Here is a 1058422-nt window from a genome sequence, read left to right on the forward strand (position 1 = left end):
GGGAAACAGTGGCCGACTTTATTTTTTGGGCTCCAAAATCACTGCAGATGGTGATTGCAGCCATGAAATTAAAAGATGTTTACTCCTTGGAAGGAAAGTTATGACCAACCTAGATAGCATATTCAAAAGCAGAGACATTCCTTTGCCAACAAAGGTCCGTCTAGTCAAGGCTATGGTTTTTCCAGTGGTCATGTATGGATGTGAGAGTTGGACTATAAAGAAAGCTGAGGACTGAAGAATTGATGATTTTCAACTGTGGTGGTGGAGAAGACTCTTGAGAATTCCTTGGACTGCAAGGAGATCCAACCAGTCCACCCTAAAGGAAATCAGCCCTGGATGTTCACTGGAAGGACTGATGTTGAAGCTGATACTCCAATATTTTGCCCACCTGATGCGAAGAATTGATTCATTTGAAAAGACCCTGATGTTGGGAAAGATTGAAGGCAGGAGGAGAAGGGGACGACAGAGGATGAGATGGTTGGATGGCATCACGGACTCAATGGACATGAGTTTGGGTAAACTCCAGGAGTTGGTGATGGACAGGGAGGCCTGGTGCGCTGTGGTTCATGGGGTCACAAGGAGTCAGACACAACTGTGTGACTGAACTGAATTGGGCAAAGGGTGAAAGTGAAAGTCTCTCAGTCGTGTCCAACTCTTTGTGACCTATATAGTCCATGGAATTCTCCAGGCCAGAATACTGGGTAGCCTTTCCCTTCTCCAGGGGATCTTCCCAACCCAGGGATCAAACCCAGGTCTCCTGCATTGTAAGTGGATTCTTTACCAGCTGAGCCACAAGGGAAGCCCAAGAATACTGGAGTGCGTAGCCTATCCCTTCTCCAGGAGATCTTTCCTACACAGGAATTGAACCGGGATCTCCTGCACTGCAGGTAGATTCTTTACCAACTGAGCTATGAGGGAATCTGGCAAAGGAAAAATAGAGAAAATAAGACATCAAATGTCTGCTGGAAAAGGAAATGGCAACCCACTTCAGTATTCTTGCCTGGGAAATCCCTTGGACAGAGGAGCCTGGTGGGCTACAGTGTATAGAGTCATAGAAGAGTTGGACACAACTGAGCAACTAAACAACAATAATATCTGCATGTGCCTCTGTCTCTCTCTTGCTCAAACCTGTCACTTTTGAAGAAGGAAGCGAAAACAGGTAACAAGGAGCCTTTGAAGGGGAGCAATGCTGTATTCTATGGTGCACCTGACGCCTGGGCTCCCCTCCTAGAAGGATGCAGCCTTCTGCAACCCTGGGATAGCCATTTCCATGCTCCTGAGAGCAACTCTATTTTATAACCAGCAAATACACCTGAGGGCTCTAGGCTTTAAGCAGCCCCCCACTACTTTGGTGAAATTGTCTTTAATCTTCTCATATCCCATATATATAATCAGAGCTGTTTAGAGATTATGGATCCAAATCCTAAGCCCCTGGGACTCTGTTGACCAGAGTGGGATTTCTGGATGCTAAGATATTTAAACAGTTATCTCCACAAAGCATGTCTCGTGGCTAGGGGACAGAAGTCTTTCCAGGTTTACTGAAGACCCCTCTGCACTAAACTCTTTCACATTCGCCATCTCATTTAATCCTTCCAACAAGCCTGCAAGGCAGACAGCTTTATTATTATCACTACTTTATCAAGGAGGAAACTGCCTTGCCTAAATTCACAGAGCTGAAGGGGTCGGCTGCTGCTGCTGCGTTGCTTCAGTCGTGTCCAACTCTGTGTGACCCCATAGACGGCAGCCAACCAGGCTTCCCGTCCCTGGGATTCACCAGGCAAGAACACTGGAGTGGGTTGCCATTTCCTTCTCCAATGCGTGAAAGTGAAAAGTGAAAGTGAAGTCGCTCAGTCGTGTCCAACTCTAGCAACCCCATGAACTGCAGCCCACCAGGCTCCTCCATCCACGGAACTTTCCAGGCAAAAGTACTGGAGTGGGGTGCCATTCACCCCAGACTTTGCATCACATCACGGTGTGCTGGAGATGAGAACACTGATCTTGGACACAGACAGCACACGAAGCGGGGCATGTGCGTTGGAAAGCACGTTGGGAAAGAGATGTGCAGAAAGTGCAGGCGTGATGAGTCAAGCACCCTGCAGAGGGTGAGTTATGGCATAAAAGCAAAGCTGGCTCTGCAGCTGAGGGTGTGGGGAAGAACAGCCCTGCTGGGCTCCTGGATGTCCATCTGGTCTAAGACCTAGCTCCTTTGACCTTCAGCAGAAGAGCAGAGCAGGAAAGCTTGACCTTGGTGTGCCCTTCTGTCCACCTCAATAACCCCTCTTACACAGACACAGAGAAGAGACTCGTGGACTCAGCTAGGGGAGGATGTAGGGGCACAAATTGAGAGAGTAGCATTGAAATGTACATCACCATGTGTAAAATAGATAGCCAGTGGGAAGTTGCTGTTTAACACAGGGAGTTCAACCCAGTGCTCTGGGACAACCTAGAGGGGTCAGATGAGATAAGGAGTTGGAGGGGGTGGGTGGTGGTTCAAGAGGGAAGGGACAAATGTATACTTACGACTGATTCATGTTGTATGGCAGAAACCAGCACCACATTGTACAGCAATTCTCCTCCAATTAAAAAGTTAAATTAAAAAAAATAATAATAATACCCCCTCTTTCTCTGCAGTCTTCCCTCCCCACTGCCAGTTTAGAGATACATTCCCCCTTCACAGGTCCTCCTTTCACTGCCGTTTCATTCAGTTAGATGTGCATGGCGTTTGTGCTCTTCTCCTAACCTTGGGTATTTTCTTCATCCTCACAATTCTCCCTTTTCCTTTCTGTAATATTCCCTTCCTTCCTGCTCTAATTTCTCATCTATTTTTTTCCTCTCCTGAGATAGCAAAGAGAACAAAAGAATGAGAATGGGAGAGATCCTTTGCATCTCCCTGAATGATTCATTATTTGATTCTTTTTTCACTACATTCTTTGAATGAGCTTCATAAGATCTATGGTAACTAGATACCCCATTTGTGTCAAATGCTCTTTTGATATGTTGGCACTGACTAAATAAGCATTTCAGAGCGTCTTCATTTCCCTTTCTCTGTTTCACAAGTTTGATGGTTGGGTTTCCAGTTAAAGAGAAAGGAAGAAAGAAAAGAGAGAAGATTTGCAAAAAGGCCAGGCATGCAGGGCACAAGACCTCATCCATTACCTGGGCTATGCAGGCCTTTGTATTCCTTTGAGAGAGAGGGAAGTGGTCAGGGAAAAAGTTTGAAGCATGCCGCCCCAAAATATGCCACTTTAACATGCTGTTTTTGTTTTTTATTTGGCTGTGCCTGGTTTCAGTAGCAGCATGTGAGATCTTTGATCTTCCTTGAAGCATGTGGAATCTTGTTCTCTGACCAGGGATTGAACTCAGGCTCCCTGCATTGGAGCAAAGAATCTTAGCCTCTGAGCTACAAGTGATATCCCTTACATGTGGATTATATTGAGTTGAAGGTACTTGAGAAACAGCAGGTACTGGAAAGGCCTTCTTCCCTCCCCTTTTCTACTGTTAAATAACAAAACAGTAATTTAAAATTTTTAAGATCTAATTTGTTTTATTGAATGATTCATGAATAGGGCTGCATACCAGTTAACAGGCAGAGAGGTGCTCCTAGGAGCTGTACGAAATGGGGAGTCTTTTATAGACAGAAAGGGGAAGAGAGTGGCTGGTTTCAGGCTTAGGTAGCCTACCTAAGGGAAATAGAAGGGGCTAAGTTTCAGATTTTCTCATTGGTGTTGATGAGAAAATTCCAGACTGCCTTGCTAAGACTATACTGCTGGGGAGTTTGTAATTGCAATTGCATTAGGGATTAAGTCTTGGTTTGCTGATGTGGGACTTAACACTAATGACTCCATATTAAACCTGTCATTTCCTTTTCGAAACTATCTAAAAGCAGGTTATAAAATTTCCCGTGAGAAATGTTCTGTCTCTGGACTAGGAAGAAAAGAACATTCTTATCACCAGAGACTGGGAATCAGTATCGAAATGAACCCATACAAGCAGATCTACCAAAATAACTCTGATCTTCCCTTGGTGGTGGTAGTGGTTTAGTCACTAAATTGTATTCAACTCTTTTGCAACCCCATGAACTGTAGCTTACCAGGCTCCTTTGCCCATGGAGTTTCCCAAGGCAAGAACACTGGTCTAGGTTGCCATTCCCTTCTCCAGGGGATCTTCCCTACCCAGGAATCAAACTCCCATCTCCTGCATTGCAGGCAGCCTCCTGCACAGCAGGTGGATTCTTTACCACTGAGCACCAGGGACCTTCCCTTTGTTTCCTCCTGATATTTCCTAGTCACTTTCTTACAACCTACCACCCCTAGAAGCTTAACCCCCTTTTCCTTTCTCTTGTCACTTCCTCACAAATTTATCTTTCTTTGTTAAAAAGTTATATAAACTCTTAGTCCTAACCTCTATTTTGGATCTTCATGTTTCCTAGGAAGATTCCCATGTGCATGAAAAAAAAAATTAAATAGAATGTCTATGCTTTTCTTCTGTTAATCTGTCTTTTGTCAGTTCAATCCTTAAGCCCCAGCCACAGAACTAAGAGAGTAGAGGAAAATTCTTTGTTCTCCCTGACAGAATCAATTCAGTGTTTTGTATACACACACACACACACACACACGCGCGCGCGCGCGCTTCATTTTCTCTGGGAACGTCAGTACTGGAAACATACAAAATCTCCATTCATTTTGGAGGTGCAGAAACTAAGACCCAGAGAGGCAAAGTGGCTTAATAAGATCATCAAATCTGTCCCCGTTTAAACTGAGGCTGGAATACAAGGATCCTGGCTCCCATTTTGCAGTGTTCTTTCCAGTGGTAGTCCATGGGGTTGCAAAGAGTTGGACATGACTGAGAGACTAAACTGAACTGAACTTCCACAGACCCATCTCGTGTACTCAGTCACTCAGTCATGTCCAACCCTTTTGAGACCTCATGGACTTTAGCCCACATAAGCTCTTCTGTCCATGGGATCCTCCAGGCAAGAATACTGGAGTGAGTAGCCCATGTCCTTCTCCAGGGGATCTTCCCGACCCAGGGATTGAACCTTCATCTCCCGCATTGCAGGCAGATTCTTTACCACTTGAACTAAAACCTTTCTTCCTTTCCGGATAGTATTCATTTCTAGCTCTATTTTCCATGAACCTGTCTGCTGCTGCTGCTAAGTCGCTTCAGTCGTGTCCAACTCTGCGACCCCATAGACGGCAGCCCACCAGGCTCCCCCATCCCTGGGATTCTCCAGGCAAGAATACTGGAGTGGGTTGCCATTGCCTGTCTAAAGCTTTCTTAAAGGTATTTCTGGTTTCAGCGTCATACTCCCAAGGAAGGGCCTGAAGCCACAGGGACAGAGGAAGATGAGCGGAAAGGGTTTTATTTTTGTCCCATCTCACATTCATGGCCTCTTTCCTTCTGAGAAAGTCGGAGGCCTAGCAACTTAGGAAAGAGAGGCAGAGGTGAAGGACTTTGTTTTGGGAGGAACCTCATGACAAGCTGTTAAATTTCCCCAGAAATGAGCTATTCTTCCTCCCCCCGATAGTGGTTGGCAGCTGACAGAGAGAGGAAGGGTAATCAAGTCTGACTCTGCTCTCGGATACCTGTCCAGTTCTTTCACTGAGGCCATCAGTGGAGTTGGAGTCAGAGTAGCTGGTTAGCTGGGCTTCCCAGGTGGCTCAGCCATGAAGAATCTTCCTTTAATGCAAGAGACATGGTTTGGATCCCAGAGTCAGGAAGATCTCCTAGAGAAGGAAATGGCAACCCACTCCAGTATTCTTGCCTGGGAAATTCCATGGATAGCAGAGCCTGGTGGGCTATAGTCCATGGGGTTGCAAAGTCTCACACGTCTTAGCCAGTCAATAAGAACAACAAAGTTTGTCAGGGGATGTCTCAGCCAGGGCCCCCACCTGCATCAAAACCTTCGCTAACCACTGGCTGACGGGCATGGGGCCACACTACCCAACCAGCTCCTAAAGATCGTGAGAATAGCCAGTGGAAAGCAGCCTGTTATCTCAAGCACAAAATAATGGGGGAGTCAGAAACAGAACCCCAGGCTCCAGATTTCCTGGCAACAGAGCAAGCTCAGCTTTGTTCTGGGATACATTTTCTTTGCTTTGGCCAGCTGTTCAGAACTGAGAAATTTTTCAAATGTCTCTTGAAAATAAAAAGTTGAGAAAGGTCTTCTTTTTAATGATCTTGGCCCCCTCCAGTTAATTTCCCAGCAACGTGGACTTTCATTTTACCTGAGGTTCAATACAAAAGGACTTGGCTGAGGTGGAGAAGAAGATAGGAGAAAGAAGATAATGCAGGGCTTGGGGCTGAATTCTTTCCCTTCAGAATCCAAAGATACCAGTGGCTGGGGGATTTGCATAATTAGAGGAGCCTAGGGGTGCAGAGAAACTGGGGTGACTGGGGCTGAGAAAAGCTGAGGGGTTGGGGAAGAGTAGGATGGGGAGTGCTCCAGTGAAGAGAAATGGCTTCCTTTCTTCTTAAGGAAATGACCAACTTTGCTCTGCCTTCTCTGTGACCACATAGAGGCAGGAAGGCACCCAATCTGCATTTAAATGGGATGATTTACAGAAGCGCTGAAGAGTGTGCAGACTTCTTACCCTCCCCTCCAGGAGAAGGCCTAGGAGGCACTGAAATTGACTGCTGCTTTTTGAAAAAGCAAAGGGCAGTTCCCACCCATTCCCAGTGGCCTGGACAGGCCCCAGGCTTGTGTGATTTGGTTTTGTTTCCCAGCTGGAGAAACTCCTTTCCTCAAAGGAAGGATGGGACGTTGTCTGAAATTCTACCACTGAATCGAACTGAACCTCCTCCCCTGTTGCTTTGATCTGCTTTTAAACTGTAGATGTCCCAGAAGAGGTAAAGCTCTAAGTGGTTATCAGTCGTTTATATCCAAGTATGATTGGGGGCTTTAAGAAGAGGTTTCTATTCCATTCCTTTAACAAATATCTGAAAAGCGACTGTTGCCAGGCTGGCGCAGTGCTGGTTCCAGGCAACCAGATGGGGCCTGGCCCAAGAAAAATTCCCTGTCAGTGGGTGGGTTTGGCCGGGTAGGGCGAGGGAAGAGGCTGCCATGTGGCCAGAGAATCTGAGCTCCATGAAGGGGAAGGTTGTTGTTGTTCAGTCGCTCAGTCATGTGCTGTGTGACTCTTTGCAACCGACCCCTTGGGCTGCAGCACGTCAGGCTTCCCTGTCCATCACCAACTCTCAGAGCTTGCTCAAACTCATGTGCATTGAGTCGGTGATGCCATCCAACCATCTCATCCTCTATTGTCCCCTTCTCCTGTCTTCGATCTTCCCCAGCATCAGGGTCTTTCCCAATGAGTCAGTTCTTCGCATCAGGTGGCCAAAGTATTGGAGTTTCAGCTTCAGGAAAGGGAAGGTGGAGCAAGACAAAGGGAACTGGGGAGCCCTGATGATGCACATTTATGACATTTTTATGATTTTCCCTTTTTATCCCAGCTGGTCCTGTCTCTGATAAATGGCTCCCTACTTGACTTCCAGGGATGGGAGGACCTGTCTTTATTCTGCCATCACTGAGAAGAGAGCCAGGGGCTGAGAAGGAACTGTTCCCATAAACCATGATGTCATTTCTAAGTCCCCTCCACCCCCGCCCCCTAGGGTGGCTGTGCTGCTGCTGGAGAGTCCCATCCTCTTATTAAAAGCTCCCCTCTGGTCTGCTTGGTCAGCACGGGAAGGACCGAGGAATGCGCCTTCTCATTAAGATTATTTCTATTTCTGACAGGCCCCCCCGGGTGGGTCACGGGACCAACGCCTCAGTCCATGCTGATGCAAGTGCTCCACTGCGATCCCTCACAGTAATTACTTTTGGAGCTGACACTCCACACACCTGCATCTCCTGGGGGCCAGGAGGTCCCACAAACCCTGCCAGTCACAGTTGGAGACAGTACGGGGCGGGAGCAGGGTGGGGGGGGTGTGGGTGAAGCTGCAGCAGGTGATTGACTTGGATGTGAGGGGGGCAGTTTAGGTGGGAGACCCTGGTAAGCACCCCATCCTTGGCTTTGCAGGCAAAGTCACTTCAGTTGTGTCTAGCTCTTTGCGATCCCATGGACTACAGCCTGCCAGGCTCCTCTGTCCATGGGATTCTCCAGGCAAGAATACTGGAGTGTGTTGTCATGCCCTCCGCAGGGGATCTTCCCAACCCAGGGATCGAACCCACACCTCTTATGTCTCCTGCACTGGCAGGCAGGTTCTTTCCAATAGTGCCACCTGGGAAGCCCCATTCTTGGCTTTGCTACTGCTGCTGCTGCTAAGTCGCTTCAGTCATGTCCGACTCTGTGCAACCCCATAGACTGCAGCCCACCAGGCTTCGCCTTCCCTGGGACTCTCCAAGCAAGAACACTGGAGTGGGGTGCCATTGCCTTCTCCGATTCTTGGCTTTAAGAAGAGATGAATCAAGGACTTCCCTGCTGGTCCAGTGGTTAAGACTGTGTGCGTCCAACGCAGGAGGCACAAGTTCAATCCCTGTTTGGAGAACTAAGATCCTGCATGCCTAGTGGCCCAAAGAGACAAGAAGAGGAAGAGACAACCAGGGCTGGGGAGGCGCGAGTGGGAGAGGACATCTCTAACTGCCTATAACATCTCTAATACAAAAGGGTTACTTTCTCAAAGGGACAGGCTTCTCCTGTCACTGCATTTGCCCCAGAGAAAAGATCTTCACTCCATTCCTTTCTTCTGAGAAATGACTTCTGGATTTGCTACAGGGAACTTTGAAACTTCTACAGGTTTTCCAGGGTCATGCATGGGAAAAGGCTCAGAGAATGGTGGAGTGTTTGAAATGTGCCAGCATGCACCTCCTGACCCTCAACTGCAAGGGGCACTGCAAGAATTTAGGATTTACCAAAAAAAAAAAAAAGAATTTAGGATTTACCAGCTAGATTAGTATGCTTTCTGGGGTGGGGGTTGACAGTCACATGGATCAACAGCCAGGCTAAAGCACCTCTCCCAGCCAGAGAGCATTGATTGGACCTGCCTCCAGGCAGGAAAGGTCCTTGTTGCTATGATTTTTGTTTTATAGCTGAAGTAAGTAACAAGAACTTCCCTTGTTACTGTCCCTACCTAACTGCAGGAGATGCAGTTTCAATCCCTGGATCAGGAAGATTCCCTGGAGAAGAAGATGGCAACCCACTCCAGTATTCTTGCCTGGGAAATCCCATGGACAGAGGAGACTGGCAGGCTATAGTCCATGGGGTCTCAAAGAGTTGGACAACTGAACAACAAGTAAGATCCCAAGCACCTTCAGGATTATCCCAAGGTCCCTCACAGGTGGAAGAGGCCACCAGAGGCCTGGTCATCCCCAGGGTACAGGGGTTCTGCTGAGCCAAGATCCTGTCTCTTTAGAGCTAGGATGATCAAGAGGATTCAGGATCAACGCTACACCTGCCGGGAAGCCGTGCTCTGATTCTGGGGAGAGGCCGGCTGAGGTCTGTTTGCCAGGGCTCCAGCCTCCTGCTCACCTTGCTGGACACTGGCCATCCAGGCTCTGTGGGGAGCACAGTGCTGGGCAGTGGGGAGAGCCCCACTGGAGACACGTGATGGAGCTTCTGCAGCAGCTTTTCTTGGGGCGAAAAAAGATACTTTACACAGTTACTTCTCCTACAAAACATCTCTGTCTTGAGACAGGTGTTGGAAACTTGTGGTCACCAAGTCAGCTGTGTTTGTCCATCTATATGTTCTCTTGTTCTTTGGTGCTGAGCGCAGATGGGGTGGCTACATGGGACCCCAGTGCGGGGGATGCCGAAAGGGACAGGACCAGACCCTGTTTGCGGGGAGCTTTCTGTCCCACGCAGGCTCTGGCATCCCTCACTCTCTCCATCTTTATGGAGCAGCCCAGCAGGGTTCTTTGTGCTTCACAGATGTTGTGTCCTAACTCAGGGTCAGTCCAGGTGGTAGATGCTGAGTGGCTCAAAGTCACACAGATGACTGGAGCCCTGATTTGAAACTGGTTCTCTGCCAACAGAGCTCCACCCTCAGCCAACATGCTGAATTTAGACACTCAGTCCAGGGTAGGCCAGTGTGTCCAGGGAGTGCTGCGGCAGCTCAGAGAAAGAAGCCGCCTCTTCGACTGCCACTGTCTCTGCCCAGTGGCTTTGAGAACCACTTCCTGATGCTCCACCAAAAATTCTGGCAGCTTTCCTAGGCCAGCTTACAGAAAGGGACGAAAGGATGCTCCGTTCAGATCATCTCCTACAGCCCAGAAAGAGGAAATATTTCCCACTCCCTGGCTTCTGGATACCAGGCTTTCTGCCTTGAGAAGTGAGATAAACAAGAGGCTGGGAGGGGCCTTAGAGGTAATCCAGTGGACTGGTCACCCCATCCCCTGTTTACTGGGAAGGAAAGAGGCTCACGTCAACTTACCAAAGTTCACGTCAGAGACAAGGAAGGATCCCAGCCCTGGTCCCCATGTTCCAACTCTCAGCTACTTCCTGGGTTAGAGATCAGTAGGGAAACACCATCTTTTTAAGGAGAGGGACTGGCTTTAGCATGTAGTATGCAAAAGTGAAAGTGTTATTTGCTCAGTTGTGTCCGACTCTCTGGGACCCCATGCACTACAGACCCCCAGGTTCCTCTGTCCCTGAATTCTCCAGGATCAAACCCGGGTTTCTTGCATTGCAGGCAGAGTCTTTACCATATGAGCCACCAGGTAATAGTATCTATTAGGTCAAATTGGGGATAAACAGAGAAGCACTGATTTGAACATCTTAACTTCTGTTAATCGCACCTCTTTCCCGAACCTGGCATTCTCTGAGCACTGGATTTCAATAACTCCCATTTAAAGGAAATCTCTCTCTGCTGATTAATACTGAGCTTTATCCCTGCTAACAGCCTTTATTGAACACACCTCTCTAATTGATTGTACAATCCTTGCTCTCCTGGTCCAGGGACCAATTCTTTGGGAACACCAAGGCTGGAGTTCTCTCTGCACTCTGATTTCCGCCTTCTGTCTTCTCAGCTCCATCAGTGAAAGTGTAGCCATGGGCCACTCGGGAATGTTGAGACTGACCCCCATCTGGCAATCTGGGGAGTAAGGTGTAAACTTAACTCCTGCTGCCCCAAGTTTTACGAATGAAGATCCAGAGTCATGCTGGATTTTGAGTTTGGGGAAAGATGTATTTCTGAGGGTCATCTCTGAGCAGGAGAGGTTGTGGAACTAGCAGGGGACCTGAAGGGAGGGCTCGGGTGGAGATAACATCTCCAACCTGAAAAGCAGGGGGATGATTTACAGGCCTGGGCGTCTCGGCCTGATTCAGCAGAAGCCCGTTGTTTTATTGCACCAGGTGAAATTCAATCATTCCCAGGGAGCGCCTTTGCCCTGGAAGGGGGAGATATAGGCTCTTGTTAAGTTAGGATTAAGTTGCTGATTTCAGCAAGTGAAAACTAATGACACCGCTGGCCACATGTTCACAGGGGCGCCTGCAGAGGAAACTCAGCCCTCTTCCCCCATCCCCAGTGAGCGGGGCTTGAGCAGGGTGAGCGTTTCGATGAATCTCTGGGCATGGCCGTGCTCTAGGGCAACTCTTGAGTCTGACATTTCAAAGGACACGTTTCTCGCTGGGGCTTATTTGCTTTCTGAGTTGGCACAGAGCGGGGACAAGGGGTGGAGACAGGAGCCCATGGTTCCCAGGCGCTGTTACCCTGAGTTGTCTTGCAAGCTCATGTACAGGCGATAAACCAGTTCACCTCCGCCCTGTGCACTGGTGTCTCCTTCCTGAGTTTTCTTTTTGGAAAGCCTAGAGGCACCTCCACCCTCCTTTCCCGATCCCACTGCAAAGGTGTGCCTGGTCCTTGTGGTCAGTGGGTGTTTCCTCCCAGGGAAGGAGGAGGGTGGCTGCCCCCACTTAGGGGCAGTACACATTCTGCTCTGCAACTATCTCCATCTCAAATGCAAATGCAACTTACGCAGATGCCTCATCAGACAGCACATTAGCTTGGCTTAGTAACAATCAGCTGAGACTAAAAATGAGGCTTAGCATCCACAATAGTGATAGTATCTATCATCTATTGAATAATTACTATGTACCAAGAGCTATGCTAAGCCCTCTACAAACAATATCTTTCTTTCTTCCTTCCTTTTTTTTTTTTTTAATCCTCACCACAGTTCTGAGGCAGGTATTATATTTCACATTCAGAAAGGTTCAGTTACGTATCCAGGGTTACACACTAAATAGTCAGAGACAGGAGCCAGGTCGTCAGACCGTCTGCACTTGGCTACAGGTGCTGGGGGCCATAGCAGAAACCGGGGAAGGGGCCACCCAGGTGGGGTGTTTTGCCTCAGAGGGAGCCAGAGAGGAACAAAAGAGAGCATCAGGTGGTGGAACCATGGGGGTCCTTAGAGTGGCACAGGCCTCAACTCCAGTCTCAATTCTGACAAGTCTCTGCTCTGTGTTATCTTAGGCAACTGGCTTGTCTCTAATGGTCAGTTTCTTTATTTGGTAAATAGCAATAACAATGCCCTCTCTGACCCATCCGTTCTCAAGTCTCTGCTTAGGGTTTATTTGAAAGCCTCCCTGACCATTCACCCATGCCTACTTTACCCTTTAGAGCTGCAGTCCCCAACCTTATTGGCACTAGGGACCGGTTTCATGGAAGACAATTTTTTCACAGACAGGGGTGGGGGAGATGCTTTCAGGATGATTCATTACATTTATTGTGCACTTCTATTACTATCACATAGTGATATATAATGAGACAATTATACAGCTCACCATAATGCAGAAACAGTGGGAGCCCTGAGCTTATTTTCCTGCAATTAGATGGTCCCATCTGGGGGTGATGGGACTGAGTGACACCCGAAGTGTGTTGCTTATGTCCAGTCTACTCCGGAATCTCATTTTGATCGCTGTCACTGCAGAAAACCCTGCTTAACAAAGATAGGATATTGGAAATGGAAGCAGGCTTTTCAGTGCTTTTATGGCAATCTCAGGATATTCTGCCTTGACTTTAATCCAGAACACAGAGATCTGAAGTTGTCTCAAACATATGATAACCCTAAACTCCTGTTGTTCAGCCCAGTTCCTAATACATCATGGATCCACATAGGTCTATGGCCTAGGGGTTGAGGACCCCTGCTTTAAAGCAGGGATGTGTCCAGTTACATCTGCAGCACCTCATAAAGCCTGAATGAATGAGTGAGCTAACAACATGGAGTAAAATAAGCCGGAACAAGAAGACATTCAAGAGATTGGCTGTACTTGCCATTTTGGTAATTTTGCCTGGGGTCAGCTTCAGTGTTGAGACTCGGAATCACTGTATATACTCCAGGAGGGAAGATAACAGTGCCCCAGGATAGAGACACTCTTATTATTAACAATCCCAGTGTTGGTCACCCTGGCTTTTGGTCTGAGACAGCAGTGTCCAATGAGGAGCCAACACGGCACTTGGAGACTTGAGCTCCTCCCAGGCAGCCCCTGTCTTCCTCGGCCTTCATTTACCAGGCTTTCAGGGAGTATTGAACGGACTGGAGGAGGTGGCCTTCCTTCTTTGGCACGTGCGTCCACCAGGGCACTCACCTCACTCTCTGAGCCAATGCAGAGTCCGCAGGGGGAACGTCGAGGTAGCGTGGCTCTTCTGAGAAGGAACCACCACAGCCCTGCCAGGGTGTCCAGTGCAGCCAGTGAGAAAGTGGAGGCAGAGGAGCTTGTGGGAAGGAGCCGGGGCGTGGAGCCATCCGGCTAAAGCCCAGACATTTAGTCCCACCTACAGCATCTCCTTTTCATCCTGTTCATGGGGTTCTCAAGACAAGAATACTGAAGTGGTTTGCCATTCCCTTCTCCAGTGGACCACATTCTGTCAGACCTCTCCACCATGACCCACCAGTCTTGGGTGGCCCCACGGGCATGGCTTAGTTTCACTGAGTTAGATAAGGCTGTGGACCTAGTGTGATTAGACTGACAAGTTTTCTGTGATTATGGTTTCAGTGTGTCTGCCCTCTGATGCCCTCTTGCAACACCCACCATTTTACTTGGGTTTCTCTTACCTTGGACGTGGGGTATCTCTTCACGGCTGCTCCAGCAAAGCACAGCCACTGCTCCTTACCTTGGACGAGGGGTATCTCCTCACTGCCGCCCCTCCTGACCTTGGACATGGAATAGCTCCTCTACACCTTCCTGCGCCCATGCAGCCACAGCTTCTTGGACACTGGGTAGCTCCTCCAGGCCGCCGCCCCTGACCTCGGACATGGGGTAGCTCCTCTCGACTGCTCCTGTGCTGTCACAGCCTGGCACTCTTGGCCACCAACCCTGACCTCATACGCGGGCTAGCTCCTCTCGGCTGCCGCCCCTGACCTCAGACATGGGGTAGCTCCTCTTGGCCATTCCTGCACCATCGCAGCCACCCGCACTATACTCATTAGTCTTACCCACCCCTATAAGTCTTACCCTCCCCTATAAAAAGTGACAACCCGGTAGCCCCCGAACCCTGAGGCTGCTCTTGCTTTCTAGGAATCAGCAAACTAAAATGGACTGGAATGGGTGAATTTAACTCAGATGACCATTATATCTACTACTGCAGGCAGGAATCCCTTAGAAGAAATGGAGTAGCCATCATGGTCAACAAAAGAGTCTGAAATGCAGTACTTGGATGCAACCTCGAAAATGACAGAATGATCTCTGTTCATTTCCAAGACAAACCATTCAATATCACAGTAATCCAAGTCTATGCCCCAACCAGTAATGCTGAAGAAGCTGAAGTTGAACAGTTCTATGAAGACCTACAAGACCTTTTAGAACTAACACCCTAAAAAGATGTCCTTTTCATTATAGGGGACTGGAATGCAAAAGTAGAAAGTCAAGAAACACCTGGAGTAACAGGCAAATTTGGCCTTGGAATATGGAATGAAGCAGGGCAAAGACTAATAGAGTTTTGCCAAGAAAATGCACTGGTCATAGCAAACACCCTCTTCCAACAACACAAGAGAAGACTCTACACATGGACATCACCAGATGGTCAACACCGAAATCAGATTGATTACATTCTTTGCAGCCAAAGATGGAGAAGCTCTATACAGTCAACAAAAACAAGACCAGGAGCTGACTGTGGCTCAGATCATGAACTCCTTATTGCCAAATTCAGATGGAAATTGAAGAAAGTAGGGAAAACCACTAGACCATTTGGATATGACCTAAATCAAATCCCTTATGATTATACAGTGGAAGTGAGAAATAGATTTAAGGGACTAGACCTGATAAATAGAGTGCCTGATGAACTATGGATGGAGGTTTGTGACATTGTACAGGAGACAGGGATCAAGACCATCCCCATGGAGAAGAAACGCAAAAAAGCAAAATGGCTGTCTGAAGAGGCCTTACAAATGCTGTGAAAAGAAGAGAAGTGAAAAGCAAAGGAAAAAAGGAAAGATATAAGCATCTGAATGCAGAATTCCAAAGAATAACAAGAAGAGATAAGAAAGCCTTCCTCAGTGATCAATGCAAAGAAATAGAGGAAAACAACAGAATGGGAAAGACACAGAGATCTCTTCAAGAAAATTAGAGATACCAAGTGAACATTTCATGCAAAGATGGGCTCAATAATAGACCTAACAGAAGCAGAAGATATTAAGAAGAAGTGGCAGGAATACACAGAAGAACTGTACAAAAAAGATCTTCACTACCCAGATAATCATGATGGTGTGATCACTGACCTAGAGCCAGACATCCTGGAATGTGAAGTCAAGTGGGCCTTAGAAAGCATCACTACGAACAAAGCTAGTGGAGGTGATGGAATTCCAGTTGAGCTATTTCAAATCCTGAAAGATGATGCTGTGAAAGTGCTGCACTCAGTATGCCAGCAAATTTGGAAAACTCAGCAGTGGCCACAGGACTGGAAAAGGTCAATTTTCATTCCAGTCCCAAAGAAAGGCAATGCCAAAGAATGCTCAACCTACCGCACAATTGCACTCATCTCACATGCTAGTAAAATAATGCTCCAAATTCTCCAAGCCAGACTTCAGCAATACGTGAACTGTGAACTTCCAGATGTTCAAGCTGGTTTTAGAAAAGGCAGAGGAACCAGAGATCAAATTGCCAAAATCCTCTGGATCATCAAAAAAGCAAGAGAGTTCCAGAAAAATGCCTATTTCTGCTTTATTGAGTATGCCAAAGCCTTTGACTGTGTGGATGACAATAAACTGTGGAAAATTCTGAAAGAGATGGGAATACCAGACCACCTGATCTGCCTCTTGAGAAACCTATATGCAGGTCAGGAAGCAACAGTTAGAACTGGACATGGAACAACAGACTGGTTCCAAATAGGAAAAGGAGTACGTCAAGGCTGTATATTGTCACCCTGCTTATTTAAGTTCTATGTAGAGTACATCATGAGAAACGCTGGGCTGGAAGAAGCACAAGCTGGAATCAATATTGCCAGGAGAAATATCAATAACCTCAGATATGCAGATGACACCACCCTTATGGCAGAAAGTGAAGAGGAACTAAAAAGCCTCTTGAGGAAAGTGAAAGAGGAGAGTGAAAAAGTTGGCTTAAAGCTCAACATTCAGAAAACGAAGATCATGGCATCCGGTCCCATCACTTCATGGGAAATAGATGGGGGAACAGTGGAAACAGTGTCAGACTTTATTTTGGGGGCTCCAAAATCACTACAGATGGTGACTGCAGCCATGAAATTAAAAGACGCTTACTCTTGGAAGGAAAGTTATGACCAACCTAGATAGCATATTGAAAAGCAGAGACATTACTTTGCCGACAAAGGTTCGTCTAGTCAAGGCTATGGTTTTTCCTGTGGTCATGTATGGATGTGAGAGTTGGACTGTGAAGAAAGCTGAGCGCCAAAGAATTGATGCTTTTGAACTGTGGTGTTGGAGAAGACTGTTGAGAGCCCTTTGGCCTGCAAGGAGATCCAACCAGTCCATTCTGAAGGAGATCAGTCCTGGGATTTCTTCAGAAGGACTGATGCTAAAGCTGAAACTCCAATACTTTGGCCACCTCACGTGAAGAGTTGACTCATTGGAAAAGACTCTGATGCTGGGAGGGATTGGGGGCAGGAGGAGAAGGGGACGACAGAGGATGAGATGGCTGGATGGCATCACCGACTCAATGGACATGAGTTTGGGTGAACTCCGGGAGTTGGTGATAGACAGGGAGGCCTGGCGTGCTGTGATTCATGGGGTGGCAAAGAGTCGGACACGACTGAGTGACTGAACTGAACTGACAGCATCTCAGGGACGTGGGGGAGGGTGGAGGGTCAGGGCAGAACTGGCTTCATGCCCACTGCAGGCCCTATGAGGGTCCCTGCTGCTTCCACACAGGCTGAGCAACCACTCCAGAGCCATCCCATCCTCCCCACCTTCCTTTCCCTCGCAAACCATTCCTCCAACCCAGCTCCTTCACCTCCACATCGTATGCTTCCCATCGGGCTCTCTGCCCCACTAAGTACTACGTGACAGCAGTAATAACAGAAGCTACTGTGGACAGAGATCACTGCAGCAGGTCCTGATCTGAGCTCCCATGTTAACCCTCTGAGGAGGTACTATTATCACCCCCTTTTACAGATGAGGAAACTGAGGCTTAGGTTATACACGTAGACCAAGGTCACACACATGGAGAAGCCTCAAATCAAGCCCAAGCAGTCTGGCCTGGGGGTCTGTGATCCCAAGAGACAGAGGAAGAGAAGACAGGGAGGGGAGAAAGGTGTTGTGCAAACAGGAAAACGGGAATGACCTGGGTGGCCAGCACCAGCCCCCTTGGAAGTATTCCCTTCACACTATCTCTGGATTTTGCACATCTGTTCCTCCCCGTCACTACCCAGCGCTACGTTCATTAGGGAGCAGGACCTCAGAGATTAGCCATCCACCTGGACGGCAGCTGGCAGTGCCTTCTGTCTTCCAGGTGATGGTCAGACCTGTTCCCTCACCTGGGGAGTCCAGTGTATGGAGATACCACTCTTCCAGCTGGGCCAGGGTTCTTGAGAGCAGGATGGAAGTGAGTTTGGAAAATTGAGCCTCCCATACCCACCTTTCTCCCCAAGTACACACTCACATATTCACAGGCATGTGCACACACTCATGGACATTCATACACACACTCATACACACATGCAATGCACTTATACAGTACACACACGCACACACTTACACACACATGACTCATGTGTATACATGTATGAATATATGGTAATACATGTGTGTTCTGGCATGCAACATGGATATATGCATGTGTGCACGTATAACTTGTCTGTACATGTGGGTGCACAGTCATACACATATGCATACGCAATCATACACACACATACACGCGCTCATACATACATGTAATGCGCTTATGCAGTACACACATGCACACACGTATACATACACATGTGCACGCTCAGCATGCACATATAACTCATGCATGCACACGTGCACACACACGTGTGCACATAAACTCATACACATCCATGTGCACACCCATGCAGTACACACATGAAAACACGTATAATACAATGCACATGCATACAACTCATGTGTGCACACATAAGCACACAGTCATACACATGCACACACACATGCACATTCACGCACATGCTTATACAGTACACACATGTACACGCTTATATACACACAGGCATACTCATGCACACATACACACACCCACATACCCACGCACACACCTCCACCTTAGGCCCCACCATAGACACCAGCACCCATTCCGGGAAACAGTGGGGTCACCCTATGTCACAGTAACAGCCTCCGTCCCCAGCTCCTTCCTCTCCTGCTTCGGCTTTTGACAACTGGGCTGATGTTTTTCAAACCACTTTTGTTTTTTACTGAACCAAGAAAAAAAAATGTTCCTGTCATTGTTCAGTATGCTGTTCCTCCCCCCCATTAGCTCTGCTAAGATGCACTCAAAGAAAAGAAAATACAATTGCATACAATTAGCCATGGAAATTATTAATAGGAGCAAGAGATTCAATCCATTCTACAAGTAATTCTGTAGTGATTTTAGTAATTGATAGTAATTAAACACTAATTAATTCATTTCCTAACTAATGTATTTACTTTATTTATGGGTATTCACTTTAATTACACTTGTTTGCATTCCTTGGGTTAAGTAATACAAATTTGCTCTGTTTTCTGAAAATATTTATTTGGGCTTCTTTGAGTCACTCTTTGAGAACAGAAGGGAACACAGACTGATTGCTCTGGATTGACGCTGGGCTCTCAGCTGTCTCACCTTGGCAGGCGGAACTGGGAGAAGGTAATGCTTTGTTGCCTACTGGATTGAATCTTACCTCCATTCCCTGAATTTTTGGTTCAGATACCTGACACTTTCTGTGAGTTCTTCTTAGAAAAGATCAGAATCTTGACTATGTTAATATGTTCCCCATCAACATGAAACATCAAGGAATGAGAATTCCCTCTCTGGGCCTCATTGTGGAATGAGTGTGATGACCCTGATGTGACATGGCAGGCCTGTGCATTTCCTCTGGATGTAATGGTCGTTAGCTATGATACATGCTGGCTGCAGTCGTTGTTGGCCATGTTAGACTCTCAGGTCAGAAGTGCAGGGTGAAGCCCCGTTGTCTAGCTGCTCAGCAGATGCTCACGCGCCTCTATCAACTGTATGTGTCCCTATCAACCTAGTAATCAGACGCTTCCCTTGAAAGGACACTCTCCTCAATATTCCATCTTTGGGCAGTTCCAACGATTAGAAATTCTTCCTCACACTGAACCTAACACTATGTTTTTTAAAAGTATCTTCCTCCCTGACTACTCACCATCCCCAAGTGCTCTACCCACAGAGCCATAGAGAGTGAGTCCACTTTTTTCCATCAGCCCATCTCTTAATAATTAACGTGGTGACTCTAGACACTCCAATCCATTCACCATTCTCCTGTAGAATGCATCTGTATCCCTTCAGCCACCTGCTGGCTGAAGGAAATCTAGTCTCTTTTCATCACTTCCAAGATAGGTGAGTGGCTATGGTCTGACGATCACAGCGAAAAATGGAAACCATCTCTCCCAGTCAAAACTCTACTTCTGTTAATGAGCAAGTGCATTAGCTCATGTTGGCCACAAAACCATAATGAGTCACCGAGTTCTTGGCCCTTCAAGGAGCAACAGGTGGTGTGCTGAGTGTTTCTGAGGACTGTTATGAATAGTGGGTAGCGCACAAGTATGAAAGAGAATCTCAGTCATTAAAAAAAAAGAAAAAAAATGGAAATCCCAGCCTTGGCATCAACTACGCAGAAGGAGAGGTTTGCCTCATCATGTCCACTTGTATGCAAACCATGTTTTACCTCCGACCAGCTGGGAGCCCGTGGGTGAGCAGTCAGCAGGGAAAACAGAATATATAGAATGAGGATGGCAAGCAGGGTCACATTCATGATGGATTCTTCTGGCAGCAAAGTTGCCCTTTAAGGCCCCATCATTCTGGACTGTGAACCTCTCCTCTATTTTAAAAGGAGGGAAGGAGGATGGTTGAAGTTGGAAGGGTCAGGAGTGATGGTGGACCCTGAGCAGAATGTCTGTGAGAAGCATGCGACCCTGATAAAAGGTGAAATCCATATATATTTAATTCCTCTACTCAGGACCCCTCCCCCTAAGACCACGATTGGATGTGTCATTTTTTTTCACTGATGGGTCTGGACAAAGACAGAATGAGAAGCTGAAGCTGCACAGGTGGCTCATTGCCCCTCACTGACCTGTGGGAGGGAGCTGTGTGTGTGTTCGGCTGTATCTGATTGTTTTTGACCCCATGGGCTGTAGCCTGCCAGGCTCCTCTGTCCATGGGATTTCCCAGGAAAGAATACTAGAGTGGGTTGCCATGCCCTCATTCAGGGGATCTTCCCCATCCTGGGATCAGACCTGCATCTCCTGTGTCTCTTGCATTGGCAGTCAGGTTCTTTACCACTGAGCCACCTGGGCAGGGAGCCAAGGCCTAGGGAAAGACCTCAGCTGTCAGGTAAGAAAAGTGTTGCATCAGCCCTCACCCCGAGCACAGAGGGTCTGTGGAAGCTGCTGCCAAGGCCTGACTCCTGGTGATCCACCTATCCAAGGAAGCCAGGGGGCGATGGAAAACAGCCACACAAATTGTTACAGGACCCTACTGGGGGTTTGAACTGCTAGAAGAACTGTGTTGGAGAAGGGGTTGGGGGATGGTCCTGGAAGAAAGCCCCATTTCCGCCTAGAGGAACACGGGTACTGCATTGCACAGCTAACACCAGGGTGTACACAGGAGACTGCAGGAATGACCATGCTCTCTCCCCTGAATGAAGGAGCCTCTTCTCCATTGGGAAGAGAACCCTCAACTTCCAAGTCCCGTGTTACTCTTTCTTCCTTAGAAACTCATGCTTCACTCTTTTTTCGAAACTGCAAAAAGAAGGATTTCCAATTGTGTAGAAGTGAATGTATCAGTTATACGGACATAGGTGGATTTGTATGGGGGGCGGTGTGTATGTGTGCACATGTGCACACATGTCTACCATCTAGAGATACACAGAGGTGTGTGGTTTTGTTTCATCAACCTGCAGGGCAGGATTTGCATCTACTAATCAGTTCAGTCCAGAAAAGTTGCTCCCAATAGAAGAATTCCATTGCCAGTCAGTCAGCTGTGAAATACTATACCTGTTCCCTACCTTCTAGAGAAAGGCCTGTTTTCATCTCTTGCACACAGGCACGCTCACACTCACACACACACACACACACATGCACACACCCCACATGACCCTGGCATGCCACAAGGGAAATCAGGTAAGAATTCATGAAGAAGTCCCTGAAAGGAAAAAAAAAAAATCCAGGTTCTTTGAATTTAGTTTTCCTATGGACTGGAATGAGATTTCAGGACCAGAATCTTTAACATGCTGTTTTCTAATTAAGGAAGGATGGCAGAAAAGAAAGAAGGGAACCTGGCAGACACAGAGGAGGGCACGCTCTATAAAAAGCTGTTAAATGAAGAATAATAACTATGGGGATAAAATGCATACAACCAATATATAGGCCAAACTGTCGCACCCTCTCTCCTCCTCTTGTCATCTTTGGAAGGGTGACATTTAGGCATTGACTGGAACTACCTCTCCTAAGCTGTTGATCACTGGGATTTGCCTCTATAATGTTATAACGTTTAGTATAATGCTAACTAAACTTTAAGAAAATGAGAGAATGAATGAGAAAAGAAATCAGATTGGACACAAGGGAAGAAAAATATGGGACATTACTAAGAATGTAAGTCTATTATTCTATTTGTTGCTAATAGTGATCCTTTGGTTTCTTGTTCCAAAAGCAGACCCTCCTTATCTTCAATGAGAATTGTGTATTTGACTAAATTTAGATAAGGGGATTCCTAACCCCCAAAAATTAATGGGACATAGCCACCCCTTTTTGAGGAGAAGAATTCAGACTGGCACTTGAACAACACCCCCAGCATTCAGCGGATAGTCTAGAGCAAGCACAGTGTTCTGACCAGCTTTCTATTTAAAGTGAGTTTCATAATCAAGAGTCTAATTACTGAAAGACTCTCATTGACATGAGATGGAAACTGGAGCAAAGCAAGTGACCTGACAATTCCACACCTAATAAAAGCCTAGGAGCCTAGAAGGAAGCAATATTAGCTAAGGATGCCAGACAGAATCTAATCAAGGTTCAGAACCAAGTTAAGGGTTTGAGAGAGCAACATAACAACCAAGAAAATATTCAGTCGGATGTATATCTGTTCTGGTACGTGCTGACTCCACTTCCTGCGTGTTCTCGCCTCATTAATAATTTCACTTAATTTCTAGTCCCTGCTTATGTAATCATTTCCCCTCCAAACTCTCGGAGGTGCATCCCTAGGCACACACATACTTGTATACCAGGGAGCATACCACTTCACCTACAAAGACAACTGTGTACCCATCCTCAAGCATTGCTCTTCTCCTATATTTCATTTTGACCATTCCTCTCCCCTTGATTACCAAGACACTACCTCTCAAGTTGACCTTCAGCTGTGTGAAATTGAATGTGCCAGTGATCTCAATGAGTCTGTATTTTAACCGCAACACTGTATGTACTTATGCTAGCTAGGAATACACCTTGTTCTTCTTCTCTTCTTTCTGCCTGAAAAACAGAGATTTACCTCCACCAGCCCTTTAATCCTTTCTCTTCATGTTCTCTCATAGCAGTTGCTTTCATTCATAACCTTCAATTATCCCCTCTGTGCATATGACTATCGAATTTAAATTCCATCCTGAAATCAGTCCCCAGGACCACTTCTAAATGTCCAATGGCTTGTGACCTTCTCCATCTGAATGTTCGCTCCAGAACTTTAAACTCAGTACATCCCTATCTAAGCTCACCATTTCTCCTATATTTCCTCAAGAAAGAAATGACATTGCTGTATTTAAAATGGATAACCACCAAGGACCTATTGTATAACACACGGAACTCTGCTCAGTGTTATGTGGCAGCCTGGATGGCAGGGGAGTTTGGGGGAGAATGGATAGATGTATATATACATGACTGAGTCGCTTTACCGTCAGGGGAGTTTGGGGGAGAATGGATAGACGTATATATACATGACTGAGTCGCTTTACCGTCCACCTGAAACTATCACAACATTATACAATGTTTTCTGAAAAAAGAAATGAGCTTCTCCATCATCTCAAGCCCCAGAACCTCATCACCCCGCTTCCTCTTCATCTGCAGCTGATTCATTTTGCAGCTGTCAATATCAGCTCCATTTTGTTTCCTTTATCTGCCTCTGCCACACCCCTCACCACCACTTGCCTTCAGGGTTACTGTAATCGCCTCTGGTCTCTCACATCTCTAATTCAACTTAAAAAGCCTTGCCAGAGTGATCTTCTAAAGCACTGCTCTGATCATCTTACTTCCCTGTCTAAAAACTTCCACGTCTCCTGACTCGCTCAGTCCACACACAAAAACAACTTCCTAATCCGCAATCACAGTCCCCTTCCAATCGAACATAAACTGACCACATCACCTACTGATCCCTTCACCCACCTTGAGCTTTCCAGCCGGACTGAACCAGCTGCTGCTCTCTACACACGGCCGCTTTCATCTCTGTGCCTTTCTTCTTGCGCTCACTTAGCTTGAGACACAGTCTCTCTGTGTTGTTGTTTAATCGCTAAGTCATGTCCAACTCTTACGCAACCCCTTGGACCGTGGCCTCCCAGGCTCCCCTGTCCATGGGATCTGAAGTGGGTTGCCATTTCCCTCTCCAGGGGATCTTCCCAACCCAGGAATGGAACCTGCATCTCCTGCATTGCAGATTCTTTACTGCTGAGCCACCTGGGAATCCCATTGCCCCTTTCCACAGACACAGCTCTCTGACTCAAATGCCATCTCATCCTAGAAGTCAGCCCTGGTCTCCTGTTGAAAGCAAAGTTATATTCAGCTGATCCCATTTATCTGGTTTTTTCCATGACCCCATCACTTTGAACTTTATGTTAAAGTTGCATAATAGCACCTCATTTCTTTTACAAAGCAGAAAGTCCTTGAAATCGAAGCCAATATCTTCATATACACAACAGTTGTTTATCACACAAGCACTTACCTTGAGCCTTCTGCAGGGTCAGTGCTTAACATTCACTGGATTACTGATCATATATGAATGAATACAGGTGTCTGAATGCTCACACCTGCTCCCTAAACATGCAGACATTCATGGTGACAAAAATGTGAATCAATCACTCATCAATCAATCTCTTAACCATAAGTTTACAGTGTTCCCATGGTGAGAGTCGTGTGTAAATAATTGCCTGCCCACATGCACTCATGCTTATAAAGACAGAAAAACGAACTCTTTGAATAAATAAATGAGCAATGACTCTTTCTCCCAACACTGCGAGTCACCGTAGCATGGGCACTTACATAAAAGAAAGTGAAAAGACTGATGTTGCTCTGAGAATACCAGACCAGATGAAACAGCTGCGGGGACTGGAAGAAATCCACAAGCATTGGATAGATATGAGAGCAAGGACTCAGGCCAGCCCAAGCTGCCGCTGACAAGGGGAAGAAACCCAGCCTAAGAAGGCGCTTTAGAGGGAAGAAAACCAAACTGCAGGCAATCCCAAAATGGCTCGATGTGAAAATATACAGCAAACAACACTGATGTAGCTGGCATGGAGCTGTGTGTGGGTGGGTGGGTGGATGTGGGTGTTTGGGAGTGGGTGTGTGGGAGTACGTGTGTGGATGGGGTGGGGAGGAATGTGGACATGAATGAATGAATGAATTCATGGCACCCTGATAAATTCCCCCTGGGAGAAAATCCAAGCGTCTGCTTCTAAGAGATAAACAGAAAGCTCTGCTCCTCAGAGGCATGGCCAGTGGCTGAACACCATGCTAATCTTCTCTGCACCAGGTCTCAGGCACCGCAGCAAATGTGTGTTCAAAAAAAAAAAAAAATAGAGGCAAATAAGGGAATCTCACTAAAGGCAATAATGTGAATTCAAATACTCTTTGCAGTTTGGATGAAAGGAACCCAAATTGATGTTGTTTCAAAGAAGGTATAGGAGCGAGAGCAGAGAAATAGATTAATTTGGCTGGAGAGATGGGGAGGACTCCCTGGCTAAAGGGGTGGGGACCGGCCAGCTGCCAGTGAGCGAGCGATGCCTTCTGGTTGCCATGCACTCTGTCCTCCGCTGAGCACTTTTCATTTATTGTGTCGTTTGATCTTCTAAGCACGAGAGGAAAAGCAGCACAGGTGCTATTACTCCCCCCCAGGGAAGGAGCTAAGTAAAGCCCAAGGGAGCCACGCACTGGTCTGCCTCTCCTTTAGGTTTAATCCAGGGCTTCAGGCTGACACTTCTAGGGCACCAGGAGGATGTGCTGAAACCCAGATGCAAGTGGAAGGTGACACCTGTGAGTCTGCATTTTTCACACTCACAGGCGGGGCTGCTGCTGCTGCCCACTGAGGGTCACACCTGGGTAGCACAGTGACTTTGGACGCCATTTCTGTGGGTGTTGAATTTGAAAAGCTTGAATCAATAAAACCAGACCCCTGGCTCTGCATTTGAAGGATGTTATTCCATTTACATTTACTGAAATTCCAGAACAGGTGTCACCAGGAGTTCCTGGGGAGCACTAGGTGGTCTTTGGTGCCACTAGGCTTGACCAACGGTAGGGATGGCTTCTCCCATCTACGTAGTGACCCTGAACACATCACAGATACTCTTGCTGTTCAGTAACTCAGTCGTGTCCAACTCTTTGCGACCCCATGGACTGCAGTACCCCAGGCTTCCCTGTCCTTCACTATCTCTCGGAGTTTGCTCTAACTCATATCCATTGAGTCAGTGATGCCATCTGACCATCTCATCCTCTGTCACCCCCTTCTCCTGCCTTCAATCTTTCCCAGCATCAGGGTCTTTTCCAATGAGATGACTCTTCCCATTGGGTGATCAAACTATTGGAGCTTCAACTTCAGCATCAGTCCTTCTAATGGATATTCAGGGTTGATTTCCTTTAAGATTGACTGGTTTGATCTCCTTGCAGTCCAAGGGACTCTCAAGAGTCTTCTTCAGCACCACAGTAGATCTGTTTTCCAAGTGATCAGAATCAGAGGTCATCCTCTCTGGAACGTTATCATCCTGCTGCTGGAGCTGGAGAAGACTCCTTGTTTTGACTGGTTTGGCTCTCAAAGACCCCCAGAGTCTAGGAACATGGAAACTCCAAAGGAAGCTGGTGACACAGACTAACTTGACTTCTTGCGTTTCTTCAAGAATCTAACGCAATTCAAAACAGGACTCTGATGCCCCATTGCTAACCCTGTACTCTGGTTCAGAGTTTAGAGAAAAGGTCAGCTCCTCACAGACCAAGCACAATGCCTACATCCCACCATTTAAAACACGTTCCTTTGGGATTGTGAGTCCTTTTAGTTTCCAAATGTGGTACATGCACACCATAGAATGTTATGCAGACTTAAAAAGGAGAGAAATTCTGACATGTCTACAGCATGGATGAACCTTGAGGACTCCATGCTAAATGAAATAAGTCACACACAAAAAGACACGTGATGTATGATTCCACCTAGATGAGGTACCTAGAGTTGTCAGATTCATAGAGAGAGAAAGCAGAAGGGTGGTTGCCAGGGGCTTGGAGGATGGAGGAATCAGGTTTTTGTTTAATGGGTACAGGATTTTAAGATGAAAAGAGTTCTGTGGATGGATGATGGTGATGGTAGTATAGCACTCTGAATATGCTTAATGCCCCTGAATTCAACACTTAAAACTGGTTAAGATGGTAAATTTTATATTATGCGTATTTTATCACAATATAAAACAGAGGGAAAATGTTGTTCTAAAACTATAATCATTCCTGGGAGAACTGTTTAACACTTTAAAATTCTAATCATTTAGCAACATCAGGGGAATTTATGGATTAGATTTCTTGTGACAACCAGCTGATAAAAAAGACAGCACTAGGATAAGGTAAGGGGAGTGCAGGAGGGGTGAAGGAAGACCCCCAAAGGCAATGGTGTGTGTGCATCAGTCTCTCATTTGTGTCGACTCTTTGCCATCCCATGGAATGTAGCCTGCCAGGCTCCTCTGTCCATGGCATTTCAGGCAAGAATACTGGAGTGGGTTGCCATGTCCTTCTCCAAGGATCTTCCCGAACCAAAGACTGAACCTAGGCCTCCTGCATTGCAGGCAGATTCTTTACCGTCCGAGCCACCCGGGAAGCCCAGATCACCAAAGGCTACCGTTGCCGGCTTCCACGCTTTGCTGAAAGCCAGGGCTGTTTGTGTGTTTCCACCTGTAGCCCCTGGGCACTGCTCTGCGTATCTGGACTGAACTCAGAACTCTCAGGGCCTCCGAAGCCTCTGGGCTAGATATGGTCCTCTTCTCTCTGCCCCCGTCCCTGCCCCCAAGCTCAAGCTGAGCTGTGATTTGTTTGTGGAGTAGAATCCCGGAGGTTCTGTTACACTGTCTCACTAGACATGACTTAGGGTCACTGCCGCAGCTGGGCGCTGAGCAGCCCTCTTTTCCCATCTTCAATGGGCTCACAGAGACCATCACAAAGAAAGATTCCAATATCCTGCTACCCTACCCCAGGGCCTTCCACTACATGGCCTCACTGCCAGCCCCGAACGCCCTTCAGAGACAGCAAACCTCCAGGAAGAATTAAATCCTCACCAAATACCCTTTAATTTTATCTATTCGGCTTAATGAAGGTTCCGGTCTTAATGACTTCGGAGGCTTTTCGTCTGATGGGTCCGCTGGTAACTAAACCCTGTGCTGTGTTTCCCAGCCCCCCCGCAGCCTGCAATCTCAAGCATCGCCTCTAATCTTATTTTCTATTTCTGGGCTCAATTGCATTAACACCTTTTTATTTCTCCTGGCATGTTTGACAGTGAGTTCAGGCTAGTGAGAACCATCTCTCTGCGCAGGCAAATGGGGATTGCACTACCTGTTTTAGAATAATGACTTATGGTTAAAATTACCCCCAGGATGTCATAATTACATGGGCACTGCTGTCTTCTTTGACAAGGTGGACAGGCAGACTCAGGTAGCCTGTAGGCAGTTCCTTGGGGTAGATGAGAAAGAAAGAGAAACAGATGTGAACCCAGACACCTGCCCCCGCCCCTGCCCCACAGAAAGCACGAGGACAGGGAACAGAGGCTTGAGATGGGGAAGAAAGATGTTCACTCCCCATCACCCCCACCACGTGCCTTCTCCTTATCCAGGATGAACAGGAAAGTTTGTAGAATTCCCCCCAAATGCCCCACAACCATGAACATCACACCCTACGGAGTCACCACAGTATCTGAAATTCACAAATGAAACTTCCCTTGGACATAACTCCTTAAAGAGAAGAAGGAAAATGTTCTTGCCTGGGGGTGGGGGGTCTCATTAATAATACAAGCTAGGTTAATTCATAGGTGCTCTATCTACTGCAATTATTTTTTTACCTTTGCTTTTAGTAGTGAAATAAACATGATCGATCTCATGTGAAGTGTCTAGTAAAAAGTAGTGGTATATGGTGCTGTGAATTAGCTTTTGCCCAACCAGCCCTCTGCCGCTGCCCATCTCCACCCCAGCCGCTGCTTCCAAGAAGGAATGGGGTAGGGACCCCTGCTTGACAGCCACTGCTCTGCTCTGTTAACTTCTAGCAGGAGCCGAGGGGGTAATAGCAGAGACCAGAAGGGACAAGTTTTAAAAGCTTGCTTCCTGCCGAGGTAGGAGCTCAAAGGGGAAGGGCAGGATGGTGAGGTTATAGGGCCCTGGGGGGGATTCCCTGTAGGGCCAGGAGCAGAAATGGGATAAAGGCTAAGGTAAGTGCACCCTAAAAGCAGGGCAAGTTACACCAAGGGGTCAATACAACTGACAGTATGTGAACCGGGACTTTAGAGCCAGCCCTGGGTCTGATCCCAGCCCCACCAGGAGGACGTGTGTGTCTTTGGGAAGGCTCCTTTGATACTGACCCGGGGTGTTTGACCTTCCCCAACCAATAGAAGTTGACTAGAGGCCAGACAAGAAATTCAGCCAAGGCTTTATCCGTGTTCCTGCACCAGCTGCAGGGAAGAGAGAAAACAAGTAACAGTTTCCCTAGATCACCCGAGGAGTGTGGGATGAGGGTTGGGGTATGTCCAGGGATCAGGCTGGAGGGTACGCCTTCTGCCCACCTCTCTAGTGGTGGCGTATGCAAGGGACACAGAGTACCTTGCTTTTGCTCCTCGCTCTTTAGGAAGTGGCAGTAGGGGTTTGTTGGTCTCTTTATATCTTTGGGTCCAGAATTTGCCCCAGCTGCACATGCACAGTTATTTTCAGTCCCATACAGTTTCTTTGTATTTTGTTGCTGGAAGAGAGGTGTGTCCAGATGCAAGCACTGCAGCAAAGGGTTCCAGGCCCAGCTTGTCTCACCTTAACTTCTCTGGGATTCTGTTTTCTCCTTTCTAAAATGAGAACAATAACAGATCCTAATTTCTGAGGACTCTTGTAAGACCTGCTCCCCCAGACCCCAAATTGCTATCTTGCTCCTTTGTTGGGAATTTCCCCAAAGGCTGCACTCAGCCCCAGGGAAGGGTCAGGACAAGATTCCAAGGGTGGCTTGGAGGCTGAATTGAGTCTGGAGGGGATGGCACAGTGAGGGGTGAACCGGGAGAGCCGGACGGGGTCCCAGCCTGCATTTGTTTGTCAGCAGGGAGAAAGGGAGCCCTGAGAGGCTTATGGAAGTGAGGTGCCCTACGCCGAGAAAGCTGATTTTTTTTTTTAATCCAACTTCTAATCTTTGTAATTACTGCCGCGGGCCGAGGCACCAGGGAGGAGGAACCTTGTACACCATCTTCTCCTTTTGTTTTCCTCTCCATCAGAGAGACCTTGAGACCTCCCCAAGGTCTTGAAACAAAATTACATTTTTTTCCTAGAGCAGGCCAGGCTCAGCCTGCAAGAGTGAGCCTGAATCCCAGCCTCCCAGGTCGCCCACTGAGGTCCCGCAGAAGCAAAGAGGCAACAGGCCATTTTTCAAATGACACTAATTAATATGGGGATTATTGGAAAAGCAAATCTACTTCGGCTGCTTGATTAAAACCCTCTGTGCTCCCCAGTGACACCGTCTGTCCAGTGGGCTTTTTGGCAGGTGCTCGTGCGGGGGCAGCGGAAAAAGGCTCGAGCTTGGTCCTCGTCCCCAGCCCGGTCTGGTGCTCAGGCTAGTCTGTCACTTGAGAGCCTGACTCAGGTTTCACCTGATCTCATGACACGGAAGGTGTGATTAGCACAGAGAACGAGAACAAAGCAGGAATATGATCTCATGCAAGGACCCAGAAGACGTGAGTTTAAGGCCGGCTTCATCTTTCACTGGTCAGGCTGTGTGTGTATGGTGGGGGGAGCGTGGTGTTAAGTTACTTCAGTAGTGTCTGACTGTGCAACCGTATGGACCATAGCCCACCAGACTCCTCTGTCGATGGGATTCTCCAGGCATGAACACTGGAGTGGGTTGCCACGGCCTTCTCCTGGGGATCTTCCTCAGCCAGGGATCGAACCCACGTTTCTTATGTCTCCTGCATTGGCAGGCAGGTTCTTTTCCACTAGCAGCACCTGAGAAGCCCCACTGGTCAGGCTTACCTGACCCTAACTTCTTTGACAGTTGCAATAATAATACTGATATAAGCTTGTGCATCCTATTGTAATGGAAACTAAAGAATCTTCCAAATCCCAAAGCCTTGCTCAGCTGTGGTCCTTGGGATGGTACTCAGAGACAGACAGGAGTGGAAACTTCAGCAACATCGTGGCATGCAGTGCAAGCCTTGCTACAGTGACGGGGGACAGTCCCGGTCTAAGGGGATCGGAATCACACTGAACATCTCTAACTGAGGAATGTGGTGTCAGAGAGTGCCAGGTCCAGCCCCCTCCACCTCACTTGCTGACCCTGAGGATGCTGTTCCCATGGAGACCTTCCTAAGCCCCACCCACTCATGATGCTGCCCTGGAGACCCCAGTCCCCAGGGAGCTCCTGGGAGACCCCCTCCCCTTTTACCACGTACTCTCCACCAGCGTGCTGTCTGTTTCTTTCTGATGTATAGATTCATGTATGCATAGGAACGTCTTTGAGATGCTCTGCAGTGCATGTCTTTGCGTCTGACTGGCCTGGTGGCAGAGTGCCCATGGTCTGGTGCAGCTAATGGGCTCAATAACAGGTTTTGACCAGTAGAACCAGGTTCTCCCCCATTCTCTCAGTGCCTGGCTTTGTGGGGAGCCCCTGACTTCTTCATTTCCTGAGACCTGTTTCCCTAAGGCTCTCCCTGCCTTCAGGACCCTTGCTGAGGCCCCAGCCCCATCCTCTGCCAGGATGCTTATGCTCCATCACACTCCCAAGGCCAGGCTGGGAGAGCTTTTCTCTTGCAGTGACACCTTCCCCCAGCCATCCACATCCATCAGAGAAAGACCAGGGGCAAAGTTTTGCAGGGTAGACGTTTGAGGAGGCGGTCCTAAAAGATACATCCTCAAGTCAGCAGAGCTGGATTGTCATTCTCTTTATCTCTCTAGGCCTTTGCTTCCTCACCTGTGAAATAAAGGGCCTGGACCAGGCGACCCTGCAGTGCCTCCCAACTCGAAGAGTCTGCAGTCCACCAAGGAAGACAGGAGGGCAGTCAGGAATTACAGGAGAGAGAATTAAGTGCAGAGTCTATCCCCAGACCCTGGGGCTTTAGTTCTACAGGTCTGCCCAGTCTAGTCCGTTTCATCAAGGACAGCGCAGGCAACCATGAAAGTGTGACGATAGCTGAGAAGCTGGGTCTGAACCCACTTCGTGGTGGTGAGCTCACTGAAGGACAACCAGACCCTCCCGCCATGTTTTACACATTGCTTTCCATGGTCTCCCTTTATTATTTGTTAGTCATATCTGTACCAAACTGTTAAAATTGGAAAAATCTGGTTATAAGAGAAAGTCTACTTCCCCCCATCATTTTTGCAGTATCTTTTTGCTGTTTATATACAGGAAAGAAAAAGTAGGAGATTATGCAGGAAGATTTATCTATGCCCTGTTTTCTTGCTTTCTCGAGGCTCTGAAATACATTCCATGTTATTCTTAAAAATAATAATAATAATAGAGTTAAGCCCTTTGATAGGAGAGTTGGCAGCTTGTGTTCAAATCCTGACTTTGGCTCTTAGAAACTGTCTGGTTTGAACCAGGTGATAACCATCTGGATGCTTACTCTGTTCATGCCCAAGATGGCATGTCTACTATCAAATGTGACTGCAGTGGGGATTGAGCTATGCCCTCCACACCTGGCATATTATAGGTATCAACAAGTGGTAGTTCAGGGTTATAGCATAGACAGTTCAGGGGATCCTGATACTAAGTAGGGGTCTGAATTGCATGGGGAAGTCACACCCAGGACCACTTGGAGTTTTGCCCTGCATCTGAGTTCCAGTCTGGCTTTGTGAAATTATTCAATTCTTTCTGTAAATGGAAGAAATCTCCAAAATGACTCTCCTGGATCCAACGTCATGAGCAGTGACACATTGCAGTCTGATGTTGGTTAAGTGGCTCTGAGTCTGATGTCCCAGGGCTTCTTTATGTTCTATCTTTTTGCCCCCAGTACAAATTTTCACCCCATTTTTCTACAGGAGAATCTTACCCCCTGGCCTTCCCAGCCACGCTGCCTCCAAGGCACCAGCTCCAGGCTGCAACTCCCGATTGCAGGAGAATACAAACAGTCTGATTTCTTGGCCTCTTAAAGCTGTGTCGTGCCACTCGCCTGAGATGGCAATTTCTTTTCTGTTGTTCTGCTGAATATATTTTTAAAGAAGAGTCCCTCGGCCGCTGCTGCCTCGCTTTTCTTTGTGGTTAGACGCAATGACTAGACGCCCGCATGTACTACAAGTCAATTTTCTCTTAATGATGATTTTACCTGCTCTGAAGCTTATCAGAAGGAGGGTTCATGCACCCAGGGTCTCAGCTTGGAGCTTTCAGTGGGTCTCGGCAGCTGTTCTATAGGCAGATGCACCTGTTTTGAATTTCATCAATGTAATGCTAATATGCAAAGCGATTTGTGACGCAGGAGACCAGAACCAACAGTGAAAGAAACAGTGAGTGGGACTATAAATCACTTTCCATCAGCCGCTGAGCTTTCGTGGGGATTCAGCTGAGGTTCTGCTGGCAGTGGGACCCCACACCATCCCTTAACTGACTTCTGTTCTCTAAGAGAGGGTCTGGAGGGACACTGTTAAATCTGGCAAGAAGGAATTAGAGGGGGTTCAGGTGGAGGAGAGACCTTGGGCAAAAGGAGGGAGCAGGGGAGGGAGGGCATTTATTAGGCAAAATGTACCAAGAAACGTGTTTAGATCTGCTTCTAGCACTCTGGCTGGCAACTTTCTAGAGATTTGAATGGAACATTCTGGAAGGGTTGCTCTACTTCTTACCAAGAACAAGGGCTCCATTAGGGCCCATTAGAAACTCCAGTCTATAATCTCCACTTCAGACAACCCTCCACTTCAAAGAATTGCTCTTATGACTTTGAATTAACCTCTGTCCATTAGCAAAACAGGATGGGCAAAAGCTCAGAGTCCAGCAAGTACTATGATGGCTGAGTGAATTGCAAAGCCAAGTTTCTTGCCTTCTGTAGCCTCAGGGATGTCTCCTGAGACGCCATCAGCTCATGGCTGCACACCTGTGTAACGGAGCCAAGCCATCTACTAAGGTGCTAGCCTGGAGCGTCTCTCTAACGAGAGCTACATGGTCTTCACTGCTCCTTGCTTTATTTCTCAGAGGAGTGTGGATGGACACAGCATAAAACAATGCGCAGCTGTGGGACAGAAGATGTCACCCCTGTTCTCTGTCTGACTTGCTTCACTCAGTATGATCATCTCGAAGCCCTTCCATGCTGCTGCAAATGGCGTTATTTCATTCTTTTTTTTTAATTTTATTTTTTAACTTTACACTATTGTATTGGTTTTGCCATATATCGAAATGAATCCGCCACAGGTATACATGTGTTCCCCATCCTGAACCCTCCTCCCTCCTCCCTCCCCATACCATCCCTCTGGGTCGTCCCAGCGCACCAGCCCCAAGCATCTAGTATGGGTGAATTATATTCCTTTGCTTTGTTGTGGCTGTTTAGACACTTAAGTCGTGTCCAATTCTTTGCGACCCCATGGACTGCACCATGCCAGGCTCCCCTGTCCTTCACTGTCTCCCGGAGTGGGCTCAAACTCGTGGCCATCGAGTCAGTGATGCCATCCAATCATCTCATCCTCTGTCATCCCTTTCTCCTCCCGCCTTCAATCTTTGCCAGCATCCGGATCTTTTCCAATGAGTCAGTCTTTGCACTGGGTGTCCAAAGTATTGGAGCTTCAGCTTCAGCATCAGTCCTTCCAATGAATATTCAGGGTTGCTTTCCTTTAGGATTAACTGGTTTGATCTTCTTGCTGTCCAGGGGACTCTCAGGAGTCTTCTCCAGCACCACAATTCTAAAGCATCAATTCTTCAGTGCTCAGCCTTCTTTATGGTCCAATTCTCACATCCATACATGACTACTGGAAAAAACATTTATTTGGCTATATATATATATATATATATATATATTTGACCATATATTCCATTGTGTATATATGTATATATATGTGTGTATACATACCACATATCACACATGTATGTGTGTGTGTGTGTGTGTATACCACATCTTCTTTATCCATTCCTCTATCTCTCATATGTGGAATCTAACTTTTTAAAAATGATACAAATGAATTTATTTACAAAACAGGAATAGACTTATAGATATCAAAACTAATGGTTAATATAGATACAGACATAATATAATATATACAGATATAATATAATACAGATATCAAACTAATGGTTATCAAAGGGGAAACGCTGGGGAATGGGGGGAAAATAGGAGCCTGGGATGAACACATACTACTGTATATAAGATAACCAAAAAAAAAAAAAAAAAAAACTTCATTTGATGTACAGCTTTCTGTTTCAAAAAACTAATATGACTGTGCCTTCACTTCTAATGGGCAAAACAGTTCTCAGAGCTTCCTGAGACATTCTTCCCAGGTTATATCCTCAAATTTGGCTCAAATAAAATTTTCCATTTCTTTCAAAAAAAAGATAATCAACAAAAATCTACTGTAGAGCACAGAGAGCTCTACTCAACATTCTGTGATAACCTTTATAAGAAAAGAATCTAAAAACAGAATGAATGCATTTATTATTTTGTATGTAACTGAATCACTTTGCTATATACCTGAAACTAACACATTATAAATAACTATACTCCAATACGATTTAAAAATAAATAAATTTTTAAAAAGGACAGTCACCACCCTTTTACTGTCACTGGAGCTGCCTGCTTCTCATGATTTGCAGAAGGAAACAACAACCCATTCCAGTGTTCTTGCCTGGAAAATACCATGGACAGAAAAGCCTGGCAGGCTACGGTTGTTGGAGTTGCAAAGATTCAGACACAACTGAGCGACTGAGCACAAACGCTCCTCACAACTGAAAACAGGTTTGGGACCCGGCTGGAATTCTTTAGGTCAAGCCATAGTGTTTACTCTGAGTTTGGTAGTGCTGGTAACTCAGAATTTTCTGGAAAGTTGCAGAGAAGGTTTGGGTTTGGGGTGACAGGGGACACCAATCTGGGGGGGCAGGTGTGGTAAGAGAACCCACTTTCTATCTGAAATGCTTCTGTTCAAGGGTTTAAGCAAAGGTTAAGGCAGGCTGTCAGGTCTTCAGGGTAAACAAGCATCTGGTGCGGCAGGACAGCAACCGACACCATCCTCAAAGAGTTCAAGCAGCCGTAAGCATGGGTGCACGTGTATGCATGACTGAGCACCTCCGCTGTCCGCCTGACACTGACACAGCACTGTTGATGGGCTCTAATATAACATAAAAAGATTTTTAAAAAAAGCTAAATAAAAGCAAAAGGTGGTGGATCCCAAATGTAAGATGTCAGTGAGTTGAATGCTGTAGGATTTCAAGGGAAGAACTTATAGTAGTAGGCAAAGAGGAAGTGGAATTCAATCTGGAACTCAGGAGCCAGAGCCGAAGTGGGGAGGGCCTTCTGGACAGAAAGAGTGATGCAGATAAAATGCGGTGATAGGAATGAACACAACAGGAAAGGCGAGAGGAGACCGAGGTGCAGGGAGCATCAGGGGCAGCTTAGCAAGAGCATAGCTGAGTCCTCACAGAACACAAAAGGAAGACACCCCAAACTTCGGGTCTTTTTTTAAAATTAATTTATTTGTTTTAACTGGAGGCTAATTACTTTACAATATTGTAGTGGTTTTTGCCATACACTGACATGAATCAGCCACGGGTGTACATGTGTTCCCCATCCTGAAGCCCCCTCCCACCTCTCTCCCCATCCCATCCCTCAGGGTCATCCCAGTGCACCAGCCCTGAGCACTCTGTCTCATGCACCAAACCTTGACTGGAGATCTGTTTCACATATGATAATATACATGTTTCAATGCTATTCTCTCAAATCATCCCACCCTCGCCTTCTCCCACAGAGGGTCTTACTCTTGTGACTGGAGATGCAGGGGATGAAGTATTGGCGGGGGGACCCACTGAGAGTCTTACCACTCAAGCCTGCAGGGTCTCCTCACAGCTGCAAATAATCCATTTCCATCAACACTAGAGGGGGTTAGCTGCCAGCGTGTGAGCCCACAGGTGTCTGGGAAAGCATGTCCCCCACATACTCTGTGAGTCTACAGGTGTCTGGGGAAGGTGTCCCTCACATAGCTCACTCCAAGCTGATGCATGCAAGATTGGGACACCTAAGACTTCACCACGGACCTGAGATCAAGGATGAGAATCACCCACAGAGTCAGCGTCTGACTGTCTCCTGGTTTCACTCCTGACATCATCGCTTTCTAAGCCACAATAGAACTCTAATCCCTCTGGATTTCCTGGGGAGAAAGCACCGTTATTTACTTATTGGGTTGATTAAAAATGCACCCATTATCTGCATGCCTCCAGGCAACAGTAGAAAAATATATTTTTTAAAAGGATGAGAGTTCAATTAGCAGAGATGCAGATGTATCTCCCACAAATAGGCCAGTGGACTGTTCCCTGTCGGATGGATGAGGGCTCAGATAGGAGAGCTCCTCACTTAGGGCTTCCCTGGTGGCTCAGAGGGTAAAGCGCCTGCCTGCATTACAGGAAACCCGGGTTCTATTCCTGGGTCTGGAATATCCCCTGGAGAAGGAAATAGCAACTCACTCCAGTACCCTTGCCTGGAAAATCCCATGGACGGAGAAGCCTGGTAGGCTACAATCCATGGGGTCACAAAGAGTCAGACATGACTGAGCGACTTCACTTTCTTTCACTAGTGAATCATTGCATCTGGGCTCCCTAAGCCAGCAGTGGGGAGAGCCGTAGAGATGTGAAGGTCCACCGCGTGTTTCCCAGCTCCTTGCTCTTTTCCATTCCAACCTGAGGCTCCTAGAGCAGTTCTCAGACTGGGCTTCGTGTCTGTGATGAGGTCAGGAAGGGAGGGCAGGTTTCAGGTAACTCAGGTGGAAATGTACAGGAAGGAGATTTGGAGACTGCAGTTAATCTGCTGCTTTTGTGTTATTTTGGCTTCGTGCTCAGTCATAACCTGGTTGGTGGTTAGGTTGTGTGTGACTAAACTGCAGAAATCTTTTTGAAACTCAAATTTGTATATCTGGAAAACATGAGAGTTTAACAGAATGAGCAAACAAGGGAGTCGGCTACTATTTAGTAAAACGTCATCATATCAGCTCCTCCCTTGCCCTTCCTTTCTCCATTACAAAATAAGGATTTGGGAATAATAAATTATCTCTAAGTTCCCATTTATCTCTAAATTTCTGTGCTATACATGTGAAATAAAACAGCAAATGCAACCCAAAGTCAACATTCATCTTGAGTTGCAAGATGGAAAACACACACCTCTGCTTCCCTCCTTGGGTTTGGGTAATCAAAAGCTGTCCATACATTTCTGCTCTCCTCTAACATAAGGTCAGGGTAGTGAGGTCAGCCACTGGGAGAAAATATTTGTGCCAATTAATGATGGTTCAAGCCTCCCTGAGCTCCCTGGGTCTTCTGGGGAGAAGGAAGCAGGTGCAGGACCCAGAGCTTACATTTTCTCCCAAACCCCTGCCCAGAGGGCAGGCCTTCTCTGCCCCGCCCCCTCCAGGTCCCGTGAAGAGCTGATCCTGGAGGAGGAGACACTTTGGAGAACTGACACCCTCCCATCAGCTACAGTGCAAGAGACTGATTGGCTGCTGGCCCAGCAATTGCTACTAAGAGACCACTCTCCGCTGAGGATCGCAGCTGTGTTTGCATTGACTGTCTAGGGTGACTTACCCTCCCCAGAGGCTCCTGCACGCACGCAGCCCCATGGCTCAGGACACAGAAGGCTTTGCTTTCAAGGAAAGGAGGGTGTTTACTATCGATGTGATCATGCCACTGGGAGCCTGAGACTCATCTGGCTTCTGCTGCAGCTGTGTAAATGGCTGTCATAAACTTTTCTCTGCCTGGCCCAGATCACCTAGAGCTTTTATAAAACCCCCTCTACTTACCAAGTGGTTACAGTCGGGGAGCAACCATAGAGATGTCACCTCCACCACAGGCTGCCCTTTATTCACCCCAAGAGAAAGCCCCAGATCGCAGGCACCTATGCTCAGGCGATGCTCTGATGCTTCATCTACCATCACTTTGTTGACTTTTACAGCACCCACCTCATAAGTTTGTTGTGAAGATGAAATGAATTAATACTTTCACAGCCCTGAAAAGTGCCCAATACAGTGTAAGTTCACTACAAGGGTTCATTGTTTTTATCCATTCAATCCAGTGAATACTTAGGAAGCACCTACCTGTACCAGGTACTGAGCCTGGACTAGAGATATAACAGTGGGTGATGAAGACCTAATTCCTCTCTGCCCTCCAGATGCTTAGACTGTATGGGCAGAATCCACAGGCATTCTTGGGCACCTTCTGCAGAGCATAAAAATCTTCCCTATGAAGTGGGAAGAGCAGCCTCTGAAATTCCCACTTTCCAAGGCAGGATGTTTGAAAGGTTGCCCAAGCTGATCTCTGCCTGAGAAGCAGAGCAGGGGACTCACTCTCTGCATCCCCTTGGGCTCTGCAAGGTGCCAGTTGTCAAAGCTGATCCCTAAGACTGAAAGTCTGTCCCATTTGGTTTCAATCCCACATTCACCTATTGAAAAAGTACCTTTCATCTGGGACTTCAGATCCATTTTCTAGGAGAGCTATTCCAGTTAAAATTAATCTCCAGTTCAATCCTTTCAGTAAAATTTTCCTTCATCTATAAGAAAGAAGAACAAAAACAACACTGAGGAAATGATCCCACCTCCACCTTCAATCAACTCATTTTGGTATCCCAAAAACCTTATTAAGTGATGACCTGATATTAAATAGACAGTCTCTCCAGCACAGCCAAAGTATCTCAGCCCGGTTTCCTTCTCTTCAGGTGTAGAGAACAGCCACTCAACAACCTCAGTGAATAACCCTGGGAGGGACATCCAACTCCTGATATGCCAAGCAGATATGTAGGGAAACAAATTAATTTTATTAATCCATCATTTAAAAATATTGAGTACATGGTATATGCTAGACCATAGAGGTAAAAAAGAATAATAAGAAACATCTCTTCATTCAGGCAGCTTACAATCCTCTAGGGGCACAAACGCGGAAAACATACAATGCAGATGGATAAGCTGATAACAGAAATATGCGTTCAGTGGCTCCCGACTGCTGAGTAATTTGTTTAAAATGGTATTTCATTGCTGACAGTCTTTCTATTCTCAGAAACTATTCTCAACCATTCTCTGGAAATTCCTAGGATATACTAGGTTAATTAATTCCTTTTCCTGCCATGCCCATCCCTCCTACTTCTTGTCCATATGGTCAACTCCTATGCATCCTTTGAAATCCTTTTCAGGCTACCCCAGTTATTTTAAGCATTCCCTTTTCTACATTACTTCTCTAATTTTTTCATCTTTCTCTTTTTGCACATATTATTCTATAGTCTGATAAATTACCTGTGTGTCCAAATTCTTTGCTAGACGACATGTTTCTTTAGGGATTAACACAGTACCTAGCCCATACTCGATGTTCTTAAATGTTTATTGAATCAAACTGTATAAGAAATAATGCTATTACTACTATGACCACTATATAACTACTATTTTTGAGAAGTTTTATGAGCCAGGCATTTTGACAAATATTTTACATACATTTTCTCAGTTTTTCTTCAAAACAACTATGAAAGCAGGTAGTATTGCAGATGGTTTCTCCAGCAAGTGATACTTCACAAAAAGAACATATTGTATGAATTACTACTTTTCCTCCATTCTTTTTTTCCTCTCTCACACACACATGTACACACACTCTAATAATCCATTTTACTATTGCTTGGAATTCATAATCTGACTCAGATGTGTCATTTCTGTATTCCCATACTACTCCACAGATGAACATACCCATCTAGTATAACTATTAGTTTGGTTGCTTGCTTTCTTCATTAGTCTAAAAGTTCCTTGAAGGCAGACATGCCTCATTCATTTTTTTTTTCTGAAATAAACATCATGGTGCCTAGAACACAATAAGTGTTCAATGAGTTCTTACAGTAAAAGGTAGAGGGGAAAGGAGGAAGGAAGGAGGGAAGGAAGGAGGGGAGGGAGAAGGGAAAGGACGGGAGGGAGAAGGGAAAGTGAGGGAGGGAGAAGGGAAAGTGAGGGAGGGCGAGTATCTGCCATGAGCCAGGAGAGTTATTTATTCAATAGATAGAAAATATTATTCCTCATAAAACCCAAATACTCTTCAGCCAAGCAACAGGAAATCAAGATCAGTTAGCACACTGAAGTCTGGAATAACTGAGTTAACCAATTACTTGAAATCTATCTCTTGATATAGCAAACCCATTTTATAAAGAGAAGACTAAGGAATCTTGGTGAAATAAATGACCTTGGCATCTTCAGTTAAATTTTGGTAACGTGACCTTTCACTTCCAGCCCACTGCTGTGACTTATTAGACCCAACTCTTCCTGAGAACAACCCCTTGGATTTTTGTATGCTCTATTTCCCCAACAAAACTGAGCAGTACCAATAGAATTTGAGTATCCATGCATTTAATAACACCTTTACTACCTACTCTGTGCCAGGGCACTGGGTTCACAGAGGCCTGTGCTCTGAAAGCTCCTGTTTTTAGAACGGGTGGTCACACCACCGTCTTCATGAATCCTACTTCTCAAACCACCCACGGTCAGCACAGCAAAGGTGGTAACATTGGTGTACTCAACTCGCCAATAAAGCTTTCAAATCGACTGTAAAAGCAAGGAGAGGGAAATAATAAACACCTGAGATTGAACTGGGCTCTGATTTTAACCTAAGAATTGGAGTGACTTTGGGGGAAAATGTTATGCATAGAAAATGTAAAATGTGCCCACTTCGTTTTTTTCCTGTATCATATTTAACTATTCAGTTCAGTTCAGTTCAGTTACTCAGTCGTGTCCGACTCTTTGAGACCCCATGGACTGCAGCACACCAGGCCTCCCTGTCCATCACCAATTCCCGGAGTTTACTCAAACTGACGTCCATTGAGTCAGAGATGCCATCCAACCACCTCATCCTCTGTTGTCCCCTCTCCTCTTGCCTTCTATCTTTCCCAGCAGCAGGGTCTTTTCAAATGAGTCAGTTCTTCGCATCAGGTGGCCAAAGTATCGTAGTTTCAGCTTCAGCACCAGTTCTTCCAATGAATATTCAGGAATGATTTCCTTTAGGATGGACAGGCTGGATCTCTTGCTATTACCTGTGATAAATGCCTTTCCAGAGAGAGAGATAAATGTCTCTCTCTCTCTGGAAGCTACCTTTTGACTTGAGTCACACAACCTCTACTCCCTTCCTCCCATATTCTGTTATCTGACCTGCAGTCAGCCTCTGGCACATCCCGGGTTGTTTTTTTTAGTTGTCCAGTTATGTCTGACTCTTTTGAGACCCCATGAACCGCAGCCTAGCAGGCTCCTCTGTCCATGAGATTTCTCAGGCAAGAATACTAGAGTGGGTTGCCATTTCCTCCAGGGGATCTTCCTGACCCAGGGATTGAACCCAGGTCTCCTGTGTCTCCTGCACTGGCAGGTGATTCTTTACCACTGAGCCACCTGGGAAGCCTCAGATCCTAGGACTCCATGACAAAACTCATCTTTCTCCCAAATCACAGAGGGAGGAGTTGTCTGTGCTCAGAGCTCCCCACAGAGGAGGCTGCTCAGAGTGGTCCACAGACCTCCTGAATCTCTTTCCCCATCTTCTCCCCTGATGGAGACATGGCGCTCCTCCCACTTCCCAGCTTCCAGGGGAGACAATTGCTCAAGGTCGGTCTCACTGCCAAAGAGCCACCCATTGACTCTCAGTGGTAATAGTTCTACAGGCTAAGCCAGAGTCCCACAAGCACAGAAGGAGAAAATTAAGCTCTTTTGGGGGTAGAGTAAGCACTTTTCCCCATGCAGAGATCACCACTTCCCTCCCCCTTCACCTTGCAACTTCCCAGACACCTGTGGCTTCAAAGCCCCAGGCAAGTGTTAGGTTGTCACATCAAACCTTGATGCCCCAAGCGCTCCCCACCCACCAGGGCTGCTCAGGCAGCGGGAAGTCGATTATAACCTGTAATTTCTCATCTCGGTTAGCAGGTGACAGGCTCCCATAACATGGCATCCATATGGCATCACCCCTTCTGTCGAGCACAATTTTAGGGCAAGATTCATACCGCTTCTCTCTGTGCTCAAAATAGACGCCCAAAATTGGGATAGAATTTACATAAGTTGGCTGAAGAGACTGTGTTCAATTAAAAAGCTTTTGTTGCCAAGGAATTTTTTTAGTTGATACATATGCTCCTTTATTGCAGTCCCATAGGGGAAAGATGTTAGTTATCTCTCCTCTCTCTGTCTCGCTCTCTTTTCTTCTTCCCTTTCTCCATCCATCCTGTAATTAATAAGGCGAGGGAGGGGCAAGTATCTGTCTTTAAGGCTGAATGAACAGGAAAAAAAAAAAAACTCACCCATATGGAAATAACAGGGATCCTGGCCCAGGAGAAACAGAAGCAAGTGGTGCCCTCTTGCCTAGCCTGGGGCAGGGCAAGCTGCAGAGCTCTTCTCTGCTTGGATTCTGGGCTCTGTCCCAGGGTGAACGGGCTGCCCTACTTTGCAATCACCGCAAATTCGAGGGGATGTGTTTTCAATTGCACTGACATCGAGGCATGAAAAACATGTTTTTTTCAGTCATGAAATAATACTGTTCTTGGGCCCAAACTGGGCAACAGAAAGTATAATGGAGGGGAAATTTCATCGGCAATTTGAAAGTCAATGATGAACTCCGTGAATGCCTTTCCTTCCAGCCTGTACTGCAATTGTGTATATTCACACAAATTTGGGATCGTAATATACACATACTTTTGTAACTTGGCATTTTTGTTTAATACTATAATATAATTTCCTGAGCCTCTTTCTATAGCATATGTTTTAGGAACATCGCTTTTAATGGCTATACTGTAATGTACTGATCCTTTTCTCTGTTTTGGATATTTATGGTATTTCCAATTGTGTTGCTCTCCTTATATAAATATTGCTGCAATTAACAGTCTTGACTTGGTATACACCTCTGATTACTTCTGCATGGCTTGAGGTTTAAGGTTTATGTTTAATAGTGAAAAAAGTTGCACGAGCTTTTCACATGCTTCGGGACTGGTTCATCGTGTGATTAATGCACGCATTTTTCTTTACAAAGCCTGTTTAGCATCAGAAATGAAATAAGCATTTAAGGAAATAATTTGTGGGACTTCCCCAGCAATCCAGTGGTTAAGACTTCTTCTTCTAATGCACGGAGTGTGAATTCGATACCTGATCAGGAAGCTAAGATAGCACATGCCTCGAGGCCAAAAAATCAAAAAACAGAAGACAGAATCAATGTTGGAACAAATTCAATAAAGACTTTAAAAATGGTCCACGTGAAAAAAAAATCTTAAAAAAAATAATTTATTTGTTGAATGTTTTCCTATGGAAAGCTAAATAACCCTGGATTGAACATCTGTGGTTTGGCCCGTTTTTCTACAAAGCAAATACACAGTCATCCCCACTCTGGGGCTCCAGTATAACTAAAGACCACTCACAATTAGATTCAGGAGTGGCCAATCAGAATCACAATGAGAGGCAGGCCTTGGATTTACACTCAGACTCTTTCCTCTGAGATTACCAAGTGGGTGGAGCATAAGCCCAGAGATTCTAAGACTCCTCTGCCCCAGCATAGGAAGAGTCCACCAGAGAATCAGGCTATCGTAGAAAGAAGCAGAGAGAAGAGAGGGAGATGAGTAGATTCCTGACAGTATTTATCAGCTCTGACCTATCTGTGCCTAAAGCTAACAAAACCACCCCCACAAATTTTTCAGTTACATGAGCCATGCAATCCCTCTGTGACTTAAAATGATTTAATTTTTTGTTGGGTACAACCTAAAATGTCCAGCTAACACAGACCACCTTCAAGAGTCAAACTCAGAGTCTTGAACTTATATTGAAGTCCTCTGCAAAGAGAACTAATAAACTATTAGATTATCTATCACCTGCTATGAATATCTACAGGAATATTTCAGTGAGACCAGCTCCAGGCTTCTGAAAGTCTGTTTTTGTTTGTTGCTGTTTAGTTGTTAAGACACATCTGACTCTTTGCAACCCCATGGACTGTAGCCCACCCGGCTCCTCTGTCCATGGGATTTCCCAGGCAAGAATATTAGAGTGGGTTGTCATTTCCTACTCCAGGGGATCTTCTCGACTCAGGGATTGAATCTATGTCTCTTGCATTGCAGGTAGCTTCTTTACCACTGAACCACTAGGGAAGCCTAGAAGTTTAGAGCGCAGAAAACAAGCCAGAGGGCAGGACATAAAACCACGGGAGAGGAACCACCGGGTGTTTCAGAGGATGGGCAGGTCCTGCCTTGCCAAAATGAAAAAAATTGAAATAATTTTGTTTTGGAGGGGTTGAACTTGAACCTTGAAACATTGGTAGACTCTTCATAAATGGAGCCAGAGAAGGAGGGAATAGTTACCAGAAATATCAATAACCTCAGATATGCAGATGACACCACCCTTATGGCAGAAAGTGAAGAGGAACTAAAAAGCCTCCTGATGAAAGTGAAAGTGGAGAGTGAAAAAGTTGGCTTAAAGCTCAACATTCAGAAAACGAAGATCATGGCATCTGGTCCCATCACTTCATGGGAAATAGATGGGGAAACACTGGAAACAGTCAGACTTTATTTTTCTGGGCTCCAAAATCACTGCAGATGGTGACTGCAGCCATGAAATTAAAAGACGCTTACTCCTTGGAAGGAAAGTTATGACCAACCTAGATAGCATATTCAAAAGCAGAGACATTAATTACTTTGCCAACAAAGGTCCATCTAGTCAAGGCTATGGTTTTTTCCAGTAGTCATGTATGGATGTGAGAGTTGGACTGTGAAGAAAGCTGAGAACCGAAGAATTGATGCTTTTGAACTGTGGTGTTGGAGAAGACTCTTGAGAGTTCCTTGGGCTGCAATGAGATCCAACCAGTCCATTCTAAAGGAGATCAGCCCTGGGTGTTCCTTGGAAGGAATGATGCTAAAGCTGAAACTCCAGTACTTTGGCCACCTCATGCGAAGAGTTGACTCATTGGAAAAGACTCTGATGCTGGGAGGGATTGGGGGCAGGAGGAGAAGGGGACGACAGAGGATGAGATGGCTGGATGGCATCACCGACTCGATGGATGTGAGTTTGGGTGAACTCCGGGAGTTGGTAATGGACAGGGAGGCCTGGCGTGCTGCAGTTCATGGGGTCACAAAGAGTTGGACACAACTGAGCGACTGAACTGAACTGAACTGAAAAACAGTGTGAAGAAAAGAGAAAAGGGAGGAAAGCAGGATTGGCTGACTAATGATGAGCGTGGAGACTTTAGATCAGATCAGTCGCTCAGTTGTGTCTGACTCTTTGTGACCCCATGAATCGCAGCATGCCAGACCTCCCTGTCCATCACCAACTCCCGGAGTTCACTGAGACTCACGTCCATCGAGTCAGTGATGCCATCCAGCCATCTCATCCTCTGTCGCCCCCTTCTCCTCCTGCCCCCAATCCCTCCCAGCATCAGAGTCTTTTCCAATGAGTCAACTCTTCGCATGAGGTGGCCAAAGTACTGAAGTTTCAGCTTTAGCATCATTCCTTCCAAAGAAATCCCAGGGCTGATCTCCTTTAGAATGGACTGGTTGGATCTCATTGCAGCCCAAGGGACTCTCAAGAGTCTTCTCCAACACCACAGTTCAAAAGCATCCATTCTTCGGCGCTCAGCCTTCTTCACAGTCCAACTCTCACATCCATACATGACCACTGGAAAAACCATAGCCTTGACTAGACGAACCTTTGTTGGCAAAGTAATATCTCTGCTTTTGAATATGCTATCTAGGTTGGTCATAACTTTCCTTCCAAGGAGTAAGCGTCTTTTAATTTCATGGCTGCAGTCACCATCTGTAGTAATTTTGGAGCCCAAAAAAATAAAGTCTGACACTGTTTCCACTGTTTCCCCATCTATTTCCCATGAAGTGATGGGACCAGATGCCATGATCTTCGTTTTCTGAATGTTGAGCTTTAAGTCAACTTTTTCACTCTCCACCTTCACTTTCATCAAGAGGTTTTTTAGTTCCTCTTCACTTTCTGCCATAAGGGTGGTATCATCTGCATGTCTGAGGTGCCACCCAAATGTCAATACACCATTAACTGAAAAGGACTAGCCATTACCTGTAGTGCTGTAATGATGGAACTATAATTGTCCTGCCTGAATTACAGGTTGCAATGACATATTCCAATTGTTTGCTCACCTGGTGAACTGAAGGCTCCTTGAGGCTGGGCACAGACCTCGCTCTGCACACCATGTTCTTGCCACATCACCCTGTATTCTGTGTATACCCTGGAAGACTCATTGACCACAAAAATAGCTTAAAGCTAATTTCAATGTTTGATTGGATATAATCTAAGAGGCACTGAGAGAGGACATCCTCACCTGGGTCAGTACCTTCTCTCAAAAACAGGTGAGGCAAGAGAGTGCACCCCTTGTTTTAGATCACTAAATGTGGGCTTCCCTGGTGGTCCAGTGGTTAAGAATCCACGTGCCCATGCAGGGGACACAGGTTCCAGCCCTTGTCCGGGAAGATTCCACATGCTTCGAGGCAACAAAGCCCATGCACCAGAGCTACTGAAGCCTGTGTGCCCTAGAGCCTGCGGTCTGCAACGAGCAAAGCCACAGCGATGAGAGGCTTGCACACTGCAACTACAGAGTAGCCCCTACTCGCTGCACCTAGAGAAAGCCCACCCACAGCATCGACGACCCAGTGTAGCCAAAAACCAAATTTTAAACACTCACTAGATGCTCTGCAGCTCTGATAACCAGCCCGTTCATCTTCCTAAAGGACATTCTTGACCCAACATGTAAGGCCTACCAAGGCACCTTGCTCATAAATAAGAACTCAATACCTATTCGGCGAACTGAAACAATCAATAAGCCCTGGACTTTCCTTTGTTTCTCCTTCTGGTCCTTCGAGCTAGACACACCCTTCTGTCTACTGCCCACGACCTTGATACTTACTCCCAATCAGCTAATCCAAATATCCCAGCAAAGCTGACTCCTGGGATCTCTTAGCAGAATCCTCTGGCCCAAGATTTGTTTCTCAAACTATCTTAACTCTGAGAATCAACAGGGTTGCTAGTTGAATAGACAGATCATTGGGTCTCTTCTCTGAGAATCCTGATTTATAGGCTTGGGTTGGGATACAGAAATCAGGATGGTGAGCAAGCACCTGAAATCATGCTCGGGGCAAGTGTGAGAAACTCGTGCGAATCAACAGCACTCTCCTAGTTACAACCAGAATATAACAGATAATGTTAATTAACCATAACCATACACAGCTAATAAGCATATAGAAAAGCATTCCTGCAAAGTGAAGAGACCACTGTCCAGGGAATTTCGTATTCTGGACTCTGATCCTGGTGTAACACTCACCGACTGGGTGGCTTGGCACAAATTATGTAACCTCTTTGAACTTGTGCTTTGCCTTTGTAAAATAAGGAAGGCGTGATTTGCCTCACCCCCTTCAAGACGTCTAATTAGATGATGCATGTAAAAGTGTCTCATACATGGGAGGAATTCAGTTTGATATCTTGACTGGAGGCAAAAGCAGTAAATGATCTGTTTGCTGGAGGAGCTGAGCCTCATCACAGTCACCAGCTGTTGGTAAATATTGGATCCACAAACCAATCCCTGCATGCTTGTCCCATTTAGTGCGAAAACAACGCCGGAAGGTCATCTCAATAAATTACAATCAGCATTTATTGAGCGCTTACTCTACGTCAGGCATAACTGCAGGTGAATTACTCAGAGGGATAAATTTTATTCTCACGTAGCTCCACGTACAGGTGCTTTTTTTTTTTTTTTTCCCAATAGTAGGAGCAATTTTAATCAGCCATACTCTGTTTATTTATTTATTTTTGGCTGTGCTGAGTCTTCATTGCTGCACATGGCTTTCCCTAGTTGTAGCGGGAAGGGGCTACTCTCCGTTGGGGTGCACAGGCTTCTCTTTGTGGTGGCTTCTCTTGTTTCGGAGCACAGTATCCAGAGCACAGGCTTTCGTAGTTGCAGTATGTGGGCTCTGGAGTTGTAGCGCACTGGCTTAGTTGCTCTGCAGCATGTGGGATCTTCCCAGATCTGGGATTAAACCGGGGTCTCCTGCCCTGGCAGGTGGACCCTTAACCACTGGGCCACCAAGGAAGTCCTAATAGGTGCTGCTTCGATTGTCATTTTTTAGTTGAGAAAACTGAGACATGCAGTATCTTTAAATAACCTCCTGAAGGTATAGGGCTTCCCAGGCGGTGCTAGTGGTAAAGAATCTGCCTGCCAATGCAAGAGACGCAAGAGAGGCAGGTTCGATCCCTGGGTTGCGAAGAGTCCCTGGAGGAGGAAATGGCAACCCATTCCAGTATTCTCACTTGGAAAATCTCCATGGGCAGAGGAGTCTGGTAGGCTACACTCCATGAAGTCGTAAAGAGTCAGACATGACTGAGCGACTGAGCACACTGAAGGTATAATGGAAGTAGAGCTGGACAACCTGTCAGAGGTCACACAGCTATTGAGAAGCACAGCCGGGCTTTGAATCCAGACAGCTTCGTGGTCCCTGTTTCTAACCCACTAAGCCACATGATTCTTCAAGAAGACGGGTGTTCCCCACAGTGATGGAGAGAAGAACCAGGGTCTCCAGTCACTTACTCCACATTCCCTTTTAAAAATGCAAAAAGGATGAACAGAAGAGATGAACAAGCAGGGCCGTATAGATTTTTAGGGCAGCAAAACTCTTCTGTATAATACTATAATGGTGGATACTTGTCATCATCCATTTGTTCAAACCCAGAGAACACCCGACACCAAGAGTGAACCTAGTGTAAACTCTGACCTCTGGGTGATAATGATGAGTCAGTGGAGGGGCATCGATTGTAACAAAGGTACCATCTGGTGGGGATGCTGACGGTGGAGGAAGCAGTGCTTGTGTCCAGGCAGCGGGTATATGGCAGCTCCCTGCACCTTCCTCTCACTTCTTCTGTGAATCTAAAACTACTCTAAGAAACAGAAGTCCATTCAAATAAAAATGCAAAAGGTAGCAATTTTCTTTTAGATCATAGTATCATCTGGTGCCATCACTTCATGGGAAATAGATGGGGAAACAGTGGAAACAGTGTCAGACTTTATTTTTTTGGGCTCCAAAATCACTGCAGATGGTGACTGCAGCCATGAAATTAAAAGACGCTTACTCCTTGGAAGGAAAGTTATGACCAACCTAGATAGCATATTCAAAAGCAGAGACATTACTTTGCCAAAAAAGGTCTGTCTAGTCAAGGCTATGGTTTTTCCAGTGGTCATGTATGGATGTGAGAGTTGGACTGTGAAGAAAGCTGAGCACCGAAGAACTGATGCTTTTGAACTGTGGTGTTGGAGAAGACTCTTGAGAGTCCTTTGGACTGCAAGGAGATCCAACCAGTTCATTCTAAAGGAGATCAGTCCTGGGTGTTCTTTGGAAGAACTGATGCTAAAGCTGAAACTCCAATACTTTGGCCACCTGATGTGAAGAGTTGACTCATTGGAAAAGACTCTGATGCTGGGAGGGATTGGGGGCAGGAGGAGAAGGGGGCGACAGAGGATGAGATGGCTGGATGGCATCACCGACACAATGGACATGAGTATGAGTGAACTCCGGGAGTCGGTGATGGACAGGGAGGCCTGGCGTGCTGCAATTCAAGGGGTCACAAAGAGTCGGACACGACTGAGCGACTGAACTGAACTGAACTGATAGTCTATTTGCCCTCTGTGGCATTCAGCTTTATCCTACCCATTATTCTGTAACAGTCATTATAGAATATTAGGGCTTGGCCTGTTGACAAACACTGAGTCTAGGGGGATCTCAAACCAGAGGCCCTGTGCCAAATGCACCCCACAACCACCCTGAAGCGCTTTTGTGTTGGGGAATGTCTTTCAGAAAGGCAGACTCTAGGCACCTTGGAACTATCTCCACCTGGTCATTTCACACCTGGGTGACCTGCCTTGTCGCTAAAGGTATTTGAGTTTGCTCCTTGAATCCCATCCCACCCCTTCAAGAGGAAACAAAGCGCCTAGACAAATGAAATGGATTGCCCACGTTCAAAGCAAATAATTAATGGCAGCCTGGAAGACATTCTGGTTCTTCCAAATCCCAGACTAGTGCCCTTCCAAACCACTATGGCGGAGAGGGGGCAGAGCTGTGTCCTGGGCATCAGAAAAACAAACAACACCCCCCCCCCTCCACCCCACGAAGCACAGTGAGAAAGACCGTGAGGGTGGCTGCAGGCATGGAACCCAACGGCCAGCGCCCAGCACGAGCAGCCCTCCCAGGACAGAAAGGCGCCAAGAGCTGCCACCCTGCCCAGGGGCTGGCACGATCGCCAAGTTACCAGAGTCCTTGAAGGTGGGAATGCCTCGGAAGCGCCCACCCCACCCGGAGAGGCGGGAGAGGCCAGGCTGCCTTGGCGACCGTGGCGCCTTAATTGAAGCCGGCGAAGAAGAATAGGGGCCTGAGGCCCCGGGTCCCCTCCGCCCCGCAGAGCCGCACAAAGCGCGCCAGGGCCGCCTTTCGATTGCCGCCTCCCAGCGCCTTGTAGCTCTGGAGAACTTTTAATAGAAATCTGCGGAATGAAATGGGCTACAGCTGTTTGCCTTGATAAATATATTTTATGCTACATGCCTCAGCCGCCATCTGTTTGCTGATACGAGCACTTCTTCGTGGCAACTAAGGAGAAGTCATCAAAAGGAAGCGCAGGAGATGGGTTTCCGAGCAGGTAGAGAAGCAGCAGGCGGGGGCGGGGCGAAGGGATTGTTTTCAGGCCGAAAGGGACCGGCCTGGAGATAAAGGCGGGGATTGCAAGCGCAGAATTGGGGGCGCCCTGGCCAAACCAGAGAAACCACCCACCCACCCCCTCTTCAGCGTTCTCCAGGATACTCTCACTGCATCTCAGAGCCCCGGTCTCTCCTCACTCCGCCGACCTTTGGCCTTTAACACGAAAAGCAAGATGATGACCGGAGTTTCAAGGGTGCCTGCCTGTAAGCAGTGGTGAGCTTGCCCAGTGGGCCCTGGCTGCAGGCTTCTGGCCTGTCAGTCCCGCAGGAGGAGCCTGGACTCCCTGCACCTGATTCCCTGTCCCCTGGGCCCACCTCCCACCTCCTCTCATCCCGGCTGAGTGCAGAACAGACCGGGAGAGAGAGGCAGAGGCCAGTGCCCTGAAAGAAGCAACCTATTCCAGGACCAGACCGAACCAGGGAGCAGTTTCAAGGCACCTGTGCTGAGCCGCGTGGTCACACAGCTGCCCAGTCCTGTAAGGACTGGGGAAATGGTCCAGGGACGCTTAGAACACATATGAAGGAGGAGGGACTTGCACATTCTGGAGCTCTGAAATATTTTCTTGGAGGGCAATAGATTTGCTCAGTCTTGAACCCTTAAAGCCAAAGAACAGTGGAGTCACCTTAAGAGATCACCAGCATCCAGAAGGAAAGACTCAAACACTTGGAGGGTTTTCTGATTTCGGAGTGCAGATGCCTCTGTGCATGCGCCTTCCTTCCTCCACTCCTTCCCTGCTCCCTCGCTTCCTTCTTTCCTCCCTTCCTCCCTTCCCTTCCCTCCTTCCTTCTCTCCTCCACCCCTCCTCCCTTCCTTCCCTCCTCACTTCCTTCCTCCCTCCCCTCCTTCCCTCTTTCCTATCTTCCTCCAGCCCTCCGTCCTTCCCTCTTTCCCCCTCCTTCCTCAGGGGAAACAGGAGAGGCTGCTATGACTCATCGCTACCCTGAGTGGCACCTAGTTTTACATCCCCACAGCATCACTCACTCCCGTGTCCGCCCCCCGCCAGAGCTCCCGCTGCCCCAACCGAGAAATGCATCCCAGCTGGAAAGGGGTGTCGGCATGCGTGGACCCCACGAAGCCCCACACAAGAGCAAACTGGCACCCAGTGCGTCCCCTGGCCCCATCTCCTCCCTCCACCCCCACCCAGGTGCTGGCAGGGAAGAGAGGGTGCTGACCCCTCCAGCTGGCAAGATGAGGGCCGCTGACACCACCAGCAGCCTCCAGTGCCTCCTTCCCCATCCTGTGGGGCCGTGAACCTCCGAAACGACTGACCGGGTGGGGAATCAGCGCACCGAGCTAGTAGGCTGAAGTGAAAGCAAAACTGGATCCCTGAGAGCCGAAAAAGGAGGGACAGGCTTCCAAAATCGTATTAGTCAAAAACAAACAGGATGCAGCGCCTGCTGCTCCGCGCCACCTCCTCGCAAGGACGTGGGCAGGGTGGCTGTTGGTGACAGGCTTTGAGGCGCTCTGACAGAAGGCATGAAATCATTGTGTACTGAAGATTGTGGTTTCGGGTCCAAGAAACCAAGTGCTCTGGACACGCTTCAGAACTCCTGGCTGTTCAATGAAGCCAGAGCAAGCCTCGGGCTCCGATGGAGCACCAGCCCCCAGTATTAATAAGTGTTTCCATGGCACTTGATATTTTGCAATTATCTTCTCTAACACGTCTGCCTTAGCAGCAGAAGAAGGCCAAATAGAAATCCGTCTGCCCTCCTGTTTGCCTGCCAGCGCTGAGGATGAGGTCCTGGCCCCATCACCCACTTTGTGGGGCCTGAGGGGTCTCTGAGTTTGCAGTCTCTTCTGTCCACTCTCAGTTGCTGGCTCCATGTTCACTTCTACTGCTTCACTGTCCATCTCTCAGTTCAGTTCAGTTCAGTCGCTCAGTCGTGTCCGACTCTTTGTGACCCCATCAATCGCAGCACTCCAGGCCTCCCTGTCCATCACCAACTCCTGGAGTTCACTGAGACTCACGTCCATCGAGTCAGTGATGCCATCCAGCCATCTCATCCTCTGTCGTCCCCTTCTCCTCCTGCCCCCAATCCCTCCCAGCATCAGAGTCTTTTCCAATGAGTCAAGTCTTCGCATGAGGTGCCCAAAGTACTGGAGTTTCAGTCTCAAGGCCAGCTCAAAACAGACAGCATCCACTTACTCATCCCTCCAGCATTTGTGGAGTACTTACTGTGTGCCAGGCTCTGTTGCAGGCACTGACGATACAGCAGTAAGTAAAACAAACAAAAATCCCTGTCCTCGTGTAACTTACATTCGATGAGGAGGTGGATAAATAAGAACCAGATAAATATTTAGCACCATAAATAAAAATAATTCTGGGTGAGAGAGAGAGAGTACCCAGAAAGGATATCATTTATTATAGACCTAATAGTCCGATGGTCTGACATCTGAACAGAAATCAAAAGGAAATGAGGGAGTCAGTTAGGCATGCAGGGAAAAACACCCCAGGCAGTGGGAGCAGCGGGTGCAAAGGCCCTGGGGTGGAAACACGCTGAGTGTTGAGAAACAGCAAGGAGGCCAGTTTGGTTGGACTGGAGCCTGTGCAGGGCATGTGTTGTCATGTCACAGATGGGGTCTGTGAAGTAAAGAGTCAGTTACTCAGTCGTGTCCAACTCTTTGTGACCTCTGCAGGCTGTAGCCCTCCAGGCTCCTTGGTCCATGGAATTCTCCAGGCAAGAATACTGCAGTGGGTTGCCATTCCTTTCTCCAAGGAATCTTCCCAACCCAGGGGTCAAACCCATGCCTCCTACATTGCAGGGGGATTCTTTACTGTCTAAGCCAGCAAGGAAGCCTGGTTTAAGATGTAGCTGGGCCTCTAATAAGCAACTCTTTCTTCTTCAGCTGGTCCAGCCCCACAGAACCACCCATCTTCAAACTCCTGTGCGTGCATGCTAAGTCGCTTCAGTCGTGTCCAGTTCTTTGAAACCCCATGGACTCACCAGAGAGGAGCTCACCAGGCTCCTCTCTTCATGAGATTTCCCAAGCGAGAACACTGCAGTAGGCTGCCATTTCCTCCTCCAGGGGATCTTCCAGATCCAGGGATGGAACCCACATCTCTTATGTCTCCTGCATTGGCAGGCAAGTTCTTTACCACTAGCACCACCTAGGAAACCCAGTGACTCAGTTGGACTTTACTGGCATTTGCCTTGTGGCTTCACCGATTCACACACTTTTATTTTCTATACCCAAAGCAGATGAAGTTTCCCCATATTTACTCCTCATTTCTGTGTCTTTCCAGAGCCCCATAGTCCTCCCACCCACCCCTCCTGTCTAACATCCTGAACATCTTTCCAACATGCCCCTGAAAGGAAATGTGGAAAAAACCACACCTCATCAGTCACAGGTCCCTGTGAACCCACCTGGGTACTCAGAAACCTCTTCATTTTCAGTTCTAACGTCAGTCAGACAATGGTTCCACTGTTCAAATTAACCCTAAACACGAATCCATTGAGAGGTCATTTTTTTCACTTAAGAGTCATTGATTAATTCATTAACTTAAAAAAAAAATCTATTCTGCTGGGGAACAAAAGGTGAATGAGACGGGTCCCCTCAACAAGCACCAAGTCTAGTAGACAGGTAATAAGAAAAGAAGTAAATGTTAACACAAGAATACAAAAAGCGATATGAGAGACCAGAGGACGAAGCAATTAATTTTCCATTAATTTCTTCCCAGAGAAGACAGGGAAGGCTTTCCAAGGAGAGTGACTTTGTCGGTAGGTAAGTAGGATGCATAGGAGTTTTACCAGAGAGAGGGGAGTGAAGGACATCAGAACCGAGCTTCTCAACTGGGGTTGATTTCTCTTCCCAGGGTGACTGATAATGTCTGGAGAGGTTTTGGCTGTTGTGGCTGAGTCAGTGATGTTCCTGGCCTCCACTGGGTCAAGGTCAGGGAGGTTGGTAAGCATCCTACATACAGTGTACGGAATGTGTATGTGTGTGTGTGTGTGTGTTAGTTGCTCAGTTATATCTGACTCTTTGTAATCCCATGACTGTAACCCACCAGGCTCCTCTGTCTGTGGACTTCTCCAGGCAAGAATACTGGAGTGGGTAGCCATTCTCTTCTCCACAGGATCTTCTCCACCCAGGGATTGAACCTGGGTCTCCTGCATTGCAGTTGGATCCTTTACCATCTGAGCCACCAGGGAAGCCTACAGCGTACAGAATAGTCCCCAGCAAATAACTATCCAGCCCAAATGCCAGCAGTGCTAGGTTGAGAGACTCCGCATTAGAAGTAAAGAGAACAACGTGTAAAAGGGCATCAAGTCATACAAAGGTTGGGAAAATCTAGAGAACAGTAGAAGAAGTTCAAGTATGAAACAGAAATCTGGAGTCAGTGGAGGCCATGGCCAGAGATGGTGCCGGGAAGGTAGGTTTGAGCCGGAGAGAAAAGACTCAACAGCCCAGACTATGAAGTTTGGCTCTTAGATAACATGGACCAATTAAGAGAGGCTGAAATAGGTGAGAACAGCAGCTGCCAGTTTTGGAGCCTCTACTTGGCTGGATGCTTTGCCACATTACCTCTCATTCTTAAGAAAGAGACGGAGAAACCCAGAGGTCAGGTATTGTTATTTCTACTTTACAGATGAGGAGACAGAGAAGTCACTGCTCAGAAAACAGAAGCCGCTTGCTCAAGGCCAGCTACAGGAACAGTTACAATAAAGGATTTCGATCAAAGTGAGATCTACCCACCTCCTGTGCCAGTAACCCCACAGGCAAATCAGCCTCTCCCAGTCTGACCTCCTCTGCTTACCTAGAGCCTTCCAGCCCCTGGGGTGTAACCACAGGGCTCTGAACTCCGGGAGCTGAACAAAAGCCTTCTGAAGGAAGGGAAGCCTGGCTAACACGGGCACGCATTTGGGATGCCAGTGACATCATTCCATTCTTTCTACACGTTGGCATATTTTGCATCACAGGAAATATGCATGAATAATCTGTAGAGAACAACTGAGCGTCTGAGAATCTTCCCTTCTTTTCCTCTTTCTTTCTGCCTCCTGCCCTCCCTTCTTTTCTTTTCTTCCTTCCTCTCTTTCTTTTTCTTACTTTCTTTCCTTCTTTTCTTTCTTCCTTTTTCTTTCTTTCTCTCTGTCTTTGCCCTCTCTCCCTCCCTCCTTTCCTTTCCTGAAACAGTGTTTTTGGCACCCTAGGACTATTCACCAAAAACCATCTGCTTTCCTCCTGAGCATGTAACCTGCTGCTATTTCCTGGCCCTCTTGTGGCCAGAGGACAGAATTTCGGCCAATGAGATCTCGGTACAGTGGGCTGTACCTCACCTTGGTATGACCCTTAGAAGTGACCCGTCTGCTATTCTTGCCCCCTCACCCCATCTGCTGCGCACAGAGGATGCAGAGGGTACAGAGCTCAGTGCAGACCAGGAGAGAAGGAGCACAGGCCCTGGGATCCAAGATAACTTGCCAACCGGCTACCTCCTCATTGGCCTTGATGTGAATGGCAGGCTTTTATTGCATCAACCAACTGAGATTTGGAAGTTTGTTTCAGTAGCTAGATTTGTTTGCCTGACCTAATGCAGGGAACATGGATGGTGTGGTAACATGTAGGACTGAGTTCAAAATGCAAACAAGTGGCTTCTGGGGCAGAGTCCAGAAATAGGCAGGCACGAGGGTCAGCTGGGAATCAGAAACCTCGTAAGTATCTGCCTCCTCATCTCTAGCATGCGGCTCTGATATCACATTACCCGTTAGAGCTGAGCAGAACCAGGTGGCTCAGCGGTAAAGAATCCACCTGCCAATGCAGGAGAGGCAGGTTCAATCCCTGGGTTGGGAAGATCCCCTGGAGAAGGGAATGGCAACCCACTCCAGTATTTTTGCCTGGAGAATCCCATGGATGGAGCAGCCTGGAGGGCTACAGTCTGTGGGGTCACAAAGAGTCATACATGACTGAGCAGACACACACACACACACACACACACAGAAGGACACATTTTAGGCAGAAAGATGGAGAAACTGCAAAAGACAAATGCCCCCTTGGTGAATCCACATGGTCAAGGGGCTTGCCTGGAAGCTCCACTGAACGACTTCTGCTCACTTCTGGGGGCCTTGCGTCCTTACAAGGGAGGCTGGGAAACATCGCTCTTTTACGTGGCATCCTGCGTCCCAGGATAAAATCAGGGTTCTGTTAGTAAGGAAGAAGGGAGGATGGATACCGGGTGGGAAACTAGGAATCTTTTAAAAGAAGGGAGGGGATGGTGGTTTGTGAATCAGAACACACTGCCTGGACTGGTTATATGACGCTGGCTTCCCCTTTATGTGCTGGACTGTTTCTGGCTTCGTCAGCCTGGGGGCGGGGGGGAGGTGGGGGCAGATCAAGGTGTGGGTGTCTGAAATGGCTCTGCCCTAGAGGGGACCCACCCCACCTCCCTTTGTCAATTGCCTCTAAAATGGTTCTGTCTCTGTCTCCTCAGCCTCCCTCAGCCCAAACCCTCTGCACGCTCACTCCCCCCTCCCGCAGAAGATGCTGCCGCCTCTGCCTTAGTGCTCCTTTCAGCAGCATCTCCCGGGGCGGGAAGCAGCACCACGTGCCAGGGCTCCCGAGCGCCCACTACTTCTCCCCCTCTGCAGTTAACACCAGAAAAACATACATTCTCCTGCCATCAGGCGAAGCCTGTTTCCAAGTCCTGTGTGGAGTCAACGCCCCGCCCTCTGTCTCTCCTGCTTGGTGTTACTAAACGCAGTTCCCCTGGGGCACTGGGCAGAGACCTGTGGCGAGACAACAACACAAATTAACCTGGAACATAGGTGTGGGGGTGAAAAGCAGCTTTACCAAAATGAGAATAATAAAGGGCCGGTAATCACCCCCTTGATGTTCTCACTTTGGGGTGCCGCACGGAAAAAAAAAAACTGTGCTGTATTTTCCAACTTGCTTACAGGACTCACTGAGGTTGATTAAACCCTCTTCTCCTGCCTCCATGCCTGGCAGCAACAGGAAAGAGGCAAGCTGAAGAAATGGAAATCAGTCTGCCCTGGCGTTGGTGCCCGGGAAAGCAGGCAGGGGAAGGGCCTCTTAAGTCAGCAACGCAATGACCTTGAGCCAAAGCTGGCTTCTGGTGCCCTGGCACTGGGCACCCAAGTGCTGGGACTTTAGAAACAGGCTTTGCATAGTTCAGTATGTAATTCAATGTCTTCACAGCAGTGCAAACTGTCTCTTTCTGTTTTCCTCTACTTCTATCTCATTGAGACTATTTTCTCCCTCTCCCTCTTTATTTTATTATTATTATTTTGCCTGCCAGGACTCTAGATCGCATGGGCTCAGTAGTTACAGCCCACAGGCTTAGTTACCCCCAGGCATGTGGGATCTTAGTTCCCCACCCAGGGACTGAACCCACATCCCCTGCATTCGAAGGCAGATTCTTAACCCCTGGACTGCCAGGGAAGTCCCTCTTCATCTCCCTCTTATATAAGGAATATTTTGTTCAAGATCCATCAAGGGCGTACTTCCCTCATGGCTCAGGAGTAAAGAATCTGCCTGTGCAGGGGACATGGGTTCCATCCCTGGCCCAGGAAGATCCCACATGCTGCAGAGCAGCTAAATCCATGCACCGCAACTACTGAGCCAGTGCTCTAGAGCCCTCAGGCCACAACTACTGAGCCGAATTGCCTAGACCCTGTGCTCTGCAACAAGAGACACCAGTCAATGGAAGTCCGTGCACTGCAACTGGAAAGTAACCTCCCACTCACTGCAACTAGAGAAAGCACACATACAGCAATGAAAACCCAGTGCAGGGTTAAATAGATAAATGTAATTTAAAAAATAAAATATAGCAAAAAAAAAAGACCCATCAAGGGCACTTTGGTCATCTAGGGCCCTGCTTCCTGAATGTTAATGTGTGCACACACCCCTGGGGGATCTTGTTAGAATGGAGATTCCAAATCAGTAGACCTGGGGCACTTCTGAGATGTGAACTCTAAAGAGCTTCCAAGGAAATGCCAGTGCTGCTGGTCCTGGAATAAGCTCTTCACCTTGGCATTGTTGGCAAACATGCTTTGATTGGTTAAGCATTGAAACTTGAAGGTATGTTTGTCAGAGCATATCTAGAGCACAATCAGGATCTTGGATGGAAGACTCTGGGGCTTTTAGAACTACTGATCCTGCACTTAAAAGCCCATGCGTCTAAGACTTAGAGGCGGGTTCAAAGGCAGAGAACTCTGCCAGATGAACCAACCCCCAGGCACATGCAAAACCGAGGTGTATGTGAGATGGACCCATTGTTTCCAAGAGGAACCATTGACTTTACACAGGCTACGGGCAGGTGACTCTTCATCGTGCAGCACATCTGTGGAATGTTCTGCTCACAAGTGGCCTCCTGAGCAGAGAGGGCCAGAGAAGCTTGTGCTTACTTCTTTCTTTAATATCAACAAACGACTGTGTCCACAGCATCCCAAAGACTGATGTTGTTCAGTCACTAAGCTGTGTCTGACTCTGTGCAACCCCATGGACTGAATGACCTCCATCCATAGGATTCTCCAGGCAAGAATACTGGAGCGCATTGCCATGCCCTCCTCCAGGGGATCTTCCCAACCCAGGGATCGAACCCATGTCTCTTATATCTCTTGTGTTGGCAGGCAAGTTCTTAACACTCGTGCCACCTGGGAAGCATCACCAGCTGTTGCTAAATGAGGGCCACGAGGAAGTGGCCCATGGGCGCCTGAGTTAGGAAGCTCCTGATAAGTTGGGAGTTTTACCCAAACGCAGAGCTAGATTGCCGTCAGCCTTCATGTCATTAAGGCAACACTGTTGAGGACACTGGTAAGTTGGGAGTTTTACCCATACGCAGAGCTAGATTGCCGTCAGCCTTCATGTCATTAAGGCAACACTGTTGAGGACACGAACATTTCCCCAGGAGAATGATTCCCAGTTATTCCAAGCAAGAAGACCTACCACCATGACTCAGCAGAGAACAGCAAACTCTATCCACTCGTGATGTCTTTTCTCCCCAGAGGTCCTGTCCCTGCGGGTGAAAGTTTACCACACTCGTTCCCCTCTGACTGATTTCTGGTCACCAGGGAGATGGGAGAGATGAGAGATTGTTTGAAAGAGGTTAATGAGCCCACAGGCTGTTTTTCCAGGGACAGGGTTCTCTCCCTTTCTCTTTGCCTCTCCTTCCGCCTAGAAATGCTTCTTATGCAAGCGTCCTTCTCGACTAGTCTGTGAAATGCAACTCAGATTTTGACATTTCATCTTTTTACTACTTACCCCTCCTCCCCAAATGCTTTAGAGGAGCTGATAAACTATGCAAACAGGTTGCACAATTGTGTGTGAACTAGAATATACCAACTTGAATTTCAAGTGCTGGGTCACTTGGCTGTGACATAAAGATGGACAAATTACTTAAATCTCCAGCCCTCAGTGTCTGCATTTGTACAATGGCTCCCTGTCCACCTTAGTGTCTATGCTAATTATTGGAAGTAAGTGGTAGTCACTCAGCCATGTCCAGCTGTTTGTGATGCTATGGACTGTAGCCCGCCAGGCTCTCCTGTCCATGGAATTTTCCATGCAAGAATACTGGAGCAGGTTGTCATTCTCTTCTCCAGGGGATCTTCCTGACCCAGGGATCAAACCTGGGTCTCCTTCATTACAGGAGGATTCTTTACCATCTTAGCCACCAGGGAAGCCCAATTATTGGAAGTAATATCAGTATTTTATAATATCTAAACCAGATGACAGAAATAAAGATTATATGTGTCAATCTCAATCTCCCCATTCCTCCCACCCAATGGATAACTAATGAGAACCTACTGCATAGCACAGGGAACTCTACTTAATGTTCTGTGGTAATCTGAATGGGAAGGAAATGCAAAAGGAGGGGATATATGTAAACGTATGAATGATTCATTTTGCTGCACAGTGGAAACTAACACGACATTGTAAAGCAAGTATGTTGTTGTTTCATCACTAAGTCACATCTGACTCTGTACAGAATGCATGAACTGCAGCCCATCAGGCTTCTCTGTCTATGAGATTTTTCCAGGCAAGAAGATTGGAGTGGGTTGCCAGTTCCTTCTGCAGTGAATTTTCCTGACCCAAGGATCGAACGAACCCATGTCTCCTGCGTTGGCAAGAGGGATTCTTTACCACTGAGCTACTTTGGAAGCTTACTCCAATAAAAATTAATTCTAAACAATTTTGAAAAATGAAGATTATCCCAAGAATATTGGAGTGGGTAGCCTATCCCTTCTCCAGCATATCTTCCCGACCCAGGAATTGAACCAGGGACACCTGCATTGCAGGAAGATTTTTTTACCAGCTGAGCTAGGAGGGAAGCACCAATAATGATTAAGGAGCTATAAACAAGGTTTTTATTTGTTTTGTTTTTTTAAGGGAGGGAGCTGGTTACAAATAGCTCCAAAATTATAAAACATTATAATGAGGCAACAATATAAGAAGACAATGAAGCAGAGGAAAGGTGACATGAGTCATAAGATGAAGACGACAAAGTTTCCATGACAGGAGAGCTTGGTGGTGAGAGGGGGGTGGCACTCAGATTCTGGGGGTGACAAGCCACATCCCTCCATGCACACCTTTGGAGGCCACATTAGGGAGTTTGCATGTTTTTCTGAAAGACCATGAAAATGATCAATGTGTTTCAAGCAGAGAAGTGCTTGATAACATTTGCATTGAAGAAAGTCATTTATGTAGAAGTGTGGACATTGGACTTGAGTAGGTCGAGACTGGAAGTAAGGAAACCAACCTAGAACTCTGTGTCAATGACCCAAGTAAGAAAGGGCAGTGCTCAGGGCTTGGGGACTAGCCATGCGAATGGACAACAGTGGATGGAGTCAATAACTACATGAGCAGCAGGGTCCAAATGCCACAGTCTCACCTCTGAAACCTCAGGTCATCAATGGCAAAGGATCCCCTCTAGGAAAGCAGACTGGATCAGCAGGAAGGTGCCACACTTCTCATCAAAAGAGTTGCATTTAATTCCTAGCCTTGCCATTAATTAGTTAATAATTAAACTTAGCTTCATGGATTTGGGTAAGTCACTTAACCTCACCAAGCCTCAGTTTCCTCATCTATAAAATGGGAATAATAGTCCTGTCCCATCCTGCTTACTGGGCAGTTGTGAAGCTCAGATCACACATAATACAGGAGAGGTGCCTTGTGAATTGTGGAGCACTGCATAACTGTAAAACAGCTGTATTCTCTAGAGACGCAGTCAAACCAAACAAAAAGAATAGACAAATGAGAAAAGAACATCAGACTGCTCGTCGGAGCCCCCTGCCTGCTGCCTCCTTGGCCTGCTTGACTTATATGAGGCCAGGGCTTATTGCCATGGTTCCTTAAATTTTAGAAAGCCTTCCACAGTGAGAACACTTTGTGAGAATCTTATTAGACACAGCAAAGACCGAAATCAGCACTAAGTTCACATATAAAAGCTTTAGGAAAAAAATAAGGATTTCTCGAGAGGCTCTATATGTGCTTAAATGGCGCAGAGAGCTAAATTGTGAAATTACAAATGAGATGTGGAATGGCATATTTGATTATACAGAGTTATCTGCAATGCCTCATAACACGTAAGAAATTTGAGAGACTGTTTATCTGGCATGAGCTCAGGAAGAGCTGCAGAAGAACTAATTGAGCTCTAACAGGGTGTTCCCAAGACAGAGGTGTGCCTCTGTAGGGACTGTAGAAACTCGGGGTCTCATCATGGTGCCTGGGACCCCAGTTCCTCTTTATCCCCCAAATTCCCAAGGCTCATGTGTACTTAATTTCCCTTGACTTACTTGAGAAGAATGAAAAGATCATCCCTATTTCACAGGTATTGAGACTATGTCCTTAAAACCGTAAGGTATGGTCTCTACTCCCCACCAGCTGACAATCTAAGAGGGTCCATGAGATAGTGTGTGACACTAACCCAGGGTCCCTCATGCTGGGGGAGGCAGGAGAGCACAGGCTTTGGAGCCAGTCAAACCCTGACTCTGCTGTTTACCAGAGGCCATGGATAAGGTCCCTTTACCCACCTGAGCCTTGATCAGTTCAGTTGCTCGGTCTTGTCCCACTTTGAAACCCCATGGACTGCAGCACACCAGGCCTCCCTGTCCATCACCAGCTTCTGGAGTTTACTCAAACTCATGTCCAATTGCACCGGTAATGCCATCCAACCATCTTATCCTCTGTCATCCCCTTCTCTTCCCGCCTTCAATCTTTCCCAGCTTCAGGGTCTTTTCAAATAAGTCAGGTCTTCACATCAGGTGACCAAAGTATTGGAGTTTCAGCTTCAGCATCAGTCCTTCCCATGAATATTCAGGACTGATTTCCTTTAGGATTGACTGGTTGGATCTCCTTGCAGTCCAAGGGACTCTCAAGAGTCTTCTCCAACACCACAGTTCAAAAGCATCCATTCTTTGGTGCTCAGCTTTCTTTATAGTCCAACTCTCACATCTATACACGACTACAGGAAAAACCACAGCTTTGACTAGACGGACCTTTGTTGGCAAAGTAATGTCTCTGCTTTTTAATATGCTGTCAAGGTTGGTCATAACTTGTCTTCCAAGGAGCAAGTGTCTTTTAATTTCATGGCTGCAGTCACAATCTGCTGTGATCTGGGAGCCAAAAAAAATAAAGTCTGTCACTGTTTCCACTGTTTCCCCATCTATTTGCCATGAAGTGATGGGACCAGATGCCATGATCTTAGTTTTCTGAATGTGGAGTTTTAAACAAACTTTTTTACTCTCCTCTTTCACTTTCATCAAGAGGCTCTTTAGTTCTTCTTCCTTTTTGCCATAAGTGTGATGTCAACTGCATATCTGAGGTTATTGATATTTCTCCCGGAAATCTTGATTCCAGCTTGTGCTTCATCTAGTCCAGCATTTCTCATGATGTACTCTGCATAGAAGTTAAATAAACAGGGTGACCATGTATAGCTTTGAAATATCCCTTTCCCAATTTGGGACCAGTCTGTTGTTCCATGTCCAGTTCCAACTGTTGCTTCTTGATCTGCATACAGATTTCTCAGGTGGTCTGGTATCCCCATCTCTTTAAGAATTCTCCACAGTTTGTTGTGATGCACACAGTCAAAGGTTTTGATGTAGTCAATAAAGCAGAAGTAGATGTTTTTCTGGAACTCTTTTGCTTTTTCGATGATCAAACAGATGTTGGTAATTTGATCTCTGGTTCCTCTGCCTTTTCTAAAACCAGCTTGAACATCTCAAGTTCACGGTTCACGTACTGTTGAAGAAGCCTGGCTTGGAGAATTTTGAGCGTTACTTTACTAGCGTGTGAGATGAGTGCAATTGTGCAGTAGTTTGAGTGTTCTTTGGCATTGCCTTTCTTTGGGATTGGAATGAAAACTGACCTTTTCCAGTCCCGTGGCCACTGCTGAGTTTTCCAAACTTGCTGGCATATTGAGTGCATCACTTTCACAGCATCCTCTTTCAGGATTTGAAATAGCTCAACTGGAATTCCATCACCTCCACTATCTTTGTTCATAGTGATGCTTTCTAAGGCCCACTTGACTTCATATTCCAGGATGTCTGGCTCTAGGTGAGTGATCACACCATTGTGATTATCTTGGTCGTGAAGATCTTTTTCATACAGTTCTTCTGTATATTCTTGCCACCTCTTCTTAAGATCTTCTGCTTCTGTTAGGTCCATACCATTTCTGTCCTTTATCGAGCCCATCTTTGCCTGAAATGTTCCCTAGGTATCTCTAATTTTCTTGAGGAGATCTCCAGTCTTTCCCATTCTATTGTTTTCCTCTATTTCTTTGCATTGATCACTGAGAAAGGCTTTCTTATCTCTCCTTGCTATTCTTTGGAACTCTGCATTCAAATGGGTATATCTTCCCTTGTCTCCTTTGCCTTTAGCTTCTCTTCTTTAAGGTCACCTCAGACAACCATTTTGCCTTTTTGCATTTCTTTCTCTTGTGGATGGTCTTGATCACTGCCTTCTGTACAATGTCATGAACCTCTGTCCGTAGTTCTTCTATGGAGCCCTGGTCTCCTCCATGCTAAAGCAAGGATACAGTGCCTGGAGTGCTGGTGGAATTAAATGAAATGTTCACGCAGGGCACAGAGCCCCGACCTCGACACTGGACGTGCTCTGTAGCTGCTAGTACTCCATTCGTGTTGTGGGTGGTGCTTACGATTAAGGGTGGAAGGGAGGCTACCCTGGTGGCTCAGTGATGATGAGTCTGCCTGCCAATGCAGAAGACACAGGTTCAATCCCTGGTCAAGGAAGATGCCACATGAAGTCCATATGTCACAATTATTGAGCCTGTGCTCTGGAGTCCAGGAGCCAAAACTACCGAGCCCACAGGTCACAACTACTGAAGCCTGTACACCCTAGAGGCTGTGCTCTACAACTAAAGAATCCACTGCAGTGAGAAGCCCGTGCATTGCAAGTGGACAGTAGCCCCCACTCTCCACAACTAGAGAAAAGCTCACACAGCAGTGAAGACCCAGCACAGCCCAAAATAAATGAAGTTATTGTGGATGGAAAGTCATTGAAGGAGTTAGGGGTTGCACAGAAGGAGCACCCAGCCTCCTCTGACCCTAGGTTAGCTCCACCCCCTTCATCAAAGTCCCAGGCATCATCCAGGTGCACCCGAGTACCAGCCACGGTATCCCAGGATGCAGACATCACAGCAGCAACCAAAGACGTCTGTTTTCCTCAGAGTAGAAAATAAGAGGATCAGAAAAAAGCAGGTGCCCTCCCCTGACCCAAATCCTGCTGAAGAACCCAGAGCTGGTCTTCTATCCCCACCCCAGCCAGGGTGGCTTTGCCAGGACCCCTTGGAAGGAAGCCTAGCCCCCAGGTTGCTGACATGGCAGCAGCGACCAGCAGGCAGGTGTGCAGGCAGGACGTGCTCACAGGAGAGAACAGATTGAGAGGGGCTTCGGAGAGTCTCCGGCACAGATGCTGACGCAGAAGGGAGACTCTTCCCTGTGTTCCATCTTCCCACCCCTCCCAGCAAGCCGAGGAGTGGGGCAAGGAATCTGAGATGGATCAGACCTGTTCATTTGAGTCCAACAAGGTCTAACACCTCCTCTTCTAACCTGCGCAATTGAGGCTGGGACCCTGGAGGTCAACGTGGAGACATAGTTAATAAAGCCTACATGTGGAGGTCTGCACCACCCCCAACTATGAGCATTTGTTATCTGACTGTGGAAAGCGCAGATGAGTTTTGCACAGATGACAAAACAAATGCATAATAAATCTGTGTTTGTGTGTATCCAGGCTTGTGTGTTTGTGTGTGTGTCCATGCATGTGTGTGTGTGGGCATGTGTGTTTTGGGATAAAGAGGGTGAAGCGATAGGAAATGTACAGATTTTCATTTAATTTCACTTGCTAATCAATATTAAAAGAATGAGGATGGGACCTAGAGAAATAGGACAAAGGCGTAACACGGAGGCTTTTTCCTGTTGGTTGTTGTTGTTGTTCAGTCACCGAGTCATGTCTGACTCCTGTGACCCCATGGACTGTAGCCCACCAGGCTCCTCTGTCCATGGGATTCCCCAGGCAAGAATACTGGAGTAGCTTGCCATTTCCTTCGCCAGGGGATCTTCCCCACCCAGGGATCAAACCCGCGTCTCTTATGTCTCCTGCATTGGCAGGCAGATTCTTTACCACTAGCTCACCTGAAAAGCCCATTAAAACATTGTCCTTTCAGATCAGCCTCTGACACGAAACTAATTGTAACCTCTAATGGGGCTCTCAGAGAAGGCAATGGCACCCCACTCCAGTACTCTTGCTTGGAAAATCCCATGGATGGAGGAGCCTGTTAGGCTGCAATCCATGGGGTCGCTAAGAGTCGGACACTACTGAGCGACTTCGCTTTCACTTTTCACTTTCATGCATTGGAGAAGGAAATGGCAACCCACTCCAGTGTTCTTGCCTGGAGAATCCCAGGGAAGAGGGAGCCTGGTGAGCTGCCATCTATGGGGTCGCACAGAGTTGGACATGACTGAAGTGACTTAGCATAGCATAGCATAGCAATAGGGCTTTATAACCCTTTAGCGTAGGACACACAGCCTGCCACTGAGAAGATGCTCCAAGGCATTTGCTTCCCAGAGCTTAGACTCCTTCACATCAAGCTTCATCTGTGGTACACTTACCTGTGTATCTGGCCATCTCACCTAGCAGATAGTGGGCCCTTTAAGGACAAGACCTGGATTCATCTTGAAATCCCCAGTGCTGAGTACAGTGGTTGGTACCTAGTGATGAGCAAATGAAAGAGTGAATTACACGTGAATGAATACATCTCTAAATTCCTTCTGATTTCTCTGAGGCTGTTTCTAATTCTAAAATAAGAGTCGATGTGTACCACATGAGCGCACAGACAATAAACGCTATTACATCTCTCAGGAGGGGAAGATCGCTTTCAGCTAGAATGGTTGGGAAAGGTTTTAAAGAGAAAATGTGATTTCAACTGAGACTGGAGAAGGCACAGTATCTGAATATGTTGATGGAGTGGGAGGACCTTGTAGGAGGAAGGAAGGGGGCAGAGCTAAGAAAGAGCAACCCCTCTCACCACTGGGCTCCTTGTCCGTATCTGATCTATATGGGAAAAGGAGAAGTGAAGTTGGCTTTTTTCCTCTCTCCCTCTGCATCCACTTCAGAATTCTCAGAGCAAGCATGTCATCGGATTCACTCTTCACACGTGATGCTTCATAGTGAAAGATTTGGGGGTAGAAGTGGCAGAGTCATAAGGTGACCAAATGTCCCAATTTGTCAGGGAACAGTGATTTCCTCAGACTCTTGAGAGTCCCTTGGACTGCAAGGAGCTCAAACCAGTCAATCCTAAAGGAAATCAACGCTGAATATTCATTGGAAGGACTGATGCTAAAGCTGAAGCTCCAGTCCTTTGGCCACCGATAGGAAGAGTCGACTCATTGGAAAAGACCCTGATGCTGGTAAAGATTGAAAGCAGCAGGGGAAGGGGGTGACAGAGGATGAGATGGTTGGATGGCATCACAGAATCAGTGGACATGAGTTTGAGCAAACTCCAGAAAACGGTGAAGGACAGGGGAGCCTGGTGTGCTGCAGTCCGTGGGGTTGCAAAGAGCCAGACATGACTCAGTGACTAGCACTTCCGCGTCATCAGCTCTCTCAGGCTACAGGGCTCAGCACACCTTAGACTACTGAGGCCCCGTGACTCCCCACACATGCTATCAGATTCAGTGAGCAGCCAGTCAGCATTCATAAGGGTCCCTGCTTGGGCGGGGCCAGAGCCCAGGGGTGGCAGGGGGTGGCCAGCTGGTTTCACAGACTCTTTGGAATCCTTGGCCCCAGTGGGCTAGTAGGCCCCAAGCCACTCTCGCTACATCAGACTGAGATTTGGGGGAAGGGATGAGGTGAAATGGGAAGAATTCCAATTCATGTCCAGGAAAAAAGAGGATTTATGGATAAAACAAAGTCAGCTAACTGTACTTTTCCCATTTTTATTTTTTAATTTTCAAGCCTACTGAAGGTTGAAAGTATAATACGAATGAAAACGCATATACCTTTCCTTGAACTTGCTTTTCCAATTGCTTACATTTTGCTCTATTTGCTCGAGATTGCTCTCAGTGTTTTTGCTAAACTGTTTGAAAATTAGTTATAGGTATCTTGAAATTCAACATCTGAAATACTTCAGCATGCATCGCCTAAGAACGACGTATTATCCTACATAAGCACAATGCTTTTTTCACTCCAAGACACTTACCTCCCAAGACACTGATACAGTATTATCTAGTGTGTGCGGCTGTGTGCTCAGTTGCTCAGTCTGACTCTTTGTGACCCCGTGGACTGTAGCCCACCAGGCTCCTTTGTCCATGGGCTTTCCCAGGCAAGAATATTGGAGTGCGTTGCCATTCCCTTATCCAGGGGATCTTTCCCACCCAGGGATTGAGCCCACATCTCCTGCATTGGCAGGTGGGTTTTTTACCACTGTGTCCCCTGGGAAGCCCTTTATTATCTAATTGATTCCCCATATAAAATTTTTCCCAATTGTCTTAGTAATGTTTTGATTCAAGACCCAATTAAAAATCCTCTACTCCTTTCTCTTGTTTTGGTCTTTTAAGACAGATAGTTTTGGAGTACAGGCTAATGTGGCATATCTCATAATCTAAATTTGAATGTTTGTTCCTTCACTGTCAAGTTCAGATTAGACAGTTTTGGAAGAAGTACTACAGAGGTGACATATCCTTCAAAGCCCAGCATGTCAGGAAGCTCAGTGTCATTGTGTTTCAGCCTTGATAATGATGCCAGAATTTGCCACCATAAAATCTCCTTTGTAGATAATAAATAATCCATGGGGTAAGTCCATGTGAATATCTAATGGAATTTTAGATGAAATTTTCTAATGGAACTTATGTAATGAATTTACCATCCAGTGATGCCCTTTGTCCAAATAAATCATTGTACTAATACTTATCAGAGGTGAGTTTTCTATCATTTTTTCTCCATATATAGGTTAGCATTCTTCTGTAAAGAACGGTACATCATCACACATGCATATACACGCTTATTTGTTAACCTTTTATCTTGAAATAATTAAAGACTCATAAGAAATTGCACACACAAAAATATGACAAACAGGCTCAGGGTACCCAAGCCGAACCTTCACTCAAAGATAAGATCCTACATAGTACATTATCAAATCCAGGAAATTGACATTGGTGGAATGTGTTAGCAAGACTATAGACTTGATATTTTTATAGTCATGTTAATTTTTTTTTTTGAGTGAGAGTGATATATTTTCCTGCTTTGGTGCCAGGAATAAATAAGTTAGAAGTGTTTACTACTCTTTTTTGAAAAAGATTGCATAATATTGACACTATTTCAATAAATGATTGAAATAAAGTATATAGATTTTTTATGAATTTCACTTTAAAATTTTTTTCAATTGTATTCTAATTGTTTAATGTCTCTTTGAACTCATTTTTTCCCCATTGTATTACTATCTACTGCCAACATTATTCTTTTTGATGCTCAAAATGTCTCACATTTAGCTAGTGAACACCCCTTCAAGCCAGCTCATGTATCTTGTTGATAAGTTACCATCAGTTTCTGAGCTATACTTTGATTTCTGTTACAAGGTGTCGGAGGTTCCAGATCTATATTAGCCATTTCTCCAAGGGACTTGATTCTTTCTTTTTTTTTTCCCTTTGAAACTTTGATCCTGATTCCAAGCCCTGGTTTCTTTTGGTGGGGAAGCTGATTTAAGTATAAGATCTGGGCACTAGGTATGCTAATTGCTACTGGATTTTAAGATCCTTCCAATTCTTATTGATTCCCCTTATTTAAATCCAATGTCCCACAACTCTTCCTCATAGCTCAGATGGTAAACAATCTGCCTGCATTGCAGGAGACCTGGGTTTGATCCCTGGATCAGGAAGATTCCCTGGAGAAGGAAATGGCAACCCACTGCAGCATTCTTCCATGGACAGGGGAGCCTGGTGGGCTACAATTCATGGAGTCACAAAGAATGGGACACAATTGAAGCAACTAACACACACACATGTCCTTATCCCTAGCTCCTATCATCATTGATGTATTTAACTCACCTGCTGAGTCATTCAACAGTTTTAGAATTACTATACCAATACTGGGAGGGATTGGGGGCAGGAGGAGAAGGGGACGACAGAGGATGAGATGGCTGGATGGCATCACTGACTCGATGGACGGGAGTCTGAGTGAACTCCAGGAGTTGGTGATGGACAGGGAGGCCTGGCGTGCTGCGATTCATGGGGTCGCAAAGAGTCGGACACGACTGAGCGACTGATCTGATCTGATCTGATACCAATACTACCCACTACCAACATCAAACATACGATGTAAGTTCAAGGTGTCTTTACAGTTCTTTTTTTAAAAACTAACCTATCAGGGCCTTCCCACTGGCTCACTAGGTAAAGACACTGCCTGCAATACAGGAGACACAGGACATGTGGGTTCAACCCCTTGGGAAGATTCCCCGGAGGAAGAAATGGCACCCCACTCCAGTGTTCTTGCCTGGAGAATCCCAGGGATGGGGGAGCCTAGCAGGCTACAGTCCATGGGGTCACAAAGAGTTGGACACAACTAACCAACTGGGGAGAAGGCAGTGGCAACCCCACTCCAGTACTCTTGCCTGGAAAATCCCATGGACAGAGGAGCCTGGTAGGCTGAGTCCATGGGGCCGCTGAGAGTTGGACACGACTGAGCAACTTCACTTTCACTTTTCACTTTCATGCATTGGAGAAGGAAATGGCAACCCACTCCAGTGCTCTTGCCTGGAGAATCCCAGGGACGGGGGAGCCTAGTGGGCTGCTATCTATGGGGTCGCACAGAGTCTGACACGACTGAAGCGACTTAGCAGCAGCAGCAGCAAGCAACTGAGCTCATCAGGATTTACACTGGAACACTGGGCTCAAGAGTTCGTGAATTATTTATTTATTTTCTGCTTGGTTGTATTCTCAATTTGATATGTGGTTGGCTTCCAGTTTTAAGATTTGCTTTGGAAGTTACTGACTTAATTTTATTTTAAACTGTATGAAACACTTATACAATTTATAAGACAAAACTATATAAAAAAGATATATTCACAGAAATCTCATTTTTGTCCATAATGATTCCTTCCCCCATCCCATGCCTTGTAGTAACCACTTTCCTTAGTTTGTGGTTCATGCTTCTTGCATTTCTTTTTGCAAAAGTGAGGAAATAAGTTTGTTTTCTTCTCTTTTTTTTATATAAAAGGTAACATACTATGTACTCTTTCACACCTTACATTTTGCTCTTAACAATATATCCTGAACATCATTGCATATCAGTTCCTAGAGAGCATCTTCATTATTTTTTACATTGTGTATACTGTCCTGTGTGGTGTGCTATTCCATGTATCTACTATAGCAGGCACTTCAGTTGATTCCAATGTTTTCTTACAATAAATAGCACCACAGTGAATAACCTTATCACAAGGGTTTATATTTGTGGAAGTGTATTGCAGGATAAATCCCAACAAGAATAATTGCTGGCTCAAAAGGTAAATGCCTAGTTTTGTTCAATATGAAGGAATCTTCTCTGTGGAGACTCATCACCTTACTCTTATATCAGCAATTTATGAGAGTATCTATTTCCTTGCCCAAAGTGTGTATCGTCAACTTTTTCAATTCTGCTGCTCTGATAAGTAAAAAAATAAAAATAAAAAAATAGCAGCAGAATGTAGTTTTATTTTTCATTTTTCCAATTGAGTAAGTTTCAGCAGTTTTATACATATTTGAAGACTATTTGTGTCTATTTTCCTCTGAAGTGTCTGTTTCTCCTGCTCATGTTTCTTGCAGGTTTTGAACTTTCATTTCTTGATTTTTGAATGTTCTTTATATACGAAGAAGCTATCAGCTCTTTATCTATGATGTATATTAAATATACTTTTTCCAAGTTTGTTGCTTATCTTTGGACTTTTTCATCTTTCTGCCATGAAAGAATTTTGTTTTGTTTTAATATTTTGGCCATTTTTCTTCTTTTAAATCTGGATTTTGAATTATGATTAGCAAAGCTTTCTCCATAACCAGATTATAAAGAAATTCATCCATATTTTTTTAAGTACCTTATTTTATATAAGGAAATACTCATGTGGTTTCCTTTTTTTTAACATTTAAATCTCTGATATATTTAGAGTATATTTTGGAAGATGGTGTGAGATATGAATGCATTTTTATATTTTCCCAATGGCTATCTACTTTTCCAACCCTTTATTAAAAGGTCCACCTACTTCCCAGAACTTCTTAAATTTGGAGTTCTTCCACACTAAATAAGTCCTACAATCAATATTAGTCATGTGGGTTTTTCTTTTTGTACTTTTTTGGTGTGATACTTCCAAGCCTAGAAAGAAAGAGAAAATCCAGGGGGGCGGGGGCAGGGGGAAGGACTAAGGGTTAGAAATGCAGAGTTTCTAAATATACATATTTTGCTTATTTTTAAGAAATACATGCTAATGACAAATATATTTTCAAAGAAATACACACTAATGGCAAAAATTCACATAGTACTTAAAGTTGAACAGTGAAAGGTGAAAAACATCCTCTTAGATAGCAGCTGGTCTTCCCTGATAGCTCAGTTGGTAAGGAATCCGCCTGCGATGCAGGAGACCCTAGTTCGATTCCTGGGTCAGGAAGATCTGCTGGAGAAGGGATAGGCTACCCACTCCAGTATTCTTGGGCTTCCCTTGTGGCTCAGCTGGTAAAGAATCTGCCTACAATGTGGGAGACCTGAGTTTGATCCCTGGGTTGGGAAGATCCCCTGGAGAAGGGAAAGGCTACCCACTGCAGTATTCTGGCCTGGAGAATTCCGTGGACTGTGTAGCCCATGGGGTCCCAAAGAGTTGGACACGACTGAGTGACTTTCACTTCACTTTGAGATAGCAGCCACTGTTGCCAGTTTCTTATGTATCAGTCCACATGTGTCTGTGCAGAGAGGAAAAATGAGAGAGAGAAAGAGAGATGGAGAAATGCTTTAAACTAAAGAGGTGGAAAGTGAGCTTGTACCTATAAAAGGCCCGTTAAGTGTCAAGAAAGTAAAGGTTATCACTCTATCTGCCAATGATCAGTATTTTCCAACGGTTCTGTATTGTCATTCCATTTTACAGATGAGAAATCAAAGTTCAGAGAGGTGAAGTGACTTGTTGAAAGACCTCAACTAGCAACGGGAGGTTCCAGATTTGAATCAACACAGTCCCCTCTGTACCAGGATGTGAACAGGGAAGGAGTGGGTGGTCTCCACCTATGAGTGGCTGCTTGGGGCTCCTGAAGGCACACTGTCACCACCCCCAGAATGACTTGGCAGTGGGGAGCAAAGGGATGTCCAGGTTGTGCCAAGAATGAACATGTCATGGCATAGTCATGTGGTCCTTGATGGGAAGTTCCCCATGATGGAAAGGGAGGTTCATGCAACAGGGCAAAATCTCCCATCCTCAAACACTTTGGAGTTTTTTCTAAACCCTGATACTAGGAGAGAAAAAATTCAAAAGATATACTGGATTATGTCAAGAAACATTAGCAGCTGTGACTCAAAGATACATGGGAGGGCGCATATCTCTTGACTCAGAGGGGTCCTTTTCTTAGTCACTTTGCAGCTTTTACCACACTTCAATCTTTTAGAGAAAGAAAGTGATTTACAAAGTGGGGGGGGGGTAAAAATAAAAGATTGCAACAGAAGGATTTGCTTCACAACAGCAGTTCGTGGCAGCATGCAAGGAAAATATAGAGAAGAAAGCATTGTTATTCTATTCCAGAGAGAGGGTTTTTGAATACCCAAGTAGATGGGTGTCAATTTCTGTGTATTAAAACATTCAAAACACAGCTCTTTCTCACAGAAGTTCTTTCTATTGTAGTGGAGACATATTTTTTTCTCATCTTTAGGGATTACAACTCTGCAGAAGAGCACTGGCTAAAATGGGATGCAGGAGTGTGGGAGGCAGCTCCCCTGGAAAATTCTCACGTTGTCTGTCTTTGGTTCCCTGGAGATTTTTACTGCTTCTGGAATAGGGTCCTTGAACTGTTCCAATTCTTGAGATCCTGGATATTGGATTAGGGTGGCCCTTTGCAGGAGCCACTTCATCAGTATATGGCAGAGTTTCAGCTGATGATCAAGTCTATGTTTTCCCATTCCACTTTCTTTCCTGTATCCCCAATTACGACCACCACAAAAGGAGGGGGGAGCACTAGAATTCTGGATTCTGTGTATATGTACAGTCTATGTGCTTTTTGATCACCAACTGCAAACCTGAACTTCTCTCACAAGGATGTTGCGGGCCTTGCATGGGTGTCCATCTCTGCAAGGATGCTGCAGGCCTTATGTGGATGCTCAACTTTGCAAGGATGCCCAGTTTTCATGGTTACCCATGTTTACATGGACAGCCATCTTCACATATATGCTCACACAATCAGCTATTTGCTCAGACATAAGCCCCACCACAGCACCTAGCCTCTGACCTCCCAGCCTTCCATTAATTCGCCTTTTCCTCATTCTTTACTTAATGCCCTTCAACTCCTACTCTACTCAGATTCTAGCCAAGGGAATATGCTATTCCCGCTCAGATTTTTTCATTTGTACAGTCAGGAATATTCCCTTGCTCTTCCTAGCAGATCTCCACACCCTTTCCCATTTAAAAATTCTATTAAAAACCCATGATTTATAGCAAGTCTCCCTTTAGTTTTTCAAATGTTTCAAATAACTCCATTCTCACCCTTTAGCATCTGTCTTCCCATCCATCAACTAGCGTATTTATTAGGCACTTGCTATGTGCTAGACATTGTGCTAATATGAGGGAAAATGACATTTGTGTTACACAGTTTGCAAGGCATCTTCACATCTGCTTTCCTATATAATCTCCACAATAGCTCAAAGTAGGAAGGGCAGAAATAATTACTAATCCCATATTGCAGATTAGAAAACTAAGGCCCAGAGGCTCAGGTGGCTGCCAGGAAGTGACAAACCCCCAAATTCAAACAGAGCTCCTTTCGATAGCCCAGGCGCTTTGTATCAAGCCTCAGGCGGCATGTGTGTGTGCCCCTGCGTGTGCCCCTCCCCCCAGTCCATACTCAAACCCACACAGTCTGTCTTTATATTTGTAATTATTCGTAAGCATGTTTTTCTCTGTTTTTCTAATGTGTTTGTTCTGTCTTCTCTGTAATCAATAAGGTCCCCTTAGACCACAGCCCAGAGTGGCTCTCCAAGCTCGGTGTCAAAAGGGGTAGAGAAAGTCAGATAAATCCACAGCTCTTCAGAGCAAAGCGGGATAAAGGTTTCGATCTGTACAGATGCTGTCCCATCTAAAATGGCAGTGAGAGGTACTGAGAGCCCATGCAGGTGGGCTCCCTGGAACTTTACCCGTTTAATAAGTATTAGTGATTTTTGGAGCCATTTCCATTCCTTCAACACAACCCCGAACAAATCAGCTCTGAGTCTCCTTTCCAGTAGTTCTCCCTTCCCTCCACACAAAAGCCGGTGAGGATGAAAAGCCCCCATGGTGGGCATCTAATTATCATCAAACTGCAAACCCATTTCTCAAGGATCCTTCCCCATTGCTAGAGAACTGGATTAATCAGCACGGCGCACAGTGGTTTTGCATCTCTTAATTTACTAGCAAACACTCCTTCTCTCCTGAGAGGAGCTGTTTTGTTACATGTAATTAGACCATGTATGCAACCCTACGTGGGACTTGTTATTTTTGCACAGGAGGATTACAGAGCCGTCTCCAGGTGGGGAATGGTGACATGCTACAGGGACAAAGGTATGCCGGCTGCATGTTCATTTGCAAACCTCCTCTGGCCCAGCGCGGGAGGCTCGTTGGGGAGATGGGAAGGCTGGAGGCCCACGTGGGCTCAGCTCATCTGACTAATTGTCTGGGGCAGGAGGTTTGGAAGATAATGGCTGAAGCATATGGTTTCTACTGCTTCTGAGATTTTTCTGCCTCCCAAGAGCAAGGCCAGCAACAGCCGTCCTGGGTCTGAAGGGTGTGGTGGTAACTTCAGAACCCCTCCTTCTCAGGACACGTGCAGGGGACTGGGACATTTAGGCAGAGCTGCATCTGATTCCAGGGAACAGAGAGGTGGCGGGGCTTCAGAGACTCAGAGACCCAGATCTCTCTGGACCTTAATCTCCAATCTTGGGGCTTTTCCTTGTGAATGCTGATCCTTCGCAAGACCTCAAGGAAACATCACCCTCTGGGAAAAGCTCTTGAAGCTCTCAATCCCACCAGAAGCAAAAGGAAAAGAGAGCACTGGAGTTCCAATCCAGTCTGTTTTAAAACCTCTCCACCCACTTGCTTAGAACCTCTGCTCATCACTCAGATGGTAGTAGGAAAAGCTGTTTAGAATTCGAATCGGTCACTAAAAAAAATCCTACATTTGCATTTGTCCTTGGCTGTCTTTATTAATGATGAGGATACAGGGGTCTGTCCAGAATACTTAGGGTCGAGTACTTCACAGCAGCAAGAGGTGCCCTGGTCAGACAGGAAGAGGAAGAGACTTGACAGGAACCCTCCTGACCCATCCTAGGTCCCGGTTCCTGCTGCATCACTTACTGGCTGTGCGACCTTGGGCAAGTCATCAGCTCTCTGAGCCTCCATCTCTGCAGACATCTGAGGCGGATAATAGCAGGAACGTCTGACCTACTTCTCAGCGCCTTGGTGAGGATCAAATGAGATAATGGACATGCAAGAGCTTTGTAAACCATATCCCGCTTTACAAAGGAAAGTCATTATTAATAATAATGACTCTTCCCGCTGGTAATGGCTGTCCGCTGGGAGTTGGGGGGTATGTTCCGCCAGCTCTGCCTGGCTCTGTTCAGGTCCTCTTTGAAGGCCTGGCGTGGGCCCTGTCACTCACCAGGAGACACCTCGGGGGACTTTGTCAGAGGTGCTGGAGGAGAGTGGCCAGGGCACCCTGTCCCTCAGGTTTGAGGCAGCATAATTGTTTTGACATATGATGGAATTTGTCCTCGCACGGGTCAGAAAAAAAGCCCAATACTGATGCTTTTCATCTAATTTCAATTACAGTCATTAAAACCCTTACTCCTGAGTCAAGCCTTTCCAAAAAGCCATCAATGACAGCCCATTACAGAAGAGTTATTTATAGTGGCGCATGTTAATTTTACAGTACCACAGACCAATGATTCATGGCTTGGCATTAGTGAGAGACATCATTCACAGGGCTGAGTGATCCCTGACATAACAAGTGCTGCTCTGAGTCTCTGCAGGGACGATTCAAGGCCTCAGACTTGGAGCCCAGGCCCTGTGCTGAGCAGAACATGCGGAGCCTCTTGGCTTGGCCCATTCCACCCAAGGACACCTTCTCTCCTAAATGGAGGAGAATAGGACGATCGGCTTTGGGATGGGAGTGTGACATCTACAGGATTTCTAACTGAGATGCTATCTGACCTGGGCCAGAATTGCAGCTTTCCTTCTCATACTGACAGCTATTGGGATGAGCACTTAGTAGATCTCATACCATTTGCTGCTATACAATAACTCTAAGGGGACATCTGACGCCCACCTGAACTGGATGGAAGCAGATGGCTCTAGGGCCATTGAAAGCCCAGCTTCCTTTTATCCGAACTACTGCAACCTCAGGTTCGTAAGTGCCACTTTGCCGGATCAATATCGGGCCTCTTGAATCTTGGTCTATTTGTGGCTGAAATTCTCCCCCTTGATTAAAAATTCACCAGGAGGCAGCCTGATGTGACATTTATGAGTTCCTGGAAGTCCATAAATGTTGAATGTTAGAAATTAGCGCAAGTTGTTTAGATGATAAAAAGCAATAAGCAACCAGGAGGACTAATATTCAGCACTCTTATATTTTTATTGTCTATCCATGAAGCCTCACAGCAAACTGGAATGAAAACCTCATACAAAGTGCTTCCAAGTTTGAAGTAACCTTCCTACCAGTCCCGCCTCTAAATAGTACTCTCTTCCAGATGAAGGTGAGTGGGGTTCAATGCAACCGACTGCCCTCTTTCCTTCCAGCTTGGGACCACTTTGACCATGAGTAACTGGCCCAAGTTCCCTGCTCTGTTTCAACACAGACCATGATAACAAGTATTGAAACTATGTCGGCTCTATCTTCATATAATGGTAGCTCTGCAATCATTGGGAGGAAAGACGGGCAAAAATAAATGTGTGACTTCATCATTTTGGAGTTTTCAACCACAGGGTTTTTATACTCCACCCATGATTATTTCTTTCACATTATTTCCTGCCCACATCCCAGCACTTTTCTGAGCCTCCATTCCCCCCAGACATTTCTATAATGTTCCCTCTGTACACCCTTCCGGGCCATCGATCACAGTTCTGGGAGCTTTAGCATGCTTCCTGGGAGGCCTTGTCTAGTCTAGGCTGAAGTCAATGAAAAGACAGAGAAGGTTCAATGACTAAGGCTCTAATGAACCAGCTGAGTGCTGTTCTACTTCTTTTACTGCACGGCCGTCCAGAGAGCAGTTTGTACGGAGAATTCCAATTCTGTCCGGTGACTGGAACGTTTCAGAAAGTACCATGAGGCACTCTTCTTGACTCTCAAATGGAGAAACCAGAAATGTGCTATATTATGGGTGGATGAAAGAGAGAGAATGGTGCAAAGAGGACAGGGTCTGGAGCCATGTGGTTTGGATTGATTCCAAGCTCTACCATTTACCAGGTTTGTGACTTTGCTCTTTAACCTCCCTATGCATCTATGCTGTCTTCTGTAGAGCAGAAGTGATGAGGTTCCTGTCGTTAGGAGAGAGCAAATGAGTTTACATTTGAGGGCATTACCTATTAATAGCACATAGTCTATGCTGTACACGTGTTAGCTAAATGACAGACTTTTTTTGGAGTATTATTGCTTTACAATGTTGCATTAGTTTCTGTTGTACAACTAAGTGAATCAGCTCTGCAGGTCAGGAAGCAACAGTTAGAACTGGACATGGAACAACAGACTGGTTCCAAAGAGGAAAAGAAGTACACCAAGGCTGTATATTGTCACCCTGCTTATTTAACTTCTATGCAGAGTACATCATGAGAAACACTGGGCTGGAAGAAGCACAAGCTGGAATCAAGATTTCCGGGAGAAATATCAATAACCTCAGATATGCAGATGACATCACACTTATGGCAGAAAGTGAAGAAGAACTAAAAAGCCTCTTGATGAAAGTGAAAGAGGAGAGTGGAAAAGTTGGCTTAAAGCTCAACATTCAGAAAACTAAGATCGTGGCATCCAGTCCCATCACTTCATGGCAAATAGATGGGGAAACAGTGGTAACAGTGTCAGACTTTATTTTGGGGGGCTCCAAAATCACTGCAGATGGTGACTGCAGCCATGAAATTAAAAGACGCTTACTCCTTGGAAGGAAAGGTATGACCAACCTAGATAGCATATTCAAAAGCACAGACATTACTTTGCCAACAAATGTCCATCTGGTCAAGGCTATGGTTTTTCCAGTGGTCATGTATGGATGTGAGAGTTGGACTGTGAAGAAAGCTGAGCCCTGAAGAATTGCTGCTTTTGAACTGTGGTGTTGGAGAAGACTTTTGAGAGTCCCTTGGACTGCAAGGAGATCCAACCAGTCCATCCTAAAGGAGACCAGTCCTTGGTGTTCATTGGAAGGACTGAGGCTGAAACTCCAACACTTTGGCCACCTCATGCAAAAAGTTGATTCATTGGAGAAGACTCTGATGCTGGGAGGGATTGGGGGCAGGAGGAGAAGGGGACAACAGAGGATAAGATGGCTGGATGGCATCACCGACTCGATGCACATGAGTTTGGGTGAACTCCGAGAGTTGGTGATGGACAGGGAGGCCTGGCGTGCTGCCATTCTTGGCATCGCAAAGAGTCGGACATGACTGAGCGACTGAACTGAACTGAACTGATACACAGATCCAAGAGAAAGAGACGTTTTGTAACTGGAGTATGCTGCTGCTCCTGCTGCTAAGTCGCTTCAGTCCGACTCTGGAGTATAGTTGATATATAATGTTGTATTAGTTTGGGGTGTACTGCAAAGTGATTCATTCTTTTTTAGATTCTTTTCTCATATAGGTTATCACAGAATACAGATTAGAGTTCCCTGTGCTATGCAGTAGGTCCTCGTTGGGTATCTCTCTTATATATAGCAGTGTGTGAATATTCATCCCAAGCTCCTGATTTATCCCTCCCACCACAAGCATGTTTTCCCTTTGATAACCAGAAGTTTGTTTTCAATATTTGTAAGTCTGTTTCTGTTTTGTGAATAAGTTCATTCATATCACATTTTAAATTAGATTCCATATATGAGTCATATCATATAGTATTTGTCTTTGACTTCCTTCACTCAGTATGATAATTTCTAGGTGCATTCATGTTGCTGCAAATGGCATTATTTCCTTCTTTTATGCTTAATAATATTCCATTGTATATTTGTACCACATCTTTATCCTTTCCTCTGTCGATGGACATTTATGTGGCTTCCATTTCTTGGTTATTGTAAATAGTGCTGCAATGAACACTGGGGTGCATGTATATTTGGGGATTATTGTTTTCTCTGGATATATGCCCATGAGTGGGATTGCTGGACCATATGGTAGGTCTATTTTTAGTTTTTTAAGGAACTTCCATAGTGTTCTCCATAGTGATTGTACCAATTTACACTGAGAGACATTTGTAATTTAAGAAATATTTATGGACTATCCACTGCCCAAAGACACAATGTGAAGCAACACGGGAATGGAGAAAATGGACAAAATATGCCTGCTTTTAAGGACAGTGTTTGGAGAAGCATGGACATAGCCTCAAAAAACCAAGAGGAGGGCTGGTACATGATCTATGCAGGGGTATTTGCACCAGTGATGGATAGGCCACTTCACACAAATGATGGAAGGCCACTCTAGCTGGGAGGGGTCTAAGAAGGTTAGCCAAGAGATGATATTTGAATTGCTCCTTAAAGGATGAGCAGTATTTCCAAGGGCACATAATGTGGGACAGGTGGCAGAAGGCTGCCCCATGGGTGCCTAGCACAAACACAAGGTCGAATTGCCACCCTGCATGTCCATCAACCCCGTATCTGTCTTCTCCCCAGGGCTCTTTTCCCAGGCTTGCCTGCCTTTCTTCCTCTTTTTCCATCCCTCCCTTCACTTGAAAATTTCTACCACAGGCCTTCCTTTTCTTCCAATTACTTTCTTTTTATTTTTATCTTTCTTTTAATTTCAAAAATTAATGTAAGCAATTTAAATCAAATAATATAGAAAGGTACAAAATGAGAATCAATTTTTCTTCCTCCACCCCCTGCTCCTTAGAGGTAACAACAGTGTGGTCATTTTGAAACATGACCACAAATTTTTAGTGCTTCTCCCTCTGATGGGAGTGTTATGTCTGGCCCCTTGAAACTGAGCAGGTTTATAGCTACTTCTGCCCATAGAGGAGGACAGAAGGGACAGTGCATGCCTTCCAAGCCTGAGACATTAAAAGACCATGCAGCATCATCCGTGTTCACCCAGCACCCTCTCTAGTAACCCTGAGCTTCCATATAAGAAACTCAGCCTCCTGACCTCCTGGATAGTGAGGCGGCTGCTGCTGCTGCTAAGTCGCTTCAGTCATGTCTGATTCTGTGCGACCCCATAGACAGCAGCCCACCAGGCTCCTCTGTCCATGGGACTTTCCAGGCAAGAACACTGGAGTGGGGTGCCATTGCCTTCTCCAGGATAGCGAGGCTAGGTGCCCACATTCTGGGCAGTAGTCCCAGTTGGGTCCAGCCTTCCAGCCTTCTCCAGCACTTACAGAGTTAACAGACACCACTGCACAACTAATTTAACCAGCCTTTTAATGAAAACTCCTCCAAGTTTTTGGCATTACAAAAATCCAGCCATGAACATTCTTATCTATACATCTTTGCTAAATGTATGGGTGTGTCTGTAAGACAAACTCTCAGAAATAACATTGCTGAACCAAAGAGTACATGTGTATTTCCAGGCAAGAATACTGGAGCAGTTTGCCATTTCCTGCTCCGGGGATGGAACCCACATCTCCTGCATTTGCAGGTGGATTCTTTATCATTGCTCTACCTGGGAAGCCCTTTAAACAGGTTATGTCAATTTAGACTTCCTGATGGTGCATGAGAATGCCTATTTCCCCACAATCTCACCAACACTGAGTGTTATTGCTTTTTCATCTTTACCATTCTGACATCATCTCTGCCTCCTTTATGATGTGCCCCAGCTGTGTGCCGTGTCAGCAAGCCACCCAAGCGTGACCTGTCTCCACAGGCAAACCCAGGGGAGGGGGCCTGTAGAAGTGGGGAGGAGGGGTGTATAGCAAGTTCAATATTAAAGAGAACTAAATTAACACAAAGATGAGACATAGAACATAGCAGCCTTGCATAGCAGATGTGTCAGAATATAATGGAACTCAGCTCAGTGACATCCTGCTAATGGCAGGTATTATCTGAAGTCCAGAAAGACCCTGTTGGAAGAAGAGATTTTGGGGCTCAGGGAATGAGGAGGGAGGTTTGAGAAATGAAAGGAAGTTCTTTCAGTTAATCAAAGTGCTCACTGAACAGCTGGCTAAAAATAGAATATTTTATAATGATTGATTTCAACCTGGATGATTCCAGGGTACAGTCAAGAATCATGGGCTCCAAACCTCACTGCCTAGCAATATTACCTGGAGTGTTTTTTAGAAAAACATAGATATTTCATCTTCCTAACCATTGCTTTTAAACACATATATTGTTACCATGATTCTGATTCAGTCGATCCACACTTCTAACCAACCCATCAGGAAATTCTGAAGCAGAATAAGGTTAAGGAGCAGAGTTTCTCAAACTTGCATGGGCATCAGAAACACCCAAGATTTAATAGTAAAACACAGATTGCTGGGTTCCACCATAATAGCTTCCAATTTGGTAAACCTGGGGTGGGCCTGGGAATTTGCATTCCTAGCAGGCTGCCAGCAGATGCTGGTCCGGAGTCGGAGCCTGGGGACCAGTGCTACAATAGGAGCAACATTAAGAGCTTGCTGGCTGGAAATGCAGAAACCTAAGCCCTACCTCAGACCTGAGGAATCAGAATCTGCATTTAATAAGAGACCCAGCCATCTGTGTGCTTATTAAGCGCCTCACTAAAGGTCTTACCTTTGTTGTCTGGGAAAAGATTCAAAGGGAAGAGGCCTGAAGGAGTAGAAACCTGCCAGGAAGACCTGCATTCCGGTCCCAGTACTAATGACATTCATGATAAAATAAATTGCTTCATCTCCAATGGCTTCTGTTTCCTTATAAATAAAAGGGCGATACTGAGGTAAGTAATCCTGTAGATTTCTTGTTTCCTGTGCTTTAAATTTGGTAATTGAAACACCATAAGAGCTGAATTGTATTCACCCCAAATTATAAATGTTGATGTCCTAACCCCCAGTACCTCAGAATGTGACGGTATTTAGAGAGCATGTCTTTAAAGAGGTTGCTTGTGGTTCAGCTGCTCAGTCAAGTCTGACTCCTTGCGATCTCATAGACTGTTGTCTGCCAAGTTCCTCTGTCCATGGGGTTTCCCAGGCAAGAATACTGGAGTAGATTGCCATTTCCTTCACCAGGGAATCTTCCCAACCTAGGGATCAAACCCGTGTCTCTTGCATTGGCAGGCGTATTTGTTTTTTTAATATTTATTTATTATTTTTGGCTGTTCTGGATCTTCAATGGTGCTTGAGTTTTTCTCCAGTTGCAGGAAGTGGGGGGCTACTCTCTATTTGCCGTGTGTGGGGCTTCTCATTGCAGTGGCTCCTCTTGTTGGGGAGCACAGCTCTAGGGCACACAGGCTTCAGGAGCTGAGTCCGGCAGGCTCAGCAGCTGCAGCCCCTGGGCTCTAGAGCATAGGCTCAGTAGTTGTGGCCCAGGGCCTTAAGTTGCTCTGACGCACGTGGGATCTTCCCGGACCAGGGATAGAACCTGTTACTCCTGCATTGGCAGGCAGATTCTTTACCCATTGACCCACCAGGGAAGCTGGCAGGCTGATTCTTTATGGATGAGCCACCTGGGAAGCCCCTTTAAAGAGGAAATTGAAGTTAAATTGGGTCTCCAGGGTGCATGCTCAAATTCAATGGACATGAACTTGGACAAGCTCTGGGTGATGGTGAAGGACAGGGAGGCCTGGCGTGCAGCAGTCCATGGGGTCTCTAGGGTGGATCTACTCTGACTCGTGTCCGTACAAGAAGAGAACAGGACACAGACAAGCATAGAGAGACAGTGAGAAGACAGAGTGAGAACGTGGCCATGTACAAGCCAAGGAGAGGCCTCCGAAGAAACCAGCCCTACTGACACCTTGATCTCGGGCTCAGAGCCTCCAGAACTCTGAGGAGATAAATGTCTGTTGTTTAAGCCACCCAGTCTGTGCTTCTATGTTATGGCAGCCCTAACAGATGAATACACATGTGTATTTTAGAACTTTGCAACTAAATCTAGATTAGAGTCTAAATGCAGAAATCTGATTTCTTATTACCACTCATTTCACATCAGACCCATTAGCTCCTGCAGGAAGAATGCCAGGGCTTTCCACTGGGGCCTCAGGTTTTCTAGGTAATCACAACACGGGTGCAAATTCATTTCCCTGGATTCCATACCAAAACTATGGAACCCTCATTTACCATCAAACATCCCATTTTCCCCAACCTGATTGCCACATGTACCCCTACTTCCACCAGCTCTACCCATTCTGCCTAGATTTAGCTTTAAATTTTGATCTCTAGGGGACTTCCCCAGTAGTCCAGTGGCTAAGACTCCAGGCTTCCAGTGCAGGGGGTCCAGGTTTCATCCCTGGCCAGGGAACTAGATCCCACATGCTGCAACTAAGAAAGACCCTGCATGCGACAACTAAAGATCCCACAACTTAGACCTGGTTTAGCCAAATAAGTAAATATTTTTTAAAAAATTCTGATCTCTGACCTTTGATCTCAGTAAACCCCTCTTTTCACAAATCAAGTAAATCACATTTCTGCAGTGGTTCCTGGTTGTTTCATAATCCCTTTGCACAAGAACAGGTTTACATTGATTGAATTTTCATTCAGATCATTTTTTTCCCAGCTAAACCAAGACACTCGCAAACATAAAGGATAAAGATGATGAGGATAGGAGCTGTCCAGTCCAGAGTAGGTACATTCAGACTATTTCCTTGCTTCACTGTAGTTGCTAGAGTAATATAGCTTAGAATTAAGAAGTCTAGAATTCCTCTAGTTAAATGCAAAGACTCAGGCCTCCAAACGCTAATATAAGAATCTCCGAACACTGTTTTGAGAGCCCAAAAGGTAAGCCTATTTTTCACAAGTCAAAGAGGTAGGCATCTTGGGCATTTTCCAGTAGAGATACAAGTAGTCAAAGTCCTACAAAAGAAGAAAAAATATTTAAGACATTTTCTGAGCAACAGAAGGAATGTCAAAACTTATTTTTTTTTTCTTTTTTCCCATGAAGGTAGTATAAAAATGTGTTTCTTAGCCATAAATGTGCATGCACATCACCTGGGGTCTTGTTAAAGTGTTCGTTCTGATTCAGAAGGTCTGGCATCTGAGAACCTACATTTTTAAAAAGCTCCTAGTGGGGTACTTCCCTGGTGGTCCAGTGGTTAAGACTCCGCCCTGTCACTGCAGGGGGTGTGAGTTCAATCCCTGGTCAGAGAACTAAGATCCCACAGGCCTCACAAAGTGGCCAAAGAAAGTCCTAATGGAAGCCCACTCTGCTGGTCCATTGACTGCACTCTGAATAGCAAGGATCTAATGGAAGGCTGATGCTAAAGCTGAGACTCCAGTACTTTGGCCACCTCATGCAAAGAGTTGACTCATTGGAAAAGACTCTGATGCTGGGAGGGATTGAGGGCAGGAGGAGAAGGGGACGACAGAGGATGAGATGGTTGGATGGCATCACCGACTTGATGGACGTGGGTTTGAGTGAACTCCGGGAGTTGGTGATGGACAGGGAGGCCTGGCGTGCTGCAGTTCATGGGGTCGCAAGGAGTCGGAACTGAACTGAACTGAACTGAAAGAGAGGTCTATGGTTTCTGCAGTTTCAATGATACTAAAGTTTAAATTCTAAGATTTGCTTTGGATGGGTTAGTCCCCTTTACCTTGTCCAAGGTGGGTGTTTGAGAGACACAAAACCTGGACATCGTTCCTGTGGGCTCTTAACATCTTTTGAAGAGGCCAGCAAGACCAGGAGAAGACATCCAATTTGTTGGCTATTATTACAAGTGGTGTGTTCCAGCTCACTCTTCTGCACTGACACAAAGAAAGCAAGCATTAATAAATGATTGCCACAACCATGAGTTTAAATTGTAGAGTCTGATAAACATCCCTGCTCTATCTTCCCAGGTCCCTAGAGACATTCCCTAGGCCTAGTTATACAAGCTCAGCAGTTTTCTCACCTCCTAGTCCCAGAGGGTACAGTGTCATTAACCAAGGTGCCCACCAGAAAAGCCAACCGCAGGTGTCCCCCACGGTCCACCAAGTTTCTGAATAAAACTTGTCTGTCTGTTGGGGTCACCTGAGGAGCTTCAGATATTGCTGATGGCCTAGTGTAATCCTCAAATACTGAGACTTAATTGGTCTGGAGTGCATCCTGGGCTTTAGAATATTTTGAAGACCTCGCCCCTACCCCAAGATAGTTCAAATGTGCAAACAAGTATGGAAATCACTGCTAAACTGTAATTTTCTGAAGGACTTAAAAGAGCTGCCTCTCAAGCGATTGTTCATTCATTCATGCATGCATGCACAGTTGCTCAGTTGCTAAATCATGTCTGACTCTTTGCAAGTCCATGGTCTGCAGCGTGCCAGACTTCCCTGTCCTTCACTATCTCCCAGAGTTTGCTCAAACTCATGTCCATTGAGTAGGTGACGCCATCCAACCATCTCATCCTCTGCTGCCTCCTTCTCCTCCTGCCCTCAATCCTTCTCAGCAACAAGGTCCTTTCCAGTAAGTCAACTCTTCGCATCAGGTGGCCAAAGCATTGGAGCTTCAGCTTCAGCACCAGTCTTCCCAGTCAATATTCAAGGTTGACTTCCTGTAGGATTTACTGGATTGATCTCCTTGCTGTACAAGGGACTCTCAAGAGTCTTCATGCATATATACAGCAAATAATTGTGCCAGTGCTATGCCGGGTCCTTTATGCCAAAGAGGAAGGACATAGCCCCTGCCCTCAGGGGTTGGTAGTCCAGGAGAGGAGATGTAGATGAGTGAACAGACAACTCAAGTATAGGATGATGGTTTCAGGGTGGTGGGACGATGGCATGAGGGATGACAGTAATGACAGAACCACATGTCTCCTGTGCAATTGCCTCTCTCAGAATCAAGACACCGGACGGCAGTTCTGACAAGAAGAGTGTACAGTATTCACTCATTCAACAAATATTTAGTGAGCACGAATCACACACCTATCGTTGGGTGAGTTGCTGAGTAGATGGCAAATGAAGCAGTTGACTCCATAAACACAAAGTCTCATTCAACTCCCTAAATTTTTGGATTTCCTAGTAGAGTAGATATTTGTTGTCTTTGTGCTGTGCTGTGCTGTGCTAAGTCGCTTTAGTCATGTACAACATCATGGACTGTAGTCTGCCAGGCCCCTCTGTCCATGGGATTCTCCAGGCAAGAATACTGGATCAGGCTGTCATGCCCTCTTCCAGGGGATCTTCCCAACCTGGGGATCAAACCCACATCTCTTATGTCTCCTGCATGAGCTGGCAGGTTCTTTACCATTATTGCCAACTGGGAAGCCCTTCCTTGTCTTTGCTGCTGCTAAGTCGCTTCAGTGGTGTCCGACTCTGTGCGACCCCATAGATGGCAGCCCACCAGGCTCTGCTGTCCCTGGGATTCTCCAGGCAAGAACACTGGAGTGGGTTGCCATTTCCTTCTCCAATGCATGAAAGTGAAAAGTGAAAGTGAAGTCGCTCAGTCGTGTCTGACTCTTAGCGACCTCATGGACTGCAGCCCACCAGGCTCCTCCATCCATGGGATTTTCCAGGCAAGAGTACTGGAGTGGGGTGCCATTGCCTTCTCCTTCCTTGTCTTTAGTTGTTTGTAATTCTGTCTCTCTTCTGGTACCAGAACTCAGAACTTTCTCTGAGAAACAGCCACATTTCTGGGGATTTTTCTGGGGAATTTCCTCTAAGTAGAGCATCAAGTTTTTCTGGCTTTGATTTTATCTGTGGACTTAAAACTTGGTGTGTACATGGACATGGATCTGTTGGCTTCCATTTTGCAACCTATGGATAGATGTAAAGGATGCGGCCAACTTGAAGAAGTGAGCCAGGAAGTAGAGACTGCTGTCTGGACGGCCCTGGATAAGGTCATGTCTGTATCCCCTGCTATAGGGGCTCCCCTGTTGGCCCAGAAGGTAAAGAGTCCACCCACAATGCAGGAGACTCGGGTTTGATACCTGGGTCTGGAAGATCCCCTGAAGAAGGGAATAGAAGGGCTCTCCCCTGCTGGGTATGCTCATAATTTTCCTTTGGAGCCTAATCCAACTTGACTTAGCTTTTCTGGTATTTGCAACCCAGAGTGTCTGAACTGCTGCACCTAAAATGGATTTTTTTCAGGACTATTTTTTGTGTGATTGAAAACAAGAATAGACCCATTAATATCTGTTCATGAATTGCTCAGTTTCCTGTTTTGTAAAAATGTGTTTTTTAGAGATTCTATTCTAATACATCTTTAGGTGTATAAATAGAATTCTCTAAAGTCAGATCATGAGCTTAAGATGTTCTTTAGAAAAGTATTTAAATAATGCTATACCTAGTGAGCAGCTGCCAACTAAAGCTCAAAGAGCAGATGGAGAGAAGTATTCCAGGTTGTTCTCTTTGCCTTCTAACAAGTACCTGAGAAAACCTTCTAGGTTTGAGAAGCCTGGGTTTGGGCTTTGCATTCTCTGGACAGTATTGCTACGTGATTAGGAATTATGGTGAGGAGAAGCTGGTGAGGTTTGGAAGGTCTTGAGCCTCAAAACCAATCAGCTTGGAGTCCCAGCAGAGAGGTGTGCTCAGCTCCTGAGGGGTCAAGATATCCATGGTTCCAAGATCCTGGGCTGGAGATCACCGTGAAGGTAGCAATGGTTATCAAGTGAGGTGGAGGAGAGTTTGTTAAACTAAGTGCATCTCTTCACCAAGTACTGCTTGTCCTTCTAAATATCTCTCAAATTGTCTTCTTGATTCCAACTGTCTTGACATTTTTGTCCAAATTCTCATCATCACTGCTGCTGCTGCTGCTGCTAAGTCGCTTCAGTCGTGTCTGGCTCTGTGCAACCCCATAGACGGCAGCCCACCAGGCTCCGCCGTCCCTGGGATTCTCCAGGCAAGAATACTGGAGTGGGTTGCCATTTCCTTCTCCAATGCATGAAGGTTAAAAGTGAAAGTGAAGTCGCTCAGTCCTGTCCGACTCTGAGCGACCCCATGGACTGCAGCCTACCGGGCTCTTCTGTCCATGGGATTTTCCAGGCAAGAGTACTGGAGTGGGGCGCCATCGCCTTCTCATCATCACTAACCTAAACTAATGCAACAATCTCTTAATTATTCTTCCTGCTTTTGTTTAATTGGAGGATAATTGCTTTATAATGTTGTGTTACTTTCTGCCGTACAACAATGTGAAGAAGCCATAACTATGCATACGTTCCCTCCCTCTAGAGAATCCCTCCTACTTGTCCTATCCCTCTAGGTTATCACAGAGCACAGAGCTGAGCTCCCTCTATTATACAGCAACTTCCCACTAGCTATCTATTTTACCTATGGTAATATATGTATTTCAATGTTACTCTTCTTCCCCTACTATGTCCACAAGTCTGTTTTCTGTGACTGTATCTCTATTCCTGCCCTGCAAATAGGATCATCAGTCCTCCTAGTTTTAATACCATTCCCACCTCCAGGCACCGAGTCAGTCCATCCTCCAAGCTGCACCCAAGTGGGCCAATCATGCTACCTATTTAGAATCCTTCTCACTTGTCCCATCACTTACAGAAGGTCCAAGATTAACGTCAAGGTACCATTTGCCTCTATCTACCTATAAAAACTTTACCTCTAGTTCCCAGCACAGGCTAGGTTGCTTCAAGTATTTATGCCTGTGCTCACTGCATTCTTTCTCTTTCAAAGTCTTTTGGGAAAAACCCTCTTCATCCTTCGAAACTAAGTCCAGATATTCCCTTCTTCAGGAGGCCTTTCCAAGAATCCCCTAATCTTCAAAGCCAATTCCTTCCTTCTCTGTTCTTTATTTATAATTTCTACTTACCTTTATCCTCTAATATCCTGCCATTATATGTTTGCCCTTCTAAGTTTGAGTTCCTTTAAGACAGGAACAGTTTTGGGGCTACCCTGGTGGCCCAGTGGTTAAGACTTTCCTTCCAATGCAGGGGGCGTGGGTTCAATCTTTGGACAGAGAGTTAAGATCCCACATGCCTTGCAGCCAAAAAATCAAAGCATAAAAAAAGAAGCAGTGTCATAACAAATTTAATAGAGACTTTTAAAAATGGTTCATATCAAAAATTCTTAAAAAAAAAAAGATAGGACTAGTTTCTTATTCATTTTCTGTCTCTAATATCAAGTACAGGGCCTGACATATCATAACTGTTGAAAGTTAGTCACTCAGTTTTGTCTGACTCTTTGTGACCCTATGGACTGTAGCCCCCCAGGTTCCTCTGTCCATGGAATTGAACCCAGGTCTCCTACACTGCAGGTGGGTTCTTTACCATCTGAGCCACCAGGGAAGCCCTCAGTGAATGTTCAGTGAATTGAACTGATTGCATATGTCTCCAAGTCAGTGCTGAGGGTGATTTGGAAACTGTCAGCCTGATGATCAGAAAGTGAAAGTTGCTCAGTCCTGTCCAACTCTTTGCAACCCCATGGACTATATTCTCCAGGCCAGAATACTGGAGTGGGTAGCCTTTCCCTTCTCCAGGGGATGTTCCCAACCCAGGGACTGAATCCAGGTCTCCTGCACTGCAGGAGGATTCTTAACCAGCTGAGCCACAAGGGAAGCCCAAGAATACTGGAATGGGTAGCCTATCCCTTCTTTGATGGATCTTCCTGACCCAGGAATCAAACCAGGGTCTCCTGCATTGCAGGCGGATTCTTTACCAACTGAGCTATCAGGGAAGCCCCCTGATGATCAGGGGTGAGATCAAAATTAGATTAAGATGAGACAGGAAATGGGCTTCCCTATGGCTCAGTGGTAAAGAATCTGCCTGCAATGCAAGAGATAAAGGAGACATAGGTTCAATCCCTGAGTCAGAAAGATCCCCTGGAGGAGGAAATGGCAACCCACTCCAATATTTTTGCCTGCAAAATTCCATGGACAGAGGAGCCCGTGGGCTACAGCCCATGGGGTTGCAAAGAGGCTGACATGACTGAAGCAACATAGCATGCACCCACAAGATGCTGCTGCTGCTGCTGCTAAGTCGCTTCAGTCGTGTCCGACTCTGTGCGACCCCATAGACAGCAGCCCACCAGGCTGGGATTCTCCAGGCAAGAACACTGGAGTGGGTTGCCATTTCCTTCTCCAATGCATGAAAGTGAAAAGTGAAAGTGAAGTCTCTCAGTCGTGTCTGACTCTTAGCGACTGCATGGACTGCAGCCTACCAGGCTCCTCTGTCCATGGGATTTTCCAGGCAAGAGTACTGGAGTGGGTTGCCATTGCCTTCTCCGACCCACAAGATGGGAAATAGCTAAAAAATAGTGATAAAACTTTACCTATATGCTGATATCGCCTCTTAGAAGTTATCTAATTAAATATGTCAGGCTTACCATGTTTAGCTTTTGCATCAGAAGTAATATATTGAGACTAATTCTGAAGAAAATATATTTATAAAGTGTGTAGATTTGAGTTGAAATCTCCATAGAACTCTCACACACTAATTTTGACTTATACCCAAACACCTTCTATCTAGTTTACTCTGGGAGAAAACGGGATTCCAATTACCTACCCTAAATTAAGTTAAAATGTCTGAGAGGAAAAGAAATTCTTTAAAAAAATTTTTTTTAAGACATTCTTTAATCCTAATTATGCAAAACTAAAATTAACTAGTGGAGACTAGATTGTCTGAATCCCAAAGGGTCAGAGTACAAAAAGGGAGAGAGCAAAGCTCCATTACCAGCCTGCCTTACCAATCCAGATGACTGGGTCCCAGCAATGATTTCCAGACAGTCTATAGCCCAGAGCCAGGGGCGTGAACCAAAGGGCCCCTCAATTTTTTTCTGAGTCTACAGTCACCCTTTTCAGATAAGCCCTGCTGGAGCTGGGTTGTGTTTATTCCTAGTAACCATTAAAGTTACAGCATAACTCTAAACTAGCAGCAGTAAAAGAAGAAGAAAAAAAAAAAAAAAGCCAGTGAGAGGGAGCCTGAGATTGCCTTGTAAAATTGGCAAGGACTTTCTGTTGCTTTTTGCTACTGCTCTTAAATTCAAGGCTGGTTTCCACGTTCCAGAAGCCCTGTTTTGTGACTGACTGATACTGGGAAGCAATGGGGCAATTCTCCCATGTTTTGCCCCTTCGTTTAGCAATTTCACTGTTAATATAATAAGATTAACCTTTCTGCTGCAGTGAGTGTGGCTTCTTCATGCCAAGGACACCATCCTGTTCATAAGTATAATAAATCCTTTAAAAAAAAAATCCAACAATCAAGAGACAAATGTAACAACCTAGAATTTCTGGATCCTCCACCAATTTAATTAGAATGGCAATGAGAGAACATGTGCCTAATTAAACTGTCAATCAAACCAAAATGACATGCATCCTATTTATACAATGTTTACTCCTGTTTCTGTGGCTTGAATCAGCCCTTCTAGCCCAGGAGGCAGCAAGTGGTGATTAAAAAACAAGTGAGATGAGAAATCTCCCCAGACTAAGTAATTTAGCTTTACTTGGCTGCTTACAATGCTTTTGATTATTTTATTTTTCATTAATACACTTTTATCTTTTTAATGTTGTGTTTGTGAGTGTGTTTAGTCGCTCAGTTGTGTCTGACTCTCTGCGGCCCCATGGGCTATATAACCCGCCAGGCTCCTCTGTCTGTGGAATTTTCCAGGCAAGGACACTGAAGTGGGTTACCATTTGCTACTCCAGAGAAGCTTCCAGACCCAGGGATCAAACCCACGTCTCTTATGTCTCCTACATTGGCAGGCAGGTTCTTTACCACTACTGCCACCTGGAAAGCTTCATTCCTAATGAAAATGCACATATTATACATGCATGACTTGATCAGTTTCCCCAGACTGACTACATCCATTTACTAAGACCAATCACCGAGCATGGTCGGCAACCCTGAAGTCCACGACTTACGCCTTCCAGTAATGTTCCCTCTCCTCCTAAGGGTAGCCACTGTCCTAACTTCACACAGCTTAGTTTTGCCATAGTTTTTGTGTATTACATAAATGGAATCATTGGGAATGTACTCTTCAAATGTCTGTCTTGCTAACATGATGCTCTGAGATTCACCCACAGTGCCTTCTTACTGCTGGGTCATGTGATTGTGTGGCTACACCACACTCCACACACCTATGATCCATTCCGCTGCTGGATCACGTTGTTTGAGTTGTTTCCTGTTTGGGATATTATGGGGCTTCCCTGGTGGCTCAGATGGTAAAGAATCCGCCTGGAATGTGGGAGACCTGCATTTGATCCCTGGGTCAGAAAAATCCCCTGGAGAAGGGAATGGAAACCCACTCCAGTATTCTTGCCTGGAGAATTCCATGGACAGAGGAGCCTGGTGGACTACAATCCAAGGGGTCACAAAGAGTTAGACACGGCTGAGCGACTAACACTTTCACTTTCACTTCACTAGAGTATTATGAGAAGTGTGGCCATTAACATTCTAGTACATGCCTCTTGGTGATATATGTTCATGGGCTTATTGGGTTGTAATTTGCCATAAAAAAAAAAAAAAAAGAATGAAATAATGCCATTTGCATCAACATGGATGGACTTAGAGATTATAATGCTAAGTGAAGTAAATCAGTGAAAGACAAATGCTTATATGCAGAATCTAAAAGCAAATAAACTTATTTACACAACAGAAATAAACTCACAGACATTGAAACAAACTTCTAGTTACCAAAGCAGGGGTGAGAAAGTGAAGTGAAAGTGTTAGTAGCTCAGTCATGTCTGATTCTTTGTGACCCCATACGGACTGTAGCCCACCAGGCTCCTCAGTCCATGGGATTTTCCAGGCAAGAATACTGGAGTAGGTAGCCTTTTCCTTCTCCAGGGGATCTTCCCAACCCAGGGATCAAATCTGGGTCTCCCATATTGCAGGCAGATTCTTTACCATCTGAAGTGGGGGTGAGAGTAGGGATAAATTAGGAGTTTAGGACTAACAGATACACACTACTCTGCAGATGATAGATAACAAGGACCTGTTATATAGCCCAGGGAATTATATTCAGTATTTTGTAATAACCTATAATGGAAAAGAATCTAAAAAAGAATATAAATACATATATATGTATAAGTGAATCACTTTGCTGTATAACCGAAACACTACAAACCAAATATATGTCAATTAAAAAGTAAAAATTAAAATACATATACATGCATATACTCAGAATCTGACCTTTCTTTGGTTATTCTAATTTTAGATACCATGGCTCTTTCAAAAATTTATTCTATATTTTAGCATTTTTACTACCCTTTCTTTGAAATTTTCTCATAACACCCCTCCCTCTCACCATGCTGCCCCTCAACCTATTTGTCATGACATTATAGGTACTTGTTTTTTTTTCCTTTACTGATATCTTTCTTTGTAATTTCCTGGCCATTTTCTCTCCCTCACTTTAGCTTCCTGATCTTGCTATTCTATTTCCATGAGAAAAATCAATGTTTTTATGTTTTTTCATTTTTATCCATGTTTCACAAATGTGTATATAACAATGATGATATTGGGGACGATTTTAGGAAGAATGTGGATGAATATTTCTTTTATAATAGTTATTTTATTTTACTGTATATTAGACAAAATATAACTGGCACATAAAGCCTGAGATTTCACAGACATTATTGCCTAGATGAAGTGAAAAAAATAAGTTTAAGTTAAATTACAGTAAAATATTAAACAAACAATACTATAAGAGTATGAAATAGAGGGGAAAAATGTAAGTAGTACAAAATTGAAGCTAAGGAAATGTATGTGGGTCTTCAAATAAAAAATGTTCAATGTTCTCTTTGAACACTTGTGATAGCCACCTGGAGAGGTCCATTTGGATGATGGTCCGTCATAATTTTAACATTAATAAATAACCTCAAAACGATTTCCCCCCAAACAAGTTCCTCTATTGATTCAATGATTCCACTATTCTAGAAGGCCAAGTCCAACAACTGGACATCATATTTTATTCATCTCTCCCTTTTGTCCTTTTTATTCACTAAATTTTTAAATTCTGAAATGACTGCCACATTTACCTTTTCCCTTTTATTCTCATTAACATCATCCCAAGCCATGACCCAATTACCTCATACCCAGATCACTGTAATGACCTCCAAACTACCCTCTTTCTCTATCTAAATTCAATAGCTTTCTGCCAATGCCCTAAAATCATCATTCCCATGCTAAAAATCTCCAGTAACTTGCCCTGAAAGCAATGTCTAAGATCCCTAACCCCATGCTAATAATAACTAAAAAGGATTGAGTTTTCTGTGCTGAAAGCCTTACAGGAATTTTCTCATTTAATCCTCATGACAACCCTATAAGGTAGATACTACAGATGAGGAAACTAAAGTTTAGAAGTTAAATGGCTTGCAAGAGCTAGTAAGTGGCAGACCCAGAATTCCATCTCAGATGTTGTTCTGTCACTCAGTCGTGTCCAACTCTATGATCCCATGGACTGCAGCTTGCCAGGCTTTCCTGTCCTTCACTGTCTCCCGGAGTTTGCTCAAACTCAGGTCCATTGAGTCAGGGATGCTATCCAACCATCTCATCCTCTGCCAGCCCTTTCTCCTTTTGCCTTCAGTTTTTCCCAGCATCAGGGTCTTTTCCAATGAATTGGCTCTTTGCATCAGGTGGCCAAAGGATTGGAACTTCAGCTTCAGCATCAGTCCTTCCAATGAATATTCAAGGTTGATTCCTTTTAGGATTGACTGGTTTGATCTCCTTGCAGTCCAAGGGACTCTCAAAAGTCTTCTCCAGCACCACAATTCAAAAGCATCAATTCTTTGGCACTCAGCCTTCTTTTTGGTCCAACTCTCACATCTGTACATGACTACTGGAAAAACCATAGCTTTGACTATAGGGACTTTTGACAGCAAAGTGCTGCCTGTGCCTTTTAATAGGCTGTCTAGGTTTATCATAGCTTTCCTTCAAAGGTGCAAGCTTCTTTTAATTTCATGGCTGCAGTCACCGGTTGCGGTGATTTTGGAGTCCAAGAAAATAAAATCTGTCACTGCTTCCGTTTTTTCCCCTTCTATTTGCCGTGAAGTGATGGAACTGGATGCCATGATCTTAGTTTTTTAAAAGTTAAATTAAGCCAGTTTTTTCGCTCTCCTCTTTCACCCTCCTCAAGAGACTCTTTAGCACCTCTTCAACAGCCTAATGCTATCTTTCATCTAGACTGCCTATTGACAAATCCAACATTCTTTCTAGTTATGTGTCATCTTTGTGCCCTCTACTCCATTTCCTTTTCTCCCCTAATTTAGGTGAGTCTCATTCTTTAAATATTGGGCCTCTATGAAGCTCCACCCAGGTTCTGATACTTCCCCGCCACATATACACATTGCAAAACCACCTTCTGCTATAATAATATCCAAATTGTACCTCTCCTTTAGGACCTGACTCAAGTTTAGCCCCTTATTTTGATGCTAACGCCAGAATTACAAAATTACCCCTGGAAGAAATAGATGGCTGTACTTCCAGATTGAAAACTTACACACGTGGGCCCTAAATTGCTTAGCTTCAGTCCTAATGTGAACCTGGCTCTAGGGACAAATTACTAGAAGGGAAGAAGCCAACACCCCCACCCCATCCTATGAACAGAATGTCCTTTCAAAGAAAGGCAAGTGGACTCAGTTCAAGGCATTTCTTCTCAACTTTTTATGGGCACAGGGCCTTTTCAGCTCATTCTTTGTCATCTCTGAAATGAAGGGGTGGGTATAGATTATGTCTAACTTTCCATCTAATTCTAACGTTCCCCTCACTGCCCGTGGCCTTTTATTACACAAAATGAACAGAAGAGACAGCTCATTTTTGCCAGCTCTATTTCTCTTCTAGCTTGTCTGTGGACAACAGCTCAAGGGATGAATTGACCAATTGAAAAAAGATCAGTAAGCACAACAAATCCTGCTGGACCAACTGTGTTCCATAGACATTCTATAATCATAATAACAGTGTGTGTATGTGTTAGTCACTTAGTCATGTCTGACTCTGTGTGACTCCATTGACTGTAGCCCTCCAGGCTCTTCTGTCCATGAGAGTCTCCAGGCAAGAATACTGGCGTGGGTAGCCTTTTCCTTCTCCAGGGGATCTTTCCAACCCAGGAATTTAGCCCAGGTCTCCCACATTACAGGCAGATTCTTTACCATCTGAGCTACCAGGGAAGCCCCAAACACAGGCTGGGTTCCAAATGTGCCAGTATTTCAGAGACAGAGAGACAAGCATGAGTTCTGCCCACAGAAATCATAGCCTCGGTAAGCAGTTGGTCCAGCAGGATTTGTTGTGCTTACTGATCTTTTTTCAATTGGTCAATTCATTCCTTGAGCTGTTGTCCACAGACAAGCTAGAAGAGAAATAGAGCTGGCAAAAATGAGCTGTCTCTTCTGTTCATTTTATGTAATAAAAGGCCACCGGGGGGAAAAAAATAAAAAAAAAAACCTTAGAATTAGATGAAAAGTTAGGCATAATCTATACCCACCCCTTCATTTCAGAGATGACAAAACTAAGGCTCTAATAGATACAAAGTCACACGCCCAGTTGTGTCTAACTCTTTAGGACTGCATGGGCTATATAGCCCTCCAGGGTCCTCTGTCAATGGGATTTTCGAGGCAAGAATACTGGAGCAGGTTGCCATTTCCTTCTCCTCTTGGGAATCTTCCTGACTCAGGGTTTGAACCCAAGACTCCTGCATTTCCTGCACAGCAGGTGGATTCTTTACTACTGAGCCACCAGGAAAAAGTAACATAATGGTGATAATTAATGGCATACGTAGGATTGGAATCCAGGACTTTGAGCCATAGTGCAGTTCTTAAATCCTTAAAGCCACAGTGCAGTTCTTAAAACCACAAGGCTTTTAAATCCTAGCTCTCTTAATAGGGCTATAACTTTGCAAACATGGACACACTCTTCCCTTTCTGGGATTTAGTTCTCAATTCTGTAATGAGGCTAATACTGATGATTACACTAATTTTGAAGGATTATTATAAGAATCAAATAAAGTCAACTGCAAACATCTAAATGTCTATCAATAATGTAACAGATAAAGTGCAGTCCATTCATACAATGAAGTATTGCCTATTAAAATAAAACAAACTAGATTTAAATGTAGCAACATATATACAACTCAAAAATATGATGCTGAGTGAAAAACAGCAAGTTACAAAAATACATGTGCAGGTGATATGATTTATATAAAACATTCAAGAACAAATTAATATTATATATTATTTGTGAATACATACATAGTAAAACTATGAACAGTACAGATATAAAGATAAAACTCAATCTCAAACGTGTCCCCCTTGTTTGTTTTTTAAAGGAAAAGGTGTGACTGGGTGACTCATGAAACACTAATTAATTTTTTTTTATTCTTTTCATCCTTGTAACACAAACAAACCAGTTTTAGCAATGCTGAGCTTTCTGTAGACCCAGGAAAATAATTGTCTGAGTGCAACATTAATTGCTTTAAAATTTAATTTTATGTTTTAGATTTGTTTTTAAGATGTTAAAAGTGAGTGTTAGAGCTAAGTCTTAAGTTAGGTGACCCCTAACCCAGTAGAAAGAGGCAGAGCTGAGGAGAGTTGCTTGCCAACCATCCACACTGCAGAGTTCAGAACTTGGCCTCATTCTGGGTCTCTGCTTACAGTGATGGAGCTGCCTGACCCCGGGCAATGACGTTACATCCCAAGGTGGTCCTTGGAAGAGAGTTTCAAAAAGTGAGAAGTGAAAGTGTTAGTCACTCAGTCCTGTCTGACTCTTTGCGACCCCGTGGACTATAACCCACCAGGCTCCTCTGTCCATGGGATTCTCCAGGCAAGAATACTGGAGTGGGTTGCTATTCTCTTCTCCAGGGAATCTTCCCAACCAAGAGAGAGAACCCGGTCTCCTCCATTTCAGGCAGATTTTTCACCATCTAAGCCACGTTTGTGAGTGTTCAATTATATCTGTAAATTTTTGCTTTAAAATTTTTTCTAGAGCATATAGGAAAAAAGTTAACATACAGAAAATCTGAATGGTCCATAGGTAATTGTTAAGTGATTTTCTGTACTTTTATGCATATACATTTTTCATAATTTAAAAACTCAAAAATCATTCTGCAAGATCAGAATTTTCCTGATCATTTGATATCAGCCCTCACAGACCCCATCTAAGTGAGTAATATTCACACACACACACACACACACATACATAGCACATCTTTATCCACTCATCTGTTGATGGGCACTTAGGGTGTTTCCATATCTTGGCAATTTAAAAAAATGATGCAGTGAACATTGGGCTGAATGTATCTTTTCAAATTATTTTATTTTTTTAATTGTTCACATATATATCCAGGAGTGGAATTGCTGGGTCATACTCTAGTTTTATTTTTAGATTTTTGAGAAATCTCCATACTGTTTTCTACAGTGGCCATACCAATTTACTTTCCCACCAACTGTGTGCCCGTGGACAAGGGTTCCCTTTTCCCTTCATCCTCTCCAGCATTTACTTGTATTCTTTTTGATGGTGGCCCTTCTGACAGCTGGGATGTGGTATCTTACTGTGGTTTTGACTTGCATTTCCCTAAGGATTAGTGATATTGAGCATCTTTCACATGCCTGTTGGCCATCTGCATTTCCTCCTGGAAAAGCGTCTACTCAGTTCTTCTGCCCATTTTTAAATTGGGGCTGTTTGTTTTTTTGATGTTGAGTTGCAGGAGCCATTTACATATGTTGGATATAAATCCCATATCAGTCATATCATTTGCAAGTATTTTTCTCCCACTCAGTAGATTGTCTTTTTATCTTGTCAGTGGTTTCCTTTGCTGTGCAAATGCTTTTAAGTTTAATTAGGTCCCATTTGTTTATGTTTACTTTACTTTAGGAGATGAATCCAAAAAAAAGAAAAAATCTCGCTGCGATTTATGTCAAGGAGTGTTCTGCCTATATTTTCCTCTAGGAGTTTGATAGTATCTGGTCTTATATTTAGATCTTTAATCCATTTTGAGTTTATTTTTGTATATGGTGTGAGACAACAAGTGGTGCTGGGAAAACTGACAACTATATATAAAAGAATGAAATTAGAATATTCTCTGACACCATATACAAAACTAAACTTCTGTGTTTTTTTGTTCATGTCCTTTGCCAATTTATCTCTTGCTTTTTTTTTAACATGTTTGTAGAAAAATATTTTTAATATTCTGGAAATGAATCCCTTGTTGACTATGCAATATTGATTTCCTCATTCCTGAGCTCTTCATTATTTTTATGGTGCAGACTTGAATGTGCAAGCAGCCATGGACAAGCACTGTCGTTCAGGGTTTCCCAGGCACAGGATGTGTTGGGCTGTCACACTGGATCCGTAAAGCAATATGGTGGAGTGGCTGGAATTCAGCAAGCCTGGTTTCTAGCTTCATCTTGACCCTTGATTAACCCAAGCATTCTCAGGGCTCTTTTGCTTCATCTGTGAGATCATAATATGAAGGTCAACCTCTATGAAAAGCAAATAAGATACATAAAATCACCTTTGAAAATGTTGTGCAAATGCTAGCCATTATTACTAGCAGCAACTCAAACATGAGACTATCATATTAGTCTGCTTGAGGTGCCATAACAGAATATGATAGACTGGGTGGCTTAAACAATAGAAATGTATTTCCCCACAGTTCTGGAGGCTAGAAGTTCAAGGTCAGGTGCCAGAGTGGTTGGTTTCTGGTGAGTAGTTTCTTCCTGGATGCTGACTTCTTGATGTGTCTTTCCATGGTGGAGAGTGAGCTCTGGGTCTCACCCTCTTCTCATAAAGGGACCAGCCTTATCAGATTAGGGCACTACCCTTGACTCCTTTTCATCTTTATCACCTCCTCAAATCTCCAGATATGATCACATCTGAGGTTAAGTCTTCAACATAAGGATTTGGGGGAGACACAATTCAGTCTATAGTAGTCATGGTACATTGATGTCCACACATTTATTTCCAAAAGGACCTAAATTTCTTAATCTTTCTGTAGGGCTTGGAGACCTAGAGAGGAACACCACGAATTCTGTAGTTATCTCTGACTTGCTCTATTCAAAAGTATTATTGTTATCAAACCAAAGGTTGATCATTTCTGAGACTCTCATTCAGAAGGAACAAATTCTGATGGTTGGTATTTTCCCCATAACGTAAACTTCACACTGATAAGGTGAAGAGACTAGAGCAGTGCCATCCAATAGAGCTTTCCATGATATTATAAGCAGTCTATAAAATCTACACTGTAGATTTCTAATACAGTAGCCACTAGACCCATACATGATGGGAGAAGTGTTTTTGTTTTTGTTTATTGGAGTTTGGTTGATTTACAAAGTTGTGATAGTTTCAGGCGTACAGCAAAGTCAGTCAGTTATACACATACATATATCCACTCTTTTTAAGACTTGCTTCCCATATAGGCCATTACAGAGTATTGAGTAGAGTTCCCTGTGCTATACAGTAGGTCCTTGTTAGTTGTCTGTTTTGTGTATAGTAGTGTGTGTATGTCAATGCCAGTCTTCCAATTTATCCCTTCCTCTCATCCCCCTGGTAACCATAAATTTGCTTTCTACATTGGCACCTCTATTTCCATTTTGTAGATAAACCATTTGCAGCAAATGGGGGGGGGGGAGGACTAGAGATTGTCATACTGAGTGAAGTAAGAGAAAGTAAAAACCAGAGCTGTGACTAGATGGACCTTTGTTGGAAAAATAATGTCTCTGCTTTTTAATATGCTTTTTAATATGTTGGTCCTTCTATGACCAACCTAGACAGCATATTAAAAAGCAGAGACAGTACTTTGCAAACAAAGGTCCATCTAGTCAAAGCTCTGGTTTTTCCAATAGTCATTTATGGATGTGAGAGTTGGACTATAAAGAGAGCTGAGTGCCGAAGAATTGATGCTTTTGAACTGTGGCGTTGGAGAAGACTCTTGAGAGTCCCTTGGACTTCAAGGAGATTCAACCAGTCCATCCTAAAGGAAATCAGTCCTGAATATTCATTGGAAGAACTGGTGCTGAAACTCTAATATTTTGGCCACCTGATGTGAAGAACTGCCTCATTGGAAAAGACCCTGATGCTGGGAAAGATTGAGGGCAGGAGAAGGGGCCAACAGAGGATGAGATGGTTGGATGGCATCACTGACTCGATGGACAGGAGTTTGAGCAAGCTCCAGGAGTTGGTGATGGACAGGGAAGCCTGATGTGCTGCAGTCAATGGGGTCATAAAGAGTCGGACACGATGAGTGACTGAACTGAACTGAAAAAGACAAGAGAAGCTTGAAGCTCACATGAAAATTCCAAACGGGGGGATGCATGTGTCAGAGAATGGCATAAATCAAGAAGGATGGGCAGTAAGGAAGGAAAAAAACTCTTAGGGGAACAGGCCTATACAAAGTACAGCACTGGCACATGCTTCAGAGGTCACGCATGTGGAAAAAATCAAGTTTTTACCTTTCCCATTTTTCTTCTACTTTTAGGAAATCTGAGAAATAATCCTTAACGATAGAGGGTTTCCAGATTTATGATGGAGAGGCCCCCTTGGCAACCAGGCTGAACTAAAATTCAGCACGCCTGAAATGAGAAGAGAAAAAAGCATCTACTTGTTCCTTCAAAAGGTTTCAGCTTATAAAATGATTTTCCCAGGGTCCCAAATAGAAGTAGTTCACAGAAGGAGATTGGGGAGCACAGACAATTCAATTACACAGCCAGGCTGTGAGATCTGCCATGTCAGTCCCATCTCTTATTAGGGAACGTCAACAAATTCAAGATCCCAGAGCATCTGAAACTAAGAGCAATCGTCAAATAAGGAAGGTCCCCTAGGCTGGTCAATAAGTGAGAGAACAGTAACACAGATTTATGAAGGCCATGATTCTGAATTATTTATCAAAACAGAAGATTAGACAGCTCCAAATCTGATCTGGAAACACAGGTTTGAAAATTCCAGCTTACTCACACAGTTCAGAATCTCAAACACTGGGACTTTTCTGGTGATTCAGTGGTTAAGAGACCAACCTTCTAGTGCACAGGAGATGGTTTCCCTGGTCGAGAAAGTAAGATCCCACACGCCGCGGGTAACTAAGCACCCTAGCTACTGAGCCCACAACTACTGAGACAAATCCAAGCGACGTAATGAAGACCTAAAAAAAGAAAGAGAAAAAAATCTCAAAAGCTACTTCTTTAAACTCAGAACCAAACTCTCAGCCATCATCTCATGTCTTTGGCTCCCCCACTGCCATTCACACACTCTCAGACTGTATTTACGATGTTTGTGATTTAGCCAATGCCTTTGTGTGCCTGACAACCTAGGCGTTCAAATGATTAGAACCATCTATTGTGCTCAAATCAATAGGCTGAACCCACACTTACTTTTTAGCTCAGAAAAGGTTTTCCATTTTTCCCCGTTAATGGCCTTTAACATCTGCGCCAGTAACCATCAAGCCAGGATAAAATGTCCCTGAGTTGGAGCAGAGGGGTGAGACAGGAGCCATGGGGCCCAGACACCTTCATACACCTCGCCAGAATCTTAAAAGTGTGGAGTCTCCTGAGGAAACCACATCCCCCAAGTCCCCACTCCTTAGTGAAGTCACTCCCTCCCTCCCTCCTTCACCATGCCCTCTCTGCCCTTGACCCAAATCTCATGTGTCCTTGTGGCCCTCCAAGGTGATGTCCGGATCCAGGTTTCCATGGTGATACAATCTGGACTCCCATAAGAGAGCCACAAAGCCAGGAGGAGTCCCAGTGCCTTTGCAAAAGTTGTAACATTATTATTCACTCCATGGACTCAGTTGCTCTTATTATTCTTTACAATGGGCTTCCCTGGTGGCTCAATGGTAAAGCATCTGCCTGCCAATGCCTGCTAACGTAGGAGACACAGGTTCAATCCCCAGGTTGGGAAGATCCCCTGGAGAAGGAAATGGCAACCCACATCAGTGTTCTTGCCTGAGAAATCCCATGGACAGAGGAGCCTGGTGGGCTACAGTCCATGGGGTTGCAAAGAGTCAGACATGACTGAGCGACTAAACAACAACATTCTTTACAATACATGCTGATTCTCCTGCCTAAGAATCAGAGTAACAGGTTAAGTCTGGAGAGTGATCTACAATGAATTTCACATTTAGCTGGAAATGGGTTCTAGGGCCACCCCGCACAGCCCCCTCTTGGTCTTGGGAACATCCCTGAACCTCCCCCAGCCTCTCCTTTTCACCCATACTGTAGGGGATCACAATCATAACAGACCTACGGTTACCAGGGTACCTGAAAGAGAATTCTCCTGAAAGGACCACCACAGGCCCAGGTGGTCCTGACTCTGATTCTCTGGCTCTGTTAAAACTTACAGCAAAGAGTGAAGTAAGGTCCTGTTTTTCTCACCCGCTCATCTCTCACCTAGTCTCAGGAACAACAGATCATAATAAGTTTAACACTATCCATGGTGGCATTGGGGCATGTCTTGCACGTACAAATTTGAAAAAAGAAAATGAAAAAAAAAAAAAAAAAAGCAAGTCTCACTTGGGTTGTTACACTGAACAGGCAGAGAGGAGCTTGGGGGTCTGCAGCCTCTTCACCCAGCCCAGTCTGGGTGTCTCTGCATCGCTCCAGATGCCTTCAACTAACTGGCTTTTCCAATGACAACGTGGGCCCCTCAGAAGGTCCAGCTTCAGCTTTGTGAGGCCCAAGCCTCTTCCTGGGTCACACCGATGCCTCAGCTCATCTCTGAAATCCAATGTGCCCCCATCTGACCCACAAAGCTGCACACCATGCACCTCCTGTTTTGCCCTCTTCACCGTGTTGATCTCCGGGCACCGGGTGAGGTGGGTGGGTGGGGGAGGTGGGAGGTAGGAGTGTCCCAGTGAAGCAGAACTCTTTTTCGGAAGACTTGGCCCCTGTAGTCCCCACCTCCTATTGATGCCGAATCCAGCCTCTGTACCCTGACACAGAATTAAATCTCAGAGACAGAGTTCTGGGTGAAGCAGAAAAGAATAGCTATATTGCTTTGCCAGGCAAAGGGGGGCACAGTGGGCTAATGCCCTCAAAACTGTGTCCCAGGGACTTCCCTGGTGGTGTAGGGGCTAAGACCACACTCCCAGGGCAAGGGTGCCTAGCTTCCATACCTGGTCAGGGAACTAGATCCCACATGTCACAATTAAGAGTTTGCATGCCACAACTAGGGCTTCCCTGGTGGCTCAGACGGTAAACCGTCTGTCTACAATGCGGGGGACAAGGGTTCAATCCCTGGGTCGGGAAGATCTCCTGGTGAAGGAAATGGCAACCCACTCCAGTATCTCCTGGAGAAGGAAATGGCAACCCACTCCAGTATTCTTGCCTGGAAAATCCCATGGATGGAGGATCCTGGCAGGCTACAGTCAATGGGGTCGCAAAGAGTCGGACATAACTGAGTGACTTCACTTTCACTTTCATTTTCATGCCACAACCAAAGATCCTGCATGTTGCAAATAAGACCTGGCGTAGCCAAATAAAATAAACATTAAAAAAACAAAACAAACAAAAACCCCAAACTGTGTGTCCTGACCTGGAAAGAGTAGTGAGAAGTTTTATAGTAAGGGTTCAAAGAGGAGGGTGTGATCAGTTCATGGACATTCTTCTGATTGGTTGGTGGTGAGGTCAATGGGCGTGGTCATCATCAACCCTCTGGTTCCAACCGGTCTGGGCTCTACCTGCTTGTGGGCAGCATACTCTTAACTTATCGCACCTGGAGGGAGTTTCCCGATATACTTGAGGTGCAGGACCCTTCCCCAAGACTGTACTATTGTTTCTCTCCACTCTTCTCCCTTGTCTCTGCATCCCCTCCTTTCCCCTAATTAGCATCCGTTTGAACCTGTCCATTGGAATTCAGGGAGGCTCCTGGGGACTGAAGGAAGCCTATTTCCTGTAATCAAGACCTGGGGGACGCTGGAAGTCTTCCAAGCAGGACGGCGTCCCCCCCGACCCCCCGCACCCCAACAGGGTCCTGCTTGGTTTCACTATCACAAGCTTGGGCGTTTTAACCAATTGATGGTCGATGGCTTGCTTGGTGACTTTTCCTGGAGGTTCCTGAGACCCTGCAGGAGCTTCCCCAATGGCTCAGCAGTAAAGAATTCACCTGCAAAGTAATGGGCAGGAGACAAGGGTTTGATCCCTGGGTCTGGAAGATTCCCTAGAGAAGAAAATGGCAACCCACTCTAGTATCCCTGCCTGGGAAATCCCAGTCCATGGAGGTCTCAAAAGAATTGGACTTGGCTGGGCAACTAAACCACCACCTGAGACCCTGCAGGGCTTGAACAGGCTAGAAATTCTGTCTGTGCTGAGCAGGGCTGTGTCCACCTACTGGTGAGAAACAGGAAGAGGCCCTCTGAAGAAGCCCTGCAAGGCAGGGCTAACACCCAGCGGCAGAAGGAAAGAGTCGTGAAAACTCGCCTTGGGGTGAGCAGAAGAAAGAGAAAACCAGACAAAGACAGGGGCTTTTAAAACAAAAGATGGTGCGTTTGAGGTAGAATTTGCTTCAGAGTACTTGGGAGAGTTAGAAGAAATTCCACAAAGGCCTGAATGTTAAAGTATCAGAATGAAATGTTAAAAAAAAAAAAGATACGGGAAAATCAAGTAACAAAATAATCATGGGTTTTAGAAAAATTGAGTTGAATGTCTCCTTAGATTTTCTTCTTAATTGGCTAAAAAATGGATGTATTACATAACTTTTATGTATTAATAACTTCGCTTTTACGGAAGTCTGGCCACCAGCCGTGATTCATGAGCCCATCCAAAGGGCCAGTACACAGTCGCCCATGAACACTCACCCCAGTCCTACGTACCTACAGCCTGCAGGAAGGCTGCTCCCAATGGCAGACCTGCAAGTAGGAGTCAGAGCTATTTTTCCCCACGCATATGTTGATATGCAGCAAAGCGGACAGCCTCGCTCTGTGCAAGCTGTCCTATTGAAGGCTCATTTCCTGTCAATCTTCCTTTTTTTTTCCACAAAGCTTTAATTTTTTGCCACAGCACTTTCTACATTTTAGTTTCCTGCAAACCTCAGGAAATAGACTGAAATTAATATCGTCAGATGCTTCTAAAAGTGCTGGCTTGGCGGCACTGCAGAACGCTTTCAGATGCCATTTTGGGATTAAAATATACCAGTTATGCCCACCCCCCATCCCATTGTTTGGAGGAGAGATCTGGGAGAGGGATTGTGTCTGAGATTGGACCGACTTGAAATGCAGATTTAACGAAAACTGGGAACGGAGACCGGCAGGTAAGCCACCTGGAGGAGGAGATGAAGAAACAAACCCGGCAGCAGATCACAGCGCCCCCTCAGCCTGGACAGCGGAGGACAAGACCCCTCAGTCTTGTTTTCCTTGCAGATCTTTTAAGCTTCGAGTAAGACATCCCTGCTCTAGGGCCTCCAGATCTGACTCCAGCAAGAAGCGTAAACTGTCATAAGAAAAAAGAAGAGGTGGAGAGATGTATTATTAGCTCTGCCTTCCCAACCAGCAATGATTGGGCAGAGGAAGCAACCTATGCCTAGCTTTTCTCATGTCCCTGAGAAGCTCAGGCCGGGGGTCAGACGGACTTAATATTGAGACCCCGTTGTGCCCTGACTTTCAGCAGATCCCTCCTTTCCAGATCACAGCTTCTCTGTCAGTCCAACATGGAGAGATGAGTCTCCCCTCCCTCCCTGTACAAGGATGTCACAATGATAAACTCCTAACAACTATGCAAACATACTTTGGGTTCTTGAGGGGGAGAGCATGACACGAAGCGAAGTTATTTTTATTATCGTTGGCTTCTTCATCTATGACTTCCTAAGAGTGTTACATGAGGCCACGCTATTACAGCATCTCCAGAAATCTATGTGAAATCTTTGTGATGTTGCAGAATGCTCAGTCCTTTTACGCTCTTTGGATTTATTCACCTTTGGGATGCGTCAGCAGCAACTTCTCCATTGTCTACACCACACAGCCTCTGTCCAGTCCATCCGGGAGATGTATGGATTGAACAGACAACTCCTTTTCCTGTCTGTCCACACCTGGGATTCAAGTCCTCAGCATCTTCTCTGTCTCCAAAACCAACAACTACGTCTCTGATGTTTCTGCTTCCGGCTCTCACTATTCAGCCATCCTCCACATCACCTCCAGCTATCTTCCTAATATGTCTCTCTAGCTAGGAAACCTCAGTGATCCTCCAGAGATCTTCCAGGAAAACCTGTATTTTATAAATGAGAACATTGGAAAGGCTAAGGGAATCACCTGGAGTCACCTTACCAGCCAGGGGCAGAGCTGGACCGAAAGCCGGATTAGACCCCAAATCCTAGGTGCAGACTATTGCTCACCGTGTTCTGAGTAAAGCTAGACCAGAAGCACAGCCCCTGATCCCAGGCCTACACTATTGCTTGTCAGCTTTCAGGGGTGCCTCCTACCCTGCAGAATAAACTCAAGCTCTGGACCACTCCATGCAGCTTCACAGAAGAGAAATATGACTATAGAGGCTTAAAAATTGGGGCTTGTTTTTTTTTCCACAGAATGAGAAGGCAGGGGGAGTTACAAAGTGGATGCTGCTGCCCCAGGAAGTCATCATGGATCCAAGTTCCTTCTCATGCTCTCCTACCCCTGGATCATTGCTTCATGGTCACAGGATGCCTGCTCCACCTCCAGGCCTCAAGTTCATGTTCTAAACAGGAAGAAGGAGAGAGGTGCAAGGGCAAAAGGCATAGACCAGGTGAGTCCTTTTTCTTTTTTTTAAAGTTAAAAAAAATTTTGACCACCGCACATGGCGTATGGGATTGTAGTTCCCCAACCAGAGATTGAACCCGCACCCTGTGCATTGGAAGAGCAGAGTCTTAATCACCAGACTGCCAGGGAGGTCCCAAGGTGAGTCCTTTTGGTCACTCATCCAACGGTTTTCCCAGAAGCCTCATCTGGGAGCCATCGGTGTACATGATGAAGGTGAGAGTTAAGTCATGTGATGTCCCTCTAGCTGCAAGGGAGCTGAAGAGGTTCACAGTTTTAAATGCATATAATGTCACACTGAAAAAAATAGAGGTTCTGTCAGTAAGGAGAAAGAGAAGCAGGAATATGGAGCATGCAACTGGCAATCTCGGCCACATATAGGTTAGTGTTGACCTTCACACACCCTACAGGCCCACGCCAGCTGACTTTCCTATTCTCACTTCCTCTCACCTCGGCCACTCACTCCATGACCCAGCCAACCCAGGGCACCCTGTGCCCTTCCCAAGCATGATGGGGTGTGGGGGGCTTTCCTGCCTTGCTGCTTTTACACACCTGGTTGCCCACCACTTCTTTAAAACCCAGTTGGCATATCACTTCATTTTTCCTAATGCTTGCAGTCAAAATTAACCTCCGATTCTTCTATTCACCAATAACATATTGTACTTATCTCTATTAAAGCACTAATCACATCCCACTCTGAAATATAATTTGCCAGGCACGTATCTGCCTCATTCAGCAGAATGTAAGCTTCGGAAGACCGAGGACCCTATCTTGTTTATCTCCATATCCAGTATGACGTTTAAAACGCTGTTATGTTCTACGCTAAATGCCTAAGTGTTTAAAACTGGAATTTTTTTTTTCTCCTTTTGCATGCATGGCTAAGGATGGGTGAAAAGGAGCACCTCATAAAGCTGTGTAAGTAAAGTTGTTGTGACCTCCCATCTCCCTAGCATAGTCTGGTACTACTCTCTTTGGAGGCAGAAGGATGAATTCTGGAACTTTTTTCCAGCCAGTGGACTCTATGATGGTGTTAACGCCCAAAGGATCAGTGACTGGTGGTTTGCACTGTGTCTTTTAAGCTCTAAACACTCTAGGGTGACTCAGACAACTGTTTTTTCGCCCTTTTGGTTTGAACCTGAGCCTCACGAAACTCTGCCCTGTGTTGATCTCCAGGCTGAAGCTCCATCAGGCTGAAGTGATGGCTGTTCTCTGCACCCTCCTGACCTCCATCACCACCACCAGGGTTTACTCTCCAGCGTTCCCCACTTGGCTCTGTGCCCTGATGAACTGACTCTGTGGGATTCAGACTCCTCTTCCTTCTGTTTTTCAGTTGCATTCGGCCACCAAGAATCACCAGAGATGAGTGCACAGGAGGAGAGAGAGGGGTGGAAATAATTCTTTCGCTGTCCCCTTTCTGCTGCAGGGCTCAGCTGTGACATTGGTAGCATCCTGCCCCTCCAGGATTCAGCTCCTGCCATGGGGCCCCGGCACCCTGCCTTCAGTTCACAAGCTTCCACTTACCCGGGTCCCTCATCTCTGCTTCAGGGCTGTGTTGGGGGTGGTAATGATCTTAACCACTGTTCCACCTCCCTGCATGTCTCAAGATCACCTCTGATGGTGTCCCAGAACCCAGCCCAACCCTCTGTACACAGTCTATGAAATTTCCTTCCTCAACCTATCTGAGTGTATTTTATTTTATGCCAGGATACAGACTGGCATGGCTGCCAAGGCCCTTGCTCCGTGACCTGCATTAAAGTCTTCAACGTGATAAGGACTATTCAGAATTTTGAACTGGCTCCACGAACACGCCATCTACAACAGTCTCCAGAGAAGCCCAGCTAGTGTTTCCCTTGTTCTCTGAGGACGGAGTGAACCTTCACTGAAGACCCGATGCCTATCTGTATCCACAACTGCATTACATTTGAATGTTTCAGAATGAATCTCTTTCTCGGATACAAAAACGTTTGTCCTATCTGATAGGATGGCCTATGTTTGGGGAGATGAGGGGAGGGGTGGGGATAAGAGTCCGGTGGATATTCAAGTCTCTGATTAATTATGTGTAGAACCAAATAAGTTAAACAATGCTTCCCCCAAGACCTTCCTGTCTAGAATTGAAGGGTGTGAATGTCAAGAAAGCTATCAGACAGTGACACTCTGAACTCAGAATTAACCCTTTTCTGCTTTGTGTGCACTGGACGTCTGATAAGATGGTAGCTTCCAAACTCTCCCCAACACGGGTCTCCAAGAAACTCAAGCCTGCAGAGACCGAGCAGAGGCATTTAATTAGTCTCTTTCTTTCTCTGTTTCCTTTTTTCCTTATTTTCCTTGTCCACCCCTCCCTCTCTCCTTCCCCCTCTTCCTTCCCACTTCTTCCTTCCTTTCTTTCACTCTTTCTTTCCTCTTCCTTCTGAAAAGGGGCAGCGGTACCCTAAAAGAATACCATGAAACCACTGGTACACTTTTGCACATAGAAAATGATGAATACATGTAGACATGAGAGTAGTCAGTTCGAGGTCACTGCCATCTTCCTCCCTGAGGCCAGCCAAACATCCTTTACCTAAAAGTGTCGAGGGTTCCTCTTTCCCCTCCCTGTGTTTGGACCAGATTTAAAAACACCGGGAGACTCAGTGTAGCTCCTGTTTTCTCCTGCTCCCTCACCTTTTCCCTTCTGCTCTTTTCCCCTGACCACGACAGCAATTACCGCTTCCCTGGGAGGCTGGATCAGATAGGGATGAAAAAGCAAGTCTTGTCTTGGAAAGCCGAAGACAAAAGGAAATGAATGCTTCAATTTCTGCTTCCTTCAGGCATATTAAAGCAGACTATCGCTGGGAAAAATCTCTGAGATATATTGTTAAATTCAAAGAAGATATAATTGCAGAATAATGTACATCATGTGTGATTCCATTTATGCATTTGTGCTCAGACTGCTTGCTCGTTTATATGTATATAAACTCACAGCACAAGACTCCAACTGCTAATAGCAGTTACCTCTGGGAGTAGATTTGGGACGAGGGTTGGTAAAGGAGGGTGTTCACACTTTTAGACGTTTCTAGAATATTTGGTTCTGTAAAATGAGATTAACTTCTTTAGTTTTTGCTTAGATAAATAATATATGGATTCCATCACAAATAGTGACTTCTTTAACAATCTTTTTTAGGTCTTTTCTTTTCCTTCTGTGCTACCAGGAAGAACCAAATTAATTTTCTCTATATTTTAAAAATTGAGATTTCTTCACTTGAAATACATCCTCTGTCATTTCGGGGTGTCATTGTGCTTCCTGATCATGATTTAAAATAGGTTGTAATGAATCATCTTCCACAGTAAGTTTGACTAAGTCAAGTGAAAATGGTTCAAAGGAAATAAAAATTATGAATTAATCTCCTCTATCACCACGATGATGCCTCTCCTACTGAGTTTTATTGCTTATGTTCTGGAAGGTGGAACATGGGAAGAGAATAAGGAACCGCTGAACTCAGGGTCTCTGATTTAACTAGGACTCCATGGGGTCGCTAAGAGTCAGACACGACTGAGTGACTTCACTTTCACTTTTCACTTTAATACATTGGAGAAGGAAATGCCAACCCGCTCCAGTGTTCTTGCCTGGAATCTCAGGGACGGGGAAGCCTGGTGGGCTTCCGTCCATGGGGTCGCACAGAGTCGGACACGACTGAAGTGACTTAGCAGCAGCAGCAGCAGCATGTCAGGTTTGAGTCCTAGCTCTTCCTGCTCCATTGGGCCCATTGTAAGACTCCCCTGCCTATTCAGCTGACAGCGAAAGCTCCCTTCTCAGAGTATCTGTATCTTCCAGCTGCTTTCAGCTTCTCTCAAGGGCTTATACTGTTGTCCTATATGTCTCATGAAGCGTGACAGGCTCCTTGAGGACACAATGTAAATCTTTTTCATCTCTGCATTGCCAGAGCCTGCGCCTAGTGCCTGACATAAAGTAGATGCTCAATAAATATATGTCACATGCACATCTGAATGAATGGATGAATGAATGGTTGGCTGAGTCAAACCATGAGTCTTGTTTTGTGTCTCCAAATGCACTGGAAGGTACTTGAGGACAGGAGCCTACATCTTAAATCTTCTGCATCCAACCAGTATTTCTTGATTGACTTCTCCTATTTTATTTTTATTTATTTATTTTTATTTGGCTGAGCTGGGTCTCCATTGCATCATCCAGGGGCTTCTCTGGTTGCAGTGCACTGCCTCTAGGCTCACCAGCTCAGTTGCAGCGCACGGGCTTAGTTGCCCCCCAGCATGTGTGATATTAATTCCCTGACCAGGGATCAAACCCGAGTCCTCCTGCACTGGAAGGCAGATTCTTAACCAGTGGACTACCAGAGAAGTACCCCCATGTCTTCTATTTTAAAGGATAATACCAAAAATACTTAAAGATTTATATCTTGATTTTTTTTTTGCCAGCCTATTGACAAGCTGGCAAAAAGAGAAGAAGAGATGTGTTTTCCCCTCATCTTGAAGATAATTCCAATGAGGCACAGAAAGGTGAGACAGCTTGACAAATGAGGAGAATGGAAATGCACCTCCTGACCTTTCCAAGCTCCTCTCCGGGACCCACCCTTCTGGCCCCCTCAAGAGCCCAGTGTTTTCTGACTGTGGACTTCCCTTCCCGCCAGGGAGTATGCCACAGCTCGGTAGACAGCCTATTGCCGGGTGCTCTCTGAATTTCAGGTAGTTAAAGTAGAAAGTTGCACTTCATAATTAGATGGTAATAGCATAATTATTTGAAGGCACCTTATAATTACATGCCTCCTCCCCAAGCTCCTTTAGCTTCTTCAACTGGGATCTTGGTTCCTGTCCCCTTCCTGTCCTACATCAGTGCCGTGCCACTGGGCCACCAACGTTTACCAGGGATGGCTGTACCGTGATAAGGGGGGAACCTCCAGTGGATTCTCTCCAAAACTCAGAACTCATGGGCTCTCACTGTTACCACGTGGCAAACCCTACTTCAAATCACTTTGTACATGGTGCCAGATAAAAGAGATGGGAGGTTAAGAGAGTACTGGGAAGCCACTAAATTTAGATGCCTCTTCAATATTTATCTCAAAGAAAAAGTCCATGACCTCAGTACACCCCGCTGAGGTTCTCACCTCACTAAGCAATTCTCTCCTTATTTTGTAACCCCCAGTCCCATGATAAACAGATTCCCTATTGGTTAGCCTTGAAAGAAAAGAAAAATCACCATCATCTCCTCCACCAATGGAAGAGATGGGTGCTTTTCCTTTCTCTCGAGGTGGAATATAGCTCCAAACCGATAGTCTCTGAGCAGGGAACGCAGATATAAGGGCAGAGAGTACAAAGGACAGCTCAGGTGGGACAGCAAGGCGACTCGAAGTCAATAGCACACATCACCCCCTTCGAAAAATGGCTGACTCAATGAACACCCTGTCTCAAGCAAGAAAGGGCCCAAGGGAGTCATTAATGAAACCAAGAAGCTCAGTTTTACGTCTCATTCCAAAGATGGATTCACTGTACTCCTTTCCATCCAGGTGGGTGAGTTCCTGTTGTGTGGAATTTGTCTGCCCTCACTGGAAACTCCAGTCAGGCAATGAATTATTCCAAGTAAATTAAGCGTATCGATCCCCTCCCCTTTCTGACACTTTGCAGATATTGCTATCAAATCATGTCCCCTGCAAGTGTCAGTTTTTGCCAGACATCTGAAGAGGGGAACAAATATTCTCTTGAGTTTCTCAGAGTCTAACAAGTCCTCTTGGGGGTCTAATAAGACTTGAAGGAACCAGGTGATGACATAACCCTCGGATGAGATGGGCTGTTTACAGTGGAGAGCTAGCATGCTTGGCTGAGGAGAACAAGGTCATGGCTGTATACTTCTCTGTATTTCTCAGGTAATATCAGATCACAGTCATGGGTTGTATCTTAACTCTGGCCAATTTTCATACAAATGCCAAGTGGACCAGAGAGAAGATCAGACCACAGAGCATGAGCACAAATTGTGAATCTATGACAATTCCGGGAAAAAAATCAGGCTACATACCCAATGAATAGGATGTAGCATAAAACTTTATAAACTGTAAGGCAGCAGCCTCTTCCAAGGTGAAGTCAGGCATCATTTTGTTAAGGACGTGCTTCTTTGTTGTTAATTCTTCTTCCCAGATGACCAGACTCATCCTTTTCTAAATAATAAATTCCTAATAAAAAAAAAAAAAGCTTTCTCAGTCTTATCTAATTGAGCGTTGTTTTTTTAATTTTTATTGTTTTGGCTGAAAACTACCCTATTAAGGCTGTTGAATATATTCAAAGGATGAATTGTCTAAGATGAATAGTCTGAATAGTCTGGCCCAGATAGCTAACAAAAGTGTTACTTTCATCCACATTGAAGTCCATTATCACACACTGAAATTCTTATGGATGAAAGGATATAATGTCTGAATTTGCTTCAAAATAATCCAGTGAGGTGGGAGGAGGATGCAGGATTAATGAAGCAGACCGGGCCCTGGCTCGATCATTGCTGAATCTGAGTGTTGGTACAGGGGAGTTCTGATAGCAACGCTTCTCAAACCTCAACACAGGTCAGAATAATCAGGAAGGCTTGTTAAAACACCCAAACTGGGCCCCACCTCAGAAATTCTAATTCAGGAGATCTGGGTGGAGCCAACAATCTGCAATTCTAAAAAGTCCTCAGGGGGATTTCCCTTGTGGTCCTGTGGTTAAGACTCTACCTGCCCATGCAGGGGACACAGGTTGGATCTCTGGTCTGGGAAGATCCCACATGCAGTGGGATAACTAAGCCCATATGCCACAACTATTGAGCCCTTGTGCCACAGCTGTAAAGCCTGCATGCCTAGAACCAGTGCTCCACAAGAGAAGCCACCACGATGAGAAGCCCACGCCCCGCAATGAAGAGTAGTCCCTGCTCTCTGCAACTAGCGAAAAGCCCGTGCACAGCAATAAAGACCCAGCACAGCCAAAACTAAAGCAAAAAAATAAAGTTCTCAGGAGAGGTTGATGATGCTGGCCTGGGAACCCCATGTTGAGAATCATTATATTAATCTATTCTCTCTGTTTTTTGTATATTTCTTTAAAAACCAAATGGGACTCAACTGGACTGGCGCAACAAAACAAGGTGGAGGAAAGGAGTTCCTACTTTTCTGCTTGTTCAGAATCTCAGACAGGAGCAAAAAAGTTAAAAAAAGCAGAAAAGAAACACAGACAACAGGAAAAGTGCTGAACCATCAACACAATTTAAGCCGGGCTGAATCTGGGAAATATTAATGCTGGTTTTCCTCCTTTACTCTGAACCTGTATCTATATAACAGTTATGGAGCATGCTAGCTTCTCAGCTGCTTGGGACTGTGCCTTTAAGCAAAATAAATAACCAGAATTTCTAACTGCTTTTTTTTAATACAAGAGCTGGAGCTAGGCTGGGGTTTATATAGATTGATGACATCACTTTGCATCTTTGCCTGAGACTCAGTTTGGTTTTAAAAGGTACAGTCAAGAAATCTTTTCTTTAGGTCTTTCCAACGTACCTAGTTCCAGAAAGTGGATGTGGGGCTTTCTGCAACTAGTTGAGTCTAGACACATCAGATGATACAGAAAGAAAGTTTCACACTTGAGACTGAAGAGTCACAAAGAGGCGAGCTGGACCTCTGATCTAATTTTATCTTATTTTAAAACCCTCATTTAGCCAACAATGACTGCATGCCAAGCATTGAGCAATAGACTCTGGGATATGCAAAAAAAAAAATTCCAACAAATGGTCCTTGACCTTGAAGAGCTCACACATAGTTTAGAAGGTAGACGTGTAAATAAATATACTATAATAGTAATCGTTATAGAGTAACCGTGGCTGTTGTGAATACGCTGCTCATTTTCAACTAAGGGGAGAAAGAGGTGACACAAACAACTCATGGATGACAGTTCAACTGGTTCTGAAGTGGTGAGCACCTATCAGCAAAGAGATGCATCAGCGAGAGGCATGCCAGAGAGGAAGCCGTGGAAGAGAGATGCGGGAGAGTCAGAGTGGCTGTTGACTCTAATCAATAAAGAGTAATTTGACGGGATTAAAGTGTGGGCTGTGAAGGAGGGGGCTGTCGATGGGACAGAAAAGGTACGTTTGCTTGGTGTGCCCTACACACGGTGATAGAAAGTTTATACTCTCTCTTGGGGACCATGCACCCCAAGGTGGTGTAGGCGGAAGATTGCACAGGGCTGAATTTTGAACAGACAAATGCGGTAGGTCAGACAGTGGAGACGGCACTGTGGACCAGGCAATGAGTGGAGGGAGCCATGAGTTCAGGGAGACATGATGACAACCTGGTCGAGGGCTCCTTAGTTCAGAATATTTGCACAGGAAGCCACTTGGTAGCATGTTGGTAGGCTTCCCTCATAGCTCAGTCGGTAAAGAATCTGCCTGCAATGCAGGAGACCCGGATTCGATTCCTGGGTCGGGAAGATCCCCTGGAGAAGGAAATGGCAACCCACTCCAGTATTCTTGACTGGAAAATCCCACAGATAGAGGAGCCTGGTGGGCTATAGTCCATAGCGTCGCAAGATTCAGACACAACTTAGCAACTAAACCACCACCAGCATGTCAGTAGAAAAGTGGATGTGTGTGTTTGTGTGTAGAGGTTTTTCCTTTTTTTAAGTCTTTATTGAATTTGTTACAATATAGCTTCTGTTTTATGTTTTGGTTCTTTGGCCCCAAGGCATGTGTGATCTTGGCTTCCTGACTAGGGATGGAACCCACACCCCCTACATTGCAAGGCAAAGGCTTAACCACTGGACCATCAGGGAAGTCCCTAGAAGTTTGAATATATGTAAACTTACGTAATTTCATAAAGCTAGATAAATCTAAAAGTTGCATATATGACTTTGATATTACCTATCTATCCATAATATGAAGAGAAGAAAAGAAGGAAGAAAGGAAGGGAGGAAGGGAAAATGCTGTCTATACATAATAAACAGAAAAGAGGAAGTCAAGTTTGCCATCCAGGAAAAGAGCTTAAAGGCTTCAAGTGAGAAACAGCTGCTCCTTGGGATTCTCTAAAGGTTTACTAATTTATAACATGGGCCTAGGGTGTGTGTGTGGGGGAGAAGGCAATGGCACCCCACTCCAGTACTCTTGCCTGGAAAATCCTATGGATGGAGGAGCCTGGTGGGCTGCAGTCCATGGGGTTGCTAAGAGTTGGACACGACTGAGTGACTTCACTTTCACTTTTCACTTTCATGCATTGGAGTAGGAAATGGCAACCCACTCCAGTGTTCTTGCCTGGAGAATCTCAGGGATGGGGGAGCCTGGTGGGCTGCCGTCTATGGGGTCGCACAGAGTTGGGCACGACTGAAGCAACGCAGCAGCAGCAGCAGCAGCAGCAGGGTGTGTGTGTCGGGGGGCGGAGGGGAGAGGGTTATGAAAAAGAATAATAGAGAAAAAGAATAAATGTGGTAAAATTTTTAAGACTTTGAATACCACAAATGAGTCATAAATTGGAATTTCACTTTGTCTTCCAATATTTTCCACATAATTAGCCCATTCATATACACAAAAAGAGCACATGACATATTCCAAAATGACACAAGACTTGTTCCAAGCACTGAAGCAGGATGCTGAGGCTTGCCACCCGTGCCATCCCTGGAGCAGGGATGAAAGTCCTGGCCTGTGTGTTCAGCTGGCAATGAGACAAGGCACCGGGGCATGGCCACCACCTTTCATACCGTTTCCCGTATCTTTTCTTCCCTGTAAATTATACACTCCAGGCCTTTGCCGAGGGAGATAATGCTGCTCCCCTGAGAACTGACTACCCAGTGCCCTGCATGCATGAGTGTGTCAAGCCTAAACAGGTCTATTGTTCTTAAACAGAACTGCCAGAGAAATTGTCTCCTTGTGTAGAATGATGCTGAAGAGATAAAAATATCTTTCATTTCTATAGTGCATTGCATCTTAAAGTGTGTTCCACATTTTGCAAACTATATATAGGCTCAATTCATTACCCAGCCCCATAAAATACAGCCAGAGCAGTGGCAGGCGCATGCCAGATGTTTGACAATGGTTTAATAACAGAGTGAAGAATAAGTTAAATTGGATCCAGAAAACAGGAAGCGGGATGTGGGGCACTAGGTAAGACTGTGCCAGTCACCCTAACTTTATGTATTAAGTGCCTACTGCCTACCAGGGCAAAAGCTGGGTGCCATGGTACCTGAAAGGTACTGCCCCTACCCTCATGGGGCCTCCAGGATATTCTGGAGAATGCACAATCAGATAGATTCTACGGTCCATTCTGATTCATGTTAAGAATGAGTTAAAATACAAGGCGCAATGGTCCTTTCAAGGGAGGCATTTACCATGAGCCACGCTGGCATCAGCATTCCCTCTCTTGGCTAAAGGGTTTGCATCCAGTAGAATTATAGAATGTACGTTGAAGAGAAGCTATGAAGGAGGGATATGGTTCTGGGGAAAGTAAGGAAAAGAAGAGAAATCACAAGATGAGCAAGTTGGGGAAGGAAAGAGGGTACTCAGAGTAGGATGAAGATGAAACAGTTTGGGGATAAGTTGTGACCAATGAGAGCAGAGGGCCCCACGCAGATTCCAGGGTCAGCACTATTTTCTTGGGGGTGGGGATGTCACTGACAATAAACTGCCCGAATGCTGAATTCCCTAAGTCACTGGGGAAGCACATTCAAATCTCTCCAGGCTGAAAGGTGTGGGTTCTGGAAAACAGACAACAGGATTTTAGGATTGGGAGGGATCCCAGAGAGCCATTGTTTTATTTCATAGATAAAGCAGGATATGCCCAGGTTTATTCAGTTCGGTTCAGTTCAGTCGCTCAGTCGTGTCCGACTCTTTGCGACCCCATGAATCGCAGCACGCCAGGCCTCCCTGTCCATCACCAACTCCCGGAGTTCACCCAAACTCATGTCCATTGAGTCGGTGATGCCATCCAGCTATCTCATCCTCTGTCGTCCCCTTCTCCTCCTGCCCTCAATCCCTCCCAGCATCAGAGTCTTTTTCAATGAGTCAACTCTCTGCATGAGGTGGCCAAAGTACTGGAGTTTCAGCTTTAGCATCATTCCTTCCAAAGAACACCCAGGGCTGATCTCCTTTAGAAGGGACTGGTTGGATCTCCTTGCAGTCCAAGGGACTCTCAAGAGTCTTCTCCAACATCACATTTCAAAAACATCAATTCTTTGGCGCCCAGCTTTCTTCACAGTCCAACTTTCACATCCATACATGACCACTGGAAAAACCATAGCCTTGACTAGACAAATCTTTGTTGGCAAAATAATGTCCCTGCTTTTGAATATGCTATCTAGGTTGGTCATAACTTTCCTTCCAAGGAGTGTCTTTTAATTCCATGGCTGCATTCACCATCTGCAGTGATTTTGGAGCCCCCAAAAATAAAGTCTGACACTGTTTCCACTGTTTCCACTGTTTCCCCATCTATTTGCCATGAAGTGATGGGACCAGATGCCATGATCTTCGTTTTCTGAATGTTGAGCTTTAAGCCAACTTTTCCACTCTCCACTTTCACCTTCATCAAGGTTTATTAAATGGTTGCAAAACATAGCAGTGCCCAGGCCAGAGCCCGGGTCCAAAAGCTTGCCCCTGACCTCTCTCTCAGGCGTGGCCTTGGGTGAATCAGTGCCACAGACAGGTCCTGCCCTTTGGGGATGCTTCTGAAAGCTGAAAAACAAGTTCTTGGGGGCCTTTCCAGAGCAGTGCAGAGAGACTAACCACAGTGCACAGGGGTTAAAGTCTTATAATCCACCTACACAGATGTAAGCCAGAAATTTCGTTCAGATAAATGAAAGAGAAATAGGCTGAAAGATTGTGACCGCCCAGGTCAGACAGGCTGCCACCCAGGGAGAACCTTGGAAGCCCATTTGGTCTCTGCAAGTATATGTAGCTTCCAGCCCTTATTAACTCACCCAAGAAGGGAGAGTCAGGTTACTGGGAACTCCCAGGAGGAGCCTGTTCAAAATGAGTTTAAATCCCTGGACAAGGAGGTTTGAACCAGCACTGGCAGGATCTAAGAAAAACAAAAGGAAATGTGGTTTATAATGTATCTGTGCAACAAATAACACGGAGGCATTAAACAGGAAATTCTCCACCCTTGATGATGGCCCCTCTCATAAAACTGCCTCTCCTTCTCCTTCGTGGTAAGGGCCCCTGGTAAACACAGGAAGGTAATTACATGCACTGCACAAGAATTGCAGGAGATTGGGGCTGGGGGGGGGGGGGGGCGGGCAGCCGTTTGAAACTCAGGCCGAAGATACTGGCCCTGTATTGCATCTCAGCCCTCCAGCTTCCTGTAGGGCCTCAGGCAAGTGAACCCAGAATGACCCCACAAGAAGGGATTGCACCTGACAGATGACCTCCAGGGCAAAACCTGTCTTGTTAAAAAGCCAATGTTGTTGTTGTTTAGTTGCTAAGTCCTGCCCAAGTCTTTGCAACCCCATAGACTGTAGCCCACCAGGTTCCTCTGTTCATGGGATTGTCCAGGCAAGAATATTGGAGTGGGTTGCCATTTCCTCCTCCAGGGGATCTTCCCTACCCAGGAATCTCTTGTCTCCTGCATTGGCAGGTGGGTTCTTTACCACTGAGCCACTAGGGAAGCCTAAAAAGTCAATGAGATGGTTCATAATTTCGTTCCCTGGATGCACCTGTGCATATGCTTCTCCCCAACTAGAGGGCAAACTTTCCAAGAACAGAAATTCATGTATTCATTCCACCCATCTTTATTAAGTAGCGCAAACAGGCCTTTGCACAAATGGAGGGAATAATAAACATTAGAGACACTGGACGAAGAGCCAGGAGGAAAGTCACGGAAAGTGGTGATGAGGCAGTGTCTGGATTCTCAAGGGTTTGGGGTACTAATCAGCGGTGCTGGGACACTCCTGCCTCACTCTCTGGCCCAGAACTCAGAAAGCAGACGAGCAGGATTTGGAAGCTGTCCAGAGATCTACCCTTCCGAAACATACTGGCCGGAGAGCAGCTCCGGAGCCAGCCCTCATTCTCCGAAGGGAGATCCCGCTCGACTGGGGTGGGGGTTCAAAAGAGACTGCACTTGGCCTTGAAGGCCCGAAGGAGGGGCTGGAGACCGACCACGACAGCCTCGGGTTCTGCGCCAGGTGAAGAAACACTGGAGATGATGCCACCTGCTGGCGAGGGGCCCGGGTTCGCGCGGTGGGCGCAACCGAGACCCGGAGCCCAGATGGGCAAAGAACAAGAATTCGAGCAGTTGTTCAAGTGCTGGTTTTCTGCTGCCTCTTTAGGGTCTCCACCTCCTAGGGCCAAGCCCGGAGACTCCGGACGCCGAGGTTTCCAGCGGGGGCGGCGGGCGTCCTCCCCCGGCCCCCTCCCCTCGCGGCGCTCGGAGGTCTAAGACTCCGCGCTTCTCCATCAGGTGGAGCAGTGCTCCTCGCTGCCGGTCTCCCCCGCTCCCTCCTAGCCGGCGAACTGCACGCAGGCACCTAACAGCGCCAGGAGGTTAACCGAGCCCCCGGAGGAGGTGAGGCCGAGGACCAGCCCGGGCGGAGGTGGCGGGGCCGCCGTCGGGGCTGGCGCCAGAGCCCGGCCGGCTGTGAGTCCTGCAGGTACCGCTGTGGTTCTCGCTGCCCCACGTGGTGGCTGCTGAAGACTGCCCGTGGTTTTTCCGGCACGCAGGCTTGAAACGCCTTCTGGCCCTTTTAGAGGCAGGCAGCTCACCACTTAATCCAAGCGTTTTTCCCTTTCTGCCGGAGACCGGAGGCTGAGGGGCGGCGGGGGCAGAGGGGCTGGAGGAGGGAACAGGCCCAGCTGGCTGGGGTGGGCGTGGGGGACCGAAGCCAGACCGAGAGTCAGGAGGCCAACCACAGGGACCAGGGGGTGAGGGAAACCAGGCACTCCCTACCTCGGAATCTCCCTCAACCCTCTTTTCCTGATCCAGAGTTAGTGTGTGTGGGTTGCAGGTGCCTGTATGTGAGCCTGATTTCCGTGGATTGCACAGGTCATGACCCAGGGCTCCTGACCTTGGTTCCTAGTATTTATTTCCTTCTGGGTCCGAATTAAGCAAGTCTGGGCCCCAGGCCACTTAGGAATTAGCAAGCAGAATTAACAACAGCTTAAAGGATGAATGTCAGTTAAAACATCAAATGTTGCTTTGTAAGGTGCAACCTATATTCTGTAATTATTTGTCTTACTCACAGCAAGGTTGGCCTAAAGAATGATGCCCAGACCTGAAATTTCTTCCTGCCTGCATAGATTCAATGAAAAGCTCCCAGTAAAAGCACGTTTCTATTCGTGCTGTGTTTTCACCTTTGATATGTTATTTGACATGTTATTTAGAATTATTGTTCATCTTTTGCTTGTGTTTCCTGATTGACTCTTCTGTTTTGTTGCATTGTCTGTTATAGCAAGTCCCTGGACTAAGGCAGTGCTGACACTTTATTTAGATACCTTGTTTGCAGTTTACCTGATGGGGTGCCTCTTTTGGGTCCTCTTAGTTTCCTTTGCTAAGCACTTCCCCCCCACCAAAGCTTGCTTACAAATTTCCCTTTGATATGTTTAACAGCCTCTAAGGGATGCAGTTAAATAAACTATTAAGTGAAGAATAGAAGAGTCAACAGAGCAGACACCTACTAATTTGTAGACCTTTGATGTCAACAACCAGATGTCAGCTCCTACTAGCACACACTTTCACGGGTGCCCCTTCTCTCTTTCTTGTTCATAAATACTAAGGGATGCATTTTTTAAAAAGTTAAGATCCACATGGAAATTTGGAGTTAGAATGTATCTTGCAATCAGCAAAGTCCCCCAAATACGTAATACTTATAAGCTAAGAGTTTCCCCAAAGACCTCCCCAGGTTCCAGTGACAGATGAAAGTAATGACTGATTTTATAACTGTGCGGCACTAATCAAGGAAGCATCTTCCATTTCCCTCTCATTATTCATTACCCCCCTTCTTCTGCATGCTGCTGCACATTTTTATATGTTGCTTTGTAACTATCCTTATAGTTAGGTGTGTTCTCTGATTTGTAACTGTCCTCATAGTTATAGGTGTTCCACACTAAATTACGAGCTCCTGAAGGCATGGACTCTGCCTGCAATTTTATTTCCCCCAATGCCCTGCTTATACCAGGCATAGCTAAATGTCTATCAAGTAAATAGACCTAGATAAATTTGCTTTGATATCCGGGAGGAAATAGAGTTTGATTTGAATGTGAGTTTGGTGACAGGTAAAAAAAAAGACCTGAAGGTTCTTAGGAGGCACTGCCTATGACCTTGGCCTCTCCTTCGCAGTAGGATTCATAGCACCTCTTGGAAAAAAGACACAGAGGGATGGAGCGCTCCTTACAGGAGAGCTTCCAAATGTAAAACCAGGCAGCTCCCCATCCTTGGTAGGAAATGCACAAACCAGGATAATAATAATCAAGGGGCATGTGTCACCCATTTACCTGTTTTCCCTCTAGTTCCTTCATTTTGTTTTCTAGCAGTATCGCAAAGCAAAACCAAGGTGCAAACATCCCCATTTTATTACTGAGCCCCCCTCCTAGGAAAGTCTCAAAAATGCAAACCACGCTTATCTCTTCCCCAACTCGGAGACTCCCGCTGCACATACTGGCCGAATCCTTCTTGGAGAAAGGTGGACACCCCCGAGCCCCCCACCCCACCCCGTGCAAAGTCAAGGCAGGCATATTGTTATACTGAGGCTAGGTACATCCAGCCATCCTTCACTTCACTCCTTTAAACAACATTATGTCCTGTGGACAAAAAGTCACAGCTCCGCTCCCTGTTCAAAATGCCTTTTGGTCAGTGATGGTGACAAAAGCTGAATTTCCCCCCATGGAGGGGGAGAAAGAGAAGGAAAGAAAGAAAGGAGCCTCCCCCCGCCACCACCAGCACACCCTCCTTTTTGCAAAGATCGCCTTTCTCCGAGTGTTTCCTCTTTAATTATGCCCCGTTTCCCCTCCCTCTCCCCCCGCCCCAGCTTCAGTGAAAGGAGCCCTTCTGTCACTCGTCACTCGCTCCCTGGCTCGCTCGCGCGCTGGCTGTGGGAGGAGCCGCCGGAGGAAGCTGGGTGCCTCGGATGCCGAGCGCCAGAGGATGGAGCTGCTCCGAGAGGGGACGTCGCTGACGAGCCCGGCTTCCCGAGGAGGCTAGAAAACAGGCAACTTGCCTCGTCTGGGCTGCGGATCCCCCGAGGCACGGAGCCCCAGGCCACCCGGAGGGACCGACGGACAGACAGACAGATGGTCGGCGCGAACCCGGGAGGACCGCGGCGGAGGCTGAGCAGCACCGCGAGCCGCCCAGCAGGAGAAACTCACCGCGAACCCAAGTTGCCCCACCGGCTTCCCCTCGGCGCGCGGAGGAATGAGACCTTTCCAGCTCGACCTGCTCTTCGTCTGCTTCTTCCTCTTCAGCCAAGGTAGGACCCGTGCGCCGCCCGGAGTTGCAAAGAAAGTCGGCTGGGTTGTCAGGGCTGCGGGCAGAAATTGTGGGCAGGCTTTGGGAACTCGGACTGATGGATGCGTCTCCCGGTGCCCGGCCGAGAGGCACTGGCATCGCCTCTTTGCCTTTGAAAATGCAACAAAATGGTACTGTTTATTTTCCTTCGGAAGGCAGGGCTGCGGGTGGGGAGGGAGGGTGACTTTCTCCCCTCACTTGTCGACATCCAGCTCAAACTCTCCAATGCAAATGAGTTCTTTATGCTCCCTGTATGTTAATTAGGCGGCATCTCTGTGGCCGTGCGGTGCGGTTCTGAACTTCTGGGCGCCTCCTCTCCTCCAGACGCCGGTTGGAGAAGGAGAGGGTCGAGAAGGAGAGCTCTGTTGAGGTGGCTATTTCAGCTCGAGGAAGGTCTGCCTTGCACGGATGTATTCGGAAGGGAAGGCGTGCGGAGGGGGCTGCGATGACCGAATGGAGCGTGGGGGTGATGTGCAGTTTTGGGGGAAAGCTTCTAAAGAGTTTCATTGCGTGTCATCCGCTTCTCTGAATAAGAGTGCATTCTGAGTCCTACACGGCGTTAGATTTCAGGGCAGAAAATGAAATCCGCCCCCCTCCCCCTGGTGCAGACGCTTCCTCTCTGCAGCTTAGTAGTGGCAGAGAAGTCGATGGACTTTTCCAAAAGAACTTGGCCCCCTTGGGCTCCCTGCCCCTGAAAGCAGCCAGGGCCAGTAGCCCTGGAGGGAGGGGAGGACTGTTCCAGAAAAGAATGGCGAGAGTGCCCTCATAGCCAGCAGCATCCGGAGTCACCTGTGGAATTGAGTTTGAGGGACTAGTCAGCCTGCTTCCTTTCCCCTCTCCTGGAATGCCGGCCGCTGTCTCAGCCATCTGAGGCGGCGTTTGTGCCAGCCAGCACAGCTCTGGGAGGAACAGGACTCTCTCAGAAAAATCCACAACAGAGCACATCCATCTGTTGATTAAATGAAGGGTAAAAGTTTTCCAGAAAGCACAGCACCGCTATGGGTGGCTGGCTTTGCAAGCAAACAGCATGTCTCCATGCCTCCCCCTGATGAAAGCTGAAACCCATGCCTCCTTCCCGGCTCCTCCGCTGGTGCTTGTGGTCACTGCAGATTTCCCCCTTGTCAAACTTTGCTTCTGACCCTCCTGATTTAACCTGGGGGCCCTTCCCCCACCTGGGTGTGCATGTGTCCCTGATTGCATATAATCCTGATGTACACACTCACACACATGCACACACACACACTCATGTATTCATGTGGTTGTGTTGCCTCTCACCAGGGCTCTCTACAACAGCAGGAAGATAAATTGCCTTCCCCAGAGTTTTCAGGCTGAATGAATAAGGACTATCTCAGAACACTGATATAGAAACAATTTGGGTTCTATTACCACTTGGGGAGATGACCCTCCTTCTTGAATGTGTTTGTGCTCACTTATGGAGACACATACACAGCAGCACACATGCTCTCTCTCCTCGTTTACCTCTTACCATTCACTCACTCAGGAAGTTGCATGTAGAATCCCCAAATAGAGGATCTAACTGGCCGTCCCACACCCAGGCTCCCCGGACCATTGCACGTTTTACTGTGCCCACTGATTGTGCTAGAAGGTTGAGCTGAGACTCTCCTCTAGGTTGACACAAGAAGCCTGTAGCTGTCTAAGTGGTTCTCTGACTATTGGAATCATCGCAGCGTCCATCTTCTATTTTGCTTATTTCTTTCTGGGTATGGAGCTATTTTTTGAGCTGCTCATATAAATCTTTAAATATATGGAGATTAAATGCTCTGTTTCTTCTACTCTTAGCCCCGAGGGCAGTGGGAAGGAACCACAGCATCGTGCAGTTCAGAGTTTCTTGCTCTTCCTGACTATTCTGAGCTTGGCCAGCTTTGCCCACCCTACCAGATGGTAGGTGCATAGTCCACAGGACTCCAGAACAGGGAATTCTGGAGAATTCCTGGACTCCAGAGCAGGTCTAAAGAAAGACAAGGAGACCTAAGTGGACCTGGCCAATGAGAACCCTCTACACTACTGAACATTGTACGGTAGGGTCCTTGAGTTGACCGTGTCTGACTGCAGGAATGAAGGATCAAGTGGGACAGCATTTAATGGACTTCACTGGGATAGAAGATCTTTTGACTTGATCGGGGGCATTGATGTGAATGTGGATGTTGTTTGTAGTCTTGTGAATTCCCCAGAGAGTTCTATTTGACCCTCTACCCATGTATGCTTAAGGCATATACTATGCCAACCCCTGCCTGGTGCCATATATTTATCAAGGTATCAGATAGAGCATATCCACTTTCAACAGGCCACTAGGGGACTAGCCCCCCTCCCCAGGCTCTGAGTGATGCCCTCTCTCATCCCCCTGACTGTGGTTGCACCCCACCCGACGCACACACTGAGCCACGCCATCAGATGCCACTTCCTGCGTGCCTTCCTCCCGGGATGCTTTCCAAGGAAATGTGCTGAGACTCAGGGATGGCCCTCGACTTGGAGAAAACAAATGCCCAGGGCTCTTTTAAGGGCTTTCTGTGGCCCTCTACTGACACATCCGTCTGCTGTCCCACGCCTCTCACAATGGGAACCTGCATGTCATTCTGGAGTCACTGGAAACAACTCTCATGTGTCCCATACAGAGGGGATGCTCCAAACAGCACTCCGAAGACTTTAAAAGCAAAACACTTAAGTCAACTCTTAGAGTCATTTCAATCCTCCTTTCTCTTTTAGTTTGTCGAATGTCTATTCAATGTTACTTTTTTTTCATACCCCCTCTTTAGAGAGTGAAATTTGGGTATCATTTATGTTAGTGATATACTATACCCCTAATCTTGTAAACTTTGGGCTTTTCAGATAGATTGAGATTAAGTATGTGTTGGCCACTCTTGAGGTGGCCGTAGAAAAGCCAAATGGCATGCCTCCGTTCCCGCCCAGCTGGTGTCCCCGGGCCCAGCTCCCCACAAGGCAGTGGAGAGGTGTCAGCGACTGCTGTTTGTGGGTTTCTCCCTTGCTGGGGCTGCCTCTTCCTCCGCTGTCAGGACGGCATGCTCCATACAGAGAGGGATAATGTCACAGCACAATTTGCCTCCCGCAGAGAAGAAGCATGTTCTGCCCCTGGGTGAAAAGGAATTGATTCTCTTGTCATCCACACGCTTGGAACTCGTTCTGTCTTTCCCTTTATCATTTTGGTTTGCCCACCACGATTTCCTTCTCTGCCCTCCTTCATCTTCAAGACCTGGCCCATCCAGCCTGCACGTCCACATTGTAAATGTCTTTAGAGGGACGATGTCCCAGCAGGACTGGGGACACCCTGCTTCCTGTCAGATCTCAGGTTCTGAGACTGTTCAGGGAACATGTGGTGGTACAGACTCAGCGCCTCCTACTTCGGCCGCTCCTAGGAAACACGCCCTTTTGCCTGCTCTGTGACGCTTCGCTCTAGCATCCCAGAGTGTCCTGTCCTGCCTGGTGACTTGATGGGTCTGAAAGTTCTAATTCTCGGGAGTCCGCTCTCTTATTGGCTTTGTGTGTGCGCCGTGCTGCTCTGGATGTTTTGGGGCAAAAGCGAAAACTTGCACTTGCCCATCAGTGGCATCTCTAAGTTGAGGATTAATCCGGGGTGCCATCTTCCTGTTGGGAAGATTCTCAACCACTTGCTGTCCTGACTTGCTGGCAGAAATCACCAGAAGGGCTGTCAGATGGCCATCAGAGGGGCAGAGGTTCTTGGTGATGTGAATCTCCAGGGAAATAGAAGAGCGACATGCAGAGAGAGGGTAAAATAGGGTGTGAGAAGAGAGAGGGGCCAGGATGAAGGGGGCCAGGCTGGGGCTGACAGGAAGCATGAGAACAGAGGAGCAAGGGCCAGAGGCTTCAACTGGCAAGAAACTCCCTTGGTGGGGAGGCTTAGAAAACAGCATGAGCACGTCTGAGGCAGCCAGGAGTATGGAGGAGACGCTGGGGGTACAGGCTGAGAAGGCGTTAGAAAAAGAAACTGGGAGTGAGCAGCAACTTTGGAAGCATTTATCATTACCCAGAAATGTCATAGAACAAAGGATGGGGCAAGGAATAAGTGTGAGGCTTCCCCCACGGGCACCCCAAGTGGTCTGATGGCTTGTCTAGAGGGGTAGAGTCAATGCACAGATGCCAAGGGTGTGGGACCACTTCTTCTTTCAGAGACATCCTGGGTGACGGGGACTTGGGCATGTCTGTTGGGTCTGGGGGTGGTCACGGTGTCTGCTGCCTGGTGGGGAGTTCTCAGCTGCCAGCCAGACCTATAGAGAAGGGAGGAGAAGTGTCCCAGGGGGAGAGGGGCGTGGGCTGGGGTCAGGGCCTTCACACTGCACTTAGGATCCCACAGGGGCCTCCCTCTGGGGTTACAGAGACAGATCTTGCCTGGAACATGGCAGCAGTGAGCCAGGCTTGCCACCAAGGAGCCCTCTGCCTGGTGTGCCTGTGTTGGTAGGAGCCAGGGCCAGCAGGGGACCGGGTGGAACAGGGCAGTGTGCCTGAAGATGCAATTTTTCTTTTTTGTTCAGCCCAGTGGGGGTGACTTAGGCGGCATTATGTTTGCAGCCCCAAAAAAGCACATGAATAATCCCTAGTGAATTCAAGAGATTTCAATAGCAAAATAATAACAATACTAATGATTCCTTTGATTTGCAGAGTACTTTTCTTCCAAGGAGATAAAAAGATAAACTGTTTTGGAAACATGAACGAGGAAAGAAAATTGCCTGTGATGGAGGATTGGGGAGGAGGGTCAGGAGCATTCATTTTAGGGTCTCTGGGTAATTGGTGGGGGGAGGGGTTTACATGGACTTAAGCATCATTTCTCAGCTGTTGTCCGTATCCGTCTAAGATGCTGAGATGTCTTTTGGGTGAAAAATCAGTGCAGGCCTTTTAAATCAAGGTCAGTCTAGAAATAATGGGACCCTGAATTCCACTGCCGCCCCCCTCCCCACCAGGAATAGGCCTGTTCTAATTGGAGGAGATCAGCAAGACCAGAAACTTGCTGAAATGCATACAGGGACTCTCACCACTGTGCCAATCTTGACCATATTGGTGGTTCTCCAAGCAGAATAATTGGGGCCTCAGTGATCCCTCAAAGTCAGTGGGCTCCCCAGCATCCATGGAGCTGCTGCCCTGGGGACATCTGCACCGGCAAGTTTCATATCACATCACCACTGTCCACAAGGGAGCAAGGAGCTAAGCCTGCCAGCATCCTGTGCCAGGCTGTGATGACTTCGCCCGGTATTCCAAATGGAGTGGGATTTTGTTTCCAGTTAGGGGAATGATGCCGCGTCTACTGCATTGAGATGGTATACAGCTCTGTATGTCATCGTGTGTCATCTCCTTTTCCCTGGGGGAAGCCTGTTTGGTGAGCCCATCAAATCAGAATATAGATGCCTTATGGATCACTGGAATACTTCTGTCACATGCGGGCAAAGGACGCTAGGTCCCACTTTCTGCTCAGCTTGAGGAGTAAACAAAACACACACAGTTGCCATAGACTGGGGATCTCCACCACCATATTTAACATTAGCTTTTTACTTCTAACCCACTGAAAGAGCTAAGGATCAAATATGATGCTTTTTCCCCCTTTTCTTCCTCTGTCAATGGTAAAAGTGCATATTCTGGCTGTATACTTTTAGAAGTCAGTAAATGTCAATATTAGTTAAGTGTTTCCTTTATATCACTGCAATTTAGCATAAGCTGCTTGGAAACAAATGTGTTCCGTAAGCATACAGTGTTTCCGTGAGTACACAGTCAATACCACTATGAGGATTAAATAAATGTCAGCTTTCCCTGGGCACACTGGTAACGAGTTAAAACCATGGAAATAGTGGCCAGCATGAGTGACTGCTGCTCCTTACAGAAGTCTTGTGTTGCAGCTTGGCTGGGACATGGAGTCTGGGAGATGGACATTCATCCATCTCTTGGCTGGATATTAAGGCAAGGGAGGAGCCAAATGTAGACACCTCCTGACATTCCACAGAGAGATTTTTCCTAGGAGTCCAGAAGCCTTACCATGCCCACTTCAAGCCTACTCCCATCCAGGAACTCCCGGTCCACACACACACACATACAACACTTACTGCTAAAATGTAGTGATGTCCAGGGCTTAACAACACATCAGCCATTTTCCTGAAATGGGAGATGAGCTTTCCCTCTAATCTTCCACCTGGTGTTACTGTCCTCATGGGCAAAGTGAAGGAGATTTCGCCTGAGGTTGTTTATTTGATGACTGAAACAAATGCTGCCATGGCATGCATTTGTCACTATTGAAAGGAGGTGTGCGCATCAGGCCGGATTATCTCGATGGTCTGCTTACTTGGCCTGTGTTCACTGGACAGATGTTGCAAGTTCACATTCTTTCTAACGAATGTCTAGAAGACAAGAATTTGAAATCTGGTGCTGACAGTTACAGCAATGACTACCAAACATCATTTTCGCCTTTCCACACTCTTCCCCGGGGGCTCCATGCAGTCTGGGTCTCAGAGGGCCTCGTTTCTTTCTCCTTCCTTTGTGATGAAGCACCTTTGTATGACACCAAAGCTCCATCCTGTCCACTCAGCCAGCCCTCGTTGGGGGCCTACTGTGTGGTGGGCACTGTGCCAGGGGCTTTTGATGGGAAGATGACTAAGGGTGTGTTTCTGCCCCAGGGGAGCTCTCAGACTAGTCGGGGAGCAGACAGTTGGACTTGTCATTACAGTTCAACAGCTCAGAGCAGTCAGAGTGTTCTGAGAACAGCGGGGTTGGCTGAAGGTGTTAACAAAGGCTTCGCAGAGGAGGTGAATTGATCGTAAAAGATGTCTAGGGTTCTTCCGATGCTGCAAAGAAAGAGGGTCCCAGGTGGTACCTCAGAGAGTGTGCACAAGTCAGAAGGTAGAACAGGCATGTCAGGGTTCAGAAGTAGTGGTTTACTTGGGGGCTGGGATGCTGTGTGATGAGGAAGCTTGTGAATGGTCGTGAATACCGCGCTAAATATTTTGAGGATGGCTTGTCAGCATTAAGTCTATTCTTTAGAAAAATCATTAGTGGCTGTAATCCTCTCTATACTATGGGTTCAATGGACAAAAAAAAAAGAAAAAAAGAGAGGGATCAACATGTTATCTTTCTTGGTACTCCCTGTGTTTCACAAGGGGCTTAAAAAGGAGAATTGAATGGAAATATGCTCACTCATCTTCCTACATAGTAATGTGTAAAAGGATGGACAAGTGAGCAAGAGAATAAGTGGGAAGTTATGACTTTCACTGTTAGTCTAGATTCTAGAGGGAAGGCAGAGAAGGGTAGTAGGTAGATGCATAGTAAAGGACTGGATAAAGAATGTGGACGGGACCATGGAGAAGGCAGAAGCAGGGATGGTCAACTACACACTGGACTGTCAGTCAGACGGACTGTGCCAGGAATGAGGGTTTCCAGTTTCTGGGGCCCCTGGCAGGCTAGGTTGAGGTGGAGGCAGCCTGAGGATGAATGGTAAATAAAAAAGGGAGACTGAGACAGGATGAGACAAGCAAGAGGTGCCTGGGGACAGTCTGCCAGGGATTTCTTTCCTCTTCTTAAGAGGCAGCTAAGCTTCCCTGGCTTTGCGGGCAGCAAGGTTACAAGCTAAATGATTGTACTCAGAGGTTAGAAATGCTTACCGATCTCTAGCAGCAAGTAACCTTTCATTCAAGAGTAAAGAACGTCATCAGGTCCACCCGCGTGTTTTACACTCTGGTCTGTTCTCTTCAGGAAACGACAGGGCGGGGGGAGGTGGTGCTGGCAGGACAAGCTCAGGGGTGAAGCCAAACCCTGCATCATTGTGCAGGAAGGAGACCGTGACACCTCCAAGAGTGTCCACAGCTAACCCTAGTGTCTCCTGAAAGGCTCAGACTGGAATTCGGGCCATCAGAAATGGAGGAGTCAGCAGGGACAGCAGGATCTACTGTATAGCACAGAGAACTATATTCAATGTCCAGAGTCCCTAATAGAAAAGAATACTAAAAAGAATGCATATGTGCGTACAACTGAATCACTTTGCTCTACAGCAGAAATTAATGCAACATTGTAATTCAACCATACTTCAGTAAAAATAATAATAAAGTGAATCTCCTGCTGGCAAATAATAATAATGATAATGGAAGAGTTGGTTCCTATGAAGGAGATTGAAGAATAGACTCAGTTCAGTTCAGTTGCTCAGTCATGTCCAACTCTTTGCAACCCCATGAATTGCAGCACGCCAGGCCTCCCTGTCCATCACCAACTCCCAGAGTCCACCAAAACCCATGTCCATCAAGTCAGTGATGCCATCCAACCATCTCATCCTCTGTCGTTCCCTTCTTCTCCTGCCCTCAATCTTTCCCAGCATCAGGGTCTTTTCAAATGAGTCAGCTCCTTGCATCAGGTGGCCAAAGTATTGGAGTTTCAGCTTTAACATCAGTCCTTCCAATGAACACCCAGGACTGATCTCCTTTAGGATGGACTGGTTGGATCTCCTTGCAGTCCAAGGGACTCTCAAGAGTCTTTTCCAACAGTTCAAAAGCATCAATTCTTCAGTGCTCAGCTTTCTTTATAGTCCAACTCTTACATCCATACATGACCACTGGAAAAACCATAGCCTTGACTAGATGGACCTTTGTTGGTAAAATAATGTCTCTACTTTTCAATATGCTGTCTAGGTTGGTCAAAAGTTTCCTTCCAAGGAGTAAGCGTCTTTTAATTTCATGTCTGCAGTCACCATCTGCAGTGATTTTGGAGCCCAGAAAAATAAAGTCAGCCACTGTTTCCCCATCTATTTGCCATGAAGTAACTCCGGGAGTTGGTGATCGACAAGGAAGCCTGGCATGCTGCAATTCATGGGGTTGCAAAGAGTTGGACATGACTGAGTGACTGAACTGAATTCAACTGAACTGATGGGACTGGATGCCATGATCTTAGTTTTCTGAATATTGAGTTTTAAGCCAACATTTTCAGTCTCCTCTTTCACTTTCATCAAGAGGATCTTTAGTTCTTCTTCACTTTCTGCCATAAGGGTGGTGTCATCTGCATATCTGAGGTTATTGATATTTCTTCTGGCAATCTTGGTTCCAGCTTGTGCTTCCTCCAGCCCTAGATGACATCAGAATTCCAAGAGTTCCTAAATATTATCTATTAACAGCAAGCTATTTAGACAATACATTCTTCTACCATCTTCTACCATCTAGGAGGTCTGTGATGGGTTACAGATCTCTTCGTCCAGCTCATTTTCTTGTAGGTACTAGACAGATTCCTTGGGTTGTGGTTGGTGGCAGCAGCAGCGGCCATAATTACAGTGGTCAGGATGACAATGATGATAATTTAGTGTTTTCACATGACCTTCCACAAGCGGTACTTCATTCGTCACCATGATAGCAGTGAGAATCATCTATTGTCATAAACCTCAGAGAGGTTCAGCTGCTTGACCGCACTGGCTCCCCATCCAGCTGACTGTGTGGTCCAGAAGCCTTCGTGCATCTCAAGACGCTGGTGGATCCGCATCAGCAACATGGACAGATGCAGGAGAGGCTGCTAAGCTGGGGCCTGAGATGAGCCATGTTCTTAGAACCTGTGTGAGTCCTCAGTGCCCAGGCACAGAGGAAGGCATTGGGGGTGCCCTATGGAAATTGGGAAGCTGACCTTTGAACCGTGACCCCAAGTTGCAGCTCTCTCTCTTGTTTTAACTCCAGACTCTTCCTGAGTTGATCCCTTCCTTTGTCTGACTTTCAGCGTTATCTTGAGGGTTCAAGATTTCCAGGCCTCTCTTGCCAGGGAGAAATGACAGGTTGGCCTTTTGGGTTGAATAGCAACCAAGGAGATGCTACCTGGGAAACTCCTTTTGTGGCTGTTCTGACAAAAACGAAAGCAAACACAAGGCTGGTTGATTAAAACCTCCATTTCTTTTATACCCTGTGTGTCACATACTACTCAGCACATAGGAGATGAATGAATATTGAAATACTGAAACATGGACTTCCCTTGCAGTCCAGCAGTTAAGACTCCATGCTTCCACTGCAGCGAAGCGCAGGTTCGATCCCTGGTCAGGGAAGTTCTGCATGCCACGAGTGTGGCCAAAAAAATGAAATGTGGGGAAAAGTGAAAGAAAGAAAAAGCAGTCCGTCTGACACCCCCACCTCACCACGCACCACAGCAGAAGCTGAGACGCCCCCACAGAGGACAGAGGAAAGACCCCTAGAGTTTAAAGTATGGTCTTGCCCTATAGGAAGCTCTTCCTCTCCCAGCAAGGCCTTGAATGGCCATCGGGTCACCAGGAACACTGCCAAGAGAAATACCCTCTGGCAGCCACTGACCCCTCCCAAGAAACAGTCGGGCCTTCTGTTCTCTCCCGCATGCCAGTGCCCATCTCTGTCAGCCACCTGCACCTGTCACGGGGGTCGCAGCTCCGGCACAGTGTGACAGGCCACCTGTCACCTTTGGCGATGCTGGGAGCTATGGCAGCTTCAGAGTGACATGGGGCCGGGATGGCTCATCATGCAGGCGTGCAGGGGACAGGAACTTGAGTTGTGTCCTGGGGGCCCGTCCCAGTGCTGCACAGGGAGCGACCGTCTTCCTTCCCTGCCCCACTGTCCTGGTCACAGAAGGAGAACAACTGCCAGTTAACCTCCCCGTGGCTTTGTTCTCCACATCCGAGGGCCCGCACTTTTCTGTGCCTCGCTTAAGGATGCTGGAGTCTACCCCACGATCACAGGAAGTGCCATTTCTTTGGGGAGCTGGACTCTGAAGCCTTTGTCTTGCATAAGACACTGGGTCCGTGTGTCTGGTGGGGAGAGGGCCTGTGTTTGTCTTAGGACCACATTGGTCAAGAGCTGGTGGAACATTAAATAGAAAGTTTTGAGATCTTAAAAACCAGGTGAGCTCTGCAGTTCCTACATCTGCCTGATGGTGGCAGCAGCAGCGCTTGCAAAGCCCAAGAGTGAGCTGAGAGCAGGCGGCCCAGGGCTGTCCCTTAGTACCAGGAAGAGAGAGAGGCTCCCAGGCCAGGGTACCAGGGCCCCTCTCTGTCCCGGGCCACCGGGCTGGGGCAGCTGAGTGTGGGCAGAGGGCATGGGAGGGAGGCGCAGGCTTTCCTGGGGGCAGAGGCTCCCCAAGGAGGCTCCCTTCCTTTCTCCTCTTTCTGATGGATAAGAGGGCAGAGCGCTAAGGGGAATACATGCCTGCGTGGAATGGCAGGAGGTAGGTGGGCACAGTTAAAAGTGCTCAAGAGGCTTGGAAGAGCTACAGAGAGAGGGGGTGAGAGAGCTCTCAGCTAACGAGGTCTGTCCTGGGGGTGATGGGGGGGGGCTAGTCCTCCCAGGCGGGCGGCTGGCAGCCAGGAATCCTGCTTCTCCCCAGGAGAGCCCATGCCCCTCTCAAGTGTTTGCCCCTTTAATGATCCAGGAGCCAGTATTTCTGCTGCTGCTCCCCTCCGCTGCTGAAAAAGCCAAACAAACATGCTAAAATTAGTCCTCATTATCCCTGATCTCCTGGGCAGGCTCAAGAGGAGTCACTCTGTTTTTTTACCTCTGGACTGAAACAGTCACCATTAAAAAATTGCTGTGAGCCGTGGCTGCTTGTTTGAAAGTGTGTCTTTCTGGGCAGGGTAACCAAATCCTGAAGTGGGCACTGGTAACTGATGCCCTGTGCTCTGTCTGAGGGAAGTGGAGGAGTCCTCTCGGCCCCAAGAACTCCTAGTCTCTTCCTTTATCTTCCAGGGGGAGGCAGCTGCCTTGTTTACCTTTTGAGAATTACAAGCAGGATGGACCGAAGGCTCAGGGTCAAACCACAAGCATCATAAACTAAGATAGTGGGCTGTGAGATAAAGGAAGGACGAGGTATCTTTTGAGCATCCCTCACCAGTCTCCTCTGTGTAGCCTGAGGGGCTGGTGGAACTGGCCGTTTATGTTGCCTGAAATGGTCAGACGTCGTGTGGCCGACCATTAGGTCTCAGTTGCCAGTGGGATTAGATGAGGTTTGCTCAAGCCCGAGCAGCCTCCCACACCTGAGTCACCACCAGCGTCCCTCACTACTTTCTCAGGAGCCAGGAGAGCTGCCATCTGCCCAGTCCTCACTGCCTGTCTTCCTGAGGGCGGGAGAGGTTGCAGTAGGGTTGGGAGGAGGTAGGATGCTCTGTCCATTCTGCTAACAGCTCCACTGGCACATAGGGGTGAGCATCTCATGTCAGAGAAGAAAACCATTGGCATCAGGTTTGCAAAACCTCATTTGAAACTGCAGATCGGATGCTAACACAGGTCAGAGAGGCAAGCAGAGCTGTGTAATTTGAGAATTTGCCAAAAAATAATAGAGGTGTCTCTCTTCCCCATAGGAAAAGGTGTTGCAGCAAGGTGATATTGTGCCTTTGGTCTTCTGCTTTGCCGTCCCTCAGTTTGGCCACTTGATGCCCTTTCTCCTTTTACAAACATAGTCTTCCTTCTGGGCCCCTTCCATAGAGAGCTTTTCTGTTCTTGATGAGAATGGAAAAGAAGCAAAACTTCTCATAGTCTCCTTGTGTTTCTCTAATATTGATGCCCTAAGCAGTCCATTCTGAAGGAGATCAGCCCTGGAATTTCTTTGGAAGGATTGATGCTAAAGCTGAAACTCCAGTACTTTGGCCACCTTATGTAAAGAGTTGACTCACTGGAAAAGACTCTGATGCTGGGAGGGATTGGGGGCAGGAGGAAAAGGGGACGACAGAGGATGAGATGGCTGGATGGCATCACTGACTCGATGGACGTGAGTTTGAGTGAACTCCCGGAGATGGTGATGGACCGGGAGGACTGGCGTGCTGTGATTCATGGGGTTGCAAAGAGTCGGACACGACTGAGCGACTGATCTGATCTGATCTGATCTAAAGCTGGAACCAGCCATGGGAAAGCGCTGTTGAGGCCTGTGGCCAGGTCCTTTGCTGAGTTTGCCTGCATTCACCTACTTAATCCTCTCAGCCACGTGATAAAAAGCCAGGCCTGTCATAGCCTTTTGCAGATGAGAACTACTAAGGCTTAGATTCCATAACTTGCCCATAGGTCATACCACCACGGACTGTAGCCCACCAGGCTCCTCTGTCCATGGAATTCTCCAGGCAAGAATACTGGAGTGGGTTGCCATTTCCTTCTCCAGGGGATCTTCCCAACCCAGCGATCAAGCCCAGGTGTCATGCATTGCAAATGGACATTTTACCATCTGAGCCACTAGGGAAGTCCAGTAAGCATAGGACCATCACTTCAGAAATTTGGATGAAGACCCAAATCCTTTGCTGCCCATCCCTTGAGGAGGAATTCTGGTCCCACGGGTCTTTTGTAAGCCACAGAAACCTCTGGCATCACCTCTGGTCCTTCTCCTTCCTAACGTGTAGGACTTGGGAAAAAGCACTGATAAAAATGAAAGAAGTCATCTCCCCTTATGCAAAAGCACGAGTAAGAATTTGAGAAGCTCTCCTCCATGGCTGGCGCTGCTCTTTACCTCCACCGCTCTCCAGTTCAGCTTAACGTTTTAAAAGCTAAGTGCTAATTTCTTCATGAGAAGCTACCACCTAACTTTCCCTCTGTGGATTGATTAAAAAAAAAAAAAAAAAGTGAAACCCCATTCTGCTTAGGGAGAAGTTAGCCTGGTATGAGCCGTGCCCTGTGAGAACGGAGCTACTCCACAGGAAAAGAAACTCAGGACATCAAAACCCTCCTTTGTGTCAAGTCTAGAAGAATGAAAATGTCAGAAGACCACATGCTTCTGAAATGATTAATACTGGTCGTTAGGAAGAAATAGAAAGGACTCTTGGAAAGCAGAAGAGTATGCATGCTGTTCAGCTTTCGACTCTCCTCGCTTTGGATCCAGCTGCAGGTACATCTTATCTTGTGTCAGAAGTTATTTCTGAAGATGGCTTGTATCTACCTAGGCCATGCGTGAAATCATAATATTGATTTAAAATAGACACTTATGATAAACTAGCAAAACATGAAAGTTCTTCGAAGTTTTCAGAGCTCCTTTAGATCGAATCAGAAGAATATAGAGGAAGAATGCCAGGCTGGAAGATCCCCACGTGAAAGATGAAACCCTCCTTCTTATTCTGCCAACTAAGTCCTTTAGTGGAACACACGGATCACATCAGCAGTGTGCTGTCAGCCGTTGCCGGGGCTCCAAATCCACCTGGATGCCCGCTTCTCTGGACATGAGCTTTGCCTTGGGTTTTCCTCTTCATCAAATCAGGGCAGGGGTATTTACAGATAGAAATCCATACTTTATAACTGAAAGCAACTGAATGCTGAGCTGATCAGAATCAAGAAATATCATCCAGAGAAACCGATTCCTGTCCTTGCCTGTTCTCCTGTGAATAATAATACAAAATCTGCATTCCATCTCATTATTAGCAGATATTTATTTTCTAAAAACTCCACACCACCGAATTCTTGTCAAGGAAAATAAAAATATATACACTGCTGTATTTTTAAGTGCAAGGAGATCAACTGCAAGAAGGAGATCATACCAGTAAATCCTAACAGAAATCAACCCTGAATATACATTGGAAGGACTGATGTTGAAACTCCAGTACTTTGGCCACCTGATGGAAGGGGATGACAGAGGATGAGATGGTTGGATGGCATCACCAAATCAATGGATGTAAATGTGAGCAAACCCTGGGAGGTAGTGGAGGAGAGGGGATCCTGGTGTGCTGCCGTCCATGGGGTCACAAATAGACACAACTTAGCGACTGAACAATGAAATTTTTAAGTGCAATTGTCTTAGTCTTCTCACACTGTCAACATCTTAGTCTGAGTCTGATATCGTCTGCCTTAAATGTTTACACAGGCAGGGCAGGGCTGTTTACATCTTTAGGAGCTGTTGCAACCCAGGTAGAGCTAGTGATGAAGAACTCTCCGGCCACGGCAGGAGATGCAAGAGAGGCGCGTTTGATCCCCGGGTCCAGAAGATCCCCGGAGGAGGGCATGACAATCCACTCCAGTATTCTTGCCTGGAGAATCCCACAGACAGAGGAGGCTGGGCTACAGTCCATATGAACTGGAAATGTATTTTCAAATCCCAATATGAATAACCTTTATAGCAAACAGTTTTGCTGCTTTTGTTGAGTAGGTTTCAGTGAATGTGAATGTCTACCAGACACCAGTGTGGAGGTCACGACTTTCCCTCAGTAAACACTGAGATACTTTAAAATAACAGCTTCACAGATGCTTGTCCATAAAAGGAAAACAGGTTTCTGGTGGTGCATTTTCTGGCACCGGACTGCCCTGGATCCACTCTACCCCTCACACCCAACCTTGCTTCATGTAAATCCTGATATATTAACTTATTCTGTACAAGGAGTCTTGTTCTTTTAAACAGTTCATGAGGTTCCCATGGCAAGTACACGGAGATGGTGAAGTACAGGGAAGTCTGGTGTGCTGCATTCAATGGGGTCGCAAGGAGTCGGACGTGACTGGGTGACTGAACAACAACAGCGAGGGGCCTTGAGAGCAGTTTTCAACCAGTGGAAGCAAGATGACTCGTGAAAGCTGCCTCTCAGAGTTTTTATTCAATATATCGTGTTATCTTAGAATGACTTTGATGGTGAGAATAGACCTGGGAGTTTCCATGGATCCTGAACTAAGAAGGACTTCCATGGTGGCTCAGATGGTAAAAAATTCACCTGCCAGTGCAGGAGACCTGGGTTCGATCTGTGGGTCGAGAAGATTCCCTGGAGAAGGAAGTGACAACCCACTCCAGTATTCTTGCCTGGAGAATCCCATGGACAGAGGAGCCCGACGGGCTACATTCCATGGGGTCACAAAAGAGCTGGGCACAGCTTAGCGACTCAACAACAACAACAGCCTGAGCTAGGAAACCAGACAAGCGCTAGGGCCAAGAACATGCAGTTTAGAACATAGCAGCTTTACCCAGCCATCACCGAGACACACTCTGAGAATCGTCCCTTTCCGTGTGACTCTCAGCCCTGACGCCCTCAGGGATGCCAGGAGAGCTGTGATGATCTGTGCTGACAGGATAGACCTTAGCTCAGGACAGTGGGGTGTTTTTTTTCCACCTGTGCTTCAGGGATGTGTATTTTAAGCCAAGGCTGTACACCAGAGTTGCTCATGACCATAAAAGATGGATTTTCTGTTTGGTCCAGATTCCACATGTATATAATAATGTACCCTGAGAGTCCTTGTTATGTTGTTGTTGCTTAAAAAAAAAAAAAAAAAAAAAAAAAACTCTTCAAGGTCAATACAACCTCAGACATCGATATTTGCTTCATTGTGAACTGGGATCTACTAGTTGCTCACTGTCATTTTAGCTTTCAGTTCATAAAAAAGGATGTTTTCATCACTAGGCCTCTGGGCCTCTTTCTTCAACCTGGATCACCGATAGGAAACTGGATGCAAGAGCTGATGAATATGACGACGGGAGGAGAGAGACGTGGGGCCAGTGCCTGATTTGAAGACACCCTCAGCCCCTCCAGGGGCCACTGAGTGTGCACTGTGCGTGTTCCCAGATGTCTCAGTGACGACGTGATAGGAGAGTGGAAGGGGGAGAAAGACACAGGTGCAACCCTCAGGTTCGTGAGGAGAGACAGACGGACAGACAGAAAGACTGAGGAGCTGAGACTCATGTGGGAGACAGATAGTCTGGTCTCCCAGAGATCAGAAGACTGTAGGGTTCAAAGAACAGCTTTAACTCTCCCGACCCAGGTGGGGACCATGAAGGCACACACTTGAACAGAAGAAGGTTTAAAAATTTTATTATGAAGTTCTTGAGTAGCTTAGCCATAAAGATGGGCAAGTGTCCCAGATTGGGGTCACAGAGGTCTCTGTCTTTTAAACGGTTGTCGTTCCTTTGATGGCATCCCAACACCTTCAGGATGAAAGATCTTCAGGACAGAAATCAGGCCTCCCTCTTCTCTCATGCACCCTTCACTCCAGCCCAGCTGAGCTGGGGGCATCTCTGAGTGCCCTCTGCTCCCTCACATGTCTTGGTTTCCTCACCTAATTTCCTTCCCCCTTGGAAATGTTACTGACCAGGGTGCTTGGCCTCCTTAATCAATAGAAATTGACCAGAGGCCAGGCAAGAAATTCAGACCAGACTTGATTGGGGCCCCTACCAGTTTCTCTTGCTCTCTCACTTGATCAGGGAAGCCGAGCTGGTTCCTTATATGGAGTGACGGTAGGGGTGTGTCCAGGGCTCAGGCTCGACGGGTGCCTTAAGTGGTCTGCCCACCCCTTTGGGGGTGGTGTGTGTATGAAGCATGCGCAGTACCCTGCTTTTTTCCTAGTTCTTCAGAAGTGGCGTTGGGCTTTTTGATTTCCTTGTATCTTGTTGTTGATAATTGGCCCCAACTGGCATGCATGCAGTAATTTTTAGTCCCTTATAGTTTCTTTGTATTTTGTTACTTGAGGATACATTTGTCCAGGTGCAGGCACTAGGGCAAAGTGTCCCACGTCCCAGCCTGCCTCACTAGGACCTCCCCTTTCCCCCATGTTGGTCTGGCTAACTTCCACCCTAAGGGTCAGCTCACCTTGCCTCCTGGAGGGCTTCCCTGACCTCCCTCCTCACAAGGAAATAGAGCTGCCCTTCCTGCCTCCTTCCAAGCTCTCTTGTCACCCCGTATTGAAGTGGCTTTTTCCTGTCTGCCTTCCGTTCAGAACTGTGAGCTCCTGGAAGGCGAGGGCTTGCCCTGTGATCTCGGTTTGTGCAGAGACCCTGCTAGTCCAGTCATCACGCATCTCGTGCTCCGCACGTGGGGAGAGGATGGAGTGTGTCAGTCTGCATAGCTTCTGCCTTTCATTTGCCACCCTCTGTGTCGTGGCCCTCTTCTGTGAAAGGGACCCAGGCATCCTCTCCCACCTGCCTCCAGAGGTGTTCCTGAGGGAGGCGTGTTTTCAATCACTGTGAAGGTCACTAAGCACAGAGGATGTATTCGCCACCCTCAGGTGCAGCATGTCCAGATGTGGTGAGCTGGTGCCCAAGGCCAGGACAGGTCTGCTCGGATCCTCGGTCTCTTTTCAGGGCAAGACACCACATGGCTTTCTCGGGAAGCAGGTGAGGCCAGGAGACCTTTCTCAACAGGACTCATCAAGAGAATGAAACTCAAATGCCCGGAAAGACAGCCATTGTATTAATGTTAGTGTGTTCCCTCTGCAGCTAAAATGGTGCTGCGTGCATGTGTGCATGAGAGGTCGCTTCAGTCACGTGCAACTCTTTAAACCCCATGGACTGTAGCCCACCAGGCTCCTCTGTCCATGGAATTCTCCAGGCAAGAATACTGGAGTGGGTAGCCACTCTGTTCTCCAGGTGATCTTCTCAACCCAGGGATTGAACCCTCATCTCTTTCAGCTCCTGCATTGGCAGTTAGATTCCCACCTGGGAAGCCCCTAAAGTGGTGGTGGTGGTGCTGCTGCTGCTAAATCGCTTCAGTCGTGTCTGACTCTGTGTGACCCCATGGACGGCAGCCCACCAGGCTCCCTCTTCCCTGGGATTCTCCAGGCAAAAACAATGGAGTGGGTTGCCATTTCCTTCTCCAGTGCATGAAAGTGAAAAGTGAAAGTGAAGTCGCTCAGTCATGTCCGACTCTTTTCGACTTCATGGACTGCAGCCTACCAGGCTCCTCCATCCATGGGATTTTCCAGGCAAGAGTACTGGAATGGGGTGCCATTGCCTTCTCCGAAAGTGGTGCTAGATATGTGTTATACTTGGGAGAAGAGAAGAAACAGTTACTTGTATTGTTTTCTGCATGCCCTGGTTCAGTTGAGAAGGGCTGTATTAATTTCCTATGGCTGCTGTGCAAATCACTACAAACTTTAGTGACTTAGAACAACACAGATGTGTTACAGCTTTGGAGGCCAGAAGTCTAAACTGAGTCTTGCTGGGCTCAGAAGTCAAGGTGTGGGCAATGCTGGCTCTTTCTGGATGCTCTCAGAGAGATCTGTTTCCTGACTTTTCCAGCTTCCAGAGGCAGGCTGCCTGCATCCCTTGGCTTGTGGCTCCTCCTCTGCATCACTCGACCTCTTGCTTCTGTCATCACATCCACTACAACTTAATCTGCTCCTCCCACCACTCTTATCAGGTTACATAAGTTTCCCTGATGGCTCAGTGGTTAAAGAACTCGCCTGCAATGCAGGAGACACAGGAGATGCAGGTTTGATCCCTGGGTCAGGAAGATCTCCTAGAGGAGGGCATGGCAATCCATTCCAGTATTCTTGCCTGGAGAATCCCATGGACAGAGGAGCCTGGCCGGCCACAGTCCATAGGCTTTCCAAGATTTAGACACAACTGAATGGGCACTTGTACACATATATGTGATTACATCGTGATCGTGAAAGTTGCTCAGTCCTGTCCAACTCTTCGCAACACCATGGACTATACAGTCCATGGAATTCTCCAGGCCAGAACATTGGAGTGAGTAGCCATTCCCTTCTCCAGAAGATCTTCCAAACCCAGGGATCAAACCCAGGTCTCCCACATTGCAGGTGGATTCTTTACCAGCTGAGCCACCAGGGAAGCCCAATTGGTTACATCAGGCCCACCCACATAATTCACGGTAATCTCCCATCTCAGCATCTTTTAATTTAATCGTATCTGCAAGGCCCCTTTCACCATGTAAGGTGACGTATTCCAGGAGATGGACATCTTTCAGTTCAGTTCAGTCGCTCAGTCATGTCCGACTCTTTGTGACCCCATGAACCACAGCAGGCCAGGCCTCTTTGTCCATCACCAACTCCTGGAGTCCACCCAAACCCATGTCTAGTGAGTCGATGATGCCATCCAACCATCTCTTTCTCTGTCGTCCCCTTCTTCTCCTGCCCTCAATCTTTCCCAGAATTAGGGTCTTTTCAAATGAGTCAATTCTTCGCATCAGGTGGCCAAAGTATTGGAGTTTCAGCTTCAGCATCAGTCCTTCCAATGTATATTCAGGACTGATTTCCTTTAGGATGGACTGGTTGGATATCCTCACAGTCCAAGGAACTCTCAAGAGTCTTCTCCAACACCACAGTTCAAAAGCATTAATTCTTTGGCACTCAGCTTTCTTTATAGTCCAACTCTCACATCCATACATGACCACTGGAAAAACCATAGCCTTGACTAGACGGACCTTTGTTGATAAATTAATGTCTCTGCTTTTCAATATGCTATCTAGGTTGGTCATAACTTTCCTTCCAAGGAGTAAGTGTCTTTTAATTTCATGGCTGCACTCACCATCTGCAGTGATTTTAGAGCCCCCCCAAAATAAAGTCAGCCACTGTTTCCAAATGTTTCCCCATCTATTTGCCATGAAGTGATGGGACCAGATGCCATGATCTTAGTTTTCTGAATGTTGAGCTTTAAGCCAACTTTTTCACTCTCCTCCTTCAGTTTCATCAAGAGGCTCTTTAGTTCTTCTTCACTTTCTGCCATAAGTGTGATGTCATCTGCATATCTGAGGTTATTGATATTTCTCCCAGCAATCTTAATTCCAGCTTGTGCTTCATCCAGACCAGTGTTTCTCATGATGTACTCTGCATATAAGTTAAATAAGCAGGGTGACAATATACAGCCTCGATGTACTCCTTTTCTATTTGGAAACAGTCTGGTGTTCCATGTCCAGTTCTAACTGTTGCTTCCTGACCTGCATGTAGGTTTCTCAAGAGGCAGGTCAGGTGGTCTGGTATACCCATCTCTTTCAGAATTTTCCACAGTTTGTTGTGATCCACACAGTCAAAGGCTTTGGCATAGTCAATAAAGCAGAAATAGATGTGTTTCTGAAACTCTCTTGCTTTTTCGATGATCCAGCGGGTTTTGGCAGTTTGATCTCTCATTCCTCTGCCTTTTCTAAAACCAGCTTGAACATTTGGAAGTTCACAGTTCACATATTGCTGTAGCCTGGCTTGGAGAATTTTAAGCATTACTTTACTAGCGTGTACATCTTTGGGGGCTCGTTATTTGGCCAACAGTTGAGGCCGTCTGAGTGTGGATTGGAAAATAATTTCCAAACACAGAACATTTCAAAAGGGAGGGGGTTTATTAAGGACAAAGAGCAAAGATGAAGTGGGCACTATGAATGCAGCGGGCCGACCTCCTGACAGACCACGGAAAGCCGACAGTTTTCGAGGTTAATAACCAGTTTGTATGGCCTTAAGACAAAGAAAATTCCTGCTGGAAGGTTGGTGCTAGGTGATTGGTTGGGGTGCTAGAGGGTGTTTACTGGACTGGGCATCTTTGCCTAATTGGGAGTCAAGAACTGGTTAGTGAGGACCAGGGAGCTTTTGGCCAGGTTACAAAGGGGCTCAGTCAGCTTCAGAGGTGACCTTAATCCTGGGCGCTGCTTCTGTGGCCTTGGTGCAAAGCATCATACCTGTGGCCTTGGGAGCAGGACTCAACACCAACCACAGGGACAATAGTCAAAATTGGAGCTGAGAGGTCCTCTTTTTCAGGAAAAGGTCAACATTCCTGTCCTAACTCTCTGTGGGAGAAATCTGTGCCTCGGTCTCACTCTCCATAAATTAGAACCGTCTTTCATCCTGTTTATGTTTATAAAGTGCTTTGGTATTATCAAGTAAAAGGTGCTTAGTACAGAATGGCTATTACAATATCCTACCATGACTTCGTATAAATTATGCTTACGTTAATCAATGGAGCTGCTCCGAGATGCAACATTTCTTAGGTCCCGTGGGGAAGAGATTAGGGGGCGTCTATTAAAGTCTGAAGTTAAACCTCACTAAATGATTCTTAATAGTGATGTACTTTGACTTCATTCGCGTGGAGTAAGTGGATGCTCCTTGAGAATACTGTATAGCCCGTACTCCTCCTGTCTTCAGAGTCACTGAAATGGAACGGGAGGTAAACAGCAACAATAGTGTAAGACAAAGGACTCACGGGTACAGGGTTTTCCTCCTTGGATTTGCTATAGATTTTTCTCTCTTGGGCCCCATGTCTGGTTGAGTCTCTGGCTGGGCAGGGGGTACAGGGAGTGGGTATAAAGTGTGTGGCAGTGAACCTGGGGTTGTGGGCTCAAAGATGAGTTTGTGTGTCCAAGCAAAGCAGAGTGTGTACTGTGATTGTATGGACACGACTTCGGCTCATGTAAGTCAGGTGTCCCCAACCTCCCAGCCACAGACCTGCTAGGAACTGGACTCACAGCAGGAGGTGAGCAGTGGGTGAGCGAGCAAAGCTTCAGCTGTATTGACAGCCACTCCCCATCACTGAGCACCACCTCCTGTCAGTCAGTGGTGGCATTAGATTCTCACGGGAGCGGGAACCCTACTGTGAACTGTACATGTAAAGGATCTAGGTTTCATGCTTCTTATGAGAATCATCCCCGAACCATCCCCCTATGCCCTGGGTCCGTGGAAAAGTTTTCTGCCACGAAACTGGCCCCGGGTGCCAAAAAGGATGGGGACCACAGATGTAGGCCTTAAGGTTCCATTAGTGTGCTAAAAAGGCTTTATGAAGTCTCCCTCCATTGGAGATGGAAGAGGCCCCTCTCGCTCCCCTCACCACCAGATGCCTTAAGACTCCAGAGAAGGAGAGCTGAAATTTCAGCTCTCAGAGAATCCCCAGATGGGGCTCTGAGTCTGTGTCCACCTCCCGGTCACCCTAAAAATGCCCCGCAGCTCTGCCCTGGGAGCCCAGGGAGAGACACCATCCACAGACAATGATAGCATCTTCAAATAGGTTTACACAGCATTCATCCCTGGGAGGGCCTGTGTCCAGGAAAGGTTATGCTGCTGTTAAACTGTCCCAGGGGGAGCATCACAACCCGCCCTGAGCCCAGGACTCTGGGGAATTAAAGGAGAGACAAGCCCTGAGAATGATTATAATCCTATTATGCAGAGCTCCCCCTATTTATTTCTTCATATGGATGAATTTGTATATATTTGCATTTTGTTCTATCTGATAATATGCATAGAATTCAAATTGAAATGACATGAATAGATTTGAATATTAATGAGGCGTTGAAAGGCTGCCATCACTGGCAGAGTCGCCTGGCAAGGGAGCCTGTGTTGCAGAACTCAGCCATCTCCTTGGGCACGGGCCCCACCACGCACCAGCCCTGGAGCCAAGGGCAGGGGAGGGCTGAGGGCAGGGGTGGAGGGAAAAGCCCCCCACAGCTGCCAGCACCAAGCCAGGAGCCCATTCCACAGAGGGGAGGGCCATTGTAAACAGCCCCTGACTCTCACTGGGTTATCCTCAGACATCCAGACACATGGTTTTAGCAAGGCCGTGAAGGTCAGAAGGCTTTCCCACATGAAGGGAAAAAGCGGAATTGCCTTTGCCCCCTAGAACTGGGAGGTGAGGGGCAGAGTTGTGTTGCAAACAAATAGGTCCAAGTGAGGGTAGCTCTTCCTTAGGACCTACCCAGGGCCTGGGCTTTCTTCTGCCCTAGATCCTGGAGCTCTAGCACATATAACAATTCAGTTCAAGTTGCTTAGTCATGTCCGACTCTTTGAGACCCCATGGACTGCAGCATACCAGGCCTCCCTGTCCATCACCAACTCCCAGAGTTTACTCAAACTCATGTCCATTGAAGTGGTGATGCCATCCAACCATTTCATCCTCTGTCATCGCCTTTTCCTCCCGCCTTCAATCTTTCCCAGCATCAGGGTCTTTTCCAATGAGTCAGTTCTTTGCATCAGGTGGCCAAAGTATTGGAGTTTCAGCTTCAACATCAGTCCTTCCAATGAATATTCAGGACTGATTTCCTTTAGGATGGACTGGTTGGATCTCCTTGCAGTCCAAGAGACTCTCCAGAGTCTTCTTCAACACCACGGTTCAAAAGCAGCAATTCTTTGGCACTCAGCTTTCTTTACAGTCCAACTCTCACATCCATACATGACCACTGGAAAAACCATAGCCTTGACTAGATGGACCTTTGTTGGCAAAGTAATGTCTCTGCTTTTTAATATGCTATCTAGGTTGGTCATAACTTTCCTTCCAAGTAGTAAGCATCTTGTAATTTCATGTCTGCAGTCACCATCTGCAGGGATTTTGGAGCCCCCCAAAATAAAGTCTGACGCTGTTTCCAGTGTTTCCCCATCTATTTGCCATGAAGTGATGGAACCAGACTCCATGAACTTAATTTTCTGAATGTTGAGCTTTAAGCCAACTTTTTCACTCTCCTCTTTCACTTTCATCAAGAGGCTCTTTAGTTCTTCTTTGCTTTCTGCCATAAGGTATCATCTGCATATCTGAGGTTATTGATATTTCTTCCAGCAATCTTAATTCCAGCTTGGGCTTCATCCAGACCAGCGTCTCTCATGATGTACTCTGCATATAAGTTAAATAATCAGGGTGACAATGTACAGCCTTGCTGTACTCCTTTTCCTATTTGGAACCAGTCTATTGTTCCATGTCCAGTTCTAACTGTTGCTTTCTGACCTGCATACAGATTTCTTAAAAGGCAGGTCAGGTAGCACGTATAACACCCCCTGGTTATTTTCTATGGGGTGATGACATTCTGTCCACGTGTTCTCAGTGGATCTGAGGGCCCTCAGTTCTTCTTGAGGCTCTGGTAGGAAATAACAGCTGGTCATGCTGGTCAGTGTAGCCTGCCTGGGCCCTGAGCTAACACCCTAGAAGAAACAGAATAGAAAAGCTTGTGAACATAAGAACACCTACTCTGGTGCTCACTCACCATCATTCTTGTCTTTGTCTAGACATTTGGGTAACAGTTTATCCTACAAGGTGTCCTGTGGTTCCAGGCTTCAAATATTTAAAACTCAGCATCAAAATTTGTGGGCCCATTATTTAAGAGGAGCTTCCTTGGTGGCTCAGTGATAAAGAAACCACCTGCCAATGGATGAGATGCGAGTTCGATCCCTGATCCAGGAAGATCCCCTGGAGAAGGAAGTGCCAACCCATTCCAGTATTCTTTCTGGAAAATCCCAGGGACAGAGGAGCCTAGTGGGCTACAGTCCATGGAGTCCAAAGAGTCGGATATGACTTAGCAACTGAACAACAACAACAAAATCATGTGAGAACAGCGTTTTTGGCAATTTCAATTGGGTTAATGGTTGACTATTGTATGGAGTGCTAAGGATTAATGTTTCTAAGTGATCTGCAAAATATTTGATTTTGTTCTAACTCAGTCTTGCCTGGTTCCAAGTTTAAACCCCTAGCACCTGTTCTAGGGGCTAATTGTGAGAGCAGATAACAATGAAAATATACTTGTGAGTTGTTTTGTTTCCTAGTCCATGAGATCTCATATATACCCTATTGTCTCTTCTAATTCAACACCTGAACACTAAAATCATTTAACCCCCTGTTATGGTCCTCATCTCAGTGAAGGATCCCCCCGTATTCCCAGTACCTTGTCCTGAAACCAACATCATCTCCAGCCTCCTCTTTCTAATCTGCCACAGCCAATCATTTGTCTTTTTATGACAATTTTAATCTCAACTGTTTCTATCACCCTGCTTATCCTCATCATTTTCTCTCAAAATATTAGAATATCTTAAGTTCCTTACTTTCTTTCCCAGAGTCATCCTTCAGCATCATCATTCTTCACTACTTGTAGCTTCCTAAGATACAAGTCAGATTTACTCTTTCCCATCTCAGCCAAGTCCTCTGGTTACCTTCTGTCTGTAAACTGAACCCTGACACCTCCACCTGGTATCTGAGTCTGCGCCATCACCCCACACTGAAAGTGCTCTTCAGTCTGGAACCAGCTGTCTTTCTAGCATCAATTTCTCTCCATTCCTCCTTGCTCTTCAAGCTTTGGCCAAGAAAGAAAGAAAAAAATAATATTCCCTGGATATAAACATGCCCTCATGTCCTTGCATATGCAATTCCCTCAGCCTAAATATTCTTTCATCATTTTTTGAAATACGCTTCCTATTTCAAGGCTCAGCTCAAAGCTCACCTCTGCCATGAGGTCATTTCCTGTTTGCAGCTCAGAGACACGCCTTTCTCTGTCCTCCCAGACATGATGTAAATACCCTGTTATATCAAGTGATGTATCCTGCCCTATTTGTTGCTTACTGGATACCTTACCAACTCAATCATGAGTCCCACAAGGAGAGAAACTCTAATGCTTTAAAATTTTTTATATCATCTGATCAACTGTGACTATCAACAAATGTTGAGTGAGTGAGTAAATGAAATAAATGAGTGGAAAGGGTACACTGTGTCTAGAGCTGGTCCAGTCCTCCGCAGCTTCCTGTTCAGCCCTGGCCCCTATTCAGCACCTGACGTTTGTCGTTAGCTGTTCGGTCCTGTCCAACTCTGTGACCCCATGGACTGTAGCCCGCCAAGCTCCTCTGTCCATGGATTCTTCAGGCAAGAATACTAGAATGGGTTGCCATTTCCTTCTCCAGGGGATCTTCCTGACGCAGGGATTAAACCTGGGTCTCCTGCATTGCAGGCTACCACACTAATGTTTATTAAGCATCTACAACACACTCCAGGTACTTCTTGTGATCTCTTTGATTCCCAACAAAACACTAAAACAAAGAGATCCTGGGGACTTCCCTGGGGGTCCAGTGGTTAAGACTTCACCTTTCAATGCAAGGGGTATGAGTTCAATCCCTAGTTGGGGAACTGGGATCCCACATGGCTCATGGCCATAAAAGGAAAACATAAAACAGAAGCAATATTGTAACAAATTCAATAAAGACTGTAAAAATGGTCCATGTTAAAGCTCAACATTCAGAAAACTAAGATCATGGCATCCGGTCCCATCACTTCATGGGAAATAGATGGGGAAACAGTGGAAACAGTGGCTGACTTTAGTTTTTTGGGCTCCAAAGTCACTGCAGTTGGTGATTGCAGCCATGACATTAAAAGACGCTTACTACTTGGAAGGAAAGTTATGACCAACCTAGACAGCATATTAAAAAGCAGAGATATTACTTTGTCAACAAAGGTCCGTCTAGTCAAGGCTATGGTTTTTCCAGTGGTTATGTAAGGATGTGAGAGTTGGACTATAAAGAAAGCTGAGTGCCAAAGAATTAATGCTTTTGAACTGTGGTGTTGGAGAAGACTCTGGAGAGTCCCTTGGACTGCAAGGATATCCAACCAGTCCATCCTAAAGAACAGTCCTGGGTGTTCATTGGAAGGACTGATGTTGAAGCTGAAACTCCAGTACTTTGGCCACCTGATGCGAAGAGCTGACTCATTTGAAAATACCCTGATGCTGGGAAAGATTGAGGGCAGGAGGAGAAGGGGACGACAGAGGATGAGATGGTTGGATGGCACCATTGACTCAATGGACATGGGTCTGGGTGGACTCCGGGAGTTGGTGATGGACAGGGAGGCCTGGCATGCTGTGGTTCATGGAGTTGCAAAGAGTTGGACAGGACTGAGCAACTGAACTGAATTGAACTGGGAAAAAAAAAAAAATCTTTCATTCCATTTTTCAGGTAAGGAAACTGAGTCTTAATGAGCTTAAGAAATTTATCCCAGGTCATAGCTCCAATGGGTGGTAGTGGTAGTTACTCAGTTGTGTCTTTGCAACTCCACAGACTGTAGCCACACCAGGCTCCTCAGTCCATGGAATTCTCCAGTCAAGAATACAGGAGTGGGTGGCCATTCCCTTCACCAGGGTGTCTTCTTGACCCAGGGATCAAACCCGGATCTCCCACTTTGCAGGCACATTCTGTACCATCTGAGCCATCAGGGAGGCTGGTGGGTAATAAAGCTGAAACAAAAGCTTCAACGCTCTGCCTCCCCAACCAGTGTTCCTGCCGCTACCCCAACTCCGCCTCTCGAGGCAGCAGCCAGAGCAGCCCGACTCTGGCTTCCCCAGTCTCTGGGTCAGGCTTCAGTGCTCCGGGAGAATGAATTTCCTCAAATCAGTCCTGGATGCAGTTATTATTTTATAGGGATGTTGTAAGTTGATAAGGTAGCTGTTATATGTTAATAGCCATTGTAATGTTGTTCTTAAGGCCTATTACTGGGACCGGTTTGTATTTTAATGTGTGCAAAGGTGATTACAACTTTAATATGAATGTTAAACAGATTAGCTGATTTATGTGTAAAATAAATAAATAAATGAAACCCATACTCTCATTTCTATTCATTTCTCTCTCCCTCTCTGTCTTCCTCCCTCTGTCCAAAAGCAGATGTGGTCTGTAGAACACTGACAATGGAACAAAATGAGAGTGTTTTCTGGGTGATAAATAGTGGTTGTAGACGGGCCTTTTGTTCCCAGTGAATTTCGACTGTGTGTCCTTAATAGCTACTCGTCAGAGACTTTATGCTTTTGACAGTGTTTCGGGAGTTTGGTTTTGTTTGTGAATTGTGCGTTCGCCCTTCTCTCCCTCGAAACTGTGTTCCCCACCTCTGGGAAGCCCCTGATGTTTTCTCAGTACACACTGGAAAGTGTGCAAAACCTTTAGAAAGGCAGATATATCCCTATGATGCTGATGTATCCAGGGGCAGAGAGCATAGAGGAGAAGACAGATTTGAAAACACGCAACTAAGGTGCAGGTGGATGGGGCCCAGAGTGGTCTGCATGGAGCTCTTTCTGTGGAAGCAGTCAGGAAGTATGCTAACCCACTGGGTGGGGCAAGCTCTCAGAGGAAACTTCCTCCACAAAGCAGAGCTCCAAGGATGAGTTGAAGTTTGCCTAAGAAAATAACCCGGGGATTGGAGGGGGCTTGGAGGAAGGAAAGGGTATTCCATTGTTGTTTTTCAGTCGCTCAGTTGTGTCTGACTCTGCAGCCCCATGAACTGCAGCACGCCAGGCTTCCCTGTCCTCCACTGTCTCCTGGAGTTTGCTCAAACTCATGTCCATTGAGTTGGTGATGCCATCCAACCATCTCATCCTCTATGGCCCCCTTCTCCTCCTGCCCTCAATCTTTCCCAGCATCAGGGTCTTTTCCAAAGAGTCAGCTTCTCGAATCCAGTGACCAAAGTATTGGAGCTCCAGCATCAGTCCTTCCAGTGAACATTCAGGTATTTCATGGCATATGCTAAATCCTCAATGCATGAAGCCAGTTCCGGGAACTGCAGGGTGCTTGGTGTGGCCAGAGCCAAGGGCTTTGAGGCCATTGGTAACACCAGTGTTTCCACGTATTGTGCCCTGAACCAGAAGTCAGAGAGCTTCCTGGCCCCGAAGTGTTAATTTCCATTGGATGGGGGAGGTAATCACCAGTGTATGGTTATCAGATACTTTGCATTAGGATGTAATTGCAGCAGAGGACAGGCACAAGGAAGAAAGTGTGCAGGTTGGTTATGCAGATTCCACACACAAAGTGGAGGAAACCTCACTGACAGTCACTGAAAGTGAAGTTGGAGGGGAAGATGAAGAACACGCCCATCTGAACTGGAATAGTTCAGTTCAGTTCTCAAATCTGTCTTCTCCTCTATTCTCTGTGCCCCTACTGTTGTGTGAAAATTGTATAAATCTTAATTGTGTTGAACTGGTTCATAGTGCTTTTCAGGTCTACTGTATCCTTTGACTTCTCTGTATTATTGGCATTCTATTAATTTTTGAGAGTTTGACATTGAAACTCCAACTAAAAACCTTAATTTATCCACTTAAATAATTGTCATCGATAGTGGAACTATAGGTAGCCTTCTTCTGTATTTTCCAAGTCTCTTATAAATGTATTATCATACTTTCATAATTTAAAAAAATGAGAAAGAGTAAAAAGAAAAGAACACACTTATCTGAGAGGATACTAGGTATGACGCAGGAAGAAGTGGGGAGTGGACAGCAAGCCTTCAAAGGAGATATCAGAGAGAGGGACAGGAACAACAGGAAGAACCATGTGATTGCCTCCACACGGCACATAATGATAGATTAAGGAAGCCTTCAAATCTAACACCCCACCATGTTGACAGTTATCCTCTGGGCTTGACATCATAGGCTTGGTAGGGGGCACCTTGGAGGGGACCATGGTGAGGTGAAGATGGCGGTACTGGGCATCAAGGAATCATCGCCGTGTGAGAATGCATGCTCCGGGAGGTGGGAAGCGTGGTGGGCAGAGTCTGAACGAGGGTACAGACAAAAGAAGCAGAGGTGATTGCTCTATGTAGCATACAGGATACGCATGCTCTTTCCTGGTACCAAGTACAAATTGGCACAGAAGTAAGTTACTGCCATGATGGGGACCTTCAACTCTCTGGACATTGGCTGGAAGGCCAGTCAGGCAAAAGCAGAATTTGTCACATCTTTTTTTTTTTTTTTTTGACTGACATATAGTTGATTTACAATGTTGTGCTGATTTCTTCTGTACAGCAAAGTGACTCAGTTATGTTCATATATACACTCTTTTTTAATATTCTTTTCCATTATTCTTTATCCCACTAGGTTGGATATAGTTCTCTGTGCTGTACGATAGGACCCTGTTGTTTATCCATTTTGAATGTAATAATTTGCATCTACTAACCCCAAACTCCCAATCTGGCCCTCTCCTTCCCCTACCCTTTGCATCTGCAAGTCTGTTCTGTGGGTCTGTGAATCTGCTTTGGTTTTTTTTTTTTTTTTAGATATGTTCATTTTGTCATATTTTAGATTCCACATATAAGTGATATCATATGGTATTTGTCTTTCTCTTTCTGACTTCACTTAGTATGATAATCTCTAGTTGCATCCATCTTAACATCTTTTTAATTGCCTTATAGGCAGCTTGATTTTGTAGAATGTTGAGGGAAAAAAAAAATCAATGAGGGACTGTGCCACTTGGGGCTCAAGTCTAAATAATTTTCTCTTTTTCAACAAGTATTTATTGAAAACCCAATACGTGCCAGGTGTTGTGCCAATAAGATGTACACTTCTTGATGACTTAGGCGTGTGCTAGGCACTCACTAAAGGCATGTTGAAAGAATGCAGGGATGAATGAATGAATGAATGGGTGGATGTATTGGAAATCTTGAAGGAAAATGAATGCTAGTCTTCAGAATTAAAATAAAAACAGGACACTGGGCATGATCAGACACCTATCCTAGGCTGTAGGCCTATCGCTGAAATCCACAGGAAAAAAAAAATAAGGGCAAGCAAAAGGAGAGGTGGTTCCAGAAAGATGGGAGCTTCAGGAAACAAAACGTACTTTGACAATCCCATATAAATCATACTGATAAATCACCGGGCGGCTTCTAAAGAAGCCAACGTGGCCACCCAGACAGCTCTCTAGGGACCTCAGGTTGTAACAAGATGCACAGAAAGGATGGAAGGTGGGTACCCAGCACAGGGTGAGTTCAAAGAGGAGGAGGGGCCAGGAAACATTAAGACCAGGATTGAGCTAAATTTGCAGAAATAGAAAAAGGGAAATCATGAGAAAAGACAACATGGAGATTTCCAGTGCTGCTTGAGAAAGGAACACAGTGTTCATTAGTTACGGAGAACTTCTTGGCTTTTCTTTGGCTCTATCTTTTCACATTTGAGGAGGAATGCACTTGGCTGAGAAGAAGCTGAAACCTGAGCGAGGTGCTGAGATGGTAAGAGTCTGTATAAGGCTGAGAGTCCCAGAGTTCAAAGGTTCAGTGCCAGCCCTGTCACTTCATAAACTCATGCCAATACTAACCTCTCCTGGTTCAGCTTGCTGCTGCTGCTAAGTTGCTTCAGTCGTGTCTGACTCTGTGCGACCCCATAGACAGCAGCCCACTGGGCTCCTCCGCCCATGGGATTTTCTAGGCAAGAGTACTGGAGTTGGGTGCCATTGCCTCCTGGTTCAGCTTACCCTTCTGTAATCAGCTTGAGATAGCCAGAGTACAGATGTCATAGATCTGTTGTATAGATTAAAGATGTGATGCAAATAACACACTCAGTGTCTGAGTCTGACATGTTAAAAGAGTCAATAAATGTTAGCTATAGTGATGACGGTGATAATGATGATGACTAGACAATTAAACAAATATGACCTAAAAGTGAAAGTCACTCAGTCGTGTCCGACTCTTTTTGCGATTCCATGGGCTGTATATTCTGCAGGCCAGAATACTGGAGTGGGTAGCCTTTCCCTTCTCCAGGGACTCTTCCCAACCCAGGGATTGAACTCAGGTCTCTCGCATTGCAGGCAGATTCTTTACCAGCTGAGCCACGAGGGAGGCAACAAAATTAACTTCCCAGGATATTGAAACAATTTGAGGGTAAGATCCTGCAACCATTCTGGGTGAACAATAGTTAAGAAATAATGGAAAATATGAGAGTCTGGGAAAGGATCGTTCTTTTAGAGTGGAGGAGTAGATGACAGTAGATTCTAGAAACAGCAAGCACGTGGGTTTCAAAGAGATGTCTTATGGAGGGAGAAATCTGCAGGAGGTAAATCTGATGGTTCATAAACACTTAGGAGGGCTTCCCAGTGCGCTAGTGGTAAAGAACCCATCTGCCAGTGCAAGAGATGTAAGAGACATGAGTTTGATCCTTGGGTTGGGAAGATCCCCTGGAGAAGGGAACGGCTACCCCTACCAGTATTCTTGCCTGGAGAATCTCGTGGACAGAAGAGCCTGGCTGGCTACAGTCTATGGTGTCACAAGAGTCGGACATGACTGAAGCGACTTAGCATGCATGCAAACACCAGGAAATTCATCTGTGGTCACTAGCAGCTACCTTGGGTTTGCTCGGAGCAATTCATGCTAACGTCTCCTTGAAGAAAAAAATAATTGACATTTTAATTTCATGATCTGTCTCTCCTTTGTGATGCTGCATTATTCACAAATTTGATAAACAGATCTTCCTCTGTCTTAATTCCAGAGTCTCTTAATTGAAAAGGTTTGTTTATTGAAATCTCAGTATGAGGTAACAGTGTGACATGATTACAAAGAACGGACTTTTCCGCTTCCTCGGGAGAAGGGGCTGTGGTTGTATCGGGGACACTAGCACTGGGGATCGTGGCAGCCCCACCGCCCCACTCTCTGCTGATGTGACCTCACCTGGGAGGAGTGTGCTCTGCCCTCAGAGTCACATCTTAGCCCCTTACAAACCAGGGCATCCGCAGAAGGCTGAGGGCCAGGGTGGGCATGAGCCTGGAGACGGTGTCATCCAAGGGTGGAGGACTCTGCATTATTGAGGCGAGACAGGCAAGACTGCCAGGCTTTCTCCAGCTTTCTCATGCATCAAAATCACCTGGGGTGCTTGTTTAAATTGCGGATTCCAGTGAATCCAATCCCTAGATTCGTAGAGATTCCGATTCATTAATCCCAGGAGGAGCCCGGGAAATTACAATCAAACAGACATTCCAGGTGGTTCTCATTGCAGCGGCCATATTTTAAGCAACACTGACTTAGAAGAACAAAATAATTGTCCCCAGAAATAAAAGTTCGCCTCTCCCACATGGCCGAGAGGACATAACCCGAAGGGCCGAGTCCTCGGCAGTCTTGCCAGCCCTTGGAGGGTGGGGACCCTGGCTACTTGTTCCTATGTCTTTCCTTTCAAATACGGTGTCCAGCACACAGTAGGAGGTCAGCAAATATTCCTTTAATGAAATTACAGAAGATCGGAGAAAGAACTTGGCAAGAAAGAAGGCTTCTGCAAAAAGAAGCAGGTGGCCTTGTTAGGCAGCCAGCCTGCTGTCAACAGCATCTCTATGGGGAAACTAGAGGATAACGTGTAAGAAGTGGTGTCATAAAAAAGATTGTCACGGGACAGAGGTTCAACTAAGGTGACCTCCAGCATATTTCACATTCTTAAAATCCAGTTAAAGAAATAAATATTTTTAAGTTTTTTTGGCCACGCCGTGTAGCATGGGGGATCTTAGTTCCCCTACCAGGGATCGAACCCATGCCCCCTGTGTTGGAAGTGTGGCGTCTTAACCACTGGATCACTGAAATTATTTGCCAACAGTCCAGAGATGACAGAGTCAGAAAGATAGATGATGATGAGCAAACACTGGAAATGTGAAGAGGTGAGCGAGTCTCAGGAAGTCCTCGGCATAAAGCACTGAATGTCTTAGCTGTGAAATGGTCACCTGCAGCATTTTACGTGGGGTCTGACTTAACTGTACCCCAAACGTTCACTGAGCACTGACTGTACGCAGACTGGAAGCAGAGTCAGAGCCGGTCTCTGCCCTCCAGGAGCTCACAGGGCAATGGAAGGGATTGTGAATCCTGCTTCTGTACCCTGAATCACAGAACATGAACCTGCCTCTCCTCATAAGCAGAGAAAACATTATGAGTCAGAACATTACCTGACTCATAAATCACTGGGTCCCTAGCACTTAGCATGTACCTGGCATGTGTGCAGAGTCGATAAATATTTGTTGAATGAATCAATGAGCAATAGACACTAATATTTATTGAATCCCTTTTTGCCGGACGGTATGTTATCAATACATACCTTATATAAGTCATTACTCTTAATTCTTCCAAACTCCATAAAAGGCATTGACCTTGTTTTAAAAATGTCAAAATGGAAGCACTGTTGAGTTGCTTGCCAAGGTCATAAAGCCTGTGTTTATGTGGCTTCCTAAACTCAGGCCATTTCTACTACACCGTATGAGTCTAGATAACTCGGTTTTGGTAAGTGGATTGAGATTCTGAGAGGTACAAGGTCTTGGTCAGGGTCACCCTAATGAATTGTAGCAGAGCTGGGTCCAGACCTAAGGCTGGAACACGGGTTTCAGCTGCCACCAGGGCTCTTTGTCTCACAGCAGCAGCTGACCTTGCTCCATCACAGCCTTGCTTCTGTTGATTACTACGGGCTCCTGGCCTTCACACCAGGAGTGTGTGCCATAGCCAGTTCTGCCACTGACTGAGGGGGGCCCTCGAGGTGGTCTCAACATTGGGTGGGTCAGTTTGAACTTGGCATTGTGGGTGGGGCAGGCAATTGTGAGATGCAGAGGTCCTAAGAAGACTCCCCCACCATAAAATGAACAGGTTTTCATGCCAGCGGCCCTCTGGCCTGGGATTCAGAAGCCTGTGACTAACATACACATGCAGATTGGCCTCAGAACTCAATTTCTGCCTCTTCTTTTTTCAAAACTTAGAGTTGGCATGAAATAAGTTATGTGCTAAATTGTCCTCCAGTCTCTATGGGTTCAGCTCTGCCCTTCGTTATACAAATCTAATTCCCATTGACTTTGGCCAGCGTCCCACTTGAGTGAAAGAGAGGGTAGATTTAAGGCTATCGACTCAATCAGAGCAGAATATTGCTCCTTCTTCTGTGTCACTTTTCTTGTGGAGGATGGGGGAAATGAACACAGGGCTTTTTCCCCCACTCCCGTGTGGTTGTTTCAGCTAGCTGTACCTAACATTTTCCAAGGCAAGAGAAGACGACTAGGGAAGAAAAAGAAGGTGTGTATGGTGTGTGTGTGTGTACATGTGGCACCTCTGCATGCACATGGGGCCTTAGTGGAAATCCACACCAGCCTTCTGGCTGGTATAAATGGAAGAGAATATTGGGCAGGTCACAAACTGCAGGAGAGCTAATGACCAGGCTCTGAGGTGGTCTATATGCACGTGGACAAAGTTGCTTCGGTCGTGATTGACTCTTTGCAACCCCATCAACTGTAGCCCACCAGGCTCCACTGTCTGTGGGATGTTCCAGGCAAGAATACTGGAGTGACTTGTCATGCTCTCCTCCAGGGGATCTTCCTGGCTCAGGGATGGAACTTGTGTCTCTTGGGTCTCCTGCATTGGCAGGCAGATTCTTCACCACTAGCGCCACCTGGGTGAGGTAGTCTACATGATAGCCCAAACCATCGTCAGAACTCCAGCTGATGACAGCAAATATGTAGACCCCCACATCCATCTGGCCACAGCTACCAGTCCTGTTGGAAGAGATGCTCCGCTTAACATCCTCTCAGCATCACTAACTCTCAGGCTGAGTCTGGGAAGTGGGTCATGTTAGCAGGTGCTGGGCCTGCACTCTAGCTGCAAGGGAAGCTGGGAAAACCAGGATCTGGATTTTTGCAACTTCTACCTGGGGGTGGAAGGAGACTCTTTCCTACTAAGCCTCATGGATACTGAATTTCTCCCAATGTAGGAAGGGTTACTCCTGCTGAGCAGCCAAGAGGAAGAACACATCCACCCCAGGCAGATCTAGTGTGATTTTCCCTTTTCATTCAGGAGACACAGCATGTGAAGGAATGTAGGTGTTCAGTCGCTAAGTCATGTCTGACTCTTTAAGACTCCATGGACTATAGCCCACAAGGCTCCTCTGTCCATGGAATTTCCCAGACAAGAATACTGGAGTGGGTTGCCATTCCCATCTCCAGGGGATGTTCCTGACCCACGGAAGGAAGCCTCATCTCCTGCAATGCAGGTGGATTCTTTAGCCCTGAGCCACCAGGGAAGCCTGTGTGAAGGAATATATCTGCATAACCCTGCACTCTCTCTCCCAGGCCTTTCCTGTGCAATCACCAGGTCTAGGAAATGTCTACATGGTGATTATACCCTGTGATATTTTCCAGTAAAACAGGCGCTGAGGTGTCATCCCCTCTAACTCATCCGGTATTCTCAACTTTCCAAATAAGAGAGACCAGATGAGCTTTAGTGTCACTTTGCAGCAGTGGGTTTATCATCATAAATCAGAGAAGGGGCTGTATAAATTCTCTGCCATGAAACTGTCTCTCTTAGACTGATTGAATTTTCAGATACTGCTCTTACCTCGTCAGATTCCATTGCTGGTCATCTTGTCTGTACAGTGGACTGGGCCCAAGGCCCACAGAACCTGTGTGTTAGGAAAATCACTGCAAATGAATCATTGCAGTGATTTGAAATGAATAACAAGATTCCCCTGCCTCTTTATCTGTAGGCCTTACAGGATGGACCACAGGAAAGATACAGAAGCCCTGCCTCAGTGCTCTTTGCTAATTTAGATTAGACATTGATTTATGATGAGTGGTTTCCATTCCAACACTTTAGGTTTATCTCCAAGCAAAGAATCACAGTGATTTTTTTTTTCACCTCCATGGTTCCTTTCGGAGCTCTTTCTACAGTAACTCCCCCTCCTAGGCTTGCTGAGTTAAGGTAATGTGGTCCTGTTTTTATGGGTGCAAAAGAGAAAGAATCTCAATGACATGCTGAAGGTCAGATGACAGGATATGGAGGCAGCACCCAGGACAGAACATTAAAAGCCTGTCCGGCTTCCAGTGGCTTTCGATCTCATGTTCACATCCAGCTGTTATCTCTTGAAAATTTTTAAACAGTCGGTAATGATTGCAGTCTTTTCAGTAGAGATCATTATTCTCAGGTCAGAGCTGGGAAAACTGGGCACTCGGAATTGCCTCTGCATCCCCTAGTCATTCAAGAATCAGAGATGGACCTTGATGGGTTTTTACTAATGATTTGACCTCCAGATCATTGCACTTTTCATGGTGTTTATTCAGTTCTGTTTCTTTAGTTAATGTCGCCAGGACTGTGGGTAATACATTCTGCTCATAAATAATCAAAACCCACCTAAATAAGAATCTGCTTCTTTGAGGAAGATGACAATAAAGAGATACCTAGGAAGGTGAAAACTGTTATGTTGAGGGGATAAACAATAGATTAAAGGAAAACGGAAAAGCACTATTTGTTTAATATTTTAGCTCTTAAAACTACCTGAGCCCTTTTACAGCCACTGCAAGTGAGGGAGGTGCTGGAGGCTGGAATCCAAGCTAGAGGTCACAGCCGCATCTCAGTGTCTGTCTGTCCCTCCACTGCTGTGTGGACAGATGTCTGGTAGATACTCATCAGATACTAATGTGAGTGTTTCTTCACTTCCTTGCATGCATGCTAAGTCGCTTCAGTCGTGTCTGATTCTTGGTAACTCCATGGACTGTAAGTCTCCAGGCTCCTCTGTCCATGGGATTGCCCTTCTCCAGGGGATCTTCCTAACCCAGAGATTGAACCCATGTCTCATGTCTCCTGCATTGGCAGGCAGGTTTTTTACCACTAGCGTCACCTGGGAAGCCCCTCGACTTCCTTAATAGCAATACTTTATCATAACAGCAATAGCTAGCCTTTGTGATCCGTCATGTGTGTGCTCGGTCATGTCTGACTCTTTGTGACCCCGTGGACTGTAGCCCACTAGGCTCCTCTGTCCAAGGGATCCTCCAGGCAAGAATACTAGAGTGGGTTGCCGTGCCCTTCTCACTTCCTTAGGTGTGAGCCTATTTGGAGCTCAACAAACACCCTCTTCAGAGAAACAATGTTCTAAATTAGAACACTGGCCCAGCGGTCCCCACACTTTTTGCCTCCAAGGACTGGTTTCATGGAAGGCAATTTTTCCACAGACTGGGGTGAGGCAGGGATGGTTCGGGGATGATTAAATCTCATTACATTTATCGTGCTCTTTATTTCTACTGTTATTACATCAGCTCCACCACACATTATCAGGCATTAAATCCTGGAAGTTGGGGACCCCTGCCTTAGCCCATCCACAGAATTTTGTTTAACTTGAAACGTGGTTGAAATACTATGTGGTGGTGGTGGTTTAGTCCTTAAGTCGTGTCCAACTCTTTGTGACCCCATGGACTGTAGCCCAAAGGCTCCTCTGTCCACAGAATTTCCTAGGCGGGTTGCCATTTCCTCCACTGAAATACTACATGTTTACAATTTTACATATAATAGAAAACACCCATGTCATTGTATCAATAAACTCGTTAACAATTCAATAATTAAAATTTTTAAAAGGTAAAATCAAAACTGTTCTGTAATTTGATATTTTAAAAAATCAGATTTCTTTAGAGGACAATATATTGATGCAAATCATGGCTCTTCTGGACCCTGGAAGTTTGTCACGGTTTGAAAGTTTGATGGTACAGGTTTCTTTTGGTCTACTTTAGCTCTAAAGTTATGGATTTCTATTTAGTTGATACAGATGCATTACTTAGATTTATACTCATCTATGGATAATACCAGTGACCCTGGAGCAGTGCCAGGGCTAGGAGCACCAATCCCTATGCAGTCAAAAATGCACCTGTCCCTCTGCAGGTGGCCTTCTGACTCCCTTCTGCATCCCAGGTTCTGCATCTGTGGGCTCAGCCAGCCGTGATAATGCAGTACTGTAGTACTATTTAATGAAAAAAATCCATGTATAAGTGGACCTGCGCAGTTCAAACCCATGTTGTTCCAGGATCGCCTGTAATTAGAATGATGTTTAATAAGGAGATTGTGAAAGACTAGAAGAAAGGAAAGAAAAGAAAAGGATGGGATTTCCTAGAAAACTCAAATTAAAAAAAAATTTAAAGGAGCCAAAGAGAAATGTGTACAAACATGGAAAGCAGTGTGCATAAAGTAGAATGAACTGAGTTTTGAAGAGTAAAAAACAGAAAGGAGAATTTTTCAAATGTGTAATATCCCTAAGGGGAAAAGGCCGATTGTAGGGAAGGTCGCAGTTCCCTAGGTCACCTCTAGGTGGCAGTGTGAGCCCTGAGCCGTTTGGCTGTTCTGAGACTTGGGGAAAAGAAGGCTAGTTTCAGCCAGATTTTCTTTTGTATGGTGTTGTCTGAACTCAGGTAGAGTCTTACATTAATTAAGCACATTAACATATTAGCAAAACTGATTCCCCTTATTGGTTTTGCTGGAATGAAATACAACCCTTCAAAACCATTTTCTTGGGACTTGCCCAGTGGCTAAGACTCTGAGCTCCCAAGGCCAGGGACCTGGTTTCAGTAGTCAGGCAACTAGACGCCACGTGCTGCAGCTAGTCATTCTCATGCTGCAACTAAAGATCCTGCATGCCACAACTAAGACCAGGCACAGGAGACCTAAAACAGTAGACCTAAAAAAAATTGTGTTTGTGTACTAGGATCCCAGCACTTGGCTGTTCCCAGGGAGTCAATAGTAGGGAGAAGGTAGAAGATTAAAAAAATATGGATAAGCTCTCCTGGTGCCTCTTTCCTCCACTCAACAAGAGAATCCTGGAAAGAACCTATCTCCAGCTTAGACAAGACCCACAAAAGCCATATTCCAGGTTGGCACATCATCTCTGAGTTACTCAAAGCGGCCTTGTGCCATCAGTGGTGTGAAGAGTGTCAAGGCTACCACCAGGGTTCACTGGAGGCTCCTTCATGGCTACTTGCTCTTCCCTCAGTTCACTTGGGTAGAATCTACATGCTTGTGCTTAGTTGCCAGTCATGTCCAACTCTTTGCGACCCCATGGACTGCAGCCCGCTAGGCTCCCCTGTCCATGGGATTCTCCAGGCAAGAATACTGGAGTGGGTAGCCATTCCCTTCTCCAGGGGATCTGCCCAACCCAGGGATCGAACCCGGGTCTCCTGCATTGCAGGTAGATTCTTTACCATCTGAGCCACCAGGGAAACCCAGAATCTGTCTATGGGGAGGACATTTCCTATATCCTAATGTGGGGTTGCATGCATGTGACCTTGGACACACCAAGCTCCGTTATCACCCTGCCCACAGCTCCACAACCCTAACAGGACGCTCTGACCGCCTCTGCCCGGGTTCACACCCACCCCTTCTTACAGGCTCTGCATGGATATCACCTCCTCAGGAGCTTTCTTTCCCTCTTTTCTGTGAATTACCCTCATCTTAGGACTTGCCACACCACACTGAATGGCCAGTATGTTTTCCCCTGTAGTAATAACCCCCTCTCCCTGGAAGACTGGTGGTTCTAAAGCTAGAAAATCTATCTTCTCTCTCCTTCCCCTGTGCCCATGGCAAGCATTCAGCAACTGTTTGTTGACTAAGTGCATAAAGCGAGTCCCCCTTGACCACACTAATGTCCACGGGCACTTCTACCCCCAACGTGGTTTTCACAGTTAAGTGGCTTCCTTGGCACCTGAGCGCCCTCTTCTGTCCGAGCAGAAGTGTGCTGTGTTCAGAGCCTGGTGTTGCAGTGAATGGTCGCAGAGCCGATTCTCAGACACCTCTGCTCCAAGTGTCTCCCTCCCATCAGAGGTCTGTTCCAAGGATGTGGCAGGGTGTTTCTGTGTCTGGTATGATGCTCAAAAAATGCATCTCGTCACATCCTGTTAGAGCTGAAGGAACCTTAGAAATCATCAAGCCACGCCCACTGTTTTTTACAAATGAGAACTGCATCCCAGAGAGGTTCATTCAGTCCCTTTCCTAAAGTCACACAGCAAGCCTGCTGGCAGACTACAGCTGAAAACTCCATCTCGTATCCCTGCCATTTTCCTGTTGCAAAGTGCTGTTGTGTACAATTCCTGATCCATGGGCTCCTGAGCGCCTTCTCCTGGAATCATGTGAGCAAAAGTGGTGCAGTCTTATAAATGGGATAAACAAATATATACGACAGCTTACTCATCTCAGAGCAGCTTTCTTGAGGAGGAGCTTAGTGTATTTAATAAGGTGCTTTTAAACAGGAGCAATTTGGATAGTTTCTCCAGCTCACTGTTAGCATTTATAAGTGCCCCATTTCATCTGTAATCCGCTTTTACAAGGCACTGGTGAGCCTTTGATGGCAGCAATGAATGACCCAGACGGCTTCATCCCAAATGTTCAAACCGAGCTGAAAATTTGGGCGAATCTAAGGTATTCATCTCCATAAAAAAAAAAAATCCAAACACATTGACTCAAATTGCTCTTCTCCATCCAGATACATTAACTTTTTCTTCCTTCTCCCTTTCTTTCTTTTGCATTTCGCCATTTCCGTGTTCTGGTTATGGCCCACATCTGGAGCACGGCAGCTGTCCTGTAATGTGCAAGCTGCGGTGTGTAATTTGGAAAACTTGAATACAAATATCTGTTAATTAAAAAAAATACAGAAGCATGTTTGTCAGCTTGTAATTATGTAAAGAAGAACACCAACTCCCAAACTAATTTAAAAAGCAAAATGAAAATAACTTTACCAGTGGCTTTGCAGACTCCAACAACTCCACATTTAGCCATTATGTTTCTTCCAAGTATCCCAGCTTCCTTTGCCAACATCCACGAAGTTGTCTCTGGGGAAAGCAGGTGGGCCCAGTAGCATACTCAGGAAAGGGGGCCTGAACTGACGGGTTACTCGATTCTGTTACTTGCTCCTTATGGTAAGTGGAGGGTGGGGTTTCTCAACCTCAGAGCTGTTGATACGTGGGGCTGGAGTCTCTGTGGTGTTGGGTTGCCCCATGTATTATAGGATGTTCAGCAGCATCTCCACCTCTGCTCCCTAGAGGCCAATAACACCCACCCATTCCCCAGTGGTGACAGGCAAAATGGCCCCAGACTTTGCCAAGTACCCCTGGAGAAGGACTGGTGAAGAAATCGCCCTTAGCTGAAAAGCAGTCGTTTTTCATTTGCTGTTTAATATGAACAGCACAGGACTTGGCCTCAGAAGACTTGTGTTGCCGTGGACACTTCATTCCAATTATATGACCCTGGCTGAATCTCTGGGCTTTTCTCGACACCAGCTTCCCCATCTCTATGATGATGGGTTTCTGTGAAGGGCAAGTGGGATGTGGAAGGTTTTCGGATGTAGAAAAGGGCATAGTGAAGGCAGTTTTTAAATCATTGTTGTTATTATTGTCACGAGATGGCTCCTGAGGTGAAACTTTGGAGGAGGCCAAGGAGCAGCTTTGCGCAGTGGGGAGAGACTCCCTGTGAGGACTTTGGCCGGTTAACACAGAGCACAGTCCTGACCTTGACCTGTTAGCAGAGAGCTCTCACGCTCTCTGAGGCTGGGGGAGCAGGTTGGGCTTGTGGTGGTCTTTGGTGTTTCTGTGAGTATCATTGTAAGAGCACTGGGCAAAGAAAATTGCTGAGGAGCAGCTGATGAAGCTGGAATAATTTTACAGACACCAGAGGAAGAGCTGAAAGAGGGGCTCCAGGCCCCTCCCCATGCCCTCCCTCCTCCCTGTAATAGGTTGTTGTTGCTCAGTCACTCAGTTGGGTCCAACTCTTTGCGAGCCCATGGACTGCAGCACGCCAGGCTTCCCTGTCCTTCACCATCTCCCGGCGTTTGCTCAAACTCATGTCTGATGCATCGATCATGCCATCGAACTATCTCATCCTCAGTCGCCTCCTCCTTCTCTGGAACAGGTTAAGAGGTAGGTGTTTGAACTACTCAGACTGCTGTGAGGTTGTGTAAACACCAGGCTTCAGGTCAGAGAATGTCTCAGAACCTTTTCTAATGGTCTTTTAACAGTAGAGAGATTGTCAGCTGTCTGGGTGGATAAGACAGGCAGGTGGATGGATGAGATAACCACACAAGGGCCTTTCCAGCTCAAGAATTCTAGGATTCTGGGTTCAAGGCTAGGCATTCTGGAACCCAAACCCTCCCTTAATTCATGCACAGATTTCTCGGGGAGACAGTGATCTAGCAGCAGCTGCCACTCACGAAGGACAGCTCTGTGCAGGAAGAAGTGTACTGAGCCTTTGAGGTTTATCATCTCATTTAACTTTCCAGACAGGCATTATTCCCATTTCCAAATGGGAAAGCTGAGATGTTTACAGATGAAGTAACATTAAAGGAAGGGCTCCCCTGGTGGTGCAGTGGTAAAGAATCCGCCTGCCAATGCAGGAGACGTGGGTTCGAGCCTAAGATCGGGAAGATCCCCTGAAGGAGGGCATGGAAACCCACTCCAGTCTTCTTGCCTGCAAAATCCTATGGACAGAGGAACCTACTGGCCTTCAGTCTATGGGTTTGCAAAGAGTAGGACACGACTGAGCAACTAAACAACAGCAACCTAATGCAAAGCAGGGATGCGTTGTTTGTGATAGCAAACCCATCAGCATCTCATCCAGGTCGATGAGGGGAAGGGTCTGTGGCAGGCAGCTGGACTCCAAGTTCACAGGCACCTGGGCTAGGAAGGCCAAAGGGCTGCCACTCACAGGTGGGATGGGTGGGTCCCAGCCTAGCCGGGCTCCTCTGCTGAGCACTTGACCCTGTGGCTAAGCTTTGAAGGCCAAGCATTACAGGGGGGTTTAGGAGGATACCGTAATGTTGAAAATAAAAAATAAAATAAAGACAGGAGAGAGAAGCTGACAGCTTGACTAGAGCACACACAATCGATACACCCGAGATAACAATTTCTGCACAACAGTGACTTGCTTACCCAGACCCCCAGGAGACGTGGCTGCTCTGACAATCGGCAGGAATTCTGACTCGCTACAGATCTTTTCATCTCCTGCCTGCTTTTTCATTTTACCTTATTAAATATTAAACCCTGTAAACACTTTCATTTGTCTGCGCCATATTGTCAGTCAAATTACCTTTCTGTAACAGGGAGTGCATGCTAAGTCGTTTCAGATGTGTCCAGCTCTTTGTGACCCCATGAACTATAGCCTGCCAGGCTCCTCTGTCCTGGGAGAGGGATTCCCCAGGCAAGAATACTGGAATGAGTTGCCATGCCCTCCTCCAGGGGATCTTCCCGACCCAGGGATCAATCCCATGTCTCTCATGTCTCCCGAATTGGCATGCAGGTTTCTTACCACTAGCGCCACCTGGGAAGCCCTTTCAAATCGTATTAGTATCTCTTCCCCAGGCCATTCCAAAACCCCATGGCAGAATCAAACAAGGATGGACCTGAACTGCTGATAAGACTCCTGAATTTTTTTTTTCAGACCCTGACATCAGCTAACTATGTATATCTATTCAAGTCAAATCACTTTCTTTCCAAGCAAACAGCATGGATGTGCTGTGAAGACCCCCACCTTCCTTCCAACAGATTTAAAGTCAATTGGAATAACTTGGAAACTTCAGAATTCTAGAAGTGGAGCCCCATCAACTCAAGGACCTGTCTGTGGATTAGACAGAGCAAGTCATGATCTGTCACTTCTCTGGCTGTCATTTCTTGGTGCTCTGGAGTTGTTCATTATTTCCCAATGTTAAATATCCAAAAAACCCCAAAACAAACAAAAAACAGCAAGGCCAACGTGATACATTAGGGCAATAGCATATTCCAAAGTCAGAAATAAATAAGATTGTGGAATTAGCTAATATTTTGGATTATCCATGTCTCCCTTCTCGCCTTTAGCAAAGACAATCAAAACTTTGTAATATTTAAAATTCAAATTTGAGACAATGCAAAAGAAAATTGATTCTATGAATTCAAATGCCCGTTACTTGTGTGTTATTATTTTGTGATATTTCTTAGCACAAGCATCCCAGGCCCCCACTGGGAAAGCCAAGGCATTGCTGAGTATTGGAATCTGATGCTAACTGTTGTGCAAACAGAAAAACGACTCTCCCTTCCCAGTCACCAGTGTAGGCTCCTTGTCCTACAAAAGATAGAAATGATAGAACTTACGATGTGTAAACACCCAAATGCCTCCCTGTAAATAAGCAGTACAGTTGACCAGCCCAAGTGGATTTGTCAACAGTGGGAAAGAAATGAACTGAATTGAAGGAATTTAATCAGATGGACTTAAGATTCTACCAGGAATTTGAAATTAAGACACCATCCTTTACGTCTTTGCTAGCCTCCCCAGAGTTCCCAACCCACCCTCTTCTCCAATCCGTCTTCTCATTCATGTGCTGCTCTCTCCGTGCCCTAGGTAAAGTGATTTAACCTTTTCCTGGCTCTAATGACCCATCTGTTGGGTTTGGAGAGCAACATTTGGGTGCATCTGGTAGAATGTGGTCCCCTTTAATGAGTGTTTGGAAAGTGCTTTGAACATGAGTGGCTTCCCTGGTGGCTCAGATGGTGAAAAACCTACCTGCTCTGCAGGAGACCTGGGTTCGATTCCTGGGTCAGGAAGATCCCCTGGTGAAGAGAAAGGCAGCCCACTCCCATATTCTTGCCTGGAGAATTCCATGGACAGAGGAGCCTGGTGGGCTATTATAGTCCATGGAATCACAAAGCGTTGGACACGACTGAGCAACTAACACTTTGAACATGAACTGTTCAGTTTTAATATTGCTTTCCAATGTCCTTGACTAATGAAATGACATCTTCATGTCACAGCGAGTTCATTTTGGAATGGAGTCTGCTGAATCCAGATTTCAGTTTGGGGGTCACCGAGAAGATTTATTTTTCCTTGGGGCAAATATTGACCTTCTGAGCCTCCATCAATATTTACCTTTTGGGTCAATAAATCTCAGTGTTGACCTTGATAAAAGTCAACAGTCTCCACAGAAGCTCAGGCCTGCGTCTGTGCTGCCTTAGTTCCAAAGGCTGTCACTTGATTCTGTTTTAATAAATCCCTATTTGCAGGAGTTTATAACACAAGCTGTTGGCGTGCCCTCAGGGGCAGAGTTGCTGGGTGTCTCCCCGCCGGGCACTGGTGTAGAAATGCTGAAGTGGAATTATTCAAGTGCTGCTTAGAAAACTCCTGATCTTATGTTCATACTTCTCTTCTTGCTGGGAGGGGCTTTCTAGGAGAGCCTACCCAACTTGCAATAAAGTACAGACGAGACTGATTCCTAACAGAGTCTATCAAACTGGATGATTCCATTCACTGAGGCTTGAAGGCTATCTATTTGGGAGAAGGGGATACATGCACCCCAGTCTTGTGTTTGTAGATACTGGAGGTTAATCTGAACATGCTGACTGTCATCAGTAACGCTGTTCATCACCAAAGAGACCACATAGCTTTCATTCTCTACCATGAACATGCCTGGAATAGTCTATCAGCCGAACTGAGATCAACTGTGAACGTGAAGTCACCCAGTCATGTCCGACTCTTTGTGACCCCATGGTCTGTAGCCTACCAGGCTCCTCTGCCCATGGGATTTTCAAGGCAAGAATACTGGAGTGGGTTGCCATTTCTTTCTCTAGGAATGTACATATTTAGTCACATTCAAAAGTTGTATTCATTGAATATTTTTTCAGAAACTACTGGGCCAATCTCTTTGCTAAGGTGAGGTTCTCTTCTCTCTCTTTTTAATTGTCTTTTTTGGAGTATAATGTGTTGGTTTCTGCTGTACAATGAAGTGAATCAGCTACGTGTGCGTACTTAAGTTGCTACAGTCGTGTCCAACTCTTTGCGACGCTATGGACGGTATCCTTCCAGGCTCCTCTGTCTGTGGGATTTCCAAGGCAAGAGTGCTGGAGTAGGTTGCCACGCCCTCCCCAAAGAATCTTCCTGACCCAGGGATTGAACCCGAGTCTCCCAGAGTGCAGGCAGATTCCTTACCATCTGAGCTGCTGTCCCCTCCCTTTTGGACCTCCCTCCAACCTTCCCCATCCCACCCCTCTAGGTCATCACAGAGCATCAAGTTGAACTCCTTGCTGAGCCCTACAGTTGCCTACCACCTGGGGCTGAGAATAAAAAAAAAAAAATATGTGAGGCACGGGGCTGGCATGGAGGGAACTTTGACTATAGTATAGACAGAGTTGAATGCATTCCTCATTTTTCCTACATCTCACCCTCGTCAAACAGTTATATCCACACCTCTCCCACCATGAACAGGTTCAGAGCAAGAGCTGGTACTCATGTAAATCAATTGGAGTCACATGCCAGCAGGACTAGGATCATTCATTCTTTCCAAGGACAGCATTTCCCACCACCTTCAGGCACCTTGCCAGCATCACATCACCTGTAGTCTTTGGGGAACAGTTGGAGAGTTCAGCTTGGTTAAAGACATGAGCAACACGTTTTGTAAGAGCCTTTGAGCCTGTGGAGAAGATGTTATCCAAGAGGAAGGGTGGGCAGTGATGAAATGACAGATCAATAGTGTAGCTGCTGTGTTCATCATGTTTTGTCTTTGGGGTTTGAATTTAATTGCTTTCCATATAGATTCGAGGAAAGAGAATGGTTCATCACAAAATATTTTGTTCAGAAATGTTGCACAGATAAACAGATTTCTAGAATAAATGTGCGTAAAACTCAAAACCTTGTCCAGCACGTCTTATGATAAATGAGGCTTTTTTATGTGTTTCCCATTGATTTATCTGCTTTTAATGGGCCCATTTGCAAGCAGCAGTGCTTCCAAGCTCTCAAGGATCATGTGTATGTGTGTGTGTGTGTGTGTGTGTGTGGTGAAGGATGGCAAAGGGAGAAAACTAGCCATTCATTTATTTCAGAAAACGAAGTGTTGGGAGACTAGATTTCTCCTACAGACTTCCTCCCTTCTCCATTATTTGCAGTCCTATCAGTTTATCAGGCTATAATAGCCTATTTTTTTGTTTACCTAGATTTTTCTAGGTAGTTGGGGAAAATACATTGATGAGAAGGTGACAGGAAAGGGGCCTTCAGAGTTACTCACCAGTAGGGTCGATGTTGTCTGAGTTTTTAGCTCGAATGTCAGCTTCCCATCTGCATTTTTCTGGGTATCCCAGGCTGATGGACTGTTAGCAGCTGCCTGGAACCACAGTTCAAATCCAGTCAATCTTGATGAACTTGATTAATTGAGCTCCAGGAGCTTTGCCTGGCGCTGGTCCTTTGGATCAAAGCCTTAAGATCCCAGGCACTGTGTCTTGGGCGAGCTCTGTATGTGCCCCAGGGCCTCTTTAGAAAGATTGGGTTTGTCTCAGTGTCCTATTCTCCGTTTCTGGAAAAGGGAAACAAAAGCAATAACAAATAGACAAAACGAAACCTCTCATAGGAGAGCTTGTCCTGTCCCACAGAGGGTAGCTAGGATATTAGCGGCCCTGCTCTTAAAATGACTGCTTGTGTTTGTTTTCCTCATTTCACATTTATTCACGGAAGATTTGCCTTTTATTTATTTATGGCAAATGAGTTAACTTCTTTTACTCCTTTTGTGTCTCCTGGGTCCTGCTGAGGTCTTATCTGATACTCCGCTTTCTTCCCGACTCCCAGTGGACTTGCAAGGGAGGTCATTCATTCATTCAGACAACAGCCCGTTTATTAAGTATCTGATATTTGCCGAGTACTTTGCTGGGAACTGCAGGATTTTCAAAAATGGATCAATCAGCATTCCTGTCCAGAGGGACAGAATGTATCATTGAAAGGCAGACTTATATAAACATGTACAGTAAACATTAGAAGGAATGAGGAAGAATGAGTTGAAACAGGGCTGATGTGTACCAGGGGTGGGTGGGCAGGCCTAGATATGAGAGGAATCACGAGGTCAAGTCTGCTGTTCTTGAGCACCACTTGCATTTAGGGAGTGTCAGATGAGTGTCCCCAAGGTTGGCTAACAGAATGGAAGGTGGGGCATCATCTGAAATAGGAACCAATGGAAAGGAAGCAGGTCTATGTAGCAAGTACCATCATCTCATTTGGACTCACTGAATGTGAGTGAACTTGGAGGTGTCTGGGGAGGGGTTTCAAGTTGGCAGTTGAATATGTGATATTGGAGCTTGAAGCTTGGAGGGAGCGATCTGGACTAAAGAGAATGCTTTGGGATATTTATACATAAAAGTGGAAGTTGAAACAATGGGAGTGGGTGAAACTTTCCAAGCACAGCTTGTGGAGCAAGGAGAAAAAAGGCTAAGAAGATCCAGTAAAAACCAACCTTAGGTGTGTATTGGTCAGAATTATCCAGGAAAAAAAACATAACCAATAGGGTATATAGAAATAAAAAGAGATTAGTTAAGAAAAAGTAGGTTCCTGTGCTTATGGAGGCTAGGAAGTCCCACAGCCTGCTATCTATAAGCTAGAGAACCAGGCAGAACTGCTAATGTATTAAGTTCTAATCCAAATTCCAGCAGAATGAAACCTAGGATGAGCCAGTGGTTTAGTTTGAGTCCAAAGGCACAAGAAAAACGGATCTTCCATTCAAGCAGTCAGGCAACAGGAGTTCACTCTTACTCACGGGAGGATCAGCCTTGTTGCTGACCTAGTCATCCCTCAACTGATTGGGTGAACCCCACCCATATTGGGAAGAACAATCTGCTTTCCTCAGTCTACTGATCTCATCTAGCAACAGCCTCACAGCCATGCCAGAATACTGTTTGACCAGGTATCTGGGCACCCTCTGAACCAAGGGGCATACAGAAGAGAAAGAAGGGGCAGCAGAGACAGAGAAGATAAAGAGAGTTGGGCTCAAATGGAAGAGCTTGTGCCGTGTCAGAAGGACATGGAACACCAGCCCATGTCAACTTCACTTAAGATCTGGGCTTCTCTGGGGACATCACACATTCCAACATTCTGTCTTTGTGCTTGATGAATGGTTGTGCATATGTACTAAGTCACCTCAGTCGTGTCTGACTCTTTGCAACCCTATGGACTGTAGCCCATCAGGCTCCTCTGTCCATGGGATTCTCCAGGGAAGAATGCTGGCATGCATTGCCATACCCTCCTCCAGGGGATCTTCCCAACCCAGGGACTGAACCTGTGTCTCTTATGTTTCCTGCATTGGCAGACAGATTCTTTACGTCTGGTGCCACTTGCGAAGCCCCTGATAAATGGTCATGATCAGACAACTTTCATATTCACACTCTGGGCTGTCCTCTTATTTTTTTTCCTTAAAAACTCTAAAGTACCACTACTAGAAGAGGTGAATTCACATTTCGATGCCAGGCACTGTGTTCTACATACATCCTCTCATTTACCTCTGCCAGCAGGCCTTAGAGATTGTCCAACAAACCTAAAACTTCAACTTAAGATTATAAGATGCTGTAAGGCTTAAGAGATAGTAGCGGACCCCTGTTCTCCATTGTGCTTTGTAAACAGAAGCAGCATACAATTAAACAGTCTTAGTACTGAATGACATGACAGTCCTCAAGATAGATGACACCCTGCCCATTTTACAGAGGAGGAAACAAAAGTTCCTTGTGATTGATTTGCTGCTGCTGCTGCTGCTGCTAAGTCACTTCAGTCGTGTCCAACTCTGTGCAACCCCATAGACGGCAGCCCACCAGGCTCCCCCGTCCCTGAGATTCTCCAGGCAAGAACACTGGAGTGGGTTGCCATTTCCTTCTCCAATGCATGAAAGTGAAAAGTGAAAGTGAAGTCGCTTAGTCGTGTCCGACTCTTCGCGACCCCATGGACTGCAGCCCACCAGGCTCCTCCATCCATGGGATTTTCCAGGCAAGAGTACTGGAGTGGGGTGCCATTGCCTTCTCCAGATTGATTTGCTAGTGGATAGTAAAGCTGATTCCTCAGGTGGCGCTAGTGGTAAAGAACCCACCTGCCAATGCAGGAGACCTGAGAGATGCAGGTTTGACCCCTGGACTGGAAAGATCCCCTAGAGAAAGAAATGGCAACCCACTGCAGTATTCTTGCCTGGGAAATTCCATGGACAGAGGAGCCTGGCGGGATACAGTCCATGGGGTTGCAAAGAGTCACACGACTGAGCTTGAGCACAAAGAAGTAAAGCTGGCAGCAAACCCAGGTCTTCTGGTGTCTAGGTTTGTTGATTGCAACCTGGTGCTCCAGGTTAGCCCCAGCTACCTGTGTAGGAAGACATCAAGGCTGAGCCTCAGATTTTGTCCTGTCCAGGCAGAAGTCAGCCGTGACTCAGGTCCACAGCAGAGCCAATCTGCTCCCTGCTCCTCAGAAACTTCTGTCATCTAAAAGCTCACCAGACTGCCACGGTCCATCCAGCCTTTCTTTGCTGCCTGTGCTCTTTCTCAGACTCAGAAAGTGCTGAGCTGTCAGTGCCAGCGGCCCTATTCTTGGATGCGCTGAACATCAGGTGAGATAGCTTTGAGCTCGCACCTTCCCCTGGCAACATTTGACAAGCTTTTGCAATAAAGAAATTCAGAATTAATACCTGACAATTAATCTCCAACTTGAAAAAGCCATATATCCCGTATGTGTAACCCCTGGACATTTCCGTTTCCAATCTGCGCAAGTAAGATAACATTCTGAAAATGAAATGTAATCGTTAATGAGCGATGTTCTTTAGGATAGATTGATCTACAGCAGTGAACAGGCTCCATGATCTGAGCAGTGGCTAATGATAAGGAAGAAGCAGGAGAGTCGGAAGAAGGACAGAGATGAGCATCGAAGCCGTGAGATCAGTCCAAGAGGCTGGAAGGTGGAAGGCCAGCTTCCATGGAACACCGGGCAGCTCTTCCTGGGGCTTGTTGTTGTTTAGTTGTTCAGTCATGTCCCACTCTTTGTGACCGCATGGACTGCAGCACACCAGGCTTCCCTGTCCTTCATCATCTCCTGGAGTTTGCTCAGACTCATGTCCATCAAGTCGGTGATGCCATCCAACCATCTCATCCTTGTCATCCCTTTCTCCTCCTGCCTTCAATCTTTCCCAGCATCAGGGGCTTTTCCAATGAGTCAGCTCTTCACATCAGGTGGCCAGAGTATTAGAACTTCAGCTTTAGCATCAGTCTTTGTAGTGAATATTCAGTGTTGATTTCCTTTAGGATTGACTGGTTTGATCTCCTTGCTGTCCAGGGGTCTCTCAAGAGTCTTCTTTAGCACAACAGTTTGAAAGCATCAGTCCTTCAGGGGCTTACCTCTGTGAATTCATCAGTTGGCAGCAGCCGTTGTCTGGACCAGGATAGGGTTAACTAAGGCACAGTGGGGAGACACCAAAGAAGCAGAGAAGGTGGCCTCTGCTATGAAGACTTCATAATTGCATTGCAGAATCAGACCATATACACCTGAAGTTGATTAAATGCACCACCCAAGAGACACCCACATAAGTACAAGTTGATATGGAGCCTGGTGGTTGTGGGCCTATTTCCATGCCTCTTTGTCACCCAGTATGACGACTAGAATTGCCTGGCAGCAATTGTCAAAAAGTACTTGTAGATCCTTGGCGAGAAGTCATCAGGCCAAAACAGGGCATTGTGATTTCTTATTATATTTAATGGAAAATTGAAGCACTCGGATATTTCCGAAGTGTAATTTGTTCTGATGGGTAGGCCGACAGTGAATTGGACTGCTTCACTAGGGAAGAGGCAAAAAATAAATTAAACAAATTAATGACTGTGACGCATTCCAGGGGAGAGAATGCAGTTGATAACCCACCCACCCCCACCCTACCCCCTAACAAAAAATCATCATTTTATGGCAGTCACATCTCCTTGGGCTGCTGCTTCTTGTGGGTATTTTTAAAAGAAAACTTCCCCTCTAGTCGTTTTCTTTAGCCCAGTAAGCACAGTTGCTAATTTTCTCTCATTTGGAGATTTCCCCCCTGGAACCATATGCCATTAAAATGCTTAGACATGTGGAAATGGGCTGATGAAGATATGAGGAGACAGGGAGTTTCAGACGAGGAGAGATTTTGTCAGATGGAATGGCTCTGACACGGGATTTACTAACCAGAAGAGAAAGATCCTGCCACGGGACAAGGAGGACGAGAGCTGGGCCCCGTCCCCGGAAGCATCCAGGAGGCATGTGCCCAGTTCAGGCTCAGTGCCCAGCCTCTGGCAACTGCTCATTGGCAGACCAAGTGAATGAGTGAATGAACAAATGAATGAATGAGTGAGTGAGTGAGTGAATGAATGAGTGAATGAATGAACTCACAAACAAACAGGCGAATGAGTGAGACAGATGAGCCACTGATGCAGAGAGGCAGACCAGAATCTAGGAAGGGGGGTGAGGGGTTGCAGGACTTGAGAGCACCTGATCATCAGTGGGAACCATCAACAGAGGGCATGGCAGAGCACAGTATAGCGTGGGGTGGGGTGAGGCGGGCTTGGCGTGTGGACCCATAGTTGAAGTCCCTTTTTCCTAAGAACTGTTTTACATCTCGCATTTACTTATGTGATCATTCAATTCACATTTTCAGGATAATATTCCAACTATTTTAAGAACTGGGCTATCAGTGGCACCGACCGGCCAGAATAGACCCAATTCCCAGGGGCACTGGCCAAAGACCCAGAATGGCCATCCAGGACTGCACCTCAAGACCTGAGTTTTCTGAGGATGAGTATCATGTTTGTTTTAATGTCTTCTTAAATCCTCAGCACCTTGCTCAAGCCTTTGATATAAATATAGTTCCTCTGTATGTAGTAGCTACTCAGTAAATGCCTGTGGAATGAGTGAATGCATTATATAAGGAAGACGTGCTTAGTTGGATGGAGAAGGAGGCAGGCCTTACCCAAATGGCAGGACTGCCTGCCTTCCCTCTGGGGCCCCACAGGGCCTTGACGCACACACGCAAGGGCAGAGGCATACTCAGCCCCCAAAACCCCCACCCAGGGCAACCTGTGTATTTCTACCAAAGCGCTGTCCTCGGCTTGGGTAAATAGATCTGTTAATACTCTCCAGCCTCTCTCCTTTGTTAGGGAGCCCAGTGTATTAATTAAAAACCCAGGGCAGCTGTAAGTATTTTCAGAACAAGGATTAAGCCAGCTTTCTGTCAATTGCTTTCAAAGTGATTGCTTTTGCTCAAGGTATGCTTTCTTGAGGGGTTAAAGCAACATGCTTTCCTGTCTTCCATCTCCTCCGTTTTACCTCATTACCCTGTCGGCCCCTTCCCCTAGTTCATGCTCAAAACCAACTTCAGTGGGAAGACCACCATGAAATGTCACGTGCTTGCAGCTGTGCCCCCTGGGGACAGACATGACTCGCTGGGCACTAATACAATCAGACCAAGGCCAGTGTGGTGAGCGGGTCAGCCCCTACTCCTGCCCACCTCCCAGCTTTGCTGAGTTAAGGCATAGATATTAATAACATATTCCTATCAAACATGCATGTCCTACATAACGGGTCTCAGTTAGCTCTTCTTTTTTGTGTCCATTACACGAGTGGCTTACACGATGACTGTGCACCAGGGGACCCATTTCTGCCTGTTATGGGAAGGGACATTCTGATAGAGCTCTTCAGGGGTGAGCCAGGCTGTCTACAGGGGTGCAGCTCACCAGTGTAGGCTCTTGGTGTTGTTGTTTAGTCACTAAGTCGTGTCCAAGCCTGTGAGACCCCATAGACTATAGCCTGCCAGGCTCCTCTGTCCATGGGATTCTCCAAGCAAGAATACTGAAGTGGGTTGCCATTTCCTTTTCCAGGGGTTCTGCCCTACCCAGGGTTCAGACTTGTGTCTCCAGCATTGGCAGGTGGATTCTTTACCACTAGGGCCACTTGGAAGTCCAGACTCTCAATATGACTGTTGAAATGAACTGCTCAGGAGGTTCAACTAGATGGTCTTTGAGGGCGCTTCCTAGGATGAAATGTAGTGTTGTGAATCAATTGTCTAGCAGGGTTTGAGTTGAGTTGAGAAGACTGTCTCCCCTTCTTCATGGACAGGCTAGGTTGTGCCCTTTCTGGACGATCCACTCTACCCAACCTGTATAGTTGTTGTTCGATTACTAAGTCATGTCCGACTCTTTGTGACCCCATGGACTGCAGCACACCAGGCTTCCCTGTCCTTCACCATCTCCTGGAGTTTTCTCAAACTCATGTCCATTGAGTCAGTGATACCATCCAACCATCTCATCCTCTGTCGCCTCTTTCTTCTCCTACCCTCAGTATTTCCCAGCATCAGGGTCTTTTCCAAAGAGTCAGCTCTTCACATCAGGTGGCCAAAGTATTGGAGCTTCAACTTCAGCATCAGTCCTTCCAATGAATATTCAGGGTTGATTTCCTTTAGGATTGACTGGTTTGATCTCCTTGAAGTCCAAGGGAGTCTCAAGAATCTTCTCTAGCACCACAGTTTGAAAGCATCAATTGTTGGGTGCTCAGCCTTCTTTATGGTCCAACTCTCACATCCATGCATGACCACTGGAAAAACCGTAGCTTTGACTAGTAGTTCCCTCTTATCTGCAGTTTCACTTTCTTTGGTTTCAGTTACTCACGGTCAGCTGCCGTCTGAAATGTTAAATGGAACATTTCCAGAAATAAACAGTTCATAAATGTTAAGTTGCATGCTGATCTGAGTGGCCTGATGAGATCTCATCCCATCATTCTCCATCTCACCCTGGATGTGAATCATCCCTTTGTCCAGGGCATCCATCCGTCAGCCACTTGGTAGTGGTCTCAGTTATCAGATGGACTATCACAGTGTCAGCTGGAGTTCAGGCCACATTCATTTACTTAATCAAGGCCCTGAAGTGCCAGAGGAGTGATGCTGGCAATTTGAATACATCAAAGCTATAAAGTACCTTCTTTAAGTGAAAAGGTAAAAGTTCTCAGTATAATCAGGAAAGGGAAAAAAAAAAAAAAACTGGAATGCCGAGATTACTAAGATCTATGGTAAGAATGCGATTCATGGGGTCGCAAAGAGCCAGACACGACTGAGAGACTGAACTGAACTGATGGTAAGAATGAATCTTCTGTTCGTGAAATTGTGACTAGGGAAAAGGCATTCATGCTCATTTTATTGTCACACTTAGAATGACAGAAGTTAGGGCTGCAGCGCATGATACATGCTCAGTTCAGATAGAAAAGTCATTGAATTTGTACAGGGTATTTGAGAGAGTAAGACCACATTCAGATAACTTTCATTGTAGTATATTGCTATCATTATTCTGTTTTATTATTAACTGTTGTTAATTGCTTACTGTGGCTAATTTATAAATTAAACTGTATCATATGTTTGTAAATATAGGAAAAATATAGTCTGAATAGAGTTTGGTACCATTTGCAGCTCCAGGTGTCCATGGGGGATCTTGGAATGCATCCCCCAGGATAAGGGGAGATGATATAAAGGGCTGGAGGGGGACATGGGGATGGGGCTGGGACATAGATAGGAGAGCATGAGAAAAGCAAGGTAGAAAGGAACATTCCTGAGCCCCCAGACAACTTGTAATTTGCAAATCTTTACATTATAAGCAATGACTATTAAGTAAATCAGCATGTTCTCCATTGAAATGATAAATAATCAGCTATAATAGCACAAAATACATCTGAACTCTAATGTGGCCAAAAATAAAATGTCGAATCTGAGGCATATTTGTTGTTTTGAGAGACCTGATATGAACTTCCTGAATTCTTTTCTGATTCTCACTTGGGTTCAGGCAATGACTGACTCCATCCTCTGGTACCTACGGGGATGACTTCAACACCTCTGCCCCGCTCATTTGGAAACCTTGAGGAGTGACATAAGATACAGGAGATGTTCACAGCCCCTGATGAGAATTTAGACTCTGCGCATGTGTGCACACACACACACACACACACGCACGCACACATGCACGCACGCACACACGCACGCACACACACACACACGCACACACACACACACGCACGCACGCACACACAGGCCTGGCAGACCTACATCTTTTCTGTATACCATTCAGCAGACTGTGCGGTGAAACCCAGCCTCAGCAAAGAAAGAAAGGGGGAAAGAAAGATCTAAATCAGGATAACATAAATAAGCCTGTGGCAGGCAGAGAAAAACCCAAACAAGTAATAACACCAGGGAAAAGTCACTGCAGAATTTATATAAAAACAGTATATCACAAAAGCTCTTTGAAAGACCTCTGAGAGGTAGAAATCACAGAAATCCTTTCCTGCCGACCTGTGGTTTAAAAGCATAGGAATTATTCTTTTGTGAAACACTGGTGACCAATTTGATTATTTTCTGTCAGCAATCAGCCTTTTGGTCTTGTCATTATATTTAGCAGGTTGGTAGATCTCTTTCTCTAAAATGTGTGTGTGTGTGTGTGTGTGTCTTTAACTTACATTTGCATCTTAGATTTTTCTGCAGGGTCACCTCTTTGAACTATCTACATTTTCAAATCATAAACAGATAAACAAAACAGTATGTTCTTAAACCCTCATTGTTTCTCTACCCCTATATTTTCCCAAACTTTTCCTGTGCTATGAGCTAGTATACTCAGTAGCTCAGTCGTGTCTGACTCATTGTGACCCCATGGACTGTAGCCCGCCAGCTGTCTCTGTCCATGGGATTTTCCAGGAAAGAATACTGGAGTGGGTTGCCCTGACCTCCTCCAGGGGATCTTCCCAACCCAGGAATCAAACTTGTGTCTCTTGCGTCTTCTGCATTGCAGACGAATTCTCTACCCACTGAGTAAAGAAGTCAGGGGAAGTCTCATGCATATCTCATGCTTCTGTGCTCTGCTCAGTCGCTCAGTCGTACTGGACTCTGTGAACTCATGGACTGTATAGCTCGCCGGACTCCTCTGGTGTCTCCTGTGCCTCTTGCACTGGCAGGCAGATTCTTTATTACTAGCGCCATTTGGGAAGCCTTATATATATGATAAATGCATATGTATTGGCCCAAGCTCATTTTTGTGCCTTGGGCTCATGATTGATCTTTTTAAAGCATATTTTCTTAATCCAGGAAGGGGTGATGGGTTGGTGGGGATATAGACGAAACACAGTGGGGCATGAGCTGATTCATTGTTGGAGCTCAGTGAGGGCTACTTGGGTGTTCCATTATAACTATACTCTCTACTTTTATATGTATTTGGAAGTTTCCCTAATAACCAGTTTTTTTAATAAAAAAATTATAATAAAAAAAGAGCACATTTTCGGTTCATCTTTCCTTTTTCCTTTGGCCAATGGCTTCTTTCCTCCAGGTGAGTTCACTGCTACAGATTTCAGTAGAGCAGGAAGGATGGCTGGCAAGCCTTCAGCCGATCCTGCCTCTCTGCCGGATTGCTGGGACCAGTCTCTCTGTGCTCCGTCCATCACTCAGGGGCTTGGTTTGTCCTCTGGTTGCTTTGTCTCCCGTGTCTTGTATGCCAGCCTAATGATGGGCACAGCTGTCTTCACACCTCAAATACAGTCAGCCCTTCCATGATGAGGAGGAGGCAAGACGTGTTCCTTATTGAGACATTCACCTCCGATCCATTGAGACATTCACCTCCGATCGGGATTGTCTGCTTCTCTCTGAGTCATTTCTGAGTAGAAGACACCCATCCACCAGTAGCAGACACCCCTTACCCTCCTCCTTATACCAAACTCTCGCTGGTCAGTAAGGCATTACTGAGCGTTTACTGTGTGTTCCGCAGTGAGCCAGATGCTACGGGCAATAAACTGGAAATTGTAAGACATGGTTTCTGCCCCTCTGAACCTTATGTTCTAATTAGAGAAAAATCCAAAAATATGAGAGTCCATTATGAAATGCTCAGAGCATTTGTATTGATGCACCCGCCTCTCTTTTTAAACTCAGGTCTCTGGATTATTAGGCTTCTTTCTGTTACTTTTCCTTTGTCTTAAGGCTGAAGGTACATGTGGTTCCTCTCTCCCAAGGCTACCCTCAGCACATGCCCTTTATTTACCTCTTATGGTAGACAGATGATGGTCCCCAAAGATATTCTCATGCCTAATCCTAGAGCTTGTGAATGTGTTACCTTTCTTATTAAAAGTGACTCTGGGGACTTCCCTGGTGGTCCAGCAGCCGAGACTCCAGGCTCCCACTGCAGGGGGTCTGGGTTTGATCCCTGGTCAGGGAACTAGATCCTACATGCCATAACTTTAAGACCCAGTGCAGCCAAACAAATACATATTTTAAAAGTGACTCTTATGAGATTAAATGACTTCCCTGGTGGCTCACACAGTAAAGCATCTGTCTACAATGCAGGAGTCCTGGGTTCGATCCCTGGGTTGGGAAGACCCCCTGGAGAAGGAAATGGCAATCCACTCCAGTACTATTGCCTGGAAAATCCCATGGACAGAGAAGCCTGGTAGGCTACAGTTCATGGGGTCGCAAAGAGTCAGACATGACTGAGCGAATTCACTTTGACTTATGAGATTTGGTTAAGGATTTTAAGGTGGGGAGATTATCCTGTATGATGTGGTCAAACCCAGTGCAATCACAAGAGTCATCGTATAGGGAGGCAAGAGGGACAGAATTGGAGAAGGGGATGTGACAACGGAAGCAGAGGTGGGTGTGATGCAGGACTGGGAGCCAAGGATGCAGGCAGCCTTCTGAGGCTGGAAAAGTCAAGGAAATAACTTCTCCCCCAGAACTTCCAGAAGGAACCCAGCCCTGCTGAGCCACCATCCACTCTGACCTCCAGAACTGTGAGACAATAAATTGGTGGTGTTCTGAGCTACTGAATTTGTGGTCATTTGTCACAGCACTGATAGGAAAGTAATACACACTCATGCCACCCCTGGTTGCCTGTCTCACCTTTGCCTCTTCGATCTCCCTTTCTGCAGGTTATGGAATGGCAACACGTTTACGTCATAAATAAACAAAATTCCATTTGTTTTTAAACCCTCATTGTTCCTTTATTTTCTGTATATTTTCAACCTTTGATAACCAGATTACTTTAAACATAGGCTAAGGTGGTGATTCTCAAGTTTATCACCAAAATTGCCCATGGAGTCTTTAAGGGGTTCCCCACAGACCCCCCATCAGTGGCCCCTGTCCACTCACTGGTCTTTGGCACTTACCACCTGAATGAAAATATTTTAATGAAGTTGTGGTAGATATACATAATGGAATATTACTAATTTCTACAAAGGAATGCATCTGAGTCAGTTCTAATGAGGTGGATGAACCTAGAGCCTATTATACAGAGTGAAGTAAGTCAGAAAGAGAAAGACAAATATTGTATATTAATGCATATATATGGAATCTAGAAAGATAGTATGTGCAGGGCAGCAAAGAGACACAGACATAGAGAACAGACTTTTGGACACAGTGGGAGAAGGAGAGGTGGGATGATTTCATTCAAACATATACATTACCATATGTAAAATAGATAGCCAGTGGGAGTTTGATGTATGATGCAGGGAACTGTATTTGTGAGGGTTGATCTTTATTCCTCAAGTAGTCTTTCAACCAGATCCACTCCATCACTCTTCTACCAAGGAGTTTATGTGCTCTGTGCAAATGTAACCAGTCCTTGCTTCCTGGGATCCCTAAAATACATATGCAGGTGGATGGTCCCTCACCTCTACCCTCAACTGTGTGATGGGAGACGAGAGAAGAGAGGGACCAGTCCAGATCAACACCAGGCAAAGGCACTGGTTACCGGCTTGACCTTAGAGAAGGCTGTATCTTTCTACATGGAGGAGGAAAGTGTGAGCCTCTTCTTAATGCATGAAGCCTGAGCAGAGACCTGAAGGCAGAAATAAGAATGAATGATAGAGAAAGGTGACCATAGTGACGAAACTAGCCTGGTTGAGCCATGGCATTTATGAGACATGAAATTAGTTGTGTATATAGGGTCAGATTCTGAAGGCTTTTAACCACCAGCCATTAGCCATGGTGCTCGGGCACTGTGTATCATTGTATATTTTAAAGCTGGAGAGTGATCTAATGCTTAGGTTTCCATAACTAACAAACCAAAAGGAAGAAGAAAACAGTGGCCAAATATCTTAAATTCCTCTTGGGCCTATTGCCTGATTTATCTTGGACCCCAAACACACAGACATGTGCAGATTTTCTCAGATTATTTATTTTGGTTTGAATGTACACAGTGGAGAACTCGATGTGAGCTTGGCTGGATGCTTCAGAGAAAAGAGCTGTTGTGTATGCATCTGTTGATGCAACTGGTACCCAGACCATCTGTGGGTGGTTCCTGCCATTCTTAGCAGCCCTCTTCTCCTGCAGAAAGAAGGTTCCCACACTGAGTCATTTGGTGGCCATTGAATTTTATTTTAGGGATGTGTCCTAAATGCCGCGAGCTTCCCACTCACTATGCAGAACAGAACACTCTCTGCGAAGAGGATTCCTGTGTGTCTAACAACCGCACAGTACCCAGGCACTCGCTCTCTTTTGTCACCGGCTGAATGAGGACATGTTCAGCCTTCAGGCTCCGAGGGTGAGAGCTTCCAGGGAGGATGCTTAGCAGCCTGTGAGGGTTTGAATCTGAACTACACCTTGATGTCGCTCCACACGAAGGTGTGTGTGCATCACTGTTGCAGTGTTCCAGAAGAATCAGAATCATAAACTCTAAGAACCCGAAGGGACCTGGGAGTCCGACTGCCTACAAATCACTAACCTCCAATCGAGAGTCCTTCTGGGTCAAAGTAATGCTGGTTGCAGGAACGTGGATGGACCTAGAGGTGATCCTACTGAGTGAAGGAATCAGAAAGAGACAAGCACCATATGATGTCACTTCTGTGTGGCATCTCAAATATGACACGAGTGGAACTATCTATGAAACAGAAGCAGACTCACAGACATAAGAGAACAGACTGTGGCTGCCAAGAGGGTCGGGTGGGGGTGGGAAGGACTGGGAGTTTGGGATTAGCAGATGCAAACTGTTATATATAGAATGTGAAAGCAACAAGGTCCTACTGTATACACAGGGAACTGTACTTAGTATCCTATTATAAACCAGAATGGAAAAGGATGTGAAAATAAGACTTGTTACATATATAACAACCACTTTGCTGTATATCAGAAATTAATAACATTATAAATCAACTGTACTTCAGTTTTTAAAAAAGAGTCGTTCTTCCTTGTGCTGTATTCTTCTGACCAAAGGCAAAGATATCTGATACCTTACAAAGATATCTAATTCATGGTAACCAGTAAGCTGAGGTACTGCTTCCATATAGCACTTCTAGAGAGATTGAATTCTATGTCTTAAGCTCACCGAAAATCATACCCGCAGACCCAGCAAAATCATATCTAGGAATTTGTCTAAAGGAAGAAATGAATCAATTCATCAAAGTATAATATTCCTTCTCAATAGTGCTAAGGAAATTAAGCAAATGAACAAAAACAACAACTTCTGTTGTAGGATAATAAATACTAACAGACAAAAATATAGAATAGTAAATATTAATAGAGAAAATGATGTTGTTGTCCAGTTGGTAAGTCATGCCTGACTCTCTGCAACCCCATGGACTGCAACACACCAGATTCCCTGTCCTCTCGGAATTTGTTCAAACTCATATCCATTAAGACTGTGATGCCATTCAACCATCTCATCCTCTGTTGTCCCCTTCTCCTCCTGCCCTCAACCTTTCCCACCGTCAGGGTCTTTTTCAATGAGTCAGCTGTTTGCATCAGGTGGCCAAAGTATTGGAGCTTCAGCTTCAGCGTCAGTCCTTCCAATGAATATTCAGGGTTGATGATAGTTTATGTTTTTAGCACTTGCTCTGTGCCTTTGCTGAGAGCTTTGTATGTATTATTTCATTCATCATTCACCCAGCTCTGCCATGTTTAGGGAATGTGCATATGTCTGGGTGGGTGTTGGAGGTGAGAGTCTTGGGCGTTCTGTGCCTCTGTTAGGCTTCGTGAGGACCAGCCAGCCGTGTCTGCTCCCTCACGGCCCCTACTCTGACCTCTGAGTTGCTGTCCCGCCCCCAGGTTTCTGCCTCACTGGAGTTGAACGATGCATTTCCCCAGTCTGGTTAAGCCATGGATGGGGTCAGTTACCTATTCCTCCCATCCTGTCTAGGTGGGCACCACCAGAAGGTGGAGTTTCTAGGAGTACTTTGAATAAAGAGGGAAATAGCACTGGGCAAAGTTCTGAAGAAGGAAAGTTTATTTCTATGGGTCTTTTAAGTTCATGGTTCGTGGTTCATGTTAGTTGCTTCAGTTGTGTCTGACTCTTTGTGACCCCCACGGACTGGAGCCCACCAGGCTCGTCTGTCCATGGGTTTCCCAGGCAAAAATGCTGGAGTGGGTTGCCGTTTCCTTCTCCAGGGGATCCCGTGTCTCTTACATCTCCTGTGTTGGCAGGCAGGTTCTCTACCACTACTAGCACCACTGGGAAGCCCTATAAATGCATATTAATGCTTAATTTAGCATCTCCTAGCTTTCTGGACCTTACAACCACAGGGAAGAGCTGCACTTTCTGTCAGACTGGACCGTGACCCTGGGTTCCTGCTTGTTCCCGCTTGCTGTTTCTACTGCGATTCTGATGACTTTCTGGCTGTGAGCATAGCCTTTGACTGCCATGCACCTTAGCTAATATCACAGTGACTAGAACCATATCCTGGTCCCCTGAGCTCTTGGCTACCCTGAAATCCTTCTATGAAGGGGGACAGGTTCATGCCAGGGAGCCTTTCTTATGCTGTTCTTAAAACCTTGACTTTTTTCTTTTTTATGATCAAGTACGATGTCAATAATACAGAATTGGTTTCTTATTAAATCAAAGGAGAAAGATATCAAGCGTGATAGGTATTATACTTTAAGTTGATTACAAAAAAGCATTTATTGAGGGTTAACCACTTGGCAATGGATAGGAAATCAATTACACGGTAGTTAAACATCCAATAATATGTATTTTAATGAACAATTCATATTTAACACCTCTTATGAAATAATGGGCTGTACTGGAGTTTGGGGTAACTTAGCTGCAGTTGGGATGTTTGAGTTAACTCTTGAAGAGCCTGACACCATTTTAAAAAAATTGACATGTCATTGATTTATATTAATTTCAGAAGTATCACTCATATGTGGAATCTGATGCTGTGTTTTGTCACATAGCATTCTGTAGCTTCATGGTAAGTGAGGGCTGGTTCACTTCTGTTCTGGCATTGTGCTTCCTGACCCACAACAGCTTCTAAGAGCCACCTTCTAGACTAGGATCAAAGACGAGACTGATATCACGGTGGTCTGAAAGAGCAAGTCGTATTTTGAAGAACTCACTAGGATGGTGCTGTGCATTATGAAATGACATTTCCAGATTTCTTTAAGAGACCCAGCATCCCCATCCATAAGAGACCCATTTCTCCATCATCTGTCACATCATCTCCCACGTGATATGTGAGAACCTGACCCAGACATCTTTATCTTGAAAAGGTGTTTGTATGTCTTGTGTGCGTGTTTAACTCAACTCAGTGGCTGTTCATGTTTTTCTGTTTCACTGCACCCGTCCAATCAAATGTGGTTTCGAGATAGAAAGAGGCCGTCCAGTTTCGAGACATGCCAAGACACCCACACCCCCAGCTTCATTGAAAGTCATTTCGGAATTCCCTGACTCCATTGCTGCTCTGGGTTCTGTAAGGCGCAGCCACTCTTTTCAAAGGAGTTCATAGTCTGTGCCTCTAGAATCAGACCATGGGAGAGTCCTTCTGTTTAGCCAATTCACAGCTATTTTACAGAGTTAGAGGAGAGGTGAAGGAGAGAGCAAAGAGTGGAAGACAAGAAGAAAATAGCAGTGTGCAATTGAAAATGAGAAGCAGTGAAGCAGGGAGAATACAAAGTGGGTATTTCATAGGTGGAGGATGGCTGTGGGGAAGGTCAGTTCCCATGTGGGAGAAGCCGAGTGGGCAGAGGACCATGGAACTGAGTAAGCTATTGATTCAGTAAACACTGGCTTTGGCTGACTTTATGGAGATTACCAAACCAAGCTGAAGAAGGTAGGATGGTTAGCAGTTAGGAGCTTGGGCCCTGAAGCCCGGTGAGCTAGATTCTTTCTGCCACTTGCTAGCTAGGTAACTGGGAAGTCATTTAACCCCTCTATGCCTGGACCGTACAGAGTACCTAATACAAGGCCTGCCACATCCGAAATACACAATAGACATTGATCAAACAATGTGTGCACAAGGATGATCTACCTTATATGGTGGTTTTGTCCAGATAAATTTAAAAACCCACGTGGAACAAGCATTTAGTGCATTGCTTGATACATAATAATGGTAACTTAATAACAATTATTATTATTGCACCTATTAGTAGGTGTTTGATTCTCTGTAGTGATTTAATCTTGTTATTTAAGTGATGCCCTTCCTGTTATGGTTATTGGGACATATTTTGTGAGCTCTTATGATTATGACTGACATAAAGTATGTTCTCAAGATAAATTAAATAAATGAATCAATTAATTTGTGAGACTTAAAGAGTAGAAAGTCACCTTACTAAACATCTAATGTAGCCTGTATATTTTATAGCCTTATTATAAATCCTTTTCTAGAAATAAATAAATAAAGCAGAGTAGTGTTTTATTAATGAGGACACAGAGACCCAGTGCTTGGTTTGGCCTGGGTGACCCAGTACGTGAGGACCAAGGCAGAACTACAGCCCAGATCTTGGAGCTCCCAGCGTGGTAGCATGTCTTGTCAACCAGATCCTCCCCTTCAGAGGACAAGGGTGGCTGGTCAACTGTGAAGCCTGGAAGCCACTGCCTGAGACATGAGTTTATTTTGCAGTTTGAGGGGCTTCGGGAGATGGGGAGGGACAGGGAGGCCTGGCATGCCACAGTCCACGAGGTTGCAAAGAGTCGGTCACGACTGGGCGACTGAACAACTATCATTTCAGGGGAAGAAATGCAATTTGAGTCTAAGCTCTGGGTTCTTATCCTCACGAGGGGGATTTGAGCCCCAGTTTAAGGACTCTGGGTTCTTGTGTCCAGTTCAGTATTCTTGGCAGCTCTGATTAAGCTTCCTGACTTGATCTGAATTTCTAAAGGCCCAGCTCAGGATCTGAGATTTGGAGAGGCCTCATTCTAGCCGCTGTCATCATAGGCTGGAGGAAGGGCCCACGACGAGGCCAGGAGTCAGATGAAAGAGGTCAGTGCTGCTTGGGGGATGGAAGTGGAAATTCTCCTTGGAGGGCATATCCCTACCTTTTATGGCTGATGTGCTGGATGGATCAAAGAGAATTTGCATATAAAAAGGGACCGAAGAGGAGAAGCTATGGTGATTATGGGGGACAAGAAGTGGGAAGAGTGTGTGGGCACCTGTATTAGGTGTGTAGTCTCATTTCGCTTCCAGCCTGGTGGACTCCAGCCCATTCCCTCGGAACTTCAATCCGGGGAATCCTTAGCCAAAGGCCAAACACGTGACAAGTACTCAATACGTGTTTGATGAATGGATGAATGAGCCCATGAATGAATCTAACTTTAGAGCTGAAAGGGACCTTACTGGACCTCAAGTGATGGATATAACCAACATGATTGCAGTGATTAATTCGAATAAAGTCACTCTAAAAGAAAGCACTAACAGAAGCTTTGAAAATGCAGAATTTATAGTCATCAGCATGCTTGTTATTGTCACCGTCTTGATGGTGACCTGCCTGGAATTCCCCCCCTCCCCTTTTCGGGCTATCCTAAGGAGGTGGGAAAGCTTCAGTCTAGGAGCCCCGTGGAGGAGGGGCAGGTCTGTTGTGAGTCTAATGAGGTTCTTAGGATGGAGGACAGAGAGCAGCTTCCCTGCAAGGCACTGGAGGAATCCTGAGATGTGTCTCCCCACAGCCTGGGGGAACATTTCGAAAGATTTGCTCAATCGCAAGTATAGATTAAAATGGTATCAAAAGGCCCCAGGCCACTTTCTTCTAGGGACCTCCTTCTAGGAAGACTCAGGGAAGAATGACTTCTTTCAACAGGATGGCTGTGCTGGCTGGAAGGAAGGGGAAGAAAGAAGGTGTAGGGTTCCTCCCTCGGTCCCTCCAGGAATTAAGCGGAGGTGTCCTCACACCCCAGACACAGCCAGGCGTGGGATCCACACTTTTGGCTGAAGGTTGATGACACTTCTCTGAAGAGCTGTAGACACTGCAACACCCAAGAAGGATGGCTTTGTGGTGACAAGAATCACACTGGACAGCGGCCGGGCAGGGGCGGGGGCTGCAGAGAGCGGGGGCCCTGAGAGTCTGCAAACGTGTCAAAGCAGCTTTGTCATTGCAAAAGCAAACCGAAGGCAAAGCATCACGGAGAACTCGGTGCGAGGCAGGCAGAGTGTGTCAGGGAGATTTAATTTGTTTCAGAGCAGAGGGAGTCGAGCGGGCCCCCGTCCCTCCTTGGAGCAGGTAGTGATGGTGGGGTAGACGTGGATGAAGGGCGGCGGAAGCTCTCCACCCCGGATGGGATGTGTGTCCACCAGCCCCATCTACCTCTCCGTTAGCATCTTGAATAAAAGGCAAGTGGAGAGAGGGCAGAGCTCAGCCTGCAGATTAAATCTGGTCAGAGCCAATATCTGAGAATCCCCCATGCTGTTAGCCAAATGAAAGCTAATGCAGCTATGAATTGGCAGCTCCGGGAGCCGGAGGAGGGAGCTGGGTTCTCCTCTGTCTCATCCCTAGCCTAGACAGAGCCAGGAGCCCCGGGGAGGCCAGTGTGCATCCCTCAAGCAGACAGGTGTTAGAAGGGGTGGCAAGTGCAGGCGCGCCCCTTGGGCTGCCCTGTTCAGGTTGCAGAGTCCAGCCTTGTCTCCGACGGAGCCCAAGTCAAAGCTCTGCCTCTTCTGGAAGGTTTCACTGGAGCCCTGTCCCCTTGGAGAAAATTTGGTTCATGCTCTCACCTTCCTCTTGCCCACCTGGATCATCTGTGAGCCCTGGAAGAGGTTTCCTGGCCTGGCCCTCAATTTCCAAATGAAGAAGCCCCCACTCAGTCTGCCTTCAATGACGGCATAGCCCCCAAACCTTGAGACTTCATTTTCACTCATCCCAACAAGATGTTAATCAAACCAAGAGGACAAAAGGGACGATGACGCCTTCCTTTCACTTACGGAGATTGCTCTCTAATGCTTCCCTTAGAGGAAACGCCCGCCCTTGACCCCTCACATCAGTCATTCTGATCCCCCCGGACCCTGCGGTCATGCCTGCCTCCTAACCTTCCACCCCATATGGCACTCACGCTGAGAAATATATTCACTACTAATGCCTGACACTCATTTAGCTTTCGGTCCATGATTTAATCTCATCCTGGGCTTGTCCTCACCCGTTCTCCATTGCCCCGTGTAAATGTGCTTGCCAGCTGCAAAGAGGCAAAGTCGGCCATGCCTAGGCAACTCTGTATGTACAGTATGATCTGGAAAGGGGCTTCTGTTGATGATGCTGGTGATATTGATAGCAGACTGTGCTGAGAAGGACAGAGAAAAGCTGTGATTAGTTCCAGGACTGAGGCATTCTGTGGCAGAGATGGAATCTCCCTCCATGCCTCTCCGGGATGCAGCTTTCCCTGGAAGGGAGAGGAGGGGAAGGATGACGATGAATGTCTCACCTCAGGGGGCTGCTCAAGGCCCAACGCCATCTCAAGAGCCAACCCCCGAGATCCTCAAGGGAAAGACCCAGTGGAGCAGCACCAGGGCCTGAGACGCTGATGGGAGTATTTATCAGAAATCTGCAAACAACTGTGCCAGAGTAGAGGCTTGTCCCATGAGACTTTGTCTGCAGTAGGTGGGAGGTTGGAGGGGATATCTTAGAGTGAAATCTTTTAATGTTCCTCTCCACCGCAGTAGAGCCTCCTTAATACAACAAATCGGAGCAGCTGCCTACTTCACTGCCTGCATGTTAATGCGTGGAGCTGGGGTAACAATGCCCTGGCAGGATGACCTTACAGACCGCTTGGCTTTGAGATGTTCAGAGACAGGGAAGGAAGAGGAGGTCACAGGAGAGCAACAAGCCTGGAGGAGGGGGCTGCTTCCCTGCCAGCCCTGGAGTCTCAAGGACAGCCTGCTCAAGAGAGTCCCTGCTTTTGGAGTGGCCACACAGAGTGAGCCAGGGGACATCTGAGACTCCTTTCCGCTGAAGGGCCTCATTCATTAAAACAAGATACAAAGCACCCTCCAGCACGGGCCACCCAACTCCCAGGATGAATGCAGGTCACTGTCCCCGAGCGGCTGCCACTTTATGGCACTTGAGTGACCCTCTTCAGCCGGGAGAGGAAAGGAGAGAGTAGGACCTGGGCGTTTACAGAATGAGTAAGTCCCTGTTTTCTGAATCCAAGGTTGAGGTTATGCCCTGATTCTTTGTTCCTAAGTCCTTCTTACTAGTTAACGAGATTCTTTGTTACTACCTTGACAGGGTGATACAGTAGCTGGCGTGAAGCAGGCCCTTTGGAACACTGGAGGTGATGTGGTGATAAGCGTGAGGGTGATGATGATGATGGTGATGATCTGATGCTAACACGATGTAACAGGTCTAGCGCTTACCATGGGCCAGGCATGCAGGAGGGTTTCTCAGTGCCTGTATCATTTAATCCTCATTCAGCTATTTGCTTGATAATGCTATTACTCCATTTTTATTAACGAGTAAACTAAGTCTCAAAGAGATTAATAACTTGAGATCTTAAGAGATGAAGAGTGTAAAAGTATTCATCCTTGGAAGAACATATATGAAGCTCTCTTGGAGTGTGTCTTATTTCAGAGTGTTTGAGCCAGAAAGGGAATTTAGGTATCATCTGCTGCTGCTCCTAAGTCGCATCAGTCGTGTCCGACTGTGCGACCCCATAGATGGCAGCCCACCAGGCTCCCCCGTCCCTGGGATTCTCCAGGCAAGAACACTGGAGTGGGTTGCCATTTCCTTCTCCAATGCATGAAAGTGAAAAAATAAAGTTAAGTCGCTCAGTCGTGTCTGACTCCTAGCAACCCCATGGACTGCAGCCCACCAGGCCCCTCCGTCCATGGGATTTTCCAGGCAAGAGTACTGGAGTGGGGTGCCATCGCCTTTTCTGAGGTATCATCTAGCCCAACACTTTTTATTACTCAGATTAAAAAAAAAAAAAACTGAAGCCTGGAAAGATGGAGAGACTTCTGTAAGGCTAAAGTCCTGGAAATTGGCAAAGCTGGGGTGAAAGGCTAGTTCGGCTGAATTCCAGCCCTGTGTTCTTTTCATTTTGGCAAATTCCTTGTCTCATTGTCTTCCTGTTTGGAGTGTTGCAGGATTTTAATTTTTAAGTAACTCGTTGATGGCTTCTGGTGAATTAAATGCATGCTGGAACTAGAGCATTAAAAAATTGGAAAATATTCAAGGGGGAAGCTTGGGTCCATTGAGCAGTTACAGGTGTACTGAGACAGACACTTGGAAAGTCCACCATCTTCCCCAGGGAAGGGGAGGGTGCACCACCCTGACCCGGCCTGCTTGGGGAAGGCTGCAGAGTTGGAGGTGTTTGGTTCAGGTCCTGGGACTCTTGTTCATCCTGGCTGGTGCCCAAAGACTGAGAAAGGATGAAGAGGAAAGAGTGGGGAACAAGCAGAGATGAGGCTTTCCACTTATCCTCCTGAGTGTGCCCAACCCATGCTCCAGGCTGTAGTGATGTAAATGCCAGTTTATGTACCATGCTGGGCTGGCTTCCAGGAAGCACCTGCAGAGTAAATTAAAGGCTGATTCCTCAGTCCTTCTCTCAGAACTTCTGATTCAGTAAGTCTGGGTTATGATTCATCTGTATTTTTAAAAATTGCCTCCTGGATGATTCTGATTATCGGCCATATTTGGAGCCACTACTGAAGGCTCTTGTGTCATTGGGCAAAAGACTGGAAGCTGGAGACAGAAGGGACAGTGATGTCCAGTTACATAAAGGAAGGTGGTATAGGGTTTGAAGGGATGTTTCTAGGTGTTTTAACTATAGTTCTGGGGCTATTGCTAAGAATGACATTGAGGGTGATTCCAACATTAAGGAATAAGGGGAAAAAAAGGTTTTATGGGTATGATCTATTATTTGACTGGAAATGAAATTTTCTGTAATTACAATTTCTTGTCTGACATGAAGGCTCAATTGAAATAAAATCATGACTAGTGTCCGAATTATCTAGATCAGTTCTCCTGTATGCATTGTCCCTGGGAGTCAACACATAAAGTTTCCATCATGCTACATAATTATCTGGATAAGTGAGGCAACTAATAACTCCATGGTAACCTGGCCATAAATCAGTTTGCTCGGAAAACTCAGGCTGATGGATCTGGAGGAGAGGAGGGAAACTGATCATGGTCCAAAGGGCTGCATGGCAATCCTGATCTCATCCGGTACTTAGGATGAGGTGCCGTCAGCATCTAAGGGCTAAATTGATGCCTATAGGAACAAAGATGGGGGACAAGGATAAATTAAAAGTCTAAGGTCATCCCTCAGTTTTCCAGCTGGCAGACTCCCAAAGTGAAGTATTATGAGCCATATGACTGGAAGAACATGGCAACTTCAATATGGAGAACATGGACTTAGCACATAAGATAAATGTCTGGACACTCTGTTGTAGCAGATGGAGGGGTGAACACACACACACACAGCATGGAGATGGGGAAAAGTTCCTTCTCTCCGTTGTAAATTTAAATGAAGTCCAGAGTAGAGAAGGCCATTTGTAAGGTCTGCTGAGCTAATGGATTCATAATGACTTTTAAAGCTTCACTCGGATAAGAAATACTGTTCATTTTTTAATTGTATATAATTATACTTTTTCATAATCTAGGGCAGCATAGCAAAAGTAAATCTACTGGCTTAATTATAAATCTTTTTATTATCTGGAACCCTGCTGAAATAAAAAGAAAGAGAAACAACTGTCGTTTTTCTAATCTAGGAGAAAGGATTTAAAAAATATTCTCAACGTTCAATGAGTTATGATGCTTTTGATGAGAGAACACAGGTTAGTTTCATGGTTGATACTGCTTTGTGGGGAGACTGTAGAAGTGCCGAGGTGTTGTGACCTGCCTGTGGTCCACATTGCTTCTCGTCCTGGAGGAGTGGCTTTGGATGACCTGCTCAATAAGCTAAAAGAGTCCTTTTTATCCCTAGAGGTGGACTCTGTGAAAAGCTTTAAGCTTGAAGGGGCAGGAGGTTGGGAGGATGGGACTGTGAAGAGGGTAGTGAGAAGCCGAGGAAGTGAAACGTGAAACCCCCAGGAGTCAGATTTTTCTTTCTACTGGGTTTCTCCTAATGATTTTCCCAAGGTCCTCAAATGACCCTGCGGCTCACTCAGAGTGAGCCTGGGGAAGACCACACGTCTCTGAAGGACACAGGATGATAAGTTGGCCAGGAAGATTCATTGCTTCCATGGAGATAAGATTCGCTGTATTTTCAGTTTCTTGCAAAGTGGAAATGCCAAGTCAATTGCATATAGGAAAGTAGCCCCTTCTGGAAGGAGTGAGGGCAGATTCCAGGCTACAGGACTGTGCCAAGGTACAGTGAGCATGGTTCTCCATGTCCAGCTCGCCTTATGTCTCATCTCACAAATCTGAGAGATGCCCACAGCCCATGGGAGGCACCATTGCTAGGAGACAGCTGTTGGGTGGTCCATGCGTGCAGGCTAAGTCACTTCAGTCATGTCCGAGTCTGTACAGCCCTATGGACTATAGCCCCACCAGGCTCCTCTGTCCATGGAATTCTCCAGTCAAGAATACTGGAATGGGTTGCCATTCCTTCTCCAGGGGCTCTTCCCGACTCAGGTATCAAACCCTTGTCTCTTATGTCTCCTGCGTTGGCAGGAGTGTTCTTTACCACTAGCACCACCTGGGTGGCCAGTGGAAGCCAGTTAAGTGAGGTAGCCTTTCAGTAGCACCGTCCCAGCCCCCAAACTGTTGCATTGACCTGTCTTCTCCCTGGCCCAGGCTTCTGAGATCCCTTGAAAAATCATCAATTCTGGCTGTCCCTTGTTTGAGTGAATCAATTATTCAGTCATTGCTGGGGAGGCAGGAGCCCAGAAAGAAAAGTTAATTAAGCTCCTAAAGGGTGATCTACCCATTTAGGTCTGATGGAGATGGATGATATTGCAGCCCATCTCAGAAGCGGGAGATTACTTCTTGGGAAGAGGCAGCAGTTAGCAATTAAACCTCTCTGAATCCTTTCAAAGTACTTTTCACCATCCTCCCTCAATTCCAAGCCAACATGCACATCAGGCCCCACGACAGCTCGAGGATGCTACGGATTACCTGTCATCACCTGGAAGAGCACTGATGGCCGTCACGGTGATGTTGTGGTGTGTGCCTGGTGCTGGCGGAGGGCTCTCACTGAAGCCAGGCAGGCACTAGGGCTGGGCTTCACCCTCCAAGGGGATTCTTTCTCCTCTGGCTCATTCTAGGCTCCAAGAGCTGTCCTTACACCTGGTGGTGCTGAAAAGTGATGTTTTAATCTTTACCCCTGGGGGCTTCCCTGATGGCTCAGATGGTAAGGAAAAAAAAAAAAAAAAAAATGCCTGCATTGCAGAAGACTCCAGTTCAATCCCTGGGTCAAGAAGATACCCTGGAGAAGGGAATGGAAACCCACTCCAGTTTTCTTGCCTGGAGAATTCCATGGACAGAAGAGGCTGGACGGCTATAATCCACGGTATCACAAAGAGTCAGACACGGCTGAGCGACTAACACACTAGGAAGAAGCAGAACCTCACATCTCCCATAGAAAACTCCTGTACTGTCCCCTACATCCTGTAATCAGTGTGAGTTTCCTGAAAAAGTTGGAGGGTAAGATACAAAAGTGGTTGTAAACAACATAAAAACACTAGGGTCTTTATTTTACTGTTTAAAATGTGAGCATTTCCAGCACACACTCAAGCACTGTGAGTTTTGCTAGCTAACCTGAAGCCCACTAGGGATCATCCAGACCCATTTCCAAGTCGATGATGTTTTTAATCCGTGGAAACATTGAGCAGCTTGTTCCTTTATCCTAGGGCGTGTGCTTTATGCCTTTCAGTTTCCCTCATAGTGGGTAAGACACATGCCAGTTGAGGATCCCAGCACTGCCACTTAGTAGCTCTGTGACCGTGAGCAGTTTACTTAACTTTTCTTAGCCTCAGTGTGCTCATCTGTAAAGTGGATCTAATGATACCTGGTTTGCAGAATCATAAGAATTACAGAAAAAGGCTCTCTGGTGGCTTAGTGGTAAAGAATCCACCTGTCAATGCAGGGGACATGGGTTTGATCCCTGGGTTGGGAGGATCCCCTGGAGAAGGAAAGGACAACCCACTCCAGTATTCTTGCCTGGGAAATCCCACGGACAGAGGAGCCTGGCGGGCTACAGTTTATGGGGTTGCAGAAGAGTCTGATACGACTTAGCAGCTAAATGATGACAACAACCTGGAGTCAGGCCCGGTGCCTAATCAGTGCTCAGGAGGTGGGTTTTGTCTTTGTCGCTGTGATTACTCTTAGACCAGTAGATTCAGAAACCTGGGTACAAGTCCCTCTTCTTCCACTTGCTACCAGTTTGACCTTGAATGAACTGCATAGTTCTGCAAAACTGTAGTTTTGGCATCTGTGAAATACGACTAGTAATTTCTACTTTAACAGATAGCAGTAGGTTTGGTGACAGCAAACAGGAAAGCCAGCCACAATGGTTTAAACAAGTAGAGATTCACTGATCTCACTTAACAGGCCTGCCAAGGACATGATGTTAGAGTTGGTCCAGCAGTTTGACCTCATTAGGAGCAGCATCTTGGCAATGCTCAGGGGTTCTCTTGACCTTTTTTATTGATTCTGCCCTTCATGATCCCAATACAACGTGGAGAAGGGGGAAGCGGAAGGCATGGAAGATCTGCTTCTTGGTGTCAGAAGAGCAAAAGCTTTCCCTTCAGCACACCCAGCAAACTGATGTTCACATGTCGCTGACCACAACAGGGATGAGGGTCAGACCAGCCAGCTGACAATGTTGGCCACATCTCATAGTAGGGTTCCTGAGATAGTAGATGAGATGGTGTGTGTTAAAGCATTTTGTAGGTGCTTTACCAAAGAAAATTATTATCCTCACCCCAGCCCTTGCACAAAGCAGAGGCCAGTCAACTGGTCAGTGGGAACTCTATTGTTCAGGCCTTTTAACCCACACAGAGATATATGAAAGGCATCCGGGAGGCAATGGTTGTTTTAGGACTAGCCGATAGGTCATACCCTCTTTCTGACCAAGCTGGGGGATATCCTATTTCATTCTGCCAGCAAGATGACATTTGAATTGAACTTTGAACTTGGTGGCTTCAGTTGTCTCTGCTTGATCTAACTATGAGGCTATATCTTAGATAAATACAGTGAATTTCTGGTGCCAGCAGGAGGTATTCCTGAAAGACTCATTCATCAGTAATGAGGTGATGTGAAATTAATCACAGGTAGTCTCCTTAATGTGTGCCCTCCCATTCATGGGCCCCCATGACATCCTTAATAAGCATCTGCTGTTTTTAACAGCTTTATTGAGGTTTAATTTACATACTGTAAATTCACTAACTGTACAATTCAATGATTTTTAGTAAATTTCCACAGTCGTGGGGCCATTGCTACCATCCATTTTAGAATAAGTCCATCTCTCTAGGAAAGGTCCCTCGTGCCCAGTTTCAGGCAGTTCCCAGAACTGCTGTCACCCACAATCTCCCCTGCCCTGCTCTGGGCAATTATTGAGCTATTTTCTATCTCTGGATTTGCCTTTTCTGGGCATTTCATGTCAGTAGAATTTAATAATATGTGGTCATTTGGATCTTCTTTCACTGAGCATGTTGTTGAAGTTCATCCATGCTGTAGCAAGCATCAGAAGTTAGTTCATTTTTTTTTATGGTTGCCAAGGGGGAAGGATGGGGGGAAGGGATAGTTCAGGAGTTTGGGATGGACACGTACACTCTGCTGTGTTTAAAACGGATGACTAACAAGGACCTACTGTAGAGCACATGGAACGCTGATCAATGCTATGTAGCAGCCTGAATGGGAGGGGGTTTGGGGGAGAATGGATTCATGTGCATGTATGGCTGAGCCTCTTTGCTGTCCTCCTGAAACTATCATAACGCTGTAAATTGGCTATACTCCAATATAAAATAAAAAGTTCAAAACAGAAGTTAGTTCATTTTATTTTTAAATTGTATTTCATTGTGCAGCTATAGAGTTAATGAACATTTAAATGCCTTCCACTTTCTGCAGTTATGAATATACTACTATGAACATTTACATGCATGTCTTTTGTGGTCATATATATTTCTCTTCAATAGCTATCTATGGGTGGATTTGCTGAGTCACGCAATAAATTTATGTTTAACATCCTAAGAAGCTGCCAAACTGTTTTCCACATTTTACCAGAATGAAACATTTGTTACAATCCATGAACTTCCATGGATCCATCATCACCCAAAGTCTATGGGTTACATCAGGGCTCACTCTTGATGTTGTTCATTTCTGGGGTTTTCACAAACATGCTTGTTCTTTATGTATGTATCTGCTTAGGTGGAGTGTCTGATCTGGTTTTTTGCCCACTTTTTTTATTTAACCAGGTTATTCATTTTCTTATTGTTGAGTTTTAAAAATTATTTATATATTTTATATATTGCTAAGTTGCTTCAGTCGTGTCCGACTCTGTGCGACCCCATAGATGGCAGCCCACCAGGCTCCCCTGTCCCTGGGATTCTCCAGGCAAGAACACTGGAGTGGGTTGCTATGTCCTTCTCCAGTGCATGAAAGTGAAAAGTGAAAGTGAAGTCGCTTAGTCGTGTCTGACCCTCAGTGACCCCATTGCAGCCTACCAGGCTTCTCCATCCATGGGATTTTCCAGGCAAGAGTACTGGAGTGGGGTGCCATTGCCTTCTCCAATATATTTTATATATTAGTCCTTTATCAAATATGTCTTTTGCAGATATCATCTCCTAGTTTCTGACTTGTCTGATTTTGCCTATGTTTAAACTGTGTTGTCTGGTTTCTCATCATTGAGCTTTCAAAAGAGTTCTTAATATGTTCTGGATATAAGTTTTTTATTATGCATCTGATTCACAAAATTTTCTCCTAGTATGTGACTTATATTTTAAATTTCTTAATGGTGTCTTTTAAAGTACAAAAGTTTTAAATATTTATGAAGTCCAATTCTTAATGTCTTTCTTTATGGATCATTCTTTTGTTGTGTATTGAAAAACTCTGCCTAAACAAAGGTCTCAATGGTTTTCAACTGTTTCCTTGTAAAAATTTGTACAGGTGTAGCTTTTACAGTTATCTATATGAATTTGGGGTAAATTTGTTTATGTGGTATTAGGCATGGGTGTCATTTTCACATTTTTGCATGTGACTATCCAACTGTCCCGGCACCTTTTGTTGGAAAGGCCATTGAATTGCTTTGGCATATTTTTAAAAAATCAATTGACCATAAATGTAAGGGTTTAGTTTCAGACTCTCAGTTCTATTCCACTGATCAACAAGTCTATCTTTATGTCAACATCAGATTGTGGGGGTTAGTGCAGCTTTGTGAAAGTGGAAGTGTTAGTTGCTTAGTTGTTTCTGACTCTTAGTGACCCCATGGACTGTAGCCCACCAGACTCCTCTGTCCCTGTAATTGTCCAGGCAAGAATACTGAAGTGGGTAGCCATTTTCTTCTCAGGTAATCTTCCTGATCTGGGAATCAAACCTGCTTCTCTGTGTTGCAGGCAGATTCTTTACCATCTTAGCCACCAGGGAAGCCCCTACTGTAGCTTAATAGCATGTTTTCAAATCAGAAAATGTAAGTAATTCAATTTTATTCTTCTTCAAAATTATTTGGGCTATTCTGGGTTCTTTCCATTTCTATATAAATCTTGGTATTGGGTCAATCAAAAAATACTGTTGTGATTGTGATAGAAATTGTGTGAAATAGATATTTTGTGAAGAATTACCATCTAACATATTTTAGTCTTTATATCCATGAACATGGAATATTTCTTCATCTACTTGAAATTTCTTTAACTTTTCTCAACAATGTTTTTTAGTTGGCAGTGTATGAATTTTCACTTTTGTTAAATTTATTCTTAAATGTTTAGTGTTTTATGTTACTGTAAATGGATTGTTTTCTTAGTGTTGAATGTATATCCTGTGACCTTGCTGAATTCATTTATTAGCTCTAGTCATTTTTGTTGTAGATCCCTTAGGATTTTTAATATGTAAGATTTTCCTCAAATAAAGACAGCTTTCCTTCCATCTGCCTTCTATTCTGATTGCCTAGTGTCTGTTACTGATTTTGAAATTTTACGGAACACTCAAAGAGTAGAGAGGAGGTCCCCAGGGAAGATAGCATGATGACTCTGGGGAGGCAAGGCCTGCCAATTGGAGCAGGGGTGGCAGAAAGAAACAAGGAGTCGTACATTAGAGGGTAATGATTTTGGACTCACTTATTCACTTTGCAAAATACTGGGATGAAGGAACTGTCATGAGAAAGCCATGTCCAATTTGATGGTAGGGACTTAGCTTTTTGTTTAAAATTTTTTTTATTGATGTTCAATTGTTTTGCAATGTTGTGTTCATTTCTGCTGTGCAGAAAGCTGAGTCAGATACACACACACACACACACACACACACACACACATCCCCTCCCTCATAAACCTCCCTCCCACCTCCTGGTGATTGAGACTATGATAGCGAGTCAGAAGATGCATTATTATTGAGCTTCTTTCAAAGAAATTGAACAACACACTCCAGTATTTTTTACTTTGTTCCCTGAGGAAATGGCTTATTCCCTTCCCATTAATTTGGATGTCCTTTTCTGCTGGGCAATGGGTGGTACCCCACCCCTTCCAAATGAAGGTAGGGAAACAGTGACTTGAGGGTAGCCAGATGAACAATCAAGAAATGAATTGGCAGTCAGGTTTGATGCAGGATACAGGATGCTTGGGGCTGGTGCACTGGGATGACCCGGAGGGATGGGGAACACGTGTACACCCATGGCAGATTCATGTTGATGTACGGCAAAACCAATACAATATTGTAAAGTAAAAAAAAAAAAAAAATACATGTCAAAAATTATAAAAAAAAAAAAAAAGAAGGGCTTGAGTCCATGAGTTTATCTGCCATTACAGCAGTAATTCCAAACCATAGCAACCAGGCTTCCTCCTCTCCAGTGAAAGAGCCTTTTAAATAATTGCTCATTATTTAACACGCAATGGCTATATGGCTATGTGAGCTGTTATCTGTTTATGTTGACTATTAATAAATGATTAGACCATATTGTGTGGATTTTAATAACTCCATAGGAAGGCGAGTGTGGCCAGGAGGTGAAATCTCAAGCAATTACACATGCATAAGTTGAGTTATGTTTTTTTTTTTTCCCTAACACACAGAAGCTGTTCACTTACAAGTGAATTAAACACACAGGCCTGCTGCCCTTGCTTGGGATTCTGGCCCTGCAAAGAGAAGGCACGCACAGCAGATGCTAGGTTCCTGGTGGGAAGAACCTGTGGGAAGCAGACATGGCAGGATCTGCCCAAGGCAAGAGCTGCTGTTGGCTAGGCTGGATGCATTGCATTACGCCTTGGCTGAAAACCCCCGTCGGGACAGGAATGTTGACAGTCATGGTCATATCTGTGTGAGGCCAACCAGCACTTTTAAAATGTATTCTTCTAAATCAGCCTTGAAATAGGACTGGCCTGCTTGACTGCCCCGCGCGCTCCCCTAAACTGGACTGCTTTCCAGATGAGACCCAGAAAGCCACACTGCACCCCTTATAGACCTGCCCTTCCCCATTCTAGACAAACAGGTGAGAGGCTATTGGAAAATCAGGATTAGAGTATCAGCCAGGGAGCTTCTTGATGAACTCTGCTCTGGGAGGTCAGACAGAAGCAGAGCAAGCACCACAGGCTTCGGCCACAAAATGGAAATGGACTCAAATCATTTTCTTGTCAGTAAGGATTTTCAAATCAATATCAAGCCTCTTTGCTACATTCTTATTCTTTTTCTTCTTTTCTTTCTGTCTGCTGAGGGCGATGATGAATTTCCTTCTCCAGGTAGCCGTAGAGATGAAGTTTTTATACTTTCATTAGGTACCAGCGTGCCCTGGCCACACCCATCCAGGTAAGAACGCAGCACTCTGGGGGGCTCAGCCTGACCCGGGGCTCTGCAGCACTGGTCATTGTCTTTTCTGTTTGCTATGAGGGGGTCCACTTCACATTTCCTGCCTCTTGCTCCAATCTGGAAACTGCCGACCTTTCCTAGGATGCTGTAAGGAAGAATGAGGGCAGGTATATTTTGAATTGTTTAGACAACCAGGGCTACTCAGGATCCTCTCTTACAATGCTACTAGAAAGCAGATTTGGACATAAAACAAAGTCACCCTCTAGGATGGCCATCCTAGAGGGTTCACTATAGACTCCCTCCAAAAGAAATGTATCATAAGACTGTCCCAAGCATAGATCTCACGGCACCTGGGCTCCAGGAAGACAGGGAGGTTCGCCTCTGTATCCCCTTCTCTTTTCATAACCAACAGGGAATGCTTGTGGAGTGATTGATAGCTAAAGATGGAGGAAAGGGTGGAGATGGGGGCAGGAGGGAGGAGATGGGTAATAGATTCCAGTGTGTCCATTCATTTATCTGGTCTTGATTGCAGCGCATAGCATGCACCAGGCACTGCAGTAGGTGCTAGGCATAGAACAGCGCCCAAGAAACAGGATCACCCCTCAAAGAGCTTACTGATGAGCTGGGGGGGCAGGCAATGAGAGAAAACAGACACACGCAAATGGTGCACTTGAGTCCTGTGCTGGCCTGAGCACAGAGGGCTGTGCGAGCTCAGATGAAGGGTGTTCAACTCCCCAGAAGTTTCTGCGCAGGTGAGATCTACGCTTGCTCTATGTGAGATGAAAGCTGGGGAGGGAAGGGATGTTGGGGTCAAGCGAACAGAATGTAAAAGCCTGGAGAGAAATGACTGTGTAGGCTGGGAGTTCCAAGTGTTCAGTGCAGTTGGGAAGAGTGTGGGGAAGAGGGTGATCAACCTTGAGGCTAGTGTGATACCCAGTCTGTAGATGATGAAGGGCCTAAGAAGAAGCTGCATGAAGGATTTGGGGCACAATCCTGGGAGCAACTAGTGCAAGTGTGAAAGTGAAAGTGTTAGTCACTCAGTCCCATCTGACTCTTTGTGATCCCATGGACTGTAGCCTGCCAGGCTCCTCTGTCCATGACAAGAATACTCCAGACAAGAATACTGGAATGAGTTGCCATTCCCTTTACCAGTGGATCTTCCAGACCCAGGGATTGAACCTGGGTCTCCTGCATTGCAGGCAGATTCTTTACCATCTGAGCCACCAGGGAAGCCCCAAGAGCAAGGGAGTGGGGGTGGGGTGGGGTTTGAAGCATGGAAGTGGCAGGATAGTACAGGCAGTTCAGTAAGTCACCCTAAACTGCACTGGGCGTGAGTTGGGTTGGGAGAACTGAGCTGAATGCAGGGAGATGGTGAAGGAAGATGGCAGACCCCGGAACCCGCCCCTCATCCCTAGCATCCTCCTTCAGCTTCCGGTCCAGGCAGTCATGGCAGGAAGAGCAGAAGACATCAACCAAGAAAGTGGATGCATCACAGAGACAGCTTTTAAGCTTGGAGGAACTTTGAAGGAGAGAGAGAAAACGCCTGCCACAGACCTCTGGAGAGCTTAGGAAAAGTAGGGAGAGACCTGCCCCGCTGAACCCTAGGGGAGGGCAGAAAGGCAATGGGCATGCAGCATGGGTGTGGGGACATTTGGGAGAAACGCAGTTCCAGTGCATCGCACACAGGGCTCAGGAGGCATGGGTGAGATACAAGCTTTGTGAAGAATGGGGAAGAGATGGCTTTGGAGAGCACAGTGGGTTCATTCATGAACTTACTGAGATGCTCCTGTTACCACAGTAACATGTCAAGGGTTTTGCAGATCTGGGAGGAGAAAAAAAAAAAAAACCCTGAGTTACAGTACTCAAAGCAAATTAGGTCACTGTTACGAGTTATTAATTTTAATGCATTAAGAAAAGTGTGCAAGGGGGGAGTGAAGGGTTTGTGTATGTGTTTTTTTTTAAACACAGCAAATGAGAAACAGCAAAAAGTACAATAATTATGCTGAAAGCAAAAGTGAAGTGTTCCATAAAATGTAAGAAATGAACAAATTACACGCCCCTCCTCCCCCTCTCCCCACCTCCTCCTCCTCCCCTTCCCTCTCCTCCTCCTTCCTCTCCTTCCCCTCTCCTCCTCCACCCTCCCTCCCGTGTAGTTAGGGGTGGGTGAGGTGGGGGTGGGGGCCCCCCACAGCCTCTCACGCAATAATGAGCTCTCCGTTCCCATCTCTGTGCACACTGTGGGACATTGCTTAAGCCAAGCTGAAATTCAGGGCTGGAGAGAGGGCACAGAGGGGCATTTTTCTGGGCTGAGTTATGTTTAGTGCAGAATCGCTCTCAGGCAAATGTGCAGTCTGATGAGGGGAAATTGGAAGCCATGAATAGATTCTCCAGGAACTTTCATACCCAAGGGGACTCCGGGCAGGCTGCTTTTTTGGTTTCTGGGCCTGGCTGACTCACTCTGCAGCCTACTTCCCTGATGGGGCTCCGGGTCCCCCCGGGTGCGAATCTGGGTCATGTGTCTCTCCAGCTTGGACCGGCCTGGTGCGCCTTTGTTCTGTCTCATTTGGCTTCCCTTTTGTTGTTGCATTTGTTTGTTTTTTATCATAGTCAGTTCTGCTCTGCATTTTTGGGGGCAAGTCAGAAAATGTCGTGTTCCGGATGATGCCGCACGTGGAACTGACCTCCGTTTTTCTACACATAAAGTCTCCCTCTCCCCCTGCTCCTCTGACCTCTTCCTGAACACGCCCTCTCCACCCAGCCACACGTTCCCCTGTTGCTCCCTGTCCTGGTGGTGTTCACCAGTCAGACCGTGTCCTCTGGAGGATCTTCTCTCTCCAGGGTCACTCATTCCATGAATTATACTCTGAGATTTGAGGACACGTGAAAGGACCAGGGGGATGACAAAGGCAGCTCCTGTGCTTGGCTCTCATATGAATATTGCTGGAGATTCAGGCGACAGAGGGCCAGGCCGGGGCGGGGATTGTGGAAACCTTGACATCGTGGTTTCTGTTCTACCTGTTGTTAGGTGGCTGGAGTAAAAGTCATGTCCACATTTTCCTGTAAAAGTAGTCCAAATGGAGAGTGGTCAAAGAAGAGCTTTCATTTTTCACTGTTTAAAATAGCGTTTGTATTTATGATAAAGAGAGAAAGAAAAATGTGAGCCTGGTGGGTTCTCACAGATATGATCGAGCTCATACCTAGCATTGCTAAGTAGGTACAGATCCAGAATAGTGGGTATAGTTGAATAGTACCTATCAAATATAAGTGTGTGTGCATGCTTGGTATGCTAAGTCGATTCAGTTATGTCCGACTCTTTGTGACTCTATGGACTGTAGCCCACCAGGGTCCTCTGTCCATGGGATTCTCCAGGCAAGTGTACTGGAGTGGATTGCCATTCCCTCCTCTAAGGAATCTTCCTGACCCAGGGGTCAAACCTCTGTCTTTTATGTCTTCTGCATGGGCGGGCGGGTTATTTACCACTAGTGCCACCTGGGAGGATTGTGTGTACGGGCGGGCATAAATCCAGCCAATATTTGTTGAGTAGTCACTGTGTCCCAAGTATGCAGTGTGTGTGTGTGTGTGTGTATGTGTGTGTGTGCACGCGTGCGCAGCTGCATGCATGTTCCACGTGCTGCATTAGGGAGCTTTCCTTTCAGTAATTTGTATGACCCACTTCTCATGTCTTTAGTACTTTCTGGACACTGGTAGAGAAATCAGATTTTTTTTTCCCAGAAGCTAATTTACCTTGTGAGTGGAAAGTTCCATTTTAATTGATTCCATCTTTCATGATCCAAGTAAACTATAATCTCAGCTGAGTGGTCAATATTTTGGCTACTCGGTCCCTCAGCCTTGAGCACACGGCTGGGGCAGGCAGAGAGCCACCGTCATGATGCAGGAGGAAAGGGGAAAACAGCTCAGGGTAATAATCTGCTTTTGATTTTTTTTTCCTTCCTTTTCCGACACCCTCTCTCAAATCCACTAAAACAGGGGGAAATCCATAACGATTAGAAAAACTTCCGACTGAGACCTCTTTCTCCACTGGCTTTCATTTTTTCTCCCACCCTCTTTAGTATTCAGAAGCCACCCAAACATCAGAGGTTTCCACGAGGCTCGGCTGTGCTCAGCATCCCAACCACAGAAAGGGAAGGGAAATTTTCACTGGAGATTTTGCCGTTCCTTTCAGGGCAGTGCCAGGTGGCTTCTGTCACATCCCAGACCTAATTCTTGCAGCAAGTCACTAGAGCAGTGATGCCAAGAGTCGAGCGCCTTCTGCTGAGGCAAAGAGGGCATGCAGAGATGTGAATTAAGTGGGGAGCAGCCCCTGACTGGACACGGTACCCAGGGAGCCTCTCAGCTGTTCCTACAGAGCCATGGATCTCCCTGGACAGAACCTGGGGAGATGGACTTCAGGGCAGCCCTACAGGAGCTGCTGCTGCTGCTGCTGTTGTTAAGTCGCTAAGCCGTGTCTGACTCTTTTGCAACTCCACGGACTGTGGTCGGCCAGGCTCCTCTGCCCATGGGATTCTCCAGGCAAGAATACTGGAGTGGGTTGCCTTTTCCTCCTCTAGGGGATCTTCCCCACCTAGAGACTGAACCCGTTTCTCTTGCATCTCCTGCAGTGGCAGGCAGGTTCTTTACCATTGATCCATCAGGGAAGCCCACAGGGAGCCGATGGGCCACCAAATGACAAGAAAATACTCAAATCAGCCCAACTAGGTTCAGTGATGAGCCTGGGCTCTATGTACGACTATCACTGTACAGCCTCCTAGTTATTTGTCTCCCCGTCTTTCAGAAGACAACTGAATTGCTTAGCTGAGGTGGCACTGACTAGTGGGCGGTTGATCCAGATTTCAAACCCAGGTTGGCCAGGCTCCTCCTCTTCACAGCAGACGGGCAGGCTGGGCCTTCAGTGCTGTCTCCCAGGGTCTCCTCTGCTCCGTTCCCAGGGCCTGATGTGAGTGTGCATGAGGAGTGGGAGGACGGGGGACGGGTATGCAAGGTTGGGGTCGAAGAAAGGACATGGGTAGGAGAAACAGCATCCTCAGCCCCCTGTGACCACGTGCAGGACAGATGATGCCTCTGGACACGGATGTCTGAGATCCGGGTGACCTCAGCCTGGCAGAGAGCCCTGTTCTGTGACCACTGCAGGTACAAGGAGGAGGGAGCATTTGGGCAGGTACAGGGCCAAAGGGGAGGAGAAGGCGGGTGCAGTGCCCACCTGGTGGGGAGGCGCCAAGGCATCACCACCTAGAGCCAAAGAGCAGGGGGGCAGATGGGCCGGTGAGAGGGGCAACCGGCGGTTTTAATGCTGATTCCCCGGTGGTGACTCCGACTCCGGGAGGTCCGTGGTCTGGGGCCCTGCGGAGGGTGGAGCTGGGGAACCGGAGGTCATTAACAGCAGGAGGACATGATGCCAAGGAGGAGAGGGCAGGTAGGTGGGCTCCCAGGCAGTGGCATCTGCTTTCTAGCTCAACCCTCCCGCTGCACTCAGCTCGGGCCTGACCGCCTCCTCCATCTAATCTCTAAATCCCCACTCTGCCTCAGGCGACTCTGTGACTCTGGGCCCGTGTTGTGGGGCAGCTGCGGACTTTTTCCGCTCTCTTCTCTATCCCTCCCCACTCCCAGGCTCCTGTCACTGCCTGGCCTGCGTCTGGCTGGCAGCTTCCTCACACGTGTGGGAGGGGGGCCTCTCACCTGTCAGGACACGTGGTCATGCGCATTAAATCCAGGGCACTGACAGCCCAGGAAAAGGGCAGAAGAGCCTTCCAGTCCCCAGTGGATTATGATGGTGTGTGGCAGGAGGAGAGATGGCAGAGGGGCACCAGCCAGACCTTTCCAAGAGCTTCCAGGACGCTGTAAACCCTCGCCCTTTCCTCTCGTGGAAGGAGAGAGCTGGGAAGAGGAGCAGAGATCCCTCTAGAATAGTCTCTTTCAAGAACACAGACATCCTTTCCCTTTGCCCTAAGGGCACAGCACCCAGGTGTATTTGCTATTTCTTCCCTGGCTCCTCTGCACACACACACACACCAGACACACACACACACCAGACACACACACACACACACACACACCAGACACACACAGTCACACTGAATATCCATGCTATTGGAAAGTGAATCAGGCTGATAACAACTCCCTCTACCTGCAGGAAAACTAACCAGGAGGAGTGGGGAGACAGGGGTGAGTGTCAGAGGGGTGGGGCATGGGCATCTGGCATCACCACCATCATTGGCGGAGATGCAAGTGAGCAGCCACATTTGCTTGAAGAGACAGGGATTCTAATGGAGGCAAGCTACCCCTTTATCTTTCCGTTCTCCCAAATCCCCCAGTGGCCCTGCCTTAAAATAAATGTCACTCTGGGGCCAGATTCTGAGAGGAAGTAAACAGAGGCTGAAGAACAGTCGTAGGGCTGGTGTACGAAGCCACATGTGTTCCTTATTGCAAATGAGCAAATATAAGAATGACATAAAATTAATGGGCGTTAGACTTCCCACATGCCTGGAGATCTTTTCTATTTTAGATCCCAATCTTTTTTTTTTTTTCCACTGAGCAAATATTTTTGGAGGGCTTGTTAAGTGCCTGGTGCTCCAGTAGGTGCTGGAAGAGAGCTCTCTGAAGGTTGTAAACAGGACAGTGAGCCTAACCTGTGCTGCGGAAGATCACTCTGCAGTGAGGAGAAGGGCTGAGCCGAAAGAGGGTCAGGAAAGCCAGCTGGGGGGATTCATCCAGGTGAGGAAGGAACGGGTGTAAGAAATAGGTCCAGTGAATGCACGCACCCCTTGCAAGAAGTTTGGAAACAGAGTGGAGAAAGTGGGTAGGTAGCTGCAGAGGAATCCAGGGTAAGGAGAGGGGCGCTGTTGCCACTGCTTTTTGTTTTTAGGATGGAGAAGACTTGCACATGTCTTAATCCTGTTTGTAGAAGGGGAGAGGGTAAAACTGACAGGGCACGGTCCCTAGAAGCGGGAGGAAGGGACCCACGGCACAGATGGAAGGATAAGCCATGTATGGGTCGTGGCCATTTGTCCTGTGTCCTAAGTGGAAATGTGGAGAGGGTGAACACAAAGTCCAGATGAATGGGGCATTAAGAAAACACTTCTCTGTTGACTTCTATTTTGTCTGCGGAGTAAGGAGAGCTCCTCTGCTACACGAGGGAGCCAGGGAGGCAGTAGTAAATTTTGGGAAGCACGGAGGAGACAGGATTCAGCCTTTGTGGAGGCTGGGAGACAGACCTGATCAAGAGGCTTGCAGATGGTGGGACAGTCAGTGGAGGCTGGAGGTCATGCATTCAGATGGGGTCAGTTGAGAAATATAGCTCCATTTGACTGCAAATGGAACCAGTGCGGTGTTGTGGTGATTTGGTCTAGAAACTCTCTTTTAAAAATCATTTTTAAAAGATTTGTTTTATTTGGCTGTGCTGGGTCTTAGTTTCAGCATACAGGATCAATTCCCTGACCAGGGATCGAACCTGGGCATTCTGAGCACAGAGTCTTAGCCACTGGATCACCAGGGAAGTCCCTAGACTAGCAACTCTCAGCATCCCAGAATTGGGCACAGGGGTAAGTGCAGTGGGTGACATGATGGGGTCTCATGCACTGGGTGAGCTGGTTAGGGAAGAGAGTGGAGATGAGGGGTCTGTAGGATAAGGAGAAAGAAAAAGGCCAAAGAGGGGAGGTTTCAATAATATCCAAGAACATATCTGTCTTAGAGCACATTCTAAGCTATAGCCAAGAAAGATCAGGAAAATTAGGAAACTATGGATAGGAAATAAAGTATCTAAATTTATTCTTTCAGGAAAAAAAAAAAAACAGGCCATGGCACTGCCTCACAGGAACAAAGCAAGTCTTCACGGGAAGACTTCTTTAACTGGAATCCCAAATCCAGATCCAGTGGCTTAAGTCCCATGGTGAAGTGAGGGTCTTTGCAATTTAGAGAGATTTCACTCAATCTTTTGTTCCTTGAAGCAGTGATTTGAGAGCTTTATTATAATGCTGTGCACTTATGGCTGTCTAATCAACAGGTCTCTTGGGTTTGCTTCTTACAGTGACCAAAAAAAGTCATCTCATAGGTATAGTCAGCAGTGAGAGAGCCTGTGTAAGGCAATAAAGCGTGAGTGTTAGGAGCAGGAGTTTCGGGGGTCATATTTCTAACCTCACCACTTATTGTCTGTTTGACTTCAAGGAAGGGGTTTACCCTTTCAGAGCTTTCATCTGTATGATAGAGAGAATGACGAGTGCTTTATGGGACTGATATGAAGACTGCATGGTAGAATTAAATGATGAAATAAACGACAGTTATGGACACAGCACCCTGTCCGGCATGTAGTAATGGTTCCGTGAGTGACAGTTGGTGGTAGTAGTAATATTCTTCCTGATTAAGGCAGAAGGACGAGCTAGTCTCTGTGGCACATGCCTAGGTAGCAACAACTGTGACCTGCATTTGCTGTTGCCATGCCAACTGAGCTGGTCCCATGTGGCTGACACTCCACCTGCTCCAGCAGCTCCTGCCAGTGCTCCCTGGAGCCTTACCCCCCAAAACTTCTCTACATCTACTCCAAAAGCCACGCATTCTGATTCAGCCCCTCTCAGGAAGGGTGCTTCTTTTCCGGCTGGCTGTGGGAATTTAAAAAGCTTCTGCACATTAGGCCTCGATGAACTGAAGCATGTCCCAGCCACAGCAGCTTGAGCACCCAGAACAGCCGGACCGCAGCTCTGTTATCTCCCTCAGCCAGAGGAGTAGGCTCGCCGCCCACGTGTCGAGGCCTTGGGCGGTGGCCTAACATCAAGGACCTGGTTATCAATTATTCTAATTGTTATTCCTCACCGTGGCTAGAACTGCCGGTGTTTAAAGGAGTTTCCATCCTCCAGATCCATAAACTTGCCCTTGGCTTATTGAGCCAACCACACTAGTTTAACAGAAGTGATTTTAATTACTCAACTGGAACCACAAAAGGAAGTGAGGAGGGCATGGGGGGCTGTGATCAGTGTTTAAGCAGAGGGCCGGCGTTCTCTTATCTTAGGGGCAAAACCGCTCCTGATGGCTACACCTCCCACGAGCTCTCTCCCACCCACATCACAAGAGCATCCACACTGAGGAATCAGATGTATTGAAACCCACAGAGCTTCCATGCCTCAGTTCTAAAAATTACACGCTTGTTAAGTACTCAAAGGTGTCGAAACCTAAGTTGATGTTAAAAAATTGTGTTTCCTTGGGTCTGTATACACTCCCATCTAGTGTCACAGGAATGTCTTGCTGGTCCAGCTGCCCATTCTTCACTAATGTACATCAATCAAGATTGCACACATGTACTGCACTCCATTGGTAGTGGCTGCCTGGCATTCAGTGTAGGAAAAGATGCTGGTAAAGAACACTATGCTTGACTAGTAATGTCTGCCATGGGCACAGGATGAAGAATGGAAGTACCCTTTCTATGTATCTGCAAACCCGATCTTAGTTTACAAACCTCTGGGAGGCGGGAATATACTGTTTTAGCTCTTCGTGTAAATGTACCTAACATATATCATGAGTTATTAGTGATGATGGTGATGAATATTTATGCCAAACTGCAGTAATTTAACCAGTTTTGGTGTAGTTGTTTAGTAGCTAAATTGTGTCCAACTCTTTGCAACACCATGTACTTTTGAGCATGCCAGAGTTTGCTCAAACTCATGTCCATTGAATTGGTGATGCCATCCAACCATCTACTCCTCTGTCATCCCCTTCATCTTTTGCCCTCAATCTTTCCCAGCTTCAGGGTGTTTTCCAATGAGTCAACTCTTCCCATCAGGTAACCAAAGTATTGGAGCTTCAGCTTCAGCATCAGTCCTTCCAATGAATATTCAGGGTTAATTTCCTGATTGACTGGTCTGATCTCCTTGCAGTCCAAAGGACTCTCCCTTGACTAGTTTTAGCAGCTAAAAATCTCATGATTGCCCTCTAACCTGTAAGCTTGTTCATCACCCTGTCAGAGAATAAGCAATACAGTTTACAAAATCTTCACTCCTTACACTAAAACTACTTGGATAGTCTAAAGCACTGTCATAAATATGAGACACCAAATTGTCAAAATAAATAAAGAGGGAAGTTTTGTGGTGTGGCAAATTCTCCTCTTCTCCTCCTAAATCATGTTTATTTGCTTACTTGAAATTCACTACATGCCCTCAGCATCCAGCAATGATTCTGAGGCTCAGCTGGACACACACTGGGGAGAGGGAACAGCCTTATAAGCAAATGAATGACAAACACCTCTTTGGCTTCAGCATCATCCATCTCACTCAAGTCGCGTGTCCTTCAGCTGCTCTGCCTCAGGTCCCTGTCGTCCCCCTGAGAAGCACATATATCATCACATGTAACCTTGTATTTCTGAGATGTGTAATGCACGTGCCAGAGATCAGCGTGGAGTCGTATGAAGACCAACTTGAAGAGAGGAGTCACAGGTCCAGATTCTGCCCCCTGACCCCACAGGCTGTGTAATCACAGACCCAGTGAAAGAGTTTGGCAACTACCGGAGACACAGCTGGATGGCAGGGAGAAGCAGATTCTGCCCCGACCCCCACCACCCCTGCCACTGCCCGGGGCTTCCATCATATCATTCCAGAAACTTCACCCCAACTCTGACATCCATCTCTATGCTTAGGAGATTAGTGGAGGGCAGAAAAATGATTATCTGTTGCCACCCGAAATCATGGCAGCCTTCAAAAATCTCATGCTGAAAATTGGATTGCCCCAGTTCATCATCACTCATTACCCACAAAATGTACATATATGAAGTGAAAACTGTTGTAAGGTGGCTGACTATCCCTGCAGGAGAAGCAGGCTGGGGGAAGCCAAGCTTCTCTTTGAATTGGCTTGAAGCTTAAGCATCAGATATAAGGAGAAGCCAGGATGTTGGGCCAGGCCTAGTCACCTGTCTAAACCTTCACTTTCTATTATTTCAGTTGTGAAAATGAGTAGATGGGACCAGGTGATTACGAATGTTTTTTCCAGTTCCAAAATTTCTATTCAAGACCTAGACTCTTCCTTGGCAAAATTCCACCCAACATTCTTTCTAGGTGGACTATTCCTAAGTTGGGGTGCCCCATTCCATGGTCTGTATCAATAACTTTGTTGTTTAACTTTTTAATGAAGAGGGATAAAGTCTTCACTGAAACTTCACAGGCTGGCTTTCTATTAATACCCTGGTCAGTTGAACGTGATAAACTAATCATACAGCCAGAGGACGTTCAGAATAGTCTATATCATGCACATTTGCTTTCCTCTTCTTTAGATGTGATTGATCCTAATGAGTGGTTCTCAAAGTGTGGTCCCAGAACCAGCAGGATCAGCATCACTTGGGAACCAATTAGAAATGCAGATTCTGGTGGTCCCCCTAGACCTACTGAATTGACACTGTGGGAGTGGACCTCAGAACTGTGTATTTTGATAAATTCTCCATGTGATCTCCAGGCATGCTAAGCCTTGGGAAACACTGATCTACGTGAGAAAAATAGCCCCTGCTGAGGGTCAGGTGATTTGAAATCTACTCCATTTTCCCATTGACCAGCTGTAAGATCTTAAAGTACTCACACCCCATTTGGAATTCAGCTACTTTATAAGTAAACTAAGGAGAGTGACTACAGCCATGAAATGAAAGGGCACTTGCTCCTTGGAAGGAAAGCTGTGACAAACCTAGGCAGCATATTATGGAGCAGAGACATCACTTTGCCAACAAAGGTCCGTCTAGTCAAAGCTACGGTTTTTCCAGTAGTCACGTATGGATGTAAGAGTTGGATCATAAAGAAGGCTGAGGGCCAAAGAACTGATGCTTTTAAATTGTGGTTCTGGAGAAGACTCTTGAGAGTCCCTTGGACATCAAGGAGATCAAACCAGTCAATCCTAAAGGAAACCAACCCTGAGTATCCTTTGAAAAGACTGATGCTGAAGCTGAATCTCCAATACTTTGGCCACCTGATGTGAAGAGCTGACTCATTGGGAAAAAACTGATGCTGGAGGCAGGAGGAGAAAGGGGCGGCAGAGGATGAGATGGTTGGATGGCATCGCCGACATAATGGACATGAGTTTGAGCAAACTCCAGGAGATGGTGAAGGACAGGGAAGCCTGACATGCTGCAGTTCACGGGCTCACAAAGAGTCAGACACGACAGAGCGACTGAACCACAGGAGCAAAGGATGGCTTTATTTATGTTACTCATTTGGAATAGAAGTAGGTTACAATTCATCAGTAGGTGTAGAAGGGCTGTGAACAAGTTGAATGCATTTTTCACATGACTAGAGTTTTATTCATTCATTCAACAAGTATTTTTCCTCATCTATATGCTCAGGGTCTGGAGGATACGACAGGAAGAAGGTAGATAAAGTCTTTGCTGTCATGGAGGCTACACTCCACACTGGATTCTTGGTGATACTGTTTGATATTTACAAGCAGTTGTATGATTCATTTCAAGATTAGGTTCAGATCTCTCAAGGGATTGGGAAAATGGGAAATGCTTTTACCTAAGATGAAGATCAGGTTATGTCAAGCATAACAAAGAATAAGTTGACTACAATGCAGCTAAAGCAATATTAGCTACCAGGACAGAACATAGGAAGAGATTTAGAAACTGTCAAGCTGGGTCTTCCCTCAGCACAGCAGAGACTTGGCTGAATGGTACTCAGGCCTCATCCAGATTATGATATTTCAATTCTGTTCTCTCCATCCGAGCCAGCCCTCCTGGCTTTTCTTGAACAAAACTGGATACTACAAAGAGTAAAGCAAAGCCTGTATTCCCTGAGCTCTTTTCCAGAATCATAACTGGTAGCTCAGTTGGTAAAGAAGCCACCTGCAATGCAAGAGACCCTGGTTCCATTCCTGGGTTGGAAAGATCCCCTGGAGAAGGGATAGACTACTCACTCCAGTATTCTTGTGCTTCCCTGGTGGCGCAGCTGGTAAAGAAACCACCTGCAATGCAGAAGACCCGGGTTCAATCCCTGGGTTGGAAAGATCTCCTGGAGAAGGGAAAGGCTACCCATTCCAGTATTCTGGCCTGGAGAATTCCATGGACTATATAGTCCATGAGGTGGCAAAGAGTCGGACACAACAGAGATTTTCACTTTTACTACCATCCGAGGGACTTGCCATGTGGCACTAGTGGTAAAGAGCCTGGCTGCCAATGCAAGAGACATAAGAGATATGGGTCTAATTCCTGGGTCAGGAAGATCTCCTGGAGAAGGAAATGGCTACCCACTCCAGCATTCTTGCCTAGAAAATTCCATGGACAGAGGAGCCTGGTGGGCTACAGTTCGTGGGGTTGTAAAGAGTCGAACACAACTGAAGTGACTGAGCATGCGTGCACTACCATTTGAGATACGAGCCCAGTGAGAATAAATAAATGATCATCAGATAGTTGGACCCCAGGACCAATTTTCAGGAGGATTTTAATCCTTAGCCACTATCATTGACAAGCAGCTGCTTTTTTCTTTTCTCTTCAATCCAAAGCTAAAATTCAATTTCCTAAATTTTATGAAAAGAAATGAAAAATGTGCTGGGGGGAAAAGAGTAGCTCGGGAGAGTTTTTGGACTTCAAAACCCTCAAAAATCTTTTAATGATTTAAGTGTAAAGGAATCAGAAACATACTGATGAAATTCCCCTTGATATCCACATGGTGCTTACAAATTCTGGAGGGAAGATTTCAGCAATGAAATCTGCTTTTTTTTTTTTTCTATCAAACCCAAACCATTTGAGATGCCTGGTGAACTCCAATATGGTGCGATCATATCTTTTCTCATAACAGTCCCTTCTCCCCAAAGGCAGAAGGGGAGGAAAAAGCCTAATTAAAGAGCATTGGTTTTTAAGGTCAGAGTCCTGCGGGAAGCGGGGAGGGGGTGGGGGTGGAGGTGGGGTGAGATGTCAGGTTGTCATATGCTGAGTTGTTTGTGGTGTTTACACTGACGCACAAGTGTGCCATGGACAGACAAGATCAAAAGGTAATCGTCTAATCTTCTGCTACTTTTCAACCTACAGTTGGCAAGAAGTGTTGCATCCTAAGTTCAAAAACAGTAAATTTCCAAGCTGTCATAATATTGAGGTCTCAGGTGTATTGCTTGCTCTGCATAATTAATTGTAAAGTGATCATTTGTACACTGAGATATTTTCTTCAGACGTGAAAGTGGAAGTCTCCGCATCTTTGCCTCCGGCGGGCAGAAGAAAAAGTGAAGAGGTATGTGCTCTCCAGGCACTGACAGTGTCTCTCCTTTAACTGAGGCTAGCTGATAAGGGGCTTGGAGGGTCTTCAGCTGCCTGGGCCCTGACACCTACCCACTGTGAACCCCACCCACTGCTCTCCAGATCTCCCCCATTCTTGAAGATTGTCCCAGCAAGTGTATTCATCTCTGGTCTCCTTCCCTCTGGATTCTGGCAGCCCCCACAGTCTCTGTGTATAATGTATGCCTGAATGTGTACTCTCAGTAATTCTTCTGGAGTTTATTGTGTGTGTAAACTCTCTGAGAACAGAAACCAGGCCTCATAATTCTGTGTCTTCCAAATCACCCTGCAGAGTCCTAAGAATATAGTGGCACTTGATATATACTTGCATTAGCTTGAGTGCTGTAACAAACAAGTCCTGAGTCTCAGCACCCTACAGCAAGAAATACTGACCTCTTAGTATCATTGCAAGGGCTTCCCAAGTGGCTCAGATGGTAAAGAAACTGCCTGAAGTGAGGAGACCTGGGTTCAATCCCTGGCTCAGGAAAACACCCTGGAAAAGGGAGTGGCTACTCATGCCGGTATTCTTGCCTGGACAATCCCACGGACAGAGGAGCCTGGCGGGCTACATTCCATGGGGTCACAAAGAGGCAGATACAACTGATCGACTAACAGCAGCACCACCAGTATCATCACAGGGGACTATGGGTTGGATGTGTCTGTGCTCCATGCAACTGCATTTTAGGGCCTTGGGCAAAAGAGTAGCATCTCTCTGAGACATTCCTTTCTCGTGACAGAGGGCAGAAATTGGCCAAGCCAGATGAGACACCTAGGGTCAAAGCATCTGCCCACACGTGGCGTACCTCACGTTCTTTCATATTCCATCAGCTAAAACAGGTTGTAAAGCAAAGGCCGGTGCAAGCCTGATGAAGGGATGAAGAAGGAAACTCTGCCTTGAGGAAGCACTATATGTCACATGGCAAAGGGAGGAGGGCACCAAACCATGGGGAACAGAATGCAGCCTGCCACAATGCTGCTGATGGATTGTACGTGGGGTGGGGGGACCTGACCTCCTCTTCATGAGTGTGGATGGATGTGTTGCCTGGTAACGAGCCCCCTCTAATGCACGCATGTAGACATCAATCACAGGGACCCCTCCTCAGCTTTGCAGCCCTGAGGACCCATGCACCCTCTGCTCTGCCCGGCCACTTCCTGTGTTCCTCCATCAGTGCTTAGGTGGTGGTCTCTTCCCAGGCAGACTTGGAAGGAGGTACTTTTTCTTACAGAAGTATTCTTTGGGCTTCATTAACAGAAACTGACTCCAGTCGTCTAAAGTCATAAAAAATTTTGCTCACATAACCAAAAATGCAGTGTTGGGCACTATCGAATAAAGCCTCTGGATCTACTTTTCCATCTTTGTCTTAGTCCCTTTTTTCATGGATTGGCTTTTTCCCCAAGCAGGCCTCCTTCCCAACCATAAGATAGCTGCCAGCATCAACCTTGGAACATGATTCAGGCTTTACATCCTGGGAGAGAGAGTGTGTGGGCTTTCCATCACTCTCATAAGAGTGAGATGAGTTTCCAAACACCTCTCAGCAGTCCTTCCTTGCATCTTCTTGGTCCAAAGAGGGCCACTAGTCCAGTTCTGAACTGGTGACTTGTCAGGGAATTGGACAGCTCTCAGACCCACTGGAGAAGGCAATGGCACCCTACTCCACTACTCTTGCCTGGAAAATCCCATGGATGGAGGAGCCTGGTGGGCTACAGTCCATGGGGTCGCGAAGAGTCAGACACGACTGAGCGACTTCACTTTCACTTTTCACTTTCATGCATTGGAGAAGGAAAGGGCAACCCACTCCAGTGTTCTTGCCTGGAGCATCCCAGGGACGGGGGAGCCTGGTGGGCTGCCGTCTATGGGGTGGCACAGAGTCGGACACGACTGAAGTGACTTAGCAGTAGCAGTCAGACCCACCAGGCTCACCCAGGGAACTGATTGTTTCCCTATTGAGCATTGCCATTATTCAGTGAAGGAGAAATGGAATAGATCTTAGAGAGTGTCCTGTGTTTCCCAGCCATAATTGGACAGTCTGGTGTCAATTGCAGTCATTATTGATCCAGATAGCTCATGGAGAAAGGACATTGGAAGATGGGTGAGATGAGCTCAGTCTTCCCAGCTCCTGTGCCGCGTGTTGTATCCACATATGAATCTCACTGAATGGTTATGGCCAGAGGTGCATTCTAAATTTCACCTGCCTGCCAGCCACTCCTGTTAACTATGTCTGCTTGGCTGAGAGTCTTTTCCAGCCAGCTGGTGGTCCCCTAAGGGTTGCTTCTCGTGCCTGCTTTGACTGATTGGCGCACCCCATGTGTCACGACTCAGCACCCCGTAGCATGTCATCATGATGAAACGGCCCTGGTAGTCATGACAATGAGAGAAGTTCATCACTGGGTTCCGTTGTCACATCAAGTCTCTCTTGGCTATGCTTCACCTGCCACACCCGTGGGAATGAAGAGAGATGACTGGTAATTAGGCTGCTATAGCGGGGATGCTCCATGGTGCCTCAGAGTCGAAACAAAGACCCTGGAAGCATAATGAATGGCAGGGGAAGAAACCTCACAGCTACACAGTGTGAGCTCCAGGAGGAAGGTGAAGTGCCTGGCCCTTCTGCTCATCAGGCTCTTATTCCAGACTAACAGACAGGCTGGGTTATTTCTATCTTGCAGCTCGTGGCGGGTTGCCTATGGTGTATGTGTGTGTGTGAGACAGAGAGAAAGAGAGAGAGATGTCCTCCTGGTTGACACCTGTGTGAGAGATGCTCAGCACTGGGGCCAGTGAAAGTGCCCCAATCTTCACACATACTCGCTGGAGGAATGTGAGATGGGAGGGGGTGATCAGTGTGAGAGAAGTGAAGAAATAGCTCAGACAGTGACAGACAGGGTCCAGAGAGGTGAAGAGAGGGAGAGGTGGGGAAGGAAGACTGGCTGTAGATACCTGTGGGCCTCACCTTTACATCCTGAGAGTCATGCTGGGCTGCGCTAATTGCTTGAGACGCGGGTTGCTAGCACATCTCCGGGGAAAGTAGCCATGCTACTGATGGCTGTGCTTTCGTCCGATCTTGTCTTTCTGAAAGGAGAGCTGGTCTCCAGACATCTCCTGGAGTTCAGACTCACTTCCTCTAGGCTTCTGGACCCCACCCTGCTCCCACCAGGGCTCTGAATGATTGGGACTACTCTCTGGGTGCCTGGGGCTGGAAGCAGCTCTCCAGGGCTTCTTTTCTGGTCTCCACTGAGTCATCTCACCATCCCCTGAGGCCAGTACGTAGTGTCCAAGTGTCTGTATGCTGCTGGGGAAGAGTGGAGAGATAGTTCCAGAAAGAATGATGTGTCTGGTGGTGAAAGTAAAGCTCGATGCTGTAAAGAGCAACACTGCACAGGAACCTGGGTTGTTCGGTCCATGAATCAAGGTAAATTGGACGTGGTCAAGCAGGAGATGGCAAGAGTTAGCATCAACATTTTAAGAATCAGTGAATTAAAATGGATGGGAACGGGTGAATTTAATTCAGGTGACCATTTTATCTTCTACCGTGAGCAGGAGTCCCTTAGAAGAAATGGAGTAGCCCTCAGAGTCAACAACGTAGTCCAAAATGCAGTACTTGTATGCGATCTCAAAAATGACAGAATGATCTCGGTTCATTTCCACTGGTGCAGAAGAGGACATTCCTTCATAATAATCTGTCTGCCCCGCCACCCACACCTCCCACCCCCACCACTTCTGGGGGGCTTGTGCACATGTCAAATCCTTCCTCTTGGGGCAGGGAGGAGTGGGGCCAACAGAAATCTGGCCCGAGCCTTCCCTTCTCTGGCTGTTGATGGCCAGCAGGGCGCAGAGGTAATTTAATGGCTGGGCAGCCTTAGTGCTAGAATGCCCCGCTGGTCCCTGCACCAGAACCCTCATCGGATTGGGCCATATGGAAGCTTCAGCAGATGCACTGGCTGCGTCCCTCTGTCTGCAAAATCTCCGTTAGGTTTTTTAATTAGACAAATGTCAGTGTTTTATCCGGGATGAGAAACTGTTTTCTGAGGGTGGCAGCAGTGCCGCTTTCAAAACAGCCGCTCAGCACAAGGACTGCCTTTCCTCTGGGGGCCTCCTTCCCCCTTTGGGGCTCCTACTTGGAGAGGAAGGGTGGGTCATGGTTGTCATCGCCTGTACCCCGAGCTCTGTCATCCCTTGGAACTTCCTGCTCTCATTGCTTCCCCTCCCCTCCCCTTCACCCCACCTCCTTCTGATCACAGTAGCCCCCACCCCCTGCCTCCGAAGAGGATAAAATACAGGAAGAGGGATGTTGGCGGCCCAGGACAGTTGTAGAGGGAATTGTAAAGCCCAGCCTTCCTTCTTCCTGGCTGTTGGAACACATATCTTTCTGTCTTGCTCACTGCCAAACCCAAGGGTCCAGTGCAAGCCCCTCCTGGGCTCCTTTTGCTAATGACACCATCTGATAGCAAGGACGCGCCATCAGAGGAGCCACCGCTACCAGCTGAGTGGGACTGGAAGTGTTGAACTTCCTGCATTCCATCACCAGTGTACAAACACTGTTTGCTGGGAAGAGGGGTGTGTTGTGGCCAATGTGGATTGGCTCGTTGGGGCTTAAGCCAAGCCCAGTTGCCTTTTTAGGTGCGTGGTGTTGACTCTTGGAGAGGCTGGAAAACTTGCCCAATTTCATCATCCACAAAATGGAGACATTATATTTATCACATGGGCTTGTTCTAAGACTTGAGTGGGTTTTGTTGTTGTTGTTCAGTCACTAAGTCATGTCGGCCACTTTGCAACCCCAGGGACTGCAGCACGCCAGGTTCCTCTGTCCTCCACTATCTCCCTGAGTTTGCTCAAATTCATGTCCAGGTTCCTATGCCATATTGCTCCTCATAGCATTGGACTTAACTTCAGTTGCCCTCTGCTCTTCCCCAGTAGCACACTGGACACCTTCTAACCAGAGGGGGCTCATCTTCCAGTGTCATATCTTTTTGCCTCTTCATACTGTTCATGGGGTCTTCAAGGCAAGAATACTGAAGTGGGTTGCCATTCCCTCCTCCAGTGGAGCACGTTCTGTCAGAACTCTTACTATGACCTGTCGTCTTGGGTGGCCCTGCCCCGCATGGATCATAGCTTCACTGAGTTACACAAGCCCCTTTGCCACCACAAGCCTGTGATCTATGAAGGAGTATGGCTTAATTTATGGAAATTCTTCAACAGGGACCTAGGTTTTCGTAAGTCCTTAGTAAGGAGTGGGTAGCAAGATTTATCATGAAAATGACCACAAGTCTGTGTAGGCGTCTCAGCTCCTGGTTATGTTCCTTGTCATCCAGACCTGATCAAGGATTTGAAGACTTCTCTCCTTGCCAGCCAGCAACTCCAAAAAGGCCTTACGATCCCCCAGTCACCCCTTCTCTCCAAAGTACTCCTTGGTTGACCCCTTCTTCTTTTAAGTGAGGGCCTTTATACCTGGGGCTGTGTGTCCATCAAACAGCTGCCCCCTTTCCTTTCCTGAGCAGGAAAATCCCACATCCACAGAGGATGTTTCAAAGCCTGACTGCTTCTGGGAGTGCAAGATTGAACCATCTGTCGGTTCCAAGATGCACACACACCATAAAGAAAAGGATATCTGGTGATAGACTCGGGGCTGAGTTAGGTTTGTTGCTTTGAGCTCAGGTAGACAATTTAGGGTGATTTTAATGACTCTGAAATGTTTTATCTTTTACAACCCCTGGAACTGCCGCTCCACAACCTTAACAAATTGCCGGCTTTCCATCCCTCTCTCCCTGTCATCTTCAGTTAATGCAAGGTCCATTAGGACTTGAGAAACTTATTATTGCAATAAAAAAATATACCCTACCCATATCACAGACCATATATCTGAATCTCGCCTAACGCCCGCCCAGGGATTAATACATATTTTAAGCAAGTGTTTTACAGTGGCGATGCTGCAGATCCCTGCACAGCCATTCCCACCGATGCTGAGACAATAGGAGCAAAAGGTCATCTATGGGGTCAGGGTGCTGCCTCTCCTGGGCTTTTGGAGACCAAAGCTCATCCCCCCACTCCTCTGGGAGACGGGGACCATCATAACCTCAGTCAGGAGAGCCCATTTGAGTTGTACATTATCCCAAGGGTTGGTGTCTGTGCTCGAGGTGTGCGTCTGAACTTACATCACCATCTTGTCAATGGAATCACACCCTGGGAGCTAGCGCTTAGCAGGCACTGAAGATGCAGTTTCCACCTTCACCCTGCGGACAGCCCGGGTGCTCTACAACCTGGAGCTGGTGTTTTCTGTACCTACAAAGAGTCCTTCAGGACTACAAAGAGTTCTTGCTTGGAGGAAATATCAGGCTAGAGAAGAGGTCTACCCTCAATCCCACATCTGTATACCTGTGATGGAAAAAGCCCACAGGTGGGACCTGGGCTTTAGTACACAACCCCTACTAACTCCTCCCTCTCCATCCTGACCTCCTCCCTGCCCTACCAGTGCTCATTTCTACTGCAGAAATGAGCACCTACTTCAGTTCAGTTCAGTCGCTCAGTCGTGTCCGACTCTTTGCAACCTCATGAATCGCAGCCCGCCAGGCCTCCCTGTCCATCACCAACTCCCGAAGTTCACTCAGACTCACGTCCATCGAGTCAGTGATGCCATCCAGCCATCTCATCCTCTGTCATCCCCTTCTCCTCCTGCCCCCAATATCCCTCCCAGCATCAGAGTCTTTTCCAATGAGTCAACTCTTCGCATGACATGGCCAAAGTACTGGAGTTTCAGCTTTAGCATCATTCCTTCCAAAGAAATCCCAGGGCTGATCTCCTTCAAAATGGACTGGTTGGATCTCCTTGTCCAAGGGACTCTCAAGAGTCTTCTCCAACACCACAGTTTAAAAGCATCAATTCTTCAGCGCTCAGCCTTCTTCACAGTCCAACTCTCACATCCATACGTGACCACTGGAAAAACCATAGCCTTGACTAGATGAACCTTTGTTGGCAAACTAATGTCTCTGCTTTTGAATATGCTATCTAGGTTGGTCATAACTTTCCTTCCAAGGAGTAAGCATCTTTTAATTTCATGGCTGCAGTCACCATCTGCAGTGATTTTGGAGCCCAGAAAAATAAAGTCTGACACTATTTCCACTGTTTCCTCATCTATTTCCCATGAAGTGGTGGGACCGGTTGCCATGATCTTCATTTTCTGAATGTTGAGCTTTAAGCCAGCTTTTTCACTCTCCACTTTCACTTTCATCAAGAGGTTTTTTAGTTCCTCTTCACTTTCTGCCATAAGGGTGGTGTCATCTGCATATCTGATATTTCTCCTGGCAATCTTGATTCCAGTTTGTGTTTCCTCCAGCCCAGCATTTCTCATGATGTACTCTGCATATAAGTTAAATAAGCAGGGTGACAATATACAGCCTTGACGGACTCCTTTTCCTATTTGGAACCAGTCTGTTGTTCCATGTCTTACTATCTACCTACTGCCTACTTACTACCCACCTATCTATTCCACCTGCCTGCCATTTTTCTAAGGACACCCTCCTGCCATTTCCCTGCCACCCAGAAGATACAGATTAGGGCTTCCATCCTTCAGGGTCATAGTTCCCTGCATCTTCATTGTTCTTGTTGTTTGGTAGCTAAATTGTATCTGACTCTTTGTGACCCCGTGGACTGTAGCCCACCAGGCTCCTCTGTCCATAGGATATCCAGGCAAGGATACTGGAGTAGGTTGCCTTTTCCTTATCCAGGGGAGAAGTGCTACAAAGGAAGAGAAAGCAGGGGAGAGGTTTGGGGGTCTTGTGGATGGTAGGGTAATTTCACGTCAAGTCGTCAAGGGAGGTTCTTTTGAAAAGGCGACACATGAATTAAGATCTGAAGACAGTGAGGGGATGAGCCGTGCAGGTACCCAGAGGACGAGGACCCCAGGCAAGAGAACCTTCACAAGGGAAGGGTCTGGACCAGATGGAGAAAGTGCAGAAAATGAGTGGGAAGGAAAGCAGGAAGAGGAGAGGCTGGAGGAGAGCAGAGGCCAGACCCTGCTAGCTTTGTCTTCATCTCTGTCACTTTACACTAATTTTCTGTTTACAACTTCAGCCCATCGTTCCATTAGACTGAAGGAAAGAAGCATTCATCTTTGCAGCTCTGGGGGTCAACTCTGAGCCTTGCCACAGCTAGTATTCAGAAGACTTTTTGAACAAGTGCTAGAAGCCCTCAAAGAGCTCCAATCCTAGACTTATTTTCCTCGCTTAATTTTGTTATTGAAGTTCTCTTAGCTTTACAACCTGTCGTTCCACCAAAAAGTTTCTTTCCTGGCCTTGAATCTGCAGGCTGTCTTTTTCTTGTTTCATGTGTTATGTGCCATTGGCAATGACCTTCCATTTCTACTTCCTTTCTATCGCAGCTGTCCCAAAGTGTGGAGGAGTCTGTGGTAGTCTTTGGTGAATATAATCATAACTATATTTGATCAGATGCAGATCCACCTCCCTCAGGAGATGGCCCAGTCTTCAAAGCCTGATGTGTAAGCATACAGATCAGTCACTGTGTCTGGGTAATGGGGCATCTGGGGAAAGAGTGCAAGGGTGTTTCCAACTGGAAAAGTCACTGCTCTGTGCTCTGACCAAATCGCCAGTAGAAATTCAAGTCCAACAGCAACCATAATAGTGACATCCTGTACTGATGGGTTTGTTGACCGTGTGCTGGGCCCCATGTGGGTGACCCAAATCAGAGAGGTGCCCTCGTTTGAAAAAATAAGGGCACTATGGCTTCCTTCACAGACTGGCTTCCTTCTTTGCTTTGAATGTCCAAGCGATGAACCTTTCATTGTGCCTTTCTTCCATGGAATGGAATAACTCAGAAGCAGAAAATTGGGGTTCAGCCAAACCACTCTGACTTCTCTTTATGGCCCCCCAAAAGACAAGACAACTCACGACAAGACAGACATCCCAGAAAGAAGCCAGATGCAGCCTCATACGTGGGGCCACATAGGAGAGCTCTAGGGTCTAAAAGGGCTTCCCTGGTGGCTCAGATGGTAAAGAATCTGCCTGCAATACGGAAGACCTGAATTCAATCCCTAAAAAGATCCCCTAGAGAAGGGAATGGCAACCCACTTCAGTATTCTTGCCTAGAGAATCCTGTGGACAGAGAGGCTATAGTCCATGGGGTCACAAAGAGTTGGACATGACTGAGCAAGTAACACTTTCAGGGTCTAAAAGGATTGTAAACTTTCAGGAGAATCTACCTTGTTTTATAATGTGTGCAGTTCACATTGCCTGCTTTTAGAATTATTCCTGATTATCAGTAAATATAATGTTCCAATACATGCTAAAAAACAGTGAAAGGAAATGAGATTTGAAGCAAAAACACTGTTTCATTCACTTATCTGCTGGAAGGAAAACAAGTTGTTGGGCCGAGGCAGCAAGGAAATCATTTGTAAGGTCCTCGCCATCTGGGAGGCTGTGTGACCTGTCTCTTTTGGAGTCATCTTGCTGTTCACACATCCCTTTTCTGAGCCTCAGTTTTCCTCTGTTGATAAGAGACTAAGAATTCCAGTTCTTTCCCAGCCTCCCTACTTTTGAAGGCTTCCCTTTAACAAAATCCATGCCACCAACAAAAAGGCTTCTGCAGTCTCGCCAGGCAGGATAACTTCGATTTCAGAGATGAGGAGCTGCATCTTTGAACTGCTTGCCTCTTGAGTGGTCAGCGGGCAGAAGGAAGCCCGTCAAAAATCTTCAAAGGAATCAGAGGGTTTGGGGAGAAAGAGGACCAGTGTCTGTAGTGAGAGGACCCAGAGAGGAGGCAGGATGGGGCTGGCAGTGTGATCGCAGCCTGGGGCTCTGCACAGCCCCCAGCCTTGAAGCCCACCTGGCATTTGGTTCTACAAAGCTCCTGGTTTAGCAGATGAAATGGAAATCTGAACTGACAACTTTGTATACAAACCCCAAACAGGATCGCCCTGCCTGTCAGCTGTTTCATCTCCACCAGACTTCCCCACTCTGCTGCACTGGGATTTTTGTACTGCTGGGTATGGACAGGGGAACCCTGGAGCCCTTTGGGGAGTCACATCCCCTTGAAACTGTTCCCCAGCCACCCAGTATGGAGTGACTGTGGCAGATAGGGCTCTGTGTTGTCAGGCTGTGGAGGTGAGCATAGCTCCGTTTTATGCACTGCTCCAGTGTTTTGTTAAAGGTTCACAGCCGGACAGGTTAGACAATGGTGGTACCTTTCAGCAATGGAATCTCACACCCATCCAGTACGCAGGCTGAGACTGGTAATGTGTTTGCTGGTCACAAGTGGGACAGGTTCAGCAAGGCCTAAAAGAAGGCATTCCCTCCTCATTCTCTGACCGCTGGGCAGGGAACTGGGGCTTCCCTGGTGGCTCAGACGGCAAAGAATCTGCCTGCAATGCAGGAGACCTGAGTTTGATCCGTGGGTCAGGAAGATTCCCCTGGAGAAGGACATGTCAACCCACTCCAGTATTCTTGCCTGGAAAATGCCTTGGACAAAGGAACCTGGCAGGCTACAGTCCATGGGGTCACAAAGAGTCAGACATGACTGGGCAACTAATACTTTCTTCCTTCCTATGGGCTCCTCGGCTTGGAATCCCAAGAAGAATGGGCATGATGTAAGTGCCTACCTAGTGAACTGATGAATTGAAATTCTATAAGGCTCTTTACCCCCACGATGCCATTTTGCAAATGAGAGAGGTGGGTAAAAGTTAAGAGGATTTCCATCCATCTCAAAGGAAGCCTGTGTATCTGGTTCATACCAGCAGCTCACACACCCCTCTGTGAGCCTCTCCTTCATTGTGAAATATTAACCAGCCCTGCCCCACACCCCACCTGGGCATGGCAAGTCCTGCCCTCAAGGATGGAACCCTCTATATGTGGCCACCTGGGTGGGAGGGGAGTTTGGGGGAGAATGGATACATGTATATGTATGGCTGAGTCCCTTTGCTGTCCACCTGAAGTATCACCACATTGTTAGTCAGCTCTACTCCAAAGTAAAATAGACTTTTAAAAAAAGAGATAGACTCCTCTGAATCATGCTTAGCTCACCCTCTACAGATTGAACAGTATGGTCCTAGAGCCATCCATCCAGGAATGAGATAGAGTGGACAGTTGGCAAGACACTGCCCTTTGTGCCAAACCAGGGAATGACCCAGACTCCCTCAGGTTCTCCTCTGAAGCATTGCCACAAATATGTATCTGAAGATGAGTTTTCATGTTACTTCCTATTTCTGCATCGTCACCATCATCATCTCGAGTTAATTATTTTTTAGCTACTTGATGATTCTTGGTACCCTCTTCGATACCTTCAAAGAAAATTTCCACAGTTTTTATTCTCTGGGGTCTTAATGTCTCAGAGGAATGGCTTCCATGCCGACAAGCATAAAGAGAACATTACAAACACTAGGTGAATGTGGAATAAAAATAGATAGAGCAAGATTAAATATGGAATTATGCAAACTTCCCCCACCTTGACCATCTTCCCCCTCAAAGCTATGGGTGTGCTCAGCGGTAGCAGGGGACAGGTTTTCTTGGCCCAAGTAGGAATAGTCTTATGAAACAGATGACTTCTTTCCCTGCTGTCAAAAACATATATTTGGAGTCATCAGTGGGAAGCCATCAAGCAGCTATGCTAAGAAGCGTGGCTAAGAAGTTTTAAGGAGATGTTATTAGGAATGACCTCTTATTCATAAAAGATTTTGTGACCAAAAGCCTGTTCTGTTGATGTTGCTTCAGATGGAGTCTCTTGTATCAACTGTAATATCCCTAGAGTAATCAGTGTGATTGGCGTCAGAAATGCAGTAAATATCAGGGCACAATTTAACCAGCAACAGGAAAAGAGCAAGTAATCATAAGTGTGGGGGCCTTTGACCATAAAAATGCAGATGTTTACCTTGAATGTTGATTTAAACCATCTAGATTTTGCACCAAATGAAGCTTGAAATGTATCAACTGAAGTACAGCATCCAACTGATAAAAAATAGTCCTAAAAGCTTTGACTTTCTATGAAAAAGAGATTTCCAAGGGGATGGTCCTCTTAGAGCCAGGCAATTTGCTCCATGACGCTTTCATAAAATCATAGCATTTTCAAGTTGCAAAGGACCTTTAGGGTCTCATAATCCAGCCACCTTTTCAATGCGGAAAATCTCCGCTAAAGAATTACCTCCAGGCCAGGCTTGAAATATGCTGCCTACCTGAGAAGGTCTATTGGAGGGTCACCTTGGGGAGTGTTGATTCTGTTCTGGGGTGAACCAAGGGACTGTGTTCTTTGTTGGGCACCTGAAACTGACATGAGCTTCCCAAGCAAGGTCCCCGAATGAGCCAGGCTCCCTGGAAACAGTGGCAGGAGGACTTGTGATACTTGGAAATTTCTTTGATTTAAGACCATCTTCTTATTTCTCCATCTGACAGCATCCATTGTTATACTGGCCTATTAAGGTGGTTACAGAAAGTGTTGGTGGCCCAGTAGATCTCATTTTCATCACTGCCAGCCTCCTGCAATCACAGCTGCTGAACAGGCCATAAATCCAATAGACTGAATGGCTCTGGGACCTCCGCAAAGAGGCTGCAGCTTTTTCTGTTTCCACTTAGGCCAGGGTTATGAGTAGTAATAAACTCAGCAGTCAGGCCAGAAATGTGATGATGGGGGAAATGAAAAAGGGTTCAAGACAGGATAGGGGAACACATGTGTACCCGGGACTGATTCATGTCAATGTATGGCAAAAACCACCACAATCTTGTAAAGTAATTATCCTCTGATTAAAATAAATTGATTAATTTTTTTTAAAAGAAAAGAAACAAAAAGAGAAGGGGTTCAAGAAAGAAAAGCAAAGCCAGAAGAATGCTCAGCTCCCCTTGAGTCGCTGTGTTTTCAAATTCATTAGCAACCCCAATTATTCAGTTCCTCAATTTTAATCTCTAATTAAACACTACCACAGACACTGTATCTTCAGAGGGTGGGATTTAAGTGGCCTCTTCTTAATAATTGTGCCACTATGATCCCTGCATGTTTAACCCAGAAAATAAAGGGAAAAAAAGTGTATTAAATAAAAAGAAAGAAGAGAAAAACCGTGAATGCCTAAAGCTCATGCCAAATGGTAATTGCAGAGAGACATTATTTTCTCTAAATATAGCAAAGATGACTACAAGGCTTCCAGCATTCTTCTATAATAATTTCTTAAATCAAAAGCGTATTTGCTGATATGAGGATGCTCACTGTAGCTATTCTTTCTGGACTAATTAGACAAGCTAGAAAACACCAGGCAGAGGTACAATATGTTGCTGGCTGAGAGTATTTTTTGCTTATTTCACAAGGTCGAAAAATCCTGAGCTTCCTGTTTAAAAAAAAAATTATTCAGATGAAGTAATGAAATAAATATAGGCAGAGATGTGGGGCGGTAACATTTTGGTAACCAGATTTCTGTTTATTTAAAGAAAAGCTCCCTGAGAGAGGGAAGGCACATGTACATCGCCCAAGAAGGAAATGTGATTAAGACGCAGGTAGGAGGAAGATCGAACACGAAATTGCACCTCTTCCATGATGATAGCCGCATCAGAACTAGCTTATCCTGTACCGAGTATTGGAAGAGCCCTGCCCTGGGTTTGCCTGGCACCTGTCCACTTCCTAACACACTGCACTGTAGTTGTCGATTTTCTCACTTATCCGCTCGTAGACTGTGGACTCCAGGGAAAGGAGTGTGCCTTTCACTTCTGTACCCACAGGAATTAGCACCTTGCCTGATACATAGCAAGTACCAAATAAATGTGTTTTAAACAAATCTGCTGCATTAAGGCAGTATAGTTATGAGTACATTCTTTCCAATTCCCTTTTGTAAAGCCTTAAACTAATTGCATATGAAATATACACTTCAGAGTCAGGAGCAAATGTGTATTACATACATACACGATAGGTATGTGCATACTGCTGCTGCTAAGTCACTTCAGTCGTGTCCGACTCTGTGGGATCCCCAGAGACAGCAGCCCACCAGGCTCCCCCATCCCTGGGATGCTCCAGGCAAGAACACTGGAGTAGGTTGCCATTGCCTTCTCCAGTGCATGAAAGTGAAAAGTGAAAGTGAAGTCGCTCAGTCGTGTCCGACTCTTGGCGACCCCATGGATTGCAGCCTACCAGGCTCCTCTGCCCATGGGATTTTCCAGGCAAGAGTACTGGAGTTGGGTGTCATTGCATACACATATTACAAATGATTAATTTGACCCAAGGAATCAAACTGAGAGTAAGCCAGAAATTTTAAGCAATGGGAAGGAAACTCTTACTCTATAATAAAGATACAAAAGTACATTCCTTCTGGCCGGAACTGATTCTCTTTTGTCAGTTATGTAGAACCCTCCATCCAGTGGGTGTTTCCTTGCCAGGGTCAACTGTGGCAACTTTGGTCGTGAAGTTGCTCAGTCATGTCCGACTCTTTGCAAACCCATGGACTGTAGCCTGCCAGGCTCCTCCGTCCATGGGATTTTCCAGGCAAGAATACTGGAGTGGGTTGCCATTTCCTTCTCCAGAGGATCTTCCCGACCCAGGGATCGAACCTGGGTCTCCCGCTTTGTAGGCAGACGTTTTTACCATCTGAGCCACCAGGGAAGTGGCAACTTTAGGTGGCCCCAAATAGCTCAGATGGTATAGAAACTGCCTGCAATGCAGGAGACCTGGGTTCGATCCCTGGGTTGGGAAGATCCTCTGGAGAAAGGAATGGCTATTCACTCCAGTATTCTTGCCTGGAGAATTTCATAGACACAGGAGCCTGGTGGGCTATAATCCATGGGGTTGCAAAGAGTCAGTCATGACAGAGCTACTAACACAATCACCACAAAGCCCTCTGCACACTCCATGCTCCACAGTGGCAATACCATCAGACCGAGGCTTAGTGTCTCTCACTGAAGGCTGATACCCAAGAGCCAGGATGTGCTTGGCAGACCCAAGAGTGCTGGGCACACAAAGCCCTGTGCACACTCCATGCTCCACAGTGGCAATACCATCAGACCAAGGCTTAGTGAGTCTCTCACTGAAGGCTGATACCCAAGAGCCAGGATGTGCTCGGCAGACCCCAGAGTGCTGGACACTGGGGATGTTTTTTTTCACTGTCCTGTAGAAGAAAAGAATGGGGCTTCATATGCTCTGCTCTTGAAAGATTTCACATTGCAGTGGGGGGTGTCTTGAGAGCCACTTGGCAACCAGCTGAGGTCTCTGCAGCTGTGAACTCCGTGATGGCCTCAGTGCCAGGCAAATTCATTGGTTGTTTCTTTGCTTCAAGGAGGACAACCAATTATTGAAAGAGTTTGCACTGGACACCCTCAAGATGCATATATTTTATTGAGACCATCAGGTGAGAAAAGAACTTTTTCAGTCTTCACCCTCAACAAGTTTATAGAAGAAATTAACACAACACTGTAAAGCAATTATACTCCAATTAAAAAAAAATAGAAGTTTATAGTCATGTAGGGGAGATAAGTTAGAATGACAAATCTATGCTTGGGGCTAGTTATCAATTTGTTAGCATTGTATATGATGACTTTGGACATCCAAGTTGTAACCTAAATAGGGCCATGATTCAGATGATCATTTAGGGTATCAAAGGCCTTTAACCCTAGTAGAGATTCCCTACGGGCTTCCCTCATGGCTTAGTTGGTACAAAATCCACCTGCAATGCAGGAGACCTGGGTTCAATCCCTGAGTTAGGAACATCCCCTGGAGAAGGAGATGGCAACCCATTCCAGTATTCTTGCCTGGGAAATCCCATGGACAGAGGATTCTGGTGGGCTACCGTCCATGCAGTTGCAAGAGTCGGACACAGCTGAGGTTCCCCACAGGTTCATAACTGTTCCAAGCAGTCACCCATTCTCTCTCTAGCCAGTGTCCTATTTCACTGCTGATGGACTTGGCTCTGAGTGCCCTGTGGCTCTCCGCAACTCCTTCCCAAGAGAATGCGGCTGGATTTGCTGAGACTGTGCAGATTTTTCAGACTTGCACCTAGCTGTCTCCTCTTCAAAAAGCCCCCTGCTCCCCAAGTGAGAGTGGACAGCTTCTTGCCGCAAGGATGAAGATGACTTCTTTGTCATTTTTTCCCACAGAAAAGAAAAATGATGAGAACTGAACATTAAAAAGCATCTGTAACTTGAAGCAGGTACCATGTATTGGTTTGAGCTGATGTCCCAGGACCTAGCTGTTGGTTCCATGTTTTGGTCTTTGCATTGATTTCTACCGGAGTCTCCTCCAGGTCCCTTTCTTCTCTCTCCTTCAGTCCTAACTGGCCCTCTTTCTTTTTTTTTTTTTTTTTTTCTAATTTTATTTTATTTTTAAACTTTACATAATTGTATTAGTTTTGCCAAATATCAAAATGAATCCGCCACAGGTATACATGTGTTCCCCATCCCGAACCCTCCTCCCTCCTCCCTCCCCATACCATCCCTCTGGGCCGTCCCAGTGCACCAGCCCCAAGCATCCAGCATCGTGCATCGAACCTGGACTGGCCCTCTTTCTTTTATAGTTTCCAAGAAAAAGCAGCTACTTGACTTCACTTGCAACTATTTTGAAAATGTCTTTAAATAAGTGCAATGCATTCCTTCCAACAGAATACTCTAGAAGAGCTCAACAGCCCTGAAGATATACAATCAATACTTTGCCTGAACCATTGATACCCTTGCCCATCACTTAAATATCATTACAGGAAAGATTTCAACAAGATCACGGCACATTATACTTTAAAGTTTGACTTTAAAGGATGCCTGGGCTTTGCTGAAAGGCGTTAGTAATGGAATTCTTTATCTCTGAGCTTAATTTATTCTGGGGAGAATAGGACCATTATCTTAAATCTATTTTTTTTTTCCAACAGAGAAAACAGGCTTCAGAAGTCCAGCACTTATAAGGAAATCATTGTTTAATTACTTTTTTGCTTAACCCTTTACAGAGGAAAGGGAGTGGGTGTGTGTTATTGGCAAATGAATATGCTTTCCTATTGGGTTGCCATCAATAGACTTGCAGTATTTCTTTTTTTGTCATTTCTATTCCTATGCTTCTCTGCGATTCTTGCATACAAGAACTCTAGAGTCAAGGAAACCTCTAACTGGTTCTGAACCCCAATGGAATCCACTTTCTCCTTGATCATGGATGATGAAGGGGTCAATGGTTTGAAGAATGTAAGTGGCCGGTGACTGAGAGATTAATGTTCTGGTGTTAAACTATATACTTGGTATAAATTAGATACAACAGAGCTGTGTGTTTTCACACCTGGGAATGGACACAGTTGTGTGCAGCTCCTTGACTCCTCAGTGTGTCTCCACTGCGTAAAACACTTGTTTGAAGAGCAGAGAAAATGATCTATCAACTGACTCCTTTTACAAAACACCAACCACCAAGCAATTAATAGACTCGTTGCTGCTTCCCTCCCTCCCAGCAAATTTGCTTAATTGAAGGGCAGTTTGGGATTTGTAGAAGGAGATGTGAGCTCCAGGAAAGAGCGTAAGAAGATGCTACATGTCTAGGATTTCTTCCGGGGCCCCTAATGTTGTTGTTGTTGTTGTTTTCCTATTCTAATATGTAAAGCTCAACCAAGCCCCCATGACACATTTTGGGGATCACTTGTGAACTAAATGATGTCTTCAAATGTTACAGAACTTCAGGAATAGCTCTTTTGCCAGCCTTAGGCGTCATCAGCCTCCCTAGTCAGTCCTTTTGTTTGATGGCACGTTTCAGTATGGAGCTACCCTGGTGATTCAGTGGTAAAGAACCTGCCTGCAAGTACAGGAGCCCTGGGTTTGATCCCTGGGTCGGGAAGATCCCTGAAGAAGGAAATGGCAACCCACTCCAGTATTCTTGCCTGGGAAATCCCATGGACAGAGGAGCCCAGTGGGGTCACAAAGAGGTGGACATGACTTAGCGACTAAACAACAACAACCGCCTTTCACTACAACTGCTTCCAAAACTTGATCCCTAGGATTCAACTGGGCAGACATGCCAGTTGGTGAGCATGGCATGGCTTTCCAGAGGTCGAGAGGTTGTCCAGCTTTAAAGAAGGTTTATCTTCCACTACATACTTACAGATTGCTTGGGTGGAAGGAGAAAAGTAGGCACCGTTATAATTCCAGCAGCAGCGAGCTTATCAGAGTTCACATTCAACTTTCAGCTCCTTCCTTTCCTCTCCTTTGTCAGTTAGGGTACATGGCACTTTTTTTTTTAACTGCTATTATCAGAGATTTTGTGTTTAATGGTTTGCCGGGTCACATTTTATAAGTGCAAATGACTTTGATGACCTCCATTACTTCTTCTTAGCTATCTTCACATCTCTACAGAATGAAAGGCTATAAAGAATTCAGACCAGATCTTGTTTTGATCAACCTCTCCAAATGACCATTATACCCAAGTCAAAAAGTCAGTGCACTTCCCAAATCGGAGTCTTATACATAGAACATCTCCATTTTACAAGAGAGGAGAACATTCCATCCTTATGGGTCAGTTACTTTGCAACTGAGTCTAATTGACCTTCTGCTTTCTGTTAGCCTTAACTACCTCTAGTCACAGGAAACCCAGAATATCCACCTGCTTTTGAATCCCCTTGTCTAACAGCATCCTTACTGATTGTACAAGATAAGCAGGTTCAGTGGGCCATTGGAAAAGGGAGCCTGGGTTGTCATCAGAATCAGTGTCTATGTTGGAATTTACATTCTCTACCCATGCTCTAAGTTAGCAAGCTAATTTTAAATTGAATATAAGCTGAAGAAATGTTGGCTGGTTATATTTCTCACCTAACGGTCATTGTCACCCATCTAAGAAGAACACTCTTTTCTAAATTATTTTACCATTATCCCTGGTCCTCACTCCTGTTTCCCTTCTCTACCCTGGGTAACTATTCTATGTTTGATACATGTCTTTTAATATGTATGTAAATAAGCAACATTTTCTATGTGAATGCTGTTAATTTACCTAAATGACATTGTACCACACATATAAATCTGTTTCTTCTTCCATCCAACTCTACATTTAAGAACTGTTCATATTGTTAATATTTACCCAGTTTTTGTCTCTAACTGATGCATTTGCAAAGTTTCACTTATCCATTCCCTTTTGATGGATCTTTGAAAAATGCAAGTGTGAGCCTCTCTGTCATGTCCGACTATTTGTGACCCTATGGACTGTAGCCTATAAGGCTCCTCTGTCCTTGGGATTCTCCAGGCAAGAATACTGGAGTGGGTTGCCATGCCCTTGTTCAAGGGATTTTCCCAACCCAGGGATCAAACCCAGGTCTCCTACATTGCAGACAGAGTCTTTACCATCTGAGCCACCAGGGAAGCCCTTGATGGATCTTTGGGTTGCTTCTAATCCCATTCCCCACTCCCATGAACCTGCTTGAGAATTCTGGCATTCATACCCCCAGACCAAATGTCTGGGCCTTTAGGGTGTATGCTGCTGCTAAGTCGCTTCAGTCATGTCCAACTCTGTGCAACCCCATGGACGGCAGCCCACCAGGCCCCCTTGTCCCTGGGATTCCCCAGGCAAGAACACTGGAGTGGGTTGCCATTTCCTTCTCCAATGCGTGAAAGTGAAAAGTGAAAAGTGAAGACGCTCAGTCCTTTCTGACTCTTAGCGACCCCATGGACTGCAGCCTACCATGCTCCTCCGTCCATGGCATTTTCCAGGCAAGAGTACTGGAGTGGGTTGCCATTGCCTTCTCCATAATTTTATTGAATACTGGCAGATGTATTCTAAAATAATTGACCAGTTTATATTCTTACCACTAGTTCTGGAGGTTCCATTCCCCACCCCCATGTCCACTAACCTTGGTATTCTCCACTTTTCTAATTCTTGCTTACCTAATTGATACAAAGCAGTATTTCATTGTTACTTTCACTCATTCTCCTTACTGATGACTTTGATGCTAAATCTTTACTTTCAAATTTCCACAAGATAGGAGGGAATAGCATCTGAGAACAGAACCAGGGCAAACAACCGGAGATCACCAGAAACGGAATGCTTGAGTCCGCAGGGCAGCTCTTCAAACTCCCCAGCCTGTACGAGCTGTGGTCCTTGTGATGACCACCCTGATGCTGCAGGAATTCAGGGACTCGATGGTGTTTCATGGGCTTGGACAACCCAGGCATCTACTCCCCCTTCCCCAGCAGAGACAAAGTGACATGCCCTCCCTAATCCCAGCTGCAACTCGAGCTGCCATACATCAGTGGATATGTACAGACTCACTTAGTTTAATGTTTCTATCAAAGTAGCCCAAAGTGCCATCTTATCAGAGGATCAATTTTATATCAGAGGGTCATTAAATTCTTTTTCATGAGAATAAAATGGGCTTTTGCTGCTGCATGTTGTACTGCTGCTCATCTGAAACTGGAGATGAAATCAAAGTGGAAGAGATTTAACCAAATTATCCATCTTCAGAAAATAAGCTTCACTGCAAATGTATTTTTGATGTGGCATTGTGCAACACAGAGAGAGGAGAAATAAAAATATCCTGATGGTCCTGTTATACACTGACGGGGGGGAGGCTGTGAATTTAACTCTCCGTGGAGGCAGGGGTTCACTCGCCCTCCCATTGGCAGTGAGGTGGGGTTAGTTAGGAGTTTGACAGGTGAATGACAAGAGATCTGATCCTCGTGATAGATCATGCTGGCATCCAGTTGAACTGCACGTTCGTTTGTTTTGTTTTCTAAAATATGATTTGACTTTCCCTGAGGGCTTGAACACCTTCAAGGGAGGTCTCGCTGAGTTGTGTGATCCAGAGCTCAGCACAAGAAAGGCACCCAGGGCCGATTACCCACTGCAGCCCCTTCCCTGACCTCTTCCTGGGATCTCGTGACTGCGAAATCCTAGAGGAGCAAAACAACAGAGCCAGAAGCAAACAGAAGCCATGGCAATGTTTATGAAAGTACCCCTGGGCAGCTGTTGTTTAGTCCCGCAGGCATGTCCAGCTCTTTGCAACCCCATGGACTGTAGCCCACCAGGCTCCTCTGTCCATGGGATTCTCCAGATAAGAATTCTGTAGCGGGTTACTATTTCCTCCTCCAGGGGATCTTCCCAACCCAGGGGTTGAACCCAGGTTTCCTGCATTGGCAAGCAGATTCTTTACCACTGAGCCACCAGGGAAGCCCACCCCTGGGCAGAGAACTGGACTAAATGTGGGAAGTACTAAATATGGGAAATACTAAATGTGGGAAGGAAATGGGAGCACAGGATAGTGTGCTTGGGTAACAACAAAGAAGGCAAAGAGTCACAGAGATGAACCCTATGGTGAGAGTGAATTCTCAAGTGCTAGAGATAACAGATCACATCGCCGCTCCCCCGGGGGTCGGAGCAGAGTCAGAACTCTGGACGGCGTTACGGTCCTGGCCAGTCCACACAGTCCCCACACCCTGGATGGTGGGGCACTGAAGACACCAGTGGGCCCCACACTCCATGCACATTCCACACAGTTTTCTGGGACATCAGTGCTGTTGTTCCATCCACTGGGAATGCCCCTTACTCTGCCTGCTTCATAGGTTTTGAGGTTTACTCCATTCCAAGTAAAGAGCAGAAGTCTTTAAAAAACACGCCTGTCCCAAGACTTCCCTGGCGGTCCAGTGGTTAACACTTCACACTTCCAATGCAGCGGGCATGGGTTCCATCTCTGGTCTGGGAACTAGGATCCCACATGCTGCACAGAGAGACAAAAAAAAAAAGGATGCCAGTCAGTGGTTCTTCAAGAGCCATGGGTACCTGGAGGGTGTTCAGAGGAGAGCCACGAAGCCGACCTCAGGGGCTCAAAGCCCAGTGTTGGAAGAACTCAGAGAGGCTGTCTGACCGGCTCAGCTTTTCTCTGAGATGCTGCCCTCTCTCAAGGCTCCTTTTTCCCCTTGCAGATGAGCAAAGAGACAGCGATGCCTGGGATGCTGTGGGTTCATTGCTGAGCCATCCAGCCACTGGCAGTGCATTAGAGCTTCCATGGTGTCCCGGAGAATGATGTCTCTGTGATGAATGGAGGCCTTGCCTTTAAAAGACCCAGCTGCATTTTATATATGCCATAAGCCATGCATGTGCTCTTCAGAGAAAACAAGAATGAGGAAAAAAGAAAAAAAAAAAAAAAAAACAACATTTGCAAGATAAGTAAAGAGAAATGTAATCCCTCAGTGGAATGAAGGGTGCTTTGAAATGAATGGGGGATAATCCTTTTGTTGTCTATTACAAACGCACTTTATTTCTGCATTATCTGGCTATGAGAATGTGCCGTTTGCTCTGGTGACACAACCCACTGCAGTTTCTTCTCTCGATGTCATTTTTAAGTGTGTGACAAAGTAGTGTTTATCGCCAGGGGTCTGAGGCGTCTGCTGGTGAGGGCGGCTGGGTCATGTGGTCACTGAGGCTCCTGACAGAATGAGTTCTGTCTCCTGCTCAGGACAGTCGTGAAAGGGAGGTTCAGGGCAGGGATGGGATGAAGGTCCGACCCCCACCTGCTCCAGAGGCGAAGGTCCGGGGCTGTATTCACATGGGCTTTCAATAGCCAGGAGAGGCATGACTCAGACCCTCACTCCATCTGAGACCCGGGACTCATCTTGCTCTTGCAGGATCTGACGTTCAGGTCTCTTAAAGGGAGAGCAGGAAGATTCTGAGCGCTTCTCAGAAGCCTTTTGGATGGTGTTTCCTTCCTCCCACCTGTTCTCTCAAGCCTGCTCTGCTTGTCTTTTTCTTCTTCCCACCAGAAAGATGCTCCTTGTTAGTGTTATGGTCGCTCAGTCATGTCTGACTCTTTGACTGTAGCCCACCAGGCTCCTCTATCCATGGGATTCTCCAGGCAAGAATACTGGAATGGGTAGCCATTCCCTTCTCCAGGGGACCTTCCCTACCCAGGGATTGAACCTGGGTCTCCTGCACTGCAGGCAGATTCTTTACCATAAGAGCCACCGTGGAAGCTTTTCTTTTTCTTCTTCCCACAGAAGGATGCTCCTTGTTGGGAGGCAGCTATCATGGAAATACCAGGACTGATCACAAGCTGCAGTAGCTGGGAATCTCTGTTTCTGGGAGTTACTTCCTTTGAAGCTCAGATATTGCCATGCTGATCTGTTGATTTTCATTCAAAGCTCTTTGTGTGTGTGTGTGTGTGTGTGTGTGTGTGCGCGCGTGCATGCTAATCTCTTGATCCTGACAGACAGCTTTGGAGTCCTACACTCTGTAGATTCCCAGAGAAGATGGAGCATGTTATGCAGGATTCTGTAACTCCCACTCTTAGTGCCTAGATAGCTCAAGAGCTCATCTGATTGCTGCTCAAGAAAATACTGGAGGACAGGGCTGGTGAGTGATCATGTCACTTTCTGCTTTAAAGGTGCCAAGGATAAAATGGCCCAGTGTATTTTATCCTTGGCCAAGGATAAACATGAAGTTCTGCAGAGAGCTCCCCACTGCAAACCCAGCCTGACCAGACAGCCTCAGCTGGCTCTTTGCCACTTTCTGCCCTGGGACCATCATGCATGCTGCTCTCTGTCCCTGCCCCATTTATCCAATAACTTTTACTCATCTGCCAGAGTCCAGCTGAAATATCCTCTCCTCAAAGAACTCCCTACACCCAGTGAGTAGATCGGGCCATCTTTGATGATACCTCATAACTCTGGGAGCCTGGTGGGCTGCCATCTATGGGGTCACACAGAGTCGGACATGACTGAAGCGACTTAGCAACAGCAGCAGCAGCATAACTCTTTATTTTACTTAACGTGATTAAAAATGAAGGACGCACTGGGGAATTAGCAGCTCACTATACGAGCTTCCCTGATGGCTCAGATGGTAAAGAATCCACCTGCAATGCAGGAGACCTGGGTTTGGTCCCTGGGTTGGCAAGATCCCCTCGAGAAGGCAATGGCAACCCACTCCAGTATTCTTGCCTGGAGAATCCCATGGACAGAGGAGCCTGATAGGCTACAGTCTAAGGGGTTGCAAAGAGTCGAACACGACTGAGCGACTCCCACTAACATGGTCTCCTCACACTGAAAGATAGACTCGAGAGGCACAAAACACACCTGGCCTATTTTGTTCCCCACTACATCCCTACAGCAGGATAAATACTGACCAAACAAAGAAATAAATTAAGATAACTCTAGCTTTCTCTGGTTTGCCTATGTAAACCTCCATTCATCACTTCCTTTCACTCTGTTAGAAGGAAGACAGGAAGGCTGATTCCCATCAGTGTCTCTCACAATCACATCATCCTCTGAGGTCGCCCTCGACGTGATGATGTGGGCATGTCGGCCCTGGAAATAGGTTTTGTCATGTCTTCCTGCAGCTGCACTGGGGAGAATTCTGCTGAGGCTGCTGGAAGCTCAGCATCGACATGCCCACCACCTCATTCTCTGCAGCAGCACCCAGAGCCCACACAGAGCACTGAGTCATGCGTGACTCTGGGCTCAAACTACCCAGAGACTATCTCATGGGTTTGCATTCCGCCTCCTGAGAGCTTCCAGTCTAAGAAATAGAAACTGATTCTAGAAACGGTACCTGCACCCAGAGTTTCCTGGCAACAGGATCAAAACCTGAAACTCTGAATGTTAAGGCATTTATAACATACATAGTTTAGTAGTATAACATTTGTCTTGGCAGGAAGGGACAAGTTGAAGTACATTTGCAGGTGGGAGATGGTTGGCTGGCTGAGACGACTGGACATAGAGGGATGTGAAGCTTGGAAATCAGGTGGGGAAACAAGTTGACTTTCTCACAGTAACCCAGATAGCCAGGCTATAGAGAGGGTCTATTTCTCTAGAGTCTAAAATTTTAGCCTTTCAGTTCACTGGTTCACTGGTTCTGTTTAGGGCATGAGTTCAGCAACAAATTAAGAAAAGTGTCCCCAATAAATGCTAATAAGCCCCAAGAGAAAACAAGGGCATCCCCATGCATACCAAATGCACTTATTAGCATCCTTGCTATTATGAAGAAAAGAAGAGTGACCTTGCAATCATTAGGAGCTTAAAATGCTATGACTTTAGTTTAGGGGGACACATGTTACATTGTAAAACCTAATTAGTGTTCCCTTTGCTAATTGCTGCCTAGCACTGAGCTGGATAAAATAAATGCATGATAGACGTTTCAGAAAGCAGACATAACCCCATCACCGTTTTTAAAGGAAGTGAAATTACAGGAGAAGTGCCATTTGAAAAGGTGTTTATCTGAATTGTTGTGAGTGTTGTAAGGGAAGTGGGGAAGCCTGGGCTGTGAGTGGATTTATTTGTCCCCTAAATGCTGAAATCTGCTTGGGAGAATACTGTTCTCCTCATATAGTTCTCTGATGTGAAAACAGGGGTACCAGACAATAGAGGGAAATTACTGCAGCGCCAAAACTCCTCCCCTGCATGGAAACAGCTGTGCGGGGAGGGAGGTGGTGAAAGTGTGTCTGGACAGGTGGTTAGAACACTCAGCAGTGGTCCAGCCCAGACCCAGGGCTGGGGTGTCGGGCTGCACACGTGTGCCCAGAGGTGGGTTTGTCCCCCAGACAAGCTTGACTTGAGTTTCTCCAGTTCACATGGAAGACCTGATGGGTTCCCTCCACTCTCATGGGATATGAAGGGATTCACAGCCCCTTGGCCATCCTGGGGTCAACATACCCGCAGTGCCAAGGGCACAAAGCTGGGATCTGGCTGCAGTCTCTACCCTGTTACATAACCATAAGAGCAGAAAGGGTTGAATCATCAACTATACCTGCCCACCCACACCACACACACATCCATACCATGTATACACACACACATACGCACACACTTCAGTTCCGTTCAGTCACTCAGTCATGTCTGACTCTTTGCGACCCCATGGACTGCAGCACATCAGGCTTCCCTGTCCATCACCAACTCCCAGAGCTTGCTCAAACTCATGTCCATTGGGTCGGTGATGCCATCCAATCATCTCATCCTCTGTCGTCCCCTTCTCCTCCTGCCTTCAATCTTTCCCAGCATCAGGGTCTTTTCAAATGAGTCAGTTCTTCACATCAGGTGGCCAAAGTATTGCAGTTTCAGCTTCAGTATCAGTCCTTCCAATGAATATTCAGGACTGATTTCCTTTAGATTGACTGGTTTGATCTTGTAGTCCAAAGGACTCTCAAGAGTCTTCTCCAACACCACAGTTCAAAAGCATCAATTCTTCGGTGCTCAGCATTCTTTATAGTCCAACTCTCACATCCATACATGACTACTGGAAAAACCGTAGCTTTAACTAGACAGACCTTTGTCGGCAAAGTAATGTCTCTGCTTTTTAATATGCTGTCTAGGTTGGTGATAGCTTTTCTTCCAAGGAGCAGGCGTCTTTTAATTTCATGGCTGCAATCACCATCTGCAGTGATTTTGAAGCCCAAAACGTAAAGTCTGTCACTGTTTCCATTGTTTCCTCATCTATTTGCCATGAAGTGATGGGATCGGATGCCATGATCTTAGTTTTCTAAATGTTGAGCTTTAAGCCAACTTTTTCACTCTCCTCTTTGATTTTCATCAAGAGGGTCTTTAGTTTCTCTTCACATTCTGCCATAAGGATGGTACCATTCTGCATATCTGAGGTTACTGATATTTCTCCCAGCAATCTTGATTCTGGCTTGTGCTTCATCCAGCCTGGCATTTTGCATGATGTATGCTGCATAGAATTTAAATAAGCAAGGTGACAATATACAGCCTTGGTGTACTCCTTTTCCTATTTGGAACCAGTCTGTTGTTCCATGTCCAGTTCTAACTGTTGCTTCTTGACCTGCATACAGATTTCTCAGGAGGTAGGTAAGGTGGTCTAGTATTCCCATCTCTTGAAGAATTTTCCACAGTTTGTTGTGATCCACACACACTTATACATACACTTATACACATGCTTATACACACACATACAGACACACACACACTTATACACACATACATGTAATTATACACACACTTATGCATACTTTTACAATTATACACACACATATACACACACACACTTATACAGACACATTTATGCACTCATATACACACTTACATGCACATACTTATACATACACTCACATGCACTTATACACTCACACACACACAGCCTTGCCTTGCCTCCAGCTATGCTCAGCATTCATAATAAGGTTGTGAAAAGGGAAATCATTTTCTCAGCATTGGCATATTTTTTCCTCCTTAAGGATAAGTGATGGCTGATTTTCCAAGGGAAAAAGTCTGCCATGTGCCTCTCTCAGGGCCCCTCCTGAGTGCATCCTAAATGGTACAGATTAAAATCAAGTCATAAATGTTACAGCCAGAAGCACTTGTGAAGATAGTTTAGTGCTTTGTTTTCCTGGTAGGTTCTGAGGAGCGCTGGGGTGCCCTGAGGTCCCTCAGCCTCTGCTGGGGCGGCTGGTAGGAGGGGGCCCACGAGAAACAGAGCCAGCAGGGGCCTCATACCACCAGGGAAGCCCCTCTCAGCTATTGTAAATAGTGAGCTGCATGTCAGATTTCATTTGAAGAAGAAAACGCTTCCACTGCTTAAAAAAAAATAAAATAAAAATGGTTGGAAATTGCCAAGGCCATTGAAGACAAGGGAGGCTCTGGGATTTCCCTCGGGCTGTGTCTGATGCTGATAGGGTCAGGACCAGCATCCAGGCCTCTGGGTCAGAGATCTGTCTCCGGGTCGGTGTGGGAGGACAGTGAAGAGCGTCAGCCGCTCCCAAGGGTGGTGAGGACTTTGGATATAACAGGGGACTCCCTAAAGAACGTCAAACCCAGCCTCACTTTCGCAGACACTCTTAGGTGGTCTTAAATAAGATTCCTTTCCCTGAGCCATATTTCCCAAGGATCATGCTCCTCTTTCAAGGATAACGGGGACCTCACTGAAGTGGGGGAGAGGGTTGGCTTCTGCCCACCACTGCAGCTGCCCCAGCATCACCTCCACCCCTGCCATGGCTCTAGCGTCAGCAGGTTATAACCCAGATGGTCAAGGCTGGATTTGGAAACTCAATTGCTTCCGTGTGGTTTCCGACGTCTGCACATTTGCCTTGATTGTTAGCCCGCGTGGCTTCTCAGGGATCAACTCCTGCCATTTGCCGCCTGCCAGCATTAATGCCAGCAAGACAGACTAGCAGCAGAGAAGCGCCTACATCTGCAGCCCAGGAACCCCTCCATCCAGGGGTGGTGGGACCTGTGGAAGGCAGCAGGGTTTCATAGCTATTTCACCTGCCTCCTTCTCCTCCTCATCATCCTTCTTCCCAGCCTCCCTGTCCTTTCCAGGCACTGAAGATTTAAAAAAAAAAAAAAAAAAAAACAGAGCTGCTGATAATTAAAATTAAATCTCTGTTCCACCAATGTCTGAAACTCTGGGAAGTCATTATCAGAGTCAGACAGTGATATTTTGATATCCTGGAATCTTTTTGATATAAGGAATCAAGTTCTAAGGCAGGAGAAGATAGAGAGCCATGCTATTTCCTAATCAGCCTTTATAATTTGTGGTATCTTGGGACGCTTCTCAGATGTTTCCACTGTGGCTTATGTACACTTCAAACCCGCATGCCATTAAATGCAGAAGCTGGATACTGAATTAATGAAGGGAGCTTCAAAAGCCCACCTCTTTGGCAAGCTGAAGATCTGAGGGTGAACTCAAAGACGGTGATGGGGCTTTGAAAACTGCTAAGCACAAACAATAAACCTCATTACATAAAGTCAGTAGAGTGGGCTCAGGAGTGGGATAAGGGGAGTGGGGCGCAGAAGGGGTGAGACTCAGCCTGACAACTGGCTCAGTCGGGGGGCTGGGGTTGGAGTGAAAAGGACTGCGTTTGGGAAAATCATGTGATATATATAGAAGCCATGCTGAGGAAAGTAGACAGGAGGATGATGGGAGAATCCAGGGCACAGGCAGGCCACTGTGGGGACAGTGATGGGGCAGCCTTCCAGCTTGAGGATGCTGTGGGCGAGAGGTGGTCCGAGTTTAAGAGTGGGATTGCTGGCTCCTGTCTTGCTCACTCTAGCAGCTTCAGAAACATCTAGAGAGGGCAGAGCTTTTGCAAAGGGTGTGTAAAGCAAGAGAGGAGCTGATGGAGTCCACTCAGATGTCTAAATGTAGTCTCCGAAGGTTTTTGAGGTTATGAGTCATCCTGTCAAACTGAAGCTTAGCTGGATATCTAAAATGGATAGTCAACAAGGACCTACTGTACAGCACAGGGGACTCTGCTCGATGTCATGTGGCAGCCTGGATGGGAGGGGAGTTTCAGGGAGAATGTGTATGTATGGCTGGGCTTCCCAAGCAGGTCAAGAACCTGTCTGCTAGCGCAGGAGATGCAGTTTCGGTCCCTGGGTCAAGAAGATCCTCTGGAGGAAAGCATGGCAACCCACTCCAGTATTTTTGCCTGGAGAATCCCATGACAGAGGAGCCTGGCAGACTACAGTCCATGGGGTCACAAAGTGACTTAGCACGCATATGTATGTGGCTAAGTCCCTTCACTGTCCACCTGAAGCTATCACAACATTGTTAATCAGCTGTACCCCAATACAAAATAAAAAGTCTGGAAAAAAAGAAGCTGAGCGGGGACTTCCGAAATTCTCAAAACACCTTTATGCACAGTCAGGGAGTAAGAAGCTTAAGGAGTTGATTGCTATTCAATGGGAGAGTTCTTCAAGAGATTCCCTTGAAAACTGGCCAGCATTTTGGATGATCAGAGCGCCAGACCAGTGGGGGTAGTTTTCAGAAGTAGCTGGGGGCCACAAGGTAATATGTGGAGACAGTTCATTAGGACACAGCAAGAGAGTGAAGAACCGCTCAGCCTTGGGTCCCAAACCTCTCCCTCTAGACCCTCCTATAGGAAAGCTGAGGCCACTGGGGCAGTGCAAACCTTTCTGGGCCATCACTGCTAGCCAAGGCAGGCCAGCATAGGTACCAGGCTCCCCGAGGGGCCAGGCGGGAGGCCAGATCTCTCGTGAAGCTGCTGAGCATCACAGAGCGTCCCCTCCATTGCCAGCCCTCTCCCTCTAATAATTATATCTTCATTTTAATTTGAGAATTTAACTACAGAGATTACACTGACCCTTTCCCCTAGAATGAAAGGACAGAGGATCCTCTACCAGATAGTTATTTGTGATTGCGGCTGGGGGTTTATTTAAACTAATTTTATTATTCATGACACTGACAATTTATGCAGTGAATGCAATTATAGGCTATGATTGGCTGCCACCGCTAAGGGCGAAAAGTACCACTTCCCTGAATGTGCAAGAAAGAGAGGCAGAGAATATTAGAAAAATAATCAGTCACAGAAATATTTTTTATGAAGTGTTCCCCCCAAACCTTCATTGAAAAAAAAAAGCTAATTTAATTTCCCAAACACCCTGCAAAAGATATCTAATTATCCACTGCTAAATTGCTCTCATAATTTTTTCCAAAGTTCTCCATTGTTTATGCCTCTGTGAGTTCTCCTTGTCTGCAAGCAAAGAAACTGTCGTCTTGATGCACAGGTCTCAAAAAGACCTCCTCTCAGTGATGCTTCCTGATGCTGTGGTCTGTGCATCTCTGATACGTTTGCCCATTTAATCAGGAGATATCTGAGGAACAGACGTGAATTGTTATCATCTACAGTTGGAGCAGAAGTAGAGGGAATTGCCCTTATTTTCCCTTTTTTATCCCTTTTCCTGAGAGAAACCATTAACACATTTGTTTGGACATCAAATCAAGACCAACTGTGGTGCGTCCACACAGTGGAATACACCTTGGCAGTGGAAAGAAGTGAGCTAGTGATACATGCAGCAGTGTTAGGTGAATCTCAGAATAGCTATGCTAAGTGAAAGGAGCCCAGCAAAAAAGAGTTCTTAGTATGTGATTCCATTTATATAAAGTACTAGAGAAAGCCAACTCATTTTTAGATACAGAGAACAGATCACGTAATTCCTTGAAGGGTGGAGGCAGGCAAAAAGGAGCGATTACAAGGGCACATGAGAAAACTCTGGAGGGAGGGATGGCAGTGTTCTTTCTCTTGATTGTAGTGGTGCCTTCACAGGTAAATACATATCAGCACTGATCAAATGGACAGTTTGAATATGTACAGTTTATTGTATGCTGACGTTACCTCAATAAACCTGTTACCATAGACACACACCCCTTAGTGTGTGTGGAACAGTCTTGACTCCAGCATTTACTAAGTATGTGACTTTAACCTCTGCAGATGGTGGTTTCAGATCAGATCAGATCAGATCAATCGCTCAGTCATGTCCGACTCTTTTACTCATCTGTAAAAGGGGATGCTAAGGTCTTCTCTGCCTACCCCATAGGGCATTATGAACATCAGCATGAGAACACAACCCAGGTGTATTTGTACTGATAACCTCACAAATTGGACTTCCTCAACCTCAATCCCTGGAGAGGTAAAGGGAGTCAATGCTGCTGTCCCAGAACCTAGCATGTAGTCAGCACCCAGTCTTTTTTAATTGAAATGATGGACCTCCAGTGTTTAACGCTTAGTAAACCTCCACTGGGACCTTCCCTGGTGACTCCCTGGTAAAGAATCCACCTGCCAGTGCAGGAGATGTGGGTTCAATCCCTGGGTTGGGAAGATCCCCTGGAGAAGGAAATGGCTACCCACTCCAGCGTTCTTGTTTGGAGAATCCCATGGAGAGAGGAGCCTGACAGGCTATAGCCCATGGGGTCAAAAAGAGTCGGACACGACTTAACAACTGAACAACAGACCTCCATTGGCATCACAGAGTCTAATTATTATCTATTCACTGAATTTCTGATAGGGGCTTATAGAATTCTGAAATAGCACATCTTAGCCTGGAAGGGCATCAGGAAAGCCTTTGACCACATCCTAGCTTCAGATAGATAGGATGTAAAGACATCTAGTACCTGCTTCATGGCTTGGCCTTTATAAAGGATGCTTGATGGAGGGGAAAGTGGTGACCAAGATGAAATTCCTAGAACCTTTGATGAGCTCTCCTACGCTGTTCCCTAGTATAGGAACTGATCCATAGAGAGCCTGGTGAGAATCTGGCAAGAGCTTTTTACGTTCACAGCACAGCAAAGTGGAACTGAGGTGGGGAGGCGCCCTCACTTCAAAGGCTCTTGCAAGCCCAGGAGAGCTCTGAATTGTAAATTGTCTGATGTCAGGCCTCTGCGGCTGTTGTGTAGATGAGCGTCGCAAACTCTCAGAATTTTCTCCCTAGCTTCCTGGCAATCAGTGCAGCCCACTTGATCACTCATCCACCTCACTCCAGCCTGCACTAAACATTTGTTTATGTCACCCTTTGCAGCTCTCACAGTATTTTCACGTAATTATCACATTTAGTCTTCACCTTGGTTCTGTGGGATGTTTTGGATGGATCCTGCTATGTTTCCTGTTTGTGGCTAGAGGAATTGACGCCCATATCAGTGAAGACTCACCTAAGGATCCTCACTGAACAGAGTGGAGAGAAGAACCAGTTCTCTGCCTTCTAACATCATTTCCTATACTGTCTCTACTCACGCCCTTCCCAGGGAGATGGTTGATAACATCACCTCTGCTTAACTGATTCTGAAGGCCACGTTATGCCAATTTCCACTTTTCAGATATGTTGGAGAGAAGTCATGTGACCTAGATAATAAGCTCACGCAGTGGCTGAGTGGAGATCAGATCCTGGCGAATGCAGCTTCCTTCCCACTGTACCCATTTCGTCTCCAGCGTAGGCAGACCTTGTTTTGTTGCATTTTGCAGATACTGCATTTTTTTACAGGTTGAAGGTTTGTTGTGGCAACCCTGCATCAAGCCACTCTGTCAGCACCATTTTCCCCCCAGCATTTGCTCACTTCATGCCTCTGTGTCACATTTTGCTAATTCTCGAGATATGTCAAACCATCTACCAAGAAAAGCATGATGAATCACTGAAGACTCAGATGATGGTTAGCATTTTAAGCAATAAAGCATTTTTTAATTGGGCTTCCCTGATGGCTCAGTGGTAGAGAATCTGCCTGCCAATCCCTGGATTGGGAAAATCCCCTGGAGAGGGAAATGGCAACCCACTCCAGTATTCTTGCCTGGGAAATCCCATGGACAGGGCCTGGCAGGCTACAGTCCATGGGGTCACAAAAGAATTAGACATGACTTAGCGACTAAATGACAGCAAACTTTTTAATTAAAGTTTGTAAGTTTTTTAAACAAAAGGCTATTGCACACTTAATATACTGTGATATATTTTGAACTGGAAAACCAAAAAATTGTGTGACTGGCTCTATTTTGATGTTCACTTCATTGCAGGGCTCTGGAGCCAGACCCCCAGTTCCTCCGAGGTATGAAGTTCATTTCAAACTTTTGAGATGTGTGTGTCTTTCCATTGCCTTTACATTCCTGACCAGGTTGGGAGAACCTTGGGAGTGGTGGGGGGTGTTGGGGAAGAGAGGTGGAGAGATGAATACCGACTCAGTGGACCAGCCCAGATCCTGCCTCTCCCATTCCATCCCTGCAGTGATGGTTGGGTTGCAGAATAACACACCTCACTGCTTGCCAAGGAAAGAGTGGTGACCCTTTTGACTTCACGAATTTGGAAGAAGAACAGCATGGAAGCTAAATTTGAACAGAGAGGAGAATCCTCCCTGGAAAGCACACTGACCGTGACCACAATCAGTAATGCTCTGTCCGCCATAGCCTCCAATCCCCCGAGCACCTCCCGCCTTTCCATCGGTGAAGACATGCTTGTCTTTTTGTCTTAGAGTGATGAGGGCATGCTTGCTCTAATGTTCATGGGCTGCATTCAGAACAGAACCCGGGCAATTAGGAGTTTTGGAAAGTCAGATTCAGATGTTTCAGATGACACGATACCTCCGTTATTCAGAGGCCACCGTTTCCAAATCACATTCTGTAATTTTGTGCTCTATTCACCTTGCCTGGGTCCCTACATGCTCCTGGCCACTGTCTCTCCCTGCCCCTTCCAAGGTCTTCTGGGAGCCTAGTCACCGCGAAGCAGCAAAAGAGGTGCAGGGAGAATGATCTCTAATTCATGTGTTCACCTTAGGTTTTGACTTTCCAGAGCCCACCTGGAACCGTTATCCTCTTTTTTGAATGTTGAAGGCATCTTTTTGTCCCCCGAGGAGACATTTTTGAAACAGATCACCATTCGAATGTGAATTTTCCTGTCAAGGGTGGGACAGAATAAAGAATGTGGCCATTATTCTCCACTCATAAAAGAAGCCTCCCTCCAGCTGTTACTCAAAAGACAGTAAAAACCCTCCTAGCACCGGGTCACCCTGCAGACTGGCGCTTCCCCAGTCGAGGCCCTGCCCCAGCATTCAGTGCTTGGGACCAGGCTGGAGGCTGATGGCAGAGCTCAGCTTTCGAGCCCAACCATTCAATAATGCTCTAATTAACTACCACAAACTTCAGAGGACCCACTAACTATAATTGAGAGATCAACGGAGGCTGCATGGAGTTAGATGTGCATACTAATTACTGAATTAGCCAACACCTGTTTTGGAACTTTGTGCTGAAACGTGGCTGTGTTTCAGGCTGCTGCTGCTGCTGCTGCTAAGTCGCTTCAGTCATGTCCGACTCTGTGTGACCCCATAGACGGCAGCCCACCAGGCTCCCTTGTCCCTGGGATTCTCCAGGCAAGAATATTGGAGTGGGTTGCCATTTCCTTCTCCAATGCATGAAAGTGAAGTCGCTCAGTCATGTCCAACTCAGCGACCCCATGGACTGCAGCCCACCAGGCTCCTCCGCCCATGGGATTTTCCAGGCAAGAGTACTGGACTGGGGTGCCATTGCCTTCTCCAGTGTTTTCAGGCAGAAGACCTTTAAGTGTAAGAAAAAAGTTTGTCTTTAGAGAGAAAAATGAGGCCCACTTCTTGTCTGGTGAATAAGACCATTTCGTTGGCAATATGTAGTTGATAAAGCCAGGGGTGAGGCAATGCAGATGAAGCGGTACATGGAGTACTCTGAAGGGAAGACAGGGATGTTTAGAATGGATATCAATGAGGATATTGATGTCAGGGAGAGAGGCATGCTGGGATCTGGGTGTTTCATGGCTGCGCCTGGACCACATTTCTGCATCTTCTGCATCTAGGGGCACCACCTATTCTGTGCTAGGAATAGGTCAGAACCACTTAACATCTTCATTAGGACAAGGAAGAGCAGGACAGGGACAAAATATGTCAAAGGACAGTGTAGAGGAAAAGGTGTAAGAGTCGGGCCCCAACCTAGAGGAGAGCGCAGGCTGAGAGAGGACAGAACACAGAACTCAGGTGCCAGGCAGACCATACATGAGAAGGAAAGGAACTATTTCTTAATTCTATTCCTCATTTTTACTGATTAGCTTCAATAACCTGTAATCAGTGGATTCAAACGGGAGAAATCATACTTACCCTGTGAGCCTTGTAATTTTTAAGATAAAATATTTGTTGCCAAATGGAAAAGTGGAACCTATTTTTTAAAGTCCCAGATACTCTAGGATGAGCACAATGGGGCACTCATTGTGAGATAAGCCAGCTCGGTGCCCTCTGCTCTGCGCTCCAGCTAATTGATACAGTCTTAATTCATCAACGAAGGGACTCTCCATTACTATGAAAGAATTACCTGCAAGAAAATAATAAGGCAGATTTACTATTTCTGGCTTGTTCCTCCATCGGGAGAAGAACGTGTGATGATGCTAAGAAAATTGGTGTTGGTGATGATGGTGATGATGAATGCGATCATTGACATTCACACAAACAAAACAAGATTGAAGGGCTTCTGAGATTCTAGCATGATCTGTCCTTACACCATCTTTTCTCTTTTTAAAAATATACATTTATTTATAATCTATTTGGCTGTGTCAGGTCTCGGTTGTGGCACATGGGATCTTCATTGCATCACACGATGTCTTTCATTGTGGTGCCTGGACTCTCTGGTTATGGTGCATGAGGGATCTTAGTTCCCCGACTAGGGATTGAACCCACAGCCCCTGAATTGCAAGGTGGATTCTCAACCACTGGACCACCATGGAAGTCCCATTATGCTCTCCTTTCTAGGAAATTCAATACATTTGATAAGAACCTTTCTGAAAATTTCTAAGAATATCTGTTTGGGAAACACACTATTTTTTTCATGCTTCCATCCTTTCTCTGGGAGGCTATTCTGAGAATGAGAGTTGCGTGGGTACTGCAGAAGATGCCACCACACAGAGACTCCTTATGTTTCCCACCGTCTTCAGGGATCCAGGTAACCTTGAATGTGGATCTTCTCAGACTTGACACACCTCTGCATTTGGCATCTTTCTCACTGATAAAGTGTCAAAATGAAGGGGTGCTTGTCCAAGATGGAAGGATACAGTACCCATGGTCATCTCTTAACATCAGATTCCTCTCCCAACTTCCTGTTTCTACTATCACCCTATCTGAATGGAGGATTTCTCTATTGACACTAAGTCCAGAGAAGGGTTTCTATGTGAAAAGAATATACTAGCCTCTTAACCTTTTGCCCCCTTCACCCGACATTTATTCACAGAGGGTTGGGTTAAATGATCAACGCTGGGTGCTGTTAAACCACACAGACTGTGGGTTGTCTGATATGGAGAAATCTCACTGCCGAGCAGCCACTGGCTGTGCGTCTCCTGTTGACTGCCCGCCCCGTGTGTGTTAAAATCTGCCTTTTGTGCTTTTGTAGCTGAGCTTTTCCACTTCATTAGCCTCTGAGGAGAGGTGACATCATTGCTTTTGAGCTCCCCCACAACCTTGACAAACCTCCTTGTCCCACTTCTCTAAGGGTAGGCCTCAAAATCTGTCATCTAGCTAATCAGTCAGTGAGTTTCCTGGGTCACGATCCTTGCGTGCTGGATCTTTTGTTACTTTCCCTCCTGGAGCACTGAGCTGTCCTTGGGTTGGGAGAGCGGTAGCGGTCTTGTGCACGTGTCCATCTCCCACCTGCCCAGCCTTCCCCAGCACCCTCTGAACACATCCTCCCTGCATCCTGACAGCCTGGCTTTGGAGACTTTCCTGTGCCTCTGTGCTTGGACTTGGAGCCCACATTGTAAACTTCTCACACTCATGTGCTAGGAGATCCCTGAAGCTTGGGTTGTCTTCATGGTGATATAAAGAGAGATTTGTTGGGACTTCCCTGGTAAGTCAGACTCCATACTCCTAATGCAGGGGGATCGGATTTGATCCCTGGCCAGGGAACTAGATCCCACATGCTCCAACTGAGGGTTCACATGATGCAACTAAGATCTGGTGTAGCCAAATAAATATTCTAAAAGAAAAGAAAAAGAGAGATTTGTCCAGTAATGTGGTCTCTGGTCTATTGATTGACACTTTCTAAAACAGTATTTCTCCAATAATAGTCAGAGCTGTGTGCATGTGTGCGTGCGTGCTAAGTCTCTTCAGTCATATCTGACTCTTTGTGACCCCATGGACTGTAGCCTGCCAGGCTCCTCTGTCCATGGGATTCACCAGACAAGGTTCACCAGTGGGTGGGATGCCCTCCTCCAGAGGATCTTCCCGATCCAGGGATAGACCCCTGTCTCTTATATCTCCTGCATTGGCAGGCTGATTCTTTACCACTGGCGCCACCTGGAAAGCCCAGTCCAGAACTACTTCCAACAAAATCATCCACAGAGATTGTTTAAAATGCAAATTCCCAGTGACCGCCTCCACATTACTGAACAGGATTTCTGGGAGTGGAGCCCAGGATTTTAACAAGCTTTACAAGGGAGTCTTATATATGCTGAGAACCAAGCACTACTAGAGAACTTTTGAAATAAAATTATTGGAGTGTAGTTGCTTTACAATATTGTACTGGTTTCTACTGTACAGCAAAGTGAATCAGCCATATGTATTCCTATCTCCCCCTTTTTTGGATTTCATCCCTGTTTAGGTCACCACAGAGCATTGAGTAGAATTCCCTGTGCTATACAGTAGGTTCTTCAGTTGTTTAGTTGCTCAGTCGTGTCCGACTCTCTGAGACCCCATGGGCTGTAGCCCACCTGGCTCCTCTGTCCATGGTATTTTCCAGGCAAGAATACTGAAGTGGGTTGCCATTTCCTTCTCCAAGGGATCTTCTCCACCCAGGGATCGAACCCAAGTCTCCTGGGTTGGCAGGTGGATTCTTTACCATTGAGCCGCCAGAGAAGTCCAGGTTGTCAATAGTTATCTTTTTAATACATAATATCAATAGAGTATATATGTCAATCCCAGTATCCCCATTCATCCCATCCCTGCCTTTCACCCTTGGAATCCATATGTTTGTTCTCAATGTCTGTGTCTCTATTTCTGCTTTGTAAATAAGATCATTTATGCTAATTTTTTCAGATTCCATATATATGCGTTAATATACAGTATTTGTTTTTTGAGAATTTTTTAAATTAATTATTTTAATTAGAGGCTAATTACTTTACAGTATTGTAGTGGTTTTTGCCATACATTGACATGAATCAGCCACGGGTGTACATGTGTCCCCCATCCCGAACCCCCTCCCTCCTTCTTCCCCATCCCATCCCTCAGGGTTGTCCCAGTGCACTGGCTTTGAGTGCCCTGTTTCATGCATCAAACTTGGACTGGTCATCTGTTTCACATATGATAATATACATGTTTCAATGATTTGAGAGATAATGTTTTTAAACTAGTAGACCTGAAAATTGTTTGTTCATCTAAACACACCTGATGCTTCACAGGATCTTAAGGTCAACATATGTCATGAGGATCACTGAGGTCATGTGTGCCATCTCCCCAGGAGATTACATGTCCTCCTCTTTAATGTTTACAGAGGGAGGGAGCTCACAGCTTCAAGAGACTTCCAAACTGAAGCTGCTCTAGTGATCAGAAAGTTCTTTGTACTGCTTCAAAGCCTCCATCTTCTCTGCTCAGTTCCAGTTTTGACTCTGAATAAATATATAATGGCCCTTCTTTTACACAGCATGCTTTCTAATATGTGTGCTCAGCTGCTTCAGTTGTGTCCAGCTCTTTGCTCCCCTATGGACTGTAGCCTGCCAGGTTCTTCTGTCCATGGGATTCTCCAGGCAAGGATACTGGAGTGGGTTGCCATTGTCCTCCTGCCAGGCAATGGCAATGGGTTGCCATTGCCTTCTTCCCTACCCGGGAGTTGAGCCCACATTTCCTGCGTCTCCTGCATTGCAGGAGGGTTCTGTACCACTGAGCCACTCAGGAAGCCCATCTACTTTCTAATATTGGATCATAAATTCAATAAGTAAGCATTTCAAGGCACTCTTTACAAATCCATAAGCTGACTTGGGTTCGGCTCTGAAATTCCAAACCTGAGTTTGGGTCCTCATGCTTACCCATGAGATTTCCATAGTGTGATATGGTATTAAGAAAACTTTGTAGGGATGTGAATGCTCAAAGAGGTGTATGTGTGTGCTAAGGAGACAGCAATGAATTCTTTGCCACAAAAATACCCTTCATGAAGCTTGAAGAGTGTTAGATTTTTTTCCAGGGGCGGAGATGAGTAAAGGCCATGCCAAGGTGCCAGCATAAGTAGCATCATGGAGATCGTGATGGTGACCATGCACTTAGGAACCAGTGCAGAGTCATGTGTGCATAGAAAACGGGGAAGCGGAGCTGCAGGGGCAGGAGGTGGCAGGAAGCGACAGGAGAAGCACTTGATGGGAACAGATCTCCAAGGGCTTTAAATGCTGTGCTGTTTGGAGAGACCTCTCACCAGCCTGGTGACCTGGGTTGCCTTTCCACATTGCCTCCTTTTCCCCTTAACTACTGCAGGCTTCTCCGTGGCCCTTTCCAACACTTGCTGTTTCTCTTGTCTCCTCCTCAACTGCCGAGAAGTAAGGCCCCAGACTCAGTATCTGACTCAGTCCCTGTTTGGAAGAAAAGAACAAAGTAAAGTAACAAACCTTAAGGACTTTGGCTTAAACAAGAGGAGATGTATTACTTTTAACAAAAAGGACACTTGCTCTAATGGGGAGCCATATATGCTGAGTTGGCGTGTTAGTAGATGGGGCTCAGTGGACAGACCTTCCAGGTCTCTCTAAATTCTCACTTCCTGTCTCTCCTGCATAATCATCCAAATCCCAGCAGATCATATGCAGAGGGGTGAGGGGCTCTGCAGCCATGGTCTCTGAACCTAGGGTCTCCATAGGTTTCTTTGTTTGAGTGACTTTTAAAGTTTCTGTAACACTGGAAACCTGCCACTCAAAATGCATCCATTAGTCCAGGCATGTGATAGGAAATTTTCCGTCACTCAGGGAGTCACGGAAGGGGGTACAGAATCAGCTATTCACTGCACTGGAGGCAGCCAGGAATGTCCAGGATGGCTCTTGGCATTGCAACATTTGTTGGCATCACCAAAAAGCATGAAGAATAATGGAACTAAGAACAAATATCATTTATCAACACATATATATGCAATCTAGAAAGATGGTACAGGCGAGCCTATTTGCAGGGCAACAGTGGAGACACAGAATAAAGAGGTTTGTGGACATAGTGAGGGAAGGAACAGGTGAGATGAATTGAGAGAGTAGCCTGGAAACCTACATAATACCATCTGTAAAATAGATAGCCAGTAGCAATTCGCTGTATGATGCAGGGAGCTCAAACCTGGGCTCTGTGACAACCTAGAGGGGTGGGATGGGGTGCGAGGGGGGAGGGAAGTTCAAGAGGGAGGGGACATATGTATACCTATAGCTGATTATTGTTGAGGTACAGCAGAAACCAACACCATATTGTAAAGCAATTATCCTCCAATTAAAAAAAATAAACAAAGAAATGTAAGCAGTAAAAAAGAGATTGCTGGCAGGCAGAGAGTTTAGGACCTTCGTTTCGTCTGCATCCTTCAGTGTCTCTTTCCCCTGGTTACAATCACACACACACAAAGGGCAGGGTGGACAAGCCGGCCCAGCATTTTGTAACAGCAAGATGCAACTACACAGGTATGATTTGTGTGCTGAGTTCAGCTGACCAGGGAAGTGAGCGATGCTGTAACTGTGGGGTTAGATTTACGCCCACCAGACCGCCCCACATTGCTTTAGCAGGATGAAATTCAAAAATGCCCCCTACTGAGCCAGAGGCCTGCAGTTCCTGATCTCAAGGAGACAAAGGTAATGCATGCACCTGCTCCTACTTTAACAAGTGGCTGGCAATTTTTAGATACATTTGAAAGGATCCTTCAGTAAATAGTGTTCTCAGAGAATGTCAAGAGGACATGCGTCAGGGCGAGCACGAAGTTTCCAGGACTAGAGTGCTCATTTCCCAGATGTTCCAGAGTACAAAGAAAAGTTACGGAATATGACCTTATCAGGGGCCGATTTAGCACCTGCCCCCGCCCACCCTCGCACCCTAGAAAAGTTCCTGAGGGGATCTTCCATGCTCCAAGCACTGCTTACTTAGCTCACCCTACTTTTAGTTCATCCATGCCTTCCCAGACATTTTGACACTTGTTTTTTCAAAACCAGGCACTTTTTTTTTTTAAGTTGCATTTTAACGGAGAAGGCAATGGCACCCCACTCCAGTACTCTTGCCTGGAAAATCCCATGGATGGAGGAGCCTAGTGGGCTGCAGTCCATGGGGTCGATAAGAGTCGGACACGACTGACCGACTTCACTTTTCACTTCCATGCATTGGAGAAGGAAATGGCAACCCACTCCAGTGTTCTTGCCTGGAGAATCCCAGGGACGGGGGAGCCTGATGGGCTGCCATCTATGGGGTCGCACAGAGTCGGACACAACTGAAGTGACTTAGCAGCAGCAGCAGCAGCTTTAAGGAAAACCAACTCAGCCAATTGCTGAGACAGGTCCTAGCCTAGGACCTTCTGTCTCAGGGACCATGACCGAGGAAAGCACAGTAGGGTTGGTTCAGAACCAGCCTCCTTGGCCAGGAAGCCAGGTCTAAATTGGGGGTGCATCATGCCAGCCTGTTCATGGGCTCTGCAGCTCTTTGACAAGGGCACTGATCTGGAAGAGCTTGGAGAAAAGTAATGGGATCGGCTGGTACCTGAGTGCGGCCCCTTTAGCAGAACATGAGAAGCGAGAGGCAGCTGCACACGGAGTTCAGCCATTTATGCCACTTGGACCCATTCCGGCTAATCAAAGATACACTCCCATTAGGTACATTACACTGACACTGTGATTGGTGGAGGAGCAAAGGACTTGTCAGCGGAGTGAGTATTGGCTGTCACTCCTGCTCTCAAGCTGCCTGCCTATTTGCGATTTTATTTTCAGATGTGATTGACAGCTGGATGGCTCTGACATTCTCGGCGCAAACATACAGCCTGTTATTATGCTTGCATTAACATTTTGATAAACACACGGTGCGGCGTTGGAAAAGTAATTACATGTCATCACTTCAGTGCTTCATCAAAGAAAAGTTTACTGTGTAATTGCTCTGTGATTTACCTAGGTAGAATGTGTTACATTCCACAAAGGCTCTCTCTATTTAATAGTTTACATTTACTCTTTAAAATACACAAGATCCCTTCCCAGGGGCTTCCTTGGTCTAAAATAAACTTGGCAATATAATTTAGCTTTCCATAAATACACTTAGATATTACTGTGGAGTACTTTTGCATAATAGTTATTTAATGCCGAGTGTAAATATGCAACACATTATATTGGCTGAGCTATCAAAAGAAAGAACTTTTTGACAACGAGGAAAAAAGAGGATATTGTTACCTTGGTTTCTGCATTAAGAAAAGGGCCTTTTGCTCTTATATTTATATCCATGCTTTTCACAATGACATCTAATTTTACAATAAAGTGACTTGAGCTGAAGCACCGAGCAGTAGAATCTAAAATATTGGTTCTTGTTAGCGTTTAAAGAGCTCTTGTGATGTGGCGCTGAAAGAGGTATGTTCTGGAGGAAAGCACACATGATTGCAGGGTACTTGGAAACTGGAGACGAAGGGACAGTTTGACTGATGTTCACTCAGTGGGATCTGTCTGAGCCGCTGGAAATTCAGGAAGCAAAAGGTGGGAGGGGGAAGGGATGGGTTGAACCACATAGTTGTCGAAAGCCTCCAACAGAATCTCAGAAGGTAAATTGCATTTATGGCTGATACAGGTAGGGCACTTTGATTGGCGTGTGCTTTGTGATTATTGAGAGGCAAATCCTTACAGCTGCAGCCAAGATCAAATAGGTAAAACTTTTCTAGGATGCTCAGTGATCATGTGGACGTCTAGATTAGCCTGCATTCAAGAAAGGATAGGTGCAGAGAAGGGACAGAGAGGAGAGGGTGGGCTGGATGACCTCTAGCTTCCTATTTGAGGGGTCTCCTTGGGCACGATGCCCCCTGATAAATACTGCAGCTTCCTCCTTGAACAACTGAGATGGGGAGTAGGGGCAGTGCTCTTTTCTGAGACGGGTCAGCCGCTCAGTAAGGGACGTGGAGGTGTAGGTCTCTGGAGAGAGATACTTCTGGGTCATGAGATCAGTTGAGTCCTTGACATGACCTTTATCATGAATCTATGTGGTCTCTTTGCCAAAGGGTTATTCTCTCGGATGACCCACCTGGTCCTGTGCTGTGCTGTGCTTAGCTGCACAATCGTGTCCGACTTTTTGCAACCCCATGGACTGTAGCTGCCAGCCTCCTCTATCCATGGGATTCTCCAGGCAAGAATATTGGAGTGGGATGCCCTCCTCCAGAAGATCTTCCAAACCCAGATATGAAACCCAGGTATCCTGCATTGCAGGCAGAGATTCTTTATCATCTCAGCCACCAAGGAAACCCAAGAATACTGCAGTGGGTAGCCTATCCCTTCTCCAGGAGAACTTCCTGACCCAGGAATTTAACCGGGGTCTCCTGCTGTACCGACGTTAAATGAATGAACCACAAAATTCTAGGTGAAATCCAAAGGCTTTTGATTCTCTGGCTGTTATCCTTTTTGGGATCACTCACGGCTGCATGGTAAGAGGTTTAACAGTGAGCAAGCCGGGAAGAAATGGAAAAGATTGCAGCCTGATCTTGAAAAGGAAGGTGGGAAACTGGCATTCAGACAAAGATGAAGAGGAGCAGTGAAAGGATCAGAAGCGGGTGAGGGCCATGGTCTTGATCAGAAGGGCCTGTAGTCATCCCTACAGCGTGACATCTATTCAGCTGGGTCTTAAAAGCAACCGCAACTGTATCAGCTGCTTCTTCAGTGCAGCTGGCAGCCACAAAAAAGAAACAGTTAAAAACACGCATTTCCAGATGTGTATAACGGTTCAATAATTCCACATTAGTGTATATTAATCCTCTCTGGAAATTGGCATTAACTCGGCTTTAGCACCAGTCTAAATAAACACGTCAGCTCTTTGAGCGGGGGCTTCTTTGCATAACAGCTGCATGGAGCATCTGCATCCTGGTTATAGGTTCCCTCTACATTACCTCTGAAATGAGCTCCACTTTCCCACTTTACATTTAGCCGGACTCAGAATACTCTCTCCTTTGGCTGTCACTGATGAGAAGAAAGATGCCATTGTAATTGCCAGTTGGCCTGCAGAGTAATGCCCTGTAATTGACAAAGATTGCTTAGCTGCAAGAAAGAAAGATACGCTGATTAAGAGACATCATCTTCAATATTGCATTTAACCCTCAGTCTTTTTCCCCTTCACTTTTCACCTGAGCCCTGAAAAGGATGTCTTGCCTTCTTTGCTGTGCTGTTTTACTCTTTATGGGAGAAAAAAAAGAAGTGCAGTGAGGTCCACAGGGGAACACTTGGTCCCTGGAGAGTAATTTCACTGAGTTGGGAGACTTAAAAGCTTTAATATGGTTATATGCTGAACTATCCAAAAACAGAATTTGTTCCCCATCACATTTAACGCACCCTTTGACCTGCCAATCCCACGGTGGCCAAGGCTTATTCCATTTTTCATCCTTGCCTCAAACTACTAGGTCAGATCTTTAGATCTTCATTATTCTTGGAGGGCTGTTTGTGCGTGTGTGTGCGAGTGTGTGTGTGCCTTTGTTCCTGAATTCAGGGTTGTGTGTGTTGCATTTTTCCTTGAGAATCACATTGACTTTTTTTTTTCAGAGAGCTTTAAAAAATTGCACTGTTAGAAAGAAAATATATGGGTTAAAATGCATTTTTCATGTCCTTTCATGCTTTATTGATTTTTTCACTCGTTTTTCTTACAAAAGAAAGTTTTAATGCAGTTTTTGGGGAAAAAAACAGTTAGCAATTGCTCCCTCCCCAGGAATAAAAATACTGGACACCTTGCTTAAGAGATCAGCAGCATATATATCTATATCAACATCTGTATATAATGGGGGTGGGAGGTGGTGAAACTCCATTAGTCACCCGTAACACAGCTCTTCCCGAGACACACTATTTTAATAGCTACAGGGGACTTTTAATTCTCTACAGTTTCTAACTCTGCAGTAAAGTTTAAATGTCCTTCGGGGAGTTTTTGATGTACCTATGGGATATTGAATCTGAAGATAGAATAATTGTGTCTAAAAACGAACACTACCGAGAGAATATGTATCTATCCATTTATCTCTCATCCACATACATGCCTCTCTCTCTCCCTATGAATGGTAGGTCACGTGTGGGAGTGCCAAAGCCCTGAGTTAGGAGTCAAGGGTATCCAGGATTTCATCTCAACTCTAAGACTCTGAATAAGTTATCTTGCCTCTTTGAGTCATCTGTGAAATAAGCAACTTGGGTTATATCTCTAAGGAGAAATCTAGCCCTGACACTGCAACTGTTTAGCACCTGTTATATTAATATTCTGCCTTTTCATGCATAAAAAATGAGAATGGTGAGTGCACAATGGCTGTTATCACATCCTGCTGTATGTCACAGCCTTTATGTTTCTGTGGGCCATCTTGAGCCCAGAGATATTGTTACAACAGTGCGACCACTCACTCCCTGTTCAAACTTGTTGTTCCGTTGCTAAGTCACGTCTGACTCTTTGCAACCTCATGAACTGCAGCACGCCAGGCTTCTCTGTCCATCCCTCTCACCCGGAGTTTGCTCAAACTTATGTCCACTGAGTCGGTGATGCCATCCAACCATCTCATCCTCTGTCGCCCCCATCTCCTCTTGCCCTCAATCTTTCCCAGCATCACTGGCACATTCATGAGTTCTTCTAGCCAAATCAAGTTGATAAGTAGAGATGCCTTTCCAAATAAATCAAGTCAGAAGTGCTTTCCTCTAAATCAGTTGATGCTGGAATTCTTTTAGCTCCCAGTATAATTTACTTTGTTTTCCTGGGGTAGACCCTGTGTGCATTAGGTATGTCTAGGGAGTCTATGCTTCACCCACCACTTCACTCACCAGTGAAGCAGAGCAATGCTTTCCACTGTAGGCTCACAGATCCTAACTATAAACTGGTTGGGTTTTTACAGATCAAATAATTTACTTTCCCGGCCTGTTGACAGACCAAAGCCTTTCCATCCAGACTCACATTGGACTTGAATGTACAGAAGCCCACAGGAAGATTTAGAAATTACATTCAGCCTTGGTGTCAACAGAGGATTGGCTCCAGAACCCTCTGCAGATACCAAACTCCATGGATGCTCAAATCCCTTATATACAACGGTGAAGGTATTTGCATATGGGCTTCCCTGGTGGCTCAGTGGTGAAGAATCCACCTGCACTTCAGGAGACACAGATTCTATCCCTGGGTTGGAAAGATCCTCTGGAGAAGGAAATGGCAACCCACTCCAGTATTCTTGCCTGCGAAATCCCAGGGACAGAGGAGCCTAGTGGGCTGTAGTCCATGGAGTCACAAAGAGTTAGACGTGACTTGGCAACTAAACAGCAGCGGAATATGCATGTAATTTGCACACATCCTCCCATATACTTTAGAATCATCTTCAGATTACTTATAATACCAAATTCAAGTTTTGCTTTATTGGGACTTTCTAGAATTTTTTTTTTTTTAGCATTTTCAGTCTGTGGTTGGTTGACTCCATGGATGCAGAATCTGCAGATATGGAGTGCTGTGTATGTATATATGAAATCCAGCTTTCATATTCGAGCCCAGTTCCAGGTGTCATTCAGCTCTTGGCTGGCCATTCCAGAAAAAAACAAAACTCTTGCCCCCAGTGGGTCCACACTGCTTCCTATCAGCTAAGAAGCATACAGTGCTTTTTCTCAATCTGTGGTCTCTTAAAGCGCTGGACAGCTGCTTGGCCTCCCCCTTCCTGTTCAAACATCTGCCAAGCCTCCTATCCGCCTGGCAAGGGGTCCCCAGCCTTGCCTTGGCCAAGCGCCACAACCAATTTTTATATTTATGCAAACTCAAGGAGCCTCCCACCCCTTTCTTGTCTGTTCTTCCTTCTCCTTCATCCTCATTAATACAACTCTTTTCATCATTTCAAGGATAGTCTGTCTTAAAGTGTTCTGTCATCTCTTGTAAGGGTTATCAATTATGAAATATTTTGGCTTAATGATAAAGTCATTCTTTTTTCCCATTCATTAAAAACTACTTACTGAGTATGTACTGCGACCAAGCCCTATGATAGATGGCATAGGTGCAGTAATAAACAGCATGATGGAGTCTGTGCAAACTGATCAGCTATGTGCTTATTTTTCCCTGAGTGTGATAGGCAATCCAACTATCCAGATGATCCCAAGCTTCTCTGTACCACCCAGACACCCCTTCTCCACGTCTTTCTCTGGACTAGGGCTCCCAAACCTCCGGCAGACTCTAATGCCTGATGATCTGAGGTGGAGCTGATGTAATAATAATAGAAATAAAGTGCACAATAAATGTGATGAGCTTGAATCATCCTGAAACTATCGCCACCCCCACCCCCCGACCTCAGTCCATGGAAAAATTATCTTCCATGAAACCAGTCCTGGTGCCAAAAAGATGTGGGACTTCCATCTCTAGACAATGCCTTTGACCTAAGAAATTGATTCTAGTAAGCCTGTACACAGCAGGTGCCTTTCTGCAGGCAAGCAGCAGCAACTCTTGGTCAGGAGAGAGAACTCCTAATGCTGATTCTGGACAGAAAAGACCCCAGCCTGGTCTCCGTGGTCTGTTTAGCCAATGATATTCATGCCAGAAAGTCCTGAAGGATAGAGGGATAGACTTTGAAGTGACTATTTACAACACGAGGTCATGTGGTGCACCCGTCTCATCACCGAAGTCAAGCCTGGCCAGGCTGTGCTTGCTCTCTCCAGGGAAGCAGGGGTTTAATCTCACTTTCACCTCCAAGCCTTTGCCTGCTTTCTAACATCTTATAATATAGGGACGTGTCCTCCCGTGAGACGCCAGGTTTTCTCTCAAAGTCTTCATCTCATTAATGATCACGCTGTTACTCTGTTTTCCCTGTACTATTCCATAGATCATTTTTATTATGTAGATACAAACCCTTTGATATTATAATTGTGAAGTACATTCGATGAAGACAAATGCGGAGAGCGTAATGAGAATGGATTGCCAATAAAAGTTGAAAAACAATGAACCAGTTTTAAAAGCAAACCCTTATCCAGAGCACTGTCACTCTGAATGCTCTGTAGAAACGCCTTGGATGGAAAAAGCTTATTTTTAGTCTAATGTTGATAAAGGTTTGACTTTGGTAGCATCTTAATTATCTGATAAAAGCCAGAGCCCTGGGCCTTGCTCACCTCTAATGTCTAATGCCTTCTACTGGCATTAAAATTATTGCCATGGCTCCAGAGAGAGAAACAAGAGATAGCAGCATTGGATTTCTGAGATGTGAATTAGAGTTTAAAGAGTCACTTGGTTTTGTTTAAACAAATTACAAAAATAATGGGTTGCCCTTAAAAGGTCTGTTGCGGGTATTGTTATCCTTCACTTGTGACACCGCTGGCACTGCCATTCCGAGTATTATGTTTTCCGATAGTCCCGAGGGGAGAATCGTGGTTTCTGGGGATCTCATCTGTACTTTTGTTACTTTGCCTCTGATTCTGAAGGGCAGAGAGAAAAAAGGTTCAGGGTCATAGCTGGAGGTGTGCAGAAGAATGTATCAGTTGATTGGTTGAGGCCAGATTGATTGACAGGTTGATGTAAAATCAAAAACTCTGAATTCACAGAGGGCTGGGAAAGTATAGAATAGGGCCACACATTGCAGTGGTGTCCCTTAGATCACGGGTGCCCACCCTCCAGGATCTAGTGCCTGGTGATCTGAGGCGGAGCTGATGCAATAATAATAGAAATAATGTACACAGTACATGTAACGCACTTGAATCATCTCAAAACCATCCCCTCCACCATTCTTGCAAAAAATTGTCTTCCGTGAAACCGGTCACTAGTGCCAAGAAGGTTGGGGACCACTGCCCTAGAGGCCAGTGTGAGTAGTGTTCCTAGTATGCAGGAAACGAGAAGGGCAGACACAGACCTCCGCCAGGTGAGGGTCAGTCATATCACAGGAGAGTGGGATGCAGACTGACCTTTCCAGGTCACTTGAGGTCTCTGGACCTCCCTGTCTCTGCTACAACACGAGGAGGCTGAGCTGTGCGTTCTCTGAGGTTGCTATGCATTTAATATTTCATGAGCCTCTGGAGGGTGGAAGTACCAGCTATGAGTCCACGCAGAGCCAAATGGGAAGCTGAATACCAAAAATGCCCCCTCTCAAAGAGGGAACGTGCCCGTGGAAGTATTTAAGCAAACATTTTGTAGGGTTGACCCAATTCTCACATTAAGAAAATAATGCCCAGGCCCATATGGCTAATTCCTTCCCAAACTGTTTGTCTGCCATCATGCAAACTTACCCTGAAAATAAAGCGTCTAGGCGAATTTCAGAACCCAAATGGAGCAGAATGCAAATGAGCAAGATAATGGCAAAAAGTACATTTACTTTGAAAATTCTTTCGGGTGCAGTCATCAGCGGCAGAGACACTGGGATGTTGGTTTTTAAACGACGCTGCTTTGTGATTCCAGCATGTAATTTTTACCTTGGATAAAAGATGACGCTGTTTATTGAGTGCCTTCCCTGACTGCTTTTTTTTTTTTTGCTCTGGCAAGCACCTAGCCCTCCTCACAAGCACAGCTGGAGATGTGAGATACAGGATATCCTGTTGTGTTGCAAAGGAAAGACCCATTGACCCCACTGTAAATCATGACCTAGACCCTCGGAGTTAGGAGGGTTCTTGAAGACTGTGTAGTTACTTCATCCCCAAGTTCTATCTGTCTGATGCCACCTGGGAATAAGAAAATGATAATGACACCAAGGCCAGAATGTTGCGTTTGAGCCATGGTTGGGGCAGGTACTTTGTGTTACCTTGACACCTGAAGAATAACCAGCACAGTGAGATGCGAAACTGTGGACATTATTGGGTTAATTCTGAAGGTGCAGACCACCAGGCTGCAGAGATAGGATTCCTTAGGAGAATTTTTTGGGGAGGAGAGAGTGTGAGAGATGACCTGGGTGTCCTAATCTGTGGCCTCGCTAATTGGATTAACCTTCTAATTTCCTATCGTGGCATCCTTACTGTGGTCCCTAACCTTTTTGGCACCTGGGATTGGTTTTGCGGAAGACAATTTTTCCACAGACTGGGGGTGATGGTTTCCGGATGATTCAAACACATTACATGTATTGTGCACGCTCAGTTGCTAAGTCCTGTCTGACTCTTTGCAACCCCATGGACTGTAGCCTGCCAGGTTCCTCTGTCCAGAGGATTTCTCAGGCAAAAATACTGGAGTGGGTTGCCATTGCCTCCTCCAGGGGATCTTCCTGACCCAGGGATCGAACCCATGTCTTGTGCATTGGCAGGCGGGTTCTTTACCACTGAGCCACCAGGGAAGCCTATTTATTGTGCACTTTATTTTTAATCTGATGCTGCCGCTGCTCTGACAGGAGGTACCTGTCCACAGCCTAGAGGTCAGGTATCTCTGCTTTAATACTGGGTAAACAGTTACTGCTTCTTTGCTCGCAAAAGCATCCATCTAGCACACAAATAGCAGAGTTGGGCCAGACAGCGCTGGGAGATTCCTCCTGTCCGGGAGGTGCCTGGTGCCTGAGTCCGTGGACATGTCCCAAAGGCCTTTATGCTGGGTGTGAGTCACTCCTCTCCTTAGCTTTTAGAGTGATGAAAAATAATTTTCCAGCGGCCAGTAATTATATAAAAATTGCTTTTGCTTTAAACAAGAATTATGCCTGAACCTTTGGAGCCAGAAGAAAAATGTACAGAGGGAATCATTAATTTTTGAATAAAAACACTTACTTTCCGGTAGCCAACAAGGGAGGGAAATGTGAAATTGGTGTTTTCTCCAAACAGCCCAGCACCGCTCCCTGATCTGTTTGCTCGATCTATTACCCAGTCACCTGCAAAGTTGAATGTCTTGTTTGGCCTGCATCTGACTTTTATTCTTTTCCTTCTACCTATTTTGTAAGGGCTGTGTTATATGCATACTTCAGACTTCATTTGCATCACATTAAAGTAAAACATTTTAAATTTCTTCACAGCAGAAGTAAATCTGACAGACTTTATGAAGCTATTACACCTGCAGGTATTTTATACTTTTAAAATACATTCTTGTCAAGCTACCTTAATTATATTATTATATGTACTTTTGAACTTGTATCCGCTATTCCATGATATATTACACTTTTGACAGAGCCGTCCAAAAAAGCTACTATTTCTATCAAAGTTCTGGGGCTGAACAAAGATGTGCTGTTGTGGATTCTGCAGGAATGTGTTCCTTTACATGCTGGAATGTGTAACCACTGATGGAGTGGTTGCTTTAATTTTCCATCCAGGTGATGACGCGCGGCCAGTGCCCTTCAGGATTGGTGGCCAGAGATACAGCTCATCTAATAACTCAGCTTCAGGGGTGAACACTGCCCATGCCCTGGGTGCCCTCCAGGCCTGCTCTGGGAGTTAGGCTGCCTTTCAAAGGACCACAGCTGTCACTGGGTTCCACAGGGCACACCAGGAATGCAGAGGGCTGCTCAGTATCTTGTTTCTCGTTTCTATTCAGCGTAGTGTGGCTGCACAGAGCAGGAAAGTGCCCCTACTCGCAGAGAATGTGAACGCAAGGCTAGGCTGGGTTAGGCTGGAAGCAGAAAGAAGGCTAGAGGCTTTATGTACCTGTTCCAAAGGTAACACAAGCTGAGGTCCCTTCCAGGGGCCGCTGCGCCTTTGCTGTAGCTGCTGTCTGCATCAGCGCAAGGTGGGCGCACTGTGGTCTGTTCGGGTAGCCCAGTCAGATTGGGGGATATCCTGAACTGGTTGGACAATGGTCCCTCCTCTGCTCCTGATGGCAGGGCATCCTTGGGGCTCAAGCTCTGTGAAGGCAGGCACGGGGTGAGCATTCTGTTCACCCGTGTCCCCAGCATCATGCGTGGGCCCTGGATGACGTGTGCTGAATGAGGGCTGAGCTGACTTTAGTTGCAGGTGTACCAGACTCTCTGTCTTCTCTGGGCTCGGATCTCCCTTCTCTTTTTTCAAAGAACTTTTGTGTCCTCCGAGAGCTCCCCCTATACACTATTGAACTGAGGGAGATAAGCTCTTTATCATGGATGCACTCAAGTAAACCCTGAAGCAGAGATTTCTACTTCCAGGGAGAGGCTGGGACAAGCGATCAGAAGACCCCTTTCCCCTCTGATTATCTAGATTCTCTCATGGCGGGTCTACAAGGTAACAGCTCTTCTGACGAGAGGCTAGGAGAATGACAGCAGCTTTATTCAGAAGCCTCATTCTTCCCTTGGGAAAAAAGGTTTCACCATAAGCCTTCTGTTTCATAGTTTCCCAAGCCCTGTAAGGTGTATCTGTATCTGGCATTGTTGAAGGTGTGGAGTGGGTAGGTGACTTACCCAAAGTCGCACAGCATAATGCAGCACGGAATGCGCTATCCAGCCCAGCTTTACTACCACTCGCACCATGGACCTCTCCCTTGATTTCCTTTGAGCTCACAGGTGACCCTGAGTGTTCCCATCCCACTCGGACCTAGAGGTCCTTCATCACCTCTTTGTGTTTCCTCTTCCTTCACAAGGACACGCGACCCTAATTTGGGCATCAGAACAGAAGACCATGTGTTCAGCAGACCCTGACTGGAGGGCACAGCTGTTTGAGGGATGGAGATTGCTTCTGAAGAGTCTATTTGGACCGCTTTAGGCATCATCTGTTGGCTTTATTGAAGGAGGCTCCACGGATGCTCTTGATGCCTGCTCCCAGCTCCAGACCCCAAGCCAGGCCAGATTCCAGGTCATCAGCAGAGCTGATTGTCTGGAGAAATGTGCCCCATGCCCCTGTGGTCAAATAGAGCTGTTTGGGTCCAGTCTTTCTCTGAGGCTGGAAAAAATTCCCACTGCCGAGTGCAGAAAACACCCATTCCATTTGTCACCGTGCGTGTCCATGACCCATGCAGCACCCTGCTCCAAGCCATCCTTTGCTCTCTGTATGGTGAGCAGAGCCCCAAGGCCTCCACTAAGCACAGACATGCAGGGCACACCCTGGGTCCCCTGCTCTCTGCTCTCTTGTCTGGCAGGTGCAGAGGGTGGATGTGCCCCAGGGCTCCTGGACTTCATGGCTGCAGCCTTTGCAATGAGTGGACTTGGAAGAGAGGCTGAGTAAGCATCTGTTTGTCCTGTCTGGGACCTGCCAAGCCTAGCATGATGAGGGTGTGTGTGGTGGAGCCAGGAGGGCCCACAGTGGGCGAGGGCTCCTGGACTTCATGGCTGCAGCCTTTGCAATGAGTGGACTTGGAAGAGAGGCTGAGTAAGCATCTGTTTGTCCTGTCCGGGACCTGCCAAGCCTAGCATGATGAGGGTGTGTGTGGTGGAGCCAGGAGGGCCCACAGTGGGCGAGGGGAATTGGCATGGGCCAGCCAGGAAGTTGCGTTCTACTGAGATGTTTGCCTCTCACCAGGTCTGTCGGATATGATGTGAAGGATCTGCCTTCTAGGAGACTTGCATTTCAGGTGCAGGGACAGAAGCCTCAGCGAGAAAAGTCCAGCTCTGGTTTAGCACTTTGGCTCTGACCCAGTGGTGGTTGGTGAGCCATCTCTGAGTGATGATTCACTTGGCTGGATGGGACTTCCAACCGGCCTCGGCCCCCAGAAGCCAGGCTGGTTCCATTGCCACCTTTGATAATTATGTCCAGTAACCAACCGTCTAATGGATTCACTGTTGAGTGCATGGCATAGGTAGCCGTGGCATCTCCAGGAGGGCATGCAGAGTGGACCATGCTGCCAGGAAAGGGCAGAGAGGACACGGCCTTGGCCTTGGACTCTGGACAGGAGCCCTGCCCCAGGACAGAGATCTCCTGGACTGCACACTCACCAGCGCTCACTCCTCCTCATTAATCACGGTGTTCTCAGGCACCAGTTACAAAGGTAGTGTTCATGTACATGTGGATCAGATGAGCTTCACTGAAGAGAAGACTGTTTAGGGGCATCTGAAGCTGATGAAGAAAAGGGTGCCCATGTTTGAAAGGCCACTCAGGGTGGGTACAACAGGATAAATAAAATGATGGACCCATTACAAGAAACTTGTAAACACTATTGCTTCGGGAACTGAACTTTTATCACTTTAGAAGCCAGAGAAAGGCATAGGGATTAGCTTGCTTTTGAACAGAGGGGTATTTTTTTCTGTGAACACAATCCAATTTAAAGACCATTCATCGAACACCCACTCTGTAAGAGGGATTTACTGTAAAGACTCAATGTGGCATAGCCTCTGCTGTAAGGACTTCCAATCCTAGTTTGGAGTGGGGCGAGGTAGGGAGCTGATAAACCAAACCCCCGGATGAGCATACCATGAGAAGGATGCTGCCAGCCTCCTGTGAACGTGTGTGACACCAGAGCCCAGGGCTGAGACGTTGTGAATGGCCGACCTGGTTTATTACCCTTGAGCAGAACCCATGTGGACAATTGGAATTGATTTATTAGCAACTATGCATGCCTCTACAATTAATAAAGACCCCAAAGCCCCTACTTTGGGTTCTCCCAGAAATAGATGCGATTCGAATGCAAGCAGTTCATTTGGGATGTGATCCCTGAAAACACTGTAGGAGGCGGGGAGGAAGCCAGGGGAAGGGAAGGCAGCCAACAAGCAGCTCATTATGTCGAAGTCACTGTGGGGCAGCCAGAACTCAGGCTGCACAGAACAGACCTCAGAAACAGCCGAGCCAAGGGGCAAGGAAGCAGGCGGGGCCCTTGTCCCCCTGCCCCCATCTGTCACCGGCTGAGAACTGCTTCTGCCTTGTTCTGCTAGACAGACTCCCTCAAGTCCAGGGTCCCTCCACAAACAGCCTCTGCATGTAGAGTTGGGTGCTGCTGAGACGGTAGGGCAGAGCACCAGCCACGTCAAAGACAGTGACGAATACTGACCAGACACCATGTATATAGGACCTCCACTTCTGCACCACACTCGTAGACTTGGTCATACTTTATCCCATGACTAGCCCATAAGCCAGACTGAGCAAGTGCCTTAGCTTAGCAGACATCATGAATAGTGATGAAGTCTAAGCAAACCACAACCATCCTTCAGTCACTAAAGAGTGGTGGTAAAGGATCAGAATGAATCTTTCTCATGACGGTGCCTCATCCCTGCTCACTCCACCTAGGGCCCCATTCCCCATCCTCAAACCCTACTGGCCCCCCTTTCCTGAAGCTCTCTCCAGCCACACTGAGGACTCATGCTGATCTGCAGAGTTTTTTAATCCACCTTTCCCATGCCCTGTACCACACAGCCAAGCAGGAACAAAGCCCCTGGCGAAGGCTGCCTTGCCTGGCTGTCTAGTTGCATCTTTTCAGGCTCAGCTTTGCCTCTTTCATGACAAGAAGAAGATTTCAGATTGCCTCCTGTCCCCCACATGCCCGGCCTGCCATTGTATGTGTTTAATAGACGTCTGCTTGATTATCTTGAACTGGGTCCATACCAGACTTCTCTAAAGAAAACTGGCTGTGCCCTTCTCCTGCACCCCTCAGTCTGCATTGAGCACTTTCCCAAAATGAGAAAAGGAGACGTTTCCAGATCTGGAAGCTCTCTGGCCAGTCAATGATCAAGTTTATACTGAATGTGCCTTGCTTATCTGGCTGTGAGGTTAGGAGCTGTAGGGGATACAGGTATATCAGGCATGAGCCACCTCCTTAGGGAGTACACAGTTTTATTACAGAACTAAACTAAAACCTAAAAATCAATTACCTCAGAAGTAATACTGGGCTGAGAGGCTGTCAAAGGAGTGGTTAAAGACTCATAAAAGAAAAAAGAAGGCAGAAAATCTGGATTCAGATTCTGGCCAACTTACCTCCTAACTGAATGTTATTGTTTTAGAGTTGCTAAGCCTTGTCCGACTTTTTGAGACCCCATAGATGGTAGCCCGCCAGGCTCCTCTGTCCATGGAATTTCCCAGACAAGGATACTCGAGTGGGTTGCCTTTTCCTTCTCCAGGGGATCTTCCTTACCCAGGGATCAAACCCATGTCTCTTGCATCTCCTTCATTGACAGGCGGATTCTTAACCCCTGAGCCACATAGCTTTAAATAATTACTTCGCAGAAGCTAAGCCTTCATTTTTGTCACCTGGAAATATTTACAGCATCTCCTGATGGGGTTTGTGAGAGTGGAAAGAGGTAGTGTGTGTAAACCACATGGTGCCCAATAATCGCCCCATGAAGTGTATTGTCATTGTCTAATATCGGTATTATCTGTGTTCTGATTTGAGTCATTGCTGACTCAAAGGGCTATGAAAGTTTGGAGAAGTGACTAAGCAGACAGGCTTAGTCATGGAAAGAGAGGTGGATGAAGTGGGTATTAGATTGGTCCTGGAGAGAGTTTTAGAAATGGGAGGAAAGAGAGTCTTCCAGGAGGGGAGAACGGATGAAAGTTGACTGCAAAGGTGTTCAGCATGCAGGCATCTTGGGGCACCTGGCCCCACGGAACCCCACGGGAGTGCAGGGTAAATGGGAAGAGAGTCAGGCATGCAGGTCCTGAAAGCTGGCATGCCTGGTGAGGAGAGATCCGATTTGCTTGGAGAACGGTTTTAATTCCCTAAGCAGGATAATGGCATGATAGTGGTGGAGTTTCAAGACAGTGATTCTTACGGAGGTGGAGGATGGTTCTAAGTGCAAGAACTTGGGAACAATGAGAATACAGGCTGTGGGAAGGGAGCCCCATCCTGCCTGGCCAGGTCAGTGGAAAGGGAAGCACAGTTTCTCTGCAGGACAAAAGCCGCCTTCCTCTCCATTTTTGCCTAAATGCTGGGCAGTCTTCGGCTTCTCTGTACTGTTTAGACAAGGGAGAAATCCCAGCACCTATCCCTGATAGCTCTCCTGGAATCCCAGTCTAGACACACAATGGGAGCATGCATATTTCTCTTTCTTCTTTTTGTGCTCCAAAGATGGTCTGACATTGGTAAATCACTGCAGCAGACTTTAAATGATGTATGAAATGAAAAATCCCTTCCCTGTGTATTGGGAGCCTCCTACCCACCAATGGGTTGTCTCTGCTGGGCTGGCTACTCTATTATTCAGCTCAGAAGCTCAGTGGAGGTAAGAAACTTGTGATCACAAAGGGAAAACAAAGTTAAATTTTTTTTAAAGGTAAGAAAAATATCTACTGAAACATTTATATCTTTCTCCCTGGCTCTCACTTTTTGTTGTTGTCTTTCTTTTTAATTTCTGCTAAAGCTTTTTGGGTAGGAAAGCTTTTTTCTCTGCTTCCTTATGCATTTTTCTCCCACCCAAATGTCTAGTCTCATTCCTTAACTTCCCCAAAAGACAGAAACAACAACTTTGTTTCAGAGTCTTGCACAGTTGATGGTATTTCTTTTCCTTTCGCAAGAACCATTTTTAGTTTAACCTTGCTTCTGTGAGTAGTTCAGGATGGCCAAGGTGGGAGGGGCTTCCTGATGGATTAGCTCAGGTGAGCTCCACACCCAATGGAATCCTGCAGTGTGGCCCCGCGGAGAGTATAGGATGGTCATTGCTGCAGCAGCCTGGGTCTGCTTTAAGAAGTGGAGACAGAAACTGTCCCTTTGACCTCTACCCCAGGATCTCCTAAGCCCAGGCTAAACACATCCATGACCCACTGTGTGAACTCCATCAGCGCCGAGAGCATCAGGCAGTCTTGACTCAGAGAAGCCGCTGCTTGCCTTTCAGACGGAGCTACAAATAGACTGAGAGCCTCTTTAGTCTGCAGGGAGAGTGGGACTTGATCAATTTGCTTTTAGCCGATGAAATAATCATTGACGTGGACTTCTAATCTTGGCGCAGAACAGTCAAGAGGCATTTTAGCTATAGATGGTAAATGGGATCATCCCGGGATATATTTAGCAACGTGGCCTGGGGGCAGAAGAGAAGGAGGCTTTGGGATCCAGGAGACACGTGGGTGCTAGAGCCTCTCTGTGTCTGGAGGCAAACCGCTGATTCCCTCTGGCTTCTTGGAGTCATGCACCAGTGCATGCAGGGAGGGGCCAAGAGGTGCTCTGTGCTGGGCACTGGGTGTGGAATCACCCACGTGACGCACACTGCCTGTACCTACAGGTTGGCAGGAAAACATGTAAGGAAGTGGAAGACTGTGGGAGAGCAGGGAGCGTACGCGTGCATGGGACAGAAGCGGGGTCCGCAGGGTTCTGAGCATGTGCGCTGCAGCCTGGATGGGCATCCTGATTCTACCAGCTTTAGGGGTGTGTGACTGGGGCAGCTCGTTTCACCTCTGTCCCTCAGTCTCCTTACCCATAAAATGAGGATAAATCTGCACCAACTCAAGGCTTGTAGTGAGGGACAAATGCTTGTAAAGGCACCTACTTCACTGAAGTGTAGGTCACTGTTCCTTATGGGGAGAAGAGCGAGCCAGGTGCACCCAATCTGGAGAGCACATGGAGTCCAGACCAGTTCACACATCATCGGTTGCAGTCTTATATTTGTTTCCAAAAGGAGACGGGCCATGGACAGTTATCCCCCAGCATCCACAAGGGACTGGTCCCAGGAGCCCCATGGCTATCAAAATCCAAAGATGCTCAAGTCCTGTTATATAAAATGGATGCTGCATCTCTGGATTCAGAGGGACCATTGTGCTTCCCTAAGTAATAAGAATTTCAGAACTCGGCCACTGCTCTTACCTCCGCCATTGGCTATCACATGTCACCATGGCAACGCGGATGTCACAGGGGCACGTGACCCTCCCAGCCCCACTCCCGCTTTTCTCCAAAAGTCACAGGGGGAAGGGGAGATCCTAAGGATGCTCCGTTATCAGCATCCTTAGGGTCATTCTGGAAGCTGGTGTCCCCTCGTGCAGGAGGCAGTTTCTAGGATGGAGTGGAAGAGAGTTTGAACCAGGTACTATGTAGTTCCTTAGTTCCTTAAAATGAGAATAATAACTCCATTTTCTTGACTTCACAATTGAAATAGACAAGGAAAAGGCCTTTATAAACGTGAGTGTGCGTAATACACATCTGGTCAGATCCTCTGTTTATCCAAGTGTTCAGCTTCAGGAAGGTTGCACAGGGTGGGGGGAAGGCGGGCAGGGGGAGTTAATACCCACTTCACCACTTATATCATCCGAACCAATCCGGCCGCCAGTGGGTTTAGCACATGATGCAGCTGGATCACAGCAGTCCCCGCAGAACTCGTGCCTGGCTGCCTGGCTCCAGGAGAGCTTTGGTCACCAGGTGCAACCTGCACCTGCCCTTGGTTGTGTGACCTTTGGCACAGGAGGGAGGCAGGGTGGAGGAATAGCACCTCTGGGGGTTTCTGAAAAGCCCGCAAAGCCTCCCCTAAAAATCAAGCTTCGCATGATTGCAAGGATCTCAACTTCACTGACTCAGGTCTTCTCCCTCTAACTGTGCATGTGGGCACGCGTGGGCACGCATGTGCACTCAAATTCCCCCTCCATTCAAATACCCAGAACCCTGATTGGACAGCTGAGAAGAGAAGGCTGGGCCTCGGGGCAGAACAGTAGCTGAGCAGTCCCCGATCTTTTCCCATAGGTAGCACATTCCAAACCCGCAGCCCAGGTGCTGCAGAAACACCTCCGTACTTTCTTCCACACCTCCATGCAGGGGAAGAAGGCATCCAGGCCGTGACAGCCAGGGATCCACAGGAGTTGCTGACAGCCTTTCAGACAGAAGGGAGCCGACAGGAAAGGAGGAGGCCAGTCTCTAACCATCACACTTCTTACGCCTGGAATTAGCGCCTTGTCACTCACAGCTCTGGTCTCCCAGTGCTGGCTGTCACAGCCATGGAGCAGGTGTGATGCCCAGGATCTCCGTGATCAGGGAGCCACAGCGAGAAACTGCCAGCCACACTCCCACTCTGTCTGCTTTGTGAGTGCCTGGCAGTGTAGACTCGGCCTCCAGGGTCTACACTGTCAGATGCATCCATCTCTGGCAGGTTGATTTCTCCGTGCCTTCTCATCTCTCAGAATCACAGGATGCAGAACTGGAAAGGACCCTGTTGTTACTGATGAAATAATGAGGTCCAGTGGGATTAGAGTAGATGGTGGGAGTAGAGGATAGTAAATGGAGATTGGAAGTCAGTGCCTGCCTCCTTTCTATTGCCTCAGCATGGGGCGATCAAGCCTCTTCCTTCATCGGGGCTACTCCCTGCCAGGAAGGGACAGAGGCTTGAGACCCCCTTCCAAGCCCACTGCCCATGTGCACATGCCCATTAAACTAGCACACCTGGTGTCTGCTCAGATGGGGTTCAGATTTTCCCAGATCCCAGGAGGAATGGAGATTTTTATCAATACCCACAGCGGAGATGCTGGCTTGGTTTCCAGTAAGAGTCAGTGAAGCTGGGAAAATTACTCATTACAGTTTTATTGATATTCACTTCACTCTGCAAATGACCTGGGATGGTTCTGACAGGATGTCTTAATGGGACTGGCTGAGAATCCATTTGGGTGGATGCGGGTTAATGGGGCTGCAGAGACTAAAGGGTTCAGTTGCATCGGCCCTGTTCCCCAGGCATCTCCTCCACCATCAGGAGCAAAACGACGTGGGACGGTGCCAGGTGTGATGCTCGGGGGAGTCGTGCTGCTCGGGAAAGTCTCAGGTCTCTTTTCCTCTCTCTCTTCCATCACCTGAATAGCATCAGACCTCTTCACTTTGATGTGGCTTTGTTCATCAGGGCTGCTTGCTGCCAAGAAGAGGGGCTGGGGAGGCCCCTCTCCAAGCCTGATGCCCACCTTCCCACGCACATTAAACTGGTTCTGAGAATAGTGGTTTAGATGCAGGTGACTAGAGTCTCATTGTCTGCAGAAAGATCTCATCACCTGGTACCGTCCAGTGCTCCCAGATATCTGTGGCAGCCCATTGGGTGAACAGGTCCCAGGGACTAGCCCCAGGGAAACACCATCAGCCCATCTCTACTCCAGATCCAGGTGGGGAGAGAATTAATGACCCAACAGTTAAATATGAATAATCTTTGACTGCCAGCCAAAACTCTTAATACACAAACATAATTAAATCCAGAGCTGTATTTCGGTAGCATTCTGTAATGTCTGTGTGTATAATTTCCATGTATCATTCCATTTGATTCTCACCAATATCCTTTGGAATAAGTAGGGCTAGAAACATCTTGTGAATGTCCTGAATTGGTCATTTGCCCATTTGCAGGCTCAGAGCCATTCCTCATCCTTCTCCTGCAAAATACATCTCCTAGGAGAAGGCAATGGCAACCCACTCCAGTACTCTTGCCTGGAAAATCCTATGGATGGAGGAGCCTGGTGGGCTGCAGTCCATGGGGTCGCCAGGAGTCGGACACGACTGAGTGACTTCACTTTCACTTTTCACTTTCATGCATTGGAGAAGGAAATGGCAACCCACTCCAGTGTTCTTGCCTGGAGAATCCCGGGGACAGAGGAGCCTAGTGGGCTGCCGTCTATGGGGTCACACAGAGTCGGACACGACTGAAGCGACAGCAGCAGACTTCCTTCCAACTGGCTTCTGTATAGGTTTAAATGGAACCTCTGTCAGGGGCTTAGCAGCTAGAGAGAGAAGCAGGTATATTTCACCCCTTCCATCCTGGTTGGGGTGGCCTTTAAGACTGTAGTTGTGTCTCATTGGAATCCAGTTCCCATGGGGTGGCCTGTGTCTCCCTCCCTGGCCTGGCTACCCTATGTTACTAGCCTTTGGGTGTCCTCACACTCCCCTTTTAGACTACCTGACATGGGCTCTGTCCACCTGGCTGCAGCTTGACCAATACATTCCGAGAAATGGTGAAACCAAGCCCAGGGCAACACAGCTACCACATACCATGGCTTTGTTGTTGTTCAGTCAATCAATCACATCTGACTCTTTGTGACCCCGTGGACCATAGCCCGCCTGGCTTCCCTGTTCTTCACTATCTCCTGGAATTTTCTCAAACGCATGTCCATTGAGTTGGTGATGACATCCAACCATCTTGTCCTATGCCAAGAGGACGAGATGCCTTGTGCTTCTGCCACCAGTCTTTCCCAGCATTAGGATCTTTTCCAATGAGTTGAGTCTTTGCATCAGGTGGCCAAAGTATTGGAACTTCAGCTTCAGCATCATCCTTCCAGTGAATATTCTGGGGGGTTCAGTTCAATTCAGTCACTCAGTCGTGTCCAACTCTTTGCGACCCCATGAACCACAGCACCCCAGGCCTCCCTGTCCATCACCAACTCCTGGAGTCCCCCCAAACCCATGTCCATTGAGTCAATGATGCCATCCAACCATCTCATCCTCTGTCGTCCCCTTCTTCTCCTGCCCTCAGTCTTTCCCAGCATCAGGGTCTTTTCTAATGAGTCAGCTCTCTGCATCAGGTGGCCAAAGTATTGGAGTTTCAGCTTCAACATCAGTCCTTCCAATGAACACCAGGACTGATCTCCTTTAGGTTGGACTGGTTGGATCTCCTTGCAGTCCAAGGGACTCTCAGGAGTCTTCTCCGGGGAGTAGCTGAGCAGAAATCAACTCTTGTCCTTGCAAAACTTCCTTAAATGGATGTGTGCACCCCAGCAGCTCATCACTTAATTTTGTGGGAAACCAGAATCCTTGTCCATAGCTTGAGTCCTTCAGCAACTAAGACCACTGTCCTAAGAGATGGTGGCCATCCAGCTGACCCCAGGATCCCCAGCCAAGAGCAGCTCCGCAGCCTTGTTTAAACCATGCTTCCCTCCAAAACTCTTCTCCTGGGGAAAAACCACAGTCCCTCCCATCAACCCGGCAGCCTGCCTCTCCAGCCATAAATAGAACTGTGACTGAGCTGGTTTTGAAGACTGTCATTCTCTCAGCATCCCTTTTGCGGGAGACTCTTGTGTATCAGCTGTCTGTACACGGGCTAGTGCGTGAGTGCTCAAGCCTGCCCCTCCTCCTTCTCAGAGTCCCGAACTGAAAGCGACAGACAGACAGACAGACACACACAACACACCCACTTTCACAGAGCTGACCAATTTCCTAAGCGATCAGAGCCAAAATATGAGCCTGCCTGTGGATGATAGATAAAGATTCACATTGGCTGTGTATGTGAGTGAGAGAGAGAGAGAGAACATGCTAACATGCTCTTAGGAGGTCAGAACCGAGAGATTAATCCCCTTTGCTGATGACGAGCCACACCCAGTGGCAAGCAGCTTGTCCCTGGCCCTCCGTCGCAGTCTCTCCGCCCCCTGCTCACCCCGTCTCAGCATTTACGGTGGGTCTCTAGTGTACTGAGAGGGAACTGCATCTGACAGTCTGATGTCTGCTGTTTAAGTCGTCTTGCTTCATGAAATTGGGCCCAGCAGCCCCTCATAGTGGCCGACTCCAGAGCAGCCTTAGACGGGATGTCCTTCAAGGTTAAGAGAGAAAAACTCCTTCGGACGAGCTGGGTCTATATTTGTGTATTTCGCTGCCATGATGTGAGAGCTGAAATGGACCAAACTGCTTCCCAGCAGGAGCCCACAGTAATATTTCTCGAGCTTTCGTACACAAGCCTCTTGGCCTGGTTGGCTGGGGCGGTTTGTGGGTAAGTGGGGCCCTGGCCAGGTGCCAGCATGTTAGAGCTGTGAGTCTGTTGCTTAGTTCATCTTCAGCACCAGCTCCGTGCCCCCTGGCTGTCTGGAGCAGGGCTGGGGCAGCCATGCTCGTTAATTTCCCTTACGTATGTTGGAGCAGGGGTTTCTCTGCCCCTTCTCAGAACCTTCCACTGCCTCCAGCCCCTGCCATCCTTCTGGGCACATCCTGACAGTGCTGGAGGAGCCAGGCTCACCCTCACCCCCCCAGTGAACAGGTCTGCCAGGAGACCCTCCTCCCAAAACGTCGGCTGCCTCTTTGGGAATTAGGCAAGGAGTTATGATAAGAAACATGTCCATCTGGGGTCTGGATATGCTGGTTACGAAAGGTGTGACCGTGGAGGAAATGCCTGTGTCAGATCAGAGTCCCAGATGCAGTCCCGAAGTAAAGACCCCTGAGCTGGTGCTCCCAGGGGAAACAGGAGGAGAAAGGGCAGCAGATGGCAATGGAGAAGAAGCCAAGCAGGGGTGTGACTTCAGGTGGAGCCCAGTCTCAATGACCCTGCAGAGAAGCTCCAGAATGTAAATGACACCTTAGGGCGTATCTGAGTCTGCAAACATTCATCCTCCCACACCCATCATTGGCTGGGAGCCCCAAGGCGCATCCATACTCTCAGGCATCTCCCATTCTCTGAAAGTTTGGTGAACAGTGGGGCCAAGCGTCTCCATGCCCCAATGGCAGCGGTGCCTGGAGACTGGCAGGTGTGGAGCAGTAGAAGCAAAGCATGCGGGTGGGCAGAGGCTGCCCGAGGGACCAGCAGAAGGATGCAGGGGGTCGGGGTGGGCCACCAGTTGAGCCCCCTGCGTCCCAAGTGCACTGAGCTTCATGGCCCTGGTTGTAAATGGAAGATGCCACTACGTAGTCCATAAAGTTGTTGTGAGACTGAAAGCTGGCCACATACACAAGTAATCCCACACCTAAGCGTGCTATCTCAGTCGTGCCCAACTCTTTGGGACCCTTTGGACTGTAGCCCGTTAGCCTCCTCTGTCCATAGAATTTTCCAGGCAAGAATACTGGCGGGATTTGCCATTTCCTACTCTAGGAGATCTTCCTAAACCAGGACTCAAACCCACAGCTCCTACATAAAATGTTAAGTGGGAAAAAATTCAGGATATAGATTTGTGTCCCTGGCATACTCACCATTGTATAAGATTCTTAAAATATTATTATTGGGCTTGCCAGGTAGTAACTCAGTGGTAAAGAACTCACCTGCCAATGCAGGAGACATAAGAGACATAGGTTCAATCTCTAGGTCAGGAAGATGCCCTGGAGAAAGAAATGGCGATCAACTACAGTGTTCTTGCCTGGGAAATCACAGGGATAGAGGAGCCTGGTGGGCTACAGCCCATGGGGTCGCAAAGAGCCAGACACGACTTAGCAACTAAACCACCTCCAGGCTTAAGGCAAGAGAAGGAGAGCTCTCTGGGGCAGATGTTTGGGGCCCAGCATGTCTCCCCAAATTTCCTGCTGGGTCCACAGCTCCTGCTTCCACCCACAGCCTGGATCAGGTCCAGGAGACCCCAGAGCCTGAAATCTGATGAGTGAGCCAGGAGTGCCAGCAAAGGTGGTGAGAGGGAAGGAAACATGGGCCATGGGGCATCACCCACAGGTGTAGGTGATAGCATCATGTCTGCCTAGACCTTACCCAAAGGTGTCCAGAGGACCCCTGGGGGAAGAGCCCTCCAGCCAGGAAAGGTGATGACAGGACCAGTGGGAGAACATTACCCACAGGGTGACCAGTTCCTCGGCTATCACAAACTATGGACATAATGCTGCTTCTTACAAAGCAGTTCCGAGTGGCGCGGTAGCAAATGTGTAAGGTAAGATGGCAGGAGGGGCCGCCCTAAGATCAGTATCTCTGAGACCCAATGTAGGATGATGATGATGTCCCCAAGCTCCTGAGCCAAACCTCCCTGCTATGAGTCCTGCCTCTGCTGTGCTCTGAACCCTCAGGCTGAAGCTGAACTTCTCTGCCTCCGAGTCCTCATCTGTGATGCAGGCATTACTTAAAGACAAGGACGCATCTACATCTGTGAGGATTATTTTAATGAGGACCGTGGCTAGGTATTCCATGTAGAGAGAAAGAGAGGTTGAAATGACTGCAGGGAATGAATTGGAACCTTGCAAGTTGCTGGTGGGAATAAACAATGGTCCAGCAGCTGCAGAGAACAGTATGGTGCTTCCTCAGAAAATAAAATACAGAATTACCACATGACCCAACAACCCCGATTCCGGGCGTACACCCAAGAAAATGGAGAGCAGGGATTCGAACGGCTGTTCGTTCATCATTTACAAGAACCAAGAGGTGGAGGTACCCAAGCGTTCATCAGTGGATGAATGGAGAAATAAACTGTAATATATCCATACCACAGAATGTTATTCAGTCCTAAAGAGAGAGAAGATTCAGATACATGCTGAAACATGGATGAACCCCAAAGAGATTATGCTAAGCAAAGTAAGCCAGATACAAAAGGACAAATACTGTAGACGAATTTATAGAGACAGGAAGATCAGTGGTTGTCAGTAGGTAGAAGTAGGGAGTACAGATAACGGGGAGTTAGTATTTAATGGGGACATTTCAGTTTGGGATGATGAGGAAGTTCTGGATGTAGATGGTGATGGTCTTTGCGTAACAATGTGAATGTACTTAATACCACTCAACTACACGCTTAGAAATGGTCAAAACAGTATAACCTTGTTATTTATAGTTACCATAATTTTAAAAAAAGTATTAACACTAAAGAGAAAAATAGAATCTGGAAAAAGCAAACATCCACATAGGGAGTCAGGGCTGTAGGTCAGAGGCTGGAGGCCCCCTCTTCTTTTGTGTTTTCCGAGCAGACTTGAGTGAGACAGTCCCTGTGCCCTGGTTGTTGATCCGAGTGTTGAACTGACCTTGGACATCAGTCTCCATGTATTTATTTTCCATCCCACCATGAATACCCCTAAGACTGAGAAAAGTGAAAGTTGCTCAGTTGTGTCCGACTCTTTGCGACCCCATGGACTATACAGTCCATGGAATTCTCCAGGCCAGAATATTGGAGTGGGTAGCCTTTCCCTTCTCCAGGGGGATCTTCCCAAGCCAGGGATCAAACCGAGGTCTTCCACATGGCAGGCAGATTCTTTACCAGCTGAGCCACAAGGGAAGCCCAAGAATACTGGAGTGGGTAGCCTTTCCCTTCTCCCAGGGATCTTCCCAAACCAGGGATCAAACCCAGGTCTCCCACATTGCAGGTGGATTCTTTACCAGCTGAGCTACAAGGGAAGCCCTGAGACTGAGAAAGATATTGTTAAATCGCTGACATTTGAAGTCCCTATCCTATATCTAGAATGAAACAGAGAACCGAGCGTTCTGCAGAATAGGTTCAGAGATCTTGAAAGGAGGTCAAGAGAGTGTTTTTTTTAAGTTTGTATAAAAATAATTTTGACAGTTTTCACAGGATTGGTACAACGCCATAAGAAGCATATGCCTGGTGACAAAAGCTTGGAGAGAGCCTGCTTAAATGTGAAACACTCTGAAGTGGGCAGAAATAGGGGGTGAATGTTTTCCAGTTTTAATTTCTTTCATGGTGTCAAAGGTTGTTTTAATAATAAACAAAATGGACAAAAGGATAAAAGGAACAGTTGTAAAGAGCCAACTCACTGGAAGAAAATCCCTGATGCTGGGAAAGATTGAAGGCAGGAGGAGAAGGGGACGACAGAGGATGAGATGGTTGGATGATATCACCGCTCAATGGACGTGAATCTGAGCAAACTTGGGGAGATGCTGATGGACAGGGAAGCCTGGCATGCTGCAGTCCATGGGGTCGCAAAGAGTCAGACACCACTGAGCGACTAAACAACAACAACTGCTGGGAAACTAAACGCGTGAAAAGCCCATGAAGACTAACAGCCCGCCCTTTTTTAAATCATTTAAAACCCAGACATAAGAAGTGGGATGAGATAAAAGCAGAATATCCTGCTTAATAAAAGTGAAAACAGCCCCTTGTATTAAAGACTCAAATTACGGTCACAGGATAACTCCATAAGATGGCAGTTCACTAAGAATCAATAAAATTCCAGTTTGTTTGGAAAGCCAAGTTGCCTATCTGCCAACAAACATATTTTGCAAATTGCCCAATTTACATTTAAAAAGATCCAACCTTAATTCTTCAAGAAACTGAGTGGAAGGATTAAGAGAAAGGAAAGGAAAAAAAACCCCAACAACACAGCCATTTAATCATCTTTTTTTTTTTTTGGTTCTGCAATATATATATAATTTGATGGAAATTGATAGCATTTGGAAAAAGGAAATATTTTTTCCATTAAAAGCAAAAACAGCAACAACACAAACAACTTGCCGAGTGACATGAAGTCTTTGTTGTCAGTGAGCTTTGACTGACTCTAAAACAGAGGGGTTGCTTTCTGACCTGGGCACATAGCCCACCATTGCTTTGTCGTGGTGGGATCTTTTGCTTGGGGCTTCCCAGGAGGCTCAACAGTAAAATATCCACCTGCAGTGCAAAGGATTCAGGTTCAATCCCTAGGCTGGGAAGATCCCCTGGAAGAGGGCACGGCAACCCACTCCAGTATTCTTGTCTGGAGAATCCCATGGTCAGAGAAGCCTGGCGGGCTACAGTCCATGGGGTCACAAAGAGTCGGACTCGACTGAGCAACTGAGCATGTATGCAAGTGACCTTTAGCTCAGTGCCTGAATCCTCATGCTTTCATTTCTTTGAAAATTAATATAATAAAAAGCACAGCAGATATTTTAAGCTCAGATATAGTACCTTGAATTTGAGTTCATAAGGTTCTTTCTCTGCTCTCTCCACCTCATTGCATCAGTGATGCTCGGAACTCATCACTTTAATGTAAAGACTTGACAGGTTTTGGAGTCCTGGTGCGGGGTGACCTTGCACAAATGACTTCTCTCAAGCACAGGTTCCCTGGTTATGGTGAGAAGTGAGGAAAAGTGTATAGATGGTGTCTGGCATGGAGTGGGTGCTGAGGAGTTCACTCCTTTCCTGTCATGCACATTGAAGACCATTTTAGTTTCCAGATGGGCTTCAGAGAGATTCAATGACTGGTCTGGGGCTAGACAGCTACTAAACAGCAGAGCTGAGCCTAGAACCACGGTCTTCTCTTTAAAAAAAAATATATTATTTATTTATTTGGCTGTGTCGAGTCTTCATTGGATCATGCTGGATCTTTCATTGTGGCACATGAGCTCTCTAGTTGCAGAGCATGGGCTTAGTTGCCCCGACACATCGTGGAATCCCGTGGGATCCCAACCAGGGATCAAACTAGCACCCCTTGCATTGCAAGGCAGATTCCCAACCACTGGACCACCAGGGAAGTCCCTGGAACCATGATCTTCTGAATCATATCAAGCCCAGTGGCTGTTCCACTCACTTCCTTCCCTCCCTCTTCTCTAGAATTCCTGAAAAGTTGTGCTTTATAAAAGAATGGTAGATGGAAAGTAGTGGGATCAGATAAAGAGAATGGGCTGCCAAGACCTTTGCCAGCCCACCTTCCAGGTGGAGGAGAGGCCCTGGGCCGCTCTATAGCTGCTGGTGTGTCCCTGGCCTGTTTGCTGGAGCCACCTGCCCACGTGGCTCTCATGGCCCCAAGGGAGCTCAGAGGAATGATCCAGTTTTATGCTGTCCCATCAAAAATCAGCAAATAAGGAGCTCACCTCCCTGCCAGGATGTCTTAATCGCTCTCCCTGGGTGCCTGAGTCCAATATGCGCAGCCTACAGGCTAGAAAAGAGAGAGGACCACACGGCGGAGATAGGGTGGGTGACCTGAACAAAGACAGCTTGGGCTTGGGGGTGAGTCTGTGGCTCTGTAGTTGGCGGGAAAGGATGGTGAGCACAGTTTCTCCAGCTGAAATACAGGGGGATGAGAGTAGGTATTACCCAGGTTGACCCCAGAGCATCCCCCTTGTTAGTCCCAACCCTTCATCACTGTCTCTAATTTATCCACAGATATGTATTTGTGTAGCACCGAAACCGTGTCACTGGGGAAGCTCCCAAGCAGGCATGTAGAGAGGTGCCCCTCCGCATGGACACATCGCGTGGGGACCCCCAGTGCCTGCAGCAGCACACTTGTGTCCAATAGTTTATAAGCGATGCCCTGCCCCCGGCCCAGGACCTCCACCACTGTATCATCAGCGTGCTGTCTAGGGCAGCACAGCCCGACGACCCACACACTAAGGTTTCCAGACCATAGCCCTTTCATTCAGTGCACACCCACTGGCAATCTGGGCCCCGTGTAATTGGACACGGACAAAAAGATTTGAGATCAAAGCCTTCTCTGTACAGAATCCTTCTCCTTCCCAACCCTGGGAGTTCCTACCAGAGAGTCAAAAGCCCTGGCACCTTCCCAGGGACCCTACGGGGGCTGGTTGCAGGTCATCTGAACCTCCACAGGCTAGCACCGCTCTGCATCTGCATCGGTGTGCAGTGCTGACACAGCTTCAGGGTCCCTCCCACCCCCTTGTCTCCTGGTCTGACTGCCTCTGCAGCCGGCTTTGAGTGTGGGGTCTCCTGCGGACCAGAGGCAGGTTTCTCTGAATCACAGCCTGCCAGGGACCTGGTCTCTTAGCCTCTCACCCCTGCATGGCTGGAGCCCCTTGCAGGCTAGATTCCCAGATCCAGCATTTCAACCACTTGAGTCCATCTTTTGAATTTAGTAATAAACCTCTGGTGTCCTGGTGAAAATTTTCCTCTGTTGGCAGCAGAGATGGTGACCAGGCTCCCTCCACTCGCCCCCACCCCCTGACCTCTGTTCGTTGGCGTGGTTAGCTCATGGTCACCACGGAAGGGGTACAAGGAGCCTGGGCCCAGGGCAATGAGGTCCAAGAGGAGGAGGGGTCGGGAGGCCCCATGGGGACGGGCCTGGGTTAGCTTTGCCTGCATCGTCAGTCCTGTGAAGGCTGCTCTGTGGTCCTTTCCTGTCCAGAGTGGGGTGCGAGCTGCAGAGCCCTGGTAGACTCTTCTATCCACTGCCACTTCCTCCTCCGAAGAGTGGAGGTGATAACAGCCACCTGCCAGGCTGCCCGTGCTGCTCAGTAAGATACGCGAGGAAACCTCTCCACAAAGTGCAAATGGCCTGCAGGTGGTGGCTGTTGTCACTGGGTCTTTGCTGTTTACCTCTGTCTCCTCTGCCCCAGGGCCCAGCCAGACAGACCACAGGGGCCTCGCCGTCCATTAGTGGCCGAGGAAAAGAGGCCCTGCTGCGACCGGACAAAAACAGATGTTTGTGATTACTGTTCCCCTCTTCTTTTAGAAAGTGAAATGAATAAAACGTCTGCAGTTCATGGACACTAAAGAACCTTTTCGTATCAATTTAGGACGAGTTGTCAGCTTTGATTTACTAAGTAAAGTTCTGAGACGGGTTACCGGGGGACTGTCAGCCTCCTGGTAACGGATGGGCCTCAGCTGGCTGTGTGGGAACGAGTCTGCATCCCAGCCTCGCCACCTTCCAGAGAGGCATGGAAGGTGCAATGCACACACCAAGGCAGCCTCGTGCACTCTCGGTGGATCTTCCCACTTGCCATCACCCCCACCTAAGTCTTTTTCTATCTCTGCGGCGGCCCCCACCCCATACCAGTCCTCTTTTCTCAAATGCACCCCCATCTGTCACCAAGTGGAAAAGATTGCTGGGTGTTCCAAGCCTGTCCACACCTGCTCAAGGTAACCCACTGGTCAGGAGGGCTAGAATGTCTAGGAAGACCCTCTCAGAAGAGGGTCCCCTGGAGACCCCCATTTCTTTGCCAGGCCCCATGGTCTCATTTACAGCAGTCAGCTCTCTGGTCACTTGTTTATAGTATGAGCAAGTAGGCTGTGTAAGTTCCCGGGGGGTGAGGCTGGGCAGACCCACGTCAAATGCAGGAACTGGGGTCACTCCTTCTTGTAACCAGTGGTTGAGTGAATGACTCACTCACTCCAGCATTCACCATGAAATCTTTAAAAAAAATTTTTTTTAATTTAATGTTGGACTAGAAAACTCTGCTCAATATTCTGTAATAACTTAAATGGGGTAGGAATTTGAAAAAGAATAGATATATGTATAATTGAATCATTTGTGCTACACCTGAAACTAACACGAAATTTCTCTCTGTAAGCATTTCACTGACACCTTTGTACTTGGCGATCTTCCGAATTCCCTCGACTTCCAGGCAAGAGCAAACCCCATCTCTTGGCCTGTACACCTGCCTTTCATAAGGTGGGGACACAGGTTAGGCTGTTTTGGTGGGTTTCCTGATGGTGTTCTTTCTTGGTTTTTGCCTTACTCAGAGACGTCTCTCGATAGCAGAGAACTGTTCCATGTCTCCTGTCGATGCTCGATCGTGCAGGATATTGTCCTAAAGGGCAGGAGAGAATGGGGATGCCGTGCTACAGAAAGAGGGACCAGCCTCTCAGTTAGGCTTCAGATTGTGTACACTGAGGTAGGGAGTCTGTGGAACTGTTCTTCAGAGGCCAAATAAAGGCACTGCTTTCGCAAAAAGAGAAAAATCTGTGATGCTTGGTCCTTCTGAACCTGACCCATATTCTCTGCTGATTGGGAGGTCAGCTCTCAGGCTAACTGGAGGTGTCATACTGAGTCAAGCTCACGATCAGCCCAATGTCTGCCTGTGACAGAGGCCGATAGGACACTGGGTCTCTGGCAGCTGGCAGTTCACTTTCTGAGAATACATGTGGATCCTCATCATCCACACCTTGCCCTTCACAGCCCCTTGACTGTGGCTCTGTCTTCTCTGTACCACCTCTTGGAATGTGTTCTTTAGCCTCATTGTATAAACCATCACAGACTTCCCAGGTGGGTCAGTGGTTAAGAACACTTCTGCCCATGCAGGAGATGCAGATTCCATCCCTGGTTCGAGAAGATCTACTGGAGGAAGAAATGGCAACCCACTCCAGTGTTCTTGCTTGGGAAATCCCATGGACAGAGGAGCCTGGAGGGCTACAGTCCATGGGGTTGCAAAGAGTTGGACACAACTTAGCAAATGAACGACAACAATAAATAAACCATCCCATGTGGGCCAGAGTCAGGTCTGACCATGAAGTTCTGCAGATTCCAGGGACAGGACCATCAGTCCCACAGTAGCACTTTAAGGGCATTTAGATCCAAAAGGAAGGCTGTCCATGGAGGACATGAGTGGACTTGGTCTGAAAAAGGAGAGGGTGTTGTTGTTCAGTCACTAAGTCGTGTCTGACTCTTTACAACCCCATGGACTACAGCACACCAGGTTCCTCTGTCATTCTTTATCTCCCAGAGTTTGCTCAGATTCATGCCCATTGAGTCAGTGATGCTATCCAACCATCTCATCCTCTGCTATCCTCTTCTTCTGCTTTCAATCTTTCCCAGCATCAGGGTCTTTTCCAATGAGTCAGCCCTTCACATCAAGTGGCCAGAGTATTGGAGCTTCGGCTTCAGCATTAGTCTTTCCAATGGATATTCAGGGTTGATTTCCTTTAGGATTGACTGATTTAATCTATTCCTGGTTTACAGTAATATCTATCTGTTTATGTACTGTTTCTACATATCCTCACTAAAGGATGGGAAAACTTTATAGCCATGAGTTAGAAAGGGAAGCTTTGTTTTTCAAATGTTGGATTTTATAATTGTTACCTGCTATACACTCCAGTATTCTTGGGCTTCCCTGGTGGCTCAGCTGGTAAAGAATCTGCCTGCAATGCGGGAGACCTGGATTGAATCCCTGGGCTGGAAAGATCCCCTGGAGAAGGGAAAGGCTACCCACTCCAATATTCTGGCCTGGAGAATTCCATGGATACAGTCCATGGGGTCTCAAAGAGTCAGACATGACTGAGCAACTTTCACTTTCACATACTATCTATTTACTTTTGCACTGTATACTTTTTTTAAATTAAGACCATTTTTTAGAGCCAGTTCTGAAAAAGGAGAGGGTGAACCCTAACATAATCTTCCCATGGATTAGTGCTTATCACAGGAAGGAAGGGGCAAGATGTTGGCCTCTCCACCTGGAACAGAGTAGATGGAAGAACATTTGTATCACGGAATCCTGAGAAATTTAAACTCAATACAGCAGCCGTTTTCCCATGACTAAGAGAGTTAGGTCCTAAGTCAAGGTCATAGAATTAGCAATTCAGACATAGAGGATTAGGTAGAAGCAATCAGATGGCATGAGGCAGACCCAACCTCCCGGGTTAGAAGTGCCATCTCAGGCCGTGGCCGTGGGTGCAGAGTCTGATAGAGACACACAGCAGCCCCATGAAGGCAGATGGGCGATTCCTCTCCCCACCACCTCCTCCCGAAGTCTCTGTCTGTCCTCTGTCCCACCTCTTCACTGCTGCAGAGCTCAGCAGACCGTGAATCACCCCCAACTACTCATTACCTGGCCCATCCTTCCCGGCCCAGAGCCTGACTGGGGATACAGGCTGAGGGGGAAAAGGGGTTGGAGGCTTACTCAGTAGGATTGCTTCTTCCTCCTCCTTGTTTCAACCCAAAGCCTCATCTTGACCATACATGTAGCCTTTGTCTTTTCCCGCAGGACCTAGGCAGAAAAATGATCATTGGATAGGAGCATTTAAGTATAAGACCTTTCTAGCCAGTTGAGAGAGAACTGGCAAGACACTGTCAACAATAACTAAAAAGGGTTATTTAGAGGACTTCCCTAGAAGCCCACTGGTTAAGAGTCCATGATTCCAACTCAGGGGGTGCAGGTTTGATCCCTGGTCAGGAAATGAAGATCCCACATGCCATGGAGCATGGCCAAAATATAAAAGGGTGCCTAGACGCTAAGCGTGACTCTGAAGGACAAAGATGATGTTGTCGGGCACAGAGGAGGAGGAAATAAAGTTTTGGGTTTATTGCTGTAATTAATTGAACTATAATGGATATAACTCTCTTTCAATAAGCACACATTTATCAGATACTCATGGTGGTTAGCCCTGGGAATACAGATCAATAAGATGATCTGGAATCTGGCCTTTGAGGGCTCAGCCGTCTAGTGGGCCAGAGGAACGGGTAAGCAAATTATGAAACAAAGAAATCTAATAAGTGCTAGAGAAAGATCTGCACAGTATGCTGTAGACAGCAGAGGTGGAATCCCCTCTCTTTTTTTGCCACATCATGTGGCTTGTGGGATCTTAGTTCCCTGACCACGAATTGAACCCACGCCCTCAACAGTGAAAGTACCTAGTCCTAACCGCTGGACTGCAGGGGAATTCCCAGGGATTCCCTTTTGAATGCTTCCTCCATGTGTGGCAGCTGAATACAGCCTAGTCTGCCCAGGGAGATTAGACAGGGCTCCAGGGTACAAGGACTTCCTAAACAGAAGGAGCAGAAAGTACAAGAATACAGAGATGGGAAAGCATGGCCGGCTTGGGAAAGTATGAAAAAATTATCTGTTTCTTCTTCTGTAACCCCAGCCTCATCTGCTGTTTCAACTCAGATCCTCAGATGCTATGAGTCATGGGAAATAGGACAGTGTCACTGAGATACAGTCTGGAAACATCAACTGAGATCCTTAGACTTGACCCTGGGCACTGGAATGTTCGTGAAAATTCCAATTAGGATAAGTTTGTCCTCTTGTCCAGGCTTCCCTGGTGGCTCAGATGGTGAAGAATCTGCCTGCAATGCAGGAGATCTGTGTTCAATCCTTGCGTCAGGAAGATCCCCTGGAGAAGGTTATGGCCTCTTATCCTTGAGATTCCTACAGAAATCATATGTAAACCAAAAGAAACTAGTCTGGATGTCAGTAAGTTCTAGAGCAGTGATTTGCATGAATTGCCCCTTTCTGTTAATAGAAAGGATCAAAATAATTATGGTCTTCTAGAACTCAGGTCTCCAGAATGGCATGAAAAGGCAGTGATTACCAGTGTCAATAGAAACCCACATAATTTAATCGTGGTAGTGGCTTTTATTTTTTAATGGATCAATCTCCCAGAGATTTCTCAATGCTCCTGTCCCCAGTGAGAAGTTGATTTTATTGCTTTAGCTGTGTGTACTTTCCTTCCTGAAATCAAGAATACAGAGGGTATTCGGTAAGACACACGGCAGGAAGCGGATTCATCCTTGTCCACTTAAATATTCATGACAGCTTGCATTTTGGTTCAAAAAGACACTTGTTTATTTAGATAAGATTTAATTTATTCATAATTTAGCTAAATTTGCAGGCGCGTGCATGTACATTTTAGCGTATAAGTAGTATAATACATAAAACATCACCGAAGCATGCATATTGTACACTGACAGCAGTGGAGCTCCCTGGATGTTTTAGGAAGATAACACACTTCTACCAGAGCAAAGACCCGAGCACAACGGCCGGGGATTGTGTGCCTGTAATGCGCTGACTCATCACTATGGTTTTACCCAAGGCAGACGTCTCATTAAAAACTAAAATGTATCTAATATAAAGTGATGCTGAAGGACAGCTTTCTGAAGCCAGTTATGTGCTTCCTCCTCTTCCCCCCGGTCCTTTTTTGTTGTACGGTCGACCCCTTCTCCCGTCTCTAACGACAAACAAAATAACACAGCTTGATGCCCTCCGTGTTTATGGCTAATTAGTGACAGCCTTACATTAGCATTCATTTGCTCATTTATTCAACTAATATCTGTTGTCCACTTGTTGCATAGAAGGACTATTCTGGAAATTCCAGCCGCCTCTCAGAGCACCTGATCTATGTCTTCCACAAGAGAATGAGCTTTCTGAAGGCAGATGCAGTGGCTTGTCCTGAGACAGGCTGGGACCTGGGACCCTTTGCAGTGGTGCTTGCACCTGGACAAACATCTCCTTGAGCAACAAAATACAAAGAAGATATAAAGGACTGAAAATAACCACATGCATGCACAGCCGGGGCAAATTATGGACAAGGAAATGTAAAAAGACCAAAAACCCAACTGCCACTTCTGAAGATTTGGGAGAAAAGCAAGGTATTGGGAGCAAAAGCAGGGTACTACCCATGCCCTCTGCACACAACATCACCAAAGGGGTGGGCAGACCACCTAAGCCACCCGACCCCTGGACCTGCCCCTGCCCTCACCCCATATAAGGAGCCAGTTCATCCCACCTTCGGGAGGGAGCAAGGAAACTTGTTCCTGTTCTTTCTCCCTCCCCCTCTCCCCCCACCTGCCCCCACTGCAGCGGGAGCTCCAGTAAAGCCTTTCCTGAATTTTTTGTCTGGCCTCTAATCAACTGTTATTGATTGGGGATGGCCACAAACCCTGGTCGGTATCAGGCTGCCCTGGTATTCTAGCCCTGGTATACGAGAGCTGGTGGATAAATATTGTTAATGGTCTAGATCATTATTTTCAGCAGCATATAGGAATTTTTAGAAATAGAGACAAAAGGTAACTTTCCATGCAAGTTTTTGCCATGAGAACTTTCTTATGACTTGTCGCTGACCATGAATCTGACAAGCCCTTTATCCTGACTCAAAAAAGAAGAAAACTCCAGTTTTTGTCCAGAGCTGGCAACAGTGAGCCTTTCCTCCTTAGTATGCAAGGCCTTTCTAGCCAGAGCACCGTTTATAGGCTTTGGGAAAGGAATTGGAGAGACACAATCTGAAGAGAGTGTAAGAGGATTTAAAGGGAGGCGACTTCTTTGGAGTCTTTGCTACCTAAAGGCATTAAAACTTTATAATGCCAAACAATCCCGTTTTTCTTTATTTATGGATCATATATCCCCCCTATTATTACTGCCATATATTTTTCCAACCTGACAGCTGATAACACCGAAAATTCACTGCGAGCAAAAAAATCCCATTTACCACTCTCTCCAAGATAATAATTTTAGAATTAAAGGAAAAAATACATATACATGTCTATGCAAAAATATACATATTTATTTTTAGCCCCTGAACATGTACTCCACACTGAATATGGATTGGGTGCCTAAAATCACGTTTTGATCAGTCGAGGGGGATTCTTTGAAAAATATCACCCTCAAATATCCTCTCTTACCTGTTAGCTATTAACTTGGGGAAGAAATATCAGAACCGGGCATCCTGGTTTCCCCAGAGTTGGCGCAATTTAATTTCAATTTGTCAAACATGACATGATGGCAGAGATTTATTTTTCTTCTTGATTTATTAGAAATGTTCTAAAAGGGGCAGTCTGTCACTCAGGTTATTTCAGCCAGACCTTTTGTTGAAGTTTCTTTTCCTTTGGCTTCCAATCCAAATCCACAGGAAGCGGGGAAAACAACCTAAGAGATAAAAACCACAAGGGGGAAAAAGAAAAGAAATCCATGTGTTTGAAACCTGATGACAAGATGGGTTGTTTAAATTGCTTCTGCACATTGATTTAAAGCCTGCCCAGTGGAAACCTCGATTCTATTAGCAATCTTTCCCTTCATTTCAATCACGGTAGTTGCTGTATCTTATTACCTTTCCGACAGATGATGTCCAAATATAATGTTGAAGACGATTTTTGTATTATTATTATTTTGTTAGAAGAATGATGGGCAATGACTTAGAGGTCTGGGGACAGAATTAGGAACATAAATAATGTGAATTCCAAATAACCCAAGATAATGATAAATCAACTGCACATTTAACTATAGATTATGTCCTAGATGTATTTCTGAAAATGGCAGTTATTTCAGGCTCCAGGGGTGCAGAGAGATAAGATATAATCTTGGCCATAGACTGGAAGTGGTGGAAAATGTTTTCCTCCCGTGTGAAATGAACAAGGCTTGCAGTGTGAAAGGTTGTGTTGTATTTTTTTTTTTAACAAAATCACCTTTAATCTCAAGAGTTTGTCATTGAGATACCGTTGTCAAGATCACCAATATCTTTTGTAAAAATACTTCTAATTAGCCTACCTATACTTCAGCTCAGAGGCAATTCCCTGTGTTGTTTTGATATTTTTACCAGTGTGACTCCTTAATGATCATTAGGGTTGGAAATGGTGGGAAGGGGTCTTTCTGGACCCGTGTCTTAGACAAGATCTGGTACCCAATTAATTGTTATGGAAATAATCCAATGATAAAAAAATGCAATCCACCCATCCACTAGGTTTTCTATTTTTACTCTGAGTCTAGCACCATCCTTATATATGAGGATCATAGGTTTCACTCAGGATTGTGAAATGTTATCTGACCTATATGTGGGAGTTTGCTTTTGCATGCTGAGCACGTGTTTTTACATACGCAGTCTCCTTCAATCTCACGAGGCTGGTTCGAGTCAACCCATTTCACAGTTGAAGAGACAGTTTTAGACAAAAATGTCATTCACTCAAGGTCACACACTTGTTAAACAGAGATTAGATTTGAACCAAGTGGGTTTTTTACTCCAAAACTTCTCTTTCCTACACCATGTTATGCTGAAGCTGTTGTTGTATTCACTTAACCAAAAAATACCTACTTAATAGCTTCTTTTTTTAACTTTTTATTTTATATTCGGGTATAGCCAGTTATGGAGAAAGAAATGGCAACCCACTCCATTATTCTTGCCTGGGAATTCCCATGGACAGAAGAGCCTGGCGGGCTACAGTCCATAGGGTGGTAAAGAATCGGACACGACTTAGTGGGAAAAAAAAAGAGAGAGAGAGAGAGAGCTGATTATAATGTTGTGATAGTTTCAGGTAAACACCAAAGGAACTCAGCCGTACATATATATGAATCCATTCTCCCCCAAACTCCCCTACCCCATCCAGGCTGTACATATATATGAATCCATTCTCCCCCAAACTCCCCTACCCCATCCAGGCTGCCACACAACATTGAGCATATCAGCAGCTTCTATTTGTCAAACCATCCGTGTTTTCAAGGTACTGAGGATCAAAGTAATGACTGACTCTGCTCCAAGGAGTGCAGTACCCAGATTGGTTTGCTGTGTGTTGGAAGAGCTGTGCACGGAGTGCCATGAGAGCATTTCTGAGGTCTCCAGTCCCACTAGGCTAACGGAGAGCATCCTGAAGGAGTAGACCCTGGGTCATATCTGATCAAGAAACACTTGCATGCTTCCTCCCTTGGCACTGTCCACCTTGTGCACATAACTAGATCTGTTGATCCGTTCTGCAATGAAGAGCTCAAGGAAAAAAATCCCTGAACATTTTGTCTTCCCTACACAAGTCAGAGGAAGCTGACCTTCTTGCTAGCCTGTTCTTCATGAGATTAAAGAAGAAAAAAGAAACAACTCTATCCTCTAGGCGTCTCAGACAGGCATCTTTAACCAGGTTGTCAATACAATAAAGACTTTTTGAACTGTTGGGTTTAACTTAAGTTTAAGCACTCTGTTCATCTTCCTTCTAGCTCTTGGCTCAGATCCTTATCATCTACCTTAGGATCCTGGTAGGGAAAACAAAGGCTATTTATCAGGGCTTTGTTGGAGTCAGGATTTATGCCAGGCAAGAATCTTAAAGGTATCAGACTTGAAAGTTAGTCTGTGTCACCTTTATCTTCCGCCTCACAAACTCTCATTCATCCTTGTGTGAGTTAGAATCATCCCATTGTATATAGTTAGAGGGCACAGCGCTTGCAAGAGACCACCTTACTTCTGACATCAACTGAAACTTCAGGAGGGTCCCCCGAACCAACCCTGAGGTTTGATCATTTTCTAAAATGACTTACTGAACACACCAAAAGCCGTTAAAATCATAATTAAGGTTTTCTGCATAAAAAAAGGATTAAAATCAGCCAAGGAGGAAGACTTCAGGGCAAATGCCAAATGCAAAGCTTAGATTAGTCCTGTGTTGTGGAGGCAGGATGCTCACCTTCCTGGTATCCACATTTAACAACACACAAGGGACTTCCCTGGTGGTACAGTGAATAATAATCCACCTGCCAGTGTGGGGAACACAGGTTCGATCCCCAGTCCGGGAAGATCCCACATGCCTTGGAGCAGCTAAGCCCCTGTGCCACAACTACTGAGCCCGAGCCCTAGAGCCCATGAACTGCAATTCCTGAAGCCCCTGCAACTCTAGCGCCTGTGCTCTACAAGAGAAGCCACTATAATGAGAAACCCACACACCACAATGAATAGTAGCCCCCACTTGCCGTAACTAGAGAAAACCCACGCAAAGAAACCAAGACCCAGTACAGTCAAAAAATAGATAAAATAAATTTTAAAAATTAAAACACACACACACACAAAGGAAATATTGCTCACCAGGAAACTCACCTGAGCCTCAGTGTTCAGAGCTTTTATTGCGGCTGCATTGTGTAGGCGTGACTGGTTCGTAGATTGATTGATTGCTCTCATGTTTAATCTCAGTCTCCACGTCCAGTGATGCCAGGCAACCCAAAGTCCCCAACCTAAATCACATGGTTAGACTGTGTGCTGCAAACCAAAGCCCCCATCCAAATGAAGGCACTAAAGACACTGACAATAGCCTGATCTCTTTGGGGGCAAAGTTCCGTAATTTACAATATCATTCAAAGTGCCAGCTCTAAGACGCACCCCACATGCAGAGCCTGCTTTCCCCCTCGGAGCCCCAAGGACTGTCCAGGTCTCTATTTGCATTGATTACATTGGAATTGAAGACCACAGCTGAGTAATCATTCTGCTCCAACCACTCAGCATCTATATGGTCAAGTGCATGCCCCTATAGGGTTACCATGCCCTCCTCCAGGGGATCTTCCCAACCCAGGGATCGAACTCGAGTTTCTCATGTCTCCTGGACTGGCAGGCAGGTTCTTTACCACTATCACCACCTGGCAAGCCTGAGCACATAGTATGCGCTTAATAAATTTTAATTGGGTTGAGTTTTTCTATTTGATGCGGAGACCCATCTTTAGATTTGCAAAGAGTTTAGATCTTACTAGGTGCTTTTTTATTTCCTGGTGGATATTTACTTTTTTTAGGTGTAATTCTTCTCTTACATCCAAGTGGAAGACATCAAAAAAATGTTTTAGCCTTCTACCAGCCAGTAAAACCCTCAGCTGTTATCTTAGCTTCCACTGGTGGTTACAGAAGCTTGTTAAGTCTGAGCAAATACCATACACCTTCAGCATGTCGATGATGTTTATAGGAGAAAATGATTTCCAAACCCTGGGAAGTATAGAGTCAAGAGGAGCTATCCCATGCTTTGTGTTATTTCTCTAATGTGGTGACATTACTCAAGATAAGTCTGCAGGAGAACTCAGCTCACTGAGAATCAATTGCAGGACTTTGAGTAGAAAAACTCTGCTATGGTAGGAATAGGAGATTTCAAATAGAACATAAACAGGAGAGGTGGCAGGGAAGCCACTGAAAAATGCACAACTGGATGCCCCTGGGTCTTTCCCCCCAAGATCTGTTTCTTGTTGCATGTTTGTTGTTTTGTGGGTGGAGCAGCTATGCTCTGAGTGTGATCAGTAGGCGGAACGCTTGCAAAAAAAAGCAATGATTTGCTTGCACTGAGCTTCTAATTATGTGCCAGCTGTGGAGTGTTGCTAATGAGTCTGGAATGGTGGCACAGACTAGGAGCCACACTGCCAGCTGTGCATGTGAGAGTGTGTTCTCTGTGCAGCTCTGTGCAACCTGCGGTGCTCTGCACTAGGGGAGACGGGCTGCAGGTCAGAGGCTGCCGAGACTCCTGTCATGAGAATCTTCTTCTTTACAAATTGGGAGAGAGCAAGACTCTTAGATGGCAGAATTTCAAACCAACAGCATCTCAAAGTAATATTCAGTAATGGCATTCGGAGTGCCCCTGAGTGATCTAATTTCCAATTTTTTCTCAATAGTGAGCTGCTGAGATGATGAACAGTGTTATCGGCTCTTCTCTCTCCTGCCAAGAGTCAGGGTCTAACAGAGAGTTCGGGCTTCTGAAAGGATGGGAAAGCCCATGTTTGTATCTATGACTCAGGCTTTTCTCTTAGCCTCCGATTGGATTATGTGTTAACCGTTATGCTAATGAGTAGTTTCATCCTAGCCTAGACCTGTTCTGGTGGCTAAGTCATCTGGAAGGTAAACTCTTGAAAGAAATCCATCTTCCCCATCCCCCAGCTCCAAATTCCAGGTCATGTGAGCTATAGCAGCCTCAGCAACCAGCCTACAATAGGAGGTCATGTGATGGGGTCATAAGGCCTTACAGAATGGTTCCAGGGAATATAGATGATCCAGCCTCAAACCACAATTAGTGGTTCAGATGGTAAAGAATTTGCCTGCAATGTGAGAGACCTGGGTTCAATCCCTGGGTGGAGAAGATCCCCTGGAGAGGGAAATGGCTACCTACTCCAGTACTCTTGCCTGGGAAATCCCATGAACAGAGGAGCCTGATGGGCTACAGTCCATGGTATCGCAAAGAGTCGGGCCTAACAGAGTGACTAACACTTTCACTTTCATACATCACTGGGGGCTTCCCTGGTGGCTTAGCAGTAAAAAATCTGCCTGTAATGCAGGAGACCCAGCTTCAGTCCCTGGGTCAGGAAGATCCCCTGGAGAACGAAATGACAACCCATCCAGTATTCTTGCCTGGAGAATCCCATGGACAGAGGAGCCTGGTGGGGTGCAGTCCACGGGGTGGCAAAGAGTAAGACACAACTCAGCAACTAAACAACAGCCATATATATCACTATAGATGTAATGGTTGCATTTCAGCTATCCGTTATACAAAATTATAGTGTAGAAAAAATTTTCAGAAAACAGACTTCCTCCCAAACGTTCTACATTTGGATGGGTGCCTTGGGTGGGTGTGGGGAGAGCAGATACTCAGAGCAAAAGAAGTTGAGAAGAAAAAAAAATTGAGGTGAACCCTGAGGGCTAAAACACAATGTAGACTTCCAGGAGAATAAAACGTCAGAGAGTGACAGGGTGTTAATTTTTCCTCACAAGTCTGGAGTCAGATGTAGGCCGAACATGATTTTCAAGAGCCTAAGACCTAATCAGACCTGTAAAAACAACGCACGTGGAGAAATGTGAAACTCAGGAAGATGGGGGCGATCTGTGTGTGATTTCAAATCAGTCTTTGTTGAACACGGCCGAGAGCTCCGGATGTCAGCAGCCTGCTCGTCTGCCTGGAGCCACGCCATGCTCAGGGGGCTAAAGGTGTGAGGACGTTCATTCTTCATACGCGGCACTGTGTCACCAACTGTCTTTACAAAGGAATTCCAATTTGCATGTTTCGGTGTAAAGGGAACACTTTATTTTTTATTTTTTTTAGAGACTCTGTCCATTGCTGTCTTAACGGAATACTGCTGAGATTCAAAAGGATGCTGGTTACGTGAGAACCATAGAGGAGTGGACAGCAAGACAAAATACAGCTAATATAGCAGATGGGCAGATAGGGGTGATAAAGCGTTTGTCTGTCAACAGGGAGCTGGCCGTGTGGACCTGCAGTGGCCAACTGGTTTGGGGACCATGAGTGCATCCCATTTGCCACAGATGATTTGAGCTTACACTTGTGTGTGCCTGTTTGTGATATGTGAGTGTGTCTATTTTATACTTTTAAGGGCTTGTTGCCCCTGTGAGCAAGATACTTAACCAAGAAAAGCGAAGAAGATTGGGCCACACATAAAAGCAAGCTTTCATCATCATTGTGCTGTTTGCAGGAGGAAGGGTGGACCTACGTGACAAATCACTTCTGTTTGAAATAGTTGGAACCGCGCATCTAGGAGACTAAGCAAACTTGAATGATCCTGTTAGGAGGATTAACAGCAGTGACAAGAGGGCAGGGACAGCTGTATGCGAGGACATTCTGCTGGTATGGCAGCCTGAAACTCAGGAGGCTCTGCTCTGGATTGCTTCAATGCAGACCTTTAATATTATTTTATGATTTATTCTTTTTCTGTTTTTAATTAATTAATTTTTTCTGTCAAACCTCAACATGAGTCAGTTATAGATACATACTTTATTTTTCTTTTTTTAAATTGGAGTATAGGTGCTTTACAATGTAGTGTTAATTTCTTGTACAGCAAAGTGAATCAGCTGTATGCATACATGTATCCCCTGATGTTTGGATTTCCCTTCCCTTTAGTCCGCCGCAGAGATGAAGTAGAGCTCCCTGTGCCGTGGTGCAGGCTCTCATGGTTGTGTTCTTGCTTACTCGCTAAGTCATACTTGACTCTTTTGCAACCCCATGGACTGTAGCCCACCAGGCTCCTCTGTCCATGGAATTCTCCAGGCAGGAATACTGGAGTGGGTTTCCACTTCCTTCTCCAGGGGATCTTCCTGACCCATCAAATCCGCATGGCCTTCTTGGCAGGTGGATGCTTTACCACCGAGCCACTGGGGAAGCCCTAGATTCTCGTTAGTTATCTATTTTATACATAGTGTTGTATATATGTCGATCTCAGTTTCCCAATCCATCCTTAACATTATTTTAACATAGCTTGATCCGGGCACCAGGATAGAGTCCCTTTCAACAAACCTTTGCTCAAAGGAACATGCCATCTGGGCATCAGACAGAAATACAAGAACAAGCACTGCTGGGTCCTTGAGGAGTGGGCGTGCTGGAGTCCAGGCACAGGTTTTTCTAGGTCCCAGGAGCTGCATCGTGGGCTGTGCTGATCCTTTCTGCTCATTATGACATAACCAGAGCCTAACCCCTGTGTCACCTCTGAGAGCAGGGCCCTTCGAAAAGAAGACCCTTCAGCAGCATAAATTTGCAAGAGTGGTCTTGTGGCCCCATGAGTTTATCTTCCATCTGGTTCTACCCTAACGAGACGCGCAGCTCTGGCTCTGAGTGGTTTAGAATGTGCGAGGAATATGCTGTCCTGAAATACACTCCCGCCTCTAGCTTTCCTGAGGATGATTTCAGCGCCTGGGAGAGGGAGGAGGCTTGCCTTTCTGTGCAGCCTCTTCCAAGGATGATCTTACAGGAATAGTTTTATCTTAAAGCAATTATAAATTTTCACATGCTCATTTATTTATTTTCTCCATCATATTTATCTCCCAAGCGTATAATCATTGTGTGAGCTTTACTTTAAAAACAAACATACATTGACTCCTAGGCCTTGCATTAATAGATGCTGTTTATTCTCATTTAATGCAGCCCTGAGTTGAGGGGAAAACAGCTACTCACAGTGCACGTTACCGACATTGGTTTCAAACATAGTCAGTGCAGCAATGGCTTGACCCTGTTGTTCCATTCAGACCCCCCCCTTGCTGTAGAATCTGGGACATGTGTTCATTTTCCTTATTTTAAAAGAAAATGGAGAAATATTTGATGGAGAAATAACATTTAATTTTTGAGAGTTTCCAAGGTTTACATAGTATAAGATGTAAAAGACCAATTAAACATAAAGATTTAAGTAGTATTTTATTTTTACAGTTGTAGAAATAGAGAGATAGATACGGTAATGTTTGCTTGTCAACCAGTTACATGCCATGGAGGCAATTGCTAAATGATGTTTTGCAAATAATAAGACATTTCAAATGCTCAGCCAGTAGTATGAACTTGTCATTAGTTCTTTGACCACCTACTGTGTCTAACTATCACCCCAAATTATTTCTCAAAACTTGCTTTAATAGGACATTAGGATCCCTCAGGAAATATTCTAGGCTTGCTATTCCTTCAAACAAGCAAATAGAAAATACAGATTTTCAGTTATATGTAGCCCCAACTTATAAGTTGGGGAAAAATTATCTAAGGGCACATTCTGCAATTGCTGAGCCAATTAACACAGGTTGCAGTTGTTGCTTCTAAAGACGTTCAAAATGATGTATCTATTTGGGGGGGGGGGGGATGGTTCAAAAGAATGCTTTCAAGCTGTGTAGCAGTTACCCAATTGTCTAGATTGCTATTTAGAATAGAAGAGGATGAAATGGATGGATGGATGGTCAGATGGATGGATGGGTGGTTGGATGAATGGATGAGGCATGGAAAGAAAGAGATTGATTTAACAAATGATGAGCATATCCTCCAAGAAAGCTGTGCCCTGACTTTATTGGGCCCACTGTTTCTCTGGCCATCATTCACCTCCTAGAATATCATCTTGGTGAAGGCGAATTTCCATCAGTGAATAGATGGGGTAACAGTGATCCCAGAGTTGAACTTAAGCCAGGAGCTATAACCTCAAAGTAAACATCAGTGTCCCTGATTTACAGATGCAGACAGTGAGGCCTATATAGAATAAAGGATGTGCATAAGACCAGAAAGCTGGTACGGGGCAGTGCCAGTTTTCAACCCCAATTTGTGTGATCTGCGATCCATGCTCTTTCTTAATCCCTGTGCTGAGGTTTAGCATCTGTAAAGTCTAGCTGGTAATAATACCCAGAACGGTATTATTCGCAGACGTGAGCCATATGTGGACATACTCTTGGGCCACAAAGCACCATTCCAGTAATTATGATGTGATCTTGCTTCTAACTGCTGTAATGAAGAATCAGGGGTGACAAAATGCATGGAGACTCCAAGCTCCAGTCATCAGTGACATAAGCAATAATGCCACCCCTTGGCATAGGGAGGTGCACTGTTAGGAAGAAACCTCTTCAAAAGCTCTCACGCTTCAGCTGCTGTGCTAAGTGAGTTTTGCATCCAGGCAGTTAGACAAGGAATGCATCTGGCACCACTGACACCTTTCTAAATGCCTGCTGCCTGTCCAATTCCTGCGTAGCTGGCTCTTAACAGCCTCACTGAAATGGAAACACTAGGAGATGACTGTCACCAAGCCACCTGTAGAATCCAGGGTTGCAAGAGGATCAGCCCCTCGTTTAATTGTAAATAAACGAGGAGCTCCTCGCCATTCGATTCAGAAGGCGATCACTTAGAAATGTTAATGTTATTTACTGTAGCATGCCTGGGATGGTGGCGTTTCTCAACATCTGTTTTCATTTAAAATTTCTGAGTTGCCTTTGTGTTCCATTCTGCGGGCCCCACTCAGTAATGATGCTGTTCATACTTACGAAGCAGGAGGATGGAGAGTGGCAAGTGGGAACCCAAACAAAATATTATTAATGAATATTTGCAGCTGCCGGTGGGACTTGGTGAGTAGCTGCCAGCATCACTGATGGAACTCATCTTGTAAAAGGTACTATGATAAATATCAGCCAGGAGTGATTAGCAAGGGTTGTTAATTCATGAATGACTTACAAGCAAACCAGCAACTCGATCACCACCAGAAACAGAATGCATTTTTTTTCTCTCTCTCTCTTGCAAGGCAACCAGAAGCTTAAGATTATAACATAGTCATCGTTGCCACACTCTTGGCTTTCTTTTTGTACCTTGAGAGGTTTAGTCTTGAAGAAAAATAAAAGAAGCAGAAGTGTCTGTGTGTTTAGGGAAATGAAGTGTGTAAGACCATGCACATCTTTCAAGGCTCAGATCAAAATTCACTTCTTCCCAACAGGCTTTTTGGCAACGTCCACCCTCTGGGCTTCCCTGGTGGTTCAGTTGGTGAAAAATCTGCTTGCAATGCTGGAGACAACTAAGTGACTAACAGGTTTACCTTTTATATACAAACACACATATATATGATAAGTAGTACTGTCCTCATTGTACAGATGAGAAACTAAATTGAAGAAGATAAGGAACTCCACCCCTAGTATCACATGTCAGCTAAGATTGAACACAAGCCAGTACAATTTAGTTTAACATTGTGTAATTCATTGGAACATTATCCAGTGGAGACCATATGACAAGGGTCAGGCAAAGACAGGAGGAAAACTCCTCCCCCTATCTGTGACTCAAGGGTCTCCTTCCGACCCCTAGCACCCCTTTAGCTTACTCAAGTGCAAATCAGAGAAAACGACACCCACCAAAACTCACACATTCACTGATTTAAGGCGGTCATTTTGGGATCTGCCCTCCTATTTATTTATGCAACGATAGCGTTACACAATTTTGGAAATCCTTTAGCATTATGTCCAAAACTGGTTCAAAAGAATATCCTCTAATATACATGACTAGTTACTTCACCCCCAGAAGAGGCAGTGCTATCACCCTTTAAAGTAATACTGATCCCAGTTCATCCAAAGCAAGGAATTTAACAAAGCCTCTGAAGATAGAAAGACCTTCAGCCAGCTGTTTCCCCAACTTTCCTTAATGTCTGGGGTCACAGAAGAGGAATTTGGTTCTTCTCTGTTATTTAACTAAATACCAAGTAGTAAAAACAGAAAAATCCAGATGAACCTAAAGATAGCCTGGGTAGAGAGCATCCCAAAAATGGACAAAGAAAAGTCCTCATCCCCAGCACCATAGGAGGGAAGATGAAAATGCTGTTTCCCACCTCACTTCCAACATGGTGGCCTGAGGCTGCCCCACTGCGTGTCTCCCCGCCAGAGACGCTGACTCTGGGCTCAGGCACTTGGTGCCTTCATGAAAACATTTCCTTTGGGGGAAGCCATTTAGGCATCCAGAAAGATGTCCATTTGTTCCCTTCCTGTCCTCAGCTATGGTCCTGGGGGAGACTAGAATTGGCAGCATCAGGGTGGAGCCCCAACAGGTGCTTGCCTTTCTGGGGGTAGACCAGAGCACAGACTCCGGAGGAGCGCCAGCATCCCCGTTGAGTGATGATACCTCCCAACACCTCACAGGTGTACTTCCCAGAACATCCAAGTCCCAGATGTTCAGAGCAGAAACAACATTGGAAAAAACTGGAGGAGACTCAAAGGAAAGAATGATGGTCTAAAAGCCAGGGGGGACAAAGGGACGCCATTAAGAAACAGCCGCAGAAAGATGTAGCTGATGGTTGGTTACCTGGTAACGTGGGGGGAGGGGTCAAGTACATCAGTAATCACAGGGAGCCAATAGGTGATGTCCCCAGGATTCATCATCCTCTGTTCAGTCATTTTGTACACACTTACAGAGCATCTACCGGCTCCAGGCACGTCGGTCAGGGGTTGGGGAAATAAAGGTGATCAAACCAGGCCGAGTCTCGCCTCATGGCACTCACTATCTAGGAAGAGAAACAGATGTTAACTTGACAATCACAGAAATAGATGCTCACTTGCCAGGGCTTCCCTGCTGGCACATAAAGAATCTGCCTGCAGTGCCAGAGACCTGAGTTTGATCCCTGGGTCGGGAAGATCCCCTGGAGAAGGAAGTGGCAACCCACTCCAGTATTCTTGCCTGGGAAACCCATGGACAGAGGGGCCTGGTGGGCTACAGTCCATGGGGTTGCAGAGTCAGACATGACTGAGTGACTGACACTTTCACTTTCACTTTTGCCGTAATGACCAGTACTGGGAGGAAGAGGCAATCAAAGTTACAGATGAATGTCATGGGTAGGTGACTATTCAGAGCAGCTTCTCTGAAGAAGCGGAGGTGCAGGAGGGCTAAGAGTTAACCGGACCCAGCAGAGGGAACAGTGCTCCAGAACTCTAAATGACAGTTGTTATTAGACTTTTGCTCAATTCTATTGTTCATTGTGTCGGTAATGAAGCACGTGCTGTAATGTCCCACACATGTGCTTTTCTTTTAACACTTTTGTAACTATATTTCCATGTAATTGCTTCCTTTTGTGATCCTATATATTTTGTTTTATATTTGAAAACATTACTCTGAGAAGAGGTCCATAACGTCTGCAGATTGCCAAAATTTATGAATTCCTGCTCTGCATCAGATGTTCAGATGCTAAGCATAATTCTGAGGGTGTTTCCCACTTAAAAACCCCCACCAGATGGTGGTGGAAAGTATGCTGGAGTTAAGAGTCAGAAGGCCCATATCTGGATACTGCCTATGGCCAGCTGTGTGACTTTGGGCAAGGTGTCACCCTCTCTGAACCTAAATGTCCTCATAGCAAATCTTAGGTAATATAATTCCTGCCTCGCTGATTGTCGTGAGTAGAAATGAGACCATTTGTGTAAAAGCATGAGGGTTTGATCCCTGGGTCAGGAAGATGCCCTGGAGGAAGGCATGGCAACTCACTCCAGTATTCTTGCCTGGAAAAATCCCATGAACAAAGGTGCCTGATGGGCTACAGTCCATGGGGTCACAAAGGGGTCAGACATGGCTGAGTGACTAAACAACAACTAACCTGCACAGATACGCCTTCCATAAACGTTTTCTGAATCTGACTGAAGGCCATGGGCTCTTCAGCCCATTTGCATATGCAGGCATGGGCTTGTGGGAAAAGATGCTTTTCTGTCTGCCTCCTGCTGGGACTTGGGGAGCCTGCCAGGATGCTTGGGGATGGCTCTGACAGCGAGATGCCAAGAGGAAACCTGCCTCCACTTCCAACCCTGTCCCCTCGGGTGAACCACGCTGAGCCAAAGGGTTCACAGGGATCGGCAGGAAAAGGGAAAACAATTTGTTCAGGGGCCCTAGAGTCAGACACTCGGCATGCTGGGCTGGTGGGGTTTTTCAGCTCTAATCAGCATCAAGTTGATCTCCTTTTGAGAGATACTAAGAAATCCAGACTATCTACAGGTAGCAGCCACCGGACACACCCAGCCCTCCACCTGGCCCCTGCCCCTTCACTTGCCATCCTGAAGCCCATGTGGTACCAGGGTGCCTGGACCGCTGTTCCGGACCCAGCTGTCAGCCTTCGCCTCCATGCTTCAGCTAGGGGCAGCAGGCAGCAGAAATTTTGTTCTCCATTTCAGTCTTGACAGATTGGTTGTTTTTCTTCCCCCTCCTTGATTTTCTTTTGTTGAATTCCATTTTTCTGAAAATTAATTTATTGTGGCTGAAAGGATGGCAGACAGAGAACCCTGGAGACTGGCTTCCTGTATTTATCCAAGGCAGTCGCCTGGTGCTAGCAGGTTCCTCATTGCGGGGACCCACTGAGGAGACCAGCCAGGCTCTGGAGTTAAATAGCTTCTGTTCTCTGAGGAGCTCAAAGCACTTTAGAAACATGAGCTCATTTGGGGTCCGTACTGACCTGGATTCAAAGTGCCCCCCCGGTCCTCCCGGGATACAGATGTCTAAGACAGCCCGCGCTCCTGCGGAGGCCATTCTGTCCGCCTAGAGTCAGAAAAATGGAAACATAAAGCCCAAGTTAGATGAGCCTGTAATGAAAAGCAAATACCTTGGAGGTTAGATGAGGGGCTTTCAATTGTCTCCCCTCCCATGTTCTCCAGGCTTTGGTTTGTGCCTTAGCTGAGGCAGAACACTGTCCTTTCAAAGGATCAGAGGAAATCAGAATATGAAAGTGCCTAGCCTGATGCGACTTAGCAGCAGCAGCAGCAGCAGCAGCAGCAGCCTGATGTGTGGAGAAGGAAATGACAACCCACTCCAGGATTCTTGCCTAGAGAATCCTGTGGACAGAGGAGCCTGGTGGGCTGCCATCTATGGGGTCTCACAGAGTCGGACACGACTGAAGCAACTTAGCAGCAGCAGCAGCCTGATGTGTTACAAGTGTTGTTGTTTAGTCACTAAGTCTTTGTCTGACTCTTTCGAGACCCCATGGACTGTAGCCCCGCCAGGCTTCTCTGTCGATGGAGTATTCCAGACAGGAATACTGGAGCAGATTGCCATTTCTTCTCCAGGGAATCTTCCTGACCCAGGGATTGAACTTGTGTCTCCTGCATTGGCAGGTGGATTCTTTACCACTGAGCCGCCAGGGAATCTGGTGTTACAAATAATGGATTCTCACTGTGTTAGTTGAATCCAAAATGTCCAGAGTGATGCAGGCCAGTGGGTTCGATTCTTCTTGTATCGCCAAAGATGGACAGTTTAATCCCTTACATCAACTCCCATTTCTCCTTCTCTGGGTTATCTCTAGGGAATACCAGACATACATAGTAGATTACAGAGGGTCACAAAATCCTTGGGGCTTCGTAGGTGATGCAGTGGTTAAAAACAAAAAAATCCACCTGAGAAATGAGACCATTTGTGTGAGAGCACTGTTGATGCAGGAGACACGGGTTTGATTGGGAAGATCTCTTGAAGGAGGAAATGGCAACCCATTCTAGTATTCTTGCCTGAAAAATTCCATGAATAAAGGAGCCTGGTGGTCTACAGTTCTTAGGGTTGCAAAGGGTAGGACATAACTTAGCGACTGAGCAAGCTTGCATGGCTACACTGGGCCACCTGGATAATACATCTCAAAGTCAGCTGATGATCTTACTTTCATGTACAGCCTTAATGCCTTCCCCTTGCCATGTTCACATGCTCCAGGAATAAAGATACGGGCATCTCTTTGGGGAAAGGGAGGAGAGGGGTCATTATTCTGCCTACCACACTCTGGTGGTGGTGGTTTAGTTGCTAAGTCATGTCCGACTCTTGCGACCCCACAAACTGTACCCTGCCAAGCTCCTCTGTCCGTGGAATTCTCCAAGCAAGAATACTGGAGTGGGTTGCCATTTCCTTCTCCAGGGGATCTTCGCAACCCAAAAATCGAACCCAGGTCTCCTGCATTGCAGGCAAATTCTTTTCCACACTCTATCAGATGGGAATGGCTATATCTCCCTTTTATAAGTGTGGGAGCTGAGAATCATGGCAGTTCAGTAACTTTTCCAAGGTCACCCAATCCAAATGTCACTTCACCTGAAAACTGTAGTGTCTCAGCTAAAAAGCAGAAGTATTCTGGTGAATGGCCAGAGAAGCCCTTCCAAAGGGAGGGACGTCATTTGGAAGTGGACTAAACAAATCACCATGCCTTTCCACAAGCCCGTAGAAATATAATTTTCTGTCAGCTTTATGGTGATGAGAAGCACTACTGGGGGTTTTCCCCCTGCCAGCTTCTCCAACCCGAACAAAAGAGAGAAAGAGAGACCTTGTCTAGGAAAACCCCTCCGAGATTGCTCGCTTATCTGTCCCTGAGAACTGAAGAAACACCATTTCTCATCTCCAGTAAAACCTTCCAATAATGAACTCTGCGATAAGGGGACTCCATTCATCGTGAAGCCACAAATCGTCCCAGTGCATCAACCCTTTCAGTCCCCAGGGAGATAAAGAGGGGATGTTTTGGAGCTCTTTAAAAACATTTTGTGTGCCTTGGACCTGGAAACCTCCACACGTGTGCCACACAGCACTTTCCTAGCCCCGCCCCAAATGCAAGGCTTGCTCTCCTGCACACGTGTGACACGGCAGTCATCCAGATACCTGTGATAGTGACCTTTAATCTCTACCAAAACCGCTCCAGGTAGCTGTTAATCTCTATGACCCTCAGTTTCCACACCTGCAGAATGGATATACGTACGCTATTAAATACCCAGTATATGGCAATAGGCTTAGAACTCAGGTCTGGCCCCAACCACATGCCCTGGCCACTTTGCCTCCAACCCGCTTTTCCACCTGCTGAGCCTCTGCTCAGTACTTCTCCTCCCAAGGACATCATCTGTCTGCCACTTCTCCCCTTTGTCAGAACTTCCGATCTGCCCTTCTATCCCACCTCACCCACCAGGGAGCCTGCTCTACCTACTTGACTCCCTCCCTTGGTCAGAATCCTCTTCGTCTTCCAGTGCAGCAGCTCATAATTATATGTCCTTAGCCCGTAACTTTGTGTCTTTATTCATGTTTCTCCCTACATCTGAGTCATTCACCCAGAAGAGGCTGTGAGCTCGTCTGGGACAGAATCCATTCCTTACACACACTTTCCCTGGAGTTCATCATGGACCCACCATAGGATGAGGGGCACAGGTGTCTGATAAGGATGACTTGATCTGAATATTGACCTACTTTATAAAATGTCTAGGTTATTATTTACAGAAGCTTACTATAAAGTTTCAGAAAGTTAAAGAGCTTCCTGTACACCTGAAACGAACACAAGCTTGTAAGTCAACTATGCTTCAATAAAAAAGAAAGACAAAGGACACCTGTAGTAACCAATAGCCAGTTCGTTGCTGGGTTAACCTGAGCCCCAGGAGTCCTGACTCCTCCTGCAGCGTCCCCTCTACCCTACGGGCCAACTATCATCTTTTTCTTGGAAAAAACTGCCACAGGAATAAGATGGGACAGGGAATTCTGTATGTTTTGTTCATGAATGAACCACCAGCCCCTGAAACAATGCCTGGCACGTGGTAGGAGCTCTAAAACTATTGCATAAATGAATGAAAATTGTTGAAAAATATTTTGAATACAAATTTCAGATGAGTACCTTAATTAGCTATTAATTAGATGACACTTCATTAGCCCTCATCAAATAGAATCCAGATGTTCTGGACCCCAAACAAGTGCAGAGTCCAATGCTGAATGTTTGGAGTGAGGTCTGGATGATGATATTCTTGTTTTTCTTTTCTTTTTTTTTAAAAATATTTCTTTATTTTTGGCTGTGCTGGGTCCTCGCTGCTGCACAGGCTTTTCTGTAGTTGCGGAGAGCAGGGGCTACTGTTTAGCTGTGGTTCGCAGGCTTCTCATTGCGGTGACTTCTCTTGTTGCGGAGCACGGACTCTGGGGCATGTGAGCTTCGGTAGCTGTGGTGCATAGGCTCAGTAGTTGTGGTGAGTGGACTTAGTCGCTCTGCAGCATGTGGGATCTTCTCAGACCAGGGACTCAACTGGTGTCTCCTGCACTGGCAGGTGGATTCTTCACCGATGAGCCACCAGGGAAGCCTGAATGATGACATCCCTGAGACCTCTCCTGGATAATTCTGATACCTTTGAGAAATGCAAATCAAAACTACATTGAGGCATCACCTCACACCAGTCAAAATGGCCACCATCAAAAATCTACAAACAATAAATTCTAGAGAGGGTGTGGAGAAAAAGGAACCTCCAGACACTGTTGGCAGGAATGTAAATTGGTACAACCATTATGGACAGCAGTATGAAGGTTCCTTAAAAAACTAAAAAGAAAGCTAGATGGAATTCCAGTTGAGCTATTTCAAATTCTGAAAGATGATGCTGTGAAAGTGCTGCACTCAATATGCCAGCAAATTTGGAAAACTCAGCAGTGGCCACAGGACTGGAAAAGGTCAGTTTTCATTCCAATCCCAAAGAAAAGGAATGCCAAAGGAATGCCATATGATCTAGCAATTCCACTCCTGGGCACATACCCTGAGAAAAGGTATAATTCAAAAAGACACATGTACCCCAGTGTTCATTGCAGCACTATTTACAATAGCCAGGACATGGAAGCAACCTAAATGTCCACCCACAGAGGAATGGATAAAGAAGATATGGTGTGTGTGTATATATACACACACACACACAATGGAATATTACTCATCCATAAAAAAGAGTGAAATCATGCCATTTGCAGCAACATGGATGGACTTAGAGATTGTCATACTAAATGAAGTCAGAGAGAGAAAGACAAATATCATATAATATTGCTTATATGCAGAATCTAAAAAATGGTACAAATGAACTTAATACAAAACAGAAAGAGAATTACAGGTGTAGACAAAAATTATGATTACCAAAAGTGGGGGTAGGGGATAAATTAGGAGATTGGGATTAACATATGCACTACTATATGTAAAATAGATAACTAATAGGATTTACTGTACAGGACAGGGAACTCAACTCAATACTCTATAATAACCTGTATGGGAAGAGAATCTAAAAAAAGTGGATATATGTATATATATATGCATAACCACTATACTCCACTATGCTCCAATAAGTCAATTATACTCCAATAAAAAATAAAGTACTCCATCAGAAAAGAGCCACTGCTTTATAGCAGAACTGTTAGTTGTCGGTTGTGAACTTGGCAAAACTCTAAGTTACACTGATACATTGCCTGCAGGTAAAATCCGTCTGACAGGCAGAGAAGTTGGCCTCACTGACCCTTTCCCCGTTACTCAGAGAGGTGTATGGAGACCATATCCTCTGTCAGTTTTCCAAAGTCTAGCCTGAGCCCCACCCAAGGGACCCTGCACATCGTAACTGCGGGAGGAGACCCGCTGAGGTTCTCCTAACTGGGAGGCTGCCCGGAAGAACCATCCATCCATCTTGCCAGTGACAACAGCTGGAAGGAGCAGCCTCCACCATGGACCTGCCCACTCCTGCTCGACTACACCTCATTACACCTGAGAAATTGATATACGTGTTGTTTTTGCCTTGACAGGCAGGGTGGACTTGCTTCCTGTATCTTCGTGCTGTGTCTGCATGTTGCTGTTAGTGGCACAGGGGACTGGATGTGCCCCTCAGCCTGGGAGAGGGCACTGCACACTGAGAGACACCCCTGGGGGCAGGCAGGAGCCTGGCAGACCACCCCATCATCCCAGGCTGCCCAGAAAACTAGGGACCCCAGGTTTCCAGCCATCTTTCTGTTAACGTCATCTCCTTGGGACCCCGCGTGTCTCCCCCTTCTTCCACTGGGCTGATGGGTGTCTAGATGTCTAAAGCTGCCCACATGTCCTCACCAGCCACATTATTCTGAGTGTTCACTTGGACCAGGCTCTGGGCCAGGGCAGGAAGGTGGGGATATATTCCCTGCCATTCAGGGTTCACTGTCTAATGAAGTTTCACATCACAGGAAGTTGAATGACTGTGAAATATCCCTGAAGAATTTGGGGACCAGAGACCAAGTGATGGACTCGAGTGAAGGCAGACCTGGAGTCAACATTTATAGTCATTTTATAGAGTCCATGTAATGGGGGAGTCCTGATAATCAAAGAAGATTTATTTCTCTGTAGTATTTCCTAAGTCTCCAGATGGGTCTTAAGGTTCTGTCTCTCTCTGTCATACACACACACACACCAAATTCCTACTTTAAACAGAATATATAGAAAAGTGGAGTGATTAACATTTTATTGAAACCCTATAACATTCTGGGTGCTTAGTGTGTGCTTATTTGTGCTTAATGACTCAGTCGTGTCCAACTCTTTGCAACCCCATAGACTGTAGCCCGCCAGGCTCCTCTGTCTATGCGATTTCCCAGGCAAGAATACTAGAGTGAATTGCCGTTTCCTTCCCCAGGGGATCTTCCCAACCCAGGGATCAAACTTGAGTTTCCTGCATTGCAGCGGGTTCTTTACTGCTGAGCCACAGGGGAAGTCCTCATATTTATTTAATATATGCAACAACTTTGTGAGAGAGATGGCATCATAATTAGGTGAGGAAACTGAGGCTCAGAGAGGTTAGGGAACTTACCCGAGCCCACACAGCCATACATGGCAGAGGCGGGATTCAAGTGTCTACCTTACTCCAAGCTGGTTGAGCACCTCACACTCTGCCACCTGGCCTCCCTCTAGACACATATTTGCTTCACTGTTCAGCCTTCCTAAGTAACTGTTGGCCTTTTCAGTGAACCAGAAGCAATTAATTACAAAGGGCCAGTCTATCATCTATGCCTCTCCCTCCCACTGGAGCCCCCGGCCACTACCCCAAGTGTGAGAAGGATGAGAAAGCAAGCACTTCCTGGTCAGGCTGGGGAAGGGGAGGTAACAGACAGGGTTCCTGTGATTGGCCAGCAGAGACTTGGTCATGTGGATGCATGATTGGTCAGTGGCAGATTCTGGCCCCTCCCTCCATCTCTCCGTTCCCACAGAGCAGAGAAGAGAGCTGCATGGCTACCTTACCCCATGCTCTCTGCCTCTGGAGACCAGATGGCAGATGCCCTTGGTCATCTGCAGCCTTTGGCCAGCAATGGCATCTAAGTCACCATCAGCTTTTGCTAACTGGCTCTGCCACGGCCACTGCCCTCAGCACACTGCCCTCTTCCTCCTTGGAAACTGATTCTGACTCAGGAAATCTGCATTCCTTTTCACTTGCCAGTTGCTAAAGACATCATCTTCAACACAGCGCATGCTGTTCATCCTCTGGTCTTAGATGGGCTGTTGACGCACTTGGCTTTTTTTGCTGTGTATTGATGCCACAGTCCTTTAATTTTTTTCCCCTTTGCTGTTAATTTCAGTAGAGTTGGCTTTTTCCTGTTTAATCTTTTTCTCCCTGCACTCCTACAATTACGTGCTCCTTTCCTTGGCCCTGTTTTTAATGCAGCAGGTTCTCGCTTCTTTCATCAGGTACCATGTTCCCTGTAACTGCTTTTGATTGTGCCCAGTATATCCACATTTGTTTAACGAGGCTCTGCTCAGCGGCTCCTCTAGGAGCCAAGTCTCTGATTAGAAGGAACGCCGTGCCTGTGCCATTTCTGCGTGTCTTTTCTATAAATCACTTTTTTCTCTCTGAGTTTGTTTCCTGGACAATTACTGATTGTGGTAAGGCTCCCATTGCATCCTGAGCGGCTTTGGGCTAGAACAACATGGTGAGCAGACCTTGGAGCAGACGCGAGCCTGGGGTTTTGCTTCCACGTGACTTCTGAGCTCCCAGCTGGGGAAGAGGAGGGCTGGGTGGGAAGGAGAGGATTGACAAGCATCCCTAAAACTCTGGGAGCACTTGGGAAATCTCTGGTTTGGAGATTTGTGCTTGGATCTGACCTTCAATTTTAGCATGAGGGATTATAAATGAAAACATAGCCAGAACTTTCTTTTGTCCCCTGTGGGGCTCCAACTTTACAATTCTAAGCAGTTCTAACACATTTAATTCAGAACCGAGGCAATGAATCCAGAGCACAGACGGATGAAACCTGCCTTCAGCCCACTTCTAAATCCTGGGGCCATTATAATCCTGTCGGCTTGTCAAACAATGGATTTCTCACTCTACCTCAGGAAGCGTAAACTCAAAAAGAAGTCTTGCAACCAGAGTGATCACTCTAAGTGAAGGAAGTCAGAGAGACAAAGACAAATGCCATATGATATCACTTATATGTGGAATGTAAAATATGGCCCCAATGAACCTATCTATGAAAGAGAAATAGACTCACAGACATAGAGAACAGATATGGTTGCCAAGGGGGAGGGGGAGGAGGGGAGAAATGGACTAGGAGTTTGGAGTTAATACAAGCTCTTACATTTAGAATAAACAACAAGGTCCTACTGTATAGCACAGGGGACTTTATTCAATATTCTACGATAAACCATAGTGGAAAAGCATATAAAAGAGGATGCATTTATGTATATAACTGAGTCACTTTGCTATATAGTAGAATTTACCTTGACATTGTAAATCAACTATACTTCAATACTAAATAAATTAAAATTCAATTTTTTAAAATAGTCTTCCCCTCAAAAGGAGAAAAACAATTTGTCCGTGAAATTTTAGGAAATTCAACTGACATACGTTTGAGTGATAATGAATAAATATTGTTCTTATTTGTTATTTACCTGCTTTCTAATTTTAACACATAGCACTAGTGATAATTACCAAATCCTACATTTATAGAAGACTGACTCTTTCTTAAGGCTTTGATGGGGCAATTATCTCTTTTCTTTCTGTGCTGTTTCCCTATAAATGTTGAAAATTTAGTCATTACCACTAGAACTAGCTGTGGCATTTTGAATACAGATACATAATAAGGAAGGAGGTCATTTGTTTATTAATATTCAAAACACCCAGTAATTCCTGCTCTTCTCTGGTGGATGAGCTCAGCTTTGGGTTTTGTAAGAACTTTACATAAACCAGTTAAAAACTCTGTTTCTGTGCAGCTTTTACTTACTAAGAGTTGATAAGCACTGTAACCAATGGAAAAGAGAACAAAAAGTATATCTTGTAAAAATAATAGCTGCCATTTATTGAATATGATTGTGTATTGGGCAAAATGTGGCTTCAGGTTTGTCTTCTTCGTTATCTCAGTATCTTTACAATAGAAGGCATTATCCTTCCCCCTTGTTACAGAGAAGTCTATAGAAGGCTCAGAGAGGTTCAGCATGTTCCTGAGGTCACACAGTAAGAGGTGTGAGAGCTAAGACAGAAGCAGGACCATCCGGTTCCTCAGCCTCATCCCTTCCACCCGGTCATCACAGGGGCCATGCTGGACTCTTGATATCCCCAGGCTTTTGAGTGGGGGGATAAAGTGTGCCAAGAGTTGTTATGGAAATGAGCTCATAAGCACTACTTGCTGTGGTTCTAGAGAAGAAAGATGAATGTTTAAACTAGAGACTTCAATTCCTTTTCTAAGTAAGTCAACACCATAAGAGCAGACTTTCGGAGCCAAAAGAAGGGACCAACGGGTTTAGGTGCTTCCGTGTCCACAATTAATCTTCTCAATTTAGGGTGCAATTTCAGGAAGGTGGCCTAAAGGGCCTGGTGGGAAGCCTGGTGGCTGCAGTCCATCATGTCGCAAAGAGTCGGACATGGCTGAACAACAACCCAAAAGAACCTGTTTATGTTTTGGTTTGTTTGGGCTGTGTTTTATCGCTTTTATCAGTTTTTAGATTTTGAGTAAGAAACTTTGAGAGAAGAATCCCATTCTCTGCCTCATAATTGTGACCTACTTGCATGAAAGTCATCACAGATACAACCCTCACTCTGTGTGTGTGTGTGTGTGTGTGCGTGTGTGTGTGTGTGTGTGCGTGCGTGCACGTTGGTCGCTCAGTCATGTCCGACTCTTTGCAACCCCATGGACTGTAGCCCGCCAGGCTCCTCTGGCCATGGGATTCTCCAGGTAAGAATACTGGAGTGGGTTACATTTCCTCTGCCAACAAACCTCAATACAAATGATCTAAGCTCATAAGTTCTGATGGCAACAGGGTTAATGCCAGTCAAGGTGTTTGTGAAGATCATCAAAGCTAATAGCAGGACTTCCCTGGTGTCCAGTGGTTAGGACTTTGCCTTCCAACACATGGGGTAAGAGTTCGATCCCTGGTCAGGGTGCTAAGATCCCACCTGCCTCGTGGGCCAAAAATTCAAAACATAAAACAAGAACAACATTGTAACAAATTCAATAAAGACTTTAAAAATGGTCCACATCAAAAAACAAAATCTTTTATAAGCCAGGGAGTCAGTTCTTCAGTCACTCTTTGGGCAGCATTCCCCACTCACTGCAGTGAAAGTCAAGTAAGCCAAATCTCAAGGTAATATTTGGGTCCAAAATACTTCCAACTTTTTAAACAGTAACAACAAAAAAAAGATATCATCTTGGCAGGGTGAACGTGTGGGAAGGAGATAAATGAGGGACTGCCCAAGGAGAAGCAAGCAACGGGGATCAGGGATGGATCAGAGATTCCACCAATTTATTTGCTTCATACACAGGTGGTGAGAGGTGCTTTGGACTAATGAACATGTTTTTAATGATTTTGAAGTGAATCCCAAAGCCTTGTTAATGCTCCAGTCACAAAGGGAAGCAAGGCTGAAAATGCCTTCATCTCCCCTAGTCCTGGGTATCTGAAGGCACAGTCCTTGAATCAAGTTATTTTCAGCTCAGATCTGTGGCTGAATTGTTTTCACTAGAGATCTACCGCCTCCATAAAACCTTGCAGTGATTACAAGGAAAGGCAAGTCTTACTTCAACGATGGGAGCCAGTTCATGGGTCTGAGCTGGGGAAAACCGGGCCTGATACATAGTGGGCTGTGACTAACGAAATGGAGACACAGGTGTCCTTACTGCTTTGATCTGTCTGTTATGTCCTGCTGGGGTGTCCCACCTGGCTGCAGACTCCAGTGAGCGCCCCTACTTGGGAGAGAGGTGAGCGGGCTCAGGACAGTGGTGTGCTCTGGGCACAGTGAATGGGGACGGTTCACACAGGGTCTAAGAGACAGTGCCCAGCCCAGAACCTGGCTCGCAGTGGAACTTGATGGAAATGCAGTGGCTCATTGTTTGAGCCTGGTTCTTATGAAATAGTGGCTGCTCATTTCAACAAAAGGAACCTGAATTTCCAAAACTGAGGCTCAAAGTTCAAGCAAACTAAAGAAGCCTAATACTTCATTTCATTTCATTTCAGTTCAGTTCAATCATTCAGTCGTGTCCATCTCTGTGACCCCATGGACTGAAGCACGCCAGGCTTCCCTGTCCTTCACCAACTCCTGGAGCTTGCTCAACCTCATGTCCATGGAGTCAGTGATGCTATCCAACCATTGCATCCTCTGTCGTGCCCTTCTCCTCTTGCCTTCAATGTTTCCTGGCATCAGGGTCTTTTCCAATGAGTCCGCTCTTCGCATCAGGTGGCCAAAAAGTATTGGAGCTTCAGCATCAGCTCGTCCAATGAATATTCAGGACTTATTTCCTTTAGGAAATCTCCTTGCAGTCCAAGGGACTCTCAAGAGTCTTCAACACCACAGTTCAAAAGCATCAATTCTTCGGTGCTCAGCTTTCTTTATGGTCCAACTCTCACATACATACATGACTATTGGGAAAACCATAGCTTTGACTAGATGGACTTTTGTCAGCAAAGTAATGTCTCTGCTTTTTAATATGCTATCTAGGTTGGTCATAGCTTTTCTTCCAAGGAGCAAGTGTCTTTTAATTTCATGGCTGCAGTCACCATCTGCAGTGATTTTGGAGCCCAAGAAAATGAAGTCTCTCACTGTTTCCATTGTTTCCCCATCTATTTGCCATGAAGTGATGGGACTGGATGCCATGATCTTAGTTTTTTGAATGTTGAGCTTTAAGCCAACTTTTTCACTCTCCTCTTTCACTTTCATCAAGAGGCTCTTTAGTTCCTCTTTGCTTTCTGCCATTAGGGTGGTGTCATCTGAATATCTGAGGTGATTGATATTTCTCCCAGCAATCTTGATTCTAGCTTGTGCTTCCTCCAGCCCAGCGTTTCTCATGATGTATTCTGCATATAAGTTAAATAAGCAGTGTGACAATATACAGCCTTGACATACTCCTTTCCCAATTTGGAACCAGTCCATTGTTCTATGTCTGGTTCTAACTGTTGCTTCTTGACCTGCATACAGATTTCTCAGGAGGCAGGTAAGGTGGTCTGGTATTCCCATCTCTTTCAGAATTTTCTACAGTTTGCTGTGATCTACCCAGTCAAAGGCTTTAGCATAGTCAATGAAGCAGAAGTAGATGTTTTTCTGGAATTCTCTTGCTTTTTCGATGATCCAACAGAAGTTGGCAAGTTGATCTCTGATTCCTCTGCCTCTTCTAAATCCAGCTTGAACATCTGGAAGTTCTCAGTTCACATACTATTGAAGCCTAGCTTGGAGAATTTTGAGCATTATTTTGCTAGTGTGTGAGATCAATGTGATTGTCTGGTAGTTTGAGCATTTTTTGGCATTGCCTTTCTTTGGGATTGGAATGAAAACTGACCTTTTTCAGTCCTGTGACCATTGCTGAGTTTTCCAAATTTGCTGGCATATTGAGTGCAGCACTTTCACAGCATCATCTTTCAGGATTTGAAATAGCTCATCTGGAATTCCATCACCTCCACTAGCTTTGTTCATAGTGACTAACCATTTCCTTTCATGTAAGAACCCACAGGTTGGAATCTAGTCACCAAATAGTCACTATAGAAAAAAAAATACATATGTATATATATATCTCCATACATGGATGATGAGCATTTCCTGGAGTCCATTTTATATATATATAACGGACTTCCCTGGTGGCTCTGGTGATAAAGAATCTGCCCGCAATCGAGAGACCTGGGTTTGGTCTCTGGATCAGGAGATCCTCTGGAAAAGGGAAAGGCTACCCACTCCAGTTTTCTTGCCTGGGGAATTCCGTGGACAGAAGAACCTGTCGGGCCATAGTCCATGGGGTCGCAATGAGTCAGACATGATTGAGTGACTCACAAACACACACATTTATATACTGGGTTGGCTAAAATGTTCATTTGGATTTTTCCATGGAAATAGATAAACAACAAGGACCTATTATATAGCACAGGGATATTTGATATCTCCTAATAATCTATTGTAATCTATAATGGAAAAGAATCTGAAAAAGAGTATTGTGTATATGCATATATATGTATGTATAACTGAATCACTTTGCTGTATGCCTGACATGAACAGCATCATAAATTAGTAATGCTTCAGTTTAAAAACAGTTATAAAAAGTAGTTGCTAGCATCTGTGACATGTGTACCACGTGCTGAGTACTAGACATGTGTAACTGACTCATGGACGTGGAGCCTGACCTTTCTGGAACACTGTGTTCTGTCTACTAGACCCCAATCAATGTGGATGCTGTCATAGTTCATCAAGAAGTGCTGTCATAAAGTGTGGGCAGATTCTGGGGTGGGGGAGGGGCTCTGCTGTCTAAACCACAAGTACGTGGCCTGGGGAGCCCACCCATCCCCCACACTCCTTGCCACTGTCAACAGCGGCTGCATCTTCAAAACAACGTGAATGAGAGCCTACTGTATACGCTGCTGCTGCTGCTGCTAAGTCGCTTCAGTTGTGTCCGATTCTGTGCAACCCCAGAGACAGCAGCCCACCAGGCTCACCTGTCCCTGGGATTCTCCAGGCCAGAACACTGGATTGGGTTGCCATTTCCTTCTCCAATGCATGAAAGTGAAAAGTGAAAATGAAGTCGCCCAGTCGTGTCCGACTCTTTGCGACCCCATGGACTGCAGCCTACCAGGCTCCTCCGTCCATGGGATTTCCCAGGCAAGAGTACTGGAGTGGGTTGCTATTGCCTTCTCTGACTGTATACGCAGCTCCATCATAAATGCCCTGAAGTTCTCAAGTAGGAGAGTAAAGGTCTCTGGCGTTCTGTTTTGTATGATGATAATAGTAAGAGTAAGTAAAATGGCACAGGTGTGCTAAGTCGTGCCCGAGTCTTTGTGACCCCATGGACTGTAGCCCGCCAGGCTCCTCTGTCCATGGGATTTCCCAGGCAAGGGTACTGGAGTGGGTTGCCATTTCCTTCTCTAGGGGATCTTCCTAACTGAGGGATCGAACTACAGTCTTCTGCCTCTCCTGCATTGGCAGGTGGATTCTTTATCACTGCGCCACCTGCCACACCCTGTTAAATGGTAGACAATAGTAAACTGTTTGCTTACTACATAGAATCTATTATATCTTGTCATCAAGGTAAATGGTTCAAATGTAAATTGAGTCTAAAAATTCTCCAATCCTAAAAGTGCCTTAACATTCTCAGTGACAATAGGCAGTCTGGGATGTGTCAGTATCAGTGCTTAAGGAGTGGGAGAGCAGGATTTAGAAATAGTCCTTTGAGAATGTGGTCTGATACATTTTAGGCTTAAAGAAGCTCTGCTAATGTGGAGTCCTATAAAAGAAGGCATAGCTGTCACATCACCATTCCTGCCCAATACACCCTGGTTCTCATTCATTCACTCATTCATTTGTCCATCTGTCCATCCAAACAGTCAACAGCTATTTATTGAGAATTTTCCACGTGTCAGGCACTTTGCAAGGTTCCAGGGACCTAGCAAGAAACAGCCCAGACACCGTCTCCCCCAACCCTTTTGGTGTTTACAAGACAGCAACCACATGGAAAATTCAGACAAGGACCACATGTTCCATATCAAAGTCATTTGGTTTCTGGGTCAAAAGGTCTCCTGGGAGAAGGACGGTGCTGGGGGTGGGGGGAGGAGAGAGCTGAGGAGGACCTCCTTGGGAAGAGCAGCCTTCTCAGAACAGGAGGGAAGAGGCAACTGTGAACTCGAACAGGCCCTGGTGATGTACCAGGGGTGGAGTTGCTTGCTGGCTCCTTAGAGCCTGGCCACAGCAGGAGCTTAGAATCGGGGATCTCACACTCCTGTTGGGCCCACAGTGGGGACCTGCATGTGCCCGGGGGTGCTGGCTGAGCAAGCACAGAGCCTGGGTGGCTGATGGAAGGGAGCAGATGGGATTTGTCAAACGGGCTGCACGGCTCATTAGCAAGCTCCCTCCTTCCTGTGCATGCTCTGATGTGCAAGCAAACACCTGCAGCTGTCCTGGAGTGAGCTCAGGGTTGAGGCGGTGCTTCAGACAACCTCCAGAAGAGCATCACACTCTCGGGGTCACAGCCAGGACTGCAACAAAGGGTGGAAACTGCTCTCTCCTACTCAGCCTCCCTGATTAATTTGGTGTTTCAGACTCAGTAGCCCATGAGGTCTTCATCTCTTTCAGTTACTCCTCCAAACAGATGTCCGTTTTATGAGCCATTCCTTAGCCTTGCCTGGGGTGCCAATTCCCCTCCTTCACATGAACGCCTCCGGCTTCCCCCAGCCTCCAGCACGTTGGCAGTGCCCAAGTATAGGGCTGAGTGCAGAAATGATCGCTGGTGGCTGATCGTTTTTGCCTTGTGGTTCCATCCAACCCCGTATGGGATGTGTGTGTGTGTGTGTGTGTGTGTGTGTGTGTGTGTGTGTGTGCGCATGTTAGTCACTCAGTCATGTCTGGCTCCTTACGACCCATGGACTATAGCCCGCCAGGCTCCTCTGTCCATGGAATTCTCCAGGCAAGAAATACTGGAGTGGGTTCCCATCTCCTTCTCCAGGTGATCTTCTTGACCCAGGGATTGAACCTGGGTCTTCTGCACTGTAGGCAAATTCTTCACCATATGAGCCACCTGAGAAGCTCTATGGGATGTTTGCAAGACACTCAACATAAAGAGGGAAAACACGTTATAGCTTGGAAACGTGTGGAAACCAGAGATTCTGGAGGGAAAAACCTATGGGACTTGAGGGTTTATGCGAAATGTTTGTAAAGTGCTGTCCAGAACGAAAGCTTCCCAGAAAGTCTTCATGTGTCTGTAGGAAGCTAATGTATGGTAATCAGGGCCACGTGGAACGGCTGTAATTTTTGACAACATAACAAGGAACTTATCGCTGTTTTCCGCTGTTGCTGCATATTCCTAGCACCCTTGCCCGCTGGAGAGGCGTGAATAGAAGATTTATTTGTATTGTTAGACTGTCAAGGCACTCTGGAACAACAACTTTTAAATGATAACTTCCCCAAGCTTATAGAAGTTTTGAATTACACGCTTTTAGTCCAGCATGCGTGAAGGTCTGACAGCACTCTGCTCCCCGTCATCCTTCACTCAGCGCCCTGTATGGTCAGTGGCTAAACACTCTGCCCTTCCCAAACCCAGTGGGACCATTATGAAGAATGACAGAAAGCTATTTCTAGACAGGAAGCGAGCTGAGGCCACTGACGTGTCATCGCTGAAAGAGAACTTCTTCACACCTTGGTCCTTTGGGGGCCCCAGGAGACCTTTCTCTGCCAAAACAGAGACCATCTCGAGTTAACTGAATGTGAGAAAGGATTCCGAGGTTGGGAGGGGGAGAGAGGGAGGGATGTGCAATGAGATGGGACACGGTTTCAGAAAAGTTTGGTCCAATCTTCCACCTTAGCATTCCCTAGAAGTGGGCATGACAGCAAAGCTTTGCATAAGGCAGGACCTGATGTGCTTTGACTTTGATCGCTGAGCAGCTGATGACCTCTGTCATCCCTCCAACCTCTCCAGTTGGCATAGAGGGATTTGGTGCCGATACTTTGGCCACCTGTTGTGAAGAGAAGACTCATTGGAAAAGACCCTGATGCTGTGAAAATTTGAGGGCAGGAGGAAAAGGGAGCTACAGAGGATGAGATGGTTGGATGGCATCACCGACTCAATGGACGTGAGTTTGAGAAAACTCTGGGAAATAGTGAAAGACAAGGAAGCCTGGCGTGCTGCAGTCCATGAGGTCGAAAAGATTTGGACATGACTTAGCGACCGAACCACAAGTTAATTAATTAGTTAATGAGCAGATCTCTTGAATGGGGTTACTATCTGACAATCAGTCTAAAGACACAGGATGCGGCAATTTCATTTTTCACTCCTGTCTCGCCCCATTTTTGCATCCACTTGGCACTTAGAACTCTTCTTATTCCGCAGGTGCTGAGGTTACTGAAGTGTCTCTCTCCCCTGCCTGCCTGCTGGATCATACAGTGCTTTGGGCAGGGTCCCCAACCTTTTTGGCACCAGGGGCTGGTTTCGTGGAAGACAGTGTTTCCGTGGACTGGGGTGAGGGGGATGGTTTGGGGATGATTCAAGAACATTACATTTATTGTGTACTTTATTTCTATTGTCATTACATCAGCTTCACCTCAGATCATCAGGGATTATATCCTGGAGGTTGGGGATCCCTGCTTAGAGGGCACGGTCTGTGCCTTATGTGTTGTCTTCTGTGTCACCCAACACATGTGGCATTTAGTATGCATGTAAATAAACAGTCATGGGAATGAATCAGAGTCTTAGGCGATCATATAAGCCGTGGTCCTCCTGATCAGGCTCCTTCCTGAGCCCAGAGAAGGTGATGTTTTCCTCTCAGCCTCCTGCCTAATTTCATTTGCTCCCAGGGCATATGAGTCAGGGCTTGTTTTCCAGACTGGGTGAGCCTCTTTTCTCCACGACCCCTTAATGAAGGTTCTGCTGAAGCCAAGGGCTCGTGTAGTGAGATTGTTATTGTGGTTTTGCTCGTGCCTGCCGAGTTCGGGTTTATTATTAGAGGGCTGTACACAAGGGCTGGCTCCTTGCCTGTTGTTGTGTTTTTCTTTTTCCTAAGGCAGCCGAAAACAGAATAGTTGCATTTGTTTTGAGGGGGGCAAAAAAGAACAAGAGATTTTGCAAACAGTTATAAAAAAAAATAAAAGCTGAATTGGTCCATTTTGGAATCTCCCGACCTTGACAGTGTCCTTCTGATGCTCTATAAACATTTGTTTGTGGGTATTTAATAAGCTGCCAGCTGACAAATTGCGGAACTTTTTGCAAGAGCCCCTTATCTTTTCTAGAACCACTGAGATGGCAAAATATATTCTCCGTCTCCACAATTCGCTCTATATTTGCATGTGGAAATTGGAAAGCAAGTTGTTTTTCTTCGTTTGCATGACAAAACTCAGACCCCAAAATACAATTCAGCATTTAATTTGAGCTAGTTAGAGAGTGCAGAAAAGGGCCTCAGCCCCCAGTTGGCTCCATTTTGCTGCTGCTGTTTCTGTTGTTACAATTAAAATTGATGTATTACGCTGAGGATATAAAGTACCTCCTTGGGCAGCGCTGCAGTGAACCTGGGGAGCAGGCTGCCTCAGGAAGTCATGAGGAAAAAACAAACCCCATGAAAAGCTGCTTTTGTTTTTAGGTTTTAATAACTCCGTTACAATTTGGCAGAGGCCTCCCCTCAGCGTGAGAGGGGGGCTGTCAGCCCTGGGGCAAGGACGGAGTTGCTGGAATGACCCCTTGGTAGCAGCCCCTGATCACAGCTTGCCGAAAGCAGATCAGGAGAAGGAACTTAGAACAGTTCATGTTTAAACAAGCGCTCCTCTTAGCCAGGGACTCCCCACAGAGTTCTCCATCCAGACAGGGATGCTCCGTTCCTTCCCCTCCCAGCCTCCAGGGGGCGCCCCATCCTTCACACTGCAGGCAATCTTTCCTGCCCCAGGGCAGTAGGTGCTCCTGCTGCTTGCAGGGAGTGGAGGACGCTTCCTTCTTCCTGATCCACACCAGGTGGGACTCCCACCCAGTCCATCTGCGTCCAGTGCCGACTGTGGACAGGCACTGTGCCAGGTGCTGAGGGATGCAGATAACCTATAATGGAAAAGAATCTGAAAAAGGAGAAAATACATGTGTGTGTGAGTGTGTGTACACATATACATACACACACATGAGCTTAGCAGGTGGCTCAGTGGTAAAGAATTTGCCTGCCAATGCAAGAGACATGGATTTGATCCCTGAGTTGGGAAGATCCCCTGGAGAAGGAAATGGCCGCTTACTCCAGTATTCTTGCCTGGGAAATCTCATGGACGGAGGAGCCTGGCAGGCTACAGTCCATAGGGTCGCAAAGAGTTGGACATGACTGACTAACAACACACACACACACACATGTTTAACTGAATCGCTTTTCTATACACTTGGAACTAACACAATATTGTAAATACCTCAATATAAAAAAAAATCAGAAAAAAAAAAAAAAACCAGAGGATCTGCTCCATACCTTGGAAGTCCAACGAAGGAGGCAGGCAAATGAACAGGCACTTTAACACCAAACTAGTCCATGCAGTGAAACTTTCGAACCAGATACTGGATCAGATTCAGACTCTGGCATCCAGAGGTTCTGTGTCCTTGGGCAGGTTGCTCACATTCCTAATCTGGGTTTCCTTTCAGCATCTTCCTCTAAGAGCATAATGAGCACTATGCAAGACAATATATGTGAACTGCTGAGTAGCATGCCCAGCCCCGAGTAAGTGGTAAATAGTAGTCGTGCCTGTCCCAATAGAGAACAGCCAGACCTCCAAAGAGGAGTCCTGACCTATATTGCAGAGCAGACTGTGGAATAACCTCAAAAGCCTTCTAGAAATGCTCAAAAGACTATTTTACAAAGTTCAGGGAATTGATGAGAGGAAAAGACATTCAGGCATAAGAAGTGCAGAGTTCAAAGACCTGAAGATAAGATGGAGCAAAGCATCATCGGGTAGCTGCGAGTGGTTTCACGTGAGGACCCATGAAGCAGAGCTGGTGTTCTCTGTCATGGTAGGTGCATGTCCCGGAGTGGGAGGATTCAAGGTGACCTTTTTAAAGTTTTCAATTGAAACACGTTTTAAAATTTTCCAACATTATGTATGTATGAGTGGTGAAACATATAGCTAACGAGAAGGTCTCAAACACTAGAGTCTGAGGGCAAGTCTGAGGGCTGCCTGCCATTTAGAACATCTGTTCCCTGCAGAGAAGGGGCAGGCAGGGCTGGACACTCTCATTTACCAGAACTATCCTTGCTTCTAACATCTTTCCCACCACGTGGAAATGCAACCATAATTCACCTTGGTGATCTGACAGCTCCCTGTGCCAAGTTCCAGAATTTCAGTGTGAAAAATTCCCTCACTAAGAAGCATAGGGTGTCATCCATGGCGTCTGATAGAAGAACTACAAACCTAGCAGGGACTAGAGTCTGACTCCTTCACCTTTCCATCTTCTTATACTGCATCCCACTCACAAACATGACGGTGTACTGGAAAGTCCTTACTCTCAGGGTCTCGGTGACACCCCCTCTGCAGGAAGCATCGTGGTTAATACCTGATCTTCACCTAATAATACTACAGGCAGACCTTGGAGATGGTTTGGGCTCAGTTCCAGACCACCCTTGTAAAGCAAATATCGCAATAAAGCAAGTCACACAGATTTTTCAGTTTCCCAGTGTATAGAAGTTATGTTAACACTATAAGGTAGTCTGTGAAAGCCGCTCAGTTGTGTCCGACTCTTTGTAACCCCATGGACTATAGAGTCCATGGAATTCTCCAGGCCAGAACACTGGAGTGGGTAGCCTTTCCCTTCTCCAGAGGATCTTCCCAACCCAAGGACTGAACCCAGATCTCCCGCATTGCAGGCGATTCTTTACCAGCTGAGTCACAAGGGAAGCCCAAGAATACTGGAGTGGGTAGCTAGCCCTTCTCCAGCACATCCTCCTGACCCAGGGATCGAACCAGGGTCTCCTGCATTGCAGGCAGATTCTTTACCGACTGAACTATCAGGGAAGCTCTGATAAGCCCTATTTAGTATGAAATAGCAGTATGTCTAAAAAAACACAGTACATGTCTTAATTGAAAAGTACTTTATTGCTAAGAAATGCTAGTCATCATCTGAGTCTTTGGCAAGCTGTGGAAGCACCATCAAAGATGACTGGTCACAAATAGACAACTAATGATAACTGACCGCACAGCACGGGTTACTGTACTCAGTGCTCTGTGCTCGCCTAAATGGGAAGGAAGTCCAAATTAGAGGGGATATATGTATAGCGTAGCTGATTCACTTTGCCGTATAGTAGGAAGTAACACAGCATTGTAAAGCAACTATATCCAATAAAACTTAATTTTTTAAAAAATCACTGATCACGGTACTAAATATATTAACAATGAGAAGGTTTTGAGTTATTGTGAGAATGACCAAAAGCTGACACAGAGACACAAAGTGAGCAAATGCTGCTGGAAAAATGGTGCCGTTAGACTTGTTCGATGTAGAGCTGCCACGGACCTTTCATTTGTAGCACAATAAAGTAAAGCACAATGAAATGAGCTATTCCTGCATTACTGTTCCTCACTTATAGGCGAGGAGTCAGAGGCATTGTTATTATTTAGTCACTAAGTCGTGTCCGACTCTTTTGCAACCTCGTGGACTGTAACCCACCAATATCCTCTTTTCCTGGGATTTCCCAGGCAGGAATACTGGAGTGAGTTGCCATTCCTACTCCATGGGAATCTTCCCAACCCAGGGATCAAACCTGCATCTTCTGCATTGCAGGCGGATTCTTTACCTCAGTGGTAAAGACACCTGGGAAGACCATTCATAGATTTCAGAGGTGTGGCCAAGAGTCATATAACTTGTCTGATGTTATCCACAGCAAGTATACCGTGGAACCTGGGGGCGGCAGTCCAAAGCCCATGAAAGTGGCTGAATAAAGGACTTTTGTGATTACTATTTGCGCTTCTGGTAATGGAATAATATAATCTTAGGACCAGAAAAGTTCTAAGGTCCTCCCCCCAGATTATAGCTGGAGGTGGGCAAGAATTAGGGACTGCCAGCCCAGGGCCCCAAGGCTACTCTGGGAGTCAGGCTAGGCAGAGGATTGCATTTGAAGGCAATCTCTTCTCTTTTATTACCATCACTATTAGTACTCAAATTGTTGTTGTGCGTATATGAGGGAGAATATTATTCATGTTTTTATTATCTCCATGAGGCTCATCAAGGCTGAAGAATCAAGACAATAGCTCTCCCTGAAGATCTGAGCTGGGTTTTCATCTCATCCATTCCCCAGCCTCTCTTTTTGTCTCTTTGCAGTTTGAACTCAAATTGGGATTCAAGGTCTGGATGTTTGTACAATGGCTGGGCTGGTAACTGTTTGGGCATTTAATTTGGCACATGATGGACTCCATGTGGATTTTTTAAATTTGTTGAAATAGTTGAAGGGAGGAATCTGGGACACAGGAATATTAAGAAGACAGCCAAGGAGCAGATAACACTAGGACACGCAGGCTGTGGGTTGGGTTGGAGCCTCTGGTCCCATGGAGGTGGGGAGGGGGCTTGGATGGAGAGGCTGAGCTGGAAGCTGTGGAAGGTCCAGGGTACCAATAACGCCTCTTTCCCTCCATGTTTCCTCCCCTCCTTTCCTTCTTTGGTTGTCCTTCCTTGCTTCCCTCTCTCTGTCTCTCTCTCCCTTCTCTCTGCTTTTTTTACTTAACATAATAAGTAAATACTGAAAGTCTGTTGCATACTTTGTTCTGTGGAAATTAGCTATCACCCTGAAAATAAATGTTCTTCAGTTGACAAGATGAAAGGTTTGGGAAGCATATTTTAATGCATTCCTAAATGAACAAATGGCAACTTAGAGACCACAGTCTGCAATCAGATCAAGGTTTCTTTTCCTTTTTGCAGGGGGGACACCACACCAGACTAAATACTAAAGTTCAGAGCAAAAGCAGGTGAGATAGGGTAAGGCTGGTGGGAGAAATGGCCTGATAGTGCACTGGGACCTCCGAGAAAGATGAGCAGAGCCTTTCAGTAATTACAGCCCCTCCATCCAGAATAGCTTCTAGTAGGTTAATCTTGCTTCCCCCTCCAGGTCTATTTATTACTGAGATGTAGCCCTGCTCCCAACCTTCAGGATGAGACCTAAATTTATAAAGAAATCTTTCATGGTTTCTATAGAACTTGTCATCACTGCCTTGTTTTATGTATTCACCTATGAATGAATTAATCTGAATACAAAGATCCTGCTTTAGTATATAAAATATATAAATATATGCATACATACCTATGTAATTCTTTCACCATAGGTTAAGACCTATCTACAAAAACTCCTCAGATCTTATGACTGTGCTCCTCAAATGAAAAGCCAATCGTTTTTAATCTCAATCTCTTTGCAACCCCTCCCACAACCAGACACCCATCCAACTTCATCCATCCTCTGAGCTCAACTATTAGCCAAGAAATCTCCAACCAGTCACTGGAATGTGAGTCTTGACCTTTATCGCATCCCCTTTGAAAACCTAATTAAATCTTGGATTCTGCTTCCTAGAAAGACGTGCCCAACTCTTGAAGATGGTTTCACATACTTGATTCACTCTTAGGGATCTGAGCCTCCCCAGGATGGGAACCCCTGCTTGGAGGAGAGGTTGTTATATACCAATGACTTTCCAATTTCTGTTAGTAACTGTTGTAAATGTGATCTATGACTTTTAGTTCCATGCATCTGACAAACGTCCATAGATTTTTTTAAACAAAAAGAAGTCACAAATGAAAACAGGGAGGCATATTTCATAGTTTCTTTCTCTGTAACTAAAATGCTTTTGTCAAAAGATATTTACCCACGGGAAGCCTGGCCTGCTGCAGTCCATCAGGTTGCAAAGAGCTGGACACAACTAAGCGACTGAACAGCAATAACAACATTTACCCACAAATCTCCTGCTCCTCCTCCCCACCCAAACACCAGTTTCAGACCTGTTTCTCAAGGTGAAGTTCACCAGGGGACTCCGATCCACTTCCTGTGGCATCTTCTCATAAGCCTCTAAATGGACCATCATCCCCTCCTTTCCTGAAACAAGAGGGGATTTGTCATTGGAGAGCATCTTTCAGGTTGTAGGCATTTCCCTTCCACCGTTATGTATTTAAAGAAGAAAATTGCCACTTATTTGTACAGAGTAAATTGGCTTATGGGCCATAATAGGCTTCTCTACTCTTGTCTCGGCCAGGAAAAGGTCATCTTCAGACTGCTGCAATCCGCAGAACTCAGGGATTCTTGACAGCAAGTAGAGAAATCACATACTCCTAAACTGCAATTTCCTTTGCGGATTAAGACCTCACTGGTCACAGGTGTTTGATTTCAGCAGGTTTATTTTCTAGCATTGCTGGCTATTGACTGGGATGTAAATTGTACCTCATGTGCCCTCTTCAAAATACAACCAGAGTGTCTGAGACACACATATGCACAAACCTACATGCATACTCCCAAGCAAACATAGGTGGGTACATACACACAAACACGCAAAAACACAGGCCACTGTCGTTGCTGTTTTCAGTTTGGATAGCTCAGCCGTGTCCTACTGCAGAGGGCCCTGTTCCAATTGATGTTATTAGCCATTGCCGTGGCAACAGATATAGATGGCTGTGATTGTGGCAGTAAGATGCCAGGTCCCTATGGAGCTCTTACCCTTGAGTGTATCTAGTTTACAGCTGAGACAAAATGAACATAAAACAAGCAGGCTAGAAAAGAAGTAAAAACCCATGTATTGTCCAGGGGATAGTACAGTTGACAGCCAGTGGTTGCCCAGGGGGTGCATGTGGAAAGTTAGCTCTGATCATCCTGGGATGGAAGGTCTCCTTTGATGAAGCAGTCATCTGCTCCAGCTTGTCTTCACAAGGAGCCTTAGTAAGTTATAGGAGAATGTCATAGTAGCCAAATGTTATTGTTGCTCTGTATTATAAATCTCACTAAGAATAGGATTTGTAAATGTGATCTATGACTTTTTGTTTCAATCCTTCGAGAGAAGAGCTTCCTAACCTCAATCCTCTGATGACACTCATGGGACTAGAGACGATGCTTACCTCCCCTAGAGAGAATCAGGAGCCTTCATCCTTCTGTGCTTTCGCAGAAGCTGTTCCCTCTGTTGATAAAGCTGTTCTTCATTTCTGTGCGTGACCATCTCTTTTTCTCACTTTTCGGACCCAGCTCAGTTGTGTTCATCCCCATGAAGCCTTTACATATTCCTCTAAAGAGACCGGAGGATGTAGCAGACATCCTCCTGTGTCCCACTGCACTCGTGGGACCATGTGTGCACATGCCCTGTGGGGCCATACGTGACATTCAAGCAGTTAAGCCCAGGCTCCTCGGCCTGGGCGTTGCAAAGGCCAGGTGTGCCTCTCCGACTCTGGTCTGCTCCTCCCATCACCTGGCATTCTGTTGGGGCTGGCACTTCATTCTCACCTACTCAGTGTTTCTGAATTGATGAATGAAGGAATCAATTAGGTAACTCTGTAATACTCATTTAGGAAGCTCCCTGGGAAAACAGCTCCCTTATATATAGAAACCATTTCTCATGCCGTGTGAATGATGAGTCTGGTACTAGCGCCGTCTCCCTGGGCTGAGCTTCCTTTGTTTCTGCTCCCACCTGCCTTCACCGTGCTCACATGTAGGAAGTTTAACTCCGCCGTGGTTAGCTTCTCTTGAGGTAGGGCTGAGGCAAAGAAAGGAAGAGAACTGCAAGACAAAAAATCAAGGCAGCAGGTAAAGGGATTAGAAACTGTGACTTTGGAACTGAATTTCTGCGTGTCCACTGTCTTTCCTCTTCTCTGTCACAGCTACAGACAGCTGATGGACATCATTCCCCTGTGGAATAGCAGCAGTGAATCAGGTTGTAAGCAAGTGATGGGGGGGTCGGGGTGCGTGGAGGCAGGGGAGTAGAATCTTGCTTTAGTTTTGCTTCTCTTAGCTTTCAGGAAGGTTCAACTTAAAAAAATTTTTTTATTGGAGTATAGTTTGGGGCTTCCCTGAAAGCTCAGTTGGTAAAGAATCTGCCTGCAATGCATGAGACCCCAGTTTAATTCCTGGGTTGGGAAGATCTGCTGGAGAAGGGACTGGCTACCCACTCCAGTATTCCGGCCTGGAGAATTCTATGGATTGTATAGTCCATGGGGTTGCAAAGAGTCAGACACAACTGAGCGACTTTCACAATATTGTGTTAGTTTCTGCGGTACAGCAGTTAATCCGCTATACATACATCCTCTCTTTCTGAGATGTCCTTCCCATTTAGGTCACCACAGACCACTGAGTGGCTCAGTGGTAAAGAATCCACCTGCCAATGCAAGAGATTCAGGAGACAAGGAAATGGCAACCTGCTCCGATATCCTTGCCTGGGAGATCCTATGGACAGAGGAGCCTGGTGGGCTACAGTCCATGGGATCACAACGAGTTTGACACGACTGACCACACGAGCACAAGACCCCTAAGTAGAGATCTACCACTGAGTAGAGACCCCAGGGATCTCTACTCATGAGTTATCTATTTTATGCATAGTATCAATAGTGTATGTATATCAATCTGAATTTTTTATTTTGAACACATTAAGAATGTTTCCTATGACAGGCACTGTGCTAGGCACGTATGCGTTTCTCACTTATGCCTGGCCCACGTTGCTGAGTGGTCTCATGATTCCATCTTACAGATGAGGACCAGGTCAGGGAGGTAAAGTGTCTGGCCAAGGTCCCGCAGCTGGTGAGCAGCAGAGGAAGCATTTGAACCCAGGGAAGCCGTACACTGAAACCTTGTAAATCAACTATGTTGTTGTTTGGGCACTAAGTCACTTCCAACTCTTTTGCAACCCCATGGACTATAACCTGCCAGTCTCCTCTGTCCATGGGATTTCTACACTTCAAAAAAGAAAAAAAAAAAAAATTAAGCCAAAGTACACAACCAAGGAAAGAATCGAGTATAAAGTACTACTCCAAAGGAGATAATCACATTTTCAACTCCTTATCTAATTCAGTCTAAACATGTTATGTTTCATATAAAAATTTTGAGGGAAAAATCCATAATTGCTATGATGACGATGTTGACAAAGAATTAAGAATAATAAACTACCAGAATATTTCAGTGTCTGAGACACATGTAAGTAATATGGACTTACCTTAGACATAAGGGTTCCCCAGAAATCACTCTCAAAAAAAAAGTTTTTAGAGGTAAAAAAATATTTTCTATAAAAATGGAGACTTAAAAGCTGTGGAATTTCTGATACATCCTCAGTTATGCAGAATAACTTAGTTATCCATAAATCTGGGCTTCCCTGGTGGGTTCAGTGGTGAAGAATCTGCCTGCGATACAGGAGATGCAGGAGACACAAGTTTGATCCCTGGGTAGGGAAGATCCTCTGGAGGAGGGCATGGCAACCCACTCCAGTATTCTTGCCTGGAGAATCCCATGGATACAGGAACCTGGTGGGCTACAATCTGAAGGATCGCAAAGGGTGGGACACGACTGAAGTGACTGAGCACACATGCATGCAAGCAACCATAAATACACATCTTTTTAAAACACTCAGGTTAACCCAAGTTTCACTAAAACACAGAATTCCCAAGGAGATTGCAGCTTTGACCTTGGCAGGTCTGAGAGTGGGGATGCATCTGAGATGTGAGGTCCTCAGTGGCCTCACTCCTCATGTCTCTGTCCCTCACCAACCCCAGCAGCCTGCAGATATCCTATTAGCTGGAGCTTCCTGAATCTGCAGCTCAAAGCCCTGCCAGTCCACTTTGCCGCCCCATCATTCCCATCACACCTGCATAACCTGTATAATGACCCCTGGCTTCCCGTTTGCTTCCTGATTGCCCAGGGCTTGAAGATTCTGCTCAGCCAGAAGACCTGGAGGTCATGCTAGGCCCTTGGAGGCAGCCTGTTTGTATGCTGAGGACAGCGCACTGCATCTCAGCCACTAATGGAGCTGAGAAAAGGCGCCCAGGGCTCATTATTCTTGAGGGAATCCTCAAGGTCATAGTCCCATAGACTTGCTGTTTGCAGGCAGAAAAGGCAGGAGAGAAGCGGATTTAAGAATCCTAGCGCTTGGTGTGGGGTTTTTTTTGACACATATAAGAGGTATAAAATTTCTGGTCTCCCACTGCAATTAAATCTTAATTAAGGGAGGGAGCTTCCTTGGTGCTCCAGGGGTTAAGAATCTGCCTCGCAATGCGGGGGACACTGGTTCGATTCCTGGAGAATCCCACATGCTGAGGGACAACTAAAACTGTGCTCCATAGCAGCTGAAGCCCGCGCTCCTTAGTGCCCATGCTCCGGAACAAGAGAAGCCACTGCAGTGAGAAGACTGCACGCCACAAGTGGAGAGTAGCTCCTGCGTTGCAACTAGAGAAAGCCCACGTGCAGCCCAGCACAACCTCCCCGCCAAAATAAAAAATCTCAATCAAGGGAGAAATCCCTGCCCGGAGACCTCCATACCTGCTGTTTACACTAACGCCCTAGTGAGGTTGTCTTTCTCTAAGTGCCCACCTCCCCCGACCCGGGTTATCATAGTGCAGCCCACACTTTATCATGACAGCCTGTCTTTCCCCAGACCAGAAGGTGGAGTAGGTGCTCAGGCCATGCTGAGAGCTCAAATGAGGACAAGGGGATGAGCCAGGTTTCTGATAGACAGGGAGGGAAACCCTCAGTCCCACTTGGGTCACGTTCTAAATGGCCCAACTTAATTAGCTTTCCAGCAGTCTAGACCACTTCCCTGAGATCCCCCAGGGCATTCCTAATGATGCCGAACCCATGGACACAAGGGATGTTCCCTGGAGGCAGTGGGGCCTTTGAGATCCTTTGAGATCTGGTTACAGGTGACCTGGAGCCACGTTAAAAATGGTCCTCGCTATAGCATAGGGAACTCAACTCAGTGCTCTGTGGTGACCTAAATGGGAAAGAAATCCAAAAAAGAGAGGATATATGGGCTTCCCAGATGGTTCAGTGGTGAAGAATGTGCCTGCAATGCAGGAGACTCGGGTTCCACCTCTGCATGGGGAAGGTCCCCTGGCGAAGGAAATGGCAACCCACTCCAGTACTCTTGCCTGGGAAATCCCACGGACCAAGGAGCTTGGCGGGCTACAGTCCATGAGATCGCAAAGAGTTGGACACAACTTAGTGACAACAACATGTATACTTACAGCTGATTCACTTTGCTTTACAGCAGAAACTAACATAACATTGTAAAGCAACTATACTCCAATCAAAATAAAATTCCTTGAATATATTTCAAAACCGGGGGCAGAGGGGGTTCCAGGGACCAGGAAAGATCTCTGCCATCTCTCTGGCTCTCCCTCTCCCCCTTCCTCCCTCCCAGCTCCCCTCTCTCTGCAGAACAATACCAGATATGCCCCTGCATGCGTGCCTGCTCAGTCTCTTCAGTTGTGTCCAATTCTTTGCAACCCCAGGGACTGTAGCCAGCCAGGCTCCTCTGGCCATGGGAATTCTCCAGGCAAGAATACTGGAGTGAATAACCATGCCCTTCTTCAGGGGATCTTCCTGACCTAGGAATCAAACCCAGGTCTCCTGCCTTACAGGCAGATTCTTTACTACTGAGCCACCAGGGAAGCCCAGATACCCCCTCTACTCTTCTGCTCAACTGTCATTTCCACCTGGGCTCACGTTCCCAGGAATCTTTTCTTCCCTTAAGTCTTCATCATCGTATTTTTCCGACAAAAAAAAAAAATTTATACCCAAGAGCAATCTGGGAGGAGCTGTTCATGTAATAGTGTTTCCTCCTCTTCATCACTCACACACACACAACCCCTCCTTCTTTGCAGTTCACAGAGCAGCTGTGCATAGGTCCTTACTGGTGCTCCACTGTGATGGGCCTTATTGTAATCTTCATCTGGAGAGACTACGGCACAGCAGGACTGAGATCACAGAGCCAGTGAGGACTGGAACCCTCCTTTAGACCCCAGACCATGCTCTCTCCTCTTTGCGCACTTTGTCTCCTCAATCGAAAAGCATTTCTTAGGCTATTACTACTCCACACCGTTTCTTTAAAGAGATCCCTGAAGACATGCCCGTCATCAAGTTAGAAACCCAGAAAAGGACGAGGAGACCCTGAAGGGCAGACTCGGAGTGAGCTGTTTAGAGGCTCTACGTGTTAAAACAATGGTCTGTGGGCCCCATGTGCCCCTCTGTGCCCCAAGTCAACATGGACTTGAGACCAGTGGAGGTGTGTGTATGCTCAGTCATGTCCTACTCTTTGTCCCCATGGACTGTAGCCCGCCAGGCTCCTCTGCCCATGGGATTTCCCAAGCAAGGATACTGAAGTGGGTTGCCATTTCCTTCAGGGGATCTTCCCAATACTAAGCCACAAACTCAGGAAAGGAATGTGCTCTGAGACCCTCTGTTTTTGTTAATGAGGGGCCCCTCCCTTCTTTTAACCAAATAGCAAATGGCAAGTTCCTTCCCCAAAGAAATGTTTTCCTAATTCTTCAGCAACCCCAGTTTTTCTGGAACCCAGCACACCTGTTTCTGCTGCCACTGGCTGTGGAGCCAGCCTGGGCAGGCGTTCTAGGAGGATCCCGGGACATTAGTCATCAGGCTAGGAACCTCAGCAAGCGATCTGCTAAAGGTTCTAGCCAAGGAGCAGGCTTGGACAGACAAGGAATATTCAGATGTTTTAAAAGGGAAAGAGGCTGTATGCCTAGGATCCCAGAGTGGGGAGCAGTGGGGGCCACCCTTGGGGGTCTCTGGATTAGAGAAGAAGAAGGGGGCTGCAAAGACATCCACCCGGAGGCCCCAAACATAGGGAGATCTTTGCTTTCTACCTGGCTGGGGTGGGTGTAATGAGTCATCACTTCCACAAGCATCAGCTTTGCACAGTGGGGAGTAGAAATCCACCTGCTCCAAGATACTCCCTTTCCCGTTCCTGCCAGGCACGCAGGGAGGCAGAAACCACAGAACAAACCCACGTGTTACTTTGCAGTGTCCACGGGCCCTCAGGATCTTCGTGGACACACAGATGAATTGTTTCAAGCCAGTCCGAATGCAATTATTTCATTTTCCTTCCCATTCCGAATTGTTGATGTTTAGAAATAAATTGCTCCCGGTGCTTCTGATTTACAAGGACAAAATACGCATGCAGAAAACAGGGTCAGTGGAGTGATTTGAATTTCCATTACAATTACAGTTCATTTCAACCATATGATTCTGTGCTTTCCTCATCTACATCAGCCCGGTGCTGGCGGAGATTGGAGGCTGAGGCTCACACTGCCACCGTCCCCTCGGCAGCCGCGTCAGTCACTCGGCCCCTACTGTAGCAGGCCACACAGTGGATCAGGACTCAGCCACTAAGTCAGCCACTCACGAAACTGGAGTGCCCATCAGGGCATGCTTTGAGGGATTGGCAGGGAGGAGGGTGTGGCTGAGCCTTCCAGGTAAGGGATGAAGCTGGAGAGCATCAGACACTGACCAGCAGATTCTTCCTGCCAACTACAGCCATGCCATCAGAACTATCCATATCAAGTACTTTTGTGAGCCAGACATAGTGCTGAGAACTTGACATGTTTTATACTCACAGCAGCTCTGTGAAGTAAGGTTATTATTAGTCGACTTTATGGATGAAAAATTGAGTCTTAAGTAAGTGGCAGAAATGAAAATGCACAAATGGCAGAAAGTGTTAGTTGCTCAGTCGTGTCTGATCCTTTGTGACCCCATGGACCATAGCTCGCCAGGCTCCTCTGTCCATGGGCTTCTCCAGGCAAGAATCCTGGAGTGGACTGCCATTCCCTTCTCCAGGGGATTTCCTGACCCAGGGATTGAACCTGGGTCTCCTGCCTTGCAGGCAGATTCTTTACTGTCTGAGCCACCAAGGAAGCCCATCCAAATCATTTAGATATTCAGAGCCCAGACTCATATTTCCCGCACAATGCTGCATCCTCCAAGTTCAGTGACAGGAGATTCAGAAAGCTGAAGGGACACCCCAGAGTCCTGCTTTGCTAATTACAGGTGGTCCTGAATGTAGGTTTCAGGGAGTCTGAAGGGTACTTTTCCCTTCCCCTCTCCTGCAGACACCTAACAGTGTGCAGAGACCTGCACAGTATCAGCCTTTCTGGGCCCACCTCTGATATGACCCCACACCCCAGAAATGCTGCCTTTGGGATATCCCCTACTCCCCGCTCTGCGCTGTTCTCTGCCGCTCGCAGCCAGGCCTTTTCTGCGTCCCAGTGCTGTGACACTCATGCTCTTTGAGCTAAGCATCAGCATTTTAAAGAACAGGGGAAAAGGTGATAGTTAACACAAGAGGAAACTCACACCAACATCGCAGATACCCTATTACCCAGTGGGCACCTGCTCCGTATTTCACGCCAGAAGGAGGAGAATTTCGGTCTCAGTGACAGAGACACTGGAGAGTTTCAAAACACATCACTTGGGCAGCCTGATCTGTTGAAGGGGAAGGCCAACTCTGCCACCACAGTTGTGATGTCTCTTTCTCCAGCTGAGCAGACTGACCCTCCAAGGCTCTCCTTCCCTCTGGATTCAGCAATGCGCTTACCCAGTACAGCTGGACAGGACTGCAGAATGGAATCCCTCTGTCCAGAGAAGGTCAAGGCCATGCCCTGGACCAGTAAACTATCACCGACTGAGCCTCTTTCTTTTTATCCCATTAGCCAGATTTCTTTGATCCCCCATTTTAATATATAATCAGTCAGATCTTGTGCATCTCACCTTTTTTTCCTTTTCCCCATTGCTCTCTGGGTCACCTCTAGAGACTTAAGAGTATGTTCAGGATTCCAAACTTATTGAATTAGCAAAAACAAAGTCAAGCCTATGTCTCCCCATGGGTACAAAAGTGTCCCCTTGAAAGGTGAGTCTAAATCACAAACTAAATGAAGACATGATAGCAAAGTGGCTTATTATTGGCTATATGAATAGCAAAATAACCAGACAAGGTAATAGTTCAGCATGAAAAATGTGCTGTCATTTTTGATTCATGCTTTTCCCAAAGCCTGAATGAGTGTGGGAATGAGCTTGGCATTGCTGAGACTGGGCTGGTATGGGAGAGCTGTTTCTCTGCAGGGACCGGGTGAAGAAGAAGAGTCAGGGTTCAAACAGCTCTGTAATTATTTTTTTTAATTAATACGCTTTATTTCTTAGAGTGGGCTTCTCAGATGGCTTAGCGATAAAGAATCTACCTGCAATGCAGGAGACACAGAAGATGCAGGTTTGATCCCTGGGTCAGGAAAATCCCGTGGAGAAGGAAATGGCAACTCACTCCAGTATTCTTGTCTGGGAAATCCCATGGACAGAGGAGCCTGGCGGGCTACAGCCCTTGAGATTACAAGAGTCAGACATGACTTAGCAACTAAACCACCGCCGCCACCGCAGCCATTTCTTAGAGCAGCTTTAGGTCTATAGGAAGATTGAACAGAAAATACAAAAATTCCATATACATTCCACACCCCTATTAACATCCTGCATTAGTGCCGTATATTTGTTACTGTTGATGATCCAGGATTGATATATCTTTGCTAAATAAAATCCCTAGTGTACACATGGGCTTCCCCGATAGCTCAGTTGGTAAAGAATCTGCCTGCAATGCAGGAGACCCCGGTTCAATTCCTGGGTCTGAAAGAGCCACTGGAGAAGGGAAAGGTATGTACACTGGGGTTCACTGTCTGTATTGTGTGGGCTATAGGTTTTGTCAAATGCATGATGACGTGTATCCTCCCCTGTGGCATCACACAGAGTATTTCACGGCCCTAAAACTTCCCTGGGCCCCACCAATTCATCCCTTCCTCTAACCCCCCAACCTCTGGCCATCTTTGTACTGTCTCCACAGTCTTGTTTATTCCAGAATGTCAGTAGTTGGAATCATGCAATGTGCAACCTTTGCAGATTGGTTTCTCTCACTTAGCAGTGGACGTTTAAACGTCCTCCATGTCTTTTCCTGATGTGATAGCTCGTGTCTTTTTACTGCTGAATACCACTGCCCTGTCTGGATGTACCGCCGTTTGTTCATTCATTCATCTATGGAAAGACATCTTGGTTGACTCCAGTATTGGGGAATTACAGGGAAAACGCTTCACTAAACTTTTGTATGCAGGTTTTGTGTGAACATAATGTTGTAACTCATTTGAGTAAATACCTAGGCCAACAATTGCCAGATCGTATGATCAGAGTATGTTTAGCTTTGTAAGAAATCACCACACTGTCTGGCAAAGTGGCTGCACCATTCTGCCTTCCCACCAGCAGTGAATGAGAGTTCCTGTTGGTCCACATTCTCTTTAGAATCTGGTTGTAATTTGTTTTCAGAAATATCCAGGTTAGGCAACTGCCCTGGTAGTCGGGTAGTTAAGTCTTTGCCTTCCAATGCAGGGGGTGCAGGTTCCATTCCTCCTAGGGGAGCTAAGATTCCACATGCCTCTCAGCCAAAAACACCAAAACATAAACAATAGAAGCAATATTGTATCAAATTCAATAGACTTTTAAAATGGTCCACATCAAAAAAAAATCTTAAAAAAAGTATTCAGGTTAGAATATTTTTGTAATCATAAACCAACATTCTGTGACATTTTCACACACATTCTCTCATTTGATCTTTGTTACCATCCTGTGAGGAAGCTTTTATTATCCCCATTATATAGATGAGGAAACTGAGACTCAAAAAGATTATATGAAAAGCCCAAGGTCACATAATAAGTGACAAGAGCAGGGGCTGGAATCCAGTCTTCTGAGGACAAAATCCATGTTCTATCCCACTGAACCAGCCAAAGAGAGGGAACCCAGGAGGGAACTATGGACCCAGGCGGGCAGACTCTGCAAGGTTCCTCCAGGGTTAACTTACCCAGGAAATAGACTGAACAAGCCCTACCTGAAACATCTTTTGGATAAAATTTTATAATAAGTGTTTAAAAAAATTAACTTCAACCATCATGAGAAATATCAGAACATTGTTGGACTCCCTTACCGTTATTTTGTGTCCAGCTCTTTGCAATCCCGTGGACTGTATCCCACCAGTCTCCTCTGTCCATGGGATTCTCCAGGCAAGAATACTGAAGTGGGTTGCCATTCCCCTCTCCAGGGTCTTTTCCGGACCCAGGAATTGAACTGGCATATCTTATGTCTCCTCCATTGAGCAAGCAGATTCTTTACCAACTTCACCACCCTGGAAGCCCCATTTTCTGGTCTTAGAATTGTTTTTATTTTTAAATAACAGAGGAAAACATACTGTAATATTTTCAGCATTTAGTACCCTTTAATAAGGTTTCAGTTCGGCCCTAGTCTCTCTCTCTACAGATATTTCTCATGGCCTCATTGGACACTTAGCTGTTAGAAATGCATTCATTTATGCCTTTATATAACTTTCCAGATTTTCAATAGGCACCTATTAAAATCCAGGTACTGGCTGAGAGTGAAGAGAGGCAACATGTGTATTTGGATTGCAAATTTATTCACAGTAGAGCTCAGATATGCAGAGGAACTAGAGTTACTCCTATCTGCTTATTCCTTATCTGGACTTCTCATGAGTGGGCTACTGGCTCACTCCAGCACACTTGATCCAGTATAATAATTTACAAACTTGCCCTAGTTAATTCTCAGTCTCTTTGGTTGAAATTGTTCAGTCTCTCAAATTGCACCCTCTTCCTTCAGCTGCTCCCTATCACATCCTCTTAGGAAAGACTCACACTGGCCATGCACCAATTCTTCTCTGAGGGTTGCTATTGATGAACAGTGCTGTATCTACTTGATGCCTCCATGAGCCTTTTGCTGAGCCCCTGGTGACATCTGGTCTACCTCACTGTTACTTGTCTCTTTGTCTTTCCTTTTCACCTTCTGGCTGACTCATCAAACCCTTGACTCAGTGTTCGTGTCCAAGAGAATTGAGGAAGGTTTGAAAGGGCAAAGTCTCCCCTCCCTCAGCCTGACCTGGGGTCTGGGGGCGAGACTGAGAAAGGGTGGGGCTCGCTGAGCCAGGACCCCAGCCCTGTCCACTGGCTCAGAAACTGCTCTCAGATCCCGTTTGCCTACAAATGGTTGACTGCAGCCTCCACCCGTTTTTCATTTTCATACAGGTGCCCTAGAAATTCATTTAAAAAGAAAGTTAAGAAAAAGAAATAGATCTGAATGGTACGTTCAATTTTCTGCAAACCCCATAGCCATCGAGAGTGGCCAGACTTTCATTTCCCCTGTGCTGAGGTCCAGCTGAAACTACCATGAGCCAAAGTCTGGTGAGATGGTAGCTGACTGCATTAGGCCCTGGCCAGGGACAATGAATTGGTTTTTTTAATTAAAACACTCTCTGCCTGTCCTTGAGGATTTAATACCTCAACTCTTTCCCTTCTCATCAGGTCAAAAAATAACAACCAAATTGTCAGTGCAGGCCTCAAAACACACTCTTTCCACAGGAAAAGATTTCCTAAACACGGAGCTTTCTTCAGAAGCAGACAGCCAGTGCACAGGAGGCAATTTCTGATCTTTTGTTCACAAAGATGCTTTTCCTCTCACCTTCCTAGCAGTCAAATCAGACCATTCCAGGGACCACTTATTTTTTTTCCTCCCAACCTTAACAAGTGACCTCACTGTCATTTGCAAGAATGCAAATGGATTTGCAAATCCCCCACACCGCCCGGTTTAGTCAGTATATTATTTTATTCATAATTTTTAAAAGGACACAGGCCATTTTAAGCCAAGCACAATAGGCATTGTTCTTGTTTCTGATGTCCCCATCCATCATTGACTCTTCTGGGAGCAGGAGTCGGGGGACACGAGACAGTGGTAAAGCCCCGACCAGCAGGGGAGACGGGGACGGGGACAATCAAAGGGCACGCTGACCCGCGTCCGAGCCAGTGGTGTTCTCACCACATCTGGGCTAGGGGCTGAAATCACTCTTTCCTCTGACTCATTGGTGGTGATGTGTGCACATTATTTATTCATCCGTTCATATGCTGTTTAGGTTTACCTCAGGCTGGGTGGAACACCTGCCAAAACAATCAGAAAAAAAAAATTGATCAAATGGTGGTATTGTTTGTATTAGAGTGTGTGCTTGTTTGATGAAGTATTGAGCACTGATGCGCTAGGCATTATGCATATTGAAAACTTGCAATAGCGCTGTGTGATAGGTGTCACTAGTTTCATTTGCTAGATCAGGAAACTGAATCTTACCAAGATTGAGTTCCCCGACCAGTGGCACCAAACTAATCAGGGACAAGCCTCTTTCAGTGAAAACTGTAAGGCTGTGACTTTTGATTGAGAATCTAAGACTGCCTTTCCTTTGACTAGTCACCCATCCTTGTATTCATTCATCATCCGACATGTATTTCCCAAGCATGTGGACCAAGTCTCTTTAATTTATTAGCATCTGTCCAGTGCCATGCCTGGTCATCTCAGATTGAGAGATGAGAGACGAGTGAACCAGAAACAAGGGAACTCACCCGTGGGGTCAGTGAGAAGACCACAGAGTGGGCTAGGGGAGTTACAGATGGAGCTCAGAATTTCAGCCTGGGCAGCTAGAGGGACAAGAGATTTCAGTTACTAAGACAGAGAAAACTAGAAAAGGATATGGTCTCTGCGAAGGAATGTGATTAAAGAGGTTGGGGTTTGAAACGGGGTCAGTCTGAAATGGCTAAGAGATATTCAAGGGAAGGGTATCAAGTAGGCAGCTGAATACAGTGGGAAGGTTTGGGCTGGAGATGTCGATATGGGGATTGTCTACCATGTATGATTGGAACTGGTGAGATTATTAAAGAAAGGATAGCACAGAAAGGAAGGGTCAAGGTCAGGGTCTGTGTTTATGAAACAGGACCTGCCAGGGAGGCCAAGAAGAAGCTAAAAGAGAGGGATGAGCAGGAACAGCCGAGAGCCTATCACCTGGACTGAGGGGAATCATATTCAGAGAAGTCGGGAGGAGGCAGCGTGTGCAATGTTTCCTGCAGCTCCAGGAGGAGGGAGACAGAAGGCAGATGGACCCCAAATCTGGAACTCATCTTGACAGGAATGAGCTTTTGTAACTGTAGGGTAGAAACCAGAAGAGGATGGCTTGAGAGTGAATGGGAGGAGAGGAAGTGGAGCCGATGTGTGTAGGTGACTTTTTTCAGTTGTCCTAAGAAGGATACAGAGAGCAAGGGAATGACAGCCAGAATAAGGTGTGGGGTCTAAGGGAGATTTCAAGAGCAGGTGGTACTTGGGTAGGAATTTGTTTGCCTTTTTGCCTAATGAGAATGGTCCTGAGAAGACCATTCAGGGTGCAAAAGGGCTTTAGGACACAAAAAATTAGAAGCAGTAGCTGAGGAGCCCTGGCCAAGGCAGGAGGAGATGGACACAGAGCCCATGGTGAAGGACCAGCTTCTGTCATGAGAGACACCAAATGAGAGAGGAGGGAAGAAGGAAAAGACGAATGCACATGTGGTAGGTTTGCAGATTTGGCTGTGGAAATGTCTCATTTCTCCATAAACTACATCCGTCATCAACATTTGACAAACCTACATTAAGTGCCTACTGTATGCCCTGGCTACTAGGCACTAGAGATGCAAAGGTGATGAAGAGTAGTCTTTGCCCCAAAAGGGTTCATGGTCATGTTGGAGAGACAGACACCTGTACCACAGACTCATCACTTGCCGGAGGTATGCACAGGACATGGAATGGGGCAGGGGGGTGGGGGTGACATCCCAAACATCAGATCAAAGAAAGTGATTTAAATTTCTGGGCAGGGTGCCTAAGCTCACATAACTATTCAGGGTGCTAAATAGATATCACCCTTTAAAAAAAAATATTTTTGACTATTTATTTATTTGGCTTCCTCGGGTGTTAGTTGCGGATGTGTGGGTTCCTCGTTGCAGCACACAGGCTTCTCTCTAGTTGTGCTGAGCGGGCTTAAGAGCACACTGGCTCAGTAATTGCGGGGCACAGGCTTAGTTGCCCTGGAGGCATGTGGTATCTCCATTCCCCGACCAGGGATCAAACCCACATACCCTGCATTAGAAGGTGGATTCTTAACCACTGGACCACCAGGGGAGCCCCCCAGATGTCACTCTTTGATGATGCCAATTATTTAGAATTCTGATTTTCTACCAATGGAGGTCATGATGTGGGAACTAAAATCTTCAAAACAGTCCCGCACTTCCCCCATCCTCTTCCTGTGATACTGCCGGTACAATGTACGGCTACCTGAACGACTGCAGATTGAACTCTGACCATCTACAGATCAAAACAGGCAGTTTCTTTGATCATGAGTGTAAGGCCTTTGTGGTTGATCACGTGGAGAAGTGGTGATGATGTGTCTGATAAGGCTAAAGCTGGCTTTTAACCCAAGCACCGTGCAAACTCGCACAGTTCGGTTCAGCCTACATCCTTAAAGCAGGCATCTCCAGGGGGAGCTTCACACCGCAGGTTTCGCTCCATCCTGATACCCCAAGAGATGGCTATGCTGCTCTCTTGACCTCTCTGAGAGGTGTGTTTGCACTCTGCAGAGCTGCTGGTAGGAAGCAGATGGAGGAAGCAAGGATAGGAGATTGACTCAATCTCAAAGCCAGTGACTGCAGACAGTACAGAGGCAGGATGCAGTCTCTCCCCTCTGAGTCAGCACAGTGAGAAGAATCATGTCTCAGCCGGGAGACGTGGAAGCCCAATGAGACCAAGATGAACTTAAAAGAACTTGGACCTGCAGATAAGCCCTGGGAGGCAGTGTCCATGGGAATAGAAAAGAAATGGTTAGAAATTATTTTTCTAGCTGAGAAATCAGCAACTGACCCATCCTCACCTTTTTCCCACCCCAACTCCATTCCCCATTCTCTACACCCTCAGTGACTGGCAGGTGTCAGGGGAGGTAGAGTATTGTTTGGGCTAAGAGTATGTGTTCTGGCAGGCAATGGCAGCCCACTCCAGTGTTCTTGCCTGGAAGATCCCAGGGACGGGGGAGCCTGGTGGGCTGCCGTCTATGGGGTCGCACAGAGTCGGACACGACTGAAGCGACTTAGCAGCAGCAGCAGCAGCAGCAGCAGCATGGCTTTGGGGCCAGGCTGCCAGGTTTGTCACACACCAGCTGTGGCAAGTCTTGATCTCTCAGTGCTTCTGTTTCTCCATCTGTAAAATGGGGATGCTGATGGTGATGATACTTGTAGCTATATTCTAGGGTTGTTAGGAGAATGAAGTGGAACAGTTCCTGGCACAGAGTAGATAGTTAATCAATAAGGAAAACTGGATAAATGCCAAGAGGAAGCAGGGTGAAGAGTGGATGTGTCAGAATAGACGTGCTTCCATTGTCAGCAGGCAATCCGGAGAGGCTAATTCATCAGGAGTGCTCCCTTCGAAGGCAAGCTGTCTCCACCAGCTGATGGGATGGCAGGCCTGGAAACAAAGGCCCAGGCGGAGAGTGTCTATGCTTCACTGGGTGGTGAAAAGAAAAAGAAATAACAAGAAGCAAGTATTGTGCTCCTGAAACTGGCTGTCCAAACTGTACCATTTCTGCCGCCCAACTAAGGAGCTGAAAGAACATTTACATTCATTAAAAATTTATCTTTCCAGGGGAAAAAAAAAAACAGTCTTTTTTTCCTCTAGTGAGAAACATGAAAAGAAGATGCTAGAAATTGGCATGAAAATTTAGGTCTCCCTTCCTTAGCTGCAGGAAGGAAAACAATGTGATGAAAAGTTCTGCTGTGTGTTTGGGTGTGTTTATGTTGACTTGGGTGGGTTTGGTTGGAGCTTATTTTTCTTAGCGTTTGGCAAGGATTTGAATTATATGAATAACAGACACTCGGGGCCATGGTGTGATATGATTAATTGTGCCAGCTCCACACACAGAAAGCGGGCTGTTTCCTGTGGCCCTCACATTGCAAATCAAAGAGAATCCTGAGAACATGTACAATGGGGAGGACAAAACCCATCAGCATGAGGGTGGGCTGGCTTCATCATTTCATCGTTCTATCATTCATTCCGTCACCTTTTCCCTCCAGTGAGTGGCCCCTGGCTCAGCTAAAATCACATCTGGTCCATCTTTTCAGTGATAATGTAACTGGCCCCCTGTGCTGGCTTTCCTCACTATGATGCAGGCAGATGCCCCAACCCACCCTGCTCCATTGACCAAGATTTCCTCTAACTGCAGATAAGGGGCTGCAGAGAGACACTGCCTCTCTCCCAGAAACCCCCCCACGGCCATGCTGCTCCTGATTGCTCATTTGGAAAGACCAGCCCCATTTCTGGTCCTCCTTCATACTGGTCTTCACTGCTGGCTTCACTAAGGGCTTCGGCCCAGGTAAGGAATCAAGTGAGGAGGCACAGTGGTGGCCCAGTGGTAAAGAATCTGCCTGCCAATGCAGGAAACATAGGTTCGATCCCTAGTCCAGGAAGATCCCACATGCCATGGGGCAGCTAAGCCTGTGTGCCACAACTACTGAGCCCATGTTCCAGAGCCTGGGGGCCACAACAAGAGACGCAGCCACAGTGAGAAGCCCACGTACTACAGCTAGAGAGTAGCCCCCACGTGGCAACTACACACAGCCCGGGCAGCAGTGAAGACCCAGCCCAGCCAAAAATAGATAAATAAATTACCAAAAGAAGAGAGAGGGAGAGAATCAGGCAGAGCCCTGCATGAGTGCCTGTTCAGTCGCTTCTGTCGTGTCTGACTCTGTGGACTGTAGCCCACCAAGCTCCTCTGTCCACGGGATTCTCCAGGCAAGAATACTGGAATGGTTGCCATGCCCTCCTCCAGGGGATCTTCCTGACCCAGGGATTGAACCTGCATCTCCTGCATTACAGGCAGATTCTTTACCGCTGAGCCACCAGGGAAGCCTGCAGAACCCTGTTGACATCTCGAAAAAGAAAAAAAGAAATCAAGTGAAGGCTTCATCCAAGGTGCCCTGCAAGCAGAACCAGCCTATCCAGGGCTCCATCGCCTCAGCCCAGGGAGCCCTGGGGAGGGGAGCCATGGCTCAGGTGTGGGAAGGGCATTTGCTCTGTAGATGCCCAACTGTGAACAGCATACAAACTTAGAGTTGGCCAACTTCCCAAGTAGCCTAGATTGATAAGATGCCAATCACTTTGATAAAAAAGGGCCCCCCAAACTGGTCCTGGAGGAAGTCAGTATGTTGATGTTAGGAAATCACCATATCATTCTTTCCCAGGCAGTGTGTTCCCTTTTATGTTATTAATTTTTATTAAGGTTCTTTTATTATCGATGACAATTATTATATGTTTCTATACATACTATGAACCCCACTATTCATATGCATTGGGGGACAGGACTTGACATATTTTTAAAATAATCACTTCCATTAGGATGTAATATTACCACATCATAGAAAGTCTAGAAACTAGAGAAAAGAAAAAAAAATCAACTCAAATCCCACCCATCTAATACAAACTCTGTTAGCATTTTGGTGAATTTCCTTTGAGTTGTTTTCCTATGCATATTTTAACATAGTAGTGATTATCTTCACTTATATTTTGCATATTTTCTTTTTTCACTTACCATAGTTATCATATGCAATTTGCACATTATGTAATTCTCATAAATGATTGTTTCAAGGGTTTCATAACATTCTATCAATTCTATGAACCATAATTTATTTAACCCTATCTCAATGGTTAAATATTTAGGCTGTTTTTGCTATTATACTTTTAAATTTTTTTGGTATCTAGGATTATTTTCTGAGAACAGATTGACAAAAGTGGGATTACTAAATCAGAGGGTATGAATATTATTTTGACTGCTGACTATTGTTGTTTAGTGGCTAAGTCGTGTCTGACTTTTCAACCTTATGGATTTAATCCACCAGGCTCCTCTGTCCATGGGATTTCCCAGGCAAGAATACTAGAGTGGGTTGCCATTTCCTTCTTCAGGGGATCTTCCTGACCCAGGAATCGAACTCAAGTCTCCTGCTTGACAAGTGGATTCTTTACCACTAAGCCACTTGGGATGCCCACATTGATGCCAGATTGCTTTCTAATGCATGTTTCAGTCTAACCATATTCTGTAGGCGTTTTGGTCAGCAGTGTTGTCTTTATGTTATGGCCCATGCCTGGCATCCATATGGTGACAGTCTGGGCTGTCTTGCTCTTTAGAAAGAAGGCCCTCAAGAAGGTCCTTCTCACACCCCCGAGCACGTCACACCACGGGGCACTTGGTGGATTAGGAGGAACTAACAGGATCTCTGACCAGGGTGGAGGCAGCCTTGAAAGAAACGTCTCAATGTGTTACTTTGTTAGGATGAAAAGCAGAAAATTAATGTCAGACTTATCGTGCATAACTCGAAATGCTTGTTTCTGCTTTATAAAGACATTCTCTTACAGACAACCACCTGTCTAGCTGTCACCAGATCACATGTAAATAACAGGAAACAAGTCTCCGAGGGGAGTGCTCCGGCTGGATTGCCCACTGTTCATCTCCCCTGCCCCCATGCTTTCCATACCTTTTTATCCCCATGGGGGTTCAGGAGGCTTCAGTGTAAGACTCTCCCTCTACTCTATCTCTGTGAGCAAAATGTAATTAAGAACACCTCCCTTGACACTCCTGGATTTTCTACCGTCAAACAGGTAGGAAACTGGAGCTGTTGTTGTCCATTGAAAGACCGTGCTTCTTTAAGAGGAATACACAGGCCACTGGTGGTTCGTGAGATTTCTCCCAGAAACTCATAGGTAATGCCCTGTAGTATTTCCATTTATGATGAAACTGACTCCTCTTATTTCTAGTACAAATTAGTACTCTGTGCAGATGCAAGACAAGCTCTAAGAAAACCGGCAATAGAGTGCAATTCTGACTTTAGTACTACCACTCAAGCTGTTTATTGTGCAAGAACACCTAGCTTGGAGGGATAGTGAGTGGGCATGTAGCAAGTCAGTTAAGACTGATACCCAGCCTAGTGGCCCCTCTTCAGTTTGTGTACCCTAGCATGAAGCTATATCCAGTTAATGTTATTATCCTAGGAGTACCATTTGAAAAAATATATTTCTTTCTTCATTTGGCTTGCTCTGGGTCTTAGTTGCGGCTTGCAGAATCTTCAATCTTTGTTTCGACATGTAAGCTCTTAGTTGAGGCATATAGGATCTAGTTCCCTGATCAGGGATCAAACCCAGGTGCCCTGGGAGCACAGAGTCTTAGCCACTGGACTACCAGGGAAGTCCCAGAGTAGCATTTTTAAATGAACTTTTTATTTAAGAACAGTTTTAAATTTACAGAAAGATTATAAAGTAGTACAGAGTTCCCACATATACCACACCCAGTTTCCTCCACTGTAAATGTCTTCCATTAGTATGTACACTTGTTGTAATTAAGGAATCAATCAGTTCAGTCGCTCAGTCGTGTCCAACTCTTTGCGACCCCATGAATCACAGCACGCCAAGCCTCACTGTCCATCACCAACTCCCGGAGTTCACTCAGACTCACGTCCATTGAGTCAGTGATGCCATCCAGCCATCTCATCCTCTGTCGTCCCCTTCTCCTCCTGCCCCCAATCCCTCCCAGCATCAGAGTCTTTTCCAATGAGTCAACTCTTCACATGAGGTGGCCAAAGTACTGGAGTTTCAGCTTTAGCATCATTCCTTCCAATGAACACCCAGGGCTGATCTCCTTTAGGATGGACTGGTTGGATCTCCTTGCAGTCCATGGGACTCTCAAGAGTCTTCTCCAACACCACAGTTCAAAAGCATTAATTCTTCAGCGCTCAGCTTTCTTCACAGTCCAACTCTCACATCCATATGTGACCACTGGAAAAAATATTGATACATTATTATTAAGTGCATATTTTATTTAGATTTCCTTAGTTTCTCCTCAGTACTCTTTTCTGTCTCAGCATCCCATCCAGGATACCACATTCCATTTACCAGTTTTGTCTTCCTTGGTCTGCTCTTAACTGTGACACTTTATCAGATTTCGTTTGTTTTCAAGGATCTTGCCAATTTGAAGAGTCCTGGTCAGGGATCTTGTAAGATGTTCTTTGGTTGGAATTTGTCTGATGTTTTCTCATGATTTAGACAGGGATCATTGGTTTGGGGGACAACCTTAAAGGTAGAGGGCCACTTTCGTCACATCATATTAAGGGTACAATCTATCAACATGACTTGTCACTCTAGAGCAAAACTTTGATCACCTGCCTGAGGTCGTGTTTGTCAGGGTTCTCCAGGTAAAGTTACTCTTTTTTCCCCCGCTTTGCATCTTGCTTTAGAAGGACATCACTACGTGCAGCCCACAGTTAAGAAGTGGGCAGTTATTCTCCATCATCTCAAGGGCAGTGTACCTACACACATTTTTTGGAATTCCATAGCATTGGAGATTTACCATCCTCTCTGTTTATTTGCTCTACTTATTTATTCAATCACTGATTTATGAGTCTATACTGTATCCTCATTATTGGTATGGATATTTATTTTATACTTTGGGTTATAATCCAATGCTATTTTATTGCTCACCTTCCTCCATCTTTAAGTGTTAAGTGTTAGTCACTCAGTCATGTCGGACTCTTGCATCCCCATGGACTGTAGCCTGCCAGGCTCCTGTGTCCATGGGATTCTCCAGGTAAGAATACTGGAGTGGGCTGCCATTTCCTTCTCCAGGTGATCTTCCCTACCCAGGGATCAAACCCCGGTCTCCTGCATTGCAGGCCGATTCTTTACTGTCTGAGCCACCAGGGAAGCCCCATCTTTAGACGCTGGGAATTCTTTTATTTGGTTTGTATCCCGTTGGTGTAACCCATCACAACTGGCTTTTTTTGGACTGTGTTTAGTTGTTTCTCCCAAAACAAAATATGCTGAAGTCCTAACCCCCAGTATCTCAAGATGTGACCTCTTAGTCTGAAATAGGGTTGTTACAGACATAACTAGCTCAGAGGAAGCCAAACTGCAGTAGAATAGCCTATTAATCTAATGTGACCAGTGTGTTTATAGGAAAAACAGAGAGACGTGGGGAGAAGATGGCCATGTGACAACAGAGGCAGAGATTGGAGCGATGTGTCTACAAGCTAAGAAATGCCAAGGATCACCCATAAATACTAGAAACCAGGGAGAATCAGGGGAGGATTCTCCCTTACAAGTTGCAGAGGACGCATGGCCTTGCTGACACCTTGATTTTAGACTTCTGTGTGTGTGTGTGTGTGTGAGTGTGTGTTGCTCATTCGTGTCCGACTCTTTGCAACCCCATAGACTGTAGCCCACCAGGCCCCTCTGTCCATGGGATTCTCCAGGCAAGAATACTGGAGTGGTTTGCCATTTCCTTCTCCATCTACTAACCCTCTACAACGGCAAATTCAAGATGATATTCTTTTTTTTTTAAGCTTCATCATTTGTTGGTGGCTCATCAAAAGAGCTCCACAATTTCCTTTTCTTCTCCAGAGCTGAGTTTGTAAATGAAAGCGGGTGGGCCAGGTGGTCCATGGAGCCCTCTGGTGCCCTTGCATGATGCACAGGCCAAAGGGAATAGAGGCCCCTTCAAGGTCACCTTCCTACATGTGATTCCTGCTGCTGTGGAAGAACAAATGTTTTTATTAGGAAAGGAGATGAGCCCCATTCTTCATAGAATTTTAGTGTCAGAAGAAACCTTGAAAATGAGGTCCAAATAATTTTTTAATGACACAGGGAGAATGCTTATGATAATTTAACATTAAGGGGAAGGAAAAGCATGTTACAAAATTGTTTGATTTCACTCTGCAATACACTATATAATAAGGAAGCAGACTCCACCAAAATATTAACAATTGTTTTCTCTGAGTGGTGGAATAATAGGTGTTTTTAATTATCTTGTTTATACTTTGATGTATTCTCCACGCTTTCTACAATAAGTACACATGACTTTATCATCTGAAAAGGAATGCTGAGAAAGAACTTAAAAGATGTCTAGTCCAAGTCACCTCTCCACTGCAGAGATGAAGAAACCAGTGCCCAGAGAGATTAGATGGTTTGTCCAACATCATGCGCACATTCAACTGAAAAGTCAGGAACCCATGTGCTGGCGTAGAGCGCGCGTCTCTTCCACAGCTCCTGGTCAGTGAGTGGAGCACATCTAGAGTAAGCCCTGGGGAAATACCACCCCCACTTCCGCCCACACCACGCATGCGTCCACAACCCCCTTTCACCCGGTCCAAAACACCCAGAGTTAAAAATGGTTCCCAAACCCTCCCCCTATTTCACCCAGGGGCATGGGAGCCCTTGCCATCTCTAGAGAGGGGAAAGGAATTTTGATTTAGTCTCTGAGATAGGCAGGCCTTCAGTGAGATCTTTATCTCACTGAAACCCAGCAGTGAGAATAGGGGAGAAAAGGACTGACATTGTTGAGGCTAACTCAACAAACTAAGCCTTAAGGCCACTTTGTCCCCATTTTACAGATGAAGAGACTGAGGCACACTCATGGCCACCAGGAGCAGAACTGGGATCCAGACTCATCTGACTTTCTGGCCCAAGCCCTCCCATGACCAACATTACCACCCAGCCTCCCTGCTGTAACACGTTTTGGGTGCATATTGAAAGCTCCATATGTATTTGTTGAATTTATATAATGACCTCAATTGTGTCCCATGCCTGAGAGTTCAGCAGGCTTTCAGCAGACTCTCAAATAGCATCCTGGAAACACCTGCCAGCCTAGCACAGGTGGCCTGGTCTGCGTCCAAGGTGATGGATATGATGCCAGATGTGGGAGTCTGGGCACTTCTGGGTACCCGCTTACCTTTGTGCAGGACATCCCCCAAGCTTGATGCCCTGTCGAGAGGCTGCTCCAGGAAGATATATACTGATGAGAAATCTCAGCCCCCAAATTCATTTTTCAAAGAAGCCAAGCAAATCTGGTGATTTATCCTCTGTCATTCTGATCCCAGCATATGTTCCACATCAGGTAAGTGAGATAGAAGGGATGGTTCAGCAAACATTAAGTTAAAAGAAACCCTGTCAGGCTTCCCCACGAATAGCAGGTTTTTATTTAAAGCCACAGAGTAATTAATTACATTGGGTAAAAAGCTGAGGCTCTCTCCCGCACTGCACTTCTCAAGTATGTTCCGCAGAAGACATTGTTCTTACACAATCACGGTGCACACACCCACGCTAGCTTTGTGTTTGTGCTGCTTCCTCATTTTTTTTTCCTTCTCGTCTGCTGTCCTTTCCTGTTTTTCTTTGAATATGAAATCCTCCCTGTCTCTCTCTCTGTGCTTCCTGCCTATCTTCCCTCTCCTAATCCCTCACCATCTCTTCCCTCCGCCGGGACTCCTGTTTCTAGTCTTATTAGACATTCTGTCCTCCCTTCCACTCACAGCTTGGGGCTTCCCATTACCAATGGGTGAAGCCAGGCTCAGCCCAGCTCCCCCTCCAACCCTGCCTCTGGTGACAGAATTAGAGCTTGTTCTCTTCATCCCTTCTAGCATCTCCTCCTGAAGGTACAGATGCTGGCAGAGCACTTGGTCCTGTCATTTCTGCTTGGTCCTAAGAAGGGAGTCATACCATGTATCATTAGTTCATGAAATGAATCTGAATAGTAGAGAGTGTCATGACTCTAGTTGGCGACTATAGTAGACTATTTTGGATGGAGCCATGTAGATGGACAGATTGGAGGAAGGAAATAAAATAGTATGGAGAGAGATTATCGTTTTATTCGTACGTTCATTCAGTAAGTATTTATTGGGACTTCCCTTGTGGTATGGTGGCTAAGACTCCAGGCTCCCAATGCAGGGGGCCTGGATTCACCTCTGGTCAGGGAACTAGACCCCACACGTTGCAACTGAAGATTCCACATACTTCAACCAAGACCTGGCGCAGCCAAATACATAAACAAATATTTTTCTAAAAAAGAAGCATTTATTAAGCATCTGCTACTGCTAGGTCACTTCAGTCGTGTCCGACTCTGTGCGACCCCATAGATGGCAACCCGCCAGGCTCCCCAGTCCCTGGGATTCTCCAGGCAAGAGTACTGGAGTGGGGTTGTCATTTCCTTCTCCAATGCATGAAGGTGAAAAGTGAAAGTGAAATCGCTCAGTCGTATCCGACTCTTAGCGACCCCATGGACTGCAGCCTACCAGGCTCCTGCATCCATGGGGTTTTCCAGGCAAGAGTACTGGAGTGGGGTGCCATTGCCTTCTCTGTATTAAGCATCTACTGTGTGCTAAGTTTGATATCAAATGTTGAGAATATTAACCTAAAGTAAAATAAGATTCTGATTCTTAACAGTCCAGTTGGTAAGATACACAGTTCAGTTCAGTTCAGTCACTTAGTCATGTCTGACTCTCTGTGACCCTGTGGACTGCAGCACACCAGGCTTCCCTGTCCATCACGAACTCCCAGAGCTTGCTCAAACTCATGTCCATTGAGTCGGTGATGCCATCCAACCGTCTCATCTTCTGTCGTCCCCTTCTCCTCCTGCCTTCAATCTTTCCCAGCATCAGGGTCTTTTCCAATGAATCAGTGCTTCACATCAGGTGGCCAAAGTATTGGAGAGACACATGAAAGCAACAATTATAAATACAAAACAAGATCTTATAAGTAGTGATTGGGCAAGATTTTTTTGGACTACAGGAGAGGATATTATCATCTAGGTGGGATAGAGAGAAAAAGAGTTAACCTTTAGGTTTCCCAGGAAACAGTTCTGCAAACAGTGTCATAAAGGAAATAAATGTATTTTAGGAAGATAGAATAGCCCTGTTCCCAGTTGCAGAGGAATAAAAGGTCAAATCCTGTTGAGAGACCCACTAGTGGAGCACGTCTGGAACATGAGCAAGGGTAGGAGACCCATGGGATATGAAGCTGCAGGGCTTCAGGGGCAGGTCAAGGAACTTTTAAAGCCCTACCATGGAGTCCAGACTTCAGTATGTGGACCATAGGGAGCAACTGAAGACATTTAAGCAAGAGAATCACATGGTCTGTCTTGTATTTTTATGAATCACTGTGGCAGATGTGTGGATTGGCTTATAGGTTTCCAGGACAGGTGGCTGGAGACAACCTTTCAGATAAGAGATGATAAAGCCTATACCCATAGCCGTGGTGATGGACAGAGGTGGCAGGAGCATTTGTCAAGTTTCTGTTGTGTTCTAGGTATTGGGCTGGATGCTTTCTTTCGTGTTACCGTAGACGTGTGTTCAGAAGCGTGTACACAACTGCATAGCTCATCACACCAAAACTGAGCACACAACTGGTAGACGATAAAATAATAAGAATGGCAGCTCCTCTGCACCAAAATGCTATAGATGGGATTGAAATAGCTTGTCTTGGTGTTTACATGGATGACGTGATAGTTTTTGTTCAAGAAGAGCTAACGTGGCATTTTCCATACACCACTTGTAGGAATGAATGTCGGCACAACCTTTCTGGAAAGCAGCATGGTCCTACTTTTCAAAAGCTGTAAAACAGGCAATTTTTGTTCCAGCGATTTCTATTCTAGAAATTCAAACTAAGGGAAAAAATGAGGGATGCGTGCGAAGATTTAGCTAACAGGATATTTATTGCAGCATTGTTGTCATAGCAGAAATATAAAAGCCATTCAAATTGCAATGATTGAGGCCTGGTTTAATATGTTACAGTGCAACTGTACGGCCACATAGTTTGCAGTCTTCGGTGCCGTGGAAGTATATTATTGGACATGGAAAGATGTTCACACAGATTTACCCCTCTTCAAAGATGCAGTCTAAATAAAAACGGTTGATTGCTATGCAAACACAACTTTAAGACAGATTCCCTGGCATGCTCCTGCACTAGTTTTCAATATATTTTTAAGTGAAGAAGCAAGCTACAGAGCAACATATATAGTGTGATTCCATTTTAATTAAAAAAATATGTGCATGTGAATCTCATGAATAAATAACCCTAAGAAAGGATGCCATGATATCTACTGAAATGTTAATGTATTTATCACTGGATAGGGAACCATAGGGGTTGGATCATTATTATTTTATTCTTTTGGGTTGTCTATAGATTTTTTCATTTATTTGTACAATGGACATGTATTTCTTTTTTAAATTTATTTAGTTTTAATTGAAGGATAATTGTTTTACATATTGTATTGGTTTCTGCCATGAAAGTGAAGTCGCTCAGTCATGTCCAACTCTTTGTGACCCCATGGACTGTAGCCTACCAGGCTCCTCCCTCCATGGGATTCTCCAGGCAAGAGTACTGGAGTGGGTTGCCATTTCCTTCTATGGTTTCTGCCATACATCAACCCTAATCAGCCATAGGTAATACATACGTCCCCTCCGTTATGAGCCTCCCTTCCACCTCCCACCCCATCCCACCCCTCTAGGTTGTCACAGAGCACCCGTTTGAGCTCCCTTGAGTCATACAGCAGATTCCCTGGCCATGTATTTTACATATTGTAGTGTATATGTTTCCACGCTAGAGTAGCATGTGCATGTTTCCATGTATTTCTTATATTTAAGAAAAGAGGGACTTCCCTGGTGGTCCAGTGGTTAAGAATCTGCCTTCCAACGTAGGAGACGCAGGTTCAATCCCTGGTCGGGGAACTAAGATCTCACATGCCACAGGCAACTAGAGAGAAGCCCATGCACTGCAACAAAGACCCAGTGTAGCCGGAAAAAAAGAAAAGAGGAATAAGGAAGCCTATCACAGTCCTAACAAGCAGGCAGAAAGTCAACTTACCCTCTCCTGTTGCTTCATTTATGTGGCTATCCTGCTTTATGTACCTATTGTTTCTAGGCATCATGGAAGGTACCAAAGATACAGGAATAGTTAAGCATGATTCCTGTCCTCAAGGAGCTTATGGTCTAGCCGGGAAATTGATTAATAAACAAATAGTTATAACATGGTACGGTAGGGAAAACAATAATGAAAGTGTGTACAGCGTTTGGTGGGCTCACAAATGAGTCCTGTAGGTGATTAAAAAGTGACTTGCATGGTGTGACTGCTGTTCAGCCCTCCGTGCCTCTCCTCTTGTCTTGGTTAGGAAAGAGGCAGCATGGGAAACCAGCTCTAGTCTGGCCATTTAGCAAATGCGGTTTTCTTGTCTATGAGGCAAAACTTTGTCATTTGCTAAGACCTTTTTCTGCCTCCATCCTATCTTTCCAGTCTCACCTTCTGCTGTCACCTTCGTTAACCTCACATCCTGCCTCTCACCTGAATGATTACCGTCCTCTCCACCTTGCAGACCCTTTAAGCACTTGGTGACTTGAAACACACCATTCTCTTTACCTCTAACCCAGGCTTCTCGACCTCAGGACTGTTGACCTCTGGGGCTGGAGAATTTTGGATGGTGGAGGGGGGCGCATTGTGCCGTGCCTGCGTTTTGGAGGATGTTTACAGCATCTCTGGCTTCCACTCTTTAGAAGCAGTAGCCTCTCTCCAGTCATGATAATCAAAACTGTCTCCAGATACTTTCCCTGTGGTCCAGTGGCTACAACTCTGCACTCCCAATGCAGGGGGCCCAGGTTCAATCCCTGGTCAGGGAACTATATCCCACATGCCACAAGTAAGACCCAGGGCAGCCTAATTACTTAACTAATCAATTTTAAAATTAATTAGTTGGTTAACTAATGTCTCCAGATGTTGCCAAATACCCTCTGGGAGAAATAAATCTCCCCAGTGTAAGAACCACTGGGATCCCCAATCATGGAACCTCAGAAAGGTCACTTCATTGTTGGGCCTGAGCCTTCATCTAGAGAGTAGAAGTAGAAGCAAGCAAATGCCTGTGGCTATGGCAGTCATGGTTCATTCAGGTTTACTGGGCTCCCCCTCACCACCATGCTCTACACTGTGCTGTGAGATCAGGGGACATGGGGAGAAGCCCTGTTCCTGCCTCTCAGGTTGTAGGGGAAGCCTGTACATGTCCAACAATTATCCAGCAACAGGCTGCAGCATGCGAGCCGAATCCTAAGCATTCCTGTCCTGCGGTCCAGCTGGCAATGCCACGCCAGGTTTCTGGACAGCTTATCTCTTGACATTTGGGGTTTGGTACTGCTCACAGGGGCTTCCCAGGTGGCACTTGTGGTAAAGCGATGCAGGAGACATAAGAGGTGGGTTTGATCCCTGGGTGGGGAAGATCCCCTGGAGGAGGGCATGACAACACACTTCAGTATTCTTGCCTGGAGAGTCCCAGGGACAGAGGAGCCTGGTGGGCTACAGTTGCAAGGAGTTGGACACAACTGAAGCAACTTAGCACACACGCACGCACCACCCACAGGTGGCCGTGCTGGCATCTTGCAAGACATCTATGCAGCATCTATGGTGCCAAATCCAAGTTTCTAGGACCTCAAAAGTCCTCACAAGGTCATCACTCTCCTGGGCTTCTGGGAACTGCTCGGGACATTGCCGTGAAATCTGGCCACTGCATCACCCAGGGCTGCTCTGAAAAATGCTCTCTGTGGTGAAGAAGGCAGGCAGGGGACTCGGTGGAGGAAAAAGGACCTCCACTAAACCATCTCCTCCGTTCTCTTTGGATGACTGTGAAGTTTAAAATAGTCGACTTCTCTGATGCCAAAATCCCCACGCTTTGGAAACATGTCCTGCAGTGTTTCAAGCTAGAGCTGTTTCTAGAGAAGGTCTCTCAAGAGACCGGGATTCACCCTCGTGTTCACCCACTTGGTGTGGGAGGCAAGGTCCACCTGGTCCTGCAGCCCTGTGTCCCTGATGAGAGGCATTGCTCTTGTTTTTCAGTCACTCAGTTGTGTCCAGCTCTTTCACAACCCCATGGACTGTAGCCTGCCAGGCTCCTCTGTCCCTGGGATTTCTCAGGCAAGAATACTGGAGTGGGTTGCCATATTTCCTTCTTTAGGGGATCTTCCCAACCCAGGGATCAAACCCCCGTCTCCTGGGTTGGCTGGTGAATTCTTTACCACTGAGCCACCAGAGAAGCCCAAGAGGCACTTTTCTGGCACTTGTTCATCATCTTGTTTGACTCGCCAACCACCCCAGGAAGTAGGTGGCTGTGTCTTTATTCTACTATTGGGAAACTGAGGTTTTGAGAGGTTTCATCACTGGCTAAAGACGGTCAGAACAAGGACCTGAAACCCAGATCTCTGCCTCCCTCCATGCTCACTGCCCAGCCCCTCAGGAAGCTCTGTCTGAAACACCCCTTTCCTGACCCATGCTCTTCACTCCTGCCTATGCGGGTGTGCAGAGGGCAGAGGACGTGGGAGGGAATCCCCTGCAGACGAGGCTGAGCTGGTTTCCTGAGGCCAGGCCCCAGCAGAGCAGGCAGAGACTCAGGAAGCCCCCAAGGTGAAGGGCACCCCACAAGGACTGAGCCAGACCTGACTGGGGAAGATGCCCAGACCATCCTGCCTCCAGAGCCTGGACCCGCCCCCTCGGAGCCTGGTCCCTCCCCCTTGGAGCCTGGCGCCGCCCCTTTCGGAGCCTGGCCCCTCCCTGTCGGGAAAGGGCCGTGGCCCCCGGGGCTCAGCACCCCTCCACCACTCCCCAGCCACAGGAGTCAGGAGCCTTCAGGCAGCCTCTTTCTTCAAATTCTTTAGGTAAAAGAGCAGAAACATGGCCAGTGTGATGTGAGGAGCCCCAGACTTGGCTTGAGAAGAAGCGAATTCAAATCCCAGCTTACTCCCTCATCTACAAAATGCAAATAATATCATTTCTCCCTCTAAGATCTGTGTTAGATTTAAAAATAAAATTTAACTCTTGATATATTCAATATCTTATAATAGCCTACAATGGAAAAGAATCTTTAAAAAGATATACACATACACACACATATGGGTATATGTGTGTATATATATATATGTATGTATATAGATAGATAGACTGTATGTGTGTGTGTGTATGTGTGTGTTTGCTCAGTCGGGTCTGACTCTTCAAAACCCCATGGATTGAGGCCCACCAGGCTACTCTGTCCTTGGGATTTCCTAGGCAAGAATACTGGAGCAGGTTGCCATTTCCTTCTCCAAGGGATCCTCCTGACCCAGGGATCAAACCTGTGTCTCCTGCATTGAAGGCAGATTCTTGACCATGATGCCACCTGGGAAGCCGTGTGTGTGTGTGTGTGTGTGTGTGTGTGTGTGTGTGTGTGTGTACACAACTAAGTCATATTGCTCTATGCCAGAAATGAACGCAACAATGTAAATCAACTGTATTTCAACTTTTAAAAACATAAAAGAGAGGGGGAACCATTGCCAAGACCAATACCAAAAAGGAAAAAATCACATACATAAGGTATTTTCCAGCACCTGGTCCACGAAAGGCAGTTTTTACTGGGAAGTGTTTCCTGAGCACTTACTATGCACCAGGCATAAGAGCAGACAGGCCCTGAGGTCCTGAGGAAAGAGACAGGCTCTGGCATCCTCAATGGTCTGGAGAGCCAGGCAGGCAGGGCATGACCGGGCTGCGCAGACTCGCTTAGCTGATTGGGAAGCCAGGGAGGAGGAGCTTGGTGGTCTCAGGCGCTGGCCCAGGACTCATATTTATTTCCCAGGGAGTCGAGATGGCCCCCTTGGTCATGGAGCCCCCACTACCTACATTGCCCACACAAAGCTGGCTTTATCGGAAGTGTCCACGCTGCTGGGGAAGATCTGTAACTTGACGCTTAACACAGTGGGACCAGGGAGAATTCCATTTTGCTGTCGGGAACCCACTTACAATGCATCCATCTGAATTTTTAAATCGATGGACTCCTTAAGTGAGCGCATCTGGCAAACAGCTCCTTCTGCCTGCCTCCCACGGCTTGCATATTCATTGACAGAACAACAGGGAGGTGAACGCAGTGATTTCTAAGAATGAGGAGCTGCTCTTCTACCTAGGGAGTTGGGTATCCATTTTTTACCCCAACTTCTTAGAGACAATCAAGCCTAGTGGACAACTGGTTATCAATAGCATAATGGGGAAACTCTGTCATGATTTTATTAAGATAAACCACATCTGGGAGTCCTGGGGTGCAGCGGGGGTCCATTCTGGGCTGCTGTCGGGTGGGGCAGCTCACAGGCAGCATCCAGGACTTGTTCAGAACAGCCAGGAGCAGGAGGCCACCTTGATACATTGTTGTTCAGTCACTCAGTCGTGTCCAACTCTGCGACTCCAAGGACTGCAGCGCGCCAGGCTTCCCTGTCCATCACTCTATCCCGGAGTTTGCTCAAACTCATGTCCACTGAGTCGATGATGCCATCTAGCCATCTCGTCCTCTGTCGTCCGCTTCTCCTCCTGCTCTCAATCTTTCCCAGCATCAGGGTCTTTTCCAGTGAGTCAGTTCTTCACATCAGGTGGCCAAGGTATTGGAGCTTCAGGGTCAGTCCTTCCAGTGAATATTCGGGAGCTTTAGAAAGAGGAGTGGGAGGCTGGGCTACAGCAGGAGCCCGCTGTCAGCTTGGTTTCCACCAAGAGTGCAGATCCAATTGGCTCGGAAGATGGGTCAGCATCTCCAAGACAGCCCTGCCCTGCAGGAACCCACCCAGCCCAAGGGCTAGGCTGTCCGAAGGAGAATTTTTCCAACTGGAGCTGAAAGCACTTGACAGGAGCCCCATTCCATCTCCACCCTGAGGGGTGGGGGGTCACGGTCATGCAGATGCAGGGTGGGGGTGAAGGGTGCAGCCCACACTGCTGTCTGCCCCTCTGTTTACATGCTGCACACACACATGCCGCATTAGGCTTGGGTGAGGGCACAGGTGGTGTCTCAGGTACTGGTAGCCCAGAGACCTCATGACCAAAGCAAAATTCCATAACTGAAGCCAAACCAGGCCACTTCCCCGTCCACCTGCGTGTCTGAGGGCACAGCCCATCTCAAGACCATGGATGCCCCAGCCTGCTGCCCAGCACCCAGTGCCCATCCTCTGGGTTCCAGCGGGAGGTGATGGAGGTGGCCACTGGCGTGGATTCCAACTTCTGTCTCCCTCCTCCTGCACACAAACTGGCTCTTCCTGGGGCCTGTTTCCCTGCTGGGTTAGGGCCCTTGTCCCTAACCTCCATCTCTACTCCCTACCCCTTCTTCATTAATTTAATGACCTGAAGATTCCATGCCAGAGCCAGTACACGAGTCCCTAGCAGAGTGTGGGCCACAGAAAAGCCATTTGGTACAAGGGGCTTCCTTCCCGTTTGCCTCCCTCTTTCCTTCCAGGCTTCAGTGTTCACTCTGTTACCCCTGGGACCCCCATCATTTCTTCCAGCCTGTCACAGGACCTACACCCTCGCCCCAACCTTGTACCTATCTGCCAAAGTATCTGGGGACAGTGCGTATGTATGTGTGCATGTTTGCTCAGTCACTCAGTTATGTCTGACTCTTTTGTGAGTCCACATGACCGCATGGACTGTAGCCCACCAGGCTCCTCTTCCATGGGATTCTCCAGGCAAGAATACTGGAGTGGGTTGCCATGCTCTTCTCCAAGGGATCCTCCCGACCCAGGGATCAAACCTGCATCTCTTGCATCTCCTGCATGGGCAGGTGGGTTCTTTAGCACTCGTGCTACCTGGGAAGCCCTATCTCTGCAGCAGTCGAGAGGAAACAGGGGACCACTCTGTGCCCTGCCTCCCAGGGATCTGGAAAGTCTCCATAAGTATCCAAACAACTGAGACTCAGAGAAGGTCTTTTTGCTTTCCTTCAATCACTCGTTCAGTACTTACTGTCTTCCAGGTTCAGTGTTGGGGACGGCGACATGAGAGATAAATAAGGCATATGGGTCCCAGGCTCCAAGGAGCTCACAGGAAACACACATACAGCTTGACGCTCTTCCTAGGGCAGAAGCTAGTGCTCTCAGGGCAAGAAGGACCATGGATTGTCTCCATTACTCATATCTCTGCAATGACCTAGGTTCTAGACCCAGGGTTAGTTCTCACACCTCACTGGGTCTTGAATTAGAGTTCCCCAGAGAAACAGAACCAACAGAATGTTTGTGTGTGTGTGTATATACACACACACACACACATGTGTGTGTGTTATACGTTTATTTATGTGTGTGTGTGTGTGTGTATATATATATATATATAGAGAGAGATTGATCTTAGGGAATTGCTCACTCAATTGTGGGGCTGACAAGTCTAAAGCCTGCAGGGTAGGCCAGCAGGCCAGACACCCAGAGCAGAGCTGCAGTCCGAGTCTGAAGGCCATCTGCCACCAGGATGCCCTCTCACTCAGGAGAGATCAGTGTTCGCTCTGTTCAGGCCTTCAGGGGATTAAATGAAGCCCATGCACAAGTGGAGCCCGTTGAAGGACAATGGACTTTACTCCAAGTCCACTGACTTCAATGCAAAATCCAAAAAGCACCTTCAGAGAAACAACCAGAATATGTTTAACTGCATATGTGGGCACGGGCATCAGTTGACACATGAAATTAACCATCACTGTCCTTTAAAATCAAGCAACTGAACTGCAGTGAGTTGGAAGATTCCTTCATATCCAGCATTTTAGGAGACTAGCAGTTCTGGTAAACGAGACACAGACTGTCCTTTCCCTGTTGGAAGTTTTTTGAGAACCAAAGCTATTCTTAGCAGTTTGCACAAGATCAATGATGCTGTCAAATGATGCCACAGTGTGCCCCCCTCCCCAGCTTACTGCCAATCATGAAACCTCAGGACCTGACTTAGCTCAATGGCCTGGTTCTAATGTTCATGGGAACCACCTGGGGACCTTTCAAGAGAGCAGTTTCCCAGCCCATCTGTGAAGACTTGGATTTGTTAGATGTGGCCTGGACGCTGGGGGCCTGGGTCCTAAAGCCTACACAGTGAGAAAGGAGCTACTTGGGACCTGGGAAGAAACACCCCAAGACTGAAAACAGCATGACCTCATCTCCAGGGGGCCGCGTGATTAAGGAGCCCCAGGTGACTTCATCGGGGGTGATCTGTGGACACTGGAAAATGCGGGCCTGGCCTCTCCAGAGGATCTTAGGCTAAAGCAGTGAAGACGCGGTGGGGCAGGGTGTGCAAAGGGCGAGGTGGGTGCCCTTGGAGACATCAGCTAGCATCTTGCCATCCCTTTGCTTCTTCCTGCTGTCCTACTGCTCACCCGGCCCTCCCACCCTGTGGCTGAAGCTTCCTCCTCCTAAACCTCTTCCTCAAATTCTTCCTTACTCTTCCTGAAATTCCAAATTCCAAACCATCCCTGATGGCTGTGGTGCCTAGGTTGGTGTCTAACCTGTACACGCACTCTCTGTTACTCTCTATTCCAAAAACCATCTTAGCAGCCTTGAGTTTGAGGGTCTGCTCCTCAAAAAAATGATATGAGGAAGGAATTCAGCATCCTTCCTGAACCCTGTACCCCAAATCCTACTGCTGTGTTTCGTTTCTAATTTGTAGCACCTCTTTCCTCCCAAATAACAGTTGGAGACTTCATCAGAACTCCCCCGGGTGGTTGGGAGTCTAGATTAGATACGACTTTCCATCAGTGAGAGATGCACTGGGTCCGTCTGCCCACGGAACCTGCCAGCTAGATCCACCCTGCTCTCCAGGCAGGTGGGGGGATCGTGGATCCCTGAGTTTGTCCCCCAGTCACCACCCTAAGACAGGAAGCAGTGGAGAAGAAGGGGTTTACGGAGGCAGGACTATGTCTAAGGATATTAGGATCTAATTAGCAAGAGGGTGCTGTTTTCTCTTGATGGATGCTAAGACTGGAATTGTGGGGTGTTGGAGAAGACTCTTGAAAGTCCCTTGGACTGCAAGGAGATCAAACCAGTCAATCCTAAAGGAAATCAACCCTGAAGATTTATTGGGGGACTGATGCTGAAGCTGAAGCTCCAATACTTTGGCCACCTGATGGGAAGAGTCAACTCATTTGAAAAGACCCTGATGCTGGGAAAGATTGAAGGCAAAGGAGAAGGGGGTGGCAGAGAATGAGAAGGTTATATAGCATCACTGACTCAGTGGACATGAATCTGATCAAACTCCAGGAGCTAGTGAAGGGCAGAGGAGCCTGGCATGTCTGCAGTCCATGGGATCATAAAGAGTCAGACAGGATTTAATGACTGAACAACAATCCAGCAGGCTGAATTAGCTTACACCAAGGTTAAGAAGGGACTGAGCTAAGGGAGGAGTGAGGTAACAGGAGTGAGAGCAGAGCAGCTCCCATAAGACTTGGTCTGTATCGCTTGGTAGCAGATGTTGGTTCGCTGGTCCATCTTCCAGCCACTTGTCAACTCCTGTGCTTGCCTGGGGGGAGACATGGAGCCCAGGCAAGGGCTTTAGGAAGAAGCCAAAGTGAGTCTTCCTCAAAGGCTGTCTTGAGGAAGAGTCCTGGGGAAGGGGCATGAAATTAGGGGTAGCCTCTCTTGTTGGGCATGACTGGGTGGAAATCATCTCCTTCAAAGTCTGTGCATCACCAGCCGCCCCCAAAATCACTTGCAACAGGAAGCATAATACGTTTTGCCTTCTGTTTTAGAACCATCAAGGCACTTTTTAAAAGATTTTGTTAATTTCCATTTGCAGATGATTATTATCTATTCAGAATCCCCTGGTGCAAATAAATCACGCACCAAACATCACGTCTGAGCTCTCGCAACCCACTCGCTGACCCCAACACTGCTGGGACTGGAGGGACAGGAAGAGAAAGGGGCTGAGTGGCAGGGAAGGGTCAGAAGTCTTGGGAGAAAACCAGAAGGCTCCGTTGGGTGTCTGTAGGTCGGAGGCGGGTGAATCAATTTATGATCTCTCTGGGATATGTTTAAGGCAACAGAGGAGAAAGAAGACAGATGGGTGGGTTCTGCTCACAACCAGAGCAAGAGAGGAGGGCGGACCCTGACCAGCATGCATCAGACAGGCTCCACCCAACTCCCAGGTGCTGGCTCCATCATTGTTCCAGGGAGTGTGTGTGTTAGTTGCTTCAGTCGTGTACGACTCCTAGCCACCCCATAGACTGTAGGCCACCAGGCTCCTCTGTCCAAGGAATTCCTCAGGCAAGAATAGTGGAGTGGGTTGCCATGCCCTCCTGCAGGGGATCGACCCAGGGATCGAACCCACATCACTTTACGTTTCCTGCACTGGCAGGCAGATTCTTTACCACTAGTGCCGCTTGGGAAACCCAGGGTAAGCTGCAGCCATCCCACCTCTGAGGCTTGAAATGTGGGAATGTATACCTGTGGCAGATTCATTTTGATATTTGGCAAAACTAATACAATTATGTAAAGTTTAAAAATAAAATAAAATTAAAGTGAAAAAAAAAAAGTTGGACCTATCTGCAGAGTCTAACCAGGAGGTTTTATTTAATTAAGTTTTATCTGTGTTATTTTTGACTGTGCAGGGTCTTCATTGCTGCTCGGGCTTTCTCTGGTTGCAGTGAGTGGGGGCTAGTCTCCGTTGTGGTGCGCAGGCTCAGTAGCTGTGACACGTGGGCTTAGATGCCCCGTCACATGTGATATCTAGAAAGATATCTTTCCAGACCAGAGATCAAACCCAGTCCTCTGCATTGGCAGGTGGATTCTTAACCACTAGCCCACTAGGGAAGTCCTACCCAGGGGTTTTTAATGGTATCTGCAAATTCCCCCATAGAGGGATGTGAGAAAACCAGTAAACAACTGTTACCCACAGGAGTAGACACTTAGGGAGTTTGGGATGAACACTGCTATATTTAAAATGGATAAGCAACAAGGACCTACTGCATAGCACAGGGAACTGCTCAATGTTCTGTGGCAGCCTGGATGAGAGGGGAGTTTGGAGAAGAATGGATACGTGTGTATGTATGGCTGAGTGCCTTTGCTGTTCACCTGAACCTATCACAACACTGTTAATTGACTATGTTGTTGAGTTGCTAAGTTGTGTCCAACTCTTTGTGACCCCATGAACTGCAGCACACCAGGCTTCCCTGTCCTTCACCATCTACCAGAGTTTGCTCAAATTCATGTCCCTTGAGTCAGTGATGCCATCCAACCATCTGATCCTCTATTTCCCCTTTCCCCTCCTGCCTCAGTCTTTCCCAGCATCAGGGTCTTTTGCAGTGAGTTGGCTTTTCACATCAGATGGCCAAAGTATTGGAGCATCAGCTTCAGCCTCAGTCCTTCCACTGAATACTCATAGTTGATTTCCTTTAGGATTAACTGGTTTGATCTCCTTGCAGTTCCAGGGTCTCTCAAGAGTCTTCTCCAGCACCATAATTTGAAAGCATCAATTCTTAAGTGGATCAAACAACAACAAAAAAGCAAAAACAAGACATCTGATACCCACAGAGTCCTAGCTATATGCCCCACATTCTGTCAAGTCAACCTGACTCATTCTGAATTGTTAGTTGCAACCTCACTTTATAAATGAGGAACCAAGGCTGAAGGAAGTTAAGCCAGTAGCCCAAGATCACACAGGTCATCAGTTTTGAAACCCACATCTTCTGATTCCAGAACCCCAGCTGGGAACTCGTATTCTTCTGCCTCTTCCCTGTGAGCCATCCATCCTGTGTGAGCTCACCAGAGACAAATTTCTAGTTCCTTGTCCTTCACAGGACAAGGATCAAACAGGATATTCAGGAAACATTTAATTAAGAGTTGCTAAATGAAAGAAGGAAGGAACTGGGGGACTGAGGAGTCCGTCCTTGCATTTCAATGTGAATGGAAATATGCAAAGTACTTGGATATCATATGCAAGTCAACATCTATCATTTTCATCAGCTGCCTGAACTGGCATCACATTGGAGAGAGGAGAAGGTCACATGGGTTTCACTGGGGTGGGCTCTCCATCTTTCTTTTTTTTACTGGGGTATAGTTGCAACTCATGGGGTCACAAAGAGTCAGACGTGACTGAGCGGCTGAACTGAACTGAACTGAACTGATAGTTGCTTTGGGCTCCCCTCTTGATGTCAGTATCTTTCAGGCATGACTCATGTTGACTTGAGCAGATATTGTAGGATTTGTGTGACTCTGGCCTCTCTTGATCATCTATCAAAATTCTATCCATCCTTCAAAAGTTCCTTCCATGGAGCCTACCCTGACTGCTGGCCCTTGTCAAATCTATTAAGCCCCCTGCCTTGTTCTGGGTCCTTTGCTAGGGGAGACGCATGTAAGCAGGTAATGGCAATGTATTAGATTTTGTGCAATATTAGAGGTGTATATGAAGCATAGGAGTAAGAAAAGGGAGTGATTGGCAGAAGATAGGGCCAGCCAGAAGGTCAAAGAAGGCTTCACAAAGGAAGCAATACCTGAATGAGATCTTAAAGTCTCAACTGACAGATAAACGAGACAAAAGGCAATCCCAGAAGATAGACTGTACAGAGCAATGGCCATGTCCCACAGAAGTGTGTGTTTTGGAAGCTATGAGTACTAATTATTTTTAAAGATTTTGAACCATGAATCAGATTTTGTTATTTCCTTGCTTAAAATGCCTCGCTGGTTCCCATACACAGAGAAAGCATGCCATGACCTGCTCAAATTATGGTCTGTACCTTCTGCTCAGACTCATGCTGGGTCCCCTTGCCTCTGGCTTCATCAAGCTCTAGCCACAGCAGCCTTCCTTCTGTTTCTGGTGGATAACCAGCTCATTCGTGCCTCAGGACTTTTGCACTTGCTGTTCTATGGTCTGGGATTCTCTTTTCTTAGCACCACACCCCTCCCCCATTTCAGAGAAAGAATGTTCATATTCAAGTCTCAGCTCAAATGTCACACCAGTCCGAGAGTCCCATTCTGCCCACCCCATTCATCGTACTCTTCCAACCAACCTCCAGTCATTCATTACCCTATTTTACTTCCTCCTGTGTACTTCTCACTGTTTGAATCTATCTTGTTTATTTATTTGTTTGTGCCAAGTCTTGTGGCATGCAGGACCTCTTAATTATAGCAGGCAGGATCAAGTTTTCTGACAAGGGGTCAAACCTGGGCCCCTTGCATTGGGAGCCTGGAGTCTTAACCACTGGACCACCAGGAAAGTTCCCTGAACCTATCTTATTTCTTTACTTTCTATTGTTGTTCTCTTCTACACACACCAAACCATAAGTTCGTAAGATCCCCAGTGTGCTGACCAACTCACATGCATTCCAGACATGCGGACACACAGTGCTTGTACCTAATAGGCTCTCAGTACTTGTGGAATAAGTGATGGATGTATGGATTAATAGATGGGTGGATAGATGAACAGATGGATAGATGAATGAATAGATTGCTGGATGGATGGATGAATAGATGACTGGAATGGATGGATGGATAGATGGATGGATGGATGAATAGATAGATGGATGGATGAATAGATGGATGGATGGATGGATGAATAGATGGATGGATGGATAGATGAATAGATAGATGGATGGATGAATAGATGGCCAGAATGGATGGATATGTAGATGGATACATGGATGGATAGATTGATGGATGGATGGATGACTAGATGGATATGTGGATGGATGAATGGATGGATGGATGGATGAATAGCTGGATGGATGGATGGATGAGTAGATGACTGGATGGAATAAATAAATGAATGAATGATAGTTGCCAGACAAGGCTAATATGAGGAACCGTAAGGAGGAGAGACTTAGGGAGCTGACCCCACTGGGCGTTGGATGTCATGCAGATCATCTATCCTGTATCTGATGAGGACACTAGGAGATGAACATTCTCACCAGGCAACTCAGCATTTGATTATCCCTTGCTCTACATTGCCTTTTGAGAGTTTCTCATGCCTGAACCTTATCTCACCAAAATGCCAATCACGTTTCATGAACCAGTGTTTTCAGAGAACTCAACATAGTCCTTCTTTTACTGAGTTTTCATGGGCAAGTTTCTCCTCATAAATTCCTCTAGCACTGGGTTGAACATAGAGCAGGTTCTCAGTAAGTATCTGTTGACTGACTGAATGTCTGAGGTGGTAAAAAGAAGGGAAGGGTAAAAAGAAGGGAATTGACATATCCAGCACAATGATGTCTGGGCACCCGGCTAGGGCTTTATGTATTCAGTCCCCACAGTTACCTTACACAGTGTGTTATTAGCCCCCTTCATGGTCAAACTTGGGCCTAAAGAGGATGGACAGAGGGTCTTACAGCTGACAGGCAGCGGAGCCAGGACTCAGGACTCCTGCTGATCCATGCTGCCCTGCACTCTGTCCACAGTCCTGGCCTGCTCGCTGGGTCTGTCCCAGAAGCAGACTCAGTGGCTACAACTAAGCCAAGAGTTCAGCGCCCCAGCCCCTGGGTCTCTGGAGCCTAATCACTAAGGATGTGAGCCTCTTGCCTTGAGGGTGCCACCAGCCCCCTCCCAGCATTTTCAGATTTGGCAGGAAATGCCCTCAGCCTTTCTATGAGGCCCTTTGCCCTTGGGGCTGGGTGCCTGGTATAAAACACACAGAGAGTGAGACTGATCCCTGGGCTTGCTGTCTCTTCCGGTGTCCTAGTATTACTGCAATTCCCTTCATCACCCCATTTGAGCCTGTGTGCGTATCTGCTCAGTCATGTCCAACTCTTTGCAACCCCATGAACGGTAGCCCACCAGGCTCCTATGTCCATGGAATTCTCCGGACAAGAATACTGGAGTGGCTAGCCATTCCTTTCTGCAGGGATCTCCCCGACCCAGGGACTGAACCCCAGTCTCCTGCACCGCAGGCAAATTCTTTACCCTCTGAGCCACAGGGAAGCCTCTCTGGAAAACCCGGCACTTGCACCTCTAGCTCGCTCCTGAACATCCATGCTCAGCAGAGCTCTTGGTGTCTTGCAGGTCTCCGTTGTGCTAACCCAGCCTGTACATCTCATGTTGAGAGTTCCCCTTCCCCACAGAGCAGCCACCCCCTCAACCCCCTCCTCTGTGCCTGGACCAGTCCCTAACGGCCAGACAGAATTAGTGATTTGACTCAGCTCTCCGTGCCTCAGTTTGCCCATAGGTCAGATGGAGCCATCTCCTTCTCTCACCTCCACAGGGGAGTCCTAGGGACCATTTACTGTAAGCAGATCATTGTAAGCATCATAATTATCAACAGCACTTTATGATCTCCCATCAGAAAGATGATCATTTTCTGCAACACCCCTTCTCCTCTGCCCAAGGCGGAAAGTTAATTCTGTAAGTGCCGGTTGAGATTACAAAAGCCCCAGCAAAGAGCATCCTTGAATAGGCCCCATTTGGGGAAATGATCCTGAGATGACGCTGCTGGCTCCTCCGTGAGACCCACTGATTCCCTAAAACCCAAGTGATGCCATCTTCTTCCCAGAAAATGTGTCATTAGGCAGGGATATATGGTTTCATGCTTATTTTTCTTTTTGTTTTCTTTTTTTTTGGCCACTCCATGAGACATGTGGGATCTTAGTTCCCTGACCAGGGATTGAACCTGCGCCCCTTGCAGTGGAATCACAGAGTCTTAACCACTGGACTGCCAGGGAAGTCCCTTGTTTATCTTTTTAATAGAATAAAAGAAAATAAAAGAAAAATAATGCCGCATGTTAAAAGGAGGAAAGAGAAAGAAAGCAAAATAGCACAAGATTTCAACCCTGCCCCCTGTCTCCCGTTTTTTTTTTTCTTTTCCCCTCTCTATGTAGGAGTGAGTGTTCTAATTCTGCAATGCTGTCATTACTGTAATGGGTTTGGCAGGCCCATATTACAGCACCGAGGCTGTCAGGAGCCGATGACATGCTGTCTGTTATGGGCTCCTACTGTTCTCAGCCAACCGAGGGCCAGGAAGACAGGAGAGGAGGTGGGGAGGGAGGAGGCTCCACTTGGGTTAGGCATCCTTGGAGATGATCATTTTAACCCACTCACAACATTACGAATGAAATGACACTAGAGAACACCCCTGGAGGGCTGGTGAACGCAAAGGGTTATGGGGATTGGAAATAAACAGCAGAACGAGGAGGTGAGTTTACTCCACCCAGAGCATCTTTCCAGTGTGACCAAGCTCACATTGCTGGAAATGGCTTCTATAGCACTGAGTGGATACTACAGAGCGCTAGATTACGGGGCTTGGCCAGAAGGGGAAGCGGGGTGCTTCCTTATCCAGGTAGCAATTTTTTTTTAAAGTTTTCACTGGGAAAAAAATTGGTGAGCTCAAACCTAGTAGGAATCTAGCACTAATCATTCCTCACCTCTCAGCCTGGTGGCAGAACTGGGAACAATTAATCACCCTGAGGACTGTGGTCCGACTCTCCCTGCTGAGGTCAACTGCGTTGCTATGCCGCTGCTTCTAATCTGCCTGGGTCCCTTTGCCTGATCTTTGACCTCACTAAAGGGAAACAGTGAAGAGAATGATAGCAGCGCCCTCCTCCCCTAAGGAAAAGGGCTTTCTTTGATTAAAAAAAAAAAGAACTTCCCCTAAAAAAAAGGCTTTCCCCTAGGTCCTATGGAAAAGGGCTTTCTTTGATAAAAATAATAATAATAACTGTAGAAGTAAATAATGGTGAGCTGGCAATTGTCAGTAAGAACATTGTTTATTCCATGGCCAAATTCTGGAGCCACAATCCTGCCTGAAGATAGCCTGAGGACACCTTAGATGAGGGAACCCACCTGCCATGTGCCCCTTGGGGGCCACAGAACAGGTGCAGTGGATTGCCAGCTGTGAGATGCTCCTGGTCCTCGGGAGGATGTAGGCATGATGGTCCAGGCTATTCCTTTGCTCTGAGCTCTCTGCCACTGGGACCTGGACTGGAAAGGAGAAATACTGGGATGAGACTAGAAAAGGAACACAGGGGCTTAACTCTGTGGGGTTTCAGTAAGTAGATGACTCCGTAGAAGAACTTGACCATTGGATGAAGACTCTCCGTGTTTCAGCCCTAGAAGTTTGTTCCATTATCGTGGCCTCCAGGTGGGGAAACTGATACCTCAGCGGGAACTAGAGTCTGCAGAACCATGGATTGCAGTTGGCCCAGGGTGTTTGATGACCGTCAGGGGTTTCTGAGTTACCAGTCTGTGGTCACCAAAGCTCGGGAGACTCTAAGTACTTTTTGTCACCCTCTGATCTTTCGTGAAAGGCTTCCTTCTTCCATCTCCAGGCTGTCATGATTGCCCCTTTGTGCTGCCTCTAAGCTGATACCTCTTACTTTTCCACCTGTATACTATTGATGACACCTCAAGAATTCTTCAAACTGTAGCAAGGAACCCTTGCACTTGACAAACAGAGCTGAGGTATTGGTAGAAGTGACACTTTGATGGTTCAGTGAAGATGATCCAGCGTGTGGGGCTCTTGGCTAAGACCCAGTCTTAAGGGGTCCTGCTCCTTTGGGTCCTGAAGTCAGACCTTGGAATAGCCACATTTAAGATCCCCTGGAGGAGGGCATGGCAACCCAGTCCAGTATTCTTGCTTGCAGAATCCCATGGACAGAGGAGCCTAGTGGGCTACAGTCCATGGGGTTGCAAAGAGTCGGACATGACTGAAACGACTTAGTGCACACACACACAAACACACACACGCACGCACGCACCTATACACGGGGCCCCAGAAACTGACAGCTCAAGCCCCAAGCAGCTGGATATGATGTTCCACTTGTGTGTTAAATAACATAAACCCAGTATTCAGGGCCTCCAGGTCCAGAGTGAAGGAGAGGGTGGTGACCAAGATCACATAAACTGAGACCCATGGAATGAGGGGGGAATTGTTTTGGGGGTGGAGGTCCAGTCATCATTGGCTCACAGAGGGTTGACCGGAGCCTCCTGAGGCAGCAGGGTGCTACGGAGAAGGAGACGGGCATCAGAGATGGATGTGAGGAGGGAAGGTCCTCTGCACCCTTGGAAAATGTGCCTCTACTGAGAGCAAAGCGGGAGCATCACAGTTCTGAAGCCACAGTGCCGCCTGTTTGAACGACAGATATCCGTAGCTTGCACAGTGCAGTCATCTTCTCCATCAGCACCTAGCTAAGGAAGGTGGTGAGAAGCAGGATGCAGGCAGAACGAATACTTGCTGAGGTTGTCGCGCTGCTGCTGTCAGCCTGGTGACCATGATGACCTCCTGTCGGATGCCTTTCCTGGAGAAACTGAGTTATGTTTCATTTTGCCCCAGGGTATGCGGGTGAGTGGGTTAGATAGGGGGTGGGGGGGCGAGTTAGCATTTTATTCATCCTGATCTGAATCCTTTTTCAAACTCAAATGGCATGCATAATCTTCGCCTTAATTAAAGCTTCTGAAATATCACTGGGCATCCATGTAACCCCACCTTTCCTTGCCCTCTACAAAGAAGGAGGATGGGGGAGCTTTGCTGGGGAAGGAGGTGGGGGAGGACGGTGCAGAGTTGTAGGGGAAAAGAAAAAGATACCGAAAAAGAGAGGAAAGATTCCGGGGGCAGAAGCCAGAAGAGTTGGAAAGGTCGGCTGGAAACTAAGTGGGATCGTTAATCAGAGTCTGATGTTTTCAGAGAAGAAAAGGGGGGAGGTGGAGACACGGAATTCACTGGGCACCTACTGGGGTCCACGGCCCCTCGTGTACAGGGGCTGCTTCCATCATCCTGACCTGACAGGTAAGGAAACTGAGGCTCCAAAGCCTGGGAACTTGTTCAAGGTCATACAGCAAGTACGGGGGCAGGCAGGCTTCAGTCCTGTGCTGGGGGCACCCTGCTCACCTCCCCCCAAGCCCCGCCTGTGCCCCAGCCCCTCCTCAGGGGCACACTTCTTGAGTCACTTATTAGGCTGTTCTCACAGATTCCATGTCTGTGCCCTGCGGCTCTAGAGGGACTAGACCCCTCAAGAGAGGGTCCCCCGTCGGCTGTTGCCTTTGCAATGCTTCTTGCCCTCTGCACTCCCATGCCCTCTCCTTCCCCTCACCCCACCAAGAGCACCATTCAGGGCTCAGCAAATGGTGAGAAATGAGCAGAGCCATTCTGCCCCACCCTCAGCACAGACGTGGACCTTCCAGAGGTCATTTGCTTCCAGCACCCCAGCCACAAGGCTGGTTATGGAGTTGTCACATCACAGAATGCCAAGCTGCAAGGAATTCCAGCCAGCATCCAGCCTAACTCCGCTATTTGGCTCCAGAAGGAGGCGAGTGGTTCAAAATCACACAGCTGGTTAGTGACAGAGCCAGAATGGGCTCTCGACCCCAGCCCGGCATTCATTCCTCTCTGCCAGACAATGAGAGGAAGGTGTCTGGGAGTCAGGACGGGGCTTCTGGGTCCCTGTCCCCCTCCTCCTACCTTGCCATCCTCTCCAACATCAATGCCAAGAGCCCTGAGTATGACTGACGTCTGAGAATGTATCACCAGAACTGTCAGCCACAAACCAAAGAAGCAAAGGAGGAACTGGGGGGCCAAGAGTGGGTTGGAAGGGCCTGGTGGAAAAAAGGGCCCCAAATTCTACAGAGTTGGTCCTCAGCTCTGACTTAGCTTTTACCTGTAGAGAGTCTGCCTGGCAGGTTGACAGGAGAAGAAGACAGGAGCCCCCACCCCCGGGTTCCCCATGGAAAGTCTCCATAGCAAAGGTTTCTGTTGAGGGTCACATAACAAGGACCCAACTTAACAACCACAAGAGCGTTCATTTCCCTGTCATCTGGAGGAGCATGACTCTATCTGTGGTTTCCAGGGGCTGCTCCAGCTCCCATTGTATGTCCCGATTCCAGTCGATGGGAAGGGGAGAGACAAAAGAGAAGCACTTATCTCTTTCTTTTAATCCAGAACTTGTACTCATTCCTTCTGCTTATGTCCAGTTGGCCAGGAATTGATCACAGAGTTGCAAGGAAGGATGGGGAATGTGGGTTTATTCTGGGCAGCCTTACTTTCTACTGATATTTAGGGTGTTCTTTAGTAGTAGCTAAAAAAGCAGAGCAGAATATATATTAAAGGACATATAATTTGGAAAAAGAAAAAAGGCTCAGTGGTAAGGAATCTGCCTACCAATGCAGGAGATGCAAGAGATGAAGGTTCAATCCCTGGGTCGGGAGGATCCCCTGGAGGAAGAAATGGCAACTCTCTCCAGTATCCTTGCTTGGAAAATCCCATGGACAGAGGAGCCTGGTGGGCTACAGTTCACGGGGTCTCGAAGAGTCGGACATGACTGAGTGACTGAACGTGCATGTAGCACAGTGGAAAATAAACAAATGAAAAAAGGACCTCTAGTAATGTGTGTGTGAGATTATTTCTAACGAAACTTATGCATCTGCTTTGGCCACCCGATGCAACCCAGTTCCCCCAGCTGAGGGAGGGGGTCCTACTGTGAGGCAGCCCCAAATGAATGGCAAGTAAGCCAAGAGGAACAACCAGGAGACCCAGACTAAATTCAATTATGGGAGATTCAGAGCTAGATATCAGAAAATGAGATTGAAAGCAGGGGGCAACCTCCTGGGGAGGCTCCCTAAGAGATTTTATAGGAAAGAAGATAAAACCAAGAACAACAGCAGAGATCATAACTCAGCTCCAACCCCCAGGGGCTGAGTGGGGTGCCCACCGCTCTACCTCGAATACATGGAGACTACACGGTAATTACATTTTCACAAAATTAGTTAGCGTTAAGGGTAACTACGTCCCAAAGTAATAACAGCATAACCATATAATCTGCTTTGTGAGTTAGGCTTGCATTTGCTTCCTAAATCCTCTTCCCAGTTGCTGATCTTGACACTTCAGGGCATATACAATGCACTGTCAACTGATAACCTCACCTTGAAGGAAGAGGGTGGGACGGAGGTTGTCCTCATCTGCAGGAGGCAGGAGCAAGAGACTCTGGACACTGCCCTCTGCCGGTGACCAGAAGCAAATCGCCATCCCTGCAAGTCTGGATGGGTAAGAAACTCTCCCCAGAGGCCAGTCCACCACAGTCCCCCCGCAGCCAGCCGCAGGCAGAGCTGCCAGTAGCCTTGGCCTGGGTAGAGAGCCTGGGATCTGATAAGCTGACTGGTATCCCTCTTCCTTTATTTAGGCCGTGCATGACCCCGAGCCCCTGTCAACTCCGTTTCCACCCAGAGTTCCCATTCTTCTCAGACTGGTCAGGACAGGGATTCCAAGTCCTAGCAGATTCTTCAAAAGAAGGGAGGAAGTTGGAGGAAGTGGACCACCTCCATGCCCATCCCATATGACCCCTATGGTTCAGCATCAAGGAATATGTAGACGAACTGACCTTCAGCTTCTTACTGCATGTATGGTGAGCAGTATTTGTTGTCCCAGAAGGTGAACATGGACAAGAGAATAGCCACCTTCCTAAGCACCCTAATCCAGAGTGACCACCCTCCTTTAATATGTGTATGTGTGTGCAGTCAGTCATGTCCGAGTCTTTGCAGCCCCGTGGACTATAGCCTGCCAGGCTTCTCTGTTCATAGAATGCTCCAGGCAAGAATACTGCAGTGGGTTGCCATTTCCTCCTCCAGGGGATCTTCCCAACCCGAGGGTCAAACCCACGTCTCTTGTGTCTCCTGCACTGGCAGGCAGATTCTTCACCAACTGCGCCACCTGGGAAGCCCACCCTCCTTTAAGTCCTAAAACGTACATGGTACGTTCCAGCTTATAAAACATTTCCACAGCCACAATTTCATTTAATTCTCAAGACAATTCTATCAGTTGGTCGTATCATTTATATTCTATTGCTGAGACGCAGAGGTAGTTTGCCAAAGGCCATGCAGCTGATAAGTAAAGGAGCTTAGACTAGAATCATGATCAATGACGTCAAGTCCTAGACTTGTTCCAGAACATCACAAAGGCCTTGGGACTTGCCTGGTGGTCCAGTGCTTAAGAATCTGCCTTCCAAAGCAGGGGACATGGATTCAACACCTGGTCAGGGAACTAAGATCCCTGACCACAGGGCAACTATGCCACAGGGCAACTAAGCCTGTGTGCTGCAACTAGAGAAGCCCCCGCATGCCACAATGAAGACCTAATGCAACGCCCCCCCCAAAAAAAATATCCAGTGGCTTCCCAGCTCCTAGCAGACCCTGAATGGAGCACTAGCACAGGTGGGTGTGGTGCTGCGTCATAGTGGGTGTGTCTTGCCCTGTGATTATCCTGTGTGGTCTTGGGTTTGTGGTTGCTCCCTCCAACTGTGTTGCAAGTCAGTGAGACCAGGGACAGACTCTTGTGCCTCCTTTGGATCCCTCCAGCATCAAGCTCAAGATGGAACATAAAGGAGGACCTCAAACATGAATGATATAGATGTAGATGGTCCGCAGAAATGCAAGCTGTAAGAACACACTAGAGGGACTTCCCTGGGAGTCCAGTGATTGAGACTTCCCAATGCAGGGGACATGGATTTGATTCCTGGTTAGGGAACTAAGATCCCACATGCCTCCTGGCCAAAAAAACCAAAACATAAAACAGAAGCAATATTGTAACAAATTCAATAGACTTCCAAATTATTTACATCAAGGAAAAAAGAACACCCTAGAATGAAACTCTCTGAAGGAGCAGCTACGAGGCACGAGCAAGGGTGGTGCAGACAGGCTGGGCGTGGAAGGCTCCCACCCTCTCTGAGAGCTTCCCCTTTCCTCCTGTTGAAATAAACGTATTTAATGGTCTGGAGTTCTCAGCATGGAAGCAGTGAACAGTAAATAGGAGCCATGAGTTGGCAGCCTCCCAAAATTCCAGAGTAGAGACCTACGGGTGACTCCCAGCCAAAGAGGAGAGAGGAAAGGAGAATCTCAGATGGGGCAGAAACATGCCTGACATGTCTTAAACACCCAGTAAATATTTGTCATCCAGTGAAGCGGCAACCAGAGTAGAAGGTTCTTGGGAGTAAGGCAAACTGTGCTAGATAAAAACCAGTTCCATGGGCAATGTCAGAGGCCCTTCTGTCTGTGTAGAGAGTCCAAGCTGGATAGGGTGCCTTTGGACTCTAGGCTTATGTTTGGGCTTGCTTAGCTGGCATTGTGTATTTCCCTCTTGTCCTCCATGTTGACCATTTTTCTCTGAAAACACCCCAGCCCATCTTATTCTAGCTGGCATCAGTGACTCAATGGACATGAATTTGAGCAAATTCCGGGAGGGAGTGAAGGACAGGGAAGCCTGGCGTGCTGCAGTCCATAACGTTGCAAAGAGTTGGACATGACTGAGCAACTAAACAACAACAACAAATTTCCTTACCCCAAAGAAAATAGGATCTCTTTTAGAGATATTGATAGCTGTATTTCAGAAAAGCTTATTTTGTTATTGTCTGAACAGAAAGGGATAAAATATGTTAGATATATTTAAGTCCAATTGTCACAGTCAGGTTTCTTTATGTCATAGACATGACTTCTCTAACAGTATATTTGTACATAGAGCTAGTGAGCTCTTCCTTCTAGAAAATTCTCTTTAAAAGCAATCCATCCTCCCAGCTAGCACCATAGATGATGTGTTGTCTACTAGCGATTGCCAAAGATTTTTCTTTTATCACTGGCCCCTATCAGTAAAATTTTAGCATATACCTAAAATATATGCATTTCTACATAAATTATACACAGGTATTCCAGCTTCAACGTATTATATGCATTCAACAATATATCTGTAAAATAGGTGATATAGAATTAAGAAATGAAACACTCTTTTCCTGTGCTCCAAAGTATTGGATGATTTACTGGGGTGCCCCCAACCCCCTGTGGAGGCCACTGGCTTACACAAGACCACACCCAATGCCCCCAAAGTTACCATAATCAAGGAAGCATTTTACATTGTTTTCTTGGGTAGCTTGTTTTCCAAATCAGTGCTGAAACATGCCGTTCCAAAAGGTCCCGTTCCATCATGTAAGGGTTAAAAAAATACCAACATGCCACATTTCATATCGGTCAAAGCGTTTTCTGCCACAGAAGCAGTTTTGAGGGAGAAATTGTCATCTAGCACCACAGTTATGCAAATGTGATAGTTATTTTTGACACTGGTAAATAATAGTTCTGTATGCACAGGCGCTGTTTTCTTACCTTATCATGCAGTCTCAAGTCATAATTTAGATGTTCGTAAGTGATTAGCATTTGGGGGCTATGGTAAGCAATTTGTGCAGTGTTCCCGATCTACCTTCTAACTTGAAAAGGTGATTAGCACTTTGAGGTGGGGAGGAGGGAATACCTAACAAAACACTTCTCTTATCAAGGTGAATCAAGCCCTCTGATGGATGATTGGTTGATGTACGGACATGAGCCATACCCTGTGTTCACATTAGAACTAACAAACTGCCTTTATTACAAATTTGCCTTTATTACAAAATTGACTTCTCTTCAAATAGTATGAAAATCACTACCCCTCAGAATAGTATTACTACAACTTATTTGGTGGCAGAACAAAAATAGAATGAAAATATGCATGTGACACTGGTAATACAACAAGCACTGTACTATTATAAAAATCTGAGGAAGACTACAAGACAGCATTGCCAGCCCAAAATAGCTGAGAAAGATTCCTTTATGATGCTCTTAATTGCCTGGGCAGCTTTATAGAAAAGTCAGTTCCTGGCTAGGACTTTGAGAATCTTAATAGCCAAAACCAGGAGCCCAGTAAAAATAGTGTCACAGCAGGAACCCTGGTTCCTTCCTGCATTCTCTGTACTGGATGTCTTTCTGGCTAATTAGTGAATCACAGCCATTATGCAAATGAGCACTTCCTGATTGGCAACAGCTTGTATCTCTCCCCACCACCCATGCAAATGAGGCCAACTGAATGGTTGTTTGTAGTCCAGCGCAGAAGGAGAGAATGAGAAAATGTCACAGCCAGTCTCCTTTGGAGATCACATGGTCTGACTTCTCAATTTATAGAGGAGGAGACTGAGCCTTCAGAGATTAGGACCCTTGCCTAAAGTTAGTAGTAAAGCCAAGCTTATTTTCAGGTTTTTAAACTTCTAATAGACTGTTTCTTGCCTTTAATTTTTATTTCATCTTGGAAACCTTGGGATTCTACACACAGAAACTCGTGAAAACCCTATTATGGCAATGGGAAAACTAAGGTTGATAAAATGAAGTGTCATCAGATCAGGGATTCAAGAGACTTGTCATTTGAGGGACCCTAAAACCAGGGACTCTCTGCCCATCACATGGGAATTGAGCTCTATCCCCTGGCAAAATTCTTGGGTCATCTAAAACCGTCATGAAAGAACATTGATGTGACTTTCATGAGTCCCTGAAACACTTTTCTACAGTGCTTAGGAAATACTCAAGGTTTCCTATCCCTCTACCCCTGGAGTTCTAAGCTGAGGCCAGTGACTTCAGTCGTAGCAAATTTGTATTAGGAAAGCTCTACACTTCTGAATTGTTGAGACTGGCTTTATCTTTTCTTTCCTTTTCTTTTCTTTTTCCAGTTCCTTTGTAATCATCTCAAAGCCAAGTGCTCATTTCCACCAGAACTTTAAACATTGTGCCTTTATGTAGCACAGCTTTTAATTTTCCTCCCTAACAGAAGTGATTGTTTATGTTGTAAATGCCACATTAGTCTCCATGAAATGGAGATGGAATTGATTTTCATTTCAGAGATTTCACAGCTTGCCCCAGAACTTTATGCTTGATTGCCAGTGCTCAGAAATGCATGGGCTTCTGAGAGGTTCAGAAATGATGTGTGTAACATGGCATATAAAAATGTGAGAATTGGAGCTGCATTTGTTGGGAGGACAGACCCCTCGTGTCTCAGTAGCTTTGTCTGTCCAGGTACTCAAAGAAACCAATGCCTTGAGAAGAGGTGACACCTTCAAGAAACAGACTTTAGTGTCAAGTTAGAGTACCCAGAGTACCACCTTCTTTCCCCTCCAGAAAGCTCTGGAAGATTTATTTATAGGTCCCTTAATTCAACTAGCATTTCCTGAGCACCTGCCCGGAGCTGCTTGGGCATCATTGGAGTGAAAGGAGTGGCATGCACCTTTGGAAGTTTATAACCTAATGGGGAGGGAAAACACAGGATGCCACCAGCGTATTTGGGAGGGACGAGTGGATGTGCTCCAAACCAAATACAACGCATACACCACTCAAAGCAACGGATGGGAAAGCTGCACGGGCACGTGAAGAATGGAGACCAAATGGAGGGCAGATGTCAGGTTGATCCAAAGGAAATGTTTTATTTTTGCTTGTCTCCCCTGCTGCCTACAGAGCTGCAGCCCCCTCCTCCTTGGGGAACCCTTTGTATTTAACTGCTGAAGCCAAGATGCCAGATGGCTCCACTCTCTTTCAGAGATGTGAGATAATGCCACTGGCATTTCAGGGGCTTGGACCGATCCTACATCTGTTTTGATCTTGGTCATCTGTTGGTCCGGTCATCCAGAAGGTATGCTTTCCAAGGGACCTGCCTAACTTTCCTGGAAGCCTTTTCCTCTTTAAGAACTCTGTTGAAACTGGAGTTGTGAGAACACAGTTAGCATTCAACACAGTTGAGATATTCCCTGTCATTCTGTTGACTGTTATATTGGACAGACCACTTTAAAGGTCAACATCTTCATATGGAGTGAACAGAATGATGTCTGCATAGTGCTCTATATTTTTTCTGTGCAAGGTTTTTGGGGTTTTTTTAACAAGAAGTTCAAATATTTTCATTGACGTATAATTCACTTCCAATATGATACTAGCTTCAGGTGTGTGGCATAGTGATTCAATGTTCTATATATTATAAAATGATCGCTACTGTAAGTCTAGTTACCATCAATCATGATACAAGTCATTACTATGTTTTTGACATATGTATATGTATGGAATATACCTTCAAGCAACTTAGGTTGCTCCTACATCTTGGCTATTGTAGTTAATGCTGCAGTGAACACTGGGATGCATAAACCTGTTCAAATGAGTGTTTTCATTGCTTCAGGTAAATACCTAGAAGTGGAATTCCTGCATTATATGGTAGTTCTCATTTTTATATTTTGAGGAACCTACATACCTTTTTTCACACTGGCTGCGTCGATTTGCACTTCTGTGCAAGTGTTCCCTTTTCTCCACATCCTTTCCAAAATTTATTTCTTGTCTTTTTGGTAATAGGCATTCTGACAGATGTGAGATGATATCTCATAGTGGTTTGTATTTGCATTTCCCTCATGATTAGTGACGCTGAACGTCTTTTCATGTGCCTTTTGTAGTGCCACACAAATATTAGTATTGCCTGTTCCAGCTCTGTGAAAAATGTCCTCAGTACTTTGACAGGGTTCCATTGAATCTATAGTTTTCTTTGAGTATTAATAGTATGGACATTTTAATAATGCTAATTTTTCCAGTCTATGATTATGGTATGTCTTTCCATTCATCTGTGTCATCTTCAGTTTTTTCAATTTCTTGTCATTTTCAGATATGTCTTTCACGTCCTTGATTAAATTTATTCCTAGATATTTTATTCTTTTTGATGCAGTCTTAAAGGGGATTGCTTTCCTAATTTCACCTTCTGATAGTTTGTTGCCTGCTAAGTTGCATCAGTCATGTCTGACTCTTTGCTACCCTGTGGACTGTTGCCCGCCAGGCTCCTCTGTCCATGGGATTCTCCAAGCAAGAATACTGGAGTGGGTTTCCATACCCTCCTCCATAGGATCTTCCCCACCCAGGGATCGAACCTGTGTCTTCTGCACTGCAGGCGGATTCTTTACCACTGAGCCACTGGAGAAGCCCCTGATAGTTTGTTACTAGTATATAAAAATGTAAAAAGATTCTCTATATTGATTTTATGCCCTGCCACTTTACTGAATTCACTCATCAGTTCTAATGCTTTCTTGGTGGAGTCTTTAGGGTTTTCTATACATAACATCATGTCACCTGTAAATAGTCTTACTTCTTCCCTTCCAACTTGGATGTCTTTTATTTACTTATTTTTCTTGTTTGATTGCTGTGGCTGGGACTTCCGATACTGTGTTGAATAAAAGTGGCAGTTGTGGGCATCCTTGCCTCATTCTTGATCTTAGAAGGAATACTTTCAGCTTTTCACCATTGAATATGTGTTAGCTGTGTGTTTGTCATATATGGCCTTTATATATGACTTTTGTGTCATATATGGCTATATTAGCATATAGGGTAAGGTATGCTTTCTCTGTACATATTTTGTTGAGATTTTTATCATAAATGGACACTGGATTTTGTCATAAGCTTTTTATGCATCTGTTGGGATGATCATATGACTTTTATCCTTTGTTTTGTTAATGTGATATATCACATTGACTGACTTTTCAGATATTGAACCATCCTTCATCCCTAGGATAAATCTCATGTGTTCATAAGTGCATGATTTTTTAATACATTATTGAATTTGATTTGCTAATGTTTTGATGAAATTTTTTTATTTTCTATTCATCAAAGATGTGTTGTGTGTTAATTGCTTAGTTGTCTCCAACCGTTTGTGACCCCATGGACTTTAGCCCACCAGGCTCCTCTGTCCATAGGATTCTCCAGGCTACTGGAATGGATTGCCATTTCCTTCTCCAGGGGATCTTCCAGACCCAGGGACTGAACCCAGGTCTCTTGCGTTCCATGCAGATTCATCAAAGATACTGGCTTGCAGTTATTATTTTTTTTTTAATTCTGGTTTGGAATCACAGAATGCTGACCTCATAGAATGAATTTGAAAGTGTTCCTCCTGGCTCAGTTTTTTGGACTAGTGGGGAAGGACAGGCATTAACTCTTAAATGTTTTGTAGAATTTACCTGTGAAGTCATTTGGTCCTGAACTTCTGTTTGTTGGAAGTTTTGCTTACTGATTCAATTTCATTACTAGTAATCAGTGTTTTTAGTTTTTCTATTTGTTCCTGACTCATCTTTTTCGGGGAGAAAGAAACTTACCCATTTCTTCTAGGTTGTCCAAATAATTGACATCTAAATGTTTATAGCAGTCTCTCATAATTATATTTCTGTGGTATAGTTGTAACTTCTCCCCGTTTTATCTCTGATTTTATTTATTTGGGCCTTCTCTCTTTTTATCTTAATGAGTGTGGCTAAATGTTTATCAGCTTTGTTTATCTTTTCAAAGAACCAGCTGTTCATTTCATTAATCTTTTGTATTGGTTTTTATTCTCTGTTTCGTTTTTTCATCCTGTTCTTTACTATTTTCTCCCTTTTACTAACTTTGAGCTTTGTTCTTCCTTATCTAATTCCTTTAGGTGTAAAGTCTAATTGTTTACTAGAGGTTTTTCTTGTTTTTGCTGTAAGCATCCATCTTAGAACTGCTTTTGCTGCATCCCACACACTTTGGAAATTGCATTTCCATTTTCATTTGTCTCAAGATATATTTTCATTTCCTCTTTTATTTCTGCATTGACCTATTTGGTTGGGTTAGTCTCCATGTGTTTATATTTCTTCCAGTTTTCTTCTTGTAATTGATTTATAATTTCTTGCTGTCGTGGTCAAAAAAAGATGCTTGGTACCATCTCAGTCTTCTTAAATTTATTGAGACTTGTTCTGTGGCCAAACATGTGATCTATGCTGGAGATTGTTCTGTGTGCACTTGAAAAGAATATGTATCCTGTAGTTCTGGGATGGAATTTTTTATATATCTATTAAATCTATTAAGTTTAACATGTCTTTTAAGGCAAATGTTTCCTTATTGATTTTCTGTCTAGATGATCTATCCATTAGTGCAAGTGGGACATTAAAGTCTTCTACTATTATGGCATTACTGTCTGTTTCTCCCTTTATGTTTGTTAATATTTGCTGTGTGTGTTTAGGTGCTCCTATGTTGGGTGCCTAAATATTAACAAATGGTATGCCCTCTTTTTGAATTTATCTTTTTATCATCATGTAATATCCTACTTTGTCTTTGTTATAGTCTGTATTTTGAAGTCTGTTTTTTTTTTTTTTTTCTTCTGATACTAGTATTGCTACCCCAGCTTTCTTTTTGTTTGCATTTTCAGGGAATATCTTTTTCCATCCTTTCACTTTCAGTCTGTGTGTGTCTTTAGATCTGAAGTGAGTCACTTGTAGGCAGCATATGGATAGACCTTAATGTTTTCTTTCATTTTCTCAATCCATTCAGCCACCCTATGTCTTATGATTGGCACATTTAGTCCATTTACATTTAAAGGGATTATTGATAGTTATGTATTATTTCCAGTTTGCTGATTGTTTTCTGGTTGTTTTCATAGTTCTTCTCTGTTCCTTTCTTCTTGTCCTGGTTTCTTCTCTTGTGATTTGATGATTTTCTTTAGTGTTATATGTGGGTGCCTTTCTCTTAATTTTTTGTGTATAATTTGTAGGTTTTGGTTTGTGATCACAATAAGGTTTATATATATGAGTCTATATATCGTAGTTTATTTTAAACTGACAGTTGCTTAGGTTTGACTTCATTCTAAAAGCACTATATTTTTACTATTCCCTTCATCTTTTATTTTTCTGTCATATTTTCCATCTTTATATTTTGTGTATCCCTTAAGTACTTGTTGTGGTTATATTTGGTTTTACTACTTTTGTCTTTAGCCTTCGTACTTCATAGCTTTTTAAGTGGCTGCTCCACTGCCTTCCCTATATATTTGCCTTTACCAGTGAGATTTTTTTTTTCATAAATTTTCTTATTACTCGTTATGGCCTTTTCTTTTCTGCTTAAAAAAGATCCTTTAACATTTCTTGTAAGGCCACTTTAGTGATGATGAACTCTTTCACTTTTTGCTTGCCTGGAAACTCTTTATCTCTCCTTCAATTCTGAATGATAACCTTGCCAGGTAGAGAACTCTTGGTTCTAAGTTATTTTTTTTTCTTTTGGCACTTTAAATATATCATGCCACTTTCTCCTAGCCTGTAAAGTTTCTGCTTAAAAATTAGCTTATAGTTTTGTGGAAGTTCCTTTGTACATGACTAGTTGTTTTCTCTTACTGTCTTTAAAATTATCTCTTTAACTTTTACCATGTTAATTTTGGCTTGTCAGTGTGGTTCTCTTTAGATCCATCTTTTTCAAGACTTTCTGGGCTTCCTGAGCCTGATTATCTGTTTCCTGCCCTATCTTAGGGAGGTTTTCAGCCATTATTTCTTCAAATAAGTTTTCTGCCTCTTTATCCCTCTCTTGTTTCTACAAAACAGTTCTCTCTCCTGGTCTTGAAGGTATGATCTTGCACTGGATGGCTTTTGCAGGCTGGATGGAGTAGGAATGGTTGTGAGCCAAGGTGAGGGGTATCCCAGGGTGTGCCATTCAGCATATAATTTACATGGCAGTGTTGGGAGATGCAGTCACTTTGCTGAGGGATATCAGGGGATCTTATTTTGAATGATTGTCATCATTGTTGTTATAAACATTTCCACTTAATTATAACTAGCTCCATTGAGTTATAAATATGTACATTTTAATGTTAATAATATGAGCTTTATTGGCTAAAGATACAATCAGTGATTAAAACAGAAATCTCTTGATGTCTAAAACCACCACCCTAAATTAATGATAAGAGTATAAAGAGCCCTGGTTGACTGCCAATAGATGAACAAAACTTCTTTACATTAAGATAACAACTGAGTGAGATTTAATATTCCTGAGTGAGGGTACTGGGTCATCTAAGCCAAGTTGAGAGTCTCTCTCCCTGTCTGTCCATCTGTCTCTTTCTGTCTCTCTCCTCCTCAATGGCAGATGACAAACACACGCGCAAGGTAGGGAAGAGGGGGTGGAAAAAGTGCAAATAAGTGACATGGAGAAGAGTTACTTGGAGCTGTCAGGGGGACACATTTTGACAAGGGGAGATGGAATTAGTTGGCTGCTGGGGAAAGCTTGGATCTATAGGAATGGTGGTGGAGAGGGCCGCTTAGGTACTCAGGGAAGCTTCGGTCAGTATGCCGATGGTTTCCCATTGTAAGCCTTTTTCTTCTTTTATGGTGTTTTTTCTCTCTCTCCCTCTTTCTCTCTCTCACTTGCTGGTGTTTCTTCTTTAAATGGAGTAGGGGGAAGAGGTGGCTTGATCAACGCCAGTTCTCATTTTGCATCGAAGGGTAGTATTGATTTTCCACCCATGACTGCTGAAAATTAAAATTTCTTCATGAAGCGGGGTTCTATTCTTGTCGTATTCCTTATCTTTTTAAATATGATTACCTGCACTTCAGGGCTTCATGGCTAAAATCGTAATGGACTTCCCTGCCCACCACAGTGCACAGGATCAAGAGAGATTTGCCTGCAGGCCCATGCTTGTGGCTGTAGGAGGACTGGCAAGGGCCTTGGGCTGGAATAAATGTTTTTCCTCTGGTGAGTTAATGCCCTGTCTTTGGGCCACCGGCTTATTGACTTACTACTAATTTTCCTGTCAGGATAATTCTTCCAATCAAGATTTAAAACAAACTAGGGGGTTACTAAAGCGCTGAGATTAAAGCCTAATGCTTTTTTTTTTTATTTGATTAAGATACTCTTATCTGGTTTCTTTGGGCCCAATTTAAACTCGGCACAAACCTGCCTTAAAGGGCCAGACTTGTTTGTTTCAAGCAAACACTTTTTCTCCTCTCCCGCTGCGTATTTGCTCACTGGGAAGAAGGAATAGATTACCCCACTGCATCAACTTTCAGGCAGCTGTTCAGAACAATTTTCTTCAATGTCTTGCCATGGAAAAAGAGACCAGTCATTTCCTAAGTGGTGATTTGGGGTGACCTATATTTTAGGAAACTATTGGATTCACCATCAGCTCCTGTCTTTCCAACATGTAGACCTAAAGCCTTAACAGAGAACTGCACTTGGGGGAGAGATTATTGAAAGAGGAGAGAGGATCTGGAAAGAACACAGCATGGTCACCTGATACCGCTCAGTGCACAGACTCGCCGTGGCTTTAAAGGCCGTCTTTTAAATTTATCTCTTATCCCCATTCTTTGCTTCTTAAATGATGTTGAGCCCCTTCACCAGTATCTGAGGAAGATATTATCCTGTTTATAGCCCTTAAGCTGTGACAAACCTAGACAGCATATTTAAAAGCAGAGACATCACTTTGCCGACAAAGGTCCACATAGTCAAAGCTACGGTTTTCCAATAGTCATGTAGACACGTGAGAGTTGGTTCATAAAGAAGGGTGAGCGCCGAAGAATTCATGCTTTTGAACTGTGGTGTTGGAGAAGACCCTTGGGAGTCCCTAGGACTGTAAACAGATCAAACCAGTCAATCCTAAAGGAAATCAACCCTGAATATTCATTGGAAGGACCAGTGCTGAAGCTGAAGCTCCAATACTTTGGCCACCTGATTCCAACTCATTGGAAAAGACCCTGCTTCTGGGAAAGATTGAGGGCAGGAGGAGAAGGGGGCAATGGAAGCTGAGATGTTTGGGTGTCATCATCGAGTCAATGGATGTGAGTTTGAGCAGACTCCAGGAGATGGTGAAGGACAGGGAAGCCAGGCATGCTGCAGTCCTTGAGGTCATAGAGAGTCAGACATGACTGAGCAACCGAACAAAATCCCTTAAACCAAGTACACTTGGTTTACGAAGACTTGGATCATCCCCTTCTGTTCTTATCTGTACATGTCCATTTGTACTCCCAAGAGAAAGCTCCCCAAGCAAACATCCAGCCCAGCTACATAGTCTGGGTTGCAGCCCAGAAACAGACATACAGGGAGCATGAAGTCAGTGAGGTGGGTTCTGGGGATGCTCTTCTCAGCCCTGAACATCTCTATTTTTCACCAAGTTTTCTTTTCATCTCTCTTTCTATTAAAAGTCTTCTCAATGCTAATGCAATAAATTTAGATCTGTAGCCAGATGCAAAGCAAAACTTTTGGCAGGGAACACTCCATCAAAAGACATTGCAAATGAAATATGCTCTCCCTTGGGGATTATTCTACAGTTTAATTTAATTTGATATTTCAAATTAAATTAATTCAAATGGTGATGCAGTTTCCAGGGAAAACAGACTTCATTTATGATGTTCTGCCACCAAATTGTTTAGCAGCCATCATACATCTCACATTGTTAATGAAGAAAGATAAATAGTGACAAGGTAGGCTCTTCCCCTCATTTTCCAGTCCCGGCCATAAATAGAACACAAGGAAACCCTTCCAGCATCATACGCTCCCTTACTGAGCAGCATAAATATTTATTAAGACCATTATAGTTAAGACTAATACTATCTGTGGACCCTTCTAGCTGATCATTTCCAGGCATGTAATGAAGATGTATGGGACCTCAGGAGAAGAACAGATGTGACGATTTCCGTTTTATAGACCAGGAGACAGGTGGTGACAGGATTTACCCAGCCTCATATGGGGAACCAGGATGACAGGCAGGAGCTCAGATCCAGTGCCCAGGTTCTCAACCCTCCACTTTATCAGGTTATGCTCCCAGCTTGTAGCCCTTCACTCAGTCTTAATATAATCTGAACTATGTCTGCAGTGTCCAAGCAAACAGAAAAGGGAGTCATTATGGAGTAAATGAATCAACATAGACATTCCATCTGGGAAGCCAAGAAGACTTGCGTGCCACAGTTGTGTTTTATGTAATTATAGTGTTCAGGTTATCAGACAGCGAAAGCACCTCTTTTCTTCGGTTGCCATTTTTGTTTGTTGTTTTTCTTAAGTAATCTAGGCTATTACTCTCTTTTGCAAGTATGGCTAGCTGAGAAAGGAACCCTATATCCCCGTGGTTCAGGATGGAGCTTGTGACTCCTCAGGGTCATTGCAGGGTCCTCCTGCCTGGTTCTGGAAGGCCTGGCTGGCTATGAGTTGGAGAGAAAGATGCAACTCCCCTCTGAGGCTTGGGAAGAGGTACTTGGTGCTCTCATGGGCGGTCACTTTGTTTGGAAAGGCTTCCTCCAGTATAGAGAGTGGGCAAGCAGACATTTACCATTGTGTTATGTCCTGGGGGTCGGGAAGATCCCTTGGAGAAGTAAATGACAACCTACTTCGGTATGCTTGCCTAGGAAATCCCATGGACAGAGGAGCCTGCTGGACTACAATTCATGGGATCACAAAAAGTCAGACACGTCTGAGCAGACACATGCACGCACACACACACATATGTCCTGGGGGCTTTTTTTTTTTGCCTATTTTTCTTCTTTCTTTTATAGCACAGGTTTATTGAATGCATGCTGTCCCTTGAGTCTACTAACCTCGTGTCCCAAAATGTTGACTGGAGGAAGGCAGACCACTGTGGAAGGCTTGCTTCTCTGCTACTTTCTCTATGCCCACTGGCCACACGAAAACTCCAAGGCTTTTCTGCTAAACAGAATTTAATATTATGACGAGAGACTGTGGAGGAGCACAGAAAGCTAGATTTATAGCGGTTCATGGCTGCTTCCTTCAACAAAGGACACAACTTTTAGCGAACAAAGGGGAGTTTATCTACACCAACATCTCATGCCCCCAGCTCTGCCCAGTTCAGCCCCATTTCCTCTTAAAGTCCACAGAGAAACAAGCAGACTCCTTTATTCTTTTTTTAGGCCTTCATTTGGGGAGAGTTCTTTTTTCTGGGTACAGCTAGGAGAATCCATGGGTTTAGATTTTTTTTGTCTGGAGAAATGAAATTTGCATTCCTCTGACATGTGAACCTTTAGGGAAAAAATAGTAATTATTAGAACAATGATACTTTATACAATAGATGCTTGTAAATTATACACAAACTTGAAAGCCTTCAGTGTTCTATAGTTCCGCATTTGTTTTCAGGTACAACACCCAGTGGGCTCATTCTGTTGTAAGGATAATGCTATTATGCAATCATTATTATTAGCACAGTAATGATCATGTAAATACTACAGCACATAATTAACTCACCAGCCAGTTAGCACCTAGGATCTCTTGAACTCATAAATGCCTAACTGATCCTGACATTTTTTTTAAAGTCATCTTTTTAGTTCTCAAGAGAGGAATCCACAAAATCCAAAAGTGAGGAGGTTCCTAAAGACAGTTTTGAAAGCCAAGACCCATAGTCAGCTACCTAGCCGAAGAGACTGTTAAGGGCTACAGTGTTTTGAACATCTCCCAAGAGCTCAGGAAATGTTTCAGCGCAGTGTCTTATTTCCTCTTCACAACTCAGGGAGAGGGGTTCCTTTCCGGCTTTTGTAAAAGAAGAAACTGCACCACGAGGAGGTAAAGTAACTTGATCAAGGTCACACCCTCAGGCAGAGTTGGATTTGAAACCAGTTCTTTTCTCTCTCAAGCCAAGATTTTGGCAAGCTGTATGTCTATAATACAGTTTGGCCGCCACAGTTACAGATAAACACAAGTTAAGGAGCCTGGACTTGTCTCTCTTTTTCTATGCATCTCCTTTCACTTTGCATTTTTTTCCTCCCTCTCTAGTTTTCTTCTTATAATGAGATAGACACTGAACTTTTACACTAGTACTCACTCTTTATTTTTTCTTTTTCTACTCAACAAATACATTTGCTAAGAATCCATTTGCAGCAGTTATTGTAACAATTACTTTGCACAGTTTTTTAACCGATGGTTCATCTGGCCCTTAAGACCTCACGCCCCAAAGTTATTATAACTCCCTTATCAAGGAGCTCAGTGTGTAGAGAATGATCTCTGTGACAAATGCTAAGTGAATTGAGTTTATTTAGCCAGCGGAATAGAAACTTGAACAGTGTTTTTCAAACAGCGTTCAAGTTTATAACAGAAATACTGAAACCTTCCCAGCTGTTCTCCACTGCTGGCAAAAACAGAACAGAAGGAAAGTGGTTCACTCAAAGCAGCAGACATTCTGATTATGTATAAGAACTTTCTGGCTGTGAAGAATTGTTAGACAAGGACATGGTTTACTGAGGTGGGCTGTCCTTGGAGACCTTTCAGAATAGGATGGTTTGCTTCCTGGGGCATCTCAAATGTAGAGAGACTGGATTGAATGAGCTGAGTAGCGGGGTCATTCAGGCTAAGTCCTCTCGTTGCACAGAATGGATTTAGACAGTTTGCACTGTCTCTACAAAGTGGAAGTTGCATTCATTTTCTGGGAAATTCTGCAGCACAGATAGAAGATAAACTATCTCTGATCTAAAGGATCCAAATCGATTTCTCTGTCCAAATCACATGTGTACACATCCGGATAGAGAAACTAGACAAGATCATCTTAAGATAACAAACTTAATTGGATTTATAAAAATCTATAGCTGTTGTTAGCCTTAGAGGTAGGGGCTATGTAAATGTAAGCCATCTCTACACTGATAGTCGATGCGCACTTTATTAGCACAGTCATGGAAATGGAGACAGATGAGCGTCAGTCACTACGGACCTGGGTTCAGATCCTCGTACATTTCATGTGATCGATCTGAGAGTCTGCTTCCCCTGCTATAAAATGAAAAGCGTTATAATACTTCCTGGTATGGCGAGAGGGAGGTTAAGTCAGCATTTGTACATCACCCCACAGAGTACCTGTCGATATGGGGTGGTTCTTTCCCAATAACATGTTCCACAGAACCTCTTCCATTCCAGCATGGACTGGTGGTCCAGCCCAGGAGCACTGTAATTCCTCATTGCTACATTCACTGGCAAGTTCATACCACATCCCTCAGCCAAACCCCTCCAGCCTGGGCTCTCATTTGCAAAGATGATAGGAGAGGAGGGCTCTCTCTGGCTTTGAGCTCGTACATATCTGGGCATTGAGTATTTTTACAGCTGGTGTGTCATTTTCACGGCACCTCCAAGGAACAGGAGATGTTCAGTGGGGTGGGCGTTGAGGAGGTAGCACCACAGCAGAAGCACTGAACTGGGGATTCAAGGACTCGAGACTGGCTTCAGAGTTGCCAAGGTGACTCGGGGCAGGTCAGTTTACTGCCCTGCACCTCAGTAGCGGTTAGCATGCCTTCTGCGCCGACTGTGTGCTGAGGACCTGCTTATTACCTTCATTATCGTCAATATCCCCAGTAAGCCCCAAAGCAGATAGATAACACAGCCTTCATTTTACAGAAGGGGAAACTGAGGTTCAGTGCAGTTGGGGGTCTTCACAGAGGACCCCTGATAACCAGTGAACAGATGAGCAAACATTAGCACCCGTGACACAGGGCATCACAGTGGGCACCCGCCCCACTCCTCGGCTCTGACTCAGTTTCCTTGTGGAAAAAATGAGGCTAGACGGAGTTCTCTGGGGTTTTCTAGGGCCCAGATAGCTGATGAACCTAATTCTGGACTTCTCCCAGCCTCAGGGCCAGTCTGGATGCATGATGGTGGAGACATGGAAATGATGCCAACCATCAATTTCCATCTCTCACTCCCACCCCATTCTTTTGTCTCCCTCTGTAAAGACTATTTGGGAGTTCTCTTGTATTTCCTTCCCTGAAAAATAATCATTGGCATCTTTTTTTAAAGGAAGACTTTTTGGTAAATGGGCAGAGTCCAGAAAGTACTTTGGTAAAGGAGCCACTTGCAACATGATCCTATTTCTTTCGGCCATACTCTTGTAGCATCATTATGGGCCATCAGTTAGCCTCCTCTACCCTTGCGTGATCTTCTGGTGCTCAGTCTCCAAGAGAAAACGGGCAGGAAGAGAGGACGAGGCTTCCTCGTTGGATGCGGAGGAACAGGGCAGCGGCAGTCAGTTGTGTGTAGCACAGGTGTAGACCATCCAAGCCTACCATAAATACCAGCGAATGTTCAGATAAGTCATATCAGGAGAGGGCCAGGGGACCAAATTTATGTAGTTGAGCAAGGATCAAGCTCCAAGGGAACACAATCATGGTCTATAAATACCTCTACAAAAACAGTATCAATGAAGTGAGAGAGTTAATCACCATCTCCAAAGCCAGGAGGACAAAGTGCACTAGCCCTCAGCGTGCAGAGGGAGCTGGAAAGCACAGGAGTGAAAATTTCAGAGCTGAGAGAGGCACCGGGACAAAGGGCCCAGCTACCCAGGGAAAGTGGCCTTGCTCCCCCGCTGCTTGGAGACCTGGCGGGAGGAGAAATGCTAATTGAGCCAGAGTCCAGGGAGGCCCGGGAAGGCTAGATGGGGGTCAAATGGGATGACCCAAGGGGTTCCTCCACCTATGATTCAGCAAACTGAGGAGTAATTACTTGCTCTTGCAAATTGCTTGGTAAATACACTGAGTAAATCAAAGTAGCCATTTCAGCAGAGGAGTAGCTGGGGATGGGCAGATCGGAACCTGCAGATTCTAGAGAGAGCCTGTGCAGAGTTGGGTTTGTTTGTGAGACTTGCTTTCATAACACTGGATGGCCACTTGTCTCGGTTATTTTTTTGTGTGTTCACTTTTAGCTGCGTGGCATGCGGGACCTTAGTTCCCCAACCAGGAATCGAACCCACACCCTCTTCATTGGCATCGTGGAGTTCTAACCACTGGACCACCAGGGAAGTCCCTGACCTGATTTAATCCACATTTATTAGCACGAAAAGCAGCTTCTCTTGTCAGACTGCGGATCCCCTACCAAGGGCCTTATCGAGCCCCAGCCTCCCTGTTCCTGCCCCTTCCAGAAGAATCCTGCTCCTCTTCCGTCTCCACCACCTATCACATCCCGCCTGTCCCGCCCCGCCCTTCAACAATATTAATGACTCCAGCCTAAGTACCTGAGTGGAACCAGGCCTCTCCTCCACAAAGCATGTTTAGAGATGGCCCGAGTGCCTGCTGGGAATAATTCTAGCCGTAGGCAAGCTCAAGAATTATTGATGAAATAACCTTTTGGGGCCTGAGTCTGGGGTTTTGCAGACGCAACGGCAAGATTGTTGTTTAAGTGGGGACTTGATCAGGCAGTGACCTAGAAAACATTTAGTTCTTTTATTGCTTTCACAGCTTCCCGGGGCTAACGCTGTCTACTGCCACGGAAGCCTGGGCAGCTCACTGGGAAAGGGAATGAGGGGAAGTGGACAGTGAGGTTGTCCGCAGATCCAGAAGGCCAGAAAGAAACGAGACAGTGCCTGCACCCCCAGACAAGAGCACCCTGGGTCTCCCACAGCACTGGAATGGTGTAAAACAATTCAGCTTTGCAGCAACTTGCTGTTTTCACCTGAAATGCTCAACCTCACTGGATTCGAAGAGCAGATAAATCCATCAGGAGGGAGGCGGTTATTAATGCAGGAGGCCTTTCCAGGAGCCATAGCGCTAGGCTGGTTCAGATGGATACTGAGACCTAGATGAGAGGAAAGTCATCTGGGAAGGTCACGTTCAGCGCCAGAGGGGTGGGGACTTGAGGCTGACCACAGTTCTCCAAGGGGCAAAGACCACCACAGGCACCCTCTGCAAATAGAAGCATAGGGGGCTTGTCTCTACTCCCTGCATGTCCCCTCACCCGTTCAATGATTCTCTCGATTTGAACAATCTGTGGAAGGGAAGACCTTTGGTACCACAGTAAGAAGTCCAGGGAGTTTCTCGGTGGGCCAGCGGCCAGGACTCCATGCTTTCACTGCTGAGGGCACAGGTTCCATTTCTGGTTGGGGAACTAAGATCAAAAAATTTTTTTGAAGTTCAAAATCTCTGAAGGTAGGACATGAGCATACCTGTTTCAGAATACATTCTAGAGGCAGCGAGGGCTAATTAGAACCAGGCAGAGACTGAGGGCAGAGAAACCCCACATATACACAGTGTGGGCCACAGATCACCCACCAGGGAACCATAGGGCCCTTCCCCCAAATCTATCTAACTGGACATTCTAGGCGAGGGGCTGGAGAACATATGCTTGTAATAAGCCCCCTGCGTGATTCATGAGTACCATGGAGTTTGAGACCAATGAGTTAGGGACACGTGTGTATGTGTGCATGCTCAAGTCATGTCCGACTCTTTGCAACCCCATGGTCTGTAGCCCACCAGGCTCCTCTGTCCAGTAAATTTTCCAGGTGGGAATACTGGAGTGGGTTGCCTCCAGGGGATCTTCCCAACCCAGGAATTGAACACATGTCTCTTGCGTCTCCTGCATTGGCCGCCAGGTTCTTTACCACTGTACCGCCTGGGAAATGAGTTGGGAAGTGATTGCCGTATTTGCAGTTCTCCAGGTGAGAGAGAGCACGGGCCTGGATTCGGAAGTGATCATGACAATGTAGAAGACAGCAGGCCTTCTTCTGTAGAGAACTTCTGTAGCGATGTTGTTATCAGGATGTGATTGGATGAGGCAGAAAGAGAGATCTCCAGGATCGTGCTGAGGTTCCCAACTTGGGTGCCTGGGTGGCTGGTAATGGTGATGCATGAAAGTTGGAGTTTTCGTTTTGAAATTTTTGAGTTTCTGATGTTATGCGCAGGGTATGCTGGTGGAGATGTCTGTCAAGTCATCTGAAACGCCCATGTGGAGCTCAGAAGACAGGAGGCAGATCACAGGGAGAGCTAGGAATTTGCGACCCTTGACTGATCCTGCATAAAGTTGATCCTAGTTCGAGAGGCAGAATTGACCACTTTCTCTGCCACATATCCATAACACCTGTACAGCACGCATCACACCATGTAGAGTCTATTTGCTTTATGTACCTGCTCTTCTACTCAGTCACAGGCTGATTAAGAATAAGAACCCATCATTCATGTCCATATGCCCAAATGCCCAGCACAGTGTCTGACATACGTGAAGTTCTTTAAAATATCACTGAATATGTGCAAGAAAATAGAGAATTAGATGAAATCAAGAAAGGTTCTGTGGACCTGACCTCAGGAACCATCAACATTTACAGGGTGGATGGAAGAGGACAGGACTGCAAGGAAACCTGGCAAAGGGTGGTTAGAGTGGGATGAGGAGAAGCAAAAGAAAACAATGACAAGGAGGAAAGAGAGAGGAAGCCCTTGGCTTCCCGGGTAGCGCAGATGGTAAAGAACCTGCCTGCAATGAAGGAGACCTGGGTTCGATCCCTAGGTTGGGAAGATCCCTGGAGAAGAGAATGGCAACCCACTCCAGTATTCTTGCCTGGATAATCCCATGAACAGAGGAGCCTGGTGGGTACAGTCCAGGGAGTTGCAAAGAGTCAGACACGACTGAGCAACTGAACTGAACTGATGAACTGAGACATGACTGGGCGACTAATACTTTACAAAGAGAAAGGAAGACCCTTCAGTTACTGCAAAGAGACCAAACAGGGATCTGACTGGTGGTGGTGACCACTAATGGTGTCCTGTTCAGGAGTGAGGCTAGTGTGGTACAGAGATAAGCTCCAGACACCAAGTCTGGCCTCTGGAACTTTCATCTGGTTCTTTCTTTGCAAGTCCAAGTAGCTCTGGCATCATGAGGGTGAGTTGTGAAGCCAAGAAAACCCAGATTGTGTTAAGCAATGAGATGGCCAGAAAAATCCAGATGGTTGCTACAGCTCAAGCTCTCACGTGGTCCTCCCAAGGAAGTGAACCCAGTGGTTAGATCATCTGGATACTTTTTTTCCCTTCTCTCCTTGATCTTTGGCCTTATAGGCATCTTTTCATGCAGATGTTTGGGAATTTAGTGGGAAAACAAAGAACCATCAGAAATGGCCATACCGAGAATACCCAATATTTACTGTAACACAACCAGTTATCTGGGGGCTTTGTTTGGTTTGGTTTTCTTTCCTTTCTTTCTTTTCTTTTCTCTTTTTCCTATCTTGGTCTTATTTCACTGGCCTCAGCTCACATGACCACATTGTAAATTTCCATTTTGTCTGTTGTTTTTTTTTTTTTCCCAGACGTTGAAATATGAACCAAATGCTGTTTTTAATGAGTTAGGAAACTGTTCCGGCTTCTCTGTCTCTCTCTTTTGCCTTTTGAATTGCTGTAGGGTGTACCTCAAAGCTTCTGTTGGAAGCCTGCAATTTCAGAGTCGTTTTCTTTAGGCAAGAGAAGCTGTGCTGTATCTCAGAGATATCACCACGGCTCAAGTTCAAAGAGTCTCTGGTGGAAGAACCAGGATATGGGGCTTGGAAGGTGGGAGGGTGGGAGGTGCTGGAAGAGGTGTCTTTGGATCCTCTGGAGTAGCTGGCTGGAGGCAGGGTGACTGCCTGGATGGCGGGGGTGCCCACTAGTGGCCAGGGTCTCACTCTTTAAGCTAGACCTCCAGCCCATAATATTCAGCTACCCCATGCACATTTCCACCAGGATGGCTCCCCTCACCTCAAACCTAAAATGTCTTGAGCAGAGTCTGTTGCTTTTCTTATCAGTTCTATTACTGTTTCAGTCTTTATTTAGTATCTGGGACTGTGAAGAAGGCTGAGCGCCAAAGAATTGATGCTTTTGAACTGTGATGTTGGAGAAGACTCTTGAGAGTCCCTTGGACTGCAAGCAGATCCAACCAGTCCATTCTAAAGGAGATCAGCCCTGGGATTTCTTTGGAAGGAATGATGCTAAAGCTGAAACTCCAGTACTTTAGGCACCTCGTGTGAAGAGTTGACTTATTGGAAAAGACTCTGATGCTGGGAGGGATTGGGGGCAGGAGGAGAAGGGGACGACAGAGGATGAGATGGCTGGATGGCATCACTGACTCGATGGACGTGAGTCTGAGTGAACTCCGGGAGCTGGTGATGGACAGGGAGGCCTGGCGTGCTGTGATTCATGGGGTCGCAAAGAGTCGGACACGACTGAGCGACTGATCTGATCTGATCTGATGTGGCAGATGGAATTTTAAGTGTTGGGGTCATGATGATGGGCAACAAAGACACGGTTCCTGGCTGAGGAAGCCTATGTTCTAGCGAGGAAAGCAGTCTTGAAATATGGTTGACATTGTCCTGAGTGCCATAAATAACAGTAATAACACTAAGGTTCATTGAGTCTTTACTGTCTACCAGACGCCATGGACACCACCATCAGACACGGAGATTGGACTTAGTCTGGAGGGTCAGGACAGGCTGTAGTGTCCCTAACTGGTCCCCACTGGCCTCCAGACATGCACTTTGGAAACTGAGGTCTCTGTCTCTTCTTCCCACACCTTCCTCTGTAACATCGCCAAGCACGGCGCCACCTCCATCACCTGCCCCTCCTCTCCATTCTTCGCCTCCCTCCCTGGTCCAGTAGCCTGCCTCCCACAACTGGACATCACAATAGCCTTGGCCTCTCTGGTCCAGAAAGGCTGCTTTCTGCTCAAAGTCTCAGTCACTAATTCAAAAAAATGTTTATCAAAGGGCCTTTCCTCACGCCTCACAATTAGGTTGTATGTTTCAATAGAGAAACTGATGCTAACTATGGTCCCTTTACTACAGATAGTCCAGCCTCCTTCCTCTGGTATGCTTGCCCTCCCCCCACAAGCCAGCGTTCCAGACTCATCCCCACAAATGGCCTGTTCACATGTCCCCTGGCATGACTTCTGTCTTCTTGGGCTCCCTGACCCTCTCCACTTCTACTTATTATTCAGTAATAAGGCCCTAATCAGATGTCACCTCTCTGTGAGGATTTCCCTGGTGAAGCCAAGAAGTGAAGTACTTTCTCCCGTCACTGCATTTATTCTGAGAGGCATTCATACTGCAAATACAAGCCTGTGTGTCTCACACACTCATATACATGGCACACACGTGGCTGATAACCCCTAGGAATCCTTGTGTGCATCTACTGTTGGTAAGCCTTGGCTTTGCTCCAGGGCCTGTGCTAAGCAACCAGCCAGGTTCTCTCTTGTTCTCATCATGGCCCTCTAACAAAGTAGCTCTAGCAAAGTATCAAATATGGGGATATGATAACAAATCACATCCCTGTATTACAGATGAGATCAAAGAGGTTAGGTGAGTTGCATAAATAAGGTCACACAACCAGTAAGTGCCAGAGCAAAGGTTCAAAGCCAATTTTGACCTAATCCCATGTATGTAACACTGCATGGCCATTCACCAGGCAAGAATTCCTCTTCAAACAGTCATGTACCTCAGCTTCCTTGTACAGTGCTTTGCATGCAGTATGCATTCACCGTTATATCCCAGTACCTCACACAGAGTCCAGAACATCTGCTGCATGCACAGTAGATACCTGGGACTGAGTGAATGGAGCTCTTGCCGGGCACTCCAACGAACCTTCTAAAGGAAAACAGCCACCACCGGGGCCTGAGAGTGTTAACAAAAGCTCCAGTGATTCCTATGCAGCCAGGCAGCACCTGTCCGCAGACTGCTGTCCAGCCAAAGGGACACTGAGGCAGACAGTTGTTGACTGACTATCCCGAGGTTAGCAGCCTACCTCCCACCCCGAGCCAACTTTTGTAGTCAGTTCCTCTTGGTGTCCGCCTGGCTGTAAGATAAGAAACTAACACTGGGCAGAAAGCAAGCCCTTGTCTCCATCTGTCCTGTCTAAGGAGATCTTAAATTGGTTTTCCTGACTCTTTCCTCTGAGGAGGTCCTTACCAGGGCCTCATCTCAGATAAGCTAAGTAGGGGACAGCCTCCAAGCAGCTGACCTAGAAACTCCAAACCACAGCAAACCAAGTCTTTGACCTGGAAGGGCCTTGTTGTTGGGTTTTGCTTAATGCAGATCCATCATCTTCAGAACCTTCTTGCCTCTTTAGAGAGGAGCCATGTTGCCTGGCAACCAATGTGTCAGTGAGGTGACAAAGTTGTTGATCAATAAAGATTGGGTCTCATAACCTCTCTCTGAAATTATGTTTGGTCTCTCTGGGTCTCTAAGCCACTGTCTGCTGATGTCTTAGCAGCTGGGGTGATGCATTCAAAAGAAAATAAGATTCAGAGTTAGACATAGCTAAATCAATGTCCCAATCCAGCCACATACTGGCTGTGTGACCTTGACAAATCACTTGCCCTCTCTGATTCTCAGTTTCCTCAAACCAGTGGTGAGGAGACTTTAGTGGGAAATCTCAGGTCCTTCCAGTTCTGACATCTATGATCTGTGTTTCATGACCTGGGGCATGAGCTCCTCCCATGATCCAAGTCTAGTGTGATGAAGGGACTCAGTTCTGCTTCATGTTGGTCATCCTGAGTTATCATTCTAGACAACTGAGGCATGAAAATAAGTCAGAAGCAATGAGAGGGTAGGATACATTGTCCTTCCATGAAAACCTTCCTCTTCCCAATCCCCAGTCTTGCCTTGATAATAAAACCCCCTTTCCTACAGACAGACAGCACGACTCTCTGGGAAATCTTCAAGAAATGTCGTCCATATGTTTTTGAGTCATTTACACTGAACCCATCATAATATTGTTCTTTGAAGATCCATTTACATTTGTTCTAAAGGCTTATTTTAAAGCTTATGCAAATGAAATAGATTAAGGTTGCATTCTGGAAGCTGAGGCTGGAAAATGGGAAGTTCATTTTAAAGCTCGGTGTAAATAGAGTTTCACATGTGTTCTAAATAGTTCTTCCTTCTTAGCCCAAGTGGCCTCCGTTCAACCCTCCGGTAACCTCAGACCGAGAGAGAAGTTCTCTGGGTGGGAAATGCTAATTGGTGGCAGTTAGGAATAATGGAAAGAGCCAGGGAATGGGAGCCTAATTCTCCCCCTCTTAACTAGCCTTATGGCATTGCATGAGTTCCCCAGTCTTCCTAGGTTTCAATTTCTTCATTTGGGTCCCACACAAGATTTCTGTGGCTCCCTCATGTCAGCATCATAAGAACAGATTTCGAGGAGCAGCTTTTGGACTCGTCACCCTGATCTACTGATTTATAGTCTCCAAGAGTGAAGCCCAAGAATCTGGATTTTTTTTTCCCGCGCCCCCCAAGTAATTCTGATGTGTGCCCCGGTGTGAGAACCACTGGTCTAGGTAATCCGTAAAGATCTTCCGTCTCCACCTACAAGATTCTATGATTTGTTTCTGAAGTCTCTCTTTTCCACGTGTATGTCCCTACCTGTCTCCTACACTCTTGTATGTGCTAAAAATTTTCGTTCTTCATATGGCCCACATTGTGGACACTAGGGAATTTTCTTGGAAGAACCCTGATGCTCTTGTTGAAGGCTGATTGGATGTAAGAAACTATCATTTGTCATCCCAACACACTCTGATGGAGAGGCTGAGGTGTGGAGCTCAATATCCGGTGGCATTACAGAGCCCCTAAGAGTCATTGTGTCTGCCCTACAGAATCGAGCAGACCCCCTGGTGAACAAATACATCAGTCAAATGACCTGCATATTGATACCCATCTACCTTTGTAGGTGGTGAGTAAGTGGCATCATGGGAATCTGCCTTAGGATGTGGACCTGTGCTCCAAGACACTGGTGAAAGTGGAGATGGGGGAGAAGAGTCCTGGGCTTGGCGAAGGACACCTTGTCTCTGACCTGAGTTGCCTCCTCCGACCGTTGAGAACGGAGGGTTGACTTGTGTTACATCATGCCTGGGATGGCTTTCTGCTCAGTGCCTGCAGAAAACAGCTCCTCATGATGAAAGCTTCCCCCTGGCCTGCCACTGTCCCTCCTCTCATGCAGCCCCAAAGTCAGCGCTGTCTGATGTCATGTCTGAGGGCCTTGTCACTTGTTATACCATGGAGGACTCTCGGGGAGCGAGGTGTATCTTCTGCTCAATGAGTCTGGTTTCTCCACGCAGCGTGGCCTCGTTGTGATGTCAGTCTGGCAAGGGTTACCTTCTCTGCTCCCAACGAGGAAAGGATATACCTGAGCTCAGAGAGGCAGAATTAAGGATCTAACTTTGTGGCTTCCCTGGTGGTCCAGTGATTCCGAATCCACCTGCCAGTGCAGGAGACACGGGTTCAATCTCTGGTTGGGGAAGATCCTACATGCCGCAGATCAACTAAACCCACATGTACCGCAGCTACGCAGCCTGTGCTCTAGAGCCCGTGAGCCACGACTCCTGAGCCCACGTGCTGCAACTGCTGAAGCCCGCTCACCTACAGCCTGTGCTCCACAAATGAGAGAAGCCGCGGCAGTGAGAAGCCCACGCACCGAAAGTAGAGAGTAGCCCCCACTCGCCAAAACTAGAGAAAAGGCTGCACACAGCAACACCCAGCACAGCCAAAAATAAATAAATAAGTAAAATTAAAGAGAACTGGTCCCCATGGCCATCTCAAAAAAAAAAATTTTGTCTAACTTTGTCCTTCAGTCCGTTTTTGTGCGCCCACCCCTCCCCACCTCTCCATCAAAGCACCCAGTACCCCCTAGCTGGTAGCTGGCCGCTACCATCTTAAAGTCTTGAGCTACAGGATTATTGTTTTATTAGTCTTCTCTCCCAAGATAAAAGACGGTGCTGGGAGAGAGCCGTGCTTTACCCATAGGGATAAACTGCAAATATAAGCAGCGTGATTCCAGGCAGGAGAGATCTGTGAGTGAGGGGCTTTAACGTGACCATCCCTCAAGTCAGGGCATGTTTGTGACTGCTAAAGGCCTGAAGTATCCAGACAGACTTTTCTCCAGACGACTTCCAGACGACGGCGGCACCTACCATCTCCATTGACTTTAGCAATAGAACAGTTTCGTTTCTTTCAATCCTATTTATAAAAGCATTTTTTACACCGCTGCTTCAATTCAGCCCCATCTGCAGTTCCTTCCATTAATCACAGTAGAACTCCCCACTGTAGCTTTCATTACCTGCTCGAAATGAATGTGGAGAGAAAACATAATTAGATGCCACTTTTAAAAAATAATATCTCGAAAATAGAGCAATGACTTAAATAAAAAAGAAAGAAGGGGGGAAAAAAAACACCATTTGAACTAATGGGCCAAATTACCTTAGGTTAAGCTGGATTTTAAATCAGGTTTTTCTTTCTTTCTTTCTCTTTCTGCCCCCCTGCCACCCCTCCAGTGAATCATGACAGATCTAGAGTTCAGCTGGATGGGTGATTAGATTTGCTCGTCCCAGCTGAAACAATGAAATATTTCTGTAATATTAAACGCGTCAAACTGATCAAAGTGCAGTGTCAAAATTCTAAGTGCTCCTTCTCGTCCAATCCCCTCCGCTCTGGCAAAATGCAGCACATTTTATTTGCTGCCCCTAAATTCCCTGAGGTTCTTGAAACCTGACCCATGCTGCCTGATTGGCAGGGGTTAGCGCCTCTCTGCTGGAGGTGTTTGCCCCCACCCACGCCGAAGGCCATCTCACCTACCAAGCCCGCCCCCTCTCCCCCGCCCCGCCCCCCCCCCATGCCTTAACTGTGGTTTGCGCCTCTTTCCGCCTGAAATACAGACTTTGTATTTGAAATAACAGACTTTTTTTTTTCTTTCTTTCCGGAAAAGGATATTTTTTTAATTCAAGTAACCAGAGGGGGAGCCCCAGGCCAGGACAAATAATGACTACCTCCTCCCCGACAGAACAGGTGGAGAAGGTGGCCCCCGCACACAACAGTCAACACAGCCCCCCCTCACTCTGCTGCAGCATCCCAGGGGCACGGCCCCACCTTCCCTGGGACTGGGGTAGTCGGTACCCGCTTTGCTCCAGGCTCCTTCCTCCAAGAGCTTCCTGGAGGAGGGGACCGTGGCAGAACACGAGGCAATGAGGATGAACATTTGGCGCTGGTAGCCACAACAGTGACAGATGTCCAAGAATGAAACATTTAACAAACAGCAACACAACTGTCCCGAGGTAGTTTGCAACAGAGGAAAGAGGGAACCAGAACCTCGGGGGTTGGGGAGGAGCAGAAGGCTGGGAGTGAGCAAGACTAGCTCCTTGTTATTAGTGCCCCAAGGGAAGGAAGGAGGGGAAACTGAGGCCTAGAGTGGAAGCAGACAGGGAAGGGGAGTGGCTCCAGCTCGCCTGAAGTGAGGGGAGCCCAGGCCTCCTGGGTCTCACCTGGATAAAGGAGACTGCATTTTCCATCATTGCAACTGGATTCCAGGATGAGGGCAAGGCGAGCTGGAGACTGCCTAGATTCCTACCTTCCTTCCTGTGCCCCCAAGAGGGTGGCCCAACCTAGTGTAGGGACTAGGCAAGGTGGGAAGAAGAGGGGGTGTGAGCCACCCCTGGAGAGACACAGGTCGGTCGGGGGGAGGGGGGCATCTCGGGGCAGTCACCCCGCTCCAGTGGCCGCATCGGCTGCCGCTAGTACAATGGCGTGGGGCTGGTCCAAATGTGAGGATGAGATGGGGCTGGGGCCACTTTCAAGGCCGGGGAGCCCTCCCAGGCCCCTTAATGGGAAGCCAGAGGGGAGAGTCAGAGGAGATCCCCAAACCAAGAGCCCAGCCAGCAAGGTCCCCCCACGGAGGGAGGAGGGTACAGCAGTGCAGGAGCAGCTAAGTGGAAGTCAGCTTGGTGCAGGAGGGCAGGCGTGGTGTGTGGGTCAGGGGTCGCTGGGACCTGAAGTCAAAGGGAGCTGCTCCCCACTCGGGCCCAGGGACCCTGCAGCGGCTGGTGTGCCGTGTAGTGTGGTGGTGAGGGTGCAGGTGGGTGGCGATGATGTGAGGGCCTGGGAGAAGGGGCTACCCAACCGAGTGGCTGAGCCTGGCAAGAAACCCTCAGAAAGAGCGTATCAGGTGGTGTAAAACCCAGGCAAGGTTCAGGGTGCTCTGGACCCCCACCCCTTGATCAAGGGTCCAAGCGCTCCTCGGGCTGCTCAACTTGACCCAAATTCCTCGGTTTCTTCCCCTGTAAATGAGAGTAATTCAGTACTGCCCACTCAGCCTACAGCAAGCACAGAGAACTCTGATCATTGTTATGTGGCAGGCTGGGTGGGAGGGGAGTTTGGGGGAGAGTAGATACATGTATATGACTGGCTGAGTCCCTTCTCTGTTCGCCTGAACGATCACAACATTGTTAATTGGCTATACCCCAATACGAAAGGGAAAAAAGATTAAGAGATTTATGGAGGAGCCTGTAACCAGGCCAGGAGGAGGTCACTTGAACACCATTGTGAGTGTCATCTGGTGCTCAGTGGGCGAGTTGTCTGCAGAAGCTGGGCAGTTCGCATTGGTGAAGGCACGTTTTAGACACGAACATGGAACCATGGGGAGAGTTCAGCTTCAGAGCCAGACCAGTCTGGATCTGGGTTTCTGTTCTGGTACTTTCTAGCTGTGTGGCCATGAGCAAGTTCCTTGGTCTTTCAGGAACACGGTCTCTTGTTTGTACAGTGGAGATGATGTTACATACCTGCCTTTTAAGATCGCTGAGGTGTTATAATTAAATGAAACATATATTTAAGCACCTGGGACAGAGTAGGCTCTCAATAAATGATGGCTTTATCACTGAGGTGCTCTGTTTACTGGACATCGTCTGGAAGAATAAGGAAACGAGATGTCGCTCTGTCTTTAAGGAATTTCTTTACTGACACCAGGTCAGCCCTGAGGCACTGGGGGGCTCAGGGTGGAGTTCATTTCTTTTCTTTTTCCATAAACTTTTTTTCAGGTAACTACCTCATTCATGCAGCAATAATCTCTTTCTGGGTTTGTGTGTGTGTGTGTGTGTGTGTGTGTGTGTGTGTGTTTAATGTTGTTTTGTTTGGTTTGGGCCTTCTGTTCTCAAGACCTGCTAGGGCTAAAATAGGAAAGGCCATTTCTGGAAAGAGAAAGGACGGAGGAAGCCAGAAAATGGGATGTCTGCAGTGACTTCATTTCTTAACAAATGAGAAACAAGCTCAAGATGTACAGACTAAGTGCTATTAATTACCACCCAGAAAACATGGAACCACAATGCGGTGCTACTGGAAAAGAACCAGGAGCCTCAGCCTGGTTACTGAAGGGCCCCGCTCGTCTCCGTGAACCCTGCACCCCATTCGTGTGGCTCTGAGACGCTCTGAGAACCCCACGGGAGGCACAGGCAGGGCACGCCAGGTGGAGTCTGGACAGGTTCCTGCATGAAGCCCACTTCCACCTGTGGCCCGTGTCAGGGATGGGGGGAAGGAGGGAGCTGTCTGCTGGGAGGAAGGCAGAGGACCAGAGGAGGCGGGTAGGTGAGGCGGCCAGCAGCGCTGCTGGGGGTCTTCTCACCTTGGAATAAAGACAGGTCAGGTTTTGTTCCTGGGCTTAGCTGTGGGCCTTGCACACTTAGCACCCAGCACACAGGAAGCCTTAGATGTACTTGTGCATTTAAGATGTCCTGCCCTGGGACCTCCTTGTTGGTCCAGTGGTTAAGACTCCGAGCTTCCACTCCTGAGGGCACAGGTTCAGCCCCTGGTTGGGAAAGTTCCATGTACCCCACAGTGTGGCCAGAAAGGAAAAAAAAGAAGAAGTAAAATGTTTTTATAAAGAGCCACTGTATCGCACAGGGAACTCTGCTCAGTGTCACGTGCAGCCTGGATAGGAGGGGAGTTTGGGGGAGAATGGATACATGTATATGTCTGGCTGAGTCCCTTCTCTGTTCACCTGAAACCATCACAACAATGTTAATTGGCTTTACCCCAAAACAAAATAAAAAGTAAAAATAATAATAAATAAATAAAATGTCCTGCCCTGACCACCCTAGTGCACACACAAGTCTCCGCTAGTTCACCACGTCCCCAGACCCCCTCATCCACTGGAGGATGCTGAGATGGAGAAGAAGCTAACACACATTGACATGTCCTGCGTGTCATCCTGGTGCTAAGTGTTCACGTAAGCGATCTCATTCCGTCTACCCCTGGGATGACCATCATCGCTGTATCGTTAGGGAAACCAAAACTTGGAGATGCTTAGCCCTTGCCTGAATCCTTCGCCAGGATCCACATGTGACCCGAAGCCCCTGTTCTCTCTCCACCACATGCTGTCCCACCCCAGACCCCAGAGTCGTGGGGACTGCTTGGGTGGTAACGCATGGCGACTGGTGATAGGGAGGTGAGCGGCGTCACCTTCTCCCTGCCTCGGTGGCCACTGCCCTCGGCACTCTGGAACTGCAATGGCCAACACACTCTCTGCCTTGAATGTGTCCTGCTTCCCTCCCCGGGCCCCAGCCCAATGCATTGACAGCCACCTTTGTGCCCAAAGTCAGCTCCCAATCAGGAGGACACATTAATTCTCCCCTTGACAAACATGACCCAGCTCAGCACACTCACCCAGATTCTGATGTCGAATCTGCATCAGAAAATTGCCAAATGGAGCAAAAGTGGGAAACTTACTACTTGAGAAAACTTTAGCCCTTTTTTTCCCCTGCAATCTAAACAAGATGCTGCTCCTGAAGATAATGTGTTCTGATGTAACAAATTGCTGGCTCCCTGAATAGCACCTCTCCCTCCCGCTCTCCATGACAGCCAGAGTAGGGTGCAGCCTTTGAATTCTTCTTCCTGGGTACCACAGGGACAAGCCTGGCAGCCCCCATCAGCCGCTCTCTCTGTGACCTTTCACCCTTCCCCTACGCAATTTTCTCAGCTGTAAAATCAGGAGACGGTCTAGACAAGGATTGCTCAGCCTCAGCACTGTTGACCTGTGGGGTAGGGTGACCCATTGTGGCAGGGGCGTGGAAGGATGTGTAGGAGCAACCTTGGCCCCAGGATGCCAGGAGCGCATGTGCGCCCCCGTCCCCACCAGCTGTGACAACCCAGGGGACCTTCGGACATCTTCTGCAGAACAGAAGAGAATCACTTGCCTATAGAGTTGCTGAGGATCCTTCCAACCTTCGAGCTCTCTGTTTAGAAGGCAGTAGGAACACACAAAGAGCTTGGATGGGGTGGTTGACCAGAGGTGGACCCCTCTATTCAAATCTCAGCTCTGGCGTTTACATTTCAGCTTTTTATGTAACTGGTCAAATGACTTTACTTCTCTGAGCCTCAGTTTGCTTATCTGCAAAATGGACGTGAACATACCTATTTCATAGTGTAGATTGAAGGATTCAATGAGAAAATGTATGTAAAATGTCTGGCACATAGTATATAGCCCCCGAAACGAGGCTGTTTTTGCTGTGATGGCAACTGAAAGTAAACCAGATCATCTGTTTTCCCTGGACAGTCCCTCTGGTGACCCAGTTCATGCAGACTCACACAAAACTGGCCAGCCAGCCGCAATACCTATGCAAAGAAAGACGCTAATACATGGATTAAACACTGCTCTGTCCTTGCTCTATGTTAGCTGTGGGAATTCTCAGGCTACATCAGAACTGTAAACAGCAGTGAGAATTAGCATAGTTATGGCGATGGACATGAGTCTCAGTGAACTCCGGGAGTTGGTGATGGACAAGGTGGCCTGGCGTGCTGCGATTCATGGGGTCGCAAAGAGTTGGACACGACTGAGCCACTGATCTGATCTGATCTGATCTGATGGCTGTGGGCATAGCCAGACCCCAGTCAAAGTGCAGATGCCGAGAAGCTCAGGGTCTGGAAATATCAGGGTATTTCTTTTGTACCTTCAGTATTAGGAGTCAGTTCTCTGACTTTTCCATTAAATTTATATCATCCATCCCCTGTTACCCGGGATGAATGCGGTATAGGAGACCGGAAGGGGTGAAAAGTAATTTTTAGCTGGATTTGTTCACTCTCAGTTTCATGTCTCCTCTTTGGCTTGGTTCTGGCCCCCAAGCACCATTTATTTCAGTTCATATAGAAAGAGACAAGGAAATAATATTAACACCTGTCCTGAAACCAGAGTTACAGGATCCAACTCCTTCTTTTCTCATTTCCCATCTTCAGAGGCCTGGCAGCCGTCCGTTCCCTCCAAAGCCACCTTCTCCAGTAAGCCCCAATTCCCTGGGGCACCTTACCAAGTTCATACCCTGGTCTGGCCTGCCCCATGAGCGGTTTTGCTTTTCAACAGAAGTGTTGAGCTGGCAGGTCCCAGGCCTGGTTTCTGTATTAACTGTCTGCAAAGAATGGATGGGGAACACTGGCATGGGGCCGATGGAGACGCCCCTTCCTCTCTTCCTGGTGGGTCCTGCTTGAGTCTCTGACACTCCAGGGTCCCACGGTGCTCACCTGTCCTTGTCAGTTTCCTTTGCTATTACTCACTTCCTGTTCCACTCCTTGGCCTCTGATTCATGTGCAGATCCAGTCGTGTTTTGGCATGACTGCAAAGTGCCGGTCTCTTTCATGTATTTCAATCTCACCTAGCCTTCCTGCTGCTGCTGCTGCTAAGTCACTTCAGTCGTGTCCAACTCTGTGCAATCCCATAGACGGCAGCCTACCAGGCTCCCCCGTCCCTGGGATTCTCCAGGCAAGAACACTGGAGTGGGCCTAGCCTTCCTAGGAACTTGTTTTACAGATTTACAGAGAGATCGAGGGTATCATCAAAGGCCACCACTAACCATTGGTAGAACTGAGTTGACATGTCCCCAAAACTCTGAGTCCCGGTGCTTGATCCTCTCCCCAGCAGCTGCCAACCATGGTCCCAATAGGAAAATTCTTTCTTCCCTAAGATGGGAAACATCCCCTATGAGCCTCCATGCTACAGATGCTGTGACTGGTCCAGGCCATGCCAGTCAGCCCTGCCCTTGAGCAGAGCCAGAAACAGGGCTGAACTAAAAGACAGTGTCGTTCTCTAAACATTTATGTCCGAGTCTTTCCATCATCATTCCCTCGGCCTCAGTTAACACCCAACCACCCCTTTACTTTCACTTGAAAACTCCTATACATTCTTCTAGAATCGGCTCAAGAATCACCTTTTCAGAGAAAGTTTCTCTGACCTCTCCATGAATCCCCCTCTCACTGTGAATATATCTCTACTATAGCAGTGGCATTTTGTGTCTTATTTATCATTTTCCACAATTCCTAGGATATAACAGTACTCAATCAAGGGTTCATAAATGAACAAACAGATGAAAGGAAAAATGGAGGAGGTTGGGTGGTGTACATGAAATCTTGGGCCAAATAACTAATACAGTATTTGAACTACTTTCAAAATTGTCCAAGAAAAATCTATCATGGATTTTGAAAGTAGAGCTTTTTTTAAAATTTTTTTCATGAAAGCCTGGAAATTTTGAGAGAGCAGCAGAGAAAAGCCTATTTCTTCCCACCCACTGCTTGATTTCCTCTAGAGCAGTGTGTCTCAAGCTTTAATGGGCACACGAGTCACCTGGAGATCTTGTTAAGATGCAGATTCTGACTCAGTGGTTCTGGGGTGGGGCTCCCAGGTGACCCCCAAACTGTCAGACCACACACTGAGAAGCAGACTCTGATTCCTTCCGAGCTGCTTCCTGCCTCGTCTGAAGTCCCTGGCCTGTCCCTTTGAACCCCTGGCAGGGGCAGAACGCCCTGGCATCCCTGTGCCAGCTTGGCAAGGCAGCTGTCTGCTAGTTTATTTATTCCCTCCCATTATCACCAGAGGAAGAGAATCTGTAGACATGCCACATCTTGTTTACAGCGAGCTTCAGAAAAGTTAAAAGTGCAAGTTAAAAAAAAAAAAATTGCCTCAACAGCCCCTTAGAATCACACGTATCAGGGAAAAAATGGGCTAAAGGAAATTCATAAAATATTAAATGACACTGTGTCAAGACACAGATAGGGGCAGAACAGTAATTAAAGTAAACAGCGCATCAAAACCCTGGCTGAAGCCGTTATTTAAATTGAAAGGAAGTGTAGGAATGGATCATGTAGCCTCGTATAAATGTGTTTCCAAGAGCCTTTTAAGAATATTAATGATTATGGAAGTATAATGGCGGCATATCAAGGATCATCTTTACTACAAATGACAGCTCAGAGGGAGAAGAGAAGAGCCGAGATCCTTCCAAAGATGCCGCCCCTTTGATCGTCCCAGCACACTGTGTCCCTCCCAGGGACAGAGAAGGACTGGGAGGATGGTGGAGGTGTCCCGAGTTTAGGGCGCCGCTTTCCTGCGGTGAGAGGGACAGAGGGCTGTCCAGACAGGGCGCCTTGACGGTGACTGTGGTCCTCCTCCTCTGGTCCAGGATACCAGCTGAGCTCCTGCTGGGCGTGTGGCCTGTGACACCTTGCCATTGCTAAAAATACTTTCCCGCCTTGCTTGAAAGTTGCTGAAAACTGCAACAGCCCCAGACCAAAAGGGAGACTGCAGAGAACCATAACTGATGTTTCAACAAAGGGGCTAGAAATTACCGGTCTGAATTGAAAGGTTGTACTCTTATTAAAGGAGCCTCCCAGGTGGCACAGTGGTAAAGAATCTACCTGCTAATGCAGGAAATGCAGGTTCAATCCTTGGGTCAGGAAGATCACCTGAAGAAGGAATGCAACCCTCTCCAGTGTTCTTGCCTGGAAAATCCCATGGACAGAGGAGCCTGGAGGGCTACAGTCCATGGAGTGGCAGAGTCAGACACAGCTGAGCACCCACGTACTCTTATCAGAGGTGAAAGTGAAAGGGTTTATTAGTCGCTCAGTCGTGTCCGATTCTTTGCAACCCTACGGACTGCACCTCACCAGGCTCCTCTGCCCGTGGGATTCTCCAGGCAAGAATACTGGAGTGGGTTGCTATCCCCTTCTCCAGGGGATCTTCCTGACCCAGGGATCAAATCCAGATCTCCTGCATTGCAGGCAGATTCTTTACCATCTGAGCCACCAGGGAAGCCTCGAAATATCTCAAGACGCCTCTGAGCCCAGCGTTCGTGTCTTCAGTGTCACGATAAGGGTGGTCTCCCTCCTCTGATGTTGGATTTCACCAAAACTATCCAAGAATCCAATGGGTAGGCAAGCTGTTCAGGGTCCAAAACGGAGCTCTTAAGCCCTGTTTTCCCCTAGGGCTCAGCGTCTTGCTAACCTCTGGTTTGCTCTGTTTTCTGGTAAGAGAAAGGTCTCCCACTGGGTCTTTGTTGTCTATGGCCCTCTGGGGTCAGAGCCTAAGTTTCTCCTTAGGCTGCTTCTTCTTCAGCAAAGTCTCTCAACGAGCAGCATCCCAGCACCAGAAGGTCACCTTCCTAAGAGTGTCTCCTCTCTTCTCTGAGGTGGCAGCCAAGCCACAGCCAGTTTCCTGGTTCTGGGCCAGACTTCCCAGGCCAAAGTTGAGAGCAGGAGCTGGAAGAAAAGACTCGGTCTTCATTGTCTCTCCATCCCTCGATCTGGCCTTCCTGGGACTGAGATGGATTGGATTGGCCGTTGTCATGAGGCTGTTTAGGCCTGACTTACTTGGTAAGAAGCATCGTCTTATCCAGCTGACCAGACAGCTCCAGAGTTTTGAGCCCAAGCTCAGCTGACAACGAAAGCACTGCTTCCCTTTCTGTGCTTGTATTTTCTCAAGGTGGCCTCATGAGGAGTGGACAGGATTGGGGATGTTCCTGCAACCCTGGGCTCAATATAGTAACTTACCAAGTTATTGCATTATAAACTATAAAGTCATTTTATTGTTAATAATAGCTTCGTGTTGTTGTTCGGTTGCTAAGTCGTGTCTGACTCTTTGCGACCCCGTGGACTGTATGTAGCCTGCCAAGCTGCTCTGCCCATGAGATTTCCCAGGCAAGAATACTGGACTGGGTTGCCATTTCCTTCTCCAAGGGATCTTCCTGACCCAGGGATCAAACCTGTGTCTCCTACATTGGTAGACAGATTCTTTACCACTGTACCGTCAGGGAAGCCAGTAGCTTCCTATTAACTACTATATTATTCTAGCCATTACTTACAATCCTCCATTTCAAATCTCTGGCTTCGATTGCCGTTGCTGCAGGAACCCTGGGTCTCCTGATGGATGCATTGGTGAGGCCCCGAGGCAAGGTGGCGAAGAGGTGCCATTAACGAGATCCCCACTCCTGGTGCCCCCGGAAACCCGCTGAGCTCCCAGTACCCACCCCACTTGGTGATTTTCTGGCAGCCACTTCTGCCTCTCCTCCCTGCTGGGGGCTCAGTCCTCAGTTGCTGTCTCAAAGAGCTGCCTGCATCAGAGTGGCCACTGTTTCCAGCATCTTCCTTTCACAGTCCCTTTGGTTTTTTTGATCTTCCTTTCACAGTCCCTTTTGATCTGGCATATGCTGGGGGTGGGGAGGAGGGTAGGCTTTTGTCTTGCAGCTTGTGAACAAATGGAAGCACTTAGGCAGCGGCAGCAGCCGGCCGATTCATTTCTTGTTCTTCTCTAACCGGGAGCAGGAGGGATCCAGCAGCTCGGGACCTACCAGTGGTCTCCTTGAGGCCATGAGGTCTGGTGAGCAGAGCAGAGCTTGGGAGCCCTGAGACCTAAGTGCTAAGCCCCGTCCTTGCTGCAACAAGGGGTGTGCACTTCAGCCAAGCCTGCTTCCTTCCCCCAGTGGTTCACCATGCAAGGTGGGTGTCACTGGGTCTGCAGCGATCAATAAAACCACATCTCAAGGAGATGGCAGCAAGGTGAGAGGTTAATGAGAGAATACACACGAGCCGTGTAGGAGCAGCCGCTGTGGTGGAGTCTCCTGGTGGCCCAAACGGTAAAGACTTGACCTGCAATGCAGGAGACCTGGGTTCGATCCCTGGGTCAGGTAGATCCCCTGGAGGAGGAAATGACAACCCACTCCAGTATTCTTGCCTGGAAAATTCCATGGACAGAGGAGCCTGGCGGACTACAGTCCATGTGATTGCAAAGAGTCAGACATGACTGGGCGACTACACTTTCACTTTACTTTATATTAAGTATTTATAAGTCATCTAGAGATGATTTAAAGTGTATGGGAGAGTGTTTGTAGGTTATATGCAAATATTAGAGCATTTTGTATAAGAGACTGGAGCATCTGGGGATTTAGGTATGTGTGTGTGTGGGGTGGCGGGGGGGGCATTCCTGAAACAATTCCCGTGGATCCTGAGGAAGAACTGTATGCTAAGAAGTTGGGAAGTGGAGAAACGCAGATGGATTCGCTCGTGGTTAAGAATTCTCTCAGGAAGCAATGAAGAAAGTGGCTTAAAGAGGAGCCTGAGGTCAGAGAGACCAGTTAGGAAAACATGGTTTTATCAGCTCTGCACCATCCACATTTGGACAGGACTAAAAATTCTTGGGAGGTTGGGGCTGTCTTGTGTGTTTTATGATGTTCAGCCACATCCCTGACCTCCACCCACCTGCCACTCAGTCATGATCATCAATAATGTCCCCAATGATCATCAAGTCATCACCAATGATCCCCACAGAGGCAAAGTTTCCTCTGGGTGAGAACTGTTCCTCTAAGCAAAGGGTGATGCTATCCTAGGTGTGGGGCTTCCCTGGTGGCTCAGACAGTAAAGAATCTGTCTGCAATGCAGGAGACCAGGGTTCGATCCCTGGGTTGGGAAGATCCCCTGGAGAAGGAAATGGCAACTCACTCCAGTGTTCTTGCCTGCAGAATCCCATGGACAAAGGAGCCTAGTGGGCTACAGTCCATAGGGTCACAAAGAGTCAGACACCACTGAGCGACTAACATTTTCACTTTCACCCTGGGTATGGTGTGAAGCCGGTGATACATGGAAGACACATTTAGCAGTCAAACTGAGAAGGACTCGGGACTTGCAGATGTGTGGGGTGGGGAGAAGGGCTGAGGCCAGGATGACCCTGAGATTTTCAGTGGACAACAAGGAGATGTCAAAGATACACTGAGATGGGGAGAAGAGGGCACAGACCAGACTTGGCAACAGTGATCAGGCTGATTAGACATGCTACACCCAAGGGCCTGTGCGTCCCCGGCTGCAGGGGTCAGAAGAAAGTTGGCTCCAGGGGCTGAGGATCAGAGCCCAGATCTGGGTGGAAGACACAGATTCAGGCTCAGGGAGTGATGAGGCTGTTCTCAGGAGGGGCATCCTGGAGAGAAGGGGGTGAGGATAGATCCTAAAGACACCAGCATGTAAGCAGCTGGGGGAAAGGACAGGTCACCGAGAGGAAACAGATGTCAGTGAAGGATCAGGAGGATGATATCCTAGAAAAATGACTGGGAAGGAGAGTTTGCAAAGGAAATGTCACAGAAATGTCAAGGAAGGGAAGTGGGAAGCGTCGGCTGATACCTCAAAGGCTTGCTTTTGGAGCAAACATGAAAGATCTGTTAAAGGTTCTCAGCGCAGGACAGACATGCAGGCTCTTAGTGGCGAAAAGGGTCCCCCCTTGACCCAGGATTCCCTGGGCTTCCGATTGCCTCCCAGCTTGTAAAATACAAGTGCGAGCCCAGAGGGCTGCACCGCTGGCTCTTTCCTGTCCTGGGAGTGCTGCCCTGGGCGCCCCCAGTGGCTGCAGCAGGACCCAGGCCGCCTACCTGGGAGCACCGACCAGCCTGTCCCCTGTGGCCCCCACTATCTCCAGCAAATGGAGGCCAGGAACAGGTCCTGTCTTCCTGTCTGCCCTCTGTTTACAAGGAAAACCCTGGGTATGTTAAGATAACTCGCTTCCTGAAGCAGCGAGGAGAAGCCCTGTTGACCCACTGATTCCCTCCTGGGCTCTGTGAGTTCTACTGCAGTGACCTGGTGAAATGACCCAAACTCCTACTTTCTGTCTGTCCAGCATCGTCCCTAAGATGACCCTCCCCAAGCTGTACTCCATCCATTCCTGTTCTTGCTCTCTCTTTCCGTTCTTTACCCATGCACTACCCTCTTCCCTGAAAGAATTGTTGTAGTTCAGTCTTTAAGTCGTGTCCAACTCTTTGCGACCCCATGGACTTCAGCACACCAGGCTTCCCTGTCCTTCACTATCTCTCAGACTTTGCTCAAACTCATGTCCATCAAGTCGGTGATGCCATCCAACCACCTCATCCTCTGTTGCCCCCTTCTTCTCCTGCCTTCACTCTTTGCCAGCATCAGGTTCTTTTCCAGTGAGTCAGCTCTTCGCATCAGGTGGCCAAAGTATTGGAGCTTCATCTTCAGCATCAGTCCTTCCAGTGAATATTCAGGGTTGATTTCCTTTACGGTTGACTTGTTTTATCTCCTTGTTGCCCAAGGGACTCTGGAAGAATTAGGGTTTGCGTTAAACTAGAAGTCTTGTGTTTCTCAGATGTCTGTTTCCCTGGCTTGACCTCTGTCCAGCAGCTCTTCTGCTCCACCTACGATTTCAGCAGGACTCAGGTGAGAGGAGAGGAGACAGCCAGCTTGTGTTTACCTGGCCTGGGATGGGCACCCATCACTCTGGCCTGATGTAAGCCCACAAACATGCACACCTGCTCTCAAACAACCCCAGCAAAGGGACAGCCCACTGCTCGACCCAGCCCCCACCCCTCCTCCCATCTTTCAAGCTTTGGAGCCTAGGCTCAGCTCCCTGAATACAGACAGTACCCTGGGAATGGGGGCCACGAGAGATCAGGGCAGGAGCTGTGGGAGAGGGACCATGGAGTCAGCACAAGGCATGGGGCAGGGAGGGACCAGGTACAACATTCTTCATCCGGAAGACTAGGTTACTTACTAGACAGACCAGCCCCTAAATCCTTAAGAGCCCTTCCTCCACGGATGAGTACTCAGCTTTTCCTCTGTCTCGCTCCTCTGCTGTACACAAAGTCCAGGTTGTCCAGGGTGTATTGGGTCCCATGTTGGACTCACTCAGCCTGAAAAACTAATAACTGTGTTTGGCAGGTGGCCAGCAGTCAAACCTGTATCATGTCAGCTCCCATGAACCGACACCCCCAAACTGCATATGGGCCAGGCAGGGTGCTTAGCGCTAGAACAGAGTAGGAAGTGAGACACACCCTGCCCCTCCAGGGCCAACACTGCAGTGGGGAGAATGCATCCGTGGACACCTCACTTTATTATGGTGGGTGTGACATTGGTGCTACACAAGGACATCCATCCATGTGACACCTCCATACCCACTCTGCAGAGGGAAAAACTGAGGCTCAGGGGCTTTGAGTGACTCACCCCAGGGCACATAGCTATTCACAGGTCCTCTGTGGTTTTTATTTCACTGGGCTGGCTTCCCTGCGGTGGTGGCCACCTCATCTACTGGTGGCCTTGTTCTGAGCATCACTGCCCTGTCAGGTCCAGCCCCTCTGATTCTGCCCCTGCCCCTGTGACTCTGATGTGTAGGGACCACCTTTGCCCCACTGTCCTGGGTGATCTGCTGGAGGCTCCCAGGTAGCGCTGATCCACTTCTCTCAGAGTTGTGGGGCGTGGGGACTGCAGGAGAAGTGCTCACACCTGGGGCAGCCCCACTCCATGCTCATGCTATCCCTCTGGGCCTCCTCACCCCTGGATGTGGGGGACCCAGGGGTCCAGGTTAGCCTTCTGTGGCCCGAAGCTGTCTCCATCTGCATCCATGCAGGGTGAGTCATCCAGACACAGCCGTGCCCCACGCCCCCACTCTCCACCCGCCTCGGAAGTTACCAGTTCAGCCCTTTGGTCCTCACAGAGACCATGTTTCAGCAGCAATTGTGGAAATGGCTCGAGCTAAGTCAAATCTGATTATCTTTGGGGAGAAAATTGAATTCTCCACTTTGTGAGGCAGACAGAGAGATTAGAAGGAGGACCAGAAGAGCACAGCTCACCCAGTGTGGGACGGCCAGACACTCGGAGGGGCGGAAGGAGGGGGCGTGCAGAGCGGGAAGGCTGGCCGCAGGGGGCGTGCAGCTCTCGGGCTTTGAGCCTCACAGAAGCCAAGTCCTCCAGACTGAGATTCAGCACTGAGCCAGGGCATGGCTGTCTGCTTACGTCCTCGTTTTAGTTTTAAGATCTGTGAGCTCAGAGGCCTGTCTTCTTGGGCCGAGGCCATCAGAGGCAAAGGTCTGTACCTGTGGTGGAGAACGTGTTGCAAGCGAGCATGGAAGGGAGGAAGGAGAGGCAGCCTGAGCTCTTGTGAATCCAGTGGGGAGAGAGTGTTAGGGGACGGCCAGCCTGCTGGATGCAGGGAGTGTCCGCATGGGGGCCCCCAGCGGCTGTGTCCTCTAGGAAACCCCTGCTGGCCACAGGCCTTGGCTGTTTTCTTGGTCATTTCATACACATGTATTGAGTTTCTCCCCAGGAGGCTCCGTGCCTGGGCACTGGGAATTCAGAACAAAGGCCCTGCTGTCAGGGAGCTCTTAGTCAGGTGGGGAAGATGGGCTTGTCTACATTGGCCATGACATTCCCTGCGAAGACTGAAGAAGCAGCGGACTGCCCTATGGAAGTGGGTAAGAAAGAGGAAACTTTTCAAAAGAGGGGGCATCTGAGCCGGGCCTTGAAGGATGTGTAGGAGTTTTCCAGGAAGAAGGTAGAAAGGGGGACATTCCTAGCACAGGGAACAGCACAAGCAGCGGCATGGAGGCTCAGATACACGGTGTGTCCAGAAACGGCGTGCAGTCCAATAGAGAGCGAAGGGAAGTGACAGGGTGGAGAGAAGAGGCCGGAAAAGTAGGCTGGAGCCACTCAAAAAGAGGCATCTTGAGAAGTCCGGGCTCTTCCCCAGAGCCGAAAGTTTGTCCCAGAGAAGTTTCAAAAGAAATGATGGGCAATTTATGAGAGAAAATTCTAGAAAACATGTCAGAGCTCTTCCATGGATCTGTAAGGGATTTATAATGGCTCCCTTAGGATCACTAGAATCGCTGGATGTCAGAGCTTTAAAAAACTGATGAGAGGATCTCTGTGGTTATCAAAATGGGTTCAATGGAGCCCCAGGGTTCCAGAGAAGGGCTTTCGAGACCCACTCTTGGGCAGCGGGTTTAGAATGGGAAGGAGGGTGCTCAGTGGGGTGGTCTGCAGAGCCCCAGGGACAGAGACCACCAGCCCTGAACATGCACTCCCGGGGTCCTTCAGCGAGGTCGGTGCCCTGACAGTCCATCCTGCCGCAGCCTCCAAGCCAGGCAACCTCTTAGGTAGACAGGGGAGCTATGGAGTGCACATCCACACTCGAAGAAATTGGGAGGGCCAGGCAGCTTGCAGACAAACTGGGGCAAACTGACAGGCATGATAATGCTTTTGTTTATGAACCGGCAACAATGAGATGCAAGGAAATGTCCAAAAAAAAAAAAAAAAAAAAGTCCAAGTAGGTGTTAGCACCATTCCTATATTGTATGGTTTGCTTTGTGCTGGAGTCAGTGAGTCAAGGCCACTCATGCACAGGGCAGCAGAATGCAGCCTTCTGTTTTGCTTTGATCTCTCCTGATAGCACGCTCCACCAGAGATATCATAGCTTTGATCTCTTGACACTGATGTTAAGTTTCTGGAGCTCAGTAGAATCTCCTTGAGATTAATCCTTCATGGCACAGCCAGCACCATGATGTTCTCTCCCATATACATCACACCCAGCCACGTGTCCCTGTGGCCTGAGCCTCTGTGGTTACACGCAGGCTTAGGAGAGAACCCCGCTGTGTCCTCCCCTCCGAACTCCCCTCTTTGGTTAAAGCCTTGATAAAATGGAAAGCTAGTTAGGCAGACACCAGAAGACATGCCTTTGATTCCTGAGTCAGCCACTCTTTAGGCAAATTCCTCACCTCTTTGAACCTCAGTCTCTTCATCTGTAAAACAGGAATGAAAGCTCCCGCTTCCACTCTAACTGCACACTGCTTAGCACAGTCACAGTTCCATAAATATTCATCAAAGGAATAGTGAATTGACTGGTTGATCTAGGATAAAGGGGAATGCAGGAGAGTTGTTACTATTAAGGTTAGTTTAGGGAGAACTCTCTGCACATAAGCAAGGCTTGGTCTTGCCTCTCACACTCAGCATTTAAAAGATGTCTCATTGGAATTCGAAATGGGAAGAAAGGCCTCGAGAAGAGAGGCAGAGAAAGCATACACCTGGACTCAATCTTGGCATGACGTATCCACTGAGCAGCAGGAGAGACTTCGCCAGCCCTCAGGGAGAGGAAGGTTTCACTCCAGCTGGAAATTCACAGAACCCACCCATCTCATCAGCAGCCCCTCCCATATCCTGTCTGGGTCTTTGAAGAAGGCTAATGGGGAGTGACATGGCTCAGAACCTCCAGGGCATCCATCTGCTTGCTCACTCACTCTGCATCTTATCCAAAAGAGGAATGAACAATGACAACAAGTCTGCTTGTGTGTGTGTGTGTGCGCGCGCGAGCTGAACCAGGAGCCTGTCTTATGATGATGTTCATGTACCACAGCACAGGTGTTTAAGGTATAGAGAAAATGGACCAACCTCAAGGAGATGGAAACATGAAATCTTGTTGTTCAGCCACTAAGTCATGTCCGACTCTTTGCGATCCCATGGACTGCAGCACGCCTGGTTCCTCTGTCCTCCACTATCTCCTGGAGTTTGCTCAAATTCATGTCCATTGAGTTGGTAATGCCACCCAACCATCTCATCCTCTGCTGCCCCCTTCTCCTTCTGCCCTAAATCTTTCTCAGCATCAGGATCTTTTTCAATGAATCGGCTTTTCGCATCAGGTGGCCAAAGTATTGACGTTTCAACTTCAGCCATCAGTCCTTCCAGTGAATATTCAGGGTTGATTTCCTTTAGGATTGACTGGTCTGATCTCTGTGCTGTCCGAAGGATTCTTAAGAGTCTTCTCCAACACCACAATTCGAAAGCATCAATTCTTCAGTGCTCAGCCTTCTTTATGGTCCAACTCTCACATTCATACCTGACCACTGGAAAAACTATAGCTTTGACTGTGCAGACCTTTGTCAGCAAAGTGATGTCTCTGCTTTTTAATATGAGAAATCTTACACGGGAACTTATTTTCCCCTGGCCAGGGCAGATGAAACCTACCTTTGCGGTGTGAGACGGGGGTCAGGTTCTTCTCCCCACCTGTCTCTCCGGTCACCCACGCGGTCAGTGGCAGGAGGGTGTGGGCTCCTCTCTGTCCTCTGCAGGAGGTTTGGGTCTGAGAAACAGTCAGGCAGGACACAGAGGCTCAAAACGGGCAGCCCTAGCAATTCATTTTCCCATGGAGCCTGCCCACACCTCTCCATGCCTCCTTTTATAATCAGAAAGCCTTGTGAAACAAATCAGATCAGAGTCTAGTTTCCTGCAACTGTGTTCATGCATAAAAGAAAATTCCCAGGAACCCCGGGCGGGGAGATAACTGTGCCGGTGTTCACCTTCTCTCAAAGTATCTCAGTGCTTTGTTGGTTTGGGAGGTTGTTTCCTGAGTTCCGAGTCCAGCAGGTATTTGTGCTCATCCCTTTCTTCCTTCTTTCTCTCCTCCCTTCCTTTTTCATATCATATCAGGTCATTTATGTAATTCAACAAAAATTAATTGAACATCTCTGTAATCAGGCACTGGCCTAAATGCTAAGAGTATAAACACATAATAGTCACTGTTCTCAAAAAGCTCACAGTTTAAAACAGTAGAAAATACTGTTTATTTTCGTTGCTCTACTAGGGCCTTTATTTTGTTTTTGTTTTTGTTTTTAACGTTCTTTTTTTTAAAATTTTATTTTATTTTTAAACTTTACAATATTGTATTAGTTTTGCCAAATATCAAAATGAATCCGCCACAGGTATACCCGCGTTTCCCATCCTGAACCCTCCTCCCTCCTCCCTCCCCATACCCTCCCTCTGGGTCGTCCCAGTGCACCAGCCCCAAGCATCCAGTACCGTCATCGAACCTGGACTGGCGACTCGTTTCATACATGATATTATACATGTTTCAATGCTATTCTCCCAAATCTCCCCACCCTCTCCCTCTCCCACAGAGTCCATAAGACTGATCTATACATCGGTGTCTCTTTTGCTGTCTCATACACAGGGTTATTGTTACCATCTTTCTAAATTCCATATATATGCGTTAGTATACTGTATTGGTGTTTTTCTTTCTGGCTTACTTCACTCTGTATAATAGGTTCCAGTTTCATCCATCTCATTAGAACTGATTCAAATGTATTCTTTTTAATGGCTGAGTAATACTCCATTGTGTATATGTACCACAGCTTTTTTATCCATTCATCTGCTGATGGGCATCTAGGTTGCTTCCATGTCCTGGCTATTATAAACAGTGCTGCAATGAACATTGTTTTTAAGGTTTTTTGTTTTTTTTTTACCTTTTTTGTTTTGTTTTATATTTGTTTTATTTATTTATTTGGCTGCACCGGGTCTGAGTTGCAGCACATGGGATCTAGTTCTCTGACCATGGATCAAACCCAGAGCCCCTGCATTGGGAGCACGGAGTCTTAGCCACTGGACGACCAGGGAAGTCTCTGTTGGTTTTTTGTTTGTTTGTTTGCCACACCTGCAGCTTGCAACATCTTAGTTCCCTGACCAGGGATTGAACCCAGGCTCCAGGCATTAGAAGCATAGAGTCCTAACCACTGGGCCACCAGTGAAGTCCCAAGGGTGTTTATTTTTAAAGCATGGAGAAGGGTCCTTGCTTAAGGACTAGCAAAAGGTGCTAGGCACTCTCAGCCCCAATTATTTATTGATCCCACAGAGCATGGGAGTCAGGAATCCAAGGGAGAATTGGTTTGAAAAAATTGATGCTTCTTTATCGCAGAGTGTGCTGGACACAGCGGGGCCCCTCGCTTCCTGGCCTGACTGCTTCTGGCTCCCTCTGCATGGCCCCACCCCCATGAATTCGGTGTTCTCTGGTTCTGCCCTGTTCCCTTTTCTTCCCGTTTCATTCCGCAGACACAGAGCCCTGATGAGTAGGAAGGCTACCAGGGTTTCAGTGGGGAAGCCCAGCTGTGTTCGCTGACTGCCTCCACACAGGCCAGGTGTTAGATGCCGGGGCAGAGATGACAAGCCCCCAGTCCCTGCCCACGGGGGTCTTAGTCTTGAGACAGGAGTGCAGGAGCCTTGTCTGTGCCAGACACTGCAATGCCATTTCCATGGGCAGCCATAGATGTTTTAAGAGGAACAGAGAGGCAGATGGTGGATTCTGTCTTGGGAGACAAAGGATGGTTTCGCCATGGAGGTGACCCCTGGAGCTTACCACCTCGTGAGAGAAATGAAATTTGTGCAGAAATCACTATGCTTCAAGGTAAAACTAAAGCACCATGAAGCAAACAAGAAGGAACATATTTCTGGCTAGAAAATAAGAAATGCTTCATGAAGAGGGGGTCTTGGAGCTGGACCTTGCCAAGGGGCAGAATTTTCAACAGCGTTCACTAAGTCAGTATTTACTGGATAATTATCATGCTATTCTAGGTCAAGAGGAATGTGATAATTTAGAAGATAGACAAAATTTCTTGCCCTTATAGAGCTCAACCTCTAGTCATGAAGACAGAAAATGAATAATATAAATTAACTAGAGCAGGAGTTCAGCAAACTTCCTGGGAAGGGTTAGTTAATCAAGAGTTTAGTCTTCGGACCATATGGTCTCTGTCACAAGTACTCAAGTCCACTGTTACAGCACAAAAGCAGCACATAAATGAAGAGGTTCAACTGTGCTCCAATAAAACTGTATTTATGGAAACAGGAGTGGACCGGATGTGGTCCATGGGCCATCATTTGCCAAGCCCTGATGCAGTATGTTAGTCAGACGTGCTCGAAAGAAGATATAAGTCAGGAAGGTTAAAGTAAGTGAAAGAAATGTTGGAGGAAGGGGGTGAAGTTTTAGTAGGTGGGGAGTCAGAGAATATAGCCTGTAAGAAAGTGGATGAGACTTCCTGGCAGAAAGTCAGAAAGAACCCCTAACCAGAGATCAGAAGAGCCTTTCAACAGATGGGCCAGCAAATCCAGACCTCCAGGTTCAAGTGGCAGTGAGGAGGTGATGCCTGGGACGTTTGCAGGCAAACAGATTTGATAGATTGGAGAGAGATGCCGTATGAGGGAGTCCTAATTTTCTTTCTAGGGAAGGATTTTTCTGCAAATCCCTCTCTTCTGATCTGAGCAGACAAAAATGGTTCAGAAGCACAAACAAGCTTTTTAACTGGGAGGCCTTTTTAACTGAGGCCAGGACAGGGCTGGGGGCCCCGATGGCCCTGCCCAGTCGTGAAGCTGCTCTCATTCCCCCAAAGCACCCTACCACTGTCCTGATTCAGCTCATGGGCCGCCCTGCCAGGCCCTTCAGCCCGTCCCCCAGCTCCTCGCTGCAAGCCCAGCAGGGCGAGCCTCAGTGATTGGTCCCCTCTTCTCCTTCTTGAGGAGCAGGCTCCCTAGAGAAGATGCTGGGGAGGCCCCTGTTCTGAGCCACGCTGGATGCCTCACTGCCTTGCTTACTCCTCAGAACCATTTAAGGGAGGTTCTAGGAGGACAGGGGGGCAGGGCCAGTCCGTGACACCCCCAGTCCAGTTCATGAGGGCCAGTGGGTGAGATTAAGTCAGGACCTGACTTTCTTTCTGAGTCTCTGTGAGGCTCCTCACTCAGTTGCAACTAAAGGGAGTCAGTTGACTCCAAGGCAAAATTGTTCTCATTTCACGGTCCCCTCCCTGACCAGCTCAGCTGATGCCCAGTTAGCTCCTTCCATAGGAATCCTAGTTTCTTTCTTCTCTTGGGCATGTGAGATAGACCTTCCTCCCAGACTCTTCCAGCCCCTGCCCTCTTAACATGTCAGACCGGATGCCCACATTTCTCTGCCTCTCCTGGCTCCTCTTCCCCTTCTGGTCCCTCTGTCTCCTCCCATTTTTCCCCAGGCATCTTCTTCTCCCCTATCCCTCATGCCACAGGCCAGCCCCTCCCTCCCCAATTAGGGTGGTCTCACCTGGTTTGCCCCAGACGGTCCTGACATAATTATGAACAACTCCCCAGTCCCTCCCCAAAGCATCTCTGTTCATGATACACGTCTTCACCTAGACGGAACATGGGCATGAACTCTAATTGAAACCCTGTGGATCTAAATGGAAAATAATTTTCAGTTTGTCACACTTTTCTCCCCATCTAATGTTTTTATTTCCTTACATCATCCAGCAATCTAGCGTATTTCCTTGGGGTCTCATTTTTAACTACTATGGCAACACCTTCTTGGAGGGATTTGGGGTCAAGGCAAGCATTTCTTTTTTCTTTAAAAAAATATTTGGGGAGTATAGTTGCTTTACAATGTGTGTTAGTTTCTGCTGTACAGCAGAGTGAGTCAGCTCTGCATATACACATATCCCCTGTTTCTTGGATTTCCTTCCCATTTAGGTCACCAGACAGCATTGAATAGAGTTCCCTAAGCTATACAGTAGGTACTCATTAGTTGTCTATTTTCCACACAGTAGTGTATATATGTCGATCGCAGTCTCCCAATTCATCCCACCACCGCCCCTTCCCCTACTTGGTGTCAATTTTCTCTCTGTCATGGAAGTGAGCAAATATAAAAATGAAAAAGGTAGAGTGTTTACACTGAGAAGGCTGGAAGTAATGACATACTCGTAGCATTCCCACCTTGGCTTCTAAACAGCATGTTCCTTTAAAAGGAGCAAGCACTCCTTGGGGGAAAAAAGACTATTTCCAAAGATGGTACAGGGCCGAGGCATTTAGAACTCAGTATCACCAGGGTGCCAGGCAGATATAGCCCTCGAGCAAAGCCCACCCCCTGCCAACTGTGCTACACGCCCCTGTCTGCTTGCGAGCAGCCATGTGGAACAGGGCAGGAGTACTGGAGGCAGACCCCAGGGTCACCCTGGGTCTAAATCCATCCCCTCAGCAAATAGTTATTGGGCGCCTACTGAATGTCTGGGCACGCCCTATTCTGAGCACTGGGGACACAGGAGTGGAAAAAATAGACTCCCTGCCCCCAAGACTTCGCATTCTACTGAGAAGAGAATAAATATATATATATCCGGTGATGAGAAATTCAATGAAGAAAAATAAGACCGAGTAAAAGAGATAATGGCACCCCACTCCAGTACTCTTGCCTGGAAAATCCCATGGACGGAGGAGCCTGGTAGGCTGCAGCCCATGGGGTCGCTAAGAGTTGGACACGACTGAGCGACTTCGCTTTCACTTTTCACTTCCATGCATTGGAGAAGGAAATGGCAACCCACTCCAGTGTTCTTGCCTGGAGAATCCCAGGGACAGGGGAGCCTGGTGGGCTGCCATCTATGGGGTCACACAGAGTCGGGCACGACTAAAGCAACTTAACAGCAGCAGCAGCAAAAGAGATAGCAGGCAGAAAAAAAAAAAAAAGTAAGGTCTGAGATCTGGAGAAGGGAGCCTGCTTAGCATGTCTGAGAAATAGCAAATAGTCAGTGCTGCTGAAGCAGAGGGAGGAAGGAGATGAGTAGGAGCTGAGATGGGAAGGGTGAAGGGCCAGATCCCGACCCTGAGCCACTGAGGAGTTTGGACAGAGGAGCACCAGGATCTGAGTCACACTGTGTGAGGATCATGTTTCCACCCTGTGCTGGGAGAACACCTGAGGGGCAAGGAGAGAAGGAGCCACCTCCTAGGAGCTGGCCCAGGACGATGCTGCCTGGGACCAAGGAAGCAGCTGCAGAGATGGTGAGAAGTGGTCAATTTTCTAGATAAAAGATTGATTTGAATATGGAGTGTCGGAGAAAGAGGGGGACGACTTCTGATGCCGTAGCCTGAGCAAGAGGAAGACTAAGTTTGCCGTTTTCTGAGCAGGGGATGATATTGAGGGGATTAGGTTGGGGACTGTGGACAGGATGTGGATCAGGGCTTCCCTGGTGGCTCAGATGGTAAAGAATCCTCCTGTCATGCAGGAGACCCAGGTTTGATTCCTGGGTTAGGAAGATCCCCTGGAGAAGGAAATGGCTACCCCACTCCAGTATTCTTGCCTTGAGAATTCCATGGACAGAGGAGCCTGGCAGGCTACATCCCATGGGTTTGCAAAGAGTCAGACGTGATTGAGCGACTAACACTTTGGATGGATTACCTTTTTTAATATATTTATTTATGTGGCTGCATCGGGCCTTAGTTGTGGCAGGCACGCAGGATCTTTCATTGCATCTCAAGCTTCTCTAGTTGTGACTCTCGAGCTCAGTAATTGCCCCACAGCATGTGGGATCTTAGTTCCCTGACCAGGGATCAAACCTGTGTCCCCTGCCTTGGAAGGCAGATTCTTAACCACTGGACCATGAGGGAAGTCCCGAATTACATTTGAGACGTTCATAAGACATGCAAAGAGAGATGTCAGGCAAGGAGATAATCTTCAACATGTAGGTAGTATTGGAAACCACAGGACTAAATAAGTTAACTTAGGAGTGATGATGGTAAAGAACCCACCTGCCAATGCACGAGACGTAAGAGATGGGGGTTCGATCCCTGGGTCAGGAAGATCTGCTGGAGGAGGGCATGGCAACCCACTCCAGTATTCTTGCCTGGAGAATCCCATGGACAGAGGAGCCTGGTGGGCTATAGTTCATAGGGTCACAAAGAGTCGGTCAGGACTAAAGTGACTTAGTAGCAATAGCAGGGGCGAGTATAGACAGCCAGAAAAGCCCTAAGGTCCTTCAACATCTGGAATAATGTGGAAGGACCAACGAAGAGATGGAGAAGGAACAGTTGTGACCTAAGAGCTTGTTCTCCCAAAGATGAAGAATGGAAAGTGTTCAAACAGGAAGAGCTGATCAACCATAGGAGTTGACTGAGGGATTTGGCAGTGACTTTGGGGCAGGGGGTGGGGGGAGGGGGCGCGGTACAGAGAGCTAGGGGCAAAATCTGAGTGGGTTCAAGAGAGATTGGGTGAAGGGGAATTGGAGATGGTGGATCCGGCTCTTCTGTTATGTAAGAGAGAACACAGAGGAGGATCTGTGGCTGGAGGGGACCAGAGTCAAAGGAGGTTTGTCCATTTTTTAAACCTCAGAGATACCACAGCATCTTTGTAAGGAGATGATTACAGAGAACGGGGAAATGATGGCCCCGGAGAGAAAGGGTACAGATGTTTGGATCAGTTTCCTTGAGTAGGAGGGAGGGGCTGGGGTTTGGCCTCAGGGGGATAGGGACTCAGTGAAGCCCCTGTAGTATGGCACCACTGGGGTGCCTGGCCAACGGGGGGCTACCCAGAACCCAGGAAGCTCTGTGGGGGCCCCGGTGAACTTGGCAAATCACTTACTGTCTAACTCTCGGTTTCCATGTCTTAAATATTAGCTGACCATGCCCACTCAAATGACTGCTGTGAAAGGTAAATAGATTTTAAAAATATGTACAGAAACAGAAAAAGATTTACAGACTTAGAGAATGAACTTATGGTTGCCAGGAGTAAGGATGGAGGGAAGGGATAGTTAGGGAGTTTGGGATGGACAGGTACGCTCTGCAATATTTAAAATGGATAACCAACAAGGACTTACTACAGAGCCCAGGGAACTCTGCTCAATGTTATGTGGCAGCCTGGATGGGAGGGGAGTTTAGAGGAGAATGTATACATGCATATACAAGACATATACATGTATACATGACATATACAAGTCATACATGTATATGTATGACTTGAGTCCCTTCACTGTTCACCTGAGATTATCACAACATTGCTCACGTTAGCCGGCTAAACCCCAACACACACACAAAAAAGAATAAGTGCAGAGGGCGGCGCATGCCCCATAGTAAGGGCTGGGCAAAGGCTGGTTCCTTCTCCCCTCCCTCCCCCAGCTTGTCCTTCAGGGTTTCCCTGGGACCTCTGACTCCTCATGAGACACGGGGATGGTCCTTCTGCTTCCACTGCTGCTTTGAGGTCGGCAGGGCTGAAAGCAGGAACAGCCAGGGGCTGTCATTCTCTCAAACACCCGCTTTGTGTATCTGTCTCAGCAGATTTCTGCCTGTGTGTTTGGTGAGTCATTCTCCTATGACGGTTTTTCATTTCTGTGCAGTCTCGTGGAGCTGGGCTCTGTAACCTGCACCTGCTGTAGCCAGAATCTTCAAAGAGCTACTTCCCACTGAGTGGAGCCCAGCCAGGGGGCTCCTACCCTCCCCAGGAGCCACATGGCAGGGGAGGGAGACGCCTGGCTGCTTCTCCAGGACGGCCCCAGCCTGCCTGAGCCTGAGACAGAAGCTGGAGGTACAGTTTCAGGAGACAGAAGTCCCCCTCCTGACAGCCTGGGTGGGAAAGAGAGAGAGATCCAGGCCTAGGGTGCAAGCCCTCCTCTTAGCCAAAGCTCTGAGATGCTCCTTTGCCTGACTAGGAGGTCCATGAATCCCTGACCCAGAAAGACTGGGCTCTTGTCATGAGGAAAGGGACATTTTAACTTCCATCCCCAAACCTCCCGAGGAAAAAATTTAAAGTTCTGTCAAAACAGGTTAGCATATTAGCAATCAGGGCTCCCAACCATCTGTATTTGTTCCATTTGTGGCGTTTATGACGGTTATCCACATTAATTATTTCACTGCTGAAGTCCCTTCTAATTTCTGAACACTGTTATTTCTAAGAAAGATGGATATTAAATACGCCACACATCAGCACAGGGTGGCATTACAGCATGCTATTAAGTTTGGATGCTGAGGCCCGGCAGAAAATAGCTTTGCTATTTGTAATTGCAATAAAGTGTCTTATTTTGTGGTTCAAAATGAAGAACAGCACTGATGGAAAGGGATTTCTTAGTTTGGCAATGACTCTGAAGTCACCAGGAAAGACAGAGACTGCGAGGCTGGGGTGGGTAGGGAACCTGGGGACAGAGATGGGGAGAGGGGGTTGTAGAGGAAAAGACGTGGGGTACAGTGATTTGTCCCAACACCTGCCTGTCGTTCAGTCACTCAGTCGTGTCCGACTCTATACAACCTCAAGGATGGCAGCACATCAGGCTTCCCTGTGCTTCACCATCTCCCAGGGTTTTCTCAAACTCATGTCCAGTGAATTGATGATGCCATCCAACTATCTCCTCCTCTGTCACCCCTTCTCCTCCTGTCCTCAATCTTTCCAAGCATCAGGGTCTTCCTGCCTGAGGGGAGTTGAAAGGATCACTTTCAAGAACCATCAGAGGTTTGGTTGAGGGGTAGCCAAGGAGCCTGGTAGGCTCCAGTCCATGGGGTCGCTAAGAGTCGGACACGACTGAGCGACTTCACTTTCACTTCTCACTTTCATGCATTGGAGAAGGAAATGGCAACCCGCTCCAGTGTTCTTCCCTGGAGAATCCCAGGGACGGTGGAGCCTGATGGGCTGCCATCTATGGGGTCGCACAGAGTCGGACACGACTGAAGCAATTTAGCAGCAGCAGCAGCAGCCAATGCTAGAACATTCTCTTACTGCTGGTTTGCAGTCTCTGGAGCCCCCATTAGAGAATTTGCAGATGGTCAAGGGGAGTGGAACCCCGCAGACAGTAGCCACTTTCAGAGAGCGTTAGCTTATAAACTGTTCTTAAACGTCATCAAACATCATGGCAGACGTGGAAAGGAGTCTTTATTATTATCATTACCAGGACAAACAAGATAAATAACTCTTCTCTTAGCTCCCAACACCACTCCCCAAAGAAGACAGCAGTGGATTAAACAGCTAAACCCCAAGAAGGCATCTCTTATTTTCTATTAAACTTTTTTTTTAATGGGGACCATTTTTTTTAAGTCTTTATTGAATTTGTTATAATACTACTTCAGTTTTATATCTGGTTTTTTGGTCGTGAGGCATGTGGGATCTTAGTTCCCCAACCAGGGATCGAACCTGCACCCCCTGCATTGGAAAGCAAAGTTTTAACCACTGGACCACTGGGGAAGTCCCAAGAAGGCAGTCTTGAAAGTAAAGCCCAACAAGAAGGTTGTTGGAAAGCGCAAATAGCTCCCTCTCTGGGGCTCTTTGCTTAAAAGTGACCTCTGAGATTCCCATCTGTAGGGGGCTTGTAGAATTAAATGCTTCATTGAGATCCTCTCCTGCTCAAGCGTGTCTGCATCCTCTCATTGGCTCACTCATTTATCAAAAATTACCACGCAGCTACATGCATCAGGGTCTCTGCCCGGCCACAAGCCAACAGGAGGCAAGAGACTCGAGTCATCTTTCAAGGGACAGACAGCTAACCAGAGCAACAAGGAAGTCCATGGACACAATCTGAGAAGGGGGAACAAACAGATACCAATTGAGAATAACAGGTAGATGCCATTTAGATGGGATCCAGGATAGAGTGAAAATCAACTGATAACAAATCCCCCACAAATTCAAGCTAGAATATAACGCCTTTGCCTGGCATAGCTAGTTCTTAGATGAGTGTGGTAACTCTTTCTGCTGTGGAGATAGCGCCCCCTGGTGGTTGGAGGCCTAAGTTTTTACATCTATAGGACAGTCCTTTACATAGGAACCTTCAAATTGCAAATTTTCAAAGTTAGGAACAGGTGTTCCATCAACATCAGGTGTGAGTGAAATTGCAGCTTGCCCTCCGTCTCCTATTGCTGACGATCCTTCAGCTCTACCATCTCCCATCTTCTCTCGTCCTCCAGTCAGTAACTCTTTTTGCCTGTTCACTGGATGCCAGCCCCTGTATGCCAGCTGTTGTACAATACAACTGTACTTTTCAAGGTCCTGTACTGTAAAATTAAAAATGTTTTCTTTATTTTTTGTTTTTGTTTTTTGTGTATAATTTGTGTGAAAGCTATTATAAACCTACTACAGTATGGTACTGTATAACTGTGTTAGTAGGGTACCTAAACTAAGTTTACTGTATAACTGTGTTAGTAGGGTACCTAGGCTAAGTTTGTTGGACTATTGATCAAATTGAACTTACAAATGAGCTCTCGGAGCAGAACTCATTTGTATGTTGGGGTCCTACTGTATAGGAATTTTCTGTGATAAATTGGTACCTTTGATGGGAGCCCAGTAGTCCATAAAGGCAGGCGTGTGCCTGTTCCCCTGAAGTGGGGCCGATCTTGGAGCATCTTGAACTTCCTTCATCCTTGAGTTAAGATCGCAGCCTCCCCTCTTCCTCAGTGTTGTGATTTGGGAAAAAGTTACTTAAATTCTCAGAGCCCTCCTTTTCCTCAACTTATATTAAAATGAGTGTGACAGCTCCCTGGTAGCCTAAAGGTTAGGATCCTGGGCTTTCACTGCCGTGGCCTAGGTTCAGTCCCTGGTGGGGAAACTGGCATGCCACAAGCCACATGGGGCAGCCAAAAAAAAAAAAAAAAAATAGGTGTGACAGCACCAATGTGGTGTTGGTGTAAGGATTAAGCAAGATAACGACATGACAGCCAGCCCAGTATGTGGCTGCTAGCAGGCCCTTCACTGATGTTAGCTGCTTTACTCTTAGCTTAAGATTTCCAAACGCTCTGCATCTCCCTCCACTCTGCCCTCCTCTCTCAAACGCCCATCCTGTCCTCTTTGGTCTTTTCCCTGGCTCCCTCCGCTCAGTTCCCCTCCCCTCTCCTTTCTTCCTCTCTCTCTCTCCACCTCCTTTCTTCCTTCCCATCACCTCCCACATTTCCCCTCACCTCCCTGGGCTTTCCTTTTTTCTGCATCTCATCCTCCGCCCTTTTCATGCCCAAACCTCTTGCCACAGCATCTAAGAAGTGACACCGGGGCACACCGAGGGTGCTCTCCAAAGATAAATGGCATCCTGTGTTAAGTCCAAGAGGAGCCATCTTCTGCTATTCAATAGCACCATGGATGTCTTGTATTCTTCAGAAGGGCACCGGGCGCCTTGCCGCACTCTTCACTCGGGAACCCGGGTCCCTCTGCCGCCTTCATCCTTGGTGACGTCTGCGCATGCTCCGTCTTCCGGTCGCTCTTTTGAATGCTTTCTGATGCTGGCAGCCTCCGTGCTCCCCTTTCCCTCCTCCTTTGCTGGCCTGCCCTCTCCTCCCTTATCTCGCCTTGCTTCTGTCTTCTGTATCATCACACGTGTTAGCTGTCCTTTGCCTCTTGTTTTTGATTTGCAAAATGGCCCATGTTCCCCTTTATATTCCCCAGCTGCGTTTGCTCCAGCAGCCTGCGATAGCTCTTGCCTGTCACGGCAAAGGCTTTTTCATCTCCATTTGGAGCCATTTGCCCTGATCATTTCTCTCTTCAGTATCACACTGATGAGCCCATGGGGTCTCTAGCTGTCAACAATCCCCAGGAAAGGAGAGCTTGTTCTTAAAACTTGCTTTTTAATTTGGGGGCCCCTGGGAAATGGGGCTGGTGGATGCTGAGTAGAAGCCACCAACTGGCTCAAACAGGCCAAGTGGGCACGAAAATCTTTGGGAAGGAAGCTGGAAGGCCCAGAATGGTTGTGTTTCCTTCCCACGCTAGACAGATGGAAGGGGTAAGTAGGCCAAGACTGCTTTCCTCAAGTGATTCTGTCTCTTAACAGTTTTCTTTAAGGAGGAAGGAAACAAAATGATCAGATGGCAAAACAGAGATATCAGTTGTCCAGGCATTGTTCCTGGGGTGGAGAGACAGGCGACTTGCACAGAAGACCCAGTGATAGCATCCCCAGCCATGCCGTCATATAGAAAGGTCGTGTGTGAGTTGAGAATTTAAAATACATGTGTTGAGTCTTATCCTGCACCCTGTGGCTCAAGGCCTCCAGAGGAAAAAAAAGTCCTGCAAAGGAAACCGCTAGCTCTCCAGAAGTAGACCTCCTTCTCCATAGTGGGATGTAGTAAATATGCCCCGCTCCCTCTTGGGGCAACTAGGGGAGATCCACTGTCTTATTTGGATCACCCTCGAAGCAGATTCTGAGACAAAGATTCACATGCACGTGGTTCATTTGGGGTTGGGGGGTGATCCCAGGAAACACGGGTGGAAGGCAGGGAGCCAAGGAAGAGTGCGCTCACTGCACCCAGGCCCACGGGCGGCTCTGGGTGTGGCCTTCTCCCACTGAGAAGCGAGGCCACTAGGATATTTGTCCTTACGAAACCCACCCATCGTTTGTTGAGGGTTACCTCTGGGGCGATAACTCCCTGCCCCCTGCCAATCACCTCACCTGGGTGTTTCCTCCTCAGCCTATAAGACGTCAACATCACTTCCTCAAGGAAGCCTTCTCCACGCCCCCAGCCAGAGCAGATCCTCTCTTTATTAGGCCCTCACACCCTCTGCGCTCCTTCAGAATTTCTTATCACAGTAGAAATTGCATAATTAATTGTGTAATTAGTTGTTTAATGTCCGTAAGTTGCCATCAGTTACCAAGGCCTGTTAAGTCTGCCTCCTAACACATCTGAAATCTTCCATCCTCGTTTCTTCCACCAGCACAGCCCTGAGCCAGGCCTCACCTAGGCCCTGCAACAGCCTCCTGGCTGACCCTTCTGGGCATGTCCCTCCTCCGCTTAAAAGCATCCATGGCTCCCTTGTGCCTTTGTGAGAACCAGCCAGCCCTCACTCAGCTACCAGCCTCAGCCAGGAAGTCCCTGACTTCCTGAGAAAGAAGAGCTCCAGGCCCTCGCAGGGGCTGGCTCCCCTGCATGGATGCCCTCTCTCCCCTCTGCCCTTCCCATCAGTCCAGGCACTTCCCTGAGAGGCCCTCACAGGACATTTGTCCTCACGCCCCACGGCAGCCCCCATCTCATGTAGGTTCCAGCACCATGGGCCTCCTCAGCCCCCATGCTTACCCGATTTCATGTTTCTTACACTGTGTTACAGCTGACCATTTACCTCATGTCACCCTTATCAGACTATGAGCATTCTGAGATCAGGAACTAAGCACAGCACTCAGCACCTAGCACCCAGCACCTAATACCTACTACCTAGCACCCAGCACTCACCACCTAGCACACAGCATCTAGCACCCACCACCTAGCACCTAGCACCACACCAGAGCTTAGGAGGCTCTAAGGAAGTGTCTGGTGAATGACCCAAACCCTTGGAATACATAAACTATAGCTTCTTTGTAGGCAACTGGAAGGGGGCTTGAGTGATCTCTGAACTTCCTGTTACTTTGTAGGAGAAGCAAGGATGGATAAAAGGGGGTTGTGGTGTCAAAGTCGCACTATCTCCACCTGCTTCTTTTCTCTACTGGCAGCTTTTTGGTTGTCACCAACCTCTGTGAGTCCCAAACTCACAGACCTCCTGTCCTCTCCCGCCTACCACAGGCCCCACCCAGTGACTGGCAGAAGTCCTTGATCCTGAGGTCCAGGGCACAGGGCATCATGCTGGAGACCTCACCTGCATCCCGACTCCTACGGGAGAGGTGCTATCACCAGGAGAATAAGGGAGTAACCACAGGCCTCCAGTTTACCTTTTCCTTCCACGTCCCTAGGAGGCAGAGGGGACTGCCGAGTGGACCGAAATCCAGGCGCTGCAGCGATGAGGCAGGTGGCAGACTGGCCCTCTGGCATGAAGAGGTCCTGGCCCTCATCCCTTCAGAGTGGCCTCTGAGTGTCCTCCCACCCCCTGCCTCACTCAGAAAGACCCCTTAGGAATCTCTTTGATAAGTGAGGACAGCCCCACCCTCTGTGTGCACACACGCACACACACACTCCCCCCTGCTTCACAGCACACATTTCCTCCTCCTCCTCGGGGCTCCCGGCAGCCAGCTGTACCGTCACTTTTATGATAGCAGATGATTCACATTCAAACAAACTCTGACTCACCAGGGACTCAGAAAGAAACTGTGGGCGACTGGGAACACCGCAGCTCGCCGCTTTGCCTTCCCTTTCCTGGCATCATTTGTGTCCAAAGAGGACCAGTGGGAGAGGGGCCTGGCTGGCGATGACTGAAGCCCAGGTACCACTGTACTGAGGAACAGTCAGCCGTGCCCCTGGAGAGTGGGCTTCCGGGACTCCTAAGGGGGCACTTTCAGTGGAGTGCTAGCTTGTTCGTGCGTCTGGGATATCATGTTCTTAGGGATGTTACTGCTTTTGATAATGAAGTGCTTCTGCCCGTGCGGGTCGGCGGGTGGCTCTGTGACTCAGCTGAGCCCTGGCCTTTGCCTGCAAAGCATCATCAGGCAGTGAGGACTGTGCTAGAAATCCCCACCTGACTAAAGCAGATCTCTGAGCCCATGCCTGCTCAGTCACATTTCTATGAGACCAAAGCTTTGCATTTTGTTTTCCCTCAACTAACAGGATACCAGTTCCACTGTGAGGGAACCGTTGGTTTAATTAGCCGTATCAAGACTTCTCCTGAAGACACATATGTAAAGAACTGACTTTTGGACTCAGTGGGAGAAGGAGAGGGTGGGATGGTTTGAGATAATAGCATTGAAACATATGCATTGCGTGTGTGTGTGTGTGCACGCGTGCATATGCTAAGCCGTTTCAGTCGTGTCTAACTCTGCAACCTCTTGGACTGTAGCCCAGCAGGCTCCTCTGCCCATGGGATTCTCCAGGCAAGAACACTGGAGTGGGTTGCCATTCCCTTTTCCAGGGGTTCTTCCTGACCCAGAGATCAAGCCCGTGTCTCTTGCATGTCCTGTATTGCCAAGCTGGTTCTTTACCACTAGTGCCAATTATCATATGTAAGATAGATGACCAGTGCAAGTTCCGTGCTTGAAGCAGGGCACCCAAAGCTGGTGCTCTGGGACAACCTAGAGGGATGAGGTGGGGAGGGAGATGGGTGGGGGTTCAGCATGGGGCGGGGTGGGGGGACATATGTATACCTGTGGCCAATTCATGTTGATATATGGCAAAAAAAAACTCAATATTGTAAAGTACTTATCCTCCAATTTAAATAAATAAATGTTTTTTAAAAATAATTCTCCTGAAACTCAGGTGGTTACTTGCTCACGCACCAGGCAGGATGGAGTTCCTTGTTTTGCACTAACTTGGTCCATGAAAGGATGGAGCCGAGTCTTTTCTCTAAGAATCTAAAAACGTGTCACGGTCTCCCGAGGTTAGCGTTCGAAACCTGAATGCCAAGAATGTTCGACGATCGGGTGAATTAATTTGATTAGCGGAGACCACAGATTTTTCCTGAGGGAAGGTGAACTTGGCCAGTTTCTCCCCATGATGAGCTGAGTAGAGGCAGCTGCGACTCCCTTTGCCCGGGGGGGGGCACCTGGCACCCTGGGCTCCCTTTGCCGCTTCTCTGAGATGCGCCTTCCCCTCAGCCCCCAGCCCCATGACACCCCTCTCCCTATGAAGACATTGATCAGGTTGAGACTGTTGCCATGCATTAATTAATGTTTCATTCATTATTAAAATGGCCTTTATTGAGCTTTGGCAGCTCCGAAATCAGCTTTCATGGTGGTGGCTGTGGTTGCCCTTTAGTAATTCTATTTGTAATAATCAACTGTGATCTGTTTGACTTGGAATCACTTTTCTTGTTAAACTAAACCAAACCTTGATTTGAGACACTTAATTATAAGTGAGACTAATTTGCTTCCCCTCAGGGCACCAGGGACTCCAGGTCCACAGAGGGATGGGGGAGGCCTGCGTCTGAGGGTAGAGGAGGGGCACCTCCCTGGGAGACTTGGAGAGTGATGGTCATTCATGCAGAGCGACACTTAGAGAAATATCCCCCCAGGCTCTCGTCTGCACACACGTTTGCTGGAGCTCTAAGGACCGCCTTCTTGGCTTATTAGGAATGCCGGAGGCCCTGGAGGGTTACTTGAATGAGATTGAGCCATCTTGGGAGCTGAAGCTGGCTTCCCATTCGAGTACTTCCGGGACCAGGCTGAGAGTAAATAGGAAGGGCTGGTGGGTCAATGGAAGGGACACGGGGCTGATCCTCATCCCCTCGGCTCTGAAGTCTTCTGTTTCTGGCTCTGTGAGCTCGGTAAACAGGCCCCTCTAGACAACGCACCTAAAAGCCACTCCTAAAACCCATCTGGTGGTCAGGTAGACAGTCCGGGGCAGACTGATGCCAGCCCCTGCGCTGATTGACATGCATGACCCAGAAGTGTGAGCACGAGCTTCACAGAGAGGAGACTGGGGCTCAGACCCAAAAGCTGAGGCTCATCTTCCGTGTCTCGTGGGACCCTTACTCTTATTCTCAGCTCTGGATCCCATATCTCTGCAATGACTGTGACAGGAACTACCTCGCAGGGGTTTCTGCGGATTAGAGATAAGGAAGGTGAGATGCTCGCATGGCGGTGTGATGCTCGGTGCATAGAAGACGCTCAGTAGAGGGAGCTCTTGTTATCAGTATGTGCCCTGGTGCCCCGTAGCCCGACCTTGTCCCCCACTTCTCCAGCCAGTACCTGCTTTGTTGTTTAATCACTAAGTCGTGTCTGATTCTTTGTGACCCCACGGACTATAGCCCTCCAGGCTCCTCTGTCCATGGAATTTCCCAGGCAAGAATATTGGAGTGTGTTGCCATTTCCTTCTCCAGGGGATCTTCCCGATCGATCCAGGAATCAAACCTGAGTCTCCTGCATTGGCAGGCGGGTTCTTGACTGCTGAGCCACCTAGGAAGCCCAATACCTGCTTAGTCTCCTGTATTAGTCTGCTAGGGTTGCCATAACAAAGCTCCACAAACTGGGTGACTTAAACGAGAGAAGTTTATATTCTCAGAGTTCTAGAGGATACAAGTTCAAGATCAGAGTGTCAGCAGATTTGGTTTCTTCTAAGCCTTTCTCTTTGACTTGAAGATGGCCATCTTCTCCCTGTGTCCTCACATGGCCGTCCCTTAAGTGTATCTGTGTCCTCTTCTTCTCAGGACCCCAGTCATGCTGGATCAGAGCCCTCCCTAATGAGCTTGTCTTAACTTAATTACCTCTTTAAGACCCTATCCCCGGTCACATTCCTGAGGGTTGGGACTTCAGCACATTTACTTGGGGGCACACAGTTCAGCCAAGAACAGCTCCCCACCACCATCACAACCACACATTAGCAGCTGCTTGTCTGGACTTTAGCCAGATAGGTGTGAGTTCTGTCTTTCCTATTTGACTGCTGCTGCTGCTGCTGCTAAGTCACATCAGTCGTGTCCGACTCTGTGCGACTCCTTGGACGGCAGCCCACCAGGCTCCCCCATCCCTGGGATTCTCCAGGCAAGAACACTGGAGTGGGGTGCCATTGCCTTCTCCATATTTGACTGCACTTTCCACCAAAGGGCCTGCCATTCCCCACTCCTCCAAGAGACCTTGACTGGAACATTTTTCTCCTTAGGATAGACTTTGTGATAAGGCCAAGTAGTCAAATAAGAGCCATATTATGGGGGGCGGGTGGTTTGAATGCCAGGAAAAAACTTTGAATTGCTCTAAGAATTTCTTGATCCTTTTCCTTAGGGATATCTGCCTGCCATGCAGGAGACACAGGTTTGATCCCTGAGTCAGGAAAATCCCCTGGAGAAGGAAATGGCTACTCACACCAGTATTCTTGCCTGGATAATTCCATGGACGGGAGTCTGGTGGGCTACAATCCATGGGGTCACCAAGAGTCAGACACAACTGAGCTAGGAACACAACAACAACGTATAGTGAAACACACTACATAAGGTTATTGACAGTCTTAAATGAAGTGTCCCGGGCTGGAGCAGTGCCCAATGCAGTGCAGACACTCACATACCATCGCCCTCCCTCTTGACTGGGAGGAGCACACTGCAGACAGTACTGTGGCACATGCATCTGCCCCAGTGGCACAGGCTGTCCTGGGGTGGGGCAGAAACTGTGGGGTTCGATGGATGGGGGCAGGAGCAATGGGTTAGAGAAGAAGAGACCGTCACAAGACACCTGGAGAAGGAAGCACTGAATTTAGGGACAGTGTGGATATGAGGTGGGAACAATGAAATAGAAAGGGAGAGATGAAAGTTGATCCCATGGTCTTAGACCTGGCTAACAACGGTGCATTCGACAGAAAGGGGAGCTGGAGAATGGAGGAGTGGGGTGTGAGCTCCGTGGAGGTCATGCAGAAGCGGAGATGAGGACTCTACTGGAGAAACTGGGGAGAATGTGCCAAGGAATGTGAGCTCAGATTGCTTTGACCCTTCATTCGCCGGGAGCCTCTTCTGGACATTGAACTGCCCACCTTCCCAATCGCAGGAAGCCCAAGTGGGAACCTCAGCTCGTGAATTAAGTCGAAGGATGATGATGACTCCTGGTTCTGAGCACCCCGGGGTCAGGATTTGAGACCTGAGATAAAGGACTCTAGTTCCTGTCCTCCCCTCCAGTCATCCCCTTTAAAAAGAAAATAGGGTACTCACCACTGGATTACAGATCTTCTTTCCCATTTTCCAAGAGGAGAGCAAATAAAATTTCTGAGCAGAAGTGCTTCTCTGGCTAACTGTCCTGGGTGAGGAGGACATTGCTATTCCAATATTTTTATTTCAGACTTTCAGGCCTTCTCAGATGCTTGACTTCACAGAGTCATTTTGCCTACTTTCGTGGCGATACAACATTGTAAACTGCCAGGGAGAAAAAAAAGCAGCAGCACAGGCTGATAAGGTTTCAGGCGGCATGAATATGTTCTTACTCCTTCATCAGGGATTTCTTTCACATGTGAAAAGCAGATGGAAGGGGGACACGGTTTATTTCTTGATCATCAAATGGTACATGGGCGCCCCTAGGACCTGTGGGAATGATCACCTTAGTCAGGGACACCTATGAGAAGTCCATCAATCTCGTGGTCTGCTGGCCACTTACTCAGCCAGGCTGCCCCATTTAACACGGCAGGTGAGTGAACAGGCAAGGGAATGAATGAGCCTGAACATCCACAAGAAGAACTATTTTCCTAGGGGAGGCAGGAAGAAGGGTATAAGGGTTCCCAAGAAAGCAAGAAAAGATAATCAAGGTGGCCAAGAAAAAGAGCTTCAGAGCAATTACTAAAAGCAGTTTTTCTACTAGGGAGGAATGATCCATGGAGGGAGACTTCCTAAGGAAGTGCAGCAGAGTCTATGGAAGAAGAGAATGGGTTAGACTGGGATGAAATGGAGGTATTATCCCTGGGGCTGGTAACAAGGCTCAGAGCCCCAGACCCTGGCTCTAAGAGCTAAATACCATCCCTGCCATCCACAGGAAGTACCCACTGGCACAGCTGAGATGCAGACTTCAGGTGCTGGTGATGAATAGAGCAAGGGAACAAAATAGTACAGAAATAGGACTTACCTGGCAGTCTAGTAGTTAAATCTCCATGCTCGCACTGCAGGAGACATGGGTCTGATCCCTGCTCGGGGAACTAAGATCCCACATGCTACGTGGCGTGACCAAACAAACAAACGAAAAAGCAACAGCAAAAAAAAAATAGTACAGAGATAGAGCCAAGCACATTGTGTGGGATAGTTTGTGATAAAGGGGTGTTCCAGAGCAATGGGAGCAGGATTCACTTCAATAAATACTGTTGGGCAATTGACTAGACATTTGGGAAGAAAATATGTAAACAGAATGCCTTCCACATTCCTTATACCAAAACAAATTCCACCTGGATTGAAAAAAAAAAGAAATGAAAAAGAAAAACCAGAACAAGAAAACAAGAGAGAAAGAAAATGTGTCTTGTATATATTGGTATACACGAAGTGGGAGGCTAAAAAGAAATCTATGAAAAAGGATTTGTAACACAAACGACAAAGGGCTAATTTCTTTCGTTTGTCAACTGAGAGTTCTTGCAATTCAGCGAGGAAAAGAGTTGTTAGAATTCAATAAAGTGAAAAGCTCTTATGAGCCAGTAGAAAAATGAATAAAGGACATTAGGTGCAAAAGAAAAAATAGCTAATAAGCATATCAAAAGGCAAACCACTTCAATCATCGCTGAAGAAAAGCAAACTAAAACATGGTTGATATTTTTTTAATCTATCAGACAAGAAGAGATGAAAAGTTTGATTACATCGCCATGCCCTTGTGGGCAAGGATATAGGGAATCAGGCACAATCGTATACTTTTGGTGGGAGGGAAAAATGTGGTGGGGCACCTTTGGAGGATAACTTGACAATATCTGTCAAAATTTTAAATTCACATGTCGTTAAATAAGAATTTTATTTCTAAGAATTTAACCTAGAGATATTTATCTATACATGTGCACAAATATACATGTCTATTGCGCTACCCCTGCAAGGAATCAGACATAACATGCGTGCATGCGTGCTCAGTCACTTCAGTCATGTCTGATTCCTTGCAACCCCATGGACTTTAGCTCCCGCAGGCTCCTCTGTCCATGGGATTCTCCAGGCCAGAATACTGGAGTGGGTTGCCCTGCCCTCCTCCAGGGGATCTTCCTGACCCAGGGATCAAACCTTTGTCTCCAATATCTCCTTCATTGAAGGAGGATCCTTTACTCACTAAGCTACCAGGGAGGTCCAGATATAACATAAATGTCTTTTAATAAGATACTAGTTTTGTAAAATTATAGCAAATCAATGCATGACTACTTGGTTATTAAAATGAATAAATCAATCCATTTAGTACTCTCTTTCTGTGTACCAGGCCACTTCACAACCAGGTAGCTTAAAACAAAAGCCACCAAGTCTTTCATGGTTCTGTGGCTTGGCTGGTTTCAATCCAGTGGTTCATCTGCTCTGTCTGTTATCACCCGGGGCTGCTACCATCCTCCGAAGGCTCAACCGGGCTGGAAAGCACAGTGACTCACTCATGTGGCTGGCAGTGGATGCTGGCTGTTGACTGGGAGCTCGGCGCATGCTCTCGGAGTCGGGTCTCAGTCCTCCAGGGGTCTCTCCCTGGGATACGGGCTTCCCACAGCATGGCAGCTGCATCCCAAGGGGAATCTTTCCAAGGACCTGCAGGCACAGACAACGGATTTTAAGCCTGTGTCACAGAAGGTACACAACACCCCTTCTTCCGCATTTTACGGAAGAAGCAGCAAGGTCTTTGTGGCCGTCTGACCCTCCATGGTGTGTTTTCCATTTATATGCATATACGTATACACTGGCAACCCACTCCAGTACTCTTGCCTGGAAAATCCCATGGACGGAGGAGCCTGGTAGGCTGCAGTCCATGGGGTCGCTAAGAGTCAGACACGACTGAAGCAACTTAGCAGCAGCAGCATACCTCCATATACATATGGCTTCCCTGGTGGCTCAGCAGTGAAAAAAAAAAAACAAAAAAAAACCCGCCTGCCAATGCAGGAGACACGGGTTCGATCCCTGAGTCACAAATATCTCCTGGAGTAGGAAATGGCACCCCACTTCAGTATTCTTACCTGTGAAATTCCATGGACAGAGGAGCCTGGAGATTCTACAGTCCATGGGATCCCAAAGAGTCAGACAGGACTTAGCGACTAAACAACCACCACCTCCATATACATATACATCTATACATACATACCTGCAGATACATATATATATATATAATATATATATATATAATTTCTGGAGTGCTGCACAGAAACTGTTTCTAATTCTGGCATCAATGGAAAAGGTCTGACATCTTTGTACTGTTTGCATTCTCACTATAAACATAACTTTTTTTAGTTAAAAAAAAATTTTTTTAAGAAAACCAAACTCATGTCTTAAGCCAAAGCAAGCTATATTCAGTAGACAAACTCTCAGTTTGCCGCTCACATATAAAGTTTGGCCCCAAGCTCCCTCCCACTCTAATCGTGCATCTCTGTCCCCTGAGGAGCTGACTGATCATTTATAGAGGCAGAAAACTGGGCAAAAAGTAAAAAGTAGTGGCTTTGGACCAACGACTTGGTTCAAGGAGGAAACTATTGCTGCTTCTTGTGGGTGATGGTCTGTTGAGAACCCTGCCTTCGTCTTGGACAACCCTTGGTTTGTTTTGTCATCCACTTTAATGAGAAGCCTTGGGGTTGGTGTCACGATGCAGCAAGAAATACCTTGCTGATGCAGACATGAAGAGGGCATGGAAACCCAAGTGTCAGGAAGGACTTGGACTCCCCTATCAGCCAGGACTTACGAAAACCAAGTCATTGGAAAAGAAAGTGTCCTCTACATATGGAGAGTAAACCTGGGCCACTCGCACACGTGTGTACAAGCACACTCACATCGATGAGATGGTGTTCCCGAGGAAGACTCTTCAGGGTTATGGTTGCCAAGCTGAGTCAAGCTCTGCCAAGATCTCTCGGCCAGAACTTCTAAGTGAGGAGACTGTGAGCCTCTCGCCACCTGAGTCCCTTCACGCCCCAACCAAAAGACCTCAGACAGCTTGCCTAGCCTCTCTGGCCTCAGTTTTCTGTGTAGCATGGGGGTAAGATGATAATGGTACTGACCCTGCAGGGTGCGGTGGGGATAAAGATAAAGTGCTTAGCACCGAGCCTGACACTTGACCGGTGATCAGTAACTGCCCAGGTGATACTAGTCATGAAATGACTTCACCGGCTTCTCACAAGAGCCCCCTGAGCAGGGCTGCTGCTCTGTATAGCTCTCAGGGCACGTCATACGTGCAGCAGGCAACCCTTGGCCACATGCAGTACACAGCCTGTGCAACTGCCCATGGTAGCCCAGGCCGAGAGACAGGCCAGACACTGTGAACAGGAATCCAGGTCTCCTGGATCCTCCTGGCCCTCCCACCCCATTGAGCTGCCCACACTGGCCAGAGCAGTTTCCCAGCTCAGAGAAAGTGCTGTCCCATCACTTCCTCTTTGGGATGCACAGTCACCATAGACTGCCCGGAAAATAAAGATGCTCCTCCAGAGAATGAACTATGATTGTCTTCAGGGCTTCTGGCCAGAATAAGCCATAACAGAGCACATGACCCCAAGTGAGCAAGCCAGACCTGTCCCCCTGCCCCCTCCTGGGGACAAACTGGGCATGGGCCTCCATGCTCCCAAGGGGGAACTGGGCAGAGAGGAAGGCATGGGTGCCAAGGCAGGAAAGCAGAGCAAGGAGTGGCCAGCCCTGAAGCCACCGCTCATGGCTTTGCTCAGGTGTGCTCAGAAGATGATACGCAGTCTGTGGGGCACCGCATGAGAGGAGTCCATCAAAGCACAGGCTGACGAGCATCTTCCCCTCCAGCCTGACACCAGCCCCCAGACCAAGTGGCACAGCCGGCCCGAGTGACATGCACCCCCCGCTGCACTTGGACTTGGAGTGAGGGTGTGACACCGACAGAGATGATAGTAATAATCATCATGTCATGTATTTCTGAATCCCTGCACATGCTTCAAGGAGATTGTACTTTCTTTAATTTGTTGTTCAGCACAAGCTTGCATAAATACCTGTGCTGCCATCGGCGGGGGGCTGTTCTGCCTGACAGGCTCCACGCTGAGCGCCGTACCTGCATCATCACTTACTCTCACAACAAATCTGCGAGGCTGGTATTATTCTTCCCCATTTTACAGATGAGGAAGGCAGCAGGAAACAGAAACCTTAGGACGCTTTCCTAAAATAAAGTAGCTAGTTATTGGCAGAGGCCAGATTCAAAGTCAGGTATCACTGGCCACACACCCATAATCAGAGCCATCATGCTTTATGTGTAAATCAAACAGCAATTTAATTAACAAGTACGTTAGGACCCTGTTCTAAAGAAGGAACCTGATTTTAAGTGGATAACCAACAAGATCCTACTGTACAGCACAGGAGACTCTGCTTAATGTCATGTGGCAGCCTGGATGGGAGGGGAGTTTGGGGGGAGAATGGACACATATATGGGGCTTCCCTGGTGGCTCAGATGGTAACGAATCTGCCTCCAATGCAGGAGACCCCGGTTCCATCCGTGAGTCAGGAAGATCCCCTCGAGAAGGGAATTGCTACCCACTCCAGTATTCTTGCCTGGAGAATTCCATGAACAGAAGAGCCTGGCGGGCTATGTGTATCTCACATGTGTGTGTATATGTATATGTGCGGCTGAGCCCTTCAGTGTTCACGTGAAACTGTCATAACATTGTTAATTGGCTCTGCTGCTGCTGCTGCTGCTAAGTCACTTCATTCTTGTCCAACTTTGTGTGACCCCATAGACGGCAGCCCACCAGGCTCCCCTGTCCCTGGGATTCTCCAGGCAAGAACACTGGAGTGGGCTGCCATTTCCTTCTCCAGTGCATGAAAGTGAAAAGTGAAAGTGAAGTCACTCAGTCGTGTCCGACTCTTCGTTCTAGTTCAATATAAAGTAAAAAGTTAAAAAAAAAAAGAAGAAGAAGGAAATTGAGGCCTAACGTAGGTTAAGGAACCAGTGCAGGGCCATGCAGCAAGTTCACAGCAGATCCTGGTGCCAGGGCCTGGCCACCATTGACTAGTCTGAGAATCTTAACAAAATGAAAAATTTAAAACCCTAAGAATATTTTATGGCACCTTCACAGGATATTTGTCTTCCCTGTTTATAGATGGGAAATCTGAGAACAGGCCAGAAAAGAATTTGTCCAAACTCTCCCCAAGATGTTGGGGGGATTGTTCCCCACTAGGCTGGGACCAGGCTCCAGGGCTCCTCCCAGGAGCTGCTGGCCCAGCCCAGCTCCTCTTTCTTCCTGCCCTTCTCTCTCCTCCTCTAGCGAAGAGGGTCCTATGGTCTCTGCCCTCCTCACCTCATTCACATGCTATATGAGTGTCCCTTGTGGCTCAGATGGTAAAGAATCTGCCTGCAATGCAGGAGACCCAGGTTCGATCCCTGGGTTGGGAAGACCTCCCTGGAGAAGGGAATTGCAACCCACTCCAGTATTCTTGCGTGGAGAATCCCACGGACGGAAGGAGCCTGGCGGGCTACAGTCCATAGGGTCACAAAGAGTCCAACACGACTGATTGACTACACAGGGACTTTCCAAGCACGGCAGGAGAGAAGCTGCTTTAAAAAGCACCCACCTAGTGACTTTCGGAGGAATCTTCCGTTTCCAGATAAGGGGCCGCGGGGTGACAGGTTGCACGCTCATAGCCGCCAAGGAGAAAGGGCATTGCCTCGGGGTGTCTCTGCCCTGCTGCTCCCCGCTGCTTCTCTCAAATGTCCTTTCATGCCAGCATGGGCACAAGGCCACCGCCCTCCCATCGAGACAGAGAATCCGGGGCTCACGGCTTCTCCATGGGTCATGAGGATGTTGGGATTAATGTTGAAAGATGAGTGCGTGGACCGTTCGCCTGTGAGGTCAGCTCATCTAGAAATTCATCATGAAGGGGGCGGGGGTGGGGGGGGGTCTCTCTCTATCACACACACATGACTCTACCCCATCATATAATTCATTTATTGAAAAAGGGACTGTGTCATTGAGGAATGAACCTTGATGTTGGAAAGCGGTTGAAATGCATTGAGATCATTTCTCTGGCACTACCTGGTTCAAATGGCCCTTTTCTAACAATGCAGTATGGTTTCCGCAGAGAGACACTGACGTATGCTGACTTTCAGAGGCTATTTTGGGATGAATGGACTGCCGGGCTGGCTTTTGTGGGTTCTCGTTAAATGAAATGAAGCTGGAGGTCTTGATTCGGGGCTTTGTCTACATGACCAGACACAAAGCAAAGAGTTGCTGGGAAGGATCGAGGCAGGGGCTGGGTTTAAAAGGACTGAGCTCATTAGTGGAACCACGCTGGGGAAGGTTGGGGATGACCACTCTGCCTGTGAAGACCTCAAGGAGATGTTAGCCCATCACCCGCTGAGGCCTGTTTGGACACTGTGGGGCTGGGAGGAGGTTGCAGGAGAAGAGATTTTTATGTAGTGAACAGTGATGTGAACCTCGCAGACAGATGAGACCTGGCCTCTCGGAGCTCCTGGGCACTTCTTGAGGCCCAGACCCCAGCCCTCCAAAAATGACACCCTGCAGGTCCACTCAGGGGAGGGTCCCAGCAGGGGAGGGCCTTGGCCAAGCAAAAGGGCCAGCACACCCCAGCTTGGTCCAGGGACAGAGGAAGAAGTTAATAAAGTAGCATGACGCCAGAACCTCTCACTGTTTGCCGTCCCTACTGCTTGGAGAAACTTTCTGGGTTCTTAAGAAGAAAGGAGCAAGACTCCCTGGTGGTCCAGTGGTTAAGTCTCTGGTTAAGGCAATGCAGGGGGTCTGGGTTCAATCCCTGGTCAGGGAACTAGATCCCACATCCTGCAACTAAGAGTTTGCATGTCAGAAGGTGTAAGAACTAAGATCTGGTGCCAGCAAATAAATAAAGATTGAAAGAGAGGGAGAAGACGAAGAAAGAAAGAGACTGTGAGGAAGAGGAAGTAAGTCTGAATGGGAGAGTCCCAGGAGCTAAGGGTAGAAGGCCCCTCTGAAGGTGACCTCATTGCAGCCTGAGTGGTGGGAGGGTGTCCTTCACTCACTGACCTGCCCTCTCTGGAATCTGAACATGTTCAGGTTCCTGTGGGATACTCTGCTGACCCTTGGAGCTGGAATAGGGGGAGGCAAAGGGATCTTGACTATAACCATGTTCCTTCATGATGACCATGTAAGGGTGGTTTGAGGACCTTGGGTGGGTAACTGATGGCACCTTGGATTCAAGATGTCTACTTTCAGCTCCATCCTCTTGGAACAGTGCCTTTAACATATGTCGTTGACTCTCCTCTTTCATTTATTTTGCATTTCCTGAGCAGCTAAAGTGTGCCATCACCGTGTTAGGTCTGGACAGTGCGATGCTAAGCAAAGTAAGATAAACAAATAAGATATGTTTTCCTGCTCTTGAGTTCACAGCCTAGGGACGAATATGGACACATAAGTTGTTAGAATCCCATAACATAACAAATTGTAATAAATGAAAAAACACGATGCTCTGACAGTAACTATTAAATAAGGGAGGATCTAGAAAGTTTTAACAGAAGGGATTTGAGCTGATTTTTGAGGAAAAATGAGAGATAGCAAGCAACGAAAAGGGTCGGGGAAGATATTGCTGAGAAAGGGAATGGCATGGGGACTTCCCTGGTGCTCCAGTGGCTGAGGCTTCGTGCTGCCAATGCAGGGGGCCCAGGTTCAATGCCTGGTCAGGAAACTGGATCCCGCATGCCGCAACTAAGAGTCTGCATGCTGCAACTAAGACTTCGTACAGCCAAATAAATAAATATTTTTTTAAAGGAAGAACATGGATAAAATCTCCGAGGCAAGAAAGAGCAGGATACTGGCAAGAAATCAGAGGTGTAGGAAGTGGTGGCGTTCTGACCAGGCACCATTCATCCTCCAAGATGGAAAGACTGCAGCCAGCCAGCAGCTCCCAAGTCTGCACAGCCTCTCACATGCAGGGTTCTCCTTTGATTCTCAAATCAGTCCTACGACTATTAGCCCTATTCTATGGATGCATTATGAGCTTGGGGTTTTACATGCTCAGTAGCTGCAATGCCAGCGAGAAAGGTGGAGGGGAGGGAGCTGCCAAGAGTCCATATACAGTCATTACTCCATATCCTTAGGGCATTGCCTCTAGGAACCATAAGGATACCAAAATTCAAGACGCTCAAGCCCCTTGTGTTAAATGATGTTGTGTTGGTATGTAACTTGTTCACATTCTCCCATATGCTTTAAATCATCTCTAGATTACTGATGATACATAATGCACTGTAACTGCTGTATAAATAGTTGCCAGCACACAGAAAATACAGGTTTTGCTTCTTGAAACTTTCTGGAATTTTTTTTCCAAATATTTTCAATCCATAGTTGATTCACTCCACAGATGCCATGGATATGGAGGGCCGGGGGCAGTCTTCTCCTGCAGGAGTCGGCAGGTGCATTAGAGCAAGGGAAGGAGGGAGGAGGAGGGGGTGAGCCAAGGTATCCTTTTCACTGGTTCCAACAGGAAATGAACGCCACCTCATTCCAGATACACGGCTCTAAATTATTGTCAAGTAAGATTTCCAAATGATCTATCTTAGACTCTAGAAACTGTAGGCAGAAAGGGAGTTGTAACCTGTTTCTGGTCCCATCCTCCTGCTTCTGGCCCCCTGGAGAGTCTGGGCAGTGATTGTACCTATTAGGGCCACCCTGCTTCTGTTCATGGGAGTATGATTCTTCCTGTCATTCGAGCTCAAAATCTGGAAAGTCAAGTCCGACAGCTTCTGCTTCCTGCGTCCTCTAATTCACCGCAGTGAACTCCATCCGTTTGCACCCTGCACGGCTTCAGACCTAACGCTCATCCATAGGCTTCTCTGCTTCTCCTTCTGCCCCTTTTCTCCCAGAGCCATGCACCCATGTGACCCCAGGAGACCACAACATGACCTGAGGCAAAGTTTCAGCCCGTCCTTTCCCCCCATTCAAAGCCATTCTAGCATCTTAATGTGCGTGTGTGCTCAGTCATATCTGACTCTTTGTGACCTCATGGACTGTAGCCCACCAGGCTCCTCTGTCCATGGAATTTTCCAGGCACAAATACTGGAGTGGGTTGCCATTTCTCCTCCAGGGGATTTTCCCAATCCAGGGACCAAACCCCTGTCTCCCACATGTCTCCTGCATTGCAGGCAGATTCTTTACCACTGAGCCACCAAGGAAGTCTTCTAGCATCATACGTGCTCAGCAAATGTTTGCTGAATGAGGGCGTCCACACCACTTTTTCAGGAAAGTGCAGAGCCCTCTGCATCCAGAGCCTTCTAGCCCCAGGTCCAAGTGGCCGTTGCAGCCATGTCTTCTACTACTCACTCACCCTTGGCCGGGTCTTCAAGGAACGGGGCCATCACCCGACTCCACGTGGAGCTTGTACTTTCCTGCTCTACTTTGATCCTGGCTTCTCCTCCAGTGAGAAACCTCCCCCCTCCACCCCCAACCACCCTCACCCATCTCTCCTGGCAAAGTGGCTCCCCTATGGCGAGACCTGGTGACATGCCACTCCTCCTCCAATGAGCCGTACCGGGTCATTCCTAAAACGTGCCTGTTTAAGAAAGAAGAGGAGAAGCTTGCTAACTTATTGCTCTCAGGCCGCATGTTGCTTTGGCTCTCTGATTCTCATTTTCACTCATCTGTTTTAAAAAAATAGTAATGTTGATTGTCTCAGTCATAAAATTGCCAAGAATATCAAATACAATCATGTATGTGAAAGTTTTTAGCAGATGATTGTTGGAGATTAAATACCAATAATTATTACGTACATATTATATTATTCTTATGCATACATTTTCCTCTCCTTGGTGAGCTCTACATCTGCTCTAACACAGTCACCACCAGCCACCCATGGCCGGTAAGATGTGGCCAGTCCACATGGAGATGGTGCTATAGGTGCAGAGATACTTACCAGATTCTAAGATAAGTAAAATATCTATTTAATAATTTTCACCATAATCACACGTTGGATATATTAGTTGAAATAATACATAATACTAAAATAAACTTCATATTTTTGTTTAACATGGCTACTGCTAAGTTGCTTCAGGCATGTCCAACTCTTTGCAACCCTATGGATTGTAGCCCACCAGGCTTCTCTGTCCATGGGATTCTCCAGGCAAGAATACTGGAGTGGATTGCCATGCCCTCCTCCAGGGGATCTTCCTGACCCAGGGATCAAACCCACGTCTCTTACGTTTCCTGGGCAGGTTCTTTACTAGTGCTACCTGTATTAGGACATTTAAAAATGTCCTGAGAGATGTTATATTTCTGTGGGTCACCACTGCCCTGGAGAACGGAAAGCGTGTCTTATTCCTCTTTTGTAGCACCTTGTGGGCACAGTCTCAGTGTTTGTAAGTAAAGTATTTTCTTCATTCACTCAGCCATCCTGGGGAAGGTTTGGTTGTGATACTGGATGTGTGAGGATGAGTTGGGGGAGGGGCTCTGGCTGTGCCATCATCACCTCCCCAGGAGGTTTCCCTGGCCCCGTCTGCATGTGGCTGTCACACCCCAGTGGCTCCCTGCACCACTTCCCAGGCTTCAGGAGTCACTCAGGCTGCTGGCCTCACTCCGCCTTCCACCCATCCTGCCTCTCCTGACAACCAGAAATGGAACTGTTTATTGGAAGGAAGGTGAATTAGAGTGTGATTTTTTTTTTTTTACATGGAGGTAAAATCACTGGGAAATCTGGGAAAGACTGAAGGCAGGAGAAGAGGGTGACAGAGGATGAGATGGTTGAATGGCATCACCAATTCAATGGACATGAACTTGGGCAAACTCCGGGAGATGGTGAAGGACAGGGAATGCAGCCCATGGGGTCGCAGTGAGTCAGACATTAACCGACTGAACAACAACAAAAGCTTCCTGATGAACAGGCACCTTCCCACACAGCATCCTAGGGCCGCAGCCCTCTCATTCTCCTGTCTATGGAGCAAGGGCTTGGGAAGTGCTCTGCTTCCTGGCCATGAAGAGGCAGCGATGGGCGGGAATGCTGGAGCCTTTCCTGCTGGATTCCATGCTGGAGGCCACCTGTCTTCTCTGGGGCTCCCTGCCAGAGAGTGGAGAGGAGCCAGTGGCAGTTGAAGTTGCTCAGAGGCCAGGACATTGGGTGAAATTCCCAACAGGCAGAACTGTGGCTTCCAGGCCAATGCCTTAGGCCACTGACACTCCCAGCCCCTCCGGCTCAGCTTTCCCCCTTCCATTTGGATTCCTCTTCCTCTTCACGCTGCAGATCCCTTGTCTAGTTCTCAAGACACGCCAAAGGGATTGTTGTTGTTCAGTTGCTCAGTCATGTCTGACTCTTTGCAACCCCATGGACTGTAGCACACCAGGCTTCCCTGTCCTTCAGCATCACCTGGAGTTTGTTCAAACTCATGTCCATCAAGTCAGTGATACCATCCAGCCATCTCATCCTCTGTCGTCCCCTTCTCCTCCTGCCCACAGTCTTTCCCAGCATCAGGGAATAGACAAATAGATTCAATGGGTTAGATCTGATAGAGTGCCTGAAGAACTATGAAAGGAGGCTCATAACACTGTACAGAAGCCAGTGACCAAAGCCATCCCACTGGAGGGATAGCCCTGAGCAGATGATCTCATGGCCTGTCACCTTCATTCAGGGCACGGGGGCCCCAGGTCTCTACCAGCCCCTTCTCATCTGCCCAGGGCTCACCCACCAAGACAAGCCCGCAGAGGAGGACACCCAAAGTGGGGATACAGTGTGGTCTCTCCTTCTTTTGACTCCATCATGGCGTTTGGAGAGATTACAGGATCTTTAAAAGCAGAGTCTTAGCAGGCCTAGGAGACGGATTTGTCTCTCCTGAGTGTCTTTTCTTGGGGATATGTGTCAGAAGGATTCTTAAATCTTCAAACAACCCTCATCTTTCTGTGAGCCTGAGACTGTGGTAGCAGTAAGGCACAGTAAAAAACCTGCTGATAGACAGATGGAATGCTGTAATTATACGCAGGAGGGAGAGAGGGAGCGTTTGCCGAAATTATTAGTGTGGGCAGACAATTAGAGGCTTTTCCAGAAGATTACACTTTTCCCTCCCATCTGCGCTCCATTTAGGAGTTTTTACATTCACAATGCTATTTCCTCCTCAGCTGTGCCATTTGCCATTTTGCCCAAATTATTATTGTGCTTGACTTTGCGTTTGCTCCGACTTCGCCAGCATTCCCCATCTTCTCCTCCCGGCTCCCACTCTTTCCCTCCCCGTCACTTCCAATCTCCTCCTCCTTCACTCTCGCTTCCTCCTGCTTCCCTCATCCCCCAGCAGAGAGCCAAACACGTCCATCAAGAGTGAGGTTGCTTCTTGGTAGGCTGAGTGGGACACTATCAAATAGGAAACACCAAGAAGGTGATCAGAGTGACCTGGAGCATGCTTGCTGCCCTGGGACCTATGCCAAAGCCCAGGGAGAAGGCGGGATCCCAGGGCAGTAGAGCTGAATGAATCTGCGGTTGAATCCCTGTCTTGGAGGGGGAGGAAAGCACATGTGTTCTCTTCCATCTGGTTACACCTGAGCTCAGGTTGTTGGGATGGGTCCAAATCTGACTCCTTATGAGCCCAAGGCTTTAGATCCCAGAGCCTCATTCACATTCACTCTCCATTCATCGATTCATTCATTCATTCAACACAGAGTACTCGAGCAGCTACTGTATTACAGCAGAGTCCTCAAGCAGGACTTACCACCGGAAAGGTGGAAGAGAACCAGCTTCACTCAATGTCTGCTCAGAGTCAGGGCCTGCAGAAGCTGTTTGGCAGGTGGGAATTATTGTCTTCACATTTTAGATGAGAAACTAGGTTCCAGGAGGTTGAAGGACTTGCCCAAATCAGAGATGTAGTGCCCGATTCTGGCTCCAAGGCCAGTGGTCTCCATGGCATTCCCTTGTGCCTGGGGAAGCAGAGTGGTTTGCAAGCAGTCCTCTAGCAGTCCTGCCGTCTTCTAGATAAACAAGCGTGTGAACAGTTACAGCAGTAAATGAGGAGGGCCGTGAGCCAGGCGGAAGGGGCGGCTGAGCCTTCACAAGGAGCCAGGGAGGCGTGGGCTGGAGCAGCGGCCAATGATGAACAGAAGCCAGCAGGCGAGGGAGAGAGGTGAGGGTGGGCACCTGGACACAGGGGCAGCAGGCCTGTCTGGCAGGGCTGAAAGGGATCAGGTGGCACTTCTTCAGTGCAACTTTTTATTCAGCACTTTCACATATATTATACCACTTAATCCTTGGGGCGGCCCTTAGGTAGACATCACAGTCTCCATTATACAGATGAAGAAACTGAGGCTCTGGGAGGGTGAGTGACTGGTCCAGAGAGGAAGTGGCACAGTGGAGCCCCGACAGGCTGTGTTGGGCCCCGAGGCTGGCAGTGTGTGGAGGAGGGCCAGAGGGAGACCCAGTCTGGAGTCAGGGAGATCTGTCAGAAGGCAGGTCCAGAGGCCAAATGGTGCCTGGTCTAAGGCTGTGGAGGTGGAGGCAGGATCCGGAACTGATTGAAAGTTGGGAATGATGGAGTGGAAAGAAGGCGAGGAGGATAACTCGAAAGTTATGGTAGAAGATACTGGATGGATTATGTTGCCATTAACTGAGCTAGGAGCTCAAAAGAAGAAGATCAAGTTCTAGGGGGAGGGTGGGAGGTGGGGAGAAAGACAAGGACAAATTAATCGAGAAGGAAGCTTTATGCCATTGAGACTTTCTTAGGCAAGGTAGCTGAGGAGGCAATTGTGCCAAGGAATTGGGGGTGTTACCATGAATTAGAGATAACCTCACTCCTTTCCCACCAAAATTCAATTAAAAAATGACATCTCCCAGTGTGAGTAGACCTAGAGACCATCATACAGAGTGACGATAAGTCCAGAAAGAGAAAAACAAATAGTGTGTATTAACACATGGATGTGGAATCTAGAAAAAATGATATAGATGGCCTTATTTACAAAACAGAAATAGAGATACAGATACAGAGAACAAAGACACAGACACTAAGCCGGGGCGGAGGAGCAGGTGGGGGGATGAATTAGGAGATTGAAATTGATGTATATACTCTATTGGTACTATGTATAAAATACATAACTAATGAGAACAGACTGTATGGCACAGGGACCTCTACTCAATGCTCTTTGATGACCTTAATGGGAAGGAAATCCCAAAGAGAGGAGGTATAGGTGTACATGTGGCTGATTCAGTTTTCTGTACAGCAGAAACTACAGTAACATTGTAAAGCAACTATGCTCTAGTAAAAATTAATTTAAAAAATAAATAGAATGTTTATACTGATACCAAAATGAAGTCTCCCAGGAGTGTGATACTCCATAGGAAAAGCGGGATTCTCTAGGAGTCAGGCTTCCTGTCCCTGCTCCCTTCACCTCTTGGTCTCTATCCCAGCCTCTTCTTGTAGAGCCACGGAGCCTCAGGGACACGGAAGCCCCAGACAGGCAGTGGCACACAGACACATGGACAGAGACACCCGACACCAAGGAGCCGGCTGGGCCCTGTCAGAGTTCTCTGAGAACCACCTGGAGGGTGAGCAGAGGCCAGCACAGCTGGAGGGTCGTGTTCTCAGGGGCCTCAGGGGCATCTGAGCCTGCAGAGATGGGGGCACCTTGAGGGTTAGTCTAGAGGGTGGAGTCTTGGGGAAGGAGGCACCAGTGCCAGGGTTACCAGCCAAATAGAATTCAAGTCGCCACATGACTTGGAAACTCACAGAGCGAATCCCGACGGCTTTGGGGTCTCTGTGCAATGAGACCGTCAGTTAATGAAACCACTGGGCCGAATCAGGAAAGCTGATTGCGGTTCTAAGGCAGACACTAACTCTGCGATCCTGGATGGATCACTTCCTCTCTCTGAGCCTCACACCCCTCCCAATTCCATGAGTCCTCTGACCACGCAGATAGGAGAAACCCCAAAAGTAAGGATGAATAAGAGCAGGGGGTGGCAAACTTCCCCTGTAAAGGGCCAGATTGTTAATATTTTCAGCTCCATGGGCTCTATTGTCTCTCTCAGAAATACCCAACTCTGCCTTTGCAGCAGGAAAGAACCGCAGATAGAACCCAAACAGACAGGCATGACGGTATCCCGATACAGATTTATTTATAAAAACTGACCGTGACCAGATCTGGCTATTGGTTGCTGATCTCCGACCCAGAGCATTCTGGGCATGGGGAACCTCGAACCTGATCTTCCAATCAAAGCAATCCCATCCTTCTGGGAGTCTGCGGCAGGAGATGAGGTGAAGTCAAAAGCTGAGCTCTCTTCCAGCCATCCTTCTTGTTGTTGCTGCTGTTCAGTTGCTCAGTCATGTCCAGCTCTTTGATCTCATGGACTGTAGCCCACAAGATCCTCTGTCCATGGAATTTCCCAGGCAAGAATGCTAGAGTGGATTTCCATTTCCTTCTCCAGGGAATTTTCCCAACCCAGGGATCAAACCCACATCTCCTACATTGGCAGGTGGATTCTTCACCGCTAAGCCATGGGATTCCCCGCCAGCCATCCTTAGAAGGGAATTTTACATTTAGTAAGCCTCTGCCCTGTACCAGCTAAGATTTCACATATACAATAAGCCTCCATCACCAGGATTACTAACAACAGCTCTGTGTTTAAAAAAAAAAAAAACTCTCAAAGTTTAAAAAAAGGTGGCTGGGGGACTTCCCTGGCGGTTCAGTGGTTAAGACTTCGCCTTCCAATGCAGGGGGTGCGGGTTCAATCCCAGATCAAAAAAATAATAATAATTGGTCCATATCCCCCCAAAAAAATCTTAACAAAAAAAAGAGAGAAAAGGTAATAGTCCTAGTGTCCTGTTGCTTAGACTAAAACCAGGATAAAACTTCAAAGACTTCAAATGGCATCCCAGAGTTCATTAATCCCCCCAAGCAGATCCATTTCTGTTGGAAGGCTACTCACTGCCCCCAAACCTGTCCTCAAAGCAGCCTTCCCTGCGCCCACCCTGAGCTGACGGAGATCTGAACAATCACACTTCACACTCCCCTTGCTTTCTCTGCAGTATTTCCCTTCCCCACTTTTAAATGTCATGGAGCATGATGCTGACACAATGAGACAGAATCCCCAGTCCAGACAGCCCCGCAGCCAGGGGAGACACAACCCCACACATGCTCGCTGGGATACAATGGGAAAGTGCCATTCGCTTTAAATAGATTCCCATAAATAAGCAATAAAACAGGCGCAGCCATTTGCAGCGCGCATTTCCAAGGTTTGATGAGCTAGGAGTTCGGACGAAGGGGAAAAACAAAGAGTCTTTCTCATTATTTCCCCATCCCTGCAATTTTCTTTTACTGCCTGCCGACTCTGAAAGGGAAGAAACGAATGTGGCTCCCTTAGGAATGGAGCCCGCGCTCCCATCTCCCGCTACAACCTGCCAACTTCCACGTCGCACTTGTGCGAATGTCACTTTGAGAGCTATGCCTCTGCCCTTCTCTCTCCGACCCTGGCCGCCTCCACCTGCTGCCTCCCTCCACCGGCCTGCCCTGGGCCTTTGTCATCAGGCTCGGACGTCTGGAGAGATGAGGCGGACAGATGGGGTGAGATCTGGGGAAGGGGCAAGGAGGAGGCCACTGGGGACCAGAGAATCTGAGTTTTGTAAAAATGTGTCTAGACGTGGAGGGGATGCAGCCTGGGCCGGGCACCATCAGAAATGTCTTCGTTTCCTTTCTCTTTTTCTCTGATGTCAAAAGTAACTTCCTCCCTGGGGAGTGACCTCAGTTTACACCAACATGGAAAGTGACGGAGGCCGTCATGTGGACTGATGAGGTTTTCCCTTGATAAATTCACCCCGATTTGAAACGCCGCTACTTAGGCTACAGGTGTGTATGTGTGTGTGCACATGTGTGGGCTCATGCGTGAGGTAGCACACACCTTCGTGTTCACTCTCTTTGGAACCATGTCCCATGCCGTGAGTCATGCACTCCTATGGCCTCCCTGCATAGGAGAGCACGCACACCTCTCTTTGTCTCCATGTTGACTATGACTCATTCTTCACCTTCTGATTGGAAGGTGTCAGACAAGGCAATGGCACCCCACTCCAGTACTCTTGCCTGGAAAATCCCATGGGTGGAGGAGCCTGGTAGGCTGCAGTCCATGGGGTCACTAAGAGTCGGACACGACTGAGCGACTTCACTTTCCCTTTTCACTTTCATGCATTGGAGAAGGAAATGGCAACCCACTCCAGTGTTCTTGCCTGGAGAATCCCAGGGACCGGGGAGCCTGGTGGGCTGCCATCTCTGGGGTCGCACAGAGTCAGACACGACTGATGTGACACAGCAGCAGCAGCATGACTTCCCACAATCCACCTGGCCTTTTTGGCAGTTTCCTCTGACTTTGCTCCCTCTCTTGAATCCCAGCCTTTGCTTAAAACCAAAGGATCAGCTGTAACCAAGAGCTGGTTTTTCTACTAATATCGAGCTGCTCTTTCCCCTTGCCCAAACTTACTGCCCTTCCTAGGATTGCTTAGTGAGCGTAAAATCCCAGGAGAGTGCCTGTTCACTGAAGCCATCCTACACAGACATGAACAGGCCCATGTTATAGATGATTCACACAACTTAACATCTGATTTTATATTATCATATCATATATTATTCCCAATATATGGAGTATATTTCTCTAATACTTTGGCCACATGATGCAAAGAACTGACTCACTGGAAAAGACCCTGATGCTGAGAAAGATTGAAGGCAGGAGGAGAAGGGGATGACAGAGGATAAGACAGTTGAATGGCATCACCGACTCAATGGACGTGAGTTTGAGGAAGCTCTGGGAGTTGGTGATGGACAGGGAAGCCTGGCGTGCTGCAGTCCATGGGGTCCCAAAGAGTCGGACACGACTGAGCGACTGAACTGATTATTATTCTCAAGTTATTTCATACATGTTAGACTGTTAAGCTCTCTGAAGACAAAAAACTGCACACATACACATGGACATTTCTTATGGACTAGCCCTGTTAGTAACAGCTAGCTATTGCTATATAAAAAAAAATAACGCCAAACTCAGTGGTTGGAAAAACTGTAAGCATTTCTTTTCACTCACCTAGCTATATGTCTGCTGGGCAATTCTGCCCATCTGGGCCAGGCTTGGCTGAACTTGGCTGGACTCAGTCACTTGTCTGTAGTTACCCGGAGGTGACTGGGGAATGGCTGGTTTTAGATGGTATCACTCACGTATCTGATGGTTGCCTGACTTCTGGCAGTCACTGCAGCCATGCCTGGAACCAGCGTGTTGTCTGTCCCAGGCCTGCTGACACAACAGCATAAGGGTTCCCAGGGACCATGCAAAGGCTCTCAAGGCCTCAGCTCAGAACCTGCATACCCTCACTGCCACCACATTGTACTGGCCAAAGTAAGTCCCAAGGCCCGCTCAGATTCAAGGGATAGAAAACAGACTCCACCCATCAAAGGGAAGAGCTTCACAATCACAATGCAAAGGATGTGGATGCAGGGAAAAATGGAGAATTGGAGCATCTTTGCTGACAGCCTACCATACACACTAATGGATGGATACATAACATGTTGTTGTTGCTGTCCAGTTGCCAAATCATGTCTGACTCTTTGCGACCCCATAGAATGCAGCACTTCAGGTCCTCTGTCCTTCACTGTCTCCCGAATTTGCTCAGACTCATGTCCATTGAGTTGGTAATGCTATCTAACCATCTCATCCTCTGCCACCTGCTTCCTCCTTTGTCACCAATATATAACGTAACCCAGCACAAAATCCAAAACTCAGTTCTGTTGTGATTATACTCATATATACGTTCTCATCCTTCTTGGTACCTAGCTTTGATCTTTTTCAAGTCTGGCCATGGTCTGGTCATCCCAGGACCCACCTGCAGGTCAGGAGGAGGTCTTTGTTGCTGCAAAATAGATCATCCAGTTGAGTGAGATCAAGGCATGAGTTTCATCTGTTAGATCGGTCAACCTGTGAATCCATTGTTGTTGTTTAGTCGCTAAATTGTATCTGACTCTTTGCAATCCCATGGACTGTAGCCTGCCAGGCTCCTCTGTCCATGGGATTTCCCAGGCAAGAATACTGGAATGGGTTGCCATTTCCTTTTCCAGGGGATCTTCCTGATCCAGGGATCAAACCCGAGTCTCCTGCATTGGCAGGTGGATTCTCTAGCACTGTGCCACCTGGGAAGCCTTGCGAATCCATCAGATGGTAGTAAATCAAATATGAATTCAGTAAGTTTCATTACCTCCTTTAAGAAGCAAGCAGCAAGCTTTCAAATCTGTGATCAAAACTGCCAGCCTGATCATTGCCCAGAGAAGAGCCTAGGGATCAAGGGGAAGGGATTTAGGAAGGACTGTAGCTTCCACCTTCCAGCCAGTCTTTGTCCCCCATACTGACAGCAGTCACGTGACCTCAAAGTTTTCTTCAGTCTAGATCAAAATCATCTGAGAGGTTTCTATTGACATTTGTGGCCTTACTCCATTTCTTGAGTGCCAGTGCGCCAAGCTGAGACATAACTGAACTAAATACAACCATTCATCATGCACTCTCCTCTTTAGTCAATAAGTGGCTCCTTTTATTTATTTTCTAATTTTTGTGTTTCTTCACTTAACATATTTCCTTTGTGAGGGGAGCAGGGGGGTGAGGGGTGAGGCTAGGTTATTATATTGGAGTTTCAGGAGTTGAGTGTGATTTTGTTTAATGCTGATTGAACCCGAGATTCTTTTCTTGAACATTTGGCAGTAATTTAGTGAGTGCTTATACAGTGTGGCTCCTGCCTTTTTAAAATGTTTTTTATTGTTGTAAAAAAAAATGACATGAAATTTACCATCTTAACCATTTTTAAGTGTACATCTCAGTTATGTTGAGTATATTCAGATTATTGTGAAACAAACCTCCAGAATTCTTTCATCTTGCAAATGTGAAACTCTATACCCACTAAATAACAACCTCCCTTCTCCCCACTCCGCTCCCACCAGCCCTGGTAATCAACATGCGACTTTCTGTTCTGTGAATAGTCTGCTGTATGTATATGCCACATGTTTCTGCATTCATCTATGGAGGGACATTTGTGTTGCTTCCATCTCTTGGCTTTTGTGAGCAATGCTGCTATGAGCACAGATGTGCAAATATCTTTGCGAGCTCTTGCTTTCACGTCTTTCTGATGTAGACCCAGGAGTGGGCTTGTTGGACCAGAAGATGGTTCTGTGTTTGTTTGTTTGTTTTTAATTTTCTGAGTATCCTTCATACTATTCTCCATCACAATTACACCATTTGACATTCCCACCAACAGTGAACAGGGTTCTGATTTCTGCACATCCAAGACAACACTTGGTATTTTCTGGGTGTTTTGAGAGTCGCCACCCTCAGGAGTATGAGGTGACATCTCACTGTGACTTGGATTTGCATTTCTCTAATAACTAGTGATCTTGAACAATTTTTCATAAGTTTGTTGGCCACTTGTAGATCTTCTTTAGAGAACTGTTCAGGTTCCTCAGCCATTTTCAAATTGGGTAGTTTGATATTTTGTTTTTGTTGTTGCATTTATGTATGTTAGTACTATAATTTAAAAAAAAAAAAATCATGACTTTTTCAACAAACAAGAAAACTAGACTATTGATGACAGCTGTGTTATATCCTCATCTTCCTCTGTCCAAAGTAACTAAATACTATCTTGAATCTTATGTTTGTTATTTCCTTGCCTTTTTTTTTTCAAATAGAGTTTTATTAACAGCTACATGCTTTCTTTAAAAAATAACATTTGGGATGTGGTTTGACTTTAATTTTATTTTGTGTATTTTCTTTATACTATATTATTTATTTTAACTTACAAATGTATCTATTATGATACAAAGGGGATCAGGCAATATTAATTATCTGGGGGCTTGCTTTTTTAACAAGGCCTTCCCTTGTGGTTCAACTGGTAAAGAATCCGCCTGCAATGCAGGAGACCTAGCTTCGATCCCCGGGTTGGGAAGATCCCCTGGAGAAGGGAAAGGCTACCGACTCCAGTATTCTGGACTGGAGAATTCCATGGACTGTATAGTCCATGGGGTTTTTAAAGAATTGGACATGACTGAGTGACTTTCACTTTTTTTTACTCAAATTTGGCCACTAAGACGTATCCATGGTGTTATATGTAGCTACTGTTCATTCACTTTAGCTGAGGTTTATTATTGCATTGTATGCTCACAGTGCAATGTAATTCTCCATTCTCCTGTTGGAGTTCATTTGTATGGTTTCCAGATGTGTGCTGTTTATGGATCATGCTGGCGTGAGCATCCTCATACTCATCTCCAGAAGAATCTGTATACGAGTTGCCGTTGAGTGTATTCCTGAGAGTGGGATTGCTGGATTGTGGGGCATTTGAATGTCCAACTTCACAAGAGAATGCTAACTGTTTCTGAAGTGGCTGTACAATTTCACACTCTCCCCCACCCCAGCAAGGTACAGAAGGTTCTGTCAATCCACGTTCTACCCAACACTTGATATTGTCAAACTTCTCCATTCTTGACAGTGAAATGGGGGAGGGTGGTGTCTTGTGTGCCCTTGGTGTGCATTTCCCTGATCATTAGTGAGGTTGAACATCCCTGCCTGTGTTTATTGGCCATATGTGTTTTTTAATCAACTTCAGAGCTTCTGTTCATGGAGACACTGCAAAGAAAGGGAAAAGCAAGTTACCCACCAAGGCGAGTTATTTGCCTCACACATAGCCGACAGAGACTTAGTGCGAAATATATCTGCAAGAAAAGGACAACTCACCTAATAGAAAACAGAAGAAGAAACGGCCGGCATTTCACAGAAAACCCCCCAGTCGTTACTGTTAGCCGTAAAGATGTGTTTCTATTCATGACACCAGCTGGTCGTATCGTGGGGTTTTCTAACATCAGATGGGGACTTCTCCTAGTGTAGACACAATTTTTTAAAGACTTGTCCTCCGCTAGTTGAGAGATTAGTCAGACAAGCCTGCTGCTTTCTCACTTGGCAACTGGAGGATTCATCTGAGTCCAGAAAAAGGTGTTCACAGGGACAAAGACTTAAAGCCAAGGGATGCTCAGGTGGTTACCTGGAGACACTCGAGCCTTAGAAAACCCTACAGCTGAAGGTGTGAATAACCATCCTTTTCAAGGAGAGCGAGGTTACATTTTCTCATCAAGGCCTTTCCAGAGTATTCCCAGTGGAGGTGGGGAATCTTCTCGTCAGTGTCCATGCCTTGAGGAGAGGGCGACCATTTCTCTTGCCCTAAAAGTGCTCTCAGATTGATGACCAGAAAAAAAAAAAAAAAAAAAAAAGCAACTATGTGGAACTAATTTCTCTCGAGCATTCCCTGGAGCCAAGGAAACGGTTAAGTGTTTAGGCTTTGAAGGATTTCCCTGCTGGAGTGAGGTTTCTGGTGAAGAGAAGAAGGGTAAGAGAATACATTGATTAAGTAAATGAGTTGAAGGGAAGGGACATGAGCTGTCAATCATTTTCCGCATAGTCTGCCCCGAAGAGGATACCAAAATGAGGCCACTCTTGGAGGTCAGCCTGGCTCCCTTCTCCCACTTCCTCCAGTGGCTTCTGAGGGACTTGTAGAGGGAAGGGCCGAGCGAGAGAAGAGCAGTGAGACAGAGAGGTAAGTGGAGACTGAGACAGGAGTCGGCACTCACGCCTCTATTCCTCTCTGTCGCTAACTAGCTTTCTAAGGTGGTGCCTGCCACTTGCAGTTAATAGCAAGTGTCTTCCCATATTTATTCACTTACCTGTCAAGGCTACCCATTCCCTGTGCAGCAGCGGGGAATCTGACTGGCAGATTATGCCTTTGGTGCTCACCTGTCAGTCCCAGGCTCTCCTCTGCTGGATCGGAGACCCAGGCCGACACCGGAAAGTGACAGGCAGACAGGTAGCTAGTTGCAGTGACTTGAAGCAAAACTAACTAGAAGCTGGACCCTTGCAGTGGACATTACGAGGGGAAACGGCGAACAAGATATCTTTTCCAATCTCCAGGTGGGGCTGGGATGGAATGATTAGACCTGTCAACACTGGGGCGTGTCAAGGTGAGACAGAGCCAGGTGACAAGACCTTCAGCTGGAAAGTCTGAAGGCTTCTCCTCCTTCTGAACCCTGGAAACATCCTCTTGGGAGCTTGAAGGACGGGAAGGCCCAGCCTGTGATCACACACACATACACACACACAGGAAAGAATGTTAAGTGAGAGGCTGGAAAACACAAGCCTGGGTTCCAGAAGTCCTGTGGCCTATTGGGGCTCATCCTCCAGGTGCCTCATTGTCCCCAGGTCTGGATGAGCAAATTCCTACACCATATAGTCATCTCAGAGGCTGCTGGCAGAGCATACTGGATCATTTGAAAATCATCTTTCTTAACTATTTCCCGGATTCGTTCTAGTTGCTAAAACAGCACACCACAGATTGTTGACACTGTCAGCAGGACCACAGAGGCTCAGCTTATCACTGGTGAAGGTGGGGTAGCTCATGCCAATACATCATTATACCTCTCTCCCTTTCTCCCTTGCCCTCTCCCTCTCTGTCTCTGTCTCTCCACCCCCCGTCATTGACACACACACAAACACACACACCTCTACATCATGTCTTTACAGCCCAGCAAAAACAACATTGCGGGCAGAAAGAAAGCATCTCTCAGTCCCACCACTTTCTGGCTTTTATCTCCCCCTTCCTCATCATCTCTGGGTAGTTAGCATTCCATGTTATTAAGCAAAAATGTCTTGTGACAGCAACCATGTCATCTCTGAGTCTTTTAGCGTTGACGCAGACAAGAACAGAGCGTATGAAATACACACATTTTCCTTCCGTGCAGGAAACTGGGACAGCAACAGAGCTTTAGAAACACACACTGTCCTCCCTACAGAAAACTGACATCCTATACTCAAAGCCAGTAACAACAATTCCTTCCTTTATTGTTTAATTATGAGCTGACGCAGCCAAGATAAAGACCCAACCAATCCAGGGCTCAAAAATGCCAATCACTCTCTGAAGAAATCAGAGGCTGCCTCTCTCCTTTTTATTATATTTGTTACGATTGGAGTTTGTTCAGCAGTAAGTGCAATATTGACATTTAGAACCCCTAGCAAAGAAAGAGAGAAAGATAGGAAGGAAGAAGGAAAAAGGCAACCAAAACATCATTTGCTTCACATCCTTGAGCAGTTTCCGACTGGAGGCCATGAGGGTTTCCTTGCTCTTTTTAATTTATTTCCCCTCCCCCCTTGCATACATTCCCACAGAGACATGTCTTCCAGTCAACAAGGTATCTGAGATCAATATCTCTTATGTACAGCACGCATACAACTGTGTTCTAAATGGGAAAGGAAGGTTATTGAATGCACTTGTCGAGATCGTCTGGCTGTGGCCGGAGCCGGGTGAGGAGGTAGCTGAAGGCAGAAGCAGGCCAGGTGGGGAAGGATGCTCCCAGGATTACTGAGTCAAGTGCGGGCAGCGATGCTGAGCCCTTCCACTGCATCTGTCTTCAAGCCCCAATTATTTCGGGCTTCTCGGTATTGACATGTTAGCAAAGGCAGGAGTTGTCCTTAAAAAAGTTGTGCATCTTCTTCCCCTCACGTGCGTGTGTGCTAAGTGGCTTCAGTCGTGTCCGTCTCTTTGTGACCCTATAGACTGCAGCCCGAAAGGCTCCTCTGTCCATGGGATTCTCCAGGAAAGAATACTGGAGTGGGTTGCCATTTCCTCCTCCAAAGGATCTTCCCAACCCAAGGATCAAACCATCGTCTCTTGTGTCTCCTGTGTTGGCAGGCAGGTTCTTTACCCCTAGCGCCGCCTGGGAAGCCCCTCTTCCCTCTCGACATTTTCATAAATAAAAGTGTTTATCCCTCAAATGTAACCAGTGCCCAAAATCTATTTTATAGGCATTAAACCTTTTGTTTTAGTTTCCTAGATTTTGGGGGTCTTGTTTGGTAGCAGAGACGGGCTTCTCCCCTGCCAACAGTGTGGTCCAACTTCGGTCTTCCCCTCTCTAAGGCCACACTCATGCCACCATGACCCTGCTTCTCCCTTCACCAGCCATTACTCATGGGCTTTTTGAGCTTCCTCTAGACTGCAAGCACTTGGATATTGAGATTGTAGCATCCATCTTTGCATCCTCAGTATCCAAAACAGTGCCTGGCATGTAGGAACAACGGAAGTTTGTTGAATTCAGAAATTAAAAAGCAGAAGACTTCCCCAGCCGTCCAGTGCTTGAGACTTCACCTGGCAATGCAGGGGGTGCAGGTTCGATCCCTGGTCAGGGAGCAGAGATCCCACAGGCCTGGGGCCAAAAAACCCAAAACATAAAATAGAAGCAATATTGCAACAAGTTCAATAAAGACACTAAAAATGGCCCATATCAAAAAAAAAAAAAACTTTAAAAAAAGAAATTAACAAACAATGTACTAACGAGTTAATCAGTCAACTGATCAATGAATGAATGGAGCATGTAAGAGATGTTCACAGAAAAATATTCCACTAAATTGTAAAACCTTTCTGGGAGTTAATAGAAAACTGTAATTTCTCCCTCAACCAGAACCCATAGCTCCAAAGGGCTAGGGGAATTTTTAGAAGCTTTGGTCTACATTCTTGTGGTTTCTCTACATGAAAGCTTCCAACTGGGTGAGACTGTCTTGCTTCCAAGGTTTGTTGGTTCAAAAATAAAAAGATTTTAAAATAACTCTGAGCTAGGTAAATTTGGGGCTGTTATATCAGGGTGTGTGTGTGTGTGTATGAATTCTTCCCTCTCTGTACCAATCAGAAAGAGATTTTTTTGAAGCAAATGGCCCTTTAGTCAGGGCAAGTCTGAATTAGCTTTGGCAAGAAAGCCAAGAGAGAAAATAACAACCAGCTCATTTCCTGGCACAAAGCAGAGCCCAGCGCATGTTTGAAATACATTGTGTAAATTAATCAGTTCCTTTCTGTGGCATGGTCTTTCCCGAACCCATTCATGAACTTGAGCTCCCCTAGGATTGTAGCCCGCCAGGCTCCTCTGTCCATGGGATTTCCCAGGCAAGAATATTGGATTATGTTGCCATGCCATCCTCCAAGGGATCTGCCCCACCCAGGTATCTAACTCAAGTCTCCTGTGTCTCCTGCGTTGGCAGGCAGATTCTTTACCACTGAGTCACCTGGAAAGCCAGTACCTAGACTGATTCCTAAATGTTTACTGATGAGAAAATATCTGGATGAATTAATGAAAGACTGCTCAATACTGTCGAAAGTCTGGAGATGGGGAAACTACACAATACATGGAAACCCACCTATAGACTTGAGCCATGCACTGGAATGCATGGGCAGATGGATGGTCTGTGGTGAAGTTCAAAGTGGGACAGAGGGCAGAGTTCCCTGCCAACAAGCAGAATCGAAGAGAAAGGAGAAGCTGATGTGGTCAGGGCTGCCCAAGGCTTTGCTCAGACCCCAGGGTTGGGGAGCAAGAGCAGAAAGGATCTTTGCTAGTCTAGAAAGGACAGGAAAAAGCCAGCACGTGGACCAAGAGTAGTGAAGATTTTACACGGGGACTAGATCCAGCACTGAGCCCCGTGTGAAGAGGAAAAAGCTTGAGGGGCCCCTGACTCGGTGTGTTTGCCCCCTGATCCCAAGGGCTGTGAAGTGGCTTTAGGAAGCACCACAGAAGTACGTGCTGGCCACCACTCTGCATGCCAAGATGCTGCCCACGGCCTGGAAACATCCACGGTCATGAGCAAGGGATCAAAATGAGATGGAAATGACCTGTCACAGCATTTTAATTCAGCCACTATATTTTGGAATTTATATTTTAATTAAGGTTTATTTGTTACCATTGTGACTGTAATTCTGAGAAGCACCAAGCCTGCCCTGGCAGAGGGAAAAGAGGAGGAAGGCATATCATAATTCAAATAATTATTAATCTAATCTCATTAAGTATAGATTGTCCATATCGCTGCTGGTATTAGGTGCTGGGGCAGACCCCTTCCTGAACCAGTGCCGTCAGCTTGCATGAAAAGTGCCCGGGGACTCCTTCTCCCTCATATAAGGCAGAGACCCCATCTCCTTCTGGTAGACTTTCTACCTCCAGCTGTCCTTCAGAAGTTCTCCTGCACAAAATCTGTGCCGTGCTGGGTTTGAGACAGGCTCTGGGTTTAGCTGTGTGCCCGCCACCTGCCCCTCACTCCCGGGTGTGGAGCTGGGAGCTCCTTGCTCTGCTCTCAGCCCCAGAGGACACCTCCCCAGTCCTGCCTGCAGGGGGTGTGTTTGCAGGTCCTGCTCCCCTAAGAGGCCATGAGCTCCTCGAAAAGATTTACTGTGTCCTCCACCTTTGCATTGGAGAAGGCAATGGCACCCCACTCCAGTACTCCTGCCTGGAAAATCCCATAGACAGAGGAGCCTGGTAGGCTGCAGTCCATGGGGTCGCTAAGTGTCAGGCACGACTGAGCAACTTCACTTTCACTTTTTACTTTCATGCATTGGAGAAGGAAATGGCAACCCACTCCAGTGTTCTTGCCTGGAGAATCCCAGGGACGGAGGAGCCTGGTGGGCTGCCGTCTGTGGGGTGGCACAGAGTCGGACACGACTGAAGCAACTTAGCAGCAGCAGCAGCAGCCACCTTTGCATTTCCTCCAACATCTCTTTCCATCCCAATATCTACAGGAATGTGTGTGTAATATTGCTTCAGTATTGGAGCAAGAAGGGAGGAAGGAGGCGGGGGGTGGGGATGCAGGGAAGGAGAGAGAGAAGAAAGAAGAGGAAGTGTTCAGGGAGTGAGACAAAGACAAAGAGCCCCATTCTGCTGAGAGTCACTAGGGGCTAACCAGTGCCTCCTCCACCTTCCCGAGTACCCACTCCTACCCCTACTCCCACAACCAACCTGCTCTCTCTTCATTCCTCATGGGTGCAGATGACTAATGAATTTCAAAGCAAAGTGATTAGGTGGCCTTTACAAGCTTCAGTACCTACCAGAATAACTATAAGTCACTCTGACATCATAAACGCCTTCTCAGAAAATGTAAACAAGAGAGGAGACATAGCCAAAGAAATGAATTTAATTCTAAAGCATTTTCTTCTTTATTTTTGATCTTCAGTGAGTCAAATTAGACTTGCCTGGTAGGGGTGTGGGAGGGGAGGTTCCCACACCACCAACCATTCTCTGAGACCCCATCTGGGGGTCCTACACTTCAACTCAATCCTGACACTCTCTGCACAGAGCCAGCATCAGATGCGACTGGTTAAAGGCTCAGTTCCACAAGACTACCCCCTACTTCAGATACCAACAGGAACAGTAGGTCCCCAGGTTACCCACAACTTTTTTTTTTTTAATTTTCCTCCAGAAAAGCGGGAAAACAGTTGTCCCTCAACCTGGAATAAAACAGGGCACGGGGAAAAGCCTCTCCTGGCACCTCTGCCTACCCACAACTTTTGTCTGGCTTGGCTTACAAATCGGAGGTTCCCACCACCCCCTCCTCAGGTTTGATTAATTAGACTCGCAGCACTTAGGGAAGCACTGCCTTATATCTATTAGTTTCTTAAAGGACATTATAAAGGATACAGAAGAATAGCCAGATGGAGAGATGCAAAGAGTGTGGTCTGGGAGGGTCTGAGGCCAGGAGCTTCTGGCACCATGAACTTGAGATGTGTCAGCCTCCTGGACGCGGATGTGCTCACCCACCAGGGAGCATTCCAAACCTCATGCTATTAGGATTTTTATGGAGGCTTCATCATGTAGGCTGATCCATCATTAACTCCACATTTGCCAGTTCTCTCTTCTCAAAAGAGTGGGGGTTGGGGGCAGAAAACCCCAAGCTTCTAATCCTTCTAAATCCTGTCTTTCCAGTGGCCAGCCCTCATTCAGAGTCTTGTCCAGAGTCACCTCATTAGAACAAAGGACTCTCCTCTCACCGAGGAAGTGACGAGGGTTTCAGAAGCCCTGTGTCAGGAACAGGGGTAATAACTAAATGTTAGAACAGAAGGCGTTCATATCACTTAGAAAATTATAAAGGTTTTAGGGGTCCAGGAACAGAGGCCAATATGTATATTTCCTGTTATCTCACGGGGATGGAATGAAGGGACACAAGTGGTCAGATGCAATCACGCAGTAATGTGCACAGTTCTCGCTGATGGTTTCCCCAACGTTCCCCAGAGCCCCTGAGGTTTCGTGGAGGTGACTTAGGTCCACCTTGGGTTTTGGGGAAAAGCAGGTTTAAGCACCTAAGTTTTACCTCCACGTGCCTTTATGTAACAGTTCTTTGTTTAGATCTGATTTGTGAAAAGAATCCTGCTGTTTAAAACAACAGCAACTTGGAAACCCCAGATCTTGTCCAACTCCCTCTTTTAGAGCAGAGGAAATAATCCCCATGGTCAGGGGAGTCCCACCACCAGCAGGTGACAGAGCTGGGCACAGATGCTGCGCCTGCTGACTCCAGCGTCACGCAGGTCCTAGTCCAGGGCTCCGAGCAGCCTCTCCCCAGAAGGCGTCCCAGCGCCCGGGCATCAGCTTCAGGCTGGCTCAGGTGTCAGCATGCCAGCTGCTCCATGCAGAGCCGAACCCTGGGCTCAGGATCTCATCACCCTGGGAGGGACCTCTGAGACCCGGAAAGGACCCAAACAGGAAGCACTTGGGACCTGGTAGGCCCGACTGGAAGACCCGCACAAGTCTGGGGCCCAGCCAGAGTTTCAACAATACATTTTGTTTCTTCTCTGTAAGCAAGTTTACCTCCTGAGAGAGAGGAGCTGCCGGTCCTGCTGAATGGAGCCTAATTGGAGATTTCACTGCTCATAGACAAAACGGAAAAGGGGCTGATATCAGCACACTTATTTTCAGCTCCTGTGCTTCAGGCCCACCCTCTCGAGTCTGCGTGGTCCCTGTGCTGCGCAGCTAGTGTCCTAGCTCGTCAATAACGTTGCTTAAGCACTGCGGTGTCAGGCCAGGTGCTGGGAGAGTTGCCTGCCAAACCTCCCGTTACCCTCCCCATGCCTCCTGGATGGAGCTACCATCGTGCTTCCCATGTTGCAGAGAAGAGACAGAGGTTTCACAAGGTCTGATGACTTGTTCGAAGTCACTTGAAGACCCTGTCTACAAAAATCACTAGATGCCACAGACTCGCACCTCTGGGTCAGATCCGGAAGGGTTTCCCCGTGGGGATGGCAGCTACTTGGAGAACTGTCCCGATGTCACATAGTCTGTCCCACTGATTCACAGACCACCCAACTGTCCAACGTTTCCAATACTTTAGCATCCAAATTCTTTTTTTTTTAGTTCTAAGCTTTTTAATCAGAAAACATTTTTATCTGAAGAGATTGCATTTGAAGTAGTAAGTAGTAGAAAATTATTTTATGGTCCCCAAATGTCTTTTTTTAGACCTTTTATTTTGTATTGCGCTATAGCCGATTAACAAACAATGCTGTGATAGTCTCAGGTGAACAGTGAAGGGACTCAGCCATACACTCCCATTCTCCCCCAAACTCCCCTCCCGTCCAGGCTGCCACCTGACACTGAGCAGAGTTCCCTGTGCTCTAAATTAGGTCCTTGTTGGTTATCCATTTTAAATATAGCAGTGTGTACATGTCCATCCCAAACTCCCTAATTATCCTTTCCCCAGTCTTACCCCCTGACAGCCATACATTCGTGCATGAAATCTGTGGGTCTGTTTCTGTTTTTTAAGTTCATTTGTATCATTTCTTTTCAGATTCCATATATAAGGAAGGGACTTTAGCATCCCATTTCTAACCCTCAAATTCAGTTCAGCTACCTTGAAAGTAGCTCCAAGAACACTTGTCACACATTCTGTCCCAATTTGAGGGTCAGAAAATTTGGGTCACGGTATCCATATGATATAGATCAAAGGGCTTGACATGGATTCTCACCTCTAAAAATATCTCATGGAAAAATACCTGAAATTCTATGAGTTCTATTCTCTTTATCTTAAACATTAACTGGCCCTGCATTATTTTCCTAAAATACCGATACCCCTGCAGAGTAAATGGTAACTTCAGAACATTTTAAGGTAACTCACTTTGCCAGATTTCCCATACTGTCTAAGAAGATTGAGGAAAGAAGTCACCATTCAGAGACCACTGCTCGCTTGTAGAAGAGGACCTGAAAGAGGACTAGGGGATAAAGCGGGGACTGACTAGCTCTGTCTCCCCAAAGAGCTGGGCCAGATGCTTTGTACTTGTCTCACTGACTCCTTGAGGAAACCCTAGGGTTGTGGGGAGTGGTATTACCCCCATTTTATAGATGAGGACAGTATGATTCCAAGAGGTTGCTATGTCACCCATTCCAAGCCAGAAAGAAGAGAAAGTAACCTGTTGGGCTGGAAGGGATGTTTCATAACCACCAGCACGTGAATCTGTGTCTCACAGACCCCGTGGGTCTAGTGCATGGAATGGGGGCATGCCCTCTACACTGGTTCTGTGCCACCCACTCTTTATTCTCCCAGGTCCTGGTGACCTTTGCAGTGGTTAGGGGAGAGGAGTTTTTTTATTGCTTTGCATCAAATAATAGATAACAGAGAACTTCAAATCTGGAAATGACAGAAGATTTAGTCCAATTTTGACATCTGGTCTCCTGATTCCCAAACTAATATTTTCTTTCTTCCTACGGGAGGGTAGGATGTTTGAAATCTAATGGGTAAAAGAATTCTGAGCAATCGTTTCTGTTGCATGATTTCATTTTTTTAAAGGTACATTAGATTTGCTTGCGGTGTGTATCTGGTCTCTCAGGACCCAGGATGCTGAAAGGCAGAGTCCTCAGGAATACTGATCCAATACTATTAGCCATGCAGGTCCCTGAAGCAGAAAGGGACAGGCGTGGGATTAACATTAAAAGAAATTCAATTAAACAAATAGTGACCGGCCACCAGCCAGCGACTATGTGGGAGGCAGTGGGCCAACTCCAGCAACACTTTGCAAAGCTGAATCTTCTACCTCCAGGTCACACCACTGATTGTGTGTGTGTGCATGCGTGTGTGTGAGTGTGTGTGTGTGTGTTTGTGCACACATTCCCACAGGCACACACTGTTCTCTACTCTTCCCACGGTGAACTGAAATGAATAAATCCCCCTAAACTGCCCCCCTCATGAGCAACCTTGGAAATAAGTCCTATTTACAAATATTTCATCACCCCCGCTACCTCCAGCCCCATGTTCCCCTGATAACTCTAGGCAATAACATGAATAAAACTCAGAATGATTTCCTTCTATGGGGCATCAATCATCACTTTTCCTGGGCAGATCAGTAAGTGATTCAGTGCAAGGCAACGCTGGAGATATTAGGGAGTGTCTGCAAACTCCATGTCTCTGGGGTTTGGACCCTAGCTAGGGAAAGAGTAAGTTGGATCCAAGCAGGGCACCAGGGCCTCCTTTGGATGCTTCTGACATTATTTCTCACATTTTACCACCTAAGAGGGAGCTACAAGTCCCTTTAGTCATTGCTGCAGAAAAACGTTTTGACATGAACTCTCATACATCACAACGGAGGTTAGTTACCAAAATGCACACATTTGCCTTAGCCGGTTTCATTTACTACCCTTTAAATTATTTCTCAGCCTTGCAAATCTTGCTGTGACAGACAGAGCAGGGGGGTGGAAACCACTAAGTGTTCATTTTTCATATAATATATTCCAATCCTGTTAGGTCGTGCTGCTGAAGGTAATATTTCTGGCATTCATTTAATGAAATTGACATTGATGAATGGTTAATTATACAAATTACATTCTTATTAAATCCCCTAGAATCGGTGCCTTAAAATTTCCTAGCTATGGGCTTCTTATGGCTGATACCCTTTTTTTTTTTTTTTTGCTCTGAGTAGCTCCTCTGTTGGCTGCTGTTAAGACTGCATATTTTTCCTCCTCCAAGAAACTCTGAAAAGCATTTAAAAATCCCCTAGTTAAGGAAATTACTGCAGATAAGTTAATCTTCATGGGATGTTTAAAGCCCAGTTCTTGCATATGTTTATCCTGATTTTTTTTTTCCCCTCTCTAGACAATATCTGCCCTGGAGGTGGAAGCAAAGAGGGGAAAACTCTACCTCCTGCTGAATAAGGGTCTGAGGGGCAGGGAGGGGAATTAGCTACATAGCCAACTGCCTCCAGGCTGCTGGCTGTGTGTATAGATCTAATAGAGAAGTCGACACACATTGGGCTGATGGGAAAGAATCAATAAGTGGTCCCTTGCATGCTAAGTATCCCCGGCTGAGACGCTGTTACCCTGAGAGCAGCCGGCTTCTCCCCCCTTCACTGGGGAATAGAAGGATGAATCGTATTCATTAAGAGAACATTTCTTTCTGTTACCCTGACTGCTCACAAGACAACTGATCAACTGCTAGGCAGTCGGCACTGAGTAGGCACCTCGGAGAATTGGAAGCAGTCTTAGGGAGTTCACACATCCGAAGGAAATTCTTGTCAAAGAACAAATGCAAAGTTGGATTGTTTCCTCCAACCGGAAGAGGCAACAGAAAGACGTGTGATTCTGGGAGGACCAGACTCTGTTTTCAAAGCCATCGTTATCTTTCTGTTTTCAAATGCCTTGGACTCACAGCCAGGAGGGGGCGCTGCTGGGCTCCACCGGCTCAGCTGATGGGGGGCTCCTCACTCCAGGGCTCTCTCTGGGGACACTTCTTGTCCGTAAACCCATGTCACTCAGACCATTTGGTTGGCTGGGGCAGGTTAGGTTCCTTTGCCTAACTTCAACTGGTATGTGTCTTGTGTTGATTTTTTGTGGTAGGTTGGGGCAGCCTCAGGGAGTTGTTGCTGTTCAGTTGCTAAAGCCCTGCCTCTTGGCGAGCCCATGGACTGCAGCACACCAGGCTTCCCTGTCCTCCACCATCTCCTGGAGTTTGCTCAAATTCACGTCCATTGAGTCGATGATGCCATCCAACCATCTCATCCTCTGTCATCCCCTTCTTCCCCCACCCTCCATCTTTCCCAGCATCAGGGTCTTTTCCAATGAGTTGGCTCTTCGCATCAGGTGGCCAAAGTATTGGAGTTTCAGCTTCAACATCAGTCCTTCCAATGGATATTCAAGGTTGATGTCCTTTAGGACTGACTGGTTTGATCTCTTTGCTGTCCAAGGGACTCTCAAGAGTCTTCTCCAGCACCACAGTTCAAAAACATCAGTTCTTCAGTGCTCAGCCTCCTTTATGGTCCAGCTCTCACATCCGTACATGACTACTGGAAAAACCAGAGCTTTGACGTGGGCAGCAGGATGTATCAAATCAGCAGTTAGACTGAAGTTCCTTTTGTTTCAGTGAATCATGTGGGCAAATCCCTTGATTTATTCTGAGTACCATTAAGTCAGCCAGACTCTAAGCAACAATCATTCCCATGCATCCGTGCTCAAGTGACGCATTTACAAAGTCACGGATTATCATGGTTAGTGGTACTAACTCTCTAGAGTCAGAAAGACGGGTTCAAATCGAGACTCTGCTTCTGCCTGACTGTATGACCTTAATGTCCTTGCTTACAAAACGGAGGTAATAATAGCACCTGCTTCAGAGGGATGTTGTGAAACTTCACAGCACACATAAAGCACTTATGTGCATAAAGGCCTGTGCAGGGGTTCCATGAGTGAGAGTTTTTTGTATTATATAGGAATGCTTTTCAACTACAAGTAACATGACACCCTTCTGACTGTGACTTAAACCATAAGGATGTATATTGGTGGCTTTACAAAAAGTCCATGGTAGATTGTCTCAGAGCTGGTCTGACCTCTGAGCGTTGTAATCAAGAACACAGGCTCCCTCTATTTGACTATTCTACAATCTGTAACATGTTACTCTTCTTTATTTTTTTTGAAAGATACTATATTTTTAAATTTACTGTTTAGTTCATTTTTAATTGTAGTTGATTTACAATATTACGTTAATTTCTGCTGTACAGCCAAGTGACTCAGTTACACGCACACACATATATATATATGTTCTTTTTCATATTCTTTTCCATTATTGTTTATCCCAGGATATTGAATATAGCTGTGCTATACAGGAGGACCTTGTTGTTTAACCATTCTATATGTAATAGTTTCCAAGAAAGATACTGTATTTTCAATAGACTTTATTTTTTTAGAACAGCTTTAAGCTCACAGAAAAAGTGAGTTGAGGGTACAGAGGTTTCCCATATGCCTCTTCCCTCACACATGCACGTGTTATCTTTTCATCCTCATGCTCACAACACGGCTGCCAGCATTTCAAGCACATCTACATCCAAAGCAAGAGGAAGGTAGAAGGGGCAGCACCAGCAAAGCTCAAAGCCTGGCTTCCCATTTGTTTCAGAAAGCAAAGTATCTTTCCTAAAAACCTCGCAACAGATTTCTCCTGCCATCCTTTTGGTCAGAACCTGACCATCTGTCCAGCTCTTTACTACCAAGTTGAGTAAGGAGCAGGCAGTTGGAGTACCTTCTGAGTAGCTCCATTGTCAGTATCATCTAATTCTGCCTCGCACCTTCCTGTCCTAGGATGTGAGATTAGGCCCAGCCATCTTCTTCCGTTGAGGTCCTCTCTCTGTACAGGTGTCGCCAGTCTCTGGCTGGGAGATATGGGGATGGATAAGACCAGGCACAGCACAGGAGAAGGGTCCTTACTCCAAGAGTCCATTTACTTCTGAAAGAAAGCAGAACAACTCTACCACCCTGACCCAGGGAAAAGAGATCTTTTCCCCTTGTTCTCCTGTCCACCCCCATCTGTGCTGAAGTCAGCTCGTGCAATCACACATTACGAGTTTTAATTGTACAGCAAGAGGAAAGATGGGAGATATTAATCAGGTGCTGAGAGCTTGGAGAGTGAAGGTAATAAATAGACTATTAAGTTAACCAAGTTTTCGGCTTCACTCGTGAAAGCCGCCATCTATCTTGTGTGGTTTTCTGCATGCTTCATTACCACATATAACCATACTGAAAAAATATGCCTTCTCCTTTATAATGAGATGATAAGTTCCCTGCAGTGGAAGTAGGTAGCAGAGCCTTGATTGGAAAGGTTCGTGAGGCTGGAGCATGAGAAGGGGGTGTCTGTGTGGATCCTGGGATCTGGCACTGATGCCAATGACAGGGCACAGCTTTGGGGGTGATGTAGCCTGAATCACCCAGCCCTGAACATTCCCAGGGCCCCAGGGTGTCTGGGGGCTCAGGCTCCTGCCATTCCTCCCCGTCATGGACACGCAGTAGAACAGGGATATTCGGCCCAGCCCAGGGCAAACATCGAGATGTCACTGGAATCAGCTTCACCTGGATCTGGTCCATCAGGCCCCCCAGGAATCACTCGGGGAGCCCCACTCACGCAACTGCTGGTGGACTATTCATCTTCTCTTCCCCATCCACCCCACCTGCAGCACTTAGCAACTCAGTGGGTGTCCAGCCCGGCACTTTTGCTTATGGGCTCGGAGGCCTTGGACAATTCATTTAATCTCGCTCACCTCGGCTGTCTCATCTGTAAAATGGGGTTAATAAGACTACCTTTCTGGAGAAGTGGAGAGATTTAGATGGGACAGTGGAAAAGCGCACAACCCTGTGCTTGACGCCAATATCCTTCCTCCAGAGTGAAGATGAAGTTATCAGATGAGATAATTGAAGCTTTCATAGCTGCAGTAAGCCCTGTATTATTTGGTTCCATTCACATGCAATCTCTGGAACAGGGAAGTCTAAAGTGACGGCAAGTAGGCTAGGGTTGCCTGGGGCTGAGGAGAGGAGAATGCAGCCAAGTCTAAATGGTTAGGAAGGTGACAGCAAGCGAGTGCAGGGCTTCTTGGGGGTGATGAACATATTCTGAAACTGACTGTGGTGGGCGTCGTACCTATCTGTGAATATACTAAAATAACCATTATACACTTTATACGGGTGAGCAGTGTGGTATGAGAACTATTTCTCAACACAGCTATTAGAAAAGGACCATTCATTCTAATAAAAATAAAACATTACAGCAGCAAATATGGCACCGCATGGTGGCCTGTGGCTGCCGGTGGGCCCGAGACACATCTCTGGCCCAGGCACACGGAGCCCTGGGCCACATCACACGGTCTTGAACGGAGAACTCCAAGGCCTGTCTGCGTCTCTATCCCCAGACTACCAGAGGCAGCTCTTTAGAGAATTCCTAGGATCTTTCCCTACCTGCCAAAACTACAACCACAAACAAGAAAAAGTACATCTGCAGACGCTAGTTTGAGAAACACGGGTCTAAGAGCAGTGTGTCAAGGAAAGGAGCATTTTCCAGAGCCAGCCCCCCAATCCAATGGGCAGGAGAGGCCCCAGGATGGGGGGAATTCCCCAGGCCTGAGACAGGATGGATAAGGAGGGACAGGACAGACTTCCCTCTAGGATATGAATGGCATTTTCTCGGACTCCTCTCTCCTGGAACTTCTCAGCTCTGTCTGTCCCTTAGGTGTCATGCCCCTGACATTGTGTGTTTCTTTTTTTTAAAAAAAAATTTCTTTTTAAAAATTTTGGCTGCACCGGATGGCATATGGGATCTTAGTCCCCAAACCAGGGATCAATCAGCACCCCCTGCAGTGGAATCAGTCTTAACCACCAAACCACCAGTGAGACCACCAGGTCTCACTGTGTGTTGTTTTTCTGAGGTGAATTCACCTTTGCCCATGAGATCCACTCTCACCCTGATGCTAATGACACCCCATCTGTAGCTCCAGCCAGGTCTCCTCCAAAGCCCCACACCTAGACCTGACTCACGTGCCACATCCAATCCAGGCAGCCCCAAACCATACCTGTCACCCCACCTTCCTCAAGCTTCCCTCTCCTACTGAATTTCTTATCCTGATTTAATCATCATCCGGTTTCTCAAACCAAGAGCATGCGGTTGTCCTCAACACCTTCCTCTCCTTCTGTCTCTTGGTCACATGCATTCCGTTCTGCCTACAAAATAGCTTTCTCTTTGCTTGGGTTACTTCTGTGACCTCTGAGTAGTCTCCGAGCCTCCAGTGTCTCCTCTTTAAACCATTATCCATGCAGCTGGTCATTTCCCTGCCTCCAGTGGCTTCTGCTGCCTACAGACTAGAGTTCAGTCCCGTCTGTATGGCTGACAAAGCCTTTCATGAACCAAGCCCATGGGTGCCTCCTTTCACTCCCCACCTCTGCCATGACCAGCACCTTGTCAGCCAGGAAGCGGATTCTTTGTTCCTGGGAGTGACAGAGAGATGGTAGGCACTGGGATGCCCCCACAGTACAGGCTGGTGACCGACCCCTTTGTCCCCACTACCCCCAGGCCCCTAACCAGAGAAACCTAGTCTAACACTGCTGCCTGCAGCTTCAATCCCATGATATCCAATGCCTCCCCCACTCACCCCCTCCATCCGTAACCCCCACATGAAAGCAAGTGGAGGCCAGAGCTCAATGGTTGGCACTGCAGCCTCTATCCCAAATTGTGGGCTTTTAACATGCAGAATTGAGCCGTAATTAATAATGCGCTGAGGGTATAATCGCACAGCAGAGCAAAGGCGGCCCAGCCCATTAGGTCAAACGTGCTGAGTGCCACGGAAGAGCAGAAATCCACTTCTAAAGGCGTGAACAGTAGCTGGAAACATAAAAGGTCAGATCACGGGCTCAGTTGGACTTGATTATATGAGACGAGTGTGGAGATAAAGGCCCCAAAGCTGGGATGATGTGCTGAGGAGATAAATGGAACCAGCAGGAACGGGGTGGTGCTGATGTCATCCTCAGAGGATCTGAGAGGCCAGCTGAGTGGGCAGACAGCGAGCCGGAGGTGAGGCCCTTCTGCAGACACTCCACTTGGATGTGACTCTGTCGAGCGAGGTGTAGCTTCCTACTCTTGACCAGGCCCGACCTCTTCATGTGCGTGCTGGTTAACGTCATCCGCACCACTTCGTCCAGTCCTGTCCTGTTTTTCAGATGGAAATAAAGCTCACGTCACCCAATACTGCAGACAAGAGTGACATGTTTTCATGGCTGTCCCACTTGAGGGATGGAAAGAGCATTTAGAGAAAGCACATCAGTGTCTCAAGTCTTAGAATCCATTGATTATGACTATCTCTTTTTCTTTTTTTTTTTTTTTTTGGCCATGCCATGGGTCTGTGGGATCTTACTTCTCCGACCAGAGATCAAACTCATGCTCCCTGTATTAGAGGTGCTAAGTCTTAACCACTGGACTGCCAGGGAGGTCCTCTGTTTTTTTTTCTTTTTTTTTTAATAACCATCCCTTAAGTAGAAGTTAAAATTCTTAGCCCCCACGCAAAGCCCTGTCCGTCTTTTCCCACTAACCACTTCAAATATTCTTGCTGTGAAATTTGGAAGTGAAAGGCTGTTTTCCTTTTGTGGGTCCCCAAGCCGTATGTGGGCTTGGGTGGCTGTCAGTATTAGGGAATGGCTTCTTGTGTGGGCTCAGGAAAGAGGACGGGGAAGGGCCTGGGAACCTGCGAGGCACCCTCCTCATAGCAGTCAGGCCGCTGAGCCTCTCCAAGCCCTTCCTTGGCACCACTGCTTTGTCCAGATGTCTCACTGTGGAGTCAGGACTTGTAAGCATGGGGCCTGACGTGTGGTAGGTGCTCAAGAGGAACTTGCAAAGGCCGTGAAATCTTGGACAGAGGTGACCTGGTATACCCAGGACAGCCCATCCCCTTGAGATGGAGCCTGGGGATCAATCTCACAAAAAAGGTAGAAAGTATAGTATCTGAAATCCTCTCCAAGCTGCAGAATTCCCCACACATTGCTCAGAAAAAAAGTGCCCTTCCTTCTTTCTGTGACTCTCGAGCAGAGCCAGATGGTTGAAGATTAGAGTTTGAAAGGATCCTCGAAGTCCTGTCGATTTGAGCCTCTCCATTAAAGAGTGAGGATGCGGGGGCCCAGAAAGGATTAAGGGGTTCACCCAAGATCACACAGAGCCATGACCAGAAGTAGCTTCATGCCCTGAGAAGGCTCCAAATGGATGACCCTCACTGGTATATGCTCCATTATCCCTCCATCCTTTCATAGTTAACTCACAAGCGACCTAAGTGTGGAGGGAGGGAATCACACCCTGGCGTTTAGAGCGTCTTTAAATCCTTCTATGAGCTGAGTAAGGATGAACACATTTCCCAGTGGAGGAAGATCTTACAGACCCCAACCCAGAACTATTTCCTGATTGGGATAAAATTCCAAAATCTCCTCGCCATCCCACTCCAGGAATCTCACAGAAGGCACATGCGTAGTGAGTAAGCCCCTGAACCTCCATTTGCTTTTCCATGCCCAGTCCCTGTGCCAGCCCCAACCGTGGTGATGAGTGAAAACACAGATGAATTTTGGAAACATATTAAGACGCAATTATGGATTCCTTGCCTTTAGACACTTCCTCCTTCCCCCTGGGTCCCTAGAATTAACATAAATGCCTTGGTCAGGAGAAGCTATGAAAATACTATCCATCTGGATCTAATCTTCAGAGCTGCTGGGCTACAAAGTGACCAGAGCTAAAGGTCTATTCATAAATTTTCTTCTCGGTGCCGCCTGCCTGAGCCCAAACTCTGCCGGCAGTCCGCCTGTCCTGACCAGATAACAGATGGGACCGCTCAGATTCTGCACACGCGGCACAGTGCTCTGGCTGACCAAGCTCCCTCTCTCTGCCCCTCCAAGCCAAATGTGGCCTTGTTTCCTTGAACTTCATTTGTCTGGGTCACCCGCCCTCCTGAACATCTCTGCGGGTGTGGCTGTCCAAGTAAGCTGAATACAGCCAAGTGCCGTTGTCTGCACCTGGTTCTCCTTTGGCTATTCAAACCCTTGACTGCATCGCCCCATCTCGGCCCCAGAAGCACACCTGGGGACCATTTCCTTTTAAAAAAATGTATTTGACTGTGTCAGGTCTTAGTTGCGGCACTCGGGATCTTTCGTTGCAGGGCACAGCCTCTCTAGTTGTGGCACACGGGCACAGTTGCCCTGTGGCATGTGGGATCTTAGTTCCCCAACCAGGGATTGAACCTGAATCCCCTGCGTTGCAAGGCAGATTCTTAACCACTAGACCACCAGGGAAGTCCTAACCATTTCTGTCTTTAATACTTTCCCCGGAGAGCAAGGAGGGCTAGAAGAGAAGGAAACTCAAGCCTGTTTACTATATACCTTTCTATAATTTGTTGAAGCACAGGTTACTGAAAATGGACTAAAATACCAAGTTTGAGACTTCAGGGTTAACTCAAAGCAGTTGGGACACAAGACAGTGATTCAAATAGGAGTGAGTTCACGACTTAACTAGTTAGTCGGCTGCTTTGTTAGTTTAGTTAGGTGATAAATAAGGGAGGGACGCATTGCTATAGGTACAAGAAAAGAAATACTCCACCAGTTATCTGGCAAGATAACAGATTCCCTTAGTACCCTTAGGGCTGTGTTTATTATCTGTGTATCCTCCTAGCTCTGTGCCTTAGACTTCCCTATGCTTCATCCAGTCAACCCTCTCCTCTCCCCAGACCTGTAGTAATAATCTGTTTACCCTCTCCATAATGCTGCCTTTTCCACTGTCACATAAATGAAATCATACTGTATGTAGTTTTTTCAGACTCGCTTCTTTCCCTTAACAATTTATATCTAAGATGCACCCGTATGATGGACTGATACCTCATTTCTTTATTTTTTTTTGAGATTTTTTTTTATGTGGACCATTTTTAAAGTCTTTACTGAATTTGTTACATACAATATTTCTTCTGTTTTATGTTTTTTGTCCCCAAAGCATGTGGGATCTTAACTCCCGGAGGAGGGATTGAACTCTGAACCACAGCACTGGGAAGCAAAGTCTTTACTAATGGAATGCTAGAGAAGTCTCCCTCATTTCTTTATATCGACGAATCTTACTTATTTCATTACACAGATGTACCCAAATTTGTTTATCTATTCATCTCTTGGCCGACACCTTGGCTGCTTCCAGTTTTGATGGCTATGAGTAAACCTGCTATAATAAGCATTCACATGTTTTTGTGTGCAAATACATTTTCAAATCAGTTGGGTAAATCCTAGAACTGCAATTGCTTGATCACATGGTAAGAGTATGTTTAGCTTTGTAAGAAAGTCCCAAATCGCCCTCCAAAGTACCATTTGCCTTTCCACCAGTGATGAATGGGCATTCCCGTGACTCCACATCTTTGCATTGTCTTGTCAGCTTTTCCAATTTCAGCCATTCTATTAAGCATGCAGAAGTATCTCATTGTAGTTTTAATCTGTGTTTCCCTAATGGCAGATGATATTGAGTTATCTATTCATACGCTTACTTGCCATCTGCATATATTCTTTGGTGGAGTGTCTATTGGAATCCTTTGCCCAGTTTTTAACGGGGCTGTTTGTTTTCTTATTGTTGAGTTTTAAAGAGTTCTTTGTATGCCTTGGATTCAAATTCTTTATCTGATGTGTGATTTGCAAATCTGTTCTCCCAGTCAGTGCCGATTTGTTTTAAAAAGATCACTGTTGCCTGTTACAAGGGGCCTTTTCATTGTTGTTTAGTTGCTAAGTCGTGTCCAGCTCTTTTACGACCCCCGTGGACTGTAGTGCTCAAGAAGGAAAAAGATTATGTGAGCATTTAAAACCACTGAGGGAAGCTTGCCTCCAGCCTAGGCAGAGGCTTCTTTTTCTTTCATCCGTAAAACGGGTCTAGCGGCTTCTCGGAATAGTCAAAACTGGGCAATCCTGCAAAAGCAAATAAAAGAAAGATATGCATGCCGGTACAGGGGAAGCCAAAGAACCAAGAGCAGGTGAGTTTGGGTGAGGCATTTTTCTAGTTAGCTCTTCACTGCAGAACTTCATGCAAGGAGTAGGGATGGAAAATCCTAACAGATGGAGAAAGCTTCAGGGTATCACTGGAAACCCCTCCTTCATCCAGAATATTCTTATTCTTGGTACACACACCCTCATCCGTGGGAAAGAAGGGCAGGGCTGGCATCTTTGTTAACGCTACAATAACCAAACACCCACAGGAATAGACTCTCCTCTGAACACTCTGGGGTGGGGCTTTTAAATCAACCTGAAAGTTATTAAAAGCCCAGGTGAACCACTCGAGGGATTAAATTTTTTAAAAAAAGAATGGCCTGCCAACAGCTCTTTATAGATTTGAGACAGCAAATGGCGCATTATCGGCCGACTCTCAGCCATAATGAAAACCAAGAAGGGGCTCTTTTGTTAAGTGGGGGAGTCAGGAGGGAACTGATGAAGGAGGGCGGGAGGGAAGGCCACCATGCTGCCTGGGATCCAGTGAATGGAGCTCTTCTTCCCGTGGGAAGCCCCCCCAGCTTGGACAGCCCATCAGACTTCAGGGAAATGGAGGCAGTCTGGGGAGAGGAAAGTCCAGCATCTTCCTGTTGCCCCCAGTGTGCATCAGCCCTTCATGAGATGCTGAGGTTGCTCTGAGACATGATTTCCCAAAATCCATGACCACAAACAAGTGTGACCAAACAGTCCTATCCCACACCCTGCAGAAAAGAAACTGCAGAGTTTCACTCCAGGATGCCAGAGTCCAGGGTTTTAACTGCCTCATCCCAAGATCAAGAAACACCAGCCTTCCCAGACCGGCCAGATTCAGAACCTTAGGTCTTCTGTGACGTGCTCCCAGGGTCACTGCTGTGCCATGCCAAATTGCTTCAGTTGTGTCCAACTCTTGGCAAAGTCCAGATGTGTGGGGGGCAGGGGGCACTATTTTCAGGAACAAACAGGATCAATGATTTTTAGCAAAACCTCCTCTAGGCAGGAGTGCAGTGACCCTGGGACTTCCCATGTGGAGCGAGTGGTAAGGAACCCACCTGCCAATGCAGGAGATGTAAAAGACACGTTCCCTCCCTAGGTCAGGAAGATCCCCTGGAGGAAGCCATGGCAACCCACTCCATTCTTGCCTGGAGAATCCCATGGACAGAGGAGCCTGGTGGGCTACAGTCCATGGGACTGCAAAGAGTCAGACACGACTGAAGTGACTTGGCACACATGCATGCACACACACAGAGACTCATACACACACACACACACACACACACACTCCTCAGAAATGTCAGTTGTGACTATCCCAAATGAGGCCCCAGGAGAGGTCTTAGAATCCAGGCAGGATGACGGTCCTACTGGGCCACTTGAGTTAAGATTCTCTCCAGGAGCAGAAGCGTGGGCTCAATTGTTTGTTGACTCCATCATAGCAAAGTCGAAGTCATTATAGCCATGGCCCTCCAGGGAAAACCAGTTACAAAGAGGCTGCGTTTCTCTCTCTTGTCTCCCCGCATCTTTCCTCCACCTCACATCCTGCTTTCCAGGCAATTCCCTTCTGCAAGAGTCCATTAAACACGTCAGCAACACCTATGTGCAAACAGCCCAGCTCTCTCCAAAGCCACATTACTGTTGTTCCAGAAGCACTTCTAGGCAAGCAGTTCTGAACCAAAATATTTGTCAAGCAACTTAATATCCAATCCTGTGCATACGGTACTTCTGAATGATATTTGAAACTGGAAATTGTTTGTCTAGAATTCAAGAGAAAAGAAATGGACTTTTGCTGTTATTGAATTTGTTAGAGGCACATTCTTTAATTTTTTTTTTTCTCTCTTAACTCTCAGCTTTCAAAATTATTTCCTTGTCCTACATTATGGAGTCATCTGAAGTTCCCCCCACCCCCCGACCTTTTTTTTTTTAACCCAGAATGATAGCTTTTCCTGAAATAAATTGGACAAAAAGATGCAGAGCTACTGACAAATAAAAATGCCATGTTGAACAAGGTTCCTAGTCACTCCAGCATTTCCTAGGATCGATGTTTGGTATCTAAACCTTGTAAGACTCAGGAAACCCTGACCCTGAGGCTGTCGGTCAGGATCTCTTCCTCCCCTGTATCTTTCAACGTTTGTTTTCCCACTGCAGACCCAAAATGCACATGCCCACAGCAGCATTGCTCATGGATCAACATATCCACTTAGCAGCTGGCTTCTCAAGAACATGGTCTTGTTTATTTTTCTGATGGAAGACCTCTCAGTCAATCCAAATAAAAGCGGGAAAAGCAAAAGCCCCACCAGAGAGAACAAGGGAGCTGCGTTCAGCCCTAAGCATTAATATCACAGGGCAAGAAAATAAACCCTGTTGGGCGAGAGACTGGATAACCAGGCAGCACAAATCACTGATATGGTTTTCCTTGTGCCATGAAAGTGAGAAAAATGTTTCCCTGTTGTTCCTAAGTGAAGGGAATGGGTTATTGTTCAATAAGCTTGTCTATAACTTTCTTCTCATTAGATTTGTTCCATCTTGGTAAACCCTTGGAAGGCTTGGCAACCCCAAAGAGCTCTCAGGGCACGTAGCTCTCTATTCCTCAGGAGCTGGCTATGCCGTGTGTGGGTTCCACACACACATTCCTTCTTCCCTCCCCTGCTCTCCAGCTCTTCCTTGCTTGCTCATCACTGCAGGAAGAAGAGCTGGTACCCGGGCAGGAGCTGGAACACAAGGCCGCCATCCATTGTAGATGCAGGGAGATGCAAGATGGTAAGATGACTTGAAATTATTTGCCAGACAGAATGGGATTCTTGCAATCCACGCTCTTCCTAATTAACCAAGATCCTACTGAACTTCTCTACTGTTGAGTAATGTTTCTTCAACTTCTATAGTAAAGAAGACAAATGGTTCTGAGCCAAGGGTGCGAATCAGCATCTTTTGAGCATCCCTTTCCAAATAAAAGTGCCTAGGTCGTCCCACTCCAGGGACTTGTGTACAGTGACAAGATCAAAAACAATAGCATATGTATGCTGATACTTATATAGCATAAATAGAAAATATTCTATACTCTTTATTTTAAGGCGTCATGTAACCCTCATGGCAGCCCTACCCCAGGTTTCATTATGAGCCCCATTTTACAAATGGAAAGAAATGGAGGCAGATAGCATTTAAGAAAATTTCCCAAGGTCACAGAGGTGATAAGAGCTGGAGGCCGGCATGTTTGGAAACGTAGCATGTTTCCAAGTTCTACATGCTTTGCCATTAGAGTCTGCTTGTATTTCTATTAAAATATCTCCTGAAATGTACACCTGGCTAAGAGCCGCTGTGTTCTTGTTTAGTCACTGAGCTGTATCCAGCTCCTTTGCAACTCATTGGACTGTAGCCCACCAGGCTCCTCTGTCCATGGGATTCTCCAGGCAAGAATACTGGACTGGGTTGCCGTTTCCTTCTCCAGGGGATCTTCCTGACACAGGGGTCAAACCCAGGTCTCCTGCATTGCAGGCAGATTTTTTACCACTGAGCCACCAGGGAAGCCCACAGAGGGTATACCCTGAGCAAAATATGGTCTCTGCTCCCAGTGTGAAGGGGAAAGGAGACACACACTCAAGTAATCAAAATATCATAAATAACATATTGAAGGCTGTGGAAACCTACCGTATGATCATTATTCATTCTGCCTGGAGGGGACAGGGTAGGGACCCTCAAGCTGGACACCGAGGGATGAGCTCCAGTACCTGAGGGTGAATGTTCTCCCCAGGGCATTCCTGTCAAGAACAGTGTGCATGGACCAGAAGCAGTTTCTTGTGGCTACAGCCAAGGATGGAAAGGGATGAGGTTCAGCCAAGCATCACCGAACCAGCCTTTGAGACACTGAAACAAGGGAACTAATTTCCCTGATGTCTTGCAGGATGTTTGGTCCTGTCCAAAATACCCAAATGTCTGCTAACCAGATGCTCTACAGGACATTTGGTCCTGTCCAAAACGTCCATAAGATAGGTGGTCCATGCCAAAGGGTCCTTGAGATTTGGTCGTATCCAAAATATACATGAACATATGTGTTCAGCGCCAAATGGTTTTGCACAGAATCCAGAGATCAAGGGCCTTTTGGAGTGAACCAAATGGTCCTCCAAATATCAAGAGCCTTTTCAGTTCAGTTCAGTTCAGTTGCCCAGTCATGTCCGACTCTTTGTGACCCCATGAATCGCAGCACGCCAGGCCTCCCTGTCCATCACCATCTCTTTGGCTTGGGCCAAATGCCTTATGGACCAAATGTCGTATGGATGTTTTGGACAGGACCAAATGTCTGCCAGCCCAAGATAGCTCACAACCTAGGGAACAACAGTGGGCATCTCCAAGAACTAACTGGCCTTGAGGGCTTAGAAAGGGCACAGTACATCTAGTAGAGATGGAGATACTCTGGTGTAGAGATGACCCCCAAGAGGGCGAAGCCTAAATTCCTTCATCCCTTTCGGCATCCCCAGCCCCAACAGAAGACCTGCTGCCTTCCCTCCATCTGAGGCTACTCCAGTCAGTCTTGTCTCCTGTATTCCAGGCGGTGGGGTGGGGGTGGGAATTTTCAATGCTGAAAGGCAAAGTCCATCACGTGAGGTTTCACGGTATTTCCCTCTCCACCTTTGCATGCTTCCTCTTTTGTTCATTCCCTGTCTGTCACATCAGACAAGGGTAGGTTCTGTGTGATCCTCTTTGTACTTCGCCTGGTATGTTTAAGGGTTACTGGGGATGATGATAATAATGTTGGGAAAAATGCCCATGGCCCCAGCAAAAGTACACATTCTCCTTCTGATCCTCAGCTTGGTAATAGAGGGTGCATTAAGGATATATCCACTCAACTTTCTCTAAACAGCTCTAGTATTAATGGAAATTTTAATGAAAAACTAAGCCTTGATTAGGTTGCCAAGCAGAATTCCCACACTAGGCAGAGTCTGGTTAATTTCCCTTGTGCCAGGGGCACAGGATCTCACACACACACACACACACACACACACACACACACACACACACACATTCATCAAGTTCCCACTGGGCTCCAGACCAGTGACCCTCATGCTTTCTTCTGCCAGCTCAACCCTCGAATCTAATACAGGATTGCAGTGGCTCTGCCATGCTTATCATCAGAGCGGGCTCAGAGATTAGGACTTGCCAGGGAACTCCAAAAGGATCATCCAGGTTCTCTCAACCTCCTTCACCTGCTCAGATAGAATCTGGAATTGGCCAGAGAGATCTATAGGTTCAGAAGTAGAAATTCAAAGGGCTAGGTGCCTCTCTTTCTGGGCAGCCGTGGAGTAGCAGTCCTCACTTCCCTGGGTACCAGCTATTTGTACAGCTTCCCAAGAAACACAGAAGCATACACTCGTGGGAGATGTTTTAATTATGACAGGCAGCTCCATCTATCCCTGTGCAGTAGAAAGCGGCACCTCCTTAGGGAGATCCAGGAGTTGTAGGAGAGAAGCAGTCAATGGCTTTGTCTTGTTAAAGCCAGACACGATGTGGAAACTTCCTCCGCGGCCCCCTCCCGCCTCTGCTCACAGGCCACATTCGGATCCTCATCCATTCCAGGCATGGGCAGCCAGGTGTGGGGGGTGGTGTGGACTCACACGTACTCTTCCCGGGGCTTCTTCCTGGTCCAAGCCTGAGCAGCACCCTGATACCTGATCAAGAGCATCTCTGCCAAGGAGAAGCCAGTGAATAGGGACAGTGGATCCCTGACTCCTGTTCTGGGTAGAAATGCATGAATAAGAAGAGAGAGGAAACAAAGGGAAAAAAAAATGACCTAAGTAAAAGTAAAATGGTACACTGCAAATAGGCGAAGAGAGCCTGGCTGTTGAGGAGCCATTCGAAGCAGAGGAGATAGACCGGACCTTTTCTTTTTTCTCTCCCCGTAAGTTCCTTCCTTGATAAGTTCTTTGCTCTGCTCTGCCATTTCCAGCATCACCACGATCTGCATGGGGCCTGCCGCCTTTTCTGGTGTCTCTGATGCTCAGTGGGCAGATTCCCCAAAGTGTCTGGAAGTTGTTATGGTTATGGGCTCTTGGTCATAGGGTTGCATTTTCCCTGTTATTAGTCCCTAATGCTGCTATTCACCAGTTGTGTGATTCCTCTGTGATCGCTGATGGAAATACTGAATTTTCCTCAATGATTGCACTTTGGTGGAGGCGGGGTGGTGGTAAGAATAAACACAGCTTTCCCCTTTCAGATCCTGGATGCAAAAAAAAAAAAAAACGCTACTTGGCCGGGGTTGCGGGTGGCGGTGGGGGGGGGGGGTGGGGGCGGGTGAGGGGGGGTAGTTGCGGGGAAGCAGTCTTATTTCTCTCCTCTCAATAGGCTTTTGGCTCTCTCTTTGTTTCTCTCTTTCTTCTACCTGTCTGCACCTCCCTCCCCCCAGTTGCCATTTATTTCCTGGCATCCTAAAGATGGAAAATCCTCTTTCAAAAGCTGGATTTGGTCCTCAGCTTTGTGAACTGAACCAGGGCCTCCTGTTTTCTTGCATATCACAGAAGAGACTTTTGCTCAGGTTTTCTTTCTCAATCCTAGATGCACACAGAATCTCCAAGGTACTTTTAAAAATCATTCCCACTAGGGACCCACATTGGATGGATTAAATCAGAGTCTTTGGATGTGGAGCCTGGGTGTCTGTCTGTTTATGCTCCCCCAGATGATCTTAATGTGCCGCCAACAGAGAAAACCACTCTCTGGCCACATCCCCAAAGCCACAGACAGCTGCCCTCAGAACCCTGTAATCGTCACAGCTCATGTCCTTTGGTTCTCTTAAGGGTTGAGGTCGGGGCTGACCTGGTAGAAATAGAATCAGCAGACCCTCTGGCTGACAGGGGACTCATTGAAAAGACCCCATGAATACAGACTAACCCCAGACATTGGCTCTCTGACCCACTTGAGTAATGTACCTCCTCCTTCAATGACCTTTCAGCCCAGGTAATTCATTCTTTGTTATTATTTGGGACAGAATACAGACTTGTAGAAGTTGTGGGGAACCCCTCTCATATGCTCGTGTGACAATTGTATCTGTTCTCTTTGTGATAAACAGCATACAACTTAACAATGCTTATCAGAAACCCACATGAGGCATGACCCACTGCTAGTCACTATTTATTCTAAGAGACAGTGTATGTGCCATTTGGGAGCTTATGTCATAAGAAAAATGACACCATCCAAACACAGTTAGTTACCCAGAAGGCAGTGACAACTCTGTGCCATCTTTTTTTTTTTTTTTCATTTCATTTTTTCTTAGGATGTTTTGGTTTTGAGATCTATTGGGGGTGTTTCACCAAGATGTTAAATGATGGAAGAGTTGTGGCTGTGACACATAAACATTGGTGGTTTCTATAGAGTCTGATTCCTTCCAAGTCTTTCATCTGGTCTCAAGTGATTTTCCCACTGGCCTCTGTCTCAACCTTGCTACCCAAAACCCAGAGCAAAGCAGAGTCATTTGCCAAACCTCCATCCCGTATAGCTTTCTGGATGGTGTTAATATATAGCCCAAGGAAAACCATATTGTATCTTTTTATTGGTTCTTGAAATGGCTTCATCCTTTACTAACCAAGCCTCATCTTTCTCAGAGTCAGTGCATGTTCTAACTGTGGAACAGTTTTATGCTTTACTGCCTTTGCGATCAATGTGACATGCCAAACAAGATTGCTTTCTCTGGCCTGGTAATAGGCAGGTCATCTTTAAAAGTTTGCTCCTCCTCCAATGGGCATCAACCTGACGTTTCCAGCCATTTACCTGGGTCTCCCGGGAGCTCTTATCATCCAGACTATGGGTTCCCTTCTTGGAAATGGTCCAAGACACACAGTCAGTTTCTCAATTAGTCATGCTAATGGAGGTGAGCAGTAGTGCAGATAATCCAAAATAGCAGGTCGTCTGAAAATCACTTTTATCGGCTTTGGAACAAAGGCTATGATGCCGTGCATGTAAGTGTGTATGCATGAGTGTGTTCCCAGCAGCATCACATTTTCAGTGGATTGTCTGCACTTTATGTGTAGCAGAGTTTGCTTTCTCTAAGGTAACATCATTTGAAAGTGGGAGTAAGCCTCCAACCTTAACTTGAGTAACAGACTGGAGTAACACATGCTCCCTAAGTAATCTGCAGAGGTGACGAAGGCGGCCATGGACCTCTGTTTCAGTAGTTTTGTGGGTACCGCCAGGCTTGTTCTTCCCACATGGGTGTCTGCTGTGCCCTGCATGACCTTGGTGGGGGGAAGGCTGGTACGCACCACCAGCCCCAGATGCTAGGGCTGTTGGGAGCTCCTCACAGCCACTCCCTCTACCGGCTGCAGTCACCCCTGCTTGGCGACCACACTGAATTTTGTTTCCCCCTTCAGCACCAAAATGCCACCTGGGAAGCGGAGACTATCAGATGTTCCTGCAGAACAAGCATCCTACTGCCCCAACCTTTCTTGGAAATTGATTACAAGTTCTTAAGGTTGACTTGAAAGGAACCACATGGTGGGAAGTGGTTTTTAAACCTTATTGAACATAACACTCACCCAAGGAACTTGTTTTAATTGCATGCGTGTGAGCTTTACTCACAAAAATTCCAGTTCAGATGCCCGGGATGGGTCCTTCAATTTGCATTGTTGTCAAGCACATCACCCTTGGAGAGACTCCCCCCGGAGAATCTCTGCTTACAGAATCATTCTGACTCGGCTTCTGATCTGACACTGGGCGGTAGCTTGAGTGAAGATGAACATCAGCCTTTTCAGGCTCTTTTCCTTCACAAACCATTATGTTTTGGTCCAAACTTGACTTAACAATGGACCAGAAGGGACCATTGATTTGGGGTGGGACAACCCAGTGAGCTGGAAAGTGTCCAGACATGTGGGTCAGTGCATCTTCTTCCTAGCCTGTCCATGTCCTGAGATGCACAGCCAGCCCATAAGCCACAGAGCCTTCTTAAATGATGCAGTAATAATAGCTACTATTTATCGGGTACTTATGAGTTAGCCTGCATTATTGTTAATGTTCCACATGAATTTCCTCATTGAATTCACTTAATCCTAAGAGGTGTTATTCTCATTTTGGGAGGACCCGTGGAGAAGCTATCTCTTTGTAGAGCCAAATTTAATATACAAGGAAAAAAAACAAACAAACCCAGCATGTTTGGGATTCTTGAAGGAAAGACAGCATGTAAATCAACTAATTATCATTAGCATTCATAACTATATCCTTGGAGGCAAGAGGGGAAAAAGTATGATTTTCTGTAGCTTTCTAAGAGATGGTTAGTACTGGAGCAATTAGCAAACTAATTGGCCAGTTGAAATGGTTTTCTGTGATCTTCCTGATCGATGCCCACTGGCCTAGCCTCCCTGTAAGGTATAAGGGTTAGGTCAATTCAACAGCTGTGACCAACCACCTAAAATGCGGCTGTCACGCTGGACAGTTTCTCGTGTTTCAAAGATCAGGGCAGACAAAGTAATAGGTCCAATGGTTTATTTGATCATCAGTTTTCTAAAATAAGCAGTAGAGTCACATAAAGGACTCTGCTGCAAGTATTATCAGTCTTAAGGCAGAATCAAGCAGGGTATAGAGGAGAAGCAGGATGTGAAATAAGGTACAGAGGAAACTAGAAGATAAAGCTGTTGACATGGAGCCCTAAAGACAGGGGAAAGGTCTTAACAAGATGCAAATCCCATTCGGGAAAGCTCTCCAACTCGGTAATTAAAGTCTGTCCAGGAATGTAGAGCTGGCAAAGTATAAAAGATCAATAGGTTAAATACTTTATGTTGTTTAATCAGATACTTAACACAAATCAAATATTACCTTATTGAGGTTATGAGGCTAAACGAGGGCACCATGGTGGTGAACACTCATTACTGAGATGCCAGTGGATCATGAAAATAGCCAGATTCATCCCTTAGTCACCTCCAGCCCTGAGATGAGAAATTAGGCCAGAAAGCCTGTGCAGGACTAAAGTGGCCTCTGTGCTTTTTTCTATAGGAGTAGCTAAGGAAGTTGGGGTTATGAGTTTCCCTAGATAATTAAAGGTACCAACTCCTGAAATGTATAAAAAGGCGTGAAAATCTACTTGAAGCTGGATATACCTGTGTTAGTCACTCAATCATGTCCAACTCTTTGTGACCCCATAAACTGTAGTCTGCCAGGCTCTTCTGTCCATGGGATTCTCTAGGCAAGAATACTGGAGTAGGTTGCCATTTCCTACACCAGGGGATCTTTCCCACCCAGGGATCGAACCCAAGTCTCCGCATTGTAGGCAGATTCTTTACCATCTGAGCCACCAGGGAAGCCCTACTGATGTGTAAAAGTGAGGCAGACCTCTACAATATTCAGGACCATAGAAAGTTCCCTCTTTCTTGTAAGACAGAGCCTTTTCATTCCCTCCATTACCATAACAGACAAGGCAGTGTTAGGGTATGAAGATGCCAGTCTTGGAAACACTTCTCTGAGAAGGGATCCCATGGGGATAAGGGGTCAGCTAGCCGCTTCCGGGAGTGGGAGAGCAGTGACTGAGCCACAGAGGAGCCAAGTGATCCTCAGGCTTGGGCGCTGCAGATCTTCTGTTAAATTCATGGGGATCCAGTGCAGAAAGCTTTATCAGTTGATCATTACTTGTACTCTGCCAACTCTACTGGCCTTAATCTAGTCAAATTCTGTCTTGTCTTTCTCTAGTAGATAGAGGTAAATCCAGAATGGAATTTTACTGGAAACTAAGAGGAAGCAAAAGGGAAAGGAGCGGTAGAATTACGGATGTATCACCACGACTAAACGCATGGTTCTGCATCCATACAGACAGCACGGGTCCACCGGACCCCATCTGCAGAAATCCCAGCTGGTTCCCACTGCCTCCCAGAGCCCATGCAGAGCCCCCTCCGGGGAGGAGACAGACAGTCCCTGTCTTATTGTCTCTCTCCCCTCACTCCACCTCACCTCCACCGTACTGCCCGCCCTGGATTTCCACAATTCCTGGGCCCACCTGCAGGAGAAAAAAAGAAAGACACTGCCCTTTCTCTTCCAAAGAACACATTCTTAGGCACTGGTTCCACCAGCTCTCACCTGGCAAACCTGTGTCCTGTCCTTGCTGGAGGCTTCTCCCGATCGCTTCTCTCTGGGTTGGTTTGCTTGGTTCACCAAAACATGTTCACTAGCAGGATATGAGGGTGGACTCTACTTTTATGGACACAGCCAGCACTTCTCTAATATTCTAAGCCAGCAGTTTTCTAACAGGGCCCCTCAGAGCCTTGGATACCAAGAAAGTCCAAACTGCTTGTGCAGTGAGAGGGCTGAGCAGAAAGGACCCAGGACCCAAACACCACTTGGCAACCGCCACCTGATACCTTACCGATACCAATTTTCTGTGTGGAGATGCCATATAAAACCTCATCTGAAAAGAAGTCTACTACTTACAAAAAAAAAATACCGGAAACCATTATTCCAAGTTTTCTAGACTCCCAACGGTAGCTCATTTTATTCTATTTCCTTCCCAAAAGATAACAAAACAGTCCTCATAATGACTAGCAATTCTTGAAGACTTGTCAAGAGCCAAGGCTTTTCAATGCACTGCCTGATATAAACCTTCCTTCTAAGGAATAACATCCATCCTGCACATGAAGAAGCCACATGAGAAACCAGCCCAAAGGCCTCCCAGATAGGAAAAGCAGAAGCAACAAGCATCTCTCCAATCACTGCCCTCCCAACCTCACTCGCCAAGTATTGCTCCCATGACCACCTGCTATTTCTGGCTCCAGGGCGGGCTGCGGTTTTTGACTCCTTGGCCAAGCGCAGATAACTGACAGCCTAGGCTCCAGGGTGCCCTGCGCGAGACTTCCCAGCTCAGGTTCTCCGCCCACCTCCGGGGTTTCTAATTAGCTTCCAACACCTCCTCTCACACCTCCCTGGGCCCCACCCACCTTTTAGAGTCATCTGTTATGACAACACCTTCGTCAGTAACAAACTGTTAGGAAGAAGAAGAACAAGAAAAAGTTAGTTTTGGCCTCAAAAGCCAGACAAGACCTAGTGTCTGCCATTCCTGCTACTATGGCTCCACTCCCCCCGCCCTATCTTAGGGGGTGGGTGGGTTTTCCATGCTGTTATCACCCCCGGGGACCTGCGCCCAGACAGGAAATCGGGGCACCAGGACTTTCCCCTTCATTCTGTGCCCTCTGAGACAGCTGCAACACAGCCTTCATACAGCTCTCCTGCAGCCTGGAACCCTGGCTCCGGAGATGACAGATGTGTGCTGTGAAAATTGTACTTCCTCTCTTTTCTCAAAGTGGCTTCCAGTCCCCAGAGTGAGAGCACGGTAGCTCCCTTCCCTGGTTAAGAAGGGAAGCAAGGCGATGGCAGGAGGGAGAGCTTTTGAGTTGACAAGTGAAGTGGTTTTTAACCTTCCAGATTCAGTTGTTTGCGGAGGGGAGAGAGAAGGTGAAGGAGAAAAGAGGCAGGTGCGATTGCTTCAGCAAGTCAGACTTTTCAGAGAAACAAAGAAGGCATTTGTCAGAGCAGAGCTATGCGAACCCACCGAGAATTCAGGCAGTTAGCACCTTGGCAAGCCCCTGCCTTTGCAAGCTGTGACCTAATTTCAAGAGATCCCACTTATACTGTCTTCTGGATAAAAACAGGCACAGTGAAACCTCTCCTGGATGAGGCTCTGACATCAGGAATAATTATCCTGACTCCAGTAACTAATCCCCTTGCTTACCCCTTCCCCCTAACCCAACCCTGCCCCCTTCTCTCTCCTTTTCACAAATCTTTGGCAGAGCTGCCAGATCACATGCCCCCAACACAAAAGTCAGACTTGCTCCACCATCACCCATCCACTGTGGGTGAGACCTGTGTTTAATTCAGCCTTGGCCAGCCAGTGAGCTAGAGATGTCTCTCAACATGTTCTTCCATCCTGATTAATATCTGGAAGGTTGAGCTGTCTTTTTAAAGCCAGGAAAGACCAAGGAGTTACCGCTGGGGTGAATGTGGGCCCTCTGCAGACTCCTGGCCTATAACCTAATAGGTTGTTGCTGTTCAGTCACTGCATCGTGTCTGACTCTGCGTCCGTATGGACGGCAGTGTGCCAGGCTTCCTTGTCCTTCACTATCTACCAGAGTTTGAGCAAACTCATGTCCATTGAGTCGATGATGCCATCCAACCGTCTCATCCTCTGTTGTCCCCTCCTCCTCCTGCCCTCAATCTTTCCCAGCATCAGGGTCTTTTCCAGTGAGTCGGCTCTTCCCATCAGGTAGCCAAATTCAACTTCAGCATCTAATAGGTTGCTAATATAATTAAGGGAGTGGAGACAAGGCTTTAGAGAAGCAAATTCTTAAGATATTTACAGTTTAAAATAAAATTGAAAAGCAATGAGGCAGTGTGAACAGGAAAGGTTGTAGAGATTTAGGTACACACGTTTCCATTGAGTCTAAGCATCTGTATTCTCAGGGGCTCAGACCTCCCATGGTATCAAGTTGGAGAGGTCTACAGCTGGAGAGGTCTGGAGCGATGAGGTACAAGCTCAATGCCCCCTCCAGACAGATGTGGCCTTTTCAGGCCATTACTTTCTAAGGTGCGGTGAGAAGTGAGGGAGAGCATCCATGTGAAGCAAGGGAGCATCCTAGATTACACATGCCCACCTTCATCTTTGAGTTAACAATAGGAAACTCTACTTCTTAGAGGTCTTCTGAGAAAGACCAAGGCTAGCTTCATATTTGGTATTTTAGAGGCAGATGCATAGAGGTGGGGGAAAAGGACAAAGTATTTACTTAAAGTTCTTTTCAGTTTAAGTATCTTTGATCCATCTTCTTGGGATTGATTCATTTTGTTGGTGAAATGGAAGAAATCCTGGGTGCTAAGGAGAAAACTTACCTTTCTGTAGCTTCTAGAAGGCTCAGTGGTTAAAAAAAAAAAAAAAAAAAAGAATCCACCTTCTAATGCAGAAGACAACACAGGAGATGAGGGTTCAATCCCTGGGTCAGGAAGATCCCCTGGAGGAGGAAATGGCAACCCAATCCAGTATTCTGGCCTGGAGAATTCCATGGACAGAGGAGCCTGGTGGGCTACAGTCCAAAGAGTTGGACATGACTGAAGCAACTTAGCATACACACAAGAGCACAGTGATAAAATGAGTATCCCTGTAGAGAAGGGCCCCCCACCACCCTTGCATCTTCCACCCCAGGTATCCTAACCATGAGCCCTCACTCAGCCTAATGAAACTGAATGCAGAGTTTTGTTGCCCAAACTGAAACAATGCAGAGTCTCTCGAAGTCAAAGAGATTCTCAAAGTAGAAATTAACATCTCCAGGCTTCCCTTGGGACCAGAGCCCTGGAGAAGGGAGATTTGAGGACACTAAACTCTAGAATTGAGGACTGTGGCCACGCTGTGACAGGCTGAGGTGAGTGCCACCGTGAGCCTGATGCACAGAGAACAGCAGGCAAGGAGAAGACTCAGCCATGGCCCCAAGGTGGTTCTGTCCAGGGAGAAACTGGGGGACCTCCCCCCTGAATCTTCACATTGGTATTTGCATGGTATCTTTTTTTAAAAAATCAATTTTTAAGTTTTTATTTTGGGAGGGGCTGTGGTGGGTCTTGCTGTGAACGGGCTTTCTCTGGTTGTGGTAAGCAGGGCTACTCTCTAGAGGCAGTGCATGGGCTTCCGTTGCAGCGGCTTCTCTAGCTTCGGAGCACAGGCTCTAGAGCACATGGGCTTCAATAGCTGCAGCGCAAAGGCTCAGTAGTTGTAGCACATGGGCTGTAGAGCAGACGCTCAGTAGTTTGGGTACACAGGCTGAGTTGCTCCACGACATGTGGAATCTTCCCAGACCAGGGATTGAACCGGTGTCCCTTGCATTGCAAGGCAGATCCTCAACCACTGAATCAGCAGGGAAGCCCGCATGGTATCTTTTCCATCACCCTTTATGATGTGACTGAGTGTTGCTAGAATAGAAGGGAGATGCCATTTTCCATTTGGCAGTACAACAGATGGGAGAAACGTCAACAGCCTCCTGTGTCTTCCTCCTTCCCATCCTCAGGTCTCATTGTGCTCCCCTCTGTACTGTCAAGGAACCTGCAGGATCGGCCATGGTCTTACCACATCTTGTCCGGCTTCTCCCACTAGGTACACGGGCTCTGCTCCTTGCCCTAGCCTGCAGCATGTCACCCTGAATGCTGCCTGGACAGAGCTGTGCCTACCTGTCCAGGTGAGCTGGAATGGAACTCAGAGTGTGGTGCCCAGAGTTCGTGTTAGGAGTCCGCCCCGGGAGTGCTTTTCTCATGTGGTATCTAGCGTGTGCTTAGCACTTGACATCACAGCAGTTCTGTATCCATGTCCATTTGAATTTCATGACCACCCTGTGATGTGTCGTTATCTGCAACCTACAGCAAAGAACTGAGGCCCTAGACAGTGACTCTTCCCAAGGTCAAATTCCTGGTTACTCACTGAGACCTGGAGCCTGGCTTCCTCACTGGGTCCAGCTGGTATGCCTTCTGCCATCCCATCCCTGCCCATCCTCCATGAGCAGTTCACATCCATTTCCTCTAAGGACCACGCCAGGCCCCAGTGCTGTCTCCTTCATCTGACTGTGGAAAGCTGTCTGCGTCTCAGTTGCCTGGTTATTCAATCACTCTCTTATTTACTTAACTTTTCAGGTGTGTACGCGTATTCTTCCAAGAAAATTATAAACAAGGTGTCTGGCATACATTTTATTGTACCTGCTCCCTCTCCCCCATCCCCACCACCCCCCAACAAAACCCAATTAAGAGTGTAGGAGACATTTAACAAATACCGGCTGCTGAATGCATGAATGAATGACTTTTTTAATCAAATATAAATTAAACTGGTGTCTCATCCAAAGCAGAACTTCTTGCATTAACCCCTGTGGAGCTGTTTCTAATGCAGTAGAAGATCAGTGAGGTGGCTGGCCTTTCTGTCACTGCTTCATGGAGGGGAACCTGGGGAGAGAAATCTGAAGGCCTCTGACCTGGTGGGTTGCCCATAGAATGAAAATTTGGTATTAAGATTTCAAAAAAGAATAACTCTTCCAAGTCCCCCATTTGGGATGGTAATAACAAGGGTGGCATTAATGAGGTTTGTAATAACCCTGATGTTTTGGAGACAGTGGGGAATCCAGGAGACTGTGGACCACAGAGTGATGAAGTGCAGGGCTTCAGAATCAGACATCCCCAGGGTCCCAGCCTTGCTGCTTACTGGTTGAATGGATGACTTTGGGCAAGTTCTGTGACCTCCTGTCCAAAGTCCCCTGACCTGTGAAGTAGAGATAATAATAGTATCTATTCTATAGAATAGATTCTATAGATAAGGATGAAATGATACAATGTATATAAAGTGCCAACCACACTGCCTAACACTTAGAATCTGCTCAAGGTACAGTAACTCTTGTCCCTCGGTCAGTTCAGTCCAGGCTCCTTCCCACCCAAGCTCATTGGCCAAATGGGATCCTGTGTATGTGCTCAGTCCTTCAGTCATGTCTGACTCTTTAGGACCCCATGGACTGTAGCCTGCCAGGCTCCTCTGTCTATGGGATTCTCCAGGCTAGACTACTGGAGTGGGTTGACATTTCCTTCTCCAGGGGATCTTCCCAACCCAGGGATCGAACTCACATCTGCATCTCCTGCATTGGCATGTGGATTCTTTACCACTGAGCCATCTGGGATGCCCCCAAATGGGACCAATTCCATATAAAAAATAAATAAATAAAACCAAAAAACAAAGCTAAAGATCCTGGTCCCCAATCCAGAGAAGCCCATTCTCCCATTCTGAGCAGCTAAATCCCAGTTTGCCAGTGACCCCCCAGAAACACGGGTTCTTCTTAAAGGAATTCTCCAGACAGGTCAGAGACCATGCGCGCCCATCTCCCTTCTGGCCCAGAGTTAACAAGACCTTGCCATCTCATCTTTTCCCCTTCGCTTAGAACAAGATCAAACTCCCCCTCTTGCCTCCTTCTCTAGTTGGCATAATGACTTCCTCCACCTTGTCTTAAATATCTGAATTCAAAAACGTTAATTAGGGACTTCCCACGACTTTATGGAGGTGTCATGATTAGACCTGTTATTACCACCCCAAATGGGAGAATTGAACATCAACTGCTTTATGAACCCTTTATCACAATTAATGCTGTCTCCAAAGCTTGCCATTTATTGGGTGCTCTGGTATAATCATTCCTTATATGTGTTTCAAGACCTTGTATGAGTACAAATAATTTAAACTAATTAGCTTATTATAAAAAAGGAATGAAAACAAATGGCACATGAATGAATTGTGAGGTTTCATATGGAATTAATATCTCCCTAATACCCACAAATTTGGTAAATTCATTATGCATCTATAATCAAACCTGATGAATCCCCTAGATAATTCAGAAGTAATTATGCATGAACTGCTGCCACTTATTTTAAAGTGCTACCAAAATAAGAGATTTATCCTCAAGATCCAGTTAGGCTCCGGGATAACTAGCACTAACCAGACACATCTTGTCAAAATCAGCTATTAAAAAGTGTGCTGGCTTTGCATCCCCTGCTGCCTGCACTGACATCTGTAAAAAGCAGCCTCAAACCTCAGAAACATGGTGTTGTTTTCATTGGGGTTTGTTTGTGAGATTTGGGGTGATGGAAAAGGTTGCTCAGTTGGACAGCCGCCAAGGCCCCTAGAAACACTGCACATCCTATATGATCACCAGTTCCCAAGAGTCAGTCTTCATCTAGTTGAGGAGTCTTACAGCAAAGAACCATTCTCTGTTTTCCACATGGACTGTAGTTATTTTCCCTCCCAGGACTACATCAGTTCAGTTCAGTTCAGTCACTCAGTCATGTCCAGCTGTTTGCAACCCATGGACTGCAGCATGCCAGACTTCCCTGTCTTTCACCAACTCCCAGAGCTTGCTCAAACTCATATCCACTGAGTCAATGATGCCATTCAATCATCTCATCCTCTGTCATCCCCTTCTCTTCCTGCCTTCAATCTTTCCCAGCATCAGGGTCTTTTCCAGTGAATCAGTTCTTCGCATAATGTGGCCAAAGTATTGGAGCTTCAGCTTCAGCATCAGTCCTTCCAACGAATATCCAGGACTGATTTCCTTTAGGATGGACTGGTTGGATCTCCTTGCAGTCCAAGGGACTCTCCAGAGTCTTCTCCTACACCACAGTTCAAAAGCATCAATTCTTTGGTGCTCAGCTTTCTTTATGGTCCAACTCTCACATCCATACATGACTATTGGAAAAACCATAGCTTTGACTAGACAGACCTTTGTCAGCAAAGTAATGTCTCTGTTTTTTAATACCTGTGGTTAAATCTGGGCCCTGTAGTTAAGTCCAGGCCCTGATTTTAGCAGGTTCATTCAACCAGGCAAAATGAAATGTTCTACCCTTGAAACTATTGCTGCTTGTTATTTATTTCCAATTTTCTTAAAATATAACTCCTTATTTTCAGACACAGCTCCTGTTTGAGCGTATGTTTCTTAAAAGACTGTGACAGTGCTCGTTATTACATATATTCATTACATGTATATTCATATGTATATACATAGAGGTAATAAATATTTATTAAATATCTCTGTGCTACATCAATAAGTAAAAGAGACAAATAGCCAAGCCTTCACGGATTTGACATTCTAGTGGGGAGACATAAAATAAACAAATAAGTAAGATAAATAATATGTCAGGTGTGATAAGCACGTTAGAGAAAAATAAGGCCAGAAAGGAATGTGGAAAAAGGGATATAGTACAGGAGTGGGGTGCAAATTTTATATTTTTTATTTTTTGGACAATATTGTCCAGCATATGGGATCTTAGTTCCCCAACCAGGGCTCAAACCTGCACCCCCTGCATTAGAAGCACAGAGTCTTAACCCCTGGACTGCCAGCGAAGTCCCACAGATTTTAAATAAGGTGGTCAGTCTCTGAGAAGGTGACAGCCAAGCAGTGTCCTGGAGGAAGTGAAGGACTGAACCATGTGGGTCACGTAAGGGCAGAGCGTCTCAGGCAGAGAGAACCGCAAGTTCGAAGGCCCTGAGGCAGGAGTACGTCTCATGTGCACGGGGGAACAGCAAAGAGACCAGAGTGAGTGGAGCAGAGCCAGCCAGAGGGTGAGGAGGGATGACGTCAAAGAGGGAGACCAGAGTGAGTGGAGCAGAGCCAGCCAGAGGATGAGGAGGGATGAAGTCAAAGAGGGAGACCAGAGTGAGTGGAGCAGAGCCAGCCAGAGGGTGAGGAGGGATGAAGTCAAAGAGGGAGACCAGAGTGAGTGGAGCAGAGCCAGCAGAGGATGAGGAGGGATGCAGTCAAAGAGGGAGCAAGGAGGCAAGACCAGGAAGGATGCTGATGTAAATCTTGACAGGGGTTTGGGGTTTTATTCTGAGATAATTAGGGATGGAGAAATGATACCATCTGACTTCAGTTTTAAAAGCATCACCCAGACAGCACCATTGAGAAGAGATTGTGAAGCAGCAAAAACAGAAGCAGCAGGGAGACCAGTTAGGAGGCTCTGGCAAGAATCTAGGTACAGGCTCTTCTTAACTGGGCCCAGGGGGTAACAGTGAGGGATGAGAAGCATCAGAGCCCGAACTCAAACTCTGTGAAGGAAGAGCCAGTAAGATTTGCTGACAGATTTGGTTGTTTTTGTAAGCTTTTCAGCTCCCAGAGGCGAACTTTATACCTCAAAGGTGCCTGAGAAATATTTGCTGAATGAGTAGTCTAAACACATTCTTAAAATATTTGATAATAATTCATTATTTGTTATTTATAATTAATTATAATTTAGACCTCAATCAGGACATTTGGGGTTGAATTTGATTTGATTTGAGGATAAACAGCACACCTCATATGACTCAGTTTCACTCCCGGGGCTGAGTTGCCCGGGAGTTGCCTTACCTAGTAGAAACTCATTAAACATTTGTTAAATAAATGAATAAGTTAATTAAAAGATGTGTGCAAAACCTGGGACCTTGTTGCTCCTTGACTTCCAACTGAAATGCTAAACAACAGGCCCTGGGTCTGGGGGTCTTCTTTCTGTGGCCCCAGTCAGAGTTGCATGAGTTAAGTCTGGGTTTCATAAATATTGCAAAATGATGCCAAGGTAGAGTATGCGTGCATGCGTGTACGCTCAGTCATGTCCGACTCTCTCTGACTCCATGGACTGTAGCCCACCAGGATTCTCTGTCCTTGGGGTTTTCCAAGCAAGAATACTGGAATGGGTTGCCATTTCCTTCTCCAGGGGATCTTCCCGACCCTGGGAGGGATCGAAACTGCATCTCTTGCATTCTCTGTACTGGCAGGAAGGTTCTTTACAGCTGAGCCACCAGGGAAGCCCAAAGTGCCCAGAAAAGTGCCTAAAACGATCATCTAGCCTCCTGTTTGTCGGTGGTGGGAAACAAGAAATCCTTTCTAAGTTCCTAAATGTCATCATCATTACTAAATTGCTGTATGAATAAAAATTCCGTTTATACCATTGAGGATCATTAAATTCTCTTCTGAATCTGATGCCAAAATTGAAATAATTGGCCCGTTGATGGTATAACATGGAATAGAACTACATCAGCTTGTGGAGGAAAGTGTTGTTTCAACATGACGAATGGAACAGGAACTTGGGTAGGTTAGATGGGTTTGGTTGGCAGAGGGTTGCTGTGTGGCAATTACAACTGACAGCCCAGATCATGATTAAAAATGCTTGGAGCACAAATTTAGAGTTACAGGAAAATAAATGGATTTTGCAATTAAACCCGAGTTTTGAATCCATTGGCTTTTCCAAGGCATGGTTAAATTCTGGTTCAGGAGGTCAAGTGCAGATTAGGCATGCTGATACTCAGTGCAGGGAAGGTACCAAACAAGAACAAAATAAATAAGGATAACAGATTGAGCTACAGTCCAAGAACAAAGATGCGTTTTAAATGAAAATCATTACTCACCGATGCCGGAGCACAGACCCAGACCAATTCAGTGCTGACTCTAAAGAGAGAGACCCACTGGGCGCTCATATCTTAACCTGCAGATGCTAATGCTGACCTGTGGGGGGTGGGGCAGGTTAATTAGCTGCTGGTTGTAAAGCATTATTGCTTTGCTCAGTATTATTATTTTAATAAAGGAGGCTCATGAAAACATCTCTGGTGGTAACTCATGAAGAATCATTTTGAGGACAAGAGTACTCGTACATCATTCTGAGTGCCGCCTATGTATTTGAGTATCAACAAAAAATTTACTGTTTAAACATAAATCTCTGGAAGAAGTTGAAGTTAATTAAAAAGGTTTAACAGCATATGCATTAGTATTAGCCCTGGCCCTCTTTAGCATGGAAAGAAGGGAAGGAAATAAAACAAGGTATGTGAGGAAGCAGTCAATGTAGGCGTTTAATTAAATGTGGTCCAAAGCACAGGCAAAGATACCACTTTATCTGCCATTCAGAGCCAGGAGAGAGAATGGGATGCAGGGAATGTTCCCTGAAGAGCGATTCGTGTTTTTAATTAACAAAGGCTTTGAGCGTCCTTCCTACATTTTTTTTTTCTTTTGAAACCTAGAATTTCACCTTGTGCTGTGATGCTTTCTGTTCAGATGTGGGAGGCCTCCAGCAAAAACTATAGCCCAGTTTGAGTCCATATTCTCTGATTTACGCCCAGCCATTACTCACTGATCGGTTCATTTATGCCACGAATATTTGTAGAGTTTCTACTCTGTATGACCCGTGGAGACTTTTAACTGACGGCTGCTGAGATGGGCTGGTGTCTGCCCTCCAGCGGCTCCCAGTAGAGAAAGACTGGCATGCCCACCGCAGCGCCACGTGGTTCACTCGGAGAGACACAGTTTCAGTGTATGGGGGTCACGGATGGGGACCTGCGGGGTCCGCGTGAAACTGCGTGCTTCACTTGGCCTTGGTTTCCCTCGCCGTTGTTTCTACGCCCACTATTTAAGGTCCTCCACTGAGGTTGTTTGCCTCTAAACCCATCTCCCTGTCCCCAGCTCATCTCCAGCACAACCCCCCTCATTTGATTGATTGTCATATTGATTTTCCTAAAATATGGTCACTCCTTTCTCTGAAGTCCCTAATAATTCACTTGGCCCAAAGTTCAAGCCCATACTCCTTAGCATAGCAATCACAGGCCACAGTAAAGCCTGACCTATATCTTCAGTCTTATTTCCCCTAACACTTGCCTCTCCTGTGTGATCTACTCTTTTCCACTTCAGCGTTCATGCCGTTCCCTCTGTCTGAACTAGCTTTTATCTACACCTGTCGAAATCCTCTTTACCTTTCAAGATCATCTCAGAGGCTGTCCCTCCTAACTATTGATGAGCTCTCCTCTGTGTAAAGAAAACTAAACATTTTCTTTACTTATAATTCATTCAGTCAACTAATATTTATTAAGCATCTACTCGGTGCAGAGAACTTTAATAAATATAGTTTATTTCATCCTTACACTAATCCTGTGAGAGAGGTATCATTAATATTCTTGTTATAGAAATAAGAAAATCAAAGCTATGTGAGTTTCAGTCTCCTGTGCAATATCACAGAGTTAGTAAGGGTGGAGCAGGTTTACAAACTTAATTCTAGTGCTCTTTACATCAGCCTAGAGTTACCATGCCATTAATGCACTCTGCCTTCCATTGGGTGGAAAGAAAGGAAACAGAAGAGACGGAGGGTTGCTCAAGTGTCTTTTCTACCCTCCTGGATTATAGGGATTTTTGAGCTCAGGAACTATACTTGGTTTACTTTTGAATTTTTCACTTAGAGCCTTAGACATAGAGGAGATTCCTGATACATGTTCACTTTGTTGAACCTGATGTATAGTTTAGAATTTTTCACATATAAAATCATAAACCTGGGAGGAACATAAAGACCTTATATCATCCATCCCCTGCCTCAGAAAGACTCTGTGCTCTCTTCTGATTCGCCACACCCCTCTGTCTCATTTCTCACTGAAATTCCAATATGTCCATAACCCCTTTCCTTTCCTGTTTGATGCTCTTGGCTTTTGTGAGGCTTCTTGTTTGTTTGTGGCCTATTCCCAGATGTTTGCTTGGAGACAGCGGTCACCCAAGGAAATGAGACTTGTTCTTCTCTAAAAAAAAAATCATATATTGCATTTTGGGGTGCATTGGGTCGTAGTTGCAGTATGCAGGATCTTTTGGTGTGGTGCACAGGCTTAGTTGCCCCACAGCTTATGAGATCTTAGTGCAAATGTAGGGTCTTAGTTCCCCGACCAGGGGTTGAACCCATGTCCCCTGCATTGGAAGTTGAATCCTTCCACCTGGACCACCAGGGAAGTCTGAGACCTGTTCCTTTTAGAACGAGAGCTTGCTTGGAAAGAGCAGAGGAGAGGGAGGGAACAGCGAGAGGACGGAGTTCACATCCCTGCGAGCCTAGCTTGGGCTCAGCCACATGGCAGTGTGCTCTCACAGAGAGGCAATTTCATTCCCCTCCTGTTCCCAGTAGGAATCCAGAAACAAGCTCACTGTTATCTCCCAGGAATGCTTTGCCTCGTGTGGGCACAGCCACAGTATTTACAGGGAAACTTGGCACAAACTGAGCCGCTTACTGGTCTCGGAAGAGGGAACAGTGAGAACTAATCACCAACCCCAGCGAGGCCCACGCAGGGAAGGTTTTGAAACTGGAGCTAGGAGGCAGGGGAGCATCGTCAAAATCTGTTACTTGACATGCTAACGAGATGATGGGTGCTCCCTCTGTTCCCATGAGTTATGGCGGTCTACCCTTTCTAGGGGGGCCTCTTGCTCTCCAGAATCCCCCAGCAGCTGCCCACTGGGACCTGAGTTTCATCTGAAGCACCCCAGGACGTCTGCACACTTTACAGGGAGGCTCCTCCCCATTGACACCTGCCTGGAGTATGATGCAAAGAAGACCCCTTTGTAGCTGCTACTTGGAGCTGCAGAACTGACACTCTTGTCCTAAGGAGTGGAAGTTAGGCAGAAGCGCATCCAGGCAAAGGCACCTGCAAGAAGGGGCTGAGTGAGCATCCTTCACATGGGTCTATGCGAACGGATAGAAGTGGATGAGCAGGACCGAGGCAGGGGACTGTGCTGTGAAGGTGAAGGCGAAGAGGAGAAAACAGCAGTGGGGAGAGATCTGTGACCCAGGGCAAAATGACAGAGGGGGTACCTAGGAATATTGTTTCTCAACTGCCTCTCTCATGAGCTGCTTCTCGCACTGAGTTAGGCATCCCTAAGTGCAAAGGTCCCTGTGGGTCACCCTGAGATTTGGAGGAAGGCTTCTTCCCTGGTGGCTCAGACAGTAAAGAGTCCACCTGCAGTGCAGGAGACCCAGGTTCGATCCCTGGGTCGAGAAGATCCCCTGGAGAAGGGGTTGGCAGCCCACTTCAGTATCCTTGCCTGGCGAATTCCATGGACAGAGGAGCCTGATTGGCTACAGTCCATGGGGTCGCAAAGAGTCAGACACAACTGAGCGACTAACACTTTCACACTTACTCTCTTCCATGTGAAAGAGCACCAAGTAATATGAGAGGTGTATCTTTAAGACCAAGTTGTGTGGCTCAGACTACATGCAATGGGGTGTGTTTATCTGACTCCTGGACCTCCCTAGCCACACTTGCAACCAGGTGCATGTAACCCAGAAGGAAGAGCTGACTTAATTCCAAGGCCAAATCCTTCCCTCAGATCTCAGCATGTAGAGTATGCATCCAGCAGACTGAAATGCTTCTGATGTTCATAATCTAACCTGACAGTCTGTTTGCTCATTCCAGATGAGGCCACCTTCCAATTGTGTGTGTGTGTGTGTCTGTGTCTGTGTTTGGGGGAGTGGGCTGTCCCATCAGTCTTGACAGCCTTCTTTCCCAAACCAAAGTGGAACCCCAAAACCTCCTCCCTCCACTGTCCACGGCTGTTCCTCCAAGTGGCCCAAGCCAGTCTCCACCCTGAAAATAACCAGAACTCTCAGGAACTGACCAGGAGCTGAAGCAAAGTGATGGGCTCAAAAAAAAAATTATCACAGAGTGTCTATGCCTTATTTTTTATCACAGTATGGGTGGGAAATAAAGGAGTAATGGCTTGGGAAGGTGGGAGACTAATTGTCTTCTCTGGGCACGTTCATTTCATATTCATTGTCATAGTGCTGATCGTAATGAAGTTACTTAGTATTCATGCAGATGTCACATCAAGTTCCTCCATAGATGTTTTACTGTAATTTAGCATAAGTTAATGGATATCTATATTAAAGTGTTCCCAATTAAGCAAGTGGCCTTTCTATTCTACAGGCCAGATTGGATTGGATAACCATGAAGTGTAAGCAAACTAAGCCTCCTCAGATCCCAGTTTCAGAGGTCAAACCTAAAATGAGTTTAGCTCCTCCTTGTGTCTATTTCACAGGAATCCTAGTGGCTCCAATGTAACTTTGTAATTGACTGATCCGGACAGATGAGTTGGAAAGCGGATGATTGATGGGCCCAATATATTTGAACAAAATCAACACCGGGGAGAATACTAGTGCACAAGTCAGGCCAGCCAGCAGAGCGGACGCAAGCACAGAGTCAGGATTAGCGGATCACATCTCCAGCCTGCAGAGCCCTGAGACTGGCCGGAACTGTCCTGGGATGCAATTGGTGGTTAGTTAGCATCTGCCTTCTGAACTCTCCTGGATTAGAAGCTGCCACGTTAGAAATGGTTTATTGAGCCCTGTGGAGGTTACTTTTCAAGGCTTAAGGGATTGGGGTTCCATTAAAAAAACACACAAACAACTTGTAAGTGAGGTTTGGTCAAGCAAAGGAACTTTTTCCCCCTTTATGCTCGCCCAGAAGTAGAAAATTAAAAGGACCCAAAAATTCAAATGGAAATACAAATAGCTGCCTAGACCTTCACTGAAGATAAAACTGATTCAGTCAATACACAAGGTTTCTTTTTTTAAAATGTTATCAAAAGGTCAGAGCCAGTGGCCTTTGAAGGCAAATCTCATCTGACAGAGGTGGCCCTCCAGGGCTTAAGTCTCCAGATCCATTAGCACTGAAGTGTTTCTTCTGGCTGGGCTTTAGGATGGTGGGAGCCCAGCTAAGTCACAAGGAAGCCATGGACTTTGGCAGCCCAGCTCAGGACTGAGGGACACCAACGGTACCCATGGAGATTCCTCACACATTGCTTGAGAATCTTAGTTCATCCAACAAAAAAAAAGCATTAGATGGTACTCTTCCAGGCCCTGGGGACACAGTGCTGAGCAAAACAGAGCTTACCTATTCTAGAAAAGGAGATGAGTAATAAGTCATATCCAGACACTATGCCTTCTATCATGGGGGGCTCTTGGAGATGCTTCAGTCACCACCTGGCTCTTCAAGACTGAGGTGCTTTAAAACAGCAGTCCCCTCACATCAGCTGCCTTTCTCACCAAGTTTCCTACATTAAATGAATTTCAAACCCTCAGCCTGGGCTTCCACTCACCAAGGCCAATCCATGACCAAGACTGCCTGCCAAATGACTGCAGTAATAAGAAAGTATATGAGCAGTGAGGGGAACTTCTAAAAAGACAGAATTATCCATGGACCATGGGCCTATCCTCCCAGACCATCTATAGCAAGATGGCCGACCCTCATCTCAGTGCTCCCGCTTTGGGTTGACAGTGCTCCCCATCCATACAGGAATGAATTCTGTTTGTGTAGACTCTGGGAGCTAGACCCAGCACAGAATAAAGGACAACTCTCATACCTTTGAGCTTAGTTGAAAAGGAGGGTTGGTGAAACAGGTAGACTTTCTGGCTCTCCTAAGGAGAAAATCGTCAACTTTAGTTAAAGCCAGAGGATAGACAAGTAGGGTTTTCCAGCAATAGCAAATGGTGGATTGAAGGAAAAACGTGGTGGGGCTTTGGATTCTTTAAGAACAAGGAAGGTGTTTCTATTTCCATCTCTCTGGCATGTTTTAGGAAAATCCTGTCAAGAGGAGGTCACATGACCTAAGTGTTCTGAGTTCTCCGATTCCGAAGCAGCATCAGTTACTGATCCTGTGCTGAGCTCCCCATTCCTGGGACTTTACAGTTCTCCCCACACGTTGGAGCAGATGATAATTTTGTAAAGATTCTGGAGTTTACTAATCCTGGTACCGCACGTGTGCTAACGAAAGGGAGTGCTGCAAAGCTCAGTTCTCTTCAGTCTCCAATCTTTAATTCAAGTGCTCCCCTTCTTCAGAGCAGCTGTACCTTTCTGCCCCTGACTCAGACATCTCTCCTCAGGCTCCCACTGCACTCTTAGGGTGCATCACATTGTATAGTGATCTCGGGTTACTTGCTAGTCTTCCCACCATCATCTGTGTATCCCCAAAGCCAGGCTAGGCTTGGTACCCTTCAGACATTCTGCAAGTTTTATTAAATGAATAACTGGATGGGTGGATGGATGGAAGAAGGGATAGATGAGTAGGTAGATGAATGTGAGAATCACTGATTATTAGCTTCTGCTAAGGAAGTCTTTCTATGCATTTCTATCCCTTTATAAGTGCCCAACCTTGAAAGGGAGAGAAATAGGTCCCCATTTTCCAAGTAGTATTTTATCAGCCCAGACAGCACTAAACCGTACTTTTATCAGGATTTAGACCTGATTCAGTTTTTCCTTCTTTTCAGGACTAGGAATTGAAATAAACCTATAGGTGGAATTTGCAAGAGGACAAGCTAGCTGACTAAGTGTGCCTGCCGGGTCTGGGCAAGCAGATAGGCAGAGGCTTGGATAAGAGGCTGCAGAAGAAAGGAGGGGAGGCTGCCCAGAGTGATAAACAAGAAACATAGTCTCTGTAGTGGGAACGTGAGGCCAGAGGCCCGAGGAGGGATAGACAGTGTTATAATTGCATCTGGAGCCTTTGCATCCAGAGCAAAAGAGAGGCAAAGTAAGACGAGGATGCTTGCGACATGATTCATTAGTGCTGTGGCTGCTAATTACTAAAATTTCCCAAGTACTCTGAAATCAGCCCAGATGGAAATGAAAACTCAGCACCCCAGAAATCAAAACTCAATATCCCAACGAGGAAGTTTTGTTCTCCACCCTGGAGAATATGTCCAGTTTAAAACCCCCCTTTAGTATCGATCTAGGCTTTCCAGAGTATAATGAGGAAGCAGCGTAACACAGTAAGGGATGAAGAGCAGGGACTGAGTCACTTTGGAGCAGGGGGTTCCGCACCTCCCTGCCATCCTCCCCTGCCTAAGAAGGCCTCAAAGCAGGAGGAATAAACCAGAAGAAGGGAGTAACCTGGTATATACTGAGCACAGACCCTTCCAGGTGCTTTCATATGTCTCTTTTTATCCCCCCATAATGCAACAAAATCGGGGTCACTCTCATTGTACCGAGGAGGACAGACTCTATGACATTAAGCAACTTCCCTAAGGTCACACCGTAAATGGTTAAACCAGGATTCAAATTCAAGCCCAGATTGTCCGGACTTCTTGTGTGGTGTCGACCCTATCACCCCCCTTTGAGGAGGCACAGAGAGCTCTGCCCACCCAGCCATGACCGTAAACAGCAGCAGAACACGTGTCCCAGGCAGACACCGAGAGCACTGGGAAGAGTGCACTGAAACACCGCAGACAGGAGTGCTGGGTCCAGGAGAGCAGCACGAAAGACCAGAAGCCAACAGAGGGACCGGTAGTGGGGTGGAGGCAGCGGGCCAAGAGATCTAGGAGGTAGAAGGAGCGGCTGACACCCACCATTCTGTAATATGAGCCCAGTATGAAAGCCACATACCCCGTGGCTTCATACACTGCTCCTGTGAGGGCCAATTCTAAGATCTAAGCATCACTGAGCCCTTAAGAGGACAAGTACAGGAAGGGAGAAAGAGGAGGACAACTCGTTTCTAGGGCCTCTGGTCCTATATGCCAGAGGCTATGTACATGACTCCTCATTGATCCTTCCAGCTCTCTGAAATTGTTTTTCTTTCCCATCTGAAGCAAAGATAGTTAACTCAAGAATAAAACAACAGTAATGTTTGTTGAGTGCCAAGTACACGCCATACCTGTGTATAGCTGTGTATCCTGTATCCCATAATTTTATGGCTATCTAAGGATAGTGCGATTACCATTTCTATTTCTACAGTTGAGAAAACTGAAATTTGAAGTTTTTTGTGATTTTCCTAAGATCACCAAAATAATAAATGGCTCTTTTTTGGAAATCTGATTCTTTACTGATGAGGGAACGAGTGGTCCCAGCCGGGTGGAAATGGGGTGTGAGGAGGGCTGGATGAGGGAGAGTGACCCCCCAACACATTCCTACCAGGTGTACCCAAGGCCAAGCTAACCAAAGACACTTGCTTCCCTTTTGTACGTTTTTGAGAAGTAAAGCCTTAAACCTTTGAGATCCAAGAATCAAGCCTTATTTCCCACACAAAGTCCTCCCCATCTCTCCAGCCCAGGGGTCCTTCCCCTCAACTCCAAAGTTGTCCCGGCCCAGCCATTCTACCTGCCCTGTGAGCCATCATCCACTTCACCTTGATTAAGCCCAGTTGTGTCCCAAGCATTCACCCAGGGAGGCCAGCAACTAAGGTAGTGTGACGAACACAGGCTTGATTAGAGGCTCCTGGCTCTGTCTGACCAGCTGCAAAATGGAGAGGAGAGAAGGCACCTTCCTCATTCAATTGTTGTGAAGATTAAATGGAATCATTCACATCACATGCTTATCACAGAGTCTGGCACAAAAGAACATGCTCAAGCGGGAGTGCCCACCACTCTCCCAGGGAAAGCAAAGTCAGATCCAAGCCACATACCTGTTGACAGAGCAGAACAGACAACTCATTTAGTCCTCATGCAAATCAGCCTGGTACACTGGATCACCCCAGAAATAGTCTATTCTCCCTTCAGATGGGCTTCCCTGGTGGCTCAGATGGTAAAGAACCTGCCTGCAATGCAGGAGACCCGGGTTCAATCCCTGGGTCAGGAAGATCCCCTGGAGGAGGCATGGCAACCCACTCCAGTATTCTTGCCTGGAGAATTTCATGGACAGAGGAGCCTAGTGGACTACAATCTCTGGGGTTGCAAAGAGTCAGACATGACTGAGCAACTAAGCACAGCACTCCCTTCAAGTGGGAGCTTTGAGGGAAGGTAAGGCAGATCACCCGGAGAAGGCAATGGCACTCCACTCCAGTACTCTTGCCTGGAAAATCCCATGGACGGAGGAGTCTGGTAGGCTGCAGTCCGTGGGGTCGCTAAGTCAGACAAGACTGAGAGACTTCACTTTCACTTTTCACTTTCATGCATTGGAGAAGGAAATGGCAACCCACTCCAGTGTTCTTGCCTGGAGAATCCCAGGGATGGTGGAGCCTGATGAGCTGCCGTCTATGGGGTCACACAGAGTCGGACACTACTGAAGTGACTTAGCAGCAGCAGCAGCAGCAAGGCAGATCACCATACCAGCCCTCCAGAGCAAGAAAGAAGGGCTCCCCAGTGGTCAGGTCTGATTCATGTGGAGTGGACTGTACTTCTGTCCACTGAAGGGGGTTGGAAATGCATCTGGACAAGGACACTCTGGCAAGAACATGACTGCACCATGTGAAGTGAAGTCTCTGTCGCAGTGGTCCCCAACATTTCAGCACCAAGTGCATTGCATCTGTTGTGCACTCTATGTCTGTGATTATTACATCAGCTCCACCTCAGATCCCGGAAGTCAGGGACCCCTGCTCTCTGGGATACATCCATTTTTGTATCTACGTGCATGTGTGCTAAGTCGCTTCAGTCATGTCTGATTCTTTATGACCCTATGGACTATAGTCTACCAGGCTCCTCTGTCCATGGGATTCTCCAGGCAAGGATACTGAAGTGCGTTGCCATGCTTTCCTCCAGAGGATCTTCCCAACCCAGGGTTTGAACCGGCATCTCCTGTGTCTCCTGCATTACAGGCAGATTCTTTGCTGTTGAGCTATGGGGGAAGCCCCTTTCCATATATCTACACTGTAGATACATTCTCAGCCTAAATAAATATTAATATATTGTTGGTACAAAAAGATGCTCTGATGAATGAAGAAAAAGAAAGACCATAGTATTTAAGCTGAATTTTAACATTTAAAGAGTAATTTCTTAAAAATATATATTTAGACCCCAAGTGTCATACGGAAAGAAGGACTGGTGAGGGCTTGTAAGTATATTCCTCATACTGGCAGCCGATCTGCAGTTAAGGAGGAGAATGGAAAAGAGAGAGCATCCCTTAGGATGCTGGGAGCTGTCCAAGGTGCTGACAACAGCCCTCTGTATAATAGCCTGAGTGCCCAGAGCACCAGGAGGCAGCAATGAGGGGCTCAGATAAGCAACATGTTTTCCCAGAACTGGCCAGCTGGAGACAGAAGCTAGATTCAGAAGGATTAAAAGGGGGTACAAGAGGGAAACATAGAGACTCCTACGCTCAGCAGGATGCATCGCCCCTGCCACAGCAGTACAGTAGCAACTGCCTTCCTGCATCGAGTGTGTGTCCAGACCAGCTCATACCTGTTGAGAAGAGGACAGCTGAGCTGTAGTACACTGCCCCTGAGTGGACATACCAGGGACTTGGAGGAACTGGAAGACAAGGGAGGGTACAGTGAACAATGTGAGCAAGGGTTCAAACAGGTCCTTACAAGGGTTCCCACCAGGTTGGTCAAGGGGGCTTGGACATGCTGCTCACCCTAGTCTCAGGGGCCCACAGCCCCTCACTGCCTTGCCCCTCTGCAGGCCTGCTTTGTAGGCAGAACAGAAAAGAAGGGGCATGAGAAGGGGGCTGGCAGCAGGGAGGGGGTGAGCAGGAAAGGAGCAGAGATGAGAAAGTAACTGCTCGGTGCTGAGAACAGGGAGAGGGGAGGGTGAGAAGGTAATCTATGTTATTGCCAACGTGTCAGTCACAATTACTCACTCGCGAGAAAAGTAATAAAGTTACATTATTCACACATTACGTGGAACAAGCTATTCAATGCTGCCTTCCTCTGAGCCAAATATTGTGATAATTTTGGAGATCATAACTTAATTGAACAATGAATTAATAATCTCGTGTGTGGACATTTTCCGTTTGTATGTATGAACTGAAAGCCAGAGGTTTTCTTCCCATTCTCTGGGCCACACAGCAGTCTGTCAGTGAAGCGAGACACATGCAGATTTCTCACCTCAGGGAGAGACCCACAAGGTCAGTTCTCCCTTTGTCTGGGGTTTCTGTAGCCCAGAATATGAGCCTTAGCGAGAGAAATCCAGCTAAATATCCGTAAGACATTGCTTGATATTCATGGTTCTCAAAGCATGTGGTCCCTGGCCCAGTAGTCTCTGAGCATCACCTGGGAACCTGTTAGAAATGCAAATTCTTGGGCCTCCCAGACCTCCTGAATCAGATACAGGACCCAGAAACCCGTAGCCTTCCAGGTGGTTCTGATGCCCAGTAAAATCTGAGAACCACAACTTTATATAATCTAGGTGGCCTGGAGGGCTTCCCTGGTGACTCAGTGGTAAAGAATCTGCCTGCCAGTGCAGGAGACGTGAGTTCGATCCCTGGATCAGGAAGATCGCTTGGAGAAGAAAATGGCAACCCACTCCAGTTTTCTTGCCTGGAAAATACTACACAGAGGAGACTAGCAGGCTCCAGTCCATGATGTCACAAAAGAGTCGGACACAACTTAGTGACTAAACAACAAGGTGGCCTGGAACCAAGGAGTGAGGGGTTTCTGGAGGTCTGGGGAGCCAGCCCTTCCCCCACTTGATTTGATGGCCCCCAATCAAACAACGATGAAAAGGAAAGTGAGGTGTGCTGCACAGACCGTAAGACCAGGGTTCACGGACCCAGGTCTTCAGCTAGGCTCTTTCCTTTGGGACGAATTTCATAACCTCACTGAGCCTGTTATCTGCAAAACAAGGATAACAATTCCTGCCTCTTCGAAAGATTGTTGTGGGGATAAAATGAGCTAATGGATTTGAAAGCTACAAAGTGCTCCACAAAAGTAAAGGATTGTTATGGTGTCAATACAGGAAGAGGCTGTGACAGCGTGACACGCACTCCCTGCCGCAGGCAATGCAAATTATCTCAGGGTGCACTGGCTCCGCCTGCCCCCACCCCACACTTCTCCCTGGGGGTTTTCTCACCTCGTCTCTCTCCGTCTCTTTGTGCACACTCAGTCATACCTTCTCTGAGCAGAGCCCTGGGAAGCATGAGCTGGGGAAGGAGGAAAGAAGGGATCTGCTCAGGAACTTTCACTTCTATGTGTGAATAATTTCTAACTGCAAATAGACACACTGTGCTGAAGCTTGAAGGTTCAAGTTCTCATGTCATACTCCCCACTTCAAACCCCAGATCCAACATTTACCTGGTGTGTGTGGACCTCAGCAAGCTTCTTAGTCACTCTTTGACTCAGTTTCCTCCTGTGAAAATGGTAAAATAATAGGACATATCTGTTAGAGATATGTAAGGGTGCTCACGAAAGAGCAGAATGAATGAATGAGTGAACTAACAAATGGGACTTCCCTGGTGGTCCAATGGCTAAGACTCGATGCTCCCAAGGTAGGGGCTGGGTTCCATGCCTGGTCATTGGCCTACTTCTCTCCTGATCTCCTGCTAAGACCTCTTCATTGGCCAGACCCAATGCAAAGCCTATGGCAAGCGAGTCTCAGAGTCCACACAGTTCAGATTCACAGGGCAGTGGGCAGAATCTAGAGGAGCAAACAGTTATTTTCCAACACAACAGTCTCTCCACCCTCCAGAGAAAGCAGGGCAAAGCCCTGTCTCACAGCTGTCTTTTCTCCCCACTCCTTGCAGCCATTTGGAAAGAAAAGTGTCATGAGCAGCCCAAGAAACACCCCTTTGGCCCAGAGGCCCCTCAGCTGGTCCCCCACCCCTCACCCCAGAGCTTCACCCCAGGGAGCTAGGAGGCTGGCAGTTGCCAATCATTCATGTGCCCCCTCGGATCCCTGCTGAGCTTCCCAGGGCGCAAACATCTGGTTGTCTCCTGGGACCACAGTCCTGGTGTGCCTTCACCCACATGCGTACCTCCTCTGCAAACCAAGTCCACGCAGCAGGCCATGCTAAAGATCTCTACATCCCCCAGAGATCAGCTCAATGGAAGGAAATGTGAGACACACACCTTTCACACAGGTCTAGTCCAGAAACGAGAAATGTGCCTCATGGGCAGGGAGTGAGGGCAGGTGTTAGGAAGGGCAGAGAGGAAAGGAGAAAATGGAAAAAAAAAAAAAACAAAAAAAAAAAGCCTTGTAATTAGATTCTGCAGGCTGCATCCTATGGCCAACCTTCCAGGCTCTCTAAACTAGGCTGTGCCCTTTAAATGCTCATTATCAACAGTTCACAAAGTGTGTGGGTGTGACACCTCTGCTGGGTCAGTGAAGTTTGCCTTCCTACTACAATTAGACACTTTCACAACATCCTCGGTTGCTCATATTTTACCCAGAAGAGACCCTGAACAGGAGCAAGGAGCCCTGAGGGGGCAATGAAGAGGGAGACTGGCTCCAGGTTGCTGAACAGACTCAGGGAATCCGAAGACTGGGAGGAGAAGGGGGTGCTCAGTATCACCCTTCCAGCATCGGCGGGGAGGATGGCCATCAAGTTTCTCTGTTCTGGTAGGGAGAGACAAAGAGGAAACAGATATGCCTTGCGCCAGGGGAAACGTGGGTGAGCCTTCAGAGGCGGGCTACAGAAAGGTTGATAATAGAACAAGTGGCTAGAGGAAATTGTGAGATCACCCACCATCACTAGGTGAGCTGTGAGGATGAGATATTGCTTTTCCTGCTCAGAGGGCATTTACCAACTGCCACCCCCGGTGGCTCCACAGTAAAGAACCCTCCTGCAACACAGGAGACACAGGAGACATGGGTTCGATCCCTGGGTAAGAAAGATCCCCATGGCAACCCACTCCAGTATTCTTGCCTCGAGAATTCCATGGACAGAGGAGCCTGGCGGGCTACAGCCCATGGGGTCGCAGAGTCAGACACTACTGAAGCGATTTAGCATGCATGCCTACTCTGTACTCTCAGGGTCCACAGCTTAGACATGTGCTCAAAATCCAAGGCTGGAGTGGAGGGGTGGGGGAGGGGGGTGAGGAAGGGGTGGGCTAAGTATATCTACATGGTCGCTGGGAGGTGGGCTGCTTGCCCCCAGTGCCCCGGGCAATGCTCCCACCACCAGAGAAAGAGAGCATTTCCTTCAGTATCTTACAGAGAAGGTGAGGCTGGTTGAGACCCCTAAGAGGGAGAGGGTCCTGGCAGGATGAGAGAGGAAAGCAAGGGTTGGATGAAATGTGTGATCAGAGGATGTAGCTAGGATGCCCTGCAAAGACAGGGGAAGTGTGTCCTGAGAAACACCATGGGACTAATTGTGCCTGAGTCAAGAATGCTCCCACGCATCCCCAGATGAAAGCCATGCCTTGGCCTGCTTGTTTCATGGTATTGATGGGTTTTATCCCTCAGAATTTCTATTTTCTCATTAGACCCACTCAACAAGCCTGCGAGGTAGGTAGGGCTGGTATGGTCCCTGTTTTTAAATGAGGAGCCCAGGCCCTTACAACTGGGCTGGGCTGCTATGCAACTTGGTGGTGGGTTAGTCGATAAGTCATGTCCGACTCTTGCAACCCCATGGACTATATAACCCACCAGGCTCTTCTGTCCATGGGATTCTCCAGGCAAGAATACTGGAGTGGGTTGCCATTCCCTCCTACAGGGATTTTCCCAACCCAGGGATCGAACCCAGGTCTCCTGCACTGCAGGCAGATTCTTTACAGACTGAGCTACGAGGGAAGCTATGCAACTTACCAGAGACCAACCTCACATCTGAAGCAGCAGCACTGGTTCTGGAGGCGAAGTCTGAGATTACGGTGCCGGCGTGGGTGGATTTTCGACTGTGTCTGATCAGAGCCTCATATGGCCTTTCCTTGGGCTGTGCAGAGAAACTTGTCTCATCCTCTTTCTTTTTTTTTTTATTTTATTTATCTTTAGATGTGCTGGATCTTAATTGCTGTGCACGACTTTCTCTGTAGTTGCAGTGCTCGGGCTTGTCATTGCGGTGGCTTCTCTTGTTGCAGAGTGTGGGCTCTAGGGCAGACAGGCTTCAGCAGTTGTGGCTCCCAGGCTTAGTTGGCATGTGGGATCTTCCCAGACCAGGGATCAAACCTGTGTCCCCTGCATTGGCAGGCGGATTCGTAACCACTGAACCACCAGGGAAGTCCCTCGTCCTCTTTTTAAAAGGGCTTTAATCCCAACGTGGGGGCTCCACTTCATGACCTCCTCTAAACCTCCCTGAACTCTGCCTCGTAACACCGTCGCAATGAGGATCAGAGCTTCAGCATATATTAATGCATTTGGGGGAGGAGGACGCCTAGCCCAGCTAGATGGTGGGAGAGAGAGCAGGAGGATTCAGGCCTCCCAATTCCTGACCACACAGCCACCACCCCATGCCGTCACTACCCCAGGAGAAGAGAGGAGCCCTCCGCTGGGCCCCCCAAGTGCTCTCTGAGCATCCGACATCTCTCTAAGCCTGCCAACACCCACAAAGAGCACCCCTCCCCCTCAGCCCGCCACCAATGCCATCTCCCTTCTCTCGAGCTAATGAGGCAGCAGGCCCCACGTGGGGTCCCAGTGACAGCTGCTAGGAGCGTGTTTACCGAAGCCAACCGCTGGACCTGACAAGACGTGTTAATTAGGAGATGATGCTGTGTGGTAGGACACATCGGCCTCGTGGCAGCTGGACGGGCAGCGTCAGTCACCATGGAGCTGAGGAGGCTGCCTTGACATCCCTCATTAAGGCAAAGCTTGTCCCCTCACCAGGTGACAGCCACAGACTTGGTGAAGACTCACCACTGGGTGTCCCAGCAAGGGGCACCTGGAGCCAGCCCAACGAGTGAGGTTTGGTTAGAGCCCACCTGTGGGAACGTGGACGAGACGACAATGCGTCCACAAGGCTTCCAGGGCCCTTCACAGTCTGGCTGCAAACCTACTGCTCCTGTGCCCCCAGCGATTCCAAACACTGCGCAGTCACCTTCCCAAGCAGGCCCATTCACACATCTATGGACTCATGCAGGTCTACACGCCAGAAGTCGCCCGATCCCCACTGCTTTCTCCTTATACGGAAACACAACGAAAGCTTACAGGTGCAGCTCAGATGCTGCCTTCTTGTAAAGCTTGGCCTCGTTCCTTCACAGGCAAGCACACACACACACACACACACACACCCTTCCTTTAAACGCGGTTCAAAACTTTTGTTTTTCTTTTTTAAATTTGTTATTCAAGTACAATTGATTTACAATCTTGTGTTAGTTTCAGGTATATAGCAAAGTGTGCATATATGCACGCACGCACACACACACACACACACACACATATTCTTTTTCAGATTCTTTTCCCATATAGGTTATTACAAAATACTGAGTAGAGTTCCCTGTGCTAAACAGTAGGTCTGTTGTTTATCTATTTTATATACAGCAGTGTGTACATGTTACTCCCACATTTTTATTTGTCCCCCTCCCCTGCCCACCTTTCCAATTGGTAACCAGAAGTTTGTTCCCTATCTCTGAGTCTATTTCTGTTTTGTAAATAAGTTCATTTGTATCATTTTTAGGCTCCACATATCATATATTTGTCTTCCGCTATCTGACTTTCTTAGTATGAATATGATCATCTCTAGGTCCATCCATGTTGCTACAAATGGCACTAATTTGTTCTTTTTATGGCTGAGTAGTATTCCATTATATATATATATTATATAGATATAGATCAGATCAGATCAGATCAGTCGCTCAGTCATGTCCGACTCTTTGCGACCCCATGAATCGCAGCAGGCCAGGCCTCCCTGTCCATCACCAACTCCTGGAGTTCACTCAGACTCACGTCCATCAAATCAGTGATGCCATCCAGCCATCTCATCCTCTGTCGTCCCCTTCTCCTCCTGCCCCCAATCCCTCCCAGCATCAGAGTCTTTTCCAATGAGTCAGCTCTTCGCATGAGGTGGCCAAAGTACTGGAGTTTCAGCTTTAGCATCATTCCTTCCGAAGAAATCCCAGGGCTGATCTCCTTCAGATCTCCTTGCAGTCCAAGGGACTCTCAAGAGTCTTCTCCAACACCACAGTTCAAAAGCATCAATTCTTCGACACTCAGCCTTCTTCACAGTCCAACTCTCACATCCATACATGACCACAGGAAAAACCATAGCCTTGACTAGACGGACCTTTGTTGGCAAAGTAATGTCCCTGCTTTTGGATATGCTATCTAGGTTGGTCATAACTTTCCTTCCAAGGAGTAAGCGTCTTTTAATTTCATGGCTGCAGTCACCATCTGTAGTGATTCTGGAGCCCAGAAAAATAAAGTCTGACACTGTTTCCACTGTTTCCCCATCTATTTCCCATGAAGTGGTGGGACCGGATGCCATGATCTTCATTTTCTGAATGTTGAGCTTTAAGCCAACTTTTTCACTCTCCACTTTCTTCTTTATCCCAAAAGTTTTGAATTTCTGTTATTCTTGAATGAGACTTATTAACAGGCTGGTATGTACCACTACAGCTGTATCAGGGCCAGTTGTTAAAATTTGGAAATATTTTCATGCTGACAGATAAGGGGTCCAAGCCTCCTCGTCCAAGCTGCTTCTACTATTCCCAAACCCTCTCTCATGATACCCCCTACTGCCCAGCACCTAAAGGATTCATGCTTGGCATGAAGGGCCCTGCTTTAGCCCTGTGGCCCTATGGCCTGACCATTCTGATTGGTCAGTGCACTCACCTTGCCAATTATTGAACATCTGAATATCCACCCTGCTCACCGGTCTGCTGTGCCTCAAAGCAGGGTATTCTCTTTCCCCCATTAGAATGTCAGTCTCTCTTCCCCCGGGGGTCCATGGCTGCACATATGCCCGGGACCACTGTTTGCAAAGAACTTAATGGTAAAAGGGCACACACACACCCAAGATCCCCAGCCTGCTTCTGAGTTGAAGCTCTGCTTTTTCTCTCCTTTGGTTTCAATTCCATGAGGATTCTAGGCCCAAGACTGTAGAAATATATGCTGGCCAGGGCCAGCGCATGTGCCCTAAACCCGACCGATGGCTCCCACCCCACAGCTTTCTTTCTGTTCCAGAACACAGTCCCCCATTCACTGAAGAAGCATGCGGGGACACCTACTGTGTGCCTGGAAGTGGAATGCAGAAATGGAAGAGGCGCAGCGCCTCAACACACAAGTTCACATTGCACTGGGTTTAGACAAGAAAACAAGCACAGTGCACCAGGAAGGCTGAGATAATAGAGATAAAATAAAGGCTGAACGGTGTCCTGTGGAGCCTCAGAGGAGGAACCGCTACTAATTGCACACAGAGAGGCAGAGATGGTTCTCAGGCAGGAGAGAAGAGCCGGCTGTCTTTAAGGATGGCTAAGAGTTTCCCGGGCAGCCAGTGTACAAAAGATACAGAGGATAAGAGGACACAGAATGGGACTTCCCTGGTGGTCCAGTGGTTAGGACTCTGCCTGCCAATGCAGGGAGTGCAGGTTCGATCCCTGGTTGGGGATATTTCCTTCTAAAAAGCTCATGGCCAAAAAGCAAAGAATGCAACAGAAGGAATATTGTAACAAATTCAATACAGACTTTCAAATGGGTCCACATCAAGAAAAAAAAATTTTTATTTAAAAAAAATAAAAGGACACAGAAGGGTCAGCGATGTCCACAGTGGCTGGGAACAGGAGGGGCCAGACATCAAAGGGAAGATGGGGCGGGGTGGGCAGGATGAGAATGTGATCATGCCAAGGAGTTTATCCTGTCCACAGAGAGGGGCTGATGGAGGTCTGTATGCCGGGAACTGACAAGATCAGATTCATCTTGTAGCAAGATAATGTGAGTAGCAATACAGAGACTGAATTGGAATGTAGAAAGATTGGGCGGCCTGTAAAATTTGACTGAAATGGGATTTGTTTACGAGTAATTGATTTCTTACAATTACTAACCCTGAGGTTTTTTACAGAGCCTTTTAGAAGGAAATATCACTTGTTTCAGGTCATATATTCAAATAGTTTCCAGCAATCCTACCTAAAGGTGACTGGGGATAGACTTGGATAAGAAATTCTAAGATCTGAATTCTAGTCCAGGCCAGAACTGCCTCGCTGTGTGACCTTGAATAAGTAGCTTAACCTCTCTGAAAGCAGTCACTAAAGTCATGCACTAGCATAGTCCCATGCTCAGATCATGGGGCACAGGATAGGAGCTGTTACTCAGGGCTGGCTACTGCAGGACTAGAGGCATTCTGCTTCAATATTATCAGGGGCATGCAATGCTTCTGGGTGATGAGTGGGAAAGCATACCCTATTCTCTGCAACAGGGTAGAGTCTGATTTCCCAGGACCCAACAGGCTTTTGAGATATGCGTGTAAGAGCCCTGTGCTTTCTAATACTCAGTGACCTTCATGAGGAGTCACTAGGAAACGCTGTCAGCAGTCACCCCTGCCTCACTGCCACCACCCAACCTCACCCCGGTTCCCGCCATCCTTCCTGTGGTAGGCCTACCTCCCCAAGCTCTGGGTCAGTATCCAAGGGCCCCTTCCAGCAGCCCCGCGCTCATGGCTGGCCTCAAGTCAAGCATCCTGAGGTCGCCCCACATTACATCGTGACAGATGTTATTGATGCTTGGGAATTACTCAGCCCTTTGAAAACCCACAGCCGCAATATTTGTCTCCATTAACATCCGTGGCAGCACTTCAGTGAATCAATAGGATACTTAATGCTGAATTACAGGACATACCCAGGCAGCCTGCCTCCGTGGAGCCTAATCTGTCAGGTGAATAACACAGGACAGTGTTCCAAGCCCAGGGTGACAGCACCCAGACTAAGAAGGGGAGACCTAGCATAAACAAGCCTTTGTTTACCTGTTGGCTGGAAGTGAACCACAAATTCTTGATCTTTCCAATTATAGTTGTGTTTTTTTTTAAAGCACCTGATGGTGTTTTCTTTTCTTTCTGGCATATGAATCATGCTTCATCGTATAAGAAAAACACGTGGGTTTTGGAGGAGAAGAAAAGAGTCATCTGTTTAGAGAAAATAACAGATGACCGAGCTGCACAAATGTTTCCCCATTTACCTCCCCACTCCCCACACCGCAATCAAATATTCTGGCTTTATCCCCCTATCTCTATGTCCTTCATTCCGATTTTCTTAATATACATTTTTTAAATTATGGTTTATTTTTGTTTATTTATTTATTTATTTTATTTTTGGCTGCACTGGGTCTTCGTGGCTGGCTGCAGGCTTTCTCTTGTTTCGCAAAGAGGGGGCTACTCTCTGTTATGGTGCCTGGGCTTCCCGTTGCGGCGGCTTCTCTTGTGGAGCGCAGGCTCTAGGGCACTCAGGCTTCAGTAGCTGTGGCACTCAGGCTTACTTGCAACATGTGGGATCCTCCTGGACCAGATATCAAACCCGTGTCCCCTGCACTGGCAGGCAGATCCTTAACCACTGTACCCCCAGAGAAGCCCCTTCATTCCTCCTGATTCGACCCACAGCGCCATTTTCCTTGTTAGTAGCCTGGCCTGTCCTCCAGGGACCTCAAAGCACTACATCACCGTCCATCACCAGTGTGGACGGTGCTTCCCGGACCACAGCCATTGCCGGGGAAGAGAAGGGGTCCAGTCCTCCTCATCTCAGTTTCTGCCTCTTCCCTTCCGACCAGATCAAGCATTATTTACTGAATTCAGAGGACTGCTCACTATTATTTTCTCAACAGGCTGAAATATCTACCCACCAGCCCCTCCTGAACTGAGGGGAAGGTGGGGCATAACTTACTTGCTGGGCTCATCACAGGCCCCACTTCATTGACAAGGACATTTCTGGTTGATTGGTCGGTTCACTTTCTTGAGGGCCTGGAATTTCACCCTGTATCTTTGTCTGCTAGCTTGATATTTAGTCAGTGAGGTTCTTCTCCCTGCTTCCTTTGGCTTCTCCACTCTTTGATTTTAAGAAAGCAATAGGGACACCCTGCACACAGCCTAGCCCTGACCACAGGCACATTCCAGGGGCTGCAGAATCTCATCAAACATCAAGTGGTCGACTTCACACAATACCAACCCAGTCCCTTCCTTCAAAGACCTTGAAATTATAGTGAAGGGGCAACAGACTGAGAGGAACACGTGGGATGAAGTGTCCATGGAGAATGAGGAGACCCCGCTTCATCCATCTGCACAGAATCCAGGCTGAGTCTCTTAAGGGACGCTGCCCCTCCCCCACTGTGGGGCTTGGCTCAAGGCACTGAGGAAGGGGAGAGTTTCCTGGCGAGTCAGACTGTTCACGTGCAAAGAGCCTCTGCTTCCCTTCACTTCCAGGTGATTCCGTCTTCTACCCTGGTTGTTATTCAGTTGTGTCCGACTCTTTGCAACCCCATGGACTGCAGCACACCAGGCTTCCCTGTCCTTCACTATCTCCTGGCATTTACTCAACCTCATGTCCATTGACTTTATGATGCCATCCAACCATCTCATCCTCTGTCAACCCCCCTTCTCCTCCTGCCCTCAATCTTTATCAGCATCAAGGTCTTTTCCAGTGCATTGGCTTTTCACATCAAGTGGCCAAAGTACTGGAGTTTCAGCTTCAGCATTGGTCCTTCCAGTGAATATTTATGGTTAATTTCCTTTAGGATTGACTGGTTTGATCTCCTTCGTGTCTACCCTGGAGCTGTGTTTTAAAACAAGGAAAAAAGAAGCAGGCTGCCCCGCCAGCTTTGTCACCGTAGACAAATGACTACCTAGTTCTATTTTCTTATCTTTAAAATGGAGCAAAGGTTGTGGGGAAAATCACATGAGATAATTAGTGGGTGAGACATTATAAATTATAAATGTGATACAAATGGGCTCTGAGAGTCAGATTGCCCTGGTTCAAATTCTGCACGCACCGCTCCTTAGTCGTGTGGACCTTGTGCAAAACTCTTGAATTCTCAGTGCCCCAGTCTCCTCATTGTGAAGTGGGATTCAAATAGTATCTGCTTTATGAGATCTAGTTTAAGAATTAAAAGCATGAATATAGATAGAGCACTGAAAACAGTGTCTGGAATGTACTTAGGATTCTAAAGTTAGAATACTTACTCTTTTCCTGTTTTAGAATTTGAGCTCCTGGGATTCAAGATCTAGTCTCCCCTAAAGGATAATAAAGGTGCCAAGTTAATTGCACTGAGAACTGATAAGGGTGTCTGAGATCTTGCCGTGGTCACACGGGCCACCAATTGCTGTCCTACAGAGGGGTTATCTGTATGGCCCTTCCTCCAGAGGGACCAAGAGCATCATCACTCAGAACCACACCCCCGCTACTCTCCTTCCACTTTCACCAAGACCCTCATCCGAGAACAGAAACTCAAGGTTCAACGTGGAATAAAATATGTCACCATTTTTAACAACATTTAGAAGGCGCCTCTAAGAAGAGTAATTAAAACAGCACCCAGAGGTGTGATAACTTTTTCTCTAAGAACACAGAGTTCTCTGCTGGCTGGTTTAGCACATGAAAATTATTGTATACAAAGTAACTTAAAGATGCAGGATGAGCCACAAATCCCAAGAGAGATTAGGGACTGCAGCAAAATAATGACACAAATGCAGTCCCAGATACAGCTGTAACGGGTGCTGAGGCTCGGATTCCTGCCAGCCCAGCTCCTGGCCAGCACGTGGACAGTGACTCAGAGCTCTTCACTCCAGAAAAAACTCAACTGAGAGCCCCAGGGGTTCTCTGGTGGCACTAGTGATGAAGAGCCCGCCTGCCGACACAGCAGACGTTAAGAGACGCCGGCTGAATCCCTGGGTCGGGAAGATCCCCTGGAGAAGGGCATGGCAACCCACTCCAGTGTTCTCACCTGGAGAATCCCATGGACAGAGGAGCCTGGTGGGCTATGGTCCACAGGGTCCCAAAGAGTCGGACACGATTGAAGCAACTTAGCACACACACACGAGCCCCAGGGACTGCTCCCCCAGACCTCCAACTCAGCAGTCAAAACTGAGCATTTTCCACCCAAGTTGGACAAGATAATTACCTTCATACAGTTTGAGAAACATGGTGATAGATCTCATTTTATTTAGTACATTAAGGTTAGAATTTGTGCAAGACAGTAAAGCAAATCTAAAAATATATGGTACTATAGTAAAATCAATAGGGATTATTAGGAACGGAGTGTTATATCAGAGGCAATAAAGGCTTGGAAATCCAAGAAAACAATGTTCCCAGTAAACCTACGATAAATGACTATGATTTAATCACTTGGTAAATAAGCCAGTATTTCTATGGGTTTTATTGTTTCATGGTATTAAAAATGCACATTAGGGATTCTCCAAGATAACTCTTCTAAAGAGTATATCTCAGAGTAGCATCATTTTGGCAATTTATGCTTTTAAATAATAGTATATTATTTTCTTCGTAGATCTACTTTTTTAAGCCTCTCACATGCTTTTAAGATTTCACTTGCCGTTAGGTGATCACGCTGAAGATTCTCAGGTCTTTGAACACATGAAATTATATTACCCATGCCCTTTCTCCTACTTCATAGAACATGCACACTTGGGAATTCCTACAAGGAACTTGGTTTTCCGAACTGCTTTCCATTTATCTGGATAGTAATTCCAGACGTTGGTTTAGAAAATTGGAAGCCGTCTGACTTGAAGTTCTCATCTCCTATTCAAATAACCCAAATCAAAAGGGGCTCTCCCCATCCCCCACTCAGAGCTGTTCTGAATAGTCAAATGAAGATTAAACTCTTGATTTAAGTAGCTACATCTTAGCAGTAATTAACATGTATATCAAATACTCTTTTTCCCCCTTTGATATGATGTGGTACTAGAATTTAAACCCTGATGAAGGTGCCAAAATTAACTGCAATGGGAAATGAATAATAATTCCTTTAAGATGACTTTGCCCTTTGCATTAGCTTACATGTGAGCCCTTTTCCAAACTCCGCACTCTGCTCTTAGGAAATCTGCAAATCAGGCACACAGGTCAGTTCCAAAGATCTATGAGTCCAGGGCAAAAAAGAAAAAAGCCTTAGTCCTATGCCCGTGTCTGCATATGTTCTCATTCGTGTTAGCTGGACGCACTCTTCTAATGAAAAAAGCAGAGGTTGTCTTCTCTAAGTTTGGATGATTTATAAGAAGTTAGAGAAGGAATTTAAAATGGGGTGTGAGGCAGGAAGAAGAGATCGAGAGACCTGTAAAGGCATTTGGAGCAAGAAGAAAGAAAATGAAGGTGGGACCAGAGAAGGGACGTTGTTTTCTTGGATTTTCAAGGCTTTATTGCTCCTTCTTTGTGTAAAAATCCTTTGATTTAACTTCCTAGGGCAGTGGTTCTCTATTTTTTGAGGATGATGAAAATTTGAGATCTGAGTAAAGCTCTGAAATCTCTTCCCAGAAATGCACACATAACACACCTATGCACACCTATAAAGACACCATTGTGTATGGGATGTGTGGACCCAGCTGCAGGCCTGGAAATCCCATATTAAGAACTGCTGTACCGTAAAGACTTAGTCTAATACCCTTACTTAGTGAATATCCATGCAATTAAGAGTGCCTTAAATCCTGGGCTTGTTGAAAGTAGGGGTTTGGGGTTTTTTGTTTTTTTTTTTTTTAGATCTGATCAAATTTCCCATTTATTTATGAGCAGTATTTTGCAAACTTTAGTTTTCTGCATCCCGTCTGTCATATCCATTTACCATGTCCATGCCGTAGTACCATAGCTGTACTATTACTGACAAAGTTTTTCTTTAAACTATCTTATTCTTCAAAAGTAAGTTTGTGAAACTTCCCTGCTAGTCCAGTGGCTAAGACTCTGTGCTCCCAATGCAGAGGGCCTGGGTTCAATCCCTGGTCAGGGAAATAGGTCCCACATACTGCAACTAAGAGTTTGTATGCCACAACTAAAGATCAAAGATCCTGTGTGCCACAACTAAAACCTGGCACAGCCAAGCAAATAAAATAAATAAATATTTTTTGAAAAGTATGCTTTTTACAAGATACCACATTTTAATAAGGTCATGGATAAACAAGAGATCAGTCAGTGGAGAATGATCAAGATGGTGAGGAATCTAGAATCCAAGTATGGACTGAAATATTAGGGGAAGTTTAGAAAGAACTACGGGGAAATATGATGGCTAATAAGAAAAATACGAAAAAGAAAGCAGCCTTGTTCAGTGTTTTCTGTTGGTTTTTGGTGCAGAAATCATTTTACTAGAAGAACCAAGTTTGATCAGTAGGAAAGATAATAATCTTCCCGACAATTAGAAGCTCCTCCTTGCAATCTAGTCTCCAGATAGCATCTTTTCAAAATATGAATCAGATTACATCACTTTCCCATTCAGGCCCATCTGATGGCTTCCCACCACCCTTGGAATAAAATGCAGAGTCCCCACTATGGCAGGTGGGTCCTACACCGTCTGGCTCCCACCTTCCTCTCTGGGCTCATCTCCTCCCCATCCTCCTCCAACTTGATTCTTCTCCAGGCTGTTGGCCTTGTTTCAAGCAATAAACTCAGTCTCACCTCAAAGACTTGCTATGTCTGGTTTCCTCTGCTTCAGATGCTCTTCCCTGGATCTTGGGGAGATGGTATGTCTCAGTTCAGTTGTCACGTCTTGAGCAAGCTCTTCCCTAAATGTTCAATCTCAAATGGTCCCCACACCCACACACCCTCTGCCACTGTTTCATGGTCTCCAATGCACTTATCACCACCAGAAACTCTTTCATTTACTTTTTCTTTTCTAATACTTGTTTCCCCACTAGAACGCAAGACCCATGAGAACCAGGGCCTTGTCTGGCACACCGCTTCTGAAAGTGTCTGAAACAAAGTAGGCATTTATACCTTGGGTGGGCAGGAATCAGACAGAACTTCCTCACGAAGTCATTCATGGGTTTTCTTTCCACAGAGGTGGGTGAATCAAGTCACAGCCCTTATCAAGGATGCTCCTAGCGTTGAATAGGTAAATGAATTCAACTCTAATTTTCAGTTCTGAGATTTGCACATTTCATAGCCTGATGTCACAGAGGGAAAAGAGCATGCACTTTTAAATCAGACGGGCCTGGGCTTAAATCTTATCAATAGTTTTGCTAGTTAAACATGGGGCACTCTGGGCAAGTCAGTTAACCTCCCTGGACTTCAGTGTACTCCTTACATGAAAAATGGGAATAAAACTACATATCTTGCTGGGTTGTGGGGAGGATTTAAGAAGATAACAAGTATGATGCACCGAACACAATGCCTTGTAAGGGTGCTACAATGGCGTCTCTATTCATGCATCAGAACTTGCTCTACGGCCCACCAACATTTGACAAGAAGGCTGACTTGTTGGCAATATTCAAGCTGGAAGTTTTGGAGGGCATCTTCGTTTCCTGAGAAAACAACATGCCTCTTCAAATTCTTTTTGAAAGTAAATATAAATTCTGGAGGACAGACATCAAAAGGAATGTCTGGCCTTTCATTTCTGACCCAAATCACAGTTTATCCCTGCCATCGATGTAGTTCTGAATTTCTCTGCGGTGGATCTGGAGGTTCCCCTCTTTTTTTCACTCCTTCCCTCAGGTTTAAATGGCAGACAGAGCTGGGTTTCTCCCTGACTGCCATCTAACCGCTCACTGACCAAATCCATGTCTGTCTGATGATGAGAGCATCCTTCCAACCCACAAGGGAACCCAGATTCACCCCTCCCATGGGCTGAGACTGTGGCCTCAACCTGGTCTGGCCAGGAGAACCCCCTCCCAACAATCACTTGGTAAATCGGGGTTATTTGCCCAGGAAAACCCCCTCAGAGGATATCCTCCTAAGTCCCCAACTTTAGTTCAGACTGCCCTAAGGTATGGCATCTGCAAGAGAATGTAACATAATGAAAAACAGAGGGTTAAGTCGTGTTTAGATAAGACTCACTCTGCTGCTGCTGCTGCTGCTAAGTCACTTCATTCGTGTCCAACTCTGTGCGACCCCATAGACAGCAGCCCACCAAGCTCCCCCATCCCTGGGATTCTCCAGGCAACAACACTGGAGTGGGTTGCCATTTTCTTCTCCAAAGCATGAAAGTGAAAAGTGAAAGTGAAGTCGCTCAGTCGTGTCCAACTCTAGCAACCCCATGGACTGCAGCCTACCAGGCTCCTCCGCCCATGGGATTTTCCAGGTAAGAATACTAGAGTGGGGTGCCATTGCCTTCTCCAAAGACTCACTCTAGTTTCTAATTTAATCTTCAAACACCTTTGAGTCTCAGTTTTCCCATCTGTAAAAGGGAATCAGCAACATATGGGAAGGTGGATTTTCAGTGCCCAATTCTCCAGTACTTGCTCCCATCCTTATGCTTACCATCTAGTCACTGCCACCCCCAACCCCTCCAGAGAAAGAGGGGACACCTCTATGCCTAAGAAATCTAACAGGAGAGTGGTCACTGCAGCCAACTAAATTCCCCCCTGCTTCCACGTGAAGTTTGACCGTGTTTATGATAAATGCCACGACCTTTAGAACAATGCACCCTGTGTTAAAGGAATCGCCCATCCCACCGACTTATCCTCCCCTCTTCCCTTTTCCTGCCTCTCCTTGCCCTGTGCTGGCCCCTCTCCCATCCAGTCTCCCAAGCCTCCATTTCCCAGTGCTCCTTGGAGCCTTCTGCTAATTGGCAGCGCCATCTCAGGAATATTATTTCTGTGCCTTTGGCTATGTCATCACTTTGATGGAAGACTTCCTGGGAGCACTCTTTCCTTCATCAGCTGCTTCAACCCCTCCGCCTTATTCCCTGAGCCACGCGGTAATGCAATCACTGTGTCTGTGTGACATGAACAGAGAAGTAACACGTTGTTTCATGGCCAAAGCAGTCTTGCATCTCCCTCCCAAGACCCAGGACTCCTCTCTCCATTCTGCCCTCTCGCCAGGGGCATACACGGGAGTCTGCTCCCTAGACATGTCACCATGGACTTTAATGAGAAAAGCAGGCGGGTGGCAGAGGAGGTCACGACACCCATTACTTGGAGATGACCACTGCTGCCGGGAGAGCTTTCCATCCTGGAGCCTGTGCGGCAGAGGTGGTGAGGCTCCCTCTGTGGACCAGACCCACACCTTGCTTGCTGGTGGAGCCGGGGTAGGAGGCTGATGGGAGCAGTAACCAGGTGACCCAGGACTTAAAAAATCCGCCCTGCTTCTGGTTCTGTTATCATCTGGGACCAGCCTAACTCCATCTGTATTCACTGCCATGGCGTAGTTAACCTAAATAGTTGTGTATCTTCAATCTGAGCACCTCTGGGGCTGGGGAGCCCTCTGTAACCCCAAAAAGCCCACGCAGGGTGCTGGCAGGCAGATAGCACAACAGTTAGGAGCACAGTTTTGGTTTTTGGTTTTTTTAATTGCCACAGTGTTGTGTTGTCTTTTAAGTATTTATTTATTTGTTTGTGTCGGGTCTTAGTTGCTGCATGAGGGCTCTTTGTTCCGTCACGTGGGATCTTCCACATTGAGGCGCACAGACCCTCTAGTTGTGGCAACACAGGCTTAATCACTCCCCAGAATGTGGGATCTTAGTTCCCTGAGCTGGGATCAAACCCATGTCCCCTGGATTACAGAGCAGATTCTTAATCACTGGACCACCAGGGAAGTCCCAAAGCACAGATTATGAGGCAGACAGGCTTAAGTTCCCAGCCAGTCTCTGCTACATGCTAGCAATGACTTTGCACATTACTTGACCACCTGGTCTCCTTAACTGTGCATGTGTGTGTGCTCAGTCACTCAGTCGTGTCCGACTCTTTGCAACCCTATGGACTGCAGCTTGCCAGACTTCTCTGTCTATGGGATCTTTCAGGCAAGAATACTGAAGTGTGTTGACGTTTCCTCCTCTGGGGGATCTTCCCAGGAATCAAACCAGCATCTCTCCTGTGGCCTCTGCATTAGCAGGCGGATTCTTTACCACTGAGCCACCTGGGAAAGCCCTTCCTTAACTGTAGACTGGGGTAATAAATAGATCTACCTCTCAAAGCACTGGAAGAGTTAAAGGAAATAAGCAAGGAAAGTGCTCTGCCTAGTGGGCATTAATGACAGTCATTCACCATCATAGAAATGGTTATCGGCATTTGTTGAAGACCATGTCAGGAACTGGATTAAGTACTAGGAATACAGAGGTGAAAAAGATATGGTCTCAAGGTGGAGAAGATGGTCATAAAAGCAGGTGACAGGGAATATGGGAGCATAGCTCTATATTACAATAATTCTTCCTTATAATGCAACAAAATCGGTTCCCCAGACTCTCTACACACTGGCCCAAGTTCATCCCCCTGGAGCAACTGAAAATCACTCCAATCCTTTTTCCGCATGACAGCCCTTCAGCCTATTGAAGACCACAAATCATGTCCCCTCAAGTCCCCCCTCTTTTCTAAGTTAAACAGTCCCAGTGCCCCTCTAAAAATAATAAACCTGGCTTATCTTTCCATATGCCTTTCTCCAAAAAGCAAAAGGTATTTTACCACCCCAGCTCAATCATCTTTTCAGCACAACGGGCCCACAAAGACAGGAAGATGTATTTGCCCGATCCAGACCTGATACCAAGAGAGATTCAATTCCATTTGGGACCCCCAGCTGAGATATGCCAAATCCCAGCTCAGAGGCACTGTCCAGTGACTGTGGCCTTCTTTTCTGTTTCACCAACTTTGACTGCTAAGACATCACTGCCTGGCTTATAGCATCAGGCAACCAAAAATCTGAAGGAACATTTGAGACCATCTGGACCAGGGTTATCTGCCTGGGCTTTATGATAGAAGTTCCTGGGGAGTGTTTTATACAGACACCAATGGCCAGTGCCATTTACCTACAAGAAATTCTTTTTTTTAGTTCTGGCTGTGCCATGCAGCATGTGGGATCTTAGTTCCCCAAGCAGGGATAGAATTCGAGCCTGCTACAATGGAAGTGCAGTCTTAACCGCTGAACTGCCAGAACAGTTCCAAGAAATTCTTATTCACTTGCTCTAAGGGCCTGGCCATCAGAATAATTTCCAGAGCTTCCCAGGGCATTCTAATACACAACCAGGATTAAAAACCTGCCAGTCTAGCGCACCATTTCCTTGTGCACTTGAGAAAACTGTCCAAAGAGTAGAAGTGATCTATCTGTTCAAGTTTACAAAGCCAGTTAGAGGAGAAGGCAGCATTAGAAACCCTGGCTTCTGCCTCCCAGTCTAGTATCTTTTCACCAGACTACCTGGAGATTAACATCCTGACTTCAGACTAGAACCCAAGGGGTGTGCCTTGAGATGCTATAGGGAAATAGACAATGGATTTTACTCTTCCAAGCCCTAAACCCACCACGTTAATCCCTCTCTCTTTTCTAAGTCTTTCTACTCCTCCCTCACCTCTGTACTCCAGTCTTAAAATGTGGTGTCAAAATGCCATCCACAAAGGGAGAGCTCTATTCAGTTTTCAGCCAAAAGAATTACACAGGAAAGAACCTCACCGTAAATCAAAAGCCAAAAGCAATTCTTAAAACCAAATTAAGGTCCTGAGCATTCAGCAAAGCCTCTTTAGAAATCAACCCTTCAGGTTCAGTTCTCTGCTAGATAAAGGCTATGTAAGGGAGGGCGAAAAAGAAACAGTATTAAAATTCCAGAAATGTAATCTGAAATAAATAAGTGATATTCTGGCCAAGGTAGTGCAAGGGTTTTAGTTCCCAATATGAGGGAGCTACTTTACATTTTAATAACTGCTCATTGAGAAAATAATATTATTGCTCTGGTATTGGGAGATTATTTGTGAACAAAAAATATTAGAACTTGTCAGGAAGGCATTTATTTTCTTTTTTCCTTCTTTCTCTACTGCAATATTCTTCTACCTAATAGAAGATGATTACAAAAATAATTATATCAACCAGTAGCCAATACACACACAATAAATGGGGAAAAATGAAGGTTGTCTGGCATCGGATTGCAAACATGAGAAGGGGAAAGCGTGTGTCAAAGCACACGGGGATAATTGCACATCAGTCAGATGATTACAGAGTGGGTGGAAAAAATTAAGGCAGCTGATTGGCTGCCGCATGTTCATATCCCAGATGGAAATCAGAACCTGGATCAGAACTCATTAGTCAAATTACCCACTCCCTGTATCCATGTGGAAAAGCCAGAAGCGCAGATGGAGTTCTGTGTCTGAGAAAATAATCTAACCTTAAAACCCTGCCCCGTATGAGTCTGTAATCACAGAGCACTGGGATCCAGAGCCAGTTTCTGATGGCTCTTGAACTCCTGAAATTATGTGTATTCATACATATACACTTATCTAGAAAGAGATTCCATGTTTTTTAATATACTTCTAGAAAAGCTATTCATCAAAAATAAATATAAATAAAAATCAAGAACCATTCAACTGCTCTACCTCCTTCATTTGAAAAATAAACTAAAAACTGTCCCCAGAAAGTAGTTTGGCAGTTCTGCAAAAAATTAAATGTGAGGTTACTCTATGACCCAACAATTCCACTCCTAAGTATGTAGAACTAAGAGCCTATGCTCACACACAAATGTTCATGCAGCTTTATTCAAATAGGTGGAAGATAGAAACTGAAATGTCCATCTTATGATGAATAGATAAAATATGATATATTTATGCATGGAGTATTATACAGTCACAAAGAGGAATGAAGTATTGATACAGGGTGCAACATGGATGAACCTTGAAACCATTATGCTAAGTGAAGGCAGTCACAAAAGGCCACATACGATATGATTCCATTTATATGAAATATCCAGGATGGTCAGATTCTTTTTCTTTTTTTGGCCTCAAGGCATGGCTTGCAGGATCTCAGTTCCCCAACCAGGGATTGATCTCCAGGCCCCAGGAGTGAAAGTGTCGCATCCTTATCACTAGACCATCATGGAATTCTCCAAGAATGATCAGATTCTTAAAGACAGAAAACAGATTAGTGGTCGCTGGGCGGGATGGGTTGGGAATTGGAAGTGATTGCTAATGGGTACAGGGTTTATTTTTAGGGTGATGAAAATGTTCCAACTTAGCTAATAAAAATGGTTACAAGATGTTGTAAATATACTTAAAAGCCACAGTATTGCGCAATTTTAAAATGCTGAATTTTACGTTAGGTGAATTATAGCCTCATTTTTTGAGTGTCCAAAAAGTATCCCCAAGTTCACCAATCAACAGCAGAGCAAAGTCATAGGTGAGCATTTTGAGAGCAAATAGAAATTAGGGGAAAGTAACCCAAATTGGGGTTTCCCAGGTGACACAGTGGTGAAGAATTCCCTTGCCAATTGTTGGGGCATAAGAGATGCAGGTTTGATCCTTAGGTCAGGAAGACCCCCTGGAAATGGCACCCCACTCCAGTACTCTTGCCTGGAAAATCCCATGGATGGAGGAGCCTGGTAGGCTGCAGTCCATGGGGTCACGAATAGTCGGACACGACTGAGCGACTCCCTTTTCACTTTTCACTTTCATGCATTGGAGAAGGACATGGCAACCCACTCCAGTGTTCTTGCCTGGAGAATCCCAGGGACAGTGGAGCCTGGTGAGCTGCAGTCTATGAGGTCTCACAGGGTCAGACACGACTGAAGCGACTTAGCAGCAGCAGCAGCAGCAGGTGACACCGTGGTGAAGAATTCCCTTGCCAATTCATGGGGCATAAGAGATGCAGGTTCGATCATTGGGTCAGGAAGATCCCCTGGAAATGGCAACCTGCTCCAGTATTCTTGCCTGGAAAATTCCATGGACAGAGGAACCTGGTGGACTATAGTCCATGGGGTCGCAAAGAGTGGGACATGACTGAGCACACAAACACACACACACACACACACACACACACAAAACCCAAATTGAGATCATATGTATTTATGCACTCCAGCATTGATGGAGGCTCATTATATTCCAGGACACCCCGTAGTGAAATAATACATGTACTCATGGTCTCTTGGACTGACATTCGAGTGGGAAGATGACAGTCCACCAAACACACAATGAATTGTGTAATTACAGTAGTGGCGTGAGACGTGAAGGAGAAGACAGGTGACATGAGTGTGTAACAGACCAGGCAAGGGCAGGGGACAGGGGGCCTCCTTGAGGAGGTGGTTCTAAGGGGGTAGGAGCCTGCCATATTTTAGGAAATACAGGAGAACCAAATGGCCACCAGCACCATAGAAGGGCAGAGGGGCATGTCTGAGTCCAGAGAGACAGCAGTGGCTTGTAGACCAGATTAAGGATTGGGGTCTTTAGCAAAGGAGGAAAGGAAAGATATACCCATTTGAATGAAGAGTTCCAAATAATAGCAAGGAGAGATAAGAAAGCCTTCCTCAGTGATCAATGCAAAGAAATAGAGGAAAACAATAGAATAGGAAAGACTAGAGATCTTGGCAAGAAAATTAGAGATGCCAGAGGAACATTTCATGCAACAGTGGGCATGATTAAGGACAGAAATGGTATGGGCCTAACAGAAGCAGAAGATATTAATAAGAGGTGGCAAGAATACACAGAAGAACTGTACAAAAACAAATCTTCATGACCCAGATAATCACGATGGTGTGATCACGCACCTAGAGCCAGACCTCCTGGAATGTGAAGTCAAGTGGGCCTTATAAAGCATCACTACGAATAAACCTAGTGGAGGTGATGGAATTCCAGTTGAGCTATTTCAAATCCTAAAAGATGATGCTGTGAAAGTGCTGCACTCAATATGTCAGCAAATTTGGAAAACTCAGCAGTGGCCGCAGGACTGGAAAAGGTCAGTTTTCATTCCTATCCCAAAGAAAGGCAATGCCAAAGAATGTTCAAACTACCACACAATCGCATTCGAAAAGGCAGAGGAACCAGAGATAAAATTTCCAACATCCATTGGATCACTGAAAAAGCAAGAGAGTTCCAAAAAACATCTATTTCTGCTTTATTGACTATGCCAAACCTTTTAACTATGTAAACCACACCAAACTGTGGAAAATTCTTCAAGAGATGGGAATACCAGACCACCTGACCTGTCTCCTGAGAAATCTGTATGCAGGTCAAGAAACAACAGTTGGAACTGGACATGGAACAACACACTGGTTCCAAATAGGAAAAAGAGTACGTCAAGGCTGTATATTGTCACCCTGCTTATTTAACTTCTATGCAGAGTACATCATGAGAAACGCTGGGCTGGAGGAAGCACAAGCTGGAATCAAGAGTGCTGGGAGACATATCAGTCACCTCAGATATGCAGATGACACCACCCTTATGGCAGAAAGTGAAGAACTAAAGAGCCTCTTGATGAAAGTGAAAGAGGAAAGTGAAAAAGTTGGCTTAAAGTTCAACATTCAGAAAACAAAGATCATGGCATCTAGTCCCATCACTTCATAGCAAATAGATGGGGAAACAGTGGAAACAGTGAGAGACTTTATTTTTGGAGGCTCCAAAATCACTGCAGATGGTAATGGCAGCCATTAAATTAAAAGACGCTTTCTCCTTGGAAGAAAAGTTATGACCAACCTAGACAGCATATTAAAAAGCAGAGACATTACTTTGCCAACAAAGGTCTGACTAGTCAAAGCTATGGTTTTTCCAGTAGTCATGTATGGATCAGAGAGAGTTGTACTATAAAGACAGCTGAGCGCCAATGAATTGATGCTTTTGAACTGTGGTGTTGGAAACACTTGAGAGTCCCTTGGACTGCAAGGAGACCCAACCAGTCCATCCTAAAGGAATTAAGTCCTGAATGTTCGTTGGAAGGACTGATGCTGAAGCTGAAACTCCAATATTTTGGCCACCTGATGCGAAGAACTGACTCATTAGAAAAGACCCTGCTGCTGGAAAAGATTGAAGGCAGGAGGAGAAGGGGACAACAGAGGATGAGATGATTGGATGGCATCACTGACTCAATGGGCATGAGTTTGGGTAAACTCAGGGAGTTGACAATGGACAGGGAGGCCTGGCATGCCACAGTCCATGGGGTCACAAAGAGTCAGACATGACTGAGCAACTGAACTTAACTGAACTGAGCCTTCAGTTGAGATGTGGTCTGTTCGTGAAGCATTCAGACTGGCTAAGCTGGGGAGAACAGATGGAAAGAGGCAGCATCAGTAGGCAACTGGGAGACTACTGTGGTCTTGTCATCCAGGAAAAGGGTCCAGGGACAATGTACCCCACACGCAAGCAGGTTAGAGGACACTGATAGCAGTGAACCAGGAGGGCAAATCTATGCAAATACTGTTACAGCATCTGGGTTCTGGCACATCATCCCGCCTGCCACACCTTCAAGAAAGGTACGAGGGAGGGCTGCAAACAAGAAAGTGAAAAATGAAGCGGGTGAGTGGGAAACACGAAGATGCTCGGTCATTCACAAAGTCCAGTTTGAAGAAGCACAGGCTGGAAGGGAGTCTAGCTTCCAGGTGTGTGTGCTCACCAGAGATGAATAGAGACTGTACAGTAAATTGAATAGAGAATCTAAACAGATTTGAACCTTAAATAGAGGAGCCTAAAGCTACAAAAGACGTTATCCTTCAGAGCTGTTAGAAGCGCAAAATGTACGTTGGCTATAGAAGGAAAGTGGTGAGAAGATAGCACTAACAATAACAGTAGCATTGGGTGGGCCAAAAAGTTTCTTTGGGCTTTTCCATAAAATGCTATGGTGTTATCTCATTTAATTCCCCCCCAGGGACCTCCACGTGAGGAAGCTTCTATTATTATGGCCACTTCTCAGATGGAACCACTATGGCTTAGGTGATGGCATTTTCCCGAGGTCTCAGGGCTAGAAAGAGGAGCCAGACCTGCACACAGCAGTCTGCCCCCGCCCCTGCCCTCCGGCACCTAAGGCAGATGGCCTGGTCTCCCATCCTCCCCATCACAGGCTCTGGGGGCTGTCAGCTTCCTCCTGAAGCTCGTAGATCTATGGCCCAGAGTCCCCGCCTTCACTCCAGGCCCAAGTCAGGTCAAGGGAGTCTTAGGCTCTGTGAGGAGCTGGTAGTCCCTGAGCGCAGAGGTCCTGCCAGGGCTGCAGGGACCCAGGAGCCGCCGAGGCAGCTTCAGATGGACGTGATGAAACCGCTCGCAGGGACACCGAGAGCCCCGCAAGTGAGCACAGAGAAGTGGGTTTCTCCAGCAAGTCCCTGTTCCTCTTTGCTCTGTCTGCAGTCCAGGCCCCTCTAGACTCTCCTTGGCTCCTCCAACCCCACTGACTTATAGGGCTGGAGGCTTACACTTGCTCTGTAAGACCAGTGAGCAGCAGAGAACAGAGGTTCCCCCACAAAGGAGCCAGGCTGAAAGCAAAGCCGACCCCTTACTCTGGTTTCAGACACATCCTCCCACCTCTCTCTCCAAGCCACCCGTGGCCTCAGAGTCACTTCACGTAGGCTGGCAAGGCGCCCTTCCTCTCCCAAGGCAGGAAGAACTCGCATCAGCCAGCCATGCTGTCCCTCTAGGGTAGACCAAAGGAAATCATAAGTAATAGATGCTACACAAACAATGTGCAGTTAACCCAGCCACCAGCCCTGGGGAAGACACACATTAGCCATCTTGTTGTTCAGTCGCTAAGTAGTGTCCAACTCTTTGCAACCCCACAGACTGCAGCACACCAGGCTTCCCTGTACTTCACTATCTCCCGGAGTTTGTTCAAACTCATGTCCATCATGTCGGTGATGCCATCCAACCATCTCAACCTGTGTCATCCCCTTCTCCTCCTGCCTTCAATTTTTCCCAGCATCAGGGTCTTGGTGGCCAAAGTATTAGAGCTTCAGCATCAGTCCTTCCAGTGAATATTCAGGGTTGATTTCCTTTAGGGTTGACTGGTTTGATCTCCTTGCAGTCCAAGGACAGGCTAAGCTGAAACCTGGAGGAAGCCACCCAGGGTAGCACAGGAGCGGCAGCTCAACCTCAGTCCTTCAGACACTGCCCCCTCCCACCAGCCCCCTTGCCCGGGTTCCAGCTCCAGCAGGAGAGATGCATGCCCAAGGTAGACGGACCGCTGTCAATTTAAGACACTTAAACGTGGGATTGGAGTTGCAGTAACTTTAGTCCCATCTTTATCTCCATGGAAGTTCTTTCTGGTTCTCCTGCTACACTGTTTGCTGAGTGTTGCTACAAATAGCTGCGCCTCTGGCTGAGTGTTTCTGCTACCCACCCTGACAGTGATTGTTTTTTATCAGGGCTCAGGGTGACCTCAGCCTGTCTCAGTCGCGGCGTGGCTGGCTCTCTCCCCTCCTGCCCCAGGCTTGGCCACCTCACTGTGCACCCCCGTTGCCCATTTGGACACCAGAAGCACACTCCTGCACCAATGCAGTGAGGCCCCAGGGAAACTTGCAGATCACATGTGCGAGTTACCAGCTCATAAGCGTGCCTCGCACTCTGCCTCCTGACCAGCCTCCCTCTGGTGGTAGAGTGTCCTGCCCCCAACCCAGGGACCATTATCCCCTTAGGCAGAAAGGGTGAGAAGGGGTGGTCCTTTGTGTCTGGATTTGTCCAGATCATTACCAGCAGACAGAGGAGCTTTGTGATTAAGGAATCTGTTTGTGGGATGGAAGAGGAGGCACCATCCAAAAACACCTGCCTGGGAACCCCTCTAGTGAGGCCACACGAGCCCCTTCCCTAGACTGAGGAAGGGCACCAGGGGCTAAACTCTGTCGAAAAGCAAGGTTAGTGAATGTAAGGACATGATCTTCAGTTCAGTTCAGTTCAGTTCAGTTGCTCAGTCGTGTCATGGCATTTTCCCATCACTTCATGGGAAATAGATGGGGAAACAGTGGAAACAGTGTCAGACTTTATTTTGGGGGCTCCACAATCACTGCAGATGGTGATTGCAGCCATGAAATTAAAAGACGCTTACTCCTTGGAAGGAAAGTTATGACCAACCTAGATAACATATTAAAAAGCAGAGACATTACTTTGCCAACAAAGGTCCGTCTAGTCAAGACTATGGTTTTTCCAGTGGTCATGTATGGATGCGAGAGTTGGACTGTGAAGAAAGCTGAGCGCCGAAAAATTGATGCTTTTGAACTGTGGTACTGGAGAAGACTCTTGAGAGTCCCTTGGACTGCAAGGAGATCCAACCAGTCCATTCTGAAGGAGATCAGTCCTGGAATTTCTTTGGAAGGAATGATGCTGAAGCTGAAACTCCAGTACTTTGGCCACCTCATGGGAAGAGTTGACTCATTAGAAAAGACTCTGATGCTGGGAGGGATTGGGGGCAGGAGGAGAAGGGGACGACAGAGGATGAGATGGCTGGATGGCATCACCGACTCGATGGATGTGAGTTTGAGTGAACTCTGGGAGTTGGTGATGGACAGGGAGGCCTGGTGTACTCCAGGAGAAATATCAATAACCTCAGATATGTAGATAACACCACCCTTATGGCAGAAAGTGAAGAGGAACTAAAAAGCCTGTTGATGAAAGTGAAAGAGGAGAGTGAAAAAGTTGGCTTAAAGCTCAACATTCAGAAAACTAAGGACGTGATCTTAGGCAGCTTAATTCAGCTCGGTTGCCTGGGGCTAGAGGAGGAGCTGGAGCAGAAAGTCGGAAGTTTTAGCTGTACTAATTAGAGTTCACACACGCCTTTGTTATTCAGCCTGCCAGATGGAAGGGAGGCTCCTCCCCAGGTAGCATCACCTTTCTCTCCCACCTGGCCCACCCACCCTCATCCTGGTAGGGATCCTGGACCAACGGAGGGCTCAGATCCCCTTGGCTCACCCCTTAGGTAGGTCAAGGGTGTGGGTGGAGCCTGCACCTACCAGCCTTCCTCCTGGTTGCTAACAGGCTGGCATGGCCAGCCCATCGGGTGGCAGAATGTGTCAGGGGAGAGCCGAAAGAGCTTGTCATGCCCTGGTTGCTGTGATGGGGTGTCAGTCCCCAGCCCTGCAGAGCTGGCCCAGCGGTGACTGTCCTGAGCTGAGTGTGGATCTGGCCTCAGGACCCCTGTTGGTGCCGCACCCTCAGTGTTCACCTGTGCACCCTGCAGGCTAGGAAGCGAAGAGGAAGCGGCCCGAAGGAAGGAGAGGGGCAGCCCGTCTTGGAAGGATTCAGACCTTAAGCAAGGAATGGAGGACTCGGTTTGTCCCTCTGTAGAATGGCTAATTGCACAAACCACTGGACATAGATATAGCAAAGCCTCCTTCTGACCTTTCTGCTGGAGGTTTAGTGCTCTGAAGACTGGGGAAGCCACCAGATGCCCATTTGATAAACAGAACAATTAATACTGGCTGTAATGGTTCTTGAACCTGGAGAGCTACTCTTCTCTGGGCGATTGGGAGCCAGAGTTCCTGCTCCCAAAGGACCACCCCACCTGTGGAGAGGCTGCTCCCTCCAGTGGAAGGTGACAGTTATGGTCGGCAAGTTCTGGTCCCCTATCTCCTTGCTGATCTCGCCTTTAGCCCTTCCTCTCCCAGCCTGGAGCTTCGCATGCCCATGAGAGTGCATCCCCGACCATCACAGACTGACATGGTCTGACACCAAAATGTGATCAGGGGAGTTGATGGCCTCGGTTTCCTTTCCTGCGAAAGGAGGCCACGGACCCATCTCAGCCCTGTGATCCCATCGCTCCCTGGGGCTCAGGCGCCAGAGACCTACCCCCTGCTGGCCTCCTGGCAAGGCGGGTTCCCCCTAAGCCTGTGACAAGCCCTGTGACTGGTTCACAGCTCCCTGCCCACCAGGAAGCCTCCTTGGAAGCAAGTAACTGCTTAATGAGGTAAACACGCATGTGAAATTACAAAGCTATGGAATCCAGGCAGGTTCTGAAGCTGCTTATTTCAGCTAGAAATCACCGACCGGCTCCCGCCCATCCTCACACATCTGGGACCCTGTGATGTCCCCAAATTCCTCCCTTCTTTGCTCAGTCTAAGCTGTCAGAGGAGCAAAAACGGTGTGGAAGAGAGCAAGCCTGTTGACGCGTGGCGGCTCGGCTCAGCCACGTCGGAAGGCCTCGGCGGAGTTTGAGGAAAGCGTCCCTGGAATGTTAAACACAACCCTGGGTTCCCCGCCTGCTGCCTTGAGCCAAGTCACATGTCTTGGGGACTGGGGCTCTGCCAGCAGCCTTCTCTTGCTGCCCATGCTGGAAAGACGAGGGTCTGAGCCTGTGTCAATCCCAGAGCACGTAGGCCCACCTGGGATGTGGCCCTGTGGTCAACCTGAAATGTGGGAGGCGGTTCCCAGGGAGCCTGACTCTCCTCCCGTCTGTAGCCCTGTGAAATTGACAATGACGATGCTAATAACCCCCAGCGTTTCTGGAGTCCTCACTGTGTTGTGTCCAGCCCTGTTCTAAAGAATTAACACAGCCTGCCTTGTTCAGTCCCCACAGTTGCTTAGTCCCTAAGTCACGTCCGACTCTTTGTGACCCCATGGACTGTAGCCTCCCAGGCTCCTCTGTCCATGGAACTCTCCGGGCAAGAATACTGGAGTGGGTTGCCATTTCCTTCTCCAGGGGATCTTCCCAGCCCATCGGTCAAACCCACGTCTCCTGCAATGGCAGGCGGATTCTGTACCCCTGAGCCAGCAGGGGAGCCACAATAACCCTTCGAGACAGGTATTATTACTGCCTGTGGTTTACAGGTGAGGAAACTGGGATACAGTAAGGGAAGTGACTTGTGTCACAGTTGGTAAGTGACTGACCTGAAATCTGAACCCAGGAATGCTGGCCCCAGAGACCACGTTCATAAACACTATGCTAAGCCGTGTCTTACATAAAAGAAAGATCTTTAGATTAGTATGACTGGCTCTGGTTTAATATTTTAACCCTGCGCATTGTGCAGAGAGCTTGGCTTGCCTTGTGTCAGGGAATGCTCACCAGAGTGCTGGCAGGCAAATGCTGTGGTCTCCTATTTCAGATAAAACTATGGAGGCTCAGAGAGATTCAATAACTAGGTCAGAGTCGCAGAAACGGTGAGTGACTGACGCAGGTGCCTTCCCGAGTCTGTCTGAGTCCAGAGCCTCGGCTCACTTGGAGACATTACCTCCCATGCTCCCTTCCAAAGGGGATGGTCTAAGCACCTCCTTTTTGTGAGCCAAAGAATGAACAGAGGGCTCCTGAGTGTCCTCTGCCTGTATGCCTCTGCTTCGACTCTGGAGAAAAGGTGCCATGAGAGGAATCGCTCTGCTCAACTCCCAAGAGGGACCTCGTCCCCCTGCCCTCCCGGCCCTGGTCTCTCCACCCTCGTGCCCTGAGCTCAGGACCCTTCATCCTTCCCCCTAGCCCCCGGGGTCCCTGCTCACCCCGGGCAGGGATGCACAGCTCCAGACCAGCATGACGGATATGTATGGCCAAGAACGGTGATGTATTTATTAAGTGAAACCGACAACTTTCATTAACCCAAGCAGACGTTATTAAAACACGCCGGTTATCTCTGGGAAATGAAGTGCCCAGCGCAGGCTGTGAGCCGAGTTCCCGCACGCTTGCTCTGAGCCGCTGAGTGTGGGCTGGGCCTCCCCCCGGCACCTTGCATCTCACCCATCATTTCCCATGAGGAGGGCCCATCCTGAGCCCCGACACTGCATCCTTACAGCAGTCACCGCAGGACCCCTCTGTCTGGCATCCCTCTGCGACGGGACCGCTAGACCCGGGTGGCCTGAGCCCCAGAGACCCCGGTACTTCATCCTTCCACTCCCTGCACCTGGAGATGGAGCTGCCACGGAACCCCTGAGTGACAGCATCAAAGGCAGCACGTTAAACCTGACCAGACTCCTGGCAGTGGCTGAGGAGGCATCACTGGAGATGTGGCTTGATGGGGTCCCCACTTTCCAGCCCTCTTGAGTTGGTGACTAGATAGAGTTACCCACGGGGGACCAGTCAGGGGCAGGTGGAAAAGCAGGGGTGCCTGAGAAGAGGCAAGAGGATGGGGAGGAACGGAGAAGAGAGGGCAGGACCAAGAAGGGTAAGAGAGAGGCTGGTCGGCGCGACCACCCCTGCCCTGTGCGCCATCTGTGATCGTGGGTCTTTGCTGCAGGAAGCAGTGATGATCTAAGTTGCAATTCACAACTGGCTGTCTCATCGACCATCTCGTTTGCTCCTTGTAAGGCCTGCTCCCAGGGCCATAGATCAGCTTGGTTTCCCTCTTGTGCCCATGGCAAGAAGAGGTTCAGAGAGGTTACGTAACTCAAACCAGGTTGCAGATTCACTAAGTGGCAGCTTTGGGACGGTGTCCGGGCCTCCGGCCAGATGTCCAGTCTTATTTCAGGGTCTCATCTCACAAACTGTTCTTTTTATTAAGTTCCAAATGCTGGAGCCTGGCATAGTCAAACACTGTTCGGAGTCTGCCATTCTGCACAACATCAGAACCACACCCAGTGCTCCAGGGGCTCAGGCCAGACCATGCGCTATGCCACAAGGATAGCGAGGTAGCCACTGGGCTACCCCGACCCATCTGCTGGCCTCTCCACTGTCTTATCTGTGCAGCGAGTTCTCTACAGGCCCATAGAGGAAACTGACTAGATGCTGTGCACATGTCCCACACAGCCTGGCAACGCAGCAGTGTTCAGCCAACCAGGGCTCCTGGTGTTCTTCTTAAAGACCTGAGCAGAACTGTGCAGTGGGTCAGGGTTTGTTGACTGCCCTGGTTTTTGTCCTATTTTAGGAATAGCATCTCGCAGGCTTTCAGGGACAGTCTGTTCCCCTAAGCAGCCTCACCTTTCTCACCTCCGTGTCCTCATTTTGGGTTAAGAAACGCAGTCATCATAACACTGGACATCCCGAGGGCACAGCACAAGGATGGGGCTGCGGCTTATTCATCTTTTACTCCCACTGCCTAGCATCTTGTCTGATGTGACGGGTTATCAATAAATGTTAATAGATGGATAGAAGGGAGGCAGGGAGGGAGCGAAAATGCCAGGTAAACACAAAGCGGATGGATAATGAGATTTCGTGGCATTCTGTGGTCACTCACCATCCCAACAGATTCAGGGGCCTCTTAATGACTGGACAACACACGTGCTGCTCCGTCTTGGGATCATGAGGGGAGGGGTGTCCGTCTGGTGTGTGTGTGCATGCTCAGTCCTGTCTGGCTCTGGCTCTCTGTGGCCCCACGGACCGTATAGCCCGCCAGGCTCCTCTGTCCATGGGATTTCCCAGACAAGAATACTGGAACGGGTTGCCATTTTCTTCTCCAGGGGATCTTCCTGACCCAAGGATTGAACCCGCGTCTCTTGCATCTCTCACATTGGCAGCCAGGTTCTCTGACCACTGGGTCCCCCGGGAGACAACTGGGAGACATGGTAAAGCCTTGTGATGGGGAGTGTGGGTCTTATGCCCACTCGCTGGCCTGTACCATTTTCTCTTCCCATCAGCAGGCCTGGCCAACCCAGAGCTGCCAGCCCTCCAGGCCCAGGAGAGGGGACAGCCATGGCTCCCCTTCTAGCGTGGTCATGGCCCGGGCATCAGGCCACATCCAGAGAGCAGTATGGCCAAGCTGTCAGAGGAAGATGCCACCACCTTAATGCTCTGATGCTCAGATGCCCGAGACCTGCACCCACCTGTTCCTTCCCGCTCAGCTTATCATCTATGCAGAGAAGTAGCAGAGGGGGTGCTCAGATGGGGGCATCCGCTGAACTCTCTGTGCTCCCCTCTCCTTCTATGACCCCTCCGCTTTGGCAAGGCCCCCACCCCACCCCTTCCTCCCGTGACCTCTCCCTCCCCAGGCTCCAGGACCCTTACGCTCCCTTATGTCTCAGGGACCTGCGGAGAGACATATTTCTCTCCAAACCAGCTGCTGTGAGATGATGCCAGGGGAGCACCAGAGCTGGCTGGAGCCCCCACACCTGCCCACTCATTGGTATTTAACGGGAATTGATTGTTTTAATCAAAGCACTAAGTGAAACAGGGAGTTATGGTATCCTCACCCTGCCACGGGGCTCAGCAGCCCTGGAAACCTGTGGAGGATTCTCAGAATTGTGGTCCCTCCTTTGCAACATGGATTTCCTACTGGAGTGCAGCCAGAGCCCTCCCCCTCAGGATGGCTGGGGTGGGGATGGGGAAGCAGGACATAGGCTCAGTCTGAGCTGGTAGAGAAAGGATCTCAGGCTGGTCTCTCTGCCTCCACAAGCCAGACCCCCGGTGATTATGTACTGAGATCCCTGCAAACACAGTAGACAGAAGCTCACTTCTCCCTTGGCCACGCCTCCTTGGGCCACCCCCTCGCTGCGGCTTCAAACTTACCCAGAGCAGTTCTTAAAAAGCTCATTCTCCGTATGATAGGCTCCAGTTTCATCCACCTCATTAGAATTGACTCAAGTGCATTCCTTTTTACAGCTGAGTAATATTCCATTGTGTATATGTGCCACAACCTCCTATTGCACAGAGTGAAGTAAGTCAGAAGAGAAAGGCAAATACTGGATATGAACGCATATATATGGAATTTAGAAAGATGGTAGCAATGATCCTATATGCAGGGCAGCAAAAACGACACAGATGTAAAGAACATGCTTTTGGACTCTGTGGGAGAAGCAGAGGGTGGGATGATTTGAGAGAATAGCACTGAAACATGTACATTACCATATGTAAACTAGATGACCAGTGCAAGTTCGATGCATGAAACAGGGCACTCAAAGCCAGTGCTCTGGGATAACGCAAAGGGATAGAGTGGGGACGGAGGAGGAAGCGGGGTTCAGGATGTGGGGGGCACATGTCAGCCCGTGGCTGATTCATATTGATGTATGGCAAAAGCCATCACAGTACTGTAAAGTAATTATCCTCCAATTAAAATCAATTAATTTTTTTTTTTTAAAGCTCATTCTCTCTTACTTGTCCTTCCAGCCCCCAAGAACTGCCCCAGAACAGAACCACAAGGTCAGGGTCAGTGGGCTCATCAAGGCCGTGGTTTCCAGGTCTACTGTGCTGTGTTCTTTGTCGCTTCAGTAGACTCCAACTCTCTGAGACCCTATGGACTGTAGCCCACCAGGCTCCTCTGTCCCTGGGATTCTCCAGGCAAGAATACTGGAGTGGGTTGCCATGCCCTCCTCCAGGGGATCTTCCCATTCCAGAGATCGAATCCATGTGTCTTGCATTGGCAGGGGGATTCTTTACCACTAGTGACACCTGGGTCGCGCCCCCAGGTCCTAAGGAAGGTCATAAATTGGACTCAGGTCTAAAGCTAGGGCGAGGCTTCACCCTGACCGTGGAGCCACATCTCCTCCTTCCTGTGATGGAATTGTAAAGTAAAAAAAACCTGGATGCAGGCCTTAATTCGGTCATTTGTGAGCTGTGTGACTTCTGACAAAGTGCTTCACCTCTCTGAGCCTGTCCCACATCGTCAGATGAGGATGGCTTTGCAAGACGGTTGTGAGGATCACAGGGAAGAATATATGTAGGTGTTCTGCGTAATCCGTGAGGCATTTGACAAAGGCAAGTTATTGTGAAATCGCTGGGCAAGTCTCAAAGTACAGACGGCCACGGGCCAGGCCTCAGGGAGCGGAGTTGGAAGGCCCGTTTCCTCCCCCACTGACTCCACACACCACAGGCTCCATAACCCCCAGACCTAAAAAGCTCAGAGGGCTAAGGTCTCCCTGCTGGAGCCGCCTCTCACGGCACACAATGCCGCCCTCCTTCAGAGCTGCAGCCTCAGCATTCATCAGACCCGCCGGGGTGACCTCCTTGCCACCGCTCCTGGGGAAAGGCTTTGTTTTGTGAGGAGGGAAGGGAGCCGCCTGGTAAACAAACTCAGCCATTCAGTGAGCTCCTGCGCGGTGTTGGTCGTGCACCGGGAAAGGCCACTGCCCCGCCGGGCCTCACCGGGCCCCGCCGGTTACCCCTGTGACTTCGCCAGGAGAATCAAAGAGGCAGCCTCGGGTGACCTTGTTTCATCTCAGACGCTCACAGCCTCCCGTGTCTCTTGAAACACGTGCTGTTCTGCACACACAGCTCTTGGGCTGGGATGTCCACTTTTAGTACAGAAGGCCTTAAGGAGGGCCAGGTCCTCAGGAAGGAAGGATGGAGCTAGGATGGAAGGCTCTGGCCTTCATCCGGAGCATCGTGTGTACAAGAGTGAGGGCGGAGAAAGGACACAGCCGTGCCGAGGAAGGTGGCGTGGGCCACCCGCTGGTGATACCTTGCCCCCTGCTCTCTTTCCTCTGATTTCAACCATCTCACACGCACAGCTTGGGCAGGCCACTGTGGAAGACGGGTCGCATCTCAGGGGGATGTGGGGGACAGAACTCCAAAGGCAACCATCTCACACGCACAGCTTGGGCAGGCCACTGTGGAAGATGGGTCGCATCTCAGGGGGATGTGGGGGACAGAACTCCAAAGGCAACCATCTCACACGCACAGCTTGGGCAGGCCACTGTGGAAGATGGGTCGCATCTCAGGGGGATGTGGGGGACAGAACTCCAAAGGCAACCATCTCACACGCACAGCTTGGGCAGGCCACTGTGGAAGACGGGTCGCATCTCAGGGGGATGTGGGGGACAGAACTCCAAAGGCAACCATCTCACACGCACAGCTTGGGCAGGCCACTGTGGAAGATGGGTCGCATCTCAGGGGGATGTGGGGGACAGAACTCCAAAGGCAACCATCTCACACGCACAGCTTGGGCAGGCCACTGTGGAAGATGGGTCGCATCTCAGGGGGATGTGGGGGACAGAACTCCAAAGGCAACCATCTCACACGCACAGCTTGGGCAGGCCACTGTGGAAGACGGGTCGCATCTCAGGGGGATGTGGGGGACAGAACTCCAGAGGCGAGCCCAGTAGTGGAGGTTGTGGTTTGGGGCTGAGCAGGAGACTCCAGACTGGTGTCTAGGAGCTCGGGGGGGCGGGATGAAGGGCATTGCAGGAGGATGGGGAAGGATGGACAGGGCAGGGAGGGCAGGGGAAGGGCAGACCCACTTTCCCAGGTTCCCATGGGTGCCTGGGGGGGAAGGACCGGCTGAGCAGCAAAGTACAAGGCTTCTGTTTACAGCCATCTATCTCCCATAATTAGCCATTTAGGAAGAAAATAGCCTTCAAATTCAAAGGTAAATTGACTTACATTGGGATAATAACGTTTGACTGAGCACGGGAAGTTCATCTTTAGAGTATGAGAGCAAACAAATTGCTTTTCTTTCCCGGCGCTTGGGAAGAAACAAGACGAGATTGCAGGTGCCCCTGGAGCTGGGTCCCCATCGCCTGGAGGCATTAGCAGGCCCGGAGCTCAGCCGTGGAACCAAGGGTGCCCGCGGCTCAGGCTCCGCTGGTTGTTTCCTGATCCTTGTTTTGGAGGGTTTTTAAATTATATTGCATCACATTGATGCAGCAATCCGTTATTATTGTCAACAAGAGCATGAAGAGACATAAATTCCCTCCCTTAGATAGAGGTTGGCTCATAAATACATTTCTTTATTGCTTCCTAGATTGGAGAAATTGCTCTGTGCTTTGGCTTCCTGGAACACGGTGCTGGCAAGGGGAGGGGGGCAAAGGTTTTTTAAATTTTGCTTCTGAACAACTGTGAGATCCTGGATGATTTTCTGTGGACGTCACTTCGTTCTGAGCTTTCTGGGGGTGGGGTGATTGGGGAAGGGGTGAGAAAGTAAGGAGGAAACATAAATAATGGAAATGCTTATCCGATATAGATACAAACTGATCAGGACTCAGATAAGGAACAGGAGCTCTCACTGGAGCACGCACTTGTTGTTTTCAGAGAAAGAAAGTTCGAGTCAGGCTTTGAAAAGTGAGCATGGAAGAATTATCAGAGGTACACACAGACCCCCAGAGCATCATTGATCAAACCCCTCCTGGCTCTTTGGGTTCTGACAGAAATTCAGATTTTACATAAGTTATCAACAGAAACCAGGAATCACCTCTATAGAGCTTCATCTCAGCTGTGTCTGTCTTCTGTTTATTCTGATAATATATTGTTAGAATAGGAGTAAAGAGATGTGAATAGCCCATAGATTAGAGCATGCATGTGGATATGGGTGTGTGTGTGTGCAAGAATGCATCACTAAAGTGGATGTGAAAGGTTTAAGTCCTTGAGTCTAAATATGGAGACCCACACTGGTTACCTACTTCTGTGGAACAAAGTACCCCCAAATTAGCCACTTAGCACAGTACACATTTATTATCTTAAAATCTGTGGCCCACCTGGGTCCTCAGCTCCCATGGAACCCAAGACTGCTGTCAAGGTGTTGGCCAGGCCTGCAGTCACTTCAGTGGTCACCTGGGATCTGGTTCCATGCTTATTCCTGTGGCTGTCAACCCAATTCAGTTCTCTGCAGGCCATTGGACTGAGGGCCTCAGGTCCTCACTGGATGTTGGCCAAAGACCATCTCTGGTTCTTGCCCCACGGGTCTCGGCAACAAGATGGCTTTCTTCTGCAAAGTGAGCAGCCAAGAAGACAAGATGAAGCATGTGTGTGCCAACTGGACTGACACAGAAGTCACAGTCCTTCATGACTGAATCACAGCTATGTCCTGCCACCACTCTAGCCATATTCTCTTCACTAGAACCAAGTCACTAGGTCCAACCCACATTCAAGTGCAGCGAGTACACATGAGTGTGAAAACCAAGAGACAGGGACTTCCCTGGTGGTTCAGTGGTTAAGAATCCGCCTTGCAACTCAGGGGACATGGGTTCGATCCCTGCTTGGGGAGCTAGGATCTCACAGGCAGCAACTAAGCCCAAGTGCTGCAACTAGAGAGTCTATGAAAGTGTTAGTCGCTCAGTCATGTCTCATGGACTGTAGCCCACTAGGCTCTTCTGTCCATGGGATTCTCCAGGCAAGAATACTGGAGTGGGTTGCCATGCCGTTCTCCAGGGAATCATCCCATCCCAGGGATTGAACCCAGGTCTCCTGCATTGCAGGCGGATTCTTTACCATTTGAGCTACCCTATACACTGCAAAAAAAAAAAGATCTTGCATGACACAACAGATTCTGCATGCCCCAACTAAGACCTGAAACAGCCAAATAAATAAACAAACAGAAAACTGGGAGAGAGGAATTATTGGGAAACTGCCTTGGTCAACAGTCCCTGGACTACCCAATCAGATCCCCTGAAATGCGGACCAAGACAACAGAAGCCCAGCTGGGAGTTGAATTCTGGTCCTTTCCCCAGGGCCCATCCCACTGCAGAGAAGGTCATACCTCAGAAAGGAGGTCAGTGGATGCCCTGGAGCCAGGGGAGTGTCCTGATGAGGGCTGCCCAGAGCTTAGCTACCCAACAGCTGAAGCAGGTCCCCCACAGAGGCCCCTGGTGATCCCAGGAAACTTCCTCAGGCTCAACAGATCCTTAGAAGTTTCATTTGAAGGGAAAAAAACGGACTTCATTTGAAAAAAGTGAGCTTCAGTTTCTATGCAGGCCTTTGTCCTTGACCCAGATCCAGCCAGACACCAGGAGAGAGGGGTGAAGCAGAGAGCCATACAAGGGGGTGAGAGGAATCAACAGCCCAAGAAGAGCAGCCACCTTTGCACTTTAAGAGTTAAAGGCAACAGAGAAGAGTCAGGATGAAATCGCAGGCGCAGCAGAAAGCACCTGCCTCAGAGAGAGAGCCATTAGAGGCCAAGATTCTGAGCGGGAACAATGCAGCTGAGACAATGGATGTGCTGAAAAGCCCTGGAAATAGGGTGCACAGACTCCCGCTTCTGGGATGTCTTCACAGATTAATAAGGCTTTTGAGGATTTCCAAAAATGTTTCTATGAGTCAGAGCCTAGAGAGGCCAATGTGGGACTCTTTGAAGCCTCCTTTTCAGCAGCTTGAAACGGCAGACGTCTCTGCACCTGGCAAGGAGGGGCAAGGCCTGGGCAAGCCAGGAAAAGCTAATGTGTCTCTAGAAAATGGGAGCCCACAAGGGGACTTTATAACAGCCCCAAGCAAGCCATTGAACTTGGAAGGCAGGCACATGCCTTAGCCCAGCAACAATCCACCCCAACGATGGGAGGGAGACAGCCACTGCTCAGATACAGAACATGCATGATTTTCAGACTGAGAGGGGACAGCATTCTCAGAAGCCTAGGAGTAGACCCCAGGAATCAGAGATAACATTTACAAGGCAAAACAGCAATTATTATTCCCACTGTAGAGGTATGGAAACTGAAGCTCAAAGACATTTAATGATTTATCTAAAGACTCAGCAATAAATGAGAAAGCAGGTAATCATTCTGTATCATTGTCATTCCGTGATTAGTAGCAGAGCTCCAAAGCTTTAGTGACATAAAAAAAGTTTAGGGGTTAACTTTTCTCTCATGTAACATGAAGCCTAGCAGTAAAGTAGGCGGCCCATCCTTAGCACTGTCTTCCATACTTGGTTTATACTTCATGGTCATAAAATGGCTGCTGAGGCTCCAGCCATCCACTCCACATTTCAGGCAGGGAGAAGAAGAAGAGGAAAAAATAAAACAGATGCACCCTCCTAGGTGAATTAGCCATCTTTAAAGAATGGTTTCTGATTACATCTCATTAGCTATCTATAGCTATTCAAAGGGGGCTAGGAAATTCATATTTTTTAGTTTAGTTACATTCACACCTCAACAATATAAAGATTATGATGACAAATAATGGGAGAATGTATAATAGATAGGTCAATAGTTTGGTGTTTTTTTCTTTTTTTAATGCCATAAGACTCAAATTTCCCTAAATCTAAATCCAAAATTCTGTCCACGACCCACACTGCCTATGGTGACCATGGACAGAATGGTCAGACTACTGAGCGCTACTGTGTCCCCTGACTCTAACACAAAGTCAGCAGTTGCACTGAACTCTGCAGCACTCAGAGCGTCCTGCTGCCCAAGCACTGTTGCTGCACCGAGGACCCCAGAAAAATCTGACCCTGCCTACTAAATCCTGGCCCCGTTAGTTGTAGACCTGCTCAGATCATCTCTCTAAAAAGTGCTGTCTACTCTGATCAAATGAATTCACATCTCTACTTCACTTAGGGCTGCTCAAAACCATGCATAGGTCTTTTGTTTCCTCTATAGGAATATTAAGGGATGTTACGGGGGAATGGAATGACAGAGTATGAGATGGATGGCATCAATGACTCAATGGACATGAGTTTGAGCAAGCTCCCAGAGACAGTGAAGGACAGGGAAGCCTGGTGTGCTGCAGTCCATGGGGTCGCAAAGAGTTAGACACAACTGAACAACAATGAGACAATGACGTGACTGTTGTGTTCCACTCTACACTGAACTGTATTTCTGAATTATGCAGAATCGGTCAAGTTACGGAGAAAAATGTATGCAGGAATTATAGCAGAAGAATAACAGTCAGTTGCATATATGTTTATTAATTCCCCAGAGATCGGGGCTAGTTGCCACATCCCACCCCACTGATACCAACTTGTATACCATTGCAGGGAAGACAAGGGTCCCATTTTCCCCTAGTGCAACAAACAAAGAACCCACACCCAGTCGTTGGGGGAAGTACTTGAACGAGCACAGAGTGGGGCCACTTTGAGACCAAAATAGTTTGGCTTTCCCACTGGAAATGGTGACGCTGACAGCGGGGCAGTGTGACAGGGTCATTCTTCCCACCAGCTTCTCTTCCCCCGTTTCCAAATTTCTCCCTGTGACATTTCAAGTTACAAGGCTCCCATCTCAGAACTCTGACTTTGAATGTCTTTTCATATTGGCCTTGAAGAAGACGGTGTCATCGGTGACCTTTTTAAAAGACCATGGGGGCTTAATTAAAAACTAAACTTGGCCACTTAATTCAGATGATCCTGTCGACTCCTGGCCATGCAAGTGAACTCAGCCTTGTCAGCTTGCAGCTAGCTCCTGGCACCACCCTTTGGTGTCCCCACACTTGGAGCTGCAGAGTGACAGGCAGGCACTGGCCCAGGCCCAGGACCACTGAGAGCTGAGGGGCTCTGCGGGGGAGGGGAGGAGCCCATCGGGGAAACCTAGGTGTCTGAGCAGGAGAGGGACTCAAAGGAAGAGATTGGGGGCCGCATGGACTTCGGGTGATGGTGAGTCTAGATCAAAGGCACTCCTGCTGTGTCCTAACTTCTTCTAGTGGCTCAGTGGGGGACCGGAACCCATGTGAGGACCCCACCCTGCTCCTTCCTTCTGCTTTTGAAGATTCTAGGGATGGGCAGGTGGCTGTACCCACACACATCTCCCTGGGCTCTGCTTTTGCTCCCAGAAACCATCTGCAGAGGCCACCAAACCCATCTGAAAGACCAAGTCGGAGGGTAGGCTCTGCTCCTCAGACTCTGTGAGTTGTGGCTGTCATTCCGTGTGAAGGATACTGTGAGGAGCTGTGGGCTCCTAGGAGAGCGCAGATAGACATGTCTTCTCCCCACTGCCCATGTGTGCCTGCCAGGAGACCAATGGAGCATTCCTTCCCAACCACATCCAGTAACTAAAGACCCGACGCAGCTAAGAAACATGAGAAGAGTTTGTCAGAGGTTGAATCAGCTGCTTGACACTGGGGCCCAGGTCCTCACATTGCTACCTTCCCCCACAGAGAGCATATAGGGAAAGGAGACCTCGATTCTGCTACTTTTCCCATCACTAGCTGGCTGTGCAAACGTGGACATGTTACTTAACCTCTCTGGGCCTCTGTAGAGTGAATGATATTCTGCAGGTGATGATATTCTAGGTTTCCTTGTGCTTTATTCATTTGTTTGAGAGTTTGCTGAACATCTGTGATATGCCAAGCGCTCATCAGATCTTAGCATAAGGCCATGAACAGAGCATTCTTGCTACAGTCCTTCATGGGCATCGATGCTGGACATCAGAGTCACAGGAGTTTTCTGGAAGGGAATCCTTTTAATTGTAAACAGCCTCTGGGGAGGACAACTCAGCCCTGAAGCAGGATCCCCAATCTCAGCTCCTGTGTCTTTGCAGCCCTGAAGCAGAATCCCCAGTCTCAGCTCCTGTGTCTTGGCCTGTGGCCCCCTAGAGCCTAGCGCAGAGGGATTTATCCTGGGAGGATTTCCTGCCTTCCTAGCAGCCAAGAACTCAGCTGCTTTCCCAGCTCCTAAAGGAAGAAACCGATTGCTAGCCTATGCCTCTAGCTCTTAAATCATAGCTTAGGACAATTGTCTATGACCACGCACCAGGAATCACCTTGGAAGTGCAGGCGGTGTCTATGCCTGAAGAAGCTCTTGGGAAAGAGCTCCTGCTCACTGTCACGGCGTCACCTATTTCTTGCCATTCCCCCGTCACTCTCCAGGGGGCAGTGTGGCCTGGCTGAAGGGACTTGAGGGCTTTGGAAATGGAAACCTCCTTCTGGTGCTGTCTTAGTCATGTACTGGCTGTGTGACCTTGGGCAAAGCGCCTGATCTCTCTGAGTCAGAGTCGTGTCATCCATAAGACCATGCAAACAACACATACCTTACGGGTCATGGTGGAAATGAAATGTTTTCTGTAAATGCTTGGTAAATTGACAAGACTCCAATCAAAGGTCAGGTGTTACGATAGGAAGACCTTGACAAGGGAGAAAGAGGTCGAGACCTGCTCGAGTTGTGGGGGCCTTGCCTCCTTCATTTTGCTTCCCTGTCTCCTCCCACTAGGCCTGCACGGGATTCGAGGGCTCTGCCCCGGGGCTGGCCACCAGCCATCTCCGGTCTCTGGGGCCTGAAGAGGAAGCTGACTCGGGCTCCTGTCTGCTTAGAGTGGGCATCCACCCCATCAGCCCCTCCTCCCTGCTCCAGTGGGTTAAGAGCCTCGGAGAGAGAAGAGGATGTCGATAAAGTGGCTCTCGAGGGCTCTCCAGTCGGGCTGGCAGCCCACAGACCTTGTCACCATCCCCACAGCTGCGGGGACACAATGCGCCAGCAGCCGAGGGGACCCGCGTCCCCTGCCTGGGAACCGCGTGCTGCAGCCACGAGGCCTCTGTTGGACCCAGAGTCCCAGAGCAGCTGCAGAGTGGCTTTTGCCAGGAAACGCCACTCCCCTTGATCCCCACGCTGGCCCTGAGGGCGGAGATCTGCCCAGTGGAAGGCGAACAGAAAACACTGAACAGCCCCTGAACACACGTCCCTTCACTGTGGCTTTAGAATTCTGCATGATGTTTAGGACAATGATTTTTTTCCCAATGTTCTAGACAGGGTCTCTGTCCTTTTTTTTTTTTTAAGGCTTTTATTTTTTCCTTTTATTTATTCATTTGTTTGGTTGTGCCCAGGCTTTCTCTAGCTGTGGTGACCAGGGGCTACTCTCCAGTTGCGGTGAGTGGGCTTCTCTTGTGGCAGCACGTAGGCTCTAGGCTGCTCGGGCTCAGTAGTTGCAGTGCGTCGGCTTAGTCACGTCACAGCATGTGGGATCCTCCCAGCCCAGAGATCAAACCCGTGTCCCCTGCATTAGCAGGCCGATTCTTAACCACTGGACCACAAGGGAAGTCCCAAGGAGCCCTATCTTTCTGTAAGGACCCCTGGGCTGGACAAAGAAGGGGAATGAGCCAGGAGGATGTGTTAGAAATCAGACAATCATAGAGCTGCCGAGAGCCTTATAGTGTTTCGGCTGCTGCCTCCTTGTACCCTTAAAAGTCCCAGTCATGAGGCTTCTGGAGCCCAGAGGGGTCAACCAACTAGCCCAGACCCTCCAGCAGTGGACAGCTGCACTGTCTGGGGAAAAAAAGACCCTCTCCCTTCAGAGAACCAAGCCCTGCCATCACCACCCTCCTTAGGTTTTACCAGGCATCCCTCCCAGCCTTCCTTTGCCTCCTCCTTCTCTAGGGAAAGGACTTCCATGTCCTACCACAGACTGTGCCTGGCGCAGGGATGGAGACCTGGGACTGGAAGGGACCTGCACTACACCACACACAGCAGCAGGAAGGGAGTCGAGGGGTGTGGGTTCTCTTCCCCACAGAAGCAGAAGGAAGGGCAGGAAGCTCTGCAAATGCCTGTCTACTCCATCTCTCCCAGTGATTTGTCAGTCAGTCACCAAACACCTGCCCATCCACTGGGCAGAGTGGACAAAGTGAAGGTCTGGCCTTTTTCTCCAGAGGAGAACAGTCGGATGGCATCTCCTGATGCCCTGAGGACCACTGCAGTAATGAAAACAATCCCTTGAGCCAACCCACACAGCTTCCTGGAAGGGTAGCTGAGAACCATGACTTCCCAGCGTTGGAGGGGAGGGGGCACAAATCCTTTCAGGGCTTCTCTGGTGGCTCACTTGGTAAAGAATCCACCTGCAATGTGGGAGACCTGGGTTCGATCCCTGAGTTGGGAAGATCCCCTGGAGAAAGGAAAGGCTACCCACTCCAGTATTCTGGCCTGGAGAATTCCATGGACTGTATGGGGTTGCAAAGAGTCAGACACGACTGAGCGACTTTCACTTTCACTTTTCAAATCCTTTCAATCGTCTGCTCAGAGCTATGAAGATTCAACGTTCTCCCTCCCGAAAGCTTTCATGCACGTTTGCATGTTCACCCAAAATTAAGAAATTGCACAAGTCCTGCAAATCACCCCATTTGTGCAGGCCCAGACCCCAGCGGAGGATGCTGTTCTTGAGCATCTCATTCGTACAGAGCACTGTGGCTGCAGGGAAATGACCAGCAGGCATGCAAGCGGGGCTGACCAGACAGTAGGGAGCGGGGCCAGGTGGGTGTCCCACTGCCCATCCTGAGCCCAGAGGGAAAGTGGCAGGCTGGGAAGTGGAGGTCTGCTGCTGGGTCCACTCAGCCCCGTGCCCGGTGCCCACATGAGCAGGAGAGGCTGTAGCCGGGGCTGGGGACTATGTGACATGCGGCCTGCTGTCGTCAGCCTGAGAGAACCAACAGAGTGAAAGCGCCGGGGCCCCTGCAGCCTCCTGATAACAGTGCTAAATAAAGGTAATTTTCCCACCGCCAGCTAACAATGGCCAGGCACACGGGCAGTGACCGCAGAGTCAGTCGCTTCCTGGACTTGCTGTTGGGGAACCACTCCACAGAGCCACCTGGCCCGGGGTCCATGTCCACACAAGGATGGCGTGCAGAAAACAGTATTCTGGCTCCATGGAAAGCCAAGCCCACAACATATGCTTCTCCTAAAGCCCTGGTGCTTTGCTCCTGGGGAACCACTCCCAGCGGAGGGGATGAGCTCCACGGCTTCTGGCTGAGAAGCTCTTTGCGCGAGCATCCTACCGTGGCTGGACCACGTGCCTCCTCCCCTCGGCCCCTCCCGGCTCCTAGGCCTCCACACGGAAGCCCTTCCGGGCCCTCTGCTCTGGGCAACAGCCCGCTTCTCTTCTCATAGCTCCAGGCCCCTCACCCCTGTGGCCGCACCCAGCTCCCCACAGCAGTTTCATGTCCCAGCCTAACCTGGGACAGGTTCCAAATTCACTTGCTCCGGAAGGCCTCCCAGACAGACCTGCTGGCCTACTGCCCCGGCTGGCTTGGCTTTGACCCAAACGAAACAGCTACTTACTTACTCCTGGCCCCGGGCATGCTGCCCCCACCCGCCCCCACCCCGAGCAGCAGGCTCACCTGCCGCGTTTCCTTTGCTGTGGTCCTTTGCATCCTGCTGTGCTGTCTTCCTCACTGGATCGGGCCTCTTAGGAGGCCACCCGATGGAGGAGAAAGAACTTGAGCTGTCAATCAGCTGCAGCTGTCGAGTCTTACTCCCCCCTACCCCACCCCAACCCCAACCCCCGCCGCCGCCCCACCCCACTCCTTGGTTGTGTGACTTCAGACTTTGCTCTTCCTCGGTTTTCTCATCCGTAGAAAGGAAATGAGGGTGCCGGCTCCACTATGTTCAGTTCATTGTAAGGATTAAAACAAGAACTGTTGGGAAAAGGCCTAGAACAGAGTCCGAGACGTCATAGGTGCCCAGCACACTTAAGTTCCCATCTGAGGGGCTTGACAGCCGTTCTAGGATTTTATTTCATGGCGCCCACCCAGGGCGGCAGACAAGCCCCTAGCCCACTGAAGGACTCATCTCCTGAGAGTCCCCAGACCTAGGCTCGCAGGCCCCAGAATCTTTGGTTGCCCTGAGGGGGTGGGAGAGGGATGGGAGCTGTTGGCCTAGCAACGGGCCTGGGGCTGCTTGGGCTCTAGGAATGGTGAGCTTGAGCAAGACCCAGTCTGTCTCTGAGCTTCCATTTCCTCCTCCTAAGGAAAATCTCCAGTAATTGGCACTTCCAATTATGGCACAGATGGTAAAGAATCTGCCTGCAGTGAAAGCGACCTGGTTTCCATCCCTTGGTTGGGGAGATCCCCTGGAGAAGGAAATGGCAACCCACTCCAGTATTCTTGCCTGGAGAATCCCATGGACAGAGAAGCCTGGCAGGCTACAGTCCATGGGGTCTCAAAGAGTCAGACACCACTGAGTGGCTAACACACACAAGGAAAATCTCCACCCTCTCAACCACAGGCATTATTGTGAGGAACAATGCCTGTGCCCTGAACAATATAAAGTGCTTAGCCCGTGAGAAACAGTGCCCCAGCCAATATAACCAGCTGGGGCTTACCCTGCCCAAACTCGTTCCCAGCCAGAACACTAGGGGATTCACCCAGGGATTTATGCCTGGAGGTTAAGGAATTATCTTGTTGAAGTGTTTATACGCTTGGGTTATGGCTGGTTAAAAGAATGGGGCCAATTGTTAGACCTGAACACATTAATACTATATTAGTGCTTTAGATCACTTTCTAATAAGGCAAGTCCCCCAGGGGATAGGGTGAAATGAGACACACAGGACCAGCAAGCTGTGATGAGAAAAGATACAAGGAGAAGAGGGGAGGGAAAACTCGGGTGGGGTGCCCAGCAAGGGAGGGCTGTGAGAAGCCCCAGCTCTGAGCTGTTTAGGAGTTGGGACGATGGGTCAAGTGAAAGACATCATGGAAGTGAGAGGGCAAGAGAAGTTTTTACTCCCTTCAGAGTTCTGGTCGTATTTCCTGCCTCACTCCATCCCCATCTTCCTCCCATCCCGACTCCACCTGTACACTCCTGGGGAAGCTCTGAATGCACAGTTACCGGGTCTGATGCTACTCCTCCTCCCTTGGATGTGGACGAGCCGGCACTCTCCTCCTCCCACCCAGGAGGACAGAGACTGCTGTCCGTGTCCCCAGCCTCCTTGAGCGGGGACAGCAGCCCCCCTCCCCAGGCTCAGCTCAGGCCCTAATTACACCCTCCATCACTTTCCCACTGAGGCTGAAATGGGGACACATCGCTCACCAGGCAGTGGCAGCGACCTTCACAGGCCATTTCACCTCTATCCAGCCCCCGACTCGCCCAGGACCAAGTGCTCTCTCAGCTGGAGCTTTCTCTCCAGGCCCCAGCAGAGCCAAGTGCAGCCGGCGGAGACATAGCCTACGAGGGGGCAGGAAAGGTAGGCTTCAGCCCGTGGCCACACAAGAGGGCGACAGAAAGGGCTTTACCCTCAGCAGCTCATTTCTGGAAGTCTTGGGGACTGGATGAAAAAAGACTTATAGTTGCCAATCTCAGACTTGGGGACCAAAAAATGTGAGCACAACCTTAGACTGTATTTATTGCAAAGTGATGCTCAAAACATAGGGATGTGACAGGTCCAGGGTTTTGCACAGTCAGGTTCCATCTGCGATTTTGCCCTCAGGTCTAGAAGTCAGTTTGAAAAGAGATATTAACAAAACAGAGATCATCAGGGTGGTTTAGCTTGAAGGACCACGTCAGATGAGGAAGAGGTAGGACCTACAATAGTTCAGAACACAGGCCTCCAGAGTCAGCTTCCTGGGTTCACATTTGAGATTAAATAAATGCTCAACAAATATAAGCCAGCATTAGTGTTAGTATTGATTACTGTATTATTATTTGTATCTGTGATGGTGATTTAGTCTCTCAGTCGTGTCTGACTCGTTGCAACCCCCTGGACTGTAGCCCATCAGGCTCCTCTGTCCATTGGATTTCCCAGGCAAGAATACTGGAATGGGTTGCCCTTTCCTCCTCCAAGAGATCTTCCCAACACAGATTGAACCCCAGTCTCCTGCATTACAGGTGGATTCTTTACTGCTGAGCCACCAGGGAAGCCCATTATTTGTATCTACATCAGTATTAACATTCATATTTATACTCATGTTGGTGTTGGGGTTCATGTGGGTGCCAGAGGATACTCCCTGCTGCAGTTGGGCCCTGGCTGGTATTCAGGGGGAGCCCCAGTCCTGAGAATGAGACACAATAGAGAGAGGGGCTCTGGGTTGTAATTGAAACAGGACTCAGCTAGCAGCAGGGCCCAGGGCTGGCACCCCCCCAACCCCGGCGGGGTGAGGACGCGGGCAAGGTAAGGTGAGGTGGCAGGACACAGTCAGCCGAGGGGCAGGGTGTTTATCCAGAGCACAGGGAGCAGGTGCCCCGGGTCAGGAATCTGAGGCTGAGAGCTGAGGTGCACTCCAACCCTCCTAGGGAGTGTACACACCCACCCCAGGGCCCAAAGAGGATGGATGTGCTTTGAGTTCAGAAACCTAGGAGTTCTTCCCCTAGCACGGCCACTTGATGAGCTGTGTGACTCTGTGCAAATTACTGAACCTCTCTGAGTTTCCATTTCCTCATTTGAAACAGAGTGGCTGCTTCACAGGATGGGGAGGGACTTCGCTAAACCCACACTCTGGACGTAATGAAATGCCAGCTCCATCTTCAGGGCAGATGCAGAGGTCCCCTAGGCCTCAGCAGTACAGCTGATGCCACCCCACCTGCGGTCCCCTGCCCCCTTGACCAGAGTGACCCTGGTCATGGACCCAAGCAGCCCGAAAGTCCTGGGAGAGGCAGGGTGCAGCCGCGTGCCCCGCACAGGCTGCCGCCTCTGTTCCCTCCTTGCAGACCCAGCCCAGGCTCTTCGGCTCTGGAGGGCTTGGAGGGTCCTTCACCTGCCTCCCTGTTATTTGTTGTCCCTGTTGTCTTGAGGAACAGAAGAGAAATATTGTCTCCAGCCAGAGCTGCAGGAGGCAGACACCTCAAAAGGCAGTGGCTCGGGCAGCAATAATTGTCCTGATTGGAAGGCATTTTGCCGGGTTGCTGGGAAGCTCGGGGAAGTGCAGACGGGTTGCCGGAGCCGAGGGGGTCCAGCGAAACCCTGGGGGCTCGTGGTTCCCTTGAAGAATGGGCTCTGGGCTCCACACACCAGATTGCTGTTATTTCCTTCTGCCTGCAGCAAGCTCCCTGCTGGAGTGACTGATGCCCTCAGTCTCCCCCTGGCTCCCCACCCACCATCTCCCCAGCCTCACCTCAGTTATCTCAGGAGACAGAATCCGAGCCCCGCTCACAAATCTGCTCCCTGGATGCATATTTCCTGAGTGCCTGTGTATCGCCAAGTTATGTGCTAGGTGCTTGGGATGCAGCAGGGAACAAAACAGATCCCTGCACTGAGGAGACAGACTCTGAGCAAAACATAATAAATAAGTAAAATATATAGTCCTGCAGAGTGTCAGGTGATGGAAGGGCAACTATAGACAAAGCAAAGCGAGGCAAAGCGAGAGTGCTGGGGCAGGGCCCCCCAAGGGGAACCTCCCACGAGGCTCTTCCCCTTCCCCCCACCCCACCCAGGGACCAGCCCCCCAGCAAGTTTCCACTGAACCACCCCCAGCTGCTATTTCAGAGAAAGAGAGCTCCAACCTCCCCTGGACTCCTGTTCCCACGCCGACCAGCCAGGACAGCCTTCCCAGGTAGCTTATATTTATTTATTTATTTGACTGTGCTGGGTCTTAGTTGCAGCATGTGGGATCTAGTTTCCCGACCAGGGATCAAACCTAGGCCCCCAGCACTGGGAGTGTGGAGTCAGCCACTGGACCACCAGGGAAGTCTGTACAAAGGACGCTTAACATGGAAAATCCCACTTATTCCTCTCCCAAGGACACTCGTGGCCAAGTGTGCCTATTCCCATTTTGTGGTTTAAGAAAACAGGGGCTCCGGGAGGTTGAGTAACAAAGATCAAGGTCACACAGGTCTGGGAAGTGGTTTTTCTCAAATGTGGCCAGAACGTGGACTTCCATCCTAGCTCTTGACTACCCTGCAGTGTGCCTCTCACTCTCTGATCTCATTCCACCCAGAACAATCCCATGAGCCAGGAATAATAAAGCCCATTTTGCTGACAGGAAACTAAGACTCAGAGAGTCTAAGTAACCTGCCTAAAGTCACACAGCGAAGCAAATGGCAGAGCCAGGACTTTTCCCCGATCCGCCTCCTCTCCCAGGGCTCTCTCCCTGCCCAGCAGATCCCACATTTAACATCAGCTTGTCCCCCCTTCCTCCAAGCCCTCCAAAGACAGACCTCAGTCCTCTTTGCAGCCAGACCTCAGCTCTCCTTGAAGTCCTTCATTCATTGCCTTCAGTCACCCCTATGAGCACTAAAAAGAAGAGAAAAGATAGATGGCAATAAGAATTGTATTCAACTATTTTACTTAAGTCATAATCATTCCTAATCTAAATTTGCAGGAATGCATTACACAGTCTAATCGTTCACATATATTGTACTGCGGTTTCAATTTAGTGAAAAGTAAAAGCCATTGAGAAGGCAGAAATATGTTAAATGCATGTCTCCCCGATTACAGTCCTTCAGTTGATAGAGCACGACCGGGTTTTTTGACTCAGGGGTAGTTGCTGTCTGCTCTGATTTGGGTGTATTTCCAGTAGCTCTGTTACGTACCGTTAAAGGCTCAGAAGTCCAGAGCAAGGTAAGGACCCTCCTGGCTGTGATGTCGGGGCAAGGGAAGGGCTGGGGGTTTGGACTCACTGCTTCTGATGGCACAATCACCCTGCTGAGGTCTGCTAACCCTTCAGCCTTCACTCCCCAACTCCAACTCTCCCTCCAGCTCTGCTCCAGTACAGACTGGACACGCTCTTTCTGACCTCCAGGCCTATGCATGGGCCGCCTCCTGAGTCAGGAACACCCTGCATCCATGGCTTATCTGTCCATCTCCCACTTGTCCCTTGGGTTTCAGCTTAGATGTGATGACCCCTGTGAACCTTCTCCAAGAACCACAGCATCCAGTGGTGACTCTCCTGCACACTGTCAAGACACCAGGCTCCTCATTGGAGCAGCCATCACTCTTCGTTATAATCGTCCACGGTCCCTCCCCCTACACCACCAGCTCTTGTAGGTCTGTGACTCTGTCTTGTCCCTGAGCCTGGTCCCAGTAGGTGCTCAATGAACATTCACAGGGTAGACCAACAGCCCTGAGCATTTGCTCACTGATTCGTCCCCCTCTGACACTTTCAGAGCCCCAGCCACACATCTACCTCTGGGCTTCCCAATGAACTCAACTGGGTGTCTTCCTTGTACGACAGAGGGACCACAATGAGCCCCCAGCTGGTCAATGGCCAAAGGATGTGAAATCCAGGCCGGGCTCCCAGCTCCCAGCCTCCTGCTGCCCTGCCTTATGATCACCACCTGTCTAGATGTGGACAGGACCGTAGTAAGGTCCTCAGGGCTCAGAAAAGGTGATGAGGCATGATGTGGCATCGTAAAAACTGGCTTTGAGGCCAAAAGACGCGAGTTCAATTCCCACTTGTGCTACATACGTGGTGTGACTGAACAACTCATCCGATCCATCTCTGAACCTCTACTGTAAGGTTTGCAAGGGGGAGCGGGGGGGACAGTTTTTTCTACCTGTCTCAAAGGGTTGTATAAAAATCCAGTGACAAGCAAGGCATGAGGGGGACTACCTCCTTCAAAGTGGCAGTGTTCATGTGAGCATAGAACCCACAAGACACCCCCCAACTCATGTACAGCCAGGGGGACTCGGCAGGACAGCGTTGTAACTTGACCGTGACTCCAGCTCCAGTCGGGTTACCTCGTTGCCCAGTTCCTCCATAAAGATTTAGACCAGAGAGGTGGCAGTGCTCAGCAGTGGGATGCTTATAGACTTCGGCTCTGGGTCCCTCACAAACTGGGACATGTGGACGAGGGCACTCTCTGATTTGAGACCCTCAGTGCCTCTTCCCAGCCAAACGTCCTGCTGTATTTTCCCAGACGTACACGGTCACGTGAGCTCATCCCTCACTTCCCGGCATGGACCGGCGGCGGCCGCAGTGGGGAGGGATCCAGGGGCTGAGTGATGCTCTCCAACAGAGAGTTTGTTTTTAAAGAGAGGAAGTCAAGAATCATGTTCCTGTTCCAAGCTGCCGAGGGAATTGGGAAGGCAGACGGCCATTACTCAGGTTGGAATCCCGCCAGGCCTTATGATATCATATTTATTTGCCAAGAAAAACACCTTCCTGACTTCTCTCAGTGAGGGGGAGCCAAGGCCCAACCAGTAATGCTTTGTGCGGAGGCTGAAGACACGCAGACGGAGACGAGTGATAACAGCGCCCGTTTCGTTTATAAAGGACGTTTAGCCAGATGGACCCCCACGGTTTGTCGAGCAATGCGGACAGGTGAACAGACAGCTTGAAGGGCTGGGCCCAGGCCCCCTCCTTCCCGTGAGCCTTCTTTGCCATTTGGCGTGAAGTTGGAAAATCAAGCAGCATCCTACCCAGGCCTCTGGTTCCAAGCACTGATAAGAAAACAAGGCATTAAAGTGCATCCTGTGGATAAAAGTCCCCACAACGTCTTGGTAAAGGTTCATTTCAAGAGCCATGCAAATGAGTGCAGTTATGTGATAGCCTATGCGTTGAGTTACTGTTACTGGGGTCCAGCCTGTTGGTTGTGAGATGTGCATGGAGCAGGCATCCAACCTGCGACAGTAACTAAGTCACGATGAGGAAGGTCTTCCTCAGTCGTAACAAAACCCCTCCGGCTTCAGCTTAGGTTCAGCGGGACAGAAGGAGCGGAGCTGGTAGTACTGACGTCTGCTATTCTGAGCACCGTGGTACTGCTGCTGCTGCTAAGTCGCTTCAGTCGTGTCCGACTCTGTGTGACCCCATAGATGGCAGCCCACCAGGCTCCCCCGTCCCTGGGATTCTCTAGACAAGAACACTGGAGTGGGTTGCCATTTCCTTCTCCAATGCATAAAAGTGAAAAGTGAAAGTGAAGTCGCTCACTCGTGTCCGACTCTTAACTAGAGGAGAGCAAACTTCCGTGCAGAAAATTTGAAAGAGCCACATTTCCTGTACTCTGCTGCCTGACCGGCAAGGCTGGACCAAACGCATGATGGGCACTGAGCCAGAGAAACACGTGCAAAATGGGTTTTCAGGCCCCTGGGGGTCATGTGATGGAGAAGGAGGAAGTGGGTCATCTGAGAGTCCAGGAACATGAGTTTTGGCAAGCTCCAGGGTCAGTAGGAAGGAAAAGCATCAGCAGGAGTTGGCCAGACCATGTCGTCTTGTATCAGGTCTAGATCTGGGCAGCAGAGGGGTGGGAACCCCTACACCCAGGCCCTGGACGACTGGCTGGGAATACCCTCTCCCCAGTAGCTGGACTGTGCTCCCAGGACCTGTAGGTATTATTTCTTTGCAGCGTGAGTGGGTACCCTGATCCCCGCCAAGTTGTATTTCTCGAATTTCGCTCTCAAGGATGGCTTGGTGGCAGACATACCATCTCATTTTCCTGGAGGTCCTGAGGGGCAGCCACCAGACTGCACAAGCTGAATGTCAGCTACGTTAAACTAACACATTCACATCATTGAAAAAACCCTATTTACACATAATAAACACAGGGACGGATGCCACAGAGGAAATAATGTAGTATTGATTAAAACAATGCCTTCTGAAAGGCTGCAGTCACCAGCAGCTTCCTCAGCACGCTGCTCACAGGCAGCTCCCTCCCTGGGGGCCTCGAGCTGTCACTCCCCAGATAGAGGAGAATGGGCATTTCCAACCCCCTCCCACCACCCCAGATCACTGGAGGCTACCCTTGTGGAGCCTTCGCAGCAGGCCAGGCACTGTACTCGGTGACGGATCTCTGTCTCTCCCCATAACAGCTCCTCCAGTGGGTGGTATTATTATTTCCATTTTACAGAGAAGGAAGCAGAGGAGTTAAATGTCTTGCCGGGGACTGTGCAATTCATAAGTGGTGGGGCTGGGGTTTGAAGCTGGGCCGCCTGAGTCCACAGCATGCCCTACCAGCACTATGTTAGCTCTCTCTGTGTTGGTTTGATATCTAAGACAAGGGTGAGAGACAGGCCCCTTGTGTTAGGCCGTGCACTAGGTGACGGGGGTCTGGGAGAGATTTTTATCAATTGATTTGGTGATGCTAGAGTCGGGACAGTGTGGGGTGGTAGGGGGAAGGCTCTGTGAGCAGCTCGGCCATGGCCATGATCCTCGCTATCTTGCGCTGGGAAGAAGGCTTACAGTTTTAGCAGATCTGGGGATTTTGGAATCTCAGAAATGGAAAAACTCATTTTAGAAAGATAACTCGTTGCCTGGGGCAGCTGGCAAGCCAAGAGCAGAAGCATACTGTCCCTGGTAACCACGCCGCCCCCTCGATTCCGCAGGAGTCCACAGCCAGCTGAGGACAGCAGGAGGGTCTGCAACCAGGTCGCTGGTCAGATGGAGGAGGTACCCTCTGAGAGCGCACAGGAGGCGGAGGGCCAGGGGAGCAGGCCAAACGTGGCGGGGTTACTTTCCATGATGAGGAGTAGCTGGTTTGGGGCAACCGAGGACGGGAGGGTCTGATGGCCAAAAATAGACAGCAGAATCCACCCCACCCTACCCTAACACGGCAGGAATCAGAAGCTCTTCTCTGCGCTGTGTGACTTTGGGGGAGTTGCTTGAGCTGTTTGAGCCTCAGACCAGGAATAGGGATGGTCCTACTTCTGTGTCAATGTTGCAAAGACTTAATAAGAAAATGAGTCCGCAGCGCTCAGGAGGCGTTGGCCCAGCGTGTGGTCAGCTCTCGGTGGACCTGAGTGCAGAAGGGATACACAGTCCTCTGGGGACCCAGAAGGACCCCCTGCATCCATCTCCCCCCTGACCTGGAGCTGAGGGTGTCTGCCTACCCCTCAGCCAGCTCTGCCCAGCAGCTGGATTCAAAAGGTAAACGGGTAGATTCTGCATCTGCCGAAATCCTTGCTTTGCAGGGTTTCTCTTTCTTCCACTGTTGCAGGGATTTCCACTAAACCCTCTAACCATATCTGGATTATTGCTTCCGGCAGCATCAGGGGAGCACGTTCTGATACCAACTCGTACAGGCAAAATGCGGAATGCAGAAGCACAAACGGGCTCAGGGAGGCTGGTGAAGGTGCCCACTGGGGCTGCTGGCAAAACTCAGCAACCAGGCAATAGCGCAGCCTCGGAGCGGGCAGTGGTGGGAGGGGGACCCTAGTCCGACACGAGCAAGGAGGTCCCTGGCGTTCACCCCCTTTTGGAGAGGTGAGAAACCTGGTGTTCAGAGAGCTTCAGTGATTTGGTCACGATCACCCATAAGGCCAGACCAGGTCCAAATAAAGGGGAGGATCCTGGCTTGGAATCAGACAGACTTGGGTTCCAGCCTTCTTGCCATTTTTGTGTGATCTTGCGCAGGTTGAGTAAGCCCCTGACAATCTGTTTCCCCTTCAGTGAAATGAGACTATGAGAACCTGCCGCACAGACCCGGGGGGCCACCTCTCCCCCTCTCCCCTATCCCTCCTTATTCTCAGGATGCTAAGGAAGAAGCAGTGAGTGAAAACAGTGTTCTAAATGTTCAGAGAGACTGGGCTAGGGGGATGCCTTCCTGGGCTGCCAGCGTCCCAGGCCCCAAACTCCTATGGGTTGTTTCTCTTGGAGAAGAGGAAGACCATCTGCTCAACTTCTGAGTCATCAGTTGGAAGAGGGATTTGTCTTATTCTCTGTGGCCTTGTGGGACAAACAAGTCATAGTTGCAGGGCAGAAGAGGATATTTAAGCTAAATAGAAACGAATTTTAAAATTATTTTGTGTGTGTGCTTAGTCGCTCTGTTATGTTCAGCTCTGTGACCCCATAGACTGTAGCCCGCCAGGCTCCTCTGTCCATTGGATTTTCCAGGCAGGGCTACTGGAGAGGGTTGCTATTTCCTACTCCAGAGGATCGTCCCAACCCAGGGATGGAACCCCATGTCTCTCGCGTCTCCTGCGTTGTCAGGCAGGTTCTTCAGCACTAGCACCAGCTGGGAAAAGGAAGAGCACAGCCCTGTGAGGTAACGAGCTCCCTGTCACTAGAAGAATCCAAGGAAGGTACCACGTGACTACTTCCCAGAGATGCTGTAGAGGGGATGCTGAGAGGGCGCACCTGAGTGATTTCAAAGGCAAGGAGTAATCACTGGGTTTCTTGGCCAGTTACTCTCCCTGAAGGGAAGGATGAAGTCCAGAACAGAGGAAGGACAGCCAGTTTCTAAAATGTTGGCCTCCAGAAAGGATCCCCCACCCTGGGTATTGGACCCCCACTGATCAACAGGTGGCCCAGACCTTCTTCCTTGGATTCTGCCCTCTGCCCCCTGCCATCGACCTGAGTGCAGAAATCTAGCGACTGAATTTGTTTTAGGTGACATTTTGATGAATTTAGACCCAAACTCACTCATCTTATTGATCCTACAGAAAATGTTCATCCTTTAAAGACCACCCAACTGCATACTTAATCCACGCGCCATACTCCGGGTCGATACGAAATGCTGCTAAGACAAATGCATTGCAAGCCCTTTATTGAAAGAAGGTTTTGCGACATTCAGGTCACTCTCCGCTCCAGCCAGCAGGACCTCCGTGACATGTGGGGACATGCCAAGTGGCAGTCAGCAGAAGTCACAATTTCTAAGCCCACTAGACTGCTGGCTGCTGACGGCTATGGGACTGGGACCCAGCATTTATCCACCCTGGGCCTTAGTTTTCCCCTCTGAGAAATGGGAGACTAACAGAGCCCTCACCAATTCTGGGTGGAGTAATTGACGCAGCTGTGTGTCATGGTGCCCAGCATAAACAGTGGCTCACTAAGCCTAGTGCCTGTCCTCCAGCTTACATCCCAGCACAGAAAACTTCACCTGTGGCTCAGAAGTCTCCTGAACTTCAGCTGATTAAAAAGTCCCCAGAAACAAAGCAGAAGGAATAGAAGGAAAAAAGTAGCAAGCGCCCATGTACATGTGCATCTACCCTCAGAGCAGCGGCCACCCTGGCCCTGGCCACACTCAGGCCCAGGGGTGGCGCCTGACACATACCCCCCTCCCAGGGTGAGGTCAGCTCTATGGACAGCGTTCTGCAGGTGGTGATGCTGAGGCCCAGGGACTCGTCCAAATGATATGTCACTTCCTACCCCTAAGTGATGTGTCTTCAATGTAAGCTCAGGAGGGCAAGCTTTGTCTGTCCCTTCACCATATCCATAGCAAGCAGAACCAACTCAGAATGAACGCTCAACAAATATGGAAGAAATGAATGAGTGAATGAAAAACAGAATCGAAGATGAAAACCTGAACAACTTGAAACTTAACCACATACGGCTGACCCCCATCAGGGGCTGATTCAGGCACATTTCTGAAAAAGGAAGGGCCAGTAAAGGACAAAGAAATGCAGAGTCCTGTTCCCAAATCATCAGATAGTCTCAGATCTGAACCCATCCCCAGTCCTCCAAGACATAAGGGTAGATCGTCCCAGCCTATTAAGTCACTCATCATGTGTGTTTACTGAGTGCCTTCTATGTGCCAGACTTTACACTTAGGTAGCAGATTTGCAAAGGTCAGTAAAGGTGGTCCCCACCTCAGTGTCAACACGGGCAGTGCAAAAGATAACAAATCAATGTTGCATTCACAGGAAGTTTCACAGCTACAGTGCTTGCAAGGCGGAGCGGTGCCCAGGGCAGGGGTGCCCAGCTGCATGGATGGGTGAGAGAGGGTCACATGGAGAGGGAGTTTCCTCAGGGGTAGGGAATGAACCATGGGCAGGATGGGATGAATGCTTGAGGGGAATGCAGGAATCCCTGCTGGAAGGAACAGTGAGGTCCAAAAACTGGAATCAGAACCAGTCTTCATGACTAGTCCTGTGGAGGGGCAGAGGGCAGGTCAGGAAACAAGACTGGGAGGGACTCGGGGGAGAGCATCCTCCCCCCCAGTCCAGGACTGAAGGACACAGCCCTGTCCCCCGTGGCTCTGGGCAGATCCCCTCACTCCTCTGAGTGTTGGTTTCCTCCTCCGTGCAAGGTTGAAGGGGGTGATTTCTAAGTTCCCTTCTGGTTCTAACATTCTATGACATTTCTGACTAATGCACAAAATCAAATATGTACACAAGACCAGAGGCATAAGAGAATACGCAAAAAAACGTGGATTAATCTAATACAAACAGAGTAAGAACTGAATGGCAAACCTGTTAAACCTGTGGTGTCACCACCCAGCCTCAAGTCCTAGTTCCCAGAGCCCTGTGGTCCCTCCTCAGCCCTCAAGGAAAGGGAGGCTCCCAGTTGTCCCCTGGGAAGTCTCACCAAGTACTCTAAACAGCCCCAGTTGATGGCACAGCAAAAGCATCAAGCAAAGGCACAGGAGGGTCTCCCTGCCTTCATTTTGGGCCAGGGGCAGGCCCTGAAAGTACTCCTCAGCCCACAGAGCTTCCAAGACTTAGAAGAAATGCCCTGGTCAAGAGTGGTGGGAATCCTTCACGGCCCCCAGTTCCCTGTCAGCATCATTTCCAAGCTACAGTCTCCAAGGAAGGGGAGGTCTTCAGACCCAACAACTGCTAAATCCAGAGGGCTTTTCGGGGTCCTTTTGGTAAGAGGCCAGGCTTCCCTGATAGCTCAGTTGGTCAAGAATCCACCTGCAATGCAAGAGACCCCAGTTCGATTTCTGGGTCAGGAAGATCCGCTGGAGAAGGGACAGGCTCCACACCAGTATTCTTGGGCTTCCTATATCTGCAATGCAGGATACCTGGGTTTGATGCCTAGATTGGGAAGATCCCCTGGATAAGGGAAAGGCTACCCACTCCAGTATTCTGGCCTGGAGAATTCTATGGACTGTATAGACCATGGGGTCACAAAGAGTCGGACATGACTGAGCAACTTTCACTTTCACTTATTAGTTTGAGAGAGGGTAGCACCTGGAGAAGGCAATAGAACCCCACTCCAGTACTCTTGCCTGGAAAATCCCATGGACGGAGGAGCCTGGTGGGCTGCAGTTCGTGGGGTCGCTAGGAGTTGGACATGACTGAGTGATTTCACTTTCACTTTTCACTTTCATGCATTGGAGAAGGAAATGGCAACCCACTCCAGTGTTCTTGCCTGGAGAATCCCAGGGACGGGGGAGCCTGGTGGGCTGCCGTCTATGAGGTCGCAGAGTCGGACACAACTGAAGCAACTTAGCAGCAGCATGCTTCAGGGGTATGTTGTTTGCTGGGGGTGAGGGGGTTGTTTTAATATTTACTCATTTATTTGGCTTCACTGGGTCTTAGTTGTGGCACACGGGATCTTGAGCTGTGGCATGCAGACTCGTAGTTGCAGCATGTGGGATCTGGTTACCTGACCAGCAGTGAACCCGGGCCCCTGCTGCATTGGGAGTGCAGAGTCTTAGCCACTGAACCACCAGGGAAGTCCCTATGCCTCAGTTTTATATGCAGATTCAGAAGAACGTAAGAACCCCTGAGGGAAGTCCCCTTGAGGTCCTCAGACCCCAGGTTAAGTCCCCTGCCTTAGTTCAAACTCTCTATTTTGCAAACGAGAACCCTGAGACCCAGAAAGAGTAGGTGACTCACCCAAAGTCACCCAGCTAATTAGAGCCAGATCCCCAGGAAAAGGGGGCTAGTATCTGCCTCAAGCAGGGGCAGCTCCCGGCAGGACACATCATCGCTGGTGCCTGACCCAGAGCCAGGCTCCTAGCAGAGGGCAGGGCCAAACTCGGGCCAGGAACAGAGAAGAAGGGACCCCCAGGCCCCCACTGACAGGTGCTCTCCTCTGGGAACTGGCCGGTCCCCAGAGCTTTCAGCTTCTGCTGCCTCTCTGTCTGTGGTCTTCCCACAGCCAGGAGAAGGGACTCGAGCTCCCTGGCTCTGCACCCTCCAAGTAGCCAGTGTAACACGCGGGCAGGCTCCACTCCACTCCGCACACAGAATGCTCCTTAGGCCAAACCGGGAGAACTGTGCCTCCTTACTGGTATTCACAGGGCAGCCAACATCCCCTCATGGTGTGAGCAGGAGACCTGGGCTTGGGAGTGCTAATTATGCTATAGGAATTAAGGGTTCAGGGGGGCAGGATTTACGAGAACTCAGGCTGTGAAGTCAGACAGAGGCCCAGATTCGAATCCTGGCTCAGCCACTTGATAGATAAGCTGACCCTTGGCCATATATATTTAACCTCTCCAAGCCCCAGCATCCTCATCTGTGCAATCGGATGACCATGGTACCTCCTCGGAGGACTGGTGTAAGAATTAAAGGAGATAATGTATATAGAGTGCTTAACACCATGCCTGGCAATACATTTTCGCTGTTTTTGTCACACTGCCCCGGGGGTCCCCAGGGTTGTGGAGCCTCACCTTCTGAATCTCACACCCAGCGACTTGCTGACACCGTGGTAACAGGGTAGAGAGAAATCCCTCTTCCTGATCTTCAGAGTATTTGCTGAAGAGTGCAGCAGGAGGTGTCCGCAGAAGTCGGGAAAGAACTTGCTGTGGTCGTCAGAGGCTGCCTGAGGAGAAATCGTGAGCGTGCCCTCCCTGGAGATTTCGAAGCAAGTCCTGACCTTCGTAAAACTGTTGAATGGCTGTTCTGCCAGGCGGCAGGGGAGTGAACACACGTGCTTCTCCTGGCTGGACCCCAGCCACTTCAGCTCGGTGGTCAGCCAACACAGCACAAAGCCTGGAGAGGCGGTGGAGACGGATGAGAAACCACAGGTGGAGGCCCTCAATCACGTCTATGAAAGGCCTGGAAGCGGAAAACAGGGTGGACAGCTGCTGCTGCTGCTGCTGCTGCTAAGTTGCTTCAGTCATGTCCGACTCTGTGCGACCCCATAGACAGCAACCCACCAGGCTCCCCCATCCCTGGGATTCTCCAGGCAAGAATACTGGAGTGGGTTGCCATTTCCTTCTCCAATGCATGAAGTGAAAAGTGAAAGTGAAGTCGCTCAGTTGTGCCCGACTCTTAGCAACCTCATGGACTGCAGCCTACCAGGCTCCTCCATCCATGGGATTTTCCAGGCAAGAGTACTGGAATGGGGTGCCATTGCCTTCTCCGAGGGTGGACAGAGCTCTCCTCAAATGTGAAGACTCCGCCGGTGGTGAGGACGTCCTGCTCTCAGGATGGAGAACAGGCGGGAGAGGGGCCCTGATGGCCCTTCTGTCGATTTTTCCGGTGTGAATATTCCCACCGTGACACCGTGGCTGACGTGAGGCTTGCCTGTGTGGCATCATGAAACACTGTTGTCAGCAAAATAATGTTGCCTGCTGTACTGGTAAATGAGCGATGTTGCAGGCAGCAGCCTCCCGCTATGGTGAGCCCTGAGGATCTCAGGACAGAAACAGGATGCCCACCATCAAGCAGTCAGTCACTGCAGCCACCCCCAACCATGCACCCTGGGGATACTGGGATGAGAAAGCTCAGGATGTTGGTTCCAGATAGCTGAGGTACCTATCAAAGGAATGAGCCAGACTCTTGATTCTCCCCATAATTTAGCAGAAAAATGCTAAATTGCTTAACTTGAGATGGCTGGTTTTCTTTAATTGCCTGTCATCTTTTGATGTTCAGAATACCTGGTCTTTTTTTGCAAAAACTCCTATACATATCCTGGTCTCTCCCTTACCTCTCTCAGAACTATCTTAGAGGTTGCATCCCAGACTTAAATCCTCAGTTTTGTCTGGCAAATAAAACGTAATTCTCAGCTTTTAGTTGTGCATTTTTTTTTCAGTCAACACAGTGCTGGGACAAGATACCCAAGCCCGTGCTAGGTCCCAGAGCCGCAGGACAGGCCAGGGGACTGTGGGATCCCTGGGCTTCAGTCCCACCTGAGTCCTTGTGAAGAACAGGCTCGGGCAGCTTGCCCCGAAGGCAAGTTTGTCCTTCTACTGAGTTGCCACCTACCTCCCTATAACCTGCACCCTGTCCGACCTCTCCCCAAAGTCCTGTGGTCAGTCGGGCCTCTCCTCCCTGCCCAACCATGATCCTCACCTGGGCCCCTTGTGGCCTGTCTTCCAGACGCTCGCCGGCCAGGCACCATCCTCCGGGTGCTCCCAGCTTTGTCTACATGCCTCTTAAATAAGGGTTTACAGGGCTGGGCACCACCCTCCCTGTGTTCTGAGAGGGGCAGAACCTTCCATCCCTTGCTTGAACTAGACATGTCATGAAAGGCTCTTTATTTGGATCTCTATGAATATGTGTTCTGACTCCTTGCCTAGTTTCTAAGACTCTGAGAGTCTGTCTTAACCTTCTCCCTCCACCGCCCAGTGCCTAGTATGTGCCCTGCGCTTGCTCTGCCGTTACTCACACCTGCTGGCGAGGTTGGCAACGACTGCCTTCAGGCCTTTGGCTCTTCTGATTCTGCACAATACCAGCCTGGAATCTACACTACCACGCCAGCCAGGGGTGACACCCCCATCACGACTGCCACCACCCAGCCCCTTCCCCCAGGAGCTGAGCACAGCGGCCCCCTGAGCTGCTATGAGCATTACCTTTACAACAGTTTGGAAGCCTTGATTCAAACTATAGAACCAGAGCCCTCAGGCAAACAAACCTCTGTGCTAGAGAATTTCACTCCTGCCCTGACTTATAGCACACCTCTTCCCTTTATAACAGCACGTCGTATTATTGTTCTAACTCCCGTGTGTTAGGCACTTACAATGTGCCCAGCCTTGGTTGCGCACCTTTGGACAGGTAATACGGATACACACCTCTCCTTACCTCACAACTTTCCTCATCAATCACTTCCACTCGTCATCACAGCCCAGGAGGTCTCCCTTTCATAAACTTAGGAGACGATGAAGGGGCAGCCTCAGATCAAAAGCCAAGTGGAGGTGGGAGGGCCGCCGCACCACAGTGTGAGAAGTCCCATGGGCCGTGGGGTCAATGGTGCAACGTTCCTGTGTCGACCCCCCTTGGTCTCAGGATCCTGGAGAGGAGGACCTGGCTGTCCTGTCCAAAGTTTATAAGCCAGGACTTCCTACTCACCAGGCCCTGGGCTTAAAGGCCTCTGCGTGTCTAAGACCAGGTTACAGCACTGGGTCCTCCAGCCAGAGAACCTTCTCCAGACTAACCAGAGATATCAATATAAATCCTCCTGCAGGCAGGACCGGCCACCAGACTCCTTTCCATGGCTGCTGTCCTCTGTGGACCGGCCAGAGGCTGAATCGAAGTCCATGATTGTTTCCAGTGGGCATCGGAGGCATCATGGATCCCACCGCCCACATGCCCAGACACCTCTGAGGTCCGTTGCTCCCAAACAGAGCAGGAAGGGTTCAGGTCATTCCTGGACCCACCCATGCCTGCTCCCGGAAGTAGTAAACAGCCCACAGGTGACTCAACCAGCAGGTTGTGGGGGCAGAGGGGCAGGTGGTGAATAAATCCCATTTTCCCTTCAGGGGAGATTTGTTTAGGTGTCAGCTAGTCTGGAACTCCTTCCCATCGTCCCATCCACCGTGATAGGCAAGCCTGTGTCTTCCTCTCCCTCTCTCACACCATCTCAGCACCCTCGTCCTCTGTCCTGGTGGGGTTGTCAGGTTCATGGCCCCAAAAGGGGTCACCTCTCTGGGGCTCGGCTATCAATGTGTGCAGAGCTCGCCCAGCCCCATGGCATGCCTATTAGCAATCAGTCTCCTGCTGGGCCGGCCTTGTGGTAAATAAACTTTCATGTTCTTATTAAGTGATGGCTGGTGGTTTGGAATCACTACCCTGGATCTGTTTGAGGTTGATTCCTTAATCAAAGCTCTCAGGCTCTCCTCCGCCCCCTCACCGCTGAAAGGTTATCATTAAAGAGAAAAAAGGCTCTTTGATTTCTGTTGCTGGGCATGCCAACTTGGATCTGGGGCTCCGGGTGAGGTGGGGGGGACACTTGGTTTTACCCCCAAGCCTTGTGTTCAAATCTCATCTCTGCCAGCAGTAGCTGGGTGAGATAGGGCAAGTCATGGTGTCTCTCTGGTCCTCGGCATCCTTCTTCAGGGTGGTCTCAGGTGCGGTGAGCTTGTGTCTGACAGGTTGCTAAGCCTGCCAAGCGCTGTGAGCGAGTTAGTCCTAATACCTGGTCACAGCCTCATTCTCAGACCCACATTCAAGACCCTCAGGGTCAAGGGCTTCCATGGAGCTTCCTGGAAACAGTGGACCTTCCCTAAGGCGCCTTGGACAAGAACAGGGGGTTAGAACCAGCCCGTGGCATTCACCCTAATCCTCTCCCAGAGGTACCCCCCAGCAAGAGCTCAGCCCCTGGACTCCCCCATTCTGCTTTCTTCACCTCTCCCCTCTTCTTATCTACATCTGTGCTTTTTGAAGGCAAGAGAAACATGGAGCTAGTGCCTCCATGTAGCTGGATAAATAATTACTAAATAAATAAATAAAAGTAAACAAAGAAAGCCTCCAATGAGCTTGAATTGCTGCCGTGCTGAGAGGTAACTGGCAGACTCGATTTAATTATAAGATTCAGAGTTGTAATGGGGTGTCGGGGGCTCCAGGAGGATTTCAGTAATGGGAGGACAGCAGGGTTTCCTGCCTTCCCCGCTGGCTCCTCTCCGAACCTCACCATCCACTTTCCTGCCTTGCTGGGTGGGCGGGAAGTTTGGCACTGTTGTGGGGGGTGAGATCTGGCCAACCCCGGGCCTCTGCTGCTCACCAGCCTCACCTCCCAAGATGGCCCAAGCCACGATGCGCTGGTGGGCAGGCCCGAGTCGGGAAGTATGGACGGAGGGGCAGAGCCTGGAGGAAGACACACTCCCCTACACCCGTCCCTCCTCTACCCCAGGGAAAGGGTGAAGCTTCTGGGTGGGCGCAGCCCTGGCAGCCAGGCATGGCATGCTGACCAGACTGTCAACAAGGCATGGTGACTGGCCTGGCCTGGCCTCCCTCCTGTACTGCTTTTCTACCCAGAAAGTGGAGGGAGTGGAAGCCTGGTCCACTCCCTTCCATCCTATTCTTGTGTGCTTAGTCTCTCGGTTGTGTCCAGCTCTGCAACCCTATGGGCTGTAGCCTGCCAGGCTCCTCTGTCCATGGGGTTTCCCAGGCAAGCATACTGGAGTGGGTTGCCATTTCCTACTCCAGGGGATCTTCCTGAGCCAGGGATCAAACCCGGGTCTCCTGCATTGGCAGGCAGCTTCTTTACCACTGAGCCACCGGGAAGCCCAACCCAAGTACCCTGAAAGACCCATACTCCCCGCTCTCCCAGGACACCTTTCCCTTCTTCCCACCCTCTTCCCTGGTGCCAGGTTAGAACAAATGTCTCCCTCCACCCGTGCCATGACCAGTGGCCTGGGGACCAAGGCTGGCCATTCCCGCCTGATTCCAGTGAGACATTCTTTAAAGCCAGTTCACCGCCCTTATGGGACCCTCTTGGTTCATCCGCAGCCTTCCTGATTTCATTTGGGCTGTAAATGGGTGACAGGAAAGTTTGTAAGCACAAAACTAAACAGCAGCAAGGCTCCCGCTGCTCCCCCTCCCCCATTCCCACTCTCCATACTTCCCTGCCCTACCCCTCACCCCCACCCTGCCTCCCTGCAGGCTACCCTTCCTTCTCCAGGCCTGGACTTGCCAGGGGCCTAACTCCCACGAGGGCTTCTCAGAACTCCCTGACTTCCTAGAAGTGCTGACCTGATTCACCAGCACCCTCTAGACACACATGGTCCCCTTCCTCTGGCTGCGGTCTCTGCAGGTCACCTGGGCTCTGTGTGCAGCATCCAGGCTGCGTTCCTAGCAGAAGAGTGCAGCCCGGGCCCTGGGGTCAAATGGGCCTGGGATTGTGTGTGTGTGTGTGTGTGTGTGTGCAGATGATTTCTATTTTCTTCTTTGTATTTATTTATTTTTAACTAGAGGGTAATTGCTTTACATTGTTGTGTTGGTTTCTGCCATACAGTACAGTATTAGTCGCTCAGTCATGTCTGACTCTATGATTCCATGAACTGTAGCCTGCCAGGCTCCTCTGTCCGTGGAATTCTCCAGGCAAGAACATTGGAGTGGTTTGCCATTTCCTTCTTCATGAAATCTTCCTGACCCAGGGATCAAACTTGCATCTCCTGAATTGCAGGCAGATTCTTTACCATCTGAGCCACCAAGAAAAGCCCAGGTTCTGCCATACATCAGACATAGGGATACATGTGTCCCCTCCCTCACGAACGTCCTTTCCTCCCTCGGCTCCTCCACCTCCCGGTTAGGGGACTTTGGAAAATTGCCTAGCTTCTCTGAGCCCCATCCGATCAACGTGACTATGAATCTCTGTGAGTGTTAAAGCCACAAACCACGTTCATAGGCTCCTACTGGGCCCCTGCCTTCTGGCATTGGAGCTGGGCGTTAAGAGGACACAGGTGATGGGGCAGGGGCACGTGGGCATGGGGGCCCTCAGGCCTCCTGCTGCCCGTAGCTTTGGTCCACGGGCACTTCGTTGGTCCCACTAGAAAACAGACAGAAGGGTTGCCCTCTTTCTGCCTGGCCTCCCGGCATGATTGACTGGCTGTACCAGGCTCAGGCTCCCCAGGGGCAGGCCACAGCTGTTGAGCATCTGGCCCCATTCAGACATTAGTCACCAACTCCCAACTTTCTCCTAGGAAAAGTCTAAAAGCCTTGCAGGCATATGGCTGTCAGCAGTCCCCGTTCCTCTCAGGATAATTGGACTGATGACAGGCCAGGGGTGGGGGAGGGGTGGGAATGGCCTTCATGGTACAGTTTCTGTGTCATGGTCCCCCACAGCGCAATTAACCAGTGGGATTAGACATCTCAAATCAGGGGTGGCTGAGGGAACTTTGTACGTGTGATAAAATGTCCCTATAAAATTCCTCCACCAGCATGATTAAACTTTCCCCAAGCCCCCGCACCTCTCACAAAGACATGATACTAGTAGTCCAAACACCTCATTTATAATCGGGTTTTCTGGCCTCCAAACTTACTAGCTGTTTGACTCTCGAGTTACTGTTTCATATTTTGAATTATCTGTTTCGTATTATTAGGACCAATAACAGTACTCACTTAAAGAATTGTTATGATAGAAGATAAAGCATGCCAAGTTCTCAGCCCAGGGACTAATCAATCATAAGTGTTCAGTGCATGGCCACTTTAATGGCACCGGTGAGTTAAGTGAGCCTGGTCCAGGGAGACGACACGCCAGTGGAGAGGGGCAAGGCTGAGCTGCGGCCAGCCCCTAGGGGAGGAGTGGGCAGCCGGTCCCATGACCAGTGTGCAGAGGGGTGTGGCAGACTCTGCCTATGTTGGGGGCTGCAGTGATGCCCAAGTGGCCCAGAGGAAGGCCACCACCCAAGTCAGCTGGTGACCGAGTTCAGATTCCAAGGAATTAGCCAACTGGGAGAAAGACCTCAGGCAGTAACTGAGGGTAGGGAGTGAGCCCAGCCTCAGAGAGAAAGATAAGGAGGATGAAAACAGTCAGGGAGGGTCTCAGAGAACCAGCCAGGGGTGCCAAGACTCAGAATTGGTGAGGAGTTCTTTCTCACAGAGCAGGGAGGCCAGTATGGAAGTCCCCAGCCATGCCTCAAGCTTCACCACTCACAGCTGGCAAACTTCCTTCCACCTCTAAAATGTCTAATTCTTTATCCACAAAGACAGGAACAATAATGCTTAGCTTCATAACGTTGATGTGAGGGTGAAATAAGATGAGGAAAGTAAATGCCCAGGGCTGTCTTTTTCCTGCCCTTGATGTACAGACACAGGGCAATGAACAGAGATTTGGAGAAACCAGAGGACTGGGGATCACATGGGCACCAGATTTCCTGCAGGCACATGGGACCTGGGGCCAGCAGCAACGCAAGCAGTCATGGACCCCACAGCTAGTGATAAGGAGTCGGCTAATATGCCGTCTGCCTTGGCCACTCTGTGGTAGGGCCATGCCAGGCAGTAAATGGCATGGCTGAGGCAGTTGAGAAGTCAAGGACGGGCAAAGGGCTACCCCGAGGTTGGTCCTTGCTGTTGCAGAGAGCACAAGGGGCTTCCTATCAGATAAGGCTCTGAAGGAGCCTGACTCAGGGGACTTCCTGGGCGGTCCAATGGTTAGACTCCACGCTTCCATTGCAGGGGTCATAGGTTCGATCCCTGGTCGAGGAACTAAGATTCCACATACCACACAGCCAAAAAATAGGACCAAAGAAATGAGAATGAAGGAGCCTCGGTCCCTGCAGGAGCTAGTGAAGAGAGTTGGTGACTGCAACAGCTTTTGGGAATTATCTCAATGATTGCTAACACTTCCTCAAAGAGGAGCCCTGGATGTAAGCTTTGTATGAAATTCTTTGTTTTTAGAACTGAATTTAAGACCACAGCTGTTTCAGATTTCTCTTATAAGAATTTAATTGGTATGTAATAGCATAGTTAATTAAATACAAATCAATAGTTTAAGGGAACTAATTGATACTTAATATGAATGGGGAGAAAAACTTAGTTCTAATATAATTAACTCATATGAAATTAGCAATGAAAGAGCAATTATGTCTTTACAACAATGTAAAGTTTATAGTGCTTTAATAAACTTAGCATTAGCAAGCAATGAGATTCAAAAATTATGAAACAGGTATTACTGGGCTATTAAACATTTATTACTTGTCCTCAAGGCCCAGAGTCATGCACTAGTCAGAATTAATAAACTTTTACTATCCCTCTCTTCAGGACTCTTTCCTAGAGAGCTTGATCAGTAAACTGTGATCTTTGCATGATTTACGGGCATCCTTATTGCCTGGGATGTGAGTGATTATGCTGAAAACACGAGCAGGCAGACCCAATGCAGAAAGCAGTTTAGTAGAATCTCGGCGAGAACTTTCCAAACATGACACTCCAGCATCCTGCCACCCAGGGGGCCATCGCTGGGCAGAATGGCTCGTGATGAGAGAGGCCATGGGTACTGACACCCAACCAAGGCAAACGCTAGACAAGTCAGCAGCCCCCCAGGCCCTTTGAGATGACCACCCCACCCCATACAACTCCTTTTTCCTCCTCAAGACACTTACAGCAATTATTGTTGTTCATGTAGAAATAACTCCAGCTCAGCCTCGTGACACTTTTTTAGTTGAACTGCTGCTTGTGTTCGACTTGACTTTTTCACAGGCTAAAAGTCTCCTGAGAGTCCCTTGGACTGCAAGGAGATCCAACCAGTCCATTCTGAAGATCAGCCCTGGGATTTCTTTGGAAGGAATGATGCTAAAGCTCAAACTCCAGTACTTTGGCCACCTCATGCGAAGAGTTGACTCATTGGAAAAGACTCTGATGCTGGGAGGGATTGGGGGCAGGAGGAGAAGGGGACGACAGAGGATGAGATGGCTGGATGGTATCACTGACTTGATGGACGTGAGTCTGAGTGAACTCCGGGAGTTGGTGATGGACAGGGAGGCCTGGCGTGCTGCGATTCATGGGGTTGCAAAGAGTCAGACACGACTGAGTGACTGAACTGAACTGAACTGATGTCCTACCTACATCAGTGGTCCTCAGCGTTTTTGGCATGAAGGACCAGTTTCATGGAAGACAGTTTTTCCATGGGTCAGGGGGCTGGAGGGGTTGGTTTCAGGATGATTCAAGTGCATTACATATACTGTGCTCTTTATTTCTATTATTATCACATCAGCTCCGCCTCAGATCATCAGGCATTAGATCCTAGAGGTTGGGGACCCCTGCCTTACATAACCAGCCAGATTGTAATCCCATTGGAAGGAAGCTTATGTTATGTATTTTTGTCTTGAGCATCATGCCTCTCGAGTGTTTGGGGTTAAATTTTTAAAATATTGATTTAATTTGACTGTGTTGGGTCCTGGTTGCAGCACGCTGATCTTCGACCTTTGTTACATCACGTGGGATCTTTTCTTGTGGTGCACACACTCTCCAGTTATGGCACACGGTCTTGAGAGCGTGTGGGCTTCAGCGGTTGTGGTGTAGAGGCTTAGTTGCTCCACAGCCTGTGGGATCTTCGTTCCTCGACCAGGGATCGAACCCGCATCCCCTGCATTGCAAAGCAGATTCTTAACCACTGGACCACCAGGGAGTCCCTGTGGGTTGGGTTTTGTAGCTGCCAGTTTGTGAGTGCGTGCTGGTGGTGGAGGGGTGGTGGCAGCATCATATCGTCATCACCTGATGTCACAGGTTAGGGTTAGAGCCTGTATCACCCTCCTGCTTTGTGTGTAAACTGTCATCACGTGAATTGGTCTGTAGACCACGATATTCGCTCTCCAAGGGCAGTGAAGTTGCTTTAAGATGTGTTTCTTCAGATCTGAACTCATGCTCATGTGATCATCCAGGACCTGTCTACCTGGGGATCTTTCAAATACAGGAAATCCGTCATGCACCGTTGTCATCCATAAGCAGCTTCCTCGCTCCCTCCAACTCCCCATTGAAGACCCTGTGGGGTCTTCCCGTCCCCCTGCTTGAGCCTCTCTGACCCTTAGCCTATTGTCTAGGCCGAGAAGCATCTCCTGCGTTGCCACTTACTCTCTGTTTCAGGCACCTGTGGTCACTGACCTCGCCTGTGACACCCCCGGCTGGTCTTCCCGCCTCGCTTCACTCCTCCAGCCCCGCTGACTTGTCACGGCCACACTGATCTTCAAAGATGCCACCTCACAGCTCATTGAGTCACCCTGGACAGGGCATATCACTCCCTGAGTCACCCCTTTGGCATCTGTTTAAAAAAAAAAAAAAAAACAAAGGAAGAGGGGAAGATTTGATCACCTCTAGACTGCATTCTGATGTTTCAATTTCACCCTCATTGGGGGTTTCTTCGAGGTCCTTTACACCAGGTGCTGTCGCATTGGATTTGCATATCAACCAAGTGAGGAGGGTCTTACGAGCAGTATCCACATTTTGTAAATGAGAAAAGTAAAGCCCAAAGAAGCCCTGGGGACTGCTCAGGGCAGAAGCGAGGCTCCGGCTGGCGCTGGTGGTTTTGCAGCCCACGCGGCCCCACTGCCCCCAGGTGCTCTGCGTGGCTCCCGCCAGGTCCAGCTGACGTCTTTGCCATCTGCTCTCGGGCACCAGCTGGGGAGCTATTTTCAGCCCCTGCTCTGCTCTCCCATGTCAAGATGGTGGGGGTGTGGAGGCTGCGAACGTCCCCCTGAGAAGCCCAGGGTCTTTTCACCTGCATTCTCGTCTTGGGCTGTCCTGGGAGAGCAGGAAGAGAGGGAACATATCCACCCATCGCCTCTTGCTAGGTGGGTTGCAGTGGTCACACAGCTGCTCTTCCCCGTCTGGGCTTGCCTTCTCCTAGTCGTCATCTGCATCCGTGCTAAAATGACCTTTAGAAGATGCAAGTCTGGCCTGTCTTCTGCTAAGCACTCTGTAGAAAAAATACAGACTCCAAGGCAAGGCTCACCAGGTCCCCCAGAATCTCGTCCCTGGCTCTGTCTCCTGCCTCTTTCTCCACTCCCAAAATCTTCGCTACAGCCACACCAAACTGCCTGCCCACCACACTCTATTTCTTGTTCAGTAGGCTCCTAGGGACATGCTCCATCTGATAGCTTCAGGTAATAAATGGATGCCAGTGCTGGGAAAGGGCAGGAGGGTAGCAGGATAAAGAGACGACAGAGGTTGAGATTGTTGGTTGGCATTACCCACTCAATGGACATGCGTTTGAGCAAACTCTGGGAGATGGTGAAGGACACGGAAGTCTGGCATGCTGCAGTCCATGGAATAGCAAAGAGTTGGACACGACTTAGCAACTGAACAACAGCAAACGTGAAGGGATAGTTCTCAGCAAGTGTCCCTGGACCATGGTGACTGGGCAGGGCAGGAACAGGTGGGCTTCCAAATGCCTCAGATAGCCTCAGGTGAGGAAGCGAGACCCGGCACCCGTCCACTGTCACCAGCTCTACCTGTGATTACTTCACAGCCCATTCATTTCTGGCCAGGGCACCAAGCGAGCACTCTTTGGGCAAATGTCATCCACACACTGACAGCAGGAACGCTCAAGGCATTCTGGGTTGACATCAAGACACATAGCTAGTGGCTTTCCTGGGAGCTCAGTGCTAAAGGATCCACCTGCCAATACAGGAAGCACGCATTCAATCCCTGGTCCCGGGAGATCCCCCGTGCCTCGGAACAACTAAGCCCGTGCACCACAACTATTGAACCCACTCTCTAGAGCTCAGGAGCTGCAACTGCTGAAGCCTGTGCACCCTAAAGCCCATGCTCTGAAACAAGAGGAGCCGCCACAATGAGAAGCCCATGGACCACAGCTAGAGAGTAGCCCCTGCTCTCTGCAGCTGGAGAAAAGCCCGAGCAGCAGTGAAGACCCAGCACGGCCGGAAATAACTAAATAAATCAATGAAAATTTAGAAGACACATAGCCAGCCCTCCCTCCCCACCTTCCTTCTTTCCCATCACCTCTTGTGCCCACCACGCCCACTGCCCCATCTTAGCAGCCCCTCTGACTGCTCTCTAGTCAGCTGGTGCCTCTCAGGAGCCTTCTGAGTGGTCATGTGATGCTGCCCCCTTCGTCCCCCATGACTAAGGGACAGAGGTCAAAGAGTCTTGACCAACAGAAATAGCCAGGCCACAGAGAAGACCGGTTCCTCCCCTCTTCCTGTCTATATTAGCTTGCTAGGGCTGCTGTGACAAAGGGCCACCAACTGGATGACTTAAACATTAAAAAAGGTAATGTCTACCAGTTCTGGAGGGCTTCCCTCATAGCTCAGTTGGTAAAGAATCTGCTTGCAATGCAGGAGACCTGGGTCCAATTCCTGGGTTGGGAAGATCCCCTGGAGAAAGAAATGGCAATCCACTCCAGTATTCTTGCCTGGAAAATCCCATGGACAGAGGACCCTGACAGGTTACAGTCCATGGGTCGCAAGAATCGGACACGACTTAGCGACTAAACCACCACCACCACCAGTTCTGGAGGCCAGGAGTCCACAAAAGACACTGGCAGGATTGGTTCCTTCCAAGGGCCTGAGGAATGGCTCCCTTCTGGCTTATCAACAACCCTCTCCATGTTCACATGGCATTGTCCCCGTGTGAGTGTCTGTCCCAAATTTCCCGTTTATGAGGACACCAGTCATAATGGATTTCGTGCGTGTGTGCTCTGTCACTTAGCTGTGTCCGACTCTTGCAAACCCATGGTCTGTAATTGGCCAGGCTCCTCTGTCCATGGGAATTTTCAGACAAGAATACTGAAGTGAGTTGCCATTTCCTTCCCCAGGGGATCTTCCCAACCCAGGGATCCAACCTGTGTCTCTTGATTGACAGTTGGCTCTTTACCACTGCTCTACCTGAGAAGCCCCATATTGGATTAGAGTCCCCCTAGTGATCATTTTAACTTGATTACCTTGGTCAAGTCTCTATCTCCAAATAAAGACACAGTCTGAGATGCTGCGGGCTTCCCTGATAGGTCAGCTGGTAAAGAAGCCACCTGAAATGTAGGAGACCCTGGTTCGATTCCTGGGTCCGGAAGATCCGCTGGAGCAGGGGTAGGCTACCCACTCCAGTATTCTGGCCTGGAGAATTCCATGGACTATATAGTCCATGGGGTCACAAGGAGTCGGACACAACTGAGTGACTTTCACTTTCACTGAGATATTGCAGTCAGGACTTCGGCATCAGGTTTAGGGAAACCCAGTTCACTCCGTGATCCCACAGGACCGCTGATCTCTGCTGACACTTCTATGTCTGTCTTTTAAAAAATATTTATTTGTTTTATTTATTTGGCTGCGTCGGCTCTTAGCTGTGTCCTACAGGCTCTTCACTATGGAACGCATGATCTTTCATTGAAGCACGTGGGCTCAGCAGTTGTATCATTCAGGTTTAGTGGCCCTGAGGCATGTGGGAACTTAGTTCCCTAACCAGGGATCAAACCCGTGTTCCTGCATTGGAAGGTGGATTCTTTACCACTGGTCCACCAGAGAAGTCCCTCAGTGTCTGTCTTCATTCATAGCATCGGCTAGCCCTGGGATCATAGCACGAACCCTAGGAATTAAGCCAGAAATCAGACCTGGATTCCAGCCTGAGCACTGGCCAGGCTAGACTGTGCTTTGGCCTTGAATTGTCATTTTACTTCTCTGAGCCAGTTTCTGAAACCAAAATGGAGGAAATCACTTCTGGCCTTGCCTGCCTCACAGAGCTACTGTGAACACCCAGTAAGACAGTGAGTATGACAGTATCGTGAAAAAATAAGTATCCCACAAATGTGAAGTAATATCTCCGCAATACCATGATTACTAGGAAGAATAAAGGAATCCTCAGGCTAGAAAAAGTCCCATCCTCACCCTCAGAAACTGAAGGAAAACCATTCCTTTTATGAAGCCATCTTTTTTTATACCTCCCGAGAGGAAACTGCACATTTCCCAGACTCCTATTCCATGAATTACAGTGTTCATTCACTCCAGGCCGTCCTCACCTGACCTAATCCCCTGTGGCTCGGTCAAGCCCATCTGACCCATTCTCTCTGGCCTGGGTCACTGCCCATTATTTCTCAGTCATCTCTTTCACTAAATCAGACTTTTCCTGATCGCTCACCATGTGCCAAGCACTGTGCTTCGGACCACGGACCCTGAGCCTAAGAAGACACTATCCCCACCCTTCTGTGGCCCACAGGCTAAAGGCTGGCAGTTCCTGGGGTGCAACCTGGCTTTCTCCCTAAGAAATATACCCCTTCTCAGGCAGTGCTTCCTTATGTAGGGTGTGTGCGTCAAAGTCGCTTTAGTCATGTCCAACTCATTGCACCCCCTTGGATTGTAGCCCTCCAGACTCCTCTGTCCATGGGATTCTCCAGGCAAGAATACCGGAGGGGGTTCCCATGCCCTCCTCCAGGGGCTCTTCCTGACCAGGGATTAAACCCCTGTCTCCTGCGGCTCCTGCATTGCAGGCTGATTCTTTACTGCCGAGGCACTGGGGAAGCCCCTCCTTGTGTAGCAGTGTCTCCTAACTCTTTGTTCTCCTGAGACAGCACCCTCCACACCTTCACAGGCAGGTGACCCTGGCCTTCTTTGCACTGAACTGTCCTTCAAGCCAGGATGACTCCATTCACGTCAGTCTTTTTCCGTGGGCCCGTTCAGTGCATCTGGTGGTTCTGCTACTGATTAGTGCTTAGCCAAAAGCTGCAGCCCCAAAGTCTACATGGAGAAGACCTCAGCCTCTTGCTGTTTTAAAATGCACATCTGGAGGACTTCCCTGGTGGCCCAGTGCTTAAGACCTCACCTTCCGATGCAGGGAATGTGGGTTCGATCCCTGGTTGGGGGTCTAAGGTCCCATATACCTTGAGGCCAAGAAACCAAAACATAAAATAGAAGCAATATCATAACAAATTCAACAAAGCCTTCAAAAATGGTCCACATCAAAAACAAACAAAAAGTCTTAAAAATAAATAAATAAAACGGGTATCTGGGATCTGACTCCACCATCAGTCCCATACCACCCGACAAAGAAGGTGGCCGTCTGGTGGCTGACCCAGCTCACAGTGTGAACGATACCTCTTCTATCACATTCCATCATCTCTCCACTAATAGCCTGGTTGATCTGGCTTGTTGGAATCGTAAGCTGTTGGTTCGTGTGCCCTGCATGTTTCTCTCTGGTCACTATCTTTGACCACACCTGCGTTTCCAGATTCTCCTGGAATCACACCTGGGCCCTGACCTGCTTCTTCATGTATCACCAAGGACCTCTAATTTACCTCTGCAAGTCTCTCCCGAGAACATCCTCAATTTTCATATATGGATAGCCAGCTCATTCTCATGTATTTAATCCCCCAACCTGCTCGTTCTTGCAAAGATCCCAGTGGCTTCTCCCCACTTTTCAGTAAAGACTTAGTCAGAGAGCCCTCTCTCACTTAATAAATTTCTGCAGTGTGCTTATTAGTGCCTTGTAATATAGATGCCTAAATAATTAAGACTAACCCACACGTGTCAAATTAAATGAGCCAAATACATTGAGAAATTGCTTCGGCCTCCATTTCTCTTATTAATCAGGTTTTTTTAATATAAAAAAGAAAGTCTTTTCCTGCTCATTTGCAAAAATCAAACATGGTCCATGAGAATCTTACTTATAATAACCGTGTGTACATACAGCCTCTTTCATTGGGCAATACCCCTGGTGGCATATTACATGACATAGGACAGGGTGGGTTGGGGTGGCAGAGACAGTCAACTCAAAGTCAGCAGGTGATCCACAGTCTCTAAATCTGTAGGAGGACCATGCCCCTCCATTTCCCTGAGAGTTGAGGGGATGGTCCAGGAAGCCCTGCAGGAACACTGGCCGAAATTCACCCAGAATCTTCTGCCCACACTCTTCTGCCAGAGTTTGTTCCTGGGCTCAATGCAAGAACCCAAACCCAAGCTCCCTTTCTCATTAGGAGCCACTGCTGATGTACTTCAGATGAGCATAGGAAGTCAGTGGAAAATATAATAGGAATCATCAGCAATTGTGTCATTCTCATGATGAACAATATGCGTGCAGTTATAATGGGCTGGTTAACTCTGAATGTCGTCAGCATGTTGAGGTTTCAATAGGGTCCTGGGCTAGAGGCTTGTTTGCTGGGGCTCAGAGCCGCCTCATAGCTAGAGCTTCTGCAGCCCCTCCTCCTGGCAGGCTGCATTCCTGCCTCTTGAAGGTGGTTGTTAGAAAGAATCCACAAATATAGTAAGTAAACATCAAAGGGGCTTTGATCCGCATGGCTTTCGACAGAGCAGGAGCCCCTGAAGAAAGGGCCGAGGCCTTGGATGAGGGAACTTAACATCGTCAATTTGGGCGCCTGAGATGTAAGGCTGTTTGAAGTGAGGGCGTTTTGGCTGTGCCTTCAGACGAGCAAGCGTGGAGAGAAAGGAAGAGAAGTGAGTGCCTTTGGAAAAGGCACACTCAGATCTGCTTCTCTGCTCTTTACTGATAGTCAATAAACCCCTTTAAAGAATCAAGAGATCAAAGCCCGCGACCTCCCTGGGCCATGGCATTCCGCCACCACCCACCATGCTTTGTTTTCCTCTGGGGCGGGAGCCCCTGAGCTTGACTTATTTGTGTCTCTCGGGCCCTTTCCTCCTGCTGCTCCGAGAGGCTGGGCCTGGACCACAAGAGGTGGGGGGAGGGCTAGAGGAGAAGGAGCCCAGCCTCTATAGACTCTGGCAGTCTAGATGCCGACTGGCCAGGGCTCAGAGTATCACCAAGTGTCGGGGAAGAAGATGCTGTGACATAACCCTCCATGGCACCCTCCTTCTCTAAGAAACTGATGGAGGGAGTAGCCAGGCACCTGGGAAGCTGACGAAGCCTGGGAGGAGTTGCAGTCCCATCCCGGCCTCTGGAAATCATACCCCTTATCCGTTTTCCCAGTTAATGGCGGCTGCCACATCTGTATGACTTCAAAGCAAAGAGGTAGGGGTGCGGAGGCTACAATAATCATGGGAAGTCACTTAACATTTTTGAACTTCAGTTTTCTCATCTGCATAGTGTGAATAGTAATAACCCATCTGCCTCCCTCGTGCAGTGGCTGTGGGGAATCCAAAGAGAAACCTGTTTCAGAACCCACAAGTGCTGATGATGAATCAGGAGTAAAGGTCAGATGTGTGTGCACACTCAGTCACGTCTGACTCTGCATGGAATGTAGCCCGCCAGGCTCCTCTGTCCATGGGATTCTCTAGGCAAAAATACCGGAGTGGGCTGCCATTTCCTACTTCAGGGGATCTTCTGGATCCAGGGATCGAACCCATGTCTCTTGAGTCTCCTGAATAGACAGGCAGATTCTTTACCACTGCACCACAGTTAGGGCAAAGGATAGATACCGGAGAGGAAATCTTGACTGGTTAACCAAGGTACTCCAGTCCAGGGCTTATATACAATGGACACTGATTTTCAGAATATCGTCGTGCAGGAAAATTGGTCTCTTGCATTTGCTACCTGGAATCATTGTTCTAACTTGTTGTTTTATTGGGTCAAAGTCTTCTGGGACCCGAGTCTATGTCTTATGTTTCTTAGCCATCCCCACCCCTGTGCTCCACACTGAGTCTACACTCCTAAGTGTCTGATGACAATGCTGAATTGTGCCTGAATGTAAGGATGAACAGGGATCCTCAGCCCCAGACATTCACTCTCTCCCAAAAGTAGACTCTTTCTGCCTACACCTTGACTCCTGTATACTATGTGTAGTAAGTCACTTCAGTCATGTCCAGCACTTTGTGATCCCCTGAACTGCAGCCCACCAGGCTCCTCCATCCATTGGATTCTCCGAGCAAGAAATACTGGAGTGGGTTGCCATGCCCTCCTCCAGCAGATCTTCCCGGCCCAGGGATTGAACCTGCCTCTCTTATGTCTCCCACTTTGGCAGGCGTGTTCTTTACCACTAGCACCACCTCGGAAGCCCCTTGGCCCTTGTGTCTTCCCCTAAATTCTCCACTGTGTCTGGTTGTGCTGTTCTGTCCTGGACGCCACTGGCTGGACTCTGCCTCTTCTCTGGCTTCACCACAGTCCCGATGTAATCTGGGCATACCCCTTTCAAGCCTGGGGACTCATTAACCTAGAGAGTAAAGGTTATGACTGTGGACTCTGCCTCTTGTTCAGAGTCAGGCTGCCTCTGTTCAAACTCTTGGTTCTGCCACCTACCAGCTCTTTCATCTAAGACCACCTACCTAATATGCTCATAAATGAGGATATAATATAAAAATGGGGATAACAGTGGTAAATCATAGAGTATATCATAGTGGTACCTCAAAGAGTTGTTGCAAAGATCAAATAAGCAAATTATTGGCCTTAAGTTATGCCTGGACTGTATAAAATAGATAACTAATGAGAACCAACTGTTTAGCACAGAGAATTCTGCTCAGTGTTCTGTGGTGACCTAAATGGGAAGGAAATCTGAAAAAAAGAAAAAAGAGGGAGAGGATATATGTATAAGTATAGCTGGTTTACTTTTCTATACAGCAGAACTATCGGAACGTTGTAAAGTAACTATACACTGATAAATAAATAAATACAAATCACATTTGCGACATCTTAAAGTTATGAAAATCCTAGAAATAAACCTGATGAAAGTTTTGAAAAAAATCATGCCTGGACCAAGTGCTTTCTAAATGTTTGTTGAATAAGTAACCCTTTTGTAAGAGCAACAAGCTTCACATCTCTTGCAAAAGGACCTTCGCTGACCCCTGACCCGTTCCAAGCTCACCCATTCTGCTTTTCTTCCAGAGCTGGGCCTCCAGAAAAGAGGATGCTGTCTGGTGCTGGGCTACATGACCAAGGACAAGTTCCGGAGAATGAATGAAGGTCAGTGGGAACCTGTCTTCTCAGGGGTGATGGGGAGGGAGGACGCTCTGCCTACAGCTGTGGCAGCAGGAAAAAGACCCTGGGGCTTCTCAGAAAGGACAGCAGACCGATGAGGCTCATTTCCATGAAGCCATTCAGATAGCAATGTAGGGAAGAAACATTGTGTGCTGATTTATGAGCATTTTTTCCTACACTCTCTTCCTTCCTCCCTTTAGGTCCCCTCCTTCTCTTCCTGTCTCTTCCCTTCCCTTTGTCCCTCACCTACCCACCTGGCCCAACTAAATCTGCTTCTGTTATCTTTTCTAATCCAGACCTGATGGCCTTTCTCCTTAACATTCATATTTTTTGAATGCTAATTGAATTAACGGTGCCTCACAGGGGACTTGGGAGAATACTAAAGAAGAATAAGGCAGAGCTCTTTATTCTCAAAGGATTTCCACTCAAAAACCTGCCCTCTTTCCCAACTCCTTCAGCCCTAACTCTCCCTCTTACTCATAGGCCATTCTGTCTTCCTCTAGCACTGGGTCTTTCTTCGGACGCTTGACTGGGCCACAGAAGGCAGGAGGTGGTGGGGTGGAGAAGGTATTGGCATTCATGTGGAGGCTGGGGCATGAGAGGAATGCTGCACTTCTGGGGCCGCTGTAATAAAGAGCCAATCCCCTCATCCCCAGCCATCTGTCTCCGTGCAGCTAATAACCTTCTCCATCAGATGCCACAGATTGTTTGTCAGGATTCAAAAGTAGATAAACAATGGCTGGGGATGCCATTTATTCATTAAAGTCAGACAAATGAAGCCCTGGCTTCTCACTAGCCCAGATTGCCGTGAGCCAGGCCCCTCCCTTCCCAAGGCCCAGCGCCCCCTGTAGCCTCATTCCCATTCCAGGCGTAGAAAAGATAGCGCACCTGTACCAACTCTAGCCCCAAACTTAGACCACAGCATAGCTCCAGCGCCCTCTTCCTAAGCTCCTCAGCTGGCTCTCCTCCAAGCCTCTAGACCATGACACCACACTCCCACATGCTCCCCAGACCTAATGCCTCACCAGCTAGAGCTTTGTTGCCAGGACCCATCATGGTGACAGTTTGACAACAGTTAGGTCAGTGCAATTAAGCACAAAGAATATCACCTCCCTGGTTTCACTGCCTGCCTGTATAAGAAGGCAACAGCATCAAGACGCTACTTCTTATTTGTAGGAGCCCCATGGCTGAGCACAGCCAGCACTGAGGCTGCATTTTCTGCATCCTGCCAGTCAGTCTTCGTTCCTGACTTTTCTCTCAGCCCAGCCCTCCCTTCCCACCACCACCTTCTTGAGTGTGCAAGGCAGTAACTTCTCATTTGTGGGAACTGACAGCATGGCTCTGTCCATGGTGCTGAATAGACACATTCGCTTGCTGGCAATGCTCATTAGAGAAGCTAAAATGAGGCTCCCAGGGAATGGGGGAACCAAAAAAGTCACGAGCTTGGGTGGATTTGAAAGCTCAGGTTCCAAGTGTCTGACCCCAATAGAAGGATACTGACTCCAGATCTTGGGGCCTGTAAAGAATCATATCACAAAGGATGACGAACATGATTCGACTCCTCCCACTTTTCATAAGTGGCTCGGGCTGCTATAACAAAATACCACAGACTGAGTGGCTTAAACACAGAAATTTATATTCTCACAGTTCTAGAGACTGGAAATCCAAGATCAAAGTGCCAGCATGGTCAGGTTCTGGCGAGAGCTCTCTTTGTGGTGTGCAAACAGCAGCCTTCCCACTGAGTCATCCCACGGCAGAGAGAGAGAGAGAATGCTCTGGTGTCTCTTCTTATGTGCATGTGTGCGTGCATGCTAAGCCTCTTCAGTGGTGTCTGACTCTGTGGGACCCCATGGACTGTAGCCTGCCAGGCTCCTCTGTCCATGGGATTCTCCAGGCAAAAATACTGGAGTGGGTTGCCATGTCCTTCTCCAAGGGATTTTCCCAACCCAGAGATCAAACCCACATGTCTTATGTCTCCTGCATTGGTAGGTGGGTCTTTTACCCCTAGCGTCACCTGGGAAGCCTGTCTTCTTAAAAAGAAGTTTAAATACATTTGCCGTAAAGAGAGATACAATGGTAATACCCTGAACAAGAGCTTAAGGAAATGGTAAGAAAAACAAATGCACCCTTGATAGCTCCTTAGACATTGTTCAAGTAAAGAAGAGGGGAAGAAAGGGGACTAGAAGAGGACTTGGGGGCAAGACTAGGATCTGATTACTTCTAAGAATGGTTAGCCTTACTTTGTGCAACAACTAAACTAAGACAGCATTTTAAAATTATTTTATTTTAATTGGAGGATAATTACTTTACAATATTGTGGTGGTTTTTGCCATACATCGACATGAATCAGCCATGGATGTACATGTGTCTCACCATCCTGAACACCCCTCCCACCCCCCTCCCCACCCCATCCCTCTGGGTTGTCCCAGAGCACTGGCTTTGAGTGCCCTGCTTCATGCATCAACCTTGCACTGGTCATAAGATGGCATTTTAACAGTCTTTATGTCTTTAGTTTGGCTGGGTCGGGTCTTGGCTTCGGCACACGGTACCTTTGTTGATACATACAGGAGCTCTCATTGTGGCCAGTGGGCTTCTCTAGTGTCCATGTGGGATCTTAGTTCCCCAAACAGGTATGGAATCCATGTCCCCTGCATTGGAAGATGGATTCTTAGCCACTACACCACCAGGGAAATCTTTTTTGTTGTTCAGTCACTCGGTTGTGTCTGATTCTATGTGACCCCGTGGACTGCAGCACTCCAGGCTCCTCTGTCGTTCACTATCTCCCAGATGGCATTTTAAATAGGTTTTTCTTGTTAAAAAAAGTAAGATGCCAAAACAACGCCCCTTCTCTTTGAGCCTCTTTTCAAACACACACAAGCCACAAAAATGGGTTATTCCTTTCAATGGATTGTGATCCACTTGGCTGGGAATGAGTGATTCTAGGTGCTTTAGCCCAATTTATATCCTCCCCCTAGTAAAGATGAACTGAGAATCAAGCAGGAGGCAACAGAGGCATCAGCAATGGCCGGGAAGTAGCAGAGCAGCTTGCCCCCCATCTCTGCCTTCCTCACTGCCTGTGGTTCTCGGCTCTCCCAAATGCCCCAGTGCACATTCATGCCCACACACAGTAGCTGCTGCTGCTTCTAGGTAAACAAGGAGATGAGGGGGTGGCAAGCAAGTTAAACCACCCTGTATGAGGAGTTACAAATCTCAGCTAACAAAGAGGAGACAGGATAGGAGGTAGGTAAGTCGGTGGGGCCGAAGGGGAGATGCTGGAAGTCGGTGGGCTTTGGTCCTGGAGGGGTGAGAGGCATGAGGAGGGGAAGAGGGAGGGGCCTGGAAAGGAGGCAGATGTCTCTCTGCTCCCACTCCAGCCAGTCTAGCTACCCCAAGTGCCATATTACATATTTTTTTTCTCTTTCAAAAGCTCACACACTCAAACCCCAGCACGTCTGCACATAACAAAGAAGCACCAGCAAGCATGGGGAGCTGTTTTATGGTTTATAATTATCTTGTACCAATAGTCAAAATGATTATAACTTCCACATATTAATAATTGAACTGGAATAGCAGCTATGACATAGATCAAGAAGCAGACATCTCTGTCCACACTGCCCTACACACCTTGCTATAAATTGAACACTTGGTACAATAGTTTTTAAAAATTATAATTTTTTTTTGCCCAGATGTTGAAATTAGTGAGATACTGGAACAATTATCTGCTTCTTCTATTAAAGATAAGATGGTGATCATTATATTTGCCATTTAGTATAAATAAGCAAGACCTACTTGTGCTGCACTGAGGTATATTTGCTCTGTTTAACAGTATCTAATAGAGTGTCTGTTACCCAGGAAGAAGTGGTCCCCTATTTCATTTATTTCCTTGTTAATTTTTGTATCTTTTTTTCCCTCCATTCTCCCCTCCTTGCTACATTCCCCCCAAAAAATAACAGCTTGAGAAGGAGCAAGAGAAAAATAATGAATGAACAGGAGCTTTATAGATCTGGGGTTTATCATAAGCTAGAGTAATCGCAATTGGTGCTGTTAAACTACACAAAGCAATAAAAAAGAAAACACTATTCAAAGATCGTTTAAGGAGGCATGTGATAGTTAATGAGAGGTTTGCTCTATTTGGGAGCACGTAATAGCTTCTCGGGTAGAATCTGCAGCATTTGCAGGAATGGAAGTGGTCGGTAAAATATGTGTGTGTGTGTCTGTGTGTGTGTGTGTCTGTGTGTCTGTGTGTGTGTGTCTGCGTGTTCTTTCCTGTTTGTGCTCAACGTATCTGAGGCATCAAGTGGAAATATGGACAAAAATCAATGAAAGGCCGACAAAAAAGGAGCAAATAAAGACAGACTAGGCATGAGACTGTCACGTTTGTTTGACATAATTGTCTTCATGTGATTAAGTACATGGTGCTTTAAGTAGGAACTGCTGGAAGGAGATCATTTATTTATTCATCAAACAGTCAATGAACACGCACCATAAAAATAATACCAATTTTTCATAATAAGTGCCAGCTACTGTTCTAAGCTCTAGAGCTTCAAAAGTAAAGAAGACGAGATTTCCCTGGCGATCCAGTGGTTAAGACTCTGTGCTTCCACTGCAGGGGGCATGGCTTCGATCCCTGGTCTGAGAACTAAGATCCCACATGCCAGGCAGTGTGGCCAAGGGGGGAAAAAGTAAACAAGCTATAGTCCCTGCCCTCTCGAGCTCCGGATAAAAAACACAGTCGCATCTCAGGGTTCCTGTCACCTCCAAAGAGACCCTGCCGGACCACCTTACCTAAGTGAGATTCCCCCCTTCCCCCACCATTGAGCTCCGTTGTGACAACCAGCCTATTTACTTGGTGGTACTTACGCTAACTGATGATTATTTATTACATTGTCCCACCTAAGAGTTAGCTTCAGAAAGGCAAGGATCCTGCTTTCCTTGCCAGTCCCTGGACCTTAGCCCAGTGTCTCACACATAGAGACTAACCAACCATTTTGAAATTAAATAATTAGTTTGTGGGCTTCCCAGGTGGCTCAGTGGTAAAGAATCCACCCACCAATGCAGGAGACATGAGTTTGATCCTTGGGTCAGGAAGATCCCGTTTAGAAGCGAATGGCAACCTACATTCATGCATTGGAGAAGGAAATGACACCCACTCCAGTGTTCTTGCCTGGAGAATCCCAGAGATGGGGGAGCCTGGTGGGCTGCCATCTATGGGGTCGCACAGAGTCAGACACAACTGAAGCGACTTAGCAGCAGCAGGCAACCTATTCCGGTATTCCTGTCTGGGAGATTGCATGGACAGAGGAGCCTGGAAGGCTACAGTCCATGGAATCACAAAGAGTCAGACACGACCAAGCAACTAAACAACAAAACAATTAGTGCCATGAGTGTCAATGGAGGAATCCAGAAAGCTACCCACGGGTGTAAGGGGAATCTGGAGAAGGAGCTCAGTAGACAGAACACTCTGACACAGAGCGCCAGTCTTCAGGTCCCCAGCAATTCCCTATGACTTACCTCTCTGCCTCTCCTCCAAGGCCAGCAGTACAGTCCCTCTTGGGAAGCCAGGATCCACGCAGATCGGCGGAGAAAAGGGCTAGGAGGTGGGCTGCCCGGGATGTGTCTGTCCTGTAGCCAGCTGCCCTCCTTCCTCACCCCTCCTACTGATGGACCATCTTCTCATCTAGGGCATCGCTAGGCAGGTATTTCCCGTCAGAGCTGCAGGGGAATTGCTCTCACATCACTCACACACACACACACACACCATTCCCTTCTCTCTTCCCATCCTTCCCCCATGACCCACTTCTCCTGGAGGGCCCAGAACCGCTCTCCATCTCATGCACATTGATTGCCCAGGGTGAACCCTATCCACGGGCAGAATAGGAAGCTCTCCCATGGTGTCAGATGAGGGGCTCTGCCTGCCTCTCAGAAAACCCAGTCCTCCTCTGTGTTAGAACCTTGAACCACCCCAGGAACTACAGTGCAGCCCACTCACCCAGGGAGGCCTGGGGTCGATAGGAAGTTGCTGGAAGAGGCAGGACCACAACCCAGGTCTGCTGACGTCCAGTCCAGTGCTCTTAGAATGCAGAAAGAGGGGGCTGAGGCCACAGTCAGAGGGGACGCCCCTAAGGCTTTGGCTTGAAAACACAGAGAAGGTGGAAGGGGCAGGAGAAAGTGGAGCAGAACACAGGAGACTGTCAGCCTGATGTGGGAGAAAGTCAGGAAAGGTGGAGAGGGGGACACAGGCCGGGGAAGACCCTTTCTTTCTACAGAACCAGAAAAGCCTACTGGGCCATAGATTAGCAGTGGGAAATGAGGGGGAATGGAGGGGGAAGGAGGAAAAGGATGTTTGAGGCAGTGGAGCCCTGGCCTCCCTGCTCGGGTGTCCTTTTGAGGCCGAGGTGGACCTGCCCGTGAGGCTCCCATCTGCCCGGGCTGCGTATGTGGTAGGGGGCGGAGTCCGGGACCTTCAGAAGCACAGGCACCCTCTGCTTCTCACTCAGTTATGGGAAGCAGGTATGCCTCCCGGCTGCTTTCATCCTCCCTGTGGTGGTGATTTAGTCTCTAAGTCGTATCTGACTCCTGTGACCTCATGGACTCTAGCCCTCCAGGCTCCTCTGTCCATGGGGATTCTCTAGGCAAGAATACAGGAGCGGGTTGCCATGCCTTCCTCCCAGGAATCTTCCCCACACAGGGACAGATCTCACGTTCCGTATCTTCTACACTGACAGGCAGGTTCTTTACTTCTAGTGCCAGGGCCCACAGTCATTTTCCTGAGACAGTCTCTTAACTGCCTGCCAGAGCCCCCGGGGTGCTGGCTAATACTGTCATTTTGTTAGCTGGGGCTTTGGGGGTGCATTTTTTCTTATTTCATTTTTCTTACTGATGTGTTTTCTTCTACTGGGCTGCAAAGCCGATTATTTGTATAACGTCCCTGTTTATTATTTATGGCAAAACTCAGATTTCCAGGGTGCTTTATGATTGTTATTTAATTTGCTCGGCGCCTTGGAACATGGGTCGTCCATTTTCATTCTCCTGCCTTGATCCGACTGTGGATTTCAGAGCTTTTTCCCAGGCCTGTTCCTCCAGCCACCATTCCTACCAGGAGACCTGCTTGGCTAAAGCAAGCTGGAGGCCACCTCGACCACAGACCCTGCCAAGCTCCTTCTCGGACTTCTTTTCGCTCGCTGTTCTCTCCAGTTCTCACCAAGACCTAGAAATGTTGCCTCCTGAATATCTCTCGAACCCATCCACCTCTGTCCATCTGACAGCCACTGCCCTCACCCATCACCACCCTCCCTGACCTGGGCTGCATGTTCGCTCTCCTAACTGGCTTCTTGGGTCCATCAATCCTAGCCCCTTCCCTCCCAGTTCATTTTTCACACTTCAGCCAGAGCAGTATTTCAAAATGCAAATCTGAAAATAGCACATTGCTCTTGAAACTATTCCAGTGGCTTTCTATCACCATTAGGAAAAATACCCAAATCCTCAGCATGTTTTATAAGACCCTATAGAATCTGGTTTCTACTGACCTTTTTGGCTCCATCTTGCCCCTGTAACGCTCTGTAAAACTCCAGTCACATCAGTCTTCTTTCTGCCCCTCCAACAGGGCACGTTCCCGTCTGCCATAGAGCCTTTGTCTGTACTGGTCGCTCCTCTTGGGATACGGACCACACCTGCCCACACCCCATCCCCAGACCCTTCCCATAGCGGCTCCTGCTCATCTTTCAGATCTCAGCTGAAATATCACTTCTGCAGTGAAGCCTCCTCAGACCCACCCCTCCCTAGTCTAGACCAACTTCCTGTGTTCCATAATCTTATATTCCTTTCCTTCCAAGGGCTTAGCTAAGTCTGTACCCAGAAGTTCATTTAGCAGTTATTTAGCTCAGACCTATTTCCCCTCTCAGACTTTAAGTTCTCCTAGGCAATGGCACCCCACTCCAGTACTCTTGCCTGGAAAATCCCATGGATGGAGGAGCCTGGTGGGCTGCAGTCTATGGGGTCACTAAGAGTCGGACACAACTGAGTGACTTCACTTTCACTTTTCACTTTCATGCATTGGAGAAGGAAATGGCAACCCACTCCAGTGTTCTTGCCTTGAGACTCCCAGGGACAGGGGAGCCTGGTGGGCTGCCGTCTATGGGGTCCCACAGAGTCGGACACGACTGAAGCGACTTAGCAGCAGCAGCAGCAGCAGGTCTCCATTACCTCCCAGGAGCCTGGCATCAAGTTTGCACACAATAGACATAGTGTGCAAAGAATAGTAACCACAATGATCTTCTCTGCCCCTGGGCAGTAGCTCCCAAGCTGCTGGAACCAGGCAGCTGGACAATCACAGACTCCTAGAAGAAACATCAGAAATCACCTGGAGAAGGGGAAGCTGAGACCCAGGAGAGTGATAGGCTTGCCCAGAGCACAGCAAAGGATTGAAACCAGACTTCTGAGCCACTTCCCCATCTCACTGTGCTGAGTCCTTGAAGTGTGGGTGTGACCGACTAAGCGGGTCCAACAGGGAGGTCCGCCTGCTGAAAATGGGTTTGGGGCAGTGTTTTGAAAGAGACAAGAAGCAAGAACCTCTGGAGAAAAGGAAAGGAAGTAGGTCCTTTGATACAGACATGAAACGCACCCCTGTGAGCCCAGTACTGTGTTGGGCACAGGAGCTCCAGGGCTTGGACACAGCTTCTGACTTCAGGAACTTTGTCCTCCACTGGGGGAGCTTAGACATATTTCATGTCAAGGTGATTTTGTAGTTGTTTGGTTTTGTTTTTTCTTTTCAACCTTGTGGTTAGTATGCTTAAGGGTTAAGCACTGTGGCTTGGGAGACTGAAATTTAGGCATAGTCAGAGCAGGTTTAGAACCATACCATCAAAGAATCTTGAGGCCAGAAGGGACCCAAGGTTATCTAGTCCACATTCTCTCTTGATGGCTCAATATCCCCACCAAGTACCAATGTATGTAAATACTTGTCAACACTGTGCTGCCGTGCGCTCATTCGCTCACCAACTGACTGACTCTGTGTCTGTGACTGTGCCTGGCCCTTGGCACGAAAGACATAGTCCCTGCCCCAGAGGACAGCACAGCAATCACAACACGCTGTCACACTGGCTGCAGCCAGGTGTGTACAGAGCCTTGGGAACAGAGAAGAGGAACCCAGTCCAACTGCAGGCCAAGTGAGCAGGGCCAAGACAGCCTCCTGAAGACAGTGATAATCTGAGCTGAGCCCTGGGAGCACACTTTATTATCAGAGGCCCTTGCAACCTACACTTGAATCCCTCCAAAGACAGGAAACTCACTACCTACCAAGGCCACGGGTAGCCCCTCAGCTAGGCTCTTATAAAGGAGTTTCAAATAGAAAACACCCCTTCAACCCCAAGAGTCCACAGTTTTGTCATTCTGACTACACTGAGGACAATTAACTGGGTGACCGTTAGCAGCCACTGGCCAAAATCCCAGGGTCTCACACTGTGTCAACTCTGCCCAGGCAAGCTCCACTTTCCTCTGTCTGCCTCCCCTTCCCCATCCAGCCAGCCTCAGCCAGCCTCAAAGCTTTCATCACTGAATGCCAAGACCCCCGCCTCTACTTCCCTCCCCAGGGTGGGAGAGTCTGAATAAATGAGAGTGCTTAATGGCCTGCGGTGCCATAAAGTTTTAGAGCTGTGTACCGGAATGAGCAGGTTCAGGCTGAGATGAATTATCCAGACCTTTTATCAAAGGAGAGTCAATAAAAACCTGAAGGCGCTCACCCCATCTCCTCGGAGTGGCTGTGTCACACGGCCGGGCCCTGCGTTCTGGAAATAGTCATCGGTGGGTGCGTTTCCCACCCCCTCCCCAATCCATCTGCTTTCTTCCCTATGCCTTCCCTCCTCAAATGTATTTGTTTCTATGGTAACTGTGTTGTTACTGGTATGGGAGGAGTTTAATGACATTCAGAAGTACCAAATCAAGTCCATTTATATAATGGTTTGAAATACACATAATGGCCTGTGGAATATAGGACACGGTGACAGTTTCAGTAACTGCATACAGACTGTGGGATAAATAGAGCGAGGTGGTACTCCCCCCAACCTCCGAGTCAAACGCACCAGGAATAACCACTATTCTTAGTACAAGAGAGGTACTTCTCAACCATTACTTAGGAAAGGGTCTCAAAACGCCGACACCAAGCCGTTCTCTCGTTGAGGAAGGCTACTGGCTGGACCATGGGTTCTCTGCGCCCGCCAGGGTTTGACCGGGGAGTCAGGTAGGGCAGGTACAGAGAGGATGGGGCTGTCCAGAACTATGGAAAGAGCAGCCCTCCTGCCCTGGGTCCTCGGGCGCCCCCCTCAGCCAGCCCGAGGTAGAACACTCCAAGAGCTGGCGCTTACGGCTCCTGCGCGTCTGAGTCAGAGATTTACCTTTCAGGCACCCACCGTGTGCCTGGTGCTGGTGGGGGTTGGGGTGGGGGGGACATGGCGATGCAAAACCCATGGAGGATGCCCTTGTCTTAGCTCAGGTTCCCTCAGAAGCAGATGCTAAGCAGAGACTCGTCCAAGAGGTGCAGGAAGTGCCAGAAAGATGATAGGGAGTTGACATGAGAAAGGGAAGGTGCCCCACGCTGGGGGTACTATCGGGCCCTAAATAGGGGGGGCAGTGGAAGCCTCATCCCAGTGCGAGGCTCTGGGAAGTGCTGCAGAAGCCACGCCTCACGGTCAGGCCACCCAAAGATTGGGGTGTCTGTACAGCAGTCTGGTCAGTAGTGGCCTTTGCAGATGGAGAGAAAGACCTCAGGAGAAGGGTGGTGGGTGCTGGCGGTTGGGAACTGGCCTGAGGGAGGCAGGCGGGGCATCGGTAGAGATGACTGCAGCCCCCAGGGAGTTTTGCGTCCAGTGGGGAGACAGGCTTTCAGTGAACCAGCAGAAGGCAGGGTGATGGGAGAGCTGGAGGGGTGGGCAGGTGAGATGCTCTTGCAGCTTAGAGGTGGGAGAAGCCATTTGTTCTGGATACTGGGGGAACTTGGGGAGAGTGGGAGAGGTGAGAGGGAGCTAGCCTGCAAGTTCTGGTGCTTGGGAGGCGCCTAGGACACACACCGTTCAGTTTTCATGCTGTCACAGGGTAGGCGGTGTTTCCTCCATTGTGAAGACGAAGTTAGCGAGGCTCAGAGAGATTAGTTATCTACCAAAAACATGCAGCTAAGGTTCAAACCCTGTTTTTTTTTTAATTTTTGTGTTGTGTTTTCTTTTTTTAACTTTTTATTTTGTATTGGAGTAAAGAACCCTCCTGCCAGTGCAGAAGACATAAGAGACATGGATTTGATCCCTGGGTCAGGAAGATCCTCTGGAGGAGGGCATGGCAACCTACTCTGGTATTCTTGCCTGGAGAATCCCATGGACAGAGGAGCCTAGCAGGCTACAGACCATAGGGTCTCAAAGAGTTGGACATGACTACGGTGACTTAGCAGGCATAGCCAATTAGCAAACAATGTTGTGATATTTTCAAGTGGACAGCAAAGGGACTCAGCCATACATGTACACGTATCCATTCACCGCCCCCCCAAACTCCCGGCCCATCCAGGCTGCCAGGTAACTTTGAGCAGAGCCCGCTGTGCTCTACAGTAGGACCTTGGTTATCCAATTTAAATATAGCAGAGTGTACATGTCCATCCCCAAATCCCTAACCATCCCTTACCCCCATCCTTCCCCCCAGCAACCATAAGTTCCAAACCCTGGACTTCTTACTCCCACTCTGCCTCGGGGAGCTCCACCACCATCAAGGGCAGACATGACCAAGAGCCTGCTATACATGTATATATCCATGTGGATCTCTCTCATGGCCATAGACTGCCCTCTCTCATATCTCCCCACATTGTGCTGTCCATGGGCCCCCATTCAGGCAGTCAGGTAGCCCCTCTGATCCCACCCCAGATGTAAGCTGGACTGCCGATACCCACTTGAGTGAATTATCTGGAACTCACAGTCCTAGGAGTACGGGAAAGAGAAGAAACAGACGGAAGGGTTGGGGGAAGGCTTCAGTTCCAGTGGGCCCTACAAGTGTTCTTTCTACCCCGTCCTCACCTCCCTGCCCTGCCCTCCCAGCCCTGCTCCAAACTCATTGCCTCAGAAAATACGGCCAAAGAGGGATCATACAGACACACTTCTCTGGAGCAGCATTTCTGTCGCACGTTAATAGGTGTTCTGTAAAATAGAGGATGCATGGTCAAATAAGGTGGAGAGAAGCTGGGTGAACCCTAACTAAACAACTCTCTCCTACAAAAACTCCCAGAGCTGTTAAGTGGCCAAAGGGTGTGGAGAATCCCCCAAAGGGGGATATGGTTCTCAGAGTTCCCCAAACTTACTTGACCACAAAATATTTTCCATAGAGCATGTTTTAGGACTAGGATTTCTTGGAATCCACTTTGGGTCATAATGGTTTAAGGCCAGCTCTGCCACTGACTCATTGTGTGAGCTTTGTCAAATGAGAATAAATTAAGCCTGGTGGGCTGCTGTCTATGGGGTTGCACAGAGTCGGACACGACTGAAGCGACTTAGCAGCAGCAGCAGCAGCATGAGGACCACTGGGCTTCCCTAGTGGCTCAGTTTGTAAAGAATCTGCCTGTAACGCAGGAGACCTGGTTTGATCCCTGGGTGGGAATATCCCCTGGAGAAGGAAATGGCAACCCACTCCAGTAGTCTAGCCTAAAAAATTCCATGGACAGAGGAGCCTGGCGGGCAACAGTCCATGGGATCTCAAAGAATCGGACAGCACTGTGAGACTAACTTTCACTTTCACTTCATGAGGCCCAGTAAAAAAACAGGAATGAAAACTCTTTACAAACCATGAAGTAAATGATGCTATTATTTCTTTACACGAAAGATGGTGCTATGGTTTATTCACATAAAACAAAGTTTTATGTGAACACTCAGTTCCCAGAGAAACACTCAGTTTCCCAGAGAATATTTCGTTAGGAGTCCAAAAATAATAGTTATTACTAGTGTTTTTTCAGTAACAGGTTTGGCTCCTGATTAGTCATGTGACCTTTATTTTGACCTTGATCTCTCTTGACCTATGTTTTCCCATCTGCAAAATGGGTAAACTCACCCTCTTTGCTCCATGAATTTGTTGCCGTGATAAAACACACACAATGGTTGTGTGGTGCTTTGCACGATGAACCATAAAACACAAGGCACTATTATAAGTGTTCTAGGTTAACACCCTCAATTCAGTCCCACTTGTGCTCAGACCAAAACAGGAGATGTACTGCGGGAGGGGACTGGCTTGTGGGAGAAATAACAATGACTAATCATTTTCATCCATATTTATGATGTTGGGAGCCTTGTATGAGCTTCTCACTGAGGGGACAGGATGAATATTTCATGAGTGAACACCAAAGGTAGTATTAAGAGGAAATGGACAGAGAGACCCCCGCCTGCCTCTGCCGCCACGTTCAGCTGGGATGTCAGCACAGCTCCAAGCCCATGACTGACCCCAAGGAGCAGGGCAGCCAGTCGGGAGGAAGAGCTCAGGCCTCCGCTCAGATGGGGAGCTGTCCAGCACATACTGGCCAAGGGACCCCTGTCATGGGAGGCAGGAGAGCCGGTGCCCACTCCATACGCCAGCTGGGTAGCCTTGGGCGAGTGACTGTCACCACCCTGGGCCTCTGCTTCCACCCTGTAAAAAGGCATGATAAGCTCAGCCTTGCCTGGCTGCAAGGTTCCAGTCCAAGCCCTGTTGTTGGGAAGACGGCTTTGCCATGCACACAGGTGGGAAGTGTCCTATTCATGTCTTCATGCAGCAGACCACCATGGAGCACCCACCGCGTGCCAGGCACTGCCACGGCCACAGAGTGCCAAATGCTGCATCCATCGCTTCATACGCACCACCTCGGATAATCATCACTGCAATTCTGAGAGGTGTCTGTCATTACTCCCATTTTCCACAGGAGAAAATAAAACTCAGGAAAGATAAATCACTTGCCCAAAGCCATGCAGCTAGTCGATGGTAGAGTCCAGGTGTGTATGAAGCCAAGACCCTTCATTCTACGCCGATGGCACATCTTTGTCTGTACTTATGCAGAGCTGGTGGGCACGCTCCCTCTACCCCGCCAGCTCCTCCTTATTCTCTTCATGCCTTGTGCTCCCTCTACATGCCCCCCACTGCCTTCTTCCAAACCTCCTATAAGAGTTTGTACAGTCTGCCCTTGAGGTTCTAATTTCTGTCCCTATCCATCAAGACTGTTGCCTCCCAAGACCCTGGACAGCCTCCATCTCTTATCTGGCCAGCCATCAAGTGGTGTAAAGACTGAATACCATCCCCACTTAAATGCCCTCAGAAGATGAAGCAAGGACAGATGGGGGCAGTGCCAGGGTTAAACCCACCGAAGTCTTCTCCACCTCCTAATGGACGCCTCTAGAGGAGGCTCCGGGCTCTTTCCATCCATCCCGCAGCATGAGGACTCTACCATCCCTACAGACCTCTTCCCTGTAGGGCAGTTCCATGTTATCTTGGCTCATCCCTTCTTCAGAGATGGAAGAGACTGTTTTAAACCTGCCGCCCCACCAGCTCTTCTCCGGGCCTCTGATGCCATTAAGTTTCATTATAACGAATAAACACCACAATGACATTTATAAGTTACCACTGAGCACAGAAGCACAAATATGAAGCAGATAAACTGCATTTGATCCAAATAATTACTGCAGGCAATATTGGGCTTAGTTTGAGCTGGCAGCCGGGTATCGAGTAATTTATTAGATTGCGTAAGGCAATGTTGCACGTTGCGTTTTTCATTATTGTGTCTCTTCCCCTTCTCTGTGGTCTAAATAGGTTAGGGGAGTTTAGGGCCAAACAAAGACAGACTTTGCTCAAGCAGATTGAGGCTGGGAGGCGTCCAGGAATGGCTTCTCCCCAACAACATGGCACTTGTGAGAGAGGAGAGGGTTTCAGATTATCACGATGCTGCCAGCCAAGGGCAGTTCCCTGTACCCCCCCCCCACCCACCCACCCACTGGCCCAGATACAGAAAGAGGCCTGATAGAGGGGATAAATGGAAGGACAGGATGGAGCCCCTAGGACACCAAGCCTAGTTCCTGCTGCTGGCTTCCTGCTGAGTTTCTTTGTCTTCATCCAAAGACCCTCTCTACCAGAAGCCTTCTGTAGCCCCAGGCAGCCCTGGGCAGCCCCAGATCTGAGTCCCCAGACCTCTCCTGCAATAAAGAAAGGGAAGGAAGCAGTCTTCCAGCCAACTCTGCAAAACAAAGCAACGAGAGCTGGCTACCAGCTGCCTCCTCCCTGCCAAACCCAAACTCATAAAGTTTGATTCAAGGGGTTACAATACCTCCTATTCAGAGTCCCTCCCGCCCCATCCTCCCAGCCTTAGTAAATTACCCAATAAGCAACAAGGACTGTAGTTATTGTGCAGTTAAACGGTGTTTGCCCAGTAAATCCTGAGCAGAGTACTAACGGTGATATACAGTAACTAATTATGGACATGAATTCTCTCCCCGAGACGCCGAGTGGTACCAGATATTGTTGCGTTTCATGGAGGAGGCTTGAAAGCTGCTCTGTCCCCTCCAGTGAAGCCAAGAGTAACTTTCCTATTAGAGGAGCCGTCAGGACCTCTGTTGGCACTCCAGACTGGAAACGGAGATGTCCCAGGATGGGGGTGGGGGGTCAGATAGGAATGAGGCCTCAGCTCCCATGAAGACTCCCATTCACGGTCCCCCATCCCCTGCCCAGTGGAAGGGCATGACTGGGTACCAGCTGGTCCTCCTCGGGTTGCCTTTACAGCAGAGGAGATGCTCCCCATCACAGTGGCTGTGGCAAAGGCCCAAGGCTCCAGCCGTGCAGGGAATGGAAGTCATTTTTCTCACAGCCCCGGACTGAGCTGAGAAAGCCATTCCAGGGAGTCTGCCTTTGTAAAAGGCTTCTGAGCAAGGAGGCAGCAGGGCCGGGCGGGGGTTCCTCTGCCTGGCTGTGGACGACTTTTGCCCTAAATGGTCGTTTACGGAGGTGATCTCAGGCCCAGAAGTGCCCGGGATAATCAGAGGTGTCTCTGGTTGATTGTGATCTGCAGGTGAGATGGGGCTTGTGTCCAGCACTAAGAAGCAGGTGTCCCATCAGCTTCCTGTGTATTTTGCGAGCACAGCTGGGAAAAGCAGTTGTCAGCCTCTGCTTTCTGAAGAGGAAACTATATAGCTCAATCATGGTCTACGCTTACCGGAGACTGTCAACTGAATTCCAGAACTGGAGTCAGATGGTTCAAACACCAGCCTCCAGCACACGCTGTGACCTTGGGTGGGTTTCTTAACCTCTCTGAGCTTCCATTTCCTAATCCATAAAGTGGAAGGGATTCTCTCTATTCCTCGAAATGGTTGCCATGAAAATAGCTCACCTGGATTTGAGGCTACTGCTTCCAGGGAGCTCTGCATCTGCCAGTCCCATCCTTCCTGCCACCAGCTCACCTCCTCGATGCCTGGGCTCAGTGACCCAGCCTCAGCCCATCTGGCACTCCTGTTAACACACACACACCTTCCTCTCAAAGTGCCTCCAGCATCTCTCCTTTACCAACATCTCCATTTCAAACATTCAAAACAAAGATAAGGGGCAGTGACAAAATTTAACTTTATTTTGTTTTCTTTGCTGCTGCCTTCTCAGTGTTTGATGTAAATACTCTGAGCCCCCACCAGGGCCATGGTTAGGTGGTGATGGGAGAGGTCAGGTGACGCCTAAAAGGGCTGGCATGGGCACACTCTAGCAGTGGGACCTTGGCTGGTCATGGCTTTAAACCTTGGCATTCAAGTGTCTACCTCACGGTGATGATAGAACCTTCTCGAAAGAGTGTCAGAAGGGTGGATTAAGTAAAATAAGGTATGTGAAGAGCTTTGTGATGTGTAAAGCACATGCGAGACTGTAGCTGTGGTTAATATCTTAGAGCAGCCAGAAGACAGGACCCAGAATCCCAGCGCGAGGAGAAGAAGAATTACGATTTTAATTAGGACGCATATATAGTCAGCTCTCAATTGTCTGCTAGCAAATTGTCCCCATTCCTGGCAAATGCTATCACCAAGACTACTTAATGAAGTCCTCTGTTAACATTTCACAGCTTCTTATTTTTTTCTTATTTGTATGAGGCCCAAAGGGAATGAAAGTCCTTTAAAGGCAAAATTAGCTAAGATCTGCATCCTCTTCTGGAGAAAGTGTGAGCCACAGCGACAGCAGGCTGGGGAGGGTGAGTGGATCAGTCCGAAGGGTGATGTTCTCCACCCAGCTGAGCAAGAAGCCAGAGGGAGCGTCATCATTGGGTTCTTTTGTGGCTTTTTTTAAGTGTTAAACATTCCCAGAACATCAACACATCCATATCCAAACATGAATACCAAAATGCATTCCGAAGTTGAAAATAAATGTTATTACCTTGGATTATTCATCGTTTTGAAATGTCCATCATTTTGGATTATTCACACACTTGCTTCTCTCTGTTCACAAGATCTTTAAGAATGGATTGCCAAAACCGCAATGAGATACCACCCCACACCAGTCAGAATGGGCATTATTAAAAAATCTACCCATAACAAAGGCTGGAGAGGGTGTGGAATAAAGGGAACCCTCCTACATTGTTGGTAGGGATTCAAGTTGGTGCGACCACTATGGAGAACAGTATGGAGGTTCCTCAGAAAACTAAAAAGAGAATTACCATATGATCCAGCGATCCCAGTCCTGCACAAAACCGTAATTCAAAAAGATACACGCACCCCTATATTCACAGCAGCACTACTTACAATAGCCAAGACATGGAAGCGAACTAAATGTCCACCAACAGATGAATGAATAAGAAGATGCGGTACATATATACACTAGAATATTACTCAGTCATTAAAAAAGCACAAAACCATGCATTTGCAGCAATATGGATGCAGCTAGAGATTGTCATACTAAGTAAAGTAAGTCAGAAAGAGACATATATGGGACTGATGCAAGTAATATGAACCCTTGTTTTTTTTTTTAAAAAAAAAAGATCGTTAGGACATAGATCTTCCCCAAACAAACCAAATTGGCTTGGGAAATTTGCTTTTTTTCTTTGTGCCTTGTATTTTTTTTTTCTTTTCAACCTTAACCTCTCCTGCTATCAATCCCTGGCCGGGGAACTGAGATCCCACATGCCGTGTGGCGTGGCCAAACAAATAAATTTTTAAAAAATTTTTAATACATTGAATAAATCACAACACTGAACATCGGGGCTAAAAGAGAGCACCTGAGGAATTGACTTCAGTCTGAACCCTGCATTTACAGATGGGAGCTGAGTCTTGGAGGTGGGAAGGGTCAGGCTCAAGGGCACACAGCTAAGAGGCAGCAGAAGCAGCACCACGTGGGTTCCTTCTGGGCCTGGGTGCTCAGGGTCAGGACACAGCTTCCTGTGTCCAGACAGCATCTCTTATAAAAGGGAACAAGGCTCCTGGGACGTCGTGGGGTCCATGGTCCACGGCCCCGCCTCCAGCCCATCCCAATGGTTCCCAAGCTGCTGTGCTCTAAGAGGGTATGTGGAAATTCTGTGCGCCTGTAACCGATGCCAACAGCTGCCTCTCGGGTTAATGACAGCCCATCGCTGCTCTTCAGATGAGCTTTCTCTGTCTCATGCTGCTCCCTACCCTGCCCCCAAAATGGTTCAGGGAGCACACATTCCAGTCCCGAAGACACAGCACCCCAAGACACAGAGGGAGACGCGGGGCTTAGCCCAGGCCCCTGGCCAGCCAGCAGCAGGGCCCTCCTGCTGGGACGACATGCAGGGTCCCAGCCTTCATGGGCTGCCCGATGGTCTCCCGTTTCCACCGACCCCCATGGCCACCGCCGAAGCCCACACTGTTCTTTCCCGTCCTGGTCAGACATCCGGCAGGCGGGGTGGATGGGCTCCTTCACAGGCACGCCCGCGCCAGTGTTTCCGGCAGCCCTTATCAGTGTGTTCTTGGCATCCAGAACTTGACTGAATGGATGGAGGATCCTCTCCCAGCCACTAATGAGCTCAGCGCAGGCTGGAACTGGGGCCACAGGCTGATAATCAAGAGGCGAAGGATTTATAGTGCCTTTGGAGTCACCCTGCCTCGGCCAGCCCCATTGTTTTTCATTAGAGCCCCATGCTGTCCAGGATAACCTTGGCGGGCTGCGTGTCCTGGGGAGAGTCGAGAGAGGCTGGGAGAATCATAGGCTGCCTGGCCGCCCCAGCTCAGGCCAGGAACAAAGTGGGAGAGCTAGGAACTTGTACCCCTCACCCAGCCCTGGGAAGAACAGTCAGCCTCTCCCATATAAGCCCCCATAAAAGTCCAGCACAGTTTCTGGAACGTTCATGATACTGGCAAGCTTCTCTTCAGCCGTGTTTCAGAATCAAGGCTACAACAGCTGCAGACAGCAGTGTGGAGGTTGAAAGTGTGTCCCAGCCCCTCTCTCTCCCAGCAGAGGTCCAGGAGAAACAGACAATGGAGGGAAGTCTGTCTTCCACCCCTGTCTGTCCTTCTGGCTTCTCTGTATTTCCAATCCTGGTCCAAAAGAAGATTGACTTCTTTCCAACCCAACAGGGTTCGAAGCCTGTGTGAACTTTGACAGGAGTTAGACGTGCTACCCAAGGCAGTTGCCACCAATACTCCCAGCCCGGAGCAGCCGTGTCCCTCTTAGACAGTCACATCAATGCCTATAACCTTCCAGATTAGCAGATGAGTTCTCAGGTCAATACCCAATGAGAGGACATGTAGTGAAAACACCTCCCACTGCCTGAGCCGTAGTGATGCTCAGTTAAGTGCAGGTGAATCCCACCTTCTTCCTCCAGACCTACTACATCCAGGGTATCTTCTCCTGAGCGATTCTGCACCCCTCTCCATCAACATATTTACAACTGAATTCACTAGCCCTGCAACCTGCTTCTTTCCCTGAGACAGAAGTGGCTCCCCCAGTTACCCATTCACCCCGTCCTGCAGCCCAGGGAGAGGGGGGACCTTTATGCCTCTGTGCTCCTCATCTCCCATCAAACTCAATAGCTTGCTAGCTCAGTGCCACCTCCAGTAGCTCCTAAATCCATTTTCAGCTTTAGCCTGATTCCTTATGAGCAGAATCCTTCAGATCAGTGTTCCTGCCTTCGGATTCTTCTCCTTTATCCATCTGACTCCCTGCTGCCACCGTGATCTTTCTCAAACTCAGATCTGAGCCTGTGGGTCAACACCAGGGATGGTTTCTTATCGGTGAAAACTTCTTAGTGTGCATTCGAGGGCCTGTGCAGCTGAACCTACTGTGTTCTGTTGGGCATCCTACACAGGCTCGCAGTGAGGGGGTTTCCTCAAGTGTCCTGTTCATTCTCACAGACAACCTGACGAGCATGGTTTCCATCCTATGGGGAAACTAAGGTTCGGAGTGACTAGGAAGTTTCCCCAGGGGTGCACAGCTGTGGCGACAGAGCCAGAGATCCAGGCTGGACCTTGTAGCATCCATCCTGTTATTCCCTGAACTTTACCTACGCCATCCACATCCCAGGAAACATTCCCTGCTTGCCCTCACCTTCTTACCCTTCCAGGCTATTTCTACAGCCAGCCCTGGGATCCCTGGTGGTCCAGTGGTTAAGAATCTACCTTCCATTGCAGGGGACGCAGTTTTGATCCCTAGTCAGAGAACTAAGATCCCACATGCCAGTAAGGGTGCATGCTGTAACAAAGAGCCAAATAAATAAATACGTATTAAAAAAAAAAAAAAAGGCCAGTCCTTCTGTGACTCTTTTCCCCAAAAGGAAAGATCTTTCTTCCTTGAGACTTTCTTTATTATTATATAAATTTCAGGTGTACAGCATAGTGATTCACAATTTTCAAAGGTTATACTCCATTTATAGTTATCAAAATATTAGTTACATAGCCTGTATTGTAGAATATATCCTTGTGGCTTATTTATTTTCTACAATCATTTGTACCTCTCAGTGCACTACCCCTCCCTGCTCCCTCCCCTCTTCCTGCACCTACTGGTAATCACTAGCCTGTTCTCTGTATCTTTGAGTCTATTTCCGCTTTGTTACATCCTTTGGGCTTTCTTTATACCTCATTTGGGGCACTTTGTACTTTAAGGGTTTTATTTATTTATTTATTTTTGTCTGCACCTTGCGCCACGTGGGATCTCAGTTCCCTGATCAGCAATTGAACCTGTGCCCCCTGCAATGGAAGTGCAGATTCTTAACCACTGGACCGCCAGGGAAATCCTGGGGCACCTCTTATTTTAGTTCCTGTGCATAGATTTGTCTCCTCCAGACGCTAAGCTCTTTGTCCTGGAAGATACCTCAGTCCCTCATCAGCATCCCCACACCTGGCCAGGGGTCTTGGAGGTTGTTGGGGTGGGACCGTCCCCTGCCTGTGGCCCATGGCACATCACGGGTACCGTTATACCCCGTATCAACCAGTTTTATTATTAGGGGGGTATAACATAACCCCATAAGCCCCAAGTGGGTCACAATAGGATGTTCCAGAAATTTCCCAAAGCTCATTCTACTGCATTAGGAGCTGGGCGTGTGCTGAGCCCCCAGAGAGCTGCAGAAGTCAAGGCTCAGGCTTCCAGGCACGACCGGAGCCATCCTGCCCTGGTCCCTTCCCACCCGACAGCCGCGCGCTGAGCCGGCTCCTGCCTCCCCTTCCCTTCTTCCATCTGTCTGCTTCTCAGAACCAGGGCAACTTCCCTTAATCTCATAAGAGGCAATTTGCGTGCTCTGGGCTGAGAGAAAGCTGGCGACAAATAGCCCCGGCACAAGTATTCTTCAACCTTCCCCAGTTGGTCACTAATAACAGAGCAGACGGTGACATCTGAGCCTTTTCTGCGTGGCTGGGCAGGCAGCTCCAGGAGACTGAAGCGGCAAAGGCAGGGCTCAGATGTTCACATCTCTCATCTGCGTGACTCATGGGAAGAAGCAGGTTCTAATCGGTCCAGTTTCAGGCTTGCAAAGCCTCCTTTCCCAGCTCTGGGACCCCCTTGTGGCTCCAGCTTTAACAGTCCCAGGCTCAGGAAAGGCTCACAAATAGTGATGAAAACTACAAAAATAAGTCGCCCAGAGAGAGGGGAAGAGGAGGGTGCGCACGCCCCACACCATCTCCTGACCACCTCCTACCTGACCTCTGAGCACAACAGAGCCAGGGGATACCAGGGCACATGTGGACATCAGCCCCCCTGCTCCGCACATCAGGCTCCAGTGCAGTTGGCTCTGAGCCTGTCTCTCCTGTTACACTAGCTAACCCCACACCCCTGCTCTCTGAACTAGTCCACACTGACCCCCACAGAGGGCTGCCTCTCACACCACCGTGGGACCACCTGACCACCAGATCGGTGACTGGGGAGAGACACAAACACGTGTGCCTGTAGGCGTAGCAACAGACTTAGGACACCGGCATGCCAGTTTGTCCCCAGAAGGTCAGGGCTGAGAGTTATGGCTGGCAGGGTTGGGTGAACACCCTCCTCAGAGTCTGGCATGGAGGACCCCGGGCACCATGGGCACAGGGCCACGGGGCCCTCTTCCCACCTGTTCCCTGCCCCCTCGCCACACACACACAGAGTCAGAGGGAGGCAACAGCGCCGGGAGCCCCTGGGACCTTAAAGACTGTCCAGACCCACAGCAACCCTGACAGCAGAGAGAAGCCTCGGCCTTCTCAGCCTGTATTTCAGTCCCAGGAAAAATTCCACCCCCCAAAATTCTAAACCAGAGGCTTTCAAATATTCTAAAAGAGTAAGAAGTGTTTATTTGAGCAAAATTGTGAGTGGTTGACAAGGAATAGAAGCAGAAAAGGTCTGGCTAGAGAACAGGTGGGGCCTGGAAGCCAACCGACTCAACCCCACCAACATACATGCACACACACACATGCACACACGTGCACATACACACTTGTGCACACACACACACGCACACCCTGAGGTAGCCAGGTCCCCGGAACACTGATGTAAAGACATCACTCTTGGTGGGTTGGTCCTCCCAACCTCAGCCAGCAGAGTGCCTCTCCCCCTCCCCAGGAGGTAGTTGGGAATTGAGAGGTGACCTCGGATCAGGGGCCAGAGGTGTGTGAGCTCATAGGCAGTCATGGAGTCTTCAGCATTTTAAATGTTCTGCTGGAAGACAGTGGGGACCTCCCAGAGCCAGATGGTGATGGCTTGCTCCGTGTTAATGTGACCTGCGGCGAGTCCCCAAAACAGAGACTGCAGTGAGGGGCCATGTGGTCAGGGCTGAGAGGGACGGCCCCTTTGGGGAGCCTGATGGACTGGTAGAGATGAGGGAGTGAGGGGGTAGTGGAAGGGAGTGTTGAGAACAGTCTGGAGAAGTCATGAGAGATGCTGGGCAGCGAGCAGAGGGCAGGGGGCAGCCGGCTGCAGGAGAGGGCAGCAGGGCTGGGGGAGGGGCGGCTCTGAGCTGGGCTGGTACAAGGGGTGAGGGGGCCCCGGGGGCTTCTCCCAGTGCCTCCCCCACCTCGGGCCAGGCAGCAGCTGCACCTGTCCCTCCCGGCACTGAGGAGTTGAGAGTCCTGCCACCACCTGCCGCCACCTCATCCTTTCTCCCCGCCTCGACAGCCCCCGCCTTCATCCCCACTTGGACTCAGAGCACAAGGAACTCACACGTGGCTCGAAGCCTGGGGCTCCCCAGAGCCCTCCCTGCTCTTCATCCTTCCCTCCGGCGACAGCCCCCGCTTCCTGAGGTTTGGAGAGAAGGCTCCCAAAGCCCCCACCTGCTCAGACTTCCTCCTCCGCTCCCACCCCTGGCCTGCTGAGCTGGGGGTTCTGTGAGAGCCAGACCCTAATCCTGACTCAGTGAACCTTGGAGGGTCACAGCCCTTTCTGGGCTCAGTGTGGAGACACAGGCTCCCCCTCCCCGCCCCGCCTCAGTGTGGTAGAGTCACAGAGTTGGTGAGGTGCTGTCTTGGCACGGGCAGGTCACAGCAGCCTAGGCATGCCAGGAGACACATGGGCCGGGGACAGTGACCTCAGGGGCTCTGAAATGACCCTGGAGGGCCTCTCCCTTCCTGGGATGGGACCATCCTCCAGGGAGGGGGATAGGAAAGATGGCCTGCAGCCACCACCAGGACCACACCCCATCCTCCCCCCAACCCCTCAAATGCAGGAGAGTTCCACGTGGGTTTCCTCCCTGGCCCTCTCCTTTGAAGTTTCTCGAGACTTTTCAGTTCTAGTCAAGAGCAGGGGAAGGGGGTCTCAGGCGGGTCTGTGTGTCTCTGGGGGGCTGAAGACTGTCTAGTAAAGGACCACAGGCTGCGGCTCTGACACAGGACTGCTGGCCTGGTTCCCCTTCTCCATCACTCAGTGCCCTGGGCTCCAAGCAACTGCATCTTCCCGTGGGTCTCATGGGGTACCCATTCCATAGGACTGCTGCTGCTGCTAAGTCACTTCAGTCATGTCCCACTCTGTGCGACCCCATAGACAGCAGCCCACCAGGCTCCCCCGTCCCTGGGATTCTCCAGGCAAGAACACTGGCATGGAGAGAATTCAAATAACCCCTGTAAACCTTTTAATTCATGTGGTTCATTCAATGAAAGTCAGCTATTTATTAATTCTATGAGAATGAAAATACTATTTATAATACTTATGGCAACCGACTCCAGTATTCTTGCCTGGAGAATCCCAGGGACGGGGGAGCCTGGTGGGCTGCCGTCCGTGGGGTCGCACAGAGTCGGACACGACTGAAGCGACTTAGCAGCTACATAATATTTATGTAATAATAGTATTATATTTTTAAAGATTTTCTGATGTGGACCATTGTTAAAGTCTTTATTGAATTTGTTACAGTGTTGCTTCTGTTTTATGTTTTGGTTTTTTGGCCCTGAGGCATGTGGGATCCTAGCTCCCTGATCGGGGATGGAACCGGTACCCCTTGCAGTGGAAGTGCAGGGTCTTAACCACTGGATCACCAGGAAAGGCCCAGTAATGGTGTTATATTAATAACTATAATATTAATTACATTAATATAATGTTGCTAATAAGTGATATTATATATGTAATAATATAACATGTTATGTATAATACTATATTATATGTAATAATATTGTAGATTATCAGTTCAGTTCAGTCGCTCAGTCGTGTCCGACTCTTTGCGACCCCATGAACCGCAGCACGCCAGGCCTCCCTGTCCATCACCAACTCCCGGAGTTCACTCAGACTCACGTCCATCGAGTCAGTGATGCCATCCAGCCATCTCATCCTCTGTCGTCCCCTTCTCCTCCTGCCCCCAATCCCTCCCAGCATCAGAGTCTTTTCCAATGAGTCAACTCTTCGCATGAGGTGGCCAAAGTACTGGAGTTTCAGCTTCAGCATCATTCCCTCCAAAGAAATCCCAGGGCTGATCACCTTCAGAATGGACTGATTGGATCTCCTTGCAGTCCAAGGGACTCTCAAGAGTCTTCTCCAACACCACAGTTCAAAAGCATCAATTCTTCGGCGCTCAGCCTTCTTCACAGTCCAACTCTCACATCCATACATGACCACAGGAAAAACCATAGCATTGACTAGACGGACCTTTGTTGGCAAAGTAATGTCTCTGCTTTAGAATATGCTATCTAGGTTGGTCATAACTTTCCTTCCAAGGAATAAGTGTCTTTTAATTTCATGGCTGCAGTCACCATCTGCAGTGATTTTGGAGCCCCAAAAAATAAAGTCTGACAATGTTTCCACTGTTTCCCTATCTATTTCCCAGGAAGTGATGGGACCGGATGCCATGATCTTCGTTTTCTGAATGTTGAGCTTTAAGCCAACTTTTTCACTCTCCACTTTCACTTTCATCAAGAGGCTTTTTAGTTCCTCTTCACTTTCTGCCATAAGGGTGGTGTCATCTGCATATCTGAGGTTATTGATATTTCTCCCAGCAGTCTTGATTCCAGCTTGTGTTTCTTCCAGCCCAGCATTTCTCATGATGTACTCTGCATCTAAGTTAAATAAGCAGGGTGACAATATACAGCCTTGACGTACTCCTTTTCCTATTTGGAACCAGTCTGATGTTCCATGTCCAGTTCTAACTGTTGCTTCCTGACCTGCATATAGGTTTCTCAAGAGGCAGGTCAGGTGGTCTGGTATTCCCATCTCTTTCAGAATTTTCCAGTTTATTGTGATCCACACAGTCAAAGGCTTTGGCATAGTCAATAAAGCATTATAGACTATATGTAGTATATAATGTTGTATGTTAATATATAATTAATAATATAATTATATTAATATAAAATAGCTATATAATATAATTATTAATATAACCATAATAATACATTATTAATATAATAATAACTGTATATTAACATATAATAACTCTTTGCGACCCTATGGACTGTATCCCTCCAGGCTCCTCTGTCCATGGGATTCTCCAGGCAAAAATATTGGAGTGGGCTGCCATTTCCTTCTCCAATATAGTAACAAGTTGTATAATAGTAAGTACTATGCTGTGCTTAGTCGCTCAGTCACGTCCAAGTCTTTGGGAGCCCTTGGACTGCAGCCCGCCAGAGTCCTCTGTCCATGGGATTCTCCAGGCAAGAATACTGGAGTGGGTTGCCATGCCCTCCTCCAGGGGATCTTTCTGACCCAGAGATTGAACAGACAGAGAAAGACAAATATCATATGATATCACTTATATGTGGAAGCTAAAAAAATAATACAAATCAGCTTATTTATAAAACAGAATTGTAGACATAAAAAACAAACTTATGGTTATCAAAGGGGGAAAGTGGGTGAGAGATAAATTAGGAGTTTGGGATTATATATATAATATATATATATGTGTGTGTGTGTGTGTATATATATATATATATATAATCCCAAACTCCTAATTTATATATATATATATATAAAATAGACCTGCTGTATAGCACAGGGAACTATATTCAGTATCTTGTTATAACCTATAATATAAAAGAACCTGGAAACGAGTATACACATATAAATATATAATGGAATCTCTTTTGCTGTACACGAAATGAACACAACATTGTAAATCAACTATATGCCAGTGTAAAAAAAAAAGTAACTAAATAAAAATAAAGCCTGAGAAGGGAGGTCACCTGAGCTGCCGGGCTCCACAGCAGGAGAAGGTCACTGGACAAGATGGGAAGCTGAGGCAGAAACCTGAGAGGGGGTTGAGCCCACAGTGAGAGCAGGACCCTGGTGGGTGCAGTACACGCTCTGCTTGGATCAGAGCTGCCAGACGAGGGGGCGGAGGCCACAGATGTGAGCACCTGGAGGGACAGACCAGGTCACATTCACCCCCTTCTTGCCAGACAAGGCAATTTCTCCCTCCTGGCGGGTCTCAATAAGTGTGTGATGAATAAACAAAGTGTCTCTAGGAGCTTCTTGCCTATGCAATATAATTCCCAGGAGGTTGTAGAAAATGATCATTTGCCTTTCACCTCTCTGGACTGGAAAGTCGCAAAGTGAAGGAACTGATAAGGAGATTCTTCAGACAAGAACCTCCCTCCTTGGTCTGCCCATCACATCTCCTGGGGCTCCTCAGCCTGAAGGGGAAGCCCCTGGGCCTGTCCCACTGGTCCATCCCTTCATATCCTCTCCATCTTCAACGCTGTAACCTTCATCTCCTCTAGAAGTGACGCCCAGCTTAGGTGCTACTTGAGAAAGTGTCTCATTGATTTGAAAGAGAAAATCATTCTTAGTGGCTTGAATTTAATCCGCAAAAATTAAAATTTTGCTGAGGACTTCCCTGGCAGTCCAGTGGTTAAGACAGCACACTTCCACTGCAGGGGTTACAAGTTCGATCCCTGGTCAGGGGAACTAAGATTCCACATGCCAGCCAGTACAGCCAGAATAAACATGATGAAAAGGCAAATTGTCAGAGTGCACCCTCCCCCCAAATAATTTACAAACCATGTCTTTTGGGGCAGCCTGTTGAGACTATTCCAGAGAAGGCAATGGCACCCCACTCCAGTACTCTTGCCTGGAAAATCCCATGGACAGAGGAGCCTGGTAGGCTGCAGTCCATGGGGTCGCTAAGAGTCGGACACGACTAAGTGACTTCACTTTCACTTTTCACTTTCACGCATTGGAGAGGGAAATGGCAACCCACTCCAGTGTTCTTGCCTGGAGAATCCCAGGGGTCGGGGAGCCTGGTGGGCTTCTGTCTATGGGGTTGCACAGAGTTGGACACGACTGAAGCAACTTAGCAGCAGCCGCAGCAGCAGTTAAGACTATCCTGGGTACCAATCTCCCTCCAGAAACATTCTTTCCGTGGAAAAGTTGAGGGGATCCAAACAGACAACATATGAGAGCCGAAAGCTCTCTCTGAAGCCTGCTGGAGTAGATCAGGGGACCCTAGTCCACTGGAGGCTCACTCCTGTTTCCTTCCTTTCAGGCTCCCTTCTGTCGGCCCTGCCCCAACTCCTGGCTCTGAGGCAGCCTCCAAGGAGTAGTGACCGCTCAGTGTCCACCTCCACACCAGCTTCCCGGGACCTTCCCCTCCCAGCCCCTCCAGCCCCGGTCTCCATGGTGACAGCCCTTCTCCCTGGGGCACCGCCACCCCCGCCATCCTCAAGCTTCTCACCCTCGCCCTGGCCCACACCTCCACCTGGGATGCCCCCTGTACCCCAGCTTTCCAGATCCCCCCGCCGATACCAAGAGGAAGCAAGCGGGTGCTCCCGCCACAGGCCCCCCTGTTCACGGGCAGTCCTGGGGCTCAGGCTCTGCTGCGGAGGGCTTGTTCATCTCAACCCCCACCCCCACCCCTGGCTCCCAGTTGACAACCTGATAATTCTCTCTGATCACACAATCTCTGGCAGCTATGGTGGCTGTCTTGCCACTGTCCTTCTTGCAAGAAAGGTTTTGAGATAAAAGAATGTGCTGCGAAATCATCATTAGAGCCTTGGAGAAGGGGCCTGGGAGAGGACTGGTCTGCCGCCCACGCAGCCTCTCCGTCATCCCAGCTCCTCCCTCTCCCCTTCCTCCCCCTCTTATCTCTGCCGTCTTCCCTGTCTCTCTCTTCCTCTCCACTCCTTCTCTCCCTTTCTCCCCATCCCCTCACCCTCTGGCTCCTTCTCCACTCTTTCCCTCCCTGTCTCCTCTCATCTTTTCCCTCCTTCTCTCTCTCTTGTTTTGGTGCCAGAAGCAGTCTAATTACAACAGAGAACTTGAAGAGACAGAAAAAGAAAAAAAAAAAAACACCCCACCACGCAGAGCTGATGAAAATGTCCTATGAAATCTAATTTGTAAAGCTCAAATCAGAATAAAAAGTGTTACTCCCACAATTCAGGGCCAATTTGATTTTTAATGAGATTCCTCAGAGACCCAGCCAAGATCTCATCAAGTTGAAAACCTACCACCTTCCTGCCTTCCACACACTCTCTCTGCCATGTGGACCTCTGTCTCTCCCCCGCTGCCATCCCCACTGCCCCTCGGGGACATTCCTCAGTGGCTCCCTTCTCAGGGCCATCTCTTGCTGAGATCTTGGCCCCAGTCTGGAGCTCTGTGTCCCCAGGATGGGCAGCAGACAGTGTCCGCGACCTCTGTGGCCACCCCAACTCTCTCCCGGTGGAGAAACATCCTGCCCACCAGGTCCTGTTTTCCTCGGCTGTGTATCTGTGTCCGCAGAGTAGGGTGTGGGAAAAAAATACAAACTTAGAAGTCACGACCCTCAGATCAAACCCCATTCATTAGCTGTGTGAACTTGGGCAGGTTACTTTGCCTCTCTGATCTGGGTTTCTTTGGTGTAAAATGGGAGCTGTTCTGCTCTGAACGGTAATCAGTCAGTTACAGGAGGGACTGCATGTGAAGCCCAGATGGCGCTGTGGGCCAGGAGCTCAGTGGACATCAAGGTCCCAAGTCCCGTTGTCCGTTCAGCTGTGGCTTCCCAGGAAACGTAGGTCACAAGACACCCTCTTCTTCGGCAATCCCTCCAGGTCCAGGCATAGAGATCCACTCGCTGTAGAGGAGAACACAGTCCTTAGAGCCAGAGTCTTGGATTCACAGCCCAGGTCCTGCCGCTAGAGCCTCCCTGGACAATTTAGAAACCCCCAAGCCTCCGTGTGCTGAGTCCCTGTGACACGGGGTTGATGAGGCTCCACACGGGTGTTGTGGGCACGTGACAGCCACGGGAAGGTACACAGGGCACTTGTGAGTAACTAATATGCGAGGCTTCTGTTAATATTTTTCCCTTCCTTGGGCCTCATGTCCTCATCTGGAAAATGGGGATAAAAATAGCACCGACCTCATAGGTTGTTATGAAGATGAACATACTAACAAGCTGATATTCTTAAATCTCAGAACAATGCCTGGCGAATTGTACCCACTGTGGGTGTGTCTGTTTACCTTAGTCATGAGCTGGCTAAGGTAGATGATTCAGGGAGGAGTGTGTGGGAGGGGTGGGGTCACACTGATGGTCTGCTTCCAAGTGACAGTGAGGCTGGAGTAGGGTCTGCTGCAGAAAAGAAAGGGACAGGAGGATGGGTGGAGACAGTGACCTGCTCCCTCAGCCACATCATCTGCCACACTCCACCTGGACCCACTGAGTGCCCCAGAACTACACCTGAGCCCGCCATGTGCCAGGGGCCCACAATGTGCCCCTGTACTCCACCTGGACCCACTGTGTGCCCCTGTACTCCACCCAGACCCACTGTGTGCCCCTGAACTCCACCTGGCCCACTGTGTGCCCCAGAACTCCACCTAGGCCCACTGTGTGCCCCTGAACTCCACCCGGACCCACTGTGTGCTCCTGTACTCCACCCAGACCCTCTGTGTGCCCCTGAACTCCACCCGGGCCCACTGTGTGCCCCTGTACTCCACCCGGACCCACTGTGTGCCCCTGTACTCCACCCGGACCCACTGTGTGCCCCTGAACTCCACCCGGGCCCACTGTGTGCCCCTGTACTCCACCCGGGCCCACTGTGTGCCCCTGTACTCCACCCGGACCCACTGTGTGCCCCTGTACTCCACCCGGACCCACTGTGTGCCCCTGTACTCCACCCGGACCCACTGTGTGCTCCTGTACTCCACCCGGACCCACTGTGTGCCCCTGAACTCCACCCGGGCCCACTGTGTGCCCCTGTACTCCACCCGGACCCACTGTGTGCCCCTGTACTCCACCTGGACCCACTGTGTACCCTGAACTCCACCCGGACCCACTGTGTGCCCCTGAGCTACACCCGGGCCCACTGTGTGACCTCAGGCATGTCACTCCTTTCCTAGGAGCCTGTGGGTAATAACAGCTAACTAGCATTGCAGTTAATCCTCCATGAATAGCTCTGTTCTTTTTGTCCTGTAGGGCCTGGCTCCTTGGGGTGCTGGTCCTAGTCCCATCCTGGAAGCCACTAAAAGGATGATATTATTCCTTGGGTTCCCAGGTTTACTCATGGCTCTCCCCTCTCCTCCATGTCCACGGCCCTCTTGAAGCACACCCCCAGAGTGCTTCCAGCTGGAGGTCTGTCTCCTGCCTCTGCCCCCTTGTGGAAGTAAGTGCCAAGGAGTGTCGTCAGGTGGAAAGGGGAATAGGGTGTCCCATGGCCTGTTTGGGGCTGGAGGATGGCGAGTCCACAGCGTGAGTGCACTGGGGGTTGATGCGCAGGGAGCCTGCAGCTGTGGCCAGCTCCTGTGAGCAGGCGATGCAGCTGGGGGCAGTGAGGAAGCTGCTGCTGGGCCCCAGCGGGAAGGGAGGTACTCTGGGGGGCTCTTGTCTCCTGGACCAGCCTGCTCTCCACTTCCATAGATCAAGCAGAAACCCTTTTGGCAAGTAACTGACCGTCGTGCTTGTTTCCTTCCTAGGTCAAGTGTACTCCTTCAGCCAGCAGCCCCAGGATCAGGCTGTGGTGTCGGGGCAGCCGGTGACACTGCTGTGCGCCATCCCTGAATACGATGGTTTCGTTCTGTGGATCAAGGATGGCTTGGCTCTGGGCGTGGGCAGGGACCTCTCGAGTGAGTACCCCCAGGCCTCCCTAGGAAGGCCTGGAACCCACCCCTGCCCTACCCACCCACCCACCCTCCTAGGGAACCCCATCTTCATGGCATTTGGGAGGATTAAGTCTCAGCTTTCATTGTAGATTCCATGAGCAGAGTCAGGCAAGGCAGGCCCTGGTCCAGGATGCACAGGACTTTGAGGGCCCCTCTGACTTCCGGTGGTGAATTACAAGTAAACCCTCCATTCTGGCTGTCAGAGCTAAACCTAACACAATGTTGGCTTGTCGGGTCCATTCCAAAGTCAAACACGTCTCATGTAAAGTCAGATTTCCAGAAGTAAAGCCTTCGTCTTTCTTGAACCCAAAAGTATTCCCCACTTAAGACACAACCTGGTTCTTCCCTTCTTCCATCCATTGTTGTTTGTTGCTGTGTTTTTAATTGCTAAGTCGTGTCCGACTCCTGTGCCATCCCCATAGCCTATAGCCCACCAGGCTCCTCTGTCCATGGGATTCTCCAGGCAAGAATACTGGAGTGGGTGCCATTTCCTTCTCCAGGGGATCTTCCCAACACAGAGGTCGCACCCACATCTCTTGCATTGGCGGGCAGATTCTTTTGCACTGAGTCACCTTGGAAGCCCCCTTCTATCCGTTAAAGGGAACCAAGTAGATTCAAAATGCAAAGAAAGCTGGTAGGGCTTAGAGGTCACCATGCAATGGGGAGAAAAGAAAACAAGTGTTTGAAATAAATTCCAGGCCCTGTTCAGCCCACCCAGGCTGGTATTCCGCAAAGATGCACTGGTGGGCTCTGGTGCCTATTGACGACTGGTGTCTGAGCTGCCTGGTTGGCACCATGCCCTGTCACCTGTTAAGGATTGTAAATGTCAGCCCTTACGCCCATACAGATGTCTTTCCAACCCATCCTCTCCCCTGGGAGAAAAAAGACTGAAATCATCTTGGTCACTCACCCATCAGTCACTGCAATTCTCCCCTGGTGAGGGTCAGCATGCAGCCATTTACTAAGCTTAGCATGAACTGTACAATGCAGAACACAGGATGTGAGTGTCCCTGCCATCAAGGAATGTCTGGGGATGGAGAAGGAGAGAAAAATATGTATTCAACTGAGAAGTGGCTTTGCCTCTCTCCTGGTGTACAGCTGCAAGAAAATAAAAATCGAAGTGCACTTGGGAACAGGATGGTTGGGAAATTAATATTTTAAAATGTGAGTTATGTCTTGCCAGAAATGTATATTGAAACATTATAGCAATGGTCAATAGCATCCCGAGGTTTGAGTGCTACAGCCCAGCTGAGCATGGATAAAATACACAATCACATCTCCAAAATATACTGTGCTGCCATAAAATTTAAGTATTATGGGAACCAGCCAATTTCAGGGACTCTGAACTCCCTTACCCGAGAGGAACTGGGGAAACGACACGATCTTCCCGAACCAGAAGGGTTCACACTTCACGTGGCTCTGAGCAGGCTCAGCACCACTGCTGGGTAAGAAGGCTCTCTGGGTTCCTGGTCCGTTGTTTTCAGCTTCAGTCAGGGACTGGGTTCTTGTTGGGTCAGTGGCCAAGAGGAGGCCCCAGGTCACTGCGGATGGTTCCTAGGGTGGTCATCGCCATACAGATAATTGACCCTCTGGCATCCACTTCCACAAATGACTTTCTGGGACCGGAGACTGGGTCTTGCTAAGTGCTGGAGGGCAGCAGGCTCTCATGGACTGGGGTCTGCTTCCTCTCCAACCTGACTCCATTAATAGAAAGAAGTCTGGCCCTCTCCTTGCAGAACCAGTGAACTCAAACTCTTAGTAACGTATTTTCTCTGGATTTGATCACTTGTCCCAAAATAGCATCATGACAGTGATGACAACTATATGCTTAATAAACATTGTTTGCTTGCCTGATAAGAAAGTGAGTGTAACAGTGCAGCAAGCACTAAATATTACTGGGCCCTGGGTTGTGGGGTTTTGGTCTGCTGCAGCTCTGCCGTCTTCTATTTTAAATATGTGGCTCCATTCAGTCCACCAGAAATGATCCCTAACTGAAGACCTTACTGTCTTCCTGGCCACGGAGACTGGAAAAAAATCGGTCGAAGGAAGTGATTTATAAATACACTCCCTCATATTGATAGAACATTTTTCTTCTAAGAAGCTCAAATTCTTCTCAGACATTATCTCATAAATCTACAATGATCCATGGGTTATAAAAAAGAAAAAGAAGTCTTTTCCTCTTTTTACCTGGCAGGTAAATAAAGTCACAGCTGAGAAAGAAATTGATTCAAACATATCTCAAGCCCAATGCATGGGCAATATTGAAAGCAAGAGGAGAAGGGGGCAACAGAGGATGACATGGTTGGATGGCATCACTGACTCAATGGACATGGGTATGAGATCGTTAGTGAAGGACAGGGAAGCCTGGCGTGCTGCAGTCCATGTGGTCACAAAGAATCAGACTCGACTTAGTGACAGAACAGCAAATTCATGGGATCCTGTCTCCCAACCCCCAAAACGCTTGTACCCTGTCTATTAAAGACAGGAACCTCTCTGGCTACCTTAATCACTGTCATGTTCAATTTTTAATTTATTTTTAATTGGAGGATAATTGCTTTACAATATTGTGTTGGTTTCTGCCACACATCAACATGAATTGGCCATAGGTATACATATGTCTCCTCCCTCTTCAACATCCTTCCCACCTCCCACCCCATCCCATCCCTCCAGATTGTCTCAGAGCACCAAATTTGAGCTTCCTGTGTCATACAGAGTTTAAACTAACATTTGTAGACTACTTACTGTGTCAAGTGCTTTACACAGATAATCCTATCTATTCTTCCTCATAACTCTACCAGGTACTAGCACTGTCCCATTTTACTGACAAGGAAATGGAAGCACAAAGCAGTTAGGGTAACTTGCCCGAGACGGCAGAGTTAGAGACTGATAGAGCTGACATTAAAACCCAGGGAGTTTGCCTGTGGAACCCAGACTACCCATAATTTTACCTCCTCTGAGAGTAGCAAAAGAGAGTGACGGTACTAGTGGAAGGAGCTAGAACTTGCTCTGAATCTGTGATCCTGGGCCTGTGTTTTCCAAAGATGCTGCCAGTCCTCAGAACAGCATCACGACTCGTCGCCTAATTAGGCAAATACAGACAAACCCATCACTGATGTTTTCAGCAGCTTAGGAGAGCAGAAGGCGGCTGCTGTTGGCTAGAGACAGCAAAACACGAGCTCCGGCCAGGATGCCTACAGGGGACCAGGAGCTGGTCACGAGACAGCAGGTCGGAGGGGCTGGGGGCCGTCCTCCAGCTACACTGACGGCAGCTGCAGCCGGGCGAGGCTGGACCAGCGCCCACTCCAGCTCCTCACCGGGCCCCGTGGAGAGCCAGCTCAACTTACCAGGCTCCTCCCCAAACCCCAGCAGAGGGCAGGAAGGGCGGGCAGGAGGGGAAGCCATGCTCTTGGGGCTACAGCTGATGGCCCTATAGCATCTCCGGCCAGGCCTGAACAGCTGTGGAGGGCATGCTGGGGACAACGCTAGCCGTGAAGACGTGAGCCTAACAGGCTCAGCCACACAGGATGCACCCCAAAAGCATACTGGGGAGCCTGGCGGAGGATCACTGCTGCCTCCACTGACCAGGAATGGGTGCCCCTTAACAGCCCACCCCCAGGGAACCCTGCGCTTCCCTCTGGAAGACCCGTAGGTTATGGGAGTAAGAGAGGCCCTAGGGCACCCAAGAAATCTCCTCTGTAGTGTCCCTGACAGGGGATTGTCCCACATCTGCTTGAATACAGCCAGTGACGGGGACCTTACTACCACCTCTGGCAGCCCAGATCTCTGTTGACACGAGTACCTTGCTAACAGTAACCTAAAGGGCGTCCCCACATTCATTGTGCCCCTTGGTCCAATCCTTAGAAGCTACGCAAAAACATCTAACCCCTACTAAAAGACTGAGAAAAATTTGAAGAGAGCTATGGCACGTCCCCTGTCTGTTTCTGTCTCTCAAGCCTTAGTCTTCTCTTTAAAAGGCCAAACGTGCCCAACTGCCTCCTGCTGAGAACTCACTCTGCCCCAGTGAAGGCCCTTCAGAAAGAGAAGCAGTTTGGGGCTGTCAGAGGGTGGATGGGCCTCTGGAAAGAGAGGGACCCTGAAGGTGGGGACACGCAGAGGTCGGGGAAAGTGGTGCATGGAAAACAGGTCCTGTGGAAAGGAACTAAGGAGATCGAGGGCCCAACAGCAGTGAAGAGGCAGACGAAGAGAACCGACTTACGGATACAGTGGGAGGGGAGGAAGGAGAGGGCGAGACGAATGGAGAGAGTGGCATGAAAACATATACACTGCCTTATGCATAATAGACAGCCATGGAGACTTGCTATATGACTCAGGGAACTCAAACTGGGGGTCCCTAACAACCTAGAGGGGTGGGAAAGGGTGGGGGTGGGAGGGAGGTTCAAGAGGGAAGGGACATAGGCATAACTATGGCTGATCCATGTTGATGTTTGGCAGAAACCAACACAATATTGTGAAGCAGTTATCCTTCAATTAAAAATAAATAAATTAAAAAAAAAAAGAAGGTCGAGGGCCCAAGATCCGGGACAGAGAAGCTCTGCCCAACCTGGCAGCCACACCCCTGATGTATTTCAACCCACAGAGCCCCAGGAAAACTGCTTAATGATTCATCATACTCAAGCCTTTATTCATCTATTATTCATCGCCAATAGTATAAGAGGCCCCCAATTTTTAAGTGTCCTGAGTGTCACCTAAGTGCTTAATCAGGCCCTGGGGTCCCGGGGGGTCATAGTAAGAATGACCAGAAAATAGTCACTTATAGCTCAGAGTGACCAGAGGCTCCTGGGCTCTGGTGAGTGGGCCTCGGTTGCTACTTCCTGTCCATCTGCAACCAAAGTTTTCCCCCAAAGCCACTCTTGCTCTTTTTCCAAGTATTTTTGTTTCCTTCTTCTCTCTCCCTCTGGCCCTGTCTTCTCTGTGACTCTGAGCCTGGGTCTCTCTGTCTTTCTGTGTGTGTTTCCTCATCAGGATGTGTGTCTGCTTGGCAAGCTTCAGAGCCGAGCATGCTACATTCCAGGGTGACAACCCATTGTGTCTGTCCACATTCAGCTCCTTCCCGCTCTAATAACAGCTTCTCTGACATCCCTAAACTTAAAACCTGCAGTACCTTTATACACACACACACACACAGACACGCTGTCCTAGCTCCCTGGGGAAGCTCACTTTTGTGCTCCTTACACTGACATCAAGGATCTGCGCTATCTCCTCCTGCTCTGCCGGCCCCCTAAGACCAGCCCCCCAACCCCTCACCCCCACCCGCTGGATGTCCCGCCCACTGCGCCCGTCAGTCATACCGGCTTCTCCACCCCGCCCCACCCCCCTGATGCACCTGCCTTCTCCCCAGGTTACCCGCAGTACCTGGTGGTAGGGAACCACCTGTCAGGGGAGCATCACTTGAAGATCCTGCGGGCGGAGCTGCAAGACGATGCTGTGTACGAATGCCAGGCCATCCAGGCCGCCATCCGGTCCCGCCCTGCACGCCTCACCGTCCTAGGTAAGAACCGTCCCTGCGCCCGGCCAAGGATGCTGTGAGAAGCAGCCAGGGCTCAGCTCCAGAAATCGGGCCAGCCTGGAGGGGCCTGCCCACTGGACAACAGGGCTGCTGCCCCACCGTGTGCGTCCCTCCCCACCAAAAGGGGGAAAGGGAACGTCCCTGTGCTGGACATCGGGAGGCCAGTGCCAGCCGACCCCTGACTCTGCCCAACTCCAGCGTGTTTGCCACTGAGGAAGCTAAAGGGGCTCCTGGGTGCTTGTTTATTCAGTCAGGAAGCGTGTTCTGTGCACATGGTCTAAGCCAGGCGCTGTGTTTGATGATGGAGACCCAGAGAAGAAGGGGATGTATCTTTGAGTCGCTTCTTTACGAATTGCCCTTCCCTCCTGCTGGCAAAGCCCCATCTAGCCTCCTCCCCCATCAGGCTCTCGTGGCGAGAGCATCCACAGGGATGACCCTGGCCCTGCTCCTTCCCACCGCCACTGCTCCCTGGAAATCCCGGCTCTCAGCGGAGGCCCGGGCTGGCTGCCTACGTCATCCCCAGGAGAACCATTACAGGTTCTTAGGCCACATCACACCTCTGCCCTCCTGGTCTTTATCTTGGTTTCCCTGGGGACATCCTCCTGAAGAGGTCCCCACTACTGGGCCCAGGCACACCTGCCTGGAGACCAGGGGACGGGCTCAGCTACTCCCTCAACCACCTCATCCTCATTTAGAGTTCAGCCCCATCAACTGCCTCCTCCCGCCAGATGCTAGCGCGGGGCCAGGCCTGCAGCGAGCCACGCCGGTGCATCAGTAATAATAGCTAAGGTTTGCGTCGCGCCGCACAGCAACCCTTTCAGTCCCTCCACTTACGTTACCTCGCTGTTCCGACGCTGACCTGGGGATGGGGAAGGTGGCCCCAGGTGAGGGTTTGAGGCTCCTAGAAGCAAAGGGCAGATGTAGCAGGGTGGTACACAGGCCGCCGGAAGAGGGAAGTCCACCCCCAACCCGCTGGCCCGCCACTACCTGCCCCCAGCAGCTGTTGAAGAGTCTGACAACAGGGTCACCAGCTGGGGTGCTGCCTCCTCACCACCGGGCAGCTGAGGCACATGACTGCTCAGAGATGAAATATTTAAGAGGGTGTCAGATCTACATGGCCAGCACGCTGGGATAGGCCCTGGAGGACCACTCACCCAGCGCAGAGCTTGGCTTCTTGAGACAAGGAGGAGGAACTGGGGGCCAACCTCAGAGATCCCCTTCAACCTCTGAGTCTCCCCCAGAAGGGATGAGAGAAATAAACCTTCTCTGGACGGTTAATGAGCCGGGGTCCCTTGACCAGGAAGTGGCGGGCCCCCTGTGTCAGAGGGAAAGTCGGCCACCTGCGTCTCCCTTGAGATATTGCTGAAATGGCACCCGGCCTTCGATTGCTGTGGGGATTGAGGGAAAAGAGAAGGAGGGTTTAGTGCCTAACATATTTTCTGATCTTTGAGGATTGCAAAAGGTCAGTATAGATTTGCTAAGCAGAGTTGTAGGATCTTTTTTTTTTTAAGAGGACTGGATCCTATTTTATTTGGGAGTTGGCGGGGGAGGGACGCTGGACTGTGCCTTTGCTGCTGCACATGGGCTTTCTCTAATTGCGTCGAACGGGGGCTGCTCTTCGTTGCCATGTGTGGATTTTTATCGTGGCGGCTTCTCTTGTTGCGGAGCACAGGCTCTAAGGCGTGTGGACTTCAGCAGTTGTGGCACAAGGGGGTTAGTTGCTTCGTGGCGTGTGGAATCTTCGCAGACCAGGGATGGAACCGGAGTGCCCTGCATTGGCAGGCAGATTCTTAAGCACTGGACGACCAGGGAAGTCCTGGGTTGTAACGTCTTTATCTCCAGAGGTTTGATAGCACCATGCTCCACTCTTGGACCCCTTCTAGAGGGTGAAAGTGAAAGTCACTCAGTCGTGTCCAATTCTTTGCGACCCCATGGACTATACAGTCCATGGAGTTCTCCAGGCCAGAATACTGGAGTGAGTGTCCTTTCCCTTCTCCAGGGGATCTTCCCAACCCAGGGATGAACCCCCATCTCCCACATTGCAGGCGGATTCTTTACCAACTGAGCTATCAGGGAAACCCTTCTAGAGAGTACCAGAGATGCTAAACTGAGAGGGCCCTGAGCATTGTCCACTCCTGACTTCACACAGGACTTAAAACAGATGGGGATGCCTCTGGTCCTTAAGTTCTCATCCTGGGATCAGAGCTTCACCTGGTCATACCAAGCCACAGCCCCCTTTCATCTGTACTATCTCAGTTGATTACAAAGTCCAAGTTATCCCAGATATTTTACAGATAAGGAAGTTGAGACTCAGAGAGACAAAAGCTCTCATGGGAGGTCACACAGCTCACTTAACATTCAAAACAGACCCCCGAGTTTCCAACTCCAAACCAGTGCTCTCTGCCCAGTGTCCACATTTCTAAATGCCAGTAGGACTGCCTTTGTCCAGTTGGTGAAGAGCCAGGCTTCTGCGAGCAGGGCCGCAGGGTCTGATGGGAACAGACTTAATTTTGTCTTGGGTCACATCTAGAAGGCTTTCAGCCCCCCATCTCCCTCTCCACTGGCCTGACCTGGCACTGTCTTCTGGGCAGAGCTGGTTTGTGGGGGGAGATGTTTCGTGAGTCAGGAGATGAGCTGAGGAGAGGGAAGGTGAGTTTCCAGGAGACCCCAGCAGGATGGCCTGGGTGGAATTCCTAAGGCCAGAAAGGGAGCCTAAGCTGGCGTTTATCCATCAGCCTTTCACACAGACCACACCACCTCTCCTCCAGCTTCCCCAGACTCTGCCACAGTCTCCCCTGACTCCTCAAGGGTACCCCAGGTCCCCATCTCTCACCTGTTCATGTAGGTCCCCAGCCCTGAATGGTCCTGTGGGTCTGCACCCTAAAGCTAGTCCTATGGATCCCCTCCCTGAGCTGGCCCTGCAGGGCTCCAGCTGAGTTTCTCCGTGGTACACAGCCCCACCTACTGCCCTGGAGGGCAGCCCTGCATGCAGACACTGACCCAGCCTTTTGGAAAGGGAGCCTGGTCTACTCACAGTGGTGAACCAAAAGGGCTTCTCCAGTGCCAGTGGAGGAAAGAGGGCTGTTCCTACCTCGGCCAGCCAGCTTCCTGACCCAGATCCCATCTGCTTTGCCACGACATCTCAGCCTGGGAGTGACCCAGCCAGATCCCCAAGGCCGGGGAAGGGAGATCCCAAGGAGGGTCTCTGCCTTCCCTGTGTTCCAGGAATGAGAGAGACTCCTAATTTTGTCTGTATTTGCCTGAGATAGATTTTTAATTAAATAAAGTAAAAGCCTGATTACAACCTGCAGAAGATGTGAGAGCAGAATCAGATGGTATTCCTGCAAAATTGCAAAGCAAACACTGGCTGGACCAGAGGGAGACCCCCAGGGGTCTTCCATCAAAACACCAAGTGAGAGGGCAAATACGAGAGATTATATAGCCAACAGATGTGCATTGTTAAAATATGCATCCGCCGGCAGCCTGCTTGGAGAAGCCAAAGGGCTAACTCAGAGTCTGCAGTGCTCCAGGGAGGGCCTGGGAACCTGGCCCGGCAGCCAAGCCTAGAGTCACAGACACGTTAATTAGCCTTGTGTTACCAGCTCTCAGATGCAATCAGGTGGGGAGCAACTGTGAGTTGAGGGTCTGCTTCCCCAGGGAGACAAGAGGGAGGGAGCCAGGGAGACAGAGAGGAAGAAGGGGAAGAGGCAGCTCCTATGAAGCTGAGCAAGGTAAGGACTAGGCACCCTCCCACCCCGAGACCATCCCTGGAATCATGGTGTCAGAGACAGAGTCACAGGCCTGGAGACAACAGTCATGGTCCTGCCATTAACCAGCTGTGAGCTGGTCACTCAGCCTCTCTGAGTCTCAGTTTCCGCATCTGTGAATTGATGCACACGCTGTTTCTCCCACCTGCAGGAACCTCTGAATTGAAAAATACCAAAACCGTCCCAGGGCCAGAGGAGTAAGGGGGCAATAGCATTTGATCCTTTTAACTTCATGAAAGCTGGATGGCAGGAATTTGGGGAGGGGACCCAGAGCAGGAGGACATAGGCACCAAGGATCTGATCAACAAACATGTGCTGAGCAGGTATTAGGTGCCAGACGCTGGAGACTCATTAGTAAATGAGAGAGAAAAGCTCCCCTGCCTAGTGGAGCTCGCGTTCGAGCAGAGAGAGAGAGACAGTCACTGCACAGTAAACACTGAGCCAGCACGCTGTGTAGCCGCGAAGGATATCAGGTGGAAACACGTGCTATGAAAATGGGGAAGCAGAACAAGGTAAGGGGGATTGAAAGTCTGGGGGTGGAGGAGGAGGAGGATTGTGGATGTCGAGTTAATTATTAAAGAAGGGATTTTCCCCTGCTTCCTACCCCATTTCCCTCTTCTTCCTGGTTCGTTTTAATATTAACTCTACTGCCCTGTGGCTCCCAGTATTAACAACGCTTCCTACATCAACATGAATTATTTAACGACGGAGAGTAAGTCAATTTAAATGAAGAGGGCATCTTTAAGACGATGTAAACCCCAAATACTTTGGAGCAGACAAATAAGGTCCAAATGTGTCTTCCCTTCATCTCTGTCTGCAGCTCTTCCAGCTGGGGAGCTCTCAGGCCTCTATGTCCACAGAGCCGGCAGCATCCCCCAGTCCCCAGTCCCCTAACCTTCTGGGCAGGTGGTTCCAGAGAGAGACGGAGCACAAGCCAGGTCCCCCAGCAAAGGCAGGCGGAACTGAAACGGCCAAGAGCACTGGCTTCTAAAGTCATTCTCTCAGAAACCGGTGGTGAGAGTGCCACCCCGTCACCCTGTCAGGGATGGGGGCGCAGCCTGAGCAGATCTTCAGGGGTGAGGAAGCACTGCCACAGAACAAAGCCCAAGCTCCCTCCGTGGCATGCAGGGCCCCCTGAGGCCTGCCTTCAGCTTGCTCTCCAGCTCCAGCTCCCGGATAACGACCAGCTCGCAGCACCCCCCACTCACCACACCCCTGTGCCTTCCCTCGCATGTGCTTCTGCCTGGAATGCGCTTCCCAACCTCTCTTCCCTTGGCCGCTTCTTGCTCACCTGGCAGGATTCATCTTAGATAGCGCCTCCTCCAGGAAGCCCTCCCTGAACGTCACATGGCCTAGCTGCCCTGCTCTGGGGTCCCTTAGCCTGCTGCCCCACCTCCATCACAGCGCTCGCCACATTCTGTTGAAAGCCACTGTTCACACATCTGGCTCCTACACTGGGTGTCTGAAAGGCAGTGTGCAGCCCTCACACCCAGCCTACAGGCACATGCCAGGGCCTCAGAAAGTGTCCCCCAGGTGGCGGTAGTGACAGAAGTGGGACTGACTAGTGGGATCACACTGACCCTCACCATGAGAACAGTACCTGGTAGATATACATCCTCGATACACAGGAGAGTTGTGTTGTGTTTATAGAGGCAACACGGCTTCACGGTTAAGAGCCCACAGCCAACTTGACTGCACTTGAAACCTGTGGTGTGACCTTGGACAGGTATTCAGCCCCTCTGTGCCTCAGTTTCCTCGTGTGTAAAATGGGGAGATAATTTCATCTGTCCTCTTAGTCTTAGAAGATTTCATGAAATAATACACATAAGGCATTTCTCACACCAGCACCTGGTATGCCACAAGGCATGCAAGCATTGGCTGCTGTTACTATACCTGTTGTTGTTACTGTTATTCCTGAAATGCAAAGAGAAACCAACAAGCGACTCCTCCTTCCTGGGGGATCAGGCGGTTGTGTCCTGGAGAAGCGGTTCCATCCAGCGAGCAGGCAGAAATCCACAAATCCTGCAGGGGCCTCTCCAGGCTCGCGCACCCGGAAAGACAAGCAGAATTGATTTCCTTATCTCCTCATTAAGTGAGTTTTGCCTGGGCCCCGGCTTGGTCTTAGGTGCCGTATCGCATTTGTGCTGTGCGTCTGCTTCCTGCCTCATTCATTACCCTGCAGTCACCCCCAAATTGGGGCAGCAGGCAAGCCGGAGATGGGAGAGAAGAGCAAGATCACCCTTATCTCCCGAAGCTCCAGGACAGAGGTGGTGCCTGGGCGGCTGTGCACCTTGCCTCATGCACACCCGTGCCCACCCCCAGCTGGTCTCCCCAGCCTCTTCCTGCTCCTCTGCCCTCTCGGGAGCCCAGGCCACTCCAAGCCTCCCTGGGCCAGTGGGAGATTCTGCTTCTCCCCCTGTCTGGCCACTGTGCGCCCCTCTTTGACTTCTTGCTCTAATTCTGTGCCCCTCTGCTCTTGTAGGTTACAAGGTGGGCGTGGCTTTAGGGATCATTGAGTTACTTGAAGCTGACGCATGGTCCCTCAATTCCAAATTATAGTATAAGCTCCCTGGGGGCGGAGTCTTGGTCTCTGCAGTCCACACTTGGATTCAAGGCCATATGCTCCCTGCAAAGCAGTTGTTGATGGGAGATCAGCAGAGATGGGGTGTCTGCCTGGAGGTCCCTGTAGCCACTGGGTGGTGTGTGGACTTCAGAGCTGAGTCATGATGGCCCTCTTTCTATGTCCAATGGTGCCCCCCACCACGGTCCCCCTTTTCCTCTAATCGGCCATGTTGCATGGAAAGGAGCCCACCCTTGTCTCCTTGTTCTTATCTCAGCCTCAGTGGGCTGTCAGGAGAGGCTGCTCCTCTCTGGCCAGGGTCCATCCATAATAGAGGAGAGTGTGGGGAAGAAGGGGACCCACAGATGCTGGGTGACCCCCAAGGCTCCAGAGAGGTTGGAGACCCCTCAGGGATGGAGTCAAACCCAGCACTTCCCCTCTTGGCCTGAATGTAGATGGCAGGGGGCAGGCGGGTCCCTCTGAAAGGAGAAGGAGGCCTGATGCAAGAGATGCACACACCCCTCCTTACCTCACCCAGCATCTCCAAGGGCAGTTGGAACAGATTCAGCCAATGAGAGAAGAGCTAAGCTGTCTGGTCAAGTGGCCTTGCCGAGGTGACCTGATGCCTGATGTCACCTTGGGAAGCTCTTACCACTCAACGATGGAGGTGCCCCCACACAGCCAACCCAGGGCCAGCCCCTCCCCTCCCCATTCCAGCATCTCTTGCCTTCAACCCCAGCTCAAGGGAAGGCAGGAAGGTTTGTTGGAGGCCACCCAGGGTCTGCTGTATGCAAGGCGCTCAGCTTCCTGCTCCTGCCCTCCACCACTCCATTTCTAGTTCCTTGCCCCCCTACGCACACCACCCCCAACCACCACTAAGTGACCTGGGCTCTCTGGGGCAACCCTGCAGTCCACTGTGCCCAGGGCACCAGCATGTCTCCAGGTTCAAGGAGGACCAGGACCCTGGCCGGGAAGTCAGTCAATGAGCATTGTTGCCCCAGTCCTGCCACTGACCAGCGGTGAGCCATGGGATCCCCAAGTTTAACCTCCTGGGACCCGCTTTCCTTCTCCTGGGGAAAACGAGGAGCTGGAAAGATGACATAACAGAACCACTCCATAGTTTGTGCTTCTTTCTCATTCCATCCCGGTTCAGGGGTCATTGTTCCCTGAGTCCTTTCCCCTTGCTCCTGAGAGCAAGAATAGTATGTCCTTCCGCTGCTGTAATCAAGCATGACCCTAAGAGATGCTGAACAGACTCCACTGCTCAGCCAAGAGGAATGTGGGCTCAGACCATGGAGATTTGCAAAAATTGGGCCCTGGATCCTCTGGCATCCACAGTTCAGTGTGAAACCAGCAGCTGCACGGCTGCATGTGAGATTCCAGCCACTTGCCTGTCACTTTCAGAATGCAGCTGCCTCGAGGCGGCCCTCACCAGTTCTGCCATCACTACTTCCTCTGGCCTGGACTTGGCCTCCCACATCCCTCCCGCCTGAAAAAGCCCCGTCAAGAGCCTGCCTCTCTCCAGGTAGCCTCCTGGGTCCTCTGTCAGGAAGCCTAACTGGGTCCCTATTTGTGCATCCAGATACACAGTGAGCCAAGGACAAATGGACTGGTGCGCACACACACACACACACACACACACACACACACACACACACAAGTTCACAGCTTGCAGATTCATCAGTGCCCCCGTGGTGGAAAGACATGAAGCCCCTCAATTAAGACTATGGTCACTGCTGCATGCTAAGTCACTTCAGTCGTGTCTGATTCTTTGCGACCCTGTGGGCTGCAGCCCACCAGTCTCCTTTGTCCATGGGATTCTTCAGGCAAGAATACTGGAGTGGGTTGCCAATCCCTTCTCCCAACCCAGGAGTCAAACCTGTGTCTCTAACATCTCCTGCATTGGCAAGTGGGTTCTTTACCACTAGCGCCACCTGGGAAGGCCAGTCACTGTTGGGAAATGGGGAAATCTCAGTGATGCCACAAAAGTTTTGACAGGCCCAGAAAAGGATGGAGCTGGTGGTGCATGTCACCCCAGCACAAGGCCCACTTCTCTACCAAGTCCCCCTAAAGAGAAATGAAGCTGAAGGAAGAGCCCTAGTGGACTTAGAGGGGGAGGCAGGGCCAGCCAGCCCCCCGGGGGTGAAGGGCCCCCTCATGGCTCCAACCTGTGGGGCAGAGTGGGTGTCACCCCGGGGATTCTGCCCAAGCCCAGAGCTGGGGAGTGCCTGAGAGGCTGGGGCTGGGCAGGGAGACCTTGAAAGGGTAAGAATAACTCACTACTTCTCCACTCCGACCTCAGCCTGGCTTGAGAGGAGGGTTTCATGGCAAATTATGGATTTAAAACTAGCAATGAATCTCCATTACAGCATGAAATGAGAAAGGAAAATGCCACTAAACGGCAGCCTTCCCCCAGCAGCCAATGGGCAAGGGAGGGTGTCGTGCTAGGAGGGAGGAGAGAGACGAAGCTACACAACCCGAGGTGGGCTCCCAGGAGCACTCCTGAGAGCCCCCGCACCCAGGGCCCACGGAGGACCCCACAGAGATGGAGGATGTGATGCCGCCAGCAGGAGCCAGTCTCTCCCCACGGGCAGTTTTCTGCAGAGGAAGTATGCACGGAGCTACGTCAGGACTGGGGGCGGCCAGAGCTTTGTCGTCTTGCCGCTGTGTCGAGATGAGCCCCATGTCATAGGTCCAGCTAGAGAGGCGCAATTCAGGGACCTTGACCCACTGCTGGGCCATCCACACAGGGGGGCTTTTTTACCCCCTCACCGTCTCTGGCAGGCAAGCCTGAGGTTTCCTTTCGCAGATGCAGAGGCTGACAGACAAAGAAGCCCATTCACTTGCCCCAGGTCACTCAACAGTTAAGAAGAAGAGCTAGAATCTGAACTTGGGTCTTTCTGGTAAAATACCCTTGCCCTTTCTGGCTAAGTCACGCCCCTCCCCTTTCCCCAAATTCTGTTGAGAATTACTGCTGCCTGACTCCTCCCCTTACGATCACAGGTCTCTTTCCAGCCCCAGGAGCTCCGGGAACCCTTTCTGAGCCCTGTGGCCACCCAGGCCCCCAGAGTCAGAGGGGCAGCCTTGCACAAGAGCCAAGGCTCCAGAAAAACCCTTCCTGGCAGCGCTGTTCCCCAGATGCGCCTTGGGAGCCAGGGCCCCTAGACCCACAGCACCCATTTTCCGTCCCATTAAGTCTCATCATCAGGGGAACCGCCGGCAGCTTCTTTCCCCGTCGCTCTGGGTCTCTAAATTATTCTGTGCGTTGCGGGGGAGGTTTTCCTGACTGGGAGGTTTGTAGGCCCCCAGAAACCCGCATGACTGCCTCCTTCTCAGGAAAATACATAGCTGAGCCCCACAGCCCACGAAGACTGGCTTCCAAAAGAGTGTCACATTTTCACAAGTCGATCAAGGTGTTTGTAAATGTTTATCGAAAGGGAGAACCTTCCATATGTAAATATGTCAGGAGCGATGTGATGTGAGCAGCTGAGAAATCACCAGTGCCTGGAATACCCTTGCAGCCTCCAGGGTGGAAGGCAAGAAACGGGGGCGCAGGCTATGACTTCACAGCCATCGCCCTGAAAGAGCTGGCGCTGCTCAAGCCCCACACACACCCTCCGCTCGCTTCTCCTCTGTCTACACACGGAGATAGACACACATTCGGCAGGGTGATGGAGGAAACTTGTTTTGCACATGGGCCGATGGCGGTCTAGAAAGAAATAAGCTGGGGGTTGCACGATCCCTGGAGAGGGAAAACAAGTCCCCTCTCACTCTGTAAGACAGGGAACAGTGGGCTTTGAGCAAGGGTCACCTGAGACTACCCTGTCCCTCCTCCTGCCCCAGCCTCAAATACCAACTTGACCTGGGCAACAGTTCTACTAAGAACCAATAGAAGCCCCCCAGAACCAAACCTTGGTTAGACAATGTTAGAGATGGAAGTGTTGCCAAAAGTGGGGTCTGGCTGCCCACCACTTGAAGGCTAATATTCAAGAAGCAAGGGTGGTAGAAAGGAAAGTTGGCTTTATTCCAGAGGTCGGCATCCGAGGAAGAGGCTGGACTTGTGTCCAAAGGTTGACTCCTGCAGTGGACAAGGGCTTCTAAAGGGGAGTTTCTGGGGTTTGTAGGTGGAGGGAGGTGGTCCTCTTGAAATTGGTCATGGGTGGTCTGACCAGTGTCATCTTGACTCTTTTAAGAACAGTTAGTCTTCAGTTCTAGCGTCGGTTTGTTCCCCTCCCTTTGAGGTCAGTTCTCGGAATTGTTGCAGCTTATGTCATGGCTACAGTCTGGTCATCATGTAATTAACTTCTACTGGGTGGGGGTTCTGGTGTCTGCAAAACAGCTCACAGGATATGGCTCAGAATATTATCTATAGCTCTTGAGGGGAAACTAAAAGTCCTGGACTTTGCTTAATGACTAAACAATTATTATTTTTTGTCCTGTTTGGCTGTTTTCTTTTGCTTCTGCATTTTCTCATTATCATTTATTTATTTACTTGGCTGTGCTGAGTCTTACTTGCGGCCAGCAGGATCTAGTTCCCTGACCAGGGATTGAACCTGGACCCTTTGCATTGGGAGTGCAGAGTTTTAGCCACTGGACCACCAGGAAAGTTCCGTTTCATTCTGTTTTTTCAATATACCTGTATGCACCTTCTGTATTCCTGGCACTGTCCTAGGCACGGGAAATGTGTATATGATCAAAACAGATTAAAATCTCCTGCCTTCATGGAACTTATAATCTAGCAAAGGGAGTGGGGCAATAAACAATAAATATAAGAAGAGAATGTTATAGTTTATTAGAAGGAGTTAAGGGCTATCAAAAAATGTAAAGCAGAATGTAAGAGAGAGGGTTTCCTGGAGAAAAGGGCAAGTTGAGCAGTCAGGGTGGACTTCTCAGAGGTGACCTTTTTCATCTTCCCCTTTAAGAGTTTTACTGAGGTTAATTTATATACCGTTAAATCCACCCCTTTTACTTGCACAACTCAATGGTTTTCAGTGAATATATAAAGTTATACAACCATGGCCATAACCCACTATTAAGTCATTTCCTAGAAAAGATCTGTTGTCAGTCTCTGCACCCATCTCCAGGCCCAGGCAACCACTGATCAGCCTCGTGTCTCCGTGAATTTGCCTTGTGTGGATATTTCATACAAATAGACTCTTAAAATAAGTGGCCTTTGTGTCTGGCTTCTCGAGTTAGCATTATGTTTTTGAGACATCTGTGTTGTAGCAAGTGTCCATAAATTATTTCTCTTTTATTGTAATGTTTATTCACTTGTTTATTTGCCTGGATTGGGTCTTAGTTGCAGCACACAGGATCTTTCGCTGTGTCATGTGGGCCTCTCTAGGTGCTCAGGCTTAGCTGCCCCAAGGCATGTGGGATCTTAATTCCCTGACCAGGAATGGAACCCATATCCCGTCTTTGGAAGGTGGATTCTTAACCGCTGGACCACCAGGGAAGTCCTATAGTTCATATCTTTTTGTTATTTAGTAATATCCCATTGTATGGTGGTGGTGGTTGTTCAGTCGCTCAGTCATGCCCAGTTCTTTGCGACTCTATGGACTGTAGCAGCCAGGCTTCCCTGTCCTTCAGTATCTCCTGGAGTTTGCTCAAACTCATGTCCATTGAGTCAGTGATGCCACCCAACTATCTCATCCTCTGTCACCCCTCCCGCCCTCAGTCTTTCCCAGCATCAAGGTCTTTTCCAATGAGTTGACTCTTCCCATCAGGTGGCCAAAGTATTAGAGCGTCAGCTGTAGCACCAGTCCTTCCAGTGAATATTCAGGGTTGATTTTCTTTAGGAATGACTGGTTTGACACCCTTGCTGTCCAAGGGACTCTCGAAAGTCTTCTCTAGCACCACAGATGGACCTTCTTTATGGTCCAACTCTCACATCTGTACTGGAAAAACCATAGCTTTGACTATACAGACTTTTGTCTGCAAAGTGATGTCTCTGCTTTTTAATATGCTGTCTAGCTTTGTCAAAGCTTTCCTTCCAAGGAGCAAGCGTCTTTTATTTTCATGGCTGCAGTCATGGTCTGCAGTGATTTTGGAGCCCAAGAAAATAAAGTCTGTCACTGTTTCCATTTTTTCCCCATCCATTTGCCATGAAGTGATGGGACCAGATGCCATGATCTTCATTTTTTGAATGTTAAGTTTTAAGCCAACTCTTTCACTCTCCTCTTTCACCTTAATCAGGAGGCTCTTTAGTTCCTCTTTGCTTTCTGCCATTGTATAGTTAGATATATTTTGTTTATTCTTTCATCACCTGATGGACATTTGAATTGTTTCCAGTTTGAGTCTGTTATGACTAATGCTGCTATGAGCATTCACATTCACATGGTAGCTCAGTGGGTAAAGAATCCACCTGCAATGCAGGAGACACAGGTTCAATTCTTGGGTTGGGAAGATCCCCTGGAGGGGAGCATGACAACCTGCTCCAGTATTCTTGCCTAGAGAATCCCATGGACAAGAGGAGCCTGATGAGCTACAGTCCTTAGGGTCACAAAGAGTCAGATACTACTGAAGTGACTTAGCGAGCACACACGAGCGTTCACATACAAGCCCATGTATATGTGTATGTTTTTACTTTTCATGGGTAAGATTCCTAGGAAGTGAAATAGCTAGACCATGTGGAAAGCTTACACTTAACTTTTTTAAAAAGTGCCAAAGTGGCACCAACCTTGAATTCCTGGGGGAAATCCCATTTGGCCATGGTGTTCAATCTTTTTTTTTTTTTTTTTTTATGTTGCTGCATTAAGTTTGCTAATTTGGGACTGAGGGCTTTCAAAGTTTCCAAAGTGGCTACATCATTTTACTTTGTTCCCACCAGCAGTGTATGAGAGTTCCAGTTTCTCTACATCCTAGTCAACACTGTATTGCTTGGCTTTTCTGTGATGACCCATCTAGTAGGTTGAAGTGGTATTCTGCTACACTTTCAGTTTGCATTCCCCTAATGACTTATGTGTTGAAAATCTTTGGATCTGCAAATTATCCATTTTTTATTTTCTTTGGTGAAGCATTTATTCAGATCTTTTGCCTATGTTTAAACTGCATCATTTGTCATATTATTATCATTTGTAAGAGTTCTTCATACACTCCAGATACAAGTCCTTTATCATATATATAATTTGCAAATATTTTCTCTCAGTCTGTGGCTTGTCTCGCTATCTCCTTAATGGTATCTTTTGAAGTACAAAAGCTTTTAATTTTAATCGAGCCCAATTTACTAGTTTCTTTTCTTTCACGGAGTGTGCTTTTGGTATTCCATCCAAGAACTCTGTCTAACACAAGGTCACAAAACTTTATATTTTCTTGTACAAGTTGTTTTAGCTCTTACAAATAGCCCATGATTCATTTTTTATGTTTATCCTTTTTAACTGTATTCATTTTTTAATTGGAGGATAATTGCTTAGCAATGTGTTGGTTTCTGCCACACATCAACATGAATCAGCCATAGGTATACATATGTCCCCTCCCTCTTGAACCTCCCTCCCACCCCCTGCCCCTTCCCACCCCTCTAGATTATCACAGAGCATCGGGTTGAGCTCCCTGCATCATACAGCAAATTCCCACTGTCTAATTTACACATGGTAATGCATATGTTTCAGTACGACTGTCTCAGTTCACTCCACCCTCTCCTTCCGCAGCTGTGTTCACAAGCCTTTTCTCTATGTCGCTCTGTTACTGCCCTACAATAAGTTCATCAGTGCCAACAAATAGGATTCATTTTAAATTAATTTCTGGGTAATTTGTCAAGCAAGGAATTAAATTCATCATTTTTGCATGTAGCCACCCAGTTGTCCCAACTTCAGTTGTTGAAAAAGACTACCCTTTCCCCACTGAATTGCATTTGTCAAAACTCAATTGACCAAAAATGTAAGGGTTCATGTCTCAACTCTCAATCATGATAAATCGATCTATATGTCTATTCTTATGCCAACCCTCCACTGTCTTAACTGCTAGGAACGTTATACTAAAGTTTAAAGTCGGGAAAGATAGGTTCTCTGATTTTGTTCTTTTTCAAAATGGTGTTAGCTATTTTGAATCCCTTGTATTTCCATATAAGTTTTAGGATCAACTTTTCAATGTTTGCAAGATGGTTGCTGGAATTTTTTATAGAAACTGTGCCAAAACTATAGACAAATTTGAAGAAAATTATCATCTCAACTATACTGAGTCTTCCAATCCATGAACATAGAACATGTCTCCACTTATTTAGTTCTCTAATTTTTTCCAATGACATTTTATGGTTTTCAGAGTATGTCATATTTTTTTGGTAAAGTTATTCCCGACTATTTTATTCTTTTTGATGTTATCCTGAATGGAATTGTTTTCTTAGTTTTATTTTCAGATTTTTCATCGCTAATATATAGAAATGTAATTTTTATATATAGATCTTAGATCCTATAACCTTGCTAGACTCATTTTTTAGGTTTTAATAATTTTTGTGCATTCCTTAAGATTTTCTCTGTGTACTATCACTTTGTTTAAAAATGAAGATAGCTTTAATTTTTTCTTTTCCAATCTGTTGCCCATTTTTTAGTAATTGGACTGACTAAAACTTCTAGTACAAAGTTGAATAGAAGTGATGAGAGCAGTGTGTGTGTGTGTGAGTGTGTGTGTGTGTGTGTGCTAAGTCAATTCCGTGCATCTGATTCTTTGAGACCCACGGACTGTAGCCCACCAGGCTCCTCTGTCCATGGGGACTCTTCAGGCAAGAATACTGGAGTGAGTTGCCATGCCCTCTTCCAGGGGATCTTTCCAACCCAGAGACTGAATGCACATCTCTTAGGTTTCCTGCATTGGCAGTCACGTTCTTTAACCACAAGCACTGCCTGGGAAGCCTGCTGAGAGCAGACAACTTGACTTTATTCCCAGTCTTAGGAGAAAGTCTTCAGTCTTTCACCATAAAGGACAATGTTAGCTGTACTTTTTTCATAGGTGCCCTATATCAGGTTGAGGAAGTATCCATCTGTTCCTCCTTTGTTAAGAGCTTTTGTCATGAATGATATAATGATATAATCCATATTAATAGAATAAAGTTTTTTTTTCATCTTTATTCTATTAATATGGATTATATTAATTGATCTTCAAATGTCAAACCAACCTTGAATTCTGGGGAAAATCCCATTTGGTCATGGTGTATAATCTTTTTTATGTTGCTGCATTCAGTTTGCTAATTTTGAGTTGAGGACTCTTCATCAGTATTCATGATGGACAGTGGTCTATAATTATTTTGTGATGTGTCTGTCTTTAGTATCAGAGTAGCACTAGTCTTATTAGAATGAGTTGGGAAGTGTTCCTCCTCTACTTTCTGGAAGATTTTGTGAAGGATTGATAATATTTTTTCTTTCAATATTTGATAGAATTCAGCAGTGACATTGTCTGGACCTGCAGTGTCCCTTATGGGAAGATTTTTCATTATTAATTCAATTTCTGTACTTGATGTAGTTTCTAGTCAGATTTTCTCTGTAGAAGCTGATTTCTGAACAGACTTGAGAGGTGAAGAATTTAGCTGTGAATCTTGGAGGAAAATTTCCACTTGAAGTGAAAAAGCAGAATCTTTGAAGGGTCCTCAAGAGAGGAGTGACAGGCTCTGACTTACATTTGAAAAGCCCCACCCTGACTGCTGGGTTGAGACCAGACTGTAAGAGCGCCAGGAGAGGAGCCTGTAAGGGGCTTCTGCAGGGATACAGATGAGCAGTGAGGGGACCCAGACTGGATGGTGGCAGTGGGGCCAGGAGACAGCAGTCCAGGAGAACAGCAGGAGCCCACGGTGATGCCAAGGATTGGGGTATGGAGCCTTTTATCCCTATAAAATTGCATGCGAAATTCTGAACGAAGTTGTGCATTTCTGGGGAGAGGTTTCATATTTTCAAAGGACTAAATCAATTAGCTCCCCAGATTTTAAGAATGGCTAATCTAGAGCAGCATCTTCATTTTTAGGAAAACTATGATTCAGAAAGGTTGGGTTACTTCCCCAAGGCCACACAGCAAAGCTAGGGCTATCCCAGCTGCCTTGGCCACCACCTCAGGGGGTTGCCTAGTGGTATGTGTCATCAGGACCCCTCCTTGCCAGTCCAATGAGACGCACTCAGCCCTGCCTAGGAGCACGTATGGGAGAGAGCTGGTGTACAGAAATGAGCCCCCTCTGGGCCCAGCTTCTGTTGCCCACAGCTGCCTTCACAGTCGCCTGCCTTCTTTGTCCACGGCCGTTGGTCCATCTGGGATCCCCAGGTTCCAACCTCACCCCAGGAAGACCCAAGAGAATGCCTTTCTGCTACTCACAGCTCTTTCTCCACACAGAATCACAGGAAAGCAACACCGTATCTGCCTAAGAGAGCAAGACCCTTGGTTTTTAATCTGTGCATGAATCTTATCTGAACAGGTTCAGGTGGCAAGGATGAGAGAGAAAAATAATTAAGGGGAGGCAGGTGAAATGTTGACATTATTATTACTTAAGTGCTGCCACACTTTTAGTTCAAGTTTTTATACCCGTGACACCCAGTGAGGGAAAATCAGCTTCCCATTATCTAAGCTGCACACCCGCTCACCCCACCTCCCCACCACCTATAAATCTTATTTAAACGAGTTCCATTGGCAAGACAGAAAAATAATTAAAGCAAAGGTAGGTGAAATGTTGATGTTATTAGTGTAATGCAACAGTCTGTTCAGTTTCTACACCAGAAAGATGCAGCCAAGGGAAATCAGTTTTAAAGATTACCTTTCCGAGATGAAAGAGTGTAAAAAGTGAACGTGTTAGTTGCTCGGGCTTGTCTGCCTCTTTTCGAGCCCCTGGGTTGTAGCCCGTCAGGCTCCTCCATCCGTGGGATTCTCCAGGCAAGAATACTGGAGTGGGTTGCCTTTCCCTTCTCCGGGGGATCTTCCTGACCCAGGGATTGAACCCACATGTCCTGCATTGCAGGCACATTCTTTACCATCTGAACCATTAGGGGAACCCCCAAGATGCAAATCAGAGCTCAGAAAGCTGGACTTAACACAAGAGTGCATCAAACCAGGAATCATTTCGAAGTCTGTAGCAGTCTCCCAGGGGCTATTAAGCTCACGGTTTACTTTTTGACTGCATTCTATTTCCTTGAAAATCCTTTATTTCCCACTTATTTATTGACTAGAGACATCGGCACCAAAACAAAAGAAAAACAGCTGGGGGAGAGTGATCCTCCAGCCGCTAGTCTTAAAACTCCATAGCAGGCAGTGATTCTCTGGAGCGGGGATCTAAACACTCCTGTGGACCAGCGCTTAACTGAATCGCTTCCTCTCCAAGGGGTGCCCGCCCAGAGTGGGTGGACTCTTCTGGCTGCTGCACAGAGGAGCCGCCACATCTTATCTTCCCTGGGGGAGTGGCTGAGGGGCTGTGGGCAGCACTCCCAGGACAGGCCCCTGGGCATCGCACACAGGAGTCGGGAGCTTTGCAACAAGATGTGACAAACACCTCCGCTGTGTGAGGTGGTGTGGGGTCTGCCCAAGAATAAGAGATGTCAGAGTGGGCAGAGACCCTATGACTCACAGAGTCCAGACTCACGAGTGGCCACTGGCTGCCAGCAGGTCAGGTCCGGCACACAGCCGTGTCCGGTCAGCTCCTAAAGTATCTTTGTTGTTGATGCTATTTAGTTGCTAAGCCATGTCAGACTCTTTGCAATCCCATGAACTGCAGCACACCAGGCTTCTCTGTCCTCCACCATCTCCCGGGGTTTGCTCAAATTCACGTCCGCTGAGTCGGTGATGTATCTAACCATCTCATCCTATGCTGCCCCTGCTCCTTCCGCTTTCAGTCCTTCCCAGCATCAGGGTCCTAAAGCATCTTTAGAGATTTTTTAATTCATGGCCAACATTTTAGATTCTGGAGGTTATGTATTAAAAATTCAGATTTCTGGTTCTTTTTTTTTTTTTTTGGCCACGCCTACAGCATGTGCGATCTCAGTTCCCCAATCAAGGATTGAACTGAGTGTCCTGCAGTGGAAGCAAAGAGTCTTAAGCACAGGACCACCAGGGAAATCTTCGGGCTTCTCTTGCAAAGATCTGGCAACATTAAGTCTGTTCTCTTGCTTGTCAATAATCGTGCAATGCCTGCTCCCTTCATGGCAGTGTGGTCACCAGTCTCCATTCAGCTGGGTCACTCCATGCATTCCTGTTACCTACATTGAGTCTGCCGCCCTGATCCCCCCTACCCTAGACCTGCCCTCAGGGAGCTCATAGTGAGGATCAGCAGCTAAAAGAGAAACAGAAAGGAGATGAGGGAAGACAGAATGCCAGTGGCATCCAGTCGTTCCCGGGGAGTCACCAAGGGCAGGCTTGAATGGGTTTTAGGTGAGGTTTCAAGCATAAGAAGAGTTTGGACAGTTTAATCGGTTTGGCCTAGAAGAGTGTGGGCAGCGTGTTCCTTCCTGGCTAACAGCGGATTTCTTGTAAACAGCCCAGAGCTTGGAGCTGAACTCTCTCTGCCACTCACTGCCTGGTCTGGAAATGACCCCTGTAGGGTGTGGTGCAGAAATGGGCCCCAGGATGGGCTGGAGTGGGATCTGCTCCACGGTCAATGAACTAAATGATTCATGTTTCCCAACATGGCCAAGGAGAGGCTCTTCCCCGGCTAAGCTTGCATTCCAGCTAATGGAGAGTTATCATTAACGTCATACCCACTTCAGAACTGAAAAAATAAGAATGCATTAAAAATAGATCCCATTTTCAATCGGATGAATGTGAGTCTCTGGAATAGCTTGTGAGCAGCCTCATCTGACACAAAATGGGCTTTGGTTCCAGGCCCTTCATGCTGCCCTGGGCAATGGGTCTCTGAGGACTCCCAGTGGAGCCTCTGGAGCCTGCTGTCCAATATGGCAGCCACCTGCCACAAGTGGCTGTTTAATTTTAATTTCAAATTAATTAAAATCAAATAAAACTAAAAATACAGTTCCTCAGTGGCACGAAGCCCACGCCAAGTGCTCAGTAGCCATATGGGACTTTAGGGAGGCTGGTTTAAACAGAATTCAGGCATTCCTGGCCAAATTCCACCAATCCTAATTCCATAAACCCAACAGCATCCGATATTAGACACAGATTCAAAGGTAGACCTGGAGGTATGGAGGTCAGCATCCTGCAAACATCTGCACTGATGTCATGATGCAGCCTGGAAGGGGAGGCGGCTCATCAATTCACTCACTCCTTGACTCACCAAATCTTCACTAGATGCCAACTATGTGTAGAAGCATCATGTAGATACAGAGTGGAGGTATAACACATCATCTGTGCCCTCAAGGAGTTTATGGTCATGGGAAAGAGAAAACACAGAAACTCTTTACAATCATATAAGACAGAATGAAAGAAGTATTTAAAAGTATAAACAAGATACAGAGAAAATGTTTGTTTCAACCAAGAAAACCTAGGAGGACCTCACGAGGGAAGTGACTGCTGAACTCTCCCTTGGTAGGAAGAGTAGAATTTTAGGAGACTACTTATTTATTTGGTAGATTATTTAAAAATAATCAGGGCTTCCCAGGTGGCTCAGTAGTAAAAAAAAAAATATCCACCTGCCAAGGCAGGAGACACGAGTTCAATCCTTATTCCAGGAAAATTCCATGTGCCACGGAGCAACTAAGCCCGTGCACCACCACTACTGAGCCTGTGCTCTAGAGCCGGGAACTACTGAGGCCCGTGTGGCCTAGAACCCATGCTCCACAAGAGAAGACACTGTAATGAGAAGTCCGAGCACCGCACCCAGAGAATAGCCTCCGCTCGCCACAAATTGAGAAAAACCCACGAGCAGCAATAAAGACCCAGAGCAAGCAAATAAATAAATAATAAAAAATAATAATAATCAGGGGACCTCTCTGGCAGTGCAGTGATGAAGACTTTGCACTTCCACTTCAGGGAGCCTGGGTTCGATCCCTGGTCAAGGAACTAAGATCCCAAAGGCCCTGAGGTTGCATGGCCAAGGTAAACAAATACAGTAAATAAATTAATTAATTTCATTCAATTAAAAAATAAAAGTCATCAAAGAATGCCCTGGTGGTCCAATGGTTAAAATACCATGCTTTCACTGCCCAGGGCACAGGTTCAACCCCTGGTTGGGGAATTAAGATCCCTCAAGCCAAGCGGCACAGCCAAAAATAAACAGATAAAATAAAAATAAAGACTTGCAAACTTGAGAACATCCGCCAAGACTGGGAAACTATAAAGAGTGATGTTGTTTTTAAAAAATGATCATAAGAACCGGAGCAAAGGCACGGAGGGATGAAAGAACAGCGTGCCCTGACTGAGGGGTCAGCCTAGGGACGGTTGTCGGGGATAAAGAGGAGCGTGGGGGGTGGGGTTCATCAGGAAAGGCCGAGCGCCGTGCAAGGAGTTTGAACTTGCGTGTGAGCAGTGGGGAGCCAACGCAGGTGCTTGTGGACCTTCATCACCACATATGAGGGCCCCAAAGAAGAGAACCACGTGGTATTTGGGGCCCGGGTCTGACAGCAAGAAAGTGTTGGCTAGCTGGATGCCGGTTAACAGAAGGTAGGACAACATGGACTCCCCAAAGCCCTTGCTAGAGACAAAACGCAAGTAAGTGCCTGGAGAGAGGGTACTCAAATGGCAGTGAGAGTCACTCCCCTCCATTTCTGTTAGCCAGGGAACTCTCACGCATGCCTCAATTCAGCAGTGATTCTACCAGCAGACATCCCATGGTGCCTGAGCAATGTTACGGCTTCTTTAATGATCCAGAAGTTTCCAAGCTTCGGGGTCCTGAGCCACTTAGTCGCTGGCATTACCTGCACACCCACTGCGGGCAGCCCTGTCAGGTGAGAGACCTCAGCCTCGGGTGCAGGGGAGCACCGCACCGCCCGCCGGTGCCAGGCTGGCCCAGGGGCCAGTCCTCAGTGGAGGGTCAGAGAGTGAGGCCACCCACTCCTCACAAGACCCCTCCCCTGTGTCTGTGGCTCTCAGACGCCCCGGAGACCATTAGCACCTCTCTGGGAATGTCTAACTGAAGACAATTTCTAGCTGGGATCTGTTATAATTACCAATTAGGCCTGATTATAATTACCTCTCGCCGCCATCCCTTACCTGGCACCCAGAATAGGACAGGGCCCCGCAACAATTAGCAGTGAGTCTTTCCTGATACGCTGGTTGATTAGCAACACAATTGCGGGGTCGGGTCGGGGGCTGGGGGGTGGTGGGGAAGAGCCTGGCTTGTTAGAGGGAGGCTGCTGTTTACCGAGGAATCAGTAATCAAATTAGATTAAAATTAATGAGGGGGGGAAACTCAGAGTGCAGAAATGCAGTTTTTCCCCTCAACCACCTCTTTTTGTGTGTCAGTTGATAATATCATTTAGGGGAAGAAGCTGAATTCCCCTACGCTTATCTACCTCAGGTTTTTGGGGTTCAGTGACCACCCCGTCTCTGCCCAGAGTGACGCAGTGGACGTGATCAAAGGACTCACTGCTGTGTGAATGTGGGAAAATCACCTGAGCTCTCTGAGCCTCAGCCTCCTCATCTGTGAAATGGGGACAGTGCTTGGCTCTGAGCCGGACACCTGCCCCAATTATGTGCAGGACTTGGGGGTGGGGAGTGGGGGGATGCGGGTAAAGGTGCCAAATACCATGGCTTAGTTTTCTGGGAATCTCTGGGCTCAGTCCCAGGCTTGGCCCAGAGAAAGTGCTGGAGGAGGAACCACACTTAACCCCCACCCAGGACCGATAGGGAGGCCTCTCCCTTCCCCAGAGCAGCAGGCCGGCATGGAGAAGAGATGCCAGCTGAGATGGGAACAACCATCCCTGGGCACTCTCACCCCTTCACCTGCTGGATAAAGTGACAACCTCCCAAAGTGGTTCACCATAAAGAGAGGAAACCTGGGAGCCAGCTGTGCATCCTTGAGGAAGTGAACTTACCTCTCTGGGCTTGAGCATCTTCACCCATGAAGAATCTTCCAGTCTCCCTGAGCAGAGGGAGGCTCTAACAGCCCTGGAAGAGTGCAATGTGACCATTACACAATCCGTGGGCCGGTGCCTTGCAGAGACCTGAAGTACTTGTTTAAACCACCCAGATTACCAAGCGGGTCCACCCATCGCCTGCTCTATGCTGGCAAGAGACAGCAGAGATGTCAGACTCACAGAAAACAGCCCTTCTTGTTGTTTGGAGAGAGGAACACGCACATGCAAGCACACACACACAGCCAAACAGGTCCTAGACTCAGGTATCTGCAAAGGTCACACACACACACACACACACACACACACACACACACCCATGTAAAATCTGCTAATTTATGCAGCTGCTCGGCTGAGCATTTGACCTGCTCCCTGGAAGGATCCTGGGGGAATCTAGGACTGTCTTTACTCCACCATCACACCAGCTCCAAGAGCGAGTCCCCTGTTCCCTCCACCCTTGGTTCCTTTCCAGCAGGAGCCTTCTGCCCTCTCGGGCCCCCAAGAAGGAGCTCTGGATGATCATGGCCCTGGGGAAGGGGCCCCCCAGTTCCCAGGGACTCATACAGACTTAGGACCTCTACCTATCTCCCACTTCCCCAGCCTTGGCACCCATGCCTGCCACCCCAAGAAGTCACACACCTTTCCTAAGGGTTCCTGTTTGGTGCTGACCTGGAGGAGATAGGAGTCCACAGCTAGACCTCAGTCCCTTGATATCCCCACTGGTTTAGTCTCCTTCTCCAGGACAACCCCCTCCTCACCTCCGCCCCAGAGGTCTTCCTTCCTGTTGCCTCCATCACACCCACCTCGCACTCTGAACTTAGCCAAAGATTTGGGTTCCCACGTGGTGAGCAGTGAGTTGGAATGAGCTGAGTGGCAAAGCAACATGGACTTATCGTCAGACCCCTGAGCCCTAGTGCCGCCTGCCCTTGTCCACATCACTCGGCCTCTCTGACTCTCGGTCTCTCATCTATAAAATGAGGATTAAGAACACCTGCCCTACCAGTGTTCAGGGTTATCGTGTGGGAAGGCGCGCCACGAGCAGCATGGCGCCTCACAATGTTTTAGCACAGATACCGTTGCAAAATCCTTGCCGGTTCTCTGTTGCTACATAACAACTCATCCCCAAACCCAGGGGCTTAAAACAGCAGTGATCAGTTATCAACTCTCATAGTTTCCGCAGATCAAGAAGCTAAACCCAGCTCTGCCAGACAGTTCTGGCTCAGGGTGTGTCATGGCCATCAGACCTGCAGAGAGGCTGGGTCATGTCAAAGTCTGCTTTATTCATGTGTCTGGTAACTAGGCTGGGAAGCTGTGAACGGCGAGTGGCGGGGGGTGGGGGCTGGGGTACCAGCTCCTCGACCTCTCCCTCCATCTCTATGTGTCTCTCCACGTGGTCTCTCCAGTGCAGTGGCCTCAAGGCACTGAACTTCTTACATGGTTGCTAGGGCTTCCTAGTAAAGAATCTGCCGGCAATGCAGGAGACTCAGGTTCGATCCCTGGGTCTGAAAGATCCCCTGGAGAAGGGAATGGCAATCCACTCCAGTATTCTTGCCTGGAAAATTCCATGGACACAGGAGCCTGGCAGGTTACAGTCCATGGGATCACAGAGAGTTGGACACGACTGAATGGCTAACACTTTTAGGTTTCCAAAGCACATGTCCCGCCTCCAGAGGTAGATGTACCAGAAGTTCCCTGTGGCCCCTGGGACACCTAAGCAGGGTGGGGCCTCGCCCACCTGGCCCTTGCTCAGCCATCTGCAAGGGGAGCCCCTTCTCTGCCTCTCTCCCTGACATACAGCCCACGCCATGAGCTCCCACCAGCCATGGCATGCTATGGCCGGAATCCACGTGTGGGCACCTGCCGACCACACATGGGCTGCCTTCTGCAGGGAGGTACTCTAGGGCTGGGGATTGGGGGAGGGCCGGGCAGCAGGCTCCTTTCCTGCCTCCAGGGTTTCTGGGGAGCTGGGATTTAAGATCAACAAATAGGAGGTCAGTTTCCCAGGATCCCGAATCCAAATGTGGCTTTGACTGGCTGACTAGGCTCCAGGTTCTCATAGTGAATTCAGAGTCTGAGCGGGCTCGGGGCATGCAGCCATGGAGTGGCAGGGCTCGAAAGGCACTGGGGGCCAAGAGCGTCCAGCTTAAGACCCACCTCCCTCCGGCCTCAACTACCCCCACCTCGGGGTCTCCCATCCAACTCATCCTCTCCCAGGCATTTGCCACCCGATTCGCTCACTTCCTCTGCATGGAAGACTCCTCTCCTAGCTCCTCCATGTCCCCACCTGCCAGCGGGCCCCTCCAGGCCTCAGCCTTCCTTCCCCAGCCTCTGTTTTAGGGTGCCTTCTAGGTTCCCGGCATCCTGCACTCCCCGTAACGGCCCTCCCCACACAGTCTACGTTGGGCGGGTCTCTCCCCACCCGGACTACACGGTCCCTGTAGTCAGGGACCAGGTCTCCCTGCTCTCTGCACCCAGCACTGAGCCCAGGCCCAGCAGACGGCAGCTCTCAGTGCAGTTCACACAACAGATGAGTGACCTCCCAGGTCACCATTAGCTCAGCGAGTTTACCTTCCGCTGTGACTGTCCAGCGCATTCTGGGGCTCATTCAGGGTCCTGTTGGACTGAGTGAGGCGCGGCCACAGGGCTAAACAAGCCGGGTGCCCACTGTTCTTTTCCAGCCTGCTTCCCTCCTCCAGCTTGGCCAGCATTCCCAGCAGGGGCACACAGCCCTCCACATCCATCTTGAAGAAGTCATTTCATCTTTGAGCTCCAGTTTTCTCATCTGATATGCATGCATAGTCACTTTAGTCGTATCTGACTCTTTGCAACCCCATGGACTATAGCCCACCAGGCTCCTCTGTCCGTGGGATTCTCCAGGCAGAATACCGGGGTGGGTTGCCCTGCCCTCCTCCAGGGGATCTTTCCAACCCAGAGATCGAACTTGAGTCTCCTACGTCTCCTGCACTGGCAGGCGGGTTCTTTACCACTAGTGACGTCTCTCATCTGATAACTGGGCATAATAGTAGCTGCTTGTCTAAAAGGTTGTTATGGGGACTTTTCTGGTGGTTCTGTCATTTAAAAAAAAAACAAAAACTCATTGCTTCCAATGCAGGGGGCACGATCCCTGCATTTCGATCCCTGATGGAGAAACTCATGCCCTCATGCCCTCATGCCCTACAGCACAGCCAAATAAATAATAAAAGGTTGTTTGAAAATCAGATGAGTGCAGGGCGTCGACGTGTTCCGTGGACTGTGAAGGCAGGTCTGAAGAGAAGCCGGGGTCTGTCACCGGGTGCGCTGTGTGCTTCCCGAGAAAGGGGCTGGCACCCGCTCCTTCCCAGCTCCGCACTCAGCCATCAGCTGAATTCATACAGCTCGGCTGACGGCATGTCAGCAGCTCATAACTGGCTGTAATGGGAGAATTTATACCACAAAAATGGCCAGATACCACAGTCAGGGTTTTTTGGGTGTGTTGTGTCATATTTACCATCTGACTTGGGTGTGTTTACCATCTGACTTCCCTGGTGGCTCAGATGGTAAAGCGTCTGCCTACAATGTAGGAGACTTGGGTTCAATCCTTGGGTTGGGAAGCTCTCCTGGAGAAGGAAATGGAAACCCACTCCAGTATTCTTGCCTGGAAAGTCCCATAGATGGAGGAGCCTGGTGGGCTACAGTCCGTGGGGTCACAAAGAGTCAGACACGACTGAGCGACTTCACTTTCTTTTCTTTTCTTTCCTGTGTCATGTTTGGAGAGCTGGGTTGACAGCACACCCCTGCCCCGGCCCCTCCCCTGGCTTAGTCTGTGAAGAACAAGTCTTCCCGTCCGTCCCCACTGTTCAAAGAGGCTATGTGTCATAAGTGGAAGTGCCCTGAATTCTTTAGCAAAACCAGGCTGGAGAAGTCCCAAGTGTGAGCCTTTATTTCCTGTGACTAATGTCCCTTAGTATAATCAGCCTTCATCATAAAGCAGGCAGGAGCAGTGACAGACCTGTGACTCACACCGGGAACCGCGCCCAGACTGGAGAGATTGAGGCTTCGCCCAGCAGCCTCCCAGGGGCCTGGATGTGGGCCCTGGAGAGCACTCCTGATTCAGACCCCAGGCCATCCCAGAGGGTTGGGATGATGAGGTTGAGCCCCAGGGGCCTGACCCAGATCCAAGCGCTACCCCTCATTCATAGGTGGCCTTGGGCATCCCATTTAACCACCTGAGCCTCCAGGGATGGGCAAGAAGAGGAAGTAAGATCCTACCTTGAAAGCCACTCAGTTCAGTTCAGTTCAGTAGCTCAGTCGTATCCGACTCTTTGCGACCCCATGAATCGCAGTACACAAGGCCTCCCTGTCCATCACCAACTCCCGGAGTTCACTTAGACTCACATCCATCGAGTCAGTGATGCCATCCAGCCATCTTATCCTCTGTCATCCCCTTCTTCTCCTGCCCCCAATCCCTCCCAGCATCCGAGTCTTTTCCAATGAGTCAACTCTTCGCATGAGGTGGCCAAAGTACTGGAGTTTCAGCTTTAACATCATTCCCTCCAGAGAAATCCCAGGGCTGATCTCCTTCAGAATGGACTGGTTGGATCTCCTTGAAAGCCATTGGAAAAGTATAAAGTGCCAACCCAATACAAAGCAGGGACCGTGGGTGCAGAAAGGGTCTTCCAGCAGGGCGGGAGAGCTGGATGCAAGTCCTTCCACCCCTGTGCAGGTGGGAGAACTTTGTATTCATCGTGTATGTAATTAGCACTATGCTGTTCAGATTAAGCACCTACTGTGCATCATTGCTTTCCTGGGCACTAAAGATAGGACAGTGAGCAAGACAGAAAAAGTCACTGTTCTCGTGGAGCTTCCACCAATGTAAGGAGACACATCAAAGAATTTGACGCCTTTGATCTGTGGTGTTGGAGAAAACTCTTGAGAGTCCCTTGGACTGTAAGGAGATTCAGCCAGTCCATCCTAAAGGAAAATCAGTCCTGAATATTCATTGGAAGGACTGATGCTGAAGCTGAAGCTCCAATTCTTTGGTCACCTGATGGGAAGAACTGACTCCTTGGAAAAGACCCTGATGCTGGGAAAGATTGAAGGCAGGAGGAGAAGGGGATAACAGAGGATGAGATGGTTGGATGGCATCACCAACTCGATGGACATGAGTTTGAGTAAGCTCTAGGAGTTGGTGATGGACAGGGAAGCCTGGAGTACTGCAGTCTGTGGGGTCGCAGAGTCGGACACGACTGAGCGACTGGACTGAAGGAGACACACAGACAAATACTACTACATTTTGAGTGTCATAAAGCAAAACGAAGCAGGGCGAGGAGGAAGAGAGTGCTCGAGCACAGGTCCGATTTCGTATGGATAACCCTGGAGGGCCTCTTTTAGGAAGTAACCCATCACCAAAGACCTGGAGAAAGAGAGGAAAGTAAAGGAGCAAACGTGGAGAAAAGAGCATTCCAGGCCGAGGTGGGGCAGAAGTGGGCACAGCAAAGTCCCCTGAGGTAGGAGAGTTCCAGGAACAGCAAACAGGCCTGCCTGGCTGATGCAGTGTGAATAAAGGAGAGAGTGATGAAGGTGCAGTCGGAGAGAGCAAGATCTTGTGGGCTCTTGTAGATCACAGTAACCATCTCAGATTTTCCTCTGCTTAAGACAGAAACCACTCAGGACTTCCCCTGTGGTCCAGCGGTTAAGACTCCACCTTCCAATGCAGGGGGTGTGTGTGCAATCCCTGGTCGGGAAACCAAGGTCCGATGTGCCCCAGGGTGCGGACAACATTTTTTATAAAAGGAAAGAAAAAGAAGCCACCAGAAACTTTGAGGGGAGACATAATGTGAAAGAGGTCGTGCTGGCTGCTATTTTGAGAAGAGATCAGGGGAGACTAGGATTGGGGAAGGCGGAGGAGAGACAGAGGGAGCAGGAATGAATGCAGAAAACCAGTCCGGAAGCCCCTGTGTGGACCAGGCGTCCTGTCGTGTGACCTGACGGGGCAGCAGTAGTGCAGGTGTGAGAAGCGATGAGATCTGTGTACATTTCAGACGTGGACCTAGAGCAACTGGGGTGTGAGGCACAGAGCGAAGTCAAGGGCGCAGGAGGGTGTCTGGCACGAGCTGCTGGCGGGTTCATTTGCCATCTGCTGAGACCTCGGGGGTAGAAACCAGTGTCCTGTGCCTCAGGCAAGGCGGGGTGATGTCTTCTGCGAGAAGTGGTGAGAAGGGGCGGGGCAGGCCCCCCACACACAGGCTCACTGAACAACCAGACCTCTGAGCTCCCCTCTTGCTCCACGGGCCTGACTGGAACACCAACGGGGCCCCTCCCTCAGTGGCCACCCCTACCTCCCACCCTCCACACAACTTGAGAACCACGGGTCCGAGAGCATCCATGGGGTCTCCTCATCCCGAGGTATCACCCCCAGCATGTGGGAGGCTCTGAGAAGGAAGCCCCAGGGATAGGCCATCATCCAGACCCTTAGGAAATTCAGAGCCTGCCGGGGGACACGACAGGGACTCCCCTGGCGGTCCATTGGTTAGGACTCCCTGCTTCCACTGCAGGGAGTGTAGGTTCAATCCCTGATCCCACATTCTGCTTGGAGTGTCCAGAAAAAAAAGAATCTGTGGGACAGTGAGGGCTGTGGACAGTCAGGGGAGGCTTCGGAGAGGAAGCAGAACTTGGGTCTGGAGGAGGAACCACTGTGGGGTCAGCCAGAGAGGGTGGAGGGCCCTGGAGGTAGGCAGCAGCGGCTGGGGGGCTCACATGCAGGGCCTTTGGTGGGTCAGAGGACAGGAGAGGTTGTGGCCAGGCGATCAAGGGCCTTGACATCAAGGAGTAGGTTCAGGTCTTTTCTGCAGTCGGGGGCACCCCTGGAGGACTCTGAGAAGCAGAGAAGAGGGTGCACAACGCCCTCGAAGCTGTCCACGTCTACCTGCGTCCACTCCTCCCCTCTCTTTCTGCACTGGCTCCCAGCCCCCAGCTGGGCCAGGTTCTGAGCAGCAGGGCTGCAGCCTGCCCGGACGATGGGAAATAAACAGGGCCGGGCCAAGTACGCAGCACCCCTTGTGCCCAGCCTGGCGGCCCTCGCTGAACCTCACCCTTTCCAGGCACCAGTTCAGAGCGTCTGCCCACCTGGCTTCTCCCTGCTTCCCCGCCCCTGAAACCTGGGGCCTCCTGACCTGATTAGGGCGAGTGTCACCACACAAGGCACTTGATGGATGGGCTCAAGAGTGGATGCTCGTCTCTGTCTGCAGGGCCTCGCAGCCCATCCATCTTCTCTTGGCAGCCTGCTCCCGCCCCAGTGCTCACCTTCTGGGGACAATCCTAGGCCGACGTGGGCCCCAAGGACTAGCCTGTGTCTTGTCCCCCACCAAGGACAGGAGAGAGGGACAGCTTCCTTCCCTGGAGGGTATCAAAACAGGATCAAGGTTGGGGGGATGCACAAAATGTAAGGGGCACCCCACAACTCAGTAATCTAGATGACTATTTTAATGCAACCTTTTTAAAAAAATCAAAGATGATACAAAAATGATATAAAATCAAGTGATATAAAAATCACTATTTAAAAAAATTTTTTAATCTTTAATTTCTGAAAAAAGTATCAAAACATTGAATGTGGGAGGAAAAAAATGTGTGCCCCTAGTTCCATGATTCTACATATTTTTTGATGGTTAATTTTCTTTTCAGAACACTGAAGTACTTGAAAAAATATTGGAACATTTAAAAGTAGGTGTGTTTAAACTCACAAGATTACTTCAAACTGAAGTATTTTATTTACAGCAAAAATAGAGTTTATTGTCATTTCACTTTCCTGGCTTTGATGGAAGCAAATGCATCAATGATGATAATAATCTGCTTTCCTCTTCTTTTCTCATTTTCAGTTGAAAAAAAATGGCCACATTTGATCATTTCTCATGACCAAGTGACCATCTTAAGTCTTTTTAAATTAATTTCAGTTTAGATAAAGAGCCTGCCTTTATTTAAAATTGTGATGTTTTGTTCACTGTGAATATTTTTGCATTCGTTTTGGTATTGTTTTGTAATTTTCATTCAACTATGATTTCTCTCCATTTCTGAGGTTTTTGGCAAGCCCATAAATTTCATGCCCAGCCTTGGACAACCTGCCCCCAGCCAGAAAAGGGTTCCAGGACCCCCGGGCCTGGGGGAGGGGGCCCTGGGAATGAGCCAGCTCTAGGGCAGCCAGCAGTCACCGTCACCATGAGTCTTGGAGGGAGGAGCTGGCTGGGGATGGTGAGTGTAAGGTTCAGGTGGGGCCACTGCTTTGGGCCTAAAGTTCGAGATCCAACTCAGATTCTGGCTGTGTGACGTCAAGCAACTCTCTGATCCCTGCTCAGCTCTTCGCTCCTGAGTCCCAGAGGGCTGTTGAGGCTGGCCCTCCCCTGCCCTGCTCACCTCACTGGGTCATGATGAGGTTCAAGGTAAACCATACGAATGACCGCCCCCGTGCTGGGCAGCGAGGGCAGCCAAGGCTATTCCACAGCCTCTCTGTTCACTCAGTGCAGCGTCAGAAAGTTCTGCTTCATGTCTAACTTCTTTCCTCTGCCCTCCCTCCCTGGTCCATCTTTTCTGGAAGACGAGCCTAGAGGGCCTATTTAATTCTGCAGCCAGTGGCTCCGAGCCGCAGCTCCGCGTCAGCCACCTGAACACCCCTCTCCTGAGCATGGAGTGGGAGTGCTGGGGACTTAGAGCAGTAAGGGCCCGGTGTCCACCATGCATGGCTCACCTCACAGCCCCTCTCAGCACCTTGACACCTCGCTGCGAGCACCTGTGCAGGCACACGCCACTTGTGAGGAAAGGCTCTTTCCTGCCAGAGTTTGATGGGAAACCTTACAAGCTGCCTGGCAGCTGCTCCCCGCTCCCCACCCCAGCCCCGCGTCCCTCCCGGAGCCCTGGCCTCTGCTCTTGTCTGCCTTCTTCGTCCTCAAAAGGAAGCTCCTCTCAGAAAACTAGATGGACAGAGCTAATTGGGAGCCAGGAAGAAGAAACTTCAGGCAAGCTAATGAGCAAGCCTGGAGTGGACACGAGCCCAGAGGGGCTCTGGGAAGCCATCCGGTCCACCCCCTGCCTCGGGGCCATGTGGCCCGCCACATGCAACTCATCCCTAACAGGGGAAAAAAAGACCAGCTCTGGCCATGAAAAAGGATGAAATAATGCCATTTGCAGCAACATGATAGGACCCAGAGATTATCATTCTAAGTGAAGTAAGTCAGACAGAGAAAGACAAATATCATATGATATTGATTACATGAGGAATCTAAAAAAAAAAAAAAAAGATATAAATGAACTTATCTACAAAACAGGAACAGACCCACAGACTTGGGGAACAAATTTACAGTTACCAAGGGCAAAAGGTGGGGTGGAAGGGTAGATTGGGAGTTTGGGATGGACATGTACACACTGCTGTATTTAACATGGATAACCAACAAGGACCTACTGTGTGGCACAGAGAGCTCTTCTCAGTACTCTGTGATGGCCTATATAGGGAAAGAATCTTTAAAAAAAAAAAAAAGTGGACATATGTGTATGTACAACTGACTCATTTTGCTGTACACCTGAAACTAATACCACATTGTTAATCAACTGCTCCAATATAAAACAAAAATGTAAACCTGAAATTATCACAGCATTTTGAATCAGCTATGTGTTAGTCGCTCTGTCATATCTGACTCTTTGCGACCCTGTGGACTACAGCTGGCCAGGCTCCTCTGTCCATGGGATTCTCTAGGAAGGAATACTGGAGTGGGTTGCCAATCCCTTCTCCAGGGGATCTTCCCAACCCAGGGATCGAACCTGGGTATCCTACATTGAAGGAGATTCCTTATTGTCTGAGCCACCGGGAAAGCTTACCCCAATACAAATATAAAAACTTTAAATTTGTTTTTAAATAAAAGTATTTTAAAAAAGAAAACAGGCTCTAGAGAGAGGCCTGCCACCTTTCCCCTCTCTGGGTCAGTTCTTCCTAACATCTAACCTTGCTCCCTCGCAGGGCACTTGAGCCCCTCTTCCCTTTCAGTGCAGGTGGCGACTCCACACTGACCATCCTCTATGTAACTGAGGACCTGTGAGTGACCCACTTTGTGACCAAAGCCAAGCTGAGGGCTGTTTCATTCAGGGAAAGCCTTGCCCATCTCTGCCCAAGGCTACGACCTATGAATGCAAATGAATTCCAATGGGAGTCAAAAGTAAACATCATCATTTGAGTCAGTTGCAGTGAGGTGGCTGAACCTGTTATACAGAGCGAAATGTCAGAAAGAGAAAAACAAATATTGTATATTAACACATATAGATGGGATCTAGAAAAATAGTACTGGTGAAGCTATCTTCAGGGAAGGAATAGAGGCACAGACGTAGAGAATGGACTGTGGACACAGTGGGGGAAGGAGAGCGTGGGGTGAATTGAGAAAGCAGCATGGACATATATACACCGCCACGTCTGAAACAGATGGCCAGTGGGGAGCTGCTGTACAGCACAGGGAGCCCGACCAGGTGCTCTCTGATGGGAGGTGGGGAAGGAGGTTCAAGAAGGAGGGGACATATGTGCTATTATGACTGATGTGCATTGATATATGGCGGAGACCACAACAACACTGAAAAGCAATATCCAACTAAAAATAAATAAAGTTCTTTTAAAATAGAATAAAAGTGGTCAAAAAGGAAAATCGCCTTGGCTCCTCTACTCCCCTAAACACACACACACACACACACACACACTCACTCACTCACTCAAACGGTGTGTTCCAAAGTCAAATGCAAATGATACTTTCAATTATGTACCAAATCTGGACCATCCATGCCTCTGGCCATGAACATTAATGCCCATCACGGAAGCCGACAGTGGCTTCAAGACACATCCAATACGCTTCACTTCAAACCAGCCCTGAACACCTCACACACCCACTTCTCTGAGCAGCTGATGGGCTCTTCCCCAGCGACACGTACGTATGCAGCGCTGATTCCTACACGGTGACAGTGATGTAGATCAGAGCTGAAACCCATATATTCTGATCGCAGGGTACTCCCAGCCACTCAGTGCTGTCCTGCCTCTCTTTCTGGAGTGTGCACAGAACCCTCAACAGTCGGTCAATTGCTAATCAAATAGAAAGGGATACCTTAGAAGGGAGACAGAGGAAAGCAGGGAGGTGATTAAGGATCCAGGGGTCATTAGCCATAGCTGACAGGGCCCAGAGAGAGGGATGGTTGATGATGGAGAGTGGAGAACACAGAAGGTAAAAAAAAAATTTGTCCGATGTCTCAGAAGTTCAGGGGACACCAGCTGTCCTGGGTTCCATTTGGTGACTCCAATCCTTCTTGTTGTTTAGGCAGTCAGTCATGTCCAACTCTTTGGGACCCCATGGACTGTAGCCCTCCAGGCTTCTCTGTCCATGGAACTCTCCAGGCAAGAACACTGGAGTGGGGTGCCATTCCTTCTCCAGGGGATCTTCCCGACCCAGAGATCAAACCCATGTCTCCTTCATTGGCAGGCAGATTCTTTACCACGGAGCAACCTGGATGGCTCCCAGTAGCCAATCTCTGTGCTGCTGCTAAGCTGCCAAGTCACTTCAGTCGTGTCCGACTCTGTGCGACCCCATAGAAGGCAGCCTACCAGGCTCCCCCGTCCCTGGGATTATCCAGGCAAAAACAATGGAGTGGGTTGCCATTTCCTTCTCCAATGCATGAAGGTGAAAAGAGAAAGTGAAGTCGCTCAGTCGTATCTGACTCTCTTAGCGACCCCATGGACTGCAGCCCATCAGGCTCCTCCATCCATGGGATTTTCCAGGCAAGAGTACTGGAGTGGGGTGCCATTGCCTTCTCAGAGCCAATCCCTGTAGTCATCTGCAAATAGGCAAAGCCCTAAAACTGGCCTGTGAGTCCACACGGAATGCCAGTGGGGCCAAAGGAGTCCTCAAGACATCTTAGTGTTCATTAGTGTTTCCGGACCTGCACCTCTCCAAACACCCCCATCTGGAGGCTTTGTTTTTCCTACCCAGTTCTCCTTCTTGCTGGCTTCTAGTTTTACCCTCCACTCATTTACTCAGTACCCATCTCTTGAGCACCGACTCTGTGCAAGCTCTTGGCTGGGGCAGGAGAGACAAGGAGGAATACAACGGGCCTGCTGCTCTCCAGAAGTCACCCCTAGCCAGACCCCTCAGTCCAGTCATCCGTGAGATCCAGGAGCTCCGCAGGAGCCAAGGAGAGGCTCCCACCCAGCTTCGCCCACAGCACTGGCTGAGGAACCGGATCACACAGGGACGAGACTGCTCCCTGCCTCCGATACCGGGCCACAGTGTAGAGGGGCTCACTCGAGTCACTTCAGCAAAGCCTGACAGTCACGCCTGCGCCCTCAAGTCAGGAACGAAGAATGGGTGTTCCGAGAAGAGAGAGTAGGTCCTCCCTGAGCCCGTAACTAATACAGTGTAATTAGCTATAATCACCATGCTGTACATTAGAGCCCCAGAACTTGTTAACCCTACAACTGGAAGTTTGTACCCTTTGACTGACATCTCTTCCGTTTTCCCCACCCCCAGCCCCTGGTAATCACTCTACTGCCTGTTTTTCAGAATTCAGCTTTTTTTAGATCCCACATATGTGATATCATACAATACTTGTCTTTCTCTGTCAAACTTATTTCACTTAGCACAGTACTGTCAATATTTCATCCATTCAATATTCATTCATTCAATATTTCAAGTTGTCACGAATGACAAAATTTCCTTCTTTCTCATGGCTGAGTAGTATTCCATTATATATATGTTTTTCTTTCTCTATATATAATACATATAGAGAGCTAATGCAATTCAATAGCAAAAAAACAAACACTCAAAAGTAAAACAGGCAGAGGAACTGAATACAATTTTCCAAAGAAGATGTACAGATGGCCAACAGGCCCGTGAAAAGGTGCTCAATATTGGTTATCATCTGCTGCTGCTGCTGCTAAGTCGCTTCAGTCGTGTCTGACTCTGCGCGACCCCATAGACAGCAGCCCACCAGGCTCCCCTGTCCGTGGGATTCTCCAGGCAAGAACACTGGACTGGGTTGCCATTGCCTTCTCCAATGTATGAAAGTGAAAAGTGAAAGTGAAGTCGCTCAGTCGTGTCCGACTCTTAGCGACCCCATGGACTGCAGCCTACCAGGCTCCTCTGTCCACGGGATTTTCCAGGCAAGAGTACTGGAGTGGGGTGCCATCGCCTTCTCCAATCGGTTATCATCAGGGAATTGCAAATCAAAGCCACAATGATATGTTACTCCCCACCTGTTAGAATTGCTGTCATCAAAAAAGGTGATAGATAGCAAGCTTTGACAAGGATGTGGAGAAAAAGGAGTCTTTATATACTTTTAGTAGGAATGTAAATTGGTGCAGCCCCTATAGGAAACACTATGGAGGATCTTAAAAAACTAAAAACAGAACTACAATGTGATCCAACAATTCCACTTCTGAGATACATCCAAAGAAACTGAAATCAAGATCTTGTAGAGGACTTCCTTGGTGGTCCAGTGGATAAGAATCTTCCTGCCAATGCAGGGGACACAGGTTCGATCCCAGGTCCGGGAAGATTCCACATGCCATGGAGCAGCTAAGCCCCTGTGCCACAACTACGGAGCCCACGAGCTGCAACTATGGAAGCCCGTGTGCCTGGAGCCTGTGCTCCGTGACAAGAGAAGCCACTGCGGTGAGAAGCCTGCGCGCTGCAGTGAGGAGTAGCCCCCTAGAGAAAGCTTGACACAGCAGCGAGGACCCAGTGCAGCCAAACAAATAAATAAGACCTTGTAGAAATATTTGTACTCCCATGCTCACAGTACCCAAGAAGTGGAAGCAACCCAAGCGTCCGTCAACAGATGAATGCGTGAAGAAGATGTGGTGTATACCCATAATGGAACACTACTCAGCCATGAGGAAGAAGGAAATCCTAACATTTGTATGGAGCCACAAAAGATTCCAAATAGCCAAAGCGAGCCTGAGAAAGAAGAAAAAAATCTGGAGGTATCACTCTTCCCGATTTCAAACTATACTACAAAGCTATAGAAAAAAGAAAGAAAAAGAAATAAAAGTAAAAAAGCCTATAGTAATCAAAACAGTATGGTCCTGGCATAAAAACAGACATATAGACTAATGGGACAGAATAGAGAGCCCAGAAATAAGTTCATACATATACAATCAACTAACATTTGACAAGAGAGCCAAGAATATTCAATATGGAAAGGACAGTCTCTTGAATAAATGGTGTTGGGAAAACTGGATAATCACAGACAGAACAATGAAATTGGACCCCCATTTATAGCACTCACACAAATGAACTTGAAATGAATTAAAGACTTAAACATAAGATTTTGAGACCCTAAAACTCCCAGGAGAAAACATGGGGGGAAGCTCCTTGACAATGCTCTTGGCAGCAACTTTCTAGATGTGACACCAGAAGCATAAGCAGCAAAAACAAAAATAAATACGTGGGATCACTTGCAACTAAAAGGCTTCTGCACTGCAGAGGAAACCATCGACCAAACGAAGAGGCAATGGGAGAAAATGTTTGCAAGTCACATACCTGACCTGGGCCTTGTGGACACCCTGCCTCCACCCCAGGGAGCACCCAGCACATGGGGAGAGAAGGCAGCCAGCCTCCACCTCAGCACCCCCAGCTCGCAGTCCCAGCTGCCAAGGACCTCCTACACCCCGCAGCATTCACGTGTCCCCTCGTTCAATCCCACACGAGGAGCCCATGGTAGCTCCACTTTACAGATGTAGAATCTGAAGCTCAGAAATTCACAAACTTGCTGAAGGTCACCCAGTGAGGAGGCTCCCAGGTCTGAGAGCAAAGATGGTGCCCACTTCTCACCCCCATACCACTTCCCTGGGGCTGGAGAGACAGGGGTTGGCAGCCCCAAACCCAGCCCACCGACCCCAGCAAATGCAGCTGTAGAGGTGACTAGAGGCAAGTGGGGCGTCGTTTCCTGCCCTGGAGAATCTAACCCAGAGCACAGAGTAGAGCCAACATCTTCTTCTGGCCAAACCACTCAGCTCTCCTCCAAAAGGGCAGTATTCTGATACAGAGCACACCAGGCCCAAAACCAGCCCCAGTCCCACTCCCACAATAGTGATGAGCACCCCCTGCCCAGGCGCACCCCCTGCAGTGGGTGCTGTGAGGGCCACCCTGAGTCTCCCTTTCAGGATGGAAGAACTCCTTTCCCCCAACTGCTAGGCTGTGGGGTGGCCAGCTCTCTGCTGAGCCCCCTCTGGGGATTACCTGCGGCCAAAGGGAGGAAGCCCTCCCCCAGTGACTGGCCCCCGCAGGGCAGAGAAGCCAGCCTGCCCTCCTGGGATGGGACAGCCTGAGGGCCCCCCGGGCAGCGTCATTGCTTCTTGTTGGGATCCACTGAGATCTCCAAGGTGCCACCCCCACGGCCAGATGCCCTTCTGTCCAGTCCTGTCTCCCTCTTCCCCGGAGCTGGTCCCGACAGGCCTCCCCACTAAGCATCCTCAGGTCTCTGTCTACTGTGCTGCCTCTCACCCACACCCTCCCCAGGGGGAGGATGAGCATGACTCGATTTCCCTGCGATGGCAGAGAGGGCTCAGCCTTCTCCCGTTCCGCATGGCAGCACCCTGGCAGATCCTAAAGCAGGAATGTTCGCCTATAAAATGCACCCTCTCCGTATAAAATGCGAGGCAATGCTCACCAATTTCTGTGGAGAAATGTGGGCTCTCTCTGTGAAAAATGAGGAAGATAGGAGATTTCAAAAATATCTATAATGCTAAAGTTCGGATGAGCAGTGAAATGCTTTCTGTAATGAATTCAAAAAGAATTGCCCTTTTTCGAATTTAGAGGCTTGTGCTTTTTCAAAAACAGACTCAGAGCAGAGAAAGACTTTGACTTTTTTTCTCTTAGGATGCTGGCAAATAGTGGATTTGATAAATTTGCATAAAGTTGAAAGGTACGTTTAGTGGTTTTCTGGGATTCCCCGAAATGAATTTTGGTGGCAAGAAGCCCAGAGAAAGCATTGTGCTTTTTTCCCCGCTTGGCATGCTGCCACTTGGCTTTACGGTTCCCCGTGACAAGGGACACTGTGTTTTCTCTTTTTCTCTGCTCCCATTTATCTTGCTTCCCAAGTGGGTGTCTTGCCCATCACCAGGCTTCATCTCTTCTCGTCCTCTCGTCCTGCCCGTCCGTCCCTGTGTTCCAAACCGAACTGTCTTCATCACTTCTCTGTCTTCTCGTCTTCCCCACACTGCTTCAGCCAGCTACCATAGGAACAAACACACAGTTTTATAATGCAAAAATCAGTATTCCTAATCCCCCATGTAAAAGCCAATTATTGCGATTTGGTGTGTTTATTTTTTAAGCTCCTTAATAAGGTGACCCTCTCCCCCATGCCCCTCAATTTCCTGAAGCTACAAGTATTAGTCAGGAAGGTTCCACTGGCCTTACTTCCCTCCTTAGTGAAGCCACAGATTCTTTTTTTTAATTAATTTTTGTTGGAGTAGAGTTGCTTTACAATGCTGTGTTAGTTTCTGCTGTACAGCAAAGTGAATCAGCTCCACATGTATGTGCATGCCAAGTCGCATCAGTCGTGTCCCACTCTGGGACCCCATGGACTCCAGCCTGCCAGGCTCCTCTGTCCATGGGTTCTCCAGGCGAGAATGCTGGAGTGGGTTGCCACGCCAGGGGATCTTCCCAACCCAGGGATCGAACTCATGTCTCTCATGTCTCCTGCAATGGCAGAGGGGTTCTTTACCACTGGCGCCACCTGGGAAGCCTAATTATACATATAGATGTATATACACACACACACACATATATACCCTCTTTCTTGGATTTTCTTCCCATTTAGATCACCACAGAGCACTGAGTAGAGTTCCCTGTGCTGTAGGTTCTCTTTAATGGTCTGTTTCATACACAGCGTGTAGGTGTCAATCCCAATCTCCCAACCCATCCCACCTGCCCTTTCCCCACTTGGTGCCCACACATTTGTTCTCTGTCTGCCACAGAGCCTCTTGAGGACGTGGATTTGCTGGATGGGAGACTGTAGCAAAACCAACCATATCAGTTCTGCTTTCTATTTATGGGACCAACCCAGACCCGCTTGAGTCCCTCGGGCATCGTTGAACTGGCTCAGGATGGACTCCGTGATGCTGTGAAAGGGCTCTCTGTGTAAGGGCAGAGCACACAGAGACAGCATCCCACACGGGAGCAGCCAGGCTGCACTGAGGCTAGGAGAGCAAGGTGAGGGTAGCCAGGCCCTCAGCGGCCTGAGCCAGAGCCCTGGCTCCCCCACTCATAAACTGTGCGACTTGTCCCAGGTGGTCTGCCAGGCTATGCCTTGGCTTCCCCATCTGTAAAATAAGGATGCTACGAGGCCCACTGGCAGGAGATCACTGTAAGATTTAAACCAGTATATAAGCAACCCCTCCACCACGCCAGACTTCCCCCCCAGACTCAGGTCTGTGGAGCAGGCGAAGCCCAAACTCAAGTTAAGGTCAACGCCAGCTGGGGAGCCTTGGGGAACGCTGCGAGGCAGATATGGGCCTGAGAAGGGCATCCACGCCATCCTGGGGCCATCTGCACAGGAGCCAAGCTGGAAAGGGAAAAGTCCCTTTCTCCTCGGGACAAAACACCTCCAAGGTGGCCTGAGGGATGTCCCCCCGCACCTGTCCCCAGGGTCCCACATGCCCCCACACCTGCCCTTGACACACCATTGCACGTCAGTGACCTGCTGTGAACACTCACACAGGCACAGACACATAGAACACACACAGACACACAGGCACACACACAAGCAGACACAGGCGCATGTGCACACACACAGGCACACACATGCACACACACAGACACACACACAGGCACACACACAGGCGCACACACAAGCAGACACAGGCGCATGTGCACACACACAGGCGCACACGTGCACACACACAGGCACACACACAAGCAGACACAGGTGCATGTACTCACACACAGGCGCACACATGCACACACACAGACACACACACAGTCGCACACACAAACAGACACAGGCACATGTGCACACACACAGGCGCACACACGCACACACACAGACACACGCACACCCTCTGCTGCATGGAGCTGCTGTCCGCGCCCTCCTGCTCTCTCACCCCATCCCCCTGCTTGGCACACATCCTGTGACTCATTTGTTTGCTCGGGGTTAATGAACATCCGTCTCCTCCACAGCAGCTCCTCACTGATGAGACGGCTCAGTCCCTTTCAGGGTTTAATCGGAAGGAAACAAGAGTGCACACCCTGCCTAATTTGAGGGCGAGGCAAGTGGCTTTGCTTGATGTTGTCCCTGCAGCATCTGTGTCCCTGCCCGCACCCCTCCTCCCGGGCCCTGCCCGTCCCGGCCTCTCACCTCTCCTCGTCCCCCCTGTGCTGTCGTTGCTTTGCGGGGAGGTGCTGACCTCCATCTTGGGAGCCGAGGCTGGGGTGCAGAACAAGGAGGCAGCAGAACAAGAGGTTGAAACAGTGACCTCACGTCAGCTGCTGCTCTGTGTCCACGTGGACTGGCTTACTGGGCAGACAGTGATCCTATGGGCAGCTAACAAGGGCTGAGTCCCTGTGCAGTACTGAGCTCTGGGACGAGGCGCTCCTGTTCACGCGGGTCATCAGCACCCGGCTCTGTGAAACGGAGACTGTCATGTCTATGCCATCCATGCTACCTTGCCCAGAGAATGAAGTACCTGCCCACCATCAGGCAGCCAGGAGCCAAGCGAGGCACCTGCCTCCTGTCTTTTCCCCGCTTATCAAGAGCTCCGGGGGAGAGGCACGCTTCCCTGGGTCCTGACCTTTGCAGGTCACAGGGGTCACGATTCCCTGAGTTCAGCTAGTCCAGGCACCCCCAGGCTTGGGGCAGGGATGGAGCTAAAACACAGCCTCCAGGCCTCTCTCCCCTGGTCCCTCTGCCTCCAACCTCCCCGGAAAAGTGTCTGGGCGATGGTGCCACCTCCATGGATGACATCCCTTAAAAAGACCCTATTTGCATCCGACCCAAATCTCCTTTAGGCAGACCTGACTGTAGTGGGGAGGATCCAAAGAGGAGGTAAAGACACCTGTACTGTGTGTGCACTTAGTCGCTCGATCCTGTCCAGATCTTTGCGACCCCATGGACTGTAGCCCGCCAGGCTCCTCTGCTCATGGGGATTCTCAGGCAAGAATACTGGAGTGGCTGCTATGCCCTCCTCCAGGGGATCTTCCAAACCCAGGGATCGAACCCAGGTCTCCCATGTTGCAGGCAGATTCTTTATCATTTGAGCCACTTAGGGAAGCCAAAAGACACTGACATTTAGCAAATTACATCTATCTAATAAACCCACATACAGGATTGCCAGAGAAAATACAGGATGCCCGGTTATATTTGAACCTCAAATAAACATACTAAAAATTATTTGTGGCTTATCTGAAATTCTAATTTATCTGGGTGCCCTGTACTTTTATGTACTAAATCTGGCAATCCCACGTCTCCTAGCTCCACTGCTTACTGGCTGTGTGATGCTGGGCAAGTGACCTGACCCCTCTGGGCCTGTTTCCTCATCTCTAAACTACACGTAAGTGCATCGACCTTGTACAAAGCTTCCCAGGTGGTGCTACGTTAAAGAATTCGCTTGCCAATGCAGGAGACACAGAAGTCACGGGTTCGATCCTCGGGTCAGAAAGATCCCCTGGAGGAGGAAATGGCAACCCACTCCAGTATTCTTGCCTGGAAAATTCCAGGACAGAGCCTGGCGGGCTACAGTCCATGTGGGTGGCAAATAGTTAGACATGTCTGAGCGGCTGAACACATACACACACTTTGTATAGGGCCGTTGAAAGGATTAAATGATGGCTTTTGGAGCACTGGAAGAGTTCTGAAAGCGTTGTAAGCTCTGTGGAAATGTTAGCTATTATCTACATTATTACTATTTGTCATTGTTGTTGTTCTACTGGTATTACTATCAGTACATCCAAGGTTATAACCCAGGAGGTGGTATAAATGCAAAGATGCATTAGGACCCCTCCTCTTAGCTGTTGGGAACCTGAATCAGGTTCCACAGATCAACATCCCAGGAACTGCAGTGGGCGCCAGCTGGTGCTAAGGGAGCGTGGACATTTGCTTCCTGCTCAGTGGGGTCAGGCAAGGCACCAGACAACCAAGATGTATTGAGGCTTGCTCTGAGCTATACTCTTTCCTGAGTATAGGCGTAGAAAGGAGAATCCAGCAAGGACCATCGCTCAAAGAGCTCACAGCTGTGGGATGGCCAAGGGCACCAAGAGCCACATAAGCTCGTGGAGGTAGCACATGGTCTTAGGGCTGGGGCTGAGCTTGAGAGAGGGCTTCCTGGAGGAGGTGATAGAAAATAATGACCAGGACTTCCCTGGTGGTCCAATGGTTAAGATTCTGTGCTTCCAATGCAGGGGGTGTGGGATCAATTCCTGGTTGGGAAACTAAGATCCCACATGTTGCACGGTGTGGCCAAAAAAAAAAATAAAAAGAATGACCAAAGCTAACCAGGCAAAGGTGGCCTTTGGGCTGGAGAGAGGACAGGATCCCAGCCAGTTACATCTCAGGATGAAGACACTGTCAGCAGAGGGAACTTCACAAAGCATTGCAGTTGTAAAGGCCAGGGTATCCTTGCAGACAGGTGAACGGACCTGTCCAGCGAAAGCACAGGAGGAAGCTGAAGAGAGAAGGCCTAGCTGAAGAAAGCCTTGGCTGGGGTCCACGAGGAGGAACTGGGTTTTACCCTGGAGCAGCGGGAAGCTGTGGACACTGAGAAGCAGAGATGGAGCCAGTCACCGTCCATCAGGGAGGTAGAAAGGATTGGGGTGGAGCAGACAGATTCGCTGCTGAGGATCCAGTGCTGGGGTGACTTTAGGAGCCCAGAGCTCTGGGCAGTCTTTCAGGAACTCCCCAGACAGTAGGTTACTGCTGAGCGTATCGGTTAGTCTTTGCAAACGTAATGATTCTACGAGTCAGTGATATGGCCATGCCCAGCTGAGATGATCACACGGGGTCAGGCGGGCACACACATGCCCTTGCATCTTTCTAGTGTGATGGCCCCACTCTCGTGGGCACAGAGTCTGAGGGGACGGGAGAGGAGGGAGGGCCAAGCAGGCAGGGTAGCAGATCACCCCAGCACACAGGGGCTGGCCTCGAGTGAACAGACAAGAAGAGTTACTGGCTGGAGGAGGGAGAAGAGGTGGGAGGTGGTAGAGCTGAAGGATCGTCAGCAACAAAGACGGAGGACAGGCTGCAGTGTCATCACACCCAATGGCCCAGGTTCCAATTCCTTGCTGGATCCCAATGCACGTTCACATCTTTGAAAGTTCGCAACTGGAAGGTTCATACGTAGGGGACTTACTGTATCGTTTATTTATCCATTCACTGTCTAACTCTTCCACTGGAATATAAACTCCACTTAGGCAGGAGTTTTGCGTCCCTGCTGCTTCAAACAGGGCCAGGTACACAGTAGGTACTCAGTTTGGATTTTTCGAATGCCTGCTGGCCCTGAGAAGCTGACTTAAAAAAGGGCGCATCTGTGTCTTTACAGTCTGTGGTTCCGCACTTTGGCCATCAGGTGGCGCATCGATGTGCTCGAGGGCTCTGGATGCGGGCATCACACAGGGCCCAGAACCTGACAACGAGCAGAATGGGAAAAGTGAGCAAAGTGAGATGAGAATGGCAGAAACCTTCCTCCTCTCCCTTAGCAGACGTCTCTCCAGCACACACCGGGAGCCAGGCCTGTGCTCCATCGAGCCCTCTGAAGTCAGGCTAGGGGACGGGAATGTGGGGTCTGAATGCATTGAGATAAAGAGCCAGGACCCAGGCAGGAGGTTTGAGCAGAGCTCCGGTTTTACGGGCAGGTCTGTGTGCCGCTCTGATGCTGGTAGAGTGTACATATCATAGGGTCAGACAAACTTGGTTCTAAATTCCAGCCTTTACCTGCTGTGTTATTTGGCAAGGTCATTTGCTCTCTCTGAGCCCCCGTTTCCTAATCTATAAAGTGGAAGTCCTAATAGCAGCTGTTTAGAATGATGTGTGTGTGTGTTCAGTCGTGTCCGACTCTTTGCGACCCCATGTCCAGGGGATTTCCCAGGCAAGAATACTGGTAGTGGGTTGTCATTTCCTTCTCCAGTTCCGAAGGATACTTGGTTTTATTTCGAGAATAAAACAAGAGAGCCCTTGACCCAGTGTCATTCGCAGAAACAAAACTAAATATTGTTCTCAAAAACTGGACCTCTGTCCATGGGATTTCCCAGGCAAGAATAGTGGAAGTGGGTTGCCATTTCCTTCTCCAGTTCCGAAGGATACTTGGTTTTATTTCGAGAATAAAACAAGAGAGCCCGTGGCCTGGTGTAATCCGCAGAAACTAAACTAAATATTGTTTTCAAACACTGGACCTGATCTTCAATATTTATCTAGCCCTATCAAGCTACACCTTCATTCTTCGTAGCATAAAAGTAATCCTATAACAACCTGCAGGTATCTTGATTGCCTCACTTTCCAGATAAGAGGGCGAAGGTTGTCAAACTGTATAACTCTGTGCACACATAGCACCGCTTATGAAGCGGTGGCCTCGAGCCAGGTTCTGCTCAGCAAACGTGCGTGAAACCACCCTGGAGCAGCAGGTGCTCTGCCAGGTGATGAGGACTAGGATGAAGGAGGCTGCAGTCTAGGGAGAGACAAACACATCTGGATCATTTCCATAGAAGAGGTGGGATACTGAGAATGATATCCAGGATGCTATGGGATCATAGACAACAGTCACTTGGTCCAACCAGGAAACGCAGAAACATGAACATAGTCTTCTCTATGGACTCAGTAACCCCTTAGCTAAATCTGCAAGGCTGAGTAAGACTGATCCAGGAAAAGAAGGAACTCCAGCATCTCAAGTTAAAGAACTGCTGTGCAAAGGAACTTGCTAGGTAACACATTCATGCGGGGGTCTACGCGCTGGTCAGAAAGTTCGTTTGAGTTTTTCATACGATGTTATAGAAAAACCTGAATCAACACAATATCTTTAAATCCAGTGTTTAGTGAGCAGGACCGGCTTCCCAGGTGTCGCTAGTAGTAAAGAACCCGCCTGCCAATGCAGGAGATGCAAGAGATGTGGGTTCCATCCCTGGGTCAGGAAGATCCCCTGGAGGAAGGCATGAAAACCCACTCTAGTATTTTTGCCTGGAGAATCCCATGGACAGAGGATCCCGGAGGGCTACAGTCCATGGGGTCGCAGAGTCAGACACGACTGAGCAACCGGTCATGCATGTGCCCTCTGGCCTCTCTGCTCGAGTCCCCCTTGTCCTGGGCAGCACAGCTGGGAGAAGGTCCTCGGGGGCTCCCTCCTACACAGGCAGATGCAAGCAGTACCGCCCACAGGGCGGGTGGCCAGAGAGGGGCAGAGGAAGCAGGAAGGCCCCCAGCCGCCTGCCAGAGTCCTGGAAGACAGGTGAATGAATGGCAAAGAGCCAGCCCAGGACTGCGAAATTCATACGATGTGTCCGTTTCGTAAGCAGCGCCCGGGAGCCAGCCCCCGTCCCAGGCAGGGTATGACCCCCGGGGCTGACTTCCAGCTCTGGGCACCAGCTTGGCCTGAGTTCCATCAGGTCCTCTCAGGCCTCAGTCACCCAACAGTTAATGCGTTTTTCCTGACTGACAACAAGCTCAACACTACAACAGTCAACTATTTTTATCTCCGGATTAATCACAAAAGGCTAACGCTTCCACCTTCCCTGTGATTAAAAATTAGGAGACCAAGCTCTACAGTGGCTCAGGATAATAACCAATCCTGGGAGGAGGGGGGGTGGATGAATAATGCATCTCCAGGCTCCAGGCTCCGGCTGCTCGAGACTTTCTCCCCGCCTGGCCCCCCAGCTCCGGGCCAGGCCTGAATGGGGAGGTAACGAGAGGTCCCCTCCCGTTGGGAGCCCCAGCTGCCAAGAAGGACTGTTGATTTCTATTCAGCCCGCTGCCCCCAAGCCTCCCCTCCTCATCCCCCACCACCCTCACCCACCCCAGCCCCATCCGCACCCCCTCCTACCCCATCTGGTGTGCACCGAGGCGAAGGCCGATCAATAATACATGGTTACATGAATAACCGGCATGATAACCACTTATTCGGGAAGATGTAATCAGGGCCCATTCTGAGGGTGTGTGTGTGTGTGCGTGTGTATGTGTGCACAAGCGTGCCTACGCACTCACACCACACAGTCCCACTCCCCTCTCCCCTCCTCTAACCCGATATTATAAACACAGCATGAAGGAAGGGTCCAGCCTCGCTGTGCTTGCTTTTTAGAAAGGCCTCCTTGCTCTCCATGCCCTGATCACAGGCTGGTTCACTGAGCAAAGGCCCAGAGACAGCCTGTTCTCAAACCTGGTCTCACAGCAGAACCCGCTGGGAGCATTTATTTTTGGTTTTGGTCGCACCACATGGCTTGTGGGATCTTAGTTCCCTGACCAGGGATTGAACCAATGACCCTATAGTGGAAGCATGGAGTCCTAACCACTGGACCACCTGGGACCTCCCTTCTCTGGGAGCTTTAAAAAGCCCCAATGCTCTGGTCCACCTCCTGAGATGGGGATGCAGCTGCTCAGGGTGTAGCCTGGCGACAGGACATTAAAAACCTCTCTGGGAATATTGTAAACTGCAGTGAGAACCGCTGTCTTGGGCCCAAGGCCGGTCAGTGCTGAGGAACGTTCGAGATCCCCTGGTGTACTTTCACATTAGATGGCTGAGGAAACAAAACCGGACAGGGGCTGCCTCGCCACTTCAGCCTGTGATTTAGGGCAATTTCCACAATCACGCCCCCTCGACTCAACCCCGGGGAGGCCTTGGAAACTGCACAGCCAGGTGTCGATGCTGTTACCAAAGCTCCGGGTGGTCGTTTCCAGTTTCCCTGGCCCTCAGCGAGCTCAGTCTGAGTACCTCCATCCTGGGCAGCTGGAGGGGAGGCAACAGAGAGGGGAAGCAGGAGGCCAGCCCTGCTGTAAGGGTGGCCCGAAGCACAGAGATAAAATCCTCTCACACACACTGTCACATCCACCCCCCATTTACCACAAGCCCTCATCCGCCTCCCTGTGGCTCTCTGGCCCCAGAGCATCACCAAGGCCTCCAGCACTAATGAGGGGGTAACGGGAGCGTGGGGTGGGGGGCTGGCCTCATCGTCCAGCCCACACCCACCATCTGCTTGCACCCAGGCCCCCTGGGAGGCTGGGCAGGGTTGAATGAGGCCATCTTCCTCCCTGGGCCAGGATCACAGTAGAGGCCCGAGGCTGATGAAAGCAGCTTGGAAGCCCGAAGGGTTTTTTCCCCTCAGCAATAGAAACTTGAGAGTTGGCACCAGCCAGGCCATGGTTCTGAACCAGGCTTCCTGGAGGCTGGGAAGGGAGAGGCAGGGGCACTGGCTCAAGGCATGCATCTCAGGATACTTACCTGCCCCAGAGCCTCCTGGAAAGAAGGGGAAAGTGTTAGTCGCTCAGTCACGTCCGACCCTTTGCAACCCCATGGACTGTGCCACCAGGCTCCTCTGTCCATGGGATTGTCCAAGCAAGAATACTGGAGTAGGTTGCCATTTCCTTGTCCAGGGGATCTTCCCGACCCAGGGATCGAACCCAGTTCTCCTGCATTACGGGCAGATTCTTAACTGTCTGAGCCACCAGGAGTTTCTTTCTTTCTGTCTTTTTAAAGATTGATTTATTTATGGCTGTGCTGGGTCTTCGTTGCCAAGCACAGGCTTTCTCTAGTTGTGGCCTGCTGCCTAAGCCCAGAGGTCCAGAAGCTCACTTGGGGCCCGAGTGGGAGGATGGACTTCCTCTGGTGACTGGACAAAAAGGCCTTTTGCATGAAGAACTCAGCCCTCACCTGACGACCCCGTCATCCATTCACTGAGCAAACACACAGCTCAGCCCTCCTCAGGCCTCCAGAATTGACTGATCAGCCCCTCCCCAGGGACCCATCAGCTGGTCTCCAGGGAGCACCCTGCCCCTTCTGGTTTGTCCAGGGAGGAGAGGCAGGGCGCAGCAGGGGCCTGAGACCCTCGAGCATCCACAAGCACGAACCTCAGAAGAGGCTCTGTGACCTCAGGCCAGTCACTTAACTTCTCTGGGCCCCTTCTCCAAACAGTAGTCACCCATCACTATCAGTGCCCACGCAGCATCCCATGGTTGTCATGGGGGTCAGAGACATGACTGCACTTTAGCAAAGGTTTATGGAGCTTGCGCCAGGCACCGGGCCCTGAGCTGGGCTCCGTGGGAGGCGACACTCTCCTCCTGGCAGCCCCCATCTCTCAGCGGGGACTGTACTGCCATGAAATAGAGAGGAAGGACCAAGCAGGAGAGATTCATTCCAGCTCTGGGAGGAGGGAGTTGGAGCCGCTCTGGGAGAATCGGGTCCAAAGGCGATGCCCAGGGTTGCACAGCTCTCTGGAATGCTGTCTCAGCCTCGAAAGCTTGCCTGTCACCTGTCCCCTGCGAGGGAAGCGGCCAGCCTGGTGCTCCAAGTCTCAGGGGACCTGCTTCCAGCCCTGGCCCCCTCCACTCAATCGCTGTGTGACCTTGAGCAAGTCACTTAATCCCGCTGAGCCTCGGTTTCCGGATCTGGGTAATTGGGATAATGATGTTTACCTCGCAAGACTGCGGTGAGGATTAAATCAGATGACAGATGTGACAGGGCTTTGTTTTCAAAGAGAGAAGTTAGAAAGAAGGATAGGATCCAGGCAGCAGTGGCACGCTCTCCGATCTGCAAATCGCAGCTAATGACGCCTGCCCTGTCCCCTCGCAGGCTGCCGCGCGGAATGAGATGATGACATGAGCGTCCTCTGCAAATAAACATGCGACGCCTGTGTCGGGATTACTGCTGTCGTCGCTGTTATTGTTATAGTACAAGAGGATTATACATTTTATTAAAGGATGATAATTACTGTTTGTCAGCGGCTCCATAAAATCCACTCAGCCTTGCCCGAGAGGAGGGGTGCCCTCAGCCTGACCTCTCCTCTCTCTCTCCCCCCACAGTGCCGCCCGACGACCCGGTGATCCTCGGGGGGCCTGTGATCAGCCTGCGGGCTGGGGACCCCCTCAACCTCACCTGCCATGCAGACAACGCCAAGCCTGCTGCCTCCATCATCTGGCTGAGGAAGGGAGAGGTGATCAACGGGGCCACCTACTCCAAGGTGAGGCGGGGTTGGGGGGATGTGGAGGAGGGGAGGAAGCGGGGCTGGGGGCAGGGCACAGCTTGCCCCATCTCTTTGCAGCTCTTGGCTCTGCCTGGATGACTTTGTATCGCCTTTGGCTCCTAGCTCTTTGTCTCTTTGTGTCTTTCTTTTTCTCTCTCTGTGTCACTTTTTCTCTAGAGTGCTCTGGCTCTATTTATCCGGTCTTTTCTGTCTCTCCTCCTCTTCCTCTCTTTCCTGGGGGAATTGCTGGGTGTGGTGACAACCCTAAGAATGGAGTATGGTCAGAGGAAGCAACTCAGGGACAGAGGTGGACAGAGCCGAGGGTTGCCAGATAAAATACAGGACGTACATTTAAAAGTGAATCTCAGGTTTGTTGTTGAGTTGCTCGGTCGTGTTCGACTCTTTGCAACCCCATGGACTGCAGCACACCAGGCTTCCCTGTCCTTCACTATCTCCCTGAGTTTGCTCAAACTCGTGTCCATTAAGTCGATGATGCCACCCAACCATCTCATCCTGTCGCCCCCTTCTCCTTCTGCCCTCAATCTTTCCCAGGCTCAGGGTCTTTTCCAACGAGTCGTATCTTCGCATCAGGTGGCCAAAGGATTGGAGCTTCAGCATCAGTCCTTCTAATGAATATTCAGGGTTGATTTCCTTTAGGATTGACTGGTTTGATCTCCTTGAAGTCCAAGGGAATCTCAAGAGTCTTTTCCAGTACCACAGTTCAAAAGCATCAATTCTAAACAACAAATAACTTTTCAGTGTAAGTATGTTCCAAATATTGCATGGGCCATACTTATACTAAAGATTATTCATTGTTTAACCAAAATTCAAATTTAACTGATGTCTGTATTCTCATTTGCTCAATCTGCCCACCTTCCCAGTGCTGCCAGCTGAAGCCGTTTAGGTGTTTCCTGTCCCAGGTACCTGGCTCAGGGGGCAAGGAGGGCTGCATGCAGCCCATACCCCCTTACCAGCCCTGCACCTGCTCTACCCACCTGCTGGGGTGCTTTTCTCTAGTTCACACAAGGTGCTGTGAGCTGAAGGGCTTCCCAGGTAGCGCTCACGGCAAAGAACGTGCCTGCCAAAGCAGGAGACGTAAGAGACACGGGTTGGATCCTTGAGTCAGGAAGATCCCCTGGAGGAGGGCACAGCAACCCACTCTAGTATTCTTGTCTGAAGAATCCCATGGACAGAGGACCCTGGTGGGCTACAGTCCATAGGATCGCACAGAGTCAGACATGACTAAGGTGACTTAGCACAGATGGAACCTAAACTGCCTCCATAAAGGCCCCATGTCCAAATATGCTCCAGCGAGGTTAGGGCTTCACCCTATGAAATCTAGGGGGACTATATATATATACATATACATTACAGACAGGGAAACGAAGGCAGAAAGCTGACGTTACTACGACATGTGATAGAGCTCGGGTATGAACCAGGTGTGTAGGACCCCAAGGCTCTACGATGACACTAACACTGTCACCCAGGAAATGTGCTGTGCAGATCCAGTGAGGGAAGGCAGTGATCCTAACAGCTTCCCTCTGCTCATTCATGACCATCCTTTGAGGCAGATGCCATTGCTCCCATCGTACAGATGGGGACCGTGAGGCACAGCAATATACATATATATATTTCAGGGGCCTGGCAGCTCTGACAAGCTATAGACCTGTGACTTGGGCTTACAGAGAATGATGGATGACCCAGCAGCTCCCATGGACTCAGCCCTGGGGGCTGTCAGAGTCCAGCCCTCTGTGGCTCCCTCTCCCCCAGGACTGCAGGTGCCACTAACCTCGGCAATTGTGATGTCCCAAAGGCAGAGCAACCCCAGACTGTTGTGCAAGAGAAGAGGCTGGGGGCATGAGCAGCTGAGACAGAGACAGAGAGACAGGGAGAGAGAGAAGCCAAGAGGACACGCAGTTGCAACAGTCAAGTAGGAGTCACGGTCTACAGGAAAAACCCCATGGGGCCACCCTGACAGCCCTCGAGGCGGAAGCCTCAGCATCTGTCACATGGTACTTGTTTAAGCCACTGAGCCTGGCAGCTGAGAAGCCGGCATCCAGGCTCCACCACCGTCTAGCTCTGTGGCCATGGGCAAGCTAGCTAACCTTGCTGTGCCTCAGGGTTCCCATCTGTACAATGGGACCAATGGCTCCTGCCTCAGAGGATGGTCATGAATGAGCAGAGGGAAGCATGGCTGTTAGGATCACTGCCTTCCCTCATTGGATCTGCTCAGCACATTTCCTGGGTGAGAGTGTTAGTGTCATCGTAGAGCAGGCCTTGGGGGTCCTACAAACCTGGTTCATACCTGAGCTCCACTACATGTCATGGTAACATCAGATCTCTGCCTCAATTTCCCCATCTGCAAAATGGGATGATGATAATAGGTATTATGACGTAACAGGTGTCCATGTAATATGGACACCTGTTACAATTGCTGCGAGACTTAAGAAGAATAATGCATTTGAACACCACAACAGAGCACAGCCCTGTTCGCTGCAACTAGAGAAAGCCCCATGCACAGCAATGAAGACCCAGCACAGCCAAAAATAAAAAAAGAGAATAGTGCATTGAAAGTAAGGGCTTTGTAAACATTCGCTAGCATCCTTGGCTCCTTCCTCCCAGAGCCCTGTCTCCCCAACCCTGCTCTCCCCCCACAGAGGTTGCTCAGAAGGCCAGGTTTTGTTTTGCTGCTCCACCGTGTGACCTGCAGGGGAAGGGTGCTCCGCCAGCCCCCACCCCCCACCCAGCACAGGCTGGGGTGCCTCTCCCTGAACCCAGCGCGGCCAGAGCCCTCGTGGCCCAGGTGCCTGGGTGAGCGCTCGCGGCTCCCAGCGGGTTTCTGGCTGCAGAAGCATGGGAACTGATGAAAAGCCATCTCTCCAAGTCCTCTCTTCCTGGACACCCAGCCTCAGGCTGTCTTCGCTGGGACTGGCACCAGAATGGAGGCCACATGGCGGTCATCTGGAAGGCAGACCCGGGGAGGCAGGACAGGCTGTGGAAGAGGAAGGAAGCCAGCTTGTACTGAGACCAGAGGAAAACCTTCCCTGGGAGCCAGGTTCCTGCTCCATCTGCTGCTCCCCAGCAGCCGCAGCCAGGTGGAAGGAGGAGGCCTTAACCCTGAAACGGTGGACAGGGGGAGGGTCGCTTGACCTTGGATGTCCACAGTCGTGTACGTGTCTGCCTTGAAGCCCCTGACCTTCCAGCCCTGCACTTCTGCTACTTCCAACTTGAGACTGCTGCCTGCCCCAGGGGTGCCCACCCACCACCACCAGGACCACAAGACTTATTAGAGCCCAAGCTACGTACGAGTTCTCTGGCACAGCACCTCTCAGAGCCCTCCCTGTGGCTCAGCTCTGCACTCTGTCCCCACCGGTCCCCGTAGCATCCCATCTGTTCATCTCAGGCACCTGGAGCCTCCACCCAATGTCCAGCTGCCACTCATCTTGGCCTTTGTGAGGAGCATCCCTCCTGCCCCCAGGACACAAAACTAGGGGTCAGTCCGTGAGGACACAGGGTCTGGGGACGCAAAGCACGGCCCAAATCGCCACCTTCTCTGACAGCCCTTAGTGATAACAGGCCCCAGGGATTCCCCAGGCAGCCTTAAAAGGGGAAGCAAAGAGAGATGATAAAAAAAAAAAATAAGAAAAGAAAAATTAAGGGACACAGCAGGTGGTGAGTGAGGTGAGTGAGGAAGGAGGAGAGGAGGCCTTGTTGCCAGGCAATCAGGCCCGCAAGCCCTTTCCAGGTTGTTTGCATATCAATGAACATCCCAGATTTAGCACCAAGCTGGGGGCACCCGCTACGTACCCTCCAAATCTCCTTCCTCCCTCACCAGTGGTCACCGCTGGCCTTGGAGAGCTCGGCCTGGCTCTCCACTGCCCAGCTGAAGCCTTGGGGGCAGCGGCCCACACTGGACAACCTTACACAGGGTGCAGTCTTCCTCCCCCGGAAAGCCCAAGGCTTCTCACCTGCCCCTCGCCACCGCCAACTACCACTGCTGATTGAATGCCAAGTGCCTGCCATTGGTGACGGGGGTGCAGAGAAGGAAGCAGCACGGGATAGGCAGGGTCCAGAGATGAGCCCTAAGCCACTGGGACAGTGGGGAAGGCTCTATGGATGCTAGGGGGTCAGTGGCCAGGGGACGCACACTCAGGAAGACCCCTGCCCTGGCGTGTTCACCCCTGAGCAGGTGAGGTATATACGCCCACTCCTGGTCCATATCTGCAGACACAGGTGGGACCCACAGGAGAGGCCATCAGGATCACACTAGTGCCCACCAAGCTGCAGGGAGCACTGCCCCAGGCCTTGGAGGTGGTGGCCCCAGAAATGAGCGACTCACCACTAATAACCCACTTACCCTCTGGCTGAGGGTGAGCTAATGACAGTTTCACAAGCAGGAGGTGGGGGTGTTGGGGCCCTGTGTGTCCCCAGAGCCAAGTTCAGGAGAGGGAAGCAGGAGAAGGGGCAGGAGGACAGGCAAAGAGGGGCTGTGACAAGAATCAGCAAATCAGAGAGTGTCTACCTGGCCTGGACCCGGGAGGTCCCAGGGCTTCATTTGCATGTGAGAATGGGGGAGGTTGACAAGCCAGGCATGAAGGAAAAGAAAATAGAAAGCAGAGGCAAGGAGATGCGGAAGTAACAAGGGAGGGAGGAAAAATCAGGGTGAGAAGACCCAGGCCCCTTCTTTGCCCCAAGCTTGGCTCCCCCCTACCATGAAGGCTTTACGGACCACCCCCCACCGGAGCTAGGAGGGGCCCTCCCCTGGGGAGCGGGCGCTGTGCCCTCCCCTGGTTTAATAAACACATCTCCCCATCTCTAATTAGGTGGAACAAACAACTTGAGCCAGAATTTTTATTTCCCAGAAAAGCACACGCCCGGACACAGTAAATATGTCATTAATCATCCTTCCGGGAGAGGAGCACCCTGGGTGCGGGGAGCGGGCAGCAGTCAGGGGCCTAATTAGGAACTCGCCCTTGACTCCCCTCCTACTGGCACCCAGATGGCCCTGCTCCCCAGCACCCCATAAGCAGATCAATCCGAGGGTACCCCGGCAGACTGAAATTTATGTAAATGTCCCTGTTAGCACAACGGAAAGTAAAGAAAAGAAAAGCGGGAAAGAACAAAAGCATCTTCCTCCCCACCTCTCCTACCCCAACCCCGCGGTCTTATTTTCATCCAGCAAATTGTGCTTATTATCGCTTGGCTATTTATAGACGCGTGAGGTCTGCTGAAGAGCCAGGAGCCCGCCGGTTACTATGGTGCAGTGGAGAGGTTCCGGCTGGGCCGGTTGACGCCACGCCCACTCTGACCCCACCCCTGGGGCCAGCCTCCAGATTAGCACCCCGGCCCTGAGGCTGAGCTCCAGACACTCAGCCCTCGGGCTTCTGGGACTGACCGTGACACCCTCCTCCAGCCTCTCTCCCAGATCGCTCTGCAGCAGGGCTGAGACCACCACCCCACGTCCCAGGAAGGAAGATGGATGAGAGCAGGCCTGGGCCCTGGCGGTTTCCACGACCAGAGGAGAAAAGTCGCGGGACTGCTGCCCTGCCCTGTGGTGTCTCCACATCTGAGTCTGGCTTTGTCTACAGCGGGATGCTGTATCTTAGATGGAGGCTCCGAGCCTGTTCTAGTGCAGGCCACGGAACTGAGGACCCAGAGTCGGGGTCCAGCTGCCTGTGGTAGCCAGTGCTTAGTCGCTCAGTCATGTCCGACTCTTTGTCACCCCGTGGACTATAGCCCACCAGCCTCCTCTGTTCATGGGATTCTCCAGGCAAGAATACTAGAGTGGGTTGCCATGCCCTCCACGGGAGGATCTTCCCAACCCAGGGATGAGGTCTCCCGCATTGCAGACAGATTCTTTACCATCTGAGCCACCAGGGAAGCCCAAGAATACTGGAGTGGGTAGCCTATCCCTTCTCCAGAAGATCTTATCAAACCAGGGTCTCCTGCGTTGCAGGCGGATTCTTTACCAGCTGAGCCACTAGGGAAGCCCTCAGCTGCCTACATGTCTCTACTAAAGGGAGGCTACTTAATCCACTAACTGTTGCCGTCTCAAAGAGGGGATCACACCACCCTGCTGGCTTACAGGTCCCCAGGAAGCTGCAGTGGGGAGGTCGTGGCTCAGAGCTCACCATTTTCCTATGCAAATCCCTGCCCTGCCCAGCAAGTTCCTGACTCACTCCAAACTCAGTTTTCTCTCCAGTTATTTGGGAGACAAGGCTCCCTTCCTTCCAGGGTCCTGCAAGGATCAGAGATGATGTTGTGGTTATTTTCAGGGAGGTTTTGAGGAAATAGAGTCTATCCATCTCTTCCTCAGCTCCAATAATGCGGAAAATAAGATCAAGTTCCTTCCTGGAGTGTACTGAGCAAGTCCAGCCCCCACCCCAAACCAAAACGGCCCTCCTGCCCACTGCACCTCCCCAGTGGGCACCCACCTTTGTGGGCCACCAGGGAGTCAAGGGTGCAGGGTACCAAACTGATGGGGCAGTAGCTGGATGCAGTCTCAGCTGGGGGAGTGGGTACCTGCAATGAAGGAGAACAGCTGCCATGAGGAATCAGCACGTGGTCAAGAGGAAGACAGGGGACCTTTAGGCCTGCGTTAGTCTCTAGGGCTGCTGTAACCAAGTACTACAACTTGGTTCTTCAGACAACCAAAATCTATTGGCTCACTCTTGTAAAGGCAAAAATGCTGAAGTCAAGGCGTGGGCAGAGTTGTGCTTCTTCCAAAGGCCCCAGGGAGAATCTTCTAGCCTCTTCTAGTTCCTAGGGGCTCCTGGCTTTACTGAGCTTGTGGCAGCATCATTCCAGTTTCTGCCTCCTCCTTCCTACAGCCTCCTTCCTTGTGTCTCCTTGTCTTTTCTTCTTTTTTACAAGGACACTCATCATTGGATTTAAAGCCCACGCTACATCCAGGGTGATCTTGTCTCAAGATCCTTAACTAATGACTAATTACTTAACTAAATTGTGAAGGCCCTGTTTCCAAATAATTTCACATTCTGAGGTTCAGGGTGGACATGAATTTGGGTGGTTGCTCTTCAATACACTCCAGGATCCTGTTACTTACATCGCCACCACCAACTCAAAGTGAGTTTAATCAAGTTCCATAGCCTCTCTTGATCACACCTGTTTTCTCAACTGCTAAATGAAAGACGATGGCACCTGTCATGTCTGTGGCTTAGTCTGAGCTCCAATGAGGTCTGGTAGTGAAATGATTGAAAAGTTGAGAGAGTTTATACAGGTAAAGTAATGAAATGGTCAGTGTGCGCTGATTCTTCACGCATCTCCACCCTAGCCCTGCCTTTACCCCCACTCCCCAAGCTGTGCACCCTTCTGCAGCCAGCATCATTCCCAGGGCCACAGCACCTGACTGTTATCCCCATCTCAGCACTCCCTACAGACACAGAGACACCCCCAGACCAGAGGTAGAATAGTTACAAGTTCATTTCTACATAGCACCGGCAGCCTGGTTTCCACTGGGCCCAAGCTGGTTTCTTTTGTGTCTGGGTGGGCAAGTCACTTTCCAGTTCCTTTTTCTTCCTGAAGCCTGGCGCTCAGCCAGGCCAGGGAGCCAAGGGTGACCTGTGGCTCTGCATGGAGATGGGTGCCCCCGGGTGTCCTGAGCTGACCTACCTCTATCCACAGAGCTCCTTTCTCCTCTCCGAGGCTGGCGCGTGTCCTGCCCCACCTGCCCAGCTGTCCCAGTGATGAGTGACCTGGGGCCTTCTTTCTCCCCACCCGACCCATAGACCCTTCTCCGAGATGGCAAGCGTGAGAGCATTGTGAGCACCCTCTTCATTTCCCCCGGCGATGTGGAGAACGGGCAGAGCATCGTATGCCGAGCCACCAACAAAGCCATCCCCGGAGGGAAGGAGACCTCAGTCACCATCGACATCCAGCGTGAGTACTGACCTGGCTGGGGGCAGGGACCACCCGGCACTCCTGCCCGGAGCACAGGTGGGTGGAGGTAGCCAGGCCGGGGCCAGACCCCTGCAGGACGGCTGGAGGCAGGACCTGGATCCGCCAATCCTAGGGGCTAGAGGGTTTGTCTGGCACCCAAGGACCGTTTTGTCCTTCTTACCGTCACAGGTGAGGGTGACAATCCCCTTATAAACATCACTGGGGGTTCCCTGGCAGTCCAGTGGTTAAGACTCCACTTCCACTACAGGAGGCACAGGTTCGATCCTTGGTTTTGCATTCACCTTCTTCACCAGCTATTAAAACCCCCTCCACCTCCATCCACACCAAGCAGAGGGCTCTTCCATTCCCCATCCAATGAGAGCCAGGATCTCCAGGGCTCTGGACCAAGAACCAGGGTGATGGGAGGGAGGCTCTCGCTTTAAAGGTTGTGTAAGTCCAAGGTCACCCTGGGAGGAGTGTCTCCCTCCCCTGCCCCAGTCTAGGCCCCACTGTCCACACCCACCTGCTTCTTACCTGTAGCAGATATGGCATCAAGCTGCAGGCCCAAGTATGGAAAGAAAGCAAGATGTTGGGGGGGATGGGGTAGTCTACAGCCCAGAAAGGCTCTACCACCCATGAGCTGTGTGGGCCTGAGCTGGTCATGTCATCCTGGGGACGCTGGTTCCTAGTCTCATTTGACTGAGTGACATCCAAGGTCTCTTCTTGCCCTGGGATTGACCATGAATCAGAGGTCTCTCCAGACACAAGCCAAATCTGGGAGGAATGAGGGAGAGAGCCATAGACATCCAAGCCTCCTGTACCAGGCTGCCTGTCGTGGCCACTATGCAGCCCCTCTGTCCTCTCCCCCCACCCCCACCCAGCTGGTCAGGAGGCCTGTGCCAGCCACAGAACCCCCACAGAAGAAACCACCGGGTCGGCGCTTGGGGCCTGGCAGGAGAGCCTTGGGGGGAGGTATGTTTCTGCATCACAAAGCAGAACCTCTGTCAACAAGAAAGTCATCATCATGACAACAGCCCACCGACTATTAAAACACGTTCCCCTGAACACGCGCTAATACCATGATGGATTTACCAGGGCGCACAGACAACAGTCTGCCCCGGAGGAGGGTGCCGGCCTTGCCAGGTCTCTGGGCCTCGCTGACTTTCTTTCCAGGGACGTCTCAGCCGCCCCAAGAGAGAAGCAGCAAGAATGAGGTCAAAGTGAAGCCGAGAATCCAGGTGCCCAGTTTCCTAGATGGGCCCCGTCCGAGGCAGTCCGGAGTCGTGGTTAAAGCCACAGCATCCTTCCTGGTTGGAATTCTGGCTCTGCCACTTACTGAGTGATGCTGGGCTGGTTATTTCACCTCTCTGTGCCTCGGTTTCCTCATCTGTATGTGGAGGTGCTTGGCTCGTACATACACTGGCTGGAAGGATTCAGTTAAAGCATTCAGGCAGCGACCCCAGCACAGCACCCAGCACTTGTCATGGGGGTGAAGCTGCCCCTCCCCGGTGCTCCCAGACCCCACAGGGAGGGGAGGTCTGCATCCACTCCTGCCCCCTCCGCAAGGTGTCTACACACGCCTGCTGAGCAAAAGAGCAGGCTCTCTCTGCCCGCTCCCTCCTGCGCTCCACCCTCCCACCCCCACGCATCCCTTTGTTCATTCAATAATCGTCCAGCTGTTTACTGTGGACACCACAGGCTGGATCAGAGCTGCCTTTGCAAACCTGCTCATTTTCTCAGTCAACCAAGAAGTATCCAAACTCAGCAAAAACACATTTGTTGTTTGTTTCCCTTGGTCTTTAGATGTTACCCAACGGAAGACAAAGCCCCCAGATTGAGTAATGGGAGAGAAAGCTAACACCCCCAAAGTCTCGCTGCATCTGGACTCTGCATCCAGCTGCCAAGCTTCAAATGGATGTGCTATAAAATCACTGAGTCATGGAGTTTCTCTCCTTTCTCATCCCTTCCTGGATGTAATACTTCCCCTGAATGTGCATGCGCGTGCACACACACACACATACACGCATGCGGAGGCAGGCTGCTGATGGAAACTCTAACAGACTCTCAGCTGTAACATCTGTTCAGTGCGATCTCAGTTCCGCCAGCTACATCAAAGCTGCCCCCCTGCAAGTTATGCAACCGACATCACAAATGGGATTAAAATCATGTTTAATAGTCGGATATGACATAAACTATTTATACCTTCGGAGCCTGGTGGACTTCTGAAAATTCATATCCTGCACATGCAGAGGAGAAGTGTGGAAAGAGGGGTGTGGGCACCTCTGGGCCTGGGGTGGAGGCTCAGATGAGACTGGCCAGTGTGGAAGGTTCCCGGGGTGTGGGGAGAGCCTGTTTTCCTGGGTACCGAGGATGCTACAAAGAGATGGGGAAGCTTCAGGAGACAGGTGCCCACAGGATAACTGAGAAGGGCAGCTCGGTGGTAGAGGAGGGGAGCAGGGGAGGGGAGCAGACAGCCGGAAGGGTCCTCCAGCAGGCGTGTGTTTCATCTCTCTGTCCTTGGAAGTCTCACCACTTTATAAAGGACAGCCAGGTGGGGACAGGCCTCCTGGAGCTGCCCTGCACGTTCTGTGACTGGTTTCTAGAGGCTGTTGAACTAGCCTTGAAAACTGGTGGTTCTCAGCTGGGTGGGCCAGCAGACAACCCACTCAGGTGATGGGGAGGAGCCAGGAGGAGGCTGCAGGGTTCTGGGGGTGTAGCTGTCTTGGGAGATGGAGGCAGAGCTCTCAAGGCAAGTCCTGGCCACGCATCTTTGGGTCTGCTGGAGTCACGCTTTAAAAACCAATGTAGAGAGCTTCCCTGGTAGCTCAGTGGTAAAGAATCTGCCTGCTAAGGCGGGAGATATGGGTTCAAAGTCCTTGCTCCGGGAAGATCCCATGTGCTACAGAGCAGCTGAGCCTTTGCACCACAACCACTGAGCCTGCGCTCTAGAGCCCAGGAGCCACAACTATCAAACCCATGTGTCCCAACTACGGAAACCCGTGCACCCAGAGCCCGTGCTCCACAGGAAGAGGAGCCACCACAGTGAGAAGCCTGCGCGCTGCAACTAGAGAGAAGTCCCCGCTCGCTGCAACTAGACAAAAGCCCACGCAGCAGCGAAGACCCAGCACAGCCAAATAAATACAAACTTTTTGAAATAATTCCTATTTAAAAATAAATTAATAAAAACCAACTTTGAGGTCACTGAAGTAGCCAACACTTCCCCATAATTAACTCTCCAGGAAAAGGCAAGCAAGTCATAGGAGACGTTCCCAGAATTGTGGTCCTATCCAGAACGGATGCGGGGAGAACAGCTCCAGCTTGGCCGACCACCTGCTGCTGTCGGGAACCAGCATTCTCTCCTGCATCTTAACAAGCTGTCTGCACACCCCAGTGCAGCCCTGTGGGTCATCTCCCCCCAAGCCCGGCACCCCAGCAGGCAACTTGAACACCAGCAAGGCACAGGGAGAGCACGCTGCCAAGCAATCCCAACTCCGGGTTGGGTGAGGCTCCGTCTGCAGCTGGGGCGGCTGCACAGTTGACTCTCGAGGGACTCAGGGAGCCCTCTGTCATCTCAACTAGGAGCTGGCCCAGGTAGCTGGAGTCTTGCTCCACCAGTGGTGCCCTTCATGTGGACCCAGAGCAGGTCAGCATTTTCCAGATGGTCTCTGAGAAATCAGCTTTCTTACTTCTTTTTCTGAAAATGGGGTGAACCCCCAGCAAGTCCTCCTGCCCTCCCAGCATAGAGCTGTGCTATAGATGAGGTCTGGCAGAAGATGCGGCCCCAGGGCCTTACTAGGACTCAGGGACCAAGCTGCCCTCTTCACTCAGCCTACAGCTGAGCTCCAGCCAGACCTCCAGGACTATCATCTCCGCTCCCCTGGAACTTGGACCATGCCCGGGGTGCTAAGGCCTGGGCGCCTACCCCGGAGCACAAGGATGCCCAGCTTTCAGAGCAGGTCCTGAACTGGCCTCCCCCGAGCTCAGGAGGGCCAGGCCGCCTTGGGGTCTCTTTCCAGGCTGATTCCCCACCTCTGATCTCTGCTGTGGATACCGTCTCCTCTGTTTCCAACTCTCTGTCATCCTGTCTCTTTCCTCTACGTCTCATTATTGTCTTTGGCTTTTTCCCCAGCACCTTATCATTTTCTGTCTCCATCTGTTCAGTCCCCCTTGGTCTTTTGGCCTTAAGTCTAAAATTTTTGTCTGATTTTGTATCTCTCTGAACACGTGAGTCTCTCTGAGCCTATCCGTGTCTGCTCTTTGCTTCTCTGTGTTTCTGCCTCTGCACTTTCTTCCTCCCTCCCTCCCTCTCTCTCTCTCTCTCTCTCTCCCTCTCGGTCTCTCTCCTTCTCCTTCCCTCCCTCATCTTCACATCTCTCCTACATAGGCATCTCTCTGCCCCGCTTCCTCCCCCACTTCCCTTCTGCATGACCTCTCTGTGTCTCTGTCTCCCCGTCTCTCTCTACCTCTCTGACTTTCTGTTTCCTCCACCTCTGATCATTTCACACTTGAGAGCCGGGCTTCATCGTGTTGAGTGACAAAGATGAGCCCTGCCTAGGGAACTGAGGGCTGAGTGACATCCGTCAGTACTCAGCAGAGATGGTTAGGCTCGGGGAAGGCTGTAAGTGCCAAGGTAACAGATGCACCTTTACACAAAGAACCTTTACACAAAGAGACGCAAGACAGACATTTCAAAGACAGAAAAGTTCGTATTTAAAGGGACTTAGTATCCACATCCTCCTCGTGCGCCCCCCACGCCCTTTTCACACCTCTCTTTCCTGCAGTGGTTTGTTCACCCAAAGCTGGCATGTAGGCAGCAAGCACCCTCTGGGGCCCAGACAGCCCTGCTTCCGGGGTGGCTGTTCATTTAAACACCAGCCTTGAATCCATTCCTGATGCTGGGAAAGATTGAGGGCAGGAGGAGAAGGGGGCAACAGAGTACGAGATGGTTGGGTGGCATCACCGACTCAGTGGACATGAATTTGAGCAAACTCCGGGTGATAGTGGAGGACAGGGAAGCCTGGCATGCTGAAGTCCATGGGGTCGCAGAGAGTTGGATGGATACAACTTAGTGACTGAACAACAATAACTTGAATCCATAGCAGGAGTCCTGAGCCCACTGCCAGGACGCCCTGATTCGGGCACTTCCAGGGACGGAGGGAACCCCCTGCCGAGGCCCCCAGTTTTCTGGGGACCACCAGGGGAGTGGCTGCTCTGAGAGACCCTGGGGGTGGAATCGCTGGCCTTTACCCTCATGTTCCCCCAAACCACGGTGCACACAGCACCGCAGTCTGCAAAGGCACCTCTTCTCTCCGCAGACCCCCCACTGGTCAACCTGTCGGTGGAGCCGCAGCCAGTGTTGGAGGACAACGTGGTCACGTTCCACTGCTCTGCCAAGGCCAACCCCGCGGTCACCCAGTACAGGTGAGAGGCCCTGCTGGGGGGGTCCCCTGGACACCCCTGCCTGTCGCAGGGCTGTCAGCTGTGGTCCAGGCGTCCAGCACGGTGCTTGGTCCGTTGTGGGTGTCCGGGACCCTTCTCCAGCACACCCGTTCACCCCTCCCCGGCCAGGTGGACCTTGCCTTTTCCTCATGAACACACACTCCCTTCCTCTGAGACAGAAGATGTCACTCCTTCTGTTTGCACAGCTTCTGTACCCCTTATTTCTGAAAGGAAGGAGACTCAGGAGAAAAAGCTAAAACAAGCCATCACGGTCAGTCAGATCCAGATTCTAGTCCTGTGCTCACCAAACCGGTCCCCTGGTAGGGTGGGGTTGCTGGGATCGCCAGCCCTGACCATCGGGCACCCAGATTCATCATCCCCACGCCCCCTGCAGCTGTTGCTTGCTGCACTAATGAACGTCTCACTGTTTTTCACAAGCCTGTCCTTCCCTGTTGAAGGCGGGAGCTGCTGTCACTTACAGCTGTCAGCATGGAGCTCGTGTGGCAGGCCCTCAGCGCTCCAGAATGTGGGCTCGCGGACTCTATAAACACACAGAGCAGCACCTCTGACACCTGGGCATCACCACTGCATGAGACTTCCAGATGCCAGTGGCCTCAGAGGTGCTCCAGGGCACACTCAGACACTCCCCGCCACGGCCCTCACTCTGCCCGGCTTCTTCCCCCAGCCCAGACCTGATGGTGCGCCCCCACCCCCCCACCGCTGGGATGGTTAGGAAGCCCCAGCATCACCCAGTGCCAGGGATGCTGATGGTCCCAGACTTGGAAACAAACCCGTCGGTGGGAGTGGAGGACAGAGCCAAAGAAAGGCAGCGTGACCCCAGAGGGCAGAACCTGAGGAAACAGGTCAAAGAAGCAGCCACAGGTTCAGGCTAGACACAGGCAATGCTCCCTGCAGTGCAGATAATTAATGCTGGAACCTGAAACCCAGGGAAAGCACAGAGCCTTTATCCTTGAGGATATTTTTAAATAGGATGAAAACCATGTGTCCTCTGGGTTTAACCATTCATCAGGCTAGAGGCAGGAGAAAGATTAGATGACCTCCAGGCTCCCTGGAGTCCCGCGGCCCTGTGGGTCCGGGCGGCAGGTCTGGCTTGGCTGGGACAATGACAAAGATGCGGCAGGAGATTTCTGTATTTTTCTCTGGGCTTCCAGCCTGCACCTCCGAGGCCTGGGCTCCATCCACAGGCGGGCTTCTCTCTGCTATTCTGCTCACAGGCCCTACACACCAGCTGTCGCATGCCCAGAAGAGATCTCTCATGCCAGCTTCCCTGGGCACCCCTTCTCTCCCGCTGACATGCTACCCAAGCAGACCCACCCATATTCATTCTCATATCATGACAGTAATAAGGGATAAGTCTACATTTGAAGAGATCATCGAGAAGCAAATGTGGCAAGATACTGACCACGTTTGGTGAGTCTAGGTGAAGGGAGTATGGCAGTTTCCTGGATCGGTCTTGTGACTTCTCTATACAAAGTTATGTTTAGTTTTTAAACTACAAGGTTAATGAGCCAGGACCTGCAGGTCTCCACAGGTTCTGGGTCCCTGTGGTTTCCCTCTGTCTCCATCCTTCCCTACAGCTCAGAGCCTGGTCAACCGTCAGGCACAGAGGAGGAGCCAGAGACATAGGCCGGGCCCCTGCAGGTTTGACAGGCGTGCGCCTAATCCTACTTGCATCCTTCCCTCCTGGCCCTCCAGCTCGCCGGAGGCCCCAAAATGCTTCAGAGCGGATCAGGCACCCTCAAGGGCTCCAGAGGCTTTCGGGGAGCCCTTCCGGCCTCCGGGGACATGTCAGGGAGTCCCGGCGGGCCAGGAGGAAGGGGGTGGTGAGAGGACGCCGGTGTCTATGCCCACCCCTGTGGCTCAGCCCCTTGGCCTCTGAGAGGGCTCCCCCAGCAGGCAGATGGTCCTTCTAAATGCGGTGTTGGGATCCAAGAGGAAAGGCCTTGAGCAATCTCAGCACTTGAGTACATGGATTTTTCCCAGCTGCCCTGGACGGGACTAAGGGATCTTTGTTTTTTAACTTCCGCCTTGTCTTGATTGCTTCCTCCTGTTTCACACAAGAGGTTTGTGATCTCGGAAATCAGAGATGCGCCCTGGTCCATCCCAGCACCCAGCAAGGGGCCCCGGGTGGATGTGGGAGCCCGTCCAACTGGACTCAGCCATCACTTGGCTGGACTGGCCACCTGGGGCAAGCATACCTGAAGCACGTCTCCGCCTGCCTCTCTGCGCCCCTCTGAGGTGTCAGGGCCCCCGCCCCACCACGCAGGGAACAGGGCGGGGGTCTGCCAGCCAGTGTGAAAGGCGGGGCTGTGGAGGACAGCCTGTTGGCAGTGACACTCCAGCCTCCTGATTGTGTGATATAAATAATTAATCCTCTTACATCTGCTCAGGCCAAATTACACATTGATTGGTAAAAGCTTAATCTGACTCTTGTTCCGAGGGGCTGGGCGAGGCGGTGAACACAGTGGTTGGGAGGGGTGTGGGGCAGGTGGGTGGTGGGAGGGTGAAGGGACTGGAGGAAAGAGGAGGAGGAGGCAGAGCTGAGAAACTAGAGAAGAGAGGAGATGGGAGCGGAGGGGAGGGCGGGGGAGATGAGACCGGGAGGTGGGACAGAGAGGGGAGGAGACGGGAGGGGAGCTGGGAGAGGCGGGGACTTGTTCTCTGGCTCACCCTGGTCATGTGACCTGCTGCTTCAGTGAGTGGGTTGAGCTTCTGAGAGGGATCCCTCCGAGGGTTTTTGTTGTTTTAGGGTTTTTTGTGGGTTTTTTGGGTACAGAAGGGGAATAAAGACAGGGAAGAAAAAGAGTGGCTGAGTGAGAGGTGAGCTGGGGACTCGTGGGGTGACCCCCAGAGACCCAGCCCCACAGCGGCTGAGTTCCTCTCAGTGCCCCCCCCATTTCTAAGGTGGGGATCGGCCCTGGGGAGCTGGGAGCAGCATCTACACAGCCCTCCAGCGTCTCTTCAGTCTCCCGTCTTTGAATCTGAGAGGGGAAGCCAGACTGGTTGGAGGAAGAGGAGCCCCGTGTGGCCAGGAGTGCTGAGTTCCAGGCCAGAGATAGCCCCAGCCGTTCTGAGTTCCTGGGGGCCCCAGTAGGGAGTTTTCACCCTGCTTACACTGTGAGGGACCTCAGACGGGTGGGGAGAAAGCCCCCTCTTCCCCCAGGAACCCCCAATAATGGAAGAGGACTGGCCAGCAGAGCCTGCTGCCTGGGGCTGTGGGCAACCAGGGGCAGGAGGGTCTCACCTGCCTCCTCCTGGCCCAGCCGGCTGCCCCCTCCTTGTAGCATCCCACCACCTGCCCCCTCACGGCTGCAGGGTGGGTGGAGCAGGGGCTGGACGCCGATCCACCACCGTGTCCCGGACTGAACTCGTCCGCCTCAGGTGGGAGCTGTGCCTGACTGTTAAGTGTGGTCATTAAATTAAAGTTAGAGATGGAAATGATTCATGAATAACTCATAATGGGTTGTTGGGAAGCTCCTTCAGCTCTCGGGGAACTATGGTTTGCTCTGTTGTTAAACTGTAATTGTTATTATTAATTGTCTTCTTAATAACGATCTGATACTAATTCAAGATAATAACTGCACAGTGCCAGCCTGGTGCTCTGTGCGATACTGGGAGACGGCCACCTCCCGAGCTGGATGGACTGGCTAAGCAGGAGCAGCTGGAGGGAAGGGCAGGGCCCAGGCCTCTGTGACCCCAGGAAAGGGGGCCCTGAGAATGTGGCTACCTGGAGTCGTGGTAGCCGCAGGATAATGCCCGCCCCCCCCAGCCCTGGCAAAGACATGCACTCCAGGGACTTCCTGGTGGTCCAGTGGTTAAGACTCTGTGCCTCCACTTCAGGGAGCACGGGTTAGCTCCCTGGTCAGGGAACTAAGATCCCATGTGCCGCACAGTGGCCAAAAACAAAACAAATTTTAAAAGACACGTACCCCAAAACAGGCCTGAACTACAGTAGGAAGTACCAGTTGAGAATTTGTGTGTTTTTTAAAAGTTTTAACCATAATAAGAGTAAACCAGGGAAAGCTCTGATTCTCTCTCCTTGCGCAGCTGTGAGGAGAGCCCCCAACCTCACACACATGGGCACACGCACCCCTGGGGTGCTCTGCCATACAGACAGCAGGCTGTCTGCTGCACCGGGACAGTGATCACCGCCCCAGGGCCAGACCCAAGATACCCATCAGTCAACTGGCCAATTAAAGAAGTCAGCATAGCTGTCTTCCCATCACCCCCACCAACCCAACTGCTGGTCCCATAAAAGCAGTGCTGAGACAGCCCAGGTCCCCAAGGGGCAGAGCCAGGATGGGAGACAGAGGGTGTGGAGGAACATGAGTAAGTAGGAGAGGGCTGAAGGGCTTTTGGGAGAGAGGGGCACTATGATGGGACCCACTCTGGGGACAGGAGTCAGGACGGGGAAACTGGGAGAGCTGCCCGAGCAGGAGGGTGGGCAATCGAGACCACGCCTATCACCGCTCCATCAGCGTCTTGTCTTGTCTGGAAATCAAGCTTCCTGATGCCCGTGCGTGTGTGTACATATGTGTGTGCAGGTGTACACGCATGAATGGGCACACACCACTAGACCTTGGCCTCTTCAGTCACGGGCTTGGCCTCCTTTTCCAATGTGGTCCAGGACTAGACCCCCAGCGAGCTCAGAGCAGGAGCCGAGCTGCCCAGGGTCTGGCAGTTGGGTTAGCCATTGCCTGGCCAGCCACGTGGGCAGACCCATTGAAGAGCCAACCCACCTCCCTCCAGAACAACCCATCAGTCAAGTGCTTCTGGCTGCCTGGTGACCCACAGCCCAGAGCCCATCACCCCACCACCGACCCCTTCCCGAGCCCCAGAAGTAACCCCGCTGTGGAGGCTCCCCCAAGGGACCCCTCGGGGGCCTACCCTCCCCTGCCCCTCGCCAGGCCTCATCTTCCAGTGGGTGGGACGCATCCCCCCCGCCCAGACCCTGGGCGGGAGGTCCGCACAAGCCCCTATGCCTGTGTTGCAGGTGGGCCAAGCGGGGCCAGATCATCAAGGAAGCCTCGGGGGAGGTGTACCGGACCACCGTGGACTACACGTACTTCTCAGAGCCCGTCTCCTGCGAGGTGACCAACGCCCTGGGCAGCACCAACATCAGCCGCACGGTCGACGTCTACTGTGAGTGGCTCGGGCCTTCCCTGGCTTATGGGCTCGGGCTGGTCTCCACTCTCAGCTGGAGGAACCATCGTGGGCTCGTTGTACACAACATAAGAATGCCTCCCAAGCTCGGAATCCATGCCCTTTACAGAAAACGTCCCCATGTACTGTCTCGTGTTTATCTTGACCCTCATAATCTCCCAGGGAGGGGACCTCCCTGGCGTCCAGTGGTTAGGACTGCTTTCACTGCAGAGGGCGAAGGCTCCATCTCTGGTTGGGGAACTAAGATCCTACAAACCGTGCAGCATGGCCAAAAAAAAAATCTTTAAAAAAAAAAAATCATCTAGGGAGGCTAGAATTCTTATTCCTAGCACCCAGATGAGGGGACGGAGGCCCGAAGTCACACAGCAGATGAGGAGCAGAATGAGGACCAAGATGGGTCAGCCTCCCATCAAGGGTGGCCCCTCCTTGCCGCTGGCCAGGCAGGGACCCTCGAGGGAGCCAGCCCTCGGCTGTGTTCACCACGTTGACCATGTACAGATTCAGAAGCACTCTAACAAACTTTATTTCTGACCCCCTCACCCCCACCGGCCTCAGCAGGAAGCGCGATGACTCCCTGTTTGCATCAGGGGACTCTTGTGGGCCTCCTGACCCCGGTTTCACACCTGCTCCCTGAAGGCAGCTCTCTGCACACCCTCCTGTCACTGCCCCTGAAATCCCACTGCTGCACCTGCTCTGGGGACCCAGACTCCGTCTGCAGGGGCTTCTGGGTAGGGCGGGGGAGGGGCAGGGGGGATGAGCCTCCACTAACTGGATACGCGCGGGGAAAGGACCTGAAGGCCTCCGTGGGGAAAGGACCTGAAGGCCTCCCCTTCAGTGTTGAAAAGGAGGTGGGGCAGGGCCGGAATAGAGGATAATAGGGGGTGGGGTGACACCGTGCAAGAGGCCTGGTGTCCCCCACTGCTTATCTCCCAGCCCTGCAGTGGCCCTGCGGTGGCCCAGGAGCTGGGCTCGATGCACGGGGAACTTGGCTCCAGGTCACCTGCTGAGGCCTGAAGGAGGTGGGCAGTTGACTTGAAGGCAGACAGAGATTCTGGGGTGGGAGGCAGGCCCCTCCGTCCACACCCTGGGGCCAGGGTGGGGCTTCCTGGAATCAGGACAAAGGGAAGGGGATGGGAGAGCGCTGGGGGGCAAATCCAGGCAGAAATGGGGCCAGAGCAGCTTTTTCTGGGCCTGGAGCTGCCTACTTCCACGGTGGGCCCCAGGGAGGCTGGGCTGGAGGAGAGGGGCCCTCCTGCTTAGCTCCCAGGCCAGGCCCAGACAGGTAGAGGCCTGCCCTGTAAGGGAATGGGCCAGCGTGGATGGACGGGGCAAGCACAGTGGGGGAGAGGAGGGGCGGACAGGAGCGTCCCACACCCCACCACCACAGCCCCGGCTCCCCCCTCCTCCCATGGCAGTTGGGCCCAGGATGACCACAGAGCCCCAGTCCCTGCTCGTAGACCTGGGCTCGGACGCCGTCTTCAGCTGCGCCTGGACAGGCAACCCATCCCTGACCATCGTCTGGATGAAGCGGGGCTCAGGCGTGGTGAGTCCACAGCTGGGATCACAGAGAGCCTGGCAGGGGTGGGGTGACCTCAGGCCCAGGGGGAAACTGCCTCCCGGGGCCCCTCTCACTCACACACTAGAGATGAGAGTCTCCCGTGTAAACTACAGGAAGAGGAGCCCCAGAAAGGAGAGAGGGAGCCCCAGGTACCCACACCTACCCCCCTTAGGCCTAAACACATTCAGCCAGTACAGTTTTGCCCTGTCGTGAACCTTATGAGAAAAGCAGGTGGTCACCAAGACGCTGGGGGTGAAAAGTCCCTAGAGAGGTTTTTCAGCTCTCCCCTAATAGTCATGACCTTCAGCTTTGCAGTTAAACCTGGCCTTCTCCCTGCTTTTTCCTCTTTTAAAGTGTGTGTGTTCTTTAGAGGAGGAAATGGCAACCCACTCCAGTGTTCTTGCCTGGAAAACCCCATGGACAGGGGAGCCTGGTGGGTTACAGTCCATGGAGTCACAAGAGCCGGACATGACTGAGAGACTCAAGTACCAAGAGTTTCAGACCTCCCTCCTCCCAGGAGGACAGTGAGAGCCTCAGACAGGGAAGCCGGGGGGAAAGTGGCCTCCGTGTCCCCTACTGCCTGCTGGACACTACACTGTCCTCCGAGTGTCACTGCTCCGTTATAGGGATAAGGAAAGGGCCTCAGAGAAGAGAACTAGGGCCCAAAGCCACACGAGCAGGCACCTCAGAAGCCAGGATCTCAACTCAGACGTTGAATGCCAAAGCCTATTTCCTTCTCATCCCTCCAAAAGTCAGTGTTAGTCTCTCAGTCGTGTCCAACTCTTTGTGACCCCACGGACTGTAGCCCTGCCAGGTTCCTCTGCCCGTGGGATTCTCCAGGCAGGAAGACTGGAGTGGGTTGCCATTTTCTCCTCCAGGGGAGCTTCCCGACTCAGGGATCAAACCCAGGTTTCCCGTATTGCAGGCGGATTCTTTACCGCCTGAGCCACCAGGGAAGCCCCAAACCTCATCCCAAAGGGACACTGAAATGACTCAGGACAGACAGATCCAGGACCCTCACAGAAGCTCAGCTTCAGGATAGTCCTTCTCTCTCACTCCAGCCTACCCCCTGAACCCACCGCTTAGGGCTGCAGCGTCTTCAACTTCACAGGGTCCTCTGTGCTGGGGCTCCCCCCATAGGACGCTGTGTAATAAGACATTCTGCCCCCTACCCTACCCCGGGGTTGTTCACTGACACGCTGCAGACCTGGCCCCACACCCCGCCTCTCAGCCCTTCTGGTTCAGAGACAGAGCCCAGCCCCTACTCTCGGTGTCTGACCCTCTCCACATCTCCCAGGTCCTGAGCAATGAGAAGACCCTGACGCTCAAAGCCGTTCGCCAGGAGGACGCGGGGAAATACGTGTGCCGAGCCGTGGTGCCCCGGGTGGGGGCTGGGGAGCGAGAGGTGACCCTGACTGTCAATGGTAAGACCCCACTCATGCCAGGGAGCGGGTGGGGGGCCAAGAGGGTCCCAGGCATTGCTCCGAGGGGTTGGTTTCTGCTCTGGGTCTGTAGCGTTCCATCCACCTCTTCACATCCACATCAGAGCCCAGCCCTGACGTGAGGAGGGACCCGGGTGGTTTCCTGGTCACCTCCCTCCTGTGTGCTGCTTCCACAAGATCTCAGCCCTAAGAGTGACAGCTGATGGATTTTTTCCTGACCAGGTAAAAAGGTGAGAGGATCACTGGGCAGCCAACATAGATCCCACATCCATCCTTTGACCTTGACCTTAGCCCTGGCGGGGAATTTTAGAGGGCATCTCCGCGACTCCTGGCCTACCTCTTTCCTTTGCGTTAGAACTGGTCAACCGGGAAGACCCACCACCATCCCCACAGGGCCAAGTTCAAGGGGTCCCCTGAGGGCAGGGAACTGGTCTTATTATATATAATAAGGTCACAGCATAGCAGGAGAGAACAGTGTGAGTTGCCAGAGAGCTGTCACGTGAGATGTTGAGGGCACAAGGCCTGGATCTTGGGATGTAGAAGGTCACAGAGAAGCGGGAACCTAGCTCAGGTCACACCCAAGGAGGCTGGAGCGGCAGCACAGGGGTTCCGTGTTCCTGCCGTCCTGTGCGCTCGGCAGCCAGCTCGGCTGGTCTGAGGGGGTGAGGACACTAAGGGCACCCCGACCCCGCGTTTCCAGTCAACTTCCCTCTGCTGGGTTTCATTTCGGGGTGAGCCCCGGCAAGAACCGAACCACCGACCCAACTCTGTAGGGCTGCTGCAGACCGGGGCCCAGGCGAGGGGCTGAGCCAAGACCCCGAAGTCAGCCCGAGTGGCTTCATCTCGACCCAGGAAGCTGCCCACTGACAGCCTCATCTGGCCTCCCCTTGCTAGAGACCGAAACCAGCTTGGCACGTCCTCACCACACCCTGCCCCTGCCCTGTCCACTGCTGGCCCCATTAGCCAGCCTGCTCCATCTCTTTCTTCTCCCTCCTCCCCACCCCCAGAGGGAGGGTGAATCCACTCAGACCCCAGAACTGTCTGTCCCGGGCAGAACCCGGTCTCGGGAGCCTTCCTGCCTTTCCTACGTGTCCCCAGGATGCCACCAATAAATTGGTGCTGCAGGGCTAAAAATAACAGCATCTGATCGTGCCTCCGTATATCCATGGCAACACGGGCTGCAGCCTTTTCCTGCCGGCTCTGGTGTCTGACACTCGGCTCCTCTGGCATCAGGCCCTGGTGAAATCAGTGGCCTCCCCACTGCCCCGTCTGGGAGGGCGCAGGGAGTCGTGCTGGCCCGCTCCGACGGCCCTGTGACCAGTCCGGCTGGGGCCCTTCAGACTCACATGTGGCCCCACAAGCCTGAAGCTTTTCAAGGAGCATCCTCGTGTCTGGGAGAAGCACGGTCGATAGAGGAGGGACTGAAATGTGTGTCACTTCAGGCTTTCAAGCACTTTCCAACGGGCATCAAAGCGGTTTCTCGAGGTGGGAACACACACTTCAGAGGACACTCCTCTTGGATGGGACACCCCAGCCTGGGCCCTGGAGTCTCCAGGGTGTGATCTGTACCCTCCAGTGTACTTCGTTCCAACCCCCTCCTCTGCCTCCAATCCTTTGGCACAGGCTCCCCTTGGCCGCCAGGAAGGGAAACACCCAAGAGACCAAAGTGAAGCAAGGAGGCAGGGGGATGAACGGACTGGCCTGCAGAGAGGACCCTGCCAGCCCACACTGGAGTAGACTTGGGAATGAACTTATCTGTACTTGTGTCTGGAGAACAGGTGGAGGGATGGTGAAGACCTTTGGGCAGGGCCTGGACCCAAGGGCCCCACACTACCGACAAACCCCAAACGAGATGAGGTTCTCGTCCAAACGCAGCCAGGCCGGGGGATTACTGCTGGCTGTCGCCCTCTGGGGAATAAACTTGCCTAGATCTCGACTGATTGGGCTCAAACCTGGGATTTGCAGAAACGGGATGGAAAGCATACCTCTGCTGCATTCTGATTCCCCTAACCCTGTCTGCCCTCACCCGGATTTCTGTTCTCGTATAAGGAGCCCTTATATGTGTATGTATTTTGTTGTTGTTCAGTCGCTCAGTCATGTCTGACTCTTTGCAACCCCATGGACTGAAGCAGCCAGGCTTCCCTGTCCTTCACCATCTCCTGGTGTTTGTTCAAACTCGTGTCCGTTGAGTCAGTGATGCCATCCAACCATCTCATCCTCTGTCACCTCCTTCTCCTCCTGCCCTCAATCTTTCCCAGCATCAGGGTCTTCCCTGGTCACTTTTAGAACAGCTGAGACACCCCACCCCACCCCCACCAGGGAAATCCTAGTTCCTGGGAAGTGAAGGCAAAGAGGTTTTATGGGATCATCACTTTCCTCCCAGCAGCACGCCTGCCTTTCAAAAGCCAAAGGCTTCTTGGAGCTAAGGGATCTAAGAGAGAAACCCCTGAGGGTAGGAGCCCTTATCATGAGGGTCCCCCCCACACCCAGCACCAAGCCATTTCCCAGCCTAAACGCAATAGGAGTCACCTCGGCGATTCCCACGACGTTTCTCCCCTTGGCTGAGAGCTGCTCGTGGAGATGCAAATCTGCTTTAATTCAGGTGGCTAATATACAGCAAATACGTTTGCAGCAATTTTTGTCTTGTTCCCATCATAAATCTGCCCATCCTCCAGGTCCCTTGCTTTAGTTCTCTTTCCTGCCTCCTAAGCCCCAAACTTTACCCCAGGGATTGAGAAGAGGGCACAGGGGTTTCTGCCCCCTCACCCTTCGCCTCAGCCACCCAGCCCAGCCAGGAGCCCGAGTCTCCTCCCTCCCAGTCTCATTCCCAGATGGGCATAATGAAGGAACGACTTGGGTTAACAAACAGGCAGAAATGGACAGGAAGCACTGCCAGATTCCTGGTGGATCTTCCGGGCTGTCTGATTCGGTAAATGAGCCAAGTGTCCCCGGGGACATCCATGATCATGACCCGTACACCCATGCACACCTGGGCCGGATTTGATAACGTTGAGGTCAGCTTTGGAGCCATGGTCCCACCTGGGCTGGCTGGTATGTACATGGAGGCAGACAAGATGATGAACTAAGGGATCTCCTGAGACACCTGTGAGATGAAGGCTGTGAGCTATCCAGCCCAGTCCATCTATGTGCGGTGATTCCCCACTTGGGGGAGGAAGACCTTTTATTTCCCTTCCTGCCTGGTTTGCCTGGCCGGCCAAGGACACTGATTTGTTAGGCAAGCGCGCCCTCTACTGGAGATATGAGGGAATGATTTGAAATCCAAAAGCTGACTAAGACAGAGATGACTTTAGTTTGCCAACAAAGGTCATAGTCAAAGCCATGGTTTTTCCAGTAGTCGTATATGGATTTGAGAGTTGGACTATAAAGAAAGCTGAGCGCCGAAGAATTGATGCTTTTGAACTGTGGTGTTGGAAAAGACTCTTGAGAGTTCCTTGGACTGCAGGGAGATCCAGCCAGTCCACCCTAAAGGAAATCAATCCTGAATATTCATTGGAAGGACTGATACTGAAGCTGAAACTCCAATATTTTGGACACCTGATGCGAAGAACTGACTCATCTGAAAAGACCCTGATGCTGAGAAAGATTGAAGGCGGGAGGAGAAGGGGACGACAGAGGATGAGATGGTTGGATGGCATCACCGACTCAATGGACATGAGTTTGAGTAAGCTCCAGGAGTTGGTGATGGACAGGGAGGCCTGGTGTGCTGCAGTCCATGGGGTCACAAAGAGTCGGACATGACTGAGCGACTAAACCGAACTGACTTTAGCTAGGGGAGGTGACATTTCCTTCCTTCCTTCCTGACACCTCCCCCACTCCCTTCTCAGGTTTGCCGCGTCCTTTTTAAAGCTCTCCCCGCCTGCCAGGTAGATTTCTCTCGCCTGTGGCCTGTGAGGTCCGTTAGCACTTTGCCCGGTGTCAACCTCACCTGCTTCTATCACCACCACCATCTTCTATTACAGCTCTTCATGTCTCTGGGAATCCTGATTTAGAGGCATTCGCTCACTCATCTTCTCCTGAAAGGTTTATGACTGACGCCTCCTTTATCTCTGAAGCCCCTGCTACATGTTTGCTGAATGGATGTATAAACTTCTGAACTTGCTGTGAGGGGTCCAGCCGGGGGCCCGCCCCTCCCGATTCTCTGATATGATGCTGTCTCCCCAACAGGACCCCCCATCATCTCCAGCACCCAAACCCAGCATGCCCTGCATGGGGAGAAGGGCCAGATCAAGTGCTTCATCCGGAGCACGCCACCTCCCGACCGCATCGTGAGTGCCTGGGGGTGGGCTTGGTAGGGGGGCGGTGAGCAAGGGGGACAGCCACCCCCCCCCACACACACACACTGAACAGTCTGGTGGGTTATCTCTGCCTGCAGCTACTCAGCCATCTGGCTGGTCAGTCTCACCTCTGTTCTCCCTTTCTTATTGGGAAAAACTTCCTTGGGAAAGCATCAGGAAGACAAAAGTCACAGGCAATTTCTTTTCTCAGGATGCGGTGTGCTGCTCGCCCATGGGTGTGTTTAACTCTGCTCTGCCTCTCAGCTGTGCCTCTGACCACATTCTGCATCCTGTGGGCAGAGGGGAAAGAGGGCAGCAGAAGAAAAAGATAAACCATCTCTTCCCTTTCCTGGGTTCAAGGCCAGTCGTTAGCAAAGTCATAAACAGGAAGCAGTTATAGTCAGCAGACCCCTCTCTGCACCTCCGGAGGCCTCCTCTGCTTGGCTGTCCATGGAGGACGCTGCCCCATTTATCAAGTTTTCCCTGCAAAAGCATCACTCCATTCTCCCTGTCCCCTTCCTCCAAACCCTGCTCCCCACAGGGCAGTGCGGCTGAGGCAGCCCAATTAGCTCACTCCTGGCCCCCCTGGGTATTCACCTTTGTAAAAGGGGGTATCTTCCAGCCAAGTTCAGCTGAAACTAGCGGGAGCTGGGGCAGAAGAAAAAGAGAGGCAAGCCCCAGGGCCTGGGTGGTCCTGCCGGAAGACTCAAGTTCACAGGGCAGCTTTACCTTTTCCAGGGACGGCGGTGCCAGAGTGGCGGTCGGGGGCACATGCCCGACAAGTAAGGTGCCCTCCTGTAGATGAAGACCTTACAGTTACACCCTTCCTCAGGGGTTGAGCTCATTCACTGTGTGAGTCACAGAAAAATGGCAAGAGTTCACGGATAGGACTAATACCTGTGTTTCTCTGTTCCTTTCGCTCTTTTAATGGTTTTTAAAATGTAAGTGTAATTATGTTTCATTGTCAATGGAACATTATCAACGCTGTCCCACTGTAGATAATATCCAGTCCACCCCGAGCATGTTCACACAGTCTTTGTCCTCTTGGAGATGGGACTCGAGGCCAGGGGTTCTCAACTGGCAGAGTTCTGCCCCCGGGGAGCATTTGGTGACAGTATCGGATGCAGCTAAACACCCGCACAGAGCCCAGGGCACCCCCAGGAGCGACCTGGAAGTGGCTCGGGGCGCATCCACCCCACCCTCTAGCACTCATTCTGTTGCCGAACACTGCAACAAGAGGGGTGGGGTACCGTGTACCTGAAATGGGTCTGAGAATCAGCAACATCACCATCCTAAACCGAGCTAGACGAAGATTCTCTCAGAGCACAGCCTTTGTAGAGTAACAAAACCAGACTCAGTCAGCCTGGGGCTGGTCTTCACCACCTGTCAGGGGCATCATCTGAAGGAGGAGCTCCCACTGCTACCCCAGGGCCCCCTGCTCACCCAGGGAAAATGCTCCGACCCAGAGCCGCACAGGGACCCTTGTCGACGGAAACACCCTTTGAGGTGGCCCAGCCTCTAAGCCTGCGTGTGTGTGTGTGCGCACGCGCACGTGCTGTCTGTGGGGTGGTGGGTGTATCCGTGTTGTGACGTGTGTGTGTGGGGCTGCGTGTATCCGTGTTGTGATGTGTGTGTGTGTAGGGGGGTGTATATCCGTGTTGTGATGTGTGTGGGTGTGTGTGTGTGTATCCGTGTTGTGACGTGTGTGTGGGGGGCTGCGTGTATCCGTGTTGTGATGTGTGTGTGTGTGTAGGGGGGTGTATATCCGTGTTGTGATGTGTGTGGGTGTGTGTGTGTATCCGTGTTGTGATGTGTATGTGTGTGGGGTGTGTGTATCCGTGTTTTGATGTGTGTGTGTGGTATGTGTATCCGTGTTGAGATGTGTGTGTGTTATGTGTATCCGTGTTGTGATGTGTGTGTGTTATGTGTATCCGTGTTGAGATGTGTGTGTGTTATGTGTATCCGTGTTGAGATGTGTGTGGGGGTGTGTGTGTGTATCCGTGTTGTGATGTGTGTGTGTGTGGGGTGTGTATCCGTGTTGTGATGTGTGTGGGAATGTGTATCCATGTTGTGATGTGTGTGTGGGGGTGTGTGTGTATCCATGTTGTGATGTGTGTGTGTGGGGGGGTGTGTATCCGTGTTGTCATGTGTGTGGAGGTGTGTGTGTGTATCCGTGTTGTGATGTGTGTGTGTGTGTGGGGGGGTGTATCCGTGTTGTGATGTGTGTGTGTGTGTGTGTGTATCCGTGTTGTGATGTGTGTGTGGGTGTGTGTGTGTGTATCCGTGTTGTGATGTGTATCTGTGTGGGGTATGTGTATCCGTGTTGTGATGTGTGTGGGGGGGTGTGTGTGTATCCATGTTGTGATGTGTGTGTGTGTGGAGGGGTGTATCTGTGTTGTGATGTGTGTGTGTGTGTGTGGTATGTGTATCCATGTGTGATGTGTGTGTGGTATGTGTATCCGTGTTGTGATGTGTGTGTGGGGGTGTGTGTGTATTCGTGTTGTGATGTGTGTGGGGGTGTGTGTGTATCCGTGTTGTGATGTGTGTGTGGGTGTGTGTGTGTATTCGTGTTGTGATGTGTGTGGAGGTGTGTGTGTATCCGTGTTGTGATGTGTGTGTGTGGTATGTGTATCCATGTTGTGGTGTGTGTGTGGGGTGTATCCGTGTTGTGACGTGTATGTGTAGAGGTGTGTGTATCCGTGTTGTGATGTGTGTGTGTGGTATGTGTATCCGTGTTCTGATGTGTGTGTGGGTGTGTGTGTATCCGTGTTGTGATGTGTGTGGGGGTGTGTGTGTATCCATGTTGTGATGTGTGTGTGTGTGGTATGTGTATCCGTGTTCTGATGTGTGTGGGGGTGTGTGTGTATCCGTGTTGTGATGTGTGTGGGGGTGTGTGTGTATCCGTGTTGTGATGTGTGTGTGTGTGGTATGTGTATCCGTGTTGTGGTGTGTGTGTGTGGTATGTGTATCCGTGTTGTGATGTGTGTGTGTGTGGGGGTGTGTGTATCCGTGTTGTGATGTGTGTGTGGGGGTGTGTGTGTATCTGTGTTGTGATGTGTGTGTGTGTGGTATGTGTATCCATGTTGTGGTGTGGGGGGGGGTTTGTGTATCCGTGTTGTGATGTGTGTGTGCGTGGGGGTGTGTATCCGTGTTGTGATGTGTATGTGTGGAGGTGTGTGTATCCGTGTTGTGATGTGTGTGTGGGGGTGTGTGTGTATCCGTGTTGTGATGTGTGTGTGTGTGTGGTATGTGTATCCATGTTGTGGTGTGTGTGGGGTATGTGTATTCGTGTTGTGATGTCTGTGTGTGGGGGTGTGTGTATCCGTGTTGTGATGTGTGTGCAGGGGTGTGTGTGTATCCGTGTTGTGATGTGTGTGTGGGGGGTGTGTGTATCCGTGTTGTGATGTGTGTGTGTGGGGGGGTGTGTATCCGTGTTCTGATGTGTGTGCAGGGGTGTGTGTGTATCCGTGTTGTGATGTGTGTGTGTGAGGTATGTGTATCCGTGTTGTGATGTGTATGTGTGGAGGGGTGTGTATCCGTGTTGTGATGTGTGTGTGTGTGAGGTATGTGTATCCGTGTTGTGATGTGTGTGTGTGTGGGGTGTGTGTCCGTGTTGTGATGTGTGTGTGGGGGGGGTGTATCCATGTTGTGATGTGTGTGGGGGTGTGTATGTGTATCCGTGTTACGATGTGTATGTGTGTGTCTGTGTGTATGGTGGTGGGTGTATCCATGTTATGATGTGTGTGCATGCTGTGCTGTGTGCACACGTGTTGTTATGTGTGCTGTGTGGCAGTGATCACGACTGTGGACCTGGCCGTGTCCACCCGGGGGTGGGGAGGCCGCCTTGTGGTCCTGGGGGGTGGTCCTGGGGGGTGACCTCCTGATTCTGTGCACTCGGGCAGGCCTGGTCCTGGAAGGAGAATGTGCTGGAATCGGGCACATCAGGCCGCTACACGGTGGAGACGGTCAGCACAGAGGAGGGCGTCATCTCCACGCTGACCATCAGCAACATCGTGAGGGCGGACTTCCAGACCATCTACAACTGCACCGCCTGGAACAGCTTTGGCTCCGACACGGAGATCATCCGGCTTAAGGAGCAAGGTGGGGTGGCCAGGACTGCCAGGTCCATGGGCTGCGGCCGCTCCCTGCGAGGGCAGGGCCCCAGGCGAGGTCCTCCAGGGTCCTGGGGGCACAGAGCTGCCTCCAGGGTGCCCCTGCTAAGCTGAGGGGTGACCCTTGCACTGTCCAGTCCCTGGTGTGCAGGGGGCCGGGCTCAGCCATCTGCGGTTCCCTGGGGGACACAGGAGACACATGGACCACTGTGCTGGGAAGGAGATGCCAGAGGGCAGTGTGCAGGCTCGGAGGAGGGAGCCTCAGAAGGGCGTGGAGGGGATTCCAGAGAAGCTGGGCAGGCAGTCTGCCAGCGGCGCTCTGGGTCCTGAGGTTGGCTGCAGGTCTCGCCCCTTTTCCAGGGGCTTAGTCCAGGGCAGACAGGACGGTCCAGGGGGCCTGGGCCCTGGCAGCCTCTGACCCCTCCCAGATGAAGGCCCACCCACAGGCTGCCATGTCTTGGAAGAGATTCTGGGCTGAGCAGGGGGCCTCAGGGCTACCCTGTGGATCCCACACTGCTCCCAACACCGCCTCCCTGATAGATGCTGCTTTGCATAATGCTTTGCCCACATAATTTGCATAATATCATCCACACATCATCCCAACCCTCCCGGTCCCCTGTGGCTTACCCTCCGTGTCTTCCCCTCAGTGCCCCCACTCCTGTGCCCTCCCCTTAGTGTCCGCACCCCTGCCTCCTCAGAATCACCACCCCCGCCCCCGCCGCCCCACGTCTCTCTCTCTCTCTCTCTAGCCCCATTCCCCTGGAGCCTTTAAGTCAATCTGAGCCAACTCCAAGTTCAGGTTGGCTAGTCTAGATCTGTGGGGTGTCCCAGAGCCATGACAGGAGAGGGCACCCCCACCCCCACCCCTCTGACCCTCCAGATGGCTGCCCCCACCCCCACCCCCAGTCCCGTCCCACCCTGGCCAGCCAGGCCCTGGCTGTGGACGCTTGCTTTATTTCCAAACAGGTTCGGAAATGAAGTCGGGAGCCGGGCTGGAAGCAGGTACGAAGGAGACATGAGACTCCCGGGATGGGGAAGGGACCGCTGGGCTAGCGGGGGAGGGAGCCCAAAGCGGGGGTAGGGAGGCCGGAGCAGGCCGCTAACTTCTCTGCCCTCCCCCCATCTTGAGGGTTTAGTGCACTCAGAGCATCAGGGCGAGGTGCCCAGGCAGGGTGGGTCTAGGGACCCCCGAGACCTGTCTCCTCTGTGGCTGCGCCCGCAGGCTCCCTGCATTCCACACACCAGCTCCTGCTCCTCCCTGTCCTCCCTCCCGTTCGTCCTCTTTGGAAGCCCTGGCTCCTCCCCTCTGGGGTCAGCTCCTCCCCTCTGGGGTCAGCAGCTGGCCTGCCCAACACCTCCCGCTTCTCACCATCACCACCAGCTTGACCATCGCTTCCAGGACACCAGGGCTGCCCCACCCTGCTGTGACCCGCACAATCCATATTAACCCCACGCTTTCCAATGGCTGGCTCCTAACACCACTCCTGCATTCCCTGTGGAACTGTCATCTCACCACCAGGCCGCTGGGCACTGCTTCCCTCCCCAGGGACTCGGCAGCCAAGGGGTCACCAGGCTTCCTGGGTTGAGTTGCTCTGTCTTGGGACCTCCTCAAGAGGAGAAGCCCCCACTCCCAGGGAGAAACCCAGAAAAGAGAATCAGGACTTTGCAAGCCAGACCCCACAGTGTTGACAAAGGCCCTGATGAAGATGTGGGATGCTCTGCCCTGGTTCTCCCACCACACTGGCCCAGAAGGAGCTAGGACTGGTCAGTTCCTCCCACAAGCTCCTGGTGGGGCCCACGCACACCCTCCCCTCTGGGCAGACAGCCACTTTAAGAGCATCAGTCCCTACACAGACCACTCAAGGAGGCAACACAGACTCCTGTGTTCCCCCTGTCTCCACCTCTCCTGGGTCTGCATACTCCTCTGAGCTCCCTGACACCTTCCTTGGTGGCTGAGACTCCTAGGGTGGAGAGAAGACTCAGTCCCTCTCCAGGGACATCCCAGAGAGCCCTGTCTAGAGAGGGACACCCTGTACAGGTGACCCAGCAAGGAGTTTCGCACAGGCCTTTATGGAGGGAATGCCACCCTTGAGTGCCCCGCCACACAGGACCCTCTCCCTTTGCCCCGTCCCCACGATTAAGACAGTTCTCCAGATAAGATGGTCACACACCCATGCCCCACCCAGCTGTTAATGACTTAAGGAAATGTGGCCTCAAGGACACCAGACGCAGAGACCACCCTAGATACCACTTTCCTTATTCTTGGATTTCACAGTCATTGAGGCCCAGGCAGGTTAAGGAACCTTCCACCTTCATCCTTTGCTCTGGGCTCAGCTGAAACAAGACCAGAGTTTTCCAAGGACTCCTAGACTTCCTAGGAGTCTAGGAGAAACTTAAGTCCAACCCAAATTCATCAAATTCAAAAGCATTGCACCAACGAACTTCCAAAGCAGTTTTCCTTCCTGCGAGGAATTGAAACCTGAGACGGAACCATCTCACTGGCAGAACCAGCTCATGGGGCTGGCTGAGGTCAAGTCCGTTGTCTCGCCCCTGACTCTTGAGACCAGGCCAACACCTCCCGTTTGTTGTCCCCTGGCGCCCCTACAGGGGCCTCAGCCACCACTAGGCAGGTGATGCATGGACCTGTGTGCAAGTCCTGGGCTAGAAGGGAAATCCCACAGTGACAGCCGACACTGCCCACCACCGCGGCACCCGCTCCTTTGGGAGAGGGACCCTCCCTCTCCCGCCAGCCTCTCTAGGGGCTGCGGTCTGCCAGGTTCCTCCTCTTTTCTTCTCTTTAAAGAAAACAACAGTGAGAGACGAGAGGCCAACCCCCGTTGAAGACAGACACCTGGAGTCCCAGTCATCTACCCTGAGAACATCATCTACCCCTGAGAGCAGTGGGAGAGGACCTCAAAAGTCCTCTAAAAGGGACTTTGCTCTCGTTGCATCTGCTGTGGTCCTCCTTCCCACACAGACACGGGGGCAAAGGCTTGGATAGTTTCGGGTACCAGCTTGTGCCAGCCTTTACCTGCCTGCATTCATCTGTATGAATCCCAAGGGCTTCCCCTGGTGGCTCAGTGGTAAAGAAGCCCCCTGCAATTCAGGAGATGTGGGTTCGATCCCTGGGTCGGGAAGATCCCCTGGAGGAGGAAATGGCAACCCACTCCGGTCTTCTTGCCTGGAGAATCCCATGGACAGAAGAGACTGGCAGACTACAGTCCATAGGGTGGCAGAGTCGGATGTGACTTAGCGACTAAACAGTGACAACAAAAACCCCAGCCCTCCCCCACCCTCAAGGCAGGCGCTGTTACCATCCCAGTTTACAGATGAGAAAGGAGAGGTAAAGTTGGTTGGTCTGGGCCGTACAAAGGCTGTGAGAGTAGAAGACGCCATGTGACGCAGTGTGCGGAGCTGGGCAGGACGAGGAGGGTGGTTAAGAGGAGACCCGGGTTTGCACTGGTTGTACTGCGTCTGCGTGTCCTTAACCAAGTCACTTGACTTCTCTGGGCCTCCGGGTGTCCATCTGGAAATAGGAGGCTTGGACTCTGTGAGCCCTAAGCTGTCCCTCTCCCTGCATTCCTTAGTTTATCCCCCCATGGACACTTCAGGGCCCCACATCTTATGCTCAGACCCCCTCTGCCACCACAGAAAGGTCTGGACCGTCTGGAAGAGTGACCCCGCCACCCTAACGTCACCCTCCCCCCTCCCTACCCATCTCTACTGGAGGAGGGCGTGAGACAGACTCCAGGAACTCAGCAGGAAGTGGAGCCCTGCCTGGCTGGCATTCCGGGCATCTCTCTGGCAGGGTGGGGTGTCAGGATTCCTGCCCGGGAGACTGGCAGGACTGGGCCTCTCTCCTTAAAGAGGTGGGGGGAGGGAAGTCCCTGGTTGTCCAGTGGTTAGGACTCTGCAGAGGGCATAGGTTCAATCCCTGGTTGGGGGACTAAGATCCCTGTATGCTGCACAGCGTGACCAAAAAAATTGGAAAAAAAAAAAAAAGATTTTTTTTTCCCCCAAAAAGAGGTGGGCGGGGAACTGTGATCCTGCCCTCCGGCCTCTAAGACTTGCCTCTGGCACCTTCCACCTGCGATGCCCAGGCCCTCAAACTACCTCAGACCTGAAAAGTCTCTGAAAGCTGGTTGTCCATGTCCACCCCCAGCCCCGGGAAAGAGAAGAGAAGGAAAATCAGAGCGAACAAAAGCAGCAGCAGTGACCATAGTCATCTGCCAAAGAAAAGCCAGGGACTTAGACTCTCCCGGTTTACCCCTGTGGAGCGCTCAGCTGCACCCAGGCTCGCCTCTCATCTCCACGCTCCCCTCCCCTCCCATGTCTGCTTGCTTCGTCTCCCCCTCATCACCACTCCCCATCTTTCAGTCCCCCTGCCCCCTCCACGTGACCCCTGTCCCTGCCCGAGCTGACCCCCGTGGCCTCTGCCGGAGCCTGCCCAGGCCCCCGCAGCCTTCCCCAAGTGTGCCTGTGCCCAGAGCTGGGCAGGGGCTGAGCCCAAGGAGCTGGGTGGGGTCCCCCAGGGGAGAGCTGTCTGTCCTGGCTTCCCTGTCAGCCCGCCTGCTTCTCTCCCACAGAGGCTGTACCGATGGCGGTCATCATCGGGGTGGCCGTTGGAGCTGGCGTGGCCTTCCTCGTCCTTCTGGCAACCATTGTGGCCTTCTGCTGCGCCCGCTCCCAGAGAAGTACGGGAGGGAGACCCGGGAGCTCGGGCAGGGGGACAGAGAAAAAGGCAGTGCTTAGGCTGCCCCGGACAGCAAGTAAGCGGGAGCAACAGGGGCCCCGCCAGTGCTGTGAGCTTCAGGGCCAGGGCCGGGTCTCACGTGTATCTTCCCGTGTGCGGTGCTTTGCCCCGCATCCGGGACACAGTGGGCACTTGACTGATGCTGGGCTGGACAGAAGTGGACGTCCTCCCGCAGGGCCATCAGCTGGCACCTTGGATCAAACACACACCACACTCCCTGTGCTTTGAGAACTGTACTGAAATCCCTCGGCGGGGGCAGGGAAGGGGAGAATCCTTGCCCTCCAAGATCTGCTAGTCCAACCAGAAAAGCAGGTCACCCACACACGAAAATAAACAACAAAAGCATTCAGGGAATTGCTTCGTGTGGATTCTTAAAAGGCCTTTAGTCATTAGGCATAAAACGCGGGTGTTGATGCCCTCTTGAATCGTGTGCGCCTGGACTCTCCATCCTGAGCGTAGCTCTGAAATTCTGTGTGCTAGACAGACACGTGGAAGGGTAGATGGGACGTTGGAGCCGTGGGAACAATAGAGACACAGTCTTGCAGCCCCACCTCTTCTACCCCGTGACCTCCGGGCAAGCCACAGCTACTCCAGGCCTCCGTTCCCTCCTGTGTGACAGCAAGGGGTCAGCTGAAGTGACTTTCAGGGTCCCACCCAGCACTAACATTCTATGGGCATGAGGCACCAAGTGAATCAACAGAGGAAGCCTGCGCCCTCCTCCACTTGGCAGCCTTCACGTGTTGGAAAAAGGCTGCCTGTGTCCTCCCCTCCAAGCCGAGCAGCCTTGCTCTCTTGAGGGCTCCCAAGGATGCAGTGTCAGGCCCGCCCTTCCCACCCACTCAATGGACTTCATAGGGAAGTGTATTTTAGCAGCAATTTCCCAGCAGAGCTCTCCAGGTATCAATGGGCTTCCTCCTCTAGAAGCCAGTAAGCTTTCCATCACAAAAGCTGGACCACACTAGCACAGGGGTGTTTACACTTCGGATGGGAGCTGGACCAGAGGATCTCCAGGTCCTTTCCAAGAATCGGAGGTGTGATTCTCTGAACAGAGAGACCAGAGCCGGGTAGGGCAGGTCAGAGAAGACTTCTAGAAGGAGGTGAGAATTTAGTAGGATGACCAGTGGCCATGGGAGCAGCAGTGAAAGGCTGAGAAATGTGCAACCAGGAGCCCTTAGAGAAAGCACTCTGAGGCCCCTACAGCAGCCCACAGCACATCCGGACAGGTGTTCTATTACTGGGGCAGGGGTGGGAGGGGCGGAGGGGGAATTCATGAAACTGCTGAGTTCAGGGGCTAGAGAGTAAATCCAAGGGGAGCAGGGAGCTTGACAACTCAGGCCCTGAAGTCTGAGGTAACAACTGTCTGTCGTCTATGCTTTCTTATTTTATGTCCAGATCTCAAAGGTGTTGTGTCCGCCAAGAATGACATCCGGGTGGAGATTGTCCACAAGGAGCCCACCTCGGGCCGGGACGCTGAGGAACACCCCACCATCAAGCAGCTGATGGTGAGAATGTCATCGTATCCCTGCCCCATCCAGACCTCTGTGCCCTGAAGGCCCCAGAACCAGAGGCTTCCTGATGCTCTAGATGCTCCTGAGAACAAAGCATCAGCCAAGATGTGCTTCTCCGCCTTCCCCAGACCCCCCACCTCAGTTATTAGGCCAGGCATCCTCAGGCAGACCTAGGAGGCACCATGGGTTGGGTTCCAGACCACCACGATAAAGCGAGTCGCATGCATTTTTTTTTTTTTTTTTTTGGTTTCCCAGTACATACCAAAGTTACATTTACACTATACAGTTAGTTAACTGCACAGTAGCATTGTGTCTTTTAAAGTGTACATACCTTAATTTAAAAGTACTTTATTGCTAAAAAATGCTAACCATCATCTGAGCCTTCAGTGAGTAAGAACATCATCAAAGATCGACTGATCACAGATCCCCATAACAAAGATTATACTAATGACAAGGTCTGGGGACTTCCCTGGTGGTCCAATGGTTAAGACTCCTGGTTCCCATTGAAAGGGGAGCGGGTTCAATCCCTGGTTGATGAACTGAGATCCCACATGCTGCACAGCCCAGCCAAAAAAAAAAAGGTTTGAATTGTCATGAGAATTATCAAAACATGACACAGAGACATGAAGTGAGCAGCAAACACGTTTGGGAAAATAATGCCAATAGACTTGCCCAACACAGGGTTGACACAAACCTTGGATTTATTAAAAATATATATATATATATTTGCGAAGTGCAATAAAACTAAGTATGCTTGTATTCTCAGTCAACAAAGGTGTATAGTGTGTCTACTGTATCGTGTTTGGAGCTCTCAGAGACCCAAAGACAGCTAACATGCATTTCCAGCTTGCAGAGCCCAGCTGTCCAGTAAGCAGAGAACACCTGCATTGTTGTCGTTGTACAGTCCCTAAGTCATGTCCAACTCTTTGTGACCCCATGGACTGCAGCACACCAGGCTCCTGTGTCTCCCAGCGTTTGCTCAGATTCATGTTCATTGAATCAGTGATGCCATCTAACCATCTCATCCTCTACCGCCTCTTCTCCTCCTGCCTTCAGTCTTTCCCAGCATCAGGGTCTTTTCAAATGAGTCGGCTCTTTGCATCAGGTGGCCAAAGTATTGGAGCTTCAGCTTCAGCATCAATCCTTCCAGTGAATATTCAAGGTTGATTTCCTCTAGGATTGACTGGTTTGATAGCCTTGTAGTCCAAGGGATTCTCAAGAGTCCTCTCCAGCACCACAGTTCGAAAGCACCAATTCTTTGGGGGCTCAGCCTTCTTTATGGTCCAGTTCTCACATCTGTACATGACTTCTAGAAAAACCATAGCTTGACTGCTTGACTATTAGGACCTCTGTCGGCAAAGTGATGTACATAAATTGTCATAATGTGATGTGACATAACATATAATCCTATACACATACACACACAGGTTTTATCAACATTCAGTACATGCCTTCTCCCCCGCCCCCAAGGAAAGTCTGCAATAAGCATAGGTTCCTCTTCAGGAGCCGGCCTGTTGTACACTTATAACTTCTCTGGCAACTCCAAGGCCACTCCCTCTCCTCCTCCTGATTCCCACTGATAGACAGTGACTCATCCCTCTGTGCAGACAGACCCTGGAAAACTCTGCTAGAACGCTCGGTTGCATATTGTGTCACGGTTATAATATGTCAGAGGAGCCGCAGCAAGCCAGTGGGTTAACAGCCTGGGCCTCTCTGTGCTCCAATCTTCTTATCTAGGAAATGGGATAAAATGGCAGGGTGAGGGCTCAGTGGGTAAACCCCTGAAGAGTGTGGAGCCAGCGGAACACAGTGAGGGTGCCAAGGAAGGGGAGCTATTGACATCGATGTGAAGTCACCTGTTTCCTTATCTGCCTCCACTAGAGAGGGTGAGCAAGCCGCCGTAAGTCAGCCCTGTGTCCCTGGCGCCTTTCACAGTCCCTGGAAGATGCTTGCCGCCATTCAGTGAATTAAATTGACGTCTTCTCTTCTGCTCTTTTTCTATCCAGTTGATTTTCCGGTTCTGTCAATCCCCACTTCACCATCTTTTCAAAGAGGTGCCTCTGCCACTTCTTCATTGTTACTCCTTAGCTCAGGCCTCCCTGGTCCATGACAGACAGCATCGTCCCAAGCGGTCCCACATTCTCGCCTTTTACCATTAGACTCACCAGAATCTTTCTAAAATGAATATCTGATCCTGTGGTGTGTGGGACCTTAGTTCCCCAGCCAGGGATCAAACCCACATCCCCTGCATTGAAGGGTAGATTCTTAACCACTGGACCACCAGGGAAGTCCCACATGTTTCTCTTCCACAGTACATTTCTCTAATTACCTGTGAGCATCACCAGATATCCCAGAGTTTCTCAAAGGTCTGCTAATGTCTACTTCACCCAAGCGAACACAAGATCTGACACATGGAACAGTCACTCTTAAAAGGGAGGGGACCACAGCCCAGACCTGGGCAGGAGTGGACATCTCTGTTGATGAGCTTTATCAAGTCTGGTGTGAAGGTCCCCATGCCTGTCCTTCATCCCCCAGGGACCTTGCATTCCCTCCTAGTGGGATGTTCTGAACTCCCCTGACTGTCTTGACACCACTCTCCCGTCCAGACCCTAAAGAGTGGGGGGTCACTCAGCAGTCAGTTAAGAGTAGGGGATAACCTCAGCAGAGAAACCCACTGAGGGCTCCCCGTGGGGAGACCTTCTTTCCCCCGCCCCAGTACAGCCCCAGTATGGAGGAAAGGCAGGCTTAGCAGTTGAATCTGGTGGGAAAGAAGAACTCGATCCAGATAGCCACAGCATTTACTGGAAAATGAAAAAAGAAGCATTAATGGGGAGCTAACAGAACTGAACTGCTTTGATTAATTCTCTGGTGCTCCAAAAATAGATCAGGAAAATGAGTCACAAAGAAGAAGTCACATCCCAGTTATGGGTGGGAACCTGGACCAGACTGTGTTAGATGCGGAAGTGATACACGGGAAGGATATTCTGCACCATGGGAAAGGCACCACTGTGGCTATTCTGACTAATACACCCACTGTGTGCCAAGTATGCTTTATTTTTCACCTTAAGTGCATTATTTTTTAATTTTTAGTAATTTTGAGGCATGTCCCTTCATTCATTCATCTGACATAAATATAACATTTCTGACAGCCCTGCTGTATGGCAGGCACCACGCTGGGCACCAGCAAGTCAAAGAATTAATACAACACAATTAAATATGATTCCATTCCAAACGGATTTTGGTTAATGACCACAGGCACTGTACCAGGCATGCTAGAGACCCAAAGAGAGACAAAAATAGATCCCTGCCCCCTGACTCTCTGGCTTCCATTCAGGAAGATAACTTTTAATAATAATCTAAGTCCTTGCAATGAATAACAGGTGAGGCCCTAGTTGCCACCTCCTCGCAAGTAGCTTCCATTGATTCCGTCTCAAGGTCCTGCCCACTGCCCAGAGGTTCTGCAGTTATTTATCTACAGGTCCACCTCCTGCTGAGCAAAGCTGTTTCATAAAGTCTCTTGATCTTTGTTTGCCTGGCCTTCAGCACAATGCCTGGCCTGAAGTCAGTCAGTTCAGTTCAGTTCAGTCGCACAGTCGTGTCCGACTGTTGGTGACCCCATGAATCGCAGCACGCCAGGCCTCCCTGTCCATCACCAACTCCCAGAGTTCACTCAGACTCATGTCCATCGAGTCAGTGATGCCATCCAGCCATCTCATCCTCTGTCATCCCCTGTCATCCCCTTCTCCTCCTGCCCCCAATCCCTCCCAGCATCAGAGTCTTTTCTAATGAGTCAACTCTTCGCATGAGGTGGCCAAAGTACTGGAGTTTCAGCTTCAGCATCATTCCTTCCAAGGAAATCCCAGGGCTGATCTTCAGAATGGACTGGTTGGATCTCCTTGCAGTCCAAGGGACTCTCAAGAGTCTTCTCCAACACCACAGTTCAAAAGCATCAATTCTTCGATGCTCAGCTTTCTTCACAGTCCAACTCTCACATCCATACATGACCACTGGAAAAACCATAGCCTTGACTAGACAGACATTTGTTGGCAAAGTAATGTCTCTGCTTTTCAATATGCTATCTAGGTTGGTTATAACTTTCCTTCCAAGGAGTAACTGTCTTTTTAATTTCATGGCTACAGTCACCATCTGCAGTGATTTTGGAGCCCAAAAAAATAAAGTCTGACACTGTTTCCACTGTTTTCCCATCTATTTCCTATGAAGTGATGGGACCGGATGCCATGATCTTTGTTTTCTGAATGTTGAGCTTTAAGCCAACTTTTTCACTCTCCACTTTCACTTTCATCAAGAGGTTTTTTAGTTCCTCTTCATTTTCTGCCATAAGGGTGGTGTCATCTGCATATCTGAGGTTATTGATATTTCTCCCAGCAATCTTGATTCTAGCTTGTGTTTCTTCCACTCCAGCATTTCTCATGATGTACTCTGCATATAAGTTAAATAAGCAGGGTGACAATATACAGCCTTGACGTACTCCTTTCCCTATTTGGAACCAGTCTGTTGGTCCATGTCCAGTTCTAACTGTTGCTTCCTGACCTGCATACAGATTTCTCAAGAGGCAGGTTAGGTGGTCTGGTATTCCTATCTCTTTCAGAATTTTCCAGTTTATTGTGTTCAAATCCCTGGAGGTGACAACTGTAGCCAACAGAGAAAGGGAAGAAAGGAAGGGAGTGCCTCTTAGAAACGGGCCTTGCCCGCTCCCACCTCTTTGTCTCCAGCTCTCACGAGGGGGTGGGGATAGTGGTCCAAGGGTCCAAGAACAACAGTGAGATCTGGAATCTCCTCCGGACTCTTGTCACCTGCCTCTGGGGGGAGGGGGAGGCAAAGATGGCAAGCATCTTTTGAGTTCATTTCTCCAGCTTTCTCCTGGGATGAGTGGACAGTCAGCCCACCTCCTACCCTCTGAGCAGCTGTTTTGGGGTTGTAGATGGACCGTGGCGAATTCCAGCAAGACTCAGTGCTGAAGCAGCTGGAGGTGCTCAAAGAAGAAGAGAAGGAGTTTCAGAACCTGAAGGTAAGGAGAGCCCTGCTTACAGTCACCGCATGGCCTGGATTCTAGGCTTCAGCGCTGATGACCCCAGCCCCAGATCCGAGCAAACTACAGCAGCAAATAAGAAGAGAAAGGCCAGAACTCACCTTTGGGATCTCTCCTCTCCATCAAGTTGGGATCACCCCCCCCCCAACAAGGAGATGAGAGAGTTAACTTCCTCTCCAATCACATTTATAATGAATTTCCATGTTCTGGACTAAAACAAAAAATAATGAAAGGTTCTCACATGACCTTGAGCTGCTGCTGCTGCTGCTGCTGCTGCTAAGTTGCTTCAGTCGTGTCCGACTCTGTGCGACCCCATAGATGGCAGCCGACCAGGCTCCCCAATCCCTGAGATTCTCCAGGCAAGAACACCAGAGTGGGTTGCCATTTCCTTCTCCAATGCATGAAAGTGAAAAGTGAAAGCGAAGTCGCCCAGTCGTGTCCGACTCTTCGCGACCCCATGGACTGCAGCCTACCAGGCTCCTTCGTCCATGGGATTTTCCAGGCAAGAGTACTGGAGTGGGGTGCCATTGCCTTCTCCGGACCTTGAGCTAGCTGCTCTGAAATAACAAAACATGCTGGGCAAGACTGGCTTTCCCAGGTGGCGCTAGCGGAAAGAACCTGCCTGCCAATGCAGGAGACGTAAGAGACAGGAGTTCGATCCCTGGGTTGGGACGATCACCTGGAGAAGGAAATGGCAAGCCACCGCAGTATTCTTGCCTGGAGAATTCCAGGGACAGAGGAGCCTGACGGGCTACAGTCCATAGGGTGGCAAAGAGTTGGACATGACTGAGTGATTAAGCACACACTGGGCAAGACCCTACTTGAATACCTGCCAGCATCCTGCCCAGGCTAATAATCCACACCCCCACTCTGGCCCCCTGCCTACCTCCCCTACCTTCCTCCTATCTGTCCCTGGCCCTTCCCCACTGTCCATCAGGTGATGTGACAAGGCTCTCCCTCCGGCCCCTGCAGGACCCCACCAATGGCTACTACAGCGTAAACACCTTCAAGGAGCACCACTCGACCCCCACCATCTCGCTGTCCAGTTGCCAGCCGGACCTGCGCCCCACAGGCAAGCAGCGCGTGCCCACTGGCATGTCCTTCACCAACATCTACAGCACGCTGAGCGGCCAGGGCCGCCTCTACGACTACGGGCAGAGGTTCGTGCTGGGCATGGGCAGCTCGTCCATCGAGCTCTGCGAGCGGGAGTTCCAGCGGGGCTCGCTCAGCGACAGCAGCTCGTTCCTGGACACGCAGTGCGACAGCAGCGTCAGCAGCAGCGGCAAGCAGGATGGCTACGTGCAGTTCGACAAGGCGAGCAAGGCCTCGGCCTCCTCCTCCCACCACTCCCAGTCCTCTTCGCAGAACTCCGACCCCAGCCGGCCCCTGCAGCGGCGGATGCAGACGCACGTCTGAGCATCCCGGACCGAGGGTGGGGGACGGGTCGGAGCTCGGTCTGGCTCTGCAGAGACTTTGCAAAGGACCCCGGAAGCAGCCGCCTTCAGGACAGCCCCGAGGGCCACCACCCTCCCCGCAGCCCCGACCGATGGAGCACAAACGTGGGCCTGGCGGCAGCGCACACAACTTACAAGTAGAGACGCGGGAAAAGGAAGCAGCCGAGAGGAGGTGTGCTCTTTACCGGCCTCTCAGTCCCGGCCTTTTTCTGGAGGCCCTCCTCCACCTGCTCCTCCCACAGGCTCCAGAGGCAGCTAAAACTCTGCATTTGTGAATTGTACCCGTTGCTGCCCGCCAGCCCTGCCCCCATTCTTGTGCTTCAGTACCGCAGCCCTGGGAAGCAGGGGGTCAAGCGCTCCCCGGTGCTGAGCTACCCCAGCGCCCCCTGCCGCTCCCAGCCTCCGAGGCTGGGAAGCCAGCACCGGCCCTGGCCCTTGGCCGCCACCCCAATTTGTTCGGTGTTTTGTGTCCATGCTCTTGCAGTTCTGTCCTTGGACTGGAGGCCTCTCAGCTCTGCAGTGGGACTGGTCTAATCAGAGACTGTGTCTGGGTGGGGGGGTGGGGGGGGCGGCGGTTGGGGGGAGAAAGAGGGAAGGAGGGGGAGTGTGACACGCGGGGACCCCTCGCCAGGCTGTGTGACCCAGAGCCTTCCCTACCCCTGCTTCGTGTACTCCTCCTCCCCCACCCCTGCACATTCAGAGTCAATATAAGGAGTGTGAGAGCTGCTCTGGTCAGGGTTCTTTAAACAGCGGTTGGAGAGACTGTGTTTGGGGATGCATGGGGTTTGAGGGGACCAGCAAGCAGGCCTTTCAAGTGATGAGACTCGCCTTCTCAGCTGAGCCTAGAGGAACCCACAGAACTGTGGTCCTGTCTTCGGTACAACTGCAGGGCCACTAGAGGATGCGAATCAGCTCCTCATGCCTACCTGCCACCTGAGAATAAACATTAGGGGCCCTGCCTCCAATAGATCCATTCTGTTCTTTTGTTCCTGCTGAGACAAGGGGAGACCCCAAGAACTCAGAAGATGCTTTGGGAACCCAGGGTTCCTGGCCTGGCTTTCATTCGGCTTTCCCAGGCAATGGAGAGCTCTGGTTGCGATGGCAACAAGACCTAGAGGCAGACTCCTCTAGGAAGTGCCCAACCCAGAGGGCACACGAAAGCAGGGCCTCACCAACCACCTGACTCATGCCAGATACAGCTCAGGGGCAAAGGGGCATTGGTGGGGTCCTTCTAGGCCTTTCTTCTGGAAGTATTCTGCAAGGTCAGCTCCCTCCATTGGGGGTTCAGGGGAGGAGGCCCTCTTCAAAGAGCCTGTGCCACCAAGCACCCCGACACTGAGACTCAAATGATGTTCCAAGAATGGCTTTGTTTGGGTGGAAAGCTTGGCGTGGTGATGGCCGACAGGCTGGCATGGATAAACAGGGCCAAATTAGAATGCTCACTCTGTGAGCTTTGCAGAAGCCATGTTGTCCTGAAGGTTGAAGTTTCCTCCTAAGTTTTAGCCTCTTCTCCTCCAACTTTCCCTGGAGTCCTTACCCATCATGGGAACCTTCATCACGAAAGGCTGCTTCTCTCCACCATTGCTTCCTTGCTGCTAAGTCGCTTCAGTCATGTCCGACTCTGTGTGACCCCATAGACGGCAGCCCAGTAGGTGCCTCTGTCCCTGGGATTCTCAGGCAAGAACACTGGAGTGGGTTGCCATTTCCCTCTCCAGTGCATGAAAGTGAAAAGTGAAAGTGAAGTCGCTCAGTCGTGCCCAACTCTTAGCGACCCCATGGACTGCAGCCTACCAGGCTCCTCTGTCCATGGGATTTTCCAGGCAAGAGTACTGGAGTAGGTTGCCATTGCCTTCTCTGATTGCTTCCTTGGACGGCCTCAATCCACAGACTCTATGCGTAGCCTTCGTAGCATCTCCACTCAGAGGATTTATCGGTTTCCACCATATTTCCTATTGCTTCAGAACCTCCCATTTCCTTTATATCTTCCTTTATAGCCCCCAAGCCGGAGGGAGTAGAAACTGATAAAGAAATGTAAGTGAGCATCCCAGCCCCACAGCTTGCTCCTGGTACCAGAGCACCATTTCTGGCCCAGCACATATTCCTGTGGGCTCCAGCTTAATTTTTTTTTTTCCCAATAATTGCTAACATTTTAAAATTTTATTTGGCTATGCTGGGTCTTCATTGCTGTGCAGGCTTCTCTTTAGCTGTGGCAAGCAGGGGCTACTCTTTGTTACCTAGCAGAGGTTTCTCATTGAGGTGACTTCTTTTGTTGCAAGGGCTCTGTGGGCTATGGGCTCTAGGATGCACAGGCGTCAGTACTTGCAGCACGTGGGCTCAGCAGTTGTGGTTCCAGGGCTCGAGACCACAGGCTCAATACTTGTGGCACATGGGCTTCGTGTGGGATCTTCCCGGACCAGGGATCGAACTCGTGTCTCCAGCATCGGCAGGCAGATTCTTTACCACCGAGCCACCAGGGAAGCCCTCTGTCTTCTAACCCCACAAGCCCTCTAACCCCACAAGCCTTCTTTCCCATATATGTCTTGCCTTTGCTATTGAAGAATAAGGGTCTAAGATCAAATGCAGAATGCCTTGGTGTGCTAGAATAGGAGGAGGATGACCTAAAGACAATCTGTCCATTTACTTCTACGTTTCCCCACCTTGGAGGCAGGTGGAAAATTGACCTTCTAATCCTCACCACAGACTACCTTGCCCCTTACCCCCTGCACAATCATCACCACCCCTAATACACAGTTCTTCTAAAAGAATGGAGGTGCCCATTCTTTTCTTGGAGCCCAAGGTTATGGCACAAAATAACCTGGTAAGAAATATGATCTTCTGGAGAACAGAACCCTCTTTTCCCTCAGAGGCTCAGACACTCCTAGGGTGGGGCTGTGGACATCACAAAAGATGGGGCTACCCCCTGAGCCCTCTCCAAAGAAGAAACACAGCAGAGAATCACTGAAAGGTTACGAAATCACATGTAAGGCCTTGGTGAAAGAGAAGAACACAGGTAGGTGAAATTAGTAGGCTCTATCACCAAGGCATTGAGAAGGATGCTGGACTGAGCCGTGCGCATCCTTTTACCCCTCTGGCCCCATTTACTTCTCATGCAGGAGTGAAAGGCAAAAAAAGTTGCTAAAGGGAAGTGTTAAAAAAAAAAAAATTGAAGGCAGTGGGAAGCCCTGAATTTCCCTACAAGTGACCTCACATCAACTGAAATGAGTGCTTCACATCCGTAATCTTATTTAATTCCTGCATTTCTACAAAGTATCACCATTTAACAGACAAAGGAGTGAGGCTTAAGAAACCAAAAGACCAGCCCAAGGTCACAGAGCTAACAAGTGACGTGCGTGAGATTAAACACAGATGCTTTCCTCTGTGACATGTTTCCATCCACAGCAAAGGCCCAAGGCCGCTTGCGTCCTAGAAAACGGCCTGTGCTGAAGGCCATAAGGACCCACTTGGGGGCGGGCAGAGGAAGGGCAGGCTGCAGCTCCAGTAGGAAAGCAGGACTGGCATCCTCCACCCCCAGTCCCCGAATGACCGGGAGCAACTTCCTGGGAAAGGGTGTCTGTGTATCAAATCACCCCCCACCCACAACGCCCCATTCCCAAGGCCAGGATCCAGCTTTCCGATAGCTTTACAATTCGTTATTGGCTCTGAGTCACTGGCCGAGGGCCCGGTTTCTAACTCTCAGGCTCGTTATCAGTCTGGAAAGCCCAGGGTTATTTCCACCATGTCTTCAACTCTCATGGAATGGAAGGTGGTCTCATACAAAGCCCCAAAGCCCCACCATAGTAAACCCATCTCTGATGGAGACGACTGAGACAAGTGCTCTAAAGGCACAGGCCTTGAAGCTGCCTGGGAGCTTCCAGAGAGGAGGGGAACACGAGAAATAACAGCAAACGTAATGAGGCTTTTGGGAGATTTCTCAGAACAGGAGAAAAGAAGCCAACAAAAATTCCTTTGCACTGCCTATGTGGAGGTGGGGGAGGGGTACACACGGGGCACAGGGCCTTTGCTATGAAATGATCAGAACTGAAACACCAGGTACACACTCCAGGAGTCCCACCAGCCCTTCCCAGGTACAGTGCATGGTTTGTGATGCCACCAGAAAAAAGGACAAGGGGGGGGTCCTGTAATTAGTTTCTTCTAGGAAGTTTCCCTATAAAATCAACTCTTTGTTGAAATAAAAGTATAAATATTTAAATGAAAATGATCCTAATTTGCATATAGATGTTTATTTCAAAAACATGAACATTTAGATATAAACCGAGGACATTTCAACCAAATCTTGATGTCTACTTCCCCTTTAAAGAAGCCTCTTATGGAAGCTGTTTTTAGGAGCTGTAACCTCAGGCCAGCCATTCGCAGCTTCAGCATCAAAACTACCGATCTCTGAGAGTCACTGATCACACACTCCCTTGCTCTGACGTTACTTCTCAAATTCAGTAAGACTCATCTTTTCCCCAACTCCCTGTGTTTCCATTTTCCTAACTAGGTCATCAGTTGGGAAAAATGAGACAATCCCAAGCTACTTTTCTTTCTAAACATAAGGATTTATTTTCCTGGATGAACACATTTGTGCTGCAGGAAGAGGCCCGTCCACTCTTTCCCTCTCTAACTGCTGTTCTTCCTGGCTCCATCTCTTCCTCCTCTCTGTTGGTGAAATCCTGGACATGTACTGAAAGCTTTTGGACCACAGGTCCTGTGGTTTCACACCTACCACAGCCCTCATCTTTACAAGGCCTTTTGTGAACACATGAGATTCACAAGATCCATCCTTGAGTTCTGGTCTACATCCCTGGGGCCTGTATCTGCCTGCCATTCCATGTTCTCAGAGCTCCTCCCTGGGCCAGCCGGCTCAGCCCACCCACAGGGCTGGGATAGCCTCAATCCCTGGTCCAAATGCCTCCCTTGGCTCACCGACCAGGGAGCCCCGGCCACACAAAGGAACTTCCTTCTGTTGCTTCTCAAACTATGGCCCTTGGAAAGCTATGAGAACAGTCACATAAGGCTTCTCTATAGCTGTCTTCTTTGGAGTGACTCTAAAGTACTAAGATTCAAAGACAAGGTACGTGAAGTTTCAAGAAACAGGTCTTCTTAGGGAGAATCGGGGTCTTATTAACTAGACCTTACCTGAAATCTCCTCCTTATACAAGACTAGGAGTGCCACTCAGAATAAAAGCTGAATATAGGGATTTATCCCTGCAAAGGTCATCCTCCATTAAGCAAACACAGGTTCAAGGGAACTAGGTTCAAGATACCATCTTCATCACCTCTGTAAAGAAATTAAAGGGCCAGGGCCTTGCTGCCCAAGGATTAGAAGATAAATTCACGACACTAGTGGGGTCTGCACTTGGGAGAAATACTGAATGGAGAAGGCATTAGTGATAAAGTGATATAGATAAAGATTCAGGGCTTCTACAGCAGAATTTTCAGATGAGAATTTCCTATCTGACTTTTAATTAAAATTGTCTCTAGCTCTCTTGCCATGCAGGGCTACAGGTGGAACAGAAATGTACAGAAAAAAAGCACAGAACTGGAAAGAATCTCCCTACCAGACTGTAACTTGTCCTCTTGTTGATATTTTTCTTTAGGAGAGAAACACATTTTTAGGCAAGTGAAGACACTCCTTAAGCGTTAAAGTTGGTGAGGTACATAAATGATGTTTTAGGAAACCTCAGAATAATAGTTCTGGAACAGCTTAGTTAAGTAATTCCAACTTCAACTCCCTGGGGTGATTCCTATCATTCCCTCCACCAGTTCTATTCTGCCAGTCTTGCAAGATTCTTGAGAGGAAACAGTGTCTCTGTTGAGGAGTGCAGTACTTTAAATTGGTCTTCCCAGGAAAGCTGAAATCTGGCTCCCAAAGTAGTTTTTCCTAAAGCCTTTTGTCAAATCCTCTGTGCTGACCCTCCTATACCGGACTGCACTCCCCAGTTTGCTCCCAGCTGCCTGCATTCCCTTTACTTGAAGAGGGGGGCCCCCAATACATTAGGGCCCCCCCCAAATCTGTCATCTAATAAGACCTAAGGTTCATCTCCCTGCCTCAATTCTCAAGTACAGAATCCCCATAAACTCTAACAAGAGAGGTCAAGTCACTAAGAAAGATCTGGTCAGGAAAACAGTCCATTAACTACTGACATACACACACAGATCCCTCCTCAAACTCTTAAGTTGGAAAGATTTCCTGGAATCACATCCGGTACAAAACCAAGGAAATGCTCAAAACTAACAAATAATTTTCTGAAGCTATAATTAAGACATCAAAACAGTGAGATGGTTTGGGGGGAGCTTACCAACTATTAGGATGTACTTCTCAACCTTTGTTTAGCAAACTGCCCTGGTAGGCTGCCTGCCATGGAAACGTTGTTGTTCAGCCCTCAGACCCGGCAGACTCTTTCCAACCCCATGGACTGCAGCACACCAGGCTTCCCTGTCCTTCACTATCTCCTGGAGTTTGCTCAAACTCATGTCCAGAGAAACAGATAATGCCACCCAAAAAACATCTTTCTCCAAAAACACCTGAGAGTATCTGACTTCAACTTGAAAACCATTGCCAGAGAGCAGTTTGAACTCACAGTTCTTTGCTGTTTTCTGCGAAGCCTGCATTTGAGTCCTCTTACCAGCCTCTTACCTTCCTCTGCTGAGCTTGTTGGTGACTTGAAGACAAACACTTTTCTGTAACTAGCCCTACCTGGGCATACGTTTGACCTTCCAGATGGACCTCACCTGTTTCATATGCTTTCAGGTATTCTCCATCATGCAAAAAGTAGCTTTCCAATCTAACATTGACATCATACTTTACAGTCGACCCGATGTTTTTCCAGACATATTCCCACTAGATCCTTAAAACCTCCTTGTGGGACAGGCATGCGCAATCACTATTTTACAGGTCACGTGACAGAGCACGGTTTTGTGTGTGTGGGCTTACACCTAACTGCCTCACAGACAAAACCGCTTCCGAGTTCAAACTTTTCGCAGGCTGCTGGCCAGTCTCTGGGGGAAGGCAATTGGATGTATTCATATCCTCGGAAAGTGTCAATAAAAACCCGAAGTGCTCAGCACTTTCACTTGATGTGAATACAGAACATCATTTCGACGTGATGACGGACTAAAGACCCAGGCTCTGTCTTGCCCAGCTAGGAAGTGGAGCTGGTTGTTCCGCCTCTTCTCCAGGCCTCTGTGGCGGAGAGATGGGGCGCACGGTCTACACCGCACTGGGCGGATCTCCTCCGATGGCCTGCAGCCCGAGTCTGTGTCACCCCCGCCCCAGCGGTGACATCAACGTAGGTCACATGAGCCAGCCCCGGCGGGAGTTCAGACAAGCCCCCTGGAAAAAACCGTGGTTCGCCTGCAAACCAGGCAGACAGACGGGCGCGGGCTCAGCGGCCGCTGCCAGGCCCGGAGCCGGTTGCCAGGGAGGCGCCGGCCTCTCAGCACCCCGGGAGGCCCCCGGGCGCACCGCGCTAGGGCGCCGCTCTGCCCGGGTGGCCCCTGCCCCGCGATAGCGGGGCCGACGACGCGTGCGCTGCACCCGGCCTCCGCCCCCGCCCGCGGGACAAAACCGCGCCTGCGCGTAATTAACGCGGCTCAAGGGCACCGGGGATTAGCCTGGGTTTTGCACGCAGACTGTTGAGTTGGAAGAGGCCCTTGAGATTATCCTGTAGTCTAGACGACCAGGGCAGTGGTTGCGGGTGCTTGTTAAAATTCCAGATTCCTGGGCTCCATCCCCAGAGGCCTGGGTAAAACCCGAGAATCTGCATTCTTAAATCACACCCAGATGATTCAGCACAGGTGGTCCTCATTGGCTGGACCCTCCCTCCTATTTCAAGGAATGTAGGAATTGGAGCACAAACGTGGAGAAGTGATCAGCCCAAGGTCGTACAGAATTAAGTGGCAAGCAAGTCAAGTACTTTCCCTCTGCCGTGCCCTGCGTCTCTCCTGCCTCCTTTTCCGGGCAGGTGGGCTGGAGGGCAGTTCATCCGCATTGGTCAGGCTAACTGAAGAATGGCAGGCCCTTTCTCAGAACTCAAAAGAGCCCCAGCCATCAACTCCTCATCAAAGCTCCACCGCCTGCCCTGGGGCCCCTGGTGCTGCCTCTGTCCACCTGCGATTGGGGTACCCTGGAGAACGCTGAGCCCATGCCCCCACCCAGGGAGCAATGGCCAGTTTGGGGGGTATACACACCCCCTTCCCATACACACTCCTGTGTGGATGTAATCATGGAGGACTGTGTGTAGGCATCACACGCTTCATGCAAAAATGTAAATCGCTCCCATGTCTACATGCGTGTGTGTGTGTGTGTGGAGTTTGGCGGGGGGAGGGGTATGAGTTTGGTTTCTGGCTCGAGTTTAGGCACATCCAGTAACAGGCAGTGGCCCCAGTCCAGGACAGCTGGATCATACGTGCTGACAGCCACTTTCAATGGCCTGCGCGGGGAACCGGACACTCCCATGCAAACCCTCACAAGCAACAGCTGCAGATGCACCAGGAATAAGCTGAGCGAGGTTCCTGCACACACTGAAGCCTGGAGGGGTCAGCAAGGCTCCCCAGGACAAAGCTGGCCCATGTGGAGGAGAAAGCAGGGGGCCTGGGGCTGCGGCCCTATTTGCTCTCACCCCTGGGGGGACAGCAGCTAGCAGAGGGGTTCTGCCAGGTTTCTGAGAGAGCAAGTCCATCCCCTGCCATGGTCCTCTGCTCCTCCGAAATCTCTGCCCCTCCTTATCTGTCCTGTCCCAGCCTCACCGTCTCAAAACCTCAAGGCTGCAACTCTTTCCGAGAAAGCCAGGAACACAGCTGTGTGTCCCTTCCCTCTGGGGGAGGTCCGGCTCTCCCTCCTGGCTCCAGATGTAAAGGCACAGTTGGGAGAGTGGCGGGAAGCCCACTTGGCAGCTTAGTAGGGTCTGGGAAGATGGGAAAGAAAGCCGGGCAGAGACCGGCAGACAGCAGGGCTATCACGATTATAAAAACCTGGGCCGCGGGGAGAGGGGGTGGAGGACAAAAGCATTCCATCATTCCACCGCCTGGCCCATCGACTGCTCACAGGCCTTGCCAAGCCCTCAGACAACACCCGTGCCCTGCCCATCCCAATTCTGGCTGCCTGGGCCCCTGGCAGGACTTTCTGTAAACTCCATTTTATGATTCCCACTTAATCTGAGAAGGAAACTTGGCTTTCTTTGTCTGTCTCCACCCTTGTCCTCAAACACACACCTTCCAACATGTGATTCTGGAAACAAGGCTGGTGAGGGAGAGGGAGGGGAATGAGGGTGCTGCCCCTCCTGCCTCTGGAGAGTAAACCAGGATGCAGAGCCAGGCTAGGTGTCCAGCAGACAGGGCCGTCTGGGCACCAGTCACTTGCCTGCTATGTCAGGGTGACAGTGCATGACTTGGCACCACCCAAGCATCATATTCAGTAAACAATGACTTCCCAAATAACCCTGGCCCTCCTGCCCACCACCGGGCGAGGGGGCCCACCGCTGTGGCCCGCTCCCCATCCACGTCTTCTTCAATCCAAAAGGACAAAGAGTATCACAGCTGCTTCTGTTTTAGGAAAAATAGTTTAATAATTTGTAACCTATTTTAGGTCACTTCCACCATGGAGCCCCTGTGCCAGTGCTCTTCCCAAGCCTGCTGGGAGGGAGCAGCCCCTCTGTGGGGGGGTGGGGCACCACCCACTTCAGACGCCCCACCCTCCTGGGAGGCCCGCTCTGGGCCTAGGCCGTAGTGGGTGCATCACTTCTGTCTGTGTCAAAAGTGAGCAGAACACTGTCATATGCCCCCTCTTCTGGATGCCATGGGGCCAGCCCACAGCACATTCCTACCCCTTAATTAAATAGCCCCTTAAATAATCTCCTGGCACTGGCAGAGAGGGGATGCCACAGAAGCAAGCCCCCATGCCCAGGCGCAGCCCCTCCTGCCCCAGGGCCTCCACCCTGGCTCCATCTGGCCTCTACCAGAGCAGCCAGGGGCACGGCCTCATCTTAGACCTGGCCCCCTCCCCACACAGGAGAAGGTGAGTCCAAGCCGGCCATGCTGGCACCTGGCACCCCCAGAGGCACGGACCGGGGCCGCTCAGCAGGGTGAGCCGATGGGAACAGCCCTTGCCCGAGTCAGAAGTAAGTGAGGTTCTTGACCGCTCCGATCTCCAGCATCCGCTTGATGGCCAGGGCCTCCTGGGAGACATTGTGGCCTGACCACTGTGGAGACAGCCAAGGAAGCAAACTGAGGAACTTCTAAGCAGCTCTCTGGCTCTCCCGTGACCCCACGCCCTGGAGCTCTGTTCCCCAGGCCGGCTCTCGCAAGGAAGACAGAATATGGAGGATGCTGGCCTGGGAGTCCAGATGCCTCTCTCTGTGTGACTCACAGGTGAACCATCTCTGGGCCCCCAGCACCACCCTCACTCACTCCGTGTCCCCAGGCCAGTTGGCTCCACCCAGTTCACCAGCAGGGACCACTTACCATCATGGACTTGAGCGTGATATACTCATAGTAGTGAATGGACTGCTTCTTCTGGTGGGCGTCTGGGTAGCCGAAGCCAGCAATGTGTACCAGGTCACAGAGGTGGAGGGCCAAGGTGATGGCCAACAGCCCTGTGGTGGGCTTCTGAGGGACAAGGGGTGGGCAAGGTATTAGAGGGAGCCAGAGTCTTTCAGCATCTCTAGGCCACCGCTCTGCAACAGAACCTTCTAGTATCATGGAAATGCTCATCATCTGTGCTGTCCTATATGGCAGCGAGGAGCCACGTGGGGTTCATGCAGCTAAGGAACTGAACTTTTTATTTGATTCAATTCTAATTAAATTTTAAATAGCCTCCTGTGGGGAATTCCCTGGTGGTCCACTGGTTAGGACTCTGACTGAGCTCTCACCGCCAAGAGCTTGGGTTTGATTCCTGGTTGAGGAACTAAGATCCCACAAGCCATGGGACACAGCTAAAAAAAAAACAAAAAAAAAGCCACATGTGGCTCATGACTACCATATGGCACGCTAAAGCTGTGCTTAGTCACTCAGTTGTGTCCAACTCTTTGCAACCCGGAGGACTGTAGCCCACTAGGCTCCTCTGTCCATAGGGATTCTCTAGGCAAGAATACTGGAGTGGGTTGCCATGCCCTCTGCCAGGGGATCTTTACAACCCAGGGATCAAATCCAGGTGTCCCACATTGCAGGCAGATTCTTTACCATCTAAGCCACCGGGGAAGCCCAAGAACACTGGAGTGGGTAGCCTATCCCTTCTCCAGGGGCTCTTCCCGACCCAGGAATCGAACCAGGGTCTCCTGCATTGCAGGTGGTTTCTTTACCAGCCGAGCTACCAGGGCAGCCCTACCATATGGCATAATACAGCTTAATACCTCTGGGGAGGGATGTATTAAGACCTTTGGGGATGATTACAGAATGATGGTAATGACAACAATAATAATAGTATCTATGACTTTCGGACCACTTGCTATGTGCCAGACAGTATGTTATCTTACCCCTATGTCATCTCATCTGTATGTGCTTGCTCAGTTGCACGTGACTCTTTGTGACCCCATGGACTGCAGCCCACCAGGCTCCTCTGTTCATGGGATTCTCCAGGCAAGAAGACTGGAGTGGGTTGCCATTTCCTCCTCCAGGGGATCTTCCCAACCCAGAAATCAAACCCACATTTCCTGCTTTGGCAGATGGATTCTTTACCACTGCACCACCTCTCATCCAGTCCTTACAAAAACACTTTGAGATCGATACTTTTACTAGCCCCATTGTATACAGCTGGGAAACTGAGGCTTAGAACTATTAAACAAGTCTCTCCAGGAGTAGAAAGGTTCTGCTCTCCATCCTGGAGAACCATACCTCTCCCGGAAGCCCCAGAGCACTCACACTCCCGGGCTGTGTGCCCTTCACGAGGGTGGGCTCTGCCTTCCGTAAAGTGGGGTCGGCAATACCCCCCCCCAACCCCCCACCGTAGGGGCTGCTATGAAGATCTCAGTTTCTCCACCTGCCCCTAATTCATCCACGGGGATGTGCCACCTTATAGCCTAACCTCACACATCCTCTTTCTTGGCTGGGATGACCTACCTTCCAGACCTCAGTGCCCACTCCCATTGACAAGCCACTCCCCGCAACTTGTCAGACCCCTCGAGGCCGGGTATTCCCCAGGGCCCCTTTCTGCGCTCTCCTATCTGTCACTTCCTGCCCCAGCCTTCCCTTTCAACCCTGTTGCTTTTACCTCCACTGTGTTATCTCAACCCGTTTAGACCTCTGCCAAACCACACATTCATCACCTTCTAGCAGCTCTGCCTGGACGTGGGCTTTTTAACTAGTCAAACCCTCCTCTCCCCCTGTATTCCTGTCATTGTTAAACATATTACCATCCACCCAGTTGTGCTGGAAACCTGGAACAATCATACAGCCCTCAATTTCACCTTAAAATCAATGCTGCTACTGCTAAGTCGCTTCAGTCGTGTCCGACTCTGTGCGACCCCATAGACTCTGTGTGAGCCCCACCAGGCTCCCCCATCCCTGGGATTCTCCAGGCAAGAACACTGGAGTGGGTTACCATTGCCTTCTCCGAAAATCAATGCTATAGCAGGAGAATTCTAAGATGACCACCAATGACCCTTGCCCTTGAGAGTGTGTGTAACCTACGAAAATGATAAGATATATTACCCTGTGTTATATTGCTTCATATGGCACAGAGGACCGGAAGATAGACAATCCTGGTGGGCTTGACCTCCTTTCATGAGCTTTTACATCCTGGTCTAGAGGTCAGCAGTGGAGGAAGTCGGACATGTGAAACATAAGAAGGATTTATCACGCATTGCTGGCCTAAAGATAGAGGGGGCCGGACAGCAAGGTATGTGGGCAGCTCTTAACAGGTGGAGGGTGTCACCCCCAGGCTGAAAGCCAGCCAGGAAATGGGGACTTCGGTCCTGCAACCACAAGGAACCAAATTCTTCCAACAATAGAAATGAACTTGGAAGTGGATTGCCCCTTTGAGCCACTAGACAAGAATGCAGTCAGACTGCCAACTTGATTTCAGCCTTGTATATTCTAACCAGAGAATCCAGCCATGCTGTATTGGACGTCTGACCTCCAGAACTATGAGTCAATACATGGGTGTTGTTTTAAGCCGCTAAACTGTGGTCATCTGTTAGGCAGTGACAGGAAACCAACACAGATGTCAGGTCCATCCACTTCTTCTTCCTTCTGCTAGAAGCCAGGTTCTTGTCCTCATCTCTGGCTTCTCCCTCTAGCCTTCACCCTCTGCCATCAGGGGCGTAAAATTCCTCCTTGCTGTCCCCCATCCACCTCCACAAGCACTAGAACTCAGTGCCAGGGGCGCTGCTTGGTCTTGCCGAATGAAATACCTTTCTCCAAGTGTCTGCTCCCTGGGCCCCATGACCCCTTAAGGCCCAACTCTGGTCTCACCTCTTCTGATGGTATCTCTCCGGACAACCCAAAGCAGAGGTCTACGCCTCCTCCAAGACCCCACAGCACTTGGAACAACTCTCTGCCAGAGCATCTTACCACTCCAGGTTACAACCTGTGTGTTTTTTCTGCTAGGCTGAGTTTCCTTAGTGCAAAGAGCATGTCTTACTCCCCATGTATCCAAAATTGGGGCCTGGTGCTAAGCAGTTACGAAAGCAGGCATTCAACACAGGAAGTTGAATCATAATAGATATTCAGTAAAAAATAAAATCATAGGGAGTTCTCTGGTGGCCGATGGCCTAGTGGTTAGGAGTCCAGCTTTCACTGCCATGCATGCGTGCTAAGTCAATTCAGTCGTGTCCAACTCTTCACGACCCCATGGACTGTATGTAGCCCACAAGGCTCCTCTGGCCATGGGATTGTCCAGGCAAGAATAACCAGAGTGAGTTGCCTTTTCCTCCTCCAGGGGATCTTCCCAACCCAGGGATCGAACCCACATCTTTTATATCTCCTACACTGGCAGATGGGTTCTTTACCACTGATGCCATGGATTCAATCCCTGCTCAGGAAACAGATCTCGCAAGCCGTGTGGCACAGCAAAAAAAAAAAAAAGAATAAAATCATTTATACAAAATTTGGCTAATATTTATTGAGCATTTGCAGTGTTCCAATCTTGATGATAAGCACATTACATAATTATGTTTTTAAATCCCAGAATGGCTATTGGAAAGGTCAGTACTGATAATTTCTCCACCACTCAGATAAGAAAAAGCCTTTAAGTGGTTGACTGGCCCAAGGCCATACAGCAGGCAGCACCTTGAGTCCTTTCTCTGATAGTTACCTCTGTCTCCTACCCAACACAACCCAAGGGCTCAAAGACATGAGGAAGTACCTGCTTGAGATGCTACCCAGTATGACGAAGCCCGTCAGCCAGAGACCACTAGAGAGCCAAAACCAAAACCATAACTTGCCGACGCACCCTGCCTCCCCCGACTGCCACGCCTAGCAAACCAGGGTACACAGGGCCAACTGCAATTCTTTTAACTACCTTAGATCAAAATGTTCCAAGATCAGATCACAGATAAAGTGATCAAATAGTAACGGAAGGATCTGGGCTGGGCTCCATGTTCATTTGGGCTGGGCTCCAAAAACAAGACTATGACTGTCCGGAATTCCCTGGCTCACCAGTGGTTAGGACTCTACAGTTTCACTGCTGGGGGTATAGGTTCATGCTTGGTTGGGAACTAAAATCCCACAAGCCACATAGTCAAAAAAAAAAGACTACTGCCTGTCCCAGTAAATCCCCAGGGTACAGATTCTGATCAGTGCCTGCCAAAACCATCCTCTAACTCTAGCCCCCAAGCCGTAAAAACACCCTTCCCTGATGCCCCACTTTGGCGATGCCTCAGGGCATCTCAAGAATCTGCACTCTTGGGCTTCCCTGGTGGCTCAGTGATGAAGAATCCACCTGCCAACGCAGGAGACACACGTTTAATTCCCGGTCCGGGAAGACCCCACATGCCTCGCCACAACTAAGCCCGTGTGCCACGGTCACCAAGCCTGTCCTCTAGAGCCTGGGAACTGCGACTACTGAGCCCACGTGCCTCAACTACTGAAGCCCAAACACCCTAGAGCCTGTGCTCTGCAAAAAGAGGAGCCACCGGATGAGAAGCCTAGGCACCGCGACTGGACAGTAGCCCCCTGCTCACCACAATGAGAAAAGCCCACGTAGCAACAAAGACCCAGCACAGCCAAAAATAAATAAAAGTATATAGTTTAAAAAAAAAAAAAACAACTTGCCATTTGTTCTTTTAAAGAAAAACAAAGAAAGAGTACAAACTCTGCCTTGCTGTAAACATCAGTGCACCAGCCTCATTACAGACAGGTGTGTGCCTGGGGCCTGTGTTATTCAGACGCATGCCGCCCTCTCCACTGGTATTCTCCCTTCGTCTGGGGTCCTCCGGACCTCCCCAAGCCTCTGGAAGTCCCACCTGCTTCCCACCCAGGACCCCAGCCCTCTGGCCTCCCCATCCGTCCACAACCCCTCATCACCTGCTTAATCTTGTGTGGCTGGTGTATCGGCAGGCTCAGCAGTTTGTCGGCTGCGATCTCCATGTAGAAGGGGTTGAGAATCCGAATCTGTTTGGGGTTGACGTCCCAGATGAGGGGAGGCTGTTTCCAGAAGCCCTTTCGCACCTAGGCGGGTGGGGACGGAAGGCAAGAGGGGAGTGGGTTGAAACCTGCTTCTCGAGTCCGGCCGCTGGGCTCCTCCAGGGAAAGGGGTCCATGTGGGGATGGCGTGGAATCCTCATGAGTGCAGGGTGAGGGGTGGGAGTCGGGACCAGAGGGGAGGAGCAGGGCGAGAGGGGAGTGGGGCAGTCCCCGTGGGAGGCCAGGTGACATGGTGTGGAGAGCACGGGGTCTAAGCCTTGCTCACTCCCCGTGACATCCACACAGGTAGAAGGGGCTAGGTCAACATCTGGCAGAAAATGGTCAGTTGGACAGTTCAACATTCAACCGATGGCAAAGAGAGAGAGTGGACTTTCTGGGATGTGTCCGCCTAAAAGGACAGAGATCTCGACTTTTCTAACCTGCCCACACCTGGAGATGCCTACAGACTGGTCCCTCTGCTCCCAGGCTTCTCACTGGGGCGCCCTGGGCTGCCGTTGCCTGAACGCTGTGGCAGAACACTGAGCTCACGCCTCGCCCTCACTGGCTCCTGAGGATCTCGGGCACACATGACAGAGCCGGAGGGCCTGAGCCCGGGCAGCGTTCCCCTACCGCAGGCCGAGACCGCTTCGCTCCCAGTCTCCCCACGTACTCGCTTCTTATCACTCAGGATGCTCTCAATCCAGTGGAAGTCCATGGCCTTGAAAGCCACCAGGACGAGGAGTGTGTCAGGGTTGTCCTCCACTTTGGGGTTGAAGTGGGCGGATTCAGGGTAGAAGAGACGCATGGTGGTCTTGGAGCCCACGTCCTGCTCGTAGCCAGCCACAGGGGCACTGTTTAACCTGGGAGGTGGGGAGAAGGATGCCCGTCACCCTGAGCTCCGCTGGTCTGTTCCCAGACAGAAGAGGGAAGGGCGGCCATACAGACCTGATGACCACGTCGTACTTGTTGATGGCCTCTCCCAGCGAGCTGTTGCGCAGCCGATGCCCGTTCCCCACCACCACGCAGCGGCGGCACTTCAGGCTGCCATGGGAACAGGGTGATGAGACCTGGAAGGAGCCCCTGCTCCGGCTTCACCTTGCTCTCCTGTCCTCGTCTGCCCCAGGCCCCCTCAGCCCCTGCTTCCCATGGACAGTGCAGACACCAAGTCGCTTCGTTGTGTCCGATTCTGTGCAAGCCCATGGACTGTAGCCCGCCAGGCTTCTCTGTCCATGGGATTCTCCAAGCAAGAACACTGGAGTGGGTGGCCATGCCCTCCTCCAAGGGATCTTCCTGACCCAGGGATGGAATCCGTGTCTTTTAAGTCTCCTGCATCAGCAGGCAGGTTCTTTACCACTAGCACCACTTGGGAAGCCCCTACATGGACCAGGCATCTCCAAAGAGTTCTGCTCCTGGTCATGCTGACTCTGCAGCCCTAGGCTTTCAAGGAAGAGGAAGCTGAGCAGAGCACAGGAGAGAGAGGAGGAGAGGAGGGAAGATGCCTGGGAAGGACTGTGAAGCAATCCCATTTCAGAGTCCCTGACTGCCCCTAAGGCTGGCCTGTTACCACGGCAATACCCTCAGCAACCTCTGCCCACCCTAGCAACACGATACCCAGGCTCGGTTGCCATAGGGACCGGTGTCCCCACCTCCCTGGAGACAGGCAGGCTCACTGGGAGGTGCTGGACCATGACTGTTTCTCACTGAGGCAGGAAGGCGTGTCTCCTTACCTCTGGATGCTCTCTGGGATGGAGTAGCTGGTGATGGCTAGCACCCGGAGGAGCAGATCTTCTGCAAAAGGACCAGATTCGACAGGGCTGATGACAACAGCAACCTCTCCAAAGGCTGCCAGCCCTTCCTCCCCTGACCCCAATGTCTGAGCCTGGCTGAGAACTTGGGTGCTGGGACCGTGGGTGGCAAAGACTGAGAAGTAGTGTGGCCAAGGTGAGGCCACCATTCCTACCCACCCCGCTCCCCAAGGCAGGCACTTACCACTCCCCTTGGTCCCATAGGGCAGCTCATAGAGAGATGGGGTCTTGACCCAGAAATAATCTTTAAGCTGCAGGAAGAAAGGCTGTTCTCGGGAGTAGCTGTGCAGAGGTGAAGGCAGGGAGGGGATGAGAAAGTGATTAATCTTGATGCCAGAAACAGGGTCAGACCACAGACTAACATCATGTATACACGTCCAAGGCCTCCCCCGCCCTCACTGGCTTCACCTGACCCATGTCCTCCAGCACGGTTTCCTCCTCCTAGCTGTACTCAGCCCACCTCCACCCTCACACACGTACTTGCCAAAGAGCTTGGAGACCATCTTCTCCGCCTCACCCTGGAGGCATGGCTCCTTCTTCCCTGGGACGGGAAAATAAAAGCTGGAGACAGAAAAGAAGAGGAGATAGGAGCTCCAGTCAGACCTCCCAGGCCCAGGGGCCAGCGTTCCAGGCAGCCCCCACCTCCTCCCAGGGCATGAAGGCTCCAAGGCCCTGGAGAGTGACTCACAAGGTGGAATCATCTCAGCCCACCTTGAAACCAAATCACTGCAAACCCAGCTCTTCCTTCTCCTAAACCCCTTGGGTAAGAGACCTGGGGACCCATCCCAGACCTTACCTCCCCAAACCCTCCCAACCACTCTCACTGAAAGATTCTGAGCTAATAGTGTAAGGGAGAGGCCACCCCCTGGCTCTCTGAACCGTCCTCCCTACCATCAGGTCCCCACTCCATGACACTCCATCCCTGAGCCCCCTTCCTAAAAAAAACAAAATGAAAAACCCACAGAAGAACATGAAAGATGGACTCACAGTTCAATGTACCTGTCCTCTCGAGAGATAGAGTACCACACCATGACAGCCAGGAACAGAGCCAACATGGCCAGGAGCTTCCAGCCTGCGGGGCGAATGCACACAAGAGCTGGAGGCAGGAACAGGCAGGCACGGCCCCAGGCCACCTGCCACACCTGCCCCGCCCGGGGCTCCCGCAACCCCAGCTCAGAGCAGGCCCCTGCTGGGCCATAGTTCTCTGGCTCCGGGCTTGGACCTGAGCATGTCTGCCATCCTTCAAGAGGAAGAGAGGTGCCCCCAGCTCCGTATCTGCCCTTCCACAACCCCTGGGAGGGTCGAGGGAAGATGCTGAAGACTGCCTCCAGGGAGCCCATCCCGGAGGGTGGGGAGCTCGTGGCGAACACTCACGGGACTTGCTGATCATGTTTCTCAGGTGCCAGGGTTCCTGGGGAGAGTTGTCATCCCGGCTGCCTCGGGCCACCTAGGAAGCAGGAGTCACAGGTGTGCGGTCAGCGTCGTGAACGCTCTGGCCTCGGCACCGGACCAGGGCACACCCACAGCCTGCCTCTTCCCGCCTCCAGGAAGCGCACAGCTGCAGGGCCATCCAGGGAGCAGCCCTCCTCGCTCTGGATGTCCCCCTAACCCCTCAAAGGCGACCTCAGGGGTCCAGAGGGATCCTATGCCCCAGAAAGGGAAACCACATCCCACCACTCACGGATTCCATCCCAGGCCAGACCGGCCCACCCCAGCTTCCCAGGCACGGCTCCCCTCACTGTCGTCTCCCTTGGTTTGACCTCAGAAGGGTCAGCTCCAGGAAAGAGATGCACATCCACCCATTTTCTATGTGAAAGTTAAGCTCAAAGGTACAAGGGTGTGATTCACATTTGCACAAGTGAAGTGAAGTTTATCTCTTCTGCATATTCAAGGCCTTCCTTTGGTGCTGGCCACCACCCACCCTTCCATCACCAAGCTCCCGCTACTCCACCGGAATAGGTCCACTGGGGCCACACCCTGGTGAGGGCGGGGGCTACCAGATGGTCCAGGAGGCCTCCTGCAGCCCTTGTAGACTCTGGCTGAGTCACAACGTCCAAGCCTTCACTGCCCAGGTGCACTGGGGAAGGCAGTGGAGGCGGCTGTTTTAATGGGAGCATGGAGAGCAGGAGGGGCTTCCTCTGTAGCTCAGCGGTAAAAACAATCTGCCTGCAATGCAGGAGACATAGGAGACGCAGGTTCGATCCTTGGGTCAGGAAGATCCCCTGGAGGAGGGCATGGCAACCCACTCCAGAATTCCTGCCTGCAGAATCCCCATGGACAGAGGAGCCTGGAGGGCTACAGTCCATGGGGTCACAAAGAGTTGGACATGATTGAAGTAACTGAGCACACACACACACACACACACACACGGGCAGTGGGAAGGGTCTGCTCGGTCACAGAGGAGACAGGAGACCCTTTCAGGAAAGGGCAGAGGCCGGCAAGGTGAGGACGGAGCAGGGTGCGTTGCTACATGCACACAAAGACATCCTTCTGATCACACATTCAGCCAAGGGCCATGCTTCTGAGTCACCGGGAATTCATTTCTGCAGCTCAAAGAGCCACACAAAGAGATATGGGACACAGGGCGCCAGCTTCTTCTCTCCATGCCATTTTCACTTCCCCCAGTGATCTGGTTCATAAGAATCACGAGAGCCATGTACTAAAAACACAGATTCCAGGGCCTTTTCCTGAGACTGCTTCAGCCAGCTGGGGTGGGACCTGTGACAGTCATTTCCACAAGCAGGCCGACTGATTCTTCTGACAGACCAGGAAAGGAAGAGAAGCCCTCGTGATTGTGCTCTCTTGGAGATAAACGAAAAGTCTCAGATGATTTCTCAATGGTGGGGGCCAGCATCAGGACGAGATCTGGTTCTTGTTAGAAACCATAAATTGATTATCCTGAATGCTGTTCTATTAAGGAGTCGATGCTCTGCTCTGGGTGGGCGAGGGGGGCACTTGCCAGGCTCCACCCTGAGTCCATAAACACGCAATGAGAATGTCGAGGGGAAGGGAAAGCGCATGGGGAAGAGGAGGGGGGTGTGGACCAGAGTCAGATGTTCTCAGTAGAGTCAGGAGGGCCCATCTCTGAGTCCCAGGGCGGTTGGAGGATGGCTGTGTCCAGGAAGGAAAAGTTTTAGAGTTGTAATCAGCAGACCTCAGTGGAAGTCAAGACCTACTGCTATTCCAAGGGTGGCCCGCCTTCCGATCCACCCAAAGCAACTGCCAAGTCATTCCTGACCACATCATCCCTTTCATACGCTTCTCCCTAACTGAAATTTGTTTAATTACTTGCTCTCTGTCTGTCTCCCCCACTGCAAATAAGCCCTGAGAGGGGAAGAATCAGGTCTGTCTTATCCCCAGCTCAAGCCTCAGCATCCAGCACAGCCAGTGCTCAGCAAGTATTGAATAAATAACATGTTGGGTTATCTTGGGGGAGTCACTGTTCACTTTCTGACCCTCAGTTTCTTCAGCTGAAAACTGGGAAGTTGGTCTAACAAATGCTTGTGATTCCACTATATCAATATTTATCAGATCCACAGCCTGAGCTTCACCAGGGACCTTATTAGAAATGTATAATCTCAGGTCGGACTTCCCTATAGCTCAGATGGTAAAGAATCTGCCTGCAGGAGACCCAGGTTCCATCCCTGGGTCAGGAAGATCCCTTGGAGAAGGAAATGGCAACCCACTCCAGTATTCTTGCCTGGAGAATCCTATGGACAGAGGAGCCTGGTGGGCTGCAGTCCATGGGGTCACAAAGAGTCGTACACGACTAAGTGACTAACACACACAGCCTCAGGTCCCACCCAGATGCACAAATCAGAGCCTGCATTTGCAAAAGATCTCCTGATGATTCACACGCACAGTCAAGTTTGAGAAGCACTTGTCAAGATGGATGTCCTTGAACTTGGTTGAAGAGGAGAATTGCAGTATCTGGGGTTCCCTACCCGGGAATTCTGACAGAACTGGTCTGGCCCAGCACTGGAATTTGTTCAAGCACCCGGGGTGATTCTAACCCTGTCAATGGTTGAGAACCACTGGTCCAGATAATGGTGGAAGCAGGCTTCTCAATCTTCAATACGTGCATTCTGACTCAGTGGGTCTTGTCAATCTACATTCTAACCAGGTCCCAAGTGGTGCTTGCTGCTAGACTGGGACCACGCTTTGAGCTGCAAAGCTCGAAACCAGATCCTTCAGGCTCGCCCATTTCTTTACACTGTGAACCGCCCCTTCTCCCACCCTTTGAGCTCTCACTCTTCTTTTCTGATAACGAATCAGCACATCGAACTCTGGCTCCCTTTATCGAGAGGTCACAGCACTGGATACACAGGGCAGTTACCTGAGAAGCTAAAGCATTTACTGATATCTGGGCCCCGCTTTCCAAGAGTCTTATTTAATTGGTTGAGGGATGGGGCCCAGGCACTGGCCAGCAAAAACCAAACAAACAAAAAGCCTTGCCTTTCTTGTGATTTGAACACACAGCCAAGATGGAGAACACTATAGAGAGTGTGTTCTGCGGTCACTGAAAGTCAAAGGTCTCAGCCGTCCTCGATGGAGCAGACCTTTGCTGGTCCGAGATGATGGGTCCCCAGGAACAAGACGATTACTCTTTTTTGAACCTCCTGCCCAGTACAGTTCTACACTTTCTTCCTAAACTTATGCTAGGTAGACTGGCTAGTCCTGGGGTTTGCTCCGAGAAACCAACTAGGGATGCTATCTGCCCATGCCTTCCCCTGGCTGGCCAAGCCACGAGAAGGCTCAGCCCCTCTAGGATTCTAGGAAGACAGGTTTCTTGGGCTGGCTGCTGCTTCAAGACCACTCGGAGCCTTCTCCCAGCAGTTGTCCCCCATCCCTGACAGCTCCTGGGGACAAAAGGCCATGAGGAAAGTCACAGAAGGGTACCTGAGCAGGGGAACAGGAATCTGATCCACTCACATCCAAGGTGCGGCAACCTCTGCCTGCCACCAGCTGCCCGGGAGATCCAGCTCAGTCAGGTAAAGCTGACCCCAAGGCAGGAACACCGTGTGCCCTCCCAGTGTTCTGCTGAGAACCACGGTGTCCCTGCCTGCAGAGGTGCTGAGCCCCACCTCAGACTCGCCGAAGGGCAGATCTGGGGGACGAGGGGGAAGGACTGAGGCCTCCCACAGCCCTGGGGGCCTGGCAGCATCACACGCTCCACAAGCACTCAGCAGGCACCCACTATACCAAGAGGAACAGGACTGGGCATCACCTGTGGACACAGCCTGATGCCGGGCCCCTCCAAGCCCCTGGGCCCATCAAAGGGCTGTGGCTTACTGTTCCTGAGAAGGGGGATGGGAAAACTGGTGGGGCAGAAGCACAGACTGCGATCTTATGGTTCAGAAACCCTGAGCGAGTCACACGATCTATGTCTGTATCCCTCAGTTCTGGGCGGAAATCCGAGGCTGCCCACCTGCCACCTCCACGCTCACCTGCCAGTTCTGCTCCCTCCTGCCCCCTCCACCAGGCGGACACCGGTCCCCACCCACCCTTCCAGCGTTGCTCCCAACCAGTGACTGACCCCCCTACCTTGCTGCTTCCATCTCTCCCCCTCCTCCACTCCCTTTGACTTAGACTCAACTCTCCCTGTACCTAAAACAAAAACAAAACCCTCTCTGGGCTTCCGTGGTGCCTCAGTGGTAAAGAATCCGCCTGCCAATGCAGGAGACGCAAGTTGGATCCCTGATCCAGGAAGATCCCATATGCCACGGAGCTACTAAGCCCGTGCGCCACAGCTACTAAGCCTGTGACCTAGGGCCCAAGAGCCGCAAGTACGGAGCCCACGTGCCACAGCTACTGAAGCCTGCATGTCCCAAAGCCCGTGCTGCACAGCAAGAGAAACCCCTGTAATGAGAAGCCCACACAGCACAACTCCAGAGTAGCCCCGGCTCTCCGCAACCAGAGAAAAAAGCCCATGCAGCAATGAAAACATCCCCATCACAGCAAAATAAAATAAACTTTATTTTTAAAAAGCCCTCTGCCTCTGTCTCCTCCTCCAGTTACCCCTGCATCTCTGTCTCGAGCTCCAACGTCAAACTCCTTCACCTGTGCCCCATGCTCACGTGCCCCTCAGCCCTCTAGCGGTGCACTACCCCATCCCTACCTTGTTTTTATGCTGAGTTCACTCCTGCCGCAGCCCTCCGAGGCCTCCTAACTGTCAACCTGAAAAAGGTCTATTTTCACTCATCTCCCATCCCGAGGCCCCTGCTACTATCAGCCGAGGCCTCCCTGGCTTCTAGCTCAAGACTCTCTAGGTTTCCGCCGCGCTGGCTGCACTTTCTTTAAGCACTGGCATTCTCCAGGGAGCTGCCCCTGAACCCCTGCTCTTTCTCTGTTTGTTTTCCCAGGCCAGGTTCGTTCATCTTCAGAGGCTTAACTACTACTCAAACCTTGATGATTCAAGCTCTTTTTTCAGCTCTGTAATTTCTCTCCTGGAACCCATCCTAATATTTCCAGTTTTCTACTGCACATCCTCCCTGTGTGTATGCTGAGTCGCTTCAGTTGTGTCTGATTCTTTGTGACCCTTTGGACTGTAGCCCGCCAGGCTCCTCTGTCCATGGGATTTTCCAGGCAAGAATACTGGAGTCGGTTGCCATTTCCTTCTCCAGCTCATCTTCCCTTAATGATCTTAAAGTTTTCACACTTAACATGTCCAAAACTGGACCCCCGTCTGTCCGTACCCTCCCAACCCCACATTCTCATCAGCTCATCCATCCAATGTCCCCCTTCCCTTCACACCATCCCTGCTAAATGCCATCAATTCTACCCCTGGTTCCTCATTCCAGCAATGCTTGCTGAACTCCCACTAAATATTGTGGAGGCACTTGGGTGCAAAGCCTGATACAGCTCATTGCAGCGTAAAGGTCACATAGTCTAGAGCCTCGGAAGTACTGAGTTGGCCAAAAAGGTTGTTCGGGTTTTCCCATAAGCTGGTACCAAAGAACCCGAAGGAATTTTTGGCCAACGCAATTCTTCTGAAAGCAGCTTTCCTCTCTTTTTCCTGAACCATAGACTGATTCTAGATCTCATCTCAATTTCTCCACTTCCTAACCGGTCCCTTCACAAGTCTTTCTTCACTCGAGCCACTTCTTCAGAACTACCTACACAGTATCTTTCTAAGAAACAAAGTGGACCAAACCACCCTCCTGCTTTCATTGTTCCCCATTCCTTCAGTGAAAAACCAAAGCTCTTTGTAGAGGCAACCAGGGTGCTTCACTGGGCTTCCCTGGTGGCTCAGCAGTAAGGAATCCGCCTGCCAGTGTGGGAGATGAGGGTTTGATCTCTGGGTTAGGAAGATCCCCTGGAGAAGGAAATGGCAGTCCACTCCAGTATTCTTGCCTGGGAAATCCCATGGACGAAGCAGCCTGTCGGGCTATAGTCCATGGGGTCAAAAACAGTCGGACACAGCAACTAAACAGCAACAGGGGTGCTTTGGTCCCAGGCTACAAGCCCGGCGCGTCCATCTCCTAGTTCCTCCTAGTGCCTGCAGGAGCATCTTCTTCTCTCAGAATCCCTACCCCTCTGCACAGGCTTCCCTCCTATACGAAGACCCCAGGCCCCCACTGTTGGCCTCAACAATCCCACTCCTGCACCATCGGCTCAAACAGCCCCTCCTCTATGAAGTGTTTTCTGACAATTCTTGGCAATGTTTTTCTTTCCACACAATATCATTTATGTTTTGATTTTAGCACCTATCAGATAGTAAAATTTTGTATTATATAATTACTATATTCATGGCTTGCCCACTATCCTCTGACCTCTCCAATTATAAGCTTGTTTATACCAACAGTCTATGACAGCATGTAGCCTAAAGAAGATGCTTTATCACATAATATAATTTTATATTACACTGTTAAGTGTTTTCATATCTTGCCCATGAGACTATGACCTCTGAGGTCCAGGCCAGCTTTATATCTTCAGACTCTATTATAGTGCCTAGAACCTAGCAGATATTTTATCGGGATGGTCAAAAAGTTTGTTTGGGTTTTTCATAACATCTTCCAGAAAAACCCAAAAGAACTTTTTAGCCAATCCAATACAAACATCTGACACACAAGTGATGAGATTTAAAAATGTATTACATCCCTTGTTTTTGTTGTTGTTTAGTCATTAAGTCGTGTCCAACTCTTTGGCAACCCCATGGGCTGTAACCCACCAGGATGCTCTGTCCATGGGATTTTCCAGGCAAGAATATTGGAGTGGATTGCCATTTCCTCCTCCAGGGGATCTTCCCAACCCAGGGTTGGAACCTGCATCTCTTATGTCTCCTGCATCGGCAGGCGGATTCTTTACCACTGAGCCACCTGGGAAACCCCTGACATCTCTTACTGATCCTGAAACGTATTCTGCACTCACTGTGTACAACAGCAGGGGGCAGGTCCCAACCTCACTGCCATTGCTTTAGGGACCAAGTGAGTCGTCGCCGTGGGGACTGTCCTGGGCACTACAGGCTGGGTACCAGCACCTTTGACCTCTACCCACTAGGTGCCAGGACTCCCACTCTCCAGTTCCGATGCCCACAATGCCTCCAGACATGACTGAATGTGAAAGCTACACTGCAAGACTCTTTTTAAGGCATGATCTCAACCCTGTGAGTGAAACACTTTTATTATCTCCACTGTGGAGATAGGGAAATGAGGTGCAGAAAGGGTCAGCAACTTGCCCAGGGTCGCCGAGCTAGTGAGGAGCTGAGCTCCAGAGGCCACACTCCTAACCCCTGCCTTCTACCACCCCTAAACCAGCTGGTGAAGATGCCAAGATCCTTGGAAAGCTCATCTGCAGCCCTTTGGAGCAACTCGAGGAAGCTGCTCTCCATTACATCAAAGTACTTCCAAGGCTTATGAGAGCTCAGAGAAGCCTCCCTCGCTCCTTCTCAGGCAGGCTTCCTGGTGACAGTCTCCAGCCCGCCCCCCACCCCCCAGCTCCCCTGGAAGCCCTCTAGCTTATCCTCCATGCCTGCAGCTGTGTTCATTGGATTACCATCACCCTACATCTGGACACCAGACTTCCACAAATGCTGGCAAAGCCTGCATTCAGTTTCTCACGGTCGGGCCACTTCACTGGCAGGGAACCTTGGCTGGTAAGCCAGGTCTCCTGGACCATGAACTGGTGTGGCTACTCTGTGGAACCTTGGAGCAGGTCTGTGCTACATCTTACTCACAAACACCTCACCTCGGGAATCTCTGTTCAGGTCTCCAGCCCGCTGAGGTGTTTGAATCTCGAAGGTGCCACCTAAACCCACAGTGGTTCCTCAGCTTAAGAGTCCTCTGCTGTGATTCCACAGGGCGGTGTGAGCTGGATGGTGACATTTTAAATTTAATTTCCTAATTTTATTATGCCCGTATTATAATAATATTTTCTATTCTGCCAGAAATTTGCATCTAGCTTCCAGGTACAGCTATTTCTTTGCATTTCTTTTCCAAAGGTGGCCCAATGAGTATTTAAGTTACAGACATCCCCAAACTATATTTATCTGGGACAGATTGTGATTAAAGATAAAGAATGTCAAATCGCATATTTTCCAACAGACGCAAACTTGCAAGGCATATTTTATTTCTTAACAAGGGCCTAGTGTGGACGATGACTTGAATGTAACTAATACAATTGGGAGGTAAGGCAAGGTGAGGACAGAAGTCGTTGGAGTTTTGCTCTGTTATATTCAACCACTCCTGGGTGTGGTCCACTAATTGCAGTTCTCTAGAATGACCAGCCATCTGAATCACCACTCCTCAGCTCAAAATCACCTCTGTGGCTCCCGTCTACCCAGAGAGATAGGCCAAGCCCTTGCTCTGATCTGTGAGGATGCACGTGATCTCCTGGCCAGCACTCTCTGCCCTCCTTCCCTGTTTTCCTCATTCACTCTGCTTCACTCACACAGGTTTCACTGTTCTTGATTGGGCTGGGCCTACCCCCTGCTCTCGACCTTTGCACTGACTGTTCCTTCAGCCTGGAATGTTCCCCCCCAGACATAGGCTTGATACCTCCCCATTCAGCTTTCCACTCATCTTCTCCACCTCCCGTCAAAAATCCCCCCGACACCTGCCATGTTAGATCCCTCTCCTCGACTGCCTAGCCTGGGTGGCGCCAGTGGTAAAGAACCCGCCTGCCAATGCAGGAGACACAAGAGGCATGGGTTTGATCCCTAGGTCAGGAAGATCCCCTGGAGGAGGAAATGGCAACCCACTCCAATATTCTTGCCTGGAGAATCCCATGGACAGAGGAGCCTGGTGGGCTACTGCCCACTGGGTTGCATAGAGTCAGACACGACGGAAGCGACTTAGTGTACCTGCACTCCCGGCCTGCAAAGAACTTCTGTTGTTTTGTTTGAGGCTGGATCAACCATGTCTGTAACAGTGACTGGCACTCAGCAGGCTCTAGATACAAATGTGTTGAATTTATCAATGGATCTAATTGTTGGGAACTTCACTGTCACAGAGCAGGCCAAGAGAGAGGGGAAGAGGCAGTGGTAATAGATCAGATACCCACTCCAGCCCATCTGGCCTGACCGCTAGCTAGACACAGGCTGCACTGTGCCTTCTCTCCGTCCTAAACATCACAGCATGATCTCGCAGGACCGGTGGGGAGTGAGCTGGTCTTGGCCCCGGGCTCTTGTGAGGCAGCAAAGGGCAGAGTAATTGACCAACTGCCTCAAGGCCCACCAGTGGGCAGACGTGGCACCTCTCCAGACATCCAAGCTTGGAGGAAAGGAGAGGATTCCCCATGCAGGGCAGGAAGCCTCTCTGATCCCCACCCGTGGGGTCCACAGAGTACCCCGGCCTCCACAACCGGCATCTCAAACAGCCCCGGCCTGCAACCTCCTGTAAAGAAACACTGATATTGTCCACTTTATCAGCTGCCAGTCACAAGACACCACAGACACCACAAGACGCCACATGAAAATCATGTTTCTGGAGTCGGCCCGGGTGGGGCAGGAGCTCTGAACTCCATTCGCTCAGTAAAAAGGCTGCAGTGTTGGGACTCTCTCTCCCACGTGCATGTGCTCTATCTCTCTCTCTCTCTTTCACTCTCTCTCCTTCCCTCCTCACGCACTCCTCCACTCTCTTCTCTTCAAGTCTTGGATTCTCCTGCTATCTTCTAAATAAAATAGAGCTGTAACACTGATTTGCCTAAGAGCTGTAGCACGGTTTGTCCAAGACCCAAGAGCTGTGACGCACCGAGGGCTTTAATGTCCGTTGCTCCAAATCTTTGTTGTGACGAGACAAAGAACCGAGGAACATACACTCGCGTGACATCTATGGTGCCGTGACTCGGATATAACCTGGCTGAAACAACCTCTGCGTGGAAAAGGCCAAGCACAGCAGGAGCCCAACTCAGTGAAGCTCCCGCGCTAGAAGTGGAAGACGAAGAAACCCAGTGCAGGGGAAGGCCCATCGTGCTGAAAACCGGGACAGTGAAAAATGAACTCAGCAGGAACCTCACATTCCAGAAGACCTCCGGTTAAGAAACCTTGGACCACTGAACAAAACCCCGAGAGGGATTGTCAGAAGATCCTCTGACCAGTCCTGAGGAAATCTGGCACACTGATGGAAGCAGCTTTGTCTTGGATGGAAAAAGAAGAGCTGGGTATGCAGTAGTCTCCAATTTTGAGACCATAGAGGCTAAGCCTCTGCCACCAGTCAAGGTACCAGGACATGACCCCTGGATTCACTACTCACAAGTCAAGCCATGGAAGAAAACAGAAGAGGACACTCAATACACCTGTCAACCAGCTACAACATGCAGTGCCAGTTCAACAAAGATATAAAACTACAGCTGACCACAGAAAATATCACACACCCTTGGACACCGCTATAAGGACTCTGAGGATTGAGACTAGCAAGAGGGGGGAGGCCCAATACCCTTCGCTGTCCCAGTTGAGCAGGAAGTAGCCAGAAAGACCTCGACACCCCTATTCCCAAAGAATTGGGCCTCCCATCTCTTGAGGGGGGGAATGTTAGGTAGGTAGAATAGGGAAAAGGAGTCCAAAATGGCGGTGGCTAAAAGACAAGGAAGGTCCGAGGACCAGAGTGAAGACTTCAGGCAGAACAAACAGAACAAACAGCACTCCTGGCTAAGCCCAATTTGCATAGGGCAGGCCCAGGTGGAGGAAAAAACATAAAAGGAGGAGCCAAAGCACTATCTCTCGGACTCTCTCTCCTGTGTGCATGCGCTCTATCTCTCTCTCTCTCCCTCCCTCCCTCCCCACGCACTCCTCCACTCTCTTCTCTTCAAGTCTTGGATTCTCCTGCTATCTTCTAAATAAAATAGAGCTGTAACACTGAAAAAAAAAAAAAAAAGCTGCAGTGTTATGATGGGGTGGAGAATCAATAATACAGGTTCATAAGCATAAACAAAGTGAAACTGGTGTGGCCGGGGATCTGCCCTGTTCCTCCCCCAGGCCTCCCACCCAGGAGTTGATGAATCCGGCCCCCAGGAGTCTAAGCTAAAGGCCCTACAGGATTGGGGCTTGAAGCCACCAGTACGGCCAGTCCCCTCCCTCCCTCTGGCTTCCAGATGCCCCTTCTGAAGACGGTGGATGGCACCAGCCCCGTGGTGTCCCATCCGGGGAGAGGTGACCGCAGTCTCAAGTGGCCAGACCAGGCCGAGGAGCGCTGTTGGCCACGGAACATACACTGGATTTCAAAGACTCACTACCAAAAACAGTAAACAATCACCTTAAAAATTACTCCCATTGAAAGTGTGTGAAAGTATGAAAGTGTTAGTTGCTCAGTTGTGTCCAACTCTTTGAGACCCCCATGGACTAAAGCCCACCAGGTTCCGCTGTTCATGGAATTTCCCAGACAAGAATACTGTAGTGGGTTGCCATTTCCTCCTCCAAGGGATCTTCCCAACCCAGGGATGGTCCCTGGATCGCCTTCATTGTAGGCAGATTCTTTACTTGCTGAGTCACCAGAGAAGCTTCATTTACACTGATGTGGCCAACCAGCAGCCCACACTTCCCCTCGTGGGCGGCCCAGGGGCAAAAGCCTCGGCCTGACCTTCTGAGAGCCGTCATTTTAGAAAGCGATCATATTAAAAAAAAAAAATTATTTACATTGATCTCACACTGAAAGTCTTTTGTCTATACTGGGTTAAAACAGTAAAATTAACTTCACCTTATTTTTACTTTTTAACATGTGGCTAAATTAACTTTTTTTTTTTAATTTAAAATTACCTATGTGACTTGCTTTAGTGGTTCCCATTGCATTTCTATTGGACGGCACGGCACCGGACCAGTCTCCCAGGCCCCACTAGAAGCATCAGAAGCGTGTATGAAGGTGAATCCGCTTCTGGAGGGCTACACCACGGCTGGGAGGCCAAGGGCTCCTTTACAATGATTCTTGGTCACAGTGAGCACCATCCTCAGGTCTCAAGTGCATCAGAGTCACAAAGACCCTCCTCTCCTCTGTCTACATCCCCTCCGCAGAGGCACGGTTCAAAGTGTCAGTACCACCTGGCCCAGCAGCCCAGCCTCCACTCTGCCCACACCTAACCTCCGCCTGACCCTGGCATCCCACCCGGGACTGGCTCTCAGCCCCTCCCTGCATGGCCCTCTTGAGCAAGTAAGATGAAGGGAGGTTTCCTGGCCATAGGGTGTCTCCAGGCTTGGAGCCCTCCTGGCACCCCACAAGGTGTGCTGGCATCAGCTTACAGTGTGGTTCAGGCACTTTGGAGCTGGTAGTGCTTGAATTGAGTCAAAGGTAACAATAGCCAGTTCTGCAGAAACAACACCTTCTTGGTATAAAGGTGTGTTTGTAAGCATAGCATCAACCACTTGGCAAAAAAGCATGGCCCTGGCTGGCTCTTCCCAGGTGTCCAGAGGACTGCTGTGATGGCTGACGAACAGGTCAGGCAGAATTGCCTCCCCAGGACCTTGTCGCCTGCTCTGGCCAAAAGCTGTGACTGGGGACTGGCCTCCAGTACTGAACCCTCCCTTGTTCACTTACCAGACTATGACTTTGGGGAAACCCCCTAAGAATCCCTAAGCCTCAGTCTCCCAATCTGCAAAATGGAGGTGAGAGTCCCTACCAGTTTGGTTGTGGTGGTGAACAAGAGAAGTTAGCTAAAGCACACAGAGAAAAGTGGTAGTCGCTCAGTCGTGTCCGATTCTTTGTGACCCCATGAGCTGTAGCCCTCCAGGCTCCTCTGTCCATGGGACTTCCCAGGCAAGAATACTCGAGAGGGTTGCCATTCCCTTCTCCAGGGGATCTTCTCCACCCAGGGACCGAACTTGGGTCTCTGGCTTTGCAGGCAGATTTTTTACTACTTGATCCTCCAGGGACCCAGAAAACACCCAGAAAGAGTGACAGTACTCCTGCCTCATGTGCTAAGTGGAATCCAAAGGCCACAACTCTGTGGCATATGGGTAGATCAGAACATCACTGAAAAAACACTGTTTTTCAGTCTGTTTTCTGACCGAAAGCACAGCATTAAGGGCTGAACCTTACATGGTGCAGAACTGGATGCCAACTGAACTGAGGAAGTCCCGGGTGAATCCCCAAGGCTTCACCAGACCTCCTAAACACACCCTCTCCTCCCCAAAGATAAGAATCTTAGCTCACAAGCCCCCATCTGCACCCCAGTCCCATCTGAGGATGGAGGTGGAGGCGAGGTCAGAGTCAACAGTTTCACATCTGGGGCCTTGTCGGGGTTGATTACAATATAAACGGTGAGGGAGCTGGCATCATTGGTGGGACCCGAGCCCAGGCTGCTCTCCCAGCCAGCCCTCGAGGGTCCTGGTATTCAAGCTTCCTCCCGGCGTAGGGTCCCGGGCTTCCCCATCACTCCCAGTCTGTTCCGCACCGCTGCCCTGTTTTATCTCCTCTTGTAAGGTACACCACACCATCTCCCGTACTCAGGAGATCTGGCGACCGACCCATGAAAGCAGCGACTTCTTAGGGCCCACAGTATCTCCAGCACCAAATGTAACACCTGATGTGTGGTGGGTAAGTAACGAATACTGAAATGAACAGATGTCTAAATGAATGAGCAAATTAGCAGAACAAGTATGAACGGAAAGTTTCGTCAAGTTAAAACATTCCAGACCCTTCCTTTGCAATGACCTGGGCAAATTAGGCTCCAGGGGCTTGTTAGAGGCTCAGTTCTGGACCTTGCAGAGCCAGCCAGCGCCATGCTTTTTTGCCAAGTGGATGATGCTATGCTAACAAACACACCTTTATACCAAGAAGGTATTGTTTCTGCAGGACTGGCTATTGTTACCTTTGACTCACTCCAGCTCCAAGGTGCCTGGACCACACTGTAAGCTGATGCCAGCACACCCTGTGGGGTGCCAGGAGGGCTCCAAGCCTGGAGACACCCTGTGACCAGGAAATCTCCCTTCATCTTACTTGCTCAAGAGGGCCAGCCTGGGCTAACACCCCAGCCAGCAAGCCCCAGACCTCCAAGTATCCTTGGCCTCCTGGAAGTAGAGGAAAGGGGTCTGGACACAGACTTGGGGTTCAACCCAGGTGGTCACGGGGCCGGGTGTCCCTTGACAAGGTTCAACATGTCCTGGGCCTCACTTCCCATCTGTGAAATGAGAGCAGTAAGAATATGTTCTCAGAGGCGTGGGAGACTCAAAACATTGCCCAGGATTAAGAGCCTGCAGCCTCCATACCGGCCGGGTCCAGAGGAAGCACTTGGGCCCTGGAAGCTGAAGGTGACTCCTGGTCTGGGCCACTCCCCACCTGCCCTCTGTCCCCCAGCACGCGGCAGTCCCTCTCTATTCAAGGTCTGCCCCAGTCCAGCATGGAGAAGAGACCACAGCACCATCTGCAACCACAGCCATAACTGCACTCACCTCTCCTCCCAGCTGCTGGGGCCACTGCACACACTGCATGGGACACACAGCTGCCCAGGGAAAGGGTACTGCCACCCAGACTCTGCATGAACTAAATGTGGATCCCATGTCCTAGCCAGGCTCAGGGTGTGCTGCTGGGATGGGGAGAACATGGGATGGAGAAGAGGGATGAGACTTCATTGGAGAAGCCACTCTCCGTTTTTGGGTATATCACCTCCTAGAGAAGGTGCCCAGATCCCTGATCAGACCCCTCTCCTGAGCAGTACCCCATTTGCAGAACATATCCTCACAAAATCTGCCCAGCCACAGGCAGAAGCGGTGGTGCAGTGGTAAAGAGTTTCAGCCTTGGACAAGTCAGAGACGGCACATCATCAACAAATACCTGGATATAGCAGTAATCCTTCCAATCAATCAGAAAAAGACCAAGAAACCAAAGAGAATAAAGCAAAGGACAGGAAAAGGCAATTCACAGCTTAAACCCACACACTTCATAAACGTGAAAAGATGTCCAACCTCACGAAGTGACCAGGGAACGCAGATTAAAACCAAACATGACTTCTTGGACATTGCTGGCAGGAGTTAACTGAAACAAGGCTTAGAACAGTAATTCATCGTGTCTATTAATAGTAAGGCTGAAGGTGTGCATACTCTCCAATCTGGTAATTCCACTTCCCTGTATGGTCCAGGGTAACTCACCTTTGTGTGTGTACACACACCAGGGACGTTTACTGCAGCACTGTGGCAACAGCAAAGGAACAGAAATGCCTTACATGTCCACAAATTGAGGGGCAGCTGAACAAACTCTGCATCATCACACGATTCAATACTATACAGTGACTTAAATTGAAAAAAATTCCTCATATGGATCTATTAGGATAAACCTGATGCTTAAGCTTTTGTACTGTCAAAGGATACAAGTATCAGATCAGATCAGATCAGTCGCTCAGTCGTGTCCGACTCTTTGCGACCCCATGAATCGCAGCACGCCAGGCCTCCCTGTCCATCACCAACTCCCGGAGTTCACTGAGTCTCACGTCCATCGAGTCAGTGATGCCATCCAGCCATCTCATCCTCTGTCGTCCCCTTCTCCTCCTGCCCCCAATCCCTCCCAGCATCAGAGTCTTTTCCAATGAGTCAACTCTTCGCATGAAGTGGCCAAAGTACTGGAGTTTCAGCTTTAGCATCATTCCTTCCAAGGTATATGATCTCATTAACTTTAAAAACACATAAAACAAGACTATACAGAGGGTATGTGAGCTATAAGAATTAAAAAAAAAAACAAACATGAAGATTGACATGTACACACTGCTACATTTAAAATGGATAACCAACAAGGACCTCAGTACAGCGCACTGGGAACTCTGCTCAATGTTATGTGGCAGCCTGGATGGGAGGGGAGTTTGGGGGAGAGTGGATCCAGGTATATATATGGCTGAGTCTCTTGGCTGTTGTCACACCATTGTTAATTGGCTATGCTCCAATATAAAATTAAAAGTTAAAAAAAAAAATGGAGGAATCGCCCAATTCTTGGTGACTATTACATTTACCAAGAGATCAAATAGACTGGGATGGATTATAGAGTCAGGGCTCCGTTGTATTCTTCTAAATACTTTATTTCTTTTAAAACATCAGACATAATATGCAAAAACATTAACATCTGCAAATCTGGCTGTCATATGGAATTCTGTTTTCCTTTCTATTTTGAAATATTTTTATATTGAAGACACCGAGTTACAGATTTTAAGTCAAAAATTCAGAAGCTATAAAAGCAAAGGGAAATTCAACAACATAAAGATTTAAGGAGCAGAAGGGAAGGAAGAATGGGGAGAGAGAGGGAGAATGAACAGTTAAAAGACAAATGACAAGCTAGGAAAAGTACCCCTCTAACAGATGCGTATCCGACCAAAGAATTCCCTTTAGCCTATAATCTGCTCATGCAAGTCAATAAGGAAACAAGTCAACAAATCAAACAGAGAAATGGGCAAAGGACATGAACGAGCAGCTTACAATACAGAATGTAATGGCACAGAGGAAAGGCTTGTTCTTCACTGATCTTAATAGCAAAGCTCCAGAGGCCTGCCAGAGCTGGAGGAGGTGGGGAACAGACCCTTTCTAAGATCAGGGGTGAATCACGGTGACCTTTTTGGAAGTGACCTGGCAATATCTGTTGAAATCCCCTTAGCCTGGGAATTCCATCGTTACTTCTACAGAAAAGTCTCCTGTGTTTGCATGAAGATTTCCATCATGATCTTTACACACAGCACCATTTGCGACAGTGAAAGATGTAAATGACTTGAAAATCTACCGAAAATCCACAAGGACCTGTTTAGAAGCACCACCACACAAATAACGCACGAAACACTATGCAGCTGTGAAAAAGCGGATGCACATGTCAGCACAATGCCACCAAAAGAGCGCCCGAGCACACGATGAAACTTCGAAAAAGCAGGTGGAGAGCAGTGTTCCGTGTATCTCCAATGCCCTTCTACCAAATGACCTACATGCTGACGTGGCTATGTCTCTACAGGAATCGAATATTCAAAGAATGCAAAAGAAACTAAGACGGCAGGGGCTGAGAATGGGAGAAAGACCTTCTTTATGTTTAAGACCTTTTACGCTTAATTTTTTTTTTTTTAAATGGGTGCGTGGGATACACTTTCAACTCAAATTCTGCTAAAAGGAAAAGAGAAGAAGAAGGAAAAAAAAAAAAATAAGGGATGTAAACTCTGGAGTACTTACATACCCAGACCTGAATTCCAGATCAACCACTTACTGGCTGCACAAGTACTAGACAAGTCACCTCTCTGGATCCCAAGTTTGTGTCCAATGGAGATTAAAAACCAGGTCCTTCCTCCTGGGGTGGCTGGATAGGCTAGGTAAGAGGAGCTCCAAGGTGGTTATCGTAGAAAAGTAGAAGCTGCTGGTCTCAGACTCCAGAACACACTTCGTCTTTCCCTCTCAGGGGTCCAGCAGACACGAGCCCTTCTTGTCTCTCTTTGCATCCCACTTTGCAGACAGTGAACGACAGGGGCAGCCGGGCACAGCCCTGCACGCTGGGTGTAGGGCCCAGCCTGGGTGGGGAGTGGGGGCTGAATCCCAGCCCTCCCTCAGCTTGTCAAACCATCTCCTGGGTACAGAGCTATGTCCAGTTGCAGGGGTCATTCATCCTGCTTTCCATAACGTCTCTGTATGGGCTAGGAGCTACCTCAATTATAGCAGGAAATTAATTAAACACTTCTCTGTAATCCCTGCCAAGTTACAAAGAGCAAAATGCAAAGATCTAAAATATACACTGAAGTGTAGGGGGGTGGGGTAGGGGTTGTCCTGGGAAAGTTGGCATCGTCAGCTCATTCGTATTTATATTTCTGTGTCATTTCCTCTGAACTCACAGATACCCTTTTATTTTTTACCAGCAGATGTGGTTTCTAGGGAAAGAGTTCTGCCACCTTTGCCCACTGGTACCCACTTCCTGAACCTCAGGCTGCTGGGCGATGTTCTAAGTGGAGGTCACCCTGGGGACGAATCGTGTGCAGGGCCAAGAGTCCCAAGGGGACACCTCCCTGTCCCCTGCTTTCCTCAGAAGGGCGAGTCAGCAGGAACAGCCCTGAACCAAGGCAGGTTGGGGGTGTGAGGCCTCTGGGGACACGGGCAGGCCAAGGAGCACAGAAGAACCACGAGCTGCTGAGCACTGCAGGCCTGCTGCACTCGGGGTGCTGACTTGGGCACCGAACTACAGCAGGGAACCAGGTAATAGGCCTGGGCTCCTGCAGCGACACGTCCTGGGGAAGACACCCTAGGACCACACAGATAAATAAGAAACGGTGATGGTGAAACCCAAGGGTGAGGCCAGTAGAACAGGGGAGTGGAGCAGAGAGAGACCAGCGTACCTTAGGATGGAAAGTCAGTAGGTCCTTGGCTTAGACCTCAGACAGTGGAAAGGAGGGGGTGGAAGGAGGGTTGCACTGAGGAGAGCGGGTTTCCAGCAAAAGAGAAGAGCAAAAGACCCTGAGGCTTGTCAAGTAACAGAAACAGGTCCCGGGTGACCGGAGATGGGGAGGAACGGCCGGTGGTGGTGCCAGGGAGGCCTGCTGATGGGGTAGTCCAGGATGTCACAGGCCACCCCGGAGCCTGGACGTTACTCACTGTCCTTGAGAAGTCACCAGAGGGTATTAATAAAGGCATAACCCTCTCGACTCAGTTTTAAAAAGATCCCTGGGGCTGTCCAGCAGCTCTTGTGTGTCATCTTATTTAATTTTTAAAGCACTCTATATGGTGGGGCTTCCCAGGTGGCGCAGTGGTAAAGAATCCCGATTTACAGATGAGGAAACTGAGGCACAGAGAGACACATGAAGGGTTCCTGAGGTCTCCAGAAATAGACTTCAAGCAGTCTGAACTGCTCACTTTCTGGCACCCATGAATTGGGGTGAGCTGTCTCGGGTCGCTCTGGACAAGCTCCTACATCTCCTGGGCCTCAGATTTCCCATCTGTAAAATGGGAGCAGCAAGAACAAGTTCTGGGAGGTTTGGGAGCCTCAAAACGCAGCCCAGGATTGAAAGCCCACAGCCTCAGTACCGGCCTGGCCCAGAGCAAGCACTTGGGCCCTGGAAGCTGAAGGACGGTCTTGGTCTGGGCTTCCCCTGACGGATGGCAGTCCCTCTCCACTCAAGGTCTGCCCCCAGCCCGGCACGGGGAGGGGTCCACAGCTCCCGCCTGCCACCACAACCACACACACACTCACCTCTCCTCCTGGCCGCTGGGTCCACTGTACACACTGCATGGAGCACACACAGCTGCCCCAGGGTGCGGGGGGCCGGCAGACTGCCACCTACACTCTGCCTGCCCTCACTACACGGGGACCCCACGTAGGAGCCAGCTGGAGGTCTCAGAGAAGCTGCCTTCCCTCTGCGGGTACAGCCCCTCCTGGAGGAGATATCAGGCTCCAACGGGGTGTGGCCACAGCCCCCGAGCCAGCACCACAGAGTGACACCCCTTTTACGAGCCACACCTCCGCCCCCCAGCTCCAGGGGCAGCGCCCTCTCCACTTGAGCCTCAGCTCAGTCCAGTGTGGTGTCCCCCTCTCCAGGGCTGGAACTCCCAAAGTCCCCCAGCAGGGCAAAGGTCAGTCCACATCTGAATTCCTAGTAGGAGCCCAACGGGGTCAGAGCCGCAGAGGGCAAGAGCAGAGGGCTGTGCATGCTGACCAGGTGGCAGGTACACAACCCCCAGGGTAGGATGCCTAGAAGAGAAATGAAACCGTGGAGAAGGAAAACATGACCTCTGTTTCCTGCATCAGCCTGTCCCCTGGGAGTAAAGATCAGGTGAGAGAGACCCTTTTGAAGTCCTTTTTACATTAGTAAGGCTTTTCCACGAATTAGTTGTATATTCAACTCTCCTTGAAGTAAAGGTTACCCATGAGTGAAGGGACGGGCGACTAGACTTCTAGGTGTTGCTGGGGAATGTGTAGACCGGCCCCCGCCACCCCAGCCTCAGCAGTGATCCCTCTGGGGTAGGGCCGGAGCAGAGAAGGTGGAACTGCTAGGAGCAGGGTCAGCCCATTAAATATGACCCAAGGTCTCCTTGGCCAGGGGCTCCTGCAGGAGAACCCAGAGCCCCATCCCCACCCCAGAGCCAGGAGGCACCAGGAAGACACTCTGAGCTCTTTTTCAAGCTCTGGTCCACTCAGACCCTGTGTGTCGAAACCTACAAACACATCTCTGAGCACAAACACATGAATCCCTGTTCAAACACAAGAGCACGCCCTGAAATAAATCCTGGGAATACACAGGAATTGACTCCTACACACATACTCTTCCTCCTCCTCCTCCCTGCCCACCCTACTCCCAGCCCCAACATACAGCTTCTGGGGCCAGCTGGGCCCCCTCTGCCAGGGCACTGTCTTCCCCCATCCCTTGAGGAGGGAACTGCCCACCGGCTTCTTTAACTTCAGCTCCAGCTCCACCGGAGTTTGTTTGTCAGGCTGCAGGTCCCTTGGGCCGTCAGCCAAGGAGCCTGAGCTTCGGGAGGAGCCAGGAGTGGCTGAACCAGCCCTCTGGGGAGCTCTGCATCTCCAAAAGTTGAGTAAAGGGAAACCCAGGGCTCCTGGCTTGGGGTGGGCAAGCCCAGCTCCGTGGCCAGGAGCCCCACACCCCTGTTGGGCTTAGAGGTACCTGGGAAGGTGAGTCGTGGGGGAGACAAGCTGCAGGAAAGCAAGGGAGGAGGATACACAGTCTTGTAAAGGTGTTCTCAGGGGTGGGGGAGTGTCCTGGGGCAGCTGGTGGCCAAGGTCAGGCAGGGGGCGGAGGCCCCTGCCCCGGAGGAGGACGCCCCCGCCAGCCCCTTGTGCTCACTCACCACCCTCCTGGCCTGTCCCAGCTTCTCTGCACCTGCAGCTAATCTTCATCCGCCCGCACACAAATTCAGGACACTCCCCTACCCACCTCCTGCCCCATTCGAGCCCCTGTGGGCTCAAGCCCTAAGGCACGAGCAATTCCACGCTCAACCTGGCACCCAGTCCTGGGGGTGGAGGAGGGCAAGACTCGGGCAGTCAGGGCCTGGGGACTGAGGATTCCAGAGTCTCGGGCTTGCTTGGCCGGTTTGTGCCTCGCCCACACCGCCTCTCCCCAGAGCTGCTGGCCCAGGGTCCCACGGGACGCCCCTGGGCGGGCACCCTAAATCTAATGGAGGCTGGTGCCCAGGGTCAAGCCACAAGCCAGACCGCTGGGTGCTCTCGGGCCCAGGAAAACTCCGGGCTCTGCCAGCAGCTCCTCCCCTCTGCCCTTTTAAGAGTCATCCTTGTTCTCAGGCTGGAAGGGTGGCCTGTGCACGAGCAACCCCTCGGGGCCAGCTCACACCCGAGGCTCCTTCCAAGGAAGCTGGGGCCATAAGGTGACTTGGAGCAACCGAGGCACGGAGGAATCGCTGACCCCGAGAAGGCCCAGGAGGCCAGCCTCTGCGGGGCCCTGGCCCTGTCTGCAAGTGGGAGGCCCCATCCAGCCTCTTCCGAGAGCCCTCATTCTGCCTAGGAGCTGTCAGGATCAGGGTCCCGGGACACACCCAAGCCTGGCCAGCCCACCTGGCCTTCCCAGCCTGTCAGTCCAGCTGTTCTAGAAAGGGAACATTTTCCTCTTACTCTATTTGGATAGCTGCAGGGACAGCCACAGGGAGCAGAGAGTCTGATTATTGATGGAGGCAGGGTGCAGGGCCACCAGCCTCTGAAGGGGCTGAGGGCCTGGACCTGGGAGGCCTGGGCCCCCCTCCCCGACAGGGTCAGAGCCCCTCAGCACCACCACAGAGAGAGTAGCCGGAGGGGGCTCCCCAGGCCCAGGTCCTGGGAGACGGACTCCCATCTTTAGGGAAAGTGATCAGCAACCAGGTCAGGTGAGGACACCTCTCAGGCCCAGGCCCCATCCCACCCCCGTGCTCCACTCCCCTCCTCTGCAGGTCCCGGGCTGACAGCTGGGGGCTTCAGCAAGGAAGACAAGGCATCCACAGGACAAAGGCAGAGGACCTGGAAACTGATCTTCTTCCCACCCTGGGAGGCAAGAAGTGGAACCGTGGGGTTGAGCTAAGCGCCTCCCCTCCCTCCACGCTCCTATCTACCTCCTCGACAGCCGGTCTCTCACGCTCGCCTCCCCTCTCCTCCCAGTCCTTGTCCCCTTTCCAGCCGCCCCATCCTGGTGTCTCCTTGTCCCCAACTCCTCCTGCCTGCCTCCCCCGCCCCGGTTATGTAAGGGGCCCGGGAACACACAGAGGGAGCTTTGTTGTCAAACCAAATCCATACGGAGCCGGGAACGGCCAGCGCAGCTGTTCCCCATTCCCTCCGCCTTGGCAGGGGTGAGACACCGGGCAGGAAGCCCCCGCACGCCTCCCTTTTGGAGGGTAGGGGGCGAATGCTGGCCCCAGGGCCCCCAGGCAGCTGAACGGGTGGCCGGGGATCAGTCACCATTGCGTGGGACCACAGCAGGGGACCAGTTGGCCCTCAAGACAGAGCAGAGCCTGGGTACAAAGCCAGGGGCCCAACGCCCAGAGAGGAGAGCTCAGGGCTGGGACAGGGCTGCACCGTGAAGGCCCAGGGGGCGCCCAGACCGATACCACTGCACGCTATTCTCGTCCGCCCATGGATGCGGGCCTGCGTTCTGTCGGGCACACAACCCATGGACATGCTCATCTGTGCTCACCTGAAAGGCATCTGAGCAAAACTCTCCTCTCTGCTCTGACCAGCCTCTGCCACCCCAGGTACCTCTGGGGAAAAGCCTTTGTGCTCTGGAGAGAAGAGGGTGGGGGGCAGAGGTCAGAGGCCAGAGAAGCTCCACCAGCCAGCGTTTCTTGGCAGACCCTGTAGGTCCAGGATGAGAGCCTGCCTTCCCGCCCAGGAAGATGTCCAAGGAGGCAGGTGAGGGCCCAGGAAGCTAAGCTAAGATGAGAGCATCGGCACTTGGGGGCGGCAGGCCCTAGCACTTCACCAAATGCAACTGTGGACGAGCCATCTCAGTCAAACGCTGGGGCTGCCAAGGAGGAGGCCCTCCGGAGTCTCCACGGCCTGCAGGGCGCCCACCCGGCCCACTTGAAGTCCAGCTGCCACATTAAGCAGAACGGTGTGGGTGCCAAGACCTGCGGTGGGGCGGGGGCAGAGGGGCAAGGGAAAGAAGGGAAGGCAGATACAAAGGAAGAGGGGTGGTTGGAGAAGAAGGGGAAAGAAATCAGAAGGAGGAGGGAAAGAAGGCGGTGGCAGCGTGGGGGGCTCAGAAAAAGGAGAGAAACAGGAAAAGGACCAAAGACGGGACTAAAGGAAAAGAGGACACAGCAACCCACTCCAATATTCGTGTCCTGGAAAATCCCGTGGACAGAAGAGCCTGGCAGGCTACCATCCATGGGGTCGCCAAGAGCGGGACACGACTTAGCATAAAGGAGAAGTGAGAGAAGGGCCCACCCAGCCTGAGAGGATGCCCCCTGGCAGCCCTCCCACACCCTCTGAGCCAGATAGGTGGTCCACGATCAGTAGGACAGGGTGGGGGCATTTCCAGAGAACTGGTCCCAGCCCAGCCAGCGCCACCATCAGCCATGCCCCAGGGGTTTCAGCCTCAAAAATCCTACATCTTTGGAACCTAGAAGATAAACCAGGACCTCAGAGAAAGGAGAGATGGGGGCAGTGGGTGCACAGGAGAGGTAGCTCCTGCCTGGGGCAAGAGTCCTTCTGTGACCTGGAACAGTGAGTTCCTTTTCTGAGTCTCAGCTCCCACCTTTGCAAAAAGGAGTTACTGACAGGCTACTGTGTGCCAGCCTGGTGCCGGGGATGCAACGGGAAGTCAGGCGGTCGAAGGTCCTGCCCTAGAGTCAAACATCAGCCTGGACCTCTGAGGCCTCCCCAGCTCACGTCTATCATCTGCGCTCCGTGAGTCAGTCTAACATCAGCCTGGACCTCTGAGGCCTCCCCAGCTCACGTCTATCATCTGGGCTGCGTGACCAATCCCGTGCACTGCACTGTGAGCCCTGTTATCAGATGTGCTCGTGGAGAATCAGAGCTCCAGACATGCCAAAGATCACACAGCCGGAGGCAGACAGACAAGACAGAGAGCACCTGCCTGGCTTTCTGGCCCCCAAAGAGGTGCTCTTCAGTCTCTGGGCCCCACCCTGAATCACAGAAAGTGCACCTGCCAGCATTTACAGAGCCGGACCCCAGGCCCTGGGATGTTATCGGATACGCGCTCTCGAAGTAAAGGTCACCAATGAGGAAAGGGATGGGCTGTCAGACTTCTAGGTGTTGCTGGGGAATGTGTAGACCACCCTCTGCCATCCCAGTCTCAGCAGTGATCCCTCTCCAGTAGGACCAGTGAAGAGCAGGTGGAACTGCTGGGAGGGGGGCTAATGCTCAGCCCATCACATATGACCCAGAGTCTCCCTGGCCAGGGGCTCCTGAAGCCTCTATGGGGAAACAAGGAGGCAGATCTGAGACCCCACAGCCCCATCCCCACCCCAGAGCCGGGAGGCACCCAGAATATACTCTGAGTTCTTTCTCGGGTGAGCTCTGCTCTGCTCTGGTCCACTCTGTGTCAAAACCTACAAACACATCTCTGAGCTCAAACACATGAATCCCTGTCCAAACACACCCCGGAATAAATGCTGGGAATACACAGGAACTGACTCCAACACACACATAGGCACTCGACCTTCCTTCCAGACACAGAAGACAGAGCCCACCTGCCCAGATTCTTGGTCCCCAAAGAAAGTGCTCTTCAGTCTCTGGGCCCCACCCTGAATCACAGAAAGCGCACCAGCCAGCATTTATAGAGCCAGACCTCGAGTTAGGACGCGAGGGGTGTGCAGGGCCATCAGGGAAGCCTCAGGATGGGCTCACGTTGGATGCTGAAGGACACTGCAATCTAGGAAGGGGGCTGCCACTGGCACCCAAGTCACTGTCAGGGGCCAGCGGAAGCAGAGGCCAGAGCTGAGGGCATGGACACGTGGCCGGGAGGTAAGGACAGTCCTGCTGGAACCCAACGCGGGTTTTCGAATAAAAAGAGTTTTAAGTTAAGACACCCTCTGCCCCACTTTCAAATGCAATTTTATATGGGACTCCAATATGTAGAAGGAATAAGTGGAGTTGTTTGGGTTGAAGCAAAAATGGGGGTGAACCCCCTCCCAAGCCCTTACTCCTGACATGAGACCCTAGAGGGTTCCATTCCAGGGGCGCTTTTCTTGGACCCAAATAAAGTGTCAGGCAGGAAGGGAGGTTAGGACCAGTCTGTGCAAGGACCTGAAGGCAGGGCTGAGAAGGGGGATGGGAGCAAGAAGGTGACCAGCTGGCCCTGGTGTGGGGGCACAGAGGGGAGGCCCCCCTGAGGGGCAGCTTCCTGCTCATCCCAGGTCTTGCCTCTCCTGCTTGCCTCTCCCAGGTCTGAATAGGCTGTTGGGCCAGGTCCTCAACGGCCTGTCAAAGGCAAAACTCTTCTCCCTTGACCCCAAGAAAGTGTGTGCGCGCACAGTCGAATCCGACACTTTGCGACCCTACAGACTGCAGCCAGCCAGGTTCCTCTGCCCATGGGATTGTCCAGGCAAGAAGACTGGAGTGGGCGGCCATTTCCTCTTCAGGGGATCTCCCCGACCCAGGGATGGAACTCATGTCTCCTGCATATCCTGCATGGGCAGGTGGATTCTTTACCACTGGCTCCACCTGGGAAGCCCTCACCCTAAGAAAAGGGGGAAACGGAGCAGGGACACGGTGAAGACAAGGTCATATCCAATCTATATTCTCCATCCACTCATCAAACAAATATTTCCCAAGCATTTATTATGTTAGACACCACGCCAGGCAAGAATAACACGGCAAAGAACATGACAGGTTTCTGGAACTTACACGAAACCACTCAAGAGTCAGGGAGGAAAACGCCTTGAAAGTTTTCAAACCCATTCACACCACAAACACGCCCCTCCCATGCCTGTATCGCCTGGGGACCATCCCTGTCAGGGTCACGGTTGAACATTATCAGTGACACGGCCCGTTCCCCACCCACCCCCAGGCAGAGTCTTCTTCCTGGAATCTCCAGATGGCCACACTGAAGACCTTGTTCCCTCCCCTCCCTAGGCAAGGGAGCCCACAGAGCGCTGGAAGCATTGTTAAATGTGCCAGTTTTATTTTTCATCACGACAAAGGACGAAGCTTCATCTCTAGTTTTGCTGGCTCTGAGTCACTTGCTCAGAACCCAAGGAAACGAGCCGGCTCCATTCTCACCTGGCCAGAGCTCCCAGGTCTCTGGGTCCCTGCCATTGCCCATCTGCCACTGTTCCCTTCCTGTAACCTTTGAGCAATGGGTCCCCGGGGCACAGCCCCGCCACCCCCACTTCTCTCCTGCTAACCCTGCCAACCAGGCCTCCCTCTGCCTGATCGGAGCAACCTCTAAGAAGCAAAAAGGATGTGGATCTTTGAAGATCCTCTCTGGTCTTGAGCCAGCCCAGGATGGGGTCCAGGAGCACCCTGGAACAAAGGCGCCACGGCCCTGCAGGAATCTGGGGGTGTCAGGAGCAGCTGCCAAGGCAGGTCCACGAGCTCAGACCCCAGAGGACCCCTCCCCATCCCCACATGTCGCCGCTGTTGCCGGATGAGGCCTTGTGGGCAGCAGCGAGGGAGCCGCATTTCCAAGGAATAGGAGCGGGCGGGCAGGCCAGATGGAAGCAATTACCGGCGGGAAAGCAGGAGAGGTGGGTGCTGGCAGGGGCTGGGAGGGGCTGCAGGAGCAGGGAGGGAGGAAGGGGAACCCGGCCCTGCCCAGGTGAGAGAGGCAAGGGTTCGGAAGCCCAGGACCAGCTGGGTCAGATGTGGGGTTCAGGGCCGTACAGAGTTCTGGACTGCGAATCAGGAGGGCCGTGTCCCCCTTGGTCACCAACACCCTGTAGCCTTGAGCAAACCCTTTTGCGTCTCCGAGATGCATCTTCTTCACAGATCTCAGGGAAAGGTAAGACAAGCTTGGGGAACAGTAAAGAACTGGGTTGAAAAGCACAAGATTTTGGACGCAGGCAGAGTCCCAGCTCAGCTGCTTAGGAGCTGTGTGACCTTGGCCAAGTGGTCTATTCTTCCCACGCCTCCCTGTCTTCATTTACAAATGGGCTTCATGAAAGGGTCACACGAAGCGATGTAAATAAGTGAACAGCACAGTTTTGGTTTTTTTTTTAGAGGTTTACTGGGCCAGGCTTTTAATAAGCGCTTGATAGGTAAATTGTAACCACTTTTGTTATTCGCTAAGTCCCTTTTTACTAGAAGGCCAGGTATTTGTGAAGGCTGCCCTGGCGGAGGACACAGGGCAGACCATGGACGCAGGAGCATCACCGAAGGCCCTGGAGCCCGCACCCTGGTGGAGGGTTTGGACCCACGGCAGAAACAACAGTGAGCCAACCCAACACTCTGCAAACAGCTTCCTGTCCTCTTTCTAGCAACCATGCTCCCCACCCTCCACAGGAGAGCAAGATCCCAGAGTCCCCAACCCACTCAGGCTTAGGAGGGAAGCGGCACCAGGCCTTGCCCACCCTCGAGGTCTAAGTGGACACCGCCTCCAACCCCCCGCAGCAGCACCCTCCTCCCTGCTGGGCTTGGGGCAGAAGCCAGGGCTTCAAATTCTAGAACAATCACATTGTGTCTCTGCAGGGTGGCTTTGCAGGGGGTAGAAGTGGCAGAAATAGGGCAATCATCTGGCTGCAGGGCTACTGGTCCCAGGCAAGGGGCCAAGACTGAAAGAAAACCTGCAGCTCAGGATGGCCTTCCTCATCTGAAGAGCAATCAACACGGGGCAGCCCCTGGCAGAGTTTCCCCCTCTGTGGGCCTCAGGGGCACCAGTCGGAGGCCCGTCGCACCTGCCTGGGGCCCAGGCATCACTACAGCTGCTCCCACTTGTAGCAAACATTTGACCACTTCCTCCGTCTGTAGAATAAAGGACGTCTCACACACACACACACACATACACACACACACACACACAAATTGTGGTACAGGTCAGGAGTGAACTGGAGTCCAGGCGTGGCCAGCAGCCCCTCCTGGCACACTCAGAACAAGCGTGCACAAGTGCTGAGCACCTCCAGGAAAGGGTGACCAACGAGAGAGGGGAATTAATGACTACAGGCACCCAAATCTGCCCGCCCTAGGCACTTCCTCAAGGAAACCAAAAGGACAAGAGTGGAGAAGAACCTGAGATGGAGAGGTATGAGAAGCTAGCTAGTTCCTGCAGAAGAATGCGTACCCCCAGGCAGCTGAGGAGTCAGGGGGGTGGGGGAGGGTCAGGCCCTGTACATTTTCTCGGTGTCCCCTTACCTGACTGCCCTGCTCCCTAGCACCCACGGTCCAAACCCCGGAGCCTGGGAACTCAGCTGGGTTCTGGTGGCTGTCACAAGCTGTAGGTCTGGTTCTGTCTCTGGGACCCTCTGGGACACTGATCTGAAGGATCCCTTTCAGGAGACTGGAGGTGCCCACCCCATCTTCATGGGCTGGGATCATGGTTTATCACTGCAAGGAGGAGGGACCCCTTCTCCATGACAGAGAGGCCAAACTGTTGAGCCGCTCTGAGTGGAGGAGTCCACCCAGACAATGCACCCACATAGGGCCTGGGTGGGCACACAGTGCAAGGTAGATGCCAGGCCAGTGTGGGTAAACCACCGATAATCACAGGGCCCAGGAAGGGAGGTCTGGCCCCAGCTGTAGAAAAGCGAGGAAGAAAGTGTTAAGTGTCAGTCACTCAGTCGTGCCCGACTCTTTGAGACCGCATGGACTGTAGCCTGCCAAGCTCCTCTGTCCGTGGAATTCTCCAGGCAAGGATACTGGAGTGGGTTGTCATTTCCTCCTCCAGGAGATCTTCCGAACGCAAGGATGGAACTCAGGTTTCCTGTATTGCAGTCTTGACTGTCTCCTCTCTTGCAGGCAGAGCCACCAGGGAAGCCCTCCCTTTCTAGGATTTGGTACAGTTCTAAGAGGAGCAGATTCTCAGTTCTAAACCAGAAAACTGGATCCTAGGAATCTAAAAGGGCTGGAAGGGTGGAGGGGCCAAAGAAGTCTGTTTCTGAGGAGTGGGAGTGAGTCACTGCTTTGGGAAGGGAAGTGGGTGAAGGACGAAAGGGAAATCAGCTCAGAAGGCTTGGCCTCGGCCTGGGCCTCCACTCACGGGCAAGGGACGCTATGGCACCAAGCAGCAGCCCACTGCCAAGCCACGGACGCTGCTCAGCCCCCAGGTCTAACACGAGACCCCAGGCTACTTTCTAACTCCTACCATCCACCCTCCCCTCTGAACCCCTGATGACCTGGGCTCTGGGGGGACGGTCCAGGCTCCTGGCTCTCCTTCAGGTGCTGGGAGGGAGGCCCAGGGCCCAGGGGACAGCCTTAGATCTCCTGCCCAGCACACAGATGCTGAGGGATGGGGCACAAAGAAGCTCGAAGTGGAGACTCAAACCAAGCCGGGTACAGGCCAGAGGGACCTGAGCCATGTCAACTCAGGCAGGGGGTATTCGCCTATTAGCTCCCAGCAAAGAGAAGAAGCCCCAGAAGTTCATTTCTAGGCCCGAAGCCGCTGGCACCTCGCAGGCAACCTCTCTAGACTTATGGGCAGCCTTTGGAGAGTCTTGTTGGAGAGTGTGGGAGAAATGCTGCTAAGAGCAAATACTCACATACCTGTGCCTCTGTGCAGGTAACTTCCATGGCACTCAGCACCTTAACGATTCCTCCCCGCCACTCCCCCTAAAAGATGCCAGGGCGGTGGTCTAGACAGGGCGGGCGGCAGACCACAGCTCAGGAGAGAGTGGCTTTGCTTTGTGCCTCTGTGCCACCTTAGCCGTGCCAGGCCCGTTCCCTAGGTTCCGCAGAGAATAAGTCTGCCTAAACTTGGCTTCCACACTGTGCCTCCACCCCCCACCCCACCCCAGGGGATGGATAGCACAGGCTGCCCTGAGAAGCGAGAGGGTGTGCCAGCCTGTGGGTGGTCAGGAGGTCAGATGGGCACAACTGAGCCCCCTGACACTGTCTGCAGCCCCAGCCCTCTGGCGGGAGCCCTCTACCCTGGCTCAGGACCCAGTCTGGGGGACAGGGGAGCAACAGCAGTAGATGAGGCCTCAGATGGCCCAGGCAGAGCCTCCCCCAAGACTGGCAATGGAGGTCCCAGCCAGCAGAGGCCCCAGGGGGCACCCAGCACTGACAACTGAGCCCAGAGACTCTACCCGGGACTGAACTCCACCCCAACCCCATCCCTCCCCACTGCCCACCACCCAGGCAGGTCCCAGACACAGTATCCTAGGCCCAAAGACCCCCAGGAATGTGGACTGGTGTCGGGCACAGACAGCCTGCAGCTAGCGACCCCCACACTTGGGCTCTGCTTGGCGACCTTGGGTCTCCTGCACACAGGCGGCCCCAGCAGAGCCTGTCAATTCCAGCCAAGCCAGCCTGCCGACCTCCTGGACCTGGTGGGGCAGTTGTGGGGAGCAACCGCGGCTCAGAGGATGCCCAAAGCGGAGGCGGGGGGCCTCTTCCGCCTTGGCGCAAGGCTGGGGGCTAGAAACTTTCCAGAGAGGACCGTCCCGTTCGCTCACTCCCAGGGAGCAAAGACAATTGGCTTTCCGTGGAAAATCCCATCCAGGGCAAGGAATCCCTGGGCCGTGGCCGCCCCTCCGGGACCCCGACCCGGAACCGCGCGGCGCCCACGTGCCCGGCCCGACCACCTCCCCTATCGCGGCGCCGGGCGGAGAACCGGGCGGCCGGGACCCGGAGGTGCGCCCAGCCCTCGCTGGCGGGCCCCAAGGGGACCGGCCGCCGCGTACTCACCCTCGCGGGTGGCGCGGGGCGGGGCAGGACGGCTCCGCGCGCAGCTCAGATCCGCTAGGCGCACGGGCTGGAGGCGCGGCGGCTCCGCTCGGCCCGGTCCCTGTCCCAGGCGCGGGGCCGGCCTGGGAGCGGGCAAGTCCGCCTGCTGGGAGGCGGGGGCCCGGGCCCCGGCGTGGGGCGGGGAAGGGGGCCGGACACGCTTGCGCACACTGCCGGGGAGCCGAGCGGGGAGCAGGCAGACAGGAGAAAGGGCGGGGTGGAGGAGGAGAAAGGGCTGGGGTGATCCCGCTTACGGGCGGGGCCGGTGGCCGCCGACTCGGGATGGTGAGCCGGCAGAGCCGGCCCCCGGCGGGCCCCAGGGCGAGAGAAGCGGAGGAACAGACCGATCGGGCGAGCGCGAAGGGGTGTGGGGTAGGGGTGGTGTTGTGGGGGAGGTGTGGTGTTGTAGGGGCGGGTAGGAAGAGACTGGTGGGGTGAGGGCGCAGAGTTCAGGCGGGCGCAGCCTGTGAGTAGCACCAGGATGGATGTGGGCAGCGCAGCCCATGCACACCCTCCTGGAAACAATGAGCCCTACAAAGCGTTCTCCGCTCTCCCACGTGTGGAACCGTCTTTCTCCCTCTCGGGAAAGTGAGGCACACCTCTCCCACGCACAGTGGCCAGGTGCCCTGGTCGGAGACCTGCACCCTCCCTTTGCAGGAGTCTGGCTCTGCCACCCCCAAACTTCTCCCTGTGCACCTCCTTTGCACACCCCTTCTTGGCTTTGAGAAAGCGTCTCAGTTTCTGTTCCTTACTGAAGGCGCCAGGCATCCTGCCCCCAGCGGAAAAACCCACCAGGCCCTTAGCCTAGTGCCTGGGCCCCCCCAACCCACCCCCAATCAAGCCAGGAAACTACTTAGGCTGAAGAACCGTCCAGAAGTCACCCACAGGACAATCCCTAGACCCCGAGACACTCTCTCAGAGGTGAAGAGCCCTTAGTGTGAAGAGCTGGAGGAGGAGGGCAGAGTGGGGAGGGGGTAGCAGAGCTCCAAAGAACATGTAAGACCCCACCCCCCAAGAAAGCTTAACCAGATAGTGGCAGAGAGAAGACTCACGTGGATGCCCACTCAAGGATAAGTTAGGATAGAAGCTAGTACAGACGAACCTATTTGCAAAGCAGAAATAGAGACACAGAGGTAGAGAATAAATGTACGGACCCCAAGGGGGGAAAAGGGTGTGGGGCCAACTGGGAGACTGGGGTTGACGTGTACACACCATCAATGGTAGTGGTGGTTTAGTTGCTAAGTAGTGTCTGACCCTCGAGACCTCATGGACTGTAGCCTGCCAGGCTCCTCTGTCCATGAGATTCCTGACCCAGGGATGGAATTCATATCTTCTGCATTGCAGGTGGATTCTTTACCCCTGAACACCCACGGGAGCCCATAATGACACATACTCACCCCAGTATCATACAGAGTAGCCTGCAATGCAGGGGGTTCTTTATCAATAGTGGAGGGAAGCCCTACACTATTGATACTATGTATATAAAATAGATCACTAGTAAGAACCCACCTTATAGTTCAGGGAACTCTACTCAGTGTCCTGGGGGTACAGGTATACATAGAGCTGATTCTCTTGGCTATACAGCAGAAACCAACACATTGTAAAGCAACTATATACTCCAATGATTTTTTTTTTAAACCAACAGATTTCATTTAATACTGATGTTAATACAAAATGTAATCAGATGCAAATGCCACGTTACCGTGTTCTTAAAGTCGTTAAAAAGGGGAAAAAATGTTGTAGGGTTTTATTTTCACCTTTCTTTTCCTAGCTGTCTTTTGTGTTCACGCTCAGTCACTTCAGCCATGTCTGACTCTTTGTGACCCCATGGACTATAGCACACCAGGCTCCTCTGTCCATAGGATTCTCCAGGTAAGAATACTGGAATGGGTTGCCATGCCCTCTCCTCCAGGGGATTTTCCGGACCCTGGGATCAAACCCACATCTTTTATGGCTCCTGTGTTGGCAGGCAGGTTCTTTACCACTAGGACCACCTGGGAAGCCTAGCTGTCTTTTAGGTAGAGATTTTTGGTTTGTTTACTTCTTATGTGTTAAAGAATTTGATTAGTCTTATGTACTTATAAATTCATTTTATCTTTTTCTTGCAGTTAAACTGCATAAGACCTAAAATAATCTGTTTCTATTTTTTTGTTATCTTTTTTATTAAATTTATTTCTTTTTAATTGAAGGGTAATTGCTTTACAGTATTGTGTTGGTTTTTGCCAATCAACATTTGAATTGGCCATAGGTATACCTAAAAAGAAAAACAGAGTAAGTTAGCACAGGATATAACTAAGTATAAGGCATGGGTAATTGACGAGGGGGGTTCACAGAAATGCCAGCTCTAAGTTGGCTTCAGCCGAATCTGGAGGGTTCATGGTCTGAGAAGAGGTACCTGAGGAAACACTCTGGCCTGCGTGAGCACAGCAAAGGAGGCAAGGTGAAGACAAGGGGCCTTGAGCGCGTCTACAGATGGCTGTTCATCCTAAATCACACCGTGCATGGTGGAGGTCTTTCCTGCATCTCACCAGTGTCCAAGTATAATTAATGCTTGGTGTTGTCAATTAAGCATTCACACAAATACTTATCTGGTATCAGCTCCAGCTCTGGCAGAGTGACTCAAGTCCCTGCCGGGGGGCAAGGCTGAAGGGAGAGAGACCAGCCTCCCTGGTGCCGGGGTGGAGGTCAGAGGGGAGACACTGACCCAAAGAGAGTAAAGCAATTGTCCGAAGAGACTAGAATCGCAGAGCTGAACTGTGAATCAACCTAGCTTTGCAACTTTGCAAACTCTTTAATGAACTCGATCTAAACACAGCTGGCAGTTCTTGTTCTGAACCACGTAAACTTCACCCTGTGGGAAAAATCAAACTGAAGGGCCAGCTTTGCTCTTGGAGACCTGATTTCCAACTCTGCCTTGGTCACTAAATAGGTTTAATTTTCTTGTTAGGAAAAAAAAAAAATGGAAGTAACTGTAAATTATTCAAAGGGCTATTGTTGTGAAATTAGGCAACGGATATAAATTTGCTCCAGCAGTATAAGGTGCTGTTAAAAGTGTGTGCTCTTATCATACACGTGGCACCCCCTCCTCTAACCAATAAACTGTATTCAGCTCTCCTCCCTTCTCCTTTCCCCAGCTTATCCTAGGCCTGGTTACTGAGTGCCCAGAAGCTAATTGTCTAGACTCCTCCCCTCAGGCCACAGTGTGCTCACTCACGGTCTTTTCCCTCTAGTTCTTCAACACAGCCAGATGCTTAGCTGGCTGCCTAGAACCATATCATCTGCGGGCCAGGAGGAAAGTGATTCTGGTACTTTTCACCTGAAGCCCCTCCCAGCCCACTTGCCCATCAGCAGGGCACTGGGAGTTGCTTACCAAGAGGCAGTATGGTGGGGTGACCCAGCTTCGGCTCCTAAAACTGTTCCTTTTGGGGCCAGCTGTGCCAAGGATGAGTCAAGACACCCTGAGGATCAGTGGTCTGGCTCCTGCCCCCGTTCCTAGCCATATTGCCTCCTTTCCCACCTCCAGAGCACCCCCTTTACCTCTCTGGTTCTGTCTCTGCTGTGGAGGAAGTTGGCGGACACAGCTCTGCTGGGGCGCTCAGGGGGCCTCTCTCTCTCTCTCTAGGGAGCAGAGGGAGGAGACAGAGGAGCACGGGTTGTGGGAGGGGCAGGTGCATCTGGAGCTGGGAGGCCAGGGTGTGGGCCAGGGTGTGAGCCCTTAACACATGCGCCTCCCCAGGCCTCTGGCTCCTGTCCCTTGCATTTGCCACGTTAGCATCCTGCCCACCGGAAGGAGGGAACAGCGAGATGCCGTTTGAAGAAGAAATAAACCCAATCCGCATCTCAGACGCTTTTAAAAATAGCAACTTGGGGAATGGTGTTTCAGCTCCTATTTTTATCAGATTTATACGGCTGGACGCTCGAGCTGTGCAGTTCCCAGGGATCTCAATAGCACCGGACATCACTATTGTAGTCTTAGAAACCTGCTGTAAGGCCAAGGCTAAAATGCATTCCAGGAACCTGTCGGCTGGATGAGATCCTGAGAAGTCATTGCATGCAGCCCTCATCTCTTTTAGGGCCACAATCAATGAACCACAGAGAGTTTATGGCTTGCTTTTTGCCTTCAAGTCTCGGTTGCCATGACTTCAGTGCCCAGTCTAGGATGTCATGGCCTTCTAATCCGGAAGTCCTTTTTAATATCTAACCCAAATATATAGGCTGGGTCCTTTAGGCCCTTCTGGCAGTGGGAAAATGGCAGCTAACATTTATGAGTTCTTACCATGTCCACAGAATCCTCTTGTTGAATCCTCACGAAGCCCCTCGGGGTAAGCACGGCTTTCACTAACTCATGGCTGACGAGCAGTTACCTAACTTGCCCAAGATTACATGTGGATACGGTGCAGGTTCTGTGCAGGGGTTACCAGACCATGCTGGCACTGAAAAGAATGTACAACAGGATAATACATTTCTCCATAGTTTTGCCTTTCATTTCTTCCTGGTCCTGAAGGAAAAACTGGTCAGGGTGCTATTGGACGTGCTGGAAGCCACGTTTTAGGTTCTAGCCATGCTGAGCCATGCTTTCCCTGAGTGTTGTGTCTTAGCTCATGGTGGTCGTTTGGCTCTCATTTTAGCCTGGAAGTCTGGCTTCTCCTGGCGTAAGCTCTCACGGCCCCCTGTGCTTTTCTCAAAGTATTCAGGTTTGTGGAATTACTTTGTAATTATGTCTATCATTGTTGTTGTTACAAGCAGATTCAAAGGATTAGATCTGATAGAGGGTCTGAAGAACTATGGATGAAGGTTCGTGACATCGTACAGGAGACAGGGAGCAAGATCACCCCCAAGAAAAAGAAATACAAAAAGGCAAAATGGTTGTCTGAGGAGGCCTTACAAATAGCTAAGAAAAGAAGAGAAGCAAAAGGCAACGGAAAAAAGGAAAGATATACCCATTTGAATGCAGAGTTCCAAAGAATAGCAAGGAGTGATAAGAAAGCCTTCCTCAGTGATCCAAAGAAATAGAGGAAAACAATAGAATGGGAAAGACTAGAGATCTCTTCAAGAAAATTAGACATACCAAGGGAATATTTCATACAAAGATGGGCTCAATAAAGGACAGAAATGGAATGGACCTAACAGAAGCAGAAGATATTAAGAAGTGGCAAGAATACACAGAAGAACAATACAAAAAAGATCTTCATGACCCAGATAACCATGGGTGTGGTTACCCCTCCCACAAACACACACCATTGATAACCATGATGGTGTGATCGCTCACCTAGAGCCACACATCCTGCAATGCAAAGTCAACTGGGCCTTAGGAAGCATCACTATGAACAAAGCTAGTGGAGGTGATGGAATTCCAATTGAACTATTTCAAATCCTAAAAGAGGATGTTGTGGAAGTGCTGCACTCAATATGCCAGCAAATTTGGAAAACTCAGCAGTGGCCACAGGACTGGAAAAGGTCAGTTTTCATTCCAATCCCAAAGAAAGGCAACACCAAAGAATGCTCAAATTACCACACAATTGTACTCATCTCACATGCTAGTAAAGTAATGCTCAAAATTCTCCAAGCCAGGCTTCTGCAATACATGAACTGTGAACTTTCAGATGTTCAAGCTGGATTTAGAAAAGGCAGAGGAACCAGAGATGCAATTGCCAACATCTATTGGATTATTGAAAAAGAGAGTTGCAGAAAAACACCTACTTCTGCTTTATTGACTACACCAAAGCCTTTGACTATGTGGATCTTAACAAACTGTGGAAAATTCTTAAAGAGATAACAGACCACCTGACCTGCCTCCTGAGAAATCTGTATGCAGGTCAAGAAGCAAGTTAGAACAAGAAGAACAGTTAGACATGGAACAACAGACTGGTTCCAAATCGGGAAAGGTGTACGTCAAGGCTGTATATTGTCATCCTGCTTATTTAACTTATATGCAGAGTACATCATGCGAAATGCCAGGCTGGATGAAGCACAAGCTAGAATCAAGATTTCCGGGAGAAATATCAATAACCTCAGATACACAGATGGCACCACCCTTATGGCAGAAAGTGAAGAGGAACTAGAGCCTCTTGATGAAAGTGAAAGAGGAGAGTGAAAAAGTTGGCTCATAACTCAACATTCAGAAAACTAAGATCATGGCATCCAGTCCCATGACTTCATGGCAAATAGATCAGGAAACAATGGAAACAGTGAGAGACTTTATTTTTCTGGGCTCCAAAATCACTGCAAATGGATGGTGACTGCAGCCATGAAATTAAAAGATGCTTACTCCTTGGAAGAAAAGCTATGACCAACCTAGGTAGCATATTAAAAAGCAGAGACATTACTTTGCCATCAAAGGTCCATCTAGTCAAAGCCATGGTTTTTCCAGTAGTCATGTATGGATGTGAGAGTTGGACTATAAGGAAAGCTGAGCGCCCAAGAATTGATGCTTTTGAACTGTGGTGTTGGAGAAGACTCTTGAGAATCCCTTGGACTGCAAGGAAATCCAACCAGTCAGTCCTAAAGGAAATCAGTCCTGAATATTCATCGGAAGGACTGATGCTGAAACTCCAAAACTTTGGCCACCTGATGTGAAGAACTGGTTCATTGGAAAAGACCCTGATTCTAGGAAAGGTTGAAGGCGGGAGAAAGGGATGACAGAGGGTGAGATGGTTGGATGGCATCACTGACTCGATGGACATGAGTTTGAGTAAGCTCCAGGAATTGGTGAAGGACAAGGAAGCCTGGCGTGCTTTAGTCCATGGGGGTCACAAAGAGTCAGACACGACTGAGCAACTGAACTTGAGTTGTTTGTGGATTTACTTTGTAATTATGTCTATCATTGTTGTTAGTTGCTAAATCGTGTCCAACTCTTTGAGATCCCATGGACTGTTGTTGCCGGCCAGTCTCCTCTGTCCATGGGATTTTTCAGGTAAGAATCCTGAAGCGGGTTGCCTTCTTCAGGGTATCTTCCTGACCTAGGGATCAAACCCAAGTCTTCTGATTTGCCAGGCAGATTCTTAACCGCTGTGCCACCAGGGAAGCCCAATTATGTCTATGTGTCTCACTAAGTTGTAAGCTCCATGAGAGTTCTAGTTCCATATTCTTGTCTTTAAAAAAAAAGACAGGGTAGATGTTCAAAACCTTGTTCTTTGAATTTAAACACTTTAAACAAATTTAGTCCATGTTTCTTTTTTAACAGTGGCTAAAATTTGGTAACTTCAAGTTTACATAGACTCCAGAATCCAATGTAATTTCAATGAGAATATGGAGCAAACAGAGAGTTGCCAACATTTATTTTGCTATGTGAGGATTTTCTGAAAACAGTTACTGTTAATTATCACCATCTTCTTACAGAAAAAAGTCCTTTTAGGGTTCTATATACATGTTTGGAATAAAGATTTAGTCCTTTCTGAGAAGGAAGAGTTAAAAGACCCACATCAACCTATTCAGAAATAAAACATATCCATTCAATTCGTTTGGAAATACAAATATCACAAGAGAAACATTTTCAAATATTACTTTGTTCGCAACTGTTTCTTGATTTGTTTCTCCATTCCCGGGATCTGCGTTCAACAGAACTAGACAACATGGAGCTAACTGTCCAACTCCTCCTGAAATGTTATTTTTCTCAGTTTCATGAAGGAATGTTGACAAATATAGAACACTCAGCAATTTTGCCCTATGAGGAAACTTTTGGGCAAACTTGAGAGGAGCCGAGGAAAAGCAGTCACGTCTCCAATCGCTCTCCTCCCTCCCAACCCAGCCAGGAAGAAAGTCGGCCAAGGACTGGGGCCTGGCGCCGGTGGGCAGCCCTCCAAAGTTTATGAGAAGGTGACACCCACCTCCGCTGCACTCACCGAGGACACGCAGCTAAACGCACAGGGACAGACGTCCATGCCGTCAGAGAGGGCTGGCGGTGGCTCATCAGTCAAGCGGTGCTGAGGCTTAAGGACTTTCTGCTCAGGATGCTGTCTCAGTGGAGGTGGGGAGCTGGGTGGGTCCTGCTAAGTGAAGGCAGGAGGAAATCTAAGGCAGAGGAGACGGTTCTCATTCTGCACCCCTCGGGCTGAGGACTGTCTGTCTGCCCCCTAGCCTGGGAGGCTGGGAGTGTCTTTATAGTCGTCTCTGGGTTCCCAGCCCTTAGGACATTGGCTCAAAAGGCATGCAGTGAGTCAAAGCATTGGATTCCATTGCAATCATGCCACTTTGGCCTGCTGCGTGTATGATCACCAGCAGATCCCTCTGTGGTGGATCCTCATCCCTGCACCCCTTGACAAAGAAACAGGCTCAGGAGGCCTTGGGTCTGATGCAGTACGTGTTTAATAAGCAGCGTGAGGAACAAGCGAATGGAGCTTGGCTGTGAATCCTACCCTGGTTCTCGGTCCAGGGTACGCAGAATAAGGGCCACCCCGCTTCCTCTCCCTCCGTTTTCATCTTCCTTTCACTCTGCAAGACCCACATCCTACCTCCCCTGGCAGTGTGTCCTGAGGACGCATGCGGTAACTCATAGCCCCACGTTGACCGAAGAGCAAATGCCGGCCCCTCTCGGGTAGCATGATGTGTCTGGGAAGAGGGCCTCGTGTGTTTAACTACACGTCGCCAATGTCTGCACCCGTGTCCCTGCTCTGCTGGAGCAGTGGGAGACGTCACTTTGCCAGATACGCCCTTGATGTCTTCCTACAGGCTATCAGCCTTGGGTGCTTTGAAGTCCCTTCCTGGCCTGGCAATTCTGTGGTCAGGGATCTAGGACAGCGGTCACACCTTGATCCGTGACTCAGGGCTTTTGGACTTCACTGCAACCATGTCACTGTGCCCTGCTGAGACGGTGGATTTATCTTCCGGCTGCTCTATGGCAGTGTGTTTTGTCTTCCTGTCGAGATAACGAACTCAAGGCCACAGACTCACTGACCAAGGAACAGAGGCAAAGGCAGTCGTCTTGGGCTTGCATCATCTGATTCTGATTAAGGCCTTCCCACTTCCAGGAGGCCAGCCTCCAGCCCTGTCAACAAGGGTTTATCAACAGGACTGGCTCACACATGGGAAGTGTGCGTTAAGTGCTGGAGGGAAAGAGGAAGTGCTGTCAGAAAGACTATAGACTACTTCCAGAAAGGTTTCATATGTGGTTTTCTCTGAGGGGGGACTCCCAGACATGTGGACCATCAGGAAGAAACACTAAGTGGGAAGAAGGAAGAGAAAGGTGGTAGCAGAACAGCAGGGGTGAAAGCAGGGAGGCCCAGGACGTGAAGTCCGCCAGGAGGGGACCTGCAGGAAGCCCTGAGCCCTCCAGGTTGGCCGTGCCCCCTGCCTTTACCCGGCTAGGGTCGCCCACTCCACCTCCCCAGGCCACACTGTGGGTCCATACTGAACGAGACTGATAGTTTATTCTCATGCTGGGAAGAAGCCAGTACAAAATACATTAAAAAAAAAAAATTCACTTGGTACAAAAAATCCTGCTGCCCCCATCCCCCACAAGGGTGGTCTCTTCTCAGCTTCTCTGGGCCTCCTGCAGGAGCGCCAGGAGGGGGTCGTCAGCCCGGAGTGCAAAGGTGAGCGTGCGACGCCGGTAGTGCTCGGGGTCCTGCTCCAGGTTGTCGATCACCTCCGCCAGCAGGTGGGCGCGCTCCACGCCGGCACCCGGGGCCTCGAAGCCCAGGGCGGTGAAGTGCACGTGCAGATGGTAATACGAGGGCAGGTAGTGCAAATACACGCGGAGGCGGTCCGCCGCCACCCGGTAGCGCCGCAGAATGGCCTCCTGGCAAGGAGCGGGGAGCGGGAGGGTCAGCTGCTGCCCCCACACTGGCGCCGGCACCCCCTCCTGCCCACAGCCCCCACCAGCCTCTCCGTCGCCCCACGGGTGGCTTCGGGATCCCTGTCTGCCATTCTAGGGAGTCAGCAGGTGCGGGTGACAAGCAGCGAGGTGGAGGTTTTCTTCCCAAGGAGGGGTACGGTGGCCTCAATCAGGGCTCCCCGCTCCAACCTGCTGGAACACCTGCTTCCTTGGTCGCAGCTAGGTCTCTAGGAAGTCTCGGTGCTAAGCACAGGGGCCCAGATTCCCAAGACTGGGGGACTTGCCTGCCCTGGAGGAGTTACCAGGCTTAAATCATCAAGTGGGTGGCAGGAACCCTTTTTTTCCCTGCTTAGCACAGAAGAGAGTGGAGCCGGGCTGCGACAGAGCTAAGGGCTTGGTGGCAGAGAAAGGCCGGGGGAGGGGACGTGGGCAGGGCTGGACAGAGCTGGGAGGCATCACAGGATCCTTGGATTCTCAGTGGACTCCCGGCAGAAGAGGAAAGCATCACCCTTAACCCCGGCTCCCTTGGCCCACCCCAACCTTGCATAGTGGTAGAGCTTTTTCTCTTCCAACCGCCTTCAGAAGCCTCCAAGCCTCTTGGAATTAAGAGAAGATTTAATTTCCAATGTAGGCCAATCTCTGAGGCGGCAGGGGTGAAGAAAGACAGGGCCCCAGTGAGCTCAGAATACACGCTGCGATTGTACTGTGCCCTTCTGATTGGGTGCGTCCCTAGGAATCTGGGCATCAGGGTGACCACCAGGGCACCCAAAGGGCTTCCTGGAAGGCGGACCCCACCTGAGAGGGTGCTGGAGTTGCCAGGGCAGATGCAAGTGCTGGCCTGACACCTCCCAGGTGCCCTGCATCCAGAGAAAAGAGAAAGACAGCCGGGGACATGGTGGGGTGAGCAGGCAGGTGGGAAGGCAGGTGGGCACAGTGGGGAGGGGGCCAGAGGGGAAGGAGAGTGGCCCCAGGCAGAGCCTCGGAGCAGGGCTTGTTGAACCTCGACCAGGGGAGCCTCTCCCGGGCTGGAAACCTTGGTGACAGCAGGCCTAGCATGGAGGCTGTACCATCCAGTGTCTCAGAGGAAACAAGGCTGAGGCCAACCCCACAGAATAACGGGTTCAGAAGGACCCCTCCAGATACCCAGGCCCAGAGAGGCGAAATGACCTGCCCGGGGCCGCCAGGGGGCTAAGGTCAAAGTGTCAGAACCAGGATCACAGCTCCAGATTTGAGACTCTCCTCTCCCCCACCATCTGCCCGGGCCCCCAGGGCTGCTTTTAGCAGCCTTTTCATCTGATTCAGCAAATCTCCCAGAGGGAAGGTGTCCCAGAATGCCAGGTGCCAGAGCGTTCAGTCTCTGCCCTCGAGGTACACGAGGGGACACACGCAGATCCATGTCAGGTCGTGGACCATCTACCCAAGAAACACGTGTAGCGTGATGCAGCTGTCACGGGTAACCCTGGGATGGGCGGGCACCCCACATGTGACCTGCAGGACAACGTCAGGGAGCAGAATCGAGGACCCGAGCTGAGGAAGCCTGTGTGGGGTGAGGCGAGGGGGCTGAGCGCAGAGCTGGAAGGCAGGGTGGGACCAGGACCAGGGGCTTCCTGAGGCCATCTACAAGCCTTCACAGGCCCCTGCAGGGCACCTAGAGAGAAGCCGTTTCACAGAAGGGTGGGGTGAGGAAAGGAACACACGGGAATCGGAGTGTAACCCCTCTGGGCCCTGGAGTGGACTCGGCCCCGGGAACCTCACCTGACCCTCCCGGAGAATGTTCCTGAGCAGCGGCAGGTGCTCTGCGGTGAGGTCCCGAAGCGACTTGATGCCCCGGCGATGGCAGATGGCGATCAGGTACAGGTCATCGAGCTGTGCGGAGACAGGCGGGGTGAACTGGGCTCAGCAGGGGGGCCAACCGCGGAGGCTGCCCATCCTGGAACTGCCCCCCCAGAAGTCAGGAAGCACCCCCACCCCAAGGCCTGCAGGGCCAGCCGCCGCCAATCCCAGGGACACTGTGGCCAGACCCAACCCCAGGCAAGGTGGGCGTCCACCTGCCCCGGGTGAGTGAGGGTTGTGTGAGGGAAGAAGCCTGTGTTTATTCTTCCTGCTCAAAAATATCACACGAGAGTATTTACATACTCAGTAGGGGGGCAGAAGTAGGGGGGCTTCAAGAAAATGCCATGAACCACTTTTATGGTCTAATCACCTGTACTAAGTGCTGTAAGACACAAGGGGAGAAGAGTGCAGGAGGAAGAAGGAAAGACCAGTGAGGGTGATCAGAGAGGGACAGGGGGCCTGGGTCGGGAAGAAGAGGGAGGGCTTGGGAAAAGAGCACTGAGCAAAGGAACAGTAAAAAAAAAAAAGGCTCAGTGGCATTGGTTGGGGGAGGAGGGCTCCATGTGCCTGGAGTCCAGGCAGGTGACAGGTGGAGAGGCAAGTGCGGGGGAAGGGAGCCTGGGGCCCGCGGGGCAGTGAGCTCCACCTTGCTTCACCCTTGTCTCCCTTCCCGTATCTCACAGGGCTCATACACAGCCGCCCTTCCAGAAGACAGTGGCTGCCCGAAGACCTGGGGGTCACAACAGTACAAGGACCCAAGGCCAACAAGACCTGGAGCCAAAACCTTGAGCCAGAGAGCAAAATGACTCTTCCTCTTGCCCAGAAAACCCTTCCTGTCCCAGTCTCCACTTGCCCAAACCCTGGCCTTGGCCAGTTTCACATCCTCCTGCAAAGCAAGCCCCAGACACCAGGGCTCCAAGGGCCAAGGCCTGGTGCGGATCCACCGGCCCTCAGCTCTGCAGGCCAAGCTGCTAGATTCCTCAATGAGATAATTTGGGGACCATGAGTCACCCGACCAAGTCCCCAAGGGCCCCAACTTAAAAAACTGGGAATGAGACTTTCCAGATGGTGCCTGATGTCCAGCTGTGCTTCTTCATGCCAACACTCTCTCCATGCCACACACACTCGTCTCCGCCAGAGCCCTAAGAGCCGGGCTTTCTGCCCCTGACCGGCCACACATGAGCGCAGTGGGAACCTGCCAGCAGACGGCTAAGCAGTGCCCACCTGGGCCTCAGCTCTGCCTGCAAGTCCCTTCTGGACTCTTCCTTCTCGTGGCCTGTGTCCAGGACTCTTGTATAAGCTGAGACCCAAAAAGCTGTTTGAACTAGGAGTGTGTGCGTGTCTGTGAGTGTCTCCAGCCGTTCCACGTTGTCACTGTCACAGGCCCTCCAAACAAGAGTAACATTTGTTTAGATGGTATCTGTTGACAAATTCCAAAGATGACATAAGTCACACCTCTCTGCTCCACTGGCATGGAATGAAGCTTGAAGCCTGTGCTGGGTGCCAGCTCACGGGCTGAGTGAGGGAAGGAAGACAAACCTGTCCTTTGATAGCAGACATGACCCCGGATTTTCCCCAAAGGGCCCCGGCTGCCCAGAGAAATGATCTGGGGAAAAAAAACAGGGGAGGGGCTGGCAAGGGTCTCAGACTGGCATCCCAGAAGGCAGCACATCAACCCCTCTGGGGAGACAGAGGCCATCAACCTTGTCTACTCTAAGGCAGGGCAGCAAAGTCGAAGCAACAGCCTCCTAGCAAGGGGCAAAACGGAGAACGGCTGGAGCCCCGGACACCCATGGCTCCACCTCAGGAGAGACGCGGAGATCGAGGCTCCTGCCTGAGTGCCTTAGACACAAGGATCTACATTCCGTGAGCTGAATGTGTCTGTGTGTCTCCATGAACACGCACATACATGCTGACACGTATAGTGTGTAAAGACTATGGAGGAAAGACAAACCATCTCTTCTGGGGCAGGGACGTGGAGGAATGTCGGGTGAGGGAATGCACCTTCATTGCCCACTCTGTGTGCTATTTTTATTGTTACCATGTACATGCTGGTGTTGGCTTCCCTGGAGGCTCAGATGGTCAAGAATCTGCCTGCAATGCAGGAGATGTGGGTTCGATCCCTGGGTTGGGAAGATCCCTTGGAGAAGGGAATGGCAACCCACTCTAGTATTCCTGCCTGGGGAATTCCATGGACAGAGGAACCTGGAGGGCTACAGTCTATGGGGTCGCAAAGAGTTGGACATGACTGAGCTTCTAACACACATGTAGATGTATTAACTGGACCAATCCCTACATCCCCAAATAAGCCAATAAGAAGGAATATACAGTTTCTCTCTACAGAGAACTGAGGAAGGGATTCTCTAATCTCCAGGGAGCCAGAGTCTCCAGCAGACATTAGGGACTTGATCAATATTTGTGGGGCTTCTCTGGTGGCTCAGTGATAAAGAAGCCACCTGCAATCAGGAGACATGAGTTCGATCCCTGGGTCGGAAGATCCCCTGGAGAAGGGAACAGCAACCTGCTCCAGTATTCCTGCCTGGAGAATCCCATGGACAGAGGAGCCTGGTGAGCTTCCAGAGGAGTCAGGCACGACTTAGTGACTAAACAATAACAGCAAAATATTTGTGAGACAGACGGACAAATGAATGGATGGATGGACGTTTTTTAATCATGGGCCACCAGTGAGCGGAAAAAGACACGCTTCTCGGCAGAGCAGCGGCACGAGGGGCCGCCAGGGTGGCTAGAAGTCCCCTCAGAGCACATGCCAGACCGCCCTCTCCTCTGTCCTCCTCTGGTGGATGAGGATGAGGACAGAAGTCCAGGCCCGGCCCACCTCCCTGCTGGACACACTAATTCTAGGGAGCCGTGGGCCTCAGTGTTCTGTCACAAGTCAGGGATGTAAGGCCCTTAACTGTGGCACCACAAGGAGACAAGCGGTAAAGAAGCAAAGGTCAGGCACAGTCACACCTGTCCAGTCAGCAAGTTAAAAGCCTGATACGAAAGCTGGCCCCTTCAGAGCCCCAGGGCGAGTCACCCCACCATGTGGCTGGGACCCTGCTGCAGTGCCTGAAGCCTGTTCTCTCTTAAGGGGACAGACAGCGGGCAGTGCCCCGGGCAGGCCCGGCAGCATGCCTGCCGGCGCCAGGTAAGCAGGAGCATGGGCTTCCGCTCTCGGTGCCACAGGCACCAGAGCATTATGGCTCCTTGCATGGGGAGGCTGCGGCTATCCCCACATGCAAATCACCTCCTGCAAATCACAAGGTCTTCAGGGACCTCATGAATCCAAATTCCTCCTACCAGCTCCCCCCTACCCACCCACTCCCACCTCCCTGCACCGTGTGTGTGATCCAGAACGGCCAGCGCAAGGCTGCCCAAGGGGGCGGACGGGATTGACAGAGCCCCCGGCGTGCCTACCCCACGGGGGCTCTGGCTTCGTTCCTTCTCTGGTCCTCTGCCCTCCCTTCCGGCCTGAGTGGGGACTGGCTGGTGCGGGGGCGGCCTCTGCACATCATCACGCAGAGGGGAGGGCGGGCTCCTCTGACCTTCCCAGCTCAGCACTGAGACCTCTGGAAACTCCCTTCAGATTCCCTACCTGCCTCCTCCTTCCCCCACCAGCCACGTCCAGGAAGTCCCACGAGCCACCCCAGGAGACAGCTGGCACTGGCTCGCCCGTGCCTCTGAGCCTGAATCCTGTCCCCCTCACCCCGGCCACAGGCTCAGCTCCCCCGTCTCTTGGCAACTGGAGTGGTGTGGCTGGTCAGGAAACCCACCCCACCCAGCCAAGAGAATGCAGGTGAGCTTGGCAGAGGGCACAGAGGCCTGACCAGCGGCTGAGAGAGTGAGACGGGAGGCGTCCCCCCTGGCGGGACGGGCCCGACTCCAGATCAGTGTCCCCGGGAGACCTAACAATGATGTGAGGAACACAGAGCCTAGAGGGGCCCACCCGAGAGCCTGGGTTAGTCACAGATTTCAACTGGGAGGAGGAGGGGGGATGTCTACCTGCCCCCCACCGCCAGCCCCCAAGAGCCCAGGGCTGGCTCCCTGGGCCTTATCCGGGCCCAACTCCAGTCTGTGTGGGCACAGCGCTGCCTGGACCCGGTGCCCTGCTGGTTCCTGTTACTCTCAGGGCATGACAGTCCACCCAAAGAGGCGGCAGCCAGCGAGCCTGGGGATGGGCCTCTCAGTGTGAGATGAAGGAGGAGGAGAGGAGGTGCACAGAGACTGCAGAGGACTGGAGGGGCAGCGTGAGTGAAGACGGCTCCTGGGGAACCAGGGGAGGGGGGCGCTCGCGGGCCAGGCAGCAGAGCCGAGAGGCTTTGGTGGGTGCAGTGCCTAGGCCGCTGGAGGCCCCCTCTCTGGCTCGGGCAGTGCAGGGGACTCCTCCGGCTGGTCCCCGTGGTTTCTGCCAGCCAGTGCTGCCTGGATGTGCTGGTGTCCAGGGCGTGGGGAGGGGTAAACTGTCCATTTCAGGACTCCGGGTGCCCCTGGAAGGGAAGGTGGCAGCCTCGCACGTGGCTGATGAAGGAATAGCCCGTGACGTCATGACGCAAACACTGCCCATCCTCACCCTAGCGTGGGAGGTAAGCCAGAAGGGGCTTTAACTGGTCCACTGAAGGGTAAACATTTGTGTAGGTGCTCCCACTGCAGACAGCTCAGCCTCCCCTGTCGGTTAATTATAATCTTCTTAGAGAGCAAGAGACCAGCAGGAGGAAGAAGGGCAGGATTAGGGAGCGGCAGCTGGAGCGGGGCACTCAGAGACCACAGAGGCCCAGCGCGAAATCCTTTACCTGCTGTTGGTTCCACTTGAGGTCGGGGATCAGGACAAAGCCATCGGACGGATCCGGGTTCTCAAAAACAATCCGGTCGGCTTCAGCCTTCTTGTCGAGAATGTTGTACACCCACTGGAAGGAGGGCAGAGAGAGGGGGTTCACAGGCCAGTCCTTTCCCCAAGAGACAGCCCACGCTGGGAGAGGCAGGTTCAGGGAAGGACACCCAATGGTAAAGGGGCACGAAGCTCAGGGGATCCACACTCAGGCCATCCTGTCCCAGATATCAGCTCTTGGGTCCAGAAGAAACTTCCCCTCTCCCACCATGGCCATCCCCACGGGGGTCACTACAGCTGCCCCCACAAGGGTCCAGATGGAGCTCACTGTTTAGGCCCATCCTGGCCACCCCTGTGCACACGCTCTGCTCTGGCCTCACAGGCCTGGTCTGCAATCCCCTTCCACTGCCCACGGGACTCTGGTGAAGTGTCCCTGCACCCCTACAGGACCATGGGGCAGAGAGTCTGCTGGGAGTTCCTTCTGCAGAAGGAGCTTGCCATGCACCAGGGCAAGGAAGGGCTTATGTTCTAGAAGTAACCGTGCTAGGTTTCCCAGCCCCACTGGGATTCTTGTGAGCGTGGGGTTAGCGCCTCTACCCCACCCGACACGGACCCTTCACAACAAAGCAGAAGAAATGCCACATGAGAGGCAATGACACAGACCCTTCCTCCCTTCCTGTCAACCCTGGGCTGCCAGCTCTCCCACGGCCTTTGATCAGCTGCTGTCCACTGTCTTCAAGGACCCTTCCTTGAGCACTGCATGGACCCCAAGAGCATCACTTTACCATGAAGGTCCTGGTGGCCTCTCTGAGGAAGCCAGCCTGCAGCCTGGAGGTCAAGATACGAAGGCCCTGTTCTCATGGGGCTCCAACCCCTGGAGCCCACTCCACTCCACTGCCCCTGAGCGCTGAGAACCCTTTGCCAACGTGACTTCCTTCCTAGCCAGTGAACTCTGCCCGAAATCTGACAGTGAACCCTGCTGCACAGCCAGAGAGGGGGCAGGAGTTGGGCTCACCCAGCTGCCCCTTCTGCCCCATGGTCAGGAAGGCACTCAAGCTGACGAAGGCTGGAGGAGAGGACAGGGCACCGACACGGCCAGCCAACACGGGGCTCCTTAGCCCACCACCAGGAGTGCTGGCACAGCAGGGTCAGCGAGAGCCAGGGCTGTCCCCCCAACCCCGTGGGGGCTCCCTTCCCACTGCCCCCCAAGTCCACATCCTGCACTCTCGGCCAGCCCAGCCAAGGCCAAGTGCAACCATCTGATATGGAGAGGGATGAGGCAGAGGGAACCTGCCAGGGACGATCTGGGCCTCCCAGGCCCTCCAGTAAGACCCAGAGGCCAGTCACAGTAAGAACCCACCAGAAAAGAGGGGCTTTCCCAAGGACAGCCTGGCCATGCCACTTCCTGGTGAGGCCTGGAGGCCATTCTGCAGTGGCTTCTTTGTGCAACCCTGGGGCAAGAGCAATGCAGAGCCCAGCAAGTTGAGAATGTCCCAGGGGAAGCATTTCCTCTCTAACTAGACATCTCTCTAGGAATGTGCCACTTGAGAAAAAAAGTCAGTCAGAGCCTGATCGGAAATCTCCCAAAAACAAATGGGAGGGAGGGGATGGTGGTTCTGCGTGAACAGCCCTGGGACTGCCCAGCCCACAGCGGGCCAGGCCACCCCAGGGCCCTGCCTTCCCCCACAGCTCCTGCCTCCACCTAGAAAACAACATATCAGCTGGGGGAGAATGAATGGGCTCTGGAGACCAACAACAAGGGGCTCATCTCTCACCTCCAACACTAACTAGCTACATGCTGCAAAGTGATTTCATCTAAGCTTTGGTTTCCTCCTTCATCAAGAGGTGCTAATTATACCCACAGGTTAGGGCTGTGGTGAGGACTAAGCGAGAAAATGCTCACACAGGTGTCCAAAACAGAGCCCTGCCCAGGGAGGCAATGGACAGCAGAAAAGTTGCTGGGAAAGGTCAGGCTGGGCGTGCCTGAGGCTGCAAGACCAGCTATGGGAAGGGGAAAAAGGAGACTGGATGAGAGCAAAGGAAGTGCATTGATTCTGGGGCAAGAGAGAACCACGTATGAGACTGGAGGGCGCCCAAGGGCTGGACGGTGTGGTGTGATGAAGGCGTGGCGGATAAGAATCTGCCTGCCAAAGCAGCAGACACAGGTTCGATCCCTGGTCTGGGAAGATCCCACATGCTGTGAGGCAACTAAACCCATGAGCTGCAACTACCAATCCCATGCGTCTACCTAGAGCCCGTGCTCCACAACAAGAGGGAGCCATGGCAATGAGCAGCACCACAATGGGGCAGAAGCCTGCTCGGCAACAAAGCACAGTCAAAAATAAATATAAAGCACAAGGTCTTGAGGCGCTGAGGTGTCAGGACAAGAGGCCAAACCCTGGGCTCACAAACGGATCTCTAAGGCTCTGGATCCAGACATCCCACTGCATTCTTTTTTTAACTGGGAAATTACAAGCACCTCAGATTTGAGTATCCAAGTAGCATCAATGGCTAAGAGCACAGACTCTGGGGCCAGGCGACCTGGCTCTGAAGCTAGTCTCCAAAAGCTTGTTGTTGAAGATACGGTGCCCGCAAAATGCTCAGGACCGTTGCTGTTCTAAGTCACCTCGTGGCTGAGACATCCCAAGCTAACTCACTGTCCTCCACGGAAACCCACTCTGCCATCCATCCCACCATCTGCCACTCATTGCCCAGGGTACCCCCAGAGTCACCCCCAGGCTCCCCCTCGCTGCTCCAAGCCAGCCCCCATCTAGGCCCTGCCTCTTAATAAAAAAGAAGCTCCCCTCTGCCTCTTCCTCCTTCTACTCTCACCACTTCCAACTGCTTCTTTAAATCTCATCACATTACCCACGTGCTTAAAGCCATTTACAGGACCCTCAGTGCCTATAGCACTCGTCCAAAAATCTGACAAGATAAGATTTTTTTCTAATCTAGATTTCCCAGGTCCATCCTGAGTCAGTAGATACCAAGGAGGGCCCTGTGCTCTGTATTTTATAAAACCTCAAGAGGCCATGCTGACGACTGGCAAGGTTTGGGAACTCCTGGTCTCCTGGGTAAAGTGCACACACCTCTTCCTGGGCCCTGCCTGTCTTCTCGTGCTAGCTCCCCAGATGCATCAGAGTCCAGCCCTCTGAGGCCCTGGAGTTTCTCTCTGCTCTGGCTGCAGTGCCCTGTTTATTCTGTCCACCTGGCAAACTTCTCTTTGTCCTTTTAAGATCCAACCAGAGGATCCTGTCCCCAGTGAAGCCCCCCCCAATCTGGGCTGATCACTCCCCTTTGTGTCACACCTCTACATTATGTATTAACCACCGAAGTGCTCATCCCATTACATTGCACGCCTACCTTCCTTACAAGACTGTGGGGACATTATCAGTGCTTATCCTGGTGACCCTCCAGACCTTAGCACAGAGTCTGGGACCTAGGGGATGCTCAATAAATATAATAGCTATCGCCAATTAGCTCTGAAGAGTTCCAAAGAATAGCAAGGAGAGATAAGAAAAACTTCCTCAGTGATCAACGCAAAGAAATAGAGGAAAACGATAGAATGGGAAAGACTAGAGATCTCTTCAAGAAAATTAGAGATACCAAGGGAACATTTCATGCAAAGATGGGCACAATAAAGGACAGAAATGGTATGGACCTAATAGAAGCAGAAGATATTAAGAAAATGTGGCAAGAATACACAGAAGAACTGTACAAAAAAGATCTTCACAACCCAGATAACCACGATGATGTGATCACTCACCTACAGCCAGACATCCTGGAATGCAAAGTCAAGTGGGCCTTAGGAAGCATCACTATGAACAAAGCTAGTGGAGGTGATGGAATTCCAGTTGAGCTATTTTAAATCCTAAAAGATGATGCCGTGAAAGTGCTGCACTCAATATGCCAGCAAATTTGGAAAACTCAGCAGTGGCCACAGGACTGGAAGAGGTCAGTTTTCATTATAACATATATTGCATCTGATCCCATCACTTCATGGCAAATAGATGGGGAAACAGTGGAAACAGTGAGAGACTTTATTTTCTTGGGCTCCAAAATCACTGCAGATGGTGACTGCAGCCATGAAATTAAAAGACGCTTACTCCTTGGAAGGAAAGTTATGACCAACCTAGACAGCACATTAAAAAGCAAAGACATTACTTTGCCAACAAAGGTCTGTCTAGTCAAAGCTATGGTTTTTCCAGTAGTCATGTATGGATGTGAGAGTTGGACTATAAAGAAAGCTGAGCATTAAAGAATTGATGCTTTTGAACTGTGGTGTTGGAGAAGACTCTTGAGGGTCCCTTGGACTGCAAGGAGATAAAACAAGTCCATTCTAAAGGAAATCAGTCCTGAGTATTCATTGGAAGGACTGATGCTGAAGCAGAAACTCCAATACTTTGGCCACCTGATGCAAAGAACTGACTCATTTGAAAAGACCCTGAGGCTGGGAAAGATTGAAGGCGGGAGGAGAAGGGACAACAAAGGATGAGATGGTTGGAGGCATCACCAACTCGATGGACATGAGTCTGAGTGAACTCCGGGAGTTGGTGATGGACAGGGAGGCCTGGTGTGCTGCAGTCCATGGGGTCGCAAAGAGCTGGACACGACTGAGCGACTGAACTGAACTGATTGCCAATTAAGCTGAGTGCTTGTAAACTTGCTAGAAACAGCCAAAAAAGAATACATGGGGAAATTCCCTGGCGCTCCAGTGGTTAGGACTCGGTGCTTTCACTGCTGAGGGCCTGGGTTCAATCTTTGGTCAAGAAACTAAGATCCCACAAGCCACACAGCTCGGCCAATTTAAAATAACAAAGAACACATGAACACTCATGTCACCCAGAAGTGGGGAGAGTAGTAGAGTTATTTCCCAAGAGGATGTGTACAGTGGTCTTTAAGAAGATGCATATATGACTCACGCCGAAACTGTATTAAGGACTTCCTCTCTTTAATCACATATATGTGCAATTAGTGCAGCGAAACACACATTCCAGGACATCCACTTCACGATCCAAGATGCTTTCTAGGAAAGATGGAGACCAATTTCCTTACTACTTAGAAGACATAACAAATGCTGGATGTCTTTGTTAAAAAACGGAAAAATAATCAAGCCAGAGTGAGCTAGAGAAGCCTTGTGCAAATCCTGTGTGGGACCACGGCTAACAGCCTGGCCAGGTCTTCCCCGTGGGACCTCCCTCAGCCCCTGTCTGCCTCCTGTCCTTCCTCCTCCCAAGGACAATCCACCTCGCAGGACCCCACACTCAGGACACCCTCCCTTCCTCTGGGCCTGGGAGAAATGGCTGTGAGCTTCCCATATCAGGACACCCTGCCCCACCGTGGCCACACTCTCGGCTGGAATACGTACAAATGCTCAGGGAACGGGAGTGAGTGATAAAGAGGCAGGATAGGAAAACAGCTCATCCATCACATTAACCCTGAGCATGCACATGGGGCCAATCTCGGGAAAGGCTCTGGTTGGTGCTGGGCACAGACCCAAGGAGAATCAGATCTGCTAGCGAAATGGCCTTGCGTCTGGCCCAGGGACTGAATACACTCTGAAGATGCTTCCAACCCGTGAACACAGCCCTGGAAGAAGAGGCTGTGCAACCATCCCCTCCCCCCGCTCCTGCCCCCCAGGATGGATGCAGGGGGCGAAAGGGAAGGAGAAGTTTCTCCCCTGGGACTCCACTCGTGGAGGCTGGCTAACTGTGGGTGAAACCAGGAATGAGCGCCCGGATGGGGAGGCCTAACCAGCATTTGTTTACCATTTACAGACCTCTGGTCTGGGTAAGCCATTCTTGAGATCGCATCAGCACTACTAGAGAGTAGCCAGAAGTTCTTCCCAGGGACTGGACTGCTCTGAGATCCCAGACTGCCTCGGTGGTGTGCCCGAGACCAGTGTCAGTTCCCTGATCCATGCAGATGACTGTCCTCCGCAAAACACGACCGCCTGAGCCCAGCACTTTCTATGCCACTTATCCTGCCCTTTCCTCTCCACAGCACTCTAAGTCTCACGTCTGGTGTGGTTACATATACATCCGTGTCCTATCTGACGCCTGCACAGGAGGTAAGCGGCGTGAAGGCAGGGATACTGCTAGCCCCTGGGACCATCTCGACCGACGCCTGAGAAGACAAACACTGGCCTCAGGGACAGCATTCTGCGTGCAACCCGTGGAGCCTGCCTGAGCTGGTGGTGGCTGGTACCTGGATGCTCAAGCTCTGGGACTCCAGGTGGGGCAAGGTGACGTTCCTGTAGTCGCTTCCTGTCTCTCGGACCAGGTGGAGGTCCTGGCGCAGATACTTCTGTAGGTGCTTCTCTGTAGCAGGGTAAACCACGGTTGTCTTCACATCTGCAAAGACACAGCACAGCCCGGGCCGCGGTCAGCCACGCTCTCCACCCAGTCCTGCTACCCTCCAGCCTCCCTGGCACCGCAGTGAGGAGGCGGCCACCGTCTCGTCTCTGATTCCCCAGTGACGGGAGCCGAACGCTAAGAAGTTATGATTCACCTGTGTTCCACTCCCATGAGGCGTCTCATGCCGTTAAATTCATGAAGGTGAATCACTCTCAGAATATGGAAAACATAAGATGTTCATGGATGGATCATGGGGCCCCTCGTAACCCTTAACCCCAGCCCTTCTCTCTTACTTTCTGGGCACAGGAATGAAAGGTTTCTGACTCTTCTCACATAGCAAACGCTCCAGTATGTGGCCTTCTGAACCCAAAGCTGAAAATCTGGTTTAAAGTCAGACTCCCTTAATGCAGGGGGGGAAGGCACAGACGCCTGGGAAGCCAAGTCCTCGTCCTGCCTGCTCCTTCCTCGGGACCCCTACCTGCGTCCAGGTGTTTAAGCTCCCTGTGCCCCTGCTTCCCCATCTGTCAGCTCAGGATAATAACAGCTCGCGTCAGAGGGTTGGGAGGATTAGCAAGTCAATACCCGAGGAGCTCTTAGACCAACAACGTCTGACACATAAGCAACACTATTTAACTACTGGCTATTCTCAACCCAGGGTTACTCACCCTTGACCTTGGCACCATCAAGGCCTAGGTAATCCTTTGCTGTGGGGGCTATCCTGTGCCCTGCAGGCTATTGAGCAGCACTTCAGGCTTCCCAGATGCTAGTCAAACCCTCTCTCCAGTTGTGACAACTACAACAAATGCCGCAGATATTGCCAAATGCCCCCAGAGGGGGGGACTGCCCCCTAGTTGAGAAGCACTGTGTTCATCGCAAGGAAACCTGGTCGTTTTCCTAAAGAGACTCCAGGCTAGGGTCCTTGTCCAGCAACACCTGGTTTTGGTTAAGTCCTTTTCCCTATTTCTATTAGCATCTGCCGCAACAGCTTGAATGTAGATCCGAAAAGCAGGAAACGGTGTCTTAAAAATCAGTTGGGATGTTTCTCAAAAGACCGACATCCTCCCCGATGCCAGATTCAGATGTGTTTCCCCGGAGGAGCCCCTGAGAGGGGGCAGCCCAGCACAGGCACCGCACACTCCGGGAGATTCTCAGGCTCGCCTACACACCTCAAGACCCAGCTGAGAACCACGACCCACACACGCACGTCTGGTCTTAGGATGCAGGTGATGCTCATTCCACAGGTGAGGGACGAGGTCACAGGGACTCCAGACGTACCCGACACCACGCTGCGGGACGGGCTTGGGACGGCAGGGCAGAGGAGGGCTGGAGCCACGGTCTTCCCGCCCTGAGGTCCATGCTCTTTCCACCCCTGCCTGTGGGCCCAGCATCGCTGTGCTGCAGCCCAGCCCAGGGTGGGCGTCCAGAGGTGCCATGTCAAGCACTTTCATGACTTCCAGAAGGACCAAGGGCCCATCAGATGTAGCAGGCCCACGGGCTGACACACGACTCCCCTTCCCGGCTGCGCCACCTTGGCTGTGTCATTAACCGGAGTCTCAACCTCCTCATCAGTTAAGGATGGTCATAAAACCGAGCCTACAGTGTGGCTGTAAACATTAAGGTGTTTCCTCAGAGCCACTGGAGGCGCTAAGTAAATGTCACCCCACTTCCTGGGAATCTCTGATCTGACCCTGAAAGGGAGGCACGGAGGCCTGTCACAACCCTCGGGGCCTTTCTCACGCCCACCACCCTCTAACAGTCCAGGGGTCACAGGCCAGAGGTCAAAGATCAAGCACAAACAAGATCTCAGGAGGCAGGGGACTGCCTGAAATAGATGGGATGTCACCCCCTTGGCCCCTAGCAGTGTAGCCTGGTGGAGAAGGGCCAGATTGTGACACCCATCAGCCGGGTTCAAATCCTGACTGTGTAACCTCGGGCACCTGAGACGCCAAAGAGCAGAGGGTGGGAAGTCTCTAGAACAGCAATCCCACCTGCACCCCCACGGAAAAGTCCCCCGCGAACGTCCTCAGCTTACTCCTCTGGGTCGCCTGAGTGGGGCATGGGGACCAAGGCTGTGAGCCCTGGCGCTCCCTCCCATGGGGAGACGGGCAGGGACGACCTGGAGAAGAGCCGTGCCCCACTGGCAACGCACGCACCGCCTTGGGCTCTCAGCCCGGTCTCCCCGGCCATTCCAGGCCGGAAACCCACAGGGCCTGCAGGCGTGCCCACCTGCCAAGGCTTGCCAGAGACTGTCCAAGCTGCTGGGAAGGGGGCGAGACGGGCCCCTCACCAGGCCGGCCCCTCCTGTCCTCTCCTGAGCAGCAGGGAAGAATGAAAAGGCCCCGTCCAACTGCTCCTTTCTGCCCAGAGGAGACCTGCCCTGCTGCGCTCTGAGCCCCAAAGAGTCATCACTCCCAGCCGGGTCTCAGTCAGACCTTCACTCCCGGCATGCAGATGGACACTGCCCCCCAGTCTCGCCCAGGCCTCCCTGCAACCCCGCTGACCGTCCTTCCCCGCGCCGTCTCAGCTCCAGCCCTAGCGACCTCCTAGTGACCTCCTCACACCTGCATTGACTCCCATCTCCAGGCCTTGAACCTGTTCCCCTGCTTCACCCGCTCAGGTCTCCGTCCAAGCACAGCACCCCTGACCTCACCACACCCTGGGGTTCGCCCTGCACGACCTGACCACGGAGGACAGGTTTCCTGCCTGATTCCCCCAGGGGTGTCTGTCTACCTGTTTTACCGCATTATCCCCGGCACCCGGAAGAGAGCCAAGTATACATTAGGCACTCAGCAAATACCGAACAAACAAAAGAATGAATCCAACCTTCTTATTTTTTGGAATCTAACCTTTTTAGACTTTAAACCCAGGAAGTGCACTTCTTATCCCAAATGGAATAATACCTCTCTGGGGGGAAAAAAAAAGTCAATATATTTCCCAATGCTAAGTTTCTCACTGGCAGCCAAAAGCAAGCTCTGGTGTTTATCCAAATGACCTGCAACTGAGCTTCAGGAGGAATCTGGTCAAGAGTCAAGGCCTGATAAACACTCAAATATCAGATGAAAATAGGTAGGGGACAGGATATCGACCCAGGGCCTCAAAAACAGCTCCCTTGAGATTACTCATTAATTGCAGACAGGGACACAAAGTGACCAGAGCATCATCCCTGTGAGATGAACTGACCACACAGACCTCCTGAGCTGTGCTGAGGTGCGTGCTCAGCTGCTCAGACATGTCTGACTCTTTGTGACCCCATGGACTGCAGCCCACCAGGCTCCTCTGTCTGTAAAATTTTCCAGGCAAGAATACTGGAATGGGTTGCCATTTCCTCCCCCAGAGGATTTTTCTGACCCAGAGATTAAACCCAAGTCTCCTACACTGGCAGGCAGATTCTTTACCACTGAGGTCACTTGGGAAGCCTGTGCCGTGGGGCGCCTGCCAACGTAACCTGTATCCCATTGCAAGGTGACATCACCTCCCAAACCCAGGGACACCCGATAAGACAAGTGGCTTCCCAGCTCCTCCAAGGTGTCAAAGTTAGGGCTAAGGGACTGCTCCAGATTAAAGGACACTGGAGACTGGACTGGATCGTGGACTGCGGAGGATGGGGCAGGGGAAGTTTCCTGCTTGAAAGTGGCATTGAAACAGCAGTAAGGTTAATAACGGTCTCCACATCATGCAATGGTTTCGTATAAATGTGAAAGTTCCCCAAATTGACCATTTTACTCTGGTTCCTGGGAGACACACACTGACACGTTTAGCGATGAGGGGCTACCATGTCTGCAACTTACTTTTCAGTAACAGAGGTAATGGTGACAAGATATTACTGTATGTGTATGTGGCGAGAGAAAAAGGAAATGTGGCCATGTTATCAAATGGTGATTTAAAAAAAAAAGCCTTTTTTTTTTTTGCTTCACTGGGTCTTCCTTTCTAGTTGCAACGCGTGGGCCTAGTTGCCCTGCAGCATGTGGGATCTTAGTTCCCCAACCAGGGATCGAAGCTGAGTCCCCTGCATTGGAAGGCAGTTTCTTAACCACTGGACTAGCAGGGAAGTCCCCTGAAGAGCTTTTATTAAGGGAGTTCTTTGTACTATTTCTACAGTGCTTCTGTAAGGTTGAAAATTTTTTTCAAAATATAAATAAAAAGGTGTGGGTACCCTCTACTCCCTGGCCGCTCACCGCCAGCAGAAGTGCCAGCCACTGTTCTGAGCCCTGTGTGCCCATGAACCCACTCACTCGCCACAGCCAGTGTGAGGCGGGTCTCACTCTGGTGCCCGGGCTGCTCACAGGGAAGCTGAAGCCAGGGCTGGGCTTTGGCCTTGGCACCATGGGCCGGCCCCCGCAGGTCAGCAGACGGTGCTTCACCACCTGCCTGGCACCCTCTCTGCAAACCCCATTCAGCAAAATGACTTAAGGGGCCCCCTGCCCAGGATGAGAAGTTCCTGGCACCTCCCAGCCCAGAAGCATCTCCCAGTGGCTAAAGAAGCAACAAGGAATCTCCTGACCCTGCCCTCCTGCTGACATTCTTAAAAAACAAAAACAAACAAAAAACTCTAAAACCCATTTCTCAAAAATGACCACAGTTTATTAAGAGAGCTTCCTTGTCAGAGCCTCCCTTCCCATCATGCTTTTTCAAACTTTGGTTTTATTTTTAGTTTTAAGGTATATCTTGCACATAAAAGTCAAACAAAGCTTGTTTTTAAATGTCTTCTGCTTCCTTCCCGAGCACCAATGTCAACTCTTTCAGCCATTTCTTTTGTCTCATACTTCCACAGTTCCAAATTACAAATATTTTTATATCTTGTTTCACTTTGATTTTTCAGTTTTATTAGTTAATCTCCCATTAGGGAAGATAAGGATTTAGCTTTTTTTTTTTTTTTTTTTTGATAGCTCTCAGTCAATCCTAAAGGAAGTCAGTTCTGAATATTTATTGGAAGAACTGATACTGAAGCTGAAGCTCCAATACTTTGGCCACCTGATGGGAAGAGCCAACTCATTGGAAAAGACCCTGATGCTGGGAAAGACTGAGGGAAGGAGAAGGGGATGACAGAGGATGAGATGGTTAGCTAGCATCACTGACTCAACGGACATGAATCAGAGCAAACTCCAGGAGATGGTGGAGGACAGAGGAGCCTGGCGTGCTACAGTCCACAGGGTCACAGAGTTGGACATAACTTAGCAACTGAACAACAAGAATCAGCTCTCTACAAAGAGTGTGAGTGCACATGTATACATGCACACATGCTCTTCTCCACCCTATTTTCACAACACAATCAGATCACAATTTTGGATAAATCAGTACTCAGCATTATCAACACCATTATGATGATGTAAATGCTGTCCACTGCTGAAGAATACACCATGAGTATTCTTCCTTGCAGCACAACTTCTGGTATACAGAGTTAACATTTACTTGTTTACTTTTCTATAAACTCGTCACACAAGTTTTATCCCCACAAGGACTTCCCTTTTTATAAATGTTTCCTCTTGATGTTAAAATTCATCAGACACAAGGACAATGGTGTGTTCACAGAGCCCGTGACCCGAGCCTGCAGGTGCCCCATGCAGAGCTGTGGCCTGGGAGCTCCGAGCACTGCCATCCTGAGGGGCCCTCCCCCTTGCTGTGTTGGGTACCTGGTTTCCCGGATCCACTATCTTCCTCTTTCAGATCCTTGTCCTCATTTTGCTGAAGCAGTGCTTCTCAAGCTTAAGCGTGTATCAGGACGCCTGGGGTGGGGCATTTCTTTTTTTTAATTTTATATTTATTTTTGGCTGTGCTTGGTCTTTGCTGCTGTGTGGGCTTTTCTCTAGTTGTGGCAAATGAACACAGGCTTCAGTAGCTGCAACACGTGAGCTCAGTAGTTGAGCCTCCCGGGCTCTAGAGCACAGGCTCAGTAGTTGCGGCACACAGCCATGTGGGATCTTCCCGGACCAGGGATCGAACCTGTGTCTCCCGCACTGGCCACCAGGGAAGCCCTGCATGCCTAACAGGTGCCCAGAAGATGCTACCACTGGTCTGGGGACCATGCAACAAGAACTAAAGTACAAACTCAAGATGTGTCCAGCGATATGGCACAAGGAAGATACACTGAAAGGCTTGGAACATCTGAAAAGGTCTGTCTTCTACTGTCATGCTTAACAAAGAGCTCAGCTAAAGAATTCTAGGATAGCAATGACCCTCCAAGTCTGAAAGCAATCTCTGCAACCTTCCGGATTGTACTGCTGCTATTAAGAAGTCTGAGGCACTCTGATCCCAAGCCTGCGTACTGACCTGCTTTTTCCTCTCTGGCCCGTGTCCTGACTGTACTGATGGTGGTAAAGCAGGTTTATTTCCATCCATCAAGCTGGGCTAAGTGCCAGGCCTTTTCAATCTTGAAAATCATGTTCTTCAGTTCTGGAACTCATTTCTTTCTTTTTTTAACTGGAGGATACTGAATAACAATACTGTGATTAGTTTCTGCCATACATCAACATGGATCAGCCATAGGTATACATATCTGGGACCCATTTCTTCGATCAGTTTCTTCCCCACTCTCTCAAGCCCTATCTTTCTGGAACACTATTTAGATATTTAACTTCTTTGATTCGTCTTGTAGTTTTCCTTTCTCTCTCGTTTCCAGCTCTATATCTTTCTGCTCTACTGTTCAGAAAGTGTTCTTCATCTCCTGTTTCCATTTCCGCCATACTTTCAATTTCTAAGAGCATTTAAAAACTTCCTTTTTAGTAGTATTTTGTTCTTCTGCTTTTTTTTTTCCCCCCTGCCATGATGTTTTAATCTCCATGTCTGGAAGACTTCATGACTCAGGCCTGGGCTATGTGGAAACATAATGAGCTACACTTAAATAAAGTTTCCTACCTTGAGAGTGAGTTTAACCTTGTCTAATCTTTTGCTTTCTTTGCTTTTATAATTTCTCTCTGAGATTAATGATATCTTTGAAAATTTCTTCTCCCAAATAGCTTCTATCTCCTCCAAGTCTCTTTCTTGTCCTTGGTTCCTTTTCCTTGCCTCTTCTTTTTCAACTGAGGCATTACTCAAAAGTCTGGCCAACCGGCCTGTCCGCTCACTCATATTTTAGAGTGTGAAGATGCTGGAGGGAAGCCTGCTGACACAGGAGAGCTTCATGACCATCAGGCTATTCCTTTGCACGTGATAGAGCCCCTGAGAGCTGAAGTCTTTTCTCTTGAGCTGCTCAGATTCCCCAGAAAATTCTTCCAATTTCACACACGGAGGTAGGGGCCTGGCAGATAGCACTGAGTGAGGAGGAAGAGAAGCAGGTGGGCAGAGGGAGGGCGGGCAGGGTTCCTCTCAGGGTTCACCGAATCTGCGGACTGCTACTTAACCATCTGCATTTCTGTGCCACGACTCCACTGACACCAAAAATCTCTAGACCCTCCGTTTTAACCTCTCCAGCGATGACCAGTCCTGTGAAGTGGAGAAGGGATTTCAGTGGCTGTGGCTCGCATTCCCCTTGGCCGGCTCAGGTTTACCCTCTCCAACCTGCCACGCCAGTTCCTCCTCCTCCATTCGCCTCCTTGGTTTGTCTCCTCTCCCTCAAGTCTTAATGGGTTAACTTTATTTAAAGGCAAATCGTTTGAAGCCCTTTTGAGTGAGCGTTTTAAAGGAAGCAGCTGGGCACCTGAACTGCCCACTTTTAACTGGAAGCCCAGGTTCCTGTCCTATGTCTCCCTCCTCGTACTTTATTTTTTCTTCTTAGCCATTTACTGCCACTTGGCGTATTTATCTGTTCTTTATGTTCCCCGCCCTGCAGCTGCACGCACCTCAGCTCCCTGAGAGCAGAAACGCTGTTCTGTGCACTGGGTGTGCCATGCCTGAAACAGACCCGAAATGAACTGTGACACGGTCTACACAGCAGAATATATACTGTGCCAAGTTACTGTTACAAGCGTGAGTGCATGGACCACTACACGCACAGAAGTGCACACAGAGAACAGTCCAAAAAAGTCAGGACATGTTCTAAGATGTGACCTATCTCTGGGCAGTCGAGTTGAATGTAACTGTAATTTTTAAAATTAGTTTTTCAGGGTACTCATTGACAGAGGAGCCTGGCAGGCTACAGTCCGTGGGGTCACAAAGTGTTGGACACGACTGAGCAACTTTCACTTTCCATTTTCTAAAACAACTATGGATCACTTTATAACACATTTATTAAGAACATAAAAATAAGCTGCTCCTGAAAACCGAAGCCCAGAGAGGTTAAGTAAGTTACCCAAGGCCACACAGCCAGCAAGGGGTGGAGCTGAGACCTAAACCCAGCGGTCTGACTTCTCTGTGCAACAAGGCTTTCCCTGCCGCAGGGCTAGCCCTTTTCAGGCCCTTTCCTGAGAAACCTGTGGTGCCGCCACTTTCCCCAAAAAGCAGCCCTGTCAGACTGGAGAAACACGATTCGTTCCAGCTCCTCCCGGAGACACAGAAACAGCTGTCAGCAAAACCGAAGAGCTCAGCAAGGAGCCAGAGCAATGGGAGCTGCAGACTGGGAGGTCTGGGAGGACGTCGGCGTGAGCAGAGGCCGACCACGGGCTGCTGGCCACAGTGCCCCCTGGAGGGCAGGAAGTGGGGGCACACTCCCCTCCGGCGTGGGGGGGCTGTCTGAGGAGCAGCCCCCACAGGGTGTGCAGCCAGAGGCGGGGCTGGAATGGGCTCCGGACGGGAGGGTGGATGGGTGAGGATGACCCCCCTCACAACAGAGATCCATGACTCATTCAACATCCGGGGGTGGTACCAAGCGCCCCGGCACCCTCCCAGTCTGACAGCGCGGGACGGTGGGGAAGGAGGCCTGGGGCGGGGTGGTTGCAGCCCTTGTAGGACTCAGGGCAGCCGTTCTTTCTCTGTAAGGACGCTACGGCAGTGGGAAGGGTCATAGCGACGCGCCCCAGGTGACGGCAGCCAGCCCTTCCACACCCGCTCTCTCTCTCCGCAGCCTGAGGAGTGGGCCAGCATGCCCATGGCTGGCACACCTTGGTGAGGGTCTCCTGAATGCCCTTCTCCGATAATTGAAGCCAGCCCTGCCACCCCGCCCAGACATGAAGGCCCAGTTGCTTTCGGAAATGGGAAGCAGGCAGGGCTCTGGGAAGGAAAGCGCAGCTGTCTTTCTTGCTCTCTGCCAGAGCGGGCTTAGCCAAATCCCCAGGAAAATGCTGCTGCACATGAAACATGAAAATGCAAACCACAGACAGTCTGCCCGCCTTCCCACACACATGTTCAGACAAGCCTGCTCTCCAGCGCGGCTGCTGGCTTCTCCACGATGAGGTCACTGCTACGGCCAGGCCTGTGATTTCGGCTCCCCCTTCATTATCGTGGGCCAGTTTCAACTTATTTGACCCAGATGTGCAGGCCCAAGGGAGCAGGGGAGAGGCAAGAGCGAAGCGTGAGAGGGGTGTGAAGCCCACCCTGCCCCTCCCTGCACAGGAACCACGTAGAGCCTCACGGGCGATGGGCTGCGGCCCGGGCCAGCAGGGCCCCCCGCTGGAGCACCCCAAGAGAAGGCCGGCAAGGGGGTCTCGCAGGACCTGCCATTTTCGTTCCTCTTCTTGGGGACTTCCCTCGGCTGGATGACGCACTCCTCAGCCCTGGCATCATGGTGAGCAGAGAGCTGGCTGGAGGCCGCAGAGGAGGCCTGGGGCGGGGTGTGCACTGTCCCCCGCTGAGGGTGCTGGAAGTACTCAAGTGAGGCCTGAAAAGACCTCCATCCGGATCAAGGATAAACAGCGCCAAAGGGTGTGGTTGGGATCTAACTGGAAGCTCCAACCACCCCATAGCAAACCTCCAAACTGCTTATTATCCGTCTCAGTGAAAAGCACAGGAGACGGGGGAAGATGCAGATGCTGATGGTAGCAAGATCCTGGCTCTGGAAGCTTCCTTCCTGCCCCTCCTCGGTCCTCCCAGGCCCGGGAGGGTCATGGGGGGGTCTGATGAGACCCGAAGGTCCAGGCCATAAACTCAGTGACTCTGGATGCAGCCCCAGGGGTTACATCTTCGGATATGGGGCGGCTGCAGCAGGATGGTACTCCACAAAGGTCCTTCTGAACAGAAGGGAGAGATCTGCTATCTAACAAGACAATGGAACTGCCAACCGACAGTCCTGGTTAGAGCTGCAAGACCCTTTCCCCCACAGGCAGGAAGATACCGTTCTGCAGTCCAGCAGACTAGACTATAAGGTCTATTAGACTGACTATTCAGGAGTCCCAAAATATGGCCTCAATTTTGACTTCCTGTCTAAAGGCATCACCTGGCTTCACTCTGAGAGGGGCAAAAGTGCCAAGCCTCAGGGCAGCCTGAGTGCTGATGCGAAGGGAGGAGAAGGCCACGGGCACAGGCCTTCCCGGGAGTCAGGGCTACTGGAACTCCAGGCCATCATCACGCACGGAGAAGCATGGATTTGAAGCGGGCTGCCCAGGCTGAAGTGGAGCAGCCATCCCGTGGGTAATCCACCCTCGCCCACTGGCCCTGAGAGAGCGGACTTTCTGCTGACTCGAGCCTTAAGACAGCCACAGAGTCTTGGCGTCCTGCCCCCTCTGAGAGAGAGAGGGAACAAGAACACACAGGCCTCGTGGTGGTGGCCACATTTCAGCTCAGGCTCTATTTGCTTCTAAACAGGCTCTGAACACAGTGGCTTTTCCCAGCCTCGTGGAAGCCATGAGCCTAAACACAGAACTGAACAGAGGCTTCCGTTCCAGCCTGTGGAGGGAAGAGACGGGGGCACACAAGAGGCTGCACTCATGGGCTCTCCGAGCGGAGCTGGCAGAGGGGATGAGTACAGGCCAGTCAGACAGCTGAGAGGAAGGCAGAGCCCGTTCTGGATCAAGGACTCTACTCGGGTGGCAGAGACTTCCCATCTTGAAGTTTCTGCTTGCTCTGATCCCATTGTCCCTCCAAGCCCTAGAGAGGGCCCTGGCTCGCTAGTGTTGGAAGCCCTGAAGCACCCAGGGAGAGAAGCAGAACTGTGCCATCTTTCGGTGGCCTCTACTGACCAAGAGAGACTCCCGTGGGCTCGCTCACCTTTCCCCAGCTCCATTAAAGAAGCCCCCTTTCAGGACCTGCCAGGTGTCCAGTAGCTCAGACTCTATGCTCCCAATGCAGGAGGCTCAGGTTCAGTCCCTGGTCAGGGAATTAGATCCCACGTGCTGCAACCAAGAGTTTGCAAGCTGCAATTAAAGATCCTGCATGCTGCAATTAAGACCTGGTGCCGGGAAATAAATAAATATTAAAAAAAAAGAAGCCCCTTTCTGGACTTCCCGGGTGCCCAGAGGCTAGGACTCCGTGCTCCCAATGCAGCGGGGGTGTAGGGGGTAGAGGTCCTGGGTTTGATCCCTGGTCAGGGGACTCAGTCCCATATGCCACACCTAAAAGTTTTCATGCTGCAAATAAGGCACAGCACAGCCAAACAAAATTTTTTTTCACAAAAAAGAGAAGCAGCAGCCCCATTTCAAAGCCCAGCTAATGCTAGGAGCCCACTCTGCTGCTCTGTCCACATTGCTGGCCCCACCTGCCTCCCCGACTCCAAGTGTGGGAGGCGCTGCCTCTGCACGGTCCACCCCATCCCAGCGGCACCCCTCCATGGCCACCTGCTCCTCACCAGCATCTCCCAGGTACGTCGCTGTAGGCAGGTATAAAGAACCTCCAGAGTTTGGAGTGAGTGTATTTGGGAGTACACAGCACTTGTTGATGAACTGACAAGCATTCAGGCTGTGAAGTAAAGACACAGCCAGAGGCCCCAGTTCCACCTCATCTTTTGGGTTGATTTATTTTTAAAAATAATTTTTACTATCGTTTGCCCATACCATGCAGCATGTGGGATCTTTGTTTCCCAACCAGGAACTGAACCCACAACTCCTGCAGTGGAAGTGCAGAGTCTTAACCACTGGACCACCAGAGACGTCCCCAGGCTAAACTTTTGCTCTGCTTCTTTGTTTGGTTTGTCTGGGGAAGAGGTTAATGTCCTAAACAATCTCTATCAGAACATCACAGGATTATAGTCTCAAATGATTCAGAAGTCTAGCCCCCAATCCTTTTCATTGAAGTAATCACCAGTAATAGGTAAGGTGCTCATTATTCCAGCCTTTTGATGGATGAATGTAGATATTCATGTAGAATAAATGTAGACATTTAATGAATGTAGATGTATATGAACGTATCTACATAAAGGTGCTTTTCTAGCACAAGAGGGAGGACCCTTTATGTTACCTGTGACCTCAGAACCCTCCCTCGTTAGTCCAGGCAGATCATCTTCCTCTGTTGTAACAATCAGTACGCACATACCTCATCTTATTAACCCCTTCATACACACAGGGCCATTTAGGTTATTTTTGCTCTTACTTTTCATTTTTTATTATCACAAACAATGTTACAATGGACACCCTGGCCCGCTCTTTCTGATATGCACAAATGACTGCCTAAGTCAGACCCCTGCAGAAATGCTAGGTCAGAGGGACCCAGGTTTCACAATCTTACGGATCTGGCCATGTCTAGCCAATACCCCACCCACCGTGCAGGAGCACTGAGGACACTCTGCGTGCAAGAGAGTTCGGGAGAAACAAGGTGCCTGTCTCAGCTCACCAACACTAGCTCCACTGGCTGTGGCCTCAGTGGGGTAACGTCTCTGTGGTCTAAGCCCCACCCGGCACACGGACACATGTGAGGAAGGCCCCCATTTCCTACTTAATAGTGATTCTCGGAACATTTCAAAAACCCACTGCAATGCAGTGATGAAATACAAATAGGAACAAACCCATAAGAGGGAACGTGAAGGGGCAAGCAGCAGAAAACAAGAGACCGCGATTCATTTCCCAAGGTTAGGAAGTGGAAGGCAGGGTGTGAGTGGATGAGGACCGCAGGGGAGGAAGCTGTAGCCTGGACCACCATCAGGGCCACAGGCAGCGCATCGCCAGCCTCCCCACGCGAACCAGGAAGAGGATGTGGGCTCTGAACAAGCAGGGACAGAGGGCAGGACAGGAAACAGAGCTGGAAACCAGGACCAACTAAGGGCCCCTCTAGGGACTTCCCTGGTGGCCCAGGGGTTAAGACTCCATGCTCCCAATTCAAGGGCACCTGACTTTGACCCCTGGTCAGGGAACTAGATCCCACAGACCACAAATAAGGATCCCATATGCCTCAAGGAAGATCCCACAGGCCACAGCAGACACTTGGTACAGCTAAGTAAATGAATATTTCTTTAAAAAGAAAAATAATAAAGAGCCCCTCTAGAGAAGAGCTGTACCAACTAGCTTCATCCATGGCCTACTTCCATCGTGGGGGCAGGCAGTTAATGCAGGGGAAAACAGAGGATTGTGCTCCAAAGATATTAACCCTTGGACTGGAACAGGGGTAATTCTTAAAGAATGTGGAAAATTTAAAGAGATGGGAATACCAGACCACCTTATTTGCCTCCTGAGAAACCTGTATTCAGGTCAAGAGGCAACAGTTAGAACCAGACATGGAACAACGGACTGGTTCCAAATTGGGAAAGGTATACGTCAAGGTGTATATTGTCACCCCGGTTATTTAACTTATAGGCAGAGTACATCATGCTAAATGCCTGGCTGGATGAAGCACAAGCTGGAATCAAGAATGCCAGGAGAAACATCAATAACCTCAGACATGCAGATGACACCACCCTTATGGCAGAAATTAAAGAGGAACTAAAGAGCCTCTTGATGAAAATGAAAGAGGAGAGTGAAAAAGCTGGCTGAAAACTCAACATTCAAAAAAACTAAGATCATGGCATCTGGTCCCAACACTTCATGGCAAACAGATGGGGAAACAATGGAAACAGTGACAGACTTTATTTTCTTGGGCTCCAAAATCACTGCAGATGGTGACTGCAGGCATGAAATTAAAAGATGCTTGCTCCTTGGAATAAAAGCTATGACAAACCTAGACAGGATATTAAAAACCAGAGATACTATTTTAGCGACAAAGGTCCATATAGTCAAAGCTATGGTTTTTCCAGTCATGAAAGGATGTGACAGTTGGACCATAAAGAAAGCTGAGAGCCGAATAATTGATGCTTTTGAACGGTGGTGTTGGAGAAGACTCTTGAGAGTCCCTTGAAATGCAAGGAGATCAAACCAGTCAATCCTAAAGGAAATCAGTCCTGAATATTCATTGGAAGGACTGATGCTGAAATTGAAGCTCCAATACTTCGGTCACCTGATGCGAAGAACTGACTCACTGGAAAAGACCCTGATGCTAGGAAAGATTGAAGGCAGGAGGAGAAGGGGATGCCAGAGGATGAGATGGTTGGATGGTATCACCAACTCTTTGGACATGAGTTTAAGGGAAGCCTGGCGTGTTGCAGTCCATGGTGTCGCAAAGACTCAGACACGACTGAGCAACTGAACTGACTGGAGCAGGAGCAGACGAACTCTCTGTACAAAGTGTGACAGTCAATTTGTGGGGCATTGCTGGTTACATACAGCCTCTGTGGCACATTCTTCTTAGTTTTCTATTTTTTTTTTTAAACTAACCCTTTAAAAATATAAATACCACACTTATCTCACAGGCCTCACAAAAGGAAGCAGGCCAGATGTGGTCCATGAGCCACCGTGGACTAGAGAGTACATGGGCTCCAGACTGGGCTGGTACCTCCAAACTCAGGCAAGGCCAGCCAGCAAGCCCTGCTCTCTGTCTATACAGCTAGCCGTCCAAGAGAGACCTGTGGGGGCAACAGACCTAACTCAGTTTGCTAGACTATCAGCCTGGTTCTTCATTTTTAAACACAAATGAACCAGGACTTTCCTGGCAGCCCAGTGGATAGGACTCTGCGCTTCTGCTGCTGAGGGCCCAGGTTCAATCCCTACTGGGGGAACTAAGATCCCACGAGCTGTACTGCATGGCCGAAAAAAAATTTTAAACTTAAAAAAAATAATAAACATAACTGAACTAACATTCACCAGGCACTAAGGGAAAGCCAGCCGTCTGAAAAAGAATGACCAAAATAAACAACCAGAACCAGATCCCAGAGGAAACGGGATCATTTAAGGGTCAGGAGATAATTTTTAAAACAATTCTAATTAGTGTGTCCGAGAATGTCAACCCAATTTGGCTTCTGTGAAGCAAGAGCAAGATGCTATGAAAATGAAATAATCAGAGGACCAGAGGGAGAAAAATTAAAAAATGAGGCTCCCAAATGAAAACCTTTACTAGGAAGTCTGGAGGACAATGTTAAGACCGTCCACGAGACTCCAGAAAGGAAAGACGTACATGGGGGCAGGGACAGGACAGAACCAGCACACAGGACCAATCCAGGACGTCTAACCACTAACAGGATTTCAAGGAAGAGGAAATACAGGAAACGCAGAGGAGGAAATTACCAAAGAAATGACAGGGAAAAATGTTCAGAGTGAAAGGCTGACATAACACTTTAAACTGAAAGGGTCCAAAAGCACCCAGCAGTGAATGAAAAAAAAAAGTCTCACCGAAACACAGCCTTACAAAACCCCGGTACACTAAAGACAGAGGACATCCTATACACTTCCAAAGAAGGAAACTAATAAAGCAAAACAAAACAGGAAAATCCAACAAGAAAAAAATGAAGTTCACTATAGAGAAATGAGAATTAAACTGGTGTTAGATATCTTACTGGGCTTCCCTGGTGGCTCAGTGGTAAAGAATCCACCTGCCAATGCAGGAGACACGGGTTCAATCCTTGGGTGGAAAAGATCCCCTGAAGGAGGGCGTGGCAACCCACTCCATTATTCTTGCCTGGAAAATCCCATGGAGAGGAGCCTGGTGGGCAACAATCCATGGGGTATCTTATTAGCAATGATGGATGCTATAAGACAAGAGATTAACGCATCTGATGTTTGCAGGGGAAATAAATTCAAATACTGTACTCAGTCGAATCATCAATTAAAAGTGAGGGCAAAACAAAAGTTTTCCTCCCATTTATTCTTTCTGAGAAAGTACTTCAGAATGCATTTTCTAAAAAAGAACAAAATAATATAATTTGCAGCAACATGAATGGACCTAGAAGTTACCATATTGAGTGAAGTAAGTCACAGATGACATCAGTTATATGTGGAATCTTAAAAAAGGATACAAATGAACTTACCTACAAAACAGAAATAGAGTCACAGATGTAGGGAACAAACAAACCAGGGGGTGAGGGTAGGGGGGATAAACTGGAAGACCGGGGCTGACATATACACACCACCAGATAGAGAGAGAACCACTAAGGACCTGCTGTGCAGTACCGGGGACTCTACTCCACACTCTGTAATGACCACACGGGAAAAGAATCTAAAAACGAGTGGAGATCCGGATACGGACAACTGATTTCACTCTGCTGTACGCCTGAAACTAACACAACAGTGTAGATCAGCTACACTCCCCCCAAAACAATTTTTTTTTAAGTAAACAAGGACTGCACTTCAGCTAAACCAGAGTAAAACAAAAATGAAAAAGACACAGCGCCCAGAAGACAGACACTGGCTCTAACCCAGGGAAGCTGTGGAGGCAAGTCTGTTATGAGTCTGAGGCATGCCTCAAGAACTAGGTCTCCAGACTGAAGCCAGGAAAAAGCGTTCCAGAAACAAAACTTCCAGAAAGAAAAAAGGAAATACCATTCAACAGATTATTAAATTAAATGGCTAGGTACTTTCAAAAACAGAGTACAGATCCTCCTCACCTTACGATGGGGTTACATGCAGATAAAGCCATCATAAGTTGAAAACGCATTTGCAACACCTAACCTACCGAGCATCGTGCTCAGTCTAGCTTACCCCAAACATGCTCAGAACACTTATCTTAGCCTACAGCTGGGCACCACCATCTACCACAGAGTCTGTTTTATTATAAAGTGTCACAAATCTCACATAAATGAATACTATGAAAATGAAAGTGTTAGTCGCTCAGTCGTGTCCGACTCTTTGCGACCCCATGGACTATAGGCCCCCAGGCTCCTCTATCCATGGGATTTTCCAGGCAAGAATACTGGAGTGGGTTGCCATTTCCTTCTGCATGTAGCTTGCTGGGCTTCTCTATCTGTGGAATTCTTCAGGTAAGAATACTGGAGAGGGTAGCCATTTCTCTCTCCAGGGTATCTTCCCCATCCACGGATGGAACCCAGGTCTCCCACATTGTAGGCAGATTCTTTACTGTCTGAGCCACCAGGGAAGCCCAACTGAATACTATACTGAAAGTTAAAAACCGGATGGTTTTAAGTGGTTTGCCTCCATGTCTCGGGATTGCCTGGAAAATACAAGTACAGCTGACAGAGAAGCTGACAGACAGCAAAGGATAGAAGTGCCGGGAAGGGAAGGGAAGGCTTTTCGATATTTCCCCTGACAGAGTGATACAACTTAGAGTATGTGGAAGTGAAAGTCACTCAGTTGTGTCTGACTCTTTGTGACATGGACTATATACAGTCCATGGAACTCTCCAGGCCAGAATACTGCAGTGGGTAGCCTTTCCCTTCTCCAGGGGATCTTCCCAACCCAGGGATAAAACCCAGATCTCCCACATTGGAGGCGAACTCTTTACCAGCTGAGCCACCAGGGAAGCCCAAGAATACTGGAGTGGGCAGCCAATCTGTTCTCCAGGGGAACTTCCCAACCCAGGAATCGAACTGGGGTCTCCTGCATTACAGGAGGATTCTTTACCAGCTGAGCTACCAGGGAAGCCCAGAGTATGTGGAATAAGGACTAAAGATTTCAGTACATTTAGGATTCCAAAGGCAATTAAAAAACAACAACAACTTGAAAATAATAATGTAAATATCAAAAACTGGGAGAAGGAGGGAGAGGGGTGAGGAAAATATAAAGGAGGCTTCCATCTTCCACCATGGGAAACCAATAATGTCAAAATCTGATAAATCAAGGAAGAGCTGCATAAGCATATTGTTCAATTATGTGTCTGGAAGAAACCACTAGAAGCACTAAATCCCAGAAATTGTCTTAACGGTAGTCACTTCTGGAAGGCAGAACCAGGGTTGGGGAGAGTGGTATTAGAGCCTGTCTATCCAGATAAGCCTCAGCGCCATTTGATTATCTGACCATGTGACTGCGTGACTTTGTTAAATGCCCCAGCCTACTCCTGACGTTCTTATTTAGTAGGTCCAAACTCTGCATTCGAAATTCGAAATTCTGATGACCTGTGCTACTTTAACAACCGTCTGTGCTAAGTCGCTTCAGTCGTGTCTGACTCTTTGCGACCCCATGGACTACAGCCCTCCAGGCTCCTCTGTCCATGGGATTCTCCAGGCAAGAATACTGGAGTAGGTTGCCATTTTCTTCTCCAGGGGATCTTCCCAGGGATCAAACCCACATCTCTACGTCTCCTGCATTGGCAGGCAGGTTCTTTACCACTAGCGCCACCCAGGAAGCCCCGAGGTGCTTTAAGAACCACATGAATAATATCTCCTCTGTGTTCTATTCAAAGCTGAGAAATGATGGTTCTCCAAGCTCCTGTGACATAGAAGCCCGATGTGGACTTTGATTCAGAGAAACTGAGTCTCAGAGCAATTCCGTGACCTGGCCTGGAGGTGCCCACTGGCCCTGAGCCTGGGCTATTTCTCGTATCGATGAGGCTGGCGCCCTTCCACACCCTGCTCCGGACTGGCCAGCCAAGACCTGTCTGGCCAGGCTTCCTCCGCGGGTCATTATTCAGACAGCACTTGTCCTTTGGCTCAGCTGCGCTGGGAGGGCCACCAAGGACACCCGAAGGGATGGGTGAGAGGCCAGTGCCAGTCTGTGCTGGAGTGGACCCACGGAGCCTGGTGCCAGCTCTGTCCTCCTGGCAGGAGGTCCACATGCGATCCCCCTCTGCCTGCCTGCATCGGCCCCGAGTGGGCACCGCACACCACAGGGCTCCCTCGTCCGCAGGAGAAGAAGGGGAGCAGAACCGGAAGTCTACTGGTGCCCCAAACCGGGAGAGAGGAAGGGGCCTTAGTCAAACACTTTGACTTTCAGCAAGAGTGACTAGAAACCAAACTGGAGAACGAGGGGAGAGGCCTATAATGTAGCAGGGTATGTTGTCAGTTTCTCTAAGGGCCTGCCAGCTTTTAATTTTTAATTGGGAAATATACAGCACATATTAACATGTGTATATACACATATACAAATACTTCATGTTCACATATATGTATACATATACACATACATATACATTTGATGTTGTTCAGTCACGCTAAGTGGTGTCCAACTCTGCAACCCCATGGATTACAGCACGCCAGGCTTCCCTGTTCTTCACTATCTCCTGGAGTTTGCTCAAACTCATGTCCATTGAGTCTACCTAACCATCTCTTTCTCTGTTGTCCCCTTCTCCTCCTGCCCTCAATCTTCCCCAGCATTAGGGTCTTTTCCAATGAGTCAACTCTTTGCATCAGGTGGCCAAAGAACTGGAGTTTCAGCTTTATCATCAGTCCTTCCAATGAATATTCAGGGTTGCTATCCTTTAGGATTGACTGGTTTGATCTCTTTGTAGTCCAAGGGACTCTCAAGAGTCTCCTCCAGCACCACAATTTGAGAGTATCAATTCTTTGGGGCTCAACCTTCTTTATAGTCCAACTCTCATATGTACAGATGTTGAGAGTTATTCAGTCCCTAAGTACACCAATATTTAATATATGTATATGTCCATAAATCTATATTCCATTTAAAGACCTAAAGGAACATCCGCTTATGGAGCACACAGCCCTAGAAACAAATAATACCTGAACTCTGCATCACCCCCAACAGGGATAATCATTTGCTGAATTAGGGGTTGATCATTTCTTTTTTTATCTTCCTAGTTTCATGAGGCCTGTGTGCATTCCTAAGCAGTGTATTGTTTAGTTCTGCTTGTTTTTCAACCTTATCTAATCGGAATCTTGCAACTCATACTTTCTGTCTTGCCCTCTGGGTGGCAGGGGGAATGGGGGTGCTGGAGGTGGGTGGGGGTGGAGGGGTGGAGGTGGCGGGGTGGTTGCGGCGGGGAAGTCATCCTTCAGGAAGAGTGTATGTAGCCGCAGCTCCTCAGTGTTCACTGGATGGAGAAGTAGTCCATGCAGGATTTACTTACAGACTCTATTGTCAGTTGCTATCTGGACTATTTCTAGTTTTCTTCTATGCTGCCTGGAAAACTCTTCCAGGAGTGGTTGGCCTTTTAACATGCTCCTTCTCCAGAGCCTGGGTTTTGCCTCTGCACAGGGCACAGGAGGAACACCAGGCCAGTAGCTAAGAGTTCCTGGGGCTTCCCAGGTAGAGCCAGTCGTAAAGAATCCGCCCACCAATACAGGAGATGCAAGAGACGCAGGTTCAATCCCTGGGTCGGGAAGATCGCCTGGAGGAGGAAATGGCAACCCACTCCAGTATTCTTGCCTGGGAAATCCCATGAACAGAGGAGTCTGGTGGACTACAGTCCACGGGGTTGCAAAGAGTTGAACACGACTGAGCACACGGGCTAGAGTTCTGGGAGTTCCCTACAGCCACGAGATGATGCGATTCCCGGGATCCCTCTCTCCGTGGCCCGGCCTCCCTCACTCACAGAAGCCTTTTGCCCTGAATCTGAGATCCCCGCCCCTGCTCTAACAGCAGAAAAACAATGGCCTTCTTTGAGGCAGTCCGGATTTCTGAGTCACACCCCTCTCCCTACTGTCTGCCCCTTCTTCCCCAGGTAAGGAAACACAGCTCTCAATGAAAGGGCTCCATTGACCAGCCATGGGTGCGAGAGCGTGAGAGCGAGAGCAGGAGGGGACCCCGCCTCTACCTGCCTGGACCCAGCCACCTGGCCCGCTCGGTCCTCACACTGGCCACGTGGCCACGGGGGAACAAAGGAAACACACCCATGGTCAGAGCCAGGCATTTCTCCATATGTTACAATATATGTAACATATATTGTTCCACTTAAGGCTCATGTAATTTTAGAGGTGGGAAAATAACAATAAAAGATGACAAACATTTGTGAATACACACCATATGCCACTGTGCTAAAGGCTTTATATACCTTATCCCAGTGAGTCATAAACCACAATAGTGGTGATTAAATTAACTTGGAGGTTAAGACCAGTATTTAAAAAAAAAAAAAGGAAACAGATGAGACTGGAATAAAGATGAGTATACTAGAGCATGTCGCACGATGTAAAGGTGTTGCTTTGTGAGCTTTTTCTTTCCCTTCAATTCACGGATATTTATTTCCCTGGGCTGGGTCAAAATGTAAAATTTATCCTCTCACTGTGGGTAGAGGTTAAAAAACTTTACAATGCCCCTTCCTGTCTTATCCTGACGTAGGTTCAGGTGCTAACCTAATTTAACAAGAAAATAACTGCAGCGACTTCCTCAGCCTCATCTCGGTTCACACACCTTGGTCAGCACCCACCCACCAGGCTCCTGAAACAGCGGCTTCCCCGCCCCTTCCTCTTTCCTCCCCCAGTGCTGTGGCCTCAGCCCAGAACATTCTCCCCGCCCCCTCACCAGCTCTCTGCACAGCTGGTTCCTTTCCATCGCTCAGGCCCCAGCGTGGGGGTCATGTCCGCAGAGTTCCTGGCCTGCGGCCCGAGCAGCCCCTTTCCTGTTCTTGGGTCGTGTGGACGTGCGTCTCCTGGTTGCTGTCTGCCTTCCCCGTGTGAGCCCAAAGGAGACGCTATCCGAGGTCCTCGCGGACGCACCTGGCACCGGGCACACAGTTGTGGTTGAGTCGCTGAGTCGTGTCCAACTCTTTGTGCCCCGTGGACCGCAGCACGCCAGGCTTCCCTGACCTTCACTACCTCCCGGGGTTTGCTCACATTCATGTCCGTTAAGTTGGTGATGCCATCCGACCATCTCATCCTCACCCCCTTCTCCTTTTGCCTTCAATCTTTCCCAGCACAGGGGTCTTTTCTAATAAGTCAGCTCTTCATGTCACATGGCCAACAACTTCCCAATTTGTTGGATGAATACAGACACTCTCAGGTCCTCGTGTTGGTAAAGAGCAAAGCCAGGGTCCCATCCTGGGTGTGCCTGAGCCCTTGACCCCTGCACTACACAGGAAAACTCAGACACAGCACCTACTGGCCCTGGCCCCATCACGGGGAAGTCTGGGCGCTTGGCTGGGTGGGGCTCCGACCCCCAGTGCTCTCCTAGGGCAACAGGGTGTGTGTGGTGGGGTGGGGAGGGGGGACACGGTGGGCTCTTGTGGTCAGCTGAGAACCTGGAAGAGATAAGCGAGGAAACAGCAAATCCTGAGGCTAGAAGAAACTGGCCAAAGAATGGAGAAATACCAGAAAAGATCATGCGGGCGGTCAAAGATCATGCGGGCGGCCAGCTCAGAAATAAGCTGGTGACTAGGTCACACAGAGTCGGACATGACTGAAGTGACTTGGCCGCAGCAGCAGGATTCAAGAGGTGGGGCTGAAAAGCCAGAGGACCAAGGCCAGAGGAGTGGTCCGCAGGAACACTGTGGCCTTGCTGCCCCCTGGTGGCTGTGGAATGCTTGGCCCCCAGAGGGGGGAAAAAAGGGTGGGCTGGCCTGTGGGATCCACTCTTCAGAGGTCATTTACTGAGGGTTTGGTGTAGGCCTGGTTGCTGGGGACTGGAAATGAGGCTGACATGGCTCCAACTGACAAGGACCGCTGTTCCCTACATCCAGGCAGTGACCCCACTCTGACAGGATTATTCCCCCTTTTCAAGTAACTTCGGGGAGCCACCTCCCTCAAACGGGCCTCAGAGGGCACAGATGGTATGTCACTCATCTCTGGAGCCCCAGCACCAGGACAGGGCCTGGCACGTCAGAACAGTCATAGCGGCTACTATTTCACAAGTGCTAAGTGCCTCCACGGCAGAAAGTGAAGAGGAACTAAAAAGCCTCTTGGTGAAAGTGAAAGAGGAGAGTGAAAAAGTTGGCTTAAAGCTCAACATTCAGAAAACTAAGATCATGGCATCTGGTCCCATCACTTCATGGAAAATAGATGGGGAAACAGTGGAAACAGTGTCAGACTTTATTTTTTTGGGCTCCAAAATCACTGCAAATGGTGACTGCGGCCATGAAATTAAAAGACTCCTTGGAAGGAAAGTTATGACCAACCTAGATAGCATATTAAAAAGCAGAGATATGACTTCGCCAACAAAGGTCCATCTAGTCAAGGCTATGGTTTTTCCAGTGGTCATGTATGGATGTGAGAGTTGGACTGTGAAGAAGGCTGAGTGCCGAAGAACTGATGCTTTTGAACTGTGGTGCTGGAGAAGACTCTTGCGAGTCCCTTGGCAAGGAGATCCAACCAGTGTATCCTAAAGGAGACCAGTCCTGGGTGTTCACTGGAAGGACTGATGGTGAGGCTGAAACTCCAATACTTTGGCCACCTCATGCGAAGAGCTGACTCATTGGAAAAGATCCTGATGCTGGGAGGGATTGGGGGCAGGAGGAGAAGGGGACGAAAGAGGATGAGATGGCTGGATGGCATCACCGACTCGATGCACGTGAGTTTGGGTGAACTCCAGGAGCTGGTGATGGACAGGGAGGCCTGGCGTGCTGCAATTCATGGCGTCGCAAAGAGTCCGACACAACTGAGTGACTGAACTGAACTGAACTGATGAAAGGTTTGCTTGTCTCACATCAAGTGTTCACATATATTTCCGAAGGACAACAACAGCACCCTTTCTTGGGGGTACAGAAAACACTACGCCTATCCAAAAGACTGTGGCAGGATATCTGTAAAGCCAAGCTGTTCCTAAATGCTAGAGGGCAAAAAAAGAAAGCTATTAGAAGACTGCCCTGTGCTGCAAAGCAGATTCCAGGATTTCCTGGTTGGAAGGAACCTTCAAGGTCAACCAGCCTCCCTCATGTTTTCCACAAAGCTGCCTCCTGAATCTAATCATGGAAAGGAAAAGAGCTCACAGCATGACTAGCTTTTGGCATGGAATATTCTTCCTCTTTTTGTTCAGTCACTAAGTCATGCCGGACTCTTTGTGACCCTGTGGACTGCAGCACATCAGGCTCCTCTATCCTCCACCATCTCCCAGAATTTGCTCAAATTTATGTCCATTGAGTTGGTGATGCGATCTCACCATCTCATCCTCTGTCACCCCCTTCTCCTTTTACCTTCAATCTTTCCCAGTGTCAGGGTCTTTTAGAATGAATCAGTTCTTCTTCTTAACAAATTAAAAAGTATTAATACTTATGATCAAAACCAAATCTCTGGGACTTCCCTAATGATCCAGTGGTTAAGCATCCACGTTTATACTTCAGGAGGCGCTGGTTCAATCCCTGGTTGGGGAACTAAGATCTCCCACATGCCAACCAGGGCAGCCAAAAAAGAAATCATTAAAAAAAAAAAACCCAAATCTCTGCTTTTCTTTTCCCCTCAGTTCAAGTGTAATAAAACTACAAAAGATCGAAAGTGATACCCTACCTCTGTACACATCAGGTGGCCTGCCCATAATACAGCTCAGGCCGTTTCCTCCAGAAGAAGAAAGGCTGGCCTCCCAAACCTCTGCAGGAAAGGCCTGCCTGGTCGCACATCACATTTGGACTAAGTACAAGGTCTTGTGTTTCAGGCAACCATAAATGACCAAAAATCTCTGCTTCTTAACTCACAAAATCCTCCCCTTCTCAAGTCCCTCCTCAATTACACTTCCTGTCTCCCCACCCTAGACAGTGAGTTCCTTCCGGAAACTAACTGATCTTACAGCACCCAGCACACTGCTCATTCCATAGCCATGTGGTGAAAGCAACTCCTTGATCAACTAAAGATCTCAGTTTTTCTGCTACCTATTTGCTGTGTGATCTTGGACAGCTTTCTTAACCTTCCCAAACTTCAGTTTCCTCCTCCGTAAAGTCCTACCAAAATAGGGCTGTTCTGAAGACTAAATACAATGATACATGTAGAATACTTAAAACTGGTGGCCAGTACAACATAAAGGGTTTAAGAAGTACAGACAATCACCATTATTCCTATGAATCACACTCCCGCCCCAAAGCACATCATGCTGGAGCTGAGTTTCTCAGCCTTGACACCACCACCATTTCTTTGTTGTGGGGGCCCATCCGGTGCTTTGTAGGTTATTTAGCAGCATCTCTGGTCTCCATCCTCTAGGAACCAGCAACACCCTACCTCCCCAGTTCTGACAACCAAAAATGTCTTCATAGAATGCCAAGCGTCCCCTCCTCCTTCACAGGGGACCACTGTAACTGGAACATGTAAATCTGTAGTGGAGTGGTCATTGTTCCCCTATTTCCCCACCATCACACTCTCCCCGCAGACAGCCACCTCCACTCCTGTCTTACCACTGAGTTGCCTTGGAGGGAAAAGGTGATAGGTGCTGTAGACATCATTGGAGAACTGGAGCTGGAGCTCAGGACTGCCCTTCAGGAGCTGGGCCACCTGGTCCACCTGGAAAGGCGTCTTCTCTAGGATCACGACAGCATCCTCCCCATCCCCGTCCCCAGATGCCTCATTCACCTGTGGGGGAGACACCATCAGTGGGCCCAGAGGCAGAACCACTGGGGAGGCCCGGAGAGCAAACATAAACGCTCCCAGGGCCTCTGCAATCCCAACACTTGGGGTTTCCTTCCCTGCAGTCTTCCCTCTGGGGAAGTCTAGCCAAAGGTACTCATGTTTCCTCCCACAGAAGACATCTCATCAGCCCAAATCCTTGTGGCATCCTTCTTCTGAAAGATGCAAAGCTTCTCCGCTATCTTCTCTTTTAGGCTCATAAGGCCTCTGTCAAATTCTCCCCATTTTACAGATGAAGAATCTGAGGTCTAGAGAAGATTAAGTGACCTGCCCAAAGTGACACAAATAGTCAACGCTGAAACAGAAAGTAGAATCTCTTGGGTATCCCAACTAGCTTCAAGCTCCAAGGTTCTCTTGGTTAAAATCTTCAGCAGGAACCGCAGACTGAAGACAGGTGGGCTCAGAGAACCACACAGAACCTTGCTAAAAAACAAGAGATGCAGGGATTTCCCCGGTGGTCGAGTAGTTAAGACTCCACACTTCCAATGCAGGAGGCATGGGTTCCAGCCCTGGTCAGGGAACTAGGATCCTGCATGGCCAAAAAAATGAGACACAGAGATAGGCTCAGATGCCTCAGACAGGTTCCCCCGAGCTTCCAAAAGTGAAAGCTCTTGCCAGGAGTTCTGGAGAACCCTCTGACAGCCTCCTCACTAGTTCTTGGGGTGGTCTTCAGTCTCTCCTGAGTCCGTGCTAGAAAGCTGAGCACATAGTATTTGAGCCAGCGGTGTCTGTCTACTGGCAGATACTGTGCATTCCTGGAGATCAAAGATGGTAATTCTCATCAGTGCTGGCCTGTCAGCTCATGGCATGTAGAACTGGACCAGCAATTGAATAAACTGTCTCCCCTGTTGGGGTGGAGTCCTGCAGAGCAAGGATCAAACCTCCTGCAGTCTCTATGTCACTGCCTGGGGCCTGGATGAACAAGACCATCCAGCAACATTTACTAGCTTCTGACAGAAGATGAGATGGTTGGATGGCATCACTAACTCCATGGACATGAGTTTGAGCAAGCTCTGGGAGTTGGTGATGGACAGGGAAGCCTGGCGTGCTGCGATTCATGGGGTCACAAAGAGTCTGACACCACTGAGCAACTGAACTGAACTACAAACTTACAGTAAAGAATCCGCCTGCAATGTAGGAGAGGTGGGTTCCATCCCTGGAGAAGGGAATGGCAACCCACTCCAGTATTCTTGCCTGGAGAACCCCTTGGAGAGAGGAGCCTAGTGGGATACAGCCCATGGGGTCGCAAAGAGTCGGACAGGGCTGAACGACTAACACTTTCACTTTCACTAGCATCTTACAGGTTTAATGAATGAACGATGAATCCTTAGGGACTTCAACATGTGATTTTTAATCGGCAACACACTCTACTGGTGTTAGTTCTTTATTTTAGTAAAAGAGGAATTAAGAAATTTAGCCTTACGCGTGTTAATTCCCTTAGTTAATTTCACGGATAATCCTGTCCCTTCCACCAACCAACCCTCGGATGCATATTAGTGCACTCTGCCTCCCCTGTCCCAGGATTGGTATTTTCCGAAGAATCTATTTAAAAAAAAAAAGCAAAATCCGCCTCCGAGGCGACGATTGGGTCACCCCCTTCCGTATCCCCTCCCCAGAACTGCCTATTGGTACCTTCCCGTGCAGGAAAATGATTTTGTCCCGCGCAGACTCCCTCAGCACTTTTTTCACCCTAAAGCCGGAGAAAGGTAAGCGGACAGGGGCAGAAGTACCATTCCCAACGCCCGCTTCCTCTCCCTCTGTGCTGGATGCCTCCGCCTCCTCGGCGTCCAGTTCGCGCTTTCTCTTGCTCTGCTGATGGGCTAGCTCCGCCATGCTGCCGGGCGGGAGGTGTGCGCCTGCGCAAACCTCACAAGCTCCTCCCACCCCGACAGAAGTGGCGACTACAACTCCCGACGTGCTTCGGGCCCGGAGACGGGGGCTCTTCTGGCGCTAAGGAGCCTAGGGGCTCGGATTCCTGGGACCTCCTCCCATCCAGCGTTTTAATTCGAGGTTACTTGTCCTTGATCCCCTTGTGCTGGCCCGCCCTCGTGGAGACCGGTGCTGAGGGAAAAGAGAAGGCAGCAGGTCTCTAAACAGGAGGGCTAGAGAGACTGCCATGTAAAAATTGTATTTATAATTTCTCTGCAACATCTCTAAGGGGCCACCACCTCAATAAAAGGCCAACTACCTAAAAATTTTTTTAAAAGCTGTCCCACTGGAGGAAACAAGATGTTTAGGAAACTTATCTGCGTCAACATCTGGCTCTGGAGAGAAGGGGGAAAAACAAAAATCCTGAAAACTTGTAATCACTGGTCAGTTTCCATTCAGGTTTAGAATTCAGATTCATACTGCCTACATGATCCAGGAACTCAAACTGAAAAATCTATTTCAGCCAGTTTTGTAGTCTTCACCTCTTGTTGTTTAGTCGCTGCGTTGTGTCCGACTGTTTGCAACCCCGTGGACTGTAGCCCTCCAGGCTCCTCTGTCCATGGGATTTTCTAGGCAAGAATACTGGAGTGGGTAGCCATTCCCTTCTCCAGGGGATCTTTCCCACCGAGGGATCAAACCTGTGTCTCCTGCATCAGCAGGCAGAATCACCAGGGAAGCTCACCAGTAACACATAAAAAGTATAAGTTAAAAATAACTTGTAGTTCCCTCTGCAGTGGATCCGTCTCTTGCTTCAACAGTGCTTGGATGGAACAGACCCAGGGATGCCCCTCGCTCCAGCCTCCGACCACCAGTGGAGCCTTCAGAATCAGTCACTCAGCTGTCCACTATCACCAGGAGCAGCCACAACCATTTTGGGGAGCTTAACTCCTTATTACAGATTAACCATGAGCTCCCAGATTGGTCAGAATTATTCCACTGAGGTGGTGGCTGCTGTCAGTCACTTACACTGCAGGCCTTCTACACCTACCTCTCTCTGGGCTTCTATTTGGACCGCAACATTGTGGCTCTGGAGGGTGTGGGCCACTTCTTTTGCAAATTGGCCACGGAGAAGCACGAGGGCCCTCAAGCATCTCTTGAAAATGCCAAGCCAGTGCAGCAGCTGGACCCTCTTCCTGGAGGTGCAGAAGCCGTCTCAAGAGGAGTGGGGTAAAAGCCAGGACGCTATTGAAGCTGCCCTTCTCCTGGAGACGAACCTAGAACAGGCCATTTTGGATCTGCATGGCCTGCGTTCTGCCCGTGCAGACCCCCACATCTGTGACTTCCTGGAGACCCACTTCCTAGATAAGGAGGTGAAACTCATCAAGAAAACAGGTGACCACCCAACCAACCTTCACAGTCTGGCTGGTCCCCAGGCAGGACTGGATGAATATCTCTTCAAAAGGCTCACCCTCAAGCAAGACTAGGACCCTCTGGAGCCCAGGGGCCTTTTAGGAACCACCCTAACATCAGGGCTTCTGCCTGAAGCCCCTCTCTATAGCCACTAGGCAGCTTTTTAACATCCTGGAGCCCTCTCTCAAGCTTTGGACCAAATGGAAAAAGTAAAGCTTTTTGCAGCACAAAATAAATAAAAATACCTTTTACACTAGCAACAGAAAATATGACATGCTAAGGAATAAATCTCATAAAAAATGTGACTGACCAATATGGAAAAGATTTATATAAAGTTTATTGACATACATTTAAAGACAAAGAAATGGAGTCATAACATTTTTATAAAGTATTAAAACATCTATTCTTTCCACATTAATCTCTCAACTCAATGTAAGTCCAATAAAAATACTAATTGGCCCATTCCTGGAATCTGACACATGGAATAAACAATTTATATGAAGGAATAAAGGAACAGGGAGGGTTGAAGTGATTCTGAGGAATAAAGGAAGTGGGAAGAGCTTACTGTAAATTATCGAGGTTTACTAACAACCGCGGTAAGTAAGCCAGGGTGCCACTCACACAGGGTACATGAAGATGAAGGAAGGAGCCTGGAGAACCTAGGCGTGTGATACATGACAAAGACACCAGAGACAGCACAGTCAGTGGGGGAGGATGGGCGCCAGCAAAGAATGGCTATTCAAATGGGGGGGAAACGGCTCTCTGACTTACAAATCGAGAGCAACAAAAACAAACCCGAACAAACATCCAAACATCCAGCTGGATTAAAGAACCAAATGTAACTACTTCCATAAGAAAATACAAGAGTAGGGAAGATTTCCCAAAGAAGACACAGAAAGCGCAAACTACAAATAGAAGTGTTTACATTAAAAAATAAAACTTCTTTAAAAGATACTGTTATATTGTGGTCATATTTTTTTTAAAAAAACTTCTAATAATTTAGAGAGACATACTTAAATATTTAGAAATAAAATAACACCTGGGTTTTGCTTCAAAGGATCTGGAGGTGACTTATGGGTAGGGTTATTGTTAATAAAAGCTTATCTCTGAGCTGGTAATTGTTGAAGCTGGGTGATAGGTATGCAGGGATTTGTCAAATTGCCGCCTTCCTTTTAGTGTATATTTTTTATAATAAAGGCAAAAGAGAAGAAAGAATATTATGACAATAGGATACCAGTATTCACCCACCAAATTCACACACACTTTAAAAACTGACGTGTGTGTATGTGTTAGTCACTCAGTTGTGTCTGACTCTTTGTGACTCTGTGGACTGTCCCCCACCAGGCTCCTCTGTCCATGGAATTCTTCAGGCAAGAATACTGGAGTGGGTTGCTATTGCCTTCTCCAGGGGGATCTTTCCAACCCAGGGATTGAACCCTGGTCTCCTGCATTGCAGACGGACGCTTTACTATCTGAGCTACTAGAGAAGCTCTAAAAAACTGATAATTCTAAGTAATTCCCTAGCAGTCTAGTGTTTAGGACTTAGCGCTTTCACTGCCAGAGCCTGGGTTCAATCCCCAGTCAGGGAAGTAAGACCCCAAAAGCTGTGTAGTGTAGCAAAAAATAAAAATAAAAAAATCTGATAATTCTAACTGTTAGCAAGAACATGAAAAAGTGGCAACTCTTACACACACAGGGTAGGAACAGAAATTGGCAGAATCAACTTGGAGGAAAATTTCATATCTTCTACCAAGACCATTACTCTTAACTATTCCCCATCTAGGTTACATCCTAGATCTTGCCCTGGAAAACATATACAAGAATAAAAATGCTCACAGGCTTATTGTTTTCAATTAAAAAAAAAAAAACTGAAACAACCCAGTGTCCATTTGTAGAAGAATGTGCAGCTAAACAGTGGTATATTTACATAATGGGATGAAAGTGAATGTACTGGAGCTCCATGCATCAACGTGGATACATCTTACAAACATATGGCCAAAGGAAGGAATTTGCATAATCTGTAAACATAACACCGCTTATTTACAATACAAAACCATGTAAAAGTATGCTGTCAGGGATGCATACATACGTAATAAATTTCTAGAGAAAAGCTAAGAGTGATAACATTCAAAATTTAGGGTAGTGGTTACTTCTAGTAGGAGAAGGAAGGAGAATATAATTAAGGGCTTGTGAGAGTTTGTTTCTAAGCTGGGTGTAGAGTACGTGAGTGTACGACATTATTCTTTAGTCCTTTCATATATAATAAGATAATTTGTAATTAAAGGTTTTCTCATATATGCAGATAGCAAATCATGTACACTTGAAACTAATATATGTCAATTATATCTCAGTTTTTAAAAAAATATATGTGTGTATATATTTTTTCAGTAAAAGGAGATGTTGGGGTGGGGAGTGGATGAAGAGACACAAAAGTATACATCAGGGAAATAATAAGTTCATTTCAGCTCAACAAGTTTTATTGAAAACATACCATCCTCCAGAGGAATATGCTGATTCCTCTGAGTGCAGAGGTGAGGAGCTCTCTGCATGAGAAAGCATGAGTTCTGGCCAGACCCCTGATGAAGCCCGCATGTCGGTGCATGGATGAGTGGGCTTTTAACCCCAGCTAAAAGGTCTGAGTTTCCCTTCTCTTTGCCCCACCTGCTCCCTGCTCTCTCCTGTCTCTTCTGAATGGTTTCTAGGTGTGGGTCTCGAATGACAGGTGTGCAGTGGAAACAAACAGCAGTGCTGAGGGCATCTTCCTCGTGCCTTTCAGATGTGAACGACGTCACAGGGAGACCCCGGCAGGAGTGTGAGTGTGAAAGACACCATACCTGTTGCTTTCTCCTGACGCCTGCTCAGGGCTTCCCCCGGCACCGCGGAAAACCACGCAGCTGAGGCAAGTGGTCCAGGATTCCAGCTCCTTACTCAGGTGAGCCACCTCTTCAAGAGGAATGCACCTCAACACCAGTGCCCGATTCCAGGGGATGAAGACACAGACATGACCTGCCAGGCTTCATGTCCAGTCACACAGGCGGCATCACGTGGGCCATATCTTGGTATCAGCACTTCCTCCAACCTCCACTTTCTGGCTCTTCCAGGCCTTCCTGGGGGATCCCCAGTCTCCCCAGGCCTTCTTGGGGAAGTCCCCAGTCTCCCCAGGCCTTCCTGGGGGAGTCCCCAGCCTCGCCAGGCCTTCCTGGGGGGACTCCCCAACTTCCCTGTGTCCTTCCTAAGAGCCCACGGATATGGAGGCCACAGACAGTCTGATCCCTGGGTCATATACAGTGTCCTGCAAACTCACTCCTTACAACTCAGTGTGTCTGCTGAAATCCCAGGCCCTGGGCCCTCTAACTCCATTTCCCACTTTGCTCCAACTTTCTGGGTGCTGTGGTGATGGATCAAGCGTCAGCCAAGGGTCTGCAGGTCTGAAAGAGATCCAAGAGGCACAGGGCTTGTCACCATCCTCAGATCCCAACATCTGTTTCCCAAACAGCTCCCTGCCTCCACTGCTTTTTAATCTGTATTTTACTTTCCAAACCCACTGTTACATATTGCCCCTCCCTGGATATGCTTATTATGGGCAATCCTTTCCTATTATTTTGCACCTGTTTGCTTTACTAAACCAATACTAAACCAGGGTCCCTCCTGGCATGTTCCTGGCTCTTGGTGGACATTCCTAGCTCTTGAGGCCAACCTGACCTCAATGAGAGAAATCTAATACTATTAATACTAGTAATGATGATGTGTATGTGTGTGTATGTTCAGTCACTCAGTCATGTCCAACTCTTTGCGACCGCATGGACTGTAGCCCACCAGACTCCTCTGTCCATGGGATTTCCCAGGCAAGAATACTGGAGTGGGTTGATATTTTCTCCTCCAGGGGATCTTTCCGACCCAGGGATCCAACCCGTGACTCCTGCATTGCAGGCTAATTCTTTACCCACTAAGCCACCCAGGAAGTCCCAATAATGATGATAATGGCTAATATTTATTGAGGACTTGACATGTGCTAGGCCTTGCCTGTTACAAATATTTTACATGTGGCAGGCAGTATCCTGAATACCTACTTAGTGTACATACTTATTTAGGTATATAATATAATTCTCATTCAACCAATGAGAAAACCCAGGCACAGAGCAGTTAAGTAACTCACCCAGGTAACACAGTCTTTTCCAGAGCCTGCATCCTGAACTACAGGTAGACCTCAGAAACACTGCAGGTTCAGTTACAGACCACCATAATAAAGCCAATATTGCAGTCAAGTGAGTCACAAATTCTTTGGCTTCCCAGTGCATGTAAAAGTTATGTTTATACTCTCCTGTAGTCTATTAAGTGTTCAAAAGCATGATGTTTTTAAAAACAATGTACATACCTTCACAGAGAACTATATTCAATATCCTGTGATTAACCATAATGGAAAAGAAGATTAAAAAAATATGTATAACCGAATCACTTTGCTGTAGAGCAGAAATTAACACAACATTGTAAATCAAATATACTTCAATAAAAAGTTGATTTAAAAAAATGTACATGCCTTAATTAAAAAATAGGAATAGAAACAACTGCTCAGTCGTATCTGACTCTTTGTGACCCCATGGACTGTAGTCCACCAGGCTCCTCTGTCCATGGAATTCTCCAGACCAGAATACTGCAGTGGGTTGCCATTTCCTTCTCTAGGGGATCTTCCCCACCCAGGGATCAAATCCGGGTCTCCTGCATTGCAGGCAGATTCTTTACCATCTGAGCCACCAGGGAAGCCCTAATTTAAAAATACATAGTGCTAAAAAAGAAAAAAAAATGCTAATTATCATCTGACCAGGAAAGGTTGCCACAAACCTTCTGTTTGTAAAAAAAAAAAAAAAAAAAAATCACAGTATTTGCCAAGTGCAATCAAGTGAAGCCTAGGGACTTTCCTGGTGGTCTAGCGGTTAAGACTCTGTGCTCCCAATGCAGGGCGGAGGGGAGACTGGTTGTTCCATCCCTGGTCAGGGAACTAGATCCTGCTTCCCTGCAACTAAGAGTTCTCAGGTGACAACTGAAAGAGCCTTCACACTTCAAGGAAGGTCCCCGCCAGCTAAAAGATGCTGAGCAGACAAATATTTTCCTAAAAAGATAAAATAGAGTGAAGCCCATACTAGACAACACTGGGTGTCTCCTAAAAGCCCAGGTAGAGCAAGCCCTTCCCCAAAGCTTACACCGCATGACAGCCTCCTTAACTTGGCGGAAGCCACCTTCGGGACCGCGGCCGTCCACGAAGTACATGTATCGGAGCTCGGCGGGGTAGGCGGCTCTGCTGAGGCCGGACATCAGGGGGATGGTGCGGCCCTCGGCCCCGGGGGCCTCGCTCAGCGCCTGCAGCATCTGGTACCTGCACCACGGGTCCCGGAGGAAGCCGGGGGTAATGAGCAGCACGCGGCAGTGGCTGCTGCTCAGCGCGTGGCACAGCTCGGACACGATGGCGCCACCTGGGGTGGCGTCGCGAAGCTGCAAGAAGCAGCGCAGGCTGGCGGCACCGCCCTCCAGGTAGGAGACCAGCTCCTGGGCGGCCGCCAGGTCCTCCTCGCTGTGGCACACGCACACATCATAGTCCTTGCTCCAGCGGCCGCCGCTGCTGTTGCCGCTGTTGCCGCTGCCGCCGCCACCGTCAGCGCTCCTGTGCGACGGTGCAGGGATGGGAGACACCTCTGAGCTGGAGCCCAGGGATGGGGGGCTGTCCGGTGAGCTCGGGTGTGAAACGTCACTGAGGGCGCTTTCTGGGGAGACGGGCATCTTCGTGGGCTTCCTCGCCAGGGCCTGCCTGAACCAGTCTGCAGTGGAGAGAGGCATTGCTTAGGCTTGGAGTTCTCAGAAGGGGCTTCCTCCCGACCCCACCAGAGAAGAGTCACCTCAGGAGGGACCCCAGTCCGTCTCCCCTGCCCAGCTTCTCACACCAGCTGTTCTGTGTACTGTGTCCATCCCTCAGGACTTGCCCCAAACTTCCCCTGTCTTTAAAGGTTTGGGAAATACATAAAAACTGGCTGTTTGAACTTCCCGGGTGGCCCAATGGTTGAGAATCCGCCTGCCAATGCAAGGGACACAGGTTTCATCCCTGGTCCAGGAAGATTCCATGTGCCTCCGGGGAACTAAGCTCCAGCGCTCACTCCAGAGCCCGCGAGCAGAAACTACTGGTGCCCACGTGCCCTAGGGCCCAAGCTCCTCTACAAGGGAAGTCACCGCAATGAAAAGCCTGTGCACTGCAGCTAGAGAAAGCCCACACACAGCAACAAAGACCCAGAGCAGCCAAAATAAATAAATAAGCCTGGCAGTTTTATAAGTCAGCGGAGACATAATACCTGCTTTTCCTACTGTACTGCATATTTGAAAGTTACTAAGAGAGTAGATCTTAAAAGTTCTCATCACAAGAAGGAACTGTAAGGTAATGGATGTTAACTAGAGTTAACTTAGTTAACTAGTTAAGTAAGTCTAAGTTAACTAGACTTAGTGTCATGATTATCTTGCAATGTATACAAATGCTGGATCATTATGTTGTACATCTGAAACTAATGGAGTAGAGTATGTCAATTATACCTCAATAATTAAAAAAAAATCTTTGGTATAACAATATGAGAAACAACAACAACTCTAGCTGTTTTACCAGCCTGGTTAGGAAAGACAGCTTTGCCTGCTCCACACCCTTTGGTTTCTGATACACTCATCCTAACCAGAACGTCCCACGAGATGACTAGTCAACCATCTGTGAGTCTGTAAGCAGAATTGTATTAAGCTGGTAAATGTCAGTTAGTCCCCAAACCCACTTTTAGCACTCAGGGGAGGTGGATTTAGATTAAGGGGAGCAAAAGAGAGGCAGGGATTGGCACCTGTTTGGCCATGAGAAATCCTACATGCTAGGTACATGCATGCTAAGTCTCCTCAATCATATCCCACTCCACGACCCTGTGGACTGTAGCCCACTAGCTCCTCTGTCCATGGGATTCTCCAGACAAGAATACTGGAGTAGGTTGCCATATCCTCCTCCAGGGGATCTTCCCAACCCAGGGATCGAACTCACATCTCTTATGTCTCCCACATTGGCAGGCAGGTTCTTTCCACTAGCGCCACTTGGGAAGCCCTGAGAAATCCTAGCTTCCTGCCAAATGGGGAAAATGGAAATGTGGAAGGAGGTCACTGTCAGAACTCCTGAAGACCTTAGCACTGATTGATTCCAAACCATACTTTGGAGGGCCCCACAGATTTGATTGTGGACCGCTTGCTTTCTGGATGGCTTTAAACAAGCCAGTCAATGTTTCCACTTCCTTATCTGGAAAATGGGTTCATTTCAGTTGTTGTTGAAGGCTGCTGCTGCTGCTGCTAAGTCGCTTCAGTTGTGTCCGACTCTGTGAGACCCCATAGACAGCAGCCCACCAGGCTCTGCCGTCCCTGGGATTCTCCAGGCAAGAACACTGGAGTGGGTTGCCATTTCCTTCTCCATTGCATGAAAGTGAAAAGCGAAAGTGAAGTCACTCAGTCGCGACCGACTCGTAGCGACCCCATGGAATGCAGCCTACCAGGTTCCTCCATCCATGGGATTTTCTAGGCAAGAGTACTGGAGTGGCTTGCCATTGCCTTCTCCGGTTGTTGAAGGTTAGAGGAAATAATGCCATATCTGGCATATTGTTGAGTACTCCAAATGATTTCAACTCAGCCTCTCCAGCTTTTGATCAGGACAGAAAGTCTGGTATTCTGGAAGTGGACTTGTCCTCTCTCTCTGCTCTGCTTATCTCCTTCCTCTGAATGATTCTGAGTGATTTAGATGACAAGAGACAGCAAGTTAAGTACTCAGCATGGTGGTTTCCAGGCTGGGACGATTAGCTGAGCACACCTGGGAGACCAGTGAGCCAAAATGATTGAAGGCTCCCAGAGGCACACCTCCTCACTCCCCACAGAGACCTGGGCACTGAGGTCAAGACAGGACCACTCCCCCTGACCATCAGCCTCCTTTGAATCTCTTCAGGGCCTGTGTTTGGGGGCCAGGCAGCCTCCTGGAATTAGGAGTCTGTGTCTACTCACCAGCCATCTTGCCCAGAGGCTTCTTGGACCTGGAGCCAGGAGCCGGGGAGGAGGTTGATGATGCCATCGTGGTGGGGTCCAAACTAACCCCATGAGACCAGGCATTGGTAAAGTGGGAGAAGGGAGGGGCCCCAGTCTTGACCTCATGGAACAGCCATTCTACAAGAGACAGAGAGAGCAGGTCACAAAAGTTGGACCTACCTTACTCCCAGTCTCTGGGCATGGGCTCTGGGAGTTCTTTCTCTCTGGGTGCCTGACAGAGGCTCAGTCTCTAAATGGGTCCCTTATGGGATTAGGGTCAGCCACCACTGGGATTAGAGCTGGTTTCTAGTGAAACCCCAATCTGTGTAGTGATCAGACTTACAGAGTATGAGCTCAGCATGACCAGCAGAGTGACTGTCCTCTGCGCCACCTGGCCAGGGTTGCATTCGGGATCTGGGGAAGGGCAACTGGCAAGCACCTCGTTGTAGGAACTTCTTGTGTAAATGCTGAAATCAGAGAAGAAGGTCTGTTGCTATTTGAACAAATAATTACGTGTCAAGCTAAACAGATATTTTGCAGTAAAAAGCCAGCTCATGTAAGAAACCTTGGAAGACTTTTCCTCCAAGCCTGCCTTTCCCCAAATAACTCCCTCCATCTGCCCCCCAGCCATCCAACCTTTTCTCCCTCCCTCTCTCCCTCAGCTGCACAAAGTGGTAGAGTTTACAGACTCTGCAGGCAGAGTTCCTAGATCTCTTATGAACTGTGGCCTCTGGTAAACTACTTACTCTTGCAAAACTTTAGTTTTTCCATCTGTGAAATACTACAGCCTGCTCAGCATTATTGTGAAGACTACATGAGATGATTTACGTAAAGTGCATGGTATAGAATGCTCAGGAAAAAAATTACTCTGGTAGCTGAGTGGTAAAGAATCTGCCTGCCAATGCAGGAGACACGGGTTCGATCCCTGGTCCGGGAGGATTCCGTATGCCTGGGGCAATTACGCCCGTTTGCCACAGCTGTTGAGCCTGTGTTCTAGAACCCGAAAATCACAACTACTGAAGCCTGCGCACTCTAGAGCCTGCCAGTGCTCCACAACCAGAGAAGCCACCGCAGAGAAGCCCCAGCACCTGCTCTTCACAAATAGAGAAAATAATAAATAAATGAAAAAATAAAACAATCCAGGGACTTCCCTGGTGGTCCAGTGGTTAAGAATCCACCTTGCAATGCAGGGGACCTGGGTGCAATCCCTGGTGGGGGAACTAAGATCCTATATGCCACAGACTTACTAAGCCCAAGAGCCGCAACTAGAGAGTCCACATGCCGTAACGAAAGACCCTGTATGATGAAACGAAGACCTAACGCAGCAAATATTTTAAAAAATAAAACAAGCCAGATACTGGAGGGATATAGTCAAAGTTTTTCCAAATTCCAGAAGGTTGTTGGTTTACTTTTTGGAGGTGGAGGGAAGGGATTGTCAAAAGGCATCAACATTTATATGGAAATGCAAAGGACCAAGACTACCTCAGATGGCAACTCGCTGTGTTCTTTTCCCACCACGATGACCTAATGTCCCTGATGGCGGAGACTCTTTCTGCTTAGGTTTCTGGGAGGATACTGTGTGGAGCAGAGCCCACCTGATCTGAAACAGAGTCACTGCGATCTAGTGGCTTCTGGAGATGAAGGGTTGGTAGAGGACTGGGCACTAGAGCAAGGATTGCTGTCTCACTATTTGATGGATCTGCAGAGGTCAAGACAACCCTACCCCGCCCTCTCCCCCGCCCACTGCCCCAGGAAGCCACAGAGAAAGGATATGTCTGAATAGACACACTGAGATAAAGAGTTTTCAAAAGTCGAAGAAAGTCTTTCAACGTTGGACAAACATGTTTCATTTGGCTAAATGCTGAACACCCTTATGCCAAGCTGACGGAGAGAAGACAAGAGGTACTGATGATTCATGAAAACATAAAAGTTCAAAAAGAGAACTTGAACTGCAGCAGCAGAGGGCGGGGCAGGTGTCCGGGGGCAGGAGGAGTTGGGATGGGCTTGGGAAGAGGCATGTTTGAAAGAGCAAAGCAGACAGCTGCGAAGCCAGCCAAAAGGACACGAAGATGGGAACATTAACAAAGATGTGTGTTTCTTTTCCTACCTAATACTCTTTGGATTTCAGACCCCCTAAGTGGAGAGGCTGAGGCAGTGCCTAGTAACCACTGTTAGATTTGGGAGTTGTTGGGGTTTTTTTTTGCTTTAATTTGCCTGTACCAGGTCTTAGTTGCGGCACATGGGCTCTTGTTCCCCGACCAGGGATCGAACCCAGGCCCCCTACATTGGAAGTGGGGAGTCCTAACCACTGGACCACCAAGTCTAGGAGTTGCTGTCTCTTGACATCTTCATTTCAACCATTCAAGATGTCCTTCCGCTCCCTGCCCTGCTCCCCGCAACCAGCCCCCCAGTAGTAGACACAATGCTACTTACTTTTTATCTTAAACATTTTTTCAATTGTGTTTTAATTTGAAAATTCATTATTTGACTTTGACACACAAACTGGAGACTGATTTGATATTTTTATGACAGCTTAAAGGTTCAAAATTGACATAAAACTTTAGTATACTTAACCAATGTAGATTTAAGATTCAGTTTCTCAGTTTCTCAAATTACTTACCCTTTTGACACTAATGCTGATTTTTGGTAGCTGTGTTTTTTCATTGTTTGTTTAAGAAGAAGTCCAATTGCCCAATAGCCACTGGAAGTGGACTGGTATAGGCCCTAGTGACTGACGTTATGGAAAAGTTCAAACACAGGAAACAGCATCTTTGACAAAGGAAAATTGAGCAAGAATGAAGATCAGTTCCATTAACTGTGTACACTGTCTGTTTCCCAGAATCTAAAACCCTACTGCATTTTCCTTGTTTCTTTTCAGTTCTTGTGCGGCCGAGGTTGCGGAGCGATCACTCAGATATGCTTTAATCTTGACAGGCTTTAGTAATAGTCTGGTATTAGATGTAGAAGACATACTTGTCAGGCAGACAAAAAGCTAGTGAACCCAAATCTCCAACTGCAAGTTCTCATCACTCGCTCTGTCTAGTCTCTGATTTGTTCTGTAGTCACTTTTCCCTGTTCCTTTAAACAGTTCATCAAGTAGAAGGATATAGACCTAAATACCTACTTTGTAGATAATTACAAAAACTTGATAGAAAATTAGTAAAGAGCTTCTTCAAAACAAAACCAAAAATAGTAGCATGTTACTGTCATTGTTATTAGAATACTTTTTCAATATTATAAGAAGAACTTAGAATGTGAGGTAAATACTATAAAGCTCCACTGAATAAAACCCAAAGTGTATTAAGTATTATTCAATATCTAACTGGTCTCCAGTACCTATTGTATAGGGAATGTACTGAAACCTATGAAGATATATGATTATGTATCTTATCCAATTCATATTCCATTTCTGTTAAACAGGAAATATTATCTGTGGAAGATGGCACAGTGGTTCCCCCAAAGACATCCACATCCTAATCCTGGGTGAAAATAAGCTACCTTACTTGGAAGAAGCAGACTTTGCAGATGATATTAAGGGTCTGGAGATAGGAAGATGAGCCTGGATTATCTAGGTGGGCCAGTGTAATCACAGAGGTCTTAGAAGAGTTAGAAGGGTCAGAGTGAGAGGAGATGTGACAGCAGAAGCAGAGGTCGGGGTCCTGTGGGGCACCTCTTCAAGGAGATGAATTCTGCCAACGTGGGGCTATCAGCAGGAACGCGGCACCCTCCAGAAGTCGGAAAAGGCAAAGACCTGGATTCCTCCCTAGCAACTCCAGAAGGGATGCACAGCATCTATAAGATAATAAATGTGTTCAGTACGAATCCACTGTTTGTGGTACTTTGTTACAGAAGCAATGGGAAAGTAATACACAATCTTTGATTGCATGTGAGGCTACTGAATAGAGACAGCATTGACTCTAAGTGCTAAAAACTGGTCTGCTTAAAGGTCTAAACTGTTCGAGGGAGTTTTTCACTTCTTTGATGGATATAGTATCATCTACACTTCATCTGATCTTTGACTTCAAAATTAAGACCATTGGTTTCAAAGGCTCAAACGCTTGCTGAAACGCTTGTCAGGACAGGATTCATTAGAACTTGCAGGGCAATGTCCCTTAAAGTGCTGAAATTATGGGACTTTCTTGGTGGTCCAGTGGCTAAGACTCCCCGCTTCCAATGCAGGGGGCCCAGGTTTGATCCCTGGTCAGGGAACTAGATCCCACATAAGAGTTCACTGAATGCTACAACTAAAGATCCTGCGTGCTGCAACTTAAGACCTGACGCAGTCAAAATCAGTATTTTTTTTAAAGTGCTGGAATTAACTGTTAATAGCTTGACAGACACAGGTAAGGACACTAAAGTGGCCCCAGTGTTCACAACTGTGAGCACGGACAGGACATATAACTTCTTACAACAGGGTATGGCGAAGGTTGTAGTATGTCACTCACCTACTACGTTACTATGCATATGGTGCGTGTGTGTGTGCAAGCATATGTTTATAAATGTATCAGTTCAGTCACTCAGTCGTGTCCGACTCTTTGTGACCCCATGAATCGCAGCACGCCAGGCCTCCCTGTCCATCACCAACTCCCGGAGTTCACTGAGACTCACGTCCATTGAGTCAGTGATGCCATCCAGCCATCTCATCCTACATACATATATATATCATATAATTAGTAACATGATCATGTGTGTATATACATTTATACTTATTGATACATACATATAGTATGTATATTTGCTATATAAGATGTATATATAAATATTTAGATACTTATATTGTGTGTAAATATTTATATACATATATTTATAAACAATATAAAGATATTTATATTATGTATAATTTATATATAATAGCAAATATACATACTGCATGTATGTATCACTAGATATAATGAATACCTATTGATGAATAGATAATACACAATATATGGATATTTTGTATTAATACAGATGTATGTGTGTGCATGGGAGTGGGTGTAAAAGTCCATCTTATCAGACTGGAAAGAGACTCCTTTGCTAACTTGGGAGTTTCCTATGTCATGAGAGAGTCAGGTGTCAAGGAACTTCGGGCAGCCTTGAGAAGCCAAGAGTGGTATCCCACTAACAGCCAGCAAGAAACTGACCTCAGTCCTACAACTTCAAGGAGATGAATTCTGCCAACAAATAACCTGAGGGGGCTTATTAGTGGTTCTTTTCCCATTTGCGTCTCTGATGGCACCGCAGTCCTAGCTAACACCTGGACTGCGGCTGGGTAAGACCCCAGCAGAAGACTCAGGCAAGCCTTTCCCCGGCCCTTGATCCACAGAAACTTTGAGGTAACAGATGGGTGTTGGCTTAGCTGCTAAATTTGTAGTAATTCGTTATGCATCACTAAAGTGAACACAGGGACCAATCACAAGGAAGAGTTTAAAAATGCCAGTTCCTATGCCCGACCCCAAATCCACTGAATCACATCTCTGGGAGGAAGACTTGGGAACCTGGTTTTTAAACAAGTACCCCCAGGAATTCCCTGGCAGTACAGTGGTTGGGACTCAGTACTCTCAATGCTGAGGCCTTGGTTTCAATTCCTGGCTGGAGAACTAAGATCCCGCAAGCCGCATATTGCGGCAAAACAAACAAAAACCAACCAAGCAAAAAAACTGAAATCACACACACACACACACAAAGCCAAAAAAACAAAACACACACACACACAAATACTAACAAAAAACTCCCAAATACTCCAGGATTCTGATGCACCTAAAGATTGGTCTAGTGGGCTGCAGCAGTGGTTCCCAAACAAAGCTGCATGTCATTATCACCAAGAAAACTTTAAAAAAATATAGCTACCAGACTTCTCTGGTGGTCCAGTGGTTAAGAATCTGCCTGCCAATGCAGGGGACATGGGTTCGATCTCCTCTCCAGGAAGATCCCACATGCTGCGGGGCAGCTGAGTCCATATGCTCCAAGCACTGAAGCCTGTGCACCCTAAAGCTGGTGTTCGGCAATAAGAGAAGCCACAGAAACGAGAAGCCCATGAACCGAAACTAGAGAGTGGTCACCACACACTGCAACTAGAGAAAGCCTGTGTGCACCAACGAAGACCCAGCACAGCCAGAAATAACAACTAATTAAGTTAATTTAAAAGTAGCTACCTCTGGAAATTCTTATTCAATAAAGTGGAGCCTGCAAATTTGTAGTTTTTAAGAGCTCTACAGGTAATTCTGACACAAGGAACCACTTGTCTCGATGTATATAAGCAGTGGAATAATTGAAAAGTGCCCAGCAAATCTTGGGATTGATTTTGTGAAATAAATTTCAAACTACTAATTTCGCTATAAAGTCAGATTTAAGATGGGACTCTAGCAGGCAGAAAATAGTCATAGAACTCTGGGTAATTAACTGAAGTCTTATAATCTATATTAAACTAAATCTTTTTGCTGAATATATAACAAAGTACAAATGCTTTCAGCACTACATTTTGTAAATTTTGAAGACTTTTAAACATAGCTCAGTCGGTAAAGAATCTGCCTGCAATGAAGGAGACCGGGGTTCAATTCCTGGGTCAGGAAGATCCCCTGGAGAAGGAAATGGCAACCCACTCCAGTATTCCTGCCTGGAAAATCCCATGGACAGAGGAGATTGGCGGGCGACAGTCCATGGGATCGCAAGAGTTGGACATGACTTAGTGACTAAACCACCACCAAACATGTCAAGGGCTTCCCTGGTGGCTCAGTGGTAAAGAATCTGCCTGCCAATGCAGGAGACTCGGGTCCAGTCCCTGGTCTGGGAAGATCCCACAAGCTAAGAAGCAACTAAGCCTGTTCGCCACAACTACTGAGCCTGTGCCCTAGAGCCCCGGAGCTACAACTACCAAGCCCACAGGCCACAACTACTGAAGCCCAAGCACCTCCATACTCCATAAGGGGAGAAGCTACTGCAGTGAGAAGCCCACGCACTGCAACTAGAGAGGAGCCCTTGCTTGTCACAACTAGAGAAAGCCCGCACAGCAAAGAAGACCCAGCATAGCCAAAAATAAATAAATAGCAAGTCAAATTTTTCATGTGTGTGTGTGTGTGCATGTGTGTATAGAAGCGGCCGCTATTTTATTTTTTTATATTTTGACTGTACAGCCTGTGAGATCTCAGTTCCCAGACCAGGGATGGAATCTGGATCATAGCAGTTAACAGTGATGAATCCTAACCACTAGTCAATGTACCAGGGAACTCCCTAAATTATAAATCAAAAGCATTGTGACTCTGGTTGTTAAAATCTAAAACCTTAGCTGTATTTCAGTCACGTAGGAATATATCTTACTGACCAAACATGAATGGGAAGTATTTTAATGTGTTGCTATATTTTGTCAAATGTAGCAAACTGGTCTTTGGAATACAGTTCCTAAGTTTTAAAAAAACTCCCTTTGTTTTAAAACTATATCCTAAAGGTCCTTTTAAACTAAAATGATGTGAATTTACTTTTTATGTGTTTTGCCATAGGTCTCATGTAAATATGCAGGCATTGAATGTAATATAGACTGTGGTAGCAATGAATTTAATGATGGATTCGGTTTATAAATTATGCTTTTATACATTAGTTTCCTTTTGAGCTTTCAAAATGATTGCTTTTTATATATTTTTGAAAAAGGCTTGGGGGTGGGGAGGTCAGATATAAAAATAAAACCTAAAATTTTTAAAGAGGAACTTTGAGAGGACTTCCACTACCAGTATAATAAAGACAGTATAAAACAACAGTAATTAAGGCACAATAATATTCATATACAAGGACAGACAAATGGAAGAATAGGGTGTTGAAAAACAGACCCACGTCTATATATGCTCTTGGTTTATAACAAAGCTGACATTGCACTACAGCGGGAAAGGTGGTCTGGGCCAATTTAGACCGCCTTGTAGAACCAAATGAATCTTGACCCACATACTCCAACATACTAAAAAAGTAATTTCAAATCGATAGTAGGTATACATGAGAATCCCAACAAAGCTTTTAGAAGAAAATATAGGCGATTACCTTCCTATGATTATTTTCCTGATTTTTAAAAACTGAGATATAATTGACATCTAACATTGTACTAGTTTAGGTGAACAACATAATGATTCAATTTATTTAGATATTTAGAAATGATCATCACAATAAGTCTAGTTAGCATCTATTACTATATACTTACAATTTTTTTCTTGTCCTCAAAACTTTCAAGTACTACTGCCTTAAAACTTTCAAATACAGTATTATTAACTGTAGTCACCATGCTGTTCACTACATCCCAGAACTTCTTTATTTTATAACTGGAAGTTTATACCTTTTGACCACCTTCACCCATTTCGCACACTCCCTGTGTCCCCAATAGGTAACAATTAAAAAAGAAAAAAACTGGACATAAATAATAGAACCATAAGGGAAAAAATGATAAACTGGACAATGTTAAATTGAAGAACTTCTTTCTTCAAAAGACATCATCAAGAGAGTGAAAAAGCAATCTCCTGAGACAGAAAATATCACATATCCAATATGTTTCATATCCATAATATTTAGGAACTCTTACAAACTGGTAAGGAAAAAAGAAATAACGTATTGGAAAAACAGGCGGCACAATCGAACAGACGCTTCACAAAAGGATATCCAAATGCCCAGCAGACATGAAAAGATGCACAACTTATTAGTCATCAGAAAAAATGCAAATTAAACCTCAGTGCAACCCGATTTCCCCCTCACTCAGCAGGATGGCTACAATGAAGAAGACAGACAGTATCAAGAACTGGTAAGCACGTGTAGAAACAGGAACTCATACACTGCCTGTAGGAGTGTAAACTGGTAGAGGGACTTTGAAAAACTGGCGCTATATTCCACTTCTAGGAATATACTCAGCAGAAGCACTTACACATGCTCACCAAAAGACAACAATAAGAACGCCTCAGCAGCACTATTTACAACAACCCCACGCTGGAAACAGTCCGTATCCATCAATCTATGTATCCAGTAGAATGTAGAAATAAACTGGGGTCTATCCATACAGCTCAAAATTACACATCAATGAAAATAAATGAACTACCAATAAATGCATGCATGTGTACTAAGTTGCTTCCGTCATATCCGACTCTTTGCGACCCCATGGACTGTAGCCTGCCAGTCTCCTCTGTCCATGGCATTTCCCAGCCAAGAATACTGGAGTGGGTTGCCATGCCCTCCTCCAGGGGATCTTCCCGACCCAGGGATTGAACCCGCATTTCCTGCATTGCAGGCAGATTCTTCACTGCTAAGCTACCAGGGAAGCCCCACCACTAAATGCAACAAGAGTTAATCAACATATTGAGCACAAAGCATCACACACAAAAGTACAGAAGTATGACCCTAAGTTTCCAAAGTTCAAAACCAAATAAAATTATTTATGATGTTAAAGCCAGGGTAGCAGTCACCTTTAGGTGAAAGTGATTGGAAGACATCTCCCCCAAAAGGGCATCTGGAGTGTGAGTGATGTTTCATTTATCCTGCAGTGACGCTAGGTACGCTGTACACTTAAGATCCAGGCACTTTTCTCTGTGTAGGTTGTACTTCAATTTTTATAAAAGGTTTTAAAACTAACTAGACCGTGACTTCCTCTGATAGTGGGTCATTTCTGACTCTCCGTAGCCCCTGGGTCAGCTCAATGAGTGTGTACCCAATCCTCCAGTCTCTTAGCTGCACTTGGCTGGGTGTGGGTGTTTCCTAGTGTCTCCAGGTGGAGGACAGGGGGCTGACTCTGCTCGCTGAGTACTGTCACACGATGCGCAGCCCATGGCCTAGGTTCACGAAATGACTGTGGAAGGGATCCTCCCTCATAAACCCTTACCCTTAAGTAAAGCCCTGCTCTTGCTGAAACATTGTCACAAAGGCCATCAGAGGAGAGGCTGCGAGCAGAGAAAGAGGCGGGGAGACTGGAGGGAAAAGAATCTAGGTTCAAGACGGAAGCCACCTGACCGAGCCAGGCTGCGCAGGGTCAAGGACTCTCTGCACGAGCTTCTTGGCGACAGAGAAGGTGACAGCGCTCTCCAAGGGCGTTTTCACCCCGTTTCCGCCGTGTGAGTGCTACGGGCAGCCAGGTGAAGGGGCGGAGAGGGAATGATAGCGAATCCGGCAGAGGTGCCCCAGGGAGGGGACGGGCAAGTCCGGGAGCGGGGACCGGGGATCGGCCGCTAACTGGGTCGGACGCGGGCCTAAGGAGGGTCTCCACTGCCCGCGGGGGTCCTGCCGGCCCCGCCCCCTGCTCTCCCCGCCCATCGCGGCCCGCGGGGCTCCGAGCGCTCACCTGCTCCTGGGTGCGCCGGGCGCCGCCTTGGTGCGACCAGTGCGGGGCGCGGGCTCCGGCCCGAGGCCGTCCGCCCGTCCGGGGGAAGTGCCTTCGGCTGCCCGCTGCCCCGGAAGCGCGGAGGCGCCAGGCCCCGCGGCCCCTCCTCCGCCCGCCGCTCCCGCGCGCGGAGCCGGGCCTGAAGGGACGCCCTGCCAGCCGGCGGCCAAGTCCTCCGCGTCTGCGTCCTCGGGCCCACGGGGAGGATCGCGGGCATCCGCGCAGCAACTGAGCCGGCGTGAGCTTAGCGAGGTCTTTCCTCCCGAGTTCCCCGAAACCAGCAGCGGAACTTGCAGGCTCGGGGCTGTTCTCTGTCAAACAAGGAAAGTACCTTTGATTCACTCATTTGAGTCCTCTCAACACCCTACCAGCTGAGCCACAAGGGAAGCCCAAGAATACTGGAGTGGGTAGCCTATCACTTTTCCAGCGGATCTTCCCGACCCAGGAATGGAACCGGGGTTTCCGACCCAGAAATCGAACCGGGGTCTCTTGCATTGCAGGCGGATTCTTTACCAACTGAACTATCAGGGAAGCCCCAACACCCGGCCAGGGAAGCGTTTATACCTTCTTTTTTCTTTTCAGGCAAGTGAGGAAAATGATGCCAGACTTTTCCAAAGGCCAGGCACAGTCGGGTCGGTGGTAACAGCGGAGAGGCAGGCAACCCCCCAGGGCGACCGGGCCTGCCATGCTCCCCTGAAGTTCACGTTCAAGCCCAAGTACACTGCCGGGCACTGCCCTGCAGGCACTAAAGCCAGGTCTAGTGAGATGGGCAAACGGTGGCGGTGGCGAGTGCTGGGTTAAACAGTGAAGGGACATCTCTTTGGGATGTTGATGGACGTGTGAAGCAGCAGCGGGGGATATAGGGAGTGACATTTTCTGAGCTTGTTTCCCTCTGGAGGGAATGTCAGTATCTTCCTGAGCAGTGTTCCTTGGCATGTCCGTGTGGGAAACCCTCCTACTGCTGTGCACCTGAAATGCTGGAGGGTGGAGGTGGTTGAATAGGGCCAAGGTGGAGGAGACTCTTGAGAGTCCCTTGGACTGCAAGGAGATCAAAGCAGTCAATCTTAAAGGACATCAGTCCTGAATATTAGTTGGAAGGACTGATGCTGAAGCTAAAGCTCCAATACTTTGGCCACCTGATGCGAAGAACTGACCCTGATGCTGGGAAAGATTGAAGGCAGGAGGAGAAGGGGATGACAGAGGATGAGAGAGTTAGATAGCATCACTGACTCAATGGAAATGAGTTTGAGCAGATTCTGGGAGACTGAAGGACAGGGAAGCCTAGGGTCTGCAGTCCATGGGGTCGCAACGAGTCTGACTGAGCAACAAGGAAGAAGATGCATGACCTCTCTTTCAATCTGACTTTCTATTTTTCTCAGCAGCCAGCCAAAAGGACTTAGTAGGAATCCTGGGAGGCAGTGTGCTGTAAGGTGGTCCAGAGGGGCTCTGGTGTGAGATGCTGGGGTTCACATCCAGGGCTCATCACCTGCTGGAGGTGAGACCTTGGGAACGTGCTGGGCCTGTCTAGGTTCACTTTCCTCATGGAGATTATGGTATCTGGTTCCCAGTGTTGTGGGGAGTAGATGAGAGATGAGATTAAGCCCATCAGCCAGCTCCCCCAGTGACCAGGTGTGCAGGAAGGGTTCCTTTTACTCTGCATGGAGTGTTTACCTCTGCTTTCCCTGCCACCCATGGGTCCCCTTCTCCCAGGGTGTCCTCCCCTTTCCCATCTCCAGTCTTCAAACACCACCACTTCTGGCAAGGGTCATTTTTGCAGCTTGTGCAGGTTGTCTTAACCTGCCCTTTCCACCCCCTTACCTCCAATACATCCTAGTACCTTGTTATTTGAACCTTGTGTTCAAGCAGCTAATCTCTGTTAGACTGAAAAGTCCCTGGGGCCAGGGATGGATCTGCCTCCAGCAGGAGCAGAGAGAGGAGCTCAGGCAAACACACTGAGAGCCAAGGATAGGCTAGTCACACTTGGTATTGGGGCAGAGGTGAAAGCTAGGGGACTGTGTCCCTCACAAAGGGAAGACAGACACCAGGCTAATTGCAGTCCTGTAGCCTAAATAACAGAGAAGGCGATGGCACCCCATTCCAGTACTCTTGCCTGGAAAATCCCATGGATGGAGGAGCCTGGTAGACTGCAGTCCATGGGTCGCGAAGAGTGGGACATGACTGAGTGACTTCACTTTCACTTTTCACTTTCACGCATTGCAGAAGGAAATGGCAACCCACTCCAGCGTTCTTGCCTGGAGAATCCCAGGGACTGGGGAGCCTGGTGGGCTGCCGTCTATGGGGTCGCACAGAGTCGGACACGACTGAAGTGACTTAGCAGCAGCAGCCTAAATAAAGCCCCACAGGAGTGCAGACGGTTATTGTTGGTCAGCTGCTCAGTCATGTCTGACTCTTTTCGACCCCATGGACCACAACAAACTCTGGAAAATTCTTAAAGAGATGGGAATACCAGACCACCTGACCTGCCTCTTGAGAAATCTGTATGCAGGACAGGAAGTAACAGTTAGAACTGGACATGGAACAACAGACTGGTTCCAAATAGGGAAAGGAGTATGTCAAGGCTGTATATTGTCACCCTGTTTATTTAACTTATATGCAGAGTACATCATGAGAAACACTGGCCTGGAGGAAGCACAAGCTGGAATCAAGATTGCCGGGAAAAATATCAATAACCTCAGACATGCAGATGACACCACCCTTATGGAAGAAAGCAAAGAGGAACCAAAGAGCCTCTTGATGAAAGAGGAGAGTGAAAAAGTTGGCTTGAGGCTCAACATGCAGAAAACTAAGATCATGGCATCCAGTCCCATCACTTCATGGCAAATAGATGGGAAAACAGTGGAAACAGTGGCAGACTTTATTTTTGGGGGCTCCAAAATCACTGCAAATGGTGACTGAAGCCATGAAATTAAAAGACGCTTGCTCCTTGGAAGAAAAGTTATGACCAACCTAGACAGCATATTAAAAAGCAGAGACATTACTTTGCCAACAAAGGTCCATCTAGTCAAAGCTATGGTTTTTCCAGTAGTCATGTATGGATGTGAAAGTTGGACTATAAAGAAAACTGAGTGCCAAACAATTGATGCTTTTGAACTGTGGTGTTAGAGAAGACTCTTGAGGGTCCCTTGGACTGCGAGGAGATCCAACCAGTCCATTCTAAAGGAGATCAGCCCTGAATATTCATTGGAAGGACTGATGCTGAAGCTCCAATACTTTGGCCACCTGATGGGAAGAACTGACTCATTGGAAAAGACCCTGATGCTGGGAAAGATTGAAGGCAGGAGGAGAAGGGGATGACAGAGGATGAGATGGTTGGATGGCATCACCAACTCGATGGACATGAGTTTGAGTGAACTCTGGGAGTTGGCAATGGACAGGGAGGCCTGGCGTGCTAGTCCATGGGGTCGCAGGGAGTCGGACGTGACTAAGCGACTGTACTGAATTGAAATAGACTGTAGCCCGCCAGGGTACTGTCCATGGGATTTCCCAGGTGCCATTTCCTCCAGTGGATCTTCCCAACCCAAGGATCAAACCCATCTCTTATGTCTCCTGCATTGCAGGTGGATTCTTTACCATCTGAGCCACAGAGGTTTCATTCCTGCCTTCCTAACAAGTGCAGCATTTGCGGTCCTGGAGGAAGTAGCTGCTGGAGGAGGAGCCAGATGAAGGCCTTTTTCCTCCGACCGTAGGTGGGGGTGTCTGTACAGAAGGAAGGGTGAGTGGATACTGGACACTGAAGGAGGCAGCCTCATAGGGTTAACACAGATACTGGGTTCAGCTTGCCCCATCCCTGCCCCCTGCCCCTGGCAACTTCCTTCCTGTGTTTCAGCGAGAGTTTGTTGCGTTCATTCCGCGTTCAGGTGCCTCTTCCTCTTCTGCTCACTTGATAAGTCCTGGCGCTTACCTACCCTCTACTCAGGGGTTCCACTGGCCACCCCCCCACCCCCGGCCCCCGGCAGCACAACTGCCCTCTCCTCCCTCCCTCTCCCAACGGATGATCTGGGAGGGCCACCGACTAGGGTGCTGTTTCAAAAACGACTGCCATTAGGTGAAAAGACGAAGGGACAGAGGACTGCTAAAAGGAAAGAGTTAATCACATTTATTGATCAATACGGAGGATAAACAGAAAAGTCAACAGACCTAGGCCAAGCTGCCCCAGGTTGCTTCTGGTCTGGGCTCTGCTGAGAGAGGCAGAGGCAGTCTCTCTGGTTTGGTACCAGGAAGGAGCCAGTCCTGGGTCCTGATGCTCAGGTCCCCTGAGGTGTTCTGTCCTGCTGGGCTACTGGTGGGAGGCATCAACCTGGGCCGTGATCAGTCCTGGGGTCCCGCCCCATCGTTCTCCATTAGCATGGGCCTGGGCCCATATGGGGCAGGGCGCCCTGGAAGAGAGGCGGGTGGAGGAGACCCTGGCTTGGTGCTGGGGAGGCCCAAGCTGTGAGGAGGTATGAGCATGGCCAGGATCAGAGCCCAGGGTGACACAGTGGGTGGTGGGCCTGTGAGGCACTCCCGAGCTCAGAGGATACAGTGTTCCTGGGCCTTCTCTCCAAAGTAAAAGCGGCTGAAGAGGAAGGGGCTCAGGTTGATGGTCTGGAAGTGGCCCTCCAGCACCATCTCGGCCACAGCCCGCCCCACGGCGGGGGCCTGCTGGAGCCCGTGGCCACTGAAGCCCGTCGCAAAGTACATGTTGACGACAAGGGGGTGGGGGCCCACCACGCCGTTCTGGTCAAAGGTGTTGTAGTCATAATAGCCAGCCCAGGCACTCCGGACCTGCGGGAGCACGAGATATGGGGCTCCTGGGAGGGCTGCCCATGCACCCTACCTCAGTCCCAGTACCCTCTACCACCTCCGAGCAGGCCCACGGAATAGTCCTCAGCCATTGTGAAGTGGAGGCCCCTGTTGTGTGGGGTGGGTGGCAGGCTCTGGGAGCAGGCCCAGAGGCTCCAGGGTCATCTGTCTCAGTCCAGTTACCTTTAGAGTCTCAAAGGCTGGTACCCTCTGGGCCAAACGGGGCCACACCTTCTCCTGGAAGAAGTCGTAGTCCACTTCCAGGTTCCCTGGGTCTGGTTCCTCCTCCTGGTAGGGAGAGGTGGGGACAGGGCTGACGTTGTCCAGGACAAGGGCAGATCCAGACGTCACCGACCTCTTTAGTTGGTCCCCTTGGTGGGCAGGGGCTGGGGGGGAAGAGACCCCAGTTCAAAGCCAGAGGGGACTGTGACATCAGTTCCCGCGTGGGGCCCTCCAAGGAAGCCTGACTCCTGAGTGACACCCGCTCTCCGTCTCTTCGCCAGCACCCTGACCGCACGGAGCTTACCTCTGTGGGGCTACAGCTGCCCAGGTAGTTGTTGCCTAATCCTTCCCGGCGGAAATAGGCTCCACTGGAGTCTGCGACGAGCGGTGCCTCCAGGCCTGGTCCCTGGGGGCAGTGCCACAGGTACACATACCTGCCGTGACCAGCAGCGTGAGAAGTGGCGAGAACAGTGACCCCCCACCCCGACCCTCGTGTAACCACCCCCTGAAGAGCCCTGGAGGAGTCACCTTTTCCTCGGCTCCACGGGCAGCTTAGTGCCCTGCATGGTACCCGGCGGCCCGTTCCCAACACCAGCCAGCTCTGCTATTTGGCCAGACCAGGCCCCCGCTGCATTGACCACTATGGCACACTCCACAGGCTGGAACTCCTGGCTGTGGTCCATCTTCACCTGCGGACCCCAGCCTCGGTTTACCCACACGGGAAGCGGGTAGAAGACGATCAAAAGGACAGGCATGTGTAAAACAGCCGGCGAGTGGGAAGGGACTATGTAACACAGGCAGCCCAGCTTGGCATTTTGTGACATCAGAGGAGTGGGATGGGAGGGGGGAGGGAGGATCAAGAAAGCAGGGATATAAAGAATTATGACTGATTCGCGTTGTTGTATGCAGAAACCAACACAATATGGTAAAGCAATTTTCCTCTATAACTAAAACAATTTAAACAAAATGCATAAACACAAGGACAGTCATGACTTTCCTCACTATGCACTTTGCTAAGGGAGGCCCCTAGGCTGAGAACTTACATGGACCTCATGGATCCTTTTCAAAGTCAACTGCTCCCCGCTGGCAGTCTCCATGTGGCTGGATGAAGAGATGAAACCTGCAGAAAAAGGGAAGAAGATAAGTCCTTGAGGGCTTGAAGAGGAAGGAAATGGAGCTTCCACTGGTTCCCTAAGGACAGAAAGCTGGAGGCTAGGAGCTGTCCCACAGGCATTGAAGCCAAAAGGGACAGGGCAGCCGGGACGAACTTGGCCACACAGGACAGGATGATGCCGGAACTTCAAGCAGCTCACGAGTCATGGAAAAATCTGCTTAGGAGCTGGAGGTGGGATGCTCAGGACCAGACCCGGGGAGAAGCCCCCACTCCCCTTGCTCAGCCTGTGTGTGCAGGCGAGACCCAGTGTGGGCTGGCCTCCCCGCCGCCAGAGGACATAAGCCACGGGCACCGGGCCTCAGACTCACGCGTCACCTCTCCTTGGCAGAAAAGGACCCCCATGGACTGTAACTTTCGCCGAAGCCCCTGGAGCAGACACCAGGGGTCAAACCAACCCTCGTTCTCCAGCCCTGTGAGGAGAAAGAAGACTCGTGAAGGGGGCCTAGGACCTTCCTCTCCTGTTGTCTTTCCCACACCCTTTGACTCCTCTTCAGGGCTCGTAAGCTGGGGAATGTCACACTGATCGACTGCACCAGAGCTGGATCCTATGAAAGGACAGAGCTGGCCTGGCCCGGGGCAGGTCCTGCTGGCCAGGAGGGAGGAGCTGTCCCTCCTGGGACAAGTTCCTCCTTGACTTGGCTGCAGGGCGCGGAGACCTCTCACCCTGAGGCGCCCCTCAACCTCTGAGCCCCTCTCCAAGCAAGGCTCACCGTATGATGCCAAAGCCACTCCCTCTGTGTTGATCCAGGGAAACTTTTTCTGAAGCTGCTCCGGAGACATCAGACAGACTTTGGCTCCTTCCTGCCTGGAGGAATGCGTGGGTCTGCGCATGTGTGCTCAGTGAGCATGTGTATGGGGGGCGGGGGAGGAGGGAGAGAAGGGGGGCCTGGCTCCACAGTCAGCTCACCCATGCCACTCTTCCTTGCTGCCTGGTCAAAAGTCCAGCCTCTGCCCTCCCTTTCCACTCTGACAGCCTAGACTCCCTTTGGCCACACCAAGCCCCCTGCCCCCCGCCAACTGTTCCCTGTGCTTTCACAACAGGGAGGGTCACTCTGTTCTGCTCAGGGGGCCCTTCCCGTCCACCTTCCAGTACAGTCCTGCTCACAACACAACTGTCCCCTCTGCAACCCTGATGCCCAAAGGCAGCATCACAGGTGCCCAAAGGACACACGAGCCGGATGAGGCAGTCTGGTTCGAATCCTGGTGCCACCACCTACTAGCTCCGGGTGCCTCAGGTTCCCCACGTGGGAAATGGGGATGTTCTGACAACTAAATGCGTTAATGTCTGTGATGCATTTAGGATGTGACTTGACGTCACTAGTCACAGTCATAGAGCCATCTGGTGAAGATGCCTGCTCTTGACTGGCTGGTCATGAGACCCCACAGCCTTTGACACGAGCCCTCCATAAAGCCTACGAGTTCTACTTTCTGGCTGTTAGAGAAAACACTTGTGGATTCGTGGGACTTGGTAGAAGGGATGTGTCCTGGGGGGTTCTCATTGCCTGGGAATTTAGGAACCACTGTGACAGCGACTGTCCGTGTCTGGATACAGCACTTAGCACGGGACACTGGAGGTCTGCCCATGTCCATCCTTCTGACAGACTGAGCTCCTAGGGAGCAGGGCCTGTCTCATCAGCTCTGTCACCCTGGCCTCTAAGTGAGTCAGAGGGTGCTGAGATGCAGCGCGGAGGCCGCGCCAGGCGCCCACCTCTGCATTTTCACGTTGCGTTCCATGATCGCAGCCCCCTCCTCAGAAGCCAGAAGGAGGTAACCGGAGGGGTTGAACTGGAGGTCTAGGGGAGGGTCATCGACCACTGCCAGGTACTCCTGTGTGCAAAGAAAAGCTCGTCCAGGAAACTGACTTCAAGAAGGGAGGCAGTGGGACTTCCCGGGTGTCCAAAGGCTAAGACTCTGAGCTCCCAATGCAGCGGGTCCAGGTTCAACCCCTGGTCACGGAACTAGATTCCACATGCCACATCTAGACATCCCACAAGCTGTAACTAGAGATCCTGCATGATGCAACAAAGATCAAAGATTCTGCATACTGCAACTAAGACCCAGTGCAGCCAAATACATAAATATTTAAAAAAAAAAAAAAGGGAGAGGGAGCTTTTCTGGCTTTCTTACCACAACCCTCAGCTCAGTGCCCTAACCCAGAGAAAAGCCCCCTCCAGGCACTGCCACTGGGAAGAAAACTGGTGTTTCCAACTCCTAGCTGCCCTGTCTCCCCTGCCAGCAGGACTGCCCCCCTCTCTGGGCTAAAGGAGGGGTCGCCACCCCCACCCCCCCCAATCTCACATTGATGTTCCGTAGAAATTCGGCCGAAAAGAGGGAGAGCTGGACGTTCTGAGGCAATGAGAACTGCTGGCGAATCCCGCCCACGGAGAGCACGGTGGAGGCCCGGGCATACTGCGGAGATGAGACAAGGTGAGGCGGGCCCTGTCCCGTGTGAGAAGAATACTGTCGTGGAGGGTGAGAGTCACATGTCCAAAGTTGAAGGGGCGTCCTACCCTCAGGTTTTATAATCTAAGAGGAGCTGAAGTGAACAAACCCAAATGAAGGCAGTGAGAACAACGGTCATTAAAATCCTTATTAGGATAGGTACAGAGCAGAGGATCAGTCATCAAAGGGCGGGACACCCTCATACAAAGTTACAAAATGGTAATGGCCCTGAAGTCCAAGGCTGGAGACTGACTTTTGGTTCTGCTAACTGGAAAACAGAAGGACATGGCCAATGGAGCAAGACCTGTGACTAGCCAGCAGTGGTAAACAGGAACAATTAAAACACAAAAACCTCAGAAGCAATGAAGCCTGCAAGGGGTTTGTAATAACTGTTTGCGCTGATTACAGCTGGAATGCAGGCCAGACCTCTGCAATCTCAAAACACACAACAATTGTGAAATTTGCTTTCAAAAGCAAAAACCTTACTGTCAAGGTCACTAGTTTGAGAAGAACCTGGGGCTGTTTCACAACAAGGGCCAAAGTCCTGTCCCTTCAGAGATTTCAGCCTTTCTTCTCCTCCCCTGCCCCTGACTCTGAGTTGCCAGACTCTGCCCCACCTCAGACCTCACCGTGTGGTCCCGCTCCACCACCAGCACCCGAATGGCACCTTGCTGCTTCTCCAACCTCTTCAGCCAGTAGGCCACAGACAGGCCAAGCACCCCACCCCCAACAATCACCACATCTGAGCGTTCGGGGGGCAGGTGGCTGGTGTCATACAGTGGGTTCCAAGCCCCGCCAGGGAAGATGGACTGGATCTTCTTCTTGATCTCCGACACCTTTCCATCCCAGTCTGTGGGATGCAGTTATGATCAGAGAGGGCCATGCATCTCCTTTCCAAGAGGCGGGGTGGGGTGTGTGTATATCGTGGTCAGAAGATGGGCACAGGAAAAGGTGGGCTAAACTGACACTGAGTTTTTAGTCCTCACAAGGTCAGCTGGCACCCAGCAGCATTCCACAGCTTTGCCTCATGGTCTCTGTGCCCAAGTCTCACTTCCTTTGAGTGCATTATACTAGCTCTGCAAGATTCAGCTTCCTAAAGTGAACACTCTCTACTCTCTCCCTAGGCCAGGGGACTTACACATTTCTCTCCTGGGCTTCTGGACGAATAAGTCCTGGCACATCTAGAGCCACAGGGCCCTCAGAAGCATGGACCTCTGAGTGGCACCTTCTCCTGGATATTCATCACCACCAGCAAATCTACACGCACATCCTGCCTGTTATCAAGTTCTTATGGCTTTGCCTCTTAAATCTCTCTCCAATCTGTCCCCCTTTTTTTCCCCATCTCTACCACCACTGCCCTGGACCAAACCACGATGATGTCTTTCCCACGAAGGCTGTTAAGAGCTCCCATTTCCACTCATTCCCCTCTTGTCCTACCCCCCAACTTCTTTCCTATATCACAGCTTTGTTGTTGTTGTTCAATAGCTAAGCCATGTCCGACTCTTTGCAACCCCGTGGACTGAAGCACGCCAGGCCTCCCTGTCCATCACCAACTCCCACAGGATGCTCAAACTCATATCCACTGAGTCGGTGATGCTATCCAACCATCTAATCCTGTTGCCCCCTTCGGCTCCTGCCTTCAATCTTTCCCAGCATCAGGGTCTTTTCCAATGAGTCTATCACAGCTAGAATGACCTCTTCTGAATATTAATCTAATCAAACACTCTTTTGCTTAGAACCTTCCATGGCATTCCATCACTCTAAGGACAAAGGTTCAAAATCTTTCACGTGGCCTGTGAGACACTGCCCAATCTAGCTCTTGTTCACCCCAGAACCCTCCAACCTCACCCCTTCATTTCTGCCACAGAGGACTTACACAGGTGTTCTCTCTGCTTTGAAACTCTGCGCCCACTTCTTTGCCCAGTTAAGAATCCTTGGTTCCTTTTGATCTCAGCTCGGTTATCATTTTCTCAGGAATGCCTTTCCTGACCTCCCCTAGACTATGCCAAGTAATCCTGTTATTATCTCATAGCTATCTCATAGCTCAGTGAACTGTTCTTCTGCAACGTGCAGCACACTTGCAACTTTGAACTCATCTGTGATTGCTTCATACTGCGCTATGTCTATCTTCTCCACCAAATCTCCAGCCTAGCACATCCTAAGTGCTCAATAAATGCCTTGAATACATGAATCTTTTTGTCTTTCACACCAAGCTCATAAATCTCCAAGTCTCCTGTCACTGTCTCCAGTCCCAAGTTCAAACTCTTCTCAGCATTCGAGTCTTTCTTTGATCTGGACTTAACCTTACCCATAATTTCATACTACTACTCAACTCTCTATCCGGATGGCCTTTGCTAATTCCTTGCACGAAAACGATACTTCTCTAACCTTTGCTCAGTTCTCCAGAACCTGGAGTTCACACTTTCCTTGAGCCAGTAAACACCATCTTTCAAGGCTGATCTCAGTTCCCAGCCGTTCCATGTATGGCTACCAACACTACCTACTGGCAGTGCAGGACATCGTCCTAGTTGGCTTCTCTTCAGTTTTCAACTGGTCTACGAAGCCTTCCCTCTCCAGCTACACCTCAGACACCTCCAGGACGTGTATTGAATCCTCTCTCTTCTTTCCTCCTCACGGCCACAAAACAGCATCCTGCGTGCAAGCACGACTTCATTAATTTCTGTGCAACCAAAGAATCAGCCCGGCTGCAATTTTGGTGGCAAACTCAGGCATAGAATCATCTGGGATATGTCACCTGAGAAAGGCAACTCTGGGATCCATACCCCTGTCCAGGCTCTACAAGCTCCGGCAGGCAAGGTTACCCCCTACTCCGAGGGACCCACTGTCTTCCCAGCGTGAGCTTGGATTCTGAGTCCTGAAGGTCACAAGGCTGGAGACTGGGGACACCCCAGAACCACGATACCCTCCGCTGCCCTCAACTTTACCCAGAGTAGAGCCTCTTCTGTATGTGCCTAGCCCCCGTCCGGAGAGGCACGGGCCCAGGCGGAGCCGCAGCGCCCTCCGAAGCATGGCCCTGCTGTTGCTGGCCGCTAGGAGAGCAGCACCCTACCCGGGTACAGTCCCAGCCTGCAGTCACTACTACGCGACGCCAGTCGTTCATTCGAGCACTCCCATTGCCAGCGACGCCACGGGGTCCTGCCCCCCCACCCTATAGGCGGTCGGTCCCTCCCAGGACATGCTGAGAGGCCCGCCGAGGCCCGCCCCCACCCTCCATTGGCCAGCTGGGCGTCTACGTCAGTCCTGCGCGCCCGTGGGCGGAGCCGGGGAGGGATCCGGGCGGCGCTGAGCGGAAGTGCGGCTGCGCCGGTTTCCGGGGCCGCTGGTGTGACGTGTCCCGCGCTTGGCGCAGCAGGAAGCAGCGGCGATCGAGGCCTGAGTTCCCGGCGCCGGCCCCGGCTCCTTTCCCGCTGCCGCCATGCTCGACTTCTTCACCATTTTTTCCAAAGGCGGGCTCGTTCTCTGGTGCTTTCAGGGCGTGAGCGACTCATGCACCGGGCCTGTTAACGCGTTAATTCGTTCCGTGCTGCTGCAGGTACCGCCCCCGCGGGATCAGAACTCCGGGCTCGTCCCCCTCCCCCCTGACCCGACCCCTAGTCCCCTTTGACTGATCCCGGGCCTCCCTCTCACCCTGTCTGCCCACCTCAAACTGGCCACTCGCTTGTAGCCAGAACTCCGCTTCTTTCTCCCGCTCCTATCAGACCATCCCTCAACTTTGTGATGTCCCCTCCCCCCTCCGCTTTCTGGGACTCTGGCAGGATTCGGTAGTCCATTGAGACCTCCCTTCGTTCCCCAGTTTCACTGCCAGCGGCTTGCTTTTCTGTTGTCGCAAAGGCTGGATGAGATAAAGGATGAAAGAACGTCTTTTAAGAAGTGTAGATAGTGTCCGGCTGCCGGTAAACCTGATTGTTTACATGAGGACTCTTCTCGCTGGCACATGTCGGTGCCTCCCACCTTTCCCCTCCTTCCCCCACCCCCCCAGCTGGGTGTCTACACTTTTCTCCCAGGTGTAATGCTGGAGAGCAGTGCCCTGAATCTTTTGGCCCTGGAGGACAGGTTTGAGTTTAGGGGAATGTCTGGTTCCTTCCCGAAGGTAGTGCTGGAGGGGCCCAGCTCCAGGTGTTTGAGGGGACAGTCTGAATTCTGAGATACACTCTTTTTCCAGGAGAGAGGAGGTAACAACTCCTTCACCCATGAGGCACTCACTCTCAAGTATAAACTGGACAACCAGTTTGAGTTGGTGTTTGTGGTAAGTGAGGGTATTTTAGAGGGGTAACGATTACACTGACAGGCAGTCCTGATGATTCAGAAAATCCTGATTAATTGCGCCCAGTGTCTACGATGAAGTAACTGAGAAAACAAGGAGGGTGGAGGGGAAAAGGGAAGCCGCTCTTGGGCCCAGTCAGAGGGCTTGGCTGCTCCTCAGGTCAGGGAAACCGGCCAGGGGCTGAGCCAGTCCCTGGAGGCCTGGGTCAAGTTGGCTTCCCTCTGTTCTGGGCCGGCATGTAAGCAGATCTGCTGGCTCTGTTCCTTTCCCTGAACAGGTAGGTTTTCAGAAGATCCTAACACTGACGTATGTGGACAAGTTGATAGACGACGTTCACCGGCTGTTTCGAGACAAGTACCGCACTGAGATCCAACAGCAGAGTGCCTTAAGTCTATTGAATGGCACTTTCGATTTCCAGAATGACTTTCTGCGGCTCCTTCGGTGAGAGGCCTCCCCTCTGCAAAATCAATTTCTGAGACTTGATGAGTTCCTTTCCTTCCCAAGAGGGCATAGTACACTGTGGGTTGAAAGGGGCTCCTGAGTTGGCTTCCCAGTTCTGATTGCCTGCTTGGTGTGAGGGCCCTTCCCCTGGATTTAGACTGTCAACCTTTTCTCTTTGGGCTTCCCTGGTGGCTCAGATGGTAAAGAATACCTGCAATGTGGGAAACCCAGGTTTGATCCCTGGCTTGGGAAGATCCCCTGGAGAAGGAAGTGTCAACCCACTCTAGAATTCTTGACTGGAGAATCCAATCCTGGCCCACCAGGCTCCTCTGTCCATAGAATTGCAGAGTCAGACACGACTGAAGCGACTTAGTATGAACTTTTCTCTTTAGTGAAGCAGAGGAGAGCAGTAAGATCCGTGCTCCCACTACCATGAAGAAATTTGAAGATTCTGAGAAGGCGAAGAAACCTGTGAGATCCATGATTGAGACACGGGGTGAAAAGCCTAAGGAAAAAGCCAAGAATAACAAAAAAAACAAGGGGGCCAAAAAGGAAGGTGAGTTTGAACTTGGACATCCAGGGGAATGAGACGTTGTTCAGGTGGCACTGAAGCGGCTCCCTGTCCTTCCCTCTGTCGTCGTTTGCCTCCCTGGCTCAGGTGCCCACCACCCTCATTATTGTCCCCAATGTCGGTGATCCCCCAGGTGTTTCTTCACAGTTTTCTCTGAATGATCTGGGAGGGTTTTCCCCATTTGTCTATTTTGTTGGAATTCGGTCTTTTTTTTTTCAGTGAGTTTTCTCCTTGACAGGTTCTGATGGCCCTCTGGCTACTAGCAAAGCAGCCCCTGCAGAAAAGTCAGGTCTCCCAGTAGGACCTGAGAACGGGGAGGAACTTTCCAAAGAGGAGCAGATCCGCAGGAAGCGGGAAGAGTTCATTCAGAAGCATGGGAGGGGTATGGAGAAGTCCAGGTGAGCAGCCCAGCTTTGCCCTCAGCTTTTGCTATCCAGACACGTTAGGGGTGAGGGAGTCCTTGTCTCTGAGGTGGATGCTGCCTCTCCTGCTGCTCCACCATAACCCTCTCTACTGTAACCCTTCACAGCAAGTCCAGTAAGTCAGATGCTCCCAAGGAGAAAGGCAAAAAGGCACCCCGGGTGTGGGCACTGGGAGGCTCTGCTAACAAGGAAGTTCTGGACTACAGCACTCCCACCACCAACGGAGCCCCCGAAGCGGCCCCGCCTGAGGACATCAACTTGGTAAGAGGTAGCAGGGGCCAGAGTGAGGGTTAATGGTAATAAGCAGCAGGGGGAAGGAGAGATGAGGAGGGCAGTCCCCTTGATTGCTTGGAGCCAGAGGGTGGGTTACATTTGGAGCTTCTGGAGTCAAAGGGGCAGAGCAGTGTGGGACAGGGTCACTCCAGGCTTCCCTCCCCACCAGCTCATGGTTTCCTGATCCCTTCTTCCTCTCCCCACACCCTCCAGATTCGAGGGACTGGGCCTGGGAGGCAGCTTCAGGATCTGGACTGCAGCAGCTCAGATGATGAAGGAGCTGCTCAGAACTCCACCAAACCTAGGTACGGGATTTGGTGGCGGGTGGCGGGTATGGCTCCAAAGGCACAGGACTTGCTGGCTGCCTGCTGGCTTTCTGTGCATCTGTGGTTTTCTGTGCCTGCAGTGCTACCAAGGGGACTCTGGGTGGCATGTTTGGGATGCTCAAGGGCCTTGTGGGTTCCAAGAGCTTGACTCGTGAAGACATGGAATCTGTGCTGGACAAGATGCGTGATCATCTCATTGGTGAGTCAGGACAGGGCAGACTCGTGTTTTTGGGCTAAGGATAGTGGGGTAGAAGGGCTGTACCGTGGGGGTCGTTCACTCCTGCCAGGGCATTCACCCCACGTTTGTCCCCCCTCCTTAGCTAAGAATGTGGCAGCAGACATTGCAGTCCAGCTCTGTGAATCCGTGGCCAACAAGTTGGAAGGGAAGGTGATGGGGACGTTCAGCAGTAAGTATCTCCCCAGACCTAGAAGTGCTTGGGTGGAGGTTATGAAGTCACCACCATTCTTATTAGATGCGTGACTTTTGACAAACTGTAATCTCTAAATCTCTGTTGTTTCACTTAGACTTCAGGTGTTCATGACATCTAACTTAAGAGGATTTGAATCAATTACTTGTCAGGTGCTTAGGGCTGTCAGATATGGTGTGGATTCCTGGGCAGGATCCTAGTTCCCTTTAGCTCAGCAAGATGCCAGGTGTTCGGAGCACCTGACTTGGGCTTCATGGGTATACCTCCCTGCCCCACCCCCAGCGGTGACTTCCACGGTCAAGCAAGCTCTGCAGGAGTCCTTGGTGCAGATTCTACAGCCGCAGCGCCGCGTAGACATGCTCCGGGACATCATGGATGCCCAGCGTCATCAGCGCCCGTACGTGGTCACTTTCTGTGGTGTGAACGGCGTGGGGAAGTCTACCAACCTTGCCAAGGTGGGTGCTGTTCCCCAGCCTGAGTCTGACAGTGTTTCTGCTGCTCTTTCCGTCTCTGCCACTGTGGGGCTGGCTGACAGTTCTGCCTCTTTTGCAGATCTCCTTCTGGCTGTTAGAGAACGGCTTCAGTGTCCTCATCGCTGCCTGCGACACATTTCGTGCCGGGGCTGTGGAACAGCTGCGGACGCACACCCGGCGTCTGAGCGCCCTGCACCCCCCCGAGAAGCACGGCGGCCGGACCATGGTGCAGCTGTTCGAGAAGGGCTACGGCAAGGATGCTGCTGGCATTGCCATGGAGGCCATTGCCTTTGGTACGGTGCACAGCAAGTGTGGGGCTTGTGCGGGCCCCTCTGCTCCGGGGCTTCTCTTGGAACTTGCAGAGGACCAGGGTTACCCTACCACCAACTTTCTGCTCAGTAGCAGCTCAGAATTAGTGATGTGCCATGCCATGCTCCACTTTGGGGTAACGTGTAGTTGCAGGCAAACCTCATATATTCGTTTTGTTACCTCAATGTTTGGTCACCTTTATCCTCCTGCTAGGGCTTCCCGGGTGTGGCTCAGTGGTAAAGAATCTGCCTGCCAATGCAGGAGACAAAATAGATACAGGTTCCAGCCCTGGGTCGGGAAGATCCCCTGCAGGAGGAAATGGAACCCACTCCAGTATTCTTGCCTGGGAAATTCATGGACAGAGGAGCCTGGCGGGCTACAGTCCACAGAGTTGCAGAGAGGCAGGCACACTGAGTGTACACACACACCCACCTGCTCTCCTTTCCCTAAATATGCTTCATGACAGCGTGTGGAAACTGTTTCTTACATCACCTTCTAACTTGATTCGAACCTAAGGAAATAAACAGGCAGACTTCTAATAGGGCCAGTTTAGGACCTGTTGAGAGGAAGCTGGAAATGAGTGTTAACAGTCCAGGAGTTTTGAGTTGACCACTTTTTTCTTTCTAGCACGTAACCAAGGCTTTGATGTGGTGCTGGTGGACACAGCTGGCCGCATGCAAGACAACGCTCCCCTGATGACTGCCCTGGCCAAGCTCATCACTGTCAACACACCTGACCTGGTGCTGTTTGTGGGGGAGGCCTTAGTAGGCAACGAGGCCGTGGACCAGCTGGTGAGGGCTCGGGCCTGGTTCTCTTCCCAACCTCAGCTCTGGCCAGTTAGGTATGTTATATTTATATCATGTTTCTCCTTTCAGGTCAAGTTCAACAGAGCCTTGGCTGACCATTCTATGGCCCAGACACCCCGGCTTATTGATGGCATTGTCCTTACCAAATTTGATACCATTGATGACAAGGTAAACATGGGCGAGACAGGGCAGAGTGGGACCAGGAGGGGAGTGGCTGTCCTTCACAGGGGAGCGGAGCCTCCCGTCGCTGAGGGAGTGCAAAGGCAGGGTCCAGAAATGACTGGGTATCCTGTCTCTGCTTCAGGTGGGAGCTGCGATTTCTATGACCTACATCACAAGCAAACCCATCGTCTTTGTGGGCACTGGCCAGACCTACTGTGACCTACGCAGTCTAAACGCCAAGGCTGTGGTGGCTGCCCTCATGAAGGCTTAATGTGGCTCTTGCCTGATACCAAATCACCGCTTCCCCCAAAGTCCCTATCCCTGTATCAAGAATGTGCTTTAGAGTATGTGAGCAGCTTGTCTTCAGTGTAGTTCAAAGGCAGAGTGAGGGGGGCTCCGGGGCCTGCAGCCCCTCGTAACCCCATTCTCTGTTCAGCCCAGCTTCCACCTGCAAGGAGGGCCTAATCATGTTAGTCACTGCCCACTACCCTTCCCCGCCCCACCCCCGTGCTCTTCCCCCTTCCTAATCCAGCATCCCTCACTCTGCCTACAGACTCGGTCTCATTACAGCTTTGACCAATGGTTAGTAGATCCAACACCAGAGCTCTGCTAGTTAGTGTGGTCATGGGGACATCCGAGCATCGTCCCCCGCTCCATTAGAGAAGAGGCTTGAGAGCCTGCTCTGGGTCTCGATGGCCCCTCTCCGTAGGATACACAGCATTCAGGTCCGCAGGGCCAGGATAACACCCCTACACTGTGGCAGTGTATGGCCTCTTCTTAATTGCTGCTAATTCAATGATCCCTTCCCCTTTTCCCCAAAGCCTCAGCGAGGCCAGAGTGATGCGTTACAGATGAGTGAGAGGGGTCCCCGCCTCCCACAGAAGTAAAAGGAGCCGCGCTGCAGTGTTGCATTGGGCTTCTCAGCCTCCAAGACCTCCTCCCACTTCCAGAATCCACACGTAACTGCATGTTCCCCTTCCCGGGAGAAAACCAACTGTCAGGAGGGGTACATGTTGCCCCCTCCCCCTTCTGCTCCCCAGCGGATCCTGGCTCCTCCTCCTCCTCTACAGTGCCTGGTAGACGAGCGCCACGCTGAAGAATGCAGACCTTGTTAAGGCTTGTCCTGCAGCTTGGTGTTACAGATGTGCTGTTAGTGCAATAAGGTGAAGGCTGTCTGCCCAGAGGAATACATAATTTATATGAGAAAATACATTTCATAAGTAAATTGCCTTTTAGGTCTTGGAGTCATTTTACAGAGGATTCAAAACTAAACTACAGCACACTAACTAGAGTTTCTAGGGTACATGGCAGGAAGGGAAACGGGAACTGATAATGTTGAGGAATCAGGTGAAAATCAGCGCTTGTCCCCAGAATGAGATCACCTTCCCCACAGGGTACAAGAATAGAACTTTTAAAATTTAAATTCGGCCTGTACCTTTGCAGGTCAGGAGTTTTCTAAAGTGACTCAAAGTAGAGCTGGGGCCCTGGGAAGTAAATGAAGAAGCTTTTAATATTACAGCTCAATTATGTAAAATACTGTACACTGTAAAAGGTCTAGAAAACTAGAGCTTCAAGTCATATTTTAAAAAAGCCATTAAGCTTAATTGAAAAACCAAGTATAGAGTACAAAACTGCCGCAAGGGCCACGGCGAACCCGTGGCGTCGAGAGCCCAAGTCCTCTGTGCAGCCACAGTCGGTGGAAATGTCCTGTTGACCTGCTGTGTGGACTCAGCCTGGGGTGGGGTGGGGGCTCCATTTGGGCCCCTTGTCACTTGGGTATTGAACTGGAACAGGCTGCAGAGGAATGAGCCGGCATGAAGGATTAAGTTGGACATCTCTGCTAACCCCCAGCTTTCAGCCTCTGGGTATTGGTACTTCCTAGGAGCTGCTTCGGGTTCTTGTAAGTTCACTTGTTAAACACTCCACGGTAGGCCCTGACAACTTGATCTAATGGTGGCCGTTCTCTAGCTCTCTCAGGTACTATGGTCTGCAGAGAGAAAAAAGATGGTAAGTGAAGTTTCACATGTCAGGTTTATCCATCTAAAGCTGCAGAAACTGAAAGGAAAGTGAAATCACTCAGTTGTATCCAACTCTGCGACCCCATGGACTGTAGCCTACCGGGCTCCTCCGTCCATAGGATTTTCCGGGCAAAGGTACTGGAGTGGGTTGCCATTTCCTTCTCCAGAAACTGAAGTCAAGCTTAATCCTAGAGAGGACAAGACACCAAATACTAGGAAACCTGTGAATGGACTTGGTAGGAAAATCCAGACTCTACAGGTGGGAGAGCTAAGTCATTCTCCAAGGTCTTAACTGAGTGCTGGGAAAACGTTTTCTGCTGACAAATGGTTGAACAGGAAACAGTGTACCTCTTATTTCACTGTGTGCTGTAGACGAGCCATTCAGCTGGCCTTCTCTCACGATCCCTGCTAAACAGAACACACATCAGTATCAGATAATATGACCGAACAGCTAAAACTTAGCAAAGCAGCCAACTAAAGGGAGGTGAAAGCACATGGTCTGACTAAGGATGAAATTATCACTAATGCACAGTTGCTGCTGCTGCTGCTAAGTCGCTTCAGTCGTGTCAGACTCTGTGCGACCCCAAAGACAGCAGTCCACCAGGCTCCCCCGTCCCTGGGATTCTCCAGGCAAGAACACTGGAGTGGGTTGCCATTTCCTTCTCCAATGCGTGAAAGTGAAAAATGAAAGTGAAGTCGCTCAGTCGCGTCCGACTCTTAACGACCCCATGGACTGCAGCCTACCAGGCTCCTCCATCCATGGGATTTTCCAGGCAAGAGTATTGGAGTGGGGTGCCATTTCCTTCTCTGAGGCAGGGGCATAAACCAGGTTAGTCTTCACACTGTTGTACTAGATGATAGGGAAACACTGAGGTCCCTGAGTGCGCTAACACTCCTTGTGAAAAAACAAGTGTGTCCCTAACTAGTCCAGAAGCCCAAGTTTAGGTAAATAAAACTACTCCAGCCGGGGACAGGAAGCAGCATGCAAGGGGGAAAATTCAGTCAAGCAGAAGAGTGACTAGGAGCTGAGCTAACACCCCCAGAATGGGCTTAGAGCCTTGCTGTCTGATACAGTGCCATTGGCCACATGTGCTATTTAGTTCTAAATTAAAAACTGTGTTCCTCAGGGACTCCCCTGGAGGTCCAGTGGTTAGGACTCCGCACTTCCACTGCGGGGGGTGGGTTCGATCTCTGGCTGGGGAACTGAGATTCCACAAGCGGCATGGGGCGGCCAAAAAAGAAAAAAGTCTGTTCCCCAGTCACACTTAACTACACTTCAAAACTCAATGGCCATGTGTGGCTTGTGGTTACAGTACTGGACAGAGATGATAGAATACTTCAGTCAGCGCAGAAAATTCTGTTGGACAGCACTGGAATAAATAATGTGTGGGAAGAAGTTTGAATACACAGGAGAAAAGAATAGCAGATAGAAACATGGACAGCTGGAGTAAAAATAAGCAAGAGACAGCGCTCGAACATACAAATTGGGATTCCCCTCCTGGAAAACAGAGCAATATTTATCAGCCACTAAAATGTTACCTTTGACCTGGTAATTATACTGAGAATACAGCCTATGGAAATTACTGGCAAAAGGAAAAACTCCAGGGATGAAGATACGTTCACTGCAACAGTGCTTACAGTAGAAAAAACTAGATACTGCCTAAAACAGGGAAATAATTAGGTAACTGTGACACAGTGGATTATAACAGTCATACTGGCTATGAAGACTGCAGCCATGTGCGGAAATGTATGGTATGTATCACTGAATTTAAAAAGTACCAGGACTGTATATAGATTTTGTTTACAACCATGAGGAAATGCACAAGGAAAACTTAACTGAAATACACCAAAGTGACTGCTCTTGTGATAGTAGTGAATTATAAAAGAATTACCTTATTTTCCCCATTACTTGATTTTCCTGAAATAAATGTATCTGCAGCCTACAGAATCTTCCAACCTAAGTAATTTTCACTTTGTAAAAGTTTGGACACAGCACAATGCTCGGTACAGAGCAAGAGCTCAGGGTTATAAAACAGCAGCGGTGAAAGACCTCTGACCTCTCACTGGTATTTATCTATAGACTCAAAACATAACTGTGGATGGAAGGTAAATTTGACTTGAAGTGCTTTAACCTAAAACTGCTCTGCTAGATTTCAGATCACAACCTTCAGCTGACCATTCTAATTAAAGCCCCTGGCCACACGGAAAATCCTTGATGTTTAACAATTCACAATACCCTAATGAGTGGTACAGAGAAGGCAATGGCACCCCACTCCAGTCCTCTCGCCTGGAAAATCCCATGGACGGAGGAGCCTGGTAGGCTGTCGGACACGACTGAGCGACTTCACTTTCACTTTTCACTTTCATGCATTGGAGAAGGAAATGGCAACCCACTCCAGTGTTCTTGCCCGGAGAATCCCAGGGATGGGGGAGCCTGATGGGCTGCAGTCTATAGGGTTGCACAGAGTCGGACACGACTGAAGCAACTTAGCAGCAGCAGCAGCAGCAGCAATGAGTGGTAACTTCATGGGGAGTTGCTCTGCTAGGAAGCCCATGCAGCTAAGGACAGTCTGTGCAGCTTCGCAATACTTCTGATGACTTCTGTCAATAAAAGACTTAGTGTAGGAAGAGCTGTCTGGTGGGATTTTGTTCTCTTCCACATTAGCATCTTCCCTGGCTAGAAGACCTCAAGAACACAGATGAAAAGAACAAAGTGAGTACTCCTTGCCCAGTGGAAAAGCCTACTGAGAGTCCCACCTATGGGCAAACAGTAGAAGCATCTGGAATATTGCACGACAACAGAAAACATCACCAAGAAAGATTAGCAAACTGCTTTCACAGAAAAGATAAATTGGAAAATTTTCTTTTTTAAGGGCTTTTAAAACTCTTCTATAAAAAGGGTAGACTTAGTTTTCAAAATGTTTAGTTATGGTGATGCCTTTTACAAATCTTGTTCCATCAAAACAGAGCCATGGATAATCACAGTTTGTGGAATTTCTCATCACATGAGAATCCCATTGCATAGGACAAGTTCTCTCTATATTAAACTACCCATCCTTTAAGAGGCCCCTAAGATGCATTCAGATTGACCATGAAAATGCATATTAGCAAATAACTTTTCAAGAACATACTCTACATAACAGCAGTAAGGTTTCTTTGGAACTGTGTGCTGAGTCATAATGGGCATACCTTGGGGCCCGGCTTTATTCAAACTAAGGTCTTAAAAAAGCATTCTCCAATTTAGCTATACCAAAAAGTTTTACATTTGGTAGGCTGAGGAAGCTTGCCTGGAGCCATTAGTAAATGGAAACTTTTATCCGCATTTGGCTTTCTAGTTAGAACTGAGAGGTAAAATGTCAAGTGAATGGTACCCCTAACTTGACTTTAACGCCACCACAACAGTTTCCACATAACATTTTTGAAGCGTTTTTTTTTTCCTGTTTAAAAAGACAAAGCATAATCGTAAAAAATAGATTTTCATATTTCATAACATAGGAAAAAATATTAAACACGTTAACTCCTACTGCCTAGAGACAGCCACAGTTAATTTTCTAAGCCTCATGCCAGGCATATCTCTATGCTATTGTTTAGTCGCTCAGTCATGTCCAACTCTTTGCGACCCCGTGGACTGTAGCCCGCCAGGTGCCTCTGTCCACAGGATCTCCCAGGCAAGGACACTGGAGTGGGTGCCATTTCCTCCTCTAAGGGATCTTCCCAACCCAACTTGAACCAGCATCTCCTACATTGGCAGGTGGATTCTTTATGGCACCAGAGAAGCCATGCACACCAAACAAAAATAGAAAACATCTACAATCTTGTATGCCAGGGATTGGGATACAAAAATGCATTTTACAACCTGCATTTTATTTTTTCCACTCAGAATATTATATCTCTGACATTATTTTGGGCAGTAAAAGCATTTTTTATTTTATGGCTTCATATGTATTTAATATTTAATCAATTAATAAATGGTGTATTTATAGAATCACCTATTTTCTGGAACATTTTAGGCTGCTTCCAATTTTTGCCATTTACCCACAACCCTGACTACATCCCCACGCCTTTATCTTTGTGCAACTGTGTCGTATAATTGTGTGAGTGTCCAGTGATCTCCTTTAGGAGAAATTTCTAAGATAGATTTTATCAAAAGGGATTTCTGGGTCAAAGGTTTTAAAATTCTGAACATATTCCAAATTTACCCTTCAGAAAAGTTGTAATAACTTTACCTTCCCACCAAAATTGCACAAATATATTTTTTTCCTCACAGCCTTAGCCAAAAGGGAGTTACCATTCTTCCCTATTTTTCAAATCTAAATTCTTTCTTTTTTAAAATTTATTATTTTTCGGGGGGAGAAATATCAATAACCTCAGATATGCAGATGGCACCACCCTTATGGCAGAAAGTGAAGAGGAACTAAAGAGCCTCTTGATCAAAGTGAAAGAGGAGAGTGAAAAAGTTGGCTTAAAGCTCAACATTCAGAAAACGAAGATCATGGCATCTGGTCCCATCACTTCATGGGAAATAGACGGGGAAACAGTAGAAACAGTGGCTGACTTAATTTTTTTGGGCTCCAAAATCACTGCAGATGGTGAATGCAGCCATGAAATTAACAGACACTTACTCCTTGGAAAGAAAGTTATGACCAACCTAGACAGCATATTAAAAAGCAGAGACATTACTTTGCCAAAAAAGGTCCATCTAGTCAAGCCTATGGTTTTTCCAGTGGTCATATATGGATGTGAGAGTTGGACTATAAGAATTGATGCTTTTGAACTGTGGTGTTGGAGAAGACGCTTGAGAGTCCCTTAGACTGCAAGGAGATCCAACCAGTCCATTCTGAAGGAGATCGGCCCTGGGTGTTCATTGGAAGGACTGATGTTGAAGCTGAAACTCCAATACTTTGGCCACCTGATGCGAAGAGCTGACTCATTTGAAAAGACCCTGATGCTGGGAAAGATTGAGGGCAGGAGGAGAAGGGGACGACAGAGGATGGGATGGCTGGATGGCATGACCAACTCAATGGACATGGGTTTGGGTAAACTCCGGGAGTTGGTGATGGACAGGGAGGCCTGGCGTGCTGCAGTCCATGGGGCCGCAGAGTCAGATATGACTGAACAACTGAACTGAACTGCCCTGGGTCTTTGTTGCAGCGCACGGGCTCCAGGCTTAGCTGCCCCTCGGCATGTGGGATGTTAGTTCTCTAACCAGGCATCGAACCCACATTCCCTGCACTGGAAGGTACATTCTTAACCACTGGACTACCAGGGAAGTCCCTGAAATCTAAATTTCAATTGCATTTCACCGATTAGTCTAACCTGAAAACTAACCATGATCTCCCTTCATAATCTGGTTAGGATTATATTCTGCATCTTGGTGATGACCTGACCCACCACAAACACATAACAGGCTGAAGAACAGCTGCCCTCCGACCCCTCTTAGTCTCAAACGCAACTTACCTGACCTTCCCCTCGTGGAGATCTCACATGTCAGTCGTTTGAAATATTCTGGAAGGTCAGCATAGTCATTTCCATAGGAGATGACCTTAATCCCTTTGTCCAGCATGTTTTCTCGAAGCTTCTTGAATTCATCCACATCTCCTCTCCGAACTAGCATGAAATGTTCTAAGTCAGATTTATGCTTGACGGCCTCCAGAAAAAGGGCTTGGAAAGTGGTGTCATCCACAGTCCAGCCACAGCCCAGGAAGAGGAATGACTTGTTTTCATAGAGTTTCTGAATCTCTCTCTGGTAGGGAGAGAAACAACATGTGAGTCACACTGTGAAGACAGGTCTGCAACTGCTGCATCGAGCAGACTGTGATGAGCAGTGAACCAGGGTGAAGAGTCAGAGGACAGATACGCCCATGAAGGAGCACGATCTTCTCACTGTCTGCTGCTGTAACTTGATGACTGTTCTCAAACTGTATCTTTACCTGGCATTCTCCCACAGGGTCTGTATTCATTTTACTCTTTCCATTTTTTGACCATATCTGCTTTTTCTGCTTTACAAACTGAGCCATGAATAACCAGAGAATCCCATCACCAGAGTGCTCAAAGAAAACCTGGCCCTTAGAACATTAATGCACATGTGTATATACTTTTAAGACATTTTCTAAAGATTGTTTTGATATGGACCATTTTTAAAGTCTTTTATTGAATTTGTACAACATTGTTTTATGTTTTGGTTTTTTGGCCACAAGGCATGTGGGATCTTAGATCCTTGACCAGGGATCGAACCTGAGCCCCTGCATTGGATGGCAAAGTCTTAACCACTGAACTGCCAGGGAAGTCCCTGTGGGTATACATTTATACACACATGTATGTACATATATATCACACACTACGTATGTATTAAGTATTAGAAATGATTTTGCTTAAGGGATCACTCAGTGTCAGTTACAGATAAAGCTGTAACAGATGTCAGGGAAAGACTGGGTGAAAAAAAGTCCCCTTGTGCTTTAAAAAAAAAATCACATTTTCTTGGTCTTTTTTCATGAAGCCTCCATTTTATTACCCTATGCAAATTAAAAAAAATTTTTCTCCAGTGATCAATAAGTGAATATGTATGATGATTCAATACAAAGCCACCATCATTTATATAAAAACTCTTCAGAATGTATGCTCTAGTAGTAATTGGTCAGTGAAAAACTGCACAAATTAGTCTTGGCATAGAGAGGGTTACTAATTCCATGTATGTGTGTCTGTGAGTGCTCAGTTGCTCAGTTGTGCCCGACTCTTTGTGAACCCAGACAGGCTTCTCTGTCCATGGGATTTCCCAGGTGAGAATACTGGAGTGGGTTGCCATTTCCTTCTCCAGGGGAGGTTCCCGGCCCAGGGATTGAACCCGTGTCTCCTGTGTTCCTTGCACTGGCAGGCAGATTCTTTACCACTGTGTCACCTGGGAAGATAATACCATGTATACCAAATAATGAATACAAATATATCTTCTTTGTATGTGAAGATGATGCCAGTAACAGTGCCAACTGCTGGCTGTCAATCAAGAACAAAGTAAAACCACAGAGCCTGACACCTGAAGAGATGTCTGACATTTCCCAAGATGGCACACACGTTCACAAGCTAAGAAGCACAGAAAAGAATGCTTGGCCTTCCAATTTTAAGTGATGAAAAGAAACTGTTAACCCTGGAAGCTCAGTGGTGTGTTCAGAAGGTTCCCAGAAAGGCTTTCCCAAGAGCAGCTAGGTCAGCACCACTTACCATAACTTCAGTATTCCTGAGCACATTCTGATAACCAGCTGGGTGAAGGACAATGCCACTCGGGTTGGTGTAGACCCCATGGATGTGGAGGACGCTCAGCTTCCGCTTCTCCTGAGCCCACTCAAGGACCTGCACAACATAAACACAGCTTAGCCAGGTGGGCAGGGCTGAGCACCTGCTTCAAGGTCCCAGTGGGCAAGACAGTCTTTTGAGGACCAGGCTTCTGACACACTCTCCAGCTTCATAATATCACAGGGCAAGAATGTGGCCACTCGATGTGGCCTTTGTACTGCAGGCATGACTGTTAGGAATGATGGCAAGTCTGGTAATTTCTCTTGCAAAGAAATAATCAAAAATCAGAATATGTCATCATCTGCAAAAACCACATGGGCTCTTTCCACTGGTGATACACAAGACAGCCACAGATGGCCCTTTCAGTATGGATCCCCAAGACGTCAAGCCTTGTAGCGACTCCCTGGTCTAGTCCCCTTTCACATTTACTCCAGGCTTGGCCACATGGCTGGCTTTAGAAAACGGGGCATAAGCAAACAGGAGAAGAAACTTGGAAAACGTTGGCACAATGTGCCTTCTTTCTCTTTTGCTGCTTTTGGAACCCAGCTACCATGTGAAGAAGTCTGACGGCCCAGCCAACAGCCCGCACAACAGACACACAAGCAAGGTTATCTCACACCACCCAGTCTGGCCACCAGAGGACCACAGTCATGTGGGCAGCCTGCAAAACCAGCAGAATGGCCCAGCGGAGCCCATTAGCCCAGCTCAGGTGGCAACTTCACATTATCATGGGCAAATAAAGTGTTGTTTTAAACCACCAAGTTTTCAGGGTGATTTCTTGTGCAGCAATTGGTAAGTAGTAGAAGAATCACTTCAGTCACCTGTGAGCTACCTAAGAGGCCACCAAGGAAGAATGACCACTTAGCCGCCAATGGTAAGGACCAACCGGGTCCCGTGGTTTCCATTTTCCCAAGGACTTGAGACAGTATAAATTTGTTTTTATAACACTCTAGAGAAATAAGGTATGATTAGAGAAAAAAGAGGCACAGAGATTTAGAATCGTAAGTATTACTTGGCTCTATTCTGACTACCAGTCAGTGGCTTTAACCCTTTAACTTCAATACTGCCCCTAATGTGGACTAACTACAAAAGCAAATCTTGAGACTCCGGGATGAAAATGAGAAGGAAACTTTCAAGTCTGCTAGGTATCCTTAACTTTATTTTTCGGCTGCACCTCGCAGCATGTGGGATCTTAATCCCCTTACCAGGGATTGAATCTGCGCTCTCTGGGATGAAAGCATGGGTTCTTAACCACTGGGCCGCCAGGGAAGTCCAGGAAATCCTTAACTTAAGAAAGACCCTTATGCGTCTGATGCTGGTCATGATCTTCAGAGATTACATCAGAAACAGGATGGAAGTTGTTTCCTGCCATTCATTTTTAAATTTAATTCAATCGTTTATTTATTCACAAAATATTTACTGACCACCTACTAGTATGTGCCAAGTACTTTCTTAGGCATCAGAGTAAGAAGGGCTGACATGGTCCCTGTTCAAATAGAGGTGCTTTCCTCTAGGGCAGACAACAACCCAAGATGAAAATGGAAAGTTACGAAACGTACTCCATTGAAAAACTGAATCCAAAAATAAGGGTGGGTCCCTTTTAAATTAGGGTGGTCAGAGAAGACCTCTCGGAGGAAGTGATTCACAAGTGGGGTCTTACAGGTGAAGAAGGAGCAGGCCGTACAAAGCATGGGGGCAGCAGGAGGAAAACACTCCAGCCAGACAAAACCAGTCTTCACAGCACCATTTCTCTAAATTGGATTTCCTTTTACAACCTGACTTCAAGGCCAGCAAAACCACAAGACTGGTATCACAGCCCCTGCTCTGGCCAGGGCAGTGCTATGACAATGAGTGCCCGTGGGGGAAATCATTGGTTTGTCCCAACTCTACTTAGATGGGCTCTAAGTGGAACACAAAGGCAGGTTCCCAGGAAAACAAAGTATACAAGTAAAATTACAAAAACTGCAGGGCAGGACAAATGAGACCCAGTGAAGATCTATAATCCTTTTTTTTTCTCTCTCCCCTTTGATCATTAAATCTCTGACATCTTTTTATGGCAATGGAAACATTCTCCCTTTCATGGCTTCAGTGCATTTCATCACTCAATTTAATGGTGTCACCTATAGACTCTCCTATTGGCGCTAGATTTCCAACTGCAAGCCCTGGCGACCGCCGTAATACAAGCCTTCTCTTCGTTGGATGACAGCGGTGGACATCTCTAATTTCATTACTATGAGAGATGACTTAGGCATAGTATGGGCTACATTTAATGTCTGCTGAGGTGTCCTTTAAATATTAACCTCATCCAGCTGTCACTTGGCCGGAAACTTGATTGTCAGACATCAGAAAGTAGTTTTTGTACATTTCTAACAGATGCTATGAAGAATCTGTCCTAACAGAGAAACTAAATCAATACCACACCCACCTGATATTATCAAATGTTAACAATTTAGATCTTACAGTTCAACTGGCTTCCTATCATCCTGCTTTAAAATTGGGTGAAACTGTCCAAATTCACAGAACTGAACACTTTTAAGATCTGTGCTTTTTACTGTACACTGATTTAATCTGAAAAAGCAACAATCCAACTAGGGATAAGAGTCTCCCTCTCTACCTTTCCATGAATAGAGTGCTATACAACATCCCAACTAGAAAACAGTTATTTCTGATGAGGATTCAATCTGCTGGCCAGAAGAAGGGACAAGCTAACCCTTTCCTGTTTACCTTCTTCTCATCAGTAAGGTCAAGGGATTCCAGCTGTTTGCCCTGATCTGCTGCATACAGTTCCAGGAGATTGTCAAAGTTTGTAGTTAATACCAGGGCTCCGTTTTCCATCAGGTGGAGAACTGACTGAAGTAGCTGCTTTCCAGAATCTTCCATCTTTGACTCCAAGTCATCAAATACTTCGTATAAACAGTCCTTGAAAAATGTGGATCGGACATTACTAGTACGCTGGGGAGGGATATAAAAGGGAGAAGTTAGGCATTTGGTAGGTCATTTGTTTTGCACTCACAGGTAAAATACTTGTCTCCCTTACAGGGTGGACAAGGTAGGTGCCAAGTCCCAACACAACACTCAGTCCGTATCAAGTGACCCAGGCTATTACATCATATGCAAAGCAGCATACACTCTGTAAATAGGCATATTTATGAATGAAGACGGTGGGCACGGCTAGGAGAGGTGACTATTAACAGGAAAAGCTGAGGTAGAAAACAGAGCACCAACCACCCTTTAAACAGGCCCCAGGTCAGAAGACAACACTTTCTGTTAAACTTCCTTTTCCGGGGAATAACCACCAGACAGCTCTCAAGGTGCTCTAACATGTCTTTTTCTAATCCCAGGTGCTTTTTACAGATGCTGATGGATAAAGAACAAGTGGTTTAGCTTCTCCGTGCCTGTTTTTCCCTAGTATAATCCAGCAACTTGTTTACAAGTCTTCCAGGAAGAATACTTATTATATGATAAAAGGTTTCCAAAAACCTGCATTTTGCAACTGGTAAAAATACCAAACACTAATCAGTTCTAAACAGACTCCCTATTCCTTAACATATGGTTCATTTAAATAACTGCTTTCCCAGCTTTGTTGTGAATACATGTAAAATCTCTGAGGACTAGTGAGGAAACAGAATATCAATCTCAAGTGAGAAGTTGGCTTTCTAGTTTAATAAAGACCAAGCAGTCCCTGGGACCAAAGGAATCTGAAACAGGGAAGCAGCTATGTAATGTGCTATAATAAATATCTGATCCGTATCTTATTCCTGCCACACCATCCCTTAGACAATATCTAAGCAGAGAATCATTTCTTAAAGGTCCCATTAATCCCCGTTCAAACTCCAAGTAACTGCAGCTAGCTGCTAAATAGAAGACAGCAATAATCTTTCTATTAATCCTCAAAGCAGCCCCCTTACCTTCCTGGTTTCACCTGTATACCACCCTAATAGCACTGTGCTCCAATAAAGATCTGGTTCCACGGAACCAGGTAAACAGATTCATAAAACATACTTCAATTTGCCAAATGTACCTCCTGTTTTTCAAAGTGTTTTATAAAAATTACCCATTTTTTCATTGTATCTGCCAAATAAAGGGTAAATTACTTTCACAGGAGAAACGTGAGAGCACAGAAGTGCAGCCTGCCTCTGCAGGTGCTGACGCAGCCAGGAGTCATCCGGTCCTGCTGGTCGCTGTTCTGTGCTGCAGCTACCCTGGCCCCGTTGTCAGTGGCTCAGCCTCCTTTCCAGGGCTAACTGGATGGCAGAGCCCACAATTTATGTGGCTAAGGACGTGCGTCACATCTGTCAACTTTTGCTCATTCTCTTTACGTGTCACGTTTTTTAACTTTTGCTCATTCACTTATATCATGGCATAAATTATTACATCACATATCAGCAGCCCATGAACAACCAACTGGGGACTCTAATACTTAATCAGAATTAATGACCTGATCAGAAATAAACTCTAGTTACTGAATTTTACTACGTATAAGGGAAAGTGAAAGCATTAGTCGCTCAGTCATGTCTGACTCTTCGACCCCACGGTCTGTAGCCTGATAGGCTCCTCTGTCCATGGAATTCTCCAGGCAAGAATACTGGAGCGGGTAGCCATTCCCTTCTCCAGGGGGTCGAACGTGGATCTCTTGCATTGCAGGCAGATTCTTTACCATCTGAACCACCAGGAAGGCCCCAAGGCAACTACTAATGAATGTCATGCACTTTTCTCAATTTGTTATCAAAAATACAATGCCCCTTTAATGTCTACCAAAATTACAATCCATTTGTCCTACAATCTTGCAATCTCATTTCTGGGAATATATCCCACAGATGTAATTACAAACAAATAAAATGACTTATGCAACATTGTCACTGCTCTGTTATCTGTGACAGTAATAGACTGGAAACAAGCCAAGTATCCGCATACAGGCAACTGGTATGGAAAGACCAGGATATACTGTCAGGCAGAACAAGTGCAGATCAGCATGTCTAGAGTGCTACCTGCTGACATGCGGGTGGAAGCAGTGAGGGAAGAATAAATAGAATCCTATTCGCCTGTTTTCACAGAAAGAAACACTGGAACGATGCTCAAGACAGTGGTGACCCATAGAAGGCAAATCTGGGGAAAGGAGGTGGACAAAGCTGTGGATGCGAGTGAGATGCCATAATGGCTGTTACATCTTTTTCGTCATTTTGATTTCTGCAAAGTGTGAAAACAGTACCCATTCAGAAAACCAAATTATGTTTAAAATTAAACAATACAGTGACTTTAAGAACTGCCTTGCTGTCTCTTATACCTTTATTTTGTACTCTGATGCATACACACACACACACACACACAGTTAAACAAGGTAATCCAGCACCAATTTAATCATTATACACACAAACAGAAACACCTGGGTATACAATCAGGTAAACATGGGCTTATACTTCCTTGCTTCTCAGAAAAGAAATGCAAAAGGTTAAAGCCTGGAAAGAAAATTCATGAGTCACGTATTTTAGCTGACTATCTTTGGGTCCTACTTCTTTTGGTTATTATATTTTGCATCTCAACACAGAGAGGAAGGAAATCAGCTACTGGAGCAGCATCAATTCCCTCAGACTTGGAGTGAATTGCTTCTCTCTTCAAACAGGTGACCCTAGAACTCAATTTCCCAACAGTGGCCTCTCTAAGTAAAGACAAAGGAATGAAAACAAATAAGGAGGTTCCATGGTCAAAAGGAGATGCTGAGCTCCCACACACATTTATGGACATTTTCTCACTCATTTGAAACAGTGGACTGCGTCCAAGGTTGCTTCATTTCCTCCCACCCTGCAACTCTCGTCCTTCCGATCCCAGACATAGTAAAAAAACAACACAAAAAGGTTATTAACATTTACCGTGCCTTATACTACGTACCAGACACTTCACATACAGAAAATGCTCTCACTTATTTTTCAAGTGGGATAAGTAACATCATTCCAGTTTTACAGGAGCAAAAATAGATTCTGAGACGTTAAACGATGTGCCCAGGGTCCCAGTGCCTTTAAATGACAGTCTTTCTGCTCCTGAAATCCAAGGTCTTTGCAATGTCATTTCCCTACTGTAAGAAACTGGCTCAGTGGATGGGCCTTTTTGCCGTGTCATATTACTATTGTTTGTTAAGATTCTTAAAAAAACAAACAAAACTCCAAAATCCAAAAAAGGACATTTTCAAAGACACACAAAAGTTAAAAAAAAAAAAAAGAGAGAGAGAATGTATAATACACCTCCCCCGTAACCATCATCCGATTTCAACAATCATCACCAATGGCCAATCCTGCTCAACCTAAACTCCCCTCACCACAGCCCTAGCCCCCTTCACTGAAATTTTTCTGAGCATCATATCATCCAGATACTTCAACAGTTTCCTAAAAGATAAAGACTCCTGCTGACATATAAAAACGTCTGCAATACCACTATCACAACTTAAAAAATGCAATACCAATTCCTTAGTAGCAAGTACTCAGTGTTCATATTTCCCCAAATGCGTGTGTGTGTGTTTCTTACATATCTCCTATTGGATTGGTTTTCAAGATGCAGCCCGTGGATATTGTGGATCCCTAAGATTCCTTAAGAGGTCTGCAAAGTCAAAATTATTTTCATAACAATATGAAAGCAATACTTGCCTTTTAAAATTATGTTGATATTTGCACTGATGGTACAAAAGCAATGGGCTTCCCTTGCGGCTCAACTGGTAAAGAATCCACCTGGAACGCAGGAGATTTGGGTTTGATCCCTGGGCTGGGAAGATCCCCTGGATAAGGGAAATAGCCACTCCAGTATTCTGGCCTGGAGAATTCCATGGACTGTATAGTCCATGGGGTCGCAAAGAGTCAGACACGACTGAGTGACTTTCACTTTCACAAAAGCAATGAAAGGAAGAACTGCTGGTGTCTTGGTGTGACTCGGGACTCAGCGAACCCAGCTTGCCAGTCATCACAGTGTTCTTCACCACCAAAGACTACAGTAGAGAAGAATGCCAGTTTCACTTGAGAACGCCCTTAATAAAGCAGTGAACATTATCAGTTGTATTAAACGCGGACCCTTGAGTACACGTCCTCCTAATACTCCGTGTAAAGAACAGGAAGTACACAAGAAGCACTTCTGCAGACTGGAGTCTGATGTGGGTCTTGAGGCAAAACATCGGTGACTATTTTGAGTTTTAAGCTGAACTAGGTGAACTAGATTTTGTCATCAAATCTCATTTTTACTTAAAAGAATGACTGGCAGACAAATCATGATTATTCAGATTTGAGTATTCTGACCATTTTTGCAAAAATAAATGAAGTGAGCCTGTCATTTCGAGGAGAAACAACCCAATGATTGCTGCCATTGCTGCCAAAGATAAAAGCTGAGCTTTCCAGCAAGAATCAGGTTTCTAGAAAATGTTTACCTGCCACCATGAGCATGACAGCTTCCAAATACCTTTGTGATACGACTGGCAGTGATTTTAAAGGATGCATTTTTTTTTTGTATGTTATAATGAAATGGGTCAAATTCTAGAATAAGAAGATTCTTCTAAATGCAAGATGGATCATGGAGCTTAACACATCAGAGTAAGGGAAGTTCAGATTCTATATCGCCACTGACATGGCTATAATCTGACTTTCAGATTCCTTATGGCTATTAATCTCCAGGAAGCCATCACTTACAAAATTTTGGTGTAGTATCAACAATGAATATCTACAGTTATCCAAAAAGAGTATTAAAATACTTTCCTCTTTTCCAAGTGTGTACCTGAGACCTCACTTTTTTCGCACAGTTACACCAAAACCCCACAAACACACGGAACTGACTCCATTAAGCAGATGTGAGGGTCTGTTTTCTATTAGGCCAAACACTGAAGAGATTTGCAAAATGTGAAACAATACCACTCTTCTCACTGATTTATTATTCTTTTTCACTAATTTATTTTTGTTTTGAAAAATATAGTTGTGTTTCATAAACATATTATTTATGTTAGCATATAATAGGTTTATTATTATTTTTAAGAGAATTTACTATTTTTTCAATTTCTCAGTTTTAATTTCTAATAGTGAATAGAGACATATATATTATAATTTATATATAATATAAAAGAGAGATAACCCAGAGAAACAAAAGCTGTTTGAGATTCTCAGTAACTTTTAGGAGTATAACAGGGTCTTGAGACCCAAAAGTTTGACAATTGCTGTTTTGTTGGAACTGACAATTACACTTTGAGGTGAGTAATAAATCTCCATCCAGAGATAATCAGTGAGTCCAGCTTCTTACTTGGTTAGTATATACTGACACTGACTTTAAGTTCTCTCATTACTTTCAACGGTAACCAACCCAACTAACAAGGTCATGCTTCCTACTCTCCGGAGACCATTCCAACAGACAAGTGGCATGGCAGACAAGTCCATGCCTCCGAGTCTTCCTGGACTAATACGTAATACAGCATTCTTTGTCCTCATGAGCTCTTTCTTTTCCCCCTAGAAAGACAACACTTTTATTGTTACCTATTTAATTTTTATTGGGAGCACAGTTGCTTTACTATGTTGTGTTAGTTTCCACTGTATAGTAAAGCCAAGCAGTTATATGTACACACATATCCCCTCTTTTGGGGGGATTTCCTTCCCATTTAGGGATTTCCAGGTGGCTCAGACAGTCAAGAATCTGCCTGCGATGCAAGAGACCCAGGTTCCATCTCTGGGTTGGGACAATCCTCTGGAGAAGGAAATGGCAATCCACTCCAGTACTCTTGCCTGGAGAATCCCATGGACAGAGGAGCCTGGCAGGCCACAGTCTGTGGGGTCGCAAAGAGTGGGGCATGACTGAGCGACTAACCGTTCACTTCACTTAGGTCACCACAGAGCACTGAGTAGGGTTCTCTCAGCTACACAGTAGGTTCTCACTGACAACATTTTTACTGACTGGCTGACATACTTCTTTAATACTTTTCCCTTATATTTTGGGGCTATACAATTTTTCATTACTGTTTTATACAAGTTTGTATTTTTTTGAGCATTAAAAAATTATGTATGCTTTCTTCTCTCTCAAGTGTACTTGTCAGGTATTAACACAGTCACTCTCACTTTCATTGACTAGTGTTCAAATCATAATTTTCTCATCCTTTTACCTTTAACATCTCTATGGAGATACAGTTCACATAACATACAATTTACTTATTTGAAGTGCACAGCTGAGTGGTTATCTGCAGATCCACAAATATGTGCAACTGTCACCACAGTCTTTTTTTATTTTTTTTGGCCATATATCATGGGGCTTGTGGGATTTTCAGTTCCCCAATCAGGGACTGAACCCAGCTGCAGCAGTGAAAGCCCAAAATCCTAATCACCAGGCCACCAGGAAACTCCCTACCACAGTCAATTTTAGAAAATCTTCACCGTCTCAAGAAGAAAGCCTGTACCCTGGAACTCTCGCCTCCTGCCCACCAACTCCTGCTACTGCTAAACCACCAGTCCTAAACCACTACTAAGCTGCTTTCTGCTCCTACAGATTTCCCTAGTCTGGACACTTGATATGATTGGAATCTTCTAATACGTGGTCTTCTGTGACTGCCTTCCACTCAGCATAATATTTTAAAGGTTCATTCACATGGCACCATGTATCGGTAATTTGATTCCTTTTTACTAGCAAGTAAGATTCCACTGCGTGAGTGTCACCTTTTGTTCATTCGACAGCTGATGGACAGCTGCACTGTCTTCACCTTTTGTCCATAATGACCAATGCTATAACATTTGTTTATAAGTTTTTTGTATGGGCAGATGCTTTCATCTCTCTTGGGTGTGTAGATATGTGTGTGTATGCAAATGCAACCACTGGCTCACACGACAACTCTGTATTTATTTGAGAAATGGCCAGTTTCCCACTTTGTCTGTACAGTTTCACAATCCCAGCAATGAGGGTTCCAATTTCTCCACAGCCTTGCCAACACTTACTATCCGACTCTGATTCCAGCTATCCCAGGCATGAAGAGGTATCTGACACGGTCTTTTTTTGGCTGCACTGGGTCTCCACTGAGGCGCACGGGGGCTTCTCTAGTTGGGGTGCAAGGGCTTAGCCGCCCCAAGGCACGTGGGATTTTAGTACCCTGACCAGGGATTGAACCCACGTCTCCTGCATTGGAAGGTGGATTCTTAACCACCGGACCATATCACGGAAGCCCCTGACATGGTTTTTGATCTGTGTTTTTCCAATGACTAATGATGTCAAGCATCTTTTCATGTACTTATTGGCTATTTGTATATCTTCCTTGAAGAAATGTCTATTCAAATCCTCTGCCATTTAAAAACTGATTTTAAATGCCAGAGAGGATGTGGAAAAAGGGAGCCTTCCTACACTATTGGTAGAAATTTAAATTGGTACAGCCACTATGGAAAACAGTATGGAGGTTCCTTAAATAGAGTTACCATGTGATCCAGCAATCCTACTCCTGGGTATGTATCTGGAGAAAACTCTAATTCAAAAAATTAGACACACCTCTACATTCACAGTGGCACAATTTACAAGAGCCAAGACATGGAAGTCAACCTAAATGTCCACTGACAGATGAATGGGTAAAGAAGATACAGTACATACATACAATGGAATACTATCCAGCCATAACAAAGAATGAAATAATGTCATTTGCAGCAACATCCATGTAGAAATTATCATACTAAGTAAGTCAGACTTACTTAGACAAATATCATACGATAAAGACAAATATCATATAGGAGAAAGACAAATATCATATGATAACACAGATGCAATCTAAAAAATTATACAAATGAATTTATTTATAAAACATAAACAGACTCACAGACATAGAAAACAAACTTACTGTTATGGGAGTTTGGCATTACCAGGTCCAAGTTACTACACATAAGACAGATAAACAAGGCCCTACTGCACAGTAGAGGGAACTATATTCAATATTCTTAAAATAAACTATAATGGAAAAAAATATGAAAAAGAATATATGTACAACTGAATCATTTTGTTATACACCAGAAACTGTATAGAACACTGTAAATAAACTGTATTTAAAACAATTTTTTAAAAAAACTGGATTATTTGCATTGTTAAGTTCTCTATATATTCTGATACCACACTGTCACCAGACACATGAATTGTTTACATCGTCTCCCATTCTGGGGGCTGTCTTCTCACTTTCCGGATAATGTTTGGTAAGCCTAATAGCTTTCATAACTTTGACAAAGTGCAGTTTAACCTAATTTTTCTTTTGTTTTTTAGGCTTTTAGTGTCACAATTAAAAAACTACTGCCAGATCCAAGGTCATGAAGCTTTAAAATTATGCTTTCTTCTAAAAGTTTTGTATCTTTTAGCTCTTAACATTTAGGTCTTTAATCCACTGAGTTAATTTTTGTATATGGTATGAGGTAGAGGTATCAGGAACTCTTAAAAGTCTATTAATTTTTATACTGTTCTAGGTTAGTAACATTTTATCCCAATTAAGGACAATGAAATGAATAGAGGAAGTAACAGGCCCTAAGTTTATGAATGAGTCAGGAACTAGGAAGGAATTACTTTTAAACGCCTTTCAGGCTAACACCTGATGACACCTCTTTTCTACAGGCCCTCGGGCGTAGGGGCAAAAAGCAATGGCAATGACTGACTTTTAACGGAGTTAAGAGTTATATTTTTTTCAAAGGTGCACTTAATCTACTAAGCTTTAAAACATGCTTTGGCTACTCTATTATATCCAAATATATCTTAACTGAATCCTAATTCTTAAACATTTTTAAAACAAAGCAAGACAAGAAGGCCCTTATATCATTCAGGAACTGATTTCCAGCTCAATTTGACAAAACATGACTCTCTCTCTCTCTCTCTCTCTCTATGAATGAATGAATGAATGAATGACTGCCTTTAAAAGAAACATTAAAAACTGGCATGGCTTCATCCACAAAATAAGAACTAACTTGAATCTTTCTGAGGTTCTCTAAAAGACATGGATGCTAGGGAACACAGCTTTTATAGTAGTGAGCATACTACTACTATAGAAAAAGTAAATTTAAAACAGCAATAATGGGACAGTGGCCTCACTTTGTATATATAAAGGCTTCAACAACAACATTATCATCATTGCCACTCCCATCCCCACACTGATATGGGGTTAAGGTAACTACCCTAATCAGGTCCATGGACAGACATTTTGGAGAAGAGCTAAATGTTACACAAATCTACAAACCAGAAACGAACATCCTGATTGCATTTAGCACGCGTGTCCTGTTTTAGGGAAGATCAAATACCAAGCATACAGAGTACTCACGGGAGATAGTTTCTGGATGAGGTCATGGGCAACATGGACGAGGTTCTTGTCTTCATGGAGACACTTCTGAAATTTTTTGCTCTCCTCATCTTCTAGAAGATCAAAATCTATGGCCGCATCCAGTAAGGCCTGAATCAGCCCCTTCCAGGATTTCAGGGCTGGGACCTGGGGCGCAACCGCAGCACTGATGCCTGTTCCAATCACCAGCACGAGCTCCCGAGGCTTCTTAGTTTTCAGGCTTGGGAGTAGCTTCCTGAAAGGGTCAAACAAATAAGATGCCTGGGAACACCCTGCAGACACGAGGCACAGAGCAAAGCTATATTAAGCCACCGTTTCAGCTCCACTCTTGCAGCCGCAAAGGTGACAAGCACGGGTCTAACGCCTTTACAAAGCAGACTGAGCAAAAAGACCAGAGTACATGCCAGCGTTTGCTGAAAACCAGAGTAAAAATCCTACTGTGGGAATCCTAAAGAGCCTGATGAGACCAATCTTCTCTTTCGTAATCCTCACAACCTAAGAAAACCCACTAACATTAGGAAAAGGTCTGATTATCACAGCTCAGCAGAGTTCTGATAACTAAACTATATTTTAAATCAACATACATTTCAAAAAGGCATGTTTGATTTGGACTCGAGAGAGAAAAGAACCCTCTCCAACATGAAATTCCTACCATTGAGAAATGTAAAACAGGAGACAAAAGAAAAGCCAATACAAACCTAAGCCCCAAATTTGAGAACGTTAAGATGAAAATGGGCATGACTAAAGTGAAGCATGAGACAGTCAAATATGGGAACAAATTTGCCTTTGGTTTTGTTCTAGACAACCTCAGGCAAAAAATGAAATAGTAGCAAACAGAATTCTGAAAACACAAGAGCCTTACAGACCTAAATAAAGAAATAACTATTCAACGGACGTGACGCAAGGTGGAAAACATTCCTTTCTTCCCGTGATAAGCACTGCGTTCAATCCTGACTTCTGTGTGAGACAGCAAGGGTGCGAGTTTTTGTGTTTTGTTTCTCCACGCCCCTTCATCCTGAAACTGTATTATTAATAAAACCTGTTTGAAATATGTTTATGCACTTTAGTTTTTGCTGATGGCATGTGTTTTCTTAAGAAATTACCCTTCTCAGCCTTTTGTCCAAATAATGAAATGAACAGAAAAAGGATCTGTATGCTGGCATTAACGCAAGAAAGGAGCAGGGCTTTTAGCCTTGAGAAACCTGGTTTTGGAACCTGGTTTTCTACCTCTAGAACTGCCTTCCCTACTCCCAACTTGATGAAAAACTTATCCAGCACCACACACAGTGGAGTCCTTGACTGCAAAAGCTTTGTCTGTTGGGGAAGACGGATAATGCAGGCTAGAAGCAAACAATGAAAAGTGCGCTTCGGTTCAAGGGGATCAAGGAAGTGAAGCAGACACAAACATATACTTAAGAAAATTTCTAGAAGGATTTACAAGAACTGTACAGAGTAGTTAACTCTGGGGATTGGGGAGAACAGGACTTTTGCTTTGAACTTGAATGTGCTGTACTATTTGAATTCTTTACCTCAGACATTACAGATTTGAGGTATGATTTTTCCATATTTAAGATTTCCGGTTACAAAGGGAAAATGTAACAGTTGTTTCATTTTCAGCTCTTCCTAAAACACTAAATAACAGTAATTTTAAAAGAAGGCATACGTTCATAAACAGTCAAATAGGAGAAGATAACGGAAATAGGAAAAGTAGACAAACTAGGTCAACAGAGCTTAGGAGCTGCCAAGAACCGAGCCCCTGGGTAGAAGCTTGGGCATTAGAAGCTTGGGGATGTTCGGGTAGAACATAAGAAGGCAGAGGGTCAATTCACTGCAAGGCTGTGTCAGATGCGGTCAGAACACTAGGAAGGGACGCCTATCTTCTAGGGAGGTTTGACCAGAGGCTTCTGCATCTGAGAACATACAGCCCAGCTTGGCGAGGTGCCTGTGTAAATTCTGTACAAGAAATATGAGACTTTCCCTTGCCCTCCCCTCCTAAAAGAAGACTCCCAGGCGTGGGCAGTCAACCTCAGACCTGTACCTCAACCCCACTGGGTCAGGAGACAGGAGGAGTCCCCTTTGGGGAAAAATGATCCACATGAGAGAAAAGACCCACAGAGGCCTGCCAGTGACCAAGCCCCTCACCACAGAGTCTCCAATTGGTTTTTTTTTTTTTTCCCAATTGGCTTTTTAGTGTTTTCTCTTAAACAGGAGCAGAAAAATAAGGGTCGCCTTACCTTGAACAAACTCCCAGCATGTGAGTTACATCCAAACAAGCCAGCAGATAGAGAGGAACTTGGGGAAAACAAGGGAAAACACAGGAAAGAGAAGAAAAACTGAAAAGGAAACGGACATTCCCACAAAGGTTTTTTTAAAAAATGGCATCTGTGAAACAGAACAGGATGTTATAAAAAAGAAAAAAAAAAGTGGGCAAACAAAAAGGTTTCTTAGAAATTAAAACTATAACAGAAATAAAAATTCATAAGGTGGGAGATACAACTGAGAAAATCTTTGAGAAAGCAGACTGATGAAAACAAAAGTGACAGAAAACTATAAGAAAATTAGAGCCTTATCCAGAAGGTCCAGCGTCTAAATACCCAGAGTTCTATCAAGACAGAAAACAGAAAAGAACTGCAAAGGAAATTATCAAATAAGTAACACAGGAAAACGTTTCCAATGTGAAATCACCAGCAGTCTGCTTAATAGAGCTACCTGATATCCAGACTCACATGAAGATACAGTGCTGTTAAATTTCAGACTACTGAGGAAAAAAACAACCATCCTTATGAGCGTCTAATGAGAAAAGAAAAAGAGGTCATATGTTACAAAGGACTGGGAATTAGATCAGAGTGGCTATTTTGGCAGGAATACTTAGATGTTAGCAGAGGATGGACAACGATCTCACAACTCTAAGGAAAATGATTTTGTATCTCAAGTTTTCTACTCAGCCAGATCGTCAAATCAATGTGAAGAGTACAGTTAGACATTGTCAAATGTCTCCCCAAACTTTTTCCCTCTGAAGTCTTACTAAAGAAGCTGATGAGACATTTTTCAGCAAAATGAAGGTGTACGCTGAAAAGGACGATCCAGGAAACAGAGGATCCAACGCAGGAGAGATGTGAAAGGAATGCTCAGGGTGACGGGAAAGGAAATGGCAGAGAGCTGCAAGGCGGCAGGCCAGGAACCAACTGCCAGAGGGAAGAGTCCACAGAACCATGCTAAGCTAGCACGTCCCTGGCGTGGGCCAGTGGATTAGGAGGTCTACTCTCTGTCACAGTCTGAGTTTCAATTAACAGGCTCAAAGAAAACAAAGCAAGCCAAAAAAACGGACACTCTTAACAAACAGGAAGAGAAAAACGGACAAGAAAAGTAATCATCACATATTACGCTCAGCTATGAACACTATTTATACAGTCATACGATGTAAATATCAAACCGAAAATTGTGATATAAAACATACGAGGAGGTTGTGGGGAGAGTCTGTAATGTATGTGTGTGTTGTGGGGAGAGGCTTTGAGGGGGGGGTGTGTGTGTGTGTGCGTGTGTGTGTTGTGGGGAGAGGCTTTGGGGTGTGTGTGTGTGGGTGTGGGTGTGGGTGTGGGTGTGTGTGTGTGTTGGGAGCTATGAGGGGAGGATTCATGATAGCAAACCTAATCCTTACTTTCCACAATTTGAAATAGGTAAAACCAAAAACTAAAAAAAAAAAAAAACCAGCAGTAAACACAAGAGTACTAAAAATCTGGAAGCAAACATCAGAAGAAACAGACAAAGCTGAAAGTGATTAGCTCCAAGGAGGGCTGAGGCACTACAGCCCTTGAAGAACTGACTTAAAATCATATACGTTTCTGACCTTGATAAAAATAAAAATTAAATGCAAAATAAAAACAGTCTGACTTTTCCATGAAGGCCAGTGTTTTCTTTTTTTCTTTTTGAAGGCCAGTATTAATTAGTGAAGCCAACTGGGATGTAGGGCAAGTTTATTCTTTTTCATCAGCTACCACCAATGGTGGTTTGCTCTGCTCCTCAGACTTCTTTCACTTGTTTACCTGGGCTTCTTGGTGGGGGGTGCGCCATCACTGAAGAATCCCAAAATCTTGTCTATATCCGAGGCCTGGCTCCCTGTGGAAGCCATCCAGTTTCTAAAATAGATTAAACACCATGGACCACAATTAGATGTGTAAAGTACATTATTCAAAAGAGCACATGCATTAAATAGTTTTAATAAGCTATACATCCTGAAAGCGATTTAGAGGTATAACTGGCTTAACAGAAACTCATTAATCAATGAGTGTCCCAAACTTCTGGGATTAAATTCATCCAAAAGAAAGTGACCTTGAAATTAGGGTTTTGAAGCTCTGTACTGTTAGCTGACATACATAGCTAAACACATGTTCTGAAGGCTCCCCCTCCCTCCCCGACCCTGCTTCAAAAGCAAACAGAGCAGAACCAAACCGTCGCCAACTCATGCCAGTTGGCCACCACTTTGCGGAGCCAAGAAATACCTGCTATTCTACCTTGAGACAGGTCTGGGGAAGACTTACGGGAAAACCCATGGGTGACTGTGCTACACATCCCCATATTATTAATATCCTTTACTATCACCTAAAGAAATCACTGGATCCAGAACAGGATAATCAATACTAATTTGCTGACTGCTGGACATTCCTTGTCTCTGAACAACTGGTTCCTCACGCCGGGGAAGCACGACTCTCAATCTAAGCATATGCTTACTCTCTTTCCTTAACAATGGTTCTATAAACATCTGTAATCTGGACAAAGTACACTCACATAAAAAATTGAGAAAGACGACTTGAGAAAGATCAAAGTAAAATATAGAGGGAAGTTATTTAATGTTTATTAAATCAAGTCCAATGATTAATTCAGCTACTAAATCAGAGTTTTAACAAACTCTGTAATAATGCTTATCACGTGCCAAACACGATTTACAAACATGAACTCATGTTATCCCCATTATCTTATGAAGTACTACTATCGCCCCATTTTAGTGATGGGAAAATTGAGGCACAGGAAGCTCAACATGTGCTTGTTCAGTCACTAAGTTGTGTCTGACTCTCGGTACCTTAATTCAAACCAAGGCGGTCTGCCTCCCAAGTCCACGCTCTTAGCTGCGCTATTATAACCTAAAAACATTGTCCAAGTATTATCTTCTCATCTCCCCCCACCCCATTTTTAATACGCAGTTCAAAACCATCAAAGAAGGGAGCTCCCACATTCTAGAAATCTAAAAACTAAATCCCACGTTCAGATTTAGTTGAAGTAATGGTGATGCCGAAGGCTATGGCAGCCCACTCCAGTACTCTTGCCTGGAAAATCCCATGGATGGAGGAGCCTGGTAGGCTACAGTCAATGGGGTCGCTAAGAGTCAGCCACGACTGAGTGACTTCACTTTCACTCTTCATTTTCATGCACTGGAAAAGGAAATGGCAACCGACTCCAGTGTTCTTGCCTGGAGAATCCCAGGGATGGGGGAGCCTGGTGGGCTGCCGTCTATGGGGTCGCACAGAGTCGGACACGACTGAAGCGACTTGGCAGCAGCAGCAGAGCTGCTACATGACTCGGTGCTCTGCTGATACAGTTAAAGCAGTCAGTTAAATTTAGGAGCTGAAGGAAATCATTTTTTTCTGGTGATAAGCATTACATATTACAAACCTCCCAGCAGTACCAACTAACCAGAACCCCAGATCAGTCCCATCATTTTCCCCTGGAAAATGTACTTGTTTTGCTGGATTCTCTTCTGACAGATGGTCAATTCTTGGTGTTGACACCTGAATACTAAGCTTTTCCATTTTTTTTCTTTATAGAGTCAACTATTCCAAAGGTCCCTTCCATATACATAATTTATGAGAATTAAATATGGCCAACAGCTCTTGACAAGTTGTTACTGGAATGTTCTGGGTCCTTTTACTTAGGAACTAAATGCAAAGTAATTCAATATGCCCATATTATATTTGATCACATACTCATTCTGTCTTCTAACATTTTTTCTTCAGTCTGAAAGATGTCTCATATGATACAATATTACATGTACATCCCAGTGACATCTAAGCATAAGCCATATCTTATTCCTTCTAGAGTGCAATTTCAGAAAAAATAACTCTAGCATTTATCCTAAACAATGTGCAGCTACTGCTAAAGAACTTCTGATTGTGAAAATCTTGCACAGAATTCCTAACATGCATCAACTAGTTCACACATTAATTTCTTTGAGTGATCGCCACTGGAGTTGTCATTTCAGTGGGACTTAGCAGAGGTGGGGAAAAGCTTTTCTGCCATAAGAAAACAAAGGCCGGTGTCTTCATTACTCCAATTACTGCCAAGCTACTGAAAAATCCTTCAAGGCCAACAGAGTTCAACAAAATAAAAGATGCTCATCAAATGCCAAGACAAGTAACCTTATTAACAAAAATTTTAAGGCCTAAATCCTCATATCAGATAGGATACTTTTACTTCAAAATATGTCAGCTTGGCAAGAAATAGGATGCTTATATCTGGTGGATGAAAAAGTGAAAAATTGAGGCCAGTGTTCTAGGAAAAATCCAGTAAGAGATATGGAAAAAGGAAAAAAGAAAAAGAATTGGCTATATGAATGAAATTAAGATTACCTAAGATAGCAGTTATAGATTTGAAAACATGAAAGAATTCCAGAAGTCCCTGCTTTCACAGCATTTTGGTTCTAGAAAGATGGCAAAATATGGCTTCTTTTTCCACAGAGGGATGACAGTGGGGTCTTGCACCTGCTCTCCTCATGCTGATCTGGGGGTCTCCCTCTGCTTCTAGTGTGTGGTCTTCCGCTCTAAGGAACCACTGACATGCACAATGAACTCAGAATAACACACTTTCAGATACAAATGGATGGAATAAATTAAGAGAAAAGTTCTAATCATGACATTTTTGCCTAGATACAAAAGATGTACAAATGACTAGCTAGCGAAGGAGGTCCTTGCTTGGTCTAAAAGATCAGTTATATTTGTAGCAAGCTTTACCCTTTGCTGTTTAAAAGTATCAACAAACAGAACTGTGACTGGAATAGACTGGCTCATTTCTCCAGCATAAACACAGAAAAGGGTTAACTGCTTTCTAAGGGGAAAGATAGTCATCCTCTGATTTGGGAGAAACCAAGCCCCTCTGATTGTGGCTTTTGGACTAATTCCAACACATCTGTTTTTTTAGAAACTATGGGAGAGGAAGGAAGGAAGGAAGAGACAGGCAGTGTAAGGTACTACAAGAGGGCATCCAACAAGCTTGCGGGCAATTAACAGTTCACTGACACAGGTTAAGGCAGTGATGAATTCAGTTCTATCGGAGACTGCAGCCTATCCTATCTGTTTTGTATAGAACCAAGTTGCCATTCTCATCCTTCTCATTCACACACAAAAATGGAACTGATATATAAGAACTGTACGTGGTCAGTCTTATGGACTCTGTGGGAGAGGGAGAGGGTGGGGAGATTTGGGAGAATGGCATTGAAACATGTATAATATCATGTATGAAACGAATCGCCAGTCCAGGTCCGACGCATGATACTGGATGCTTGGGGCTGGAGCACTGGGATGACCCAAAGGGAGGGTATGGGGAGGGAGGAGGGAGGAGGGTTCAGGATGGGGAGCACGGGTATACCTGTGGCGGATTCATTTCGATATTTGGCAAAACTAATACAATATTGTAAAGTTTAAAAATAAAATAAAATTAAAAAAAAAAAGAACTGTACGTGGAATCTATACAGATGGCATAGATGAACCTACTTTCAGGGCAGGAAGAGAGACAGAGATGCAGACACAGAGAGAGGACATGTGGACACGGGAGGTGGCGGGAGATGAAGTGGGAGATTGGAACTGACACACATACCTGACTCGGATTAAAGCAGGGAGCTAGTGGGAGCCCTCTGCATAGCGCAGGGAGCTCAGCTCTGTGCTCTGCGACCACCTAGAGGGGTGGGGGGCGGGTGCCGGGAGGGAGGTGCAGGATGGAGAGGACATATGTACACACAAGGCTGATTCACAGAGTCACAGAGCAGATACTAACACGACGTTGTAAAGCAACATACCCCAATTTTATATACATATATATACATGAACTGTATTTAGCTGTGCCTCGCTGTGATTCCTCTGTGTGCACCAGTCTTCCTCTACCTCTGGTTAACTTACTTTGCTCCTACTTTTATCCCTAAATTGCATGTGACCAACACCCTCTCCCTTCTGTCAGATGAGACCTGTATCACACTCATTTCCTGGAAATTTGCTTTAATACAGTCACTGATAAAATGCCAGATTCATACTACTTATTCTTGGGATTTCACCAGTAAACAATGACCCAGCAATGAAAAATGTGAGAGTGAACTCATAAGATACAGGATTTCTGGGAAGACTTTCGGGATTGAGAGGTATAATCTCAAATTCTAGAAAGCCTTTAAACTCAAATCCCAAAATAAACTACACTGATATTCCGGGCTCAAGAGCTCAGATGTTGTTTTTATCAGTTATTTTCGATTATAAAACCAAAGTAACACAGCATGTAGAGGGAACAAAACTGTTTCAAGAAGGAGTAATGGAACATCCGAATTAAAATCTGATTTGAAGCAGAAGCTGGTGATGGATGCCGATGGTTTTACTGTGCAAAGGATGATAACTGATAGATTCCTTCTGCGTCACTGCTTTCCCTCCTGTGAAGTTTCTGAGAAGATACATGCTGAAAACAATGACACATGATGCTAAACAAGGAGGTTTTAAAAATATGCAATGAAAAAATCTTCCACATCCAAGTAGTATGACCGTGCAAACAAATTTATCACAAATGACCTAGGCAATTCATTAAAAATGAGAGTAAATAAATCTTCAAGGGTAAGACTGGACACTTTAGCCAGTCCTTAAAAACTGACATCGTCCTCCTAATAAGGCAGATGAATTATGAATGACCGTACCCTCAACTGCTTCCTTCTCACGAGAACAAAAGGACAGCGAACAGATGCAGATTCCTTCAAGTCCGGGCGGCCAACAAGCTGTCACCATTATAGAGGATCTCTCTCGGAGTTGGAAATTTGACAAGTCTTAAAGGGAAGACTTTCCTGTCATGACTTAAACACCACTGATTTTGGAAAAAAAAAAAAATTTAAGTTGCATTTTGACATACAGCTTGGCAAATGTTACAATTAAAAACCTCGAGTGTAGCTGGATGGTAATAGTGATTAAGTGAAGTGTCAACACCAGGTTAGACATCTCAGAGGTCCCCATATTGTGGCCATGTAACCCAAACCCAATCTCAAACCAAACCGAGGACAGAATATAAGAAAGATAAACAAAGTAGACCTGTCTTTGCATGGTGTCTTAAACTGATAGAATGCATTAAAAAATTGGGGTCTTATGTTTAAAACTCAATTCTCAAAATATCCAATCAAGAGAGATTTAGGACTAAGCTTGCTCTGAGTGCATTCAATCTTTTTATCCTGTCATTCAACAAATCAAACGTCTACAAAACATTCGCTCTTGAACTTCCCACTCGGGATGGCAGTGCAACTGGAGGCCTAAAGAGGTCGTGGCATTTCCTTTTAAAGAAAAAGAGGGTGAGCAATTACATCTGGGGGTGATGCACAGAGTTCTATTTTTTAAAAGGGGAAAAAAGGCCTTGCCAATTTTTTAAGGCCCCTTCTAACTCTCAGTTATGCTAATCTGGATCGCTTTCCTTTTTTACTGAGAGATGAACATAGAATGTTTTGCTTCAGAAAGTCAAAGACCTGTGCGTCTTAGCATTTTCTTTAGTGATCATACCTCAGCTTCAACCTCATAGGAAACTGAGCCAGAAACAATGAACAGCAATTTTGCAGAAAGGACTCAACTACGAAACAACCATGACAAATGGGGAAAGGAATCAGTAAGAAAAAAGTTTAAGAAACCACAAAAGGATACTCTGAAAAATAAAATTCAGAAACAGGAGAAAACATCAGTCCTGTCTTCCCAGGTAAGCCAGTGGTAAAGAACCCACCTGCCAATACAGGAGACATAAGAACTCAGGTGCAATCCCTGGGTCGGGAAGATTCCCTGGAGGAGGGTATGGCAACCTACTCCAGTATACTCGCCTGGAGAATCCCATGGACAGAGGCCTGGCGGGCCACAGTCCATGAGGTTGCAAAGAGTCGGACACGACTGAGAGACTTAGCACACACACATAGCTGGAACACCTCAAGTATCTCACTGGATAAACTAAGGCTGCTTCTTTACAATTAGTACCATGCATCTGAAACAAAAGTGATACGGAATATACACACCAATATAATACACTTGATACGCGTGTGACTTTGACAATATTCTACTGTATCAGTCATTGATTAGGACTGGAAAGGAGCAGAACCCTGTGCCTAAACCCCTGCCCCCACCTACCCAAGGACAAAAGTGCCTGCCTACTGCTTGTAGAGAAGCTGAAGTCTCCCATGCCTCAATGAGTCACAGGAGCAGGCTCAGGCAGCTTGAGATTAGGACAATAGAGCCATAGATGCGGTGTGGGCTGCACATTCCTGAGGTCTTGTACAAACCAGACTGCAGCTGTGCCGTAAACGGCTCCATCTTGAGCAGTACTGAGTCTATGGCGAACAGCTCCAAGGAATGACCTTAAGAAAATGGGATTAACCCCACTGCTCATCAGCTTGTTCTGCTTGTTAATGTAAATAGGCAACAGTACCGTCACCAACAGACCCACGTGGACATCTTCTGCTCTAAGGATACGGCACTGCATGTCAGCAGAAGTCAGACCTTCACCCATGATCCCACAGAAATAGAAGGATGTTCTCACAGGTGGGGATACGGAAGCAGCTTTTGGCAGGAGAGAGCTCTCTGCAGGAGGCCCCTCTTAGATCAGGCATCCCCATTCTCTACTCATCTCTGGCCCCAGCACACCCTTCAAATCTTCTGACCACAGAACACCTTGCCTAATCCTGATCTCTTGGATCTTTCTGTAGATCAAAGGAGTAGAAATTAAGAATAAGTAACTAACAGATGACTAGATCTCCTCCCAAGCTTCTCCTTCAGCTTTCCCAGGAACACACTGTGAACAGGACAGCATCTGAAGAAAAACCACAGCAATTCCCTGGTTGTTCAGTGGTTAGGATTTGGTGCTTTCACTGCGGCGGCCCAGGTTCAATCCCTAGCCAGGGAACCAAGATCCTTCAAGCTGCAGAGCCGGAGGTGGGGTGGGGTGGGGTGGGGGAGACAAGACTGCACACAGTAGGAGGAGGGTTCTGCATCTCTATCTCAAGGATTAACCGAGATGAGTTCCTTTTTCCCTTTAAAAGCTTTCATGGCCAAGCAGAATCCTGGGAGACAGTTTTTGGAGGGACACTGAGCCTACCATATCTGCATATTGCCAGCATTCTGATTAGCAGTAATTTTCCTTTCCACCAACATCTGTCTCTCAAGTACTGATTTCTGAGCAGCCAGCAGCCGGACCTGGCTGGGGAACAGGCCCTTATACAAGCAGTGTACCTGATTTAGGCTGCCAACTTAAGAAACACAAGGAAAATCTCACTGAGTTAAAGAACAGAAAACATAGATCACCAAATAAAAATGATAAAAGAATCTGGAGCTACTGAGCTTGAAAGAAAGAAGGGAGGCAACCAAATCTGCTCTCAAGTCCCCTCAGACTCGGCCCAATCTTCACCTCCATCACCGCCCCTCTCTGAGACAAGTGCGCCTTTGCCAATCTCTGCTACGAAACAAAGCCTTTGGCTTTTGAAATCTATTCATTGGAAGGGTAAATTTTCACCTTTTACTAAATGCTAGTTCATATGAGCTTGTGATCCAACATCAGTTTCTTATTTGAAGAAAAAGAGATTCTTTTGTTTGCTTAGCTGCCCTATGAAATGAATTTAAGAAACTTTTGTGTTACTTAGGAATTACCTAATTCAAGTTAAGACATGAGTTGGGGTATTTATAGATTACCACCTGCAGAGCATTCACAGGATGAAAACTCTTTCCCTAATTTACTCATTTATTTTGGCATATGAACTTTTTGAATTTGACTGAGAAGCCTGTTCCTAAAAGGCAGAGGAACTCCCTCCCTCCCTCTAGACCTGCAGGTTTCTCCACTCTTCCGCAAACAGGCCTGGAGCACTCTGGCCTGGGGCCTTTCTTTGTGTGGACTGTTCCTTTTCCTGGATCTGCTCACCCCCATCCCCCATCTGTACATGTTTCCAATCCTTTGCTCCACTCAGACCTTCTCAATGATGCTACCCTGATCACTGTATTTAAAGCTGCAGCCTCCTCACTCCCTGCACCAGCTGCTCTACAATTTCATAGCATGTACTACCCCCAGCACACTAATTATATTTATTAGTAGTATAATAAAGATACTAATTATGCTTATTAATTGCCATCCACCTCCTCCCACTGGAATACAAACCCCTCAAAGGGCAGGGATCTCAGTTTAGTTCACAAGCATCCTCAGATCCCAGACCAGTGCCTGGCACAGGGCGGGTGAGCAAATACTTCCTGAATGAACTAACTGAAATGTAAGATGTTGCTCATGATCACAATTACAAGAAAGAAATTTATTGTGCAACAGACAAAGCATTTCCAATTAAAAGAAACATCCTATTACTGCTTTTAAGGCAGTCAGGACCATAAAAGGCTGACTTCTTTTTAAAATGGAACAAGTGGGAAAAGACAAATTCCTGTGGAAATTGTGTGCACGGTAAATCAACATTCAGACTATATCGCTTTTCAGATACACTAACAGAACAGGGGTTGAAGGGAATCTGATTCCAGCAGGCAAAAGGATTTCAGACCTCAAGTTTTAAGAACGCTCTCCAACACTAACTGAACATTTTTAGATATATATCATCTTATTTTTATAACTCAAGTTTCTGATATCTAAGATGTAAACTGATTATTTATTTGGCTGTGCTGAGTCTTAGCTGTGGCATGTGAGATCTAGTTCCCTGACCAGGGGTTGAACCCAGGTCCCCTGCATTGAGCTTGCAGAATCGTAACCACTGGACCACCAGTGAAGTGCCTAAACTGATTTTTAAGGGTGGATTCTTAATGCAAGAACTCTTTCTGGTAAACAACTCAAAGAAGTCAGTATTTAGGGCTAAAAATATCTGTTTCTTTGTGAACTTCCCCAGTGGACCAGTGGTTGGGAGTCCACCTTGCAATGCAGGGGGTGCAGGGTGGATCCCTAGTTGGGGAGTTGAACCCACATGTCGCAACTAAGACCCCACGTGCCGCAACTGAGACCTGACACAGCCACATAAATAATAAAAGAAAATACTAAAAAAAAAATCACTTACTTTTATTTACTATATTAAATCTAAATTATTTTACAAATAGAGAAGAAAGGCTTTTGTAGCAGCAGAACGGATTTCAAAATACAAACTGGATTAAGTCATGGCTCAGAAATCACTCAATGGCTTCTCTGTATTTAATATGAAACACCTCATCCTGCCGGAAAGACCTGGCCTGGCCTGGCCTCTGCAGTCTTCTCGACAACCTCCCTTCCAGCCCCCTGCCCTATCCACACGGGACACATCAGCCACGCCCCCAGCTCACACAGTCTCCCCTTAGAAGGGCAGGTGCTCTTTGTCCTCGGCCCCCCGCCGTCCCATCGCTGAAGCCTCCCCTTCCCACGGAGGCCTCGTTTACATGTCAGCACCTTATTCACCTTTCAAAACACCTGCCCTCAGCTCAGTTTCTGTCATACAGTAAGTGTTTACACAGTGGAGTAAATATTTAAATATTTGCTGAATGAATGAGTGTGTACGCACCAGGAATTAATTCAAAGTCTAAGAGATCAACTGATACTTTTAATTTTATGAGCTGTAAAAAAAATACACACAAAAAAACCCCAGGGTGACTAGGTAAAGTGTGGTATTGCTTCTTTCACGCCAAATTCACTCTGTGAGGGACATGCGTCACTCAGCTGTTTCAGGGTATGCTCACTCCCGCATATGAACATGCTTACCTGCCCTGCAGGAGTCGTCGTTACCTTTCAGTTTTCTTTTTCCGAATTACATGAAAAAAACACAAAGATTACACAGTAGCTCTACAAAAAGTCTATAGATTGTTTTATAAAATAAAGTTACATGCAGAGAATTCTCAGTCCACTGAGGTTTCCCTCTGGCCTGGGCCACATATATTCTGTATATGCTGGCAGTTTAAATTGACAGTTATTGTATTAATTACAAGGTGTTGAATTTTCATGTTAATACCTGTTAAATGCTAAATGCCAGGCACTGCACTGAAACTAATACAATTATTACAGCATCCAGTTCACCTCCAACGAACTCTATGCAGCATTTACAGTGAGCCAGGCATGGTTTTCTGCACTTTGGGAATGTTCACTCCTCTATGAAGGAGACACCACCATCACCCTTACATGTCACAGATGTCGCAGATAACAGAGACATTAAATAGCTTGCTAGTACTCACATGGCAGTTACACAGTAGACAAGGGACGCTGACTGCAGAGTCAATGTTGTGGAGACACAAGTCAATACTGTCTCACCAAAGATGACTAACATCATGCCCTTAAGGGCCATACCTTTGAGAAGTCTCCACCTTTAGGGGAAGTGGAGCTGTGAACGTATATATATATGTATATATATACACAAGAGAAGACTCTACACATGAACATCACCAGATGGTCAACACCAAAATCAGATTGATTATATTCTTCATAGCCAAAGATGGAGAAGCTCTATACAGTAAGCAAAAACAAGACCAGGCACTGACTGTGGCTCAGATCATGAACTCCTTATTGCCAAATTTAGACTTAAATTGAAGAAAGCAGGGAAAACCACTAGACCATTCAGGTATGACCTAAATCAAATCCCTTGTCATTATACAGTGGAAGTGACAAATAGATAAGGGACTAGATCTGATAGACAGAGTGCCTGATGAACCATGGAGGGAGGTTCGTGACATTGTACAGGAGACAGGGATCAAGACCATCCCCATGGAAAAGAAATGTAAAAAACCAAATGGCTGTCTGAGGAGGCCTTACAAATAGCTGTGAAAAGAAGAGAAGCGAAAAGCAAAGGAGAAAAGGAAAGATATTCCCATTAGAATGCAGAGTTCCAAAGAACAGCAAGGAGAAGTAAGAAAGCCTTCCTCAGCGATCAATGCAAAGAAATAGAGGAAAACAATAGAATGAGAAAGACTAGAGATCTCTTCAAGAAAATTAGAGATACCAAAGGAACATTTCATGCAAAGATGGGCTCGATAAAGGACAGAAATGGTATGGACCTAACAGAAGCAGAAGAATACACAGAAGAACTGTACAAAAAAGATATTCACGACCAAGATAATAACGATGGTGTGATCACTCACCCAGAGTCACATTCTGGAATGTGAAGTCAAGTGGGCCTTAGAAAGCATCACTACGAACAAAGCTAGTGGAGGTGATGGAATTCCAGTTGAGCTATTTCAAATCCTGAAAGATGATGCTGTGAAAGTGCTGCACTCAATATGCCAGCAAATTTGGAAAACTCAGCAGCGGCCACAGGACTGGAAAAGTCAGTTTTCATTCCAATCCCAAAGAAAGGCAATGCCAAAGAATGTTCAAACTACTGCACAATTGCACTCATCTCACACGCTAGTAAAGTAATGCTCAAAATTCTCCAAGACAGGCTTCAGCAATATATCAACCGCGAACTTCCTGATGTTCAAGCTGGTTTTAGAAAAGGCAGAGGAACCAGAGATCAAATTGCCAACATCCGCTGGATCATGGAAAAAGCAAGAGAGTTCCAGAAAAACATCTATTTCTGCTTTATTGACTATGCCAAAGCCTTTGACTGTGTGGATCACAATAAACTGTGGAAAATTCTCAAAGAGATGAGAATACCAGACCACCTCACCGGCCTCTTGAGAAACCTGTATGCAGGTCAGGAAGCAACAGTTAGAACTGGACATGGAACAATAGACTGGTTCCAAATAGGAAAAGGAGTTTGTCAAGGCTGTATACTGTCACCCTGTTTATTTAACTTATATGCAGAGTACATCACGAGAAACGCTGGACTGGAAGAGACACAAACTGGAATCAAGGTTGCCGGGAGAAATATCAATAACCTCAGATATGCAGATGACACTACTCTTATGGCAGAAAGTGAAGAGGAACTCAAAAGCCTCTTGGTGAAAGTGAAAGTGGAGAGTGAAAAAGTTGGCTTAAAGCTCAACATTCAGAAAACGAAGATCATGGCATCCGGTCCCATCACTTTATGGGAAATAGATGGGGAAACAGTGGAAACAGTGTCAGACTTTATTTTTCTGGGCTCCAAAATCACTACAGATGGTTACTGCAGCCATGAAATTAAAAGACGCTTACTCCTTGGAAGGAAAGTTATGACCAACCTAGATAGCATATTCAAAAGCAGAGACATTACTTTGCCAACAAAGGTTCGTCTAGTCAAGGCTATGGTTTTTCCTGTGGTCATGCATGGATGTGAGAGTTGGACTGTGAAGAAGGCTGAGCGCCGAACAATTGATGCTTTTGAACTGTGGTGTTGGAGAAGACTCTTGAGAGTCCCTTGGACTGCAAGGAGATCCAACCAGTCCATTCTGAAGGAGATCAGCCCTGGGATTTCTTTGGAAGGAATGATGCTAAAGCAGAAACTCCAGTACTTTGGCCACCTCATGCGAAGAGTTGACTCATTGGAAAAGACTCTGATGCTGGGAGGGATTGGGGGCAAGAGGAGAAGGGGACGACAGAGGATGAGATGGCTGGATGGCATCACTGACTCGATGGACATGAGTCTGAGTGAACTCCGGGAGTTGGTGATGGACAGGGAGGCCTGGAGTGCTGTCGTTCATGGGGTCGCAAAGAGTCGGACACGACTGAGCGACTGATCTGATCTGATCTGATCTACTCCTTGGAAGGAAAGTTATGACCAACATAGACAGCATATTCAAAGGCAGAGACATTACTTTGCCAACAAAGGTCCATCTAGTCAAGGCTATAGTTTTTCCAGTGGTCATGTATGTATGTGAGAGTTGGACTGTGAACAAGGCTGAGCGCTGAAGAATTGATGCTTTTGAACTGTGTTGTTGGAGAAGACGCTTGAGAGTCCCTTGGACTGCAAGGAGATCCAACCAGTCCATCCTAAAGGAGACCAGTCCTGGGTGTTCGTTGGAAGGACTGATGCTGAGGCTGAAACTCCAATACTTTGGCCACCTCATGCAAAGAGTTGACTCATTGGAAAAGATCCTGATGCTAGGAGGGATTGGGGGCAGGAGGAGAAGGGGATGACAGAAGATGAGATGGCTGGATGGCATCACCGACTCGATGGACATGAGTTTGGATGAACTCTGGGAGCTGGTGATGGACAGGGAGGCCTGTCCATGAATCGTGCTGCGATTCACAGGGTTGCAAAGAGTCGGACACGACTGAGTGACTGAACTGAATACACACACACACACACACTGGCTTGGTCAAAAAGTTCATTCAGGTTGTTCATGGTATGGGAAAACCCAGATGAACTTTTTAGTCAACCCAATAAAATACATCTGTGCTAAGTTTATCATGCATGTATGAACAGATTAACACAGGAGATTCACAACTGTGTTTGAGTAAGACCAAGAATGGAGAAGGCAATGGCACCCCACTCCAGTACTCTTGCCTGGAAAATCCCATGGACAGAGGAGCCTGGTGGGCTGCAGTCCCTGGGGTCGCTGCAAGTCGGACACGACTGTGCAGCTTCGCTTTCTCTTTTCACTTTCATGCATTGAAGAAGGAAATGGCAACCCACTCCAGTGTTTTTGCCTGGAGAATCCCAGGGATGGGGGAGCCTGGTGGGCTGCCATCTATGGGGTCACAGAATCGGACACAACTGAAGCGACTCAGTAGTAGTAGTAAGATCAAGAAATACTTTATGGTAAATAGGTATCATTGTGGTAAAATTCAATGACATCATTAGGACTCATCCTCCTTTACCTTTTGGAAGCGTCTAACACGGAATTCCATTCTCATCTCCTCCGGATGCTGTGTTTTCCCGGCCTTCCTCCTATTCCTGTACTCTGCCCATTCCCTGAATGTGCACCGTCCTCAGGGGTCTGAGGCTCTCCAGTCCAGCCCCTTTACCCGCTCCCTCCTCTCCCCACCCATCTATTCCAGCCCTTACCATGCCAACTAAATGCTAATGTCTCCCAAATCTGTGTCTTCAGCCCAGATCTTGCCCATGTTTCAGACCCATGAGGTACCTACTCAGAGTTTCATTACACAGTCCTTCAAACCACAAATACACTTTTAGACAGTCCTATTTCAACCTTAAAGATCAAAGCATCGTTTGACACCCTGTTCCGTATCATGTGTTAGAGGTCTCCGAGTGGCAGAAATAAGCTCTGGGTGATAGGATTATTGGTGATTATTTCCCCCTTTCTGTCTCAAGCACTAATGCAAGTACTTATTGATTTTGAAAGAAGTGTCCTCCACTTTAGGGCAGTTTTTTCGAGTACCTTCCCTGGATCAATTTCAGTAATCCCTTAAGAACGAGAGAATGACAGATTAGCCAGAACAAAGGGAAGTGGCTAAGCTTACGACTGTGTGTGCTCAGTCATGTCCAACTCTGAGACCCCATGGGCTGTAACCCACCAGGCGCCTCTGTCCAAGGAGTTTTCCAGGCAAGAATACTGGAGTGGGTTGCCATGTCCTACTCCATTATGACCGTAAATCTGCCGGTATTCTTTTCAGGATTTTTTTCTCTTAATAAAAATTAACTGAAAAATATTCTCTTTGATCTGTAAATGAACTGAGAGATAAAAACATTGTTTATACCTGAAACTAGACTCTGAAAGCTCCAGAAAGAGGCTATTATCTGCTACAAGGGCCACTGGAGCTAGAATGGCTAGGCTGACTTAGAAGAAACAGCCTGAACAGCACCGCTTTGCAGAGCAGGTGGCATCAGTCTTAAAAAGCAGCCAGTGAAAATAATTGAGGAGAAAAGCTGAGAGCAGAACAGGTTAGGAAGACCTAAAAACATACTTTCATAAAGAGCAAAGGAGGTCAGTGCAAGACCGAGGAGTCAGAGGGAGCAACAACAGACGGCTGCGCAGCCTGGGTGCCGGGGGACACTGCACAGGAGTGGGGTGGGGTGGGGAGCACCTTTCCTTCCTGAGAAAAGGACAGGTCACATGTAGGCACCTGGGGAATACGAAAGAGACAGTGAAGTAGAAAGAGCAAGTGATCCCACCTGGAGAGAACTGCTGTGGGTATTTTCATTTATAAGGAGAAAAGCAGTTTTCAGGAGGAACTTCTGGGGCAAGTTAAAGCATCCTGGTTTCATGCTGACGTCAATTCAAAAAACAGCATTCTTGGGACCTTGCCCCTGCTTCTACAGGATACGTTTTCTTATATGCAAGTCCCCTTCTGGTTTTGTTTTCAATTTTTCTTCCTTTGTTTACCTTAATGTTTTATAGAAAATTACGATGGGCCCTCGTTGGAGCTGCTGCTGCTGCTGCTGAGTCGCTTCAGTCGTGTCCGACTCTGTGTGACCCCACAGACGGCAGCCCACCAGCGCCCCGTCCCTGGGATTCTCCGGGCAAGGACACCGGAGTCGGTTGCCATTTCCTCCTCCATCTTTGGAGCTACTGCATCCATACGACAAGAATGGACAATATAAAAAAGGATCAAAGGAAAAGAAAAGACGGGGAGAAAAATCACAGAAATGACAGAAGAAAATGTCCCAGGATTGCAGGACACGAATTTTCAGAATAAATGGATCCACTGTGGATCAAGAACAGCAGAAGAGGAAAGACCCACACCAGGATATACCATCATGGAACTCCAGACCACCAGGGATGGAGGGACTGTCCTCAAACTCCCAGTGAAGGAGAAAAGAAAAACCGAGCCAGCAGAACAACCGTATGCAGAAAGGGTGTGAACCTCCATGCCTCTAAAACACTTACAGACCCTGGGAAGTATAAGGACACCTTCAAAACCCCGAGAGAAAATCACTTCTAGCCTGGGACTCGACTCTACTTCCAAACTATCAAGCAAGTTTGTGGGCAAAATAAAGTCCTTCAGATTTTTCTTAGGACATAAGGACGCAACCAAGGAATGCGACGCCATGGGAGCCAGCCCGGAGCAGAGTAAAGGCCCATTCCTGAACGACACTGACAGGGAGCAGTGAAGGGAGCAGGAAGAAGACCGCAGGCTCCATAAGAAAAGTGGAAGTGACACATCTGAGTGCACAGATGATGTTGCTGATAACAATGTGATTCATACTTGGAGCATCTGGAAAAAAAATTAACACAGGCAAGCGAAAAACCGGGCAAAGGTGAAGGCCGAGCAGAGCAGGAGCACCGGGCTCAGCGGTGAAGGGCTCGGGGCAGAGGTGCAGACACAGGGGTGCTTCCTGCGCAGGGGCGAGGGGGCGACACCGATTCCTGGGCCCTGACCCAGCCCTCACTGAGCCCAAACTCCTAGAAGAGTGACCTGCTGCAGCTTTCAGGTTCCTCAGGCGACTCTTCCCAAGCATGTTGGGGAAATGCTGACCAGTACACTGGGATCAGTAAACTCAGAACTGACTTGCTTTTCTAAGTCAGTTAACAGTGCAGCTCTCCTTTTAACAGCTAATGTAAGTTATTTTCATTAAACCAAAAATATCATTAGGGCAAATGCAGCATGTTCCAAACATCAAAGATAAATACACACACACACACATCCAATCGACATCTTTTTATATGGTCAATGAATCTATGACAAAGAATACACAATAGGGAAAAGACATCCTTGTCAATAAATGGTGTTAAGAAAAGGAGACAGCAACTAGCAAATGACTGAAACCAAACCACTTTCTTACACTGCAGACAAAAACAAACTCAAAATGGATTAAAGACTTAAATGTAAGATCCGAAACCAAAAGCTTCTAGAAGAAAACACAGACAGATCTTTGACCTTGATCTTAACAATTTTTTTGGATCTGTCCCTTCAGGCAAGGGAAACAAAAGCAAAATAAACAAATGGGACTACATCAGTCTTTGAAAAGTCTCTGCACATGAAAGAAACTATCAACAAAACAAAAAGGCAGCCTACTGAGTGGAAGAAGAGACTGTATTTGCTTCAATCACAATTAAAGTCAAGTACAGTTCCTTAAAAAAAAGATACTGTATTTGCAAACACATCAGATAAGGGTTAATACCCAAAATATACAAAGAATTCACACATCAAAAAAACAACCTGACTAAAAAATGGGCAGAGGACCTGAACAGACATTCTTCAAGAAGATATACAGATGGCCAACAGGCACATGAAAAGATTCTCAACATCACTATCAGGGAAATGCAAATCAAAACCACAATGGGATCCCATCTCATACCTCTCAGAATGGCTGTATCAAAAAGATAAGAAATGACAAATTTTGGTGAGAACGTGGAGATAAGGGAAGCTTCCTGCACTGCTGGTAGGACTGTAAACTGCAGAAAACTGTATGGAAGTTCCTCGAAAACCTAAAAATAGAATTGCCAAATAATCCAGAGATTTCACTTCTGCGTATTCACCCAAAGAAAACAAAAACACGCATTCAAAAAGATAACACGCACACCAAGGTTCACTGCAGCGTTATTTACAAGAGCCAAGATATGGAAGCAACCTAACAGTCCATTGATGGGTGAATGGAATATTACTCAGCCCAAACAAAAATGAAATCATGCCACCTATGACAACATCTAGAGGGTATATTATGCTAAGTGAAATAAATCGAGAAAGACAAATACCATATGATTTCACTGATACATGCAATTTAAAAAAGCAAAAACAAAAATGAATCAAGCACAGGGATGTAATATAAGCATAAGGAATATGGTCGATAACAGTCTAGTAACTTTGTATGGGGACAGATGGGTACTAGACTTACTGTGGTGATTTCATAAAACATGCAAATATCAAATCACCATGTAGCACGCCTGAAACATAATGCTTGCATATATTGCAATTAAAAAAGCCATTTTTGACTCACTGTGAAATTTTCAAATGATAACAGAAAACAGGTTTATTTTACTTAAGTAACCATCTGTTGCAAAGACCTTCCTGAATTTCTCCAGGGATCCTCATATCCTTTGGCTTTTATCAACAGCATTGAATAGTCCCTTAATTTTCCATCATCCATGTACTGGAAACACAGTTTCCAGGTTCACCCTTCCAGTGTATATTCCATTTGCCATAAGACACTTGGTCATCTTCATTTATACAAATGCCACAAAACACACAGCTCTTAAGATGTTGAAAATGCTCCAGTGTAACATTCCTGTTTTACAATCATAAAATGCTGTCTAATAATCTGAGTACCCACTACACACTAGGAACCAGACATATTTATCTTCTTGCTCATCGCAACAATTTTACTAAATTAGTATTATTAATTCCATTGCACATAGGATGAAACTGAGGCTGAGATTAAATGCTTGTAAATAATAAAGTGCAAGATGCAAACCCCAGTCTGTTTTAGAAGCTCATGTTGTTTCTAAAATATCATGCCTGTCTCATTTCCTGCAAGTCCTGGAATTTCAGTGATCATCTAGTTGTTCATTCCGCCCCCTTTTCTAATGAGAAATTTGGGGTCCAAAACTTTGAAGTGATTCCCCTAAATGGCAGAATTAGACCAAATTCCTCGGCTCTTGACACCTACTCTATTTTTATTCCACAAATCTATGTACCTGGTGCTATCCTAAGTGCTGGACAGAGCTAGCATTTATCATTAACTCTGTGCGGGGCTCTACTGTGCTTTAACCTGCACTGACTCACTCAATCCTCACGGCGGTCCTAGGGTATAGATTAATTCCATTTGACAGGAGGAAGAAACTAAGTGAGAGAGCGTAAGTAACTTGCACGGGGTTACACAGCTAGCAAGCAGCAGAGCTGGTTTGAAACCCAGTCTGTCTGACTCGGAAGTGCAAGCTCTTAGCATCCGCAAGGTGGACAGTTCACATTATCTCTTCTGAATGCCCATATGGTTTTAGTCTTCTAATTAAAAGTGTACACACGATGGGTGGACCCTTCTTGAATCCAGATGATTCAAACAAATGAACTGTTAGGAAGTGAAACCAACGGGAAAATCTGTGCACTGACCGGTTGCTCAGTAATACCCAGGAACGTATTTTTTAAGGTGTGATGACAGTATTGTGGTTATGTTGAAAACTAGTCCTTATCTTTCGCAGATACATACCCAAGTGTTTACAGATGAAACGATTATTTCTGGGATCTGATTCAAAACCATCTGGGAGTTAACGGTGGGATGGAGAACAAGTCTCGCCTGGGTGTTGGTTGGCTCCAGAAGCTAGTGATGGGTACATGAGGTTTATTAGTTCTTTTCTATCATGCAAATGTTTGAAAATTTCTATGATTAAGAAAGAATGCATGATTTTTTTTTAAAGGCAAGAAAAACCATGATATTAACAGTATTTGGAAAACAGAAATATGAATGATTTTCCCTCCTCTACTTTTTTATTTTCAATTTTCTATAATACTTTTATAATGGAAAACATAAAATAAGCTACTTAAAGAAATTCCTTATTTTCTCAGAAGAGCCAGAGCAAGTCAACCCGTAATCTAATGAGGTTAAAGTATCATGACAAACGCATTTCCCACCTCTTAATCAGTTAACCACCCATTCATACACTTTAAAATGGGCCACTTTCTGAAGACAAGTACGGTCTTTTTTTTTTTTTTTAATATTTATTATCTATTTGGCTGTGCTAAGTCTTATTTGAAGCATGTGGGATCTTCGATCTTCATGGCAACAAGCAGGATCTTTAGCTGAAGCATGTGGGATCTAGTTCCCCAACCAGGGCCAGAACCCCAGCCCCCCGCATTAGGAGCACAGAGTCTTAGCCACTGGACCACCAGGGAAGTCCCCAAATATGGTCTTTAAACGGGCCAAGAGCACAAAGGCACATGAACGCAGAACAGATTACAGACAGATTTAGCAAAAATAACGACAGTCACCCAGACTGATGGCAGTGATCACTCGGTACTGTGGTATACATGTCGAATTATAATGCTGTACAACTGAAACTTACATAACAATAATAGTAAAGAGAATGTAAACCCCCAAAACAGATATGGTCAAGTAAAAATGGGCGATGATTCAAGGGATAATATATAACATGCTTTGGTTTAAAAACAGAACAAAACTAACTAGTGATACCATTACTCTTGAGAGCTAGGCAGAGTTTGGGACGAAGATCTTGAACATGTAAGGCTGCCCTTCGCATGGACCTTAGCACAGGGAGCTTCTCCTCGCCTGTGTATGGCCAGCTGGGGACAGGACAGCCACAGCTCCAGGGACAGCTGTCTTATTCTTCAGTGAAACAACAGTAATTTCCACATGTCACAGTATGAAAATAAAGTTTGGGAAGTAGTGGCTTAAGCTCGAACTATCCCGATCATTGCTCAAAAGCTGAATAAATGTGCAACAAGGGGCGACAGTATATAGTAATCTCTTTTTGAAATATGTTGGCACAGAAAAAAGCACACACCCGTGTTATAGGTCAATACCATTGTTTCCGTTCTTTTTTTTTTTTCCCATCTGCACTCCATCCCACACCCCACCCATGAAATCTGAAGGTGTATTCCAGCAGCGTTCAATGAAGCAAACCTCCGAACACAAATGCTAGCTCGGCGGCGTAAGGTTAAACTGTGGGAACAGGAGCAAAACCCTGAATCCCTGTGCCAATGCTAAACGTATTCAAGGTAAGTCTGACATAAATTCCACTTGATAAGAAAGAGACATACTTAAGTGTCAGTGGACGGAAAGTCTTCATAGAGTAGAAGCTTAGAGCTAATAAGGATCTTCTTTTATTATTATTTAAATTTTTTATTGCACCTTATGGCATGTGGGATCTTAGTTCCCTGACCAGGGATCAAACCTGCACCCCTGCACTTAAGTGTGGAGTCTTAACCACTGGACCACCAGGGAACTCTGAAAAGACAATAAACTGAAGCCCAAATTACTCACTTAAGTTCACAAGCAGCTGAACTGGGGCCAGTCTCCAGCTGCCAACAACTGCACTTCCCAGGACACCTCCAGAGACCTCTTGTTAATTGCCTCTTTGAATCTCTCTAAAACCATAAAACAATCTCCAAGTACTTCCTGCTTTGCAGGGAAACAGAATCGATGGTTAATCTGCAACTAGCAAACCAATGTTCAAGGAACCAGAAGTTAACCTCATGCCACTAATTAACCTTAAATTTGTGATATTTAAACACAATTTCCTTTATTAGTCAGTTCCTGTTTATATTTATGAATTAAAAAGGAGGCTTTGTCATTCTTGCACAGGATAGAAAATATTTTTAAAAGCAAACTATCATGGTCTTCTTTATATAGTTATGGCGGGGGCACATATGATAAGTATATCAAGATCTATGTCTAGAAGCTATGTTTGTACTCTGCGAGAATGAAGACATCACTAATAAAATTCCCTTCCTTGTACTAAGAAAACAGTCCAGACAAAAGAGGCCCCAACCAAAAAGAGAGTATGAGATTGGTGGAGAAGCTGAAAAATGAGCTACCAAGACAAGATCAACTGAATGAGGAAGAGGAAAAAGACAATATGTACCTCTGCATAAATTCTTTTTAATATAAATTTATTTATTTTAATTGGAGGCTAATTACTTTACAATATTGTATTGGTTTTGCCATACATCAACATGAATCCGCCACGGGTGTATACATGTTCCCCATCCTGAACACCCCCCACCTCCCTCCCCATACCATCCCTCTGGGTCATCCCAGTGCACCAGCCCCAAGCTTCCTGTATCCTGCATCGAACCTGGACTGGCAATTCATTTCACATATGGTATTATACATGTTTCAATGCCATTCTCCCAAATCATCCCACCCTCTCCCTCTCCCACAGAGTCCAAAAGACTGTTCTATACATCTGTGTCTCTTTTGCTGTCTCGCATACAGGGTTATCATTACCATCTTTCTAAATTCCATATATATGAGTTAGTATACTGTATTGGTGTTTTTCTTTCTGGCTTACTTCACTCTGTATAATAGGCTCCAGTTTCATCCACCTCATTAGAACTGATTCAAAGGTATTCTTTTTAGTGGCCGAGTAATACTCCATTGTGTATATGTACCACAGCTTTCTTATCCATTAGTCTGCTAATGGACATCTAGGTTGCTTCCATGTCCTGGCTATTATAAACAGTGCTGAGATGAACATTGGGGTCTGCATAAATTCTTGTGTATTGAGAGCAACTTTATTTCAATAACCAGCAAGTGCCTAGACTTAAACGTTAAGGAAATAGAAAGTTTTGTATCCATATTGGCTAAAGCTGTACTGTGATATCAAGCAAAAAAACTCTTCAAATTTCTCTCACAAAGTTGCAACAAGAAAAATCTAAAAGTTCCTTCTCCAAGAAAAAAAAAAGGGGGGGGGGGGACCAGTGTTGTTATTCCTAGGCACTACAGTGTATGCCTTGGGTTAAGGTGAAACCCAAGAACACAAGGTCTGCGTCACTGGCAATGATATCTGAGTAGGTTCTTCATTTTGTTTCCTGGCACAAAGAAAATCCTGCAGGAACAGGGGTCACTTTTTAAACACTATTAAGGACAGGTTAAGGCAGAAATATGTTCCCCGGCCCGGACGAAACCATAAAAGTCCGTCACCTAAAACAGGCTTGTAATTAACATGAGGACACAAACTTAAGTTCTGATGTCCAAATTTTAGAGTCCCTGGAAAGGAGGCTTCAAAGTACCTACTTAACATATAATATGGGACTTTACTGAAATTAGAAACTGGGTCTGGGGCATTATCAGCAAAAGGTGGCAATTCTCAACTTCTATACATCTGTGTCTTTCCTGTGAATCTGCGGAGGAAAAACGGTAGGAGAGACAGAGGCTGTTTCCCCGGTATCCCTTGAAATTCTTCACATTTATAACCATCACCTCTCATTACAGAAACACAGACAGGCTTTCTCTCCCCCTCTTTACAAATACATCTACTCCTTCCTCCACTCTTTAGATAAAAAAATGGACAGAAATCAGATGATTCAAAATGTTCAGACACACCTAATACGAGCCTACAATGCACCTCACCCAGTCCAGGGATATTTGTAGGTTCACTCTGCACCAGATGGGGGGAATTTTAAAAAAAAATGAATGAATGAATCCATAAGGCACTCACTGTTCAACAGCAGCTGCCAACTGATACATCTTGACCTGCACAACTCAAAATCAATTTAAACTCAAAGGACAGTATGGCGTAGGGAAGAAGACCACTGAACCAAGCACAGGCTTACTACTGCCCACCTAGTTTGCAGCATCCTAGCTGATTCCCCTGCTCTCAAAGCCCCCTCCTTTTCAGTGTGTCCTGCATTCAACTGTCAGATTCGTTTCTACCTTTCAAGGAGTCTCCCTCCTGCTCGAGAAGCTTCACAGACTCCTTAGATCACAGACTCACATCTAGATCAAACTCTTCTTCAGGTTAAAGTCTTCTACAGGCTAGCTCCACTTACCTGTTCAACTCTGTTTCATGCCAATCCGTTTTAGAGGGGTAGGACACAAGCCTAGTTCCACTAACTCGTCTGGCAACCTTCATGCTCAGCAGTCACTGTTTCCTCTAACGTCAGCGCAGACCCATTCGCTTTCTGACATTCCTTTAGGGCTCGGGCACCATCCTTAACAGATGCCAGGTGTGTCCCAAGCTACTTTTATAGTGTTACTATCCCAACCAGACGTTCCTCTTCCCTGCCACCCCTTAGTGAAGTCAAACAGTCTTGACTTCGCTTAGTCGCAGACAGTTTGGGCATGGGGGTCCCCTTGTAAGAGAAGGGGAGGGTCTGGAGAGACTGCAAACGGCGGACGAGGAAATGAAGGAAGGAGAAAAGGGAAGGGAAGGTTCCTGCTCTGTACTTTGTCTTCTCTTTGGAAGACGTGGGGGGGGGGGGGGGCGGGGGGAGTTGAAGGAGGAGACTCCAAGAAATGAATTCTTGAAAGCGGCAGAAGAAACTCAAGGTGCTCGCTAGGAAGGAAATATAGGCCCCTGGATAACGGAAGGGGCTCCCATCACCCCTGGGAGAGAAGGACTAGTTACAACGTGAAACAAAGGTTGGGAGTCAGGAGGTGAGGGGTGGAGAGGTTTCACTGATCCCACATCTCCGAAGGTCGAGCCATAAGGAAAGGAGAAGGGACGCCACGCGTCCCTCGGGGCAAGAGGGACAGGGTGGGCGCCTCAAGACGGCTCTGGGGGGAGCATTCATGGGGCATCTCTTCTACCCGGCGCGGGGGCGGGGAGGTGGTTTTGAGTGGGGTCGTCTCTCAAAGGGAGAAACGGTTTCCCAAGACAGGGAACTCCGAGAACGGAAACCCCGGGTCCGCAGAAACGTTAAAGCTTTGAGGCACCGGCATTCCGCAGTCCCAACCCGGCTTTAGCACACACTCACCGCGTCTCCTCCAAACGCCACCGCTCCAGCTGCAGCTACCGGCCGGCGCAGCCGCACTCAGCGCGCACCGCCCCCATGTGACGCGCCCCGGGCCCCGCCCCGCCCCGCCCCGCCCCACCCATGTGACTCGAAGGGCCCGCCCACCTGCCCTCCCGCTGGCCCTTTTGTTGCTCTCCCCTGGGCGTGGCCTTGCCTCGCCCCTCCCTTCTCGGCAAGATGGTGGCGCCCGGCTGTAGCGCGCCGGGCCTCTGGGTCCGGGGCTTCGGGCAGTGTCTCGGGAGTCTCTTCACCCTCTTCTCAAAGCCACTTTGTTCCGCTGCTGCTGCTGCCTCTCAGCCCCTGGATGCTCAGCGATTAGCAGAGAGACTCCGGGCCCAGAAACAGCAACAAAAGACGAAGGAGCCGGTGAGTCCAGAAGGACCACAACTCCCAAGAGGCAGTGCGCTCACTGGGGTGAGGGAGGGAGGTAGGCGGGTCCTCTGACACCTGTCAGGTAAATGTCGAGGGCTTGTGGCGGGAGAACTGGGAGAAAGCGAAGGGGACAGCTCAGCAGGGTGCAGGATCTTCCTGTGGGCTGGGTCTTTGGCTCCTGCCGACCCCGGCCTTAAGCCCTACTTGGGTACCAGTGGGACAGACACGCACCCCTGCTCTCAAATTATACTCTAGGAAGGCGCTCATCTAGTGCAGAGATACAGGCATTCCCTTCCCAAATTCTCACCCAGATTTAGTGAAAGACCTCCTCACCGGACATTGACCGTCTCTCCTTCTCTCCCCCTAGGCGCCCACAAACCCTGTTCAGCGGAGAGTGCGAGAACTAGTGCGGTTCACAGAGCAGCTGCAGCGCGTCCACCCCAACGTGCTGGCTAAGGCGCTGAGCCGGGGAATTGTCCATCAGGACAAGGAACTTGTGGTCATCAATAAGCCCTACGGTCTCCCTGTGCACGGTGAGGAGCACGTGGCGGGGAAGGGGGAGGGGCGCTGCTGCTTTCTGTTACAGGGAAGGGTAACTCTGACATTACTCCTGGGGCTTTCTGAAGCTTTGCTTTCAGAGTAATTAAACTTTCGTAGGGATACTGACCTATGTAAGGCATCAGAGAGGATACAGAGATAAAGAAGACGGTCCCCATCTTCCAAGCATCTGGCAGCCAGCAGTATGGAATTTGCTGTGTGCCAGCCTCCACCAGGGATTGCTATAGAGGACCAAGGCTGTGTAGTTCCTGTCTTCAAATTATTTTCCATCAGAATTGGGAAAAAGGGTATAACGTGTGTTGGTGTATAACTAGCAAAACCCCAGGGCACCTCGACCTTAATGGACACCCTGATGTTTTTATTTTCAGAGATAGCTAGAGTGAGTCAGGAAAGATTGACAGAAAAAATGCATTTGTGGAAGGGGTTTTGCTGGAGGAAAAGGCATGTTTTAGCTAGAAGTACAAACGCTTTGGGGGGGAGATACAGAGATGGTTGTACATGAAAACAGGGAATTAAGTTAGACATTGTCTAGTGCTTTGTATTTTTCTCTCTTGATCCTTCCATTAAGTTTCTTGCCTTTTCGTTCCCCATGAAATAATTATTATCTTGATATTTACATTTTGTAGATAAGAAAACTAAAAGTTGAAAAGGGTAAATAATCTAAGGTCAGTGGCTAGTTAGGAGGCTCCATAGAGTGGAACCCAGGAATGCCCATCCTTTCAACTCCTCGGTAATGCCTCAGGAGGGCCTGATGGTCTTACATTTCTCACTAGGGTTTACTTGGCAGATTCTCGAACCTGTGTTTATATAGTGAAATATCAGACCTCATTTTGGTTGCTAATTTTAGTTTGAGTACATAAGTACCTTTAAAAAATTGTTTATGTGTGAGGAGAAAGCCACATAACCTGGGATCTTGTTTCTTAAACTTTATTATGCATATAAGTCACTTGGGCGTTTTGTTAAAATGCAGAGTTTGACTCATTATCTGGGTTGGGGGGGCCTGAGATTCCTTTCTAGCAGGTTCCCCGGGCATACCGACATGTTGCTAGTCCCTGGACCACACTTCAGTTTTACTGCCCTCAAGAGCATCTGCTGTTAATCCAATAATCTGCTTTTCCCAAGTCGAGGTCTTTGATGGGATCTTTCCCTGGCCACTCAGATCTCTGGCTCTTTCCTTCTCAGGTGGCCCTGGGGTCAAGCTCTGCATCAGTGATGTACTGCCCGTCCTGGCAAAGATACTCCATGGCCCCAAGGCAAAGCCGCTGCACCTGTGCCATCGGCTGGACAAGGAAACCACAGGTGTAATGGTGTTGGCTTGGGAAAAAGAAGTGGCGCATCAAGTCCAAGAGCTGTTTAGAACCCGTCAGGTGACAAAGAAGTACTGGTATGAAACCTGTCGCTAGCGGTCGAGGTGGTATAGGGCCTCTTTCATTTCTTCAGCTCTTACATCAGGAATCCCTGGTGACAGAAGGCACTGTCTTAGGATCTCTGGACATATAAAAATTATAGGAAATAGATTTAGTGCTTAGACTATTAGAGTCTGATAGTATGCTGCTGCTGCTAAGTCGCCTCAGTCGTGTCCGACTCTGTGCGACCCCATAGACAGCAGCCCACCAGGCTCCCCTGTCCCTGGGATTCTCCAGGCAAGAACACTTGGGTAGGTTGCCATTTCCTTCTCCAATGCATGAAAGTGAAAAGTGAAAGTGAAGTCGCTAAGTCGTGCCCGACTCTTAGCGACCCCATGGACTGTAGCCAGCCAGGCTCCTCCATCCATGGGATTTTCCAGGCAAGAGGACCGGAGTGGAGTGGTTCCTAATTATGGCTGTATATAAAAATTATTAAAAACTAATTATGCAAGTAATATGATTTGATTGTTGTGGTAAAATGTCAGACAGCATGGATAAAGCAAAAAAAAAGTCCTGGAGAATTCACTCATTCTATTATTCTCGTTCCTTCTCTTGGGGTTGTTTGGTTTTTATTCCTGTGGAGCTTACTCATCCTATTTACATACATGTCTGATGCAGGTTCGATCCCTGAGTTGGGCAGATCCGCTGGAGGAGGGCGTAACGACCCACTCCAGTATTCTTGCCTGGGAAATCCCATGGACAGAGGAGCCTGGCGGGCTACAGTCCACGGGTTGCAAAGAGCAGGACATGATGGAGTGAGTGAGCACACTGATGTGTACACTGTGTGTGTGTGTGTGTGTGTGTGTGTGTGTGTGTGACATTGTACATTTACACTGTGCTTTTCCGACTTAACTCTTCGTCTGTAGGCTCTTTCCACGTTGGTGCATGTAGATTTACCTCAGTTTGTATTTATTTGGCTGTGCTGGGTCTTAGTTGCGGTGTGCGGGATCTTTGATCTTCGCTGTGGCATGTGGAGTCTTCAGTTGCAGCTTAGGAACTCTGAATTGTGGCATGTGAGATCTAATTCCCTGACCAGGGATCGAACTCAGGCCCCCGCCATTAGACCACCAGAGAAGTCCCAATCTTAGTAGTTTTTTTAATGTATATAATTTATTTATTTTTTAATTGAAGGATAATTGCTTTACAGAATTTTGTTGTTTTCTGTCAAACCTCAACATGAATCAGCCATAGGTATATGTATATCCCCTCCCTCCCATCTCCCTCCCCATCCCACCCCTCTAGGTTGATACAGAGCTCCTGTTTGAGTTTGCTGAGACATACAGCAAATTCCCATTGGCTATCTGTTTTACATATGGTAATGTCAGTTTCTATGTTACTCTCTCCATACATCTCACCCTCTCCTCCCCTCTCCGCATGTCCATAAATCTATTCTCTATGTCTCTTTCTCCATTGCTGTCCTGCAAATAAATGCTTCAGTACCGTCTTCGAGTCCGTACATATGCGTTAGTGTGTGATATTTATCTTTCCCTTTCTGATTTACTTCACTCTGTATAATAGGCTCCAGGTTCATCCACCTCATTAGAACTGACTCAAATGCGTTCCTTTTTATAGCCGAGCAGCATTCCATTGTGTATATGTACCACAACTTCTTTATCCGCTCCTCTGTCAATGGACATCTAGGTTGCTTCCGTGTTCTAGCTATTGTAAATAGTGCTGCAATGAACAGTGGGACATATGTGTCTTTTTCAATTTTGCCAACCTTAGTTTTTTAATAGAAGAAAGGTACATGAGCAAAAACGAAACCACTCCTATCCCCCATCTACTCTATTTCCTGTTCCTGAAGCAGTTACTGTTGCTAGTGTCTCGTGTAAACTTGTCGCATTATGTGGGACATGTGTAAGCAGATGATTGTGTGGCAGCGTATTTCGCATTGCTTTGCGATCTGCTCTTTTCACTTGGACGGTATATCTTGGAGGGCCTTTTGTGTTGCACAGTTAGAGCCGTCTCCTTTAAAATGGCTCTATTGTATGTATTCGTTGTGTGGATATGTCATAACTTCCTTATTGATGTTTAAGTAGTTTTCCATTTTTCAAAGCCTCTTGCAAAGAATATGTGAGTATATCCTTAGGACAGATGCCCAGAAATGGAATTGCTGGGTTGAAGGGTGCACACTTTATAAAATTTGAATGGTTACTACCCAAGTTGCTCTCCAAAATGATGCTGCTGCTGCCTCTATGTCACTTCAGTCGTGTCCGACTCTGTGCGACCCCATAGACGGCAGCCCACCAGGCTCCCCCGTCCCTGGGATTCTCCAGGCAAGAACACTGGAATGGGTTGCCATTTCCTTCTCCAATGCATGAAAGTGAAAAGTGAAAGTGAAGTCGCTCAGTCGTGTCCGACTCTTAGTGACCCCATGGACTGCAGCCTACCAGGCTCCTCCATCCACGGGATCCAGGCAAGAGTACTGGAGTGGGGTGCCTTTGCCTTCTCCACCAAAATGATGATGTCAGTTTTTATTCCCACTAGCCGTGATGGTATCCACTTCCCATTATGCCTGACCAATTCATTTTTAAAAGGTTTGCCACTCTGATGGGTAAAAAAATATATATTTTATTTTCTGTTTCCCTGTTAACTAGTGATGTTGGCTGGTTTTGTGTGTGTGTGTGTGTGTGTGTGTGTTTATCGATGGTTTTAGTTTTCCTTTATGTGAGCAGACTGTTTTCTTTTGTCTGTGTTCTATAAGGTTATTATTTTATTTTTGATTGGTGAGCATTCTTTTCATATTTTGGATGTTAGTCCTTTTTGTATTATAGATTTTGAAGTTGCTTTGCTATCTTGGGAACCTTAAAAAAAATCTATATGCTTGAAACTCACCCACAGAGGTTCTGATTCATAAGTCTGGTGGGTGTGAGGTTTAGGTATCTGTGTCTTTAAAAAGCTCCACAAATGACTCTGATGAGGAATGAAGTTTTAAGAATCACCTCAGTGAGAGATGACAGATAATGGAGCAAGTTTAGCATGGTAGCTAAATGCTCAGAAAGATCTGTGTTCAGCTCTCACCTGTGTTATTTACCAGTGTGAGACTTTAGGTAAGTTATTGAACCCCTCTTACTAGATTTGGGATTCTTTGAGAGCAGGGATTTTTTTTTCCTTTCCTTTTTTTGTTGGGGCATGCAGTGTACACAGTGTGGCTTAGGGAATTTTCCCAACCCGGCTTTGAACCCATGCCCCCTGCAGTGGAAGCACAGAGTCTTAACCACTGGGTGGCCAGGGAAGGCTGGCCAGTAGGGATCTTTGTCTTATTCATCCATATAAAACCAGTGCCTACCTAAATCGGTGCCTGTTTACACTCAGTGAATATTTATTGGCTGAACGTTTTTGAGCAGGAGTGTTAGGTAATTAGGAAGGGTCATCTGGTGATTATAAATCAGTGTAAGTATGGTAGAATGCATCAGATAGCAGTCTAAACTGCTACCAACCTGCAGCTGGGTGTCCAGAGTGTGAGATGTCATATCTGAGAGGGCTTTTGACTCCTGGGCCAGTGATTCTGTGTTAGGCTGATTGACCTGGAGGAGGTGTAAATGTAAGGACAAATCAGAGTCTTCTACCTGTCTGCAGTGTGATGGACCTCCAACAAGAGAGGTTGGGAGTGAGTTACTGAACTGTGTTTGGGGTTCCTGTGACTTTTGGAACACATTTCCTCCCTGTTTCATTTACCTGGCAAATAGAGCAGGAGCAGTCCTATGAGTTTTTCATTCAGTTCATTTTATTTATTCATTTGTTTCCTATGCAACTTGAATTTACCATCTTTTATCCTTTAAAAAAGAAAGATATAAAAGATACAAAACTATATTATCCCCCTTTAAAATGAAACTGCCCATACTTACTTTTAAAGGCTGGATGAAAGACCATGTTACTAATATAATTGTTTTTGTTTGTTTTCCTGCTCTCTCCGCACCCGCCCCCCCCCCCCCCCCCCCCCCCCCGCCCCGCCCTGCCCCAGTATTCTGCAATCAGCATATTTACTTTAGTAGCAGAAAAGATAGGTTTGTAAGAATAGTGATAGCTGTCAGGCTAAGCGCTATACCAAGAGATTTGGGACCTCTGACCCTCAGAACTCACTATAGTAGTGCAGAAAGTCCAGCATGAAACGTCTAAGTAGCCGAATAACCAAGGAGCAAATCCCTCATCTTCATGGCTCAGGCCAGGGTTTGTGTGTCCCCGCAGGGCCATCACCGTGCGCGTCCCGGTGCCTGAAGCAGGAGTTGTGGACATCCCCATCGTCGAGAAGGAGGCGCAGGGCCAGCAGCATCACCACAAGGTGGGTGGGTGAGCACTTCTGGAGGGACGGGTTTTCTGCTCGTCTTTGAAGTCACATCTCGATTTCTTTGGCTGCAGATGACGCTGTCCCCGAGCTACCGCATGGACGACGGGAAGATGGTGAGGGTGCGGAGCAGCCGGAACGCACAGCTGGCAGTGACTCAGTACCAGGTGCTGAGCAGCAGCCTGTCCGCCGCCCTCTTGGAGCTCCAGCCTATCACGGGTGAGGGCGCCGCTGTTCGGCAGCCGGCAGAGCTGCGGGGCTCCTCAGGGCTTCACGCAGGGCCTTGTGCTGGGCCCCGCCCTGCCTCTGAGCCCCCGGGATTATGGGCCGCTGAGGTTGTACCAGAGTGTGCTTCCGGTGCTGATCCAAGGCTGGGAGCTCCCATGAGGATGTGAAAAACAGTAGCATAAGAATATGAACAGTTTGCTTACGTTTATTTAAAAATTTGCAAACGGGTTCCTCAAAAAGATGTCTGTCCACCGCTGTTCATAGCGGCGCTATACACAGTAGCGAAAAGGTGAACACAACCCACATGTCCGTCAGCAGATGATTGGAAAGACACGGTGGTACTTCATGCATGAAATATTACCCAGCCATAGAAAGGAAGGAGGTTCTGACATGTGCTTCAGCTGGATCAAACCTTATAGACATTAGCTAAATTAAAGAAGCCCAGCACAAAAGGGCACACGCTGTATGATTCCACTTATGTGAGATACCTGGAGTCCTCAGGTTCCTAGAGACGGGTAGCAGAGTGGTGGCTACAGGGGCTGGAGGGAGGAGGGGGTGGGGAGTTATGGTTTTTGGGGACAGGGTTTCAGTTTAGGGCGAAAGGGTTCTGGAGATGGACAGTGGTGATGGTTGCAGAACAATGTGAATGTACTTAATGCCACTGAACTGAACGCTTAAAAAGGATTAAAATGGTAAACCTTGGGACTTCCCTGGTGGTCCAGTGGTTAGGACTTCGAGCTTCCACTGCGGGAGCACATATGCCATGCCTGGTTGGGGAACTTAGGTCCTGCATGCCATGCTGTGCAGCCTTTAAAAGAAGAGAGAATTCCTAATGCACTACTTTCAAATTCTGTTTTTAAAAAAAGTTCAAATTTTATGTATATTTTGCCATAATATAAAAATAAATGTGCCAAGTAGTACTATTTAATGTTATACGATACAGTTATTTTTTACAAAAGCAAAAAGCACGGCAGCGATAGACCTCAAGTTGATCGGAGTGGTTATGTGTGGTGCAAAGGGAACTGTGACGGGGAGGGGTACTTAGAGGCTTAACAGTATTATTTCCTAATAGCTTATCATTTGTTATATTATCCTTTACACTTCATTGTAGCTGGGGTTTTGCCAATTTTACTGTGCTTTGATTTAATATGATTAGAAGCAGATGCTGCCAGTAGTATCGTTTCTATGGCTACTCATAAGTCTCCTCCCTTTCTCTTTTTAAAGGAATAAAACATCAGCTTCGCGTTCACATGTCTTTTGGGTTGGATTGCCCAATCCTTGGTGATCACAAGTACTCAGACTGGAACAGGCTGGCCCCCCAGGTAATATCTTTTTGGCCCAAGATGCAACAGAATAAGGGAGAAAACTTATGCTTTCCCCTTGTTAAATCCCTAATGTCAGTTGCAGCAAAGGCGTGTTGATTATTTTCAGACACAGCGCCCTGCCAGCTGGGCTTCCCTGGTGGCTCAGCAGTAAAGAATCCACCTGCAGTGCAGGAGACATGGGGGTCGCGGGTTCAATCTGTGGTTCGTTAAGATCCCCTGGAGGAGGGCATGGCAACCCATTCCAGTATTCTTCCCTGGAGAATCCCATGGACAGAGAAGCCTGGCAGGCTACACTCCATGGGGTCACAAAGAGTCTGACACTACTAAGCAACTAAACAACAATAATCCTGCTAGCTCTTTAGGTTAGGGAGGAATTCAGAAGCAGACAGGAGACTTTCTGAAGGCTCAAAGCAGCCTTTCATGCTATTGCTAGAGTCTTGGTGGAAACTTGTTTTTCACTGTTACAGCTCATTCTCTTGGAAAGCCAGAGAACTGGCCAAAGAGAGCTTTCCCAATGTGGTGGGTTTTCTGTCACGTGGGTTCTGAACCCTTCCTAGAGACGGCCCTGAAGCAGGCTGTCCCTCACTGTGTCATCCAGTGGGGATCAGTGATGGGGCCCCGGAAGTGGAAGTCTTCTACCCCTGGCTGCTGGTCAGAGGCACCGCCAGCCCGGCTCTCACGAGCTCTTTCCTTTGTGCAGAAGCTGTCTGCCGGGATCCTGAAGAAGCTGGGGCTGCAGCAGTCCAAGGCCCGCCACCTCCCCCTGCACCTGCACGCCTGCCAGCTGACCCTGCCTGCCCTGCAGCCCCAGAAGGAAGAACTCACGTTGCTCTGCAGGCCTCCTCGCTACTTTGTTAACTCCCTGCGCCGTCTGGGCTTAAAGATGCCGAGTCGGGACCACAGTGCGGACGAGGAAGCCGCACAGCCAGGAGCCCAGTGAAGACGGTCGGGCAGTCTGCCCTGAATTCTTCACTTTGTTTAAGGGACTCTGCCGACTTCTCACCGGGGCCAGACTCCAGAAGAGCCAGGTGTGAAGAGTTGGAGAAACCGCTGCTTCGGGGCTTTTACTGGAGGCTAGCATCTGTTTCCCACCACTCTGGTCACACTCTGGGAAAGCCAGCAGGCAGCTTCCCTGCCTCCGAGGCAACAGGAGTCCAGGATCAGGAGAGCTAAAGCCCGAGATTGCTGATCAGGCATGGTTTTTACCCAGCAATGAAGCACTTGATCTATCAGGATGGTTCCTGTGGTTGGAGAGAACGTGATGGTTATCTAGCTCAGAGAGGGATTCAGGAGCAGTTTCTGTCCTCATGGAGTCACAGGACTGCTCAGCAAAGCCTTTCTGCTTGATTTGTTCAGTCCCAGATTTTTAAAAATATTATTGGAGTTTGATCGCTTTACAATGCTGTGTTATTTTTTGCTGTACCACCAAGTGAATCAGCTCTATGTATACATACATCCCCTCCCTCTTGAGCCTCCCAGCCTCCCATCCCACCCCTCTAGGTCATCGCAGAGCACCAAGCTGAGCTCCCTGTGCTATACAACTGCCTTCCGCTAGCTGTCTACATTTTCCAGGTGGTAATATACGTATGTCAGTGCTACTTCCCAGTTCGTCCCACCCTCTCCTTCCCACCCGTTTCTACATGTTCATGCTCTACATCTTCATCTCCATTCCTGCCGGGCAAATAGGTTCAGCTGTGCCGTTTTTCTAGATTCCATCTATATACATTAATACACGATGTTTGTTTTTCTGATTTCATTCTGTATGACAGTCTCTAGGTCCATCCACATCATTACAGATAACCCAGTTTCTTTCATTTTTATGTGTAATATTCCATTGCATATATGTACACATCTTTATCCATTCATCTGTTGATGGATCAGTCAAAGATTGTGTAGACAGTCATCACGAGCAACAAGGCTTCTCGCCTGGCTCAGCCCAGGAGCCTTGCTGTGCACGTGATCATGGAGCCTGTGAGGGGTGTTCAGTGAGCAAGGAAGGCAGGTGTAAACAACGGGCAGTAACAAAAGCACGTGGAGCAGGCAGGGTGTTAGGCCGTGGTGGGAGCCGTGATGGGAGCACCCATATACCTAAAGAGGGCAGCAGTTAGCTCCAGCTGAGTGTCACTCTGGGGGAACAGATTTCATAACGTTTTTCAGAGTGAGGAAACCCAGCCATTCATGTGAAATCTGCCAGCATCTCGCTAGCTAAGTCAGGATTTAGTTAGCTTGGGTAGGCTGCTGCTGCTGCTAAATCGCTTTAGTCATGTCCGACTCTGTGCAACCCCATAGATGGCAGCCCACCAGGCTCCCCTGTCCCTGGGATTCTCCAGGCAAGAACACTGGAGTGGGTTGCCATTTCCTTCTCTAGTGCATGAAAGTGAAAAGTGAAAGGGAAGTTGTTCAGTCGTGTCTGACTCTTAGCGACCCCATGGACCGCAGCCTACCAGGCTCCTCCATCCATGGGATTTTCCAGGCAAGAGTACTGGAGTGGGGTGCCATTGCCTTCTCCGTTGGATAGGCTAGCAGATCCTATTTGCAGGTTGGGTTTCATCTGCAGGCTGTCTGTTTGCAGTCTGTGTTTAAAGACTGGTGTAGATGTTTGGGAACGGGCCATCTTGAGAGTTCTGCATCAGTGTTTGACGTTTTAGCTTCATGTAGCATCTGTCCTTTCTAGACTAGGGGATGGCTTTGGTTAGTCTGTAAACACTATAGTTAGTGTTGTGAAGGAGCTGCCATTTCTCGAATCTTCGTTGTTTCAGAAGCAAGCCTGTCCTTGGGTCTCAGGCAGCTGAGCCAAGCACCACTTGGAGGAAAATGATTTTAACCGCTCTTCTTAGTGGTCTGGCTCGCTCCTGTCTGGATTTTTGCAGCAGTACAATCTTGCAAACAAATACACCTCATGTTACCTTGGCTGAGCTGAGAAAACTCGGAATGATGACAGAGTTGGGGAGGGACCCCATTAGGTGCTCTCTCTGTGTTGAAAACAACTTTCTAAACCCACTTTCCTGTTCGCATAATACTGTTACCCTGCACCACGGACTTAACCTTAGAAGCACAGACGAGGTCACTATGTGTGCTCCGCAGCAAGAGAAGCCACCGTAACGAGAAGCCCGCACATCACAACCCCACTCGCCGCAACTAGAGAAAACCCCCGCACAGCAACCAAAACACAGTGCATCTAAAAATAAGTTAATTAAAAAAATTTTAAGTGTTTTTAAAAAAAATATTCAAGGTGCCAGGTTTGGGGGTAGCATCTCCTGAACCCCATCACCAAATAGCTACAAAGTCAGGGGTTCCCATTACCTTCTCAGACTGGATAATCCTCTGAAACAACTCTCAAAACTCAGCTATACTTGCTATTGCAGTTTTTATTACGGCAATAAAAGAGGAGGCTCATGGGGTGGAGGTCTGTGAGAGTCCCAGACACGAAGCTACCCTGGCCCCTCCCTGGGGATTCAGGACTACAGCCCTCCAGGTACTCAGAGGGTGCCAACCTTAAAGGTCACATAAGCTTCGTCTGGAGTCTTGGGGTTTCATCATATCAGCAAGATTGATTAGATCACTGATTATTGAACTCAGTCCAACTCTCCATCTCTAATCACATGGTGGGTCTATTGACATATCATTGACAGGCTGCACCCGGACACACCCCAGGGGTTACACAAAGTGTCAGGACCCATCCTAAGTAACAAAGACACTCCTATCATTCCAAAGATTCAGAGGCTTCCTCCCAGGAGGCGGGGACACAAGCCAGGCAAATTCCTTACTGCACAACACTTGCCCCTTGCACTCCTGTTCCTGGAGTCATCTCCATGTCCTAGATGGGGACCCCTTCACCTTCCGGGCTCCTTGGTGGCTGGCTGTATACGCCTCCGTCAGCTACAGCCTTAAGGTTCTCTTGGACCAGTGGCCTTGAAATACTTCACTTCCTTTCTCGCACCCCACTCGGCACACCCTTATCTGCTGTGATCCAGGGCAGTGAGAATGGGGTTTTAATCAAGCCTGATCACCCGGGAGAGTGAAACTCTGCTTTCCTGGGGGTGTTCTCTGCTGTGCTCCCAGTCACAATAAACTGTTTGTGCTCAGTCATGTCCAACTCTTTGCTACCCCACAGACTGTAGCCGGCCAGGCTCCTCTGTCCGTGGAATTTCCCAGGCAAGACTAATAGACTGACTTGCCATTTCCTCCTCCAGGGGATCTTCTTCACCCAGAGGTGGAACCTGAGTCTCCTGCCTCTCTTTCCTTGCAGGAGGATTCTTTACCGCTTAACCATCAGGGAGGCCTTGGGGGGCACAGTAAACAGGCTCCAAATACTGCTGGGGAGAGTGGTTAGAGCTGATGTGGTTGATACGGGTGGGGTAGGGGGAGGATCTAGGGTGACTCCCGGGGAGCCTATCCTGAATTGCCAGGTAGATGAGGTGGGTTACCGTAAACAGAGGATGAAGAGGTTTGGGGGGCCCCTCCCAGCCTGTGTCAGTGCTGTCATATAGCCGTGTATCCAAAGGGGCACTGCTGCTGCTGCTAAGTCACTTCAGTCGTGTCCGACTGTGCTACCCCACAGATGGCAGCCCACCAGGCTCCCCCGTCCCTGGGATTCTCCAGGCAAGAATACTGGAGTGGGTTGCCATTTCCTTCTCCAATGCATGAAAGTGAAAAGTGAAAGTGAAGTCGCTCAGTCGTGTCCGACTCTCAGCGATCTCATGGACTGCAGCCTACCAGGCTCCCCCGTCCGTGGGATTTTCCAGGCAAGAGTACTGGAGTGGGGTTCCATTGCCTTCTCTGAGAGGGGCACTGGGGGAGGGCAATTACCCCATGTGCCCTGAGCACCGAAAAGTGCTCATCACTCCATACTTCCTGCCGCATATCCTAATAATTCCCCATAATTATACCTGTCTCCTCCTTTCTCGTGGGCAGGCATGGTGCTTTCCTCTTTGGCCCCCAAGCCCTATACCTGTAAACTCTTGAAAAGTGACTACTGAACAGTAAGGCAGTCCCCCAACTCTGGTAGCTCTCAGGCTCTGGATCTAGATGGGCTTTCAGTTCAAATGATGGCTCTGATAGTTATTGGCTGACTGTGGATAATTTATTTAACTTATCTGAGCCTCAATTCGTGCACCTGCAAAATGGGCATAATAACAGTACCTCTATGACACAGATATTTTGAAGGATTAACTAAAACAACTCATATTAAGTTCTCAGAAGAGTTCCTGACAGATGGCAAGGACCCAATTAATGTAATAATAGGTTGTGTGTGTGTGTGCTCAGTCACTAAATTGTATCTGATTCTTTATAATCCCCTGGACTGTAGCTCATGACACTTCTCTGTCCATGGAATTCTCCAGGCAAGAATACTGGAGTGGGTTGCCATTTTCTCCTCCAGGGGATCTTCCTGACCCAGGCATTGAACCTGTGTCTCCTACATTGGCAGGCAGATTCTTTACTACTGAACCACCTGGGAATCTGGTAATGTTAGGTTAAAGCAGGTTAAATTTGCCATTTTTATTGAGATGGTATTCACATGCTATAAAATTCACCCATTTAAAGTGTAGAATTCAGTGGCTTTAGTACATTCACCCCAATCTAATTTCAGAATACTTTAATTCTCACAAAAAAGAAACTCAATATCCATTTTTAAATTAATGTATCTCCTTTTGCTTGTTGTGCTTTTGATGTCATATATTTAAAAATTGCCTAATCCAAATTCAGAGATTTACCTGTTTTTCCCTCTTAATAGTTTTCTAGGTTTAGCTCTTACATTTTGGGACTATCAGTTCAGTTCAGTCTCTCAGTCACGTCCGACTCTATGAGACCCCATGGACTGCAGCACACAAGGCCTCCCTGTTCATCACCAACTCCCAGAGCCTACTCAGACTCATGTCCATTGAGTCAGTGATGCCATCCAACCATCTCATACTCTGTTGTCCCCTTCTCCCACCTTCAGTCTTTCCCAGCATCAGGGTCTTTTCAAATGAGTCAGTTCTTCGTATCAGGTGGCCAAAGTATTTGAGCTTCAGTATCAGTCCTTCAAATGAATATTCATTACTGATTTCCTTTAGGATTTATAGTTAATTGGGTAAGATTTAGTTTTATTACAGTATTCCTACGAAAGAAGCAAAGTGAGGAGTAATTGCAATTTCTCATTCTACCACCAAATGGCAGCAGTCTCCCAGATTTAGTCTCCCCTTCTGGCCTGAAAGCGGGAACAGGTTTTAATCAAGCATCTTCCACAACAGCGTTTTGCTGTTTTCCTCTAACCTCCAGATACTCTTGACATTGGCTTCCCCAGCGTTGTAAATCTTGGGCCTTTTATTTTTAAGTTAGTTTCAAACTTAAATTTTTCTGTTCTCTGGTGGAGAGTGAGACAGTGGAGGGAGGTCATGGTTTAGGCTCCCCAAGTGTATTCACTCTAGAATGAAACTCATAAACACTCAGTTATAAGAGGACTACAAGTTCACTACAGACATGTGGAAAGTATAATCAAGCTGCTCTCAGTTATGGAAAAGCCCAGAGAGGAGTACATCTTAGGTGGGGCACAGTGACACCCAGCCCTTCAATGGGAGCACTGCCTTATCAGCCCCAGGTCTGTGTTATGGGGCCCCACCTGTGCACCAGGGGAGAAGCGTGAGAGAGAAGTAAAAGAGTAGGAATCTGAAAGGCCCACCTTCCTTTCGGGAATAAACACCTTCTGCTCTGACTCACCGGCCTCTCTTGCTGGTTTCTCAAAGTATTAGCAGTTCTGAGTTCCCTAAATCTGCCCGGGAGAGGTCTTGCTACTTCCTCACCCCACCACGTCCAGGCTTCCCAACTGTACACAGGGTTGAAGGGCCACCTTTGTCTGCCTCCCAGATGGCCTAGAGACAGCTGAATTTACCTGTGAATTCTGTTAACGGGACCTCTTCCATATTAGGCATGTTCCATTCATTTATAAGTCATGGCTGCGCTCAATTTTTCACTGTTTAAAATAAAAGCCTAATGGAAATATTCATTTACCCACCACGTGGTTGCAGAGCTCAGCTGAAATATCAAGCATGCTTAGCAGTTGAATGCTTTTATTTTGGCCCAATGTGTCGTAGTAAAAAATTGCAATCTCTTTGTTGATCGGAAGCACTCAGTGATATGTGTGATTAGTGATTAGTATGATTTTGACTAATAAAAGCAGGCCGATAAAATGTGATTTGATAAATAATGGGGGGAAATAAAGATGGCAGTTTTGGAGGTTGGGGCTGCACTGATGAGCTTCAGGTAGCCGACATGTGTGAGAGGCTGCTGCCCCTCCTTTCTTCCCTGCCCCCTCTACTCCCCACAGCCTTTCTCAAATGGGTTTCAGAGTCCTCAGGCTCCTGCCTCTTCCACACCTCCCACCTGCATCTGTGGGCCCTGAACCCCAGCATCAGAGCAGACCGTGCACCCCCTTTCCCCAACACCTGCTGACCAGTCTGTCCCGGGGTGAGTGTGGATGCAGGAGCGGGAGGCAGGGAGCCTCGAGCACCAGCTCTGATTGTGGGCGGGCACTGTGCTAACCCAGAGCCCGTCTCTCAACACTCTGGAAGCTATTACCATCTGTCCATCAGCAGCTTCAAGGAGCCAGGAGCCATGACCTGGACCATTCAGGGAGCGAGCGAGGGGATGGGCCCCCACTTTGATGTGAGCAACAGGGTCAGAGAGGGAGCAGGAGGTGAGGGCCAGGCCCAGGCTGCAGACAGCAATCTCCTCTCCAAGCTAGGCTTCTCCTCTCCCAGCCAGGCTTCCACAGTGACGCCAGCTTGCCTTCATCGCTCCTTTCCAGTCTCCCTGCTCTGGGGCCATGTCTCCACACAAGCCTCTGGGCTGCTCTGAGCTCCTGTTCCCACTTCTCCAACCCATGTCCCAATTGTGGACCCATCATTACCTGTCCGCACACCCTCCCTGGATGGGGAGTGAGGCAGTGGGAGGGCGGGAGGGGGTGGGTGGGGGACGAAGCAGGGAGCCCCTGGGGTGGGGGCCAAACCTGCTTGATTCTAAGAGGCAGGTGGTGACTGCTTCCTACAGGAAGCACAGGATCTGAAAGTCAGAGGAGAGAATCTTCCCTTCGGAACCAGGAACCGCAGGACTCGGAGGGGCCTCCACCTTCAGCTACACTTCTCGCAGGCCATGCCTAGCCTGGCCCTGCACGCTTGCATTCAAGGGGCACTACCTCCTGAGCTTCCCATGCTCACTGGTGGGGGGAGGAGATGGGAGAACAGGGAGGGAGAAAGATGGAGGACAGAAGGACAGAGGGAGAGAGCCATGGGTTCCCCTGGATGTGGCCCGAATTACACACATACACACACACATACACACACATACCTCCTACAGCCAGGCCTGAATGGCTGCCAGTTCATCCTGGCCCAGTCGGAGAGTCTGGCCTTTTTCCTGTCTAAAGTTACAGAATTTTCCAGAAGTTCCCTGGTTTTTTTTTTTTCTTCTGGACTCATAAACCAGATTTTCCCCTGTCCTTCTACTTCACTGGCCTAGAGAAGAAAAGCCAGAGAGAGAGAGCAAGTAGGCAGAGGGCCTGTGGTCTCACACCCATGGCTGACCTTTGTCTCTGTCCTTCCTACTTGGAGCTCCCGGAGCCTGAGTACCTGCAACACCAAAGCCTGTTGCCTGCACAGAGCCTCTTGCATGAGTTAACTTATTTGCATGCGTGCGTGCTAAGTCGCTTCGTGTCCATGGATGGTAGCCCGCGAGGCTCCTCTGTCCATGGGATTCCCCAGGCAAGAATGCTGGAGTCATCCCCAGAGTCCCAGAGGATGAAGAATAGCCCTGACTGTGCTGTCCTTTCTACAGCACAGGACTGGGAGAGGTCTCTACCTTCAGCTACACTGCTCGCCGGCAATGCCCAGCCTGGCCCTGCACACTTACTACAGTTTAGGGGAGACATAGGAAAGGAAGTTGACTCTTTATTTCCAGAAAGACTGGAGTCAAGCTGGTTCTGGAAGTTGCCAGGCAATGACCGAGCAGTTAGACCCCTAGGAGGGAATGTGAGGAGGCTGCAGTGTAGCTCAGGGGATCACCCTGAGAACAGAGTAAATACACTGGCGTGCCCCAAACTGGATAGCCCACTAAAGACGGAGCTGGAGACCATGTTGGGAGTGGAGGACACGGTGGTCACCTGCAGCCAAGCCCCCTCCCCTGCGCCCAGCCAGGAACTGGGTAGATTCCTGGGTAGAGCACAGCGTCACGGGCAGCCCCCAAAGGGCTTCGGATCCCTTGAGAGGTGTGCAGCTGATCTGTAGGTGCTGATATGAAGTCAGGACTCTTGGGTTCCTGATTTGAAGGTCAGAAGCCCAAGATGCCAGGGCTAAAGGAACCCCCAAGATCCGGCATCAAATCCTTCCTGGAATCAGAGGAGGAGGGATGAGTTTGCTCTATCAAAAGCGTTCTTTCCTTCCCATCCTCTGAGCAGGCTCACTCAGCGCCCGGCATCACTCATCCCTGGGCAGTTTAGCTGCCATCAGGGGTGCTGTTTGGTGCAGGAGATGGAAGGGGAGTTAGAGCAGGTGGGAGGGCAGACAGGAGCGCCCCGGGCGTGGGGGACACTGGCAGCTTTGTCTCTTATGCCCACCTTTGAGGGAGGGAAGGACAGGGGTTGTTGGTGGCCGCCCCCTCCCAACCCTACACAGCACGCTGCCCTGTGTCTGGGTCAGGGAATTAAGCTGTCCTCACCTCCCCAGTAAGAATGGGGCCTGACGGGCTGTGACAAGACCTGTCAGTGCTGGGGTCCAGTCCCAGCCAGTGCTGATAAGGCAGGTAGCTCAGGACCCCTGGGAAAGACAGGACTGGGAGAGCGGTATCCAGGTCTCGAGGCGGGCAGTGCAGGTGGGAACAGAGCAACCTTTGTGCACCCCTGACCGGCCCTGGCCATGGACGGCTTCCTGCCAGGGGTTCCACTCCACCCCTACCTCGGCACCCGCTTGGGACCAGGCTTTCAGCTTCTCCTGGGAGCTCATCCTTCAGGGATGAAGATGGGGACGAGCTTCAAGGAGAAGCAGGTGACAGCGACTGTCTTGGCCATCGTCTAGTGCCTGCCTTCCCGGCCTCTCTTCTCAGCACTGTACTGGGCAATACCAACCAGCTGCCAACTCCTGGAGCTGAAGTTGGGAAGCATGTGAATGGTGGGGTCATATTCCTGGGGGCAACCCACAGATCCCCACGTGGGTCTGTCCTGGGAGGAAGCTGAGCCTCTGTGGGAGCCGGGCCCCCACCAGAGAGGAGCAGAAAGCACCTGGGGACCAGCCTCTTCGTGGTCCCCAAGTCCTCCTGGTCCCTGTGGCTTGGCATGTCCCTACATGAGCAGGGACCTTACTGTGCTTGCATTTCCACTTGGTGAGGACATTCTGGGGATGGAAGTTCTGGGCTCTGAGCCCCAGCCCAGCTCATCCCTAAACCACGAGGCTGGGTAACTGCAGTTGCAGGTGGGGATGGGCGACAGAGTCCGACAGCATCGCTCTGATGTGCTGGCTTGTTAGCTGAGCGTGGCCGTGGTCTCAGCAGGAAACTCGCCGCTGGACTGCTCTCTGCCTCCTCCGTCTCACATTTTCCAAAGAAATGTGCCTCATCACTGCTTCTCTTGTTCGCCCCCTCCTTCTGACCGGCCCTAATATCAACCAGGGTGGGCTCCAGGCCTGGGCTTGGGGGACATTGGCAGCTTTGACAGGCTGCCTCTCAGCCTCAAAACCCCCCGAGAGACGCTCTGACCTTGTCTCTTCTTGGGTTGAGGACCCTACTCAGCCCTGCTGTGTCCCCCTTGGGCCCGGAAGGAGCCTGGGAGGGTCCGTCTGACTGGTGGTTCTCAGGGTCCTTGCTGTGATCTCCAGGGGCTCTGTTCCCAGCCTCCCCCTCCTGCCCAAGCTGGCCCTGGATGGACCCCGCAGACCAACCACCCAGCTGACCAGACTCCAGGGTCTCTGGTTGCCGCTGGAGCTGCACAGAGAGACTGGGGAGGCTTGCAGAGGCCTCTAGGGTTCCAGTCGGAAAGATGGGAGAGGAAGGCACCCACTGGCAGGCACGCTCCTGGGTCCCGACCCGGGACGGAGGCCAAGAATTCTCATGCAAAGTCAGGCTCCGAAGTGTGACTGGCTGCTCTTCAGCTGTTTCCCTGCGTCTGCCATCGTTTCTGCTGCGGCCTCTGCCTCTCTCATCCTCTTATCCTCTCTCTCTGCGTCTGTGTCTCTTTGTCTCTGTCTGTCTCTGTCTCTCCCCTGCCTCTCTGCCTCTCTCATCCTCGTATCCTCTCTCTCTGCGTCTGTGTCTCTTTGTCTCTGTCTGTCTCTGTCTCTCCCCTGCCTCTCTGCCTCTCTCATCCTCGTATCCTCTCTCTCTGCGTCTGTGTCTCTTTGTCTCTGTCTCTCCCCTGCCTCTCTGCCTCTCTCATCCTCTTATCCCCTCTCTCTGCGTCTGTCTCTCTTTGTCTCTGTCTCTCCCCTGCCTCTCTGCCTCTCTCATCCTCTTATCCCCTCTCTCTGCGTCTGTCTCTCTTTGTCTCTGTCTCTCCCCTGCCTCTCTGCCTCTCATCCTTGCGGTCTCTGCGTCCGCCCTCTGTTGGTCCCGCTCTGGTGGCTTCTCCTTCCTGTGCAGAACCGCCTCTCTCCTTCTCTGTCTCCCTCTTTTTCTCTGTCCTGATGGTCTTCCTTTGTGTGAAGTCCCCCCTCTCCTCCACCCGCAGCTTCAGCCACATCCTCTCTGTGGCCCCCCACCCCTGCCTCCGTCCAGCAGGAGACTTGTCCCCAGGACCCCCTCACGGAGACCGGGAGACCCCTGGGTTCTCCTCTAGGCACCAGGAAGCCAGCCCTGTGGTGGGGGAATGGGCGGTGGGCTTTAACCTCTGAAAGTGTCCCCCTGCTCTCCCGGCAAACAATCTGAGTGCTCAGGTGCCTGCTGGGGTTAAGGTCTCCAGACCAGTCCCCTAACCTCCTTTCCAGTGGGGCTGCTCCCGTGAGTCCCCAACGCCACACTGTGTCCCCAGGCCCCACACATGGAGGGTCCCTTTTCTGCTGTGAAGGGGAGACGAGGAGGAAAGGGGAGGAGGGAGTCCTATGTGCCTGGTTCCTGGGGAGAACACCGGGCTCTGACTCCAAAGACTGGCTTGAAGACTAAAAGGACCGAGGGGCACGGCTGGCCGCAACATCGGTCCTGAGGTGACCCTGTGCCGTGCCATAGCCTCCTCTGTGTGCCCCCTTCAGACGCTGCTGGGGGAGGAGGGTTGACTGAAAACGGCATCGCACAACAGAAGAGGGAACCGCGGATCAGAGAGGCAAACAGTCAGCCCAGGACACACAGCAAATTGCCGGCGTTGCTGGGATGGCCTTTCTTCTCCACGCCCACCTCTACTGGCTGGGATACTGCCTGACGCCATCCGGGCCGACTGCCGAGTGCAGGCTGCTCCTGCCTCCCACCCGCAGTTTCTGCATTTATAAATGCCTGAGTCTAGCAAACTGTTTTTGGGCATCTTCTCTACCCCAGGCATGGGGCTGGTTTGAGAGCTGGATGTGGGTGGCACCTCCGGGGGCCACCTGTCTGCTTCGGGACCACTGTTCTCCACGCTGCCTGTGTCTGTGTTGCCCATGAGCCAGGGCTGAAGGGAGGAGGGCACGGGCGTGGGTTGGGGGGGGTGGCCATGGGGTGAGGAGGGTGGGTGGAGGGGCCTGGGTTTAATGAGGTGACTGCCACTTGTAAATGCAACAGAAGGCAGTGCAGCTTGTGTGAACTCTGACCTCTCCTGTCCATCTCGCCTTTCACCAGGAGCTTTACGAGAGCGGCCCCTTCCTCAGAAGGGACCCACCGCAGCTTGGGGATGCTTGGCCTGAGAGGGTCAGGGAGGGTCGGGGTGAGAAGAAGGGCTGGGCCCAGGGCACAGGCTAAGGTTCATCCGAGCCCCTGCACCTCTGCCTCCCTAAGAGGAGCGCTGGAGAATGGAAGGTGGGTGGGGCGCCTGGATTTGAGGAGGAATGTGAAAGTCGCTCAGTCGTGCCTGACTCTTTGTGACCCCATGGATTATACAGTCCATGGAATTCTCCAGAGCAGAGTACTGGAGTGGGTAGCCGTTCCCTTCTCCAGGGGAATCTTTCCAACCCAGGGATCGAACCCAGGTCTTCTGCATTGCAGGTGGATTCTTTACCAGCTGAACCACCAGGGAAGCCCAAGAGTACTGGAGTGGGTAGCCTATCCCTTCTCCAGCGGGTCTTCCTGACCCAGGAATGGAACTGGGGTCTCCTGCATTGCAGGAGGATACTTTACCAGCTGAGCTACCAGGGAAGCCCAGAGGCATAAATGACAAAACTGGAGACTTCTAAAAATGCAAACTCCCAAGCCCCAACCCTGGGGTTTCTGGTTCAGTAGGTTTGAGGTGGGGGCTTCCCTGATGGCTCAATGGTAAAGAATCTACCTGCCAAACAGGAAGCGAGGGTTCTACCTCTAGGTTGGGATGATCCCCTGGAGGAAGAAATGGTAACCCACTCCAGTATTCTTGCCTGGGAAATCCCATAAACAGAGGAGTCTGGTGGGCTACAGTCCATGGGTTGCAAGAGTCAGACATGACTGAGTTACTAAATAACAGCCACAGCAGGTTTGAGGCGGAGCTTGGAATCTGTAGTTTTAAAATGCTCCCATGGTGATTCTTAAACACAGCCAAGTTTAGCAACCACCATCGTGGACCACAGAGCAATGTGGCCTGGCCAGAATCATCCTCTCACCAGGCGAGCAAACTCCAGTTCTCAGGGATGGTCCCCGGCTCTGTTTACGGATGTCCCCATGCACCAGGTACTGTGCCTTGTTTCACAGCCATCACCCTGATGGGCCCTCCTCGTAATCCTGCAGGATAGATGGCATGATCTATATTTCAAAAATGGGATGGAGATTAAATATTAATAACTCACCCAAGAGGACACAGAACTGAGATTTGAAAACGATTCAACCTGTCTCCAAAAATTCTGCCGTTAAGTAGATACTATTCCATTGCCTTAATGGACCTGTTACTGAGTCCAAGCTTGCTCTGCTGTTGGGCAATGGCCCAACAGGCCAATGAATCCAACAGATGAGGTGTTGAGGCAAGGAAGAGACTTTATCTGGAAAGCCAGCTGACAGAGAAGATGGCAGACTAGAGCCTCAAGATAAACATCTTATCAGGGTCGGGATACCAGGTTCTTTTCTAGATCAGAGATGGCGGGAGGTGAGGAAGGCCGTTAATCTTGCAAACATCTCCTAGAATGAATGGCAAGCCTCCGGCAGGGGATGTGTTAATTTCTTCTTTCCTACCATCCACAGGTGGAAAGGGTTCTGAACAAAAAGGCACTTTAGTTTAACAGTCAGGCAAAGGGGCAGGGTTCTCTGAGGCAAGCCATTCTGTGTGATTATAATAAAAGCAACGAAAAGCAAGTCAAAGAAATAGTTCCAACATGGAGTCAGAATTGGCTTCTTCTCTGCAACAGACCTATGTAAAGGTCTCATTAACACTGAGATATCCAGAGTGTAGGAACCAAGAAATCACAGTCTTACTAGTTTCTAAATATAGTCCAGGGGCCAGCTTTGGATGCCATGACTTAACACAGCCCCACAGGGCAGAGACACAGGGCAGAGGTCCATGACTGCCTCCCCAGGGTTGAGCACAGGCGTGATGCATAGAATAAGCTTAATAAACGCTCATCTGACAGGTAGTAAATACTGTAAAAAAGAAATTGGAAAAAATCCCTTGATGCAAAGTGTAAGATGGCCCGTTCTACACTGGACGCTCCTTCATAAAACAAAAGAGGTTTTTTTTTTTTTTCTTTTGAGCAGAAGAAGTGGGTTTGGCTGAAAAGGACAGGCTTTGGGGAGGGTCCTGTGTCAGCCAGCGCTCCGGGGACAGAAGAAGGGCCCCTTCCCTCTGGCTTGCCGCCCTCCTGCCTGCATCCCCCAGGGCAGGTTTTAGTGGGATCCACCACCCTCGGTGCTAATCTTCTGAAGAGGGTGTTATCCAGGGTTGTCCACGCCTAGAGGCCCGGCTCTGCAGGGCCCATGCCCAGGGCAATGTGTTGGCAGATTTAGCATAATTTTGCCAACACTTCATTCATTCAAAAATGACTTTTCAAAAAGAATCATTCCTGGAGCACCTCCTACTTCATATAGGTGCTAGCTTTGTTGTTGTTCAGATGCTTAGTTGCGTCTGACTCTTTCGACCCCATGGACTGCAGCACACCAGGCTTCCTTGTCCTTCACCACCTCCTGGAGCTTGCTGAAACTCACATCCGTTGAGTTGGGTGATGCCATCCAACCATCTCATCCTCTGACATCCCCTTCTCCTCCTGCCCTCAATCTTCCCCAGCATCAGGGTCTTTTCCAGTGAATTGGCTCTTTGCATGCTGATGCTTCAGCATCAGTCCTTCCAATGAATATTTAGGCCTGATTTCCTGGTTTTATCTCCTTACAGTCCAAGGGACTCTTAAGAGTGTTCTCAAACACCACAACTCAGAAGCATCAGTTCTTCAGTGTTCAGCCTTCTTTATGGTCCAACTCTAACATCCATGCATGACTACTGGAAGGAGCTAGCTACATGAAGTGGAGAGCATGTGGTGTGGGATGGTAGGAAGCAGAGAGGATGAGGAGCTGGTGAAGGGTAGAAATGAGATGTGAGGAGCTGGGGTTTTTCAGGGTGAGGAGGAGAAGGAAGGCTGCCCTGTCTGCAGATTTCACCACTGCTCTCAGAGATCTTAGGGAGCGGCCTGGGAAGGCTCCTCGCTGAGGGTAAATGATGTGGGAGGTGATGCTGGGGCACCTGAACCTTGAGGCTTGGCAACATCCCAGGTGTGGGGTCTTCACACAGGTCCAGGAAGGCCGTCCCAGCCATCCTGCCAGAGAGAAGGCTGGAGTCCCTTCTCCCTTTAGGCAAAAGTGTGTGTTAGTCATTCAATCATGTCCGATTCTTTGCAATCCCATGAACTGTAGCCCTTCAGGCTCCTCTGTCCATGGGGATTCTCCAGGCAAGAATACTGGAGTGGGTAGGCATTCCCTTCTCCAGGGGATCTTCCTGACCCAGGGATGGAACCCCAGTCTCCTGCATTGCAGGCAGATTCTTTACTGTCTGAGCCCCTAAGGGGCCAATTAAATGTCTTACCAACAGGGATACTTTTGAGAACAAAGCTGACACTCAACAATCACTCCTGGACACAAGCTTAAACTAAGACTGTCCGCAGGTGTCCAGGACTGTGGTTATCTACTTGTGGGTCACCCCCACGAGTTGGGGGCCCTCAAAGCCAGGAGTCTGGGTTCCCAGTTAATGGTGAGAGCAAGTGACAGCAGGAAGTGGGGCAGCCTCCTGTCTGGGTGTCTAAAGGGACAGCAGAGTCCCAGTGGGGAAGGTACTGGGCAGGGTCTTAGCAGGGATTCCAGGCTGTGGTCAGAGCCCTGCTCTGGGGGGAGCTGCAGGCAACCGGACTCCACACCACAGTGCGAACGATAGAGCCGAAGCAGAATGGGCTGGGATTTGGAGCGGGGCCGGCGGATGGGGCCGGGCGAAGCCACTCTCCTCCCATGACTGGGGGACAGGGGCCCAAGGGAAGAGGTGTAAAAGAGGCTTCAAGGGGCTTCACAGGACACACTTTCCCACCCTCCCACCTCCATCCAGCCTGAGGCCAGAGACTCCTATTTGTCACCTGGACCCTTGGAAGAATCGTTTGAAAGCTATTGGCCTTCTAAGAAATTGCACAAATGCTCTCCCACGTACTATTTTTGCACTTCCAGGGGATTCATGCACCCTAAGAATCTTTATCCTAGGAAATGATGCATTCCCTGAGCCTAGATTCTTGACCCATAGAAACCATGAGATAATAAATGTATGTTGCTTTAACCACCAAGGTTGTAGTAATTACACAGCAATGAACAACTAACACATCTCTCATCAGCTTTTTCTGATGCTGTATCACTCTATCACAAAGGATGTTCTTCCCAGATTATGGGATATGCTCCCAGACGCTGTCACACCATCTGTACTGGCTGTCTGTTATATTTACAGAAGTAAATTTCTTGGCCTGGCAACCCCTCTCTGAGGAAATCTTGTCCTGGCTGAGCTACCCAGCTAGAAAATGTGGCCACCTAGACAGCCCCAGTCTAGGGGATACCACCTGGGAATTGACAATCGACAATCAGGATATAGTAAAAGCAACAGAGAACTCGAATCCCACAATTTCCTCTGCCCTTACTCACAGTAGGGGCTGTTTCACAGTCTTTGCTAGCCCCTTGCCTCCAGCATGTTTATCTGTAGTTAGTAGTTACTCTGGAGAAGGAACTGGCAACCCACTCCAGTGTTCTTGCCTGGAGAATCGCAGGGATGGCGGAGCCTGGTGGGCTGCTGTCTCTGGGTCACACAGAGTCGGACACGACTGAAGCGACTTAGCAGCAGCAGCAGCAGCAGTAGTTACTCAGTACATGTTTGCCAATTCATTTGATCCAGTCACTCCTGAAGTTAAAACTGGGGCTGATGAAGAAGTGCCAGGCCCCATCAAGGGCACCTATTACTTAAATTTCAGGACAGTCCACCTGGCCCAAAAGGTAGGGGCAGTCAATGTCAGGCCTTTGAAGAGGACTTGTGGTACGGAGAGTGTAGCGAGAGATAATGACCCAAGTTGACATCTGGATCTGTAAGGAAAACATCAGCCTTTTCAGTCTAAGGCTTTCATCAGTCTTCACCTTGACCTGGAGGCCTGGGGAAAGAGCAGAATGGTCTCAAAGAGACATTGCACTAATTTCCCCAGGTTCTCCTCTCTTTTAGGAAGGAGAGGAGCAGAAATTGAAGGAGAGGATTAGAGATTTCAGGTGTTGGGCTCTGAGATTCCAGTTATATTGATAAGCTTTTCCATTTCCTTCCTCAGAAATTAGAATTAGATGGAAGAAGGCTTTGAAGTCCAGAGGCCCAACCATCTCATTGCATAGGTAAAGAAACCAAAGCCCAGAGAGGCGGACAGACTTACCCAGAGTCACACAGCCAGTGGGTTGCAAGGCTGATCTGGAGCCCTGTGCCCTCTCTGGATCACTCCCTGCCTCTCCACCCCTTGGATGGGGACAATTTATGGACATGGGAGCCAGGACATTTTATGTGGGTGCGACCACAGCCAGGGACTTCCCACACTCTGGGGGGAAGCCTGCCGAGAACAAACGTGGGAGGGCCTGGGCCACAGCCCATCTCCCTGCCCTCCCTGGAGGCGCTGAGAGTTGGGAGTTCGGCAGCAGAGCAAGGCATGTTGTTCGAATTTTCTTGGCTGGGCGGTCCTGGCAACAGCTCTTCATTTCCTGTAAGGGAAGGCCTTTTAAACTCCGAGTTCAACCTCTCTTAAGATGGGGTGGGGTTGGGGCAGAAAAACAAAATCCTCAAAAGCAGAGCCTCTTCGCTCTGACCTGGGGTGCTCTGGTGGGCTGGTGGAGCCAGCAGTTGAGAGCAAGGGCCCTGTCCTGTGCCTGCGGGCTCTGGGCAGAGATTGGAAAGGCGGAAGGAGCAGAGCAGAGAGGGCCACTCCTCCAAGGCGTCCACCCAGCTTGCGCTCATGGTAATGAGCCTGGGTCTCTCCTCTTCCATTTAAGACTTGTTGCTGTTTAGTTGCTCAGTTGTGTCCGACTCTTTGCAACCCCATGGTTGCAAAGAGTTACAGGACTGTAACCTACCAGGCTCCTCTGAAAAATCCATGGGATTTTTCAGGCAAGACTACTGGAGTGGGTTGCCATTTCCTTCTCCAGGGGATCTTCCCAACCCAGGGATCAAACCTGAGTCTCCTGCATTAGCAGGCAGATGATTCTTTACCACTGAGCCACCAGGGAAGCCCCCATTTAAGACTAGCTAGAGGTTAAAAATTGTTTTTCCCGCCCCACCCATGCCCCATGTTGGATCTCATTTCAGATCAGATCTGGGAACCTGATCCCCCAAGTCAGAATCAGGTGCCCTCCTAGGTCCGTACAACCATAGTGCCCTGGGTTGCCCCCATGCCTAGCCTTTCATTGACTGCAGTTGCCAGCTTGCCTGTCTGCCTCCATCCACTGCCCAAGCTCTGATGGGGGGACACCCCTGTAAGTGAGTGAGAATGATGGGATGAGGGAAGGAGCACCCAATTCCCTCATCTGGTCCCATGAGGCCTCTGAGCTGCTATGCCCAGAGATGGCAAGGACACCAGGCCTCTTTTTCTCCAGCAGGCCACTCCTGGGAGGAAGTCTGACCTTGGGCCAGGCAGGTCCCATCCAGCAAGGGTCAGGGTATGAGCCACTAACCCCCTGGCATTGCCAGTAGCTGGGAGACTTTTTGGTTGCCATGGTAACACTCTGCACATTACCTGACAGTTAAGAGGCATTCCACAATGATTCCAAGGGATAAATGAAACATAGCTTTTCATAGCCTTTTCTTTTATGGCTAAAAATGCCAGATCCTTCAAACATCACTCACGTGACATGATTTTTGCTTCCTGTCTTATCCTCTACTTTCAGTCAATCCCTCTTAAGTTTTGACACCCAGAATTCACAGCAGTTCTCCAGGGTGGTTTGACCCATGAAGCTGAGCTGTGTTGTTACTTTGCCAAGTATGGATACTGCTTTTCTAGAAGGCAGTCTGAGGTTTTTAGCAGATGCAGAGACCTTGGCCTCCTGTAGTGTGTATAACAAATCCAAATTCAGAGGTTTTTCTTCCCAAGTATGTTCTGTTGGTTTCCCTATCTCACCCTTATAAATGTGTGGGTGGGTGGGTGTGTATGAGAAAGAGAGATTGAAATGTAAGTGTAGGACCTTGCATTTATTCCTTTTTTAAAAAAAATATTTATTTACTTGGCTGCGTCAGGTTTTATTGCAGCATGCAAACTGTTAGGTGCGGCATGTGGGATCTAGTTCCCTGACCAGGGATTGAACCCAGGCCCCCTGCATTGGGAGCATGAAGTCTTAGCCACTGTACCACCAGGGAAGTCCCAGGACCTTGCATTTATTTATTCCTATTATTGTATCTTGCCCAATTTGTGCTACTGAGATCTGGGTTTTTTTTTTTTTTTGACCAAGAAATTTTCCTTTGCACTCAGACTCATACCTGTCTCTGACCTTCTCTCTAAAATTGCCAGTATGTACCGTGTGCTCAGCATGTGACAGGTCACTTTGCTGTTGGTGTTCAGCCACTCTGTTGTGTTGGACTCTTTGCAACCCCGTGGACTGCAGCATGCCAGGCCTCCCTGTCCTTCACTATCTCCCAGAGTTTGCCCAAGTTCACGTCCATTGAGTCGGTGATGCCATCCAACCATCTTATCCTATGCTGCCCTCTTCTCCTTTGCCTTCAATCTTTCCCATCATCAGGGTTGTATATGAGGATCACTTTATGTGGATTTTTTTTTATTCCCTCTTTAGTCCTCACAGCAACCTATGAGGTAGGTATGTCAATTGGCCACATTTTATAGATAAACAGGATTTCCCCAAGGTTACAAGAGTTAAATTGTGGAGCAGGACTGTGAACCCATCTATCTGACTCCAGCCCTTGCTGTTAACTGCAACAGTATACAATCCCCACGTTTTCATCCAAATCATTCACTAAAATGATGGGAAGGAAAGACTCAGGGGCAATACTGCCGAGGGGATAAACGTGGAGAAGCCTGGAAGCAGGGAATGACTTGTGTCAGAATGAAGGTTCCAATACGCTAGAATGTGAAGGGAGTGACATCGTCTGTTTCGCACCATACAAACCCATTTGCAAAGGATCCAGGAACCTCACAGGAAAGAACTCAGATAGCTACCCAGATGTCCAGATCCATCTAAATATCTGTAAATGCAGGGAGGCAAAACGAGACCAAAGGAAATCAGAGCCTCAAGTGTTGACCAGAGCCTTTGCCTCTGCAGTCCCTTCAGCTGAACACCTGTTAACACTCCCCCAGCCCCAAATCCCTTTGCCGAGCAAACTCCTACTGATCCTTCAGTCTCAGCTTAAACATTGCTCTTTCTAGAAAGCCTCCCCTGCTTCCCCAGACCATTTGGTCCAGCTGGTATAAGTTCCTAGAGCACCTTGCCCATCTCCTAAATGCTCAGTCCCCTTGGAGTAGCTCATTCCTTGTCTGGCCTCTGCTGGACTATGAGTTCCACAAAGGCAGGGCCCTTACCTGACTTTTTCTGTACTCTGACACAGCTCCCAGCCTGGCCCAGGGGAGACTCCTCTTAGAAAATCAACAAATAGATTTTGAAAACAGTAGGTGGGGACTTCCCTGGCAGTCCAGTGGTTAAGAGTCCTCACTTCCACTGCAGGGGGCACAGGTTCAATCCCTGGTCAGGGAACTAAGATCCCACATGCCATGTGGTGAAGCCAAAAAATACATAAATTTAAAAAATAAAATAAAATGGTAGGGACCCAAACCTATGCTTCTAACACACACACACACACACACACACACACACAGTAGGTGGAGGAAGGAGGGCAGCAGCTGCCATGTCTTTCCTGTACAACCCCAGCCCCAGTCACTCATCTTTCCCAGCCTCTCCTTGCCTTTCCTTGGGTTTTGCTTGATGTTTGCTTGAACTGGTTTCACCATCACCTGATGTTAATGGGAAATGAGAACCCACAGAGATCAGGTCAGCCCCTGTCTGGGAACAGCACTGCCCAGGTAATACAGCTGGGCTTTCCTTCTGTGGCAGGATATTGAGGCTTTCTGCCTCAAGCTTGCCAGCTTGGTTTGTCTGTGGCTTTGAGATATTTTTTTTTTGTCCCCCAATGCAAGAAAATCAGTATTGGGAAGGTTTTTTAAAATGCCCTTCAGGGACTTCTCTGGTGGCCCAGGGGATAAAACTCCAAGCTCCTATACAAGGACCTGGGTTTGATCCCTGGTTAGGGAGCTGGATCCCACATATTGCAACCAGAAGATTGTGCATGCTGCAACTAAAATAAAAAATAAAATTAAAAAGGATCCTGTGTGTAACAACTAAAGATCCCACAGACCACAATGAACAGAGATCCTGCATGTAGCAACTAAGACCCAATGCTGCCAAAGAAATAAACAAATATTAAAAAGTGACATATCACAGCCATCCACCAATGACGCTGAAAGTGAGCGTGAGCCTTGGGGAATCGGGGATTTCACTGAACTGACAACACGGTATTCTGGGAGTTACCACCTGGACCCTGTCCCTGCATGTGGTCCTGTGCTGGTCACAGCGCCAGGACAAGGCCAGGCCTCCCAGGCCCTCCTTGCATCCCACGGGAGCAGTGCCAAGTCCTCAGAACTAAGGAGAATAAAAGAAGTCAGCGAATGACTGTACTCAACACAGAATGTGAAGATTTCTGGCACCCTTACACTTGTATTCAATTTTAGCCAATTAGTGTTGACTATTTGCTATGTGACAGACATGATATTGTATGTCATCTCATTTATCCTTACACCTCCGTCCTGGATAGAGTAGGGATCACTGTCTCCATCTTGCAGTTGACAAAACTGAAGGTCAAGGAAGTTACAGGAACTGACTTTGGGGCCTCCCATCTTTGCTGGGGCCTGAGACCCCTCAGTCCATTCTGAAGGAGATCAGCCCTGGGATTTCTTTGGAGGGAATGATGCTAAAGCTGAAACTCCAGTACTTTGGCCACCTCATGCGAAGAGTTGACTCACTGGAAAAGACTCTGATGCTGGGAGGGATTGGGGGCAGGAGGAGAAGGGGATGACAGAGGATGAGATGGCTGGATGGCATCACTGACTCGATGGACGTGAGTCTGGGTGAACTCCGGGAGTTGGTGATGGACAGGGAGGCCTGGCGTGCTGCAATTCATGGGGTCGCAAAGAGTCGGACACGACTGAGCGACTGAACTGAACTGGACTGAACTGAGACCCCTCTGTTGTACCCCAGTGCTAGTTAGCTCCAGGAGGGCAATCCCTTCCGCCCTGGCTTTGGGACCACCAGGTGTGGAGTTGCTTTTGACCAGGGTCTCATGTAGAAGCAGACAAAAGCGCCAATGGGCACATCACTGTTTGGGGAGCCGGCAGCTTCCTCCCTTGGCCATGTGAACATTTTCCAAATATGGGGAGCCATCTGTTGATGATGTGAACACTGGGCAACTTCCACTCTCATCACGAGCTTGGCAGCAATGGAAAGTGAGTCCAGAAAGAGCCCTTGTGTATCATAAAGGAAATTTAAGCCGTATGTTTCTCATTCATTTATTCTTAAGTCATCAAAATGTTGGTTTTTTAAGAGGCTTTTGAAGTCTAACTTGCTTTCTGCTTTTTTATGGGGGAAAGAGAGAGGAAGTCACGATTCTTCGGCTGTAAATTGCCTGGTTTGGGCAAAGCTGGAGATGATCCATTGCCCAAATACTGGAAGAACTGAGGAAGCTCCAAGCAGGGGGCTGCAGGGTGGGATGGGGTGGGTTGCCTTAGGAACCTGGGTAGGACTCATGCTCATTCAAAAAAAAAAAAATGTGCAATGGCTATTTAGCAAGTGTCAGGCACAGTGAAAAGTCCAAGATAGATGATTCACAAGCATCTTCCATCAGTGTAGGAAAGGAGGAAGAGAGACATCTAGATCATTTACCATGCCATTCTCCTATAGGCGACTCCTCTGCCCACTGTCACCTTGCTCTGAGCAACACGGTGATGAAGATGTGGTGCCTGAGGCTTCCCATGCACTGCATGCAGCCATGGGGCTGTGAGTAGGATCTCATGGGATCTCTGCTGTCCTGCTCTAGAGCTCCTGTTCTTAACCTCTGCTGCCTCTAGCAGGAGAGGAGCAGCTACCTAGGTAGGGAGAAAGGGAAAAAAAGACTCTCCAGGCCCAAGGCAAGGTTGGAGAGGCTAGTGAGGGCCAGACTGTGAGGGCTGTGGTACCAAGGCAAGGCTGTGGCCTCTAACCTAAGAGCAGAGGGAAGCTGCTGGCAGGTTGTAAAAGCTCTCGGGCTGCCTCTAATGTGCATTCAGGGTTGAGAAACTCTGGGACGAAGATGGTGGCAGTTAAGGCAAGGAGAAGCAGACAGACCAGAGAAGGACCTTGGGCTTCAGTTTCTAGGACTTGAAGTGTTGCCTGGTGGGCTCAGGGTAGGGAGGTACTGAGGATGAAGAGAGGAAGGTAAGTGACGGATATGGAGACTCGCCAGATGAGCTGTCCAGAGACATCGGATTTTAGGAGAAGACTGCTGTGTGGACACTACTGTTAAGACCAGAGCTTCCATCTGAAGAGTGAGCACAGCTTTGCCCTGAAGGTTGTCCAGGCTTTGAAACCAGGTCACTCTGGTCCTTGTAACCTAAACATCCTAATTAATTTGTTTACAACACAACATGGCAAGTGTCACAACAGAGACAGAAATAAAGCTCTAGAGTTGCTGGGTGAACCGAGGGACTAATAATGCCAGAACCATCAGAGAATGCTTTACTGAGGAGGTGACCCCGGAGCTGGTTTGGGGAAGGGTCGTAGTTGTTCTCAGGCAAAGGAGGAAGAGGATGTCCTAAGTGGGTAGGAGGGACAGGGTTGTAAAGGATCCATTGAGTCTGGGAAGCGCTGAGGAGGTCAAAGTGGGAGCGACGTAGGCATGTCCGGGAGAGGAACCAGGACGAGATGGAGAGATGAACTGGAACCAGCCGAGAAGGGCTGTGGAAGTCAAAGGATTTGGATTTTCATTTTGGTTCTACTCCTCTAGCTTGTAAGTTCTCCTCAAAGGACTTGGTCTTTGACCTTCTGTTGGGGGCCTACTGCACTCATCTCACACGCTAGTAAAGTAATGCTCAAAATTCTCCAAGCCAGGCTTCAGCAATACGTGAACTGTGAACTTCCAGATATTCAAGCTGGTTTTAGAAAAGGCAGAGGAACCAGAAATCAAATTGCCAACATCCGCTGGATCATGGATCCAGAAAAACATCTATTTCTGCTTTATTGACTATGCCAAAGCCTTTGACTGTGTGGATCACAATAAACTGTGGAAAATTCTTTAAGAGATGGGAATACCAGACCACCTGACCTGCTTCTTGAGAAACCTATGTGCAGATCAGGAAGCAACAGTCAGAACTGGACATGGAACAATAGACTGGTTCCAAATAGGAAAAGGAGTAGGTCAAGGCTGTATATTGTCACCCTGCTTATTTAACTTTTATGCAGAGTACATCATGAGAAATGCTGGGCTGGAAGAAGCACAAGCTGGAATTAAGGTTGCCGGGAGAAATATCAATAACCTCAGATATGCAGATGACACCACCCTTATGGCAGAAAGTGAAGAAGAACTAAAGAGCCTCTTGATGAAAGTGAAAGTGGAGAGTGGAAAAAGTTGGCTTAAAGCTCAACATTCAGAAAACGAAGATCATGGCATCATATCCCATCACTTCATGGCAAATAGATGGGGAAATAGTGGAAACAGTGGCTGACTTTATTTTTTGGGGCTCCAAAATCACTGCAGATGGTGACTGCAGCCATGAAATTAAAAGACGCTTACTCCTTGGAAGGAAAGTTGTGACCAGCCTAGACAGCATATTAAAAAGCAGAGACATTATTTTGTCAACAAAGGACTGTCTAGTCAAAGCTATGGTTTTTCCAGTGGTCATGTATGGATGTGAGAATTGGACTATAAAGAAAGCTGAGTGCCAAAGAATTGATGCTTTTGAACTGTGGTGTTGGAGAAGACTCTTGAGAGTCCCTTGGACTACAAAGAGATCCAACAAGTCATCCTAAAGCAGATCAGTCCTGGGTGTTCATTGGAAGGACTGGCGTTGAAGCTGAAACTAATACTCTGGCCACCTGATGCAAAGAGCTGACTCATTGGAAAAGACCCTGATTCTGGGAAAGATTGAGGGCAGGAGGAAAAGGGGACGACAGAGGATGAGATAGTTGGATGGTATCACTGACTCAATGGACATGGGTTTGGGTGGACTCCGGGAGTTGGTGATGGACAGGGAGGCCTGGCGTGCTATGGTTCATGGGGTCTCTAAGAGTTGGACACGACTGAGCGACTGAACTGAACTGGGGGCCTATGAACACCAGAGAATCCTTGGAGCCAATGGGCTCTTGGAAGGTCATCTAATCCATTCTTCTGTTCTTAGGGGCACCAGATCTAAGTTGTCCTGAACACAAGAGAAACTTCCCCATATTTGAAGCATTTTAAAGAAGGAGGGACTTGTGTGGTCCAGTCATTAAGACTCCATACTTCCAGTGTAGGGGGTGTGGGTTCAACCCCTGGTTGGAGAACTAGGATCCCACATGCCATATGGCATGGCCACTCCTCCTCCCCCACTGAATCCTTCTACCTCACTGAGTCATACGTTGGTTGACAGGAGACCTCATTCTAATTCTTTTCCTCTATTGTTTCAACTTATTTTTGTAGATTCTCAAAGGAATGGAGACAGCCACCATTTTCTGAAATGAAAGATGTCTACACTCTTAGGCAATCACCAATAAAAAACATTTTTTGGACTTTTACTATGTGAAGGCTCTGTGTTGACCTGATGGTAAAGAAATAGAAGGCGTATTTTTTGGGTTTGAGTTGCTCTATCTGCTGAGTCAGGACATAAAAAAAGAATACTTGTAACATCGGGAAATATATGCTAAGTTAGTGCCAAACAAAATCTTCCTGATCCCCTTGGACAGATCTGGGGTGTTCCCTGCCTATGTTCCCCTGTTCCTGGTACACACATTACTTCCACATAGCAGTTATCCTGAGATATCGTGGCAAATATATTGTGTATTTCAATACATAGCCATGCTTTTATTTATTCATTACATGTAATTTAAAAGAAAAACATATACATGCTTTAATTACTTTAAAAATTGTTCATTAATATATCTGTAAGACTGAGCTCCTTAAGAGAGAACATCCTCTTTCTCTCTGTCCGAAACCCTCCTCCTACCTCAGTATCTAGCTTACACTGGGTGCTCAATTAATGTTTGATAGATTAATAAATGAATGGTAAATTCAGTACTGATGCTGAAGCTGAAGCTCCAATACTTTGGCATCTGATGAGAGGAGCTGACTCGTTGGAAAAGGCCCTGATGCTGGGAATGCTTGAAGGCCAAAGGAGAAGCCGGTGGCAGAGGATGAGATGGTTAGATAGCGTCACTGACTCTGTAGACATGAGTTTGATCCAATTCTGGGGGATAGCAGAGGACAGCGAAGCCTGATGTGGTGCAGTCCATGGGGTCCCAGAGAGTCGGACATGACTTAGCAACTGAACAACAACAGCATATTTACAAAATAATACAAAGACTGTGTATTTCTCTTAGGAATTCAGGGAATGGAGGGACTCCTGTGGGCCAGAACAGTCAGGAGGTTTCACAAAGACAGTGAGGCTCCTGCTGCTGCTGCTAAGTCGCTCAGTCGTGTCCGACTCTGTGCGACCCCATGGACGGCAGCCCACCAGGCTCCCCCATCCCTGGGATTCTCCAGGCAAGAACACTGAAGTGGGTTACCATTTCCTTCTCCAATGCATGAAAGTGAAAAGTGAAAGTGAAGTTGCTCAGTCGTGTCCGACCCCTAGCGACACCATGGACTGCAGCTCACCAGGCTCCTCCGTCCATGGGATTTTCCAGGCAAGAGTACTGGAGTGGGCTGCCATTGCCCTCTCCGAGTGAGGCTCCTACCATACGCCCAACTTTAGTGATGAAAACTGGGAACCGAAATAATGAGGTTAGAAAGGGGTGAGTTGGAAACGAGAAAGGTCTCCCATTGTCCAACTCCAGCTAATGTTTTCCAGGTTGGAGGCATGGCCGCTTACTTGAAACACAATGGATTCTGGGACAATTGATCAATGAATTGTTTTAATATGTGTGACCACGCATTGAATCACATGGATCTTCAGTCCCTCCATGCGTTCTCTGGGGTCCTGGAGCACCAGATATTGCTCTGGTTTTCCTGAGGTCCCTGGGATCCCACTCTCTCCACCAGAGACTGTGCCCCCTTCCCAGCCAGTCCCCCCCTCTCTTATTCAAATTAAAATGGCTAATTTTAGACACTTCCTGATTACTCGTCTCTGGACCTCATTAGTGGAATTAAAACATTTGGAAGCTCAGTTGGAGGAGGAGCCCCTTTCATTGGTCCTGGTCTGTTTTTTTTCCATCTCCTTGTTGCTGTTGATGTTGGCTGCCTTGGAGAAAAGCAAAATGAACTCTCTCCCTAAGAGAGCGGACCACAGGCTGTTGGCTGAGTGCCTGAGCCAGTGGGTGAGGCGTGAAGGCACATATGTCCAAGGGGATATGCCCACCTCTGATGGCAGGCACATGTTTTGCTCATAGTCTATCTGAAAAATGCATAGGCATTCATTTTTTCATTTATATATTCATTCAACATTTAATGATCACTTAGTGATCCCCAGACACTGAACTATCCTATATTCTAGGTCCTAAGGGTAGAAAAACATCTAACAAATGGCTTCTGCTTGCTGAGAACTTCCAATCAGGTAGGTGTGATGGACCAGCATGGGACCACCAACCCATGAGACCCATGTACAGGTATGCGAAGGGCATTCATCTTGGAGTATTTCAGTCTAGGTTCTGTCTAAGGATTTTATATGAATTTGCTCACTTAATTCTCACAATAACTCTATGAGCATAGAGAAGGACCACCTAGTTTAGTACGGAGACGGAGCAAAGAGCAGGAAGGGAAGGAAAGGCAAAGGGAAGGAAGGGTATTCTAAGCAGAGGGACTGGCATTTCTGAAAACATGGAGGCCCCGGACTTCCCTGGCACTCCAGTAGTTAAGAATCCACCTTGTATTGCAGGGGACACGGGTTTGATCTCTGGTCAGGGAACTAAGATCCCACAAGCCTCGGAGAAACTAAGCCTTCGAGTTGCAACTACTGAGCCTGCAAACTAGAGAGAAGCCCTTGCAATGCAATGAAAAGATCCCACATGCCACAACTAAGACCGATGCAGCAAAACATAAATAAGCAAATACAATATTTCTTTCAAAAGATGTGGAGGCCCCCACCCCCACACAAATCAAGTCTGGGGGTCTGTTTACCTCTTTCTGCAATTCTTTTTCTCTGCCCCAGAGGAAAAGATCCCTGCAAATATCTTGAAGTTGGTGACACCTGTTGATTATAAGATGAATTTCAAGCATCTCCAGGGCATTTTTATTTCACTGAAAACAGACTCCTGCAATAGCCATGTCTCCTGTTGGATTTGCACCTTATCTAATAGCAACCTGGCTGGGAGCCTATTCATCTGCTCACCCCCACTGCCATCATTTTCCTGTTTCTTGCTCCTCCCCCTGCTCCTGTAAATTGATTCCAGAAGCTCTTTTCTCACTTTTAGTCTAGAGCCTCCTAGGTTGACTCCTTCTCCTCCACTAACAGCTCATTTTCTCGAGAAACTATTCATCAAGGTCTCTCTCATCTCTTCTCTTTGAGTCCTAGTCCACCTGGAACTGTCTCAAGGCGGGGTTCACAGCCCAGAGACTTCATCAAATTCAAGATAAATGGGCCACAACAGGAGATGCTGTCAGTGTCCATCTGTGACTGGCCAGGGCTGGACACCATAGCACTCAGCGTCTTCTGACAATGTGATGTCCCAACTGGGATTTGTGTGGAATCTAAACCACAGGCTTTCTGTGGTACCCAAACCCTAGCATAGGAAATGGAGAGGGGATTTGAAGAGCAAGGAGAATTGCCAGCACGATTTAGGTCACAAAGGAGATACTTCTAGAATTGCTGAGAAAAGAGATCCTGGGAAGAAGGTGAGGTCAGAAACACTGATGCTTACCCTTCTGAATCAGATGGTTCAAGAATCTCAGCACATTTGCCCTTCATTGCCACTTTTCAGGAACGTCAAGCTCCTTCTTGGGTTCAGGGCCAAGGACACAACGCCCTTTCCCTCTCTCCTGCACCTCCTTTGTCCTAAATCATTGAGTTCTGAACCCCAGCCTGGGATGAAGGAGTCAAGGAGTCCTGAATCTGGTCTCAGAGAGGAGAGAATGGTACCTCTCAAGAAAGCCAGCTCCCCTCCTGCCTTGGGTCTTGGCTCTGTCTGATGATCCTCTCCAGAGCACTCGAGGCCTAGCATCTTTTTTTAATGGGAACAAGAGACTTGTAAATCCCTGAGCCAGACTCCCTTGGAAGCTCCTGGCTCAGCACTTGCCTCCTGGGCTCCCTGCCATGGGGAGCGTCTCCCATCTGCCCGCCCTCTCTCCCAGACTTCATCACGCATTGAATTCTGGCTCCGGCCAGGCAGTCTCGACTGCCTGGCCCAGACTTGGGCCTGCTCTGGTTACTAAGGGTAAGCATCTTTGGGCTGAACTATAATCCTCAAGGCCCTCTGAAATTGGGGTTGCTGGATCAAGAGCTGCTGACCCAGCATTTGGGGGAACGTTTGAGAGAGGAAGTTTGGAGAGGTCCCGGACAGCCATCAAACCAAAAGTTTAGGTGAAATCTACCTACAGTTGCCCCTTCCTTAAGTGGAGGCCGAGGCACACATGTCCACCAGTTCCTCCTGTGGCCCCATCCAAGGGAGCTGATCTCCCTCCACGTCCAGCTGTCCATCTGAGTGTCTATCTCTCTGCCACTCTGATCAGGGGGCTCCTGGCCCCTCCCCTCTCATCCTCCTTTCTTTTTTTTAAAATAATTTTATTTATTTGTTTATTTTTGGCTGCTCTGTGTCTTCGTTGCTTTGTGTGGACTTTGTTGTGGTGAACAGGGGCTACTCTTTAGCTGTGGAACACGGGCTTCTCACTGCGGAGGCTTCTCTTGCTGCGGAGCACGGGGCTCCAGGTGCGCAGGCTTCAGTAGCTGTGGCCACACAGGCTCAGTAGTCACGGTGCACAGGCTTATTGCTCTGAGGCATGAGGGGTCTGCCCGGACCAGGGATCCAACCCATGTCCCCTGTAGTGGCAGGCGGATTCTTTACCACTGGCCCACCAGGGAAGTCTTCCCTTCTTCCTTTTCCAGTCAACCTTGTCCTTCGGCTAGAGGTCAGGCGCAGGGGTCTCCAGGTGCAGCCCGTGCTCAATGAGAAGAGTCAACCCCGCACTGTCAAGCCGATCTGTCAAGAAGGCTTTAGGGTTTGTAATTAGGAGGGCCAGATGGCCTCCTTCCTTAGTCTTTTCCGGCTCCCTCACTACCCACCCACCTCCACCCTGGCTTGTAACTTGACTTTTTAAGATGGAATTAAAAATTGAAAAGAAAGAGAAAAAAATATATAGAAGGACCACTAACCTTCACTCCCTCCCCATGTTCTAAAAATCGCTTTGTGCCAGGTCTTACTTCTTGACTCCTGGTGTCTTTAAATGTCCTTAGAATTCGCAGGACAAAATGTCTGATGGAGGAAACTGATTCCTGGAGGTTGTCCGAGGAAGGAGGTTTCTCTCCTTTGTGTTACAGCCGTGGGGCTGGGCCTGGAACCCAGACATCCCTGTACTCCAGCCTCCATTGGAACTAATGGGGTAGAAACAGCCAGGAGGCCACGGGGAGCCCTGGAGGGCTGGCCAGGTGTGAGCCCTAACTGGCAGGGCGGCCTTGGACCAGCTTTTTCTCCTCGTTGGGTCTCAGTGTTTTCATAGAAAGAGAACACTTCTGCTTTTGAAGGTACTTCTGATAAGCGACTACAGGAAAAGGAATGACTGTTGCTAGCAGCAGTTCCTATGAGAGGTGGATGACGTCAGCCTTATAGGATTTTGTGGTGGCGCTGGTCTGTTTTCTGTTTGGGGGCTTCCCTGGTGGCTCAGCTGGGAAAGAATCTGCCTGCAATGCGGGAGACCTGGGTTCCATCCCTGGGTTGGGAAGATTCCCTGGAAAAGGGAATGGCTAGCCACTCCAGTATTCTAATATTCTGGCCTGGAGAATTCCATGGACTGTGTAGTCCATGGGGTCGCAAAGAGTTGGACATGACTGAGCAACTTTCACTGGCCTGTTTTGCTTAAAATATGGAGAGGATGTTGGCTCTGGGGGCGAGAGCTGCTGGCTGGAGAAAGTAGCTGAGGCCGGGCCTGCCGGAAGTCACTGAGTCCAGGCAAGTCCAGGGAGGTCCACGGCCTGTTTTCAAAGATTCATTTCCTCTCCTGGGCCCATTTCGAAGGAAAGCAGACTATGTGAGCACAGAGTTGTAGAAAAGAGTTTCTTGACCATCAAGACAAATCTGTCTGCGGCTGTCCATCTGCACTTTCTGGGTCTCAGTCTCTCTGGGAAGCTTCCCCCTTTGGGACCCAATGAGGCTTCCCTGATAGTTCAACTGGTAAAGAATCTGTCTGCAATGCGAGAGACCTTGGTTCGATTCCTGGGTCAGGAAGATCCTCTGGGGACGGGATAGGCTACCCACTCCAGCATCTTGGTCTTTCCTGGTGGCTCAGATGGTAAAGAATTCGCCTGCAATGTGGGAGGCTCGGGTTTGATCCCTGTGTTGGGAAGATCCCCTGGAGGAAGCATGGCAACCCACTCCAGTATTCTTGCCTGGAGAATCCCCATGGACAGAGGAGCCTGGCGGACTACAGTTCACAGGGTCGCAAAGAGTCGGACATGACTGAGCAAATAAGCACAGCACACACTGGGAAAGTTTAATTGAATATTTGTATTGAAAACATGAGCCAGGTACCATGGGAGAACTGTGTCTACTTTTTGCTCCGGATTAGAGAACTTTAATTGTGCTGAAAGCAGATGGGGGCTGGGGCTGGGGACGGGCCTGGGGGATAATGAGTCTGAAGTTTGTTTCCTCCCCAAACAGCCCCTCCCTTCCTCCTCTCTCCCTGCAGAGGAAAAGGGACAACAGGCTGTGGGCCACCTGGGCACTGCCCTCTGGGCACTCCGCTCTCTGGGCCCCTGCCTGGTGTTAGGAGCTAGGAGAGGATGGCCTGCATTTGTGCCCAGTGGGAGGGTGGGGCGCACAGGTTCCTATGAGTGTGAGGTCATCACGTGACAGGGGTTGGTGATGAGGTCCCTGTGGAAGGCCTCTGGCACGTGACAGAGAGGCTCTGGTCAGGATGGCAGTAACGGCAGAGTCCACCAGCCAGGGCACTCAGCTGGCCGCCCTTTAAGCCCTGAGAAATGCCACGGATCAGTCCCTCTCCTTGGAAGGCATAGGATGAGTCATTCTTCATGCCACTGTCCTCACAGTGATGCCTGAATTTTGTCAGTCTGGCCACATTTGGGAGAGTCTGCCTGGAAGTGGGGACTTGACTGGGTTCCAGCCTTCTCGAGGTGCCCCCTGTTCACCGCCTGAGGTCCCTGTGAATGTTATTGTTTGTTACCTGAGCAGTTTCGAGAGAGGCCCCTGACGGAGAGGCTGGGGGACTGGCCCCGGGTGGCACTCCACGGCTCTGTGGACATCAGGTGCGGCCACCTACAGGGGCTGGCCTGCTAAGACAGGTACTGCTGGACGAGACCTCAGAGCTGGACAGCAGTTAGGTCACGAGTCACTCCCTTAAGCCCACGCACCAGTTCCAGGCAGAACTGGGATCTCACCCAGGTTTGTCTGCCCCAAAGCCTGCCTTCCCCTTACACCAAATGGAGAAGCAGGATGAGGAGTAGGGGCTTTCAAATCAGTCTACAGATGAGGAAATTGGGTTCTACTACCTTTCTCTCTGAAAAAAGATTGGGAAGAGAGACATGAAATTGCTGCCGGTGACTCTAAGTCTTTAGCAGTGTGAAGATGGAAGTGATGATGTCTGTATCAGATCCGGTTCCCCTCCTCTGCATCGCTCCCACCCCACCCCCACCCTGGCCTGTGCTGAGATACCAACAGCCTATCATTGAGCACCCACTGTGTGCCAGGCCCACTGCAACTGGCCCAGACAAGTGCCCTCCCTTAGTCCTGCTGCAGTCATGGTAAGGAGGGGGCCTCACTCGATTTTAAGAGGGAAACTGAGGCAGGGAGATGCTGAGTAACTTCTCACTCGCTCAGAGAGCCTGGGGTGTGCCTCCTGAGCCTGGAACTAACCACTGAGCCACGCAGCCCCCAGGGCAATGCTTCTACTAGTAGCTACATGGCCACGTCTCCAAAGGGGGCGACACTACGGCTGGGGTGGGGGAGGTCATCGTTCTCTGGTCCTCAGGGGGCGGCCCCATGCCCCTCAGCTGCAGGGAACCCAGAGATCAGATGAGGCGAGGCTGGCCCTGCTTTGGGAAGGGGGGCCCCTCCCTTCTCCTGCCTCCCTCGGGCCTGGTGGTGGCAGGGTGACCCCAGGGCCTGGGTTCCAGGGCTGTGAGCTTTATTCGTGCCTCACAGGGGAGGCTTACAGCAGCCCCAGGACGCAGGGCATTTGTAGTGCTTTGGTGACCATGCAATGTGGAAGGGACACCTGACCTCGAATGGAGGTGATTTGTCCCTCTATCTGTGTTCATCAGGGAGAGGGGTGAGGGGTGTTGGAGGCGATCCAAGGTCCAGGAGGATGGAGAAATAGGAGGAGACTAGCTAACAGGCCCAGGACTTCCCCTCCACCCCCGCCTTGGGATGCTCCCCATTCACGGACTGTCCTGTCCTTGCTCTCCCAGACCAGCCAAGGGAGCTCCAAACCCACGACGGAGGCCAAGAGCAGCTGGGAGGACGCTCGGCCTGGCTCCCCTTGCAATAAACAGTAGTAGGAAAATGCAGCTGTTTGTGTATAAACTAAAGCTCCTTACAGCCCCGGAAGCCTCTGATTCGGGGCCCACTGGCTTGGAGCAGAGAACACTGTGGGGAGAAATATCATGTGTGAGCTGTGACTGCTGGGTCCGAGCACCCTGCTGCCCCCTCGCCCTTCTGCACTCTCTGACCTGCCTTGCCGCCTTCCTCTCACCTGCGCCGGAGCCCAAACACAGCCCAGCTGCAGGAACATCAGCCTCTCAAGACACGCTTTGGGCTCCTGCACAAACAGAGCTGGTATCAGGGGAGGGAGATGGGGGAGAGGCCGACAAGCTGGGAGAGGGCTTTCCTTACGGATCGGATGCTGTGAAACGTGCCAGAGGAGGGGTGCAGGCACTTGGGACTCTGTCATCCACAGGGATACACCTCCTTACCCTGAGGGCAGGGTGGAAGCGTAAGGAGTTTGATGCTGGACGGAGTCCACTCTGCAGGGCGAGAGAGAAGGTGCAGGCAGCCCTGAGGAGGAAAGGTTGGAGATGGGGCGCTGAGAAAGGTGGCAGTGATGGTGGGGGTGGGCATTCAGTCCATTTTGACATTAGCTGGTTATGCAAATAACATGCAAATTGGCCCTTTATTGTGTTTTAGTCAATAGCCAGGCATTTTTTATCTTTGACTGGAAGCTTTGGTCTCTGTAGGTCCCAGCAGGTCACCAGGTGGGAGGGGGCTGGCAGCCTCTGAAAGAGGAGGATGGGAGGGGAGGGGTCATCCCTTTCCTCTGCCTAGTAGCTGTCACCCCAAAGGGGCTGGGGGGGTACTGGCGGCAGATAGACCCCAGGAGTCCCTCCCGTGGGCCCTCTGATGGAAGCGCTGATGTTCACAGGCCGGGTGTGGGGGGTGCTGGGGGTGGAGGGTGCTGGGCCTGATGGATGGGCCCTGGCAGCAGCTCTAGCTGCCCTGCTGGGGGTTGGGGCCCAGGCTTCTCCGAGCAAGGTCAGGCTGAGGGCGAAGGGACTCTGGTGGCTGAAATGTTCATGGGGTGGGGGGCAGGGGGCCTGTCCCCCTGCAGGGCTCTAGCGGTGGGTGCACAGGGGGAGAGAGAAAGGACAGGTCCCACGTGGAGGGGGGAGTAAATGATTGTCTGGGGAATGTGCCCAGCGAGGATCACTTTTTGTGTTGCTGGGCTTCCTAAGGGACTAACATGCCTGTACTTTATGTGGGTTCCAGGGTGCCCATGTTGGGGAAGGATGGAGTCCAAAGGCAGCACAAAGCCGAACACACACACACACACACACACACATACACACACACACGCACACACACATACACTCTCCTTTTATTTTTTTAAAAAGAGGGAATCTGGTTTCCATGGAAACCTAACCACTTATAGATCTGAGGCGTCTAAACTGACATTCTTCCATGTAAATCAGGTCTCTCCTCCCACCTGTTTCTCCAGCGCCCCAAAGTGCAGCGTCGGATTCCCTCTTGCCCAGTCCCTGAGGGTCCACTCTCTCCTGTACAGGCCCCACACGCCTCCCTCCTCAGGTGCCCGGGAATTGCGGGGTGGGAATTAGTGGGGCAACCCTGTCAATTTCTGCCTCGTGGTCACAAAACTGGGATCCAGTTGCCCTGTCCTCAGAGGTCGGCTGCTGTGCCATAGTTGGGGGCGCATCAGCCAGACCCGGGGATATCCATGTGTCTGAGTGAGAGGGAGTCGGGAAGTCAGTGGGCCTTTGCGGGCACCTAGAAGTGGCTGTCATCACCTTTTCCCCTTTCCAACCTGTTCTGCAACCTGCACCACCACCTGAGCATCATCTCCCAGAAGCCCTTTCGGGGGCCCGGAATCTGAGGGATTGGCCCCACTTGGTGGTGAGAATCTTGCTTCATTGAGGTGAATGTTCTCCAGGGCAGCTCAGGGTTGAGGCAATATGGTTGGGGCAGGACCAGCAGACAGCTGTCACAGCGGCTGCCTCCTCACTTCATAAATTCCCGTGCCATTTCCCTGGGATACCTTGATTTTGACCTCCACACAGGGAGCAAAGTCTTTTCTTTGTGTCCTAATAAACAGCCTCAGCCGTGGCTGGCTTCCAGCTGTTCGGCGGCCCCTTGGGCCCCACCCCCTCACCCTACAGGCTCTTTCTCCCCGTGAAGTCTCATTAACTGGAGGCTTGGGGCCAAGGCAGGGCTCTTGCAGTCCACCTCTCTCCTTATTAGCACAATCATTTCTGTCTGGCATGATGGCCTGCGCTTCTCCTGGAAGCCTGTCTGCACAGAGGCCCCTGAGAGGCCCTGGAAACTCTGCCTTGTGTCCTCAGTATGACTGGGGCATTTCTCCGCTGTGGTCATTAACACAAAGGGGCTGTGGATGTGGGGGGACTGCCTAGGTCCTCTCAGGGCCCCACGGAGGCAGCGGCTGATGGGTCAGATGCCAAAGTTAGGTCTGTAATACCTTCTCCCTCAAAGCCGGCCTGGTCTTTGTGAAGAAACTCCATTCCTGGTGGCACTTAGGTCAACTTAGGCACTAAGTTGACATTCCCACTGTCAACTTAGGTCACCCAGAAGGTATTTGTGGGCCTGCATACAGCTCTCTCCCTTCCTAAAATTCAGTGCAAAACTTGAACTGGGCAAGAGAAATTTCACGAGGAACTTAAGATGTCCTTTACAGGCAGGTTTCTTCCTGGACATCTGAGATTGGATTTTAGGCTGTTCTCTGTACACCTACTCCCTCCACCCCTGAATTTCTGTCTGCAAAATCCAAAGTGCTTTCCCCTTCCGCTTTCTTGAATCAGTTGTGTAGTGGTTAAGAACTAAAGAAGTGGAATCAGATAGGCTTGGGTGCAAATCCTGTTGCTACTGTTTGCTAGCTGGTTAACAGGGGAACTTCTCTGAACTGCTCTGAGCCTCAGTTTCCATGTCTGGAAAATGGGTGTGATGGAAGTAATACTGAGCTTTGACAAGAGAGAATGCCCATAACACATATGTTATCAGCTTTATCATCCCTAGGACAAGCAATGTACATTTGTACATAGAGTCTCAGCGAGGTGTGCCCTCTTCTACCTGGGTCAGGACATAGGATTATGTATGCTTCCCACTTGCCCCCCTGCAGGAAGCCCAAAAATGGCCTAGAAAGTTTGTTTCAGCAGGGAAAGGTGTTTTTTTTTTTTTTTAATCTAAAGAAGACTTGCAGGTAGAAAGGATCCACAAGGCCCTGAGAATATTAGGAACAGGAAAAGGAATGCAATGGCCACATGTAGGGGTGGGAGGAATACACTCCATCATGGGTCTTTTTGATTCTTGTTCTGTGTCTACATTATACAAAACTGACTTTTAAAAAAATGTATAACATTTAAAAATTAAATATTAAAAACATACAAGGGGACACACTGGGACAGCAATCCTTAAGCTTTTTTTTTTAATTGAATATAGTTGAATTATAATGTGTTAATTTCTGCTGTACAGAAATGTGACTCGATTTACATATATATTTATTTTTCTTTCATATTCTTCTGCATTATGGTTTATCACAGGATATTGAATATAGTTCCCTGTGCTAAACAGTGGGACCTTGTTTTTTATCCATCCTGTATATAATAGTTTGCATCTGCTAATCCCAAACTCCCAATCCAACCCTCCCTCACCCTCCATACCCCTCAGCAATCACAAGTCTGTTCTCTATGACTCTGATCATGTTTCTGAATCATAGTTAGATTCATTTGTGCCATATTTTAGATTCTACATATAAGTGATATTATATGGTATTTGTCTTTCTGACTTACTTCACTTAGTAAGAAAATCTCTGGTTGCATCCATGTTGTTACAAATGGCATTATTTCATTCTTTTTGTATGGCTGAGTGGTGTGGTGGTTTAGTTGTTAAGTCATTTTCCGACTCTTGTGACCCCATAGGCCCTTTCAGGCTCCTCTGTCCATGGGATTCTCCAGGGAGGAATCCTGAAGCAGGTTGCCATTTCCTTTTCCAGAGGATCTTCCCGATCCAGGAATTGAACCCAGGGGGATTCTTTGCATTGTAGTGGGATCCTTTACCGACTGAGCTACGAGGTAAGCCCTGTAAGGGTGAGTAGTAGTCAATTGCATGTATGTATGTACATATATACAGTCCACGGGGTAGCAAAGAGATGTACATGACTTAGCGACTGAGCATGCATGCATGCACGTCTTTTCTTCAAGGTTTAGCTCAAATTCCGCCTCTCTGAAGTCCTATCTCTTCCTACCAAATCAGAATTCACTTCCCTATCCTTCCATATATGTTTTCGCTCATTTCTCTAATCTAGCTCTTTCCTCCAGCCTGTTTTACGTTATCTCTAGTCATTTGGATGCTACACCCACTATTGACTTAGAAGTCCCCCAAGGACAAAGACCACTAGTTCTAGTGGTTCCCAGCTCAGGGCTGGGACTAGTTCTAGGGTCAGACTAGTTCTAGGGTTCCCAGCTCAGGGCCCAGAACATCGTTAAGTTCTCCATCAATGCTTGAGAAAGCGTGAGTGAGTGAGTGAATGGCTCTTAGCCCCCAGGACCTCCTAGACAGGCCCTGATATGTCCTGTCTCTTTGAACCTCACTTTTCTGGCTGTAAAATGGGGACTGAAATAATGGAGCCACCTGGGAGAAATCAGCTGGGTTGTGCCAGAAGACGCAGCTGGGCCCTGATGGACGCCCAGTACATGTGGGCAGTGCTGGCCCTCAAACTTGATGTCAGCTCTACCGCGTATAGATGTTTTTTGTCCACTTCCCACATGGCTCCTTGATGTCACAGGTCATAGACTTAGCTTTAGGGCCTATCGCCCCCAGACACGGAGTAGTTACCCCAAGGACTCAGCCCTCTGCCCCATCCCGCACACCCCCTGCTCCCCAGAAGGACCTCAGGACAGAGCTTCCTGACTCTGCGACCTGCTGACAGCCTCAGGGCCCATGCTTGGAGGCGGCCTTGCCAGAGAGTCCACACGCAGACCTCATGTCCACACGCTCCATCCCGTCTTTCATTTCCCACTTTATGCCTTCCTTCCTTTCTCCTTTTCTCCTTCTCTGTCTTTTTTTTAATGTTTATTTAGAACCTGGATCGCTTGCGTTGGAAGGCAGATTCTTACCACTGGGCCACCAGGGAAGCCCCGTTTCTCCCTCCCTCTTGCTGCCTCTTCTCCACATCACCCCTTGGCTTGAATCTGCAGAGCAATGTGTGTGTGAGAGGAGCAGGGCGGGCATGGAAGGAACACCCATGATCTCCCATCTCTGGCCCATCATCTGGTCCTGCTCCTGGGAGGCGCTCGTGGGTTACCCTGAGTGAGAAGAGGCTCTTTTACCCTATTTGTCTTTCCTTCCTGGTCCTGCCAGCTCCGTCCCTCATAGGCCCTGGAGTAGGGGTCTTGTCAAGGGTCTTCTGCAAGTAGAACATTTTTGGGTAATGGATCCAGGGTTTTACAGACTCCATCAATCCTGCCTCAAGTGAGAGTTTCTGTCCTTCTCTCAGAGAGAAGGCACCTTTTCCCGCAGCGCAGTAGGAAGCCAGGCATCGCGGGGTTGTGGACACGCAAATGATGTCAGTAAGGGCACAGGGGCCATCGTGGGACTTTTCCTCTCCTTTCCCCCATCACAGCACAAGCACTCCAGTCTCCCTGGGCAGCAGAGTCCCAGGGCAGCCGCAGTTGCCAAGGCGCTACAGCCCTGGCGGGACCCTTCTTCCTCCTGCATCTTCTGTATCTGCTCCACAGTCCTCAGCCCCAGTGGAAGCAGCTTCAGATTTATATGGTGCTATTTACTGGCCCTCTGCCAATTAGTGACACTTTGAAATTCCCTTATATGACGCACTGCTGCTCTGACAATAAACAAGTCATTAGGCGGGTCGGAGGGCAGCTTCCAGCTGGATTTGATTCATTGTTTCTGCACTGGCTCAAGAGGCTCATTAAGATGCAGGGTCCTGAGCCCAAGGCTCAGGAAACCCCTAAAGCTGGAGGCAGATGGGGCTCCTGCAGGCCCAGGTGCTGGTAGGTCACCGTGTCATCTGCTTTCCCCCCTGATCCCCCATGGGGCTCATCCCCACTGCTGGAGGCGATACTAACTTCCAGCCCAGCCTCCACCCCACCCCCAAATTTCCTAAGACACAGACATGGGACCAAGGCCTCCCAGGCAGTGGACTTGAGGAACAGGAGGGTACAGTGCAAGGAGGCTGGAGAGCGGGGAGAGGTTTAAGTGTTGGAGGAAAGCCAGGCCACTCCGAGGGGTGATTTGGGATGGGGAATATCCGTGGGACACTTGAGTGAGAGCCTGGCTGTTCACTCTAGCTTATGTTCTTACCTTGCAGCTTCAAAGGCTTCAAAGGACCTGACAAAGGTCTTGGAGATCACCCAGGCCGATTCCCCTGCCTCTGTTTTGCAGATGCAGAATCTAACACCTCAGAAAAGTGCAGTGACTTTTCCAAGTCCACTGGGCTCAGAAGTACCTGAGATCAGACTAGAATGAGGTCTAACTCTTGATCCAAACTGCTACCTGCACGGCGTCCTATGAAAGAACCCATGGCTTGGAAGAGAACAATGAGGTGTCCTAGGAAGAAGCAAGCAAGGGCCAGTGCTTGCATCTGCATCCCTCCTCCCGTGATCACCCTGCATGCCCCCGGCTTACGGGATTCTGCATAGAGGGAGGGGTCATGTGTGGGTACCTAAGGGTTTTGTCTGTTTCTGCAGATAAATAAGGAGGCTGGGACAGAACGCTGTGCTAGGCACTAGGAGGGACAGAGATGAAGCAGGCAGGCTTTTCAAGAAGTACTTGGTCTGTCTGCAAAAATTCATGACTTAGAATACAAACCACAATAAAAAAAAGTTACCAGTAGGTAAACACAGAGCTTAAAATCTGAGCAGTAAGTTCCACCAATTGAGTCATGATAATGTTGCCTAGGGAGTTACTAGATCAGATGCAATCTGAGGTGTTAGGGACTTTGGTTTTGAGGCCAACAAGGGGGTAGATGACAGGATCTCTCGTTCATAAGAGGCAGATAGCTAAATAGAGACCTCTGAAAAAGCTGGGACCCTGGGAGGGATGAGTCCCCAGAGAAATCAAGACAAGAAACATATCACTCAGGTCCTTAGGGTAGTGACAATTAAGCTTATGCATACCGGGGCTCTGAATAGAAAATAGTCTCCAGTGCGAAGAAGAAGCAGCTCCAGATCCAAACCATATGTGACTACAGTGTCTGAATTTCCACTGTTGGAATTCCCAAGCTGAGAAATTAATGTAAAAATAGATTCCAGACCAGTAAAACTCAGGGGTATCAAGAGGAAGAAGGACAAGACTATCCTAGAAGAATGTGTCCCAGAGAAACAGCATTCTCACAGCAAAATATAATCCTCTTTGAAGCTGCACCAACAATAAAAAGAAATTGCAAACCACATGAGGAAACAATACGCCTGTAGGGAAAATCAGCAAACATAACAAACTAGTCCAACATCCTGATAACATAAAATAATACAGCAATCTAAAAGAGACCTTAAAGTAACCATGTTTAAAATGATTTAAAAGGTGAAAAAGCAATGCAAACCATAAGTAAAGGATAGGTTATTTTGAAAGAGAACAGAAATTTACAAAGAGAACCAAATGGAACTTTCTAGAAGTGAAAAAGAATAGTCATTGACATAAAAGCTCAGTGGATGTGTCAAACAGCAGGATAGACAAAGCTGAACAGAGACTTAGTGAACTGAAAGATCAAAGGAAATTACCGGAGATGCAGCACAGAAAGATAAGGAAAGAGAAAATATGAAAGAGAACCTAAGAGGCATGGAGGGGAGAACAAGGGGATCTAAACTACTCTACAGGGAGGTACAGAAAGAGAAGAATAGAGAGAAGGGGGGAATGGCAATATTTCATTTTCCGGAATTGACGGAAGACATTTATCCTCAGGTTAAAGAAATGTTGGAAGTTCTGAAGAGGACATACATAAACAAATCTTATTCAGATATATTATGGTGACACTAGATTCAAAGAAACTCAACCAGTGTATAATATTGCCCAGGAAAGTCTGGGAAATTCGTGGGTCACTGAGGCTTAAGCCTGAGTAGAATTTCCAGAGACAGAGAGTACGGTGAAGCTTTTGAGGAGATCTAAGAAATAGGAGGAAAATAGGAGATTCCAGCCTGTGGGACTAGTTTCTGAACAGGTTTCAACTATTTGTTTTGAATTAAGTTACCTAGACCCTGGATACCTGTCTGTTAACCAAAAGTTTGAAGGGACCCACCCCTGCTCTGTATCTTCCCTCAAGCCTGTCTTTTTCTTTTTAATTTGTTTGTTTATTTGTTTTATTTATGATTATGCTGGGTCTTTGCTGCCATGTGGGCTTTTTTCTCTAGTTGTTGCAGCTTGCAGGCTTCTCCTTGCGCTGGTTTCTCTTGCTGCGGAGCACAGGCTCTAGGCACTCAGGCTTCAGCAGTTGTGGCCCGCGGGCTTAGCTGCTCCGTGGCATGTGGAATCTTCCTGCGCCAGGGATCGAACCCCTGTCCCCTGTACTGGCAGGCGGGTTCTTAATCACTGAGCCACGAGGAAAGTCGAAGTCTGATATTTGACCTTCCTGTTCAGGTACCCTGCTCTGCCTCTGAGATCCACCATGATTCCACAGCCCTGGGAAGGTCCCTTTCTGAGACCACTTGTAACCATATTGCCCTTTGAGGCCTCCCCCTCCTTTGGGGGCTGAGTTGATGTTGGATTGTCCAACCTTTCTTCTGTCTACTTGGGGTCCTTCGGGGCAAAGAAAGCCCCTGCTCTGACGTGGACAGCAGGGGCTTGCCCTGCTGCATCTGTGCCTGGTTAGCAGGGCCAGCAGCTTCGGAGGAAAAGAACAACCTGGCCATGGTAATTGGCTCATGAAAGCTGCATGTTGCTGGAGGGGGAGGGAGGGTCTGGAGAGGAATGGGGAGAGGGCTTAATGGGAAGCAAATGCCAGAGAAGAGCCTGGTGGGGACCCTCCCCCAATTCATGGCATTAGCATTCCTCAGACACCTGCAGGCTCTTGGCCCTGGCTGGGGATGGGCTGGGCTGGCTCCTCCCTGCTGGTGCACAGAACAGAAAGATGAGGTTTGGTTCCAATTAAGGGGGCAGAGAGCAGAGGTGGGTGTGAGACAGGAGACCTCTTTCTTATATCTTTGACAGCATGTGATTTTATCTGGGAGTTGTTGAATTCCTCTTCACATTATGGCCGTTTATGGCGTCAGGGAAAGAGCACTGGGCTTTGGGACCAGATGAACCTGGTCTGATCCCTTTCCTGGCTTTGTGGCTGTAAAAAAAGTCCCAAATCTCTGTATGAATAATGAGGGAATCATATCTACCTAACACGGTTACTGCAAGAATAAACAAGGTGGACCACTCGAAGGCACCCAGCAGAGTGTTTATTATGGTAACGGATACTCAAAAAATAACTTTCTCTCTCCCTGGACTGTAAATCCTTTTAGGGGAAGGATGGCGTCTGGTCCGTCTCTATAACCCTCAAGGAGCCTCCTGTGGAGCCAGGCACACAAAAGTGACTGTTGAGTAAATGAGGGAGTGAATCCCCTACACACTGAGCCCCCAGCCCCACACTGGAGCAGGTCAAAGGTTAGCTCAGAAGCCTGAGATGCCAGGAAAGGAAAATGCTGAGTCCCCGAGGTCATTAAAATGAGTATGTGGCAAGCGGGCGATAGCCCATAGAAAGGCAGTCTCTGCTTCCTTGAAACCACTTGAAGAAGTCACTCCATCTGAGTACTGGGGACTCTGGGTCCTTCTTGAAGGGAAGAAACTGTCCTGGGGAACCGGAGGCTGCCCCTGCCCAGGGACCCACCGGGCCCAGGAAGGATGGCAACCCTCTTCCACTTCTCCCACTTGGTATGTGCAGATGCCATGTTGGGCTCAGCGAGGGACAGGCTTGTCTAAGGCTGGAGGAGGGTGTGCTGGCCTCTGGGGTTGGCGCCCCTCCAGCCACGAAGGCCTTTGGCTGGGGCTCCTGTCCACCTGCTGTCCAGCTGCTGCTGGTGGAGCCCTGGTCGGCCGAGGCATCTTCCACGCATTTTAAATCTGTCGTGCCTCGGTGCCAAACATCTGTAGCATAGATCTGCTGGCCGTTTATTTTCTGTTTGTCTTGGGTGTGACACCATCTCCATTCTTCACTTCAGTGACTCTTCTCTTTATTATTATTGTCTCGACTGCTCTGTTTATTTGCTTCCCCCGAGTCCCAACCACTTTCCCTCTCTTGTCCCACATTTACCGGGGCCCATGCCAGCCCCCCTGCTTCCCTTCCTCCCCAGTGCCGGGCCCCTCTGCTGGTGTCCCGGGGCCCTGCTCTCTCTGCTGGGAACCTCACTCAAACCAGATGTGGCTTCCTCCTCCTCTTCCTCCTTCTTCCCCTGCTTTGCCAAGGGCTGCACGGGGTCGAGGGGGAGGGGAGGCCCTCCACCCACATCCTGCTCCCCCTCCTCTGCTTCCTTGCCCCGCTCCTCGGCCCAGGCCAAGGGGAAGCAAGCAGTGCATGACAGGGTGTCCATTTAGTGCCAGCAGTGAGGGGTGGTGGGCTTTTCTGGTAGCTTAGCTGGTAAAGGAACCACCTGCAGTGCGGGAGACCTGGGTTCGATCCCTGGGTTAGGAAGACCCCCTGGAGGAGGGCATGGCAACCCACTCCAGAATTCTTGCCTGGAGAGTCCCATGGACAGAGGAGCCTGGTGGGCTGCAGTCCATGGGGTCACAGAATCGGGCACAACTGAGTGACTGATCATGGCTCAGCACAGTGAGGGGCGGTGGGCGATGCTGGGCAGGAATCTTACCCCTGAGAGCTCACCTTGCAGGGCCCTTGGTCCCTCCTGCAACACAGCTGCCCCAGAAGGATTTGGGTTTCAACCAATGACATTAAGTGGGGCTTCCCATGTGTCTCTGTGGTAAAGAACATGCCTGCCAATGCAGCACATGCAGGTTTGATCCTGCATCTGGGTCGGGAAGATCCCCTGAAGAAGGAAACAGCAACCCACTCCAGTATTCTTCCTGGGAAATTACATGAACAGAGAAGACTGATGGGCTACAGTCCATGGAGTTGAAAAGTCAGACACGACTAAGCGATGGAGCATACACACACACACAATGACATTAAGTATCTCAAACTCTTTGACCACAGGTTGTGTCAAGGCTCCTTTGCCTAAATATTGTCTGATTGGCGATATCTTACAACTGGTTAGTACTTATGGGCTCTGAGAGGCCTTTATTTCCAGTCTCAGCCACCCTCCCCACAGTCCTGGAGATGCAGGGGTATCAGCTCCTCATGACAGACATGTCTCAGGTTCCAATATCATTCAGCTGATAAAGACCAAGTAAAGATTTGAACCCAAGTCTGATCTCATGTGAAGAACGGCTGATGAGCTTAAAAACTGGATCTGCCTTTCTCCACCTGGCCCCTTCAAAGTTCCCCTGTTGCAATATGTGGGAATGAAACTCTTTTTAACAAATAGAGGAGACGTTCATGGTGGTCCTGTGGCTAAGATCCCTTGCTCCCAATGCAGGAGGCCAAGGTTCAATTCCTGGTCAGGGAACTAGATCCCACGTGCTGCAACTCAGCGTTCACATGCTGTCACTAAAGGGATTCTGCATGAAGATCGAAGGTCCTGGGTGTCTCAGCTAAGACCCAGCACAGCCAAATAAGTAAATAATTAGAACTAAATATTAAAAAACACAAAACAACAAATAGAGAGTGTGTGGGTGTGGAGGCATCAACCAGCCTGGGACATGCCTCTTTGTCTCTGGGATGATTTCTACCTCTGGCCATGGCGGGGAGGACGGCCATTGGAATTTGACCTTTGGGCTTACCTCAGTGGTTGTCAGAGGTGACGTTATAGCTTTCACTGGGCAAAGGATACCAGACTGTATGAGGGAAAGGAGTTGTAAGAGAAACTGGACACAGCCTAGCATCAGAGGAGGTGTGGACCAAGGCTTAAGACCTTATAAACAGTCACCAATCAACTAGGTCAACCAGGGGCCAGGCCAGGCTTTCTGGAACTTGAGCTTTTATCATGTGATGGTTAGGCTCTCTAAGTAAAAGAATTCACAGGTAAGAACACAGAGTTACCAGGGCCCCTCCCAAGGCCTTGCAAGGAGCCTGTGCAAAGGTCGTGCAGTTCTTGGAAAATCCGCCCCAAACAGAGCTCGAGCAAGTTCAGACAGAGCAGGTAGGTGCCTGCTCAGTGGAAGCTGTAGTTTGGAACAGACCAGGATGGTGGTTATCAACCTTTAGGGGGCCCAAGACACACCTAGAGGGTGTATAAAATGTGGGCAGGAACTCGCCCCCAGAAGCCTTGCTTCGCTATAGATCTGGGTTGGGACTTGAAGCCTGCGTTTAAACTCTAGGTCATCTGGAGGAGTCTGAGCCTGGATGTTTGGGGATTAATCTCCAAGAAACACTGACCCAGCCCAACACTGTCCTAAGGAGGTTATGGTAAAGAATGAGGAGCCTGGCCATAGTCATAGAGCCAGACTGGGCCTGAGGCAGAGCTGGGGTCTGCTTCCCCAGTTCACCAGTCCTTCAGCTTGCCACATTCCTTCAGGTCAAACCTCACTTCCGGAAGTAGCTGGGTTGTTGACGTGGGGGTGGAGACATGATGGGTGTGAAGCAGGGAGAGGCGGGGATTGTATGGGAGGGAAGCTGTCGGGGACACACACAGCCCCCCTGCTTCGGACTCTTGAAAGAGAAGTGACCCTGGACCCCAAAGGCGGTGCCCAGGCCTCTGGGGAGGAGACCTTTAATTGTTGACAGGTGCCTCAGGAGTGGGGCAGAACCTCTCCCAGAGGGAATGTCCAAAGCATTCCAGAGTCCCCAGGTCAAAGGTCACCAACAAAGGACCCAAACGTTAAGGCGATGCTCTCATTAAGCCAAAATAGTGACTTGTCTTGGTAGGAACTTTGTTTATTTTGGCTGGAGGTTTAATCTAAACGTCTGTTGATAAGCGTCTCCTCTTCCCCAGGAGTTTACTCTGAAGACTCGTTACCTAGCAAGGAGACCAGGGGTGGGGACGACAGGGAGCTGGCTCCTCACTCTCCTCGACAACCAAGGGGACAGTGGGAAGAAAGCAGCTAGAATGGGGGACACAGAGAGCACCTGCCAGATGGAGACACGCCCACCTGCCACAGGGGCGGAAGGACCTGCCTGGATCCACACCCCCTAGGCCCATGGTGCTCAGAGTAGAGCGAGGAGGGACTTGTTCCAAGTTTCAAGAGGGCTGAGCGGCCCAACAGGCCTAGAGTGTCAGGTGAGACGTCCTTGACCTCTTCACTGCACAGCCCCAGGGGACGTCAGCCACAGAAGTATTCGAGGGACAGGGCGGCCTGCTCTTGAGAGTGTGGTTACTTAACGTGTGCCCACTCATGGGGAGGAAGGGCGAGGACAGCGGAGGAGGAGGAAGGAAGGAAAGAAGGGATGGAGGGAGGGAGGAAAGGAAGATGGAAGGGAGGAAGGGGCACATTTTCCCTGAATCTCTACTTTGTGTCAGGCCCCGGACTGGGTGGGACGTTCAGGTGGACAAGGCAGAGAGGCCAGGGAGCAGGGCGGAGCAGGGCCGAGGGGCGGGAGAGGGAAGCCGCCGGAGGAGGGGCCAAGCCCCTTGAAAGCTGCTATTGTTTGAGGTCTCTACTCAGAGAAGCCCCGAGTAAAAAGAGCTTGTTAGAGAGGGCCAGGCTGGAGACAAGCGGCTCTCAGAGAGCCAGTGAACCGTGCGAAATGACTTAAACTAACATCCCTGACTGCACTGGGCCGGGACCCAGGAGTCAGGACCGTGTGCTCATCAGAAATTCATAGAAGGTGCCCTGCAGCTCGGCTTTCTCTGGCCGCCTTGTTCATTGAGCGGTTTTTTTCTTTCCAGTCCCGCGGCCCTGAAAGGGAGACGGGGGCTGCCTGATGGGGAAGATCAAGTGGCCTTTGAAAACCTCTCTCGGAGTTTATTAAACCCCGGGGCCAGGGCAGGCTGGCCTGGAGGCCCAGGCAGGCCTGGCTCCACCCTCCCGGCCTCCCCGTGGGGAACCTGGCCTGTTCTCATGTTCCCAGATCGGAGGGCCTGTGCCAGGGACAGGGAGAGGATCCTGAAGGCCCTGGAGAGAACACACGCATCTTTTTCCAGAAGACTGGGCGGGGGGGGTGGGGGTGGGGGGGGTGGGGGGGTGGGGAGCATGAGATAGGGGGCCTGAGCCAGGTGGGCACCCTTCGCCCCCACAAGTGACATGGCCTTCTCTCCCTGGGCCCCACAGGACACCGTCTACTTCCTGCTGGACCGCGTCTCCCCACTGCCTCTCCCAAGTGTTAGTGCTCTCCACCCAGAGGAGAGGCGGTGGGGGCGAGGAAAGGAGGGTCTCTAGGCCGGGTCACAGCTCAGGGACAAGGCAGGGCAGGAAGGTGGCTTCTCAGAGGAAGCCTCGAGTTTCCGGCACCTGGAGCCCCTTTCAGACGGAGAGGCCAGAGCTCACACGGGCTGATGCTCAGTGGAAACTGCCCCCAACTCCAGAGGGACTGGCCCTGCTGAGACGGCCCATGGAAGTGGGGTGAAGGTCGACCTTCAGGCCAGAAGACTCCTGTGAAAGTGCTGTGTAAACTGTGTCAATGGACAGCATAGTTGTGGTGGATCCGTTTATTCCACAAATGATTACCAAGGGCCTCCTGTGTGCCAGACACGATGCCAGACGTTGAACAGAGGTGAGGAGCAAAGCCGGCCAGGGGGCTGTGAAAGCGACTGGTCTGGAATCAACAGGCTGGTGACCCCAGGCAACGACTGCAGGGCTCTGAGTCTGGAGTGGGAGGGTAGGGGGGAAGAAGCAGAACCAAGAGAGAGCGACATTGGACCAGAGCAGCTCCTTTGACCTGTTTATATCCTAGCAAATTCACGGTCCGATTTCTTTTGAAAAGATAGTTCGCCTGATTTAAAACAAAAATCATCACTCAAACCCCCTTCAACATCTTGTTTTCAACTCTTTTGTCTTGTTTCATTTGCTGTGCTCCCTTTCCATATCATTCCAAGGCTGCTTCTTCCTTCTCCCTAAGGAAAGGGAAGCGAGCACAGGAGATTGCTTTCTCCACCCCCACCCCCCAATAGGAGACTGCAGTATCCCAAGATGACTTTTGATTTGGAAACCAGTCTGTCTTGCCCACCCTCGTTAAAAAAAAAAAGAATGTTTTTTTGGCTGAGCTTTGAGGCATGTGGGCTCTCAGTTCCCTGACATGGATAGAACCCGTGCCCCCTGCCCTGGAAACACAGAGTCTTAACCACTGGACCATCAGGGAAGTCCATCAGCCTCTTTTTATACTTCCCCTTCAGACAAGTTCAAAGTCCTTTATAGTTTTTCCTAAGCTCCTCAGTAACTGTAGAGAATAAACAGATGGGGGCAGTCTGAAGATACAAAGCTAGAGTTCAAAGTCATATATGGTAACTCTCCCTGGCCCTGAATAGAGTGCAAGGTATGAAAAATGGCTGTGTTTCCCCTACACTGTGGGCCTCTTTCTCCAGGGCCCAGGGGGCTCACAGGCAAGTTTGAAGCACTTACCTCCCAAATTAAGGCCAACTCTCATCCCCTGTTGGCATTGCGGGCCAGCAACTTGTCCTACAGGTCCCTGAGACCACAAAGGACATTGGTTTGGGCAGTGACGGTGGTGGTTCTTTAAGCTTAGCCTTCTTGGAGTCAGACACCAACCAAATCTGGGCAGGCAGGGAGATTTAAGCTCAGGTGCTGACTCTTCCTGACTGGGAAGGTGGGTGTCTGCAACATTCTGTTTAGACCGATCCCAAGACTGTCGTTGTTGTTATTTTTCTGAGAGTGTTGCTATTGACTTGTGATGTCTGCCAAGGGTCCAGGTTGGAGGAATGATAAAAATCGGTGCTGTTTCTCCCACTCCTGAACCAGATGAAAAGAGGTGAGACTTACAGTGCTTGTGCTGACTATATTTTTTCTGAATAAAAAAAAAAGAAAACGAATAATCTGACAGTGAGACGGGATATTTGAATCTGGGAAATGTGCCTCAAAGCTCACCTGTGTGTTCCCTGCGTGCATGTTCCTTCACAGAATCAGAGTTCTTGCAGCTGGTAGGGACTCCCAAGAGAAATTATACCTTAGTGGTTTGCAAACTACACTCATACAGGCTTGCAATGATAAGCCTTTCTTTCAGGAAAGTCTTGCACCAAAGCATAAACAAATGCACAGATACTGTGGAGCTGCTCCGGTTGAGAAGGGGAGTGGGATGCAGGCCCTCCCAGCTGTGAGCATCGTCCCTCCCATGCCACCCTGTTTCCTCTCCCCGTCCTCTGCTGGCTTCCCAGAAACTCGTGGGAGCCTGTCTGAAGCTATTATTAATCTACTCCTCCTCTCCGCTTCTAGGGGGGTATTTTAAAACACTTTTGCAGAGGTGGAAAAGTTGTGACTCAGGAGTCTGAGTTAAATTAGACTGAGTTGGTGCACAGTTTTCCTGGCAGCTGTGTCACGCTGATACACCTCCACACACACCATTACCCCAACCTGCGTCCTCAAGCTGTCTCCAGTCTCCTTGTCCTGAGCAGTGAACCACCATCTGCTTTTTTTCTTTCTAACCTTACAGGTCCAGGCTTCCCTCACTTCTTGCTGCGCCTGCCCTAACAACGTGGCCACATGCCCTTCTCCATGCCAACAGCTCGATAGGCATCCACGTCTTAGACCTCAGCCTGGGCTGTGTCATGGTGCCATCCCTCTTCCCCATCACCTGCCCACCTTCCCTTGCTCTGTAGGTCCAGTGTGTCTGACTCTTTGCAACCCCATGGACTATAGGCTGCTAGGCTCCTCTGTCCGTGGAATGCTCCAGGCAAGAATACTGGAATGGGTTGCCATTTCCTCCTCCAGGGATCTTCCTTGCCCAGGGATCGAACCTGGGTCTCCTGTATTGCAGGCAGATTCTTTACTGTCTAAGCCACCAGGGAAGCCCCTGTAGGTCCACAGTCACCTCTAATTCCCTGCGTGTGTGAGGAGGAGGAAGCAGTGGCAGCCCAGGACTGCAGAGGATAAACCCTTTGCTGTTGAGCTGGACCGGCGCCTGGCTCTGTGCCCATGGCTCACTCACTATTTCCCCATCTCCTCCTTCTCTGAACCTGTCCCTGCCCTTTTGTGCACTCACTTTCTGGAGGCACCACCTGGTTCTGTTCCCTCCTGCTCTGCGTTCTGTTCATTTCACTCCCGGAAATGCCCTTCTCTCTGAACTTTTCTTCTCTGTTTCATTCGAAGGGCCTTTCAGAAGACACTTGCTTCCCGGGAGCATCCCTGAGTTAAAGAAAAGTAGAACTCTTTTCCCCTAATATTTCCACCCATTCATCCGTACTTAGCACAAAACCCACCGGCACATCATCCCCGGGCATCACGCCAGGGTTAGTTTACTTTGTTCTTGGGCGCTGCGCTCTGGGGTCTTCCTGATTTATTCTGCGGTTCAAGTGCCCTCTGCCTGTCTTTGCATGGCTGTTTGACACCATAGCCCACAGGCGGGCATTTCATACAGAGACTACAATGAGAAAAACAAACGGACCCTGTAGAAGGTGGCCTGTGCAGGCTGGGCTGGGCCAAACGCAGGGAGAGGGTGGGAGGAAGGGGTGACTTGCAGTTCAGCCTCTTCTTCCTTGCTGGGGAACTTGAGGACTGTGATAGCTTGACTCCCAGGTCCCACCCAAGTCTCCCCTTCTGGGTTGTGTCAGGGACCCTGACTTTGCTGACAGCCCTCTCCTCACCTCCCTACCCTGTACCGTCCCAAAGGACAGCCAGGGGCGGGCTGCAGTTCAGTGCCTGTCAACTAATTTGGTGGGATGGAAACATTAAACACTCCAAACACTGCTTGTTGGAGCTGGGTAAACTCACACACCACAGTTTACTTTGCTGTCAGAAATCCCCTCGCTTACCACAGAGCAGAACCCCCGAGGAAGGGGACCCCCTCCTTCCCCGCCCACCAGAGGAGACCCTGCCTCTCTCTTGCAGCCAGACACCCTTCCGAGCTTCAGCCCCCAGTCGACTTCTTCTCTCTCCTCCTCACTCCAGCTCTCCTCCTCCTCCTGTCTCTTTCCATCTAACCCTGGATCCTTCCTAATCCTCCTCCGGACTTGGTGTCTCTCAGCAGCTCAAGGCCAGGGGCACTCACCCCTCAGAGCAGAGCGATGGGGCAAGGGAGGGTGAGATCCAGGCATTTTTACAGGACACGGAGGCATCGGGGTACACCCCCGTTTCCTTCCTCATTCCACGCAGCCTTGGGCTATGAGCCCTCCATTTAGGAGGGGCAGGAGTTGAGATGGAGGTGCAGAACTGGAATATGAGGTCGGAGGAATGTGCAGTCTCCCGGGTGGGTGCCCGGAGGAGTTTTGAGTTAGGAAGGAGGGTGTCCCCGATGCTGGGTAGCTTTGCACTCAGATGGTAAAAAGTCCACCTGCAGTGCAGGAGATGCAGGTTCGATCCCTGGGTTGGGAAGATCCCCTGGAGGAGGGCATGGCAACCTACTCCAGTATTCTTGCCTGGAGAATCCCATGGACAGAGGAGCCTGGCAGGCTTTAGTCCACGGGGTCGCAAAGAGTTGGACACGACTGAGCGACTAACACACACCCACAGATGTTCCTTGACGTGACAGCTCCTGCCCCGCTTGCTGGCCTCCGGCACCCCCACCTCTCCGAAGGCATGTGCAGCCCAGCCAAGGTTTTCTATTTGGCTCCACTTGGAAGTGCAAACCTTGAGGGCTTGAGATGAAACATATGCTGTTCTGGAATGTGGCTGTGAGCCAAGGGAATGCTCAGAGGCCCCTACAGAATTTGCAGCCATCTGCCTGGGTTGTGGTTGGGGTGGGGTGGGGGAGAGGAGGTTTGTGTAACAGACCATTAGGGGCCAGAATAGAGCGATGGAGGCTGAGAGCACCTTCATTCTCTCCACCCCACTTATGACCATGGCCTCTTTCAACACTCTAGTGGATCTCAATGTACTGGATTTCCTTCCCTGGGGAGACCCAAAGCTAGGCTTGACCTCAGCCACCGAGGGCCAGGGCCGCTGACTCCCAAATGAACAGGTGCTGATTAGTGTGGCATTTTGCATATTTTCTCTGAATGTAACTCATTTCCAGCCCAGAGGCATAAACGACTGCCCTCACCATCTTTCCCTGGGACCCATGTTTTCTGCTCTCCCTCTGAAATTCCTTGTGACTTGCCATCCCTGCCTTCTGTGGCTTTTGCTCACCCACTCCCTCAGCTTCCCCGGGCTTCACTGGGCCCACTGAAAAACCCCCTGTTAGAGGGGTCCTCGCCTGCCCTCTTGAGCGTGGTCAGAGAGCAAAAGTTCAAGACTTGCCCTTAGCTTCTCTGAAGCACAGAAATAAGTGGGCTTGTTGAAGTATGGGTTCCTCACCCTTCTCCGTGGGACGCCCTGCCTGGGTTTTCTTGGATGAGTGCAGGGCCAGGCTGGGAAGTTTCTGGCAAAGACAAGTCGCCAGGGAAGTGTGATCTGTCCTGACAGAGACATGGCTGGCAGGGACCCCACCAAAGTCATGGGTCACAGAGCTCCATTCTGGGAAATTGCTGGCAGTGGGGGGGTAGGAGGGGCTGGCCTGTGAAGGTAGGGAATTCTCAGGGGTTGGAAAGGGCCTTGAAGATGTTTAAACTCAACACTGTTAATTTATTACTATTATTAATTTTTTTGCACTGATGGTGAATCTAAGAGCCAGAAAAGTAGAAAGTATTAGTCACTCAGCTGTGTCTGACTCTTTGTGACCCTATGGGCTGTAGCCTGCAAGGCTCCTCTGTCCATGGGATACTCCAGGCAGGAATACTGGAGTGGTTGCCAAGCCCTCCTCCAGGGGATCTTCTTAAACCAGGGATGGAACTCAGGTCTTCTGCATTGCAGGCAGATTCATTCCTGTCTGAGCCACCAAGGTGGCTACAAGAGCCAGAGGGTGAAGACTATTTTTCAGAGGGCATTCTTTGGGTGAGGGGCTGAACTAGAGTCAGAAGCAGGACCCTGGACTCCCAGTCCAGTGCAGCTTTCCCAAGACACCACCCCCTTGAGTTCTCCATGAGAAATTTCACCCCATTCCCAGAGCTGTGGAGGTGAGAGTGTTTCGATAGGACTCCAGTTCCCAGCTTTTGAGATCTGCTCCTGAGAGGGGTAGGTTCTCTGAGGATGAATGCCCCCCATCCCCTGATGAACCCCACCACCACATGGGGGTGAGACACACCTCCGGGAGGGACATGTCTGCTTCTCAGGGAGCTGTTCCCCATGGTCACCCTCGTTCCCTCATAGAGGCTGTGTCCCTCATGCTCCACCCTCAGCCACAGCGCCTTCGACAAAGAGTGGATGCCTGAGGTCCACGGGGCATTGGCAGGACGTATAGCCACTCAGTTTTTCCTCTTGAAAACTTTGAGATAAGGGGCTTCTCTAGTGGCACAATGGCAAAGAGTCCACCTGCCAACGCAGGAGAAATGAGATTGATCCCTGGTCTGGGAAGCTCCCACGTGCTGCGGAGTGACCAAGCCCATGTGCCATAACTACTGAGCTCGTGTGCTACAACTGCTGAAGCCCACGCACTTAGAGCCTGTGCTCTGCAACAAGAGAAGACACCGCAATGAGAAGCCTGCGCAGCACAGTGAACAGTAGATCCGGGCTCGCCGCAACTAGAGAAAGGCCGTGTGCAACGGCGAAGACCCGGTGCAGTCAAAAATAAATAAATTAAAAATTTTAAGTTTGAAAGAAAAAATCATAGACTCTTCAGCCACTTAGTTGTAGAGAGCTAGACTAAAACTTCTTTTTCAATGAGGACTTGAGCCAGGACCCCTAGGGTGAAACCACAGGCAAACCAAGTAATGCACAGAAAAGTTTAGACAGGAGACTCTAGCCCAGGAGAACTATGAGGCGTGGTTCTTCACTTATTTGTCCTCCAATAGTTTTTTTTTTTTTTTTGGCTGCTTAGCATGAGGGATCTTAGTTTCCCCACCAAGGATCAAGCCCACATCCCCTGCAGTGGAAGTGCAGAGTCTTAACCACTGGACCACCAGGGAAGTCCCTATCCACTTTTTTGTACGTTAATGGGTTTCTGCCCCTTGGGACCCAAATCACTTTGACCAGAAGTGATGAGAAAGGGAGTGTTTTAGCATAAAATTCCCCAACAAGCCTGACTCAAGTAAGACTGGACCAGAGCTGCCAATGGGAAAGGTATATGCCCACTAAACATGGTCCCTAACATGGCTATCCCATGCCATGTTACTAGGAGAAGAGAACTCGGTTACAGACCATGACTTACTCCTCCATCTTCCGTCAGACAGAAAGCCCCTCTGTTGTGGAGACTCTCACTTGAGAAGCTCTCTGTATCCTGTTTCACGTCCTAGAGAGTGTTGGAATGAATGTAGTTCTTCTTGGTGGAGAAACATCTATTGTATTCACGACTGTTAGCCAGTATTACTCTAATCTCCCAGGAGGCTCAGTGGTAAAGAACCCGCCTTCCAATGCAGGAGACTTGGGTTCAATCCCTGGGTCAGCAAGATTCCCTGGAGGAGGAAATGGTAACCCACTCCAGTATTCTTGCCTGGAGAATCCCATGGACAGAGGAGCCTGGTGGGCTACAGTCCATGGGTTCGCAAAGAGTTGGACGCTACTGAACAGGCACGCACAATGGAAATACCATCATGTACGTGTGTGTGTGTGTGTGTGTGCTGAGGGTGGCGGAAAGGTAGTCAGGTGATTGCTGGAATGTGAATTTGAGGGTCAAAGATATGATCATGCCCATCTAAGTTGATTCAGGGACTCGGGGGTTTGGAAGAGGGTGACAGACCCTGAGTGTACCCCCCACTGGCTCCAAGCACAGAGAGACCAGCCCCACCCCAGGTCCCATCTCTCATCTGGAAGACAGAACTGTATCTTGCGGCAAAGCTCCATCTGCCAGCCAGATGAACGGTACCTGTAAAAACTTCCCACGTCAAGCCCCATGGGGCTAAAGCCTCTTCCAGAGCCTGCTGACAACAGGAAAAACAATCCCAGAATTACATTTCTCAAAGGGCTCGGAGACGCTTGCTGTCGAGAAGGGATCAGGGAGTTTGATGTTGTCCACAGACATCTCAGGAAGGACTCCTGCAATGGGAGAGGGACGGGAGAGGCCAGGACGAACATGGGGAGAATATGCAAAAGCATATTCACAAAAAGAGGTCCCTACCTCCATTGTAACAAAAATCCCTACCATTTACGGAATGCCTCCAAAGTAGCAGGCCTTCCACAAACGTCAGTTCATTTAGTTCTCATTACCCTCCAGAGTAAGCACGGCTTTCCTCATTTCTCAGAGGAGGAGAATGCAGCTCTGAGAGGGCAAGTAGTTTTCCAACGACCGCGGGCATGCCACCCTGCCTGCTGCTTCATGTCTCCGAAACAGAACGTCTTCCAGACACTAGGGAATCACTATGGGACTTCCCTATAGCTCAGATGGCAAAGCATCTGCCTGTAATGCAGAAGACCCAGGTTCAATCACTGGGTCAGGAAGATCCCCGGAGAAGGAAATGGCAACCCACTCCAGTATTCTTGCCTGGAGAATCCCACAGACAGAGGAGCCTGGTGGGCTACAGTCCATGGGATCACAAACAGTCGGACATGACTAAGCAACTAACATACATGGGCAAACAGGGATGAAACGGAGCTCTAAGAGTGTCAGTCAACTTCAGACCGTGGTCTTGGTCCTCTTGGAAAGTGAAAGTCGCTCAGTCGTGTCCAACTCTTTGCAACCCCATGGACTGTACAGTCCACGGAATTCTCCAGGCCAGAATACTGGAGTGGGTAGCCTTTCCCTTCTCCAGGCGATCTTCCCAAGCCAGGGATTGAACCCAGGTCTCTTGCATTGCAGGCAGATTCTTTATCAGCTGAGCCACAAGGGCAGCCCAACTGATGGTCTAAAGAAGGAAAGGTGAAGAGGAGAGTTCCTGAAACTAACGAGTGTCTTTTTTTAAAATAAACTTGCCAAAGTCTGACTGTTCAGAAATGCAGGCCACACTTTGAAAGCAGGTCCTTAGAAAGCTGATGTTTATCAGAGCTGCTGTACAGCAATGGCTTTCGGGGCTTACAGCATATTCCTTGGGAAATCTTCATCTTCATTGTCTGGGGCAGCTTCAATCTTTCGGGCAAGAGCCAGAAGTCATTTCAGATTTGGGTGAGTCATCAAATTGGGCTGTATTATTTCAGGTCCAATTGAGGTGTGACCCTCCTTCACTGAAGTACCTGGTGTCATCAAAAACACAAAGGAGACCTTGGGGTTTGATGGAGCCCAGAATCCCATGAGGAGAAGGCAATGGCATCCCACTCCAGTACTCTTGCCTGGAAAATCCCATGAACGGAGGAGCCTGGTAGGCTTCAGTCCATGGGGTCCCGAAGAGTCAGACACAACTGAGCGTCTTCACTTTCACTTTTCACTTTCATGCATTGGAGAAGGAAATGGCAACCCACTCCAGTGTTCTTGCCTGGAGAATCCCAGGGATGGGGGAGCCTGGTGGGCTGCCGTCTATGGGGTCGCACAGAGTTGGACACGACTGAAGCGACTTAGCAGCAGCAGGATCCCATGAAGTGAAGAAGTGAAAGTCGTTCAGTCATGTCTGACTCTTTGTAAACCATGGACTATACAGTCCATGGAATTCTTCAGGCCAGAACACTGGAGTGGGTAGCCTTTCCCTTCTCCTGGGATCTTCCCGACCCAGGGATTGAACTCAGGTCTCCCACATTGCAGGCAGATTCTTTACCAGCTGAGCCACAAGGGAAGCCCCAGGATCCCATGGTGACTGGCATGTCCTTGCAGGGGCTGTGAAGAGGCCTTGAACAAGATCTAAGGGGTCTTCAGAGGGAAAGACACGATCAGACCCAATCAGGGCATAAGTAAAAACATACATGGTTCCATAAAGTGGCCTGGGAAAGATGCCACATTAATAAAAGGAAAAATGCAGAGGAATGTGTGAGGAGGGAGCTGCTGAGAATACGTGAGCGCCTATAAATTTGGCTCTGCAAACCCCACCCCCCATCTCTGCTCCTACTTGTTTTTCATTAAGACTCAACGACAAGCCCTAAAGAAACCAGACTGTTCGTGGAGGCAGCAGGGGGTGGAGCTGGGCACCTGGCTTGGGTCTTGCCTCCTCTAATCCTCTGTATGTCCCCTGCCTGGTCTCTTCCCTTCCACACATCCCTGGGGCCAACTGCTCTAAGTAATGCTCCCTCTGGGTGTTGTACGAGCACTGCTGTCTTGGCAGGCCAGGATGCCTGGTGTAAGGAGGAGGGTTAGAGTGGGTGGGGTGCTGGAGGGCCTTCATTTCCACCTGAAACACTATTTATATCATGGGAGTCATTTCCCCCTTCATCTCCCCCACATTGGCCTTAGGGACCAGCCAGTCCCTTGACAGCCAGCCAAAACCTTATCAAAACCTTATTTCCAGGCCCCAGCCCAACAGAAAGTGAGCTGGAACTCTAATCAGAGGGTAGCTCCCAGGTGGAATTTGCCGAGAGTCAATAATCAGAAAGGCAAACACTGACAGCAGTTGAGAGGGGAAGGAGGAGAACTGGCCTGCATGCTGGAGGAGCTCCCAGTTTATGGAGTGTGGGGGACAGACACTGACATGAGCATGAAAACAAAACTGAGAAAAGATAATGCAAAGGTCAGTGCATCAGCAAAAATTATCGACTAAGCCCTTAGCATCGAGGAAGTGGCAGAGAAAGAACCATGGGTATGAACAGACCAGCTTGAGTCTGCTGGGATCATTCACAACATTTTCGGGAAGAAGATGACTCTTGCAAACTCAGGTCTCAAGTCTTGAGACCTGAAGCCCAGAAGACTAAGTTAGCTATGGAAATGAGTTGCTGCTGTTCAGTCGCTAAGTCATGTCTGACTTTTTGCGATCCCATGGACTGCAGCATGCCCGGCTTCCCTGTCCTTTACTATCTGCTGGAGTTTACTCTAGCTCATGTCCGTTGAGTTGGTGATGGCATCCAACTGTCTAATCCTCTGGCATCCCCTTCTCCTCCCGCCCTCAATCTTTCCCAACATCAGAGTCTTTTCCAGTGAGTCGGCTCTTCCCATCCGGTGGCCAAAGTATTGAAGCTTCAGCTTCAGCATCAGCATCAGTCCTTCCAATGAATATTCAGGACTGATTTCCTTTATGATTGACTGATTTGATCTCCTTTCTGTCCAAGGGACTCTCAAGAGTCTTCTCCAACACCACAATTCAAAAGCATCAATGCTTCCATGCTCAGTCTTCTTCATGGTCCATCTCTTACAACCATACGTGACTACTGGAAAAAACCATAGCTTTGACTATACGGACCTTTGCTGGCAAAATGATGTCCATGTTTTTAACATGCTGTCTAGGTTTATCATCGCTTTTCTTCCAAGGAACAAATGTCTTTTAATTTCATGGCTGCAATCACCATCTGCAGTGATTTTGGAGCCCAAGAAAATAAAATCTGCCACTGCTTCCATTTATCCCTCATTTATTTGTATAAAGGGATGGGACCGGATGCCATGATCTTTGCTTTTTGAATGTTGAGTTTTAAGCCAGCTTTTCCACTCTCCTCTTTCACCTTTATCAAGATGCTCTTTAGTTCCTCTTCCCTTTCTGCCATTAGAGGAGTATCATTTGCATATCTGAGGTTGTTGATACTTCTCCCTCAGACAGTCTTGATTCCAGCTTTTGAGTCACCTCGCCTGGCATTTCGCATGGCAGCAGGTGGATATTTGCTCTTGGGTGACAGCATTTGCCAGGCGTGGTAATGGAGGGGCACAGCTGAGTTGGGGAGACTTGCAGGAGGCTACATTTTGCGGAAGTGGAGGGTTGAATTAGTGTGAGTAGCACAAGTGGATTTGTGTGAGTGGTTTGACTGTGGGGAGAACAGTTGTCAGAGCAATTAAATTCTGAAAGTGTGACCTAGGAGGCCACAGTTCAGTGGCTCAGTCATGTCCAACTCTTTGTGACCCCATGAATTGCAGCATGCCAGGCCTCCCTGTCCATCACCAACTCCTGGAGTTCACCCAAACTTATGTCCATCGAGTTGATGATGCCATCCAGCCATCTCATCCTCTGTCATTTCCTTCTCCTCCTGCACCCAATCCCTCCCAGCATCAGGGTCTTTTCCAGTGAGTCAACTCTTCGCATGAGGTGGCCAAAGTATTGGAGTTTCAGCTTCAGCATCAGTCCTTCCAAAGAACACCCAGGACTGATCTCCTTCAGAATGGACTGGTTGGTTCTCCTTGCAGTCCAAGGGACTCTCAAGAGTCTTCTCCAACACCACAGTCCAAAAGCATCAATTCTTCAGTGCTCAGATTTCTTCACAGTCCAACTCTCACATCCATACATGCCCACTGGAAAAACCATAGCCTTGACTAGATGGACCTTTGTTGGCAAAGTAATGTCTCTGCTTTTTAATATGCTATCTAGTTTGGTCAAAACTTTCCTTCCAAGGAGTAAGCGTCTTTTAATTTCATGGCTGCAGTCACCATCTGCAGTGATTTTGGAGCTCCCCAAAATAAAATATGACACTGTTTCCACTGTTTCCCCATCTATTTCTCATGATGGGGAATGATGGGACCAGATGCCATGATCTTCGTTTTCTGATTGTTGAGCTTTAAGCCAACTTTTTCACTCTCCACTTTCACTTTCATCAAGAGGCTTTTGAGTTCCTCTTCACTTTCTGCCATAAGGGTGGTGTCATCTGCATATCTGAGGTGATTGATATTTCTCCCGGCAATCTTGATTCCAGCTTGTGCTTCTTCCAGCCCAGCATTTCTCATGATGTACTCTGCATACAAGTTAAATAAGCATGGTGACAATATACAGCCTTGATGTACTCCTTTTCCTATTTGGAACCAGTCTGTTATTCCATGTCCAGTTCTAACTGTTGCTTCCTGACCTGCATATAGGTTTCTCAAGAGGCAGGTCAGGTTGTCTGGTTTTCCCATCTCTTAAAGAATTTTCCACAGTTTATTGTGATCCACACAGTCAAAGGCTTTGGCATAGTCAATAAAGCAGAAATAGATGTTTTTCTGGAACTCTCTTGCTTTTTCAATGATCCAGCAGATGTTGGCAATTTGATCTCTGGTTCCTCTGCCTTTTCTAAAACCAGCTTGAACATCAGGAAGTTCACGGTTGATATATTGCTGAAGCCTGGCTTGGAGAATTTTGAGAATTACTTTACTAGTGTGTGAGATGAGTGCAATTGTGCAGTAGTTTGAGCATTCTTTGGCATTGCCTTTCTTTGGGATTGGAATGAAAACTGACCTTTTCCAGTCCTGTGGCCACTGCTGAGTTTTCCAAATTTGCTGGCATATTGAGTGCAGCACTTTCACAGCATCATCTTTCAGGATTTGAAATAGCTCAACTGGAATTCCATCACCTCCACTAGCTTTGTTAGTAGTGATACTTTCTAAGGCCCACTTGACTTCACATTCCAGGATGTCTGGCTCTAGGTCAGTGATCACACCATCATGATTATCTTGGTCATGAAGATCTTTTTTGTACAGTTCTTCTGTGTATTTTTACCACCTCTTCTTAATATCTTCTGCTTCTGTTAGGTCCATACCATTTCTGTCCTTTATCGAGCCCATCTTTGCATAAAATGTTCCCTTGGTATCTCTAATTTTCTTGAAGAGATCTCTAGTCTTTCCCATTCTGTTGTTTTCCTCTATTTCTTTGCATTGATCACTGAGGAAGGCTTTCTTATCTCTTCTTGCTATTCTTTGGAACTCTGCATTCAGATGCTTATATCTTTCCTTTTCTCCTTTGCTTTTCACTTCTCTACTTTTCACAGCTATTTGCAAGCCCTCCCCAGCCAGCCATTTTGGTTTTTTGCATTTCTTTTCCATGGGGATGGTCTTGATCCCTGTCTCCTGCACAATGTCACGAACCTCCATCCATAGTTCATTAGGCACTCTATATCAGATCTAGGCCCTTAAATCTATTTCTCACTTTCACTGTATAATCATAAGGGATTTGATTTAGGTCATACCTGAATGGTCTAGTGGTTTTCCCTACTTTCTTCAATTTAAGTCTGAATTTGGCACTAAGGAGTTCATGATCTGTGCCAGTCAGCTCCTGGTCTTGTTTTTGCTGACTGTATAGTGCTTCTCCATCTTTGGCTGCAAAGAATATAATCAATCTAATTTCAGTGTTGACCATCTGGTGATGTCCATGTGTAGAGTCTTCTCTTGTGTTGTTGGAAGAGGGTGTTTGCTATGACCAGTGCGTTCTCTTGCCAGAACTCTATTAGCCTTTGCCCTGCTTCATTCCGTATTCCAAGGCCAAATTTGCCTGTTACCCCAGGTGTTTCTTGACTTCCTACTTTTGCATCCCAGTCCCCTATAATGAAAAGGACATCTTTTTTAGGTGTTAGTTCTAGAAGGTCTTGTAGGTCTTCATAGAAGTGTTCAACTTCAGCTTCTTCAGCATTACTGGTTGGGGCGTAGAGTTGGATTACTGTGATATTGAATGGTTTGCCTTGGAAACAAACAGAGATCATTCTGTCATTTTTGAGATTGCATCCAAGTACTGCATTTTGGACTCTTTTGTTGACCATGATGGCTACTCCATTTCTTCTAAGGGATTCCTGCCCACAGTAGTAGATATAATGGTCATCTGAGTTAAATTCACCCATTCCAGTCCACTTTAGTTCACTGATTCCTAGAAAGTTGATGTTCACTCTTGCCGTCTTCTGTTTGACTACTTCCAATTTGCCTTGATTCATGGACCTGACATTCCAGGTTCCTATGCAATATTGCTCTGTACAGCATCGGACCTTGCTTCTATCACCAGTCACATCCACAACTGGGTATTCTTTTTTCTTTGGCTCCATCCCTTCATTCTTTCTGGAGTCATTTCTCCACTGATCTCCAGTAGCATATTGGGCGCCTACTGACCTGGGGAGTTCCTCTTTCAGTATCCTATCATTTTGCCTTTTCATACTGTTCATGGGGTTCTCAAGGCAAGAATACTGAAGTGGTTTGCCATTCCCTTCTCCAGTGGACCACATTCTGTCAGACCTCTCCACCATGACCCACCCATCTTGGGTGGCCCCACATGGCATGGCTTAGTTTCATGGAGTTAGACAAGGCTGTGGTCTGTGTGATTAGATTGACTAGTTTTCTGTGATTATGGTTTGTGTGTCTGCCTTCTGATGCCTCTCGCAACACCTACCGTCTTACTTGGGTTTCTCTTAATGTTGTAGAGTCCACAATATTGCCCAAAGATTTCTGAAAATCTAGCTACACTCCTGCCTCTGTTCCTGGAAGCAGAGACTCAGGTGCACTTTATACTTGGAGATCTATCCAGCCTAGAAAGTTTGTCTCTTTGCTTTGAGTTGATGGGGAAATTCTTTGGTGACCCACCCCCAGCTCCTGGGGTTGCGATCAGATACAGAGCTGGATGGACTGTCATCTTTGCTTAGGAATTTGTGCAGGGACTCAAGGGGCAGGAAGCAGCTGAGATGCCTCCAGTTAGTGCTGCAACCCGAATACTCCCTAAAAGAAGCTCAGTGGGAGACCTGACAGACACTGCATTGTTCAGCTGTACAGCTGGGAGCAGCTGCGGGGCCCCCGGGGTTCCCCAAGCATGGGGATTGTGGATAAACTTCAGCCCAAGCTCACAGACATCTGGTGAGATCAGTGGCGTGCCAGGCTGACTGGTGTGGTACCTAGGTTGGGCTGGTCAATGACAACGACAAAGGCCTTAAAGAGCTTGTATTCTAAACGAAAAGACATCACACTGATGTCGTGGAAGGTTGGAGAAAGGGAGATAGAGGGACTGTTTCGGGTGGAGTGGGGGGAACAGTGTCCTCATATCATCTTTGGAGTAGCTGGCCAAGTCCTCCCCTCTCCCAGTCCAAGCTCCGGATGGCAACGGGCTGAGTCATTTTCCCAAGGACTTGGGAAATCGTCCCTCCGCAAGAGGGAGGCCAACCAGAAACTGAGTCAAAGAACCAGACAGTTTCTGAGCGAAAGAACCAGAAGTGAAAAAGGACCTCAAAGAGCAGCCTATTTGAGACTTCCACATTACAATACCTAGAAAAGTGAGGCAACCCACTCAGAGTCATGCCCCTCGTTCGTGTCAGAGGCAGAATTTGAAGGCCAGAGGTCAGGCCATTGCTCCTTTGGATGAGGACACTCAATCCAACTCTCCAGAGGCTGGCAGTGGCCAAGATTAAGGTGAAAGGGGCAGGAATTGGGCAATACAGTGGGTCCATTTCAACATAAACTGATCAGTGTACAAATGAGGTGCAAAACTAGAGGCTAATGAGCATTACAGATAGAGGGGCAGGGTGAGCAGTGGGAAGAACAAATGGCTCTGAGTCGACAGACTGGGGTTTAGATTCCTAGTCTTGTCCTCTGTTTAACGGAAAACGTGACAGTCTTTCTGAGCCTCCTATAAAATGGGGCTAACATATACTGCAGGATTCTTGTAAGAAATAGCACATGTGAAGGTACTTTGTGTACAGGAATCATTTAGGCAAATGTTAGTCTTTATTATGGTTTTCAGGATTGTCACAGGTGAGGCTGTTGAGTTTAAGACTGGAATAGTTAGTTACTTCCCTGATGGCTCAGTAGTAAAGAATTCACCTGTCAATGCAGGAGATTCAGGTTCAATCCCTGGGTCTGGAAGATCCCCTGGAGAAGGAAATGGCTACCCACTCCAGTATTCTTGCCTGGGAAAACCCATGGACAGAGGAGCCTGGTGGGCTACAAGTCCTTGGGGTCCCAAAGAGTCAGACACGACTTAGCGACTAAACAAGAACAACAAAAAAATTAGAGTTAGGGTTCTCCTAGTTCTCTGAGCTTCTCAGCAGAAGAGGGAAATCTGATCATTGACAAGGGTTCTACTTCATCTTGGGCTCATCTAGATTCAGCTGTAGGAACAGAATTAGGGCAAAACCCAAGGCCTGGGTGGGAGCTCAGCTATACAGTGAGGAGCCTTCAGGATGAGGGTTTCTAGTCTCCCGTTTCTGCCCCAGGAGTTTTGGCTTCCCTGAGAAGTGCCTCTTGCAGAGGAATGAAGCCTGATACCTCTCCACCTGAACAAGTCCCTCTGACTATCTGGAGGGTAATAGTGGAGCCGGGAGACGAGAAGAGGAAGGAGTCGGGATTGCGGGGGAGGGGTGCCTACTGCCAGCCATGAGGCCACATGCTTCAGCCAAAACCACTTGGAGCCACTTGGACAAAGGCATCCTGGCATTATCTCTGGCAGGCCTGATGACACAGCCCTCCTGACCTTGAGTACCAGCATTGGGCTGGAAGTTATGGCTCAGGCATTAAACTAGGGGAACACCATGGGGTACCTCGAGGGGGAAGGCTCGGGAAAGGGAGGGCCCTGTTGTGCTCCAGTCCAGAGCAGCAGCACTTTTCAGAGGTAAAAAGCCCTGCTGTGCAGGCTGACCTCATTCCTGGCACACGCTTCCCGCTCGTTGCAGACGCCTGCAGGTCTGTTTTAATATCTGCAGCAACCACATTCCTAAACAGGGTGGGTAAGAGGCTTTCTGGACAAGACTGCTTTCCATCAGAAATTATTCAATTCACCAGGGTCAGATATTTTATAGAGAGCTGGATTGCTTCTTGTTTTTGTTTTTTAAGGAAGAAAATGAAAATTCAGAGAGAATGACTGAAGGCAGAAACTAGAAGCAGAGAAAGGTCCTGAGGCCAGGAGAAGGGAACGGGAACCTGGGGTCATTGGTGAGGGAGAGAAAGGGACGAAAGACAGGTAAAAGGTCTGGGAAAGAGCCCACTCTTGGGGTGTCGCCCTGCCTAGACTTCCTCAGACCCTGATGGGTTTACCTGTCACCATCATTTATTCATCCACTCAACCCACATTTAACTGCTACGCTATGCCAAGTGCTGTGCCAGAAATACAAGAAATCACATTAGTTGTCTATTTCTGTGTAACAAATTACCATAAAACTCAGTGGCTTAAAGCAATACATGTCTATTTTCTCAGGGGTTCTGTGGGCCAGAAGTCCAGCACAGCTTAGCTGGGCCCTCTGCTTCAGGGGATCTCACACGGCTGTTGATCAAGGCTTTGACCAGAGCTTGAGCGTCATCTGCAGACTCCGCTGGGGAAGGATCTGCTTCCGGGCTCAGATGATAGTGGGCAGAGTTTAGCTGATCAAGAATTGTTGGATTTAGGGCCTCGGTGGCCAACTTGTCCTCACCCAGAGGCTGCTCTCAGTCTTTGCCACAAGCACAAGCTGGAGACGACAGAGTAGGCTAGCAAGTAGGGCCTCCCAGATGGCTCAAAGGTAAAGAATCCTCCTGCAGATGCAGGAGATGTGGTTTCAATCCCTGGGTCAGGAAGATCCCCTGGGTCCCCTGGATGGCAACGCACTCCGGTATTCTTGCCTATGAAATCCCATGGACAGAGGAGCCTGGTGGACAGCAGTCCATGGGCTTGCAAAGAGTCAGACATGACTGAGCAACTAAACAACAAGAGCAAGTCACAACTTTGTGTAGCGTAATAATAGAAGTGATGTCACATCACTTTCTCCATGTTCTATTGATTAGAAACAAGCAATGGGTCCTACCAAGCTCCAGGGAGGGGATTACACAGAAATGTGAATACCAGGACATGTGGATTGTCCAGGACCATCTGAGAGTCTGCCTGACACACAAGTCCAGTGGTTTCCTGCCTCTAGAAGACTCAGTTAACAATGACCATCACAATAGTTATGGCAAGTGCGGCGTACTTACATGCACTTATAGTGTGCCAGGAACTGTGCTCGGTTCTTTTATATATGTTTGCTTTTAATCATGATTTGAAAAACTTGAAAGTGTTAGTCCCTCAGTCATGTCTGACTCTTTGCGACCTCATGGACTGTAGCCCGCAAGACTCCTCTCTTCATGGGATTCTCCAGGCAAGAATACTGGAGTGGGTAGTCATTCCCTTCTCCAGGGGATTTTCCTGACCCAGGGATCAAATCCTGATCTCCTGCATTGCAGGCAGATTCTTCACTGTCTGAGCCACCAGGGAAGCCCAACCCCCTATTTAGGAGGTACACTTACTACCTTCTCTCTGGGTGAGATAACAGAATCTCAGAGAGCTCACAGTAGCCAGAGATCTAGGAGATTTTGAACTCACATTTGTCAGACTTTAAAGGCTTTGTTCCTACGCCATCTTCTCTGCCTCCCAGATGAAGGGCACTATAACCTGGGCAGGACTAGACAGTCCCTGTGACTGGGGCACCCGCGAGGGCTTCAGAGGTGATGACAGAGAAGGAGCACGGCTCAGGAAGTGAGCGGGACCCTAGAGGAAGTCCAGGGGGTGGAGAAGACACGATCCTTTGCTCTTGAGGGGCCCTTGAGGTTCAAGTGGGGAACCGGACTGAAACACAGACCCGGGGCGCTTGCTGGGAGCGGCAGCAAGTGCAGACGGAACAGCTGTTTGAAGGAGCTCCGAAGAGACGGGAATCCGGTGGCTGTTTAGATTAGTTTTCTAATTGGCTGAGTGTTACCAAAGGCTCTTGTGTATACAATGGGGATCGTTCATCTTGTCTATTTGTATATCCACTCATGTTCTGTCACTCCCTGATCTGCTCAGCTGTCTGCCTCTTACTGTCAGTTTTAGCCCCAGAGAGGGCTCACATCTACGGGAGGGGACGCTTTCTCCCTGGCCCTCAGCAGAGCAGGGCAGCAGGAGGGACACTCCCCAGCCCCAGCCCCACCCTCATCACGGCCCGCCCATCCGCAGCTAGTGCCCCTTCCTGCAGGGCCCCCACGCCCATTCCAGTCATCATAACCCATTCATTTGCAGCAAGTGGGCTTACATGTGTTACCGTGTAGCTTCACGACAAGCCTGGAAGCTCGGCTTTGTTACTGTAAATGGGAAACCCCAGAGAGAGGTCAGATAACTCTTTGGGCATTACCCGCACAGTCAGGAAGTGGCTGAGCCAAGCCTTGAAGTTGTGTCCCACTCTTTGACTTTCTTGTGTGGTCTGTCAGTCTGCCCCACCAGACACGCCACATCCCTCAAGGAATTTCCTTGCTCAAGAAGCCATAAAGGGGCCTCTTGGCTGACAGGGTCAGTCCATTCTCATGCTTTTGCCCATCTTTCAGGACCCTCCAGTACTTGCCCACATCCCCTCCTCCAATCCCCCATGAACCCATTTCAATTCTATCATGAGCTTCTACAGGACTGAGTCCTGGTTTCCTAACTCCTGGAAATACCTCAAGTTTGTTGGTTTCCTCTCAAATCAGATTGGTATCTTTAGATCAGGGACGGAGAGACCAACTTCCCCCACCATCCTCCCAGCCCAGGCACAAAGTAAGTGATTTTACCATGACTGATAATGAAGGAGGGAAGCATGACTATGTGGCTAGGAGGACAGCTAAGGAAATGAGGGTTTATTCCCAAGGCAGAAATGAGTCTGCCCGTGGGGACGCCCGCCCAGGTCATTACAGTAAGTTCCCTACATGGAAACCTCTAAGTTGCAAACTTTCAAAGATGTGAACATGGGTTCCATCAACATCAGGCTCTAGTGACGTTGCATCTCGTCCTCCGTCTCCTGTTGCTGACGATCCTTCAGCTCTACCCTCTCCCATCCCATCTCCCTTCTCCATCAGTAACTCTCCCTGCCTGTTCACTCAAGGCCAGACCCCTATGCCAGCTGTTGTACTGTACTGCTGCACTTTTCAAGGTACTGGACTGGAAGGTTAAAAATGTTTTCTTTGTGTGTGTATGTTTGTTCATTATATATTATTTATGCGAAAAATATTATAAACCTAGTTCTGTACAGTACTGTGTAGCTGATTGTGTTAATCTGGTACTTAGATTAAGTTTGCTGGGCTTATGAAGAGATTGGACTTACAAATGAGTTCCATTCCAAGAGTGCTCTCTAGGTGTCTGTTAACAGGTTTTCTGTCACACATATACATATGCGATACGGGGGAAGGGGTGGGGGAGAAGCAGCTCTTTACATATCGTGATGACACGCCTGTCACAGCCCGGGGAAGGGTGGCAAAGAGAAGGTCCATTCCTCAGTAACACTCAACCAGATTTGTTTCTTGCGAATATCATTTAGAGAATTAAAGAAATTCTATACAAACTGGATGAACAGTTAGTGATATGTTGGTTTCCCCGATCACTACTACTCTTCTATAAAACTACATGATGCATAGGTATAGCTGCCATTGATGAAGCACTTCCTATGACATTTTACAAACGCTCCAAAAGTGATCATACTTAGTCTTCAAAATTGTTCTGTAAATTAGCATTAGTATCCTTTCTGTTGGAAACTGACACTCACAGAGATGAGGGAGATGGCTCAAAGGTTCAAGATTACACAGTAGGTGTCAGGATTTGAACCCAGGCTGCCTGATTTCCGCCCCCCCGCAAAACTTTGCCCTTAGAATCTGATGCCAGTAGGCCTCACAGTTTGGGGGTGGGGGGAGTTTGTTTTTTGTTTTTGTTTTGCTGTAAGGGGCTCAGTAAATATGCCTGTTCCTCCTTTCTGGCTGGAACTTGGTGACGGGAGAGAGAAGGTTGGGGTCCCTCCTTCTTTTCTAAGAAGATCCCAGGGTGTGGATTTCCTCCCCGCCTAGTATAGCTCTTTGCTTTGCAGCTTTGTAGAAGTGGGCAGCTGGCAGGAGAGCTGCATTTTTTAGGCCCCAAGCTGCCTGCTTATCTCAGGGAGCCTTGATTTACGTTCCTCTATCTTATCTCAGTCCGGGGCCCCATGATGGATTTCACCTCCGGCATTTGGAGGGCTGCTCCTTGCCAAGAGCACTCCCCAGTAGACAGATGGAGGAGACAGCTCTGAGATCCCTGCTCCGGGACCCACCCTTGCCTCCCCCAGCTAAGCAGAGAGCAGAAGACTCTGCTCTTTCAGATTGCAGAGGGTGAGGCGGGACTCAGAGACTCCACAAGGAGAAAACTGCCTTCCCCTAGAGTTGACCCAGGCCTGTCCTTGAGATGTGTTAGGGGAACAGAAAGGGAAGCAGAATAGTAATATTGGTGTGGTACTTTCCTTTTCATTATGATCCTTCATATGTCTTTTCAAATTTAATCTTCACAACTAAATAAAATAGCTTTGTATTCTTACAGATAAGGAAGCCCAAGCTTAGTGTGACTAGAGTCACCCAGACAATTAGTGAAGAATTGGGTATCCAACATATGTCTTCTGACTTTATTATTTATTATTATTATCACTTCTGGGGGGGCCATGCCACATGGCATGTGAGATCTTAGTTCCCTGACCAGGGATCAAACCCATGACCCAGCACTGGAAGCATGGAGTCTTAACCACTGGACCACCAGAAGCTTCCCTGTGTCTTCTGACTTTAAATCCTATGTGTCTTTCACAATGCATCAAGTAGAAGAGGGTTTTCTCTTTTGCAGAAAGCATCTCCCACATGCCTTCTCTTCATTTTTACTTCTTCAAAACAGAATTGAGGCTTAGATCAGGGTGGCCCATTCCTTGGCAATGCTGGAGGGCACATAGAGGACAGGAAGGGATGCTGCGTTGAGTGAGGGGCTGAGGGTCTAAGTCCGGCAGACTTGAGGTCAAAAGTCACACTTGGAAAGAAGAAGGTGGACATCCACCCCTTCTCAGGCCCAGAAGGGAATCAACAGTGAGTTTCTCAACAAAGAAGCCTTGAAACTTCAGAAGGCATCATGCTGGGGATGGCACCATGCTGGGGATGGCACAAAGCCATGTAAGGCCAACGCTCAAGAGAAAGATCAGGCAAACAGCATTAGTGAGGTTCCCTGCGTGCCAGGCAAGGGGCTGGGGAAGTTACTTACTTGCTTTGATTGGCACAATAGTCTTACAAGGGAGGTTTCATGAGGCTTGGTTCAGAAAAGTTAGATAATTTGCTTACGGTCTTATAGATGGTAAATGGTAGTGCTATGACTCAAATCCAGGTTATCTGACTCTAGATCTATTAGTAAGCTGGAAGCCTTTCTTTTTTTTTTTTTTGCTGGGCCCCACCCCCCGCACGTGGGAGCTCAGCAAGTTGTGGGTGAGCAGCCTCATGTCTACGCTGCCCGCTAGAAGCCTTTCTTTCTCACCCTGGAGCATGGGAAAATGGGGATTCTCTCCCCCAGACCCAGAACAGTACCTTACAGATGACAGCTTAACGAGGTGACCTCTACTTCCTAAGCTGCCCTGCACACATCCTAAAGATTTAGAGGGAGAAAATATTTAACAGGAAGGCTTCAGGTGATTTGTCGAAAGAACTCCAGATGCTCCCTTGCTGGCCATGTGTGAATCTTTAAGGACAGTGGTGGTGGTGGTGGTATAGTCGCTAAGTCATGTCCAACTTTTTGCTGTCCCATGGACTGTAGGCCATCAGGCTCCTCTGTCCATGGGATTTCCCAGGCTGAATACTGGAGCAGGTTGCCATGCCTTCTCCACGGGAGCCCACATCTCTGCATTGGCAGGCAAATTCTTTACCACTGAGGCACCAGAGAAGCCCTTAAAAACAGTGACTCTGCTTATTCATCTTCACATTTCTGGTACTTAACACTGTGCTTGGCATAACAGTAGGGGCTCTTTAAGTGCAGGCTGACTTGGACTAGAACCTTGATGTCTTGTGGCTCAAAACCAGAGAAGTTATATTGGCAGACTGGCCAAAAGTACATAAATTCACAGAGCAGAGCTCAGGGAAAACTACAGAAGAGACAGGTTTTTGAAAGGAAAGATGACTTGGGTGGGAATTAGGTGGGAGGCTTGAAGGTAGCTGTGGCAGAAAATGCATCTTTCCTGGGGTTGTGCAGACCTGGGCTCCAGTCCCAGCTCTGTCACTCACCAGCAGAGGGACCTTAGGCAAGTGGCTTCCTCTCCACGAGCCTGTTTACTATTGTTGTAAAGTGAAGGGTTGGACCAGTATTCTAGGTAGGATGCCTTTCAACTCTTAGCACAGCAAGAGTTTTACATCATTAGCCTCCCCATCCCAACAGTTTCCAGGGGAAGATAATGAAATTCACCTCTTAAAACAGAAAACAAAGACCTCTCTGGTGGTATAGTAGTTAAGAATCCGCTTGCCAAAGCAGGGGACGTGGGTTTGATCCCTGGACTGGGAAGATTCCACATGCTTCTGGGCAAAAGCCCTTGCTCGCAACATGAGAAGCCATCGCAGTGAGAAGCCCACACACCCCAAGAAAGGTAGCCCTGCTTCGCCGCAACTAGAAAAAGCCTGCATGCAGCAATGAAGATCCAGCACCGTCAAAAATAAATAATTAAAAATAAGACAACAGAAAAAAGTTTCACCTCCAACTTAAATGCGTGAGGGGCCATCTTCCTTGAAAGGCGAGAATGAATGAGATGTCATTAGGTGGATCTCTTCAAGCCTGGAGGTGTGGCTACTTGTAGGGTGGATGGGCCCCCTCCATAAAGTTCATCTCCATAGACCGTTGGAACCAGTCTTCAGTACCACCACAGAAGCTGCAGCGGCCAAGGTCAGCTCACCCCGGAGGAGGGTGGGGGGCAGGAAAGCACTGCTCTCCTGGGGGATTCTTAGCTCCCCAGTGTGCCAGCCACCTCCCACCCAGGCATTTGCACAGCTAATCTGTTACGTCTTCCTCCGTAATTTAGCACTTTCAGACAGTTATGGTTAGAATCTGTTTATTTTTCTAAACCTCACAAAAGCCCCATAATACAGCAAGAGAATGAGGCGAGAAGGAGAGGGGGTGGTCGGGGGTGTGTGAGGAGTGTGGAGTTTTTCTAGAAATATAAACTCAAAGTTCAGATGCTCTTCCCCATCTGTAGGACAGCTGTTGTGGCATCCCTCCATCCCCAAACTCTCGCATTCCTTTTCAAGGATCCCTTGCTGACTTCCCTCCCACCATCATTCCTTTGAGGGAACGTGGCCTGGAGAGCAAGCCGTGGAGAGCTGCCAGCTACTGCCACCTGACGCGAGGCCTTGTTGCTTTTGCCTAAGCCTCTCCCCTCTCCCTCCTCACTATGGTGTCAAGAAGAGGGATGTTTCTTCCTTTTAGTCACGGTGAGAGCAGAGGACACGTGGGCTGGAAAAAGAGATTTCTCCCTTACATGGCTGAGTAGGAGGAAGTTTGGGGTCCAAGTGGGCCCACCCCTAACCTAACCTGATCTAATTGAACATTATCTTACCCGAACCTGATGCCCCAGGTGGACTTACTCTTTTCTTGCCCTGGAGGTTTCCATGTGTCTAATCGCCCAGCTCTAGCTAGCATGGTGGAGGGAGACTGGAGTCAATGAACTTTCGCTGAATGGAAGGATGAATGAATGCAGGGATGGATGGCATCTTAGAGAACTGATTGAAGTTTCAGCAAGAGACATGAAGACCAAGACAGGGTAGCTCATCAGATGCCCTCATGCCTTTGGGGAAGAAGAAAGTTTCGTACGGGAGAGGCAGAAAAGGACGAGTTTAAATTGAGGCATAAAGGATAGAGAACTGGTTAAGTAAGATGGGAAAGGGCCCTTCAGTTCAGTTCAGTTGCTCAGTCGTGTCCGACCCTCTGCAACCCCATGAATCGCAGCATGCCAGGCTTCCCTGTCCATCACCAACTCCCAGAGCTTGCTCAAACTCATGTCCGTAGAGTCGGTGATACCATCTAACCATCTCATCCTCTGTCATCCCCTTCTCCTCCTGCCTTCAATCTTTCTCAGCATCAGGGTCTTTTCAAATGAGTCAGTTCTTCACATCAGGTGGCCAAAGTATTGGAGTTTCAGCCTCAGCATCAATCCTTCCAATGAATATTCAGGAATGATTTCCTTTAGGATTGACTGGTTTGATCTCCTTGCAGCACATCTAATTCAAACCTATAATTCTTCAAGGGAGGCACCAAAACCCTGAAGGGACAGCAAACCAAGTGACCTCCTTAAGATCACAGAGCCAGGCTGAGGTCTTGAATCTCTTGATTGTTTTGTCCCTGACAAAACATTCATTTCCTTTTCTCCACGCTCACCTCAAATTCACTGATTCCAGAAAAGCACCTTACCTAACCTGGGGATCCTTTTTTGGTGGGCTTATTAACCCTAAAGTAATTTGAACCTTCTTGAGCTCACCATTCTTGAGTCCATGTAAGCATTTGCCTTGTGGCCTCAAGGTCACCCCACTAAAACTGAAGGCTGGGTGAGGGTAGCCAACCACATCGGGCCACTTTTACACCAGGCTGAATCCATGGGATGTTTTGGTTGGTTGGGCTCTTACCGCGGTGTCAAATCTTAACCTCTAGAAGTTTCCACTGACGTGCAGATAAGGGAATTTATGCAATCTTGAATGAGATGTTCAAACACTGTTCAGTGTTCAAGGACTTCATAATTAAATGAGTGTCCCAAATAGCACCCATCACCCCCAAAACCAAGCATATCATTAGAAGGAAGTGTAACCCACATGCAACTGATTCACAGAACTATAAGTTATCCCAATGTTTGACTTTGGGAATGGTTTGATGTGTATTCTGCTTTTTTTCAACTCTTAGATTGGTGAGTTGGTCAAAACAAAATAAACAGCTACGCAGAGAGACAGAAGCAAGTTTCAAGAAGAGGCATGACCTGCAGGCTCCTCCCCTAGGTCTACCTGGGGACAGGATGTACGTCAGGGCAGGGAAAGCACCTAAAACCCAGAAACCTTCCTCAATTAATTAATGCCCCTTTTGCTTGTACTTCTGGAGTGCTGAGCCCTACTACAGAAATTCACCCAGCCTGGGAGATGGTGTCATCACAGATTTATGACATCTGATCTCTGGCGGACCCCCAAGAGCTACACAGCGACCCCATCAGGTTAGTCTCCATGGCCTTTCCAGACATCAACCCATCTTGGGGTCTTCTCAAGACCCCAGTCCCTCTTTCTCAACAATTTTCTGTTTTGCAGAGAAAAGGGGAGGGTCCATCAAGACCTTTTCCTCCATCACCTGTCACTCTCTGCAAACCTGCCTGCCTCTGCACCCCTCCTCCTCATGAGCCACTTCTGAAGGGTCAGCCCAGCTCCAGAGCCCTCCTCTCTGCCAGCAGCATCACCTTCAACTTCTTTCTGCCAGGCCTGCTTCCTTGGCTCCCTCACTCGGCAGGTGGTCCCCAAGATCCACCCCTGGTCATTCTCCTATGAGAAAATCTCAGAGTCCATTTTCTGGGGAACCTGACCTGGGAGAAGGAGTGTTTCAGGCACAAGGAATGTGCAGCTGGTATCCCATCTCCTCCTCTGTTTCATTTTTTCCTCTTTTCCCCCTGAATCTTCAAATTCCACCTCTCTTTAGCATATATACATCTTCAAGTCCTTCCCATATTAAAAAATGAAAATTAAACTTTGCTTGTACCTGCAGGCCCTCTCTATTCATGACCCCTCACATCCTCCCTTTTGGTCAAGCTTCTCAAAACTAGTGACCTGTCACCATGCCCTTCATCTCACACTCCCTCAACCCAGGGTGTTGGCATCAAGTCAACACTGAGGTGCACTCCCCCAAGTCACCACCAGCAGGCGCTCCTCAGTCTTTCTTTTACTTAACCAGTCAGTGGTTGCTCAATGCCATGGGCTTCCCTAGTGGCTTAGATGGTAAACAATCTGCTTGCTGGGAAGGGGACTCAGGTTCAATCCCTAGATTGGGAAGGTCTCCCGGAGAAGGGAATGGCTGTCCACTCCAGTATTCTTAGCCGGAGAGTTTCATGGACAGAGGAGCCTGGTGGGCTATAGTCTATGGGTCCCAAAGAGTTGGACACAATTGAGTGACTTTCATCATTTTTTCTTTTGTTACCAGTGGCCTTTCAATCTTGACCTCCTTTGGTCCTTTGGCTTGTGGGGGTACTGCTGTTTCCTGAGTCTCTTTCTACTACTCCCCACCCACCTTCCACTAGATCCATGCATGTGGTGGGGGCTGCACACCTTCGCTTCTCACTCTACCCACTCCCCTCTTCTGGCAAAGCTGCACCCTCATGCCCATGACCCCATATCTGTACTTCCAGCCAAGGTTTCTCTTCCAAACTCCACCTGTAGTTCTCTGAGATAAAGCAGGACTCCTGAGAAGAACTCTCTCTCCCCCTTGAATTTGCTCAACCTTGTGCAGACCTCCATCTTGGAGGAGGGTGTCAGCATTTCCCCAGGGCCACCACCTCATCCCCAACTCAGCCCTGGCCATTCCTCTCCTTCAGCACCTCTCCCTTCTGCTCTAGCCCACTGACCCCATTTCCAGGCTTAGTCCAGCAGTCACTCCTTCGTATTCTTTTTTAACACATGAATATTCATAGAAGCTTTATTTCTAACAGCCCCAAACTGGAACCACCTCAGATGTCTTTCAATAGGTGAATGGTTAAAAAAATTATGGTACATCCATACCAATGATAATTAATCAGATCAGATCAGATCAGTCATTCAGTCGTGTCCGACTCTTTGCGACCCCATGAATCGCAGCACGCCAGGCCTCCCTGTCCATCACCAACTCCCGGAGTTCACTCAGACTCACGTCCATCAAGTCAGTGATGCCATCCAGCCATCTCATCCTCTGTCTTCCCCTTCTCCTCCTGCCCCCAATCCCTCCCAGCAACAGAGTCCTTTCCAATGAGTCAACTCTTCGCATGAGGTGGCCAAAGTACTGGAGTTTCAGCTTTAGCATCATTCCTTCCAAAGAAATCCCAGGGCTGATCTCCTTCAGAATGGACTGGTTGGATCTCCTTGCAGTCCAAGGGACTCTCAACAGTCTTCTCCAACACCACAGTTCAAAAGGATCAATTCTTCGGTGCTTAGCCTTCTTCACGGTCCAACTCTCACATCCATACATGACCACAGGAAAAACCATAGCCTTGACTAGATGGACCTTTGTTGGCAAAGTAATGTCTATGCTTTTGAATATGCTGTCTAGGTTGGTTATAACTTTCCTTCCAAGGAGTAAGCGTCTTTTAATTTCATGGCTGCAGTCACCATCTGCAGTGATTTTGGAGCCCAGAAAAATAAAGTCTGACACTGTTTCCACTGTTTCCGCATCTATTTCCCATACAGTGATGGGACCAGATGCCATGATCTTCGTTTTCTGATTGTTGAGCTTTAAGCCAACTTTTTCACTCTCCACTTTCACTTTCATCAAGAGGCTTTTGAGTTCCTCTTCACTTTCTGCCATAAGGGTGGTGTCATCTGCATATCCGAGGTTATTGATATTTCTCCCGGCAATCTTGATTCCAGCTTGTGTTTCTTCCAGTCCAGCGTTTCTCATGATGTACTCTGCATATAAGTTAAATAAGCAGCGTGACAATATACAGCCTTGACGTAGTCCTTTTCCTATTTGGAACCAGTCTGTTGTTCCATGTCCAGTTCTAACTGTTGCTTCCTGACCTGCGTACAAATTTCTCAAGAGGCAGATCAGGTGGTCTGGTATTCCCATCTCTTTCAGAATTTTCCACAGTTTATTGTGATCCACACAGTCAAAGGCTTTGGCATAGTCAATAAAGCAGAAATAGATGTTTTTCTGGAACTCTCTTGCTTTTTCGATGATCCAGCGGATGTTGGCAGTTTGATCTCTGGTTCCTCTGCCTTTTCTAAAACCAGCTTAAACATCAGGAAGTTCACGGTTCACATATTGCTGAAGCCTGGCTTGGAGAATTTTGAGCATTACTTTACTAGCGTGTGAGATGAGTGCAATTGTGTGGTAGTTTGAGCATTAGAAAGAAATAAATTATTGCTATACGCAACAACTTGGATGAATCTCCAAGAAATTGTGTTGAGTGAAAAAAGTCAATCCCCAAAAGTCACACTGTGTATAATTCAATGTATGTGATATTTTTTAAATAAAAAAATTTTAGAAATAGAGGGCAGACTAGCGATTGCTACTGAAAAGAAATGAGGTTGGAGAGGCGGGTGGGAAGAAGGTGGGTGTGGTTGTAAAAGTACAACATGAACGGGCCATCCCTGGAGGTCCAGTAATTAAGACTCTGTGCTTCCAATGCAGGGGGTATAGGTTTGACCCCTGGTTGGAAAACTAAGATCCCACATGCTGTAGGGCATGGCCAAAGGGAAAAACATTTTAAGTACAATGTAAGGATCCTCGTGATTTACCATTTTTCTAACCTTAAAAAAATAAATAATAACTTTATTGAGTTACAATTCACCTACTATACAATTCACCCATGAAAGTATATACAAATCAATGATTTTTAATATACTCACAAATATGTGTATCCATTCTCACAGTCAAATTTAGAGCATTTTCATTACTCTGAAAAGAAACCCCATAGCTACTAGAAATCATTCTCTCCAACTTCCCCCAACAGCTCTAGGCAAACACCAGTCTATTTTCTGTCTCTGTAGATTTGTCAGTTTCGTGTATTTAATTTAAATGACATCATGCATATGGAGCACTCCCTTCTTGATAGCTATCGCTACAGGCTCCTAGCTGGCTTCCCCTTGGCTGGTCTTGGCGGTGCTCCATCTGTACCACACAGGGAAATAAGAGCGATATTATTATGTTGTCCTTCAGTTCTTTACTTAAACTTCTCCAGTGGTTTCTCATCACTCTTGGGCTCGCATCTCAACCCTTCAGCACAAAAAATCCTGTGGGATCTGGTTTCTGTCAGTCCAGCCTCCTTTCTCCTTCCCACTCCTCGTCTTTATGCTGTAACATTGAAGTTCATTGTTCTGCCTCCCAGAACTCGGAGGGTTTCTCATGGCTCTGCATCTTTGTTCTTGCTCCTTCCTCTGTCTGTGTTCCTATTTCTTGGCTTGTCTGCCTGAAAAACTCCTATTCATCTTTCCAGGTGCAACTAATGTGCTGCCTCTTCCTGGCAGCTTTCCTTGATTTCTCAAGGCAACTGGAATGCTCTTTCCCTCATCTCCCTCTGCCACACTTCACCCCTGCCCCCATGTGAATCAGGACCTCACTTTTAGTGCCAATGTGAACTTGAGGCTTTTGTCCACCTCTACATCTAAGCCTCTCGAGAGGAGGGCAGTATCCAGATCTTTCCATCTTTGTACCTTTTATACAAAGTGCAGGGTCTGACCTTATAATAGGTACTTGATAACTGTTTAATTGGTAATTATGCCTAGCTTTTATTAAGCACTTTTACTAAGGCCAGAAGGAGTGCTAAGCCCTCTAATTTATTCTGTGATTTGGTTCACACAATCACCCCATGAGGTAGATGTCCTTTTCTATTTTATTTTACTTTATTGTATTGTATTTTATTCTCCTGGTTGTGTCACATGGCTTGTGGGATCTTAGTTTCTGGAAGGGATTGAACCCCAGGCCATGGCAGTGAAAGTACTGAGTCTAATTCCTGGACTGCCAGGGAAGTCTTAATGCCTATTTTATAGATGAGAAAGCTGAGGCTTAGAGGAGAGCCGCAACTCTCCCAAGCTAGTAAGTGCCTCAGAGGCAGTGTGAGCCACACTCCCACTTAAAGGTGCATGCATGCTGCTGTTTGCAGCCCTTCTGTGGTTAAACACTCAGCGCAGGGCTTCTGGTGTAGCTCCCAGCCTTCCACACTGTCCACCCTGCTCAGCCCATCAGTACTTGCAGTTAATGGGCCTCTACCTGTTGCCTTGGGCCTTGAGTCCGGCCCTTGGTGAATGAGATTTCCGCATTCACAGTTCAGCCAGGCCTTTCTCCTAAGTCAAAATCCTTTCTCACTGCTAGAGTCCCACCACCCTGCCCAGACTCCTGTAGATCTGATGCCCAGTTTCCTGGCTAAGAGTTATGCTTCCTATGTTTTACACACACACACACACACACACACACACAATGGAATATTACTCAGCCATAAAAAGAACAAAATGTTGCTACCTATAGCAATATGGGCGGACTTGGAGGGCATTATACTGAATGAAATAACTCAGAGAAGGGCAAACACTGGATGATATCACTTATATGTGGAACCTAAAAAATAAGACAAACTAGTGAATATGACAAAAAAGAAGCAGACTCACAGGTACAGAGAACAAACGAGTGGTGACCAGTGTGTGGGAGGCAATACAGGGATGGGGGAGAGGGAGGTACAACTATTGGTTCAAGACAGGCTCAAGGCTGTATTGTACAACATGGGGGATATAGCCAATATTTTGTAATAATGTAAATGGAAAATAATCTTCAAAAATTATGTAAACTTTTTTTAAAAAAAAGAGTTCTGCTCAATGTAAAAGAAAAGTGAAAATACACATAATTTGTAATTCCTGTTCTCACTTCTGTTCAGGGTGTTTTATTCTGATTTTTTCTTTTTACTCTTAAGTCTATTATATATATATCAGTTTTGTTTTTCCCAAGAGCTAGATGTTAGAGTTTCACAAGTAAAATGTTTTTTTCTATATTCAAAAAATAAAAATAGACTAATGTCTTGTTATATGTCAATTATACCTCAATTTGATTTTTGTCATTAAAAATAATAAATAAAAAAACAAACAGACAAAAAAATAATGAGTTCTGCTTCCTGACACCTGCAGATGTAAAGCCATCAGCAGTCAAGGATGCTTGCTTCCCAGGCTTGTCTAGCCAGTAGGTCTGTGTTGGGCCTTCTGACCTGGTGTGCACCCCAGGCCGGGCCACACCCCCAGCTCTGATGTGAACACTTCCTGCATCGACACAGCAGTCTTAGCACGCCTGCCACCTAGCCCAGGGCCTCCTTGCTTTGCTCTGAGTCTCCTCGTCCTGAGTTAAGACCTCGTTGTTTCCTCACACTGACAGCAGCTCAGGGACCAGAGAGCAGGTGGAGACAGAGGATAAGGCCTTGGAAAGGCCTATGAGTGCTGATCGGGGAAACGCCAGGACAGAGGTCTCCAGCCGGTGGTCCCCCATACCCGCAACTGGAGAGTTCACACCTGACTCAGCCACGGGCCCACTCTGTGCTTTTTCTCCCTCCGCTGCTGTTTGCTTGTCATTTCGGCAAAGCTACAGTGAACGTACAAGGAACGTGCTCCTGACAACAGGATTAATACTTTAAATCCAGCTTTGATTGCCCTTAATGATCACTAGTATCTGACTACAGAAATTATATTAACAATATGCAGTCACTCATGAAGAAAACTTGGACTTCAGGAACACACTTCAGGAACACACTGATTGATCTCAACAGGGAAACTGTTTTAAAAGCTAATGCCTCATTTTGTGGGTCATTTTTCTATAATGCACTTTCCCACATTTCATCTTGTTCCAATTTGGTTCATTTTTTTTTTTTCCATACAATAAGGGGGAATAGAGTTAGGATTGAATTAGTATAAACATGCTAATTAGTTAGTATGAATTATTAGTTCTTCTGCACCCCGCAGCAGAAGGGATGCTGGAGACCTCACATAAGGCAATCGATTCATCTTTAAAACAACCACCTAAAGATGAGAATTTTAGAGACAGGAGTCTGGTAACTTGCACACTGTCCTGAAGCTAATAACAGAAAGGCCAGGACCTGAAACCAGATCTGCCTGGTGTTAGCGCTTATGGCCCTGGGCTCTGTCCACTGTCCCTTGCCCTGACTTGGGCTCTGGGCTTCCACACAGGCTTAATAGCACCCAGTCCCCTGAACCCTTCAGGGGGTTTGATTTTCTTAAGTGGATATTTTTTTAAGATTTTTTTTTTTTTAATGTGGATCAGTTTAAAAGTCTTTTCTGAATTTGTTACAATATTGCTTCTGTTCTATGTTTTGGTTTTTTGGCCGAGAGGCATGTGGGATCCTAGCTCCCTGACCAGGGATGGAACCCACACCCCCTGCCCTGGGAGAAGTCCCAACCACTGAACTGCCAGGGAAGTCCCCTGATTTTCTTGTGCATTAAACACAAATTCCTGGTGTTCCTCTTGAGTCCCGTTGACCTAAGATGACTTCGCCTCTGCTGTTGCCTAGCTGGAATTCAAGCTCTAGGTAACGAGCCTTCCCAACCGACTCACTGATGGTGAGGTGCCTGGTGCTCAGCTGTGTGCTGGTTGTTGCAGGATGCCACCCTTCCTGAGAAGATAGGGTTACCCCTGGGTTGCCCCAGTGTACGGCCACTATAAACACGATGAGGACTCTTCTTCTGGGTCACCCAGGAGGACATCATTCCAGAACAAGGCAGAGACATTACTATCTAACGGTCGTCTGTTGAGATTCGGCTGTCTGGGTGGTGATTGTCTGCTTTAAACTGTCCTGACTGCAGAGGGCCACCTCAAGTGAAAATGATCCAGAAGATTGGGAGGGGAAGGGGTCTTTTGGGGGAAGTAGAGAGAGTTCTGATCCTGCCTCCTGAAGACCCATTCATATATATATATATATACACACACACACACACACAGTTACTATGTACTTTTTCTGTGCTATGCAGTTTATTTTTATTTATTTAGCTTTTTTTTTTTTTTTTGGCTACACAGTATGTGGAATCTTAGTTCCCAGACCAGGGTTCAAACCCTCACTCCCTGCATTAGAAACTCAGCATCTTAACCACTGGACTGCCAGGGAAGCCCCATTCTTAAGATCTTGGAGAAGCTGTCTTTTTTCCCAGGGCTCCCATTAGTTGAAAGAGTTTCTAGATCATCCCGAAGGTGCCCTTATATTCCGGCCACCCTCAGGGCTGACCTCATGCGATTCTTAGAAGAGGCTGGGGCTGGGGCTGCCAGAGCCAGCCTCTATGGAGCTTGGGGGCTGGGTCTCCAAGCACCGGGGCCCCTGATGTTCCAGCATCCTGGGGAAAGGTGGCAGTGTCAGCCACAAGGCTGAAGGTAGCTTGTCAGGGCCGGGGCCCCATGGGGCCTCTGCGGACGGCAGGGAGCACAGGCGTGCGTAAGCGTGCAGCGTGTTTATTTATTCTAGGAGCTGTTGCTAAGTCAGGGGTGTTTGCCAGCAGAGAGCTGCCTGAGTGCCGTGTTTGTTTACTTAGCAGAGTGCAGGGAAGGACAAGGCGAGAGACAAGTGCAGGCTCTGAACAACTGGAGCTGGTCCTGGGGGTACTATGAAAGGGCCCAGGCCTGGGTGCTGCTGGTTTGAGAGCGCCCCCTTCAGGCCCACTGGCTCAGGTGTGCCTTTCTTACCAGTTTGTCGGGATCCTCCGCCCAAGCAGGATAAAATTGCTAATCCCCCATCTTCCATCAGGGCTTCCCAAGTGGCACAGTGGTAAAGAATCTGCCTGCCAACAAAGGTTCAATCCCTGGATCGTAAAGATCCCCTGGAGGAGGAAATGGCAACCCACTCCAGTATTCTTGCCTGTAGAATCTCAGACAGTGAAGCCTGATGGACTACAGTCCATGGGGTTGCAAAGAGTTGGACACAACTGAGCACACACTCAGATCTTCCCTTCGTGCTGGGGGGTCTCCTGGTGGCAGGGTCCTGAGAAAAGGTGGAGGAGAAGCGGGAGGAGAGGGAGTGTAATGACAGGATAACTGATTCTAAGCTAGGCTCCACGGACCTTGGGCAGGCCACTTCACCACCCTGGGCCTCACCTGGTTCCTCGTCTGTAGAATGAGTGATTTCAGAGTCTCCTTGCAGCCCTGTGTCATTTCTTCCAGGACTTGGAGACACACACCAGCTGCTTCCCATCTCCTGGGGCCTGTGAGCACCAAGCCTCTGCTCTGGTCTCACCCCACTCCCTCCTCGCCCAAGAACACCCCCGCACCCCCACCCCGAGCTTAGACCAGCCTCTGGACCAGGCAACGCGTCTGTGTGAGGCTGAGGCCCACAGCCTCCTCGCCCCCTATCCATCCGTCTTCCAGGTTATATATTGGCCACAGGTTCTCTGACTTCAGGAGAGAGAGAAAGAAAGGGGACAAACCAACAAGAGACCCTCCCAAGACCCTGTCTGCCACCGGCTACAGGCCAGGCAGGCCTGTTCCCGCAGAAGCCCGAGTTGGCTGGAGTTCAGAGTTGGTTCTTCCCAGCTGGGTGGCCCCAAGGACTCCCCAGAGGCATCTCCCTCCCTCTGCACTGCCCCAAGGCCCAGCAGTGCATCTGCTCAAGTCTCTAAGGGAGCACGGCCCCCCAAACACAGGCTGGCTGGCAGCCAGGGCTGGTGTTCTGGCTCCTACACCAGCAAGGAGGGGTGGCAGGAAGGCCCTGCTAATCCCCCGGGAGAAACCTCCTTGGCAAACAGAGAGGAGTGAGTGCCTGCCCTCCACCCCTGCCCGGGGCCATGGATGCCATACCCCAGGGTGTTCCAGGCAGGCTTTGTGTCTCGGTGCTCTGCTCACAGGTGTCGGGGCTGTGATCCCAGCTGAGCCTGTCGGGTAAGAAAGGGAGACCAAGTTCTTCCTTTTCAGGTTAAGGCTCTTGTGCAATCTATGGCTTACCCCAATTCGTCTCAAAAACCCAAAGGAATTATGAAGAAAAGAGGGCAGGTGGGTACATTGCCCTCTCCAGGCTCCAGGTTTCTCTAGCTCCCAATAGCCTGTGGGCTTTCCTGACAGTGTTTAAAGAGGAGGCCAGGACTGCCAGGCTGGGCTACTAATTATATTTATTTATTTGGGGCTGTGCTGGGTCTTCATTAGGGCTCGGGCTTTCTCTAGTTGCGGGGGTAGACTTCTCATTGCGGTGGCTTGTCCTGTTGTGCAGCACAGGCTCAGGGCGCAGGGGCTTCAGCAGTTGCAGGCTCTCGAGAGTGGGCCCAGGAGTTGCGGTGCATGGGCTTAGTTGCTCTGCAGCATATGAGATCTTCCCCGACCAAGGATCGAACCCAGGTCTCCTGCATTGGCAGGTGTATTCACTACCACTGAGCCACCAGGGAAGCCCGGGGCTAGTAATTCCTTCTCCTTCCTCCTACCCATCACCCCACCACCCACCTCTGCCCCCAGCACACACACAAACTCACACACAGAGTCAGCCCTCTGCCAGTGAGGCTGCCACTCTTGCTGGTACCACATAGAAACAGATGAAGAGCTGGAAAAATCACCCCCAGGCCAAAGAGAATCAGTGTGGAAAAAGCTGAGGAGAGAGTGAAACCAGATACTGAGAAGGCAGCCAGTGGGGGAGGTGCCCCCCACCCCCCCGCAGACCTCCTGCCAGCCCCTCCTGGAACTGGAGGCTGGGTGGGGGTCCAGGCCAGCCTTGGCCTGCCTTTCTCCCACTTGTTCAACTGACGGGTCACCTGGGAGGGGCTGCCAGGCCCTGCTTCTAGGACCCTTAGTCTCAAATCTGGGAAACGAGAGTCTTTCCCAGAAGACAATCCCTCCTCTTGCTTGGCTGTCACTGGTGAGCGAGGTCTCAAGAAAACGGAAAGTGTTATTGAGTCGCTCATTCGTGTCTGGCTCTTGTGACTCTATGGACTGTAGCCTGCCAGGTTCCTCTGTCCATGGAATTCTCCAGGCAAGAATACTGGAGTGGGTTGCCATTCCCTTCTCCAGGGGATCTTCCCAACCCAGTGATTGAAACCAGGTCTCCTGTACTGCAGGCAGATTACCATCTGAGCCATCAGGGAAGTCCAGAGTGAGGTCCCAAGGGTCGAGCTATTTCTTGCTTTCTCCTACTTGTCTCTGCCTCCACTTCCCTTCCGGCATGGAACCAAAGCCAGGAGTTGAATCTGGGATGTAAGTGGGCTCCCAAGAGCCAAAAGGAAGAAAATCTGGTCTTGGTTTGAGAGATCTCTATATTCCCAAGGGAGCCGGTGCCATGCACCTCATTTGAGCCTGGAGGGTCATTTAAGGGCCACTTCCAGGCCTGACTCAGTGCAGACCTCAATGCGGGAGGGGCTGGCATGACTCAGGTCACTGACAAGGGTCAGAAGGTAGAATTCCCTTGGTGTCTGCCCCTCCCCCTCCCCCTCCAGGCACAGTGTGGCTCTGGTATTCCCAAGGGGAATGCTTTAACCCAAACAAGGTCCCTTGTGTCCAGGTGGACCATTCCCAAACCCATTTCTATCATGGATCATTTTCCTGAGACTTTTCAGGATGGGCAATCACAACCGAAGCTGGTTGTTTAGATCGGAAAATCTGGGTGTAGTGTCATTAGAGAAACCAGAAAGTCTCCTCACAGGAACTTTTTCTCCCCCAGCCTGTCCACTCCTCTCCCCTGAGTCATGACGATGAACAACTTGGACACAGGGCTTTCTCTGGGCCAAGTGCTCCCACAGCCCCTGTTCCTGCTGACCCTGCCCCTGCAAGATAACTGATATTCTGCTCCACCCATCAGAGGCCAGAACGCTCAGGGCAGCTGTGGCCCGCCTGGGACTGAGCAAGCATCAGGCAAAGGCAGGGCCTGACTTGACATCTTGGGTTCTTTCCCTGGATCCTTTCTGCTGGCCGCCCAGAGATGGGGGTGGGATCAGCACCCTCCTGATCGTCCGTGGGATGAAGGGGCTGACTGCCCTCCAGCTTGGCCTTTGGTGATGGCCTCAGCCCTCGAAGATCCCTGGGAGGACTTCCTGCTCTCTTTCCTGGGTGTCTGCCAGGCCAAAGCTTGTCCTTTTCTCTCTCTGGGTCACCTGCCCCAAAGATCCTATGCTCCTTCTCTGCTTCTCCACTTTTTTAATTTTTTGGCTGGGTCTTCGTTGTGGCATGTGGGCTTTCTCTAGTTGTGGCAGGCAGGCTTCTCTTGTGGTGGTGCTTGGACTTAGCTGCTCCAGAGCATATGGGATCTTAGTGCCCCGGTATCCCCTGAGTTGGAAGGCAGATTCTCAATCAATGGGCCACCAGAGAAGTCCCTGCTTCTCCACTTCTTCCCCTTGATATTCTTGCCTCTTTTTCAGAAGTGAGGGCAGGAGTCACCCCAGTGAAGGTGCCAGCATTCCCAGGGTGCTTGACTCTAGCGCTGCCTCATATCCTTCATTTTTGCTGTGGCCTCAGCATGGAAACTGATTTCTGTTGGATGCTTCGGGACTTGTAAAGAACCCCCAGTACCTACCCCCACATTCAGATTCACTACGTGACCTTGACCCTTAGACTCACTACGTGACCTCAAACGGTAATTTAGACTCTTCTGAGCCTTTCTGTTCTGGAGCAAGACAACCCAACCCAAATCTAGACCTGAGAGGCAGAATCGAGGTGAGAGGCACAGAACGTATCCTTTTTTCCAGAGCAGAAGTCAGTTCCCATCCATCCGGTTCCCTAAGGCAGCCGTTCCCTTCACCCAGTGACCTTTGCCTCCCCACCCCAGGCCTCTCAGGAAAGGTGATTGTGCGAAAGCCAAGTTTATCTCAAGAAATGCAATGAATATCTTGGAGGGAGTGGGGTGAGGAGGAGGTTTTATCCAAAACACATGTTATTGCCACTATTCTAGTTATCTTGGATATTTCCTGCATGTTTGTCACCATGGCAACTGACTCGGCACGAAACCTCGCTTGCCGGGCCCCGGGGTCGGCAGAGCGGCCATGTGGTGTCAATTTGGGCCTCGTGCTGCTTTTCTGTCTCTCTGTCTCCCCCAGCTCGGGTCTCTCTGTCATTTTTGTCTCTGTCTTTCCTCAGCCTGTCTCTGGGTCTTTCTATTTTTCTTCTCCCAGGAAATAACAGCTTGTGCTTCCCTGACTGCTGTAGGTGGAGACAGCCCTCCCTCAACTCCTCCTGGCATCCGCGGCTAAGGACATCCCAGAAGGGATGAAGCACGGGAACTGCAGGAGCTTGGCCTTGAGCTAGGGAAGGGCTCAGCCAGGCTCTGGGCTCTTTGACAGACTGGCTCCCTGCCTGCTGAAGGCCCCTGGGAAGGAGGAGCTTAGGTTCTGGGAGACACTGGTTAGAAGGATGTGGGCTTTTTCTTTTAAACATAGGTTTAAATTAAAAAAATAATGAAGCAGCTCTTTTTTTTTTTTTTCCTCTTTTTTAAAAACTTTTATGTTTTGGCCACGCTATGTAGCATGCAGGGTTTTAGTTCCCTGACCAGGGGCTGAACTGGTGTTCCCTGCATTGCAAGCACAAAGTCTTTTTCTTTTTTTTTTAACTTCTTATTTTTGTATTGGAGTACGGCCTCAGAACAATGTTGCAATAATTTCAGGTGGACAGAAGGGACTCAGCCATTCATATACATGTATCCATTCTCCCCCAGATTCCTCTCCCATCCAGGCTGCCACATGACATTGAGCAGAGTTCCCTGGGCTCTACAGTAGGTCCTTGTGGGTTATCCATTCAAAATATAGCAGTGTGTCCATGTCGATCCCTAACTATCCCTTCCTTTCATCCTTTACCCCAGCAACCATACTGTGTTCTTTAAGTCTGAGTCTCTTTCTGTTTTGTAAATAAGTTCATCTGTATCATTTCTTTTTAGATTCTGCATGTAACTGACGTCATATGACACTTCACTGTCTGACTTAATTCACTCAGTATGACAATCTCTAGATCCATCCATGTTGTTGCAGCTGACATTATTTCATTCTTTTTAATGACTGAGTAATATTCCGTTGTGTGTGTGTGTGTGTGTGTGTGTGTGTGTGTGTACACTACATCTTCTTTATTCTCTGTCGATGGACATTTAGGTTGCTTGCATGTCTTGGCTACTGTAAACAGTGCTGCAATGAACACCGAGGTGTATTGTGTATATACCCTTTCAGACAATGTTTTTCTCTGGATATATGCCCAAGAGTGGAATCGCAGTGTCGTACAGTAACTCTGCTTTTAGTTTTTAAAGGATTCTCCACACTGTTTTCCACAGTGGCTGTATCAGTTTACATTCCCACCGACAGAGTAGAAGGAGTCCAGAAGCATGGAGTCTTAACCCCTGAACCACCGGGGAAAGTCCTAGGATTTGAGCTTCTGATCCTGACATTCCCTGTGTGTGGAAGCTCTGCTTCCCAGAGCTCTCCTTTCCTGGACTTTTGGAGAAGAGATAGGTGTAGAGTGATAGAGCCAGGGAAAGAGAGCTAAAAGCCATGCAAGAGAAGCAAAGAGAAGCTGAGGAGTCCCCCAGAAGGAGGGGCTGTAAGGTATCCAGGTACGCTGGCTTCCCGGGGCCCTCGCGGCTCCCAGTCCTTCCCCTAGGGCTGTGGGTGTGGCAGAGCCATCATGGACAGCAGTGTCCATCCGCGGGGACATGGGGCAACAGGGAGGGTGTTGACAACCACAGCCTGGGAGGGAGCTGGGCCAGCCGTCTGGAAAAGGCCATGTGAGCAGACGGAATATAAACAGGCAGCTCCACAGGAGGTGAGGGTGTCTCCTGGCTCCCCCACCCACTTCTGCCCTTGGGTCTTCCTTCCCTCCCTGCCTAGGAGGCCTGGCAGCTCTTGCCAGCTGCTCTCTACCAAGTGTCTGCAGCCACACCCTCCGGAAAGGCCTTTCCAGACAACCTCCCCAATTCGTCTTCATTCATCCTTGGTTGTTTCTGATCAGGCCTGGTGCCCACCCCCTGAAAAAGGTAGGCCTGGGCACTCTACTGACCCAGATATTCAGGCAGGATTGGCACTTCCCATGGGACTGCTTGGAGGAGAGAGGAGAAGTGGCGTCAGACTCAGAACCTGGTGGCTGAATCAGGAACTGCCACCATCACGGCTCCCACAGGCTCAGCCCCCTAGAGTGATGGGCCCCAGGATGAAAAGGAAGAGGCTGACCAGGCAGCCACTGGGCAGGGCCCCGAGGGCAGTAGTCTGCTGTCACACGGCCAGCATCCAGGAGAATACAGCACATCAGCCTTCTCTTGGGCCAGTGCCTTTCAAAGAGGTTCAATCCTGTGGATGAAACAGACCAGCAGGAAGACAGTCAGAAGAGGCTCTGGGAGTCAGCCAATAGACTACAGGGGCCCCCTGGGCTCTGAGAGGGTCCCGGGGCCAGGAGACAGGGACAGGTCCCAGAGAGAGGGCCTGTCCAGAATTAGGTGGTATGTCAGAGCTTCAGTCAGACTGGACAGGATTCAGGAGAGGCTCTGTTTCCAGGGAGGCACTGAAAGGCCAAATGGGAAACTGAGACAAGACCAAGTTAGCCAAGGCTCGGGGGCAACAGTGGGTGGGCAGGCTGAGGCGTGTCCAGTGTAGAGAAGCAAGCAGACACGGCTGGACATCGAGCTCCCCCACTCAGCCTTGGACAAGCTTGAGAATTCGCTAAACCTCAATGTGCTCATCTGTGAAATGAGCACCGATTTTGCAGATTCAGGGAGGCCTGGTGTGCTGCAGTCCATGGGGTCGCAAAAAGTTGGACACCACTCAGCGACTGAACAACAGCAGCTAAGGAGTAACTAAGATGTTCCCAAGCAGCACCACTGGTAAAGAACCAGACTGCCAACGCAAGAGATGTAAGAGACGTGGGTTCGATCCCCAGGTTGGGAAAATGCCCTGGAGAAGTACATGGTAACCCACTCCAGTAGTCTTGCCTGGAGAATCCCACAGGCAGAAGAGTCCATGGGGTCACAAAGACTCAGACACGACCAAGCGACTTAGCACACACACAAGATGTTCTTTAGAAAGAACAGTGTCTAAGAGCCCATGGGAGGTGGCTGACAGAGCTCTTGCTTCCCCGGAAGGGGAGATGGTTCCACACCCTTCCCCTAAGACTAATGTGCTTCTTGGTTTTGTTAGGATTAGCCCAGAACCTGTCTGGACTCGAGTGGGTGGGGCCAGTGCTGACAGCTGAAAGGAGACAGCAGGGTTCTGAGCCTGGAGATCAGGGGTGAGGGCTGGGATGGCTGGCTCCCACCTGGTGCCCAAGGAGGCAGTTATAAATGGAAGTAGTTTGTCTGGGGGAGTCCCTGGCAGTGTGCTGGAAACCAAGCCGCAAGCATTCAAATCCACCCGACTTCGCAGGGGGCCATGCAAGCCTTGTTAAGACAGGCAGCTGAGGTCCCCAAGCCACAGTGTCTAACAAACGCATCCAAAAGGATCGGGGACCCAGCGTGTGGTGGGGTGGACACCTGATCCAGGCAGCAGGAGCCAGGGTGGGAAGCCAAGGATGGGGACGGAGCGGCCTGAGCGTGGGACAGAAAGCAAGGGCTTCAGGCAGGCAACTGGCCAGGCCGGGGAGAGACACGCCGGGCCACGTGGCCTCAGGGATGGTCCCTCTTTCCGGCCAGGCCGGGGAGAGACACGCCGGGCCACGTGGCCCCAGGGATGGTCCCTCTTTCCGGCCAGGCCGGGGAGAGACACGCCGGGCCACGTGGCCTCAGGGATGGTCCCTCTTTCCAGTCTGTGTCTCCAGCTCCACCCAAAGTCCAGGGCAGTGGCCTTTGGTCCTCACATGGCCCTGTTATCTGGAGTGAGTGAGTGAGCGGCCCTCTGTTTTCCTGCTGGACGAGTGATGCTGGGGACAGAGAAGGGGCTTGTGATGAGGAGGCTGGGTGCTGGTGCTTCGGGAGAACAGGTGGTTGGGAGCAGCGCAGGGCACACAGGAGAAGGGCAGTAAGGGCCGAGACAGCTGCCTGGGGCTCCGGGCCTGGGGCGGGGCTCCAGCTCACCCCACATGGGGCCACAGGGATTTGGGTGGGAGGCAGGGGCTTGCACCCCTCCTCTAGGTCTTCCCCACAGAGACCACAGCTCAGGACCCAGCTGTCCCCTCCCAGTGACTCACGCCTGGCTGCTGTCCTGCCCACGCCCAGGGCGGGTCCGGTGCCCCAGCACAGGAAGGGCTGTGGCGTGGGTGCAGAGGACAGGGCGTGGTCGGGGACCTCGGGGTGGAAGGAGACATCCAGGCTGAGAAGCCCTGGCACCTTCCGGATGGGTCAGCCTGTGCCACCTCGGCAATGTGGCTTTGGGCTGCGGTGGGAGTCTGTCCCCCTCCCTCCGCACGGAGCACAGCAGGCCACTTGTTTCTCATTAGCAAATGGCACTATGTCATCACCACAGGGTGGATGTGCATTTTTGTCCTATTTGCTGGAGTCGTGGGTAGATAGCAGTGGGGACCTGCAGGCTGGGCCAGGGATGGGGTTTGCGGGACCCAGGACGGGGCTGCAACCACGTAGGGCAAAGCCTTCAGAGGCCTCAGGAAGCCACAGTCCCTGCTGGAGCCCAGGGGCAGCTCTGCAGAGACACAAGGAAAAGAGAAGCAAATGAAGCTGTGCATGCATGCTAAGTCGCTTCAGTTTTGTCTGAGTCTGTGTGACCTCATGGACCGTAACCTGCCAGGCTCCTCTGTCCGTGGGATTCTCCAGGCAAGAATATTGGAGTGGGTTACCACTTCCTCCTCCAGGGGATAATCCCGACCTGGGGATCAAACCCACATCTTTTTACATCTCCTGCACCTGCAGGGGGCTCTTTACCACTAGCGCCACCTGGGGAGCCCCCAGTGAAGCTAGGATTAGTTATTGGCCGTAATTATTGTTAATAGTAATGACTAGCACAGAGTCGGACACGACTGCAGCGACTTAGCAGCAGCAGCAGCAGCAGCATAGAGAAGAAAATGGCAACCCACTCCAGTGTTCTTGCCTGGAGAATCCCACAGACAGAGGAGCCTGGTGGGCTACAGTCCATGGGGTCACAAAGAGTCAGACACGACTGAGTGACTAACGCTGAATGACTAGCATTCATCTCCTGAGGGCTGGCCTGAGCGATGTGGCTTGTGTATATTATTTCTTAAATTCTCCCAATAATTCAGTGTTACAGGTGAGGAAACTGAAGCTCAGAAAGGTTAAGTAAAGGTCCTCATTGTCATAACGATCAAGCATTAGGGCCAGGATTTGAACCCAGGCTTTCTGATATTCTGACATCTTTTGCATTATAAAAAAGTGCTTCTACCAAGGTCTGACTTTTTTTTTTTTTGCCCTGGGCACAGTCCGTTAAAGCTTGAGAGGCCTTTCTCAGAAAAATGTTTTTTATAAAAAATGGAATAGATTCACAAAGGAAACCAATTACACTGAAATATAGTTGTCAAGACATGAAGAAAGGGGATATAGTATTATATGTGCTTTTTATGAACACATTAAATAGCAAGATCTAATAACTATCGTAGTCTCAAAATGGTGATGGATGCAAAAGTATTTCATGATATCAGAGAAAACTGCTGTGTGATTTCTATTGGTGGCAAAGCTGTGGGTTTTGATAACGCAGACATTCTTTTTTTAGTTAATTAATTAATATTTTTAGGTAATTAATTACTCTTCTTTTAAACTAATGAATATTCTTTTAATTAGTTGGTTAATTTTCTTCTTAGTAATTCTTTTAGGTAATTCTCTTAGATAAACCAATTAACTCTTTTCAATTAGTTAATTAATATTATTTTAGTTGATTAATTTTTTTCAAAGTTAATTGATTAATTAACTGAAAAAAAGAATATCCATGTTATTGGTATCCACAACTTTACCATCAGGAGAAATCACACAGCAGTTTTCTCTGATATCATGAAATATTTTTGCATCTATCGCCATTTTGAAATTAGGATAGTTATTAGATCTTATTATTTAATGTGTTCATAAAAAGCACATGTAATACTATGTCACACGTCTCCACGTTTTGAGCACCATATTTCAGTGTGACTGGTGGTTGTGCTGGGTTTTCACTGCTGCGTGGCTTTCTCTGGTCATGGTGAGCGGGGGCTGCCCTCACTGCAGTGCGCGGGCTTCTCACCGCACAGCTTCACTGGTTGCAGGGCACAGGCCCTGGAGCACAGGAGATAGTGGAGGGCAGAAAAGTCTGGGGTGCTGCAGCTCATGGGGTCACAAAGAGTCAGACACAACTGAGAAGCTGAACAACAGCAAGGAGCTGATAGCACCCCTTGCTTGGTTGTCCCGAGGCCTGTGGAATCTTCCCAGACTCAGGATCGAACCCATGTCCCCTGCATTGGCAGGCGGGTTCTTATTCACCGCCAGGGAAGTCCATGGATAGTCTTAACTGAAAGCAATGTCATGTTTCAGTTAGAGAACTGTGAAAATAAAGGTGTGATTTTTTTCCCCCTCATTATGTTCCCAGGCCCCCAGATTTCTGAGGATGAGTCAGAGGTCCAGACTCTAAGCAGAACTAGAAACCTCTCTTTTTGCCCTGGTGGCAAGGGGTGTGCAGACTACTTCCAGACTGTGGAGCTCTGTGCCTGCTGGGGAATCTTGAGTGGCTCCTTAGCCCAGCTGTAAATAATCTGTCCTTGTGACCTACCTGGGCTTTGGGGCTTAGTGAACAAAATTACAGAAGACCCAGTTAAAATTGATTTACAGGTCAACAATAATAATTGTTTAGTATAAGTACATCCCATGAAATATTTGGGACATATTTATTGTATTATTTTTCCATTGCCATGCAACACAGGTAGCAGCTTAAACAATACAAATTCTTTAGCTCCAAGTTCTGTGGGTCGGAACTCAGCCCGTGTGACTCATGGGGGTCCTCTACCTAGAGTCTCACAGACTGCAATCAAGGTGTTGGTCAGGCTGCATTCCTTTCCAGAAGCTCTGGGATGTACCCGCTCCTCCTCCTCTGAGTTTCTGAGTTCAGTTCCTTGTGGTTGTAAGATGCAGAATCTGGTTTCCTTGCTGGTTGTTAGCAGCAGGATGCTATCAGCTCCTTGCTGTTGGTCAGCTTCTCAGTTGTGTCTGACTCTTTGTGACCCCTTGAGCTGCAGCACCCCAGACTTTTCTGCCCTCCACTATCTTCTGGAGTTTGCTCCAACTTATGTCCATTGAGTTGAGGATGCCATCCAACCATCTCATCCTCTGTATACCCCTTCTCCTCCCCACCTCCATCTTTCCCAGCATCAGGGTCTTTTCCAGTGAGCCAGCTCTTCCCATCAGGTGGCCAAAGTATTGGAGCTGCAGCTTCAGCATCAGTCCTTCTAATAAATATTCAGGGTTGATATCCTTTAGGACTGAATGAGCCTTGAAGGCCATCAAAATGACCGTGGTTTGTGTCCTGGGTGGGAAGGGAAGACTGTGGAAGTTTCTGAGCAGAGGGCTAGCATGATCTGCTTCAAGTATTAAATAGTCTTTGCAGCTACTCGACAGTGGGCATGATGTGTGCCCAGAACTGCCAGACAGGGTGTGGGATACATGGTCACTGCCCAGTACGGACCCCATCCACAGAGAAATGCAGCGCTGGAGAGACACAGCAAGGCGGTGTGTCGAGCAGCAAGAGCCGGGACTTTAAGACAGAACTCTGGATTTAAGTCTTCCCTCTTCTGCTTCTCAGCCTGAAAAGTTACCCAAATTCTCAGTTACTGCCGTGACCACACCTGCCTGATGGGGTGATTTTGAAGCCTGGCTCATCACACAGTGCCAGCATCAGAAAAATAAAACAGTGGCTATGTTATTACTGAATAATAATATGGGGTAGTTTTAGACTCTTCATTGGAGGATCAGTTGGTAAAGAATCCACCTGCCATGTGGAAGACCTGGGTTCCATCCCTGGGTTGGCAAGATCCCCTGGAGAAGGGAAAGGCTACCCACTCCAGTATTCTGGCCTGGAGAATTCCATGGACAGTCCATGGGGTCACAAAGAGTCAGACACAACTGAGCTACCTTCACTTTCGAGGATGAAGATGGCAGCTGATGGTCTGGAGTCAGTGGTCCCCTTCAAGGCAGGGGAGACGGCTAACTACCAGAGGGATGGGGGTCAGGAGGTAGAGGAAGGGAGCTGGCAGAACCCAGGGGCCGGAGTAAGTGGTGGGTTCGAGGTCACAAAGACACACAGGGTGAGGTCAGCGGGACATTGAAGATGGAAGCTGGTGGAGGGGTAGGCTTGGGCAGGTGCAGGATCAAGCTGGTGGGAAGGCCTGATTCTGAAGAACACAAACAGGCGTTGTCTAATCGGAGGTGACAGGGAGCAGGAGAGGGACTGGAGGGAGGGAGGAGCACGACAGACCCACAGCCGGGCCAGAGGGTTGGGATAGAGTGGACCTTGGGCAGGTGTCCCAAGGCCCAGGATTGCAGGCAGAAGGAAGTAGGCCTGTTTGTCCTGAACCCTGATCTTTTAAGCAGCTGTCCCCCTCAGCCTAATGGACCACAGGAGGGGGTGGGGGATGCACGGGCTGTCCCTTCCCAAGGCATAATTTCCACCAGCATCCCATCAACTCTCTGAGAGCACAGGCATCCCAGGAGAGTCACAAAGTGGGGTGACAGGGTCTCTACCCCGCTGGGTGAGATGAGATGGTTGGATGGCATCGACTCAGTGGACATGAGTTTGAGCAAACTCCAGGAAATGGTGAAAGGGAAGCCCGGCTTGCTGCAGTCCAGGGGGTCGTGAAGAGTCGGACGCGACTGAGCGACTGAAAACCAACCGCCACTGGACGCAGCCCCCAGCTTTTCTCTCCCCACGTTCCCTGAACTGGGGTCTGTGCAGCCCTGTGGGGCTCCAGGCCAGTGATTTCCCACCTGGTCATTCCCAGGCTTCAAGTGTCCCGGGAGGCAGTTTTGGAGTTTTGGTGAGCTGTTTTAGTGTTTATAGACACGTCTAACAGAAATCATGTATTTTCTGTCATAAAGCTAACTCCTGTTCATCCTTCAGAAACCCAACTTAAATGTCCCCCCTCTGGGAAGCTTTCCTGACCTTTCACACGTCAGGATCCCAGCAGGAACAGATGGCTCATTGCAACTGCGTAACTGAGAGTTTCAGAAGGGACTACTGAAAAATCTATTGGCAGATAATGCATTGCCTCTATGCAGACTCAAAAAAAAAAAAAAAAAATACAAATGAACTTATTTCCAGAACAGAAACAGACTCACAGACTTAGAGAAGGAACTTACGGCTACCAGAGGGGGTGCTCAGGGAGAGGGGTAGGCTGGGAGTTTGGGATGGACATGTACACACTGCTCTATTTAAAATAGATAATCAAAAAGGACCTACTACATAGCACAGGGAACGCTGCTCACTAGTCTATAATTACTTAAATGGGAAGAGAATTTGCGTAAGAATAAATAGATGTATATGGTAAAAAAAAAAAAACTATTGGCAGGATTAAGGGACATGAATGACAACATCTCAAGACCTCACCCACCCGAACTCTAAAGAGACAAGGGAAAGAGGCAGTGACCAGACCCCTGCAAGACCTGCTGTGATAGAAGGGGCTGCCTGGCAGGCTCTGTGGCCTTTAGAAGAGATCACAGCCTCAGCCAGCCCATGGTGGCTGATCAGGGAGGGAGCTGACACTCTCCCCAGGCCAGGGCCTCCCATTGGCAGCACCCACCTGGAAGCTGGAGGGCACAAGAGCCACCGACCCAGGCCTTCAAGTCAGGCCTCAAGGTCCAGGGCTGGGTGATCTGGGAGTACATGGATTTGGAGGGACAAAGGACAATATCCAGCCTACTTCTGGTGTTAGCTTGGGCTGCCATAATCAAATACCATAGACCGGATGGTTAATCAGTAGAAGCTTATTTCTCACCATTCTGGATGCTGGAAGTCCAAGATAAAGGTGCTGGTCAATTTGGTCCCTGGCAAGGACTTTCCTCCTGGCTTGTCGATGGCCACCTCCTCACTATGTCCCCACATGGGCTTTTTTCAGTGCACGCACATGGAGAGAGAGAGCTTTCCTATATCTTCTTATAAGGGCACTGATCCCAAAATGGGAAACCCCGGCCTCATGACCTCATCCAACTTTAATCACCTCCCAAAGGCCCACCTCCAAATACCTTCACGTTGGGAGCAGGTAGGGCTTCAACATATGCGTCTGGGGGGACACAGGCCACAATACTGCCTCAGGGTGGTTCTGCACTGACTTACTGTGTGACTTCGGATGACTTACTTAGCGTCTCTGGGCCTCAGTTTCTTCATTTGTAAAAGTAGGGTAACTATGAAGATTAAAAAAGATGTCAGGGAACACATAGTTTTTACAGGCAGAAGCCCAGTGTGTTTCCCTTTGCCTGGCAAAGCAATAAAGCTACCATTTCCCTGTTGGTGTTGTTCAGTTGCTAAGTTGTGTCTGACTTTTTGTAACCCCGTCAACTGTAGCATGCCAGACTCTTCTGTCCTCCACTCTCTCCTGGAGTTTGTTCAAATTCATGTTCATTGACTCTGTGATTCTATATAACTGTCTCATCCTCTACCATTCCCTTCTCCCTTTGCCTTCAATCTTTCCCAGCATTAGGGCCTTTTTCATTGAGCCAGCTCTTCCCACCAGGTGGCCAAAGTATTATAGCTTCAACTTCAGGAACAGTCCTTCCAATGAATACTCAGGGTTGATTTCCTTTAGGATTGACTGGTTTGATCTCCTTGCAGTCCAACAAACTCTCAAGAGTCTTCTCCAGAACCACAATTCGAAAGCATCACTTCTTTGGTGCTCAGCCTTCTTTATGGACCAACTCTCACATCCATACATGACTACTGGAAAAACTATAGCTTTGACTATACAGACCTTTGTCATCAAAGTGATGTCTCTGCTTCTTAGTACATTGTCTAGATTTGTCATAGCTTTCCCTCCAAGGAGCAAGTGTCTTAATTTCAGGGTTGCAGTCACCATTGCAGTAACTTTGGAACCCAAGAAAATAAAATCTGTCACTACTTCCACTTTTCCCCCTTCTATTTGCCATAAAGTGATTGGACTGGATGCCAGAAAAGAGAAAAGAAAGGACTTTCCTCATGGTCCAGTGGTTAAGAATCTGTCTTCCATAGCTTCTCAGCCTTTTGGCTAAGATCAAGTGTAGCATCTGTTCTTATCATTTTAATATCTGATACATCCTCTATCTGAGGACAATATATTAAATGGATTTTTGGAGCAGGCTCCAGGAGTTGATGATGGACAGGGAAGCCTGGCATCCTGCAGTCCATGGGGTTGCACAAAGTCGGAAAACGACTGAGCAGCTGAACTGAACTGAACTGAACTGGAGCAGGGAGTTGGAGTAGAAGCTTGCTCTGGACACTCCACACATCAACCTGGTATTGCAATACTTCCAGGAATGGTGCACCCCCTCCGGGGAATAAAAAAAAAAAGAATCTGTCAGCCAATGCAGGGGAAATGAGTTTGATGGATTCCACGTGCCTGGGGGCAACTAAGCCTGCGTGCCCCAACTACTGAGTTTGAACTCTAGAGCCTGTGAGTTCCAACTACTGAGCCCATGTGCCAGAGAGCCCGTGCTCTCAAACAGGAGAAGCCCACATACCGCAACTAGAGAGAGCCCGAGCAGCAATGAAGATCCAGCATGGCCAAAAATAAATAAATTTTTTTAAAAAGAAAAAACAATGAAAAAAAAAGGAGGGAAAAAAAAAAGATATTGCACCCCCAACCTGGACAGCTGTTCAAGCAGCCTGAGAAATCCCACCATTTTCCATTCTGGCCGCCACCCTCCACCCCACCTCTTTTCTTTTCTGTACCCAGTGACATGGGATTATGCTATTCCTCTGCTCAAAGCCTCACCATGGCTTCTTATTTCACTTAGAACACAATGCAGCTTCCTTATGGGGCTGCGAAGTCCGCCACCATCTCACAGCTGCGCTTCCGTTCTCAGCCAGGACTGTATTCCTCCCCCTTATCCCTGCCAGGTTTCAGATCTGAGCTTAAATGTCATTTCCTCAGAGGAGGCTTCCCAAAGCCCCCGAACTCCCCGTAATGTTCTCATGGTGGCTGTCCTTTCCCATCACAGCAGCGACTGCATCCGGGGAAAACATATTGCAACTCCTCATGGGATGGATTGGAGCTTCGTCGTGAGAGCAGGAAACTCGACTGGCTTCCCCACTGCTCAGTCCCAGTGGGCCCAGTGCAGCTCTTTTCCAGCACATATTTGTTAAAGGAATAACAAAGTAAAAGGTCTTCCCTGAAATGCCAGCAAGCTCTCTGGGGAGACGAAGACTGACACAGAAAACTGTTCAGCACAACGCAGGATAATTTGTGTCTAGCCCGTCTCCAGAGAGCTTGGCCCTCACCCTTGAGGCTTCAGGAATTCAGAGAAAGGAGGAAAGGGTATTAGCCACCTCGTGAAGACTTGGCTTGAGGTCACTCCTTCCAGGGAGATGGAAGACAGCAGGAAAAGTCACATTTGTCATGTGTCCACAATGTGCCAGAAACGTATCACACAACATCTCTTTAAATCTTCAGTTAAATCTTCTAGTTTTGCAAATGAGGAAACTGAGGCCCAGAGAGGTTAAGTAAGTCATCACCAAAGTCAAAGTCACGAAGTCACACAAAGTCACACACCAAGTCAGTGGCAGAGCCAGGATATCAAATCAACCAGGCCAGATGTCAAAGCTTGCATTTTTGCAACCAGGCTTAGTAGAATGAGAAGGGAGATGGTAAGAATTTACTCAGGTAAAGTGGGCAGTGGTTCAAATGGGGCTTGTAACAGAATAGCATCTAAACTACGGTAATTCTGAAAGCTGGGCTCGTTCTGATGCTGAGCACAGATCTTAAATGTTACCAGGTACATGTGGGTTCTGAAGGGTCCAGCAACAACGAGGACAGCAAGACCCACCCAGAGCAGCTGCAGCCCTCAGAGATGGCCCAGAATCGGACAAGCCCTGGAATGAGCATCTGGGCAGCACTCCCAGCATCTGACCTTGGAAGGAGGCTGCAGAGCTGTGGTTTGGGAGGTTTTCCTTCCTCAGCCAAGACCCCCCGGAGCCTGTTATAAGGACCCAGGTAAGGGAGCTAGGTCGTGTGGGGCAGCCAGTTCTGTCTTGATAAGGTGGGGGAGGAGAAGGAGGGGTCATTCCTGCCAGGCTGACCTCAGCGGGGTAATGTGATCAGCCTGTCATGGTTCTGAGCCCTGATTTGGGAAGAACAAAGAGGCCAGGCCCCTCTGCCTCCTCTAGCCCAGGAATGCAGCTGGGGCCAGGCCGTGACCAATCAGGAATGCAGGTTGGGAGTGCGGCACGAATGCAGTTTGTACAGCCAGGCGTTCCTGCCGCGATGGGAGCGGGCTCACAAAGCCAGTGGACAGGGCCCGCGCTTCCAGCTTTGATATCCCAGCCCTGCCTCTGGGGAGCCCCGCATCCCGGAGCTGTCTGGCCCCACTGCCCCATGGTGGCCCTCTGCGGTGGTGGTGGTGGTGCGGTGGAGAGTGAAAAGTCCAGATGCAGACACCCCAGCCCCAACAGCGCTCCCAGGTGCTCGCATCTCCTTGTCCGTCTCCATCGATCACCAATCTCAGGAAGTCTGAGAAATAGGCCCTGGAGGGCGGGCGGGGAGGGGGAGCTTGGCCGAGCCTCCTGCCTGCTCCTCAGGGGTTTGCGAGATGGATGCACAGACAGACAGACAGACAGATGTCCCACAGGAGAGGCTGCCAGGCTTCCGCAGCCGCTGCTGAAGACAGGTCCTAGAAGCCTCTTGAGGCTACCCTTTTCAGGGAGATAAATAATGTTGGGGTTGGAGGCGGGTGCTGACCCCTGAGCTGACTGTTGAATGCTTTCTGCATTCCAAAGCTCTTCACCTCTCCCTGCCAGCCCAGTTCCACCAGTGTGGGGTCCTCTGGGCCTACCCTTCTCTGCCCTCCCAATTACCCTCTGCCCCCACCCCTCCTGCAGTTCCTCTCTTCCTGGGTATTAGCAACCGGGGTGCTTCAGTGTTCACAAAGCACATCCATACACACTAGATCATCTGATCCTGAGAACCCTACGAAGTAGGTACTCTTGCCCTCATCTTATGCAGATAGGGAAGAAGGAACAGAGGTGGTAGGAGTTCTGGAGGCAAGAGGTTAAAGGATATGAGAGGGAGTGCTCATATGGATGATCCAGTTGCCTCAAGAGACGGCAGGAGTGGAGACGGAGAAGCTACCAGGGAGCCAGTGGTTAAAGGAGCCCACAATGTGGGGACCAGGAGCTTGAAACTTTCTCTCCCCAATGTCTGGAGCTCTGGCAGTGCTTAGTAAATGCTCGCTGACTGATCGAATGTGCCCAGGGTTCTCTTGATCTTCCTGCCTTATACTTGCTCTTATGAAAAGACCTGAAAACTGCACTGACATATAAGTAACTGATGGCAGTTTTCAAATGATGCCCCTCGAAGGAGTCTATTCTTGTGTTACAGATCCCATTCCCGTGAGCAGACCCTGGAGACTCTGCAATGGGAAGACCCAAGAGACAAGGACAGAGGAGAAGAGGGTTTGCCAAGGCTTCAGGGGCTCCCAGCTGGCGGTGGTGGGGGCGGGGGGTCAGAAGAAGGAGACTTTGATGGAGCAGAAAGGAAGCCCGGGAGAAGTTCTGGTGTCCCCTCCAAAGTTCCCCTCCCAGAGTCATAGAATGTAAGAGGCTGGGGGACCTTAGAAGTGATCCAGACCTTTGGTTGAGAAGAAAGGAAGTGGGGACTTCCCTGGTGGTCCAGTGGTCAAGACTTTGTACTTCCACCGCAAGGGGCACAGGTTCGACCCTGGTCAGGGAACTAATATCCCACATACCGTGTATTCCGACCAAAATAAATAAATGAAATCTCTACCATGGCCAAAATGCCCTATGCTTTTTTAAAAAGGAAGGAAGGAAGAGTTCCTTATTTCTCCTGTTCTGTGTATTGGTTTCATTCACTCAGGCCCCCTGGCAGGTCCTCGGTTTTTGTCATTCAGGCTTCCTAACCAGAAAGAAAACAAGGCTTTTCTCTCCTGGATGAGGTTGGTGTGAAGGATCCTGGGAATGGACTCCACACTGGTCCAGCTCGATGGATGCTCACCACCCTAGGACCCTGGAGCCAGTATGACCCTGCATGTATTTGGACAATAGGTTAAAGGATGGAGAATGGTTCTCCAAGACAGAGGGTAATCACATAACTAGCCTCTGTGTGAACTCCGAGCTGGGCAATCACCCTGTATCAAGTCTACTACAAAGCAAGCTCATTGAAGAAAGTAGGGAAAACCACTAGACCATTCAGGTATGACCTAAATCAAATCCTTTATGATTATACAGTGGAAGTGAGAAATAGATTTAAGGGCCTAGATCTGATAGATAGAATGCCTGATGAACTATGGAATGAGGTTCGTGACATTGTACAGGAGACAGGGATCAAGACCATTCCCACAGAAAAGAAATGCAAAAAAGCAAAATGGCTGTCTGGGGAGGGCTTACAAATAGCTGTGAAAAGAAGAGAAGCAAAAAGCAAAGGAGAAAAGGAAAGATATAAACATCTGAATGCAGAGTTCCAAAGAATAGCAAGAAGAGATAAGAAAGCCTTTTTCAGTGATCAATGCAAAGAAATAGAGGAAAACAACATAATGGGAAAGACTAGGGATCTCTTCAAGAAAATCAGAGATACCAAAGGAACATTTCATGCAAAGATGAGCTCAATAAAGGACAGAAATGGTATGGACCTAACAGAAGCAGAAGATATTAAGAAGAGATGGCAAGAATACACAGAAGAACTGTACAAAAAAGATCTTCACGACCCAGATAATCACGATGGTGTGATCACTCACCTAGAGCCAGACATCCTGGAATGTGAAGTCAAGTGGGCCTTAGAAAGCATCACTACAAACAAAGCTAGTGGAGGTGATGGAATTCCAGTTGAACTATCCCAAATCCTGAAAGATGATGCTGTGAAAGTGCTGCACTCAATATGCCAGCAAATTTGGAAAACTCAGCAGTGGCCACAGGACTGGAAAAGGTCAGTTTTCATTCCAATCCCAAAGAAAGGCAATGCCAAAGAATGCTCAAAGTACTGCAGAATTGTACTCATCTCACACGCTAGTAAAGTAATGCTTAAAATTCTCCAAGCCAGGCTTCAACAATATGCGAACTGTGAACTTCCTGATGTTCAAGCTGGTTTTAGAAAAGGCAGAGGAACCAGAGATCAAATTGCCAACATCCGCTGGATCATGGAAAAAGCAAGAGAGTTACAGAAAATCATCTATTTCTGCTTTATTGACTGTGCCAAAGCCTTTGACTGTGTGGATCACAATAAACTGTGGAAAATTCTGAAAGAGATGGGAATACCAGACCACCTGATCTGCCTCTTGAGAAATTTGTATGCAGGTCAGGAAGCAACAGTTAGAACTGGACATGGAACAACAGACTGGTTCCAAATAGGAAAAGGAGTTCGTCAAGGCTGTATATTGTCACCCTGTTTATTTAACTTATATGCAGAGTACATCATGAGAAACGCTGGACTGGAAGAAACACAAGCTGGAATCAAGATTGCCGGGAGAAATATCAATCACTGCAGATATGCAGATGACACCAGCCTTATGGCAGAAAGTGAAGAGGAACTCAAAAGCCTCTTGATGAAAGTGAAAGAGGAGAGTGAAAAAGTGTGCTTAAAGCTCAACATTCAGAAAACGAAGATCATGGGATCTGGTCCCATCACTTCATGGGAAATAGATGGGGAAACAGTGGAAACAGTGTCAGACTTTATTTTTCTGGGCTCCAAAATCACTGCAGATGGTGACTGCAGCCATGAAATTAAAAGACGCTTACTCCTTGGAAGGAAAGTTATGACCAACCTAGATAGCATACTCAAAAGCAGAGACATTACTTTGCCAACAAAGTTTCATCTAGTCAAGGCTATAGTTTTTCCTGTGGTCATGTATGGATGTGAGAGTTGGACTGTGAAGAAGGCTGAGCACCGAAGAATTGATGCTTTTGAATTACGGTGTTGGAGAAGACTCTTGAGAGTCCCTTGAACTGCAACGAGATCCAACCAGTCCATTCTGAAGGAGATCAGCCCTGGGATTTCTTTGGAAGGAATGATGCTAAAGCTGAAACTCCAGTACTTTGGCCACCTCATGAGAAGAGTTGATTCATTGGAAAAGACCCTGATGCTGCGAAGGATTTGGGGCAGGAGGAGAAGGGGACAACAGAGGATGAGATGGCTGGATGGCATCACTGACTCGATGGATGTGAGTCTGAGTGAACTCCAGGAGTTGGTGATGGACAGGGAGGCCTGGCGTGCTGCGATTCATGGGGTCGCAAAGAGTTGGACACGACTGAGCGACTGATCTGATCTGATCTGATGGCATTTAGACACATTCTGTTGTCTACTGACAGGGAAATTGGTGAATAAATTATGGTACCTCTTATGGAATCCTATGCAGCTGTTAAAAAGATTGAAGAAGAGCTGTACATCTTTGGATGGAAAATCTCCATAGTATATTAAGTAAAACATGTTTCAGAACAGTCTGTATATGGTATTTATGTATAACAAAGCAATATATATATATTTATGTATTTAAAATTTACTTTTAAAAAGTTGGTAAAACTTTGTACCAAACTGTCAAAGAGGATGACCTCTATATATGTACATACTTTTAAAAATTCTTTTACCAAAGATATATATTGTTGTTGTTTAGTTACTAACTTGTGTCCAACTCTTTTGTGACCCCATGGACTATAGCCTGCCAGGCTCCTCTGTCCATGGATTTCCCAGGCAAGAATACTGGAGTGGCTTGCCATTTCCTTTTCCAAAGGATCTTCCTGACCCAATCCCGATCCAATCCATGTCTCCTGCATTGACAGGCAGATTCTTTACCACTGAGCCACCTGGGAAGCCCAAAGGTATGCACTGCTTTTGTATTAAAAAAAAAAAAAATGAATATACACAGGAAGGAAAAGGTCCAATGCTCGTAGTCTGTAAGGAAGATGGAGGACAAAGAAATTAAATGACTTGCACAAAACACAAAAAAATAAGAGCCTGATGTTCAAACTGCCGAGGAGGTGGCCTTCTTTCATTATCTGTCCAGTCTAGCAGCAAGGACGGAGGTGGTGGGAACCCACGGGGATCCAGTCCAGACGGCACCAGGGGCAGGCCCGGGAGCAAGGAGGGAGCCTGAAGTGGAGGAACAGAGTGGTTGTTGATTCTATAACTTGCTGATGTTTTCAGGTTTTGCCCACCACCCCTCCTTTGCCAGCAAACACTGGCCTGGGGACACATGTTTACATCTAAATGCTAGGAATGGATTAACCCAGTGTCTTGCTGGAGAGGGAGAAGCCTAGGTCTCCAGGAACATGAAAGGAACTCAGTGGCTCCAGGGATAATGAGAAATGAAGAGGCTCAGGTCTGAATCAATTAGAGTCTCTATCTGAAATGTAAACCAGGTTCCTGCCCAAATGCCCTTTTCCCTCATCCTGGTCCTGGAGTCCCAGAGGAAGAACCAGAGAACAATGCAGCCTTTGGAGCGGCTGCCTTTTGGAGGCCACGGCCGTCTGTCTACTGCATGGAGGCCCCGGCCCACGTGGGGAGCGCGGGCAGCTCAGCCCACCCTCTTCCGTGCTCCTGGATGCCGCTGACACTGAGCCCTCAGCAGCCAGGGTTGCCTGTGCTGACTCCTAACTCCAGAGCCTGTGCCAGCACTGGGGGACAGACAGAGAGATCTGGGGTCCTGCTAGGCATCAGATGCTCAGGTCCTGATAGCAGCAGAAGCCCCCAGTCCAGATCCCCATGGCTGGGCATCTCCCCACTCCCACTGCCCCTCCCACATTCACAGTGCGCAGACTTACAATGTCTGTTCAGGCGAATGTGGTCTGAGGTCTCCACCAGCCCTCTTTCTCCAAGTACCCTCTGAGTGTCCACATCAGAAGCTTCCCTCCTGATCTCTCTTTATCGTCTCACTTCCTCTGAAATCAAGGATGAGAGGAATTCCAGTTCTAGCATTTTCTGGCTGTATCACCTTACAGCCCTTAGGAACAGTTTCTTCATGAGCCTTTCTGGGCTTCGGTTTCTCATACTATAAAAGGAGGTTCAAGGCGAGGAGTCCATGAGTAAGTCATATATGGAAAGCTGAGTCCATAGGAGATCTTTTTCTCCCGCCCCTCTGTGCCTCATCCCTACAGCCAGTAAAGGGAATTAACACAATCTGCTAAAGGACAGGGGAGTAGCTGCAGAGAGGAGACCCCTGGGGAGCTCGGATCAGGAGAAGGTGTTTACTGAGAGTGGAGACAGAGATTCCGGTTGACAACGATCCCGTAGGCCAGTCACCCCAAAGAAGAGGGGGCGGCTGGATGGTCTGTTGCCAGGGCTCTCCCCAGAGGAGATCAATTTCTCAGTCACCAAGTGGTGGGAGAGACGACCGCAGGAGAATGGCAGTGGTCTTCAAGCACATGCGGGAACCACAAGACGAGGCAAGCAGACATCAAACCTGATCCTAGCTGACGTGCAGAATCACGAGGGCTACCCACGTGTGACCGGGAGCAGAGACTTCTCGGCCGTCTGCCTAGTGAGGTGCGTGAGACAGCTGCCTGAGGGCAGTGGGTCTGTGTGTGTGTGTGTGTGTGTGTGTGTGTGTGTGGTTTTTGGTCTGGACTCTGAGGAGGACTTCCTGTAGCCCTGCCAAGCCCCATTTTTACACATTAGGCTTCTGAGCCCAAGACGTGTTGGAAAACTCCCCTGGGAGCAAGAAATGAGACAAAGTGATGAGACAAGAAGTTCGTGCATGAGGAAGGCTCGTGGAGAAGGAAATAACCTAAGGAGAATGAAAACAAAGTGATCAGTAGGTTTGGTGGCAGAAGAAAGGATGATCTAAAATATAGACAAGGCAGCTCTGGGAAAATTAAGGCCAGCCTGGGTGAAGAGCACGGGCCCTGGGTACCACACTGTGTGACGCTGGCCATGGCTCTTCTCCACCTCAGTTTCCCTATTTGCAAAGGAGGATAGAAATGCTTGCCTTACAGGGCTTCCATGTGGGTTGAATGAGCAAATACACAAAGACAAAGCAAGATATTAACAGAAGGGTTGGGACATGGACAGGAGGATGGTGAAGAAAAAAGGCAGAGCTAGAGAGAGACAGAGAAAGGGCCAGTCACAGGGGGAGGGGGCACATGTGGAGACTTGGAAATCTCGGGTGGTTCCTGGGGCCTCGGAACATCCCCCACCCTGGGGTCTGTCTCCAGGACACACATACACAGACACACACACACACACACACACACACACACACGACTTCTTGTGGGGACAGTCCTTCCGTTTTCTCTATCCTAGTGCATTTTTTGTTTTCTGAATACTTGCTACTTGAAGACACCATGCTGAGAACATTATGTCTTATATTACGTAATCTGCAATACAGCCCTGAAAGGCAGATAGGTGCTGAGGCAGAGAGAAGTTAGTTACATAGCTGGTAGAGGTGAAGCCAAAAATTAAGGGACCATCAAGTTTTCACAGTGACCCAACTAGTATATGGTTACTGTTCATTAGCTTAATTCACTTTCATGCACTGGAAAAGGAAATGGCAACCCACTCCAGCGTTCTTGCCTGGAGAATCCCAGGGACGGGGGAGCCTGGTGGGCTGCCGTCTATGGGGTCGCACAGAGTCGGACACAACTGAAGCGACTTAGCAGCAGCAGCAGCATAAGCTTAAAATAGTATCTGACAGATCATAAAAGCTGAATAATTGTCTTATCATCTTCACCATCATCATCATTACTATGGCTGTGTCTCGGCAGGCAGGATAGAACAGTGGAGATCATATCCAAGCATAGACTTGAACTCCTGGTTAAAGATGCCAGGTTGAACACATTAACTTCATTCCTTAACTTCATTCCTCCTCAAATCCCACTAAAACAAAGATTAAAGGATACAAATAAACAAACAAAAGTATAAACCCACAAAGACATGGGAAAGGAGACAATAGCAACACAATTTTGGAGGCTAGAAAGCACACTTAATAAATACCACATTAATATGTGGAAATGGTCTAAGCAGGATGGAGAAAGTTAAATCCTGAGACACGAACACTGCAAAGGGTACCTCAGAACTCCCAAAGACTCAGGAATTAGTGATAGAAGATAATTCTAGAAAGGAGAGGGGCAAAGTCAGCACTGAAAACAAGGAGATTGAAAGTTGGCTCAAGCACTTCTCTGGTGGTCCAGTGATTGGGATCCACATGCCAATGCAGGGAACATGGGTTCGATCCCTGTTCCGGGAAGATCCCACAGGCTGTGGAGCAACTAAGCCCGAGCACCACAACCGCTGAAGCCCACATGCCTAGGTTCCATGGTCTTCAAGGAGAGAAGTCATCAAAATGCAAAGCCCGTGCACTGCAACCAGCAAGGAGCCCCCTCTTGCTGCAACTAGGAAAACCCGTGCACAGCGATAAAGACCCAGTGCAGCCAAAAATAAATTATTTTTCTAAATGTCAGCTTATAAAAAATTTTTTGTTCAAAGAGCTGATGAGCCCCAGATCCTTTCCCCTACTCCACGTTCCCATCCCTAGCAAAGACTGGACCTCTCTAGAGAAGAGATCAAACAGATAGTTTCTAGTCTGAGGCATACCATGCACAATCAGAGGTACATGAACACATGGGAACTAAGTGCCTCGTTACAGACTGAATGTGGAGACCACCAGCCTTTTCCCCATACATGGCGAAAGCCAGGCTTATCCTCTTCAGGGAGGAGACCAAATAAAGTTTTTCTGAGAAATATTATCCAGAGAAGGCAATGGCACCCCACTCCAGTACTCTTGCCTGGAGAATCCTAGGGACGGGGAGCCTGGTAGGCTGCCATCTATGGGGTCGCACAGAGTCAGACACAACCGAAGTGACTTAGCAGCAGCAGCAGCCGAGAAATATTACCAGATGACATCAAGAGTTTTCCAAAGGGAGACTTACTTCCCTGGTGGCCTAGTGACGAAAACTCCATGCTTCCAATTCAGAGGGTGCTGGTTCGATCCCTGGTCAGGGAACTGGATCCTACATGCTGCAGGTAGAGTTTGCACGCCACAACTAAAAATTTCACATGCTGCACCGGAGACTGAAGACCCCATGTGCTGCGAGACCCGGCACAGCCAAGTAAATAAATACATACTTTTAAAAATTAAAAAAAAAAGGAAATGAGATGGATAAAATACCTAAGTTTCAGCATTTGAGATACATGAGGAGCAACACTCAATGTGGGAAGAGTTTGAACTAAGTAAGTGACAAACACATAGAACATAAAACATCTCAACAAACAAACCAAAAGCATTTTTAACACGAAGAGAAAAATTTAGCAGAAAAAAGGAAAACAATCATTATGTACTTATGACTTGGCTGTGAATAGTGTTTATATATTCATAATAAGGTAAATATTGAATGTTGATATAACCCAAAACATGATCCAGTTATACTGGGAAAAGGCAGGCTGAGTGGGTCAGAAAACATGTGTGGGTGTATGACCAGGGCAGGGGGATTTGGCCAAAGACGGATAAATCCTGTTCTTCCATAATGGGGAATAAAGCAATGCCTACGTTAAAATTTTTAAGAAATGCCTAACATTGAAAAATTAAAAGTAGTGGTATAATCTTGCTACTTAACAATACGAAAGTAATGAATCAGTTAAAAGGAGTTGAAGAAGGAACTGGCTGGAGCAGGGGCTCTGCTGTATTTCTTATCAAGCTTTGCAGAACTCTTGATATCTTTAAACTATGTGCCAGGAAAATTTTATTTAAAAAAAAAAAAAAAAAAACATGATAAAGAACAGAAGTAAGAGCAGGAGGTGGAGGAAAAGAACTCAGAAGGATCCAGTAAAGACAGTTCTGTTGTATTTGGGGCAAATGATTTAAATTATTTAATTTCTCTGATTTTCTCCTCAAAAAATGAGGACAATAATCCATAACTGACAGTGTTCTTTTTGTCTCTGATATATAGTAATTAATATTATTGGAACCACAGACAGAGTCATCAAAGAATTAACCCTTGTTTTCCCATCTAGACAATGGAGATCATCACCTGCCTCATTAAGCTGTTGAGAGATTAAATGAAGTAACTAAGGTCAACCACAAATACTTTGGAACCAAGCAGGACAGGACTTTGGTCACATATCCAACTTGGTGCCTAGCGATGATGCTCTTGTGTACAGAGAGCTTACTCCTTGAGGAGCTCCATTCATGGGCTTGTCCCTCATCTTCCCAGGCAGAATGTCCTTAATCACCAGAACAGCCGTGTATGCTGTTCAAACAGATAAACACCAGCCATCATAATGCATGTGAGTAATCACATCTGTGCAGGGTGGAACAGACCAGAAAGACAGTGCAAGTTATTTTTGTACAGCTTGTCCACTTCCAAAAAAAGATTAGTGATGGAGCTGCAAGAGGAACCCAGGACTTAAAGATGAGAATCTGGGGACTTCCCTGATGGTCCAGTGGTTAAGACTTTGTGCTTCCACTGTAGAGGCAGTGGGTTCAATTCCTAGTCAGAGAACTAAGATCCCACATGCCTCATGGCACCTTCGAGAAACTTGAGACAAAAAAAGACAAAGAATCTGGCTTCAGATCTCTACTTCACCCCATTAACTGTAGCCTACCAAGCTCCTCCGTCCAGGGAGTTTCCCAGGCAAGAATACTGGAGTGGGTTGCCATTTCCTTCTCCAAGGGATCAGAAGTAGAAGTAATAGTAATGGTAATATACACATAGCAAGTAAGACTTAACATAGAAATAAAACCCCAACACCATATAGGGAGGAAGAGGAAAACAAGAACTTATTTGCTTTAGTTAGTTTAGTCCTTGACTTCCTGGCAACTAAATGAAAACTAAAAACACAGTGATTCTCATTGATAAAAAGCAAATGAAAATAAGACGCCTGTTTCTGGGGCTAAATTCAAAGTAATGTGTTCTATCCTGGAAAAGAATCCCAAGGACCCAGAATGAATAACATTGTACAGAATTCTTATGATAATTTCTTATGATAATCCTCAATTAAAATTGATATCAAGACATTAAAACAGTGTTTAATGGAAGTATTTCTCCAGGAACTGCACTTCTGAAGTCTAGAATGTCTTCTATGGTGAAAATCACAGTTTCTTCTCACCAGGCTTTTAACAGAAGCAAGGCTGGCAGATTTCTAATCCTCACGACAGCCCAGAAGGTAGATGCTATTTCAATATTACCCTCTTTTTACAAATGAGAAAACAAAAAGGATGAACAATTTTGCCAAAGCTGCACAGCCAGAGGTTGTGGAATCACCATAAGGTTCAATCTCTTTCCATTAAACCAGACCATCTTAAACTTAATACCTGGATTAGTTTTATGATGTGATTGACCATCACACCCTTTAACCAGTCTTCAAATACCAGTGGTTTCACTGGGCTTGTCTTCAACTGGACTGTAGTTCAAGATTCAGTTCCCACATAACTATCCAGGGCTCAAATATTCTCGTCTAATTGAAGGGAGACCCTACAGGTTCTTCTTAGCTTTCATCTTACACAACTTTTTTTTTTTTTTATGAGCATTTGATGATACGGAACATTCTTTCTGTTATAGCAATAAAATGAAACACATCGCATTCAATAAAATTGTGCACTCTTTCTTCCTGGCAAGTCATAGTTTTGTGTTTCCTGGGCAATATTTTACTTGGGGAGCATCCGGAGTTTTCAAGCACATCCACTCCACATGAATGATTGGTTTTCTCCCTGTGGTTATGAGGAATCTATCAAAGCCAATGTAGGTTGTTTGAGGTTTCCACCAGCTTCTCATTGGCCTTGATTCAATGGACAGGAAATGGATCACAGAAGAACAAGATGGGTTTCCCTGAAGTCTCAGCGGGTAGAGAGTCTGCTTGCAATGCAAGAGACACAGAAGACGCAGGTTCCATCCCTGGGTTGGGAAGACCCACTGGAGGAGGAAAATGGCAACCCACTCCAGTATTCTTGCCTGAAAAATTCTATGAACAGAGGAGCCTGGTGGGCTACAGTCCATGGAGTTACAAGAGTTGGACATGACTGAGCGACCCAGCACTCATGCAAGAACAGGACAAATCCCTAGCTGTCAACGTTTATACTAATCTAATTTGGGCACCACCATGAAAATGAAAGTTCTCAGGAATCAGGGCTAATAACAGTTTAGAACATTCTGAACCACAACACCATTTTGGTTTCTTTTTCTTTTTCTCTTTTGTCCTTCACCTTTTAAATTTAAAACTTTAGTATGATTTTTTTTAATTAAAAAAATTTTTTTTGCTACACCATGCAGAATGCAGGATCCTAGCTCCCCAGCTAAGGATCTAACCTGCAGTGGAAACTCGAAGTCTTAACCCCTGGACTGCCAGCGATGTCCCTTAAATTTAAAACTTTAAAAAGTATACCCCAGTAATCTACTCTAAGATTATCTATGAATGAATATTCTTGCTTTAAAAATAGGAGGGGAAGGAGTCCTCTGACTACAGATGTGGTAGGTCTTCTAGGAGTAGGTACATTGAAGGGACCAAGGGTCCTAGAATACCATGCTGAGTGACTCACTGCTGTTCTATGACAGAATTATTATCTGGGGCAGATTTGTTGTTGTTCAGTCACTAAGTCGTGTCCGACTTTTCAACCCCATGACCTGCAGCACGCCAGGCTTCCCTGTCCTTCACTATCTCCTGGAGTTTGCTCAAATTCATGTGCATTGAGTCAGTGATGCTATCCAACCATCTCATCCTCTGTTGACCCCTTCTCATCCTCTGTTGACCCCTTCTCCTCCTGCCTTCAATCTTTCCCAGCATCAGGGTCTTTTCTAGTGAGTTGCTCTTCATGTCAGGTGGCCAAAATATTGGAGCTTCAGCTTCAGTATCAGTACTCTCAAAGAATATTCAGGGTTGATTTCCTTTAGGATTGACCGGTTTGATCTCTTTGCAGTCCAAGGGAGTCAAGAGTCTTCTCTAGCACCACAATTTGAAAGCATCAATTCTTGGATGCTCAGTCTTCTTTATGGTTCCACTCTCACATCTGCAAGTATCATCCTCCAAAATTGAACTGTCTCACCTAGGGTAATCCCACAGATCAGATTAATCAGCCTAGCAATTTAGGAGTATATTTACAATTAATTTCCTTCCTAGAGTAAGAACATTGCTCCAGGCTAGATCTCCTAAGAGAGCATTTTTGAGATTTTTTTCTATTATATGAGTACAGTAATTAATGGCAACGTTACCTCTGGACATTGTCAAGAACCAAGTAGTTTTGATCATTCTTTATGGCCATGCGTTTCAAATGAAGTTCATATATCCGGAGGGAAATAGGCAACATGCCATGGGAACCTGTAAAATTGCAGGATAAATACACTCATTTTCTGAGCGTGTCCTTTTCATAAAGACTTAAAGTGAATCTTTAGTGAATCATGTGAGTAACTGAACAGATAGTAATTTATCAGATGCAATTACAGAGTATAAAAATAGTTTCATGAAATTTTAAGATAAAGTGTGAAACTTTAAAAAGATTTCATGCAAGTGATAAGCTACTGTCTCAGACTCCTCAGGGTACACAGATTTTTCACTGATCTTGGGAAATGGTCACTGAAAGTGAATCCACTTAGAATGAGAACCAAAAATAGTTCATAGTAAATAGCAGGGGGAAAGGGGTAGATTCAAATTTTACATTGAAAATTATACAAAAAATGTGAAAAGTAAGTTCATTTAACCCCATTTTAACAAAACGTTAAGTTCTAATTGCAACCATGCAGTATTTTTTTCTAAAAAAGCAAATGAATTTTTTTTTTTTTTTAAGCAAATCTTCACTTTGGGAAGATTTCTGACAGGATATAATATGGCCTGAGACATCACTTGCCCTTTTGACTTTCACAGCAGGATCATAAAGAACGTTATATTTCTCAAGGGAGTTAAATCCTCTGTTATTCACAAATTATCTTTCAGGGACTTCCCTGGTGGTCCACTGACTAAGACTCTAAGCTCATAAGCAGCGGGCCCAGGTTTAATCCTTGGTCAGGGAGCTAGATCCCACATGCCGCAACTAAGAAGTTAGCAGGCCATATTTGAAGATCTCACTTGTTGCAACTAAGACCTGGTGAGCCAAATAAATAAATAAATGGTTGTTTTTTTCATTCTATTTCAGAGCACCTATCAAGTTAATAATTTTGTCAATTTTCTCTGTAATTATGAGTGACCTGTGGTTTCTCGGGGCTTTGCGTGAATTTCAGTGGTTATCCAACACCACTTTCATTGACTTCATGAAATCCCTGCGTTTTGTGCCAGATTTGCCATTGTCTTTGCCTTTTGGGGTCAGATACTCACCACATCTACCACCCAGACCACCAGGCAGTCTTGTGAACAAGGATGTAGATGCAGCTCTGGGGGGTGAAGAGACGAATGCTAGGTTTAGGAGGGAGGCTGCTTATATGAGTGGTCCATTCATTAGAGGACATGTTCACATTATAATAGTACTTGTCTCCCCTCAGTTCAGTTCAGTTCAGTTCAGTTGCTCAGTTGTGTCCAACTCTTTGCGACCCCATGAATCGCAGCACGCCAGGCCTCCCTGTCCATCACCAACTCCCGGAGTTCACTCAGACTCACGTCCATCGAGTCAGTGATGCCATCCAGCCATCTCATCCTCTGTCGTCCCTTTTTCCTCCTGCCCCCAACCCCTTCCAGCATCAGAGTCTTTTCCAGTGAGTCAACTCTTCGCATGAGGTGGCCAAAGTACTGGAGTTTCAGCTTTAGCATCATTCCTTCCAAAGAAATCCCAGGGCTGATCTCCTTCAGAATGGACTGGTTGGATCTCCTTGCAGTCCAAGGGACTCTCAAGAGTCTTCTCCAACACCACAGTTCAAAAGCATCAATTCTTCGGTGCTCAGCTTTCTTCACAGTCCAATTCTCACATCCATACATGGCCACTGGAAAAACCATAGCCTTGACTAAATGGACCTTTGTTGGCAAAGTAATGTCTTTGCTTTTCAATATGCTATCTAGGTTGGTCATAACTTTTCATGCTAGGAGTAAGTGTCTTCTAATTTCATGGCCGCAGTCACCACCTGCAGTGATTTTGGAGCCCAGAAAAATAAAGTCTGACACTGTTTCCACCGTTTCCCCATCTATTTCCCATAAAGTGATGGGACCAGATGCCCTACCCAGCCTCAAAACTATGTGGGGACTCGGACAGAAATACTTAAATAATAAAGAACCCAGGGCGCATGCCTTTCGATAAAGACTGCTTTGATGAGAAAGGTAGGATAGTTTCTACAGTGTAAAACTTTGGAAATTCACTGACCACTTGTTCATGGACTCTACCAAAATAAAATGTGTGTCTAAGGAAAAATCCATAGAAACTTTTACTTGTGGGTGCTCCTCCAGCCTTCCTGTGTGACTCTCCATGCAGGTGAGAGTCCTGGTTAGACATCTTAAAAATAATATCAAAATTGTTACCTGCTCAACTGGTTTCCATACTTATGGATCTAGTCCCATTCTTCAACAAAGAACATCATCGCTCCAGGGTCTCTTTATGGAATATAATATTGAACTACCTGCTGTCTGGCATCTTTGAAAGGTGACACTTATGGAAGATTGTCTGAGAAACACTGAATTTATCCATTTCTTCAAATGTTAAAATTTCTATCTTTTTCCAGTGGAGATGCCAGTTCTGGTCTACGCTGTATCTACCGCTGCAATTTGAGACAAGTCTAAGCAAATTTGGCAAGACTGGTGAGACAAACTGTCTAGAAATCTATTTGTGTGAAGGACCAAGACACCTCCCAGGAAATAATCCCAAGGAAAAAGAGAGGAAGTTGAGTTTGATCTCATCACAAAGCTCAGTGTCAAAGGGGAATAGAGAGGACTTCTGAATACAACCTCTCGGGCCAGGAGGAACAATCATGTGTACAATATTCTTTGAGTTGGCCCCTGCTTTGTCTGGGCCTAAGAAATGAAAAGAGGTAGCTTCATGTAAAAAGCAAAAGAGTTGTTTTCATTAAAATTTTGGTCCATATCAGGACACAAGACTGCATCATGTTGGTAGATCTCTAATGAGATATGATGTGATGGAGAGAGACATTTTCTCCTTTTCAGTGGAGGGCCTTCTGAGAGCTCCATGTCACCCTGAACTTGCAGGGAAAGAAAGTCAATGTCCAGCCTAGACTATGATGCTGAACAGGCCTGGTGCTCCCTGTGACGTTGCTGGGAACCAGCAGAAAAGGCAGCTGACCTGGTACTTAGGATAAACTGTTCCCAGAAGAGGCAGCAGTGCCCAGTGGATGCCCAGCTGACTGACCTGGCTTGTGAGGACATGCAAAATGCTCCCTGGGTTCTCCTAGGAATAATTATGGGAAGACTGCAGAGAACTAGAAGTCCTGCATCAGCGGGTCTGAATAAGAGCCAGGAGGATGTAGACCATTTTTGCTGAGTGTCACCATGTGTCCCCCAGGGCGTACGTCACAGAGCAGGATGGTGTAGCGGATGCTGTCAGCCCCCTCCCATACCTCCTTGACTACTTCAAGGCCCGCTGGCCCACAAGTCCCTGGCAGCATCTGCATCTCTTTGCCTAAAGGCTTTCTCTGCCTCCTGGAGCTTGCTCTGTTCCACCTGCTTGGTAGGGTGAAAATGCCTGGGGATTAATGCTTCTAGGAGCAGCCTTCAACCAATGACTGATGGAAGTTGGTATACAAATGCCCCAGCTCCCTCCCCACCCAGGTAGGATTACTCTGAGGCTGTTTAACAAGCCTTGCATTTCCAATGGGAAAGTTCTAATCTTCCTTTGTAGCAACTAACTTGACCGTACATCTTTTGGGGGGCTTCTTTTTCTTCTGTCTCACTTGCCCACCCACTACCATTGCTTACTGGGACTGTATCTCAAATAAATGCCATGCATTTGAATCCTTTTCTTAAGGTCTATTCCTAGGGGAACCCAAACTAAGACAGATGGGTTACACTTGGAGCCAAGTAAAGCAACACAAAGCTACTCTTTCAGGATGCTTTATCTTGAATATTCATTGAACTGCTGTGTTTTTTTTTTTGGCCACACTGAGTCTTGGGGGATCTCAGGCTCCCCACAAGGATTGAACCTGAGCCATGGCAGCAAAAGCCTGGAATCCTAACCACCTAGGCCACCAGGGGACTCCCCATCAGCGTGTTTTTACAGAGGTGCATTTTAATGGTAATGCTTTTGGTTTTTATTGACTATGCCCAGAAGCTGCCACAGAAGCCCAATACCTTCAGGAGCCAGCTAAAGATGTTACGCAACACTTGCTATATGACATTCATTGTGAGAATTACTTCTAAAATTTTAAGATGGAAAAGGTTTTTGCTTAGCCTGAGAAGCTGGTATCATTCCTGCATTCTGATAAGGAGAGCTGGATACCAGACCTACATACTCTCTCTCCCTTATAGGAAATTCAGAAGCCAATTTGGAGTTCAGTTATAGTAAATATATAGAACTGTATCACCTGCATCTATATACTTCTCTTCCCTAGACTGGATATCAATTAAGGTATGTTTTCTCTGGTCCTGATCATTTATTCCCATTTATATCTCTACTTTATCTCTACTTTAATTTTTTTTTTTAATTTGGCTGTGCCAAATTAAATTTGTGGCCGGTGGGATCTAGTTTCCTGTCTGGGGGTTGAACAGGGTCCCCTGCACTGGAAGCTTAGAGTCTTAGCCACTGGACCACCAAGGAGATCCCTGCCTCTCCTTTTTATGCGCATCTCTTCGTAAGCTGACTCAAATCTTCTGCAGAATTAGTGGGTATATTAAACAAGGTGTTTAATAAGCATTTAATGAATTACATTTGAATGCCAACTCTGCAGAGATCCAGTCCTGGAAACCCAGATGTATGAATCTCCCCTCCAGAGCATCTTACCCCTTAGGGCAGTGCATCTCAGACTTTCTAGATTCTGTGATTGTTTCTTCAGCCGACAGGAAAGGCAGATCAAGTCAATGTGAACAGACATCTGGTACAGACATGTGGACAAGAGGATGGGACCCCTCACTCAGCTTGGACCACCCCCTTCCTCATCTGTATGAATCACCTCCTCCTAAGCCTTAGATCCCTGCTGGGAGCAGGCTGCCCAACAGCTCTGGAGAAAACCCAGCAGGGTGTGGGGCTTTGAACCCCAGCTCTGGGGCTGGGCCACAGTAGCCACTCTGCTGCCGCCCAGGAGAGAGGGACCCCTCCCTTCCGTGGGCCTGTCTGCCCACCAGCCGAGGGCTGTCCTGCCCAAGTGTACCTGAGCTCGGGTGCTGACTCACAGGTCAAGAACTAGCTTGGGGAAGGGCCCTCCCCTGGCCACCTGTTGGTCTGTCTGGACCCTCTCCTTGCCCACTGGACACTGCTTCCAGCTTCCTTCAGGCTGTGGTGGAGATGGCATGGGTGGGGCTGGGGTGGAGGTGAAGGGCCTGGGGGGTCAGCGGGGAGGGGATGGAAGGAGACTGCCCCACAGGCCCCAGGTTCTGCCTCTTTTCTGGAAGCTCTTTCTAAACTGAGACACGCCCCCCACCCTCCATCCTCACCCCCAGCTGTTTGTCTAATGAAGAAACCTTTCTGACCCAGCCAGTTAAAAGTCCTGGCCCTTCGCCTCATTACTGCCAAGCCCAGAACTAAAGAGGTGAAAGCTGGCAGCCTTAGGCTGCCTTCAACTTGGCAACTACCCCTCGGGGTCTGTGTCTCGGAGGCCCAGCCTCTCAATAGGGCTGTGTTCTCAGTCCTGGTTAAACAAAGCCGGGCCGCCTCCCTCCTGGGCGCGAGCCCCCCATTCTCGTCTTTCTGTGCGGGATTAAGAGCTGCTCTCTTGTTTGGGTGTCACTCTCCCTTTGAACTGCCGTGGCTTCATCTGGTTTCAGGCTCAGCTTCCTGCCAGGAAGTGGATTTACCCCTGGTTTGTTGTTACTCTCGCAACAGGACCATACCCAGGGGGAGTGGGGCTCCTTCTCCCCAGAGACCTCTGCCTGTGTGTTCCCTCCCCTCCCCCTTCTCTCTCCAACCTAAGTCCCTAAAGTCAGTCCCGGTCACCTCCTCTCCCCTCTGAATTCTCGTGCCACATGGGCAAAGATGGAGGCTCCAGTGATGGGGGGCCCAGGTCTGCTTGTCTAGGGGCACCAAGGCGAGCAAGATGGAGATGCTAAAGGCTGGGTGTGCGTTCACCAGGCTGAGGGAGGAGAAAGCCCTGAATTGATGGGGGACGCTGGGCTGGGTCCCTCTCTGGGACTGGAGTCTGAGAGCCTCTCACTCTCTTGTCTCTTTAAAATATTTATTTATGTGGTTTCACCAGGTCGGGCCTTAGTTGCAGCATGTGGGATCTTTGATCTTCATTGCAGAATGTAGGATCTTTTGTTGCAGTATGCAAACTCCTAGCTGTGGCATGTGGGATCCAGTTCCCTGACCAGGGGTCGAACCTGGGGCCTCTGCATTGGGAGTGTGTAGTCTTAGCCACTGGACCACCAGGGAAGTCCATCTCAGTCTCTACTTGAAAGTCCCAGAAAATGCTAAACTACTGAAAGCCAGATCTCTTTGCAAATTCAGGGCTATTTCTCTCATTACTTCTAAAATGTGTATTTTACCTTAATTTGCAATAGACAGAATCTTATAGACACGGTCCTTGAAGTACGGAGAGAGTGTATGTAATGTAGAAGGGGGTCAATTGATCTTAGGTACATTGAAATCCAGGCAGAAGACAGATCTTTCTTGTCTTATGTAGAAATATATAAGATTTCCTTCTTAAATAGAGGGAAGGCTATTGTCCTCTAGAAAGGATCTTCCAGAAAACATCAAAAGAGATATAAAAGTATAGTTCAGCTGATATCCCTCGTAAGGTACAAGAAGTGTCTCTCCAGCAGCCAACATAACACCTTCTATTTTATTAATAATCAGGGAAAGGTGAGCTTTGGCAGTAAGAACCCACCTTGGCCCATATTTCTGGAAATCCTCTTCAGAGGAGTGGATTTCAGGGGAGAGAAGTTCAAGAAAGGTGGTGATCTCGCCTGGGGCAGGGGACCGTCTCTCGATCAGGACACGTGTTTTCCCTTGTTTGTTTCTGTTTGGTTTTACCTGCCAGCCCCCACACAACCTGTTAAGCGAGAAAAATTGGCCCCTAAAACTGGGAGTGAGGGCTCTGCGGGGCAATGAGATGAAAATAGATTCCGGCGTTGGGCCGGAGGAGAAGAGATATGGGTTGTGGGTGACAGAAAGTGGCTCATGAGAGGAGGAGGATGGTGTCAGGCCGCAGAAGGTTCTGGACAAAGGAGCTGAGAAGGGAAGTGTGGCCGAGTGGATGAGCAGGAGCCCAGAGAAAGCCAGCAAAGCCACCCTCCAGGACCGCCCTCCCCTGCACACAGGTCGTGGGCCCAGAAGGTGCTGCTGGCCCAGGCCCATCAGCTGCCCTCCCCAGAAAGCCTGAGCTGTGCTGCTGGCAGCTCTGGGCCTCCCATCCCTGAGGTCCTGACTGCGGCCGCCGGCCCTGGGAGCCTCCTCCGGCTGCCAGAGGCCCCGGGTTTGTCCCAGTGCCCAGACCTAATGAGCAGCTCATTGGAATCCGCCGAAGGACGGGGCGCAAGGAGACATGCTAATTAACGTGATTGCTGTTCTTTAATTAAGCAATCATCCCCCCAAAGAGGGTATTATCATGCAAATAGAGCCCTCTCGGGTGAGGTAAGGGCTTTGGGCAACAGCTGAGATCTGTTAATAAGGCCCCAGAGCGCTGGAGGGCAGGGATCCAGGATGCCCCATTGACTGGGTGGCGGAGCCCGGGAAGCAATCACGCCTCACCGCACGCCCTTTGTCTCTCTGGGCCTGGGCTGCAGAGCAGTGGGAGGCAGGGACCCCGCACCTCCCGCTTCTCCATCTCTCCAAGAGAGGCTTTCAGAGCTGTGCAGGCTGGAGGGGTTTGTAGGACAGGGTCTGGTTTGGTCCTTTGTACAATCAACGCCCCAGTTATCAGAGCATCGGGGCACAGACGGGTTGGAATGTGTGGGAATGGGGGCTCCTCTGTGTTCATAAACGTGGAAGATTCTACAAAGGGATGAGCACCATCCAGACTCTAATGGAACAGAAAGAGACTGAAATGAATCACCCACCTGGCCGACTGGGTCAAACCACTTTCTCTCCAAGACCTAGTTTCTCATCTTTGTTTATTATTCATTAATTTTTATTGCAGTATAGTTGCTCGACAATGTTGTGTTAGCTTCTGTGAGCTCAGTCGCTCAGTCATGTCTGACTTTTTGTGACCCCAGGGATTCTAGCCCTCCAGGCTCCTCTATCCATGGGATTTCCCAGGCAAGAATACTGGAGTGTGTTGCCAAGACCTCCTCCAGGGGATCTTCCTGACCCAGGGAGCGAACCTGAGTCTCCTGCGTCTCCTGCGTTGGCAGGCAGAATCTTTACCACTGAGTCTCCTGGGAAGCTTCTACTGCATAACAAAATGAATCAGCTGTACAGTATCCATATACCCCCTCCCTTTTGGATTTCCCTCCCATTTAGGACACCACAGTGCATTTTCTCATCTTCGGAATGGGGTGCTCACAAGAGCCTGACACGGTTATCATGTAAGTAAGTAGTTGTGAATGCAACAGGCTCAGGGTTTCACGCCTAACCTAATGGTTCCTGAATGGGGTGGCCTACTTCCACAAGGCGACAGATAAGATGTATCTATGTATTTTTATTTGCTAAATCCAACAACCTTATCGCTTGTCTCAGAGATGTTTGGGCTGTCACGACTGGACAAGTGGGGGCTACTGGCATCTGTTGGATAGAGGCAGGGGATGCTGCTAAGTGGGTGCATGGGACAAAGAATTATCTGCTCCCAAATACCCACAGTGCTCATTATCTGCTCCCAAATACCCACAGTGCTCAGGTTGAGAAGCTCTAATATAAACAGTACCTAGTAAACCTGACTTAGGGGAAGAAGTCATGAAGCGATGGTGTGCTTTCTAGTGTGGCTGCAAGTCACCTTGGGACCAGCTCTTTGGGTGTTTCTGTTTTCTCAAAGAAAAAATTTGGATAATAATTGTGTTTTAAGTAATGGAACAGACAGGCTGAGGCCGAGTGGTGCTGGCTGGTACTTGGAGTCCCGTGCAAGAAACGGGACCAAAAAATCAATTATGAACCCGAGGAGCCTCAGAGATAACAGAGTCTGCTCAGAGCTAAGAGGAAAGTGGGCCTTCATGAGAAGAGGCCCAGGGCCCAGCCTGTGGGCACAATGAGGCCCCTGAGAGCCGGTGTTGGCGGCTCCTGGATGGTAAAGAGGGAACCCTACTCACACCTTTGCTGTTGTTTAGTCCTTCAGTCGTGTCCTACTCTTGCGACCCCACGGACAGCAGCCCACCAGGCTCCCCCATCCCTGGGATTCTCCAAGCAAGAACACTGGAATGGGTTGCCATTTCCTTCTCCAATGCATGAAAGTGAAAAGTGAAAGTGAAGTCGCTCAGTCATGTCCGACTCCTAGCGACCCCATGGACTGCAGCCTACCAGGCTCCTCCATACATGGGATTTTCCAGGCAAGAGTACTGGAGTGGGGTGCCATTGCCTTCTCCAGGGGATCTTCCTGAAAACGGGGATCTAGCCCATGTCTCCTGCATCTTGTGCATTGGCAGGTGGGTTCTTTATCACTGAACCAGAGTCTCTGGTGGGGCTGGTGCATTGCTGTGGGGGAGACGAAAGGCAGAAAGTCAACAAACCAGGCCATCCAGCAGTGGGGAAGATCAAGCCTCTTGCTCCCAGAAATCTTGGACACCTTTCAGTTTGGTTTTCAACTTACTGCAAAATAAATGTTTTGTGTTACAAGGAGACAGAGATACTATCTCATCAGCCCTACTAGTTTAGCACCGCCTCTGCCAACCTCTCACTCGACGTTTGGCAGGGGAAGGAGCGAGGAGAAAAACAGGACCAGGTTCTGTTTGCAAAACATTTTCATCAGTCAAAAAACTGCCAGGGTTGTGAATATTAAGTAAACCCTGACTCACGGAGACGGATACCTTGCCTTGCTTTTCTGGTCCGCTGGGTAACAGGGTTCTGTTACTTTGGGACTGACAGCTCTAACATTCTGCAGGCTCCTCGGAACTGCTCTGGCTTTTTCTGAACAAAGAACAATCCACAAATACGCCTATGGTTTGCAGTGGATAGGAGTGTGTTTACAGGACCGAGGACTTGGGCTCTCTCTTCACTCAGGAGGGACCCAGTGAGATCGCCCATTTAATCGCCTCCCACCTACACGTGGGGCTGGGTGGCCTGAAGGCCCTTCTGCCAGTGGATTTCACGAGAGTGTGGCCCAAGTGTCAGACCTTTTCAGTGAGTTCCCTACGGGCCAGCCCTGTTTTTTCCATTGCAGGATTTATAAGTGGGTTTGAAATGAGAGCATAGTTCTGCCTTGCCAGGAACAAAGGTTTTCACTGTGTTTCAGTCACTAGCCTAAGACACCATAATATAAGCCAGGCTCCCCAGTCCCTACCTCGAGCAAGTCCCAAAGTGAAAGTTCATCCAAGAATAATAATAGTAATGGTATAGCCCAAACATACACTTACTACGTACAAGGCATTGTTCTATCCTTACAAAACCAGGAGGTAGGCATTCCTAGCACCGTCATTTTTGAAAGTGGAGCTCTCCTGTTTTCCTTATTCTTAAGTCAGGCCAGTCTCCTTCCTTCCCCCGTAGCTTCTCTTCCGATCTGCAGGTTATCTCCTTCATTCTGAATGTGAACAAGGTCTTCTGTTAGCTTTGAAACAGTTCTGCATTTCAGTGCTACCTGACTCTTCTAAGACCTGCATGGACTGTAGCCCAGCAGGCTCCTCTGTCCGTGGGAATTCTCCAGGCAAGAGTACTGGAGTGGGTTGCCATTTCCCCGACCCTGGGATTGAACCTGTCAGTCGGGTGGGTTCTTCATCACTAGTACCACTTGGGAAACCCTGAAACAGTCCAACCCAGTTCTTTCAGTGGTTTTCTCCTCAAGGACCACTTCTTTCTTGATCTTTAAACCCATAACCTCAGTCTTCACCATAACCGCTGAGTGCTTGCTTCTGCGCTGCTTTGCCTGGTTTTCTCATTGTGGAGACCACATTTAAAAAGCTATGAAGCATGAGAGTTAAGTGTGTGTCTATTCTGAAGTTCACCTGCTTGGGTTTGAATCCAGTTCTATATCTCTAGCTGTGTCACCTTGGTTAAGTTACTCAACGTCTCTGAGCCTTGGTTTGCTCCTTTATAAAATGAGAATAATATACCTGTTTCAGAGGAACGCTGAGTGAATGCTATCAAACTGTGCCTGGCACATAATAGGTACTAGCTAAGTGTGATGTTATCTCACTTAAAAAAGACTAAATGTCTCAAGGGCAGAGATGCTATTGTATCTTTCTATGAGTGCTAAGCTAGTGATAAACAGAGAAAGCTTGATAAGCATTTGTGTGGGTCTTTGGCTGCTCAAAGAAATGGTGAAAAGATACATGTGTCTTCCTGGGACTCCACCCAGGAAAGCAGCAAAGTGGGAAGTCCACATAAAGAAGTGTAGAATCTTGATGATATCTTGTAGGCACTTAGTAAATGTCATTGAATAATTTCATTACACTTAATCAGCACTATGGAGAACTTCGGCAGTTTCAGTGTTTACAGGAAGAGAAAGAAATAGAGAAAAAGGACAGTAGAAGGATAATGATCAATTCATCTCCTTCTAGCCTTTGTCTTGTTTTTTCCAGGTGTTTGTTAAGCTCAGCACCTTCTGAGCCATCTCTGAGGCAGCCATGAGGTGGAAGTGTGCACTGACCTAGGCTCGAGAGGAAACACAGGGCTGACTCTCCAGACTGGGGCTGCTGATTGTGGTAGAAAGAGAATTTTGAGAATGGCCATCTTCCTGGTGACTCTAGATGGTTGCAGGGCTCACCAACAGGAATCCAACCAGGCTGAACATCCCAAAGACATTCTGAAATGTTTCCTGTGTAGGAGAATGGTGAAGCCAACCTCTGGGCCTGGAAGGGGACCAGGCTGCAAGATGTTGACATGGGGAGAGAAGGGTAAACAGGGCCTGTGAGAGGAGTGAGCTATCTCTGAGGCAGCCTCACGCGTGGAGGCAGTGGATTGGACCTGATGGGCATGTATAGCCCCCAGAGGCTTGTTTCTGATGGTTAAAAAGGAAATGATCTCACTGCGGAAAAAAAGTCCTAGAGTCCTGACATTCTGCATTGCTCTGGCTTATTTTGGGACTTAAGTCGCAATGCCCCCATGTCCATTCCTCCCTTCCTTTTGCGAAAGGCCCCACGGTCCTCCTTCTGCAGCATTTTGAAAAATGCTAAGCCCAGATCTCCCCAGGCACAGTCCTTTAATCAAGGTGGAAGCCCTTTGTGAAGGGGCCCAAGAGAAGCTGGGCTGCAGGAGGGGCTAATTGGCTCAGTGTTGAGCCTTTTGACAAATCCATGAAATGAATACAAAGAGAATGGGCCAAGAGACGTTTCTGAATGCAGGTGGAGTCTGAGACATCAAGAGAGCCTGTGAATGGGTTCTTCCAAAGGTCTTCTCATGCCCGCACCTAGTCTGGGACCACGTAGGGGATGGAGGTTGCTAATTTCAGTCCCCACATTGCTGGTCAGGAGATTAGTGGCCATAGGGCAAGCGGAGAAAGGGTGCATGTGTGTATGTGTGTGTGTGTGTTAAATTGCTTTAGTCCTGTCTGATTTTTTTGAGACCCTTTGGATTGTCGCCTGCCAGGCTGTTCTGTCCATGGGATTCTCTAGGCAAGAATATTGGAGTAGGTTGCCATACCCACCTCCAGGGGATCTTCCTGACTCAGGGATCGAACCCATGCCTCTTACATCTCTTGTATTGGCAGGTGAGTTCTTTACCACTGGCACCACTTGGGAAGCCCCCAGAGAAAGGGTATGTGTGTGTGTGTCTGTGTGTGTGCTTAGTCCCTCAGTCGTGTCTGACTCTTTGCAACCCCATGGACTGCAGCGCACCAGGCTCCTCTGTTTGGCCTTAAATGTAGGCAGCACAGATCCAAACATGTGCTGTGATCTGAACGGCGGTGGAGGAGGCAGAAGACACCCCCCCTCCAAAGCCAAAATATCTCCAGGGGTGTCTGCTGTAGCACTTGGAAGTCTGCTCCTATAGAGTGATGGCTTGAGATCCCAGGAGAACCAATTACAAAGCTGCTCTCAGTTATTGACCCCTTAGATTGAATTAGCCTGAAAACACGCTGAGAAGCCCATGGCCAGTTTACATTGGCAGCTTGGAGAAACGTCGAGAAAATCTGTCTCTTTCTCCATCCCACTCCCTCATTAACTAAGGCAGTCTCTGGTGCAGGGAGGCGAGGGACAGTGAGCAAGAACACAGTGAAAATTGCTCTCCCTCCCCACCACCACTCGTAAACCTCCCTCACTGGGGTAGCTAGCTCTCAGTGGCTCTCTCCTACTTGCTTCCCTCCCTTTTGGGCATAAGCATGAATGTAAAGGCTGAATCCAAAACTCAAGGGGGCTTCTCCAGGCTCCTACCTCTGTCCCAAGTGGCCGGAGTCCCCATCTCTCCTCCCCTGGTGTCTTCTTCCTATCTGGGCCCCGGACCCTGGTCTCTGTAGCCCTTACGGAAGTGGTAAGGCTGAGACGGTGATGCAGAGTCAGAAACATAGAGTTTTTTTTTTTTCATGGAGAATTTTGAGGGGGCAGTGAAACTATTCTATGTAATGTTATAGTGGTGGATATATGTCATTTTACATTTGTCCAAACTCACAAAGAGTTTCCATTCCTCCTGGAAAATGTGGTACCCAGAACTCCCAGGATGGGACGGACAGTATCGGGGAGCAGGCAGTTGGTAAATGACCTGGTCAACATGTGGTCAAGGGAGAGGACAGGACGCAGAAGAGGGGACGCGGGGAAGCATGGTGGCTAGTACAAGGCATGAGGTAGAGGGAGACCCAGGGACTCAGGGAGCTCTGTTAGGAGGGGCGTGTTAGCACTGAGGCTCTCTGGAAATACTTTTAACCAACCTAGAGAAAACACTTGGTTAGGTAGGGTGTGAGCAAGACTAAGGATGATGAGTCATGAGCTCGCCTTGTCGTTTTATGTATGTATGTGTTAATCTGGTTAACAAGCACCATAGAAGGCTTGCCGTGTGCCAGGCTTATCTCATCCTCATAACAGGCTTCTAAATTTATGTCATTTATGGAGCGACTTCACTTTCACTTTTCACTTTCATGCATTGGAGAAGGAAATGGCAACCCACTCCAGTGTTCTTGCCTGGAGAATCCCAGGGACGGAGGAGTCTGGTGGGCTGCCGTCTATGGGGTCGCACAGAGTCAGACACGACTGAAGCGACTTAGCAGCAGCAGCAGCAGCATGGATAGCTATTCATATGAAGACCAAGTATAATCCTTATTACTAAAACGTGAACCATCAGGACACAGATCATTAATTCACATGTGCTCAGTCTTCCACTGCTCATGTCGCATGATAGTTGTTCACAATGAAAGCAGAGAGAGAGAGAAAAAAACATAAAGCAGAGAGAGAAAACTGGTCTGGGGGAGGAGAATTCACAGTGATTTTTACCATGATGATAAAGGTAATAATAGTAGCTATTTTAAATTATTGATAATGTTTTTATTATTTCAAAGCCCATTGCTTTGTATGCATTATTTCATTTAATCCTCACCACAGTCATAGGAAACAGGTACCATTATTACTGTTTCACAGATGAGAAAACTGCCGCACAAAGCCTAAGTAATTTGTCTGAGAGGCAAGTCAGTTTCTGTAACATTCTTTGCTGCTGATTTAAGAAATAAAATAACTGATGAGGAACTGTGGCTGTCTAAAGCAAGCTGGTGCATATAAAGAGCAAACACGCTGCACCAGCTTTCATTACAGACCTGTCTTTCTCTTTCCTGTAAAATGATCTCCACATTCTTTGCTGGTGCAAAGGAGATGCGTAAAGTCATTTTCTCCCGACCTGGTGTGTGGGTAAATTAATCTGGCGTCACAAACCCAGTCACAGCGTTAGGTGATCTGTGTGTAATGGGTTTAGGCCGTGAGCCTCCGGAGCTTAGCCTGCTCAGCATTAAAAAGGCCATAGAAATCTCTCTCTCCGTGAAATCCTCTTGCACACATTCAGGAAATGTACAAGACAGTGAGGGTACAGTCAACCTCTTGGAATTTCTTTTTGAAGAAAAAAAAAATATCTCACAGAGGAAAACTGTTGATGACCCACCTCTGAGCTTTGGTAGGGAAGTTATCCTGCAGTCATTAGATGTGAAATTCCAAAGGCTTGGAGGAGGGTCAGCTCCCTTAATAACATGTCAATATTAAATTACATCATAAATAATCAGAACTTCCTGCATATTTAACGGGAACTTTGTTGTATAAATTTGGAAACCATCCAAAGGGAGACAAGCGACTTTTGTTATTGTTTAGCCCTCTGGGCCCAACTTCTTGTGGGATTTACTTGTTATTTTGAACTTTGGAACCTTTAGCAGAGAGAAAGGCCCTAAACCAATTGACTTTTAGATGGTCATTTTCCCTTCCCTCTTTCAGTTTTAAATTGGTTAATGTTTTTTCTTATGTAAATAAGATCCAATAAAATCCAAAGCCATGACGAACATCAAAACATGTGAAATCACTGTTTGGTTTGAAAACCTTTAACAGACTGAGCCGGCTTGGTGATGACCAACTCTGACCACTCTTGCTTAAGAGGGACACTCTGACATTTGCCACATCTATCAGTCATTTCTTCTTTTTTAAAAGATATTTATGTATTTACTTATTTATTTGGCTGCACCAGATCTTAGTTGCGGCATTCGGGATCTAGTTCCCTAACTGGGGATTGAATCCAGGCCCCCTGCATTAGGAGTACAGAGTCTTGACCACCGGGGATGTCCCTTATAAGGTCATTTCCAGCCCAAGAATATTTGGGAGGCCCATAACATTCATTTTGGTTGGTACCAAATCCAACCAGTAAGGTCTGATTTTCTACCATAAGATACAATACAAATATAAGTTAATTACTCTTACTTGACCACCGGGGATGTCCCTTATAAGGTCATTTCCAGCCCAAGAATATTTGAGAGGCCCATAACATTCATTTTGGTTGGTACCAAATCCAACCAGTAAGGTCTGATTTTCTACCATAAGATACAATACAAATATAAGTTAATTACTCTTATGACCTCAATCCTTCCCCTGTGGGCCCGATTGCTCTCAACAAGTCCACCTCCCACTGCTCCTAAGTACCACTCTGCTCTCATCCCCCGGGCTACTCGGGCTACTCGCTGTCCAGAACCTTCCTTCCTCTTTCCATTCTGCCCTCACAGCTTTGTTCCCTGTGCCCCTCACTCCTTGTTGGGAACCCTTCCCATTTCTCTACTTCTCTTGGAGCCTTCCCCAGCCTCCAGGCTGAGGTCACATTCTCCTTCCTTCTTAAAGCCTTTCTGCCTCCCTTGCAATTGGGTGTTGTTTCTGTCCTCACCATGTTCTGAGATCCTACTATGCATCAGGTGCTGTGCTAGGAATTTGACGCAGGTGATCTCATTTAAGTCTGGAAAAGGAGGTATTGTTTTCATATCAAATTTTGGAGTTTTGTCTAATGATGAACACCCGAGTTGTTCTTAATTTGTTACGAGCAAGGCCGAAGTGAATGACGTTCACATCAGCCTTGCACACGCGTGTAGGAGAGTCTGTAGGATAGATTTAGAGGCTGGGACTGCTGGATCAAACGGTGACAGCATGCTGAATTTCTATAAACGTCTTCTGATTTTCTACCCTGGTGGCTGTGCCATTTTTAATTCTTACCATCAATGTGTGAAAGTACACCAGGCTTCCCTGTCCATCACCAACTCCTAGAGCTTGCTGAAACTCATGTCCATCGAGTCAATGGTGCCATCCAACCATCTCATCCTCTGTCGTCCCTTTCTCCTCCTGCCTTCAATCTTAAGTTACAATACAAATAACCATTTGATAAATACCAAATGAGCAGGATGCCGCCAAACACAAGTTTTCAGCCCAGCTTGAATATCATTAACTCGGTGATCTTGCATTTTCTTTACCTCCGTTTCCTTGTATATGAAACAGGCAAATTTGGAGACAAGTGAGGGGGAACATGTTACCACCCTGGCCACTGCTTTCTGATATATCACAAGAGACATAGCTGGTCCCTCACCAGGTGCTCCAGCTTGGCCATGAGAGTTGCCTCCAGTGGGGATAAACTGAAAAACCAAGCCTTGGAACAGGACATGGATAGACAAGGGGGCTCCAGTGGTGTTCCTGCCATACCCTTCTCACCGTCATAGGGACGATAACCTATGATAGGTGATAACACACCTGCACTTTTGGGTTTGGTCATTTCTTTCCAGCTCACAGACCAGATTTTGTGATTGATGATTTAAATTATTTTCTTACAAATATTGCATAGTAATCTCCTTGTGCACATCCTCCAGCACAGCTCCAAATTTAGTTCAGTCTAGTGCTTTCTTTCCCCTTATGCCTGAGCAGTTGAATTTTGATAAAGTCATGTAGATTCCATCACTACAAATTCACCATCTCCAATCTAAGCCAGGCCCTCACTGTCCCTCATCAATCCCATAAATGCTTTTCAACTTTCAATTTTCAACTCTCATTTTTCTAATGACTATTCCAACCCCCCATCACCTTCCCCGAGCATCCTTTTCAAGTCTTACACCTTGAGTTCTCTAAGCAACCCACCCTCCAGATTCATCGGGATAATTGAAGGCTTTAGATATCAGAATTTTAGAGATCTATCCTTGGCCACAGTTTTCTAGGATTCCATATTCTTCCTGAGGCTTCACCTCTACTTTCATAGTGTAAAAACTACTCTTTGTTGATGACTTTCAAATCTAGAACCTGCAGCTTGGACTCTTCTATCTAATAGACACTTTTACTTGGAAGGTCCATGGACACCTCAAATTCAAAAGTATCCAAATCAAACACCATTGTTCCTCTAAAATCCATCTATCGCGCAGGGCATGGTTCTCTTCCCGAGTACATGGGTGTAGAGAGAGGTCACCAACTTCTCAAGCTAGAAGGCTGATATCATCCTCAAGTCCTCTCTCTTTTTTACCTTCCACATGTCATCAGGTTCCAAATCCTGCCAAGATTTCCTCTTGTTTCTGGAATTTCCTTTCTCTTCACTTTTCGACAGTTGATCCAACTGGACAGCCTGGAGTGCTTTGGAAGCTTCCAAATTGTCTGATCTCAGGCGTGGATCCCTTAAATCTGTCCTTATAGCTGCTGCTTGGTGATCTTTCTAAACATAAATCTGCCCGTATCACACTCCCCACTGCACTGACTCCCACAGTTTATAGAATCGAGTCTCAGCTGCTTGGCATGACGTGCATGGCCATCTGTGATCTGGCCTTAGCTTCCTCCTGCAATTCCTTTCCTTACCAGTCCTTACCCGACCCCTCACACTTCAATCACAAATGAGTATTTGCAGTTCCTTTGAGCAGCCTCCTTTCTTGTCTTTATTCATAACATTCCCTCTGCTAGACCACCCTCCCATTCCTTCACCAGCACCTGGCCAACCCTATTGTCCTTTACGGCTTAGTTCATGGGTCACATCTTTTGGGAAGCCTTTCTTGACAAGCCACTCTCCACAAACTCTAAACTGGGTTAGCTACACTGACCCTGTGCTCCCACGCCTTGCTTGTTCATTGCACTGAAGATGTTTCAAAATACTTATCCACTGATGGATCAGTATCACAGTTAGATTGTGTGCTCTTTGAAGCTTGTGTTGGGTCCTATTTCTCCATGTATCTCTTTGCCTAGCAGTGGCATAGAGTAGGCGCTCAATGATAATACTTGTAAAATATTACTTTACATTTGTAAGTGAACAAATAAGTGAACAATTCATTAATGGGAAACAATTTGCCCCTGGAATGAATTCACTTTACAGGTAAGGTAGCAAGGGAGTAATCAGCATCCAGAAACATCATGATTATTTCCCAGGCCTGATTAAGAGTAACAATACCATATGTGTGTGCTGAGTCGCTTCAGTCATGTCTGACTCTTCGCAACCCTATGGACTGTAGCCCACTGTCCATGAGATTCTCCAGGCAAGAATACTGGAGTGGGTTGCCATGTCTTCCTCCAGAGGATCTTCCCAACCCAAGAACTGAAGCCCCTGTGAATTGAGCCTGCCTCTCTTACATCTCTTGCACTGGCAGGCGGGTTCTTTACCACTAGTGCCACAAATAGGCATAGTGATAATTCAAAGGGCACTATGAGTCTTGGGAGAGCCCAGAATCAATGAGGCTCCAGGAGAGAACCCTCAAGAGCCTGTAGAGAAACTGCTATGGGATTCTCAGAGTGCTGCAAGAAACCTACAGGACTTCCATCTCATTCATACAAAACTCTCAGTTCAAATAAACCTTCACTGTTTACAGGACATCTTATTTACTGATTGAAAAAAATCATAAATGAAACAATAGAGAACAAAGAAGTAGAGTTCTTTTTTCCCTCTCCTCTACTGACTTTCTTAGGACCAGATGCTTTCATAAAGACCCTGGATATAGCTAAAGCAAAAAACTAAACTGTCTGAACACCACACTTTCATAGCCTTTGCTTGTGAAATTCAGTTAAGAAGGTAGTGAAGTGAAAGTTGTTCAGTCATGTCTGACTCTGCGATCCCATGGAAGGTTAGGAATGTCATATTTCTCCTGATGTTCAGAACTGAGTGTTTTTGAACTCCAAGTATCATTAGAGCTCTTTTTTGTAGTTAAATAGTAAGGGACGACGATGGTAAAAAAATTAACTGCTATTATTATTATTATTATATAGAGGTCACAATCCTCGAATGCCCATGCTGTGGCAGGTGCTTTCCACTAAGTATCATACTTATGCTTCACAGCAACCTTTAAATACAGTAGAAATTATTTTCTTTTCTGTTTGAACAACTGAAGTTCAGTGAAATCAGATCACTTGGGGCACGTCCAAAGGACAAGTTGGGAAGA

General features: G+C 48.2%; 7 protein-coding genes, 3 long non-coding RNA genes and 2 pseudogenes across 24 annotated transcripts; 6 read left to right on the forward strand and 6 right to left on the reverse strand.

Moving 5' to 3' along the window:
- Positions 1-104075: 104075 nt before the first annotated feature.
- Positions 104076-126698, reverse strand: LOC113885944. The gene is made up of 3 exons (XR_003509351.1): positions 126618-126698; positions 104631-104755; positions 104076-104189 (listed from the first exon to the last, which is right to left on the reverse strand). It is a non-coding gene; the product is annotated as an uncharacterized LOC113885944 (long non-coding RNA).
- Positions 126648-730835, forward strand: KIRREL3 (kirre like nephrin family adhesion molecule 3). Of its 2 annotated transcripts, XM_027531794.1 has the most exons (17): positions 126648-126718; positions 600684-600761; positions 632481-632630; positions 638026-638175; positions 687423-687580; positions 695329-695479; positions 700795-700900; positions 705933-706081; positions 707518-707645; positions 708958-709084; positions 713288-713388; positions 717300-717498; positions 718476-718511; positions 722096-722203; positions 723655-723764; positions 728713-728799; positions 729793-730835. In XM_027531794.1, the coding sequence occupies exons 1-17, from the start codon at positions 126664-126666 to the stop codon at positions 730234-730236; spliced, it is 2337 nt and encodes a 778-aa protein (XP_027387595.1). In that variant the 5' UTR covers positions 126648-126663; the 3' UTR covers positions 730237-730835. The 2 variants fall into 2 exon arrangements, with proteins under 2 accessions (XP_027387595.1, XP_027387596.1); XM_027531795.1 differs by lacking the exon at positions 718476-718511.
- On the reverse strand, positions 676288-679592 carry LOC113885943. The gene is made up of 2 exons (XR_003509350.1): positions 678792-679592; positions 676288-676665 (listed from the first exon to the last, which is right to left on the reverse strand). It is a non-coding gene; the product is annotated as an uncharacterized LOC113885943 (long non-coding RNA).
- Positions 713643-830373, reverse strand: LOC113885942 (m7GpppX diphosphatase). Of its 9 annotated transcripts, none has more exons than XM_027531800.1 (16): positions 829617-830164; positions 827756-827930; positions 802416-802561; positions 796174-796287; positions 791306-791416; positions 787605-787763; positions 749015-749087; positions 748628-748712; positions 748121-748201; positions 747825-747922; positions 747563-747623; positions 746781-746876; positions 746506-746695; positions 745737-745880; positions 740739-740882; positions 713643-713687 (listed from the first exon to the last, which is right to left on the reverse strand). In XM_027531800.1, the coding sequence occupies exons 1-16, from the start codon at positions 829815-829817 to the stop codon at positions 713658-713660; spliced, it is 1908 nt and encodes a 635-aa protein (XP_027387601.1). In that variant the 5' UTR covers positions 829818-830164; the 3' UTR covers positions 713643-713657. The 9 variants fall into 9 exon arrangements, with proteins under 9 accessions (XP_027387601.1, XP_027387602.1, XP_027387599.1 ...); XM_027531801.1 differs by lacking the exon at positions 713643-713687 and adding an exon at positions 728679-728763; XM_027531798.1 differs by lacking the exon at positions 713643-713687 and adding an exon at positions 739819-740476 and having other exon boundaries at positions 787620-787763.
- A 182-nt stretch (positions 830374-830555) lies between these two features.
- LOC113885939 lies at positions 830556-832213 on the forward strand (annotated as a pseudogene). Its single transcript, XR_003509348.1, has one exon. The product of XR_003509348.1 is annotated as a ferritin light chain pseudogene (transcript).
- On the reverse strand, positions 831583-850083 carry TIRAP (TIR domain containing adaptor protein). Of its 3 annotated transcripts, none has more exons than XM_027531791.1 (5): positions 849610-849728; positions 839677-839800; positions 839313-839471; positions 836462-837073; positions 831583-834691 (listed from the first exon to the last, which is right to left on the reverse strand). In XM_027531791.1, exons 3-5 carry the CDS (start codon positions 839377-839379, stop codon positions 834672-834674), a joined length of 699 nt encoding a protein of 232 aa, XP_027387592.1. In that variant the 5' UTR covers positions 839380-839471; positions 839677-839800; positions 849610-849728; the 3' UTR covers positions 831583-834671. The 3 variants fall into 3 exon arrangements, with proteins under 3 accessions (XP_027387592.1, XP_027387593.1, XP_027387591.1); XM_027531792.1 differs by lacking the exon at positions 839313-839471 and adding an exon at positions 841954-842102 and having other exon boundaries at positions 849610-849691; XM_027531790.1 differs by lacking the exons at positions 839313-839471; positions 839677-839800 and having other exon boundaries at positions 849610-850083.
- Positions 850084-850118: 35 nt separating this feature from the next.
- LOC113885940 lies at positions 850119-852305 on the forward strand. Its single transcript, XR_003509349.1, has 3 exons — positions 850119-850403; positions 851031-851143; positions 852266-852305. It is a non-coding gene; the product is annotated as an uncharacterized LOC113885940 (long non-coding RNA).
- A 1437-nt stretch (positions 852306-853742) lies between these two features.
- On the reverse strand, positions 853743-861426 carry FOXRED1 (FAD dependent oxidoreductase domain containing 1). 2 transcript variants are annotated; one of them, XM_027531786.1, is made up of 11 exons: positions 861235-861426; positions 858919-859139; positions 858146-858256; positions 857556-857674; positions 856558-856652; positions 856156-856257; positions 855717-855793; positions 855202-855362; positions 854978-855107; positions 854635-854739; positions 853743-854433 (listed from the first exon to the last, which is right to left on the reverse strand). In XM_027531786.1, the coding sequence occupies exons 1-11, from the start codon at positions 861317-861319 to the stop codon at positions 854179-854181; spliced, it is 1461 nt and encodes a 486-aa protein (XP_027387587.1). In that variant the 5' UTR covers positions 861320-861426; the 3' UTR covers positions 853743-854178. The 2 variants fall into 2 exon arrangements, with proteins under 2 accessions (XP_027387587.1, XP_027387588.1); XM_027531787.1 differs by lacking the exon at positions 861235-861426 and adding an exon at positions 860794-861066.
- A 185-nt stretch (positions 861427-861611) lies between these two features.
- Positions 861612-868015, forward strand: SRPRA (SRP receptor subunit alpha). The gene is made up of 14 exons (XM_027531785.1): positions 861612-861842; positions 862473-862556; positions 862852-863015; positions 863408-863571; positions 863825-863984; positions 864116-864269; positions 864495-864586; positions 864688-864806; positions 864928-865014; positions 865318-865490; positions 865588-865801; positions 866445-866608; positions 866693-866791; positions 866928-868015. Exons 1-14 carry the CDS (start codon positions 861726-861728, stop codon positions 867054-867056), a joined length of 1920 nt encoding a protein of 639 aa, XP_027387586.1. The 5' UTR covers positions 861612-861725; the 3' UTR covers positions 867057-868015.
- FAM118B (family with sequence similarity 118 member B) lies at positions 867961-916841 on the reverse strand. Of its 2 annotated transcripts, none has more exons than XM_027531789.1 (8): positions 916760-916841; positions 892420-892512; positions 888359-888611; positions 878812-879039; positions 876016-876144; positions 874261-874546; positions 869152-869208; positions 867961-868772 (listed from the first exon to the last, which is right to left on the reverse strand). In XM_027531789.1, exons 2-8 carry the CDS (start codon positions 892503-892505, stop codon positions 868759-868761), a joined length of 1053 nt encoding a protein of 350 aa, XP_027387590.1. In that variant the 5' UTR covers positions 892506-892512; positions 916760-916841; the 3' UTR covers positions 867961-868758. The 2 variants fall into 2 exon arrangements, with proteins under 2 accessions (XP_027387590.1, XP_027387589.1); XM_027531788.1 differs by having other exon boundaries at positions 869152-869211.
- Positions 916842-916942: 101 nt separating this feature from the next.
- On the forward strand, positions 916943-926372 carry RPUSD4 (RNA pseudouridine synthase D4). Its single transcript, XM_027532202.1, has 7 exons — positions 916943-917164; positions 917538-917703; positions 918911-919112; positions 923323-923416; positions 923494-923638; positions 924872-924969; positions 925673-926372. Exons 1-7 carry the CDS (start codon positions 916976-916978, stop codon positions 925910-925912), a joined length of 1134 nt encoding a protein of 377 aa, XP_027388003.1. The 5' UTR covers positions 916943-916975; the 3' UTR covers positions 925913-926372.
- A 97231-nt stretch (positions 926373-1023603) lies between these two features.
- On the forward strand, positions 1023604-1023719 carry LOC113886602 (annotated as a pseudogene).
- Positions 1023720-1058422: the final 34703 nt, after the last annotated feature.

Source organism: Bos indicus x Bos taurus, chromosome 29 (assembly GCF_003369695.1).
Source record: "Bos indicus x Bos taurus breed Angus x Brahman F1 hybrid chromosome 29, Bos_hybrid_MaternalHap_v2.0, whole genome shotgun sequence".
Lineage (NCBI taxonomy): Eukaryota > Metazoa > Chordata > Mammalia > Artiodactyla > Bovidae > Bos > Bos indicus x Bos taurus.

What these genes read in the sequence shown, in the direction of transcription:
- KIRREL3 (XM_027531794.1), top strand. Translation starts at nt 126,664, where the DNA reads ATGAGACCTTTCCAGCTCGACCTGCTCTTCGTCTGCTTCTTCCTCTTC. An exon ending in TGCACGCCTCACCGTCCTAG is followed by an intron (nt 638,176 to 687,422) that starts GTAAGAACCGTC and finishes CTCCCCCCACAG; the next exon opens with TGCCGCCCGACGACCCGGTG. An exon ending in ACGGGGCCACCTACTCCAAG is followed by an intron (nt 687,581 to 695,328) that starts GTGAGGCGGGGT and finishes CCCGACCCATAG; the next exon opens with ACCCTTCTCCGAGATGGCAA.
- LOC113885942 (XM_027531796.1), bottom strand. Translation starts at nt 829,817, where the DNA reads ATGGCGGAGCTAGCCCATCAGCAGAGCAAGAGAAAGCGCGAACTGGAC. An exon ending in CCCTCCAAGGCAACTCAGTG is followed by an intron (nt 802,562 to 827,755) that starts GTAAGACAGGAG and finishes GTGTCTTTGCAG; the next exon opens with ATGTGAAGACAACCGTGGTT. An exon ending in GTCTCCAAGCTCTTTGGCAA is followed by an intron (nt 747,923 to 748,120) that starts GTACGTGTGTGA and finishes ACCTCTGCACAG; the next exon opens with CTACTCCCGAGAACAGCCTT.
- TIRAP (XM_027531790.1), bottom strand. Translation starts at nt 849,865, where the DNA reads ATGCCCGCGATCCTCCCCGTGGGCCCGAGGACGCAGACGCGGAGGACT. An exon ending in CCCGGCGCACCCAGGAGCAG is followed by an intron (nt 837,074 to 849,609) that starts GTGAGCGCTCGG and finishes TCTCCACTGCAG; the next exon opens with ACTGGTTCAGGCAGGCCCTG. An exon ending in TAAGGAGGCTGTCATGCGGT is followed by an intron (nt 834,692 to 836,461) that starts GTAAGCTTTGGG and finishes GATCTCTTTCAG; the next exon opens with ACCTGCAGACCCTTGGCTGA.
- FOXRED1 (XM_027531786.1), bottom strand. Translation starts at nt 861,319, where the DNA reads ATGCTTCGGAGGGCGCTGCGGCTCCGCCTGGGCCCGTGCCTCTCCGGA. An exon ending in AATTTCTACGGAACATCAAT is followed by an intron (nt 857,675 to 858,145) that starts GTGAGATTGGGG and finishes CTTTGCACACAG; the next exon opens with GAGTACCTGGCAGTGGTCGA. An exon ending in AAAGGATCCATGAGGTCCAT is followed by an intron (nt 855,363 to 855,716) that starts GTAAGTTCTCAG and finishes TGGGGTCCGCAG; the next exon opens with GTGAAGATGGACCACAGCCA.
- SRPRA (XM_027531785.1), top strand. Translation starts at nt 861,726, where the DNA reads ATGCTCGACTTCTTCACCATTTTTTCCAAAGGCGGGCTCGTTCTCTGG. An exon ending in AGTTTGAGTTGGTGTTTGTG is followed by an intron (nt 862,557 to 862,851) that starts GTAAGTGAGGGT and finishes TTCCCTGAACAG; the next exon opens with GTAGGTTTTCAGAAGATCCT. An exon ending in CAGAACTCCACCAAACCTAG is followed by an intron (nt 864,587 to 864,687) that starts GTACGGGATTTG and finishes CTGTGCCTGCAG; the next exon opens with TGCTACCAAGGGGACTCTGG.
- FAM118B (XM_027531788.1), bottom strand. Translation starts at nt 892,505, where the DNA reads ATGGCTTCCACAGGGAGCCAGGCCTCGGATATAGACAAGATTTTGGGA. An exon ending in ACCTTACTGATGAGAAGAAG is followed by an intron (nt 876,145 to 878,811) that starts GTAAACAGGAAA and finishes TATGTTGTGCAG; the next exon opens with GTCCTTGAGTGGGCTCAGGA. An exon ending in CTCCACGAGGGGAAGGTCAG is followed by an intron (nt 869,212 to 874,260) that starts GTAAGTTGCGTT and finishes TGTTCTGTTTAG; the next exon opens with CAGGGATCGTGAGAGAAGGC.
- RPUSD4 (XM_027532202.1), top strand. Translation starts at nt 916,976, where the DNA reads ATGGTGGCGCCCGGCTGTAGCGCGCCGGGCCTCTGGGTCCGGGGCTTC. An exon ending in CAGGTGACAAAGAAGTACTG is followed by an intron (nt 919,113 to 923,322) that starts GTATGAAACCTG and finishes GTGTCCCCGCAG; the next exon opens with GGCCATCACCGTGCGCGTCC. An exon ending in GGAACAGGCTGGCCCCCCAG is followed by an intron (nt 924,970 to 925,672) that starts GTAATATCTTTT and finishes TCCTTTGTGCAG; the next exon opens with AAGCTGTCTGCCGGGATCCT.